At 37.7% G+C, this 1,153,433-nt stretch overlaps 4 protein-coding genes, 2 non-coding genes and 1 pseudogene across 19 annotated transcripts; 3 read left to right on the forward strand and 4 right to left on the reverse strand.

The window, feature by feature from the left end:
* Positions 1-20,255: 20,255 nt before the first annotated feature.
* LOC119535214 (heterogeneous nuclear ribonucleoproteins A2/B1-like) lies at positions 20,256-41,574 on the reverse strand. The gene is made up of 2 exons (XM_037837704.1): positions 41,479-41,574; positions 20,256-21,098 (listed from the first exon to the last, which is right to left on the reverse strand). Exons 1-2 carry the CDS (start codon positions 41,572-41,574, stop codon positions 20,499-20,501), a joined length of 696 nt encoding a protein of 231 aa, XP_037693632.1. The 3' UTR covers positions 20,256-20,498.
* A 7,649-nt stretch (positions 41,575-49,223) lies between these two features.
* LOC119535215 lies at positions 49,224-50,728 on the forward strand (annotated as a pseudogene).
* A 110,559-nt stretch (positions 50,729-161,287) lies between these two features.
* On the forward strand, positions 161,288-716,986 carry DIP2C (disco interacting protein 2 homolog C). Of its 6 annotated transcripts, none has more exons than XM_037835690.1 (38): positions 161,288-161,958; positions 437,027-437,098; positions 438,793-438,960; positions 460,586-460,696; positions 502,747-502,872; positions 514,289-514,498; positions 538,771-538,905; positions 541,584-541,703; positions 542,899-543,096; positions 550,182-550,273; positions 557,156-557,266; positions 564,679-564,802; positions 565,206-565,315; positions 565,524-565,626; positions 568,733-568,797; positions 571,522-571,615; positions 571,793-571,912; positions 573,171-573,285; positions 590,347-590,486; positions 594,314-594,450; positions 598,591-598,799; positions 599,965-600,079; positions 600,606-600,807; positions 606,984-607,093; positions 608,506-608,586; positions 617,070-617,193; positions 617,801-617,922; positions 619,021-619,132; positions 619,253-619,362; positions 623,519-623,649; positions 644,366-644,534; positions 646,683-646,853; positions 677,246-677,307; positions 701,508-701,565; positions 703,397-703,471; positions 707,236-707,410; positions 709,576-709,699; positions 713,720-716,986. In XM_037835690.1, exons 1-38 carry the CDS (start codon positions 161,874-161,876, stop codon positions 713,970-713,972), a joined length of 4,839 nt encoding a protein of 1,612 aa, XP_037691618.1. In that variant the 5' UTR covers positions 161,288-161,873; the 3' UTR covers positions 713,973-716,986. The 6 variants fall into 6 exon arrangements, with proteins under 6 accessions (XP_037691618.1, XP_037691620.1, XP_037691617.1 ...); XM_037835689.1 differs by lacking the exon at positions 161,288-161,958 and adding an exon at positions 165,746-166,815; XM_037835694.1 differs by lacking the exon at positions 161,288-161,958 and adding an exon at positions 270,353-270,369.
* On the reverse strand, positions 270,775-271,648 carry LOC119534726 (uncharacterized protein C4orf19-like). Its single transcript, XM_037837341.1, is given in 3 exon segments — positions 270,775-270,915; positions 270,917-271,334; positions 271,467-271,648. Coding segments are annotated over 3 exon segments (741 nt in total).
* On the reverse strand, positions 556,196-556,302 carry LOC119535629. Its single transcript, XR_005217242.1, has one exon. It is a non-coding gene; the product is annotated as a U6 spliceosomal RNA (small nuclear RNA).
* On the forward strand, positions 590,562-590,697 carry LOC119535611. Its single transcript, XR_005217227.1, has one exon. It is a non-coding gene; the product is annotated as a small nucleolar RNA SNORA2/SNORA34 family (small nucleolar RNA).
* A 23,509-nt stretch (positions 716,987-740,495) lies between the features above and the next one.
* On the reverse strand, positions 740,496-892,825 carry ZMYND11 (zinc finger MYND-type containing 11). 9 transcript variants are annotated; one of them, XM_037835696.1, is made up of 17 exons: positions 892,618-892,825; positions 841,218-841,305; positions 829,754-829,888; positions 801,197-801,356; positions 794,520-794,564; positions 791,690-791,851; positions 775,055-775,132; positions 774,334-774,426; positions 772,238-772,325; positions 771,614-771,669; positions 770,343-770,420; positions 769,321-769,439; positions 764,137-764,344; positions 763,640-763,708; positions 762,585-762,857; positions 762,076-762,261; positions 740,496-743,360 (listed from the first exon to the last, which is right to left on the reverse strand). In XM_037835696.1, exons 3-17 carry the CDS (start codon positions 829,867-829,869, stop codon positions 743,238-743,240), a joined length of 1,854 nt encoding a protein of 617 aa, XP_037691624.1. In that variant the 5' UTR covers positions 829,870-829,888; positions 841,218-841,305; positions 892,618-892,825; the 3' UTR covers positions 740,496-743,237. The 9 variants fall into 9 exon arrangements, with proteins under 9 accessions (XP_037691624.1, XP_037691623.1, XP_037691629.1 ...); XM_037835695.1 differs by lacking the exon at positions 892,618-892,825 and adding an exon at positions 843,520-843,537; XM_037835701.1 differs by lacking the exons at positions 841,218-841,305; positions 892,618-892,825 and adding exons at positions 820,791-820,901; positions 821,456-821,570.
* Positions 892,826-1,153,433: the final 260,608 nt, after the last annotated feature.

Below are 1,153,433 nucleotides of genomic sequence, written 5' to 3' on the forward strand. Positions count from 1 at the left end.
GCCCATGATACCATCATACAGCTGTGCATCCATCACCAGAATTAATTTTTTTTTCAATTTTTAGAATACTTTCATTACTCTGGAAAAGAAGTAAAGACAGAAAAAGGAAACTTAAATCCTCCCATACCCCTAACCACCACCCCCTCCATTATTGATTCATAGTTTTGGTATAGTACATTTGTTACTGTTGATGAAAGAATGTTAAAATACTATTAACTGTAGGATATAGTTTGCAATAGGTATATATTTTTTTCTTATATGCTTCTCTATTATTAACTTCTAGTTATAGTGTCACACATTTGCTCTGGTTCATGAGAGAGATTTCTAGTATTTGTATAGTTAATCACAGACATTGTCCACCACAAGAGTCACTGTTTTATACATTCCCATCTTTTAACCTCCAACTTTCTTTCTGGTGACATATGTCACTCTGAGCTTACCCTTTCCACCACCTTCACACACCTTTCAGCACTGTTAGTTATTCTCACAACATGCTACCATTACGCCTGTCCATTTCCAAACATTTAAGTTCACCCTAGTTGAACATTCTGCTCATAATAAGCAATCACTCCCCATTCTTTAGCTTCATTCTATATCCTGGTAACTTAAATTTCATGTCTATGAGTTTACATATTATAATTAGTTCATATCAGTGAGACCTGCAATATTTGCCTTTATGTCTTATCTCCCTCATATAGTGCCCTCACGTTTTCTTCATCAACCCATTTCTTTTAAGATGGTTTTGTTCACACACCATACATTCCGTCCTAAGTAAACAATCGTTGGTTCCCTGTATAGTCACGTATTTATGTATTCAGCACCATCACCACTATCTATATAAGGACATCTCCACTTCTTCCACAAAGAAGGAGGAAAAGTCAAAGAAGGCAGAGAGACAAAAGAAAAAGAAAGGAGAGAGAGAGAGAAAAAATAACATGACAGATAGAAAATAACAAAAGGAAAGATAGCATTAACCTAAAGTAGAATAATGTGCTGGTTTGAATGTATTGTGTCCCCCAAATGCCATTATCTTTGTGGTCTTGTGTGGGGCAGACCCTTGGGTGCTGGATGGATTTGCTTGGAGTGTGCCCCACCCAGCTGTCGGTGATAATTTTGATGAGATGTTCCCATGGAGGCCTGGCCACACCCATTCAGGGTGGGCCTTGATCGGTGGAGCTATATAAATGAGCTGACACAAAGAGGAAAAAGAGTGCAGCTGGGAGTGATGTTTTGAAGAGAAGCAAGCTTGCTAGAGAGGAACGTCCTGGGAGAAAGCCGTTTTGAGGCCGGAGCTTTGGAGCAGATGCCAGCTGCCTTCCTAGCTAGCAGAGGTTTTCCGGACGCCATTGGCCATCTTCCAGTGAAAGTACCCGATTGCTGAGGTGTTACCTTGGATGCTTTGTGGCCTTAAGACTGTAACTGTGTAGTGAAATAAACCCCCGTTTTATAAAAGCCTGTCCATCTCTGGTGTTTTGCATTCTCCAGCATTAGGAAACTAGAACAAATAAAGAGTCAGATAATATCACCAATGCCAGTAGTCCCATACCCTTCCCCTATCCCCTCCCCCCAATAAGCATTTAGCTTTGGTATATTGCCTTTGTTATATTAAAGGAAGCATAATATAATGTTTCCATTAATTATAGTCTCTAGTTTGCATTGATTGTATTTTCCCCCCAATCCCACCCTATTTTTAACACCTTACAATGATGACATTCATTTGTTCTACCTCATGAAAAAACATATTTGTACCTTTTATTACAATTTTGAGCACCTAGGTTTCCCTGAGTTACACAGTCCCAGTCTTTATCCTTCGTCTTTTGTTCTGGTGTCCCACATGGTCCCAACCTTCCTCTTTCAACCATACTCACAGTCATCTTTGTTCAGTGTACTTACATTGCTGTGCTACTATCTCCCAAAATTGTGTTCCAGACCTCTCACTGCTGTCTTTTCCTTTCTGTCTGCAGTGCTTCATTTAGTGTTTCCTGTAGAGCAGGTATCTTGTTCACAAACTCTGTCATTGTCTGTTTGTCAGAGAATAGATTAAGCTCTCCCTCATATTTGAAGAACAGTTTTGCCAGATATAGGATTCTTGGTTGGTGGTTTTTCTGTTTCAATATCTTTAATATATCACCCCACTTCCTTCTTGCCTCCATGGTTTCTATTGAGAAATCTGCACAGAGTCTTATAAGCTTCCTTTGCATGTGATGGATCACTTTTCCCTTGCTGCTTTCAAGATTCTCCTTTTATCTTTGATGTTTGATAATCTGATTATTAAGTGTCTTGGTGTAGGCCTATTCGGATCTATTCTGTTTGAAGTATGCTGCATTTCTTGGATCCATAATTTTATGTCTTTCATAAGAGATGGGAAATTTTCATTGATTATTTCCTCTAGTATTGCTTCTGCCCCTTTTCCCTTCTCTTCTCCTTCTGGGACACCAATGACGTGTACATTCCTGTTTTTCATTTTGTCCTTAAGTTCCCAGAGACGTTGCTCATATTTTTCCATTCTTTTCTCTATCTGTTCTTTTGTGTGTAGGCTTTCAGGTGTCTTGTTCTCTAGTTCCTGAGTGTTTTCTTCTGCCTCTTGAGATCTGCTGTTTTATGTTTCCATTGTGTCTTTCATCTCTTGTGTTGTGCCTTTCATTTCCATAGATTCTGCCAGTTGGTTTTTCAAACTTTCAATTTCTACCTTATGTACATCCAGTGTTTTCATTATATGTTTCATCTCTTTCACCATATCTGTTGCTGACAGGGCAGCGAAGGAATGAAACATGGACACAAAGATAAGTTTTTATGGGAGCAGGGGACTCAGTGCCTAGTTGACAAAGAGTGCCTCTGCTTGCTCCACACCATATTTATTAGCTTTATTTTATCACAAGAATTAGGGGAGTTAGTAACAGGCCAGAGAAGGCAGGATAAAGAAGTTAGTAAGATAGGGAAGTCAGGGACAGGCTACGCTTCTTGTATCAACAGTGCGGGTGCTCCCCTGGACAGTGTTCCATCCGAGCAGGATTTGGTGTTGCAGTATCCATATCCTTGAATATGTCAAGGATGCATTCAAAGCTCAGGCTATTTTCCCACACATATCTTCCCTAAACTTTTTGAATTGACTTAGTATTAGTTGTTTCAATTCCTGTAACTCAGTTGAAGTGTAAATTTGTTCCTTTGACTGGGCCATAACTTCATTTTTTCTTAGTGTAGGTTGTAGTTTTCTGTTGTCTTAGCATGGTTTCGTTGGTTATCCCAATCAGGTTTTCCCAGACCAAAACAGACTCTGGTCCCAGAAGGAAGAAATATTCAATATCCGGTTTCCCTGAGGGTGTGTCTTAGAAAATTGGTACACCCTGTGAGGCCTCAGGTCACTATCCTTTTCTGCCCAGCAGGTGCTGCCTGTCAGCCTGTAACTCCAGACTGGTGTAAGGAGTTGTGGCCCTTGGCTGTTTTCCCCCAGGCTCTGAGGTCTGATTCTGAATGGAAGAGGGGTAGTAGATCTGGGCCCCACCTGTTTCCTCTTAGGGAAGATAGACCCCTAGGGAGAGGTCATTAGCATTTGAATGGTCCCTCTTAGCCTGTGTTATCTCCACCCTTGTCTGGGTCAGAGCACTGGGAAATAAAAAGGCTGAGGCTTTCTCCACTGAGCCAAAACAGGGACAGAAAGCCCCCATCAGGGCCAGTCTACCGCCACCCTCTGGCTCTCCAAGGTCAAAGCCTCTGTCTGCTTGTTGGGGATTCATAGCTTGTATTGAGCAGTCCACACTTGTTAATTAAAAACCCAGTTGGAGCTCAGCTGAGTTGTATTCATTTGCTCAGAGAGAGCTGCTCTCTAGCACCACAAGGCTTTGCAGCTTGGGCCACAGGGGCAGGGGGCTCCCAACTTGGAACCACAGTTTTTACTTACAGATTTTATGCTGTGATCTCAGCATTCCTCCCAATTCAGGTTGGTGTATGATGAGTGGATGGTCACATTTGTCCCCCTGCAGTTATTCTGGATTTTTTACTAGTCATTCCTGGTTGTTTATTAGTTGTTCCAGGGGGACTAACTAGCTTCCACTCCTCTCTATGCTGCCATCTTAGATCTGTGTATCCTCCTTTTACTTTTTTACATTCTTTCTTCCTCTCTTTCTTTCTCTTCCTTCCTTCATTCCTTCCTGGCAAAGAATTAGAAAACAAATCCCAAGCATCATATTATTTAATGGCGTCTTCCAAAAATTGTGGATATTTTCTTACATAACCCAACATCATTTCACACCAACAAAATTAGAAGAAGATCCTTGGTATGACAGAATGCCCAGTCCATATAGATATTTCCCCAGTTTTCTCAAAAATGTATTTTTAGAGTTGGTGTGTTCAAATCAAGATCCAATCAAGATCTACATATCATATTTCAGTGTTGTGTTTTTTAAGTCTTTTTTTTTCTCTCTTACCATTGACTTGAAGAAATGGGTCAATTTTCCTGTGTAATGTTGCACCTTTTAGATTTATGTATTGATATAGGATGTAAGATAATTTTTAGTAAGTATTCCATTTCCTCTCTCTCAGTTTCCATAGGAGAAGGGTATTTCCTGCCCCAATATTGTTGGGTTTTCCCACATGACTTGCTTTGGCTAATTGACTATGGGGAGAGCTGCAGTGGGCAACTGCAGAGGCTTACAAGGCACATGTGTTTCCACTTGCCCCTCCAGGAGCAACAGGACCTCTGCCATGAAAAGAGCAACCTGGGGTAGCCACTGCCCCTTCAAGCCTCAGCTACAGAATGAGACACCCCTGGGTGTGAGAATATATTATTATTTTACATTGCTGTGTTTTAGGGTAATTTGTTATGAGGCATTATCATGGCAATAGCTAGCTTAATACAGTAGCTTCCTCCTAATGTTATTTAACTTGTTCCTCTCTCCCCCTTATTTCCGTTAAACTAGAAGTCAGCTCCAAAGATTTGATTAGATTCATAGGCAGCATTTTTTGGCAGGACTATTTCATGTGATGCTGTATACTTCACACTGAACCACATCAGGATGCACCGACTATCTTGTTAATCCTCCTAGTGATTCTAAGATTAATCTGTGGGTTCAGGGGATGACAGCCTGATCCCCTTATTGACAGAGTTCCTCATCAGGCATACATCTCATGGTTTCATCACTGATGAGGTTTGGCTGAATCAAATTTTTCTTTAGGGGTTGCTAACGGGATTTTCTAATTCTTTCATTCTTCCTACGTTTATTAGCTGGAATTCCTCTGGAAAAAGAAAGAATTTTCCCTTAATATTTTTCCAAAATATGATTGTTCAGGAAAGGTAAGTTGAATGCTTATTTTTTTCCTTTTAATTGCCAGTTTCCAGAGTAAGAAATTGGTCTATACAAAAACTTTGAAAACATTATCCTCAGTGAAAGGCACATAAGAACAAATATTGTTTGATAGCACTTATAAGAGATGACAGAAATAGCAAATTTGCAGAGATAGAAAGCAGATTAGAGTTGAGTGGGGGGGGTGAAGGGAGAGGGGAAGGTGGAGTATTTGTAAAACAAAAAGTTTTAAATTAAAAAAATTTTTTAAAAAGTGGAGTGTACGTTACCAGGGTGGGTAGGGAGGGGGAGGGAGAATGAGGAGTTAATGCATAATGGGTACAGAGTTTCTGTTTGGGGTTATGGGAAAGAAAAAAAAAGAAATCGGTGTCCTAGTTACCTCCAATGATGACAAATGAGATATTTGGTTTTGTTTTATTCTTTGTTTTGTTTTGTTTTTTGATTTTTGCTTTCTATTTTTAAAGTAATATAGTAATTTTTATAGTAATATAAAGTAATTCATGAGTTTTATTAGATTCAATGTGTGTCAATAAATATAGTAATCATTCTTTTTTATGTTTGTGTCCCATCTTTGACAATGGAACGCCCTTCATGTTGGCTCCTATGTTTTATTAACAGTGGTCGTGGCTAGCTTCTTTGATTTCCAGGATCAAAAGGTGTCTTGGGATTATCTTGTATATTTCCTATCCCAGATCTGGGATCATCTATTCTTTCAAAAAGCCCTAGCTCCCTTTCCCGGAGATGATATCTGGCATTGATATCTAGGTTTATTAAGGGTTATCATTGCTACAGGTTTGCCATTACTGCTAGGTCTTTTCAGTGGCCAGAGTTAGAAAACATTAATTTTCTTAGAGAAAAAAGTTGTAAGATTATACTAATATCTCCAACTCAAATTTGACTTTATAGGGCTTTTACCTAACTTTAAAAATTATGTATCTCTCTCTCTCTCTATCTATTTCTCTCTCTATATATATACATACATAACTTTTTTCTTACATTGAAAATCTTAGTTCCTTGTATGGTTTACCTTACTTACCTACTTACCGGAGGGCAGAGAGACACCCTGACTCCTCCTTTCCGCCCACACTTCAGTGTCCTACAGGGGCCTCTTGTTGACTGAACGTAGTTGGAAGACGGTTGGTCAGGAAGCCTGAGGGATGTAGTTTGCAGCTCAGACCTCTTTAAGATAGAGAGCAGACCAAGGCTTGGACAAGGAATGAATCTGAGAGCAAATAGGTGATGGGGGGCCAGGTCTTTTCTCAGGTGTAGGAAGGAGTCTGAGAACGTGCATTTGAATTCTGAAAAGACCGTGGACTGGAGTCAGGAGACGTGAGCTCTAGCCCCTGTTCCCCTATGGTCTCATTACGTGACCTTGAGCTTGCCCTTGTAAGACTTCATTTTAAATTTTAAAAACAATATACCTTTAAGGAACATTATGGAAGGCCGGAAGAAGGGATGGAAAGGGGAAAATCCTGTTACTCTAAAATCAGTACTTTCGGTTTTGGGTTCGTTTATATGCAGACAGCTTTTTCATGAACTTTTGATCACAGAATGCATACAATTTTGTAGTTTTAACTTCGTTATAAATACTTTTAATGTTTCTACATTCTTCATAATTATTACATTTAATGATTCCTTTAAATTGATGTACTGTGATTTATTAGTCATTGTCCTGTCTTTCAACTTTTAGGCTGCAGCAATTTTTTTTATAATTTAGATAATGCTGCAAAGAATATATTATGTATATGCTTTTATTCTTGTATTGGATTATACCATTGGATGTCTATGTGAAAATATGTATTGCCAGACCCTGCAGTGATTTATAAAGCCATCAGTTATCTATAGGTGTGCCATTTACACCACAAGATTATTAATATTTTCACTTATTTTTGAATAATTTGCTATGTAATAAATATATACCTCTGCCTTAAGAATCCTTGTATTTTTACTTCTGGGATACATAATTTTTTCATGTGTTTATTAGTTTACTTTCTTTTATATGAAATACTTGTTCATAGTTTCCCCCATTTATCTGTTGGGATCTTACTGTTTTTCTTAGGAATGTAAATGTCTTAGCCTTCTAGCTATATTAGGCTATACTAGGGTGACCAATCATCCTGGTTTGCACAGGATTAATGGGGTGGCGAGGTTGAGACTTTCAGTTCTACAATCGGGAACATCCCAGGCAAACCTGGAAAGCTGCCACTTTAGCTGTACATTGAACACTGTCAAGTGATGTCCCATGGAAGGGCTTTGCAGCTTGCTGCTCCCCTGCCTGGGATGCTCTCCTGTCAGTTCTTTGTGTAGTTGACTCTTCCTTGGCATCTGGGTCGTGGCTCAGGCATTGCCATCTTAGAGAGTACATCCTGGACCACCCAAACTAAGAAAACACTCCCTTCTGCCAGAGCATCGCTTGCTTAATTTTCTTCACTGCACCTTTCACAATCTGAAATGATCTTTCAGTTTTACTTGCTTATTGTTTGTTTCCCTCTTTTAGAATGTGAGCAACATGAAAATGGGAACATGTCATTTGGTTCCCGGCACATGCCAAGTCATGCGTTTCTTCCAGAGCCTGCCCCGGGAGTTTAATTGGGTTAGGATAATTCAAGCCATGTGTGTCCATGAGGAGACTTTCAGCTGTTCATAATAGAAAACCTGACTCAACTGGCTACTGCAGGGTTTCTCAGAGCGTGTTGTGTTATAACCATTCTGTATGTGTAACACTTAGTGCTGTGTCATTCTTTGCTTCAGTGAAAGAAACAATAATTAAAAAATAACGTCTATTAAGTATAGCAATGTCGAGCATTTCTAAGTGTTTTAAACAAGGGACCTCACTTAATTTATCCCCAAGCCCTGTGAGATAGGTGTATTACACAGATGTAGGAAATGAGTCATGGGAAAGTTAAATAACTTTCTGAGTTAAATTGCTATAAGTGGCACAGTCAGAATTTGAATCTAGGTGCTTATCTCTGGAGCTCCTGCTCTAAAAATTCTACTGTTGTGAGCACAGGAAGAGATATCTTCCAGTTTTGCCCAAGTTACAAGCAAAGGGCCTCTAAGAAATTGAGAAGTCTAGAAAATAGCCAAGGCTTTGAGGCTCTTTCCTTTTGCTCTTTGTTCTGGGGGTGCATGTAACTGTGTGTGTGTGTGTGTGCATGCACATGCAGGGTCTACACAGACATACACATTTCTCTTTTGTTCTTTTACTCCCCTCCCCCCAAATCACACTTCCTTATACACTGTTTTCCTTCTCTGTGGCTATACAAACCTATTTCAGTGAAGAATTTTCACTTTCTGAAATGGAATTTTCTCAACTTGTTTGAAAATCAAAGTTTTTCAGGTATAATTTACATACGATACAGCTTGCATGAGATATTTTTTTCCATCCTTTCACTTTCAATTTCTTTGTGTCCCTGTGTCTAAGATGAGTCTCTTGTATGCAACATATTGATGGTTCATTTTTTTGATCCACTCTGCCAATCTTTATCTTTTTAATTGGGGAGTTTAATCCATGTACATTCAACATTATTACTGTGAAGTCATTTCTTGACTCAGCCATCTTATCCTTTGGTTTATGTTTGTCAGGTATTTTTTTCCCTCTCTCTCTTAATGTCCTTTAATGTACCCATACTGAATCTCTTTAGTTCTGAACCTTTTTTCATGTCTCTCTCTCCTTCCTTTGTTTCTCTCTTGGTAGGGCTCCCTTTAGTATCTCAAGTAGGGCAGGTCTCTTGTTAGAAAATTCTCTCAGCATTTGTTTGTCTGTGAAAAATTTAAGCTCTTCCTCAAACTTGAAGGAGAGCTTTGCTGGATAAAGAATTCTTGGTTGGAAATTTTTCTCTCTCAGAATTTTAAATATGTCATGCCACTGCCTTCTCACCTCTACTGCTGAGTAGTCACTACTTAGTCATGCTGTTTCCTTTGTATGTGGTGAATTGCTTTTCTCTTGCTGCTTTCAGAACTTGCTCCTTCTCTTCCGTATTTGACAGTGTGATCAGAATATGCCTTGGAGTGGGTTAATTTGGATTTATTCTATTTGGAGTTCACTGGGCATTTATGATTTGTGTATTTATGTTGTTTAGAAGATTTGGGAAGTTTTCCCCAACCAATTTCTTTGAATACTTTTCCTAGACTTTTACCCTTCTCTTCCCCGTCTGGAACACCAATGAGTCTTATATTTGGACATTTTATTTTATCTATCGTATCCCTGAGGTCCATTTCAATTTTTTTGATTTTTTCCCCATTCTTTCTTTTATTCTTTCATTTTCCATTCTGTCGTCCTCCAGGTCAATGATTCGCTGTTCAGCTTCCTCTAGTCTTGTACGATGAGTATCCAGAATCTTTTTAATTTGGTCAACAGTTTCTTTTACTTCCATAAAATTGTCTATTTTTTTATTTACTCTTGCAATTTCTTCTTTATGCTCTTCTAGGGTCTTCTTCATGTCCTTTATATACTGTGCCATGCTCTTCTTCATGTCCTTTATATCCTGTGCCATGGTCTCATTGTTCATCTTTAGTTCTCCTTGTACTGTGTCTCCTCTGATCTTTTGATTTGGGTGCTTAGGCTTGGGTTATCCATATCGTCTGGTTTTTCATATTCTTTAAAATTTTCAGTTGTTTTTGGCCTCTTGGCATTTGCTTGACTTGATTGGGTTCTTCTAGGATTTGTAGACTGTCCTAGTCTGCTAATGCTGGAGAATGCAAAACACCAGAGATGGACAGGCTTTTATAAAACGGGGGTTTATTTCACTACACAGTTACAGTCTTAAGGCCACAAAACATCCAAGGTAACACATCAGCAATCGGGTACCTTCACCGGAGGATGGCCAGTGGCATCCGGAAAACCTCTGTTAGCTGGGAAGGCACGTGGCTGGCGTCTGTTCCAAAGTTCTGGTTTCAAAATGGCTTTCTCCCAGGACGTTCCTCTCTAGCAAGCTTGCTCTTCTTCAAAATGTCACTCACAGCTGCACTCCTTCAGTCTCTTTGAGTCAGCATGTTTATATGGCTCCACTGATCAAGGCCCACCCTGAATGGGTGGGGTCACGCCTCCATGGGAGTATCCCACCAAAGTCACCACCCACAGCTGGGTGGGGCACATTCCAAGCAAATATAACCAGCACCAAAATGTCTGTCCCACAAGACCACAAAGATAATGGCATTTGGGGGACACAATACATTCAAACTGGCACATTTCACCCCCTGGACCCCAAAATGACATTATCTTTCCAAATACAAAATACATTCATTTCATCACAATATCACAAAAACTTAAACCATTTCAGTAACAAAAGTTAAGTACAAAATCCCATCAAAATCAAATATAGGCGTGGTCAGTCCTAAGGCATACTTTTCCTTTAGCTTGGATCTGTGGACTTAGAACAAGTTACATGCTTCCAATATACAAAGGAGGGACATTCATAGGATAAACATTTCCATTGCCATAAGGAGAAAGAGTAAGGAAAACAGGGTTAACAGGACCAAAACAGTTCCTAAAACCTGCAGGACAAACTCCATTAGATTTCAAAGTCTGAGAGTCATTTACAGAACAACGTTGCATCCTTGGGGCTTGAGAGAGTGGGAGTCTAACCCTTACCAAGGGCCTTTGTGGCAGCCCTTTCCTCTCCAAACTCTTGGGTGAGTGCTCCAACATATTCACACATTGGGGAGACCACCTTCTCGGCCCCACCCTCCTCGAACATTGGGGCAGCTCCCGGATTCCCTTCCATCTCCGGGGCACATGCTCAACCCCTTGAGAACAGTGTGGTGGCAGCCAGGCTCTCCCCAATTCCCTGGGAATGTGCTCCACCCTCTTTGGGACCTCAGGTGGCAAAACTCTTCCAGAGCATTGAGGTGGAATGCCCACCCTTGACCTCTGGGGCAAACTCACCCTTTCCATGAGTGTGGGCTGCTCCGCTCTCCCAGCCCGAGACCTCCTGACTCCAGACCTCAACCTCCATGGCTCTGTCTTTGAAGAGATTTTTCCTTTAATTTTTTCCTTGTCTGTCTCCTCCAGTCCAGACTGGCAGCGGCTCTGTCTATAAAGTTCTCGCAAAAATTCTGTTGGCTTTGTATGAAGCACACAGGGGTCAAAGCCATCAGACAATAGGAGTTTCCACAAATCCTTTCTGGATAATTCCATCTCCAATCTTGGCTTGTACTGAAATGGCGGCTGGGTTCCATGTTTGGTTACATCCTCACGATGGGCTGTAGCTTCTGGGATTCCACCCCCTGGAAGCCCGTAATTTTCCAAGCCATCAGCTTCTGGTTTCTTTGAACCCAAGAGTTCAGTTCTAAGTTTATCTCTCTCTGCTCCCATTTTACTGTAAGCTGCAAGGAGAAGCCAGGATACATCCTCCACATGTAGTCTGGAGATCTCCTCAGCTAAGTATTCCAGGTTGTTGCTTCCAGATTCTTCCTTCCATCTAACACCAGGACTCAATTTTGCCAAATTCTCTGCCACTTTAAAACAAGGATCACCTTTCTTCCAGTTTACAACAACATATTCATCATTTCTGCTCAAGTCCTCATCAGAAGTATCTTTAGAGTCCATATTTCCATAAACAGTCTCTTTAAAGCAGTTTTGGCCTTTTCTATCAAGCTCCTCACAATTCTTCCAGAATCTTCCCCTTATCCACTTAAAAAGCCATTCCAACATGTTTGGTATTTGCAAAGTCAGCAGCAAAAGCACCCCACTTCTCTGGTACCAAAATCTGTCCTAGTCTGCTAATGCTGGAGAATGCAAAACACCAGAGATGGACAGGCTTTTATAAAACGGGGGTTTAGTTCACTACACAGTTACAGTCTTAAGGCCACAAAACATCCAAGGTAACACATCAGCAATCGGGTACCTTCACCGGAGGATGGCCAATGGCATCCGGAAAACCTCTGTTAGCTGGGAAGGCACGTGGCTGGCGTCTGCTCCAAAGTTCTGGTTTCAAAATGGCTTTCTCCCAGGACGTTCCTCTCTAGCAAGCTTGCTCTTCTTCAAAACGTCACTCATAGCTGCACTCCTTCAGTCTCTTTAAGTCAGCATGTTTATATGGCTCCACTGATCAAGGCCCACCCTGAATGGGTGGGGTCACGCCTCCATGGGAGTATCCCACCAAAGTCACCACCCACAGCTGGGTGGGGCACATTCCAAACAAATCTAACCAGCACCAAAATGTCTGTCCCACAAGACCACAAAGATAATGGCATTTGGGGGACACAATACATTCAAACTGGCACATAGACCAATTCAAAGCCTTATCTCTAATTTGTTAGATCTACAGCTTCGTGGGGTACACTTTCTCTAACTAACCAGTAGGTGGCGTCCATGAGCCACCTATTCCCCACAAGCCAGTTCTTCCCCACTTTGTCTTTGTGGTGAGTAGGGGTGTGAGTCTTGTGGGGTCCCATTTGGTGCACCAAGCTTGCGTGTGTAGTTGTTGTTGCCTGCCCTGCATATGGGGTGTGTATCTGAGCAGTTAGGGAGAGGGGGGTGGATTTAATAATCAAATCTCCCTGGTGTTCTTGGAGATTTAAAGCTGTTGCAATAGTCTAATCCTTCAGTTCAGTCTTGCCACAGTTTGTCTCTGCTGCTGACCCACAAGTCCTTGGTATTGGCATATGGTCCCTGGGACTTGTGAGTATGTCCCTCTTCCAAGCCATGCACTCCTAGATCCTCTGCTGAGGGATGACTGTGCTATGTCACAGGTGAGTGCCGTCCCCCCAGGGTGGTTCTGGGCTGCAGGGCTGCGTAGGGGCATTCCCAGTCTGCTGAAAGGATGGCTGAATGGGGCGTGTTAATTTCCCCCTTTTCACACAGCTCCACATTCCCAACTCTGGGACAGTTAACTGAGGGTGTGGGAAAGGCTAATGTCCACGCCTGATTTTGTGGTGTGTGCATGTGTTGTTGGAAATACTTCCCATCACACTGGATTGTTTGGAGCAGCTCTGGGCTGTGGAGCTGGCACTGGGCAGGAGCATTCCCTGCCCACCAGGAGGATGGCTGTAAGGGGACACCCCCCTTTTCTTGGGAAGTTGTGGTGTTTAGCGAATTTTCTGAGCCACTGGACTTATTGCCTTGTGTCTCAGAGCTCTCTTAGCTCTGCTCTTGTCTGGGCCCAAATTGCAAATCTTTGAGGGTTTCTGTAATGGGCTTCTTAGAGTAATTGTTTTAGAAAAAGAGAAAAAGATAAAAAAAAGAAAGGCCCTCCTTGCAGATCTAATGGGCTATTGAAATGCTAAGAGACAAAGAGATTAGGACCATTAAGGAACGATTGAAGGAGCAGAGAAACCGGCTCTTCAGACAAAGAAACTCACCTTCTGGATTTGCATATGAGCCTGACTTTGCCTGAGCCCTGCTCTTTTCTGTTCTATGTTCACCAGAACTCCGAAAAGTCTCCGCTTTTGTTTTGGGGTTTTCCTTGCTGTTTTTGCTATCCCTATCTCCTCTCCGCTGGGCTGACTGCTCCCAGATTCTCTGGTGTCTGGTCGCAGTCTGTCTATGCTTGGAGTTTGGGTCAGTAGAATAAGTTTCAGATAAGAGCTGCAACTGCAGTTCTCCCTTGTTCCCAGCGCTGACAGCCCCTCCTCCCACAGCACTGAGCCTGGCAGGTAGGGGAATGGGTCCCCTGGCCACAAAAACTTACAGATTTTGCTGGTCTCAGCTGTTGCACACGTTCATGAGTGTTGTATGACATATGCCCAAAGTCAAATTGCTCTACGGTGTCCAGTCCACACAGTTCCTGGTTTTCTACCTACTGCCCTGGAGGAGTAACTAAAGCCTACACCTCACCACTCCACCATCTTGCTCCACCTCTCTACATACAATATAATACACCCATTTAATTTGTAGCTTTCAATGAAATCTGACAAACTATTCACATACATAACTACTGCCACAATCCAGCTACAGATCACTCCCATCTTCCCATAAAGTTCCCTTGTTCCTCCCCCTGAACAAACTTCCTTCCCACAAACTGGGGCAATCCCTGATCTGTTTTTCTATAGATGACATTTGTCTATCCTAGAGTTTCATATGAATGGGATACAATATATATGCTACTTTGTGGCTTCTTTTTCTCAAATAGTATTTTTGAGATTCATATGTTGTGTGATATCTCGCTAGTTTATTCCTTTTTATTACTGAGTAGTATTCCATTGTATGGATACACCACAATTTTTTATCCATTTATAAGTTGATGGACATTTGGTTTGTTACCAGTTTGGGGCTACTAAGCTGTTATGACCTTTAGTATAAAAGTCTGTGTGGACACAAATTTTCATTTCTTTTGAGTAAATACCTAGGATTGGAATTGCTGAGTCATATGATATGTGTATATTTAACTTTATAAGAAATTGCCAAACTGATTTTCAAAGTGGTTGTACCATTTTATTTTCCCACAAACAATATATAAGAATTTCACTTTTTCATCAACCCTTGTTATTGTCAGACTTCCACATTTTAGCCATCTAGTGAGTATATAGAAGTATCTCATTGTGGTTTCAATTTGTATGTGCTTAATTTGCAAGATAGTAAGCAAATTTTCAAGTGCTTATTGGCATTGGCAATTCATTTATTTTCTTTTAGGAAGTAACTGTCCAAATAGTTTTCCCATTTTAAAAATGGAATTGTTGTCTCATTATTGACTTGTAAGAGTTTTTTGTACATTCTGGGTACAAGTCCTTTGTGAAGTATATTTATTTGATAATTTTTCCCAGACTGGGGCTTGCCTTTTCATTTTTGTAATGGTGTCTTTCAAACTGCAGTTTTCATTTTGAAGTCCAATTTATCTTCTATTCTTTTAAAAATATTCTGTACTTTTTTTGTCTATTTTCCTTGGCTACATTTAAGATTTTGTTTTTATCACTGGTTTTAAGTATTTTCATTCTTATGTGTGTGGGTGTGGTTTGCTTTGTGTTTATCTTGCTTGGGGTTTGTTGCGCTTCTTGGACCTGTAGGTTGATAGATTGTATCAAATTTGGAAAGTTGAATTATTAAATATTTTTCTGTCTCCCACCCCCTTGTTATTTGCTGGGCTTACAATTACGTGTATGATAAGTAGGTCTGATTTTTGTTTTGAATGCATTTTACATTTTCTTGCTTTGTTGCATGTCTAGTAATTGTTTTTATTGGATGCCAGCCTTTGGGAACTTTAGATCTAGTAAAAGATTTGGTTGTATTCCTTTAGAGAGTTTTGACCTTTGTTCTGGAAGGCAGTTAAGTTATTTTCAGTTGTGTTTGATCATTTTGAGACTTGTTTTTAAGCATTCAAAGGCAGCTCTAGATTAGTCTTTCCTATAGGAATGGTTTAACCTCACTTCTAAGGGAATCTACTGATTACCCATATACTCAACAATATCTCTACACCTGTCTTAGGGAATGTGAACAATTCTTAGCCCTGTAGGAGCTCTGGAAATTGCTCAGTTTATAGCTCCCTAATATTTTTTCTTTCCCTGGCCTTTTCTCTTTGGCATAGAGGAGATTACCCTTATTATGAGTAAAAGGTTTTCAGCTGAGGACTTAAGAGAACACACACACACACACACACACACACACACACACACACACACACACACACACACACACACACACACACACTGTTCAGGTTTGCCAATACTGCCAGATTGCAAAACACCAGAAATGGATTGGCTTTTATAAAGGGGGTTTATTTGGTTACACAGTTATAGTCTTAAGGCCATAAAGTGTCCAAGGTAAGGCATCAACAATTGGGTACCTTCACTGGAGGATGGCCAATGGTGTGCAGAGAAAACCTCTGTTAGCTGGAAGGCAAGTGGTGGGCATCTGCTCCAAAGTTCTGGGTTCAAAATGGCTTTCTGCCAGGACATTTCTCTCTAGGCTGCAGTTCCTCAAAAATGTCACTCTTAATTGCTCTTGGGGTGTTTGTCCTCTCTTAGCTTCTCTGGAGCAAGAGTCTGTTTTCAACAGCCATCTTCAAACTGTCTCATCTGCAGCTCCTCTTTCAGCTTCTGTGCATTCTTCAAAGTGTCCCTCTTGGCTTAGCAAGCTTGCTCCTTCTGTCTGAGCTTTTATACGGCTCCAGTGAACGAATCAAGGCCCACACTGAATGGGTAGGGCCAGGCCTCTATGGAAATTATCTCATCAGAGTTATCACCTACAGTTGGGTGGGTCACATCTCCATGGAAACAATCAATCAAAGAATTACAATCTAATCAACACCATACGTCTGCCCACACAAGATTACATCAAAGACAATGGCATTTGGGGGGACATGATACATTAAAACCAGCACACAACACACACACACACATGTACAATGCAAATTTCTGGAGCTCTTTGACTGCATGACTTCCTCCTATCCAGCACTCTGCCTCACAAATTTTAGCCACTTCAGCCTCCTCAGACTTTGAGCTCTGCCTCTTCAATTCAGTGAGAACACCTGGACCTGTTTTTCTTTCCTTGTACCAGAATCACAGATTGCTTTTAGGCAGAAATCTGGGTTGATTGAATGGCTCACCTCCATTGTTTCCCTTCTCTCAGGGATCACAGTCCTGCACTGTCTGTTGTTCAGTGTCTAAAAACAATTGTATGTATCATGGGTATTCTATAGATGTTTTGTTTAATGTATTTTGTCTAGTCTTCTAGTTGTTATACCAAAAAGACAAGTCTGGACCCTTACTCCCTCACGGCCAGGAGGGAAAGCCTCAGTTTTATTTTTAAATTATTTTTTTCTTAATTACAGAAATAATACATTTAATTTAGAAAATTTAAAAGTTGTGAAAGTACAAAGAAGAAAATAAAAATCATACAAAGCACAAAAAATAACCACTACCATTTTGATGTAAATCTTTATGGTTGTTTCTCTGCAAGTATATGTGTACATATGTGAGTGTATATTTTTTAAAAATGTGAAAATGAAAATTTTACTTCCCATTATGTGGAAAGTAAAGTAAAGTGAAGTGCTATATATGTATATATACTTGGTGGTTTTTTTTTGTTTTTTTTTTTACAAAATTAGGATGATATTGCACATATTATTTCATAACCTTACCTTCTAAATTTATGTTTATATCATAAATAGTTTCCCATGTCATAAATTAAAGTCTTGAGGCCATCTGTCTCACCTCTTTACTAATATACTCTCTCAGTCTTCCTTCCTTGCCTATTTCTGTCCTTTCCTTCTACTCTAATTCTTCTAAGCTTCTCTTTAGAGTCCTTTACATTCCAAATACCATCCTGGGGGGGGGGGGTAAAAAAAAAAAAAAAAAAAAAAACAAATACCATCCTAGACATTGCAATATATGCAAAAGAAATAGAGGCCATGTTCTTTGTGTTGAGGAATTTAATATTGCACTGGGAAAAGAAAAATGCTGTGAATACTTGGAGTCCAATGGCAGAGCAATGTGTAGACAAGTATTATATAGGATGGGATTACCTTGTAAGTGCAGAGTGAATACAGGCATGGAAAGACTGTTTTTTAGAAAATAGAGTCACAGACCAAAAAATGTTAACTCTGGGGCTCTCACAAAATTCGCCTCGTTAGCAATTTTACAGTATTGGCATGATGTCAAGGGTTTTGTGGGATTTTTAAGGTTTGACTGGTTTGCTAGATAGTTTTTCCCTCCTCATAGAAAAGATGTGTTTACCTAGCTTAAACTTCAAAATCTGCCATGATTCTGTTGCTGAGGTTGGCTAAAAACTTCATAATACTAGTAATAATTGGTTCAATTAAAACACAAGGCAGAAGATAATCTCTTGTGTTCACCAGTTATTAGAACTCCTAAATGTGTGGAAGTGAGAATTTTACTTGTGGGATGGTAGTCATGGGAATAAATTCACTAAAATAAAAACCAACCTTCCAATTCTGTGGAAGGTAAAGAAGGTGAAGTGCTAATATTTACAAGTCTTCTCTTTCCTTGTGATATGATAATGAACACAGCCTGACATGTTGGAAGCATTCAATAAATAATTATTTGCTGGTGAATAAATGAAATGAATAATTATCAACAGATTGCTTAAAATGATACTGATAGTAACATTCTACCATGCTACTCACAAATTTGCCTACACAGTGGCATAGTAAGGAGACACCTGGTAGTATTACTTAGTCTCTGAGTTCAAAAAATTGTGTTGATGGTCTTCACTTTTTATTCAATAAACAAGTTTTAGCACCAAGTATTGCACTAAACAGTGTAATATCTGACTTTAAGACATTATTGTTATGATCCATACTTGTCTGTCTCCCTGTTTCCTTCTTCAGGCTCCTCACAACCCAGCTCTATTCACTCAAGAGCATTACTGAGCAATGACTAGATTTTAAATGGGAGATTGAGGAGAACACAACTTAAATTCCCACAGATAGTTCTTTTTCCATAAAGTCCTTTCAAGGCACACCATCCAACCAGAGGTTCTCTCTCCTCTATCCCTCTGTCCCCTCTGTTCCTCCATCCCTGGGCCCCTGTGTCCTTTCTGTTCCTTTCCTGTATCACCACAGATGCTATCTTTTGCTTTTGCATCTCCCTTGCTCCATGGCTTTCTTTTTTTTTATGGAGAGCAATTTATCTTAGTTCCAGCAAATCCAAACTTGTGTAGCAGGTGTACAAGGAATGCTACATCTCTTCATTGTAAAAGAACAAAATCAACTTAAAGCCAGAGTCTGTCTCACTGTAAAATGTAACCTCTCCTGTGAGGTCTTCTTTCCTCAGGATGTTTCCAGAAAATTCTGGACCGTCCACAAGTTTTCCAGGTCTACAGGAATTGTTCTCCCCTCTCCAGCTCTCTCAAAGACATCTCTCCCTTCAGGATACTTCACATAGCCTATTCAAAGACCTTAAACTTTTACAAGGGACGAAAAATGAGGCTGACTTCCTACATGTTCAGTAAAACTCCCCATGGTGGATATGGACCCATTGTAAATAAGATCTCTTCAAGACGTTACTTCAGTTAAGGTGTGACCCAAATGAATCAAGATGGGCTTTAATCCATATTATTGGATATTTTTTTAAATAAGTGGAGTGAAAGTCAGAAAGAAACCATGGAGAGCAAGCAAAAGCTGAAAGTCAATGGAACCTGGAAGAGAATGAAAATGCCATCACGTGCATGCCCATGTGATGGAGAAGCCAAGGAACTCCAAAGATTGCCAGTCAGCCGGAAGATACCCAATCCAGGAGGAAGCAAGCTTTCTAGCCTCTGAAACCATGAGCCAATAAATTCCTGTTGTTAAGCCAACCCTTTATATGGTATTTGCTTTAGCAGCCAAGAAACTAAAACAGTGCACAAGGGAACCGGGACCAGGAATCCATACTGGGAACATGAGCTAACACTGTGCTGAGCCAGTGAGAGATGGTGTGGGAAGGGCCAGTCAGGGCACCACAAGATCTTACCACTTTTTTGTAGCCTTTTTCTTAATTCAGTGCTTGCCCTGTTACTGCAATCCTCTAACTTTTCTGGAGCTTTGGGAGTGAAGTTTTTGCCAGTTCTTGATGGCTGTTCAAAGCTTCTATGGGGGTACAGAGCCCTGAAGCATTCTCACTCCACCATCTTTATTGGGTCTTAAAAAGCAAGATTTGTGTGTGTGTGTGTGTGTGTGTGTGTGTGTGTGATATTTTTTTTTTTCTCTAAAGCTTTCTTCATATTCTTTATGTATCTATCAACTAGATCTTTTCTTCTTAGAGAAATTTTGAAGTGGCAAAGCTAGCAATATGCTTTTTTTTTTTCCTTTAGAATTATTTTATTAAATCATAAATGTACAACAGCTTCTTAACTCTACACACGCACTTAAATTTTTTTAAAGGAAAACGTTATGTCTTATTACACCATGATCCTGGCTAATAGCTTTTCAAAACTTTGAGAAAAATCTTAAAAAAGTTTTCACATGTCACCTGAAACTTACAAATTTAACATTATCAAAGAAGGAATGCTTCTACACTCTTACAAAGACCACTAGAAAGAAACAACAATTAAAAAGCTAAGAAACTGTCTCAAAGGCATTTTTTTTTTTTTATACAATCCTTCCTCCACAGTAAGGTAATGTTATTAAATAATCCAATCCATTCACAAAATGGCTCTCTGCATCTGCTCTGGTGTCTTCTGCCATATCACTGCATATTTATGCATGACTGAGATAAGTTTCCTTAACATTGTTATTTTGATAACCTGAAGCTGTTCTGTTACCTCTGGGCTCTCATCCTCTCCTATTTATACAGTGAAGCCCATGGCAAATAGGAAGAAGCTTAATATTGGCTCCTCCCTCCATAACCCCCACTTCCTCCACTGCCTCCTGGACCATAGTTTCCTCCACCATATGGTCCCCCCATGTTCCTGCTACCACCAAAGTTTCCACTCTTCATTGGACCATAGTTAGAAGGTTGCTGGTTATAATTTCCAAAATCATTGTAATTTCCACTTCCATAATTTCCTCCAGGTCCTCCTCCATACCCATTATAACCATCTCCAAATCCACGGCCACTTCCATATCCATCAGATCCTCCTCTAAAGTTACTTCCTGGTCCTGGTCCAAAATTTCCACCGCCACCACGTGAATCTCCAAATCCAAAGTTCCCTCCTCTTCCACTCCTAGAACTTTGGACTTCCCGCATTTCTTGTCGAGACAAAGCCTTTCTCACTTCAGCATTATGACCATTGATGGTATGGTACTTCTGCAATACAATTTTATCAACAGGATCGTGGTCATCAAAAGTAACAAAGCCAAAGCCTCTTTTCTTTCCAGACTGCCTATCAGTAATTATCTCAATGGAATATGCTTTTAATTTATCTTCATAAGGTGTGAAGAATTCCCAAATAGTATTTTTTTTCTCAAAAAAACTCGTGGTCTAAATGAAATTAAGTGACTGAAAATTAAATACAGGCTTTAAAGATTATTTTGTTTAATGTGATGTGAGCTGGTATGCCAAACAATTCTATGAAGATTAGAATAATTATATACTCTCATTCTTATTATTCTGCTTGTGTTATTATATAAAGTTTTAAGAACAGTTCCTGGTCAAAATGATGTAATGTTCTTCCTAAATGTATCTAGCTAATGAATTCTCTTAATATTCTCATTAACTTGCAATCTTTTCCCATGTTATTGTAGCTATTTGGAATTTCTTAATCATTGCTCTTATACATATGATTAACTGTCTTCACAATCATCATTAATTATTGCAATTTTACTACTGTAATAATAATGTTATTCTACAAGCAATATGTCAACATGTAAAGTGCCCAAGATTTTTTCCTCCAAGTTGAGATCTAGAATGTTCACCTAAATCTATTAGCAATAAAATCTAACATGTTTGCTCTATGTTAATGTTTTATGCTGATTAGTTATGATGGTTACCCTTACAATCATATGAATATGCATAAGTTCAGGGATACCAGAAATGACATTAAAGTAGACATTTGGCCTTCCCACATTCAAAGCCACGGACAAATAGCAGATTTTTTTCAAATATAGATGTTGAAGGTGAACTTCACTGCTGGATAATAGATAACTTTTTCTTAATTTCAATTACAGATGGCAGTTTTTATAAATTAAATTATCTATATATAAATTGTTAGTATATAAAAATGTAGTTGAGTTTTGTATATTGAATTTTACATTAGCAACTTTGTCACATTTTCTCTTTAATTTAATTACTTTGTGTTTTGGGTGTCGAGTCTAAGAAACTGCCTACCACAAGATCTTGAAGATGCTGCCCTACATTTTCTTGTAGGTGTTTCATGATCCTGGTTCTTATGTTTAGGTCATTGATCCATTTTAAGTTATAATTCTTGTATAAAGTGTGAGATAGGGGTCCTCTTTCAGTCTTTTTCAGATGGACATCCAGTTCTCCCAGCACCAATTGTTGAAGAAATGATACTGTCTCAGCTGAATGTACGTGGCAGACATGTCAAATATCAGTTGGTCATAGATATGAGGGTTTATTTCTGAACTCTTAATTCAATGTATCTCTTTTTTATGCAAGTACCTTGCTATTTTGACTATCATTTCTTTGTAATATGCTTTAAAGTCCTATAAATTCTTCCTTTTCAAGATGTTTTGGTTATTTGGGGCTCCTTACCTTTCCAAATAATTTGATAATTGGCTCTTCCATTTCTGCAAAGTAGGCTGTTGGAATTTTGACTGGGATTGTGTTGAATCTTTAAATACATTTGGGTAGAATTGACTTCTTAAATGATACTTAGTCTTCCAATCCATGAACAATGATTTAGCTTCATTTATTTAGGTCTTCTCTGATTTCCTTTAGCAATGTTTTCTAGTTTTCTTTGTTCAAGTCCTTTATATCCTTGGTTAAATTTATTCTTAGCTATTTGATCCTTTTAGTTGCTATTGTGTATGGAATATTTTCCTTCATTTCCTCCTCAGATTGCTTATTACTAGTGTATAGAAATACTACCAATTTTTCCATGTTCTTGTATCCTACAACTTTGCTGAACTTATGTATTAACTCTAGTAGCTTTGTTGTAGTTTTTTGGGACTTTTTATATATAGGATCATGGCATCTGCAAATAGTGAAAGTTTTACTTCTTCCTTTCCAATTTGGATGACTTTTATTTCTTTTTCTTGCATAACTGCTCTAGTTAGAACTTCTTGCACAATGTCGAATAACAGGAATGATAATGGGAATCCTTGTCTTGTTCCAGATTTTAGAAGGAAAGCTTTCAGTCCTTCACCATTGAGTATGATGTTAGCTGTGAGTAGTTTTTTTTTATGTGTATTCTTTTTTATTGAGATTGTCCACATACCATACAATTATCCAAAGATCCAAAGTGCACAATCATTTGCCCATGGTACCATCATACAGCTGTGCATCCATCACCACAATTAATTTTTTTTCAATTTTTAGAACATTTTCATTACTCCAGAAAAGAAATAAAGACAAAAATAGGAAACTTAAATCCTCCCATATCCCTAACCACCCCACCTCCATCATTGATTAGTAGTATTGGTATAGTAATTTGTTACTGTTGATGAAAGAATATTAAAATATTAATTGTAGTATATAGTTTGCAATGGGTATATTTTTTCCTATATGCCCCTCTATTGTTAACTTCTAGTTATAGTGTCCTACATTTGTTCTAGTTTATGGAAGAGATTTCTAATATTTGTATAGTTAATCATGGACATTGTCCACCACAAGATTCACTGTTTTATACATTCCCATCTTTTAACCACCAACTTTCCTTCTGGTAATATATGTGACTCTGAGCTTACCCTTTCCACCAACTTCACACACCATTCAACACTCCTAGTTATTCTCACAACATGCTACCATCACCTCTGTCCATTTCCAAATATTTAAGTTCACACTAGTTGAACATTCTGCTCATAATAAGCGACCGCTCCCCATTCTTTAGCCTTGTTCTATATCCTGGTAACTTATATTTCATGTCTATGAGTTTACATATTATAATTAGTTCATATCAGTGAGACCCTGCAATATTCGTCGTTATGTGTCTGACTTATTTCACTCAATATAGTCACCTCAAGGTTTCTTCATCAACCCATTTTTTTAGATGGTTTTGTTCACACACCATACATTCCATCCTAAGTAAACAACCGATGGTTCCCTGTATAGTCACGTATTTATGTATTCACCACCGTTGCCACTATCTATATAAGAACATCTCCATTTCTTCCACAAAGAAGGAGGAAGAGTCAAAGAAGGTAGAGAGACAAAAGAAAAAAATAAATAAAGAGAGAGAAAAACAAAAACAAAAACAAAACGTGACAGCTAGGAAGCAACAAAAGGAAAGATAGCATTAAACTAAGTAGAATAAAGAGTTAGACAACATCACCACTGTCAAGAGTCCCATACCCTTCCCCTATGTCCCCCACATGCATTTAGCTTTGGTGTATTGCCTTTGTTATATTAAAGGAAGCATAATACAATGTTTCTGTTAATTATAGTCTCTAGTTCGTATTGATGGTATTTTTCCCCCAATCCCACCCCATTTTTAACACCATGCAATGTTGACATTCATTTGTTCTACCTCATGTAAAAAAATATTTGTACCTTTTATCACAATTGTTGAGCAACCTAGGTTTCAATGAGTTATATGGTCCCAGTCTTTACCTTTCCTCTTTCCTTCTGGTGTCCCACATGCTCCCAACCTTCCTCTTTCAACCCTACTCACAGTCATCTTTGTTCAGTGTACTTACATTGCTGTGCTACCATCTCCCAAAATTGTGTTCCAAACCTCTCACTCCTGTCTTTTCCTTTCTGTCTGCAGTGCTACCTTTAGTGTTTCCTGTAGAGCAGGTATCTTGTTCACAAACTGTCTCATGGTCTGTTTGTCAGTGAATATTTTAAGCTCTCCCTCATATTTGAAGGACAGTTTTGCCAGCTATAGGATTCTTGGTTGGTGGTTTTTCTCTTTCAGTATCTTAAATATATCACCCCACTTCCTTCTTGCCTCCATGGTTTCTATTGAGAAATCCTCACATAGTCTTATCAAGCTTCCTTTGTATGTGATGGATCACTTTTCTCTTGCTGCTTTCAGGATTCTCTCTTTATCTTTGATGTTTGATAATCTGATTATTAAGTTGTGCCAGTTTGAATGTATTATGTCCCCCAAAACACCATTATTTCTGATGTAATCGTGTGTGGGCAAATGTATCAGTGTTGATTAGATACTAATTCTTTGAATGTTTCCATGGAGATGCACCTCACCCAGCTGTGGATGATGACTCTGATTGGATAATTTCCACAGAGGTGTTACCCCACCTCTTCAGGGTGGGTCTAAATTAAATCACTGGAGCCATATAAATGAGCTGACAAACAGAATGAACTCAGTGCAGCTGAGAGTGACATTTTGAAGAGGAGCTACAGCTAAGAGGGACACTTTGAAGAATGCATGAAACTGAGAGAGTAGCTGCAAATGAGAGAGTTTGAAGATGGCCATTGAAAGCAGACTCATGCTCCAGAGAAGCTAAGAGAGGACAAACACCCCAAGAGCAACTAAGAGTGACATTTTTGAGGAACAGCAGCCTAGAGAGGAATGTCCTAGGAGAATGCCATTTTGAAACACAAACTGGGAGCAAGCAGATGCCAGCCACATGCCTTCCCAGCTAACAGAAGTTTTCCGGACACCACTGGCCATCCTCCAGTGAAGGTACCCAATTGTTGATGCATTACCTTGGACACTTTATGGCCTTAAGACTGTAACTGTGTAACCAAATAAACCCCCTTTCATAAAAGCCAATCCATTTCTGGTGTTTTGCATTCTGGCAGCATAGCAAACTAGAACATAAGTGCCTTGGCGTATGCCTATTCAGATCTATTCTGTTTGGGGTATGTTGTACTTCTTGGATCTGTAATTTTATGTCTTTAATAAAAGATGGGAAATTTTCATTGATTATTTCCTCTATTATTGCCTCTGCCCCTTTTCCCTTCTCTTCTCCTTCTGGGACACCCATGACGCATACATTCCTGTATTTAGTTTTCTCCTTAAGTTCCTGGAGATGTTGCTCATATTTTTTCATTCTTTACTCTATCTGTTCTTTTGTGTTTAGGCTTTCAGGTGCCTTGTTCTCCAGTTCTTGAGCATTTTCTTCTGCCTCTTGAGATCTGCTGTTGTATGTCTCCATCGTGTCTTTCATCTCTGGTGTTTATACACATCACCTAAAACCATAGTTTATCTCTAAGTAGAGAACAATAACAGACATATATTTCACCTAACAATATTCTGCTGTCCTGCATACCAGAAGTGCACCAAATCTCTCCAGAATAGGGTGCAAGTCTTTGGGTGACATTAACTCTTAAAATTGATTTCCTTTAACTTAAATACTGCAGAATGAACAATATAGTTTATGTTATATGATAAGGGAATAAGACAGAGAAGAAAGCAAAGATATTTGTTTTACAGACAAATACAAACATACTCATAACAAAACAAGGAGGAAATATTTATGCCATCACAGTCCTAGTTTCTGTAAATAGTCACATGGCCGTAGCTCATATTTATGACTACCTTCTTCCACTACCCATTCCATGTTCCCTTTACCCTCAGCAAGCACTTCAGCTGACCATGGCTCTTTGCCTGGTGGGGCAGCCCAAACCTTCATTCCTGAAGTTTCTTGGCATTGGTAGTCCTGCCTGGATTGGGTTGTTGCAGTTTTCCATTGACTTTAATCACAGGGCATGGTAGTACTAAGAGACGCCCTAGAGGATCTCCTGTATTCCAGGAAAACTCTTCTTTACCTCCATTGTGTATTTGCAGTGCTATTTCCCCTTGATAGGATCAATCACCACAGCCAGTACAGTAATCCCTTTCCTTGCCTGTTGATTCAGAGGCATAAGAAGACCAAAATGGCCAGGTGGCAGTCTTAACTTCTAGTTCAATGGAATTATTGTTGTGTTTCCTGGTGAAAGCACTCCTCCTTTTGGAACAAAAACTTGCAGACCAGCAGAGTTTAAGCTTGCAGGGACAGGAAACAACAATTTTCCTAGTGGATCACTAGGAGAGGTAGTGAATGGTGCCACTCATGTTTCCACCCCTTGATTCCTATTTGGTATTTGCAAATTCAGCAGCACCCCACTTCTCTGGTACCAAAATCTGTTCTAGTTTGCTAATGCTGCGTGCTATGCAAAATACCAGAATTGGATCAGCTTTTATAAAAGGGGGTTTATTTAGTTACACAGGTACAGTCTCAAGGCCATAAAGTGTCCAAGGTTAAGTCATCAACAATCGGGTACCTCCACTGGAGGATGACTAATGGCATTTGGAAAATCTCTGTTAGCTGGGAAAGCACATGGCTGGCAACTGCTCCAGAGTTCTGGTTTCAAAATGGTTTTCTCCCAGGATGTTCCTCTCTAGGTTTCAGCTTCTCTCCACAATGTCACTCTCAGTTGCTCTTGGGGTGTTTGTCCTCTCTTAGCTTCTTGGAACAAAAGTCTGCTTTCAAAGGCCATCTCCAAAATGTCTCTGTAAACTGCAGTTCCTCTCTCAGCTCCGGTGCATTCTTCAAAGTGTCCCTCTTGTCTGTAGCAAACTTGCTCCTTCTGGCTGAGCTTATATAGTGCTCTAGTAAACTAATCAAGGCCCATGCTGAATGGGCGGGGCCACGCTTCCATGGAAATTACCCAATCAGAGTTATCCCCTACAGTTGGGTGGGTCACATCTCCATGGAAACACTCAATCAAAGAATTACAATCTAATCAACACTAATATGTCTGCCCACACAAGACTGCATCAAAGATAATGGCATTTTGGGGGACATAATACATTTAAACTGGCACACAAGCAAACTGGAGAAGACCAGATTTTGAACTACCACTGAACTAGTAGTTGATTAACTACTTTTTTTCCCTTCAGTGTTGCCCACCCTGGACTCAGTACAGCCTGAAACCCAGAAGTAGGCACATGGAGGTCTCCAGAATAATCCCTCTAGTTCTGGCTTGAATAGTGGAAAGGGGCTTCCTAACACTGAGTAAACTTCCATTTTTAGTTTTATCTATTCGCTAGCATTCCAGCCCCTAAGCAATTCTCTGTCAGCAGCAGTAGCAACAGCAGCAATGGGGGCCAACCCATAGAAGCTCAAAACTCTGAGGGAGCAGAGCCTTCCTCTCCAGCTGGAGGAGCCATGATACCCAGAGGGAGGGAAACTCCATTGATTTTTTTTCCCTCTCTTTTTCAGTTGCTTGGCCTGGACTGTTGTGTGACATGTACAGCAGAGTACAGTAAATAAAGCACCAGTATTCTGGCCAGATGATTGAAAAGTGGAGTCCCAGGGAACTAAAAAAGTTGCATGGAAATTGTGGAGAGGGAAGAGCTCATGAAAAGAATCCATAAAGTTGTTTATGAACTTCTGGGATCACCCTTGAACTGTGCATGCACAGATGTGACCTACAACAGTGTAACAAAAACTTTGAGACCTGAACTGCAGGATAGACCACTACCCAAGTCCCAGACTGGCAACATAAGACACACATCTGAATAGCAATGCAAAGACTTCAAAAATGAAACTGACATTGAAACTACAACCTACAGAAAGCTGGTTGGAACTTGTGGCCTAGACTAAACTTAAAATACATATTTAGACAGACAGACAGCCATAAATCTATCTATCTAATCTAACCATTCTCCATAGGATCTAAACAAGACCTAGAATCCCAGAACATAATATCCAAAGTGTCCAAGATACAATCCAAAATTACTTGGCATAAGCAGAACCAGTGAAATCTCAACTTACATGGGCAAAAACAATCAATTGACATCAATGCTGAGATGATGCAGATGTTGAAATAACCTGAAAAAGACCTTAAACTGGTTATTATAAAAATGCTCCAAGAAGTAAGGGTGAACACTTGAAATGAATAGAAAGGTAGGTAGTCTCAGCAAAAAAATAGGAGATATAAATAAGAACCCAATGGAAATTTTAGAACTAAAAAGTACAATCATGGAAATTTTAAAAATTCAATGGATTGTCTCAATAGCAAAATGGAGAAGTGGGAGGTAAGAGATGGTAAACTTGAAGATAGAGCAACAGAAATTATCCAGTATGAACAATAGAGGGAAAAAGATTGAAAAAGAATTACAGATTCTCAGGGACCTGTGGTTCTAACATTCATTCCACCAGAGATTCAGAAGGACACTAAAAAGAGTATGGTGCAGAAAAAAGTATTTGGAGAAATAAGAGCTGAAAAACTCCACATTTGACAAATGGCCTAAACCTCAGTGTCTTTTGAGGTTTAAGAAACTCAGTGAACTCCAAATGTGATAAACCTAAAGAAATGCACGCGCAGACACACTATAATCAAAGAGCTGAAAACTAAAGACAAAGAAAAAATCTTGAAAGCAACTAGAGTAAAATAACACATTATTTATAGAGGAATAAAGATTGAAATGGCTGTGGATTTCTCATCAGAAACCATGGGGGCCAGGAGGAAGTTGAATACCATTTTTAAAGTGCTGAAAGAAAAGAACTGTCAAGCCAGAATTCTATATCCAGTGAAAATTATCCTTCAGAAATTAAGAGGAAATAAGGACAATCTCTGATGAAGCAAAACTAAGGGAATTCATTGCTTGTGAATCTGTTCCAAAAGAATGCTAAAGATGGTTCTCAGACAGATGGGAAATGATGCCAGAAAGAAACTTAAACCATCTGGGTAAATATAATAGACTATTTTTTTTATTATATCTAATATAGATTAGACTATTATATCTCCTCTGGAGTTCTTCAAAATATGTTTAGCAGTTGAAAGCAAAAATTATAGCATTGTCATCAATTTTTCAATGTATGTAGATGTAACCTATAAAACATCTACAAAAGGAGAGAGGTTTCTACATTTCACTTGAACTGGTAAAACAGCAATTATAAACTGATTGTGAAAAGTTACATATTTGTATTGTAATCCCTAGAACAATCCTCCCCAAAACCATACAGAGAGATATAGTAAAAGCAACAATAGATAGATTAAAATGGAATATTAAAAATGTTCAAGCAATTAAAAAGGCAGGAAAGGGGAAAGAAAAATGGAAAAAGATGAAATAAGCAGAAAACAAAAATAAAGTAGTGACTCCAAATCCAAACATATTAATAATTGCACTAAAGGTAAATCATATAAGCACATCAATTAAAAGACAGAGATTGTTGAAATGCATTTTTAAAAAGCCATGGCTCAACTATATGCTATCTACAAGAAACTAAATACAATTACAGTGATATATATGGTTTAAAGGTAAAAGGATGAAAAAAGACAAACCACACAAACACTTAGACAAAGCAGACTTCAGAGTAAAGAAAATTATCAGGGACAAAGAAGAACGTTACCTAATGATAAAAGGGTCAATTAATCACAAAGACATAACAATCCTAAATGTGTATACACCTAACAATAGAACTTCAAAATCTGAGAAGTATAAAATGAAAGAACTGAAAGGGGAAATAGACATGTCTGCAGTTACAGTTGGAAATTTAAACACTCCCCTCTTGTTAATAGAACTAGCAAGGCTAGTTAATAGACCAGCAAGGTTATAGAAGAAGGAGAAACATCATTAACTAATTGGATTTAATTATTATTTATAGAACACTCTACCCTCCAAAAAACCAGTGGAATACAAATTCTTTACAAGTGCATATGGAACATTCATCAAGAGAGAGCATATCTTGAGTCATAAAACAAATCTGAAATTTAGAAGGATTGAAATAATTCAAAGCATATTTTCTGCCCATAATGGAAGTAGACTAGAAATTAAAAACTAAGATATAATAGGAAAATCTCCAAACACTCGGAAACTGAATAACACCCTTCTAAGTAATCTATTGGTCAAAGAGGAAGTCTCAAGGGAAATTAGAAAATATTTTGAACTGAATGAAAATAAAAATACAACATGTCAAAATTTGTAGGATGCAGCTGAAGCAATGCCTACAGGGAAAGATACAGCATTAATGACATATTAGAAAAGAAGAAAAGTCTCAAATCAATGATCAAAACTTACATGTTTAGAAACAAGAAAAAGAAGAGCAAAATAGATCCAAAGAAGGAAGTAAATATGAAGATATGAGCAGAAATTAATAGAAGTGAAAACAGAAAAATCAATATAAAATATTGATCAAATCAAAATATGTTTCTTTGAAAAGATCAATAAAATTCATAAATCTCTAGCAAGATGCACAGAGAAAAAAGAGAAAGCAAAAATTATGCTTAACAACTTACTGGCCATTTGAAAAAATTACACATAAATTGACAGAAAAATAATATTTTATGTTATCTTCACCATAAGTACTTATTAACAGAATGTGTGTGCCCATTGAGCACTGTACAACTTCTCAAGCCTTGGAATTGGATCAAACACCATGACCTTCATATCCTATTCCATGTTGATTTTAGCATTGAACTGTTTTTTATCAGCACATTCACCTCAAAACCAGCTTTGCAAAGTATGTCACTGAAAGGAGTGTGTGATCTAATGACATAACCACAAAATACCTCAAGTTAGCCGTTTATGCCGCCTCCAACAGATGTCAGGTATCACTGTATTTCCCTCTAAAATGTCCCTCTAAAATCCTGCTGCATCCTGTGAGTTCACTGCACCATGCTGAGGAGACTTGGGTCTGAGTTTAGGAACCACAGATTTAATCAATAATAAAACAGAACCAACTGTTAAAATTTATTCCCACAAAGAAAACACCAGAGCCAGGCAGTTTTATAGGCAATTTCTTCCACTAAACATACAAGGAACAGTCAGTTCCAATATTACATAAACTCTTCCAGGAAACAGAAAGAAAAGGGAACATTCCCAAACCTATTTTATGAAGCTGATTCAATTTTAACAGAACACCAAACAAGAACAGTGTTTTGGTTGTATATGGATGCATAACAAACCACTCCCAAAATTTAGTGGCTTAAAACAATAAACATTTTATTATTTTTCATTATTCTGTGGGTTGACAGGACTTGACTGGGTAGTTCTTTCACTCCTTGTGATACTAGTTAGGGCTGCAGTCATCTCAGGGCTCAAGCAAGTGGAAATTTCTGGGATGGTTTAGTTACATATGTGGTGCCCTGATGGTGACAGCTGGAAGGTCAAGTTCACTTTGGATGCAGGGATGACTGGGCCTCTGTCTCGCCACACAGCATCAGAACCTCTTCTGCTCCATTTGGCATCTGTATGTGGTTTCTTTAGAGGGTTAGCAAGCCTGCTTACACAACAGCTTAAGGTTCCCCAAACTTTCTTACATTAAAGCCTAATTTTCCCAAAGCTGAAGCTACCAGATCTTTTTAAGGCTTAGGCATACAACCAGCACAACATCAACTCTGCTGCATTCTATCGGCTAAGCTGAGTCACAGGACCAGTCCAGATTCAAAGAGGGAAAGGATGACAGAAGAGCATGAATTATAGGAGACAAGGCTCTGTTGGGACGCACCTTGGAAGGCTAGCTACTTCATTACTTACAGCCTAAAGGCAAAATTCTAAACAAAATATTAGCAACTTAATCCAGCACTAAAAAGAAAGGGAATCCATCATGAACAGGTTAGATTTATCATAAGATTGCAAATTGGGTTTGTACAAATAATAATTGTAATTTTCCACCTTCATGGATTATATGGGAGAAATTTCATGTTTATCTCAATAAATGCAAAAAAAAAAAAACATTTGATGAAACTCAGTACCCATTCATGACAAAAACTCTTAGAAAAGAAGGGAGCTTTCTTTACATGATAGAGTATAAATAGAAATTTTTCATGTGTGCTTTAAAGAACTGAATCTGTGAACATTACCAATTTATTGCAATCAGGCTTGAAGTGAGAAAGTCAGACAAATAGTCTTGAAGTTTTCTCATTTCCAAAAGGTTGCAGATCCTCTTATATACAAGTGAGATTTCAGAAAATGCAGTTTCCCAAGACAAGCAATTAGTGTTTATGGCCTAAAGATTCTTATATTCCACAGGAGATAATATTAGGTATTGAAATATAGGTAACACTAGAAATCTAGAATAAATTCTCCAAGTTCCTTTTTAAGGTCTAGAAGGTATAATCTTGACATAATAGGGCCTTGATTCCAACCTGTGTTAAGATTTACATTCTTGGCATCTTCGAATGTCTCACACACATTTACAAACTTTATCCTTAATTTCTTATCCTAGCTAAGTGAACAATCCCTGCCTTCCCAAGATCCTTGCTACTAAATGCTAATATGAGGTTCCAAATCTCTGACATCTGCTTGACTTTTTAAAAAGTAGGCTCAAAAAGTATATTGGACTTGTTGAATATGGGACTTCTTGAATATGGGACTTGTTAAATCAAAGAATATGGGTTTTACAGTTTTCTGTTTCCATGTTATCTGTCCCAAACTCAGCAAACTTCATAATAAATAAAGCAATGTTAAAAGCACTCTCTTTAAAAGTCAAAAAACAAGACAAGGTTGTCTGATAGTTCTGATTTTATTCAACATTCTTGAGGTGCTTGACATTGCACTAAGGCAAGAAGCAATAATACAACAATTGTAATTTAAGTACCAGTGGAGGAAGAACTTCCAGGGAAGATGGTGGAGTAGGAAGCTCCAAAATTCACTCCTTCCATCATAACAGTAAGTAAACAGGCAGAAACTATCAGAAACAACTCCTTTGGGGCTCCAAAGGCCAGAAGAACACTGTACAGCATCCTGGGAAGAGTAGGAGGAAAAGGTGGATAAACTGTGGTAAAATATTGTGAGCAGCTGTTTCCACACAGTGGCTGCTGGTGCCCACTCCCCACTCTAGAGGTGGGCTGCCTTGGATTCCCACCCCTGGCTATCTGCTGCTGTCAGAAGGAATGTAAAAATCCTCTTCCCCTAGAATGGGGGTGGGGGGGGGAACTGTTAAGCACTGATTACAGTTTTTGATTAGTGAATTTGGATCCCCAAGACCAGGCTCTGAGCTACCATTTCAACCCACCCTGGACAAAAGTAGTAGCAGCCACTGTTTAAATCCTACCCCACTGGGGGCATTGTCTGTGGAGGTTTAAATACAGTGCCTCCTTAGTGGTGTGGAGAACAGTTTTGCTGAAGGGTGCCATCATCTGGGCAGGCCAGGGAAGTGCAGCACCTGGGAGCCATCAAAAAGGCTTTTTGGCATCATCTTTCCTGACCCTCTCCATAGGTCAATTTGGATCCAGTCTGGGCTCCCTTCGTGGGTCCCTGGCCTTGTTTTGGCTGGGAAATACTGACTTGGGAACATCCTCTCCAGGGTGGCTCTCCTTCCAGAATTTGCCCGCTGGGCAAAAGCAGTAAATGACAATGAAAGGAGTGTTAAGAAAACAAACAAACAAACAAACAAAACTATACAGGCAAAACAAAAACAAACAGAAAAGATCAAGATTCCCAGAGAAGGAAAAGAGGAAAGGAAGCCTTCTCCTGGGGGTGAAACAGTTGAATCAAGAGTAAAATCTTAAAATTTGTACTACATACCAAGGCAAGAATCAAATGAAGAAGAGCTTTAAAAATCTGATCAGTTAAACATGGGCAATTCTAAAGGACTAGAATAAGTTGAACTAAGTGTCAAAGAAGCACCTTAAGACAAATCCAATCAACAATAAAACCCTAGGCAAGAGAGAGAAGCTGACCTCTAGCCATTTGGTGTCTTGCTCAGCATGGAGGAGGTAAGTGGGTTTCTGGCCTCATTTACAAGGAGACCTGAGGTGTGCTGAAGGTGTTTCTGGAGAACGTTATATGGGACACAGTCACCTACATGGAGCACACCAAATGCAAAACTGTTAATGCTATTGTTCCAGTTTGATAATGCTGCCCTTTTGCAAGATACCAGAAATGGATTGGTTTTTATAAAGGGGGCTTATTTGGTTACAAAGTTACAGTCTTAAGGCCATAAAGTGTCCAAGGTAACACATCAACAATCAGGTACCTTCACTGAGGGATGGCCACTGGCATCTGCAAAACCTCTGTTAGCTTGGAAGGCATGTGGCTGGTGTCCACTTGCTCCCAGGTTGCATTTCAAAATGGCATTCTCCAAAATGTTGCTCTTGGGGCATTTTGTTCTCTCTTAGCTGCAGCTCCTCTTCAAAATATCACTCTCAGTTGCTCTGAGCTCCCTCTGTTTGTGAACTCCTTTATACAACTCCAGTGATCCAATTAACAGCCACCCTGAATGGGTGGGGTAACACCTTCATGCAAATTATCCAATCAAACATTTCACTCACAGTTGATTGAGTCACATCTCCATGGAAACACTCAAAGGATTCCAATCTAATCAACACTAATATGTCTGTCCCCACAAGACTGCATTAAAGAATATGGCTTTTTCTGGGAGACATACAAACCAGCACATGCACTCAAATGCCAGGGACACATCCTCTATGGCTTCAGAGGTTAAAATACCATCTCTGTCTTATGTGCTATAATTCCACCATTAAGATAATCATATGCTTAGACATCAGCAAGAAATTATATTAAGATAATTATATGCTTCATCCATAGATAGAGCATCTAGACAGAGGATCAATAAGGAAAGAGAGAATTTGATCAATTTGATAAATGAACTAGACCTAAAAGACATACACAGAACACTGAACCCCAAAAAAGCAGGATATACAGTCTTCTCAAGTGCTCAAAGTTTAGGATAGAGCACATGTTGGGTCACAAAACAAGTCTCAATAAATTTAGAAAGACTGAAATTATATAGAGCACTTTCTCTGACCATAATGGAATGAAGTGGAAAACAATAACAAGAAAAGAACAGGAAAAGTCACAAATATATGGAAGTTAAACAACACATGCTTTAAAAATCAGTGGATCAAAGAAGAAATTGCAAGAGAAATAAGTAAATTTCTCAAGATGCATAAAAAACAAGAAATCAACATATGAAAACCTATGGGATGCAGCAAAGGCAATGCTAAGAGGTAAATTCATAGCCCTAAATGCCTACATTGAAAAAGAAGAAAGAGCTAATAAAAGACTGAACTGCATTCCTGGAGGAACTAGAAAAAGAAAGCAAACTAATCCCAAAACAAGAAGGAAAGAAATAATAAAGATTAGAGCAGAAACAAATAAAATTGAGAATAAAAAGACAATAGAGAGAATTAACAACCCCAAAGTTGGTTCTTTGAGAAGACCAATAAAACTGACAAACCTTTAGCTAGGGTGACAATGAAAAAAAAGAGAAAAGGCAGAAATAAATAAAATCAGAAATGAGAGGGGGGACATTACTACTGACCCCACAGAAATTAAAATGACCATAAAAGGATACTATGAACAATTGTATGCCAAGAAATTAGACAACTTAGATGAAGTACACAAATTCCTAAAAATGCATAACAACCTACATTGACTCTAGAAGAAATGGAAGACTCAAAAGACAAGAGATTGAATCAGTCATCAAAAACCTCCCAGAAAAGAAAAGCCAAGAACCAGATGCCTTCATAAATGAATTCTGCCAAGTATTCAAAGAAGAATAAATACCAATCCTGCTCAAACTCTTCCAAAAAATTGGAGAAGAGGGAACACTACCTAACTAATTCTTTGAAGCCAACATCACCCTAATACCAAAGCCAGATAAAGATACTAGAAGAAAACTACAGACCAATTTCTCTAATGAATAAAGATGCAAAAATCCTCAACAAAATTCTTGCAAATTGAATACAACATCACATTAAAAGAATTACACACCCTGATCAAGTGATTTTTATCCCAGGTATGCAAGAGTGGTTCAAAACATGAAAATCACAATTAATATAATAAGCCATATTAACAAATTGAAGAGGAAAACTCACATGATCATCTTGATTGACAAAGAAAATGGATTTGACAAAATCCAGCATCTATTCTTGATTTAAAAAAAAACAGAAAAATAGGAATAGAAAGAAACTTCCTCAACATGATAAAGGACATATATTAAAAACTCACAGCTAGGAGGAAGAAGATGGGGGCATAGAGAGGAGTGGAAGCTAGTTAGTCCCCCTGGAATAACTAATAAACAACCAGGAACAACTAGTAAATAATCTGGAATAACTGCGGGAGGACAAATGTGACTGTCCATTCATCATACACCAACCTGAATTGGGAGGAGTGCCCAAGATCATAATACAAAGTCTGTAAGTAAAAACTGTGGATCCAAGCAGGGAGCCCCCTCCCCCGACAGCCCAGACTGCAAAGCCTCACTGTGTTAGAGAGTGGCACTCTCTGAACAAGTGAATATAGCTCAGCTGAGCTCCAACTGGGGTTTTAATTAAGAAATGACTGCTCAATACTAGCTACAAATCCCCAAGAAGTAGACAGAAGCTTTTGGTGATGAATGACCTTGGAGAGCTGGAGGATGGCTGCAGACTGGCCCTGAAGGGGGTTTTCTTTCTCTTTTTTGGCTCAGTGAAGAAAGCCTCAGCCATTTTCAATTCCCAGCACTCTGACCCAGACAAGGGTGGAGATAGCACAGGCAGAGAGACTATTCAAATGTAAATGACCTCTCCCTAGGGAGTGTATCTTCCCTAAGAGGAAGAAGATGGTGCCAAGCTCTACTACCCACCTTCCATTCAGAACCAGACCCCAGAGCTTGGGGGAAAACAGCCATGGGCCACACCTCCTTACACCAGTCTGGAGCTACAGGTTGATAGGCACCACCTGCTGGGCAGAAAGCATAGTGACTTGAGGCCTCACAGGGTGTATCAATCTTCTACGACACCCTCAGGGAAACCAGATACTATTGCCTCCTTCCAAGACCTGAGCCTGTTCTGGTCTGGAAAAACCTGATTGGGGTAACCAAGGAAACCAGATGCCTAGACAGCAGAAACTACAACCTACATTAAGAAAAACAAATTATGGCCCAATCGAAGGAACAGACTTAAACTTGAACTAAGATACAGGAATTTAAACAACTAATGTTAGATCAATTCCAAAAGTTTAGGGAAGATATGGCAAAAGAGATGATGCATATAATGAAAACACTAGCTGTACATAGGTAGAAATCAAAAGTTCAAAAAGCAACTGGCAGAATCTATGGAAATGAAAGGCTGCCAAGTTGACAATGGGTGGACTGTGATGGTTAGGTCATGTGTCAGCTTGGCCAGGTGATGGTACCCAGGTGTCTGGTCAAGCAAGCACTGGCCTAACCATTACTGCAAGGACATTTGTGGCTGGCTAATAAACCAGAAGGCTGGTTTATTAAATCATCAGTCAATTGGCTGCAGCTGAATGATCATGTCAATGAAGGGTGTGTCTTCCACAATGAGAGAATGCAATTAGCTGGATTTAATCCAATCAGTTGAAGACTTTTAAGCAAGACAGATAGAGGACCTTCACTTTTTCTTTGGCTGACCAGTGGAGCATTTCCTGAGGAGTTCCTTGAAATTGCCAGTTCATTGCCTGAGGAGTTCATCAAACATTTTCATTGGAGTTGCCAGTATGCTGCCTGCCCTGTGGAATTTGGACTTGAGCATATCCACAGTTTGTGAGACACTTTTATAAATCTTATAGATATCTCTTATTGATTCTATTTCCCCAGAGAACCCTAACTAATACAGCCTGCTACTAATTATTTTTCAGAAAACTCAAATAGCTCTTCCATGCACTGTATTCAACTTTTTTTTATAGGTGCATTTAGTGTGAGAGACAACATGTAGTGTGCTTACTTTTAGAACAGAAGGCTGTATTCTCCATTCTTAACTTTTCACAGTCTAATTGCAATTACTATTTTCATACTTCCCATACGGTATAGAAATTTTGCAGTTTTCTAGGTCGATATTTTCCCTCCCCACATCCTAAAAGCTATAGCTGTTAGATATTTTTATCTTCATATGTTATGAGTCCCACAAGGTACTGTTATAACATTTGCTTTTTACAGTCATATATAATGTAAAGAAATTAAAGGCAAATAAAGGAAAGACCATTGTTTTTTTTTATTTACCCAGATATTTACCATTTCTTATGCTTTTCTTTCATTCCTGAGAGTCTGAGTTTCCATGTGATATCATCTCCTTTCAGACTGAAGAAATTCTTTTAGCATTGCTTGTTGTGTGAGTTTACCAGTTACAAATTCTTTTCTTTTATATGAAAATGTCTTTATTTCAACTTCATTCTCGAACAATATTTTCACTGTATTGAGAATTCTGTGTTGACAGTATTTTTTCTTTCAGCACTTTAAAGATGTTATTCCACTCTCTTCTGGCCTCTATCATATCTGTTGAAACATCAGCCAATAATTGAATTGCTGTTCCCTGTGTGTAATGTGTCTTTTTCTCTTGCTGCTTTGGGGATTTACTCTTCCTGTTTGGCTTACAACAGTTTGACTATTATGTGCCTCAGGATAGCCTTCTTTATATTTATCCAGCTTGATGTTTACTGAGCATATTGAATTTGTAAATTTATGCTTTTGTGAGCTTTTGGGAAAATTTCAGCCATTACTTCTTCAAATTCTTTTCTGTTGCATTCTTTCTCCTCTCCCTCTTTGACTCCAATTATACATTTGCCAGATTGCCCCTGAGGCTTTGATCTTTTTCTTTTTCTTCAATCCTCATGCTGTCTTTTCTCATTATGTGATTTCTAGTTATCAATCTTCAACTTCACTTCCTCTTTCTTCTGTTATTTCCGGTTGGCTGTTCAGTCCACTCAGTGCATCTTTTATTTCAGATATTATATGTATTTTCAGTTCTAGAAATTTTCCTTTGGTACTTTTTGTCATTTCTCTTTGAATATGTTTTGTTCTATTTCACTGAGGATAGTTTTGACAGCCACTTTAAAATCTTTGCCTATTAGTACTAACTTTTGGGTCATCTCAGACTTTGTATCCATTTATTTTCTTTTCTCTAGAGGAAGGGTTCCATTTTCCTGTTGTTGTTGTTGTTTGTTTCTTTGTTTGTAAGGTACTCTTGGACTATATCCTGGGCATTATAAGCATTAAGCTGTGAAGACACAGCATTCTGTTAATTTTCTTGATAAGTGTTTTTGTTTGTTTGTTTGTGTTTGTTTTTTGTTTTTTTGTTTTAGTGGGCACTTATCTTGGTTGGGTGGCAGCACCAATCTCCGTTCATATCTTTTCTTTTTAGCAGAAATTACACATGTGTAATTCAGAGACTACTTGGACATAATTTGGGATCTTCTCTCTGGCTACTTCCCTTCTGGGATTCTCTCTTTCCCAGAAGTCAGTTTCCTTAGATTCTGGTTTCTAACTCTTCAAGCCATAGAGAATGCAGCTGCCCCCAGCACCTTGGGGCCCTTGAACCACACTTGACTGTGTTTGGTACTTGTCTAAAAACTACAGAAATAGGAACTCACTACATGCCATTATCCTTCTCTGAGTGTGAACTCCCCAGCAGATTCTACCTACTTCTCACTCTCTAGTACATTCAGGTAGCTGTTTCTTTGTATTATGTTTGAATTTTATAGTTGTTTCCTGCAGGAGTACTGGCTCATAGGGATGCTACTTGGTGGTTATTAGGAGCAAAAGTCCTCCCCTTTCTCATAAAAAATGCTTTGCCATTTCTGTCACATAGGCTACTCACTGTTTTCTTTAAAATTTTCAGACATTTTATATTTTTAGATCCTGTCAAGAATGGTATCACTTTCTCTCTCTCAAACCATATTTTCTAATTAGTCATTGCTAGTACATAGATAATGCTACTGAATTTTAAAAACGTATCTTACATGCTGCCACTTTGCTAAAAAAATTATTTTAATTATTTTCAGTTCATTGCTTTTTTTGTATCTAGAGGGGAATTTGCAGCTTCTGTAAAAAAATACTTAAATCTTTTATTATTTTTGTTTCTTTTCTTCTTAGAATATCCTGTCAATTTGCTTTTATTTTTCACTGAAAATCCCACCACTTCACTCCTGACCCCATTCTCTTCTGGGGTTATGCTATGACCTCTCTAAATTTGAGACAAATGGTTTGGATGAGGTCATCTAAAGCAGAACTGAACTGAGAGTCATTGTTTTCTTCTCCAAACTGGTTAATTTCTTCAATCAAAATGACCAAAAATATCAGGTCCAAATATATAGCCTTGGGAAGAGTTTTTAGGTTAAAAAAAAAAAAGTTAGAGACACCTACTGAAAACAGACAAGGTGGAATTAATTTTGAGTGTAAGATTTTGGTTTTGTTAAGGACAAAATTGAGCAATGTTTTATTTTTAAATTCTTCAGTAAAAGTACAATGGAAATAATCTGGCTTTTCTTGGCTGAACCTGCAAAGTGAAACAGAGAATTAAAGAAATTACAAAAATAATTCATGTCAAAATGTTCCCTCAGAATATCCAGATAATTGAGTACAAAGTGAAGATTTTATTCACCTGAATGACCTGTGATATTACTTAAGCTCCCATTTCAACTTTATGAATGAAACAGTGGTCTAGGGAGGGACAATTGAGTCCTAACTTATTTGAAAAAAAAAAAAAAAAGATATTTAAATCTCTTTTAAAAAGAAGCCATTAGAAAAACAAGAAAAGTATATAAAGAGGCAATTCACAGAAGAAATAAGAATAGTCAATATACATTTGGAAAAAAGATATACCTCACAAATAGTCCAGGAAATACAAATTAAAGCTGCAATTAATATGCGGTTTTTTTTTTTGTTTTTTTTTTGATTTTTTTTTTTTTGCCTATCAGAATAGCAATTTTTTTTTTAATTTGGTACTATCCAATGTAGATAAACTGTGGTGAAATAAACGTTCTTATGTGTTATTAGAGGGGCTGTAAATCAGTTCACAGTATTTGGAGGGTGTGGTAGATAGCACAACCGCCCCCAGTTCCTCCTCCCTCGCTGCAGCCACACCTGTTTCCTCGTACCTTCACGGTGCCCCCGCCTCTGATGCTAGCTCCGCCATGTGGCTTGCTGTAGCCAATGGGATGTTCGCAAAGTGCAAGCAGGGACCTGAAAAGCATTTGTGTGATTGGACTTGGCCTCTCTTCCCATCTCTGGCGGTTCCAGGAGACATGCCCCGGCCAGAGGACAACATGTACAGGGAGCAGAGCACAGTTATCCCAGCCATACCAGCAGTGTCATCCTGGGTCACCTGACACCCAGTCAACCTCCAGCAGCCTAGCAGGGCTACCTGGTGAATCACACCCACACAAGAGCAACAGGCACTTATTACTAGAACCCTCTGAAGTCTGTGGTTATTTTTATGCAACATTTTTGGGGAAATAGATTACTGACTCAGAAACAATAGGCTTAATCCAACAAGATTTTTTAAATGCATAATCCTCCACCCAGCAACTATATTTCTAGGAAGCTACAGAAATACAGAAATATACCTGAACCCACAGGCATGTAAAAAGATGTCTACTGAAGCATTACTTGTTATAGAAAAATCATTTAAACATTCTAAATGTCTATTAGTAGGGAATGGTTAAACAAATTAGGCTATGTTTGAATAATGGGATATTATGTAGCTATTCAAAAGAATAAAGTAGATATATATATATTGATATGGAAAAATACTGATAATATCATAATGTAATAGCATGTTGTTTTAAAAAATTATCAATGTAAAAGCACAGAAAACGATCTGGAAGGACATAGAACAAACCAATTCATAATTTCTGGGAAGTAGGGTTTGGGGGAGTGAATCTGTGTGTAGAATTAGCATTTTTACCATGACCCTGCATTCTATTAAATTCTATTAAAACAAATGAGAAAAATAAATACTAATTTTTTAAATTCTAAAAGTAACAATCCTCTCTGTAAAATAAATTCAAACAGTACTAAAATGTGTAAAGTAAAATGCTCCCATTCCTTCCTGCCCATAATTTACTATCCTCACGCAAATCAAAGTTTGTGTTAATGCTTTCAGACTTCCTTTTCCCTTGTGTAGTCACATGCACACAGAAACACACTCACACAGACACACTGCACACAGTTTTTTTACTTTACACAAATGAGGTTATGTTATATATTGTTCCACTTTGCCAAAGCTGTTATGCAAATACCAGAAATGGACTGGCTTTTACAATGGGGGGTTATTAGTTCACAAATTTACAGTTCTGAAGTCATGAAAATGTCTAAATTAAGGCATCAAGAGGTAGATACCTTCTCTGAGGAAAAAGCTAATGGTGTCCAGAACACCTCTGTCAGCTGGGAAGGCACATGGCTGACATCTGCTGGTCCTTTGCTTTCGGGTTGTGTTGCTTTCAGCTTCCAATTCCAGTGGCTTCTCTTTAAGCATCTGCAGGTTCTCATTTAGCTTCTCTGGGACAAACTCTGGGCTTCATCTCTTAGCTTAGCATCTTCAAACATCTGGGTCTGTGTCGGCTCTCTTAAGGACTCCAGTAAACTAATTAAGACCCACCTTGAATGGGCGGGGCCACATCTCTTTGGAAGTAATTTAATCAAAAGGTCCCAGCCACAACTGGGTGGGTCACATCTCCATGAGAACAACCCAATCAAAATATCCCATCTCCAATAGGTCTGTCCCCACAAGAGTGGATTAAAAGAACATAATTTTTCCTGGGGTACACAACAGTCTCCAACTGGCACATATATTATCCTGCCCGTTTGTTTTTACTTCATAGAATATCATAGATATTTTCTTGTTGTCTCAGGCTAGATGTCATTTTAAATTATTTTCTTAACAAGTCCCTAGCAGGACCTCAGTGTCATAAATGTCACCTCCTTATAGACATAGACACTTTCTCAGCTACTTTATCTTAAGTAGTTCTCCACCCTCACATGGTGACTCTTCATCTTTTCATACTGCTCTATTTTGCACTGCCATTCTCATCACAACCTCCTTGCTTCTTAACTGTGGGTACATCCCCTCCACAAGGGCAGAGATTTTGTCATGTTCACTCCTCCATCTCCAGAATGTAGAATTGTGCCTGGTACACAATAGACCCCCCAAAAATATTTGTGGACTGTTGACTGAACGAACAAAATGCTGCTTATCACAAGTATCTCAAAATGACTCTGTGGTATTTATTATTTATAAATCAAACAATCCAAATGATAATGCCAGTTGTGTGCTTATTGGCAAAATTAAAACCCTGATGTATTTCAGGATTTTAAAAAGTAACTTTTAAAAAGCTTAATTAAAAATTATTACTTTAAAACATATGGTTCACATACATCTCATTTAGGTTCTGGACTATACAATTCAAATCTTATTTTAGAAGGATTCATTATACATTCTCTTTCCCTTCAGCACCCCTGAATGCTTCCTTTTGTTGATCTGTGGATACTGAAAGAAAGTGACATTGGTGACCTAAAATCTGGGGATCTTTGTTCTATTCTGGGTTTGGGTGTTGATCGGTCTTCAATTTTAGGGAAATTGCTGTGTTTCCATTTTAAACTCTGTTTAATGAAGGATAATATCAATTTTTGCTAAAGTACTCTGCAGTCCTCAGAAGAAAGTCAAAGCTACCCCTAGCTTTGAGAAGCATCACCAGAGCACCACTGGAGACCCTCATGGAAGCCCCCAGCTTCCTGGGTTCTCCTCTTCCCCTTCTCCTGAGGCCCCTGCCATCTGCTCCCAGCCTCATTGAGGTCTCTTAAGATCCCACCCCCCACCCCCGCCTCCTGGGGCTTGCTTTCTCTTGCACACTTTGTCTCTTTCTCCCTCTGTTCTAGTTTGCTAACACTGCCGGAAGGCAAAACACCAGAAATGGATCAGCTTTTATAAAGGGAGTTTATTTAATAACAAAGTTACAGTCTTAAGGCCATAAAGTGTCCAAGGTAACGCATCAACAATTGGGTACCTTCACTGGAGTATGGCCAATGGCGTCCAGAAAACCTCTGTTAGCTGGGAAGGCACGTGGCCGGCGTCTGCTCCAAAGTTCTGGTTTCAAAATGGCTTTCTCCCAGGATGTTCCTCTCTAGGCTGCAGTTCATCAAAAATGTCACTCTTAGTTGCTCTTGGGTTATTTGTCCTCTCTTAGCTTCTCTGGAGCAAGAGTCTGGTTTCAACAACTATCTTCAGACTGTCTCTCATCTGCAGCTCCTGGGCTATCTTCAAAGTGTCCCTCTTGGCTGTAGCAGCTTGCTCCTTCTGTCTGATCTTATATAGTGTGCCAGTAATTTAATTCAGACCCACCCTGAATGGGCGGGGCCAACACCTCCATGGAAATTATCCAATCAGTGTCATCACCCACAGTTGGGTGGGGCGCATCTCCATGGAAACACCCAAAGAATTACAATCTAATTAACACTGATAGGTCTGCCCACACAAGATTATATCAAAGTTTGTTTTGTATGACTGCGTGGTATGTGAATATATCTCAATAAAATGAAGATTTAAAAAAAAAAGTTACATCAAAGATAATGGTGTTTGGGGGGACATAATACATTCAAACTGGCACACCCTCCATCTGTGTCCTATCTTCCATCTTCAACTCTTTTACTCTCAGTCTTTGCCTATTTCTCCCTCTATATCCCTCTTTACATGTTACTGACAGGAAAATTAGTCCCCATAAAGACTCTGCCTTTAGGTGTTCTAGGGTAGAGCCTGGTAAGCCTGGGAGACCCAGTTTGTTATGTGTATTATTGAGCCATCCAATGTTACTCTCCAAATATTTTCAGATACAAATAGTACACATTATCCACGCTGGCTATTCTCTGCTTGCCTTATCGAAAGCCACTTTCAACCCTTCTCTGCACTGCCCAGTGCTCTGACCCCTTTCCAGAGTGAACTACACCCGCCAGCTCCTTTGCCTTCTGTTTCTGGTTTGGACTCAGTCAGTGGAGAGCACTGGCAGGAGATCAGCTGAGTCAGGAAAGCGAGGGAAGGGCACTCATTCTCTCGTCAGGGCCATGTTTCTTGGCAGTGCCTGTGTCAGTCTACTGAAGACACAGCTCTTGCACGGGGAGCCCTCTCTGAAAGCCACAGCTCTCTCTGGCTCCTTCTTCCTTCCTCTGCAGGTTTGAGACGACTCAGGATCCCTTGACATTGCCCCCAGGGGTTTCACTACTCCCGTGTGTTTCTCTCAGCCCTGCCCGCACCTTTGTGAATCATCCCTCCAGTAAACTCTCCCCCATTATCCCGTCTGAAGACCGTCTGTTTCTTACCAGCACCCTGATAACTAAACCACTTCTAAATGGAAGGTGAATTAAACTGCACTAGGCATATCCATGGTACATCCATTGAAGACACTGGGATTTGCTTGTGGAAGGTTTTTTGGAGGGGGCTCTCAGAACGATAGCTGTAAGGGAGGGAGGGAAGTCAGATTAGGGAGGGGGAGATGTTGAACTGTGATGCAAGTGCAAAAGAAGCCTCCACTGCTCTTAAGAGGAGCCCTGCAGCTGGGATAGGTCTTCAGAGTTGTCCAGCCTTGCATCAGGGGGGCTGGACCCTAATAGCCCTGCTCCTTGGGCACAGGGGCTGCCCGGCTCTCTGGGGCTCAGCCGAGAGCCATCAGCATCCAACAGTCCCAGCAGCTGGGGAAATAAGGGGATCTGAGCACTGTGTCATGTCACACAGCAGACAGCATGTACGTCACACACTGGCCACGTGACAGCCTAATTTTGGAGGACTGGTTGCTGTGGTTGGGCTCAATAACCTAAAGTGCCATTTATAATATTATTCCTATGAGCAAATGCATATTCCAACTTATTAGGGAACTCTGGGATGCAGTTCATTTGCAAGTTAGTAACTGATTGCATTGTTACCTTGACAGATATAGAAGATAATCTTCTAAATATTATACCCACCCACAAGTTTTGCCTATGTTAAGAAACACTCTCACTGTGCCTGTTTTGTTCTCAGCTCTGACAATACAGGCTGACTTGAATATTACTGATGATACACCAAGCCTGAAGTAATGGTCAGGATTCCACCAGATAAAAGCCTCAAAATTGTCTGAAAACAGCCAATTTTTTTTTTTTTTGAAAGAGAAGAAGGATCATCACCACTTGGGCTAAAAAACACCAGTCCAGTCTCCAAGCCCTGGAGCACTTCAGGGCTTGGAGACTGTGCTATTGGAAACTGTGCTATTATTTCACAGTTACTGAATGACAACAGCAGGATAAGCTGTGCACAGATCTAGGACTGGAACAATTCTGCCCAGCAAATTCATAATCCAATATAAATTATTTACTTATTACTCATCTCTCTTGCCCCAGGACAAACGTCTGTTCTTTCTTTTAAAAAGGTGATTAATTTTTTTCCCATGTGGATTTAAAGTCTGGTATTTCATAATTGACTTGATATATCAGATTCTTGGAGGCTCTCGCTTCCTCTGCCATATCTACGTGGCGGCTTCTCACAGAGGAAACAAGAATATTTAACCAGCTGTTTGTGTCAGATGTCGGCAGCCCAGCAGCAGTTTGGGAGTCCATTTATTAGCTGTGCCCAGAGCCACAGAGGACATTTCTAGGAATGGGGGGAAATCCATCCCATTAACCAGAATTGGGATGTGACTGGAAGAGTTAGGTGAGGAGTTCAGAGAGGATTTCTATCACTTGGCCTGAATCTGAGCTTGTGCATCCTTCAAAAAGAAAATATTTCTGTTTTCCTTCCTTTCCTTGAGTATTCCTTCCAGGATTCCCACCTCTGTGACACTGTTCAGTTGAACAATTGAAAAACAATTGAAACAGAAAAGGTATTATTGAAGTAACTTCCTGTGTCATTTTATTTCAACTCAGCTCACATCAGGAACAAACAGTCAAATCAGGATTTTGTTTGTTTTTACTCTGGCAGTTTGATAATGATAGGATAACTTTGCTCATCTGATTTAACCAATTGACTTCTGTGATTGTTTAACTTTCTTTGCTTCAGGGCCTCTTGCCTTTTTATCTTAACTCTACCATGGGAGTACTTAACTATTCCTTTACTTGGAGGTCTTGGTGGAGCAGTATCACATTCTCATCTCTTTTCCTTCCATTTCTCCACTGTATCTGTGTCCCCACACCCAGAAAGCCACCCTCCCCCTCACACGTTAGGATACCTTACCTTTTTCACCAGCCTCAGAAAACAAAGGGCAGGTAACTGCTTCCAGAGTGTGTTACAATCAGTTTACTTCAACTCAGGATTACCGAGCATGTGCTTCGTGCCTGACTCAGGGGATTCAGAATGAATGATGTGCCCCCTGTTCTCCAGGAGCTCCAATCCCTTGTGGAATCCTGGTAAACTAGTACAGTGTCACAAGGTGATCAGTGCAATTACAAAATACAGACAGCACAGGATGCAGAAGTAGCCCAGAGCAGCGTGGACATGTGCATACCTGTGTGGGATGGGGAGGGATGTAAGATAAGATGTCACAGTGGTGGTGACAATTAAGCTGGTTTGGGAAGGACGAGGCAGAAAACGTGTCTAAATGCACTCTGGAGGGGAGGAGTTGGGAAGACAACTTTTACTTGTCAGTTGTCTTCTTTAACTACCTGGAACACCTACTGAATCCACCTTTAATTCAGAAGTGCTATAGAACTATTTTTTATGAATACTGATCATTGGGTAAGAAGATCATAGAGAAAGAAGTTATTTGTAGTAGTCACCATACTCACACCACACACATCCCACTTAAGGCGGTGGCAAAGAGAACTAGCTTAGAAATGTAAGTTAAGAGAGAACCACAGGGAAATTATCTGTCCTGTTAAATAAGACCTGTCAGTGCAGCAGCCCAGAGTGTGAGGAAGGTGGGTATAGTAATCCCACAGTCAACTGGGAGGATGAGATCTCAGTGGGCTAACGGGCTGGCAGCTCTGGGGGACTGTCCAGTTTCTAACCACACAAAACTGCGTGGTTAAAAGCTTCCAGAAAACGATCTCAAGATCGGGCAGCTCCAAGATAACTTCTACTGGGAAGTTCTACAAGAAGTGGCACTTTCCAATTCACCTACTTAATGACTTGCATGGGACTCTATTCCTCTCCAAAACCAAAAGTCCATCACCAAATAGCCATTTGTCTTGATGGTAGAAGTCCTAGAATCCAGCACAATTGGAATAAGCAGGCAGCTAAAGTTGAAAATCATAATGCACATCACATAAAGTTTACAATTTCTATTTCTTTAAATAATAACTTAAAGCACTGGCAAAGATAGATCTGAAGGCAGAGTCCCCAATCTCTCACCATTGTCTAGTCCAGGACTTGGCAGGTTTTTTGTTTTGTTTTGTTTTCTGTAAAAGGCCAGATAGTAAATATTTTCGGCTTTGCGGGCCTTAGTATCTCTGACTGCAACTACTCAATTCTGCCTTTGCAGTGTAAAAACAGCCATAGATGATACATAAATCAAAGGCATGATTTTTTGTGTTCCAACAAAACTTTATTTACAAAAATAGGTAGTGGCAGCGCCAGGGTCCTAGGGGTGCGCTCCGGTCCACCCCCCTGACTCCGGCCGCCCGCCTGCGGGAGGAGCGGGGCGGCGGGAGCAGGAGGAGGGGGAGTTGCGGGAGAGGAGGGAGGAGCTGCCCGAGAGGAGGGCGGGGCGGGGCAGTCGCACAGGCGCTGGGCGAGAAGGCCCAGCTGCTCCAGCTGCTGGAAAATGGCTCAGAAGGTTAAATGAAGCTGGAAAAATATATAGATGCAGCATTGCAGCCTCTCCACATGTTTGGGGATAACAGTCCACAGAGAAATTGATCCCCCTGGATTAGGTAACCAGTCATAATGAAGAAAATTAGTCTTAAAACCATCTGAAAATCTTGTAACGTGAATAAAAGTAAAGACTGCTAGCCAGTGGTTCTGGAAAAGACGATTCCTTGTTTGGTGGCTGATATGATGAAGACATGGCCAACTATGGTATCAACAATGAAGATGAAAGAGTGGGAAAAACAGATCAAAAGGTAAAAGCCTCATGGGTAGATTACATAAGGCGACTTTCTGTGACCCAGAAGCAGGAAGGTAAGGGCAGTGCCTCCTGGGGGCTCTGTGGATGAGGACACCTCTTCCCTGGGCTCCAGTTGTCTTTAAAGACGTGAGAGCCCAAAGGCCCATCTGGTCAACTTTCCTCCACAGTCATCACTGCAGTCCTTCCTTGTGGCCTCTTTGGCTGACAAAATGGACGTGAGGGTCAAAGCCTTGACTCGTTCTTCCAATCCCAGTCCCAGCGTGAGTGGTGATGGGAAGGATTTCCACGCTCTTCAGTCTGAAGTCGTGTGTCAAGAACAGAGTCTGTCCTAAGTAAGGAGTTCAGAATCTCACAGTGGAGGCTTTTGTCTTCATGGTGATGGACATGTGCCTGTAGTTATTGGACTTATGCCTCCCGCTCACAGTCAGGGTCCTGTGCCTTTAGATGAGGGAATGTGTCCTTTCAAGGATCTCGTGGTTAGTGTCTAGACAGTTCTGCCATGGAAGTTTCTACAGTTCCCTCTCACTTGGAAAGGAATTCTTTCCCTGAAGATGAGAGTCAGGTAGACCAGGGCCTGGTCGCTGCCCCATATATCTTTGTGGACCAGCCAGTGAGTGGCTCGTTGGTTGGCACCACAGGTCTCTTGTTGCAGAGCGAGCATGAGTCATGATGACGTCCCTCTGCTCTCACCATTGCTCCCTCCAGTGCCAAATAATCAAATCCAAAGGAAGTTCAGTGGGCTCACTGGCATGGATTTGAATTTTGATCCTAATTCTGCTCTTGGGGTTGCAAGAGTTTAGGACTCTGTGTAAGATAGTAGTCCTATAGTTGTGACAATCCTTACAGAGGAGCTGAAAAAACTTGCAAAACAAAAGTGGTCCTGGGGACCAATCACATGCTGGAAGGCAGCAGGGAAGCTAGCAAATGTGCCAGATGGTTCAGGATAGTTCTGGTGACCATTTTCTTTTAAGTTTGAGCTTTCACTGGCATGGCAAAACACTTCACACTAAAATACGACACTCAAATGGTAGGGTTAGCTTTCATGAACAACCAGATGTGGAAGGACATACTTTTATAGTTGATCTAATTGAGCATTCAATCAGGGACTCTGAAAATGGAGCTTTTTGTTATTCAAGGTGTCAGTTGCCTGGATCTGCCACTTAATCCTGTCAGACTGACCAATCCGGTTTCACAGTTCATGCAGGGGTGTTCTTTGCAGTACCTGTTTCGTTTTGTTATATGTCAGTATAACAGAATAGACTTAATTCAAAAACAGCCTTTGCCAAACAAAATGAAGGCTTATTTACAGGAGAAGCATGACTGAACAATTGTGAGAACGCTGCATCTTGCACTTTGGGAACAAGTAAAAGAGATTGAAATACAGGTTACAAACTTTCATTGCTGTCAAAATCTTTTGCTGCCATAACCATTTCAGTTTTATGTGTAAAATAGTAATTTGTTTAGGGGTGAGAAAGTGTCAGCAAGGTATCTTGGGTTTATTTGGGTTCTTAAAAAAAGGAAGTCTTGAGGCTTCAGAAGTGTGAATTATCTTTTATCAATGTGTGAAATAATCACAATATGAATTATCAGATTCTCCCTTAATCCCCCCAAGTCCTTTGCTGCTATCCGCTATGATATTTATGCATTACAGGCACATTTCATGTGTATCCAACCCTGAGTAAAGTTGAATGAAACTTAATAGAATGAAAATTATGTCTCATTAAATGGCCCATTTTCAAAAGATAGTGTTGAAGAAACATACCCACATGATAAAACACAGAACTTACATACACACTGAAAGTGATTTTTACTCTCATACATTAGAAAGATTTATTTAGAATTATGAATTGATAATTTTGGGAAAAGAGAAGCAGATCGGCAACATACTTTTACAACACATCCTTTTCTAACTTATTTTTAAGGCTCTGCTAAATTTTTGTTTGTCAAAAGTTATATTTCTCTGTTGCCTTCATTTTTTGTCTTGTGGTTTGTCTATTTCTTTTAATGGCCTTATGTTAAAAAAAATCTTAAAGAAATGTATACCACCAATTTAGAAGTTGTTGCCTTTTTTGTCATTAAACTCTGGAACAAATTGGCATACCATATGAAGACTTATGAAAATAGAACTTTTAAAGAAATATTACATGATCCTAGTTTCCTGTGATACCAATTTTTTTGTTATCTATACTTTCACTTTTTGTAAGCTATTTTATCTGTGATTTCTTTAGGTTAGCCTACATTTTATTGGGTAAAACTTGATTGTGCAGCTAATTTTCATAAGTGGACTGGATTCTCTTGCAACGTTAAAGTTAAGTTTTTTTCCTCACATGCATAATCCATGTTTTTAATGTTTCCTGTATATAAAGTTTTGCATTGATTTGGATAAAAAGAAAACATTGTTTGAAGTTGGATTTATATTTTTCTTTTATATAGTCACTATTAAAATGTGCTACATTGGAAATAAAGAGAGAGAGGGAAAAAATAGATCTGACAACTAAAAACCAAAGGATAAGATGGCTGATTTGAGAACTGCCTTCACAGTAATAACATTGAATGTGAATGGATTAAACTCCCCAATTAAAAGATATAGATTGGCAGAATGGATTTAAAAATATGAACCATCAGTACGCTGTTTGCAAGAGATTCATCTTAGACCCAGTGACATAAAGAGATTGAAAGTGAAAGGATGGGAAAAAAATATCCAAGGCAAGCTACACCCAAAAGAAAGCAGGGGTAGCAATACTAATTTCAGGTAAAATAGACTTTAAATGCAAAGATGTCATAAGAGACAAAGAAGAACACTATATACTAATAAAAGGGACAGGTCACTAAGAGGAAATAATCATAAATGTTTATGCACCCAATCAAAGTGCTCCAAAGTAAATGAGACAAACACTGGCAAAACTGAAGGAAGCAATAGACATTTCTACAATAATCATGGGAGACTTCAATATGCCACTCTCTTCTATAGATAGAACTACCAGAAAGATGACCAATAAAGAAATTGAGAACTAAACAATGTGATAAATGAACTAGACTTAACAGGCATATATAGAACATTACACCCCAAATTACCATGGGATATACATTCTTCTCTAGTGCTCATGGAACATTCTCCAGGATAGATCATATGCTGGGGCATAAAACATGCCTCAATAAATTTTTTTAAAAATTGCAGTTATTCAAAGTACATTATCTGACCACAATGGAATGCAACTAGTAGTCAATAACCGTCAAAGAACCAGAACATTCACAAGTATGTAGAGGTTAAACAACACACTCCTAAACAATTAGTGGGACAAAGAAGAAATTGCAAGAGAAATTGCTAAACATCTAGAGATGAATAAAAATGAGAACACATATATTCTGGGTTGCTAAAGCTGTTGTTATGCAAAATACCAGAAATGGATTGGTTTTATAAAGAGGATTTTTTAGGTTACAAATTTACTGTCCCAAGGCCATAAAAGTGTCCAAACTAAGGCATCAACAAGAGGATATCTTCACTGAAGAATGGCCAGTGGCAGCTAGAACACCACTGTCAGCTGGGAAGGCACATGGCTGGTGTCTGCTGATTCTTTGCTCCTAGGATGTGTTTCAAAATGGCTTTCTCCAAAATGTCTCTGGGCTCCTCTCTCTCAGCTCCTGTGCATCCTTGATTTTTTCTCTCAAGGTGTTTCTCTTTAAGCATCTGGAGGTCCTCTCTTAGGTTCTCTGGGGCAAACTCTGGGCTTCATCTCTTAGCTTAGCATCTCCAAATGTCTTTCTGTAATCATCTCCCAGTATCTCTAACAACCCTGTTGGCTCCTGTTCTTGTTAAAGGACTCCAGTGATCTAATTAAGACCCACCCAGAATGGGCAGGGCCACACTTCCATGGAAATATCTACTCAAAATGTCTCACCTACAGTTGGGTGAGTCACATCTCCATGGAAACAACCTAATCACAAGTCATACCTAATCAAGACTTATAAGTCTGGCCCCACAAGATTGCATTAAAGAACATGGCTTTTCTGAGGGGCATAATATATCCAAACTATCACAACAACATATCAAAACCTATGGGATGTAGTGAAGGCAGTGGTGAGGGGAAAATTTAGAGCTCTAAATGCATACATTAAAAAGAAAGAAAGAGCTAAAATTGAAGAACTAACAGAACAACTGAAGAAGCTAGAGCATGACCAGCAAACTAACCCTAAAGCAAGTAGAAGAAAAGAAATAACAAGGATTAAAGCAGACATCAATGATATGGAGAACAAAAAACAATGGAGAGAATAAATAAAACCAAAAGTTGGTTCTTTGAGAAGAACAACAAGATTGACAAACCCTTAGATAGACTGACAAAGTCAAAAAGAAAGACAACCAAATAAACAAAATCATAAATGAGAGTGGGGGAAGTAATGTTTAGGTTCATGTGTCAACTTGGCCACATGGTGGTGCCCAGGTGTCTGGTCACGTAGGTACATTTATAGCTGGTTAGTAAACCAGAAGGCTGGTTTATTAAATCATCAGTCAATTGACTGCATCTGTGGTTGATTATATCTTTGAAGGACATGTCTTCCGCAATGAGAGAATTCAATCAGCTGGATTTAATCCAATCAGTTGAAGACTTTTGAGAGAGAAGAGAGAGAACTTTCACTTCTACTTCAGCCAACCAGCCTCTCTTGGGGAGTTCATTGAAGACCTTCATCAGAGTTGTCAGTTTGCTGCCTGCCCTGCAGAATTTGGACTCATGCATCCTTCCCTACAGAACTTGGATTTGTGTATCCCCATAGTTGTGTTGAGACATTGTTATAAAATCTCATATTTACAGATATCTCCTGTTGGTTCTGTTTCCCTAGAGAACCCTAACTAATACAGGGGACATTACTGTGGATCCTGAAAAAAAATTTTTAAAATCATAAGAGGATACAATGAACAATTATACATCAACAAACTAGACAATTTAGAAGAAATGGATAATTTCCTGGAAACACATGAATAGCCTAGACTGACCTGAAAAGAAATAGCAGACCTCAACAAACCAATCACAAGTAAAGAGATCCAATGAGTCATCAAAAAGCTTCCTAAAGAGGTGGGGAAAGATGGCAGCACAGGGAGCTGGAAATTTAGCCCTCTGGAACAAGTAGCATAGAACAACCAATAAATAGTCTGGAAGAGCTGTTAGGGGATATTTGTGACCAAACACTCATCGTACACCAGCCTGGAATGGGTGGAATGGCTGAGATTTCAATGTAAGAACTGTAAGTAAAACTTCCCAAACTGCAGAGCTGGCACCCCTTCCCCACTGGCACAGTAGGCTGAGCTGAAACACTTCCCTGTGGGAAAAAGAAGTGATCTGCTAGGTGCAATGGAAGGCAGCTAACCAAGCTCCAAGTGCAGTTTTACTTAATGAATTTGGACTACTGAATTCAAGCTACTAGCACTGATAAACCTAGTACAAGCATGAAAGGAACCTGAGGCTTCTCTCAGCAGGGAGGAGGCAGGTCTGACGGAAAAAAATTCATAAGTAAATAAAAACAGAGGCTTTTGGAATTGGCTGAGCTCAGAATACTGAAAAGGGGCTGTGTGCCAAGAAAAGGGGCACATAGAACCAGGTACCAACTCTGGTTCTTGATTGGTAACTGGGGGTCTGGGGACTGGCTCTGAAAAGGGGATTTCTTTCTTTTTACCTTTTTTTCTCTCATTCTAAGTAGCTCATTAGAAAAAAGCTCAGGCATTTTCAATTGTCAGTGTTAACCCAGGCAAAGGTGGAGTTAAGAGAGTTAGAGAGACAGAGGAAAAACTCAAGTGTAGGAGATAAATCCCTAAAGGACTTATCTTCCCTAAGAAAAGGGGGAGGCAGGGCATAGCTCAAATGGCTGCCCTGCCTCAGAGAACTGAGACCCTAGAGCTGGGGGTGGGTAGGGCAAGAAACAGCTTGGCTTCTGACACTCTCAGACCCTGGCAGGGACAGGGTCTGCTGAAAATTAAAGGCAAGGCACCTCTTTATGCCAGTGGGGAGCTGCGGGCTGAGAAGTGCCACCTGCTGGGCAGGATAGGAAAGGCACAGCATCTAGAGGCCCCAGAGGAAAGTCTGACAATCTTCTGGGTCTCATCCTCAGGGAAACCTGATATAGATTACACCCTCCTGAGACCAGGAACCATCTGGTCAGGGAAAATCTAATTGGGATAATCAAGGAAATCAGATTCCTGGACAACAAAAAATACAAATCACACTAGAAAAAACAAAGATATGGCCCTGTCAAAGGAACAAACTTACACTTCAAATGAGCTACAGGAATTAAAACAACTAATTAAAGACTGTCAAACAAATATGCTAAATCAATTCAAAAATCAAATTAAGGAGTTGAGGGAAGATATGGCAAAAGAGATGAAGGACATAAAGAAGACATTTGGGTGAACATAAGGAAGAACTTGAAAGTTTGAAAAAAGAATTGGCAGAACTTAAGGGAATGAAAGGCTCAATAGAAGAGATGACAAACACACTGGAGACATACAATAGCAGATTTGAAGAGGCAGAAGAAAAGATCCAGGAATGAGAGGACAAGGCATCTGAAATCCTACACAGAAAAGAATGGAAAAATATGACCAGCATCTCAGGGAATTGATGGCAAAATGAAGTACATGAATATACATGTTATGGGTGTCCCAGAAGGAGAAGAGAAGGGAAGAGGGGCAGAAACCAAAATGGAAGAAATAATCACTGAAAATTTCCCATCTCTTATGACAGAAATAAAATTGCAGATCCAAGAAGTTCAGTGTACCCCAAACAGAATAGATCTGAATAGACCTACTCCAAGACACTTAATATTCAGATTAACAAATGTCAAACATGAAGAGAGAATTCTGAAAGCAGAAAGAGAAAAGTGCTCCTTCACATACAAAGGAAGCTCGATAAGAGTAAGTGTGGATTTATCAGTAGCAACCATGGAGGCTAGAAGGCAGTGGCATGATATATTTACGATATTGAAAGAGAAAAACTGCCAACCAAGAATTCTATATCCATCAAAACTGTCTTCCAAGAATGAGAGAGAGTTAAAAATATTTTCAGACAAACAGACACAGAGAGTTTTTGAACAAGAGACTTGCTCTACAAGAAATAGTAAAGGGAACACTGCAGACAGATAGGAAAAGACAGGAGAGAGAGGTCTGGAGAAGAAAGTAGAAATGAAGACTATCAAAGAGAGTAAAAAAAGAGAGAGAGGGAAAATAAAATAAAATATGATATAAAAATTCCAAAAGTCAAAATAGTAGACAGTAAATGTTACATTGAGAGAAATTAACCAGAAACAAAAGGATGGGTATCTATGGACTCACTAACATGAACTAACATTGATGAATGTAATTCAAGAATTAAAGTTGAGAACACAGGTTATCAGGTGATAGAAAGAGGTTAGAAATTGAGCATTTGATGCTGAAGGAGTACATAAGGGTAAACAGGATTGATTGTATAGATCCAGAAATGGATAGCATAATACTGTGATGGTAGTACAATATTTTAAGTACTCTGAACAAAGATGAGTGTGAGTATGGTTGAAAGAGGAAGGCTAGGGGCATATGACACCGGAAGGAAAGATAGAAGATAAAGACTGGGATTGTGTAACTTAGCAAAACCTAGAGTGGTCAATGATGGTGACTAAATTTACAAATATAAGAATGTTTTTTGAAAAAGAGAGAACAAATGAATGTCAATATTGCAAGGTGTTGAAAATTGGATGGTACATGGGAAAAAATTACAATGAATGCAAACTAGAGTCTATAGTTAATGGTAACGTTGTAAGATGCTTACATTAATTGTTAAAAAAAAAAAAAAAAAAAAGGCAATATACCAAAGGCAAATGTTTTTAAGAGGGGGTTGTAAGGGAGTGTTATGGAATTCTTGGTGGTGGTGGTGTTATCTGACCTTCTCATAGTATTTTACTTTATTTTTATTTTTCTTCTTTTATATTTTATTCTTCATTTTCTTCTTTCCTTCTCCTCTTTCTTTGCAGAAGCATTGGAAATGTCCTCACATATGTTGTGGAGGTAAATCCATAACTATTTGACTATACTGGGAATCACTGACTGTTTACTTAAAATGGGTTTTATGATGTGTGAATATAACTGTTAAAAAAATGATCAGAGGGATACAAATGTTGGAGAAAATGTGGAGTGAGGGATGTACCTATTTACTGTTGGTAGGGAAGTAGAATGGTACAACCCATCTGGAGGGCAGTGTGGTGGTTCCACAGGAAGCTAAAACTATGGGGTTGCCATATGGTCCTGCAACCCCCTTATTGAGTATATACTTGGAAGAACTGAGAGCAGGGACATGAATGGACACTGCCCACTGGTATTTATGGCCACAGGACTCATGATTCACAATGGATGGAGGTGACCTAAGGGTACATCAACCAATAAATAGAATGGTGAACTGTGGTGTACACAGACAATGGAATATTGAACAGTGGCAAGAAGAAATGAAGTTGTGAGGTATGTAACTAGGTGAATGGAGCTGAGAACAGTATGTTGAGTGAAATAAGTCAGAATCAAAAAGATAAACATTATATCACCTCATTAATAGGGGCTAAATATAATGTGCAAACTCTGAGACCTGAGCCTGAGAGCATAGGTTATCAGGGGAAGGCTTATGGTAAAGGTTCCTAGATTGTAAGCTCTTATAGCAGTCATGTCTATTCATGAGTTGTAATGATTATTTCTAAATTCTGAGGTGATGAGCTGTTTGTCTATAACCTGGTCAGTTCCTGGAACTTTGGGTATCTGTGTGACATCTGAAACACAGAGCCAGAGTTTGGCAGCTATGAATAGTCAACATTGCCTCACAGAGCAAATGTTAAAGAAGCTGAGAAAGAAATCAGACTTTAAGAGATATGAATGAAATGGACTTGGTTAGGACTAAGGTAAATCAGACTAAAGGGAAAAGGATGATACTGACTGTGTACCAAAACTAACTTCTATGTGTGGCCAAAGAATTGATGCTTATTTGGTGGAAAATCTACATTTTTTGTAGCACACTATATAATTTAACTTATGTGGTCAGTTTATTCAAACACCATTATTACATGGAACCTTGAATAGGGTGTATGATCTGGGTGGTTTGTACAGGTTAGCATGAAGCCCTGATACAACCCAGAATAATTTGGGCAGAGAATAAAAATGTATTTGCAAAGCCCCCTTGAGGTACTGGGGGGAAACTGGAAATATTAAACTTTCCTACTAGGGGAATTCCTGATATTCTCACAAGCATTGAGGACTACCCTTGATCTAAGGGCTTGCCCTTATGATGCTTATTAATGCAAAGGAGATGCTAAGCCTACTTATATTTATGCCTAAGAGTCACCCATAAAGAACCTGTTTTGTTGCTCAGATGTGGTCTCTATCTCTCAGCCAAAACTTTTTAGTCAGTATCATCCTTTTCCCTTTAGACTGATTTACCTTAGTCCTAACCAAGTCCATTTGATTCATATCTCTTAGGTAAACTCACTGCCCTTCCCGCTGTGTGGGATATGACTCCCAGGGGTGTAAATCTCCCTGGCAACAAGGGACATGACTCCCAGGGATGAGCATCATGGAACAGGATTGAGAAAGCTTTCTGAACCAAAAGGGGGAAGAGAAATGAGACAAAATAAAGTTTCGGTGGCTGAGAGATTTCAAAGGGAGTTGAGAGATCATTCTAGAGGTTAGTCTTATGCATTTAAGAGCTATCCCTTTTTAGTTATTAGTGTATTCATATAGTTAGAAAGAAATACCTGAAACTGTTGAACTTCAACCCAGTATCCTTGATTCTTAAAGATGATTGTATAACTATTTAGTTTACATGGTAGGACAATACAGTTGTGAAAAGCTTGTGGCTCACACTCCCTTTCATTTAAAAAGTAAATGAATAATGGGGTGGGGAGAGGTGTATGAGAGGTTTGGGGTGTTCTTTCATACTTCTATTTTTATTTTTATTCTTATTTTCATTTTTATTTCTTGGAGTAATGAAAATGTTCAAAAAAATGATTGGGGTGATGAATGCACAACTATGATGATAGTGTGAGCAACTGATTGTACACTTTGGATGATTGTCTGTTATGTGAATATATCTCAATAAAATTGCATTAAAAAAAAAAAGCTTCCTACAAATAAAAGCCCAGGGCCAGATGGCTTCACAGGGTATTTTATCAAACTTTTCAAAAAGAACTGACACCATTCCTGCTCAAGCTCATTCAAAAAATTGAAGAAAATGGAACACTACCTAACTCATTTTATGAAGCTAACATTACTCTATACCAAAACCAGATAAAGATGCTACAATAAAAGAAAACTATAAGCCAATCTCCCTAATGAATATAGATCCAAAAACTCTCAATAAAATACTTGCAAATCAACTCCAAAGACATTTAAAAAAAAAAAAAATCTTACACCACGACCAAGTGCAGTTCATTCCAGGCATGCAAGGATGGTTCAACATAAGAAAATCAATGTAATACAACACATTAACAAATCAAAAGGGAAAAATCAACTGATCATCCCAATAAATGCTGAAAAAGCATTTGAGAAAATTCAGCATCCTTTTTGGTAAAAACACTTCAAAAGGTAGGAATTGAAGGAAACTTCCTCAGTAAGATAATGGGCATATATGAAAAACCCACAGCCAACATAGTACTCAATGGTGAGAGACTGAAAGCCTTCCCTCTAAGATTAGGAATGAGACAAGAATGCCAGCTTCCACCACCATTATTCAACAATATTCTAGAACTTCTAGCAGAACAGTCTGGAAAGACAAAGAAATAAAAGGCATCCAAATTGGAAAGGAAGAGATAAAACTGTCATTATTTGCAGATGATATCATATATTTGGAAAATCCTGAGAAACTGATGACACAGCTACTTGAGCTAATAAACAAATTTAGCAAAGTGGTGGAATACAAGATTAATGCACAAAAGTTAGTAAAGTTCCTATACACTAGAAATGACCTAACTGAAGAGAGACTCAAGACAAAAAATTCATTCACCATAGTAACTAAAAAAAATCTAGTACCTAGTTATAAACTTAACAAAGGATGTAAAAGACCTCTACAAAGAAAATTATATAACTTTACTAAAAGAAATAAAAGGGGACCTAAAGAGATAAAAAGATATTCCATGTTCATGGATAGGAAGGGTAAATATCATTAAGACATCAATCCTACCCAAACTGATCTAGAGATTCAATGCAATTCCAATCAGAATTCCAACAACATAGTTTGCAGACTTGGAAAAGCTAGTTATCAAATTTATTTGGAAAGGGAAGATGCCTTGAATTGCTGTAAACACTCTAAAAAGAAAAATGAAGTGGGAGGATTTACACTCCCTGACTTTGAAGATTATAAAGCCACAGTAGTCAAAACAACATGGTATTGGCACAAAGATAGACATATTGATCAACAGCATTGAATCAAGTTTGGGAATAGATTCCCAGATCTACAGTTGACTGATTTTTGATAAGGCCCCCAAATCCACTGAACTGGGACAGAACAGTCTCTTCAACAACTGGGGCTGGGAGAACTTTGCATCCATATCCAAAAGAATGAAAGAGGACCCCTACCTCACACACCATGCAAAAATTAACTCAAAGTGGATCAAAGACCTCCATAAAAGAGAGAGTACCATAAAACTCCTAGAAGATAACGTAAGGAAGCATCTTCAAGACCTAGTATTAGGAGGTAGCTTCTTAGACCTTAGAAGCAAAGCACAAGCAATGAAGAAAAAACAGATGAATGGGAATGCCTCAAAATCAAAAGCTTCTGTACTTCAAAGGAATTTGTCAAGAAGGTGAAGAGGCAGCCAATGCAATGGGAGAAAATATTTGGAAACCACATATCTTTTAAGAGATGGATATCTTGCATATATAAAGAAATCCTACAACTCAACAACAATAGTACAAACAGCCCAATTATAAAATGGGCAAAAGATATGAAAAGACATTTCTCTGAAGAAGAAATATAAATGGCTAAAAAAAAACTTGAAAAAAATGTTCATCTTTACTAGCTATTAGGAAATGCAAATAAAGATCACAATGAGATATCATCTCACACCAATAAGAATGGCATTAAACACATAGGAAACTACAAATACTGGAGAGGATGTGGCGAAATTGGAACTCTTACTCATTGCTGGTGGGGCTGTATAATGGTGCAGGGGCTGTGGAAGATAGTTTGGCATTTCCTCAGAAAGCTAGACATCAAGTTACCCTACCATCTGGCAATTTGACTTCTTAGTAAATACCCAGAAGACCTGAAAGCAGTGACATGAACAGACATTTGCACACAGATGTTCATCACAGCATTGTTCACGGTTGCCAAGAGATGGAAACAACCAAGTGTCCATCAACAGATGAGTGGATAAACAAAATGTGGTATATTCATACGATGGAATATTATCCAGCAGTAAGAAGGAATTAGGTCCTGATACATATAACAACATGGATGAACCTTGAAGACCTATTGCTAAGTGAAATAAGCCAGACACAAAAGGAGAGATATTGTATGTTGCCACTAATATGAACTCCATGAAAAATGTAAAACAAGTGTGTTATAATGTAGAATATATGGGACCTAGAGAAAGACAGAAGCTAGTGAAGGGGGAATGATAATCTAATATGTACAGATATGATAAGAGAGTGAACTTAATGGTATGGGAATGGAGAGGTGTGATTATGGTTCATTAATGAGATTATAAGTATCATTGCCACACTGAAGGCGGATACGTGCAAAAGTGGTTCTTTGAAGGCACGTAACCCACAGAGTAGCACTACAAACACAAATAAGTGTTAGGATGATATAATTATAAGGTATGACACTGGTACAAAGAGTTAACAACACAGTGGTGTATGGAAAAACTACCCATTTCATATTATAGACTATATTTAATAGGAATACCCTAGCAGCACTACACTAATACTAAGTATGAATAATTAGTGGCTGATAAGAGTTCTGGGATGTTTTATATTATGAAAATTGCTTAAATTTGAGAGTGATGATGATTGTTCAACTAAGTGAAGATAATGTGAGAAACTGACCATTTATTTTGGGACAGAATATATGTTATGTGAAAATAGGAACTCACTACTTAATAAATCAGGCCCTCGATCTTGAGGCTTGCTCTTGTGAAACTCAGGGCTGTAAATGGGGACTTAAGCCTTCCTATAGTTATGCCTAAGAGAACCTCTTTTGTTGCTCAGATGTGGCCTTTCTCTCTCTAAGCCCAACTTGGCAAATAATTTCATTAACCTACCCCCCAACATGGGACATAACTCCCAGGGGACTGAATATCCTTGGTGATGTGGGACATGACTCCCAGAAATGAGCCTGGCCCTGGCAGTGAGGGATAGAAAAATGCCTACTTTACCAAAAAGGGGAAAAAGAAAGGTAACAAAATAATGTTACAGTGGCTAAGAGATCTCAAATTGAGTCAAGAGGCTATCCTGGAGGTTTCTCTTATGCAAGCTCCAGCTAGATATCCCAAATGGCCACAGTATGCCATGCCCTTACCAACAGTAGTAAGAGATTCTATAAAAGATTCACTCACTAAGTTTTATCTCTCAGAAACTTAAATCCACCAGAGTGTTTCTATGCCAGACAAGTCCTAAAATCCAGAGACAACAGCCTCTTTAAGAACAACAATCAGATGCAGCCTCCTTCCCCATAATGTTGACACCCCCTTTCAATATGAACAAGTTAGGGTGGTCACTGCCTAGACACCCCTGAAGATTGAGAAAGTGATTAAACAAGAGGAAGGGGTAGCAACAGACAAGAATAGGATTTAACAAAGGATTACGAATACTGAAACTTTATATCTATATCTATATCTACATCTATATCTATATATATATCTATCTATATCTAGATAGATATATATATATAGGATGTTAGAGTAGCTAGAAGGAAATAACTGAGATGGTGGAACTGTAACCTATAACATTCTTTGAAATTTGCCCTATAACTATTCATTGAATTGTGCTTTGAAAGTTTTCAGCTTTCTGTATATATTCTATATTTCACAATAAGGAAACAACTGAAACTGTGGAACTGTAACCCATAACATTTTTTTACATCACTTATATAACTGCTTGTTGAGATGTACTTTGAAAGTTAACACCTTTCTGTATGTATATTTTACAATCATGGAAATAACTGAAATTGTGGAATTGTAACACATAACATTCTTTGAAATTTGCTAACTACTTGTTAAATCATACTTTGAAAGTTATCAATGGTATGTATATATGTTAAAGTTCACAATTTAAAAATGCATTAAAAATGTGCTAGATTGGACCCCTCCTATCCCTCATCTCCCCTCAAAAATGATTCCAGTTGAATTGTGGGTCATTGTGGAAGAAGAATATTAAAATCATATCAGGAGGAGAACCTAAGAAGGTAGCTAGGTGAGACAGGGCAAAAAAAACCTCTGTGAAAAATACTAGATAAAAACAAGAAAGTGACCCAGAACACCACTTCCAGAGTAGCACCAGCCAGACAAGTTCTGCTAAATCTACAGGGACCGTGCATTTGGTGAAACCAGGAGTCTGCATTCTGAAATGAGTGAGTGAGTCGGCTGAAAGTCCCTCAGCCACACTACAGTGTGGGGAAACAATGGGTTGGCATTTGGAAATGGACTAGTTCTTAAAAAAAAAAAAAAAAAAGCCTGGGAACAGCTGCAGATATGACAGGAGCTAATGCCTCAGTGTCTGGCATGGAGGATACACCTTCCCACACCCACTGATGATTGTCTTGGGTCCAGGAGAGCAAAGGAGAGCCAAAAGGAGAAAAAAACTCATGACTTGCAGCCATCTCCCTGGTGGGCAGGGGCACTCCTGCCCAGGGCCGAACCCACAGCACAGCCACACCAAGAAACCCAGTGTGACAGGAAGTCTTTCCTGCAGCATTGCACACATGCCACAATATCAGCCATGGACAGCGGCCTTTAATACACCCACGGCTGATTGTCCCGGAGCTGGGAGGGCAGAGCTGTGCGGAAAAGGGAAAGTTAACACATACCATTCAACTATCTTTGAAGTGGGCTGGGAATGCCCCTGCATAGCCCAGTGTCCCAGGGCTTCCCTGGAAGCCAGCACTCACTTGTGACATGGCACGGTCTTTCCTCCCTCAGCAGAGGTCCTGGAAGAGCACAGCAGGGAAGGGGAAACCACTTGGAAATCCCAGGGAGCTTATGCCAATACCAAGGACTTTTGGGTCAGCAGCAGAGAACAGCCTTAAATCTCCAGGAACACCTGGGAGATTTGATTATTAAAGCTGCCCTTCCTCCCTAACCGCTCAGACACACACCTCTCATTCAGGGCAGACAGCACCAAAAACACACCCAAACTTGGTGCACCAATTGAACCCTACAAGAATCAGATATCCACACACCACAAAGACAAAGTTGGGGAGAACTAACTTGAGGGGAATAGGTGACTCACGGATGTCATCTACTGGTTAGTTAGAGAAGGTGTAAGCCACCAAGCCGCAATTCTGACAAATTAGAGATCAAGTAAAGCAAATGTGAAGAGGCCAAAAACAACAGAAAATCTTAAAGCATATGATAAAACCAGACGATATGGAGAATCCAAACCCAAACACCCAAATCAAAAGATCAGAAGACACACAGTACTTGGTGCAATTAATCAAAGAACTAAAGACAGGCAATGAGAGCATGGCACAAGATATAAAGGACATGAAGAAGACCCTAGAAGAGCATAAAGAAGATATTGCAAGAGTAAATTAAAAAAAAATAGAAGATCTTATGGAAATTAAAGAAACTGTAGGCCAAATTAAAAAGACTCTGGATACTCATAATATAAGATTAGAGGGAGCTGAACAACAACTCAGCCTCCTTGAGGACCACAGAACAGAAAATGAAAGAACAAAAGAAAGAATGGGGAAAAAAAATCAAAAAAATCGAAATGGATCTCAGGGATATGACAGATAAAATAAAACGTCCAAATTTAAGACTCATTGGTGTCCCAGAAGGGGAGGAGAAGGGTAAAGGTTTAGAAAGAGTATTCAAAGAAATTGTTGGGGAAAATTTCCCAAACCTTCTACACAGTATAAATACACAAAGCATAAATGCCCAGCAAACTCCAAATAGAATAAATCCAAATAAACCCACTCCAAGACGTATTCTGATCAGACTGTCAAATACTGAAGAGAAGGCGCAAGTTCTGAAAGCAGCAAGAGAAGAGCAATTCACCATGTACAAAGGAAACAACATAAGACTAATTAGTGACTACTCAGCGGCCACCATGGAGGTGAGAAGGCAGTGGCATGACATATTTAAAATTCTGAGCGAGAAAAATTTCCAATCAAGAATACTTTATCCAGCAAAACTCTCCTTCAAATCTGGGAGAGAACTTAAATTTTTCACAGACAAACAAATGCTGAAAGATTTTGCTAATAAATGACCTGCCCTACTTCAGATACTAAAGGGAGCCCTATTGACAGAGAAACAAAGAAAGGATAGACAGATATAGAGAATTTTAACAGACATATATAGAATATTACATCCCAGGTCACCAGGACACACATTCTTCTCTAGAGATCATGGATCTTTCTCCAGAATGGACCGTATGCTGGGACATAAAAACAAGCCTCAATAAAATAAAATAAAATAAAATAAATGAATTTGTTCAAAGCACATTCTCTGACCACAATGGAATACAAATAGAAGTCAATAACCATCAGAGACTTGGAGAATTCACAAACACCTGGAGGATAAAAATGAGGGGGAGATGAAAACATTCATGGATAATCAAAAGCTGAGGGTGAGGTGGGGCAAGATGGCGGAGTGGTGAGGAGCAGAATTTCATCTCTCCCCTAGAGCAGCTGGCAATTACCCAAGAACTATATGAAACAGTGTTTTGGGGGTCTCCAGTAACCAGTCACACATTGGATGCAAGTTTGGAATTGGAGGAAAAGCTGAGATCACAGCGAACATTGTAAGTTCCCTGGACCAGGGGTCTGGCGCCCCTCCCCACCCAGACCTCACAGACTGTCTTACTGCGGCTCCCTGAAAGAGGGGAAAAAAAAAATCAATCTGCTGAGGGCAAGAAGGGAGGCTCAACCCAGCCTCAACTGCAGAATTAATTAACAAACTATTTAACTAATTTTGGGAGGTGGGGTGCTAAAGAAGGGCTGGGCTCCGAGAAGTGGGGGCACATAAAAGCAGGCACCCATTCCCAGACTCCAAAAAAGCCACTTTTTTTCCCCCTACATTTTGTCCCTTCTGGCTTCTCATTGATCCCTTATCTTTTTGCATTTCAATAGCCCCCAGCAGGGGTGGAACTGAAGCTGTTGGAGAGTAATTATCAGACAATAGCCCAAAGCATATCTTTAAATGCTCTATTCTGACACAGACAAAACTTCCAGGCTGGGGAAAGACCTTTAAAAGAGACTTTTTTTTTTCTTTTTTCTTTTTCTTGTTTTTCTTTTCTATTTTTTTTTTTTTTTTTTAATCTAAAAGTAATATATGTGGTTATTTTCTATCGGAAAGCCCAGGTTGAGGGACTAGGCTGGGCTTGGGGGGAGACAGTACCCACAGTGTCTTTGAGTTCCGTACTCACTACTGAAGGCCTCCACCCCCATCTTTAATTGGCAACTCAGGCTGACCAAGGAATCAACCTGGAGAGGCCCCAAAGAGGAGAGAGGAGAAGGGAATAGTCCCCCTGAGAGACAACTGGAGCTCTGAGGATTGGGAGAGTGGAGGGAGGTCCAGCTCAAGTGGCAGTCCTCCTTCTGGGAACTCAGACCCTAGGGACTGGAATTCAGATTCTGGCTTCAGTCAGCCACGCCTCCGACAGGATCAGAGTCACCAGGAGAACTAAAGTCTCCATACCTCCTTACACTGGTGGGGGAGCTGCGGGCTGTCAAGCGCCACCTGCTGGACAGGAGAGGAAAAGCACCAATTCCAAAGGCCTCATAGGAGAGTCTCATTCTCAGGAAAACTCCATACCCTCCCAATGAGACCTGGGCCTCACTAGACTGGGAAAATCTGACTAGGGTCGACCATATCTGAGGAGACCCACTCACAAAAAGGTTACATAGAGGCAGAGCAAGAAACAGAAAAAACAAGAGGGGAAAAATTCTGATCAACTAAATAGAACCTAAGTTAGAGGTCAAGAATAACTTGAACTGAATAACAGAGGCCAGAGAACAAAGCCAACCAGCAAGAAAACCACTAGGTAAAAGATAGAAAACAAGCTCCAAAATAAACTAATCAAGAAAATCAGATGCCTAGACAACTTAAGATAACAAGCCATACCAGGAAACACGAAAACATGGACCAGCCAAAGGAAAAACTAATAGCTCAGCTGAGACACAGGAGTGGAGGTAACTAATGCTAAATAAATTCGATGAAATGAAGGAAGATATAGCAAAAGAGCTGAAGGATATAAAGAAGACACTGGCTGACCATAAAGAAGAATTCATAAACTTAAAAAAACAAATGGCAGAACTCATGGGAATGAAGGCCACAATGGAGGAGATGAAAAACACAATGGAGGGACACAACAGTAGATTTGAACAGGCAGAAGAAAGGATCAGTGAACTGGAAGACAGGTCATTCGAATTCATACACACAAAAGAACAGATGGTGAAAAAAATGGAAAAATATGAGCAGGGTCTTAGGGAGCTGAGTGACAACATGAAATACACAAATATACCTGTTATGGGTATCCCAGAAGGAGAAGAGAGGGGAAAGGGGGCAGAAAGAGTAATAGAAGACATATTCACTGAAAATTTCCCAACTCTTATAAAAGACAGAAAATTAGAGATTCAAGAAGTACAACGTACCCCAAATAGAATAGATCCCAATAGACCTACTCCAAGACACTTACTGGTCAGATTGTCCAATGTCAAAGACAAAGAGAGGATTCTGAAAGCAGCAAGAGAAAAGCGATCCATCACATACAAGGGAAGGTCAATAAGACTATGTACAGATTTCTCTGCAGAAACCATGGAGGCAAGAAGATAGTGGCATGATATATTTAAGATACTGAAAGAGAAAAACTGCCAACCAAGAATTCTATATCCAGCAAAACTTTCCTTCAAAAATGAGGGAGAGATTAAAACATTTTCAGACAAACAGACTCTGAGAGGGTTTGTGAATAAGAGACCGGCACTACAAGAAATACTAAAGGGAGTGCTACAGGCTGATAGGAAAAGACAGGAGAGAGAGAGTTGGAGAAGAGCGCAGAAATGAAGATTATCAGGAAAGGTAAAAGGAGAGGAAAAAATAAGATATGACATATAAATTCCAAAAAACAAAATGGTAGTAGAAAGTACTGCCCTTACAGTAATAACACTAAACGTAAATGGATTAAACTCCCCAATAAAAAGACACAGACTGGCAGAATGGATTAAAAAACAGGACCCATCTATATGCTGTCTACCAGAAACTCACTTTAGACACAAGGACAAACATAGACTGAAAGTGAAAGGTTGGAAAAAGATATTTCATGCAAACAACAACCAGAAAAAAGCGGGAGTAGTTATATTAATGTCAGACAAGTTAGACTTCAAAAGTGAAACAATTAAAAGAGACAAAGAAGGAAACTATATATTAATAAAAGGGTCAATTCATCAAGAAAACATAACAATCATAAATATTTATGCACCTAGCCAGAATGCCCCAAAATTCATGAGGCAAACACTGCGATCACTGAAAGGAGAAATAGATACCTCTACAATAATAGTTGGAGACTTCAATACACCACTCTCATCAATGGATAGAACATCTAGACAGAGGATCACTAAAGAAACAGAGATGTTGAATTGTATGATACATGAACTAGACTTGACAGACATTTGTGGAACACTACATCCAACAACAGCAGGATACTTTTTTCTCAAGTGCGCATGGAACATTCTCTAGGATAGACCACATGTTGGGTCACAAAGCAAGTCTCAACAAATATAAAAATATTGATATTATACAAAACACTTTCTCAGACCACAATGGAATGAAGTTGGAAATAAATAAAAGGCAGAAGGTCACAAAATTCACAAATATATGGAGGCTAAACAACACCCTGTTAGAAAACCAGTGGGTAAAGGAAGAAATTACAAGAGAAATTAATAAATACCTCGAGGCAAATGACAATGAAAACACAACTTATCAAAACTTATGGGATGCAGCAAAGGCGGTGCTGAGAGGGAAATTTATTGCCCTAAATGCCTATATTAAAAGAGAAGAGAGAGCAAAAATTGAAGAGTTAACTGCTGACCTGGAGGAATTAGAGAAAGAACAGCAAACTAACCCCAAAGCAAGCAGAAGGGAAGAAATAACAAAGATTAGAGCAGAAATAAATGCAATTGAGAACAGGAAAACAATAGAGAGAATCAACAAAACCAGGAGTTGGTTCTTTGAGAAAATCAATAAAATCGATGGACCACTGGCTAGGCTAACAAAAAAAAAAGAGAGAGCAGATGCAAATAAATGCAATCAGAAATGGGAAAGGAAATATAACTACCGACCCTGCAGAAATTAAGGAGATAATGAGAAGATACTATGAGCAACTATATGCTAATAAACTAGACAACTTAGATGAAATGGACAACTTCCTAGAAAAGCATAAACAACAAACATTAACTCAAGAAGAAATAGATAACCTCAACAAACCAATCACAAGTAAAGAGATTGAGTCAGTCATCAAAAAGCTCCCAAAAAGGAAAAGCCCAGGACCAGATGGTTTCACATGTGAATTCTACCAAGCATTCAAGAAAGAATTAGTACCAATCCTGCTCAAACTCTTCAAAAAAATTGAAGAAGAGGGAAAGCTACCTAACTCTTTCTATGAAGCCATCATCAGCCTAATACCAAAACCAGGCAAAGATGCTACAAAAAAAGAAAATTATAGACCAATTTCTTTAATGAATATAGATGCGAAAATCCTCAACAAAATACTCGCAAATCGAATCCAGCAGCACGTTAAAAGAATTATACACCATGACCAGGTGGGATTTATTCCAGGTATGCAAGGCTGGTTCAACACAAGAAAATCGATTAATGTAATACACCACATCAATAAATCAAAGCAGAAGAACCACATGATCATCTCGATTGATGCAGAAAAGGCATTTGACAAAATTCAACATCCTTTCCTGATGAAAACACTTCAAAGGATAGGAATAGAAGGGAACTTTTTCAATATGATAAAGGCAATATATGACAAACCCACAGCTAACATCACACTCAATGGGGAGAGACTGAAAGCTTTTCCTCTAAGATCAGGAACAAGACAGGGATGCCCACTATCACCATTGTTATTCAACATTGTGCTGGAAGTTCTAGCTAGAGCAATTAGGCAAAAAAAAAAAAGAAATAAAAGGCATCCAAATTGGAGAGGAAGAAGTAAAACTTTCACTATTTGCAGATGACATGATTCTATATGTAGGAAATCCAGAAAAATCTACAGCAAAGCTACTAGAACTAGTCAATGAATACAGCAAAGTAGCAGGCTACAAGATCAACACGCAAAAATCTGTAGTGTTCCTATACACAAGTAATGTGCAACAAGAGGAGGAAATCAAGAAAAAAATCCCATTTACAATAGCAACCAAAAGAATCAAGTATTTAGGAATAAACTTAACCAAGGATACAAAAGACCTTTACATAGAAAACTATAAGAAACTGCTAAAAGAAATTGAACGAGACCTGAAAAAATGGAAGAACATACCATGTTCATGGATTGGAAGACTAAATATAGTTAAGATGGCAATTTTACCTAAACTGATTTACAGATTCAATGCAATACCAATTCAAATCCTAACAACTTACTTTACAGAAATAGAAAAACCAATAACTAAATTTATTTGGAAGGGTAGGGTGCCCCGAATAGCCAAAAATATCTTGAGAAAGAGGAATGAAGTAGGAGGTCTCACACTACCTGACTTTGAAGCATATTACAAAGCTACAGTGCTCAAAACAGCATGGTACTGGCATAAGGACAGGTATACTGATCAATGGAATCGAATTGAGTGTTCAGAAGTAGACCCTCGCATCTACAGACAACTGATCTTTGATAAGGCAGTGAAGCTGAAGCAACTGGGAAAGAGCAGCCTCTTCAATAAATGGTGTTTGGAGAACTGGATATCCATTTCCAAAAGAATGAAAGAGGATGTCCATCTCACACCTTATACCAAAATTAACTCAAAGTGGATCAAAGACCTAAACATTAGCACCAAGACCATAAAACTCTTAGAAGAAAATGTAGGGCAATATCTTAAAGATCTCGTGATAGGAGGTAGTTTCTTAGACCTCACACCCAAGGCACAAGCAACCAAAGAACAAATAGACAAATGGGATCTCCTCAAAATTAAACACTTTTGTACATCAAAGGACTTTGTCAGAAAAGTAAAAAGGCAACTTACACAATGGGAGTTGATATTTGGAAGCCACATATCAGATAAGGGTTTAATATCCCGAATATGTAAAGGAATCCTGCATCTCAATAACAGAAAGACAAACAATCCAATTAAAAAATGGGCAAAAGACATGAACAGATATTTTTCTGAAGAGGAAATACAAATGGCGCAAAAGCATATGAAAAAATGCTCAACTTCACTGACTATTAAGGAAATGCAAATCAAAACCACAATGAGATATCATCTCACACCTACCAGAATGGCCATTATCCAAAAAACAGAAAATGACAAGTGCTGGAGAGGATGTGGAGAAAGAGGCACACTTATTCATTGTTGGTGGGAATGTAGAATGGTGCAACCACTCTGGAAGACAGTATGGAGGTTCCTCAGGAAGCTAAATATAGATTTGCCATATGACCCAGCTATTCCATTGGTGGGTATATACTCAGAGGAACTGAAACTTAAGACACAAACAGACATTTGTAAACCGATGTTTATTACAGCATTATTCACAATTGCCAAGAGATAGAAACAGCCCAAATGTCCATCAAAGGACGAGTGGATAAACAAACTGTGGTATATACACATGATGGAATATTATGCAGCTGTAAGACAGAACAAAGACATGGATCATGTAATAATGTGGATGAACCTTGAGGACATTATGTTGAGTGAAGTTAGCCAGAAACAAAAGGACAGATTCTGTATGGTCTCACTAATATGAACAGACATTAATGAACAAACTTTGGGAGTTAAAAGCTGACAACACAGGCGACCAGGAGATAGAAAGAGGGCAGAGATCAGCCATTTGATGCTGAAGGACTACAGAATGTTTAGGATTGATTGCATAGATCCAGAAATAGATAGCATAATACTGTGTGATGGTAGCATGGTATTGTAAGTACACTGAACAAAGATGTCTGTGAGTAAAGCTGAAAGAGGTGGGATAGGAGAATGTATGACACCAGAGGTAAAGATAGATGATAAAGACTGGGACTGTATAATGTGGCAAAAACTGGAGTGGCCAAAGACTGTTTCTAAATATACAAATATAAAAATGTTTTTGCATGTGGGAAAGCAAATGAATGTCAACCATGTAGAAATTTGAAAAGGGGATGGTATTCAGGAAAAAACATAATCAAAGCAAACTGAAGTCTATGGTCAACAGTAACATTGTAATATACCTCCATTAAATGTAACAAAGGCAATATGCCAATGCTAAATGTATATGAGAGGGGAATATAGGGGAGGAATATGGGATTCTTGGTAGTGGTGTTATTTGTTGCTGTCCTTAGTAGTATATTGTATTGTATGACATGTTATTTTTCTTTTTATCATTTTTTCTTATTGCTAAAAACAAAACAAAACAAAACAATTTTTCTTGTAGTAATCAGTATGTTCAAGTGCTGATTGTGGTGATAAATGTACAACTATATGGTGATACCATGAACAACTGATTGTATACTGTGGATAAATGTACGGTATGTGAATATAACTATAAAATTGTAGAAAAATATATATAGGAGTAAAAGTGTTGGAGAAAACATGGTGAGAGGGATGATGCTTCACCAATATGGACTAACTACAATGTGTAAACTCAGAATTGAATCTTAGAACATAGCCTAACGTGGACATAATAATTGTAATAGTCCCTAGATTGTAAGCTCTTACAGCAGTTAACTCTATCCCTGAATTGTAAGGCCTATCTCTAAACTTTGAGATGCTGATCCCCTAGCGTATGACCTGATTGGTCTCTGGAACAATGCATATCTCTGAGACACCTAAAACTCAGAGCTAGAGCTCGGCAGATATGAATGTCAGTATTAGTGCATACAGCCACTGTCAAAAAAAAAAAAAAAAAAAAAGCTGAAAAAGAGCCCAGACTTCAATTAGTGATATGAATGAAGCAGGTCTGGTTAAGACCAGGGCAAGCCAGGCCAAAGGGTAAAGGTTGAAACTGATTGTGTTTTAAAACTTCAACTTCCATATGAGACCAAGGGAATAGATATCTATTTGGTACAGGATCTAAATTCTCTAAATGGTACAACTCTACAGTTGATTTGTTCAAACACCACAATGGCATGGAACTTTGAATAGGAAGTGAGATACAGTAGGTTAGTATAGGCTGGAGTGAAATAGTGACACATCCCAGAGTAATTTGGGCAGATAATAAAAAATATATTTACAGCCTCCCCCTCCCCAGCCCCGAGGATCTGGGGGAAGGTGCGGATGTGTTGGACATCCTCACCTGGACTGGTGTTGATGATGTCACAAACATTGGGACTGGCGGTTTGATGTGCTGAGCCCTCGAGCATGGGACTTGCCCTTATGAAGCTCATTACCACAAAGGAGAGTCTAAACTTGCATGTAATTGTGCCTAAGAGTCTCCCCCTGAGTACCTCTTTGTTGCTCAGATGTGGCCCTCTCTCTCTCTAACTGAGCCATCTCGATAGGTGAACTCGCTGCCCTCCCTCCTACGTGGGACCTGATTCCCAGGGGTGTAAATCTCCCTGGCAATGCAGAATATGACTCCCGGGGATGAATGTGGACCCGGCATCGTGGGACTGAGAGTATCTTCTTGACCAAAAGAGGGATGCAAAATGAGACGAAATAGTTTCAGTGGCTGAGAGATTTCAAACGGAATCGAGAGGTCACTCTGGTGGACATTCTTATGCACTATATAGATAACACCTCTTAGGTTTTAAGGTATTGGAATAGCCAGAAGTAAATACCTGAAACTACCAAACTCCAACCCAGCAGTCTGGACTCCTGAAGACAATTATATAATAATGTAGATTACAAGGGGAGACAGTGTGATTGTGAAGACCTTGTGGATCACACCCCCTTTATCTAGTGTATGGATGAGTAGAAAAATGGGGATAAAAACTAAAGGACAAATGGGGTGGGATGGGGGATGATTTGGGTGTTCTTTTTTCACTTTTATTTTTTATTCTTGTTCTGGTTCTTTCTGATGTAAGGAAAATGTTCAGAGATAGATTGTGGTGATGAATGCATAAGTATGTTATCATACTGTGGACAGTGGATTGTATACCATGGATGATTGTATGGTATGTGAATGTATTTCAATAAAACTGAATTTAATTAAAAAAAAAAAGTTGAGGGAATTCATCACCAGTAATTAGTCCTATAAGAAATCGTAAAGGAATGTTTTATACTGTAGAATGTAGGGGACCTAGAGATACCAATTAGTGGAGGGGGAATGATAATCTAATAAGAACAGATAAACTATGGAGGGTAATCTCAATGTTATGGGAATGCTCAGGAATGATTATGGCTTGTAAACTTTCTTGGATATAGTAAGATCATGTTGGAAGCAATAGAGTTATTTTAGGTTTTTTTTTTCTCTTATTCCTTTGTTTTCTTAGGGGTTGTTAATTTTCTTGGGGTATGGTAGGAACATGTTGGAAGCAATGTAGTTATTTTAGATTATTTGTTTTTCTTACTCCTCTGTTTGGACATGGTTTATTAATTTTCTTGGGGTATGGTAGGAACATATTGGAAGCAAAGTAGTTATTTTAGGTTATTTGTTTTCCTTAATCCATTGCTTTGTTTGAAATGTTGTGGGGTTTTTTTGGTTGTTGTTTGCCTGTTTGTTTTTAATTTTTTGATAAACAAAGTTAAAAAATTGAAAAAAAATCAGTAGAAAAATGGGAGTAAAAACTAAATGACAAATAGGGTGGGATGGGGGGATGGTTTGGGTATTCTCTTTTCGCTTTTATTTTTTATTCTTATTCTGATTCTTTCTGATGTAAGGAAAATGTTCAGAAATAGATTGTGGTGATGAACGCATAACTATATGATCATACTGTGAACAGTTGATTGTATACCATGGATGACTGTATGGTTTGTGAATATATTTCAATAAAACTGAATTAAAAAAAAAAAAAAGAAATCGTAAAGGGAGTTGAGCAGGCTGAAAGGAAGGGACACTAAACAATTGACTGAAACTACATGAAGAAATAAAGATTTCCAGTAAAGATCACATGGTAAATATAAATACCAATACTACTGTATTTTTTATTTATAACTCCACTATTTACTTCCTACAGGATCTAAAATACATAAACTATAATGATAAATCAGTGGTTTTGGACTCAATGTAAAATAGGTAATTTTTGACAAGAACTACATAAAGGTGGGGGAATGATGGAGTATAGGAACATAGTTTATGTGTCATATTGAAGTTAAGTTGGCATCAAAGAAAAACAAGATTGTTACAGATTTAAGATGTTAAATTCAAGCCCCACGGTAAACACAAAGAAAGTATCAGAGAATATGACCATAGAGATGAAAAGTAGAATAGGGGTTCTGAGAAGTGGGGGAAGGGGAAATGGGGAGTTAAGAAATGAGAGTAGGGTTTCTGTTTGGGGTGAAGGGAAACTTTTAGAAATAGATGGTGGGAAGGTGATAGCATTGCAACATTCTAAATGTGATTAATCCCACTAATAGAATGCTAGGGAGGGGGTGGAATGGGAAGATTTAGGCTATATATATGTTTCCACAATTGAAAAAAAAAAAAAAAAGTCTAAATAGATGACAATTAAATGCCAAGGATGATGATCCTGGATGGGATCTGGATGGAGGCGAGGAGGCTCAAAGGGACACAGATGGGACACAAGAAAAAAAAAAGGAAATATAGAATGTAAGCTTTACATCAATGTTGAATTTCTTGAACTTCTTAGCTGCGCTTAACGAGATTGCATAAAAGAATGTTCTTGTCCATGGGAAAGGTATATGTGAATTATATTGTTTGTTCAAAGATATGTGCAGCTAGCTCTCATATGTTCAGAGGACAGAGCAATAGATGATGGATGATAGATAGGAAGGGAGGGAGGGAGGGAGAGAGGGAGGGAAAGAAAGAAACGGTGGTGTGACAGGATGTTAAAGGTGGTGGATGGGGGATCGGGGGAGGGGGATCGGGGTATGATGGAGTTCTGTGTATGGGGTTTGTACTGTTTTTGCAACTGTTCCTGTAAGATTGAATTTATTTCAAAATAAAATTTATTAAATTAAAAAAAACATATCAGATATATGGAAGTCTTATTGCCTATTATATATACTTGCCATTGAAAAATAGTTTTTTGTGTTTATTTTTAATTTAGCTAAGTCTCAAGTAATTTGGGATCATTATTAATCATTTCATCTCTTTTAATCAGTCCTCAGACAGTGCTGGGGGGATCAGAGTGGAGTTATTGCCAACACTTTTCAGTTATTTTGAAATGCAGAGTGTTTTTCATTGTACAATACTGCCATGTAGTATTTCTAATTGCCCTGTGCAGAAAATTATTACAGTTACACAGCTTTAAAGGAAAATGTTTCCATCTCAGATGAGACATGAACTTGGCGATGTTTCTTTTTTTAGTCACTTTTCCTGGCTCTGCCCCCATTTAAATGTCTTAGGTAAAAGCTAATGGCTCAGTCTTTCAAACATATCTAAATCCCTACTTGTTTCTCTATTTGCTTTTTAGGGTTTGAGCTAAGATATTACCAAGAAAGGCACATGCCATCCTTATCATGGTGTCCTGGTATTTTGACTTGAAGGGGAAAAGGCACTCAATTTTTGTGGAATGTTGATTGTACTTTGTTAGGAAGACTTTTTTTCATTTTCTGATATGTTTTCACCTAATAAGATGGAATATGGAAAATGCTGCAATAATATAATTTAAGTGTTCACTATAAACTATTTGGATTAAGAACAATTACAGAGTTATAAACTTGTTATCAAATTAATGCAAGAAATTTGAACCATTTCTTTTTGCAAAACTATTTTTAAACAATTTAAAATATATCTAGGGTTAGTTAAAAGTCCCTGTGCATCTATATTAGATGATAGTAATTGTCAGAGAGTCACTGTGTATTATTAATAAATGTTGAGATGATGTCTCCGTATTTCTAGAAGCATTTACATGTACTCTTTGTCAAATCATTGTGTAGAGAGGTCTTTGGACTGCCCTGAACCCCGCTTCATCATGGGGACATAGCCTGTTCACCCTTTTTCCTCATGAGGCCATGTGTTTATGATCTAGCCAGTTAGTGTCAAGTGAAAATTATTTTGCTTTTCATCTAAATGTATTTAAAATTATATTTTATCAATTTTTTTTTTGGAGGGCAAGACTGCATAATGTACTAATCCAGAAAGCCAATGTTTGATGTACTTTTGTATACCCACAGTATAAAATACTCTAAAATAATATGCCCTGTTACAATCTAATTTGGAATTACTAGGTTTTGAATAGTGTATTGATGAAAATCAAAGTATCTGCCAAGAAATTAAATTTACAAACAGAAATGAAAGGGGTATTGCAATATTTTCTGTTTTTGTATAGAGAGATACCCATTTGGCATAGATAGCATGGCATAATATAAAGGATTGGTTATATACAAAAATAAAACAGTCTGGTTAAAAATGGAAGGGAAAAGAGAGAGAGAAATATGCATAAATATGTAATTTTGTCTAGATACAAAATTAATTTCATTAAATTTTTGGATCCTATTGAATGGTGGCTTAGATGACAAATTGGACAAAAACTCTAAGTGACTTTTAAATATGTGCTTCCAAAAATCCATGCTTAAGGCAAGAAAAAGAAGAAAACAGGAAAGCTGTATCCATTTGCCATAATATATGGGTCAGAGTTTTTGGTTTTTTGTTTTTTTAATCAAATGTTTCATCATAAAACATGGGAGACCAGAAACTATTTTCAGACTTACTTGGACACTATTATGCATTTTTACAAATAATAAGAAAGCAATAGAAAGTACGTAAAAAATCTCTCACTCTTTCTCTTTCTGTCTAAAGAAAGCTGTTTCTTTCTACTTGGTGCAATAATCTGAAAATTTAGATTTAGAAAGTCAAAAATACTTATCACAGGAAATGATCATAGAACTAAAAACAGTTTTTAAGCAAACCAGCTACATAGGGCAACCACCTTGTTCTTGAAGAAGTTCAGTGCCAAAAGGCTAAATCATTGGCATATAGGGAATGAAATATAAAGTAGACATTATAATTTCTGACCCAGTATTACTGAAACTCTTAAATAGGTTACATGCAGTATCTCTTGCTAGTGCGACCAGTCTAAATATTTTTCTTAATGCTTTCAGAAATGCCAATTTTAATTATACATGTCACACTATACGAGGAGAGAGATTGCCTTATAAATAATTCAAAATAATATATTTTCATTTAAATCTTAATTGCATTTCATCAAATGTGAATTCTTAATTTGAAAGTGAAATCACACTACCAGCAATAGATAGTTTGGCTAAATACTCTATTAAGGAGCAATCACCAGTTCCATAAAGAACTTTAAAATTCTAAAATAAAGTGTTGGTATGCTAGTAATCACAAATTTGGTTTCTTTAATACTTTTTTAACCTTGTTAAGAAGATTTTTTATAAGCATACTTTTTGGTAATCAATCATAATATGGCAAAACATGTAATTGCTGTTTCTGAAAAGTGTTCCAAACTCTACATCCAGAGATATGAAAAATTCTCAGAGAGTTTTGTAATAAGTATACATGTTAGGTTAAAGAAACTTTATAGTCATGTCGGAGTGCCATGAAATTAATACTTGCAGTCCAAATTGCTGTAGTTTACACATTTTCTCTATGTTTTGAATCAGGTGTATACCATTTTATGAAAACGCCACAGAATGAATCATCCAAAATCCATTGACATTAATATGTGTTTTGGTTTGTAAACTAATCATAGTAATTTCTTGTACATTTTTGGAAATTGTATAAGAATTTACTTATCTGCTTCTAGACACAGTGTGAAAATAAAAATTTTGTTCACACACACAAAAAAAACAGGCAGCAGGCCAGATTTGGCCCCTGAGCCATAGTTTGCTGATCTTTGGTGTAATCCGCTAGTGATTTAACAGGTATTGCTTTTAGCCACTTGGCCTTTATCCAGCTTTTCTAAAGCATTTAACTAAATTTTGCAGAAACAGCAATTCTATTCTTCCAGAAAATGACAATTCTATTCTTTTAGTTGCTTAGGCCACAAAACCTTGATGTCTCTTTCTCTTATACCCGATATCAATCTATCAGCAAATCGATCAACTCTACACTGACTGTGAATCCAGAATCTGCCACTTCACAGCAACTCCATTCTTGCCATTCTCTTCCAAGCCACTATTCTCTCTTACCTGGATCATTGTAGTAGACTTCTAATTGCTCTACCTGCTTCCAGCCTTGCTCGCCACTCAGCAACTAGAGTGATCCTTTAAAAATAGAAATCAGAACATGTCACTATTAAGGAGCAACCTCCCAGTGGCTCCACATCTCACTCAGAGTACAAGCCAGAATGCTTACTAGGGCCGGCAAGGGTAATTAGCCACTCTCCCACCCCCTCACCACCCTAGCTAGTGTCCCTCTTATCTTTCCATCCTCTTTACGTCAGTTGTACTTGTGATTGTAGTCATGCCATTTAATTAAATGTTTGCGTAAGCAGAAGAATTATGGCTTTCTGTGTCATTCCTCCCAATTCTTCCTAGATGTGAGGATGTGGGGGTGGTGGTAGGAGTCAAATATGACTTGTTTGCAGGCATGGCCAATGATTCTTTCCACTTCCACTCATGTGGAAATGTTGTCAGTTATTTTCTTCTAAGGGCAGTCAAGGGGTATGAATTGCAACAAGACATGGTCAGAGTGTGAGGTTTTAAGTAGAAAATATTTATCTGGGTTTTTTTTTGGAGGGTTGTAAAAAAGTATGTATTGCGGTAAGAAATTAAATAGTTGATATACTATTTAATCTTTATTACTGGACAAATAAATATAATTACTTAAATGATGATCGTGTATCCCTATTTAAATGTTAAACATTAAATATTAAATTAATCACACCTCAGTCATTCTAGTATTAAGGGAGAGAATAATGAGGAAGAGGGAAGTGTGTACAAAACTTATATTTTTAATGCACTAATTGATTTTGGTGTTGGACATGAACTTGACTCCAACCCAGTATGGTGATTGCTCTTCCCTGATGGGGAGATTCTCTTGTGCTCAGTTATTATCTGAGGTTCCATCTACACTTTGGTGGCAGAAGTAGCTTCATATTTCTAAAACTGAGAGGTGATTCCTCTAATGGCATTTTCCCCTAATGTTTAAGTAAATTTTGGAAATTCTGCTTTTTATTTGCCCCTCTCAGAGAGTCTCATTTCACATTAGCATATTAAAATATGAGAAATTCTTCAGTTATAATTACTGCATTTTCCAAGCCAGCTTAATCAAATTTAGATGACTTCAGAGCCAATTTTTTTCAAGTACATCTATTAACATCCCTTGCAGTACTTCTTGAAAAGAACTCCTTTGCCCTGTTCCTACAAAAGCAATATATTAGGGTATGGTATAAAGAGCTTTGGAATTAAATCTAGACATTACTCAGCTATACTTAACCTCCTTTGGTATCAGTTTTTCCCTGTATAATATGGGAATGACATTATGTCCTTCAGTGATATATAAGGATAAGTGAAATCATATCTTTATATGTGAATATATACAATTATATGAATATATACAAATATATGTGTGAATATATATGGATACATATATATGTATATAATAGCAAGCACTGTGCCTGGCATAAAGAGCATGAGTATTCAATAAATCTCAGCCCTCTGACCAATATTCCTTTTTTTTTCCTAACCTCTTCTCCCCAACACCCATTTACTAGCCCCATACATCCTGAGATGTTAGTTTTAGAAACTTTCATTGCATATAGGCATACTTCCCGTTGACCTATATCCAACTCTGCACATCTTTTTGCATCTGCAAAGCTATATGGCATATAATTGGTGGTCCTGGGTTGCCTTCCAAACCTAGTCATTTGGTTTCAGCCACTGGGCTGTAAAATTATAACCTCATCTATGCAGACGTTGGACCAAGCTTGTACAATTTTGGTGCAAGGGACTAATTTTTTATCACAAAAGCCAAGAATGTTTGCTGAAACATGGTATAATGTAGTCCCTGTGGAAAGGGAAATTTGGAATCATGATGAAAACACTAAATGAAGATCAAAGAGGTCTTGAGCTGCCAAATAATACATAGATTGAGTGGTAAAGTACCTTTTAAATGAAGTGTCTAGCCTTTGAACTGGCCTGATGTGAGCTTTTCTGCCAGCAGCAGGGACATATGTCTGTGGGACGTTCTCATTCTTTCTCTTGCAATAGTTTACTCTTCAGTGCTTGAGGTTTATTTATGCCCTGGAGTATTTCTGCTGCTTTTTTACACTGAAGCAATTTTATCTTTATTTTAGCTATCAGCTTAATAAATATTTAAGCTGATGAAAAAGTCCAAATATAAAAATTTGAAAGTACTTTCTGGGTAGTCAAAGAAGGAGAGACAGTGAAATGACAAAATTAATTTTACCACAAGTGAGACATATTTTAAGACAAAAGCCAACTTGTGACTTTAATTTTGACATGTAGTCCTCAGAATGGTATAAGCTGAGCCATCCATAGGTGAATGCTCTCCATAGGAAATTATACCATCTGGCCTCCAGTGGTGTATGCCAGTGATACCAGATTAAAATAAACATGAAAGGCAGCCTTGAAGGTGCAAAGGTTGAAACATTAACGGAAGGGAAGCTTGGCTCTGAAGTGTACGTGCATATATGTGTGGTAGGATGAAGGATAGCCCATAGTCGCACTGGCTCCTCTTGGTGATAGGCTGGTGCCCACGAACCAAGTCCTCTTGGCCACCAGCTGGCAGTGCTACCCCTTCTGCTTCTCCATTCTCAACATTCTCCCATATTGGCACCTGTAAAGCCCTAGGAAAGCATGGGGCTAACTGTGATCTAGTACAATTAACTTCTAGTACAATTTTCTTATTTCATAATAAAATTAACAAAACAAATTTTTAACACTGACAAAATCTGTGTTGTTTTAATGATGTAATTGCATATGGTATCTGTGCCTGAAAAGACAAATATATAACACAAAATCACCTAACATGAGAGGAGGAAGGAGCTTTACCGACCATGTAGTCCAGTGGTTCCTAAACCTGGATGCACATTAGAAACATCTGATGAGCCTTAAAACACATCCAGGACACACCCCAGGTCAATTAAATTACAGTCTCTGTGGATGGGGCCAGACATTCATATTTTTAAGAGCTCTCCAAGTGATTCCAATGAGCATTCAGGGTTGATAGCAACCGAAGGAACCCAACTCTATTTTATAAATACAAATGAGAAAATTGAAGCCTAAAGAAGGAAAATGACTTACCTGAAGCCACTTAGACAGTAGGTTGAGCCATAGGAAATTGCCACTACATGAATTTTTGACCTACAAAAGGACAATTTCACATGGTTCAGTGTGATGTTGAGTGGCACGTTTAGAACAAGAACCCAACACAAACATTCTTTTTACTAAATTAAATGTTTTTAGACAATGGTTGGTCAAAGCATATATAGAATCTATTCCCCAATTTACAATTGGAATATATTCTCAAAATCCCTAAGCAATCTTGGGTGCTACCTCTCTCTGGATGCTCCTGTCCCTCTAGATTTGCTTGGAAACAGTTTGAATTTTCTCAAGGCTTGCTTTTAACCTCTGTTAGGAGGGACCAGGGCAGCCTTTGGCCTAGAGCTGATGGCCCTGCACTTCTAAGGTGATGCTCTTCTGAATATTCTACCTGAGCCCCTGCTGCCCCTGAAGTTTTCCACTCTTGCTGGAGAGAACACAAGCTATTCCTGGCCCTGTGTGAGCTCCAGAGATTGTTCCCTCTGCTCCTTTTGTGTGGTTCTTTTCCAGGTCTTGAGTAGTTTGCTCACAGGCATTTGCCAATCAGTCCTCAGTGGAAGACCCAAGGGGAGCTCCCTGCAGATCTCCAGAGCTCTCTCTCTACTCACTTTCTTCCTCTCTGTACAAACTTTAGCCCCCATGCATCCATGAACCCCCATCTCCATCTCCTCAATTCAGGGAGACCACTGCACTCTGCCTGGGACCCCCTCACCATGGGGGAAGTAAACTGGGCAGTAATAGAGGTCACCTCATTTGTTCCTTTTCTCTCAAAAAGGAGATGTCCAAGTGTCTGAAAACTTTTGTTTCATGCACGTTGTCCATCTTTTTTGGTTGGGTTAGACTAAAGGCTGAATCTAGTCTCTGCTACTACATCTTGGCTGGAAGCAGATGTCTGGTGGATGCAATTTTAATCAAGATGGGAGCATGGAGAGACTTGTCAACAAAGGGGTTTAAGAGAAAACAAGGGTTGCTATGCTGTCAGAACCATTTGCCAAGTATTCCAACCTCGATAGTACCCTAAGACACACCAGAAGTTTAAGGAAACTTAAGTGCACAGTGTGATATCAGTGTTTTAAATAAATAAGAACTTAAATAAATAGACACATGGATATAGGCAAGAAAAAAATAATTAGAAGGACAAACAACTTATGGTAATTTTTATTTTATTTTTTGATTGGTTTTTTATTCTTAAAAATTTCTCCAGGAACATCTTCTTGACCAAAATGGGGATGTGAAAGGAAATGAAATAAGCTTCAGTGGCAGAGAGATTCCAAAAGGAGCCGAGAGGTCACTCTGGTGGGCACTCTTACGTACAATTTAGACAACCTTTTTAGGTCTAAAGAATTGGGGTAGCTGGTGGTAGATACCTGAAACTATCAAACTACAACCCAGAACCCATGAATCTCGAAGACAATTGTATAAAAAATGTAGCTTATGAGGGGTGACAATGGGATTGGGAAAGCCATAAGGACCACACTCCACTTTGTCTAGTTTATGGATGGATGAATAGAAAAATAGGGGAAGGAAACAAACAATCAGACAAAGGCACCCAGTGTTCTTTTCTACTTCAATTGCTCTTTTTCACTTTAATTATTATTCTTGTTATTCTTGTGTGTGTGCTAATGAAGGTGTCAGGGATTGATTTAGGTGATGAATGTACAACTATGTAATGGTACTGTGAACAATCGAAAGTACGATTTGTTTTGTATGACTGCATGGTATGTGAATATATCTCAATAAAATGAATATTTAAAAAAAAATTTCTCCAGTAACATGTATTACTTTCTATTAGAAAAAAACATGTTTTTTGAAAAGTTTATAGATAATATTCACTTTAGCAGTGTGTGAAAGAAGGAATTGTGTAAAGTAAGCTCTAATAACTTGTTTCGTGCTGTGGTACTAAGGCTAGGGAAAACCCTCCAAACATCTCTAGTTTCCATGATGCTCGATTATGGATCTATTTGCCTTATATTTAATTAAATTCTTCTTCAATCTGTGCTTACTCAAAATTCACAATTTTTATATTGGTCCATGTAAAAAGGGTGACACAATGGATTTTTTCTTATTTCTTCTGTTACATTGCCTTCCATATATTTTTCTTTTATTACTCTTAAATTTGTTTGACCTGAAAATAAAATAACAAACAGCTTTTGTCATAAGGGAAATTCAAAAAAGGGTGTAGGTGCAGGAAAGCACCAGAAGATTTCATTTATCAAGTAAAGAAATATGGTTGTCTGAAACAAAAAAATCAACAAATCTCTTCATTTTTCCAATGGAAAATTATTTGAAAAATAAGGCACCTTAATCTCTTAATCTCTTTAAATCATCTCTGGGTCACATATCTGCTTCTCACCAAACTAGTAAGGCATTTCACAAGGCATAAATTTAGTCTTAATGGCCCATTAATGCAGATATTTGACAAATCTTAGATCTGAACCAAATGTATTTCTTGCTTAGTGCATTTGAGAGGGAGAAAAAAATTGATGTTAAGGCTATTTCTCCTTCTATTCTATTTAATAACAGAAAAATAATATTTTATCTAGGAGTTTGATTTAGCTTGAGAAAAGAAGAAAATACAAATCCACTTTGAGCATTGTTTATCTGCCAAGTTTCTCAGGATCAAGTACAGAATGAGATCAACCAGTAGTATTCCAGGACCATGTGCTCTGATGTGGGTATATGTGCAGGTTTTATTCTGAAGGTAGAAAGCAAGATGGGGCCTCCAGGATCTTTGGCATCTGAAGAACAGTGAGATTACCAATAAAGAATGGAAGGGAGAAAGTCAGCAATACAGAGAACGATGTACTACCCTGAAGAAAAATTAGTTTCTAAAATTCCTTCCTTATACCGTACATAGAAGGGTCCTTGGGAGAAATATGCCTCAGTTACTTATTTCGGGTGTTCAGATGTTCTAATCTCCTGGTAAGATGCAATGTTGCATGTACATATTCTAGCAGACACTCTCACAACTCAACTGGATGGCTCTTTCTTTAAGGTTGTACTGTCATTTGCTATGATTCCACAATCGTTTCAGGTGTTAGTGTTGTCTCCTTAGACCAATGGAGAGCTTCTCCTGTGTGGGGGCCATGTAGTCTGTATAGCATAGCACCTGCCCAATGCTGGGAATGTGGGAGGCAGGCAGCAATTTTTAAAGAAGTCAGAAATGACCATACATAGTCTTATACATGGCTAACAAGTTTTTAACTCAGTGTCTTAGTTTCCTAGGCTGCTCAAGCAAATACCATAAAATGGGTCGGTTAAATGATGGGATTTTATTTGCTCATGGTTCGAGGCTGAGAAAAAGTCCAAATCAAGGCATCATCAAGGCAATGCTTTCTTCCTGAAGACTGTGGCATTCTGGGGCTGGCTGCTGGCAATTCTTGGTCCCTAGCGTGTCAGAAGGCAAGGCACATGGCGGCCTCTCCTGGTCTCTCTTCCCTTCTGAGACCCATTGATATTCAGCTTCTGGCTGCTCCCTCGGTGGTTTTGTCTCCATCTGAGTTTCATTCTGCTTATAAAGAACTCCAGTAATAGGATTAAGACCTATCCAAGGCCACACCTTAATTGAAGTAACCACATCAAAAAAGTTCTGCTTACAATGAGTTCACACCCACAGGAATGGATTAAGTTTAAGAACATGTTTTTCTGGGGTCATTCAACTTCAAACCACTACACAGTGGTTTTTAAACTATGTTCCACAAAGACTTGGAGCTATTTTTAGGAGGACCAATAAGGAAGAAGGGTGCAAAGTGAGCTCTTCAATCAGAGTAGATATTAGCAGCGTCAGTCCATATGGTTGTGCATCTTGTATGCTTCACAGTCCCATGGGATGCCAGTCACGAGTAGATATTACAGGTTTGTGTATATTTTATGATGATTTCCCAGAAAAATTACAGGAAAGCATCTTGTTTTAATAAAAGCAGGCTACTGGGGGCAAGATGGAAGACTGGTGAGCTGTATGTTTTAGTTACTCCTCCAGGAAAGTAGGTAGAAAGCCAGGAACTGCGTGGACTGGACACCACAGAGCAACCTGTCTTTGGGCATACTTCATACAACACTCATGAAAATGTCGAACTGCTGAGATCAGCGAAATCTGTAAGTTTTTGCAGCCAGGGGACCTGCGCCCCTCCCTGCCAGGCTCAGTCCCGTGGGAGGAGGGGCTGTCAGCTCCGGGAAGGAGAAGGGAGAACTGCAGTGGCTGCTCTTATCGGAAACTCATTCTACTGATCCAGACTCCAACCATAGATAGACAGAGACCAGACACCAGAGAATCTGTGAGCAGCAAGCCCAGCAGAGAGGAGACAGGCATAGAAAAAAAAAAAACAACACGAAAAACTCCAAAATAAAAGCAGAGGAGTTTTAGAGTTCTGGTGAACACAGAAAGGGGAAGGGCAGAGCTCAGGCCCTAAGGCGCATATGCAAATCCTGAAGAAAAGCCAATCTCTCTGCCCTGTGGACCTTTCCTTAATGGCCCTGGTTGCTTTGTCTCTTAGCATTTCAATAACCCATTAGATCTCTGAGGAGGACCCTTTTTTTTTTTTTTTTTTAAATCCTTTTTTCTTTTTCTAAAACAATTAATCTAAGAAGCCCAATACAGAAAGCTTCAAAGACTTTCAATTTGGGCACGTCAAGTCAAGAGCAGAACTAAGAGAGCTCTGAGACAAAAGGCAATAATTCAGTGGCTGAGAAAATTCACTAAATAACACAACTTCCCAAGAAAAGGGGGGTGTCCGCTCACAGCCACCATCCTGGTGGACAGGAAACACTCCTGCCCATCGCCAGCCCCATAGACCAGAGCTGCCCCAGACAACCCAGTGTGACGGAAGGGCTTCAAATAACAGGCACACACCACAAAACTGGGCGTGGACATTAGCCTTCCCTGCAACCTCAGCTGATTGTCCCAGAGTTGGGAAGGTGGAGCAGTGTGAATTAACAAAGCCCCATTCAGCCATCATTTCAGCAGACTGGGAGCCTCCCTACACAGCCCAGCAGCCCAGAACTGCCCTGAGGGGACGGCACTCACCTGTGACATAGCACAGTCACCCCTCAACAGAGGACCCGGGGTGCACAGCCTGGAAGAGGGGCCCACTTGCAAGTCTCAGGAGCCATACGCCAATACCAAGGACTTGTGGGTCAGTGGCAGAGACAAACTGTGGCAGGACTGAACTGAAGGATTAGACTATTGCAGCAGCTTTAAAACTCTAGGATCACCAGGGAGATTTGATTGTTAGGGCCACCCCCCCTCCCCGACTGCCCAGAAACACGCCCCACATACAGGGCAGGCAACACCGACTACACACGCAAGCTTGGTACACCAATTGGGCCCCACAAGACTCACTCCCCCACTCACCAAAAAGGCTAAGCAGGGGAGAACTGGCTTGTGGAGAACAGGTGGCTCGTGGACGCCACCTGCTGGTTAGTTAGAGAAAGTGTACTCCACGAAGCTGTAGATCTGATAAATTAGAGATAAGGACTTCAATAGGTCTACAAACCCTAAAAGAACCCTATCAAGTTCAGCAAATGCCACAAGGCCAAAAACAACAGAAAATTATAAAGCATATGAAAAAACCAGACGATATGGATAACCCAAGCCCAAGCACCCAAATCAAAAGACCAGAAGAGGCACAGCACCTAGAGCAGCTACTCAAAGAACTAAAGATGAACAATGAGACCATAGTACGGGATATGAAGGAAATCAAGAAGACTCTAGAAGAGCATAAAGAAGACATTGCAAGACTAAATAAAAAAATGGATGATCTTATGGAAATTAAAGAAACTGTTGACCAAATTAAAAAGATTCTGGACACTCAAAGTACAAGACTAGAGGAAGTTGAACAACGAATCAGTGACCTGGAAGATGACAGAATGGAAAATGAAAGCATAAAAGAAAGAATGGGGAAAAAAATTGAAAAAATCGAAATGGACCTCAGGGATATGATAGATAATATGAAATGTCCAAATATAAGACTCATTGGTGTCCCAGAAGGGGAAGAAAAGGGTAAAGGTCTAGGAAGAGTATTCAAAGAAATTGTTGGGGAAAACTTCCCAAATCTTCTAAACAACATAAATACACAAATCATAAATGCTCAGCGAACTCCAAATAGAATAAATCCAAATAAACCCACTCCGAGACATATACTGATCACACTGTCAAACACAGAAGAGAAGGAGCAAGTTCTGAAAGCAGCAAGAGAAAAGCAATTCACCACATACAAAGGAAACAGCATAAGACTAAGTAGTGACTACTCAGCAGCCACCATGGAGGCGAGAAGGCAGTGGCACGATATATTTAAAATTCTGAGTGAGAAAAATTTCCAGCCAAGAATACTTTATCCAGCAAAGCTCTCCTTCAAATTTGAGGGAGAGCTTAAATTTTTCACAGACAAACAAATGCTGAGAGAATTTGCTAACAAGAGACCTGCCCTACTGGAGATACTCAAGGGAGCCCTACAGACAGAGAAACAAAGACAGGACAGAGAGACTTGGAGAAAGGTTCAGTACTAAAGAGATTCGGTATGGGTACAATAAAGGATATTAATAGACAGAGGGGAAAAATATGGCAAACATAAACCAAAGGATAAGATGGCTGATTCAAGAAATGCCTTCACGGTTATAACGTTGAATGTAAATGGATTAAACTCCCCAATTAAAAGATATAGATTCGCAGAATGGATCAAAAAAAATGAACCATCAATATGTTGCATACAAGAGACTCATCTTAGACATAGGGACACAAAGAAACTGAAAGTGAAAGGATGGAAAAAAATATTTCATGCAAGCTACAGCCAAAAGAAAGCAGGTGTAGCAATATTAATCTCAGATAAAATAGACTTCAAATGCAGGGATGTTTTGAGAGACAAAGAAGGCCACTACATACTAATAAAAGGGGCAATTCAGCAAGAGGAAATAACAATCGTAAATGTCTATGCACCCAATCAAGGTGCCACAAAATACATGAGAGAAACACTGGCAAAACAAAAGGAAGCAATTGATGTTTCCACAATAATTGTGGGAGACTTCAACACATCACTCTCTCCTATAGATAGATCAACCAGACAGAAGACCAATAAGGAAATTGAAAACCTAAACAGTCTGATAAATGAATTAGATTTAACAGACATGTACAGGACATTACATCCCAAATCACCAGGATACACATACTTTTCTAGTGCTCACGGAACTTTCTCCAGAATAGATCATATGCTGGGACATAAAACAAGCCTCAATAAATTTAAAAAGATTGAAATTATTCAAAGCACATTCTCTGACCACAATGGAATACAATTAGAAGTCAATAACCATCAGAGACTTAGAAAATTCACAAATACCTGGAGGTTAAACAACACACTCCTAAACAATCAGTGGGTTAAAGAAGAAATAGCAAGAGAAATTGCTAAATATATAGAGACGAATGAAAATGAGAACACAACATACCAAAACCTATGGGATGCAGCAAAAGCAGTGCTAAGGGGGAAATTTATAGCACTAAACGCATATATTAAAAAGGAAGAAAGAGCCAAAATCAAAGAACTAATGGATCAACTGAAGAAGCTAGAAAATGAACAGCAAACCAATCCTAAACCAAGTACAAGAAAAGAAATAACAAGGATTGAAGCAGAAATAAATGACATAGAGAACAAAAAAACAATAGAGAGGATAAATATCACCAAAAGTTGGTTCTTTGAGAAGATCAACAAGATTGACAAGCCCCTAGCTAGACTGACAAAATCAAAAAGAGAGAAGACACATATAAACAAAATAATGAATGAAAAAGGTGACATAACTGCAGATCCTGAAGAAATTAAAAAAATTATAAGAGGATATTATGAACAACTGTATGGCAATAAACTGGACAATGTAGAAGAAATGGACAATTTCCTGGAAACATATGAACAACCTAGACTGACCAGAGAAGAAATAGAAGAACTCAACCAACCCATCACAAGCAAAGAGATCCAATCAGTCATCAAAAATCTTCCCACAAATAAATGCCCAGGGCCAGATGGCTTCACAGGGGAATTCTACCAAACTTTGCAGAAAGAACTGACACCAATCTTACTCAAACTCTTTCAAAACATTGAAGAAAATGGAACACTACCTAACTCATTTTATGAAGCTAACATCAATCTAATACCAAAACCAGGCAAAGACGCTACAAAAAAGGAAAACTACCGGCCAATCTCCCTAATGAATATAGATGCAAAAATCCTCAACAAAATACTTGCAAATCGAATCCAAAGACACATTAAAAAAATCATACACCATGACCAAGTGGGGTTCATTCCAGGCATGCAAGGATGGTTCAACATAAGAAAAACAATCAATGTATTACAACACATTAAAAACTCGAAAGGGAAAAATCAATTGATCATCTCAATAGATGCTGAAAAAGCATTTGACAAAATCCAACATCCGTTTTTGATAAAAACACTTCAAAAGGTAGGAATTGAAGGAAACTTCCTCAACATGATAAAGAGCATATATGAAAAACCCACAGCCAGCATAGTACTCAATGGTGAGAGACTGAAAGCCTTCCCTCTAAGATCAGGAACAAGACAAGGATGCCCGCTGTCACCACTGTTATTCAACATTGTGCTGGAAGTGCTAGCCAGGGCAATCCGGCAAGACAAAGAAATAAAAGGCATCCAAATTGGAAAAGAAGAAGTAAAACTGTCATTGTTTGCAGACGATATGATCTTATATCTAGAAAACCCTGAGAAATCTACGATACAGCTACTAGAGCTAATAAACAAATTTAGCAAAGTAGCGGGATACAAGATTAATGCACATAAGTCAGTAATGTTTCTATATGCTAGAAATGAACAAACTGAAGAGACACTCAAGAAAAAGATACCATTTTCAATAGCAACTAAAAAAATCAAGTACCTAGGAATAAACTTAACCAAAGATGTAAAAGACCTATACAAAGAAAACTACATAACTCTACTAAAAGAAATAGAAGGGGACCTTAAAAGATGGAAAAATATTCCATGTTCATGGATAGGAAGGCTAAATGTCATTAAGATGTCAATTCTACCCAAACTCATCTACAGATTCAATGCAATCCCAATCAAAATTCCAACAACCTACTTTGCAGACTTGGAAAAGCTAGTTATCAAATTTATTTGGAAAGGGAAGATGCCTCGAATTGCTAAAGACACTCTAAAAAAGAAAAACGAAGTGGGAGGACTTACACTCCCTGACTTTGAAGCTTATTATAAAGCCACAGTTGCCAAAACAGCATGGTACTGGCACAAAGATAGACATATAGATCAATGGAATCGAATTGAGAATTCAGAGATAGACCCTCAGATCTATGGCCAACTGATCTTTGATAAGGCCCCCAAAGTCACTGAACTGAGCCATAATGGTCTTTTCAACAAATGGGGCTGGGAGAGTTGGATATCCATATCCAAAAGAATGAAAGGGGACCCCTACCTCACACCCTACACAAAAATTAACTCAAAATGGACCAAAGATCTCAATATAAAAGAAAGTACCATAAAACTCCTAGAAGATAATGTAGGAAAACATCTTCAAGACCTTGTATTAGGCGGCCACTTCCTAGACTTTACACCAAAAGCACAAGCAACAAAAGAGAAAATAGATAAATGGGAACTCCTCAAACTTAGAAGTTTCTGCACCTCAAAGGAATTTCTCAAAAAGGTAAAGAGGCAGCCAACTCAATGGGAAAAAATTTTTGGAAACCATGTATCTGACAAAAGACTGATATCTTGCATATACAAAGAAATCCTACAACTCAATGACAATAGTACAGACAGCCCAATTATAAAATGGGCAAAAGATATGAAAAGACAGTTGTCTGAAGAGGAAATACAAATGGCCAAGAAACACATGAAAAAATGTTCGGCTTCACTAGCTATTAGAGAGATGCAAATGAAGACCACAATGAGATACCATCTAACACCGGTTAGAATGGCTGCCATTAAACAAACAGGAAACTACAAATGCTGGAGGGGATGTGGAGAAATTGGAACTCTTATTCATTGTTGGTGGGACTGTATAATGGTTCAGCCACTCTGGAAGTCAGTCTGGCAGTTCCTTAGAAAACTAGATATAGAGCTACCATTCGATCCGGCGATTGCACTTCTCGGTATATACCCGGAAGATAGGAAAGCAGTGACACGAACAGATATCTGCACGCCAATGTTCATAGCAGCATTATTCACAATTGCCAAGAGATGGAAACAACCCAAATGTCCTTCAACAGATGAGTGGATAAATAAAATGTGGTATATACACACGATGGAATACTACGCGTCAGTAAGAAGGAACGATCTCGTGAAACATATGACAACATGGATGAACCTTGAAGACATAATGCTGAGTGAAATAAGCCAGGCACAAAAAGAGAAATATTATATGCTACCACTAATGTGAACTTTCAAAAATGTAAAACAAATGGTTTATAATGCAGAATGTAGGGGAACTAGCAGTAGAGAGTAATTAAGGAAGGGGAAACAATAATCCAAGAAGAACAGATAAGCTTTTTAACGTTCTGGGGATGCCCAGAAATGACTATGGTCTGTTAATTTCTGATGGATATAGTAGGAACAAGTTCACAGAAAGGTTGCTATATTATGTAACTTTCTTGGGGTAAAGTAGGAACATGTTAGAAGTTAAGCAGTTATCTTAGGTTAGTTGTCTTTTTCTTACTCCCTTGTTATGGTCTCTTTGAAATGTTCTTTTATTGTATGTTTGTTTTCTTTTTAACTTTTTTTTTCATACAGTTGATTTAAAAAAGAAGGGAAAGTTAAAAAAAAAAAAAAAAGAAAGAAAGAAAAACAAGGAAAAAAAAATGATGTAGTGCCCCCTTGAGGAGCCTGTGGAGAATGCAGGGGTATTCGCCTACCCCACCTCCATGGTTGCTAACATGACCATAGACATAGGGGACTGGTGGTTTGATGGGTTGAGCCCTCTACCATAAGTTTTACCCTTGGGAGGACGGTTGCTGCAAAGGAGAGGCTAGGCCTCCCTATATTTGTGCCTAAGAGTCTCCTCCTGAATGCCTCTTTGTTGCTCAGATGTGGCCCTCTCTCTCTGGCTAAGCCAACTTGAAAGGTGAAATCACTGCCCTCCCCCCTACGTGGGATCAGACACCCAGGGGAGTGAATCTCCCTGGCAACGTGGAATATGACTCCCGGGGAGGAATGTAGACCCGGCATCGTGGGACGGAGAACATCTTCTTGACCAAAAGGGGAATGTGAAAGGAAATGAAATAAGCTTCAGTGGCAGAGAGATTCCAAAAGGAGCCGAGAGGTCACTCTGGTGGGCACTCTTACGCACACTTTAGACAACCCTTTTTAGGTTCTAAAGAATTGGGGTAGCTGGTGGTGGATACCTGAAACTATCAAACTACAACCCAGAACCCATGAATCTCGAAGACAGATGTATAAAAATGTAGCTTATGAGGGGTGACAATGGGATTGGGAAAGCCATAAGGACCACACTCCCCTTTGTCTAGTTTATGGATGGATGAGTAGAAAAATAGGGGAAGGAAACAAACAGACAAAGGTACCCAGTGTTCTTTTTTACTTCAATTGCTCTTTTTCACTCTAATTATTATTCTTGTTATTTTTGTGTGTGTGCTAATGAAGGTGTCAGGGATTGATTTAGGTGATGAATGTACAACTATGTAATGGTACTGTAAACAATCGAAAGTACGATTTGTTTTGTATGACTGCGTGGTATGTGAATATATCTCAATAAAATGATTAAAAAAAAAAAAAAAAAAAAAAGCAGGCTACTGCATCACCTCTGAGAAATGGAAGTAGTATCTCACGGAAAAGGTACTGTGGTCCAGTAATGATTCCTGATGAATTATGCCTACCTATTTCCATGCCCTTTGGAACCCCCTCCCACATTGACTTTGGGTAAAGGGACAATAGTAAATGTTAATGCCAGCAGAGCTCATTGAGACTTCTATCTTGGTAACTCTGTGATAAGAAGCCCAGGCTAGCCTTCTGGAGACAAGTGGTCCATCTGACAGCCACTATCTAATTCAGGCACGTGAATGAGGCCATGTTAGACCATCCAGCCACCCTTGAGCCCCTGATATCTGAAGGGTCATAATTAACCTTAGGCAAGACCGGCAGAAGATCCACCCAGCAATTAGGATCAGCCCAAATTACTGACCCATGGAATCATGAGCAAATAAATTGGTTGTTTTAAGTCACTTAATTTGGGGTAGTTCACTATGCAGCAGTAGATACAAATCCAGGAATCTTTTTAGGTACTAAATAGGCCAGTAGTAGCCATGTACAGAGAGCTGCCACTTAAGAGCCCTTTAAATAAAAAGTTTACAGTTAAAGAAATGTTTGGAAAACCTGTTCTAGTCAAATGTTTTACTTAACTGAAAATTACCAGCCTAAATAAAACTGATTGATTTGGGGGAATTTAAAATATTCAAATATGATAAAATATCAAATACAGATATCACACTAAAGCATTCTTTGGCTCTGTATGGTATGTTCAGGAAAGATTATTTGATTCGATCTTCTAGTTCACTAATTGGCACTTCGGATTTTTTTCATTCTAGACTGAATACATTTTTTTCCCATCCATTAAGGATCCCCCCTCCCAACATTTAAATATTTCATTTCTACCTGTTTCTTGTTTCATAGCAGAACATGAAACATGTGTTTCTCCCACTGAGGATGTTAATTATACTTTTGAAAACTCCCTGCTTCAATTCTTATGTTGGTTCTGTTACCTCAAATGGAGATTTTTATCCTAGTTGAGTTTATTGTTTCTCTTTAATAGTGTTAGCTTTCCTCAAATGTTTGGTGATTCTTGACTGTGCGCCCAAATTTGTGGCTGACATTCCCTGTCTGCTGCTGCTCTTTGCCCAACTCTCTTGGGGTGGGGCAGGGATTGTGGGGAGTGGGAGCTGCTCCCGGGGCTTGCAGTGAGCACAGGCACCCCCCTGTTCTGGTCTTCACCACCTCCAGGCAGGGACCCTCGTGTCCCTGCTCCCCCATGACAGAATTCTCCCAGATGGGGCCTTAGCCACAGCTCCCCTCTTCAATCCCATCAGTCTTAAATGGAGTCCACACGGTGTCTGAGTTCCTCTTCTTGTTTTGGAGTGCAGCTAGAATTTAAAACAAAAGAATTTCCCCATCACTTCCATAGATCTAATGTGGGAACAGTGAACAAAAGGGTATGCTCAGAGCAGCATCAAAAAACTAAAAAGTGCATCCATCTTTAATGATTCCGAAGGCAAGTGTCTTATACTTCAGTATCTTTGTGAGAGTTAATAATCACTGGTTTATTCAGACTTTCATAGGAGGATGTAATGTGCTGGATGCTGTGCTAGACACTGGAAGGGAGACAGTAGTGGATGAGACAAAGATGCTGTCTGCCCTTGTGGAGCCTCATCAGCCTTTTGCTATGTACGTCCTTCATGGCTCAGCCCAGCATCACCTCGAGAAAGCCTTCTCCAACCCTCTCTCAACCCAGAGCTGAAGTAGGTGACCCTCTCTGTGCTTGTGTGGTACCTTTGCATATCTCTAGCACAGCAATTCCACTTTGTTTTATAATTATCTACTTAAGTGTCTGGCTCACAAAGCTGTAAGCTTTTGTGAGAGCCACAACCTTGTCTTAATCACTTTGCATCTCTAGCATCTAGCATTGTCACATAGCTTAGATAATAAACATTTATTGAATGAATGAGCAAGTGAGTACGTGTTTGAATGAATATGGAAGAACATTCTCAGAGGCTTCTGAGTCAGAGAGGATAGTCGTGGTTATAATGTAGGAGAGAGACTCATTTAAAAGTTAAGTGACATCAGTAGGCAGAATTGGAAAGATCACAGGCAATATGATCCAGGAGATTTATCAGCATCTATAACATAGTTTCTATGAAGTATTAATGACCTGGATCTTTCCCAGAAACTAAAGTCTGGGTTTGTCTCTTCCGTGTGCTCTCCAAAAGCACAATGTCTTGGCAGAAAGGCGAGAAAGATGCATTAGCTATTTCATCCTTTTCATTGGAACTCTCATGATTAAATTTCCATACTTACATTAGTATTTACCAGGCATGATGCTCCCATGCATAATGCTTTTTTGATTCAGGTAAGTTAAAATATACCATTTTTACTAGAAGATCGTACACAGTCACTATTTTCACTGTGGGCAGGAAGAGAAATGAGATAAAAGGTAAAGGTCATATAGCAAAGCCAGGAAAATAAAAAGGCAAGAAAATTAGGGAAAGCAGTTGGCAAAACTGAGGATATAAGGAGGGATCAGCAAGAGGTTGGACTGGGCATGGTGAGAAAGCACGGCAGGAAGAGCTTTCTCCTGTACCACCTTGTCGGTACAGCCAAGGTTGAGTTGGCTGTTATCCATTGTTCTTCAAACCTCTTAACTGGAATTTTATTCCTTTGTTTTATGCAATCAAGAATATTCTGTTAACGTGAAAATATACCCTGAAGGCAATGAATACTTTCCCAGGAATCTGCATGCATTATATTTATTTCCCCAACTGACAGCCAGTTGAGACAGAATGGGACATAGACCCTGGTTGGGTTGGAGGCTCTGAGCCCTCTGGGCAAGTTTGCTTTATGGACTCAGGAAGGGCCAGCCTGCAGGTGGTTCCTGTGAGCCATAGTACTACTGCAGTTCTATTAAGTTTCTGGGTCCAGGAGACAGAACCAGGATGGTGGAATAGTAGAGAGAATACTGCATAATTTGACCAATGTTAGCAATAGTTATTGAAAAAAATAGATTGGAGGACATGTCAGGAAGGATTTGCTTCATTGACATGTATCCAACTGAAACTTTTATTTAGTTGTATCCACAATATGTCCATTATAATGCGCTCATATCCCAACCCCCAACCGTTCTTATGGTTCAGGAGTTTTTTAAAGAGATCTCTTAAATTCCTCCTAATGGTAATGTAGATTTCTAAATACAGGGAGAAAAATGTACCAGTATATTTCTTTTTAAGCTTCTGAATGTCCAGATGTAAAAACAAACAAACAAAAAAAAAAAAAACAAATTGAGGGGTAATCATTTTCTTTACTTAATCCATGGATTTATATAGAAAGCTTTCAGTAGGATAGAATGACATTTACAAAATTTTGATTTGCCTAGAATTTTGAAATAACTCTTTTATCCTAAAGTATCAGTACAAATTGGACCAATTTTCCTGGATAGATGAGAGGTGACTGCTTTAACTCTTCATAATGGGTCTTAACAGGTTTGAAAACAGACTGATTGTTACTCTAGCTGTGTCCAGTGTCACTGGACTGGGATCTGTTGAGTTTAATTGTTGCCATCACTTGCAAAGGTGGGTTTTATAGAAAAACCTTGGAAACATTCATCACAAAAAAGAGGAAGCCTAGAAGAGCACCTCTGGGGTAGTGTTTTAGTTTCCTAGGGCTACCATAACAAACTAACCACAAACTAGGAGACTTAAAACAACAAATTTATTGCCTCACAGTTCTGGAGGCTAGAAAGAGGAAATCAAGATGTAGGCAGTGCCATCCTTCTGAAACCTGTAGGGAGAATCCTTCGTGCCTCTTCGAGCTTTTGGTGTGGCAGCAATCTCGGCATTCCTTAGCTTGCATGTGCATCACTCCAAACTCTGCCTCCATCAAATGGTCATCTCCACTCTGACTGTCTGTCTCTGTGTCAAAATTCCTTTACTCTTATAAGAACACCAGTGATATTGGATTAGGGCCCACCCTAATCCAGTTGCCCTCACCTTAACTAATCATATCTACAAAGACCCTATTCCCAAATAAAATCATATTCATGGGACTGGGGGTTAGGTTTCATAGAACTCACCAAGATCACAGCCTGCCAAGTGGTGCAAATATTGTTTTGATATTATTCTCTCAGATTTTATTTTGGAGAATATAAAGCAGCAATCAGAAGTAAGAACATTATGTTTGTATATATTTGAGTAAGAATATATTTACTAAACACCTCTCCATTAGAAAATATTCAACTGAAATGTTCAATGTGTGGGAAACCCTTTAAAAGCCATTGGGGGCAGAGGGTGCTTCCAAAGAAGATGGAACAGTAGGGATCTCCAGGATTCAGTCCTCAGTAAAGCAACTATTAAACAGGCAGGAACTGTCTGAAACAACTATTTTGAAACTTCAGAGGCCAGAAGAACACTATATGGCAGCCAGGAAAGAGTGGGAGGAAGAGGCAGACAAATTACATTAAAGAACTGTAAATTGCTCTCCCATGCAACAGCTACCATTGCCCATTCTCTGGTCTCCCGGCAGGCCACCATGGGGGTCCGGTCCCTGGCTAATTGCTAGTGACCAAAAGAGACCAAACAAAATCGGCTTCTCCAAGAACAAGAGTGGGCACAGCCAATTGCTGATCATGGCTTTGATTAGCAGATCACTGGGTCCCAGCTGTGAGGGCAGCTATTGTTTCAACCCACCACAGACAAAGGCAGTGGCAGCCATTTTTTCAACCCTCCTCAAACAGGAGCAGAGGCAGTGGAGATTTAAAGACAAAGAACTTCCTCAGGGCTGCAGGGGACATTAGCTAAAGGGCTGCATTTGCTGGGCAGGCCAGGAAAGCTCAGCTTTGGGGAGCCATTAAAGAAACTTTTGGCTCCCTTCCTAATCCCATTCCCAGGGCACTTTGGTGCTAGTCTGGATTCCCTTTGTGGGTCCTTGACCCTATTTTAGCTGAGAAAGACTGATTTGGGAAAATCCTCTTCAGGTTAACCTTCCTTCCAGAATTTTGCCCCCAAGCAAAAGCAGTGTGAGACAATGAAAGGAGTGTTAAAAAGTATCTAGGCAGACAGTCTGGGACAAAGTCCTGATGGTGTCAAATACCCAGAAGAGGAGAGATCTGTCTCCTGGGAAACAGAGGGGACAACCCAACTCCTGTAAACAGGGAACTCCAAAACAACTAACAAGAAAAGCCCAGGGGCGGACAGCCCAGAAAGACAGGGAGAACCCTGCAACATTGCACTTGCCTTGGCCAGACCTTCCTGATAGGACGGCTGAACAAACATCTAAGGGAGTAATCCCAGAGTTAACATTTAAAAGCATTAAAAAGTACAGTGTGCAACAAGAGTACAAGACAAAGGAACAGGAAATGATGGCTTATCAAAAAGAAGAGGATAAAAATCCAGAAAACCCCAATGAAGAAGATGAGAATGTGGACATACTGAACAAAACCTATAAAAAAATGATCTTTAAAATGCTCAAGAAGATGAAGGAAAGTACAGGGAAATAACTAAAGGATATAAGGAAAATAATGAATGAATAATATGTGAGTCTAAGGAAAGAGACAAATTTTAAAAAGTAACAGGCAGACCTGCTGAAGTTGAAGACCACAATGACTGAAATGAAAAATGCCCAGGAGGGTTTCAAGAGCAGACTGGAGCTGGCAGAAGAATGAATCAGTGTACTTGAAGACAAGGTACTTGAAATGAGAAAATGAGACAGGCTGAGGAGCAGAAATATTAAAAACAAAAATAGCCAAAGACAGCTAAGGGACACCATCACGTGCACCAATGTATGCGTTATGGGAATCCCAGAAGAAGAAGAAAGAGTTAGAAAGGGGCAGAAGGAATAGGAAAAGAAATAATGACAGAGAACTTCCCAAACTTAGCAAAAGATGTGAATATGCATTTCCAAGAAGCTCAGAGAACACCAAACAGGATAAACATAAAGAAAAATATACCCCATCATATATATTGATACAGTATTGAATGCAAAGGACAGGGAGAGAGTCCTGAAAGCTGCAAGAGAAAAGCAATAAGTTATGTACAAGGGAGGGCCATTTCTCATCAGAAATCATGGAGGCAAGAAGGCCATGGGTTGAAATATTTAAAGTCCTGAGAGAATACAATGGTGAGCCTTAGAATTTTCTATCCGGCGAGACTATCTTTAAAAAATGAGGGAGTGATTAAGACATTCTCAGATAAACAAAAGCTGAGGGAGTTCATCTCCACTAGACCAACCCTACTAGCAATGCTAAAGGGAGTTCTTCTGACTGAAAGTAAAGGACATTAGACAATGATTCAAAGCAGCATTAAGAAATAAAGACCTTTAGTAAAGGTAACCATTTGGGTATTTATAAATGCTAATATTATTGCATTGTATTGTATTGTTTGGTATTTAACAACATTTCTTACTTCCTACAGGTGCAAAAATGCAAATGCATAAAAATTAATGATAAATCCGGGTTTTTGGAAATGCAATGTACAAAGATATAAGTAGTAACAAGTACAAAAAAATGGTGGGGGATAAAGGGGTATAGGAAAAGTATATGTGTATGCTGTTGAAGTTAAGTTGGTATTAAACCAAATATGATTGCTAGCTATTTAGGATGTTGAAGTTTGAACCCCATGGTAACCACAAGGAAAATAGATGAAAAATATATCCAGATAGAAGTGAGAAGGAACTTAGTATGGTACAATACCAAAAAAAGCAGATAAATATAAAAGTAGGCATTAATGAAAATGAGGGACAAAAAAGGTATAGGACTTACAGAAGCTAAGTAGCAAAATGGCAGTAGAAAGTCCCATATTATCAGTAGTGACTTTAAATGTAAATGGATTAAACTCTCTAGTCAAAAGGCAGAGCTTGGCAGAATGGATAAAAAATCATGACCCAAATATATGCTGTTCACAAGAGACTCATCTTAAAGTCAAATAAATTCAAGTAAGTTGATGGTGAAAGAATGGAAAAAAATATAGCATGCAAATAGTAAAGAGAACTGAGGTGGATATGGTAATATTAGACATGAGAGAATTTAAGTAAAAAACAGTTACAATGGACAAAGATGGTCATTTTATACTGATAAAGGGGACAATTCAACAGGAAGATGTAACAGTTATAAATACATATGTGCCTAACAGCAGAGTCCCAAAATGTATGAAACAAATACTGAAGGGAGAAATTGATGAGTCTACATTACTAGTAGGGGACTTTAACACACCACTCTCAATAATGGATAGGACATCTAGTCAGAAGATCATAAGCAAGTACAGGACTTGAATGATACACTAAGCTAATTAGACCTAACAGACATATATGGAACACAGCACACAACAAAAACAGAATACACATTCTTTATAAGTGCACATAGATCATTCTCCAGGATATACCAAATGATGTGTCACAAAAAAGTCTCAAGAAATTAAAGAATATTGAAATCATAGAATGTATATTCTCTGAATGCAAAGGAATGAAGCTAGGAATCAAGACGGAGAGATGGAAAATTAAAAAATATGTTGGAATTAAACAACATACTCTTAAACAACCAGTGGGTTAAAGAGGAAATTACAAGCAAAATTAGGAAATAGCTTCAGGCAAATGAAAATGAAAATACAACATATCAAAACTTATGGGATGCAGCAAAGGCAGTGCTAAGAGGGAAATTTATAGCTCTAAATGCTTACATTAAAAAAGAAGAAGACTTCAAATCGGAGATCTAACCTCAAAACTGAAAGAACTAGAAAAAGAAGAGCAAACTAAACCCAATGTGAGCAGAAGGAAGGAAATAGCAAAGATTAGAGCAGAGACAAATTAAAAAGAAGACAAAAATAACAGAGACAATCAACAAAACTAAAAGTTGTTTTTTTGAAAAGATCAATAGAATTGACAAACCATTAGCTAGATTGACAAAGAAAAAAAGAGATCGGATACAAAGAATGAAAATCAGGAATGAATGGGGGACAATACTACTGAAATAAAAAGGACTGTAAAAGGATACTATGAATAATGGTATGCCAATAAATTAGATAACCTAGATGAACTGGACAAATTCATCACAAGCTGCTTACATTGACTCAAGAAGAAATATAAGATCTCAACAAAGAAATTATGAGTAAAGAGATTGAATCAGTAATCAAATGCTGCCAACAAAGAAAAGCCCAGGACCAGATGGCTTCACAGGGGAATTCTACCAAACAGTCCAAGAAGAATGAACTCCAATTCTGTTCAAACTCCTCCAAAAAACTGAAGAGGAGGGAACACTCCTTAACTCATCTACAAAGCCAACATCACCCTCATTACAAAGCCAGATATAGATACAAGAAAAGAAAACTACAGACCAACATCTAATGAATATAGATGCAAAAATCTTCAACAAAATACTAGCAAACTGAATTCAACAGCATATTACAAGAATTATACACCATGATCAAGTGGGATTTATCCCTAGTTTGCAAGGTTGGTTCAACATAAGAACATCAATTAAAGTAATGCACAACATTAACAGAAAGAAGGAATAAAACCACATGATCATATCAATTGATGCAGAAAAGGCATTTGACAAATTACAGCATCCATTCTTGATAAAAACTGTTAGACCACTAGGAATAGAAGGAAACTTCCTCAACATGATAAAGGCCATATATGAAAAGCCCACAGCTAATATCCTACTTAATTGTGAAAGACTGAAAGCTTTCCCTCTAAGATCTGGAACAAGACAAGGATGCTCACTCTCACCATTGCTATTCAACATTGTACTGGAAGTTCTTGCCAGAGCAATTAGTCAAGAAGAAAAGACAAAAGGCATCTAAATTGGAAAGGAAGAAGTAAAACTTTCCCTATTTACAGATGATGTGATCCTATAGATAGAATATCCTGAACAATCCACAACAAGTATCCTAGAGCTAATAATTCAGCAAAGTGGCAGGGTACAAAATCAACGGGTAAAAATCAGTAGTGTTTCTATACACAAGCAATGAACAGTTGCAAGAAGAAATCAAGAGAAAAAAATCCATTCACAATGGCAACTAAAAGAATCAAATATCTATGAATGAATCTATCCAAGGATGTGAAGGGCTTGTACACAGAAAACTATAAAACATTGCTAAAAGAAATTAAAGAAGACCTAAATAAATGAAAGAATATTCATTCTCCGTTCATAAATTGGAAGACTAAATGTCACTAAGATGACATTACTACCCAAAGCAATTTATAGATTCAATGCAATGCCAATCAAAATTCCAACAACCTTCTTTGCAGAAATGGAAAAGCCAATGATTGAAGGTTAAAGGGCCCTGAATAGTCAATGCCATCTTGAAAAAGAAGAATGAAGTTGGAGGACTCACAGTTCCCAATCTTAAAACTTTATTACAAAGCCTCAGTAATTGAAACAGCATGGTACTGGCACAAGGACAAACATACAGACCAGTGGAATAAAATTGAGAGCTCAGAAATCAACTTTCACATTTAAGGACAACTGATTCTTGACCAGGTGGGAAAACTGGATCTCTATTTGAAAAAAGAAGAAGAAGAAAGTCCCCTACCTCATACCATATACAAAAATCAACTCAAAATGGATCAAAGACCTAAATACACAAGCTAGAACTATCAAACTCCTGGAAGAAAATGTAGTGAAGCCTTTTCAGGACCTTGTGTTAGACAAAGGTTTCTTAGACTTTACACCCAAAGCACAAGTAACAAAAGAAAAAATTGACAAATTGGACTTCATCAAAATTAAATGCTTTTGTGCCTCAAAGGATTTTATCACAAAGTAAAATGACAACATACACAATGGGAGAGAATATTTGGTAACCACATATCCAATAAAGGTTTAATATCCAGAATATATAAGAAATCCTTCAACTTACCAACAAAAAGACAAACAACCCAGTTTAAAAATGGGCAAAAGACTTGAGCTGACACCTCTCCAAAGGAGATATGCAAATGGCCAGAAAGCACATGAAAGGATGCTCAAAATCATTAGCCATCACAGAAATGCAAATCAAAACCACGAGATACCATTTCACACCCATTACAATGGCTGCTATTTTAAAAATGGGAAGTAACAAGTGTTGGAGAAACAGGAACACTCATTTATTGCTGGTGGCAGTGTAGAATGGTGCAGCCACTGTGGAAGACAGTTTGGTGGCTCCTCAGAAAGATAAGTATAGAACTACCATATCATCCAGCAATCCCATTACTAGGTATATATATATACCCAAAAGAATTGAAAGCATGGACTTGAAAAAATATTTGCACACCGATGTTCACAGCAGCATTATGCAGAAACTGCCAAAAGATGGAAGCAACCCAAGAGTAAAAAGGAACCCATTTGTGAAAAGGAATGAAGTCATGATATATGTAACAACATGGATGAACTTTGAAGACATCATATTGAGTGAAATACACCAGACACAAAAGGACAAATATTGTATGATCTCACTGTTATGAAACAATTAGAATAAACAAACCAATAGAGTCAGAATCTAGAATATCTAGAATACCAGGGAGAGGTGGATAAGGAATGGAATTTAAGACTTAAAAATGTGTAGGGTTCCTGTTTGGAGTGATAGAAATGTTTTGATGATGGTGGTGGGTAGCATGACATTGTGAATGCAATTAACAGCACTGAAATATATATCTGAATATGATTAAAAGGGGAAATGCTAGAATGTATATATGGGAACAGAATAAACATTTTAAAATAATCCATGGAACTATACCACACAATGAACCCTAAATTAATCCATGTATTTTAATTAATAATACAATTATAACAATGTGTTATCACTTGTAACAAATGTTCCACACCAGTGAAAGGTGTTGGTGTGGGAGTGGCACGTGGGAATCCTGTATTTTATGCTTGATTGCTCTGTAAATCCAGGACTTCTCTAGTTAAAAAAAAAAAAAAAAACATTTGGGAGAAACATGAGTTTCTTCTATCTAGTATGTACTAGTTGTGGTCTGATCTAGAAAAGCAGACTTTCTTGATAAACAAGACTATTGCTTTTTCTTTCATCAAAATTTATTGAGCCCTACTATGTGGCAAGAATTATTATAGATTACACTTATAGTTTATTTGGGATACCCGACTTTTTAGCCCTATGAATTGTCAGTGTAAAGCAGAAATGCTAGTATTTTTTATATCTATCTCTATCCCTTTTTATTTAAACAAAATGCTAACACATCATTTAAGTGATGACATTGAAAATAAAATATGTAAAATAAATTTCTTTTTCATCACACTAAAAAGACCATTTTCTTTCTTTTTTTATTAAAATAATTGCACACACAAAAACATAGGACTGTATAATGCAAACAGTGAACCCTAATGTAAACCATGGACCATAGTTAATAGTACAATGATGAAACTGTTCTTTTATCAATTGTAACAAATGTACCAGACTAATGCAAGGTGTTAATAATAGGGTGATATATGGGAACTCTGTATTTTATTCATGATTTTTCTGTAAACCTACAACTTCTCTAATAAAAAAAAGTATTAATAATTATGATCCTTAAGTGGGATTTCAAAGAACTAGTTCAAGACCTCACAAAATTTACCAGAAAAGATGATCACTTCAAGTACATTCGGATACTTGTGCAGTGAACAGAAAGATATGTCCTCTCAATCCTCCAGCTATCTTTCTCTGAGCAATCTGATAGTTTTTCCACTTAGACCTATATTTTTCCTCAAGTGATTGGGAAGGAAGAACCACATACAATCAGCAATAAAAAGGCAAATTCCAAAATTTCATTCCTAGTCCCTGATCTTTATGTTCTTTGCTTCCCAAGTAAATAATCTGAACACTGTCAAGATGGAAATGTAAGCTGTGGACCATTTAAGGGCAGTTTTGTGTGTATTCAAATATGTAACACCCATTAGTGCTTAAGACACTCATAGGAATGGTAGTATTCTCCAAAATATAAAGCATCAACTTCAAGGGAAGCTTTAGAGACTGAAATTAATCATTTTGGCAGGACCTTTAATCAAATGACAGGTCTCTCTGGGCCTTTCAGTTAAACTGTGGGGTCTTTAACATTCCTTTTGCTCTTACTTCTTTGATCATGTTACCCAGACCCTTTGCTAAGCACCATGGGAAGTACAAGGAGCACTGTACTGCCTAAACCCAAGGTAGTCAATGTTCTTTGATTGTCGACATCATAGTTTCTATTTTAAAAGAACATAGCCCAGAGGGGGCGGGGCAAGATGTCAGCATAAAGAGGAGTCAAATTTAGTTAGTCTTCCAGAGCAATTAATAAGTAACCAGGAACAACTAGTAAATAGTCTGGAACACCTGCTGGGAAACATTTGTGAATATACACACCAGAGGGGAGCTGTGGACTGACAAGTGCCGCCTGCTGGGCAGGATAGGAAAAACACTGAGTCTATAGACCCCACAGGAAAGTCTGTCAGTCGTCTGGGACTCACCCTCTAGGGAAACCTGATACTGAATGAGCCTCCTCCTAAGACCTGAGCCCCTCTGGTCTGGGAAAATCTGATTGGGGTAATCAAGGATACCAGATGCCTAGACAACAGAAAATGAAAAATCACACTAGGAAAAATGAAGATATGGCCCAGTCAAAGGAATATACTTACACTTCAACTGAGATACAGGAATTGAAACAACTAATTAAAGATCTTCAAACAAATACACTAAATCAATTCAAAAATCACATCAATGAGTTGAGGGAAAATATGGCAAAAGAGATGAAGGGTATAAAGAAGACATTGGGTGATCATAAGGAAGAACTTGAAAGTTTGAAAAAACAATTAGCAGAACCTATGGAAATGAGAGGCGCAACACAAGAGATGAAAAACACAATGGAGACATACAATTGCAGATTTGAAGAGGCTGAAAAAAAGATTTATGAACTGGAGGACAGGACATCTGAAATCCTACACAAAAGAACAGATAGGGCAAAGAATGGAAAAATATGTGCAGATTTCACTGTAGAAACACGGAGGCAAGAAGGCAGTGGTATGATATATTTAAGATACTGAAGGAGAAAAACTACCAGCCAAGAATTTTATATCTAGCAAAATTGTCCTTAAAATATGAGGAAGAGCTTAAAATATCCTCAGACAAACAGACACTGAGAGAGTTTGTGAATAAGTTACCTGCTCTATAGGAAATACTAAAGGGAGCACTATAGAAAGATAGGAAACAGGAGAGAGGTTTGGAACACTATAATGTATGTATACTGAACAAAGAAGATTGTGAGAATGGTTGAAAGAGGAAGGTTAGGGGCATGTAGGACACCAGAAGGAAAGACAGAAGATAAAGACTGAAGCTGTATAACTTAGTAAAACCTAGAGTGGTCAGTGATTGTGATAAAATGTACAAATATGCTTTTACATAAGGGCCAACAAATGAATGTCAACTTTGCAAGGTGTTATTGGGGGAAAAATAGAATCAATGCAAACTAGAGTCTATAGTTAACAGTAACATTGTAATACGCTTACTTTAATTATAACAAAGGCAATACACCAAAGCTAAATGCCTGTAAGAGGGGGATATAAGGGAGGGGTATGGGATCCTTGGCATTGGTGTTATCTGACATTTTTATTATATCTTACTTTAATTTTACCTTTTTTTGTTGCTTTTTAGTTGTCATTTTTTTCTTTCTTTAGTCTTTTTACTTTTTTGCCTCTTCCTCTTTCTTTGTGGAAGAAATGGGAATGTCTTTATATAGATAGTGCTGGTGATTGTATAACTAGGTGATTATACAGGGAACCATTGATTGTTTTCTTAAGATGGAATGTATGGTACATGAATAAAACCATCTGAAAAATAAGCAGAGGGATGCAAGTGCTGGAGAGAATGTGGAGAAAGGGATGCACCTAACCACATTGATAGGGAAGTAGAATGGTGCAGCCCATCTGGAGGGCAGTGTGGTGGTTCCACAGGAAGCTAAGCATGGGGTTGCCATATAGTCCTGCAACCCGGTTATTGGGTATTTACTGGGAAGAACTGAAAACAGGGACACAAGTGGACATTTTCACAGTGAGATTTATGGTGTCAGTATTCATGATTTGTAGTGGATGGAGATGACCTAAGGGTACATTAACTGGTGAACAGGATGGTGAAGTGTGGTATATGTGCAATGGAGTATTAAGCTGCTACAAGGAAGAGAGGAGTAAAGTTCTGAGGTGAATGGACATTGAGGACAGTATGTTGGATAAAATAAACCAGAAATGAAAAGAAAAACATTATAATGCCTCACTAATATGGACTAACTATAATGTGCAAACTCTGAGACCTGAGCCTGAGAGCATAGGTTATCAGGGGAAGGCTTATGGTAAAGGTTCCTAGATTGTAAGCTCTTACAGCAGTTACATCTATTCCTGAGTTATAATGGCTATTTCTAAATTCTGAAATGCTGAGCTCTTTGTGTATAACCTGGTCAGTTCCTGGAACTTTGGGTATGTCTGTGGCACCTGAGACTTAGAGCTAAAGTCCAACAGCTTTGAATGTCAGCATTACCCCATACAGTAAATGTTAAGGGGTCTGAAAAAAAGAGATCTGGCTTCAATTAGAGCTATGAACAAAATGGACTTGGTTAGGACTGTCCTGGTTTGCTAATGCTGCTGGAATGCAAAATACCAGAAATGGATTGGCCTTTATAAAAGGGGCTTTATTTGGTTATACAGTCTTAAGGCCATAAAGTGTCCAAGGTAATGTATCAACAATCAGGTACCTTCAAAAGAGGATGGCCAATGGCGTCCATAAAACCTCTGTTGTCTGAGAAGTCACGTGGCTGGTGTCTGCTCCGGAGTTCTGGTTTAAAAATGGCTTTGTCCCAGGACGTTCCTTCCTAGGCTTCAGCTCCTCAAAAACTGTCACTCTTAGTTGCTCTTGGGGTGTTTGTCCTCTCTTAGCTTCTCTGGGGCAAAAGTCTGCTTTCAAAGGCCATCTCCAAAATGTGTCTGTAAGCTGAAGCTTCTCTCTCAGCTCCTGTGCATTCTTCAAAGTGTCCCTCTTGGCTGTACCAAGCTTACTCCTTCTGTCTGAGCTTATATAGTGCTCCAGTGAACTAATCAAGGCCCACGTTGAATGGGTGTGGCCACACCTCCATGGAAATTATCCAATCAGCGTTATCACCTACAGTTGGGTGGGTCACATCTCCATGGAAACTCTCAATCAAAGAATTATAATCTAATCAACACGAATACATCTGCCCACACAAGGTTGCATCAAAGATAATGGTGCTTTGGGGGACATAATACATTGAAATGGGCACAAGGACTAAGGTAAATCAGACTAAAGGGTAAAGGATGATATTGACAGTGTTTTTAAAACTTCATCTTCTGTGTAAGACCAAAGGAATAGATGTTTGTTGAGTGCAAAATCAATACTGGTTGTAACACACTATATGATTTAAGTTGTATGGTCAGTTTATTCAAACAACATTCATATATCATGGAACCTTGAATTGTGTGTGAAATCTGGTTGGCTTGTACACAGGCTAGTGTGAAGCCCCATACATCCCAGAGCAATTTTGGCAGAGAATAAAAATACATTTGCAAAGCCCCCTTGGAGGCCTGGGGGAAAATGTGAAAATATTAAATTTCCCCACCTGGGTAATTGATGATATTCTCACAAGCATTGGAAGGCCAACCCCTCAATCTTTGGGCTTGCCCTTATGGAGTTTATTGATGCAAAGGAGAGGCTAAGCCTACTTAAAATAGTGCTTAAGAGTCACTCCTAGAGAACTTCTTTGTTGCTCACATGTGGTCTCTCTCTCTCTAAGCCAACTCTGCAGGTAAACTCACTGCCCTCCCTGCTATGTGGGATATGACTCCCAGCGGTATAAATCTCCCTGGCAATGTGGGATATGACTTACAGGGATGAGCTTGGCCCTGGCATCATGGGATTGAAAAGCCTCCTTGGACCATATGAAACAAAATAAAGTTTCAGTGGCTGAGAGATCTCAAATAGAGTTGAGAGGTCATTCTGGAGGTTATTCTTATGCATTATACAGATATTCCTTTTTAATATTCAGTGTATTGGGATAGCTGGAGGGAAATACCCAAAACTTTTGAACTGCAAACCAGTAGCCTTTATTCTTGAAGACAATTGTATAACTATATAGTTTACACTATGTGACTGTGTGATTGTGCAAACTTTGTGGCTCCCACTCCCTTTATACAGTGAATGGGCAGATGAAAAGAAAATGAGAACAAAAAGTAAATGAATAATAGGGAGGGATCTGGGGTAGGGATGTTTTGGGTGTTCTTTTTTACCTTAACTTTAATTCTTATTCTTTTTTTGTGTGTGGTAATGAAAATGTTCAAAAATTGATTGTGGTGATGAATGCACAACCATATAATGGTACTTTGAACAATTGATTGTACACTGTGTATGATTGTATGGTATGTGAATATAGCTCAATAAAATTGAATTAAAAAAAAAAGAACATAGCCCAAAGAATTTGAATAGATATCTCTTGGAAGAAGATATATGAATGGGCAAGAAGCACATGAAAAGATGTTTGATATCATTAACTATTAGGGAAATAAAAATCACATCCACTTTATACCCACTAGGATGATAAATTTTTCTATAAATGGAAAATAACAAGTGTTGGGGAGGATGCAGAGAAATTTGAACACTTATACATTATGCTGGGAATGTAAAGTGGTGTAACCATTATGGGTAACAGTCTGGTGGTCCCTCACAAAGTTAAAACATAGAATTACCATATGACTCAGCAATTCTACTTCTAGGTGTACACTCAATAGATTGAAAACAGGGACTCAAACAGATATTTGCACATCAGTGTACATAGCAGTATTATTCACAATAGCCAAAAGATAGAAGCAACCCAAATGTCCATCAGCAGATGATGAATGGATAAACAAAATGTGGTGTATATGTACAATGGACTATTATTTGGCCACAAAAAGGAATGAAGTTCTAATACATGCCATAACATGGATGAACCTTGATAACATATTAAGTGAAATAAACATAAACAAAAGAACAAATTTTGTATAATCTCACTGATATGAAATAATTTAAATGAGCAAATTCATAGAATGAGAAAGTAGATTATCATTACAAAGGTCTCAGAGGGGTTCACAAGGGCTGGGAGGGTGGAGGGTTGAATTTATTGCTTAATGGTTATAGAGTTTCTGCTTGCAGTGACCAAAAAGTTTTGGTAATGGATGGTGATGATGGTGGCACAAAATTGTGAGTATAATGGAATGCTGAATTTTAGACACAAAAGTGGTAAAAATGGGAAATTTTGTGTTGTATATAGTTACCATAACAGAAAAAAATTTTAAGAGTGTGGCCAACTTAGGTCTTGAAGTTTAACAAATGAGTCACTTTCTGAAATACTGTTTCCCATAATATTTAAATCTTTAACATTTACAAGTTATCTTTTTGCTGGACAACTCTTTCCTTAAACTTATTTATAATAAGCATTCACCAAATGGTGTAATGCTTTCTGTAAATGTTACCATGGTGAAGTAATCTCCAATATAATATCTGTATGTGAAATAGGTTACATGCCCAGAGACTATGCATATCCATCTGCTCCACACCAATATATAATAGGAATGGTGTTTTAATTTCCAAATCCACTGCATATTATTTAGAGAATCCCTTTCCTGACTCTAATCTTTTAAAAGTAATGACTTTGGAGACAGAGTGAAGAAACTCCACATTCTTTTATAGTGGAAAAAGGAAAAATATCTTACTGTTTCTAAATGTGCATGGTTCCTGAAGCAAAATGGAACAAAGATTCAGAAACATCATCAAATCATTTGTCTTTATTCAAAGAACATTGAAAAATCCAAATATTACAGGTAGTAAACCCCAGAAATTAAAAAGAGATCAAATTTACTGGCAAATTGATAAATTCAGGCACAGTTAGAGATTTTCTTCCCTCTTCTAAATACATATGCACATAAACAATCACAGATTTTACAGGTCCTTCTGATTTATTCAACAGTATTCCTAATTCCTCTTCTATTACTCTTAGAAGAACATCTTGAAAGTATTTATTGTAAGGCTATTCCTAGAATCAGACAGATGAAAAACTTAGCTTTCCATTTATATTCATTTTAAAAAGGACACTAAGACATTTGCTAACTCAAAAAAATTTTTAAATATTAGTTTTTTCTTGTTGTTTTGTTGTTGTTTATAGCAGTGGCCCATTTGATTGTAATTTATGATTGATTGTGAAGGTATTGCTGATGTTATTGTTTGGAGTGAAAAATAAAGTTGCCCTACCACCTTTGCCCTGTATCAGAGATTTAAAAATTTGGCTTGACTTTAGTAGACATAGCTATATTTCAGAGATTGAATTTGACACAATAGACAATTATAGTCAATGCTTTTGGTATCCAGTAATGTTGTTAGACTACATGTTCCTGCAGAAAACTATGAAAAGTCTGCATTTGGGGGAAAAAACACCTTAAAAGTGCTAAAGATCTGAAAAGACAGTGGGGAACTCTGAGGCCAATTATTGGATGAGAACAGAAAGGTAAGGGGAATGCCAGCACACACAGCCACTTAAGTCCTGAGGGGATTTGCTTTACTGCACATACTTGAGTTCAAGTTCCGTGTCTACGCAGAGCCAGAGAAATCTGTGTGTGTTGGGGTTGCCAGGAGGACAGGCCTGCCCAGGGTGGGAAGCATGGTGGGAGATTCTTCCCACATTAGGACCGAGCCCCAGATCTAGACTCAACCCCTCTATTGTCGAACTTCCAGGAACTCCCAAGAGAGAAAAAGCGAAGAAAAAGTAAAGGAAGAGTCCCTCCCTGAGAGATTGTGGCCAGAGACCTATCATGGCAAGGATTTACACCACTTGGGCAGGCTGTGATTCTGGTGAGTGCTATGAAACCTTTAAGGAATAACTAACACCAATCTCACATAAATTCTTTCAAAGAATAGAAAAGGAAGAAACCCATCCTAACTTGTGTGTCAGGTTGTATGAGATTAGCATAACCTTGATCCCAAAACCCGTCATAGGCATTACCAGAAAGGAAAATCACATGCTAATCTCTCTCATGAATATGGATGCAGAAATATTAGCAAATTGAAATAAGTAATAGAAGAAGGAAAATACCTCATTACCACATCGGATGTGTTCTAGGAATAGGTTTAGCATTAGAAAATCAATCAGCATAGTTTATCACATTGACACATTAAAGAAGAGAAATCATGTTATCACCTCAGTAGATTTATAAAAAGCACTTGATAATCAAGTTCAGCATCCATTCATATTCAAAAAACAAAATCTCTTAGCAAACTAAAATAGACATGAACTTCCTTAATCTGATAAAGGGTATCTACAGAAGACCTACAGCAAAACTCAGACTCCATGGCCAAACGAAGAAACTTTCCCTTTGAAATGAAAACAAGATAGGGATGTCCACTGAGACCACTTTTATTCAACTCTGCATTGGTCCCAGGCAATGCAGTAAGTGATAAAAAGAAATAAAAGTTATAAAAATTATAAGGAATAGACAAAACAAGAATTATTCACAGATTGTGTATATAGAAAAACTAAAGGAATCTAAAGATGAATTATTAGAATTAATAAGTGAGTTTGCAAAGTTGTTGGATACCTGGTGAATATACTAAAAATTGCTTTTTTGTATTCAAGAAACAAAAACAAATGTTTAAAAGATATATTCTTTAAAGTATCAAAAAATGTCAAACATAAATAAATCTAACAAAAGATCTCTACAGGAAAAACTGTAAGGCTCAATTGTGAGATGTTAAAAAAAAAAAAAAGCCTAAAGAAACGGAGATCTAAAGAAAGTTCATGAATTTGTAGGCTCAGTGCTATAATATAAATTCTTCCCAAACTGATTTAGTAACTCAAAGTAGCCTCAATATCATTCCCAACATGTTTTTTTGTACTGTTTGTTTGTTTGTTTGTTTGTTTTAGTGGAAATTGATAGGTTATATCTAAAATGTGTAGAATTGCAAAGTGCCATGAATAGCTAAGATATCCTTGAGTAAGGGGAGGAGATTTGCTGTATCAAATACTAAATCATATTGTAAAGCTATATAATCTAAACAATGTGGTAATGGTAGACAAGTTAGTCATCTGAGTACAATAGAAAACCTAGAAACAAATTCACACATACATGGTCACTTGATTTGTGACAGAGATTCCATTTTGGATCAGATCAGTAGGGCAAGGATGGATTTTTTTTCAATAAACAGTTTTGGGACAATTGGCTAACAACCAACCAACCAAACAAACAAACAAACAAAAGAAACTATACCCCAACCTAACAACATATACAAAAATTAATAAACATTAAAGATCTAAAAGTAAATTCCATTATCTGGAATCAAATTTGGAGTTGAACTCAGTTGCTTTTCTTTTCTCTTGAGAATGTGTTCTATTTTCTTGGTTCTTCATTTGCTCAGTAATTTTGGACCATATCCTCGTCATTATGAAAATTAAGTTATGGTGTTCAGGATTCTGTTACTTTTTTCTCCATGAATATTGTTTCCTTTGTTTTAGTAGGTAGTTTTCCTGGCTGTTGTGGGGGCTTGGAATTATGTACCCCCAGAAAAACATGTTCTTAAATTTAATCTGTTCTTGTGGGCATGAACGCTTCTAAACAGAACATTTTGATGAGGCTACTTCAGTTAAGGTGTAGCTCAGCTGATCAGGATGGGTCTTAATCACATTACTGAAAGCCTTATAAGGAAGGTCATAGAGAACGAAAGCCAGAGGGAGCATACCAGAACTGAAAGTCATCAGAACCCAGAAGAGAAAGAAGTCATCACCACGTGTGTTGTCATGTGATAGAAAAGCCAAGGATCAAGGATTGCCAACAGCCAGCCTCAGAATGCCAGTTTTTAGGGAGAAAGCATCGCCTTGATGACACCTTGATTTTGCAGTTCTAGCCTCAAAACTGTGAGGCAATAAATTCCCATTGTTTAAGCCAACCAATTGCACAGTATTTCTTTTAGCAGCAAGAAAATTAAAACAGCTGTGCTTAAACCACAGACTCTGTTTCTTGAGCAGCAATTTCAGGTTATTCAGCTTTTGTTTCCAGCAGTGTTATTTCAAGACTGTTGCGTGCCATGTGTGGTTCAGGGGTCAGTCAGTCATGTGGGAAGGCAGAATTCAGGGATCCCTTGTCTGGCTCTTTCACCTACAGAATTTCCTCATTCTCTTCTGCATTTATACCACATTCGTGGCTTCACACTTCTGGTTCCTCGTGCCAAAAAAAGACTGCAAGTTATTCATGTGAGTTCTCTCCCCATCGCAGTGCTTTCTCTGTGGACTGTGCTTAGTCCCAGACTAAAAGCCCCAAATCAGGAACTTACTTACAAAGCTCCCCCATCCATCTCTCCTCCTCTTAAGAGCATGAGCTCCCCCATCAAAGTCAGTAAGTATGCTTCCCCTTACTTTCCACGTCCTTCAAGCAGTTGCTTTTTGTGTTGTGTACAGGTTTACAGTTGTTTTCCCGGAGGTGGGAGGGGCTAGGAAGAGGTCATCCATTAGGTTCTTAGTCCATGATTACCACAAGTGACAAGTATAAAGACTTAAATATGAGAGTAAATGCTTTTAGAATATTTTCATGATGTTAGGATACAGAAAGATTTCTTAAACAAAACACAGTAAACGCCAACCACAAAGGAAAAGATTCATAAATTTAACATATTAAAATTAAGAACTCTGTTTATCAGAGCACAAAATAAAAAAAAATGAAAAGATAAGACAGACTGTGGGAGAAGATATTCAACAAAGAGCTAGTATCCAGAAAATATAGATACTTCCACAAATCAGTGAGAAAACCCAGAACAACCAGACTTGAATCAGAATATCACAAAAAACTTGAAAATGTGCTCCATCTCATTAGCAGTCAGGGAAATACAAAATAAAGTCACAGAAACAACATAGAAATACTACTACATTGCCATCATACTAGTAAAAATGAAAGTTTGACACTACCAAATGTTATCCAGGAAATAGAGCATCAGGAACTCTCATATAGTGCTGAAGGCAAAGTGGTGCAATCACTTTGGAACAGCTTAGTATCTAGTAAAATTGAAGATAATCTTACCCTATGGCTCAGTAGTTCCACTCCTTGGAATATACCTGAGATATGCATGTTCGTGTATATAAAGATATATATACAAGTATGTTTAAAGCAGCATTATTCACAATGGTGTCTAACTGGAAACAACCCATATGTCTATCAAAAGTAGAATGGGTAAATAAATTGAAATACATTTATTCAATGGGATTATACTGAACAATAAAAAGAAATAAATGCCCTATAATAGATTTCATGGATGAATCTTACAAACAGGATATTTAGTGAAAAAAAGCAAATCTCAAAACAATATACATATAAAATGGTTCAATTTATATAAAATTCAAAAATAGGCAAAATTGAACTGGATATTCTGGGGAGGCATACCCAAGGTGTGAAACTATAAAGAAAATCAAGGAATTGATCATGAAAAATGTCAGGTACCCCTTGGGAGAAGAGGTAGGGTTTTGGGACTCGGAAGGGATAAGTAGGGGTTTGCAATGTTCTTTTTTTTTAATGCAATTTTATTGAAATATATTCATATACCATACAATCATCCAAAGTGTGCAACAGTTGTTCACAGTATCATCATATAGTTGTGCATTCCTCACCACAATTTTTGAACATTTTCATTACTCCAAAAAAATAAAAATAAAAAAGAACACCCAAAAGATCCCATACCCTCCTCTCCCCATATTATTCATTTACTTTTTGTCCCCATTTCTCTACTCTTCTGTCCAAAAACTGGGTAAAGGGAGTATAAGCAATACGGTTTTGGCAATAACACAGTCACGCAGTATAAGCTACATAGTTAAATGATTGTCTTCAAGAATCAAGGATACTGGATTTCAGATCAACAGTTTCAGGCATTTCCTTCTAGCTATTCCAATACACTAAAAATGAAAAAGGGGTATCTATATAATGCATAAGAGTAACTTCCAGAATGACCTGTCGACTCCATTTGAAATCTCTCAATGACTGAAACTCTATTTTCTTTCATTTCCTTTCTCCCTTTTTGTCCAAAAGGCTTTCTCAATCCTACATTGCTGGGTCCAGACTCATCCCTGGGAGTCATGTCCCATGTAGGGGGTAAGACATCAAGTCCATTTGCCAAGTTGGTTAGAGAGAGAGGCCACACCTGAGCAACAAAAGAGGTTCTCTGGGGGTGACGCTCAGGCCCAATTATAAGTAGGCTTAGACTCTCCTTTGCAGTAACAAGCTTCATAAGGGCAAGCCTCAAGATCAAGGGCTCAGCTTACTAAACTGATAGTACCCAATGCCTGTGAGAATATCAGGAATTCGCCAGGTGGGGAAGTTTAATATTCCCACATTTTTCCCCAGTCCCCCAAGGGGGCTTTGCAAATACTTTTTATTCTTTGTCCAAATTACTCTGGGATGTTTGGGGGCTTCATGTTAACCTGTACAAACCAACCAGATCTCACTACCTGTTCAAGGTTCCATGTAAATATGGAGTTTGAGTAAACTAACCATACAAGTTAAATTATATAGTGTGCTACAGAAAATATAGATTTTACACCAAATAACCATCTCTTCCTTTGGTCCCAACAGAAGCTGAAGTTTTAAAACACAGTCAATATCCTCCTCTACCCATTAGTCCGATCTACTTCAGTCTCAACCAAGACCATTTTGTTCACATCTCCAATCAAAGTCTGATCTCCTTTTCAGCCTTTTAAACAGTTGCTACATAGTGCAATGCTGATACTCACAGCTGCCAAACTCTGGCTCCAAGTCCCAGGCACCACACATACACCTGAAGCTCCAAGAGCCAACCAGGTCACATACAAACAGCTCAGCATCTCAGAATTTAGAAATAACCATTACAACTCATAAATAGATGTGACTGCTGTAAGAGCTTACAATCTAGGAACCTTTACAATAAGCCTTCACCTGATAACCCACGCTCCCAGATTCAATTATCAGAGTTTGCAAATTATTGTTAGTCCATATTAATGAGGCATTATAATGTGTGTCTTTTTGTTTCTGGCTTATTTCACTCAACATACTGTCCTCAAGATCCGTTCACCCAGTTGCATACCTCACTCACAACTTCATTCCTTATTGCCGCCACTCAATATTCCATTGTATGTATGCACCACAGTTCACCATTCCATTTATTTGTCAATACCCTTGGGCCACCTCCATCCATTGCAAATCATGGATACTGCCACCACAAACACCAATGTGCACATGTCCACTTATGTTCCTGCTCTCAGTTCCTCTGAGTAGACACCCAATAACAGGGTTGCAGGACCATGTGGCAGCTCCATTCTTAACATCCTGTGGAACCACCACACTGCCCTCCAGATGGGCTGCACCATTCTACTTCCCCCCTCAACAGTGAATAGGTACATCCCTCTGTCCACATTTTCTCCAGCACTTGAATACCTCTGTTTATTTTTTAAATAGTTTTATTTACACACCATAAATCCATCCTAAGTAAACAATCAATGATTCCCAGTATAATCAAATAGTTATGCACTGACCACCACAGTTTATATGGGGAAATTTCCATTTCCTCTGAAAGAGGAAGAGGAGAAAAGAAAAAACAAGGAAAAGATAGAAGAAAAATTAATAAAATAAAATAAAATAAAATACCATGAAAAGGTCATACAACAACAACACCAAGAGTCCCTTATCACTCCTTTATATCCCCCTCTTATAGACATTTAGCATCGATATATTGCCTTTATTACAATTAATGGAAGCCTATTACAATGTTACTGTTCACTATAGACTCTAGTTTGCATTAATTGTATTTTTCCCCTATAGCATTTCATTTTCAACACCTTGCAATATTGACATTAATTTGTTCTTCCTAATGTAAAAACATTTTTATATTTGTATACTTACAATTATTGACCACTCTAGGTTTCACAAAGTTATAAAGTTACAATCTTTATCTTCTATCTTTCTTTCTGATGTCATAAATGCCCTTAGCCTTTCTCTTTCAACTGTACTCACATCTTTGTTTGGAGTACTTACAATATTGTGCTACCATCACACAGTATTGTGCTATCCATTTCTGGATCTATACAACAAATCCCTTTGAACATTGTGTACTCCTTCAGCATCAAATGCCTGATCTCTACCCTCTTTCTATCTCCTGATAGCCTGTGCTCTCAACTTTAATTCTCAGAGTTAGCTCATTAATGTTAATTCATATTAATGAGACCATACAGTATTTGTCCTTTTGTTTCTGGCTAATTTCACCCTACATAATGTCTACTGTCTACCATTTTTCCTTTTGGGTTTTATATGTCATGTCTTATTTTAATTTTATTTATTTTTCTCTCTCTCTTTTTACCCCTACTGACAGTCTTCACTTCTACACTCTTCTCCAAACCTCTCTCTCCTGTCTTTTCCTATCTGCCTGTAGTGCTCCCTTTAGTATTTCCTGTAGAGCAGGTATCTTATTCACAAACTCTCTCAGTGTCTGTCTCAAAATATTTTAAACTCTCCCTCATTTTTGAAGGACAATTTTACCAGACATAGAATTCTTGGTTGGCAGTTTTTCTTTTTCAGTATTCTAAATATATCATGCCCACTTCCTTCTCTCCTCCATGGTTTCTACTGAGAAATCTGCACATAGTCTTATCAAGCTTCCCTTCTATATAATGAATTGCTTTTCTCTTGCTGCTTTCAAAATTTTCTCTTTGCCTTTGACATTTGATAATCTGTTTATTAAGTGTCTTACAGTAGGTCTATTCACATCTATTCTGTTTGTGGTATGTTGTGCTTATTGGAGCTGTAATTTTATGTCTTTCATAAGAGATAGGAAATTTTCAGTGATTATTTCTTCCATTATTGTTTCCCTTTTCCCTTCTCTTCTCCTTCTGGGACACCCATGACATGTATATTATGTGCTTCATGTTGCCATTCAATTCCCTGAGACCCTGCTTATATTTTTCCATTCTTTTCCCTATCTGTTCTTTTGTGTGTAGGATTTCAGATGTCTTGTCCTCTAGTTCCTGAATCCTTTCTTTTGCCTCTTTAAATCTGCTGTTGTATGTCTCCATTGTGCTTTTCAACTCTTCTACTGTGCCTTTCATTCCCATAAGTTCTGCCATTTGTTTTTTCAAGCTTACAAATCTCTTCATGAGCACCCAGTGTCTTCTTTACATCCTTCGTCTCTTCACTACCACATTTTCCCTCAGTTCACTGATTTGATTTAAAAGATTTGTTTAAACATCTTTAATTAATTGTTTCAACTCCTGTATCTCATTTGAAGTGTAAGTATATTCCCTTGATTGAGCCATATCGTCATTTTTCCTAGTGTGACTCATAATTTTTTGTTGTCTAGGCATCTCATTTCCTTGATTACCCCAATCAGATTTTCCCAGACCAGAAGGGCCCAGGTCTCAGGAGGAGGGTGTAATCAGTACCATGTTTCCCTGGGGATGAGACCCAGAAGATTGTTAGACTTCCCTGTGAAGTCTCTAGACACTGTACTCTTCCTATCCTGCCCAGCAGGTCATGCTTTTCAGCCCGCAGCTCCCCACAGGTATAAAGAGGTGCAGTATCTTTAATTTTCAGCAGATCCTGTCCTTTCCAGGGATGAGGGTTAGCCAGAAGGCAAGCTTAAATTATTTCTGTCCTCCACCACCCCCACCAGGCCCTAGGGTCTGAATTCTATGAGGGAGGGCCACCACTTGAACTGGGGCCCCTCCCTTTTCTTAGGGAAGATATGCCCTATAGGGAATTAACTCCTTCACTTGACTTCTTCCTTTATCTCTCTGTCTTCACTCCAGCCTTGCCTGTGTCAGCACTGACAATTGAAAATGCCTGAGGCTTTCTCTAATGAGCTACTTAGAATGAGAGAAAAAAAAAAAGAAAAAAGAAGGAATTCCCCTTTTCAGAGTCTGTCCTCAGCCCCACAGTTTTGCCAGTAAGGAACTGGGGTCGGTACCCAGTTCTCTGGCCCATTTTCTTGGGACACAGCCCTTTTCCAATATTCTGAGCTCAGCTGATTCCAAAAGCCTCTGTATTTATTCATTTATTTTTTCCTTAAGGTCTGCCTCCTTTTTGCTGAGAGAGACCTCAGATCTCCTTTCCTGCTTGCTCTGGGTTTATCTGTGCCCATAGCTTGTATTCAGTAGTGCAAATTTGTTAATTAAAACTGCAATTGGAGCTTGGTTGAGCTACCTTTCCTTGCTCCTAGTAGAGATTTCCCCCCCACACAGAGAAATGTTCCAACTCAGCCTGTTGGGCCAGTGGGGGAGGGACATTAGCCTCCACAGTGTGGGCTTTTACTTACAGTTCTATGCAGTGATCTCAGCCATTCCATCCATTCCAGACTGCTGTATGATGTGAGTCCAGTCACAGATGTTGCCCAACCAGTTGTTCCAGACTATTTACTAGTTGTTCCCGGCTACTTATTAGTTGCTCTAAAGGGCTAACTAAATTCCACACCTCCCTGCACTGTCATCTTGCCCTGCTCTTCTGTAATGTTCTTATTCTTATTTTAGATAGTGGCTACAAGGTGTTAGATTTCAACCATTGGTTAAAATACTCATGAAAGCCTTCTGCACAAATTTGTGAATTTCACCATTAACATATTAAAATAGAGATTAATTATGTTCTATTGTTAATATCGATAATAGCATAAATATTGAGCATTTTAATTTGAAAGTGGTAACACAAGAAAAGCACTGGTGGGCCAGAAACAAGGGATTGGCAATTCAAATGGCATTTGTAGACCCTTGCCCCTTGTTTTCCTCTTTTACAGAATCTGAAAAACTACAATTTTTCACTTGTCTTTGCAGCAAAGACTGACCAAATGGCACAGTTCTGGTCAACCAGATATAAATGGCCATCCCTGACTAAGGCTTTCCTTTCCAAAGGAAAAGTCAAAGTCTCATTGGAAAAAAGTTTCTTTTCCCCTTCATACTTGATTCCTTCACCCTTTTTTTCTTGTTCCAGCCACAGATGCAAACCTAAAATGAGGCCTGAAGATGCAGTGGACATTTTGCTACCATGAGATGACAACCATGGTGGGAGGCAGAGGAGGAGGGGCTCATGTGCTGAGGATGGCAGAATGGAACTATGGAAAGATCTGGTTCCTGCTGACATTGTTGAAGTACCATACCAGCCACTGTACCTACCTCTGGACTTCCTACTGGGTTAGATATATGTCACTGTTGTTGGTTATTGTTGAGCTTTTCTGTTACTAGTAGCTGTTACTTAGGCAATAGCCTGGGATTAAGAGGGCAAATTCTAGTTGAAGTTCTGCAATTTAACATTGCATGTTTAACATTGGGCAAATCAGTTAACTTTGATAATTCTTACATTCTTTTTTGGTAAATTGATTGGTTAGTTCAGAAAATCTCTAAGGGTCCTTCCAGCTTAAGAGTCTCTGATTGTATAGCAGTGTTCCGGTTTGCTAATGCTGCTGTTTTGCAAAACACCAGAAATGGATTGGTTTTTATAAAGGGTTGTGCCACTTTGAATGTATTATGTCCCCCAAACACCATTATCTTTGATGCAGTCTTGTGGGGCAGACATTTTAGTGCTGATTAGATTGGAATTCTTTGAATGTTTCCATAGAATGTTTCCATAGAATGTGCCCCATTGGATTGGGTTTTATAAAAAGGGGTTTATTTGGTTATTCAGTTACAGTCTTAAGCCATAAAGTGTCCAAGGTAACACATCAGCAATTGGGTACTTTCACTGGAGGATGGCCAATGGTGTCTGGAAAACCTCTGTTAGCTGGGAAGGCAGGTGGCTGACGTCTGCTCCAAAGTTCTGGTTTCAAAGTGGCTTTCTCCCAGGATGTTCCTCTCTAGCCTGCAGTTCCTCGAAATTGTCCCTCTTAGTTGCACTTGGGATATTTGTCCTCTCTCAGCTTCTCTGGAGCAAGAGTCTGCTTTCAAAGGCTGTCTTCAAACTGTCTCTCTTCTGCAGCTCCTGTGCTTTCTTCAAAGTGTCCCTCTTGCCTATAGCTCCTCTTCAAAATGTCACTCACAGCTGCACTGAGTTCCTTCTGTTTGTCAGTCCATTTATATGGCCCCACTGATCAATGCCCACCCTGAATGGGTGGAGCCACACCTCCATGGGAACATCTCATCAGAGTTATCACTCACAGTTGGGTGGGGCACATTCCATGGAAACACTCAAAGAATTATAATCTAATCAACACTGATAGGTCTGCCCACACAAGATTACATCAAAGATAATGACCTTTGGGGAACATAATACATTCAAACCGGCACAACACCCAACTCCAAAATGTTTCTCTAAGCTGCAGCAAGCATCTGGGCATGTGTGGCTCTTTTGAAAGTACTCCAGTAAACTTGGATGGATGAATTGGTGGGGCCACATTCCATGGAAATAATCTTATCCAAATGTTCTAACCTAATCAACACTAATACATCTGTCCCCACAAGATTGCATTAAAGAACATGGGATATAATATATCCAAACCAGCACAAGCAGTGTTCACTTTTCCATATTCACTTAAAAGAGTGCCATGCACGATGTTCAGAGCCTAACAGGCCATTTTCAGGGCAATTAGAGGAAGGAGGAAAGGAATGGAAACCCACTATCTATGACTTCACATCTCTCTCCTAAACTCTAGAGATACGTCTGCAAAGGTTCCTTGGTATTTCTCATTGAACGCCCACAGCTACCTTATTCTCAACTTTTATTTTCTCTTAGTTAAACTTGCTTCTCTCACCCCATTTCCTATTTGGTTGTGGTAGAAACTGGTACTTATTCTCCAGCACCTACTGTCTCCTTCTAAAATAGAATCCCTAATTAGGCTGGGTGAATGGCTGCCCTAAATAACATCTACTCTTCCATCCCTTGTTTATTCTTTCTAAGAAGATGTGAGTGTAAGAGTTAAGTGGTGGCTCCTGGAAACCCTCTTTAAATGACAGCTATTGGAAGCAGTCTTCCTTCTTTATTGATTTCTTCCTTTCTGACAGCCACAATGTGGGAATGTGGCTGGAGCTGGAGCTGATTTAACAACCTTACAAGCAGTATCAATGAGATGAAAGTTGCCTTGGACTCAGTCGTCGTGAAGCATTATATCCATCCTGTATTGCCTGGCTCTGGACTTCTACTTGAGAAAGAAATAAACTTCTGAAAAAAGAGAGAAGGAGGGGAGGTCATGCAGCAGCTTAGGAAATTTAGTGAGAAGCAATTCAGTGACTACGCTGTCTAAACTTCTATTATCTGAATTCCATGAACTATTTAAAAAAAGAGCAATAAAAATTAACTAGGATCTGGAGACCTATAAAACGATGCTCTTCACTTTTTAAAACAGCATTTATTCAAGGAGGGGAATATATTTTAATAGCTGTTGAACTGGATTCTCACAGAGCCCAAGCTATTTTCCTGGCAAAGTTAGTCATTTTTAGAAACTGCATCAACTCCTTCAGCCCATAATCCAGAGAAAACTGAAGTAGCAACTTAGAACTTTTGCATTATTGACCATATTCCTTTCACAACTCTTTGCATGACACTCATAAATTTTAGTTCATTCTTGGATCATTGATCTTGTCCTTCTACAAGATCTATCAAAGCAACTTCATCCTTTCCCAAGGTTTCAGCTACCACTTATATGCTAACTAGTCCTAAAGCTTTATCTCTAGTTCTAAATGTTCTTCTGAGTTCTGGATTTATGAATTAACAACCTCCTAATACTCTCATTATCTCAAATGGTGCATGCTTCAAACTTAACTTATCTCTCACAAACCTGCTTCTTCTCTCTTTCATGTCTTGGTGAATAGCACCATCAATTGTCAGAAGAGAAGCCAAGTAAGTCACATTGGTTGGCACCAGAGTTTTAATTTTAGTTTGAAAAGCAACAAAGGGAATGATCAGGATCACAAAGAGTTGGAAGGTGAGTGAACAACATTGAGAGTTTTCAGGGTTAATCCAGGGGAAATAAGCCTTCCCATCAAATCTGGAGAACAGAGATTGGGCTGAAATTTGAGATGAATCCAAGAATGAATTTAACAATCAGGAGGGAATGACTTTAATAGGGCAAAGGTCAAGAGTGAAGTATGAAGGATTCTCAGTACTGGAGGGTCTGCAGCTTGCCACTATTGGCTGTTGTCTATGCAGGGATAAGCCTTTTTGCATAACCTCCCTGAATGTGCCATGCTCTCTCACTCCACTGTTTCGGCACATGCTGTTTCCTCTGATTAAAGGGTCCACACTCTCCTTTGACTGGAATTTTCTTCTAGTCATTCAAAGCTCTGCTCAGTTATCTTCTCCTCTGTGAAATTTTACCTAACACTCCAGACAGAGTTAGTCATGTTCCCCAACATGCATATGTTCTGATTTGCTAATGCTGCCGTAATGCAAAATAGCAGAAATGGATTGGCTTTTTATAAAGGGGATTTATTAAGTTACAAATTTAGAGTTCTAAGGCCATAAAAGTGTCCAAACTAAGGCATCAACAAGATGATACCTTCAGTGAAGGATGGACGATGGCATCCAGAAAACCGCTGTTAGCTGGGAACTCATGTGGCTTGGGTCTGCTGATCCCAGGTTTTGTTCCAGCTCCTCTTGCAGCTCCTGTGTGTTCTTAGTTCTATCTCTCAGGATGTTTCTCTCCAGAGCAAACTCTGGGCTTCTTTTAGTGTAACATCTCCAAATGTCCTCTGTCTGCATCTCCAGGAACCTCTAAGCATCAGCATCAGCTCTTAGCTCCTCTCCAAAATGTCCCTCTCAGCTGCTCTGTGCTCCTTCTGTTTGTGAGCTCTTTTGTAGGACTCCAGTGAATACATCAAGACCCTCTCTGAATGGGCAGGGTCAATCTCCATGGAAACATTCAATCAAGAGGTCGCACCCTAATCAAAAAGATTAATCAATCTCCCCCCACAAGATTGCGTTAAAGAATATGGATTTTTCTGGGGGACATAATATACACAAACCAGCACAGTATATACACAGCTCTTTTTCTACATTTTTCACATTTCAATTGTCTGTTTATGTTTCTTTACTTTTTCTTAATTTTTATTTTATTAAAAGTAATACACGAGAAATAGTTTGAGGTCTGCCTGAGGGCGTCTCCAAGGCCAGTCCGAGGGGTCCGCCACCGGGCTAGGGGCGGAGCTGGGCGGTGGCATCCGGAGCGCCTCACCGGCTGGCCTTCCCCAGCGTCGTGTCCAGACCTCCTGGGAGCCGGCCACACTTGCGAAAAGGTGGCCTGTCTCTGCGGTGCGCGGTACCTCAGGTAGGAGCCGGGTACCACTGAAGTCAGTCATCGTTACCCCCAGCGGCACCATTTTCCCCAAACCGGTGGAAATGTCTTTCGGCCTTCTCCGTGTGTTTTCTATCGTGATCCCCTTCCTCTAGGTCGGGACCGACATTAGCAAGAATTTTGCAGCTCTGCTTGAAGAGCATAATATTTTTGTCCCAGAGGAGGACAATGGTAACTAACAGGGCGTGGAAGAAGTACAGAAAGGAGAAAGCCCTACCTTAATTAAGAAGTGGTGATGCTCTCAGCCTCCTCTCCTTCCCTATCAGCAGAAGGGCTCGGGGAAAGCCCTTGGCCTCCCAACTCCAGTGAAGCCCTCTGCACGGTTGGTCACCACAGCCCAGATCCCCAGGCTTTGGGAAGTTCCCTGCAAATGCTATCCACTGACCACTAGGAAAACAAACAAATTATGATTCAAAATAATAAAAGAAAAAATAAAAATAAAAAAAGAAATAGTTTGAAGTTAAATAAAGGCTTCTGGTTTCCAGAAACAGCGGACTGGATTAGTCATATTAACTCCCTAGCGAAAAACAATGAGAAGTGTTATTTAACATATTTTTACACATTGCAAAATTAACTTTAAAGTATTAAAATCTTAAAAGGCAATGGGGGCGGGGCAAGATGGCAGACTGGTGAGCTGTATGTTTTAGTTACTCCTCCAGGAAAGTAGGTAGAAAGCCAGGAACTGCGTGGACTGGACACCACAGAGCAATCTGACTTTGGGCATACTTCATACAACACTCATGAAAACGTGGAACTGCTGACATCAGCGAAATCTGTAAGTTTTTGCGGCCAGGGGACCCGCGACCCTCCCTACCAGGCTCAGTCCCGTGGGAGGAGGGGCTGTCAGCTCCGGGAAGGAGAAGGGAGAACTGCAGTGGCAGCCCTTATCGGAAACTCATTCTGCTGATCCAAACTCCAACCATAGATAGACGGAGACCAGACACCAGAGAATCTGAGAGCAGCCAGCCCAGCAGAGAGGAGACAGGCATAGCAAAAAAACAACACAAAAAACTCCAAAATAAAAGCGGAGGATTTTTGGAGTTCTGGTGAACACAGAAAGGGGAACGGCAGAGCTCAGGCCCGAGCTCAGGCCCTGAGGCACATATGCAAATCCCAAAGAAAAGCTGATCTCTCTGCCCTGTGGACCTTTCCTTAATGGCCCTGGTTGCTTTATCTCTTAGCATTTCAATAACCCATTAGATCTCTGAGGAGGGCCCTTTTTTTTTTTTTTTTTAATCCTTTTTTCTTTTTCTAAAACAATTACTCTAAGAAGCCCAATACTGAAAGCTTCAAAGACTTGCTATTTGGGCAGGTCAAGTCAAGAGCAGAACTAGGAGAGCTCTGAGACAAAACGCAATAATCCAGTGGCTGAGAAAATTCACTAAACACCACAACTTCCCAAGAAAAGCGGGGTGTCTGCTCACAGCCATCATCCTGGTGGACAGGAAACACTCCTGCCCATCGCCAGCCCCATAGCCCAGAACTGCCCCAGACAACCCAGTGTGATGCAAGTGCTTCAAATAACAGGCACACACCACAAAACTGGGCGTGGACATTAGCCTTCCCTGCAACCTCAGCTGATTGTCCCAGAGTTGGGAAGGTAGAGCAGTGTGAATTAACAAAGCCCCATTCAGCCATCATTTCAGCAGACTGGGAGCCTCCCTACACAGCCCAGCAGCCCAGAACTGCCCTGGGGGGACGGCACTCACCTGTGACATAGCACAGTCATCCCTCAACAGAGGACCCGGGGTGCACGGCCTGGAAGAGAGGCCCACTTGCAAGTCTCGGGAGCCATACGCCAATACCAAGGACTTGTGGGTCAGTGGCAGAGACAAACTGTGGCAGGACTGAACTGAAGCATTAGACTATTGCAGCAGCTTTAAAACTCTAGGATCACCAGGGAGATTTGAATGTTAGAGCCACCCCCCCCTCCCTGACTGCCCAGAAACACGCCCCATATACAGGGCAGGCAACACCAACTACACACGCAAGCTTGGTACACCAATTGGACCCCACAAGACTCACTCCCCCACTCACCAAAAAGGCTAAGCAGGGGAGAACTGGCTTGTGGAGAACAGGTGGCTCGTGGATGCCACCTGCTGGTTAGTTAGAGAAAGTGTACTCCACGAAGCTGTAGATCTGATAAATTAGAGATAAGGACTTCAATTGGTCTACAAATCCTAAAAGAACCCTAACAAGTTCAGCAAATGCCACGAGGCCAAAAACAACAGAAAATTATAAAGCATATGAAAAAACCAGACGATACGGATAACCCAAGCCCAAGCACCCAAATCAAAAGTTCAGAAGAGACACAGCACCTAGAGCAGCTACTCAAAGAACTAAAGATGAACAATGAGACCATAGTACGGGAGACAAAGGAAATCAAGAAGACCCTAGAAGAGCATAAAGAAGACATTGCAAGACTAAATAAAAAAATGGATGATCTTATGGAAATTAAAGAAACTGTTGACCAAATTAAAAAGATTCTGGACACTCATAGTACAAGACTAGAGGAAGTTGAACAACGAATCAGTGACCTCGAAGATGACAGAATGGAAAATGAAAGCATAAAAGAAAGAATGGGGAAAAAAATTGAAAAAATCGAAATGGCCCTCAGGGATATGATAGATAATATGAAACGTCCAAATATAAGATTCATTGGTGTCCCAGAAGGGGAAGAAAAGGGTAAAGGTCTAGGAAGAGTATTCAAAGAAATTGTTGGGGAAAACTTCCCAAATCTTCTAAACAACATAAATACACAAATCATAAATGCTCAGCGAACCCCAAATAGAATAAATCCAAATAAACCCACTCTGAGACATATACTGATCACACTGTCAAACACAGAAGAGAAGGAGCAAGTTCTGAAAGCAGCAAGAGAAAAGCAATTCACCACATACAAAGGAAACAGCATAAGAACTAAGTAGTGACTACTCAGCAGCCACCATGGAGGCAAGAAGGCAGTGGCACGATATATTTAAAATTCTGAGTGAGAAAAATTTCCAGCCAAGAATACTTTATCCAGCAAAGCTCTCCTTCAAATTTGAGGGAGAGCTTAAATTTTTCACAGACAAACAAATGCTGAGAGAATTTGCTAACAAGAGACCTGCCCTACTGGAGATACTCAAGGGAGCCCTACAGACAGAGAAACAAAGAAAGGACAGAGAGACTTGGAGAAAGGTTCAGTACTAAAGAGATTCGGTATGGGTACAATAAAGGATATTAATAGACAGAGGGGAAAAATATGACAAACATAAACCAAAGGATAAGATGGGTGATTCAAGAAATGCCTTCACGGTTATAATGTTGAATGTAAATGGATTAAACTCCCCAATTAAAAGATATAGATTCGCAGAATGGATCAAAAAAAATGAACCATCAATATGTTGCATACAAGAGACTCATCTTAGACACAGGGACACAAAGAAACTGAAAGTGAAAGGATGGAAAAAAATATTTCATGCAAGCTACAGCCAAAAGAAAGCAGGTGTAGCAATATTAATCTCAGATAAAATAGACTTCAAATGCAGGGATGTTTTGAGAGACAAAGAAGGCCACTATATACTAATAAAAGGCGCAATTCAGCAAGAAGAAATAAGAATCGTAAATGTCTATGCACCCAATCAAGGTGTCACAAAATACATGAGAGAAACACTGGCAAAACTAAAGGAAGCAATTGATGTTTCCACAATAATTGTGGGAGACTTCAACACATCACTCTCTCCTATAGATAGATCAACCAGACAGAAGACCAATAAGGAAAGTGAAAACCTAAACAATCTGATAAATGAATTAGATTTAACAGACATCTACAGGACATTACATCCCAAATCACCAGGATACACATACTTTTCTAGTGCTCATGGAACTTTCTCCAGAATAGATCATATGCTGGGACATAAAACAAGCCTCAATAAATTTAAAAAGATTGAAATTATTCAAAGCACATTCTCTGACCACAATGGAATACAATTAGAAGTCAATAACCATCAGAGACTTAGAAAATTCACAAATACCTGGAGGTTAAACAACACACTCCTAAACAATCAGTGGGTTAAAGAAGAAATAGCAAGAGAAATTGCTAAATATATAGAGACGAATGAAAATGAGAACACAACATACCAAAACCTATGGGATGCAGCAAAATCAGTGCTGAGGGGGAAATTTATAGCACTAAACACATATATTAAAAAAGAAGAAAGAGCCAAAATCAAAGAACTAATGGATCAACTGAAGAAGCTAGAAAATGAACAGCAAACCAATCCTAAACCAAGTAGAAGAAAAGAAATAACAAGGATTAAAGCAGAAATAAATGACATAGAGAACAAAAAAACAATAGAGAGGATAAATATCACCAAAAGTTGGTTCTTTGAGAAGATCAACAAGATTGACAAGCCCCTAGCTAGACTGACAAAATCAAAAAGAGAGAAAACCCATATAAACAAAATAATGAATGAAAAAGGTGACATAACTGCAGATCCTGAAGAAATTAAAAAAATTATAAGAGGATACTATGAACAACTGTATGGCAACAAACTGGATAATGTAGAGGAAATGGACAATTTCCTGGAAACATATGAACAACCTAGACTGAAGAGAGAAGAAATAGAAGACCTCAACCAACCCATCACAAGCAAAGAGATCCAATCAGTCATCAAAAATCTTCCCACAAATAAATGCCCAGGGCCAGATGGCTTCACAGGGGAATTCTACCAAACTTTCCAGAAAGAACTGACACCAATCTTACTCAAACTCTTTCAAAACATTGAAGAAAATGGAACACTACCTAACTCATTTTATGAAGCTAACATCAATCTAATACCAAAACCAGGCAAAGATGCTACAAAAAAGGAAAACTACCGGCCAATCTCCCTAATGAATATAGATGCAAAAATCCTCAACAAAATACTTGCAAATCGAATCCAAAGACACATTAAAAAAATCATACACCATGACCAAGTGGGGTTTATTCCAGGCATGCAAGGATGGTTCAACATAAGAAAATCAATCAATGTATTACAACACATTAACAAGTCAAAAGGGAAAAATCAATTGATCATCTCAGTAGATGCTGAAAAAGCATTTGACAAAATCCAACATCCCTTTTTGATAAAAACACTTCAAAAGGTAGGAATTGAAGGAAACGTCCTCAACATGATAAAGAGCATATATGAAAAACCCACAGCCAGCATAGTACTCAATGGTGAGAGACTGAAAGCCTTCCCTCTAAGATCAGGAACAAGACAAGGATGCCCGCTATCACCACTGTTATTCAACATTGTGCTGGAAGTGCTAGCCAGGGCAATCCGGCAAGACAAAGAAATAAAAGGCATCCAAATTGGAAAAGAAGAAGTAAAACTGTCATTGTTTGCAGATGATATCATCTTATATCTAGAAAACCCTGAGAAATCGACGATACAGCTACTAGAGCTAATAAACAAATTTAGCAAAGTAGCGGGATACAAGATTAATGCACATAAGTCAGTAATGTTTCTATATGCTAGAAATGAACAAACTGAAGAGACACTCAAGAAAAAGATACCATTTTCAATAGCAACTAAAAAAATCAAGTACCTGGGAATAAACTTAACCAAAGATGTAAAAGACCTATACAAAGAAAACTACATAACTCTACTAAAAGATATAGAAGGGGACCTTAAAAGATGGAAAAATATTCCATGTTCATGGATAGGAAGACTAAATGTCATTAAGATGTCAATTCTACCCAAACTCATCTACAGATTCAATGCAATCCCAATCAAAATTCCAACAACCTACTTTGCAGACTTGGAAAAGCTAGTTATCAAATTTATTTGGAAAGGGAAGATGCCTCGAATTGCTAAAGACACTCTAAAAAAGAAAAACGAAGTGGGAGGACTTACACTCCCTGACTTTGAAGCTTATTATAAAGCCACAGTTGCCAAAACAGCATGGTACTGGCACAAAGATAGACATATAGATCAATGGAATCGAATTGAGAATTCGGAGATAGACCCTCAGATCTATGGCTGACTGATCTTTGATAAGGCCCCCAAAGTCACTGAACTGAGTCATAATGGTCTTTTCAACAAATGGGGCTGGGAGAGTTGGATATCCATATCCAAAAAAATGAAAGAGGACCCCTACCTCACCCCCTACACAAAAATTAACTCAAAATGGACCAAAGATCTCAATATAAAAGAAAGTACCATAAAACTCCTAGAAGATAATGTAGGAAAACATCTTCAAGACCTTGTATTAGGCGGCCACTTCCTAGACTTTACACCCAAAGCACAAGCAACAAAAGAGAAAATAGATAAATGGGAACTCCTGAAGCTTAGAAGTTTCTGCACCTCAAAGGAATTTCTCAAAAAGGTAAAGAGGCAGCCAACTCAATAGGAAAAAATTTTTGGAAACCATGTATCTGACAAAAGACTGATATCTTGCATATATAAAGAAATCCTAAAACTCAATGACAATAGTACAGTCGGCCCAATTATAAAATGGGCAAAAGATATGAAAAGACAGTTCTCTGAAGAGGAAATACAAATGGCCAAGAAACACATGAAATGTTCAGCTTCACTAGCTATTAGGGAGATGCAAATTAAGACCACAATGAGATACCATCTAACACCGGTTAGAATGGCTGCCATTAAACAAACAGGAAACTACAAATGCTGGAGGGGATGTGGAGAAATTGGAACTCTTATTCATTGTTGGTGGGACTGTATAATGGTTCAGCCACTCTGGAAGTCAGTCTGGCAGTTCCTTAGAAAACTAGATATAGAGTTACCATTCGATCCAGCGATTGCACTTCTCGGTATATACCCGGAAGATCGGAAAGCAGTGACACGAACAGATATCTGCACGCCAATGTTCATAGCAGCATTATTCACAATTGCCAAGAGATGGAAACAACCCAAATGTCCTTCAACACATGAGTGGATAAATAAAATGTGGTATATACACACGATGGAATACTACGCGGCAGTAAGAAGGAACGATCTCGTGAAACATATGACAACATGGATGAACCTTGAAGAGATAATGCTGAGCGAAATAAGACAGTTGTATAAGAATGTAGCTTATGAGGGGTGACAAGGGGATTATGGGAAAGCCATAAGGACCACACTCCTCTTCGTCTAGTTTATGGATGGATGAGTAGAAAAATAGGGGAAGGAAACAAACAGACAAAGGTACCCAGTGTTCTTTTTTACTTCAATTGCTCTTTTTCACTCTAATTATTATTCTTGTTATTCTTGTGTGTGTACTAATGAAGGTGTCAGGGATTGATTTGGGTGATGAATGTACAACTATGTAATGGTACTGTGAACAATCAAAAGTACGATTTGTTTTGTATGACTGCGTGGTATATGAATATATCTCAATAAAATGAAGATTAAAAAGAAAAAAAAAAAAAAGACATAATGCTGAGCAAAATAAGCCAGGCACAAAAAGAGAGATATTGTGTGTTACCACTAATGTGAATTCTGTGAAAAATGTACAATGTTTTATACTGTAGAATGTAGGGGACCTAGAGATACCAATTAGTGGAGGGGGAATGATAATCTAATAAGAACAGATAAACTACGGAGGGTAATCTCAAGGTTATGGGAATGCTCAGGAATGATTATGGTTTGTAAACTTTCTTGGATATAGTAAGATCATGTTGGAAGCAATAGAGTTATTTTAGGTTTTTTTTTCTCTTATTCCATTGTTTTCTTAGGAGTTGTTAATTTTCTTGGGGTATGGTAGGAACATGTTGGAAGCAATGTAGTTATTTTAGATTATTTGTTTTTCTTACTCCTCTGTTTGGACATGGTTTATTAATTTTCTTGGGGTATGGTAGGAACATATTGGAAGCAAAGTAGTTATTTTAGGTTATTTGTTTTCCTTAATCCATTGCTTTGTTTGAAATGTTGTGGGGTTTTTTTGGTTGTTGTTTGCCTGTTTATTTTTAATTTTTTGATAAACAAAGTTAAAAAATTGAAAAAAAATCAGTAGAAAAATGGGAGTAAAAACTAAATGACAAATAGGGTGGGATGGGGGGATGGTTTGGGTATTCTCTTTTCACTTTTATTTTTTATTCTTATTCTGATTCTTTCTGATGTAAGGAAAATGTTCAGAAATAGATTGTGGTGATGAACGCATAACTATATGATCATACTGTGAACAGTTGATTGTATACAATGGATGACTGTATGGTTTATGAATATATTTCAATAAAACTGAATTTTAAAAAAAAAAAAAAAAAGAAGGGAAAGTTAAAAAAAAAAAAAAGAAAAGAAAAACAAGGGAAAAAAAAGATGTAGTGCCCCCTTGCGGAGCCTGTGGAGAATGCAGGGGTATTCGCCTACCCCACCTCCATGGTTGCTAACATGACTACAGACATAGGGGACTGGTGGTTTGATGGGTTGAGCCCTGTACCACAGGTTTTACCCTTGGGAAGACGGTTGCTGCAAAGGAGAGGCTAGGCCTCCCTATGGTTGTGCCTAAGAGCCTCCTCCCGAATGCCTCTTTGTTGCTCAGATGTGGCCCTGTCTCTCTAGCTAAGCCAACTTGAAAGGTGAAATCACTGCCCTCCCCCCTACGTGGGATCAGACACCCAGGGGAGTGAATCTCCCTGGCAACGTGGAATATGACTCCCAGGGAGGAATGTAGACCTGGCATCGTGGGACGGAGAACATCTTCTTGACCAAAAGGGGTATGGGAAAGGAAATGAAATAAGCTTCAGTGGCAGAGAGATTCCAAAAGGAGCCGAGAGGTCACTCTAGTGGGCACTCTTATGCACACTTTAGACAACCCTTTTTAGGTTCTAAAGAATTGGGGTAGCTGGTGGTGGATACCTGAAACTATCAAACTACAACCCAGAACCCATGAATCTCGAAGACAGTTGTATAAAAATGTAGCTTATGAGGGGTGACAATGGGATTGGGAAAGCCATAAGGACCACACTCCACTTTGCCTAGTTTATGGATGGATGAGTAGAAAAATAGGGGAAGGAAACAAACAGACAAAGGTACCCAGTGTTCTTTTTTACTTCAATTGCTCTTTTTCACTCTAATTGTTATTCTTGTTATTTTTGTGTGTGTGCTAATGAAGGTGTCAGGGATTGATTTGGGTGATGAATGTACCACTATGTAATGGTACTGTAAACAATCGAAAGTACGATTTGTTTTGTATGACTGCGTGGTATGTGAATATATCTCAATAAAATGAAGATTAAAAAAAAAAAAAATGTAGCGAGGCGGGGCAAGATGGCAGACTGGTGAGCTGTATGTTTTAGTTACTCCTCCAGGAAAGTAGGTAAAAAGCCAGGAACTGCGTGGACTGGACACCACAGAGCAATCTGTCTTTGGGCATACTTCATACAACACTCATGAAAACGTGGAACTGCTGAGATCACCGAAATCTGTAAGTTTTTGCGGCCAGGGGACCCGCGCCCCTCCCTGCCAGGCTCAGTCCCGGGGGAGGAGGGGCTGTCAGCTCCAGGAAGGAGAAGGGAGAATTGCAGTGGCTGCTCTCATCGGAAACTCATTCTACTGATTCAAACTCCAACCATAGATAGACTGAGGCCAGACACCAGAGACTCTGAGAGCAGCCAGCCCAGCAGAGAGGAGACGGGCATAGAAGGAAAACAACACGAGAAGCTCCAAAGTAAAAGCAGAGGATTTTTGGAGTTCTGGTGAACACAGAAAGGGGAAGGGCGGAGATCAGGCCTTGAGGCGCATATGCAAATCCCGAAGCAAGGCTGATCTCTCTGCCCAGGGCACCTTTCCTTAATGGCCCTGGTTGCTTTGTCTATTAGCATTTCAATAACCCATTAGATCTCTGAGGAGGGCCGTTTTTTTTTTTTTTTTTTTTTTTTTTTTTAAATCCTTTTTGCTTTTTCTAAAACAATTACTCTAAGAAGCTCAATACAGAAAGCTTCAAAGAATTGAAATTTGGGCACGTCAAGTCAAGAGCAGAAATAAGAGAGCTCTGAGACAAAAGGCAATAATCCAGTGGCTGAGAAAATTCACTAAACAACACAACTTCCCAAGAAAAGGGGGGTGTCCGCTCACAGCCACCATCCTGGTGGACAGGAAACACTCCTGCCCATCGCCAGCCCCATAGCCCAGAGCTGCCCCAGACAACCCAGTGTGACGGAAGTGCTTCAAATAACAGGCACACACCACAAAACTGGGCGTGGACATTAGCCTTCCCTGCAACCTCAGCTGAATGTCCCAGAGCTGGGAAGGGGGAGCAGTGTGAATTAACAGAGCCCCATTCAGCCATCATTTGAGCAGACTGGGAGCCTCCCAACACAGCCCAGCAGCCCAGAACTGCCCTGGGGGGACGGCACTCACCTGTGACATAGCACAGTCATCCCTCAACAGAGGACCCGGGGTGCACAGCCTGGAAGAGGGGCCCACTTGCAAGTCTCAGGAGCCATACGCCAATACCAAAGACTTGTGGGTCAGTGGCAGAGACAAACTGTGGCAGGACTGAACTGAAGGATTAGACTATTGCAGTAGCTTTAAAACTCTAGGATCATCAGGGAGATTTGATTGTTAGGGCCACCCCCCCTCCCCGACTGCCCAGAAACACGCCCCACATACAGGGCAGGCAACACCAACTACACACGCAAGCTTGGGACACCAATTGGGCCCCACAAGACTCACTCCCCCACTCACCAAAAAGGCTAAGCAGGGGAGATCTGGCTTGTGGAGAACAGGTGGCTCGTGGACGCCACCTGCTGGTTAGTTAGAGAAAGTGTACTCCTCGAAGCTGTAGATCTGATAAATTAGAGATAAGGACTTCAACTGGTCTACAAACCCTAAAAGAACCCTATCAAGGACAGCAAATGCCACGAGGCCAAAAACAACAGAAAATTATAAAGCATATGAAAAAACCAGACGATATGGATAACCCAAGCCCAAGCACCCAAATCAAAAGACCAGAAGAGACACACCTAGAGCAGCTACTCAAAGAACTAAAGATGAACAATGAGACCCTAGTACGGGATATGAAGGAAATCAAGAAGACCCTAGAAGAGCATAAAGAAGACATTGCAAGACTAAATAAAAAAATGGATGATCTTATGGAAATTAAAGAAACTGTTGACCAAATTAAAAAGATTCTGGACACTCATAGTACAAGACTAGAGGAAGTTGAACAACGAATCAGTGACCTGGAAGATGACAGAATGGAAAATGAAAGCATAAAAGAAAGAATGGGGAAAAAAATTGAAAAACTCGAAATGGACCTCAGAGATATGATAGATAATATGAAGCGTCCGAATATAAGACTCATTGGTGTCCCAGAAGGGGAAGAAAAGGGTAAAGGTCTAGGAAGAGTATTCAAAGAAATTGTTGGGGAAAACTTCCCAAATCTTCTAAACAACATAAATACACAAATCATAAATGCTCAGCGAACTCCAAATAGAATAAATCCAAAAAAACCCACTCCGAGACATATACTGATCACACTGTCAAACATAGAAGAGAAGGAGCAAGTTCTGAAAGCAGCAAGAGAAAAGCAATTCACCACATACAAAGGAAACAGCATAAGACTAAGTAGTGACTACTCAGCAGCCACCATGGAGGCGAGAAGGCAATGGCACGATATATTTAAAATTCTGAGAGAGAGGAATTTCCAGCCAAGAATACTTTATCCAGCAAAGCTCTCCTTCAAATTTGAGGGAGAGCTTAAATTTTTCACAGACAAAGAAATGCTGAGAGAATTTGCTAACAAGAGACCTGCCCTACTGGAGATACTAAAGGGAGCCCTACAGACAGAGAAACAAAGACAGGACAGAGAGACTTGGAGAAAGGTTCAGTACTAAAGAGATTCGGTATGGGTACAATAAAGGATATTAATAGAGAGAGGGAAAAATATGGCAAACATAATCCAAAGGATAAGATGGCCGATTCAAGAAATGCCTTCACGGTTTTAACGTTGAATGTAAATGGATTAAACTCCCCAATTAAAAGATATAGATTCGCAGAATGGATCAAAAAAAATGAACCATCAATATGTTGCATACAAGAGACTCATCTTAGACACAGGGACACAAAGAAATTGAAAGTGAAAGGATGGAAAAAAATATTTCATGCAAGCTACAGCCAAAAGAAAGCAGGTGTAGCAATATTAATCTCAGATAAAATAGACTTCAAATGCAGGGATGTTTTGAGAGACAAAGAAGGCCACTACATACTAATAAAAGGGGCAATTCAGCAAGAAGAAATAACAATCGTAAATGTCTATGCACCCAATCAAGGTGCCACAAAATACATGAGAGAAACATTGGCAAAACTAAAGGAAGCAATTGATGTTTCCACAATAATTGTGGGAGACTTCAACACATCACTCTCTCCTATAGATAGATCAACCAGACAGAAGACCAATAAGGAAATTGAAAACCTAAACAATCTGATAAATGAATTAGATTTAACAGACATCTACAGGACATTACATCCCAAATCACCAGGATACACATACTTTTCTAGTGCTCACGGAACTTTCTCCAGAATAGATCATATGCTGGGACATAAAACAAGCCTCAATAAATTTAAAAAGATTGAAATCATTCAAAGCACATTCTCTGACCACAATGGAATACAATTAGAAGTCAATAACCATCAGAGACTTAGAAAATTCACAAATACCTGGAGGTTAAACAACACACTCCTAAACAATCAGTGGGTTAAAGAAGAAATAGCAAGAGAAATTGCTAAATATATAGAGACGAATGAAAATGAGAACACAACATACCAAAACCTATGGGATGCAGCAAAAGCAGTGCTAAGGGGGAAATTTATAGCACTAAACGCATATATTAAAAAGGAAGAAAGAGCCAAAATCAAAGAACTAATGGATCAACTGAAGAAGCTAGAAAATGAACAGCAAACCAATCCTAAACCAAGTAGAAGAAAAGAAATAACAAGGATTAAAGCAGAAATAAATGACATAGAGAACAAAAAAACAATAGAAAGGATAAATATCACCAAAAGTTGGTTCTTTGAGAAGATCAACAAGATTGACAAGCCCCTAGCTAGACTGACAAAATCAAAAAGAGAGAAGACCCATATAAACAAAATAATGAATGAAAAAGGTGACATAACTGCAGATCCTGAAGAAATTAAAAAAATTATAAGAGGATATTATGAACAACTGTATGGCAACAAACTGGATAATGTAGAAGAAATGGACAATTTCCTGGAAACATATGAACAACCTAGACTGACCAGAGAAGAAATAGAAGACCTCAACCCACCCATCACAAGCAAAGAGATCCAATCAGTCATCAAAAATCTTCCCACAAATAAATGCCCAGGGCCAGATGGCTTCACAGGGGAATTCTACCAAACTTTCCAGAAAGAACTGACACCAATCTTACTCAAACTCTTTCAAAACATTGAAAAAAATGGAACACTACCTAACTCATTTTATGAAGCTAACATCAATCTAATACCAAAACCAGGCAAAGATGCTACAAAAAAGGAAAACTACCGGCCAATCTCCCTAATGAATATAGATGCAAAAATCCTCAACAAAATACTTGCAAATCGAATCCAAAGACACATTAAAAAAATCATACACCATGACCAAGTGGGGTTCATTCCAGGCATGCAAGGATGGTTCAACATAAGAAAAACAATCAATGTATTACAACACATTAAAAACTCGAAAGGGAAAAATCAATTGATCATCTCAATAGATGCTGAAAAAGCATTTGACAAAATCCAACATCCCTTTTTGATAAAAACACTTCAAAAGGTAGGAATTGAAGGAAACTTCCTCAACATGATAAAGAGCATATATGAAAAACCCACAGCCAGCATAGTACTCAATGGTGAGAGACTGAAAGCCTTCCCTCTAAGATCAGGAACAAGACAAGGATGCCCGCTGTCACCACTGTTATTCAACATTGTGCTGGAAGTGCTAGCCAGGGCAATCCGGCAAGACAAAGAAATAAAAGGCATCCAAATTGGAAAAGAAGAAGTAAAACTGTCATTGTTTGCAGATGATATGATCTTATATCTAGAAAACCCTGAGAAATCAACGATACACCTACTAGAGCTAATAAACAAATTTAGCAAAGTAGCGGGATACAAGATTAATGCACATAAGTCAGTAATGTTTCTATATGCTAGAAATGAACAAACTGAAGAGACACTCAAGAAAAAGATACCATTTTCAATAGCAACTAAAAAAATCAAGTACCTAGGAATCAACTTAACCAAAGATGTAAAAGACCTATACAAAGAAAACTACATAACTCTACTAAAAGAAATAGAAGGGGACCTTAAAAGATGGAAAAATATTCCATGTTCATGGATAGGAAGGCTAAATGTCATTAAGATGTCAATTCTACCCAAACTCATCTACAGATTCAATGCAATCCCAATCAAAATTCCAACAACCTACTTTGCAGACTTGGAAAAGCTAGTTATCAAATTTATTTGGAAAGGGAAGATACCTCGAATTGCTAAAGACACTCTAAAAAAGAAAAACGAAGTGGGAGGACTTACACTCCCTGACTTTGAAGCTTATTATAAAGCCACAGTTGCCAAGACAGCATGGTACTGGCACAAAGATAGACATATAGATCAATGGAATCGAATTGAGAATTCAGAGATAGACCCTCAGATCTATGGCCGACTGATCTTTGATAAGGCCCCCAAAGTCACCGAACTGAGCCATAATGGTCTTTTCAACAAATGGGGCTGGGAGAGTTGGATATCCATATCCAAAAGAATGAAAGAGGACCCCTACCTCACCCCCTACACAAAAATTAACTCAAAATGGACCAAAGATCTCAATATAAAAGAAAGTACCATAAAACTCCTAGAAGATAATGTAGGAAAACATCTTCAAGACCTTGTATTAGGAGGCCACTTCCTAGACTTTACACCCAAAGCACAAGCAACAAAAGAGAAAATAGATAAATGGGAACTCCTCAAGCTTAGAAGTTTCTGCACCTCAAAGGAATTTCTCAAAAAGGTAAAGAGGCAGCCAACTCAATGGGAAAAAATTTTTGGAAACCATGTATCTGACAAAAGACTGATATCTTGCATATACAAAGAAATCCTACAACTCAATGACAATAGTACAGACAGCCCAATTATAAAATGGGCAAAAGATATGAAAAGACAGTTCTCTGAAGAGGAAATACAAATGGCCAAGAAACACATGAAAAAATGTTCAGCTTCACTAGCTATTAGAGAGATGCAAATTAAGACCACAATGAGATACCATCTAACACCGGTTAGAATGGCTGCCATTAAACAAACAGGAAACTACAAATGCTGGAGGGGATGTGGAGAAATTGGAACTCTTATTCATTGTTGGTGGGACTGTATAATGGTTCAGCCACTCTGGAAGTCAGTCTGGCAGTTCCTTAGAAAACTAGATATAGAGCTACCATTCGATCCAGCGATTGCACTCCTCGGTATATACCCGGAAGATCGGAAAGCAGTGACACGAACAGATATCTGCACGCCAATGTTCATAGCAGCATTATTCACAATTGCCAAGAGATGGAAACAACCCAAATGTCCTTCAACAGATGAGTGGATAAATAAAATGTGGTATATACACACGATGGAATACTACGCGGCAGTAAGAAGGAACGATCTGGTGAAACATATGACAACATGGATGAACCTTGAAGACATAATGCTGAGCGAAATAAGCCAGGCACAAAAAGAGAAATATTATATGCTACCACTAATGTGAACTTTGAAAAATGTAAAACAAATGGTTTATAATGTAGAATGTAGGGGAACTAGCAGTAGAGAGCAATTAAGGAAGGGGGAACAATAATCCAGGAAGAACAGATAAGCTATTTAACGTTCTGGGGATGCCCAGAAATGACTATGGTCTGTTAATTTCTGATGGTTGTAGTAGGAACAAGTTCACTGAAATGTTGCTATATTATGTAACTTTCTTGGGGTAAAGTAGGAACATGTTGGAAGTTAAGCAGTTATCTTAGGTTAGTTGTCTTTTTCTTACTCCCTTGCTATGGTCTCTTTGAAATGCTCTTTTATTGTATGTTTGTTTTCTTTTTAACTTTTTTTTTCATACAGGTGATTTGAAAAAAGAAGGGAAAGTTAAAAAAAAAAAAAAAAGAAAAGAAAAAAAGAAAAAAGACAAACAAGTGGAAAAAAAAAAAAAAAAGATGTAGTGCCCCCTTGAGGAGCCTGTGGAGAATGCAGGGGTATTCGCCTACCCCACCTCCATGGTTGCTAACATGACCACAGACATAGGGGACTGGTGGTTTGATGGGTTGAGCCCTCTACCATAAGTTTTACCCTTGGGAAGACGGTTGCTGCAAAGGAGAGGCTAGGCCTCCCTGTATTTGTGCCTAAGAGTCTCCTCCTGAATGCCTCTTTGTTGCTCAGATGTGGCCCTCTCTCTCTGGCTAAGCCAACTTGAAAGGTGAAATCACTGCCCTCCCCCCTACGTGGGATCAGACACCCAGGGAAGTGAATCTCCCTGGCAACGTGGAATATGACTCCCAGGGAGGAATGTAGACCTGGCACCGTGGGACGGAGAACATCTTCTTGACCAAAAGGGGGATGTGAAAGGAAATGAAATAAGCTTCAGTGGCAGAGAGATTCCAAAAGGAGCCGAGAGGTCACTCTGGTGGGCACTCTTATGCACCCTTTAGACAACCCTTTTTAGGTTCTAAAGAATTGGGGTAGCTGGTGGTGGATACCTGAAACTATCAAACTACAACCCAGAACCCATGAATCTCGAAGACAGTTGTATAAAAATGTAGCTTATGAGGGGTGACAATGGGATTGGGAAAGCCATAAGGACCAAACACCACTTTGTCTAGTTTATGGATGGATGTGTAGAAAAGTAGGGGAGGGAAACAGACAGACAAAGGTACCCAGTGTTCTTTTTTACTTCAATTGCTCTTTTTCACTCTAATTATTATTCTTGTTATTTTTGTGTGTATGCTAATGAAGGTGTCAGGGATTGATTTAGGTGATGAATGTACAACTATGTAATGGTACTGTAAACAATCGAAAGTACAATTTGTTTTGTATGACTGCGTGGTATGTGAATATATCTCAATAAAATGATGATTTAAAAAAAAAAAAAAATGTAGCTTATGAGGGGTGACAATGGGATTGAGAAAGCCATAAGGACCACACTCCCCTTTGTCCAGTTTATGGATGGATGAGTAGAAAAATAGGGGAAGGAAACAAACAAACAGACAAAGGCACCCAGTGTTCTTTTTTACTTTAATTGCTCTTTTTCACTTTAATTATTATTCTTGTTATTTTTGTGTGTGTGGTAATGAAGTTGTCAGGGATTGATTTTGGTGATGAATGTACAACTATGTAATGGTACTGTGAACAATCAAATGTACGATTTGTTTTGTATGACTGCATGGTATGTGAATATATCTCAATAAAATGAATATTAAAAAAAAAAAGGCAATGGGAATTCTGAATTTTTGGATGAATATCTGTAATGACAGTTATAAGCAGAATGTCTGATCATCAAAGGTGTTTATTCCCTGAGGTCATTTGCTATATCCACACTGGGGTTTCAGTTCTACAGCCATATAGGACAAGAGGAACAGAAGTCAAAATCCAGTATCCAACCAAGACCTTAGAGGAGATACTCCTAACATAAAGCTGGGACTCCAAAGGCAATCACATGCAGGGTAAGGGTGAATCATATCTAAATCCACCCTTTACCCCAACCTAAGGAGGTTTAAAAAAATCTGCCTTGGGAAGGAAGACAGCCAAAGAACAAAAATAAAAGAAAAAAAAATTCCAAAGAAGTTTGGGCCACAACCTAGCCCCTGAATAGGTTTTCACCTTGGTACACACAATCAAGAACTCAGAGACCAAGAAATATCAAACTATGAAGTTGGTTTGAGGTACTTGCAACTATTAATGGTTCTAACATTCTTAGAAGGAAACAAAAATGGTGACTGGAAGAGGGCATATCCATCTTAGTCCTTGGGAACCAAAAAAAGTAAGAAGTGGCAATGAAAAGCAGGGAGTCAGAAATAACCAGACATTCAAAGCAAGGTGTGTCAGTTTGAATGTATTAGGTCCCCCAAAATTCCATTGTCTTTCATGTAATCTTGTGTGGGCAGATGTATCAGTGTTGATTAGATTGTAATTCTTTGAATGTTTCCGTGGAGATGCGCGCCACCCAGCTGTGGGTGATGACTCTGATTGGATAATTTCCATGAAGGTGTTGGCCCGCCCGTCCAGGGTGGTTCTAAATTAAATCACTGGAGCCATATAAATGAGCTGACAAACAGAAGGAACTCAGTGCAGCTGAGAGTGACATTTTGAAGAGGAGCTACAGCCAAGAGGGACACTTTGAAGAATGCACAGAAGCTACGGATGAGAGACCATTTGAAGACGGCCATTGAAAGCAGACTCTTGCTCTGGAGAAGCTAAGAGAGGACAAATGCCCCAAGAGCAACCGAGAGTGACATTCTGAAGAGGAGCTGTGGCCTAGAGAAGAACGTCCTGGGAGAAAGCTATTTTGAAACCAGAACTTGGAGCAGACACCAGCCACATGCCTTCCCAGCTAACAGAGGTTTTCTGGACACCATTGGCCATCCTCCAGTGAAGGTACCCGATTGCTGATGTGTTACCTTGGACACTTTATGGCCTTAAGACTGTAACTGTGTAACCAAATAAAACCCCTTTATAAAAAGCCAATCCAATTTTGGTGTTTTGCATTCGTAGCAGCATTAGCAAACTAGAACACAAGGGGACAATAGGAATGAGAGTCAGGAAAAATAAGAAATAATGGAAAAAGAACTGTACACATTTCAAAAAGTGGAATTTTCAGATAACATTTTGAAGCAGCTATACTTAGCATGTTTAAAAAAATAAAATTAAAACTTGAAAATATATGCAAGGAAACATTAAACTATAAAAAGTGATATAATCCATTTGAAAAATAGAACTAGAAATAAATATAATACCCTAAATTTAAAACTCAATGGCTATATCATAGGACAAAGAGAAAATCTTAAGATCACCCGAGGAAAAAGGGCAGATCACTTTCAAAGTATTGATAATTACGCTCAGCTGTCTTCTCAATGGCACCATTCAAAGCCAGAAAACAATACATTAATATCTTCAATATGACAGAAGGAAATAACTGCCAACCTGTAACTTTATATCTAGTGAAAATATATTATTGAATGAGAGTGAAATAAAAGCATTTTCACACTAATAACTGAAGATTTCATCACCAACTGACCCTCAATAAAGAGAATTCTAAAGGAGATGCTTAAGCAGAAAGTAAGCAATCCCAGATGCATTCTTTAATATATGGAAAAGAATTAAAAGCAAAAAAAGGAGGTAAATATACAGGTAAATATAAATGAACATTGACTGAAAACCAATTATTAATAATATCTAGTGAGGTTTAAAAAGAGAGCCGGACACCCTACTCCAATAAAGATGGCAGAGTAACATGCTTCAGAACTCCAGTTCCCCCACAGAAGCTTTGAGCAAACAGAAAGAACTGGCAGAAATATCTTTCTCATATCTCCAGAAAACAGTTAAAGTACTGCAGTAAGGGCAAGTGTTGAATGAAGGAAAAGGCTATTTAACAGTGGTGGAATTGAACAACACACTATTTAACAACCAATGGGTCAAAGAAGAAATCACAAGGGAAATTAGGAAATATCTTAAGATGTATGAAGATGAAAACACAAAATACCTAAGCTTAAGGGATGCAGCAAAGGCAGTGCTTGCAGGGAAATTGATAGCTCAAAATGTCTACATTAAAAAAGAAGAAATATTAAAAATCTGTAATCTAACTTCAAACCTAAAGAAACTAGAACAAAAAGAGGAAACTCAAAGTTAGTAGAAGGAAGGAAATAGTAAAGATTAGAGCAGAGATAGAGAATAGAAAAAAGATAGAATCAACAACACTAGAAGTTGGCATTTTGAAAAGATTAATAAACTTGACAAACCTTTAGCCAGACTGGCAAAGAGAGAGGGGAGGAAAGAATACCTTAATAAAATCAGGAATGAAAGAGGGGACATTACCACCGACCTTACAGAACTAAAAAGTATTATAAGAGGATACTATGCCAACAAATTAGAAAACCTAGATGAAATAGACAAATTCCCAGAAATATACAAATTACCTAATCTGATGCAAGAATAAATAGAAAATCTCAACACACCTATGAAAAGTAAAGAGACTGAATCAGTAATTAAAAACTTCCCAACAAAGAAAAGTCAAGGAGTGGATGGTTTCACTTCTGAATTCTATCAAACATTTAAAGAGGATTTAACACAAGTCCTTCTCAAAGTCTTCCAAAAAATGGAAGAGGAGGGATTACTTCCTAAATCATTCTATGAAACAAGAATTACCCTGATACCAAAGCCAGATAAAGACAACACAAGAAAAGAAAATTACAGATCAATATTCCTTATGAACATAGATGTAAAACTCCTCAACAAAATACTGGCAAACTGAATCCAACAGTATATTAAAAGGATTATACACCATGACCAAGTGGGATTTATTCCAGGAATGTAAGGATAGTTCAACATGAGTAAATCAATCAGTGTAATACACCATGTAAATAGAATGAAGGAAAAAAATACCAAATGATCACCTCAATTCACGTAGAAAAGACATTTGACAAAATCCCACATCATTTCATGATAAAAATACTCAGAAAACTAGGAATAGAAGGGAACTTTCTCAACATGATAAAGGACACTTATGAAAAAATCACAGGAAATAAGACTGAAGGCTTTCTCCCTAAGATCAGGAAAAAAAACAAAGATGCCCACTATCACCACCACTACTCAACATTTGTACTGGAAACTCTAGCCAAAGCAATCAGGCAAGAGGAAGAAATAAAAGGCATCCAAATTAGAAAGGAAGATGTCACACATACACTCTGCTCCAGAATACGTGAAGTATCTTATTTGATTGATGAGTGAGGTAAATTATGTTCCCAAAAAAGACAGTTGAAGACCTAACCCCCAATACCTCAGAATGTGACCTTATTTGGAAATAGGGTTGTTGCAGAAGTAATTTGTTAAGATGAGGTCATACTGGAGTAGGGTGGGCCCTTAATCCAATATGACTGGTCTCCTCAGAAGAGAAGAGACACAAAGAAGAATGTCAAAGGCAGATTGAGAAACACAGGGAGAAGACGGCTGTGTGAGGATGGAAGCAGAGATTGGAATTCTGCTGCCACAATCCCAGGAGTACCGTGGGACACAAGAAGCCAGGAAGAAGAAAGGAAGAGTTCTTCCCTACAATCTTTGGAAAGAGTTTGGCTGCTGATACCTTTTGGATTTCTAGCCTCCAGCATCATGAGAAAATAAATTTCTCTTGCTTTAAGTCACCAGTTTATGGTACTTTGTTACGGTAGTCCCAGGAAACTAATATGGTGAGTTTGGAATAAGAAATTGAGCATGCATAATCTAGACGCTGGCTTTTTTTCTTCCTCTTGGGAGTGAACTGTCTGCAGAGAACACACTTTCTGAGATGTCTGGTGCAAGCCAGAGACTTATCCCAGTCCAACGTTGCCTGTGATAGTAAATTTTTACTGTTCAGTATTAGGAAGTCCACTTACTAGCAAATATAAGACACATTCATCTATAACAGTTCTATTATAATAAAAGTTAATATTTTAGTCACATAAAAATTATAGGAGAAACCCTGTCTATCAGAATAGATGTCTAGCTACTGATGTGATTAAAATATTGTGATATTAAAAATGAAAGTATCTTAGGTGACAAAAAAGGGTATTTTAGCAGTTAATCTATTAATGAGCAATTATTAATATCTTACATGCTTGAGAGAACACATAAAAAATTAGCATGAATTAATTATTCATTTCCTTGCAAAGGGCAAGACCCTGGGAATTGGATATTCTAGGGGTGGAGAAGAGAATTGGGAAACTTCTGAGAATGTGCACCATCTTGGGAGGCTGTTGCAATGGTTTCCTACCTTAATTGACTTTTTACTTTTTTTTCTTGAACTTTTTATTTCAAAATAATTTCAAACTTCAGGACAATTGCAAAAATAATACAAAAAGCCATACAGAGAACTTCAACATACCTTGCTCTGCTAATACCCAGATCCACCAAATTTAACATTTTGCCACATTTACTGTATAATTATCTATCTACTCTCTCTCTCTCTCTCTCAATCAATCATCTACTCATCTGTCCATCTATTTATCTAAATTTTCTAAACATTTGACAGTAGGCTGTATATATCATGTCCCTTGAATGCACGATACTTCCATATACTTTTCCTAAGAACAAGGATCTTCACTTATTTAACCACCTTAAGTATAGTTATCAGGTTCAAAACACTGATATAAATATTAAGTCTACATTCCAATTTTTCGTATGTTCCAATAATCATAACTGACTGTTTAAATTAACGGAATAATTATAAATTCTAAGGAATCAATAGGAGGGATTATGTGAAGTTAATAAGAATTTGTTTAATATAGTAATTCCTCTTGTGTCATGTCCTTTGACTGTTTGTCTTTTGAAAAATGGGCAAATGTGTCTCATGTCCTAGAAATAAAACTAATCTTTTTCATAATTATCTCCTCATTGTGTTTTTTGTTTAGTTTTTTTGTTATTCAAAAATAAAAGTTTGCATATAATACATTACCAATAATTTCTTCTATCTCTTCAAGAGTGCTCCATAAGTTTGGAGAGCTCCACAAGTTTGTCTTATAATTTGCTTTTTAATAGTTAGCACTTTAACCAATCAGTAGTTTCTTGATATTTAGGGTGTGTTTATCTAAATTTATTTTTTTCTATGTGAATAATATCTAATTTCCACAGCAACATTTTAAATAACATTTAAAATAGCATTTTGTTTGATTGTTTTTACATTTTATGATATATCCTATCTTAAAAATCATTAGTTTGTCTCCATTTCTGCCAATATATATATTCTGTTCCATTATTATTTAAAAAAAAAAAACAAAGGACTGTTCTGAATAGTTTTTACAAGTGTGGTTTTTGTATTATGTTTTTAAGATTGGAATATCAGCTTCCATAATTCCCTCTTTTCTTCAATATATTCCTTGATGTTATTGTCTACTTATTTTTCAATACAAAACTTAATCCCTTGTAAACTTATATCAGATACCTCATCTGGAGATTTTAAATACCATTGTACTGAATCTGAATAACAACTGGGGAAATATTGTCAATTTTATACTTATACCATATGTATGGCAGAATAATTGTTATTAAATTCATTCTACTCTTCTGTAATTTTTGTAATTAAAACCAAAACTTTATATGTGGTCTACAAGTTAATGCTTAGCTCTTTTAGCTTTCAAAGAATATATGTTCAAGGAAAAAGAAACTAGAAAAAAATATATACCAAAATATTAACAGTGGTTATCTCTGGAGATTGGGACTATAGGTGGTTTTAATTTTATTCTTTTTGTTTTACGCATTTTTCTAAATTTTCTGAAGTACTATTTTTGTAATCAGAAGAAAACACAATAAAATTAACAGCTCCCTAATTCTCCCAAGTGGCATGGTTTGCCAAGATATTATCCTTCTTATATTTCTTTGGGGGAAGTTTTCTCCAATATATTTCAAAAAGTAGATTTTATTTTTGCTGATTTAAAAATACCAAAAAACTCACACCCACCAGAATGGCTCAAATTAAAAGACTAACAATATCAAGGACTGATATGAATCTAGAGCAGTCAGAGGTTTCAGGTAATGTTGATAAGAATTTTCTGATCACTTGGAAAACTTGAAAGCAATATATACAAAAGCTAATCATGACCACTCAAGTGTACTCCTAGATATATACCCAACAGAAAGGCATGCCTTTGTGTGTTAAAAGACACATATAAGAATGTTCACAGTAGACAATTCAAAACAGCACCAAAGTGGAAACAATCAAAATGTCCAACAAAATTACACTGGATAAATAAATTGTGGTATATTAATGCAATGGAATAGTATACAGCAACGAAAATGGGAGAGCTACTGCTGTGTACAACAACAGGAATTGAGTCCCACTGTCATAATGTAGAACAAAAGAAGCCAGAGTACATCATGTTTTATTCCGTTGATATAACATTGACCAACAGGCAAAATTATCATGGTGACAGAAGTCAGAATAGTGGTTATCTTTGCAGGGGTTGGTCACTGGGAGGGAGCACAAGAGGAGCTCTGGGTGCTGCAATTGTTCTGTTTCTTGATCTTGGTGGTAGTTATATAGGTGTGTTCATTTTGTGAAAATGTATCAGCCTGCACACTTACGATTTATGTGCTTTTTTCTCAATGCATATGTATTAGGATTCTCTAAGGAAATAGAACTAATAGGAGATATTTGTAAATATTATGAGATTTTATAAAAGTGCCTATGCAACTGTGGGGATGTACAAGTTCAAATTCGGTAGGGCAGGCTGCAAGCTGGGAACTCTGATGAGGGTTCTCAATGAATTCTCTAGGAGAGGCTGGCTGAATTAGAGATGAAAGTTCTCTGTTCTGACTGTGGAAGTCACCACTTCTCCTTTTAAAGCCTTCAACTAATTGGATTAAATGTCTCTTATTGCTGAAAACACCCTCCTTAGTTGATTTTAGATGTAATCAGCAGTAGACGCAATCAACTTACTGATGATTTAAGTCCACAAAATGTGTCACTGCAAGGGCAGTAACAGACCAGTGCTTGTTTGACCAAACAACTGGGCATCATTACTTGGCCAAGTTGACACATGAACCTAGCCATCATAGCATGTTACACATTAATGAAATATTTTATAAGAAATAAAAATGTACCACTTTTTGTAAGTTCAAATAATGTTTTGAGAAGGCGGCTACTATTATCAATTACTCGCATCTTGGGTTAAATGCTGAGATCAATGGCAGTAAAGGTGCATTTTGATGGAAGAAAAAGAATGGAAAAACAAGTTATTTTAAAGACTTTATTAGAGAGAGAATATTGACTGTTGATATTAGAGTATGGAGTTAGAGTATGCTATGATTATGATATTTTAATAGAAATTAGTCTTCTGAATGGCCACAAAATGATATCAAAAAGGGCTGAAGACTTTATAATGAAGTCTTAGTTGGGGTGGGCAAAGGTCAGATGTTTTTTGGTTCATCTTTAGTTTAGATCTTTTTTTAATAACACAGTTTCTCAAACTCTTCCCTGCATCACAGTGTTCCACACGCTGGACCATATCTACAAGGATGTAATAGTACTCTTCCCCTATTGCAGAAAATAATGTTAAGTAATTTGCCTAAGATCTCACAGCTAATGAACGTCAGAGTTTGAATTCAAATCCAGGTAGTCTGGTTCCAGAGCTTATAAATCTCAACAACACACCCCATGAGGCTTCTGTGAGGTCTGAAGGTCATAATCCAAATAAAGTATCCATCATAGTGCCTGGTCTGAAGTAAGTGCTCTCAATTCAAGACCCCTCATTTTTCTTTTTTGCCAGGACAATGTCCATAGAGCCCACCAGAGGGCAGTGGCATGAATCCTTCAGGGACTTCCAAAGAAAGGACGTCTCCACAACTCCACCATCACGAGTGTATCTCCAGGAAGATGCTCGGAAACATAACACCTCATTCACTCACTCTAGCTTGATTGTTCCCTCCCTTCCTTTCTTCCCTCCTTTTCTACTTTCTCTCTTCTACCTCTCTTTCTCTCTTCTTCCCCCTTCCTCCTCCTCTTTCACTTACCTCTCATCTATTCATTATCTTTCTTTTTCCATCTTTCAATCTATCTCTTTCTTGAAAAAAAAGAGTATTTTCATTTAAAGTTTTGTGGAGGATCAATGGTCAGAGGGAAAAGACAGCAGTATATCTGAATGAAAAGCAATAAATTTAGGTTCCAATGAAAACACGCAGAAATGTCAATTAGAGATCAAAGCAATAACTCACAGATTTTAGTGAATCTTTTAAATTAACTTCCTTATTCTTTACCTTCCTCAGAAACATATTGCTCATATGGCACTTATTAAATACTGCTTTGTTCAACTATGATTTGTATGCACATCTTTTTCTTCCAGAGGTCTAAAACCATTGGGAAATTTTCTGAAGCCCTTGGTCCAACTGCCTACTTTGAAAAAGAAGATGCTAAGGGGATTGTGACCAAAGGGGTTGTGTGCATATGAGTCTCCGGAGGCTGCAACAAGCTGCTTAGAGATTTGGGTGAGGTTCGTCTGCTCAGTCCCTGTTCCCAATTCATTTTGGGTGCTTTGTCACTATGTGTTCTGGTCACTATGTGAATTGTACATATGGTCACTTCTTCTTTTGTGTTCCAGGTCAGAGTCTCAAGAACACTGTCTTTGGCTTTGGTTTCATGTCAAAGGCTGAGATGGTGACATTTCCCCAAGTCATACCTCAAGAAACAGAATACCTGGATGGGGGCAGGTAATCCAGAGGCTCTGAGATTTACTAGATTGTCTCCTAGCTAGGGGTGGGACTTGGGGGGAGGTGGGTCGAGGTGGGATGGGGGAGGAGAAAGAACTGAGAGCCAGCTATCTCACAGGAGCCTGTTTAAAGAGTATAACACTAGAGTTGGTTCTCTCCTTGGCCCAAGTTTTTTTAAAAAAACAAAGCCCATAATTCTTATCAGGGTCTTCCCACACCCACACCCAAAATCTAACTATGAGAGGGAAAAACACCAGCTGGACAACATCTGGAAAAGAGAAAGATAGAACAGCAAGTCTTCAGCTGGCCTGGGGGAGGCCCACATTTTGCACTTCGAAGACTGAGTAATGAGGTGTAAATGGTCAAGGGAACTTTTGAATCAGATCTTTCGGACAGTATGAGATATATTAGAAGCTAACTGTTCATCAGGTGTGTCGAAAGCAAATACCAGACTGAAAAAAGGCCTGTCTCTACAGGTTTTCCCCCAAGGTTTTCACTCTACTTTTGTTTGTTTTGTGCCTCTTCCTTGGGCTACATGCCCTAAATGATTGTAAATTCTTAGTGGTTACAGACAACATTTTATATAGTTTCTAGTACACTGCTTTGCATCAACTGCTTTTTAACATTTTGCATGAATGACTGGGCATGATTTAAAGTCCTTCATGAGTTCATGCAAAGCAAATAAAGTCATTTTAAATCATGCTTTGGCTAGGTGAAAAATAAAAATGAGAAAACAAAAATGAAAAAGAACAGCAACATGCAAAATAATCCAAGAAACAATCACATAAATCCAATTTTTCCCTCTGAGGATTCCTACCTCAGGCAGCTTCCTACCCTCCCATGATTCTGTCTGCCCTGACAAGTTTTATGGTGGACGGATATTGTAGCAAAATGAGGGGTGACCCGCGTTCCTGCGCACTTCTCCAGGAGTACTTGAGCTCATGTCCTGCTCAGACCTCATTTACAGGAGGCACCTATCTATCCCTTAGCTGCTGGAAGTGCTGGCTGCTAATAGCTCCCAATAATCCCCCTTTCCTGATGGCAGCCAACTGATGGGTAGGTTACCTTGCTCATCGCCGATGACTGACACAGCCGTATCCAGGCTGGCCATTTTGTCTCAGGAGCAACCCTTCTGTGGTGCCACTTAGGTTGTGGATGCACTGCCGCCATCTATGTATCAGGCCACTGTGGTATCCCTTTACTTGGGACCATGTCCTGGCTCAGCTCATTCCCCTTCCCTACTCTGATTTACTCACTGCCTCACAGGTTCTTTCTGTAAGAATACACCCTCGATAAATTATGTGCCCCCGAATCCCTGTCTCAGCCACTCTACTTGGGTACCCAACCTAGGACATCACCTTGTCTGCCAACACGACTGGATGGCAAAACTCTGAGGGACCAGCATGTAACTAAAGTAAGATTTCCTAATAACAGCCCCATAATAACTGAAATTTGGATATTCCGTGATTATTCATTATCTCCTATTCTCTGTCCAGTCCCTTTTCTCAAAGATGGGGAGAGGGGAGAGGAGTGCTGGATAAAGTTTTATCTTCTGCTTAGGGGTGGGTGGGTGATGGTAATGGCTTTTTAATCATTTGGGACTTTTTCAGGTCAGTGTTTCCTCGATTGTATACAGTGCAAATTTCAGTATCTTATTTTTATTTACTTTTGTTGAGTGTGCAGGCTGCCTAGAAAGCAGTGCTTTCAATTAACCTCACGTTAACAAGATCCTGCATTTTAAACAACTGAGTTTTTTAGGTTTCACTTACAGGCACTATGTGGGGGAGGTCTACCAACATAGTAAAACCCTTTTATGTATCATGCTTGACTTAGCGTATGGTTTTCTTCCCATTTGAAGGAATAATGTCAATTAAAATTTTTTCATATGTTTTTCCACTTTGTGTATTTTTGGTGGCAAAAGTTTAGTTCCAACGACTCTACTCTCTTCTACTTCAAAAGCTATGTGTCACTTGTTTCTACGATTACTTGATACGAGTTCTAGGAATGACAAATAATTTTAACAGTTGCTTAATTAAGCTAGACATTAATTGTTCTAGTTTGCTGATGCTGCGTTAAGCAAAATACCAGAAATGAATCGGCTTTTATAGAGGGGGTTTACTTGGTTACAGTCTTAGGGCCATAAAGTGTCCAAGGTAACGAATCAACAGTCGGGTACCTTCACTGAAGGATGGCCAATGGCATCCAGAAAACCTCTGTTAGCTGGGAAGGCATGTGGCTGGTGTCTGCTCCAAGTTCTGGTTTCAAAATGGCTTTCTCCCAGGATGTTCCTCTCTAGGCCACAGCTCCTTTTCAAAATGTCTCTCTCAGTTGCTCTTGGGGCATTTGTTCTCTCTTAGCTTCTCCAGAGCAAGAGTCTGCTTTCAACGGCTGTCTTCAAACTGTCTCTCATCTGCAGCTCCTCTCTCATCTCTTATGAGTTCTTCAAAGTGTCCCTCTTGGCTATAGCGAGCTCACTCCTTCTGTCTGAGCTTACACAGTGCTCCAGTAAACTAATCAAGGCCCATTCTGAATGGATGGGGCCACACCTCCATGGAAACCATCCAATGAAAGCTCTCGCCCAGAGTTGAGTGATCACATCTCCACGGAAACATCCTATCAAAAGTCTCCAACCCAATTAACACCAATATGTTTCCTGCCCACACAAGACTGCATCAAAGATAATGGTGTTTTGGGGGACATAATACATCCAATACAGCACATTAATCAATCATTATTGGCAAAGGAAATATGCTGCAAAAATATGATGCAATTTAAGATCAAACAGGAATACTTGTTGGATAATCTGTTGTTTTGTGCTAGCTATGTCACCATTAGCACAAGTGATCATGAATTCAGAAAAATTATTCAAATAATCAGAAATAATTACATTATTGATAATTACATATCGATCTGTAATAACGCCTACAACAAAACACTTAGGCTGTTTGTCCAAAATTTCACTCATTTTTTTTTTTTTCTTCAAGACATCTTTGACTCACAGTTGAATTCTCCGTATTTTTTCAGCAATGGTATGGAAAAGCAATTAATGAGAAAATATCCTGTGGAATTACTTCTTGTTTCTTCTCTTTTTCCGATTCACTTGTTCTTAGATAAATGGATTGTTTAGTTCTTTACTTCCAGAGGAAAACAGTATTCTTAACAGAAAAGCATATGTACGTATGATTCACTGAACTTAGTCACATTCACATTATTTAATTGATTCTATAATGTTACAAAAAAAATCATATTGCTTTACAAAAATAATAATGATCTCTGGCAGGCACAGAGTAATTTCATTTAAGGATCTCAAGCTGCTATTTTTTTTAAAGTACTAATTAATTATACCCAAATTTGTTTGTCAAATGATTATTCACTTTTGTCCTTTCTTTAAATTCAATAATCTACTCAAACTGAATTCCTGGTAAAATGGTAGGACAAAAATAAAATAAAATATAACCAAAAACATAAGTTGCAAATCGTAGTTCTGTATGAAAATTGCAGCTTAGAAAGATTGTATTTTAACGGGATTGTAAACTCCCCAAAATAGGTTTTATAATGCAAGTACTTGTAGAACTCGGACTACAATATTTTTTAGCCAACCCTTCCTAGTGACTTTGGAAAAGATAAAAAATTCACACAATTTGGATACATAAGAGAGAACACAGCATGAATAAATTCTACCTTAATCTGATAAGGAATGAAATAATCAACTCTTATCAGCAATAAGACTTAAGAAGTAAAGGTGTAACTCTGAGATATACTTCTGCAAGGGGAGCAATTACCTAAGGAGCTTTGTATTTCCTTCCATTTAGTTATCTCATTAATAAATAAACCCTCTCTGCCTTGCACTGGTACCTTTAGCATACTCTGATTCAGCACATTTCTTTACTACTGTCTTCCACCCCAAACAGATTTTCTGAAATCATCTAGAACCCCTTTACGTGTAAGTCATTAATTTTTCACTCATTAGAACTGGCTTGGAATTCAGTGAAATAAAAAAAAGAGAGATGAGGTCCTAGAAGGTAGTGGCAACAAATTAATCCACCAGCAGAAAATAAAGACACAGAAATAGGTGCTCACTTAAACACTAGTTGGCATGATGATTAATTGATTAATTAGATTAATGCAATGCTTCTCTGCCGAGCTCAAAGTGCTGTTTCAGGACTTGTCTAGGCAAAACTGTAAAATAGCACAGATAGTTTACGTTGTCACTTTCTAGTGTCTGTTCAATCAGCTGGCCTCTTGTTGCCTACCTCCTAGCAGGCCAGGAACCACTGGGGAGCCTCATCCAGTGCCTTTTTTTCCCCCTTGTTCCCTCTTTCCTCCTGCCCACCTAAATGTTCTATACTTATGTCTCAGACCCTCTGGGCTTTGTTATGTAATGGATGACTTATTTGATAAATTAAACCATGCTATTGTGTTAGTAGTTGCTAAGGATTGTGTAACCACCTCTGAAATATCAGTCATGAATTTTTACAGTGGCTTTCTGAAAATAACTAACAATAGTTCAAAGAAGTAACTCTAATGATAGAAATTTCAGGGCTTTTGGCAGAGCTTTTGAAGCTTATTAAATTCACTCTAATAAACATCTATTGGGCAAGTTTTGCTCACCTTAACATACATATATATGTGTGTGTGTGTGTGTGTTTTATATGTATATATAACATATAAGTATAGCAGGATTTTCACAGTCACACCTTCTTTGAGACTCGTTATGAATGGAGCAGAGTGAGATGATGGGAAAGAGTCTTATTTTCCCTTGTTCCAATGCTGGACTGTACTTTGAGAAATAATGTGTTGTTCATTGTGTCATTCAACACAATGGGAGAATTATAGATAAACCAGGTGCCAGAGAAGACACACATATAAATTACTAAGCCCCGGTAGAACATGGTAAGTACAGATAAAGAGTTGTAATTCCAGATGTGGGAGAGAAGCTTTCTAAACTGATTAAGGATGGCTTCATGAAAGAAGTATCTTTTTGAAGTGTACTTTGAATGGGTAAACTGGGGTTATGGAATAGGAAAGGGATAACAAAAAGAGGGAACATGTCAGCAAAAATATAAATACAAGAATGTGTAGACTGTCTATGGACAATTGAGAATTCTTTGAGTGTAGATTCATGAGGGAGAGCAATGGAATAGAAATTAGGGAAGGAAATTTGTGTCAGAGCCTGTGAAACCTTCAATGTCCAATTAAGAAGATCTTGAGTTTGTAGGCAGAGAATTGTAGATTTTAGAGACAGGGGACTGTGACCTAATCAAAGTCGTACTTTAGGCAGAGTGATCTGTCAGCTTTGATAGGAAGATTAGAAAGGACAAACCTGGGCGGGAGCTTGTAAAGCCTGATAAGGGCAGTAGCAGTGGTCTGGAGAGGAGGAGGGAGATGGATAAGAAAAATGTTGTAGATAGAAATTATTGAAACTTGATAATGGGTATGACTCAAAGGATAGATAACTAGGATTCTATTATCAGGAATAATTAACAGAGGTCAAACATTGATAGGTAAGACTAGTTTCATTTTAGATGTAATGAGTTTTGAGGAGATGGTAGGATTTCCAGATAAAGATGTCTTTCAGACAATTGGAAACACCAGTCGAAAACCAAGAACACCTTCCCTATGTATTCTGTAACTACAAAAAGACCTAAAGAAGGATCATCAGCTCAAAATCTAAGTACATTATTGATGCGTTTAATGCACAATAGAACTCTTCTTTGGAACCAAGATCAGTTACAGATTCATACTTAAATGATCAAGATCCATCCATCCACTTAAAAGGGAAGATACTAAAATAATTTTTTTGACATGATTCTGCAGTAAATTGATGATACCATTTATTGTTTGGAGTGTGCAATGTGTCTTTGCTATAATGAAATGAACTCAGGGCTTTGTTTTGGAGACTGGGATTTGGATCCTGCCTCTGCTGCATTTTATTTCTCTCAGCTCCTTCATTTATAAGATGAAGGGGCTGGACTAGATAATCTCTAGGGCTGTCTAAATTGGTGGTCTGTTTATCTGAGAAGGGGCGAGACTGTGGTGGGGCCAGACCATTTGTGACAACCAGCACCCCCTAGATTTGGACATGGTCTTGGGCTAAGGACAAAGCTAACTGACATTACCAGGTCCTAGCACACTGGACAGAAGGCAGAAGAGTTTAGGGTCCATCCTTTTTCAAGCTCACCATTGTCAATAGCTTTCTTCTCTCACAATTCCCCACCACATAAGATAGATTTATAAGGGAAATGTTGACAACTCTTTATGTTGTCACTCCTGTCAAATCAATGGGAAGGACAAAGTTAAATAAGTCTTGTTCTTTGTCTTCAAGGAGCTTACATTCAGGCTAATGAGGAAAATTCAAATAAACCAAAGGTCAAATATGATAAGGTCACTAAGTGGTAGGAGCACAATAAGGGAAGAGGGAGAAGTTTTTCTGGATTGAGGGGCAGGGGCTAGTTGATATTATGGACAATCTTGGGAAGATTTTGACAGAAAAGCAGAGAGGCACTCCAGGATAAGAACAAAGATGTTAAAGGTTAGCACAGCAGGTCTCCAGAAATAAAGAATTCATTTTTCTGCTTCTCAAGGGCACCTGCAGGAGATCACATTGGGCATGGGGTGCAGGTTGAGAATGCAGCTTGCAGCCAGGTGGGGGAGGGTCTTTAGGACGAGGCTGAGAACGTCAAACTCTACTGAGTAGACAACGCAGCACTGTTGCCTCTTTTTTAACTGGGGAGTGAATGCTACTCTGGCCGCAGTGACAAATGGATGCTAGTGCGGGAACAGGCTAGGGGGTTGTTAGAATATTCCAGGCATGTGGCAGTGGCTGAACTAGGAACAGTGGTTATGGGAATGAAAAATGAGGTCATGGATCAGCAAGAGTTTTTGTGCAATAGACCTGAGAGGATTGGGAAGCATTTGATGTGTGAAGACTGAGGAAGACAGAGAAGTCAAAGATTACTCTTGCCAACCTGGGTAACTAAGAAAATGGTGGATTTACCAGAAGTAAGCAGCTATTAAAAGGCAGGAGACTGAGATGACTTAGTTTTGGGGTTTGTGGAGTATGGAATGTCTGGAGGCCATCTGGGTGAGGCTTTCAGTGGACAGATGGAAATGTGAGACATCTTCCCAAAGAAGTCAGGACTAGAGAGACAGATTTGGGAATTACTCACGCAAAAGTGACAGTTTCTGCTTTGGGAGCTGATACCCCAGCAAGGGGAAAGACTAGATAGACAGCGGAAAAGAAGAGGACTTAGGGGGTAAAGAAAGAGGGCCTACTGAGAAAGACTTGGCAAGGGCTGGATACTTAGGATAGCACGTGACAGTCATAGACTTTTGGGGCTGAAGTGGAATGTAGAAATTAGGTGACCAAATGTTTCCTCCCACACCATTTTCAGACGTTTTGGCCCAGGCCAAAGATCCGCTTAGCTCAAGGTCACACAGCTAGTCAGAGTGAGAAACTTCCAACCTAGTACTCTTTCCTCAAGACCATGCTTCCTTTTAATCTCCCCCTTTAAAATTATTAAAAAAAAAAAAAAACAGCTCTCGAAGATACAGAACAACACTTTTAAGTTTTAACATGCAACTGAAGGTAGCGATTCAGGAGGAATTTTTTACATTAAGTCTGGGGGAATAAGGAGGGTTGGGGGATGGGCAGGGATGCCACAGCCTGGATGGGGAGAGCTCCAGTTGTGCCCGAGTGTCCTCTGGCCGAGCGGTCGCGCTGTTCCCCGCCCCAGCCCGCGGGCGTCCCGGCCAGCCTCGGGAGGTGACCCCGGGCGGCCTCCAGCAGCGCGGCCCGCCGCGGGCTCACTCGCACCCCCTAGGGAGCGCGCGCGCCGCTGCACCCAGATGCGGACGCACGCCCAAATCACACCGCACACTCGGCCGCTCGCTTCACACCGGGGCGCGCGCACAAGCGCAGGCACACACGCACACTCGCGCCCACACACTCCGTCACGTGAGCGTGACAGCGGCGCTCTCTCCGTGGCAGGGGCGGCAGCCGGAGCAGCAGCAGCGGTCACCGCCGCCGCCGCCGCCGCGGCCGCCGCAGCGCCAGGAGCCGGCGAGCCCCACCGAGCAGGCGGCGGCCGCGCGAGCCTCCGAGCCGGCCGGGCGCGCGTGGGGGCAGGGCCGGGCGCGGCTGTGGGCCGAGGCCCGGAGGCCGCCCGCGTCTGGAGGCACGCAGAGACGGCGAGCGAGGCCGCCATGGCGGGGCTGCACTGAAGGAAGCGCCGAGGGAGGAGGGGAGGGGGACAGAAGAAGAAAAAATCCCTGCATTTCCTCCTCCTGCTCCTCCTGCTCCTCCACACCATCCCTGCCTCCGCGACTCCTCGCCCTGCTGCTCTCGTGCTGTCCTTCTCCTGCTCTATGCATTTGTGAAACGGCGCAAGGACTGACTGCATTAAAAAAAAATTCTCTAGCAAACAAAGAGAAAGAGGGAGCGAGCGAGGGTGGGGGGTGGAAAGCTGCTAGGCGAGCATGGCGGACCGCAGCCTGGAAGGCATGTCTTTGCCTCTGGAAGTGAGAGCCCGGTTGGCCGAGCTGGAGCTGGAACTATCCGAAGGTAACCACGCGCCCCCCCGTCTCCCCCTTTCCTACTTCTCCCCGTTTTTCCTGGAAAAATGACACCGGTCCCCGCGCCGCCCCATCCCCCGCGCGCTCGGGGCGACCTGAGCCCGTGCAGCGCGCGGGGACCGGCGGCGGCTGGAAAGTGACATTTTCCCGGGGAGGGGGTAGGGCCGGGGTTCCTGCCAGGGGCAGTTTGCGCTCAGGGCAGCGTCGCGGGGGTCTGGGCCGCCGGCTGGATTTCTGCTCCCGCAGTTGTGGGCTGCGCGGGGCCGCCGTGCGCGGCTTGGGGAGCTGTCAGAGCCGGAGCGGGGAGTCGAGATTCCTGGGTACGCGTTTCCTCCGCTCCATCGCTCGTTGCCAACGTTTAGTCCTCGGGATAGTGGGCTTTTGGGGGGGCCTGCGTGGGGAGGAGATGAGGTGCCTTTTCAGTTTGGGATGGCGTGTGGCGCCTCCGCTGTCCCCCCTCCACACAACACCTTTTCATGGTCTGTTTTTTTGTTGTTCTGCAATTCCCACTTCTGCTCTCTGCTGCTGCTGCTGCTGCTGCTGCTGCCTCGGTGCTGGCGCGGAGCGGGGGAGCGGCTTCGCCAGCAGCCAGGCTCCTTCGGCGCTGCAGGCTTTATTATGGAGGATGGAAAAACCTTTAGGGCTGGGCTCGCAGGCACCTCTGCCCGGCCAAGGAAATCATATTTTAGGGAAATGTGTACTACGCCCTGATGGGAAAACCGTCTGGTGTCCTAAATGCAAAAGTCTGTGCATCGTACAGCCTAGGTTAAATTGTTTTGAATATTTTCCGAATCAAGGGAAGGGCTGGACAATGCCAACGTGCCTTTTTAAAATGTAAAACTTGTGATTCGACTTTAGAATTTGATCTCTTCTGATGTCTCGGGGCTTCCTGGTTTTCAAACAGTTCTGCTACAATTGTTTGTGTGCGTTGTAGTACAAAGGAGAGGGTAAAATCATAAAACCTCTTCCCCCAGGCCAGGTTTTATGCGTGGCTCTCATCGTATTTTGTTTAGGATTTGTGGTTGATTTGCTAAAACAGTTTCATAGAGTGTTACATACGGTTCTTTATTTGCTCTTAATGGATCATGTGCACAACTGTCTTAAGTTTTAGATCGGGTTTTGCTTTGTCTTTAAAAAATATTAAAGGTCCAAAATTAAATGTTTAATAGATACTTAGAATTCTCCCGGCTCACCCTGGAAAGCCCATTATGGTGGTGCCGTGGGGAGGGGTTGGGAGCAGGCAGGCTTGTCTCGAATTTGTATTTGGAGTAGTTGAGTGTGGTGAACTTTTTTTTTTGTAACGGTTTTGTGAGGGCCGGCAGCCAGAAAGTAAACTCATTCGTGCCAATTTTCATCAGCAGGGAGGAGCTGATGTTGACTTTGTGTTTTCCTTTTAACACTTTCAGGATGAAGAAGGGAATAAATGTTAGAGTGTGTGTGTGTGTGTGTGTGTGTGTGTGTGTGTGTGTGTGTAGTGGTGGTGGTGTTTAACTGCCTTTTCAGATTTCCATGGACTAAAATTTTTCTATTTCAAGTTTGGGGTTTTGTAGTGAATCTTAAAGCAGTCCAGAAGAAGGAGAAAGAAGTCTTCTGGACCTGTGTCCTTAGTAGTTGCTATTCTAGTTGAAGATGAATAGGGCATTGCCAGTACCAGAGAAGACCTAAAGGAAAAAATAGTGTAGTGTTCAGCTGGGGACAATTTAAAATGTTAAACTGGTAGATAATGTGTATAATGTGGATAGATCATTTTAGGAAAAAAGAATCTATTAGAAAACCTTTGCCCCAGTTATTTGGTTTTGTCAACATACAGATAACATCGTCTTTCTCACTTTACTGGACACTCTTAGTCTTTTTTTCTCTTCTGCACGGCTAACTGTATTATTTACAGCCTACCGTCGTTTATGCATTACTTCAAAACCAGTACTTCTGTTATGTCTGCATTATACGAATTTTAGATGTAGATACCCCATCTGTGTTAGCAAAGTGTGACACGGATGAACTTAACATGATCGTGTCCTATCTGCAGGGTCCACATGCCCCTCTCAGTCTGAAAATGAGCTCAGATTTGCTTCTCAAAGTCTGGCATGGTGCTGGCTGGCATGGTGGTGGTTCTCTTCCCAGTCTGTTGAAAGTAGTTGCTTTATTGAACATGGACTTAGCTGACATTCACCTGGTATCTTGCACTTGCTCTTGGGGGAGTAATGTGTTCTTACTGCCATCTCCAGACGATTGCCCAGAGGATGGCAAAACCACTTGAGACTAAGGTATACTCATCCTAATTCCCTGTGAATATCTTGTGTTTTCAAAGATTTTTGAAAAGAGTTTAATGAGTCTCTTATTGAATGTCTGTGTAGAGAAAGGGGTGTGTGTGTGTTTGCATGCAGGAAACTTCATTGTTTTTCTTTCTATATAAACCTTGTTAAAACCTCATCTAAAAATTTAAGAATAAAAAAATCAAAGGGCTGACCCTTTGGTCTGTTCAGCCTCAGCCACTCCCTTTCCACCTACACACTTTCCTTCCATACTGCCCCCATCCATTAGCTGTGTCATCTTTGAATTTATTATGAAGTGTGACTCTGGATATTAAGTTTATGGAGTTGTTCTTTAAAGGTCATTGGAATTTTATTTCTTGTAACCACATAGAATGTTTTCCTGGCTTAAATTAGGTGAATCAACTTGTTTTCCTTGTTGCTTAATAGAAACCAAAGAATTGAAGGATCAAAAATCTCAGTGTTTCTTTACATTAAAAATTCCCCAAAGTATCCATTTTCAAAGTGAAAAGTTAAAACAGCTTTTAACAGTGAATTATTTAAATGGATTGCTTTCACATTTTTATCTTCAATCAGGATTCATGTGGAGAGAATTCTTTAAATTGGTTTTCATCATTGTATTAAAATATCGGAAAATATTGTAGAAACATATGTGGAATTTCCAGTGCCCAGTTTCTACAGAGAAGGATGGAAAAAAAGAATTCCATTTAAGCACATAAAATTGAAAAGAAAAACCAGTAGAATATACTCTCAAAGAATATGGGCTGCCAGCCTTTAATGAGTTGTGTGTGTTTTATCTAAATTTCTAGACACTGGTCCAGTTTTGTTTTCCACTGTCCACTGGGTGCAGTTATGTACACTAAGGCTGCTTTTATTTTATTGGGTCATTGTTTGATAAAGAGATGCAGATTAACTTCTTCATGGTAGAATTCAGATTTTTACTTTCCGCTTCTGTTTTGCTGTCTCCTGTTTTCTTGCCACTCACTGTTACTATGTTGTATTCTGTGCTTCCCTCTCCTTGGGGAAAGTGAGGGTCCGCTCACACAGAACAATGTCGTCAGCAAAATACAAGAGCTTTCTGTGGGGAGTTGTGGCTGGCAGGCTCTCCGATGGGTACTAAAAGCCTCAAATCCACATGTCTGGATAAATTTGTTGGTGTGGGGCCAGGGGTTGTTGGTCTGCTCAAGTACGTGGGACTGAATGTGAGATGGCATGAGGAAACCACACCAGCCAGCTGGCTTGGAGAATGCCAGGTGGAGTAGAGAAGTCTCCTTTCCCCATATTCCTTTCCTTAGGTTAATTCATTCCTTTTCTTATCTATTTTTGCCTTTTTAGAATTACGCATTTTTCTTTTTGACTTTAAAAGGTCCTAAAAATAACTTCATTAATATGGGAATAAACATTTGGCTTGAGGAAACACTTTAAGTGGAATCACTAAGCAAATGTAGAGAGGAAACAGAAAACTTTCCAATGAAGACAAACTCAACTCTTATTTAAAAAAAAAAAATCACCACAAAGTTAGTTGTTCATTGAACTTATTCAACAATCTAGAGATTGTTACTTGTTTCACTTGTTTCCTCCGCTGTGTACATACTTCAGACATTGAACTTAGAGCTGTGTGAACTTGTATACTTCAAACGCTGAACTTGGATCTATTTTCTACTCTTTCAAGAGTGGTTGAATTCTTATTTTCGTGGAATTTGAGAAAACTGCCTTGTGGTATAAGCTGTGAAAATTGTTTTTTGCAGAAAAGAAGTCTTAAAAAATACATGCTATGCTTTAACTCTTTGGACTTTTTAATTATTAGTATGTCACATGCTTGCTAACCTCCTGACTTCTTTCAGCTCATGCTCTGCTTTGCAAATTAATATACCAGATTGCTTCACATGTTAGTTAGGCTTGTAGTAAAGTCCAGCTTAACATTTTCTCAGTAACTGTGGGAACTGCTTGAGGAAGGAGGTGAAAGCTCACTTAAATGTCAGCTCTTCTGTGTTGGTCAAGGAATGAATAAATATTTTTTTGAGCAGTTCCCATGCAGTTTGCCTGTTATTCTCACATCAAGAGATGGTCCATTGGAAGGTTTATAGGGTTTGAGATGGGTATTTTCAGGGTTATTTGGCATAAGATAAACTTGGCTGTAGAACTCACGTTCTGGTCCTTCCCCCTCTCCCCAACCTTGGCTTTTCTTGAAGGTCCTGGCTGCCATACAGCGAGGAAGACACATCTCTACTAGAACTTAAGCCTTAGGGCCACTTCTGGAAGTCTGTAATAGGGAAACTAATTGTCTCTTAATGCCACCTATGAGTCTGATCCCCAAATTTTGTATACCTATTCGCTTCTTTGAAAGGGAGTGGTGTACTCTGGAAAACAAAATGTGTGGAAAAAAAATGGTTTCTTCCAGAGTCTGATTGATGATTTGTTGTAACTGGGAATGGAGGAAGGGAAGAGGTTAGTAGAATCAGGAAAATAATGACTGTGATGCCACATGAAGCTACTTTGCCAGGAGTCACACCTCAAATTTGTGATGGAAATTTGTTTACCATCTTATATCCATCTGAAAGCTGTCACAAGTAACTGTAAGTATTATGGTGAATGAAATGGAATACTTGGCATGATAAATTTAAAATATTTACAAAATGGCAGCATTGATATGTGTGGGATTTGAAATGTGTGGAATTGAGTTCTTCAGAGTTATGAAAATGGTTGAATTTGAATGTTCTTTTGATGAGTAATTATGGATGTCAAATTTAATCAGGAAGCTAGGAAAGTAAGCACATACACATGCACACATATTCTAAAGGCACAGATCTTGATTGTTCTCAACACTAGTAAGATACTTAGAATGGTATTGTCAAGATTAGATTGGAACTTTATGAGGTTAAAGCTAGACTGTCCCATTTTGTTTTATACTCGGCCCACTAGTTTTATTTTCTTGCTGTGGTTTTTAGGTACCAGTTGTTGGATAGTAATGGGTCACTTTTTGCCTTCCTCTTCCTAGTCTTTTTCAAATGGGTTGTCTCTTTTTTAAGAACTAATTTTTTTCTTTAAAGCAGTGACTTATGGGGTGAGTTGTAGCATTTTTCTGAATTGTAAAGAATTTGTATTGGATAGTCTTAGTTTTGATGTCATTTAATATTGACTGACTCATCAGTTGAAATCATAGTCATGTTATTAAGATCATTTCTAGTTCTTTCCATAGTTACTCAGGAACCTTAAAAAAAGTGAACTCTTGGTTGCTGTTATTTGACTTAGTTTTGTGTATCAATATTTACTTTGGAAATAGGAAGCATTTCATCTTGCATAATGTGGAACACCTTTTGGACAATGTGGTCTGTTTCTGACCACTTTTTATTGAGTTGGTGCTGTTCTCACTTTCCAGTTTCTCTTTCTATACACCTCGACTTTCAAGGTTGCCAACTTTAATTTTCCTTCTTTTATTCATTTATTTTTTTTTGCATACCATACAAAGGTTAGCTACTATTGTCACGGGTGCTCTGTTCTTCTCTGCTAAGGGTCGAAAACACATCATGCCTCAAAAGAAGTAATTGCATTCATTTGTTCATGATGATAATAACTAGGGCCCTTAAAGAGGAGACCCTAATTGGGAATTCTCACTGGTGTGGAGTAAAACTATAGGAGTCCGAATGCCAAAGCAATGAGTATGCATATTCTTACCATACACATACTGTACTTCTTTCTTTAGTACCCAATTGGGGCATTAATTTTAATAAGCCCTCGAGACAAATAAGGTAGTAAGATTTTGAGTTGTAAAATGGAAAAATTACAACAAATAATCTTTTTTTTGGAGGGGAGTTGCTATTTAGTTGTTTTGCTATTGGATATCTTGGATAGTAAAATGGGCTCTCTGCTGTGTGGATTATGAATTCAGATAGTTCTTTCCTGAAGTGTTTTGTACAATAGGTATAAAAAATAAGAAAAAAAAAAAAGGAAACAATTCAAGATAGTGAGGTATGGAAGGATTCTGTGATTGATAGTGGGTTGAATACATCTTTTCCTTCTGGGTTTTTGGTTTTAAATCACTTTTTGCTTGTTGGGTTGGAAAACTGTTTCTGTGTCCTAATTAAAAGTCTTGCTGGTCACTTTCCTTTGCTCTGTGGGCCCGACCAAACTGCGTTCCATTGGCATTAGAGAGAGGGATTCCTTACATATTAATCCATAGGCACAGTTTGTTTTTTTTTTTTAACTGAATAATCTGTTTAGTCAAATAACATTTAATCTCTCCATTTTATTTATTGGAGAAATAATATAAAATTAAAAATTATAAAATAAAAAAGTTGTATGTAAACATATCACATCTTCTGTTCCAGTGTTTATCTTTATGTATAATTTAAAAATAATTAGACTTGTACATACAGTTTTTTGTTATCTTAACCTCTTGTTATTTCACTGATATAATTTTTAACCTATCCATTGATGTGTCACAGTTTACTTGACTATTCCTTGTTGGTGCTTGGTTTAGGTTTTCTCCCCCCTTCTGTTGTCACATAAATTGAGGTTTTGGCTGGTAGTTTTAACATAATTTCAAATACAGCCTTTGTTGAAGGCCTCTCATCTAGACTTGTGATTATAGCATATCCAGATAGTATGTCCTGAATCTATCACTACCCCTACTCCTGAAATTATGTACATTTAGGTATATTAAATCACAGTGAAAATTTACTTGATTTTGATAATGTTATTACTCCCATTGGGTTAATTGGTGTTGCAAAATCTGGGCTGACCATCATCAATTAGAGACAGCTGTTAGCTTCTTCAGTTTAGGCTCTAAGTGTGTTGTTGAGGTGGTGGGAAGGAAATCTGAACCTTAGTCCTTTTGGGGCAAATGTCTGTCTGTGAAGTGCCCATGGCTAGAAATGGGGTCTTGTTAGTCCTGTGCTTTAGGCGCTCAGTCTAAATCGGTAAAGATGAGACCAGATGCCTTTCTTATATTATTTATCCATTTAACAAATATTTATTGACTATCTACCCAGTACTTACAAAGTGGAAGACCATCTACTCTTTGTTCTATAAGCAGAGACTTTGTTTCTTTATTGTAGTCTCAGCTGTTTATAGGTGATGGGAAGGTATTGGTAACTCAACCAAGAAAACACACTTGATAAACAAGGGCTACTTGAATTTCCTCAGCCTCAGGTTTTGAGTCTCTGTGAAGAAGTAGGTGTTAATGGGTCTGACTTCTTTTCTGGATGCTTAGCTTTATTCAGAGAGAAACTTTATTCCACAATCATAGGGTGACTGGTTCTACTCATGTTCCAGCCAAACATCTTACAAATGTGGCTTGCTATACTCCAAGAGTTTACAAAACACATGAAACTTTAGTGATTGAAAAGGTTCACATTTCCCGCTTTCCTTAGTACATTTAAATCTTCTGACACTGCAAGCTTTAAATCTTATGGAGTTTATTGATTTGTTTTTGGTTGCCCCTTTGCATTGACATAGAGCCGTATTTCTTGATTTGTCTCTCCCAGGAAGAACATGAGCCTCTATTAGGATCCTCTATTTTATTCCCCATTCTCCATTGTCACCAAACTGAAATTCACTTCCCTATAGAGACGAAAATGGCATGGATTTAATCTTCTCACAGTCTTTCAAAGGGAATATCAAGAGAGGTAAAATGATCTGTATGCCAATTTGCCTGAAATGAAAATGGAAATTGTGTAAACTACACCTTATTGGAAGATTCTGGGTCTTTCTTAACTAGTAAAATAATACAAAACAGAGATTGTTTATTATAATGCAAATAGAGCATGGTTATGCCATTATTATGCTTGTCTACATGCTGCCAAAATGTAGTTTGTAAATTTTCAAATAATGATGCCAGGTATATTTAAGAGCAGTTGCAAAGGCTTATATTGTCAGAGGAAGGTAACATATGAAATCTTTTAGTTTGCCAAATGCTTTAGAGAGGATAGGGTCACTTAAGAACTATTAATTGGTATGGCAGAGACTTTAAAGCAAAAAATTCAAATTTTTTAACTTCTGGATGACCTTCTTTGCTTCTTGAATCTTAGTGGGTCTTTTTCTAAATCCTCTTTCCAGGAATTTGTGTCAGGATCTAAAGATTCTCTGGGTTGAACATATTCGCCTGCCCATTTAGGAGTCTTCTTTGTGATTATAGCATACGTATCCAGATATGTCCTGAATCTGTCACTTACAGCATCATCTTGGGTGATTAGTTAGTCTCTCTGAGTCTCAGTTTCCTCACCTGTCAAAGTGAGGAAATAAATTAATAAAACCTACTTTCAGGGTTGTCATGAGGATCAAATGAAATAATATTACAGTGCCTGCTTTGTAAATATCCACTTCCTTCTCTTTTCCTCCAAGGAGCTGTTAGTTGTATATAGAGCTCTGTACTTCTATTCCTAGTTTTCCATTTTACCCAAATTTATTTAGGTGATTTGAGGTTACAGTGAGTATCAAGAACAGCCTTAAAGGAAAAAAGAAGTGGGAGAAAGGTAGTGTAGGATTAGATGTGGCTTATGGAAAAGTTTTTTATCCTTCTGCTTTGAGGGTATACTACTTAAACAGATAGTTCCTGAGAGCTTACCATATACTAGGATAATTTCAAAGCCTCAGTGCCTGAAATTTTTTTTTTCTTTTAAATATAGAACCCCTTCCTTCTGCCTGGCTCTCTCTTGAGTTGTTGCCCACTTTCAGCCTCTTTTTCAGCAGGTAAGTTGGGGAAGGGCAGCCCATCTTGGGTCTAGTCTGGGTATATCTGAGGATAGCATTTGGACCTTCATTTAGATTCACACCTAAACCCTCCTGGAGGGCTTACCTGAATGCCGTGCTAGAGCTTTCGCCTCCTTTCTCTGTAATCTTGTCCATTGGCTAAATGGTGAAGCATAGCTCTGCACCCTGACGATAGTTCAGGAACCTCCTTCCAGCTGGAGGTGTCCCCTGGCCCCAGCCAGCGTCCTGTCATCAGTAATTGTATGTAGTGAGAAGCTGAACCTGATACCCCTTCTGCACTGAGAACTGGCTCCCGTCTCTGGGGATGTGTGAACATCGATTGTCAGTTGACAGGCTGTCATGGCTGGAGAATGCACACAGGAGCCCCAGGGGCATTTCTGAGGGGCAAGCCAGGGCTAGCTCCCGAGATTCGGAGCCTGGTTTTATTCTGACGCAGCCGCTGCCGGTCAGTGGTTGCGGGCATGGGCTGGCTGTGGGTCTGAGCCCTTTGTCCCCACTTGCTGGACAATTGTGTCAGGTTACGGGGCTGTGTATTTTATGATCACCTTGGCAGTCACACGCTTTGAACTCTATTTTGGTTTGTGTGAACATATGTTTTCCTTACCTATTCTCATAAGCCTCTTCTTTTTTAAAATATAATTAAAAAAAAAAAAAACAGAGACAGAGCTTGTAAATCTCCCCTTCCTCCCCATTTGTGAACTTAATGGTATATGTGTAATAACTGCCTATTTTTAAAGTAACTTAAAGTACCAAGGTGGAGCCGCCATTTTAGTGGTATTTCATGCTAGGTTCTCAAATGAGCATTGTCAGGCTTTGAAAACATCTTTTGCTTTATATTTACATTGCTTAAAAGCTGCTGAGATTTAGTAATATAAAGTAATCTTTACAGATTTTTTACAACAAGGGGGCAGTTCCACTAGAAATAAGTCATTAAAATACATCTATTTAAAACCAAGAAAATGGTGATATCAAACGTGCTGGGGTTGAAACTTCGGTATTAATGTCCCTATCTTGCCCATATGTTTCTGTTCCAGTATTGTGTCATATATGGAAATACTATAAACATAAAACTTAATATATATGTGTGTGTGTTCTTGTTGTTTTATATTGCTTTTAGGCTCAAGTGATCTTCATCTTATATGCAAATGTCTTGGTTTCCACCAGTGTTTCCACAACTTTGCATGTTGTTTTGGGCCAAATGAGAAATAGTGCTTGGGATACTTTTGCCATTGATATCAGAATCCAGACTTTAAGAATTTCTCATTTGGTAACTTGTATACAAATTAAAGTACAAAGGAGCTAGAATTCATTTTTATTTTTTTCCCCATAGATAGTGATGAATTATTATTTTGATTCCATGTTAGTAAAGGGATTTATATTATCTGTGGGTATTTTAGAATTTCTTCACCGTTATTAGGAAGAAAAAATGTCTAATGGATTTCCAGCCTCATCCAGCAATAGTTTGGATATTGTAAAAGTTTCCTTTTCATGTCTCATTTTCTATATTCTTTTCTAGTTACCTCTTTAAATCTGGCCTTGGAGATGGAGCAGGAAATAGCCTTGATGATTTGTTGGGTTTAGTGTTTGATACAGATAGGATTTTGGATGAAATCTGTCCTTTGTGGAAAGTGTGTAAGTAAAAAAAGGGCATTCTGAAAGTGCTGTACAGCAGTTCTACCTCCTGTGAATACAGAAAGAGAGCCTTAGGGAAGGAATATCAGCAGATGATCACCAGGGTGGGAGAGTTCCTTGAATGGGTAGCATTATTCAGCTGGTGTTGGAGGTTTTCTGGTTGTGAATATTCATCCAAGGAAAAGAAGCTCACAGGACTGATCTTATTGGGGATTATATCGGCAGTTTTGATACCGATGATTTGTTCTTGAGAGAGAATGTAGAATAGAGAGCAGTATTTAGAACACTGAGTTTCCTTGAAACTAAGATATAAATAAACGATATAATTGTCTGGTGCCTTGTGGGTTTTTTTTTTTTTTTTTTTGGCATCATTTATCAATTTATTGGTTTATTTTATTTGTTTTTATTGAGGAACGTGTAGGTTTTCAAAAAAACATGCATAAGATTTTTGCATATACCACCCGGTTATTAACATGCATATACCACCCTATTATTAGCACCTTGCATTAATTAGTGTGGTACATTTGTTACACTGATGAAAGAACATTTTTATAATTTTACTATTAACTATAGTCCATGGTTGACATTAGGGTTTACTGTTTGTGTTGTAAAGTCCTATGGATTTTTTTAAAAAAATTTTATTCTAGAAACATATATGTAGCCTAACATTTCCCTTTTAACCACATAGTCAAATAAAAAATTCCTTGCTGTTAATTGATTTATTTTTTATTATGAAATATCTCAAGCTCGCAGAGAAGTATTTACAAGAACAAGAACATCTGTTTACCCACCATTTAGCTTTGTCACATCTTATTTTGTCATATTAACTTTAGATCTCTCTCTCTTTTTGTTTAAAAAACAAAACACTACAGCAGTTATTTAAGGACTCTGATTGGAAGTTTCTTTTACTCTGTAATGGGTCTAATCATACCTGTATCACACAGTTGTGGGAATTAAACGGCAGGACATATCTGAAGTGCCTGCCATATGGTAAGTACTTAAAAAACATTAGTTTTTTCCCATTTTTATGTAGAGAACCATGAATAAAGTATTTTAGTGGTCTATTTTTTTTTAAGTGTACATGAATTTTAAAAAAAGATAAGAATGTAATTTTGCTGACTATAGGTAGCTCCTGACCTTGATTTTCTTATCATAGAGAAAAAGATGATTTTTCTCAGCCATCAATGTAGAAAAACAAACCAAAAATTTAATATTTCATGGAATAAAGTTTTGAAATGATAACTTTTTCTTTTTTTAATGCTATTTTATTGAAATATATTCATACACCATGCAGTCCATCCAAAGTATATAATCAGTGGCTCACAATATCATCACATAGTTGTCACCAGCCTTGTAGTTTTCAGGTTGATCTTTTTTAGTCCTTCTAAAACATTTTCTAAGGAGATGACATTATCCTCTTTTTTACATATGAGAAGACTGGATTTCAGATCATTAGGTAACTCCTTACTAGCACTAGTATCTTGGTTTTCTGAAACATTTTCAAGTGAAGCAGTGAAGTCATAGACCACATGACTTTCAGGAGGCTTACTTATATTTAAAACCAAAATTGGGGATTTATCCTTTCACCTTTAAGGTCAACACTGGAAGCCCTGGCCAGAGCAGTCCCATGTATTCCAGGAGCGGTGACAGCCCCCTTCCCTAGAAATTCTCTTCTCGGCTTAAAGAGCAAGTAAATGAGAACTTTTCAGATTTCCAGTCTGCTTGATTGTGATGATGTTGAGATTTATGCTGCAGATTTTCTTAGCTGGCATCCTCTAAAAATTTCCACTTAAAATGTAATCTCTGAATGATCAATCAGTGGCTTTGGAGTCATATGTATAAACATATAATTTGTGACAAGAATTACATAAAGTTGGGGGGACAGTGGGGTATAGAAACAGGTTGTGTATACTATTGAAGTTAAGTTGGTATCAAAACAAATGATATTTCTATAGATTTAGGATGTCTAAACCCCATGGTAACTACAAAGAAAATATTAAAGAATATGCAAGCTCATAGAGACAAAAATTTGAGGGCAGGTTGCCAGGGGCTGGAGGCAAGAAGAGTGGGAAGTTAATGCATAATGGGTGTAGGGTTTCTGTTTGGGGAGATGGGAAAGTTTTAGTAATGGAAGGTAGTAAGGGTACCACAATCATGTGAATGTGATTAATCCTGTTGTAGGGTGTTCTTTGGAGAAGTTGGAGATGGGAAAGTGGATGTTATGTATGTTTCCATAATTAAAATCAAAAGAAAGAGCAACTAAAGAGACAATAACAATCAAATGCAGTACATGATCTTGGATGAGATCTAGCAAGGGAGGAAAAAAGGCTCAAAGGAACATTATTGGGACATATGAGAAAATTGGAGTATGGACGGTAAACTTTATGTCAGTGTTAAATTTCTTGAAGTTGATACCTGCACTTGAGGTAGTTACATAAGTGAATATATTTGCTTGTAGGAATGTACATGGCAGTATTAAGTGTTCAAGGAGCATGATGTATACAACCTATACTCAAGTGTTCAGAAGATGGATTAATAGATAGATGGATAGATGGATTGCTATGCCAAATATGACAAAACATTAAAATTGGTGGCTCTGGGTATCTTGGGGTCGGGGTGGGGGGATGTTAGAGTTCTCTGTATGGGGTTTGTATTATTTTTGTAACTGTACTGTAAGTTTAAAAGTATTCCAAAACAAAAAGTTACAAAAAATCTAATCTCAGAACTAAGGGGTGGATATATGAGTGTTCACTGTACAATTCTCTAAAATTTTTTTGAATGCATGAAAATTTTGCGTGTTTGTTATGGAAGACAAGCATAAAAAAATGCAATCCCTTAGAGCTAACTTTGGTCTTTAGAATCCTTTAGAATCAGGGGGCTGGATATGGTATGGTTTTGAGGCAACCAATTTTTAGTTCTTTTTTTATGTATAGTGTGCTTTTATTCCAAAGTAAGTACTTGTTCTACTTAATTGTGAACTCCTTCAGTTCTTCCAGGGATTAGTGCTACATTTAATAAATGTGAACCATGTCATCTCTGACCCCCCAGAAAACTGAAGTTTTAGTAAATTGGGATGCCTAGTGCATAACTTGGACTTTTAAATCAGATGTTCCAAATAGGCATCCTTTTGGTATGAACAAAATATATTATCTCTGTCCATAGTGGAGGAAACTTACATATATTTCTAATATATTCCTCCAATACACTAAAAACTACAAAGGAATATCTATATAATGCATAACAGTAACCTCCAGAATGACTTCTTGACTCTATTTGAAATGCATGGCATTTTTTTAATGTAATCTTATTGAGATATATTCACATGCCACATAGTCATCCAAAGTATACCATCAGTGGCTCATAGTATCACTGTAGATTTGTGCATTTATGACCACAATCAATTTTTGAACATTTTCATTATTCCAAAAAAAAACAAATAAATACGTAAATAAGAATAAAAATAAAAAGAACACCCAAAACATCCCATACCCCTTATCTTCCCCATATTATTTACTTGTTCATTGGCTTTGTTTTCTTACTCATCTGTCCATACACTGGATAAAGGGAGTGTCAGTCTCAAGGTTTTTGCACTTACACAGTCACACCTTAAGAGCTATATAGTTACACAGTCATCTTCAAGAATCAAGGCTACTGGATTACAGGTCATCCGTTTCAGGTATTTCCTCCAATACAGTAAAAACTACAAAGGGATATCTATATAATGCATAAGAATAACCTCCAGAATGACTTCTTGATTCTATTTGAAATCTCTCAGCCACTGAGACTTTATTTTGTTTCATTTCTCTTCCCCCTTTTGGTCAAGAAGACTTTCTCAATCCTGTGATGCCAGGGCCAGGCACATCCCCGGGAGTCATGTCCCACGTTGCCAGGGAGCTTTACACCCCTGGGAATCGTGTCCCACATAGGTGGGAGGGCAGTGAGTTTACTGCAGAGTTGGCTTAGAGACAGGCCACATCTGAGCACCAAAAGAGGTTCTCTGGTGTGACTCTTAGGCATAATTATGAGTAGGCTTAGTTTCTCATTTGCAGGTATATGTTCCATAAGGGTAGGCTCCAAGATTGAGGGTTTAGCCTGTAAAATTGGTAGTCCCCAGTGTTTGCGAGAATATCGGGAATTCCCCAGGTAGGGAGGTTTAATATTTCTACATTTTTCCCCAGTCCTTCAAGAGAGCTTTTCAAATACTTTTTTTATTCTCTGCCCAAACTACCCTGGGATGTATCAGGGCATCATACTAACCTGTACAAACCAACAAGATCTCACTCCCTATTCAAGGTTCCTTGTAATTATGGTGTTCGAATAAACTGACCATAAGTTAAATCAGATAGTGCTAAGCGCTGTATTTTGTGTCTTACATGTATCACCTCATTTAACACTTATAACCCAGGTATTATATTTTGTTTTACAAATAAGGGAACATGTTCAGAGAGCTGAAGTAAGTTGCCCTGAGTCATAGAACTGAGATTTAGGTCTAAGTTGTTTGATTGCTTTGCCCCAGCTTTTTCCCTGAAGCTGCACTGCTTCCTCATTTTCACAGTGGAACCCTGTGTTTTCCTTCTTGAGGCCCAAGCTCAAGTAATAAATCAAGCAAATCAAAAGTAGGAAATAGATTTTTTTAATACTAAGTTTCGTTGTGTATGTGGTTATTTTTCTTTTTACATGTTTACTTTCATATATCCTAAATGATATATTTTTTCCACCTGATGTAACAATTAACTTAATTACCAGCCATTACTGGTACAACATTCTATAAAGATATTTTGGAACTTGTAGTTTCAGAAAAATCCTTTATTTTCATAGCTATAATCTGCCTGATAAAATTGTCAGGATTGTGGCCTTTTGTTAAGTTATCTTTTTTATTTTTAGATCTTGGAGAGTAAGCTATATAGTGATTACTCATAATAGTAAAAAGAATATAATGATTACAACATCTTGTTTAAACAAATTGTATGTTCTTGTTTTCCTTTATTTAAATAAAAAAAAATCTTAATCCAGGAAAAGGTTGACCATAATGATCAAGTTTAAAATGGATAAGATTTTTGTGTGACATGGTCATCCTGAAATGTTGTCTCAAAAAATATTCAAGAACGTTTGTCTTTATTCTCATTTGTTTACACCCTCCCCTGCCCTGTATATTTCTGTTTGTACCAAAATTTTGAATCCATGTATCAGAGATGGTGATGATACATGTATGCATATGGATGGATGTGTGCGTGTGTGTGAATCTACTGCTTTTTCCAGTAATATGGACTGTTTGCCCTAATTGTATACTCATGGAATATTGTTATTAGGCAATGACAGCTTCCCCTTTTCTCAGTCAGGAAATATGTAGCTCTTATTAATAATGATAGATATTCTATTATCAGGAATCCCTAAAGACTTTTCCTGTTATGTTCAATAACTAAATCCCAGGACAAAGGTGGTTTTGTTTACTGGCATTTACATTGTACCGTCTTACAAAAAGTGATGTGAATATTTCTTCATATATCGGAAATCACATGAATTGTTTAAACATAAATGTTGGGTTATTAATTTGATCTTCAGATCGATTTTGCATGTTTATGATTGTACCTGCTATATATGCTATGAAAAAATGCTCAGTCTTGTCTTATCTGGTATATCGGTTATCAGAATTAAAGGAAACAAAGTCGTTCGTCAGTTTAAGTATTTTAAATCTAAAGCTGTACCTTATCTGCATAATAAGCCCATCTCAAAGAAAGGTACAAGTTGACTTTTAGTCGATTATATTAATTTGATTTTCTATGGTTGAATCATTACCCTGTTACAGGTTAATTTTATTTTTCAATTTATCTTAATCATAGTGGTTCTAGAATATTGACTTTAGGAATAGGCAGAAGTGTCAATGTTGTTATTAGTAATTTAGGCTAACTCTTGGAAGCTATGAGCTGATAACCATTGATTCAAATATTCAATTTTCCATTTATTGCTTTGTTCTAAGTCATGAGTTCCTTCTTTGGCCACTTTTTCTCCCATGTTTTTACCCTTCCTTTGCCTCTGTCTTTTCCTCTCTTTTGTCTTTCTGACTCATAGACCTTCAATACATGGTGCGTGTGTGTGGCGGGGGTGTGGCTATATATCTGACTGCTGTGATCTTTGATAATCTGTGGAAAAGACGTCTAAACAAACCTTCAGTTGCCTATGTATCATCTATTTTGTGAATTACTTGTGAGACTATTTTACTCCTTTTTCTTGGAGTTTTTGTGCTGATCTTTCTCTGTCCCATCATTTATTCCCATTCATCCCCAGCTCATGTGTACTTAAGCACTTGCAGCCCTGTTTCAACACTGGCTTATATGCAAAATAATTAAAATAGATCTCTATAAATAACAAATCACATGTGGCCTTATGAAGCCAAAGAGCCATTGCATGGGTATTTGAGAGCTGATGGTATTTTGTTTCCATTGGTGACTGTAGATCCTGGCCTTTGTTTTGGAGCACTCCTTACTGAAGTGGCTGTAAAATGTGAAATTGATTATAATGGTAGTATAACTCATGATTTATACAGATGATGAAGATGCTGTAATCTGAATAGCAACAGAACATTTAGACATGTTACCAATTTAACTGTTGGATGGCCCTTTTGAAAACAGCTAGCTTTTGTTATACCTTGCCTTGCAAGCTTTGCTTATACTTTCTTCTATTTTATGCTTAGAAATATTAGTTTCCTTAAGGAGCTATTTGTTTATTTTAAAGGGGTAATTGATTTAGCAATAAATATGTTCTCTGGAGGTTTAGCGTGAATATGTTTGTTATATTATTTGTGAACTTTCAGAGTGGCTGAACATAGTCCTCTTCTCCTTCTCTCCCCCTGCCCTATACCCTTCCCTCTGGTTGGTGTATATTTAGGTAGAGCAAAGTGTGTGTGCGCGCGCATGCACGTGTGTGTACATGTATACGTATATATATATATATATATATATATATATATATATATATATACATGCATACACACATATGTAATATGTATTCGTACAATTACATTTTATTCCAAAGTTAGATAGAGATTGCTTTGTCATATGAGAGCTTTGGATTCTCTTTCCTTTCTTTAAGCATTTATTTCATTAGCCATTACTGAGTAATGCTCTGTGTTAGGCACTTTGGGAGTGATGACAACCTTTTTTATAATCCAGGAGATAAGATATAAGCATGTAGGGGAAGTTCAGTATTGATATAAAAAATAATTAAGACCTGTCACAAGCCCATGTGTAATTAGTGCCACATGAGTGTGTTTGCCAGTTTGGATGTATTATGTCCCCCAGACACCATTATCTTTGATGCAGCTTTGTGGGGGCAGATGTGTTAGTATTGATTGGGTTGGAACCTATTGATTGAGTGTTTCCATGGAGATGTGACTCAGTCAGCTGTGGGCAAGACCTTTGATTGGATCATTTCCATAGAGGTGTTGCCCTGCCTATTTGGGGTGGGTGTTAATTGGATCACTGGAGTCATATAAAGGAGTTCACAGACAGAAAGACCTCAGAGCAACTGGAAGTGACATTTTGAAGAGGAGCTGCAACTTACAGAGACATTTTGAAAAGATGGCTGTTGAAAGCAAAGTTCTGCTGATGCTTTGGAGGTACTAGCCCAGAGTTTGTCCCAAGAAGCTGACACAGAGACATTTTGGAGAACACCGTTTTGAAACACAACCTGATAGCAGCTAAGAGTGACACTTTGGGAGAACTGCTGCAGCCTGGAGAGGAATGTCCTGGGAGAAAGCCCTTTTGAAACCAGAACTCCGGAGCAGACACCAGCTGCACGCCTTCCCACCTAACAGAGATTTTCCAGACGCCATTGGCCATCTTTCAGTGAAGGTACTCGATTGTTGATGCCTTACCTTGGATACTTTATGGCCTTAAGACTGTAACTGTGCAACCAAATAAACCCTCTTTATAAAAGCCAATCTGTTTTTGGTATTTTGCATAACGGCAGCATGGGCAAATTGAAACTGTGTAAACAAGAAGTGTGCTGAACTCAGAGGCAGGAGCAGACCTCCTCAGGGACGGGAGGGCTGGGCTCTGGGGAGCCTTGGCAGTGAGGTGGAGACCAGTCTGGTCTCGGGGTGACTGTGGGCTTTCTCTTCCCTGGGTCAGCTCTCTTCGGCTCCCCGGTTCTTCTGGGGGTGTTGGGCCTGGCATCCAGGGTGTCTAGTCTGAGTTGACTGGTGGCATCTGGCAGGGTATGTCTGGGCCTTCATGGTTTTCAAAGGCACACCCAAGTCATTTGGGGCACATAATATGCAGTTGTGTTTTGCATTATCTTTATGTATGTCCTCTCCAAAAGAGTGGCTGTATCAGAATTTGACACTATGATTTCATGTAGAAAATGTAATTCTCTGAATATTGTATTCGACCCTTGGAGATCACCTTTTTTGACCTTCCCATTTTCGAAACAAGATGATGAAAGCTCAGTAATGTTTAAGGACTTACCAAAGGTCGTGGCTAATCCCTGGGCAGAAGCCTGTCTAGAATGTGGGTCTCTACTGCCAATCCAGTTTGCTTGTCTGCACCCCTAATGCAGACTTTGCTTCCTTACATGCTCTGTGAATACGAGTAGGTAGTAAATCAGTAACAAAAAATATAATAGCTCCCATACTTCAGTTTTTAAAATGTGTGTAGATTTCTTTTAATGTGTATGGAAGAAGGGTTCTTTCTTGAATGTGTGTTTATCAAGTGATTACTCTTCAAAATGTCATGTGTTTATGATCATTAAAAGTGCAGCGAGTCCTCCTGACTAATTGGGAAATGGTCAGCAGATATATTTGGCAAGACTTGTCCAACCACTTGAGGCTTTTCCAGCCCACAGATGTTGTGACTTAAATTCTGAATTCAGCAGTTGCCACCCACTATGTGTTCTGTCTCTCTTGTTAGTCCTCACACGTGTTGTGAACCTTCTGGTATACTTACCCTTTACAGGTTTTTATTTATTTTAAAATAGACTTTCTTCTTTCTCTTCTATCCTATAGCACCAAGCTGCACTTTGGATTTAGGAGGAGGTTTAAATGTTCTCCCCAAAGCTGTACACTCATAACTCTGTGAAGAGTTTATTCCTTGATTAACTGGTGAACCACAGAAGTGGATTTTAGTGAAGGGAGGCAGTGTATTTAATTTTAGAGAAAATCTGGGTCATACATGAGGGGAAAACAGCTAACTAGGCAGGGCTTCCCTCTTAAGGAAATGGAATCAAAGGAGTAGCCCTTTCAAGGACAGGAATCCCATTTGGGATTCCTGTGAGCGAATCAGATTTCCTTTCCTACTTGCGACATTAAATGCATGCTCTTTGTACTTCCTCCTCTTTCCCGCCTTCTCCTTCCTAAAGTAATTGTGATGGTAAAGAGGGTCTGGGCAGTAGGTAATTTCTATAACTTTATTGAATGCTTAAACCTTCAATTAATTATGCTGTGAAATAAAGCCCTTCTCTGTTTTAAGATTAGAGAAAATCCCCTTTTATTTGTCTGCCTTTTAATTAGAACGTGTATGTTTTACATTTTAAATTTCACTTTTTCTGGGTCAGAATGATAGTGTTTCTTTTTCATAGTGTTGGTGTTAATTTACTGTATTATTAAAAGATTGAGTGCTGTGTTAGGTTATCCATTTGTCACAGCCTTCTCACTGAAGCCAAGGTCTGAATTTCAGATAAAGGGTGGCATTTTGGCATCTCACAGTGGTATTGTGAGAAATAATGAGAGGGTGGCTGTGTGGCAGTATTAGGGCTCAGCTAGGAGGGAGTAATTTGAAGGGTTTTTAATTCTGGCTCTGACAGTTTTTCTCGAGGATCTTGGAGAAGGCTTTTAGCTTACTAATATTTGATATACTTTTAAAAAATCTGTAAAATAAAAAAAGGGTAGAAGATTGCTTTGATCTCTACCTTGTTCCTAGAGTCCAAGAGGACGATTGAACAGTTGAAGCAGAACTTCACAAACATGTGCCTGCTTGCCTTTCTGTCCAGCGATCTGTCCATCCCTCTGTTCCCCATGTCCGTCTCTGCAGCCACGCTGCTGCTGCCTTATGCTTCTCATCTCCAAGTCTTTCCTGGCTCCTCTGTCCACCCTGCATGCCCTCTGGCTTAGCCTCATCTCCGGCCATCTTGCCCATCTTTCAGGCCCCTTTGAGGTCTCCTCTCTTTCCTGAGTACTCTTTTTTTTTTTTTAATTTAGTATTTATATATTTATTTATTTATTTTTAATTCATTTTATTGAGATATATTCACATACCATGCAGTCATACAAAACAAAGTGTACATTCGATTGTTCACAGTACCATTACATAGTTGTGCATTCATCACCAAAATCAATCCCTGACACCTTCATTAACACACACACACAAATAACAAGAATAATAATTAAAGTGAAAAAGAGCAATTAAAGTAAAAAAGAACATTGGGTGCCTTTGTTTGTTTGTTTGTTTGTTTCCTTCCCCCATTTTTCTACTCATCCATCCATAAACTAGACAAAGGGGAGTGTGGTCCATATGGCTTTCCCAATCACATTGTCACCCCTCATAAGCTATATTTTTGTACAGTCGTCTTCAAAATTCATGGGTTCTGGGTTGTAGTTTGATAGTTTCAGGTATCTACTGCTAGCTACTCCAATTCACTAGAACCTAAAAAGGGTTGTCTATATTGTGCGTAAGAGTGCCCACCAGAGTGACTTCTCGGCTCCTTTTGGAATCTCTCTGCCACTGTAGCTTATTTCATCTCCTTTCACATCCCCCTTTTGGTCAAGAAGATGTTCTCCATCCCATGATGCCAGGTCTACATTCCTCCCTGGGAGTCATATTCCACGTTGCCAGGGAGATTCACTCGCCTGGATGTCTGATCCCATGTAGGAGGGGAGGGCAGTGATTTCACCTTTCAAGTTGGCTTAGCCAGAGAGAGAGGACCACATCTGAGCAACAAAGAGTCATTTGGGAGGAGGCTCTTAGGCACAATTATAGGGAGGCCTAGCCTCTCCTTTGCAGCAACAGTCTTCCCAAGGGCAAGTCCTGTAGTAGAGGGCTCAACCCATCAAACCACCAAGTCCCCTATGTCCTGAGTACTCTTTATTCCCGTTGTTGGGCGTCTTCTCCTTTCTAAAGGCCCATGGCATTATCAGCTGAGACTAGTTAAAAATTGATCCCAATGCAAAGTCTAATGTCAGTCACCTGCTTCATACAAACAAGACCTTATTTTGTTAAACATACAACTTTGTTAATAATCAGATAGTATTCTTTTTGAGAAACTTGCCTATTGCAGAACACTATGTGTATTATAATTCTGTTTTTGTAAAAGATATGTTTGAATTATGCATAAAAAAAGAATTTATAACCTGTTACTAGGAGTTGCCTTTTGGAGAGTCATGTTAATGGTGATGGCATTTTCAGTTTCCCCTTGACACATATCTATATTTTATGTGTCTTTTTTTAAGCAGAGAACTTGCATTACAGTATAATAAAAATTAGTATTTAAGATAAAAGTAAACTTCTGAAATGATTAATGAAAATCTTGCCAGATACAAACAAAATAGAAACTGAAACAATAGTTGGTCAATACAAACATATTAAAATTTGTACTCAGACTGAAATGGGCTTCCCTGGTCTCTTCTTGTGGCAAAGGCCTTGGGCTCCATTTGCAGTGAGAAAGCCAGGCTATGCTCCTTCCCACCTGCTCTTTTTTGGGAATCCTTTCCTGTGACCCTGGGCCCTTAGCCTCTCTGGCTGCCTCGGTTTGGGGGAGCTTTTTGCCTTTGCTTCTTCTTGGGGAGTAGCATACTGAGGTTCACTTGGTGGCAGTTCTTGGGGAGCAGACTACCTTTTTCCACCTGTACCCCAGCCCCACGTCCAGGCCGAGGGAATGCCTTCTAGGCTCCCTGGTGCACTTGGCCAGCATTCTGGGGCAGTGACTGGCATAAAACCTGTTCATTGCCGCCATCGATACTATTGAAACTTTCAACTCAAGTGGGTCACTTAAATACATGGGCCACTTCACTGACCTCGCTGGTTACCAGTGGTGCTTTCTTACCAGGCTGTTTACTGGGATCATCAGGGAGACTGATTCAAAAATACGGTCTCCTAAGTTCCAACGTAGGCTTCGGAATCACAGTCTCTGGGTTGGGGTTGTGAGTGTAGGTTCCCCAAGTGACTCCAGTGCAGCTAATACGGGCCGGCTGACATTTGAGAATCCGTTATTTCTAACACTCACTTTAAGTCAATCAAATATTTCTTCATATTTGTTCCGGTTTGCTAATGCTGCTGGAATGCAAAATACCAGACATGGATTGGCTTTTATAAAGGGGGTTTATTTGATTACAAAGTTACAGTTCTATAGCCATGACAGTGTTTAAGGTAATGCATCAATAATCGGGTACCTTCACTGAAGAAAGGCTCTTGGCATACGGAAAACTTCTGTCAGCTGGAAGGCACTGGTTTCAAAATGGCTTGCTCCAAAATGTCTCTGAGCTTAGCTTCTCGGGGCAAACCCTGGGCTCCTATCTCCAAAGCGTCAGCTTTCAACGGCCGCCTTCAAAATATCTCTTTCAGCTGTTCTGAGGTTCTTCTGTTTGTGAGCTCTTTTATAGGACTCCAGTGAACTAATAAAGACTAAAGCTGAATGGGCAGGGCCACACCTCCTTGGAAATAATCTACTGGACAGATCACACCCTAATCAAAGATATCACTCATGGTTGGGTGAGTCACATCTCCATGGAAACAATCAAAAGGTTCCAACCTAATCAACACTGATATGTCTGCCTGCACAAGATTGCATTAAAGAACATGGCATTTTGGGGGACATAGTACATCCAAACCAGCACAACATTATTGTATCATAGTGGAGAAAGAAGTAGAGGGAGGAGAATTCTGTTTTAGTTTGAGCGGCTACCAACTGGCTCTGTGAATTCAGATGAGCCATTTGATCTCTTTGATTTAATTGTTGAACCCTAAAATACAATTGTTGGACTAGCTGGTGTGATTACAAATTCCTCTTCCACTCAAAAATTCTGTTAATCTATCAATATTGTAAGCATTTTGAGTATAAGGAATAGTGTCTTGTGCTTTATTTTTAACTTTCCTAATACGTGCTAAAAAAATAATTATTTGTAGGAGGCTAATTGAAAGAAAACTGAAATTCATAATTATGTTCTGTGAACTTCTTTATTGTTTCAAATAAATACACACACACACCCTTTGATACAGAGGGAAAAGGATTCAGATAACTGTACTCCTTTCTCCATCGTATCCATGAATCAGTATGAAGAATAGTAATAATTTTACTTTTCTAGATGTTCTGTCAGCATTAGTTGGTAATTGTGAATATTTAGAAGTTAAAGCACTGTAAAGACTTCCCTCAACTGTGGAGGGAAGAAAAAAGCTTCCTTGAATGATATCTACCTGATTATTTACTTGTATCAGCAGGTTGTGTTCAGGGATGAATGCATTCAGGTTAAGATTTATGGCGTGTTCCTAACATTAGATCCTGTAAGAGATAAGTCTGGCTCTTGTTTTTACTTTAATCTCATGTATTTCATTTGGGTTCACTTGTTTGATGGTTTTTTTGGGGAAGGCTCCTGAAAAAGGGAATGTAATGTGATGTCCTTGCTCAGGGATTTGCCCTGATTTAACAGTCTGACACTGTATGTTTTATGAGTTAGCATTTCGTTTGTGGAGGGTGGACAGGAAAGACATCCTAATCAGTTTATGCTTTACTTTGTTGTATGTTGGGGAAAACATAGATAATGCAAGTCTTTTGTTAGAGAAAATTCATTATCTTCCAAACAATTATGTGTATTTTTCTTTTAAAAATATCTAATTTATATGTTGTACTTAGAGTTTATTTAGTGTTCCCTACATTAAGCTTTTTGGAACTTTAAAAAAAAATATCCTTTTCCCCACTAAATGATAATCATTATTGGACTTGTACAATTAAAACTCTTGCTTTATTTTACATCATTATGTATTATACCCTCCCCCCTTTTTTTCTTTTGGTTAAAAAATACCATCCAGAACAATATAATGATTGGTTGAATTTAGTTACAGAATGTTGAAGTTAATAATGAAGTAAAGGTCACAAATTTATAACATTAAAGCACAGCTTAATGAATACTCTATAAGTCATCTTATATGTATACTTAAAGGATATGTATACTTTTTAAGTCAAAAAAGAAAAAAATGAAGATTGAGCGGATCCACTGGTACAGAAGGGTCACGATGATTTTCTGTTGAATCCAGGAAATCTAAATCCTCAAAGCTCCGTGTTTTCTTTTTCAGGGTCACCCTCCAACAGAGTTTATTTATTCCTCGCTAGCCCCAGGGTATATAGGTCCTGGATAGATAATTTTAGGGTTTGTCAGTCATAATTGAACAGACATTTTCTTACTAGTTGATATTAGTTAAAACATTTCACAGTTATAATGGTTGTAAATGTACCTTATGTGAGTTTTATTACTGTACATTCCTTCAGGAGTATGTGAGAACTGTCTCATTTTTCTGCTGTTATGAATTATAACCTATTGAATTAGGAATTGTCATTCCTTCTGCCCTAATATTTATAAAAATTCTCTATATAGATAGAGATGTATATTTGATAAAATGCTTGATACAAAGTGTTTTAAACACAAAAACATTTTATAATATAAATTTATTTTTTTAATTAAAAAAGTGACAGTATAATAAATTTAAGGATATACCTTGAGTAAATCATGTTGTGTGAAGTAGGCTAGACATAGTACAACAGATATTGTATGATCTTGCTTATATGAACCAATTAGAATGTACAGATTCATAGAATCAGAAATTGGAATGCAGATTACCAGGGGCAGGGGAGAGGAGGGGAATGGGGAGTTAATGATCATTAGTACAGGGTTTCTGTTTTGAGGTGATGGAAAAATTTTGGTAGTAGACGGTGGTGACAGTGGAACAATATTGTGAATGTATTTAACACTATTGAATTGTATACTTGAAGGTGGCTGAAATGATTAATTTTGGATTGTATATATGTTACCAGAATAGAACTTTACAGCACAAAGAGTGAACCATATGTAAACTAAGGACTATGATGAATACTGTTACAATAATACTGTTTCATCATTTGTAACAAAGGTATCACATTAATGCAAAATGTTAATAATGAGGAATACTTTGTATATGTGGGTAGTATATGGGAACTCTACTTTCTGCATGATTTTTCTGTAAACCTACAACTGCTCTACTAAAAAAAACAATTTAGGGAAATAGATTTTTAAAAAGTCTTACTACTCTAATATAGTACCAGTACATTTTATTTCTTCAGAGAATTTTAGAGTTGATTAACCCGGAATGATTATATTGGTTAAAAAACATTGTTAATGCCATCTAATTTATAACATGGTTTTACAGAAATTATTTTATTTGATTATCAGTTAACCACATAAAACAGGTAGTGCTAGAAAGCAAAAAAGAGAGGTTCAAGGTTAAATGTCTTGGTTAGGTCTTATTGTTGGTACAGGTAAAGCCAGGACCCAAAACCAGGACTTTTGTTTCCAGGGATAACAGAGTTGATACTTCCTAGTCGAGAGTTCACAAACTTTCGGTGGTTCTTCCCAAACCATTCCTTCTTTTCTTCCTCCTTTCAGAGAAAAAGAAAACTGTTGGGTCCATATGTTGTGTCTCATAGAGGTTTGTTCTACTGTTCCAAAAGCTACCATACTTTGCAAAAAAGGGCAGAAGAAAGTTTACATGTTAAAATCCCTTTGTGTTGAATTATATTTCAAACATAATAACTTAATCCTTTAGATCTGGGTTCTTAACCTCTTCACTATTGACATTTGGACTAGACAGTTCTTTGTAGTGGGGGCTGTCTGTCCTGTGCATTATAGGCTGTTTACTACAATCTCTGCCTTCTACCCATTAGATGCCAGTAGCATCCCCCCTCCCACTTGAGAACCAGCAATCCCTCCAGACACTGCCAAATGTCCCCTGGGGGCTAAATTGCCCCCGGTTGAGAACCGTTGCTTTAGATAGTATTGTGAGACATGCAAGTTTGTATTTCTTAACTAATAGCTTTTAATTTTTGAAAATCTAGTTGTGATAACTGTGAAACATTGTTGAATATCACTTGTTGCGTAAACAAGCTTCCACAGTTATGTCTTGGCATATATATTTCCAAGCTATCCTAGCCTAAATTTGGGCACGTTTCTTTTTCATAAATAACAGCCTTTTGATGCTTGAATCTTGAAGTATTTGTCTAGCTATGCTACTTGTGTACTAAAATGCTTCTGCCATCTGTGTACTTAGAGGGTACAGTAGCATTCTTGCTGCCCAGCATGCGGGATTTGGAAGTTATTTGCTACGTTTCATAAAGCTTTAAGAATTCTAGGGAAGGAGGTTCTAAGATGTTCCTTTATAAAGACTCTACAGACTCACCCGAACCCTTTTAGTTAGGGAAGTGTTTTCTGCTGTAATTTTTGGCCACATCCTTTTGTTCTCTCCTCCATGGGAGTGGAGGATGACTGACGCTAACCACCCTACATAATAGCCTTGAAAGCAGTTATTAAGTTCCCTCTTGGCCTTTACTTTTCCAAACCTATTCTAGTCTGTTAAAGCCTTTCCTTTTAGGTCTTGCTATTCATTTAGTCAGTTTAATTGCTTTCTTCTACCATATCCAAATTTTCCACAGTTGACTTGAGCCTGGGATTCAAAAGCTGGCCATAGAATTACTTTAAAAACTCAACTCTTGCTGAATACAGTGAGAGAATTGCCTCAAAGTTTTCTATCTATTCATTCTGTGCTTGCCTTTTGGGAGAGCAGTATTGCTTTTTCCTGTTCACCTTCTTTCCTATAGAGTCCAAAAAAATAAAATTTTAAAATCTCGCCTTGACTCTAGAAGCCCTAAAATGTGTGGTTCTGCTGATTGGTGTGCTACAGCATCTTCCTTCCCTAAATCACATCCATAACATATTGCCTATTATTACCAGTTTTGATTTCTCTAAAAGAGGATAAGTGATCATTTGAGAAACAATGTAAGTTTAGATTCTTGGATTTTCATTATTTTTTATTATTTCCTCTAATACTTTATAATTGTCTTGCATACCTAATTTGAAGGCAAAGCAAATTAAAAAAAAATTTCCCCCTATATTAGGTCTCTGCAAAACATTCATGGGATCAGTTACTATTACTTTTGGATTCAAGTTTAATTGGGTTAAGTTATAGTTAATAAGGAGAAGTAACATAAACAGATTTAGTAATAAACCACATCTGTGTCATAATCAATATACAGCCCAACTGGTGAAAGCAGAAGTGTATGTACAGGGTAACCAGCTGTGAGAATTCTCATTGTTGGGCATCTGTGAGTGTGTTGTATGGAAGGAATGAAGATGTTTGTTCATTAGGTGAGCCGCTGGTTATGGTTGAGTGACATCTTGGCAAATATGGCTTCTACTCTACGTATTTAGTCCGTACTCTTATGATTCTAAATTCTTCTTTTGTAGCAGTTCAGTTTTTCTGACAGTGTCATAAAATTACCAAGAAAAGTTTTTTTTTTTTTGAGAATGTGTGTTCACTTAAAATTTAGAAGTATACAAATATCCCATAAAGCACTTTTAGGAGGAGTTAGGGGCCTAGAAATGAGCACCAGTATGTTGTTTACAGTCTCTTTGGGGAGATAAAATGTGTATATACATATCTGGAGCCAGAAAGTTAGATTGGGTCAGAAGGTGGGGGATCTTAACTGTCAGAATGTTAGGGAGCCATTGAAGATTTTTGGAGAAAATCATGAAGTGATCAAGGCTGTGCTTCTGACATATAGCATGCTTGGAGTGTGGAGACACTGTAGAGACCAAGAGACTAGTTCAGAGGCCCTTGTTCTAGCCAGGGCTCAGGAAGATGCTAAGGGCCTGAACCAGGGCAGTGTATGAATGATGGAAGAAGGAGAAGGAAGCAGTGCATTGATGAGACTTAATGGCTGAACAGGAGGAGAGATGTGACAAAGGTGGATGAGCCAGAGGGGACTGAAATTTTGAATCTGGGTGCCTGAGTTATGGTGGTGTTGATATTTGTTGGAAGTAAGGAGGAGGAATAAGTCTGGGAGGATGCTTATGTACTTCACTTTGGACATGGTAACTTTGCAGTGCTGGTGGATACCATTGTGAGCTGTCAGTTTGGAAACATGGAATGATGCTTGGGAAAAAAAACCTGGACTGGAGCAGATTGAGGGGCCTTGTACAGTGCAGTGAAAGCAGCAGAGTGGATGAGGTCTTTGCATGTTGAAAGAGAAGGACAGAGATAGAATTTTGAGGAAAGTCCACATTTAGACATTTAGGAAGAAGAGTGAGAAGACCTATAAAAGGTCCTATCTTAGAGTGAAGAGAAGAACTGGATAGTGCAATTCATTAAAGCTCAGGGAACAAAAGTTTTTCTGGAAGTTTTTTTTTGCAGAAAACTAGGAGAGCAAGAACTTGGAACAGAGCATTCGATTTGAAGGTTGTGAGGTGGTTGATACCTGAGAAGAGCAGTTTCAGACTGTGAGGTGGTAAGGTTGAAGGATGCTGGGACTGTGTGGATGATGCTTTGAAAATTTGACTCTTCACTGAAGGGGACAATATATGGAGTGAAGATAAAATTTAGTAGAGAGGAGGAGGCCTGGTCATATTTCCAGACAGAGGAAGGAACCAGTGGAGAGGAAGAGACTGAGAATGCATGAAAGAAAGGGGATAATTAATGGAACAAGGTCCCCAAAGAATAGACACTATCTTTTCTTGTCTTTATTCATGAATTGGTTGTTACTCTAGGTTCACACTTCATACAGTGGCCAAGAAAGTTCCAAAGGGCCTTTAAAGCCTTGGTATGCCTTGTGCTTTTCCGAGCAGTGTGCACTTTGATTTTTGTTTATTATTGTTGACATTCTTAGCATGTCTTTTGTTGAAGTCTGCAGAACAGCCTCTACCAGCGCTATATTTCCAAGTGTGTCTTAAAAACGCAAGCCTGCTCACTATTGCTGTGCTGTTGCAAAACAGGATGCTTCAGTTAAAATTCTTAGTTTTAGTATGAAATGTGTAATTCATAAGATGTTGAATTCCATTTCTTAAATATTTTTGTGGATTATTGTGGATTATTTTGATTTAATATCTACAGAGTGAATTACATTTATGGCACTGAGCCAAGAAAATGAAATGAACAAAATGTATCTCACTGTTTGCATTTTCTATATTTGTTGTACATGATGATGCTCCTACATCAGTTGTAAAGAATATGAAAACTTCTGCCTGTATGTTTATCTTTTTCTCTGCTGGTAATAAATAACAAAATGTAAGTTACTGATTAAGATTTGCAAAGCTAGTCTCAAACTTACACACACAGTGCTCCAAATAAAAAAATTGGAGAGTGAAGGAGAGACAGACCAAATCACTTTTTGGGTGAGAGAGAGTTGATCCTCTCATGAAGGATATACATGAGCCTCTTGAAGGGAAGAAAGAAGAGTTCCTTTGCTGAGAGTTGGATAGATAAAGGGTGGGCAATGTAGAATTTTGCAGCACAGAAGGTAGCTCCTCCTGGAAAAGAAAATCTTGGAATCCATGCCAAATTATTTAATTGCTGTGATTATGGTCATCATTGTCATCATCATTATATGACTTTCAGTTGGTGATGAGTGTATTAGAAGAAAGAAAAAAGGAAGGTTTCAGAACTTTAGAAATATGACTTGTGTTCTTCTGATTCTGGGGTTTTGCCTGAAATTCCACTTTTATTTTTGGTTAGGTGTTTTGTAGCACTTGGGTTACAGCATCTTGGAACACTGTATTTTTGTGATAGGTTAGCTGCGAAGATGTTTAAAATTAGATTCCTAGAAATTGGGTTTTGGGAGCTCTTGGCCACACAGTCCAGACTGTTTTGAGCACCTAGTAGTGATCTTTTTCTGGTGACTCTTCTTAGTAACTGTAGGACACCTGATTCGTGAAGCTACAAGAATGTTATTTGTTTTCTTTGTAGCTCTCTCATCTATATAAGCTTCAGTGTGCTTTGAACATATCCTCACTGTACCCTTGTAAAGCATTTAAAAAGTTATCCTAGTTTTTCTTTTCTGTAGTCTACTACTTTTGTTTCATTTTGCTTCACTGCAACTCTATAAAACAAGAACACAGAAAATAAAATCCTGATTTTTTTTTTTTTTAATACAGAGAACTGAATAGGCTGAATAGTATAGTCTAATTACATCTTTGAGTTTCTGACTTGAAACTGAGAGTGAACCCAGGTCTCTTGACTTAGTTTCGTGTATTTCCAAAAAGAACATCCTCCTACCCCTGCTCTCTGGTTCATTCTGCTGTGGTATTATCTCTTAAGGCTATTTCTTTGCCTTCAGTTTTGACAACTATGATTTAGTTTCCAAGATGATGAAAGGGTAGTGAAAAGGGTATGGAAAGAAAAAGCAAGAAGGGAAGGAATTATCTCATGATTTTAGTCAGAAGGAAATCACTCAGACAGAAAAAATATTATAAGTGGGTCCAATCCCAAGAAGTTGTATTAAGTGGCACCGTATTACACAGCCCTTTTTTACATTGTTATTGTTACCAAGGGTAACTAAAAGACAGCTTTTGTTTGATCTGAGCTCAAAACATAATCCTTGCTGACTCTAATTGGCAGAATTTGTTCAATTCAAGTTTGAGAGCGCCTTTAGAGAAGAGGCCTCAGTGAGCTCTGGGTTATTTGAAATGGAGATATGTGCAGTAAAGTAGGCTCATTAATTTCAAGATGCATATAATAAAGGTACATTGGGGGACATACCACTTTTTATGGAATTGAATGATTGGGCTTTTGGAGGGCGGGGTATTTGTGTGAGTATGTGCATATTTGATTTGTAAAGTCTTCTCTGGGCTGGCTTATGATTCCTAAATATTCCCTGCCAGTGACCTACCAGCTTTTCTTTCAGGGAGGGACAGGAATTGTAAAAGCCCTGTCCATTAAGGAAAAGTGCCTGAAGGTTTATATAATGTAATGTACAAAGTGGAAATTAAATACATTTTAAACAAATGCAAAGGTATTGCAAACATTGTGATATAAATAATATTAATGCTTCCTGGTTAAGAACTTTGTGAACTGTTTTCTAGACATATGATATAATATGCTATACAAAAATACAAACAGGACAAACGGATTAACAGTGATACTACTAGGAAGGTCTGGTTAATGATTAGTGCTTTTAATAACAAACATTCCTTTTGATCTTTCACAAGATTTAGAGAAGTGACACCATACACAATGCCAATTTAATGTTGCCAGTGTTTGAGTCCTTGTTCTCTTGTTGATTTTGGCTGGAGTTGGCACAGCTGCTCTCAGAAGCATTTTACTTTTCGCTGTATAAAAACTTGATGCATGCAAGTCATTTAAAGACCAATGGGAGATCAATCATCCATGACCCATGTGAAAAAATACCCTTCCCTCTCCCTTTTTATTTTAAAGCATAGTTAGCAGAGCCTATTGTTATTTGTTCCTTGGTCTCTTTAGGATAGTTTTTAGCCTTTGCTTTAAAAAGGTCCATACTATTTATGATAAATTGACTCTGTGCCTTTCTGTCTGAGGTTGGAATTTCTGAACAATCTTCAGCTGTGCCAGAGCATTCGAAACTGTTTCAGTTCTGCCTTTACAGAGTCTACTTTGTCCTTGTTGCCTGTTTTTCACTTACACTGTTCTACAATAATCTGATTATATTCCCATCACTCATTCAACACTGGGAGTACAATATATGCATGATGTTGAGCCTGTATTGATATTGGTTTTCAGGGATCCTGTTGAAGACCTTACTTTGTTTTTCATCAGAAAACCAGGAACTGCAAAAGACTTTTTAAAAAGCCCATAGAGGTCCCGCTGTAATAAATGGTTAATTATGTAAAGATAGGTAATGACCTTGATTATAGTAAAAAGTGCATTTGTATGGGGCATAATAAAATGTCATGTCTGAATACTGTACTAGATAAGAGCTTAGAAAATAGATAATTAAGGTAGTAAAACTGGCTATGCTATAGTATAGTATAGGTGGCTCACTGGCCCTTGATATTTCTTTGGTTTAGTATGAGAATCAGGGCTAAGAATTAAGAGAAAAGGAAGATTTTTTTCCCCCCTCTTACCTGTCTGGCCATTCATTTACTGCTCAGGGAACATTTAGTTGGTAGTATTTCTAGGTAGTAGTCTATGTATTCTATGTAGTATTAAAGACATTTATGTACAAAATGCCTGGTACAAGTCAGGGGGTCAGTGGTATTGGATATTGTTAGTATTCTAATTACCTCTCTATATGCCTTCCCTATTGAAGAAAAGGCACCTATCAATACTATATCATACATAAGATGAGAACCTTAAAATCCTTTAACTGGGATTTTATTTTAACAAAAATAGAAATTGATTTGGAAAACCCCACTACTATTCAGATGCCAGGGTCCTCGGGACATTGTGTACTGTAAATGATTTTGGTTTCCAACTGGCTGTTAAAAAGAATTTCCAATTTCTCTCTCTTTTCTCCGTTGCTTTCATCTGGCGGTCTTTTCAGAAAAACTCTGACTTCATTGTCGGAAAAGCGCCTATTAGCATGAGCGCTAGACTGCAGCTGTGAAGAATGAAAGGCCCACTGAGAAATTTCCCTGGATAACGTTTGATAAGGAGACAAGCTCTGTTTCATGTTTGCTGTTGAGGTTTATGAAGCAGGATTCTCCCGAACACCACAGTGATGAGCGAGGTGGCTTCTATAACCGCCCTTGTCACTGACCCTCTCTCTTCTTGCTTGTCTCTGAGCACTTTGTCAGGGGGTTTCATTTATTTGACTTTGGCTAGAGCCTTTCTTAGGGGCGTGAGCAGTATCGTCAGCATTAGAGGATTCATTGAAGGTGCATCTGGCTTTGGAGTTTACATCTGAATCCTTGTCTGGACAGATTTGTTTTGAGGTTATCTGTTAATCCAGAAATGATTAGCAGAATGTGTCCCTTTCAGTTAAGATAGTTGGAATGTCTCTTCTGAGATATTTTTAGTTTGATCCTTTCTGAAGTGCTTTGTGAAGATAGCTTTGGTTTCTTAAGTCTTAAGAGTTAAAGTCAAAGAATAATTTCAAGGGTGTTCGTTTTGATTTGCTAGCCTTGCTGTAAACAACCTGTAAGAAAGGAATAAGTTTCGTTTTCACATAGAGACAGCATGGAATAAGGGAAATGGAGGCAAAACCAGTTTAAACAAGCCCCAGACAAAGAGAAGAGAGAATCTGCCTGATGTAAAGAGACATGAGGTAGTATCAGAGGCGGGAACTCACAGCAAAAAAATAAAAATTTGGGGGGGGGCATTGGCTAATCAGTTCAAAATCTCAATAATGAGCTAGTTGGCTCTCTGGGATTGGCTGTACAAATTAAAATCTCAAAAGATGAATTAGTTAGTGTTCTCGGATAGGCTGTAACCTCTGTAGTACCCAGTCAATGGGGAAACAGGGGAGGGACTTGCGAATTAGGAGTAGGAGATTTAAACATCGCCATTGTCTTCCTCTGGGGCGCCAGCCTTCCGCGTGTTTGGCTGGACGCCCCATCTTGCAAGATCGTAAATAAATTCTTTTCTCCTCCAGAACCGAGAGAGCGTTTATTCCCTTACAGGTACCGCTTTATTTCCGACAAACCTATTGAGTCATTGATCTTTAAGAAGCCAAAGTACAATTGACAGGCCTTGTAGTCCCCATCCTGGTGGAAGATTTTTTTCTTTTCCAAAGAAATATATTTTCTTAGCATTTCTGAATCAGGAAATTTTAGTGCTGGAATTATGACTTCTGTTTTAATTTAAAATAGATGATTTCTCTATTAAAGGTAAGATAAAACATTCATTGTAAGTAATTCAAAAGTTGTCTCCTCCCTTACCATGTGCAACGAAGAGGACAGTCTTCCAAGGGCTGGGGGAGGTATATACTCTGCCTGTCAAAATCCCATGTGTCCTTTAAGTTACACCTTCTTCATAATGTTTTCTCTGATGGAGACATCTCAGGTCATGAATGTTCTTAAATTTTGGTTGCATTTTTAATTGTCATTATGCAATTTAAATCTTGAGGTGCAGCCATGATTTGGAACTCCTAAAAGGCAGGAATTGTAGCTTTTTCTATTGTATTTTATCAGCCTAGGACAGTTCTAGGCAACCAAAATATGGTTGCTGAGTTTTGAATTTCTTTAAGATTTTGTGGATGCCTCTTTCTCCCTAATCCAATGCAGCTGTCTTCGTAGAATGCTCTGTTACTAGTTTTTGCTTGGGGCCCGTAATGAGGAAGGAATCAGGAGAGGGTGTGAGGCTACTTGGAATTTCTAAGAAGCCTTTTGGCCTCAAGAGGTTCTTTAGTCAGGAGCTCATCATCCCAACTAATTTTTTTCCAAGATATAAACTAATTGTTGCATGTAGTTTGTTTTCTCTTGATGTGGCACTAACATATTTTAAATGTTATCCCTGCTTTTCCATTGGCCCCAAACTGTTGGCTAACTACTTAGTAGAGAGTTTCGTATTTAGTACAGAGGCTCAAGTATTTGATAAATTAAGTTTCTCGGATCATGTTCCTTGGAAAACTGTATATACAGCCAGCATAGTACATTTGGAAAAGTTTGTCTTCCCCTTAGCACCTCACTGCCTAGTCAAATACAGGTCATCTATGTAATGGGAGATCAGGAGTAGTGTTCGGGGTAGCACTGATGTCTTACAAAATCGAGGTTTATTCATAAATCTTTAAAGTGATTATTTATTTGCCAAGTGTGTGTGTGTGTGTGTATTGTGTGAGAGTGTGTGTGTATATATATATAGTGTGTGTGTGTATGTGTGTGTGTATTGTAAAGAATTGGGTGTTTTAGAACTTTAATTGCTGTTAAGAATACGGATGGTTGTTTTTTTCCCATTTACCCAATAAGCATATTAACTGACAGTCTCGTATTTATTTATAGTTGATAGACAATGGTCCAGTCACATAGACTCTTATTATTGTGTCTCATTCTCAAAAAACAAAACCCAACTTCCGAAAGCCCAGTTCTCTCCCCTCTTACCGAGCCCTTTCTACTTCCATCCCCTGTGCCAGTGCTGCTGTTCATGGGATGCCCTGGAAACCCAACGTCTCTTATGACCTTAGTTCTATAGGAAAATCCATTCCGGTTCCAAGAGCTTCCTTAGAGATGAACTTCTGGAGCAAAGCCCATTTGAAAATCGGGGATTGCCTGAACAGTGTGGAGTAGGGACCTTTGTTCCATCCACATATGGAGAGTGTTCCGGTTTGCTAATGCTGTCGTTACGTTACGCAAAATACCAGAAATGGATTGCCTTTTATAAAGGGGATTTATTCAGTTACAAATTTACAGTTCTAAGTGTCCAAACTAAGGCATCAACAAGAGGAAATGTTCACTGAAGAATGGTTGATGGCATCTGGAACACCTCTGTCAGCTGGGAAGGCATGTGGCTGTCTCTGCTTGTTCCAGGTTGTGTTTCAGCTCCCCTCTCAGCTCCAGTGTGTCCTTAGCTTAGCATCTCCGAATGTCTTTCTGTCCGCAGCTCCAAGCATCTCTGAATTTCTCTGTCAGCTCCCAAGCATCTCTGCAAAAGTCTCTCTCAGCTGCTCTCTGGGCGTTGTGTCTTCTCTTAGCTTCTCCAGAGCAAACTCTGGGCTAGCATCTCAAAGTGTCAGCAAGCAACTCTGTCATCTTCCAGACGTCTAATGTCTGTGTGTCCTGGCTTAGCGTATCCCAGAGCATTTTCCTGGGACTCCCTTTAAAGGACTCCAGTAAACTAATCAAGACCCACCCTGAATGGGTGGAGTCAAATCCATGGAAACATTCAATTGAGAGGTCACACCCTAATCAAAAAGATTAATCAATCTGTCCCCACAAGATTGCATTAAAGAACATGGCTTTTTCTGGGGGACGTAAGATGTACAAACTGGCACATCTGCCTGGGCTACTTCAAGGAGAGTTTTCCATAGGCTATCTTGATGGTAACATCTTGGAGTCACATTGTGAGACTTCCTACCCCAGGGCTCCCTACTTTATTTTATTTTAATAAAGGAGGCCCAGGGAAGCAGTGTGCTTAAGTGCACAGCCAGTATGGAGTTGAGATGAGCATTAAGATCTCCTGGCTTATATCTTTACTTAACACGGTGACGCCTGCCTGTGTCCATGTCATTCATCTCTCCTTTTTTATCCTGGCCTCCCACGCCTACCCTACTAGTCAGTAAACAAAGGTACTGAATGACTAGCACAGTCCTGGCTGAGCTGTTTCGGATTGAATTGGAGAAATTGCAATGCTATATCAAAGACTGTATTGAAATATATCATCCAGTTTGTTTTTTATGAAATGACATGGGTCATGCACATTGCTTAGTGGCCAGTGTGGTATTGGTATTTCAAATCTTAACATTTTTCTGGGGAAAATTTTAGTTTCTAGACATCCAGATGTTGTCTTGTAACCGTAAATGAGTGGTTATAAATATGAGGAAACATGAATGATGGTTCTCAGTGACATGCACCCAAGGAATTACATCCCAAATCTGGAAGTACTTAGTATTGAAATGCCAAAGCCGTATTCCCAACTCACTGGCAGAAGGCATCCTAACAGAATGGAATTGAAGTCTCATGGAAATGGTTTTTGGGTGTCCAGCTCAGAGGCTGAAGAGGAGGATAGGATTATAATTTCTATTAGAAGAAAAAAAAATGCATAGCTACAACATATGAATGATTGATAGTGAGTACAGCTGAAAAGTCCTTATCTCTGGGTTCTTGTTGGTCCATAAATCAATCTTAAGTAGATTTTATAGTCTGGAGGTTAAAAGCAGAGATGGCTTAGGTAGTTTTCTTCATGCCCCCCCAGAGATGGAGAGATTAGCCTTTTCCCTTTTTTATTCCACTTGCCTGCTGTCCACAAGACACAAAATGATAGACAACGCAGCTACAATGAGCAAGGAGTGGCGTTTGTTAGGAAAAGTGACTACTATTCATATAAATAATGTTCTGGTTCCCTTGTGGTTTTCTCTTTGCTGTGGTAGTTTTGAACATAGCGCCAAATATCTGTACCCCCCCCACCTTTTTTTTTTTTAAATGCCTCACTACCACCACTTTTTATTTGATTAGCTGTGGCTTTAAAGGGACAAAGAACTCAGGATTGTCCTGGGCTTGGCCTGTGAAAGATTTTAGTGCCATTTGCTTTTTTTTTTTTTTTTTTTTAGCAAGGAGAGTTTTCCATAGGCTATCTTGATGGTAATAATGCTTAAGCATTTCTTAGATAAATAACATAGTTGCTGTATCATCTATTAAGTCTTTCAAGAATTTGAGGCACCAAGGGGAATGGTCACAGGTTTGAAAATAACAGAAATTGTAGTATAGTCATACAGTCCATATAATGGATTACTATGGAACTGTTGAAAAAAAAAAAAGAACAGGATCCATATATACTGGCATGGAAAAATGTCAAAGATCTACTGAAAGTGAAAAAAACAGAACAAAAAAAGTATGAATGTATGATCTCATTTCTGTTAAAAAAAGATGTACTCTCTGTGTGTGGTTGGTCATGTGCTTGTGTAAGCACAGAAGATATCCAGAAAGATGTGCAATTTTTTTAATACCAATTAGATCCTAACATGTAATAGCTCAAAATAATGACCATTTGTTTCTTGATCTCATAATAACACAGGGTAGCTCTGCTCTGCCAGTTGGTGGCAGGTTGGCCATCTTCAACAGGGACTTATTGGTAATTCCAAGTTGGAATTAGCAGAATTGTATATTTCAGTAGTGTTAATGTAATATGCCTCAGCAATATATTAATGTCTTCCATTTACTTCATACCTCAAGAATTTTAAAGATTACTTCTTTTAGGTAGTTTTTTTCATAGTTACTCTTCATATATATTTTTTTGTTATGCTTTTGCTGAATATGATTAAAAATGATTTGGGGTGAGCATTGGTATAGAGTCTGTCTTGACTAGCGGCTCACATTCTTCAATGCTACTTTGGATGGAGAGGTTTTTTTTCTGTGCCAAGGATGGTATTTGGAAAAGTCCAGATTTTATGATAGCAAAAATTCTGAGGATGTGAATTCATTTAAATAAATGTTCAAATTTACTTTCAAAGGCTTGTGTTCTTATATTATAAAAGAAGTACCTTTTGGGGAAAATATTTTAATTTTTAAAAATGTTTTTTTATTGGAAAGGCATTGAAAAGTTAAATAAAAACTGTTTTTTAACATAATGTCTTCCATATGAATACTTGTTATAGAACCATGAATCTGTCACATACATTCTACTTATGTTTTCTGTTATTTTGATGTAACATTTATTATTCAGTTGATCAGTCAGTCATTCCATGAAGTTTTATGGTACTTTCTCTTGGCTCTAGGTACAGTGCTGAGTGCTGGGGACACAAAGATAGATATGATACAGTCCCTGATTTTAAGAATCCTGTAATCTAGGGGGAGGAGGCAGATCAGTGATAGAAAAACCACAGTGTGGTCCTATCATAAATGATATGATGGAGGGCACATCATACAGGGGGCTCTGGGACTTCATACGTGGGGGCTGTAGTCCAGAACCTGGGTGGAGTAGAGGTGAAGGGCCATAGAGGGCCCTTGAGGTCTGTATTGGGTATAGAAGGAATGGAAAGAGTAGCCAAGAGAAGAGGGGAAGCATAGTGGATTCCTGGAACCACAGGTAGTTGGCGCAGTGTGGGGAAAGAGCTGCAGGCAAGGCAAAGAGGCTGGAGAGGTAGGTGGGTATAGAACCCCAGGAGCCTTCCGTAGCACGTTACTATGTTTACATTTGATAGTGAAGAAAAGGGGAATTTGTTCACTGATACGTGGGGAGAGAGAAAGAGAAGAGACAACAGTGGACAGAATAGCTTGGTGTTTGTCTTCTGCCCTGGGCCTTAGAATCAGAAACCATGGTAGGTTTGTTCGTAAGCACACTTGGGACTTTCCCTGGTGATTCCCAGAAATTTTAGAGGAGATTTTACATTAGGCTGAAGTCTTTCATGAACAATGGAAGCAAAGGCAGAAAACTTGAGCTGGGACCAGAGTTGTAGCTACAGGCTGGTGGGTCCTGAGGTGTGAATTGGTAAGGACCCTGCTTGCAAATTACAGAAAACAACTTGTGTTAGCTTATTCGAGAGAAAGCCAAAAAGGGGAAATTAGTGTAAGAATAGAGCACCCAAAGGCGAGAAGGTACCCTGGCTTCAAGATCCAGGGATCTAAGAACGGGAGGCTTTCTAGATTCTGTTCCTCTTCTCTCTAATGCTTTGTGCCTCGTCCTTCTCTCTCTGCAGACTGGCTGGCTGTCATTCTCAAGCGCAGATGGCAGGTGGAAGGAAGGAAACTTGAAAGTTCCCTACTTACATTTTATATGTTCATCCACTTAAAGAGATTAACTCATTCTTGATTCTGATTCGTGTTTTCAGGGAGAGGATTCTAATTAGCCCACCTTGGGATAGGGTCCCACCTACGTGATACAAGAGTAGGATGGGGATGGACACATTGTAAAAATGGCTGCTGGGCACTAGACTGTTAAGTCATAATGATGATAATGCTGATTATATGCAAAGATATTATAAATCATGTGCCTTGCCTGTTTTTTTCCAGGAGAGCAAATGCGTTGCTGGTCTTGCCACATGCAGCTGTCCCTTGTGTTGTCACTAGTTATCTGGGCTCCATGTTTGTAACTGGTTATCTGGGGTGGCCTGTGTAGAATCCATCCATGGAACACAGTGTTATTGGTGCTAACTGTATACTAACTACTGAGGTAGTCATTTGCTGGTCTGGGGAATAATTGTCTTGAGTTTACCACCACCTAAAAGAAAGAGAAAAAGAGTAGAACAGATTTCCCTCCTTGAAAGATTCCTCCTTGGACTCTGATGAACTTGTGTTACTTCAGTGTTTAAATGTTCTGAAGATCTCATTTCTCTCTTGGGGTGATCATAAAGTAGCCACGTAAGAGGATCTCTTGGGTGGCTTGTGGGGGCGTTGGGTTGTTTTCTCTCCTTGATCTTTGTTGCTAGCATCCTCCCAGATGTAGAAGGGAAGACTCAGAAGTACTCTCCCTAATAAGGAAATTGTAAGCCTTGCTAGACAGTGTGAGTTGACATGAACTCTGGACAACAAATGCTGTCTAAATTTTCTTTTTCTTTCTGATGTGTTAATAGTGTGTTACAATATGGTGAAACACTTGGATATTGGTGACAAATGGCTCACCTACAAGGGAACCGTGAGCATAACTCTGGGAAAGGCATTGCTTCTCTTAACCTCAAATAAAAAGTTTAATGATTTTCTGCCAGAAAGAATCTGTCCTTTATTTAAAATATATAGGGAATCATGTGGCAAGTGATTTGGGATTTTGGTTTAATCTAAAAATAAGTTAATTTCATTTTATAGCACTCTGAACATGATATTTGAATTAGTTATTCATTGAGAATTTGAGTAACATTTACATACTATATTCTGACTTCTGATTTCTCACTAATTCATGGCATTTGGTATAACATGACAAAACTCTAAACCTTGGAATTAATGGGTTATATAAGAAAAGGAAAAGTTGGTACTCTGATGTTTTGTTTCAGGGAGTTATATTATTTTACATTTATTTAATTTTCTCCTTTTCCAATAAGAAAATTTTTCCCTTTTACAAGATATGAACTTGTCTGAAAATTAATAAAAGTAAAGGTGGTGTAATCTGAAGTGCATATGTTTTAATGAAAAAATATTAAATAGCCACAGAAAGTTTTTAATATTTACTCAGCTGTTTTTTCAGTCTCTTTTTCCTCTTTCTTTCCCCACCCCTCCCACTATTGCCCATGTTCACATTTGCTTATGAAAGGAAGAAATATTATGTTTCATAAGCTTTAGTGCAGTGGTTTTTGATGAGGGAAAAGACGTAATTCCAGCAATGGCAATTCTTAACTGAATGGGGCTGTGTGGAATTTGGGAGACAAATTTTAAACTTCTCCTCTCTGTGTGTGCCCCTGCCTTAAGAATCACAGATTTAAATAGCCTAATTTTGAATTTAAAATAATTTTACAGTCTAACAAAAACTGTTACAATTCCACAAAATTCTGCTTTTGCTTTTTTCCAGTTGCTTCATTTAATATATTAAATTAATGCATCATGAGTTATTTTAGTAATTGTTTTAAGAATTGATAGGTTATAATCAGTATTACAATATTAACAACAAACTAAAGATAAAGTTGTATCTATTTCTTTTATAACTAGTGCTGTTTTTTTTTTAGAACATCTACTTGTACTTGAAGACACTTTCTGGTGACACGTCAAATGGATGGGATCTCGTAATACCCTGCAAGATTTGTTAGGAATAGGGGACCCACAGCCTGTCTGTCACCCATCTCTAGGGGGCTGCATTATGTTTCTAGGTATGATTGAGGGTGGTTGGGTGTCAACAACAACAACAGCAAAAAAAAAAAAAAAAAGGAAGAATCCAACGGGTTAGGGGTAAAGAGAGCTGGGGATTGGAGAAAGTAAAGATGGCTGTGAAGTGGGAGAGAGGTTGGGAGCCTGGGTCTCCAGATCGGCTTACACAGAGATTTGACACCTTCGCAGTTTTATTCACAGTCACTATTAAGGCAAACAAAAAAGTAATGGAGAAATGAATAGTGAGTAGAAAGCACTCGTGGGGTTTGGTAGAACAACCTAGTCTTCAGCTTTGTGTTGAGGTTCCAGTTGGGGATTGGAATGCGAGAACGGGAAGGTGTGGGATGTTAGCTAATTTCCGCTGACTGGAGCATCTCGGGTGAATGCTAAACCCCTACTGGGCCAGTGTTTTCTAGAGGTTTCCTCTCATCTTGAAGTGTGCCAGTATTATTCCCCAAACAAAATGTATATTAATTAAAATTTTACACATCACCTTTTTAAAAAGTATCTGAGTCCACATGAATGTTACTTCATTGTGATTTAAAAACTAAATATACTGTGTGCTTTTTAGGAAAACACAAGAACAGTTGATTTAAAAAAAAAAAAAGTAATGAAGTGGGATAACATTTTGATTGGAGACAGGGTTTATATGAGCTAATGCACTAGGTTTTGGCATCCTGAACTATTGAAAAAATTGCTTCATTTTGCATTAGAAATATAGGAATAAATAAAGGAAAGTAGAAGGAAAAACAATCCTCAAATTCCCCATTCAGAGATTAACATTATTAACATATTGATGTACTTACGGTGTTTTTGCTGTTTATTTTTTATCGTATGATTATATCATGTGATAGATATGTAGTTGTTTATAATGACTTAAAAAGCACTTTTATTGTTAAAAATATTAGGTGCTTACTGTAGAAAATTGAGACAATACTTTTTTTGAAAGTTACCCATAGTCTCACTGTCAAATCAATGCTATTTTTATGAATGTTCTTGGTCTTTTTATGTACTAAAAATATGAATTTTTATAAATAATAAAATAATTTTATAAATAAATATCTCCTGGTATTGGAAATGGAGCACAAAGAAAATAAATAAGAAACTTGTCCACATCTGGTAAGTGGGAGAAGTGGGATTTGAATTCAGGAGGAAAAAGAGATACAGAAGAGAGAAGTCAAGTTTTGCTCCTAGGTTAAAGTTTATCTGAAAATATTATCAAGCTTAATTCCTGAGTTTGGGGTTAAAACTGAGGAAAGGAAGATTTACAAATTATTTTATGCCATACCTCCTGCAGTTTGAAGTTCTTAACTTTCATTTCTATTTTGATTAAAGTATATAATTTAGTAAATTTTTCAAGAAGGGAATTTTGATGATTTAGTTCCAGAATCCTCATATATCCAGCTATCTTTCCACTGCTTTCAAATATGATGTCAGCTTGGCTAAGTATATGACAGATTTTCCTTTAAAATATTGTGGATGTTGCCTCATTATCTTTTGGAATTTGCTGTTGCAGAGGAGAAATCTGAGGTCAGCTTGATTTTTATTTCATTGTAGGAAACATATTTTTCCCCTGAATGTGTTTAGGCTTTTTCCCCTCTTTGTAAGAATTCTTAAAAATAACACAACAATGAAAAACCCTGTTTGGCTACATGTCAGTATGTTTTTTTTCATTGTAAGTTCTTGCCATGTGCATGCTTATTTAGGTCTACAGTTCCATTCTTAGTTTCCTCGCAGTCTGTCCCTATCTTATCTATCTCCACTTAACTTTTATTCTATTTGAAGCTTTATGCTAGTCTTTTCATCTGATTTTTTGTTCCCATTTCATAGAGGCCATGGTTTGTATTTTTAGGTGATGTCAGAGTTTTTTGAAAGTTTTTGGTTCCTGTGCTGCATCATTTTCAGAGGTCTTCTCTTCCTATGAGTCATCAACTTTCTCCTTTAATTTTTTATTTTGGTGGTGTCCACTTCAACTGCCCCCCCCCCCCACCAGGTATACATCCTTGAATTGCAGACTTCTGTCTAGACGTGATGCTTTTCAACATGTATACTGAGTTTGGGTTATCCTTGAGTCTACTTACTCTGTTCAGGTGCTGATTGAATCCCTTCTTTGATCTACAGCCAAATGGTGGGTGGATATGGAGTTCTTAGTCCAGTTTCTGGTGTTTAAGAAACATTATGTGGTTCTGGACTGAAACAGAATATCCCTCATCTCCTTCCCTGTGGGTTTGTTTTTTGGTCCTGTAATTTGGTTCTTTTATGCTGTGAATCAATAGTTGATGAAAAAATACTCTTCTTAATAATGAGTTGTATTTATTGAGTATTTGTTATATGCCATGCATTGTTCCAAGTGTTTTACACATATAAATTCACTTGCTTCTTTCCAATAAGCCTAGAAAGTAAGTGCCACCATTATCCCCATTTTACAGATGAGGAAACTGAGGCACAAAGAAAATAAGTAAGAAACTTGTCCACATCTGGTAAGTGGGAGAAGTGGGATTTGAATTCAGGCACTTTAACTCTAAGACACCTGGCTCTAAACCACTGTGCCTGTGGATGGGGGCCCCAAACTAGACTGATTAAACCAGAATTTTCAGGGGTTGGGTCCAAGCATAGGTACTTCCTTAGGAACCTTTGCTCTGAGGCTCTTTCTCAATCCTGACAGCATTTTGCCTGTGGGGATTATACCTCCCAACCTGGAATGCTGTTGGATAACTGTCAGTCCCTTGAACGTGGCCTTGCTGTCTTGGGGAGGCAGGAAGAAAGGAATTAGTACAGGGGATAGATGGCTAGCATTGCAGTCTGCCTGGAAAAATACCACCTGTGCAGTGTAAGGTTATAAGGTTGGAATCTAGCATGTGTGTCAAAACCTGCTTTCGTGTATTTAGGTCGAGAAAACTTGTTATTTCAGTCCCAGTTCAATTTCCTTATAGGGTCTGGAGTCTGATCATAGGTTAACTGTAAGTCTGAGTTTTTGATGATAGTGTTTATTTTTTTTTATTACAGAAGTTGTGGATTTACAGAATAATTATGCATTAAATACAGGATTCCCCTATACTACTCTATTATTAATACCTTGTAATGGTGTGGTGCCTTAGTTGCAATTGATGAAAGCACATTTTTATAATTGTGCTATTAACTGTAGTTCATGGTTTAACTTAGGGTTCATTGTGTAGTGCAGTTCAATGGATTTTTTTTTATATAGTGTTTTATTTTCTCTATCTATAAGTATTTTTGAGAGAGTTTATGTCAGGGGTTGCCAGCTAGATGGTGTTTTAAACTGGCCCCCCTCCCGCCCAATCTTTAAAGTAACGGAAAGCATTGGATGGAAATCTTTGTAACTCTCTGGGTTATTTTGTTGACAGAAACAAGAAGCCAGAGACCTAATTTATCCTGCAAAGGAAGCTTGCCTGTAGAGTATGGATAACTTTGGGGTTGTAATAAGGATTTTTTCCTTCTCTAAAATACATCTTGAATACTGTCTGGAAGGTTGTTGTAGTTGGTTCACAAGCAGAAGACAGATAACTTATTAAAACAGAGGAGCTGTAAGTGTCTGATTTGTTAGAAATTTCTGGGAAAAAGCGATTGGAATGAATATCTCATGGAAACACTTTTATAGCATTCCTTTCCCACTTTCAGCATGGGTAGACAAAGACATTGTCTTTGTCTTCAGTATACAGCACTTTCTTTGTTCTCCTAGGTTTTTTTTCAAGAGAGTGTTGGCATGTTTATATGCAACTCCCCAGTCTTTTCTCTTTTTAAATAATGAGTAAGCTTACAGCATCCTGATTGTTTAAATTGTTTTATCTTTTAAAAACAGCCATAGCTTTTTAAGCCATGTTGTACTTGGAAACTATGTGAATAACTTGTTTTTCACTGCTGAATGAGTAGAATTGAATCACAAGGATTTAGATGATGGTGAAAAGAAAGAGGTGAGGTTATTTCCATTCTCTCACCTCTTCTTTATATATATGTGTGCATGTGTACATGCCACTTGTGCTTCTATACATTTCTTTCCAATTCTGTAACCTTACTCCACCTTCCAAGTGGAACATTCTACTTCTCATATTTTCTCCCCAACTTAAACGCATACATACAGTTAGATCTAATAAACAAATCCATCAAATGAGAGTTCTTTTAAAAACTGTGGCAGGAGATAAGTATTGATGTGTAATATTACAAAACAGCCATAATTAAAAAATAAATATTTATGTATTTCTTATGTACCAAATGGATAGCTGTTGGATGGTTAACAGGGATTCCCTCAGCATCATTGGTACTTAATACATATTTATTGAATTCAAATAGATAAATAGATTTAATGAAAAGGTAGAGAGGAAGCCCAAGGCTCTTTCCAGTTCTACTGTTCTGTGATTAGAATAATAAAATATGTTTAAATATTGGGACTTTTAAAGTTTTGGAAAGTTGGGTTAAAGATTTGCTTGAGATCACACAATTTCTTTGTGACAAATAGTGTAACAAATATGGAGTAGTGCAGTGATTTATTCCATGGACTTATATGTTTGATTTAAATCTTCTTCTTCTCTTTTTTCATTCTGTCTTCTCCCAGGAGAACCATGCAGGGGGGTTGGAATTCAAATATATTTGTATTACATTCCTTTCTTAAATTAACCTCTTGAACACCAGCTGTAGTTTAGACAGAAAATAAAAGGGTTAAAATGATTGTCATCTATAAGTAAATGAAAGAACTGCAGGAGGCTTTCTATATAATTTCAAGTGTAGATGTGTATAATTTGTGTGTGATAATGGTGGGGGCAGTGGGTATATGTGTAAGAACACACAGTGTCGTGAATTCTTAAGCCCTGATACCTCAAAATTATAGTGAGCAAAAGGTCTAAAAGAAGAATAATATTTATAGATAGTTGTGTTGGTCAACATATCATTAGGACTATAAATTTATTCAGCTTAATCTGCCTAGTTATTTTTGTATTTAAATTGGCAACTGATTACCACAGTGTTTGGGTATTTACTCTATAGATGTTCCCACCAGTGTTTTCCAGGAGTAACAGGGTAAGCTTCACCAGGGAACTTGTTAGAAATGCACATTCTCTGGCCCCACCCCCAGACCTACCAAATCAGAAACTCTGGGGGTGGGACCCAGCAATCTGTTTAACATGCTCTCCAGGTGCTTCTGATGAAGCTACAGTTTCAGAACCGCTGGTCTCCTGACATGTCAATAAACCAGGCTTGGTGTATTCCCAACATAAGGAAGCCAAGCTCTGAAAAACAAGTTACAATATTGTGCAGAAGAAAAATCGGAACGTTTTCTTAAAATGGGCATGGTGAGGAAGATGGTTTCCTTCGTCACATTTGGAAAAGATTCTAAATTGGTAGGTCTTATTTGGAATTATTAGTGAGCTCCAATATTTCTTGTCCTTCCTTGTTGGAGCAGCGACATAAAGCCATTTACCCTCAGTGTAAATACATCTTTTTGTTTCTCACAACTCATCCAATGGTATCATACATCAATGATGCTAGCTAGCAATAGTTTTGATTAAAACTTGGATCCCTTTTACCCTGAGTATTGACTGTTTGAAATTTTGTCAGCATAATTTGGATTGTCGTCCTAATGTGAGCTGGTAGGCAGGGATATAATCTTTAAGGTAACTAGGATCTAAATTATGAAAAAATCAGAAATAGAGTGATAATAACAAGAGTTCCAGACTCATAAACAGTGGCAGTCCTAGTTTCTGGTGTTTCATCTTCTGAGAGTGCAGTGTGAGTGCCTTGTAGACTGACTCTGACATTGCTTTACCTGTAGGAAAAGGTTAATGACTTATCCAGGATTACAGAGCAGTCCTGTCAAAACCTAAGATACACAGCAGGAATTAACTATTCTTAGCCTATAAGCTGTTCTTTAAATTGAATACTCTCCAATTCCTTGGAACCAATAAAGTAAGTGACTGTATAGCTTCTTCCTTGTAACCTAGAACAAGAAGAGATTATCTTGAGATCCTTTAAACTTAGAATTGATTTTTCTGGCACTAACAGTAATTTGTCATGAATGATCTTAGACCTGTTTTTCCCCTTTTTTGATAGGAAGTGAGAAAGAATACCAGGTTATGGTGGTTTGGAACTATATATACCTCAGAATATAATGTTCTTAAAGCTAATCTGCTCCTCTGGGTGTAATCTATTGTAAGTGGGACATTTTGATGAGGTTACTTCAGTTAAGCGTGGCCCAGAGTGGGTCTTTTTCCTCTTACTTGGAGTCCTTTATAAGAGAATGAAATTCAGACACAGAGAGAAACCCACTGAAGCAAGAAAACCCAGAAGAGAAGGGAGAGACCAGCAGATGCCACCATGTGCCTTGCTGTGGCGGAGGAGTCATGGATCACCGTCAGCCACTGTTCGGGAAGAAAGCATCGCCTTGATGAGGCCTTGATTTGGACATTCTCATGGCCTCAAACTGTAAGCTAATAAATTCCCATTGTTTAAAGCCAACCCATTTCATGGTATCTGCTTTGGACAGTCTCGGAAACTAAAACAGATATTGGTACCAGAAGAGTGGGTTGCTGCTATTGCAAATGCCGAAGAATGTGGGAATGACTTTGGAATTGGTTAATGGGGAGAGGCTGGAAGAACTGTGAGGTGCTTGATAGAAAAGGCCTAGATTGCTTTGAAGAACTGTTGGTAGAAATATGGATGCTAAAGGTACTTCCCATGAGGCCTTAGAGAGAAATGAGGAGTGTGTCATTACAAACTGGAAGAAAGGCAAGAAAGCCTGTTTTAAAGTGGCAGAGAAATGGGGAAACTTGAGTCCTAATGTTGAATGGAAGGCAGAATTTGAAAGTGATGAGCTTGGATATTTAGCTGAGGAGATTTCCTAGTTAAATATGGGAAGTGCAGCTTGGTTTCTCCTTGCAGCTTATAGTAAAACGCCAGAGGAAAGGGATAAGCTGAGAACTGAACTCCTGGGCACAAAGAAACCAGAAATTGATGGTTTGGAATATTCGGAGTTTCCGGAAAGCAAGTGCCCAGAGATGGGTGCTCCATATGAGGATTCAACCTAACATGGAACTAGTCAGTCATTTTAGTGCAAGTCAGGATTGGAAATGCAGTTTCCAGAAAGGATTTGTGGAAAGTTCCTTTGTCTGATGGTTTGGACCCCTGTGTACTACATGTGAAACCAACAAGTTTTTTTGTGAGATCTGTATGAAAAGAACCACTGCCAGCCTGGACTAAAAGTAACAGATTGAAGGAAAGGTGACTTCAGAGGCAGAATCATGGAAGCTGAGGTTTGGGTCAAAGTCACCCATGCACGTGGAGAGAGTGACTTTGCTCTGGCATGTGGTAAGAGCGGGTTCTGCCCTGTTGTTCAGGAAGAGTGTTAGCACCCTAGTGTTCTCAGATGCCTGGGGTATTGTGGAGATCCTGGCCACCACCCCGCTGTTTGATGAGGGTGGAGCCTAGAGCCTGTCCACCACCCTGACGCTTGATGAGTACGGAACCTTCACCCCAGTATTCGGGGAGAGCGTGGCTCCTGTGCGAGCACTTTTAAAGGGTGGGGCTGCTGCTTTATCAGGTCTGGAAGACAGTACATCATCCTATAGATGACTCTCAGACCTTGAAGTTTAATGGAGTATGCCCTGCAGGGTTTTGGAATTGTTTTGGACCCATGACCTCTGTTTTCTTCCAAATTCTCCCTATGGGAATGGGAATGTTTATCCTATGCCTGTCTCTCCTTTGTATACTAGAAGCAGACAACTTGTTCTCTGGGATCCACAGGTCCACAGGCAGAGGGGAATTGTGCCCCAGGACAGACCACAACTGTAACTGATTTTAATGAGACTTTGTACTTAGTATTGGTTTTGAAATGGCTTAAGGCTTTTGGGATATTGTGATGGAATGAATGTATTTTGCATTTAGAAAGAATATGTCTTTTTGGGGTCCAGAGGGTGGAGTGTGGTGGTCTGGCTGTAGTAGATCTGTGCCAGTTCACAGAGGAACATGGAAACACACAAATATGCATGCAGTTAATGTGGAAAGAAGAAAGCTGCAGGGTGCCCAGCAGATGCTGGATAGTTCGCTAAAGCAGATGCAAGCAAGTCAGGCAGAAGAAAGATTTTGTAGACAAATTTTGGGGGTAGGACTTTTAAGCAGCATAGCTGGATTATGTCAGGAGCCAGCTTACTCCCTGACTTCAGAAATGAATTCTAGCAATATCACTTATTTGCTGTGAGGTTAGCCTTATTTTTCCTCATTTCCTTGTGATAAATAGAATCATTAACCCAAATATAGCAAAGTTACTCAGTTGCCTTTAGCTTGTTTCTCTATTTTAACCTTTGTGTGTATTAAAGTGTTTTCTCAGATTTGGTTCTGGGAAAGACTGAAGCTTGAGGAAACAAATCATTTGTAAAATGAGAAGCAAATAGACTCCTCTGTAACTTTAGCTGTAATAGAAGAATTCTTTATTTTTATAACATAAATGAGATAGGTAGATATGAGTGTTAGGCTCCATGTTTTTTTAGGTAAAGGACCTTTTCTCACTTAGGGATGAGGTTGCCCAGAGATGGATATTAAACTAAACTCAGGGAAGAAGGTTTAGAATAAGACAAATGGGCTTCCTATTTTATCTTTCTGAGACATTCCAAGAAAAGAGCATCAAAGGTCTTCTGTTTGCTTCTTCCTGGTGGCTGTGGGTCTGCATTGAGGACATTTTGCAAAAATAACCCAGAGACTGAATCACAGTTTCTACAGTAAAAGATGCTGTGTTAGTCTGCTACATTCCACCAAGCGAATGCTTATGTAATTTTAAAGATGCATGCCCTGGAGACTGCTGACTTCCCAGTTTCCTGGATGAATAAATGCTAAAGACATCCAGTGCCTATAAACACTAAATAGCCATTTCATTGTTTAAGTTTTATTACCAAAATGGGATGTAATGGGAGAGAGGAAGCAACTTCTTGACCTTGGAATGGTCCTCTTTTAACTCGGTAATCAAACTTCTAAGTGAGGGTTTTCTTCTCTTTGCATTGCTTAAGGTGATATATTTATTTGAGTTAATGTCTTGTTTTGCAACTGCTGTGCTTCCAGAATTTAAATATTTAGGCTAAATTATCACAGGCCTTTGAATTGGCATTGTAATTCTACTGTTTGTAATACCTTTTGATTTCCCATTAGAATCATTTACCTTTTTTTAGTTAACTGAAGCAAAATCTGCTGTCAGTATGCAGAAGCAGCTGCATAGTTAAGATATCAAGTTAAATAGAATTTTCCTAAGTAGTGCATGTTCTTTTCATAAATTTTTAAAGTTCATCTATTCATCAAACATGTATTGAATGCTTACTGCGCTGGTTGCCTAGTCAGTGTTCATATATATATTTTTAAAGTGTCTTCAGTCTAACTCTGACATAAGAGTGCATTTAGCATTCAGCTTAGAGATAATTTAACAAGACGCCTTTTCACAACAATTATGTTTTCATTTTTATCAGAAATTTTTTTTCTTGGACTTGGTACACTGGGGATGTTGGGCCCTTCTTTGGCTGATGTACACATCTGTTCTTCCAAAGAGTACAGAGGGCTGTGCCTACAGGGTTTCACGGAATGAAGGAGGGCTTGTTAGATACTGGCCCTTTCAGATTTCTGTTATGGAGGGATTCATCTTTAGGCAAGAGTTTTAGGATTTGCTAAAGATCAGTTGTTACCTCTTTTAGTTAAACTCCTTTGTCAAGTCTTTGGAAAGGAGAGATAAAATGGATTGGATCAGTGATTTTGGCCTTCTGAATAGTGAAAACAGGAGAACCCAGGAATTTATATAATCAGTAGTTATACAAACAAGGAGCACTCAGCAAGTCTTGGATAAAAGTGCTGTTTTGGGAAGACTGTATAGATTTGCTTCTCTGATGTCCTCTTTCTTTTTCATTTAATCATGAGACAATATGTGCTATTAGAAACACAAGTGCTATACCTTTGGTTTCTTTTCTGTCACCTCTTGTTCAAAATCAAGGAGGAATATTTTCTAATCTATATGGGAAACTGGTACTGTCCTTCCATCTAAAATCAGATAGAACATTGTGATTTGACTCTATTCTTGCTCTGTCTTTGAAACTGGATTAGGTGGACATCAGGTGGTTTTCCATGGAGCAAATTTAAGGTAATTTTGTTTAATAGGTATACAGAAGTGTTTTGAGAAATAAAATGGATAAAATATATGACAATAGTTATTGAGGTGTACTGAAACCCTTTTGTAGAATGTTGGAAGGAGTTCTTGCAGATTTCTCTGAAATAAATACCTTGTGGAAAATGAAAACTACTAGCATATTGCTTATGTTTCTTTAATGTCAGTATTAGTAATAAAGCATAAGGTAAACACCGAGTATAGGCGTTATTATAACTTGACTCATTGTAAACAAGTGAACTGTCTGTTCTTCCAGGGAAGTTTTAAAGCAAGAAGGGAATATTTATCAAACACTTCAGATAAATGCCTTCTCATCAGGAAATCAGTGTGTTAGTAATATAGGAAATGGGACTGGAAAAAATAGTTATAAATCCTGGAAAAAGCAAACTAAGATTATGTAAATATCCTTGTAATATTTAAGGTCTTGTAACTATGTAAATATATAAATATTGTAAAATAACAATGTAAATACCACTTTATTACATATTAGATTTCAAAGCAATATTTACACAAGAGCAGAAGTTAAAACCAAAATTTGTGTCAAGAATAACTATTATTGACTGTATCATGTTGAAGAAATAAAAGTCCATGAGCCTTTATGTGATACTATAACAGGCTTTTTGTACCTGTAGAAGATAAGTTTGATAGCTGTAGTTCCTTTATATTAACAGCCTGTATATAAACAGCTGGGAAATTGAGTTATACTTGTTCATAGGTGGATGAATTTTATACGTATATGTGTGTGTGTGTGTGTGTGTGTATTTCCCTGTGTCACTTTTTATTACATTGAATCTGGAAGAACCAGCAAATATCTAGTTGTTTCTTCAGCTTTAGTGAATGTAAAAATCAGTGAAGGTCTCCCTCCATGTACCTAGAAACAGGTTGGGGTGCCACCAGAGTTTGTAATCCTCTATTTGTATCTTGTGCAACAACTAGGGATTATTATCAAGGTTAATGCTACATTAAGATGATCAAGATTAATTCCTAAAGCTAGAATCAGGGAAACTGAAAAATTTTCTCTAACCTTGCTTATTTCATGGTTGTTCCTGGAAATCATCCTCTCAGATTTTTTTTTTGTTTGTTTCTTTTATTTTGTTTTTTAAATTCTGAAGAAGTTGAGGCCAATGTGAGATAGATTTAAATTTGTGGGTTGTTGAGGACATAATTTTGATCTAATTTGCTTTATATTATGTAAATACTGTGTACTAATTTTACATTTTATAATATGATATAGTTTTACGCTACCCTTTAGAAGAATTTAGGATTTGAAAGGTATCAGAAGAATCTTGTCTTATGTCATGTTAGTTTTTTGGTGGTTCATTGTGTGTACTTGAATGTTAAGTAGTGCCTGCAGTTGAATTAACATGATTTCAGTAGCCACAGCCTCAACCACTGAGGAAATTTACTTGGCATCCCTGGGAAAAAGGGAGGGAGAAACATTTTTGTTGGAAACCTTATCATTCTCCAGTGTCACTTTGAACTTTCCTGGGCTCATGATGACTGTAGAGGAGATTGCCCTGAGCTCACAGTTTAGTACAGCTGTTTCATAATGGCAGCTTAAAGATAACAAATCATCATAAAACTCAAACTAATAATTTTAGGAAACATTAGGAAAACCAAGATGAGATGAAGCCTTTTTTCTCTTTGTTAGTGTGAGTCTGAATATCTAAAAGACAACATTTATATAAACCTAATATTTTATTAGTGTTTCCTCTAATTTATTATGCTACTAATGTAGCTACTAAAAACAATATTGTCCAGATTTGAAGGTCTAATGTTCCTTTTGATATTAGGGTTTTTAAATATAAATGACCAATCACTAGCAAAACTTAGGTAAGGTTAATATGAAAGATTTTGATGTTAGAAAGTATCTAAGAAAGCTTTCTGCAGGGAGGGACTGCTGGAATTTGTACAAGATTGTCCTTTAAAATATATGAAGTGATGATCAGTTAAGAGAATCTTTCTTTCTTTGTTTCTTTTTTTTTTTTAAGAGAATCTTTTCAAGAAAAATAATATTACTGTATTTTGGGAATTGATTGTACTTTTTCATATTTATTCAAAGATATTCTTTGATTGCTTAGTCTATGCCAGTTACTTCACTATGTGGTAGTGATACCTCAATGAGTAAGTCACAGTAAAATGCCTTTTAAATAATTTCACGAGGACTGTATAGTTTTTGGTGCCTCAGTGGTTATGGCGAGTTTTTCTTCCTAATTGCCTTTGGACAGTTTTTTAAATCTACCCATTACCATTATAAGTTCTTGATCTCAGCATTTTAAAAAAGAAAAGTCTCTATTTTCTGTGGGGTGTGACCCACTGTGGGGGATTTTTGTTCCCTGGAGCCCCTTTTAAGTGGGCCTGTGACGGTCGGGGCACGGGCCTGGGCTTTAGATCACAGCTCCTGCTGCCGACCAGGTCTGTGGCTTGGGCAAGGAACTTGGTCTACCTGAACCCCTGTCTCCTCAAATGAATAGAGATGATGTATATTCAGCACCTACCTTAGAGGGATAATGTGAGGATTGTAAATATGATAGTGTATGTGAAGTGTTTGGCACATACAGTGTCAGCTTAAAATAAAAACAGTGCATAGCCGAATTTCATTTGTGTTTCCTGTATTTGTGTGGTGTCTTGCCCCACGTAGCCATCACTACTGCCACATGATGGGGTGCTTTCTAATCTAGCTAATGACACGTGATAGGGTGCTTTCTCATCTACCTAGTGCCACAGATGGGGTGCTTTCTGACCTAGCGTCACTTGGTGCCTGGCACCTGTGTCTGAGAGGGCCAAGAACGACTGCCTTCTGACTTTTGGGGTTTACTGCTCTGCAGAATCATAGATGTTTGGTGCATGGGTTCCAAACTTTTCCTCAGGCTGTTTCGCCAAACACTCACTCATCTTCTCTTGTATGTGTTAGTGCATCAGGAATGTCTGTCTTAGTCCATTTGGGTTCGTTCTTCTATGTGATGCTTTCTGAGCAGTGTCAAGTGGTGCCATCTTTTTCCCTAGGTCACAGTTTTAAGCTGTTACCATTAAAGAGAAACAGCTGGGAATGAGCAGAGGTGGGGAGGCAGCACCAGCTTGCACTAAACTTTAATCCTTAACCAACTAACCGTCTTCTTGAGTGTATGGGAAAATGTGGTTTTCCTGCCATCAAGAAATAAACCCTTTCCTTAGATAGTTTCATGAATGAGGGATTCCCTAAGAAAGATGGTGTGGAATGCACATCCTTTAGATATTAGGGCTTCTTTGGGGGCCAAATTCCATTTATATGCATAGTAGAAATCAGTATCCAAAATCACAGAACTAGACAAGTAAGATCTTGTTGATATGGGTTGAATATTATCTCTGTTACCTACTGTCAGTTCAGTTCTTAGTAAAAAGCAACTCATGCTGATGGAGAAAAAAGGAAGGAATGCTTGTCTTTACTAGTGTCAGAATGAGAACAGTGATTAGCAGATATAAAATAGCACAGGCTAAGGAGTTACAGCCACTGGTTCTCAGCCCTGGCCGCACATTAGAATCACCTGGGGATCAGTTTGAGTCATTTCTGAAGATGGCTCCAGGATAGGTGGTTTAAAAAGTTCCCTATGTAATTGTAATGTGCACCTGGTGTAGAGAAGCTCTCTACAGACAGGTAAGTATTAATAAAATCGTTTCACTCCCTCTTGGGCTGGTATTGTTTTTCATCAGGCTGTCAATATCCAAATGCATCTGACCCTGCTTAGCTTACAGGCTGTCAAGATATTTATTTTACCCTTTAAGTAATTTTGTAATAAGATTGGGAAGACGTTGGGAAGGGGGATTTATAGGCAGTGATGCTGTGATGGAGTGACATCTGTTCCCTATGCATGGGCGTCTGTTTTTGGAGTTATCAGTCAAATTCCTTTAATAGATGAGTGCCCATCCTTTTTTTTTTTTTTTCTTAAATTCAGTTTTATTGAAATACATTCACACACCATACAATCTTCCATGGTATACAATCCACTGTCCACAGTATGATGACATAGTTACGCGTTCATCACCACAATCTATCTCTGAACATTTTCCTTACATCAGAAAGAACCAGAACAAGAATAAAAAATAAAAGTGAAAAAAGAACACCCAAATCATCCCCCCATCCCACCCCATTTGTCCTTTAGTTTTTATCCCCATTCCTCCACTCATCCATACACTAGATAAAGGGAGTGAGATCCACAAGGTCTTCACAGTCACACTGTCACCCCTTGTAATCTACATTATTATATAATTGTCTTCAGGAGTCCAGACTGCTGGGTTGGAGTTTGGTAGTTTCAGGTATTTACTTCTAGCTATTCCAATACATTAAAGCCTAAGAGGTGTTATCTATATAGTGCATAAGAATGTCCACCAGAGTGACCTCTCGACTCCATTTGGAATCTCTCAGCCACTGAAACTATTTCGTCTCATTTTGCATCCCCCTTTTGGTCAAGAAGACACTCTCAGTCCCACGATGCCGGGTCCACATTCATCCCGGGAGTCATACTCTGCGTTGCCAGGGAGATTTACACCCCTGGGAGTCGGGTCCCACGTAGGGGGGAGGGCAGCGAGTTCACCTGTTGACATGGAGTGCCCATCCTTTTAAAAAACCACTGCATTGAAGATAAAATTACCAGTAAATTGCTGATGGCTGACTCCCACCTCTCCCTGCAAGTCTCCCCCATAACCAGGTGGTGTGTGGTGAATGACCTTTCCTTTAGTTTCTGAGAACAGACCTTTTGAGAAGCACATTCCAAGCACCAGTCAAAGCATTTCAAAGCAGAGCAGATCATAGGTAAACTAGCAGTGATATTGAGGTGAAAATCAGGGCTTAGCACGTTAGCTGTGCCGAAGGTGCTGGGTAAGAAAATGATTCAGCATCAATGATTAAAAGATCAGCCTATAGTGTACTTGAGATTAATATAAATAAAGTAGCTGTGGATGTCTCGTGTCCCTCTTGAGGTCATAGATGCTGGAGGGAGAGAAAGGAACGGAACCAACAGTGAGCACCAATTGTTAGCCAGCCACTGGGCCCGTTAGTACTTAATCTCTTTTAAGCTTCACCACAACTTTATGAGACAAAAGCTCTTATCTGGTTCCTCTGCTTAATATTAGACCCTTGAGTACATAGAAGGATAACAGAACAGTGAAATAATTGGTAGTGCTTAAACTTTGAACCAATATGGAGGAATATAGCAGCCACTTAAACCAAGTGCAGTGCTGAGGATTTTACAATTGGTTTCCTAAAAAATGAAGTCATTTATGGAATAGATCTCCATGGAAATGGAAGGATTATATAGTTGTCTTCTTTAACATACTTCTGTGCAGAAATAATCTTGAATTCAATTGAAATGACGGGATTCTAGTTATGGTTTGGATGGCTGAAAGATAAACGAGTACACAGAAATCACTCAGAATACAAAGTTAGATCCAGTTATACATTTTTTCCCGAGTTATCGTGCTGCTCATTACCTCCCTGTCTGTGAAGATTAGAAGGAATAATTTCAAGTTGTCTCATCCTCTCTGTTCCTTCCACACCTAACCTCACCCAGATCCACGACACATTCTTCATTTTAATAGTTTATCTCATCAGTGACCTGGATAGAAAAGGTAATGCTTAGTGTTTTTATGATCCAGGTCTGCCTTTTTGAAGATCCTTTCTGTGTTGCTTTACATAACGACTTTATCCCTTTTATGAATTTTCTTATTCTTTAATTAAATTGTTGTGCTTTTATATGCTTTAGTCTCCATTCTATTTCCTGATATAGGTCTCTTCCTAGCTCAAGAATTAAAAAATAATCTTTGATTATACTAAATTGTTTCTAAAGGTTTAATAAGTTAATTGGGATATTGGTTACTGAATATTGATAGTTTACTTAATGGAAAATTACATTTTAAAGAGGGTATTAAAGTGAAAATGATACTTTGATTTTATTAATGGATCAATATGAAATATAATTAAAATGGCTTTACTGAACTTCAAGCTTATATAATAGGAGAATATTAAAGTTGTTAGTCCTACTCTTCATCTACTACCTAGGAATGCATTACTAAAGTGTAATTGTGAACGTGTTACTCCTTTCTTAAAATTTAGATATTTTTTAAGGCATTGGCTGGAGAGAAGGTATTTAACATTGACTGAATGTTTGATAAAGATTTGCCCAAATATAAAAATATAGTTTTAAAAAATCCTTATAGTTTCCTCTGAGGGTCCATCCATTAAAGAATGCTCTTCTAAAATGTTTTAAGAGCTTTAACACTAGAGGTGCTAGATACAAATGGTTGTGTAGTTATAAGTTGTCACAATGTGACACATTTAAAAAGGATTAATATTTATACTTAAGTATATATCAAACATGATCTCAGAGGTCACTGTTCTTGAAGCACAATTGAGTCCCTGCAGATGACATCTTTTTATGCAGATTTAATTAAGAGTGATTGCTACAAAACTATAAATGCCCAAGAGACAGTTAAAAGCCTGGGAAAATAAGAGACTCCAGAATTATTCTTTGCTGTAATTTGGTAGAAGGAAACTTGTTTTTCCCCCGAAGATGGAAAATACAATAAATAGAAAGTACCAAAACTAATGACTATAGTTATTGTGAATTAATGAAACTGCCAGTTAACAATGATAGTTTGAGTCCATTTGGAGGGTTGGGACAGAATAGATACTTTTTTTTTTTTTTCCTTTTTTCTTTTCTTTTTAAACCAGGTCCTCTATTGCTTTTAATTTAAACAGCCCCACTCCTTTCCTTCCCCCAGGACTTACCAGAAATTTCCTGTTTGAGGAAAAATTTAGCTCACAGAGAAGTCAGGAAGATCTTGCTGAGAAGACTAACTTTCAACATTATTTCCTAGCAGTGCTAATTTATCTTGCTATGCACACTGCAGAATTCTGAGAATAGTGTCCCAGAGCCAGGTCTTGGGCTCTGAGGCTGCTTATGCACTGGCTTTTTCCAGCCCACTTGGCTGGAGGTATCTGAGAGCAGCTTGCTAGGAGGCAAGGCCAGGGCAATAGGCTTTGCTCATGTTTCTTGTTTCTCTAGGAATCGTGGCATGGCTTCTGTTGCTGGTTGTTTTATTTTCTTGTGGGTTGCCACCCTAACAAGACTTAATGTTCTCTGAGGATAGGAACCACTCTTTCTGCTTCCTTTACATTCACCACAGTGTCTATTTCTTGAAGACTTTCATTATAATGTGATAACCCTGTACCGCAGTCTAAGTGGATATAAGAGAAAGGGGGTCATAGAACATTTTGCTACAAATATGTCATCTGTTTTCTAGACAGCAAAGTATATTAGCCACCACTCCTCATTTTTGGGTATATGTATAAGTATGGAAGAATTGGAAATTTTTTATCTTTATTTTTAAGGCAGGGTTAAATGCTTATTATGAACTCCTGCATTTGGCTAGCAGATATATGATTTATTTAATAAGATTGTCTCCATACCAGAGGGTAACAAGAGAGTTGAAAGCCTTTTAACACTGCATCCCTGGTCTGAGCCAAATCAAAGAGGTCTTATTAATTATTCATTATGACATTTATATGTTATCTTACTTTGTATAATTACCAGAGTCTGTATAATTAACCTTTCATTTTGTTAGACTAAAGTACTTAACATTAAGTAGGGATATAATTACCACTATTAAAAAAAGTATATGCAAGACTTTAGGAATCTTTAAATCAGAAAGAAAACAAATTTTTTCAATTTCATAGTGAATTTTCTTCTTATTAACAGGTATCTTTGGTTGTTTAAACAAAAGGAGAAAAATAAACCAGAACAGAAATTTCTAATATTCTGAATGGTGATAATTGTTTAGTTTCCTTAGCCTCATCTTATATCTTGGATTTGAGTATCTTTGATTTTACAACATGAATTCTCAGAGCTGGAAGTGAGTGTCAAGGTCATTTAGTCAAACATTGTTGTTTTATGGATGAGAAAGCAAATTATTCTCAGCAAGATGGGTATAAATATAGCCCCCTCTTGGGGGTTGTTGTGGGGAATGAATTCAATCACTGTGTGAAATGACTTGCTTAGGATCAGTCCCAGTTAGTAGTTGACTTGGAACAGAAACCCAGGTTTCTTTTCTTCTCTGTTCAGGACTCTTTCTGTTATAGCATAAATTGGAAAGTATTCAGTCAAATCTAGTAAGAATGCTATGAGCAAGATTGAAAAGAAACATACAAGAGATAACTGGTGTGCTGGTTTAGATATATTATGTCCCCCCCCCCCCCCCCCCCGCCCCGAAAGCCATATTCTTTAATGCCATCTTGTAAGGGCAGACATTAATCTTTTGATTGAGTTTTTCTATGGAGATGTGACTCAATCAACTCTGGGCACGACCTTTGGTTAAATATGGACCCTGCCCCTTCAAGGTGGGTCTTAATTAAATCACTGGAGTCCTGTAAGAGAGACTTCAGGAGAGACATTTGCTGATGCTTTGAGATGCTACCCCAGAGTTTGCTCCAGAGAAGCTAACAGAGGACAGAACACCCCAAGAGCAGCTGAGAGAGACATTTGGGAGAAAGCCATTTTGAAATGCAACCCAGAAGCAAAGGAACAGCAGACGCCAATCAAGTGCCTTCCCAGCTGACAGAGGTGTTTCGGATGCCATCAGCCGTTCTTCAGTGAGGATATCCTCTTGTTGATGCCTTAGTTTGGACAGTTTTATAACCAAATAAACTCCCTTTATAGAAGCCAATCCATTTCTGGTATTTTGCATAACAGCAGCCTTAGCAAGCTGGAACAAGTGGTTAGCTTTCCAAAAGGTTATTTGCTGTCTTGGTGAAGTTGCTTCTTTCTGAATCCATTGTAATGCCTTTATATACAATTGTTGTCCCTCCTTTCCCTGCCTGTTGTCACCCCATTTCAGGACATATCCTAGTCTGTCTTTAACAACATTGCCACAGTCACTCACATTTTGGCGACCTTCAGGTTGTATTCCAGTAGTGAGATGAATGCTGAAGGATAATGCAGTACCTGTTTCATGTGATTGATTTCATGGAAATGATGCTCCTATTTTCCACATTTTGATTTATGAGCCTCATCCGTTGAAGCCAAGTTAAAGTACTGCTGTTCGATCTATAAAATATGCATTTCAGATCCTGGATGTGGCTGTGGTGGGACAGAAACCTTTGATCTGGTCTATAGAGGACAAAGAGGAAAAGTGCTGTGGATGCCTAAATCTAAGGCCTCCACTTCTCATTCTTGGGTGTTGGAGGAGGGTCTGTATTCAGGTCAGGCTCTGATTACTGCAGTAATGAGGACCACGAGGGGGTGGTGAAGATGGCAGCCTTGGCAATTCACTAATCCTCCCTTGGTTCTGTTGGTTTTTGCTGTGTGGCCCCAGACAAGTTATTTAAGCTTTCTGAACCAGATCCTTCCTCAGTAAAATGAGGGTAATACATAGCCACCTCTTCGGTTATTATGAAGAATTAGTATGATAATAAGTTATGTAAACTACTTAACAGAATACCTGGTACATAGTAAGTGCTGCAGGCACTCTGCGGCCTGTCGGCTCTCTCTGTGTTTCTCATGGCCAATTTCTTCTTTCCATTTCCACTGTTGCCATTGCATTTCAAGACTTTATTTCCTTTTCCTTGGACTAAGGCAGTGAGAATCCAGTCGGTGTTGTCAACCTCTTCCCTAATTTCTACTGTGTGCTGTTATCAGATTAATTAGCCAAAGCAAAGTCCTGATCAAGCTATCACCTTGATCAAAAAGCTTTAAGGCTCTGCATTATATACTCCCCAAACCCACAAAAACAAAAAACAAATTTCTTATTAAGCCCTCCAAGCTCTACTGTCCACACATCAGCCTTACTCACCTTCTGCTTTGGCTCAGTGGTTCTCAACTGAGGCGTTTTGCCTCTCAGGGGATGGAAACATTTGGCAATGTCTGGAGGTGATTTTGATTGTCGGGACTGGGAAAGGGTCAGAGACGGTGTGCTACAGATGCTGCTAGATATCCTACAATGCCCAGGACAGTTCCCCACGACAAATGACCAAAATGTCAATAGTGCCAAGGTTAACGACCCCTGCAAATTTGGCTAAAGAAAATTTTCAAGGTTTCCTGAAGACTTTCTGTTCTTTGCTACCTCTGTGTCTTTGATTATGCACTTTGTTTTCTCTGACAGGGTCTTCTCCCATTTTTGCTGGTAAACAGTTTTTCCTTCCTTTAGGGCTCAAATAATGCCACCCCTTCAGTGTGGTCCCCTTTTTCACGTGTCCTCTCTCCCCTTTTTGTGCTCCTGTGCTTCTTTGTCCAACCCCTCTTGTATTTAGGACTTGCACTGGTTCTTACAGTGCAAGCTGCTTATTCCTCATTAGAGGGTAAGTTCTTGGAAGGAAGGAGTGTTTCTCATTTGTATCTCTATTATATCCTCTCTGGAGCTGGCAGGGTGCCTGTCGCCTAATAGAGGTCTTTGGTTTGTCAGCCCTCTGGACACAATGCCCTCCAGCATTTAATGGGATTCTTGAACTCTAGCTTTAAACACAAGCAAGGTCATAACTCTTTTGAGCATCCTAGGAAATATGGAGAGAGCCCGAATCTTGCTTGGTTTCTCTTGGCTCTTATTTAGCTTGTCAGTGCCTAAAACACTCAGAACTTGCTCAGTGGAACTATATTAGCTATACTAAATATAGGCCTTCACATTTTTTCCTGTCATATTTTATCTTGTTAATTTTGGATATTGCTTTAGCCTGAAGAGATAGGTTAGCCTGTGGTTAAGATCACTGGCTTGAATCCCAGCTATGCTACTTTATAACTGTCTAGCTTTGTGCAGTTATTAAAATTTACTGTGCCTCAGTTTCCTCATTGATTAAATGGGAATAAAATACTACCTACTGAGGACTAATCTCATTTGTTTAAAGTGCTTAGAACTGTACCTGGAATGTTGTTGTTCATGATATTAATAATCTTTAACAATTCAGATTCAGCTAGTTTTATTTTGGTCTGGGTAAATAAAAAATTATTTAAAAACAAGGATTGGATATACAACAAAATTTCAGTAAAGTCTGGACATGATGTAGGATAGATGGCGGAACGAGCCCTATTTGAAATACTGATGTCATACTTAGACTGCTAGTAAACTTAAAGCTGAATTAAGTACATATTGTAATAGGAGTTTTTTCCTCAAGTGTTACCAAGGAGATACTTTGTTGTGAAAGTTTTTAAATGAGCAGAGCTCATTCTTTAAACCCCATCAGTTGTGGCCTAAAAGTACTGTCTTCTTTGTGTTTACACAGGTAGTGGGGGAGTTGAGACTAGAATAGGTAGAGCATTTTAAATTGGTAGTTTTCATTCACACAATTTGCAAAGCGCTAAAGCCTTTCTAAACAATTTGTATTTTAAAGTAGGCTAAGTATTTTCCCTAACTCTATTTAAAGTATCATTTGCTTAGCAAATGCATTTTTCTTAGGTGGTATAAAAGTGGTAAAGTCAACAACACGAAGTCATATTATAAAAATTACCACAATTTGTGAAATTCAGCTGAAGATATTACTATTATTCTAGTTTGCTAAAACTGCCATTATGCAAAATACCAGAAATGGATTGGCTTTTATGAAGGGGATATATTCAGTTACAAATTTACAGTTCTGAGGCCATGGAAGTGTCCAAACTAAGGCATCAGTAAGAGGAAACCTTCACTGAAGATCGGTCAATGGCATCTGGAACACCTCTGTCAGCTGGGAAGGCACGTGGCTGGTGTCTGCTAGTCCTTTGCTCCCTGGTTGCGTTTCAAAATGGCTTTCTCCAAAATGTCTCTGGGTGTTTAGAGTCTTAGCTCCTCTTTCTCAAATCCTTTGCATCCTTGCTTCTTTCTCCAAGGGAATTTCTCTCTAATCGCCTGGGGGGTCCTCTCAGCTTTTCTGGGGCAAACTCTGGGCTTCAGCTCTCAGATTAGCATCTTCAGATGTCTTTCTGTCCGCATCTCCAAGCATCTCTAAGCATCTCTGTCGGCTCCGGCTCCTGTCTCTCTGAGCCTTTTAAAGGACTCCAGTGATCTGATTGAGACCTACCTTGAATGGGTGGGGCCACACCTCCATGGAAATGATCTAATCAAAATGTCTCTCCTATAGTTGGGTGATTCACATCTCCATGGAAACAACCTAATCAAAAAGTCACACCCTAATAAAAAAATTAAAAAAAGATTGAGTAAAAAGTTTAATGAGTCTACCCCCACAAGACTGCATTAAAAAATATGGCTTTTCTGGGGGATATAATAGATCCAAACCAGCACAACTATACTAAGATCAGAATCCTCAGTGGTAACTTCTCTAGTATGGTGAGAATCAGTATGTGGGACATTGTTGGTTGTCAAGAAGATATCCATTTTTTCTTTCTTCCTTACTTTGATGGTTTGGTTCATGTGTCAACTTGGCCAGGTAATGGTGCCCAGGTGTCTGGTCAAGTGGGCAGTGGCCTAACTGTACTGCAAGGACATTTGTGGCTGGCTAATAAACCAGAAGGCTGGTTTATTAAATCATCAAGTCAATTGATTGCATCTGTGACTGATTACATCAATGAAGGGTGTGCCTTCTGCAATGAGAGAATTCAATCAGTTGGATTTAATCCAATCAGTTGGATAGTTAAGGGAGAAGAAAGAGAACTTTCACTTCTTCATCCAGCCAGCCTCTCCTGGGAATTCATTGAAGACCCTCATCTGAGTGCCAGCTCGCTGCCTGCCCTACAAATTTGGACTTGTGCCTCCCCCCAGTTGTGTGAGACACTTTTATAAAATCTCATATTTAGAGATATCTCCTGTTGATTCTGTTTCCCTAGAGAACCCTGACTAATACACTTACTAACACAGCCCCAGTTTTGTTTAGTGAAGCAATGGACCCAGCTGAAAAGTTCACTTCTCATGCAAGTCGGGGTGACTTGGGTGACACAATTGTAGCTAATGTGATGTTGATCAAAATTCCTGGACAGGGTGTCTGTCCCTTTCTGGATAAAAAAGCAACTAACCTTTCGCCCTTACCCTTTGTTCTTGCCTGGGATGTGGCAGTGATGCCTGGTGGTGATGCAGCCTTTCACTGATTGTGAGGATGAAAGCACAGGAAAGACTGTGGAGCAGCAAGTGGAAAGAGTTGGGTCCTTGAATGGTATTATGCGCTGCTGCCCCAGATTGTGTGCTGCCCATCTCTGGACTTTCCTTGTCCCATTAGGCAAATGGACTCCCTCACTTAAGCCACTCTTGGTTTTTCTCTCCCAGCCTGAAGAAACCCTGGTACAATGAGTGATACAATTAGATCTATCTCTGATGACAGAAGGATAGAGCCAGAAGGAAAGAGATGAGTTTTTCCTGTAATAAATAAGGCTTTTGATCTGGTTTCTTATGACTAATTCATAGGTGAATGGTATCAGCTGTTTAGAAGACTGGAACCAAAGAATAAATATGAATGGTTCTTGGTGGTAATTAGCAGATTTGTTCATGAATGTTCCAGAAAGCAAGTTCTAGGGAAGAGGACAGTTCAGAGGCAGAAGACTTGGGTTTTAATCCTGACTTACTATTGATGTGACCTTAAGCTATTCCTTCCTTTTTGGGCATCAGTTTCTTCCCTGAGTTGGGGCTGGACTACATAGTCTGGGAGGTCCTTCAGCTTTGGCATTCCCCTCCACGTTATGTTTTTTATCCTGAATGGGTCTGAATATATTTGGGTGCATTGCTGAGCCTAGAATGGAGTCATTTGATTGGTTCAAGGAAAAGAAAAGGAAAAATAAAATGTGAGGAAGGAGAAAGGAAAAGGAAACTAGAAAGGCATGTGAAATAAGGAGAGAGAAGAAAGAATACACCTTTTCTGCAGGCTCCAGGTACTCTTGAATGAGATAGGTACCAGCTCCCTTCCCCCCTCTAGTTCCCATTCCATGGATAGTACCTGATTGTGGGGTGAACTGAACAGAAATCTGCCATGAGAGGCAGTTTGATGTAATAGAGTATGAATCCCTGTGGTGTGACTGTTTGGATTTATGTCCTGGCATGGCTTTTTCATTTACCACCTGGGTTTCACTAGCTCTGTGACCTTTAGAGAGTTCCTTGACTTTTCTTTGTGTTTGTTTTCTCACCTGTAAAATGGGGATAATAATTGTATCTCACTCATAGGGTAGTGAGGAAGGTTCCATGTAAAGCCTTTAAAACAATACCTGGCACGTTATAAGCACTTAGTGAATGTTAGCAATCATTGATACTTTATTTTGCAATGATAGAGGGTTAAGTATAATTGAAATTTGTAAGGAGCATCTCATGGAAATCATGATTCTTTATTGTTGCTTTTAATTCATTTACACATAGCTTATTAGCTTGCTTTACTTTTTTTTTTTTTTTTTTTTTTTTCAGTTGCAAATTTTATTTTCATTACATCAGGTTTGGAGAAGGCAAGGAATCCAGAGCATGTGAAATGTGATACACTGTTATCTCACATGGAATTGGGATCCAGGTTCAATTTCTCTTCTTGATCAGGATTGTTTCAGCATCAGGAGAGGTTGGCTACTGGTGCTGGAAGTTGGTGTCTTCTGAGAAAAAGACAGGCAATGTGTTTGGAGATGGCCATGGAGGGCTCAGAGTCCAGGGCTCCCATCCTGATTCCTGAGGGTACTCCACATAGATCACATGTGGGGGGACCCACAGAGGCTGTTCAACAGGAGCAATGATGGGACAGGCCTGCAGCTGGAACTCAGGAGGTAGGAAGCTGGCTGAACCTGTGCAGGGAGGACCTGAGAAGACTTCATGCTCCCACTTAGAGCCAATTATCCTGTGTAGGGCCTCTCCATAAGGACAGAGCAGGGGTTCACTCCTTGGTCTCTGGTTGGCCTCCTTTATGGTCCAGTATAAGTCCTTCAAACCTTTCAGCATGTAGAGACATTGTCGCCAGCCCTTCTTCATGCCCCTCAGCCTGAGCTGCTGAGCAATTGATTTTGATAGCACATGATCCTTTATCCTCACCCCAGGATACACCACATGTTCAAAGAATTCCCATTCTTGGATGAAACTTTGAATTTCCCAATCAATCCAAGGATTAATGAACTGGCCTGAAGTCTTCTCTTGTTCATGAGTTGATTTTTCCTTTACTTCCTGGAGGTTTCTAGTAATTTCAGGATGAAATGTCTCTTTCTCCATTTTTATTCCCGAGTTTTCCACTGAAACTTTTCTCTGCAGCCACAGGGCCTAACCCAGGGCAGACAGGTCCAGCACTTCCTCTGTGCTTCTGAAATTCAGGTGAGTAGATGCCCCAAGCATGGAAATGTGTTTGCTTCTCTCTGCAGCAGGCAGTCTCTCGCTTGCTTTACTTTTTGAAAATAATTTTAGAATAGTTTCTTATTTTGGAATGAATCAAATTTTTTATATGTTTTATTAGATGCAATTTTAATTTTCCAGTTTGTGAAAATCTTTCTACATACCATTTAGGAAATAAAAAGTTGGTGCCCTTTTTCAAGGGTCTTCAGTGATAACCTTCCCAATTTTATTCTATTATCCTCTAATGTGATATCCTTCAGGAGATAATTCTTTTAAATTTTGTTTTTTAGATAAGTAAATTTTTAAAATAAGTTTTATTATATATAGTGTCAGGTTATTTTTCCTTTTTTTTTTGGTATTTCAGTCAACTCTTCACCATTTCTAAACTGTCAAAAAGGTTCAATATGATTTTAAAAGGTCTTCTTTGTATTTATTTGGGAATTTTAAGAGACTGTAACCACCATCAGTCTAATTCAAATGGCAATGTGTAGGACAAGTATGCATGAAGCCTTGTGCAGCTTAATATCTTTTGCAAATTTGGAAGTAATTTGTTTCTATTCTTCCCCACACTTTCTCATGCTTGTTCTATCCCTACCCCAGCATCTGGAAACTGTGCCAAGTGACGTCTGACAATGTTAGATTGTTTTTCTGTCTCATTCAACCAGCATAGTCCCCAGAAGAACAAGGCAGAAGTCTAGCACTATAACCATCCTTCAGAATCTAGCAAAAAATATAAACCAGACCTATGCTAGCCAAGAAAGCCCTCTGAACAATGATTAATTTAGTAACCAGCATCTACCAACTGCCTATTTTTAAAAGGTTTTTAAATTTAAAAATTTTTTCCTTTCCTGTTCTGATGGCAATATCCTTGCTAGCTCTAAGTCATTGTCATGGGACTTAATGTTAATTTGACTGGAACTGGCAGATGTGGGAATGCTGCTTGGAGTCCTTGCCAGAAAAAATTGTAGGAGGCTGGTTGGTGAATGGATAATAAAGGGTTTCTTCTCTGTCAATTATAGTTTGCAGTTCAAGTTGTTTTGTAATTGTCAGTGTAAATATTGACCAACTAAAGAAAATGCTATAATTGAAATTGACATATTTTTATTTTCATAGTTGACATCAGGTAGCTGAATCTAAAATTCAGTTAACTGTCTAGCACAAGTGTGATCCAAGGTAATGTTTTCTTTGCATCTGCTTTAAGTTGGACAGTGGAGTTTTTTTTACTTCTGATAAAGTGTGTTCTTAGAAATCTCTGGGTGGACAGAGGTTGCGGGGTTGCCTGCCAAGCCTGCCAGGGATGCAGGTGCATTCCCGAGAATTTCCAGGATTCTGGAGGGTATGAGAAGTTTCATTTGCTCTTTGGGACCTCGTTTTCCCTGCCCAGATGTACGTCTTTCCTTGTCTGTGTTCTCGTGACTGCATATGCATTGTTACCTCTATCATAGCATGTTTACATTATTTTATGATTTTCTAATTTTCTCATGTGTCCCTTACTAGATTGAATGCCTGGGTAGAGTTTGTATATTAGTCAGTTCTCTTCAACTGTACCTGGCACATAGTTCAGTAAATACTATTTGAATGAATAAGTTACTTACTTGTGTGTCTTATATTTTTAAAATATTAATGAAATGGAATCTGTCAAGGCAGAGAGAGGTGGTTTACTCTCCTTGCTTTATGGTTAACTGTAGAAGAAAATCCTGATCCTAGAGACACGTATTAGAGCTGTGAAAATATGTTTGGTATGCATTTCTTTTGTTTTTTTTTTTTGTTGGTTGGCAGGAATGACACACTTGGTTTTTAGTTGGAGTGAATTCCGAGTTATCAAGGGCATATTCCTTTTGCATTCATACAATTTGAAAATTCAGTTATATTAAAATTTAATACACCAGTTCTTCTTGCCTTTGGAATGTGTTGTACGCAGTAAGTGGGGAAAAAGCTGGGTTTCCAAATGGAGCTGAGTACCCAAATCATTACCTTTCAAACCTTGTAAAAAAACAGTCTTTGCATTGTATTAGTGCTTTGAAGTTTCAACGAGCTCATTCATATAAATTGATAGGGCATATGTTATCTCCGTTTTACAGATATGAAGCTGTGACTCAGAGAATATAACTTTCCCCCATACCCATGTTTTTGAATTTGGAACATAGGCTTTCCCATTTTATACCACTGACTCTGGGATAAATGAGAATGAAGGTAATCAATAAAACCAATATTATCAAGAAGCTTTAAGAAAGCATACTTTTCCTAAAACATTTTCAAACAAATTATGCACAACTACTTTTTCTCTGTTACCAGGTTAAGTTACTTGAAAAATACTTGGCCAAAATACAAATAAAACCCACCACTGGAAATAACCAGTATTAATTTTTTAACATACAGCCTTCAGGGTTGTTTTTTTTTTTCATTCAGTATCCATCCATCCATCCACCCTGAAACTTTCTGAAAGTACCTCATTCTGAAATACAGCTTTATCACTTGCTATTTTTCCCAGTAATATATCATGAACATTTTCCATGTTAATAAATGATCTTCCAAAATATCATTTAAAAAATCAACTTAAAAATCATTTAAGTGCTATATAGGATGTGGCAAATTTCTGAATCATGAAAGAGAGGGTCTCTTTTAGACTATGTAGACGGAGAACATTGTTGATGAAAATCATGGGAGAACCTCATCACACAAGTGCAACTTACGCAGATCTGAGAGGGTACAAGTAAGAATGGACAAGGAGCTGAATTAGGACCTTGATTTCTGTTCCTTGATAGAGTTGTGCCAAGTGAGGGGCTACTCTAGGGCAGTGGTTCTTGAGCTGTGGTCCCTGGATCAGCAGCTTCAACATTACTATGGAACTTTTTAGAAATGCAAATTACTGGGCCTTGCCAGGCCTACTGAATCAGAAACTCGGGTTGTGGTCTAGTAATTTGTGTTTTAAGCAGTGATTTGGATGCTTAAGTTTGAGATCCTGTACTCCAGGGTTATGCCTACCAGATTCAGACTCACCTGAGAATACAGTCTTGAGGTAGCATATTAAAATTCCACAAATAAGTACTAGGCATCTTGCTGTATTTGCAAAAAGGTGCTCTGTGGAATGCAAAGTGGTACTTGACTCTGTTTCAGATACCTAGCAGTCTAATTAGAAAGTTTAGGTCTAAACCCAGGAAAGGTAGATTATCGTAAATGGTGATACTACAAGAGCAGTTCTAGTGCTAGAAGTAATAAAAGTGCTTATGTGCTTGGAGTTCATATCCCTGCAGCTATCCAACTAACCTAACCAAGATAGAATACTGCTTACTAGTTAGCTTGCATTATCCCGGAGATTTTGACTAAAGCGAATATAATGAATGGATTTTAAGGATCTAGTAACTAAAGAGCAATGTATCATCTTTAAACTATTTGCTTATCAGAGAGTATTTCAACAACTGTTTTTGGGTAAATACTATGATGTCAACAAGTAATATGAGAGATTTGCTCCTTTTTTTGGAGCGGTTGCAGCCCTTCTCATTCAACACAGGCATCAGACCTTTAAACTGGGGGTTTCAAACTTGGAGTCAGTCCTGGGTTTTGTTTGGTCAGCAAACAAATTTTTGAATTTGTGTCCCAGAGAGCACCCCTTGGTATATACCTTGGTTTAAATCACTCAGTACCTGTCTCTGAGCCTGAGTTATATGAACCTATTGCATATTTAAGAAGTAGAGTTACTGAAGAACTAACATATTTTATTTGTTTGTGTTTAATTATACTTTAGAGCTTTTTTTCCTTTATGATTTTGGTTACTAGACATGGAATGAAAGCTTCAGATGTGAGTCTACGAGGCCTTTTTCAATCTAATGATTCTAGGTTTCACAAAAATAAAAATAATTGCATTCATTTGTTTACTTCTTTATAATTTATACAGGACTTTTATTTACTGTACACCCTTGCTATTCAAGGTGTGGTCTGCAATTGAACAGAACTGGTCACCTAGAAGCTGATCAGAAAGGCAGAGGATCCCCAGGTGATTCAATTGCACATTTCAGTTAGAGGAGCACTGCTCTGTACTATTTGATCTTAATAACATGCTTAAAAGAGAAGACCAGTAATTGTACTTCTTTTTTTAATACTGGAGCCAACTCAAACTCCAGGAATTAGGTCATATGCACAAATTAACAACAGTGGTGAGTAGAGTAACAGAGGTAGGGATTTGAACATAATTTTTTTGGGTTTCTTCTAGGTCTTTTCTTTAAATATTGTCTTATAATAGTAGACAAAATAAATAGAAAGCTTAGATACTTTTAATGATTATTTAACTTACTAATTTAGAATACATATACCAAGGAAGTGAAATCATATTTTGTCTGTAGGTCTACTACTTTTATTAACTTGAGCTTTCTTTTTTTTTAACATTAAAGCTGATTTTGGCAATATTAAAAAGTGGTATAGGAGAAATTACAAAAATGTCCGACTCGACACCAAAACATGACTTACGCCTTTTTATGCCTTTCATGCATCTGGTGTCCTCTTTCTGTGTTGCCTCTTGATCTCTAGGCACTCCAGCCTTAAAGTGTCCCTGCAGCAATTCTGATTTTACCGTTTCTGGGCAGTGCCCTATGACAACTTACAAACCAGTTCAGAAAACAAATACTACACACACACACTCTCTCACACTCTGTCTCTCTCTCCCTCTTTCTCTCTCTTATGAAAATTGTAAGATTTTAATTGGAAACGGAATGCCTCTGCCTTTTTTTTTTTCTTTTTCTTTTTTTGGCCTGATTGAGTACTGTTAATTTTTCTTCAAAAAATAATAGAAGTTATTTTTCCATTGGTAAGCCTTCTTAGCCAGTTCCAACTCATTTCTCAGAGCTAAAGTATTTGATCCCTGTAACAATCTTGTCTTTTATTGTTATCTAATATTTATTTTAACTCTTGCATTGTGGCTTTAAGTCTTCCGTGTACTTATGCTTTGGCTATTCAACTACTTTGTAAGCTTCTTGGGGGTAGCTACTATGTCTTGGAATTCTCCCTCGGAAACCTCCTTCTCAGTTGGTGTCCACTGAATATTCCAATGTAGAATAATTAGTAAATATTTATGCTTTGAAATTTAGAATTGGAATGAACTATAAATGCATTTTAATATTGTAGTCATTGGCCTGAAGTTGGGGAGAGATCTTAAACACTTTTAGAAAATTACATTATGCAATTTACAGTAAGAACATTTAAGCTTCTTGAGGTCTAATTCAGAATCTTTGTATCCCAGTGTCTAGCACAGTTCCTGATGTCGTACTTTCTTAATAAATGTTTATTTTGTTGAACTAAACTGAGCTTAATGTTCTCACCCTGTATTAGAAGGCTAGTCATTGAGCAAATGTCACTTAGAATGTTATGAATTTTATCTTAATATAGTAATGCTACTTAGAAGTATTCTAAACATAATCATTCCAAGTCAATATTGGGTGTTTCATCAAATGGACCTCAAATCTAGAGTCGTTGTTGGGCATCACAATGCCCAATGTGATTGTGGCATTGGTTTTTCATGACTAGTGGAAAGTATTCACTGTTTTTTTTTTTTTGGTTGGGACTGGGAGGAAGGAGAAGAGGAAGAGAAGAGACACTTGAGGAATCTGCATGCTTGCTTGGTCCAAGAGCCAGAATTAACAGCAGCTGTTTTATTAGTCCTGCAGCAGATGCCTCAGGAGGCTTTACTAATAGAAATCCTAAGACAATGTCTTTTTAAAAAGTGTAATAAAGAAGGTTGGATGGCTTGAAGAATCAAAATAGGATATCTCCACTTACATGGTTTGTGATTTTTAAATTTATTGGACTTTTTTTTTTAATTGAGAGAAAACATACATTACTAAATTATACTAAAGAAGGTAGATCATTAAAAAAATACAACCAAATATGGTATTTAAAAAAAGTGTGTTTGTTCTTAGACCTAAAGTTTCTAAGGAGGATTTTAAGTCAAAAGTTTTAGATTATAAGCTACTGATTTCCTTTTGGGAATATTATTCTTTTGTCCTATCAACAACATCAACTGTCAAACATTCACCAAGTGCCCTTTGCTAGGCACTTTACTATGAGCTTTACATGCATTATCTTTATACCTCGTGACACAATTATCTATAATTTTGCTGAAAAGGAAATTGAGGCTAAAAGAGAGGAAATAACTTGCCCTAAAATCACATAGCTGATAAGAAGTGGAGCTGAGATTTGAACTTTGGTCTGCTACCTAAGTCTTCTTGTTCTTAATTTCTTTTCATAGCCTTTCTTTTCCTAATTGTGACTATTTGACAGGTATACTGAAAAACTACTGTGAGTGTGTGCATAATTATATTGCATGTATATATTTTTCATAGACAGTAAGTTATATATTTTTGTCAGAATGGTCATGCTCAACTTTGAACACGTCAGTGCTTAGAACTATTGTATCTTTCTCAGTCTCCCAAAATTCATCATTAGTGTCTTGAATTTTGTTAAAGTTCTTCATTTCCAAGTACCTGGGCCTTTTCAGAAGCAAACATCAGCACCAGTTAACTGCAAACTACAAGAGTCTAGTCTCAGAGAGGAAAAAAAAACTGGAACAATTTGCCAACATGACTGAATAGTTAACCATTAGATATGCTAGTGAATAAATTAAAATGGGACTCCATATAAGATGTTCATTTTTTACTTCAAACAAATTAAAATCGTCTTGAATTGCAAATTTTGTTGTTAAGCCTTGAGATGATTTAGTTTCTACCATGATTTCTTTAAAATCAGGTTGGAAATCACTGTCAGTCAAAGGTACTTCTAAATGAAGTTTCATGCCAAGAGACTCATAACAAAGAGGGAAACATAATAGGCTGGATGTTTTTTTCTCCATATGTTCAGATTAGTTTTTGTGACCTTTTCATATCTTGTTCATCAATATCAATTATCTGCTCAAACTAAAGTTTTAGTCTCCTTTTGTAGAAACTGTAGTTGTTTCTTTTTGTGGTTCAGTTAATCTCTAAGTCTTATCCCCAAATTTACTCAAATGAGTCTCTTCTTCAAGTAAGTGTGGAGATGCTATAACCCCAGTGCTCCTCGCTCCATATATTGTGGTCAACTCAAGCGAGCGCCTATAAAGAGGTTGTTGGAAATTGAGACCTTTTATACATATGTATAAGTTCAACATAACTTTGGTATAGAGTTGAAGGAAACAGGCCTCTTGTTTGCTTGCCACTTTACTACTCAATTGTGAAGTATTTAATGATGACGCTCATTTACAAACTAATTTTATAAATTTATGGTTGTGTCTTGAAGTGGAGCTAAGTTGTGAAGGCAAGAAATAACTCCCATGAAATCAATGGGGGAAATAGCCATAAAAATTAATAAAACAAAAATGAAAATGTTTTGTATTATAAAAACATGCAATAGAAAGTACATTCAGTCTAACTAGATCAAATTTAGCATCCTTATGTAAATATATTTTAGCCACGTGTGACCATAATAAAGGACACAGATACATAATTTTGATTCAGAATATTTTTAGTGGCGCTACACCCAGATTGTGCAAGCAAATATATTTAATTGGGCATAATTAAAGTGATTTGCAGTAGTATCTAAGCTGCAGTGCAAATGCAAAGTGCAGATTCCTATTTTTAGCAGTTGTGTTAGTCTTGGTGTAGCTCATCAATCCATTCTGTTTAAAGTACAATGACACCATTAGTTATTAGATGACTCTGGTGATACTTAAATGGCACTTTGCATTCAGTGTAGTCTTATTGTTGCAAAGCCTGATCCAGGCAGGCTTGTTTGGCTCAACTGGAACTCAGCTGGAGTGAGTTCTGCTTTCCATATGGCAAGCCCTTCAGGCTGTTGGTTAGGCCACAAGCAGTGGATCTCTTAGTAGGTGTCTTGCATGCAATAAACACTCATTATTTGTTGGCAAGTAATTTATTCTTAGGGTCATTTTTAGGGCAGTCTGCTGCAGGATCAAATCCTATTTCCCTGAGCACATATTGTACAGGTGAAATCTATTTAGACTAAAATCCAGCTCAATTTAGAAGGAGGGACAATGGATCTGAAAAAGGAGCAAGAAGTGAGAAGTAATTGGGCAGGGAGTTAGAGATATTAGCATCAGATTAGCACCAGGTGCAAAGCCCAGCCTGCCTGTGATTTCTCTTTGCTGAGTGTTGGGGCGGGGGAGGGGAAATGATGGCATATGAGTGTCTCAGGTCTTTTAGTTTAGCACTTGCTCTGTTCTTTTCCTTGCTAACCCTAAAAGTCAAGAAATAGCTCCAGCTTTCTTTGTCTGTTGGGGGAAACAGTGCCTCAGTTTGCTCTAGGGAGGTGTTTCAGTGATTCCACGGGAAGGTTTATTAATTTCAGGATCCAGTGAACTCCAGACTGCTTGTGACTTTTTGGTCAGCCACTACTCTGCTTCTACCACTCTCAGTCTTGACTTTCCTTCTGAGTGCTGTGTCAAGCGCTCTGTGTTCGTTTTCATTATAGGAAGTCTCTTGTGGTTTGTTAATTTCAAAATTCCTCAGAGGAGTATCTTTTCTGGTTGCAGGTTTTTTTTTTCCTTGCCAGTAGTGATTGAGATCATTGCGATTGCTGGCTGTCAGAGTGTTACCAACATAAGTGATTTTTGGATGTGGTTATATATGTGTGTACATCGATGTGTATAGATGTATATATCCACACAGACATATGTGTGTGTATGTATACAGGTATACATATTTTCACACACATTTACGTACACTGTTGTTCTGACTCCTTTTCTCCTTTTGTAGGTAATGAGGGGCACCCAGTAGTTCTACCTCTTTTACAGCTGAAGTGTTGTGCCACCATGGATGAAATATTTTAGTATGTAATACTAAGACAAGCTCCCAGCGCTTATCATGTGCTTTAACACATAAGAATCATTATAAAAGTGGTATCTTTTGGAATTTTGTTACAAAGTCTGATAGGGAGAACGATGGGCTCCCCCCTCCCCTGCCCCCTTTCCATATCGTAATCCCAGGAACCGGTGAATATGTTAGGTTACCTGGCAAAAAGTAGTTGAGGTTGCAGATGAATTTAAGTTTGCTAATTAGTTGACCTAAAGATAACCCTGATTTTCAGGTGGACTCAGTGTATCACAAGGGTATTTAAAAGTAGAAGAGGGAGGGTGAAGAGAGTCAGTCATGAAGATGTGGGAAGAAGTTAGAGTGATTCACCGTGAGAAGGACTTGACCCCTCGTCGGCTTTGAAGGTGGAAGAAGGGGGCTGCCAGCCAAGGACCGCAGGTGGCCTCCAAACGCTGGAAAAGATGAGGACACAGATTATTCACTAGATCCTCCAAAAGGAACGCAGCCTTGCTGAATACTTGATTTTAGCCCAGTGGCACCATTCCTGATCTCCGACCTCCAGAACCATAAGATAATAACACGGCTTCCTTATTTAAAAAGCGAGTTCACCGTGGTTTTTTATAGAGTACTGGGTTTGCCACGATGGCAGAGGAGGCAGGCGCTAGGTTTCAGGTTTTCCTTGAGTCTGACTTTATTCCTCCCCTTTCATGGAAAGAGGGCCACAGTGAGAACATGGTTAAGGTTGTTATGAACTTACTGAATTCTGAATGAGAAAAAAAATAGAAAATTACAGTTTGTTATGTTGGTTTTGTTTGTTTTTGACATACACCCATCTCTTTGGAATTTTTTTATGTTCTGGAAAAAGCAAAAAGCCAAGCCAAATTGGTATGAAGGGGAAGAAAGCCAAAACTTCCAGGCAGTGGTACAGCTTTGCAGACAGTTTGGGGGCTCTGTGCCCCGCAAAGCGCTTCACATGTTATTTTTTTCCTAATAAGTATAGGCATGTAGTTTTGTATTCAGGAAAACTGTTGGGTGATGTACTGTTGGTGATAATTATCTACATGAAGTTTTATTCCCCAAATCATGGATTATCCCATGGTTTAGGAGCCCGTAACTAAGTAGTAGTCTTTTAACTTGGTTGTAAAAAAGCAAAACATGTAATGATGGTTTAAATTATTCAGTAGTCCTGCCTATAAAATTTATAACTTATAGTTATGGCTATAAAATAAATTGTACTGCAGCTTAAATCCATTGTATTACCTGTAACTTGGACTGCTGAATATGTATTTTTAAATGTTGGTATGTACTCACTCACTGAATATCTTAGTGCTGTAATTGAAAAATGAGCAGCAGCTGTGCACAGTGCATTTAAGAACTGTGGATAGGTCAGCTGACTTAGCCAGGGGCTGATGTGTGATTGTCTAGAGGATCTGTTACAAGGCCTCATTAGTGGCAAGGAATTTGGTTTTTGACTCAGCAGAAGTATCATTTGCCTCTACAACACCTAGAAGTCTGCCAGAACTCATTTCAAAGGTTCCTCTGGTCATTTAATGCCAGAAAAAACATTTCTCAAAGAGATACTTATAATTTAAATAAATGAATGAAACTCTTGAACATCTAAAATGTACATAAGAAAATGTTATAAAAATATGTAAAACCTTGCTATTTGAAAACCTGAAACATATATTATTGAATTAAACACTTGAAGTCATCTGGTTTGCTTGTGAGCTTTTATCATTTATGCACAGAATAAATGTCTGTAGCATTTCAAAGTGTTTTGGATCCTCTTTTTTAAAAAAACAGACAAACAAACAAACGTAGACTCATAGAGGCAGACGTGCTAGGTTCTGAGTCTTAATTGGTGAGTGAAGTAAACTTGTTTCTTACCCCATTTATTTCTTATAGTATGGGCTATGCTTGAAAACAAAGTGATTTTTCTTCGTAAATGGTGTTAGTGCACTAAGGAAGGAAGAAGATGTGAGCTGAAGGGGGGAGTGAAGGTAATACGTGAAGTCTTCCCGGAAAGGGTAGTTACTGAGCTCCTGTTCCCTTTAAGATAACTGTGAGTTGAAAGAGTGTTCCTATAGAAAATGTTGTGGTTGGGTGGTATATGCAAAACACCACAGCAAGAGAAGAGAGTTTGAATAGCTCAGCTAACATGTCATTGTTTTTGGAATGTCTGGTGGGAATGGAGGAGTTTGTGGTAGGGTAGCCAGTGTTTGGGGATCAGGTGGGGGACGTGTTATGGAACAAGATGAGGTTGGGTATGACAGAGGGTAGGTTGTGAAATATGTGGTGTTCTATACCTAGGCTTTTGGAATTTATTTTAATGGCAGTAGGGAGTCACTGGAGGATTTCAATTAGAGAATGATATAATCAGGTTTGCACTTGTTCTTAGCATGTTTACACACTGTACTATAGCTGTACATTTAATCTTCACGACAAGCCTATGAGGTAGGTTCAATTTGGGTAGTAATTCTTAACCTGTTTTTAAGTTCGTTGAGCCCCCCCCCCACCACCACCACCACTTCAGCTGGGTCAAGGCTACTGATGAGCCCCTTAAAGGTGTTCTTCATCTGTTGTTTAGTTTTTAGTATTTGACATTTTTTCCCCCTCCTAGTTTCTGCTTCTCTGCTGACGTTTCTTATCTCTGCATGCATGCTGACCACCTTTTCCATTGGAGCCTTTAACATATTAATTACAATTTTAATACATTCTCTGTCTCATAGTGCTTACATCCAAGTCCGGTTCTGTCAATTGCTTTGTCTTTTGCTGGTGTTTTGTTTTTTGTTTTTTTTTAATTGCTTTCATATTTCTCATAAGTTTTGATTGAATATTTGACATCAGTAAAGGAGCATAAAGAGTATTTATGCCTGGAAATGGCCCAGCTCTTCTGCTTTGTCATTAGTATGGGAAGTTCAGTCACTCGAGTTAGGTGAGTTGGGTTTGGATTTTGTTGTTGGTCTGGTTACTTTTAGTGCACTACTGGCTTCAGGTTCTTCTAGCCTTACCTTGTGTTTAGGCTGCAGGCTGGATTGCCAGAGGGTTTTATTCAGTGTTCCTGACCCAGCCACGGTCTGTGACCTGCCTGTGCAACTGTGCGTCAAAAGGGGCTTCTCTCCATGCTCCTCTTCCACCCCCAGCAGTAGACTGCTGCTGCTGACGTGGTGCTCGCTGGTCTTTATGGGGAAAGTGGGAGAGGCTCTTGGTCTGATCTATCCTCATGCCCTGGATCTGGGGCGAGACGGGGTGTTTTTGGTAGCAACCAAACGCTGCCTTGTAACGTGGGTGGTTATTTTACAGGAGACAGTTTCTCCTAATGGTCTGGGACCAAGACAGAGGTTTGCTTTTGCCCTCCCCCTTTCCCAGTGGTGGTCACTTGTGCTCTGGGGGTGACAGGGTCTGCTGTCTGCCCCCAGTGGGTGAAGGCTGTTGTTATGTTGGGAAGGGGGTTTTGCCTCTCCTCTCTTTAACTTTTCTGTGGGAGTGACCACTTCTCTGGGAGGCCTTTTCCTGTCTCCCACCTTCCCCCAATCTTGAGTGCCCAAGAGAGGTCTGTACAGAGCCTGGGATGTTTTTACAGGGTTTTGTGCTCTTATGCTAGCCCACGCTTTAACAGTTAACAATTCATTACAGATTTTAGCTACAGTCGTCTTAATTCCTTGAATGGCACTCTGCCTCTTTTCTTCTCTGTTGTCTCCCCTTGAAGAGCCTCAGAGTTGTGAGGGGCCTTAGAGGTACATTGGTCACCCTCCTATCCCCCCACCTTACGATCCCCACCTGTCCACAGTCTAACACATGAATCAGTGTCCTTTCACAGTGTGAAAATAAGTCACCCAAACCTTGGCTGGCTTGAGACTAAGGCTGCCTTTTACAAAAGGCTTGGATTCAGGTGTGGTTCTCAAAGTTTGGTATTCATAAGAACTACATTGAAATGCAGATTCCTAGGTAATCCCCCTCCCCCAAATTAGAATGGCTGTGAAGAGCCTGAATGTATTTGAAAAGAAGCTGCATAGAAGCTGTTGAGTCCCCAAGGGTAACCACTAAGTACTCAAAGAAGGGAATTCATTTCCACTTGCTGATTGTATGGTAGACATAGTTCTAAGCCCCCAACATCATGACATGTAGTCACAGCAGTAACCCCTGTGAGGTATCTATGCTTGTGAGGAAACAGAGACCAGGTGAGATTTTTCCTTTGCCCAAGACTTGATTCCTAGGCCCATTCCTTAGTCTGTTTTTCTAGTATGCTATACTGCTTTATTTAGTGGGCTTGACAAAGGAATGATTGGAGGATTCTTAGTGTGCAGTCATGTGAGAGGGTAGAGACACTAACTCAGGAGAAATATAGATTTGAAATTTTTTCTAAGGTCATTGATTGGAAAAAATTTCATACTAGAAAAATAATCTCATAAGGGAAGCAAATTAATTTCCACTGGACTGAAGGCACTCTCATTGCTTGAATAATTGGTTTGTTTATGAAATTGGTCCCATGAACAATATATTCAGATTAATTGAAGTTTTTATCTTGAGTTAGTCTGTAATATAACCAAGAGCTATTATTGCAGCCTAAATTAGCTTTAAATTTTGCATCAGATTGTGGTCCAAATTACAAACTGTTGCCTGATTAATTAATTGATGAAATTGTTAGGGATCTTGTATGTGTTTTGCAGCCCAAAGTAAAGAGAATTGAGTCACTTTGGTTTCAAAGAGCCAGTAAATTGAGATGGTTGGGAGAGGTGAGCCAGACTTGCTCTACTGCAGCAGCAGAGTAACCCTATTCTATTTTTCAGCAGTCTTTAGGATAAAGCTGAAAGAAAAGGATGCTAAATGTGGAAGAGTTCCACGGTGAGGTGTGTGTGCGTGTGCGTGTGTGTTTGTTTTCTCCCTCTACTCTGAACCTGTCATATTGTCATAAAACATGACTAAGCTGAATCAGTGTCACCTACCTGCAGACAAAAAATAGTGTAGAAGTAAAATAGGTAGTGGTGATTGGTTCTTAGGTAGTATTTGATTTCCAAGGGCCCTTTAGGGGTGATGTGACGTCAGTCACAATTCCTGTTGTTTGCGGGATAGTGAAACCTGATTCATAAGACAGATTTTAAATACCCAAACTGAAGTAGTTGCAAATAGCTCACTTCCCAGTGGGTTTGTGGGTTTGCTCACTGAGGCATGGATGTGTCATGTGTTGGGTAAAATCTGTTGGTGACGGTGTACCCGTGACTCAGAGTTCTAGTGAACCTTTCTCTAAGCCTTTTCCTAAGAAGCAAACTTTACTTACCAGAACCACTAGAAAGGACTAAGGAAACACTGCCTTTTCTAGAGTCCCAAGTAAGTCAACACTTCATAAACATTCTGTAAATTCAGTAGGGGATATGTCTTAGAGAACTGAAGTTTGACAGTGTCCTAGTTTGCTAATGCTGCAGAATGCAAAACACCAGAGATGGATTGGCTTTTATAAAACGGGGATTTATTTCGCTACACAGTTACAGTCTTAAGGCCACAAAGCGTCCAAGGCAACACATCAGCTATCGGGTACCCTCACCAGAGGATGGCCAATGGCCTCCGGAAAACCTCTGTTAGCTAGGAAGGCAGCTGGCATCTGCTCCAAAGCTCTGGCCTCAAAACGGCTTTCTCCCAGGACGTTCCTCTCTAGCAAGCTTGCTCCTCTTCAAAACATCACTCCCAGCTGCACTCTCTTTCTTCCCCCCAAGTCAGCTCATTTATATAGCTCCACTGATCAAGGCCCACCCCGAATGGGTGGGGCCACGCCTCCATGGGAACATCTCATCAAAATTATCTCCCACAGCTGGGTGGGTGTCGGAAATAAAGCGGTGCCTGTAAGGGAATAAACGCTCTCTCGGTTCTGGAGGAGAAAAGAATTTATTTACAATCTTGCAAGATGGGGCGTCCAGCCAAACACGCGGGAGGCTGGCGCGCCAGAGGAAGAGAATGGCGATGTTTAAATCCCCTACTCCTAATTCGCAAGTCCCTCCCCTGTTTCCCCATTGACTGGGTACTACAGAGGTTACAGCCTATCCGAGAACACTAACTAATTCATCTTTTGAGATTTTAATTTGTACAGCCAATCCCAGAGAGCCAACTAGCTCATTATTGAGATTTTGAACTGATTAGCCAATGCCCCCCCAAATTTTTATTTTTTTTGCTGTGAGTTCCCGCCTCTGATACTACCTCATGTCTCTTTACATCAGGCAGATTCTCTCTTCTCTTTGTCTGGGGCTTGTTTAAACTGGTTTTGCCTCCATTTCCCTTATTCCATGCTGTCTCTATGTGAAAACGAAACTTATTCCTTTCTTACAGTGGGGCACACTCCAAGCAAATCTAACCAACACCAAAACTTCTGCCCCACACAAGACTATAAAGATAATGGCATTTGGGGGACACAATACACTCAAACTGGCACAGACAGTGTAATGTCTTTACCTCTTTTCTGTAATTGTAGATAAGTGACTACAAATGATTTTGGTTCCTCGGTGGTGGAAGTTGGATGTACCCAGTGTATCCAAGGGGACAAAACCCTTAGCACAGTAACTTGTTTCTCTATTATATACAGTATGACCCATATGAATAATATCTGCAAGTTTTCAGGACTTAGAAAAGTAGCCAGAATAGTACTTGATGATTAGAGAGCCAGCATAGAACTCAGATACCTTTCTGTTTAACAGCTGTGCAAATGATTTCTCCTGAAAGGAGAAAGCAAATGGAATACGCAAGATTTCTATTTTTGTCACCAGAGTATTGGCAGAAGCAGCAGCAGCATGCTGGAGCCTACTTACAGTTGCTCACATCCTCAAAGTTTCACTTATGTTTCTTTGGGAAGCATGAGATGTGTCTTAGAAATTGTTTCCCTGTTCCTTTTGTGTGAAGTCTAGGGACTCAGTCTCCTACCTATCTTGCAAAGGATAGATAACTGATTATGTATGGGCCAGCCATAGTGCTAAATGCTCTGGTTGTCATCTCTTATCCTGCTGCTTCTCCTGGTAGGTATTATCACCATGTGTAGATGAGGAAACAGACTAGGAGGTCACATGAGTGTTAGAATTTGGGATTGTAATCCAGGTCTGTCTGACTCTAGAAATCAAGTTCTTTATTGTGCCACATGGTCTCGTGCTACCAAAGGGATGATTTTCTTTATGATATTTCGAAGAACCTGAAGAGCTTCTGGGCTTCTACTACTTCTCACACTTTTATTCCAGAGCTTAAATGTCCAATATGGTAGCCAATAGTCATGGACTACTTAGATTTAAATGTAAATTAATTAAAATTAAAGATGGTCTAAGTTAAAAATGCAGTCCTTTGGTCACACTGGTACATTTTACATGTTCTAATTGGCTTCTGTATTGGAAGGGCAGGTATAAAACATTTCCATCATAACAGAGAGTTTTACTGGAGAGCACTGTTTCTGCATAAGGAGGCCTTGAGTTTTTATTTTTGTTGTCTGTAAAAGTGTTAGTAGTGCTAATGGAATAGCCTGGTGGAGTTGATGTATTTTAGCTATTTGCCTGCACTTCAAAGCATATACAGTTAAAGATGGCTTCCTGCTGTGACTGAACCTGGCATTTTATATTTTTAATATTGTGTGTTAATATTGGAGTGATGTTCTGAGGCCAAGTGGAGGGAGAGGGGACAGCTTGGATTGCACTTCATGGGCCGGGCTCTCATTTCAGTAAGTCTCCGTTTGCATTTTGGCAAGGGAGACGTTAGCTCCCATCTTCCATCCTTTGCACTGAAGTAAACTGCCTGATTAATTAATTGACCAGTTGGCTTCTTTGTTGTATTTGATCATGGATTATGAACATAAAGTGTGATTCAGCTTTTGACTCCTAGCCAATTGTAGAAGCTAAATAGTTGTATGTAATATGTATGGCAAAAAGAATATGTAACTAATTTGAATTGAGAAATATATTCACTTTGAAGTGAAAATGCTGTGATTGTACACTAAATTAGCTTTCCCTGTAGGCTTGATGGTTCAGGATGCAGTCAGTGGATTTTGGATAATGCAGGGGTTTCTGATCTCTTATGGGGTGGGGGTGGGGATCCCTGGCTGTCTTAGGCTGGATGAAGCCAGTACAAGAGGCTCGTTTGGATAATATGTTTGGTCTGGGAGGGGGTGAAAACCAGAAGTTCAGATGCCATGTTTATTCCAACCACAATTTACAAAAGTAATCGGGCCAGTATTCTGGGATTCTGGTGCTGTTTTCTCTTCTCCCCTCTTTGAAAGTGGGCTGGGGACTTGAAAGGGTGGCTGTCTAGCAGTGCTTTTTCCTTGGCTGTGGTGTGGAGCCTGTTGAACTGCATTTCCTGGCAACATTTCCTTGTTTAAAGTCCATTCTTAAGAGGAATTTGTGCCATTGTAAATTGTGCCATTGCTCTAATTACCTGCTGTTAAGTACCTATTCCAATTATCTTGATTTAGAAACAGTGGTAATTATTAAAAGAGGTGAGGAATCAAAGATACCCAGGGTAGAAACGAATGTAATTGTTTGCCTGGTCAAGCCTTGCCGAGTATATAAAACCAGTGAAACCAATTTTAGGTATGGTGAATTTCCTCCAAATCAGATTCCTTGGATGCTTTTTGTTACTTCAGCTGCTTCAGTTCTTCATGTGTTTGGCGGTCGCATTCCAGGCATTCACATTTCAACTCTGATGCAAGGATGTATGTTTATTATTTATAGAAAACACCACCACGTTAATTATGTGTGCTCCCTTGATGTTGTAGTGATTTCATCAGAAATCTGCAACTTCAAAATACAAAGAAAAAGATTTTAGTAATCTCAGTGCACCATTTAAAAAATTTCTTAAGGTTCAGTTGAAGTAATAATTGAGTTTGCATTTCAGTAAAATTTTTCTCTGAATTTTTTTTCCTTTTATTTTTACACTTTTATGTTCTCTTTTTTCCCCCCCCTAAATATTGGGCTCTATAAAGGTTGCAAAAATGCCTGCAACTTCGGACACCAACTGTAAATACTTGAGTGACTCAATTCAACTTAACTCTGATGCTAAGTACCAGAATTCTGCCAAACCCCACAGATTAAGGGCTGTCCTCTATAAGATTGTTGTTCAGGCACCAGTTGTAAGGTCGGGCGCCCAGGCCACCCACACTTTGACAAATTTGGGGTCCTCCCCCCCACCCTCACCCCATTCAATAAATCACCAGGACGACTTGCAGAACTCACTGAAAGTACTATAGTTATGATTATAGCTTTATTATACTAAAAGGATACAAATAAAAAGAAGCCAAAAAGAAGAGATGCATAGGGTGAGGTCTGGGAGGGTCTGTCATGGCCCAAGAGGGTTTTTGTAGCCCAAGGACTAAAGAAAGCACCAGACACGTTCTGCGACATGAGCTTTTATTATAGGGCTTACCTACAGGGTGGGGAAGTCGAGCCACGTTGCCCTGAAATCAGGAGCTGCTCTGAATGACGACCAGTTCAGAGCACAACGTGGAAATAGTCCACGCTTTGGGGGACTGAATAAGCTGGTTATAAGGTTCTGACATTCCAGTGGGTATGAGAGCATAAGGCAGAGTGCAGGGTGTTGTGCAATGTAGGGAGGGGTTGATTGTAATCAACAGGGAGGAGGGGAGGATTATAGAGATAATAACAGTATCTCAGTGAGTCTCAGGGAGGAGGTAGTTTTGGGTACAGATTACAGTTAGCATCTGATGTTACAAGGAGAATAGGTCCTAGGTCAAGCAAACTTCTGAGTGCAGTTTTCAAGACACTTGGGAGCTAGGGGCTCCCACAGGGTCACAAATGCAAGCTTCTGTGTCTGCTCCATGTGGAGTTAGAAACTTCACTGTCACCTTCCCTGCAAAGTGATGTCTTAATGTGGAAGCTTGCCTGAGCTTTAAGTGCCCTGCATTTACATGGGGTTTTGAAGAGCAGGCATGCTTGGTGGGATCCGTGCCCACATGGTTGAACTCCGTCTCCAGTCCATCTACCTTCCTTGGTGGTTGGGGAGGGTGGGCTGGCATGATGAGGCTCAAAGCCCAAAGCCCCTAGTCATCTGGTTGGTCTCTCTGGCCTGGCCAGTCCCCCACCCTAATGCTGCAGGTGTGGTTGTCCCCACCCTGTCATCTCCTTAGCATACGTACTCTCAGGTTGGTCTTGGGTGTACCTTGAATGACAAAACACTCCTGTCATGGGATCCAAGGGTGTAGAGCTTACTTCTCCAGAGCTGGAACAAAGACTAGACCCACTCTTTGGATGCCAAATTCCTTACAATGCAGGAGCTTTAATTACTTTCTTCTTACTCAGTGAAGGCTGTAATTAGACAAACTGTATGCCACAGCTGAAAGGCCAACCTTTGTTTCCATTAAATAGGGATCTTGTATACAATATGTGATATCAAAAACATGAGTCTATGAAAATAGCCTATTTTATAAAGGGAATTTTACTTTTTTGCCATTTAATTGTACAAATGTATGGAATAGTAGTAATGCTGCTTGTTCCGTGGCAGTGTTGAAGTAGGGTCACGGGTAAGGGTTCATGGGGTGGGGTCCAGCCTCCTAGGAAGAGTCTGCAAAAGGGCTAGCTAGGTCACGACCAGTGTCAGGCTGGCTGGCTTCAGAATGTGACTTGAGTCCAGGAAGGACGTGGCATAGAAACTAGGAACTGACCAGAAGGTGCTCTGAAGATTGGCGGCTGAACGCTTAGTATAAAGAAGAGGACAGCTTGCTCAGGCACTCTAGATGAAGGTGTTATGGAGAGCAGGACTGACTCTGGGCCTTGCTTGCTAGAGATGAGAGGACTTTTGATTTGGGGAGATGGCAGTTGTGAAGAGCACTAACTTTGGAACAAGAACATCTGATTCTTCTTACCATTTTATCTTTAGGTCCTTGGCCAGGAATTTCTTCTTTTTAACCCTGGGTTTCTTTGGTTGTAAAAAGAAGGTAATAATAGGTTTACGATTAAATGGAATAAATATAGATAAGTCCTTAGCCGTATTATAGACACCCACTGAAGTGTAGCTATTAAAGATTATATAGGCCTTTCTTGTTAGTTCCTGGTTCTGAGCAGAGATGAGACTGCAGGTTGGAAGGCTTTTGTCTCTATCTGGCTAGGGGGGAGTTGGGCAAAGAGTGAAAGTTTGGTATAATTCTCAGCCTCTGTAAAATGACAGTGTCTTGTTTTTGTTTGAACCTAGGTTGATGTGCTCTTCTTCTAAAAGAGCTGTGGGTGTATGTGTGTATATCTGTGTGTCTTATGTTCTTTATTGTAAAGCCTGTGACTCACTACTCTGTCCCATAACTTGCTAGTTAACAAGTACTGTACTTAGATTTTTAGTTTGATTTGTTCCCCAGAAGGATTGAATAGAATACTTCAAGCATGTATACATAGTTCAAATTCCATATCCAAGCTATGTTTACAGCTGGGAACCAAATGTATTTGTGAGGAAGGCAATTTTTTTTTTATTTTTTTTATTTTTTTTTATTAAATTCAGTTTTATTGAAATACATTCACACACCATACAATCATCCATGATATACAATCCACTGTCCACAGTATGATCACATAGTTATGTGTTCATCACCACAGTCTATCTCTGAACATTTTCCTTACATCAGAAAGAACCAGAACAAGAATAAAAACTAAAAGTGAAAAAAAACACCCAAATCATCCCCCCATCCCGCCCCATTTGTCCTTTAGTTTTTATCCCCATTCCTCCACTCATCCATACACTAGATAAAGGGGGTGTGATCCACAAGGTCTTCACAATCACACTGTCACCCCTTGTAATCTACATTATTATATAATTGTCTTCAGGAGTCCAGACTGCTGGGTTGGAGTTTTGTAGTTTCAGGTATTTATTTCTAGCTATTCCAATACATTAAAGCCTAAGAGGTGTTATCTATATAGTGCATAAGAATGTCCACCAGAGTGACCTCTCGACTCCATTGGAATCTCTCAGCCACTGAAACTATTTCGTCTCATTTTGCATCCCCCTTTTGGTCAAGAAGATACTCTCAGTCCCACGATGCCGGGTCCACATTCATCCCCGGGAGTCATACTCTGCGTTGCCAGGGAGATTTACAACCCTGGGAGTCGGGTCCCACGTAGGGGGGAGGGCAGTGAGTTCACCTGTCGAGATGGCTCAGTTAGAGAGAGAGAGGGCCACATCTGAGCAACAAAGAGGTACTCAGGGGGAGACTCTTAGGCACCATTACATACAACTTTAGACTTTCCTTTGTGGTAATGAGCTTCATAAGGGCAAGTCCCATGCTTGAGGGCTCAGCACATCAAACTGCCAGTCCCAATGTTTGTGACAACATACGCTAGGGGATCAGCATCTCAAAGTTGAGAGATAGGCCTTACAATTCAGGGATAGAGTTAACTGCTGTAAGAGCTTACAATCTAGGGACTATTACAATTATTGTGTCCACGTTAGGCTATGTTCTAAGATTCAATTCTGAGTTTACACATTGTAGTTAGTCCATATTAGTGAGGCATCATCCCTCTCACCATGTTTTCTCCAACACTTTTACTCCTATATATATATTTTCCTACAATTTTATAGAGTTATATTCACATACCATACATTTATCCACAGTGTACAATCAGTTGTTCATGGTATCATCATAAAGTTGTACATTTATCACCACAATCAGCATTTGAACATACTGATTACTACAAGAAAAATTGTTTTGTTTTGTTTTGTTTTTAGCAATAAGAAAAAATGATAAAAAGAAAAATAACATGTCATACAATACAATATACTACTAAGGACAGCAAATAACACCACTACCAAGAATCCCATATTACTCCCCTATATCCCCTTCTCATATACATTTAGCACTGGCGTATTGCCTTTGTTACATTTAATGGAGGTATATTACAATGTTACTGTTGACCATAGACTCCAGTTTGCTTTGATTATGTTTTTTCCTGAATACCATCCCCTTTTCAAATTTCTACATGGTTGACATTCATTTGCTTTCCCACATGCAAAAACATTTTTATATTTGTATATTTAGTAACAGTCATTGGCCAGTCCAGTTTTTGCCACGTTATACAGTCCCAGTCTTTATCATCTATCTTTATCTCTGGTGTCATACATTCTCCTATCCCACCTCTTTCAGCTTTACTCACAGACATCTTTGTTCAGTGTACTTACAATACTGTGCTACCATCACACAGTATTATGCTATCTATTTCTGGATCTATGCAATCAATCCTAAACATTCTGTAGTCCTTCAGCATCAGATGGCTGATCTCTGCCCTCTTTCTATCTCCTGGTTGCCTGTGTTGTCAGCTTTTAACTCCCAAAGTTTGTTCATTAATATCTGTTCATATTAGTGAGACCATACAGAATCTGTCCTTTTGTTTCTGGCTAACTTCACTCAACATAATGTCCTCAAGGTTCATCCACATTATTACATGATCCATGTCTTTGTTCTGTCTTACAGCTGCATAATATTCCATCATGTGTATATACCACAGTTTGTTTATCCACTCATCCTTTGATGGACATTTGGGCTGTTTCCATCTCTTGGCAATTGTGAATAATGCTGCAATAAACATTGGTTTACAAATGTCTGTTTGTGTCTTAAGTTTCAGTTCCTCTGAGTATATACCCACCAATGGAATAGCTGGGTCATATGGCAAATCTATATTTAGCTTCCTGAGGAACCTCCATACTGTCTTCCAGAGTGGTTGCACCATTCTACATTCCCACCAACAATGAATAAGTGTGCCTCTTTCTCCACATCCTCTCCAGCACTTGTCATTTTCTGTTTTTTGGATAATGGCCATTCTGGTAGGTGTGAGATGATATCTCATTGTGGTTTTGATTTGCATTTCCTTAATAGCCAGTGAAGTTGAGCATTTTTTCATATGCTTTTGAGCCATTTGTATTTCCTCTTCAGAAAAATGTCTGTTCATGTCTTTTGCCCATTTTGTAATTGGATTGTTTGTCTTTCTGTTATTGAGATGCAGGATTCCTTTATATATTTGGGATATTAAACCCTTAACTGATATGTGGTTTCCAAATATCATCTCCCATTGTGTAGGTTGCCTTTTTACTTTTCTGACAAAGTCCTTTGATGTACAAAAGTGTTTAATTTTGAGGAGATCCCATTTGTCTATTTGTTCTTTGGTTGCTCGTGCCTTGGGTGTGAGGTCTAAGAAACCACCTCCTTTCACCAGATCTTTAAGATATTGCCCTACATTTTCTTCTAAGAGTTTTATGGTCTTGGTGCTAATGTTTAGGTCTTTGATCCACTTTGAGTTAATTTTGGTATAAGGTGTGAGATGGACATCCTCTTTCATTCTTTTGGAAATGGATATCCAGTTCTCCAAACACCATTTATTGAACAGGCTGCTCTTTCCAAGTTGCTTCGGCTTCACTGCCTTATCAAAGATCAGTTATCCATAGATGTGAGGGTCTACTTCTGAACACTCAATTCGATTCCATTGATCAGTATATCTGTCCTTATGCCAGTACCATACTGTTTTGAGCACTGTAGCTTTGTAATATGCTTCAAAGTCAGGTAGTGTGAGACCTCCCACTTCACTCCTCTTTCTCAAGACATTTTTGGCTATTCCGGGCATCTTACCCTTCCAAATAAATTTAGTTATTGGTTTTTCTATTTCTGTAAAGTAGGTTGTTGGGATTTGAATTGGTATTGCATTGAATCTGTAAATCAGTTTAGGTAAAATTGCCATCTTAACTATATTTAGTCTTCCAATCCATGAACATGGTATGTTCTTCCATTTTTTCAGGTCTTGTTCAATTTCTTTTAGCAGTTTCTTATAGTTTTCTATGTAAAGGTCTTTTGTGTCCTTGGTTAAGTTTATTCCTAAATACTTGATTCTTTTGGTTGCTATTGTAAATGGGATTTTTTTCTTGATTTCCTCCTCTTGTTGCACATTACTTGTGTATAGGAACACTACAGATTTTTGCATGTTGATCTTGTAGCCTGCTACTTTGCTGTAGTCATTGACTAGTTCTAGTAGCTTTGCTGTAGATTTTTCTGGATTTCCTACATATAGAATCATGTCATCTGCAAATAGTGAAAGTTTTACTTCTTCCTCTCCAATTTGGATGCCTTTTATTTCTTTTTCTTGCCTAATTGCTCTAGCTAGAACTTCCAGCACAATGTTGAATAGCAATGGTGATAGTGGACATCCCTATCTTGTTACTGATCTTAGAGGAAAAGCTTTCAGTCTCTCCCCATTGAGTGTGATGTTAGCTGTGGGTTTGTCATATATTGCCTTTATCATATTGAAAAAGTTCCCTTCTATTCCTATCCTTTGAAGTGTTTTCATCAGGAAAGGATGTTGAATTTTGTCAAATGCCTTTTCTGCATCAATCGAGATGATCATGTGGTTCTTCTGCTTTGATTTATTGATGTGGTGTATTACATTAATCGATTTTCTTGTGTTGAACCAGCCTTGCATACCTGGAATAAATCCCACCTGGTCGTGGTGTATAATATTTTGTTGAGGATTTTGTTGAGGATTTTTGCATCTATATTCATTAAAGAAATTGGTCTATAATTTTCTTTTTTTGTAGTATCTTTGCCTGGTTTTGGTATTAGGGTGATGATGGCTTCATAGAAAGAGTTAGGTAGCTTTCCCTCTTCTTCAATTTTTTTGAAGAGATTGAGCAGGATTGGTACTAATTCGTTCTTGAATGCTTGGTAGAATTCACATGTGAAACCATCTGGTCCTGGGCTTTTCCTTTTTGGGAGCTTTTTGATGACTGACTCAATCTCTTTACTTGTGATTGGTTTGTTGAGGTCATCTATTTCTTCTTGATTTAATGTTGGTTGTTTATGCTTTTCTAGGAAGTTGTCCATTTCATCTAAGTTGTCTAGTTTATTAGCATATAGTTGCTCATAGTATCTTCTCATTATCTCCTTAATTTCTGCAGGGTCGGTAGTTATATTTCCTTTCCCATTTCTGATTGCATTTATTTGCATCTGCTCTCTCTTTTTTTTTTTTTTTTTTTTTTTTTTTTGTTAGCCTAGCCAGTGGTCCATCGATTTTATTGATTTTCTCAAAGAACCAACTCCTGGTTTTGTTGATTCTCTCTATTGTTTTCCTGTTCTCAATTGCATTTATTTCTGCTCTAATCTTTGTTATTTCTTCCCTTCTGCTTGCTTTGGGGTTAGTTTGCTGTTCTTTCTCTAATTCCTCCAGGTCAGCAGTTAACTCTTCAATTTTTGCTCTCTCTTCTCTTTTAATATAGGCATTTAGGGCAATAAATTTCCCTCTCAGCACCGCCTTTGCTGCATCCCATAAGTTTTGATAAGTTGTGTTTTCATTGTCATTTGCCTCGAGGTATTTACTAATTTCTCTTGTAATTTCTTCCTTTACCCACTGGTTTTCTAAGAGGGTGTTGTTTAGCTTCCATATGTTTGTGAATTTTATGACCTTCTGCCTTTTATTTATTTCCAACTTCATTCCATTGTGGTCTGAGAAAGTGTTTTGTATAATATCAATATTTTTAAATTTGTTGAGACTTGCTTTGTGACCCAACATGTGGTCTATCCTAGAGAATGTTCCATGAGCACTTGAGAAAAAAGTATATCCTGCTGTTGTTGGATGTAGTGTTCTATAAATGTCTGTCAAGTCTAGTTCATTTATCATACAATTCAACATCTCTGTTTCTTTAGTGATCCTCTGTCTAGATGTTCTATCCATTGATGAGAGTGGTGTATTGAAGTCTCCAACTATTATTGTAGAGGTATCTATTTCTCCTTTCAGTGATCGCAATGTTTGCCTCATGAATTTTGGGGCATTCTGGTTTGGTGCATAAATATTTATGACTGTTATGTTTTCTTGATGAATTGACCCTTTTATTAATATATAGTGTCCTTCTTTGTCTCTTTTAATTGTTTTGCTTTTGAAGTCTAACTTGTCTGATATTAATATAGCTACTCCCGCTTTTTTTCTGGTTGTTGTTTGCATGAAATATCTTTTTCCAACCTTTCACTTTCAGTCTATGTTTGTCCTTGTGTCTAAAGTGAGTTTCTTGTAGACAGCATATAGATGGGTCCTGTTTTTTAATCCATTCTGCCAGTCTGTGTCTTTTTATTGGGATGTTTAATCCATTTACATTTAGTGTTATTACTGTAAGGGCAGTACTTTCTACTACCATTTTGTTTTTTGGAATTTATATGTCATATCTTATTTTTTCCTCTCCTTTTACCTTTCCTGATAATCTTCATTTCTGCGCTCTTCTCCAACTCTCTCTCTCCTGTCTTTTCCTGTCAGCCTGTAGCACTCCCTTTAGTATTTCTTGTAGTGCCAGTCTCTTATTCACAAACTCTCTCAGTGTCTGTTTGTCTGAAAATGTTTTAATCTCTCCCTCATTTTTGAAGGAAAGTTTTGCTGGATATAGAATCCTTGGTTGGCAGTTTTTCTCTTTCAGTATCTTAAATATATCATGCCACTGTCTTCTTGCCTTCATGCTTTCTGCAGAAAAAGTCTTATTGACTTTCCCTTGTATGTGATGGATTGCTTTTCTCTTGCTGCCTTCAGAATCCTCTCTTTGTTTTTGACATTGGACAATCTGACCAGTAAGTGTCTTGGAGTAGGTCTATTGGGATCTATTCTATTTGGGGTACATTGTACTTCTTGAATCTCTAATCTTCTGTCTTTTATAAGAGTTGGGAAATTTTCAGTGAATATGTCTTCTATTACTCTTTCTGCCCCTTTTCCCCTCTCTTCTCCTTCTGGGATACCCATAACACATATATTTGTGCATTTCATGTTGTCACTCAGCTCCCTAAGACCCTGCTCATATTTTTCCATTTTTTTCACCATCTGTTCTTTTGTGTGTATGAATTCAAATGACCTGTCTTCCAGTTCACTGATCCTTTCTTCTGCCTGTTCAAATCTACTGTTGTGTCCCTCCATTGTGTTTTTCATCTCCTCCATTGTGGCCTTCATTCCCATGAGTTCTGCCATTTGTTTTTTTAAGTTTATGAATTCTTCTTTATGGTCATCCAGTGTCTTCTTTATATCCTTCAGCTCTTTTGCTATATCTTCCTTCATTTCATCGAATTTATTTAGCATTAGTTACCTCCACTCCTGTGTCTCAGCTGAGCTATTAGTTTTTCCTTTGGCTGGTCCATGTTTTCGTGTTTCCTGGTATGGCTTGTTATCTTAAGTTGTCTAGGCATCTGATTTTCTTGATTAGTTTATTTTGGAGCTTGTTTTCTATCTTTTACCTAGTGGTTTTCTTGCTGGTTGGCTTTGTTCTCTGGCCTCTGTTATTCAGTTCAAGTTATTCTAGACCTCTAACTTAGGTTCTATTTAGTTGATCAGAATTTTTCCCCTCTTGTTTTTTCTGTTTCTTGCTCTGCCTCTATGTAACCTTTTTGTGAGTGGGTCTCCTCAGATATGGTCGACCCTAGTCAGATTTTCCCAGTCTAGTGAGGCCCAGGTCTCATTGGGAGGGTATGGAGTTTTCCTGAGAATGAGACCCTCCTATGAGACCTTTAGAATTGGTGCTTTTCCTCTCCTGTCCAGCAGGTGGCGCTGGCCAGCCCGCAGCTCCCTCACCAGTGTAAGGAGGTATGGAGCCTTTAGATCTCCTGGTGACTCTGATCCTGTCAGGGGCGTGGCTGACTGAAGCTGGAATCTGAATTCCAGCCCCTGGGGTCTGAATTCCCAGGAGGAGGACTGCCAGTTGAGCTGGACCTCCCTCCACTCTCCCAATCCTCAGAATTCCAGTTGTCTCTCAGGGGCACTATTCCCTTCTCCTCTCTCCTCTTTGGGGCCTCTCCAGGTAGATTCCTTGGTCAGCCTGAGTTGCCAATTAAAGACGGGGGTGGAGGCCTTCAGTAGTGAATACGGAATTCAAAGACACTGTGGGTACTCTGTCTCCCCTCAAGCCCAGCCTACTCCCTCAACCTGGGCTTTCCGATAGAAAATAACCACATATATTACTTTTAGATTAAAAAAAGTAGAAAAGAAATGAAGAAAAAGAAAAGAGGGGAAAAAAAAAAAAAAAAAAAAAAAAGAAAGGAGTCTCTTTTAAACGTTTTTCCCCAGCCTGGAAGTTTTGTCAGTGTCGGAATAGAGCATTTAAAGATATGCTTTGGGCTATTGTCTGATAATTACTCTCCAACCGCTTCAGTTCCACCCCTGCCGGGGGCTATTGAAATGCAAAAAGATAAGGGATCAGCGAGAAGCCAGAAGGGACAAAATGTAAGGGAAAAAAAAAAAATCGCTTTTTTGGAGTCTGGGAATGGGTACCCGCTTTTACGTGCCCCCACTTCTTGGAGCCCAGCCCTTCTTTAGCACCCCAGCTTCCAAAGTTAGTTAATTAATTTGTTAATTATTTCTGCAGTTGAGGCTGGTTTGAGCCTCCCTTCTTGCCCTCAGCAGATGGCTGTTTTTTGTTTTTTTTTTTTCCCCCCTTTCAGGGAGCCGGCAGCAAGATAGTCTGTGAGGTCTGGGTGGGGAGGGGCGCCAGACCCCTGGTCCGGGGAACTTACAATGTTCCCTGCGATCTCAGCTTTTCCTCCAATTCCAAACTTGTGTCCAATGTGTGACTGGTTACTGGAGACCCCGAAAACACTGTTTCATATAGTTCTTGGGTAATTGCCAGCTGCTCTGGGGAGAGACGAAATTCTGCTCCTCACCACTCCGCCATCTTGCCCCGCCCATTCCGGCAATTTGTTTTTAAGGCACTAACTTCAGTTTTTAAATGTTTCAGCAAACTTTGAGCCTTTCTATATATGCTGACACGTAGAAGTTCCAAGCTGATTTACCTGTCATTGCCATTTGGGTAGCAAAAGAATTACATCAGGATGCCTGAGTGTCTTTTTCATTCTCTTTCGTTGTAGGTAATATAGATGACCACTGAAAAGCTGGGGGAGAAAAAGGTTAAGCACATCTGTCCCACAGCTTTACTCATTAATTCCCTGAATGCCCTTTTAAAGTGTTACTGATGATAAATATTCTCTCTTATCTTATAGGAATTTGAGCACAGAGGGTTAATCACCAGTGGACAAAAGGAGGACTAGAATAGATTTGCCCCTGCCACCATATATTTATTAATCCCCTATTGTGTGATAGTACTAGATTAAGTGCCCTAGGGACTGCCAAATCAAAGGAATGTATTTGAAAAATTTTAAAAAGGAGTTTATGGTCTCTGAAAGTCAAAATATTTCAAAACTCGTAGACCAGTGTGAGACAACATATAATGAAGGATAGATCTTTACCTGTTCTTTCCTGAAGTCAACCAAAAAAGCAGGTAAAAGCACTTTTGAGCAGTCAAAATAGCTATTACTGAGGTAATAGCTTGCCACTTTGCTCATAATTCTCACTGGTTTAGCTGAAAATTTTTTTTTAATTAAAATGTATTAGAGAAGTTGTAGGTTTACAGAAAAATCATGCAGAAAATAGAATTCCCTTATACGCCCCCCAACCTTGGATGTGTACGGGCACACACATAATTGTCCTTATTAGTAACACCTTGTATTAGAGTGGTACATTTGTTACAATTGATGAAACAATATTATACAATTATACTGTTAACTATAGTCCATATTTGGCTGGCTCTTTTCAGTCCATGGCAAACCAGAAGCAAGAAATGGCTGTTATAGGATGTCATATTTATAGCAGTAAAAAGTCAGAGTTTATAGCAAAGGTGAAAGCAGAAACAAAGAAAAGCTGCAACAAATTTAAAAAGTAGAAAACAAATTTATGGTGGATGCAAAACCTTCATCGCTCAGTATCACTTTAGGACATCCGTTTACTTGAGAAGTATGTTTTGGAAAGATTGACATCCAGATTTGGGGGTGGGGTATGTGGGAAATATGTGCTGAAAGTAGGACTCTGCAGCCATCTTTAAAAACAAAAAACAAAACAAAACAAAAAAACAGTTTTTAATGACCCCTTAAGTAGTAGTTTTGAGGCTTTTGTATGTTTAAGAGTCAGCTGTGCTGCTTCTGCCCCCAGGAATTCTTATTCAGTGGGCCTCCAGTGGGGCCAGTAATCAATTCTTTAACAGGCTGTCACTGTTGTCAGTGAGCCATAGGTTGAAAAAACAGAATTTGAAGGTTTCAGATAACTGAGTATTTTGTTGGACTGAACTACAGGAGTTCCCACCTTGGGTGATTTCAACCTGAGGGGTGGTGTCGGTTGTTGCTACCAGCATTTGGTATGTAGGCAAAAACCCCTAAATTCTCTGCGAAGCATGGGACAGGAATTGTCCTGCCCCAAATACCAGTAACGTCCCTGATTGATAAACACTGTTGAGATTTAAGGCTGTGTTGCCTGGCCTCGGATAAGCCAGTTGATTTCCCTATATGTTAGTTGCGTCATCAGTCAAATGAGAGTAAATTTACTGACCTGTCACAGTTTTTAGGAGAGTTCATTTGTGTGAAAAGCTTGACCCTTAGTAAGCATTCAACACATGATAAACTGAGTCTGAATTGTTTTTATAACATCTTTGAAGCTAGAAGGAATTCCACAGGTTATGTATTTTGACTGATGCTTTACAGGTGTGGAATCTGAGGCGTCTGAGTAGTTAGTGTTTTTAATCTCTGCTTAATGAGTGGCAAACTTGCATGGCATTGGAATGGCACAGGTCCTTAGAGAAGTACACAAATATATAGAGAATGTCCTTTCTCTAACCCTCTTTCAGGTTAGAAAAGGCAAGAATTCCTGCCTTAACTAATCTGGGGTACCCTGCAGCCAGAAGAGAAAAATGGGGTTATTTACGCCTACCGAGATTGTTTGCCTCCTTTGATTTCTTTTACCTGATGTGAAAATGTGCAAGGACTGAGGCAGGCATAATAAAAGCACATTCATTCCTTCTTTCTTTTCCTTGGAGTTGGCATTCAGATCACTGTGGGTAATCTGAGCAACTGAAAACGTCCTTTAAGCAAATCATTTTGTAAGGGGAATGGCTTAGGTTTTCTCAGTTACACAGGGACTTGGCAGAGGTGCCACAATAGAATTGATGTTACAGGAATCTTTCTTTCCTTGTTGAGTAAACTAACGCTTCTTGCCAGTCCCTGGCAGGTCCCACATTGAGATGTACCCTGTTCAGAGAGCATATTCTGGAACTGGAAATCTGTTGCATGGCCTGACTTGAGCAGAACATAAGGGTTAAAAGGTCTGTTTTCTCATAATCGGCTTCTGGGAATTCATAGACCAATGCTTCTCAATCTCAAAACTTGAAGAATTATCTGGAGAATGTGTGAAAACACAGATTCCCAGGCCCCACCCCAGAGATTCTTATCCCATCAGACTAGAAAAGGGCCTGAAAACTTTATAGTTAACAAGCTCTCCCAGGTGATGCTGATGCCACTGCACCACCTGTAAGTAGCTCTGCCCAGACCGTCCTCCACTATTGATCTGAAAGGAAGATGTGTGCATATATATATACATTTTAATTTGTATGAAACTAAATCAGAAATCTAGGAACTCTCGATCCTATTGTTATAAACTTCCTTTAGAACTGTTTTCTATATAAAACGAGAGTGAATGTTGTAGATGAGACAATCAGCATGCAACTCTACTTTTAACCGTTCCTGAGCTTCAGGCCATGCACCTGTTCTCTCACCCATTTCACACATGTGAATATTTTCAAGACCAGGGAAATCATGTGGTGAATGTTTTAACCAAGGCCAGGGAAAGTATGCGGTTAAAACTGATCACTATTGCAACCACTGCAGTACGCAAACCAACTCCAAAGTTCACATATACTGAGAAAGAGTCACAAATTTATAATTTTAAAACTATTAAGTGTTAAACCAACAAGTAAGCAAGTAACTAAACTGTGTCTCAGGTAAAACCTGACTTTTTTTGGGGGTAGGGGTGGGGATGAGGGAGAGAGTGAAGAGTATACATTTGTTTCTTTCCTTGAGGTTTTGAATATGCTCAAAGCAATGAGCAAATATATGTAAATTATAATCCTTTCTGTGGAGGGAATATGGAAATCTCTCTGAAGTATCCCTAGGAGGAATAAGAAGACTTTGAAGGTTGCTTCCTTCCAGAACCATTAGCAGAGCTCATTGTACCCCTTACAATGTTATAGTATTGTCTCAAGTCTCTTAAGGGGGCATAGAGGATATAAGGTACAGATGGGAGAATTTATTTCAGATGTCCATGTCTTTTGTAATAAGACTTCAGTGAAGAGACTTTGCCTTGTTTTTGTTTCTGGGGTTATCTGAGAACTGAGTGCCCCCCACCCCATCCTGGGAGAACTTCTTCCCATCCTCATATCCTTCTTTAACAACATGGTTAAATTCAATGCTTGAATTTTAAACACAGCTTTCCATTTTTTAACAGATATATTTAATATTTTATTTGTGAAATTTTATGAACCAGTTTATTCTTGGTTGTGACTGATTAAATCCCTTAACAAGGTAAAGCAAAACACACACAGAGGCTGTCTGGAAAATCCTGAGATTAAAGAGAATAATTTGGGTAAGGAAGAGAACACCCGTTTAAAATAGCCCCTATACAATTTATAGTGCTATTGGCCCCTTGATCCTTCAGATCTAGGATGCTTGAAGTCATAAAGATGTTTGTATTTCAGCCTTTAGAAATAATAATAATTTGACTACTCAAGTACCAATAGGCCAGGCACTAATCTAGGGGATGGGGGTTCAATAATGAATAAAACAAAAACCCCTGCTGCCCTTGTGGAACTTGCTTTTTTTTGTATTAGATCTTTAAGAATTAAATAAAAGCATATAATGTCTTGTGGTTGAGAGTAAGTGAAGTGAAAGGAAGTGCTCAGATTTTCTATTGCTAAATCAAAAAAGGCTTCATGGAGGCAAAATTTTAGGTATTGCTAATGAGAGAGGGCTCTTGGTAGTGATGAATTTCAGACATGACTTCTGAGAGATTTTTAGGGATGAGTAAGGTGGATGAATCCAGTTTGAGATGGGAGAAGTGGATAGCTTGGGAACTGCCTCAGGATTTCTGGCAAAGGGCTTTAATAAACTCTTGGAACCCTGGGACTTCATATATTTCAATTTTATGTGTTGAACAAAAACTAGCAGTCCTAGGGACTTTTCTTTCCACTATATCTGCATCTCAACAAATTCTATAGTTAATTTTATATTTGGGGAATATTAACCACTTTAATATTAGCCCCAGCAAAATTCACTCAGTCTCAAAAGGAATGCCAAGTTCATTGTCCACACTGCTTCCCACTAATATAAATAATTATGAGTTAGCTATAAATGATCAGTTTGATTTCTGTCTGTACTTTGTACTCCAGTCAGATTAGTCTAAGTAGCTGCTTAGGTGAAAACTAAACATTGCTTCATGTGAGAACGAAATTTGCAATTAAATTTTTATTTCCTTTTGTTATACTCTTAAACCTTGCTAAACTATGGGATTCTCAGGTAGTGTGTATTTTTTTGTTTTTTGTTTTTGTTTTTTTAGCTTTTTATTGTAACATTTCAACTCAGTTTCCCATTTAAACCACTTTAAAGAGCATAATTCAGTGGTTTTAATTAGTCACAATGTTGAACTACCATCACCAACATTCATGACACAGTATCAGGTAGTGTTTTTGATATTTGAGAGTGATATAATCAAGGAAGAAAGTGGTTGAAGGCTGTCAGGCCCTTTTCATTTGCAAAATATCATTCAGGTGGCAGGATAGAATTAATCTTTATTTTCACGTACAACCCAAGGAGCAGAATTAAAGCGGACTAAATATTAGCAACATATCAAGGCCAGTTATAAAAAATTATGATCAAGATCAGTTTCTTTACTGTTCTGAAGTACCTATAGCATCTTTTTCAAAATCACTAAGTTGGAATCCTTCTAAATTGAATTAATTGTTCAACAGTTTACTTTTGGAAAGCTAATATAATTAAGGAAGAAGTCATGATACTTGAATAGTGGCTTGAATTTAGTTGGAGATTAGAAAGTTTTAACAATCATATTTGTCTCTATTTTTAGCAGTTCTACATTAAATTTAGAGCAGTGAATCATAAGCTAAATGTGTTCTTGCCTTTTGCTTTTGTGACGCAATCCTGCTTTTGTTTATGTGTCCATAGGGGAAAGAATTTAAAGGAATCACTCTTTTGATAAGGAGATTTTTGTTTTGTTTTGTTTTGACTGTTAGTATTTTTAAAGGAAAAGCTAATAGTTCTTTTAATAAATGTGCTGTGCAGTGTAACTAGTATATTAGTTGCACCACTGTAAGGATTACCTTATCAAAATGCTGTATTTTTGTAATGTCTTTTGTATGTCGGATTTACTTGTATTATACCATGTCTTTCAACATAGAATGTGAATATTCAGAGGTTTGGGAGGAGTTTGTCTCCAGAAAGTCTATTCTGGATGGCCAGAATTGAATACATGTATTAATATATTTTTGAGATGATCTTTTTATGTGTGTGGTGTGTTCTTTCTTCAGTAACAGATTTTCTTTTGGTCATGGGAGGGAGATGTAGCAAATATTTTATCAGATTTGTTGATAAACATTTGTGTATATTCTAATGAAGAGATCTTGAAATTTGGGTTTTGCTCCTATAATCAGTATTCACTAGCTGCAAGCCCCAGGATCCTCATTTGTAACGCCCACATCCTGGGGTTGGAGTGGGGATGGTTTGTTAAAATGTTTAATGCTATGCACGTGTTCATTGTTCTCATTATAGATTCATGTATCTTAGTGAGAATGGTCTGAATGGGTCAGTAAATCTATTTTAGCTTTGTCTCAACCTGTAAAATGTTGAGAATCTAATTTTAGATCTTTATTTTCCCTTATCATTTTTGGGTTTATAAATTGATTCTTGTCAGAATTTCCCTGAGTCTCTGTTAATGGTCACAATAAGAGTGGAGAAACTGTTATGTGCTATTATAGAAGTACATAATTCTCAAAAGTAACCAAGTATGGAATGGGTCAGTGTAGACAGGTACCTGGAACACATGTGCGCAGACCACTGCCTTTTGGATGTGGCCTTGCAATAATCCCATACATGTTTTTATTTTAGTCCAGTGAATTATTAACTGCTTTCTAAGGGTAAAATGAACAGGGTAGAGATGGAGTATTCCTGTATTAAAATTGTTTTGCATATGTTAAGATGCCTTTTGAGGCAGGTCAATTCTTACTATAATGTTTTTAATAACTTAGACTTTTTGGAATCAACAAGAGGGACCTGAGAATGAAGTTCTAAGAGCTATAAAAACAAACCCTCCCCCCATCCCCCTACCCCCACACACCAAAACTTAAGTCTCGGTGCCCTCCACCCTTGTCCACCCTTGGAAAGGGGTGTGAGTGTGTGATTAGATGTAACTAGGATGTTGTATTGAGCCGTCCCTTTGCTGGCACGTGCCAGGCACAACAAAGGGCTCAGCTGACATGAGTTCTCATATTCTAGGTTCAGAATTCTCTCTCTCCCTCTCTCTCCCTACCCCCCTCCCCCTTCTGTGTTTTCATATCCTGGCTGCCTTTCAAATAACTGTTTGGAAAACACCTGCTGCCTGTTCAGACTTCTTAGTCTGAATCATCAGTGAAGTTCTTTCAGCTTTACAAACCCAAATCCCAGGAAACCATGATTATGTCATTTAGTAATCCTACAGTGTGTATCTGTGTGTGTTCTCCCAATTTTTGATGGGTCTCATGTACTGTGTGATATGTTTTGAAGTTATGGAAACATTGCTCTTTAAAGGTTTAATTTTTAACTTTTTTGTGGGGTGAATAGGAAGGAGCCCTTGAGTAGGAAGGAGCCCTTGCGTAGGATACTCTTCCTGATTACCATTCCAAATCACAGACGATAAACACGGCAGAGGCAGAGCACTCCTTTTGTGGTGAGCGGTAGTGACTACAGCTGGATCTCTTGCTGCCACTTCCTGAGGCCTCAAAAGGAGCATGTTGGGAAGTCTGAATGTGTTTTGTTTATAGTGGATTGAGCCTTGTTAGCCAATGAATGGTTCTTTATGCTGTATTTAATATCCTCAACATGGTAGGGCTGGAATAGGGAGGGTTTAACATGGCATTTCTTTCTATATTGATACAGGATTCATTCTGAAGAGAACTCAGAATCTGAAGGAGGAATGAAGAGAATGGATTTGTTGGTTTATATGTATTCATTCCATACTGCCAATGCTGTGTCAGATTCTGAGTGATCTCATAGGGGTAGACATTCACATTTAAATTCAGTGCTGCAGGGTGAAGCTGTATGAGTGAGTTGTGTGTTGTGGGAGCATGGAAGTGATTAGTATTTCATGAGGAGAACGTGGTGGGGAAAGTTTTTACAAATGAGAGAACCTTTGAGATAGGCCCAGAAAGATGAGTAAATAGGAATGGGCATGTCTTTAAAGGGGGTGCTGAATGTATAGGATTTGAGAGACTTTCTGAAAAGCAGTTCGTATTTACTGTTTTCATGTCTGTTAAATGAGTATAGGTTCTTCTTTTTTTAATTGGGCCTTATTTAGCTTTTTAAGCTTCCTTGTTTTAGTGTGGTAGTATAATTCCTAAGAAGGCATTTTTATCGCATGTAAGCATATATTATTTTCGTGGCAGGATAATTGACCTGCAAATATTAGTGAATTATCAAGTTACTTTTGAGAGAGAGCAGTATCCAAACAGAGGTGGAAAATGAAGTGAAACACATGTGCATACTTTACAAATGTTTGTTCTGTGTACTACAGACTTGATTTGTAATAACCTTCACATTCAAACCCAAAAGAGGATAATGGAATTTCATGGTTTCTAGTTTCATCTGAGAATTTACAAGAACAATCTTGCATAAGTAACAGTTTCTATGTTTAGGTCAATGCCACGGCAAGACATCAGTTTACCTTCTCTGTAATGATGCTTATGTGTTTTTTGTCTTTTGTTTTTGTTTTTTTTTTGGTAAGGAATTTAGACTTTATTAGATTTGGCAAGGGAATGCTGTGTGGCGAATTGAATGTCTTGGGGAATTCCATCCTCCTGGACTCTGTGTTAAATCTAGGAGATTTGGATTCTCGTGATTTCCTAACATTTCCAAAACTCAGAATTTGAGATAGTTGTAGAAATTGAGTTGTGCTGCCCCATTCCCCATTTTTGAGAAGGAAACATCACTCTTGGAACTAAAATCTTCAGTGTTCACACCGTGAAGATTGAGGTTATCGGACTTACCAATCAGCTTTAGTAAAGGGAGAAAGTTGTCATTTTCTGGGACCATTATAGCTAGGAGTGTTCTCATGTAATATAAACAGTTTTAAGAGTTTACCCTCCTGGCCAGGCAGGTGTTGATAATTCTCACAGCTTTCTATAAACAGCAAGAATTCAGCCATCTTTTCCTTTGATGCTTAAATCTTCTGTATTTTTTAAAAAACAATTTTATTTTCTGTGGCTTTTGATTTACTTGTACTTTGTATGCTTTTCAAATACTGATGGTCTTTTTCACCGCCAATGAATCCTTATCTTTTTGTAAGACACTGATACTAAAATGTGTGTGATAGCAAACCAACAGTTTGACAGAGAACCCCAGTGTACGTGGCCTGGAAGTAAGTAAAAATTTGATTTTCCTTTTGCCTAAATTTTGGTATGGCTGGAGCAAATCATGCTTATCCAAGACACAGGCAAGCCTCCTAAATTAAGTGAATGTATCTTATTTTTTCTCTAGTATACCTTTTTAGTTCATATGGGACAGTAGAATTTAGAAATGCATTTTTGTGGAGGAAATTAATTTCTGTAATCATGGAGAATTTTTTTGATACCTAAAAAGAAAAAAAAAAATAAATATTTATATAATTGAGGCCATTTTATTAAATAAATTGCATTTAAATATGAAAGTATTAAAGTTGAAAGCTCCTTATTTGATTTTTAAACTTTAGGAGGTGTGGTATGTTCGGGTTTAAATATATTTGTATTCTCAACAAATGCAGCTTTGAAGATGTTAGGCACTCAGTACTAGTTTGGTTTTCTGTTTTTCTTTTTAAGTCCTATTGCTTTGCATCTATAACACTGTTAGTGATTAATATAATTGTCAATGATGTAACACTTGAGTCCTAAGTTTAAAGTTAAACATGAACAATCTGTGAATGTGTAAGGTGACCTTACATGGCAAAAGGGATTTTGCATATGTGATTAAGGATCTTGGGATAGGGGAGATTATCCTGGATTATCTAGGTGGGGCTGGAGTAATTACAAGGTTCCTTATGAGAGGGATACAGGAGTGTCACAGTCAGAGGGGGGAGATGTGGTGATAGAAGCGGAGGTCTGGAGTGCTGGGGGCTGAGAGCCAAGCAGTGGGGGCAGCCTCTAGAACCTGAAAAAGACAAGGAAGCAGATTCTCCCCTGGAGCTGTCAGAAAAAAACACAGCCCTTCTGACACTTTGATTTTTAGCCCAGTGAGACTTCTGAACTGGAAGAGACTAGATACATGTTGTTTTAAGCCATTAAATTTGTAATAATCTGCTGCAACAGCAGTGGGAAACTAATATAGCATTTCTTTTTTTAATCTGTCTTTTAAAATAACTCTTTTAACAACCTTTTGTACACCTTAAGTTTTAATGAGATGATTTCTAGGGAAGAATAGATATTTAACCTAGAGAGGAAAAGAAAACTGGACAGAAAATAGGATATCTCATCTGGCTTATTTGCTAATCCTCACTCTTTTTTCTTTCTTTCTTTCTTTCTTTTTCTTTTTTTTTAAATTATATTTCAGTCACAGTTTGGTTTATACATTGTAGGTAAAGCAGAATCTCTTAAATATGGTATTTGAAACCATATCAGACTTTGGTGGAATAGTTTTTCGGGTATAATCAGAGAGAGAAACAAATCCTGAAATAGCATTAATCAGTGTTTGAGTTTGGGGATACATAATCTGTCCTTTACTATATGAAACAGTAAGATTGCTTAATTTGCTTTATTTTACTATTATGTATTTTATAATAAACTTTGCCTGTTTCATGCTGACATTAGGCTTGTAAAAATTTAATGTGAAAATCCAGTATACATTTTTTTCAAGAATCTCCTACATAAAATTGTTATATTTATCTGATTGTAAATTCTTCTGTTTTACTGATAGAATTGTTTACTCATTCATCAGATTACCCTTATCATTGAAAAGATTATCAAGAGGCAATTTAGATAATAGTTTGAAGCTGCATGTGGTAGAAAGAATGACTATGCAGAAGGAATGTCTAGTTGATCATGTTATTGTGACAGGATGGAGATTAAATCAAAAAGGTTTCTGGTAGTGTGTTCAACCATCTTGGATTTAGCACTGAAAATTCTGTGTCCCTGAACTTGTCAGTTTTGAACAAACTAGAATGGTTGATCACCCTAGTTCCATATCTATAGCATAGAGTGTCTTTTCTTACAATACCCATTGAAAATTACATGCCGCTAATTGGTTTTATTTTCAGTAAGCCCCAAATTAAGTGACATAGTGGTGTGTATGTGGTTTTGTTTTTGTTTTTATTCTTTAAAATATAGCTGTGTGTTGAAAGGTAGTCTGATAAAGCAGATTTTTTAGTTTGGAGAAAGTGTGGTTATCATCTAAGGAACAGTGAGCTAGAGAAATGAAGTCTTTTATATTTAGTGAAATACTTTTTCTTTCAGTTGAAATCAGTAAAATTAACTTTCCCATTAGCTCTATTTCTTTTGTTTTCTGAAGCATTTTAAATCCTGTTAAACTTGTAGATTCTCTTTTTTTAATTCATTTTTATTGAGATATATTCACACACAGTCATCCAAATGTACAATCAGTTGTTCACAGTACCATCATATAGTTGTGTATTCATCACCCCAATCTATTTTTTGAACATTTTCCTTGTACCAGAAAAAGTGGAAAAAAAGAACTAAAAAAAAAAAAAAAATTAAAGAAGAACACCCAAACCACCCCCCCCACCCTATTTTTCATTTAGTTTTTTGTTGCCGTTTTTCTCCTCATCCTTCTTGATGTCTTTTTCAGTTTAAAAATGTTGATTCTGTGATGTTACCTATAGCTATTTCTTTATATACCCTAAGTGCTCAAGCAAGTTGGTGATAGAATTCCAGGGTTGTTTTTTATTTTGTCATATAGGGTGTGGAGTAGGTTCTTGCCTAATTGTTATTGAGCTAACAATCTTGAAACATCTATGTTGCAAGCAATATTAATTTTATCAAGAACCCTGTATCATTGATCTTGTCACTGCCACTGTCATTTTAGAGATAAGAAAAATGAGGCTTACAAGCAGAAGTGGCACAGCTGCCATCTAAGCCCTAATTGCCAGCCTTCTAGCCAGTGGTTTTCTATCATAACCTGCAATAATGAATCAGGTCTGGCTCTAGGTAGAATTGTCTTTGCATTAATTCCTTTCCATTCTCCAGGGCATTCCATTTGCTTCATTGTAGTGCCTCATGGAAGTGCTCTGGCCCACTGAGAAATGGTGGTTAATGATGTAATGTTATTGTGCTATGGTATTATGGCTATTATAATTTTGTTACAATTGCAGAATCACCCTTTTCTCTTTTGTACTTGCTTAGAAAAGGAAAATATAAGCATCTTCTGTGAATTCCTGGACTAAATCCTTTCCGGGAAATTTAGCAGGGGGAATTTAATACAAGGACTTGAGTGCTTATAAAAGCCTTGAAAGGACTGTAGGAATGTACTTAAGACCATAGAAGCCAAAATGTATCTTTCAACAGAGAACAGCTAAAATGGTCAGGAATGTGTTCTCTGCCATACTTCTGCATTCCACATAATGTTAGTTTGTTGAGTATCCTAGCTCCATGTGAGTCTGGAAAATGTATTTTGTTTTTTAGTTTTAGGTGACATTGAAATTAAGTCAATCCCTAGCATCCATCTGTAATTATACACAGCTCCTAGCCTTTACATAAACTATTGTAGTTATAAAAGTGGTGGCTTCTCTGAAAGATTACAGAAAAATTCAGAGCATCTCCATTTTTCTCAAATGCATTTTGACATTTGAAATAGAAATGGTGAGTTAGACATTTAAGAGCATAAAACATTCCATTTATCACTCTGCTATTCCAAACTTCATTAACTTAAAAACCCAAGTATGACACAAGCAGTTTTAAGAATTATTTTGGCCAGCCTCTGCAACCCCAAAGGAGATTAAAAAGTAATAATTAAAAAAAAAAATTAAGGTCAAAGTGTCTTAATATCACAGCTCATGACTAGCCATTTGTTTACTGATGACTTCTCCACCCTGAAAGCTGCTGAGGTTAACTGGCTGTCATATGAATGGTTAGTTATTAGTTCCCTGGGTGATTGAACCTGAAGGTAAGTCATGCTCTGAGTACAAATTAGGCACTTTCTTTGGTGTAGTCACCATTTCCAGGTAGCATCCAACATTTGACTTCCAAAAACAAGGTAAGAAATTTATTGTCAAATAGAACGCTCTGTGACTTCGAGCCCTTGGGATTCAAGATTGGGATTTCAGCAAATCAATATCTTTTCCAGATACTTTGGGGAGCTTTGAGGGTTGGCAAGTAGGTTGTTTAGTTTCAGGATTTGCTGTGGACATGGGTGCATTGGCCCACTCTGATTTTTTATTCTAGTGTCCCAAATGCTAGCCCCTCTAAATAGAGTGTGCCAAATACTTAAGAAGCAGTAGGGCACACGTACTGCCAGAAGAGATGCTGGATGTAAACCTGGACAGGCTGCCCAGAAGTGTGTGCTGGTAGAATATCAGCCCTAAATCTAAGGAGCAAAGGCATCCCTACATGCTCAGCTATGTCCAGACAATAGCTTACTTGCCTACACAAACCGCCTCCCCTAATAGGCCTCATTGACATCTTCTCCTGCAGCAGCAGCTTCTAAAGCTGCAAGGGCTTCTGCCACTGCTGTGTGCTCGGCCATCGTCTTTCCATACCAGTCTCCATTGGAGCCGTGGACATCCTCCCTTCTGTTTCTTGTTATCAGCCACAGGCATAGCATGAGCAGGACCCATCTCCTTAAAGTAGACACTTAAAACCTCTATTGTCAGGGCCTCATTTAGTGATTCCCAGCTTCTCTTCATGGAGAAGGGTGTATTCAAATCATGTTCCCCTTCCGTGGGGTGAATTCTCTCCAGGGGCTCATCCTTAGTGTGGTTCTGGAAAAGACAATCCTTTTCTTCACGAGCATTGTTGTCTCCTACTGAGCCCCAAAGCTGAGGGTAAGATGTGGCTGGTATCTGTATGGTGTGGTTTTGTACTTGCAAGGCATGGCTTTCCTCCTTAGAACCTCTGTTTGGGATGACTAAGGTCTCTTTTGAAGCAGGCAGTACACAATCCTGTTTCCCAGCACCTCCTCCATCGAGGAAGGGTTGAGTTGAGTGAATGTTGTTTGCAGCACTGTGACACAGCATCAGGGTCTGTGCCATTGATGGTACTGTCAGCCTTCTCCATACAGGACCCTCTCCCCTCGGTCTCCCCTCGAAGGACAGGTCCTCAGGGAAGCCGGCAGGGCACCTGCGGACTGGCTACCTGCTTCTCTCGGCTCTCCTCAAGCCCTCATTCTGAAGGTGGTTCACTGCTCTGTTTGCCTGTTTAACAGCATCCTCTTCATCTAACTTGCAACTGTTTACTTCATTGACATAGCCAGGGAAGGGCAGTTGAACTGGATCAAAGAGATGTCTTTGAATCATTTTACAGCATCTGTACCCCATCTGGATTATTGTTCGCTACCATCTGTTGTGGAAATTGTCCATTAGGTTTCTCTGTAAATTTAACTTCTCTTCCTTACCAGCTTTTGAACTCATCAGACTTTTCTGTCTGGCTTTGTTTTTTGCATTTGCCTGATTATCTGGAAATGTACTGAATCTTTGGATTGGGGATGCCAGTAGTTTATGCTTGCATGACTTTTATATGTGAAGCAATCAAGTGTTGTTTTAACACTAAAGAGGTGATTGGCTAAAAGAAAGCCAGCTTTTTGGTTGTCTTCTAACCAAACAAGGAAGTAAATGAGTGTAGACTAAAGTAAATTCATCTCAAAGTATGTCAGAAAACTTGAAGGATGAATAGTCTTCTAGTGGTGCACAGTTTTTCATGTTAATATGTAACATAAATTTTGGCAAAGCTGACTACCAACATGTGGTTCATCATAGAAGAAAGTCACACCTGGACAAGAGTTTTTTGAGCCTTGGAAAATGTCAATTTAATAACCCAACTTTATTACAGAAAGGGCTTTGAGTAGAAGGAAAGTATTGTTTGTAAGCTTGACTTAGTTATAAAATTGTCTTATTGTACACAAATCATGGTGTTTTATTGTCAGCATGTAAAATGGGGATAATGATATTCTTCTGACCTCACTGAATATGTGTGAGACCAAAATGCGATTTTATGTGAAAATGCTTAACGTATAAAGCTGTACAATTGCTGAAGAATATTAGGATTACGATCATCCTGCTATCCTTTTTGTCTTGAGTCATCTTCATTTTCTTAATGTCAGGCTACAGGCCATTTCTCTTACTAGCAGCACTTTCCCAGGACTGGAAAGGAAGAGGGGAGGAAAGAGATTGTGCTAAAACCTAACTAAATGATTTTACTTACTGTTCTGATGAATGCTTAGCTGAAGAAGGTAGAAAAGAATGACCCAAGTGGAGTTTGTAGTAAATGAGCATTCTTGGCAGGAGAAGTGCTACAGTAGCCAGCGCGGAGAGGGCCAGTGGAGCTGCCCATTCAGCAGGAGCAGATGGCCTCTCTACAGAGAGGTCATGGCAGACAGTCTGGGGCTCCGGGCTCCCATCCAGGGAGATCTGCCTTCTGATGGCTTCTGAGAAGGAAGACCTTGGCCATTGTGATCTTTGCTCCAGCCTACCTCCTCACGTTTCTTCCTGAAAAACTTCCAGCCCTTCAAAAAGAAATGCATTAATTTTTATGGCTTACTGGCTTTTATTCCTTTCCTTTAAGGAAAGATAATCTGATGTTCAAGATATTCTGAAACCTTTGGGAAATTGTGGCCTGAGCTACCTCACTTCTCCTGACTTCCCCCATTATCTTTGAATAGCTAAAGCAACTGTCCTGTCACTTATTAGAAATCTGGGAGTCGTTCTGTCTCCCTTTCACTTATCCTGTACTTCCTGATAAATGGACCATGTATCACTGTCTGTCACTGCCTTGCACCACTGGAGGATTCTCTCAGTCTTCTGGCCTCTATCCTCCACGCTGCTGACAGAAATGATATCTCTTGAAAGGAATCTCATCATGATATCTCTACCTAAAATTCTTAAATGTTTGATATTCTTGAATGTTATCAAATTGGAATGTTCTGATCATTATCTAATTACTTAACTCTGTGGTCCCTCTTTGAGTGTTGATTCTGTGTAAATATTCTTTGGTTTAAGCTGTTTTACTTAGGAACCAAAAATACTGGAGTAAAAATTATGACCTAAGCTATAAATAAAGTTAGTATCAGTTATCTAGACCTGTGCCAAAGTGGATGCTGATTTATAGTCACACTCTGTGGATGCTATTTTTGGGACATGCTCCAGATTTTCTCTTGTATATTGCTTATGATGAGCCCCCCATTCTCCACCCTCAGTCAATTAATCCAAAATTCGCACTTGAGCACACAATTGAAGTTTGTCCCTCCCTGTAGAGTACACTTTGCTGTTAAATAAAAGTATTATCTCTTCCTTGGCTTTTCCCCATCTCCGACCTCAGAAAACATTGTTTTCAGTGCATTTCACTTTCTTACATGTTGGGCTGAAGCAAGTGCAAGTTCAACAGGCAAGCTTTAAGCAAGCCATAAAGAGCAAACCTTAAAGAGCTCATAACACAACCCTTCTGTTACATAGTCCGTTGCTAAAAGCCCATGGTGTGCCAGGCACTCTGCTACTCTCTCCATGTGTTATTTCATGTAATCCTTACAACCTTACCATACTAGTATTATTACTATTTGATTGAGGCAACTAAGGCTCAAAGAGATGAACTGATTTAAGTGTATATATAGCTACTAAATGGCAGAATCAGGATTGTCTCTATTTGGACTCCAAAGCTGACTCTGATACTCATGAAGCAAGTTGCTTTTGCTTAGGTAGCTTTTCTGTTAATTAATACTGTGATTTGGAGCTTACCCTTTCCAAATAAGCAGCATTCAATCTTTAGCAACTCTGTTAATCATTTCAAATCAAATCGTTTCCCTTTTATTTCTACTTACTGTTTCTAGTTCTTCATCTTAAACTAAAGGGTCACTGCTTGTCCATAAACGTGCCATTTTGTAATTAAGGTGAAAGTTTGCTCCCTTTTGGGGGGCTGTATATGTGGACTATGGCCAAATGAGTGAAACACAGCCTGTATTTTAGCTTCTCTCGCCTCTTTGGCTAGAAATCCCACCAGCTCAAATGTACATGGCAGCACTGTTGCATAATACTGGAACAAGTCCACTCCTGGGTATTTTGATTGTCTTGGCTAGTGTACCTTACTGAGGGGACAGCCTTGGCCAGAAACTTCCTGGTCCATTCCCGCCCTGGTCGGGGACCCAGCTCAGGCATGTCACACTGGGTGGGGTGGCAGATAATAAGTCAGTAGCACTATGCTCCTACGTGAAGTATTGCTGTTCTTGAAGAAAAAAAAAGTTTAATCATGCTTTTAAAAAGTTCCTCTCTTTTCAAAAGCTAGACAAGAATATTCACATCTGGACCCCCCCCTCCCCCAAAAGGCTCATCTCTTTGGAGAAGAGACTTTAGGTAGAGTGTATATATTTATGTGTGTATGTGTCTGTGTTGTTGATGAGAAAATTTGGCATTCTGGAATTGTCACTACAATTTTTATGTATGATTAACTGACAAAAACTTTCTGGACTTTATCTCCTAAAAAACTGTGGGGGGAAAAATGGAGTAATCATAATGATAAAATGTGCTTATTTCTATTACAGTTCCACATCTGGATTTTAAATATACACAGAATGCTTTAAATTTGTTAAAGCTCTTCAACTTAATTTCGAATCAGAGACTAAATATGTTGAAATTTGCCTTGCAGATTTTAAGCAATAGTGATGAGAAAATAACTTAAAACACACACACACACACACACACACATATTTGTGTAAGGAATACTCATTCTTTCCCTTATTCTTGTTGGACACTGGGTATTTATTTGGTATTTTCTGGGTAATGACAAGGACAGAATATTCAGATCTTTATGAGGGTATCTTTTCCCTTTGCTGTTTAAAATATTTTCTGTGGGTTCTAGAAACATTGACCAAGAGCTTCTTGACATTCTCTTGTCTGAGCACAAATGAGATTTATCAACAATTGTATTGTAGACGCTCAAAGCTGAATACCCCTTTAAAAGCAGACAAAGATGAAAAGAATGTAGTGGTTTGTGGGAGGATCTTTAAAAATTTTCTTTTCCCTGAAATGAAATAACTGTTAGATTATTCAAATATTAAAGTGGAAAAAGGTACTAGGTTACTCCATGTACCCAATGAGAAATTTTAAAAATGTTTGAGGCTGTATTCATTTTATGTTTTGGAAGATTGAGTTTTGGTATTTGGTTAAATAGAATTGGATTCCTTTATGTTCAATACTCTGCCAGGTACAGATGGGGAAATAGGAATATGTATAAGATGCAGTCTGTCTACATTCAGGAGCTTAATTTCTGTTGATTCCTTATGAATAGGTAATTTTGTGAAATTAAGTTTTTTAGTTTGCGTTTCATGCTAGGAATCAATACATTGTTTTGAAACAATGCTTTTATTTCTTTAGCGTTCATAAACTATGCTATGAAAAGAAACATTGATGGTGGATAGGGTAGGAGTTGGGACAACTGGATTATAGTCCTTGGTTTGCTCTTAATTAACATTAAACTTTGGGCAAGTTGAGACTTTATGGGCCCCCAAGTTGTGTTATCTTTCAAACAAGAGGGTTGGATTAGATTATCCTTCTGTCTCTAAATTTTTGCTCTTTTCGGGTTAACGTATCACCATCACCTTAATTACACCCCTTTCACTCAGTTGACTCTTCCTATTCAACGCCTTTGTTGAATGGTTAATGTGAAGTAGTCAGTAGAATCACTATTACTTCCTTTAATTGTAAAGCGGGTGACGAGATTATGCTTTAATAGAATTTGGCTTGTTCTTGATTTATTAAGGGTTCTCTTTAGTTGCGTGTGATTTTAGTTTTTTATTTTATTCTACAATTTTGGATTAGATTTGTGATTACAAGGAGATTACTCACTAGATTTTTTTTTTTTGGTAAATATTTTATAGATACAGGAGGAGAGATACACTTGAATGGGCATCTCTGTTAATTCTTTTAACTTTTGGCCTTTTGTTTTAGCTTGGTATTGTTGATATGTCTTAGAATTAGGTCAACCATGTACACAAATGGGGCTAACAACTTATTTCTATGAAAAGTCACTTCAATCAAAGGAGATAAGAGGCTGCTGTCACCTTAAAACTGGGCAGAAAGTGGCATTTGTACTGTCTTCCAGTACAGTACTTGACTTCCAGAGAAGTCAAGGTTTTTGGCTCTGAACTCTATACATCAGGAGAGCAGTGGTGGTTTATGTAAAAGTTTGGCAACGGGTTGATGTATTACTTCATTATTTCTGGAGTTCTGGCTTCAGTTGATGTCTGTCACTTCATTTTTTGGAAGCAGGAATAAGAGAATAATGCACAGGGATCCATGCAGGAAAGGTAAGGGCTCTGAGGAAACCTCATTAGTGTTTGAAGGTGCACGTTGGGGATAGCTTAAGGGGGTTGATCAGGGTGGTGTACACTGAAGTTTTTTCCTACATTTTAACATAAAGGGCAGTCTTTTAATATGTGTGAACTAATGGTGTCAAAGATCCGCCATTCCCAGTCTAGCTTCACATAATTTCAGTCTGTTTCATATGCCATCACGTTAGATTCCTACTTTGTTACTCTCAAGTCTAAGAGAGTATCTAGTCATGGTATGGACTTTTTTTTTTTTTTAACTTCCATGTCTTTAATTGCTTGGGATTCTGAGGAGTGGTTTACTCAAGGAAAATGTGTATGGAGACGAAGCCTCCATGCTTTTCTTCTTCGTGTCTCTTGGCCAGAGTTGAGCCTGTGCAGGTAGCATAGGAGAGGGTCTACCAGGCACTGTGGTTGCTGGTGGCAAGAATGAAACCGCAGGTAGGGTTACAATGGACTGGTGTGCCCGAGTGTGGAAAGAAGTTTAGATTTGTTTCCCAGGGAATTGCATGCTATAATTATATGTGTGTTTACTGTGGGTGGCCATTGGCGTTGAGGAAGAGAATGTCCATTTTGTGATTTTTCCATCATTCCCTCCACTTTTTTTTGCAAGCTCTCCCTTTTCGCCTCCTCCCCCTTTCCCCCAGCAGATCTGCTTTCTGTCTCTTTGAATTTGCTATTTCTAGTAATTTCTTATGGGTGATAATCATACAACTTTTGTCCTTATGTATATTGCTTCTTTGAGCATAATGTTTTCCAGGTTCTTCATGTTGCAGTATGTCTTGTAACTTCACTTTTTCTAATAGCCAATAATACTCCAGTGTGAATGTACCACATTTTGTTTATCCATTCATTTGTTGTTGGACATTTGAATTGTTTCACCTTTTTGGCTATGGTGAATAATGCTGCTGTAAACATTGGTGTACAAATGTTTCTGACCCTCTTTGAGTATGTGCCTAGAAGTGGGATTGCCAGGTCCACAGTGGCTGTACCATTTTACATGCCCACCAAAAATGCACTACAGTTCCAATTTTCCCGTATCTTCTCTAATGTTTGTTCCCACCTTTTTTGTTTTCATTCTTGAATGTGAAGTAAAACCTCATTTTGGTGTTGTTTTGCATTTCTCTAATGGCTAATGATGTTGAGCATCTTTTCATGTCCTTATTGGCCATTTGTATGTTTTCTTTGGAGACATGTTTATTCAAGTCTTTTCCCCATTTTTTTTTTTTTTTTTAATTGGGAAGTTGGTCTTTTTTGTTGAGTTGTAGGAGTTCTTTATATATTCTGGATACTAAACCTGTATTTGATATGTGGTTTAAGACTGTTTTCTCCCATCCTGGGCTGTTTTTCTACTTTAATTTCTGTGCCAATTTGGATATATTATGTCCCCCCAAAAGCCATGTTTTATCCGGTCTTGTGGGATATTTGGATTAGGTTGGTTCTGCGTAGATGTGACTCACCCAACTAAAACATTTTGATTAGATATTTCCGTGGTGGTATGGTCCTGCCCATTCAGGGTAGGTCTTGATTGGTTTACTGGAGTCCTTTATAAAGAGCCAACACAGACCAGGATGCTTGCTGACACTTAGAGATGCTTAGAGTTATAGACAGAAGGATGTTTGGAGAATGCCATTTTGAAACACAACCCACGAGCACAGGAACAGCAGAGGCCAGCCACGTGCCTTCCCAACTGATAGACGTGTTCCAGGAGCCATTGGCCATTCCTGTTGGTGCCTTAGTTTGGACACTTTTATGGCCTTAGGACTGTAAATTGTAACCAAATAAACCCCCTTTGTAAAAGCCAACCCATTTCTGGTATTTTGCATAATGGCAGCATTAGCAAACCAGAACAGATTTTTAGCAAATAGAAACAACTTGCTTCTGTGCACAAAAACTTAATTTTGATAAAATCAAATTTACCTATGGGTGTTTCTTTTGTTGGTCATATCTAAGAATCCATTGCCAAATACTAGGTCTTGAAGTTTGCTACTGTTGTCTTGGATTTTTATAGTTTTAGACCCTATATTTAGATCCTTGATCCATTTTCAGTTGATTTCTGTGTGTGCTGTGAGGTGGGGGTCTAACTTCATTCTTTTGCATGCTGATGTCCAATTTCTCCAATACCATTTGCTGAAGAGGCTGTTGTTCCCCACATAGCACCCTTGTCAAAAATTAATTGGCCATAGATGTGTAGATCTATTTCTTGACTTTCAATTCTGTCACACTGTATTTGACCATTATTTTGCCTGTACTATACTGTTTGGTTTACTGTCACTTTGTAATGCAATTGGAAATTTGGAAGTGGAAAGGACCTGTTCTTTATTTTTGGGATTCTTTTGGCTATTTGGGGTTCCTTGCAGTTTCATATAAATTTGAGGATCAGGTTTTGCCATTTCTGCAAAAATTTTAATAGGTATTGCTTTAAATTTTAGTATACTGCTTTGGGTAATACATATTAATAGTGTTAACTCTTCCAATCCATGAAATGGGATGTCTTGCCATTTACGTAGGTCTTCTCTAATTTCTTTCAGCAGTGTTTTGTAGTTTCTGATATACAAGTAGTTTGTATTCTTAGTTAAATTTATTCCTACATATTTTCTCCTTTTAGATACTATTGTGAATGGGATTGCTTTAATTGCTTCTTTGGGTTTTTAATTGCTAGTGTATAGGAACACAATTTTTTTTTTGGTATTGATCTTGTACCTTGCCACTTTTTTTTTTTTTTTTTTTAAATATCTTGTTGTGCTGATTTGAATGTATTATGTCCCCCAGAAAAAGCCATATTCTTTGATGCAACCTTGTGGGGCAGACACATTAGTGGGGATTAAGTTGGAACGTTTGGATTAGGTTGTTTGCATGGAAATGCGCCCTACCCAACTGTAGGTGATAACTCTGATGAGATATTCCATGGATGTGTGGCCCCACCCTTTTAAGGTGGGCATTGATCAGTGGAGCCATATAAATGAGCTGACAGACAGAGGGAACTCAGTGCAGCTGTGAGTGACATTTTGAAGAGGAGCGACAGCCAAGAGGGACACTTTGAAGAAAGCACAGGAGCTGCATATGGGAGAGAATTTGAAGATGGCCGTTGAAAGCAGACTCTTGCTCCGGAGAAGCTGAGAGAGGACAAATATCCCAAGGGCAACTAAGAGTGACAATTTTGAAGAACTGCAGCCTAGAGAGGAACGTCCTGGGAGAAAGCCATTTTGAAACCAGAACTTTGGAGCAGACGTGCCTTCTCAGCTAACAGAGGTTTTCTGGACACCATTGGCCATCCTCCAGTGAAGGTGCCTGATTTTTGATGCATTACCTTGGACACTTGATGGCCTTAAGACTGTAACTGTGTAACCAAATAAACCCCCTTTTATAAAAGCCAATCTATCTCTGGTGTTTTGCATTCTGGCAGCGTTAGCAAGCTAGAACACTTGCCATCAGCCAAAAGAGATACATAGTTGTACTTCTCTTTTTCCAATTTGGATACATTTTATTTCTTTTTCTGGCCTTAATGCTCTGGCTAAAAACTCCCAGTACAGTATTGAATAGCAGTGATGATAGTGTGCATCATTGTCTTGTTCCTGATCTCAGGGGAAAGCTTTAAGTCTTTGTCCATTGAGGATGATGTTGGCTGAGAGTTTTTTCATAAATATCCTTTATCATGTTGAGAAAACTCCCTTTTATTCTTTTGCGTTCTCATCAAAGAAAGGATGGATTTTGTTGAATGCTGTTTCTGTGTTTATTGAGATGATCGTGTGGTGTTTCTCCCCACTTCATTTAAGTATTATTATTTATGTATTATTATTATTATTATTATTATTATTATTTTGGTATGTTGAACCACTTGTGCATTTCTAGAATGAATCCTACTTAGTCATGGTGTATAATCTTTTTAATATGCAGTTGGATTCTGTTTGCTAATATTTTTTTAAGGATTTTTGCATTTATATTCATAAGAGAAATTGGTCTCTAATTTTTTTGTGTGATGTCTTTTCCCAGACTTTGGTATCAGAGTAATGCTCGTCTCATAGAATGAAGTAGGAACAATGTTTGTAGAATTCACCAGTGAAGCTGTCTGTTCCTGGGCTTTCATTTGGTGGAAGGTTTTGAATTACTGATTCAATCTCTGTACTTGTTTTGGTTTGTTTTTATTTATTCTTGAGTCAACTTTGGGTAAATGGTGTATTTCTAGGAAATTTTCCTTCTCTTAGATTATCTAGTTTGGTGTACAACTGTTCATAATATTCTTTATCCTTTATTAATGTAAGGTCCATAGTGTTATCACCATTTCCATTCTGATGTTATTTGCATCTCTTCCCTTTTTTTCTTTCTCAGTCTAGTATAAGGTTTGTCAATTAAATCTTTTCTGAAAGAACCAACTTTTGGTTTTGTACTCTTAATTCATTTACCTCTGCTCTAATCTTACTTCCTTCTTTCTAACTTTGGGGGTTTATTTCCTCCTGGTTTTCTAGTCTCTCAAGATTCAAAGCTAGGTTATTAACTTTAGAGCTTTCTTCTTGTTTAATATAGGTATTCATAGCTTCAGATTTCCCTTTGAACACTGCCTTTGCTGCATCCCATAAATTAGGGTATGTTGTATTTTTTTATTTGTTTCTAAGTATTTTCCAGTTTCCCTTGAAATTTCCTTTTTAATCCATTGGTTGCTTAACAGCAGTGTGCTGTTTCCACTTATTTGCACATTTTCCAGTTTTCCTTCTGATACTGTTTTCTAGCTTCATTCCATTATGGTCAGAGAGGTTACTTTTTTTTATGACTTCAACATTTTAATATTTATTTCAATATTTTTATTTCCCTTGTGCCTTGTTTCTCCCTTCAGTTCTGTCAATGTTAGCCTCATATATTTTTGGCACTCTGCTGCGAGGTCCTTATGTTTATAATTAATTCTTGTTGAATTTATCCTTTTATTGATGTCCTTCTGTCCCTTACAACATTTTTTCTGACTCGACTTTGACTATTAATCTACCCCTGCTCTCTTTTGACTAATATTTGCATGAAATATTTTCCATCCTTTTCATTTTCAACCTATTTGTTTCTGTGGATCTAAGATGGGTGTCAAACAGCAGTTGGGTCATGTTTGGGTCATGTTTCTTTATCCATTCTGCCAATCTCTGGCTTTTGACTGGAGTGTCTAATCCATTTACATTTAGGGAAATTACTGATATTTCGTATTTCATATTACAAGATGGGAAATTCTCCCATTGTGCTAACTTTTTTTTTTTTTTAAGTCAAACTCTTTTTGTCCCTCCTTCCTTCCATTAGTGCCTTCCTTTTTTGGTTTGATCTCTTCTAATGAGCCATTGGGAATCACTTGTCATTTTCTTTTGTGTAAATTTTTTGATATTTTCTTTTTAGTTACCATGAGGATTGCATTTAGCATTCTAAATCTATTACAATTTAGTTTGTGCTGAATCCAACTTGACCTCAATAGCCTACACATACAGAGTACCCGAATCCCTCCATTCCTCCCTTTTATGCTGCTCATGTCACAAACTATGCCTTTATGCATTGTTTGTCCAGTAACAAAGATTTACACTTGTTTTTTATGTGTTTGAATTTTCAGCCTTATAAGAAATGAAAAATGAAATAATACTGGCATGTTTACCCATTGTTCTGGTTTGCTCATGCTGCCATTATGCAAAATACCAGAAATGGATTGGCTTTTGTAAAGACCAATAAAGTTACAGTCTTAAGGCCATAAAGTGTCCAAGGTAAGACATCAACAGGGTACCTTCAGTGAAAGATGGCCATTGGCATCTAGAAAACCTCTGTTAGCTCGGAAGGCAAAGGCACGTGGCTGGCGTCCACTTGCTCCCAGGTTGCATTTCAAAATGATGTTCTCCAAAATGTTGCTCTTGGGGTGTTTTGTCCTCTCTTAGCTGTAGCTCTTCTCCAAAATATCACTCTCACTTGCTCTGTTCCTTCTGTTTGCCAGCTCATTTATTTGGCTCTAGTGATTTAATTCAGACCCACCCTGAATGGGTGGGATTACACCTCCATGGAAATTATCCAGTCAAAGTCATCACCCGGTTGGGTGGGTCACATCTCCATGGAAACATGCAATCAAAAGGTTCCAACATAATTAACACTAAGATACCTGCCCCCACATGATTGCGTTAAAGAATATGGCTTTTTCTGGGGGACATAATATATACAAACCAGCACACCCATGTTGTTCCTTACACCAGGAATTTTTATTTTTTCATCCAGCATTGAGATACTGCCCAGTCGTCGTCTTTTCTTTTCTTTTGTTTTCTTTTGTTTTCTTTTCTTTTCTATAGGAGGACTCCCTTTAGTATTTCCTGCAACTCCTCATTTTGGAAGGACAACTCTGCCAGTTATATTATTCTTGGGTAATGGTTTTTTTCTTTCAGCACTTGTCGTCTCACTGCCTCAACTTCTATTGAGAAATCAGATGTTAATCCTATTAAGAATTCCTTATATGTGATGTGTCACTTCTCTCTTGCTATCTTCAAGAGTTTGTCTTTGTCTTTGGCATTGGACAAAGGAGACTTACAACCCTGAGAGTCATGTCCCATGTAGGGGGGAGGGTAGTGAGTTTATTTGCAGAGTTAGCATAGAGAGAGAGAGACCACATCTGAGCAACAAAAGAAGTTCTCTGGAGATGACTCTTAAGCCTAGGCATAAGTAGACTCAGCTTCATCATTGGAGAGATAAGTTTCGTAAGGGCAAGCCCCAAGATTGGGGGTTTGTCTTATTAAATTGGGAGCCCATATTGCTTAAGAGAATAGCAGGAATTCCCCAGGTGGGGAAGTTTAATAGTTCACATTTTTCCCCAGTCCTTCAAGGAGAATTTGCAAATAGTTTTTTATTTTCTGCCCAAAATATTCTGGGATGTATTGGGGGTATTACATTAGACTGTACAGAATAACAAGATATCATTCCCTATTCTAGGGTCCATGTAATTAAGTGGACAGTTTGATCATAACGTGTCTCAGTGTAGATCTGTTTGGGTTAATCCTGCTTGGCATTCACTGAGCATCTTGGATTTATAAATTCACAGTATCTTTCAAGTTTTGTAAGTTTTATGCCATTATTTCTTCAAATGTTGTTTTCTGGCCCTTTATCTCTCTTTCCCTCTTTCTTCCTTCTGGCACTCCTATGATGCATATTTTGTTAAACTTGAAGCTGTCCCACAGGTTCCTCAGATTCTGTTTTTGTTTTTTGTTGTTGCCCCCCCCCCTTTTCTTTCTGTTCTTCAAACTGGACAATTGTGTTTGTTTTTGATTTTTCCAATCCTTTCTTTTGCATCCTCCAGTCTCTTCCTGAACCCTTCTATTGAATTTTTCACTTCCGTTTTTGTACTCCTGAATTCCAAAATTTCTATTTGGTGGTTCTTTATGATTGCTATGTCATTTTTGAATTTCTCGTTTTGTTCATACATTGTTTTATTGATTTCCTTTAGTTCTTTGTCCATGTTTTCTTGTAGCTCATTGATCTTATTTGAGAGTTTTAGCATCTTTAATTACTAATTCCAGAGACTGTGCTTCCTCTAAAATATTTTCTATCAAATTCCTTATTTCCTGTGACTGGGCCATAATTTTCTTACTCCTTGTATGTTTTATAATTTTTGTTGTTAAACTGGACATTTTGATTATTATGTTGTCACCTTGAATATCTAGTTCTCATCTTCAGTTTGCCAGAGGAAGAACAAGAAGGGGGGTGGAGGGAAGGAGGAATACAGACAGACAAAACACCCCCACAAAAATAATGAAAAAAATGTAACGAAGTGCACTGCCTCTCCAAGACCCTTATGTGCTGATCTAAAGCCAGAAGCTGCTGCTTTTGAGGCCAAAACTTTAGACCAATGTCCCTGTTTGTCCCTAAGGGATGATCTGCCAGTTCCTCAAAAATAAAAACAGAGAAATCAGGCAACCGGAAAGTGAGAGTACTGGCTTTTTATATCCTTGTAGATGCTTGTGTAAGGCTAGAAGACCCTGATTCGGAGAGAAACCGTGGCTGGTGTCTGTATTGGTCCCTCTGGGACCTGCCAGACTAAACAACACAAAGAAAGAAGAAACTTAACCAAAGAAAAAGTGCCGAGATCTTTACATCCTGGCAGTTGCTGGTGAGACGCCAGAAATCTCTGCTGCAGGGAGGGCTGAAATCAAGACCAGAGTCTCTGCTGTGCCCACAGGGAACTGTCAGACCAGGAAATGCCCACACTCCAAAGGGAAAAACAAAACACTGGCTCTTTATGTCCAGGAGGGGTGGTGGTGGGAGACTGGAAGCACTGCTGCCCAGAGGGCTGCAGCTGAGGCCAGCTTCTGAGCTGCTTCCTCAGGGATCCCCCTGGCTGACCTTGACCCTCGACACTCAACTGCAATTGCTGGAGGAGAAGGTTTCTCTGCCAACCCTGGCCCTAACAGCCTGCTCCCAGAGTCTGAGTGCACTCCTGCGGCCACAGGGCTGGTCCTTGGTTCTTGCTTCCGCTTACAAAAGCTGGACTCTAGGCAGCCTCTTGCATCCACAGGCACTCCTGTGGTTGTTCTGAATGCCCATTCTGGTTCCAGAGTTACCGCCTGGTTAATTCCGGTCTCTTTCTGGCTCTTTTATTTTTCTACTGGTGGGGGTGATTTGTAAAACTCCCTGCTCTGCCGTTTTGTGCCTGTGCTCTCCCTTCTCATTCTTTGATTTAATGCCTGAACCAAAGGGTCTGTGTTCAATTTAAGAGTCTTTGCAGTAAGGTAAGAGTGTGTTCATAGATGCCCTTAAAAGATGGCTTAAGTAAGACCCTGCGGGGTTCCAAGGCTAGTGGTTTTAACGTTTATGTCCATGAATAGATGCTGTTCTAATATTATTTCCCTCTCCCCACTTCCTTTTCACATATGAATAAAACACTTAACTCTTAAATTGGTTCACCTTGGCACCTTTTGTTCCTTCTCTGGAAGAACATAATGGCACTATTCATTAGGGAATAGAATCTGTATTAAGGCTGTCCAAGGAAATTTGATTTTCATATCAACCTTATCTATATAGAAGTGGCCTGTGGCATTGACTTGGCTGTAGATTCCAACATTCCAACAAGTTTCCAATGATAAATACCTGCCTTAAATTCTTAAGTGATAACAAAACATTTAATTAATTAAGCAAAACATTTAATTATAGTGCTGTAGTCATTTAGTGAACCATTTCAAATTGTCTTCTGTCACAGTGCAAACCAAGGAAGTGGATGGGGACATGTGATGGCTAAAGGAAGATCTTATAAATGAAGAAAACACGTGTGGCCTAGAAGCAGAAGCAATCCTCTGAGTACCTTTGGATGGTGTATACTTCTGTCTTATTAAGAGAGTGGGAAATTTCATACTCATCTTTATTTCAATTCCTAGTTTATTCCATACTTCTATATATAGAAAGGAAAGAAATCGGAGTCAATCAGTACCTTTGTGTATAAATTCTGTCCTGATGCAGCTGCAGCTGTTGTCAGTATAATTTATATTCTTCTAACCTTAGGCTTATTCAATATTAAAATATGAAGAGACAAATAGTTCAAGGGCATTTAAATCCATATATATATATACATATATATAATAAGTAGGTCTAGTATATGAGCAAATCATGGAACAAATTTGATTTATTTATTTTGTGTGTGTGTGTGTGGCAGACAACATTTGGCTTAGTTAAAATAGTTAATACTCCTTTCTCTACAGGAAAATCTTTCTAAAGAAAAATACCTAAATAAATATTGGTCAGTTAAACTATGACACAATTCTGAGAGGCAAACTTGAGTGACTGGTAAGAAACCGGGACAATTGAATTAGACGGGCTGTACTCTTTGGTAAGTTAAATGTTTCTCAGATTCCTTTGTGTTATGATCACTTTTCTTTTATGAGTGAGGCATTTGGGTAACTGTTGTATAGTGAACGCTTAAGTGTGTGCTAACACCGAGACCAGTTAGCTATTTCAGTGGGAGAATGTATTTCGAACAAGGCATTTGTTATAGACAGTGTTTTAGAAGGACAAAACAGTTCTTCCCAATCCCTTCTCCCCCTTCCACTTACTACTACAGAGCCTGGAGTCACTGACATCACTTTCCCACTCTCCTTTCTCCTTGGGAGTGGTCATGATGATGCAGTTCTGGCCAAAATTGTCTACCCTCCCACCCCATCACTTCACTTTGCCTGTTGACGAACTTCACCTCCATACCTTAATTTTTTTGTCATACTCTTACTTGGATGGCACGATAATTGCTATAACTTTGAGAACTGTATTATAATATTGGAAATTGCACTAAAGAGATTGCTAGTTATGTTTTGGCAGAATTCATAAAGACTCAGAATACACTGTGGTACATATAATGATGGGATGATGAAGCTTATTAACTTTTGGTACAATAGGATGATAGGATTGATGTCTATTGGGGCAGATATTCTACCATAAATTACTGGAGTTTGTTTCAGTTCCACAAAGCAGAAATTATCGTAGACCTTATGTCAGCTTCCCTGTTCTGAGTGGTCTTCCTTTTGAACTAATGCCATTGGTCTCTGTTTCCTCTTCATTTAGACTCTGCTGACCATTATGCATGTACTTCTATTTATCAATTTCTTGTTTACTAAATGTTTACTACATGCCAAAATTATATGAGTGGCTGAAGGGTAAGGGGGCATAGGGTGTTCCAATCTTAGGAGTAGAAGGAGACGTAAAGATGGCTTGTAAAGATGACTTTTACTGAAGAAGATAATATATGTGAAAACATTTTAAAGTGTTTTTCTGCAAGTTTTTGGTTTTGGTCTTTGCATATGACTGTTTTTATTCTGTCCTCTCCTGTTACTTTGTAGACTTGTCAGTTGTGGTTCTTACTTATCTTTATCAACTGCTAATGATCACTGACAATAGTTACAGTTCTGATATAGCTGGCATAGATATAGAAAGGAAGCCATCAGTATACTCCTTGAAGATTCTTAAGCAGATGTTCTGTAAACACCAAATTAAACCTCTATTAGAATTCCTTATGTTGGCATGTTTCAGGATGTTATTTCTTTACATCCAGGGTTTAATCTTCCTTTAAGGAGAAACTGTCTTATTCATATTTATATATCCTAGAGGAGTACTCTTTAATCCATTGAATGAATATTTATAGAATAAATTAGTGAATAAATATGTCTTGTAAGGAGGTAAATTTAACACCAACTATTATAAAATTATAATGGACTTGTTTAAACACTCATGTTGATAGTGTATTTAAAAGAATGTGACTTTTTCACTCTCCATAACCTTTATTGCTCGGATCCTTACAAAATGTTCTTCAGTCCTGGAAGGTATTTTGACAGGGAAACTGAGATACAGATACTAAGTTATGAGCCCAAGCACATCCAGCTAATAGGTGACCAGTTTAAGGTGTATAGTGCAGCTTGATTGGATTTTGCATTTGTGCCTTTTCCATAATAACAGGTTTTACTCTTTCATTGTCATTTCAAAAATAAGCTTCCCAGGAAACTACAAATGCTGGAGAGGATGTGGAGAAATTGGGACTCATATTCATTGTTGGTGGGACTGTATAATGGTTCAGCCACTCTGGAAGTCAGTCTGGCAGTTCCTTAGAAAACTAGATATAGAGTTATCCTTCGATCCAGCGATTGCACTTCTCGGTATATACCCGGAAGATCGGAAAGCAGTGACACGAACAGATATCTGCACGCCAATGTTCATAGCAGCATTATTCACAATTGCCAAGACATGGAAACAACCCAAATGTCCTTCAGCAGATGAGTGGATAAATAAAATGTGGTATATACACATGATGGAATACTATATGGCAGTAAGAAGGAACGATCTCGTGAAACATATGACAACATGGATGAACCTTGAAGACATAATGCTGAGCGAAATAAGCCAGGCACAAAAAGAGAAATATACGTTACCACTAATGTGAACGTTGAAAAATGTAAAACAAATGGTTTATAATGTAGAATGTAGGGGAACTAGTGATAGAGAGCAATTAAGGAAGGGGGAACAATAATCCAAGAAGAACGGATAAGCTATCGTGGGTAAATTTAATGTTCTGGGAATGCCCAGGAATGACTATGGTCTGTTAATTTCTGATGGGTATAGTAGGAACAAGTTCACAGAAATGTTGCTATATTAGGTTACTTTCTTGGGGTAGAGAAGGAACTTGTTGGAAGTAAAGTAGTTATCTTAGGTTAGTTGTCTTTTTCTTACTCCCTTATTATGGTCTGTTTGAAATGTTCTTTTAGTGTATGTTTTTTAATTTTATTTTTATTTTTTATATAGTTGATTTTAAAAATTAATTAAAGACTTGGGCAAGATGGCGGCATAGAGAGGAGTGGAAGCTAAGTAGTCCCCCTGGAACAACTACAAAAAACCAGAAACAACTAGTAAATAATCCAGAATAACTGCGGGGGGACAAACGAGACCATCCATTCATCATACACCAACCTGAATTGGGAGGAATGCCCGAGAACACAGCATAAAATCTGTAAGTAAAACCTGCGGAACCAGGTCGGGAGACCCCCTCCCCCATAGCCCGAGCTGCAGAGCCACGTGGTGCCACAGAGAAGCTCTCTCCCAGCAAGCGAATACAGCTCAGCTGAGCTCCAACTGGGGTTTTAAGTAGCGAGTGTGAACTGCTCACTACAGGTACGCATCCCCAAAAAACAGACAGAGGCTTTGGGTGACGACTGACCTGGGAGAGCCGGAGGGTTGCCTTGGACTGGGTCTGAAGGGGACTATCTGTTTCTTTTTTGGCTCAGTGGAGAAAGCCCCAGCCATTTTCAGTTTCCAGGGCTATGACTCTGGGAAGGGTGGAGACACCACAAGCAGAGAGCGAGACCATTGAAATGCTAATGACCTCCACCTGACGGGTCTGTCTTCTCTAGGAGGAAAGGGGTGGGGCCCTTTCCATTCAGAACCAGACCCCAGAGCCTGGGGGAACACGGCCCTACCTCCTCACACCAGTCAAGAATTATAGGCTAACAGGCGTCACCTGCTGGGCAGAAAAGCACAGTGACCCGAGGCATCAAAGGGTGGAACAATTTTCTAAGACACACCCACAGGGAAACCAGATACTGAATATTTCTTCCTTCTGGGACCTGAGCCTGTTCTGGTCTGGGAAAACCTGATTTGGATAACCAAGGAAACCATGCCTAGACAACAGAAAATTACAACCTACACTAAGAAAAACAAAGTTATGGCCCAGTCAAAGGAACAAACCTACACTTCAACTGAGATACAGGAGTTTAAACAACTAATGCTAAATCAATTCAAAAAGTTTAGAGAAGATATCGCAAAAGAGATAGAGGCTGTAAAGGAAGCACTGGACATGTATACGGCAGAAATCAAAAGTTCAAAAAACCTACTAGTAGAATCTATGGAAATGAAAGGCACAACACAAGAGATGAAAGACACAGTGGAAACATACAACAGCAGATCTCAAGAGGCAGAAGAAGACACTCAGGAAATGGAGAACAAAATACCTGAAAGCCTACACGCAAAGGAGCAGATGGAGAAAAGAATGAAAAAATATGAGCAACGTCTCCGGGAAATCAAGGATGAAACAAAGTACAATAATGTACGTATCATTGGTGTCCCAGAAGGAGAAGAGAAGAGAAAGGGGGCAGAAGCAATAATAGAGGAAATAATTAATGAAAATTTCCCATCTCTTATGAAAGACATAAAATTACAGATCCAAGAAGCGCAGCGTACTCCAAACAGAAGAGATCTGAATAGGCCTACGCCAAGACACTTAATAATCAGATTATCAAATGTCAAAGACAAAGAGAGAATCCTGAAAGCAGCAAGAGAAAAGCGATCCATTACATACAAACGAAGCTTAATAAGACTTTGTGCGGATCTCTCAGCAGAAACCATGGAGGCAAGAAGGAAGTGGTGTGATATATTTAAGATACTGAAAGAGAAAAACCACCAACCAAGAATCCTGTATCCAGCAAAGCTGTCCTTCAAATATGAGGGAGAGCTCAAAATATTTTCTGACAAACAGACAATGAGAGACTTTGTGAACAAGACACCTGCCCTACAGGAAATACTAAAGGGAGCACTACAGGGTGATAGAAGACAGGAGTGTGTGGTTTGGAACACAATTTTGGGAGATGGTAGCACAACAATGTAAGTACACTGAACAAAGGTAACTATGAATACGGTTGAGAGAGGAAGATGGGGAGCATGTGAGACACCACAAGAAAGGAGGAAAGATAACAACTGGGACTGTGTAACTTGGTGAAATCTAGAGTATTCAACAATTGTGATAAAATGTACAAGTATGTTCTTTTACGAGGGAGAACAAGCAAATGTCAACCTTGCAAGGTGTTAAAAATGGGGAGGCATTGGGGGAGGGATCCAATCAGCATAAACTAGAGACTGTAACTAATAGAATCATTGTATTATGCTTCCTTTAATGTAACAAAGGTGATATACCAAGGTGAATGCAGATAAGAGGGGGGGATAGGGGAGGCATGTTAGACACTTGACATTGGTGGTGGTGTCTGATTCTTTATTCTACTTTGATTTAAGGTTATTTTTCCTTTTGCTGCTTCCTAGCTGTCATTTTTTTGTTTCCTCTTTCTTTTGCCTCTCTACCTTCTTTGACTCTCCCTCCTGCCTTGTGGAAGAAATGTAGATGCTCTTGCTTAGTATGAGCAGAATGTTCAATTAGGATGAACTTAAATGTTTGGAAATGAACAGGGGTGTTGGTAGCAAGATGTGAGAATAACTAACAGCGCCGAATGGTGTGTGAATGAGGTGGAAAGGGGAAGCTCAGAGTCATATATGTCACCAGAAGGAAAGTTGGAGGTCAAAAGATGGAAATGTATAAAACTGAATCCTATGGTGGGCAATGTCCATGATCAACTGTACAAATACTAGAAATCACTTCATGAACCAGAACAAATGTATGACAATACATTTAGAAGTTAATAATAGAGGGGCATATAGGGAAGAACTATATACCTATTACAAACTATATACTACAGTTAGTAGTATTTCAACATTTTTTCATAAACAGTAACAAACGTACTGTATCAATACTAGGAGTCAACAATTGAGGGGGGTTGGTTAGGGATAGGGGAGGTTTAGAGTTTCCTTTTTTTCTTTTTTCATCTTTCACTTTATTTCTTGTCTGGAGTAATGAAAAGTTTCTAAAAATTGAACAAAAATTAAGTGTGATGGATGCACAGCTGTATGAGGGTACCCAGGGGCAAGTGATTGTACACTTTGGATCTTTGGATAATTGGTATCTGAACAATCTCAATAAAAATGAAAAAAAAAATTAAAAACACACACACACACACACACACACACACACACACACACACACAAAATTTAATTAAAAAAAAAAAACAAAGAATGAAAAAAATATGCAGAGCCCCCTTGAGGAGCTGGTGGAGAATGCAGGGGTGTTGGGCTTCCCCACCTCTGTGGTTGCTAATGTGCTCACAGACATAGGGGACTGGTGGTTTGATGGGTTGAGCCCTCTACCACAGGTCTTGCCCTTGGGAAGACGGTTGCTGCAAAGGAGAGGCTAGGCCTCCCTATAGTTGTGCCTAAGAGCCTCCTCCCGAATGCCTCTTTGTTGCTCAGATGTGGCCCTCTCTCTCTAGCTAAGCCAACTTGGCAGGTGAAATCACTGCCCTCCCCCCTAAGTGGAATCTGACACCCAGAGGAGTGAATCTCCCTGGCAACGTGGAATATGACTCCCGGGGAGGAATGTAGACCCGGCATCATGGGATGGAGAACATGTTCTTGACCAAAAGGGGGATATGAAAGGAAATGAAATAAGCTACAGTGGCAGAGAGATTCTAAAAGGAGCCGAGAGGTCACTCTGGTGGGCACTCTTATGCACAATATAGATAACCCTTTTTAGGTTCTAGTGAATTGGAGTAGCTAGCAGTAGATACCTGAAACTATGAAACTACAACCCAGAACCCATGAATCTTGAAGACGATTATATAAAAATGTAGTCCATGAGGGGTGACAATGGGATTGGGAAAGCCATATGGACCACACTCCCCTTTGTCTAGTTTATAGATGGATGAGTAGAAAAATGGGGAAGGAAAAAAACAAAGGCACCTAGTGTTCTTTTTTACTTTAATTGCTCTTTTTCACTTTAATTATTATTATTGTTATTTTTGTGTGGTAATGAAGGTGTTAGGGATTGATTTTGGTGATGAATGTGCAACTATGTAATGGTACTGTGAACAATCAAATGTATGCTTTGTTTTGTATGACTGCATGGTATGTGAATATATCTCAATAAAATGAATTAAAAAAAAAGCTTCCCCAGCCCCTTCTGATCAATGTAATATAGTCAGTTAATTTAAGATGTAAAAATGATTGCTTTTGGACTTATTATAACTCAAATAATATATAAGTATTTAAAAATTTATATCCTTCCTTGTTTTAAAAAGGATCTAGGGTAGATGCTAACTAATTATTCTTTTAGTGTTCTTGGTAAAATGTTGATTATTATTCTTTTTAGTGTCTAAATCCTGGTGAATAAAAGATGAGCTAGTGCTTCAATAAGGAATTATCAATCTAGAAACAAGCATATATTACAATATCAACCTTTACTTAATGGTTTAGTTCCATAAAAGTTCATGATCATTTTTTTTAATTCCTATTAAATATAGTCATTAATACATAATGGGTAGTTTTTCCATAGCACTCTCTTGTTAACTTTTTCATCATCACTTTTTATTTGAACAATATGAAACTTCCTATAACTCTTTTTGACCTGCAAAATGGCAATTTCATATACTTAACCTAATATGTGATACTTGGGGGTGGGTGGGAAGCTTTCTAAGTGGGGTAAGGAGGAACTGATAAAGTTCAGATATTTTTGTAATGAGATTGAGACCGAAATCTGTGTAAGAGAGAAATCAGTTACACAGTATTTTCCTATTGTTTTAAAACTGCTAGAGGAAAAAAAAGAGTAATTCAGTTCAACAGACTTTTTTTTTTTTTTTTTTTGGGCTGTTTGCTGCTAATGTTAGAATTGATTCACCTCTAATGTGATAGACACGGTGTAGGAATCTACCTTTGGGGAGCTACTTGTCTGAGCTACTGTAATAGGAACTTAAATGTTGGTAGGTTCAGAATCCTTCAACAAAGTTTTTTGTTCTTTTACTTAAACTTTCACAAAGTCATCTAAAATATTTGAGTAGAACTGAGTTTGGATCATGGAATGAACTTGGACACTATTGAAGTTATTTGTATTTGGCAATTTGCTAATAGTCTGTAGGGGGAGCAGTATCACATGATGGTCAAATATGTGGATTTTGGAGCCAGTTGGAAGAAGGTGGTTCACACTGAATTGGAATAATATGAAATGAACACATGTTGATTTTATTTAAGTCATAAGGAAGCTGTTACAAGTGGTTCAAAGAAGAAGTCAAACACACAAATTTATATGGAATAAAGGAATGTTGAGACAAATATACAAATGGACAAGAGTCTTTTCCAGAGAGAAGAAGGGTTGTTTCTCCACTGGACAGAATTTACTTGTCCGTAGACAACAATAATTTTACATTGCTGTCAGTTATCTTATCTCCCATAGGCTCAGAATCGGATTACCCTGAAGGGTGTGCTCTTGGGCAGTTAGCAGCTATGGCTCTAGTTAGGACTTAAAACAAATGGTTAGTGCATCATGTATTGTATGATTCCTAATGGAGCTAGGCAAAGCTATAGAGTCTATAAAATGGTGACTATTAACATCATTTCTAGCTGGCTTTTTAGCATGTTAGTATTTTTATGTAATATTGTAGGTGGAGATAGAATGACAGGGCATAAGATTACTCTGGAGAGCCATTGATTTCAATTCAGGAAGATCTAAATCAAAGTGAAAAGAAAATGCCTACCTTTCCAAGAGTAGGGTCTGCTAGCTGACCAGAATGTGCCTGGTTTCCTGAGAACATGCCCCTGCTCATTTCGCTTCTTCCCAATTCTGCGCTGGGGGAGGGTACAGACTGCTGCAGGGCTTTCTGCATAAAAGGCTGTGTTTTCAGGATTCTCCCAGTGTGCTTTGCCCTAGGTCGGGGATTAGCAATTGGGTTCCCTGCCTGTTTTTGTTAATAAAGTTTTATTGGCACACAGTGATGGCCACTCATGTATGTATTATTTTTGAACAATACACAGTTAAGTAGGAGTAAATCTGTTGGCTTGGAGGCCATGCAGTTTCTGTTGCTATCTGGTCCATTATAGAAAAGGTCTGTTGACTTACGCTGTGAACAAGGCATGGGTTTCCATGGAAGCACAGACTTTTCCCTACATATCATAGCAAATAGATTAAATGAAGAGCATTTTGAGTTCTTGTTTTCTTTACTTGCCATTCAAAGTTTAGTCCTTAAAATACAGAGACTTTTACACCTTAACCCAACTTTCCAGTGCTGTGATTTGAGCCCTTGTCTGTCCCTGTTTTCTGTTACATAAGTCTATATGACATGGGAAACACAATTCTTTTTACTGGGAAGTGTTCTGAGGTAGACCCCTCTAAAATACTTTTTATATCTTCAGGTGCTTTGTTGGGAGAATCTTCTTGGATTTCGCTGGCTTTAGGTTGGAAAATGTCCTCAGTGATACCTGGAAGATTCAATGTTGTTACTCAAAAGGTTTTCCCGTCCTACTGATACCTCTCCCCATTAGTGTGTATTTTAAGAGATGCATGTGTAGCTGAGCCTTTCTGGCTTTTTTATTGGTAATTTGTTGTGTGATTTCCTGTACAAACGTATACACAGATATACATGTATGTAAAATAGGAGTGTAGGAGTTGAGTTTGACAACATAAAGGTGTATCGGTATAATTTCCCTGCCCCCCAGAAATAGGGCACTGGAAGGATTAGGAAATGGAAGCTTATACCTAAATAAATCAGTGTTTCCTCACAAAAAGGGATGAAAACAAAAAACAGTTATAGACAATATTGACTCAGCTTTATTGCTTTTAAGCTCACTGTCTGCTTTTTCTTAGGCCTGTACTTTGTTTCTTTAGACTGTTCTTTACAGTCCTTGATAAAGATACTTTAATGATTGTGGATGTAGGCAACCAAAGGTTTAATGAGGTCAATTTGAGGGCAGTGGTTTCTGTCACAAATGTGGTCATATTTTCAAGCATAATATATGATCCTCAGATGGTAAATAATTCTCTTAGCACTGTTCTTCCACTCTCTCATCTTTGGACAGTTTCAAAGCTCAGAGTACCAAGATTTTGATTTTAGGTTTTGGTCCAGAGGATTGATTCTTTCCTGCAGGGTCTGAGTTGATTGGTATGTTTTCCTCAGTTATGTGTATGACATAATGTATTTGATAATAAGAAAAAAATATAGGAGTTTACAAGTGATTTCTCTTAATTAAAATTTAGAGCTGTGTTAATGACAGTACTATAATGACATCACTCTTAGTCCCTTTCAGTATGTCTTCTTGATTGAGAAGGAAAAAGTTTGAACAATATCTGGCTGAGGGTTCTCTGTAGGCAAGTATCTTTGCATGTCAACGTTTGTCATATGTATCTTTCCTGTGTATTGAAGTGGGGAAAAGTATGAGATGTATGGGCTTGTAGACAAGTCTTTACAGCCATATGTATTGTTTCTTTACATGGTGCTTTAAAGAACTTCGTATCTTTGTTGGCACTTAACTTGTCTTCAATATCATTTCCCCATATACCCATGTATCAAATCTCTAATATGCTTTTAGATGATGGAACTTAAGTATGACAAGAAATGCCTGGGTCCAAATCGTTACTTTAACTTTTTTGTTTGCTTTGCAGACAATTTATTAGCTGAGTTAGTATTTGAGTGAGATTGCTTCTCTGTGTTTAGGATTGAGGTTGAGTTCCTTAACCTCTGTATTAGGAGAAGCTGCTGAATTTTAGGGGATATATTAATTCCTTCTTTCAACTTCCTTATCCCCTTTTTTGGGGGAAGAGAGGAAATACTAGGTTATGCTGTGTTAGCAAATAAATCCCCATAGTCATAGCTGAACATAACAAAGGCTTATTTCTCACTCATGCCAACTCTGAATCAGGTGTTTTTTCATGCAGTGACTCAGAGTACCAGGATGCTTCTGTCTCAGGGTACCAGCCTGTCTACATGAGGTTTCCAGGTTGCCACAAAGACAGAGGGTTATGCAGTGGCTTTTAAGTACCTTGGCCTGGAAATGGCATTTGCTCTTTTTACTCAGTCTCTTGTCCAGATCTAGTCACATAATCCCAGCTAACTGCAAGGGTTCTGGGAAATATAAAGGGACAGATAGATGTTTAGTGAGCAGGATGTATCTCTTCGTCTCCCATTTCCCACCCACCCACCCTTTACTGTAAAGCGGAGTTGCTTTTTTTTTTGAGTTGCCTTTTTAACACTTATAGTTAAGCACTTAGGAAGACGGTGATTCTAAGCAGGGCTACGAGGTAGTGAATGTGAATGCCTCTGAGTATCAGCAAAGGGCAATGTGAGATGCTGGGCATGAGTGACAGTATGATCACAAGGGGTAGGAAGACACGATGTTGTTTGGGAAAGTGAGCCAGTGTCACCTGCATTTATGAAAGCTCTAATTGCATGGTGTCTGTCTAATTATTAAGGAGTTCAGTTCCTGGCAGTGTGGCCTGGCTCCAGCTTGCATGATAAGTTTTCTTACCTTTCTCTCTCTCTACCTCTCAACCCCTCTCAATCGTTTGCTGGCCTATGTGAAACTAATCCTGGGAAGTAAAATTAGTGCATATTTTTGACAAAATTTGAGTTTTATAAAAAGCATCTTGAGAAAGCTAACAAAATGTTTCATGTTGTACAAGTGCTGTAATAGCAGTCATTTTAAATGATAAACTTTCAGTTTTTTAAGAAGCCATAGAGACACAATGACAGAACTCCAAACTGCTGTATGGTGTTGACTTTATAAAAGGTTTCCCTGGGTTTTATGAGCAGCCCAGCCTTTGCTGTTTCCCAAGGTTTTTCCTTTTGTGTCTAGTACTTCTTCTCCTGGGCTTCATTTTCTGGTGTCACTGCTAAGAAGAAAGTAAGGTGGTATCGTGTAGCCACTGCCTATCCAGAGCTGCACAATACCACCTTATTTCCTTCTTGGCACTGACATTAGAAAAGACCTGGATTTTATCATTGAACTGTCAGTCAGCAGTAGTACGATTCTCTCTTGCGTGTGCTCTTTCATTCTTTCCCAGGCTTTGAGCCACAGTTTTCCCATCTATAAAATAAAGGAATTAAATTATAGGATCCCTAAGGTCTAGCCAACTCTAAAATACAAAAGCAGAAGCTACTTTAGTTTTATATTGTAATCAGTTTTGCTCTGCTTTGTAGCTCAGAAACAAAGGGCTCTGCAATAGTAGGAAAGTAATGGGCCCTTGGTAGCACATTAAAAATTTTAAATAGCAACAGCAAACTCATGACATCTACACCTGCCTTTGTGGATGAAGGCCCAGAATTCATGACCTGTGATAGTTCTTGATAGGTATAATTAAAATGTGTATCTAATTTATTAGCTTTGAAACCTCAGGTTTCCACCCCAGATTGTACTCCTTTCTCTATTCCAAGGAACCCAGGTGGGTTTTGGTATCTCTTGAGATTAAGCAGAGGGAGAAAGCTTAAGGACATACCGCTTTTCCCTCTCCCAGAGCAAGATGTATTTGGACATGCATCCATCACTGCCTTTTTGAGAGATCCATTATGCTGTGGTTTTGAAAGGCAGCATTAATGTTGGCACAGATTGCAGTAGCCAGTGCCTCCTTGAGATGTCAAGTTCTATTCTGCAAAAAGTCTTCATTACTGCCAGACATTGTGGCATCTGCAAGACCTGCTTGTACTTCAGTGGTTCCTTGCTGGATTTTATGGGTTATTAAGACTATGAAAACTATTTGCAATGCGCTTACTATTCACAGCCCCATTATTTTTATTTTTTATTTTTTATTCTTTAAATTCAGTTTTATTGAGATATATTCACATATCATGCACTCATCCATGGTGTACAATCAACTGTTCACAGTACCATCATGTAGATGTGCGTTCATCACTTCAATCTATTTTTTGAACACTTTCCTTATACCAGAAAAAGCAAGAATAAGAATTAAAAAAAAAGTAAAAAACACCCAAGTCATCCCCCCCTCACCCTATTTTTCACCCAGTTTGTGTCCCCATTTTCCACTCATCCATCCATACATTGGTTAAAGGGAGTGTGATCCACAGTGCTTTCACAATCACACTGTCACTCTTCTTCAAGAGTCATGGCTACTGTGTTGCAGTTTGGTAGTTTCAGGTATTTACTTCCAGCTATTCCAATACATTAAAACCTAAAAAGGGTTATCTATATAATGTGTAAGGATGTCCACCAGAGTGGACTTTATTTTGTTTCATTTCACATCCCATTTGGTCAAGAAGATGTTCTCAGTCCCGCGATGTTGGGTCCAGATTCATCCTTGGGAGTCAGATCCCATGTAGCCAGGAGATTTACACCGCTGGGAGTCAGGTCCCACGTAGTGGGGGAGGGCAGTGAGTTCACCTGCCGAGTTGGCTTAGCTAGAAAAAGAGGTCCACATTTGAGCAACAAAGAGGCACTCGGGGAGATTCTCAGGCACAACTACAAGCAGGTTTAGCTTCTCCTTTGCAGTGGCGAGCTTCATAAGGACACAGCCCTGTTATTTTTGATGTACATTCAGTTTCTGTCATTAATAAAAACACTACATAGGAAATTAATGGGCTTAGGATCAGAGCATACTGAAAAGAACTGTTGTAGTTTGTGGTGTTGCCAGTGATAAGAAATTGCTTTGAGGTTAAAAAGTTATTTTTTATGGAAGGGATTTCAGAGTTTCCAGGATTTTTTCTGGTAAACTTTGTTTTGATTTTTGAGTAATATTGTATTAACTTATTACTCTCATAATAGCCATTGTACTTCATGAGAATTCATTGTGATAAGTTGTAATTTTTAAAAAAATGAGTTCTGGGCTTTGTTCCACAAAATGAGGGACAGTACCCACAAAAGTGTGAATGTTTCTGTTTTTAAAAATTTTGGCATCATGGCATTAGGACCCTCCTTGGTTCCAAGGAATTTTAAAGCAAGATGAAGGTTAGTTTGCAGAGGTAAAGGAAGACGTGAGAGTTGTGGTTTAGTGTGACATAGTAAAAGAACTAGAGAATGCCCAGTTTTTGTTTTTGGTTTTTTTTTTTTTTTTTTTTGGTTGTTGTTGTTTTTGGTTGGTTGTCAGCACTGCAAGGGATCCAGCTGTGAACCACATTTTAGTGTCTGGTAACCACTGGGTCAAGGCCAAAGGCCCCTTTAATTTCCTAGGATTGCCGTGCAGGGGTTGGCCAAGACACATGCTCCACTCAAGGCTCATCTCTTTTTTGGGCTTGTTGGGTAAGTTAAATATTGAGGGAGTGACTGGCAGCTCTTGGAGCCAGCCTCGGACATCTGCTGTTTGTGTTTGTACTGGCCATCCGCTCAGATGCTCTGGGCGAGAGTCTAGGTGTTGCTGCAGTGTGCTCACATTCACCTATGCTGATGGGCCATTTAGGAACAAGCCACAAGAGCCATATGCCTCTTTGGGCTTCTTTATGGTAGACTTGTAGACTTTGGACTCTTGTCTCAACCTATATGCATCCTGGTACTTGGCATGGATAATTATAAGTATCAGTCTGCAGAAGATTCAGTAAATCAATTCACCCAAATGACTGGATTTCTTCAAAGACAGAAGTTGTACTGTGAGTTCTTTCATTCCAGCCTGTGGTTTTCTGATTTCCTCTTCAGCTGGGGGGTGAGGGTGGGGGCGTCAGGTGCCTTGCTCCTCATTTCTTCAATGCCTCCTTTCATGGAAGACATAGTTTTTGGGGTCAGGTTGGAGAAAATGAACAGTCTTTTCATGTTCCTGCCTTATCAGTCATTTACGTCTTTTCTGAGGGGAACTCGAGAAGTTCAAGAGAACTACAACCCACCCATAGTACACAGTACGAAAGCCACCATAGATAGTCCAGCTTGCTGACCAGGGTCACCAGCACGCCTCTCTCTTACGGTTCCTGCGATACGGGGTGTCAGGAGCTAGTACCTGCGATACGGGGTGTCAAGAGCTAGTACCCAGCAGGGCCCTGGGTCTCTTCCCTAAGAAGGCATTGACCACCGCCTCCTCAGCACCTTTCCACCTGGGCCCCCAAACATCTCTCCATGGTAACCAGGCCTGAGTTTTCCTTCAAGTACTCTATTCTTGTGAACTACAAACAATTGGCAGTGTAATTACCTTTTTGAACTTAAGTTTTCTTAGCTCTTAAATGGGGCAATATTATTTGCCTTTCACTAATGGGGTGAAGATGTATTGGGGGAATGCCATGTAAAGAAGCACTTAGCATACATTAAGTACTTGGGAATAATGCTCTTTGCCTTCCAGTTTTCTTAAGTTTTAAAACAATTAGTTCTTAAGTAGCCTGTGACAGATCATTCTGGGGGTGGGGAGGTAAGTATAAAATGAGGTTTCACAATGAGTTGCATGATCTGTTAGCTCCCCCTTCCCCCTTGTAAATGTTCTGGATGCAGGCATTTTATAAAACTGTACAGATAAGGAGGGGCTATTCTAGTGGGGAAGAAAATGTTGCTTATAAAGTTCATATAATACATAATCTTTATGCTTTTCACTATATCCATTTCTGATATGATCTCTTACAAAATGCAAAAGGTAAGAATAAGTAACTAGGATTCTCTTTGTGTTAGAGTTTAAACTACTGTATGGTGCTTTTCAGACTTTCGTATATATACAAATCAAGGGATCTAGTTAAAAGAAGATCCTGTTTCACTGGGTCTAGGAATGGACCTGAGGCTTTTGATTTTGATTTTGATTTGGACCTGAGGTTTTGATTTCAAGTTACATTATGATGTGCTATCAGCTCTTCTGGTCATCTTTAATAGATTCTATACATATGCTTTTAAGGATTTATATAAGGCTACTTTGTTAAAATGTGTTGATAAGGAATTGAACTAAAGAAAACAATTAGCAAATCCTTAAATTGGCTAGCATAGATTCCTGAGGCCATTGTTTTGCTATGATTCTAGTTATTAATAAAGTGTGTTGAACTTCTACAGAAAATTTTGAATTTCAGAGATCCTTTAACTTTGCAGGAGAAAGTTAGACTATGTGCATATTTATTTCAATTAATTATTTCAGAATACATTGACTTGAGTCCTTATATGCAGCTGTGTGCTTGCTGCTGGGAATTTAAAGATGAATGATGGAATTTCCTTTTCTCAGGGAGTTCACAGTCTAGTGGGTATGACAGTTCATCTAGTGAGATGAGTCCGCAGTTTAGTTTATAACCTTCTTTGTACTTCAGGGTCATTTCTGAAAGAGATTTGGGTGTAGAGTTTTCTGGGGGGTGGTGGTTAGGAGATCTGAGCTGCCTGTAGCCATTTTCTGCAATGCTAACTTACTTTCCCTTTTGCCTGACCGTTTCATTCAAGCACCCATCATCATCCCAAATCTGCCTCACCTGGGAGTTTTTAGGAATGCAGAGCCTCAGGTCCATTCCTAGACCCAGTGAAACAGGATCTTCTTTTAACAAGATCCCTTGATTTGTATATATACGAAAGTCTGAAAAGCACCATACAGTAGTTTAAACTCTAACACAAAGAGAATCCTAGTTACTTATTCTTACCTTACCTTAAATAACTGTGGTGGAGTTAGGTGGGGAGTCACATGGAGGACACTTAAAATAGGAAGGGGAGATTTTCCCAAGAGGTTGGAGAGGGAGGGATTAGGCAAGATTCAGTTGCATGTAACTGTTCAGTTAGTATTTATTTAATGTGTTAAAATTAAGATCACTGATTTTTATAGAATTATGAGTTTTTTTTTAATACAGTGACAGATTTATGTGGTTTATCTCAGTAGCTAAGATTGTTTATTATATTCCCATTAGTGGGCTCAGTGTTTATAGCTATTATTGTATTTTTATCCGCACTGTAGGACCCGTGAAGGTAGTTTCTGTTGTCCCCATTTTACTGATGAGGAAATTAATGCTTAGAGAGTTTAGGTAACTTACCTAAAGTTACACTGTTAGTAGAGACCCAGGCAGTCTGGCTCTAGAATTCTTAGCTATTCTCAGACTCCATGGATGGTTTTGGTTTTGTTTTTTCCTATTTGGCAGTTTTTTTTGTTTTTGTTTTTTTCCACTCTGACGGAGGAGAAGCCGGTTCTGCCTCACGTACCTAATGTAGTTTTATTGAGATACATTCACACACAATACAAACCATCTGAAGAAGGCAATCACTAGCCCACACTGTCATCACATAGTTGTGCATACATCCCCATGATCAATTTTAGAACATTTTCGTTACTCCAGAAAGGAAATAAAAATAATAAAGGAAACCCAAATCGTCCCATACTCCTGCCCCCCCATTATTGACTCGTGCTATTGGTATAGTATGTTTGTTACTGTTGATGAAAGTATATTAAAATATTGACTATAGTCCATGGTTTGCAATAGGTACTTTTTTTTCCTCATACCCCTCTATTAACTCCTTGTAATAGTGTCATGCATTTGTTCATGAAAGAATTTTTTAATACTTATACGGTTAATCATGGGCATTGTCCACCGCAAGATTCACTGTTGTACATTCCCATGTTTTGACCTTCAACTTTTCCTTCTGGTGATATATATGACTCTAAACTTCCCCTTTCCACCACATTCACACACCATTCAGCACTGTTAAATATTCACAGTAACATTTTGGCAGCATTTTAAAACTTGTGAAACGGGAAAAACAAATACAGGACCTATGCTTATTAATGGATGAGACCTTAGTTTTCTTTCGAGATTCACAGTGTCTCTATAATTAGTGTGGCTGGAACATTAAAAGTAAGCATAAATATTTTGCCAAATGTGTGTTTGGTATTTTATCAGGGCTCCTGAAAATGTTTTTCATATATCTGCAAAGATCAATTTACAAAATACTATCTATGTAAGCAGGAACAGATTTTTTTTTAGGGTTTTTTAGGGTTTTAGTTTGATTTTCTTTGGAGCCACAAAGGTAAATCAACTGCAAATTTTAGAGCATAGTCAACCCTAGTTCAACACAAGTGAGTGAATTTATGATGGATGAGATTGGCTTATTTATTGGAAGTTTGCTTGGACACAATTCACCATAAAGTGCAGTTCACTGTAAAGTTGTTCTGTCTTGGACAGCATTCACTGTGATTTACTTCGTTCAGTAGTGGAGGGATGTTCTTTAGGGGGTCATAAGGCAGTCCTCTAACAGGAACCCTCAGAGCAAAATTCAGAAGCCTGTCTGTGCAAGTTCTGGAACAACCCATTCTGAATAAAGAGTTTATCATGAATACAACTTAATTGTTTAAAATCTTGGTTTCATGGATCTTAAATGCTTGCACTCTAATCTCATGTCAGTTTATATCAATCTGAAAGAAAATTCAGAGATGTAACAATATAATACAGTGATTAGGCTTATTCTCAGCTTTTGCAGAAACTTACATTCTGTGCATTTATTCTCTTTACGTACTAAAAGGTTTAACAACCTAATTCTTTTTCTCTTCCAGAGATATTTTGAGAATTGAGTAGAAACAACTTAGAAAAAGTTAGAGAGGACGTGGGTGAGCATAGAATTCTGTGGTGGACCTTGATGTACTTTCACAGATGTGCTTATTAACTATGAGCCTTTATTTAAGTAACAGGACCATTTCTGGTTTATTTATTTTTATCGTATTAGTTGCACTATTTTTTGAGAGCGTGATTTCCTTGAGACCTTTCAGGATACTTGGAGAGGTTTTATTCTATGGCTGAGCAAGTTGCCTTTCTCTTCTGCATGGCAGTGAGAAATATTTGTTGGAAAACAAAAATATGACTACCCACATCTCGCAATGTTTTAGTGTGGTACTTAGGTTTACTTAAGTATAAACTTCATTCTTTAAGGGCCACAGGTCTTTATTACCTTTGGTTCTTGCAGGTAGTGCATTGATAATTAAATACTCTGACATTTATTATGCCATATGTCTCAGTTTTGAATGGTCTTTTCAAGTTGTGCTTTGGCAAGGCTTTTTGATAAATTATAAGAATATTAGGGTGTTACTGGTTTAGAAGTTTCTAGTTTAGTTGGTCTTAATGTATAAATTATATACAGGGTTCATTTTTACTGGTTGAACTTGAGTAAATTGTTGGATCTTGATAAATTGTCAGGTCTGTGATAATGATACTTAAGTCATAGTTTCTGGAATGAAATAAGATTTTGAGTCTTGGTTTAATAGAATCATTCACTCTGTGATTATGTGGGGGAAAAAAGCACCTGACAGGCATTTGAATGCTATTTACTGAACATTATTTATGTCCAGTTCTTCAGGAACACTTCTACTAAAATGAGGTATACTTCACTATATTTTGTGCATGTTTAATCCAGTTTACATACAAATTGGAAGTTTCTTTAAGCTAGGATTTTCATATCTTGTCCTAAATTTCATTAATTGTTTGCATTCCTAAGAGGTAACTGTTTTCATCTTCTGCTCTTCTCAAGTTCTCTATACCTTATGAAGCCTTTCCATACCTTCTGAGGTAGAGTTGACAGGTATGAATATCTGTAGAATTTACTATACTTGTGCATAAATTCTGCATCCTTTACTGGGTTCCCCGGTGGAGATTACTCTTCCATGCTTGTTTTGCTTGATATTCTTAAATACTTGTGAAATAATTGCATTAAAAACCATCCAACCTCTGGTGGCTAGACTAAGGCACGAACTTGTTAAAGACGAGTATTTGGGATCCAGTAATACCTGAACACCCACGTTAGAAGATGCTCCATCCTATAAAGATTAACAGGTCCGTGTGGTTATTTCACTCCCTCCATGATGCAAGCAAGATTAAAAAAAAAAAAAAAAGAATTGTTGCCTTTTCTTTCTTCTAACTATTTCAGGCATTATTATAGGTGAAGGTTTTACCTGGATGGATAAAGAACATGGCTGAAGACTTTATCCTTACTCTTTGCTTTTGATAGTTGCTAGATGACCTGCATACATTGTGCTTCTCTGCAATATGTCTCTCTCCTTCCACCTCACCAAATCTTGTTCTAAACTGACAAGTAACACCAGCTAAGAGGAAAGGAAGCAATTGATTCAGACTCTTTTCTCCTTGGCTGTTTGAGCAGTATATAACCTTGCCAATTACAGAAATAACCTTTTTTTTTTTTTTTAAACAGATATGTGATTTTATTTATATGAAATGTCTAAAAGAAGCAGATTTGCAGATTCACAGAGACAAAGTAGATTTGAGGTTACCAAGGGCTGGGGGGAGGGGGAGAGGGGGAATGGGGAATTACAGCTTAAAGGGTGCAGAGTTTGTTTGAGGTGATGGAAGAGTTTTGGTGATTGAAGGTGGTGGTGGTAACACAACACTGTGAACGTAAATATCACTGAATTCCACGCTTGAAAATGGTTAAAATGGCAAATTGTATGTTATATGTATGTTATTACCACAATAAAAATAAAGAGTTACTGCATGAATGAATGAATGGTGGAAAGAGCACACTGACTCTCCAGCCAGCAAATGAACTCAATAGAAATAATCTTTTGTATGTTTGCAAATCACCCTCCTCCCACTAACAGCTGCATTGCTTTTAGAGGCTTGGAAATGTAACTTAACTCATCTTCAATTTAAAGAGTATTATTAAATTTTAATGTTTAAATTGGAGGTATTTTATGGCCTTTATTTGATTTCTCTCTTGATTGATTTTTCTCCCCTCCCCTTCCCCCCATAAGAGGGGGTGTTTTAAATGAGAAAGCTAGACGTAGCCCCCATTCCTGAGATTCTAAAGTGATTCCTGAAAGCTCTTCATATAGGCAGTAAAGTAATCTGGGAACCATTTTAATAGCTTTGTTGATATATAAAGCGTGACTCCCACAGCAGAAAGAATCAGCCCTGGAGGGGAAAGTAAAGGCTTAATGCTGTTTCTGCTTACCCTTTACTGAGAAACTGGAAACTTAAGGGAATTACGTATGTGAATCAGTTTCCAAAAGCCCTCTTCCCTTCTTTTTCTTCCCCCTTTTTCATCCATCTGCCTTCCGCAGTCCCTTCAAAAGAGGCTGTTCTCACTCCCTTTTCATTTAGTGCCTGTTGTACCTATCTGTTAGGATTCTCAACACATCGGACTGTAGTCTTGTTCTGTCCCAATCACTAGCTTCTGCCTTATAAGGGGGCAGGGATTTTTCTTTTTACTCCTGACCTTTGTATTCCCAGACCAAACAAAGCCTGAGCGCTTGGTGTGTGTATGGGGGAGCAGGACGAAGTCTCAGTAAATGCATGTTGAATGACACAGCCTTCCAGAGGGGAGTTATTTGTAGGTGATACAGGTGGAAATAAATCCAAGAACTGTTCCTGTTCCCTTCTCTGGAGCCCGCATAGCCTATAGACAGAACCCTATATCTTCAAGAGCCATTTTGAGTGAACCCAAAGCTGCCTAGGTCACGACCCTCACCTACTGTCAGCTGTTCTCATTTTCAGCCCCTGGTCACCCCACGGGTATTTAGCAAATTTATCAAAACTTAAATACTTGGCATGAACCAGATTTTTTGTTGTTGTTGTTTGTTTGTTTTGTGGAAATTGGACAGAAGATTGCACCTAGAGTGACTAGAAACAATAGACAACCGGGAGCCTGAGCCCTGATCTTGAGCACTGTGTGTGCCAGGACTTAGCAGAAATTTAGACATCTGCTTGCCGTGGGAGTAGTGTGTCCCTGGCATTTCCCCTAGAACACCAGAGCAGTAGGCTGCTGCTGACACTTGGGTTTGTCTTCCTTGGCCTTGCTTGGTGTTGGTTACCTGTTTCAGTGTATCAAACCATTCCAAAGCTTTGTGGCATAAAACAACCACAATTTTTTTTTCCTCTTATGCTTATAGAGTCTGTGGGTCAAGAATTTGTACAGTGAATAGTGGGGATGATATTTTTCTGCTTCTTTGTATCTGGGGCCTCAGCTGGAAAGACTTGAACATTTGGGGGTGACTTGAAGTTCTGGGGACTTGAATTATCTAGTGGATTCATCACTTACAGTGTCTGTCACCTGGCCTGGGCCGATTTGAAGGCTGGGCAGAGCTGCGACCCTTGACTGGTGTGCCTCTGCGTGCCTTCTCCATGAAGCTTGGGCTTCCTTACAATATGGGAACTTCCGGAAATTTGGACTACTTACATTGTATCTCAGGGCTTGAAGGGCAAGTGGCTCACAGCGACAAGGTGGAAGCTGCATGGCCTGTTACGGTCTAGCCTTGGAAGATACATAGGGTTACATGGATGTTTTCAATTAGCCTGATGCTATCATAAGCCTGGCATGAATCAAGGGACAAATAAATGCAGTGTCCAAATAATTTTTCACTATGTTTTAAAACTGTCCCATTAGATCTCTCTTATTTTCATTTAACAAAATCTATTTCTAATTTCAAAATAAGACAATTACAAACCAAAGTTGTTAGCTTGGGTATTTATTGGCACATATTTCTTGTTGTAGTATGTTAGAGTTTCCAGAACTTGGAAATAAAGGGAAGGTGGCGTGCCTTTCAATGTTATATCAGAGCATTGCCTAACAAAAGGTTTTTTAGTTACCTGGTATGATATACTTGTTGTTTGAATCACTATTCACTACTGTTTTAAGGTCTGGATTTTGTGGAGTTACATGTTATCTTACAATTTTTGTCTAGTAAAGATGCTAATAATTTCTAATCATAGTGAAGGTAATCACAAAGGATACTGATCAGTTTTGTATCTAACCTAGCAATCTTATGCTATTTTTTTCCAAATGCCTATAAATAATTCCTCAAATGTTTTTTTAACCGATTTTACCATCTTGTTGGTTTCCTCAGTAAGTTGCGTGCATTTGACATGTTTTCATTCTCTTTTGTGGGGGTTGCATTTTAAACTTCTAAAAGATTACTTTGACAAGTGGAATGCATACATATTTGGAAACTGGCTTTTCCATTCCTGTTTCTCTTGAAGTAGGCACTGCTTATTTTGATGTTTGATTGATGGGAGGCAAATGTTAAAGGATTTGCTGTCAAGTAAAGTCTGAAAGGAGATGAGTATCTAATTTCATTTCTTTGATCATTTTTAGACATGCTGCTTCTACTGTACCTTGTGGCCTGTATATAGGTTTTCAGCCTTATCATTGGTGTCTTCAATTGGTCTCTATAATTACAGATAAATGGCCAGGCCATAGATATTAGGGGCAAAGCCTAGGAAAGAGTTAGGGTGCAATGGGAATCAGGTGAGATAGTGTCAGCTTTGAAAACAGAATTATAGGTGTAAATTACTGTTAAGGATAAACCACATGCTTCATACTACACATCCGACATCCTCGGGTGTGAGTGGGTAACAGGTTGGATATTAAATAGTATTTTATAACTTAAATCAGAGATTGTTTCAATTGCTTTAATTAGTCCCAAATTATATTAACTATTGTTTATTTAAAAAATAGTGTTAGGTGCTGAGATGGAAATAAGTAGAAAGCCCTTAACAAACTTTACAAGACAATCTTGGAGGATAAGATGTACATACAATTTTTATAAAAACATGAGGTATCACAAGGCAGTGTTTGCCTGATGAGTGAGTTAACTCAATTAAAGGTTTTATAAATCCCTGTGAACCACTGTTGGGAAAAGGGCCATCCTTATGATACTTGAGCTAGACCATGAAGGAAGCCTAGGATTTAGATGTGCTAGCTAAACACTTAAATTTTAAAACTACTAGACTGCCCTGCATGAGGGAAATTTGAAGAAATTGTGTTCTTATTCCTTATTTAGAGGAGTGAGCTGTACTCAGTACACATGCTGCTTTTAATAGAAGTTTAAAAATAGTGCAGTGAAGTAGAAAAGGCACTAAGCAGTTGAGTTTTTATTTTGTAAGAAGCGTCTTCTTGCTCTAACAGAAGTGGTCTTGGTTGTGTTTTGTTGGTTAGAAGAGCTAAAGCATTTGTACAGTGTCTGATAGCTGCAGTTGATAGAGAATCTCCTTCCCCAGAATCTTTGAGACATGCTCATTTCTTCAACCTTATGTTAAAACCATACAGCTAAATAAAAGGGGAAGAAATAATTGCTGTGTTGATATGAGATGCTTAACTGACACATGGAAGGAAAACCTAAAGGCTGCTAATGATCTCTCTGCATGGTTCCTGAGCAAGGTATTCCTTAGAGGCATGATTAGTGGTTTCCAGGTACTGCTTGTTGGTTTCTGACATCACATGGGTCACATTTAGAATTTTTGGTTTCCTAGATTCATGTAGTTCATTCAGGAAACACAATTTGTTGGTATGAGTTATTCCCTAAGACACTTGCTGAAGTGACTCAAGCTTATCTAGCAAATACTCATTTGCCTACAGAGTATGACTTATGTCAGACTGGTAGTAAAGAACCACTGTCTAATTTGTTTTACAGCTTTAGTACTTTTAAGAGAATGGTAACCCTCTACTTTGTTTTAATTTTTTTGTACTATTAGCTAAGCTGTAATAAAGTAAGGCAGAGGCAGCAAAACTTTTCAGTTAAAAAATTTTCCCTTTATACCTCCTTAAAATTGGAGCAAAACAAATCCTGATTTGTCCTATATTTTATTTAGAAATGGTTAGAATCTCTTTGAAGGTGGAAGAAAACAGTTGTCATCGCCATCTCTGCATCTGCCACTTCTTTCCAAATTGAGGTAGTATTAAAAGTCATAATTAGAAGTTTATTCTTTGCAGGTAACAAAAAAATAATGAAAAGGCAGGAGAGAGCAGCTTTTTATTGATCTGTTGCTTGGGATTGATGGTGGTGAAGCAGGAACACAGGACCCAGAGTCCTGGCTCTGCCGCTTCACTTCGAGGGAAGTCTCTGTTTACTTACATGTAAAATGGGGTTGATGGTAATGGTTATCTGGTGGTATGAGGATTAAATGAGATAAAGCATGTAGAGTGCTTAGCCTAATTATAGTCACCTAGTAAATACTCAAGGTTTCCATGACCATGGGATCACCCCCATCTTAATTCCTGGCAGATTTGAAATTTTATTTAGTACTAGAAAAATTAGTTTCCAAATGACAAATATTTCTATTTAAAGGCTCCAGTGTCTAACTCTATGGTAAACCAAGGTGAAGGTGGCAATAAATACTGTAAATTCTATTACTTGAAGTAGCCCTCATGGATGTTAAGTTCCAGAAAGACTGGAAAAAACTCTCAGAACATTCTTAAACTCAGCATTTTATGTGTTTGTTTTAACAGAAAATATTTCTTTGTCTTTACTACTCCGTCAAAAGATGACGACTCTAGCATGTTGCTTTTATTCATGAGAGAAAAAAAAAAACACACCTGATTTTGTTTTCCTCAGATGGTATACATTTTTTTTCCCCCTCCAGCTTAAAATGTAACTCATTAAAACAGGTATATTTCTGACAAGTGACTTTGTTAAATTACACAGGTAAAAACTTGATGGTTAAATTTTATCCCGTCTGTGCTTGTGTCCAAAACAAACTTTGGTTTTGTATTTGAGCCTACTTGTGGTTAGCCTCGAGTAAAGGAGATCTGTTGTATTAGCTGAGGATTTCAGAGAATATATTTCAGGAATACATAGTGAAGCGTGTAAGGGACTTGAGTGTGCATAAGTTTCTTGGAAATATGCACGTTAATCCTCTGTTACTGGTACATGAAGTAGCTGGGGTTCATTTGATTGGCTTTTGTAGATATCAGATATAAGGAGAAGGTAAGGGCAAACCGACAGAGGTCTGTCCCTGAGGTTGGGGAGTTAGGAGAAGGTGGGCAGGAAGGAGCAGCAGCAGTGAAATCCCTGGATGATGAGAGCTGTAGGTTACTGAAGGAAGGACAAGAACGTCTCCACCAGCCACATCCCCTGAGAACAAGGATGGCTTTGAGGGGCTCAGGAAAGTTAAGGCATTGAGGGGAAAGATCGGTGGCACTCTTTTATTTCTAGAGGGCCGGAACCTGGTACGTGTTAGCTTAATCCACCTAAGCCAAGGAAGCACTGACGCAGCTGTGGCCTGTGAGGCAGGTCACCGGGCCTCCCCCCACCTGTCCACCATGGTTCAGTGTGGAGTTGGTTTTCCACTGAGGCCTGGCAGAGGGGCTCAGATATGCATTCTTATGTTTCTTATGCTAATTCTGAATTTGCTGCCTCTACTTGTGTTAATTTACGGGCATCGTGTATGGACCCAACCAGAAGTGGTTAGATGTCCATTTCTGTGGTAACAAATACTCTAGTCTATAATAATAACTTTATTCCTAGTCCTTGGAAACAAATACACATTGCCCCCCACCCCCCCCAAACTGGAAAATGGTAGAAAAAATAGTTTCATAATAATGCATTTTTTTTGCTGAAGTTCCTCCCTTCTGATAAGGTATGGTGTACATATACTGAATATAAAAATAAGAGATTAAGTCTACTAGTGATTCTTACTTTCAAAGAGTAAAAATAGTTCATACATATTAAAGCACATAGATTCACAAATGTAAAGTATGCAGGTGCTTGTGTTCCAACGTACCCATTTGTCTTGAGGGTGCATCTCGCCCCTCAAATAATGGAACCAGAATCAAAGCGATCTGTATTTTAACCACACATCTAGCAGCTTGCTCACTTTGTGGGAAGCTAAGCTGCTATCAGCTTATCAATAATGTTCTGTACTGAGTCTCATTCTTTAAACATAATCTGCTATTGTCTTGTTTTGATTGACTTGGTGTTTGGCCATTTCCTTTTGACTTTGCATACTTTCTGAAGATGGAGAAATATATCTGGAAACTCTGCTATTATAAAATGAAAGATAAATTTTGGTGAAATATTTCTTTATAAACACCCTGAATGTGCTCAGGGTTCCCTCCCATCATCCCAAGGCCCATATACAGAGTGATATTTTCTTGTTAATGTTGGGTGTGTAGCAGACTATAAAAGATTAGTTGAGTATGATTCAGTTTTTAATCTAGAAATGAATATAGTAGAACTGTAATCTGTTGGACCACTTTGTCAAATCTGATTTGAGATATATTAGTTTTGCTTTGTATGCTACAGTGATTTCATTTTAAAGTTGTACAAAACCAGTGGAACAGATACATATTTGAAATACAAGGAAATTTTAAAATTAAGAATAATTATCTATTTACCATTTTGCTTTCATATCAACACATTGCTTCATCAAGTTTATTTTTATAAATTCTTCCTACTTTTCTCATTAATATTGTAACTAAATGTTACAGAATTCAAGAAAAAAAACTCCAAAAATATGTATGTAATCATTGTATCTTTTTTTAATCTTTCTCTTTTTTTAATCCAAAAAAGGAAGTCATTTTTTTTTTCTAATTTTAAGTGCAATTGTTATGACTCTTTTATTCTTTTGTCACTTTCCTCTTTGAAAATTTACAATATTCTATCCATGATCTTTTCCTACTGTGAAAATTGTCTGTTACAGAGCAACAGAAGCTTGTATTCAGGATTAGTGTTTTTCTAAATATTGTACCTTGGAGAACAACCCTCAGTAAACTTTTGACCAAAATCAAAATCATACAGTGTTTGAAGTCCCACTTAAAATAATCTCCAGAGACTTTTTCCCCCTTATTAGAGGAGGAAGACTCTAGCTAACTGTTGCTAAGGTGTACATTTAGTTAAATGATTTTAAGTTCATATCTGAGACCATTCTATATAATTCATTATGTGTATGGGGTCAGTAATAGTTTATAATGATAGCTCCTCTGGTTGATATCTTTCAGAGAATTTTTTTCCCCACTTCTATTCTTCAAATTAGAAGTTCGTTTATGATATTTTGTGATTTGTTTAAATATGGACTTTATTTCATAGCTCAATTTTTCATTAATCATTTAATAACATAGAATTCTGAAAGCAGATTTGGCAGTCTTTCTAATTTTTTTGGTTCAGATTTCTTAGTATAAAGTTCAAAGGAACAGTATTCAAGAAGATTGTTGGTAGTACGTTTTAAAGCTAACAACCAAAGGAAAACTAAGTCACCAGTTCAATAAGGGTCCATTGTGATGTGTACTGGGTTCAAATCCTGCGCCCCCACTTGCTAGCGCTGTGACTTCGGTATCTTACCGTAACCTCTGCGAATCTTAGCTGTCTCATCTGTAAAATGTGGATGCTAATATTCATCTCATGGGTTGTATAAATGTAATGAGTTAGTGCATGTATTAGTTGTCAATATTGCAGATTGCATAGATGGGGGTGTTTTACAGACACAAACTGCTGACCACCAATATTATGTTAATTTAATTTTATTTGGAAGGTAAAATTTAACTGGCTTTCTCATTTATGGGTCTGTTGGAGGCCTTACGAATACAGACTGTCACAATCCAGCCGTTGTGGATACCCAAGGGTGGCCCTTGGTTAGATGGTTTGCAGAAAGGCCTCGCTGACTTTCACTTGTGATTTCCATTACCGGGATCAGTCAGCATGTCAAATGGAAGTGAAATATTTAAGTTTTGAGTTCATGGGGGATGAATTCAAAGGTTTCCCGTCTTGATTTCAAGATGTTTTACCTCCTAGAAATGGTAAACCATTATTGGTTTTTACCTTAAGATATTTAGGTGGCATTTTATGGAATTACGAGAAACACATACTCCATGAATCCTAAGCAACCCTCCTTCTTTTCTTTTATGGCGTAGAGTTTGAGACCATGTAATTTTATGAATTGCCAGCCTGAGGAATTATTAGCTCAGTGTGAAATCTTTTCCAGTTCTTAGTCCAATTTGCAGTGAGGAAATGAGATGGTTTATAGGAGACTGATGAATACCTACATGAAACCTGACCTGTAATTACATTTTTACTTAAGACCTAAGGCTTCCCTATATGTTGTATGTTGTAAAAGCTAAATATCTTTGTATTAATGTGATGAAAGAAAGGAAGTGGGATACAAATGCAAAGCTTATGGCTTGAGACTTTTCAGTTTCTAGATTGTCGTGTGTGTGTGTGTGTGTGTGTGTGTGTGAGAAACCATTCTACAAGTTTTGTAAGAAATCTAAGCAGCTATTTTTTAATGTAATTTTATTGAAATATATTCCCATAACATACAGTCCTTCAAAGTGTACAATCAGTTGTTCATAGTATCTTCATATAGTTGTACATTCATCACCATAAGCAATCTTTGAAGATTTACATTACTCCAAAAAATAAAACAAAAAATTAAAATAAAAAAGAGCATCCGAAACATTCCATTCCCCTCCTCTTCCCATTATTCATTTACTTTTTTTAACACTCATTCATTGTTTTTTTTAACTTGATCAAAAAATTTAAAAGTGAACAATAAAAAAATTTCAAACAAAATCAAAACAAAGGAATAAGAAAATACAACATAAAATAACTACATTGCTTCCAACATGTTCCTACCATACCCCAAGAAAATTAACGAACCATAACCAAACAAAGGAATAAGAAAAGCAAATAACCAAAAATAACTACATTGCTTCCAACATGTTCCTACTCTACCCCAAGAAAATAAACAAACTATAACCCAACAAAGAAATAAGAAAAACGAATGACCTAAAGTAACTACATTTCTTAAGCAGCTATTTAATGGTAATTCTTCCTCTAATTTGTAATACCATTTACTGGTGGGTGTCTGTACTGTTGTTGATGAGCTTTCTTCTTTAGTTTCTACCTGATACCCAGACCCAATGCCCCTTCTCCTACCTCCAGGCCCGGTTACCCTGGTTTCTTGACAGTTTGTTATCTTGATTTTGAAAAACTCTGGAATCAGGACTCCAAAGGCAGTTATTACTGACTTGCAGAATTGAAAAATATTTGTCTCCCTCCTTCTCTAGAGGTTAGTGGAAAGAGGCTGGCTCATGTGGAATCAGCAGTTGTGGGGCTGGTAGGAGTCGAGCAATAGAAAACTGATTTTCTCAACATCATAAAATGTCTAATAACTGGTTAGAATAGATTCTGAGCTCATGATAGGTTAACTTGCCTCTCTTTAGTGTCACATTCTGTTTCTCCCCTCCCCTTCCACGTCCCTCCCTCCCCTTTTCATTGTTTGGGTCCGGCTATGGGTAGCAGAGCAGAGGACACATTTTCCTCTTCAGCTTCTTATTTGCCAGCTACCTGGCATAGCAGCTAATCCAAGTCCAGCTGTCAACTGGCTCATAAAGGGGCAGAGTCCACATCTTGCCAAAGAGTTTCATCTTTCCCTTGAAACACTAGTAGGAAAGCACATTTGAGAAGTGCCGAAGAGTGAGTCTGAAACAAAGCACAGACTTACTTCTTCTCAGAGCTACTGTTTTTTGAAAGATTCTTTTATATCCTAGTCCTAACGCTTTTCCTAAAGGAAACTAGAAATTCAGTTTCTCTTTAAGGAACTGTGCCTCTGTATAGTTTGTTTATTTGATATTTAAATATTCTCCAAATGTGATAATTCCACAGAGTTTGTTGTATCTGAGGAAAGCTCTTCTTCCTAAATGTGTTTAGTGGGTGATTAAGAAAGGCATAATATAAGCTGTGATCTCTGTTAGCTTACTGACAATTCAAAGGTAGATGGCTAGTCATGTTGCAAAAGTAATGATAATAGAATGGCATGGAATGCAAACATGGTTTTGACAAGGTCAGTGGGAAAATTTTTAAACATGAACTTAATTATTCTTTGGGCTTATAACAGTCAGATTTTTGAATTGTTGAGAGAAAGCTAAACTTGTTCCTCACTATCTGAATGTGATACGTTTGAGTAAGGAGCAGTTTGCAGGCTTTGAAATTCTTTGGAATCTGTCAACTAATTTCAGGAAAAACAAAAAAAAAAAAACAAAAAAAACTAAAGATGTTCCCAATCAGCTAAAATACTTCACAAAGACATGTTCAATTGTCTTTTTAAAAAAGATTATCATAACTTTCCTGTTCCCCTATTTTTTCAGGAAGAACAGGGAGTAGGTGATTTCAATGAGGTCTTAGCGAGTGCCAGCACCTACCTGTCTCCATATTCCCAGTTCTTTTACATTTCTTCATCTTTTCTCATAGCTGCTCTTCCTCCATAACTTAAGGGATGATATTAAAGGCCATACTTGGTTCTTGCTGGAGTACCTGGCTACAATCATCAGTATGACTTAGTGGCCCTCAAGACTCCCTATGTTTTTGGCTCAAGACAGTATTTTTCAGTGATTTTTTTTTTTTTTTTTTTTTGCGTGTGGAGGGGTGGGGAGGGTGAGGTAATAAATAAGGTAGAATTTGGCTTTTCTTCCCCTCATGTTATATACATTTGTTTCTGTAGCAGGTATTTTTCTATTAATTATAATGATGATAATGGTAATAAAAATTGCTTCCATTTATTGAGAGCTTATTGTGGGTCAGGCATATGGATCTAAGCATTTTGTGTACGTTTAAACTCAATCTTTAGAGCAACCTTGTGAATTAGGTAATATTATCCCCATTTTCTATAGACTATGAGGCCTAGAGAAATTAAATTTGTCTAAGGTCATCCGTGTAAGCAGTGGTGGAGCTGGGTTCCCCACCTATGTCTCATTTATACCATAATATGCACGTTAAGCCTTCAAGCTGTAAGGTTTCCCAACCTTATTAAGTTGTGTGTATATTAAAGTTTGAATATATCAAATTCATTAGGGGAACTTTCTGTTTAAAGGGGTCTTCTCGTAAAACTTTTGTAAAGAATCCCTATGTTGAGCAAACTAATTGCTTTTCCTCATGTAGGTACTAAATAAGCTCCTTGGGGGATAATTCATTCCTTATAAACTCTTCCTTTATGTTGTTCCCAAATAGGTGTCCAGTAAATACATTTTTCCTGCTAATTTGAGGCGTACTGTGGTTCCTTTGTGCTTTTAGTGGTGTGCTATTATAGTGACCATGCGAGACTTTGAAACAGGGTCATAGTATTGTTGAGATTGAGCTTTATTACTTGGCACTTAACTTTAATGCATGTGGTTACATTTCAGAGGAGCTTTTGCTCACTTATAGTAAAAGACATAATTTTTATATAAAAATAACTTACTTTAACAAATCCTTTAAGTTCTTTCCTTTGAAGGTTGGGTTTGTTTTTTTTTTTTTTTAATTACATTATTCTTCATCCTGAAGTCTTAGAAATAGTTTATTGGCTCATTTGATGTCTCTAATATTAAGATATCCCTGTGTTTTCCCCCTACCTTTCTGCTGCTATAAAAGTAATAACATCTTAATACTTTGAACATTTGTTTACATTATGATATGTAATATTCTGGATATCTATAGTGGTGGCTTCTTTATGATAAAAATGAACGTATGATTACTGGACTAGAAGATACGCAGATTTTCAACGTTCTTGCTACAAATATCAAATCATTCCCTAAGGAAGTAGTGTATCATTGCCACTCTCTGCCTCCCCATTCCTTGCATGATTGAAGAATCCCGTGTTGCCCCTTACATTATCAATGGAAGCTGGATATGTAAAAGAATCTCTAGAAGAGTGTACAAGTCATATGGAAAAGTGAGTGCTTTTAATGTATTGGGCTTTTCAGAAGCAAATAGTGTATTTGCAGACTGTGCTTTTAATACAACTGTACCTTTTTCTTGTTAGTGTGTTTGTAACAGTTGAGTTTTCCTTTGGAGAAAACAGTCATGCACGTGTAGGGTAACAAATGTCTCTAGCTAGGGCTGGTTGTGTACTATGATTTGAAGGGTTTGTGTATCTGTTAGAGAATTAACTCTTTGGACTTCTCTCCATGAGGTTCTCGTATCACTACTGTTTAATAACCTTATGTGTACTAGTATGTTAGATTTTTGGACTCAGGCTGTACTTGGAGCAGCTAAATGGGAGAGGATTAAATAAAAAAAAATAAAGGTGGGAGATTGAGAGATTCTAAAGGCAAGTTTTTATCTACAGTGCAGTGGGGCATGAGAATAGAAATGACCTAGAACCTAATAAATAACAGTTGATTCAACTTCTATTTATATCCTGTATGTACAACTTTGTTCTCTCTTGGCTATTAACTGGAATCATGACTTCAAATAAAGAGTAATGGAGTCTATTACTTAGACACAATTTAACTTTATCAATAAAGGCATTGAAATCATTTTGTATAAGTCTTCCAGATGTATTTCCCTTCCCGTTTTTTTCTGCTGTTGTCTAATTATTGCAAATTAAAAAAAATCTCCTAAGTACATTTGAAAGTTTGATTAACAGTTTTCCTTTGGTAACTTTCCTTGAGTATGGCATTTCCAGATACTTGGTTGTATTTCCAGAAGAATTTGTGCTCTTATTTTTCCAGCCATGGTTGCTGGCCTTTACTTTTTAATGAACATAGTATTTATAGTATGCTTTTGACATAATAGCATTATCTTCTTTAGAAAGTTGCATTTTAAATTTCTTTATTAAAACATGCTATTTCTCTCCTTCAGTTCAATTAATTCAAGAAGAAAGAAAATATAAATAGAATAGCACAAATATTGTACCTGAAAGTTGATGTTTGGTGAGTAGCTGGGTGGTGGATACACATTTTGTAGTGGAGAACTTTACTTTGGCATTTGATTTCATTCCATTTGCAATGGCTGTTGGAAAAGTTGACGCAAAAGAAGTTGCTCTCTTCTAAGGACATTTATGTATTTCACTAGAAAACGAAAAATAATCTGACATAATGTCTTGAATCATGGATTTGAATTGGAACTTTATTAAATAAGAGGCTTTGTCTCAAAGGTCAAATCATGAGTACAAGTTTTTCTAATTTTTTAAAGAACACTTACTTCATTGTTGATCAGCCTTTTATATATAATGCATTAGGAAACTACTGAACTTTTATTGTCAAGCCAGACCTGCAAAGGAAAATTGTTTTAGGTTTTTCCCTGTGATTCTGTCACTAACTCTATTCATTAAAAAATAACAAAAAACCCTGAGTTTTTGTTAAAAAAAAAAAAAGGACTAATGTAGAACTTGGAGTCCTTATTTGAAGTGTTGAAGGTGCATGTCATTCAAGGCTCTTTCAGGGTATTGATATATTCCATGTCAGGCATAGGGCTCCAGTGAAACATCGTCTGGCTAGCCCTGCAGAGTACAGGGCGAAAGAGTTGTTTTCTACATAGCTGATGAAATGTGGCAAGATATCTATCTCTTTGACAAACATTCATTGAGTTTTTACTATATGCAGAGCATGGTGTTAGCTGCCAAGGGTTCAAAGACGAATAAAACAAGGCTCTTCCCACTCAGCATGCTGACAGCTTAGTGTAATAAAGTGTAAACAAGGGGTGTGCAAACTGTTATGGGCACATAGAAAATGGGAGTTGGTTTGAATATGATTTCTTAATTTTTTTAAATAAAAAAATGAAGTTTTGAGATACAATCACACACAATACAAACCATCCGAAGTATACAATCACCGGCCCACACTATCATCACATAATTGTGCAGACATCTCCATGATCAATTTTAGAACATTTTCATTACTCCAGAAAAGAAATAAAAGTAAAAAAGAAAATCCAAATCCTCCCATACCCCTATTCCTCCGTTTCCTTCCTGATATTGACCCATAGTATTGATGTGGTACATTTGTTTCTGTTGATGAAAGAATATTAAAATATTACTGTTAACTGTAGCCTATAGTTTGCAATAGAGGGGTATATGGGAAAAATAGTACTATTAACTCCCTGTAATAGTGTCGTACATTGTTCTAGTTCATGAAATAACTTTTTAATATTTGTACAGTTAATCATCGGCATTGTCCACCACAAGATTCACTGTGTTATACATTCCCATGTTTTAACTCCCAGCTTTCCTTCTGGTGACATACATGACTCCAGACTTCCCTTTCTACTGCTTCCACACACCATTCAGTACTGTTAATTATTCTCACAATAATGTGCTACTGTCACCTTTATACATTTCCAAATGTTTTCAATCTAGTTATGTAACATTCATACACTTTAAGCAACCACTCTCCATTCTTTAGCCTCATTCTATATCCTGGTAACCTATATTCTGTATTTTATGTCTGTGAGTTTACATGTTATTATAATCAGTTCATATTAGTGAGATCATACAATATTTGTCCTTTTGTTTCTGACTTATTTCATTCAACATAATGTCTTCAAGGTTCATCCATGTTGTTGCATGCTTCAGGACTTCATTGCTTCTTACTGCTGAATAATAGTCCATCCTATGGATATACCAAATTTTATTTACCCGTCTGCTGATGGTCACTTGGGTTGATTCCATGTTTTGGCAATTGTGAATAATGCTGCTGTGAACATTGGTGTGCCAGTGTCTGTTCACGTCCCTGTTTTCAGATCTTGCCGGGTCAAAAGGCAGCTCTGTGCTTAGCTTACTGAGGAACTGCCAAACTGTCCTCCACAGTGGCTGTACCATTTTACATTCCTACCAGTAGTGAATAAGAGTTCAAGTATCTCCATATCCTCTCCAACAGTGGAAGTTTCCTGTTTGTTTAATAGTAGCCATTTTAGTAGGTGTGAGATTATATCTCATTGGAGTTTTGATTTGCATTTCTGTAATAGCTAGTGAAGCTGAGCATCTTTCATGTGCGTTTTAGCCATTTGTATTTCCTCTTTGGAAAAATGTCTATTCATTTCTTTTGCCCGTTTCATTATTGGGTTGTTTGTATTCTTATTGTTGAGTTGTAGGATTTCTTTGTATATTCTAGATATCAAATGCTTATCAGATAGGTGGTTTCTTAAGTTTACTAATTCCTAGTTACAATCCTGATACTTGTCTTTAAAAAATCATTGTTAATCATTGGTTAATTGGTGAACCAAATTTGTGTTCTGAGTATGCTGATTTACTCATTTAACCGGAGGCTGTTTTCCTGGTCTACGAACAATCAATGTGTCAAAGATAGCTAAATTTTACATTATCAAAGGACTATTAAATTCTACAGAGTGCGTTCTTACTGGAATTTGCTCATTTGTGAAATGTAAGCATATTACATTTTGCTAATAGGCACACTTGAAGTGTAGGAGTGATAGTTCAAATTTAAAAACTGGAGCCATCTCAAACACATGTACCATAATGAGTGATCACACACATCAAGTCCCACCTAATGAATTTTCTGTCTTCATAAGTAAATGTGGGCATTAACTGGTGATCAGGCTCTATTGGTGACATCCTATTCTATCATTATTTACTCTCAACAGCATCTGGTTTTAGTAACCTCTGGAATAGAAAGTGAAGACGCAACACTTTCCTATTCCTTAACTACATGCCAAGCCAGGAGTTGGGTGACTTGCATCTGTCTTACTTAATTCTCATAGCAACATTGAGGTGGGCATTATTACTGAAGGAACTATAGGTGAGAAAACAGGTTTAGAGAGATTAAGCATTTGTGGACACAGAGCCAGCCAGTGGTACTTCACACTTTGAAGCTGGGCCTGTAATTCTGATTCTGGTTCAAAGAACCATTTCACATTACTTTTAAACACACAAATAAGCAATTGTCAGTTCAATTATGAGTCTATCACTGAATACTAAAATGTGATTTAATCAGTGGTGAATAAGAATTTGCTTTAAAACTTTGTCATGGCTCATGATCCTAATTATGAGCAAAAGTTCATTGTGTAGCCGTGTGGAAATACTGGAAAGAGTGTCTATTTCAACAAACACTTATTGGGTATTTAACAAGTGTTTGACAATATGCTAGGTACTAGAATATTTGAAATAGACTAGCATATGTAGACAGAATCTTAGGCCAACAAATGTATATAATATTTTAAAAAATCTACTTTAACTTTTTTATTAGACAAATGTGAATGCTTAAGTCGTTATACTTGATGGCAACAAGGCACAAGCCCTATGAATAATGTTAGAGATATGCACCGTCAGCTTCCAGAAACAGCATCCTTGTTAGGGGAGCGGGATTATTTGATATATTAAAAATGGAACATCATGACGGTTTTCCACGTCTAAAGTGTGGTTGATTCAAAACGCTAAGTAACCTGTTACTGGGACGGAGAAGAGGAGTAGGTAAAGGAAGATAATATTTCATTGTCACATTTCTAAATGTCATTGGAAACAGATGCATTTGTGACTCTAAACTGAGTTCCCTCCAGCACTGAGAACGTGCTGGATGCCACATGTCTCATTCATTCATTATCAGGTTGGAGGGGAAATGTGCTGTGTAGGCCTCCCCTGAGCTCTCCTGTCTCCTGGAGAATGTATCATCTTAATGTGGCAGCTGCTCACAGGTATGAAATAAGTGTCCCACTTACTTAGGTATGTTGACAGTTGCTCTGTTTCCTTCTGTGGATTTTCATTTGTGTGTTTTTCCGTCAGAAGGTGTTTGTCTGTTCAAGTTTGGACTCCTCTCTCTTCCTCTCTTAGACTCCATGTCTGGAAAGCATGTGTAATTTTCTATGTTTTGATGATACAGAGCTGTATTTTGCAGGGGTCAGGTCTGCCCATAGACAGGAGGCACTGACCCACTGAGACCCACTGGATCTCTTGAGAAAGAAGGCTCACTGTTTATGTTGCTATAGTTCTCTGTTTAAAAAGAGATTGACCTAGGGTTCTAAAACAGCTCTCGTCATACTAATTGCCATTTCTAGCTCTTTTCCCCACACTTTTTTTAAAAACCAGGCTACCTTGAGAAGCCAAAAGAAATTTTTCCACAGTTACAGTTAGTGCTGATTATTGCTGATATTTGAAAACATCATTTGAAGTGTGTGCCTCAAGTGAATCTTGTTTTCTGTAAAAATGATCACAAAGGGTCTTGCTAATGACTTTCCTTATATGTATATCAATTGTGCATAAATTAATATATGTATTAATTTAATAATATAAATGTTCCTTCTTACTGCTGCATAGTATTCCATCATATGCAGAAGATTCATAAGATGTAATCTTCTAAGTAATACTCTGGGTTGTACATTAGCATTTGCAATATTATTCTCCAGGGTATTTATTGACAAGGTAAAGTTAAAAATGTTGCATTCGATGGAGAGAGTGCATTTGGTTTTATTCTTATTTCTAGTTCCCCATAAGACAAGGCTAGCAAACTGATAACATCAATTTCTAAGCAGCAAACATCAAACTAGTTCTTTCCTGGATCTTCCTTTCTTTGCTCCATGTGTGGAACCCATTCAAGCCTTGATGGTGTAAACAAAGAATTGGCATGTTGAAATAAGTCTCCTAGTTCTCATCTGTGACAAGTTGAATCATATTAAGCCAAACAGATATTAATAGCAAACTCTACATATACGAAGCATCAAATACTGAAAGAGGTAATTGAGCAATGATGCTTCTGCTTCCCTAAATGAAATCTTGGAAAACATGGCTATTTTAAGATATGTACCTTTTGCATAATTGAAAAAATTGTGTATCTAATTCCTTGCTTTTTGAGAACCCTTATAAAAATCTCTGTAGTTATGTCAAATAATTCTTTGTTTATGAACAAGGGCTTATGATTATTGATTATTGGGACAGATTTTTTTTTTTTTTTTTAATTAGCATCTTTTGAAAAGAATATCTGTTACTTTTCCCATCAAGAAGACCAAACAAAATGTTAGCTACTCTTTCCTGGATTATAGCCTGTTAGGATGACCTAGTGTAGTTAGTAATGCTTTTTTTTTTTTCATTCTCAGTTAACAAGGTTGGGTTGGATCATCGCCAGGGAGATTCATTCCCTTGGGAGTCATGTCCCTCGTTGGGGGTAGGTTAAAGAACTTATTTGCTGAGTTGGGCTTAGAGAGAAGCCACATCTGAGCAACAAAAGTTCTCTGGAGATGCATCTTAGGCATAATTATAGGAAGGGTTAGCCTCACTTTTAAAGCCATAAGTTTCGTAAGAGCAAGCCTCAAGATCGATGGTTTGGCTTATTAAGAAAGGAATTCTTAATTTCACATAAGATTTATTCTGTCCAAGGTAAACAATAAGTCCAAGGTAAACAAAAAGTATCTCAAATTATCTTCACTTAGTTGTACAATTGTCATCACTCTCAATTTTAAACAATTATCATAACACAAAACATCTCAAAGCTCTTATCAGCCCCTAAGTATTCATCCCTGGTATTAGTGTAGTACTGCTAAGGTATTCTTATTAAATATAGTCTGTAATATGTAATAGGTAATTTTTCCATACATCACTCTAGTGTTAAACCAGTGTCATACATTAGAAATATATCATGCAAACACTTATTTATATTTGTAGTGCTACTCTGTGAGTTACAAGCCTCTAAACAACCACTTTCAATCCTGTTCTCCTTCAGTGCGGCACTGATTCATATAATCCCGTTAACTCTAGGGATTTATGTTATAAGACACTGATATTACATTGTTCAGGGAGTTCACATTAGTGGTAACATATAATATCTCTCCTTTTGTGTCTGACTTAAGTTTCATCCATGTTGTTATGTTTTGGGACTTCATTCCTTCTTACTGCTACATAGTATTCCATCACATTTATATACCACATTTTGTTTATCCACTCATCTGTTGAAGGACACTTGGATCGTTTCCATCTCTTGGCAGGTGTGAACAATGTCACGATTAACATTGGTGTGCGAGTGTTTGTTTGTGTCACTGCTTTCAGATCTTCTGGGTATATACCGAGAAGTGGAATTGCTGGATTGTAGGGTAACTCAATATCTAGTTTTCTTAGGGACCACCAGACTGTCTTCCACAGTGATTAATTGTACCTCATTATACATTCCCAATTTCTCCACATCCTCTCCAGCATTTGTAGTTTCCTGTTTAATGGCAGCCATTCTTATTGGTGTGAGATGATACCTCATTGCGGTTTTGATTTACATTTCCCTGATAGCTAGTGAAGATAAACATTTTTTTTCGTGTGTTTTTTAGCCATTTGTATTTCCTCTTCAGAGAAATGTCTTTTTGTATCTTTTGCCCATTTTATAACTGGGCTGTTTGTACTATTGTTGTTGAGTTGTAGGATTTCTTTATATATGCAAGATATCAGTCTCTTATCAGATACATGGTTCCCAAATATTTTCTCCTGTTGTGTTGGCTGCCTCTTCACCTTTTTGACAAATTCCTTTGGAGTGCAGAAGTTTTTGATTTTGAGGAGTTCCCATTTATCTATTTTTTCTTCTGTTGCTTGTGCTTTGGGTGTAAGGTCCAAGACGAGACCTCCTGATACTAGGTCTTGAAGATGCTTCCCTACGTTATCTTCTAGGAGTTTTATGGTACTGTTTCTTATATTGAGGTCTTTGATCCACTTTAACTCAAAGTGGATCATCCATAATAAGTCAAAAATCCAAAGCCTAGAATAGTTCTGTAGAACTAGCATCATGTTACTTTCAAGTCTTTGTAGTAGTGCCTTTATGTCAATAGTATTACTTCTGTAGGGGTTTAAGTAAACTGCTTTTGAGAATAAATTTCAGTATTTTATTCTTAGCCTTTCAGTTGTGAGTTTTTGAGTTGTTTAAAAAAATTGACAATTTTTTCTTACAGAATTGCTTTGTCCAGATGAGTCAAATTTGAATGTCTACAAGACTCAAAAACAGTTGACCCCAAAATGAATTTTTTTTTAAAAGATTAACTGCTCTATCAGTCCAAACTAGTCTAAATCTAATTATGTTTTAGTCTTTTGTTAATATCAATTTTCCTCATTAATCATCTCAATTTCTTCTTTATATTGTTGCTTGAAGTCTGAAACAAGATGATGTCTACTGAGTAGAGTTCTTATTTGACTGCTAGAACTTGGAATAATTTTCCATTTCCCTAGATATGCATTATAGAACGTTGACTTTCAAGATTGGTATGCTACATTTGATAATAGAAGCAGTAAGACTCACAGAGTTCGCTAACATTATTAAACTTATGTGCTTTGCAGAACTTTTCATGTTTGGTCTGATTGTATTGTTTTCTGTAACCCTTCTATCTTACTACCTTATTGAGTAGAAGGATATTATGCCCTGTAATTAGTACTTAGTGACTAAGTACTTTTCTGCTTTCTTAATCTTTTTAGCTATTATTGAGCTTAATATTGGAGAAATGTATAATATAACAGGATGAGAGAAGGATCAAGTGTCTTTTTTTTTTTAAACCTTGTCATGAAATTTACACTGACTCTTTGGACTTCTACCTGGTGGGTCAATGAGTGATCCATTTTCTCCTTGGGTGGCACCTGTACATCACACATTCTGATATTGCTTAAAGATCTTTTAGATATTCATGACGGTAAAAGTGTATTTGTGGCTATTAGACATCTAGAAGTTATGCCAAAAGCAGTACTTGTTATTTTGTCTTGGGGATTAATGGGGAATTTTATCCTTGGCCATATATAAATCCACTCGATTATAAAGCTTGGTGTACCATGTGTTTACTGTTGTAGAGTGTGTAAACTATACACATTTAACCCCCAATCTTCATAAATTTGTATTTTGAAGAATGCCAAATAGGCTAAATTTTATTTTATTTGTTTTTGAAAAATTTCTCAGCTTTTTTGTGTGTGGGGCAGGCGAGGGAGGACATTGAAGAAATACTAAAGTTTTGCCAACACTAGACTTGCCAAACTGTAGTGATAGTGACCTGTTATATTGACAAATGCATATAAAAGTTGTCAATGATTTTGTCTCCTTTGTCAAACCATTTAGATGGAAAAAAAATAAAAGCTGTTTGTTCTTGCTTTTGTGGTGGTATTGTGATGTCAGCTTATGATCGTTATCACTGGAAGGCATAATTGAGTAAAAAGAACTTAGCAAGACAGTGTAAGAAGTGCGCTGTGCTATCTGGATTGGAAACACTGAGATGAGAGGAGTCTTTTATCTGAAGGGGTAGGCCTTGTTTTATGAAAGTATAGGATGTGTAGTTATCTATACAATAAAGGCAGAGCATGATATGCTGCGGAAGTTGAGAGAAAGAAGAGAAACCGTTCACAAGCATGAAACATTTCGGGCATGTTAGAAAACTTGCTGCTTATGTTACCAGCTAAATTTACCTGCTGGTATCTTGACATCCTTTTTGGTATTTGAAACACTAGTGTGTAAGGCTAAGAGAGAGATTGGCAATGGTCTCTAGCTCCCAGTACATCTGGTGAATCGCCATTATCGAAGGCTTTGTTGCTCAAACTTGGGTAATGTAAGAGCTCCTTTTAAAGAGGAAAACATTCTTAGAGCCTCCAGGTTGTTTTAAATTTTTATTACGGTGTTTACTTACATGTTACACGAAGTCAAGTATATATTTCATAATGCTGTTGCTCTTCTATAACTATAAATTCAAAATTGGCAAGCTAAATGAGTTAAAATGAATATATAAAATTCAAATTAGCATTAATTTGATGTTTTGCTGAAACCCAACAGCTGCTTGTATCATGAATATGGTGCTATCTGTACCACCACGTGCCTTGTGACAACTCGGTTCTTCTGTCAGTCTTCTCTATTGGGAACCTTACAAAGCCTTGGTTACAGCTTGCTCTGACGTCTTTGGGCCTTCACTTGGCTGGAATACGTCACTTGTAAATTCCCTCTACCTCTTTCATCGCTAGCCTTGGTAGTTGAAGTAATCCTACTTGGCTCCAGTGCATTTGTTTATATAGGTGGACGTTGAAATCCTATGGTAGTAGCTGGTTACCAGATAGTCATCCCAAATGAGCCAGAACATGTTTATATTAATTTTTAAAATAATCATTGAGATGAAAACATGAAATGAAGAAATTCCTGCAGTGAACTTGTTGAACCCTTATGCTGACCCAGATTAAGAAACCCTGATTGATGATTATATGGCATGTGAGTATAGCTCAATAAAACTGAAAAAAAAAAAAAAAAACAACACAAAACAAAACAAAACAATAACAAAAAAACCTGAAGGTAAAGGGAAGAAGGGAAAGTGGGAAACAGAGAATTGGCAGGTGTTTAAAAGGGGTGGGGGACAAAAAGAGAAGGGAAATAAAATGAAAGGTGAAAGGTGGGAAAGAGAGTGAGAAGATTATATTAGAAAATGCTAAATGCTAATTAATACAACCATTAACAGTTCCATCAGGCATATTAGACTCTACCTTTCCATTTAGAGGCTAGCTTAAAATGAGAAGCTTTTAGAAGAGGTGAAAGGAGGACAATGCTGATTGTAATTTCTCATTAGTCAATGGTTGACTGTTACAGATACTCAACATATATGAATCTGTTACACTAAAGAGATTATTGTTATTACAGTTGACATTCATTGTCAAATTGGAAAGAAAAATACACCTCCCTTGGGAATCGTTTTATTTTATGATATTTCTTCTGGTTTAGTTGAGTGATTTCTCCATGGAAATTTTAGGGATTAGTAACGTCCCTATAAATTACTTTAGAGCGATCAGACAGTTTTAGATTCTTCAGTTGTTTGTGGAAAAAATTCTGTTTTGGGAGGCTAATGCAGGTCTAGCATAGCAAAATTACAACCTTGTGGTGGGAGCATGATTGTGTGATGGTTTTGTTGTGCAGGAATATTGGTAAGTTTTATTCTGTAAAAATAGTAGCCTCTTATCAATTATAGCTAAATAGGGAGTAGTATATTTTTACTATAATGTAGTAAACTTAATGTTAAATTACTAATGATATTTAATTTTTAATTTGTAGTGAAACCCATGTGCCCTTTTTTCTTTAAATGAATATATTTTGTTGGTATTAAATCAACCACTAATTGACTGGTAGTATGTGCAAGGCAGTGTCCTGGGAAGCAGATGAATTTGTGTAGACAGGTCCCTACCCCCAACAAACTTTAATCAATTGGGTGGGGCAATTGAAGAACACTGAGAATACATGTACTAAAGAAATGAAGAACAAACTCATGATGCAAGTTAGAAGCAAGAAGCTTCACTTCTCGTGGTATTAGAGAAATCTTTTGGATGAAATGTTTAATCTGGGCATCGAAAGATGGTTTGGATAGGTGGCAAAGGGCAGTCTCTCCAGGCTGTGGGAAACAGATGAAGAAAGAAAATGGGGAAATGCAGGTTGTATGGGGAATTGTAATTTGGATTGGCTTGAGGATAGAGTTCTGATTAGAGAGTAGTGGAAGGTAAGACTGAAAAGGTAGCATGATCCAGTGGTTCCAGCTGAGGACTAGGTCAGAAATGGCCTTTGGAATTTCAGCTGCAGGGCGTACTAGTTGTGTGACTTTGGGAAAGTTTGCTTAACCTCTTTAAGATTCAGTTTCCTTATATATAAAATGGGTAGATTAAAACTCACTTTAGCATGTTTGTGAAGTTTCAATGGGCTATCTAAGTGTGGCCCTCCCCCCTTTCCTGGCACATAGTAAATTCAGTAAATGGCAACATTTATTAAATGGCAAAAACAGGATCAGACCCAATGACTGAGAGTACCAGATTTTGCAAAATGGATTACATTTGGTACAGTAGAGCATCTCCAGATGTCTTTGATCATAGACATTAAAAGCATCTAAGTGGCACTTACTGTACTTTGGTGTGGTGTGCCAGATTGATTGGTTTTGGGAGAGGTAAGGAGCGTGAGACTTGTTGAGAGGCTGTAGAAATAATGCAGGGATGAACTGATCAGATACTAAAACAAAGGTATGGCTAAACAAATGCAAAGAAGGGTGTAAGTGTCAAGCATTATAGGTTTCTGGTTGCCAAGATCTGTCAACTATCTGTTGACTATGTTGATATAAGAGGATGAAGAAGCAGAAGATGCCTATATTGCTCCCAGATTTTAAGCCTAGAAGATATATACATATATAGATAGATATAGATAGATATATAGATATAGATAGATATAATAAATATTTAAGTAAGTAAATAAGCACTTTTTTTCCCCCTGCATATTTATTCTCTCCTCCCAAGTCCAGCCTTGTAGGAGGGTCTCTGGCTTTGTGTCTGCACCTCAGGTTACCTGCCTGGCTCCATCTTGGGAGACCTTGACAGTGAGCAGACTTGCGTATCAGAGAAATTAGTTTACAGTTAGGATGGTTTGATCTGTTACAGCCTTGAATAAGAAGTCTCTCCATTTTATTTTTCAGCAACACCCAAATAAATTTGAGGAGTGATTATAAACTGTTTTTTTTTTTTTTTTTTTTTGCATTTGACTTCTGTGCTAGTTTACTCTGACCTAGGAAAATCAGTTATTTTATTGTTGCACATCATTATGTATCTCAAATGGAATTCCTACCTAGCTAAATTAACTCCCTTGTTTTGGCTTCTACAAAAATCAAACCTATTTTATGTATATAATAGTGGATCTCCATTAAAGTTGTTCAGAAGAGTGTACTACAGCAATGAATACTCCTGGCGTGTTAATTTTAAAAAAGTCGGTCACATTTTTTTATAACAACGCTTTGTGTTTACAGCCAGAGCTGGAGCCAGGACACCTTTTCTGCAAAGGGTGTTCTGTGCTTTGAGGGCCATATAAGTCTCTGCATATTTTTCTTTTTCTTTTTAAATACCTCTTTAAAAATGTGCAAATTATTTTTAGCTCACTGGATGTGACCCAGGGGCTATAGTTTACAGATCCTTGACTGCTAGAACATTTTACTCAAAAGTTTGAAATTTTATTACACCATGAACAGGAATCCCATGTCATTACTTCATCTAAGAACCAGTGACTTTGATGCTGAAATATAGTTAAATCTTAAAAAAATAAAAAGCAAAAAATTTCCCTTTCTGCATGGCTTAGAGTTTCTCAGCAAATACAGTTGATGCTGCTGCTAATCTTTATTTTGCAGGCCAAAAATGTATATTTTAAATTTATTCTCCAGAGAATGGTTCTCTGTAACTGCTCTTATATTTGCTCTATACTTACAGAAAAGATTCTAGCAGATGGCTAGTTTTTATCCACAGCCATTTTATAGATTGAGAAAAGAAATTTTTTCTCTAAAAGCCTTTCACTAAGACTTAATTTCTAATCTGTTTCCATTTAATTTTGTATGATAGGTTCAGATTTATCTTTTTTTGCTCTCATATGGATCTGTTAAACTTGCTGAAAAATATATCCCCCCTCCAAGTTAGAATTTTAGCTCTGATTTCACAAGTGAGTTATTATTCTTGCTCTTCTTTGGAGAATTTTCTAAAAAGAAAAAAAAACCCACCAGCACACAAAACAGGTACTTGTGTTGTTTTCCTCTCTTCCTGCCTTCCTCCACACCCAATGCGGAAAAGTTATTTAAAGTGTATTTTGTTGACTCAACTACCTCCCAGTGAACTCCTGACTTCATTCCCAAGAGTGTATGGTGTACTTTCCCTCCTGGATAGCAGGCAGTTTTTGTTTTGCTTCTGCTTACACATGTGCTTCCTCTTCCCCTTCACCTCAGGGCAAAAAAAACATGGTCATAAAATGTTAGCCCTAGGTTATGACAATTCATACAGTGGTCACTTCACAGTGTACCGTTAATTATATGTGTTCATCACAGTACCAGGAATAGTAACATGGTCAAGTCATAAGTAAAAACCAAAGCTTGGAGTAGTTGTGATGTGCTCAAGGCCACACCTGTAGTTAGTAGTAAAGCTAAGACTAGAACTGAGCTCTAAGCCTCGACTTCAAAAACTTTTTTCTCCATTTCGGGCTGTTGCTTGATCAACACGTGTAGGCCAAGCTGAAAATAACTTATCAGAGATACTCAGATGATTTAGGAAGCCCTTTTTGATGAAGAGAATCAACCATCCCACTAATTATTTACCATGTTTCTCTTCTTTTTGTGAATAATTATCTAGGCTAGTGGTTCTCAAACACAGTTACCGGGAGGACTTGTTCTAACATCTATATCTCCACCTCCCACCCACCCTCCGCTTCTGATTTAGTAGGTCTGGGACAGGGCCTGAAAATTTCTGTTTCTTAGAAGTTCCCAGGTGATGCTGTGAACCACTGATCTAGACTGTGCAGCCCAGGATGTGTTCAGGTTTAGCTGCTGATTTCTGTTCACTTGTTATTTTCTTTTTTTGGACAGGTCAGTTCATCCTAAGTAAAAAGACTAAGTCACTGGAATATTAGTTCTGGGGCTGCTGAGTCATCACTTAATGATTTATGGAATAGGATTTCTCTAATTTCCATCTTGATTGAGGAACAGTATTTAATGTACAGGGCATCTCTGACAGGACACCTGTGAGGGGAAGAGAGGTATCAGAGTAACTATTTTGCCAAAGAAGTCACAAATGTCACCGTGGTTACTACACCAAGACCCAGGATTGTCTGTTAAACTGGCATTTCTTTAGCTGAAGGATGAAAAACTATAGGCTGTAGCTACACTCGTGATTGTGTCCGTCTGAGATGCTGGTGGTTTCTTTAAAAGCATTGCCTCTGTAGTGAGATACTCAGGGACTCTGAGTAAGGAGTTGTTTTGAAGGCTTGTGTTCTCTGTGGCATATGGCAGTTATTGCCCACGTGCTGGTGGCCTACAGGTCCCACTGTAGACCCTCTGCAGTCGAACGGCAGCTCGAGCAGGGTGCTGCCACCTGCCCGTGCAAGGCTCTCGTTTGCTTTCTGAATGTGCAAACTTCAAAGTCTGAATGAACTGTAAGAAGAGCAACTGTGCCAGAGCGTTAGCACTATTTATTTTTGGTGTGCCACTGAAAAGGAAAGATAGAAAACTATAAAAGAGTTTGGTTGAGTTTTCTGTTGGCTAATAGTTAATGGATCATATGAACAGATAAATAATAGTATGGCCTTTTGAAGAAAGATGTTTATACTCTAGATGTTTACACTCTAAATAGATTAAATGAAAGCATATTTGTAAGATTCCCAAGAAGGTTTTTAATCTTAGTTATGATTATAGCTTTAATATGGGCAAAAGATGACATTATAGCTCTTCAGGTAAGCTGAAATGTGAAGTAATACTTTTTGACTGACGATTTTAATACAAGAAGTTACTAAAAGAAGGTGCAAACTTAAAAACTTTTTATTCCTTAAAATTTGTTCCAGTTTTGAAATGTGTTTATTTTCTGATGTGGTTTAGAATCTACCCCCATTCTCCATCATAAAATTCTAAAGGCATCAGAATGCAGATCTTCATATGCAGTAGTGCAAGACAGTACCTCAAGGCTGGAAACAATAGGAAATTGCAATAATATGGATTTTCAAAACCAGACAAAGACATGGCTTGCACTAAATGAGCATTCCAGTTTCCCAGTTGTGTAATAAATAATGATGAATAGTTTCTTTCCTCATTCAATTTCATCAGTATTTTTAACTTATTGAACTATCAAATACACTCACTAGTTGGCGTGAGTGTAACTCATGATTAAGCTTTCTTTGTTATTAATTGTTCAATTTATACCACTTTTGTAACCATGCTTCTAGTCTCTTAGGTTATGAACATCTGCATGCGTTTAAAGTTTCCCTGTTGATATAACGTTAGAAACTAAACTTGCATGTAGAAAATGGAAAGAAATACAATTTTATATCATAATACTTGAGCGTGTGCCTTTTTTAAGAGTCTAGGTGTAGTTGAGATAGTAGCCAGGGGAAAAAGCCTCTTTTAAAATGGACAAATTTATTGATACTCATGTCCATTGTCTAAAAAACAGAACCAAGATGGAAAAGACATCTTCTTGGGTTGATCGTAAGTGTAGACAATTTTACCTCATCTGAGATGTGTATTTTGTGAAAGTCTAAACAATGATTTTGTATTACCCTGTGTGTGTGTGTGTGTGTTTGTGTATAACTCTTTTAGAACAACTCAAGTACTGTTTTGTATTTTTAGGTTTGATGTTTTGTCTCCTCAACTGAATTAAAACTTCTGAAAGGGAAATACTGTTTTTTATAGCTAGGTATGTGTATGCTGTCACCTAATGCTTTGGAAAAAAAGATGTTCAGTGACTATGCTGGGTTTATTGTTAGAACTGACATTCTTCCTTTGTCAGTTTTTTTCTCAGCCTGCTGATATTGACTACGGGATTGGCTCCAAGCTTAAGTATGGCTCAGCTGCCCAAAAGTGAGGATTTTAATTCAGGGTTCCCCAATTTATGCTTTTCTCTTTGGTGATTTGAGTTTTGGTACATGTACCTGTTCATGTTGGAACTAGTCTTTTTCTTTTTTGAACAAAATAAGGAAAATTTATGGCGGGTAAGGAGACCAAACATTTTTTTTTCCCTTCAATCTTAAAAAAAACTTTGGCCTTGCCAGTTTTTTTTTTTTTTTTTAATTAATATAGTCCATCCAAAGTATACAATCAGTGGCTCACAGTATCATCATGTAGTTGGGCATTCATTGCCACAATCAATTTTAGAACATTTTCATTACTCCAAAATAAAAAAAAAGACAGAACAACCAAAACATCCCATACCCCTTATCCTCCCTGATTATTTATATATATATTTTGTCTTTATTTTATTACCTATTTGCCCATACACTGGGTAAAGCCAGTCACAAGGTTTTCACAATCACATGGTCACACGATAAAAGCTATATAATTATACAGTTATCAAGAATCAGTTCTACTGGATGATAATTCCACAGCTTCAGTATTACCTTCTAGCTATTCTAATACACTAGAAACTAGAAAGGGATATCTATATAATGCATTAAGAATAATCTCCAGAGTGGTCTTTCAACTATTTGAAATCTCTTAGTCATTGAAACATTTGTTTCGTTTCTTTGCCCCTTTTGGTCAAGAAGTCTTGCCAAGTTTTGCAGTACAAAATTGAATTCTTTGAGTTATAATGCTGTTTTGCTTGCATAATATAAAAAAGAAAAGAATCACTTTTACAGTTGTCTGGTCTTCTTAGCTAAGAAGTCAGTTTGGAAAAATACTTCTCCAAGTATTTTCTAGTTTCTATCTATGTATTTGTGCAGTCTTTATGGGAAAGGTGTAAAAAGCAAATGGCGGATGCAGCAGTATTTTAATACAAATAATAGCTATTCTTTTACAAGTAAAAGTAGCCAGAGGGGGGAAAACACTCTTAGAGGAACAAAGATGAGGATAATGACAGTTTCTTTGTTGGAAACTAGGTAGGTGAGATGATAGTAGAGCAATATCTTTAAAGTATTGAAAGAAAGTCTTGTCTCAAATTCATAAATAAGAGGAAGAACCCTTACAGTGAATGAAAATTTAATGTAGCTTTTCATTTATTATTTCTTTAACATAAGAATCTTGGAAAAATCTTTTGAAGGCATTTAAATGATATCAGGAGATGGTTTTTGCCATTATCAGTTACTTTGGATAAATAATACGTATCTATGTGTAGTCTTGAAGGTAAGTAGGTGTGATTGGGCAATACTTGGAAAGCTACAATTCATATTACCCTGTTACATGCATTAGTAATCGACAAAAAATTTTTATAGATGGCCAGATAGTAAAACTGGCAGTCTTTGTTGGGAAAAAGGCAAAATCAAGAGTATTGTGTCAGTACTTAAATAATGAAAGAGGATAAACTTCTAAAATTTTATTGCTGACATTAAAAATGAGCACTATTTTTATAATGTATATCTACTAATGAGCAAATGGAGGTTTTTTTTTTTGGTGGGGGTAATGTTTTTGCTGAATTGGGGTTCATTGTGTTCTCTTTCATCAAATTGATTCCAAATGTTTCTGTTAATGGTCATCAGCAATGAAACTTTACATATTTCATCTTTGAAAACATCTTTCTCACAGATAGGTATTACCAAATACTGACATCAGTCCGAATTCATATGCTTTTAATTGAGCATATCCATCTTTAAGAGGGTAATTATAGGAATTGTCTTCTCTTGGTATTTGCTTTTTAGCATGTTGTTACAGTGGAAATTAATCACTTTCAATTAAAGATTAGATTGAAGTTCCTCAATTGAACAGTAAATGGATTTAGAAACATGGAAATTTCCTTTGTCTTTGTATTGAGGTCTTAGAAATAAGGCCAGAACTGTGGTTGGAGATCAGAAAATCTATACATGTATCTGCAAACTTGTGTGGGAAGGGAGGTTGTCTTGTTTTAACTTTTGACAGCATGGGGAATATTTTACTTGACATTACTTGTGAGTCATACAATGTTAGTTGTCAAAATGACTTATGAGAAGCTTATATACTGCAGTAAAGTGTATTTATGCCTTGAAATTTTAGGTTGAAGTCATTAAGGAATGTTTTCAAGTGTACTCAAAAGTGAATTTCTGAAGTCAGTCAGTTTTCAGTAGTAGTGTTTGAGGGTAGCTCTTATTAAGAAAAATTTCTGTCTTAGGCCCTGAGCTAAGACAAATTGCAATAATGGTTTACCACTGTCAGGCCATCAAACTCTTGTTTAATAGGTAAGTGAGATATTCAGCTCCTATTTCTGACAAAAATTCACAGAACTGAAGATAGTTAAATCCATGAGAGTTAACGATGTTGTTGCGCATTGACATTACTGCTTCAGTGACACATGATAGATGACAATATTTTCCACAAAATACCTGCTGGTAAATAATACAAGTGACTATCCCTGTACTTTACCTTCCATTTCCATAAACTTTGTCACCTTGTCCAATTAAACCTTTGTCTGCCCTACGCATATACTGATCATGCTCAATTATGTCACATCTTAGCAGATTCCACTTCAAGTTGTACTGAATTAGTATTTTCCTCTGGACACATATTTTCACTACTGCAATCAAATACAATTTAATTAATTCAACATTGGTAAATGGTTTTTCCTTGCTTGGCTAACAAATGAGCTCTGGAAACTTGCTTTGGTTACAGTCTCGTTTTCGTTTTGGTTTTAGTGAAATTCTGCTGTGATTGGATACTAGCTTTTAACTTTTCTATTTTTGACTGTTGTTTTCTTGTAAATTGGGAATATTGTGAGTGCTTAGTTTAGCAGCGTTGCCACATATTGTATTTCAGCACAGCTATGGTGTCACTGAAATGCTTTACTCTTTAATTCAGTTACTGAGTAATCTACACTCCACTGTGTCTTAACCTGATAAAATTGTGCTACAGCAATATGCCTGGCACTCAAAGGGCTGATGAGTAAATAACTGTATGCCAAGTAGCAATGTGAAGTGACAAGGCATATACAGTCTCTGTTAAAACTACTCAGCTCTGCTGTTGTGGTGTCAAAGCAGCCATACACATAAACACAAATGAGTGTGGCTGTGTTCCAATAAAACTTTATGGACACTAAGTTTTATTCAATTTTTCTTTAATTCCTTGTGCTCTGAGTGTCAAGTCTAAGAAACCATTGCCTAATACAAGATCCTGAAGGTGCTTCCTTTTGTTTCTTTCTAGGAGTTTTATGGTCTTGGCTTTTATATCTAGGTCTTTGATCCCTTTTGAGTTAATTTTGGTATATGGTGTGAGATAGGGGCCCTCTTTCATTCCTTTGCATTTGGATATACCCAATTATCCCTGTGTTCTGAGTGCTTCCATTGTGATTTTTCGAGGAATAAACTCTGAGTGTAATGGAAGAGGAAAACAGAGAACGTTGACAAATATTCTGTGGTGTACTTCAAGTTTGGAAGCTTTATCATTCAGATTTTGAAATTAGAAGCCCCAAGATGTTTAGGCTCATCAGTAGACTGCACTGGAGCTAAGCATGTGGAAGAGCATTTGTTTCAGGGGGATCTGAATCCCCTTTGCCATAGACTAATATTCAACCCTATTTTGCGACTGTTGTACATTAGGATAATTGCCTCCTACCAATTGTGAGCCTTCCCTACCTCTAAGAAAATAATGACACACTTCTGGAAAATACCAGAAAGTGACTTTTGTTGATGCTGACAGTAACTAATGTGCTAATTAATATTTTCTTAAATTACCGTAAATTTGGAATGAAGACCCACCTTGAACAGGTGGGGTCACACCTCCATGGAAATAATCTAATCAGTAGGTCCCACCCACAGTTGGGTGGGTCACGTCTCCTTGGAAACAACCTAATCAAAAGATCTCACCCACAGTAAGTCTACACCCATAAGATTGGATTAAAAGAACATGGCATTTGTGGGGGACATAATAGATTCAAACCAGCACAATCCTTATAGTTTGGGATGAAACATGCCACAATAATTCATCATGCCACAGTGAATGCTGACAGAAGTGTTCTTTGCATACAGAATGGATGATATATTCAATTTAGCATGAGATTACTAACAATGGTACCTAACTTTGAGAGAGAGAGATTCCTCTGTGGCATTTTGAAGCTTCCTTTTATTACCATTCAAGTTCTTGATCTGCCATCTAAAATGTTTATAGATTTTAGTTGGTCTGGAAGAAATGTATCTAAAAGAAATGTATCTAGAGTCCACTAATCTTATGCCATTATAGTTTGCTATTGGGTCCTAAATTTTGACTTCTCTAAAATACTCCATTCTCCATTCTCCCTTACTTCCCTATCCACTCACATGGCAAAATGGCTCTTTAGTAGAGAAGCCTAAAGTTGACTTGGGAAAAATTTGATTTTCTCCTGCTAGGAAGGATGCAGGAGTTTAGCTCTTTGAAATTAAGTGTAGAGCCAAGAATAATACAGACTAATGCAAATCAATGTTATATTTAGTATGGTAGCTATGGTCGTGTAATTGTATATTCCTTTACACATTTATGAACAGTGTAGAATAGATTTGGCGGTGGTAGTCTGGTTTGCTAATGCTGCTGTTATGCAAAATGCCAGAAATGGATTGGCTTTTATATAGGTGGTTTATTTGGTTAAAAGTTTACAATCTTAAAGCCATAAAAGTGTCCAAACTAAGGCATCAATAAGAGGATACCTTCATTGAAGAAAGGCTGATGGCGTCTGGAAAACTTCTGTTAGCTGGGAAGGCACATGGCTGGCCTCTGCTGATCCTTTGCTCCTGCATTCTGGTTTCAAAATGGCTTTCTCCAAAACATCTCTGGGCTTGTCTCTTAGCTTCTCTGGAGCTAACTCTGGGCTAGCATCTCCAGACGTCTCCAAGGATCTCCAAGTGTCAGTGTCACTGTCAGCTCTTAACTTCTCTCTAAGATGTCCCTCTCAGCTGCTCTCTCCCTCTTCTTTTTGTGAGTACACTTACAGGACTCCAGTGATTTAATCAAGACTCACCCTGGATGGGCAGGGTCACACTTCTATGAAAATAACCCAATCAAAGGTGTCACCCACAGTTGAGTGAGTCACATCTCCATGGAAACACTCAATCAAAAGGTTCCAACCTAATCAACTCTAGTAATGTCTGCCCCTACAAGATTGCATTAAAGAACATGGTTTTTTCCTGGGGGTGGGGGTGGGGGGTGGGCATAATATATCCAAACCGGCACAGGTGGAGTTTCTAAAATTCTGAGAAGCATAACTGGTTAAATTTTTGGTACAGATAAAGATGGCTTAGGGCCTTGTCCTTGCAAATTAAGAATGGAAAGGATTCAGGCTCTTGAACTGGCTTTGTACTTTTGGGAATTTATTCTTCCTGAACCTGTTTCTTTACTTAGAAATTGAAGGCAGGTAATTCCTACCTTGAAAGGTTATTGTCAGAAGAACAGAATGACTACCACATCTGACACATAGTATGTGTTCTAGTTTCCTAATGCTGCCATTAAGCAAAATACCAGAAATGGATCAGCTTTTATAAAAGGGGGTTTATTTAGTTACACAGTTATAGTCTTAAGGTCATATAGTGTCCAGCAACAAAGGGTACCTTCATTGGAGAAAGGCCATTGGTGTCTGGAAAACCTCTGTTAGCTGGGAAGGCACATGGCTGGCATCTGCTTGCTCTCAGGTTGCGTTTCAAAATGGCATTCTCCAAAATGTCTGCATCCGCTTCCAATGGCCATCTTCAAAATGTCTGTCTCAGCTCCAGCTAGCTATGAGCTCCTTCTGTCCGAGCTTATATAGTGCTCCAGTAAACTAAACAAGGCCCACACTGAATGGATGGGGCCACACCTCCATGGAAATTATCCAATCAGAGTTATCACCTACAGTTGGGTGGGTCACATCTCCATGGACACTGAACCAGTAGGTTCCAACTAGTTAACAAGAATGCATTAAAGAATATGGCTTTTTCTGGGGGACATAAATATACAAGCCAGCACAGTATGTATTCAAATGCTATATAATTTTTATTTAATTTTTTGCTAACCCTGTGTCTGGCAACAAAAGATATTATCTTTGCAACTTATAGAAAATTATATGAGGGGAAAAAGTGAAGCTAGGGCATTACCCTAATCTAGAAAATATATGCACTCTGGCTACTCTTTTGGAGCATTTTTATTTTGTCCTAGCATATATCTACATAGTAATGCAGCTACGTTGCTTATATTGCCAACTCTCAACCATAATTGGGGATGGAGGTGAGTTTCCTACCTTCACCTCCCCTCAGACATACATATAGACACATGCACAGCAACAGAGGGTACAGACTTTGACCCTTTCCAGTGGGTTTTTTTAAACACTTGGCTGGGAAGCTGCAGGGAAAATTGCCATTACTATAGAAATCCAGAAAAATGACAAAGAATGTGAGCTACTTCCACATCTTTTTAAAAATTTCAATCAAAGTACAAAAGGCAAGTGTCAAAACAAAATTAATGTTACTTACTTCTTTCTATGGTGCCCTGCATTTGTCAGGTGCCTTTCTGTTGGAGTGCCAGTGGTTTCAAGTATCTTGGCCTGAGCCCATTGGTATTTTTGGCTACTTATCTACCAAACATTTAGAAGGACCACGAGGTGAATGAAGGAAACATTTAATTGTAAGTTCTCTGATAAAATTCTCTGATAAAATTCAAGAATCATTTTTATTTATTTATTTTAATTAAAAAATTTTTCTTTTTTACACTTTGTTTGAGATTGTTTACATACCATATGATTATCCAAAGATCCAAAGTGTACAATCAGTTGCCCCTGGTACCATCATACAGCTATGCATTCATCACCACAATTAATTTTTTTTTCAATTTTTAGAATATTTTCATAACTCCAGAAAAGAAATAAAGACAAAAAAAACTTCAAATCCTCCAATACCCCTAACCACCCCCCTTCCATTGTTGATTCATAGTTTGGTATAGTACATTTGTTACTGTTGATGAAAGAACGTTAAAATAGTACTAACTGTAGTATATAGTTTGCAATAGCTATATATTTCTTCCTTATGTGCCCCTCTATTATTAACTTCTAGTTATAGTGTCATACATTTGTTCTGGTTCATGAAATAAATTTCTAGTATTTTTATGGTTAATCACAGACATTCCCCACCACAAGGCTCACTGTTTTATACATTCCCATCTTTTAACGTCTAACTTTCCTTCTGGTTACATACGTGACTCTGAGCTTCCCCTTTCCACCATATTCATGCACCATTCAGCACTGTTCGTTATTCCAACAGTGTGCTACCATCGTCTCTCTCCATCTCTAAACATTTAAAGTTCAACTAGGCATTCTGCTCATAATAAGCAAGCGCTCCCCATTCTTTAGCCTCGTTCTGTATCCTGGTAACTTATATTTCATGTCTATGAGTTTACATATTGTAATTAGTTTGTATCACTGAGACCATACAATATTTGTCCTTATTTGTCTGACTTATTTCATTCAATATAGTGCCCTCAAGGTTTCTCCTCAACCCTGTTTTTTTTTTTTTTTTTTTTTTTTTTGGTTTTGTTCACACACCATACATTCCTTCCTAAGTAAAAAATTGATGGTTCCCTGTATAGTCACATACTTATGTATTCACCACTATCACCACTATCTATATAAGGACATCTCCATTTCTTCCCCAGAGCAGGAGGAAGAGTCAAAGAAGGTAGAGAGACAAAAGAAAAAGAAAAAAGAAAGAGGAAAAAAAAAAACATGACAGCTGAGAAGCAACAAAAGGACAGACAGCATTAAACTAAAGTAGAATAAAGAGTCAGACAACATTACCAATGGCAAGAGTCCCATACCCCTCCCTTATGTCCCCCTCTTAAATGCATTTAGCTTTGGTATATTGCCTTTGTTTTATTAAAGGAAGCATAATACAATGTTTCTGTTAATTATAGTCTTTATTTGCATTGATTGTATTTTTCCCCCAATACCTCTCTATTTTTAACACCTTTCGAGGTTGACATTCATTTGTTCTCCCTCATGGAAAAAAGATATTTGTACATTTTATCACAATTGTTGAGTACTCTAGCACTGAGTTATAGAGTCCCAGTCTGGTGTCCCACATGCTCCTAACCTTCCTCTTTCAACCATATTCACAGTCATATTTGCTTAGTGTACTTCCATTGCTGTGCTACCGTCACCCAAAACAGTGTTTCAAACCTCTCACTCCTGTCTTTTCCTATCTGTCTATAGTGCTCCCTTTAGTATTTGCTGTAGAGCAGGTATCCTGTTCACAAAATATGTCATTGTCTGTTTGTCTGAGAATATTTTAAACTCTCCATCATATTTGAAGGACAGTTTTGTTGGATATAGGATTCTTGGTTGGTAGTTTTCTCTTTCAGTATCTTAAATATATCACCCCAATTCTTGCCTCCATGGTTTCTACTGAGAAATCAGCATATAGTCTTATCAAGCTTCCTTTGTATGTGATGGATCACTTTTCTCTTGCTGCTTTCACAATTCTCTTTTTGTCTTTGACGTTGGATAATCTGATTCTTAAATGTCTTGGCATAGGACTGTTCATATCTATTCTGTTTGAGGTATACTGTGCTTCTTGGATCTGTAATTTTATGTCTTTCATAAGAGATGGGAAATTTTCATTGATTATTTCCTCTATTACTGCTTCTACCCCTTTTTCCTTCTCTTCTCCTTCTGGGACACCCATGACACATACCTTCAAGCGTTTCATGTTGTCATTCAGTTCTCTGAGAGGTTGCTCATATCTTTACATTCTTTCCCCTATCTGTTCTTTTATGTGTAGGATTTCAGGTGTCTTGTTCTCCAGTTCCTGAGTGTTTTCTTTTGCTTCTTGAGATCTGATGTTGTGTGTCTCCATTGTGTCTTTCATCTCTTGTGTTGTGCCTTTCATTTCCATAGGTTTTGCCAGTTGTTTTTTTGAACTTCCAATTTCTACCTTATGTACACCCTGTGTTTTCATTGTACGTTTTATCTCTTTTTCCATATCTTCCCTAATTTTTTGAATTGATCTAGCATTAGTTGTTTTAATTCCTGTATCTCAGTTGAAGTGTAAATTTGTTCCTTTGACTGGTCCATACCTTCATTTTTCTTAGTGTAGGTTGTAGTTTTCTGTTTTCTAGGCATCTGGTTTCCTTGGTTACCCTAATCAGGTTTTCCCAGACCAGAACTGGCTCAGGTCCCAGAAGGAGGAAATATTCAGCACCAGGTTTCCCTGAGAGTGTGTTTTAGAAGATTGACACACCCTGTGAGGCCTTGATCTGCTGTGCTTTTCCTAACCTGCCCAGCAGGTGGCGCCTGTCAACCTGTTGCTCTCAACTGGTGTAAGGAGGTGTGGCCCCTTTAATTCTCAGCTTAAGTTGTTTCTGGTTTGTTTGTTTTCCCTTGGGCCCTGGGTTCTGGTTCTGAATGTAAGGCTGGTAGTATAGCTGGTCACCACCTCTTTCCTCTAAGAGAAGATACACCCCCTAGAGATTTTTCATTTGCATTTAAATAGGTTCTTTGTCTCTGTGACTCTGCTGTCTCCACCCTTGTCTGGGTCTGAGCTCTGTGAACTGAAAATGGCTGAGGCTTTCTCCACTGCAGAGCACTGTGAACTAAAAATGGCTGAGGCCCTCTCCACCAAGCCAACCAGGCTGAGAGAGACAAAAAAGGGACTGAAAGACCCCCTTCAGGGTCAGTCCAGAGCCCCCAGTTTCACCCACTGGCCAGGGATAGCACCCGGTTCTCTGGGCTCCCACTCCCGGCACAGAGAAGTCTCCTGGCTCTTCAAGGTCAGTTGTCACTAAAAGCCTCTGTCTGCTTGTTGGGGATTTGCAGCTTGCATTGAGCAGTCAGCGTTTGCCAATTGAAACCCCAGTTGGAGCTGGACTGAGTATATTCGCTTGTTGAGAGAGTGCTGCTCTCTAGCGCTGCCAGGCTTTGCAGTTCGGGCTGCCGTGGGAGAAGGGGGCTCCTGGCTTGGGTTCACAGTTTCTACTCACAGATTCCACACTGTGATCTCAGGCGTTCCTCCCTATCCAGGTTGGTACACGATGTGTGTACAGTCCCCCAGCAGTTATTCTAGATCATTTAGTAGTTGTTCCTGGTTGTTATTAGTTGCTCCACTCGTCTCTATGCCGTCGTCTTCTTCTGTCTCTCTAGAATCATTTTTTTTTTTTTTAATCATCATTTTATTGAGATATATTCACATACCACGCAGTCATACAAAACAAATTGTACTTTCGATTGTTTACAGTACCATTACATAGTTGTACATTCATCACCTAAATCAATCCCTGACACCTTCATTAGCACACACACAAAAATAACAAGAATAATAATTAGAGTGAAAAAGAGCAATTGAAGTAAAAAAGAACACTGGGTACCTTTGTCTGTTTGTTTCCTTCCCCTACTTTTCTACACATCCATCCATAAACTAGACAAAGTGGAGTTTGGTCCTTATGGCATTCCCAATCCCATTGTCACCCCTCATAAGCTACATTTTTATACAACTGTCTTCGAGATTCATGAGTTCTGGGTTGTAGTTTAATAGTTTCAGGTATCCACCACCAGCTACCCCAATTCTTTAGAACCTAAAAAAGGTTGTCTAAAGTGTGCGTAAGAGTGCCCACCAGAGTGATCTCTCGGCTCGTTTTGGAATCTCTCTGCCACTGAAGCTTATTTCATTTCCTTTCACATTCCCCTTTTGGTCAAGAAGATGTTCTCCATCCCACGATGCCGGGTCTACATTCCTCCCCGGGAGTCATATTCCAAGTTGCCAGGGAGTCTAGAATCATTTTTAATAAAGAAATGTTCAAATTTCTCCATAGACAATGCTTGATTTAATAAGTATTTATTGCCACTGTGTGTTCTGGGCCACTGGCAAGACAATGGGGAAGAAGGCACAGGCTTCTGAAAGGAGTCTCTCCTCAGAGAGGCAGCAGGAAGCGCTGGTGATCCTAGCAGTGTGTTGGGGGCAGAGGGTGTCTCTGGTGCAGTGGAGCACAGAGGAGGTTCCCAGCCCAGCTTTCACAGTGGGTGTGACTTCAGGTCTAAAAGATTACTTTGAGGTTGGTGGTAAACAGGGGAGATAGGGACATTCCAGGCAGAGAGAGTATTTTTTCTTAGTGCTTATATGCCCCCTGACAAATTGGGACTTTATCTGAATGTAGTGTCGTGTTGTATTTATATTTATAATCAAATACCAAAGGATAAAGTAGAAAAACAAAAACTAAAAAACTGGACAGCCAAAGATAACTATTAGCATTTTGCTGTATGTATGCATATACCTCCCCATACTGGAACATTTGGTAACTTTGCATATGTTCCAGTGTTGTGTATCAGTTATCTATTGTTGCATAACAAATTACCCCAAAACTTAAATCCTTTCTCATTTTCTGTGGGTCACATATTCAGGGACTGCTTTCTGGGTGGTTCTGGCTCAGAGTCTCTGAGTTGCAGTCAAGCTGCTGGGGGGTGAGAAATGGTGGGCTGCAGTCATCTGAAGGCTTGATGGGGACTGGAAGGTCTGCTTCCAAGGTAGCTCACTCGTGTGGCTGTTGGCAGGAGCCTCAGTTCCTCACCACCTGGGCCTCTGCATAGGGCTGCTGGACGTGTCCTGACCATGTGGCAGCTGGGTCCCCTAGGGCAAGAACTGTAAGAGAGCTGGTCTTTCACAATGTAGTCTTAGAAGTTGCATCCCATCATTTCTTTCATATTCTATTAGTCACGTACATCAATGCTGATACAATATGGGAAGGAACTATCCGAGGCGTGAACCCCAAGAGGGTAGGCATCATTGGGGCCATCTTGACTTAAAATTGTGAATTCCCGAAAGAGTTTTTTAAGCAAAAATGTGACATAATCTGGTGTCAATATGGAGAATAAATAAGGAGGGAGACAAAATTGGTATGGGTTTGGGTGATGACTATAGAAGTCAGGATGAGGGATATTTAAGGGAAAAGGAAAGGTGGTGGGATTGCGATGGGCATTTGGATGGGGGCTTCTGGGTTTGGTCGCAAAGGTTCTGTTTCTTAACCTGGTGGTGGGGATGTTCACCTTTAAATAGTTCACTAAGGCATATATTTGTTTTGGGTGGTGTTCTGTGTTCTCTTTTATTTTACAATAAAAAGACTTTCTTTTTGAAATGGGTGTGGGGACATGAGGAGACTATCCCAGTGATTCTGGCAGGAGCCTGTGATGGCCTCAAATGCAAGAAGATTCTGAGGTTTATGTTGAGCAACTAGACAGATGGTGATGTAATTTACTGAGATGGTGAACCACCCATTGGAGCACCAGGTTTTGTGGAGTTCAGTTTGGGGTATTCGAGTTTGTTGAAATACCTTTGAAATTTCCAAGTGGCAATATTTGGTAGCTGGTTGGCTCTATGAATTGTCTTCCGGCTGGAAGAAGAGGATTTTGCTACATGGAGACGAATGTGAAATCAGTGGGGTACATACCTTGATAGAGTGTGAAGCAAAAAGGGTCTAGGCCAGGGGCCTGAGAAATAAAGAATGGGAAGGAGAAGAACTGACCGAGAAAATGGAGACAGTCTTTCTTTTGCAAGATTAACGTTTTCATCTCTTCTCCTCGTGATGGTGGAGGGCAAGGGAAGCATAACATTATAGAAGCCAAGTAATGAGAGTAATTTTTTTTAGGAGGGAGTGGTCAGAAGTGTCAGCTGCCTTGGATAGATCAAGAAAATGACTGCAAGGACCCATTGGATTTAGCAACATCTTTTATATTTATTTTGCATATCTGATTAAAAAGAGTTGGGAAATGAAAATAATTGTAACTGAGTAAAAATAAGAATGGGAAAGAATATGGAATGAGTGCAATAAAAAAAAAAGATGTAAATCAATTTTTTTTTCCTTAGAAAAGAAGTTATTAGGTCCTAAAATAGGTTTGTTAGAAAGTGTGTAGCTGTGATGTTAAAAGAGCAGTGGTGTTAAACGAGACTAATTCCTGAAGTTCAGTTTGCAAGTGTACTCAAATAGCAAAACCTGAATGTCACCAGAGGTATGAGATTTCTCTCTGAAGCTATCCTATTATTGCACTAGATTATTGTATGTTGTGGTATTTCCTGTTTCCCTGTATATTCATTGTGTGTTGACTTCCAGGAACAAGTTGCAGGAGAAAGGCAATTGCCAAATTGCCTTTTTTTTTTTTGGAAGTACTAGTGTACACTCCCAAGGTCTTCTGAGGTTTTAATTTTGATTATTGCTTCCTATGATTGAGTTTTCTTTACTTTGTCCCCTCTCCCAGCTTATACAGAATAATTATACTGTAAGCAGTAGTTTAATTGTCAAATAGTTTTTAGGTGTAAAAGCATTCCAGAATTTTAATGAAAATCAACATTAGGAAGTAAGTACATGTGTGATACCAGATGGGGATAAGTGCTTTAAATTAGCTTTGTGAGGAAAGGAATAGTGATTCAAACAGTATAAATTAAAAAAGAGGATGGTGAATTTGAGATTAATTGTTCTCAAGTTAGATCTATGAAATTAGTCTAAGAAGAATTTGGGAAATCAAAGGGACTGAAGATAGAGGGGAGAAAAGAAGGGGAGAAAGATACCTTCGGTTTATTAATGTTCTTATTATCCAAATCATTTTCTTTATGATTATATCTACTTTTTCTTGTGTGAAGGAAGTGTTAAAGTTGTCATTCTCATACTGTTAATGGACATTAATTGATTTTTCTCTGCATATTGATATTCTGAGTTGTATTTTAGTCGGTTTCCAAGTATTTCTCTACAACACCCATCGGAGGACTTTTCACATGGTATGCCCTCCATCTTTATTCAATAGCCATAGGAATTCTGAGATCAGCTCCTTGATTGGTAGAATTCATAGGAACAGTTATCCTTGAACTTGACCTTGCAATGTCCTTTCTACTACTCAGTCCCATATCTTGTGATGTCGTGAATTAACTAGTTGTACCCAGTGGTACCACCAGAAGGTGACAAGGCCTTACCAGGTTCAGCCTTAGATAATTATCAGCAACGACCAATACAGCTTAGCAGAGAGCTGGGTGCAGCAGATACTTGAGTTTCTGTCTCTTCTCCTATTAACCTTTTTGGGTCTAGGTTTCCTTGTGTGTAAAAATGAGGGGGTTTGATTTGGGTTTTCAACCTTTCAAAACTAATGTGCCACTATTTATTTTATTAAAGAACCTCATACTGGCAGAATAATAAAAAATATGCTTTTTTTCCCTTGTTGATACACATTTACTAGGGGTCTAATTTTGTGTCAGGTACTCTGGTAGATATGGGGCTTACAAAGATGAATAAGGTAATATTCCTTCTTTTAGGGACTTATCTGGTAGTTTCTGAGAAATTGGCAGGGGGAAGGGAAGTAATGTGTTTGAGTACTTATGTTTCCAAGACTGTGCTGGGAGTTTTGAATATGTTATATCATTTAATAGTTACAACAGTTCTATGAAGTGAGTAACCCAGTGTGCAGGTGTGTAATCAAGGAGAGGTTATGTAGCTTGTTTTTAGATCCGTGTTATAACACAGCTGGAAACAGAACCTAGGCCTGCCTGAGGTCAAAGCTCATTTTGTTTTTGTATATTTTAAGGACCCCTCCCCCCAAAAAGTGCAGAGCATTGTTCGGAATGTTGTGAATTCGTAGTATTCCCCCCCACCCCCCACCCCTTTTAAACAATGCATTCAGCAAATATTTGAGTATCTACAATGTGCCAGGCACTTCTGGAAATTGGAGGTTATTATACTGATCAAAATAAAATCCCTTTCTATTTGGAGCTTGCATTTTGGGGGGCAGGGGGCACACATTTGTCCTTTTGCAGACTTAGCTCTCAGAGGCCAAGGCCTTTGTCTTTGTTTTAGTCATCAGTGCCTCGCAGACAGTTCATAAAGACTATAAATACATTGAACCCTCTTTATTGAGGGAGATTTCCTAGAGAAAGTCGTATAGTCACATTTCCTGGCCTATTGCTCACCCTTCAATGCTGCAGGATTTCAGAAATGCTGGGGAATGGGGTCAGTGGGGCGAGCATGCTTCGATAGACACATGGGACCTTCTCCTTTGCACTTTTTTTTTTTTTTTTTTTTTTTGTATGCTGATACAGTGCTTGGACCTTTTTAATACCAACTAGAGGTCAAAAATGAAAGGCTAATTGCGAAGGAGTTGAGCATGTGGCAATGAATAAACATGATATGGCCTTACAGTTGTATATGTGCTTTTACAACTGCTAGGACAAAAAGTTACCACCCTGGTGGCCTCGCCCTGAAGTCACTTTAAATGTCATAATGAATGTTAAGAGCAGGGAATGTATCTCAGCACCCTGCTGCTTCCTTCCTTTGACCTTGAGCTGCATTTGTGCTGAGTTTCTTTAACTGAAAAGTGATGGAAATAATACCCATTTGTGTACTTGTGTGGATTGACTAAAAAAAAAAATACTGTTCTTTTGTTCCAACCAAATAAAAGAATAGAACCATCACAGAAGACAATACTTGATGAAAAGAACTTTTGTGTGATTCAGCTTACTTATCATACGTCCTGGGCTAGTTTATTAAACGGTTTGTAAATTTATCTTCTGAAACTGCCACTTAGAGGTTAAAGTTTTACATGCATGCATTTATTCTTATCTTTTGTTTGTTTGTTTCATTACTTAGAATTAGGCTCAGCTGTGACTGACAGAAACCTCCAAATAAGAGTGGCTTGCATAAGATAGAAGTTTATTTCTCTCTTGTATAAAGGTAGACACAAAGGCTGGTGCTTTAGCCCCGTGGCCGCCAGGAGCCCTTCTCAATGGGCTTCCACCTTGTGGTCCAAGAGGGCTGCTCCGGAGCCGTCAAGTCTGCATTCCAGCCAGCAGGACCAGAGGGAAGTAAAGGCTGGAGGCACACAGGCACATCCCTTTGCGTGGTGGTCATTCCCTGGAGGTTGCACCTAACTGTTTCTGCTTGTTTCTCTCATTTAGCCAGAATTCAGTCACATGATCAGGCCTAAATGCAAGGGAAGATGGGAAATGTGGTTTTTATTCTGGGACACTGGTGTCCTGCTAAAATTTGGGGATTGTGTTAGGGGACACTTAATGACAGTCTTCATTTAGCAGGCCTCTGAACTTAAAAACAAAACAACCACCCCCCACCCCCCACCCAAAACCCAACAGGAAATAAAACTCCAAACTGCTGTTTGGGGTGGGAGGTGGTTGATTTGTTTTTAAGTTGGAATAAGGAAGGGAAAATAGTTGTTTTTGGGTCATCTCTTGAACAATATTGCCAGCAGAATTTGACCTTTGCTATCAGTTGTTGGTATTAAAGGCTGTGCAGGTGCCAAAGGAAATGGCTGGGAGTAATGATACTATGCAAGAATTCTGTCAGGCATATAATTAAAAACTGCTCTAGGAGACACCCCACAAATTTCACATTCCCTTTTTTTGTCATGGAATGCCATTTTAAAAGAAATAAATGACTTGTGCCTCCTAATCACATCAGCTTTGCACCTGCTTTACTGATCTGGCAAAGTTATTTGAGAAAGCCTGGTGGAGGGAGCTAAATTCCATGCTACTCTCACATCCTCACCGATTCAGGAAAAGGAACCGTGATTTTCTTAGATGCTGAAAGGAAAGAAGTTGCTCAGTTTCCTCAGTGAGCTGTACTTTCTATATGACTAGTTTTGTGGGGAGAAGAGTCTCTTGGGAGTTCTGGCATTTGTAAATCGGGTGTGTGTTATAAGGTGCTTTGGTTATAAAAAAACTTTTTCTGTCGCATCCCATATATGGAATCATCTGTAAATCATACCCCAGGGCAGTGCTTTATGTTGGATAGGTCAGAAATAGTTTAGAGAATGAGTGTCAGAATTGAAAGAAAAAGACGAACTCCTAAAATATCAGCTTTAGTTGAGAAGGTTTCTCTTGTAACCTTGCAAGGCAGACAATGTGTAGAAGAATCTTAGAATAAACATAACTTTAAAAAATTGTTTTCTAATGGTGAGAACATTTCTGAAACAGAAACTCTTTAGTAGAGTAATGCAAAATGGCCTCTTATAACTCTGTCCAGTTAGGCTCTTCCATTTCCTCTGAAAACTTTATAGGTGGGGAAGAAAAGTTAAATTGCTCTGGGTGCTTTTGTTTATGGCTTGTTTTTTAGTCTCTGCACAGGTGAGTGCTGTGGGTAAGGTTGTCTGGAGGCACAGAGCTGTGCATATGTAGACACTGGCAGCCTTAAATAAGTGCTATAAGATTTGCCTCCAGGTCCTGGGTCTTGCCATTCTTTTGCTTTCCCCTGAGTGTAGAATTTTAGAATCTAAGAGTTGGAACAGACTGTAAAAGTCCTTCAGCCCAGCTTTGAGCCCTTGCATGGATATAATAGTCTGGCAGGTGGCTGTTTAGCTTCTGATAGATACTTCCTGGGAGCTGCTGGTTCCCTGGGCTGCTCGTTCTTATGAAACTGATCTGTGGTTCAATGTTCTTATGTAGAGTTTCAAATCTAGCACCCTCTAACTTCTTTGCTTTGCCTTCTGAAACAGTATAGATCAAATCCATTCTTTCTTCCACCTGACAGCACGTCAATTATTTGGAAGCAGCTATCATGTCTTCCAACAGTTTTCTCTTCTCTAGGCAAATGTGGTGTTTCTTCAACCATTTAGCACATGTCATGAATTCTTTTTCTTCTTTTTTTCTTTTAAGAACCCAAAGAGGGTCCAAATCAATCACCAAGGGCTGAATGCATAGCAGTGATACGATATTTAACATCGATCTGCAGGCCTCAGATTTGGTGATTGCTGGTTGTATTAGGCCTCAAGTGACAGAAAACCAACTCCAGTAGACTTAATTGGGGAAAAAAAGGGAATCCATTGGCAGTTGACTCGGGAGTGGACCTGGCTTTGAGGGCTGACTGGGTCCGGAGGCTAACCGGATGTCATCTGGGCTTTCTGTTGATCTCTCTTCTCCCAACCCTGCTTTCCTCCATGCTGGCTTCCTTCCCAGACAGAATTTCCCTTCGCAGGCAAAAGCTGGCCACCAGCCTACATCCCCACAGCTCCCAGCCAAGGAGGAGAACGTTTCCACAAAAGTCCTGGACTTGGCTCTCACTGTCCCGCTCTGAGTCAGATGTCTGTCCCTGAACTGATCACTGCCCGTCCTGGGGGTGGCCCTACTCAAACCACACATACTGTACTTGGGGAAGGGACTCTCCCAGGAAGGGAGAAGTGATGATACCAGAAGGAGGGGAAATAGATAACATAAAAATTGATAGCATTTAGATAACATAAAAACAGTATCATCCATTGCAGTAAAGACTGTCTATTTTGTGGGGGAGGAAATTGAGACTCCAGTAAGTGAAGCAGGTAGCCCTGGAGTGAGGAGAGAGCCTGGAGTGACTCATTTTTCTTTATGCCAGGCTGTTCCCCCCACCCTAAAGAAAATAGTTAACCTGAGACTCTTCCCTGCAGCAAGGGCTCGCCCTGCCAGCAGGAAATGCCCCTAGCAGTAGTAGCCTTGAAACTGCCATTCAGGCAGAATCACTTGGGGAGTGTTTTAAAAATGCACAGGCCCAAGTTCTATCCAGAATTTACCAAATTTGCTGTTTGCTGAGCAGGCCCAGAGCTTTTCCTTAGATTGTAGACAGTGTTTGGGCCACTGATGGAGTCTGAGGATGGTAGATACTGAAGCCCACCCCTGCCCCCTTTTATTAATGCAGCTGCTGGGGATTGTTCTGTGCCCCAAGGCAGCCAAGTCCCCTCCTCTTGCAATACTGGGCCAGCACCAGACTCCCGTGTTCCTCTTCAGCCCAGCCCAGGGACCTGCAGGAGACCAGATAATGTCACAATTAATGGGTCTGCCACAAAGGCAAAAGAAGGCTTTAAGGGTCTGTTCCCAAATGTGTCACATTTGAACTGGCCTTCACTAGCTTTTGCTCTCTTCTTACACATTCCTGGTAGTGTCTGCTCCCTGCTGGTTCACACAGTTTGATTTTTGGATGGTTTTCCTTGCTTTTTTCCTTTCCTTTATTGGTCTTAGTACTTAATCAAATGACATAGTCTTGACACTTTACTAAGTCCTTCTTTAGGCAAAATTTTGTCAAGGCATGCTCTCTAAAAATTGACCTGCAAATACCCCTGTGGTTAATAATCCATTTTCTTTTTTTGTTGGAATGCTATGTAAAGAGAGAGGCTAAGAGATCAGGCTCTCGATCCAGACTGCCTGGGGTCAAATCTCAACCTTGCCACTTAGTGCTCTTTGACTTTTGGCAAGTTATTTTATCTTTCTCATCTCAATAGTTCCTTACTTTGTAGGGTTATTATAAGGATTAAATGAGACCGCTTTAAGTACTTAGCACAGTCTCTGGCACATACCATGGTGGTGTGATTATAAAACTCAGTAGTTTCCAAATCTAGGATCTTCCTTGTTAATCACTGTTAGGCACAAAATAAAATTTCTCCTTATTACGTCTTGATTCCCACCATTGTAAAACTGTTTCATTTCTTTTCTGTTTGCTCGTGTAAGTATAGAGACACCGTGGTCCAGAGAGCAAGGATTACTAGGTTATTTTGAAGGACACAATACACAGAGGTACAGTAAGCAATCCTATTATAGAATAGAAATCTAAAAGAGAATCTAAAGAGAAATCTAAAGGAGAGGCTAGGCCTCCCTATATGTGTGCCTAAGAGTCTCCTCCTGAATGACTCTTTGTTGCTCAGATGTGGCCCTCTCTCTCTGGCTAAGCCAACTTGAAAGGTGAAATCACTGCCCTCCCCCCTACGTGGGATCAGACACCCAGGGGAGTGAATCTCCCTGGCAACGTAGAATATGACTCCCGGGGAGGAGTGTAGACCCGGCATCGTGGGACGGAGAACATCTTCTTGACCAAAAGGGGGATGTGAAAGGAAATGAAATAAGCTTCAGTGGCAGAGAGATTCCAAAACGAGCCGAGAGGTCACTCTGGTGGGCACTCTTACGCACACTTTAGACAACCCTTTTTAGGTTCTAAAGAATTGGGGTAGCTGGTGGTGGATACCTGAAACTATCAAACTACAACCCAGAACCCATGAATCTCGAAGACAGTTGTATAAAAATGTAGCTTATGAGGGGTGACAATGGGATTGGGAAAGCCATAAGGACCACACTCCACTTTGTCTAGTTTATGGATGGATGAGTAGAAAAATAGGGGAAGGAAACAAACAGACAAAGGTACCCAGTGTTCTTTTTTACTTCAATGGCTCTTTTTCACTCTGATTATTATTCTTGTTATTTTTGTGTGTGTGCTAATGAAGGTGTCAGGGATTGATTTGGGTGATGAATGTACAACTATGTAATGGTACTGTAAACAATCGAAAGTACGATTTGTTTTGTATGACTGCCTGGTATGTGAATATATCTCAATAAAATGATGATTAAAAAAAAAAAAACTGAAGGGCTTGGAACCAAAAAAAAAAAAAAAAAAAGAGAACAGAAAAAATTTGGGGAGAAGATCTTGAGAAAGCTAGATATGTGCAAGTTAACAAATATTCACATTTATTTTAGAATATTTATTTTGCCATTAGCACTCTATGCACTGTTGAGAATTCAGAGAGAATGAAGATATTGAAAAATGAGAATGAAGATATTGAAAAATGGGTAAACACATCGGTCATCCTTAAAGTGGTAAAAAATGATTAGTAAATTTTAGTATAATCGAATTATCTTTGAGGTCTGGGAAAGGACTACAGAGTTTTCAAACTATATAATCACCCACTGGAGTACATGATAGTGAGTTATGAACATCCTGTTTTTGAGAAAAGGAAATCGGGCCAGATCAATTTAATTTCCTTCTGTGATAAAATGACTGTCATGTTCTACAAGGAGAAAGCAAAAAGAATCCATCCAGACTTCACTAGGCATTTTGATAGTGTCTGACCTGACATCGCCATCAGTGGGGTAGGGAAGATAAAATCTGCTGCCCACTCACCCAGCGAGACATGCACAGCAATGCTCAGATATGCCTGTGTTACTGTCTTCCGTAGTGACCCCGTCCTGTGGAAGTGAGAGACCTCATGTAGCTTTCTAGGTTAATTGTCGGGAATAACTGAGTGTTGGAGTTGGAGGAGTCTACTGCCCAGTGTTCTCTCTGATCTGTGTTCCCAAAAGGATTGTACAGATACACCTATTTCCAAAGCCCCGAAGTCGGGATACCTAGCCTGTTTTTTTGTAAATTCTACTTGTAACTCTTGCTTGGAGATGGGATTAAATCTTTAAAGGCTAACTTAAATAAAATAAATTACTTGTTGCTTATATACTAGTAAATAATGGTACCTGTTCTCAGGGTCCTTCTAACCATGTATGACTTGGGGATCAGGGATGTTGTGATGCTTAAATGAGTGAATATGTGTAAAACATTTAGGACAGTGCCTGGCACACAGTGAAAGCCATGTTAGCTGCTGCTGTTGTTCTTGTTTGTTCAGTTTAGCTGGTCAAACCAGGCATAAATGTTACCTAAATACAGTTCAAAAATTAAATAACGTTAAATACAAAATATTTCACAAGGTAGCACGATTAATTGACCTTTAAGCCATAGGCTTTGAAGAAAGCAAAATCTCTTTTGACTAAGACAGCTTCTGGAAGGATGGATGCGAACTGGACCTTGAAGGATAGAAGGGATTTTAATAAAAATGGGAGAGCATTCCCTAGGCAGGGGGAGTACAGGCAGAAGAGTGTCAGAAAAAAACTTGGCTCATTTTTCTGTATCGCGTGAACTATTTTTGACTAAGTGTAAAGGAAACAGTAGGAATTAGTCTGGGGAGGTTAATTGACAACTGTATTCTAGAGGTCAAAGCTGTTCTTTCTCCTTTAAGTAGTAGGTTGAAGATTTTCAACGTTGAAGTGACATAGTTAGACTGTCTTTTAAAAAAAAAAAAAAACAAGAAAGAAGCTGAGCAACATCAAAGTAGACGCCTATGTACAGAAACTCTCTCAGCTTTACACAAAAGCATTTATATCATCATTGTTTGTAAGAACGAAGTATTAGAAAAAACTTACAATGTTCATCATAAACAAAACTGATTAAGAAAAGTTGTGGTATAATCACAAAATACATCACTATTAATTGATGAAAATTAATTAGCCACGGTCACACATATCAACATGGAAGAATGTCATAAAAATAATGTTGAGGAAAGAAACAAAATCACAGAAAACATATACATCATGATACGTATGCTGGTTTGAAACTGTTATGGATCCCAGAAGAGCCATGATCTTTTAACCCAATCTTGTTGGATGGAACTTTTTTTTATTGTGAACTTTAACATATATACATAACAGTGATAACTTTCAGAGTACAATTTCACAAGTAGTTAGGGAGTAAATTTCAAAGACTGTCATGGGTCACAGTTCCATTATTGTAAAATACAACATACATACAGAAAGGTGTCATCTCTCAATGTACAGCTCAACAAGCAGTTATATAGGTAATTTCAAAAATTCTTATGGGTCACAGTGCCACAGTCTCAGTCCCTTCCCTATTATGCAATACAAGGTATATACAGAAAGGTGAAGACCTTCAAGGCACAATTCAACAAGCATCTATTGAACAAATTCCAAAGGATGCTATAGGCTTCAGTTCCACCATGTCGTTTACCTCCTTCCAGCTATCCCCAAACCCCAGAATCCAAAAATATATATACAATTAAATAAAATTTCATTATTTGTAGACCTTTGTTAAAAAAAAAAAAAGATACAATACTACTTGCATTTGGTTTATAGCAGAGGTGGTCTAATTTTTTTTTTTTTTTTAACTTTAGAGTTCAAAATAGTTACCTTGGGAGCTTAAGATGCGGAATCCAAGGCCATCATTTTGGATATTTGATGTAATAGGTCTGAGGTTGGTCCCAGGAATCTGCATTTTAACAAGCTTTCCAGGTAATTCCATGCAGGTTGGTCCACAGACCATACTTTTGAAAAACACTGCTTTATAGGATGCCTGAATTTCTGAATTTCCTAAATATTAATTCTCCATCTTTCTTTTTTGCTTTTCTAACTGCCTCCCATGGATGGTAGGATCAAATTGGTAAAACCTACAGCATTTCTTGAATGCTGTGGTTATCAAGAGAGAATATCGAGGTATGCGTAATCACTTAGAAGATTTGGTGTTTGATTTTTCCTTTCATGAGTTTCAAACATTTCCTTATGCTTCTCACTTTTAACAAAAGTCAGTATTTGATTTTTTGATGCATGATAACATCCTTATCCTGTTTCTTTTAAGTAAATTTGGAACCATAAAAATAACTGGGGGAAATAATACTGTTATTTAAAGACTTTTAAACAAAGCAAGGATTTGTCAGGAGCAAATGAACTTTAGATGGGAATGGGTCAAAAAGAGAGTAACCTAGGAAATAGGTAATAAAAAAATTTCAAGCTGATAATAAAATGTTGATGAAAAAGTAAACTAAATTTTGGAGATCATATGGATAGAGGTCATGGTTACATTTTTAGGTATGTGTTTTTATAAGCTATTTTTATTTTCTTTGAATTTTGAATTAGATCATTGTAATTCATGTACTTCTTAAATTGTAAAACATATTACCCAGTGTAAATATATTAAACATGACCTTGAGGTTACTTGTATTCAGTCCTTTTGTGATAGTTCTGCACTTACAAGTTCTGTATTTAAAAGTAAAACCCAAAATATGTATTTCTAATGGATGAGAGAGACCATAATATATGTGTGATATTGTCTCATCACAGCCCTGCAAGGAAAATATTATCTTCATTTTAAAGGCTGGAGTAATTTTGTCAAGGTCATACCATTAGGGAATGGGGAAGCTGCAGTTCACAAGCAGGTCTGCCTGACCTTAAAAGCTTGTAGTTCTCCCTCATGATTCTACACTGCTTGCGTTCAGGAGGTTCTCTCTGATCACGTGTTTTTCCCCTCCGCTGTAGCTCGACTGTGCCCATTTTCCAGGAATTACCTAGAAATTCCTCATGTTCTTGCTTTATCCTGCTCCTAGAAGCCCAGGTTCTCGATTTCTCCCTGAAAGGCTTGCGTTTTTGTCAAGTGGGTAGTGTGGCCTGGGCATCAGAAACCCTGGGCTCTAGTACCATCTGTTACTACACTGGCTGAGCTTCTGTTCTCTCATCTGAAGGGAGGAAAATGAGAAGGAGAAAGGAACAAAAGGGGTTTTAAATATTTTGTATTTATCAGGACTCTGGGGAAATAATGAACACGTAGGGTCCCTGCTTTCTTGAGCCACTCAGAGCTGTTGGTTGCAAGAATTGTTTAAATTGTTTTATGACAACTTAGAGCCTCTCCTAACAGTGATATTTTTTATAAATAATATGTAGAATGTGGTAATTTAATATCTGATAAAAACCAAAATCTGAACAACAAAGATATGGTGTAAGATGTTACTGTCTGTAAGAAACATTTCTTATCGGCCATGAAATAAATCTTACTCATCAAACTCCACAGTGTTCAATGCATATACTCAAGAGATGCTTGTTTGATGAATAGATGAACAAATGGACTATAGAAGCAGTTATTTAAAATTTCACGTGAGTTTTAAGTGTATTATGCATATTTTAAATTTTGAACTCAAATTTTTTGTGTTCTCTGAATAAACTGTTTTTTTACAAAGGGTAGGTAAAGAACTATACAACTGAAGTTAGTAGTTCTGTGATTTTTGATTTACTAAAATACTTGAAGAAACTTAGCAGTACCTGCCTTGTTAAAGGCTCCTGTAAATTTGTGGGCGTTAATTACTGTTATGAAAACAAAGTACTACTTAATAGTTTTTTACTGCACTGGCATAAGTGGTATGTCTGTGGTTGGGACTTTTCCCCAATGCTTTACATGAACTTTGTTGTCAACTAGCCATTGCTTGGCTTCCATGAGAAAACCAGGAGCAGGGACAATGAAAGGCGCCAAACCACAGTTCACAATGACAGAGCCCACAGAACATCAGAGGGTCTTTAATAGGATGGGCAGGGACCTGGGCATGCCAGTGGAGAGAGATCCCTGGTCAGGCTCTTCAGTCCCCACTGCTCAAGAGGGTGAGGGGTAAAGGAAAGCGTGGTGGGAAAGGTTTTGCTAGCAGTGAACGTTTTGCTTGAAAATGGATCCTAGCTCTTTGTTGGAACCAAAAGGTAGTCTTTGAACATCACCAATAAAATAAAAAACTTGGTCTTATTTACTGTGGAAATTTATAAAGCACCTTTGGCTCACAGATAGTCATATTTGTGAGCAAAGAGTAGATTATGGAAGCTTCTGCAATGGGCATTTCCCAGGGTCTTGGTCCACTTGTTCACACCAGTGAGAGCCTGGCTGATATGGGATGTTGTCACCTTTTCCAAGGTTACATTTAAGAAATGAAGTAGATCAAATATGATTTCATTTTGAATACTCAGTATATCAGAATATTTAACAACTTACTCTATCAGAATAATGAGTGAGGATTTTTCCCCCACTCTGTTTCCAAAGCAAAAGCATCAACAACCCTTTTTACTTGGCAGAGACTTTACTATGTTTCTAAAAAGCCAATGAGCAGTATTCCTAAAATAGGTTCATCTGTTCCTTTGTACAAATTCTATTAAAGTCCTAGTCAAATCTCTACCATCTTGATGTGACAGATTGTAGAAAGTTTTTTTTTTTTTTCTTTTTTCTACTGGAATTTCATGATGCTTTCCTGAAACAGAAAGTATGGAGAATAAATCTCAAAAATTAGTTTTAACTCTTGATCTTTGAGCTGTCATCTATAGCTTCCATAGCAACTACAATTCGATTTCACTACCGGACCACCAGTATTAAAAATTTAGTGCAACATTTCCCAGAGTTTTAGTACAAGAATCAATCGAAAAGATTAGCAAAGGCCTTCTTTCTAATTTCTAAGTGTGACTATTCTTGGATGGAGTAGAAGTCTCTTCCTGGACAATACACAGTAGGATGGTATTTCTGTGCATAACTGTTACGCCTTACTGAATGGACATTGAGGCAGGGAGCCCTCGAAGACTCCAGGGGACTGCGTTTCAGTCTAGGGCTCTATTGATGTGATCCTCAGAGCTGGCACCAAGGATAACTTATCATTGCTCCATTGAGAGATCTTCAGATTTTTTTTTTTTTTTTAGGGTTATTGATCCTGTATATATAAAAGGTTGTTAACCATGTTTATACTTGGCCCTTGCATAGGACGTAGAGAAGAGAGGATGAATGTCTGGACAGCTATAAGGCTCTTGAGTCCATTAACACTTGTGGCTGAGTTTTGTGCTGAGGCCCAGGGAAAGCAGGATTGCCTAAATTTTCCCAAAAGATGCTCCTGATCGGTTGAAACTGAATTTCAGTAAGCCAATTAACATTTTGAAAGTTCTGGAAAAGTTTGAAAGTCGTGCAGCGTGGGGATTTTTATTTCCTTTGTAACATGATATGGGCTCAGCAAGTGTTAGTGGATGAGTATAATGCCTCTTTGCTTTCTGCATGTCTGTATTGTAAGCCTGACTGTTTTCTCTTTGAGAGGTAGGGAGGGTTTCTTTGCAGTGAATATGCATCAATGCCTTTAAACAATTCAGGTCAACAGGAGGTAGGAGCACCAAGGCATGGGGATTGTAAAGCAAAGTCTCATTCCTCTTAAGGTGGCAATAAAATAATTCAGGATCTTGCTTCATAGAGAACCAGGTCCGCTTGCTGTGGAAAGGAGCCAGAATAAGCTGTGTGTAGACGTGAAGCCCAGCTGAGGATCATGGGTGGGTGGGAAGACTGTTGGTGCTGCATCTGGAGATGTGAGTCAGTGCTTGGAGCCTTTGCCACTCCTAGTTCTGCCTTTGTCTGCAGTGTCCCTGGGACCATTTCCGGGGCAGCTGGGCCTCTCCTGCTAATATGTGTTGGACATCTATGTGCAGGGAAGGGGGAAGGGAGCCCCACTGCGGTGGAAGTAGGTTGGATTTATAGGAGGACTCAAGGAAGCTGTTGCTACAGGCTGCCATAATGGACAGTACTATTCTAGAAGATAGACCTTTTATCTGGATAATTTTACAGTATGAAGTTAGATAATGCGAATTTTTTTGTTTTAAGTGACATTTTTTCCTTTTGGTGCTGTTGGTATAAGAAACAGTTATGGGTTACTCAGTGAGACTTTGGTAGACTAAAATTTGGTCACTTGTATTGATTAATATAACTTCTGAATAGTTTATATTCAGAAACTTAATTTTATAGGTAAATAAAAAGCGAGGAGTGAAATGGGCACATGCAGACTTGTCTCCTCCTTGCCTCCGGTATGAGCACCCAGTGAGGAGCTTTCCTTTTCTGTGAAGGCTCTCTGACCATCTTCATGTCAGTATTTTCTATAAGATGTACTTGGTGTCTAGTCACAGCCTGCTTCTATTACCTCTTCTTTAGTGGTTCCCAGAAGTTCCGGAGGTGTGTATATGTATCATGCATTCCTAACCGGCAATGTTTGGTTCTTAGGGCATGAAAAACAATCTTAGACCTTAAAATAGTTTGTTCCCCCCTAAAGGGACATGGCACATAAACAGATATATAGTATATTGGTGGTCGTCAAATTTCCTAGGGATGGCACTTTAGGAACAAAATAAAGTCTAAAGGCTTTTTGGTCTGGAGTGGGGGTGGGGAGGGGCTGGACCATAATGGAAAAAACAAAGCCAACTTTACACACACACAAGTTGATTTAATTTGATAAAGGTGGATTTTAAGTTTGGAGACTTGCTTAAGCCATGGCTTGTAGATGTTTCTTGATTAGTTTCTTCATTTCTGTCAAGTAGAAAGTAAAATTGAACAGTTTTTTAATCAACTAAGTAGAATTTTATATTCCTTTTTTTTTTTATTCACCTCTGAGTGGAGATTAGACTAGAAAGTCTGCAAAGATCCCTCTATTTCTAGTCTTAAGTGATTTTTTTTTTACTCATGTCTATGTTTTGGGAGATGTGTTTGCTTCTGTGCATTTTTTCCTACCAATGTACTGTTCTTTGGTCTCGGAAGTGTGCTATATTTGTACTGTGCCTTAAATGTACACAATGGTTCTGAATTGCTACTTTTCTTTAAAGTTAGGTATAACATTTTAATTAAAATGTCATCCATAAGTCAGTCTCAGACAGTCTCTGAGTATAGACATGTGCAATAATTCCATAGTCTGGGATTTTGGAGGACAGCCACTATCATTTTACTCACTGAAAGCCCTCCCCAAACCCTTGTTTAACCATGCCCTTTTTCTAAATGTACTTTGATTACTCAGTATCCTCCAATCTTATGCTCATGAATGGATCACAGACTCTGGAAATTTCACAGGATGTGGCCCATTTAGAAGTAGAGCAGATACTTCCTTCTCAGCAATTCTCTGGGGCTTCAACTCAAGGAACGTATATTAAGCTCCTGTTTTGTACAAAGCATTCCTCTCTACCCCTGACCACAAGATGCGTTTCTAGTGGGAGGAACACAGACTCACATGCATTTATTAGAATGTAAAGTTGTTTCCAGTAGTCATTTAAGCAAATTGGAGAAGCAGAGAGAAAGGAAGACGACACTATCTTGCCACAAAAGTTGGTCGCGATCACCAAAGGAGACAAATGCATGTGACAAAAAAACTTTGTAAATGACAGAATTACAAAGTATTACACAAACTTAGGTTACTATTCATTAACAATTCTGATAATGGAAAAGACTTCAGATAGTAAGTGATTTGGGGGCTTTATTTGAAGGATGAACTAAATACCTGCAGGGGGGAAGTGAATTGCCTAAGCAAAATCAGGGAGGTGTGACAGTATCTGGTTCACTAAAGGAATGTGGTAGGTGCGGAGGTGTGGTTGCAGAGTTACGGTGGGAAAAGCTAGGAAGCAAGGCATGGAGGAGCTGGGCGGGCATTGAGAGGGACCTTTAATCTATAGTCAAGTTTAGGAGTGTAGTGCGAGAGATTTCTAAACACTATTTCTAGGAGCCTGTTGGAAGAGCATATCATTGTCTTCAATTCTCTGGATCTCAGTTTTCTTATTTATAAAATGGTAGAAATAATAATGCTTATGTTTATCTCACAAGTTATTATGAGGATCAAATTAGATAATCTGTGTTAAAGTGCTTTATAAATGCTAATGTGCTATCAGATGTCAGCTCATGGGACCGAGATGACGTATTGCCTCCCAATATCCCATCTGTATTCCTTCTTCAGTAGTTAGAACCCCGAATATTTGTTGGGCACATTGCTGCCCATCCACCAAATGGCATTCTCTCTCCCAGTCCCACCTTAGACCTAGCTGTGGCCAAGGGACCACGATTCTGCTAATAAGCGAGTGGAAGCATTGTTTGCTAGTTCTAGGAAGTCTTTTTAAAATGGGGCACATGCCCTCCCCGCCCCCCCCCCCCCCATCTTCCATCCTCTGCCTGAATGTGTTTACTGGGAGCACCACTAGCCACCCCAGACAAGAAGCATGAGGGACACACCTGAGGATGGTGGAATTGTGAGATGGAAGGAGCTTTGGCCCCTGAAGATTTAGCAGAGCCTCCCTTGTTTTACTTTGCGAGAAATAAACTTCAGTATTGTTTACGCCACTCAAGGTTTTAGCTTTTCTAGTCTGATTAACTGAACCTAATCCTAATAGAGCCAGATCATATGACACAGTAATGATTAATTCATTTAGAAAATCTGAAGTCAATACTGATCTGAGTTAGTAAAAAGCATATTAATAAAGTCAAGAAAAATAATTTCAACAATGGGATTTGAAAATTAAGCTAATGAGTGTTGGTAAGAGAGGTCTTTTGAGACATACTTTAATAAAGAACAGGGATGATTAATAGTTTACATATTTGTAATTAGTTCAGTGAACATGGGTGCTTTAGTGCAAAAACAGGCTGTTCTACGAGTAGGTAATCTCTCAGAATTCTTGATTATAATATTTTAATTTACAGATTATTTTCTATTGATAAATCATGGGATATTCTCAGTTCTTGTCTGAATGATTAAGGACATGATAAATTAAAGGAGACTGCATTAATGTTTTTTTTTTTGGTGGGGGGAGGTTAAGAGCTGGGTCTTCATGGCTTATATTTTGAGTAAGCCTAGCTATAAAAAGTAAATATTTCTCATTTTTGATAACTCTTACACAGTACACATCATTGAGCTGATAGCTGAATTAATGAAAAATTGGGGGTTAATAGTTGTGATATTTTTACTTTCCTGGCCCCATATTATTATGACGTAACAGCATAGGTTGTGTTTTGACTTCACTTTTCAAAGTGTAGTCTTTTGGTGTGCCCCAGACCCTTTTGGGATATGCATGAGGTCAGGAAAAAAAAAAACAACAAGATATTATTTGCCTTTCTCATTGCATGAACATTTACACTGATTATATATAAGCAATGGTAAACTGCTCGCATCTTTGTATGAATCAAGGAAGTGGCACCAAGCTGTATAGTTGTTATTGCATTCTTAGCTGTTGTATATTTGTGGTTTAAAAAAACAAAATGAAACAAAGCTGGTATCACTTGGGAGTACTCTTGATGAAACAGTAAAACTACTAATTTTATTAAATCTCAACACTTGAATACACATGTCTTTAATATTTGTGACAAAATGGGAAGCATGCATATGGTACTTTTGTTGAAAATTTAAGATGATGAATGGCTGAACTAGCCATTTTTTTCATGAAAGCCTCTTTTTAATAAAAGAATAACTTAAAAACTATGATTATTCAGACTTGGGTGTTTGCAGATGTTTCTCAAAAAATGAACAAATTGAGTCTTTCACTTCAAGGGAAGAACTTACATTACTTGTTATCAGTGATAAAATTCAAGCTTTCAAGTGAAAATTAGAATTTTGGAAAACTTGTATTCACCCCCATTTCTGATGTGACCAATAGTGATATTAATGGATGTGATTTTTTTAGGTGTTAAATGATGCACTGTGTCATCAATTGGAAGCTATTCATAACTCAGTAAAACGACCAGTGTGCAATTACAAAACCATACATTCATAAAAGTGCCATTCAAAGTGCAAAGTGGACTAATCAGTTGAAAAGGAATTAGTATTAAAAGTTCATTGTTATGATTTCAAATTTCCTCTTCCAAACAACCGCTTGTTAAGTTTTGGTGTAGCATCAAAGAATGTCTAAAATTATCTGAAAAACCTATTAAAATACTTCTTTTCCAACTATATATCTGTATGAAGTCAGATTTTCTTATACTTTAATCAAAAATACATATTGCAACAGACTGAATGCAGAAGCAGTTATAAGATTCCTGCAATCTTGTATTAAGTTGAACATTAGAGATTTGCAAGAATGTAAAATGTTGTCACACTACTCACTTTATTTTTACTTTGGAAAATATTTTTTTTCCCAGAAGAATGTGTTGTTTATTAGAATATAATGCGTTTATTTTAAAATGAATTAATACAAAAATATTTCAATTTTCTGTTGTAACTTCTAATATGGTAAATATAGATATAACCTATATACACACTTTGTTGATCTTCAGCAACTTTTAGAGTATAAAGGTCCTTGAGACCTGAAAGTTTGAAAATCCCTGTCTCTTTTTCCTTCTTTGTTTTTTTTTAAAATTCAGTTTTATTGAGATATACTCACATACCATACAATCAACCATGGTGTATAATCGACTGTTCACATTACCATCATATAGTTATGCATTCCTCACCCCAATCTATTTTTGAACACTTTCAAGTGTTCAAGAATAAGAATTAAAAAAAAAAGTAAAAAAAGAACACCCAAGTCACCCCCCCCATCCCACCCTATGTTTCATTCAATTTTTGTCCCTATTTTTCTACCCATCCATCCATCCACTGGATAAAGTGAAAATCCCTGGCTTTTAGATACCTTTAGTCTGTTGCTTGGGAAATGATTGATGGAATTAATTTTTTCTTTCACAGCTCAGAATATTGTATGTTCTGGACACATCCTATAAAAGAGTGCTAGTCTTGTAAAGGTCATTTATGGCAAATAGTTTACATTGAATATGGTATGGAAAAGACTAGATAATAGCTAAGCCATTTAAAGGCTCACTTTTATTTAGCCTACATTGTAAAACAGCACACAGAGAAACCCACAGTTAACCCAAATGGGGCTTTTCAGTATGAAAAATAGATCTTTGTGAATAAAGTTCAATACCTGGAGAACTTTGCTTTTAAGTTTGTTAAATTTCCTAAGGGACAAAAATGAAGAAAAGAGCCCAAACCATCTTGAATAAGAACAAAGTTGAAGGACTTAACTTACTACAAAGCCAGTAGTCAAGACTCTGGAATACTGGCACAAGGATAGAGAAATAGATCAATTGAATAGAATTGAGAGTCCAGAAATCCCTATATGTCTGTGGTCAGTTGATTTTCCAAAAAGGTGCAGAGACCAATAGGGAAAGAACAGTGTTTTCAGCAAATGGTGCTGGGACAACTGGATATCCACATGCAAAAGAATGAATTAGAACCCCTACTTCACACTATATACAAAAATTAGCTCAACATGGATCAAAGACTTAAATGTAAGAGTCTAAAACTGTAAAGTACCCTTAAAAGAAATCATAGAGGTAAATCCTCATGACCTTGGATTTGGCAATGAATTCTTAAATTTGACACAAATCAAGAGCAACAAAAGGAAAAATAGAAAAATTGAACTTCATCAAAATTAAAAACCTTTGTGCATCAAAGGATACCATAAAGAAATTAAAAAAGACAATCCACAGAGTGAGAGAAAATATTTGTAAATCATATCTAAGGGTCTAGTATCCATTATATATATATATATACACACACACACACACACGTATATATATGTGTGTGTGTGTGTGTGTATATAAATTTCAACCCAATAAACAGACAATCCAATTTAAAAAGGGATAACGTATTCAAACAGACATTTCTTCAAGCAAGATAGACAGATGACCAATAAGCACATGAAAAGATGCTCAACATCTTCTGTCATTAGGAACATGTAAATGAAAACCACATCATACCCACATGGATGGCTAAATTCAAAAAGAGGGACAGTAACAAGTATTAGCAAGGATATGGAGAAAGTGAAACCTTCATATGTTGTCATTGGGAATATCAAATGGTGTGAATGCTTTGGAAAAGTTTGGTAGTTAAAAAATAAACATCGAGTTACCGTATGACACAGCAATTCCGCTCCTAGGCTTGTGCCCAAGAGAATTGAAAACATATGTTCACACAAACTTCTGCATGAGTGTTCATAGCAGCAGCATTATTCTTTATACCCAAAAAACTGGAAACAACCAAAAATGTTCCAGCTGATAAATGGATAAACAAAACATAGTATATCCACACACTGGAATATTATTCATCCATAAAAAAGAATGAAGTACCGTTGCACGCTACAACATGGATGGACCTTGAAAACATTATGCTAAGTGAAAGGAGTCAGACACAAAAGGCCACATATGGTGTAGTTGCATTCATTCTAAATGTTCAGGATAGGTAAACCTGTAGAAACAGAAAGTAGACTAGTGGTTGCCAGAGGCTGCAGGGAAGGGAGGAAGGGGGAGTGACTGCTAATAGGTGCAGGGTTTCTTTTTGAGGTGCTGAAATGTTCTGGAATTAGTGATGATGGTTCTACAGTGGTGAATTTTATGGTGTGTGAACCATATTTCAATTTGAAAAATTAAAGAACTTCTTTGTTTTTGACATTCTAGAGTGTGAGGCACATTGCATCTAATGTGTATTACCATTTAATTCTTGTAGTAAAATTATTTAACTTGCTCCATCTTGATAGGACTACATATTTGAGCTTATTAGGCAAAAGTGAACCATAAAACAGGTTATATCTCATATTATTAAGTTCTGTATCACAGCTTATTTCTCTTCTGTGTGTATGGGAAAACTGAGAGATAGATATAAACTGAATACTATGCAAAAGAATATTTCTTTTACCCAGATGATCTTTAGTAGTGCGTTAGTTTCATTTCCATGGCAACAGAGTTTGGCACATTTAATCATTTAGAGCTTTCTTGCAATGTTCCTGACAGGGTTATCCGCCTATGTGTTGTCAGTGTTTGTATGTTCTTTCTGCTGAAATAAGTAATAACACACAATTATTCATTTAGAAATGTGCAGGAATCTGATGAAGGCAGGTGTGTTGAAAGAGGATGCACGAGTGGGAAACATGACTCCAAAGAATCTTGCAAAGGAGATTATTATTTGTAACAGCTTGAGCTGTAAGCAGAACATTCAGGAACGTAATCCTTCAGAAGACTGCAGCAGTTCTAACAAACTTCAACAGGTGTTCAGTTATATCAGTACAGTTTATCACTGCTGCTAAAATCGTACATGTTAATGTTGCTGTCATGGCCATTTAGCCTTTATCAAGCATGAGAAAAATTGTTCATAATGCTTGCCCTTCTCTTAGTGGGCTTTCTCTGATGTACAGTTGGGAGGATGGGAGTTTTGATTTTCTGGTAGTGAGGGTGGTTTTGTGAAGCAGGAGCCATGCTCTCATGCTTGATTTCCTATGATCTTTTGCACACATGGGCAGGAGAGAGAGGTGACGGTGATGAGGGAAGGTAAGGTGTGTCATCTGAGCACTAGTGAAAAAGAGTTTGGTTTTCTTCAGGGTATCTGAATTCATATAGAAATATATGCATAAGTATCCCTAGTGGTTGGAAATAGAGAATCCTAGGCTGAATCACCAGCCTGATTAAAGAGGACTGGAGTGGGCCCACGGATGAATATGCTTCAAAAGGACCCCAGGTAGCTTCAATGCAAGTAGCCAATGGAGTCTACTTTGAGGAAAATTGACTTAGGGTTGAACTCAATATCATGGTGTTATGAGCTGCATTCTAGTGGTTCCTAAACCTGGCTGAGGATCAGAATCACCTGTTTTTTTTTTGTTTTTTGTTTTTTGTTTTTTGTTTTTTTTTGCGCCTGTTTTTCTACTCATCCATCCATCCACTGGACAAAGGGGAGTGTGATCCACAGGGCTCTCCCAATCCCATTGTCACCCCTCATAAGCTACATTTTTTTGCAATTGTCTTCAAGAGTCAAGGGTTCTGGGCTGTAGTTTGATAGTTTCAGGTATTTACTGCTAGCTATTCCAATTCATTAGAACCTAAAAAGGGTTATCTGTTGTGCTTAAGAGTGCCCACCAGAGTGACCTCTCAGCTCCTTTTGGAATCTCTCAGCCACTGAAAATTATTTCATTTCATTTCACATCCCCCTTTTGGTAAAGAAGATGTTCTCCATCCCATGATGCCGGGTCTAGATTTCTCCCTGGGAGTCATGTTCCACATTAGGGAGATTTACACCCTTGGGTATCAGATCCGACTTAGAGGGGAGGGCAGTGATTTCACCTGCCAAGTTGGCTTAGCTAGAGAGAGAGGGCCACATCTGAGCAACAAAGAGGCATTCAGGTGGGGACACTTAGGCACAATTATAAGCAGGCCTAGCCTCTCCTTTGCAGTAACAGTCTTGTCAAGGGCAAGTCCCGTGATAGAGGGCACAGCCCATCAAACTGCCAGTCCCCAATATCTGTGAGCACATCAGCAACCATCGAGGTGGGCAAGTCCAACACCCCTGCATTCTCCCCCAGCTCCTCGGGGAGGGGGGGGGTGCTGCATATTTTTTTCATCTTTTTTTTTTTAATTATTAAGTGTATCACAAAAAATTGAAAAAAGAAACATACAATAAAAAAACATTTCAAACAAACCAAAACAAGGGAATAAGAAAAAGACAACTAACCTAAAATAACTACTTTACGTCCAACATGTTCCTACTCTACTCCAAGAAAATAACCTGATATACGTTATTTTATCAGACATAATGCTGAGTGAATTAAGCCAGGCACAAAAAGAGAAATATTATGTGCTACCACTAATGTGAACATTGAAAAATATAAAATAAATGGTTTATAATGTAGAATATAGGGGACCTAACGATAGAGAGCAATTAGTGAAGGGGAAACAATAACTTAATGAGAACAGATAAGCTATTGTGGGTAAATTTAATGTTCTGGAACTGCCCAGAAATGACTAGGGTTTGTTAATTTCTGGTGAGTATGGTAGGAACAAGTTCACAGAAATGTTGCTGTATTAGATTATTTTCTTGGGAAAGAGTAGGAACATGTTGGATGTAAAGTAGTTATTTTAGGTTAGTTGTCTTTTTCTTATTACCTGGGGGGTTTTTAAAACAAGAAACACGTTTGGCTTGACTCCACCCCACAATCTTAATCTCTGAGGATGCAGCCTTGGAACCTATGTGTGTTTGTGTTTTGTTTTCTTTTTGTAATTAAAATAAAGCTTTCCAGTTTCTTGTAATGGTCAAGCGGTTATGGGAACTCCTGCTCTAACCAGTGAGATGACCAATGAACGTAACCGATTGATATTCTAAATCAAATGCCATGCCAGGCAAATGGTGAGAAATCCGGGCTTGGATGGCTCCAGCAGTTGAAGGAAGATGATTTTCATCAGGACAAACAAGGAGATTGGTATTTACTTGTATTCCTTCCTGTTATCTGGAAAAATTTCCTTTTCTCTTACTGAAGAAATAATGATTGCTTTTGAAAAATTCATGTGTTGGTATGAATTTACCTTCTTGGCTTCCTCCTCATTTGTGTATGTCACCATCAAATCTGCCACCAATATCTCATATAAATTAGAGTATAAATGAACCGTTGTAGTCTGCTTACAGTTTAATTAGGCAGATGTCATAGTGAAACCTTGTTAGGATAATAGCTTCTTCATATAAAGTATTTTAATGTCCGTGTGTCTTTTCTTAGGATTTTTGTTTGCAACTGAGAATTTTTTTTTGTTTTTCTTTTCAGAAATAACACATCCTAGTGCTTGATTGTAATGTCTTTAACCAGTAAGCTTACAACAGTTTTTAAAGGGTTTAAAGCAAAAGACTAATTTAAAAAATCAGTATTTGATCAACTGTGTTATTGAGAGGAACAGAATTAAAACACTTCACCCCAAGCATAGTTTTTAAAAGATGTTATTTGCCTTTGGAGTGTTTTTATTTCTTTTAAAGCACTTTTAACTAAAATATTGAAATTACTTTGCATTCCCTGAGCATGGGTTGTCAGTAGTGGGTGGTTTGGAAATGGCGGGAATGATGGAACTGGTGTGTGATTACCGAAATACTAACGGTAATCCAGACAGCATATGCCGATGAGCCACTGCCTCAGTAACTTCTGCTCCTCAAGGCATCTCTCACTGACACAATCAGTTTTTAAGGTTTGCTTTTCTTCTTGTTAGAAGTAGGAGCACTGAAGGAATTAATTAGCCTTCTTTCCACTTCTTGGCAGCTTTACAAGAAGAAAAGGAGAAGAGAATGTTGAGTGATGCATTGTTCTAGGCATTGCTTTATGTGTTTTAATTCTCAAAGTAAATCTCAAAGTAATATTATAATTTGGTAATAGTCTGGGAGGTTAAATAATTTGCATAAAATAACAGATAAGAAGTGGCAGAATTGGAATTTGAATCCAGGGACCATATGATGGCTCTGGATCTCATAAACAAGGTCTGACCTGGAAATGTGAATCTAGGAGTGGTCATGTTGACACATGAGAACGGATGAGCTTTTGTAGAGACTGGATGTAGAATGAAAACAGAAAAGAGTCTTGAGAAGTACTTGGCATTTAAGGGGATGACAGAGCAAAAGGAGGTCAACAAGGAATGGAGGAGCAAGTAGAGTGGTGTGCTGGTTTGGATATATTATGTCTTGCCCAAAGCCATATTCTTTAATGCAGTCTTGTGGGGGCAGACGTATTAATGTTGATTAAGTTGGAACCTTTGGATTAGGTTGTTTCTGTGGAGATGTGACCCACTCAACTGTAGGTGACAACTCAGATAATTTCCATGGAGGCGTGGCCCCACCCATTCAGCTTGGGCCTTGATTAGTTCACTGGAGCCCTGTAGAAGCTCAGACAGAAGAAACTCATAGCTAGCTGCAGCTGAGAGACACATTTTGAAGATGACCGTTAGAAGCCGACACTGACATTTTGGAGAACACCATTTTGAAATGCAGTGTGGGAGTGAGCATATGCCAGCCACATTCCTTCCCAGCTAACAGAAGTTTTTGGGTGCCATCGGCCATCCTTCACTGAAGGTACCCTGGTGTTGATGCCTTATCTTGGACAGTTTATAGTGTAACTTTGTAACCAAATAAGCCCCCTTTATAAAAGCCAATCCATTTCTTGTATTTTGCATAATAGCAGCATTAGCAAACCGGAACAAGTAGAACCTTGAAGCCAAGGAAAAGAAAGTTTCAAGGAAGGAATGAGTGGTCAGCAGTGTCAGATGCTTCTGAGAGAGGTCAAGTAACAAAAAGGCTTAGAAGATGTTTGTGGGATTTGGTGAGAAAGCCCATAATATCTTTTCTGAGAACAGTTTTCAGTAGAGTGGTGGGATTAGAAGCTCGATGCCTTGGTAGCCTCCAATAGACATCCAGCAAATCTATCCCAGAGATCACTGAACTAAAAGACTCACAAACTAGATTAAATGCTCTAATCACGTAGTTTATTAAATCACGTTAAAAGACAGAAGTAAGGGGAAAAGAGAAAGGGATATGTTAATAAGTATAGAAGCCACTCTATTGAATCCTGCGATATGCATTGTTTTTATGTTCTCTCTCTCTGAATTAGGAAGACCCTAATTCCAGCAGGGGCCCCAGGTGATGTAGCAGAATCGAAGGACAAGTATGCCTAGCTAGCCTAATGAACAGCCATGGGTTTTATTTGTTTCTTGGGCTGAGAACACCTGAGGCCAGAATGAGTGTCAGCAATGGTGGCCAATTTAAGGCTTCATGAATATTATGTGATTGTATATATCCAGTGGCCTTGTGAATATTAGCTGTCTTTTGGTTATTCTGTCCCTTCCTGTCTGTGTCTAACACTGTCATGTTCTACTTATTTATCCTAACACTTCTGCCTATGCCTAGAAAACTTTTTGCATACTAGCTACTTATCTATAACTAAAGCATTTTAATGGGTTTTATCTGTTTACAAACTACAAATATATTCTTTTTAAATAAGATTGAATATTTTCAAAAGCAAATGCACCTTACAGGATGGAAGAAATTGGAGATAGTAGTTACAGATTCTTTTTTAAATAAGTTTTTCAGTAAGATATGGGAAGGAGACAAGACTTAGGGAGACTGTCTTTAAGTTTGCAGAAGTATTTTGTTATATAGAGAGAGGGGCAGCAGAAAGGAAACATTGAAGATATAGGAGAAACGGTCAGTTGACTGGGTAAATTCCCTGAGGGGGCCTCCGGGTTTATTGGGCTCATTGCCTTTGTGTTGTGAAGGAGGCACATGTCCTAAAACCTGTGTCCAAGATAATCATGTGAGGATGACGTGGTCATGAAAAAATTCTGTACTTAAAAAATCCTGTTTTCTTTGGAAACTTCCTTTGCAAATACATAAGGTTTGATGATTAACTTCTAATATTTAAGGGAGACTTAGAATTTGAATATTCATTTGTTGACTTTAAAATACGCACATCATTTTCGTATCTCTTTACCTGTTTTCATAGATGTGAAGTGTTTCCTTTTTTAATGTTCTTTGTTGCAGTAGCAGTAGTCACTTTTCATTACATACATTTCCAAATCTAAGCAAAATGAATTTTAAAAAATCAAACCACCTAAGGGTTAAAGGGTTCATATAAACAGAGGTTAATCCAACTGGTAAGAAACACCATAAGCCTCAAGTAATTGAGCAAAGCTGACATTAACAAATAATTCACAATTGAGGCAATATAGCAGATTAACAAGCACATAAAAGAGAGTTTTCTTATTAATAATCATATGGATTTAAGTGAACAGTGATATCCTCCTTTTTTACTTTCTTAATTAGAAATATTTCAAAACTTTATTACCCAATGCTTATATTGATATAGTTGGTAGAAGTGTAAATTGGTGCAAGTTTTTGTTAAAAAACAAAAATTATAAAAACTTTACAATATTTGTATCCCTTTCTGAATAATCCTAGACTTGTATGTGAATTTCTTAAGTTAGGCCAGAGCACCAAACCAAACAGAAGTCTGAACAACATTGATTGCCCCGGCAGTCAGTCTTGATAATTTCAACTTTCAGTTTTCTTAGTTTTTTAATCCCTTAATAATTGCTACCTTCTACTTGCTGCATGAGGAGGCTGAGCTGGAAAAAAATCCATGATCGTAGCATTTGGTCCTTGTTTAATGATTAAAACCTTCAGTAGGGATTTGTTATCCTGAGAGGATACATAGACTAGAAATATAAGCAGCTTAAACATTTTAATAAATTCCTGGATGAGAGATGCCTACTGGTTGTTAAGGAGACATCTGGTATCCCGAATACAGGCTGGTGTGGCGGTTGAGAGTGTAGCCTCTGGAGCCAGAGCCCATGGACCAAATCTTGGTTCTGCAGTTCACTAATTGTGTGACCTGTGTCAAGTTACTTAGTCTCTCTGCATCTGTTTCTTCATCTGATCCTCTCACACTTTGATATATTCCCTTGGCAGAACAGCAGTCCTGATTAAAATGGGGATAATTTGACCATGTGATAGGAGTGTTATGAGAATTAAATTGATGAACCGAGAATGTGCCGAAGAGGGCCTGGCACGTGCTAAGCCAAATAAAAGTAACTTGTTTTATCTCATTTGAAGCTTCTCTGGGTTTTAGGGAACTACTCTGAGAGAAAGAGAATATGCATGCATTGAAAGGACCTTAAGTCCAGGGTAATAATTCTTATTTAAAATAGCATTTCTTTTTTAATTCAGTTTTATTGAAATACATTCACACACCATACAGTCATCCATGGTATACAGTCAGCTGTCCACAGTATGATCACATAGTTATGCGTTCATCACCACAGTCTATCTCTGAACATTTTCCTTACATCAGAAAGAACCAGAACAAGAATAAAGAATAAAAGTGAAAAAAGGAACACCCAAACCACCCCCCTATCCCACCCGATTTGTCCTTTAGTTTTCATCCCCATTTTTCTACTCATCCATACACTAGATAAAGGGGGTGTGATCCACAAGGTCTTCACAATCACACTGTCACCCCTTGTAATCTACATTATTATATAATTGTCTTCAGGAGTCCAGACTGCTGGGTTGGAGTTTGGTAGTTTCAGGTATTTACTTCTAGCCATTCCAATACATTAAAACCTAAGAGGTGTTATCTATACAGTGCATAAGAATGTCCACCAGAGTGACCTCTCGACTCCATTTGAAATCTCTCAGCCACTGAAACTATTTCGTCTCATTTTGCATCCCCCTTTTGGTCAAGAAGATACTCTCAGTCCCACGATGCCGGGTCCAGATTCATCGCCTGGAATCATATTCTGCATTGCCAGGGATATTTACACCCCTGGGAGTCGGGTCCCACGTAGGGAGGGGAGGGCAGCGAGTTCACCTGTCGAGGTGGCTCAGAGAGAGAGAGGGCCACATCTTAGCAACAAAGAGGTACTCAGGGGGAGACTCTTAGGCACAATTATATAACATAGCATTTTAAAAACAGTTTTAAAGCAGAGAATGAGGCACTTGCAAAAACTTTATACATATATAGTCCAAAAAAGCATTCTCCTGCAAAGAAGGCCCAGAGTAGACATGTGTGTTTCTTGATTCCTGTGTTTCCTTCCCTTCATGTGCTATACCTTTATTGTGATTTAAATTACCAAGTTCACTATCCCATCTGTTTTTCCTGACTGATGTAAATCATTCTGTAACAAAGGATGGCCTTCACCCTACCTGGTGGGGCATTTAAGGAAGACTTACTAAGCCTGTTTTGCTAGGTGCTGAGGATAAAACATTGAGTAAGACCCAGCACTGATACTTAGATACTGAGTTTTTTTGTTCATCTCATTACAAAATGAGTGATATTATACTGGCGTGTATAATAATACATTCTGGAAAAAACAGAGAATGAAAAATGGATACGTATTACCCAATAATTTTTAAATGGTGCTTTTGAAATGCTTCAAAATAGAAAATAGGATTGTGGTAACTCAAGAAGAAGAAATGGTTTTCAGATTTTCACGTCCCCTCTTCGAATTTAATGCCTGTAATTCTTTGAGGAAACCTATGTGCTCTCTTTGAATATTTGATATAGAAGGTTTGAGTACTGTCAGTCTATTATCAATGGTTACATTTTATCTTGAGTAACTAAAAATGGTAATAACAAATGAAGAGAAATGGTAATAACAAATGAAAAGAAATAAAGGAAAAAATTGTCAGCTATAAAGTAATGTGATGGTGTGCTGAATTCTTTTTTTTTTAATTTTATTTTTTTGAAATTCAGTTTTATTGAAATATATTCACATACCATACAATCATCCATGGTATAGAATCAGCTGTTCACAGTATGATCATATAGTTATGCATTAATCACTACAATCTATTTCTGAACATTTTTGTTACATCAGAAAGAATCAGAGTAAGAATTACAAAATAAAAGTAAAAAAAAGTACACCCAAACCATCCCCCTCATCCCAGCCTATTTGTCATTTAGTTTTTGTCCCCACTTTTCTACTCATCCATCCACACACTAGACAAAGAGAGTGTGATCCGCAAGTCCTTCACAATTGGTGTGCTGAATTCTATTGCTTTGTGTTTCGATATCCCGAATGCCTGCAAAGGTGTTAGCATGGTAACCATTTTTATCTTAAGATGAAATATGTAAGAGGAAAGAAAACATAAAAGATGTACAAGAAGTCACACACTTCAAGACATATAGTGTTATACCAAGTATTTTCCTCATCCTAAAGTATCTATTCAATGAGGAAGGCGTAGCCATTGACGATTTCAGTATAAACGTTAAATACTCTCAGGGAATTAAGGTCAAATAACTAGAAATTTGGGTTTGGCAGGAGCATATGAGTGTTAATGATAGTTTATTAGCATCAAAAATGTTGTTAGTTCTTCCTCATAACTGGTTTTCACTTTTCTCTCCCATCTCCAGTCCTGACTGACTAGGTGAGGACAGTATCTGTAGTTAAAGTGCTTCAACACTCAGGCTCTGCACCTACTGAATGAGCACTGCTCTTTAGGCAGAAGGTCTCTGTTTATACTATGCCGTCTTTTTCTTGGGAACCACCTAAAATCAAAGCGTAGATGGACCAAACTTTGAGACTTGAAAGATGATCTAACCTGGTAGCTTGCAAACAGTGCTCCATAGATGCTGAAGAAATGCTTCATCGATTGTCTTAGCAAGTGGGAGGGGGGTAGAGTAGGCGTGGCTTCTACTTTCCCACAACCAGTTACTGGTTTTTTATCTGTTTTCATAGATTGTAAAAGTCATTGGTCATCCAGCAGGTAAAACAACAACAACAACAAAACGTGAAGTGAAATAACTGAGACCCTATGGCATTTAGTGGTATATATGGGGCTGGAATTTAGTCTCCTAAATATAATGGGGTTCATTTTCCTTTCTGTTTCAGTGATCCCATTTGATCCTATTTGATCCCCAAATCCAAACTCAAAATAATTGAGACACTGCCAATCAACAAAACACCTATATAATAGTTCTCTCCAAGTTTTTAGAAAGGAGTAGAAGCAAAGATTTTTCATAAGAGACCCCAAGATACAGTGACTTACAAAGGTAGGTCTATTTCTCTGTAACACAGAGGTCCAGTGAGTGGTGGGTCTGTCACTGGATGATCTCATCCAGCGACAGGCTTCTCTGCCACGCTGCACATGCAGACTGCTTCAGCTCCGCGTCAGCTCTAGCCAGCAGGAAGGTTAGAAAGGGGACTGAGAACATGCCTATTCCTTTTAAGGGTACAACATGAAAGTTGTACATGTCAGTTCTGTTCATATCCCATTGGATAAATTTTAATCACAAGGCCTCATGTAATTGCAAGGGAGGTTGGGAAAGTAGTTTTTGTTCTGGAAAGCCATATGTCAGTAAGGTTTCTATTACTCAAATGAGAGAATGCATATTGATTGGGCAGAGGTTAAAGTATAGTCTCTTCTGCAGTATGTCAGTATTATTCTTGATCACTAAAATAAGTACTGGCTTCATAATATATTAACTATTAGACGGGAAGTTAAAAATGTTTTCAAAACCCCAATTTTTTTTGCATTTTACTAACATGGTGTTTTGTAATTACATTTGGTTCTATCTTTCTATTATTGTGGAGTAGAATGTTTGCTAAACAAATTAGTACTGTAAACAGTAGGCTGCCTAACCTATCTAAAAGAATAAAGTATTTTGAAGGTCTTGAGCACTTTTTTAGGGAAAAAATAAACCTTTTAGTTCAGCCCCTGCTAGGTTCTGTTACACATACTAACTGATCCTGATAACTTTTGTGGCTTTAGAAATCTGAGGCTTTTTGAGAATCTGTTCATTCAAAAAGACTTCCTTTGTAGAATTTGATAACTTTATTTGCAGTTAATCTAGCACCTAGATGCTCACTGAAGTAAATTTTGATGATTATAATTTTAACAGTAGAATTTCAGTACATTTTTAGTTTAACCACTTTTTTTTCACCTCTCCCTCACCTCAACAATCATGAAATTTTACCATATTTACCATTAGACTTTGAGGGGGAGGGTCAATTCTTACTCTTAGATATTGACATTAAACTGACAGGCTCAAGATTCAGAAAAATCTCTGTAAGCTATGAAGTGGGCTGAGATCGATACAGTAGAGTTCATGTGATCAAATTCAGTCATCTTGAGTTTAAGGACTGTCAATTCTAAATGGACATTGACAGGAAAATCTTTTAGGGGGGGGAGCTTACTGCTTTGTTTGCTCCACGTAAGATAACTATTTTGATTTGTTTGCTGATAACAAAAGAAAATGCAGTGGCAGATTACCTTAGTAAATGAGGTTTCCAGGGTAAGCAATTTTTACTGCTCAGACCACTTGTAGATTTGAGGTTATTGTGAGCATCTGACTTTAGAGGGAGATTCAGAAGCCAAACTCGGGCACAGTGTGACAGGGGTGGTTAAAGGTCTAGAAATCTGTTCTAAGGAGAGATGGTTCAGTATAACTGAGAATGTTTCATGGCTGTCCGGAAGATGAATTAAGATAAATAGGTGAAAGTTTCCAGGAGGCAGCTCTTAAAATTTGTTTTGGATTTACATCTGTCCAGTGGAGGAATTTGCACTCTTTCACAAAGGGTCTTGGGGCCAGGTATAGGCCAACTGGCCATTGGACCATTAAGTTTTAAGAGAGAATCCTGTTTCTAGAAAAAGAGTGAGCCCTTTAAAAGTCTATTTAAAAACAACAAAAAAGTCTATTTAATACTTTGGATCAAAAATTGTTTATGGCACTAAGAAATACTAATACTTAAAGCAGTGACCATCTACATTCTGAATTGTAGGTCCTAGGCTAAATCTTTTGGAGTCCTTGGGTATCCCACATTTGCTTAGTTTTTTGTGTGAAATAAATTACAGAGTTGTTACTAGCTGAAACCCATTCTTTAAGTTTGGGGCAAAATGTGGCACTTCTGGTTGTGCATGGCTATAAGCCCACACATTTAAACTCCTTTAGGCCTCCTCCCCACAGCTGAGTTATTAGGAATCCTTACATAATTAGCCATGTTCTCCCAATAAGTCTGGTTTCTTGATATTGAACATAGCTAAGAAGCCCTACTATTTGAGAACCTTTGGAGCTTTTTCATCCCAATGCACCTTCTTTGTCTCTGAAGTTTTACAGAGATTAGTCTCTTTTGTCAGGCCATAGCTGGTTGCATCCTGATATCTCCAAAATCAACATGTACCAAATGTCAGACCAAGAATTCTTTATACACAGCTGGTCAAATTTCCCTTAATCTAGTCTTGCCTGATAGAAACAACCTTTCTGATGTTTAGTAGCATTCCCAAACTCTACCATGCCACATCTCATCTCTTTTCTGTCATAAGAGTATGGCATGGCAATGACAGATTCCATTGAATTGGGTAGCTCCTTGGTTACCAGCATATGCACTGCCCTATATTTCTTTGCATTTGTAGTAATAACCAGTTTTTTGAGCTCACAAAGATGCTTTGTCTCCATCCCTTTCAAGCATCCTTCAAGCCCCTTTGTATAAGCTCGGGGGTCACTTCCCTGACCCCTTACCTCCCACCCCCAACCCTCTTTTCTTTGGCCTCAAGTTCTGATAACAGCAATTGTGAAAAATGGGGACTTTGTGGTTCTTCTGTATCAGAATCCTAACAAGTTGTTTGTCCCCGGGAGTCCAGGAAACAATTTTGAATCAAGCACATGGGAAATAACTAAAGAACTAAATCCTTCTAGCACTCTACTTGATATCTGAGAAATGCATTGGTTTGTTAACACCTTTTAATCTATTGTGACATGTCATATCTAATCAAGGAAAGCGGAGTTACACTATGGAATAAAATATCATACACAGTATCAAGTGAAAAAAACTTTCTGGGTTGTCATTTAGATATGTGCTATCATTTGGCCTGGTAGATATATCCAGCCTCAGCTGATAGTGGTCATCTGACAAGGTAGGAACTGAAAATGTGTTGCATTGTTTGCAAAGTTTTGGCAATACTAAAGTGTAATTCATATCATTAGAGAACAAGCAGCCAGTTTGGGGGAGAGGGGTTGTATGGAGAGGAATCGAGGTGTAGACTTGGCCTAATGCTGCCAGCTGTGCAGTAGTCAATTAGGAATTTACTAGTATTTGTTAGCAAAGAAATGTAGCTAACCCTTTCTTTCCACAGCTGAGAGAATTATCAATTTAAAATAAAAGCAACAAAAAATCTTAAGATATAACTTGAGGTTAAGTGACTTGTCCCAGGCTACATGACTAATTAATGAAAGAAATAAAATGCAATCAGACAATTCTACTGACTTGTTAGTATACTTGTTAAACACTTTTCTTTTAATCAGTGTTTGGTCCCCCCCCCCCTTTTTTTTCCTATTACCTCCCTTCTGAAGTATGTAGTCAGCTCCTTTATGCCTAAGCATCAGTAAAATTGGCTTTCTGTGTTGAGAAATGACTTTTGTATCTTTTAAGGACAAACAAGCAAGAATGAAACAAACAGGAAAATCACCACCTTGAATGTGGTAATTTCTTTCGATAGTGAATAGATTTTTAGACATTATACCAAGTGCTAGGATGATTTCCTTCTTTCTCCCCTCTCTTTAATTACTACTTCCTTCTTCTAGGACATAAAAATATTCTTAAGATATGTGAGTTAGAGTTTAAAATTCAAAAGAAATAAAAGTTTTAGTTAAGCAGCATTATTTATAAATACCTGCTTCATAAATGCTCATTATACAAATGAGTGTGTTTTGTAGAGAAAGGAGCAGTGATTTACTAGTCAAATAATATTGTGCTTCAGTTCCCCATATGTAAAATGGCAATGAAATATATAATAGTAATACATGACACAACAAATACAAGAAAGTTCTTGTCCTGTAAAAATTTTTGTGGAATTGAATTGACGTGGCTCCTGCCCCTAAAGAGCTTAAAATCCAATTGAACTTTGACAGATTTTAGACTAGAGCAGGCAAATTCGTAGTGTGAATCATTGTTGATTACTAGGACTTAGCCCTGTCTTCATAAAGGTGTATTCGTGATAAATTTGCACATCTTCGAAGCTAATGGTAGTATTTTCATTCCTATTTCTAATGTTTTAATTAGATTTTACATACTTTTGGAAATACAGGAAGCTATGCAATGAGACGAGACAAGAATCATTGAACTGCCTTTTTGTGTGGATACAATGACAGTCTAAGCATATGGAAACTTAAGTGAAGAATATTTTATGAGTAAAACTTGTATTAAAATTGTTTGCAATTGTGAGCCCCCCCCCCCATCATTGGAAAATATCATCCTAGTTGTAGTTTTTGAACTCCTGGGATATACACCTGGTTCTCATTTTTGTGAAGTCCATAACCACACTGTGCAATCAAAGTGTGCAATGATGGAAGAGAGAACACTAGGGGCAGCTGATGTTTGTGTCTCAGCTGAGTAAGAGAAACAATAAGTGCTACGAGAGAATCATTATTCACTGCAAAATTTGATATTATATACCTGTCTAGTATTTTGCTAATATCCATAGTTTCTGTATATTCCTCCTAACTGAAAGGAGTTGTGGAATAAATGTTGGAGATATACTTTGCATGAAGTTATATTACTGAAATCCAGAATATTAACTCCAGTGGCTTTTTATGTTAATAAAAAATGTGAGCAATAGATGTATGTGTGAGTGTTAATGTATTATTTAATTATGGCACTATTAAATAAAGGAGTAAATAGCTGGTGTATTAGGATAATATATCTTAACAAAAGTTTTTCTCTGTCACATAGCACCTCAAAGGGCTTGTTCTGGGCTGGCAGGTGATTCTGCTCCGTAATGTTTTCCAGGGACTCAGATTCCTTCCAAGACACTGCTGTGTCTTCCCTGGGACATTGTCATCTTCATGTGATTGAAGCTGGGAGTTGCAGCTGTTGAGAAGAGATATGAGAACTTGGACTGGGAGGCACACCCACCGTCTCAGAGGATTAGGGCTAGAGTGGCACACAGCAATTCTCATATTCCTCTGGCAAGAGCTTAGGCACATGGCCATCGTTTACTTAATTTATATCATTTACTTAATTTAATTCAGGGGGACTAGCAAATGAGGTTCAGCCATGTGCGTTAGACAGTAGATTTTGGTGAGCAGCTAGCAACATCTACTGCCCCTGGCATAGCTAATGGGACTAAGAAAGATTAAGCTGCTAACTTTCACATTTTTCTTTTAAAGTAAATCTTATTTCCTTATTGATTTTCTACTGTAAAGATGAGAAAGCGTGTGGTTCTAGGTTAACCATCTTATTGATCTTATAACATTTTGCTTTCTTTAGTCAATATTTATGCCAGTTTTAGAAATGTTGCAAATGGTCATGCATTTCTCTGCTTTGTTGGATCATTACATTTTTTATTTATGACTGTATCTGTATTTATATGTAGTCATTTGATATTCTTTATAATATTTATAATTGAATTCTATTATTTGGGAGCTAACTTCCAACAAACACTGCTATTTGAATTTTTGGAGTAAGGAGTAGGTAGTAGAAAGAAGAAAGTAAAAGCCATATTTTTTTGCTCTCGTTTTAAAATTAATTGCCCCCAAAAGTCACACCAGATGTATAAAGATCATAAACTTAAAAAAAAAACAAAAAAAACACAAAGGGTTGGTGATGAATAAATATATGAATAAAGCATGACAGTAATTTCCCAATGACTCATTGGAAGAAAATGGTGCTCCAATAGAAATGGAGAAACAAAGAGGTGCAAAACTTTGAAGAGGAAATGCTAAATTTGCTTTTGGAGTTTAGATTGTGATATTTTGATGTAATATTCAAATGAAATGCCTTTGGAAGTTACCCGTGTAGAAATAGAGCCGTGAATGTAAATGAGTTCTTGAAATTAGACCGTTCAGAGGGAATATACTTTTATTGTAAAAACACATTACATTAGACAATCTTTTGAACCAGAAAATGATTTAAAATAATTTCATTAAAATTAATTTTGTATGACAAAACTCCGTGGCATCTTGGTTGTTTTTTAGGGAAGTAAGGCTGGGTATGTGGTGGAAAAATTATTGATAATGTAATGTAGCTGTCAAACGTTGGTTCTGGACCTTAGGTGGGTAATTGTATTTTTTCGAAGGGAAATGGGAAAAAATTAGTGGTATAATAGAAATACCTGGATGTGTTTAGCATACAAATAATTGTACATGGTTTCCCTTCCTTCCAACCACTCTACTTTACAAATAGAAATTAAACTGCTTTGGGTTGATGGTGATGATTAAGCGTTCTTAGCCCCCTTTTATGAAAGGTATATTTTGCATATTATGTATTTTCTTGCATCTTTCTCCTGTAGTAACAATTCAAACCAGAGTTAATTATATTTCGGGTAAACTCTTTCTCTTATAAACTTAACTAACATCAGCATTCCCTTCTCTATTGTTCTCTTCCTTGAATTTTAAATTCAGTAAACACAAGACAAGAGGCAAAAGTAAGAGCAGTGTTCTGTAGGCAGTTAAGGAAAATAAAAGTACCAAGCTTTAAAAGAGAAATGAGGGAGGTGGTATGTTGAGAGAGAATCCTGGCTTTAAACCTGAATTCTGACAGTGCTACTCAAAGGGCCGCCCGTGGACTGGCAGCTCCTGGGAACTTCTCAGAAACGCAAATTTGTGAACCCACTCAGGCGTGATGGATCAGAATCTCCGGGGGTGGGGCCCAGAAATCTCCAGGTGTTTTCCAGGTGATTCTGATGTACATTAAAGTTTGAGAAGCACTGATCACGTAAACAAGTCACTTAAGCTCTCCAGTCTGGTTTTCTCATAGTATATACCTAATATGTGTTACTGTGAGGATTAAACATGTAAACTGCCTTGTTTATAGTTGGTGTTCAGTGTTGGTTCCATTTTCCTTTCTTTTTAAGATGGTAAAGCATTTTTAATGTATTATCTTATTCTAAGTCTCATAAGTAGGCAAATTATTAAACATTATTAGAATGTTCTTTATCTTTAAAAGTAAAAGTCCTGTAAAAATGGCCAGAATTCCTCTTTAAAATAGTCATTCTCACAACTTATCTTCTTTTAATTGAAAAGACTTTCTCAAACACCTGTCCTCTGTATGAGAAATCAATGTTTATTTTTTTCTACTTTGTTTCATAATTGGCATCTCAACTGTACTGTTTCTTACTGTTGTCCATTACAAATGTGCATTATTGTCATTTTGTTATTTTAGTTTGAATCAGCTTTTGTAGTCCTGGGGTATTTCATCTCCATTTATGAAACTTTTCATGAGACACTGCATTCTGAAGAGCTTTTGATATATGACCTATTTGTGACTTGGAAATTGCTTTAGACAAAGTTTGTGTTGATTTGAGACTTTAGGAGAATTACACATTCTGAAAATATAATTTTTTGATATATTCCAAAAATATATCAAATATAATTTGATATAAAATGTTGTATTTGAGTTATTATGTGTAATGTGGGTGTTAAAGACCATAGCTCCCTAAAAATGCTTTTCTGTATATTAGATGGGATTGTCTTTGATAAGGATGTCATGTTTATTTGACCAAATCACAGAAACATGAAATATGTTAGTGCAAAGTGACCTTATTCAGAATATCTGAGTTTCATTATGGTTCTTTTGATCCTTGTATATGTGATTCAGTCATAAGTTTTATGTCTAGACCATATGAATTGCTTCTAAGACCTCTGCAAAAGAGAAATAGATGATATAACGCTTTAAAATACTGAAAATCCGTAAAGCAGTTTTTCCTGATTAGTGTTTAAGTTTTAAAAAAATAAATTCACTAATTTGCTATTATTGTTGGATATCTTCAAGTTAGCAAGTTATGAAATTTCTAAGTAAATGATTATTTAAAGTAGAAATTTAGAAAAGGAAAAGTGTAATACATTTTTAGTATTTTAAATAAAATGCCTAAAGAGAACTTTATTTGGCTAGGATTAAAGTTTTAAGTCTCAGTATAGTTTACTTCAGGGATCTCTCTCATATCAGTGAGATTAATGGGACTAATCAGATTTGAAATCATATCTGTTTATGGTTTATTTTCTATATTCTGTTTTTTAAAATTTCCTCCACTTCTAGTTGGATATATCTCTAAGTTACTGTTATTTTACTTTATTACCATGAGGGTAATTAGTTTCCTGTCTTCTTGTATTTGATATTTTTTAAACCCCTTTTTCAGATCTAAGAAGGGAATATCTTGAATTGCCTCCTCCCACATTCTTGGCTTTATATAGTACATATCAATTTTTGGAAACAGAAGTTAGTCCACAGCCATTTCTGGAAGCAGTTGGTTGCTCAAAATAGTACCAGATATGCCATCAGTGTGAGGGGGATGGGGAAAGCTGCAGTTCAGCATTGGCCATTTACAGGCCCTTCTGTAGGCGAAGTGGCCTTACCAAGAGCCTTAACATGGCAAATGAAGGCAGCCATCTTGGAAGGGACCGTCCCTCGTGCCAGGGATTCCTACTGCAGGAGGGGGCGGGGGTGGGGTTCAGAACCTCCCAAAGTAACCTGGTGGGACAGTGAAGAGCTGAGACAAGCCTCAGATGGAGAACGGCCCTGACGTCCTGACAGCTGCCTGGGACAGCACAGGCCATGTTGTAGTTCTGACACTGACAAGTGTATCCTAAGCAACATTTTTGAGCTCCCGCAGGATCTTTTTGGCCCTACCCCTCAGGTTCTTAAAACTGATAGGCTTATCTGGACTGGAAATATTTAGGTCCTGGACTAAAAAGTAAATGGTATAAGCTCACATGGTTCTTTATCTAAGATTTAAAAAAACATAACACTTTGCAAATAATTCAAGGCAATGACTGTCTTCTCATTTAAGACTTTACTTGTTTCTTAATTAAAAGCATCAGATAATGAAAACATGTCTGGTGCTGCCACCACCCCACCCCACCCTGCCCCCCGCCATGGGTAGTTCAGGGTACTGAGGCTCTCCTGTATGTTTTTTGCCAAGAGCAAATGGGGAGCACTCTGCTGAGATACGTGTCAGGCCCTGCTCCTTGTTCCTAGCCAAGGTAGGTCCTTGTTTGCAGTGTAGCTTGCAGGGTGTCTGTAAAAGCTGCCTGTCCCCAAGTGACTATGCCACCAACCTTCACACCCGACCTCCTGCCTTAGACCAGCAAAGTCCAGTGTGCAAATCATTTCTGCCTTTAAATTGCCTTCATTAGAAATTTGTTTGGGACCTAAGACAGGGTGGAAAACTTAAATGCCCCTGGGGCCAGGCAAATAATGAAAAAGAGTGAATTGGGTTGGAGAGGGGCTGGGGAGGGAAGGAAAGAATGGTAGGAATGGTGAAAATTGTGGTGAGCTGGGAAGCCCATATTTTTGTATGAAGACTTTTTTTTTTTAAAAATTAAATGTTTGTGGCTAAATAAAACCTGTTCATGAGGCTATGGCTTGTGGTATTGTAAGTCCAGGATTTTCTTGTTCAAATGTACATATCCAAATTATCCAAAATGTAAACCTTAGCATTAATTAATTTATTTACAAGTAAAGTCCACAGAATCAATGGAGGTCAGTGTATATGTAAGTCTTCATAAGAGACTTTGGAGTTGGAAGGAGTCCTAAGTTGATTTTATCCCAACTTCATGTTTTACAGATTAAAAAAACATATTCCAAGTGAACAAAAAAAAACAGGTGTCAGTTTTTGGCTCCTTGCTACCTTTACTCTATAAGTTTTCCAATACCTAGAAATCACTTGAATGAACAAAAATGTAGGCCAGTTAAATTTCATACCGGGAAAGAGAAAGGACTAGTTCCCGGAAGGAAAAACCTGCAGCGATAACACACTTGCAAAAAGAAAGGAGCATGAGACCACTGAGAGCTTAGAAGCCGGGTGCCTGGTGAGGACTGGGGCAGCGTGGGAGAGTGCTAATGTGGCTAAGAATGAAGTGAGGTGGTGGCAGAGATGAAATTAGACCTTTGAACAAGAGTTTTTGCTCAGGAATGGCAGGGATAATTTTCTTCTTTTTTTTTTCTTATAAAATTTTCTTTAACAAGCTGAACAATTCAGTTCATTAAACCAGGTTTTTCCTACCATGACAAAACTATAAGCTGCCTTATAAGTGAGGTCATCTTTTACTTAGAGAGCCAAGTGGGCTTCTCTTTCAGTAGCATCTCAGAAACAAAAGGCTATTATGTTGACTCTTTTCCAAAAAAACAGAATCATAATTTAAAAATCCTCATGTTCAACATGCTATTGCTTAAATTTGAGCTTGTTGAACTCTTGAGTGCAGTTTCATTATTGGATAAACTGATTAGATTTGTCTGTTAAGTGAACATAATTCTGCAGTGCCCTGGAATCAGATTTAGTGTTTTTAAAGTGCTCATGTATTAACTTTAAAGTCACATGTGGATATTTATTTGTAGTTGTGAAAAATTGTATAGGGAATTTGGGCTCAAATGTTTGTGAAAATGCCGAGAGTCACAATTTTATGTGTAAGTAGACATGTAGTATTTATGGATATATGGATATATTTAAAGCTTCAGGATTTACATTAAAATTTTTTCTGTTTTGTAATATTATAATATTTTCACCTACCAAGTATCGTGAGCGATTAAATTTTAAGTAATGTGTGAATCTCTGAATTTAAAACTTTTCACCAAATGTTATTACAACTAAACGTGGACAACATAGCCTGCCCAATAAATATATCCTGATTAAATTACATATATATCGCAACCCACTTTATACAGAGAACTCTAGTGCCCTATGTTGTCTAAAAAGACAAAATCTTAAAAAGCAAAAATTTTCATAATTTTCTAAGTTTTTACTAATTTGCCCAGGAATGATATTTTGATGGCTAATAGTTGATAGCAGTAGAATAGAAAGATTTCAAAGTTTTCTGGGTCATTGAGACATGTTTCTAAGAGCTCAGGGATTGGGGGGTGGTAAAGGAACATGGGGAGTGGATAGAGGGTAGACAGATAGTAGATGATGTGCTGGCAGATTTGGCTTCCTGAAGAAAATCAGGACGGTCCCATGCATAGCATATTCCAGCTAGGATGAATGAGTTAATGTATTTCCTGGAAAGGAGAAATTGATCTCATAGAAGACCCAATTGTTTCAATTGGCATACACATTTCTAGGTAAGAATTCTTACTTGCAGTGAACTACTATGGAGATGGAAGCATCATTTTTCTAATGCAGAAATCATTTAAAAGTCACTTCATTTTCTCTCTCTTCTTCCCCATCTTAACTTAATCTCTAATAATTTTCTGCCTGTAATATAACAAAAAATGTAGTGCATATTGTAGGTATGTTAAGGTATGTGTATTCTTAATCATATTTGATGTTTGTTTTATTTCTGATATTTTGTCAATATTCTCAGTGTTTTAAATATTATAGTTGAATTTCAATTATCGCTCCAAATGATGCTACCTGTCATTGTGCTTTGCTCATTGTAGGTCCTATATAAAAACCGTTGACTGTCTCAGCTTACTTTCGCTAGCAATCCTGGTTCAGAAATCTTTGGACCCACTGAAATTTCTCACAGCCTTCTAAATTTTATTGTGTGATCTTTTCATTTTAGTATTACTTATTAATCCAGCAAATATGTACTCAGAGCTTAAGTCAACAGCCAAATTCTGGGCTCTGTTATTAGTGACCTTGCATTCTGGGGAAAGGTATCACTCATGCTTTCCATATCACACTCCAAGACTGCAGAAAGGTTTTTTTTTGGGGGGGGAGGGGGTAGAAGCAGTCATTAAAAAGGTACCTGACCATTCTCAGCGGTTGGGTGGTTGAAGGTCCATTTCCTTAAATTGCCAGCATCTGCCTCCACACCTCTGGAATGATATTTAGTAGCTGCCCGTAGGAGAACTAGAATCTTTCTTCACAATTATGCGTACTTAACCAAAACACACATTTGTAACTAGACACACAAAGAATTTTAAAGACAAATAAGAGACTGTTTCTGCCCTTAATGAACTCACAATCACATAATTGAAGGAGAAAGATTTCTGTTCAATAATAAATCTTAACTCAAATTGGCTCTGAAAGGCTATCTAAAATAGTATTTCTTCATAGATTTGTAATGTCAGGTAGTGATAAGTACTGTTCTGTATCTGTTGCCTTCCCACAGAATGTAGATCTTGTGAAGAGATTTTGCCTACTTTGTTTATTGCCATATACCTGATGCCTATAGACTGTGGTGATTGCTCAGTAAATACTTGCTGGCTGACTGACTGAGTCAGTGATTGAATGAGTGGGCTCATGTGCCTGGAAAGTTCAGGAGTATTTCAGGCTTCAGATCTGATTTTTAGTGGCTTAGTGCTACTCCCCACCGCCTGGCATCTCAGCTTTGCCTTTCACAATGCCAGCCTCATCCAGGTGGGTGCCCCCTTGTGGTCACAGCTCAACCTCCAGGAGTTCGGGGCTGACTTGTCGACACCCAGAAAAGAGTCCCCCTCCTGGAGTCCAGGTGGGAGGCAGTGGGGAGGAAGGCCTGAGGGCCAGCCAGTGAACCATCCCCAACACTGTGGCGGAGCGAATATCTTGTGCTGGTGGGTTACCTGAACCTGTTACTATGGCAAGGGGAATGGACCTACCTGATTTCCTTAAATGTAAAATATTTGGTCTGCATGGGGGACGGCGGATATTGAAGCAAAACCTGCATGCTATTAGCAAAGCAAAAAGGGAAATGGTTACTGGGTGGGCAACTTTAAAAAGTCCACAAATAGTTCCATATGCAGTACCTAGGGATTTCTTTATAGACCCAATGATAACTGTTGAATTAAGGCAAAATAATTATTCTTTAGACAAGGTGGTCCACTTAGAATGAGTTGGTCTAAAATGATCCTTATTATTTTTTTTAATCCTAGTATATTTCTTTCTTAAAGGGCAAGGGGAAAGGAGGAAAAAGTTGTTGGTATCAAGAAATTTTATTATCTAAGGAGAGGAGGTCCATTCTTGCATCACAAAGGAATTTTAATCAAACCAAAAAGGACATTGTGGAGGTCTCTTTTCCTGGAAGATAGGAATAACCATTATTGTCTGTAGGATAGTGAAGGTATCCTATTTGTATCCATCTGACTTCTTCAACACTTAGTTTTCCACCAAACTCAGTCCTTAAGGGGAAAATGCCATGATTCTGAACATAAGCAACATCTTATATTGGGCATCAAGTAAAATCAGTGTTACAAACTTGCACACCTTGCTCAGGAGTAGTGGATGGATCTGTGAGTCAGAACATTGGGGTTCAGTATAGAATAAAAAGCACTGTTGTGATAAACATGTACTTGGGTGTTCTGACAGCCTTCAGTTGTTCCAAGATTTTATCAGGCAGTAAAGGGCTGTAGCAAGTGATGTTGCTAGAAGCTAGGAACTGACAGGTAGAGGAGAAGAGGAGGAGAACAGTTTAAAAGCATAGCAGGCTGGGGCCATTCAGAGTTAGGAGCCCCGGCCCAGTTGCAGATGACTATCTCATGATTATGGTGATCCTGCTTTGTGGAGCCAGTGTTATCTTTCATAAGTTAGAGAACAAGATATAGGTATCTGTGTTTTTCTTTATACATAAAATTGTCTCAATCCCTAAATCACCCCACCAAACCTTGCTTAGTGAATGATCCAACAGTGTCTCAATGCATATTTGAATTGTTGAATTTCATATGTAGATATAGGAATACATGATTTTACTTAAAGCGTATTTCTTTTCACTAAAATAGCACTAAACAGGTTTTTAGGTTCCCTTTTGATGTTTAGAAGGCACATAAGTGTTATAGAACACTCTTAATTGCTGTTAAAAGCAAAAGATGGGAATGGCTACTGATCATTATTAAAGTGACTTGTTATGCTAGCATAAATAGGAGTTGCCTGGAGATAAATTCAGTTTGATATAGGTATATTTGTAAGCTGGCAATCCAAAGAAAGGAGACATTGCTCTGCTATTGACAAATTTGCTTGGAGTGTTGTTTTCTAATTCTCATGGAAAATGATGACTGGTGTTCAGTATAATCATTCAAAAATTCATTTAGAGGGTGTCCACATATTGCTTTTTCTGACTTCCCAGCCCTTTACCCTCCGACCTCAGAGTCTGGGTGTAATAATGAATTATTTTTGTTATCATTACCCACAAGAAATGTTTACTGAATACCTGTTTTGCTTAGGCACTGTAGGTATAAAGATTCCTGTCCTTGTGGAGTTTTTGGACTAGGTGTGAAGATAAGTATAGGAATGGATTGTGGGGGTTTAATAGAAAAGATGTGCAGTTGGGGTGGATGGAAAGAAAGTTTCACTGAGAAAAAAAGTGAACGCAATGCAAGATTTACCAAATTTCATAGATTCTAAGACTCCTCAACACCTCCCCCCCTTTAAAAAAAATTAACATCTTTGAAATTGGGATGCATTTTATAGTTGATGGGCTGCCTTAGATTAACTGGCAGTGTGTTATTCTTCTGGGTGGTAGGTAAATTCATTGTACACTTACCTATGTAAGATTAGATTTGATGAATACTGTGCAGAGGAAAGAAAAAGTGTTTCAGAGGAAACAGAAATGGTCTTCATGAATTGAGGGTCACTGTGGTCAGTCTTTGTAGGAGACTTTTATAATGGAATATGGAGCCTTGGAAGATAAGAGTGGGAAGGGATGTGGTGGACAGCTGAAGAGAGCCACGTATACTGGTAGGATGGAGTGGTTCATAGAGCTCGGCATTAGAATGTCTCAGTTAAATCAGTCATCAACAAGTGTTTGACTTCCCACCAGGACCTGAACTTCTGTGTTCCTCTTTTGAAAGGACCTCTGGTGGTGAAATATTATTTCTGACAACCATCCCTGGAAAAAGTTTTAGACAGCTATCTCTCTAGATTGGTGATAATGTTGGACCTGGGAAACTGGGTTCGTGTTGAGTCTTGCTTGAGGGTTTAGGTTCAATGCGCAGCAAGAATTTGTGGATCTCTTTGGATGTAGGATTTCAGGAGCTCAGTTCAGGAAATTGCCTGAGATCTAAGTCCTGTCAGGCACAGACTCATGGCTTAAGAGTGAGTGTGTCTTCACAGGGGTGCACGAAATCCTGTGATACCCTGAAGAGATAACTGGGAAGAGACAACGTGGGATTCTTTCCCATGTTATATACCTTCTTATTCAAAGAACCACAATGCATCTTGAGTTTATTTCTACGAAAAAGGTTGTCTGTACAGGCCAGTGGATATTTTTTCTATGGAGAGAAATTTTTTTTTTTTATTTTTCCCTTTTTTGTCTTAGTTGCCACAAAACCTTAAGCCATAATTGCCTAGATAAATAGCCCATCTCAAGTGTATCTATTCCCTTTACTTTTATTTCACTTCTGTTGAGATACTGAATTAATATGATTTGTATTCAGATTAACTGTTAAATTGCTTCATATTCTTTTGGAATAAGTGAATTGATAATCTTGTGTTGCTTAATAGTTTTGGTACAATGTAACAGCTACAGGGAAGAATGCAGAGTGACAAAGGACCAGCTTCCATTTGACGTGTTATTCAATAATGCGTATATTTCTCATGTGTTGTTTTATCTTGTTTCACATGTATGTAATGAGGATTTCAGAGGTGTTAACTAATCTAGTATTTTGAGATCTTCAAGGAGATGTATTTTAAGCAGAAGAATTATTAGTCTTTAATTTTAGATGTGCCGTTGATTCTAAATAGGGATAAGGAACAGTTATTGAGTAAGTGAATTATGCCTGGCACTTTCACTTGTGTGAAATAGAGTCCTACCATTAAAAACAAAATTGTTTTTTAAAGCCAAGAAGTCACCTCCTTTTCTTTCAAATTAAATCTTTCAAGGAACCCTCAAAAATAAAACAGAAAAGCTGAAAGTGTATTAGTAGAGGGCCTAGAGCCCTGTCTGTTCTGCCTCCTCCCGACTCCTTGAGGCACCTCTGAAGAAACCTGTCCCTCCTTGGAAGACAGGTTGAAATCTGGTCCGGTCTAGGCCACTTATTTGACAGGTGGGCACACTGAGGCCCAGGCTTATTAGCGTCTGATTCAGTTACACAGCAGTAGACCCAGTTCCAAAGCCCACGTTTCCCATCTCCCATACTGCTGGGTTGTTACCGGACCAGAGAGAATAAATGTGTCTAAAATGTTTAAGTCTTAATTAACATTTTGGAGTCTTAACCTATTTCAAAGGCAAGTAGTGTAAAAACAGGTTATTAAACTTGGAGGACTTTTTTTAGATGCCCTGCTTACACTTGTCAGCACCATCACTCCTTCCTGACTCGCCCTGGCCTCACCAGGAGGACTGAGAGAGATACCCATGTTCACACTCATCTAAGTCGTTCTTACACATTAACAGGTAGGCCAAAGGGCAGAGAAGGGAAATTAGCCCCAGTTTCATTGTTGTTCTTAGGAGAACCACCCAGTTTCCATTTGATCCTTATAAGCAAAAGCTGTTCCCCTTGGCTTAAATATTCCCAGAGATGCTTGTGGGCAAGGCGGAAGCTTTATGCTGAGAACCCCAGCCTGCAAATCAAAGGAATCTAATTTTGAGCATAAATGTATTCTTAATGTCATGGCTTTTACAGCTGAACTCGACATATGTGGCCCATTAATTCGGTTTAGTAGATCCCAGGAGTTCCTTTTTACTGATGGTGCATGTTTACCATTGTGTGTTTTGAGGGAAATGAACCTCTATCCATTGTATTGAAATATTAATATTGCAGCATGATCCCTTGGAGGATGCTTAACAGCTCTTTTGAGGGCTAATTTCTCATTTTTTAGATATCCTGACATCTTTTAAGCTGCCTTCACTTACAAAAATCAGCCTACACGGAAAATCAGTCTTGGGATACACGTGGAGGGGAAGGATATGTATGTTCAACTGAGTAAATAACTATGCATGTTAAAAACAGTCAAAAAATTGCCTTGTGTTAATTCTCATTTTGCATTTAGTGTCCATGTATGGTTACTATTTCAGTTTTAAAGTTTTAAAAGATTTTTTGATAGTAATTTCTTCATAGTTCCAATTAACTTATTTGCATTTATAGCACTTTAAAGAATTATTTAGAGCAAAAACCTAAAGTAGTAAAACATTCTGCTCCATTAAATTATATTTCACTATGCAACTATCAATTTGTGGATGTAAGAACAACATTATCTCATATCTTTTGGGATAAATATTGCTTATCAGTTATAATGCTAACTTAAAATTATGGAACAACTTGTTTCTTTGAAAATTCAGTAGTTGGAAATGGTTGAAACATGGATATGAAAGAACTAAATTGTATTTGGTTTGTATAGAAAGAAGATATTTAAAAACTTCTTTGCTTTTTGCTACAACTTTGGTTGCTTAACTAAAGAATGAGGTCATCATAGCCCATAATGTCTTATCTCCCTCACTTCCACTATCAGGAGTAATACTTCTTAGCAAACACAGCAGTCTGAAATTCTTCTATTTACTTATGTTTTGGAGGTCCAGTGGAATAGGTAAGTATGTGCCTGTTGACATTTGTTATGTGGGGAGTCCTCAGAATCCGGCAAAAGACAGTGAAAAGGAACTCCTGGGGATGAATGGGGATGAGGAAGGCAAAATGTAGAAAGAAGCCTGTCATCAGGAGGGATGCGTATGAGAAGAGAAAATGCTAGTGACAAAGAAATCATGGAAAAGAAATAACACTGCTTGTGAGAGTTAGTGTAAGGGAGCTATTGAGATTAAAAGATGAAGGGAAATGTTTTCAGGTTAATTCCTGGGTTGTCATGGGTCTCAGGAATTAAGCCATTGTCTAGAGGGAATTTGTTTCAGGATAGAGGTTAGGTGGGTGAACAGATTTCAGTCTTGGCTATGCCTTCTAACTTCCAGACTCTCTCTGCTATGTATTAATAATAATTACCCAGTAGGGGGTCGTGAAGAGTAAATGAATAAAGATATGTAGATGCTTACAACTGTGCCTGACACCGTAAGCACTGGGTTAGCTACTGTTATCATTATCAAGTACATTAATTTCAGTAGCATTTGATCTGGTCACTTCATCCCTTAAACAAACTTAGCATTGAATGAAAATTCAGATTTACTAAGCAACCATTTGGTTTCTGTAAATAGACTCTCCTGGTTAGAATAAATATTTGAATAGAATAAAACTTAATGAAAATTTGTTGTTCATAGTATTGGCAGTTTTCTATAGTGGGGAGCAAATGTACATCATCCAGAGTGAATAAGACAACCTGAACTCTGTTCACTCCTATGTGGCTGGATTATGTTATACATGCCCATACACAGGAAATAAACTGCATTACTGGGAGAAGTAGTTGGGAACTGGTGGATACATTAATTTCTGTTTTCCGATTAAGTGTTTGGAAATATTTTTTCTGTATATTATATCCTGCAGCTGAATTTTTATATTTTCAAGACTGTGAACTTTTCAAATACTTTTTTTGTTTGTGGGATCTATCCTGTGTGGCCCTCAGTTTTTAGCTTCCAAAACAGTCTAGATGGGGAATAAAATCCTGTCTTTACTAATAGTGTTTGCAGAAGCTTCCAAGATAGGCTTGATGGGAGTAAAATCCTGTCTTTGCTATTGATGTTTGAAGATGCCTGCTCTTTGTATAAAATTGTTTTTTCCTGAGAGTTCCAGTTAGTTTTAAAAATTCAGTTAAGTAAAATGATCTGTTGTACAAATGAATCTACCACTTATAATCATGAGTTAACACAGGTTTTGTTCTTGTTTTCCTGTGTTTTATATTTTATTCATGTAAATAATTGCATGAACACTGAAAATTGGGGGGTGAAAGTCATTTTTCTGCTTTTCGTTTCCCTCAGTTATATTTAATGACTTTCACTTTCTGTTAAGATGGGAAAGGCAACGTACAAAGTCAGAGTTCTCTCAAAGTTCAAAGTAAAATGAAGGTTAATTTTACTTATGTATTCTTAACCTTTGGTTGAAACCCCTGCACAGGCATATCTTGCTTCTGAGTATAATTAAGTGAAGATTTCTTTTCTCAAGGGAAACATACACAGTATACAACAAAAAATTTTAACAAACTAATCTCTCAGTTTATGTGAGGTCCAGAATATTTAGTTTGAAAAGTTTAATCTTTTTTTCTTAATTAATTACAAATTCTAAAATCAGTGACTAAAATGTAATATTAGTATAGGTGTATTGCTCCCAAAGGAAAAATACCTAATATACATAAAACATCAGATATATTGTTGTACTGAAAAAGTGAGGAATAAGGATCTTAAAAAATACATGTGCTTTGAAAGTACAGAGTAATGAGTAGCCTTGCTCTATATTTGTAAGAATACATATCTTAAGTATTAATAGGGTACCATGGAGTATGTGTGTATAATTATTGAGTATTTTTTCCCTTTCCTTAGGTTAAAAAAAAAAAAAATATCTGCACTCTTTTATACTAATAGTATAAAGTCAGTTTTCTCCCATGATTAGAAGTAAAATTTCAGAAAACTCCTTTAACCTTTGTTAATTTAATTTACCTCAATACTATCCTTACTATGTCCCTAGGACCAAAAAATAACCAAAGAAATAAACCCAAAAACAAACAAAAACAAAACCAAGTATTTGTGTTCTGTAGTTTTTAGTTTTCAATAATACCACATGCCTTAGGAAGATAAACATTTACAAACCGAAAATGTAAAAGAGCCCATTAAGAGCAGTTGGCCAGAAAGCATTGGAAAAGATGAAATCTGTGGGTTATCCTAGTATTGTTGTTCATGGTTTCTGATGGATGTGATAAGTGCATGATTGCATGGGGCTGCAGGGCCCAAGAATAGAGAGCAGGGGCTGTCCACTACTCTGTATTCAATAGTCAAGACTGATAATACCTACCACAGTGGGTAGAAAGACTAAAGGAAATTTACTGTATATTGTTGTGGCATAGAGGCTAAAACCAGATTCAACTTATTCTTACACTCTAAAAGACCTACTAGTGAATAATATGTAAGTCCTTAAAAGTGGATTGTATTTTATAATACCTGCGATGGTGGGTATCCTCTGGGTGATGGCCTCTCTGTCACTCAGCAGGGAGTGGCAGGCATATTGCATTTAGAAATATGAAGACTATTAAACACACATTTATTCCTGTAGATTTTAATTTTCTTTTGCCATTTACTAAAATAATTTTCTTTGTGTCTTAGGTAATTCTATACTTTGTATTCTTAAAATAGAAAATGCTGTTCTTTTCATATTAAGAATGACTTCAAGGATGAATTTCATCTTGTGACAGTTGATTCCCTTCTAGAATGTTACTCTATGAATGAAACAATGTTTCAACACTACTTCCCTGAAAGAATCTGGCCAGATAACTAAGACAACTGTGATCTTTAGAGCCCTTCTTCATCTTATTTTAGTTAGGAGGAACTAAGTTTACTATATGTTGTGACATTGAGGTTATAACAAGGTTTAACTTGTTTTATGGTTGTAAAAAACTAATACTGAGTAATATATGTCCTTAAATATATATTGTGCTTTATAATTTTTAAAGCAATTTAATGTTATTCAATTTGATACTCTCAGTAAGGAGCTGAAAGTGGTATTACAATTTTGTTGATGCAGTGGAGTTTTTAATGCCTTGCAGAAGATGACACACTGTTGTGTAAATATAGCCATCCTAACAAACCGAAAGCAGATCAAATCGAAAGTAAATTTAGCAGGACTCCTTTGACTGCTCAGTGCAGTTTATTTGCTTTCTTAACTGCAAGCTGCCAATACAACCAATAGGCAATAGTGAGGTCAAGGGCACACAGCACATTTAAAGGTGGAGGATACCGGAGTCTCAAAGTCCATCTGCTTGAGAGCCGATGGACTGCAGGCGGGTAACTTCGAGGAGTCAGGAGCCAGGTCCAAGGAGGTGTTCAGCTGAGGTTCCAGAGCCTGAGGAGTGGGGCTCTGGCCATAGTGCTGCAGTGAGAGTGACAACAAGGCCTCTCTGTGGCACAGCAAGGCGTGGAAGCCAGGAGTCCGAGAGGCCCAACAGTCTGCCTAACCTGACAGTTGCTGAAGTGGCACTGGCACTGGGTTTTAATAGGCAGCGCCCGTCAGTCCAGCATCAAGCCAGTCCATGTAATTTTTTTGCACAAATGTCTAGTTATCGTTTATTATAAAAAGTTTTTCTCAATGTGTTTACATTCTATTTGTGATCAACATGTTTGCAATATTTTGGGCTTTTTTTCCTCAATTTATTTACAATTTTTTTGGGGGTGGTGGTGGGGGGAATTGAAGGTACTTAGTATCATTTTAATACAATGCATACCTGACAAGTTGGGCAAACATCAGAATCCATCTGCTCATTGTTTTACATTTCTCTTAAGAATCCATAGTTTTGAGTCTTTATGAAATGGGGAAAATTGAGAACCTGGAAGAGGCTTTTTTTTAAATAAAGTAAATGCCATACTTTTTCTACTTTTCTGTGTTTAAGCAGAATTTTAAGATAAAGCTGTAGTAGCACTTGGTTTGGAAACAGTATTCAGTATTTTATATTGAATCTAAGATTAAGATTATTTGGTTTCAGAATTTTTCCTTTAAAGAAAAGAAGGGGCACAGAATCTATGTGTAACTTCTTGTTAAATCTGCCAGTCTTCTGAGTTACCCAAGTCATCAAATATTAGTTCTGTAGCCACTGAGGAGGGTGTGACTAAGGGGTTTGTAAATACCCCTCACCCCCACCCCCTTTAAAGTACTTTATAGGCTGTAAAACACCAGTTGAATTGTATGGCCCTATTGTGGTTGCAACCATTTAGGAAAATAATTGTAATGATTTCACTGTTGATAAAGCTCTGGTGCCTGTTGCTCTTTACTGCCCTCTGGTGGCAGATTGAGCGACAGCCTACCCACAGGATGTGCTCCTAGAACGTTTATAGTAGGGCCAGGCACATGTCTTTGTTCAAAAGACACTGGATTTTAGAAACAGCTGTGTGTGTGCGTATTGAGAGTGGCAATGAAGATTTCAGTACATCTTAAACCTCTTGGACAGAGCAAATTGGTGTTGAAAGTGTGTCTAGAAAGGTAATAGATTTAATTATGCTATTATTACTGTCTAGGAGAAAATATTAGATTTGACGAAGCAGGCCTGAAGGAAATAGAAGTGGGAGGAGTGGTGTGTTTTGTACCCCAGCGTCACTAAGAGGCATCCTGATCATTCTGTGTAACCATTTCAGAATTATCAGAATGTTGACATTTGGTCAGTTTAGAGATCATTGATCTTTACAAAAGGTTTGACCAGGCAGCCTCACAGCAGATAAATAACAATGGTGAATCTAAGTCCCCAGGTGTGTCAAGGCATGTGAATGGTAGGCTGTTATTCACACCGTATTAAGATGTAATTGGCTGCTTTCTCCTTTGTGTTTTCTCCTTTTCCCCCCCAGATCTTTGTCTGAATTACAATAGGAGAGTTTTTGTTCAATTTATCTTTATTTCTCAAGCAGCTCTACTTTTAAAAATATGCCACAGTTCAGCCTTGTGATGCTGCAGTGATTTTATCAGCGGTTTATTATCAAGCTTACCATAAAACAGAGTGGAGTATTCTGTAAAGCAGTGAGAAGAATCTCATGAAGAGGGAAAATGGCCTTATTTATTGACCTATGGCAGTACAGCTACAATTAAATAATACCTGCATATTCCGGTTAAATAGGAAATTTAGGAAAGAAGAAAACTGAGTAAAATTAGTGATTTTTTAAAAAGCAAAACCAACAAAACCAGCCCTTGTGAGACATGGAATGCAGGTTAAGAAGATGGATGTTGGAGATGGCAGACACAGGTTTAAGTTCTGGTTTTATCACTTATCCTCTAAAACCTCATTTTCCTCGGCTGTAATGGGCAGGATAACAATCATGATCACTTCGAAGATTTGTTTTGCTGTGAACTGAGCTGATGCATATCAAGTGGTTATAGCACAGGGCTGGGAACCTGGTTGAGAATTCAGTAAGTATTAGTTATCGTCATTGTTTTGAAGATCTCCCTCCTCCCGAAATGAAAGTGATAAATTTGTTTATTAAATAGGTACATCACTGAAGGGTCAAGAGCTAATTTTGGCTTTTGATTTGTCTGACACGTTGCAAAAGCACAATCAGTTGCCGGACTAAAAATATATGTGGTATTGGTTATTCCTCCTCTTCCTTTTGTGGTGGTGAAATTGAGAACTTCTTGCTCTAGGAAACATTTCCCCTCTATCCATTTAGTGTGAGAAAAATGAAATGCCAAAGTGGGACCTGCCAGAGGCATGGGTTGGGGGTATAGCAAGTATTTTTCCCTTTTCAGTCCCCTCGGAATTGTTTCCTAAGCTCTCTGTATAAAACAAGCTTTTGGCTATTGACTTCAGGTATCCAGTCTCTCTCAAAGCTACCTGTCTTTAGAACCTCTTCTTGAAGATGTGCCCCCCCATACCCTCGCTGCAGTTCATCTTGCTGTGCTTTCTCCTCCAGTGTGTCTGCCCTTATATCCCATTATTTCAAGTTATTGATGTTGCAAGCTGAAAGCTAAGTAACCCATGATCTGTTGTGATATGCTAATGGCCACTAAGAGGTTAAGCCAATGCTTCTTAATAGTAAATTATTTGTGTTTTACTGTTCAGTGACTAATACTTTCACTAAGAGAAGTGAATCTGATACAGATCATCTACAGTAATGCTAAATTTTAGAAGCCTGTTAATTCCTTGAGGGTAGAGCCCCCTTGTTACTTATCTCCTTGTTTCCCACAGCTCCTGCCATAGTGATTGCATCTAATAAGTGCATCATAAATGATATTTGAATTGAATTGACAAGAAATCTACCTTGTATAGACCGTGTCTTGAGTAACCAGGTATTTTATGCATTAATCTGCTAATGTGCATGTGTAGAATGAGCAAGACTTCTGCCTAAATAGTGGAATAGAGCATATGAGAGGAAGTGGGAAATTGAGAGGTGCAGAAGCAGTATTACATATGCTTGTGCACATGCTTACCGCATCTGCTTGTGCAAGAGCATAAATGAAGATATGAGTCTTAGAGACCACTCCCTCCCCCTCCCCCACTGCCCCTTCCCCAAGCAGGGAATCCAGATTGAGGGTTGAATAGAGAACTAGTTAGGCTTAGATTTTCTCTCTGAATATGCCCATTCAGATGCTTGTTTCCTATCTGAATGAGGGGGAGTTTAACACCTGTCTGCTGTGTCTCCCAGATTTCTGAGGACAAAATAAGGTCACAGCTGCAAACGTTAATATATGTTGCCATTGATTCAGTCAACAAGTAGGGGAAACATGCTATGTTTGATATGAATTCATTTAGAACCTTACTGTTCTCCATAATTAGGTGTTGGTGGGATGATAGTTACTCATCCTGTTATTTTATATCAGGACTCAGAGCAATTTGGGAAGGAGCATAAAAGAAAAGGGGATGGACCTTTGAATCCTGGGAAAGACCTGGGTTTGAATCCAAGCTACACTACTAAATTGTTGATCTTGGACAAGTTCCTTAATTTTTCTGAACATCAGCTTTCTCATCTCTAGCACAAAGTTATCACTTAAATCTGAGGGTGGTAATGTATATGAAAATGGCCCATTGAAAGTACTCAGAAATTGCTAGTTTTACTTCTCTTTCCTATCTGCCACCCACTTGGTATATCAATGTCTGTGTGTCACTAGTAAGTTTTCAGAGTCAGAAAAATACTAATGAGGGAGATGGGGAGATCAAGGTAGAGTGATGAAGGTGGTTTTTGGAGGAGAGAAATAAAGCCCTTGGGCAGTGATCTAAGTGGGCAGTCAGTGGCACTCATGCCAAAGATGGTCTGCCCTGTTTAAAAAATGCACACATTAAGTTACGGTAAAGCATCATGAGTATACTTGCCAAGAAATACCATGAGTTGTCTTTTTCCTGTTTATCAAATGTAGATTTTCACAGAGGATCCCTGGAATGAACTGTTTCAGAGTCTGAGAGAGTTTCAGGCCAGCAGAGGTTTTGCATACCCAGGCCAACACAGAGTGGGAAATTTAAGACGCACCAGATGGTTGGCCCTTAATGTGGGACAGAGTTGGTTCTGAGAAGTTCTCCAGCTTGGTTGTTGAATGTAACTAAGTTTTGAATGACACATTCTCCAAATCATATGACTTTGATCAGTAGCCTGCAGTCTCCTATCTCCAGCCCATTTGCCCCTTTGCTTTTCTGTCTTCCAGGAAGCTATGTGCAGTACAAACCTGCAGGACTGGATTAAACCTTATAGTATCAACAAATTCGTAAAACCTGAGCCTGCGTATTTTGCATATGTTGGCAATTATTAACTGGAAGAAATTCCAGAGTAATATGTTTTAAGATATGTGTAAATGGCTGTGCTAGTTTGGATGTATTATGTCCCCCAAAATGCCATTATCTTTGATGTAGTCTTGTGTGGTTAGGAAACAGATTGGTGTTGATTGGGTTGGAGACTTTTGATTGGATGTTTCCATGGAGATGTGATCACTCAACTGTGGGCAAGATCTTTCACTGGATAATTTCCATGGAGATGTGGCCCTGCCCATTCAGCATGGGCCTTGATTAGTTTACTGGTGCACTATGTAAGCTCAGACAGAAGGAGCAAGCTGGCTACAGCCAAGAGGGACACTTTGAAGAATGCACAGGAGCTGAGAGAGGAGCTGCAGATGAGAGACAGTTTGAAGATGGCCGTTGAAAGCAGATTTTTGCTTGGAGAAGCTAAGAGAGGAAGAAGGCCCCAAGAGCAGCTAAGAGTGACATTTTTGAGGAACTGCAGCCTAGAGAGGAACATCCTGGGAGAAAGCCATTTCAAAACCAGAACTCTGGAGCAGATGCCAGCCACGTGCCTTCCCAGCTAAAAGAGGTTTTCTGGATACCAGTGGCCATCCTCCAGTGAAGGTACCCGATTGTTGATGGCTTACCTTGGACGCTTTATGGCCTTAAGACTGTAACTTTGTAACCAAATAAACCCCCTTTATAAAAGCTGATCCATTTCTGGTGTTTTGCCTTCCAGCAGTGTTAGCAAACCGGAACAATGGCTCTTCATGGAAACTGTTTGAAATCAGAACACCTCTTGAAACAAGGCATCGTAGCATGTGGTGTGCCTTCTCGTTATTGGCCAAAACCAATGGAACTTCAATTTTAAGTGATCTCATTATGCATAGCATTTAACCGTCAACCCTTCATCTGTCCATCTGCCCACTGTGTGCCTTATGGACATGCATGTGTACCTAGCTCTCTGCTGGACCCTATGTGTGATCTTTTCTGTGAAAAGTTTAAAGTCTCAGGGGGAATTCAAAACATATGTACCATATCAGTAACACAATAATAGCTATCATTTATCAAGTGCTTATTCCGTGCCAGATGTGCTAAGTGATTTTGCACATGATACCTATGTAATCCCTACAGTACCTGCTAGGTAAGTACTATTAGGGTTATCCCCCTTCTTTATATTAGGATATCGAGGATTAGAGACATTAATTATGGGAAAGCAGCATAAAGACAAAAGAGAAGGGAGAAAGAGGACACAAATCTAGAAAGAGGCAGAGATGCTCTGATTCCAAAGTCAAACTCTAGGCCTGTTCAATACAATGTGTGATTAAATGACAGGTGAATAAAACAAATACTTGATTTCAGAGGCAGGAAAGATATGTTGTCTGGTGTGATTGGAAAGGGCTTTTGGGAAGAGATGGAAGTTGGCATTGATGGTAAGATTTCCATATTTTCAGTAGAAAAGAGAGAAGCTTTTCAGTTTAGAATGATGGCACAGGATGACTGAATTTAGGGCAATATGAAAACAAATCTTGGTGTCAAGGAAGAATTTCTGTGGAATAGTTATGGCAGGAAAGTTAGATGGAAGTCAGTTTTGGAAGGGTCTGAGGAGACGGGACTTGATTGCTGACAGCCGTATTTTGGAATGATTAATCGGCTGCATCGTGCAGGATGTGTCTCGGCTGGGGAAAGTGGACACTGGAAAAAGGCCACCAAAGACCCAGTCCCAGCTCCTCCCACTGTGACAGGTCTTAATTGTAGAATAAGTGAAATTTGCTTACAAAAAAAGAGGATGCTTTTCAGTTCCTTTTATTCTGTTTCTTTTAAAACATGGGCCAGTCACTTAACCTTGGGAGTCTCAAGTTACTAGTTAAAGGAACGATTTTCTGATGAGGCACCTGAGCCTCATGGGTCAAGTAATTTTCCTAGAAGGAAGTAAACAGAATGTGTTGTTTGCTGGAGACTGGTGTAATTTCTATTGGGCAAATAGAGAAGAATACTAATTTATTTCCACTTAGGGCAGTAAAAAAGAAATACTGCTGACTTTTAAATGTTTCTCGGAAAGGTGGGGAATATAACAAGTTTTAATATTTTAATAGAAATTGTTCTAGATATTTTCTCACTTGTTATTAACAATAGTCCAAGAAACCTGTTAAAAGTGTGAAGAGAGGAGATGGTGATTGTAACAGTGCTTGCTACATCTGATGCTTTATTGTTCACATTTAATGATTCTTTCCAAATTACTTCATGTTATTGGGTTTCCTTTTCATTAACATTGGAATCAGATAGTCAAGCCTAGTTAGTATCTGTTTTGATCATTTTGGTCTCTGATTTCTTTCTTAAAATAATGGTCATAAAAATTTTAAGAGACTGCTTTTCAATGGGAAGGTTTTACATATGTGTTATAGACATTAATTGTATGACACTTGACCAGTATTTAATTTAAATGCAAATAGATCTCGGGGCAGCACAGAATAACTAAAGAGAAACTCTGGGTTCTGGGGTTTGAAGCCCAGGTCTGCCATAAATTAGTTCCTGATCTTAGCCTGTTGGACTTAACTTGGTCAGGTTCTGGTTTACGAGAATGAAAATGAGGGAGTTATTTGGTGCGCTGTAATCCCCCTCTTTGATTTTCTTACTAAAATGAATGCACATGTATAAATACCCATACACATGCACGCACAAATTTTTTTCAAAGGAGGAAAGAAGAGCTTTTGGGAAATGTCTAGAGATTTAAAAGATTTTTAAAAGAGGGCAATGTAATACTGTCCAGAATTTGGTCCTGACATCATGGCTGTTGATTCACTGCCCACGATCATTATAATCACCATAGGATTCTTATAGTTTGTAACTAATTGGTTTGGAGAGCTTCTCTGTGAGTAAACTCATTTCCTGAGCGTCCAGTGAGAATTTTAAGCAGCTGGCTGACTCTAAAGCATCACGGGCTCCAGGCATGGCCAGCAAGTGTCGGTGCAGACCTCCGAGGGCCCTTCAGGTTGGGGTGGTAACTTCCAAACTGCAAAATGTGGTCTGCAGCCTGCAGAGAGCTTTAAGTTGTTTATGTCATCATCACATGAAAGCACAAGCGCAGTCTCACCAAGGAACTGTGGTTTGGCTCGTATTCTTGTTTTTGTGCAGCTTAACTCTTTCTGGGAAGAGCAGAAAACAAGTCATCTTGTGAAGTGGGAAGAATGCTGCTGCTGAAGCAGCCTATTCTGGGGAGTTGGGATGGAAACAACTCCCATGCCAACTCCATGTGGGGCAGGGGGAGGCCTGATGACCTCTCAGGCAGCCAAGGTCAGACTTGTGGAGTGGGGGAAGTGGCATAGCAGCTGGGCTGTGGTTGCGAAAGTCTGCTGGAAAGGGTTCCTTTAGGCCATGGGAAATGCAGACTCATATAAAGCTCTTCACATCTCCTTTAACAGTCCCTCTTCAGCCCCCTCTCGGTACCCAGATTATTTTTTCTGTTACTTCAGCATATGATTCAGTTCCCATAGGCATACTTTAGAAGTAGCAATACTTTGCAAGCATGTTATAGTGTGAGTCTTATTTAGTACATCCCATTAGGCAGCCAGCACTGCTCTGGGTCATGACCTCAGACTGAACTTTGAACCCTGGGAGCCATTTGAAAGAGGAGCTGCCAGACCCAAGGAGACTCAGGAAAGAGAGCAGAAGGAGGTTCCCCCACCCCGACCCCCCCAAATCTTGATGACTTCTGAAACATAAATCAAGGAGGGAATTTTGCTGATGCCAGGCCAAGTGTCCTCTTTTACTCAAGAAAATGAAGAAGAGAGCCTTAGAGAAATTTAATAAATGTTGGTGGTACTTTAGAGCCTTAGAGAAATTTAATAAATGTTGGTGCTACTTTAGCTGCTATAGGAAGTTTGTCAGTGTAAGAAGAGCAGTAGAAGAGACAGCCTTAGGCACGGGACAGGGTAGGTGCTGGTAAGTGGCAGTCCAGTTACCAACCCAAGCAGCTCCAAAAGTGACACAAGTCCACACAGGTCATTTATGGATAATTTCTTTCAATTAAATTGTGATCTTTTTAAGGGGGAAGGACTGTTTCTTTCTCTCTGGGTTGTTTTGAGGCTGGCAGCAGGTGACCTAGATTTTAATCCAATTTTAATTTTTATCTCTATGATCGTCAATAAGTCACTTCAGTTCCCTGGGCCTGCGTCAACTTTCCAATAAGCCGTATGTGACAGCACTAGATTAAGTGGTTACTCGTCCCTCCCATATTTTGGGGACTATTCCTCATAAAATAGACACTACAGATTATATGATTCTTGCATTTCCATTACCTTTATGACTAAAGTTAGTCTTAATCTTCTTAGATAAAAAACATAATTTGTTGGAATGTTTCATTTTGAAATTCCTTTTTTCGAAAAAACAAATTTAGTTTTAGATTTACAGAAAAATTGAGACGATAGGACAAAGAGTATATCCCATACTCAGTTTTCTCTATTGTTAACATCTTACATTAGTCTGGTCATTTTTCACAGCTAATGAACCAACAGTGATGCATTATTACTAACTGACATCCATACTTTGTTCAGATTGCCTTAGTCTTTACCTAATGGCTTTTTCTGTTCTAGAATCCCATTTGGAATACCCCATTACATTTAACTGTTCTATCTCATTAGGCTCCTCTAGACTGTATAGCCTTGGGCTTTCCTTGTTTTTGATGACCTTGACAGTTTGGAGAAGTACTGGAGAGGTGTTTTGTAGAATGTCCCTCAGTTGGGTTTTGTGTGATGTTTTGCTCATGATTAGACTGGGGTTGTGAGATTCTGGGAGGAAGACCACAGAGGTGAGGTGTCATTCTTTTCACATCACAGTAAAGGTAAGACCTGAGACCTTGGACTTATCACTGTTGATGTTGACCTTGATCACCTGGCTGAGATAGTGTTTTTCAGGTTATTCCATTTGAAGTTACTCTTCCCCCCTTTCCACATCATACTCTTTCTTACAAAATTAAACGTTATACCAGAGGATTCAGCAATGAAGCTCCTAGATGTTTACCCAACTGATTTGCAAATTTATTTCCACACAAAAACCTTCATGTGAATGTTTATAGGCACTTGATTCATAAACACCAAAGACTGGCCAAGATAGCCTGCAGTAAATGAATGGATAAACAAACTGTCCCGCAGCCACACAATAGAATTCTGTTCAGCAATATAGTGGAATGAGTTATCTAACCACACAAAAACACTGGATGAACGTTAAATGCATATTGCTAATTGACGGAAGTCAGTCGGAAAAGGCTACATACATAGTGTATAATTACAATTGTGACATTCTGAAAAAGGCAAAACTATAGAGACTGTAAATAGATCAGTGCATTTCCAGTCTTTAAAAATGACCTTTGCTTTGACTTTTACATCATTGTATTATGAGTCTTAAGCCTGTTTGTGCGTGAGGAAAGGAGTTGAAAATTAGAAGAAACTAGAATTGAATTAATATAAATGATACATGTTAATGACAATTTTTTATGTATAATGTGTGGCTTCTGGAATACAAGTTATTAAGCTCAGAGCAAAATAATAAAATCCTTGACTTATTAAGAATCATGGCTTTCCCTGATCTCTTGCCTCTTGCTTCATTCCTGTAAGCCTGTATCTTCAGTTGAATTTTCTAACAGATAGAATCACGTTAAAGAAAACAAATTTAAACTCATTATCACTTCCCCAACTAAGTACCTGGATTTTTTATTTCCTATTTCTCATAAATGCCACAACTCAAATATCAACTCAGCTTATTTGGTTAGAGTATGATGCAGAGGAGGCTAATCCTGACTCTGATTTACCATTTAGCCTTTGAAAGAAAATTCCTACTTGACAGCTATACCTTATGCCTATTAGGCAGGTGTTTCACAAACCTGAGATCTGTAAGAGTGTAGTTCTTGGGGCTGATACAATACGAACTCCAACTCCTGGAAAAGACACTGACACGTGTCTGTAGCCATGTTTGTGTTGCATGCATATACCTGCGCACCGAATGCTGGGCTTAAAGGAGGATGTCTAGGTTTTCTCTGTAACAGAGGAATGCAAATCAGGATCCACATTTTCCCTTGTACTAAGAATGGCAGAATGTGGGTCTGCCAGCTAACTATAACGAATACGATGACAGAGATCTGGGTTAGTTGCTTGGGGGACTTGACAATGGAAATAATTGTGGTGCAGAAACAACTACATAACTAGTCCTAGTGCTAAACAGATCAGGGTGACTTGATGGAATTTGGAGCTGGGAGAGCTTGTTGACTGACGTTAGGAAAGGGGGCTCGGAGGAAGGAGGGGTCAGATACTTAGTAAGTTTGGTTCCATCACCATGGGCGAGTCAGGAATGGAGCCTTAGTTTCCTGATTCCCAGCAAAGTGCTGTTTCTACTTGCCCACTCCACATTACCAATCTGGGAGTTAAGGAAAGTATTCAGGGGAAATGTGAAGAAGTAACATCTTAAGCAATGATTTAAAAGAAAGGGTGAATGTAAACTTAGTGTGAGAATATGTTGAGCTGTAATAGGGAAAAGGTCTATGGTCAGGTATTGGGGACTGTCGGCATTAAGGGCAGAAGATGCAGTCTGAGGTCTGGTGGGAGACAGGGATGATCAGCTAAAATGTGTGGAGAAAATGTGGCAGAACTTTAGGTTCAGCTTTAAGACTTTTGCTTTCTTTTGTAGAACTGAATAGAGAAGTAATATAATTAGTGGTATGTATTTTAGGAAGATGATGTTTCAAAAGTATTGCTTTTGCAATGGATCATTTACTGCTAAATGCAGTTCTGTTATGCTCAAATTTAGCTCTTTAGAGAGTGCCTGGTCCGGGGAGAAGAACATGGAGCTGGAGTGACCTCAATTTGAACCTGGCTCAGACTCTTACCAGGTTTTAGATTATGAGTCGAGCAAATGCTCCGCACCTTTGTTTCCATAAGGTGGGTTAACAATATTCACCTTGCAGGGTTGTTGTCAGATTAATGAAAACACATGTAAGATGTCTGACCCTCAGTAAATGGTAGCTGTTATCATTAATGTGATCAGTGAATGTCCTTGAATTAATCATGATTGACATTCAGCATTTGTTTATTTATTTAACCTTTGAGTGTAGGTTATGTGTTTGCTCTAAGAATATAGTGGAATAAGATTCCCATTGTTAACCTCTCTGTGCTTTAGTTGCCTTATCTATAAAATGGGGGATAAGAATAGTACCTCCCTGAACTAGTTTCCAAGGGCTGTTGTAACAAGATTTATTGGCCCAAGAAAACATTTCTTTCTCACTCATGTAAGCATCCAGTTTGGAATTCCTGGTGGATGGGTGGCCTTATGCCTCGTTATTTAGGGACCAGATGCCTTACGTCTGTGGCTCCTTCCTCCTTTTGGTCTCTGAGTCCTCAGTATTCAACCAGCAGGTGGGGAAAGAGGGTGAAGCAGGCACATTTGCCTCTTAACCACCTGGGCTGAGAAGTGTCATTATCCCCACTTATGCATCGATGATGACTCGTCTCATGACCATACCTAACTGTGAAAGGAGCTGAGAAATGCAGTCGTAACAACATGCATGCCCAAGAAGGAGAGTAAAAGGTTTCAAGGCTGACTAGCCTGTCTGTACCATGAGTTGAAGTAAGGGCCCTGAATCTACCAGGACTATTAATGCGACTAGAAAGATTGATGACAAGTCTAGGCACTTGATGTTTCTCAGTTGCTGTCAGTATGGCAAAAATTAGGGTTGGGAATAGAGAGGAGAAGGAAATTCATTTACTTTTTGAAGAGTCTAAATTTGTATGCTTTAGATAGCATTGGCCATATGTGTCTGTTTTACCAAAGTGAGATTTTTGGAGTATGAAATTATGTTAAGCCTCATGTTGAGTTCTTAAACATTGTTGTCCATTTCTCAGGAAAAGGAGACTCAAGGACTTGGTGACCAGGTTTTTCTAAAATCAACCAGGAAGTAGAAATGTATAGGTTTAAAAACTATTTCTTCTCCATATTGCTTTTCCTTTTCTGCATCTCTCTCTTTCATCTTTTTTCTTTTATATTTCTTGTCTTTTGCTTTCTGTATTGCTTATTTAATCTCTTCTTGCCAGTGTGCTCATAATCAGTCATATCTTCTACCCAAATCTGGTTTTCTCAGCTTCCTTACTTCTCTCAAAAGAAAACTGCCAACTTGTACTTTATCTTTAACTTGATTTTTACAGCTGGATGTGAAGGCAGATGAGCAGGACAAGCTGTAAATTCTCAGGGTGGGTTATTTGACAAAGTATATTTTATTATGCTTATTTTTGTCAAGATACACAGCACAGAAAGTAAAGCTTTCTGAGAAGTAATTTTTTTCTTTACTGGGGATATGTGGTAGACAGTGAGAAAGCATGGAACAAGGGATTATGGATTAAAAACATAAAGAAACATGCACAACCTTGGATTATCACCAAGACACACACTACAGCAATATAAGGTAGAAACAACCCCAGTGTTGCCCAGTCCCCAATACTTATAATTTTACTGTTCAGCTTCCAAGATGGCTCATGTTTTTGTGGGTATATATTCTTCAAAAGGGATTGAAACAATTGGTGTGCTAAAACTCCATGTTTATGAGGTACCAACTGTTAGTTGTTTCTTTTAAAAGTTTCAAATTAGAATGCTCCTTGAAGCACTACTAAATATCACCAATTCTTTGTGATGTTGTCTTTTCTTTCTTTTTTGTAATTTGTGACGTTTGTCAGAGTAATACATGTACATAGTTAAAAAATCAAACAGAAGTCCCTGAAGGTTTATAATAATGAGCAGTTGTCCTTCCAATCCCTTAAACATTTTTTTTTTCTTATTAGAGAAATTGTGTGTTTATAGAGCAATCGTGCATGAACTAAAGGATTCTCACCCACCCTATATTAACACCTTGCTTTGGTGTTCCAGTAAGGCAGTTGGGCTATTTTAACATGGCCATAAATACTTACACTGCTAGAATGTGACCACCTTTAGGGCAGAGATAGAATCTTATTCATCCATGTACTCCAGGGTCTTTCACACCATGCTCACAAAATATTTGTAGAATGAATGAATGGGTGTATTAAATCTAGCACAGTTCATTCATATAAGCGTACAAAGATATAAAAGTGGCTCTGAGTGCTAACAAATAGAAATTTTAATGAGCTTACTTGTTCTCTTTCTCAGTACAATTTGTAGTTGGTACTGTTTGGGACTGTGAGGGTTTGCCATGCCAAAGAGGTTCCATGCAAATATAAGGTGTGTCATCTTAGTAATTTTTGTCTGTGGCCTGTTTTTACTATAAAACTGAAAAGAACCAGCTTAGTTGTTACTGTGTTTCTTAGCCTTATGCTTTCTTAAAAAAAGAGAAAAAAAAAAAAAGAAAATAGATGTACGAAATTATTTAGTTGCAAAGTGAGAACACAAAATACTAGAAAAAAAAAATCTCTTTCCAGTTATCTATAAAGTAAATCATAAAGATTGGGGGTATTTCCCTCTAAAGTAGCCTCCTGTAGCTTTAGGATCTTTTATTATTCACCTTATTCTAACTTGACACAAATGTGGTGAGATTTGTGATTAGATCAAAAAAGCAATCTGATGCTGGAATGATTTGTTTTATTTTCACTCAAACTTCAAGGTTAGTCATGCATGGAATTGTTGAATGTTAACAGGAGAAGGGGTTGTGTCTGGGGACGGCCAGCCTTTGCCCACCTGCATGAGAGGTATTTTGAAGCAGCTTCTGACTCGAGAGAATTTATCTCGTGTGCGGGTGCAGCTCTGCTGGAGTGGCAAAGATCCTCTTTAGATGATTGCTCTCTTTGTGTGTCTGTTCTAGTGTGGCTTTCATTTTCCACAGAGCTTTTGCACATATTTCTGTCCATTCAGTGATTTGACGATGTTTTATACATCATGAGTCTTTAGCTCAAGGGGATCTTGGGGATAAATATTCTTTGTTGCTCTTTCAAACTCTGGGAAGCAAGCAGTTGGGTTGAAAACTGGGGTGGTATCCCCTGTGTACTACACTGAGAGAGGAAGATTTTGTATCTTTTCATGTAATTGTTCACAAAAGTATATGAAAAAAAATCTTTTCATGGAATTGTTCACAAAATTAAACCAATTTTTTGAGTTACCCAAAAAATCGAAAGGAATTGAGTGTGATCAAGAAGCTGCAGTTTAACTCTTGGGTGAAATAATCACTATGGGAATGTGCCTATTTTTGGAACTGAAATAAGAATGATTGGGGAAATTAGGGGAAAGTTCCAGTAATAGGTTTAGACACAAAATCTGTTAGGAACTGCAGAGTTTATCAGGTGTACATACAATCTTGATGAAAACCATAGGATAAAACTGGACAGAAGGATGAGACTCTTTCCTGAAAGCAATTAAAAAGTATGTTAAAAATGCAGACTTTTTTTTTTAATCTTCATTTTATTGAGAGATGTTCACATACCACGCAGTCATACAAAACAAACCGTACATTCGATTGTTCACAGTACCATTACATAGTTGTACATTCATCACCTAAATCAATCCCTGACACCTTCATTAGCACACACACAAAAATAACAAGAATAATAATTAAAGTGAAAAAGAGCAATTAAAGTAAAAAAGAACACTGGGTACCTTTGTCTGTTTGTTTGTTTGTTTCCTTCCCCTATTTTTCTACTCATCCATCCATAAACTAGACAAAGTGGAGTGTCGTCCTTATGGCTTTCCCAGTCCCATTGTCACCCCTCATATGCTACATTTTTATACAATTGTCTTTGAGATTCATGGGTTCTGGGTTGTAGTTTGATAGTTTCAGGTATCCACCACCAGCTACCCCAATTCTTTAGAACCTAAAAAGGGTTGTCTGAATTGTGCGTAAGAGTGCCCACCAGAGTGACCTCTCGGCTCCTTTTGGAATCTCTCTGCCACTGAAGCTTATTTCATTTCCTTTCACATCCCCCTTTTGGTCAAGAAGATGTTCTCCGTCCCACGATGCCAGGTCTCCATTCCTCCCCGGGAGTCATATTCCCCGTTGCCAGGGAGATTCACTCCCCTGGGTGTCTGATCCCACATAGAGGGGAGGGCAGTGATTTCACCTTTCAAGTTGGCTTAGGTAGAGAGAGAGGGCCACATCTGAGCAACAAAGAGGCATTCAGAAGGAGGCTCTTAAGCACAATTATAGGGAGGCCTAGCCTCTCCTTTGCAGCAACAGTCTTCCCAAGGGTAAATCCTGTGGTAGAGGGCTCAACCCATCAAACCACCAGTCCCCTATGTCTGTGGTCATGTTAGCAACCATCAAGGTGGGGTAGGCCAATACCCCTGCAAAAAATGCAGACTTAAGTTTATGGGTAGAGGTTCATCAAAATGTAAACCAATATTCAGTAAAACAGTAGATTAAAAGCCAGAGAAATATTTCTGACTTTTGTTGAAAATGTTTTTTCTCTTTCTTCATCTTCATATAAGGCATAGTTAGTACCTGTAATTTCCCTGTTTGCCATGGGTACTTTCTCCTCCCTGTATAGTTAGATGGTGCTCTAAGAGAAAGATGTGTGTAATCCTTCCTTGGTTTTCTGCTAACTTTAAAAATTTGTGCCTTGTAGCCCTGATGTCACTCCTATTTCTCCCTAATAGTTTTCTTTTAAATTAACACTTAGTAAAATGGACTTTTTTGGTGTAAAGTCCTAAGGATTTTTTTTGTCTCTTTCAAAAGTTTAATTCTTAAAAATGAAAAAAGTTCCCTTTATAATAACCATTTATAAATGAAGCCATAAAAAACAGGAATTAGTAAATATGTTATGTAGTTAATTTAATTATTGAGATAAAGTAATATTTGACAGAAGAAAATCCTGGGATATTTATATAATTATCATGCTGCCTATGTATATTTTATTCCTAAAATTCAGAAAAGGTTACTTCAGTGTCTGAAACTTGAGTTTTCTCTGTTCAACCGGGAATTAATCCCTAAGACCAACGTGGAGGTGATAAAGGATTAATTTCTAAATGAAGATAATTAAACCGATTAAAAAAATATTTAGAAACAATCTGCCCTTCTAAAACATTAGGCTGATTTGTGTTTTGTTTTTTTTTCCTATGATTGTAACAAATTAGGCATAATTGTAACACAGAATTGTGCATTGTTTTTCTACTTCACTAGTTTTCTTGTTAAAATTCAAAGGTTTGATTGTAAAAGAGATACATAGTAAGGGAGATTTAACCTAGAAATCCCAAACTGGAAAAATACTAATATTTGTATGCATTACAAATGTTATACATACATTTATATTATGTATGTTAAATATACCTAAAAGTAAATGATATATTTATTATATAAATTATATGAATCAATTATATATATACACTATAATACGAAAAAGCTAAACAAGAGTGATTTTAACAAACAAGGCAAAAATACCACATATACCTGAATATTAGGTAACTGCAAGCCAAAAGCATTTAGTTAAGACAGTTACTTTATTCTGAACAAGAAAAGGGGTATAAGCTACTGAGACTGTAGCCAAAATAGAAGAGGCTCTTCCCTATTCCACTGCCTGACCCAAGTGTAAATTTGGGGAGAAAAAAGTATATTTGATTAGTTCTGTTATCTATTCTTATACCTTCTTATAAAGCAGGCAAAACTCTGATATCTGGTTTAAAGTATAAGAATCATATCCAGATAGAATATGCTAAGTAGTTAAATTTTGAGAAATTAAACTTTTGTTTGGGTAAAAGTTGAATGCATGTCCTAACAGGGCTACTGAACCACTATTTTTTTAGTTAGAGAAAATGAATGTAAAGATCAGTTTTATTGTTACCTTCATTAAAAAATATTCTGACCAAATAAGCTTTCATAGGAAAGACAACCTAGCCTCAAGTCTACACTATAAAGGCAAAAGGAAAATGACTGAGTTTCTGCTTAATTACCATGCTTAGGACCGTTACAAGTAACATGTTAGTTTCTAGAGCGCATCACTGTGCTGTCTGTGTCAAAAACTTCACATACCGTCCTCGAGCATCAAAATGGTCGGCTGGCTGGTTGTATAGGCTGTCCACACTGGTTCTCCAACAAACAGCCACATTGCCTTCACATAGTTCTTTTCATCCAGTGTGAAGGGGTGATAACTTCCTGCAGGAAGTGTTATCGTATCTCCCTTCTCTGTGAAAATCCAGATCCACTTGTTCTCTTGATCCCTCACATCAAAATATCCTCTTCCATCCAAGATACATCAAGTTTCATCATCCAGTTTCCAGTAAAAGACCCCGAGTTGAAGCAGCAGCTCCAGGTCGACAGGGCAGCAGGGTCCAGTCTGCGGGGCTTCCTTAGGTTTCCGGGGACTCGTCCGTGTACCACACCTCCACCATCTTCCCGGCCTCGTGCACAGATCCTGGCAGTCCTGTGGATTCTAATACATGTACAGAATATTTGCCTCCATGATCAGGGCACAGATGGGTTCCATCACTCCCTCAAACTCCCGCATTCCATCCTTTTGTAGTCATTCACTCCCCCCACCCCAGCCCCTGCATCCACTGATCTGTTCTCCATCTCTGTAGTGCTGCTTTCTTGAGTCTGACATGTAAATAAATGGAATCATACAGTTTGTAATTTTGAGACCGGCTTTTTTAGCTCAGCACAATACCTTTGAAATTCATCAACATGTGTTGCTTGTATCAGTAGTTTGTGTATTTAATAGCTGAGTTGTATTGATGTACCACAGTTTATCCCTTCACCTGTTGAAGGACATTTGGGTTGTTTGCAGTTTTTGATAATTGTAAATAGAGCTGCTCTGAACATTTGTTTCAGGTTTTTTATTTCTCCAGAGTGCATACCTAGGAGTGGGATTGCTGGGTGGTATTTTAAGTGCATGCTTAAGAAACTGCAAACTGTTTTGGCTCTAGCATGTTGCATTCCCACCTAAAATGTATGAGACCCTGAGTTGCTTTCCATCCTTCTCAGCACTTGTTATTGCCAGTATTTATTACTTTAATCACTTTGATAGGTGTGGCTTGGTATCTCATCTTGGTTTTAATTTGCATTTGCCTAATGGCTAATGATGTTCAATGTCTTTTATTGTGCTTATTTGCAAGCCATTTATCTCCTTTGGTTAAGTCTCTTGTGTTCGTCTTCACCAGTTTTTTAATTGGGATGTTTGTTTTCGTAGTGTTGTTTTGAGAGTTCTGTATTCCAGCACCTTTTTTTGAATTGACTTTACACCTTTGTCAAAAATCAATTGGCCGTATTTGTGTAGATCTTTCTCTGGGCTGTATATTCTGTTACATTTGTCTATCCCTTCACCAAAGCCACATAGTTTTGATTAGGTGGCTTTATTGTAAATATTAGAACAGGTAGTATGATATTTCCAACTTTATTCTTATTTATGAAATTATTTTGGCTATTCCAATTTTTTTCCCCCTTTACATATAAATTTTAGAATAGCTTGTTTATCTACAAAAAATTCTCTTAGGATAGTTATTGGAGTCTCATTAAACCTCTCCAACAGTTTGGAGAAAATTAACATCTTATGTTGAGTCTTCTATTCCATGTTCACAGAATGTCTCTCAATTTATGTAGAACTTTGATTTCTTTTATCAGCATTTTGTAGTTTTGAGTGTATATATCCTGTACAATTGTGCATGTTCTGTTAGATTTATACATAAGTATTTATGTTTTGTATGGCTGTTATAAAAATATGGTTTAAGATTTTGTTTCAAGTATTCATTGATGGTATATAGAAATACAATATGACCTTGTATGCCAAACTTAATTATTAAATCTAAGAGTTTCTATAAGTTTTTTGGAATTTTCTATGCTGGCAATTGTGTTATCTATGAATAGGGACAGTCTTATTTCTTCCATTTCAATCTGTATGCCTTTTTTTTTCCCTTGTCTTTTTGTACTGATGAGGATGGATTAGGATTTCCAGTACAATGTTGAATAGGAGTGGTGGAAGTAGACACTTGACTTCTCCATCTTAGGGAGAAAGCATTCAGCCTTTTACTGTTAAGTATAATGTTAGCTGCAGATTTTTTTTTGAAGATGTCCTTTAACAAGTTGAGGAAGTTCTCTTCTATTACTAGATTGTTGAAAGTTATTTTTGTAATCAGGTGTCAATACTGAACTTTGTCAAATGATTTTTCTGCATCAATTGACATTAAATGGTAGATTGCATTGGTTTTTTTTCCCCCCAAATTCTGAACCAGACTTGCATTCCTGGGATAAAACCTACTTGATTGCAGTGCATCTTTAATTTCAGATATTGTTGGGTTCAATTTGCAGATATATCGTTCAGGATTAGTTGCATTTTTCATCGAGGAATTCTTTTGTTTAGTGCTTGTCTGGTTTTGGTGTCATGACAATGCTGACCTTAAAATGAGTTGGGAAGTGTTCTTCCTCCTCTATTTTTGGAAGATAGTGTAAAAATGGGATTAATTTTTTCTTTAAATGTTTGATCAAATTAGCCAGGGAAACCATTAGGCCTAGAAATTTCTTTTTTGGGGGGTTTTAAACTGTGAATTCCACTTCTTTATAGTATAGAATTATTCACTTTATCTGTTTAATCTTGGGTAAGTTTTGGTAATTTTGGTTTCTAAAGAATTGATCTATTTTATCTAAGTTGTTAAATTTATGTGTGTAGTTTTTTTTCTAATATTCTATTACCTTTTTAATGTCGATGAGGTCTGTAGTGGTATTCTTTCTTTCATTACTAATATTGATATTCTTTGTGTCTCTTCTCTCCTCTCCCTTTCCTTTTGTCAGTCTTTAAATAGAGTTTTATCAATGTTATTGATTTTTATTTTTTCCTTAGAGAAACCAGCTTTTGTTTTGATTGATTTTTCTTATTTTTTTCCATTTTTAATTTCTTTGATTTCTGCTCTTACTATTTCTTTCCTTTTGCTTACTTTCAGTTTATTTTACTTCTCTTTTTCTATTAAGGTGAAAGCTTAGATTATTGATTCGAGACATTTCCTCTTTTCTGACATAAACATGTAATGCTATAAGTTGATTTGTAATCACTATTTTAGCTGCATTCCACAAATGTTGAAAATATTTAGTCTTCTATATTTCAATGTTTAGTTGAAAATAATTTCAACATGTGGTTGAAAACAATTTCAGATCTCGTGAGAACTTGTGGTAGTTTTATGCAGTTCATCAAATCTAATTTAAGTAGTGATCAAGACTGAAATTAATCCAGGTGTATTTTCTGCATTTGCTTCACAATATTTTTGCATTCTGTGCCTGGACCAGTAAATAACTGAGTTTATCAGGGAGATGATGGATACATGGTATATTGATAATGTCAAAATTGTTAATATGTGAAATTTTGACTTTAAGTGCCATGAAGGCAGGGATTTTTGTTTTGTATTCTTACATTGCCTAAAGTGTATAATAGTGCCTAGCAAACAGTAGGCATGTAATGACTATTTATGAACAAATATTTGCCTTTATGTACTATGACATTTCTTTGTGATTTTTCTACCTGGGTCCCTTGGCTTATCTGGACAGCTTTGCTATGCCAGCTAGTTTGCAATATAACCACATATTTCAAACTATTTTTGTGTTGGATTTTGGCCTTGATTGCTGTTTTTTTTCTTTAATTCAAATTAAAGAAGTTTTTTTTTCCTCTATTCTGATTGTTTTCGTGGCTTCTCTCTATAACTGAAATTAACTGGCAAGAATTTTCAAGATTGAGCCATTTTTTTAGAAAACAGGATTTTCAGAAAAATACAATTTGAAGGAAGAACGTAGCATTTTCTATATCTTGAAACATAATTAGGGAGAGAATCTGGCCGTTCTTACTGTTCTAATAGAACCTTTGTCTATTTCCATTTTTATTTTCCATTACTTGTCCAGATGGGGCAATTTATTTAAGACAAACATTGGATTCATTAACTAGGCATTACTTTCTTTTATTTCCACCTATAAAAAAGTTTTAAAAGTTAAAATATAACTGTTACTTAATCTTTCACTCAGGAAACAGTGATAGGACTGTTTCTGTTTCATTTACTATGCCCTGTGCCAACTGCCTGATATGCAATAAGTATTAATAAATATTTGGATGAATGAATGAGAAAATAAAATTCAGGATCATTTGCATGGCATTTGGGAAAATTTCATAAAAAATTTAGGCATGAGTGTGAAGTTTATTAAGCAAGGGCAAATGAGAGCTTCAGTATTTTTCTTTAGCCATTTTAATTTTGATTCAGTATTAAGCAACAGTAATCATCTCTTCTCATCTCTTGCATTTTCAAATGATTAGAGTGACCCTTTGATGTAGTGTTTTATTACATACAGTAGAAGCAGTAGAGGGCTGTGGAGGCTATGCCTTACCAGGGAGGATAACTAAAGGATGCTTTGAAGGGCTGAGGGCTCAGGACGCATCTCTCTGGTTTCTTAAAGCTGCCATGGGGCATCTATATGCTTGTAGAACAAGCAGTGTGGTGCATCCTCTCGGAGGCTCTGGCTTTGTCTCCAGCAAAGGAGACTGTGAACCTACATTTCATCCTGTGGCTGACAAGTGTGAGGTGGCATGTGTGGGTAAGTCAGTACAGGTTACTTGGGGGTGTTGCTGAGTGAGCGGAGATGCAGGAGAGGAACCAACTTGAACACAAACCTTTTATAAAGATTTGTGGTTGGTCTGCACTTGCTCAGGTGTCCCCACTTTAATCCCTGGGCCTGAAGTTGCTCTCAGTGGTCCTGTTTTCCCTAGGTACCTATCTGAGTAAGAGCTGGCCAGCCTGGAGTTGGGATCCCTCCACCCCTCTTCAGCCATGGTGGTATAAGTTTCCTCAGGGATTCCCTGGTCAGCACTTGTGTTATAAAGTTTGAGGGGTTAATGTATCAAAGTTTTCTTTGGGATAGCATTAACCATTTGACAAATGCTAACTGGACATTCTGATACCCTTTGGAAAAGTAATCAGTAAAGCCCAGCAATTCAAAAAGGGAGACAGAGTATTAATGTGAATGCTTTGGTTAGCAGTATCAATACTTACAACACTTAGATTAACGATTGCTATACACTGTAAGCATCCAATAATCTAGTCGTTCAGGGTCTAGGTGGTATTGTTTCCACTGAGCAATCTATTTTCAGTATAATTCCAAAAGAATAAAGAGAGTTAAGGTGCATCTGCTTAAAAGGGGGCTGGGGGGAACCTTACTGCTAAATTTCTCAGAATGAGTGCTTTGCTTGAAAACAGGTGGTTGAGATGAATCAAAATGAAAATGAAAGCAAGAAGTCATTCCCAAAACAGTTAACAGTTCTTTGTGATATAGTACAATGTTGCTAAGAAAATTTCAATCTGCAAATAAATACAATCAAGAAGCTTAAGTATTTGGAGTTTTTTGAAACTTTGTTTTTAAGTGATACAGTTAAACAAATGCTTATAGTCTCCTTAGCTGATGCTTATAGTCTCCTTAGCTGGGTTGTGCAGTAGAAATTTTTTCCACCTTTAGGCTGTTACTGGGGTGGAACATGAGTTAGCATGTTAGGACTTAGCACATCATGAGACTGTAGGCTGAAGGAAGATTGAGAAAACGGGGAGAGAGAGGGGCAAGGCGAGCACTGTAAGTCTTGAGGATGAGCTGATTTCTTCATTGAATAATTTTATTTAGCTGAGAAGGGATAGGCAGAAATTGAATGTCAAGTAAATAAAACTGATTTCAAACCATCAATGGATAGAAAGTGTATTCCTTAGAAGCCAGCTAACAAAAACATCCTGGGAACCATTAGAAATAAGAACAGCAGTGTTTTGACTGTTCATCCAACACAGGTGCTGTACTGTCCTGGTGGAGTAAGAATTGGCCAAGAAGTCTGCATGAAAATTAAGCATGCCTTCCCTGGCACCTCCTCACATGGCTCAGGTATATCGTAAGAGACATTTGGTTTACCCAGAGGTATTGTAGACAGATAGAAGCCTTACAACTCAATGAGGTTCAGAAAAGTTCTAGGTATTTTCCTTCAGTTTGGTTTCTTGAATACAACATATTTGTATCTGTCTTCTTCCTTTCCTTGTCTCCCTTAATGAATTCAGAAGTGGTCACAGGGCAAAACATTAGTAACACCACCACCATTTTTACCACAGTGAAAGTTGCTTAGGAAATAAATTGGATTGACTGACAGTATAGTGTTGGAAAACTTAAAATATTTTAAGAACTCTTTATGGATAGCTTCCTTATCCTAATCTATTCCAAAATAACTTTTTTTTTTAATTTAGAGAAGTTGTAGGTTTAAAGAAAAATCTTGCATAATAAAATAGAGTTCCCATATACTCGCCCTCCCCCATTATTACCATTTACACTAGTGTGGAACATTTGTTAAAATAACTCATTCTGAGGCACTTTGATTTACTGATTCCATCTCCAAATATATGACAGTTGCCTCAAGAAATTCCACCTCTGCCCTCCTCTAAGTTGCCTGTAGGAGAACCATCCGAGTTAGGTCCCCTAAGGACTGTGTTATAATGAAGCCTCTCTATGCTTTTTTTGTCCCCCATTGTGAAATGAGTACTATTGGACTCTTTATGACTGTTTTTTTCCCCCCTTCACCCTGCTGGGAGAATTTTTCCTATTGTAGATGAATATTCATTCTAAATTTGGTAAAAAGATACACAGCTGCTACAGTGGAGTGGCCAGAATGTCTGCTTCCTAACTGGATGGGTGTAGGAGTAGATAAAACATTCATTTTCCTCCTCCTTGCCTACTGAATTTTAAAGAATCTGCAATATATGCTTTAGCATTGAATTTTTTCTTTAGTGAAAAATTCATTTATTTGAAAAAGCACAAAATTCTTTCCACACAGACCAGTATTCAAAAATCTATAAAGAGAGTTTCTTGGGGTGGGGAAGGGAAAGATTTGCTAGCCTTTTATGACTTGAGGCTTTAAGTCTATGAGTGTACGGACAGCCGTTTTTTCTCCCAATATATTCACTTATTTTTGTACCCTGTTCCCAAGATTATGGGATGTAAGGTACTCTTAGTGATGAATAAATTAGTGTGAATAGGAAATATGACTTACCTGAGGTTATGTGAAGTTGGTATTAGCAGAACCTGGACAATAACCCTGGGACCTGGTTTTTAACCTAGTACTTTCTCCCTTTTCACCCATGTGATTAGTCCACTGTCACCTCCCAGTATGGAGAGTGCCATCCCTTATCACAGAGATCCTCAGTGGGCGGTGAGTGACCTAAGAGGATACATCTGTCAGGCCATAGCCCCTATATGTCAGGGCAGAGGAAACGCCACAAGGCCAATGAAACCCATTTCAGGCACACGGCATATCTGGGGAAATTCTGTATTCTGTCATCAGCAGACAGATCTCACTGTGAAAATGTAAGGAGGAAATTGGGTTTTAATTTTTTAAGAAAAGATGGGTTTGTTTGTATCTGGCATTGGAAAATCTGTTTGGCAAACCATGTGAGGTTCTGGTTTTGACAGCCCAGAGGACAAATAGTTTATATACCTAATGTTGGAAAAAACACCAAGGTGTTTAGTCCTGATTATCCATTAATGGATAAATTCATGTGTCGATTTGGCTGGGTTATGGTGCCTAGTATTTTGGTCAAGGAAGCACAGGCCTGATTGTTGTTGGGTATTTCATGGATTTAAATCATTAGTTAGTTGATTGCATCTACAGCTGATTACATCTACAATCAAGGAAGGAGATTGCCTTCAGCAATGAGAGAAGTCTCAATTAGTTGAAGGCCTTAAATGGAGAAATGAGGATTTCAACAGTCAGAAGAATTTCTTTCTCTGTTTTAGCCAGCCAGCTTCTGTTTCCTTGTCACTAAAGCAAATACCATGCATTGGATTGGCTTAAACAATGGGAATTTATTGGTTAATGATTTGAGCCTAGGAGAATTCCAAAACTGAGGTGTCAGTAAGGTGATGTTTTCTCCCCGAAGACTGGCATTCTTGGGCTGGCTGCTGGTGATTCTTGGGCCTTGGCTTTGAATATGGCGGTGTCTTCTTTCTCTTCCAGGTCCTGTTGGGTTTTGACTTGTTGCTTCCTGTGGCTCTCTCTCTGTCTGAATTCCTTTCTGTTTATAAAGGGTTCCAGTAGCAGGATTAAAACCCCTTCTGATTGAGATGGGACACAATTTAACTGAATAATGTCATCAAAAGGTCCCACAGGAATGGATTAAGTTTAAGAACATGTTTTTCTGGGGTATATAGCACCAAACACCACACCTGGGAACTTATTGAAACCTTCATAGGAGCTCTCAACTTGTGACCTGCCCTTTAGAATTTGAATTTACCAATCTCCATGGTTGCATGAGCTAATTGCTATAATAAATTTCATTTTATTTTTGTGTGTACATATGTGTGTGTAGATAATACACACACACACACACACACACACATGTATATGTTTGTGTGTGTGTGTATGTGTGTCCTCTTCCTTTGGAGAACCCTAACTAATACAAAAATCTTTCCTAATTGCCCTAATCTCCAACATATGGTTTTGCACTCAGGTAGAAAGTTTTAAATCATATTTTCTTCCTTAAATATTTGGCTATAATTAGCTTATTACCACAAGCCCCATTTTCATCTATTCATTATTTCCCATTCTCTCAAGAACCCATACTAATCCCCTTAGTAAACTTTTTCATATTGGAATCCCTCAGGGTTTTATAACCCTTTCCTCTTGCTTGTACCTTCTGCTGCCTTATTTGTTAGTATTGTGCTTTACTCACTTTTAAATGAACCAGACCACTTGCGGGCCTCCTGATGTATCCTGCTAATATTTGCCTTTGTGCCTTTCCACATACATTTTCTCCCTTTTCTGCCCTCTTTGCCACTCCTAAGTCTCATTTCCTCCTGGAAGCCTTCTCAGTCTGCCATTCCACTGCCTAGTCTCCTCTGCACCTCTATTTTCATTGCAAGGCATAGCTAGACTTTATTTATTGTAGTCCAGTCATCTCCTTTGACAAATGAGAAAACTGAGGGCCAGAGAAATTGTGATTTAGCTAGACCCATAGACCTGATCAGTGGCAAACCAGGACTCCAACCAGTTTTTCTCACTCAAGTCTGGTGTCTTGTCCACTACATATATTTGTGTGTGTGTGTTCCTTGCTATACCGATACTGTACTTATTGTTAGATTACATGAAGTCAGGGCCTAGGACCTCCGTTCTTTTTGTATCCCAAGCAGGTGGTTCCTGGTTTGTGCAATCTGTAGTGGTCATGGTAAGCTGAAAGAGAATCATAGAGGGATGATCCTCATGAAGGTAAACTAGAATTGCTTTGGAGTTTTACTTTTTATTTGTATTCTTTAAGAGCCTACAGATGGATGTTCATTATGGACATGTGTGTTATCAAAAATGGCCATGTCCATTGAAAATTGCTCTAAGGAAAATACCTAGGTATAAATCTAACAGGTATAGGATCTGTATTGTGAAAATGGCAAAATCCTGATGAAAGAAATCAAAGAAGACCTACATACTTGGAGAGTCATATCCTGTTCATGGATTGGAAAAAAACATAGCAAATATGTCAGTTCTCTCTAAATTAATCAGTTTACAAAATTAATTTTAGTGCAGTTTCTGTCAAAGTCTCAGTAAAGCTTTTTTTGCAGACATAACAAACTTATTCTAAAATTTATATGGGAAGGGAAAGGTCCTAGAATAGCCAAATTTTTTAAAAAAGAATAAAGTGGGGAGGAATCACTCTTCCTGATGTTAAGGCTTACCATATAGGCACTGTAATCGAGACAGTGTGATATTGACAGAGAGACAGACACTTAGTTTAGTGGGACGTAATAGAGAACTCAGATGTAGGTGCACAGAAAATGCCCAATTCATTTTTGAAAATAATTTATTTTTTAATTGTGAAATATACTTAACATGAATCACTATTCTAAGTGGACCATTCATTTGATATTAAATACATTGACAATGCTGTGTAACTTTCACCATTATCTATTTCTAGACTGTTTTCATCATCCCAAACTAAAACTCATACTCATTTAGCAATAACACTGCATCCCTGGTAACCACTATTACCTCTTTAATCTCTGTGAATTAGTTTATTCTAAGAATTTCATATAAGAGAAATCGTACAGTGTTTAATAGTTCTTTCCTGTCTGGCTTATTTCACTCAACATGATGACTTCAGGATTTACCTACTTTGTTAAATGTACCAGCACTTCAATTCTTTTCACAACTGAATAATATTCTATTGTGTGGCTATTCCACATTATGTTTATCTGTTCATCCTTTGATGGACACTTGCATTGCTTCCACCTTTTGGCTATTGTGAATAATGCTGCAGTGCACATTGGTGTACAAATACCTGTCCAAGGCCCTACTTTCATTTCTTTTGGGTATATACCTAGGGGTGGAATTGTTGAGTGTGTTTTGTAAATTTTTGTTGAGAACTGGACATTCTGCGTATTATTTTGTTATTACTCTAGAAATCTAGTATTTCCGCTCCTCTGGGATTGTTAGGTATTTTTGTTGTTCTTGTTGAGGGCTGAAGCTGTCAATTAGTGAATTTTCCAAACGGTTTTCTAATTAGAGAATGGAAAGAGAAAAGAGAAAAAAATAGGTACTGCCTCCTGCATACTCCTCTGTCGCTTCTGCATTGAACAATGACCACCCTCAGAACTGCCGTCCCCACCCCCCCTTCATTCCCGGGGGATCTAAAGTAAGTGATCAGTGATCAGACCATACATTCCTGGATTTAGACTTGAAGCCAAAAGTATGATTCATAAAAGGAAAATTCTACAAAAAAGGACCTCATCAAAATTAAACATTTTTACTCTGTGAAAGACTCTGTAAATGGGTATGAAAAAACAAGCTACAGTATTTGCAAACCACATATCCAACAAAGGACTTACATTTACCATGAAAGGACTCTGAAAGTTCTACAGTAACAATACAAATAGTCCAGGCATAAAATGGGTAAAGGACGGTTACAGACATTTAACTAAAGAGGATATACAGATGGCAAACAAGTACATGAAAAGATGTTCAACACTATTAGTTATTGGAGGCAAGCAAATTAAAAGCATAATGATATCTATCAGAATGGCCAATGTAAAAAATAACAACAAATACTGACAAGAATGCAGAGAAACTGGATCACTTACTTACACATTGCTGATGAGAAGCTAACATGGTATAGCTACTCTGGAAGTTTGCAGTTTCTTTTTAAACTAAAAATGGACTTACCATACCCATTATTCTTGGAAATTTATCCTAGAAAAATGAAAATTAATTTTCATGCAGAAACCTGTGCACTAATGTTCATAGCAGCCTTATTTGTAATAGCCAAAAGCTGGAAAGTACTGAAATGTTCTTCAGTGGGTGAATGTCAAACACACTGGTACATTCATTCTATGAATACTACGTAACATGGAAAAGGTACAAACTATTGGTGCATACGACAATTTGGATAAATCTCAAGGACATTCAGAGTGAAAAATGCCAATTTCAATGGGATATATGCAGCACAATTCCTTTCATATAACATTTGTAAAATAACAAAATTACAGAGCTGGAAAAGAGATTAGTGGTGGTCAGGGTTAGGGATGGAGTGTGCATGACTAGAAGGGGGCAGCAAGCATGAGGGAGTGCTGTGGTGATGGTGCAGTTAGGTAACTCGATTGTGGTGGTGATGATGTGAAGCTCCACATGGGATGAAATTGCGCAGTGCTATGTTTACAAACACAAACGAGCACATGTATAACTGGTGAAATCTGAATGAGCTCCCTAGATTGTACCAGTGTTAATTTCTTGGTTTTGATACTGTGCTCTAGTTAAGCAAGATGTTAACATTTGGGAGAGGCTGGGTGAATGTTACACGGGATCTCCTTATTGTTTGCAACTTCCTGTGAATTTAAAATCATTTCAAAAATAAGCTTAAAAAAATTGACCAGGAATTTAGGATAAATAGCTCCATGATGAAGAACGATGTAAAGAGGCTCGTGAGTTCCCAAAGGGCAAGACCAGACTGTGGCACTGTCAGGAACTGCCTTTCCCCAACAGCTCTTCCCAAACCCCAAAGCTAACTCTCTTGGGTAGCTATGCCCTAGTAGTATCTTTCTCTAGGGATGAGAGAAGTCCCCCTTATATCCCACAAGGAAATGGTCTCCAGATAATCCAGATAGGTTTTTCTCTTTTTTTTTTGTTCTTTTTCTTCTTAGGTAGCCTTCACAGAGCTTCCTAACTCCTGCCAGCTCTTGGGGCCCAAGCCCTCCTCTTTTTCTCCTCTTGTGAAAAGCATGGTTGTTTGTATCACAGAAGCTGCACCTCTTGTCCAGAGTAAGATTCCTAAGAGGTGTTTTGTTGTTTGTTTCTGTTTGAGTTTTTTGTTTGTTTTTTTGTTTTTTGGTTTCTGTGGAATTTGTTTCTAAATCAGCCTGGGATTCTTCTACAGAATGTGCTTTTAGATGCCACAGATTATCTGATTACTCATTTATGAAATATCTCTTTCAACTTCTCTTTCTTTTTGATGTTGCCTTCTGAGCAGTTTAGGCACCCTCTTGGAATGCTTTTGATTTATTGATGCTGGATTAAAAAAGCAGCATTACAAAAGGCTGTAACTACTGAATACGGTTGGTTACTTAAAGGATTGTTTAATATCAAATCTGTATGAGTGAGTTTGAAATGCAAAAATATAAAATAGTACTTTACATGTTTGTGGAAAAGTAGGGTTTTACTGACTTTGGACCCTTAGAACATTACCATTTCTAATTATGACTTACATAAATGTTAGCTGTTGGACTCTGTTTACAGAGACCCACTTTTCTTGGTGTTTATGTTTCTGTGTTGGAATGAACTTTTGTATTGACTAATGCCAGCTCATTCCTTCCTGTTAAAGTGATTAAATCTTTGATAAGCTCAGCAATTTTCATGTTTTCTTCGGATTCCATAGGACAGCAGTTCTCAAGAGATAGCACTTTTTGAAACGAAAAGTGGTTTATGTGGGACACAGTTTTCATGACCATTGCTAATGGTTTGTTCGCCTTCGCTTCCCACATCACCCCATAACCGTGACATGCCATCCCCTGATCGCTTTACCACAGATTGTCCTAATTTGACTGTTTGGAATCCTACGTAGACAGTCTTTGTTTCTTCAGATTGTCCTTCTGCTTCAGCAAAGGGAGTGTGTTTAGAAACAGCCCATTTTCTGGAATGGTGGAAAAAGTTTCAGTGCCAGCACCAGGCAGTTTTGTGTAATGGCTTTGTGGGTCCTTGGGCAAGTGTTATTGTTTATGACAAGTCAGGAAAATAATTATCTAACTTATGGAATCTGTAAAATTTAAAGGACGTATGTATTTGTGAAGTACCCAGTAAGATCCCTAACTCGCTGTAGATAATCAGTAAATGCTCTTTTCTTTCTCCTTCTGTTCTTTGCTTTTGTTCCAATTTGAGACACCTCACTGGGGCTGTTTCTCCCTCTCTCCTCTTGGATATAATCCAAGGCTGTCTCTTCCCAGCCCAATAACAAAGGACTAGGAAGACCCGGATCCTGTTCCCCATCTTAATTTCTGAATTTTTAGTTAGAAATAATGAAAGATGGCTTCTATCATCCATATCTTCGCCTTCCTACTACCCCTCCACCGACCCTTCCATAATAGTAAACATAACATTCCAAGAAAACCAACTTCCTGGTGAGACTTCAGATCTAGAAAGTTGAAAATCACTAGTTTGGGAAATGGAAGTAGTTTTATTTAACATTTTACATGGTCTTCTTAAGAGGTATTTTCCTACTGAGTGAGATTTTTCCTTTGTGTGTGTGTGTGTGTGTGTGTGTGTGTCCAAAAAAGGGATACCTAAATCCCAGGAAATTTTGAAAAAGTGATGCTTGTTAACTTAAAGAGGTATGTGTGTGTGCATATATATTACTGTTGAAAAATTAACTGTATATATATATATATATATATATATAGTTTTGCTGGAATCTGACCTATTTAAATTTTCTGGGCTGATGAGTAAGGAAGACCACCATTGGTATCCAGTAGGGACCTTGTGTAGAATCTCCTGCTGCCTGCGCTGCCTGCTGTGTCCTCAGAGACCGCATGCTACACATGGAGGCAGGGTGGACATTGTAGGAGGGCAACAGAAAATCGTCACACAGCTGTAAAACTCTCTCTGTAGGACGTATTCAGTATACTTTAAGAGCATTTTGAAATTAAAAAATATTCTATTGGAATTCTTCCTTTTCAGATTTTCAGAGAGAGTTCAGGCCTCAGGAGTTGTTTTCTTTAATATTTTCAAGTCTGGTGTAGAGTAATTTGAACTTTTAGAGGTATCTCTCCCTTGTTCTTTTTATCCTTTTTTTTTTAGAATAGAATGGACTCCATGCAGGTTATTTTCTTTAATCTCTTGACATTGGAAATCTTGAGATACCAAAAGGAAAAAAAACTACTGGGAACACATATGAAAAAGGAAAAATAAAATAGAACTTTTAGTAATGATAGTTGTGGAGACCTAACTGGTTAGAGTATGGTTTTATACAGAGGCATATTTAAATACATTTTTCTTTATTTGTATCATTAACTAAATGTTTTAAGGAACTTTGTGATCATTCACATAAACATGAAAGTCCCAAGTAACATTAATTTACAGCTCTTGAGAAATTTTTCCCCTGCATTCTGTACGTTTGGGGATTTTATGCTCTTCATGTGGGTTTTACATATATCCTGATTACCATATTTAAAATATTTTTGTGGGGTTCAAATTTCTAAATTTTACATTGGTAATATGACATAAATGTGTAAAAAATCGAAAGTGAAATACAACAGTACAAATAATAACAAAAGCAAAACATAATTCATCGTTAAATGATTTAAACAGTGGTGAGAGATGAGATGAGAGAAAGCACCCAGGGACCAGGTTATGTGAAGTCTTGTTGGCCATGTTAGTGAATTTGGTGTTCATCCTAAAAGCAGTGAGAAGGCTTTGCTGATTTTTATTAGAGGCCACATGATCATTTTTATTTATTTTTTGAGAGAGCACTCTGGCTGCTGAATGGAGAGTGGAGAGGATGGTGTCAAGACTGGAGGCAGCTAGAGCTGTGAGCGGGCTGTTTGAGCAATGCCTTGGAAAGTTGTTGTGGCTGCGATTGGGTAATGAGGGTGGGAATAATAAAAGAAAAGTGAATGGATTCTTAAGTTGTAGAAATTTCAAGTTTCTTCAGAATTTCTGACGTATATAAACTAACTTTCTTTGGCCTGACTGTCCCTGTATTTCTGAAGCCCCTTTTAGTTGTACCACTTAATACTTGCTAATACACTGTCATTCACTTAGAGTTCATTTTTATTAGTCTTACTAACCTTTGTAAGGGCTTCTAAAGCAGCACCGTATCTTATACTTCTCTTGGATATCTTTTAATATCTATCACAAGTTTGAATATATAATAGATATTGAATAAGCTCTCACTGAAATAGTAAAATATCTTTTCTTATATGCTTGATGCATATAAATGTTGCATAAACATCTTAGTTCATAGTCAGTATTTTTTTTTTAATCTTTTCAACTATGGTGGGTAGATAGGTGATATTAACCAAATTTTATAAATGAGAAAAATGAGACTCTGAGAAGCCAGCTGACTTATCCAGGGTCCCACAGCTAGTTTGTGCTCAAGGTGAGAAGAGAACTGAGGTCTGTGCTCCACCCAGTACAGGTGAGTGCTGTGCACAGGAACTTGCCACAGACATCACAGTTTCTTTCTGGACGAGAGAAAACCTTATCACAGAGCTAAAAAACGAGGCTCCAACGGCTGAACAAGAAGATTGCTTTCACGGATGCCCCCTAAGCCTTATAAAGCCATGGACTTAGAGCAGCGTTAGGAAGGTTCCTGACAGCCATAAAATTCCAAACATGGAAATGATTGCTTTTGTTATATAAAGCATTCGTTACAGCATTAAATAATAAAATAAACTCCTGACACTAAGAATGGAAACCATCACTGTTAAACCTCTCTGTTTACTTTGAACTAACCCGAGCCATAGATGTAGTTCTGTGGCACACATATTTTATTCTTGAGGAGCAGTGAGCTGCCTGGAGAGCCAGACATCTATAGGGCTGGGTGACTGGGTAAATTCCAGGTTGGTCCAAGTCTGCAAGAATGAGGACAAAATGGAGAGACAGAAGAATTGTCTTAACTCTTTGGCTTGTTCAATCTAGTTTTATTTCACTTTTCTAAGACTCAGTCTTTAACTTGAAACTCTGGACTCCAATATAAGTAAGAAAAATATTCTTCCTTTTGGGGAGGGAAAGAATTCTCTCTTCCGTCTCGGTCTTATCCAACCTTATACTGGCAGTGTGGCCTTACTTGCATTTTTATTTTAAATTTGTGACTTCTTTTCTTTGTAACAGAACACAAGGAAAGTTTCAACTAATTTCTATTGCTGGAATTTTAAGTATTATGGAGCTTCTTTGAGGATAATATAAAAAAGAGCATTTTTAATAAAGTAGTGTTTCAGAAGCTTACTTTTATTTTCTCCTCACTGAGGTTGCAAACAGTTTCGGCATTTTCTTTTCTGGAATACAGTTTTATTCCTAAAATGGAAAGGGAATTAAACAAATGTGTGTCTTGGGTATTAAAGTTTGGAAAACATGCTATTTGGAATTTTGCATGGAAACTAAAATTCAAGCAAGGGATTCTGTGGTTCATGTCTTTTAATATTAGCAGCTACCTTTTAGCAAGCAAAATTCTTGAAATAGCATCTAACAGGCTTCTCCAATTGACTTTCAAGGAGAAATGAGCTACAGATATCCTTGGGTGATACTACTGTAGCTTCTAATTGGAGATAATATTAATTACTTTACTATAAATCATGGAATATACCTTGCAGAATAATAAATATAAAATAAAATCTTGCTTAGAAATGTGATATGGAGGAGTGTTTTCTTTGTAGCCTTTCTGTCTTTAATTTACATGGTTTTACCCTGAAGGCTGTGTACTTATTACAGATCCAAAGTGAGGAGGAGTGAAAAACGAGCAGCCAGTTGATCATTCAAATAGAGGAGAAACACCTATTTACTTTCTGAGCTGACTTGTGTTTCCATAGTGACACCATGTAATTAGCTAGTAGGTTAAGATTTTAACAGAAACCAAGGTGTTTTGGATGTATGATATTGTATCTAAAGCAAACCATCCATCCGTCTGTCTTTATTATTGTATTAGCACAAAAAACCTCATTGATTACTTCAGAATTAAGGGCTAAACCTACAAACTCCACATTAGAAAGTTTATTTGTACAAATTTGCAGTGAGAGTTTACCATAGATAAACTATGGGACCTTTGTCTACCAGCTTCTAAAATATTTCCAGAGTTAAAAATAACTGAACTTTCTCCATGACCAGGAAGATGTGGCAAGTTTATTTTTAGCCCTGATGGTTTGGGGGCTCTGAATGAACCTTGTCCCAGCAGTTCCTTACCATGCACATTTAATCCTTTTGGGTAACACAGAAGTCAAATTGTTTTCCTACACACCTTAATAATGAATCATTATTGATTCCCCCCTCTGTCCTTTCCCCACCTTAAACAATAAAAAATTAAATATCCTATGTTTACTCTGATTATAAAGCAGCTTCTGTTCAGTCATTTACATTCAAGTCAGTACAGTCAGGGATAGAAATTCGTGTTTATTGCTGGGTTGCGTGACTAAATTCATTAGCACACAGTTTCATAATTTGTAAAATAGCAGAGAAAAGGATTTAATTCTGTAGGACATTGTCCCTTTGTTAAGGCTTTACAAATCTGTTTGAAAGATAGCCATGTATATATGTTACAAAAATAAAGAATAAATAGCTGTCTAAGGCATCATGCAGAAAGCATCGAAATGATTTGTATGGAATTCTGTACTGTAGTACTTCAAAGTATGTGACATCATTTCAGTCAGGGCAGAATCTGGGGAAGTTGAAAGAAGGAAGTGCGGTTTGAGGTCATCTAGGATAGTATCCTAAATAGATTATAAAGAACTGGGTAGGGCGTCCAGCTGGGTAGAATATATAAGTAAAACCAAGAAAACCAAAATCCTGTTCTGTGGACAGTGACCAGGTCAGTCTTGGTAGATTCCAGGTTTAATATAAAAATTTTGGAATTGGCCCAACTTTGTTACTTTATTATTATATCTGTGGTTCTGGGTGAGAAATATAAATACTGTTTCGTGCCTGCCTCAATTTCTTACCTGTAAAAGACGTTGTTATAAAGATTAAAGGAGATTATTAAGGGCAGAGGTTGGCAAACTTTTTTTGTGTGAAGAGCCAGATAGTATTTTTGGCTTTGCAGGCCCTATGGTGTCAGTTACAAATTCTCAGCTCTGCCATTGTAGTGCTGAAACTGCCCCAGACAATTCATAAACCAATGAGCATGGCTGTGTTATGATAAAACGTTGTTTACAAAAAGTAGTGCAGCAGACCAGACTTGGCCTGGGGACCTTAGTTTGCAGCCCCAGATTTGGTTGAAGTAGGTGACGCATAAAAGCTATTCGATAAATATTGTCTCCCTTTTCTCTCTTCAAGTCTTTGAGAGAAAATAGTAACCTGGGATTTCTTAAAGTCTCATCCGAAAATTCTCTGAGCTGATTGCTTAATGGGCACGACTTAACCAAACTAAATAAAATACCTGCTTTGAAGTGTTAGATCCTCCTTTTACTCCATCTCTTTATCGTTCTCCAGACTTAATGTTTTAAGATTGTGAGGTAAGGAACTTGAAAGATGGTGCCTCCTTAGGCCAACGGTAAGATCTTCCACTTTAAAGAGATTCATGGACACCAGGGGGGAAAGGTATTTGTTTTCCTTTAGGTTTAAGATTTTAACAATTTGAGCTTTCCAAAGTAAGCTAGAATTAAAAGTTAATTTCCTTTGAGTTCGGCTTACCCTCAAAATTAAAGGAGGCCTTCTCCTCCTCCCACACCCAAATACTAACACGCTCACCTGAGAACCTCAATTTTGGGTTTAGAACAAAAGGAAATGAGGCTAGGAGTTACCATTTACCAGGGCAAGCGCTTGACTGGGGGATTCATAAAGCAGCCCGAGGATAGGGTGGGGGCGGGGCTTGACCGGAAGAGGCGTGGCCACCCGGACGCTCACCTAGCGATTATGTCCGGTTTTATTTGGAGACCGAGATGTGTTGTTCAGTTCTTGTGCTTCTCCAAATCCATCCTTATTTGTTCCTTTTCATATTCCTTTTCTTTCATTTTAGTCTTGGTGGCATTCCCTCATTTGCAGGGGGCAACCTGGTTTTGAATTTTTTTAAATGCTAAGCATGAGCCAAAATGGATTAAAAACTGCAAAACAGCACGAAAACTAGCTTCTCAAATAGTTTTTTTTTTTAGTTTTCGAAGAATGGTTAGGAGAAAAACACAAGGTGATGGACAGCTATTTCTTGGGAGGCTGGTGGTAGCTGCCTTTTTAGGGATTCCCAAAGGGAATGTTGGACTGATTGGAGAGGTGGATTCTGTTTTGCTGTCTCTCAGCAGAATGACCAATCTTTTTCAGCCAGCAAGAGTGCAGAGTTTAGGTGACCCAGAATCTACCCATAATCCCCCTGGGATTGTCTCTTTTTAATGTTTCCCCTGAAATCAGCTTGAAATAAAGAAGCCTCTGGTTGTATTACCCAGGGACCACATGCCGCTCTTACTATGATTGATGGAAGTTGAGTCTCACTGGTAACTTGACAGAACTTCTAGCTTTGGAGTTTTATTTCTTCTACAGATTGTTTGTTTTTATCATATTTTCTCAGAGGAAAATATTTTCCTCTTTCTTGTAATGTTACAGATGTAGTAGTCAGCGGAGAGAAATGGAACGGGGTAAAGTGTGAAAGTAAACATCATGGCCAGCAGATGATAAGGCATGCTCTCCCTTTTGCATCATAGTACCTTATTCTCTTATTTTCCTAATAAATCTCAAAGAGATTCCAGCATTGCGGGTGGGTGTTTGTTTTGAGATTTTGGCCATGCTTTTCTAAAAGGGGGTTTTGAATGGGGCATTTCCAAGAGCAATTAAACTGTCTTGATAATGAGTAGCTAATGGATGCAGATATAAAGAGCTGGCATTTATAAAGAGCTGGAGCAAAATTTGATATTGGTACAAATTCATTCATTAACAGTAGTTGGCTAACATACTTTTAGCATCAAAAATATTAATTGATAGTGGGAAGCATATTCCATATTTTTCTATTGTTTATGGCTCTGTTTAAAAAATAGTCATACATGTCACAGGAGTAGACAACAATCTGTACTGTAAGCTATGAATTAGTGGGATCAGTCATCAAATACCAAGGATCAAATACTTCAGTGTCTTCTGGTTTGATTACAGATTTAGTGAGCATACATCATTAGAAAAAAAGTTACTAATTTGTATATGAATCATAGCTTTCCAATTGTTTGCCATGCTTTTTATTGAAATGAATTTTTTGCTCTTCTTAACAGATTCCAAAATATTTCAAGGGCAAAAATCAATATTCTATATGTTTTAGAGCTTATAATTGGAAAAAGCTATTGAATGTAATAAAGGTTATTTTGTCCCATGGACTTAGTGGCTTAGCATTTAGGAAAAATGTAAACATAGTGATTAATGTCCTTTGTGTTCTGTATTATGAATTTTTGGCTTTAACATTTTAAATTCTTGTTTTAATGGTACCACCCTTCTCACATATTTTGGAATGCAATAGGTCCATATGTTCTTTGGCTTTGCTTTATTTCTTATCCTTGATCTTAGTCACTTATTTTTCAAAATACCATAGCCGTTTAAAGTCTTTGACCGACACGCTTGATTAGAAAAAATCTCATTAATGAAAGAAGATGCTAATCAGTAATGGAGTTGGCCAGCTACCCAGGGCCTAAGCATTCTGCATAATCCATTGTTGATTAAGTTAATGAAAGCACAGTGCAGATTGCGAAAGCTTCCAGTGACAGCAGATGTGACTAAGATTGAAGGCATCTAATTCTGGACTGCATCCGAGATGAGACCAAGCAAGGAGGGGCCAGGGCAAGCATGTGTTCAGCAAATGATTTTTATGTAACTTAAAATTTTCTTTTTTGAGTCTGGGGGGGTGGGGGGTGGGGGGCTCAAGGTGAATTAATGTACAGTGCTTTCTTTTTCAATTTTAATTATAAGGCAAACAGAAAATGCAATCAGTTGTAACTGTGTTTTTTACTAGGCTTCGTTGAATGAACAATTCTATCCATTCAAATCATTCTGAATTTTCCTTCTCTTTCCTTGCAGGGGATATCACACAAAAAGGATATGAAAAGAAGAGGTCAAAATTAATCGGGGCCTACCTACCACAACCTCCAAGTATGTAAACCCTGATGAGTAGTATAAATTGTCTAAGTTTAAGAGTTAACTGCAATATATGGGAGGCAAATGGAAGACAAACAACTGAGAACAAACAAATTTTAATTTCTAAACTGCATGGAGATCAAGTATTTTATGTGTGACCTAGCCACATCTAATTTCTTTGTATGATTATACATATATTTTGTGAACACAAAAGCACATTATTTTTCTGTAAATGTGCCTACTAAATTTAATAGACTTTTCATTTAAAGATAGAGAGCAATATCTTTGATTATTTTTGGAATGCTATAATCGTAATAAATATGAGAATGTTTATGATTTAAACATGACTTTTTAGGTAGTGAGTTAAAAATTATTGCTCTTGGTTATATTTTAAATCCAAGATTTTGCTGATATCATGAGAACCAAATCTAGAAATCAAGAAAATGATACTATATCCTGCCTGGGATTGTGAAACTGTAAAAGTTGGTTGTTTTTTGAAATGTGGTTATAAAACATGTTTATGTATTCTTCCCCAAAAATGTAAAAAGTCTGTTTCATTCCAGCATTTTCACATGTGCAGGTTCATAGACTCTTTGCACTTGGGCTGGTTGTATAAATTTCAGAGAAAGAAAATGACATTAGACTGGAGTTCAAACACTTCAGTTCTGATGTAAGCTCAGTTAAGTTTGAGAGTGACCTTGAAAATTTGCTCGACTGTAGTAGCAGCTTAAAGCTAATGCAATTAGTTTTTTTCCTCAAGGAAAAAGGGCAGTAACATAAATTTTAAAGGTGTGATATGAACTCTCTAATATTCACAGCACTGTTGGAACAAACTTTTAAAAGCCCTACTCAGATGCTTTTACTAGAAAAGGTTTAAATATGTAATTGTACTTGTGCACATATCCTCCCTCTCTCCCTCCCCAATTCTGTTATCTCCTATTTTCTGAAGGCTTTGGCATAGCTAGTAGTATTTTGTTAGGTAAGGAGAGTTTCATTAAACTCTTTTTTCAGGAAATTTAATTTGTGTGCTGAGATTTTGCTCTTCATTTGCAGTTTTTGTTTTGATTTTGTTTCTTTCCTTGACTCCTATGAAATTTAACATAAAGGTGGACAAATTTTCATAGGCCTTATTTAGCTGAAGGGCTGAATTTTCCTGTTGACTGGTTTATGAAAAGAAAAAAAAATGCTCTGTCAGAGTGAAGGAAAAATAATAGGGTTTGGCTAAAACCCAGGTGTGAAAAGGCCTTTGGAGAAAATGTTGGGGGCAGATAATTAGAAAATGGTCTCCCCACTCCCTTTTCCTCCTTTCTCTCTTCTAACAGAATCACCATGATGCTGATCATGTCAGTCAGCCCATCACCTGCTGAATTCATTTCTGCAGGTGCACCTCCATGTCTTGGAAGAAGGCTGGTGGGGCGAGTGTAGACTGTTGACATTGTTGGATTTAAATTTCTGTGCCTTGCCAAACAAAAGTGAAACAGAAGCAGTTCCTCGCTTTCCCAGAAGATAGTTCTCGAGCTGCAGCTTTGCCAAGCACTTGATTGACCCCAATGTTGGCTGGGCACTGATGGTGGCCCTACCTGTATTGTGTGGTCCCTTTGGTGTTATGTGTGCTGTTCTGCATGGGGTCGGCAGCTCTGCTCAGCGCTGTAACAAATTTAAAAAAAACTAAAGTTTGAATTAATTAGTTTTTTTTCAACTTGTTACAGCAGCGAATGGAGCTGCCGTGGTTCGGTGTAGACTGCAGCACAGTGAAGGAGCCACGAGAAGAATGCTCCGCTCTGCCAACATCGGGGTGTGTGACATCCGAGAAGCAGCGGCCAGAGAACGGGTGGTCAGCACCGCAGGAAACCGGCCTCTGTTTTACTTTCGTTTCGGTGAGCTCTACCTTACTGAGAGACAGAGAAAGAAACATGCCAGGAGTACATATTTGCAAATGAAGAGTCTACCTAACTTTATACCGCACTGAGTGGTTAGAGTTTAGCATTGGGTGGAACCTATAAGGCTATTTTTGAGCTTGCCCATTTTTTCAGGTGGGATCAGTGCTCATTAATTACAGTCTGTCATAGAACCCAGAATCATGTTCAGCCTCCTGACTCGGATCCCAGTTTTCTGTTAAGGTGTATTACCACGTTTTTACAACCCTGTATTTGCAGTTGGCGCACCACTTTCAAAACACTTGAGAAAGAAGAATGTGTGACATATTACAAAATTCTTCTTAAAATTGGTCTTCTGCTAATCTTTGTTTTATAATCAAAAACCTAGGTAGAGGATCAACTGTGAATCTTGGCCTTCTCAGATCTTTGAAAGGGAGTAAATTTGATATCTGTGGCTCTCCAATATTTCTGTCTCTGAAGAGCAGAGAGATTTTTGAAGAAGAAAAATCAAACTAATTAATAATAGCCTATTTTTTATATCCAGAAAGCAGTAAGTAGGGCAGATGTTTCTAAGTTAGAGAATTCTTTCTTGATTAGCCCAGTTTTGGAAATAATTATTTTTGTATAGGATCTTTATGAAAAGCATTTTGTTTTCTTTATCCATCACTCCTATCCTACCATGTACTTCCTTATATGGAGTTTATGTTTTGATGAACATTACTTCTTTTTAAGCATTATTTTTATTTATCAGAAAGGATATTAAGTCTTACTCCAGAAAACATTCTAAAAATATTTCTAAGATGTTGTTTGGGACACATGATAATGGATTAGAACTGCTTATACAGGCATTCAGCAAAAATTGACAACTTGAATTGAAGCAACCAAACATTAGCTCCATCCCAGGGGGGTCATTCAGGAAGCAGTTCACTTCCTCACTTTCCATTGCTCCTTAGACAAAGTGACTTCATTACAGAAGTATCTGGTAGTGATTCAGACACCAACGGGCAGATAATTGTCTTTGTGGAAAGCAATGGTGAATACGTACTCAAATCTAGATGAGAACCCTAGCTTATTCACACTTTTAAAGTGTGCCAGAAGCTAGAAAGAAAAAGATGAAAATCATATAATTAGTGAAGGAAGGGGTCTGAAAGAATGTATTACATTTTGAAAACCATTTCTCAAAGGGGAAATATTATTTAGAACTTATTCATTTCGTACTTGCCTTCTAGTTTTTTGATTACATAGTTTATCTCTTTCAAGATCATCCTTCATTAATCTCTAAATCTGCTTAAACTTTCAAAAATAGAAAATAAAATCCATTGTTTCCCTCTGTCTCTTCAGGGATATCTCAGTAATGTAGTGTCAGCTTTTATAATTGAGTCTTTACTGCTTTTATGATATAGGTCATGGTGAAATTTTAATGTTACCATAAAAAGTAAAACTTGCCTAGCTCAGATATAGTCCTTCTTTCTCATAACATGTCTGTTAATAACATTTTTTTACATGATTTTCCATAAAATGTTTCTCTGTATTGAGCAATTTATGGTAGATCTAGTATTCTCCTCCAAACTCAGCTTGCTTTGTTCCAAAAGCCAGTTAGAAGGATTTCTTATAACTGAGTAGTTTTGAAAATCTTGGTGAACTTGGCTAATGTGTCCCAGTTGGCAAGTCTGTCCTTTTTTCCTTGCTGCTCTGTATGAATCTGGCCATAAGATCAAAGTGAACAGCCTTCCCTTAGAGAAAAGTGCTTTCTTTTGATTAAATGAATTTATCAGTCCACATTTTGGCTAAGAACATTAATGACACAGCCCTTGAACGTAGATCCCATCTGCTTTAAAAGGGCTTTCATATACTGCACACTGACGCCATTTGAACCTGACACCAACTCTGGCCTTTTTTTCAGTTCCTTGAATTCCTTCTGCTGCTGTAGTTCGCTCAGGTTTTCCTTGCTGCTTTCCATCTCAGGAATTCTGCACATTCTTTGCCCCTTGTTTGAGATGTTCTGAGCCCATCTATACCTACTTTTAAAGCTCAGTTCAAATGTTACTTCTACAATTTTTTTTTTCCGTGATCCCTCAGGTCAAAACAGATTCTCCTGTTCTAATTTTCTTGATATCCTACTTTTGAAACATTTACCCTAATTGTTGTTTAATGGTTGCTATTTAATGTAATGATTAAACGGTCAACCATTCCACCCTTACCCCAACCCATAATGGGGATTCTCTGTCTCCCGCATGGAGTGAGTGGGTGTTCAGCAAGTATGTGTTGAATGAATGAACAGAGATGACAGGGTGGGTACTGTTTTACTCATTTTACAGTTCAAACGGAAACGGGAGTGTGGGCAAGTTAATAACTAGTATATGAGACAGAGCAGGGGCAGTGACTCGCTTCTCCTGCCTCCCGATTTATCATTCACCCCCACCCACGTGCACTCCATCTCCACCATTCCCAAACCCCACGGGAACTACATTTAGTGAAACCTCAACACCAGGCTAGCTGGTTCCCTCCAGGGACAATTTTTTTTTTACTTGCACTGAGTGAGCAAGAGAACATTCAACTGACTGCCCTGGCTCCGGGTAAATGTCAGATTGATCAGTTTAAACTCAGATCTATATAATACCTTGAACAGACAAAGGAAGACTTTGTGCTGATTCAGGTACTTCTTATTTATGATCACAGTTTTGAATTCTGTTTTGGATAAACTTAAATGGCAAATGGTAATATGTAAGTGCTAATCACTGTTTCCAAATCTGAAATGTGAAAGGGTAACATGATTTTGAAGCTCGGCACATTCCAATTAGTTGAAGTTTATTTTATTATTATTACATTTTTAGAACCCAGCTTGAAAATCCTGGTATCCAATGATGTTCCTGTTTGCTGTGCTGCCTGAATGCAAAATACCAGCAATGGATTGGCTTTTACAATGGGAGGTTATTAGTTCGTAAATTTATAGTTCTAAGGCCATAAAAGTGTCCAAACAAAGTCATCAGCAAGAGGATACCTTCACTGAAAAAAGGCTGATGGTGTCTGGAACACCTGTGTCAGCTGGGAAGGCATATGGCTGGCATCTGCTTGTCCTTTACATTTCTTATAGCTTCTGATCCCAGTGGCTTACCTTGAAGCATCTGTGGATTTTCACTTAGCTTCTCTGGGGCAAACTCTGGGCTTCATCTCTTAGCTTAGCATCTCCAAGCATCTTTCTGTCTGCATTTCCAAGCGTCTGGATCTGTGTCAGCTTTGGGCTCTCTTTCCCTAAGCTCTTTTAAGGACTCCAGTAAACTAATCAAGACCCTTCCTAAATGGGTAGGGTCACATTTCCATGGAAATGATACAATCAAAAGGTCCCACCCACAATTGGGTGCGTCACATCTCCATGGAAACGACCTAATCAAAAGATCCCACCCACAATAGGTCTGCACCCACAAGATTGGATTAAAAGAACATGACTGTTGTGTGGTTTATAATAGATTCAAACCAGCACAAATGAGGTAACTAAAGATAATACAGTTCTGACATGAATTCTGTTGCTTAGAGTATCCCACCTTGGCCAGTTCAGGTGTAAAATATGGGGAGAATTTTATTCAAATCTAGCCATCGATTCTTCGTTTTTGTTTTGAGAGTTGTGAGGGAGCAAGTTGCTTGTCAAGTGTGTTTGTAGAGTCTAGTGTTAGTGAATTTCATATTTGGGTCTTATACAAAATGTAGAACCTTCTGGTATTTAAGGATCTGTACCTGAGTCAGATGCTGTTTTATTCTGTTTTCTTTAGAAAATAATGGTGATTGGCACTGGCTTGTTATTGATCTTTTCCAGTTCTTCTAACAACTGCTGGCCTTCTCTGGTGGCAGCTGCACAGTTTGGACCATATTTTTGTTCTGCTTTTTGTTCTGCCACAAGTATGTTAAAATGCCCCTCATTTCTGTTGTGACCAAAGTATCACTCCTTGTCCCAGACATGGAAGCTTTGTCTGCTGGTGCACTTTCTCGCTGCCTAGCTCTGGGCTTTCAGGACTCATAATCCTGTCTAACTAAGGCTGCTTTCTTTTGCTGAAGGGATCTTGCAGGGCCAGAGCTGTTTTTTTACTTTGTAAACCCAAATTTGTTGATGATAGATATGGTCTAAGATGCAAGGTTAAATCCCAGAATAGGAGGAATAGTGGTATCTAAATCAGTGTTGTCTGTCTGTGACTTAGGGTAAATTCTTTACAGATTGAATGGCTAAGGAAATGAACTTTCATCAGCAAAAGTTAAATTACCTATATGTTGCGCAAGCCTTGTCCTTGACCAGTAATATGCAGTTTGCTGCTCTGAGTGGTCTAAAAATGTTTTTATTGTATAACACAGATGGCAGTTGGATCATATAAATTTCCTGTTATTCTTTAGTGGTATTTAATGAATCAGGTTCCTTATACAAGCTATCATTAATTTAAGGAAATAAAGCTAAACCCACTTTAATATTTCTGGAATTTGAAGTGTGGATATAGAATTGTTGAATGTACCCACCTGAAAGGTGAGAATAGTGTCTAATTGAGTTCTGGCATATGTGGATTTTTGTGAAAAATCTATAAGGTATTTAAAAAATGCAGAAACCTGAAGCCCTAGACCTGACCTCATAAAGTCACTGTTTCCTGAACTTGTCTTATCAAGTGAGCATAGATCAGATGTCAGGACATGAGGAATCAAGCTTGAATGCACATACAACACATAGAAAGGCTCTTTTGAAACTTGTGTTTGAAAAGTCCCAGATCTTTTACATTTTAAAAAATTCCTAAGTTCTTAGTCAAACTACATTTTTATGATAGGAAAATGATTATTAAGCATACTTATTCTGATACATGGTCAAAGATTTATGTTAATGAAGGATGAGAGAGAAATAGTATGTTGGTGAATGTTCAAGTGCTTATGATGAAATTTCAGTCTTTCTCTGTTGTGTTGTCATCTGAGTTAATATAAAGCAAGTGTAGTAAATTCATCTGTAGGTACAACAATTATACCATTTATTATCTGGCAGAGTGTTGCTATGGTTCTGCTATGTGAGCCAAAGAGTATAATTAAGTGCTAGAAGAGAATGGAACTGGATTCAGAAATTGTTTTTGCACAGTCTTAAAAGTGCCAAGTACTAAGCCATGATTACCTTTTATTTTAATGCAATTTTGTGGAGATACAGTCACACACCATATAATCCATCCAAAGTATACGATCAGTGGCTCACAGTATCATCATATAGTTGTGCATTTATCACCACAATCAGTTTTAGAACATTTCATGATTACTTTTTAAGTTTGAGGATAAATTGCAGATTGGGGGAAGGAGAGGTGTCAAAGGTGATTTCAGTGTTTCAAGGCATGGAGAAGTGAAATGCAATGTGCAGAAATTTGGAAGTCAGAAAAAAGTTGTATGTTTAGTGGAGGAGATGAAAAGTGTTAAGTTTATTCTCTCCCCATGCCTGTCCTCCTTTTCCTTTTATTCTCTTTAGATCTCCTTCTGTTTCAGGGTTTTATTTTAGTCCCACTCTAACTCTAAGGAAAAATAAACATCTCACTGAAATTGTCATATTTATTTATTTGAGAAGTTGTAGATTTACAGAAAAATTATGCAGAAAATAGGGTTCCCATATTAAACCCCCTCATTATTAACAATTTGCATTAAGGTGGTACATTTGCTACAGTTGAAAGAATATTATTATAATTGTACTTTTAACTATAGTCCATGGTTTATGCTAGTGTTCACTGTTGTGCAGATCGTCATATTTCCAGCTCCCTGTGTGGGCCTTGCAAATATTCACTTACTCATTGAGAAATATTTCGTGAGCACCTCACATGAGCCAGGGACAGTGCTAGACCCTGGCGATAACAAGGTACACATTGTCTCATTTTGGCTTTGAATTTGTCTGATTCTCTACAAGAATCTTATCTATTGAATTAGATGCCCTCAACTGCTTTTAGTTGTTCCAAGTTTCATTCCTATGGCAACGTATGTTCTGGTTTGCTAATGCTGCCGGAATGCAAAACACCAGAGATGGATTGGCTTTTATAAAAGGGGGTTTATTTGGTTACACAGTTACAGTCTTAAGGCCATAAAGTGTTCAAGGTAACACATCAACAGTTGGGTACCTTTACTGGAGGATGGTCAATGGCGTCCGGAAAACCTTTCAGCTGGGAAGGCACGTGTCTGGCATCTGCTCTGGAGTTCTGGTTTCAAAAGGGCTTTCTCCCAGGACATTCTTCTCTAGGCTGCAGCAGTGTCTGGGCCTTTGGGGCTGTTTTTAAGATACTCCAGTGATCCAATAATGATCCACGCTGAATGGGTGGAGCCACACCTCCATGGAAACATTCTATCAAGAGGTCACACTCTAATCAAAGATGTCACTCACAGTTGGGTGGGTCACCTCTCCATGGAAACACTCAGTCAGAAGGTTCCAACCTAATCAACACCAATACATCTGCCCCCACAAGATTGCATCAGAGATAATGGCATTTTGGGGGACATAATACATCCAAACTGGCACACCATATTTCCATGTAAGATTGCTAGTGAATGAATACAAAACTTTGGAATGAGATCACAGTAATACCAGTAATTTTGCTAATTTAACAAATAATCATAGTCTGGAGAGCTGGAAAATAAGGCAACTAGAAAACATTGTGCTTTAAGTGAAAGAATGGTATATTCTGGGAGCATTTGGGAGGGTCACCTGTCTCAATTTGGCAGAGGCAGCAAATCAAGAGTGACTATTTTAAGTACAACATAAAAGCCCAGCTTGTGGCATAGATTGTCAGAGTTCAAATCCCAGTTCTATGCCTTAGTTTCCACAAAAGTAAAATGGTAGTAATAATAGTATCTACCTCATATTTTTTTTTAATTCAATTTTATTGAGATATATTCACATACCATACAGTCATCCTGGTGTACAATCAGTTGTTCATAGCAGCACCATATAGTTGTGCATTCATCACCACATTAATTTTTTTTTTAATTGAGATTGTTCACATACCATACAATTATCCAAAGTGTACAATCAGTTGCCCCTGGTACCATCATACAGCTGTGTACCCACACCACAATTAATTTTTTTTTTCAATTTTTAGAACATTTTCGTTACTTCATAGGAGAAATAGAGACAAAAAAAGGAAACTCAAATCCTCCCATACCCCTAACCACCCCCCCTCCATTATTGTCTCATAGTATTGGTATGATGTATTTGTTACTGTTGATGAAAGAACGTTAAAATATACTAACTGTAGTATAGGTGGCAATAGGTATATTTTTCCCCTATATGCTCCTCTATTATTAACTTCTAGTTATAGTGTCATACATTTGTTCTGGTTCATGAAAGAGATTAATATTTATACAGTTAATCACAGACATTGCCCACCACAAGGTTCCCTGTTTTGTACATTTCCATCTTTTAACTCCAGCTTTCCTTCTGGTGACATACGTGATTCTGAGCTTCCCCTTTCCACCACATTCACGCATCATTCATCACTGTTGGTTATTCTCACAACGTGCTACTGTCATCTCTGTCCATTTCCAAACATTTAAGTTCACCCTAGTTGAAACATTCTGCTCATAAGCAGCCAGTCCCATTCTTCAGCCTCGTTCTATATCCTGGTAACTTATTTCATGTCTGTGAGTTTACATATTATAATTAGTTCATATCAGTGAGATCCTGCAATATTTGTCCTTATGTGTCTGACTGACTTCACTCAATATAGTGCCCTCGAGGTTTCTTCATCAACCCATTTTTTTTTTTTTTTTGGTTTTGTTCATGCGCCATACATTCCGTTCTTAAGTAAACAATCGATGGTTCCCTACATAGTCATGTATTTATATATTCACCACCATCACCACTATCTATTTAAGGACATCTTCATTTCTTCTACAAAGCAGGAGGAAGAGTCTAAGAAGGTAGAGAGACAGAAGAAAAAGAAAAAAGAAAGAGAGAAACAAACATGACAGCTAGGAAGCAACAAAAGGAAAGGTAGCATTAAACTAAAGTAGAATAGAGTCAGACGACATCACCAATGCCAGGAGTCCCATACTCCTCCCTTATGTCTCCCTCTTATATGCATTTAGCTTTGTATATTGCCTTTGTTACATTAAAGAAAGCATAATACAATGTTTCTGTTAATTATAGTATCTAGTTTACATTGACTGTATTTTCCCCCCAATACCTCCCTATCTTTAACACCTTGCAAGGTTGACATTCATTTGTTCTCCCTCATGTAAAAAGATATTTGTACATTTTATCACAATTTTCGAGCACTCTAGGTTTCACTGAGTTAAACAGTCCCAGTCTTTATTTTTCTTCTTTCCTTCTGGTGTCCCACATGCTCCTAACCTTCCTCTTTCAGCCATACTCACAGTCATCTTTGTTCAGTGTACTTACGTTGCTGTGCTACCGTCACCCAAAATGGTGTTCCAAACCTCTCACTCCTGTCTTTTCCTTTCTGTCTGTAGTGCTCCCTTTAGTATTTCCTGAAGAGCAGATATCTTGTTCACAAACTGTCATTGTTTGTTTGTCAGAGAATATTTTAAACTCTCCGTCATAACTGAAGGACAGTTTTGCTGGATATAGGATTCTTGGTTGGTGGTTTTTCTCTTTCAATATCATAAATATATCACACCACTTCCTTCTTAACCTCCATGGTTTCTACTGAGAAATCCGCACATATTCTTTATCAAGCTTCCTTTGTATGTGATGGATTGCTTTTCTCTTGCTGCTTTCAGGATTCCCTCTTTATCTTTGACATTTGATAATTTGATTATTAAGTGTCTTGGCATAGGCCTATTCAGATCTATTCTGTTTGGAGTACGCTGTGCTTCTTGGATCCGTAATTTTATATCTTTCATAAGAGATGGGAAATTTTCCTTTATTATTTCCTCTATTGTTGCTTCTGTGCCCTTTCCCTTCTCTTCTCCTTCTGGGACACCCATGACATGTACATTCATGCATTTCATGTTGTCATGCAGTTCCCTGAGACGTTGCTCATATTTTTCCATTCTTTCCCTATCTGTTCTTTTGTGTGTAGGCTTTCAGGTGCCTTGTTCTCCAGTTTCTGAGTGTTTTCTTCTGCCTCTTGAACCCTGCTGCTGTATGTATCCATTGTATCTTTCATCTCTTGTATTGTGCCTTTCATTTCCATAGATTCTGCCAGTTGTTTTTTTGAACTTTCAGTTTCTTCCTTGTATATGCCCAGTGTTTTCATTATACCCTTCATCTCTTTTGCCATATCTTCTCTAAACTTTTTGACTTGATGTAGCATTAGTTGTTTTGTTTCCTGTTTCTCAGCTGAAGTGAAAGTTTGTTCCTTTGACTGGGCCATAACTTCATTTTCCTTATTATGGGTTGTAGTTTTCTGTTGTCTAGGCATCTGGTTTCCTTGGTTACCCCAATCAGGTTTTCCCAGATCAGAACAGGCTCAGGTCCCAGAAGGGGGCGATGTTCAGTATCAAGTTTCCCTGAGGGTGTGTCTTAGAAGATTGACACACCCTGTGAGGCCTCAAGCTGCTGTGCTTTCCCTAACCTGCCCAGCAGGTGGCACCTGTCAGCCTGTAGTTCCTAATGATGTAAGGAGGTGTGGCCCCCTTAGTTTCTGTTTTGGCTGTTTTCCCCCCGGCTCCGGGGTCTGGTTCTGAATGGAAGGTGGGTAGTGGAGCAGGGCACCACCCCCTTCCTCTTAGAGAAGATACACCCCCTAGGGAGTTATCATCTGCATTTATATATGTTCTTTGTCTCTCTCTGACTCTGTTGTCTCCACCCTGGTCTGGGTCTGAGCGCTGCAAATTGAGAATGGCTGAGGCTTTCTCCACTGAGGTGGTCAGGTTGAGAGAGAGAGAAAAGGGCAGAAAGCCCCCTTTCAGGGCCAGTCCATGGCTCCCAGTTTCACCCATCAGCCAGAGATAGCACCTGGTCCTCTGGGCTCCCCCTCTTGGGAAGCGAAGTCCCCTTGCTCTTATAGGTCAGTTGTCACTTTCAGTCTCTGTCTTCTTGTTGGGGATTTGTAGCTTGCATTGAGCAGTCCACCTTTGCCAATTAAAAACCCAGTTGCAGCTGTACCTAGGTATATTTGCTTGTCACAGTGAGGCTTTGCAGTTCGGGTTGCCGTGGGGGAGGAGGCTCCTGGCTTGGGCCTGCAGTTTCTACTTACAGATTCCACGTTGTGATCTCAGGCATTCCTCCAATCCAGGTTGGTGCATGATGTGTGGACAGTCACGGTTGTCTCCCAGCAGTTATTCCAGATCATTTACTAGTTGTTCCTGGTTGTTTATTAGTTTCTCTGGGGGGACTAACTAACTTCCACTCCAGAGATCTCGTTGCCACCATCTTTTTCCATATCACGTTAAATTGCTGAACATTTTCATTACCATACACAAAATAGGATAAGAATAAAAGTTAAAGTGGAAAGAACACCCAAAGCATCCCATCCCCCCATCCCTCTCTATTATTCATTTACTTTTTTGTCCTCATTTTTCTATTCATCTGTCCATACACTGTATAAAGGGAGTGGGAGCTACAAAATTTTCACAATCACACAGTCACACAGTGTAAGCTGTATAGTTATACAATCGTTTTCAAGAATCAAAGCTGCTGGGTTGAAGTTAAACAGTTTCAGATATTTCCTTTTAGCTATTCCAATACACTAAAAACTAAAAAAGGATATCTGTATAATGTGTAAGAATAACCTCTAGAATGACCTTTCCAGTCTATTTGAGATCTCCCAGCCCCTGAAATGTTATTTCATTTCATTTTGCTTCCCCCTGTTGGTCCAAGAAGGTTTTCTCAATCCCACAATGCCAGGGCCAAGCTTATCACTGTGAGTCATGTCCCACGTTGCCAGGGAGATTTGCGTACCCGGAAATCATGTCCCACATATTGGGGTGGGAGGGAGGGCAGTGAGTTTACCTTCATAGTTGGCTTAGAGAGAGAGGCCACATCTGAGCAACACAAAAAGTTCTATGGCGATGACTCTTACTCACCATTTTAAGTGGGCTTAGCCTTTCCCTTGTCTAACAAACTTCGTGAGTGCAATCCCAAGGTCAAGGGCTCAGCCTTCTAATTTGGTAGCCCCCAATGCTTGTGAGAATATCAATTCCCCAGGTGGGGAAATTTAACATTTCCACATTTTCCCACAGTCCCTCAAGGTGGCTTTGCAAAGACATCTTCATTCTCTGGCAGAATTGTTCTGGGATGTATTGGGGTTTCACACAAACCTGCACACACCAATCAGACCTCCTTCTCCAATCAACGCTCCACGTAATTATGTTTTTTGAATAAACTGACCATACAACTCAAATTATATAATGTATGCACATTTATATAATATAGATCTTGCACTTAAAAAATTATATAATGTATAAATATAGATCTATTCCTTTGGTCCCACACAGAAGCTGAAGCTTCAAAAACGCCACCAATATCATCCTTTACCCTTCAATCTGATTTACCTTCATCCTAACCATGTCCATTTCATTCCTATCTCTAATTGAAGTCTGATCTCTTTTTTCAGACTCTTTAACATTTGCTTTATGGGGTAATGCTGACATTCATAGCTGCCAGACTCTGGCTATGAGTCTCAGGTGTCACACAGATACCCAAAGTGTTAGGGGCTGACTAGGTTATTGAAAAAGAGCTCAGCATCTCAGAGTTCTTAACCATTACAGCTCAGGAATAGATGTAACTGCTATAAGAGCTTATAATCTAGGAACTTTTATAATCAAGGCATCTGATTTCCTTGATTACCCCAATCAGATTTTCCCAGAACAGAGGGGCCCAGGTCTCAGGAGGAAGATGTAATTAGTATCAGGTTTCCCTGAGGAGCAGGTTGTCTGACTTTGTGTTTGTTACAATTAGTGGAAGCATATTATAATGTTATCATTAACTGTAAACTCTAGTTTGCATTGATTATATTTTTTTCTCCAATACCACCCTGTTTTTAATACCTTGCAAAGTTGACATTCATTTTTCTCCCTTATTTCAAAACATACTTGTACATTTAATCACAATCATTGACCACTGTAGATTTCACTAAATTATACAATCCCAGTATTTATATTTTTTATCCTTCCCCATGTCATCCTATCTGTCCCTAACCTTTTTCCCTCAACCTTACTCACTGTCATCTCTGTTTAGTGTACTTACATTATTGTGTTACTGTCACTCAGTATTGTGCTCCAAACCTCTCTCTCCTGTCTTTTTCTATCTGTCTGTAGTGTTCCCTTTAGTATTTCCTGTAGAGCAGGTATCTTGTTCACAAACTCTCGCAGTATCTGTCTGTCTGAGAATATTTTAAACTCTCCCTCATTTTTGAAAGACAGCTTTGCCAGATATAGAATTCTTGGTTGGTAGTTCCTCTCTTTCAGTATCTGAAATATATCATACCACTGCCTTCTCACCTCCATGGTTTCTACTGAGAACTCCACACATAGCCTTATTGAGCTTCCCTTTTATATGATGGATCACTTTACCCTTGATGCTTTCAGAATTCTCTCTTTGTCTTTAACTTTTGAATATCTAATTATTAAGTGTCTTGGCATAGATCTATTTGGACCTATTCTGTTAGGGGCACACTGTGCTTCTCAAGCTGTAATTTTATGTCTTCCATAAGAGATGGGAAAATTTCACTGATTATTTCCTCCATTATTTTTTCTGCCCCTTTTCCCTTCTGTTCTCCTTTTGGGACATCTATGACATGTACATTTATGTGCTTCATGTTATCATTCAGTTCCCTAAGACACTGCTCATATTTTTCCATTCTTTACCCTATCTGCTCTTTTGTTTGTAGGATCATTTCAAATGTCCTGGCCTCCAGTTCATGAAGATTTTCTTCTGCCTCTTTAAATCTTCTGTTGTATGTTTCCATTGTGTCTTTTATCTCTTGTGTTATGCCTTTCATTCCCAGAACTTCTGCCAATTATTTTTTCACACTTTTGATTTCTTCCTTATGTTTGGTCATTGTCTTCTTTATATCCTTCATCTCTTTTGTCATATCTTACCTTAACTCATTGATTTGATTTTTAGATTGATTTAGGAGATTTGTTCAATTAACAATTAGTTGTTTCAATTCCTGTATGTCAGTTGAAGTGTAAGTTTGTTCCTTTGACTGGGCCATATCTTTGTTTTTCCTAACATGACTTGAAATCTTTTGTTGTCATGGCACCTGATTTCCTTTATTACCCCAATCAGATTTTCCCAGAACAGACAGGCCCAGGTCTCAGGAGGAAGGTGTAATCAGTATCAAGTTTCCCTGAGGAGCAGGTTGTCTGATTTTCCCATGAGGCCTCTAGACTCGGTGCTTTTCCTATCCTTCGCAGCAGGTTGTGCTTGTCAGCCTGCAGCTCCCCACCAGTGTAAAGAGGTGTGGTCCCTTTAATTCACAGTGGACCCAGTCCTGGCCCTGGGTGAAGGATGTCAGAAGCCAAGCTTAAGTTGTTTCTGGTTTGTTCGTTTTTCCCCAGGCCCTGGGGTGTCTGAATTCTCTGAGGCAGAGCTCTGACTTAAGCTGGGCCCCGCTCCCTGCCCCCACCCCCAGGGAGTTATCTTCTCCATTTCAATTCTTCCTTTGTCTTTCTGACTCTGTTAACTCCATCCTTGCCTGGGTCAGTCACTGACAATTGAAAATGCTTGAGGCTTTCTCTAATGGGCTTCTTAGAGTAAGAGAAAAAAAAGGAAAAGGAGTAAAAGCCCCTTTTCAGAGCTAGTTCCCAGCCCCTCAGTTTTGCAGGTGTATTGGAGTTTGTACCTGGTTCTCTGTGCCCCCTTTTTAGGGACACAGCCGTTTTCCAGTATTCTGAGCTCAGTCATCTCCAAAAGCCTCTGGTTCTATTTAGTTATGTGTGTGTGTATATTTTGTTTTCCTTCAGCCCTGCCTCATCTCTGATAGGAGGAACGGCAGGTTCCTGTTTTCTCAGGGCTTATCTGTGCCTTTAGGTCATATTCAATAATCCAGATTTGTTAAATTAAAACTGCAGTTGGAGCTTGGTTGAGCTACTTTTCCTTGCTCTGGGCAGGGACTGCTTCTTTCTCTGACAGTGAAGTTTTGCAACTCAGTCTTCTCTGCTTGGGGGAGTGGGGGAGTGGTGGGGTGCCAGTCCACAGTTTTTACTTAACAGCTTTTATGCTGTGATCTCAGCCATTCCACCTATTCCTGACTGGAGTACGATGGGTGAACAGTCATGGATGTCCTCCAACAGTTGTTCCAGACTATTTATTAGTTGTTCCTGGCTGTTTACTAGTTGTTCTAGAGGACTAACTAAATTCTACACCTCTCTATGCCACCGTCTTACCCTGCTCCTCTCATATGGCTTTAATGTTCATAAATGAAATGACTAATAAATATTAAGTGTTTAGACCAGTGTATAAAAGTTTTAGCTATTGTTACCATCTGTATTTAAAGATGGTGAACTGAGACGTAGAAAAGTTAGGGAACTTTCCCAAGGACACAGGGTTAATGAGTCCCAACCAGAATTTGATCCAGGAGCTTTCTGAGTCCAAAGCACAAGTTCTTTTTGCCTCTCGGGTAGCCTAGGAGCTAGAACTGATGTGGTGCTCAGCACAGGGGCTAGCCCACAAGTGCTTTGTAAGTGTTTGCGGGAGGAAGGGATTCAGTCTTGATGTTGGTCATTGTTATGCCTGAGGAGAATTAATTTTCTTGTCCTGATGACTCTTGAATGTTTTTAGGTTACCATTTCTCCCTCCAGGTACTTACCAGTGACCACCTTTGTTTCTCTCAACCCCTACCCGCATTTTCTCTTAGAGGCCATAGCTTTTCTATGGCTTTCTGAGTGCTAGTTTTCAATTGGCTCTCCACAGTAAATATAATTATGAATGTAAGACCTCAGCAGTGCTGAATATTAAGCCAGAATTGTGTTTTGCTCATTACTCTTATTACCAAGAAGGCATCCATCTCAGCAGCAGCGTTTTGCTAATTCCTTATTTTTTTCTTTTCTTTTCTTTTTTTTTTTATGATGTGAGACTGGACTTGTTATTCATTTTTTTTCTATTTTTCTTCATTTCACACCTAATTATTATTATTAAGGTTTTTTAAAAAAATAATTAATTAATTCATTTATTTTTATTGAGATTGTTCAGATACCATACAACTATCCAGAGATCCCAAGTGTATAGTCAGTTGCCCACAGCACCACCATACAGCTGTGCATCCATCAGCACAATTTTTTTTTTTCAATTTTTAGAACATTTTCACTACTCCAGAAAAGAAACAAAGACAAAAAAAAGGAAACTCACATCCTCCCATACTCCTAACCACGCCACCTCCCCCTTCCATTACTGATTCATAGTTTTGGTATAGTACATTTGTTACTGTTGAAAAAGAATGTTAAAATACTACTAACTGTAGTATATAGTTTGCAATAGGTATTTATTTTTTACCATATGCCTCTCTATTATTAACCTCTAGTTATAGTGACATGCATTTGTTCTAGATTGTGAGAGAGATTTCTGATATTTGTATAGTTAATCACAGACATTGTCCACCACAAGATTCACTGTTTTATACATTCCCATATTTTAACCTCCAAGTTTCCTTCTGGTGACATGCGTGACTCTGAGCTTCCCCTATCCACCACCTTCACACACCTTTTAGCACTGTTAGTTATTCTCATTACATGCTACCATCACCCCTGTCCATTTCCAAATATTTAAATTCACCCTAGTTGAACATTCTGCTCATAATCAACCGCTTCCCATTCTTTAGCCTCATTCTATATCTTGGTAATTTATATTTCATGTCTATGAGTTTACATATTATAATTAGTTCATATCAGTGAGACCCTGCAATATTTGCCTTTATGTGTCTGTCTTATTTCACTAAATATAGTGCCCTCAAGTTTTCTTCATCAGCCCATTTCTTTTAAGATGGTTTTGTTCAAACACTATACATTCTGTCCTAAGTAAACAATCGTTGATTCCTCGTATAGTCACATATTTATGTATTGAGCATGATCGCCACTCTCTAAGGACATTTCTTCCACAAAGACGGAGGAGGAGTCAAAGAAGGCAGAGAGGCAAAAGAAAAAGGCAAGAAAAAGAGAGAAGAATAAACAAACAACAAAACTTGATAGCTAGAAGGGGACATAAGGAAAGATAGCATTAACCTCAAGTTGAATAAAGAGTCAGACAACATCACCAATGCCTAGAGTCCCATACCCTTCCCCTGTCCCCCCCCCCATATGCATTTAGCTTTGGTATGTTGCTTTTGTTACATTAAAGGAAGCATAATACAATGTTTCTGTTAATTTTAGCCTCTAGTTTGCGTTGAGTGTATTTTCCCCCCAGTCCCACCCTATTCTTAACACCTTGCAATGTTGACATTCATTTGGTCTACCTCATGTAAAAACATATTTGTACCTTTTATTACAATCGTTGAGCATCCTAGGTTTCCCTGAGTTACACAGTCCCAGTCTTTATCGTTTGTCTTTTGTTCTGGTGTCCCACATTATCCCAGCCTTCCTCTTTCAACCATATTCACAGTCATCTTTGTTCAGTGTACTTACATTGCTGTGCCACTATCTCCCAAAATTGTTTTCCAAACGTCTCACTCCTGTCTTTTCCTTTCTGTCTGCAGTGCTTCCTTTAGTGCTTCCTGTAGAGCAGGGTTCTTGTTCACAAACTTGGTCATTGTCTGTTTGTCAGAGAATATTTTAAGCTTTCCCTCTTATCTGAAGGATAGTTTTGCCGGATATAGGATTCTTGGTTGGTGGTTTTTCTCTTTCAGTATCTTAAATATATCACCCCACTTCCTTCTTGCCTCCATGGTTTCTATTGAGAAATCCACACATAGTCTTATCAAGGTTCCTTTGTATGTGATAGATTGTTTCTCTCTTGCTGCTTTCAGGATTCTCTCTTTATCTTTGACATTTGATAATGTGATTATTAAGTGTCTTGGCGTAGGCCTATTCAGATCTATTCTGTTTGGTATGCTGCTCTTCTTGGATCTGTAATTTTATGTCTTTCATAAGAGATGGGAAATTTTCATTGATTATTTCCTCCATTATTGCTTCTGCCCCTTTTCCCTTCTCTTCTCCTTCTGGAACACCAATGACATGCAAATTCTTGCTTTTCATTTTGTCTTTATGTTCCTGGAGACGTTGCTCATATTTTTCCATTCTTTTCTCTATCTGTTCTTTTGTATGTAGGCTTTCAGGCGCCTTGTTCTCCAGTTCCTGAGTGTTTTCTTCTGCCTCTTGAGATCTGCTGTTGTATGTTTCCATTGTGTCTTTCATCTCTTGTGTTGTGCCTTTCATTTCCATAGATTCCGCCAGTTGGTTTTTTGAACTTTCAATTTCTACCTTATGTATATCCTGTGCTTTCATTATACAGTTCATCTCTTTTGCCATATCTTCCCTAAACTTTTTGAATTCACTTATTATTAGTTGTTTCAATTCCTGCATCACAGTTGAAGTGCAAGTTTGTTCCCCTGACCGGGCCATAACCTCATTTTTCTTGGTGTAGGTTGTAGTTTTCTGTTGTCTAGGCATGGTTTCCTTGGTTACCCCAATCAGGCCTCCCCAGACCAGAATGGGCTCAGGTCCCAGAAGGAAGAAATATTCAGTATCCGGTTTCCTGAGGTTGTGTCTTAGAAAATTGGTACACCCTCTGATGCCTCCGGTTACTGTGCTTTTCTGCCCAGCAGGTGGCGCCTGTTAGCCTATAATTCTTGACTGGTGTAAGTACTGAAAGGCTGGTAGTAGAGCTGGGCCCCACCCCTTTCCTCTTAGGGGGAGGTTATTAGCATTTCAGTGGTCTCTCTCTGCCTGTGCTATACCCTTGTCTGGGTCACAGAACTGGGAACTGAAAATGGCTGAGGCTTTCTCCAGTGAGTTGAAAAAGGAACAGAGCTAGTCCGAGGCGACCCTCTGGCTCTCCAAGGTCAGTCGTCACCCAAAGCCTCTGTCTGCTTTTTGGGGACTCGTACCTCGTGGTGAGCAGTTCACACTCACTAATTAAAACCCCAGTTGGAGCTCAGCTGAGCTATATTCGCTTGCTGGGAGAAAGCTTCTCTCTGGCATGAAGAGGCTTTGTAGCTTGGGCTGTGCGGGAGGGGTCTCCCAATTTGGATCCGCAGTTTTTACTTACAGATTTTATGCTGTGATCTCGGGCATTCCTCCCAATTTAGGTTAGTGTGTGATGAGTGGACAGTCATGTTTGTCCCCCTGCAGTTATTCCAGATTATTTACTAGTTGTTTCTGTTTTTTTTTTTTCAGTTGTTCCAGGGGGACTACTTAGCTTCCACTCCTCTCTATGCTGCCATTCTTAGATCCTCTCTGCTAATTCCTTTTTTATGGATAACGATGGTAGTTTTGGTTAGCCCTGGGTCCTTCTGTGATAACTAGTTAAATTCTAATTTGGGGTTGCATATTTCACTGAGGGTTTTTCTTTTTTGACACATATCTTTAAGATCTTTAAATTATCTCAAATGTCATTTGGAAAGAGGTCAGATAAAAATTAATGAAATGTGTACACTCATAGTTTCTTTTTCATGTCCTGTTGCTTTTGACCTGTTGAAACTATCTTCTTTTGTCCAGTCTTATGTATTCCTTTTTTAAAACTTGTAAATTTTGCATTTCACCCTGTGAGAATAAATGTTCACAATATTTGTATGCAAAATTAGCTTTCTGAGGTCCATGAGCAGGCCAACAATAACCTACAAGTATGTATAGCATTATCTGTGTGTATAATCATTATGACTGTGCGTTTCCCAAAAAAGTATATGACCTATTAGGTACCAGGAAAAGATTAATGTTGATAATAATTCCAGGAAGCATATTTGCATTAATTAGATAGTGAGATTGAAAGCCTCACATTAGAAAAAAAAAATCAGACTATCATTAACATCGGGCCATCAGTTAAACTTGGCAGCTTGCAAATAACATAGCAACTTGAAAAGGTACGTTTATCCCTACTTCCTCCTAAAACTGCACTGAGATGACAGTAAATAGATAAATTATAAACCTGCAAGGACAAAGAGAATGAGAGTGACAGTGAAAAATGTTTGCAATATATAAAGTAGTTGAATTAATGGCATCTTATGTAGCAAAGTAGAGGAAGACCAGTGAGGGAGACTAGGATGAAAACCATGGGAACTGGAGGCAGCGGGAACCACTGGCAAGAAACGGAGGTTGGGGGACAAAGCATGGAGATAAAAGAAGGCAAAGGATCTGGGAAACAGGTGTTCCAAGTCTTCCTCGTGTCCACCAGAAATGTTTATTTTCTTGAGAAATTAAACCAGAAGGGCTCCAGATTTAGGACCACAAGGCAGTACTGAAAATTGATGCACTAAATAGTAATATGCAAACGTAAGCCTTGGCCCCAGAGCAAATATCCCTGTGTTAAATCACAAGGTTGGAGACCTTCTGTGGGGAAGTGAATAGGCCCACATAAAAGACCTATTGGAAACAGATTTGGTTGTCACACAGCCCCACCCCCTTCTGGGAAAAAAAATTGGCTTGTAGCTCATTAAGTGGGAAAAAGGAAGAGATTGTATAAAGTGACAAAGGAGGAAAAAAAAAGAGATTTTATATTAAGATTATAGAATCAGAATGACATTAACCACTCAACAACAGTATTGGAAACTATAAGGCAACGATATAATTTTCACATGGAATTCTGTATCTAGCCAAATTATGAATCACATTAGAGTAGGAAAAAACACATTTTCTGACTTACAGGGTCTCAAAATATTATTTCATTCACGCTTTCTCAGAAAGCTACTGGAGTGTGCTACTTTAAAATAAGAAAGTGAAGTAAGAAAAAAGATAATAAGGGATGTAGGAAACAAATGATCCAACACAAGATAAAGCAAACGCAAGTCACAGGGTGAATAAGGCTGAGGGAATTCCTAAATGACATTTGTGCAGCAGGCCAAGAAACTAACCAGTCGAGATTTGAGCAAAGGGGTGGAGGATTCCAAGTGGCAGGTTTTTAAGGAAAAAGAAAATTGAACTAAAATCATCAGATTGTCAGTGTTTGACCATGGGGGATAGATAAAAGTATTGGAAAAAGTTTTTCAGTTCTGCTGCAAAGCATTAGCAATAGGTTGAAAGCCAAGATAAGGGGAAAAAATAATACAGATATTAACTCTAGAATAATAAAGAAGAGGATAGAAATGTAATCATAGCATACTTCTCACTGCAGAAAACAGTATGCACATAAACATAATGTAGTAGTGATGGCTATGGTGGAATACAGGAAAAGTGTATTTATAGTGTCCAACATTGATTATTCAATTATAAATATCAATGGAAACAGGTAACTACTACTGTTTTTCATTATAAGGCTTAAAGTACTCTGATTCTATAAACTCTTGTATCTGTTTGATAAAAAAAGTAATTTTTAAAAAGATCATTTAAAAAGATCATTTGTAGATAGTAGTTAGATGATGTGTGGTAACTGCAAACTGTTCAGCCATCAAGAACTATTAATTAATAAATTAATATATTTGCTAAATGAAGAACTTACAGAATCTAACAAAGTGGCTACAGCTTAGTAGCTATCTTTTTCACAATTCTAATATAGTTAATATATGGTACTCATAAACATGCCATCAAAAATTGAGGTACAGAAATCACCAGAATAAAAGGAATATTAAATCCAAAGAAATAGATATTTAACTCTGATGGAGTTCATCATTGAAAACCAGGGACTAAAACATTTTTTTTAACTTGAAATTTTTATGTCCTCATTTACTTTCAAAGTATTGCTGGTTCTTTTCTGAAGAAGCAGGAATTGATGATTAATGTTCAACATAAAAGAATTTCTTTATTTTGAACTACAATGATTAAATCTTTCCCACAGTATTTAATTTTATCTGTATGGTATTCCTTGCCACTCTAATTCCAGGGAAGAATAGATATTGTGAATGGTAGATTTCTGCTAGCTTTTTGACCAATACCCATTGAATTATTTTTCTTTATAAATATTTGTTAATATTTTTTATAATTCGTCAAAACTGTATCCAACTACAATTTGTTCATTTATTATCATCAAACATAGTAGGTTTCCAGACAGAGGTTTAGATTGAGCAAAGTTGGTAGTTTATGTTAAATTTTCAGTCCCTGAATTATATTGTTAAAGTATGCTGTAAAATTTATCTTAAAGTTCACTTTAATGCAATAAAGGTAATTTTAAACTTTCTCAAGAATTTATATAACCCTTTCTATATACTGTATAAAAAAAGATCAAGATTCTATGTCTTCAGCTCCATTTTTCTTCTCAACTCTAAAGATTTCATTTACTTTTGGTTTACTTTGTGTCTCTTCCTACGATGCAGTAGATTTCACGATGCCAAGGAGCACATCCTGGCATTTCTAACCACTGTAGTGTCATGGGCATAATTGGTCTCCTCACAGGCAGAATTTCCCTTGCACTTCTTTTCCTCTCTCCACAGCCTGGCAGCACGTATCTCATTTTATCTTTCATGCGGTTATGCTGGCTGTGATTATTTCCCCTTATCCCTCATACTTAGTCTCACATGCTATGCTAGCCTTGCTGTGGAAATATATTGAGACAGGATTTTATTGAGCCAAATGACTGACTCCACAAAACGAACTGACTCCAGCTCCCAAGTAAATCCTCACCCTTACTTTGCTTTTCTTCTTTTAAATTCAGGGGTAGATCAAGCTTTGCCTCAAGAACGTCGAACTCCTGTCACTCCTTCCTCCTCTTCTCGCTATCACCGCCGGAGGTCCTCAGGGTCACGAGATGAACGCTATCGGTCAGGTGAGACACTAACTGGGGGCGTGAGATCCATAATATAATTTAATGTTCATTAAATGGGCTAATGGGTGCCTTTTTCCAGCATGCTTTAAGAGGCATAATTATAATAAATTTGAATTTCTTGTGGTTGGCTGTGTGATCCCACCTTATACACAAAATAAACCCTTTGTGGTAACATTATAGTTCAGTAAATAGCCCTTCCCACATTTTGAAAGATGGCATTGTCTGCTATTCAAAATTTCATAATTATAAAAATCAACACTCATGAACCAAAAAGAAACAAAATCCCTAATATTATATTCCATGGTTATTATTTTTTTTTTGTTTCATGATACTATCTACCAAGAATGCTGTCTTAGTAATTTAGTTTTATTGCAGTCATCACCTAGGCTTGGCCACCTTGAATTTCTTCCATTTATTTAGCAACAGATAACTTATACTGTGATTATTTTAATTACCTTTTGATAAATTTTTTTTCTAACATGTAGGTTCAAATTGCTTTTTCTTGTATCCCTAATTACAATTTTTAAAAGAAAATTATCTTTTTTTCTTGTTTCATGGACAACAAATTAGAGCACACATCAATGGTTAATGATGACCTTAATTATTACATTTGTATGTCACTATGTATTTTGCAAAGTACTATTCACAGGCAATTATCTCATTTAGTTTTTATGAAAAACAGGTGAAGTAGTTCTTACTGTCTCATGTTGCAGAAGAGGAAACTGAGATTCAGAGAGATTAAGTAATTTACCCATTTCACACAGTGGTTGGGCGGGTAAGTGATGGGACTCCAAATCCTGTGCGAGTCTCACAAGATCATGTTTGATGAATCTTTCCATTAATAGAAGACTTACATGGTAAACCATGCACCACATCCTCCTAAGTGGCTGTCTGTCTGGCTTCCTGGCTGTGCTTTCCTTTCTAAAAGTGAGAAAGGGGAAAACAGAGAGATTGTATGGCGTTAGGAGTCATCATTTGCCTAAGCAACAAGAAATAGATTTGAGAAAGGAAGGAAAAGCAGAGCCTTATTTCACTGATGCTTCTCCTGCCTTTTGGCAGCTATCATGAGGCCTCGCTGCCTAGGAGAATATATGGGCATGGAATGAGGCTTGGAAAATATATGGAGATGGAATGAAAGATGTATTTTGTTCTCAAATCTCCCTCCTGTAATTTTCAGAGCTATTTTAATACCCAACACTTATCAAGAGTCCACATTACTCATTTAGGCATCTCAGAGGCCCCTTTTAAATAATTAGGAGAGTAAAGGGATGCATTTATCTTGCCAGTGCACTGTGAAATACTTCCATTAACTACCTTCTCTTGAGTAGTACTGTACTAGTATTTTATATGTATACATATGCACACATATATAGATACATATTTATGTTCATCAGTACCTTCAGTTTTCACTGAAGCTAGTTAATTGTGTTTTTTTTTTTTAAACTCTCTGTGTAAGTGTCATACCTTAGAAGTATTCCATGCAGTGCAAGCACCTATCTATCTTTGTGGTGCTGATCTGTTGGAAACATGCATTTAAACAACCCTTTTCAATCCTATTCGCCTTCAGTACAGCTCTGATACTCATAATCCCATCAGCAAACAATTGTCACCCCTATCCATTCCCACATCTTTGAATTCATCATCATTAACAAATCTGAATATATAAGATTATCATTTGCCCTCATTAGCTTCTGTCTATCACTAGTCCCCAATAATCTACATTGTAAGACATTGATTTTACCTTGTTCAAAGAGTTCATAGAAGTGGTAACATACACTATCTCTCTGTTTGTATCTGACTTATTTCACTCAGCATTGTATCTTCAAGGTTCATCTATGTTGCCATAAGTTTCGGGAACTTGTTCCTTCCTACTGCTGCATAGTTTTCCGTTGTAGGTATATACCACATTTTATTTATCCACTAGTCTGTTGAAGGACATTTGGATTGTTTCCATTTCTTGGCACTCATAAACATTGCTGCTATAAACATCGGTGTACAAATGTCTGTTCGTGTCACTGCTTTAAAATCTTCTGGGTATATACCAAGAAGTGGAATTGCTGGATCGTAGGGTAATTTTATATCTAGTTTTCTGAGAAACCGCCAAACTATCTTCCATAGCGGCTAACCATTATACAGTCCCACCAGCAATGAATAAGCGTTCCAATTTCTCCATATCCTCTCTACCATTTATTGTTTCCTGTTTAATGACAGCCATTATTATTGGTGTGAGACGGTATCTCATTGTGGTTTTGATTTGCATTTCCCTAATAGCTAGGGCAGATGAACATTTTTTCCTGTGTTTTTTTTTAGCCATTTGTATTGAGTTGGCTGCCTCTTCACCTTTTTGACAAATTCTTTTGCATAATCTGAAAACCACTTTCCCTTCCAAATAAATTTGATAACTAACTTTTCCAAGTCTGAAAAGTATTTTGTTGGAATTTTGATTGGAATTGCATTGAATCTGTAGATCAATTTGTGTAGAATTGACATCTTAACAATGGTTAGTCTTCTTATCCATGAACAAGGAATATTTTTCCACCTATTCAGGTCTTTTAAAATTTCTTTTAGTAAAATTTTGTAATTTTCTGTGTAGAGGTCTTTTTATGTCCTTGGTTAGGTTTATTCCTAGGTACTTGATTTTTTTAGTTGCTATTGTGAATAGAATTTTTTTTTTTGATTAGGTCATTACTAGTATACAGAGACATTACTGACTTATGTGCCACTGACTTACATCCTGCCACTCTGCTGAATTTTTTTATTAGCTCAGGTAACTTTGTTGTCAAATTCTCAGGATTTTCTAAATAGAAGATCATATCATTTGCAAATAATGACAGTTTTACTTCTTCCTTTCTAATTTGGATGCCTTTTATATCTTTGTCTTAGTGAAATGCTCTGGCTAGAAATTCTAGCACAGTGTTGAATAATAGAGGTGACAGTGGGTATCCCTGTCTCATTCCCGGTCTTAGGGGGAGGCTTTCAGCCTCTCATCATTGGGTACTATGCTGGCTGTGGGTTTTTCATATATGCCCTTAATCATATTGAGGAAGGATCCCTCAATTCCTATCTTTTGAAGTGTTTTTTATCAAATGGCTTTGTTGAATTTTGTCAAATGGCTTTTCCAGCATCTATCAAGGTGATCATTTGATTTTTCCCTTTCAATTTGTTAATGTGTTGAATTACATTGATTGATTTTTTAATATTGAACCATCCTTGCATGCCAGGAATGAAACCCACTTGGTCGTGGTGTGTAATTCTTTTAATGTGTCTTTGGATTAGATTTGCAAGTATTTTGTTAAGGATTTTTACATCTGTATTCATTAAGGAGATTGGCCTGTAGTTTTCCTTTTTTGTAGTATCTTTGTCTGCTTTTGATATCAGAGCAATATTAGCTTTATAAAATGAGTTAGTGTTCCTTTTTCTTCGTTTTTTTTGAAAGAGTTTGAGCAGGATTGGTGTCAATTCTTTTTGGAAAGTTTGATGAAATTCCCCTGTGAAGCCATCTGGCCCTGAGCTTTTATTTGTAGGTAGATTTTTGATGACCGATTGGATCTCTTTGCTTGTGATTGGTTTGTTGAGGTTTTCTATTTCTTCTTGTGTCAGTCTAGGCTGTTCATGTGTTTCTAGGAAATTATCCATTTCGTCTAAATTGTCTAGCTTGTTTGCATACAGTTTTTCATAGTATCCTCTTATGATTTTTTTTTTTTTTCTTCAGTGTCCATAGTAATTATCCCCTTCTCATTTCTGATTCTGCTTATTTGGGTCTTCTCTCTTTTTAAGTGTTCAGTCTAGTTAAGGGTCTGTCAATCTTCATGATCTCAAAGAAACAACTTTTGGTTTTATTTATTCTCTCTATTGTTTTTTGTTCTCTAGCTCATCTATTTCTGTTTTGATCTTTATTTCTTTTCTTCTGATTGCTTTAGGGTTAGTTTGCTGATCATTCTTTAGCCTCTTCTGTTGTTTTGTTAGGTCTTTGGTTTTAGCTCTTTCTTTCTTTTTGATACATGCTGTCCTAGTTTGCTAATGCTGCAGAATGCAAAACACCAGAGATGGATAGGCTTTCATAAAATGGGGGTTTATTTCACTACACAGTTACAGTCTTAAGGCCACAAAGCGTCCAAGGCAACACATCAGCAACCGGGCACCTTCACCAGAGGATGGCCAATGGCCTCCGGAAAACCTCTGTTAGCTAGGAAGGCAGCTGGCATCTGCTCCAAAGCTCCGGCCTCAAAACGGCTTTCTCCCAGGGCGTTCTTTTCTAGCAAGCTTGCTTCTCTTCAACACATCACTCCCAGCTGCACTCCTTTAGTCTCTTTGAGTCAGCATGTTTTACATGGCTCCACTGATCAAGGCCCACCCCCGAATGGGCGGGGCCACACCTCCATGGGAACATCTCATCAAAATTATCATTACCCACAGCTGGGTGGGGCACATTCCAAGCAAATCTCTGCCTCACAAGACCACAAAGATAATGGCATTTGGGGGACACAATACATTCAAACCGGCACACATGCTTTTAGAACTATAAATTTCTCTCTCAGCACTGCCTTCGATGCGTCCCACAGGTTTTGATATGTTGTGTTCTCATTTGCATTCGTCTCTAGATATTTAACCTGTTTCTATTGGAATTTCTTCTTCGACCCACTGGTTGTTTAGGAGTGTGTTGTTTAACCTCCATATATTTATGAAAGATCTGCTTCTTTGGTGGTTATTGATTTCTAGTTGTATTCCATTATGGTCAGTGAATGTGTTTTGAATAATTTCAGTCTTTTTAAATTTATTAAGATTTGTTTTTTGCCCCAGCATATGATCTATCCTGGAGAACAAACATTCCATGGGCACTAGAGAAGAATGTATATTCTGGTACTTTGGGATATGATGATCTATATATGTCTGTTAAGTCTAGTTCATTTATCATGTTATTTAGGTTCTCAATTTCCTTATTGATCCTCTGTCTAGTTCTGTCTATAGAAGAGAGGTGTATTGAAGTCTCCCACTATTGCTGTAGACGTGTCTATTGCTTTCTTCCATTTAGCTAGTGTTTGTCTCATGTATTTTGGAGCTCCTTGATTGGGTGCATAAAGATTCTTATTTCTTCTTGGTGAATTGTCCGTTTTATTAATATATGTATCCTTCTTGTCTCTTATGACATCTTTGCATTTAAAGTCTATTTTGTCCGGTATTAGTATAGATATTCATATGCTTCCTTTTGGTTGCAGCTTGTGTAGAATATTTTTTTCCATCCTTTCACTTTCAGTCTTTGTGTTGCAGGGCCTAAAATGAGTCTGTTGTAAACAGGGTATTGATGGGTCATAATCTATTAATCTTTTCTACCAGTCTGTATCTTTCAATTGGAGAGTTTAATTCACATTCAAAGTTATTACTGTGAAGGGAGTTCTTGAACCAGCCATCTTATCCTTTGGTTTTTAGTTGTTAGATCTTTTTTTTTTTTTTTTTTTACTCCCCTTTCTCTTTTTTTTCCTTTAAGTTACCCTTAGTAATACTTTTCGATTCTATGCTCTTCTCCAGACCTCTCTCTCCTTTCTTTTTTTCAGCTGATAGAGCTCCCTTTAGTATTTCTTGCAAGTCAGGTCTCTTTTTAACAAATTCTCTCAGCATTTGTTTGTGAAAATTTTAAACTCTCCTTCAATTTTGAAGGAGAGCTTTGCTGGATAAAGAATTCTTGGCTGGCAGTTTTTCTCTTTCAGAATCTTAAATATGTCATACTGCTGTCTTCTCACCTTCCTGGTTCCTGCTGAGTTGTCATTTAATAGATGAAAAATTTGAAGTTTAGGTTGATGATGTGATTGCTAAAAGTCCCACAGTGAGTAGCTCTTCAAAATCAGATTTAAATCTAGGTTTATCTGGTCTGTTATCTGATTCTTACCACACTGTTAAGTATTTAATACAAACTTTTAGATGGAAATTAAATCATAGGATTATCTCTTTCCCGCTTGCGTATCTTTCCTGATGATGCTAAGGGAGGTGAAAAGCACTTGGGTTTATATAGCCCTTTGATATATGTGGTCTGTTATGTCCTAGTTATTCCAGGAGATGGGTAGGATAAGTTGTGCTTCTGTCACTATTTTTCTTTTTAACTGAAAGTCCAAGAGGTTAATATAGTAGGAAATGGAGATCTCTTGACCTCAGTTGCATTCTCCATTCATCTGTACAACATCGCCTTGATCTTAAGAGGACAGAATGATAAAAAAAGGGGGTGGTGCCTGAGTAGAAAAATGGAGGGAAATTTAGAGATTTTTTTTCTTCACTAGTTCAAAAGAAACATTGCAAACTCAGGCCTCTGAAAAAGAAACTGGACCCCATCTTGTTCCGGCCCACCTCAAATCCGGCTTTAGAATCACTATTCATTTTTCATTAGCATCCTCGTGAGGTGGAGAATACAGCTCCAATTACAGAGTAAGACTAACACTGTGCTTTGGAGCAAATGCAAGTTTTAATCTTTTCCAATTAGAATATCAGAGATGGTTGGAATTGTCCTGCTGTTTCAGGTGAGGCAGCAGCCTCGTTCTTACAAGCTCCTCTCTTTGTGTTTCCATTCTTGTGGTATTCTGTCTAGGCTCTATCTGACCCATCTTTCCATACCACTTTGTCCCACCCGCCTCTATTTTTGGTATTTTTTCTGGTTGCCCTTTCTGTGCAGTCGTTCAGAACAGCCCTTCAGTGTGAGCTGAGTTGTCAGCTTTCAGCCCCAGCTTCACCTAGGGATGCCACTGTGGCCCTCCTTTGGCTTCAGACCTCAATTCAAAGATTTGCTCAGACCCCTGAGATGGTCAGCTCAGGTTCTTGGAACTCCATGTGGACATCTAATGCCCTTGGAGCTCAGTTGTCTTAAGAAAGTTTTGATGAAGTTTAGTTGATGTGTCTGCTCTGTACCGGGCACCATGTTAGGTGTTAGAGAGCTGCAGAGAAGACTAAGACACGGTCACCCCCTCAAAGAGTTAAGTCCAAAGGAGGAGGCAGACAAGTGAATCAGCAATTATAATATTACAATATAATACAGTTAAGTAGAGTGTGATAAGTGTGTTAAGGTTTCTGGCCTTGCCTCGCCTCAGTATAGTTGGCTCTCAACACAGAAGCCAGAGTGATCTTTTAAAACCTATGTTAGATCATGATTCTCCTCTGCTTAAGTGTCCCAATAGCTCTCCATTTCACACAGTGTCAAATTCAGATTCCTTATGGTGACCTCCAGGGTATATGATCTGCTTCACCTTTACCTCTGGGATCTCATCTCCATTACTTTCCCCCTTGCTCCCTCCCCTGTAGCCACACTGAGTCCTTCGTGTTTCTTCAACACCTGTGTGTGGGGTCTTTATACTGGCTGGTCCCTCTTCTCTCAAGTGTACAAATTGCTTATTCCCTTATCTGCATTGGCTCTTTGTTCAAACGTTTCTGTTTTTGTGAAGCATTCTCTGACTACCTTATTAAAATTTAACACATCCTCCCATCTCACACACAGTGCCTACCCTTACTCTGATTTGTCTCTGTTATAGCTATCATCATCTGACATATTGTATGTTTTAGCTGTCTATGCATCCGTCTGTCCATCCATCCATCCATCCATCCCCCATAAGATTATAAGGACCACAAGGAAGGGATCTTTGTTTTGTTCATTTATGTGTACCAAGCATGTAAGTAAAGACTGGTTAATATATTTTGAAGGGAGGAAGATGAGGACTGTGGCACATTGGAGCAAGGGCAAGAAATTAAATAGGGGCCAGATTATAAAGTATCTGGTATCCAGTGTTTTGGAATTTGGACTTTATTCTGAAGATGATAGGGTACTTCTTGAAGTTTTTAGTCAAGGGCGTGACAAGAAGGAGACATAAGGTTTAGAAGATTACTTCAGTAGCTATGTGGAGCATGGATTAGAAGTGGATTGTGACTGGAGTTAGAATTTTATTGAAGGAATTTGAAAGATACTTATTTCCAGAGAGATTTGATACATGTTGAAGACAGATAAATCTGCACCAGTGAAATGTGATCTATGTTTAAGAGATAGTAGCAATGGGATCTGAAGGCTGAGTTAACATAGATGTGTATGAGAGTGGGATTCAAAGAGGTCCCCTGCACGTCTAAGTTGTACAGCTGAATAGAAGATGGTCTCCTATTCTGAACCTATCATTTGCCTTTAGAGAATTGTTTCCTGTTTGTAGGTTAAAAAATGGTAGAATTTGCCTCAGTTATTTGCTAGAGTATACTGTGAAAAGTTGTGTAGACAGACTTTGAGGTATCAGATAAGATATGATGAAAAATGCTGTTATTTGATATATACTATTTTAATTAAAAATTTTTTTTTGTACTCTTCTCCATTTTAAATGAGCTGCTAAATTTGCATATCTACTTGCATATACATAGGATCTTTCCATATGCAGTTGAAATCTCAGTTGATGTTCTCATTTTCCTTAATCTTGACGCTATACTATGCCTACCCCCAAAACTCCCATTTCATGACAGCTGGTCTAAAGATTTGATACTCTCACTTAGCAACTTATTTTCTGCTATTTCTGATTAAAAGAACCCAGTCATGAGTTTCCTTAATTTAATTTTCTGATATACTGTAGTTTATTTTCTCTTAGAGTGTATACTCATATGTGGTTTAAAAAACTGAGGAATAAGATCCGAAGAGCTTATTTTACATTCTGTTGCCAATGTATACATTTCAGAATTTTCTGCTTTTTTTCTTCTGAGCCAGCATGGAAGATTTAAGATATTCAAAAGAACATGTTTTGTAGCTCCTAAGGAGACTTGGCTTTCTAAAATTCTTTTACCACTAAACTTGGCAGTTTGGTTTAGTGCTTTTAGTTTGGTTACTTCAGTGATCAAAACATGTCCGGCCTAAGTAATTCTGTTATCTCTTAGAAAATTGACCTAGTCAACCATATAGCCTCCAATTTAATCTCTCTTGACTGTGTTTTTCTGTTTCACTTCTAAACCCATAGCATTGTATTGAAATGAACTCGTTGTAGAAATCTTTATAATAGCCTGTACCTCTCTTCCTTTTAAATACTTGTATTTTAGAACTTAAAAATTTGATTTGGAAAATGAATGAACAGTCATTTATTGAACATCTAGAATATGTCAAACTCTGTATTAGTCACTTAATTACCTTTATTTGGTAAAGTCTAAATTTGGGCTTTAAAAATTTTTTAATATTTTTAACACTTTTTTTACGTTAACCAAAAATCTAAAGAAGAAAACCTTCCAATTTGTGCTGTTTCCATTCCAACCAAGATCAGTGATGACAAGGAAGAATATTAAAACTAAAATGCAGTGTACTATTCCTAATATTTTTGGAATTATTGTTTTGTCTTTTATAATCTTAAAAAAGTTTTAAAGACCATGTGTTTTATATGTTTGCATGAAAACCTTCTTAGCTACAGAAGCTGTGATCTCAATCTCTTCTCATTTGAAGGTGGAATGTAATGGAATGATTATGCTTTTCTAGGACAGGGAATCTCAAACTACAGTCAGAGGCTGCTCAGAGTTCCCGAGACCCTGTCTGCAAGGTCAAAGCAATTTGCAGAATAACGCTAACATGTTATTTACCTTTTTTCAATCTCCTTCCTTCATGAATGTACGATGGATGTTTCCAGAGGCTAAATAACGTGTGATATTATCATTCTGACAGTGGAACCTGTGCTTGTGAAGACCTGTGTTTAAAAATTTTCTCATTTTACTTTAGAATACAGTAAATGTGAAAAGATATAACCCTATAAGCAAATGCTTTTTTAGGTTTTAAGCAATTTTTAAGTGTTTAAAGTGGTCTTAGGGTCAAAGAATTTGAGAACCATCGCTATGAGATTATTTTAATAAATTGGCAGATAATAAGCAATAAAAGCCTCTGTATCTGAACCCATCTCCTTAAAGGTGAATTTATAGAGATTAAGGTCTTACCATTGCAATCATCAGTTTCTGGAATAAAGACTTGTATCCTGGTATTCATTCAACAAATATACAAATAATTCTGTGTCACTGAGTACTCGGCGATGTACTGTGAGACAAAAATATAGTAAATTCTGTCCTCACTGCCAAAGAGTTTACCTTGTAATAGGTTCTTCCTTGATGCTGAAGTGTAATTTTCTAGATTGAGAAAGTTTATCTTACTCCTGGTTCAACTTGGATTTAGTGATTTTTAATGTCTTTCCTAACTCTGTGAACTGTTTTCTCTCTGAGCAACTAAATTTTTTCATTTATTATTCATTCTAATAGAAATAAGAAAATAACATTATAGTAGAATGTGAAGGGCTGGGAGAGAATACTCCACGTAGAGCTGTTGACTCAGACGGTGTAGTTAATCTCTCCAGTGAAGGTGACATGCACCGTATGTGTGGAGCTGCACTGTCCACCATGGTAGCCAATAGCTACACGGGCCTTTTAGTTTAACTTAATAAAGTTTAAATTTCCACTCTTCTGTTGCACTAACTGCATTTTAAGGTGAGTGCCTATCATATTGGACAATGCAGTTATGGAATATTGCTACAATAGCAGAAAGTTCTATTGTGCAGTGCTGCTCCAGAGCCAAGGCTGTGGAAGAGTGAGAGAGGAGGAGAAAAATGCAGTTGAAGACATATCACAAAGGTCTGTTTGTCCAAAATTAGAGAAAATGAATTTAATCTTGAAATCTGTGCCTCGTCATTTGAAAAGAGTAAACAGCATGGTCAGATTTGTGTTTTAGAAATATCAACTGAACAGAGATAAATAGGATGGATTTGTTGGGTTGATGTTGGTTCCTGGCTGAAAGTGGGTACCTATTAAGAGGCTGTTGTATTTCAGATGAAAAAATGATGAGGAATCAAAATTTGTAGAATGCATTGAAACTGGTACTTAGAGAAGTAGATAAGAAGAGAGCCTGAAAATTCGTGAAATACGCATTTAACTTAGGAAGTTAGAAAAGACAAATAGATTAATTCCAAAGAAAGGGATGGGAGATAAATAATAACATAAATTGAAGTAGAGAAAAAAGGTAAAATTTGGAGGAGCAACAAAAACAAAAGATGATTCTATGGAAATACTGATAACATTGAAGACCTCTGGTGAGAATGATGAACGCAGAGAGAAAATAGAAATAAATGATATGACTACTAAAATGGGACATGACTACAGATATACCAGAGGACAAAAGGATAATCAGAATACTGTGATTAGCCATATGCCTGTAAATTTGAAAATTTAATGAAATGGACAAATTTTAATTTAGAAATGTAAGAAATGAAAACCTTGGGTAATCCTATGACCATTAAATAAATGGAAGTAGTAGCTAAAAATTTTCCAACAATGAATACAACAGGCTCAGATGGTTTTGCATCTAAGTTGTACCTTAACTTTCAAGAAGGAAACTAGTGTGATTCTGTACAAATTTTCAGAGAATAGGAAAAAAAGATATACTTCTCAATTCATTCTAGGAGTGAAGCCTGTATCAAAAATAGACAAAAACAGTATGAGAAAGGAAAATTACAGGCCATTATCTTAATGAAAACCCCCAAATAATTATTTTTTAGAAATAAGAGCAAATGGCTCCATATAACTTCAGTAAACAAAAATCATGTTTCTGTACCCTAGCAACAACAAATGGAAAAATGTGACTTAAAAAATCTATATAAAATAGCAACAAAAGTATAAGGTACCTAATAAATATTCTAAGAAAAGATGTGTAAGACCTTTAAGGTGAAAGTTTTAAGGCAAAAATAAATGAACGTTCTGTGATGATAGACAGGGAATAGTAATATTGTGAAGATGCTAGCTCTCCGAGTCTATTTGCTATTCTAACAAAATCCCCACAAGGGATTTTTCAGGACTTTATGAAATTTAGACTGATTGTAGAATTTATAGGGAAGAGCAAAGGGCCAAGGACAGGCAAGATGTAGTGTCTTTCCAATTAGCAATAAAGAGAAAGAAATTGTTGACACATGCAACATGCACAAATTAGTATTATGGTAATTGAAAGAAGCCAGACACAAAAGACTACCTTTTATACAATTCAGTATATATGAAATTCTAGGAAATGGAGAATAATAGCCAGCAGCAGATTGTACTTGCCAGGATTGAGGATCAAGGAGAGGGGATTGACTGGAAAGGTGCTTTAGGGAACTTTGTTGAGGTGATGGAACTGTTCTGTGTTATGGTTGAGGTGGTAGTTAAATAACTTTTATACATTTATCAAAATTCTTTTGAGTGTACTCTTAAAATTGGTAAATTATGTAATATTTACATTTCCCATCAGTAAAGTTCATACAAATAAAAGGCAAATGAGTGAGAAACACTAATTGATGACAATTATTACCCCTACCATGACAGTGGGAATATAGGCAAATTAATGAATTCCAGGCATATTAAGAATCAAATGTAGAAAACTTGAGAACTGCTTTGGTTGGAGAAGAAAGGGTGAGTCCACAATTTTGCCCAGGTTTCTAGCTTGGGGAACTCATCACTGGTGATAATCATTTAAATAGGGAATGTATATTAGATGGAGCAGATTAGTAAAAAGAAAATGATTAATTCAGTTTGAAGTATGTAATATGTTTGAGGCACTCATGGGACATCCAAGTAGAGATTTTCACGAGCCAACGAATAATATATCGTTCAGGAGTAGTATAAGTTTGTTACATTAAGAACAAAAAAAGCGCTAAAGTAAATGTTAGGGATAAAATTGTATTGAATTATTTCATATAGTAGAAAAGATTCTGGCAGAGGGCTATACCACAATTTTTATTGCAGAAGCAATATCACAACCCTCTCTCCCTGACTATTTTTTAGAAAGATAATACAGTGGTTGACTTTAGAATTTCAAATGCAAAGATATAAAATACTAAATTGTTTATATTCTTTTTAAAAAGTTTTTAAATTAATGGAAGTATTTTCTTGTTGACAATTTGGTAATTGAAAGCTATAAGAAAATAGTAACTAACCATAACTCCAAAACACACAGCAAAACATGGTGTTTATTCTAGTCATAGTTCTAACAGCAGCCAACATTTACTGAGCACCTCCATTGTGCCAGGCACTGTCCTAAAGGCTTCATGCGTGACTCGTGTGATTATATCACATGATAGAAGGTGTTACTACCTCATTTTATAGATGAAAGTGAGCTATAGAAAGACTCGTACTGCCTGGATTATTATCTTTCTTTGGCCTTTGCTTTTGGTATGTTTTCTGTGTGCTTAATTTATAGTTATGGTATATAATATAGTTTTTCTCTCCATATCAGTCAGTAAAGACAAAAGCAGTGAATTAAAAGTAATAGACATGGGATGAGTTTATAATGAAAAATAGTAGAATGTTTATGCCTAGAACAGAGTCTGACACATAAAGGGCATCCATCAAATGTTCATTTAATGGATAAATAGTAACATTGTTCATTTTTGATTTGAAACTGTTTTAAAAGCCAAGAACAAAACATTAACCATTGAAAAGTGCTGTGCCTGTGCAATGACCAGTAATGAGGTAAAGAAATAATTTAGTAAAGAACTTAAAGAACAAGCAAAATAAAAGTGCTATGCAGATGAACCTTTTGCCACAAGTCATAGACAGCTTTGAAACCCCACTTTTATCCCAGTTTTGCTCTAGATGTCACTGCTTCTTAAAGGCCCTTGCTGATTTCCCTGCCCTGAACTCGTCCTGGGTTAGCTGTGTACCTTCTGTACTCACAAGCACTCATCATTATAATTATTGCATGCTCTTATGTTGTCAGTTTATTAGCCCACATCCCAAAATGGGTTGTAAGTTCCCTGAGAGAGGAAGGACTCGTTACGGTTCTGTCCTCAGGGTCTGGCACATGGTAGATGCCCAATAAATAATTGTTGAACAGATGAACACAAATCATCAAGTGAGAGTTTCCTCTTTTGTGCATTGTTGGCCTCCCCCACCAATATACGCATTTATGTAACTACGTTTCTTTCTTGGAGATTGAGAGATTGAGAGGATGGAACTGAAGCAGCAAGTACCTGAAAACCAAATGATTGGTAGTGGCTTTGTGATGCCCAGTTGTGTGCTCTACTTCCGTTAAAAGAGTAATATTCATTGGAATACTCACTTTGTCTTACCATTAGTTTTCTTCTTGCTTTCACTCTGTCTTCTCCATTTGTACTCAGTTCCCCATGCCTCTGTTTCTATGTGCATATTTTACCCAAAGAACAAAACAGCAACATAACAAGAACAGCAAAATAAACCCTCAAGGAATAGAAGACAGATGGACCCATCTGGTGAAAATAAAAGGATAGCAGAAACAGCAGTCAGCAAACAAGGAAGGTTGTCACCTGTTTACCCTTTCAGGACAAGTTGGGTTCTCCCATGCTTAGCTTTCTTCTCTTTCTGTCTTCTTTTACAGACTTAAGAGGTTATAGTAATAATAAATGGTGTCATATTAAGATCAACTGACTACAGAATGTTTGTTGCCACACATCAGTCTCTGCTCTAAGCACTTTAGTGTATCAGTTCATTTAATGCTCATACAACCACATAGGTTAGTACTCTTATTATTCCTAATTTGTACGTAAGGAAAGCAAGGTACCAACAGACTAAGTAGCTTGCCCAAGGTCACATAGAAGAACAGACAACTGAACCCATGCAATCTGGCTCAAGAATTGGTGATCTTAACTGCTCTGCTCTTATGAAACAAAGTAACCTTCTGGGAGAAACCACCTTTTCTACTGACTGACTGTTGTCTTGAAGTTAGTCAACTATTCCCTCACTATGAGAAAAGCAGTGATACTTGAAAATGGATTATGATTTTTATGATTTCCAGAAGAAGTGAAAGGGGGGAAAACATCAATTTTTCTTAAGATGTAAACACATAAATATATGCTGCCAATATTCTACAATAATACTAATAGCAATAATTACATCAAGCATGATTTGTGGTATTTATAATATACCTTTCTCCAAGGGGCTAAGGGTTTTTGATTATTTACACTTTTATCGGCAAAGGAGCCCATTGCTTGCTGTATTGTGGGATACCAGTTTCTTCAGGGTGAATGAAGTTACCATCTTTTAAAAAGAAAAAAAATAAAAATAAAACGAAAGCAGAGTCTTCAATTCAGTATATTAAGAATTTATATTTAAGGACCTCTTTTAAACCTTTTGATGTAGGGATTCAAAATATGGGAGCAACATGATGAAAAATGATTATTGTATGAAGTAATGTTTCAAGAGAAGGGGAAACAGAAAGAGTGGCTAAATAAGGCTTGTGCTATGGTAAGATTATAGCATTAAACTTTTAATAAACTCTTGTGCAAGAGGAGATATTTTTCTGTTTCTTTAGCACTGTGTGACATGTTAAAAGGTTTACCGTCATTTTCAGTACTTTTTGAAATTCTGCAGAAGAAGTATCTCTTGGCACACTGATTTGTCGAACACTGTAAATATAAGAAATGCCTAGTAAATTCTTTATTAGCAATAATCTGATTGTTTGATGCTATATGAAACTGACCTTACATATCTCCTTTCTTTTAATAGTTGGATTCTTTTGGGTTGTGAAAATGAAAGTCCTAAACTACATAAACTATAAAGTTCACTACACAAGAGGGATTTACTTAGTTTTGTTTATTTTTACAAATTGTGCCATTATCAATTTATTGCCTCTTAGTTCCAAAGTCACCCTTCATTGCCTGCTCTGAAAAAAAATGTCTCTGGTCCCTTCAAATATTTTCCTTTGCTAACTGGCATGATGTTAAGCTTAATTAGTAGAAGATGTATTGGAGACTCATTGCAGGAGAAGTGGTTTTCCTTCCTGATTCCAGTGCACTGACATGGCAGGTTCCCATAGAGAACACAGCTTCTCCAGTGCCTGGCTCCTGCATTGTGTGGCTACCAGCAGCTGTTCCCAGCTCTCCCTTAGCAACTTTGTACTGGATCACCTCTGTACTTGTGTTGGTGTGGCACCACAGAGACTTTTTTGTAATCTACTAAGACCTGGTTGTGCCTTCTCCAACAAGGTGGATATCAGCCCTCGGAGGGCCTTTTATATAATCACATTTTAGCAGGTATTTTTGGTTAGGCCCAGGCTGAGGGGTAGGGTTACGAGGGAGACATAGTGACGAGTAAAGGGAGTGATGCAGAGTCGGGACTGAAGTCAGAAACAGCATTCTAAGGAAAGGTTCTTCATGGAGGTGATTGTGTTTGAAACAGTAAGCACATTTGTTCTGTGGCTCTTAGCTAGAAATCAAATGAAACTAGACAGTTGCAGCTGTGGTTGGAATAGTTTGGTTTGGCCAGTAATATATATAAATTATACCAAAGATGCCCACAACCTCTGTTTTGCTCATTTAATCTCGAGTTCTGAGGCAGAAGCAATGCCTGTGATCATGAACACATGTGAGAAGAAAGTCAGTCATATAAATGTACCCAATTTTTAGCTCTACCCCTTTATCTGTGACCTTCAGAACTTACTGCTGCTGCTGAAAGTCAGACGGTCACAAGAAGTTCTTGTGAAGGTTGTGGACCCATCCTCTAATTCTCATTCTGGCCTTGCCCAGGAGTTGGTCAGTAGTCTAATGATTTAAGGGATTTGTTTTAAATGAAGATGGAAGTTTTGTAAGATCAGGATGGCATCATTGCTATCCAGAGAAAAATAATTAACAATTGTGAAAAAAATACATCTGCATATTAATAATTGAGACCACCTCCAAAGTTATATTAATTGAATGGTAGAGGTGTGACTGGCAGATATTGTTAGGTGGTAAATGGTCTTTTTCTACTTACTGCACTGAGTAACTTTGGACTAGTAAAGCTCATTGGCTCTGTGTACAGATGGAACACCAGGCCGCAAACTTGTTAGTGCTGTGCCTCTGAACACGTGAGCTAACATAGATGCCTGCCTTCTACGCTTTCTAAAGCTTTCAAATCTGTACACTTTTACAATACTTTTGCCACATTTACCCACCACCAGCCCTTTAATCAGACTCCACTTATTTAATTTCCTTCTTTCTAATTAAATACTTCTAGTTTATATATGCTGCTTTAGAATCCCAAACTAAAATCATTTGCAGACACAATTTGCATCAAATTGCAAACTGTTACTTCCCTCCCTTTTCATATGTAGCCTGACTTATCTTTGGCCACTTTTTGGTACTGGTCTTTATTGGTACTTAAAAACTAGAAACATAACAGTTCTCTTTCCCTTCTAGAAAAATAACAGTTTTCTTTACCGTAAAACTAAATGTAGCTTTAGAACCAGATTGTTTTTTCCTGTAATGGAGTTTTATCTTTTAAAGCCCAGTTGTATTTCAGACCTTTTTTGAAATTGACAACATTATCTGCCTTAGTATGATCAGCAAATTTTGTTACTGTCTTGTGTACTCCATGAAAGCTCATTAAAAAGAAGTAGTGAGATTTGGCATCTACATTGACTTCTTAGTCACTCTGCTTAATACAAATGGAGAGATTTCTATTTTTCATTATTTCCCTTTTGTAGCTTCTTATCTAGTTTCTAATTCATGGGGCTTGGTAAAAACTGTATCCGGGACATTTATAATTAAGGTTTTGTGGGAGGCTTAATCAAATGCTTTGATGGATTTCAAATGCACAACAGCTGCTGAAAGTATTTCACAGAGTAGTTTTGTGGAAATGCAGCTGAAGGAAGATGATTTTATAGCAACCTATATACCTATGTGACCATATTTTTCTAAAAGTGTTTGGGTTTTGTGAACTATAGACCTGCCATCAGCAGAACTATGAACTTTTTCTTTAGCCTCAGCTAATACCCCTTTTCCAGTTTTATTTTCTGTTCCTTCAATGCTGTCTCCTTTCCTTGCATCCCAGGCACTCATTCTTGCCATGGGCCTTCCATTGGTGGTGTCATTGTGTGACATTCCGTTGGCGTTGGCCCTCGCAGAAGTGTGTTCCCATTTGCACTCGAGTCAGATCTTCTCTCTCAAGTCTCTTCTCACCTGCCTCACCACAAGGATGTTGACCTTTCGGCTATTATATATGCAGCTAATATAACGATTAAGCATTTTAGGTTGGACTCCTCTGTAGTCTTGAACAAAATCAGCGAGAGGTGTTTTCGTTCCAATAGGGAAGATAGAAGAGCTACCCACCCTTGTTGAGAGGCAGGGAGAAGCAAAACGAGAAGAAACAGAGCTTTGTTTCTGCAACAATCATCATATTGCAAAGTGCCTTTCCAAAAAGATCTCTCCATCTAATCACTACTCTAAGGTGTTAGTGCTCTAACATTCTAGAGATTTTTTTGGTTTGCAGGTAAAATTTTGATTTGAACATGTTTTTCAACATTGCAAAGAATGTTTTTTTGGCATGATTACATTGCATAGTTGAGAGGCCAATCTTCAGCTACAGAGAAATTACTCGTTTTCTTTGCCTTTGCCTTGTTTTGATTGGATTAACATGCTTATAAGGGGTCTTTAGTGATAAGACCTTAGAGCGCATTTTGGGGGGGGGAGGGAGTTAATCTGTTATTTTTCTTAATACTGAACATTGTTATTCAGTATATAGCCTGGAATCTTCCTAGTGTTTTTATACATTTTTTTAATGTTTATAATGCCATTATTTTGTGATTATAATACATTTCTAGGCTGTTGTTTTCAAAGAAATTAGTTACAAGTTTAATTACTTCATTAGTTTATATTTATTTTCAATTTTGCTGCATGACAAAAAGCCCAGAGCCTCGGGTGCTTACAACAAACCTTTCTTTCTTGTGCACAACACCTGAATGTGCAGGGCATCTGTGGCTCCACCATAGGTGGTGGATAATCTGCTCCACATCTTTTTTCATTCCAGGGTGTAAGCGGAAGTAGTCGTCCCTGTTTTGGGCATACTCATCTTTTATGGGTTTAAAATATTCTTTTAGTATTTTCTCTTAACTTTACGAACCGATTTATATATGGTGCTAGCAACTTTTCAAGTGTCTTATCTTGATGAAAAAATCACATTGCTTTAAAATTTACCTGTCCTATTTATTCTTCTTACTAAAATGATTGTTTTATGTTTAAATACAACTTTTAGCCAGTTGCATAATTAATTAATTCTCGTGACAGAAAACTGCAGTTATCGAAAGGAATGAATAATAAAAGTACATTGTAATTTCATCATCCTTAAGTGACTTATCTTAATATTTAGGTGAAGTTCTTTCAGTTTTTTAAAATAAAATTACTTTTAACACAAGTGCTTTAATTTAATTGACCGAATCATAGTCAGATAGGAAATAAGGAAAACATGAAAAGATTACTATGATTGGGACAGAAAGAAAAAAAGATATTCGAGAAGATGTAAAACTTTTTAATACTTTAAACAAAACTTTTCAGTATACTAAATATAGTATATTTCACATGTGTATATAAGTTTTTTCAAAAACCTAAAGATTTTTCAGCATGTGACAGTTACCCTGGCTTTTGTGATTTTTTTTTCTCTTTTGTTTTATTTGCCTCAGCTGAAACAAGAACTTTTATTTGTTGAAGATGTATGGTTTAGTTGTTCCAGGCCAATCATAGAAATATCTGAAATTATCAGCATGTTTCCTTTTTTCTGTCAGGCAACTATTATTCTAGAGGAGAGATTCCAGGCTGAATTTCATTTAATTTGGGAAATCTGACATAGGTAATAAATAACCAGTGATGGGTAAACGAGGGTTTGTGGTTGCTCCTGTGAGTATCTGATGTGTTTTTCACTTCTTACTGCCAAAAATAGAGAGCTGGATCACTGAGGAAGTCGTGTCTCACAGTGGCCTTTGAAAAGAATTTCATGTATAATTCTTATATGTTGCCATTTTTCTTTTCAATATCGATATCATGTTTTCTGGCCAAATTGAGATATATTCAGGCAGAAGCAGGAAGTGGAGTGGCCAGAGTAAGGGCTAGAGAGAGCTATTCGTAATTCAAATTAGTTTGTATAAAATAGAGCCAGTTGTAATTTATATGTAAACTTTAAAAAATCTGTACAAGTCATGGTGCCAGACTGTGATGGATGTTGTATATCTATGTAGAACATTTTTTTCTATTCAGGTCCACATTACAAGAGGAAAAGTATTTTAAATACAATGTGGAGTGGACTTTAAACATTTTTTAAAAAGTTGATGAATCACAACAACTCTCAGTTTTTCAGTTTTCCAAACTCTTTGTTTAAGGTTGTGGGTTTCCCGTTCCAGGCTCACTGCACTTTCCCCCATGACCCATTTTTCCCCTTCTTTGGAATACCAGAATCTCACAATAGGGCAGCATTCTCTAAGTTTCCCATTAGAAAAATCATGTATATCACAAGAATAGTTTGGCTTTCTTAGACTAGGGTAAGCCACATAACCACATTTTCTCTTTAAAATACCCAGCTCTCAGGACTCATGAGAAAATCACTATATGTAGACAAGCACCATGTAAGGCCAAAGTACTTCTGTGTTTCTTTACTGATTTGATAATATTTAGTACTATATGTAATATATAATTGCATGCCAAGCCTGTCAAGGGAACTTTGACAGTAGCAGAACCTAAAAACAAATTTTCTTAGAAGACAAAAATGCAAGCCTTTATTTAAATTGTCGTTAATTTTTATTTGTTTGTTTTGGTTAAAGAACATCTTGACTTTGTCTAGGGAGGTAGAAAAGAATCAATACATGTTATAAAAGGTCAACTTAAAAAGTTGTTCAAGTAGTTCCGAGTATCATTGAGGGATTGACAAAGAGGATAAATAGAAAAGAACTAGCAAAAGACCAGCTGAATTTTCTTCTTTCTGAGCACTGGGTTGCTAAATTAATCTCACACATCCTTTATACGCCAAAGCTTACGTTTAACTTTTGTACTACAGCATGTAAGGACTAATTTCTTTGTTGAAATGTATACCCTCCCTAGCATTCCGAACCTGCCTCTAATTTGCTTATGACAAAATTTGAAAATAAAAATCATTCTCAAGAGAATGAGGGTGATATGTAAGTTATGGAGTAGAATTGAAAGAGACTGTAAAGATCACTTAATACAAATCCTGTATCTTATGGATGGATATGCAGACATTTAATCATTTGCTCAAGGTCACACAGTGATTTGTCTCCCTGACATTTTCTCTAAATGGAAATTGCTAGTCGGGCTAAAAGCTGTTTTTTTTTTTTAATTCTTTAAAGTAATGTGGCTTTCATTTTTTTTAACTCAATTTTATTGAGATATATTCACATACATACAGTCACCTGAAGTGTATAATCAATTGTTCACAGCACCTATTCTAGTTTTTTAATGCTGCCGGAATGCAAAACACCAGAGATGGATTGGCTTTTATAAAAGGGGGTTTATTTGGTTACACAGTTCAGTCTTAAGGCCATAGAGTGTCCAAAATGTCCTCAGCAATCAGATACCTTCACTGGAGGATGGCCAATGGTGTCCGGAAAACCTCTGTTAGCTGGGAAGGCACGTGGCTGGTGTCTGCTCCAAGTTCTAGTTTCAAAATGGCTTTCTCCCAGGACATTCCTCTCTAGGCTGCAGTTCCTCAAAAATGTCACTCTTAGTTGCACTTGGGATATTTGTCCTCTCTTAGCTTCTCTGGAGCAAGAGTCTGCTTTCAACGGCTGTCTTCAAACTGTCTCTCATCTGCAGCTCCTGTGCTTTCTTCAAAATGTCTCTCTTGGCTGTAGCTCCTCTTCAAAACATTACTCACAGCTGCACTGAGTTCCCTCTGCCTGTCAGCTCATTTATATAGCTCCACTGATCAACTTAGACCCACCACGAATAGGTGGAGCAACACCTCCATGGAAATTATCCAATCAGAGTCATCACCCACAGCTGGATGGGGCCCAGTCCAAAAAAACACTCAAAGAATTACAATCTAATCTACTCTGATAATGTCTGCCCACACAAGAGTACATCAAAGATAATGGCATTTGGGGGACACAATGTATTCAAACTGGCACAGCACCATTATATAGTAGTACATTCATCACCACAGTTAAGTTTTGAACAATTTCATTACCCAAAAATAAAATAATAAAAATTAAAGTAAAAAAGAACACCCAAAACATCCCATACTCCCATCCCTCCGTATTATTCATTTATTTTTTGTCCCCATTTTTCTACTCATCTGTCCATACACTGGATAAAGGGAGTGTGAGCCGCAAGTTTTGCACAAGCACACTGTCACACCATGTAAGCTATATAGTTAGTTATATGATTGTCTTCAAGGATCAAGGATATTGGGTTGCAGTTCAGCAGTTTCAGGTATTTCCTTCTAGCTATTCCAATACACTAAAAACTAAAGAGGGATATCTATATAATACAAGAATAACTTCCAGAATGTCTTCTCAACTCCATTTGAAGTCTCTCAGCCACTGAAACTTTATTTTATTTCATTTCTTTTCCACATTTTGGTCCAGAAGGCTTTCTGAATCCCATGAGGCCAGATCCAGGCTCATCCTCGTGAGTCATATCCCACGTTGCCAGGGAGATTTACACTTTTGGGAGTCATGTCCCATGTAGGGAGAGGGCAGTGGGTTTACCTGCAGAGTTGGCTTAGAGAGAGAGACCACATCTGAGCAATACAAGAGGTTCTCTGGGGGAGACTCTTGGGCACCATTATAAGTAGGCTTAGCCTCTCCTTTGCAGTAACAAGCTTCATAAGGGCAAGCCCCAAAATTGAGGGCTCAGCCTATTAAATTGTTAATCCCCAATCCTTGTGAAAATATCATTAATTCCCCAGTTGGGGAAGTTTAATATTTCCACATTTTTCCCCAGTCCCTCAAGGGGTCTTTGAAAATACATTTTTATTCTCTCTCCACATTGGATGTACTGTGACTTCAAACTAACCTGTACATGTCAACCAGATATCACTCCCTATTTAAAGTTCCATGTAATTATGATGTTTAATAAACTGACCATACAAGTTAAATTATATAGTATGCTACAGAAAATACAGATTTTGCACCAAATAAACATCTCTTCCTTTGGTCTCCCACAGAAATTGAAGCTTTAAAGCACCCTCAATATCATCGTTTACCGTTTAGTCTGATTTACCTTAGTCCTAACCAAGTCCATTTCATTCATGTCTCTAATTGAAGTCTGATCTCTTTTTCAGTCTCTTGAACATTTGCTGTATGTGATAATGCTGACATTCATAGCTGCTGAACTCTAGCTCTTAGTCTCAGGTGTCACACAGAAATCTGAAGTTCCAGGGACCAACCAAGACACACAAACAGCTCAGCATCTCAGAATTTAGAAATAGCCATTAAAACTCAGGAATAGATACAACTGCTGTAAGAGCTTACAAACTAGGGACCTTTACCATAAGCCTTTCCGTGATAGGCCATGCTCTGAAATTTAACTGTCAGAGTTTGCACATTATTGTTAGTTGGTATTAATGAGATGGTATAATGTTTGTCTTTTTATTTCTGGCTTATTTCACTCAACATACTGTCCTCAAGGTCCATTCACCTTGTTGCATACACTCAAAACTTCATTCCTTCTTGCCACCACTCAATACTCCATTGTATGTATACACCACAGTTAACTGTTCTATCAGTTGGTATCCCCTTAGGCCAACTCCATCCATTGCAAATGTAACTACTGCCACCACAAACAACAGTGTGCACATGTCCACGCATGTCCCAGCTGTCAGTTCCTTCTAGTATGCACCCAATGACAGGGTTACAGGACCATATGGCAGCCCATACTTAGCTTTCTGTGGAACCATGACACTGCCCTCCAGATGGGCTGCACCATTCTACAACCCCCCAGTAGTGAATAGGTGCATCCCTCTCCACATTTTCTCCAGCACTTTTATCCCTCTGTTTATTTTTTAAACAGTTTTATTCACACACCATACATTCCCTCCTAAGTAAACAATCAGTGGTTCCCAGTATAATCACATAGTTATGTATTCACCACCACAATTTAAATGAGGACATTTCCATTTCTTGCAAAAAAGAAGAGGAGGAGGAAAAAGGAGAATAAAAAATAAAATACAATAAAAAGGTCAGACAATACCACCAATGCCAAGAATCTCATTCCCCTCCCTTATATTCCTCTCTTCTAGACATTTAGCTTTGATATATTGCCTATGTTACAATTAATGGAAGCATATTATAATGTTACAGTTAACTATAGACTCTAATTGGCATTGGCTGTATTTTTTCCCCACTACCATCCCATTTTCCATCCTTGCAAAGATGACATTCATTTGTTTTACCTCATGTAAAAAACATTCTTATATTTGTACTTTTAATCACAATCATTGACCAACTCTAGTTTTGTTATAAGTTACACAGTCCCAGTCTTTATCTTCTATTTTTCCTTCTGGTGTCGTACATGCCCCTAGCCTTCCTCTTTCAACCATGCTCACAGTTATCTTTGTTCAGTGTACTTACAATATTGTGCTACTATTGCATAGTATTGTGCAATCCATTTCTGGATCTATACAGTCAATCCTGTTAAACATTCTATACTCCTTCAGCGTCAAATGCCTGATCTCTACCCTCCTTCTGTCTGCTGATATCTTCATTTCTACACTCTTCTCCAAACCTCTCTCTCCTGTCTTTTCCTGTTTGTAGCACTCAGTTTAGTGTTTCTTCTAGAGGAGATCTGCTGTTCACAAACTCTCTCAGTGTCTGTTTATCTGTAAATATGTTAAACTCACCCTCATTTTTGAAAGACAGTTTTGCTGAGTATAGGATTCTTGTTTGGCAGTTTTTTCTTTCAGTATCTTGAATATATCGTACCACTGCCTTCTTGCCTCCATGGTTTCTGCTGAGAAATCTGCTCTTAGTCTTACCAGGCTTTCCTTATATGTAATGGATCACTTTTGCTGCTTTCAGAATCCTCTCTTTGTCTTTGATGTTTGAAAATAGGATTAGTAAGTGTTTTGGAAAAGGTCTATTTGGGTCAGTTCTGTTTGGAGTACACTGTGCTTCTTGGACTGCTGATTTTGTCTTTCGTAAGAGTTGGGAAATTTTCAGTATCTATTATTCTTTCTGCCCCTTTTCCCTTCTCTTCTCCTTTTGGGACACCTATAACATGTGTATTTGTGCACTTCACACTGTCATTCAGTTTCCTTAGCTCCTGCTCATATTTTTCCATTCTTTTCCCTGTCTGTTCTTTGATTTGTAGGATTTCAGATGCCCTATCTTCTAATTCAATAATCCATTCTTCTGCCTCTCCAAGTCTGCTGTTGTATGTCTCCATTGTGTTTTTCATTTCTTATATTGTGCCTTTCATTCCCATAAGTTTTGTCATTTGTTTTGTCAAGCTTTCAAATTCTTCTGTATGGTCTCACTGTCTTCTTTATATCCTTCATCTCTTCTGTCACATTTTCTTTCAGCTCGTTGATTTGATTTAGAAGATTTGTTTGAACATCTTTAATTAGTTTCAACTCTTGATTCTCAGTTGAGATGTTTGTTCCTTTGATTTGGCCATATCTTCATGTTTCCTGGTATGGCTCATGATTTTTTGCTGTCTAGGCATCTGATTTTCTTCATCAGTTTATTCTGGAGGTCATTTTCTCTTTTGGGTAGGGTTTTCTTATTGGTTGTCTTTGACCTCTATCTGTTCTTTGTTTTTATCACTGGCCAATTGTCAGATTTGCTTGTCCCCCCAGTCTTACCCCCAAAATCAGGTGCCCACAGTGGCCTGCCATAGAGATGGGATGTAAGCACTTTGCACCCCAGCAAGTTGACTGTGTGTGGTAATACAAATCTGCTACCTTCCATTGGTGCTCTGTTTTTCACTGGCCGGCAAGACCTGGGTTGGTTTAGAGCCCTGCTTTTTTTTTTTTTTTTTTTTTTTTAATTTTATTTTGAAATAAATTCAAACTTACAGGAACAGTTGCAAAAACAATACAAACCCCATGCACAGAACTCCAGCATACCCCGATACCCTGATCCACCAACTTTAACATCCTGTCGCACCACCATTTCTTTCTTTCCCGCCCTCCCTCCCTCCCTATCATCCGTCATCTATTGCTCTGTCTTCTGAATGTATGAGAGCAAGTTGCACACATCCTTGAACAAACAATATAATTCACATATACATTTCCCATGGACAAGAACTTTTTTTTATGCAATCCCATTAAGCGCAGCTAAGAAGTTCAAGAAATTCAACATTGATACAAAGCTTACATTCTATATTTCCTTTTTTTTTTTTTTTTTATGTCCCGTCTGTGTGTCCCTTTGAGCCTCCTCTCCTCCATCCTCAGATCCCATCCAGGATCATCCTTGACATTTAATTGTCATCTATTTAGATTGTCTTTTTTTTTTTTTTTTCCACTTGTGGAAACATATATACAGCCTAAATCTTCCCATTCCACCCCCTCCCTAGCATTCCATTAGTGGGATTAATCACATTTAGAATGTTGCAATGCTGTCACCTTCCCACCATCCATTACTAGAAATTTCCCTTCACCCCAAACAGAAACCCTACACTCATTTCTTAATTCCCCATTGCCCCTTCCCCCACTTCTCATAACCCATACTTTCCTTTTCATCTCTATGGTCATATTCTCTGATACTTTCTTTGTGTTTACTGTGGGGCTTAAATTTAACCTCTTAAATCTAAAACAGTCTTGTTTTTCTTTGATAGCAACTTAACTTCAATAGGACACATATACTATGTTCCTATACTCCTCCATTCCTCCACCTTTATGTAGTTCTTGTCAAAAATTACATATTTTACATTGAGTCCCAAACCACTGATTTATCATTACAGTTTATGTATTTTAGATCCTGTAGGAAGTAAATAGTGGAGTTACAAATCAAAAATATAGTAGTACTGGCATTTATATTTACCATGTGATCTTTAATGGAAATCTTTATTTCTTCATGTAGTTTCACTCAATTGTTTAGTGTCCCTTCCTTTCAGCCTGCTCAACTCCCTTAGCATTTCTTATAGGACTGATCTACTGGTGATAAAGTCCCTCAGCTTTTGATTATCTGGGAATGTTTTCATCTCCCCCTCATTTTTACCCACCAGGTGTTTGTGAACTTTCTAAGTCTCTGATGGTTATTGACTTCTATTTGTATTCCATTGTGGTCAGAGAATGTGCTTTGAACAAATTCAATTTTTTTTTTTTTTTAATGAGGCTTATTTTATGTCCCAGCATATGGTCCATTCTGGAGAAAGATCCATGATCACTAGAGAAGAATGTGTTTCCCGGTGACCTGGGATGTAATGTTCTATATATGTCTGTTAAATTTCTCTACATCTCTCTCTCCTTTCTTTGTTTCTCTGTCGGTAGGGCTCCCTTTAGTATCTGAAGTAGGGCAGGTCTTTTATTGGCAAAATCTCTCAGCATTTGTTTGTCTGTGAAAAATTTAAGCCCTCCCTCAAATTTAAAGGAGAGTTTTGCTGGATAAAGTATTCTTGGTTGGAAATTTTTCTCTCAGAATTTTAAATATGTCATGCCACTGCCTTCTCACCTCCATGGTGGCCGCTGAGTAGTCACAACTTAGTCTTATGTTGTTTCCTTTGTATGTGGTGAATTGCTTTTCTCTTGCTGCTTTCAGAACTTGCCCCTTCTCTTCAGTATTGGACAGTCTGATCAGAATATGTCTTGGAGTGGGTTTATTTGGATTTATTCTATTTGGAGTTTGCTGGGCATTTATGCTTTGTGTGTTTATATTGTGTAGAAGGTTTGGGAAGTTTTCCCCAACAATTTCTTTGAATACTCTTTCTAGACCTTTACCCTTTTCTTCCCCTTTTGGGGCACCAATGAGTCTTAAATTTAGACGTTTTATTTTATCTGTCATATCCTTGAGATCCATTTCAATTTTTTTCCCCATTCTTTCTTTTGTTCTTTCATTTTCCATTCTGTGGTCCTCAAGGATGCTGAGTCTTTGTTCACCTTCCTCTAATCTTGTATTATGAATATCCAAGTCTTTAATTTGGCCAATGGTTTCTTTTATTTCCATAAGATCTTCTATGTTTTTATTTATTCTTACAATTTCTTCTTTATGCTCTTCTAGGGTCTTCTTCATGTCCTTTATATCCTGTGCCATGCTCTCATTGTTTATCTTTAGTTCTTTGATTAATTGTGCGAAGTACTGTCTCTTCTGATCTTTTCATTTGGGTGTTTGGGTTTGGGTTCTCCATATCATCTGGTTTTATCACATGCTTTAAGATTCTCTGTTGTTTTTGGCCTCTTGGCATTTGATTTACTTGATAGGGTTCTTGCAGGTTATAAAAAATACCAGTCTCTAATTTGTCAGATCTACAGCTTGGTGGTGTACACTTTCTCTAACTAACCAGAAGATGGTGTCCGCGAGTCACCTATTCCCCTCAAGTCAGTTCTCCCCAACTTTGTCTTTGTGGTGTGTGGGGCTCTGGTTCTTGTGGGGTTCAGTTGGTGCACTAAGTTTGGGTGTGTTGTTGTGGCTGTCTGCCCTGAATGTGGGGTGTGTCTGGGTGGTTAGGGAGGCAGGGCAGCTTTAATAATCAAACCTCCTAGGTGTTCCTGGAGATTTAAGGCTGTTGCAAGAGTCTAAGCCTTCATTTCAGTCTTGCAACGGATTGTCTCTGCTGCTGACCCAGAAGTCCTTGGTATTGGCCTAGGGTCCCTGGGATTTCTGAGCGGGTCCACCTTCTCAGCCGTGCTACTCCAGGACCTCTGCTCAGGGAAGATTGTGCCACGTCACAAGTGCGCACTGGCCCTCAAGGGAAGCCCTGGGCCGCCAGGCCTGCAGGGGCATTCCCAGCCTGCTTTAAAGATGGTTGAATGGGGCATGTTAATTTCCCCTTTTTCACACAGCTCCGCCTTCTCAACTCCGGGACAATTAGCTGTGGGTGCACTAAAGGCCACTGCCCACAGCCGACATTGTGGCGTGTGCGCAGTGCTGCGGGAAACACTCCTTGTCACACTGAGTTTCTTGGTGCGGCTCTGGGCTGTTGGTCCGGCCCCAGGCAGGAGTATCCCCAGCCCGCCGGGGAGATGGCTGCAAGGGGCGCAGTTTCTTTCTCCTTTTGGCTCCCCTCTGCCCCCCTGGCCCCGAGACAATCAGCAGCGGGGGTGGGAAGGGCTATCCCCCATGTCAGACACCGAGGTGTTGTTACAGCCCGCTCCTGCTGTGCTTCACTGCGCGATTTTTTCCATTGTATCTATAGCCACTCCTGGGTTTTTTTGTTTGTTTTTTAAAGAACTAGTCCGTCTCCAAACACCAACCCATGGTTTCCCCACACCGCAGTGCGGCTGCCAGACTTTTAGCTGGCTCACTCACTCGTTTCAGAATGCAGACTCCTGGTTTCACCAAATACATGGTCCCTGTGGATTTAGCAGACCTTGTCTGGCTGGTGCATCACTGGAAGTGGTGTTCTGGGTCACTGTCCAGTTTTTATCTAGCATTTTTCATGGACCTGTTTTTTTCCCTGTCTCACCTAGCCGCCATCTTAGGTTCCTTTAGACCCCTGCTTTTAACAGTTGGATTTTCCATATTTCTCAGCGAAAACAGGGCCGGGTTTCCACACAGGGTGCCAGCTCCTGTGGTCCTATGAAGGGGCCTGTGGCATCTTTTTAAGCATTTCAGTTCCATTGTGCTTTCCACACTGTCCAGCAGATGGCACTGTTCGGTAACTTAATTGACCTCACAAGCTGCTTTGCCTCTGAGCACGGGCTGCATCTACACAGGTGAGCTGAAATTGCGTGATTCCTATGCCTTCACTTTGACAGCCAAAATCTGGCTTGATGTGGGGCTCCACCTGTGGCAGAGGATTCCCTCAGCTGACCCAGTACTCCAGTCATCCCCAAGACAAGGAAACGGCCGCCGGCTGCTGCTTTCCTCAAGTGTGGGGAAAGGGCTTTCAGACCCTGGGCTGGAAAGAGTCTCTGTCTACATTTTCTCAGTCTCTTGGTCCCTCACTTACTTGGGCCTTGAAATATCCTCCCCTGTCCCCTGGGTCTTCAAATGGTAGGGATACATCTCACTGCTGTGGGAGATTTTATAGTCTATGTCCATGGTGAGAGGTGTCCCGTCTGCTGATTCTGTGCCTTTCCCACACTGAGGCTGAGTGAGGGGAAGGGGAGAGAACCGGCTGATCGTGGACAGAAGATTCCCACCTGATATTTCTTCTCTTTCTTCAGTTCGGCATTTGCAGGGTCATTCTCTTATCTATATCCTCTTCCAGAGTTTCGAAGTATTCAGAATTGGTTTTTTTTTTTTTTTCCATTGACTCTCTAGGGAGAAGTTTTTGGCAGCTATGTACATTGCCATGTTGACGATGTCACTGCTCTGGCTACCACTTTTGCGTCAAGTCAATGCATCTTAGATACGTGTCAGAAGCCAGTGGAGTAGCTGTTGATTGTTTTGCATTTCATTGACTATTTATTAATCACAGGAAGAATTTTTGTGCATTGTTAAACTGGATCAAATATAATCTTACATTAGAATTTTTCTTTGAGGTTTAACTTACTATTAGAAAACTTGTAGTTGAAAATATTTTTCTTAAAGCAACTGTGACTTGCAGTTATAGTAAAAGTCTGTGGGTACCTTTCAATTATAATGACTGCTTCAGTATTATAACTGTTATAACACTTGCATGAAGAACAACAAAAAATCCCACAATTTGTGCCTTCATGTTTAAATTTTGAGACTCAGTTCTGTTTTTGTTTTTGTACAAAAATCTTTTGGAGAGCATGATAAAGTGATGATTTGAGCTATTGTTCTCTTTTAGTCTCATATGTTTTCCATTGAATCTGGCATGTTTCTTTTTTTTATTAGATACAAATAAGAAATTTATTTTATTGAAGGATTGCATTTAACGTAGGTAAGAGTCTTCCATTAAGATGATTAGAAGACACTTTCAACCAACTAGTTTATTTACCTTTGATAATCTAATTAAATTTGTTAACTAAAAAATGGAATGTAGATTCTATTCTAGAATCAAGGGAGTAGTGTTTACCAGACCGACCGTTCCACAAATTACAATTAAAAAAGCTCTGGGCCTAATATTAAAAATAACTATTTGAGAGCAACTCCCAAAATTAGACTGAAAGTAGAGGGAATACTTGAAAGAAAGGAAAGGCACATTTGAGATTCACATTTATTTGGCTTTTTGCCTTGAGGCTACTGCCCAGTTGTCATAGCAGAGAGCCATGCAGATCGTCATGCACTGTTTCCTTTATACAATAAAAAATTTCTAGACATGTGAAGAAACAGCTTCTAGTAATGGTGGAGTAGCTTGGACAGACTAATTTTCTTACAGATAACAATTTTAAAAGTAGAAAACCCCCAAATTATTATTATTTTTTTGGAAAGAGCTAGAGAATGACCGAAAGAAGGCAGAAATAAAGAGGAATGTACTCTTGAAGATTAGGAACTGAACCTGTAACATTTGTGAGTTTGCTTTGTTTTTCCTGATGATACTCTGCCACCCATGCCTGGCTGTGGCAGCTGAAAGCTAAAGATATATTCACTTAAGGTGTCTAAGGTGTCAGAGGAGAGAGCTCAGGGCCAGCAGAGAATTCATTGTGAGCAGATCTACACTATGGGAAATGTTAAAGGGATTACTTCATCCTGAACAGGTGGAAATTTGGATATAAAAGAAAAGGATGGAGATATCTATTAATGATGAATAAGTTGGGAAATATGAAAGACTACCTGTTTTTTATTTCAAAGTTATATTTAACTGTTTAAAGCAAAAATTATAACATTATATGGTCATATGTGGCATAGTTACAGGAATATTTATAAAATATGACACCAAGAGTGTAAAGGAAGGTGATAAATGTAATTCTCCTGTTGAAAGGACCTTTAAAAAAATGAAAAGGTAGCATGATATTAACTGTGTTTAGTTAATGATACATAATGTTTAATTCTCACAGCCACCACTAAAATGTAATACAGAAAGGCATGGCTAAGAATCCAATAGAGGGACAAAAGTGGAATACTAAAGGAAAAAAAAACCCTCAATTAAGCCAAAAATAGAGAAGGCAGAACCAAGGAATAAAAATCAGATGAGACAAATTGAAAATAAACAGCAAGATGTTAGATTTAGATGCAACATATCAGTAATTCTAGTAAGTATAAATTGACTAAACATCTAAAAGGCAGGGATTGTCAGTGTGGAAAAAAAAAAAAGCAAAAATCAAGTATATTTTGTTTGCAAGAGATGTACTTAAAGAAAAGGAAACAGATACTGTGAAAGTAAAAGGACTGGAAAAGAATTCAACATGCAAACAGTAGGCATAAGGAGTTGGAATGACCATATTAGCCAGGGAAAGTAGATTTCATGATGAGGAATACTACCAGAGATAGAAGGACGTTTTGTAATGATAATGTTAGTCAGGAAAAAGTAACAATCAGATATAAGTATGCACATAGGAACAAAAGTACCAAAGAGAGAAAATAGACATTTCCAGTCATAAAAAATGTTAACACTTCCCACTCAGTAAGATTAGAAAGAACAACTAGGTACAAATTTAAGCAGGATATTAGAAATCTGAAAACATTATCAGTCTTCTTGGCTTATAAGTTAACATTTATAGAATATTCTACCTGAAGACTACAAAATAAACATTCCTTTTAAGTATAAGTGAAATGTTAACAAGATAGACTATATGCTATGCCATAAAATAAATTTCAGTAATTATTTAAAAATCTGAAATCTTACAGGGTTTATTCTATGATCACAGTGGAATCAAATTTGAAAGCAGTACGATATCCAGAGGATCCCCACACATTTAGAAATTAAAGTGTGTTCTGAATAATCCATGGATGAAGAAGAAATCACAAGAGAAATTAGAAAACACTTAAACAATGAAAATAAAGATTTAGTATATCAAAATGTGTGGAAAGGGATTAAAGCAGCGCATAGAGGATAATACAGAACTTTAAAGGCTTGTATCAGAAAGGAAAGGTTAGTTAATTTTCCAGCTTGAGAAGCTAGAAATAGAAAATTAAATCAAAGTAAGTAGAAGGAAAGAAAAAGTTAATAGCCAAAAGTGATGACATAGAAAAGAGACAAATACTAGAGAAAATTGTTTCTAGCAAGACTGATAAAGGGAAAAAAACTCATGTAGTGTACTTGAGAAATTAGATGAAATGGACAAATCTTAAAATACAACTTATGGAAACTGTCATAAGGTATTGAAATTTTGAATGATCTTATATCCATTAAAGAAATGGAATTATTAAATTATCTTCCATTGGGTAATCTAGGCCCAAATGCTTTCCCTGGTGAATTCTGTTAAACATTGAAGAAAGAACCAGTAAAAGTCTTCACAAATTCTTTCAGTAAATATAGGAAGAAACAGTATTTCCCAAATCTTTTTATCAGCAAAACCCTGATACAAAAACCCGAAAAAGACATTTTGAGGAAAGTACAGATCAGTATCTCTCAGAAAGTAGTACTAGGAGGTGGTTTTCCTGGGTCTCTTGCATTTGGGCACACCTTATGAGCAGGTACACTTAAGTGCCCTTTCTTCTAGACTGCTTTTGTTTTTAATGGTTTTTTTAATGCAATTTTATTGAGATAAAATAATATCACATAACATACAATCATTCAAAGTGTACAATCAGTTGTTCACAGTATCGTCCTGTGATTGTGCTTTTATTACCACAAACTTTGAACATTTTCATTACTCCAAAAAGTAAAATTAAAATTAAAATTAAAAAGAACATCCAAAACATCCCATTCCTCTCTTCCCTCAACTGTTCCTTTACTTTTTTAACTACAGTTTAATTAAGATATAGTCACACACCCTACAGTCATCCACAGTGTACAGTTATTCACAGCACCATCATACAGTTGTGCATTCATCATCAGAATCAAGTTTTGAACCTTTTCCTTACTCCAAAATAATAATAAAAGTGAAAAAGAACACCTAAATCTTTCCATCCCCTCTGTGCCGGTTATTGTATTATGCCCCCCAAACGCCATTATCTTTGATGTACTCTTGTGTGGGCAGATGTATCAGTGTTAATTGGATTGTAATTCTTTGAGTGTTTCCATGGAGTTGTGACCCACCCAGCTGTGGGTGATGACTCTGATTGGATAGTTTCCATGGAGGTGTGGCCCTGCCCATTCATCATGGGCCTTGATTAGTTTGCTAAAGCACTAGATAAGCTCAGACAGAAGGAGCAAGCTTGCTACAGCTAAGAGGGACACTTTGAAGAATGCACAGAAGCTGAGAGTAGCTGCAGATAAGAGACAGTTTGAAGAAGGCCATTGAAACAGACTCTTGCTCCGGAGAAGCTAAGAGAGGACAAACAACCCAAGAGCAATTTAAGAGTGACATTTTTGAGGAACTGCAGCCTAGAGAGGAACGTCCTGGTAGAAAGCCATTTTGAAACCAGAACTTTGGAGCAGATGCCAGCCACGTGCCTTCCCAGCTAAACAGAGGTTTTCTGGATGCCATTGGCCATCCTCCAGTGAAGGTACCCAGTTGTTGATGTTTACATTGAACACTTTATGGCCTTTAGACTGTAACTGTGTAACCAAATAAACCCCTTTTATAAAATCCAATCCATTTCTGGTATTTTGCATTCCAGCAGCATTAGCAAACCAGAACACCCTTCATTTCACCCTATTCTTTGTCTAATTTTTGTCCCCATTGTTCCACTCATCTGTCCATGTGCTGGATAAAGGGAGTGTGAGCCACAACATTTTCACAGTCACGTAGTGACACTATATAACGTATATAGTTATACAGTTGTCTTCAAGGCTCAAGGTCATTGGGTTGCAGTTTGACAGCTTCAGGCGTTTCTCTCCAGCCATTCCAACACACTAAAGACTAAATGATGATATCCTTAGCGTTTGCGGGAAATCAGCAATAGCCCAGGTGGGGAAGTCCAACACTTCCGCATTTCTCCCCAGTTCCTTGTGAGGGCCCCGCAAATACACTTATACTCTCTGCCCATATCACTCTGGGATGTGTCGGAATTTCACCCCAACCTGTACAGACTCACCAAATCCCACTTCCCATTCACTGTTCCTGAACCTATGGTGTTCAAACAAACTGATCATACAAATTACATTATCTAGTGAGCTACAGAAAATATAGATCCTGTACAAGATAAACATCTCCTCCCTTGGTTTCACGCATAAGTTATAGTTTTAAAACCCAGTCAATATCGTCCTTTACCTTGGGCCTGATTTGCCTCAGTCCTAACCAGATCCTCTTTGTTCATATCTCTAATTGAAGTCTGAATTCTTTTTCAGCTCTTTCAACAGTTGCCGTATGGGGCGATACTGACATTCATAGCTGCCAAGTTCTAGCTCCGAGTCTCATGTGCTAGACTGCTTTTGAAGACTGTTTACCTAGTGAACAGCTTAGCAATATAGAGAGAGGGTCTCTCTCTCGATCAAAAGGCAGGTTTGTTTATAATCTTAGAAGATAGAGTGCCTCCAAATGGAACAAAGGGCAGACATGCATATTGCCCGTTATGAAAGATTTGGGTATTCTAAAATCAGGGTTCCTTTCCAGTAACCCAGCCAACTGCAGGGATACTGTGAAGATGTCACGTAGCCCTCTTCGTGCTGCCCTGTGGGAACTGGTGTTGAGGAAACTGTCATATATGCTGAAACTTAGGCTACTGCTGACCTAGGATTCATGTGTTGTCTTCTGGCTTCCAGGAACTAATAGGCTAACATGTTTGTAATGAAGAATCTCATATCCTTCTCAGTTCTTGATATATAGGTGCAAAAACCCTCAGTATGCAATTTTTTTAGGAAATCGAGCCCAAAATTTATAAAAAGGATGATAATATATAACGACGAATTGGGGTTTATCACAGTAATGCAATGTAGTTTTGCATTACAAAGTTGGCTTAACATTTAAAAACCAATGTAACCATATTAAAAAAGTAAAGGCAAAAACTCGTCTCGGTAGATGAAGAAAAAGCATTTGACAAAATTCAAGACTTATTCTCTAGATAAACTCCCATCAAATTAGGAACAGGGTGGAACTTTCTCCATCAGATAAGGGCTACCTATGAAAAACTATAGCTAACAGTCTCCTTAATGGTAAAAGATTGAATGCTTTACCCCCAAAATTGGAAACAAGGCAAAGATAACTGCTCTCACCAGTTCTCTTCCACATTGCACTTGCTTACTCGGATTCCTAGTCAGTGAAGTAATATAATAAAAATAAAAGGAATAAAGACTGGGGAAGAAGGGAAAAACTGTCTTAAAAATTATATACAGGTATAAAAAGTTAATATACAAAAATTAATTGTATTTCTGTATACTAGCAACAAAAATTGAAAGATGAAACAAAAATAATTCCTTTTACAATAACATGAAAAACTTCCAATACTTAGCAAGACCTCTACAATGAAAGCTGCAAAACATTGCTCACAGAAATTAAGGAGAAATAAAATGAGATACACCATGTTCATGGGTTGGAAGATTCAGTGTTAAGATAGTCTGTCTACATTGATTTATTGATTTGCCATGAATCAGTCAGAATCCCATTAGGGTTTCTGTAGAAACTGACAAGATGTTTCGAAAATGTCCGTGAAAATGCAATCAAATTTGGATAGCCAACACAATCTTGAATGGAACAAACTAGGAGGACTTTAAACTACCTGATTTCAAAGTTTGTTATAAAACTATGGTATTCAAGATCTTGTAGAACTAGTATAACATTAGGTAAATAGAGCAGTGGTACAGAATCGAGTTCCAAAATAGATCTATACATGCATGGTCAGTTGATTTTGACAAAGGAGCCAAGGCAAACTTAATGAGTAAAGGAAAGTCTGTACAACAAATGGTTCTTGAACAATTGGATAAACACATGGGCAGAAAAGTGAACCTTAGTCATACTGCCTGCTACTCAAGAAAATTAATTTGTGATGGTTCCTAGACTTAAAAGTAAAAGCTAAAATTTTAAGGCTTCCAGAAGAAAACAAAGGAGAATATCTTAGGACTTTGTGATAGTCAAACATTTATCAAGACAAGATTCAAAAACCACACCTAGAGAGGGAAAAATAATAAACTTCATGAAAATTTGAAGCTTCTCATCAGGCATTCTAGTTAAGGGTATGAAAAGGTGAGCCACAGACTTACAGGAAATACTTTTAAAAAGTACATCTAAAATATAACTTGTATTCAGAATATAAAAGAACTCTTATAAATCAATTAAAAGAACTAAAAAAATGGAACAGTGAATTGAATAGATACTTCACAACAGATGACATACAAATGCTGTATAAGGCCATGTATAGATGCTCAACATTATTTATTAGGTAAATGCAAATTAAACCTTTAATGAGATTCTACTTCACTACCTTTACAGTGGCTGAAAGTGAAAAGAGTCGCAATACAAAGTGCTGACGAAGATGTGGCATGACAGGAACTCTCATACATGACTGATAGGGGTGTAAAATATTATAAACACCTGGGCAAACACTTTGACAGTTTCTCAAAATTTTTACATTAAAAAAAATTGCAGTCCAGCAGTTATACTCTTAGACATTTATCTAAGATAATTAAAATATATGTTCATATAAAGACATGAACATGAATGTCCATAAGAAGTTTTTCATAATAACCAGAAACTTGAAACAGTGAACAAATCACGACACATCATATGTTGGAAACGTGAACAAATCATGACACATCATATGTTAGAAAAGTTACCAGTAAAAAATTCTGAAGTGCTATTACATGTAACAACATGGATGAATTCGAAAAGCATTATATTTAACAAGCAAAAAGAGTAAACTCCATATCTCTCAGCACACAGAACAAATATATGTATGTGCTTATAGAATTTATATGGCCACATATGATCTATTTGAATCTATTTATATGAAGGTCACGTACCAAGGAAAACTAATCAAAATAGTGAACAATGGTTGTTTATTGAGAGTGGAGACTGACAAGAAGGGGGCATGAGGGAACTTTGAGGCAGTACATGTTCTGTATTTTGATTGAGATAACGGTTCTACAGATTATGTATACTTATGAAAATTTATCCAGTGTACTTCAGGTTTGAGCACTTCACTATCATTGTATTTACATTTTGTTTCCCAAGAAGAACTGTAAGTTAACATTGAACTCTACTTAATAGATTGGCTTTTCACAGAGGTACAAGTTAGCAATTCCAGAATTACTTTCTTTAATCTCCCAGGCTTAAGCATATTAGTAAATATAATAAGGATAATAGGAATCAAGTTTCTCTTTCTAGGATAAGAGTTAGAAATATGGAAAGGTGAAAGACTAGAATGAATCGTACAATGTTGGATTGAGATTGGAGGTATCGGTATGAACTTGTGGTTTTTATTATATAGATTTAGGTAGATATGAGTAGAAGCATTTATAGGTGTATGTGGATATAAATGATGTGTGTGTCTATAAGCATCTATGTGTATTTGTTCTCTCTGCTGAGAGGACCTAAGAAGCGGTAACTGCCAGTAGCATTGAGATGCCTGGTGCCCAGATTTTGGTTTCCAAATACCATTCTTCACTCAAAGGAGCTAGGTCTCCTGATGACAAGGCTGGGGAAGGGAAAGTACAAGATGGCTCTGAGAGATCTTGCAACAGAAGGTAAGAAAATATTTGAAAAATGATGGGGACGGGACAAAAGGACACAAAGGCCAGCTCAAGGGAATCCTGTTATTCCAGTCTGGGACCATTTGAGCATCAAATAAGATTCCATGAGTAATGCGTAGATAAATGAAGGGAAGTAAAGGGAAATCCATTGACTATATGTTTTTTTTTTAAAAAATGTAGAGGGATTCTGATGACTTAAAAGTAGTGGCGATGCATGAGACACGGAGCTAGAACTTGGCAGCTGTGAATGTCAGTATCGCCCCATATGGCAACTGTTGAAAGAGCCGAAAAAGAATTCAGACTTCGATTAGAGATATGAACGAAGAGGATCCGGTTAGGACTGAGGCAAATCAGGCCCAAGGGTAAAGGATGATACTGACTGGATTTTGAAACTACATCTTATGTGTGAGACTAGGGGAGGAGATGTTTATCAGGTGCAGGCTCTATATTTTCTATAGCACACAAGATAATTTAACTTGTACAGTCAGTTTATTTGAACACCATAGGGTCAGGGAACACTGAATGGGAAGTGGGATTTGGTGAGTTTGTACAGGCTGGGGTGAAGTCCCAACACATCCCAGAGTGATGTGGGCAGAGTATATTTGCGGGGCCCTCCCAGGAGCTGGGGAGAAATGCGGAAGTGTTGGACTTCCCCACCTGGGCTATTGCTGATTTTCCCACAGCCATTGAGGTCTACCAATTTAGTGGGCCGAGCCCTGGATCTGGGGGTTTTCCTTGTGAGGCTAGTTGCTGCAAGAGAGAGACTAAGTCCACTTATAATAGTGTCTAAGAGTCTCCCCAGAGAGCCTCTTTTTTGCTCAGATGTGGCCCTCTCTCTCTAAACCCACTGGTCAGGTGAATTCATTGCCCTCCCCTTGATGTGGGATGTGACCCCCAGGGGTGTGAATCTCCCTGATGATGTGGGAAATGACTCCTGGAGATGAGCCTGGACCCAGCATTGTGGGATTGAGAGGATCTTCTTGACCAAAAGAGGGAGGAGAGATGAAACAAAATAAGGTTCTAGTGGCTGAGAGATTTCAAATGAAGTCGAGCAGTCACTATGGAGGGTATTCTTATACGCTATATAGATACCACCTTTTAGTCTTCAGTGTGTTAGAATCGCTAGAGGGAAACACTGAAGCTGTCAAACTGCAGCCCAGTGACCTTGATTCTTGAAGATAATTGTATAACTATGAAGAGTGCATGGTGTGACTGTGTGATTGTGTAACATTGTGGCTTGCACTCCCTTTATCCATTGTATGGACAGATGAGTGGGAAAATGGGGACAAAAATTAGATGAAGAATAGAGTGGGTTGGAGGGGATGGAAAGAGTTAGGGGTTCTTTTTTACTTTTATTTTTATCTTGGAGTAAGGAAAATGTTCAAAAATTGATTCTGGTGATGAATGCACAACTGTATGATGGTGCTGTGAATAATTGATTTTAGACTGGAAAACTAGGGTGTGTGAAAAAGTAAAGGTACAATGGGGGGAGGTCGGGAATGGGATGTTTTGGATGTTCTTTTTTATCTTAATTTTTATTTTATTTTTTGGAGTAATGAAAACATTCCAAGTTTGTGGTGGTGAAAGCACAACTATATGATGATACTGTGAGCAGCTGATTGTAGACTTTGAACGGTTGTATGTTATGTAATTCTATCTCAATAAAATTGCATTAAAAAACAGGAAAATATATTAAATCATAAAAAAACAGGTAGTGGTGATGTAGTTAGGAAATCATCTGTGGATGCTAAAAGTAGTAGGTGAGTGATTGAACACTTACATGGTCTCATAGCAAAGTCCTTTAGAAGTTGATGGACACCACTTGAACCAGGTGACCAGAGCGAATATTGCCAGAATCAGGACAGACTTCTCTGGTTTCCTACTAAAATGCATAATCTGAATCTAATTGTGAGGAAATGTCATAAAATCCCAATTGAAGGACGTTCTGGAAAAATACCAGGGTCAAGAAACTGTTCTAGATGCAAGGAGACTAAAGATAAATGTGATGAACGCAGTACATGGATCCTGGATTAGATCATAGACTAGGTTAACAAAAATACTGTAAAGGAAATTAGTGGGTCAATTGGCATCATTTGAATATGGATTGATTTTGGATTAGAAAGTAGTGTTTTATTGTTATATCTCCTGATTTTGAGAATTAGACTGTGGTCATGTAAGACCTCTGTCACAACCACTTAACTCTGTCCTTGTGGTGTTGAAAGCAGCCATAAACTGTACGTGAATGGGTGTGGCTGTGTTTCAATAAAACATTCTTTACAGAAAACTGATGACAGGATGAATTTGGCCCTTGTGCTGTAGTTGGCTGACTTCTGTGCTAAAATAATAGTCAGGTAGCTGATCTGTAGAGACCACAGTTAATTATGGTAGTTTTAGGGTAGGTTTCATGAAGGTGTTAAATGTCTGTAGGTTCATAAAGATACTGTAAGGCACACAGGAACAATCAGAATATAATGCAATGGTGAAGGATGTGAGCCCTTTGGTTAGTAAAATGTTAGCAGTGCCACTTACCAGTTTTAAGAGTTTGAGAGAGTTTTCTAATGTTTCCTCATCTGTAGAATGGGAATAATCTGAGTTACCTCCTCCTTAGAATTGTTGGGAATATTGTATCATCATATCTTTTCTCTGGGAAACTTTCTGACTGGTTTCCAGCTTCTATTCTTGCTTTCCTGCAGTCTTATTCACAGCAGCTAGCGTTGATCCCACCAAAATGTACTTCAGTTCATGCCATTCCCAGTGGTTTCTTGTCATGTTTAGAACAGGATTGAAAGTATTAACCATGACCTAACTGCCTCATCCTGATGAATCCCTCTTCCCTGGACCAGTGATTTGGTTTGCTTTTTTGTTTGTTTTTTTCTCCCAAACACCATTCCCATTCTCAGGTTAGGGCCTTTGAGCTGGGTGCGTGGAGACTCACTGGACAGCCAATGGCGAGCTTTTCCCTGGCCTCACAATTCAGTGTAGCCACTAATTCATTCTCTGTTACATCCTGTTTTAATTCTCTATTGATTGTTGTCTGCATCTTCCCCATTAGAATGTAAGCTGCATGAGAGACTGTGATCTCATCTGTCGTATTCACCGCTGTATCCCCAGCCCTTTGGACACAACCTTAAAAGTAGGCACTTGATAAATATTTGTAGAATTAATTAATGTAATGTGTCAACATACATGCAATTCCTAACACAGTGACCGATCCATAAATAAGTACTCAGTAAATTTTAGCTATAATCATTACTAACTACCTGTAAGGTGAACATGCTTGAAATGAGTTATGTGTCTTGAAAATGTTACCTGTCATGAAACATCTGATGATCAAGGTCCATTCACCCCTTTAAGAAAAGAAAAATCACACAGCAGTTTGCAGCTGTTTTTTAAATTATTTACACAGATTCTTTGATAATGAGATTAATATGTAAACATATGTGATTTTTCATTTCTTTTTACCAGAATTTACAAACTGGTGGGTTTTAACATTTCTTTCCTTCCTCTTCCATCCTTCTGTGTCAGCTTCAGTAGGAAGATAAACTTGGCCAGAGGGCCAAAGAGAAAAGGAGTAAGAGCGTGGGGCCTTTATGATTTTAACTGAACAATGGAGCAATTGAACTCTTTTTTTGTTTGTTGTTTTAGATGTTCATACTGAAGCTGTTCAGGCAGCTCTTGCGAAACACAAAGAAAGAAAGATGGCCGTGCCTATGCCCTCCAAACGCAGGTCCTTGGTGGTGCAGACCTCGATGGATGCGTACACACCTCCAGGTGAGCAGATACACGCACTGGCTTCGCTTCTAGAAATTGATAAGGGTGCAGGATTCATGGACAACCACTCCAGTCACTGTCTTTTTAACATTCAAAGTAATGATGTCATAATTCAGTTTTGTGAACTGGAATCCCAGAAACAGAATAGACACGTACTCTGAATTAAACTTGGAAGGAAAATCAATATTATGTATATATCTGTAAAAATTCAAATTTTAAAGTTTTCATTGAGACTCATAAAATGGCAATAAAATACTTCTAAAGTCTTATTAAATTTTATTCATTTAAATTCCTCATGTGGCAAAAAAGAGTTTATATGTCCGTTAGTACTAATTTGGTTGCACTTTTCTTCTGCTTATACTGGTAGATACATATTCTCAATGCTTGCATGCCTTTAAAATATAAATATGCTATTTTTTAGTTTAATAAACCAAATGAATTAAAAAACTTAGGCAGTTGTTTAAATCAGCTGTTATCAAACTACTTCTGTAAAGGTAAAGTGCCAGACAGTAAGTACTTTTGGACTTGTGAGCCATATAGTCTCTGTTATAACTACCTATCTCTATTATTGTAACATAAAAGTAGTCATAGACAATAGGTAAGTGAAGGTGTATAGCTGAGTTCCAATAAAATTTTATTTATAAAACCAAGTGGCAGATGGATTTGGCCCATGGGCCTGCAGACCATGATCTAAATAGTTGATTGTGATGTCTCAAATTATATTTCTGTTATAATACTACTTTTATTTAATCCTAATTTTATATAGCTGCTTAAATTCTCTAAATCACTGTGCCCAAATAAATAATTATAATCTGTATTTCATGATCCTCAAAACCAAAGTGAAACAGAAAATTATACAGATCTGTGTTAGAAACATAAAGGATTGAACCTACTTTGCTTGTTTTGTTTTTCTGGTTTTGATTCTAACATTCATTTCATCTTGCAATTCTGTCTTCTCCCTTCCTCCCTCCCTCCTTCCCTCCTTCCCTCCTTCCCTCCTTCCTTCCCCCTTCCTTCCTTCCTGCCTGCCTTCCTTCCTTTCTTCCTTCCTTCCTTTGAAATGTAAGGTACAATAGGAACCATTTAATGCATACGACACTTTCTGGAGTATTTTCATATTTTAAAGTCTAGCCATGATTGTTTCCAATGAAGCAATGAAGATAATAGGAACACAAATTTCAAATCACAGGTGTGGTCCAGTATTTATTGTTATTACTTCAAATAACTGAAAGTAGTCAACTTTCCATGCTTTTAAAGAGAAAGTGCTGAGCTCTACGTCTTTGTGGTTTTTGTTTTTTTATAGAAAAGCCACCAGTGTTCTTCCTTTCAAGAATACAGTATTCTATTACTCAAGTCCCTTTTTTGCTGATTTGCTTACTTAATCTCCTTCCTTTCTTTATGCTTCTCTGCAGAACATAATTTGGGATTATTTAAAAATCAACATAATTAACACATTCAGTTTTGTTTAGTTTATGGTCAAAATTTATAATGCCATGAAAAGAAATTTATTTTGTGTTCTGTGGGTAACAAAACATAGTGGCCTTACAAGGGTAAGAAAACCCTTAATTTTTTTTTTTTAGCCAAATCTTTGGTATTAGACAATATTCAGAGAGACCAGAGTTTTTCTGAACCACTTTTTATTAGGGGAGCAATGAGTTTAACATGCAAGAAACTACGTGATTGTTTGTGTATTTTCTTATTTCACATATTGAATCCATCCCGTTGAGAAATGTTAAAGTGTCATCTGTGATGAAAGACAAAACTTTCAGGAGAACAAACCTTATCTACAAACGTCCTTGTAGAAGATGAAAGGAATATTATTGGAATTGTTATTTTTATTGAAATTTTTTATTTAATTATTTGACTTAGCAATTTCTTGTACTCCATATAATACATTTTATAAACTGTCATTCAGGAGTCTTAGTGGTAATATCACATGGGATAGTTTTGGACAATCATAAATGTCAACACTATCATCATAAAAATTCACAACCTATTTTAAGTTTAGCAACATTTTGAATATTTTATTACTGTACATGCTTGAGCAAAATCTAGAATCAACCTTATTTTCTCTCATTCTGTTTTCCTTGGTTGCTGGTAACATTTGTTAACTCACCTCATGCCCACTGTTCTTTAAATAATATTCCCAAAGTTCTTGTTCTCTGCATTAGATGACTTGTTGCTGACCAGTATCATAATTGTTGGAAAAGATCTAATTAGGATTGTTGCACTGCCATTCTTCTGTTAGAGAAACTTTGTCTTAGGTTTTAAGTGTAAAAATGTAAGAATAATTTGTCAGGGCTTCTTCCAACCATAGTGGAAAAGCTAGTACCAGTCTAAACCTCCCTCTGGAAGCAGCTGTAAAACTGCACAAAACAATTGAGGAAAAAAAAAACACCTGTTTATAGACAATGGATCGCAGGTAGTACAAGACTATGATACCTGAGAGAAGAAGCACTTACAAGGAGAGCCCCACAATTCCCAAGTTTTCTGCCTGGAGAGAAATTTTGGACCATGGCACAGAGAGCTGGGGTGTGAGCAAAGTACAACGTCCTGCTAAGTTGAGGAGACAGAGGTTAGAGACCCAGGCAGGTAAAGGGGGTTGAAATCTGTGTTTGGGCATTATAGAGGACGGAGCTCTGAAAAGAGAGGGCCCCTGAAGTCCTTGCATCATGAGGGGTGAGTTGTGTATGCCCATGGAAAGGCCATGTGAGGGTAATTAGGTGGCAATTACTATAGGGTTCAGAGAGCAGAATAGAGACCGTAGAGTTTGTGTGAGCTTGATGAGAAGCATTGAGGGCCATTGAAGTTCTGGCCTGGCCTGGTCATAGTGGAGAGATCTTCTTAATGGCTCTGTAATATATCTGGCATCCAGCTGAGGAACGAGAAGGGCTGTACCCTGCACTTCAGGAATGAGGACCACACACTAAAATAAGACCTACTGTAGACCTACAATAAGAAGCCCAGAAATCAAGTCCCTACAGGAAGCACTGGGGAGAGAGAGTTTGAAGGTTGAGTCTTACCAAGTTAGAGGGACTTGAGAAACACCTTGGGCTTTCTACAGATCCATACTAACAAAGACGATCAGCTAGTTATTGAACTTCCTGCTAAAACAAGACTCTGGAAACTTCAGAGAAAAATGACATGGTTCAGCATCTCCTCAAAATATTAGCCACAATGTCTGCTATTCGAAAAATAATCACTATTAGACAAAGAAGCAGGAAAATGTAAAAGTCAAGAAAAGAAGTTGACAGAAAATGAGCACAGTATAGTCTTTGCACTGTCAGTGTGACTTTTAAACACATGAAATGTGGCTAGTCTGAATTATATTCAGTATGTATGAAATACACACCAAATTTCAGAGATTTAATTTTTATACTTAACATGGATTGAAAAAGTAATATTTTAGATATTTTGAGTTAAATAAAAATACATTATTAAAATTATCTATACCAGTTTCTTTATATATATTTCTAATGTAGCTATTAGAAAGTTTATAATTATATATAGTGCTTTCATGTTTCTATTGGATAACATTGATCTTATGTTTGATGTAGAAGAAGGCAAATTTTTAAAGCAGCTACTATAAATAATTGTTTAGAGAATCAAATTAAAATATACCAAAGAATTAAAAGAAAATACCGTGTTACTACTTGCACTAGGCGGAAAAGGAGAAAAAATATTAAAAAAGCACAGTGCTGAAATGGCATTTCACTGGGTGAGAGAAACATCAAATTGTATATGAAAGGTAAAGGAGGCTGTGAACTTAAATTAACAAAACTGAGTAACAGAAAATAGACAAAGGAAAAGTTAACAGGACCTTAAGAACCCAAGGGACAATATTCACATACATGTAATTGGAATCCAAGAATGATGGGAGTAATAAAATGGGAGAAATATTTGAATAAATAATGATCAATAGTTTGTCACATTTGATGTAAAACACTAACTTACAGATCTTAGAAATTCAGTGAACCCCAAGCCGGATAAATATAAAAGAACCATACCTAAGTTCATAACAGTCAAAGTGCTGAAAATCAAAGATTAAGGGCAAATCTTGAAAGTAACCAAAGTGGGGAGAAAGACATCACATAGAACAAGCATATGAATGGAATGATGACTGACTTATATATAGATACAGTGAAGGCCAAAAGACAGTAGAAAGACATCTTTAAAGTGCTAAAAGAAGGGAGAAAACCTTGCCAACTGATACCCAGTGAAAATATCCTTCATAAACAAGGGTGACATAAAGACATATTCAGAAATGTGCAAGATGAGAGAATAGATTAGCAGAACTACAAATATACTAAGGAATGCCCTTGAGGCTGAAAGAAAATATCAGGTGAAAACTTGGCTTATAGGAAGGAAAGAAGAGTAAATAAATAGGTGACTAAATAGAAAAGTAAGTTTTTTCCCCATGTAATAAGCTTTAAAAACAACAGTCACACGAAGGAGAAGGGCAGGTTCATGGAATTAAGTCTGTGAAGTGGGAAGTAGAAGGTAGGAATTGAGTAGTGTCAAGTGTATTTTGAGTAGAGGAAGGGGAGAAGCAGGAAGTTTATAGGACCAAATAGACCTTATTAAAGATACCAAAAAAGGGGTATAGAAAGAACATAAAATGAAACTAAAGTATTTGGTTAATGGAGAATAAGACAGGAAAGAATCAACAGAGGAACAAAAAAAATTGTAGGGAATAATGGAAAAGAAATTATGAAATGTTAAGATTTAAAACTAGTCATAACAATAATTGCATTAAATGTAAGTGGAACAAACACCCAATGAAAAGGTGGAGATTGTCAGATTGGATAAAAAAAGGAAGATACAACTATATGCTCTCTACAAGAGACACCTTTAAATATAGAAAACTTAAATAATTGAAAATAGAATGACAAAAATATGCCATGGAAACATTAAGCATTAGAAGCATCTGTATTAATATCAGGTAAAGGAGACTTCAAGACAAAGTATTACAAGAAATAAAGTGAGGCATTGCATAAGTATAGAGCAATTCACCAGGAAAGCATGATATTGAATATAATTGCACTAAAGACAAAATTATAATTTTTAAAGGAGAAACTGGCACAATAAAGGAAGAAATAGAAAAATCAAGAGTAACAGTTCGATATTTTTAATATTCTTAAGTCATTGAAAGAAGTAAAAGTATCAGAGGCTCTAAACATTATCAGTCAACCTGGTGTAGTTGATATTTACATAATATACCCAACTATTGCAGGACGCACATTCATTTTTAACACCTTTCTTGTATGGTTGACATAGCATAAAATTAACCCATTGTTAATGTATAATTCAATGATTTTTAGTAAATATGTAGAGTTGTGCAGCCATTGCCACCATCCAGTTTTATGGCCTCTCAGTCACCCCCAAAAGTGTCCTCATTCCCATTTGCAGTTAATCCCCACTCCATTGCCCAGACTTAGGGAACCACTAGTCTGCTTTATGTATCTCTATAAATTTACCTTTTTGGGACATTTCATGTAAATGAAATCATAAAATGTTGTTTTGCACTTGGCTTCATTCCTTTAGCATAGTGTTTTTGAGGTTCATCTATGTTGTAGCATGCATTAGTAGTTCGTTTCTTCTTATTATTGAGTTATATTATATTCTATTAAAACATTTTGTTTATCCATTCATCAGTTGATAAATATTTGGATTGTTTCCAGTTTTTGGCTATTTTGAATAGTCAGATATCAACATTTTTGTACATATCTTTGCATATACATCTAGTTTCATTAGATATATAATGAATTATAGAATTGTTGGGTCTTACAGAAAGCTTGTGTTTAACATTTAAGAACTGCCAAACTGTTTCTGAAGTTGTTGAACCATTTTGCATTCTCATCAGAAATGTATGAAGATTCTAGTTTCTTTACATCCTTACCAACACTTGGTATTGTCTGTATTTTTATTATAGTTATTCCACTTGGTGTGAACTGGTGTCACATTGTGGCTTTAATTTGCATTTCCTTTATGACCAGTGATTCTGAGCATGTTTTCATGTGTTTATGGATATCTGGTTATACTATTTGGTGAAATGTCTGTTCAGTTCTTTTGTGCATCATTTAATTGGGTTGTTTGTTTTCCTACTAGATTGTAGGAATTCTTTATATAACTTGGATACAAGTCCTTTATCAGATACGCAATTTGCAACCCAGACCTTCTCTTTTGATTCTCTTAACAATGTCTGTGTTAGAATAATGCTCCCCCTCCCCAAAGATGTGCATGTCCTAATCCTTAGACCCTGTTAATGTTACTTTATATGGTAAGAGGGGCTTCGCAGATGTGATTAAGTTAAGGATCTTGAGATGGAATGATTGTTCTGTATTATCTGGGTGGGTCTAATGTAATAAAAAGTGTTTTTTTTTGTTTGTTTGTTTTTTTAAGAGAGAGGCAAGGAGGTCAAATTTGGCCAAAAAAAAAAAAAAAAGGGACAATGGAACCAGAGATTGGAATGATGTGCTTTGGAGATATATGAAGGGGGTATGAGCCAAAGAATGCAAGTGGCCTCTAAAATGGGAAAGGCAAAGAAGCCTCAAGAAGTAATGTAGCTCTGCCAACACTAATTTTAGACTTCCCAAACTGTAAGATAATAAGTATGTGTTGTTTTAAGCCACTAAGTTTGACAGTTGGTTACAGCGGCAATAGGAAACTAATACAGTGTCTTTTGAAGCTTGAGGTTTTAATTGTGGTGAAGTCTTTCATCACTCGCACTCAGGAGGTAAGGTCTAAGAAACCACCTCCTATCACAAGATCTTTAAGATATTTCTCTTCATTTCTTCTAAAAGTCTTATGGTCTTAGTGCTAATATTTAGGTCTTTGATCCAATTTGAGTTTATTTTTGTGTAAGGTGTGAGATAGGAGTCCTCTTTCATTCTTTTGGATATGGATATCCAATTCTCCAAACACCATTTATTAAAGATGCTGCTCTGTCCCAGTTGCATTGGCTTAACTGCCTTATCAAAGATCAATTGTCCATAGATGAGAGGGTCTATTTCTGAACACTCAACTTGATTCCATTGGTCGGTATATCTATCTTTATGCCAGTAGCATGCTGTTTTGACCACTGTAGCTTTGTAGTATGCTTTAAAGTCAGATAGTGTGAGACCTCCCACTTCGTTCCTCCTTCTCAAGATATTTTTGGCTATTCGGGGTACTCTGTCCTTCCAAATAAATTTGGTTATTGGTTTTTCTATTTCTGCAAAGTAAGTTGTTGGGATTTTAATTGTATTGCATTGAATCTATAAATCAGTTTAGGTAGAATTGGCATCTTAATTATATTTAGTCTTCTAATCCATGAACACGGTACGTTCTTCCATTTTTTTTAGGTCCTGTTCAATTTCTTTTAGCTGTTTCTTGTAGCTTTCTTTGCATAGGTCTTTTGTGGCCTTCATTAAGTTTTTTCCTAAATACTTGATTCTTTTGGTTGCTATTGTAAATGGATTTTTTTTCTTGGTTTCTTCCTCTCGTTGAACATTACTTGTGTATAAGAACACTACAGATTTTTGCATGTTGATCTTGTAGCCTGCCACTTTGCTGTATTCATTGATTAGTTCTAATAGCTTTGCTGTAGATTTTTCTGGATTTTCTACGTGTAGAATCATGTCATTTGCAAAGAGTGAAAGTTTTACTTCTTCCTCTCCAATTTGGATGCCTTTTATTTTTTTTTCTTGCCTAATTGCTCTAGCTAGGATTTCCAGCACAATGTTAAATAACAATGGTGACTGTGGGCATCCCTGACTTGTTCCTGATCTTGGAGGGAAAGCTTTCAGTCTTTCCCCAGTGAGTATGATGTTAGCTGTGGGTTTTTCATATATTGCCTTTAACATATTGAGAAAATTCCCTTCTATTCCTATCCTCTGAAGTGTTTTCATCAAGAAAGGATGTTGAATTTTGTCAAATGCGTTTTCTGCATTGATTGAGATGACCATGTGGTTCCTGCCTCTATGTTACCTTTGTGAGAGGGTCTTCCCAGAAATGGTTAACCCCAATCAGATTTTCCTAGTATGGACAGGCTCAGGTCCTAGGAGGGAGGGTATGGAGTTTCCCTGAGAATAAGACCTCGTGGGTTGTCAGACCCTCCTGTGAAACTCCTGGACCCTGTGGTTTTCCTATCCTGTCCAGCATGTGGCCCTTGTCAGCCCTTAGTTCCCCACCAGTGTAAAATGTTGCCATAGGTGCCTTTAATTCTCCACAGCCCTTGTCCCTGCCAGGGTCATGGTTAACTCAAACTGGTTTTTGTTTTCCAGCTCTGAGTTCTCAGAAGGAGGGCCACCACTTGTGTGGGTCCTGCCGCCCCCTTGTCTTGGGGAAGTTATGCCCTTTAGGGTCTTGTCTCCCCCAGTAGACTCATTTCTTTGTCTCTCAGACCTATCTTAGCTTCACCCTTGCCTGGGTCCAGCAGCCAGTTGCAAATACCTGAGGCTTTCTTTAATGAGCTACTTAGAATAGTTATTTCAAAAAAAAAAAAGAAGAAGAAGAAAGAGAAAAAAAAGAAATGCCTTTTCAAGGCCGTTCCCCAGCCCCCAAGTATTGTCAGTCCTGGTATGGGCTGTCTAAGGATAAGCCCTTTAGGCTATTATCTCTTTCACCCGAATAGTTACTCTCTGACAAGTTTAATTCTTAATTCCGCCCTTGCCTGGAGCAGTGCTGAAACTGGAGCTCTGATGAGCTATTGAAAAGTAAAAAGATAAAGAGAGCAAGAAAGGAAAAGGGGGAAAAAATAGAAACCCCTTTTCAGAACTGGACCCCACCTTTGGAAGTCAGAGCATGAGTTGGTACCTGTTTCTGTGTGCCCCTTTTTCTTGGAGCCCAGCCCTTTTCCAGTATTCTGAACAACTCAAACAACTTTCTGTTGATGTCAGGCCTGCCTCCTCACTGCTGGATGGATTCCTCCCAGGTCCTTTCCTGCCTGCTCCTGGTTTATCTGTGCTTTGCGCTTTTATTCGTCAGCCTTAATTTGTTAATTAATTCTGTATTTGCAGCTGAGTTGAGCCCCTTGCTCTCTCCCAGCACAGATTGTTTTTCCCTCGGGGAACTAGCTCCAAGACTGTAGCCGTGCCTTTGGGGTTGGGGTGCCAGCCCCCCTGGCCAGGGAACTGCGATCTCAGCCATTCTAGCCGTTGTTCTATGATGCATGACTGTCACAGAAGTTCCTGAAATGGCTGTTCCAGACAGTTCCTGGCTATTTACCAGCTGCCCTAGAGGAGTAGCTGGACTCCCACACCTCACCACTCCGCCATCTGCCCCACCCATCCGTAATATTTTAATACTTTTCAGAGTATAACTTTTGTATCTTTTGTTAAATTTATTGCTGATTATTTTGTTTTTTTAATGTTATTGTGGAGTTGTATTCCTACTTTAATTTTCATATTGTTCATTGCTCATATCTTTATGAAGATATTTTATATCTTTATCTTGTATCCCATGATGTTACTAAACTCGCTTATCAATTTGAGCCTTTTTTTTTGTTGTTGAATGGATTCTTTGGGATTTTCTTCATGACTCAGGAAATTATGTCATCTCTTCTGCTGATAAAGACAATCTTCTTTTCCAATCTGGAGAATAAATAGAGTGACTTCTATTTATTCTTTTGGCCATGTTTCACTGACTATGACTTCCAGAATAATGTTGAACAGAAGTGGGAAGCAAGACATCCTTGCCTTGCTCTTGATCTTAGGGGGGATGCATTCAATCTTTTACCATTTATTATTATGTTAACCATGCATTTTTCATGGATGCCCTTTATCACTTTGAGGAAGTTTCCTTCTATTAGTTTCCTTCTATTACTTTGCTGAGAGTACTGGATCTTAGATCTTTTCAGATGTGTTTTTTACATCAAAGAAGAGTACTGTGTTGTTTTTTCCTTTGTTCTACCAGTATATGGTAGATATGTTAATTCACTTTTAGATGTCATATCAACCTTGATTCCTAGACATAGTGTAAAATCCTGGTCATCACTTGGTCTTGGTATATTACCCATTTTAAATATTGCTGGATTCTGTTTCCTAATACTTTGTTGAGCATTTTTGTGTGTATATCTTGAGAGATATTACTGTATAATTTTGTGTGTGTGTGTAAAGGCAGGGTGAGGTAGTGGATGAGAGATTGACTGTAAAGAGGCATGAAAGAACTTTCTTAGAAGATAATGCTTGTATCTTGATAGAGATGGTAGATATATATATATGTACACACACACATTTGTGAAAAGTCATAAATCTGTGTATACAAAATATGTAAATTTTATTCGTTAAAAATTATAACTCAAAATTATTTTAAAAGTTGGGATAGAGGCGAGAATATGTCAGGCTCCTAGTATTATCTTTGTTTTTCCTAACAAAATCACTTTTTACAAAGTTTCCAGACAATGTAGTCATGTGCCAATGATAATAAAATAATAGTGTAAGTATTTAAGTCACGTTTCTTGATTTAAGATTGTCATTAATGTTATTAAATATACTAGAGCTGCTAAAATGCTTTCTACCTCCTTGCATCTCACATAGCTTATCTACAGGTAAGTTCCTAAATGTCATTCTTATGTTGAAGTCTTAAACAACAAGTACATTCTTGAAAACAGTGCTAAGTGAATCATTATAAATGTAAAATACTCCCATTAATTTTAATGAGAAAAATTGATGTGTTTGATCTCAGCCCAAGATATCCAAATGATTTTCACAGGTAGAAAACTAAATAGACTGAATAATGAATACAAGTTTTTATAAGAAATAAATAATGTAGAAGTAAATAAAGTTAGTTTGTACATGATGAAGGTTTATGGCACTCAGATAAGGAGGAAGAAAAGACTTGAGAGTATGTGGTGGTTAGTAGGGAAGGGCGTGGGGGAGTCATTCATTGTAAGTTGCATTCTTCTTTCTTCACCAATATCTCAACCTTTGGGAAGACTCATGACCATCCTGTACTCATACTGAACTTACAAATATATTATAGGACAGAGAAATACCTCAGGACTGAATAGGTCTAAACGCAATCATATGTTGAAACACAGAAAGTGGCATAAGTACTCAACAGCTCTTAAAAATACTGCCCTTTTTCTTCTCATTTGATGTATGTGTGCAAATCAGAACATCTAGTTTCTTTCCAAACTGTTATGTGGAGGAAATTGGTGAGTGTATCTTAGTCTGAAATTGTAATGTCAAAATAAACTTCTTATAGTGTTTATTTAATGGTTTTTTTGATAAAAGAAATCATTAAACTGCATAATTCATTATCTAAAAAATGGTGTAACTTTTCAAGAATGTTTAATGCACAAAGTCATTAATTGAACAGTTATTATGTGAAGTAAGTTTGCATTGTAAACAGAATCCTCTTTGGAGAGGGGTTTAGATTGGGGTGTGTTCCTCTGCTATTATAAGTAGCAAATCGGGTTTCTTTGTACATACAGATACCTCTTCTGGTTCAGAAGATGAAGGCTCGGTACAGGGTGACTCCCAGGGAACCCCCACCTCCAGCCAAGGCAGCATCAACATGGAGCACTGGATCAGCCAAGCCATTCATGGCTCGACCACATCCACGACTTCCTCCTCTTCCACGCAAAGTGGCGGGAGTGGTGCCGCCCACAGGCTGGCGGACGTCATGGCTCAGACCCACATAGGTAAGTGTCTGGGGCACTTCCCTCCTCGTTTCCTTATATGCTGTTTATTCTCATCGTCATTATCTAAATGGCCACCGAATAACCATGCACTGTTTTTTATTTATGTGTTCTTTTGTATTTACATTGTGTCTATAGAATCCATATGGAAAGAAGGCTGAGCCCCATACTCTTCCAACTCCAGGGCTACTTGGGTTTTACTGGTTTTTTTTTTGTTTTTTTTGAACTCTTGTCTTTTCTATTTTTTACCACCCTGCATCTCCTACAGCTAGCTCCTTTCAGGGGCTTTCTCATAAAGAAATGCATTCTTGTTCATTAGGGGGAATTACAGCCATTTCTGATAAAATACTTTCTTCTCCCCACTTACACCATGCTGATAAATGAAATTTTAAAAGTGGTGATAAATAAGACAGGGAATCTTGAAGTATAGTTTCATTATTTGGGGAATCATTTAAGAACATTGGAGGGCTTTAATCAGTATGCTTTATATTGTTTTCTGCCTTGTATGTCTAGATCCTATTTGTTTGGTTCATATTATTTTGTATGTAGTTTCTATAACAAGTGAGGACATCTGTGTTGGAAAAAGTACGAAGTTTGGAAATGTTTTCCTGAGTTGAAAGTAGCGTAAAATAAAATCAGAATTATTAGAGGAAGCGTCGGAGTTTATATGATGGTAAGTATGGCTACATGAAACTTGGAAAAGTTTTACACTTTTGTGCCTCCACTCTGACCCCTGCCCTCTTATCACTCATGAATGCTGGGGAAATGAGCCCTCTCTGGTATGAAAGGGAGAAGTATGATGACTGGGTCTGTTTTGATCCATTTTCAGCCTTGAATTAAGATTTTCAAATATTTCAATAATATAACTTTTTCTTAAAATCACCTTATGGTAAATTATTTGCTTTGAATATGTTACTAAGATAGTTCATTATGCTCCCTTCATTAAAATAACAATGTGGAGAAAGAGTAGTTAACTAATCCCAAAGGAGATGTGCTATACACTGTATGTTGTGGTGGTTAGTGGAACAAAAATATAGATACAGACCCTCCTGGTCATATCTGAACTACTTTAGAAAAATCTCATGTTTGAAAAAATTTCAGGTTAGAAAACAGAGGTGAAAAATGAATTACGTACTCTACAAACATCTGGGACTCTCAGAGTGTTTATTGTTAGATCATTAAGTATTTGACAGAAAGTCAAAGATGTTTCAAGCTAACATTTTAGGAATTAGTCCCAATAGCACTGAATCTAAAATGAAGTTAAAGGAAGAAGTATCTGCCTTTTTATTATCAGAAATGGGATGACTGGTCTACTCACAGTTCAGGCATCTGGTCGGGGGTCTGGGGGGTCTGAGGGATCTGGTCTCAGCTCTTCCGTTCCCTAGTGCTGTGATCTTCAGAAGCCACTGAACTTCTCCTTGCTTCAGAACTGTTGTGAATGAAAAGGAGAAAATAGAAATATTCTCCTAAGTTTTTTAAAGTAATGCTCAAATGCAAGTGGTATTATTCAATTTTTGTCTAATACATTTTCGGGAACATGTACACAGGCTGCTGTGAACAGATTACCTCTATTTGACATCACAGTAAGCTGAAAATTAAACTGAAGTAGGTGACCATTAAATGTTTTCAGATAACATTTCTTCTCATGTGTGTGAAACCCAGAATGGTGGCCTAGGGTCTATAGACATGCTTCACCTGGTGCCTATGCTGATTGGTCAGATACGTAATTTCCACTACCTCTGCTGCTTACCCTCAGTCTTTTTTTTTTTTTTTTAATCATCATTTTATTGAGATATATTCACATACCACGCAGTCATACAAAACAAATTGTACTTTCGATTGTTTACAGTACCATTACATAGTTGTACATTCATCACCTAAATCAATCCCTGACACCTTCATTAGCACACACACAAAAATAACAAGAATAATAATTAGAGTGAAAAAGAGCAATTGAAGTAAAAAAGAACACTAGGTACCTTTGTCTGTTTGTTTGCTTCCCCTACTTTTCTACACATCCATCCATAAACTAGACAAAGTGGAGTTTGGTCCTTATGGCATTCCCAATCCCACTATCACCCCTCATAAGCTACATTTTTATACAACTGTCTTCGAGATTCATGGGTTCTGGGTTGTAGTTTAATAGTTTCAGGTATCCACCACCAGCTACCTCAATTCTTTAGAACCTAAAAAAGGTTGTCTAAAGTGTGCGTAAGAGTGCCCACCAGAGTGATCTCTCGGCTCGTTTTGGAATCTCTCTGCCACTGAAGCTTATTTCATTTCCTTTCACATCCCCCTTTTGGTCAAGAAGATGTTCTCCATCCCACGATGCCGGGTCTACATTCCTCCCCGGGAGTCATATTCCACGTTGCCAGGGAGATTCACTTCCCTGGGTGTCTGATCCCACGTAGGGGGGAGGGCAGTGATTTCACCTTTCAAGTTGGCTTAGCCAGAGAGAGAGGGCCACATCTGAGCAACAAAGAGGCATTCAGGAGGAGACTCTTAGGCACAAATACAGGGAGGCCTAGCCTCTCCTTTGCAGCAACCGTCTTCCCAAGGGTAAAACTTATGGTAGAGGGCTCAACCCATCAAACCACCAGTCCCCTATGTCTGTGGTCATGTTAGCAACCATGGAGGTGGGGTAGGCGAATACCCCTGCATTCTCCACAGGCTCCTCAAGGGGGCACTACATCTTTTTTTTTTTTTTCCTTGTTTGTCTTTTTTCTTTTTTTTAACTTTCCCTTCTTTTTTCAAATCAACTGTATGAAAAAAAAAGTTAAAAAGAAAACAAACATACAATAAAAGAACATTTCAAAGAGACCATAGCAAGGGAGTAAGAAAAAGACAACTAACCTAAGATAACTGCTTAACTTCCAACATGTTCCTACTTTACCCCAAGAAAGTTACATAATATAGCAACATTTCAGTGAACTTGTTCCTACTGCATCATCAGAAATTAACAGACCATAGTCATTTCTGGGCATCCCCAGAACGTTAAATAGCTTATCTGTTCTTCTTGGATTATTGTTCCCCCTTCCTTAATTGCTGTCTACTGCTAGTTCCCCTACATTCTACATTATAAACCATTTGTTTTACATTTTTCAAAGTTCACATTAGTGGTAGCATATAATATTTCTCTTTTTGTGCCTGGCTTATTTCGCTCAGCATTATGTCTTCAAGGTTCATCCATGTTGTCATATGTTTCACCAGATCGTTCCTTCTTACTGCCGCGTAGTATTCCATCGTGTGTATATACCACATTTTATTTATCCACTCATCTGTTGAAGGACATTTGGGTTGTTTCCATCTCTTGGCAATTGTGAATAATGCTGCTATGAACATTGGCGTGCAGATATCTGTTCGTGTCACTGCTTTCCGATCTTCCGGGTATATCCCGAGAAGTGCAATCGCTGGATCGAATGGTAGCTCTATATCTAGTTTTCTAAGGAACTGCCAGACTGACTTCCAGAGTGGCTGAACCATTATACAGTCCCACCAACAATGAATAAGAGTTCCAATTTCTCCACATCCCCTCCAGCATTTGTAGTTTCCTGTTTGTTTAATGGCAGCCATTCTAACCGGTGTTAGATGGTATCTCATTGTGGTCTTAATTTGCATCTCTCTAATAGCTAGTGAAGCTGAACATTTTTTCATGTGTTTCTTGGCCATTTGTATTTCCTCTTCAGAGAACTGTCTTTTCATATCTTTTGCCCATTTTATAATTGGGCTGTCTGTACTATTGTCATTGAGTTGTAGGATTTCTTTGTATATGCAAGATATCAGTCTTTTGTCAGATACATGGTTTCCAAAAATTTTTTCCCATTGAGTTGGCTGCCTCTTTACCTTTTTGAGAAATTCCTTTGAGGTGCAGAAACTTCTAAGCTTGAGGAGTTCCCATTTATCTATTTTCTCTTTTGTTGCTTGTGCTTTGGGTGTAAAGTCTAGGAAGTGGCCTCCTAATACAAGGTCTTGAAGATGTTTTCCTACATTATCTTCTAGGAGTTTTATGGTACTTTCTTTTATATTGAGATCTTTGGTCCATTTTGAGTTAATTTTTGTGTAGGGGGTGAGGTAGGGGTCCTCTTTCATTCTTTTGGATATGGATATCCAACTCTCCCAGCCCCATTTGTTGAAAAGACCATTATGGCTCAGTTCGGTGACTTTGGGGGCCTTATCAAAGATCAGTCGGCCATAGATCTGAGGGTCTATCTCTGAATTCTCAATTCGATTCCATTGATCTATATGTCTATCTTTGTGCCAGTACCATGCTGTTTTGGCAACTGTGGCTTTATAATAAGCTTCAAAGTCAGGGAGTGTAAGTCCTCCCACTTCGTTTTTCTTTTTTAGAGTGACTTTAGCAATTCGAGGCATCTTCCCTTTCCAAATAAATTTGATAACTAGCTTTTCCAAGTCTGCAAAGTAGGTTGTTGGAATTTTGATTGGGATTGCATTGAATCTGTAGATGAGTTTGGGTAGAATTGACATCTTAATGACATTTAGCCTTCCTATCCATGAACATGGGATATTTTTCCATCTTTTAAGGTCCCCTTCTATTTCTTTTAGTAGAGTTATGTAGTTTTCTTTGTATAGGTCTTTTACATCTTTGGTTAAGTTTATTCCTAGGTACTTGATTTTTTTAGTTGCTATTGAAAATGGTATCTTTTTCTTGAGTGTCTCTTCAGTTTGTTCATTTCTAGCATATAGAAACATTACTGACTTATGTGCATTAATCTTGTATCCCGCTACTTTGCTAAATTTGTTTATTAGCTCTAGTAGGTGTATCGTCGATTTCTCAGGGTTTTCTAGATATAAGATCATATCATCTGCAAACAATGACAGTTTTACTTCTTCTTTTCCAATTTGGATGCCTTTTATTTCTTTGTCTTGCCGGATTGCCCTGGCTAGCACTTCCAGCACAATGTTGAATAACAGTGGTGACAGCGGGCATCCTTGTCTTGTTCCTGATCTTAGAGGGAAGGCTTTCAGTCTCTCACCATTGAGTACTATGCTGGCTGTGGGTTTTTCATATATGCTCTTTATCATGTTGAGGAAGTTTCCTTCAATTCCTACCTTTTGAAGTGTTTTTATCAAAAAGGGATGTTGGATTTTGTCAAATGCTTTTTCAGCATCTATTGAGATGATCAATTGATTTTTCCCTTTCGAGTTTTTAATGTGTTGTAATACATTGATTGTTTTTCTTATGTTGAACCATCCTTGCATGCCTGGAATGAACCCCACTTGGTCATGGTGTATGATTTTTTTAATGTGTCTTTGGATTCGATTTGCAAGTATTTTGTTGAGGATTTTTGCATCTATATTCATTAGGGAGATTGGCTGGTAGTTTTCCTTTTTTGTAGCATCTTTGCCTGGTTTTGGTATTAGATTGATGTTAGCTTCATAAAATGAGTTAGGTAGTGTTCCATTTTTTTCAATGTTTTGAAAGAGTTTGAGTAAGATTGGTGTCAGTTCTTTCTGGAAAGTTTGGTAGAATTCCCCTGTGAAGCCATCTGGCCCTGGGCATTTATTTGTGGGAAGATTTTTGATGACTGATTGGATCTCTTTGCTTGTGATGGGTTGGTTGAGGTCTTCTATTTCTTCTCTGGTCAGTCTAGGTTGTTCATATGTTTCCAGGAAATTGTCGATTTCTTCTACATTATCCAGTTTGTTGCCATACAGTTGTTCATAATATCCTCTTATAATTTTTTTAATTTCTTCAGGATCTGCAGTTATGTCACCTTTTTCATTCATTATTTTGTTTATATGGGTCTTCTCTCTTTTTGATTTTGTCAGTCTAGCTAGGGGCTTGTCAATCTTGTTGATCTTCTCAAAGAACCAACTTTTGGTGATATTTATCCTTTCTATTGTTTTTTTGTTCTCTATGTCATTTATTTCTGCTTTAATCCTTGTTATTTCTTTTCTTGTACTTGGTTTAGGATTGGTTTGCTGTTCATTTTCTAGCTTCTTCAGTTGATCCATTAGTTCTTTGATTTTGGCTCTTTCTTCCTTTTTAATATATGCGTGTAGTGCTATAAATTTCCCCCTTAGCACTGCTTTTGCTGCATCCCATAGGTTTTGGTATGTTGTGTTCTCATTTTCATTCGTCTCTATATATTTAGCAATTTCTCTTGCTATTTCTTCTTTAACCCACTGATTGTTTAGGAGTGTGTTGTTTAACCTCCAGGTATTTGTGACTTTTCTAAGTCTCTGATGGTTATTGACTTCTAATTGTATTCCATTGTGGTCAGAGAATGTGTTTTGAATAATTTCAATCTTTTTAAATTTATTGAGGCTTGTTTTATGTCCCAGCATATGATCTATTCTGGAGAAAGTTCCGTGAGCACTAGAAAAGTATGTGTATCCTGGTGATTTGGGATGTAATGTCCTGTAGATGTCTGTTAAATCTAATTCATTTATCAGATTGTTTAGGTTTTCAATTTCCTTATTGGTCTTCTGTCTGGTTGATCTATCTATAGGAGAGAGTGATGTGTTGAAGTCTCCCACAATTATTGTGGAAACATCAATTGCTTCCTTTAGTTTTGCCAATGTTTCTCTCATGTATTTTGTGGCACCTTGATTGGGTGCATAGACATTTACGATTGTTATTTCTTCTTGCTGAATTGCCCCTTTTATTAGTATGTAGTGGCCTTCTTTGTCTCTCAAAACATCCCTGCATTTGAAGTCTATTTTATCTGAGATTAATATTGCTACACCTGCTTTCTTTTGGCTGTAGCTTGCATGAAATATTTTTTTCCATCCTTTCACTTTCAGTTTCTTTGTGTCCCTGTGTCTAAGATGAGTCTCTTGTATGCAACATATTGATGGTTCATTTTTTTTGATCCATTCTGTGAATCTATATCTTTTAATTGGGGAGTTTAATCCATTTACATTCAACGTTAAAACCGTGAAGGCATTTCTTGAATCGGCCATCTTATCCTTTGGATTATGTTTGCCATACCCTCAGTCTTGAAAGCATTTGTATTCTGCTTTTTAAATTTACTTTTAAGGAAGTACTCAGAATCTTATCAAGAGAAACTCTCATTTATGAGCAAATTAATCACTGCATTTAATTTTCCCTTTGTGAGTTTACACTTGAAATATTGGAGGAAATTATAGCATGGAGATTTTAAATTTATCCAAACTAGAAAAGGTTGCATTACTCATGTATATCAAGTCTCAATGTGATCTAAATAAAGCTTTTACGAGTGTGACATTTCAGTAATTTTTAATTTGGTACTAAGATAAGTTCCAAGAATATCTGAATTTTCTGTAAATATGAAGAAATTTTTGGAAAGAAATCAATGGCAAAAGAATAAAACTTGATGAGAAAAGGGAATCAAAATACTATATGCCTGTGGCAAAACATAAGAAAAACAGAAGTGACGGTATTTGATCTTTTGGGGGCGGGGGGGGATCATCAAAAGCTACTAATAAGAAAACTGTGTGTGTGTGTGTGTGTGTGTGTGTGTGTGTGTGTGTGTGTGCGTGCGCGTGCATGTGCACGCATGTTCATGTTTTAAGGAATTTAGGGCAAAATATACCTCTGACGTATATCTGCTAATCCTTCATGATAAGGTTTTAGATAGAGACTTTTTTTGCCCAAAATGTGAAAGAAATATACAGGATTAAATACCTCTGGGTCATGAAACGTGTGCCACAAAGTTAAGTTATTAATTCTTGCTATTTCGTTGTTTGTTGAAGCAAAATCTTGAGTCCTTTGTGTTTTTTTTTTTTTTTCACAATGCCAACAATTAGATAGGGAGGACTCACTGATGTGTTTCAGTAGTCAGCCCAGTTAGTTTAAGTTAGTTTTAGCTTGCTGTCAGATCTACCACCATGTGCTTGTTACTTTCGGACTTAGGTGCACTGACTCCAAGACATTAGCCATCCTGAGGACACTAAGTCCCTTTTTCCTGAAACTAAGAATGTGCATATTTACAGTGCGAGAATACGCATATTTACAGATTCCCCTGCGTCACAGATAGAATAACACATTAGCTTCTTTGCAGGCCCTCCCGCTGTCCGTAGTGAAAAGGAGAATCTTTTTTGAATATGACTCATGAGATACTCATCAAGCATTTAAGAACCTTTTTGTGTGTAACTTTCTTGAGACAACTAGAAAAGAAGGAATTAATACCTCTAAAATATTTTATTTAGCTACATCGGAGAGATTGAAGAGAAACTATTTATTACTACATTTCAAAACAGGTAACATTACTGTTACATATTCCGAATCAAATTTTGTACATTTAGGAAATGAAAGGGGCTTTTCTGTATGCTATTCTCTCTCATTTTCTAGCTGCAAATATATTGTTAAACTTCAATCTTTAGTTAATGTACGGATCTGAAGAGTTCTCACATATGTGTTCTGTCAGCATGTATTGAGGGGCTTTCTCATTAGCCCAAAATTCATAGATGTAATTGCTATTTTCAGAGGATTTTAGAATTCAGTTGATGTTAATGCTGCACTCATTGTTTGTTGTTTGTATCAATAAACATATTCTCTTTAGATTTCTTACATCTGTTCCTGCTAAGGAGATAGAAGTCAAAAGCTGGTTATATGCACACCAGAGAATGAATGCTTAGTACGTACTCGTTATGTAATCGGTCCAGAGCCTGGCAGTTGTATATTTTGATTATAGATTCTTTTCTACTAGGACATCTATTAAGACTGTGTGTATAGCCACCGCTGTGATAGATTACCCTAATTTATTTACATACAGCCATCCAAAGTATTGGAAAATTCTTTTACAGTTTCCCTATTGATACTTTTCAAGCATTTACAAACAATTCCAAGATATCAAATACATCTTGAGCATAGTGATTCTGACAAAACTTTTATGCTTGGTGCTGGGCCCTGCTTTTGTCTGGAATCTCCCCAGCACCCCCTACCCACAAATAAAGAATAGCCCTTCCCAACTGGGGCTTTCTTGTAGCTGGACCTTCATCATTTTAAAGCAGGGGTCAACAAGCTTTTCCTATAAAGGGCCACAGTAATATCTTAGGTGTTTTGTGGGCCATATGCTCTCTGTTACAGCTGCCCATCTCTGCTGTTGTTTGATATAAGCATCCGTAGACCATGTTTAAACAAATGGGTACAGCTGTGTTCCAATAAAACTTTATCATAAAAGCAAGTGGCAGGCAGCAGTTTGCCAACCCCTTTTAGAGAGTTTTAAACTTTGCTGTTGAACAAGCAAGCAGAAAAAGAAATGGATCCTGTATTAGATAACACCAGACAGAATGGAATCTCTTTTAGCAATTACCTGTTTCATGTGGCTTGTTTGGATAATTCAGCACTAAAAGGAACTTGGCTTGAAAGATGGACAAGCTTTTCAGCTAAAATGTCTGCAGGAGTTTTTAATTAAGCATCCCCTTAATCTCATTCCAGTCCTATCTGGGAAGAACCAGGTTGTTCACCATTCGTTCAAATACCGTAAAAAAGCCAGTAGCACAGCTCCTAATAACAGTTTTAGATCCTGCATCATCATGTTTAGTTGGTAGTAATACTGAGATCTACAGAAATATACTCACTGAAATTGAATAAATGTTATCATTTACTTTTTTACGTCTCTGTCAGAGGTCTTTTGTCCACTTAATTTCTTTCCTGTTCAAAATGTCTCCATTCCTTTTTTACTCTCTTTTTCTAGGAAGAATGCATGTTCCTTCTTTCCAAGGTTCATGTTTTCATCTTCATTCTTTTTTCTTCTTAATTTTTATTTTAGTAACATAAATATAACCTAAAATTTCCCCCTTTAACTACATTCAACTATGTAATTCTGTGGCGTTAATTAGATTCCCAATGTTGTGCTACCATCACCATTCTCTATTGCCAAAACTTTTTTGTCATCCCCAACAGAAATTCTCTACCAACTCAGATTTAACTGCCCATTGCCTATTCTCTCCTCAGCCACTGGTAACCTGTATTCTAGTTTCTGACCCTGTGAATTTACTTATGCTAAATATTTCTTATCAGTGAGAGCCTAAAATCTGTGTCCTTTTGTGTCTGGCCCTTTCACTCACATGCCTTTAAGGTTCATCCATGTTGTTACATGGATCAGGACTTCATTCCTTTGTACTGCTGAATAATTTTCCATTGCGTGTGTATACCACATTCTGTTTATCCATTCGTTGGTTGATGGACAGTTGGGTTGCTTCCATCTTTGGCAATTGTGAATTATGCCACTAGGAACCGAACCATCAATATGAATATCTTTTGGAGTCCCTGCTTTCAGTTCCTTTGGGTATATACCTAGAAATGGGATTGCCAAGTCATATAGTAATTCTATACTTAACTTTCTGAGGAACCACCAAACTGGGTTCCACAGTGGCTGCACCATTTTACATTCCCACCAGCAATAAATGAGTGTTCCTATTCCTCCACATCATCTCCAACATTTCTTAATTTTCTAGTTTTTCAATAGTAGCGTTTTATTAGAGGGTGTGAGGTGGTATTTCATTGTGGTTTTGATTTCCATTTCCCTAATGGCTGATGATGTTGAACATCTTTTCATGTGTTTTTTGACCATTTGTATATCTGTTTTAGAGAAATGTCTATTCAAGTCTTTGGCCCATTTTTTTTGATTGGGTTATTTGTCTTTTTGCTATTGTGGGATTTCTTTATAAACTCTGGATATTAAATCTTTAGAAGATAAATGGTTTCTAAATATTTTCTCCCATCTGTAGGCTGTCTTATTACTTTTAATGATGAACTCCTTTAATACACAGAAGTTTTTAATTTTGATAAAGTCCGATTTATGTTTTTCTTTTGTTGCTCGTGCTTTGGGGGTGAGGTCTAATAAATCATTGCCTAACGCAGTGTCCTGAAGATGCTTATCCATGTTTTCTTCTATGAGTTTTATAGTCCTGATTCTTATATTGAGGTCTTTGACTCATTTTGAGTTAATTTTTGTATAGGATGTGACATAGGTCTCACCATTCATTATATCCAGTTTTCCCAGCATCATTTGTTGAAGAGGCTATTCTTTCTTGACTGAATTGTCTTTGCCGCCTTGTCAAAAATCAATTGTCCATAGATATGGGGGTCTGTTTGGAACTCTCAATTCAGTTCCTTTGGTCTGTATACCAGTCCTTATGCTTGTACCATGCTGTTTGACCACCACAGCTTTATAATAAGTTTGAAGATTAGGAAGTATGAGTCTCCAACTTTGTTTTTTTTGTTTTTTTTTTTTGTTTTTTTTGAGATGGTTTTAGCTATTCAGGGCTCCTTTTCCCTCAAAATAAATGTGATGATTGGGGTTTCCATGTCTGCAAAGAATGCTGTTGGGATTTTCACTGGAATTGCTTTAAATCTGTAAACTGTATGGAATAGAATTGACAATATTTAGTCTTCAAATCCATGAGCATGGAATGTCCTTCCATTTATTTAAATTGTCTTTGATTTCTTCTAGCAAAGTTTCGTAGTTAACATCCTTGGTTAAATTTATTCCTAGATATTTGATTATTTTAGTTGCTATTGTAAATGAACTTTTTTTCTTAATTTCTTCTTCATGTTGTTCATTTATCTCTTCTCTAATCTTTCTTTTCTTCTGTTCACTTTGGGTTTAGTTTGCTTTTTTCTTTAGTTCCTCCAGGTATGTGGCTAGGTTTCTGATTTGAGCTCTCTTCTTTTTTAATATAAGCATTTAGGCTATAAATTTCCCTCTGAGCACTGCCTTCACTGAGTTCCATAAATTTGATATTTTGTGTTTTCATTGTAATTTGTCTCAAGATATTTACTGATTACCATTATGATTTCTTCTTTGACCCATTGATTTTTCACAAGTCTGTTTACCTTCTATATATTTTTGAATTTTCCAGTTCTCTGTTATTGATTGCCACCTTCATTTCATTGTGGTCAGAGAAGCTGTTTTGTGTAATTTCAATCTTTTAAAATTTATTGAGACTTATTTTGTCACCTAACATGTGATTTATCCTGGAGAATGATCCATGTTCACTTGAAAAGAATGTATATCCTGCTGTTCAGAGGTGCAGTGTTTGGTATATATCTGTTAATTATGGCTCGTTTTTCTATTGTTCAAGTTCTCTGTTACTTTGTTGATCTTCTCTCTGGATGTTCTATCCATTGATGAAAGTGGCCTATTGCAGTTTCCAGCTATTATTGTAGGGTATCTATTTCTCCTCTCGGTTTTGCCAGTGTTTTGCCTCATGAATTTTGGTCACTGTGGTTACGTGCATAAATGTTTATGATTGTATTTCTTCTTGGTGGATTGACACTTTATCAATCTGTAGTGTCCTTCTTTGTATCTTGTTACAGATTTTAGTCTATTTTGTGTAAGATTAGTATAGCTATCCCTGCTCCCTTTTGTTTATTATTTGTACAGAATATCTTTTTCCATCTTTCACTTTCAACTTATTTGTGTCTTTGGGTCTAAGGTGAGTCTCTTGTAAACATACAATTGGATAATGTTTTTTAAAAAAATCCATTCTGACAATTTCTGTATAAGACAAGACTTACTTCAGTCATTATGTCCTTTTCTTTTATTATTCCATTTTATTGAATAGAGAATAAGACAAGATTTACTTCAGTCATCATGTCCTTTTTATTATTATTATTCCATTTTATTGAATAGAGAATTCTGAAAGCAGCAAGAGAAAAGTGATTCGTCACACCCAAGGGCTCCTCAATAAGACTAAGTGCTGATTTCTCATCAGAAACCTTGGAGACAAGAAGGCAGTAGTACGAAATATTTTAGGTACTAAAGAAAAACTGCCAGTCCCAAATTCTTTATATGGCAAAAACTGTCTTTAAAAAATGAGGGAGAGTTGAAGACATTCATGGATAAACAAAAACTGAGAGAGTTCATCATGAAAAGAACTTCCTACAAGAACTGCTAAAGAGAGTTCTTTAGGTTTTAAGGAAAACACAGGAGAGAGTGGCTTGAAGTGTTAAGAAGAAGTGAAGACAACTAAATGGGTAAATGCAAACCCTAATAGTACTGTATTCCCTGAATATAATTCTACTCTTTTATAGGAAATAAAATTAGAATACAATTGAAGAAATAATAATGTTTCTTTTTAACAGACACACAAAATGTAAAGAGGTAATGTGTGACAAAACAACATAAATAGGGGAATCAGAGGGAGATGGGGGCAGAGAGTGGTATGCTATTGAAATTAAGTTGGTGTCTTTTCATACTAGTAGGTACTCGACTTAGGTTGTTTAATACAAACCCCACAGTAACTACAAAGAAAGCGTTTAAAAATACACAGAAACAGACATGAGGAAGGGATCAATCAGTTACATCACAAAAGGAGTATGCAATAAAGGAAAAGAGAGACAAAAAGACATAAAAGACAAAGGACATTCCCCCTATGTGGGACCTGACTCCCAGGGGTGTAAATCTCCCTGGCAACGCAGGATATGACTCCCGAGGATGAATCTGGACCCAGCATCGTGGGACTGAGACTATCTTCTTGACCAAAAGGGGGATGAAGAATGAAACGAAATGGAGTTTCAGTGGCTGAGAGATTTCAAATGGAGTCGAGAGGTCACTCTGGTGGACATTATGCACTATATAGATAACACCTTTTAGGTTTTAATGTATTAGAATAGCTAGAAGTAAATACCTGAAACTATCAAACTCAAACCCAGTAGTCTGGACTCTTGAAGACAATTGTATAGCAATATAGCTTACAAGGGGTGACAGTGTGATTGTGAAAAACCCTGTGGATCACACTCCCTTTATCTGGTGTATGGATGGATGAGTAGAAAAATGGGGACAAAAAACTAAATGAAAAAACAGGTGAGATGGGGGAATGATTTGGGTGTTCTTTTTTACTTTTATTTTTGATTCTTATTCTAATTCTTTCTGATATAAGGAAAATGTTCAAAAATAGATTGGGGTGATGAATGCATAACTATGTGATGGTACTGTGAACAGTTGATTGTGATGTAACTGATTGATCCCTTCCTCAAGTCTGTTTCTGTATATTTTTAAATGCTTTCTTTGTAGTTACTGTGGGGTTTGTATTAAACAACCTAAGTCGAGTACCTTCTAGTATGAAAAGACACCAACTTAATTTCAGTAGCATACACATTCTCTGCCCCCATCTCCCTCTGATTCCCCTATTTATGTTGTTTTGTCACACATTACCTCTTTATATTTTGTGTGTCTGTTAAAAAGAAACATTATTTCTTCAATTGTATTCTAACTTTATAGGAAATAAAGAGTAGAATTATATTCAGGGAATACAGTACTATTAGGGTTTGCATTTACCCATTTAGTTGTCTTTACTTCTTCATAACACTCCAAGCCACTCTCTCCTGTGTTTCCCTTAAAACCTAAAGAACTCCCTTTAGCAGTTCTTGTAGGAAAGTTCTTTTCATGATGAACTCTCTCAGTTTTTGTTTATCCATGAATGTCTTCAACTCTCCCTCATTTTTGAAAGACAGTTTTTGCCATATAAAGAATTTGGGGCTGGCAGTTTTTCTCCTTCAGTACCTAAAATATTTCGTACTACTGCCTTCTTGTCTCCATGGTTTCTGATGAGAAATCAGCATTTAGTCTTATTGAGGGGCCCTTGTGTGTGATGAGTCACTTTTCTCTTACTGCTTTCAGAATTCTCTGATTAGTATTAGTCCTGGCGTAGTACTGTTAGGGTTTATCCTGTTTGGAGCACTTTGTGCTTCTTGAACATGTAGATTTATGTCTTTCATAAGAGTTGAGAAATTATTGGCCGTATTTCCTCAAATATTCTTTCTGTCCCTTTTCCCTTCTCTTCTTCTGGAACTGCCATCATACTTATTGGTATGCGTCATGCTTAGTTTTTTCTTTTCATTTCATTATCTTTTCTTTCAAGTATATGATGTTGGTTGTTCTGTCTTCTAGTTCACTGATTCTTTCCTCTATCTGTTCAAGTCTGCTGTTACATGCCTCTAGTGTATTTTTGTTCTCTGTTATTGTGTTTTTCATCCCCATAAGTTCTGTTAGGTTTTTCTTTAATTTTTTCATTCTTTTTTCACACATTTTTGTCTTAATATCGTTTAGCTCTGTGTCCAATTTAGTTTATTTCTAGCCATATTTCCATCCAAGTCTGTGAATTGGTTTAGTAGATTTGTGTGAGTTTCTTTGATTAGTTGTTCCAAGGTCTGTGTTCCCTTAAATGAACCATATCTTCCCGTTTCTTAGTATGACTTGTGGTTGTTTACTGATGTCTGGCATCTGATTATTTTGTTGTGTTAACTTTGAAAGTCAGTGTCTCCCTCTTTCCTGGTGTTTTATTGTAGATTGTGTGTTGAAGCTCTTCTTTAACGCTTAGTTCAGCTTATATGGTACCTTTAGAGCAGCTCATGTTTACCTGTTCAGATTCTCTCAGGATATGCAGTATAACTTTTAAGATTGATGTTTTATGTGCAGTTGTTTCACCTCTGGGAGATTTCCTTTCCTCTGTTCCTTTTCCCGGAGTCATGGTGTATTCTGTTTGTTTTTGTGGGATTTTCCTCTCAGTGGCTACAGTTTCCCAGCTGCTCTCCATTCTCATTGCCTGCTTTTCATTACAGTTTTCAGTCCTCGGGCCTGCCCTGCCTTACAGCAGTTCAGTTTTCCCTTTTTTTCTGTGAGGCTTTTCTGTCTCTGGAAACTTCCATTTTAGTGTATCCCAGTCCAGAGAGCCAGAGGCGGTCAGTGTTCAAAACACTCCCCACCCCCCTTTTTTTTTTTTTCCATTTATGTTCTCCAACAATTAGAGAGCAGGTTGGGTAACTGCATCACTTAGAACAGTTCCATTGTCAGTCTCTTTTGTTTCCTGGGGCCCCTTTTATATGCATGTGCTCACCTACCACTTGGATTCCGCCTTGGGTCCCTGTGCTGGGATGTTCATGGGGTTCTAACTCACTGCTGTGAGTGACTCTGTGGCCTGAGACCACAGCAGGGAGTGCCCGGCCCAGTGCTGCCCTGTGGACTCTTAAGAGCTACAGGACCAGGCAAGGGGGAGGGCCCAACTGGCACATCCAAGTTGCAGAACTCCTACCTTCTTTTTTGGCAGGCTTTTTTCCCTTCAGTTCAGCATTTGTGGAGTCATTCTCCAGAGTTCCAAGCAAGTGGGATTTGCCCTATTATTAGCTGCTTCTGAGGGGAGACTTTTCTGGTGATGTCTTAACATCGCCCTCTTATCTTCATTCTTGATCGCAGTTCCTTCCGCCTCCTGTGCAGAGAAATCTGCTATCTCCGGTCTCCTTCTTCTCTTTTGTTTCTTGATTCTTCTTCATGATTAGTGCCTTTATGTCAACGACTCATTTCTTCTTCTCTAGGCCTCCAGGACACCACCTCTGCTGGCTCCCTTTCTTATTTCTTCTCTCTGGTGGTTTGTCTTTCTCTTCCTTTTCCCACCCTGTCTTCCAAACTCTTGCTAACTTCCTCTATTCCCAGAGTTTAAAAAGGTTACCTTCTCTTCCATGATGTACATTTACATTTCCAGCCATAGACTCTTTCACCAGATCCCACATTTCAAACTGCCTATTGAATTCTGCATCAACTCCAGTATGTATCTTGAAATTAGCTTGTCTAAAAAGGACGTCATTGGCTTTTCCTGCTAAGATGTCCATTTTTTTTTCTTTTAAATTAATGAGGTTCCCATATTTCCACATACCTAGGTTCAAAACCTCAATTATCTTCAAGTCCTCCTGTATACCAAGAATGTTCCCATTCTGGGCATCAGCTACTGCAATTTCTCTTGTAATCCTTTCTTCCTTCCCATCGCTGCTACCACTACACTGATTCCAGACCACCTTATCTCTCATCTGGACTATTGCAGTACCATCTAATTTCACATCTCTTTTCCTTCCATACTGTCCTATACCTCCTCGCCCTATTGGTATTGTTAAAACACAGGACTAACAGCATCTCTTTTCTAGAAAAAAAATGATTTGGGGATTTTCACCTCCCAAAATTGATTTTATTTATTTGGACTTTATACTTAGACTCAAAGTAATGGTTGGGGTCCAAAAGGATCCTAAGCCTTCATTCACTACTGCATCAATTTCCATTCTATAGAAATATCTTATCAACCTTACTTGCTTACACCTTAACATAGATGATAGAAATGCATTGATTTCTTTTCAAATGTTTTTTCTCATGCTTAAACACGTTTAACTCAGAAAGTAGTAACACAGTCATTTACACCTTTATGCAAATGCATTTCACAGATTCTTCCTTGGAACTCGTGAAAAGACCAACATACAGGTAGATAAAAGACAGAGAGAGGAAAGTCTCTGAGCCTGAATGAAAGGGAGCCTGAAAACAACAATAGCAATAATTGCCTTTATCTGCAGGATGTCAGGGTGGTTTATGTAGTTTATGATTTAGTGTTGTCAGCCACAACAAGAAGTAAATCGTGTGTTCTGGTTTTGGAGATGAGAAAACTGAGACTTAGAGAAGTCCAATTTACTGTTCAAGGTCATGCAGCTAACAAGTATTTGAGCCAGGGAATCAAACTCACATCTGTTAGAGTCAGAAGGTCTTATTCTTAACCACTCTGCAGTCTTTCTTTTAGCTAAACAGCTTCATTTGAGCTTGGCCCTGCTTGTTAGAAAACAGAAAGAGAGCCCCTTTTCAGACAAAAACTCAATTGAATGTTGCATAAACAGTAAGGATTTTAGAGTCCCCTGTCACAACACCACAGGATCTTTGATCTGCACAGGCTTCATGATAATTAATTGTAGCCTTTCATCATAAATTTGAATTTGTGGATATGAAAATCAAGAGGCTGTGTTTGAAGTTAAAGGTTTCTGTTCTAATATTAGAACATACTTCTTAAGGTCTGTCTAACAACCGATAGCACATCTCTAAGGGATTGTGATGGTGTCACTGTGGGGAAAAAACAGTTCTGGACCTGAGAAACTGTGAGATCCTGCTGAAGTCAACCCTGACTCTCAGAACTTTGGCTGAGAGAAGTGTTTGAATGTAGAACTACCAAGCACTTTTTGTAACCATCTCTTGGTTTAGAGTATAAATGATTTACCTGCAAATTTGAAAAGTAAGGATGAATCACTCTTAGCAGTATTACACACATACACACACACACACCTACACATGTAACATACCTGTATAAAACATGGGAAAATTATTCTGTGTTAGGAGACAAAGTTAAACGAATTGCGTTATTCTTTCCCTGAATGATTACTAAAAGAGTAAGATAGCTGCTTGGATGTAATAAACATATCATGTTTGTATCCTAACTTATGCACCTAAATGAATCCTTAATTGTATTATGGGTTACTTTTGGTGAGACACGTGTTATAGTTTTCCCATTTATGGCATGTTTCCTTAAAGCTAATTAAAGTAGATTTTGCTTTAGGGAAACTGACTGAGGAGGAGTGTCTGTCTTTTCTTCTGATTGCAGATGGAAGGAAGGCTTTAGTGCAGTGAGTATTTAAGGCATTCAAGTCTCCAGAAGCAAAACCAGACATAAGGATTTTGCCATCTGTGTACCGTGTTAACACACAATCGGATGCTCTTTGAGTCCCATGAGTGATAGCTCTTTCCTTTCGTTATTATTCCAGATTTCCTTACAATGAATGAGTCTTCTTTCATCTAGATTGTGTGTAATGCAGTTGTATTTTGTTTGGGAATTTGCATTTCGCAGAAACCAAGCACCTGCCTGTGCTCCTGTAATTCTGGAGATTGGCTCGGTTCTGGGTCCCTGAGTGGTTTTGTGGCCTTTATGTGTACCAGAAATTGAATCTGTTGGGGGAGGCATTGACGACTGGATCCAGAGCTATCCAAGTCTAACAGTTAGGCAAATTTTGCCTCTCTACTTTGTTCATCCCCATATTCTCATCAAGGTAGCTGTTTTCCATCACCATCTAGAAGATACAGTCATCACATCTGCTAGGAAACTGGAGCAGCTAGGCAGTCAGGGTGGTCTGATTGGCCTGTACCACAGGTACTGCCTTTACAGGTAGGCTCATTTTGCCCCTTTATTCTCAGTGAACAATGGTTGCAGAATTAACTGCAAGTAACTAGGGATTGGACAGTCTTAATGAATGAAAAGTTAGGAAATTCAACTTAGTCAACTTCTGAGGTTCCTTTGAGTGTTTTAGTCATTATCCATTGTCTGTTAATGGGTCACAAGCAAATTGCTCTCTCTCCATATTAAAACAAGATTTTTCTTTCTTTTCAGCTTCATATAGAAGTTATTTGGGACTGAAAAATAATGTGGCTTGGAAGTTGGATGTATCATCATTGAATGGTTAGGATTCCCAGTTGTATAGTTAGAATTAGAATGTTTCTTTTCAACCAGTGTTACAACTAGAGGCATTTTGTATCTAGTTATCAAATATCCACTAATTTATTCATTCATATATTCATTCATTGTTTCAACCATTCAGCCAGCATTTGTTGAGCACATCTGATGTCTCAGACAGCGAACTGTGTGGTAGTGTAGCTTTGGTGTAATAGTAGGGCATTATGTAATCATACCTAAAAGGGAATCAGACCAAGTCAGAGACTTGTAAGAAAGGAGTCAAATCAAGGAAGCAAGTGGAATTATCAAGGAGTTCAACAGGAAAGACCAACCAGTGCCCTGAAATTTTTCATGACTAGGAGATACAAATGGGGTGAATCATTACCAGTTGGCATGAGTAAAGGATTAAAATCCCAAGAGTGAGAGGAAGGGATGTCAAGAAGTAAGATATGGGAATTGCTTGGTAAGAGTAGAATCAAAACAACTTGCAACTACTCTCATAAAAGATGGTTTGATTATATTGCCCTCCTGTCGTCCTTTTGTGTGGATCCAGATACTTGAGGAACCCATGACAACTGCAGGGATAATAATGATGCAAGAATAGATGAGACAAAACATGACCCTTAAGAAAACTCGCAGACTATTGTGGGGAACAGAAGTAAGGGAATCACAGATAGTCAAAGAGGTGGGGTTGGTGAAGTGCTGATGATGTTTGACATGTGGCTTGAAGGATGACAGTCATCTTTCTCTTGATTTCAAAAGTACTGGGAAATTGATCTAAATAAAAATGGGCAATCATTTTCAGAAGATGCAACACCCCTTCCCCCCATGATGAGGGTTCTTAATCTTCTAAAACTTCCTCATACTTGTGGACTTCAAAAGCATCATACCTGGGGCTGATGAACATTAGACCTTTGAACCTGCATTGTTAACCTGACTCTGCATTTTCTTACCCATCAACAAATATTCTTTGAGCGTGTTTTACATATCAGACTCTTCTAAGCACTCCTCAAAAGATAGGTAACCTGGTTAAATACTTGGAGACCTATTTCTTATCAAAATAAAATGGGGCAGAGTGTATCACTACAACAGCAGAATTTTCCCTGCCTCCCTAACAGAAGCCATCTGCTGGGGTTTATGGTCCTACAAATGCAAGGAGTTTGAAAAGGAGAGGGAGGAGAGGTGACATAAATAACTTTGGAAGACACTTTGAAGTCACCCAGCTGTCACTGTTCCTATTTTTTAATCACCAGATGTATTGGAATAATTATTTTTCCCCAAATTCAAAGTAGAAACACTGCAGTATTCCTGCCACCCAACAGTAAGAGTGATTGAATATCTTCGATGATGCAGCCACAGTGTAACTTTTAAACACTCAATTAAGTCTGAATAAAATTAAAATGCAGCAGACTCAAATTTTAGCTGCTTTTGTTTTAGGTGGCAAATCTGAAAATTTCTCATCATACTTTAGCATTTATTGTATTTGCATTTGAAATATGGGTCCCCAGTAAGTGTACTACCTAGCCATAAGGGAACAGAGTTTCAGAGAATTAGATCATTTTGAAACAAAGTGAAGCCTATTTGGCAGAATTGTGTGTGTGTGTGTGTGTGTGGGGGGGGTGATGAAAAGAATAGATGTGACATCTAAAACATGAAAGAAGCTATTTGAAGTATTCTCTTTCTCTGTTTCACTTCACCTTAGCTAATAAAACGTCCTGCCTCTTACCTTCCTCCCTCCCATTGATACTCATGGCTCACTTAGATTTCTTTTTCCAACTCCTCTGTTTCATCCCTTGTAGAGACACACTTTTTCTAGGCTGAGATTTAAGAAACTGCTCTTATGGGTAGAGAAAAAGGAAAAGGGAGAAGGAACTGGGAGACTCAGCTCTCTGCTGAATGGTCTATATTTAGGGAATTGATGCTACTTGTTATGCTTCACAAAAACATTCCAGGATCTTGGAGCCCCGTTAGAAGAGCTCCTCCTTACTGGGATGCTGCTTGTGATTGTGTTCATTGAATGGCACATTGCATTTGAAATCCCTTTATTTAACAAGTGTTTTTGTAATTAATAACAAAATTTGACTGCTTGTATGTATTTATTTAATTCTCACTATAACCTTATAAGGTAATATTACCCTTACCATCTCCATGTTACAGAAAAGGAAACTGAAGCATAGAAAGAGATTACATAACTTGTTCAAGGTGACTTGGCTGGTAGGCAGTTGAGCTAGGAATGAATCTGGTGCGCTGGCTTGAAAGCCCAAGCTCTCAGCTGCTGGGCACGTGGCCTCACACCTACTGGGTCAGTTTGCCTGGGACAAGGGGCTTCATTGAAGACTGACCTAACCTAGAATACAGATTAATACTTTCCTAACCATAAGTTACATTTCCTATAACAGCATATAGTTTATATCACTTCCAGATATGTTTTTTGGCAGCTGTTATCATTTCTTTTCCACTTGATTTTTAAGTGCCTGTGTTAGAAAAATAGTCAGTTTAGGGATTGGAAATTAAAAAAAGAGGAATCTATGCAAATGGGGGAAACAGATAGACGTTTTTGTAGTGAAACCTCAGTATTATATAAGGAAGAAACAGAAAGGAAAGTAAATTTGGAACTTAAGCTGTATTTTTGGGCTGTCTATGAAAGGGGGGTATGGGATGGAACAGAGACAGCTGCAAGACGGAGGGAAAGGAGGAAGTAGATAATCTGAGTCTTTAAATCAGAAGCATTGGGAAATGGGCAGCGTACAGAGGAAGAAAGCTTTTTATTATGTGTGTCACTTTTAACACAAAGTAATACAATTGTAACTCATAACTCGTTGAAATAGCAAGAAGGATGACCTTGAAAATAAAGGACTAACGAATGAAAATACTATTATTAGAAGTGAAGGTGTATAAACTGTCATTGATAGTCTCTATTTGGCATGCTATCCTTAATGTTTTATTTAATAAATATACAAATCGTGATTGCCTCATTATCACTGATGAATGCTGTGGAAGAAAGACCACTGTAAATCTCATGGTGCATAGTATGGCACCTAATACACCTTAAATTTTAAACCCATCTTTTTTGAATGTCTAGTCAATATTATTCACACTAAAACAAATGATACCTTTGCTTTGTTTTGTTTGAGATGTTGTGTTTTTTGGTTGTTTTTTTAAATTTTTTGATAAAGTTTAAAAAAAAAAAACTAATCAATTGATAAGTAGTTACTATTTCTCTGTTGAGAAATGTCCTAAGAACTTTACTTGTGTTAACTCATTTAATCCTCCAAACACTCATACAAGGTAGTGTGGTATAGATATTCTTATTATTCCAATTTTATGGATGAAGAAATTGAGGTATATAGAGATCAAGGCAGTTCTGAAGATCTCTAGGAATTTGCACAGCTGGAATTCAAATTCCGTGCTCTCTGCCTCTATTATGATAGACAAGATAAATTATTCTCTTCTATGAACAAATACATAAGTTATATCTCTTATGATTGACCCCTTCAGCAGATGTGCTATCATTTCACTCAAAGTGTTAGTGATACATTAATGTGACTTCCATTATGAAATATGTCTGAAATTTTACCTAACTTTGTTCCATTTTGAGTAGTATAAATTATCTTAAAGATCTTATTATAATTAATCTTTTTTTTTTTCCTTTTTTGAGAGTTTATTTTTACTGTATAAAATGCAAACACTTTGTTTTTGGCATATTAAGCAATTGTCTAAACAGTAGGCATATACATCTTACACTAACCTGTATTCCTTTCTATAGTACCATGAAGAACCCCAGTGTTAAAGAAGAGATGCTTCAGAAATAAGATGTTAATGAACAATTCTGAATTTGTCAATGTTTCAAGTTTTTGAAATGTGTGTACCTTCTGATCCTGTAATTTTTTTAACTTTATCGAAAAATTAAAAAACCAACCAAATGACAACAAAAAACATTTCAAACAAAGCAAAGCAAAGGACTAAGAAAAACAAATAACCTAAAATAACTACTTTGCTTCCAACATGTTCCTACCATACTCCAAGAAAATAAACAAACCATAATCAAAGGCATAAGAAAAACCGGATAACCTAAAATAACTACATTGAAGCTAATTTATTTTTAAATGAAATAGTTGTTTTTTTTTTTTTTTTTTTTACTTTATCAAAAAATTAAAAAAGAATTCAAAGAAAACAAAGGAATAAGAAAAACAAATAACCTAAAATAACTGCATTGCTTCCAACATGTCCCTACCATACCCCAGGAAAATTTGCAAGCCGTAATCATTTCTGAGCATTCGCATAACATTAAGATTACCCTCAATAGCTTATCTGTTCTTATTAGATTATTGTTCTCCCTTCACCAGTTGCTGTCTATCTCTAGGGCCCCTACATTCTACAATATAAAATATTTATTTTACGTTTTTCACAGAGTTCATATTAGTGGTGACATACAATATCTCTCTTTTTGTGTCTGGCTTATTTCACTCAGCATTATGTCTTCAAGGTTCATCCATGTTGTCATATGTTTCACGACCTCGTTCCTTCTTACTGCTGCGTAGTATTCCATCGTGTGTATATTACCACATTTTGTTTATCCACTCATCTTTTGAAGGACATTTGGGTTGTTTACATCTCTTGGCAATTGTAAATATTGCTGCTATGAACATTGGCATGCAGATATCTGTGTCACTGCTTTCAGATCTTCTAGGTGTATACTGAGAAGTGCAATTGCTGGATTGAAGCGTAACTCAATATCTAGTTTTCTAAGGAACTGCCAGACTGTCTTTCAGAGTGACTGTACCTTTATACAGTCCCACCAACAATGAATAAGAGTTCCAATTTCTCCACATCCTCTCCAGCATTTGTAGTTTCCTGTTTTTTTAATGGCAGTATAATTAATCTTTATACTGAGATTATTTTTTGTAGTAGACTTTGATTAAGAGTAATCTTTTTGTCTGCTGGCAGGCAAAAGAATAAATCCATGTTTATTAGTTTTCTTCCTAGGATGTAGCATTTTGATACCCTGTTATTTACTTAACCTTTGGAATAACTATCATGATCATCAGAAAACTTCACGTGTTGTGTCTTTACAGAAAATCATTCTGCACCTCCCGATGTAACCACTTACACCTCAGAACACTCAATACAAGTAGAAAGACCCCAAGGCTCGACAACATCACGGACAGCACCAAAGTACGGCAATGCCGAGCTCATGGAGACTGGGGATGGTATGTTTTAGCACAAACTTTTTTTTCTCCTCTGTAAACTCTCATTTCTACTAACTCGACTTTCTATGTGCACAATTGAGTTTGTTTATTTTAGATATACAGTAGATTCATAAAGAAATCCGATAAATTTTATTTGTCTAATTCTAATCAAATTCTGTATGAATCTCCCATATAAGGTGGCATAAGCACAAAAAAAGCACATTTTCTTCATGTTGTAAAAATTATTACAAACGTATAGGGAAAATGTAAAAGTTACAGAAATTTGATCATGAAAGAAGAAAAGACATTTTCTAAGATTCTGATGTTTTTGCTAATGAATAACTACTGTTGGTTCAACTATTAAGAAATTAGATAATAAGTTTTGAGACCATGAACAATTACTTTGAAGGGCAAGATGAAGTTAAACATAAAACAAACGAATTCACAGATATGGGCAGGTATGGTGCTTTAGACATTGAAAGAGTATCAAATATTAGTGATTTGAGAAAATAAAGCAGGAGGGGAGTTCCTCTTTGTTTCTCATATTTTTTTTCTTGGCATATTTCTGTTTGCTGTAGCTGTTTCTATTTATCTAAAATAGCAAGGCTTGAACATGAATTTTGTGCTCTGTTCTACTTTCCCTAATCTCTGTCCTTTTGGGGTCATAAAAGTTTTAATTGAAGCTAGTAATAAAAGAAAACTTTATTTTTAAGAAAGATGGCCAAATTAATCTCAGTATGCTCTACATCTCACTATGTTCCTATTCCCTTTATACCTGTGTGGTTTAGAGGTAAAAAGGAATTAGAAAAACCTGCTCCCAATCTCTTACTATGTAGTACCTGTTTTTTGTTATGATCAGAACACAAAAGTTACTTGTTTTCATGCACTATCCAGTTAAGATATTTGAAATTACACCAGGTTGCATTGTGATTGATTTTCCAATGAGATTGATTTTTCCATGAATTTTCCAGTTTCAGTGCTTGCTCTAATTTTGCTAAATCATTATTTAAGTTGGTCATTAGTGTTATTTTTATCATGATCATTGTAATAACTTTGTCTTTTAAAGTTATCATCTTTGCGCCTGTTCCCCCAGGCAAATCCTGAATTGTATTCTGTAGTCCAGTGTTTCTTGATGTGAAATCTTTCAGCATCAGCCTCAGCAGGGGGCTCTTGTTAAAATATAGGTTCTGGACCATACCCTGGAACTAATGAATCAGAAGCTCTGGGGGTGGGTCCTAGGGTGATTCTTAAATGCTCTAAACTTTGGGATCCATTGGTCTTGATTTCTTTGAACCAAAATTAAGTGGGACTCTCTTTCATGGAAAAGTTACGTTTAGAGGTCACAAATAGAATTCTGGATTGTGTATTTTCTTGTCTTTTCAAAATATAATTTAATGTCTCAATACTGAAAGTGGTCACAGAGCATTTTGAGTCTACCTATTAAAATGTTGAGTGTTTGGTAGTAACTTTTCCCTGAATTCTCTCATATACCTTCCAAAAGTTGAGATGTGTTCTTTGTGATCCAGTGCAATGGAGGACAAGGGCTCTGCCTCTTGGGTTCTTAAGGGAAATGACCCACAAGAGGCTTTGTACTTCAAATTCTGCCGTAAATTTACCAAACCTGTATTTACCTGGTGTGTGTTTCCTGCTACCTCTCAGCAGGAATAAAAGCTGCCAGCAAAGAGGATGCATTTGATTTGGTTAAAGTTGTCCTTTCTCTGGCTCATGTATTTACATTTTATGTTTTGAAATTTAGAAATGTTATGATTTTTTCAGTTATCAGTTCATTTATCCACTTTTCAAAATGTCACATTCACTGTTGTAAGTAATACTATAAAAATTTTTTCTCAGTGTACGTGGGTGCGTAATATATTTCAATTTAAAGACTTTTCAATTCTGTGCCTTTAGTGTATATTGCCTAAGTATTTGCTGGAGTGTGTAGAACTCTAGAAGACATGTATTCAGGACACTGCCTTTTTAATTAGAGGAAAGGGCCTTTACGTGGTGATTGTAAAAACTGGAATCCTTGATTTCAGCCTTTCACCAAGAGTGCACCTTGCTTTCTTCAGGACATGTTTGGGCAGCAGCAGTTGCTGCTAGTGACTGTAGTCAAGATGCTGAATACGCCTGGTTTGTCTTACTGCCAACACCCGTGTGCGACCTCACCAGCCAGTTGGTTCTCCTTGGCCTCAGTGAGGCAGAACACTAGTGACCTAAAGACAGGCCTGGGAAAGAGATTTTCACTGCTTTGTCAGTTCTCTGAGCACTGTTGGAATTGAGGTACCTGAACAGTGCAGATGAGAAGGCTACCCTTTGCCATGGACAAATTCTGTTTTAAGAATGAGAGGTGGGATCAAGACAAATACATGGTCCAGAGGCTCTTTCCGATAGAACAGTATGTCTTTCAAAGTCATAAAATGGAATCATTTCCTCTGTGCCTTTATCCTCTTTCATGGGTTAAAATCAGGGTCACTGTGTTATGAATCTGTTTATCCAGCAGAATGTGCTTACAGTGCAAAACAGTCATCCTAGGCCTTCTAGTTGATCGACAATCTTGAAGGTTATTAACCTGCTTTTGACAACTGCAGAGACGGGGCATTAAGCTCTAGTTTCATGGCCATTGTGAATTGTGGTAGCATGATTCAAACTGTGGTGGTTCCTGGAGCCAGTTCATCTATCTCACGGTTCCTGTTTTTCAGGAGTACCAGTAAGTAGCCGAGTATCGGCAAAAATTCAACAGCTTGTCAATACCCTCAAAAGGCCAAAACGACCTCCGTTACGAGAATTCTTTGTTGATGACTTTGAAGAATTGTTAGAAGGTAAAAGAATACTTGACTCCGTCTGCTCTCTTCCAGTGTTCCTATGATTCCATAATTACGGACATTTTTTCCTACAAAGATTTTTTTTTTAAGGACAATAAACTTGGCATTCGCTAAAATGACAGGGATCTAGATAAGAAAATGTAGGCACTGTTCCCAAGTGGCCACTTTAAAGGTACAGTAAGTACTGGCACAGTTGGAAAGATACCCAAAGTGATTATTTGTTACGTCATTCTCAGCAGAATGTAATTTTGTTCTCTGAGCCAAGACTCTTTTCAAGGGTAAGATTACAGAAATGCAGGAAAGTCATAGAGAAGGCTCAGCTCATTGCGAAACAATACTCTCTGAAAGAGTTTGTGAAAGAGGAAGGCAGAGTGAAACCTGGCATAATTGATCATCTGCTTTTTGTATCACTCTTTATAAATGCAGGACCTGGCATCTTAAACCCTGAATGCTTGTGAGCTTTTTAAAACTAACAATTTAAAGTTGAAATGAAAGAGAAAATTTGCTTATCCTATCAAACCCAAACTACATTATTTTCCTATTGTTTATGCTACAAGTAAGTTACAGCTGGTTTTCTTGTCAGTCAGTGGGAATTTTCAGTCATAAACTATAAGAGAAACCAGAACTGGGAGAAATAATCTCTGTTTCTCACTCATCTAAGTTAGACAGTTGGGCAGATTGTATTTCACTATGAGGCATTTATTTCAGTTTTACTCATGAAAATACATTTGGTGCCCTTTTATTCATAGTAGTTTTAGTAAACTTAAAATTAAATGTGCTTCTCAGTATCTAAGGGAAGAATATGAGTTAGCAAGATTTGAACTCTTTGGAGTCCAAAACTATTCGTGTGTTGATAATTACAATTTTAAACATGGATTTCAATCCTAGACTCCAGATACGTTAAAATTCATGGTTTTACTTGGTGCCAGTTTGTAAATGTACTCAGATCTACCTGACTTCTCCATCATAACATTGTCTTGGAAATTATAGAAGAATTAAATGCTTCCTTTATCCATGAGTTAGTATATCAATCACAACCCAGATTTTAGACAACATTATGTGCATGCTTTCTGTCAGCTAATGAATATATACATTAAGTAGAAATCTCTTAGTTCCTTTAAAAGAATAAAAAAGAATCCATGCTAATGTGGATGTCTATATTTTTAAACTTCTTGTATTCAAATTTATTTAGTTCAACAGCCAGATCCAAATCAACCAAAGCCAGAAGGAGCCCAGATGTTGGCAATGCGTGGGGAGCAGCTGGGTGTGGTTACAAATTGGCCGCCATCTTTAGAAGCTGCCTTACAGCGATGGGGGACCATTTCACCAAAGGCCCCATGCTTAACCACTATGGACACAAACGGGAAACCACTGTACATCCTAACTTATGGTAATTGTATAAGCTTTTATTCATTTTTTAAAAATATCTCTACTGATCTGACTTTCTGTATATACCTTTTCCAGTGCTTTTCTATTAACTTTTTGGGGGGCTTTTCTTTCCCTCTCTGATTAAATGGAGGTCTTTTTCTATCCTTTTGTGCTTTCATGTATACATCCAGAGCTTTACCTCTTATATTAATATAAGAAGGCACGAAGCCTTCTGTCCTCAGTATCCAGCAAAATGGCTTTGTGGTAATTTCTTAATACACATTTATCTTTTGAATAAATTTTTAAATTTAGGGGTGATCTAGAATAACCCTCACAGTTCTTTCAGATATAAAATTCTGAATTTTATGTGATTCTTCTGATACAAATATAACAAATACTTTGAGGCCCAATTCAAATGTCAACTGAAGCATTCGTCAGCCAGCCAGCCAGAGCAATGGATTTTTTTTTCCCGTACTCCTACGTGGCTGTATTTCTGATTCTTATAGTAATTATCACAAAGCTCCTTAGATTATAATTAATTATGTTGTAGTTCTCCTTTGCTAGCCAGATCCTTAATAACAAGAATCGTATCTTTTTTTTTTAAATCGTTAATTGAGGTTACTATGTCTCCAGCTAAACACATGTTAATGGTTAATGTGAATTATCTTATTTTATTTCTGTATCAGCCCTAGGAAGTAGATTTTATTTATCCTTGTTTTACAGATGAGGAAAAAGACGTTTATTTTTATTTCTAACTACAAAAGAGCCTAACAGTGTTGTTTATTCAATAATTACTTTGCATTTGGGAAATTAAACTCTCACCTCTTGCCCAAAGAGGTTATATTAAAATGACCACTCTTCCTATAAGCCATTTAAAAGCAAATAAACTTCTTTATGGGACAAAAGACTTGCCTGATTAAATTCCAAGAAATCATTCCTTAAGTATTGAGAAGCCTGTGTATAGATTTGAAAAAGCAAACATACACGTATTGACTTTATTTGAAATGAAGTTATATTTTAATAACCAAGTTTGCTTTCTACTGATACTTTTTAATAGCAATGCCAGTAGGTCATTGATTTCATGTTAATCCTGGACAAGAGTTTCTAATAAGGCAAACGTGTCTTCTGATGACTAAACAGAATAATTCAGAAATATCTGAAGATCAATACATTTAAGTTTCAGGCATCCCCAGCCTCTTTAACTCGTAAACATAGGCATGATGTTTCAGGGACAGGAAGTCTCCTTTGCATTACCTCTTTGAGACATAAGCTTTCTGCTACTTAGGCTATCAGAGGGGTAAATGTATTACTTTTGATACACGTATTTTTGCATGTAAGTATTGTATGTTGTATTTTCTTCGTGGAGTGTTGAAACATTCAAGTTTAAGCAATTTTGAGAACTTTAAATTTATTTGTTGATATACCTGCACAGAAAAGAAAAAAAAAAAAAACTGTTGCAAAAACCAGAACTGTATTAGTCAGTGTTTGTTGTATAGCCTAAACCAAAACTCTGCTAGACCAGAAAATTGACCTATCGTACCAGTTGTGTTTGTAGTCAAAAGGCATTAGACTCATTTCAGCCTCGTTATGTCCCTGCAATTACATACCTAAAATACTTACTTTCTAATTGTCATTGATACATACTTCAAGTGCATAAAAGAATTAAGAGAAACCTTGGCTTTCAAATAGGTTCACCTAACCTGAATATGTGACTTAAACAAATGGTTTGAAATGGGATGAGAAAATGAAGAAGGGACAGTCTGTTTAAAAGTCTGGTTTTACCATTTTGTATTTGTGAACTATATGAAGATAACTAACTTTGTAATTTGTTTTACAAAATTATTCTTAAGTTATTTGAAATAGAAGATGAAAATGCTTTTTTATATCATTCAATCAGTAGGTTCAATGACATATAAGAATCTCTGTGGGAAAGAATTGTTCCCTGCCGTGAGCAAAAAGAAAAGGAGTAAAATTGAGAAATGAAAGATGAGAGAAGGAGAAGTACTGAGTGGTTCAACGAAACAGTTACTTTACCTTAGGTTCTCACCTTAGGAGGATGAGACAGCTGAATGTCTGTACATGAGTCTTTTCCTAATTTTGACTAAATTGGTGGTTTGTTGGCTGCTTTTTAAAATAGATTATCTGAAATGAGTGTTCTGTTTTTTTCTCTGAAGTAACTACTCGAATGAGGTAAAATATTTAAAACCAATTATACTGTGAATCAGCATCCGAGTGGAGTAGACCAGGGAAGTGGGTCATTTAAGGAGTGTCATGTATCAGGCCTTGTTCTAACTGTTCGATGTACATATACCAGCTGAGGGATGTGTTCCATCTCTCTCTTGCCAATAAGTAAAATAGGTTCGAGATGTTTGAAAAAAATTTTTAAACCAAGAAACGTTTCCAAACCTTTAACTAGATCCCAAACTAGCCCCTGTCCGAGCCCAGGTCTGTCTGACTCTAGATCTCGTCTTGGCCTCATTCTGGCTCCAGAACAGACTTTTTGTCCTTCCAAAGAAGGGGTGAGGTCATGCAAACATTTAGGGTATTGTTGGAGGAAAGCAATTTGCCATCATTTCAGTATGCAAATATTGTTCTTCTAATTAAGACAACTCCACTGTGAGTCTGTAGGTGAATGCATGTTTTGCCTCTCAAATCATTCAAGTTGCTTCTTCAATGTGAAATTGGTTTTCCACAGTTTGTATTGAATGGCTTATCATAATAAATTTAACCGCTAATCCAGAAGTTTTATTTGGGTTTTAATGGTCATTTGTAGTGTTATATGGCCAAACAATTAAGTTTGAGGACCACAGATTGAGCTGTCCTTTTTGGAGAGGCAAGACAATTCTTAGACCAAGGAGATATGTAGCTCAAGAAAAGCAGAGGAGAAAGATACTTTCCTTCATAAAACAAAATTCAAATTCATTTTTATTGTAGATCTTAGGTGAATAATTGTGTTTTCCTTATCTTTCAAATGTGGTGCATAAATTGACCTATCACTCACTGTATTAAGACCTTAAAATATCTAAATATGTGATGTCATTTCATTTAGCACCTTTTAACATTTTTTTTCATTTCACAAGTAAAATGAATATTAACATTTTGATTTTCTAAATAGCTTATAGGTAAAGTGTGCTTTTCCAATACTGTTTTTATTTGTTTCTCATGATATAATTTCACTCATGTTTTAGCTATATACTACATATAAATCAGCTGTGTAATTGGTTCAGACAAACAAGTGTCCTGGCTAATTTCCTAAAGTGAGTAATACTTATACCACCCAGTGGTTGCTACATTCATTAGAAATTTTCAGCACTTTAATGTTTAAAAAGTCATACTTCTCTTTGCCTTGAAGGTAAGAGAAATGCAAATGACAAGCTAGCTCTTTGCTATAATCTGGAAGTGCTGTATTTAGAGAGAGGGTCTAATGTCTTGTTCATTAATCACAAGTTAATATCATATGCATGTTTGAGCCATTGTGTATCTGGCCTAATATTTTATTTATTTAAAAAATAGCTCTTCAGTCCTGTCCTGTCCTATTCTATCCTATCCTATCCTAACCTTAATGACATCGGAAATCTTTTAAACTTTTGTGTCTTACTTTTTCAGAGCAATATCACATGTAACACATATGCTCTTCATGAGCCAGTGAATTCCGCAGAGCAATGTTGCCGTCCTTTTTTGGCAGGGTTGGAATATATATGCTGCTATAACTATTTATCTATTTATTTCTAAAAGTCTCTATGTATTCTGTGTAAAGCTAAGCTTCTTCAGCCATTAAACAATTTTTCAAGTTTTCACTCTTTCAATTCTAGTCGACTTATCCATTTCTTAAATTCAGAATGTCAGCTCTATATCTGAAATGAGAATTCTAAATCCATTCTCTGTGGAAACCATGACCCTCACTGATACCACTGTGTGATATATTCCACTTATAATAGAAATATTTTTTCTTCCCAATCTTAGCATATTTTTATTTTTACTGCAGGTTGCTTTGGAATTAGTTCTTTTTTAGATTCTCTGTTAATATGTATTGCAGATTACGTTTCTGGCCTTGGCAATAGTATTGGGTTTGTTGATAGATTTCAGGGTTTTTTTCCTAACAAATATTGCATGATGATGCTGTACATTATAATCCAGTCAGATTTGAGTTAGATACGGACTTAAATCTGTAGCTGTAATTGTCTTTACCAATTATTCAAAAATAGAATTAATGAACTGCAAATTAGGTTATTTTTTAGTTTTCCATAACTGTTTTTCTTCATATGAGATGGAGATGATATTTGAATAGAAAAATCTACCTCATGTTAATTTTTTTTAATGGGAATATATAATTTAAATATATATAATCCAAAACTTTACCAAGCAAAATTCTGTTTGCAGCAGAGTGTGATGATCAAGAGGCAGGCCTTGGTTTCAGATCCCTGAGTTCACATCCTTGCTCTGCTGTTTATTAGTTCAAGTTCCCATATCTAAGTTTCTGCACTCAAGTGGACATTAAGATAGAGTTGTAGAAAAGATATAGAGAGATAATGCACATAGAGTCTTATATAGTGCCTAGCACATATGAGGGCTTGGGAAATAGTAGCAGTTCTCAATTCAGCTGTTTCTAGTAGTATCTGTTCATACTTCTTAATTTAGTATCTAATCACTTTTGATACTCTACTGTATTTGAAGTATGCATGTTTTGTTTTGGCATGCTGTTTCATAACAAATATAGAATATAATAAAATTTTCAACCACAATTTTTAATTGGGTTTGAGTTTATATTTAACATCATATATCTAATATTATTTATTAGATTAGCAGAAATACTTATATCTGAGTAAGTAAAGTGACTATTTAGTCACAAGGTAATGTAAATGAGTTTATTCTCTTTTTTTTAAGAAATTAATAGTTGCCAGAAAGTAAATAGCTATTAGGATGGCTAATTTATATTGGTGAGGCCTTACATTTCTAATATGGAATTTTTAAGTAATGACAAGTTATTTGTTAAATGTGTTTTGAGTTAAAGCCATAAATGGATCCTAAATTAGTGGTCACAACTCTAATAAAATTGGATTTTACCTCTTGGAATGTGATAGTCTTGAAATTAATATTTTCAGAAGCGATCATTAAAGAATTCATATCTAAAGTCTTTGAGATGCATAATTCAGAAGAAACAAAATCTTGTTCCCAAAATACTTTTTCAGAAAGCAAGAGAAATAAGCTTTTCTTTAATTCTCCATTCAATACAATTAATACAAATAATTTTTCATACAAATAATTTTTCATGTATTTAAGTGTACCAGGTTGCTTTCTCTCTGTTCCTTGGATTAAGGGAGTATGGAGAAAGCAGATTATGAGGTTATTTTCCCATGATGCCCTTCAGTTTAGCAAAGAAACCAACCTAATAACTAAAAGATTAAAAAGGCTCATATTCTATCTGCATGTATGAGGTAGATCACCTCTGTTTTTTCTTTCATTTTTGTTTTTATGACATAAACACTCTGCAGGTGGGGAAAAAGTCGATTTCTTCAACAGCAGTTGAGGTCAAAAGCCAGATGTTATGTTAAATCATGGAATATAATTGGGGTACAGCTTTTTTTGAACTGAGAGACCCGTGGCAGCAGCAGCTGTGGACTCAGTCATTATCCTGGGTGTGGAAGTCTTATTGGTAGAAACGGGGTTTAGGTTTAGGATCATATTGGGTTTAGGAGTATATGTTTCATAGGTCCTTTGATTTTTATAGCTTCACTGGGTGACATTAGATGGATAAAGCAGTATGTCATCCATGATGAAACATAGCTTTTACATTTAAAATGGGAAAAAGATTAAAATAGTGGTTGTGTTTATGGGAAATGGTTAAAATTGCTTTTAAGTTTAATATTATTGCATTAATACAGGTTCTAAGACGTTGATTACGTCTGAAAAAAAAAACTCATAGCAACTTAGGTTACTGAGACTAGGTTGTAAAAGGCCTTTGTCTATTCAAGAACTTGCATTAGATTTTAAAATCATTTTTATTCCATCTCAGCCATTTATTTATTTACTGGATAATGGTTGGAAATATGTGGCACTAGATGAAGACAGGGATTTGAGATCTGCAAGATCTTCAGAGCCTTTCATTATTTCTGAAGTCTTTTTTAAAGAAATCTTAATGTTAATCTTGCTTTGCAGTTATTCTAGTGTTCAGAACTTTAAAATTATTCAAAATATTTACAATAATCTTTTCCAAGTCCAAGGATTCTTCTCTAAAAATCTTAAAACCCTTTAGGAAAATTTGAAGTTGAGACACTTAGGGCTTGGGAAAGAAAGGGGATTGTATTTTCAAATGAAACCTATAAAACTTGGTTTAGGTCCTCTTCCCATTCATTACAGTCACATAACAAAGAACACATTAATAAAAAATATGTGTCATTTTGTACAACTTAAAATAGCACTAACAGCTACTACTGTAGTGAGCTCTATCATACTTTACTCCTTAGAAATATTCCATAATTTCTGTGACAGTAATTGGGCTTTTCTACTCATTGCATACAAAGAGTAATTTTGTTTTGTATTTTGTACTTCATGCAAATGTTCGTTCCTCTCTGATTTTATGAGTCAGAGTTGCTGATTCTTATTTCCCATATTGATTCCAGGGACACAGAACAACTTGAATGCTTAAAATGAAAAAAGCTTTGGATAAACTTTATTAAATCTACAGAGAGAGGATTTCTCAAGACCCCTCCATAGTTCCCATGGATGTTTAATATTAAATTAATACTTGTGACAACACAAGTACCATCAGCTCCCTCTTTCACCGTAGACAAAAGTAGAAGACAGTCCTAAAGCTTGGTTTTAATTTTTTCTTCATTTTTTTTCTCTTCTGAAATTTTGTTTTTAAGAATGTCTGCTGCTTCTTTGCTGTCATTTTAAATTTGTTTTCTGTTCTTAACCACCTGTTCCCCTTTTTCTTTATTGCCCCCAACAATATTTCAAGAGCACACATACTAGAAGCAAAATGAATGTGGCTGCTGGAATTTCAGTAAAAGTATTGTGTGTATAGTTTAATGTGCACATATATACGTAACTGAAAATGTAAGTGTATAATCCAGTTACTTGTGTCTTTATAATTTTTGTTGCTAGGCAAACTGTGGACAAGAAGTATGAAGGTTGCTTACAACATTCTGCATAAATTAGGTACAAAGCAAGAACCTATGGTGCGACCTGGAGATAGGGTAAGTGCAATTTAAATAATTTGGTCTGTAAAATAAGTTGTCTGATAAGGGAAAGATACCTACTCTTTTAAATTCCAGAGTTCAGCCTCCTGATACTACTGCTGCTAGGTAAGTCTTCCTTAACATTTGCTATGAACCAGGAGTAATTACATGCAATATGTTGTTTAATCCTGGCAACAACTCAGTGATCTAAATTGTAATATTTCTTCTATTTTATAGGTGAGGACACTCAGGAATAGGGAGGTTATCAAATTATTAGATGAAGGTGCATAACTAGTAAGTGGCATAGCCACCTCTTGTGCCCACGTCTGTCAGATTCTGAAGCCCATGTCCTTAAGCATTATCAACAATTATCTCCCTTTAAAAAAAAAAAAAATTCTTATTTTGAAATACTTTCAAGCTGACAGGACAGTTACAAAAATAATTAAGTTCCAAACAGAGAATTCCAACATATTCCTATCCCCCTAGATACCCAGCTCAACCAATTTTAATATTTTATCACCTTTGCTGTCATTCTATCTATCCACTGAGCTATCAGTCCATCAGTCTATTTGTCAGTCCATTTTCTTAACACTTGAATATATTGTCTCCTATTTTTGAAATATGCTTGTGTCATCTACCTGAGCACACAGGATAATCGTGATATTTAAGACTTTCTTTAAATATTAATGAGACGCATTTTCAGCAGCAAACTGGCTACCATTTCCTTCCCAATGTTAATTTGTTTATATGGGTTATTGTTTTTCATTGGAAAGCAGATTTTTATTTTGTTCTTATTGCAGTCTGGTAAGTTGCAGGTGACAGGTGTTAGTATTTCCATTTTAATATTAGACTGAGAGAAGTTTAGAAACTTATCCAAGCTTTACATACCACTTGTGAAGTGAGCTGAATCTGAAACCCAAGTTTCTTGCCTTCAGATATGATGGAGCTTTTTTACTACATGCTGCTGTGTACCCCAGAGACAACAAAACTGGGTTATCCTTCCTGCACCCCGAGGATTCTGAGTGAATTCTATACATACATCATTTGAGAGCACCATAACCCAACAGGAACACAAGCTATGACTTAATTAAGAGAAATTATGAAAACATGGGCCCATTTTTAAAATACTGCTGTCAGCTCTAGGATTCAGTGATGGACTGTGGTCCTTTCTACATTTTTATGAAATAAATTTGACCTCTAGCTTTTAAAAAAATGTGTGTCTTTGTTACAATTGATACGAGAATATTATTGTAATTGTACTGTTTACTATAGTGCGGTCGCAGTTGGCTCGTCTGGGGGGGTGTGGCGGCCGGTTGCTAAATCCTAGGCTCTCAGGATTGCTCGGAGGGTACCGGCGGCGGGGGCTCTTTCCCGGAGGCGAGGGCGAGGCGGGGGACTTGGCCAGGTCCCCGGCGGAGGCGTGCAAAGTATGGAGGGCGGCGAGAAAGGAACAGGCGGGACACGGTTCTTTTAGGGTGAAGAAACCAAGAGAGTTTATTAGGGGAGAGTACAAGCTTATATCGGGCGGTTTAGAGGGCGGGGTAGCTGTAGGGGTTAAAGGCTTGGATTGGTTCTGAGAGGGCGTGGAGGTTGATTGAAAAGGTGCGGGAGTTGCTCCGGTAACGATGTCTGGCAACAATGTATGCGCACTGGTGGTGATGGGAGTTGCACTGGCAACGGGGAGTGTCCGGGCAAGATAAGGGGGTGGGGAAAAGGCGGTTCCCTCCGGCAAGCCTCCCCTAACACTGGTATTTTGGGTGAGGAAATGGGGCCTGCCTCCGGCCTCACTTTCCCAGGCCTGGGGGGCTGTGGAGGGCGCTGTCACCCGTGCCCACCACCCTCCCCAGGGGCGGATCCGGTCCCCTGGCCCAGGCCTGCCAAGTTGAAGCACGTAATCAGTGTCCCGCACTATAGTGCATACTTTACATTAAGATTCAATGTATTGTACAGTCCTCTGGTTGTTTGTGTGTGTTTTTTTTCTTTTCCAAGTTTTATTCTGTCAACATGTATACCATCTAAGCTTTCCCCTTTTATCCACATTCAGATATATAATTCAGTGGTTTTATTTGCATTCATGATGTTGTGTTTCTATCACCACTATACATTACCAAAATCTTTCCATTACCCCAAACAGAAACTCTCCATCAATTAATAATTAACTTAGAGATCCTCTCACCTGACCTCTAACTTTGAAAGTCAATTGTCATGTAATATTTCTGCTATATTCAAGTTGGATCATAGTCTTCTTAGTAGAGTAGTTTAAAAAAAAAATGCGTGGTATGGTCTCCAGATTGTTGAAATATCTGTACAATAATAATTACAGAATGAACTGCCTTGTTTTCAGTGAAAATGTTGGTAGGAATTTGGGGATCATGGTTTTGATAAAATAAAATGTGTAAACAGATTTTGGCAGGGATGATGTGTTGGCTTATGTGTGAGGCCTACTTTTCTAAATTTTTCTTTAAAAAAAAAAACTGTTTATATGGCTAGCATCTGGCACTTGTATAGGAATACTTATTAAATAAGCATACATAATTATAGTCTTCAGTTGATAGCAACCTGCTATTGCAATAAATAGGATTCTTTATCCTCTTTGAAAATCATTTTTGAATAAAATATAATTTTCCCTAGAAGAATGAGCATTCAATCCTTAGCATAAAAATTATAGACACTTTTCATATGGATGACCTTGTTAATGTAATTTGGGGAATAGCTTCTTGGGCTTTCAAAAAAGACATTTATACAAATGCCTAAAGCTAAATAGTTAATTCAGGATATTGGGGTAGGAGCTATGGAAAATACAGAGATGCATCACATACGAAGCCTGCCTTCAGGAAGCTTATGGTATTTACAAAATGTAAATATATTAATTAGATTTTATGGAAATTGGAAGGTGATAAAGGCTCCCAAAAGAAGTATTAAGAGGTACAGCTGAACTGTTTGGGAAGGAGATGTATCTATTTCATTTCGGTAAGCATCTGGGAATTTGCAAAGGCTTCCCGGGTGAGGGAAAAATCAACATATGAGAACTCTTGGTCAGATACTGGACTAGTGTGAAAAAAAATTAATTGGGAAAGTGTGGTCTGTACAAGAAAGAGCAAATCATTCATTGGACTGCAAGGAAGGGTATATGAAAAGCAATGGAAGGAAAGTTGAGGAAATAGATTGGAACCAGTTTAACATGAAAGACCTTAATGCAGAGCTAAATGTGTGGTCTTTCAGCTCCTGATTTGTTGATACCTATTCTTCTCTGTGGATAATTAGGTACAATGAAATATTAAGAGATTAAATGGGGAATTAAATTAAAAGAAGCCTAAGATTCTATGAGTTTATAAAAACTATGCGTCTTTAAATTTTTATGGTATTGCAGTGTGAGCACTGTGGCATCTAAGAATAAAGTGGGATTTGTAACTGATTCACATATAAAAAGAAACCTTAATACAAAGTGATGTAAGTATGGACTGTTTTTCCTTAAAACAAATGGAAAAAAATTGCAGTTGTCATTCTGAAAGAGCATTGCCTCAATTACAGTGGAATGGAATGTTTATTATAGCTGAGTGATGAATATTATTGTCACACAACTATCTCACACAAAATTTCCAGTTCATGATCCACAGTGATACCCTGTCACCTGGAATTAATACTCAAGCTCTCTTGTGCTAATGATGTTCCAGTTAGGTTTTAAGATTAAACAAGGCATATGGTTTTGTCGATTTAATTATGTAAAATTTTCTTGATTAGTTTTTTCTTTTCAAAACAATGAAAAAGATATAGTTATACAATTTTAGAACAACTTTAGAGGCATTTTCATAGTGAATTTTCCTTTTATGTTAAAGTAAATGTCTTTACTTATCCATATCCACATATCAATGAAAATGTGAAAACCTGAAAAGACTATGACTTTTTGGTGATGATGTTTTTAAAAAATCAATTTAATCTTCAACTGGAGTCATGAAGTATCAAATTTGCATTTTGTCATCATGCTCATAAAAATTAAGATTGGTTCTTATAACTGTGGTTAAATTAAATGCAAATGAATAGAGAAATTATTCTTTAGATAGATTCATCTTACAGGTATTTTTACCCATCTTTTCCCTAAAACTTTATGAAAGCTGTGTTCCCATACATGCTGCCATAGCCGGTAGTATAAAAGGAGATGAATAAATATTGATCAGATTTTTACCCTGTACATTCTTGGAAAGCAAACTCTAGTATAAAAGGAGATGAATAAATATTGATCAGATTTTTACCCTGTACATTCTTGGAAAGCAAACTCTAGTTTGTATTTCATGTGCATATATCCAAGATCTCTGGGATAATGCATCACTTTATATCCATTCACTGGCTCAGGTATGGGCATTCTAGTGTTAGTACTTTTAAGATGTTGTAGTTCCTATTTGTCGACATGTAGTTGAAGAATAGAAAAATTCTGACCTTGTTAGGCATAGTTAAGTAACCCATATGTTCTTTTTTCTGATTATAAAGGCATTTTATTCACATTGTAGAAAATAGGGAAAGTACAAAAAGATATAAATATGAAAATCCTTTAATCTCACCACATGGACATAACATTAGCCTTTGGGTACTTGATCCTTTTCTATCCATTGCTTTTATATTGTTGAGAGCATATAGTATATATAATTTTATAGTCTGCTTTTATTCAGTTTACTTTATAACATAGCATTTCGTCATATTAATATAATACTGTAAGATATCTAGTATGGCATTATCAGCATTAGTTTTAGTGATAAAACAGAAAGAATATAAAATCCTACATAAAACTGATCTTGATTTGAACAGATGGATTGAGAGCTGGAATGGGAACTAAACCTGCCTCTTCTCGCAGGCAGTATTGATCCACAGTCTGGCTCTGGGAAAGTCACTTATCTTTGTTATCTTAGTCTCTATTCTTAATGAAGATGTTTCTCTCCATAATTTGTATTCTCGGAACAACAAGTCAGTGTTTAGTAAGTCCTTCTTGAATAGGTGCAGCCATCAGTTTTGAATAGAACTTGGTCTTCCACCTTTTCTGATGTAGTTTGATCAGCTTCCTCAGCCTTTTGGTCTTCTTCAGGAGGAAGTCGTGCAATGGATTTAACCCAGAATCCTTGCAACCGTATCATTGAATATTGTTGCTTCGTCAGATCCAGATCTGAAAAACAGATGGTGTCAACTCTCAGTCCACCAAAGGAAGTCTAGCTCCCAGGCCTAACACAAACCTAACACAAACCTCAGATAACTTTAAATAAGTAATAGGTTTGATTTGTAGGTATATACATACAAGTAAATTCTTTTATTCCTTCTTGAAAGTCTTCCTCTTAGTAGCCTGACATCTGACTGAGTGGTATAGGGGAGAAATAAGGATTAATATCTAATTAACAGTTAATTCACAGGGTTTCTCAAATAGAAGGTATCAGTGGTACAGAATGGCTTTCATTGGCCTTATAGTCTCTAACTTAACTGATTTTAGCAAACTTTAAGAATGCCGTAAAGAAAGGAAATCTATGTATAATCCAGAATTTAATTTTGTTTCCATCAACTATTCCATGTTGCTAAATTGCCAGATTTAAGTTGTGGCCTGCTGCCTCCTCAGTGCCATTTGAATCCTTTTTTACACCAATTTGCTTATTTAGCTATCAGGATAATTAGAATGTCTTGTGCAACGGTTCATGGCAGAATTAATAACTTATAAGGCATTTTTTTTTGTTTTTAAATTCACTTTTATTGAGAGATATTTACATACTGTACAATCAGTTGTTCACAGTACCATCACATAGTTGTACATTCATCACCACAATCAATTTTTGTACATTTTCATTACTCTAAAAAAGAAAAATAAGAATAAAAATACAAGTAAAAAAGCACATCTAAAACATCATATCCCCCCATTTCCTCCATTATTCATTTAATTTTTGTCCCCATTTTTCTACTCATCTGTGCAAAAATATGGAACACTTCACGAATATGTGTGTCATCCTTGCACAGGGGCCATGCTAATCTTCTGTGTATCGTTCCAATTTTAGTATATGTGCTGCCGAAGAGAGCACTACTAAGGCATTTTTAAAGAAAATACTGGTTAACTTTCAGAATGAGGTAATGCAAAAATGATGCATGTATTCCAACAAACTTAGTTATCCATAGGGAAGTCTCACACTAAAGTTAAAGCATTTTATGAGAGGCACTGGTTAAAAATAGAAGCCAAGTTCTACAGAAAATAAAGGAGAACCCAGAGATCAGATGAAATATTTGTTGTATAAAAGAGAGAACATAAAGGAAAAGTTTCGCAAATTTACATATAAACATTAAATATCTACAGAAATAAAAATTAATTAAAATAGAAAATACATCAAGTTCTTTCATCAAATATGACAGAGTTAATGTTTATCAAATATATAAAAATTCATGCAAATTTTAAAGAAAATATCAAAACATTAACAGATAAATACACAAGAGAAATGAATAACAGTTCATATGAGGAATAATAATTGTAAATAGTCTCATGGGAAATTGTTCTTTACTTGTGGTCAAAGAACACAAATTGTAAGGACTATCAGCAAACATTTAAAAAATCATAACATCCATTATTTGTTGCCAACATCACTTGAAGGTAATTCAGATTAACCATATTTTTAGAAATCTATGATTAACTTTTTTTAAGTTTTTTTAATTTTTAAAATAAAATCCATGGTTAAATTTTTAATCTTGGTGTCTGTGGAAGGGGAAATCCTGTGATGATATTTTAAAAAGCAGAATACAACATGTAAAGTGAACAGATTGCAAATCTTTAATGTTAAAATTTCTTTTACTAAGAGACTAAGAAAACTGAATTTCATAAATTTGCCTAGATTAACAGTTCTGCATCTTTCTTCTTTTGTTTCTCTGGGTGTCTGTCTGTTTCAGGTAGCACTGGTATTTCCTAACAATGACCCTGCTGCTTTCATGGTAGCGTTTTATGGCTGCCTGCTTGCTGAAGTTGTTCCTGTCCCCATTGAAGTGCCACTTACGAGAAAGGTAAAGAACACATGATTTCATTAAAGCTAGTGAAAGAGAGAGAAATAACAGGCTCAGTTACAACTGAATGTTCTATTATTAGGTAAGAATGTGCCAACCGCAGTTTTTAAAATGGGTTTTCTTCTCAGCTGGAGATAGATCAAGATGCCCTGAAATTTTTTAATCGTTTCTGAGATTCTGAGCAGGTTTTCATCAGTTGTCTCAGCTAGAGAACAGTTATTAGCAGACATAGCATGGCTTAACTGCATGACTTGCCAGGGGTGACTTCTGGGAGGCAGAGCTTATGTTTATTTGGTAACAGAATATTGAGCTAAATAATCTTAGTCAATAAAGCAAGTGTTAGAGTATCTTGTTTGTTGGTGTTATGAGCACTAAAAATCTGGATAAATGATGGATTTTTTTTTTCTTTTTTTTTTTTTTGGTAATTGTTGCTTTTGTTCAGGTGTTTTGACATCATCACGTCCTAGGCAAAAGCTAGCTTTACCTGTCACACATAGATCTTGTTCTGTAATTAAAATGAATAGCTAAACTTGCTATCCTAATTACAGTTTAGGCCAGTAAAAATAAATGAATATTGAACATAAATACTACATACCAGTATAAGTTTCTTCATCTATATGAATGATTTGTTCATCTGTAATGCAGAGTTCCAGTAAGTATAAAAAGGAAGGTAAAGGGAGGAAACTTCAGTAAAGCTGACATTGCTGCTAACTGAAGAAAGACTGATCAGTTCAGAAAACTGAACTGATGGCCGTGCAGGATGAATTTTGTCCCCTTTTGTCGCTAATTGTATAATCTTGGACAATACACTTAAATTTTCTGGGCTTCATTTAACACAGCTTGAATGAGCAAATCATGTGGGTGATTCTTCTAGCTCCAGCCCAGGCTAAGAGAGTTTCCAAAGACACTTTCCACTGTCGTGACTGCTCTGAAATTGAGATTTATAATTCAGTATTTAAGAAAACTTGCTACTTCCTCTCAGAACTTACCATGAGTAATGCTTCAGGGTCTGTTCAGGTTGATAGTTACATTTCAAACTGTACTCCTTAGATGGCAAGGGGAGTCATGCTGGATTCTCTTTGAAAATGGAGGGAAGGGAATGATTGCTATTTTAGTTTCCTATACACAAAACCAAGGAATTTTCTTCTTGGCTTCCCTAGTGTGCGCAGGGGGCCTCTGGGTCTAGAGGTGGGCATGTCAGGAGGGGCTGTAGGCGGTCATAAGAGAGAGCTTTGTGGTTCCCCTTTCCTCCTTGCTCCTCCCGCAGGCAGGATGTAGTGGTGGTGTGAGCTCTTTTGGGCACATCGCTGCTCTGAGGGAGAGCCCTGACCTCTGCCTGGGTTTGCTGGCTGCACTCCAGATGTGGATAAGACATCCTTTAGCGTGCTCCCCCAGTCCTAAGCCCTGTGATCTTCACAATTGAGAAGAAACAGTGGAAGAATTTAGGAACTGACTAAACATGACAGCTGTGCTCTCCTAAGGAATGTTTCAATGTCACAGTTAACTCCAGTCTTATCTAATAAAGGAGAGTGTGATGTTCCTCTTTGACTTTTATTTAATTCGATGGATATAGGCTCACTAGAAATAAAGCCTATCTAAATTTATTCGGTGTTCAAAATCCTCTCATATTCTCTAAGCAATAATATCAAAATGATGATTTGGAGGAACTTACAGACTAATAAGCTTATTATGGAGACCAAATTTAAGCCAGTGCTTCAGTAACTCCATGCCAAAACATTTCTTATTCTTATTAGAAATAATCATGAAAGGTTTTAACAATTCCTTATCTTTTTCTCATCACAGGTATTATTTAGATTTGTCTATTTTAAATTTATAGCTTGGTGTCTTCCAAAACAGGACCAGTTCTCAATGGAAAATCATTTAAATGAAGAAGAAATGGGGCCGGGGTAGGGGAGTGGGAAGACAACTAATTTTCCTGAAGGGTGTATCTATGCCGCTTTCTGATTGGCAGATATGTCATACTATTATCTGAAAATGTAGAGGCACAATTTAAAATATCTGATTTAGGAATTTGTAAAAATTTCATCTTGGGGCCATGAAATGTTTTATTTTAACATTTAAAAAATGCCTTGAAATCATGAAATTAAGTATCTTTTGGATTATGGTAGAGATGTAAAGTTACCTTTAAATGCATTAGAAACCTTTCTAATTGAGTGTAAATGTTAAATTATAGCTGTAATACTCAGTGTAAGGGAAAGTGTTTTTCCATTTGGGAATGCTTTATTCTGTCATATTAGGATCAAATAATCCTATTCGCTAAGGAAATCCCTGAGCACACTGAGGAGAGATTCATCTGGTTTGATTGTGCAGTGTAGGAATTAGAGTGGCAGCATGGACCTACCAAGGATGTTCTGTGAGAAGTCTCAGAAGGAGCTCTTTGCTTGGTCGTAGTACAGTGGACATGTTTCTAGCAGAAGTGGGATGGAGAACCGTGTGGAAGTTACCACAGAATGGCCAGGGTTTTTCATTGTGCCTCGTCAGTTCTTTGATTACTGGTCTGTGTGGCTTGGGTGTTTTATCAGTCCGGTTCTCCAGAGAAACAGAATCAACAGGATATGTGTTTTAAGGAATTGGCTCATGAGATCCTAAGGGCTGGGAAGTCCGAAATCTGTAGGGCAGGTCAACAGGCTGGAAGTCCCAGCAAGATGTTGCAGCCTTGAGGTGGAATTGTTTTTCTCCAGAAAACCTCATGGTTTTGTTTTGCAGGTCTTGAACTCATTGGATGAGGCCCACTCACATTTCAAGAGTAATTTCCTTCTCTTAAAGTCAACTGGTTGTAGATGCTTACCACATCTACAAAATACCTTCACAGGAACATTTAGGCTAGTGTTTGACCAAACAACTGGAATAGCTAGCCAAGTTGATGCACAGTTAACTTGCACAGGAAGTGAGGTTGCTGGGAAGCCAATGAACTGCCCATTCTGTAGGTTTCTCACCTCCTAGGATGCAGAAAGACAGGAAATCACAGTCGTGGGTATCATGGAAAGGGTTTCTATTCAGCGACCTCTATTATTTGTTACAATAGTACTCTGGTGACCACCAAACCCAAAGAATTCAGAAAGGAGGAGGCTGAAGTTCCCTCCCTCTAACCCTGACTTCACAGAACATTTCCTGATGGGAAAACACAACCATGAGATTACTTTGCTTCTCTGTGTCTCAGATTATGCAAGAATCTGTGTGCTGCACCTCAAACACTGTGACTTTACAATGTAACAGTTCATTTGTCTTAGGAAACTTTTTTTTTTTGAATGAAAGAATAACTTGGCTTGGATGCCAATTCAAAATGGAGTAAGATATGTGTTTTAATTTTCTGACTACTAAAACAGATACCATCCAGTGGGTAGGTTTAAACAGTGGGAATTTACTGGTTCATGGTTTTGAGGCTGGGAGAAGTCCAAAATTGAGTTGTCAGGAAGATGATGCTTTTTCTCTGAAGACTGGCTACCAATGAGCCTTGGTCCTTCTTTTTTCTGTCACGTGACAATACAAATGGAGGCATCTTCTCCTTCTGCCTGCTCCCTGTGGCTTTTCTCTCTGTGGCCTTCTCTATAGGGCCTCCAGTAGTAAGATTCAGACTCATTCTGATTGACTTGGGCCACACTTTAAATAATCTCATCAGAAGGTCCCATTTATAATGGGTCCACACCCACAGAAATGGATTAAGATTAAGGGCATGTATTTCTGGGGAGCCTAGCTTCAAGCCACACAGTGTGCATATAATTGTAGATAATGAGTTATGCGATTCCCTAATATTTCCTCTATCTTACCAGTTCTATGGCTCTGAAATTGTCTTAAAGATCCTAAAGAGAATCAAATATTCTGAATCTTGAATATTGTCTAACGAACCTAACTGAACATTTTAGTCCCTGTGTGCATTTATTTCTCTATTCTAATTCTGGCAGAGGAAAAAGCTAATTTATACTAGGAGGAATTGATAGTCCTGTGATCATTTGGTTAACGAGCAGAGAGGGGACAATAGAGAGAACCAGCCACTTACTTATCTGTGTCAAAATGGGGACTCTTGTTGGTCATGGCAGAACTGGAAAATGTAAAACCTGCCATTGTCACCCTCTCTTTAAGATTAATTCCCAGCTGTCACGAGTGGATTTGTCAACCTTGAAAAGTAGGCCAAGTCAAAACCCCCTGCCCCCCTTCAGGAATATAAGGCTGAGACTGCAAAATAGTTAAATCTGGATGGGAAATTAAGGCCAGTACAAAGAAAAAGCAAGATTATTAATGTATTGAGTTATGTATATTCTAAGTCTGACAGCACAGTTGGGGCAGGGTGTTCAGGCCAGACCAGCCTGGAGACCCTCTGAGCCGTCCTGGGCTCTCCTGCCGTTCTTGACCAGCAGCAGGGGCAGCCACGGGTGCAGAGGGAGTTGTTCTGCTTGAGTGGCATACTTTCAGGGAAAAGGTCTCTCTCCTACAGCTATGAAGTTATTTGTTGTTTCCTTAGAATTCTACAGGTATAATTCATCTGTTTGCTTTAATAAAGGCTTTATGGCTTGTTAAAATGGAATTCTCTTGAAGGAATATCCTTAGTGTCAACTTTATATGAGCAATTATATGATACCTTTTCCTCAGGAGCTCATTTTGATAGAGGAAATTAGTGGAGAGCATGGAAACTTTGGGAACTAGAAGTGGAGAGAAGAGAGGGGAAATGGTGATGCCGGGGGGTGGCACTAAAGAAAAAAGGAGAGGCTACTTCACAGTTTTGAGGAGGGTAGAACTTCATCTATCTGAAGTACATACAGGCACAGTGAAATGATTGATGCCTGGGATTAGCTTTAAAATGCTCCATATTGAGAGAGAGAGAGAGAGAGAGAGAGAGAGAGAGAGAGAGAGAGAGAGAGAGAGAGTGTGTGTGTGTGTGTGTGTGTGTGTGTGTGTATGCATGTATTGCATGTGTGTGTGTATGTTTTGGAGGTGGTAGGTGAAACCAAATTGGCCAAATGTTGATAATTGTTGAAGCTAGAAAATGAATACATGTGATTTCTTTCTGCTCTTCTTTGTATCTTTCTGTGTGCTTGAAAATATCTATTATAAATAACAAAGTTAAAATTAATTGGCAGAGTATAGTGACTTAATTGACAAGTTTCAGCTTTGTATTGATAACTAAAATCTTCTTGTGTCACATTTCCTTGATCCAGCCTGGTTACATGATCGTAGTCTTTACATCTCTCACTAGGCTGCAGTGTTTGATTCTGCAAAGTCATGCATTTAAAATCCACCTTTCCATTGCAGTAGATGCTTGTGTTACACCACCTCCTGAGAGCTAACCAACTACTCAGTCAGCAGTTTGGATAGGCAAGGAATAAAATTGAATAAACACTAGCCAGTAGTTTGGGGCCACAAATCCAAAGTGAGTTTCTTCAGTGAAGTTATCATCTTTTTGATACTTTAGTTTGGACACTTTTATGGCCTAAGAACTGTAAATATGTAACCTAATAAATCCCTGTTCTGGTTTGCTAGAGCTGCCATTATGCAAAATACCAGAAATGGATTGGCTTTTATAAAGGGGATTTATTAGGTTACCTGATCTCTTCTTTTATATTTTAAGTGGCTTTTTGGATGTGTGAGTCTATCATTTATGAATTGAATCATGTACAGATTTTTAAAAGACAGTCTTCAGGGGGAGGCAGGAGCTCTTCCTTGAGAGGGTTATGATCAGAGGATTACAACCATTTTGGCATTTGTGGGAACTGGAGAGATTTGGCTTCTTCTGCAAACACATCAACCCCTTAGGCCAGGGCACCATGTTTAATCATGTGGTTCTCTCTCTCTCTCTGTCTCTCTCTGGCAGAACATGAACCATCTCACTGGGCTGGTGTGCTGTTTTGGGAGAATTTACATTTTTCTTAGCAAAAAAAAGTTTATTGAAAGCCATAGCTATGAATAACTCTGGCTTGAAATCATTCCAAGGTCTTGCTGTGGAGAATTAATGGTGTATGTCTTCTGACTCAGCCCAACATATACATGCTCCTAAGACACTCCTTTCCACTGCAAAAGCTGCTAACTTTTAAAGAGCCTCTTTCTCCTCACCTTTGCATGGTCACAATGTTTGGTAATGTGATGTTCAAATTCACATTAAAGAAACTAATTTTCCCATTAAAATATCATGACTATAACTTCGTAAAAGTGTTGCTTGAAGGAGAGGTACCATGAGAACATCCCTCAAACAGGGCACTTCCTGTCTGCTGAGCGCCAGGCACTGTCTCTCCTCTCAGGGTTGTGCGAGTTGTGGTGTTAACAGTCGTGGTCTGCTTGGTCCATGAATGACCCATCTGGATCGAAAAGACCACATAAAAAGATACATTTTTCTCTGTACATTTAAATCTACAATCATAAAAGTATGAAATAAACATTTGCAAGACTAGAGCTTGGAGATTTGAATGCTGCTTCTCTTACGCAGGTAAAAGCACCACAATTTTGTCTCATGTTTTTTTCCATTGGCACAAATGGGGCAGAGACTTAGTAACCTAGGCCTTTGGTCCAGCCAGCGTGGTTAACCAGTTATTGGTGGGTTCATGTTCTAGTATGCAAGCATCCAAGGAACTGAACAGAGGTGACCTGCTTCTGGAAGTGATGACATTCTAGTTCTAGGAATAGTTATTATTTTGGGGCTTTCATGTTATTTTCTGAATCAAAAGATTGCAAACCCACATAGGTGGTATCACTGGTTGGAAGTAAAGAAAGCTGATTGAAATGACCAGACTACTTATCTGTCTTCCTATGGGACAAAAGTTTAGGGCGGTCAGCAGTAAAGCTCACCATGCAAGCCCAGGTTTGGCTGGTTCCTATCACCGGGGTACCTGTGGAGAGCCCTAAGAGCTCTTGCTCGGATGCACCCTTCCTTTGTCAGGTGTTAGTAATTTGGAGGCTCCCTGTACTTTACATGTCACCAGAATCAATGTCTTAGAGTAGCAGCCAGTTTTAATAGGCCAGTCTTTTCACTAATATGGCTATGTTAAGCATGAAGGCATTTTCTTGGAAACTTCCTGTTCCCTATAATTAAGTTTGTCACACTTAAAATCAGTCTTTTAGAACTAGAGGTAACTATAATAGCCACCTTTTAATGAGATTTACTAAGTACCAATCACTGTGCTAAGCACCTTACATGCACTCTCCTAATTTATCCCTCGCAGCTAACCTATGAGAGATACTGTTCTTTGAGGAAACTGAGGCCAAACAAGCTAAGTAACCTGGACAAAGTGACACAGCTAGCTAGTGGCAGCACTAGGATTTGATAGCAGTTCTGCAGATTCCAGAGTTCATACCCTCTGGGTTAGCTCACCTCCCCGTGACCTAACGACTAGGTCGTGTGTTTGCTAGGGGTGGATCCATAATCTTGGATTCCTAACTGTGTCTCTTTTGTTACCTTCTCTCAGGATGCAGGAAGCCAACAGATAGGTTTCCTGCTTGGAAGCTGTGGAGTTACTGTAGCCTTGACTAGTGATGCTTGCCACAAAGGACTGCCCAAAAGCCCAACTGGAGAGATACCACAGTTCAAGGGTAAGCAGAATTGCTCTGGAGGACTGGCTTACCTCTCCTAAGTCTTCTGTGTGAGAGAGACTGGCTGGCTCTTCTTTTCCGGGAGAATATACTATATTGCATCAGTTCCAAGACACATGTTTTTTCCACATTTTAACATCTCTGAAATCAGGACAAGTCTTAAAATCTACAGTGTGACATACTTTAACTGGCAGAAGTTTACAGTGCCCCTCTTGTTGATGCTGTCTTAGATTTGTTGAAATATGGAAACACCAAGGACTTAATCTAGCTGGGAATATTGCTTGACAGTATACCATATAAATGGAGAGAAGTAAATTCTTCCTCAAGGCTTTAAAAAGGAAAATGCTTATATATATATTCTAGGTAATGCTTACTTAAAAGGAATTTGTCATTTATTTCCAAGGTTGGCCAAAGCTATTATGGTTTGTAACAGAGTCTAAACATCTCTCTAAACCTCCTCGAGATTGGTTTCCACACATTAAGGATGCAAATAATGACACTGCTTATATCGAGGTAAGTCCAGTATGCTTGCTTCCATTGTACTGCAGTGGGTACTCTGGGAATTAAGTAACATGCATTTATGGTGTTTACAAAAACTTCATGATTAAGGAACTTTAGTTATTTAAGCATGTTAAATAACTAAGAAAGACCGATGGATATGTCCCTAGTACTTGATTGCCTCTCAGTACCACTTTTCTTTATATTTTCTGTCTCATTTTAGTATAAAACGTGTAAGGATGGAAGCGTCCTGGGGGTGACTGTGACAAGAATTGCACTGCTCACCCACTGCCAAGCCCTTACACAAGCATGTGGCTACACAGAAGGTATGGATACATTCCCTGTTCCCCTATGGTGGTGCCAGGTCACATCCGTACAAGGCCGTGTCTCCTTGTGACCCTGGTTCTGTGAAATGTCACGTTGACTAGGGATATATTACTGGAGAGACTGTGTTATTTCTAGTAGGAACAAAAAAAGTAGTATTAAATTTGTGCCTGGCTCAATTAAATAGCTTGTCAAATTTTTTAGTTAGTTAATACCATGTGTTCGATCCTGACTGCACATTAGAAACTCTTTGGCAGCTTAAAAAAAAAAAAAAAAATCCATGCTTCAGCCCCCCACCCATACCATGAAATTAGAATCTCTAAGGGTGGGTCTCATGAGCCCCCCACGTGCCACAGTTGAGAATAACTGGTTTTTGCTGATACATTTTCTTTCCCCTTAATTAGGGTGGTTGTGGGAGGCAGAGATATAGAGAGACTAGGTAATAATGTTGACAGCACTGGAGTGGGCACATGAAATGAAGGGTCAGACCAGATAACTTCAGCTGCCTTCTGACTTGAAGCTCCTGTGACCGAGTTCTTGTCTTGGGAACATGCCCGTGGTGGCACACCTCCAGCCGGGTATCGTCTTCTGGTCTCTGAGTGATGCTCTGTCACCCCCCATCGGAATGAAACAGTTTGGCTTTTCTCTTTTTCTTTCACATCCTCATTCTCTTTCTTTCTCTCCCCATGCTTCTGATAATCTCCCCTTTCAAAGATAACACATTTAACTCATGGAAATGTTCTACTAATATTTGGTCCCTGGACTAGTTTCCTAGACAGTTTCACGCACTGAGACAGTCGCCCTTGCCTCTAATCATCTTCATCCTCTTTGTCAGTGTGTTTTCAGCTTCAATTCAAACATTTCTTATGGCCTTACGACCTATATTCTTTGCCCTAATTTCTAGAAAGTCCAGGGCTGCTGCTTTTGTGGGGGTTAGGGAGGGATTATATATGTTCACACCTCATTTCTTTACTTAAAAAAAGACAACTTTTTATTAAATGGAATATAGGATCTTTCCTTTGAGACTATTTGTTTTTCAAAGTCCCTGTGCTTGTCCACCCTCCATATTTTAATGTTTGAAAAGAAAAAGAAGGGATATGATCCTAAATCTTGTGTTTAGTAAGAATGAACAAGCAAGAATATAAGAGGTGGCACCGATAAATGCCTAGAGAGTTCAGTGACAACATCTGTTCCAGTTTGCTCGAGTTGCTGTTGTGCAAAATACTGGAAATGGATTGCTTTTATGAAGAGAATTTATTGGGTTAAAAATTTACAGTTCTAAGGCCATAAGAGTGTCCAAACTAAGGCATCAACTAGAGAATACCTTGACTGAAGGAAGGCCAGTGACACCTGGAACACCTCTGTCAGCTGGGAAGGCATGTGGCCAGCATCTATGGATCCTTTGCTCTTGGGTTGCATTTCAAAATGGCTCTCTCCGAAATGTCTCTGGGCTTCTGTTTCTCTTTGCGTCTCCCAGCTCTCTGCTTGGTTCTCCTGGGGTGATTCTTACTAAGGGCTTCATCTCTTCTCTCCAAAATGTGTCTCTCAGCTTCTCTGAGCTCCTTCTCTCCATGAGCTCTCTTAGGTGCTCCAGTGATCTAATTAAGACCCACAATGACGAGGTTACACCTCCATGGAAATGGTCTAACCAAAAGGTCTAAAAAAAAAAAAAAAAAAAAAAAGTCTTGCCTACAGTTGAGTGGGTCACATCTCCATGGAAACATTCAATCAAAAGGTTCCACCTGACAAGATTGAATTAAAAGATCATAGCTCTTCTGGGGTCCATAACAGTTTCAAACTAGCACCAGCACCATTGCAGGATGTACAGCGGTAACTGAAGTAGAACACCTTGGTCAACAAGTATGACATCAAAAGAAAGTTTTGTATCATTACTGGCTGGCTCTCTGTGTTCTGTAGTAGTAATTGTTTTCAACCAGATTTTTTATTTTTTATTAGAGAAATTGTGAGTTTACATAACAATCATGCATAAAATACAGGAGTCTCATATACTACCTTTATTATTAACACCTTCGTTGCTGTGGAGCATTTAGCAGTTGGTAAAAGCACATTTTTGTAATTGTTCTATTAACTATAGTACATAGTTTAACTTAGGGTTCACTGTGTACTGTGGTTCCATGGATTCTTTAAAAAATTTTGTTACCATATATATAATCTAACATTTCCCATTTTAATCACATTCGGATATATCTATTTCGGTGCTGTTAATTACATTCACAATGTTTGCTACCATCACCACGATCGACTACCAAAATATTTCCATCATTTCAAATAGGAACACTGTACATTGTAAGCATTAACTTCCCATTCCCTACTCCCCACCGCATCCCCTGGTGACTTATATTCTAGATTCAGACTGTATGGGTTTGCTTATCCTGATTATTTCAAATCAGTGAGATCATAAGATATTTGTCCTTTTGTGTCTGGCTTATTTCACTTAACATGTTTTCAGGGTTCATCCACGTTGTTGCATATTTTTAGATTGGCGTTAATACCCTCAATTGAATGCAACCGTTTCCTTGTTCCTCCCCGCTTTAGAGTTTATTTTTTCCCTTTTCCCCTCCATAATCCTCGAATACTCAATATTCTTCCATTCTTGTCTTACAGATTCCCCTTGCCGCCTTTATCATCCCAATCCCACTCTTAAAGGCGTCTAGTTGTACAACATAGACCAGGGCATTGGCTGAAAACTGAATTTTCCTTTTACAAATACAGGGCATGTTAAATTCAAATTCTGTTTCCTTTCCTGGAAGACACACATGAGAGGAAATGAAAAGAATTAAAAAAAAAAAAAAATGGGGAGGGAGGATAAATACATAAAAAGAAAGTAAATAAAGTCTTTTCTTTAAGTGATAGTAAGAAGAGTTCTGGCTCCTTACATGGCAGAATATTAATAAAGAAACAATTTTGAGACAACTAGTCTTTTTAAAATGGGTCTCATTGCAACCTGTAGAATTTCTACAAAGATAGATCGAAAGGGTATCTTTCCAAGATCCATTATTACCCTTCGATGTTTTGCTGGGTTTTCTTTAGACTTTGGTCTTTGTCGACCTTTGCTAAGTAAAAATCTTTTTGAAATTTTTATTACAGCTGAAACAATTGTGAATGTATTAGATTTCAAGAAAGACGTTGGTCTCTGGCATGGAATTCTGACAGTAAGTATACTTCTTCCTTGACTTCTTCCCTTATCCGGATTGTGTAAATATTTACATATGAGTGTGTCAATATTATAACTAGAATTTTTGTATAACATATCAGTTTGGGTAATCCCCTTTCTGCCAGATTGTAAAGAAAAAAATCATTGTTTAGATGTCTCATGTTAATGTACTTTACAGTAACACAGTTAACCTGGTAGCTTTCAGCAGCTACTCACTTGAGTCGTTGAAGTCATATATTGACGACATAGCTGCTGAGAGCAGTCTTTTTTTCAGGCTCAGATGTAATTCAGTATCTTTCTTTCCCCACCTTTGGCAGTTAAGATTTCATAGTAAAGTTACCTACTTCTTGTCTGTGTTTGGTTTACTTTCCCTTACATCTGATTTGGCCTGAATTTCCTTGTTTTTTTTTTTGTTTTTTTTTTTTTTTCCTTTCTATGAGTCAATGTTTATGATTATTTAGGGAATCTGTTATTTCATTATACTATAGACAGAAAAAGAACAATTGCCTCCTTGAAGATGAAGATTCAGCATACATTTTTGAGAAATGTATGACTTGATATTATTACTGCCCTTTGATAAGTGATGATAGTACAAGATTGTAAGCACTTTTAATAGAGAAATAACCCTATTATTTAAGATAATGTTCAGTGTTTATAAAACATGAGTAGCATAACTGCTCAGAATATCCCCGTATCTGTTTCATGTGTGGTAACTTTCGCTTGCCTGTTTTTCTTTGTAATAGTTTCTCTTGCCAAAACTTTATGTCTTTTCTTAAGTAGAAAATTCTATTAATTTTTATATGAGTGATGGGAACATAAATATAGAAAGTGGAGTTTGTTGTTTCCTGATAAGCCAGAATTTATATGAATAAGAGGATACAAGTGTAGCATATGCCAAATGTTTGAAGTTACAAAAACCAGAACTTGCTTACTTCATTCTGTTAATATAATATAGTTTATTTCTTTCATCTAGATATTATTAGACAGTAAAATATAGAAGTACAGTTACAAATGTTCAAGCCCAAATGGCGTTTTGTGGGTATAGTAGAAAGAGCACTGGCTTTGGGATTAGAGAAACTAGGCTTGGATCCCAGCCCTTTCCTTTATAGCTCTACGACGTGAGGCAAGTCACATAGCACCTCTGCTCAAGAAGCATTTGTTGACTGAGGAATTTATGAATCACAATGCCTTCATATCTCTGAACCTCAACTTTCCTGTCTGTAAAATGGGAATAAGACCTTTCCGACATGGCTGGTGTGAGGCTCATGTGTTCTACTGTTTAACAAGCACCCCATACCTCTATGTGCTTGGTAATTGTGTTTTGATAGTCATGTCTTCAATAGTGGGAAGCGACCATTGTTAACTATTAGAGTTACCGTCATTGCTAGAAATATGTCAGGTTTTTGGCTATGAAGTTATGCATGACACAATGATAGCCCCATCACTTATCCATAGCAATCTCTCTTTCAAGATCTTTGTAACTATCATCACCTCCTTATGTAGCACCTTTGTTCATAGTGTCACCATGTTTTCTTGCTATTACTCTGAATATGACCTGCAGTAACTGACTGTTTGAGTCTGTCTTTTGCTGTCACCTTTGAGAGCAAGGAAGGTCTCTGGTTAGATAGCAGCACACCGTCTCATATGGTATCAGTCTGAAAGGTGCTCTTACCCTCCCCAGCTTGGAATGGGGAGGACACCAGAGGTGCACAGGGGCTAATGCTAGGGAAGCGAGGTACATTCTGGTCTGCTGGTGGGCTTACTCCTGGTAGGAAGGTCCACATTTTCTTTTCATTTTAATTTAGAACTTCCTGAATTGAATCAGGGGCTCCAGAGTGGTCCTGTGCCTTCTCATTCTTTTTCCATCCCCAATACTGGCTTAATTCTTGTTCTTGTTCTTGTTCTTGTTAATTCTAGTATTAGAATACTAATAGGCTATAAAACCAACTAGAAATGATTTTGTGTAATATTTACCATTTGTAGTCCTTATAACTTTACCTAGCTCTGTTAGCATATACTGTATGATTCCTAAGTAGTTGTGTAAGTCCTACCCTGCAGCAGATAGGTAGTAACCACTAAAAAAAAAAAAGTTTTATTTGGTCATCCGCTTAAAGAAAGTAATGCTTTAGGAGTCCTGATCTACATTAGCAAAGCTAGATGGAAGACTAAGGGTGATTAACACAAATTTCCCCGTACTCCTTGACATCTCAGTGTAGCATTTAATTAAAGAAATTTTGTGAAATAAAAATTTAGTATCAGACACTAGAAGGAGTCACGCTTTAGGAATGTGAAAGGCCATTGAAAAAATGATCATTTAACTGCAGATTTTATAAAAGATGGATTAAATTTCTTTAATTCTATCTGGCAGCTTAGGAGAGGCAGAAGCAGAAAGGACTAGACAACCTTTTAGAAGTCACTTTCACGTTCACATTCTGTTAAAGGATTATACTAAGATAAACATTTTGCTAGTGGTGAGCCTCACATGTGTCATCAGTGCATTCGTCCTAAGATCTCGGTGGTTTAAGAAAACCCCCATCATGTTTCTCACCTGAAGTAACTAGACGGAATCGTCTTCCCTCATGGGTCCATTTTCTTCTGCCAGTTGAGCTGTAGTTTAGACACATTTATCACATTCTCGTGGGGATACCCTTGTCTTTCCTATTGATATTTTGAAAACAGTATGTTTACATCCTTGTGTGTGTTTGCTTTATTCTGATTTCAGAGTGTCATGAACATGATGCATGTGATCAGCATCCCATACTCTTTAATGAAGGTGAACCCCCTCTCCTGGATACAGAAGGTCTGCCAGTACAAAGGTAGGGAAGCATGGTGCACTAGGGCTGGTCTAGAGGACTTCCCGATGGTTTTTTGGGGACACTCGCATTTGTGTGCAGTGTCTATCATGTAAGATTATTATCATTCCCTCACTAATCATGATTGCTCCTCTGAAGATAACGAATGTTAACTTACTACTTTTCTGCTTTTCTTTTTAGCAAAAGTGGCTTGTGTAAAATCAAGGGATATGCATTGGGCCTTGGTAGCACACAGAGATCAGAGAGATATCAACCTCTCCTCTCTCCGGATGTTAATAGTGGCTGATGGCGCAAATCCCTGTGAGTGACGTTTACGTTGTTAACTTAGAAGACAGATAGACAGGCAGTAGAGGTCCTCATTTTCCAGGTCCACATGTGTCACTGTGCTTTGAATTTTCTTTTTTTATTTTTTATCTCAGTTAAGAAATTAAGTCTCAACAGAATGATCAGACAGTGTGATTCATGATAGCACAGTGGTTAAGAACATGGAATTTGGAGAGACACAGCCCTGGAGTAAAGTTCTGGTTCTTCACTTTCTAATTCTATTGAGAAAGTTACCTACTTTTTTAATCCTCTGTTTTCTCTTCTGTAATATGGTATCTAAATGATAATGTTTTATGAGGATGACGTGAAGTAATCTCGATGTTCAGTTCCTTGGCACAAAATAAGTGCTTGAGAAATATTAGCTTATTATTTTATGCTGTATAATAGTTTTATTGAGAAGAAAATTAGTTATTTTAAAAGAAATTTCATTTTCAAATCCTGCAGCAAAAAATACCCAGGTCTAGTAAATCAGTTCATTAGAATACTAATGTATCTTGAGAAAAAGTTCAGTAAATGGGAACAAACACCCAGCTAGCTTGAAGCTAAAGCAAAAATGTTTTAAATTGAATGAAGAATGTTTATTCTGACTAAATTTATAAATTGTGCAGCACATAAAATTGTAAATTAAAGCAGCATTTACTCTCTTAAAGCCTATCCACAAAAGTACACTTGCAGACAGATATATTTGTAGTAGTTTTATAAATTGTTCTTCTATTTATAAAATAACTCCATAAATTGTGAGCTATTTTGTTACAAAATTATGTTTACCTATAACTCTTAGAACAATATGCTTTGCATAAAGTGTAGTAAACCTGTACTTGAAAAGAGTTTAGCTGATATGTTTGTAATAATTATACTTGGATCTTGTATTTCAAGTTAACATAGAGGAAAGTTTTCTTCACCTAGTTAAGTTTAGGTTTGCCCATCTCTTAGAACTTGCACATTGAAAGAGTAGAACAAGTCTCAGAAAATTAAAGTTTAGTTCATCAGTTAGCAACAATCTTTCAAGTGCAGAAGGTACATTTTAAAAATTCTTGAGTAATACTTAATGTCATCTTTCCTTGTAACGTAAATGATAAATTGTATTAAATGAAGTTTTTTTTCATGGTGCCTAACTCCATTGGTGTCCAAATCTTTTGTTTAAAAATATTTTATATTATGGGATATGTTTTAATAAATCACATTGCTTCAGCTGTCTGATTTTTTTTCCCTGCCTTTAACTTTTTCACTCTAGGGTCTATTTCTTCTTGTGATGCATTTCTCAATGTCTTCCAAAGTAAAGGCCTACGACAGGAGGTCATTTGTCCTTGTGCCAGCTCACCTGAGGCTCTCACCGTAGCTATCCGAAGGTACTGGGTTACGTTAATTAAAATAGACAGCCTGGAGAACAGTCAGAATTAAACAGCAAACAGGGACCTGGAAATCATACCACAATTAATGCTTGGTATAAGAATTAAAAGCACAATCCCACAGTTTCTTCTATATACTAGTATATAGTATACTAATGTAAATATATGTGTATGTATGTATATAATGGAATCTATCGAATAATCTTGAATCATTAATTAGAAAAATACTTCTAAATCTCCACAGTTTCATTCTAATTCCAGAGTAAGTGAAAATGTATCTCGAGTTACATTGATCTGTAGTGTCTTGTCCTTTTACTGGGTACTCAGATTTTCTTTGCTTGTACAGTCACAAGTTTAGCATGAGAATGGAATAGAGTAAATGTTGAATGAAGTGAAATTTTTGTAGCAAAGCATTTGCCCTTTGACATGCACTTTTTATGTTATTTTCGTTTTCTGCCCTTTGGAATAGTGCACATCCTGCACTTCTAGAAATGCTGATTTTCTAAGCTTTTGAGCATCTTGATGGCACATCAAAGGGATCCCTGGTCTATGATAAACAGATTTTCCCACAGCGTGGGCGGTAGGTTTCATAGGGTGCTTTTGCTAAGCATAAGCATTATTCACACTGTCCTTGGTCATAAGTCACTCTACCATCAGAGCCTGCTTCCAAGCAGTCAAGTGCTGGGAAGGAAGTGGTTATGGAGATGTAAAATATAATTCTATCCAGGATGAGAAGATGGGAAGTGTGCAACACAATCAGTAGTCTCAAAAATAGGTGACAGAAAGGCCTACTTGAACACCATCATTATTTAGAGCCACCTGTCTGTTATTCAGCTCTCAATTATCCACAACAGTATAAGAAAGTAGTAATAAGAATTGAAACAGGACTTACTTTTTATTATCTTTGAGCTCCATCTCTAATTGCATTTTATTTTGTAGAATGCAAGTAATACCCTGTTGCAAAAATGGATGACATAGAAAATTCACTGTACAAAGTAGATAGTTCTGCTCTAAATTACTGAAACATTTTGCTTTCCAAAAATATTCACTGGAAGAAAGTCCTTAAACAAGAAACCTTCTAATGCTTTTAGGTGTTAATGTAAGATTAACTGGATTGCTTGACTTACAGGCTAAGAAATTGAAAATCTTAAAGTATCAGAAACAATTTTTAATTTTGATCAATCCAGGTATTAAAAATATGTAGCATAATTTAAATTGATGAGGAAGTATGGTACCATTTACTAGAATCCACTCTTAATTCTTTAAAAGGATAGTACCATTATCCTGATCACAGAAAGGTATACTATGAATAATCTTTTGACATTTATGTTTGACTTTGCAGTTCAAAATGGACGCAGGGTTATAGTAGCAGATTTACTGTCATAATTATGTTTTTCAGGGGTCGGTATTAAAATATGTGTCTAATATGACCACCTAATAGTAGATTCTGAGAGGACTGAGCTTCAGGAAGCTCAGCAGGTGCCCAAAGGGTCAGAAGCCCCAGGTTTGAGCCCAGCCTCACCCATGGTTAGTCATTCAATCTGCCGTGTAGCCCTGGACAAGTCACTTCACTCCTCAAGACCTCAGTTACTTCTACTAAAATCTGAGGGGACTGCAGTCTGTAATTTCTCAATTTACTCTCTTAAGGCCCATCCACAAAAGTAGACTTGCAGACAGATACATTTGTAGTAGTTTTATAATTGTTATTCTATTTATAAAATAACTCCATAAGTTGTTACAAAATTATTTTTACCTGTAACTCTTGAAACAATATGCTTTGCAAAAAGCATGGTAAACCTGTACTTGGAAAGAGTTTAGCTGATGTGTTTGTAATAATTATACTTGGATCTTGTATAATTTAAATGTTAAGATTCCACAGTTCTGTGAAATAATAGGATTATACAGCTGCTGTTGGTAATTTATGAAATGAATGATTCACACATGTAGAAAATTCAGAGTTGTTATAATTAAATGATATCCTTCTTTGCTCTTCCTAAAAATGTACTCACTATGCCATGAAGGTCAAAAGCATGGACATGCCAGAGGTGATTGACAGAGGGAGAAGAAGTAAGAAAAGGAGAACGTTCCTTCCCCAGTATTAGAAATGTAGGACCTGTAATAGGCAAATTAAGCTGCAGCTATTTACTGAGTATGTCATCTGTGCTTTGCTGGAAAAGAATAATCCAGGTCCATGTTTCCCGTATGTTTAGTGGAACTCAGGCACAAAAACCAACAGACAGTCAAACAAATCCAGTCAATGTAAAAGTATATGCTTGTAGATTGGTGGTTGCCAGGGACTAGGGAGGAGGGTGGGGAGAAACTGCTTATTGGGTGTGGGGTTTTGTTTTGGAGTGATTGAAATGTTCTGAAACTAGATGGAGGCAGTGGTTGCATAACTTTGGGAATGTGCTGAAAGCAACTGAATTGTTTGATTTTAAATAATTTTATCTTATATAAATTTCAGCTCAATAAGCTTTAAAAAAAAAAAAAAAAGAGTATCTGCTCCACAAGCATGTATAATTTGCCATGACTTGACTTGGAACTTAGTTTACAAATTTTGCAAAATCAATGACACTCCTTTAGGAGATAAGCAATATGTATTAAATAAGATTCCAGGTTCCATTTTTATGGGAGTTTGAAACAGTAGACTTTGATCTGAACCCCTCTCTCACAAGGTGTAATTTCACTTACTTGAGACATTTTCAGAGAAAATGAATTGACAGAAGGTAAAATAGCTGAGTCCAGTCACCTCTTCTTGCTTTTTAATTAAGTTGGCTTGTATTTGCTAGATCCTTGATTGCACATTTGCTTATTCTGTTGTTTCTCTCATAATCTGGGCATGACTCTAAAGCCCTATAACACTACAGACCTCTCATCTGTTTCCCACATAATCAATAGAAAACCTCAGAACCAGAATAGGTACATTGGATAAAAATAACCAGCAGTCCTTGCTGAGTCACTCTAGCTTTTAATACGTAGCCGTTGATGGTAGAGTTACCAGTGTAAGCAGTAGATATACGGGCAGTTTTTTCATCATAGATCTTGGATGTTGTGAAACATTGTCACAAAAAAGACCTCAAGATCTCCTCAAACACAAAGTATACCATTTGTCTCCATTACCAGGTGTTTTAATTGCTGTAGTACTAATTACACAGAAAATGAAATATATGATATCATCTTGGCTGACTTTTGGCAAATGACATTATTGGCAAAATCTCATGTGGTATGTGTGAAATTAGTTTATTTTTTGAGGTCCAAGTATCATTAATGACAATGAGGTAAAATGGAAAAGGTTTATGATTGAGAGAATGAAAGTGTTATTCTGAACTGGTTTTACCACTTAGAAGAAATGTGGCCATGAGCAAGTGACTAAACCTTTCTGGGCTTCATTTCTCTCATTAGTAAAATAAATAGGCTGCACTAACTGATGATTGATGATCTTACTGTCTCTAAAATTCTGTGGATTTATGATTTTGTTTATACATGACATTAAAAAAATAAACATTTCATAATCCTCAGGAATTATATTTATTCACCTTGTTTGCACTTAACCAACATTTGGCCCCATTATATATTTGACAAATATGTCAGCAAAACCAACCACGTCTTTCCTTGAACTCTCACTGGTAGCTTTAGTTAGTAAAAGGCTAACTAACTTTAGTTAGTAAAAGGCTCTTCATGCAAGTGTGCCTAGCAACACTCACCTTGCACGCAGCTGGTGTTTCTTCTGGGTGCTGGAAGTCCTCCCTACAGACAGCTACAGCAGCCAGAAGCAGTTTAGATTTATGGAAAATGTGAACATTCCATAAAAATATTAGACTAGAAAAACATTGTAACAGGTATCACTTCTTGTCAGGAAACAGTTTATCATCAGGCATTTACAGGTGCATTGGCCCATATTCTCTGGAAGTAGTGTAAAAAATGAGACAGGATCCTTGGGTTTAGTTAAGCAGATGTGAAACAATTATGAAATAATGAGTCTAGCTTTCTTGTCTGGGTTTTAGAATACAATTATTTCACTTGATTGTATCAACTGATAGGAAATGTAACTTTTTTAAAAATCAGTCTTTGCCTAAAAACTGAGACTAAATTGCCGCCATCAGCAATCCAATTGATATAATCTCTGTAAATGATTTGACTTTGCATTTTTATCCAAGTTCTATAGAATTTTGTTTAATGACTACAAAATTAGAGCACCAAAATGTTAGATTTTGAACTTTTCTCAGCATAGGCAAGCCTCTGTGTGTTCTCCAGTGGGGATTCTCATATCTTGCCTCTCAGTGGAGAAGGAGTGGCTCACATTTGCTATCACCCACTGATATATACAGCTGCTTTCCATCACTCCTTTCAGCAGTGGAGGGAAGTGATGGAACCGTTCCTCCTTTCCACTGCTTTTAGTCCAGCTCACCACTTCCTGTGACCATAATGAAAGACAGAGCAGCCTTTGTTTGGAAGGTTTAATCTTGATGCCCTTCCCTTGGGGTCTGCTCATTTGCCCAGAGTTCCTTCACATTTTCCCCAAGCCGTCTCAGAGACTTTTAGTTGACTAGGGTTCCAGTGGCTAGCCCTGCTGTTCCAAACAAGCCCCCTATACCCTGTGACCTTTTGCAGTATTTCTGTAACCATCCTCAAAACAGAAAAACAAAGGAGGGCACTTTTCATAGGGCTTACCCTGTTTTCAAGAACATTTGACTAAAAAAGTATAGCTGGAAACTGGTAGGAGACAATAGTTTCCTGTCCCCTTTTCTTCTGGTGCTCTTTATTCATTCCTATTTAACATCCTTCACCATAAATGTGCATTAATTCCACTTTTACCTAGATATAGGAACTACAGGTATACTGTGTCCTTTGCTATGGGTTTGCCAGTAAAAAATGTGCTATGTGCTTTCTTGTTCTTTTGTTTTCCACTTCTCCTTTTACTTTCTTATCCATCTCTGATTTCATATTACGTATCTATTCATTCAGCAAATGTTTATTGAATGCCTGTTGTTTGCCAGGCACAGTTCATGGGACATAGTGAGGACGGACCATATAAAGAATCTGTTAGATCAATGAAAAGATAATTTTAGATAGCAATAATATTAGCCCTGTTGCTTTTACTGGGTAAAAAGAATAAGTGTAATTCCTTCCTCAGGGTATGGCAAATTGCTGCCTAGTGTTTTTGTAAATAAAGTTTCATTGGCACACAGCTGAATCCATTGTTTACGAATTGTCTGTGGCTGTTTTTGTACTCCACTAGCTGAGTTGAGAAGTTGCAGCAGAAGCCAAGTGGCTTGCAAAGTCCAACAAATATGCTGTCCGGTCCTTTATATTTGCCTACCTTTGCCATAAGCAATAAGTGAACCATTTTAACTTTAAACTCCCAACTGTATAATCCTGATTTGGGGTTCTGAATATAGTAGAAAAAGTTAACTTCTTTCCTATTCTTATAAACCATTGGTTGATAGGCAGATGATTTTATGGTAGGTAGCTTCTTCAGTGAAGAAATAATATACAATCGAAAGGTTTGTTGGCAACATAAAGAAATTCTTCTCTTTTGGTTTTTAAAACCTGTAGTCTATGATCTTTGCTCTACATTCTAGTTTTCAGACTTTGATAAAATAGCTTTGTTTTCGTGACTCATTTGAGACTTTTTTTAATCAAGACACTCTCTTCCTCGCAGAGAAATCTAAAGCTTGACCTGTCATATTCTGAGTCTTCCTCCTCAGTAGTCTAGTCCCATGACATTTTTTTTAATCTTTTAAAAATCAAAAGGAATGTATGTTAACCATTTATACAATTCTGGAATATATAAGTGGAATTAAGAAATAACTAAGATTATTTTAACCTGTTTCACCACAGGAACCATTACATTCACAGCTCAAGTTGTCCATGCTTGTAAGCTTATGTCTCAAGCCAAGTGTGGCAGATTCAGTTAACTTTATTTGCCTTTGGTAACAGACAGTGGAAATATTCACTCGTGGCCTGCCTGCTGAGAGACAGAGTACGGTGAGCCGCCTCAGTGTCCGCCTCCAGGTTATACTCATCCTTTTATATTGTGCCCTGTTCTTGCTGAAACCTTGAAGGTTTAAAATGTTTCTGTTTATTTTGCCTTGAAGCTTCCGGGTTGTCTGCTTTAGAATAAAGAATAGAGAAACTGCCAGCAAGCTCTGGTGGACTGCTTGCATTGTTTATTGTGATTTAAAAGAGACAGTGTGGTCTGATATGTTCTAAGAACTTTCATGGTCTGTCTTTGGCCCTATGTGTCTCTAGGGCATACTAAGTGATCATGTACCCCTTTCCATGTTCCTCCTGCTGAAATAAGAAGGGGCCCTAAAAATATACAAGGAAAAATACTGATTTTAATTCTAAGCCACGTTTGTTTATTCTGTATCGACTTCATGATTTAGCCAAATGTTGATATCCTTGTAATATACTTGAAAACACAGATTTTTCTTGTTTTGTTTCATCCTTTGTTTCATCCACTTAAATGCTCATAAACACCATGAATGACACTCTTTTTACTTATCTTTTTGGTTTTCAAGATCAATGAATACCTGTAACCAAAATTGAAACTGAAAGGTCCTTTTGAAATATAGACTAAAAATCCCCTCAGAGATGACTAAAATGAAGAAGCGGGTTGTGGGTATCATTAGAAGTTGTACTATGGTTTTTAAAACCAGCAGGTTATTTTTTTGGCATCACCTCAAGTGGTTTTGGGCAGAATGGTTTCATCTCCAGGAGAGGTCCTGTGGACTCTAGAAACACAGTGCCTTCCAGTAGCATCCTCCTGCTTGCAGTGGTGTCAGTGAAGAGAGTACTTTCGTTCAGTTGCAATAAAACATGAAAAAAGAACCACTTGATGACTAACCTTAAAACATACAGTGAATTTCCACAGAACCGAAAATTTTGAACAGTGACATTAATACTTCAGAACTACTGAAAGTGCTGCTTTAGAACTCATTTTGTTTTTGTTTTGTTTTTTATATGACTTGAAATCATGCCCTTCATCCCATCGGTTTTCTTTTGGAAAAGAATTGTGAATCTTATGGATAGAATTCAGGTTGTATTGCAAGACTGGTTAATCAGCAAGTATTTCCCAAATGTTTGCTGTGTTATTAATTACCTTGAGTTTGCCCAGTACTTCAAAAGATTGCTTTTAAATCTCATTTTGATTTTCATAACCACCTTTTCCAATAGGAAAGAAGATTATTAGACAAATCGGATCAAGTCACTAGTCCGGCCATAGCTACCTGGCCCCTTTCTCTCAGAATAAAAGCCAGTGTGTGTTCACTGGCTTCCAAGGCCTCCAGGGTCGGCCCCTTTCACCCTCTGACCCCTCCACTTCTCCTTCCTCCTCGCTCACTCAGATGCAGCCACACTCATCACCTGGCTTCCTCCATGTGCCAAGCACGCTCCTGCCTTAAAGTCTTTGTACTGCTCTTCCCTCTGGAAACTCTGGAAAACTCTTCATCCACATAGCAGCAGGTCTAACCCTCACCTCCCTTGTGGCTTTTCTTCAGCGGCACCTTGCAGTAAGTCCTACCCTGCCTACTCCATTTAAAATGGCAACATGCTCCTCCCCAAACTTGGACAACTCATTACCCTGGTTTAGTTTTCGTTTTATCCATAGCACTCATCAACTTCTCATGTGCCATATGATTTACTGGTTTATTTTATTTATTATTTATTGTCTGTCTCCTCCACCAGAATTGAAATGCCTTGGGCAGGCATCTTTGCCTGTCGACTGACTAGAATAGTGCCTAGTAAAGAGTTCATGCCTGAAAAAAATTTTTTTTTAAATAAATGAATGAAAGAAAAATTCAGAAGTATATAAATAACTAATAGAAGCCTCCCCCCCCCCACACACACACTTGGATAATCCTACACAATTCCCCAGAAGTAAGTGTTAACGGACCTTTTCCTCTGCATTTATGTACGATGTATACATGCACATATGTAGGCCAATGCATAGTTCGTATTTTACGTAAGTGGAGTCATGTGTGGCTCTGTTTGTTTGAATTTCACTTGAAGATCTAGGTGCTGCTAATAGCCTAAAGTATGACATCATAACCTGGTCTACTGAGGGGAAAAAAAACACCAGCAGAAAGACTACATGCCTGTTTAGTCTCCCTGTTGATAACCCATGTGAAGGTTGGTCCAGACGCAGATGAAGCCTTGGGCAGAAGCCTGAGACTGTGCTCGTAAATGATGCTCATTATGGCAAAGGAGGGAGCTCAGAGACTCTAGGAAAAGCTAATTCCATTCCTGTAGGAGCAAACTCGAGACGGTAGTGTGTGTAAAAGAAACATGCTTCCAGGGGGGCTTCCCAAGACCCCTGTATGGTTTTTAAGTTGTTACATTTAAAGCTTCAGAGGATGAGAATTTAACTATAACATGCATATAAATAAATATAGTAGGGCGGATTTTCCATCATCTCACCTCGCTTTATGCACCTGGGGTATTTACGTTAAAAATTACTCACAGCCCACTAGTCCATGTAAACAGCTCTAAGGAAGACAAGTTGTTATTGGAAATAGGACGTGTGTGTGTTCTCTTGAACACATGAACATTCTCCCTCCAGTGTTGTTTTTGCTGTGTTAGCTCTGAGTGTCTTCTCAGATGTTGCTAGTTTTCTGATAGATATAGCCACTAAGATTCATGAATAAGATCAAGGCACAGGAATGGAAAAGAAAACAGTTTGAAAGGATAAAAAAGGTTCAATTTTTGTATCTAAATAGTATTAGGTCTAATAGTTTAATCAAAGATTAAAAATAGCACTCGTCAAGTCTTCCATATGTTGAGTTGCTTTCCCTTTGCCTTGATCATGTTCTTCAGTCTTATCAAGACAGTTATCTTTTTATGTAATTATTATGCATATGACACATATTTAAAGTACTTAATTCCGGTGATTATATGAAAGAATAATCTTTATAATTAGCTATTGCACTTAGACTCTAATTGCATGGAGGTAAATTTAGGTGACAAGAGACATGACACTCCTTATTTCAGTGATGAATATCTTTAGGAGGGAAAGAAATGCTGGTCTTGCATTTAGAATCTATTTCTTTCATTGTCCTTGTATCATATATATTTATATTTAATTCTTTTTCAAACAAATTTTGATGAAAACAGCGTTGAGCTGCATTTTTATCAGTTTATTCCTACTCTAGGTTGTTTTCCTGTAACACATGAATAGAAGGAAAAATTCTGTTTGTTACTGGTATTTCACATGAATTATTATGTTCCACGAAAGGGTTGGGACAAATTCTTAATTTATTAATTTTGAAGTGTTTTTTGAAAAGCAAGCCAGTGCATTTAAATTCTTACGTACTTTTTAAGTAAAGAGCTTTTTTTCTTCCCTGAACAAATACTAAAAACTTGAAGTGAATTTTCCAAGTATAAGAGGTCATAGGTTAGGTTATTAAGTAAAAATAGCTTTGATTTAGTCTATGAAAGCCATTTTAAACGGGGGTCGGGAAAGGCTAATCATTATTTATGGATTTTGGTGTGAGGACAAAATGGACATTTTCTTACATATCATTATAGAGTCTACTGTGGAAGGCATTACAATTCTGACAGTTTATTATAGAATTTTTTGAAGAAAAAAAAATCAAGTGTTTGATTGCTCTATTGTCATTGCAAAGAAACACCTGTAGAAGAGCAATTACATCTCATTTGAAGGGTTTTGAGGATTGACTTTTTCCTTTAGATTACTAGCTGAAATTTTGTCCAGTGTTTTAACAATCTTCCAGGGACAGCTTGTTTTCTCTTGGTGATAGAGCGGAGATTGAACTTCCAGTAAAAATAGCTCCGTGCAAATGATTGCCTGTTTGGCTTTTGGTACATTTAATTAAAACTGATGATTATTATCTATGGCATTCATTGAAGATAAAATTGCCAATACATTTGTTACTCACTATTTTTAGCGCTTTTGGCCTTTCTGGAACATGTATCACTTTGGGGTTGTTTTCTATTAAAAAAAAAAAAAAAAGAAAGAGAGAAAGTATGTAAATCAGTAAGCTGATTTGGTTACAGAAAAGCCACTTAGGCAGCATATTGGTTTGGGTTCTGTGGATGCCAGCAGGGCTGGGCGGGTACAGCTGAATGCAGTAGTGTAACTACCCGGTTTGTTTAAAGCCAGCGTCCCTCCAGATTGGATTGGCATCTGTGCCTGGTTGGCTGCTGCCCAGGACCTTCATGTCACTCCCCTTGTAAGCTACATAAAATGCCTCATAACATGCCTCAAATTATACAAAAGAAGGAACGCTCTGGTGACTCACAGAAGCAATGGAAATCTGAAATGTTCTGCTTAAAAACTGAGCAGGATCAAAGATGCCTTGAGGATCCCCAGGTAGAACTATGGCAGCGATCGTAAGAGGGGCAGGTTGGTGCCCGGGCTTTCATGCCCGGGCTTCCTCTGCCAAGGCTATGCCCATGTCCTACCTGTCCTGCAAGAGGCTGCCCTGGACCCCTTTGGCTCTTTTAGAGGCAGGTCCTCAGCAGGATTTATCATCCCATTAGTATTACCCTCGCAGGAGAAAGGTAATTCGCAAAAAGGAAATTAAAAAACACATTGGAGGGTGTTTTTTAAGAATGTGAGTAGGAGAACCTAAAGGTCTGTCTTCACACATGTATGTCAGGTATTTTTTGTATTTCCTTTTTCTCTCAAGATTAGTTGAAGAATAGAAAAATCTTGGAGAAATATGGATTCCTGATGTCTAAACTTGTCCGTAGAATGAAAAAAGAAAAGGGGGGGGGGGGTGGGCAAATTAAAAATGAAAATCAGGAAATTATTTTCTGGCCCCAATGTATACTTAACTCCTCTCTGGTTAGGTTTCCACCTTTAGAATATAGATAATAAAATTTCTTTTTTTTTTTTTTTAGAGCTCTACATTGTGCTAAAGTTGATTGAATTAATTTTCAAACTCTTTTTTGGCTTTCTTAGCTACAGGGTACTATTTTTTAATACCTTGATTCTTTGGCAGTGAATGAGTAATAATTACACAAAACAGTAATTAAAACAGCAATTCTGGAAAATAATAAAAATACCCAGTGGCCACATAATCATTTTCCACTTTGAAAATATCTAACCTGGAAGTTGAAATGCCAGGAGAAAACAAAAAAGAAAAGCTACTCAAAAGGGGAAAATAACTATATAATTCCCATCTTACATTGCAGTTAAATGATTTCAGCCAGGACCATAACCAATAAAAAAGTTAACATAAGCCTATGAATTGAAGTGATATTCAGCAATGTTTTTGTTGCCCAAAAAAAAGTCGGAATTGGAGATCCGTAATCTTATTTTTAAAACCTAAGATGTTAAATCCAAATATATTTTGTCATTTTTGTCTAAAATTTTAGATAAAATTTTAGAATTTCTCTAACCACAACTAGTTAGCAAATGATAGTTAACTTACCTAAATGAAAACATGACTTAATTAAATAGCTTTAAAAACAAAGCTATTTGTTTGTATTATCTTGTTTAAGTTAAATTGTCCTGACCACTTGTATTTAATGGTAAATCCTATTTTGTTTGGGTTTTATTGAATTGGCCACTGAATTTCTTTTGGCAGAGGCATTAGAAGTATGGAAAGAAGATAGATAAGGAATTAGTCCCACTCTGAGTTACATGCAGACTGAACCTTTCTGATTTGGGCCAGTAGCTTGTCATTAGACACAGAAAAGTATCCAGGGCTAGTGAAAAACTACTTGCAAGCAATATATGTGGTATGATCCCTGTTTTTATTAAAAAAGATTATATACAGTATAGGTAAACAGTATTATGTTCATCAAGAAAAAAAAATCTGAAGAATATGCACTAAACTGTTCATAATGGTTATCCGGTAGGTGAGGAGGTGAGATTGGGAAACTTGCACTTTCCATATTGTATAGCTCTTAAAATGGACTGAATTTTTTTAGTGGGCGGGTGTTACTATTATCAAAGAAAAAGAAGAAAATTACATTAAATTTAACTCATAACTTAGTATATTAGGACATACCATTTTTACTTTGTATCTTTTCCTATTAAAAATCATGAATCTAAATTTAATTGTAGTTATCTTGCATTTTTTGAAAGTCTGTCACCCTAAACATTGGAAAAGAGTATATTCACATTTTTGACTGAATTTCTCCTGAAATTTACATTCCAGAAGTGCTCCCTGAAAATATTATTTCTTTGAAAACAAGCACATAACCTCAACTGTTCCCTGGCCTTTCAAAGGGGATTTTTATTGGTTACTATTTATTTATTAGGAGTCATCCTGCTACAGTTAAAAAAAGATTAACCTGGAAAGAAAAATAATGGAGATACTTTCTATTTTGTGTTTGTGCATTGTGTAGCCACTCAGAACCTTCAGCAGGGCTGATTTTCATTAGTCTAAAAAAAAAGACATCAGTGATAGATAATTATATGACATGAGAAGCAGGCAGCTGTCCTAGAAAAAAATGCCTTCTCCAAGGCTCTGGTCATCAATTCAGAAACATTTTTCAGCCTTGAAAGGAGGACTTTACCAGTTAGAGGCGGAAAAGCAGACACCTGCTTTCAAATAGATTATCTTATAAATATTAAGTGATTTATTTGAGTTTGAACTCATAGCAGTAATGTTACAAATGGTAGGTAATTTGATACTGTCCCTTGTAACACTGTATCTGTAGGAAGATACTTCTGATTTCCAGGGATATACCTATAACCTGTTAATTCTCTGTGTCTTATGAGTTCTGAGGTGGGGAGAGCAGTGTGTCGTGGAGTCAGTATTCCTGGGTTGCATTTCCAGCTCCTGCACAGACTACCTTTGTAACCTTGACAAATTGTTTATCTTCTGGACTCAGATTCCTCATCCATAAGATGAGGATAATAGTAGTACTCACTTCATAGGGATGTGTGAGCATTAAATGAGTTAATACATATAAAGCACTTAAAAATATGCTTGGTACATAGTAAGAATAAATATTAGCTGTTATTAATGTTGGTATTATTGCAACAATAATATGCATAAAAATATTGTATAATAATCTATTACATAAATACTGTATTATTTTTATTGTTGGAGGAAAGTCGTTACCCCCAGCTTAACTCCTTTGTTGCCTCTACAAATGAACCATTGTTCTTAAGCTAAGAATTCCTAAATTAGACACTGTCTGTATCTATAGAAGATGAAAGAAATACAGAACCTCTGTTTTTCCATTTGTGAAAGGATTCACTGAGTGACAAGGTGGAATTAAAGCCTTACAGAGTAGTTACAATTTATTAAATCCTGGAAATGAACATAATCATAACTGGTTGGTAGTCATTTGGCTCCATTTATTTTGTTTTAATGCCTTTTTGAGCCTGGCCAGGCCGTTTGCTGTTGGCAGTATCAAACTGTAGATGTATTAATTGAAATTTATAATAGCTATTTCTTAAGGTGGTACACAAGCATGTTTCACTAATGGCTTGTCTAAAGTTTTAGAGAGACTAGAAATGGTAAGACAAGTAAGTGGTGGATTTTACACTCTCTTCGCTTGAAGCCGCTTGCTCTAGAATACATTCCATGTGAAGCCAAATTGCCAATCTTGAATGTAAACCTGTCTTCCTTCATCCGTCTTTTAATTTTGGTCAGTATTGCTTTTGCATATCACTGTAACATTGACCATAGATCGCTACATATTTTCTTCCCTCCATATCTAAGTATAGAAAACACACAATACCGCTCTTTAACTTCCCTGAAAATTGCTGAGATTATCCACTCCCAGAGGTCATGTTTTATGTGAGATGTGAAGCTGCATAGTCATGAATACACTATTTTCATCTTAAAATTGAGTCCAGAATTTGATAAATGGGTCTGTAGCTTCATTGGTCATTATTTACTATTGGTTATTAAAATAAATATTTTTGACATCCCCGTAATTATGCTTATTGAGGATATTTTTCCCTGGACTTTTTATTTCCTAGAAAACTGTTGATGGGCATAAAGATAATCAAACTTGGCTAGTCATCAGGGAATGCAAATTGGAATAACAATGAGGAATGGTGTTTTACTCATCAAATTGGGAATAATCTTAACATTTATTATCATTGTTGGCAAGAGTATGAGGGAACAGTTACTACTGAGATGGGGCTGAACACTGTGGGTTAAAAGCACCCATTCTAGAAGCAGTCTGAGTTTGAATCCTCAACAGCTTTGACCTTGAGCGTTACACAGTCTCTCTTGGTCTTGACTTCTTTGTGAAACAGGAATGATAATTGTAACTATCTCACAGTGTTGCTATAAAGAATAAATTAGTTAATATGTATAAAATCTTAAAACATATAGAATGTAACTAGTGCTATATGCATGTTTGTGAAATGAAAAAATGCATATGCTCGTATATCCTGTTAGTGGGAATACTCAATGATATAATCTTTTTGGAAGGTATCTTGGCTATATATATTATAATTTTAAGTATATATACTTTTATATTTTTCCATCTTCTTTGTAGATATATATTTTACAGAAATATTTCCAGCTGTGCAAACACTAAATGAAACTTTTTAACAATCATATAGTCATTTTACTGAATAGCATGTAACAAAGATAAATTCATTTATGTATATGCATACTATATATGTGACATACTATACACATACTATATGCCACACACTCTCAGATATAAAGACCTACAAGATATATTTGAGCAAAGCAAGTTCCAGAATAATATGTATATTTTGATTCTACTTCTCTTTGAAAATAAGTATATGTGTGTATGTACATATTTTTGTATGTAGATGCTTATTAAAGAGCCTTGAACTTTCTCTATGGAAGTGTTAATGGTGGTTCCCTCTGGGGCAGGGAGTAGTTGGATTGGAGAGAGGATGAAGGATAAATAGGAACTTTCACTTTTTGCTCTATATTCTTAAGCAGTGTTTGAAGTAGTCATGCAAAGAGTATACTCATTTGTTACTCATGTTATTTGTTTTATAAATTCACAAAAGGAACCAGGAAATGCTCAAGGCTCTAGGGCCAGAGGGCACCAAACTATGCATTATTGATTCTTTAAAGCACATTGTCCCTGCTGGCTTCTCCTTCACTGCACTTTGGGTCATCCGCTCTCATTTTTCTTGAGTCATCCCATATTTTCTTGTCAAGATGTGTCATCGTCAGTCCAGCATTTTACATTTCATGTGGCTATTTACAATAAAATAAAAATTTGTCTTTAATTTACAAAGATAGTACAGCTTATATAATTTCTGACTTTCACATTGTATCTTTGCAGAGGATCACAGGTAGGGGAAGAGGTGTTGGCAGCAGGGAGAAGATTTATCAGAGGACCCCTCTAGTCATCATTTCAAAGTTTGGATTGTTAGGATCTTTTGGAATGAAAAAAGCCAGAAAGATAATACGCATTCTGGCATTTTGGTTTTTGATTTTTTACTTTGTTTGTTTCTTTACTTATAGGAGTTCTTGCCTTCATTCTAGTGTTTTCATTTCACCATTTTCAGGTAGTTTTGTTTGGGCTTTATTGTTTGGATTTTTTTTAATATCGCTACTTAACTCCCCCTTTTGATTCTTAAAGAGAGAATAATTACTTTTATTTCCATAGACTCTTTTGTACTTTTAATACACTAGCTACTTGATTCCAATGAGGCTTCTTTTTGCAAATTGTAGCTTTTTTGTTTCCTCATTTATGTTTTTAGGTTTATTATAAATCTTCATAATATTTTAAAGTTAAATAGAAAGCAAACTTCTATTTATAGTTCAACATTTAGATCCTAAAACTGGGTCAAAGATTTGTATTTGGAAAATTACAGAAACAAATGTGATGTTTATCTAAATTGTACTCTCTAACTTAGCTACACATTGAAGAATCTTTAGTTTCCAGGGACAAAGTCCATGATCTTTGAAATATCTTAAATTCATTTATTCATTCTAATTCAGTCAACAGATATTTATTGTTAGACACTGTTTCAGGGGTTGAGTATGCAGCAGTGAACAAAAGGAAAACTACCTGCCCTTAGGAGGTTTGGATTCTGATGGAGGAGGCATCCTGTGTATAGTATGTTAAATGATATCTGCTATGAAGAAAAATTAAGTACGGTAGAAGAGAAAGGGTGCTGGGTGGGGGTAGTCTTTTTATGGGGTGATCTGAGAAGTTGCTTGTTTGAACCAACCCCGGAGGCAGTGAGGGAGCAAACTACGTGAAGGTCTGCAGGAAGAACATTCCAACGAGAGGCAAGACCAAGTGCGAAAGCCCCAGAGTGGGAATGAGCTGGGGTCTTCAAGGAGGAGCACAGCCCAGACTGTTGAAGTGGAATGAGAGGGAGAGGGACTGAGAGGATATGAGGCCAGAAGTGCCAGGCTCCATGACCCTAATGGGCAGGAGAGAAGACAGATTGTTAATGCAGCCGTATTTTGAAAGTGGTACTTTATCTAAACCCCGTATTTCTGGACCCATAAAACATTTTATAGTATGTCATCCAAATAAATTTTCTCAAAACTTGGCAGCCTGAATAGCATAGCATAAATCTAATTTAGATTCATGTATAAAAAAGCCGAGCGTGAGCCTAGACAGTCTGCATCTGAACTTGAGACTAAACAATCAGACTTTCCATCATTTCAATTCATTGTTATCATTTATGCTCTTGGAGATGTTAACACTCCCTTTTTAGCCATTTGCAGATCTGAAAAACTCAGTCCTTGCAGAGAGAAGAATGGGGGAAGAGAGAGAATGAATGAATGAAGGAATCAGTCAGTCTAGGGTGGACATATAGAAGAGAGATGGGTAGGGTGTTAGAGGAATGTCTAATGTCTTTAAGGTTCTAATGGTGCTTTTAAAATATTCTGCTTTGGGAACTCAGAAGTAGAATCAGTAGACTTGACACTAACATGTCATAAATGGAGACAAGTACTCCTTAAAGTGCTAAGTATCTCATTTGTAAGAACAACACACAAATGTGTGACAACAATTTGTTTTCTGAAGATGCTTCAGGACCTTTAAAGATGACTACCGCTTCTCCCCCCACGTCTCTCTCTCTCTCTCTCTCACACACACACACACACTCTCATACTTTTATTTTGTCTATAGATAATTGCACGTATTTTCAGATAAAAATTTCTGTCACAGGCCAACAGATGACAGCAACCAGCCTCCTGGCCGGGGGGTTCTCTCCATGCATGGACTGACGTACGGCGTCATCCGAGTCGACTCGGAAGAAAAGCTGTCTGTCCTCACTGTGCAGGATGTTGGCCTGGTAATGCCTGGAGGTAAGTATTGGCCTCAGGAAGTAACTTGGGAAAAAGACAATATGGGATTTTTTACTCTAAAGAGTTTAAAGTCGTTTGGCCCTGAATCAAGGCCAGCAGTTTGATGGAGCTGTTGGTTTCAAGCAGAAGCCTAAAGAAATGCCTTCCTGTGGTCTCTTGGCCACTTCAGAACTTTGGAAATGTTATTGTCAATTCATTAGAAGAGATGTCTGAGTCATTGGTGATAGGTGTGAGCTAATATTTATTTGTAATCTTAGTAAAAACTGAGAATCCAAAATATAGGTGTCTTTGATTTAACTTGTTCATTAAAATTACAATGCAGTTAAAACTAATTATTACTAAAAACTACTATGGAAAGATTTTCCATACAAAATAATCGGACAGTTCTGAACTGTGACTTTCCTTTGAATATTGTCCAATATTGTCTGGTCAGAGCCCTAACTTGTACATTTTAAACTTCATACAATAGTGTGAAACTTACTGTTTCCAAAAATGGGGTATTTTTTCCCTTTTCAATTAATTTTCCTTTGAATCTATCATAATGTCTCTTGATTCTGTTATGGTACTATATTTATCTAATATGATAATGGACTACAAAAATTTTTTAGTTTTTTATTGGATTGTGAAAATGCGTCTTTATTGTGGACGTTGGTTGGAAAAGTTGATTTCACTGGACAGGCACTAGTTAATTAAATGTGAAGATCTTTGTTATGTGTATGGCACAAAGTTTACTGGATTTCCTTGCCTGGAAAGAGATATCAAGTATTTGGAAAGTAAAATGTATTTTCCTTAGTAAGAAGACACAAAGGAGAACTTTCTCTTACTTTGAAAGGAAAAGTGAATTTTTGTATTCTGTTTATTAAATATTTTGCCAATTTATTAATGTTGCAAGAAATGTCTGATAAAGGATTAGTATCCATAATATGTACAATGCTTGTGTGAAGTAATTAAAAACTAAAATTAGATGCTTAAAAAAAAGAGTTTAAAGTCAGAATCCCCATCCTTTTGGCTCTGGGTATAATTGACCTAAGTACTGAGATTAAATACTCTCTTAAAATACATCACCGTGTTTCTCTTTATCTTCAAATCCTCTCTCAGATTGAATGCTTAATTTCCACCAGATGGGTCTTGGCCATCTTCTAAAATGGTCATTAAGCATCAGTAGTTTGAGGTCGCAATGCCTCTCGATAAAAGTAAAACCCAAAATATTAAAAAAGAAGAACATCCTGGTGGGGAAGGACATCTGTGCCGTTATGGCATCACTCTGACCCTGGGATCAGTGTTTCCCGGGAAAAGCATCTTTTCCCAGCTCTGCCGTCCTCGCGCTGGCAGCCTGGGCAGCTTTTCCTTGAACATGAAAGCAGTGTGCTCCAGCCTTCCCAGCCAAGGCTGGAACACTCAAGCAAGACTTTACTAAAGGCACTGAAGTCTTTAAAAACAAACAAAAGTGTATGGAAACTGAATATTTTGATTCTAGATAATTGTTGAAGTTTGCTTTTGGCAGTAGAACTCTTTTTTAAAACGTCATAGAAACTGACTTTTACAGAATATATGAAGAGAACTGCCCTGGTTGAGGGCCCTCTGACTCTTCTCAGTGGAATTATAGGGCTTCATGAAGCATAGTTGAAAAACTACTGGGCTAGCTTAAGAGATCCAGCCTACCCTCTTACTTGCAAAACCATCTTGTTTGGTTCCCCTTTCTCCACATAGACTGGTCCGTCAAACAGGAGCATACGCTTTCAGCATTTAGACTTCTCCCCTTGAGGTCCCCAAAAGGAGCCAAGGTTCCCATTCTCAGTTCAGGTTTCCCTCCCCTGGAATGATCTCCTTCCAGTGATCACCACTGCTCCTCCCCCAGGGGTGTGGCCTCATCCGTGAAGCAGGACAGTCACAACACGGAGCACAAATCCAGGAATTACGCAAATGAAACACACATGGGAAGAGAAGGACAATTTCCTTACAATCAGCATGTGCATGTGGCTTCCTGGTAGAGCAATAAACTAAATTATTATAGGACCTTAGTAAGGGCCCATATGGATGCTATGGTGCGGCTGTGAGCTTTCCCCTGAAATTGTCTTGCCTTTCTGCTTGCCTTGTTTGGGGTATAAAAAAAAATAATGCCAGAACTTGATATTCCTAATCCTTAATAGCCCTCTAACACTATTGTTATTATAAAAAATGTTTCTGTTCCTCCTTCACTGTCACAATAACTTTGTTTCTACATTGTAATTCCTCCAAAATTTGCAAGTCCTAGACCCACTCTGTGTTTTCCAACCTTAGCCAGGCTTCCTGGCTTCATTTCTTTCTTTCTAAAAAAATTATCTTTCAAATAAATAATGGATCCAGATGTTTCAAAATTCAAAAGGTTTTACAGTGAAAATCTCCTTTCCAACCAATGGAAGCAACCAAAAGCATCCCATGTTGCCTTTCAGAAATACTTTGGGACAATGTAAATAAATTCACCCCCCACACACACACATCTTTGTCTATGTGTGTTTCTTTTTACTGTTTTTTTTTTTCCTACATAATGATAGAGTACCAAATAAATCTTCATGCCTTATATCTTGAAGTTCATTTGTTAGCAGTACATAAAGAGTTTACTCATTCTTTTTAAGGCAGTGTGATGTTACATTGTTTGAATACAAACTGATTTATTTAGAGAGTCCCCATTTGGTTTATTTCCACTCTTTTACTTTTAAACAATGCGTGATGAATAAGCTTGTCTGTACTTTATGTTGCATATCTGTGGAGGATTATCTAATGGAAAAAAATCCTACAAATAGGATTTCTTTTCAAAAAAGAATATGCCCGTGTTATTTTGATACTAAATTGTCTTTCATGGAGATTGTAAGGGGATTTGTTTGTCTTCCAGCGCTAGATGAGTACCTCTTTCTCTACTCCTTTGCCGCCAGGTACTATCAGGCTTTTTAATTTTTAGCAGTTTGATAGGTGAGGAATATTTCAGTGTAATTTGAATTTGTATTTTTCTTAAACACTATACTTGTTGTCTAGCTTCCACCCACAGGGTAACTAGACATTTTGGCTTTCTATCATTAAGGGAGTGCATTGGGCTGATGTCACCACCTCTCCTGAAATGCCAGACTCTTGGTTCCCTGCTCGTATATGTTTTTTGCGTGGTAGGGCGTAGGATGCATACATTGTGAAAAGCACCAAAGCATTGTGCTATGGGCTTGTAAGACCTTAATGTCATTAAATTCTGTGTTGAAAATATCCAGCTGCTGAAGCACTCAGCTAATATTCTCTGAAGCACTCACCTTCACAGGGAATTTAAGATCAAAGATTTGTTTTCCACAGGACATTTGAGACTTGAATACTGCTTTCAATTTAGAAAAGCTTTGAAAGACTTTGAAGCAAGCATTTTGTGCTTCTTAATTTGTGAAGTTCACGTTGCTTCCTGAAAGTTGCAGGTGTTTTGCTGATGATACTTAAGGCATATGTGTGGCGAATGACCGTGCCATTTAGTCTACATATCATCCTTATATTTAAATTGCAGAAAATATTAATTCTAAAATACAAGTTACATATTAAAATTAAAACAATCACAATTATCTATTGATGTCACAACTATGAAATTTTGAATTTTGTTTCAACAAGAAAAATCATGATTCCTTTCCAGGAATCATTCCTTTCCAGGAATGCCTAGCTCACTATTATACTTCTAGACTTGTTCTACATACTATTTCTATTCATTTGTATCCTTATCCTTATTCATATTCATATATTAATTGTCTGACTGTTTTAATCTGTTTATCCATCTAGCCAGCCAGCCTTCTGATAGTATTTGTGCTTTCTTGTTTTTCTTTTAGCCATCATGTGTTCAGTGAAGCCAGATGGAATTCCTCAGCTGTGTAGAACAGATGAAATTGGGGAGCTCTGCGTGTGTGCAATTGCTACGGGTACATCATATTATGGCCTCTCAGGCATGACCAAGAACACGTTTGAGGTAGGTTCCTGGAAAGAGTCCTCTGGTTTGAGTTCTGTGCATGATTTCATCTTTAGACAGCCATTTCCGGTTGCATAGAAATAGCCATGAAAGGTAAGATTATAATTTTAAAAATAAATCATATTACTATTAATTAGTTGTACTTTTGTCTACCATTTGCACTTTCTCCCACCACGTCTTATAGTTTTCAATAAATTTGGTTTATCAGCATTGCTCTTACTTTGTAACCAATGTCAAGAAAGAATAAGTGCAGTTTCTTAAAAATGGGACTTTTTTATTTCTTATTGTTTTCATGTTTACCTGTTTCATAAAAGTGCTCTTTTTCATCAACGCTTCTGTTAAGTGTTTACATACAGAAGTACTCTGTGACCCTTAAAACCATAAAACCGTGTGTATACCAGAGTTCCTAGGATGGATGCTCAGTCCTTGGTACTAGGTGCCTCGCTGATGGACAACTGAAGGAGCACACACGTGTGTGTGAAGGAACAGTCCACACGTATGTGGACTTTCAGCCTAAGCTAGTTAATAATTGGCCAGACATGAAACCAGTGAATAACTTGAACAAACACACACATTAAATAGTTATCTAAACAGCATGGGCAGGTGTGTGTGTGTGCATGCACATACTTGATGGGTTAGTGAGCAAAGACTTAGTTAAGGGAGTTTAAATTCATTGGGCTCAGGGAATTTGGCACTATATCTCAGTATTTTTCTCATAATTATCATTTTGTGAAGTGATGCCCTATAAAAGTAGCAGCATAATATTTGATTAAGTTTTGAGAATAAAATTTTACAATGTTGAGTAACTTTGCGTGTGATCAATTAGATACATGTGGTGCCTTGTGCATGAGAGCCTTTTGGACATGGGGTTTGCCAGCTTTGTCGTATATGTATTCAACTTTCTAAAATATCCCTTGAAACAACAGCCAGACACACAAGTCTAAATGAAAATCATATCTCTTTTTTTATGTAATTTACCTTTAAAGGTTGGAGTAGACAGGTTTAAAGTTTGAACTCATTAGATTTGCTTCCTTTTTAGTTCTCCTGTCAGTGTAGTTCCAATAAGAAAAAAAAAAAATCATTTTAATTAATAGGGATCAGTCATTTTACAACTAATATGAATTACCTAAAATGTACCTTGATTCTCTATCACTTTCATACTTGTAGTTTTATAAACAACAAAGAAGGAGTTAATCAGCACTTATTAGTATATTGGGATGATTTCTAGGTATCACATCTTAAATTTTTTTTTTTAATCATAAGGTGAGAAACCATGGCCAGACAGCAATGTGCGTATTTATCAGAGGTAGAGGGACAAATGAGAACTTGTTTAAGGGCAGGGCTGGGTCGTATGTGGAATTACTCTTTTTCAATATTTGAAACCTCCTGCCTTTGACTTCCATTTCTCTAGAAGAATTACTGGAAATAATGAACAAAGTTAAAGAAAAGGAGATGTCAGTTCACTATGAGAAGGAGTGGTATAAGAATAAAATGAATTGCTCATTGGATGGGGTCTACCTGTTTTTTTTGTAGTATCTTCAAATGCATAACAAACCATTACAGAGAAAATAGGAAGAAAAGTTCTGGTGTCAGTAATTCAGTATCTTAAGTTTTCTTTTATTTAAGTTTGCCTTTGGGGTGTGTATCTTTATCTTAGAGTTACCCATGGCATGAAGGATTAGGTTTTCTTCCCCTATGTCAGAAGTCTAGAAAATCACATCACTAAATTGCCTGATAGACTAAGCATAACTGCATTCTGGCCAAAGTGTTTCAAATGAGACGTTTATTAACAAACCAGAAAAGTGGAGGACTTGGAATCAAGAGACCAAGTCTCCCTGCTGTTTCTGCCTATAATTATACATATGCTTTCAGGTGGGTCACCTAATCAGAGTCTCTACTTCCTAATTAAATGGATTAAGTGATTGTTAAAGGTAACAAATGATCTTTAAATGATTCTAGTTCCTTAAGTTTATGTTTACCCCATTTTGCTATAGAAATGAACAATAGTAGCTTACAACTGAAGTTACATATCATGAAATAATGAATATTAAAAGCAGTAGAATACTAGGACTAAGGAATAAAAATCTATAAACCTTTTTATGTTAAGCTTCCTGGCAGCTAGATAAAAGGAAAGCACAGAGCAGTATAGTTCTTATTATCAAGAGAAATAGTAAGCATATCAAGTTACCAGTGCCTCTAAAATTAAAAGAAAATTTATCAAGTGGTTCTTTACATAGAGAAGGACAAAGTAAATAACATGGCTCTTCTTATAGTACCTACAAGCAATGAGGAAGAGAATTCTGCAAAAATGTAATTCTAGGAAGATGGCTCTATGAGGGACCAAATGAGTTTGGTTCTGATATGTAGGTTTATGCTGGATCACCTTACTCAAGGGATAGAACTTAGAAAGGTGAATGGTTGCCATTCTGATATTAAAATGGAGTGTCACATTAGTGCTCATGGCTTAAAGCAAAGATAGAGTATCTTTGCTTGAAAGTAGAAGGAGCTTAAGAAAAACTACAATTTTCCTCAACTGTGAATCCATTTCAATGTATGAACAACTGGTTATTTTATAATATTGCATGATAAAACATGTCAAATTTTACCAGGTCTGGTGCCATGGCTGTAAAAAAAGGCTCAGTAGTATTCTCAGTATAGATTATTTGAGTCTATATAGTCTGGCTTCCAAGTACACTCATCAGAATGAATTCGCAACACAGGTTGTCTGCTAAATGCTGAAATGTTTTTCATAATCTTTTTTAAACATAGGTGACTTTGATTTGGAGGAATGGCTACCAAAAGTTTTAATTTTAGTGTAGTTATCATTGAACCATTCATTTTTGCAGTAGTTTAAATTCTGTCGATACCATTCAGCACACAAGGTAGAAACCTAGCCTCCTTTTTACATTGTGGAAAGATACATTCAGTTTATCCAAAGGTAATTCCAACATGAAAAGATACGTTGAAAGTTTTAAAGTGAGTTTGAAAGCCTAGCCCTTCTTATCCTGATATCCTAACAGAGTATTGACTGGAGAGCAGCTTTGCCCAAAAAAGTGCTGCTCCAGCCTTGAAAGACAGTATCCTGCAGTTTGTTATTAGAGGAGAAACTGAGAGAGAGTTTTAAACTTTGTTGTTACTGCTGTTGAAGATGCCAAGTTTTAAGGGCACATCCAGCCAACTCCTTGGACTGTGGTTCTGAAAGAGAGAGCCCTGCTGTTTTCCTAACTGGGGCAAATTATGCTTTGAATCTTCCTAGACAGGAAGACATGGAGCCCACAATCATGTGTTGAATAGTTCTTGTGGTAAATGTTCTTCACCAGAACCAAATGTTTTGTTTTATTTTGTTTTGTTTGTGGGGTGTTTTTTTTTTTTTTTTCTGTTTGTCTCAGACTAATTTCTAGACATTTGGTTTGCAGAAAACTTGATGTGATTGTGAATTTGTAATAAAACCATTCTTCCTGGTAAGAGCATTATGATTCCAGATTCTGGAAACAAAAAAATCTTCACCAGGAACTTTTTTCTGTTTGAAATGTTTAATCAGATTAATTATGATATGAGGAGTTACTGGGCTCTGGGCTAAGATCCTCAAAATGTAAAGCAGTTATTTTACAGGCATAAATCTGAAGGTGATGGACCTCCTGTGAACAGATAGGAATCTCTGCTAACCGGCTTTCTTTCTTTCTTTTTTTTTTTTTTTAAACAACTACACTCTGTTATTCTTCAAATTATTGGAACTGTCAAAGCAGACCAACTCTTTATCTCTGAAAGGAGTTAATAGAGATGCTGTAAAGAGGATTTTTTTTTTTTAATTTTATTATATAGAATGCTGAATTGGAAGAATTTAAGAACCATTCTATTATTCTCTGATATTGAGGAGGACATGTAAAGTGTGAAAAGACACTTTAAAGGCATTACAACCAGACCTTGTGAGGCAGAAGTGCCCAGACAGCTTCTCAGAGATGTATCTTAAATAACTGTTTTCCTGAGTTCTTCTTTCTTGTTCTTATGAACTAACTTTTTAAATAATCTTATTTGGCAGAAGTCAAATACTGTGTTTTCCTACTAATAATCTTGTATATCGCCAGTAACAATGAGAATAAAAGCTATCATAACTTAAAATCATTTATGCTCTCCCCTTAGGTGTTTCCTATGACAAGTTCAGGGGCTCCAATCAGTGAATACCCTTTTATAAGGACAGGCTTGCTGGGATTTATTGGTCCTGGAGGACTTGTCTTTGTGGTGGGTAAAATGGATGGTTTGATGGTGGTCAGCGGACGAAGACACAATGCAGATGACATTGTGGCAACAGCACTGGCAGTGGAGCCAATGAAATTTGTCTACAGGGGAAGGTTAGTTGCATTTGTCTGCAAGTATATACTTTTGATAGGTTATGCTTTTTAATATAATTAGGAAGATTTTAAAACTTGCATAAATTCCTTAAACTTACTCTGACTTCCATAAAATGAAGCAATTGGGCTCAATGACCCCAGATTCCATCTAGTTGTAAATGTTCATGATTTTATACAAATTTTCTGAGCCCCATAAATATATTATTGTTAGCTTCCTTTCTAAATTACATTTACAAATCCATTTGAAAAATTTATTTTTAATTAACAGCTGCAGGGGGGAAATAAAAAAGAGCCAAATATTCATGTAGGTACAGGTTGGAAAGACCCAAAGATAACAGTTGAGCCATGGGCCTGCAGGGAAACACTGATGCTCGTTTACTTACTGCCTCTCCCCTGGCTTTCTTCCTCCCATTTGTTTCCCTACCTTGTCTGGCCCATGGTCAGAGCTCAGTTTATATTAGTTAAATTAACTGTTTCAGCTCCTGTGTTTTTTGATAATTTAATGAAGTCATAACCTGTTTTAGAATCTCCACTTTGGTAGGGTAATGGGAGTAGAGGAATCTGGATCCTTGGGCATAACATTGCCATCTTTGAATCATATTTAAAACTCTAATCTATTTATGAAAAGGGGCACACTGGAGTAATTGAGTTGCCACCATGTTATGCTTACTGTAAAAGGCACATGTATTTTATAGAAAACCTTTAGTTCCCAAATAGAAAGAGTCTGCTGGTCTGGAGGGTGTTACAATTCACATCTTGAGTTTACACTTGTGAAGTATGGTTTTCCAAATTTCAGCACAGCTACTTTTCGCAGTTCTGACAATTACACGTAATTCCTCCTTTCTGCACTAGAAGGTATAAAACTTGTCACCAAAACTTTTAGGCTACTGTAGGCAGCCTCAAAGTAAAATGTGGGTGATTTTGCCTTTGCAGCATCTTTAGACTTTTCCTCCCTACTCCTTCCTGGGGCTGTTCTATTCTTATATTAATAAGTGTGTGGGCATTTGAAATTACAATTTGCCTTTTTGAAGTAGTAGTTGGAGCTGTGATCTTCTGAGCTATGTAATTAATGAGGGTTATAAAAATTTTTTATTGAAGAAATAAATCTTTATAGCCCAGCTACTGTGTATACTCACTTGATGCTTTCCTCTTCTATCTGATACAGAATAGCTGTGTTTTCAGTGACTGTCCTTCACGATGAAAGGATCGTTATCGTTGCAGAACAGAGACCAGACTCCACTGAGGAAGACAGCTTTCAGTGGATGAGCAGAGTTCTGCAGGTAATTTTCTTGCCTTTGAAATTTTTGGTCCTTTTTTCTTATTTTCAGCATCTCTTAGTCATCTGGTAAGGTTATTGCTGGACCTTTACCAGCTGTGGATTTCCCCATATGGTACCTCCTGGTTTTTTTTTTCTCCCCACTCCATTTGATGAGAAATTACATCAAGTGTGAAACTTCTGTTTTGTTCTCCTGGAAACTAGCTAAACAGATCAAGGTTAGGGAGCATTGAGTTTGCAAAACTGGTTCCTACCATTGGTGTTGGTAAAGTCACAAGCAAAAGTTTTTTGTTACGATCTTGGAAATATATTCTCTTTTTTAATGTTTATGGTATTCCACAAGTTTTATGTAAAGTATTCAACTTGGTGAAGTTTAAGACAACCCATTCTCTTACTTTGGCATTATTACACTGGGGATGCTGCTAGATTTCTGCCTATTTTAAGCAGTATTTTGTACAGTATAAACATTTAGTGACCGTTTCTGTTTATAATACCAATTGTAACTTGGTAACATTTTTTTAATTTTCTAGGCTATTGATAGTATACATCAAGTTGGCGTTTATTGCCTGGCCTTGGTTCCAGCAAACACCCTTCCTAAAACCCCTCTTGGTGGAATACATTTGTCAGAAACTAAGCAACTTTTCCTGGAAGGCTCACTTCATCCCTGCAATGTCTTGATGTGCCCACATACGTGTGTCACAAACTTGCCTAAACCTAGACAAAAGCAACCAGGTAAGTTTGAACACCCTGGTAGGTTTCTGTACAGTCTTACTTTGGCTATCTGGAATTGTAATGGATCGTGTGATGCTAATTGGACCTTATGAAGGGAGAGGCTGAATGTGAGTGGTTCACTGCCTTTTTTCTGCCTCCATGCTATTCACATGATCTACACAGTCCCACATAAGTAAACGTGCTCATTATAAGGAGTGTTTTTCTAACCAAGAATGGGGATGGAAAGGCAATATCTCTGCTGTGAAAATAAAGTCCATTCTGAGTGAGGGATACAGTGACCATTTGCACTGGAAGAGGTCCCAGTTTCTTGAGCCTCTGCCTTCTCTGTGTGATATCTAATGTTTGAACAAGGAATTATCTCAATTTGATTTTTGCACAGGCATTGGCTTTGTGTTATTGGTCAAGGCACCAATCCTCTCTGTGTTGTAGTTTCCTTCTGCACAAAATGAGAATAGTTCTTCCTTTCATATTTCATGTGGCTACAATAGGAAGCAAAGCAGATAACACATTGTGAAACACATTGAAAGGGATGAAGAGTTCTGCAATGGAAGTGGTATTACCTTTGACATTGCTGTAATACTTAACATTTGTCCAGTGCTTTGCAGCTTGGGGAAGACATTGTTATCCATTATCTGACTTGATCCTTATAGCAATTACATCAGCCATGCACACAGAGTATCAATGAATGGAAATTTACTGTAAGAATCTACTGGGAGATGAGTAGGAACTCTTCTGCCTCTAAAGTAACTGAGGGTCCCAGAGCCTTCAGGGCTGAGACAGCCAAATAAGACTCATGGACAACCAGAACAAAAGCCCAGGCTGGGCTGAAAATAGTAACATTAACATATAGTGCCTATCATAGAATTGTCATTATTTTAAGCACTTATTCTCTATTAGGTTATTTAATCCTCTGAAGTAGTTGCTCTTGTTACCCCTATTTTACAAGTAAGGAAAGTGAGCCAGAGATTTGAAGTCAGCTATTCAAGAGTGCACAGCTAGAATGTGGTAGAGACAGAATCCTAACCAGAATGATGGACTCCAGGGTCTTTGCGCTTCACCACTAGCGTGCTCCATTACCCACCCACTGCACCCCAAGTGCGGAACCTAGTTTGATCAGTTTGTTACCATCTGATAAAGAATGGCAATATTAGGCAAAGTTTTATACCAAGTTAGCCTAGAGGTTATTGGCATTTCTTATGCTGGACTCAGAGATGGGAACAGCCTACTTTGTCGCAAACATATAACTAATCAGAAAAATCCATTCTGGGCCCCTCTCCAGATGTGGCTGGCTCCTGAGGTTTCATGGACCCCACCCTCAGCTTTTCTAGTAAAATAGTTCCTTATCCCTTTTAGATGAGAGAAAATGAAGTAGTAATCCCCATTTTTTTTTTTTTTTATGGTGGTAACATATTTAATACGGAATCTCTCTTTTTAACCATTTTTAAGTGTTACACTGCAGTGTATTAAATGCTTTCACAATTATCCCCATTTTAAAGGTGAAGAAGCTGGTACTGGGAGAAGTGTGATATCCCAAGCATGCATAGCTAATAAAGAACAAGACGAGAACTTGAATTCAGATCTTCTGATTCAAAATCTTTTGCTTTTTTTTTTCTGTAAACTCAAAGATTTTTTGCATGGCAGTCAGTATGTAATTTATAGCTTTGAATACTTTCTTCTCCTAGTTTAAGCTAATTTTCTTAGAGCGCTAGAAAGTCATTATGTTTTCTATTTTCTAGATGAATTAGTTTTTATATTCAACACTGCTTTTTTATTTTTTAAATTATTTTTCTATATTCTAGATTTCCTTAACTAATCTTCTCATCCATTTCTTTTTTCCTCTCACCTTTCATTTTATCAATCCCTGATTTATATAATTACGTTAATAAAATGTAGAGTTGCAGAACACTTAAGGATCCATTTCTTTAAATTCTGTGGATACAATGGCTTCACTTGGTGAGCTGCTGAAAAACACAAAGCATTACACTTCAGTGAGCATAATAAAAGAATGAAAAATAACGTCTTTTGTCTCATATTACCTCAAAATAAGTAGCATTGGGAGTGATACAACAATTACTCTATTTAGGCATGTTTGTTTCTGTAGTATTGAAATTCATAATTGTGTCAGAATTCACCAGGGTGTCCTTAGTGCAGAGCTGGAAGTGATTGGATTAAATAGTTCAGTTGGCTCTCCACTACTTAAGTCAATTCATTATCACGGATGCTGTTGACCTAGTGACCCAGGCAAGCAGTGGTTCCAGATGTGAAGGAATAAATGTGAATTCCTGACAGTTTAGTAGTTTGTGAGGGAGAGTTCAGGACAAAGGATTTATAGTAGGTAGAATCATTTGCAAATATGTGTTATGATTCCATAGCTCTGGAGCTCAGTTAAACTGCCTCATGTCAAGAAACCTGATGAAAAGGAAAATCTAGCTAAGTAAAAAAGCTAATACCACTCATTGGGCTCTGAAAAACAGAGGTGACAGAAAGCATGGGTCAGGGTGCCTGAAGAAGAGTCTTCTTTAGAGACAGGCCTCTGAAAGGATTATCCTGGAGATTGGGTACCTTTTTACTCTAAGACTGTAACATATTAAATGCTTTATGTGATTGATAACTTTAAATAAAGAATAAATTATAAAGAAAAAAAGATACTTGCTGTCCCTCCTTTTTTGTTAAATACTGAGAGGTTATGTAATTGTAGCTCTTACAAAACTGTTTTTTTAACAAATTTTAAATGGCAGCTGTGATAAAGTAGAAAAAGACCTGTACTGGGTGTCAAGAGGCTTTCCTAGATCTGCTGTGAAGCAACCTTAGACAAATCCCATTTTCTCTAGGCCTTGGTTTCCACAAATATAAATGAGGGAACTTCACTAGATAATTTCTGAGGCCCTTTTGAGAGGTAAACTTCACAATTGAATGAGTACCCAATATTGACAGCCAAAAGAAACATTTATTGAGGCCATTTGTGTTTAAGGGTGTTGTTAGATGCTTGAACAGATCCCCTAAAATTTAGATATTTTTAGACAATTATCTTTTTTAACGTAGTATTCATTTGGCTAACAACAGTGTGTCCTGTGAGATTATCTTAATTGAGCACAAAAGTTAAAAGACCTTTAGCCTATCAGTTGGGCTGGCAACAGTATTGGAGATATTATAAAATTAGGTACAGCTCCACAGCTTTAAAATTTTCTTGGATATCCTTTATCAGAAGAGCTGGAGGAGAATCCCCCCAGGCCACTGCAAGGTCTAGGCCACAGGGAACTGCAGCGCCTCAGGCTGGGATGATGATGATGAAATTAACATATAGTGCATGTTACAGACTAGCCATTATTTTAAGCACTTTTTATATGTTGGGTTGTTTAATCTTCGTGACCATCCCATGAAGTAGGTGCTCTTGTTATCCCTATTTTACATGTGAGGAAAGAGCCTCAGAGAGTTGAAGTCGGGTACTCAAGAGTACGCAGCTAGAATGTGGTAGAGACAGAAACCTAAGCAGGATGACGGGCTCCAGGGTCTTTTTGTGTGCCGTTACCCACCCCGCTGCAGCTCATGTGTTGAACCTAGTTTGGATCAGGGAGGAGAAAGCTGCCCCCAGTACAGGGTGAGAGGTCTTTTTGCTCTCCTTTAGACAGAACTGCAGCCTGTGTCCCCTGCGTGCATGTGTCAAGCATTGCATGGTAAGGGTTTGATAATATGAGAGATAAGTTGCTGGCTTATAGATTTTGTAAGTCTATAAATGGGAGTGTAGAGAGAGGAAAATAAATGTGAACTTCAAGTACATGTTTTGGGTTACATCTCAATCTTACACTTTCAAATTGAGAGGGGGTGGTACACTGCAGAAGTGTCTCCTCCTTGCCCACATCACTTCAAAGGAGGGGAGAAATCATCAGTTCTTGGTAAAGGGCAGATTTTACAATCGAGCTGCAGCAAGGAAGAGTCCTGTCTCCTAGCAACAACTGGAAAAAATGTTCATAAGCCTATGTAAGGAGAAAGACACACTAGGTCTCAAACATTACATTCACATAATGCAAGCAGAAATAAACTTTTAGCAAGAGAAGATTTGACCTAGGGACAGAGAAGCACAAAATAAGGCACTGTGAAAATCTGCTGCCCCCTCAAAATACTGCTTACCTACCCTAGAATGCTTAAAATAAATGATGGGGAAGCCTGGAAACTAGTTTAGGCCAGCTTCCAAGTTGGTCTCTTAAAGAACCAATTTTCCTGGCCCTAAATCACCAAGAAGAATTTTAAGATACTTCATCAACAGTTCCTAAAGATAGAAAGCTAATGACTAATAAGCAGGGATGCAAACTACAAGGGTATTTAATTATCCATGCTAAAGCAATTAATTCATACGTACTCTAACACGGTGGCAGCTCCATTCATTTTATTACCAACTTTCTTTTTTTGCCTTGTTAAATATGAGAAGACTATTTCTCCTTGGTAGTTATTAAGAACTAAGAAAAGAAATTTAGTGTGCTCGCAGCTATCACAGATATAAAAGCATGAAATTAAAAGATTTAGCTGAGCGCATTCGGCATGGTCTTATAATTATACAGAAACCAGCATCAGGATTCCTACAAATTGTCTGAAACCAAAGACATCAGAAGGCAGGGCCCAGAAATCTGTACCATTGGCTACTCACCCAAAACTTCAGTCCTGTCTGGAAGTACCCTGCCTCCCTCATAGCTGTGAGAAGTTGAATATTTTATGGCAAACCAAATTCCATGTATCAGTGGAGTAGGATGGGTGGCCCTGTTTTCACTTGGACAGTCAACTAAAGTTGTTAGGCTCTCAAGTCCCTTGTACGGGGAGCTAAGCTGTTTATTAGGGATAGTTGTCATGGTTAACTGTATGTGTTCTAAATAACCTTGCTCTGTGCCACCACACCCCTGAACCTGTATCTTAAAACATACGTCTTTTTGATATGTTATATGATCAGTCTGTTTACGCACACACACACAGCTCTTATGTGTGCAGCATATACCCAGATTTATAAACATGTAACTTGACCTTCATCAAAAACTCAGTGAGAATTTGACTTAATCATGATCTTCAGCTTGTTTTTTCTTGAACCAAGGATTAACACAAATTGGTAATGTCATCTTTGTTGTTTTATACTGCAATTCTTTTGGTAAAAGTTCCCTCGCTCTTTTTTCTTCTCTTCCCCTCCTCCTCCTCTTCCTTTTTCTTATCTCCTCCCCCCTCCTGTCTCTCTCTGTCTCTCTGTCTCTCTCACTTATTCTCTCACACAGTGGGATATTCTCCTATAATTTCTAACCTTTTCCTATTAAATATGTTTATCTCAGTTTGTGTGTTTAGTGAAAAGAAAATATCAGTGATGATATTTTGAGGAACCTGGAGGGTGTTAGGTTTTCTCACAGTTAGATATTAGGAAACGGTTTCTGCAGTTCTTTAAGAAACTTCTTTCTTTCATAAAAAAGAAAAGAAAAGCCATCCGAAGAAATTGTGTCTGACTTTCTCTTTCAAAATGTTTTTATAAAGTGGGAAAAGCATTGGGAATCAAGTGAATTACAGTGGATTAAAAAAGAACTTTGATTTCACAGTATCCTTTTGCTTTATTCTTTCACATTTTGCTGTGAGTCTGGCAGAGAACATTTTCAGTCGATGAAATGCATAGCTCAGTGATTCCATATCCTTTCCCTTCAACAATATTACTCCCTGAATCTATCCCAAGAGATACTCATAAAAAATGTACACCATTTTGTTTACGTTTATGGTCAATATTCTGTGATGTGTAATAACACCAGGGAATAGGACCATACAATCCACAAGTCTTTAGCTACATAGACGTGAAACACATCATAATTTTTTAAAAATTGCTTGTGTTTTGTATTTTTTTTTATCATCACTAATATGAAAATATGATAGCATCTGCTGAGTTCACACTAACTGGGAAGGGAAGGCAATGGTATGATAGGAATTAGGAATAATAGAATTTGGTGTATGGTGAAAATATTGTTTCTGTTTAACCTTTGAGACTTATTTATACTTGCCATCATTACCATTCTAGTGATTTCTTTGAAATCCTATTCTAGTGTGGTTTATTCAAAGACAGATATTTCAAAGAATTTTCCCAGAGTAAACCTTACCAAGCTGGGAAGTCATATTTTAAAAGAGTTCATTTTTTTTTCCTTGTATGCCCTGTTTCTTTTTAGAAATTGGTCCTGCCTCTGTGATGGTGGGGAACCTTGTCTCTGGGAAAAGAATTGCCCAAGCTAGTGGCAGAGATCTTGGTCAGATAGAAGACAATGACCAGGCCCGAAAGGTAAGCAGCTGGACTTTCAATACCATGTTTTCCTCTTGACTCCTGTCAGGATAGAATGCTGTATCACAAATGTGATTCCTGTCCGTCATTTTCCTGATTCTGCCCATTCAGTATATACTGTTGATCTTCTGAATCTTTGATGACTTTGTCTTCCTACCTGTTCTCTTGGTCCTGGAAGAGACATACCTGATGATTTCTAAAGTAAGTAAGTTTGTTAGGGCATACAATGTCTTAGAAAATATCACAGAGGCAAGGAAGTGGGTAAATAATATTATAGCCTCATGATTATCAGGAGTGAGGAGAAAGTTTTGGAAAGCTTATCCTGTCTTAGTGCTCCCCAAAGCCAATTGTTACTAATTATTCCTGCCCTAATTAGAAGCCCAAGTTGCCTCATGCTACCAATGTCGCTTCATTGGTCTTTGGAGGACAAGGCAACATCAGTTAGCCTGGGTTTGAGAACCAGACCTCCTTAAAGCAGCTTCAGGAGAAGTAGGAGAAATCCTCAAACCCTATTCCACAGGAAACACACACACACACACACACACGCACACACTTTGTCATGTGTAACTGAGTCCCCATATTACCATTCTGCCTTGAGAACGCTCAGATTAACCAGAAGAGGTCCCATTCTGTCTTCAGAATAGGAAATGTGGCAAAATCAGCAATTTAAAATCTTGCCTATTTGGCAACATGTAGTAATATGTTAATTCGAAGCACTTGATCAGCATGTTCCCTGCCTACATCGTATATTTTTACTAATAAAATGAATTAAGTATTATGCATGGGTGTTTCCTATATCTTGACACTAGCCCTATATTAGGGATGACATGACATGGATCTGCCATTTTTGCTACAGACTGAATCAATACAATGCATATGGTCTGTGTAATTTGCAGTGCTATTTAAGGACATCAGGGAATTGCCATTCTGGAAACAGAAAGTTTAATAGAGCCCCTTTTTTAGTAAAACAGGATAGATCTAAATCTCCCATTGCAGCCCACAGAATTCAACATTGCATTTTCTGGAGGTCCTAGGAGAAAGAATTTTTTGTATTGGATATGCCTATCAATCATAAGGGAGATGGAGTGCTCCCATCCTTGGGCAGACTCTAAGAAAACTTTTCTAACCAGGAATACAGCACGGGCCCTTTGATTTGTGAGTCTGCAAATCAGGTGCAGTGAATTCTAAATCACTTCGGGGAAAAAAAAAATTGCTCGCTTATTCTATATTGTATTGAAGAAGTTTAGTTCTCAAAAACGTAGTGCCCTCCTTTCTTGGTGGCATTTCTGGGGAGCAGCACGCTCTTTTAAGGAGCTGTAAAAGCGTCAGACCAACGCTGTCAATTTAAATATTGAGATTACCTTCATTCTAAACCATAGTAGTCTGAACCTAGTAACTGTGTTCTGTTTCAGTTCCTGTTTCTCTCAGAGGTTTTGCAGTGGAGAGCGCAAACCACCCCCGACCACATCCTTTATACGCTGCTGAACTGTAGGGTGAGATATGCTGAATTCTTACTTTATGATCGCTCAGCTGGTAGGAATCAAAACTCATTCTCTGCAAGCTTCCTTGCTTCCTTATACTATTCCTGATTTAATCCCTTCACTTCAGTCTTATGTGAATTCCTTTTATTTATTTTTTGCTATTTTGACTAATGAGATTCTTTTCCACTTAAGGATTGTTTTTAGATATGATTTGTGTGTCTATATGTACCTATTTACATATGCATATATTTTAGCAATCCTGTTTGCAGTAATTTGCCCCCAAAAAAGAGTGATGAATCATATCAACTTCAGAGAGCAATTCTAAATCTATGAGATATTTATGTTTTTATTTTTATTGCTAAACTAAGTTTTAAGAGGTTGTATACTAATTACAGACTTTTAGAGATAAAAATTGTTTCTATTTTATAATGATAAAGTTCATGCCTAACCTTTCACATTAGAAAACTAAACTCATCGAATATTGTTTCATAATAGTGCTTAAGAATAAGGTCTTGAATAGGCAAGCAGATAGCTATAAAAATAAAAATTCAGCATAAAAGTATTAATATGCTTGTCAACTTTTCTTTTTGCTTTGGGAATGTAGCCTGAAAAACAGATTAAAAATGTAGGTCTTCTTGGCAAGTATGGGCTCTTTCATATAATTCTAGGGAGGAGGGAAGGGATGCTGAAATTCATGCAAAATTTCTGGATGGTGATTTATTTATATATAATAAATATTTCTATTTCAGAAACATTTCATATGTTTGCTTGCTTACAGCAGTTACACTTCTAGGAATTTACTCTGAGGAAATAAAAAGAAAATCACAAAAAGATTTTAAACATTGAAAGTTATTCATTTATCAAGCATTACTTATACTGGAAAAATTGCAAATGTCTTAAATATCCAAAAAATGAGGGGAACTAAATTTTAATATCCATGTTTTGAAATGCTTTTCAGCCATTAAACATCATGTTTTAGTACAATATTCAGTTACATGAGAAAACTCTGACCATATATATTATTAGGTGAAAAAATTCAGGTATAACACATACATAATATTTAAATTTTGTTTTACAATATCAGGTGTAGATATTTTTGTGTATAATTAGAAAAAAACATTTAGAGTATTTTTTGAGTGAGAAGATTGTAGTTGACTTTAAATTTTTTCTTTGTACTTTTCTATTTATCCAAGTTTATTTAGTGAACATGTCTACTAACATAATTAGAAAAACTAAGCTTTTTAAAGTAATGACTGCTTACAGTTGCTATATAGCAAAATCTTAGTACGCAAAGGTATCTCTTACAGTTTAAAGTAGTAAATTGAAGACAGATAAAGGGAAATGACAACAATATAAATTATCCCTGAATCTCTAATTTGCATACCCAGTTACCAGATTATATTTTCTATGTAATTTAGTTTATGTAAATAACCTCCTGTATCATAGCAGGTGCTTATTATCTTGAAATTGCTCTTTGTGCCTAGTTGATCCCAGTAGACAATTTGTTCACTTTTTCTGCTCAAGACCATCCCCCAGAAAAAGCCTTAAATAATAGATCTTGAATCCCTGGATTTCTTTGTATATGAAAGCCCCCCCTTCTTCTGCTCCATGGTCCTCTCCAAAAAGACAGTTTATAGTGTACCAAAACATATGGTATAGAGTCACACAGGATTTTTTGAAGATCCATATAGTTACCATGGCTTTGTGTATCTGAAAGGAAACCTGCCTTTGTTTTTAATCTCTTCATTGGATGGATCCGTCCTCAGCCCATAGATACAGATAAGATTCCTCTTACCTAACATGATTGACCAGTTCGCCTTCCATGGCTTCTGTGACACTGTCATAATTTCTCTTTAATCACTTCTTTTGCTTTTCTTTTCCTCTCAATATAGCACTTCTCCTAGAAACTGTTTGTGACTTTCTCTTCTCTTTCTCCATAGTCTCCTGTGACTCTTTAGAGATTTCCAGTATCACCTCCAAATGATGGCCGAAATCTGCAATCTTAGCTCTTGTGTCTCTGCCATACTCTAAAATTCCCAACATATTACCTTCTGATTCCTTTAGCTAAAAGTACTACCTCTCCTTCCTTGATTTCCATAACGTTGTAATTGGCTTATATTATCTCCTTAATAAATTGTAAGTGGCTTGAGAGCAAGAGTCAGATCCTAATCACCTTTTTAAATCCTTCCTCCGATATTGCCTGATACATTGCTTCACACATACATAGAACAGGTGGATGGGTGGATGGATGAATGTGTTTCCAGACAACCTGGGATTATAAATTGGTAGCATAGTTTAAGAAGTAGGTAACCCCCAAATATACAAAGATTCCAAAATGATTCAGATATGTTTACAGATAATGCATTCCATCAGTAGGAGGAAAATAGAGATAGTCTAAGTAAGTAATTTTTTGAAATAGCAAGATGCAAAGAAGGCCCCTGAGATTGTTCATTGAAGAGATTCCAGGGCCCTGGGCTTGATGCACATTCAGTCCAGCCCTACGTGATGTTTCCTCCACCCTGGAGTCTCTGTGTCCAGGTCATTGGCTGTAGCTAGATGTTGACTCTCTTAGGAAATTTCTGTACTCTAAAAGGGTTTCATGAGAAACAACAGAAAATCAGATGGAGGTGAGTTGTAGGGATCAAAGCCATGAATAAATGTATTTTAGGTTATCATGGAGAAGAAAGTATGGTCCATGGATGCCCTTTCCTTTTAAATGGAGCCTACTGTTTTCTAAGCCTCCCTCGTCATGGAGGCAGTTGTCTTCTCAACTATTGGAAGAATCATAATGTCACTTTGAGCTATAGTGTTCTTCTTCTGAAAGGTCAGATCCAAGCATCTGTGTTCATTTCCACCCCCTGCTACCTCAGATAAACACTTGTAACAAAAGTTCAACCTGTAATTTAGGTCAGAAGCATCATTTTTGTGATGGTTATAAAAGTAACTTCCACATAAATCAACTTCCTGGTTCAGCACTGTCCACTAGAAATATAATGCAAACCCTGTAGATAACTTTAAATTTTCTAAAAGCAACATTTAAAAAGTAAAAAGAAATGAGCAAAATTAATTCTCATCATATATTTTACTTAACCCATTGTATTCCAAAATATTATTTCAACCTGTGGCACTAGCCACACTTCAAGCACATAGTACCCACAGTTGGAAAGCACAATTCTAGTTGATTATGAATTCTGCCACTTCTTACTTGCTCTTCTTGAGCATAGGCTCATTTAAAATGAGCAATCCATTTGGTTCATAAATGTAAATGGTGTTTCCTATTTGTTGCAAAGAGTATTCATTCATATGCTTTCATCCATTGCCAGCATAGTGAACAGGTTTGAATTGTTGCACAAGTTTTATAGTAGGAAGAGAGGTTTTAATTCCTTGCAAATCATGGAAAACTTATGTTTTAGGGACTTGTTTACGTAAAAAAAAGTATATCTCATTTTTCTAACAGAAACAACAGCCAACTCTTTTAACCTTCTAGTTACTATAATTTCTTCTGAATTTAAATATAAATATAAATCCAATTTGGCTATTTTTTTATTTCTTAATCTTTTTTCAGTGTTATTATTTAATTTAATGTAAAACTTCAAAATGTTGTCAACATTACAATCATTGACACTGAAATTCTCTCTCTTCAGTATAGGGATTTGATGGCTGGATTATTCTACATTACCGTTCTGTTATACCTCCTGAGACTTTTTGAAGAAAGGTCACAACCCTGATTTCTCTTATGAAATAGTTTTTAGTAGACCCTTCTTCTTAGGCATGTGGGTTTCAGTATAGGTAACCCCAACTGTTCCCATGAATGTTGTGAAGAATGCCAGGTAATGGACCTGAGGAAAAGTAGATATTACTTTGTGAGACCACTCACCTAAAGCATTTTTATTTTTTTTTTCTGAACAACTAGTGGAAAATGAAACATGTAACTGAAACTCTGTGGTATTTCTTCTTTGGTAAAAGGTTGTATTTAGGGCTATCAAATAACAAGTGGATGACCAGTGTCCTGGAGTCAGATGGAGCATGTGTATATTATTATGTTTACATTATGGACTTACCTGTGGTAGAGTCATTTCATGTGCCTTTTAGCATATTAGCATATGCAAATCTGTCTTGCAAGCTGGAGAAAAGAGGGAAAGAGAGAGAAATAATAATTTAAAAGTATGGGCATCTGGGCCTGCCAATCTATAAGTAAATACTCCAGAGTCCTGCAGTACAGTTAAGATAGGAAACCTGAATCTGCAGGTTGCTCAGCGAACCTCAGTTCCCATACGCTTTCATGGTGTGAGTACCTGGCCTGGCTGAATGTGATTCCAGTGTTCAAACAGAAGCCATTTTCATTCAACATGTCTTTTAAATGCAAGACAATTACTGCATCTACTGGTCAACTAATGGCACAGCCTCTAGTCCCAGTTGTGAAGGAAAAGCTGATTATATCACATCTATTATGAAATAGTGTCCCTCTTTCCAACTTAGCAGCTTCTTGAAGGACTTCAAGGATAATTTTGATTAGTTGCATATCACCCTGCGTGCTGACTTCAGAACCTAACTCCTGAAAAACGTGCCACTCCACCATTTGTACCACGGGTGACTGGAGGATTTTCTTTTCATTATTGTATTAAGTCCTCAAAGTGGCAAACGGTATTGTGGAAAGAATGTTTAAGAAGGTTGCTAAAGATATAGGACAGCATGCAAATTTAAAGTTTGCATTTTATAAGTATCCAAAGGCAATTTTTGTGAACTAGAGTTAAAAAATATTTTGAAATACACTCTTGGCTGCTGGTTGTGAATCATCCAAACCTCTCAAATCTCAGGATCCTGGAAAATGGAAAAATCATAGGCTTTATCATCTGGCAGAAAGCTGGTTTTTAATAGCTTCGGCTCTCCAGAGGATAAAAAAAACATAGTTCCAGAAGTTGAATAAATCCAACTGAGAATGCTTGTTGTTTAAGATAGCATTATATTCAGATGAAATGTAGTACTGGGAAAGAGGATGGGTGAAAGGAATCTTATGAACAGAGAGATCTACTTCAGTGGGAATAGAAAGATGAGCCAATACTGACAACTCTCTGACACTGCCAACCCATCAATAATCAGGATTAGGCCATGTTTTGCAATAACGATGATGAGCTATGTGCTAGTTTTCCTTGTTAAAAAGACTACCACACATAAGGCAGCTAACCTGTAACTCCAGGTGTTGAGTGTGGACTTGAATGGGTCCCCTGACCTCAGCATCAACTGTGCTGTGTGGATCTTTATTGTATCTTTACTTTGAAGAACTCAAAGGGCATTAAAGTCAAGTAATTCATTTTGTTTTATATAAATAGGTATGGTTTCATTGAGTGAATGAACATAGGAATGATCTGTTTTATTTTTAGCATTTTTAATTGTGTTTATTTTTTATTAGAGAAGTAGATTAATGCCACCCTATTATTACCACCTTGCATTAGTGTGGTACATTTGTTACAATTGATGAAAGTACCTTTTTTTATAATTATACTGTTAACTATAGTTCATGGTTTACCCTAGGGTTCACTGTTTGTATTATACTGCCACATGGATTTTTAAAAATTTTTATTCTGGTAATGTACATACAGCCTAAAGTTTCCCCTTTTAACCACTTTCAAATATATAATTCAGTGCTGTTAATTACATTCACACTGTTGTGCTATCATCACGACTATCCATTACCAAAACTTTTCCATCATCCCAAATAGAAACTCTGTACAATTTAAGCATTAACTCCCCATCCCCTGATAACTTGATTGTAGATTCTGGCTCCACAAGTTTGTATATTCTAATTATTTCGTATCAGTGAAATCATACAATATTTTTCCTTTTGTATCTGGCTTATTTCATTCAACCTGATGTCCTCAGGGTTCATCCATGTTGTCACATGTGTCAGGACTTCATTCCTTTTTAGGGCTAAATAATATTCCATTGTGTATGTATACCACATTTTATTCATCCATTCATTGGGTAATGGACATTTGGGTTGCTTCCATCTTTGGACAATTGTGAATAATGCTTCTTTGAACATCAGTGGACAGAGATCTGTTGAGTCCCCGCTTTCAGTTCTTTTGGGTAAATACCTAGAAGTGGGATTGATGGGTCATATAGTAATTCTATAGTTAACTTTCTGAGGAACTACCAATCTGTCTTCCACAGCAGCCGCACCATTTTACATTGCTGCGAGCAATGAACGAGTATTCCTATTTTTCCACATTCTCTCAAACTCTTGTAATTTTCTCTCTGATAATGGCCATTCTAATGGGTGTGAAATGGTATCTCATTGTGGTTTCGATTTACATTTCCTAAATGGCTGGTGAGGTTGAGCATCTTTTCATGAGCTTTTGGCCATTTGCAAATCTACTTTGGAGAAATGTCTTTTCAAGTCTTTTGCCCATTTTTTGTTTGGGTCATTTGCCTTTTCATTGTTGAGTTGTAGGAGTTCTTTATATATTCTGAATATTCAACCCTTGTCAGATATCTGGTTTCCATATATTTTTCTCCCACTGAGAAGCGGTCTGATTTTGAAGTCCACCAAATTTTAACTTTTTTGTCTTGATTTCTTGGACTCCAGCAAAATAGATCTCTGTCTTTTCCCCAATCATTGTCTCATTCCACTCTCTTGCTCTTCTACTTTATATGTCTGTTTCTTTTTATTATTTTTTTAACCTTCTTCTGAGGGGAAAAGTAATTAAGGGAAAATATGTGTGTTGAGAAGATTCAGTTCAGAGAAATTCAAGCTAAGCTCCTCCTCTGCTTAAGAAACTGAATCACAGCCTCTGCTGGGGAAAGCAGCCTGAAGACCTGGCCTGGAAGTTAGTTGAAGGCTCTGTCCCTGGGCAGCCTCCCCATGACACTCATCCGGTTTCCTGCCTCTGAGCAGCATTTCCGGTGTCAGGAGCCCTTGATGCTCTGCTTGCATAGTTTATCAAAGAGAATGTGTTTTCCTCCAGAGCTAAGTATATTAATCAATTGTTTTATGAAGTGTTTTGATAAAAGTCAGGTGCTGATATTTACATCTTGATACAAATATTCTCTTATACTCCTACCATTTCCTCTTACCCCTTCCCATCTATTTATTTCTAACAAATGGGTCCTTTGAGACAGAACTATTTTATATTTTCCACAACATATCGATGTCACAAAGACCACCACTGCCCCTTTATAGCCCCAAAAGGCTCTGTTCGCTTTTATCCATAACATGTTTTGTTTATGTCTCACAATTGGCTTCACGCACCTTTGGAATTCTTTCTCCAGGTGTAACATTAGGATTCAGAACACCTCCCTGGGTTTGTGTTGCATCCCTGCTAAACTCTGTTCTTTCTTCTTCCCCATGCTCTTCTTTGACTGCTTATTTAAACACAAACTGTTTAGCCCAGATTGTTATTGATCATTTTTCGACTTCTGAAGTCTTCCTGACCTGGTATACTGCTGACCAGAATTGCCTATTGTTCAAGAAGAGGCCTTTTCCTGTTAATCACCTTAAAATAGAATATGTTCATAAAGAAGCAGTTTTTAATTAGCTATAGGCATTGATTTCTTCACACCTGGAAATTTGTGCAAATGAGCCATAATTCTTAAGTGAATCCTCAGGAAAAACTTTTTTTGGTAAGTTGTATGTTTATTTGCAGTATATCCATATATTTCTATGCAGTTTACATAATGAATCCCATACTGATAATTTTTTTAGAATTTATTTTGCTACTCATCTTCCCTAAAAACCCCCTTTTTAAGTATTTTTCAGTCCGAATGTGTATTCTGTTTATTTCTAGATGTTTCAAAATTCTACATGAAAATGAGTGTAACAATTGGTTTTTCTCTTTATTTTTTTTTCCCTTCATTTTTAACTTGCTTTTGTGGTTTGATTGGGGTTTTTTTGGTTTGTTTTTCCTCCTTTACTTTGATATGGTCTTTTTAAAAATAAAAATTTTTAGTAAGTCTTAATTATTGAAGGATGAGTCCTGCAAGTTTGCTGCTAATTCTTACTGTCCATGGGGGTTATACTGTAAGTCCAAAAATCACTACATTGAGATATATAATCTCAGCTTTTAAAATTTCTTGTGTAATATTTCAGATGATTTGAAAAAAAAAAAACAATTTATTAACCTAAATATATCTAGATGCTTCTTTATTGCTAGACTTTAGCATTGTCCCTATTTATAATTATCAGATCAATCTTTATCTCATAAGCACAACACTAAAGCTCAGGGAGGAAAGAAGCAATTTATTGATCACATAAATCTTAAATTATACTTAGTTGGAGGAGAAAAGGGAGTGACTACTAATGGGTACAGGATTTTTTTTACATGGAGGGGGTGATGAAAATGTTCTAAAATTGATTGTGGCAATGGTTACGCAACAGTGAATATACTAAAACCACCAGATTGTATATTTTACAAAAGTGGTTGTATTGTATCCAATTATATCTCAATGATCTGGTATTAAAAAGCATTTTTACTGAGCCACTGTTCTCTACTCTTCAGGGCACAATAGCAAACTCATTGACTTGTGTCCAGCTTCATAAACGGGCTGAGAAGATAGCAGTTATGCTGATGGAAAGAGGGCACTTGCAAGATGGAGATCATGTTGCTTTAGTCTACCCACCAGGTAAAGAAGCCTGATTTATATTTAATTCCAGAGAGATGACAGATCAGGCAACTGCATGAAGAAGTGCTCTCTTGCACACATTGGTGCTTGATTATTAGAGCTGCTGCATTATTACTGCAATAATAATAATTATTATTATTAGAGAGAAAATTTACACTGCGTGCAATTTGATTATAACTGGGTTCACTTGCGTTTAGTTGTTCCACGTAGACGGACTATACTACAAACTATACTATTTACAGGGACTTAAATATTTCCAAAGATTTTATACCTAAATTTGTTTTATTGGATGTCTGAGGGAGTTCATTTAATCACTAATCTTTAATCTTTACTAAATTGATGATCATAAAGTTGAGTACTTCCTTAGAGAAATGACATAGAAATTAAACTTCTGGACTTCTTTGGCATCTCATGCCTAGAAGAAGAGGCTAAAGGAAAGTGATTGCTGAAGCTTAGCAGATACCCACAGGGACTGAAAAAGGAGTCTTAAGTTAAAGGTTTTAGTTGCTTACTTAACCTTCTAACTAATTCTATGCTGGTATTGAGACGGACAGGGAGGACTGTTTGATTTGTTGAAATAAGGATTTTTGTTCTCTCCCTTGTGTAGGAATAGACCTCATTGCAGCATTTTATGGTTGCCTGTATGCAGGCTGTGTGCCAATAACTGTCCGTCCTCCTCATCCACAGAACATCGCCACAACCCTTCCTACTGTGAAGATGATCGTGGAGGTAATGAATGTGTCTGGAGATGTTTGGGCAGTTCCATCTGACCCCTGGATCTGAGTGTTGAGCTTACAGATGGAATATACTTTGGTTCACCAACAGCAAACATAGACAATGAAATCTAATAAAGGGCGATGGATTATGCTGGTTGGGTTATGGGAATACATGTGTGTTTGCAAAATCACGATGGTAGAACATGAGATGGTGTCTGTTTTGAGGAACTTATTCTCTAGTTCTAGAAGCAAGATTTTAATTTGTGTGTGGAATCAAGGGCCAAGTGCTATGGCAACAACTATTGTGACAGGTTACAATTTAAGGGACCCTAGAGAGAGCAACTACCCAGAGACAGTGTTACTACCATAACTGTGAGCTACCCACCAAATCCAGCTGACCCACAAAGCCAAGTGAAAATGTGATACATTTAAAAAGTTTTTCCACAAGTTTTAGAAGTTTTATGTTCCTTTTGAAACTATGGATTTGTTTTTATTTGTTTTTTGTTGTTTTTTGTTGTTTGTTTGTTTTTTATTGCTGGAGACGTTCAAGAGAATTAGGATATGCTCCCCCCCACACTTGGAGAAGGACCCATGAGAGACAGAGAATACCAATATCCTGTCCGAAATGTGAATACTTTTTTGTAATTATGTTGGAATACTTTCATGATGGTTGCTCCTGTTATAAAATACTTATTTTGTGTCTGGATGTATACCATTTCTAATAGATATAATAGAACCAATAACAGTATAGCTAACAGTAAGAGCAGTCAGCTTAGATGCTCTTTTCTGAGTGTGCTCATAGCACTGAAGATACCTACTCTGTTATAGAAGTTTCCAGAGAGCATATGTATAGGAATCTCAATCCCCACTTGTTCTATCTTTGGGCCTCCCTGATCAGATTCTTAGCTATCATACACCTCAGCTACCGAAGATTGGGCCTTTAATGAAGAAGCAATATTCTTGGTAATCTATTTGGCTTATTAAGTGCTAAATTTGATCTATGCATAATTAGTACTCACTAAATATTTTCATTCGTGGTTTGCATTATTCCTCCATCCCTCTTAATTCTCATATGGACTTCACTGTATTTGCTTTGTTCTCTGACTCTCAGGTGAGTCGCTCTGCCTGTCTAATGACAACACAGCTCATCTGTAAATTGTTACGGTCCCGAGAGGCGGCAGCAGCTGTAGATGTGAGGACGTGGCCCCCCATACTAGACACAGGTCGGTGTTTGAACTAGTTGTATCTGATGACTTGAAACTGGATAAGTTTGCCTTTGGAATTTGTTTGCCTGTATGTTTTAATTAGGTTGGATATGCTAATAGCTTTGTTTTGATCTCCAGATGATTTGCCAAAGAAGCGGCCTGCCCAGATCTACAAACCTTCTAACCCAGATACACTAGCATATCTTGATTTTAGTGTGTCCACAACTGGGATGCTAGCTGGAGTAAAGGTGAGAAACTGAGAATTGGCATAATCTGCATATAGTGAACAAGCTATGTGTTTATCATCAGTTTATATAATCTGGTTGGTCCTCTCAGTGAAACATGGAGAGGGGTATATTTATTTATCTATTACCTTCAAGCTATAAAAGGTACGATCATTTCATATATTAACTCAACTAACTGATTCTTTCCAAATCTACCAACTATTGTTCTTTTTTAAGTAAACACAGTCTCACTGGCCCATAATAACAGGTTTTCCTTCCTAGCTGGCTCCCCAATCCTAAATTCTGTTTACTGTAAAACTCTGCTGACTTTGTTTTCTAGCTGCTAAAACAAATACCATACAATGAGTTGGCATAACAACAGGAATTTGTTGGCTCATGGTTGCAGAGAGTAGAAGGCTTGCTTCCTCCTAGAATTGGTATCTTCTGGCTGGCCAGCAGTCCTTGGGATTCCTTGGATTTTCCATCACTTGGCAGTGCACACAGCGATGTCTTCTCCTTGGTCCTCTGGGTTCCGTTGACTTCTGGCTTCAGGCTGTTCCCAGTGGCTTCTCTCTATATATATACAATTTCCTTTGCTCATAAGGACTTTCATCCATATTGGATTAAGGCCCACCGTCATTCAGTTGGAGCACACCTTAACTAATAACATCTTCAAAGGTCCTACTTAAAAATGGGTTCACACCCAGAGGTCTGGGAGTTGGGACCTGAGCATGCCTCTTGTGGGGGGAGGTGGGGGTGGGGGGCATGATTCAATCCGCCAAATCTGCACACAGAGTTTTCTTGCTTTTTAACTTGATGTTCCAAAATAACTTGCCAGATTGCTGCCATTGTAGCTGCAAGGATCCTTTTTCCTATTGAACAATGGAAATTCCATATGTCCCCCAGAATTATGGTCCTTCCCCATGGAAGGTATTATATCACTAAATTCTTCCGCAGCCTTCAGGAAGTCTATATTCTATTATGTCTGCCTTCTGGAGTCTAAGTGGTGCATTTGTATTATTTTCTTCATTAAGTTTTCGTACCTTATCACCTCTTTAGTAGAACTTGAGGTGGTATGCCAAATTAAGTACAAAATAATTTTTATAAAGCTATTTAAAAGAAACAGAGAAAGATGTATATGCAGACCAAGATGAATTAGTTACTAGAGTAATGAAATTAGCTTCAAGTCTTCTACTATCCTAGCAGACAGGAAAACACTATTTTTGATCATACCATTTTTATGTCTACAGAAGTGGGAGCCATAATATTAAATCTTGATTCAATAAAGATATTTTAAACTGAAACAGGAATAACATTATCCAAGTTTGTTACTTCCTGGTGATTCAACTTAATCTAAGTGTACACCCTAGAAAACCCAAAGAGGTAAATAACCAGACTTTCAGATTTATAAAAGTTGGTCTTAATCTTTTGACCGTTTCACTTTGTCGATAAACGCCTGAAGTGACATGTATTATGATGATAGGTAATGAAAAATCCATATAATTTAAATACAAAGAGACATAAGATAGAGTTGAAATCTTCTGGCTTATAATTTGCTCCTAATTGAAATCCTTCCTACTTCTGTGGACTCATGGATTACAGAGGTCACCATTTTTCTCAGAAAGATATTTTGATATAATTTCCACTTTTGGCCAAAAATGCCATTGAGAGTTCAATTGCATACCAGAAGAGTTGGAAAAGACAACTTGGCCCAGTGAACTCTCTTTCCCATAATGAGCACTATGTACTTTTTACTGATGAGTGCTATATAGAATGTCTGATTTTGAATAAAACCCGTAAGTAATGTGTCTATAGGTTTAATTTAAATTTTATAATACTACCTGTTTAAAAGTGTGGATTTGAATTCAGAAGCCTCCTAATAGATCATAGATAAACATTTGGTTAAGATCAGCAAGGAAATCATATAGAAGGCCCAGGTAACATCTACAGTTTACCTTGGATTTATCAGTTTATGGATTTCCCCACAAGGAAGTTTAAAACCCATGGTGGCTTTTGCTCATTACTGAGTATTCTTCTGGAATGTTCTTCCTGCTCACTCTCACTTGACATGTACAGTTGATACGTGCCCGTGGAGTGGGCATTGGCCAAAGCAAAACTCCCCTGGGAATTAAATCTGCCCAAGATGAATCACACAATGCATTCTAAAAATAAACAGATTGGACTTCATCCCTAATTCTCCTACATTGATATATTTACTCTAAATGTGTCGTTAGAGTAGATTGTTAGAGTTTGTTGTTTGGGGCCTCTGGAAAATTAATTCTTTATCCAAGCCTGAATTGTCTTAATAAGAACTGGGAGTTAGTTGTAGAGGTTCTAGAAAAGCCTTCCTTTTGGGACTCTGGTTTATAATGTTGCCAGAGTCCAAGATTGTAATGTTTAGAGATGGAGCCTTTAACTTCCTTACTCTTTTCCCAGCCTGTTAGCACTTTTGTTACTATGTTGAAATCTGTTAATTCTTACTCATACTTCAAGACCCAGGAACCCTTCTGTAATCCCCAGCCATGATTCAAGCATTCTTCTTTCTGCTCTGTATATACTCTATACACACTTTTATCAAAGTACTTACAGATGTTGCAATATTTTCTTATGTCTCTGAATTTCCCACTAGATTGTAGGCTGCTTGAGGGCAGAAGTCTTGCCTTGCCTTGCCTTGCCTTGCCTTGCCTTTTTCCTTTTTCCTTTCCTTTTTCCCTCCCTTTTTCCTTTCCTTTCCCCTCCCCTTTCCTTTTTCCCTTCCTTTTTCCTTTTCTCTCCTCCTCCTCCTTCTCTCTCTCTCTGTCTCTCTCTGTCTCTCTGTCTCTTTCTTTCTTTCTCTCTTTCAGTATATGTATAGCTGAGCTGAAAAAGCTATTCTCTAGCTACAGATAATGCCTTACACACAGCAGGGGCTCAGTAAAAGTTTTGTTTTAGTTGCTGAGCTGAGTATATGGGTAATTTTGATAGGATTTTACTAATGCTTAATCCAGAGTGACAGGAGGTGGTAGGAATATTTCTTAAATCCAAACTTATTTCTCCTTTAAACAAATATTGTGACTTTAAAAGCAACCTGAAGAGAACTACTTCTGTTTTACATTCTAGACTAATTTTACGTTTCCCTGGATGAATTCAGTAAAATGTCAATGATGAAACCTTGTTTGGGGCAGAACTTCTAAAAATAATACAATGTTTTTACAGTGAAAGGATCCCCCCTCACAACCCCTCAGCCTATCCCCCACCCCCCATTTCTTCCATCTTTTGCCATTTGGTTGAATTTTCCTTATTAGTACAATGTTCTGCACTAGTTTCCATTTACAGTTTAGCTCTGTATGAAATGCTACTTCAGATTAACTTGTGAAATGCTTCAAAACCCTGTGAAACTTGAATTTTTCTCTGCTTCTTTTACTTTTCCTTTCCTCTTAGGTTTGCTTGGCTAAAAAGCCTCTAAAAGAAAACTAATTTTACTGGATGTATTTTACAGTATTTAAAAATAATTCACATTACATACTAGCTATAGTAGGAATATTACTGGGCTTGGGGAAGGCAGAAGACATGGGAAGCTCTTTGCTGTATCATTGTTTATGGGATGGGGAGCGAGATTGGGTTTTGGATTCCTTGTTTTGGAGGTTTTGGAGGACGGTATATCATATAGTAGAAAGAGCATATGCCTTGATATAAGACCTGTGTTCTAATTCAGCTCTAATTTATGTAACCTTAAGCAGATTTTTCAGCTTCTCTGAGCCTCCATTTCCTAATCAATAAGATGGGGAATTATTAATTCAACATTTATCATTGGCCATTTACTATATAGCAGGTACTGTGTTGGGCCCTGGAGATGTAAAATGAATAAGACATAGTCCCTCCTTAGGAAAGGTAGACACAGTTGGTAATATCTTTCCCACCTGCTTTACAGATTATTGTGCAGTTCATACTATTATCCCTTTATGTGCTAAACTGCTAATCATTATTTCAGTTGCTAGACTTATTAGCTTCTGGAAGACCAAGAAATTTTGAGTGTGGTTTATTCACTGAACACTGGAAGCCTGAGAGACCACCAGCAGTCTACTCTGTCCTAACACATCATATCCCAAGACTGGCTACAACGACCCCAAGTCCTAAACAGCCTTTGGGTATTGGTTGTTAGGCTCCATGACATTTTAATAGTGGCCTTGTTGTTTTACAGATGTCTCATGCAGCCACCAGTGCCTTTTGCCGTTCTATTAAGTTGCAGTGTGAGCTTTATCCCTCTAGAGAAGTGGCTATCTGTTTGGACCCTTACTGTGGACTTGGATTTGTCCTCTGGTGCCTCTGCAGGTGAGAATTCTCTTTATTCTCTTTAAAATAAAAGAAAAGCCATACACCCTCCTTTCTAGACCATTTGCAAGCATATGCTAATGTCTTTGACCCAGCCAGGGGGCCATGAGGACTACCACCTGCAGGAGAAGGCATGACCAGGAGATGAAGGGCAAAAACCTTGCCTCCTGTGGTTCTCCTTATTGGCCCAGCTCTTAGGGATAGAGCAGGTAAACCTGTGGTGGTATTTTGGTTTCTACTGCATCTGGAAAAATTAGTCTCAAAGAAGCTTTGATGAAAACTGTAGAGACAGCACCCCTTAGAGATAGACTTGAGCATTTGTCCATTGTTTACCCACATTTATCCACAGTAGAAGCCTCTCTTTGTTCCTGGCCTAGAATTTTTTCTGAATCAGTGGGCATTTCCATGCACTATCCTCCTTCAGGCTTCTCCCTGACTTTTCTGTGGAGAAGGGCCTTCAGCTGAGAGAGTTCAGGTATAAGCTCCACAAGGGCTAAGATCATCTATTTTGTCCATTATCTATTGCCAGCAGCCAACTTGGTGTCTAGTTCATAGCAAATGCTCAGCAAATACTTATGGAATGAATGAGTAGGTAAATAAGTGGCTATTCATCATATTTTCTGATTATGCGTATAATTTATGTTTGTTGTAGACATTTTAGAAAATCCAAAATTATATAAGGAGAGAATAAAGCCACCAATAATCAAATTATCCAGCAGTACCAAATGAAGAGCCACTATTTGCATTTTGGTATATAGTCTGTTTATTTTCAAATGTAGCATACTACGTTTTAAGACACATATAAGTATATCAAGAATGCTTTAATAAGCACTCACCCAACATCCAGCCTCAACAAGTATAAGCATTTTGTCAAATTTTTACATCTATCCATTTTAGTTTCCCAGGCTACTTAAAGCAGACACCATGAAATGGGTTGGCTTAAAGCAATGAGAATTTACTAGCTTACAGTTTAAGGCCAAGAAAATATCTAAGTCAAGGCATCATCAAGTTGATGCTTTCTTCCTGAAGACCTGCTGCCAATACTGGACTGCTCTCTCATGGCAGGGCACACGGCGGTGTCTGCTGGTCTCCCTTCTCTCCTGGGTTTCATTGCTTTCATCTTCTTGCTTCTATGGTGCTCTGCTCTCCCTCTCGCTCTCTCTCTGTATTCATTCTGTTTATAAGGGACTCCAGTAATAGGATTAAGTCCCATTCTGAATGAGGTGGGTCACACCTTAACTTGAAGTGGGTTTACACCCACGGGAATGGATCAGATTTAAGAACTCTCTGGAGTACATATAACTTCAAACTACCACACTATCCCTTTACTTTTTTTCTTTTTTTTTTTTCTTTCTTTTTTTTATGGGGCATTTGAAAGGAAATGTCAGACATAGCATTTCACCCATAACTATTTAAATATGCACACAGTTGTAAAAACAAATATGCATTCATACATTTCTGAAAATATGACACTACTGTATGAAATTGGTTATATCTTTTTTTCTTAATAGTCTATAGTGAGCATTTTCTTATGTCTTTAATCAGTCTTCTAAAACAATATTTAGTGTATTCTTAATATTCAGTAATATTAATTGGATTAAAATACAATCCTTTTTCTTTGGAAAATACTGTCATTCTAATTAAGTTAATTAAGCTTTTCAGGAAATCAAACAGAATGGAATAATTAAAATATTTTAATGATTTTTGCCTCAATCCAAAAGCAATAACATTTTGAGTAATTTTTTTTCTTGAGAAATAGTTCAGAATATTCCGTTTCAACAGTGGAGCCAAAGTGACCTTAGATATATCTGGCCAAACTAATAGGAATGCCAGGAGCCAATTCTGAACACTGATTTCTTAGGATTATTGTCTGTATTTTGTTTGGTGAAGTGTACTGGTAAAGCTAAAGCCAGTGAATGTAATAAGTGCTACACCTATAGGCTTGTCAATCATAATATTACATGAAATCAACAGAGAAGGTACTTGTTGAAGGGAAAGTAACATTTTAATGTCAACTGCTAATAGCAGTAAAGAGATTGTTCAGAGGAGATTGTGATAAATCCTTATTTACTGATCTTCTTTCCAATAAATTCATTCAGGAGACAAAATCACACTAATCTGTTGATTACCCTTGCAACACTAAAATATATATATTATAGCTGTAAACCTCTTCATGTTCTAAAATCCTATGTAAAAATAGATCCCGCTGGACTTGCGTCAAAAAAAAAAGCCTCAGAACTTTGTTCTTATTTGCACTATCACTCACAAAGTAGAAAATAACATAATATCCCCTTCCCATACAATTCAGCAGGCCTAGAACTAGAGTAAGGCATGAGAAGCAACTAGAGCACAGAAGTTTAAAGAACTCACTCTTGAGGTCATGTTAGTTCCCAAGCATGACGAGGAGGGTTATGGTGGGGGAGCAGCCCAGGGTGAGGTGAAGAGAGAATTTTGATGGAAGACTGGCCCAGTGCTGATGTTTCCCAACCTGAGCAGGGTCAGGATGGTATCTGCACACGAAGATAGCACTGCTCAGTGTATCAGTGTCCATGTTGAGTGAGGAGAGCATCCACACAGAGGGCGACTGGCCATGGAGTGTTGGAGCCCAAGCAGGATGAGGAAGGTGCAGGAGGCAGCCCAGATGGGAAATCAGAGAGCACACGGGAGTGGGTGGCACTAGAGAAGGGAGATTTGTTTTATACAGGGGGATTGAGCAAATAGGTATATATTTTAAGAATAATGATAGCCAGATTCTTCTATGTAGAAGGAAATATAGAAAGAAAATTGGAATCAGCTCTCTAAGGTTGGATTGCAATTACATGTATTATTGTAAGCTCATGCTTCTTAACACATATTGACCAATTTAGAGCTGTAGATGTAAATGTGTATGTGTTTGTATGTATGAGTGAATGAATATATATATGTACCTATATTCCCTAGTGCTGTCTACTGAAAGGACCTGGAAGCAGCCGTACCTCAAAAGCAGTGAGCACCCTAGCACTTATATCTTGGCTTCTAAATACCATTTTTTCTCTAAAATGAACTAGGTAGGGGAACTAGCAGTAGAGAGCAATTAAGGAAGGGGGAACAATAATCCAAGAAGAACAGATAAGCTATTTAACGTTCTGGGGATGCCCAGAAATGACTATGGTCTGTTAATTTCTGATGGATGTAGTAGGAACAAGTTCACTGAAATGTTGCTATATTATGTAACTTTCTTGGGGTAAAGTAGGAACATGTTGGAAGTTAAGCAGTTATCTTAGGTTAGTTGTCTTTTTCTTACTCCCTTGTTATGGTCTCTTTGAAATGTTCTTTTATTGTATGTTTGTTTTCTTTTTAACTTTTTTTTCATACAGTTGATTTGAAAAAAGAAGGGAAAGTTAAAAAAAAAAAAAAAAAAGAAAAAAGACAAACAAGGAAAAAAAAAAAAAAAAAGATGTAGTGCCCCCTTGAGGAGCCTGTGGAGAATGCAGGGGTATTCGCCTACCCCACCTCCATGGTTGCTAACATGACCACAGACATAGGGGACTGGTGGTTTGATGGGTTGAGCCCTCTACCATAAGTTTTACCCTTGGGAAGACGGTTGCTGCAAAGGAGAGGCTAGGCCTCCCTGTATTTGTGCCTAAGAGTCTCCTCCTGAATGCCTCTTTGTTGCTCAGATGTGGCCCTCTCTCTCTGGCTAAGCCAACTTGAAAGGTGAAATCACTGCCCTCCCCCCTACGTGGGATCAGACACCCAGGGAAGTGAATCTCCCTGGCAACGTGGAATATGACTCCCGGGGAGGAATGTAGACCCGGCATCGTGGGATGGAGAACATCTTCTTGACCAAAAGGGGGATGTGAAAGGAAATGAAATAAGCTTCAGTGGCAGAGAGATTCCAAAACGAGCCGAGAGATCACTCTGGTGGGCACTCTTACGCACACTTTAGACAACCTTTTTTAGGTTCTAAAGAATTGGGGTAGCTGGTGGTGGATACCTGAAACTATTAAACTACAACCCAGAACCCATGAATCTCGAAGACAGTTGTATAAAAATGTAGCTTATGAGGGGTGACAGTGGGATTGGGAATGCCATAAGGACCAAACTCCACTTTGTCTAGTTTATGGATGGATGTGTAGAAAAGTAGGGGAAGCAAACAAACAGACAAAGGTACCTAGGGTTCTTTTTTACTTCAATTGCTCTTTTTCACTCTAATTATTATTCTTGTTATTTTTGTGTGTGTGCTAATGAAGGTGTCAGGGATTGATTTAGGTGATGAATGTACAACTATGTAATGGTACTGTAAACAATCGAAAGTACAATTTGTTTTGTATGACTGCGTGGTATGTGAATATATCTCAATAAAATGATGATTAAAAAAAAAATAATAAAAAAAAATAAAATGAACTAGGGCTCCTTCAAGAAATGACTTCTTTCAGGCCTGGGATGGGGAATGTACAAAATGAGTGTCGAATATCTTTTTGTACTAGAAAGCAAGTAAGTAGTCATAGAATGTTAGAGGCATCTCAAAAGGACAGAGGAACTGTTTGAGGGTTTCTTACTGACCAAACTGGGGATAATTTTAGTATCAAAATAAATAGTGATTGTAAGAGACTGCAGCACTTTGAATAAAATAGGAAATCATCAGTCTGTTCATATATAAGTAAATGAATACATTGAACATTCAATGAGGACCAGGCTTATATATAGTAGCCACCTATGAAATAGTTACTGCTTATAAAGGGGGGAAGAGTGACTTCACAGTGATCAAAATGAAGATCATCAGTTATGGGACACATTGAAATGGTGCATCACTTATAGGTTGCAATGAGGAAAACATATCACTCCTGTGATACTCATGCCAAAGATGTTTAACCTAAACCTAATCATGTGGAGACATCAGACACACCCACATTGAGAAGCATTAAACAGAAGGACTGCCTGTAATCATCAAAAATGTCAGTGTCAGAAAGTCAAGGAGTAACTGAGAAACTGTTCCAGAGGAAACTAAAAGACCCGTCACATTAAATGCAATGTGACTCTGAACTGGATCCTTTTGCTGTAAAAGACATAATTGGGACAACCAGTGAGACCTGATAGCATCTGAGGCTTAGTTGGTAGAAATGTTTCGTTAATTTTCTAATTTTGATGGTTTAATTGGCTTATGGAGGAAACAGTACTTGATTGTTGGAAATACACCCCTAAAGTATTTAGAATTGATAGGGCATCTAGTCAATGACTTGACAGCAAGTGATTCAAAGGACAAAAAAAAAAAAAAAGTTATTTTTACTGTACTTGCAACTTTTCTGTAACTTTGTGATTATTTTTCAAATTTAAAAAAATGATACACAAATAGTTATTTTGTGTATCTTTATCCTAAAGCTCCCTTTGGTTATAAATTAGGATATTTATCTAAGAATCATTTTAAAAATGGAATTGTTTTAAAATAATTGCTTTAAGATAATACATATTTTTAAAAGGCACTTCTAATGTTTCATGTTCATGTATTGTTTCAGAAACAGGGTTAGAGCTGAATCAAGAAAAACACAACTTAAAAATGTTAGGATCTTGTGGTGCACTTGCTGGCCCTTGCCCATTCCCTCATCAGATCTGCATGGAGCCAGACTGCACTACCAGTGTCAGTCCCTGGTCCCAATTCTGGAGGGAGCAAAGTATCCCTGTACACATACTAGGGTGCATGTATGTCTCTGCCACTCTTGTCTGTGGGCAACCTGAAGGACTGAACCAGGACACTCCTCAGAGGCTCACCTCCTCAGCATTTGCCCTGTGCATAGAGGCGGCTCATTAGCTCTCCTAAAAACACTGTAGGACCACAGTCAGATATCAGCTGCCTGGAGCAAAGGACTGCCAGCTGTGGGATATACAGTATAGCCTCTGGGACCATGAGGATACAGTTTCCTATGGAAAATGGGGCATTCAGATCCATGAAAATGGGAATTCCTAGGGCCACATACATATACCAAAGACAAGACATATGCTCTGAAAAGACCAGAGAGGGCCCTATGTTTTTGCCACATAAAGCTCTGAAGGAGAGCACTCACACAGACCAGTTTGTAAAGACTGGGTAAGATGTTTTCTTCCTTCCTTCTTCCCTTCCTCCTTTCCTCCCTTCCCTATCATTAAAGGAAATCTGTCATAATTCTAACTGGATACCAGGTTAAGAAACATTCCCCAGTATCTAAATTCCAGTGATACAGGATGCAACAAAAGATTACAAACATGCAAAGAAATAGGAAATGATGGCCCATGTAAAGGAGCAGGATAAAGCATTAGAAACCATCAATGAAGAAACCAGACCTTGGACATATCAGACAAAGACTTTTTTAAAAGGTGAAAATATGGTCAAAGACTGAAGGAGAACACAGGCATAGAACTAAAGGAAATCAGGAAAACTATAAATTAAAGAATATTATTAAAGAGACAGAAATCATGAAAAGAAACTGAACATAGCTGAAGACTACAGTAACAGAAATTTAAAATTCCCTAGAGGGGTCTAATAGCAGGTTGGAGCTGGCAGCAGACACAATCAGTGAGTGAACTTAAAGATAAGACAACTGAATCATTCAGTCTGAGTATCAGAAAGAAAAAAGAATGAAAAAAAGTGAACAGAGCCTGAGACATGTGGGACCCCACAGCATAACAATATATGCATTGGGAGAGTTCCTGAAGATGAATGAGAGAGAAAAGGGTAGAAAGACTATTTGAAAACTAATGGCTGAAAACTTTCCATATTTAACAAAACATATATATATATATATATATATATATATATATATATATACACACATATTCAAGAAACTCCACAAACTCCAAATGGAATAAATCCAAAGAAATCCACATCTTGACATATAATCAAACCATCAAATGCGAAAGATTAAAAAAAAAAAATTCTGAAATCCATAAGAGAGGAACAGCATATCAAATAGAATAAGTCAGTAAGACTAAGTGCAAATTTGTCTTGGAAATGATGGCAGTAAGAAGACATATGACATATTTAAAGTGCTGAAAGCAAAATTCTATATCCAGCAAAACTCTTTCAAAAAGTGGGAGAGATTAAGACATTCCCAGATAAAAGCTGTGAGGGGTTTGTCACAACCAGACCAGCCCTACAAGTTATGCTAAAGGGAATTCTTCAGGTGGAAAGGAAATGACACTAGACATTAGATCTAAACCACATGGTGAAATAAAGATCTCTGCTAACAGTAACAACATGGATAAGTATAGATGCCAGTACTATTGTAATTTTGGTTTGTAACTTCACTTTACTTCCTACAGGATCTAAGATGCAAGTGTATAAAAAGTAATGACAGATCAATGGTTTTAGACCCACAGTGTCTAAATAAATTTGTGACAAGAGCTACATAAAAGTGGCAGGATGGGGAGTGTATAGGCACATAGTGTTTGTGTAAGCTATTGAAATTAAGTTGGCATCAAACCAAAAGAGATTGTTTTTGAGTTAGGATGCTAAATTTAAGCAAATGTCAGAAAAATATGACAAAACAAAAAGAGAAGGGACTAAAAAGAGTTCACTACAAAAGTTCAACTAAATAAAAAAGAAGGTAGAAATGGATGAATTGAGGGGCAAAAAAGGTAAAACTTACAAAAACCAAGGAGCAAAGTGGCAGAAGTCCTGAAATATTAGTAGCTATTCAAATAGCAGAGATTTCAGAGTGGATAAAGAAGCATGACCCAATTATATGCTGTTTACAAAAAATTCACCTGAAATTCAAAGACCAAAGTAGGTTGAAAGTAAAAGGATGGAAAGAAAGAAACCATGAAAATTGAAACCAAAAGAAAGCAGAGGTGAGTATACTAGTATCAAACAAAACAGACTGTTAAAAGGGACGAAGAAAGGCACTATATAGTGATTAAAAGGTCAATTCATCAAGAAGACCCAATTATAAACATATGTGCACCTAACAGGAGTCCCAAAATACATGAAGCAAATGTTGACATTTTTGAAGAGAGTAATAGATGGTTCCACATTACTATTAGGAAATGTCAATACACCACATTTGATAATGGATAGAACATTTTGGCAAAAGATTAATAAGGAAATAGAGAACTTGAGCAATTGTATAAACCTACTAGCCCTAAAAGATATATATATAGAACACTTTATCTAACAACAACAGAATACACATTCCTCTCAAGTGCATATGTATCATTCTCTAGGCCAGACCATAAGTTAGTTAAGTGACAAAACAACTCTCAATATACTTTAAAAGATTGAAATCATACAACGTATCTTCTTTGATCAAAATGGAATGAAGCTAAAAATCAGTGACAGAGGAAGAACTGGAAAATTCACAAATATGTGGAAATTAAACAATACAGTCATAAGTAGCCAATGGGTCAAAGAAATCACATGGGAAATTAGGAAATAACTTGAGAAAAATGAAAATGAGAACAAAGCATACCAATACTTATGGGACACATCAAAGGCAATGCTCAGAGTAAATTTTATAGCTCTAAATGCTTACATTTTAAAAATATCTCAAATCACACCTGGAGAAATGGGAAAAAAAAGGAAACTGAGTAAGAATGAACAGGAGAAGGAAATAAAGATTGGAGCAGTGAAAAAATGATGTAGAGAATAGCAAAACCATAGATGGAATCCATAAAGCCAAAAGTTGGGTTTTTTCAAAAAATCAATGAAATTGACAAGCCCCTAGCTAGATTAACAAAAAGAGAAAGGATGCAAATAAAAAGCAGAAATAAAAGGGGATTCTGACTACTGATTTTATAGAAAAAAGAGGATTATAAGAGGATGTATGAACAGTTGTATGCCAACAAATTAGATAGCCTAGCTGAATCAGATTCTTAGAAACACACAATTGCCTAAACTGAGTCAAGAAGAAATAGAAAATCTTAACAGACCAATAGCAAGTAAAGAAATTGAATCAGTGATCAAAAACCTCCCAAGAAAGAAAAGCCCAGGACTAGATGGCTTCACTAGTGAATTTTACCAAACATTCCAAGAATTAACACCATTCTTGCTCTAACATTCCCCCAAAAAAATTGACAAGGAGGGACTACTTCCTACCTCATTCTGTGAGGCTATAGCATCACACTCATACCAAAGCCGGATAAAAATATCACAAGAAAATTAAATTACAGACAATATCACTTATGAATATGCATGCAAAAACTCTCAACAAAATACTAGTAAACCAAATCCAGCTACACATTAAAAGGATTATGTCCATGCTCAAGTGGGAGTTATCCCAGGAATGCAGGGGTGGTTCAACATAATAAAATTTATCAAATACAATATACTACATTAATCAAATGAAAGGAAAATAACCACATTATCACCTCAATTGATGCAAAAAAAGCATTTGATAAAATCCAGCATCACTTTTTGATAAAAACACTCAGAAAGCCAGTAATAGAAGGGAACTTCCTAAACATGATAAAGAGCTATATATATGAAAAACTGCAGCTAACATCATCCTCAACAATGAAAGACTGAAAGCTTCCCCTCTAAGAGCAGGGAGCAAGACAAGGATGCCCACTGTCCCCATCAGTATTCAACATCATACTGGAAGTAGTAGCCAGAGCAATTAGACAAGAAAATGAAATAAAGACATCTAAATTGGAGAGAAAGAAGTAGAACCATCCCTGGTCACAGAAGACATGATCCAATATGTATAAAATTCTGAAGAGTCTACAAGAAAACTAGAACTAATATTTGAAGTCACCAAAGTTACAGGGTACAAGAGCAATACTCAAAAATCAGTAGTTTCTATATACCAGTAATGAACAATCTGAAAAGGAAATCAAGATTCCTATTAAAATAGCACCTAAAAGAATCAAATATCTAGGAATAAATTTAACCAAGGATGTGAAGTTCTTGTACTTGGAAAACTGGAAGACATTACTCAAAAAAATTAATGAAGACCTAACTATGAGAAATAGTCCATGATCATAGATTGGCAGACTAATCACCAAGATATCATTACTACCTAAAGCAATTTATAGATTTAATGCATTCCCAAACAAAATTTCATGAGCCTTCTTCACAGAAATGGAAAAGCTAATCATCAAATTTATATGGAAGGGCAAGGTATCTGAACAGCTGAAACCATCATGAAAAAGAACAGTGTTGGAGGACTCATGCTTACCAATTTCAAAACTTACTACAAAGCAATAGTAATCAAAACAGTGTGCTACTGGCACAAGGATAGATTTATAGAACAATGGAATAGAATTGAGAACACAGAAAGAAACCCTCATTTCTATGGCCAACTGATTTTTGACAAGGGTGCCAAGTCTACTCAATGGGAAAAAGAATAACCTCTTCAATAATTGATGATGGATACTGGATATGCACAAGCAAAAGAATGAAAATGGACTCCTATGTCACACCACATAAAAAATTAGCTGAAAATGTATCATAACCTAAATTTAAAAGGTAAAGATACACACACACTCACACACCTCTTTTCACTATAGAAATGCAAACTACAGCTATAGTGAGACCCTATTTTACACCCCTGAGAATGGCTCTAAGCAGACAGATAATAAATATTTGCCAGGATATGAAGAAACTGGGTGTTTTAGTTTGCAGATGCTTCCAGAATGCAAAACACCAGAGATGGATTGGCTTTTATAAAAAGGGGTTTATTTGATTACACAGTTACAGTCTTAAGGCCATGAAGTGTCCAAGGTAACATCAGCAATCAGGTACCTCCACTAGAGGATGGTCAATGGCATCCAGAAAACCTCTGTCAGCTGGGAAGGCACATGGCTGGTGTCTGCTCCAAGTTCCAGTTTCAAAACGGCTTTCTCCCAGGACGTTCCTCTCTAGTCTGCAGTTCCTCAAAAATGTCACTCTTAGTTGCACTTGGAGTATTTGTTCTCTCTCAGCTTCTCTGGAGCAAGAGTCTGCTTTTAATGGCCGTCTTCAAACTGTCTCTAATCTGCATCCTGTGCTTTCTTCAAAGTGTCCCTCTTGGCTGTAGCTCCTCTTCAAAATGTCACCCTCAGCTGCACTGAGTTCCTTCTGTTTGTCAGCTCATTTATATGGCTCCACTGATCAAGGCCCACCCTGAATGGGTGTGGCCATGCCTCCATGGAAATTATCTCATCAGAGTTATCACCTACAGTTGGGTGGGGTGCATTTCCGTGCAAACAACCAAATCCAAACGTTCCAACTTAATCCCCACTAATATGTCTGCCCCACAAGATTGCATCAAAGAATATGGCTTTTTCTGGGGGACATAATACATTCAAACCAGCACACTGGGATTCTCATATGTTGCTCATGGGAATGTAAAATGGTGTTTTAAGAAAAGTTTGGCATTTTCTTAAAAATTAAACATAAATTTACCGTGTGACCCAGCAGTTGTACTCCTAGGCTTCTAATCAAGGAAATAAAAGCATCGGTCCACCCAAAAACTTGATATAAATGATCACAACAGCCTTAATGGGGGGGGGAGGGGATTGGAAATGAGCCAAATGTTCACTAACTGGTAAATGGATAAAAAAAAGAAAGTGTCATATCCGTACTAAGGAATGCTTCTACAATGTGGTTGAACTTCAAAAACAACTCTAAGTGAAAGAAGCCAGACTCAAAAGGCCACATATTATATGATTTATTCTATGATGCTATTTATTTGAAATATCCAGAAAAAGCAAATCTATAGAGACAGAAAATAGATTAATGATTGGCTGGGTAAGGGTGGAAATGAGATTGACCACAGATAGACCCAAGGGTTATTTCTGGAGTGATTGAAATGTTCTAGAACTGAATTATGGTGATAGTTGTACAACTGCAAATTTACCAAATATCATTTATCCTTAAATTGGGTGAATTTTATGGCATGCAAATTATACCAAAATAAAACTTTTTTTAAAAAAAGCATGTTGTTGGAATAGCTAGAGTACACAGTATGATCAGCTGGGCTACAGACAAATCTGCTAGTTAAAGAAACTCCATCCACTTGATACCAACTAAGTGATGCATATCATGCTGAGCAGTGTGGCAGGCTTTCTTAGAGTGCCCAAGTTGTGACAGCTTTCAATTGTTTTTTTTTTTTTTTAAGTTAATCTGAAGTAATTAAATTATAAGTATGTAAATTTATGTATTAAGTACAAAAATGTCTTTCTAATCATTTTGTTCTTTTTGATACTAAGATCCAAACTAGAGCAGTTCAGTTTCCGTAAATTCTCAGAAAACAATTTTCTTGAGTATTATCAGTCGCTCTTTAAGTAGGTTTGTTTTGTCGCTAGTAGCATTTATAACCAGTGCTAAGAAATCATTCTTGGCTAATAAGTGCAGCAAATAATCAGCATTTGTTAGATTGATGAAGAAAGGGCAAGTAGAAAATTTATGAGATGGGTTTTCTATTTGCCTTCTATTATCAGTACTTATTATTTTTATTTCTTAATGTTGACTTCGTCCATACTTATTGCAGTAAGGAGGGGGTCTTGCATTCTACACTGTGGACCTGAGCCCTTTCATGTGCTAACAATTCTGATCAAGTAGATCATTAATCCTGACATATTTTCTTGACTCAGGTGTGGCTCTTGAGAAAGCAGGCAGTGGGTTGTTTGCATTTACTATTTTACATTTTGAATTTCTTTTGATTGAATTTACAAAGTAAAATGCTGGGATCAGTATGGAAATGATAAATTGTTATGATTAAGAGGAAAATCATCATAAGGTTTTACCTGCAGTTTGATTCTATGAAACATGGGTCTCAAATGTCATTAAGCATGTTTGATACCTGGCACCAAAAATGTAAAAGTCCTTTGTGTAGAAGAGTAGCTATTCAAATTTGAGCTGTAATGAAGATGATGCAAAGCAATCTAATTAAGGAAGTACTGTTAATACTGCTTTATGAATGGTTGAATAACTTTGATATTAACAAAACATTGTCTTCCATCACTTCTCAAAGTGATAAGACCATAGTGTTTCCTAATGGATAATTTATCAGGTGCATAATGAGCAGGCATGTTAGATCTTAGGCTGCTGCTTAGAGTATGGTCCCATTTTTGGCTCTTTGAGATTGTTCTCTTAAGATTCATTCAAAAGAGGTAAATTTTCCATTATTTTGATTTGTGCCTACTTAATAATGCTGCCCTGAGGCTTCTAATAACAAAGAATCTGATTCAGAGTCACACCTAGATAAAGCTTCTAGGCTGAATTTGGAGGAGTGAGTTTTAAGTAACTCAGAAAGCAAAATGGGAAGAGCTGTGGTCTACAGTAGTTGAATGAAATAACCTCAACTTCTACTGAAGTCTGTCGATTGTTAGCATTATTAAAGAGGCTGCACACCTCTAGGAAAAAGGCTGTTATGGCACCCATTGTGAAAAGGTTTTAGCAGGAGATGGGAGAGTATTTTGTGTCTATCTTAGAAGTAATGATCCCTGGAAAAAGGAGGAAGCCCTCCAAAATTGGTCAGTAGGATCTCTGTGTGTGTTGGGGGTGGGAGGAAGTATAGGATGGCCCCTTAGATATGTTGCTGGAGGTAAGGAGATCCTTGGTTTGTTTTCAGACATCAAGTGTATAATTTTTTGAAAGCTATTTTGAGAAGAATATATGCTTCAAAAATAAGGACACAGGATAGAAACTAAGATGGCGGCTAGCTCAGACAGGGCGAAAAAAAATGCCTCTGTGGAAAACGCTAGCTAAAAACCAGAAAACGACCTAGAATACCGGTTACAGCAATGTGCCAGCTGGACGAGGGCTCCTAGCTCCACAGGGGCCGTATACTTGGTGAAACCGGGAGTCGGCATTCTGAAATGAGTGAGTAAGCTGGCTGGAAGACTCGCAGCCGCGCGGTGGGCTGGGGAAGCCAGGGTTCAGTGTTTGGAGACCAGCTGGCTCTTCTAAAAAAAAAAAAAAAGGGAAAATCCCAGGAGCGGCTCCAGCTGCAATTGTGGGAACCATGCAGTAAAACACAGCAAGAGGGGGCTGGGCCGGCCTCTCAGTGTCTGGCCGGGAAGATAGCCCGCTGTAGATGCCCTTGGGTCTGAGGGAACGGAGGGGAGAGCCGGAAGCAGAAAGAAACCCCATGGCTAGCAGCTGGCCCCCCAGAGGGCTGGATAAACTCCTTCCCGGGGCCATGCCCACAGCCCAGAGCCCCACCAGTTGTCCCGGAGCTGGGAAGGAGGAACTGTGTGAGGAGGAGGGCACTGAGACGCCCCGTTCGGCCATTTTTGCCTCAGGCTGACAGCGTGCCACCGCACGGCCCGGTGGCCCGGGGCTTCCCTTGAGGGACGGCGCGCAATGGTGACATAGCACCGCATTCCCTCGGCTGAGCACCTGGAGGAGCATGGCTGGGAGGGGGGATCTGCTCGGAGAACCCAGGGACGCTACGCCAAGTCCGGTGGTTTGTGGGTCAGCGAGAGAGAGGGTCTGGGGCTGAACTGAAATGAAGGCTTAGACTCTTGTGGCGGCCTTGAATCTCCAGGATCCTGGGGGATTTGAACATTAAAACTGCCCTTCCTCCCTGGCCACCCGTACACACGCCCCACATTCAGGGCAGACGGCTCCAGCAACACACCCAAACTGAGTTCTCCAACTGAACCCACAAGAATCATTTCCCCACACACTGTGGGAACAAGGTTGAGAACTGACTTGAGGGATATAGGTGACTTGAGGAATCACAGACGCCATCTGCTGGTTAGTTAGAGAAAGTGTACATCACCAAACTGTGTTCCTGAAAAATTAGATCGATATCTCTTTTTCTTTACAACTTGAAAGAACCCTATCAACAGAAAATCTTAATGCATATGATAAAACCAGAAGATATGGAGAATCCAACTCCAAACACACAAATCAAAATATCGGAAGATATACTACCTCACAAAATTAATCAAAGAACTACAATCGAGGAATGAAAACATGGCAAAGGATTTAAAGGGCATCGAGAAGACCATGGCCCAGGATATAAGTGGCATAAAGAAGACCCTCGAAGAGCATAAGGAAGACTTTGCAAGAGTAAATAAAAAAAATAGAAGATCTTATGGAAATGAAAGAAACTGTTGGCCAAATTAAAAAGACTCTGGATATTCACAATACAAGACTAGAGGAAGCTGAACAACATCTCAGTGTCCTAGAAGCCCACAGAACAGAAAATGAAAGAACAAAAGAAAGAATGGAGAAAAAAAATCAAAAAAATTGAAATGGATCTCAGGGATACGATAGATAAAATAAAACGTCCAAACTTAAGACTCATTGGTGTCCCAGAAGGGGAAGAGAAGGGTAAAGGTCTAGAAAGAGTATTCGAAGAATTGTTGGGGAAAACTTCCCCAACCTTCTACACAATATAAATACACAAAGCATAAATGCCCAGCGAACTCCAGATAGAATAAATCCAAATAAACCCACTCCAAGACATATTCTGATCAGACAGTCAAATACTGAAGAGAAGGAGCAAGTTCTGAAAGCAGCAAGAGAAAAGCAATTCACCACACACAAAGGAAACAACATAAGACTAAGTAGTGACTACTCAGCGGCCACCATGGAGGCGAGAAGGCAGTGGCATGACATATTTAAAATTCTGAGAGAGAAAAATTTCCAACCAAGAATACTTTATCCAGCAAAACTCTCCTTCAAATTTGAGGGAGAGCTTAAATTTTTCACAGACAGACAAATGCTGAGAGACTTTGCCGGTGAAAGACCTGCTCTACTTCACATTCTGAGGGGAGCCCTGCCGGCGGAGAGACAGGGAAAGGAGAAAGAGATACAGAGAATTTTAACAGATATATATAGTACCTTACATCCCAAATCACCAGGACACTCATTTTTCTCTAGTGATCACAGATCTTTCTCCAGAAGGGACCATAAGCTGGGACATAAAACAAGCCTCAAGAAATTAAAAGAAAAAAAAAAATTGAATATACTCAAAGCACATTCTCCAACCACAATGGAATACAAATAGAAGTCAATGATTTTTTAACTGTAATTCCAATATTTACTTCCTACATGTTACAAAATACACAAACTCTAAGGACAAATCAGTGGTTTTGAACTCAATGTAAAATATGTAATTTTAGACAACTATATAAAGGTGGGGGAATGAAGGAGTATAGGAACATAGTTTATGTGTCCTATTGAAGTGAAGGTGGTATCAAAGAAAAACAAGATTGATATGGGTTTAAGAGGTTAATTTTAAGCCCCACATTAAACACTAAGAAATTATCAGAGAATATAACCATAGAGACGATAAGTAGAGTTTGGGTTAAAAGAAATGGGGGAAGGGGCAATGGGGAGTTAAGAAATGAGTGTAGGGTTGCTGTTTGAGGTGAAGGGAAATTTCTAGTAAGGGATGGTGGGAAAGAGCATAACATCATTCAAAATGTGATTAATCCCACTAATGGAATGCTAGGGAGGGGGTGGAATGGGAAGATTTAGGCTGTATATATGTTTCCACAACTGAAAAAAAAAAAAAAAAAGTCTGACTAGATGACAGTTGAATGCTAAGGATGAACTTGGATGGGACTGGAGGATAGAGGACAGGTGGCTCAAAGGGACACAGTTGAGACATAAGGAAAAGGAAATATAGAATGTACACTTTGTATCATTGTTGAATCTATTGTACTTCTTAGCTGCGCTTAATGGGATTGCATAAAAGAATGTTCTTGTTCATGGGAAGTGTATACGTGAATTATAGTGTATGTTCAAGGATGTGTGCAGCTAACTCTCATATGTTCAGAAGACAGAGCAATAGATGATGGATGATAGGGAGGGAGGGAGGGAAAGAAATAGCGATGTGATAGCATGTTACAGTTGGTGGATTGAGCTATCGGGGGAGGGGGATCCGGGTATGATGGAATTCTGTGTATGGGGTTAGTATTGTTTTTGCAACTGTTCATATAACTTTGAATTTATTTCAAAATTAAAAAAAAAATAAAACGTACTTTCTTTTCCAAAAAATAAAAAATAAATAAGGACACAACAAGACATGAGTAAGCTTATCTTGTGCTGGCTTTCTAAACTAGAAGATGATTTTGAAGAACTTTAATCCTGCATACAAGAACTTCTGGATAAAAGTTTTTTTACAAACTCCCAGGACTAGGCTAAATTTGTATAGAAATTCTGTTTCATAGAATACTCATTGTAATAAGTAGATGTTTGAACAGTGAGTGGTCTTTTTATTAGGCACGTATATTTGTTTTAAATAATGCCAAATTAATTTTCTAAGGACAGATGTAAGTGAAAAAACAACAGTTTTGAGTGTTATAATTATTGCAATGAGAGCTTACTAATTTTGATACTTTGTGAAGATTTATATATGCACTATAGCAGTTACTTATTGTGCATTTCCAAAAAGCTCCATTGGAATGTGTAGTTTTTTAAGTATGTGTGTGCCTGACCAAACTTTAAATAGTAGCAGGGTGTTAAAGGATGTTTGAAAGATTTGGACTTGATTATCCTGTCACTTGGTTCCCAAGAACAGTCAATATATAATCCACTGTATCTCTAAATTCTTTAAAGTTAGCCTAAACTAAACCTAAAACCAATTTCTATTCTAAGTTTCATTTGTCCCTTTAAATACAGAGGCTCTTTTCATTATCAGTTACTTTAGTTAAAAGGATTGTTCAGTAAAAACCCCCAAATTCTCCTGATAAACTCCCCACTTATAAAATTAGTACCCAACTGAATATCAAATATCCCTCCTAAATTAATATTTGTATTTTATCCCCACACATTGATTGGGATTGTCTGATGTTTTAATATGTATACTCTGCTAGGGGGACCTAAAATAATCTCCAACTTTTAGCATTTTGTTATGCTGTTAAGAAATGTATGACTGAATGTTTTAAAGGATGGGAATTTGGGTTTGTGTGTGTAGAGGTATGTGTGCATGTGTATGTAGTATATACTATAGACATGAATAAGCATGTCATAAAAAATAAGTGGGGCAGAAAAAAATCCATTTTTCCACCATCCTCTCCCAACTAATGTTAGTATTTTTTAGTATTTCTTCTCTGCATTTGCTGTTATTACATAGTTGTAATCATAATTTATGCATAGCTCCATATCTTGCTTTTCTTCATTTAATATTAAAAATGGGAAGTTTTTAAACATATATCTTGGTTGTAAGTTTTGATGGATTCCATCTTTAGAACCCAGGTTAGTGTACATCTAGCAATAAATCACTGTCATTAGTCTAAAAAAGATAGTATATTCTTTTTTATAAATTATTCCATTGGAAACGTATGATCCCTGGAAAAGCAAATATTTTTCATTTTTAAACAGTTAAAAAAGGGACCTCTTGGAAGAATTCAGTAAGACTGAGTTTGGAGTCCAAGTGGTTTATTGGAAAGGAGGGGTAACACCTGTGAAAGATATAAAGGCAGGGATGCTGGATTGCAGAGAGAGCCTCAAACTCCGCTGTCTTGACCAACCCAACAGGAAGCTTCAGAGCAAAGACTACCTGTTGGAGGAGCCCTGCTCTGGACAGAAATGGCCAGGCCTGGTACCCTGAGGTGCTCAGTCCTTGGCTGGAGGCAGCCCAGGAGGAGTGTGGCTTCAGCTCAGATGCCAAGCCAGAGCCCAAAGGTGTTAACAGCTGGAGGCGGTCAGCTCATTGCAGGCTTTGCAGCTGAATGACAAGTGTTTTCTGGGAGGGAAATCTGAAGGGCACATGTCCATGGATGCCAGAGACTTAAGATTTTTTTTCTGAAGAGAAAACAGCTTCTTTAAATGGTGTTTAGGTATTTTGCTCCTCCTAATGCATCCAAAGAGTATGTACATTATTTGTACATGGTAAACAGTTTGAGAGCCTGCTTTTTAAAGTTCTTGCTTGTAATTTTCACTTTACTCAGCTGGGCCATCAAGGATTGATAAAGAAAAGGGCATGCAAAACCTCAGGGGATTGCCTTGAAATGCTTCCCGTGCCTTGGTTTTCTTGAGTTACTGGAGTTGGTTATTTTTTCTTTTTTCTAAAAATCATAACTCTCAACTCTATTTATTCCTCCCTTAAAGAAGCCTAACCTTTAAATTGGTTTAAATGGGACTTTTGTCACTCTTTCAAATAGCAGTGACAGCATATGAGTGTGCTTTGAGATACTTAAACAGATTTAATACAGCCTATACCTAAATAGTGCCTGGTGTAGGATTGTTGAAGTAAAGTGGCAATGTTTTGTTTTTGCTTATTCTGATATTACTTAAAAGGAGAACTCTCCTAGCTTATACATTAATTTTGAAAAATCAAAAGAAAAAACAGTACATCATTACATATCATATAAAAACACTACGTGTGGGTATATCCCCAACTCTAATGGTGAAGTACTCACATTGGGTGACTTTTACACTTTTTGAATTTTTATTTTCAGGAGAGACCTCAGGATTCATCAATCAGCAATGCAATAAAAGTCAGATGTACAGCAGAGTAAAAACTTGAGGATTGCTTAGATCAATGTTTGCTGTATTTCCTTTTAACAAAAATAAGTGAAACTTTAAAATAGAGGTAAAAAGAAAGAAATGGAAACTTTTCCAAAAATGCCTTTTGTCACATTACCTGAAGGATAGTTTTCCCACTCTAAGGGTCCTGTTAAAGTAGAATGTGTGAGCCATCTTAATTCCTTTAACAATTTTTTACCCAGTAGGTTTCTCTTGTATACAATTTCAAAAAATTTTAAACAAGATTGATCACATTATAGAAAATTTGGATTTAGTATCATAACATAGCAGTTAATAAGCCCTAATGTACTATTTCATTTATGAATTTTTTATAGCTAAAAAACCCCTTTAACTAAATCTTAGAAGGTATTTATTGGGATATTTTATTATAATCCATTTTAATCCAACAGCAATTGATATTGTTTAATAAACCAAAAAAAAAAAAAGTACGCTTTTGGCAAATGCTTCGTTATTTAAATCCATACTAGCCTTTATCAATTCGTGATGCATTAAAATAAATCTTTCATGTTTTTTATTTCTCATTTTCTTAAATATGCTGTCTAGTATAAAGGAAATAAAGAATGATTTGATTTTCTTTAGTTCTTCTATGTGGTGATTTGCTAAGATTATTCTGAAGTAAAATTCCAAACTTAAAAAAAAAATTGAGTGATTAATTTCCTTTAATTGCCATAATTTTCTTTTACTTTGGATGTCAGTTTTATAAACCAGGGGTAGGCAAACATTTTTTTTTAAATGGCCATTTAGTAAATATTGTAGACTTGGAAGCCATACTGTCTCTCTCGCAACTACTCAGTTTTGCCTTTGTAGTCTGAAAGCAGCCACAGACAATATATAAATGAATGGACAGTGGCTGTATTCCAATAAAACTTTTTTACAAAAACAGGCAGCATCTATAGTTTGCCAACCCCTTTCTAATGTCCAGATATTTGTACCAAAATTAACTCTTGTCTTTACTACTATGAAAGAGTCTACTTTGTTAATGTAGCAGCTTTGGAAGAAACTTAACAGTGTCACAGCTTTTAGATGTTTTAAATAAGTACTCAAAATGATCATTCTGTATTATATTTCATTAAGTACTTTCATGCTTTTCAGAATGTTTTCATAAACTTTATTTTATTTTATATTTACAGATATCTGTGAATGGAATTGGTGTTATTGTCCCCATTTTATAAATGGAAAAAAAATTTTTGACTTGTTCAAACTTCTCCCGTTTCTTAGAGATAAATTTGGCCCCAAATCCTCCAGGTTTCATGTCACTGTGCCTCTCATTTGTAGCTGAACTGTCCTTATTGCTTGCTGCTTTCTTCTAACAGCAGCCCTCTGTCTCTGCAGTGTTTACTCAGGACACCAGTCTATTCTGATCCCACCCTCGGAGTTGGAAACCAACCCGGCTTTGTGGCTTCTTGCTGTGAGTCAGTATAAAGTTCGGGATACATTTTGCTCCTACTCAGTGATGGAGCTTTGTACCAAGGGGCTGGGCTCACAGACAGAATCACTCAAGGTAAGTAGCTCCTTTTCCCAAACTCACAGAGTGTCTAGTGGAAAAGTATTTTTTAACTCGGACGTTACTGGTGAACATTAGATTACTGGGAGGGTGTGGAAAAATGATTTGGTGATGTTAAAATAAATCTGCACAAAAGCCAGGGTATAATCACTGTCAGTGAAGCTTAGAAGATTGTTTTCATATGAAGATGATGCATAACATGATTATTTTCCCACTGCTACAAAGTAGAGTTATAGGTTAGTGTGGTAAATGTTTTTTGATGCCTCTAATTCTAGTAGATCTACTTGAAAGATCCAAATTTGGATTAATTTCTCAACTATAGTTAATTTATTCTGCCATTGGTGTTTAAGTAGATATGTTTGAATTTAGCCACGCCTTTTTTTTTTTTTTTTCCTTGAAGACTGTTACTTGTAAGCCTGGACCCTAACCAAAATCCATTTGTAAAATTAAGTGAACAATATTTCTTAAATGTTTCTTTTTTTTAATAATTGCCATTGTGTGTGAATTATAGTATTTCCTTCCATTTAAACACAAAGATATTCTGATAGACATATGTTCATGGTAAATTAAGTAGTCCTTAATTCCAAGTGACTAGGAGAGAATAATTGGATGACCTGTTGTGATTATGTTCCAATTTACTATTTACCACTAGTAACTCCAAATGGGTGTATGTCTTAGTATATATACTGGTAATATTTGAGTGTTTGTGAATGGGTATGTATATACACACACAAATTATCTGCACAGATACAAGTGGTGAGACACTCCATTTCTCCCTTGTTATTTGGTCTCCTCTTCAGACAATGTGTTAAGCTTGAACAGGAAAACAAAATGCGAGATAACTTTGATATTAAGCTACACAAATAAATATATGACTCTTCGAAGCTACATGTTTATAGAGGAAAATAAATTTACAGAACATAATTATTACTCATGCCCACCCTATGTCATATTATAAAATGATTGAGAACATTTTCATGTACTTTTCCTTTTTGTACATTTATAATAACCAAGATATAATATCATAATTGAATGATTACTAAGCATTATACATATTAATCCTTACAACAACTCTCTGAAATAGGAACCATTATTGTCTCCATTTTAAGGAAGGGGAAGCTTGAGATATAGAGGAATTAAGCAATTTGCCCCAGGTCTCACATTTAGTATATTTTAGAGCCAAATTTTGAATCTCTGGCTCCATATCCACACTCTCAAACCCCATTCTTTATTGCTTCATGAGAACATTCACATGTGTAAATGTGTATTTTGTATTACCCAGAATTTTAATTTTTCCTGTGTGGCTTTATCTATATAAAATTGTATTTATATACAAAATATTAATGGAAAAATAATCTTGAATTGTGTTTTCATCCACAATTCGTGAACCTTTGCCAGTTTTCTCTTTGCTAATACCACCTTGAAAGATGCATTCCAAAAGACATTATAATTTACTGCTTACGTTTATGTTTAACTGCAATGCTATCATTAACTTTGTTTTCCCTCAGCACAGCCCAAGAAGTCCCAGCTTTTCCCACAGAGAGTCTTGTGCTTGACTCATTTGAATTCCTTCTTCTATGATTTTTTGCTGTTATGCTCAGTTGACTTAATTTGGTGTAGAAACTGAGATGACCTTCATCATAAGAATTTATCTGTGACCTTTTTTGCATCATAGGTCATGAAAAGGTGAACTGCCTATATGTAATTGTCCAAAAATTTTAGTTTTCCCTTCTAATACAAAAAACATAGGTCCCACCCCCACCCCCATTTCTTTCCAACGTGTGTTCTTTCGTAGACTTGCTTGTAGGAGTGCCAACAGATGCTTCTCTTCTTTTCCCCAAACCCTTGTCCTGTAATTATTTTATCCAGGAAGTTGATTTTTTTTCCAACTTTATTTCTTCATCATGGATCTTGCTGTTGCTTCTTGCTGTTATTTAAAAATATGTATTTAATGACTTCTTGCGTATCTGTGTGAATTTTGTTTTTAGGCAGTTTACTTAGTGGCATGGTCATGGAGAAGCCCGGGAGTTAATAGCTGTGTTGAATTTTCTGTGGCTTATGTGGGATTCTGAGTTAAGGAGCATCCGTGTTGTACAGAGCTAAGCACGCTGAAGGCTGACTTAACATCACTATCATTATTTCCAGGCGAGAGGACTAGACTTGTCCCGAGTACGGACGTGTGTAGTGGTAGCAGAAGAACGGCCTCGAATAGCGCTCACACAGTCGTTTTCAAAGTTGTTTAAAGACCTGGGCCTCCATCCACGGGCTGTTAGCACCTCCTTTGGCTGTAGAGTGAACCTGGCAATTTGCTTGCAGGTGAGTTTCATTGATATCAATAGGTACTTGAGTCAAAAGTAGCTTTTAAGTGACAAGTTCACAATACAGACTTGCATTTTCTCCAGGTTTTACTTGACTGATGCTTACCTACATTTCAAAGAATATCTTTTAATTAAATGCATGTGATTGGTAAATGCTTGTTTCTTTTTTAAAAAATAGTAGTCCGCATTTGTCAGTAACGATAATCATAACTAGCAGTCACAGTGCTTATTCTACCTGGAACATTTTAACTTTCACAACAAGAATGACAATTTGTTCAGATTTATGCTACCAACCTTTTAAAGATTAGATACTGGACAAGTATTTAATTGTAACAAGATATCATTTCTTTTGAAGTACTTAATCTGGTGTTTATTTATAGACATAATTTCTCTGTGAAGAACTGTATTACATTAAACAGGTTCAGGAATTTCCTGCTGTAATGACATACAGAAATAACAGTTCCAATCACGTTTCCTTGCCTTAGGTGTAAGTAAAGCTGATCCCGTAAGACAGCCTTGCATTAACTGTGGCTAAAAAAATAACTTGTTTCCTTCTTTTTCTTCATTATCTCTACTTCTGACCTTCTTCATCTCTTTCCTTTTTTGAATTCTTACTGTGAAATACAGTAATTCATTGAGATCAGTATATCAGATTAGAACTGCCTAAAAGGAAAGAAAAATAGAAATGCTTCTGTCAAGTGCTCTTTATATAGCTTTATCCAGAACTAGCCAACCCATAGTTTGTTTCCTTCAATACATCAATAGAATACAATACCCGTCGTTTGTTTCCTTCAGTACATCAAAAGAATACAAACTTTATTCCCAACAGTTGCCCTAATATGCTGGAAAGGAATACTAAAAAATCATTGCCAGACATCACCTCCATCACTCCTCCTTCCCTCCACACCCACTTTTTTCTTCAGTTCACAATCCCCAAAGATGCCTGTTGAAGAATACTGTCTTGGGTATATATTAAAAAGATCTTAATCTGCTTTTTTCTTCTCCAGTGTTTTAGGTGCTTGTGGCTTAGCCATTAACTGAGTAGAAGTGACGGTCCATTTCTTCCTGTGTGATCAGTCTAATGAGATCACTTCAGAAAACTTTACTATAAAAAGCTTTTTTGATCTTCATAGGGTATTTCTTGCCTCTGTATTCCTTCTCTGAATTATTTCCATTTGAAAAAAAAAATTACAAACTGCCAAACGTATCCCAGGAGTCAATGAAAACCTTGCTCTGATTGAAATTAATTCCCTTTACTAATAGGTGATGTACAGAATTGAATTTGTCTCGTTAAACTAGCTCTTTAAATATTGAAGTTTTCTTTTCTATTTCACCTTCATCTGCTCTTCATAAATTTTTCTAAAACCCTTCTATTCTATTAGGAGAAATGGGAAATACAGAGTAAATTCGGCAATAGGATGTTTTAACATTTCCCTTCTCCTGGCAAGTAATGGGAACTTCCCAGTTAAGAACAAATCAGGAATTCGTGAGAGACAGGAGCTTGGCAACAATGATATTTACTCTGCTTTTTTTCCTTTCAAAAACCATACATGGACGTGCTATCGAAATCTTTTTCAGTTGTTATGGGGAAGGGTGGTTGGAGGAAGAAAAGGATACAGTATTAACATACTGGGAATATTTAGCACTTGTCCACTTCTAAATAGTTAGAAAGAAAGTTCTACAGTACTTTATTAAACACAATTGAATTTTTTATAGATATAGGAAATGGAGCACATATATTTATTTTCTTCTTTTTTATTTACTTTTTCATTTATTTCTAGTAACATAGATCCAAAAATGTTTTTAGGTGTTTTTCAAGGCAGAAGTACATTACTTAGGAGAGGATAAAATACACTAAGAATAAGTGAAAAGATGGAGGTAAAAGAAAAAGAAGGGTAAAAAATTGCTGTGGAGCTGTAATGAAGTTAGCATACAGGTGTTTGCCATGAAGCATCTGAAATGGGAACGCCATATAAAGAGAGACTTTTTTTTTTTTTTTTTTAATGTTTAATTCACTACTGTATCCTTGGCACCTAGAACAGTTTCTGGCACTTTGTAAATATTTAATAAATATGTATTGTATGAATAATGAATAAATGGAGTTCTATGTTAACAGATTCTTCTTTTTTGTTTCTTTTTATGGAAAATAATTTTATCAGGATGACCATTAAATTAAAAATTAATATTGTCAGTCATTGGTCCTGGTTCTATTGTACAATCTTGGGAACACCTTTAAGCACTTTTTTTTACTTTCTATGTTTTTTTCCTACTTGTTTGCTTTATTTTCAACATATTTTCAGCCAGTTTGTCCTTTTCTGAATGGTTACTGTTAGAAAATGGGTAGAAATGTTAAAGTGTCTGATAGTAGAAATAAACTAGGTAAAATATATTTATGCAAAGCAAAGCAGGTCCACAGTCCCTTAACCAAAACCCATGGGGCCAGATGTGTTTCAGAATTAAGAATTTGGAGTAGTGTTTTGAAAGCTAATGCAGCACATATGTCTATGTTGTGTGGCATCCCCAGTAGACTGTGAGGCAACCCCCCATAATCACAGACATTATCACTTCTGCAGGTCAGACTTGCGATAAATACTTTTAAGCAGACTTGTGTCGGTCCGGCTCAAATGTTGCCACAAATAAATTCAAAACAAAGCCCTTGCTCTCATCAAACATTCCTTCTGAATGGTGAGATGGACAATAAACATATAAGTAGTACTTTGAAAGACTGAATAAAAAATTCTTAGTAAAAATAAACAGAGTAAGAGGATAAAGAGTGTCAGGGCACAGGGGTGGCAATTTTAAATAGGATGGTCAAGGAAGGCCTTTCTAATGAAGCGACGTATCAGCAAAGTGCTGAGTGAAATGATAGAAAAGTGCAAAAATACACGTGAAGGAGGCAGCAAGTACAAAAGTCTTGAGGCAGGAACTGGTCATTTGGAAGCACTCATTTTCTATTAATTTGAAAATTTTAAAAATGTATGATGATGTTACCAAACAAATAGCAGATATAGCTTAAGCTCTGGAGGGCAGAAATCCCGTATCTCTGCTTCCCATTGTATCTCTACAGGATTGATACATGCTAAATGTCAAATAAAGATTTTTTAACTCTTGTGCCTGTTTGTTGTATTATGTCCCCCAGAAAAAGCCATATTCTTTGATGCATTCTTGTGGGTCAGACATATTAGTGGGGATTAAATTGGAACGTTTGGTTTAGGTTGTTTGCATGGAAATGTTCCCCATCCCACTGTGGACGATGGCTCTAACTGGATAATTTCCGTGGAGGTGTTAACCCTATTCATTCAGAGTGGGCATAATTAAATCACTGGAGCCATATAAATGAGCTGACAAACAGAAGGAACTCAGTGCAGCTGAGAGTGGCATTTTGAAGAGGAGCTACAGCTAAGAGGACACTTGAAAGAACGCACAGGAACTGAGACAGGAGCTTCAGCTTAGAGAGACATTTTGAAGATGGCCTTTGAAAGCAGACTTCTGCTCCAGAGAAGCTAAGAGAAGACAAATGCCCCAAGAGCAACTAAGAGTGACATTTTTGAGGAGCTGAAGCCTAGAGAGGAAAGTCTTGGGAGAAAGTCATTTTGAAAGCAGAACTCTGGAGCAGACGCCGGCCACACACCTCCCCAGCTAACAGAGGTTTTCCGGATGCCGTTGGCCATCCTCCAGTGAAGGTACCCAATTGTTGATGAGTTACCTTGGACATTTTGTGTCCTTAAGACTGTAATGTATAACCAAATAAACACCCTTTTATAAAAGCCAATCCATCTCTGGTGTTTTGCATTCCAGCAGCATTAGCAAACTAGAATAACTCTATTGACTAACACCGAGCTTTTATAAATGTTTATACAAATAAATAAGGAGAATAATTTGAAAAGTTTCTGAATTTTTTATACATTGAATGCCTTTGTTTTTTCTTATTAGAAAAGACTATTTGCTTATTTTAGAAAAAAAGAATTACAGATTAGCTGAAAAATAAAGAACACCCTAATCCCATTTACCGAAAGATAACTGCCATTAATCCCTTGATTTAAAAAGCAAAAATATACAATATTAAGATAGTCCTTAAATTCTAAAATGTACCCAAATGTTTAAAGGCATGGAAAAATTTAGTTTTCCCTATGGAACACCAGAATTACCAATATATATGAAATCAGTGATTAGAAATGTTCATTTTAAGTCAATTCATTGTTTTATTTTATTTTATTTTATTTTGACAAAAAACACATTGTCTGTTATCCTTAGTCGGTTTGACTGTTATCCATCAGTTTGTTAGTATTCTAGTAGAGGGTGAGCCTAGTAGAAACAAGAGAAGAGTTTTTATCTCTACAATAACTAAGATAGTAGTTAACAAAGAGAAGAACATTGTTCAAACAAGAAATGGAGCCCACTTCCAAGCATGCCAGGGTTCACAAAGTATGTTATTTGAGGCAGTGTTTCTCAGTGTCAGTGCACATCACTTTTGAAAGCATTCCATGGCCTCTGGGAAAGATTTAAGTTACACAATTCACAAGGTTTTATAACTGCAGTACTTGAAGGTTTTCAGTGTGCTAATGCCGGGTGTGAGCACCCAAGGGGGAGAGTTGTGCACAGTTTTGCCAGCACTGATTTGGCACTGTACAAGCACTTTTAAAAGTACACCTGAGAAATTAAATTTAAAAACAGAAATAAAGTAGAGGTTCATTTTTTTTTACTCTTCAAAAATTGTCTTCATTGGCACTCTGGACCTTTCATGACCCAGCATCAAGCATCTCTCCCTGCGCCCCACCTCCACTCTGCAATTTTGTGCTAAATTACCTTCTCTAAGACTTGGTACATATTTCATGCATTTACCCCCTAATACTTTACCCATGTTGCTCTCTGCCCGAAATGATCTTTCTACCTTCACATGTCAAAAATCTATTTCTCCTTCAAGACCCAGCATTTATTTTCTCTGCTCTGTGATGCCTTTTCTGATTCTTCCAGCTAGAAGTGTTTTCCTGCCTCTGAATTCCTGTGGTACTTCATTCCTCCTACTTTCTTAACACTTTCTACCTTATTTTATAATTATTTATGTAAATGTCTTCTGTCCCCTCAAATCGACAAATTATGCTAATAGAGGCTGCAGTTTTATTTATGCATCTACCTCAGTGCCTAGCACAGAGATTCACACATTTGCTCACTTTTAAGTTGAATAAATTTCATTGAAGTATTGAAATTTTGATTCCTTTCTTTGCCAACCTTGTGCATTTAAATATGATTCCTACTTACTTGATCAGAGTCGAGTCTTCTGTGTAAAGTAAGGTACATGACAGTACTGAAGTTTCTCTGAAATGAACCCATGGTGTGAATCTCCATCCATTTGAACAAAAATCCATTTGTAAGTCTTCCTAGAAAATATTCATCAAGGGATTATTGCTCTTCAAGCTTTTAACAGCATTTTTGAAGTTCAGGTCCTGCCCTTTAAGAAAAAGGACTTTCAAACCCAGATGCTTTGTTAACAACTATATTGGACCATTCAATTCTAGATAGCATCCAGTTAGACCTACCCTTTAGTATGAGTAAAGTGTAATTATCCCATGTTAACATAGAAGAAATCGAGGCCCAGAAAAGTTAAATGAATTCCTACTAATTCACACAGCGAAGAAGTAACAAAACCAACGCCAGATTCGGGGTCTGACTGCAGGCTGCACCTTGGCCACGAAGGTTAGTGTTTGCACAGACAGCTGTCTAAAAATAATTAATTCATCACTACATCAAGAAACTGCATGCACTGTGTAATCTGAGCAGGGCAGCATTTTAAAGAAATACGGTATTTTGCAACTTTGCTAGGTAGCCAATTCCCCATTCTGTGTTGTGATTTATTATCCAGGTGAAGTAACAGCTTTGTCAGCTAAGTATTTGCAAAATCAAACTGTTTTCAGGCAGAAAGGATTGTGTTCATTTCTAATTGCTTCCTTTCCATTTGCACTTTATATCAGACTTGCTGTTTCAGTATGTCAAAAGACAGTTGTCTCTGTATGTACAGAAAATTGTTAGTGGAGGCCATTCTTTGGTCCATTGTTGCCACGTGTGGGAATTACACCAGGAACAAATTCAGACACATACTTCACTGTTACAAATAATTCTATGATACCTGCTATTTGCTGTTATTTGAAACTCTGATTGCTTTTAATATGAGCCGATCATGAAAATTGACAAATATGAAATTTTCAGATATACAAATTGGTAAATATAAAATCTTAAATATGAGACAATCATAAATATAGAAAATATAGAATTGAGAATGTCATAATTTCTGTGATGCTGTTGTTTCAGCTACTATATCTCAGGAATTGAGTGTTTTTTTCTTCCCGTTTGTCATTTTGAGGCAAGAACTGACAACATTAATCACTTTGACATTGTCCATTTGGGTTCATATGTCACAGCTCTGTGGCAAAGGAATAGACTTGTAATATAAAATGTGGATGACTTTGATTTTGCTTGAAATATTGGTATGTTTTAGACTCTTTGCGGAAGAAAAATTTAGAAGTTAGAGCCATTTGTTTTATTCAGGAAAGACATTTCCCTGAATATCTTGCGATAAAAATTATTTTAACTTAAAACAATTTCCATGTGTCAAATTTATGAAAAAAGTGAACATTAGAAAGATCAAATTATGTCTTCTATGTTTAATCAGCCTTAATGTAAATTTCTCTTAGTACTATTAAAAAGTGTCACTTGTTATTAACCTCTGTTGGAGATGATATTGCCTACAGCCACAATTACTCTTTTCAAAAATATAAGCAGAAAGCTTTTTGGTTGTATTAGGTTTAGAAATTTAGTTCCTTGTAGTAGAAAAATTAGCATACTTCTCTACAGCAGAGGAATGGAGGGAAAATAATTAGTCCTTCTGTTTTCTAAAAGAGATCTCCATTGTTTCTTTATTAGGAAAAAACTTGTAAGCCATCTTAAACAGAAACCTCACTGTTATTGTGTAGAAAATAGGGATTAATTTATTTGTGGGCAAGCTTTATTATAAATAGCTGTGTGGCATTAAATCAATAGTAACAGTCATAGTCAGCCTTAAATCTTGAAACACACATAATGAAAGAGAAATACAACCATCCTCGTGATAAGTAGAGTCATGATTGTTGAAAGACAAAAGGAAGGTTCAAAGGGTGATATAAATCTTAAATAATTCTCAAAATAAAATTAATAGTTATAATAAAACTTTCATTAATTTGAGCTCTTTTTTTCACCCCTCTACACTCCTTTTACATGAGGGAAGTAAAAATAAATAAGGTGATGTCAGGAATTTCATATGCTCTAGGGAATTAGTCGCACTCAATGGAAACTTTTTACATTCTCTCCTGTTGATATATTGTCCCAGATAATGAGAATTAATATTTGAGATCATGGACCCTATATTCTCAATTACAAATTAGTACTCTAATTTGTAAGCAACAAAAACCTCCTTTGGCAATTTAAATAAAAATAAATTTATTAATAATACTGGCAACTCTCAGAATCACCAAGAGGACTAGAGAATTGGTTTTGGAGCCATGTAGCCAGAACAGTGGTCAGATTCATGCTATGGAACCATTCTTAAGAAGACTTAACAACCAATGTTGATAAGTTTGTACAATTGACATGGCTTGCCCTAGACACCAGACCCCACCAGTAACAGCACCTCCCCAGGATCTTGATCTGATTGCAGACACTCCCATTGCCAAGAGAAAGAACTCACTTGCCTTTGTCAAATCATTAGTGGGTGCAACTGATTAGCCAGCACTTGGTTATCTGCCCACACCATAGCTTCAAAGAAGCTACAGAGGAGAGCATCTGGTATTTTGAGTTCCTGTGGAGGGATGGTAGCTCTGCATCCCACCAAGATTCAAACAATTAGTGGCTTCCCCAAATATAGAAAGAGGGTTCTGATGCTTGGTGGCCAAAAAGAAATGACAAATGGCTACTTCAGTCCATGAATTTGGCTCCCTAACACCAACACATACTCTTTGTCCCACTCTTCAACCCCCCCCAAAAAAAAACCCACCATAGTGTAGCTTGCCGCTCTTACAATCAATAATGCACTTACCCTCTGTCTAAAAGAGAAGCAGATAAGTAACTGATAAGAAATAGTGGTAGCAGAACTAGTATTTAATCAGTTTATTTTCCTCTCAATGTTAAAATAGGGTTTGATTATTTTAAATTGTTAAAATGTACATTCTAATTCAACAAGAATTAGGTGAGAATTGGGTGGGGCCTGAGAGTCTGAAAAATAAGCTGAAGTCTCAGCAGTTACTGTGACCATTTCCAAGTCCAGGATTTTCTGCGTGATGCCCATTCCTCCTCTAGTTCCATCATTATTCCATCTTGATATTCTGTAACCTGTGGATTGAACTGTGACATTCATTACCACCAACACACGCTGTGTAAAATTGTGGGATGCAAAGAGGAGGAATATTGAGTCATTCACTTACACAACTTTTTCTGAATATCTAATATGTGCTAGGTACTGGGGGTTACCAAAATGAAAAAAAGTCAGTATTAGATCTGCCACTTGCTAAGTATGTCTTTCTTTCTGTATATTCAGGAATTTTGGAAGTAATCACTGTATGAATTTAGGGTTCCCAGTAATCGATGATGTGATGTCCAACTGATAAAATTTTGAAAGTTTCACAATCAAATTTTCACTTTGGTTTTGGTTCTCTCACCCTTGTCACAATGAGCAGTTCTTTATCATAGTCATAGCAAGTCTTTGTTTTTAGTCTGTGCCTTGAACCAAGACTGCAGGAATTTGAGCACCTCGTTTATTCTTAAGATCACCAGCAACAGCAGAAATACCTGTTCCACTTTATAGTCTGGGTGCTTTTGTACTGTTCAGTGGTAAAATCACTGCTGAGGTGAAAGCCTTCAGTGGATGAACTTTGGTCTGTCAGAGGTCAGCAAACTTTCTCTCTTTTTTTTTTTTTTAAATTTTATTTTGAAATAAATTCAAACTTACAGGAACAGTTGCAAAAACAATACAAACCCTACACACAGAACTCCAGCATACCCCGACCCCCCTCGCCCGATACCCTGATCTACCAACTTTAACATCCTGTCACACCACCATTTCTTTCTTTCTCTCCCTCCCTCCCTATCTATCATCCATCTTCTATTGCTCTGTCTTCTGAACATATGAGAGCAGGCTGCACACATCCTTGAACAAACAATATAATTCACATATACATTTCCCATGAACAAGAACATTCTTTTATGCATTCCCATTAAGTGCAGCCAAGAAGTTCAAGAAATTCAACATTGATACAAAGCTTACATTCTATATTTCCTTTTTTTTTTTCCTTATGTCCCAACTGTGTCCCTTTGAGCCTCCTCTCCTCCGTCCTCAGATCCCGTCCAGGATCAGCCTTGGCATTTAATTGTCATTGTCTATTTAGACTATCTATTTTTTTTCACTTGTGCAAACATATATACAGCCTAAATCTTCCCATTCCAACCCCTCCCTAGCATTCCATTAGTGGGATTAATCACATTTAGAATGTTGCAATGTTATCACCTTCCCACCATCCATTACTAGAAATTTCCTTTCATGCCAAACAGAAACCCTACACTCCTTTCTTAACTCCCCATTGCCCCTTCCCCCACTTCTCGTAACCCGTACTCTACTTTTCATCTCTATGGTCACATTCTCTGATACTTTCTTTGTGTTTACCATGGGGCTTAAATTTAACCTAAGTCTATAAAAATCTTGTTTTTCTTTGGTACCAACTTAACTTCAATAAGACACATAAACTATGTTCCTTAACTCCTTCATTCCCCTACCTTTATGTAGTTCTTGTCAAAAATTACATATTTTACATTGAATCCAAAACCACTGATTTATCATTACAGTTTATGTATTTTAGATCCTGTAGGAAGTAAATAGTGGAGTTACAAATCAAAAATACAGTAGTATTGGTATTTATATTTACCATGTGATCTTTACTGGAAATCTTTATTTCTTCATGTAGTTTCAGTCAATTGTTTAGTGTCCCTTCCTTTCAGCCTGCTGAATTCCCTTTAGCATTTCTTACAGGACTGATCTACTGGTGATGAAGTCCCTCAGCTTTTCATTATCCGGGAATATTTTCATCTCCTCCTAATTTTTATCCTACAGGTGTTTGTGAATTTTCTAAGTCTCTGATGGTTATTGACTTCTATTTGTATTCCATTGTGGTCAGAGAATGTGCTTTGAATAAATTCAGTTGTTTTTTTTTTTTTTAATTTATTGAGGCTTGTTTTATGTCCCAGCATATGGTCTATTCTGGAGAAAGATCTGTGATCACTAGAGAAGAATGTGTGTCCTGGTGATTTGGGATGTAATGTTCCATATATGTCTGTTAAATTTCTCTATATCTCTCTCTCCTTTCTTTGTTACTCTGCGGTAGGGCTCCCTTTAGTATCTGAAGTAGGGCAGGTCTTTTGTTAGCAAAGTCTCTTCGCATTTGTTTGTCTATGAAAAATTTAAGCTCTCCCTCAAATTTGAAGGAGAGTTTTGCTAGATAAAGTATTCTTGGTTGGAAATTTTTCTCTCTCAGAATTTTAAATATGTCATGCCACTGCTTTCTTGCCTCCATGGTGGCCACTGAATAGTTACAACTTAGTCTTATGTTGTTTCCTTTGTATGTGGTGAATTGCTTTTCTCTTGCTGCTTTCAGAACTTGCCCCTTCTCTTCAGTATTTGACAGTCTGATCAGAATATGTCTTGGAGTGGGTTTATTTGGATTTATTCTATTTGGAGTTTTCTGGGCATTTATGCTTTGTGTATTTATATTGTGTAGAAGGTTTGGGAAGTTTTCCCCAACAATTTCTTTGAATACTCTTTCTAGACCTTTACCCTTCTCTTCCCCTTCTGGGACACCAGTGAGTCTTAAGTTTGGACGTTTTATTTTATCTATCGTATCTCTGAGCTCCATTTTGATTTTTTCAATTTTTTTCCCCATTCTTTCTTTTGTTCTTTCATTTTCCATTCTGTGGTCCTCAAGGACGCTGAGTCATTCAACTTCCTCTAATCTTGTATTATGAGTATCCAATGTCTTTTTAATTTGGCCAACAGTTTCTTTTATTTCCATAAGATCTTCTATTTTTTTATTTAATCTTGCAATTTCTTCTTTATACTCTTCTAGGGTCTTCTTTATGTCCTTTATATCCTGTGCCATGTTCTTCTTCATGTCCTTAATATCCTGTGCCATGCTCTCATTGTTTGACTTTAGTTCTTTGAGTAATTGCGCCAAGTACTGTGTCTCTTCTGATCTTTTGATTTGGGTGTTTGGGTTTGGGTTCTCCATATCATCTGGTTTTATCATATGCTTTAAGATTTTCTGTTGTTTTTGGCCTCTTGGCATTTGCTTTACTTGATAGGTTTCTTTCAGTTTTATAAAATACCAGTCTCTAATTTGTCACATCTACAGCTTGGTGGCGTACACTTTAACTAACCAGCAGATGGCGTCCACGAGTCACCTGTTTCCCTCAAGTCAGTTCTCCCCAGCTTTGTCTTTGTGGTGTGTGGGGGTCTGATTCTTATGGGGTTCAGTTGGTGCACGAAGTTTGTGTGTGTTGTTGGTGCTGTCCGCCCTGAATGTGGGGCGTGTGTCTGAGCAGTTAGGGAGGCAGGGCAGCTTTAACAATGAAACCTCCTAGGTGTTCCCGGAAATTTAAGGCTGTTGCAAGAGTCCAAGCCTTGACCTCAGTCCCGCCATCATCTCTGCCGCTGACCCACAAGTCCCTGGCACTAGCTTAGGGTCCCTGGGATTTCCGAGTGGGTCCCCCTTCTCAGCTGTGCTCTTCCAGGAACCCTGCCGAGGGAAGGCTGTGCCATGTCACAAGTGTGCACCTGCCCTCCAGGGAAGCCCTGGGCTGCCGGGCCCTACAGGGGTGTTCCCAGCCTGATGCAAAGATGGCTGAATGGGGTGTGTTAATTTCCCCCTCTTCATACAGCTCTGCCTTCCCAGCTTTGGGACAATTATCTGTGGGTGCCCTAAAGGCCACTGTCAACGGCTGATACTGTGGCATGTGTGCAGTGCTGCGGGAATCACTCCCCGTCACACTGGATTTCTTGGTGCGGCTCTGGGCTGTGGGTCTGGCCCCGGGCAGGAGCATCCCTTGGCTGCTGGGGAGATGGTTGCAAGGGGCGCAGTTTTTTTCTCCTTTTGACTCCCCTCTGCCCCCCTGGCCCCGAGACAATCAGCACTGGGTGTGGGAAGGGCTGTCCTCCACATCAGACACTGAGGCGTTGGGACAGCCTGCTCCTGCCATGCTTCACTGCGCGGTTCTCACCGTTGTATCTGCAGTCAGTCCCAGGTGTTTTGTTATGTTTTTTTTTTTTTAAAAAAAAGAACTAGTCCATCTCCAAACGCCAACCCATGATTTCCTCACACAGCAGTGTGGCCGCCGGACTTTCAGCCAGCTCACTCGCTCGTTTCAGAATGCAGACTCCTGGTTTCACCAAATGCACTGTCCCTGTGGATTTAGCAGACCTTGTCCGGCTGGTGCATCACTGAAACTGGTGTTCTGGGTCACTTTCTGGCTTTTATCTAGTATTTTTCATGGAGCTGTTTTTTAGCCCTGTCTTACCTAGCTGCCATCTTGGGTTCTCTCCAGCAAACTTTCTCTTAAAGGGCCAGAAAGTAAATATTTTAGGTAGTCCATATGGTCCCTTTTACACTACTTAAATTGACCAGTGTAGCTTCAAACAGAAACAGATAATACCTGAATTAACGGGTGGCTCTGTTCTAGTAAAACTTAAAAAAGCAGATGGCTGTAGTTTCCTGACACCCTAAACTTGGCTTGGTTAACCAGTTTGCCAGTGCATGGCATGACCTGCCAGCGTCCAATCCAGCAGGTAAGCTGTGTTTCCCCTGCCTTTGGTTCCTACCAAGCCAACTAATCAGTCTCACATTTCCTCTAGTTTCCTGACAATCTTTACTTTCAGTTGCTCCTCATATCAATTTCTAAATCAATCAAGGTGCTTTATAGCAACCACATAATTTAATTTTATCAAGAAAAGAAATTTATTTAGATTTTGGACTTCCATTTTTTATTCCATTTCAACTAGGATGTAGAAAGTCACGAGAGACCATTGTTACAACCTTAACAATAAGAACAAACTGATTAATGTACCAAATTGTAGATTTTAATACCCTTCATAGTGCAAAAGATTCAAGGAAACCTCAGTAAACTAAATTCTTCCTGGAAGAGAAGAGACCCGTATTGGTTTCATCCCTGGCAGAGGAGCGGGAAAAAAGGAGGAAGAATGTACCAGAGAAAGGGGTAAAGAAAAATCAACCAAACTTTAAGAAACAAAAAACCCTGTAGCAGCAGCTATATAGTCTGGCAATTTGAGAATCCCAAGGAGCCCCAGCCACAGAGGCAGTCTGCATCCGCCTACCCACTCTTTCCTCTGGGCCTTCACCTACTCCAGGGGAATAATAATATGCTGAAGGTTGGAAACCATGCAGAAGAGCTGAGTGAGATCCCACCACCCACCCAAGTGTGCAGGGCCTTCCCCGAACACAAGGCAGCAATTTTTGGAAGGCTGGGAGCAGAGCAAGAAGGCTGAGAGTGAATGCAAAGTTTGCAGGCATCCAAAGTCTGAGGATGGGGCCCAAGAAATGGACAAAAATTACTCTGAGGAACTCTGGGCCTTCCGTGAGTGCTGAAGAACTAAGCTGAGGGTTGAAAGAAAAACAGGAAAGCTGTGGGTAATCTCCCTGAGGCAGTCCCAGATTACCAAGAATATTAATTGGGAATGGGACAGGAGAACTGAACAAAATCTCCCCAATTCCCTCTGGGCCTTCACTAAGTGCACTATATTTGCCTTATAAAGACTGGGAGTAAGGCAGCAGAATGCAGAAAGCTGGGGTGAGAACTGGAGAGAAAAGAGAACTCCCCGGTCACCCAAAAAGCAGGCAACCAAGCTATGAAGCAGGAGATCTCCTGGAGTTTAGAAAGCTGGTCTCTGGGCTATAGAACGTAAAGAGATACCCAGAGTCTTATCGTTGCTGAGATCCAAAGTCTGGATCCTGCCCACAAAGCAGGTGAAGACAACATTCACCTGAATGTTATAGCTGTGACAAAGCTGAGATCAAGCCCAACAACAGAATAGTTACTCAGATCCCCAAACTCTACCAGCCTGCCAGAAGAAAGAGAATGTCCTTCTCTGGGAGTAACTGTTATTTTACTTCAGTGTCTACTGTTCCTTTAAATACAGTGTTTGCTATACAATCTAAAACTGAAAGGCATGCATAGAAGCAAGAAAATATGTCACCCAGCAATGAGAGGTCAATAGAAAGTTGCTATAATAGAGGTGTTAGTCAGGATTCTCTAGGGAAACAGAACCAACAGGGGTTTTTCTGTAAATAGCATGAGATTTTATGAAAGTGTCTCATGCAACTGTGGAGAAGCACAAGTCCAAATTCCATAGAGCAGGCTGCAGGCTGGCACTCTGATGAATGTCTTCAATGAATTCTTCCAGAAGAGGCTGGCTGGCTGAAATAGAGACAAAGATTCTCTCTTCTGACAGCTGATGCTATCACCTCCCCATTAAAAAGCCTTCAACTGATTAGATTAAATGTCTCTCATTGAGGAAGGCACTCCCCTTAGCCAACTGCAGATGTAATCAGCCATAGATGCTATCAACATACTGATGACTGAAGTCCATGAAATGTCTTTGCAGCAACAGATAGGCCAGACCTTGCTTGACCAGACAACTGGGCACCATCACCTGGCCAATTTGACACATGAACTTAACCATCACGGTCCATCCCTCATCAACTTGGTAGCCGTACACATCTTAAAACATGCTTAATCTCTAAATAGAAAACACAACTTGGAACATACTAAATCTCTCCAGAATAGGGTGCTAGTTCACTCTTAAACTTGATGTCCTATAACTGAAATACTATAATATGAACAACACAACTTAAATCATATGATAAGTGGATAAGATAGACAAGAAAACAAAGATATTTGCTTTATGTACAAATACAAACATACTCAAAACAAGGAAGAAACTCATATGATTATGGTCCTTATTTCTGTAACTGATCATATGGTTATAGTTCTTACTTATCACTACCTTCTACTACCCATTCCATGTTCCCTTTACCCTCAAGTACCTCAGTTGGTCGTGGTTCTTTGCCAAGTGGGGTGACTCAAACCTTCATTCCTGAAGTTTCTGGGCCATTGGTAGTCCTGCCTGGATTGGGTTGTTGCAGTTTTCCGTTGACAAGAAGTAAAATAGATGGGCAGTCTACAAAATTCTTGTTTGATCTCTATGAGCAGAAGAGTTATGGGTCAATTGAACAAAAACTAACTTGAATTACAAAAACAGAGTCACAGCCCCTTGACCAATTCCCAGACTTGAGATAGCTTCAAGACCCAGGGCCCTTTGAATGAGGGAAAGGCCCAGGTCCCCATGAGGAAGGTCCCTGTTTCACTGCCCAAAATTTATACTGTTAATCTTCCTCCCACCCTTCCCCAAGGGGACTTACAGCCTTTTACCAGGGTAGCTGTGCATTGGGGAAAAAGAAATGATGAGATATTTCAGGGATTATTAGACACTGGCTTAGAAGTGACATTAATTCCAGGAGATCCAAAACGTCACTCTGGTCCACCAGTCGGAGTTGGGGCTTATGGAGGTCAGGTAATTGGTGGAGTTTTAGCTCTGGTCTGTTTTGCAGTGGGTCCAGTGGGTCCCCAGACCAATTCTCTAGTTATTTCCCCAGTTCCGGAATGTAAAATTGGAATAGACACACTCAGCAACTGGCAGAATCCCCAAATTGGTTCCCTGACTCGTGGAGTGAGAGCTAGTGTGATAGGAAAGGCCAAGTAAAGCCCCTAGAACTGTCCCTGCCTAGCAAAATAGTAAATCAGAAGCAATAGTGGATTCCTGGAAGGATTGCAGAGATTAGTTCCACTCTAAGGATTTGAAGGACTAGGGTGGTGATTCCCACCACATCCCCATTCAACTCTCCTGTTTGGCCCGTCTTGGAGGATGACAGTGGATTTTTGTAGACTTAATGAAGTGATAACATTGTAGCAGCTGTTCCAGAGGTGGTATCATTGCTTGAGCAAATCAGCACATCCCTTGGTATGCTATTGAACTGGAAATGCTTTTTTCTCAATAGCTGTTAGTAAAGACCACCAGAAATAGGTTGCTTTCAGCTGGCAAGACCAGAAGTATATCTTCACTGTTCTACCTTAGGGGTATAGCAACTCTCCAGCCGTATGTCATAATCTTGTCCGCAGGGACCTTGATCGTTTCTCCCTCCCACAAGACATCACACTGGTCCATTATATTGATGATATCATGTTGATTGGACCTAGTGAGCAAGAAGTAGCAACTACTCTAGATTTGTTGTTAAGGCATTTGAGTGTCAGAGGATGGGAGATAAATTCAACAAAAATACCGGAGGCTTCTACCTCAGTAAAATTTCTAGGTGTCCAGTGGTGTAGGACATGTCGAGATACCCCTTGTAAGGTGGAGGACAAGCTGTTGCATCTGCCCCCTTCTACAATCAAAAAAAGGCACAATGCCTAGTTGGCCTCTTTGGATTTTGGAGACAACACATTCCTCATTTGGGTGTCCTGTTTGGGCCCATTTACCAAGTGACCAGAATTTGGAATTATCAGATAGATACTTTAAAATTACTATGATAGATGTGTTAAAGGCTATAGTTGAATAGGTAGACAATGTGCATGAAGATATAGAAGATATCAACAGAGATAGAAACTACAGAAGAGAGAATCAAATGAAAATGCTAGAAATGGAAACTGCAATATTAGACTAAGAATTCCTTTCATGGTTTAATAAACTGGATACAGCAGAGGAAAGGATCCACAAGTAAACTTACAGTCACATAAAAAAAAAGTTTTCAAAACTGAAACAGAGAAAAATGGAAATAAAATGGAACAGTGTTTGAGATATGTGGGACAGTATCTTGTGGTCTAACATACATGTGATAAATGTCCAATCAGGAGGGAAAGGGAGAATGGGGCAGAAGGACAATTTGAAGACATAATAGCCAACATTGATGAGATTGTATTAGTTAGGATTCTCTAGGGAAACAGAACCAACAGGAGATATCTGTCAATATAAGATTTTATAAAAGTGTCTCTTGTAACCGAGGGGATGCACAAGTCCAAAATCCGTATGGCAGGATGCACAAGTTCAAATTCCGTAGGGCAGGCAGTGAACTGGCAACTCCAGTGAAGGTGTTCGATGAACTCTGCTGGCTAGCCAAAGAAGTGAAGGTTCTCCCTCTCCTCCCTTCAAAGTCTTCAACTGATTGGATTAAATCCAGCTGACTGAATTCTCTCATTGTGGAAAACATGCCCTTCACTGATGTACTAGCCACAGATGCAGTCAGTTGACTGATAATTTTATAAACCAGCCTTCTGGTTTATTAACCAGTCACAAATGTACTTGCAGTAGCTGTTAGGCCAGTGCTTGCTTGACCTGGGCACCATCACCTGACCAAGCTGACACATAAACCTAACCATCACAGAGATCAACCTAAAGATTCAAGAATCTAAATAAACTCCGGGCACGGTAAATAAAAAACCTCACCTAGACACATCATCATCACAGCACTGAAAGCCAAAGATAAAGAGACAATCTTAAAGCTACAGAAATAACAGTACATTACCCCCAGGGGAATAATAATACAGAGGTTAGTGAGCTCTCATCAAAAGTAATGGAAACTGGAATACAGTGGAAAGAATTTTATCTGATGAAAATATCCTTCAAAAAGGAAAGTGAAAACAGACATTTTCAGACAGAACAAAGCTGAGAGAATGTATCATCAATAAATGTGCACTATAAGAAACACTAAGAACTTCCTCAAGATGAAGAATTGATAGCAAAATGAAGCCCAAATCTGTAGGAAGAAATGAAGAATACTAGAAAGGCTAAATACAAGAAAACTTCTTAAAATCTGTTAGTTTATATATGTATAAATACTCTTCAATTTTTTTAAAGACTATTAACTGTTCCTAGCAAAAACAGTAACAATTGCAGTATTTGCAGCATATATAGAAGTAACATGAGACAAGAGCTCAAAGAGCAGGAGGGGAGATAAATGGAAATATACTGTTGTAAGATTCTTACATTGTTCGTTGCTGTGAAGATGGGCTGTGATAAGTGATACAAATTTTATTCTACAGCAACCACTAAAAACACAAAGAAGGTCAGTAAAGGAGATAAAATACACCAAAAATACTTATTTGCCAAAAAAAGAAGCCCAGACACATAAAAATACATAGCCAGTCGTATCAATAGTTACATTAAAACTAAATGAACTAAACACTCCAATTAAAAGAGAGTGTCAGACCGAATAAAAAAGACCTAACTATGTGATGTTTATAAGAAACACACTTTAAACATAAAGATATTGACAGATTAAAAGTAAATTGGTAGGAAAATATAAACTATGAAAATTCTAAGAATAAGAAGACTAGTGTGGCTATATTAGTAACAGACATATTAACCATAAAGAATATTGCTAAAGAAGAAAAGGTATGTTTCATCATGATAAAAAAGGTTAATACATCAGTAAAACATAAAAGTCCTAAATGGATATGCACTGAAAACCTGAGCTTCAGAGTAACTTGTCTGAAAAGAAAGGGGAAAGAGTCAAATTCAAAATTATAATTGGAGATTTTAACATCCCTCTCTCAGTAATTGATGAAGTGAATAGAAGAGTGTCAGTAAGCGTATGGATTTGAACACTACTACCTAACTTGATCTAATTAACATTTGAAGAATAGTATACCCAACATCTGCCAAATTGACATTTTCCTCACCTATACATGAAACATTCCTCAAGAAAGACCATATGTTGAGTCATAAAATAATTTTCTGTGAGTATTAAATGTCTGCACTCACACAGAACATGTTAATTAAATTAGAAATCATTATTAATGAACTATCCAGGAAATCCCCAAATATTTGGAAATTAAACAGTATACTTCTAAATAAGCTGTTGATAAATGAATAAAATCACAAGGAAAATTAGAAAATATTTTGAATGGATTGTTAATGAAAGGGCAACATATCAAATTTTGTTGGTTGCTACTAAAGCAGTACTTAGGAATAAATGTTTATATTAGAAAAGAAAGTTTAAAATCTATTCTTTAAAATATGTATATAAAAATGTGTAATATATTTCTATATATCTTAAGTTTAAAATATTTTTAAAAGCAGAAAACTAAACCTGAAGTGAAAGAAAGGAAATAAAGATAAAAATGGAAATGGACAAATATTAGGGAAAGTCAACAAAGTTAGTGCCTTGAAAAATTAATAAATTTGATGAACCGTTATCAATATGATAACCAAAAATGAAGGATACAAGTGCTGGTGAGGGCTGGGGAAACTTGAAGCCTCATGTTGGGCTGTTGGGAATGTGGGATGGTCTTGCCACTTTGGAGCATGGTTTGTCAGTTTCTTGGGCAGCTGAATATGGACTTATCACATGAACACTAATTCCTCTCCTGGATGTTTACCCAAGTGAAATGACAGCATATATCATCCCAGAGACCTGCGCACGAATGTTTATAGCAGCATTGCTCATAATTGAGAATTGGAAACAACTCAACCGTTCATGAACTGTAGAATGGAGGAGGAGGCTGCAGTGTATGTGTGCAGTGGAATACACTACAGCAGTGGAAAGGCACGGACTGTTCATGCACGAAGCAATTTGGATGGATCTTGGAAACATTTTGCTGAGTGAAAGAAGCCAGACACAAAGGGCTGCATACTATGTGAGTCCATTTATATGAGATCCTGGATAAAGCAGAGCTATAGGTACATGAACTAGATCAGCATCCCCAGGTACTGAGGGTGGGAAGAGGAAATTGATTACAGAGGAGTAGGCGGTAACTTTTGAGGTGATAAAAATTTTCTATATGTTTATTGTGGTTACTGGACTGCATAATTTGTTGTACTCAATCCAACTGTACATTTCAGGTTCAATTTTACTCTACGTAGATTATGCCTAAATAAACCTGACTTTGAAAAAGAGAAAACTCAAATTGTAAGTATTATGAATAAAGACCTCCCTTTTAGCCAAGATGGAATAACAGGGACCAGATTTAGAATTATCCTGCCTCCTGAAACATATGTGAAAAATATTGGAGCATGACACTGGACATCAGGCAACAAAGAACAGTGATCTTTGAGAGGAACGAGGTTAGCCCTAAGATTACTCCTGCTTGCTGTTTGGAGAGTTTCCAGCCCATGGTGCAGGGAGGGGAAAAGGTGGAGCCCAGTGAATGCCTTGAGTTGAGATGAGCAGAGAGCCTGGGGAGATAAAAGTGACTGGAGTTCAAAGGACAGAGTCCCAGAGCTGCAGAGAGAACTCCGTATCTGCAGAGGGCCCAGCTGTGCAGGTGAATGCTGAGCAGTGTGAGCAGGTTAGGAAACTACCCAAAGCCAGAGAGAAGCAGCTGAGAGGATTCGAGAACAGTGGCTGAGCTCATGCCAGGCCAGGCTCAGTGCCTGTTCCCACGAGCAAGACTGGAAGACCTCATAGTTTTTGAGATCACTACCCTGCTTCCACCCAACAAATCTTAAAAATAAGACCCAAAAGGATCAGATTGTTTCCAAGTAACTTGACTATGTCACAGAACAAAGTTCAAGAATATTTATAGGAATACAAAAATATCCAGCATCCAACAAGATCATATTTATAATTCCTGGCTTCCAATAAGAAATTATCAGACATTCCAAAAAGCAGGTAAATATGTTCTATTATAAGGTTAAAATCAATCAAAAGTGAGTCAGAACTCGCTGAAATGTTAGAATTACAGAAAAGAACACTAAAATTTTAACTGTATTCCAAATGTTCAAAAAGTTAAGAAAAGACATGGACTGTTTTTTGTTTATTTTTTTTAAAAAAGCCCAAATTAAACTTCTAGAGATGAAACCTCCCTTGTGTTAGATGGGCAGTATCAATAGCAGAAGAAAAGAACTTGAAAACATAGCAATAAAAGCTTTCCAAAATAAAACAGAAAATTTTCATGGGAAAGGCATCAGTAAGCTATGGGGAAACTTCAAGCAGTTTTAATCCACTACACATGTATCAATTGAATCCCCTGAAAGACAAGAGAGAAGGAGACCCGGAAAAAAATATGTGAAGAAATAATAGCTGAAAATATTTCAAATTTGATGAAAAAAACTATAAACCCTCAGATCCCAAAGCTCCACAAACCCCAAACACAACTGAAGAAAACTTCAAGGCATATCTTACTCAAATAGTTTAAAACCAGTGATAAAGAGAAAATCTTAAAAGCAGCCAGATGAAAAAAATCAAGTTACACAAAGGGAGACCTCATAATTCTTGAGTTAAAGAGGAACAAAGATAAGGAAGATAGATTTTTCATTGGAAATGATGCAAGAAGTAGAGAACATCTTTAAAGTACTGAAAGGAAAACACTGTCAACCTAGAATTTTATATTCAGCAGAAATTTCCTTCAGGAGCAAAGACTAAATGCTTTTTCAGCTATATACACAAAAAGATTTTATCACCGGCAGACCTACATTATAAGAAATGTTAAAGGAAATCCTCTAGGCAGAAGGGTAAACGTAGATTTAAACATAACCATATCAATAATCCAAGCACCCCAGTTGAGATGCAAAGAGTGACTTGAACGCTTTTTCTTGCTGGCGGGAGTTTAAATTGTCCAGCCACTTTGAAGAACAAATTTGACAGTTTCTTTCAAAGTTAAACGCATTTCAACACTGTGAATCAGCATTTGTAGAAATGTGCCCAAAAGAAATTAAAACATTAAGCAAATTTGTATCAGAATGTTTATAGCAGCATTTTCATGATTGCCAAAAACTGGAAATACCTCAAGTATTCATTAACAGGAGGGTGGACAGATAGATTGATAATAGCCATACAGTGTAAGGAACAAATCACTACAACATGAATGAATTTCAGAATCACTATTTTGAATGAAAGAAGCCAGATACAAAAGAATACACACTGTACTATTCTGTTAATATGAAGTCTAAGAATAGGCGAAAATAATCTGTGGTGCTAAAAATCACAAAATTGTAGCCTCTTGGGGGTGGGGGAATTGGAAATTTTTATAGCTTTGGGCGATAGTTACATGGGAGTATACGATTGTCAGAAATCCTCTAACTGAATGCTTAAAATCTGTGCATTTTGTTGCATGTAAATTATGCCTCAATTAAAATTTTTAAATGAAAGTTGTTTAATACACAGATTTGTGAGGAGAGACAGAGTGCCTGGCTTGGGGCTATGTAGGCAGGTTAAAATCCAGCTGCTTAAAATCCAGCTGCTGAAATTGTCCACTGAAGGCACCATTGCTGTCAGGACCAAACGGTGTGGCGTGTTCTGCCTACAGTACTAGCGAAGGCCCCGGCTGCACCTCTCGGTGCTCTCTCCCACTGCCTCAGGAGTTCAGTCCTGCTGCAACGGCCTCCAGTGGCAAAAAACGTTCCTTACTCTTTCTCCTTTGGCTGCTAGTCTTGTATTTCAAATCAGGATCAGATGCATCCAGATTGGTAGCACCAAGATCATATACCCTTATTTGCTCATAAGATAGAGCGTTCTATTATCATCGGAATAGATTTGTGCTGGACAACCGAAAGAATGACAAATGTCGATTACACCGATAAAAGTATATTTCCTAAGCCAGCAATTCTCAAACCTATTGTTCACAGGAACTCTAATGGCCCCAAAAGGGCTTTTTTTTTTTTTTTAATAAAGACTATATCTGTATTTACTCTATTAGAAATTAAAACTGAGAAAACTTTAAAAATATTTTTTAATCATTTAGAATCAGCAAGTCCATTCCATATTAACATTAGGTAGCATGTTCTATGAAAAATAACCATATTTTCCAAAGCAAGAACAGGAAGTTGCATAATTTTAATATTTTTGCAGATTTTTTTAATGTCTGGCTTGAAAGGCTGGATTTTCACACATGCTTCTACTTTCAGTCTGTTGTATGTTGCTTGGACTAAAGTATAGGAAAAAAAATTTAGCTGTACACAGGGATGTGTAGTTAGAGAAGGAAGAAGTATTTTAATAGCCTTTTTAGATCATTGAGGATATTCTTCTTTGATTACACACCAAAATTCAACAAGTGCTGATTTCTTAAAGGTTAGTTGTACTCTGTTTCATTAAAATCCATTGTTCTACATTGCACTTTGGTTAGAACTTTTACCCATGCAAAAGTTTAAAATATTTTTGTTGGTCACTTGGGAAATATTGGTCACTGGACAATGCAGATTTTTCAAATATTGACACATTTCATTATATAATATCAAAAATCACATTACTGTCACCACTAATCTCATCAGAAAAGTCTTTGAAGTATTGGAAAGTTGACAAGCACACAGTGATGGATAAAAGTTTTCAGAAGTGGTAACTTTCACTTGAAAGCTCAAATTTTATCATTGGCAACAAGTAACTGAATTGTTTTCCTTGTTGTAACAGGCTCACTTCTTTCATTTTAAAGAAAACATTTCCCCAAATACTCAGACATCCATAGTTTGTGGCAGTCATTCTTTCAAGCAAAAATGGAGTTCCATAAACAAAAAAAATAGCAAGATCGGCTCACAACTCAATTCCATGTGTGTTTTTCCTAGAGAAAACATCATCCTTTTATATGCAGCAGAAGTGCTTTATTTGTACTTCCCATTTCATCACACAGAATGTTAAAAGTATATCTAGAGTCAGATTTAATAAAATTATGATTTTTTTTAATCACTTCATCAAAGGTATTCATAAGAGTAGCTGTTCTGATTTTGTTCGCTGCAGTTGCATGGCACTGAGGAATACAACATTAGTACAATTTTGTCCTGCTGGCTTGATTCATATACTAAGGTGTCTGCATTTTTTTTTTTTTTAAGAGTTCTTGTTGCCTTTTTTTTAAATTAAGTTTTATTGAGATATATTCACATTTCATACAGTCATCCACAGTGTACAATCAGTTGTTCACAGTACCATTGTATAGTACTGTGCTTTCATCACCACAGTCAATTTCTAAACATTTTCATTGCTCCAAAACAGATTAAAAAAATGAATAAAAATGAAAGTATAAAAGAACACCCAAAACATTCCATCCCCCCATCCCACCCTATTTTTAATTTTATTGTTGTCCCCGTTTTTCTACTCATCTGTCCATCCATTGGGTCAAGGGAGTTTGAGCCGCAAGGTTTTTGCAATCACAAAGTCACACTGCGTAAGCTACACAGTTAAGCAAGAATCCAAAGAATCAAGGTTACTGGGTTGTAGTTCATCTGTTCAGGTATTTCTTCTAGCTATTCCAACACACTAAAGACTAAAAAGGCATATGTATATAGCATAGAAGAAGTCTCTCCAGAGCAACCTCTCATAAGCTGTCTGCATTTTAACCCACTGTTGCTTTTGTGCCATTCCTGCAAGTATCAACATGGTGGGGGGGAAAAAAGGCAAACATCTTAGAATTATTATGAAAATAGTTTTATTTTGTGAATCCCCTGAAAGGGTATCAGAGACTCCAGAGATCTGTTGCCCACACTTTGTGGACCACTGCTTTAAGCTATAATTTAAAAGGCAAGAAAGTAACATTTAAGAAAAGTATAAATCAAGGAACTTTTAAAGCTTTCTCATTACCCCTTAGGTAATTAGGACATTAAACCAGCATATCCAGGCACCTTCTTAGGTTAATCTAAAGCTTTCATTTACTCTAAGTTCCAAAATAATTATATGCCAAAAAGAGTGTGGGAAGTCAAGTGGGTAAGGATATCAGAGTAAGAAGATCAAATAACATAAGATTTAGAGGTTCACTCACATACCTGCCACCCAGGAGGACTTAAGCCTCCTCAGCCTACCTCACAGCAAATCCCTGCCACACTTAAACTTTTGCTTCTTAGATGATTTTCAGAGGTTTTGCACATTTAAGAAATCAAATGTGTGAATGATGGAGTGAAATAGCCTTGTTCATGAAGGAATGCATCTGGTTTTAGGTCATTACTAGCATTATAAATGATGGATTTTATAGTCTTTCTGAGTCTGTAGTTAGTTCTTCAAGGTGAATTCCTTAAATTTCATGGTTTCTAACCATGGTTATAAGCTAAAAGATAGAAAGGAAGAAGTTACGGCAATATTAGTGTAAAATTCAAATTTCAAACTATTCTAAAATAAATTGGTTTCCTGTCACCTGCAGCACCAGAATAAAAACCTGAGTTACCCTTCCTGATCTGATCCAAAGTTATACTCTTCAAGCCTCGACCTCCTGTGCCCATGGAGCATCGTTTGCTCCGGCCGCGCCAAACACTCACTGTTCCGCAAACGCCTGCTTGTCCACCCCCTCTGCCTTGGTGCTCGTGGCCTTGTGTGATGTCTCAACCCCGATGGACTCATCTTTCAAATCCAGCTTCAGTGTTACCACCTCTGTGTGCGCTGCACTCCTCAAATTCTTCCTCCCATGTGAGCTCCCCAATTATAGCACAAATCAAATTATAGCACTTCTCATTATCGCTTTTAAAATGATACATCTACACACTTTCTTTTCTACCACCACATGTCTTGGAGGTCTTTTTCATGCTTGTATCTTCAGTTTCTGCCACAAGATCTTGCATAGGTTAGGCAGTTTATAAAAGTTTACGTGGGGACTGAGTAAGCCAGTGGATAGTCTATGCTAGAAGAGTACTGCATTGGTATTGTCAAAGTGGCCTGTTGCCCAAACGATGCACCAAGTGGAAGAAATAAGTACCGTAGAGAAAGCTCACCTTTACTCCAGAGAGACCACTATCTTAGGCTGCTCTTACCCCCCTGATCTCTTTAATGAAATATTAACAGTGTAGTGTCTTTTGATAGCAAAATGATAATGGCATTTTACTTCCGGTAGGAACAGTGTCATCTCATTCAAACCACCAAGATCAGCTGGCTAGTTTGTGTGATCACTTAGTCACATGCCTTATAATTCCTTGCTGAGTGCCCATGCTATGCCACAGCCTGGTTCTAGCCTCTGGGGAGATAGCAGAATGGTAAGCAGAAACAAACATGATCCTGCCCTCCTGCCACTTGCTCACGAGCCGGTGAAGCAGGTGTTAATCAAAAATTATGCAAAGGAAAACGTTCACCTGTGTTAAATGCTCTGCGTGTCAGTAGTAGGGGGGGTTGGCCTATTCAAGACTTCTCTAAGAAAAGGTGCTTTGTGCTGAGTCCTGAAAGATGAGTTCGAAGAAATAAAGATAGAGAAGGGATATGCATTCTAATTAGGGGGGATTGCAAGAATAAAGACCCTGTGCCAGAGCAAACTGTGATTACGAAAGACTGAAAGGAGGCTGTTGTGTCTGGAACTCAAGGGTGACAAAGGTGGGGGAGTGCAGGAAGTGGGAAGCAGGTGGGGGCGCAACGGCAAAAGGCCCGATTAAGGCATTTTGTCCTCTTCCTAAGATTAACGGGAAATCATTATAGGGCTGGTGGCAGGGGTGTGTCATAATCGGTTATTCATTTTGAAAAGATCCCGCAGAATGCAGTGCCAAGACTCCTCTAAGCCAGTACCATTTCCATAACTCCCACATTTTCATGCAGATAAAAATCTTTTGGGAATTGGGGTACAAAGGGGTAGTCAAACTGTATGGCATTTTCTCTTGTAATTTGAAGAGTGTTGTTTCTATTAAGACATATTTTGCAAGCTGTTTCTTGATTCCTCAAATATCTAGCATAGTATATATACCAAGTACCAGTACTGTGGAATTGTTTATTTATTTTACACATTTCTACATAGAAATTTTCTAAGTCTAAACCTAAGGAACTATGTGCTAATATTAAATTTTGCTAATACTCTGGAATGCGATTCACTGAATGATGAAGTAATTCAGTTGGAGTGTTACAATAAATTCTGTGTAAGATTTTCTGTATTGATGTTTAGGATGTGAGTCTGCACAACTTCAGCTGAGACTTAAGTATTACTTATTTGCTCAATAAACACACTTGTGTCCCAGGAACACTTTTATGTCAACAAGATAAATGATATTTATTACAAATATACATAATGTATATGTAATATTTTTATTATAAAATTGAATTTTAAAGTGAATCCTCTTGTTATGATTTTTAAAATGTTTTTCTTCCTTTCTGAATAAGCTTTAGTTGAAGTGAATAACTGTTTTCCTGCTGACCCTTTTTGCAAATACTTATTGCTTTTTAAATACTTGGGAGTGAGTACTTGCATGCATTAGAGATTCTCCCTCCTTAAAGGAAGTCTGGCATGCTTCTTTAGCAAAGGGAAGATTTTTTAAGTAGCTACTCCCTAAAATATATCTTGAAAATTTAGATATGTGTGCTTTGGGTTTTTTTTAATTTTGGAACCGTGTACATTTTAACTTCTTTTTCTTCCTCTTCATTTATTCTTTGTCTATTAATTCAGTAGACCTGCTTTGCTCCAGATACTGTATTGTTTCCTTCATGCATATCACAAGATAAAATATTAACTCCTGGTCATAAATATTTTTTTCTAAGATGCAACCTTGAGCCATTCAAAATTTGTGAATTAGAATAATTTAGAGAAACCAGTAACTTATTGTTTTCCAATTAATAGTTAGATATCAAGGGATCATGAAGAAAGGAAATTATTTATATCACTATATTTAGCTTGAATTTATCCAGTAAAATTCCTGTGTGCCTTCAAAACTCATTCACCTTTATCCCTATTCTCTTTTTTCATGTCCTACCTCTGTTTTTTAAAGATAAGGGCACTGAGAGATAATAGTAGCCATAATTACCATGACAAAGTAGTAACAGAAAGAAGAATGATTCAAATCATAATTTTTAAAATCTTGAACCCTTGCTCTTTTTTGGTAGACTCATTTCCATTTTGAGTTTTTCAGTCTGGCTTTGTTTATTACTAAATTGCAGCCCAGAGAAAGCTAGTTACGAACTCCTTTTTTGTTGCCTTCGTCATCTTTGGAGTCTGTCCAGTAATTGTGATGGTGGAAAATGTGGATTGGTGATAGGCCTTCCATAGACCACAGCGCCACAAAGAACAATTGGGCATCATCGATCCAGATGCCTATTTAATAACTTCTACTTTTTTTCCACTTTTCTGGAAATACTTGAAAAAGTGGCCTCGGCAAAAATGAATGACAGCAAAGTTGAAGTGTCTCTAATTGGGGGAAATGCTCCCTGGGAGTCGATACTGTGATCATTGCTATAGGATGTTAACTAAAGGGGAAATTCCTCATTAGGCTTTTGAACCAGACTATATAGGAGCCCAGTGTTTGGCTCCGTTATGCTTCAGACTTAGTATGCCTTCTTTCTTTTACTTCTTCATTAATCTTTGAGATGACTTGGGCTAGATATACCCATTTCAGAGTTAAAACTTCCCTGCTGTCCTTCTTTGATATAATAAGAAACTTGGAGCTCTTTTAGTGAAGAAATGGTCAACAGATTTGGCCAATAAAATTTATGTTCCCCACTTCCCTCAGAAAAAGAAAACGTTACCATAAAATCACACCATCCAGTAATACCATTGATCTTATGTACTGAAAAATCACTCAGCTTTTTGTGTTCATTTATGGTGGGGCATCTATTACTCTCTCTTCTGCTGCTCTGTGGATATGTTGACATCTTTAAAAATTTTTTTTAGCCTTTAATAGTACAGTGATTAATTTTAACAATTTCCATATTTGATGTTGTTTTTGATCTTCTTTTTCATTTTGTTCCCTGCTTTTTGCATTCTCCCTACCCCTCCCTCTTTTTCATCCCATTTTTAATCGTTGGATTGTTTTGTTTATGTGTCCGTATGTGTGTGCGTGTGTGTTTATTTTTGGTTTCTGTTGTTCTGCTGTTCTCTCCTTTCTTCTTGTTCCCGACCTCTTGCTGCTATAGCCTCACAGGCTGTGGAAGCTGGCCGAGCAGGTAGGGGATTTTCCTGTTCACTCCATACAGTGCCAACCTACCTACCGTCCTATCAGCTTCCAGCGGTGGGACAGACTAGAAGTTGAGTGTAGAGATTGATTGAGGGGTCTAAAGACCCTGTGATGCAAGAGTACAGATGGCCCGGGGTGATGCAGTTTTCTCAGATGGCTTCAAACATTTCACGCTCATGACAAATGTTTTACCTCCATTGTCCATAACCAATGGTTTGCTTTGCCATTTTGGGTTCATCTCTGTTTTACTTCGTTTTCCATTTTTAGTGCCCTGTTTTATGATTTGTTCGTTTAATTTTTTTAATTGGCCTTCTATGACTGTGTATTTTGGGTTACTCAAAACATCAAACCACTTCTCCACTCAGTGCTAGTCTGTAACACAGCTTTACTGAATAGTCATGGAATTAGAAAGAATGTTTTTTGTGTTATACTATTATTGTAAGCTTCCACCTAGAGGCTAATTTGCATGTGCTGTTCTTTTTCTCTCGCTGGGTGGTGGGATACTAATGATCAGAATTCTTCAGTGGTACAGTGTGTTTTAAATGAAATTGTCTTTGTTTTTATTTTTTTTTTCTTTTATTTAAACATTCCATGGCACAAGATTAGGATTCTCTCCTGAAGAATTTTAGTGTAGTTCTACAAATAAATTCTGAAGGGATCCCGTATTTTTTAGCAAGCTTGTTTTAGGTTCCATCTTTCCCACCCAAGGTATTGTATTGCCTTCCCAAGAAACGTATGTAAAATTTTGATTTGTTAAGTAAATTCAATGACATTACTCTTATATGGACAGAGATCCTGGCCAAAAGTCAACCCAGCATGTTTTTTTGAAGGGATACATAATGTCAAGATAAGATTTTGGGACCCCTATGTTAAATAAAGAGAAAGTTCAAGACCATAAAATCCTGCAAAGCTGCCTGGGGATAAACAGACAACCTCCCTTTCTTAAGTCACTGATAGAAACAACCTTCTACAGTTACGAGAAAAACTTCGGCACAAGTAGAACTAAAAGAAACAAAGTGATTATCTTTTATCTCTTCCTCCTTAAGCTGTGTCAGTTCATGTTATGTATTCTGCTTTAGTACCTTGGGCTCTAAATATACCTTTCTGGATGCATGTAGTAAAAATTTCTCAGCAAATGATGCTTCATATCCTTGACAGCCTGCTTCTGCCAGCCAACCATTTTCTCAACAGTTTCAGCCTTTTATTTGGCAAAATGTGTGGCATGTCTTTTTATTTCTTATTTTGATAGATGTGACTGATAGTCGAGCTGTGTCAAAGTCCAGTATTATCTTAACAAAATGTTCCTTTGCAAATTTATATTATTAAACCAAAAGGTAACAGGTATCTTGGAGAGGTATGGACTTAGTGATTTAAAATTTTTTAAGACTTTGCAGAAGAAAATGCGTAATAGCTGATAGAAAACACAAGAATCAAATTCCTTTCCACTCTAACTTAAATTAACCACAGTATGTCATTGCTTACAGGGGACCTCTGGACCTGATCCAACCACTGTGTATGTTGATATGAGAGCCCTAAGACACGACAGGTATGATTAGTTTGTGATTTTTATTTTTATTGTTTATTTTTTTTGGTTCCTTAGCATCCAAGCACCCATCTAGAAAAAGTAGCAGCAATGTTTGTGTTGTCGATGTATGAATACAAGTATGAATCAAATGGTAGGGTTGGGAAGTTGGACTTTCTTCCTCAGTGTGCAAAATGTTAGAACTTGAACATTTTTCCATATTCTGATCTGTGTAGTTGACATGCCCCACGGCAAAAACTTTGTTTTGAGATGCAAAGGAAAACTCTGTTGTGTAACAGCCAAGATGTGAGTTGTTTTGTTTAAGAGTCGAAACACAAGGCAGACTCTTGGTCCTTTCCCTTGGCTGTTTTAGCCAGGCACCAATTTGCGTCTCGTAAAATAACATTCTGACAACATTTCTTTATATGAATTGTATTTTTTTGTAAGGGTATTCCCATGAAAAATTAAAATAGAAGTCAAATTACCTTTTCTGTGCATGTTCCCAAGCGGCCCCATGAGCAAGAATAAAAGGTGGAGTTGTTAGTGGGTGTTTTAAGAACACCACAAGGGAGAGAAAGGGATGGAGGTGGAAGCAAGGGGAGAAGACCATTAGAGGAGATTTCTCCCCGAACAAGTAGAACTTATTAAAATGCCTAACTAGGAAGAGGGGATTTTATCGTTTTCACTGAAGAATTTCCCTCATTGAAATAGATTATATTTTGTTAATTATAAACATGCCCATTCATTGTTGTTCACATGATGTGATTAGCAGAAAGAGCATACCCTAATATCTTCTTTTATAAATTGTTTTCAGATACTTAATGTGTGGCTATGTGCCAGATATTATGCTAGTTTCTTTGTATTTTCTTCTTGCTCACCTAACATTATATCATTAGGCTCACTTAACCAATGAAAAAATAGAATAACAGTGATTATATAGTTAGTAGGTGGGAAAACTTGGAAACCCAGTCCTGGTCTCTCTGAATCTATAGCTCAAATGTGTTCTTCTCTGACAGGAACTCCTAACTTGCTGTGTATGTGAGTGTGTTATTGTATAGAGGTTGGCGGGCTAAGGAGGGGTACAGAATCCCACCAATAAGCATGATTTTTAATTTGAATTTCCATGCTTTTAGGCAAGACATACTTGCACTTCCATTTAGCCTTTGTAATTATCGCTGTCTAATGCGTTATACCAGTAGTTCTCAATAGGATTTTATCCCCAGGGGACATCTGGCAGTGTCTGGAGGTATTTTTGATTGTCCTATAGGGGAGGAGAGTGGTACTGCTGACATCTGGTGAGTAAGGCCAGAGGTGCTGCTCAGCGTCCTGCAGTGCACAGGAGAGAGCTCCCAACGAATGACCAAAATGTCAGTAGTGCCGAGGTTGAGAAACTCTGCACATCACGCTTATAGGTTGCCTTCCTGGCCCCTGGAAACATTTAGGTGTGCAACCCTTGTTTTAGACCCCATGTCCTAAGACATGAACTACCAAAAAACTACCTCTTCTACAGCTGCAAAAACCTAGAAAGTTAGAGGTCGTCTGGTTAAAGCCCCTCATTTCAGAAGCTGAGGGCTAGAGAGAATAACGACCCACCCAAATTTGCACTTGAGCAAATTTCAGTCTAGAACACTTTCCAGATTCAGAAAGTTAGCTTTAAAGAGATGAAGGAACTTGTTCAGGAGCATATACTTTTCCAAATAATTTTTATAGGAAGTAAATTGTACATTTTTTAAAGTCCAGAGGTCTATAAACTTTTAGATGACTTTCTCAAAGCCAGAACAGTAGTTCATCAAAGAATAGAGTAACATTCATGCAGTTCTGTCTATGGCCTGGCCCTCAAAATACAAGAAGAAGTAATAAGAGGATAGATTTCAGTTTTAAACTGACTTATCTACAAGAATGGTAATCACAAAAGTACAGCTCATCTCATTTTGTATTATGAGTGTCCTGGAATATTAGAGAACGTTAAGAGTAGGGATTTTTCCCTTCTAGAAACTCCTTTTTAACAATTTTTGGCCTACCCTTAGTGGCAAACCTGCCTATTGAGAAAAGATATGCTTTGGAAATAGAATGAGTACTGTGTATGACTATAAAGTAATACAAGTTCACTACCAGATCATATCATTGTACTAGAAAGAGTCCAGAGACCTGAGTCCTGGTACATGCTTCCTTCATGACTTAATGATTCTTTGACCTTGGCGAAGTTAACTAATCTTAAGTGACAGTTTTGTCTGATTCTGTAAAATGATCTATAATACATATTTTCCCTGACTCCTTCACTGGCTCGTTATTAAAAACATCTGAAGTAGAAGTAAAAGTGCTTTGTGAATTGGAAATTGCTATGCAGTTATACATTATTAAAAATAATTGTCAATAATTTCATTGGTGACTATAATGAATAACGATGTTTATCATTAGAGTGATTCAGAACAAGGCAATCAGGCTAGGGGAATGCACACCATAACTCAGCCAAGCCGCTGTGGCTCATGCAACATTGGACATGCTTCTGTGTCTGCTGCTGTTTAGGTCCACTCATAAAAATTTCTTCAGAATCATATCTTGCACACTGTTTATTCCTTGTTTTGATCAAAATTGGTCATAAGACTCGTATTACTCACCTTAATCACAAGTGTTGGCTCCGAATGATTTTTAGCTGTTTCCCAAAATCTGATTTTCTTAGTTGGCACAGTTGCTTCCATTTGAGGATGTTTTAAAGAGTAGGTGGATGGTTTCAAGGACAACCACTCCCCAAGGGGAGTGTCCCAAATAGTCTAGAAGTCCTTGGAATAAGCAGCTGACCACTCCCCCCTCCCCCACTTCTGTGAAAAGGTCAAGGCTCACTCAGTAAGCTCTTGTACACACACACACACACTTTCACCCAATCATGTTGTTTTGCAATTATATCCTAAAAACAAGCAGAACTGGAAATTAGTCATCCAGCATTGATTGTCCTTGAATTGGCATAGCAGAATGTTTAACACATACAATACAGTGAAATGGAACCAGGCAGAATGATAAATATTGAAGCCGTTAAAGCTTTTCTGCCCTGCTTTCTTATTTTTTTAAACAGTGCATAGCACATGAAAAAGCACACTGAGAACCACCAGATTCCCACCCACACGCTGACACATCAGTGTCAGTGTGGATGCTGTTGTCAAGCTGCTGGAGGACAATTCGCCTATTATTTTAAAACTTACAGTGCAGAACCAGTGGATAGGCTGAGCCAGACATCTCCGGAAACAGCTGGCTCCACAATCACAACAGAGACCCCAGGCTCCACCTGCGCTACTATCTCTACTTCATCTTTCTGTAATAGGGTGGTCATTTGTTTGCCTCTGACTACCTCTTCTTGTCCCTTGCGTTCCTCAGGCCTCCTGTTCCCTGCAGCCCTTGCCTAAGCATAAAAGTAGGAAACTTAATCCAGTTCTTCCCCGCCCAGTTCTCTTGGGGAGAGTTCTCTCCCCAAATTTAAGAATTTAGTAAGCCAATCCACTGGGATGGCTATTACCAAAAAAAAAAAAAAGTGGGGCAGGGGAGGAAAATAACAAGTGTTTGCAGGGATGTGGAGAAATTGGAACTCTCTTGCATTGCTGGTGGAAATGTAAATGGTGCAGCCTCTGTGGAAAACAATGCGTTCCTCAAAAAGTTAAATATAGAAGTACCATATGACCCAGCAATTTCACTCCTTTATATATTCCCCAAAGAACTGAAAACGGGGACTCAGATACTAAACTTGTGCACCAATGTTCATAGCATTATTCATAGTAGCCCAAAGGTGGAAGCAACCCAGGTGTCCATCAATGGATAAATGTTTAACAAAATGTGATATAAACATACAAAGGAATACTCTTCACCCGTAAAAAAGGATGAAGTTCTGATATATGATACAACATAGATGAATCTTGAAAACATGATGCTAAGTGAAATAGGCCAGAAACAGAAGAAATATTTGAGTCCATTTGCATGAAATATCTAGAATAGGTGAATTCAGAGAGATGAACAGTAGATTCAAGGTTCTCAAGGTCTAAGGGGAGGGAGGAATGGGGAGTTACTGCTTACTGGGTGTCTTCGCTTGCTGCTATGACAAATACCGCGGACTGGATGGCTTAATCAACAGGAATTTATTGGATCAGAGCTTGGAGCCTAGAAGTCCAACATCTAGGTGACCGCCCACGCTTTCTCCGAAGTCTGTAGCATTCTGGTCGTGGCTCGCTGGCAGTCAGTCTCTGCCTCCATTGCATGGCAGTCTGTCTCTCTGTCTCCTTCTGTGGCTTCTACTTCCTTGTCAACATTTCCTTTGTGTAGAGGGACTCCAGGATTAGGATTGGGGCCCTGCCTGCTTCAGTTTGGCCTCATCTTAAGAGGATCTTCAAAGATCCCATTTACAAATGAGTTCACACCCACGGGACGGGGGCTAGGACTGAGCGTGTCTTTGTTGGGGACGTGGTTCAATGTGCACAGTGGGTACCGAGCTTCTGTTCAGGGTGATTAAACAGTTTTGAAGTTGGTGGTAATGATTCCATAGCATTGTGGATGTAATTTATGCCACTGAATTGTACACTTAAAAATGGTTAAAATGGCAAATTTTGTTATCTATATTTTACCACAGTAAAAATTATTTTCAAGGGGGCAAAGAGGTGGAAGTGACAAGGAGGTCCTGTTTAGGGGGAGAAGCTGAGCCTTTTACTCAGCAAGCTATTCCTCCTGGAGAGACTGTCGTTTTAGAGAGTTTCATTTGTTGCTTTCTTGCTGGTGTTGAGAATGCTTCTGTCCCGGACTTGTGGTCTAAGTTCTGTCTCCTGCTGTCAAAGGAGAGACATGGATTGAGGTTGACAGGGAAGTTCATCAAATGCAAAAAAAAAAAAAAGAAAAGAAAAAAAAAGGTTCAAAAATGGTTTCACCAGACTTACATTGCCTTTCTTCTCTTCAGTGTTTGAGAAATAAAAAACAAAACCCCGTAGTCTGCTCTGGAACATTATGTAACACCTTCTTTCAAGATGGTTTCTGTCTCCAACACTTTCTTTAAAGTGCTCTCTTACAGTCATCAATTAGAAAATTCAGTGGCCTCTTTAACTTGGTCTCCTCCAACATTTAATATCATCTACCACCCCTTCTTGAAATGCTTTTGTGGTCCTCTAACATCCTGATATTTTCATTCTCTTCCCTCTGTGGCTCTCTTGCTCTTACCTCTTACTCCTTTTCTCACTTTTTTTCTCAACACTAATTTCTGGACGTCACCTGGCTGGCAGTTACAGGCATCCCCCAGGTTCTGCCCCTGACCTCTCTGATCCTGAGCTCTCCGGCTCCCCATGACCAGCTGGCGTGCTGCTTCTTGCTTTGCACGTCTAAATGGAGTCCCACCAGCCTCCAAACCAGCTCCACGATCCCTTCCCCATCCTGCTTCTCCTCCCTTCTTCCTCGTGTCTGAAGTTGGTGCCACTACTCTTACCTCCTAAGCAGAAAATTTCAGCTGTCTTTATCTTTCCCTTTCCTATTGGGAAAGAACCAAATACATTTTTCTAGCCTCGTCATCCACTAAACTCTCCGTCCACCCTACCCTGCAGCCAAACATTCTCCTCCTCATCCAATGAAAGAGATTTGCCCCTTTGTACCTTTCCTTTTTCTGGGCCTTCCCTCCAGTTCTCTTGAAATTTTCCTTGTCCTTGAAAGCCCAGCTCAAAGACCATCTCCTCCATGAAGCCTCCCTGGAATATTCCCAGATGAAAATATTCCAGATTTTAAACTCTAACATCACTTTCTAACTTTATCAACACATTAAAATATGTGCCCTGTGCTGTATCGAATGTGAGATAGTGGTTCTAGAGTAAGTCAGGATTAAGGTCTCATCTCTGCTTCGGTCCCTGGGACAAGTTAGTTAATTTCTGAGACCCTCTGTTTTCCATGCTTAGAATGGACAAAATATAACCAGCCTTTCAAGATATTTGTGAGCATTAAATAAAATAATGCCATGAAGTGCCAGGCATGAAGAAGAAACTCAAGTAATGAGACTCCAGTTGGCAGAAGGTTATTATTAGGGTGGTGATAGCAATGCTTTTCTCCCCAGAGTGTAAGCCTCTCGAGTCCCTGTAGTACCCAGGCAAAGTGTTCTGTCATTGTTTAAGCTGGGGAAGAAGGATGGCAACTCAAGCTGTTTGAGCCTCTTTCCAAGGCTGACAGCTGAGAGTGAAACAAGCAAGTACAGTGAACAGGAAATGGCAGGTGAAACAGGGGAGCCTTTAAAAAATATTGACCTTATTTCTTTCTTGTCACTATTCCTTTAAAAGAGGAGTTATTGTCTTTCTAACTTCAGCTGTATTAAGATTCTGTCATAAGGATTAATTACTCTTCCTGTTGCTTTAGTGGTTTATTCACTTGGGAGCCCCAAGGCACCTGCCCAATTATCACTTAATTAACCTGGAGAAGGTTAATTTGTCAATATATCTGTGCTGTTTCCCTGAGAGAGATTGTGTGTGTGTGCATGTGTGTGCGAAAGGGGGGACAACTGTAGAAGTATATGATCAAATAGGTTTCACAAAAAGGTTTGATCAATCATTTCTAGATTTTTTGCCTCTTTTTTTTTTTAATTCCTATTTTTTTTTCCTAGAACCAGTGTTTCAGATTTGGTCATTTGCATTTGTAGCGGTTGCCATGGAGAACATTTCTGCCTCACGTAATGGAATATAAGAGGATACATGTTCTCCCTGCTTCTGGAATAAATTTAGTCACCACACACACAAGGGGGAAAGTGATGAAATTGTTTTGAGACTGTTTGAAAGTGACTTAGTTTTTAAAGATATTCTTTATAATATATTCATCTAAAATAAATTCAGTCTCCTCAGTCACTTCCAATTTGATCTTTCCTTTGACTCTTGAAGTTTTCAGACTTGATATAGGAAAGAAAAATTTTTTCCTGGATTTAGGCAAATATTTTTAGCAGTTCTTCCAGTCTTACAAACACACCTTTAGAGTAAAGGCCTAGAATGACAACGGTCTTAGCTTTTGCACAGCTTGCATTCCACCTAAAGTCATGATTAGGAGTTAAATACATTTAATCTCAGAAAAACAGAGATAGTATATTAATTCCTAGTAGTGGTTAGTGAGGTATCAAGATCCTGAGAGAAGTAGGCAGAGAATAAAAGTGCACCAGCAGTGGACAATGTCCGTGATTAACTGTACAAATATTAGAAATCTCTCTCATGAATTAGAACAACTGTATGACACTATAACTAGAAGTTAATAATGGACATATAGGAAAAAATATATACCTATTGCAAACTATATACTACAGTTAGTAGTATTTTAACATTCTTTCATCAACAGTAACAAATGTACTATACCAATACTATGAGTGAGTAATAGAGGGGGGTGGTTAGGAGTATGGGAGGATTTGAGTTTACTTTTTTTGTCTGTCTTTCTTTTCTGGAGTAATGAAAATGTTCTAAATATTGAAAAAAATTAATTGTGGTTATAGATGCACAGTTGTATGATGGTACTGTGGGCAATTGATTGTACAGTGGATCTTTGGAAAGTTGTATGGTATGTGAACAATCTCAGTGAAAACTAAATAGTTTTTTTCAAAAATGTGCACCAGCAGACTTGTGATTTAATGAATAGCAGAGTTGGAGGAACAGCACAGATATAAAGACAAAACAACTAAAAAAGGGAACCTCCTGTTGGCCAGTCCTGTTCTGTGCGTGTGTGTGCATGTTGTATAGCAAGCATTCTCTAGGAAGACACCTGAGAGCTCCATTTCATTTTTAATCGGTTAATCATGGCCTCCTGCCCTGTTGTCCTAGCAGAGCTGGAGCAGGACCATAAGTGGAGTTTGCACTCATTTCCTAAATATTTTTTTTCCTTCAACGTCTATTCCCATACCCACCCACCCTGAATAATAAGTATACACGGGCAGTCTCCTTGTTACGTGTTTTGCACCTGCTGTACCATTGCATACCAAACCCTAACTTTCCCAGTCTCTTTGTAGGGGGGTCAGTCGGGCAGCAGTGAACATACATTACCTTAGATTAGATGAGACTCAGGACCCAGGTTCCTGGCTTCAAAGCCCAATTCTTCCACCCCTGGCTGTGTGATTCTGAGCACAGTTGCTTCATCATGTTTCAGTTTCCCTGTTGGTAAAATGGTGATAATAGTACCTTCCTCAAAGAATTATGAGGATTAAATAACTTGCCTGACAGGATTAAATGCCTGTCAAATTGTAAGGCTCAATAAACGTTAGCTGCTATTATTTATGCATAATGCTTTTTGATCTTTTTTATTAGTGTGTATTTTGCCTCCTTTACTTCTGCCTCTGGCTATCTTCTGGCATGAACACAGATTTCTAATTCATTTTTAACCCAGCTTATTAGCTAGTACATAATCAAAGCTTAAAAGATCAGTAGTGTAGTATGGTTTTTATGAGCTCCTTAAATAGTACTTATGGAATGTACTTGAAAATGGGAAAAAAAAAAACTGAACAAAAAATTAAAACTTTACATTTGACAATGTCTCTTATATTGTTATTTGGAGGTGAATTTCCCATTTTCATTTGGGCCCTAGACATGGGCCAAAATTGCCTCTGGAGTTTGCTCCTAAGTGCTTGGTTTGGCTTCCATTCTCCCTCGATGCATGGTAAAAATATATTATTCCCATTTCTCTGTGTTCCTCCCTCTTCAAAACCCAAAACAGGGTAATCGGCTTCTCATGCTCTCCTCTTGAACTGGGTGGATGTGGACACCGGACACCACTGTGAGGAGAGTTTGGGGCCAGTGCGTGGAGGCCGAGTTGAGCGTCTTTTTAAGAAAAGCCCAGGTTCCGTCCAAGACACAGGGCTCCTGGGTCATGGCCCCGCATCAGAGAATTTTCTCAAGAGATAGGAAAGGCAGGTGCTTTACCTTAGTATTTTTATCTTTTTTTTTCCCCATCCAGTATCCCATAGAGGCATGTCCACATTTTAAACTCGTTACTATTTTTACATCGCTAATTTTGTCTTTTACATCTCATTCTCTCTAATTTCCTTTAACACTTAGACCTGTGAGGAGATCCTGAGAGAAAGTGAGAAAAGCCCAAGACTTAGACGCCCAGAGATCTGGGTATTAGTTCAGTCCTGGTTCTGCCACTGACTAGCAGTGTGACCTGAAGCTAAGTTACTGAACCTTACCGGGCTCATTTTATCATCATCCATGTGAGGTTATTATGGAAGCAAATTTTCAGTTTCCTGCCCTCATCACAAAAATCTAGTAGCCTTCCTACAACTGTCTTCCCAATGATCTATGCTCCTATCAAATGTCACCTTCTCCCCATGTCCACTAGATCTCTTTCCCTTTCATCATCTATTCTAGCTCTTTGATCTGACAATAATTTCCTTTCACTTCTGCATCATCAGTACTTTCTTCTCTACTGAAGTTATTCCAATATGTGTATAAACATGATGTAATAAATGCCATCTATCAAAAAGAAAAAAAAAAATAGCCAAAAACCCCTTTGACACTTCTCATTGACCACTGCCCCATTTCTCCACTCCCCCTTATAACAAAACTCCTTCAAAGGGTGGTCTGTTCTCACCTCCCAGTTTGGCATGAGACACAAAGCAGTATATCCCCACAAGCCTACTAGAACCATGCCTGTCAAGGTCACCTGTGAATTCCATATTGCCAAATCTAATATTCCAGTCCCAGCCCTCATCACTCGCTCCCACGGAAACACTTGAAACAGTTAAAACCCATTCCTACTTGAAATGCTTTCTTCCCTTTGGCTTTAGGGACAACACATTGTTCTTTCTCAGCCTCTTGCTTGATCCTCTTCTTTCAACCTTTAAATGCTTTTGAATGATTGGGTGATTGGATCCTTCCTGCAATTCAAATATTTGATGAGTTTTGATTAAATGGTCCTTACTCTGCTAGAAAGTATTTTCCTATCTTTATGAAAAGGGCCTTGTGTATATTAAGAATCTGCCTGAAGACATAGCAGAAGTACAGACGTACATTAACCCTCTGAAACCCTGGGGATCCTGCTAAAGCCAGACTGCAGTGCTTGGGCTGTAGGAGCTCTTCCTCAAGTTGAATGTATCATGCAGTCAGTGCTAGTGCCCGAGGGGTATTTTCCTTTTGCTGTTTTGTGTGAAAACATGCAGTACGCTGAGATGAGGTATTTTGCAGAGCCTGCAAACCCACCTGAAGACAGCACTTGTAAAAAACTCTCAGCAGTAGCAGAGCAGAGCCCGCATTCTCCCTGAGAAATTCCCTCATGCCTTATTTGATGAAAACAAAGCTTCTTTCCTCAACCACCCTTAGTGTAGGCTACTGGGTGCCACTAGGCACAATCTTCTTTCGTCTCCAGAAAGTAGAGACCTCTCCAAACCTTTTAATCACCAAGGAGTGGGGGTGAAAGATCTCTTTGTTCTCGACATGGACATTTTTCTGTGCCAAACACTGTGCTAAGCACTGGAAATACACTAACAAACCACAGAGGGCCAGCCTCTGCCCTTGTGGAGCTTAGAGTCTAGATGGGGAAACTGTAAACAGATCTCTCCTGTGATAGTAACAGGGAGTTGTTTGGGCTAGAAGGGTTGGAGAAGGCCTCTCTGAGGAGATAACATGTAAATGGAGACAGAGAAGCAGCCAGTCTTGCTGGAAGCCCTGAGAGTACAACTTTCATTCGTTCCACATGCATTTATTAGTCACCTACTGTGGGACACTGGAATTTGCCACTGGCATACTGAAACTAATATCGTGACTTTTTAAAAATCAGCTTTCTCAGGCTTGGTTAACTCATCCATAAAAGGGTTTAGAGTGCAGTCTTTAAGTTCCCCCCAGCTGTGGTCTGTCACCATTCTTTTTATTTATTTCTCTATGTTCTACCATTGAAATAATGTATTTTGCCCCTCCCTATTAGCTGCTTCTTTAACATAATTTGCTTATATCAGCTCTGTCCCTAGAATCTAGATGTAAACTTGTGAAACGAGAGTTGCTATAGATTAAATTCATCCCAATGTTGGCAAGGAGTATAGTCTTGGGGTGCTTTTAGTTATAAGTAGAGAAACAAGAGATTCCTATTATGCCCTTATGCTTAACATATGGGTGTATAATGGAAGTTTGGGAATAAATTGGTTTTCCTCCTCAGGAGTTAACACATTTTTCAAAATCTTTTTTGCTATTTACAGAGGAAATCCAGATCCATTAAGGGCCTTTGTCAGCATTGCCCATCAGTCTCTCTTTAGCTGTCCTGACTGAATAATATTGGGAATGTACCTTCTTCTTATGACTACATTAGAATATGGACAGTGACTTCTATGTATTTATGGGATGTTACATCTCATGCAGGGATTTATTTCTAAGGAAAATAAGGAGAAAATTGGGCATGGTCAGAATTATCCTTGGTTCTTCTTTAGAAGAAAGGTACCATATTGTAAACTAAATCAAGAAATAAGCAAGACCTACCTAGTTACTTTTTGTTCCAGTGTTAAAAAAGTTCCCTTGTTTTTTCCATTGAACGCTAAATAAAGTGGTTGGCTTGGGCCATTGTGTATGAAAAATGAATATCTTTAAACACTAGAATCACATTTCTTAAAGAGCACATGTTACAATAGCTACATCTTAATGTTAAAGTAGTCTGGGGTGTAGAAAGAATGGTGGATAGGATTACTTACGTTATTTAAGTAATTTCTTTATGCTTTTATGCTCCCTTCTGAGGATAAAATTTAAATTCCTATAAGTTAATTGCTTTTATGTTGCATTTCCATAATATTTTCCTAGCACTTAAACAGTACTAAACACTTGGTAGACTCTCACCAAACATCTGATATCAGGGTTCTCCAAGTAACCTTTAGGTAGACTTGAGTTTTTTTCCCTCATTTTCCCCTGATCCATGATTTTTATTTTTAATCAAAGAAGCCACATTTAGTTCATAAACTAGGCCACATCACCCTAATGTCTCTGAGAAGAATGGTGTGCTTGACTTGGAACTAGATGTTGAGCTTGTATTTTCACACTTGGGGGACATAAGGGCAACTCAGTTTCCCTGGAATTGGTGGGATCTTACAGAGCCTACAGATAAAGCTTTAGGAAGCATTTGCTTATATTGGTTCTTAAGCAGCATAGCTGAAAGAATCTGGCCCAAATCCCAAACATCTGGGAAGCACACATTCAACTTAAGGCAGTTAAAATGATACTTTATAGCTGCAAATGCATACATTAGAAAAAAAGATTTAAAGTAAATGAGCTAAGACTTAAGCTCAAGAAGTTAGTTCAAAACCTGAGAATAAACCAAAAGATATGAAAGGAAAGTAATAAATAAAGAACAAATTAATAAAACATAAAGCAAATAAAAAATGGCTGATTCTTTGAAAATAGCAACACAGTAAACTACAGCAATATAAAATAAATGGAAGGCACAAATAATATTAAAAATGAAAAATTCAGTCATGTAAATTCAGTTTAGAGAAAAAGAAAAAAATAGTTAACATATTGGATAGTTTTTTTCTACCAATGTATTCCTTAAAGCTTATGCAAAAGACTTCTATAGAGTTCTCTACGTTTGGGCTGTGGATAATAAACAGGGCAGCTAGAAAAAATTTAGTTTCAGATAACAGAATAATTTTTTAGTGTATGTATGCCCTAAACATGAGATATACTGAAAAAAAATTGTTTATCTGAAATTCAAATTTAACTGGGTGTCCTGTATTTTTATTTGTTAAATCTGGCAACCATACTCTGAAGTCAAATGTCACTTCTCCTTATTGTCACTAGAGGCTCTCCACTTCTATTTAATAAGTCCAATGTTATCTCTGACAGTAGAGGGATTTGGTTCAGATGCCAAAGAAAGTTCTGCTTGTTCTATAAGGGAAAAGCCCAAATTTAAATACTTGCCTTTGAAATCTCCCACTGTAGATTGTCACCTTGTATAATAGCTGCCACTTTAAAATTTGCCTTTCTTTACAAAGCCTAAACACTGGTTTCCTGATATTTCAATGCAAGGCACTAAGCCTCTATTGTCAGATTGATTAGAGCCTTCCTAGAACATGCTGTATGAGAAATTGGTTCAGTTCTTACCAACTTGGAAAAGTCTTTGTGGAGGAAGGAAGAAACACTTGTGTGTGTGACCTGCTGCACTACTTCCACTACTGCCTCCACCACCTACCGCTCCTGCAGCTGCCTGGGTGCTCAGATCTTGCTGACAGACCTGGTTCTTCTGTAACATGGCAGCTAAAGGAGATTGGTGTTCTTCATAGCCGATGAAAAACCCAAAGAAGGAGTCACGTTTGAGAGCATTGATGCTCTCAGGATGGTTATGTGCTGCAGGATGGTTATGTGCTGCAGTTTAAAATTAAGAGGCACATGGTAAACTGATGAAAGTCTATTGCAAATGACAATGAAATGAAGGAAGAGCCTGGCATATATATGTACATATTAGGTGCCTGGGTTTGCAGGGAAGCAGGTCAGATTCCAGTTTGATGGACAGCAAATCGATGACATAGACATACCCGCACAGTTGGAAAGGAGGACAAAGCTACATTGATGTATTCCAGCAGGAACTGCCGGTGTCTACTAAAAAGAGTACCTACTATTTTACTCCAGCACTCTGTTCAACAAAGAATACACTTTCAATTAGAAAACTGCCATTTGGTTCCACCATATGCTGTATACTACATAGTTTTCTCTATTCTTTTTTCTGTGCTTTCTTCATTCCTTTATGTACATGAAATGCTTGCATGTGCCCAAGCATATTGCATTTTTGAATTATAAATAGATAATAATAGTATGTCTTAACAGATATCAAATGGAGACAGAGTAAGGAAAACATAGTTATGTAATATCACCCTTTTCTCATTAGTGGCATAATCATTCAACTTTTATCTTTATATCCTAGTAAGTTATTTTGTGCTCACTGTTAACAAATAGCCACCATAATAGAAATCCTTGTATACCTTGTTTGATTGGAAAGTTTTAGTATTTTTCATTCGTCATTGCAAAACCAAGGACAATTTAGTAATTTTGTGTACAATTTTTGTTGTGTGTAGGGCAATCTGTCTTTAAGAAATGATACATTATTTTAAAAGAAACAAATCCTAGAGATGTCTCCCTTCAGGTGGAACTTCTTTTGTTTAAATAAACTTTTTTTTTTAAGTTCTTTTTGTGGAGGAAAAGTTGACGTGCTTACTTGGACAGTGCGCCTGAGCTCTCCCCTGAGGTTAACTCAGCACTGCCATACTGTTCTATTCTTAGTGCCACACTCCTTTGTCAGCAGGGACAGTGAATTCTGCAGAGAAGTGGCTTAGGGACTGAGTGTATGACAAGTGTCACGAAATGATGACTCAGGCTTCAGCCCCGTTTGGCTTTATTCATGTTTTATATAATGAAGGTACACTTTACTTTCTTCTTCACTTCATTCCTCCCTACCATTTCTCAGGAGAACTGCAAGCTTTAAAAAAAACAAAAAGCATGCATTATATTGAAGTGGCATTCTCTTTCATTGTTATATGCTGAAAATTTCTGCATGAAGGGCCAACACCTCAAAGACTAGAGGGACACATGAAAAGGATATACCTCCAAATATATTTTGAGAAGAAGGCAACATCCCCTTTGTGGTATCCCAGCTGACAATGCGTACCCTGATTCTAATTATGAGGAAATAGCAGAGAAATGCAAAATGGTGTTTAAAATGATTTTAAATGATATTTGTTAAAGGCAGGGGCTGTATTGTTCAAAAATGTCAGTGTCATAAAAGATAAAGTCTTTGGAAATGTTCTTGATAAATGGAAGCTAAAAAGACACGATAACTAAAGGCAAAACCTGATCCTAGACTGGATCCTGTACTAGAGAGGGGAAATTATAAAGAACGCTATTGGGTTAATTAACAAAATGAGGATATAGACTATAGATTAAAGTATTGTGTCAATGTTAAGGTTACTGAGGTTGATAACTGTTCTGGGATTATGTAAGAGAATATTCCTATTCTTAAGAAATACACACTGAAACACTTAGAAAAGATCATGATGAATTCAACTTACTCTCAATGGTTCAGGAAAAAAATTGTGTGTCTGTGTCTGTGTGTATTTGAGTGTATGTAGAGAGACACCATGAGCACAAGGGTAAGCATGAGCAAATAATAAAGCAAATGGTGTAAAATATTAACAGTAGGTGAATCTGGGTAAAGGTTATTATGAGTACTCTTTGTGCTATTTTTTTCTTGCAACTTTTCTATGATTTTGAAATCATTTTCAAATAAAAATTTATAGAGAGCACTTAATGCTCATAAATGTATCAGATGCCCCCACTTTACCTTAAACCTCCATACCATCTAGAAATTATTTTTCAGATATTTTTATTCTCATTCACAAAAATAGGGAAAGGGAGATCGATATTACTTTAGGGCTTTATGGTTGGATATAATAGAAACCAATTGAAGTTATTTAAAAAAAAAGGATTTTATATAGATTAATATTATTTTATGTATATAGATACATATATACATATACGTAAAGTAGTACTTTTTTTTTTAGGGAAAAAGGAAGGAACACTTGTGTGTGTGACCCCCCCCCACCCACTTATTTATATACATAACATAATGTATTTTATGTATATTTGTTTACATAGATTATAGAATGTAAGAGTAGGAATTTAGCCCAGTGTCAGGAGGGGACTAGAAGGAAATATCAGAAGACCATCAGGAGCTCTTGATTTCACACCTCATCTCTGTACTTTTCTTTGTCCAGTTTTCTCTGTATATTGATCAGCTTTCTTTGCATTCAGTTCATATGGAAGAACATAGCTACTCCATAGCCCTGGGGTTCTTATACCTTCTCTGTTCAAGAGGACAGCCCAAATGGATTTAGAATCTCCTGTCTCAAGTCTAAATTCCTTGAGCTTGGTTAGCCAATAACAGATTTGATCCTTTCATGCAAGTCCATAGACCCAAAAGCCGAGGAAGGGGAGCATAACTCCCTACTCCTTAAGTGTGGGCTGCTCAAAGTGACTTCTTCCAAAAAGTACATTATAGAAAAAGGGGGGAAAGAGTAACTTTATAGTAGAGAAACATGGCAAGGTCAACACCAACAGTGATAGTCGTGTTGTTGATAATGGCACTTTACCTGTGTGGTCTTTGTCCCCCAAACCCTTAACCCTAGTCACATCATGAGAAAAACATCAGACAAGTTCCGTTAGAGGGGCATCCTACAAAATACTTAACCAGTACTTCTAAAACTGTCAAGTTCATCAAAAACAAGGAAAGTCTGAGAAACAGTCCCAGCCAAAAGGGCCTAAGGAGACATGACAACTAAATGTGATGTGATATCCTGCATGGGATGTTGGAACAGAAAAATGACATTAGGTAAAAAATTAAGGGCATCCGAATAAAGTATGGACTTTGGTTAACAATAATGCATCAATATTGGCTCATTAGTTGTAACAGATATGCCACATTAATATAAGATGTTAATAATGGGGGAATTGTGTGCAGGGGTAAATCGAACTCTCTACTATCTGCTCAATTTGTCTGTATATCTAAAACCCTTGTAAGAAAATAAAGTATTAATAAAAAAAATTTTTAAAGCCCGGGAGGTCTGAAAAACTAAAATTTTTCCTAAGTTTAATGCAAATTAATTCGCCAACAAAACCTTAATGGACATGAGACTATTTATAAACAATTTATCCTACTATTTGCTACAGAAATATTAATGTGTTCAGTTAGGTTCTTTAGGTAACATGGGATCTATGCATAAACTTAGCACACAGAAATCTGAAATTTTCTGGACTACGAAACCAAGCCTCTTGGGTTTTGGATAAGAGACTGCAGAACTGAACAGAAGTGAGTCCACTCAGAGGGCCAGAAGGGCAGTTGAGGAGCTCATGGTGAACTTGATCTACTCCTCCAGAAGGTGCCGACTAATAATATCTAACAGAGAGGGGAAAATGCCAAACTCTTCAAACCTCAGGATCAGAGAAGGAAAAAAGACTGATAGAAAAGTCTGGAGTTTGCAGGAGAAGGTGAGGAGGAATAGCTTAGATAATAAATTATAAGGTAAATTTGTAATTTTATAAGAGGAAATGTCTAGAAAGTGGTATTCTGATATTTCATTTATAAAATGCTATTATTTTAAATAAAAGTATTCATGCTCTTTTGCCTGTCATCACTCATTTTTGGAGTGACTGGTACCCGTTTTTTGACTTTCATAACAGAGACTGCTTAAGCAATCCAGTTGGCATTATGTAAAAGTCGTCTTGCTTTCACTGATCAGGGGGTGCTTTTTGTGGCACCCTCCTTGGACTATCACATACTTTAACCTCTAGCTTTTATTAGGTACTGATTTCTAGGAAGGAACCTCCTTTAGAAAAATGGGTGCTTTTTGATGTACTTTGTTGTTTTACATTAGTGTTCTTGGATGTGTGAATGTGATGTTATATTTAAGTATTGATTTTTTTCCTTGTTATTTTAATTATCCTCTCTTGCACTTCACTAGGAGCAAAGTAAATAGCAAGATGTTAAAATCCGAACTTTGACAGTGAAACTTCTAATTTTCCCTCTCTTATTTACTTTAGCTGCCAGGAAACTGAGAACTAAATTCAATCACAGCACCTATATTAATTAACCTATGTTTTTGCAATATTTAATTTCCCCTCTATCTTGTGGAATTTTAAAAACTTGTTCAAATGGTCTTATTATATTGGATCTTTTAGATGCTTCAAATTATTTTTGGAAGAGGATAGAGTATAAATTTTTAATTAAAAGTTCTGGTTTGTTTTTTAGCACACTGTCCTTAGATGCCAACAGTGATACTTGGTTTTAGACAGCTGAACAGAAGTTAATTTTTGCATAAATGAAGTACTCTGGGCCCTCGCCACACCTCTCCCCCAATATAATGCCACATGCAGGCACTGTGGAAGTGTCAGCTAAGTCTGAATCTGGGCCTTGACTGTTGATCTAGTCATGTTGGTTGCCATGACCAAAGGTGCAGATAATGCAGGGCTTACGTGTGACCTGGCACACGTCTGCCCCTGGATTCTAGAAGTGTGCCTCTGCTGTGCAGTGGACAGGGAGGGGGCAGGACAGCTGAATGGGGCAGAGGGGATGGCTGCTCTTGTCTCCCTCTCTTAACTGTGTCTATCAGGACTGCTCCCACGCCACGTTTATTGTGCCCCAAATGAAGGAGCCATTTGTTTAATGGCCTCAGCTTGGTTAATTCTAAAGTGACTGTATTTCTGGCAGTAGCAGCTGTGATGCTATGTTAATAATCTTCTATTGGGGCAGTTAACGTAATTTGGTTTCTCAGTTGTTATAAGTCCCCAGCAGCCAATGGTTTGACAGACACACTCCCAACCTATGAAATCATAATCAGTTATATGCCCCAGTGGGACCAGCAGTTAGTGAGCTGAGCTTCCCAGGAGAGGTGGAAGAATGAGAATGCGTGAGTATTCCTTTGCGAGTGCAGTGTCACTTCATGCTTCTGCGGGCTCCTTTCACTTTTGGCGAGAATCACAGAGAACAGATTGTTGTTTGGGTGGATGAGGCTCTGTCAGCTCCAACGTATCACACGATGTGTTGGAGGGAATGCTAGACTGGGACCCAGGCAACCAGGGCTCTGCTTGAACAAATCATGAGGAACTCATGGGTCTAAATAGCTCCTTCCCACCTTTTGGAAGCATTCCCAGCGGGTTGGAATGTTTGATTCCATAAAGAATGAACGGCTTTACAAAAAAGACCTCATGCAGCAGTAATGTCTCCGGATATCTACACACCTCTTCAGTGTCGCTCTGATAAGTGCTCAGTGGCTGTGTCATCTTTCAAAGAATCACTTCCAATGAGGCAGATTGCCAAATTAAGTCAATGTGAGATCTGTTGAGGCTAGAGGACAGGTTAGAGATTTTATAATTAAGGGCAAATTTCCCTCACATCAAAGCTCTATTTCTCTAGGTATAAGGCTTTTTTTCCTAATGAAAGCTTAAACTTCAAGTCCATGTAACAGCCTAGCACATACAGACATTATTTTTTCCAAGGTCCCAAGATTTGTACTTGAGTTGAAAATGTAAAGGATAAGGAATGCGACAGAGGCCAAACCGGAAAGCTTTATTTAGAAACTAACACAGTTAAATTTTAGGCTTGGTATGACAAAACAAGAATAGGTCAAATAAGTAGACTGGTTAAGCTTATATACTGTGTTTAAAAATAGTATTTAGACCAGGGAAGGAGGAGCTAATACCTAACAGAGCCACATCAGTGGGTAATAATGGATATCAAGGAAAGTAAGAGAACTGGCAGAACAATTCCAACTCCTGGAATTGACAGGTATAATCGGCTCCTCGGTTGTTTGAAACAGATTCTGCCAGCATTAGTTGGAGTGGCAGGTCCTTTTCCCTGAGAAATGATCTCTGTTACATACTCAGCTTTGGCTCTTTGAAGACAAGACTCCTTCGACTTCTTCACTTGATCTGTACTCAGTAATTCGAGTCATGCTTTGCAGGCAGGACAGAGCCAGGCCAGCTTGTCTGTGGGGTGGGCCGCCTTTGCATTTTCCCCTCCCTTCTGGAGTCTCTCCATCCCCATCGCACCACTCTAAGAATTCTCTGGCAGCCTCTTAGCCCATCACTGCCCGTGCAGTGTGGGCCTTTCCTGCCTTTCTTCCAGCCACCTCACAGGGCCTCTCTGCTGTAACTGAGCCTTCATTGTAAACCTCATAAACTAGTTCTAACTGAGCAGCATCCAGGCCCTGCACTGGGCACTTACACTCATGGCTCACTTAAGTTGCTCAACAACCCTAAGGATGTAGGGTGTTATCATTCAGGTCTTGAGAAAGTAGATGGTCACAGCAGGGTTTTGAACCTGGGTATTAATTCAGAGCCTACTGTTATCACCCCGTGGTCTCATAATTACCACTTCTGCTGACAGTTGATAATAGCCTAAGTGTTGCCCTTCCAGGTTGCATTTTATCTTCATTTATTTCTCCATGTTCTGTGCACATTGAGGAAATCAACCCTTTGATGTGTATGTTGAGGATCTATTTCACAGTTGTCATATCTCTTTTTACTTTTTTTTAATAAGGGTTTTTTTTTTTTTCAATTTTTGCTTTTTATGTGGATCAAGGGCATTCTTATGTGGCATTTACTAAGAGGGTCTGTAGGTTTTACATTCAGGAGCAACTCTGAGTGATTTTAGCAACCCAGATGGCTTCCTTGTTTTCCACACTTTAGAGAAGATTAGATTCTGAAATGACATTCCATCTCTCTTCTCTTCTCTGAGGCCCAGGTTAAATACAGGGCTAGATAAGAGATGAGATAAAATCTAAAGGAAGGAAGAAAGCAAAAGAATAGTCAGAGATCAAAGCACTGGGCAAAGCCTGGCCAAGGTCAGGAGGCAGTTCAGCAGGTTAAAAGGCACCTTACCTTTGGTTTTATCTTTTTTACTCCCACCCCTACCGCTACCCCTATTGGCTGGGCACAGGCTAAGACAACAAACCTGAGGGAGTGGGGAGAAGGAAAATCCATGAGAGCAGGGCAGTCCTAGACATTGAATTACGCTGACCCACCATAATCCGGGGATAGTTTCCCATATTTTCTTGTCTCCAGTGGCTTTGTTTCATAAATTTTATCAGCATCCCTTATCTTAAGTCATCTAAATAATCATAAGGCTGTCAGGGCTGGCTGGCACATCTGATGACAAGGCCTGGCAGGGGTTTCTAACATTCTAAAATAGTGTTGATCACTGATGGGATGAAAGGCATGGTGGAAGCAGAAATGGAAACTTGTATGACCTCTCACCCCTCCCAGACTTCTTGTCTAAAACAGCTCTTATTTTTGGCTAAGAGTTTCACGCATGGCCTGATCATCTGTCCTTTTTGGAACCCACAGTCGAGCTGCTGGCCAGCTGCCTGCCCACACCCACCCAAAGAGCAGCACCCACTAGGACCTAGTGGAGGGGCCAAAAAGACTGTTGGTCAAAACAGCGAGCTGTTTTCTCTGACTTCCCTTTTCTCTTTCATTCTCTCTCTCTCCTCACACTCTTCAGACTCCCTTTTTCTCACTCCTGCCAACACATAATTTTCCCAGCCTATTTGGCTACATTTCCGTATTGCTCTTTCCATCTGTAGCAAACAGCCAGTAGCTGGAATCCACAGTTAGCCAGCCTGCCATCTTTAATGCAGGCTTATTCTTTTTATCTGCTTGTTCAAATCAATCTAGTTTTAGTACACTGTAGCAGTCTGGGCCCTTCTGACCAAGTAGAATAGTCAAGCATCAGTGGCATGGCTACTTCCTGTTAGCATGCCATATATCCTAAAGTGCTCAAGTTCTTAATGTATACCGCTACATGATAAATTTCCATAAGAAGAGCATATTTATGTTTCTTTATAGATTCTAAGTAGTGTTTTAATAATCCTCAGTTCCCTATGATTCTATGTTAATGCAGCCAGTGTCTTATTTTTGGAGGTTAACATCATTAAGCCTACAGGCAGCTTCTGGAACAGCCTAATTATGAATGTGATCTATATTGGTTCCTCATCTGCAGCTGTCAGCATCTGGGTTTTCCTTTGATACAAATACCAAAAATTTAAGTGCTACAATACATCCTTACACCTCATCAAATTACTGTTGAAACTGCTCAGATAGCTGGCATTTCCAGTGTTTCTCTACATTTCCACATAGAAGAAGTTAGTCTTCTCCTGATGTGCCCCCACCCCTAATGATTTACTCCTTCCAGGCCACTTTTTTTTAATTCAATTTTATTGAGATATATTCACATACCATACAGTCATCCAAAGTGTACAATCAGTTGTTCACAGTACCATCATATAGTTGTGCATTCATCACCCCAATCTATTTTTTGAACATTTTCCTTGCACCAATAAAATTGAAAATAAGAACAAAAAATAAACATAAAGAACACCACCCAAAACATCCCCCCTTCCACCTATTTTTCATTTAGTTTTTTGTCCCCATTTTTCTACTCATCCATCGATACACTGAATAAAGGGAATGTGATCCTTAAGGCTTTCACAGTCACACTGTCACCTCTTGTAAGCTACATTGCTATACAATTGTCTCAGGAGTCAAGGCAACTGGGTTGGAATTTGAAAGTTTCAGGTATTTACTTCTAGCTATTTCAATGCGTTAAAACCTAAAAAGAGTTATCTATATAGTGCATAAGAATGTCCACCAGAGTGACCTCTCGACTCTATTTGAAATCTCTAAGACACTGAAACTTTATTTCGTTTCATTTTGCATCCCCCTTTTGGTCAAGAAGATATTCTCAATCCCACAATGCCAGGTCCAGATTCATCCCCAGGAGTCATATCCTGCGTTGCCAGGGAGATTTACACTCCTGGGAGTCAGGTCCCACGTAGGGGGGAGGGCAGCGAGATCACCCGCCGAGGTGGCTTAGCTAGAGAGAGGACCACATCTGAGCAACAAAGAGGTACTCAGGGGGAGACTCTTAGGCACAATTATAAGCAGGTTTAGCCTCTCCTTTGCAGTGATGAGCTTCCTAAGAGCAAGTCCTGTGATAGATGGCTCAGCACAACAAACCGTTCCAGGCTACTTTTGTCTGAAGCAGTATCTCAAGTCACACTGAAGGCCAGGTGAGAGGAAGGGCATCCTGTAGACTGAAAATAAACGTTTTTTAGGTGCTGAATTCTCAGAACTTCACAGACTTGGCCAGAGGGAAGTGGTGGTTCTGGCCTCAGAGAGCCCTTGATATAGCAGTAGTAGCTATGAGCATTTAAGATACCTACACATACTCTCACCAGGGTGCCTCTCTCATTTACTGGTGCCATGTCTGTTTGACTCATGCAGCATAACTCACATTATTATTATCCACACTCTTAGAGTCTTACCTCTTCCAAGGCACCCAGAGATCATCTAAGTGCCACGGAGGATGGGCATGCACTTGATAGTTGGCCTTTTACTGGAGTTCATCCTACTGAGGGACACAGAGCTGGTCCTTAGCAGAACTGTGAACTGAGGATTTCTTTCTTTGGTGCCTTGTGCCCCTTCTGTTGCATCTTCTCACTTCTTTCCAGCAACAAGTAGAAGAATGACTCTCTAGGAGTGAATTTCAAGTCTCAATTTCAATGGTGGAGATGGAGATCGTTGATAATAGGGGGAAATGAGTATAATTCACCAGTTCCCAGCCTAGCTGCCAATCACTTGTTAGTAGCCTTCTTCTGTTCCCAAGTACAAAAGCAGCCCAGGAAGCCCACAGCCCATTCCCATCTATAGTTTTCAAGCATTTGGGCATTTTCACTTTTACTCTGTTTTGCTTAAATAAAAATTACCTTTTAGATGAATAAATAGCATTGTAGTCTTAGTTACATGGTAGTAATGTAAAACTGCTAGTTAGGACCCTAAAATATTGAAAATAATGCAGCTGGGAAGGACTGTTCACTAGCCCTGTTTGTGATAGCAATTATATCCTTGGCAGTTCTTAAGATAAAATTACCGTAAAATATTTTTTTAGTTAAAAAAATTTCTCTTTTGTAAAAGGAAGTTTGCCTTCCTTCCAATTGGCCTGTCCTGTGTTCACTAAGCTCTATCTTAAATCACAACTACACTTAGTTTAACAGATTGATTCTGTGCTGCTATGAGCTTTGTGTCCTGCCTTCCCAAACCTATTTGACCTATGTATAGGCAGAGGTGTGAGCACTTCAGGATTAAATATCACTATTGCTAAGTGATTCGCAGCTCTTTCAAGGAAGTAATTCCTTTTCTGCAAATGCTGAGTTGATTCTTGGTTACTTTAAATGCAGAACCATTTTTCCAGTTATTTTGCAGATTTGGTAAATGTGACTTCAGAACGTCATTTCAGATTCCTTGCAGTTTCCACCAGCATCAAAACTCTCCACCATAACCGGTAGTTTCCATTCCCTAAGGAAAGAGAGAGAGAGGAATACAGAGCTAGATTTAAAACCTACAAATGACCCTAAGGTCGCCTGCCTGGTATCGGAATGCAGCAAATATTGTGCACTTAGACTGCAGAGCAGATCAGTATCTTTAACTCACAATCTGAATGGTCATTTGCTGATCATGTCTTCCTTCCCGTGGCCTTTATTGTACTCTTGCCATTGTTTCCTTCCAGTGCACAGCTGCACTCTGCTATCTGGTAGCATTTTCTTTAACGTCTAATGCTCACCAACAAAATTAATATTCCCTGGCAGCCTACCAGGCATATGACCAAGTACTGAATGTAATAGAAGGGAATTACTGGGACAGAAAACATATTGGTAATATCTTCTATTTCTATATTTACAGAGTCCGTTTAGTAGAAAGAGGATCTCCTCATAGTTTGCCCCTAATGGAATCAGGAAAAGTAAGTATTAAGGGAAGAAATTTGTATTTCTGTGTATGAATGAGTCTCAGTGTATGTCCTTTGAAATTTTTTTAAGTGTATTTTATAGACTTTTTTCCAAAAAGTTTTATTGAAAATAATATATCAAGACTATGAATACAAAAACTCAAAATCACAATGTTTTAAACAAGTTAGAAATTTATTCTTTTCTCACGTAAAAGTCTGGAAGTAGCATCCCTGGCTATCTGGCAACTCTGCTCGTGAAATTACCAGGCACTCTGGTTCTTCTGTCTTATTCTCCTCTGCATGGCTTCCATTCCCAAGGCTACTTCAGCTCTAGCCATTATTTCCCCATTCCAGACAGCGGGAGAGGTAAAAGGTGCAAACCTTAAAGGTTCCCACAAGCTGCCATACTCACGGATAAAACCCTTAGCCAGAATTTAGTCACATGGTCCCACCCAGCTGAAAGGAAAGTTGGGAAATACTGTATTGATTCTTAATGTCTGTGGACCTAGCAAAAAATCAGAGTATTATCCATTACTATGAAATTAGACAAAGAATGTGTATCAGGGAACAGCTAGTAGTTTCCGCTACAGTGGTTATATTTTGGGTTTTCTTGTTTTTATTTATTTGTTTGTTTGTTTGTTTGTTTATTTATTTATTTATTTATTTATTTTACAAGCACTAAAGGGCAGTAAACCTATTCAAACCTAAATAAACAAATTTTTCTTTTTTGGTCCTAATTGCATCAGTTGCTCCCTGAATGGAGGTCAGATTTCCTCTCCACCTGACATAAACCTGGTAGCATCTTGCATCACTTCTGGACCTTTGTAATCTGTCTACATGACCACAACTTAGGATTATTCTCACTGAGTTGGTTCTAATAATATGAAGCATCTCAATAACCAGAGTCTCAGCACAGCTTGCTACAGTTTAAGTTAGACACAAAGACCAAGCAGCTGTCAAATTATCACTTACAATACAGGATAACTGTCCCAGGAGTTTTTGTATTTTTATTATAAGATGTTTTGCCTTATCTCAAACATATAATGTTAATTAGTTGAATTGAGACAGGCTATATTCTAGATTTCTACAATGTGGTTTTCCTTCCTTATATGTATAGTATGAGTAGGATTCGGAATGTTTTTAAACTTAACTTTCATTAAGAAGGAGGTGCTTATTCTTGACATGCAGTATAATAAAAGCTGTGTTCCCACAAGGAAAAGTCCCCCAGGAGAATGAGCTGAAAATATAATGGAGAAGAGAATGAAGATCAGTGCAGACATTCTAATTATAATGCACCCGACTACACTAGCAGTCAGCACAGGATCTTTTACTTCTGGCCAACATAAAATACAGCTTTATACTGAGTCACTTGGCCATGCCTGGATTGTTCTTGACTCCACACTCATCCCTGAAAACACTCCTGGCCTCCTTAGTTCAATTCCTACTGTTGCATCACCTCACATTCATCCTCACATGCCAAGATGTGAGGCATAATGTTAAATTTAACTGAAACAAATAAATTGAAATAACTGAAAATTCCTTTTTTTTTTTTTTTTTTTTTTTGCAAGCCTCATACCATTTATCAGGTTTTTTTTCAAAATTCTGATTTTTAAGGTCATGTTAACAAAGGATATGTTATTGGAGTACTAATTACACTGAAAATGTAATTATGATGATCTAATTATGTAGTGCTGTGGTATGCAGTTTTTATTTGAGGCCATACCACTTTCTAAAAAATTATTAGAAGGGAAAATGGACATATGTCATAAAGACAAGATTAAGGTTTATATATGTGTAATATCTGCCTGTCTTTCCATTAACTAGGGTATTTTCCTTTCTCAAATAGATACTTCCAGGGGTTCGGATCATAATTGCTAATCCAGAAACAAAAGGACCTTTGGGGGACTCACATCTTGGTGAGGTGAGTTATGGAGTATCCTCTGAAAGATGTGTCCTCCAAGATCAAGTTTATTTTTCTGTTGCATATCTTCTATTCTCTTCAAAACCATTAAAACCTATTCACATATCATTGATCCTCAAAGCAAGTTCTGTTTAAATTGGGTAAGTGATGAATTGTAAATAACTTTTGAAGCTTTACTGTTTCAATGATTCTATGAAAGTTCAGAATTACCAAATGAGTTTTCCTTAAGGAAGTATGACAGATTGTCTTCAAAGAATTCAGAAAAAGTAGAAAACTTGTTTAACTAATGTGGAATGACTTTCCTTATTATCTCCTGACTTAACTCATCTCCCCTTTCTTTTCCAACTGCCTGCCTTCAGTGCTTAGAAACCCTGCATCAGGAAAGCAATATAGGAAGGCTACAAAAGGGAATAATGCTACAGCTTAGACTCAGAACAGTGTCAACAACTGGTAGCAAATGTATTGGAAAAATGATAGTTATCTATTTATTTCAGATCAGAAAATAAATGGTGGCACTTTGTACTTTTGCTTCATTATATTTATGATACACTCCCACCCTCATTGACTCTGTCCTCTAAGCTGGCAGTTGAATGCATAACCTTGCTGCCCGGTTTCGGTTAAAATTCTTGACCACTGATCTCAAAAAGGCCCTCTCCCACTTGCCTGGACAAGGCGTTTCACACCTTCCCTTCCTCCTCAAACCTCCAGTACCTTCCCTTCATTCTTCTCAACTGATAAACTTGCTTCTTCCACTGAGGAACTGTCAGAAAAGAATATCTACTAAGTCCCATCACCATCCACCTACTTGCATTATGCCAACGTATTTTTTTGTTCCCTCCTGTTTTCCTAGCTAAGGCCAAACCGTCCGCTGTCCCCTGAATTGAATCCACTCTTGCCTAACCAAGGACAGCACTTATGCCAGTGTCATCAGTTTCCCTTCTTTACTGAGCGTTGTTTTTTTTTTCCCTGAGATCCAGGCAAATACTTCAAAAAATATATATTTTTTATTTCAAAATTTCTAAAATTTACAAACACTGTACCCACCAAGCAACAACTTTCCCTCACTTGTCTTCCATCCTAGTAACCTGTAACCTGTCTCCACAAATTTGCTATTTCTATTTAGTTCATAAAAGTGCACTCCTGTAATTAACTGATATTTTTAGTTCCTAAATTAGCCATGGCTGTCTGTTGATGATGGCCAGATTTGTGTCTTTAGCCCTGAACTCTCCCTTGAACTCTGGACACCTATTAGACTGGATATCTAATAAGTATCCCCTACTAAACATATCCCAAACTAAACTCCTTGTTCCCTCTCCTGCCCCCATAAAACCTGCCCTTATTTTCCCCTTGTCAGTAAATGGCAACTCTATTCTACTGGTTGCCGAGGCCAAATATCTTAGTCATCCTCAACTACTCCTTTATCTCATACCTTATGTCTAACGTATGAGCAAATCCTGTGAGATGATCTGCTTTCTAAGTACATCCAGAAGGTGGAACGTCTCAGCTTCATCACTGTCATCTACGCTGAGCCACCACCCTTTCTTTCTGGGTGACTGTAGAAGTCGCCTCTGATCTGATCTTCCTGTTTTGGCCCGTACAGTTCATTTTCCTCATAACAGCCTGTATGATCTATTTAAAATATACAATAGATCGTATCACTCCTCTGCTCAAAACCCTCTGGTGACTTCCCACCTCAGCTCATAGTAAAACCTCAAACCCTTACTGTGCCTCTGCCATCTGCTGCATTTGGCCCCGGTGCTTTTCTGCCTGGAGCTCCTGTCTGTCTCTGGCTCCCCGTGCTCTGCTCACTGCACACTTGCTACACTGCCCTCTTAGCTCCTCCTGGAAGCACAAAGAAGGTTTCCGCTTCGGGGCCATTACACTTCTGTTCTCTGTGGCAGAACTCTCTTCCTCTGGCTCTCTGCTACCCACCCACCACCTTAGGGCTCCACGTATGAAGAGCTCTTCCCTCATTGCTACCCTCCAGTCACTCTCCAATTCCTTTTTCTTCTGGCATTTGACATTTGGTTTGTAGTCCACCTCTCCTAACCCAAATTTAAGTTCTGACACTTAGAACAATAACACACTTTGTAACACAAATTTGCCACTAAGTGATTCATGAAATGAGTCCTATCAATTTGTTCTTACTTCCCAAAGTCTTCTCTTCTTGGGATATTTTTCAGTTCATCATTTGGATCTCCCCGTCAGAACTGAGATGATGGAATTCTGTATCCTATTTAGGAACTGAAATTGTTGGGCCAAAGAATATTCCCAATTGCAATTTAGAGGTAGAGCCAGCTCTCTAGAAATTTGGGGAGGGTCCCACCTCACATCCTGCCCTCCTTGTCAGATGCCACAGTACCGAGGGGCCTGAGCGCAGAGAGCTGGGGCAGAGGTGAGGCAGATACTGGAGCCCACCTTACTCTAGGGGCAGCAAGAACCTGCGAGATGTGCGAAGTGATCTTACTGGGAGTTTCTTTTTTTTTTTTTTTTTTTTTTTTTTTTTGAAATTTTTTTTTTTATTGAGATATATTCACATACCACGCAGTCGTACAAAACAAATCGTACTTTCGATTGTTTACAGTACCATTACATAGTTGTACATTCATCACCTAAATCAATCCCTGACACCTTCATTAGCACACACACAAAAATAACAAGAATAATAATTAGAGTGAAAAAGAGCAATTGAAGTAAAAAAGAACACTGGGTACCTTTGTCTGTTTGTTTCCTTCCCCTATTTTTCTACTCATCCATCCATAAACTAGACAAAGTGGAGTGTGGTCCTTATGGCTTTCCCAATCACTGGGAGTTTCTTAATGAGGAAATGTTTTATTTTAGGGTTCAGAGAACAGTTATCATCAGCCTTGGTTATTGGTCTACCTTCCTTTTCTGCTTTACTTTTCACTTCCTCAAGAGATGTTTATTGCATACCTGCATGTTCTAGACACTGTTCTGAGACTTAGGAATATGACAATAAGCAAAACAGACAGTGTTTCTGATTTCAAGGAACTTGACCATATTTCAGTATAAATAATAAAATAATGCCCAGAATGTCTTAACTAGAAACACTCCAGTCTAAAGACCCTCATTGTTCAGATCCTTATCTTTGTACAGACAAAATTGCATGCAGTTATGAATGTTTTAGAAATTTTATTTGCTTAACTATTTCCTCAAATCTTTTCCATGGCTCTACAGACTCTACATGTTCAGCATTTGGAGTCTACATATCATTCTTTGCTTACCCATTTTCCCAGTTGTCATACATTTAGGCATTTTTGTTTCCCATTTTTTCCTATTATATGCTTTCCCCCTTAGACTGTTTTGTTTTTGCAATTCATTTCCAAAACAGGCTAACCAGGTAAAAGGCATAGTAAGTCATAAGCTTTTTACATGTTTCCAGATGCTCTTTAGAAACAATCATTGTGTTTCAATAAGTACAAAGAAACTAATTCAACTTTGTTCATAGAGCTATTTTAAAAAAAAAATTCACTTAGCCACCTTTAATAAAATTCTATGAGAGATGGAGGAGTGGGTTGGTTTGCCATACGTTTGGTTTAGCACCTTCGTTTCAGTAAACTTTGTGGGCGTCTTTCTGTCTCCCAGAAACCTGACTGAGATTAACTTCTTACTTGTTCACTCCAAGGAAACTTTTACTATCACTGAACATAATTTATTGAATTGTGGTTTTCAAACCCACTTCCCTCAGGATAGCCTCGAGTAAACTCCTAAGCTCCTATGTTCTGCGTCTGCTTCATTAACAGATTTGGGTTCACAGTGCTCACAATGCGAGTGGTTATTTCACTGTTTATGGCGATGAATCCCTCCAGTCTGATCACTTCAACTCAAGATTAAGTTTCGGAGACACCCAAACAGTTTGGGCACGAACAGGCTATTTGGGGTTCCTGCGGAGAACTGAGTTGACGGATGCAAATGGAGGTAAGTGTTTACCTTCAGTCCAGGGTGACCGCCCTCCAGAACAGACCAGGAGACACGCTGTCCACCGCCCCCCTCAATCCTCGAGAAGAGAGAACAGCAGGTTCCCCTAGACACGGAAAGCCTGTCTGCGATCGGGGGCAGCCAAACCCAGGAGAACATGCATGTGTGCTTGCTGCTAGTCAAACTCAGCTGAGTTTAACAGAGAGGAGGTTCAAACGTGTCCGTTTAGCTGAAGCTTTCTATCACATATCTCTATTCTCATAGGAACTAAGATCAGATATAAAATCAGGGAGACCTTTATGCCATTTAGTAGAATCCAAGGCTTCTATAGAAGCACGGGCTTCCATGTTTTCCCCACAAACAAGTTTCTTTAAGCAATAGCTTACTGATTCTTTTCCTCACCAACTGAAACCCTGCCCGCTCCCACCCTAGGCCTGTCTGCAATAGAAACTAGACCAGCACCTTCCCCCTGGAGAGCAGCTGAGAGCTGTTGTGCTCAGGGCCGCCAGGGAGGCCCAGCATCACCGAGAACCACGGGGAGCGGGTGCCCTGCCCTCGGCTGGGGTCTGTGTCCTCGTGTCTGCGCTGCTCCGGGAGCTGGGGGTGGGGTGGGGAGACCACCTTCCCACCCTCCCCAGGTGCTTGGCCACTGCGTTCAGAGCACAGGCCGGCGAGCTGCAGACATGCTGACGTCCGGTTGGGGACAATTAGAGTGAACTGCCATTGCTGAGACTGCTTTTGCTAACCTCGGAGGAGGCATTGAGTCAAGGCCACAGACATTTCATAAACCCAAAACATCAAAGCATACTTGTGTACCCAGTTTATTTTCTAATTCCAGAATCCTTTCTCACCCTCTTTACTTAGTTCCACTCAAATTAGAAGCAGGACTTGAACATTTCACAAGAAGAGGAGCTGAGAGTTGTCACTGAGATTCTGCCAGACCAAAACCCAGTGAGATGAGTTCTTAAACATCTGCAGGGTTTATTAACATACATGCCTTACGAACTTAGTGGAAACCAAATTAACCTGTCTGAACAGGGACTGAATTTAGAAAATTTAGGATGTAATATTTCTAATTTGGGAAAATCGTCGACTGAGTATGCTACCAGGGGTTCCTGTGGAGAACTAAATTTAGAGATATAAAAGTTGGTGGGAATTTAAACTTCCCAAGGAAGGCTGGGAGGAGTCCCATCGTGTCGGCTCACTGGGGCCAGGACAGCAGACACTGTGGCTGTGTGTCACCTCTGACTCCCTGAAAGAGCTAAGTCCCCCACGACAGGAGGGTACGGGAAGCTCAGTAAATGATCAGAAGCCAACAAGTAAATCTAAGCATCTTTTCTTACCTGATGTAAATTGGAAATTATTTATTTTCTGGTATTACATTATTTATTTATCAGTCATTTATTTCAATTTTGTTCCGATATACTTACCCCTTTAAAGATGAAGGACATAGTTCCTACTTTTTAAGGAAAGATGGGACTGGCTGCATATTCTCATTATTCTAAGGTTTGCATTCCTGATAAAAACAAATTTCATGGTTGTATAACGTGAGGTAGAGAAGTTTTCATTCATGGAAGTTATCAGAAACTATGCTTTCTTTTCCCATTCAGACATGGGACTGATAACATAGTCAAGAACTGAAGTGCCGGGGTCAGAGGGAACCGAGTTTAATTCTGGCTGTGCTCCTTCACTTCCTGCCTGTGTGCCCTTGGGCAGGTGAAATCCCTGTTAGCCTCAGTGTCCTCTTCTGTAGAAGACTGAGCATGACATGAGCTGTCTGCCCACCCCAGTACTCAGGCAGTACCTGGCTGCTGTTGATAAATATGTGAACATGTATTCAACAGTAACCAGTGACCGACCCTAGAAAAGGTGTCTCTCTCCCTTGGCATGAAAGCCCGGAGGGCATGTCCCTTACGTGCCACCCAGCACTCCAGGGAGACAGAACACAGCACGACAGGCCCAAGGCATTCTCTGTGAGAGCCTCAGCCTTCCAGAAGCCCTACAGAGCTTTTCCCCTTAGAAAGTACTAGTTATCCCTTGCTCAGTGCTCCCTTTTCTTTGCATTTGTCTCAGTGTTGGTTTTGATCACTGATTAAAACGCTGGTTTGAGCAGCTCTGCAGGGAGGGCTCATGTGTATCTTTCCTCCTTCCCTTCCTGTGCACAGAGCGCCACGATGCCCTCTATGTCGTGGGCGCACTCGATGAAGCCATGGAGTTGCGAGGGATGCGGTACCACCCGATAGATATCGAGACCTCTGTAATCAGAGCCCATAAAAGTGTCACAGAATGGTAAGTGGTACAGTGGTCGGGCTGCTTACTCCTGAGAGCAGGGACGGCGTTTGTAAAGCACCGAGGATAGAGCGGGTGGTTGCAGGGGTCAGAGTGATTTTGATAGCAAACATAAGCCAAAATGATGGAGCTTTTGATTGAAGTACTTATCTGGGGCTTAATAACCTAGCAATAAAGTAGTACGCTTGGCAAAGGATTAATAAATCATATTTGCCCTGCCACGGCTATACCTTTATTACAGTGAAAATGACTTGATGAAGTTTTCCAGGAAGGCAGGTTGTTGTTGTTTAGTGTAGAAAAGCATGGCACAGGAAAAAAAATAATAAAGTGCACACATACATAGGCAGGCACACAAAATGCTTTTTATGAGCTCTGTTAACCTGGAGACTTTATGCATGAATGTGTATGTGGGCACACGTAAATGAGAAAAGGGCAACATTACGGCCAAGCCTCACGCTATGGCCGAGACATTTCCAAAGGAAGAACCACTTGAATTAAACCAATGCCAGCAAGGGCCAGACAGCTATTATAAATACTCTCTGGTATGTGGTGAAGCAGCTTAGCGGGCCAGGGCCCCAGGAGGAAATCTTGGCCCAGATAAGTACTTCACACATTTCCCCTCCCCACAGCTTGGCATGTTGTCTTCCCCTCTGACCCATTTAATCTGTTGGCAAATGCTGAGTATGTTAATGATGCTTCATAAATAAGAGCTGCAAGTGGCAATGGAGCAGCTGCCTTTTTCTCTGCATTTTCCGCACGGCACACTCACTGCTGTGACGGCACACGGGGTACGTGGCGCAGTGTGACTAGCCTGGAGGCTGGAGTGCAGTGTTGGTTCTGCGCTAAATCAACCAGTGCTAATGACTTCCTCAAGCTCACTCAGTGCCTTTATGTTGTGTTTAACAATTAAAAGTGACCCAAGATCATTTGCTTTAGATATTTTCGTTCATTTGGTAATAGAGTGCTTACCAAAGGGCACCAAGTCTCTGGCCTGGAGAAGAGACCTGATGGAACTGATCTCAAAGTTTAGTTCAGGTCTTTAAGGAGGTACATTCTGAAATTCCTTCCTGGGCTATTTTCTTGGTTGAGTGCATTGGTTCTGAGATTGTCATTGTCTCTTGTTAGCTAATTGGTTTGCAATGGGCAGCCTGGCAGTTACTGCCAATCATTGAATCTGAACATGGAATACTTGGCAGAATACAAGGGATAGCGTCTGCGTACTCATGCATTGACCAGTGGTTCAGATTGTCTAAATCCCTGCTCACCCTGAGTCAGAATTCCTCAAATGTTCACAGTTGTACCTCTACATTGAGTGTAGATAGAGAACAGAAACCGATAAAACAACAGAAGCTCTAGAAAGATGGCAGCTCAGAAACTGGGCACATGGCCTACCCCAGTTTCCATCTAAGTAATTATAAATAATAGTGACAACTTTCCATTTTTTACATTTTTAAGAAAAGCATTTCAATTGGATTTTATCCCTCCACCCCCACCACCAAGTATTTTCTGTCTGGTTACAAAAAGTCTGCTTTAAGGTTTATGGCCTTTTGGGGCCCCTCCATGGATTTCTAGACCTTGATTCTAATTTTTGTCATAAGTATTGCTTGTTGTTAAGTGCCGTGTGGCCAGGGACCTGCATGTGTGCATCTGACCACTGCAGGGAACCAGACTTGCCTTTGTTTACATGGGAACCAGAAACAAAGAAAAGCTAGTGGATGTTATTCTGAAGGACTTTCAGTATATCTGAAATGATTCAGGCATAAACTGTTTCGTTTTTATTTTTATCTCTGAAAACCTCTTCACTAAATTGATTTAACCAAATCTCCTTCTTGCTTTCAATTATATTTGCCTCAGGTATCCTTTCTAGCATTTTACCATTAATTACTTCATACTGAGAAATATGGATGTTGTCTTGTTACAATTACTCAAAGGTCACTCAGTGTGACTATAATTTGGGCCAACCAAAGCTTTCCATTTCTCATGGATTGGTTTTCATCAGCCTGAACATATGAAAAATATCAACTCTCCTTTCCCTATTGTGAAGAAGATTCAGGGTAGAAATCAACGTAAAGCCCCTGGGATAACTCTGGTAGAAAATAAGTAACCAGTATCCTCTATCTTCCTGAAGATCCAGGGGACAACAGTAAAGCAAACACTCCTTTTGGCATACTGGATTAAATACACAAATCTAAGCTCATTTCCAAATCTTCAGGACTGTGTCATAAGTTTCAAATGCTAACTATTATATATATTTTATTTAAATACATATTCATATTGTTTATTATATTTTATTATATATATTTATTATAATAAAATAATACCCGAAGTGGCTGAGTGATTTATATAATCCATAACATCACACTGTGGGCTCACTTGGGCCATGCAGAACAATATTTTAATATCACAAGGAGCCATATTATGGAAATTCAGCACCAGCACAACATTTTCTTGGGAACCTTTTTCAGCAGGATTGTTCCCTGAGGTATACCCCCCCTTCACAAAGCAAAATCCAGGAAGAAAGATTTGTTGAACACACCCTCCAATATTTCCCTTTCATTTTGCCATATATATTGGCCATAGTGACATGAACATTTTGTTCTAACAGACTTACTCTCACCCTTTTAGAAAACAGTAGTGAGTTTTCCTAAATACCTCCTGGTTTTCAGTGGGGTAGAGCCCTTTTGTGTCTGGCGTGAGACAGCAGGCAGCAGGAAGCTCACCGAGAGGGCCCTGCCCACCTGCCAGCCCTGCTCTCGTCCCCACCCAGCTCCCTGTGCCCGGCCTCTGCAGCCAGGAGACCCCTAGGCACCAGGGTCAGGGAATTAGCACTGTCATCTCCTGGCAGAAATCAGACAGCCTTCAACAACCATTTTTTAAAAGCCCAACTTTAAAATATTTTAGTAAAGATCTGGACTTATACTTCTGCAAATCAGGCAGACTGAATACCGTGGGTGAACTTCTCACTGAAAAAAAACTAAATCCCAAATCAAACATACTTTTGGATGCACTGTTAGCTTAAAGGAGTAAAGACAATCTTGGAAAATTGCCACCCACTCATATGGAGATAACTGTAGCTGTGTTCCCCGTCATCCCCAAGCTCAGGACTTGGAAACAATCATTCATGATCGCTCCCACGCCTGCAGGATCAGCTGGATTTTCTCTGGGCGTGGCTGGGTGTCTCTGCTTCCAGATGCAGGGCACAGGCCAACAGAGGGGCTGTGCTTCAGACCGTAAGGGCTGGGGGGCTCTTCTCCGCATGCTTCTCACCCCCCACTCCCACCCCCTGGGGCCAAAGGGCTAGTCCCAGCTTGTCCCTCCCATGGAAATGGCAGAGGCGTGACAGGACAAGCCTGGACGTTCAAGTGCACATTTCAAGTGCTTTACAAGCCTCTGCCTCCATCAGCTCCCGTTGACTGAGTTACATGGCTGAGCCCAAAGTCCAGGAGTGGGAAAATTGCTCCTCCTTTAGTGGAAGGGTCTGCAGCGTTCCATGCCAGAGTACTGAGGTTCAGGAAGGTATGAAGATTGGGGTTGTTGCATTCTACAGCATGCACACACCCTTTAACCACAAGAGAGGAAGGAGCTGGGTATAAAGGAATAGGGCAGCTTCTGCATGCTGAGAGCTGTTCCGGCCTCTGAGATGGGAGCATGAATCCTCCAGTCAGCACAGGGAGGCAGAGCTGAAGCATCGATTCCTGAGTTAGCCGGGCCCTCTAAGGAGCTAAAAGTGACCACTGCTCCCGGAGAAATACAAGTTCACAGAGCTCAATGAGCACTTGAAAAACTAGCTACTCATAAGAGAAAGCCAGCAGAAAATTCTAAGAACAGATTTGTTATCCCCAGAATAGCTATGAAATGTCTAATGAATTAAAGGAGATGGACTCACAAAGATGAGCAAGCCATAGGAGACTATCAAGAAGGATCAGGCAGATCTGAGAAAGAACCAAAAGGAATTTTCCAAAAATAAAATATTATTTAATTAGGAACTCACGATGCCATGATGATTTTTCTCTCTTCCAGCGCTGTGTTTACCTGGACAAACTTGTTGGTGGTTGTGGTTGAGCTTGATGGATCAGAGCAGGAAGCCTTGGACCTCGTTCCCTTGGTGACCAACGTGGTCCTGGAGGAACACTACCTGATTGTGGGTGTGGTGGTGGTGGTGGACATCGGTGTCATTCCCATCAACTCCCGTGGAGAGAAGCAGCGCATGCACCTGCGAGACGGCTTCCTGGCAGACCAGCTAGATCCCATCTATGTGGCCTACAACATGTAGTCTTGTCTCTCTGGCTTCCATGGACTTTTCTAGAGATGTAAACATTTTTCTCGGTGTCCACTGAAATTGTGCAGATACGAGGGCAACATTCACCAGAATGGAACCTTTTGTCATTGTGATGGTGATGATGATAACTTCTCACAGCAGTCATGATTGGCATGGAAATGAAATGTGAAATGTGAATTTACCACTAAATTTAGCTCAGAAGGACTTTGGGATTACTGCCTTCAGTTTGTTGGAAAAGCCCATTTCAAAAACTTTGTTTTCTTTCTTTTGTTTTTTGTTTTTTTTAATTATTGAATAATAAGTGCTTTCTTCGTAAATGTGGCTTTGTATTTTGTTAAGTCAAAATAGCAATTAAAAAAAAAAAATTTCTGCCCTCCAGATGGGTTCCTTTAAACAATTTATGTAGTGTGACAAAAAATTGTTTTCTCCGTTTTAATGTGTCATGAAATCTTAATGACATGGATTTGTACTAATTTAAGCCATTGCTAGATCTCATCCTTCTAGGAAAGTTTGTTGAGGTACGAGAAAACCTTCCAAATAGCACCTTCCAATTAGATTTTAGCAGCTTTCTTTGTGAGAAATGTGCTGAAGAAACAAAGGCTAATCTGTGGCCTTTGTTGTTAGCATAGAATGAAAAGAAGTTATAAATAAGGTGTATTTCGGCACTTATCTTGCAGATATCTTTGTACTAAACTAAAAAGATAAAATAAGTTAACTTCTTCATATGTAATTATGTACAAAACGTTTAATTTATTTTGATCTCTTTAGAAGTATAAAAGAGAAAAAACATTCAAGAATATTAAAGTCTTGTAATGTTTGCTAATATAAAAAAAGTGTTGTATTATCTTGCGTGGATAGTATCACAACAAATATATATATATGAAATATAAATTCGCTAATGAAAAAAGGAGATTTTAAAGTTTAAAATGCAGAACTTGTCACTTGCATGGTGTCCCCTCCACTGTACTGTAGATAACTGAGTGATTTACTCACATACACTTTGCTGATGAGAGCAATCACAGATTGCCCAGTAGCCCTGTCTAAAAGTTTCTTCTAGATACCAGAGACCAGCAAGTGAAATTATTGCCATCTCAAAGATGGTGAAGGAATTTAAGGCTAAATGTGCACTAATTTTTTTTTCCTTTGCTGTGGGGACAACAATGACTGAGTTTATGCTGGCATGTGCTTACTACACTTGATAGACTTTAGGAAAGGCAGGTTGGTGAATAGCACTGTTTTCTTAGCTACAAGAATTTGTTGCACAATATTTTTCATCATTTTTGTTAGTGTCACTTTTTGTTGTTGTTTTGGTTCTTGGTATGAGAAGGAATGATGTTACATGGTCATTTGCACCAGGTTGCGTTGATTACCCCCTCCGATGACCACTGGGTGGAGTGGACAAAAGGTCCAGAACAGCTTTAAGGGAAAAGACTCGCACAGGCGATCGCTGCCTCATCCTACAACCCAGCCAACCGTGTGACCTCTGGTCTCTGGGGTTCCCTAGCCTCGGCCATGAACAAAACCCCCAGGGAGCCGAACCACCCCGATGACTCATAACAAAGGCCATGGACTAAAGCAAGCAAGCATGCCTCACAGCTACCTTCATTTTGCCACCTGTGGATAAACACATCCCTAATTTCTGTTTCTGCTGCTGCGGTCTCTCTCGCACTTTCTTTAATTTTCTGAGCTCATCTGTACACTTCTAAATTAAATTGGCCTGAGTCTAACCAAGAAGGAGGTATCAACAACCCAGGAGTGATTTATTTTATAATCGCCCCAATACAATCCTGCAGTGGCTCTTGTTACTAGATATGCATGACTAAGATTGTTGCTGGGCAAAATTTAGATCCTTTTTTTCATTATAATATAGGCAATGATTTTGTCTGCCTTTGCTATATGCAGCCAGCAGTAAGCCCTTTGCTGAAGGAGAATTTTGTTTGACTTTTAAGATCCAAGCCTGATTGTTTTGATTTTTTTTTAAGTGGCACACATTTTTTTTTTTTTTTTTCCATTTATCTGCATGTATGGTGCATCCTTCCATCTCCACAGGTCAGTTGATTTTAAAAATATTGTTTGACACCATTGCGGTGTATGAATATTTCTCTCCATGCTTCAGATACACATTCCTACAGTCTTCTGCTTCCTAAGGGGGGAAAACCCCACCACACACAGAAAAAGACATTTTCTTACACACACCCACCTTGTTTAAGGGATAGTTGGTTTAAGGTTTTAGATAAGATACTGATTATGAAATCTAATTGCATTGTGCAGGATAACTTGTGAAGTTCAGCCAATGTCGGGAAGCAAAGCGAATTTAGATGTCACTTCAAACATAATTTAACCTTCACCATATCAACTTTACATCCAAGGGAGGGGAAATACTGCAATGCAGTTGTGAAAGCAGTTACTAACAGATCTCTTCTGCATCCTGCCATCTCTGAGGTTAGAGTTTAGGTTCAAAAGAGTTGGTGGACTGGGATTCAAGTTTTGTTGTGCAAGAAAAAGGAAAGGAGACACTTAAGTACCACCAGTTTCAGCAATAAAGAAGGATTGTTCTGTATTAGAAATTGTACTGTAGATAAATCATTCATGCGAATGTATAAAATGTTTGTCTTGTGACCTTGTGCTTTTGAAGTCAGACAAAACCGTGTAATCAACTTGCACAAAGAGAGGGTACACAATGAACATTGAAACAAACCTAATCAAACAGGAGCAGATTCCTCATGGTGCTTGTTTATTATATATATTTAATCCTGCTTGACACTTTACCCAAGGGAAAACTGTCCCTTTTATCAGTTGAATGTTAGCAGCGTTATTTCATAGAGTGTGGTGACTGGTTAGAGAGATTCATGTACTCAACCAATCACAGTTTCAAACAAAATTTTTATGTGCAAAGGACAGCAACCTTCTTGTATGTTAAACCACCAGTACGCTTTGTACATCTGTGATAACGCCTGTTTTATATTCAAATGAACAAATAAAAGCTTTTATTTTTGTTGCTCTGAAAATAGCAGTTTCTTAATTGGTCCCCTGGAAAAAATGTATGGGGCAGCTTCAACCCCAGGAAGGACAGTGACTCCTATAGTAAAATGTATCTGACTCTGTTTACATAATTTGATGCATAACTTATCAGTACAGATAATCATACTTGGAACAATGTTTAAATTTTGGCATGGGCATTTATTGCTACAAAAAATTCCTATGACAACAAAATGTTTTTGTGAAATGTTTTTTTAATTCTTTTAAATATATCTAAATATATTTGTTCACATTTTGCTGCAAGTGTACAGATTATTGATAACTTCTTGGGACAGAAAGAGTAAGCATGAGTCCTGTGTGCAATACTTTCTATTAGCTGTATGGTAGGGACACTTTGCAGGTTCAGGAAGTAGGTCTAGCTGATTGTTCCAACTCAAATTGAATTTATTCATTTGATCATCAAAAGCGATATCCTTTGCCTAAGATTTGAGAATTTTTGTGGCTTTGTCTTTTGGAAAGCAGTAGCAGGGTAAGTGACCACCATCAGCCTCAGAGGTTATTAAAAAAAAAAAAAAAAAAAAGGCTTCTACACATCAAAATCAGTAGAACTCAAATCTGGAAAACCACCAGGCTTAATCTAAGTGCCTGTGTATTAGAACTCCACTTTTCTGCTCTTTCATTCAGAACAATTCCTTGCTGGCTGGAGAACAAAGCTTTGGGTGTATGGACGTGGATGGCTGGTATAAAATCAGTCTGTGGCCACATTGAATCAAACAGAAGGGAAGGAGAGGGAATGCTTCTCCACAGTCCCCCAGTTTCTCAGATGGATGCCTTAACCATGGCTGTTCAAATACAAACAAGGTCAAATACAACAAAGTAACTAAGGAAATTGCTCTTGCACAGTCCTGCTTTAGACATTGTGTATGCATGTGTGTGCACACACATGTATGTACTCAAACGTGTGACTATAGAATTTTCTGCTGCAACCTCTTGTTCTACATCCTCCATGGCTTCTGGCAAAATGCTGAGTTCTTCGGAGACAACCAATGGTTGGTTGGTTGGTTGGTAGGATGGATGATTGATTGTAATTCTATGGCTCATGAATCCTCTGTGACTGTAATGAGATTGGGATGAATTGCACACCTGGAGAGAAGTGATAAAACAGCTTTTTTGGAGGGAAATTCATGGCCAAAAGGAATCACTTCTTGAACTGCACCATCTTCTGTGACGCTCAGCTTCAACTTACTACATTTTCTTCCTAGAACTCCAAACTCCCAATCCTTACTGATAAGCTAAACATTTTATTTCTACCGTATTCCAGAAAGTCATGAAAGTCTCTTCCCGTAATACCTGGGTTACCTTTCTGGAATGAAAACTTCAACCAATTTCATCATTATTTCTCTCAGGCAAAGTGTATTACAATCACATCTGGCTCAAGTCTAGTGTATACTATCAGTTGCTACTATTTGTTTCTCAGTCTTTCAGGGTAATTCTATGAAAAAAATAACTGGGCAAGACCAAAGGCAATCTGGCCCCAATGCTAAAGCGGTATCATTTTGTGATGATGACATCTTAAGATGGATGATGTAATATGGTAAGTGGTTAATAGCAACTGGAAACATGGGCATTATTTTATTCTCATAATACAGAAGTACCAATGTTAATCCTTGGTACCCATCCAGATCTTGTTGTATAACAGCACATTGTTGGGGTTCAAGTACCCATGTAATTTGACAAATGACTGGACATACCAGAGGGATAAAGGATGAGAAGACAAAACAGGGAAAGAGCAATAAATTGTTTGGTTACTGAATGGATCATTTATTCTCAAGATAGCACATTTTTAGCTGTCCAGGCTGTTTTATTTATCTATTAATTTACTCCAGTATTCCAAAATGTATTTCAAGAGGTTTAGAAAAGTCTTTGAAATGATAAAATAGTACAACTTGAAAGTGGAAAGAAAGTGAGGAGTATGGATAGATACAGAATGGAACCAGATCTAAAGCTAAAAGTGAGTATCAAAATGATCGAGTCTACCCAATCTATCATCCATTGCATGCTTTGGACAGTACATAGTGGAAGGAGGAAATGTTCTTAATTTTTTGCTGCAATATGAAGAGAGTATTATAAGTCACAACACCTGATATATGATAGACAACCTAGATTGATTCCTCCCAGCACTCTACAGTAGGGCTAAACTTGAAGAGGACTTCAGCTTCCAGGGACCTTCTCAATCCTGGGTATCACCCAGACATCCTGCCTTCCAACACCAGGAGAAGAATCTGAGCCATTTAAGAATGCATGCATGACCAGCAATGTCCTTCTACAGCCAAATGGTAGAAAGCTTATTTCATCCATCTATTGAGATAGGCAGTCTTGTACACAAATGACACAAAGGAGTGAACCACCAAGAGGGGAGGAGGATCAGACTAAAAAAAGGACTGGGTGTGAGATGGAGACAGAAGTGACTAACACCAAAATACACGCATACTCTTACCCAATTCTTCAGGAATTTGGAAACCTAGAATGTCAGGGGGTGAAAGTGATTATATGCTCCATATGATACTGAAGTTACTTCTGTGGCATCCTAAAGGGTCCTTCTGCTTCTATGCTGGAACCCCAATCCCTATTCTGTCACCAGATACAAGTGACAGTCCCAGGACAATGGAATCCACTGATCCCTAAAGAACCACAGCTTAGGACGCTGCAAAGAGTGTACGTTAAAGTCAAGGAAGAGGATTATTTTCTTATTCTTGTGAAAAGTAAGATCTGAAATGTATCAGAGGCAGCTGAAGGTGTATGATTCCCTTCTCAAGGTTTTAAAAGGAAAAGGTGTGTCCGATGATTTTAGCTGCCGCCATTTTCTTTTTCTTCAAAAGCTCCAGTCACGAGGGCCTGATGTGGCCACAGGTAAGTTTGATTCAGTTAACATGTTAGGACTAGGGTCCTGTGAGGATCTGTTGGGCAAAGGAAAGGCAGTACCAATTAATACTCCCATCCCAGTACCAATTAATAAAGCATCCTTTAGCATCCTCTCTCTGAGGAACCTCTCAAATTCTCTGTAGATCAAGTGTTCAGTAATTCATAGGCTATGTAACTTTATTGCTCTTTCTCAACTTCATTCAAGCTTTCACCATAAATACAAGAGTTAAGTGGAGGTGGAGTCACTGGGGAACTGTACTCAAATGAATTGAAAAAGTCACTTAAAAAGAACTTTGAAAATTATATGTGGGGTCAAGCAATCTCAGAGGTATCTAAGTTATCCCTTGTGTCTTGGTACAGGTTTTAATCCACTTGGTTGTAAGTTCCATCAGAGGAGGGACAGTATCACCTTGAGGTCTATCCAGCTTCATGTTTTAGTCATTGTTCTAGTTTGCTAATGCTGCCAGAATGCAAAATACCAGAGTTGGATTGGCTTTTATAAAAGGGGGTTTATTTGGTTACACAGTTACAGTCTTAAGGCCATAGAGTGTCCAAGGTAACACATCAGCAATCAGGTACCTTCACAGGAAGATGGCCAGTGGTGTCCGGAAAACCTCTGTTAGCTGGGAAGGCACATGGCTGGTGTCTGCTCCAAAATTCTGGTTTCAAAATGGCTTTCTCCCAGGACATTCCTCTCTAGGCAGCAGTTCCTCAAAAATGTCACTCTTAGTTGCACTTGGGGTATTTGTCCTCTCTTAGCTTCTCCGGAGCACGAGTCTGCTATCAACGGCCATCTCCAAACTGTCTCTCATCCGCAGCTCCTCTCTCGGCTCCTGGGCATTCTTCAGAGTGTCCCTCTTGGCTGTGGCTCCTCTTCAAAATGTCACTCACAGCTGTACTGAGTTCCCTCTGCCCGTCAGCTTATTTATACAGCTCCAGTGACTCAACTTAGACCCACCCCAAATGGGCAGAACAAAACCTCCATGAAAATTATCCAATCAGAGTTATCACCCACAGCTGGTGGGGTGCATTCCAAATAAACACTCAAAGAATTACAATCTAATTAACACTGATAGTCTGCTCACACAAGATTACATCAAAGATAATGGCGTTTGGGGGGACATAATACATTCAAACTGGCACAGTCATTATTGTTAAGTCTCATCTTGAAAGGAGATTTTAGTATTAATTATGATGGGTAGAGGCCAGATGCTTATTTTTTTGAGGTAAAGTACTAAGTTTTTTTGTTTCTTTTTTTTTTTTTTCCTAGAGAAATTGTAGACTTACAGAAAGATGTTCCAATATAGCCACTCCCATTTTTAACATTTTGTATTAGTGTGGTACCTTTGGTGAGAGAATATTATTATAACGTCCATAGTTCATATTAGGGTTCACTGGGTTGTACAGTCCTATGGTTTATTATTATTATTACTAAATTTTTGTTCCAGCAACATACATACTTCTTGCTGTAATCCAATTTGTAATAAGTAAAAACCCTTTGCTGAAGTAAGAAAATTCCTGAAAGGTGACCGTAGGTCAACTGGGTCCTGTCAGACCTGAAATTATTTCTAAGGGCTCTTAGAAATGAATTCTTAGATTCTTCCTCCAAATTTGTTCTGAGAGGTATGTTTGACTTCCCCTATGAGAGGCGTTAGAAAAGTTTCAGAGCATTTTCCAAAGCCGTAAATCAACTATGGGAAGGGAAATGAGGTTGATACTGTAATGGTACCAATTGCTAGGAAATGACTGAGGCATGCAGAAACTCCTGCTCAAACCCAGAAATGCCCTCTCTTCAAATCCCAAAAGGATTGTTCCCCAGCCCTTGCCACTCAAAATGTGACCCTCAGACTAGAGGCATCTGCATCACTTGGGAACTTGGTAGAAATGCAGAATCTCAGACTCCCCCAAAGACCTAATAGTCAGAATCTGCCTGTTAGCAAGATCACTAGGTAATTTATGTACACATTAAAGATTGAAAAGCCATAAGCCATGCTCTGGCTGCTCAGGTGGTAGCTTTGCTGATGAAGCCTCAAATGGAGCAGAGTTGGATGTCAAAGCAGAGGAGTCCATAGCTGCTCCCATACTTTCCTGTGAGATATTTTGCAAGGGTCCAGAATTATCCACTCATTTTGTTGAGGGACCCCTTGGCAAGTCACTGACCTGTGATCATGTTTTCCTTGATACAGGTATGAAAGAAAGGCATTTCCACACAGTTTCTGGTCCTCAGAAGACACTGAGGCAATGTTAGATATAAAGCTGCACTGAGGATTACTGGCCAATCTAGGACTCGGGTTTCTCCTGCAGGAAGTGAGTAACTTCAAAAGACAGAACCATAAGTTCCAGTGGCTTGTGTAATCTCTGACGAGGGCAAAACAGTGAATTCTCAAATACATAATTTTCTCATCCTGAAAGTGTAGTTACCACATGTACACAGGGCTGTATCAAGTTCATAGAACCAAGCTGATCACTAGATGAGTCCGAAAAAAGCAAGAGGTTTCCCAAAGACGGAAATGGGGTGTATAAAGATGAGAGTGCTAGGTATTAATGGTTTTTAGCGATTCTTTGGGTTAAAATTACACCATTAGTCATTAGAGGGCAGTTACACCAGGAGATGGTAACAAAGCACACTTATTACATGACATGACATGACATCAGTGATAGCTCCAGCTCAAGTTTATCCAGACAATTGTTAACCTTCTAAGTCTTGGACAGCAAATTTCTTCTATAAAGAGCCAAATACTAAATATTTAAGGCTTTGTAGGCTATGCGGTCTCTGCCGCAATATCTCAATTCTGAAATAGCACAAATGCAGCCATGGACAATGCACAAATAACTGTGTGTGGCTGTATTCCAATAAAACTTCATTCACAAACCCAGAAATTTGAATTTCATATAATTTTTACATCATAAACATGATTCTTCTGTTGATCTTTTTCAACTATTTAAAAATATAGAAACTATTATCTCATTGGCTGTACAAAAACAGAGCTGGCAGACCAGATGCCCTCAGGCTTTGGTTTGTTGACTGCTGTTCTAAGTTAAGTAGTGAGGCAAACTTTTGAGAATTAACGTGTTTTTTTAAAATAAACATATTAGGACTTTAATCTTCTTAAATTTAAAAAATTGAACATTAACATTTAAAGTATACCAAGACTGTAGTCTGCATATTCTGAAAAAGTCCATTGTTTCAGTGTGCTAAAGTTGACGAAATGCCATATACCATATTAGGTTGCAAATTTACAGTTCTAAGGCCATGAAAATGTCTAAATTAAGGCATCAAGAGGTAGATGCCTTCTCTGAAGAAAGGCTGATGGCATCCGGGGTTGTTGTCATAGGGAAAGGCACATGGCAACGTCTGCTAGTCCTTCTCCTGGGTTCTGGTTTCAAAACAGTTTTCTCCTGGGAGCAAACTCTGGATTATGTATCTTAGCTTCTCTGAGCCCTATCCAAAATGCCTTAGCCTTTTATCCTCTCATAAAGGATGCCAGAAGAGGAACTGAGGCCCACTTTGAATGGGGTGGGTCACATCTCTATGAGACAACCTAATCAAAAGGTCCCACCCAAAATAGGTCTGCCCCCACACAATTGGATTAAAAGGAAATGGCCTTTTATGGAGTACATAATAGATTAAAACCAGCACATCCATCTTACTAGGGAATATAATTTGAGGTGGTCAGTACTAATTGAATATAGATTTAAACATTTCTACATTTAGATGAACAAAACAGGGCAAAAATTACTGATTTTGTCAAATTTCCAGCAAAATAAAGGTGGCAAGGACTGTTAAGCACACAAGTTCACTTCACATCTCCACAGAAAGCCAGAAGTCAATCATTTTTAGCAGCTAGAGAGTAACTACTCACCTATGTGCCTCATAGAGGTCACTGTAGGTTTTTTTAAGCAAGAAAAATGTTTTAACTTTTGTCTTTCCTTAAGTGAATGAAATGGGCAGTGGACTTATTAGTATTACAACACCACGCAAGTTCCAGGAGAAACAGGCAGGTGTGTCCAGGCAGTCACATGGCAGAATTCCTGAAAATGTTTCATTCAATTAAAATACTTTTAGGTTCACCAGCGTTTGAGCTGATAATGTCATTCATGATACTCTAAAAGTCCCAACAGTGTCGCTAGGCCCTCTTTAAACATGTGGGATAATAAGCATGTGGTACCAAAAACCAGTGTTCACTAAACAACGTAACTTAGAGGTCACTAAACAATGTAGTTTTGAAACCACCTTAATTTTCCATTTAGCTGCTGGTTACTGGAGCTTTCCAACAAGGTCTGGGAAAAGGTCAAATGTATTCATAGATGAGAAAAGATGATCCAGTCCTTCAAGAGTTAGGGCAAATGATAAGGAAAAAACTCCAAACCCAAAGAGGCACTAAGCTTCCTTGACCACCCCAACCAGGGCGGGTGTCAGGGTGCACCTGTGCGGCTTGTACCCCACCTTGTTGACCAGCACCACCATGCCTTGCTTTTTCCCCTCAACTGGCATGTGGAACAAGGCCTCATGCTCATAAGGGTCAAACTCAACCCCCATAGGGTTCAATCGGAACAAGCCAAGCTTCGTGACCACCTTCTGGATGTGGACTTCAGTCATTACAAGGTCCTCATACAGATTCTTCAGGTGAGGGTTATCATCTTTAATTTCTTCTTTCGGACACACTGGGTTGCCTTCTCCAAAATGTTCGCAACCTCTTAACCAGTCCTTGCAGATGCCTTGAATGCCATATAATTTTGCCGCCTCCACCAATTTTTGGCTTCTATGCCATAAGTTCTCAGTATCTGCCAAAGCTCACTTTTGTTTTTCCATAGTTTATTTTAGCTGCTCTTCTAACTTGACCTCTCCTCCATGGGCATTCTTTGTAGAGGGAGTGTCTGTCTTCTGTTCATTCTGACCCAAGTCCTCTTCCAAGTTCTGGCCATTGTTTTTTTATTCTGTAGCTGCACACACAACTGAGGAAAGGACTTGAGAGACAGTGCCAAAGTTGGGATGCTGCACAGTGCCAGCCTCAGCACTGAGCCACCATGACTGCCCCAAGAATTAACTTTTGATTCTGATTTTTCTTTCAAAAGGAATCTGTTTCTTAGTCTGTTTTTTTTTTTTTTTTTTTTTTAAGTGTTTTACCGTTTCAAGTTCTGTCTCATTCATTTATTCATTCAACAAATATTTGAGCAGTAACCACTGGTACTTGCTGGGTAGATACTGGTGAGCAAATCACATGGTTTCTATGAGTGCAAACATCTATCTGAGACTCCGAGGCATGAGCTATGTGAAAAGTCACTCCCCTCCTTAAGTCACAGACTCAACTTCTGGTGTTTGTTCTGTCACAAACAGAAATCACTTAATTTCTTGTGTCTATAAAGAACAGACTAGATGATCCTGAAGATCTCATTTCCCCCCTACGTATGCTATTGCTTCCTTAAACTGATCTTCTAACTGGAATATGATTATCAGGTTGATGACTAATCCATTTTAAACACATTTTCTCCTGCCCTCCAGAAGTTTACAGTGTAGTGCCAACCCTACTCTTCATAACTTATCTACATCTAGGCACTGGGAACACCCCTGAGGAATTGGGACTGCCAGAGAGGAAGTGACCTTTCTGTTTCAATGTAAAGCCAGAGAAAAATTAAAGACACGCTTTGGGTTGCTGGGGACTCAGTTACTGTGTGCATAAGGGTGAATGCGCACTCTCCCCACGGGGTCTTGGCAGGTAAAGGAGACAAGGGCAATAGCATGTAGGTCCTCCCCCTCTCTCAGCCAAGGCCCTTCTTAATTTGGGAGTAAGGGCACTAGGTATTTTGAACAGCATAATCCAGAGCTTTAATTTCGTCAAAACAAAGCAATTCCCAAAAAGGTCAAACAGGAATGCTTCTGCCAGGCCTTCTTCAAGCCTCCCACCCTTTTTCTTTCCTTCCCTTGTCCCTTCTGCTGGAGCTCTTCTACAGCATCTCTTTTCTATGCTCAGGCTTGACTTCAGGGCCGCTGATGGGGACCTGCGGCACTCGGCGGAGCCTTCCGCGGGCCTCAAGCCCGGGGGTGAGAAGACCTCAGCGGTGCCCAGCCTTGTTGAACCTGCGTCGTGCTGCACGTGGCCCCGGGTCGGGGCGACCGGAAGTACCCGTACACCTTCCGGAAGCCAGGGGCGCACCGGGAGCCTAGCAGCCCAGGAGGAAAAGGGTCTTGGACGGTGGCCGAGAGAGAGACCTGGGGAAGCGGCCCTGGGGAGTTCCGCGTCCCTCGAGGGCCATCCCCTGCGCGCAGCTGTCCGCCGCGGGCCCGCGCAGGAGAAGGTGAGGGGCGCCTGAGACCCAGAGCATCTCTGACGAGCAGGAAGACCTCTTGTGAGTACCTGCAGGGTTGAGTGTGGCTTGGGAGCCGCCGCTAGGCCTCCAAGGAAGGCAAGGGAGCTTCTGCTTTGGGTTCCTGTCCCAAGGGACCCTCGCCCCAGCGGGGCGGCTCGCAAGGCAGATGTGGGCCTTGCGGGGCCACCCAGTCTTCCAGTTCCTTCCGGGTCCTCGGTTCCAGCGTCGTGGAGGCGAGGGCCAGGGTTTGGGGTGCTCTGGTGGTTTGCTCTTTCGCCTAAAGTGCTTAAGACTTAGTTGATTTTCTTGTTGGCTCAGTGGGAGAGACAGAACCGCTTGTGAAGGCTGAACCACCTTATCCACAGCGAGCAGCTGCCAGGCAGGCAGAGAGGAGTAGGAGGGAGAGGGGCTGAGGAGCCACAGGGCGGAGCAGGCCGCGGGGAAGGCTGGAGGCCTCAGGAACAGGCCCCGTGGGAAGCCACTGGGGCCAGGGCGGAGGTCGGGTGAGGTGGGCTTTCTCCCTTATTGGGGACACCGAAACCCTGACTGCTAACTCCGGACGTGGGTGCTGGTTCCACCATCCTGTGCAATTCACTGGACCGTTCAGTATGGCTCCTTTGCAACTGAAAGGCTCGCCCCAGACTCTTGTAAAGGCCAAATAAAATGCTTGAAAATTGTTTATTTGTAAGAACTCCAACTTTCTCTTCAGTCTCCCATTAGCAGATATTCAGTTGTTAGAATTCTTTTTTTTTAAGAAATTTTATAAATTCAGAGCTTAATCTTTTATGGCTTTAGGCTATCGTCTTCTTTAAAATGAGATGGAAGAGACTGTATTGGCACCCTTTTTTACTTATTCTACCCCCTGGTTATTCTTCAATAAAATCTTAAAGGAATAGGGGTTGGCCTACATAAAGATGTATGTGTATATATGTATGTCCATCGTGTATACAAATTCAGATTTTGAATAGAAGTGAATTAGGCTTTTCTAAAATGTCATTGTAGTGCTATATGCTTGTATTTGCATTTCTTTGGAACGATATATTAAGAAACTGGGGGTCCCTGATTGCCTCTGAGCAGGAGAACTAAATGGCTGGGATATTTTTACTAGATTAACTTTTGGACCCTTTGAATTTTATACTGATTTCAAAACTAAGCAGAAGGTCTTTTTTTTTTTTTTTTTTTTTTTTTAAATCTAGTGTTGTGGAAGACTTGTAGTTTCAGTCTCTCTCCAGTGGTTCCTCCTGTTAGATTATGTGTTCCTCTTCTTCTCCTAAACACACTTTTCCTCAGTCTGTTTTTCTTCACCTGTGCCAGTTTGGATATATTATACCCTCCCCAAAAGCCATATTCTTTAATGCAATCTTGTGGGGGGAAGATTTATTAATCTTTTTTTGTTAGGATGTGACCTCTTGATTGAATGTTTCTGTGGAGATTTGACCCTGCCCATTCAGGGTAGGTTTTGATTAGATCACTGGAGTCCTTTAAAGGGAGCTTGCACAAAGAGCAGAGAAATGAAAACACCTCGGGATATGTTAATCCAAGACCCAGATGCTTGGAGATGTGGACAGAAGGACACTTGGAAATGCTTAGCTAAGAGATGCTAGCCCAGGGTTTGCTCCAGAGAAGCTGAGAGAAAGACAAGCCAAGAGACATTTTGGAGAACACCATTTTGAAACGCGACCCAGGAGCAAAGGAACAGTAGACGCCAGCCACGTGCCTTCCCAGCTGACAGAGGTGTTCCAACACCATCGGCCCTTCTTCAGTGAAGATATATTCTAGTTCATGCCTTAGTTTGGACATCTTCATGGCCTTTGGACTGTAAATTTGTAACCATATAAAAACCCTTCATAAAAGCCAATCCATTTTTGGTATTTTACATAACAGCAGCTGTAGCAAACTGGCACATCACCCTTTCACCAACAAATTTCTCAAGAGGAGTCTTCATTAATCTTCACACCTTGATCCTCAAATATATTATACCGTCTAATCTTATCTTCTGCAGATACTCCACCAATAATCCCCTGCTTCTCTCACAGCCTTGCTTTCATTCCCTCTTCCTCTCTTTTGGCATCCTTAGCCTATTAAAATATCCACTTTGTCTCATTACTTAAATTACACTTCTATAACCCTTAGCCCTGCAGACCTCTCTAGCTAACACTTTGCTTTCCTTTTATAATTTTTCCCTGATTTTAAAAGTAATGCTATCGATTATAGAAATATGAAGTAGAAAAATATATCGTCCAAATTCAATGTTGTTCCTCTGTCTAGAATGACTTCTTTTTTTCTCCAGCTAACTCCTGCTCATCCTTTAAGGTTCAGCTCACATACACATTTTTTAAGCCTTTCTTAATTCTTTCTCCTCCCAGGATTTTATGCTTTTTATCTATTCTGTAGTCCTCTGTTTTCCTCATAACACCTAATCCTAGCTGCAGTTAGAAATTTGTGTTTATTTGGTAGCCTCCCTCTCTAAAATGTAAGTTCTATGGTGGTAGGAAATGTGTCTCTTCTTATTATTACATTCTCAGCATGTAACATAGTGCTTGGCACATAGTAGCAGCTCAAATTAATGAATGAGTAAATGAATGATGCTTTCCATTGTGTTCTCTGAGTTTCCTTAGAATTCTGTACCTTCAGTTATTATATTCGGCCTTGTTCCTGGAGAGTAGAGGCTTTTTAACATTCCAAGACTCTATTAAGCCACCAACAGCATTTAAGGGACTTTAGAAGAGGGGAAATGATGTTATTAACCTGACGTATGACTTTAAACATAATTGCCCACCCTCTGAATTCCAGCTTTCTCTCCAGTATGAGGTTAAGGAGTTGGGCTACATAATGGTTTTCTAAACATCCTATAGATTCACAGGTATTCTTAGGCTCCCTCTCCAGGGCTACCCAAAATGTCAAGCTGGAACTTGTTGACTAGATGATTTCTAAGTGCTAAAATCTGAGATTCTGAAACAGGCCAAGGTTCTATCCTCAGGGAGCTCACATTCAAATTCTGGCAAGAACTGATTAATTTTTTTTTTCTCATCAACTCCTTGGTACTAAGTAGGTTCTCTACTATAACCTTGTTGAATGAATATTGACTATATGTAAGGCAGTGATAGGGACACATATTTTGCTAAGACATATTTAGCTCTTGTTTTTAAGGTTGCTCTAATACAGGTAGCTCTTAGCCATATGTGGCTATTGAGCACCTGAAACGTGGCTAGTCTTAATTGAGATGTGGTATAAGTATGGAACACATACCAGATTTTGAAGACTTAGTACAAAAAAAATGGTAAATTGCATCAGTAATAATTTTATATTACTTACAGGTTGAAATGGTAATATTTGGAATATTAAGTAAAACATTAAAATTAATTTCACCTGTTCCCTGTTACTTTATCAAAAAATTTTTAAAAAATCAAACAAAACAAAGGAATAAGAAAAATAACCTAAAGAAACTGCATTGCTTCCAACATGTTCTTACCATACCCCAAAAAATTTACAAACCATAATCATTCCTGAGCATTCCCATAGGATTAATATTACCCTCAATAGCTTATCTGTTCTTTTTAGATTATCATTCCCCCTTCACTAGTTGCTGACTATCTCTAGGTCCCCTACATTCTACAATATAAAACATTTATTTTACATTTTTCGCAGAGTTCACATTAGTGGTAACATACAATAACTCTCTTTTTGTGCCTGGCATATTTCACTCAGCATCATATCTTCAGGGTTCATCCATGTTGTCATATGTTTCACGACCTCATTCCTTCCTTCTCCCGCGTAGTATTCCATCATGTGTAGGTACCACAGTATTGTTTATCCACTCATCTGTTGAAGGACATTTGGATTGTTTCCATCTCTTGGCAATGGTGACTAAAGTCACTATGAACATCGGTGTGCAAATATCTGTTTGTGTCACTGCTTCCAGATCTTCTGGGTATATACCAAGAAGTGAAATTGCTGGATCGAAGGGTAACTCAATATCTAGTTTTCTGAGGAACCGCTAGACTGTCCTCCAGAGTAGCTGTACCATTGTAGAGTCCCACCAGCAAGGAATAAGAATTCCAATTTCTCCACATCCTATCTAGCATTTGTAGTTTCCTGTTTGTTTAATGGCAGCTATTCTAATTGCTGTGAGATGATACATCATTGTGGTCTTAATTTGCATGTCCCTAATAGTGAAGATGAGAATTTTCTTCATGTATTTTTTAGCCATTTGTATTTCCTCTTCAGAGAACTGTCTTTTCATATCTTTTGCCCATTTTATAATTGGGCTGTTTGTACTATTGTTGTTGAGTTATAGGATTTCTTTATATATGCAAGGTATCAGTCTTTTGTCAGTTAGATGGTTTCCAAATATTTTTTCCCATTTAATTGGCTGCCTTTTTGACAAATTCCTTTGAGGTACAGAAGCTTTTAATTTTGAGGAGTTCCTGTTTATCTATTTTTTTCTTTCGTTGCTTGTGCTTTGGGTGTAAGGTCTAAGAAGCAACCTCCTAATACAAGGTTTTGAAGATGTTTCCCTACATTATCTTCTAAGAGTTTTATGGTACTGTCTCTTTTTTTTTTTTAATTCAGTTTTATTGAAATATATTCACATACCATACAGTCATCCATGGTATACAATCAGCTGTTCACCGTACGATCATATAGTTATGCATTCATCACCACAATCTATTTCTGAACATTTTTCTTACATCGGAAAGAATCAGAATAAGAATAAAAAATAGAAGTAAAAAAAGAACACCCAAACCATCCCCCCCATCCACCCTATTAGTCATGTAGTTTTTGTCCCCACTTTTCTACCCATCCATCCACACACTAGACAAAGGGAGTGTGATCCACAAGGCCTTCACAATCACACTGTCACCCCTTGTAATCTACATTGGTACTGTCTTCTATATTGACGTTTTTGATCTACTTTGAGTTAATTTTTGTGTAGAGTGTGAGGTAGGGGCCCTATTTCATTCCTTTGGATATGGATATCCAGCTCTCCCAGTCCCATTTGTTGAAGACACTGTTATGTCCTAGTTCAGTGGGTTTGAGGGCCTTATCAAAGATGAGTTGACTGTAGATCTGGGGGTCTATCTCCAAATTCTCAATTTGATTCCATTGATCAATATGTCTATGTTTGTGCCAGTACCATGCTGTTTTGACTACTATGGCTTTATAGTAAGCTTCAAAGTCAGGAAGTGTAAGTCCTCCCACATCATTTTTCTTTTTTAGAATGTTTTTAGCAAGTCAAGCATCTTTCCCTTATAAATAAATTTGATAACTAGTGTGCCGGTTTGAGTGTATTGTGTCCCCCAAATGCCATTATCTTTGTGGTCTTGTGGGACAGACTTTTGGTGCTGATTAGATTTGCTTGGAATGTGCCCCACCCAGCTGTGGGTGGTGACTCTGGTGGGATACTCCCATGGAGGCATGGCCCTGCCCATTCAGGGTGGGCCTTGATCAGGGGAGTCATATAAACATGCTGACTCAAAGAGACTGAACAGAGTGCAGCTGTGAGTGACGTTTTGAAGAGGTGCAAGCTTGCTAGAGAGGAATGTCCTGGGAGAAAGCCATTTTGAAACCAGAACTTTGGAGCAGAAGCCAGCCATGTGCCTTCCCAGCTAACAGAGGTTTTCTGGACGCCAGTTGCCATCCTCCAGTGAAGGTACCTGATTACTGATGTATTACCTTGGACACTTTATGGCCTTAAGACTATAACTGTATAGCCAAATAAACCCCCTTTTTATAAAAGCCAATCCATCTCTGGTGTTTTGCATTCCGCAGCATTAGCAAACTAGGACAGATTTTGGTACCAGAGAATTGGGGTGCTTTTGCTGCTGACTTTGCAAATACCAAACATGTTGGAACGGCTTTTTAAATGGATAAGGGGAAGATTCTGGAAGAATTGTGAGGAGCTTGATAGAAAAGGCCTAAACTGCTTTAAAGAGACTGTTTATGGAAATATGGTCTCTAAAGATACTTCTGATGAGGTCTTGAACAGAAATGATGGACGTTTTGTTGTGAACTGGCAGAAAGGCGATCCTTGTTTTAAAGTGGCAGAGAATTTGGCAAAATTGAGTCCTGGTGTCAGATGGAAGGAGGAATTTGAAAGCAACAACCTGGAATACTTAGCTGAGAAGATCTCCAGACTACATGTGGAGGATGTATCCTGGCTTCTCCTTGCAGCTTATGGTAAAATGTGAGCGGAGAGAGATAAACTTAGAACTAAACTCTTGGGTTCAAAGAAACCAGAAGCTGGTGGCTTGGAAAATTACGGGCTTCCAGTGGGTGGAATCCCAGAAGCTACAGCCCAACATGAGGATGTAACCAAACATGGAACCCAGCTGCCATTTCAGTACAAGCCAAGATGGGAGATGGAATTATCCAGAAAGGATTTGTGGAAAGTCCTATTGTCTGATGGCTTTGACCCCTGTGTGCTTCATGCAAAGCCAACAGAATTTTTGCGAGATCTTTACAGACAGAGCCATTGCCAGTCTGGACTGGAGAAGACAGACAAGGAACAAACTGAAGGAAAAATTTCTTCAAAGACAGAGCCATGGAGGTTGAGGTCTGGAGTCAAGAGGTCTTGGGCTGGGAGAGTGGAGCAGCCCACACGCATGAAAAGGATGAGTATGCCCTGGAGGTCGAGGGCGGGCCTTCTGCCTCGATGCTCAGGAAATGTCTTGCGACCCCAAGCCCCAAAGAGGGTAGAGCACATTTCCAGGGAATTGGGGAGAGCCTGGCTGCCACCACACTGTTCTGAAGGGGTTGAGCATGTGCCCCAGAGATGGAAGGGAATCCGGGAGCTGCCCCGAGGTTTGAGGAAGGTGGGGCCGAGAAGGTGGTCTCCCCAATGTGTGGATATGTTGGAGCACTTACCCAAGCGTTTGGAGAGGAAAGGGCTGCCACAAAGGCCCTTGGGAAGGGTTAGGCTCCCGCTCTCTCAAGCCCCAAGGATGCAAAGTTGTTCTGTAAATGACTCTCAGACTGAAATCTAATGGAGTTTGTCCTGCAGGTTTTAAGAACTGTTTTGGTCCTGTTAACCCTGTTTTCCTTACTGTTTGTCCTTATGGCAATGGAAATGTTTATCCTATGAATGTCCCTCCTTTGTATATTGGAAGCATATAACTTGTTCTTAGTCCACAGATCCAAGCTAAAGGAAAAGTATGCCTTAGGACTGACCACGCCTATATTTGATTTTGATGGGATTTTGTACTTAACTTTTCTTACTGAAATGGTTTAAGTTTTTGTGATATTGTGATGAAATGAATGTATTTTGTATTTGGAAAGATAATGCCATTTTTGGGGTCCAGGGGGTGGAATGTGCCAGTTTGAATGTATTGTGTCCCCCAAATGCCATTATCTTTGTGGTCTTGTGGGACAGACTTTTGGTGCTGATTAGATTTGCTTGGAATGTGCCCCACCCAGCTGTGGGTGGTGACTCTGGTGGGATACTCCCATGGAGGCATGGCCCTGCCCATTCAGGGTGGGCCTTGATCAGGGGAGTCATATAAACATGCTGACTCAAAGAGACTGAACGGAGTGCAGCTGTGAGTGATGTTTTGAAGAAGAGCAAGCTTGCTAGAGAGGAATGTCCTGGGAGAAAGCCGTTTTGAGGCCAAACCTTTGGAGCAGACGCCAGCTGCCTTCCCAGCTAACAGAGGTTTTCCGGAAGCCATTGGCCATCCTCCGGTGAAGGTACCCGATTGCTGAGGTGTTACCTTGGATGCTTTGTGGCTTTAAGACTGTAACTGTGTAGCCAAATAAACCCCCTTTTTATAAAAGCCTATCCATCTCTGGTGTTTTGCATTCTGCAGCATTAGCAAACTAGAACAACTAGCTTTTCCAAGTCTGCAAAGTAGGTTGTTGGAATTTTGATTGGAATTGCATTGAATCTGTAGATGAGTTTGGCTACAATTGAGATCTTAATGACATTTAGCCTACCTATACCATGATCACAGAATATTTTTCCATCTCTTTAGGTCCCCTTCTATTTCTTTTAGTAAAGTTCTGTAACTTTCTATGTATAGGTCTTTTACATTCTTGGTTAAGGTATTTCCTAGGTACTTGATTTTTTTAGTTGCTATTGAGAATGGAATCTTTTTCTTGAGTGTCTCTTCAGTTAGGTCATTTCTAGTATATAGGAACATTACTGACTTGTGTGCATTAATCTTGTATCCTGCTTTTTTGCTAAATTTGTTTATTAGCTCAGCTAGCTGTGTTCTTGATTTCTCAGTGTTTTCCAAATATAAGATCATATCATCTGCAAATAATGACAGTTTTACTTCTTCTTTTCCAATTTGGATGTCTTTTATTTCTTTGTCTTGCTGGATTGTTCTGGGTAGCACTTCTAGCACAATGTTGAATAACGGTGACAGCGGGCATCCTTGTCTCATTCCTGATCTTAGAGGGAAGGCTTTCAGTCTCTCGCCATTGAGTACCATGTTGGCTGTGGGTTTTGCATATATGCTCTTTATCATACTGAGGAAGTTTCCTTTAATTCCTACCTTTTGAAATGTTTTTATCAAAAAAGGATGCTGGATTTTGTCAAATGCTTTTGATTTTTCCCTTTTGATTTGTTAATGTGTTGTATTACATTGACTCATTTTCTTATGTTGAACCATCCTTGCATGCCTGGAATGAACCCCACTTGGTCATGGTGTATGATATTTTTAATGTATCTTTGGATTCAATGTGCAGGTATCTTGTTGAGAATTTTTGCATCTATATTCATGAGGGAGATTGGGCTGTAGTTTTCCTTTCTTGTAGCATCTTTACCTGGTTTTGGTATTAGAGTGATGTTAGCTTCATGAAATGAGTTAGGTAGTGTCCCATTTTCTTCAATATTTTGAAAGAGTTTAAGTAAGATTTATTAGTTCTTTTTGGAAAGTTTGGTAGAAATCTCCTGGGAAGCCATCTGGCCCTGGGTATTTATTTGTGGGAAGCTTTTGATGACTGATTGGATCTCTTTGCTTGTGATTGGTTTGTTGAGGTCTTCTATTTCTTCTCTGGAGAGTCAGGTTGTTCATGTGTTTCCATGAAGTTGTCCATTTCCCCTACATTATCCAGTTTGTTGGCATGCAGTTGTCCATAGTATCCTCTTATGATTATTTTAATTTCTTAGGGATCTGCAGTAATGTCCCCTCTCTAATGTATTTTTTTGTCTTCTCTCTTTTTGTTTTGTCAGTCTAGCTAAGGGCTTGTCAATCTTGTTGACCTTCTCAAAGAACCAACTTTTGGCTTTATGTATTCTATTTTTTTCTTTGTTCTCTATGTCATTTTTTTCTGCTTTAATCCTTGTTATTTCTTCTACTTGGTTTAGGATTAGTTTGCTGTTCATTTTCTAGCTTCTTCAGTTGTTCCATTAGTTCTTTGGTTTAGCTATTTCTTCCTTTTTAATGTATGCATTTAGAGCTATAAATTTCCTCCCTCAATACTGCCTTCACTGCATCCCTAAGTTTTGATATGTTGTGCTCTCATTTTCATTCATCTCTATATATTTAGCAATTTCTCCTTTAACCCACTGATTGTTTAGGAGTGTGTTGTTTAACCTCCAGATATTTGTGAATGTTCTAAATCTTTGATGGTTATTGAATTCTAGTTGTATTCCATTGTGATCAGAGAATGTGCTTTGAATAATTTCAGTCTTTTAAAATGTATTGAGGCTTGTTTTATGGCCCAGCGTATGATCTATTCTGGAGAAGGTTCCGTGGGCACTAGAGAAGAATGTGTATCCTGATGATTTGGGATGTAATGTGCTATGTATGTCTGTAAAGCCAAATTCATTTATCACATTTTTTAGGTTTTTCGGTTTCATTATTGGTCCTCTGCCTGGTTGATCTATCTATAGGAGAGAGTGATGTATTGAAGTCTCTCACAACTATTATGGAAACATCTATTGCTTGCTTCAGTTTTGCCAATGTTTGTCTCATGTACTTTGGGGCACTTTAATTGGGTGCATAGACATTTATGATTGTTATTTCTTGTTGAATTGTCCCTTTTATTACCATATAGTATCCTTCTTTTTCTCTTATGACATCCTTGCATTTAAAGTCTATTTTATCTGAGATTAATATTGCTACTCCAGCTTTCTTTTGGCTGTAGCTTGCATGGAATATTTTTTTTCCATCCTTTCACTTTCAATTTCTTTGTGTCCCTGGGTCTATGATGAGTCTCTTGTAAGCAACATATTGATGGCTCAGATTTTTTAATCCATTCTGCCAATCTATGTCTTTTAATTGGGGAGTTTAATCCATTCACATTCAATATTATTACTGTGAAGGCAGTTCTTGAATCAGCCATCATATCCTTTGGTTTTTATTTGTCAGATATATTTTTTCCCTCTCTCTATTTCCTTTAATGTACCCTTACTAAAACTCTTCAGTTGTGTGCCCTTCTCCAGACCTCTCTCGCCTTTCTTTTTTTCTCAGCTGGTAGGGCTCCCTTAACTGTTTTTTGTAGAGCATGTCTCTTGTTAGCCAATTCTCTCAGCATTTGTTTGCCTGTGAAGCTTTTAAGTTCTCCCTCAAATTTGAAGGAGAGCTTTGATGGATGAAGAGTTCTTGGCTGGCAATTTTTGTCTTTCGTAATTTTAGATATGGCATATTACTCACTGCCTTCTTGCCTGCGTGGTGGCTGCTGAATAGTCATTACTTGGTCTTATGTTGTTAACCTTGTATATGGTGAATTGTTTTTAGGACTTGCTCCTTCTTTTTAGCATTTGACAGTTAGATCAGAATATGTCTCAGAGTGGGTTTATTTGGATTTACTCTGTTTGGAGTTCATTGGGTGTCTATGATTTGCATATTTATGTCATTTAGATGGATCGGGAAATTTTCCCCAACAATGTCTTTGAATACTCTTCCTAGTCATTTATCCTTGTCTTCCCCTTCTGGAACAGCAATGATTCTTATATTTGTGAGCTTCATGTTGTCCATCGTTTCCCTGAGATCCATTTCAGATTTTTCAAGTTTTTTCACCATTCGTTCTTTATGCTTTTATTTTCCAACACACTTTCTTCAAGTTTGCTTATTCGTTCCGCTACTTCGTTTAATTTGCTGCTATGAGTTTCAAGAATCTTTTTAATTTGATCAATTTCTTTTTTATTTCCATAAGATCCTCTTATTTTTTTAAATTTACTCTTGCAGATTCTTCTTTATGCTCTTCTAGGGTCTTCTTGATGTCCTTTATATCCTGAGTCATGGTACTTGATTAATTGCTCCAAGTTTTTGGTCTCTTCTGGTTTTTTAATTTGGGCATTTAGTTTATCCATCTCTTCTGGTTTCTTCATATGCTTTATAATTTTCTGCTGTTTTTTGGCCTCTTGGCATTTGCTTATCTTGATAGGGTTCTTTTAGGATATGCAGGCTTATTTAAACAATTATTTATAATTTGACAGAGCTACAGCTTGGTGCAGTGCACTTTCTCTGACCTACCAGCAGATGGCACTCCCGAGCCACCTCTTACCCTCAGTCCAGTTCTCCCAAACTTCGTTTATGCAGTGAGTGGGTGTCCAAACCATATGGATGTTCAATCAGTGCACCAATTTTCCGTGTGCAGTGGGGACCACCAGCCCTTTGGGTGGTGGGCGTACCCTGTACAGTTTGGCAGGGAAGACGGCTTTAAGACCCAGTACTCCCAGCCATTTCCAGGGCTGCAGCTGGAATATCCTGGGGCTGCAGCACACGTCTAACCCTTCAGCTCAGATTCCCCACCATCCCTCTTTGCCATGGGCCCACAAGTCCATGGGATGGGTTTAGAGCTCCTGACACTTCTGTGTGGCACCCCTGCCTCTAGGCCGTGCACCCCACGGGCTTCTGTGGAGGAGTGTGCACTGTCACAAGCCCGCCAAATCCTGGATTCCCTTAAGGAAGTTCTCAGCCGCTGCGTGGCGAAGGGGTGTCTCCCAGCCCACTGCAAAAATGGCTGCCCGGGGCATGGAAACTACCCACTTCCATGATTGTCCACCTGCTGCAGCAGCTCACCCCTGGCTCGGGTTCTTAGCTGTGGGTGTGCAAAGGGCTATCACCCATGCCAGATACTGAGGTGGGTGCCTGGGGCATGGATGGCACTCCCCACTGCACTTGACTGCGGCTCTTGCTTCTGGCTCCCTGGCCGCTTTCTGGATCTTTTTCTAACCCACCTTCAAACACAATCTCTTGGTTTCTCCCCACTGTGGCACAACTCTGGCTGCTGTTTCCCCAGCGGCTCCCAGATCAAACATTCAGATGAGTCCAAACACAGGCTCTTGGTTTCTCCAAATGCACCGTCACTATGGATGTAGAAGTCCCTGCCCAGCTGGTGGAACCCTGGAACCGCTATACTGGAGCACTTTCTTTTATCTAGTGTTTTTCATGGAGGAGAATTTTGCTGTCTCTCCTAATCCGCCATCTTCGATCCCCTCTTACTACTTGTTAATGTGTCTATTAGAAAATTTAAAATTACATACGTGCCTTACATTATATATTTTTCTTTGACAGCATTGCTTTATGGGTTTATAATTTAGTGCAGAAGTACTTAACCCTTTTTGAATTTATGTACCCTTTAAGAGCTTTTCTCTTAAGCATGGTATCAAGACCAGGAGAATCAATGTCACCTGCAAGCTTATTAAAAATGGCAGAATCATGAGCCCCTCAGATTCTGCATTATAAGTAGATCCCCTGGTGATCAGTCTACATCTACCCAATAAATCTGAGAAATTTTGCTCTAGATTACAGTAATGGGACCCCACTTGTCTCCCTATCAATCATATGTTTACTGCTTAATTCCACTGGATCAGGGATTCTTAGCCTTAGGGACCTGGATCCTTTGGATCTACAGAGGGGCCTTAGGAATCTGTAGAATCCTAAAATTTTATGTAACATGTTTTATATATGTATATATATATGTAAGTGCATTTTCCAGTAAGCAGTCCATTCCTTTTGTGATAGTATTAAAGCATCAGTTATGAATGTTTGACCCCAGACCAGCAGCATCACCTAGGAACTGTTAGCAAAGCAAATTATCTACCTAAGTAGAAATTCTGAGGGTAAGTCCCAGCAACCTGGTTTAACAAGTCCTCCAGGTGATGGCAAAGAAAAGGGAGACGCCAGTTACTGCATTATAGTTTGGTCTGGATGACCAGGAGTGTGATACTTTCCTGAATCAAGATTGATATCATGTGAATTAGTAGAAGTAGAATAAGGCAAGGGAAGATGAAGAATTTGATTTTAAGTGTATTGAACTTGATGATATTGAATAATTCCAAATGCTTATTATAATTTTCTGTCTGTATTTCAGCCTAGCATCTGGGTTAAGAAAACGGACTTTGAAGTCAGAAAAACCTGAGTTTGAGACCCGGCTCTGTGGCTTACCAATTGGGTAGGTCTGGACAAGTTATTTATACTTTCTGAACTTATCTGTCTATACCTTTCCAGTCTTATATGGCCAGACCTAGGCTATTGTTTTGCTATGCTAATTGCAAATTATTCTTTCTTGGTTAAAAGAAATGCTCTTTCACACAAGTATCCTATTTTAAGTGTTTTACTTTCAAGGGGCAAACTGCATTTCATTTATTCTTTACTCCCCTTGTTTCAGTAATTCAAACTGGTCTGCCCCAATTAGAGAAATTATATTGTTACTTCACTTTTCTTTACCACCTCTTCATAGATGCCTTCTTTCGTTTTATTGGATTAAAGACTATTTTTCATGAGAGTTGTGTAATTTTTTTTTAATGCTCATTTGTCATTTTAAATATCTTTTAATTTAAAAAACTATTTTAGAACTCAATTTTCAATTACATCCAGAATTAGAGTTATCTCACAGAGTGATTTTTAAAATGAGGACCAGTAAGGCTGTTGCATTGAAAACTGCATCTAGCAAAACAAAGCCATAATGAAGGTCATTGGGATGATACTATTAATGTTGTAAACTTTAGAATCCTGCAGTAACTAGGACTTCAGTATTCAGAACAAGCCCTCTGATTCCAGTGGTTATATGCCTATAGGACATGAATGATGAAAACTATGTAGACAGTACTAAGTGAGGACCAAGGCTAACTCTTTTTCTAATGCTAGCCCTCTGGCACTAAAACTTGGGATAGGTAAACTGAAGCCTGAATACACTAGCCTAAGAAAAGATCACTGTTTTTATAGCTGATGTATCCTAACAGGTTTTCAAACTGTGCTTTCCAGAATGCCTTCAAAGGCCTTTTGGGGAGGGGAAACTAGGAATGGAAGAGGTGAGGAATGCCTAGGCTGTTCCAGAGCCTGCAACCCGGAGACCACACAGGATTGACATGTCCTGGGCCTGGAATTCCCTTTAAAGTCACTGGGATCTGAGTATGGTCCAATAAATGCCACAAATTTATTCATATTTATGTAACACATACTTAATTTATCAGTTTTATAACACACGATTGCTGCAATAGTAAGCAGGTCTACTTTCTAGTAGAAATCACCGTGTCCCAGTTTCCTAATGTAGGTTTCTCTGGTGGGTGTCTCACATTTGCTTTGCATCTAAATATTCATTGGCATACCAACAAATAAATAAAAATAACAAGGAATAAGCCTCAGCTGATTTCCAATTAAGAATTTTCTTAGTTTTAAACAGTGCTAAGAAGCCAGATAGACTTTCTTGTGAAAACATTTAATATCTGAATAATAAAATATGGCAGTCCATTAGTTCTTCAGGCTGATAGGCAATAATCATTCTCTTTTAAATCATAATACAAAAAGTTTTTTTGAGAACTAGTGAAAGTGAATTCAGTTAAAAGGTAAAATAGTCACTGATGAATGCCCCACAATATATCTTCAACATTTAGCTACAGTTGTGTTGGATTTTGATATAGGGAGCTGGACTAAATTAATTTATTAAAGCCATTTTTTTAAATACATTTATTAACCAATGTTAACACATTAAATGAATCTATATATTGCTATCAGAGCAGCTTACAAAATGCCAGAATGCATCATAGAACTGGACAGCCACAATGAATAATTACAATGTGCATAGTGGCTAAGCTCAACACCTTAATATAGCTTTATGATTTGCAGAAAATTTTTAATAATGATTCCTAAAACAATCATTTGTAATTTTACCTAAAACTTTTACAAAACCAGGCCACAATCTTTTTTAATTTTGTTTTTTTTGTTTTTTTTTTAACACACAGTTTTCACGCTGTAGTAACTTGGAAATGTGCAACCGTGTCAACAGAGACAAAAAAGCCAAAGTAACACGAATCTTACTTTCATGCAGCTATCAGTTAAATATTACATACTCTGGAATGATTTTACACCAAAAATATTTCCACAATGACTTGCTCTTATAGGGGTGGATCGAAGTTTTAAAACTTGAAAAACAATCAAAGAAGGTTAACCTTTCTTGGTCTTGATGGATTCAGTCAGTACCACATAACCATGGCAATGCTGATTAATTACACAGCAGCAAGGAGGGAATAATAATTCCGAGTTATTGCATAATTTAAGTACATTGTTGGAAATGGGGCTACTGTGTAGTTTTTACAAAATAATGTGCACCATTTGGCAGTAGCTTGTCAATTAACTTGTGTCACCACCATCTGCAACAGTATCAGGATTGGATGGATGATTATTTCACAGAAGACTTAGTTATATTTTTATCTTTAGAGTGACCCTGACAAACCTAGAGAAAACTTTTTAAAAGGCTTTTCTCCTGATTCTTTCACTTCCATTGTGTGTAATTGTTTTAATAAATATCAAAGATCTAAATAAATATTTACAAATTATTTCTCTAACCTTGAAAAATAACTAAAAGATAAATGGGAATTTGACTTGGTCTAACATCAGTCAGCCTTTGGGAGGGGGGACATAAACTGTGAGATATTTTTAAAGAAAAGTAGTTTAAGTTTTCCTGGCTGTATTTTATATATCTATTTATTAAAAAAAAAAATCATTATTCAACTATCGATCCATTCCTATTGGTAATACTTCTTAATCCAGACATTCCGCAAAATACAGACTTTTTACAAATCACGGCATCTTTAATACAAGAAAATTAACATGCATTATTCTTCATTCTGTATACAGTGATGGAGTTCATTAATAGGCAATGACCCATTACTACAAACATAACGGCTTCTGTGAAACGTAAGTGCTTTCTTTCCTTTTAGTATTAACCTACAATATACTAGGTGACACCAGATAATAGGCAGTCAGATGATATTTGGGGAGGGAAGGGAAGCATCAAAGAAATTTGTATGCCTCATCTATAATTTCACGTATGGATAAAGGTAGTTTTTGGCTTTTTATTTTACTTTTGTTGTTTATTTGTTTAGTTACAAGCACTCATGTTAGGGACAAAGATGAAATGTGCAAACTTTAAAATTTAAATATTCATTTTCTCTAAGATCCAGCTCAGTAAAAGATTACCCCAGTTCCCTGCAATTTTAAACTACAAGATCAAAGCTAATAATTTGTTATAAAAGTTATATATTGAAAAGAAATAATGAAAAACACAATTGGGAAATATTTAAGAAAAAATATGCAGGACTAGCACCTGCTGTGTCAACCCTGTTCCCTAAATTCAATCATATACCCACTGGCATAACCAATAGATAATGCCTTTAAACAGTAAATTAAGCTGAACAAAACCAGCTCAACAAGGTTAAGAAATAAATGTTACATCAAGGTAGTATGTTTTATTTCTGAAACAGTTCTGTAGTTCTTACATTCAGATCTATTTTAAATGTTTCTTTGTTAAACTCACTTGTATTCACCTGTTGTTTTTTAAAGATCTGTTGTTTAAAGGTTAAAATCTCTGTAAAACCTAAAAATGTTTTAAAATTTGCTGAAAATGCAACAAATTCTCAATTAAAGTTTATTTAAAATAATTTCCTCCACTGATGTTGCTTTTACCTCCTGAAAAACTCTGGAGGAGCATTAACAAAAGATTTAAACTACTGTGCAAAATTTCTTCACGAAAAGTGTTTAAAGGCTGGTGCAAAATGGGAAGCAAATTCTAAATAATTTTGGCTTCTTGGAAACAAAAACCGCTGTGTCTGAGAATAGTTATCATCGGGGTGATTCTCCAGGAAGAATACAGCTTTCATCTTTTCCGGCGACAGGTACGTTTGTGTTCAGCATGCCAGTGCTCCTGCTGACACTTGATTGAGCAATATGAGGTGTTCCAACAACAGTGGTACATGGCTTCCTCTTCACAATTGTAGCACTATAAACAAGAAATGTTGAGGAAGTTTTATGACTCGGAATCGAATGTGTAAAAAACTGGTTAAAATTATAAACTTTTGAAGTCATGCTTCAGATCTCATAAAAGAATGTAACATTTTGCTTCTGGCTCAACCGTAAATTATTATCACCAAGAACATAGACTATGTTGTCTATACCGAGCAGAATGAAAAGGAAAAAATGATGGGAATTACTAAAGCTGTAGTATGTATTTTCTTTATCAGCAAACTCCAGCTTACTAGCACATCATCAATTTTTTCATCTCTATGAGGTCATTCCCATTAGCACACAAACATTGATAATTCTTTTTTTTTAAGCAGCCTTTGACCTCACATCCTCTTCCAGCTTCCACCCCCATTTCTCTGCTCCCCTTCACAAACTCCTTCCAAGAATTGTCTATGCTTGCTATTTCCAATTCTTTACTTTCCATTCTTTCTTAAACCTACTGCAGTCTTTCTCCTACCACTCCATTGAATATGCCATTATTAAGGTCACTTATGTCCTCAAATCCAGTGGTCAGTTCTCAGTCTTCATCTGATTTGATAGTGTCTGAAGTAAGAAAATCTCTTTTCTTATATTTCTGACTATAGGGGAGGAGTGCAACTGGCACCCACTGGAATAGAGACCTGAGAAGCTGCTCATCATTCCACAATGTAAATGACAGCCCTTCACAACAAAGAATTATCCAAGCCAAATGTCAGAAAGTACCAAGGTTGAGAAACCCTTGTATAAACAAAGGGCCAGAAATCCATGTAATATTCTCAGTTAACTGAATATGGGAGTAAGAAATGGTAAAGTAAAAGCTGAGATTTCAGGATGGATTACTAAAAGAATAGCTGTATCATGAATATATATACCCATAAGTGAGAATGAATAGGTAATGGCAAAGATGATGATGAGAAGTTGAGTTTTGGATACTCGACACTTGAAAGTGGGTCAATAAAGATATCTAAGTTCCACAGACAGACAGACAGGTAAATGGATATATAGATTTGATGGTGAGAGTCCTAAAAGGATCCAGGGAGAGTACCCTATTATTTGGTACCTAAATATTATACCCTATTATTTTCATCTTGAACTGTGTCTTCTAACCTTTCTTATTTATTAAAATTGATCTTTTGAGATTTCTGGTGATCTTATTATGTCAACAATTGCAACTTTCAGTAAAATTAACATTAGAAAAATATACAGAGAATGGTTTAATTTTGGAAACACCTTGGAATAAATCATATCTAGATCTAGATTTGAAATTTGGGCTTATACCACTGACTACTTACACAATTGTGGAACAAGTTTGTTTAATTTTGGTCTTAGTTTCCTCATCTTTAAATAATATTCCCCCATAAGATTGTTTTCAGATGAAGTAGAGTAAAAATACTTTTAAATAGCACCATTCCTCCTCCTGACTTCCAAGCGTCCTATTATCTTATTTATTTGTTTGCTTATTTCTTTATTCATGCATGCATTCATTCATTTATTTTGCATTTCTTCCTTTTTGTGTGGATATATTTAAAGGATATATCTTCCTTCTATGTTAGTCATGATGTCTCTCATCTTTACATCCTTTCTTTAATCATCTGACATACCTTCATGCTTTCTGTCCTATAATACTGTGCTATCTCTTAAACTATTTCTATATATTTTACCACTTTCCTAGAAATAATGTGATGAGTGGGAAAAGGTTAGAATTTGGAGTCCCAGTTTAGGAAGAACTCCCAGCTCTCCTAACTGGATTGTTAATCAATCTGTTTAATCTCATAAACCTCAAACTCCTTATCTAAACAATTGGCACAATAATACTAATTTCAGCTATTTCATAAATAAAGTGCTATAAAAAGCAGTATTATAATTCTTTATTATAGCCTTATTTCCCCATTTTCTTAATTCTTTAGTAAACTTTTGAGGATTACTTCTCATAAGTACAGCATCCACTTCTAGACTTTTCTTGTCTCAGCATGAAGTTAAAATTATTATAGACTCAGTCATAGGGCATTCTGCTTCTGTAATTATTTTGAGCATACCTTAATTCTCATCTAGTGATCTTCATTTATTTATTCCTCATTTTTCCTCCCAAATTGTCTTCACATATTCTCTTACATTTTATGCTACGTTTCCCTTTTCCTTCTTGCCACATCTTTATTAATGTCCATTTTTATAATGTCTACTACTTTTATGAAAATTTTCCTTGACAAATTAAAGAATCTCTTCATAATGTAAGCTGGATAAAATGAAATGTAAGCTGGATAAAATGAAGTAATGAAGCAAGTGATCATAAAACTTCATATAGTAATTCATTAAAATTAAAACTAAGTTCTGACTGAACCCAACAGCATATTAAAAGAAATACACATCATGATCAAATGGGATTTATCCCAGGAATGCAAGGGTGGTTCAACATAAGAAAATCAATTAATGTAATACACCACATTAAGAGAACAAAGGATATAAACACATGATCATACAGAAAAGGCATTTGACGAAATCCAGCACCACTTCTGGGTGGAAAAACACACAGAAAAATAGGAATAGAAGTAAATATCTTAGCATGACAAAAAGGATATATGAAAAACCCCACAGCTAACATCATACTCAGTGGTCAAAGACTGAAAGCTTATCCTCTCAGATCAGGAACAAAACAAGCATGCTCACTTTCAAAATACATTCAGGAGAACCTAAGACGGCCGCGAGGTGAGACAGGGCAAAAAAACACCTCCATGAAAAATACTAGATAAAAACCAGAAAGTGACCCAGAACACCAGTTATATCAATTCACCAGCTGGACAAGGTCTGCTAAAACCACAGGGACCATGCACTTGGTGAAACCAGAAGTCTGCATTCTGAAACGAGTGAGTAAGCCAGCTGAAAGTCCCGTGGCCGTGCTGCAGTGTGGGGAAACCGGGGGTTGCCTTTAAAAAAAAAAAAAAAAAAAAAAACCAGGAGCAGCTGCAGTTACAACGGCGAGAACCACGCAGTGAAGCACGGCAGGAGCACACTGTGCCAACCTCTCGGTGTCTGGCATGGAAGATAGACCGCTGCTGATTCCCTCAGGGACAGGGGAGCATAGGGGAGAGCCAAAAGGAGAAAGAAACCACACTGCTTGCAGCTGGCTCCCCAGCGGGCTGGTGACACTCCTGCCTGGGACCAGACCCATAGCCTAGAGCCATACCAGGAAACCCAGCGTGATGGAGAGTGTATGCCCACGGTACTGTGCACATGCCACAATATCAACCGTGGACTGTGGCCTTGGGTGCACAGAGAGTTGTCCCGGAGCTGGGAAGGCAGAGCTGTGCGAAAAGTGGGGAGAGTTGAGATGCCCCATCCAGCCATCTTTGCATCAGGCTGGAGAGCGCCCCGGCATGGCCTGGCAGCCCGGGACTTCCCTTGAGGGACGGTGCGCACTTGTGACGCAGCACAGTCTTCCCTCCGCAGAGGTCCTGGAAGACCACAGCTGAGAATGGGGGCCTGCTCGGAAAACCCAGGGATACTACATCAATGCCGGGGACTTGTGGGTCAGTGGCACAGAAAATCTGGGGAAAAGCTGAAATGAAGGCTTAGACTCTTGCAACAGCCTTGAATCCCCGGGAACACCTGGGAGGTTTGATTATTAAAGCTGTCCTGCCTCCCTAACCACCCAGACACATGCCCCACATTCAGGGCGGACAGCACCAACAACACACTCAAACTGAGTTCACCAATTGAACCCCACAAGAATCATTTCCCCACACACCACAAAGACAAAGTTGAGGAGAACTGACTTGTGGGGAATAGGTGACTTGCAGACACCAACTGCTGGTTAGTTAGAAAAATTGTACGCCACCAAGTTGTAAATCTGAAAAATTAGATTGGTATTTTTTTATAACTTGAAAGAACCCCATCAAGCAAAGCAAATGCCACGAGGCCAAAAACAACAGAAAATCTTAAAGCATATGATAAAACCAGACGATATGGAGAACTCAATCCCAAACACCCAAATCAAAATATCAGAAGAGACTTGGTGCATTTAATCAAAGAACTACAATCAAAGAACGAGAGCATGGCACAGGATATAAAGGACATGAAAAAGAACGTGGCAGAGGATATGAAGGACATAAAGAAGACCCTAGAAGAGCGTAAAGAAGAAATTGCAAGAATAAATAAAAAAATAGATGATCTTATGGAAATAAAAGAAACTGTTGGCCAAATTAAAAAGACTCTGGATACTCATAATACAAGATTAGAGGAAGCTGAACAACGACTCAGTGTCCTAGAGGACCACAGAACAGAAAATGAAAGAACAAAAGAAAGAAGGGAGAAAAAAATTGAAAAAATTGAAATGGATCTCAGGGATACAATAGATAAAATAAAACGTCCAAATTTAAGACTCACTGGTGTCCCAGAAGGGGAAAGAAGGGTAAAGGTCTAGAAAGAGTATTCAAAGAAATTGTTGGGGAAAACTTCCCAAACCTTCTACACAATATAAATACACAAAGCATAAATGCCCAGTGAACTCCAAATAGAATAAATCCAAATAAACACACTCCAAGACATATTCTAATCAGACTCTCAAATACTGAAGAGAAGGAGCAAGTTCTGAAAGCAGCAAGAGAAAAGCAATTCACCACATACAAAGGAAACAACATAAGACTAAGTTGTGACTACTCAGCGGCCACCATGGAGGTGAGAAGGCAGTGGCATGACATATTTAAAATTCTGAGAGAGAAAAATTTCTAACCAAGAATACTTTATCCAGCAAAACTCTCCTTCAAATATGAGGGACAGCTTAAATTTTTCACAGACAAACAAATGCTGAGAGATTTTGCCAATAAAAGACCTGCCCTACTTCAGATACTAAAGGGAGCCCTACTGACAGAGAAATGAAAGGAGAGAGAGATAGAGAATTTTAACAGACATATATAGAACCTTACATCCCAAATCACCAGGACACACATTTTTCTCTAGTGATCACAGATCTTTCTCCAGAATAGACCATGTGCTGGGACATAAAACAAGCCTCAATAAATTAATAAAAAGAGAACAAAAAAACAATTGAATATATTCAAAGCACATTCTCTGACCACAATGGAATACAAATAGAAGTCAATAATTTTTGATTTGTAACTCCACTATTTACTTCCTACATGATATAAAATACACAAACTCTAATGACAAATCAGTGGTTTTGGACTCAATGTAAAATATATAATTTTTGACAAGAACTATATAAAGGTGGGGGAATGGAGGAGTATAGAAACATAGTTTACATGTCCTATTGAAGTGAAGTTGGTATCAAAGAAAAACAAGATTGTTATGGATTTAAGAGGATAATTTTAAGCCCCACAGTAAACACAAAGAAATTTTCAGGGAATATGACCATAGAGATGAAAAGTAGAGTATGGGTTATGAGAAGTGGGAGGAAGGGGCAATGGGGAGTTAAAAATGAGTGTAGGGTTGCTGTGTGAGGTGAAGAGAAATTTCTAGTAATGGATGGTGGGAAGGTGATAGCATTACAACATTCTAAATGTGGTTAATCCCACTAATGGAAAGCTAGGGAGGAGGTGGAATGGAAAGATTTAGGCTGTATGTATGTTTCTACAATTGAAAAAGGGGAAAAAAAAAAAGTCTAAATAGACAATGACAATTAAATGCCAAGGATGATCCTGGATGGAATCTGAGGATGGAGGACAGGAGGCTCAAAGGGACACAGTTGGGACATAAGAAAAAAAAAGGAAATATAGAATGTAAGCTTTGTATCAATGTTGAATTTCTTGAACTTCTTAGCTGCGCTTAATGGGATTGCATAAAAGAATGTTCTTGTTCATGGGAACTGTATATGTGAATTATAGTGTTTGTTCAAGAATGTGTGCAGCTTGGTCTTGTATGTTCAGAAGACAGCAATAGATGATGGAAGATAGGGAGGGAGGGAGGGAAAGAGACATGGCGGTCTGACAGCATGTTAACGGTGGATCAGGGTATCGCGGGGAGGGGGTGTCAGGGTATGCTGGAGTTCTGTGTATGGGGTTTGTATTGTTTTTGCAACTGCTCCTATAACTGAATTTATTTCAAAATAAAATAAAATAAAAAAATACATTGAACAGTGTGCTGTAAGTTTTAGCCAGAGCAGTTAGCCATGAACGAGAAATAAAAAGGCATCCAGTTTGGAAAGGAAGAAATAAAATCCCTTTTTGCAGAAGACATGATCCTATATACAGAAAATCCTGAAAAATCCACTGCAAAGCAAATAGAGCTAATTAACTAATTCAAGAAAGTAGTGGGGTACAAGATGAACATGCAAAAATGAATGGTGTTTCTATAAGGAATGAACAATCTGAAGAGGAAATCAAGAAAAAATTTTTCATTTACAATAGCAACTAAAAGAATTACATATCTAGAAATAAATCTAACCAAGGATGTAAAGACATTGTACATGGACAACTACAGAACATTGCTAAAAGAAATTAAGGAAGACATAATTTCCTTAATAAATTCCATTTATTATGAAAGGATATTCTGTGTTCATGGATTGGAAGACTGAGTATTGTTAAGATATTAATTATACCGACAACCTGAATCAAAATTCCAACGACCATTTTGGCAGAAAAGGAAAAGGCAATCACCGAATTCATCTGGAAGGGTGAAGGACCCCAAAAAGCTGAAACCATCTTGAAGAACAAAGCTGGAGGACGCAAATTTCCAATTATAAATCTTACTACAAAGCTAGAATAATCAAAACAGTATAGACCTGTAGGACAGACACAGACCAATGAAACTGAATTGAGAGTTCAGAAATAATTGGTGTGGTTCATTTCCCACAACTGATGAAAGCACATTTTTATAACTGTATGGGTAACTATAGTCCATGGGTTAACTTAGGGGTCACTGTCTGTATTGTGCAGTACCATGGATTTTTTTTTAATTTTTTATTCAAGTAATATACAATCTAAAATTTCCCCCTTTTAACCACATTCAAATATATAATTCAGTGCTGTTTATTATCTTCAGAATGTTGTGCTACCATCACTACCAAATATCCAAAACATTTCCATCTTCCCAGTTAGAATCTTTGTAAAGTTTAAGCCTTAACTCCCTATTCTGTACTCCTTCCCCATCCTCAGTTTATCGATATTCTAGATTGTGACTCTATGAGTTGGCTTAGTCTAATTATTTCATTTCTATGAAATAATACAATATTTGTCTCTTTGTGTCTGGTTATTTCACTCAGTCTGATATCTTCAAGGTTCAGCCCCATTGTCACATATTTCAAAATGTCATTACTTTTTAGGGCTAAATAACGTTCCATTGTACGTATATACCACATTTTTGTTTATCTATTCATTGGTTGATGCACACTTGGGTTGCTTCCCTTCTTTGGCAATCGTGAATAATGCCATGATGAACATAGGTGTGCAAGTATCTGAGCTCCTGCTTTCATTTTTTTTTTTTTTTTTGGTTATATACCTAGAAGTGGAATTGCTAAGTCATATTTAACTCGATAGTTAACTTTCTAAGGAACTGCCAAAATGTCGTCCACAATGGCCGCACCATTTTGCATTGCCAAGAGCAATGACTGTGTTCCTGTTTCTCCATATCCTCTCCAACACTTGCTGTTTTCCTTTTTTAAAAATAGTAGCCATTCTAGTAGATGTGAAATGGTGTCTCATGGTTTAGATTTGCTGTGTGCTTTCTGGCCATTGGCATATCTTATTTGGAGAAATGAATATTCAAATATTTTGCCCATTTTTAAATGGGGTTGTTTGTTTTTGTTGTTGAGTTGAAGGAAGTCTTCGTATATTCTGGACATTAAACCCTCATCAGAAATGTGGTTTCCAAATATTTTCTCCCATTCTGTAGGTTATCATTTTACTTTCATGATAAAGTCTTTTGAGGCACAAAACTTTTAATTTTTATGAGGTCCTATTTATTTTTTTTTCTTTTGTTGTTTGTGCTTTGGATTGTAAAGTCTAAGAAACCATTGTCTAACACAGTGTCCTGGAGATGGTTCCCTGTGTTTTCTTCTAGCAGGTTAATAGTTCTGGCTCTTCTATTTAGGTTTTTTCTTATCCATTTTGAGTTGATTTTTGTATAAGGTGTAAGGAACAGTCTACCCTTATTCTTTTGCAGATGGAGACCTAGTTTTCCCAGCACCATCTGTTGAAGATACTGTTCTTTCCCAATTGAACAGTACTTGCTCCGTTTTCAAAAATCAGTTGGCCATTGGCTCTTGGAGATGACTGTATAACTATGTAGCTTACAAGGGGTGACAGTGTGATGGTGAAAACCTTGTGGATCACGCTGCCTTTACCCAATGCATGGATGGTTGAGTAGAAAGGTGGAGACAGGGGCTAAATGAAGATTGGGGTGGGATGGTGGGGGAGATGATTTGGGTGTTCTTTTTTACTTTTGTTTTTTATTCTTATTTTCATTCTTTATGGTGTGGGGAAAATGTTCAAAAATGGATTGGGGTGATGGAGGCACACGTATGTGAAGGTGCTGTGAACGGTTGATTGCACACCATGGATGACTATATATATGTGAATATAGCTCAATAAAACTGAATTAAAAATCAGTTGGCCGTAAATGTGAGGGTTGATTTCGGAGCTCTCAATTTGATTCCATGTTCTATACTTCTGTTTTTATGCCATTACCATGCTGTTTTGATTACTGTGACTTTGTAATAAGTTTTAAGATCAGGAAGTGTGATTCCTCAAACTTTTAAGATTCTTTTTCTAGATGCCTTTGGCTATTTGGGACCCCGTAACTTTCCATATAAATTTAATGATGGGCTTTTCCATTTCTGCAAAGAAGTTGGGATTACTTTGAATCTGTAAATCACGTTGGGTAGAATTGACATCTTAACAGTATTTAGTCTTCTAATCCATGAACGCCAAATGTCCTCCATTTATTTAGGTCTTCTTTGATTTCTTTTAGCAATGTTTTGTAGTTTTCCATGTACAATTTCCTTTACATCCTTGGTGAGATTTATTCCTAGATATTTGACACTTTTAATTGCTATTTTAAGTGTATTTTTTTCTTGATTTATTCCTTTGATTGTTCACTGCTTGTATATAGAAACACCACTGATCTTGGGGGTGTTAATCTTGTACCTCCCTCCCACCCCCCGACTTTGCTGAATTCATTTATTAGCTCTAAGAGCTCTGTAGTAGATTTTTGATGATTTTCTATATATAGAATCATGTCATCTGCAGTTAGGGAAAGTTTTACTTCTTCATTTCCAATTTGGATGCCTTTTATTTCTTTTTCTTGCCTAATTGCTTAGGTTGAATAACATTGGTGACATTGGGCATCTTTGTTTTGTTCCTGATCTTAGAGGGAACGCTTTCAGTCTTTTACCATTAAATATAATGTTGGCTGTAGGTTTTTCATATGCCCTTTATCACATTGAGGAAGTTTTCTTGTATTCCTAGGTTTCTGCATGTTTTTATCAAGAAGGGGTGCTAGATTTTTCAAAATGCCTTTTCTTTGTCACTTGAGATGATCATACGGTTTTTTTTTTCCCATTCTTTCTGTTGATATGGTTTATTACATTAATTGATTTTCTTATGTTGAACCATCCTTGCATATCTGGGAGAAATCCTACTTGATTATGATGTATAATTCTTTTAATGTGCTGTTGGATTCAGTTTGCTAGTCTTTTGTTAAGAATTTTTGCATCTATATGCATAAGAGATATTGCATTGTAATTTTCTCCCCTGTGGTATCTTTATCTGGCTTTGGTATGAGGGTGATGTTTGCCTCATAGAAAGAATTATGGAATATTCCCTCCTCTTCAATTTTTGGGAACAGTGTGAACAGGATTGGTGTTAATATTTCTTGGAATGTTTGGTAAAATTCTCCTGCAAAGCCATCTGGTCTGTAGCATTTCTTTATTGGGAGATTTTTAGTGACTGAGTCAACCTCTTTTCTACTTATTGGTTTGTTGAGATCTTCTGTTTCTATGTGAGTCAGGGTAACTAGTTTGTGTTTTTCTAGGAATTTGTTCATTTCATCTAGGTTATCTAATTTGTTGGTGTACAGTTGTTCATATTATCTTCTTATAGTCCTCCTTATTTTACTGAGGTGTCGGGTATTAATGTCCCCATTTTCATTTCTGACTTTAGTTATTTGCATCCTGTGCCAGTTTGAATGTATTATGTCCCCCCAAATGCCATTATCTTTGATGTAATCTTGTGTGGGCAGACCTATCAGTGTTAATTAGATTGTAATTCTTTGAGTGTTTCCATGGAGATGCGCCCCACCCAACTGTGGGTGATGGTTCTGATTGGATAATCTCCATGGAGGTGTTGGCCCGCCCATTGGGTGGGTCTGAATTAAATTACTGGCACACTATGTAAGATCAGACAGAAGGAGCGAGTTTGCTACAGCCAAGAGGGACACTTTGAAGAAAGCACAGGAGCTGCAGATGAGAGACACATTTTGGAAACAGCCGTTGAAAGCAGACTCTTGCTCCAGAGAAGCTGAGAGAGGACAGATATCCCAAGTGCAACTAAGAGTGACATTTTTGAGGAACTGCAGCCTAGAGAGGAACATCCTGGGAGAAAGCCATTTTGAAACCAGAACTTTGGAGCAGATGCCAGCCACGTGCCTTCCCAGCTAACAGAGGTTTTCTGGACTCCACTGGCCATCCTCCAGTGAAGGTACTTGATTGCTGATGTGTTACCTTGGACACTTCATGGCCTTAAGACTGAAACTGTGTAACCAAATAAACCCCCTTTATAAAAGCCGATCCATTTCTGGTGTTTTGCAGTCCGGCAGCATTAGCAAACTAGAACACATCCTCTTTTTTTCTTTACCAATCAAGCTAAAATTGTGTCAATATTGTTGGTCTATTCATAGAATAGAAAACCAAAAACTTTTGGTTTTGTTGATACTCTCTATCCTTTTTCTGTTCTCTATTTCATTTATCTCTCTGCTGTTCTCTCTTCTTTTTCTAGTTATCTAGTTTCGAGGTTAGGTCTCTGGCTTTTATTCTTGCTTCTTTTTTAATATAAGCATTTAGAGCTAAAAATTTCCGTCTCAGCACTGACTTCACTGCAACCCTGTGTTTTGGTATGTTGTATTTTCATTTTCATTCACCTGAAGATATTTCATAATTACCCTTGTGATTTCCTCTTTAAGCAATTGGTTGTTTAAGAGTACATTGTTTAATTTCCAGTTTTTCCTGTGTGATTCATTTCTAACTTAATTCCATTGTGGTTGGAGAAGTGACATTGAATGATTGCAATGGTTTTGAATTTATTGAGACTTGGTTTGTGACCTAAGATATGGTCTATCTTGAGGAATGATACATGTGCGCTCCAGAAGATGTGTATTCTGTTGTTGGGTGAAGTGTTCTATGTATGTCTGGTAGGTCTGTTTGGTGTAGAGTATCATTCAACTCTTTTATTATTGATCTTCTGTCTAGATGTCCTATGTATTATTGATAGAATGTTGGTAAAAGTCTCCTACTATTAATGTAGAACCATCTATTTCTCCCTTCAAATCTGTCAATATTTTCTTTATACTGATGGTCTTGGTCTTGATTCACAGCAGTGGCCCCAACTGCCCTCTAGCTACAGTGCCACGCAGTGGACCAAGAGGGAGGAACTGACTGTCCCACCTCAGAACAAAGCTGTTCTTTGTCCTTTTTTTTTTTTTTTTTACAAGAAGGCAGAGAATTTGACACAAAAAATAACACCAATCCTGTTGGGCTCTGCTATTAGGTACATAGGTATATATAATTGCTATTTCTTCTTGTTGAATTGACCCCTTTATCAGTATAAAATGACCATCTTTGTCCCTCAAAACAGTTTTGACTTAAAGTCTCTTTTATCTGATATTAGTGTAGCTGTCCCAGCTCTCTTTTCATTACTATTTGCATGGTATATATTTCTTCTACTTACGTCTTTGAATTTGAGTCTCTTGAGGCAGCATGTAATTGGGTCATTTTTTTTTTTTTTAATCCATTCTGCCAACCTCTGCCTTTTGACTGGAGAATTTAATCTTCATTTACATTGCAAGTCACTACTTATTATGCAGAGCTTTCTTCTGCCATTTTGCTATTTAGTCTTTGTAAATCTTATACCTTTTTTGTCCCTCATATCTTCCATTAATGTCTACTTTTATATATACCATATTGGACAGTATTTCTATTTTGATATTTTTTCATGTTTTCCTTGTAGTTACCATGGGATTAAAATTGAACATCCTAAATATATAGCAATTATTTGATTTGATGCCAACTTGACTTCAATAGCATACACATACACTCTTCTTGCATCCCCATCCCCCCCCTTTTATTTTGTAATTGCTACAAATTATATCTTTGTTCACTGTATGTCTAGCACCATAGACTTATCATTGCTTCTATGCATTTACTATTTTAGTGTATGTAGGAAGGGATACATACCAAAAACTATGATATGATAGTACTGGCATTTCTTATTACCCAAATGGCTACCTTTACCAGAGTTCTTTATTTCTTTATGCTGCTTTGATCCACTGCCTTGTGTCCTTTCCCTTCAATCTGAAGAACTCCATTTAGCTTTGCTTGTAGGGCAGGTGTAGTGGTAATGAATTGCCTCAGCTTGTTTATCTAGGAATGTCTTAATCTCTCCTTCATTTTTGTAAGAAAGTCTTGTCAGATATAAAATTCTTGGCAGGCAGTTATTTTCTGTCAGCATTTTAAGTATTTAAAATTCTTGGTGGGCAGTTGTTTTCTCTCAGCATTTTAAGTATTTCAACCCATTGCCCTCTTGCCTCCATGGTTTCTGATGAGAAACTGGCACTCAGTCTAATTGGACTCCTTTTTACATAATACATTGCTTTTCTCTTGCAGCTTTCAGAATTCCTTCCTTGTCCTTTGCATTTGACAGTATGATTTGTATGTGATGGGGTATTTTTTTTTCCTTCAGTTTTATGCAGTTTGCATTTCTCTGGGCTTCTTGGATATGCATATTCATGTCTTTTGCTAAGTTTGGGAAGTTTTCTATTGTTAATTTGTTTGAATATTCTCTTCCCCTTTCTTTCTTTCTTCTTCCCTGGGATGCCCACAATGCATTTATTGGTAGGAATGATGGTGTCTCAGGGGTCTCCTAGGCTATTTTCACTTTTTATAATTCATTTTTCTTTCTGCTCCTCAGCCTGACTCATTTAATTGTCTTGTCTCCAGTTCATGGATTCTTTCTTCTGCCAGCTTCAGTCTGCTGTTGAAAACCTCTTGGGAATTTTTCATTTTAGATATTTTGCTCTTCAACTCCAATAATGCTGTTGGGTTCCTTTTAAAATTTTCTCCCTCTTTATTGAGATTGCCATATTTTCATTCATTGTTTTCCTGGTATCCTTTAGTTCTTTGGTATTTTCCTTCATCTCCTTGAGCATATTGAAGATCTTTTTTTTTCCCCCTGAGTCTTTGCTGGTATATCCACAGCTATTGTTCTCTGAATTTTTATCCTCTTCCTTTGGATAGGCCATTCAATTTCTGTTTCTTTGTTTATCCTGTCATCTTTTGGTGCACATTGTACATTTTAATATGTTAGCCCTGGGATTTATTCCGAGATGTCTGTTTCTTGAGTTGGTAAGCGGCTGGTGTTTGCAAAGATTTCATTGAGTCTCAGCATTCCTATCAAGAAGGTTCACACAAGGTGAAGGCACAGTGGTGGGTCTTCCCTGGGCTTGTGCTTGTTAGTGGCCTTAGGCATTCCCCTGTTTATGGGAGTTTGAATGTCCCCTCTACTTCCCAGGAGACAGATTAATCTCCTTGTCCTGGGTGTTGCATTGCTGGACTTAAAGAAGGTAAGCCTTTGCTCCAGGCTGTCTGCCTCAATTATTCTTACACTGTTTTCCTTGACTCAAGCTGCATTTGCCTGGAGGGCAGATTCTGGGAGGGGAACACACTGGAGAGGAGTTTTCTCAGTCAGCCTTTCCCAGCCTGAACATGGTCCAGGACCCACAAAGGGATAACTGGCCAGCTCCAAAGTGCTCTGGAAAGAGTATGAGGAAGGGGCCAGGAATGCCATCAGGAGCTTCTCTCATAAGCCCCACAGTTACGCTTTCTTGACCTGCCCAGCAAATGCAGCCCTTCACCTACCTGTCTTCTGCAGCTCTGAGGAAGCATACTGTCTTTAAGTTTCCTCTGCGCATTTGTCCAGGGCAGGTTGGAACAACGGTCACTCTCAGAGCTGGGCACCCAGTGATCCAAAGTAGCTAACCCAAAACATGATCAGCGATTGGCCCATGCCCACCCTGGATCTTGGGGAAGTAAATTTTTATGTCTCTTGCACCAGCAAGCTACACCAGGGACTGAACCACACTACTGCCTGCCATGAGAATGTAGTATAAGCACCACCCATAACTGCCAGGCAGAGAAAGCAGTTTTCTGGTCTTTATTGTTATTTGCCAGCCTCTTCCTCCTGCTCTTCCCTAGATGCTGTTCAGTGTTCTACAGACTTCTGAGTTTCAAAAGAGTTACTTCAGACAGTTTTTGCATGTTTAATAGTTGTACTGGTGGAGGACTGATTCCTGAGGCTTCTTACCCTGCCATCTTCCCACTGTCAACTGATTTTTGATAAGGGTGCCAGGTCCACTCAATGAGGAAGGAATAGTTTCTTCAACAAGTGGTGCTGGGAAAACTGGCTATTAATATGCAAAAGAATGAAAGTGGACCCATTCTTCACACCATATGTAAAAATTAACTCAAAATGGATCAAATAACTAAATATAAGAAACAAACCCTACAAAATTCCTAGAAGAAAACATAGGGAAACATCTTCAGGACCTTGTATTAGGCAATAGCTTCTTAGACTTTACACCAAAAGCACAAGCAACAAAAGAAAATTTAGATAAATGGGACTTCATCAAAATTAAAACTTTTTGTGCATCAAATGACTTTAACAAGAAGGTAAAAAGACAGCCTACAGATGAAGAGAAAATATTTGGAAACCATAAACAGGTTAGCTCATTTTATTGTGCTTTATTTTCACAGATATTGTTGGTGTTTTGTTTTGTTTTGTTTTGTTTTTTACAAATTGAAGGTTTCTGGCAACCTTGTATTGAGCAACTGTATTGGTGCCATTTTCCCAATAGCATGTGCTCAGTTCATGTCTCTGTGTCACATTTTGGTAATTCTCACAATACTTCAGAGTTCTTCCGGATTATTATATCTGTTATGGTGATTTGTGATGTTTGATGTTACTATTGTAATTGTTTTGGGGGCACCACGAATTGCACCCACGTAAGATGGCAAACTTAATAAATGTAGCGTGTGTTCTGACTGCTCCACTGACCAGCTACTCCCCTTTCTCTCCCTTTCCTCAGGCCTCTCTATTTCCCGAGACACAGCAATATTGAAATTAGAGCAGTTAATATCCTTACAATGGCATCCAATTGTTCAAGTGCAAGGAGAGCACTTACGTGTTTCTTACTTTAAATCAAAAGCTAGAAATGATTAAACGTAGTGAAGAAGGCATGTCAAAAGAGGAAATAGGCTTTTGCCAATTGCCAGTTAGTCACGTTGTGAATGGAAAGGAAAAGTTCTTGAAGTGCTACTCCAGTGAACAAACTAATGACTGCAAAGGGAAACAGCCCTATGGCTGATATGCAGAAAGTTTTAGTGGTCTGGATAGACGATCAAACAACCACAACATTCCCTTCAGCCAAAGCCTAATCTAGACAAGGACCTAACTCGCTTCAATTCTCTGATGGCTGAGAGAGATGAGGAAGCTGCAGAAGAAAAGACCAAAGTCAGCAGAGGTTGGTCCATGAGGTTTAAGGAAAGAAGCCATCTCCTTAACATAAAAAGTACAAGGTAAAACAACAAGAGCTGATGTACAAGCCGCAGCAAATTATCCAGAAGATCTAGCTAAGATAATTGATGAAGACAGCTACACTAAACAGTAGATTTTCAATGCAGATGAAACAGCTTTCTATTGGAAGAAGATGCCATCTAGGACTTTCATAGCTAGAGAGGAGAAGTCAGTGTCTGGCTTCAAACCTTCAAAGGACTGACTGACTCTTGTTAAGGGCTAATGCACCTGCAACTTAAAAGTTGAAGCTACTGCTTATTTACCATTCTGAAAATTCTAGGGCCCTTAACAATTACACTAAATCTACTCTGCCTGTGCTCTATAAATGGAGTTTGGACGTTGATACCAACCCTCACGAATGATCTTGAGGGGTTCAAGACTTCAGTGGAGGAAGTAACTGCAGATGTGGTGAAAATAGCAAGAGAACTAGAAGTGGAGCTTGCAGATGTGATTGAAATGCTGCAATTTCAGGATAAAATGGGTGAGGAGTTGCTTCTTATGGATAAGCAAGGAAAGTAGTTTCTTGAAATGAAATCTACTCCTGGTGAAGTTGCTGTAAACACTGTTGAAATGACAACAAAGGATTTAGAATATTACATAAACTTAGTTGATCAAGCAGTGCAGGGTTTGAGGGGATTGAGTCCACTTTTAAAGAAGTTCTGTGGGTAAAATACTATCAAATATTGCATGCTGCAGAGAAATTTTTCATGAAAGGAAGAGTCAATCAATGTAGGAAACTTCATTGTTGTATTTTATCTTAGGAAATTGCCCCCACCACCTGTTAACCTTCAGCACCTATTCCCCTCATCAGTCAGCAGCTATCAACATCCAAGCAAGACCCTCCAACCAGCCAAAAGATTACGATTTGCTGAAGGCTCATTGATGGTTAGGATTTCTAAGCAATAAGGTATTTTTAATTGAGGTATTACTTTGTCTTACAGACATAATGCTATTGCACACACTTAGTAGGCTACAGTATAGTGTAAATGATAAATTTTATATGCACTAAGAAACCAAAAACTTTGGGTGACTTGCTTTATTGCGGTAGTCTAGAACCAAACCCACGATATTTCTGAGGTATGCCTCTATCTGATAAGGAAGGGTTTAATATCCAGAATATAGAAGGAACTCCTACAACTCAACAACAAAAAAAAACCCAATTTAAAAATGGCCAAAAGACTTAAGTAAACATTTCTCCAAAGAAGATATACAAATGGTCAAAAAGCACATGAAAAGATGCCCAATATCACAAGCCGTTAGGAAAATGCAAATCAAAACGAGATAACATTTCCCACTCACTAGAATGGCAAATATTTAAAAAACAGAGAACAACAAGAGTTGCAGAGAATGTGGAGAAGTAGGAACACTTGTTCATTATTCATGGGAAAGTAAAATGGTGCAGCTACTGTGGAAAATAGTTTGGTGGTTTCTCAGAAAGTTAAGTATAGAACTGCCGAATGATTTGGCAATCCCACTTCTAAGTATATACCCAAAAGAAGTGAAAGCAGGAACTGGAATAGGTTATCTGCACACCAATGTTCATAGTGGCATTATTCCCAATTGCCAAAAGGTGAAAGCAACCCAAGTGTCCACCAACAGATGAATGGATAAACAAAATGTGTTATATACAAAGAACAGAGTATTACTCATCCCTAAAAAGGAATGAAGTCCTGATACATCGATGAACCCTGAAGTTCACTCATGTTGAGTGAAATAAGCCAAACCAAAAAGGACAATTATTGTATGATCTCCCTTATATATAATAATTAGAATATGTAAATTTATACAGTCAGAAACTAGAACATAAGTTAACAGGGGTCGGGGTAAAAGGTAGGGAATAGAGAATGTTTTTTGGGTTTAGATGTTCTATTTGATGTGATGGAAATGTTTGGTAATGAATGCTGGTGATGGTAGCACTGGATGCTGGTGATGGTAGCACTATATTGTGAATGTAATTAACACCTTTGAATTGTCTATTTGAAGGTGGTTAAAAAGGGAAATTTCAGATTGTGTATATGTTACCAGGATAAAAACAAAACAAAAGCACCATAGAACTGTAAAACACAAATAGTAAAACCTAATGTAAAGTATGGACTATAGTTAATAGTATAATAATACTGGTTTATCAGTTGTCACAAAGGTACCGCACTAATGCAAAATGTTAATAACAGGTAAAACTGTGTGTGTGTGGAGGCTTAACATGGGAACTGTTTACCTTTCTACATGATTTTTCTGTGAACCTACGACTGCTCCAATTTAAAAAAAAAAAAGGGTAATAAAACAACAACAAAAAACAAGTTCTGAGCTTTGAGAAGTAAAGCTTTTCCCCCACTAATTAACTTAGTGTTGTGGAGGTATATATATAAGAACAGGATATAACTGTACTCAAAAAGCTTCTAATTCTAGGTGGAAAGACAAGACTTAACAGACATGGCACAATAATAAATGATAGTATTTTATCATCTTTCATAATTAGAAACCAATGAGATATTACTATATAGTAAAATTAATTGATTTTGTTAATAGACTCTAGTGTTTAAACGATGAGTCCAGTAAAATTTGAAAATGTTTAATTTACATTGCTAATTTCATAAAAGTCTAGTCCAGCCAATTTACCCCAAATAAAATACTTACGTAGGTTGAGAAGTTATGTAAGTTAATTGCACTAAATACTTTATATATACTAAAATATATCTATTTTAACAAAATAATCTTGATCACTACTCAATAATGTATAATCTGGTGTTGCGAAATTGTAGGATTTCTAATAAAATTTTAAAACTTAAGGTCAAGAATTTCGCATTTGATTTTATGTCAGGAATAAATTTTGCATATGCTGTATAAACCTTTCTGAACAGTTTTTTCATCGTATCTGTGGTATGTTTTCAGAAATCAGATGATTAAAAAAATACTGATATTTACCCACTGCTTTTTCTTGGTCTGAGAAATTAGTTGTTTGTGCTGTGTCGCTAGCTTCTTAATTTCTTCTACAAATTCTTCTTTACACTTTTCCTTTACTTGCTTACATTTTCTGTCCATCTCACCCTGCATGTTAGCTACAGCTTTATTTACAGCTTGTCTTTTTTCTTCTTCCATTTCAGAACGCAGCTGAAATGAAAAAAGTTAACCCATAATGTCAGCTCACAATTTACACAGACCAACTACACAAAACTGTTAACACATAGTTTCTTTTTAAATGACACACCTTCTCTATTTCTTTAGGATCTATAATACATTTAGGTGACAAAAAGTATTAATCTATTGAAATGTTATAAATGATAAAGGTTTTATTATATTCTTTGTTTTTAAAAGCTGTTCTCTGGTTGATGCATATGTAAAAAAAGGTAAGACAATACTGGAAATACATTCATTCATTATGTCTAGGTTTCAGAAAGCAGCATATTATATACACCAATTGTGACCAGCTTTACCTTTTCTAGAGCTTCTCGTACAACTCTTTCAGTCTCTCGCTTGTGTTCAGACTTCATTCGGTCTTTAAAGTCATTGAAAATTTTGGTGTATTTGTCATGGCACATGCTTTGACACACTCCATCATTACTGGTCTGTGTGCTTCGGTGCAGCATTCTTGGAGAAGAGGCACTTAACTTCTTGGTCTGAGTTGAAACTGAAACTTTTTCTATTGGCTGAGGCATTGTGGGAATTTCCTGGCTAGAACTTACTGCTTCAGTTTCAGGCTCTGGTTCCTAAGAAGTAAGAAAAGTGCTTAGACCTAAAACAAAGCAGTATAATCCACTAGTACAGGAATAAACTCTATTAGGACAAAAATATGTTGATGTACATAAATAGCCATGTAATAAACTACAGTTTTAAAAAATGTAATTATCAGCTATAATAATTCTGAACAGTAACTTCATTTACATTTTCATTACATATCAATACTATGGTTTTACTTTTAAAACAGACGAAACAAAAATTATCATACAGAATATAAAATCATTATATACAATTACAATCATTTCTGTGGACTTCATTAACAAATTTCCTAGAATCCCAAAACACTTCTCACTGAATATGTTTGGACTATGCTCAGATTTATACATTGTTTTAAAACATGCATGAATAATATCATTTAAAAAGGCCAAGCTTAACCAGTTTCCAACAGTTTTTAAATGCTGACCCAATTGATTTATGGTGTTAAGGGCTTTGTTTTTTAATAATACTATGAAAAAACATCAGAATTCCCAAGAAATGTAGTAGTATAAAACAAAGTGCCCTTCCCACTTAGCCAAACTTTGGTCAGTGGTTGTTTAAATAAGATGGAGACTTAAAGCATGTGTTTGTTATTCCAGTGATAGCAGATATTGATAGGAAGCTCAGGAGACTGGGCACAAAGTTGATTAATATTATTTGAATAATGGCAGTTGCATTTCACACAGTATCCACTACGAGCAATTGTCTCGAACCACAACTGTAAAATATTTTCTGTCAATTGCCACTTGGACACTGCAAGGTCAGGGCAACTTACTTCTTTTTTGGGTTCCACACTTTGATTACGTCGTCCTTTCTTTGCTCTTGGTTCCTGAGTGACCTTCAGCTGTGGGCATTATAAAAGTAATAGCATATTATTGCAGATACTATGAAATACTTTTCTGCTGAAAATATTAGTAATGGACCCACAGGTGAGAAGTGAGTATATTACTCACTCTAGTAGTAGCACTTTCAAGCTACGTAGTTACCACTTATTTTACCTATTCTGGTAACCAGTAGCTTGAAAGTTAATGTACCGTCAAAAAATGAGCAGTGAATTTACTCTCATCTCACTGGTAGGGCCAGGTTCATGGTAGCTGATGGTTTTGTTTATTTGAATTGTTTTGGTTTACTTTGCAGAGCACTTTACAAATGTTTATATGGAGGGGAAGGAAAAATGTCAGAATCTGTTTATTACAGTGAGGAGTGTATACTAACAGTACTCACATGTAAAATAATAGTTAATATGTAGTTTCTTACTGAGACACAACTCACCTGCTCATTACTGGTAGAGGAGATACTGGATTCTGCTTCTTCCTCACCTCGGTCCTCATTCTTAGACTTCCAAAATCTTCCTTCACGAAGGAAACGTTGATGCAGTTCCAGCTCATCGCATGCCTTTTTCCAACCCATACTGCGCTTAACATGCAACCGATGAATGTTGACTGTGATATCTTGTATATTTTCGGAAGGAATCCAGGCCCTAAGGAAAACATTTAAGGGTATAGTTAGAAATTCCAAACATGGTAGGAAAATGTATATTAGTGGACTCTACCCATTGTAAAGTACTATTTGTGGCAATTTTAATCTATTGAGGCTCTTATGGCTTGAATAAACAAACCCCTACTCAGCAGACAATAGTTGAAGTGTTTTTGTTTTACGCAATCATCAAATTAAAGTTCTCAGCATGGGAGTGACTTACAAATACCTCTTAATTATTTTTTATTTCCTTTAATCTGCTTAGCTCAAGTCATAGATCATATCTAGAGTCTTCATAAGTTCCTTTAAAAATGTTACCACTTGTTGGACTTGAATACTGTTAGTAGGACCCATCTAGCTATTTGAAGATTAGCACTACAAAATAATTGGAAATGCCTAGAAAATTTTAAGTGACATATATATTATCTCCATCTAAAATTAGGGAAACTATAAAATATTACCCGGTAAGTTATATTTATATTATGCCCCTATCATTATTAGAATAAACCATGATTAACAAATAGAGAAGTATTTGCATGCTTAGCAACCAAAACACACTATGAACACAATTTGTGTACTGAATTATGTGTAGTACAGCTCTACAACTATAGAATGAAAAACTGCATTTAGTTCTATTGGGAAGACTGCTCGAAATTCAAGAAGAATTTCCTGGGCATTATTTTGACTGGATTTAAATTAGTATCAGTCTAGAATGTTGTACTGAATCAACAAATATTTACCATATACCAAAGAATACAATGGTGAATTAGAATCTGTTTGATTTTGACTTCTACACCTCATTTTACAGCTGAAGGAGATGTTGCACATATGGGTTAAGATAAACTATTAATTAGTTGCTGGAATCCAGCTACGGCTCAGGTCTCCTCATGTTTAGGATGGAACTTCTATAACACTGACTCTCCCTTTAAGAAACTTACAATTTTGTCAGAAAGAATTAAGAAAATAATTATAATGTAATCACATTTAGTAAAGATGATTCTAGGATGCTGTGGAGAGGAAGAAGTTTTCATTTAGTTGTGAGTGATGGGAAAGCTTTATTTGGTTTTGATATTGAAAGATGAATAGCATTTAGATAGGGGGACTATATGAGGGGAGAAATTTTATACAGAGAAAATGTCACAAGTGAGATATGAAACTGCAGAGATGTTTAAGCAATAGGCACTTTCTAGAACATAGAGTGCATGTTGGAATATAGCAATGTGCACACTCGAAGACTGTTTTCAGTTTACTGGAAATAATTTTCCTGCTACAAATATGTAAGATATCATAGTTTTCATTCCTGGCCTATAGTTATGGAGTTTCAGAAATACTAGATTTGTGACTGTTCTGAATCATAGCCTGTGTGTGCCTCAGCCATAAACATCTAACTTGTTTGTATAAGCTAAGCTATTTGCTTTAAAATTTAAAAGCATATTTTAAATAGATAACCCATATTGTTTATGCTAACAATAGCTAAAATTGTTAAATTTCAGCTTCCATAGCATTATTTATAAATATTATATCAACAGTGCAGGTGTCTAATCTGGTATAAGTGCTTTTGTTAAAAACTGTATCAGTATACTACACTTAGAAAAATCTTAACTCTACTGCCAAGAGTACAAATGGAATTATGCTTGTGAAGATGAGTTCCCTGGCATTTGATTCTGAAGTACTATTGTATTTAGTCTTTCAGTCAACAAATATTTATCGAACCCCTACTATGTACTAGACACTCAATAAAATTGTTTTTGTTCTCCTTTTAAAAGCAGTTTGCTTTTGAGAGAGAGTTCTGTTATAAGCAGTGCTGACTACCTAATTGGAATGAACTTGTGACCTATGAGAGTATTGTCCCTTAACTTAAAATTATCTGTGTATCCATTGAAAATAAAATTGATGCATATCTGTTCTTAAGTCTCAAGGAAGTACAGACATACATTTCCTAATCTGTTTTAATCAACTCCATTACTATAGATAATTAGATTTCATTTAAAAAAATATTACCAGAGTGTGATACCTGACCTACAAAAAAAAAAAAAAAAAAAAAAAAGGAAACAGTCAATCACATAATTTAGGGTAATCCTAATAAAAAGAGGTAGAATTTAATTTGACTCTATCTATACATCTTTAAATTCTGAATGCTCTCCATATATGCAGATTTAAGTGGTTCAAGTGATCTGATGGTAAACAACCTAAAATGTTCTACTTCTTTCTTGCCTATACCTGATGAGTTCCTGCTACCTCTTCCTGGCCTCTGCAGTCCCCACCCTCCAGTCATATGCAATAAAAAGATTTTGCCTTATTAAGAGAACAGGACCTTATTAGCTATCATTTTTTTCCTCTGGCAGGCTTAGCTGCATGTTTGGCAAGCAAAACCTTGCAAATCCTACACAACCCTACTAAAGCAGCTCTTACATTTTAACGAGATCATAGTTTACTTTGTTTCTGGAGCCTTACAACTTGCTCAGAATCTAGGAAGGGAGCAGCATGTTCTGTTTTGAATGTAAAAAAGGGACTAGTCCATATCAAATTTATTTGTTTAAAAAAATTCTTTTTCTCCCACCTATGTGTAAGATAGACTGTCAACAGAATATTTATTATCAAAAGTTGCAAATACTCCTTCTGGGCCATATCCTCTTGATGTATAAGATGTTACTTAAGTACTTAGAGATTCATTATTATAATTTTTAAAAGTTCGTTTTCAATGAATCAAATACTCTAATATGAAAGAGTATAATTTTTAAAGTATGTCCTAATCAGTCATTTATTTCAAAGATGTTATTGGGTATATAGAAAATTGTGATTTTTCATTTCTAAAATAAAGACAAATCTTTACAAGTCCCATCTGTCCAGAATTGTTTAGGTAAAATCTTCCAGGAAACAGGAAGCTTGGAAAAATAAACTCTGGAAATGCAATTTTATGTTTTATTTCTGTTTTCATATGACAGGCTTACTCCAAGGATCCAAACAGATTAGCTCAAATATGCTTTTAAAATATTTTCTGCAGTATACTAAATGACATAAAGCAAATGAACTCATATTATTAATAAAATATCACTCATAGTTGAAGCTACTATAAAGCTGTTTGCAAACTGATGGAAAAATACATTAAAAATTCTCTGATTATCAGATTGTTTTTATCTATCAGTAAGGCTTTAAAAAATAACTGGGAATTTATGTTTTTTCCTAAGTTAACAGTGTTTTATTTAATAAAACTCAGAAAAAACGAAATGAAACTTCCTCCCAATTTTTGCACTTACAATAGCTAACTCTATTGAGTAGTCACTGTGTGCCAAGTATTGGTGCTAGATCTTTATATATTAAAAACCTCTTGCAACCTTCCGCAAACCCTTATGAGGTAGGTACTACAAAAGTCCTTATTTTACAAATGAGGAAACTAATACTCAGAGATTAAATAAATTGCCTAAGATTACAGAAGCAGTAAATGATAAAACCAGAACACAAATCTAGTTATTCTTACCATACTACCTACTGCTTCCCCCAAGTATCAATTTGAAGATGGATGGCTTCTACAGAGGCTACCCTTAACCCACCTGTTCAGTATTCATTGTCTCACTACCTGTTTTTATGAGAATTTGAAACCAAACGAATATGATGTATTAAGCATGTAATGTTAAAAATTATTACCACTTAATCATATAGTTAAAACATTCATTTCATACTGAATTATTTTATTGAATCCTTATTTAACTAATGTTCTTCATAGGACTGTAGTCTCAGATAAGTGTGTATCTTTCTACAAAAGAACAGAACTACTTTTTTGGAAACTTACAATTTCACATTTCAAGTTTCATTTAACTAAACCTCTATTTAAATTAAAAGATTAAGCAAAAATTCATTATGGAGAGGAATAAAGTCTCTCTTTTGTAGCTTCTCTTATAATAACATTTGTACAAGACCTTTACTCTTTGGATATGACTGAGAACATTTCATGGACTATATACAGGATTATTTTTTGTTAATTTAAATCCTTGCAAGGTATGACTTTTAAATCATATAGCCAATTTTTGCTTCTTCCATATTAAAATATTTTGTGGTGACATTCACTTGAAGTTATCTGTGTTAAAAATCACACGTAAATTTTTTATTCCTATTATGGCTTGATGAAACTCATCAATCTCTGAGTCTCTTGACAGTTAACAGAATTTGAATTCATATTTTAAAATCGATGCTATTAATGACCACATTATTTAGGACAATAATTTAGGATTTCTAATTTTCAATGCATAGTGAATGTTAAGGTCTTAACATCACAATGAAGGAAGTAGTTGTAATTTTGAAGTCCTACGGTTCAGCCTTCCTGTTATAAAGATACTTAACTATGAAAATAATTCTATAATAATAAAAATGTTTTTTTACTCTTGGTATACATGTATTTTTGTATTATAAAAATGTAAGTTTAAAAACCATGCTGTATACATCTCCTTAGCAACAGAAATTTTAAAATCTAAATTGGAAAAAATGGCACTATATACAGATAATTCTTATGCCCATTTCAAGTATTTACATAATTCTTACACCACAGGATTGATACTCTCTTCTCCTCTCTAGTTGATAATTTTTGTCTAAGGCTTCAAATGGGCCTTGAAAAGATAGTTGAAACTATTATAATATCATTACAATATTATGAAATGGACACATTCTGAGAACCTTTCTACCCCACTACCATTATGAAGTCAATGTCAGCATTAACACACTTCTGAGGTTCAACAGAGTCAGTTATTGAAAATGTCCTCACTTTAGGAAGTGCTAGCTGAAATATACCTAGAAATATAACTTACAGAAATTATTGTTAGCTGCGTAACTAAGTCATGTGCTGATTTTTGTTTATTTACAATAAACTCCATACTTTATATGATGGAGAAATTGACAGAATATTGATAAAGTATAATTTATCATTCTCTTAATGACTTCTTTAAGAAGCATAGCTATGATCATTCGCATATGAGATTCATGAATTACCTCTGGTGGTGGTGGCCAAAGAAGCGAACGTCAACCTGATTGTCCTCTTTCTGCATGACTTTGGCTGGCCAGAACCCAAAACCTTTCATTTTAGCCCAAACCAGCTCATGATTAGGTATCTGGGGGAAAAAAAATGTTTTACCTTGTTATATTACTTTTAACATATTAAATGCAAGTACACCATTAATATTGAACTACTTTGTCTGGTATAATCCATTACTCTCAAAATATTTCTGTTCTAACTTCTAAACACATTCAAAACTGTTTTTCCCTAGGACTGATTGATTTTACCTTCTAGAGAAATACTCCAAAATTCAGATTTGTATAACAGTAGTAGTGTGACCCTTTATTTCTCAGAAGAGACAGGAAAAATATTATCTCTCTGGTCTGTAGCACTAGAATGAGGCAGCCCTGAAGGACCATGTTGAATAGTAGCGAACAGAATACCCTAAGGTTGCTTCACAAGGTGTAATCCAGGGAACTGCAGCATGAGTATTACCTCAGAGCTTGATAGAAATGGGAGAATTTTAGGCTCTTACTCTAGACCTAATGAATCAGAAATTTGCATTTTAACCAGATACTCAAGTGACTGACAGGCACTGTCCTGAAGACTGGTTTCTTTCAGCCTTTGAAGCTCTGTGTCATTTAGGGCTGCAGATCTGGAACACTTACAGACTTTTTTTCAGCCCCCTTCTTAAAATCATGTTATTTTAGGGGAAATGATACAGCTGGAGCCCCAGGAATGCTATGGACATATGCAAAGTCTTCCATTTCTTGTGAAAGAATACGAGTTAAAAAATTCACTTTCTTATTCTTAAGTTCCTCCTTTAAAATGAGAAATGGATGACAATTCCAAGTCATGTTTCCCTCATTTCAATTGTTTGTATTTATTGAAACCATATAAATTATGATGTAAGGAAAAATATTTAGGAAACGATTGTAATCTTTAAGCAAACTAGAAATAAACTTCTTTCACACAGTATTAAGAGATAAAAAAACAAAAATCTCAAAATTCCACATACACAAGGATAGCAGAACCAATTGTCAGGACGAGCATTTGATAAATAGAAGCAATTCTTGCAAAGCTGTAGTTCATCCAGCTGAAAAAGAGAAACTATTTTAGTCTGTATAAAATATACAGTATATTAAACTATATAAAATATCTTCATGTAAATTAACATTCTCATTCCTATATATATATATAGTCTTGAATTTTATTCCTTATCTAATCTTTTTGGTTACATAAGCTTCAATTTTAAATTTTTCAATAAAAAATACAAAACAACCTGTCACTTTCCTGTTAAAACCATCTCTGTGGCCTCATATTGCACTTAGAATATAATAAAAATTCCTTGAAAGGCCCGACCTGGCCTAATCCCTGCCTTGCCTTCCAGTCTCATTTGGTATCTTCTCATTATTTAGCTCCCAGTTTAAATGTTATTTCTTCAAAACAGTCTTCCTGATCTACCTATATAAAATATCCACTACCAATGACAGCACTTTTCACTTTGCCTCATTCTTCATTTTAGACCCATTCTGGTTTTCTTTAATAACATTTTTTTACAACTTGTAAAGAAAGATATTTTGTTTCTTTTTCATTCCCCCCAGTCTCCCTCTTTAGAATGTAGTCTCCATAAAGAAGCAGCTTGTGCCTTGTTTACCATTTTATTCCTCCAAGCACACAGCAGACACTCAATAAATATTTGTTGAATGAATAAAAAGTGAAAGCGAAATTTGAAATGAATTCAAAAAACAAAAGCTTTTATGTAAACTAAGAGACACTTTTGCATAGATAGTATAGTTACCGGTGATTGTTTTAAATAAGAATGCCACAAAACAAACTTCCTTAAATATGTATTTCATTTATTGTATAAATATTAACCTGGCTTTTTGTTTGTTTGTTTCGTTTGTTTGCCTGTATAGTCTATTAGGGACTCCAATTTTAATCCCTCATTCAAAGAGTAACAGTTATGGAGTGCCTGCCCAGGGCAACTATATATTTACATGTATTATCTAATATTCAACAGCTCTTAAGGGTAGTTACAGATGAGGAAACAAGTTTCCTTATAGAAGTTACTTAGTAACTAAATCTAACTCCCAAGATTTCTCTGAGAACAGTTTTGTCAGAAATTTTTTTTTGCTCTATTGCATTATTTTTCATGTATTTCACACGTGAAAAATAAAAATTACATTTAAAGGAAATGGCTTAACTAAAATCTGTATAAAAAGAGTGGAATCCTGAAACAAATTAATTTGGATTATAGAAGGGTTAATTATTAGGCATGAATAGTACCTCATGACAAGTGTCTTTATATAGCATCCTTGCTATGTCAGCTTGCTCACTGTCTGCTGTAATTAAACATAGATATTACCTATTACCAATAATTTAGAAAAACAAGACTATCAAAATTAATATATCATTTAATTTTCTTTCAGTTCAGCAAAAAGTGGACATACACCATTTCAAACCAAAATGTGTATTTTAAATAAAGTTTGGGAAGCAAAACAAAATTCTACAAGCAGTTTTTATTCTATTCTCAACAAAACCATAATTCTCTAGGTACAGAGTACCCTTACCTTTGAATGATGGGATATTAATGACAACAATCAGAATTACTCAAAGCACTTATTAAAAGCCTCTAAACTAAGACATAGATAGATAGATAGATAGATAGATAGATAGATAACTATAAAGAAAAACATTTTCCTCATTTAGTGTTCTGTCGTTTTTTCCTTTGGCTAGTCAATTCTGTATCACCATATATCCTAAACAGTTTAAACCCTACATTACTTATCATTAAGGTGTAAACTTTTTAAATTTAATGTTTATAGAAGAGATTTCTCAACACATAGTATAAATGGTACTTTTAAAAAATGCACACAAAAGAAAAAAAACAAAAAACAAAAAATATTCAACCTCCATAGAAAATCACTGTGTTGTGGAGAAGTAGTTGAGCATCAGCTTTGAACTCTTCGTAACTCCGGTATTTCCCTTCATTCACTTTCTGCAGGGAGCAAAAAACAAAATGGCAGAAGAGTACAAGTGAAAATGTTTGTTTGCTTTACATTAACAGAGTTGGAGCATGGGACACAATAGAATTTTTACAGGATGACATTAGGACTACTACTGCTATATAACAGGATTGACAGAGACTGTGATTAAAAGAAATCAACAACTCCATTTGTACTTTGAATATTATAGTACAATGAAGGATGGTGAATCACATAACCTGCAGCCACACTGTACTACTCTATATTTATTTACTGGAGTGAACTCTGCAGCTTGAACACCTCATTTTGCAACAATGATGAAAGCTGCTGCCAAGCTTGGTAAATAATGAACTCTTTGGTTGATGTAGCTGATTACTAACTACATATCTAACATACTTTGTAATACAGGAGAACAAAGATTGAAAATTAGGACTTTTAGACACTGTAACATTTTACCATAACTACTAAGAAGGCACATTTATATTTCTGAATTAGGATTAGATATGGATTTATAAATAATTTAAATGTACAAAGATTGAAAATTAGGACTTTTAGACACTGTAACATTTTACCATAACTACTAAGAAGGCACATTTATATTTCTGAATTAGGATTAGATATGGATTTATAAATAATTTAAATGTATAGTCCTATATGTTCCTCTGTGTACCAAAGTAATGCCAGAATTTCTTCTATGTTAGAGTCATATATTAAAAGGATTTCCTTCACTGGGTTTTCTGTAACTTTGCCTTTGGCTGTCAAAGAGAAAGATAATGAAAGAAATTTGAAAGGTTTTTTTGTGGGCAAAGATTTTGGAGTAGTGTATGACAAAGTTATTTAGAAATAGTAAGGGATATTTTCTTATCTTGGTTATACATTTAGGAAACTGGCTAGGAAAATACCTTGGAATCCTAAAGCCACTTAAGAATAACTAAGAACTCAGCCATCTCTTTCCTATTCCCTGCCTTTGCACAAAGTTTCCTCTCCCAGAATGGCAGCTTCCTATGAAAACCCTCCAAGACCCAAGTCAATTGCCATTTCTTCCATGAAAGCTTTCCAGGTTCTCCCACTTGGAGTTACCTGCTTCTTGTATGGCATGAGTTCCACCCCTGAATTTCTGATTTTATTGGTCTAGGATGAAGCTTAAGCATTAGTAGCATTTAAAAGCTTCCCCAGGCAATTCCAAAATGCAACCAAGTTGCAAACAGCTTCTCCACAGCATTCCCAATTTTGATTTTTGTACTTCCCATAACTTGTATTTTGACTGTATATTCAGTCTGGACTGTAAGCTCATGAAGCATAAAAATCATGTCTTCCTTTTTATTTTTCTTACAGTACTTTTGCTTATAGTAGGTACTTATTAAGCACATCACCAAGACACCATTAACCCAGCTAGTGTTGCCAGCTGCTTTAAGGAACAACCTTCATTTGTCCCTTTTTTTTTTTGTTTTTATACTGTAAACGTTCTATTGGATTTTGTAGTAATTTATAATTAAATATTCACAAACTCAATAATCCTCAGTTATAGTGGATAAAATTAAGAACTTTAATTTAAAAGAATTTTCTAGTTAAAATCTTTATTTTGTTCACATTCATTTCATTATTTCCCAAGACTCTAGATTAGATTATGCTCTAATTTTAACCTGAGAGAAACTTCTAAGTATGGCTGCTAAAATAGGAAACCATGTCCAAAAATGCACTCTCTACATCTTACATATTAAATTAACTAGGCTACAGTAAGTCCTCTTTAATCTATAAGTATCAAGAATCTACAGGTTTCTTAAAAACAGGTCTTTTAAAAGACAACACCGAATTTGCATTAGAGTAAGTACATGAAATTTAAAACAAATAATAATGCCCCACTGAGTAGTTATGACTTTTCTGTTTCAGTAAGAAAGTGGGGGTAAATGCACTCTTAGAGAAAAAAACAGCAACCAGAATTACTGCTTAATTGTTAAGTATTCTTTAACTTGATAGTTATAAAAATGTAAGTGAAGTAGAAATAAAAGGAACTGACGTTACCTCTTGTATGGTGGGAACATCAACAGCTGAATGTACCAGCCTCCTGTACATCGGATGCTTATTGTCTTTCCCCTTTTTATTAAGATCTATAGCCTAAGAGATTGTTAGACAAACCAGTTTTAAATGTGGCTAGAGAAACACAGGTAAAACATTAATTCCTAAAACTCAAAATATTTTCTACCTCTAAAGATAAATCTTACAAGAAGTACCTTAAAATCTAACTGGAAAGTGTATATGTACTATATAGATTAATGTAACATTTCTTACGGTTTTGATAGACTAGTTATTTTGGAAAATTCCTTTTCATTTTAAACACTAATTATCAATGATAATGTTAATTCTGATAAATGGAATTAAAATGCAAATATTTCTAATCTAACAAAGCTAAAAATAGAAATGCCTGTGTCAAAAATAAAGACAAAACAAAGAAGCCTTTTATAGAATGAATTACTGGACAAAGCAATATGACAGCAATGGTTTTCACACTTCACATTGCACGCACACTCTCTCTCCATATATATATATATGTGTATATATATATATATATATACACATATATATATTTGTTGTTATTTTGTTGTTATATTATATATATATTATATATTTATTATATATATTTGTTGTTATTTTGTTGTTATTTTTCAGTCATTGACTTTTAAGGAGTGAACCAGAATAAAATATATTTTGGGAAATTTTGAAAGATTTCTTCAGCAGGACTCACCCGCTCCTTCATGCGGGAGACAATGAATCTCAAGTATGTGCTCATCTCCTGTTTGTTTGTATTTTTCTTCTTAATGCTCTGTTAAAAAAAAAAAAAAAAAGGAAGTCCAAATATAAAATCTGATAATCTGCATCTATATTAATAAATAATAGTAACATAGAAAAGATTATAGTATTCAACAAAGGTTTTTATTGAAAGATATACTAATTTCCAACCTATTTGATAAAGAATATTTGAAATTTACATATAAAAATAGCATTTAATGTAACAAGGTGAGAATTGAAAAATATTATGTTATGCTTGACAGAATACCTTAGAGAATTATGCATTTTTTCCTTTCTTAGTATTTTAAAACTTCACCCAATTCTCAGATGAAAAGAAATAATAGACATAATGGAAAATCACTTAGTTTACACATAAATCTATGGCTAAGTCCTTTAGAGAGCATCTTAAATTAGCAATATTGAATGGTGAATTTTAATATAGCATTATTCTTTCTTAAAAATGTTATTAAAAATCTGTGTCACTTAAGAATTATGTATATTGCAGCTACACACCCTGACGTATTTATTTTAAAGTGGTATGGATTTCTTCAGTAACAACTTACATTTCTGTTCATCTGGCCTTAAAGCTAATTAGGTTCTTCAGTGTATCTCTCAGAAAATCCAGCTTCACTTGAAAAAAAAAAGGATTCTATCTTTACCTGTCATTTCTAGACAGCTAAGGGAAAGCAAAGACAAATGTTCCTATTTACTTAGTATAGGTATAACCATTCATTACAATGGTCTAAAAGAAAACAAAGGCAAAATATGAGACACTTGAATGTAATCAGATCATATCCAGATTATGATCACTATTTAATGTATGCTTTAACTTTTCCAAGCCACTGGATTATGTTGCTCTACCCAGTGGTATGATTACTTCCTAAAAAACTTTTTATTCGGGAAGTCATTTTAATACAATAACAATAGAAGAAAGAACAAACATTTTTCATAACTGAGAATTCCTTATTTAGGGCTTAATAGAATTGATTATACATAACACAACATTAAAATATCTGAATAAACAGTGAAAAAACATTTTATTATCTGGAAACTAAATTTTATTTGATATATTTCATGTGTAAGGCGCTATCTTCCTTCCACTTTTCACCGCCAGGTGATTCTCATGCATACTAACATTGGGGAACTATTAGCTGCCCCCTGCCTTAAGCCAGAGCACAGTAGGGAGTGTTCACAGATGCTCAGTTTCTGCATTCTGCAAATCATGTAGAAGGAGCTCTCCATCAATTAGAAGCACAATCAGCTACTACTGCTTTTGGACAAATGTTTTTGCTAGCATGGACATCCACTTTCCATGCACTGCTTCCTATATTAAACAAGCAGTTTGGTGAACTGTTGGATATAGGGAAGAGAAAAGGTATGAGGGTTCCTGGGAAACCTATATTCTTTGAAAAAGGGGGGAGAATAAAAAATGTGTCTAGTTAACATGCTCAATTATGCCAACTCATGGGTGCATTATTAAAACTACTGATCCCAGATATCAACCTGATCATTAAATTATAAATTTGTTTAAGTCCAGATATGATGGCAATCTAAACCAGGTTTAGAAATCTTGTAACACTGGCTGTAGGGTTATAGTTCTTTCAGTAGGTAACATAACTACTATTCAGGGGACATGTGCAACCAACCCTTCATGTAGTGCCGAAATATAATTTTATGTTCACTAAATATTGTGCCTATCCCTTCCCTCAATCAAGCAGGGTGGGAATACTCTCCTCTCTGGATCTTTCTTTGGATAACTCGAGCTCATTTGGAGTAATTCGAGCACTTGAAGCCTGAAGTCTACTAATGCTGGGATGCCTGGGGTCACTTGTGTAGTGACAGTAGGAAGGCATGTCTGAGCATTTTGGAAGGAGGCTCACCACATCTGGCACAATACAGCTGGGCTTTTATTTTCAAGGCTGTTGTGTAGATCTCTTTTACATATGCACAGGAATATTTTTTAACCTTTCTGCACTCGAAACATAAACCCCAGAAGTACTTCATCCTATTAGCTTGAATGTAACCTCTTCTGGTTTTAGAGCCTTAGAAAAAATAAAGCAACTTTTCTTTATAGGCAAAAATTATGCATGGCTAGAATCAGAATTGTATCACTAACTAAAACGCTAGATTTTTTTTTCTTTGAATATGAGCCACTTTGAAACCTATTGTACTTTGCTTGAATTTTATGTAACTTGTACACTGACTAGTTCATGTAATTATTTAGTTAAAGAAAGGTCTATTTTCAGTTTCCACTTTTCAGAATTTACACATACCATGGATATTACATGTTCTCACAATGCTTTAATTTTGGTTTTCATCTGTTTAAACATTTTTAAATGCATTGCTAATTTAGTGTAACCATGTGCAGCAATATTTTTGCTTTTGGGAAAGACTCTGAAAGTACAGCGTTCATACTGAGAGCCTTAATTTCCCGAAGTTAAGTGGTAAAATAGAGGATGGAAATCTAATTTTATATTATGTTTAAATTTGCTTAGAGCCTGGTTGCTAGATTATCTCTTTTCATCTGAGCCTGGAAAAATGACTATTGAAGAAAAGTGTAAAGGGAAAGAATGGATGACTCCTGTAGTTAAATGAGTATAACTCACACCTTTCTTCATAGCTTCATATAATAGAATAACTATCCAAAAGGCCTTTGAAATATTATCTTTATATTAAAAAAAGTCTTATATGTCATTTAACAAAACGCTACTCCGATTTAGATATCTTCCTTCAATGTTTATTAACTCTTGTTGCACATAGAACCACATGGGAAGCTTTTAAAAAGCACCAATGTCCATTTCCATAAAGTTCTAGAACAGGCAAAACTTAACTATTATGGAAAATAATTTGAACAATGGTTGCTTGGGGCTAGGGGTGGGTGGGGATATACTGGGCCAGGAACATGAAAGAATTTTATGTGGTGATGATGATGATAATGTTCTGTATCTTGATGGGATTTGAGTTGTATGTCTAATTCATCGAATGGTATACTTAAGACTTGTGCCTGTCACTGTAATGTAAACTTTACCTCAAAGAGAAAACCCCACCCCCAGAGATTCTGATAAAATTGGTTTGGGGGTAGGGCTGGGGCATTCATAGTTTTAAAAGCTACCCAGGTGTTTCTAAAATGCAGTCATAATTGAGAACCACTGCCTGAACTTCATAAAAGAGACTGTTTAATTAGGACAAGTATGTGCAGGCACACCATGGTGGAGTAGCTCAGATTTTAACCTTCCCTGCCTTACTGAGAAAGTGTAAAGTGGTAAACCTTCAAACAGTTTATTTTAAAGTGTTCTTGCGGTTAGCCTAAGTTGTTTTTAGAGTCTCTCAATCTACTTATTTATTTAAATAGGAACATCTCTCATTATATATACCAGAAAATGCAATGATGGCTATATTTTAAGTATTTATTGGTCCTTTTCAGTTACTATAGTTATAAACTTCAAGGATTTGGGTTGTATAGCAGGATTAACCAAAAGGTTTCACAGCTGAAGATTATTTTGTTGAAAGCATCCATGTTCCTTGCCTGTTTTTATCTTTAAATTACAATCCAATACATCTTTTTTGGTGACAGATATGGGAGTCCATTGAAAATGTAGGGCAACACCAGACATGATAAAGCCATTTCTCAAGAATTTAAATATATATACTAAGAAATGTATGTAGTATATGTGAATGATGACCCCTGGAGTTGTATAGCCAGTCTGTGCAGTACTACGATGATAGTCTGATAACTAGACCTTAGCTATCAAGGCTACACCAAAGAGTCTGACAGCAATCTGTTTCCCCAAATTTAGAGGTTGAGAAGTTTTCTTAGTGAGCTAAAGCAAACAAGAGGACCCTGAAAGAGGCAGAATCTCTCCCAGTAATTTGTAGAGATAAAACATATGCTGTAAGATGCTTTCACATTTGATAGACTTGTGGGTTTCATTGAATTCATTTCTTTCTAACACTTTTCAGTTATGACCTAAAGATTCAATATTTCACAAAAGAAATCAAAAGAGCATTGCTACTTCTGCTCCAGGACTGCACTATAAGAATTCTGAGGGTTTCTTAGGTAACATATTGTGGAGCTACCTTATACCTGAAGTTCAAAGCAAGTGTTTCAATTGGTGCCTGTTAGCAAAAACAAGATATTTACATAGCTTGAGAAAAAGCTACTATAACTAATAGAAATTAAAGGAATAGCTTCTAAAGTAAATGCTGTTTTGCCTGTAACATAACTAAGTACATTCAGAACATGTTCAGAACAACACAGTTAGAAAAACATAAAAATAATGCTCCATATTATCTGCAGATTATTTCAGATCCAATTCTTTGTCAGCTTTCAAGAAAGAATATACCTATTGTCTATTTGCAGATCTCAGGATTTTTCAGTAGAGGCTTCCCAGTGACAGTCTGCCGGTCAGATCCATCATAATAAAGCTCGGTAAGCCTGGTAAGTTCATATCACCTGGCTACATATGGAATTGACTCTGGTCAACATTTTTAAGAACGATACCTTCTACTACATAGCCAAAGTTGTTGCAGCCATTTTAAAATGAAAATAATCACATAACAGAAAGCTAAGTTGCTAATGTGTGTATAAGAAATCTACTAAAGCTTACTTTACTAAATAAGTTATAGATAATTGTGAGGCTGTTTTCCCTTATTTAAAAGAAAAAATAATTGAAAATCTTGAACATACTCTTGAGTAAGAAATTCTTATGCCAGTTACCTGTAATTACTGGGCTACATCAAATCAGATGAGTGTAGATAGATACCACAGGTAAAACATGAATGAAAGTATTTCAGCCACACTCACTGCCTTACAATGTTTTTGGCTGGAAGAAGGTATTAGCAGTTTTTGATCGTGTCAAAGATTATCCACAGCTGATTATTGATAATGATGCCCAAACACCATTATTTCAAAGAACATTCAGTATTAAATGCCTTCATTAGTCTGGCATTTTCAGGGCTTGCTAGAGACCCAACTTTTCAGTTGTGGACACATTTTGGCAGTATCCAAGAGAAAGAAAGAAGTGCGAAATCAGAAGTGTGAAGTATCTAGTTATCAATTGAATACACTTATGCTGCTATAGGTTACCCCATCTAAGTCCCCAAGTCTGTGATCAACCTTACTTTTTAAATAAGACAAAGGGCTTCAAACTTCCTTGGGGATTCACAATATCCATAATGTTCTTCCCACAAAGAGACATACTAGAGGTCAGCTTTCCTGTAAAGGGCTGTTTCCTCTAGAGGGACAGATAGCAAATATTTTCGGTTTTGTGACCATAAGGTTAGTCCCTATAGCAACTACTCAACTTGGTCATTGTAGTGCAAAAGTAGTCCTAAAGAATATATAAATGCATGAGGGGGGCTGTGTTCTAATAAAACTTTTGGACACTAAAATTTGAAATTCTTACACTCTTTGCATATCAAAATATTATTCCTCTTTTGAGTTTTCTTCAACCATTTAAAACTGTAAAAACCATTCTTAGCTCAAGGGTGGTACAAAAACAGGTGCTTGTACAGTACGTGGCACATAGTAAACGCTCAATAAATAATAGTTGAGTAATAGTTATTACTAACCCACTAGAAAAACTCTTCCATGTAGTGGAACTCAACCATATGGGGATCCTTCCAAAATTGGAAAGTAACAAGTCTGTATTAGCATATTCTGACAAATGTAAACCATTTTGTTTATTTTCTAATGTGTAAACTAATTCACTGCTAGATGAGACCTAAATATCAATTTTGACCTCTAACAATCAAGAACTACATCACTGACCGCTCATTTAAATGTTATTGAGCTCAGGTGCATCTGTGGTCCTTGTTGGAAATGCAGATTCCCAAGCTCCATCCACAGAGACTTTCTGGGGTGGAACCCTGGAGGCTGTGTTTTAAACAAACACACCAGGTAATTCTGGTACAGATGGCCTCTGGACCTTATTTGGAGAAACACTAATCTACACATAAATTGCCTATGTTGTTTCAGGATCAAGAAGCTCCAAGATCTCCTTAACTGTTTGTAATTACAGAATACAAAGGAGTCAAAACGAATTTCATATGCACATAAATTGAATGTGTTGTTATGGAAATTATGAAGCTCTACAGTTTCCTCTGTAACCACTTGTAACAATCGAATACAAAGGAATCATGATGAATTTTTAAGAAATATAAATATTTGACTTTATAATAGAGCTGTTCTAATTGAAGTGGGGATGAGTGGCCCACAGTCTGCTCACTTTTGCCTCTGATAACACCATACCCCAGCAGCCCACCAATGAAAACCATTTTCTAGGACTATTTTCTAAAAATATACTACATTCAGTCTTTTTAACCCCACCCCCACCACCCCCCCACCCCCCGTAAAGACACACTGAAATCAACTCTTGCCCACAGGCCAGAAGAGCAGGCCACCAATTAAAGTACCTCATGTCTAATGCTGGTATTAATAGTAAAAGACCTGACGTACCCAATTCTACTTGCTATGAATAAACCAAAATTAACTACATGGGATACCATATAGTTCCATCCTAAATCTCCCACAGCCAACCCAGCAAAATAAGTATTGCACTCTAGTTTCTATATTATATATATACATATATATATATATATATATATGTATGTTTATTTTTAATTTAAGTTACAGGAGCTTTAAGAGCCTCCTCTAAGCTGTAAAAACTATGTCTTCTTACAGGTAAAAGTTAGACCTTAGGATAATCCAAACTACTGTGGATATTTTGGAGTGGATTCTTGGAGTATATTGGCAAATAAGACTCCTTTCACAGTCCACTGTGTAGAAAATAGTCCTGCAGAATTACTAATGGATAGTCTGTCCACATTTACATAAAGATTTACAAAAACAGCAATGAAGGCCATTCTAGCTATATCTATATTTACTAATTTTTACAAAGTCAACTATTTTCCTTCGTGATTCAAGTCAGCACATTTTGACTAAGGTCAACAGTTTAGATAATACCAGCTTTTTAGGCATCCAGTCTAGGGTGATTTAACAACTTTTAAAGTATCTTCTCTAAATTCATTGCTACAGGCCCCCAAAATGACTGCTAAAGTTAAAATATCTAGTATTTCTAAATCCACCACACCCACAGATTGACAAAAAAAAATGTTAAAATATTATATTAGTAAGAAGAGTGCTATGCATGTAGGAATTTTATAGTTCAATATGAGTGCATTTTTTGGGTAAATTTTTAAGTTCCTTTGTGGCTTGCTATAGAGATTCGGAAGTAGAAAAGGTAAGTTCAGAATAATTTTTTATGGAACACGGTCTTGAATCCTTTTGTTCCTTCCTCTTCTATACAACTAGTTTTAAAGAAGGAACAAGAATCAAAATGCAGAGGCAGCATGTATTCCTCAGTGGAATAAGTTTCCCCATTCTTTTCTGAAAATAATTTAAATGTCTCTGTTTTGGGGTCATAATATGATTATTATTTATTCTTTGCTTAATGCAACTTTGGTTCAGCCAGTGGGAATACTACCTATTTTCCCATGCCCTTCCCATTCCCACTCAGTGCATTTGGCACTGCACAGTAAACAAAAGGCAATTGTGTGTACTTAATACATATTTTTAGTTTACCAGTATTAGAAACATTAAATGATCTATTTATCTAAATTAAATTTTAACCATTCTGGTGTAGGAACCAGCCCAATTATCTCTTTAATCCCTTAATAGTTAAAGGTAAAAGATAAAGTTCAATTAAGATTCAAAAAAGCCACCCAAAGAAAACTCATGAAGACCAAATACAGCACTACTCAATACATTTCAAATACATATTCAAGTCTTTTTGACCATAACATTGTTATATTCATCATGGGAAGGCAGCGTAGAAAAGGTTTTCTTGCTTCCATGGGTCTAGGTAGTTTTATAAAGAGATTAGATAATTAATATTATAATATAATAATTAGATAATTTGTCAGTGTTCCCATTATTTTTTCTTCTGGTTAATCTTCTGATGAGCAGCAAAACTTCTTTTTAAAAGTATCCAGTTCAGACAGAGAACATGTTTTTAAATTAATTTTCTAATTTTGTTAGTATAAAAATTATATGCTCTATCTTAAAAAAATTTTGAACATTTGATTAATGTTAAGAATTTTCAATACTATGATTGTATACCATTAAAAAAAAAACAAAAACACCAACATGGCTTGTATTTTATTTAAAAATCAAATTTCCATTCCAAACTTAAATTCAAAAGGGAAGATGATTACTTTCAGGGTGAGAATAAATTTCCTACATTTATAAAGGAAGACTGACCAGAAAGCAGATGGTAAATACATAATAAGGAACTTATGTTCAAAATATTTTCTTTCAGCATTTGGTCCCATTTTTATTCTATAGCATTCATCATGATTTTTCCTTTAGCTACGTGAACAACAAAAAGTTACAGTGCAAATGACTCAAACATAACACATTCAGGAGTAAATTAACAATGAAGAGTAAATATATATCCAACTAATATAACTGTAAGTAGATTGTTCATGGCTGATACAGTCTTGACTTAGTTTTAGTAGACCAGTTAAGTTTCTTCATTTCCTTCATTTTCAGTTTATCTGCCTAATGGGTATAACATACTCAATGTGAAAAAAACAGTACATGGGACTTAAAATCCAAATTAATAGTTAATTAAAAATACTTTCTATAAACTTCTTTCTGTATATTTATTTTCCTTTTTTTGGGGGCTGTTTTAGGGCTTTATTAGCTGTCTCACCCCCCCCCCTTTTAAATTATGGTAATGTATATTACCTAAAATTTGCCCTTTTAACCATTTTTAAGTATATACTTCAGTGGAATTAATTACTTTTACAGTGTTGTGTTACCATCACCACCTTCTATTACTGAAACTTTTTTCATCACCGAAAACATAAACTCTTTACCCTTTAAGAAATAACTCCCTCTTCCCCTTCCCCTCAGCCGCTGATAACCTCTAATGTACTTTCGGTCTCTGTGAATATGCTTATTCTAGATATTTCGTGTAACTAGAACCATACAATATCTTGTCCTTTTGTATCCACCTTATTTTACTACCTTATTTTATTTAGCATAATGTTTTCAAGGTTTGCCCATGTTGTTGCATGTATTAGAACTTTCTTTTTTACAGCTGAATAGTATTCCATTGTGTGTTTATACCACATTTTCTTTATGCGTCCATCTGTCGATGGACACTTGGGTTGTTTGCACCCATTGGGTATTGTGAATAAGGCTTCTGTGAACATTGCTATACAAGTATTGGTCTGAGTCCCTGCTTTCAAGTCTTTGGAGTATATACCTAAGAGTGGAATTGCTGGGTCATGTGGTAATTCTCTACTTAACCTTCTGAGGACCTGCCAAACCGTTTTTCATAGCTTTACATTGTTTTACATTCCTGTCAGCAGTGCACATGGGTTCTAACTTCTCTACATCCTCACCAACACTTGTTATTTTCCATTTTCTAAATAACAGCCATCCTCTTAGGTGTGAAGTGGTACCTCATTGTGATTTTGACTTGCATTTCCCTTATGGCTAACGATGCTGAGCATCTTTTCATGTGCTTATTGGCCATTTGTATATCTTCTTTGGAGAAATGTCTATTCAGATCCTTCGTCCATTTTTTAATTAGGTTGTTTGTCTTTTTGTTATTGAGTTGTAGAAGTTTTTTTTATAAATTCTGGATATTAAACAATTATCTATTATATGATTTCCAAATATTTTCTCCAATCTATAGGTTTTTTGCAGTCTCTTAATAATGTCCATTGATGCACAAGTTTTTAATTTTGATGAACTCCTGTTAATCTATTTTTCTTAGGTTGCTTATGCTGTATGTCTGTATTTAAAGTATCTAGTTTCCTATAAAATATGTATATTCATTATAAATATTTTATAAAGAAGGCTTAAATAGGGAAATTTTAGAATTTCAATCTAATACTCTTAGTTCAAGAATATTTCTATCTGTTCAGTCCCTCTCATGGTAGATTATAAACAATGACTTTATTCAAAGTTTTGACACTTCGTTTTAAAAAAAACCAATCAACTACAAATTTCACCTTAAAAATATTTAAAATTCCATTAACATTTCAAGATCATTATTATCTCTTTTCCCAGGAAAGGAATTCTTGGCATTTCTTATCTTTTTCTTGAAAAAGTATTAAAATAATAGAATAGACCTAACATAGATGTAACTGTTTCTTTGGAATTTTTAAAGCTCAAGATAAAACTCCCCATCTTCAACTTAGAAAATAGGCTTTATTGAGCCTCACCCAAAAGTAGCTCACAGGCTGAAAAATCGATGTTTAACTCAAGATTTTGTATTGACTCACAGCAATTCCACTTTTAGGTATAAAATACAAAGAATTGAAAGCAGGGACTCAAATAGATAACATGTATAGCAATGTTCACAATACCCAAAAGGTGCAAACAACCCTCTTCCTCAGATCTCAGTAGACACCTGATAATTAAGAATAGGAGTCAGACACCCCCTTTCAATACGAACAAATTAGGGCACTCACTGCCTAGACACCCCTGAAGATGAAGAAGGAGATTAAGTGAGAGGAAGGCGTAGCAACAAACAAGATTTAACAAAAGTCTACGAATAGTGAAACTTTACATATATATATATGTTGGAATAGCTGGAAAGAGGTAAATGACATGGTGGAACTGTAACCTATAATATTCTTTGAAATTTGTTCTATAGCTGCTCGTTGAATTGTGCTTTAAAAGCATTCACCTTTCTGTATATACCCTATATTTCATAATAAGGAAAGAACTGAAACTGTGGACCTGTAACCCGTAACAATTTTTGAAATTACCTATATAACTTCTTATTGAGCTGTACATCAAAAGTTAACACCTTTCTGTATGTATGTTATATTTTACAATAATGGAAATAGCTGACGTTGTGGAACTGTGATCCATGACATGCTTTAAAATTTGCTTTCTACCTACTTGTTACATCATACTTTGAAAGTTACTACTGTTTTGTATGTATGTTAAAGTTCACAATAAAGAAATGCATTAAAAAAAAGGAGTCAGAGAATCAAGTGCTCAAAATTTGGTAAAGCCTTTTGTATTAGATGTAGAACCAAAGTATTTTGAAAGTTAATCAAATTCTCTTACATAGACTCTTCTTCATTTCCTTATCTACATTTTCTTTTGTTTCTGTTTTTTTATTAGTGGGCTAAGTTGATTCACTATACAATTTGTGTATTAACATAAATTTTAAAATTTGTAATCCTTAAACAGAGAAAACACCATGTGAAACATCTATTCAGGAGATGGGAATTTTCTAGTTTTTAAACACAGCCTATCTACTATGTAGCTTATCTACTATCTACTATGTAGCCTGTCTACTACCTGAATAAGTTGCTTTTTCTTTTGCAATTAAATTGATCCTTTTATATAAAAGTCACAATAAGTATGTCTTAAATGTGATGCAAAGTGAAACAATGCTTTTAAAATAATTTAAATTTTTAGTACAGAAGAACAGTAATATACATTTTTTAGTATTACAACAATTGTAACAATAAACACCTAGGTAAAAATGTTTGGATAGATTTCACTTGAATAACATTACACTTCAGAGACCCAAATATGGTAAAGAAAACTAGTAAATCACTATTATCTTCCCAGTTTACTGATTTTCTACATGATTTACTCAGTGTAAAGCCATTACAAAACCAAAGCCCTAAATTCTGCTTCCTGATGACACATTTTAGGCCAAATATAAAAATTGCATTTGTCTGAATTTAACTGTAGTAATAACATGAATCTACAATCTCCTGTAAGTTATGAAAACAAAATTCATTTATATAATTAGGAACATGCACTTATTAATAAGAGAATGGAGGAAATAGGGGCCCACATTTAAACTATGTCTCCAAACAGCTCAACTGGCAAGTACAGTTATTTATATTGTCTGAAAACTCTAAACAATTCATGTGTTGCTATACAGTTTTTTGTTCCTATAGCTAATCTGACTTTTTATGAGGTGCTGTATTCAGAACATCACTGTCAGGTATTGTAGCCACTAATCTATACTAATCTAAAAATAGTATTTGCTGTAGAATCTGTTGTGTACAATAGGAAGAAGAGAGGCAGTAGAGCAAGCTGTTTTAATCCTTCCTTATGAATTCTTCCAAGTCGTAACTTTGGCTTGATGTGAACAACTGCTAGGTCACTTATGAGGCAGCCACTTTATATCAAAGGATGGTTCTGTGGGAGTAGTACATAGGCATTTAGAATATGAATGTTCCAAAACTGCACTATTGTGGTAGCTCCTAGCCACATGAAGCAAATTAAAATTCACTTCCTCAGTCACACCAGCCGCATTTCAGGTGCTCAATAGCCACATGTGGCTGGTTGCCACCATGTTGGGTAGTACAGATAGAACATTTCTATCACTGTAGAATGTTCATTGGCCAGTGCTGCTCTAAAAGGCATTGTGGTGCCCAACCTATCCATCTATGCGAGGGAGGTGGTCCTAGGTTTTCTTATAGCAGATTACCTTGCCCATGTATAAAAAACAAAACAAAAATTCCAATAGTCATCACTCAGTGTCATGATTTTCACCAGCAGGCTGGTAGGCAAGTAGGCATGGCAGAGTGCACATGCATGCGCACGTGCGCGCGCGCACACACACACACACACACATGCATACACACACCTGCCCTCTTTAACCACTTAAGAATAAAATGACTTAGTAATTCAGAAACTACACATATGAAAATGAAACAAAATTAAAATGAGACATCCATTTTTATCCTATCAAATTGGCAAAAAAAATTGAAAAATATATTCATGTGCTGTTGGTATAAATGCGAATAATCTTCTCAGGTGCAATTTGGTGATTTATATTAAAAATTTTAATTGTGCCTACCCTTTAAATCTAAAAATACCACTTGAATGAATTTATCCTAAGAAGGTCATCAGATTTACATAGATGTGTGTGAATTCTTTCTCAATTTAAAAAAAAAATACAATTCACTATATTTTGTGTGAAATGTATTTCCTTTATGTAAATAAAAATCTTTAAAAGCAATTTTCACTAAAAGGGATGGTTTTCTCACTTTTTTTCCCTGGAAAATTCATGGCTATCAGGAAAGTGAAATTAAAATAAATCCAAATAAAACAAAATATAAACTTCAGTTTCATACAGAAATAAATTATAATGAGAAAACTGCTATTCCAAAGTTGAATATATGGCATTATTTTGGACATAGCAATGTGAGTCACCTTTGACAGACGGTTTTTCAATGCAGTGTTACTGATCAGAGCAAAAAGGCACATAATGTAAATCTGAATCAATGTGGAAGTGGTTTAATAAATTAAGGCATGCCTACTTGAAAATGGTATGTAAATAAACATCTACTAACAGGTAAAGATATCTGGTATGTTGTTGAGTGGAAACAAACTGGATACATCAAGTAATTTATGTAAAATCATACAGATATAGCTATGTAAATATATATATATATACACACACACACAAATACACAGGGAGAGGTCTGTGGGAATATTCATTTACTATGAGGTAGGGTTTCTCTTACAATTATTTGAAATTTTTTACAGTAGACTTTTAAAAATATGTTTTAAAATCCCTTTTTATTTTTTTAAATTAATGAGAATTCTCACTAACAAGAGTGTGAAACTGGACATTACTCAAAATTTTTTTCGAAGTAAAATGCTGATACTCACAGGCTACTTTACTACAACAATCCACTATGTCTGTAAATTGAAAGTTTAATTACAATCTTTTATGCCTATACCATGCAAATTTAGTTACTTTTTTTAGAAAGGCAGACATTCCAGAGAAATATCCTCAGGGTTCTGAGATTCTTAGGTTTTATTATGAAAACTGATAAAAATTTAAATTGAGAAAAATTTCTGTCATTGCCGTCTTAAAATATTTCAGAAATAGATATATGGAATAAAGCTACTTGGACTTGATTAAATTGGGGAACACAGCTGATAGTTGGATAACAATCTATCTTCAGTGACTTTTTCAATGTTGTAATTGACAGTGGTTATGTAAAATTGAAATAATCTTGATACAAAATATTAGAAAGGAGCTTATTTTAATCTTCAATTTTAGGTAGTAATGACTGGCTTCCATGTATTGTTTTTACCTATACTAAAATTTTACCCTGCCATCTTATCTTCAAAATTCCTTACTAACATATCTAATTAATATATACTCTTTCCAAAAATTAATTAAAAAGAAAAGATAAAAAAGGACATTATTCTGATTTGGTACTACAGTTCTTGAATTTCGGTCTCATAGACTCTCAGTTATACTTCTATCTGTTCAGTCCTTCTCATGGTAGATTACAATGACTTTACTAAAAGTTTTGACACTTTGTTTTAAAAAAACAATCAACTACAAATGGAATCTTTAAGATTCCATTAGAATTTCAAGGTCATTATCGTTTCTCCTTGGAAAGGAATTCTTGACATTTCTTATCTTTTTTTTGAGAAAGTATTAAAACAATAGAATAGACCTAACATAGAATAACTGTTTCTTTGGAATTTTTAAAGCTCAAGATAAAGCTCCCCATCTTCAACTTAGAAAATAGCTTTAATGAGCCTTACATAAAAGTAGCTCACAGACTATGAGATGAATGTTTAATTCAAGATTTTGTACTGACAGCATCATTTTAGTACATATTAATTATATCACAGTGTGAAAATATCTAAATGAGAAAGACAAAAAGAAAATCAACGAGAAGAAAAGAATAGGATAGGATAAGCCAAGTTCTACTTTGGCTGTCATGTTTCTGTGTGAGCCAGTACCTCTCTGAAGTTGAAAACAAACAAACAAACAAACAAAAACCAAAAATTACTCAGTAAAGAGTAGAGCAAAAGAAAGGGAAATAGAATCAGACAACTTGATAACGAATTCTGGTGGAAGAAAGTTGTTACATTTTCTTCAAAGGTGTAGTTGTTCAATTTCTATTCTTAATTTAAGGAATATAAAACAACTTCAGTGAAGTTTAACCCATCCTCAAAAATCCCAGTATTTTTGTTTAAATATTTACCTACCAAAATAAGAACTAAATATTAAATAGCCATGGATGTAAAGAGGCAAGTGTACCTAGAATTTTATTTCCAATATTCTAATGATTCCATATTATGACACCACAATTTAATCAATGACAATCTCACTTAATTTTATCCTTTTCTTTTGTATTTGTAGTACTTTAATGCTTGTTTTTAAGATCTTATTAATTCATTTCCTATAGTACAGTTTTTATTTACCAGAAAAGAGGACTGTGTCTATAATTTGCATTATACTCAAAATTCAAATCCATGAGAATAAAATACGAACATTAATGCATCTCCTTTGCTCAAAATTGTGACTACTTACACCACTGATTATGCTAATTTCTTAGAGACCTCATAAATTCCTGTAGACCTCATAAAGGAGGTACAACTTATGGCCTGATACTGATAAATTCAGACTTAGGGATTTATCATTACTTATCTAGCAGTTAAGCAAATGACAGACAAACCATCTCAATTAAACATTATTTTTTTAATGCTATCCTGACTGCCTTTTGTCTGCCTATTTGACAATGAAGAGTAGTGCCAGGAAGATTAAGTATACTTAGGTAATTCAAAGTCATAGTTATCAAAAGAAGACAGAATGTATATTATACTTGGTTCATGCTAGCAGGAAATTTTTAACTTACATCAAAGGGGGAAATTATGAATACAAAGCTTTTTAGGGGGAAGAATAAATAAACATTTAAGTACTCAAGTATTATAAAGTATATTTAAAAACTGAACTCATGAGTAATCTGGACAGTTTGCATAGTTCCAAAAAATGTCTTAATAACTGCAAGTAAAAAACAATAGAGGCTGCAATCAAATAATTCCTTACTTAACACCCCCAATGCCATATTTAATGTAGTATTTAGTCATCACATTTCACTCATATACACAGACAAACCACATTCTGCAGCCAACAAGCACAGCATATATACTTTTTAATGGGGAAAATGAATGAAAGTAATTGTGGCAAGTGATTATTTTACCTATTTCGTTTTGCTATAAATAAAGTAATCCAAATTCTTTATTTTCAATTGTTCCATCCGTCCACCCTCCAAATAAAATATAAGCAAAAAATAAACTAATTCATGATATGACAAAAATAAAGGCAACATTACATGGGTATAAAATAGGAAATAGATAAAGAATGCTTCCAACAATGTGCCTTTTGCTAACTTGTTTTTCTAAAGAGCATAAATTTTGCAGTTTATTATAAAGTATTTATTGAACAGACCTTGGTACAGTATAGTATTTCTTGACTTCCAATGGCTATCCATTAAAGTAGTCACGTAATCCAGAGGCAGGTGTATAGTAAGGGAAGAGAGTATAAATTTATGTGATTGAAGCTTTCTAAAACCCATAGGGATAATACCCTGAAATATGTTATGTGTTCTGGGATATCCATTTTTGAGTGCTCTGTGTACGTTTATCATCATTTCAGTAGATAACCCCCACCCTCCAGTACTTTATCCATTAATCTGGCAAGACCACCTGGGATATCTTTGTGAAGCTATTATTAATTATTTCAACCCTCTAACCAGCACATTAAAGCTCATAGGTACTCACCCTGCAAACTGGGCACTGCCAGTGACTACTGCTGTCTCTAAGCCTGAACTCATCAGACAAACACTTGGAATGATACACACGAAAACACAGGTCACATATCAACACCTCTCCAGGCAAATGGCATTCAAAACAATACCAGTCATGATTTTCTGTTTCCCAGTCCTACAAAAAATACAAAATAATTTGGTATGACATTTTGTCAATATCTGCAATGACTAAGAACAAAATTGAAACTAAAGTCCATCAGAAATAAGGCATTATATACAATTTTAGACATTGTGTTAAAACAAGAGGGAACAAAATACCTAGAAATTTACTTCTTTAAATTTTAAATTTCTTTCCTAAACAGTATTAATACTCAGAAATGTCATAAGGTGATCTGACAGCAAAACCAGTCCAAAATGAAATAAGTCCAAATCCAATCCCGGTTCTAACATAGTCTTTCATCTTTTATATAGCCCATGGTATAATTTCTTCAGTAAACTGAATATGCTAAACCAACTAATGGCTTAGTGTTTCAAATGAGCAGATTTCTGTTTTGTTCTGCCTTTTTAAAAAATATGATAAATACTTAGTACACTGTGGGAAGAGAGAAAAGTAATAAATGGTGCTGCTCACTATCCTTATTTCATCCATGGTACTGGATGCTTTATTGAAAATAACCATTAGAATGTTCAAGTTCTAATCAGCTGTCAAGTTTTCAGGGTCTGTTGAATTCATAAAAATAAACTGAAAATGTGAAACTAAAGGTTTAATCACATTCTCCAAAGGACATTATAATAAAAATAAAAAAGAAAGTAGGTTTATTTTCTTATCGGGTCTATTCCTGGAAATAAAAGAACATGACTGCAGGTACACAGGTGTTCTTCAACATTTTCTTTTTTGTTACACGTTTTTTCTACAGTCAATACTATTTAAATATAAGTAGGAAGACATATGTTTTCTTAATTTAGAATTCATTCTTCAATAATATCACTCTTAGTTTTTAATAAAAAAATACCTGTATTAAGAGTGATGGATAAATTTTCAACCTTATTTTACAGATGTAGTAATAAAATGAACCAAGGTAATATCCACATTTAGCATAATAAATGCTATTTCCAGTGGGATTCCTGAAATTCCAAACTGGGGCTCCACCATAATTTTCCTTTTTATAAAACACTATCTACACTTTGTTTCCACGGCTGAGCAGCTTTCTTGTTTTCTTTCATGTCCATACAGTTCCAATACATGGACTTCTATATAGTACTCATTTAATAAGCATTTATTTTTAACCCCTAAGCTCAAATTTATCACTGCTTGATCATATCTGAGTGTCACTACTGACTCATACAAAAAGGAAGAGATTCACTAGTGTTACAAAATTCATGTCTCCCAACCCATATCCAGAGTCATGGCTAAACAATGCATTAGTAAATTCTACACAAATGTAAACTTTCTGGTTTGCTTTTTATTAAGAAATTGGTGGTCTTTATCAACTAAAGTAATTTTTAAAAAGGCATGACTATTTTTAGGTATTTGCTGCAGCTGTTTATACTCTGCAAAGTCAATTTGGTGGAGTAATTTCAGTTGGACTGCTTAGAAACCATAAGATACTGATTTAACATTAAGACCTTACTCTGTACTCAGTAGAAAAAAATCTTCCCCCCGAAGTGTGACATATTGGCACCATACAGACATGATATTTGTAAGCATGGTGCTTGGCTCTATTAAAATAACAGTCATTGATATATTCCTTTCAAATGGCTCATATATAAATTGCATTTTAGTTATTTAATTTTTATATCAAGAATTGTTGATAAATTAGGGTTCAGTAGATATAAGATTCCTTGTTCTATTTTTTAATTAAGAGAATTTTTTCCAAGTTTAAAACAATTTCAGAATATTATTAAAAGATTTTGAGGGCTTGAATTTGACTCATAAACAATAGAAACTGCTGCCTTTTGCTGTTTGAGTCTTTTTTTTTTTTTTAACATTCCTTTCTATAATTCATCTTCATGTGATGGTCAAAATGGTAGTTACAAGGTTAATTAAGAAAAAGAAGCAAGAGAGTGTAATTTTAGTGCATAGCTCTAGCTTCTTCATATTACCTCCTATCTCTTCCCATCTCTCCCCTTTCCCAGTCCACTCATGAAATGAAGATGAAAATGGATCTTTCTTCTATGGGGTATTTAATTCTAGACTTAGTTTTTCATAACTATTATAGACATGACAGTATATTTCAAATGATGTAAATGTAGAGAAACTTTCGGATATATGTTTGTATGATGGTATATCGCTAAGTCTGTTATCTGATATGAAAGAAACTATGAGCTGGGGAATGTATGTGCTGTTCATTCTTTTAATCGCTGTAATAGCTGTTTACAGAATATACGAAACATGCAAAAGCCAAGTTGAAAAGTTATTAGATTCTGAATCCAGGAAACATTTTTCTGAGCAGTAAGTGATATAGTTTATTTAGGTAGAGTTCCCTACAATTTGTCTTTTTGTAAGCAGAATTTATTTATATAATGCTTTTGACAAATACTCAACAATATATGCCAACAAGCTAAGTTTGCATTTTTATTGGATTCTACCAGATGTCATCAGCTACTGTAGGTACAACCTGATTAAGAACATAATGTGAAAATGCCACTTCCAATACAAGAAAGCTTTCATAAAGAAAACCTACTAGCACAAAAGTCAAAGCTAAAAGCAATATAAAGAAGATAGTATGGTTTTAACATACAATTCTAGTAAGAGTTAACTGAGCTAGCCTAAAGATAGAAATGTAAAAAAAAAAAAAAAAAGTAGAATTAAAGTAAAATAACATAGTTCAAAATTAGTTCACCTTGTTTGGGGTTGCTGTCCTGGAGAAAGGCTGCATACTGTAGGCCTTTCAAAATAAAAACAAAATAATCTTGGTCTCTCTACTACAACTTTGCTCAATATCAGGCAAAACACAGGGCTAAAGGGATTTCACACAGGGTCAAACTGTTAACTGTTGCTATACAACTTATATTATTTTGCAGATGATACCAGTTGATAATCTATTAATGTGCTAATCATTAATGAGAAGACATTAGCATGCAAACTTAAGAGCTGTTACTCGATTAAGAGGAAATGTTTCACACTAATATGAAAGCTAAATGGACATCAGAGAAAAACCTCTCCAGGAAGGGATTCATGTGCAAAGAATCCTATGATGATAGAAAAATATTTTACTAACAAATAAATTCAGTGCCATTATAAATTTGCTGAAGACCATGAATGTATGCTTTATAGATCTGAAACTGGTTTGAGCCAGATTTTTTAAAAAAATTGGAAGCGATGAATGCGAGAGTGGTAAATCAGTATTTCACTGCAAATATGAAATTTATACGGGCTGTCTTCAGAATCTAGTAGAAAAAATCCCACCATCTAGCAGAAGCTATTTATCTAACTTTCTTTCACCCCCTTATAGCATTTGGTTAAGACCACTAGCTGGCTCTGCCACTTGCTAGCTGTGTAACCTCAGAGAAAATACTTACTCTGTGTGTCATTTTCTATCTGTAAAATGAACAAAATAATAGTACTAGGTTATAGGGCTTTTGTAAGGACCAAATGAATTAATCCGTATAAAGTACTCTGAAGAATATCTGGTACAGTGTGAGCACTCATAAAGTGTTGGCTACTGTTACCCATCTCTTTGCTGTCATGTACAAGACAGGGATTGACTAAGTCACAAAATGACATAACGTGTACATTTCTTTTCCAGGCATTTTGAAATTCATTATCTCATTTGACTCTCACAACATTTCTGTAAGTTAAATAGAGCAAGAAATATTATTAACTCTGACTGAGAATAAAACCGAAGCACAGAAACAGAGTTGTTCATAGTCTTGGAGCAAGGATATAAGTGGAAAAACCATGTCTGGAACTAAAGTCTTCCAAATTATAATCCATTTTGATTAGTAATTCAAAAAGGATTTTAATTTTTAAAGTAATGTCCTATTTGTCCTTAATAAGCATTTAAATATTATACTCTGATGTGGTATTTTAATGTAGACACAATGTAAAATTAATTATCTATGGATTCCAGGTTTAGTTTAATTCTATTAATAAATTCAGATAACATTAGGAGGTAGGAATTTGATAATTAAATATTTCTAGTAATTTAAAATTTAATAATTTATTTTTAAAAGAAATAAAAACATTGCAACATTGAAATAGAATTTAGACAGAAGAAGAAAGAAAAAAGAATTCACACACAAGCTATATAAGAGTATAGCACGATAGCATGACCCAAAAATTTTCTATTGCATAAAATGAGAATTTCTAACCAAAGCAAGAATAATTTCTGAGTATAAAGTGTCAATATTACAGTTTGACTGCATATAGATCCATAGTATGATTGGTTTCTAATTAATTAATAACCACCAATACTTAATACTTTACTTAACAAATAATTATTTATATTTTTGTAATTGAGACAGGTAATGGACATTTGGAAGGAATGCATGTTTCTGCACATAATTAAGTTCAATAAAATAAAACAAAATTCACATCTTTAAGAAATCAACAGTATTCAAGGGACACTTTGCATTTAGGGTATTTAAAACATATGATTAATTTATGATGATTATTTATTGTAAGTCAGAAAAGGCAAAGTTATAAAATTTTAAAAACAACTCTTCCTGTACTATGCTGTATTTATGAAAGGAGGTTAACAGAGTAAAGCTCATTTTTAATTTAGCAGGCCTCTCAATATTTTTCTCAAGGGAATAATTTTTTGCCACGGTTGCTTATGGTGTTACTTCTTAAGAATAAGACCACGAATTCCAATTCTATCTCTTACCTAAAAGATGTCTTCATAGCTAAATTTTAAGAAATATATAAATCAAAACTTTTAGACTGGAAGTTTTAGATTGGGAGAAGCAGATGATAAAAATGTATCTCTCTTGCCTCTCTGTAAATTAAGATTTAAGCCCATTTATCCCCAATATAATATGTTAATCTCTTTAAGAAACCACAAAATGTTTATTTTCATTAATTATGCTTTTTTTTAAAGCTGTCAAAAATCTTCAATAAATGAGACTAATTCTTGTTAGGCCTGCTTTAAAAATGGTATGAGATACTGCTTATAGGCAGTACAGACTGGATTATTTGAAAAGAAAGTACTCAAGTTGAAGGTTCATAATAGATAAGACTTGAATCCATGTTTGCAGTTACTCTTGAATCATAAGCAGCAAAATGAACCTGTAAGATTCTAACCCAAATGTAAGCTATGATTCCTAAACTGATACATTATTTTTGTACTGATATTAATTATGAAAGAAGAAATGAGACCAGATTTGGCAGGTAAGTAAAGGGAGAGTAGTTTTTTAGAAAATATCAGGTTTTATGTTTTTATGTCATCATCAACACGGATGACCGAATTATTTACTGTCAGACCAACAGTATGCTGTCAAGTAATAGAGGTAGAGTCATAGATTGTACAGGGGACCATGAAATAAAGTTGGAAGTCACTAAATAAGTAATATTAACTGCCTCAGCTTCAAAACACATTTGATACGTTTTATCTGCAAATAATCCATAACTCAACGTTACCTCTTTTACTAATAATTGCATTAAATAATTTCAAAATATCCTCCTAGGTTGAAGATATTTTAAACTCTTTTAAAAGTACTCACCATTTTTAGGGAAGTACCTTATGATTTAAGAGTTTAACTCAAATTAACAGACTAATTTATATTTAAAATTAAATATAATGAATTATCACATATATGGGGCTGAAAATGGTGGTTGAGACCAGCATCTCAAAATGTCTAAAAATCTTCAGTCTAGTAGAATAAACTTCAGAACAATGAGGGCCACTGCCTATGACTTATAATGTATAGGCTTCCTCTTAAAAAGAGTATAAATAATTATATTCTGACATACTATTATAGTTAATTAAGCTTTTACTACATGATTGCTGGGATTTAATAAAAATAAAATATTCAAGATGTACATAGATTTTCAGTTTTATCAAGTTTTAAAAAATAAGCATTGGGAAAAAGGTAGCAGAGTTAGAATAAAAATGTAACACAAACAAACCCTTCAGTATTTAAAGCTCTGTCAACTATACTTAAGTGGCATAAAGAAAACTCAACTCTTGTCTGCCTTTTCTGTCTCAATATAATTTTGGAAGTAGAGACAAGTCGAGTCCAGCCTCTTCACCAATATAAGGTATCTCAGGAGGTATAACCTGTGGGACTTCAAAAGGAAAATAAAAAAATTTCCCCACCTCTGAGGTGAAAGCTAGATTTTTAGAGGCTATAGATGGGAAAAAAGAAAAGCTTTACTACCCATTTATAAAAGGACAGAAGTGTCCCAGTAAAGAATATTTGTAACTTTGACTTAAAGGTTTAAAAACAAATAAATTGAAAACATCCTATAACTTTTCCTTCCCGAGGCCATATATATCTACTTGACTTTTTCCTCTCTTGATACTGAGCCAGAAATTAAAGAAGATGAATAACAATTTTAAAACTCAGTTTTTAGAGGCATCAAAGTGATTCATATGATGTAGGTGGTAAAACTAAAAGAGGGTGTCCCAGATTCAGCTGTTGGTCTGCAAAACTGCCACTAGCCCAGAGTGCCTTTGTACAAACTAGAAAAGGTGCCCCTCCATGAAACATTCTTGTTATTTGCTGATTTTGTTAGAATAAGATACTTTAGCCATATGGTAGAGTTGTTGAATAAATATACAAACATATAATGTCTGTGATGTGAATGGTACTTCCTAAATTGCACAGTTCACAACTAGTACCACCATATAGAGCAGCCCCACCTGCATGGGCCATACATTAACACAAATACCTGAAGCTGGCTACCATAGGATGCTTGTATTGTGACCAAGTGTAATATATACTTAAAATCTTATGTCCTTCTAAAGTACTATTAGGGCATAAAAATTAGAACACATATGAATATATAGCTAGGTGGCTTCAACAGCCAAGTTAATGAGATACACATATGATTAATCTTATTATTTTATAGCTATACCTTAAAGATCCAGTGTTTTAAAGGAAAACTTCTTTGCAAACCTCTTTGTGCTTGAGGATAAAGGTTAAAGTAAAAAAGACCATAAGAATTTTTGCTTGTACAGTTAGTAAGAAATTAGTGTGCTTTTGCTATATTATAATAGGCATTTCCTATTTTAAGCATATTTATTTACTAGTCAAAATTGCTTGAGTATAAGGTTATATACCTCATAAAATGTCATTTATTCCTTAAAACAATAAAATGAATTCGATATTAATATCCTTGCATTACAACTGAAGACAAGATCAGAGAGGTTAAGAAATTTCCTCAAGGTCACACAACTAAATAAATGCTTGAGATGGGACTGAAACCCTGTCTATTAGAACACACAAACTTTACCTCTTTCTACTACTATTGTTTCTGAATTTTTAATATTTGCATATTTTAGAAACTAGGCAAAATTTTGATATACTCAGTTGTGTTTATATCACATGTGTATTTAATGTAAAAATTTTTCTGTACAAGAACCAATCAGAATTAATAAAATGTGTACACTGGCTGATTTACAGAGAGGATTTGACCTAGGAAAAATAAACAATAAAATGAAAAAGCTGATATTATAAATATATGCACTAAAACATGTAAACATAAAATAGGATACAGAACCTAATATAGTGGTGAACACATAATCTCATTAACTGCTTGTTGAATTAAACTGAACAAAGAAACTTCAACTTGAGGAAGAAGGCATATGGAAAAGCACAAATCTAAAAAAGTAAGGAGAAATATAATCACAGAGAAGAAAAGGACAAAGACAAAAATGTCAATCATATGATTAGGCTATGGATAACTCATACTGACATGTCAACCATGAGAAAGGCTTTTATTAAAAAAATGTACACAAGATCAACAAACCAAAATCCTGTGGATTGCACTTAACTATTTATTGGTTAATTCCTACATAAATCTCAGAAATGATCAATATAGCCTTCTATACTATACTAATCTACAAATTTCTAAGCATAAAATGTTTATGTTATCTAGATTATTGCCCTTATGATTATTTTCACTATACAATAACCTATCAATTATTTAGTGGCCCTCTACTTTAAATGTCTGATACAGACAGATTTATGTCACTTGATATTATTTTTATTATGTCTTGACCAAAAGTCTGTTCATTGGCAACAGAGCTTCATTTTTCTGTAAAGAAAGTCAACAGAAAAACTGTTTTGATACAAACATTTTTACTTAATTTTTCAAGAAGACTTCTTTTGAAGTCTTTATTTGCATAAACCAAATGATACCAGTGAAATTAAGCATTTTTTCCTCCAGTGTTTTCTGTTTGTGGAAACTGAATTTTCTTTTCTGAAACTTCGAACTCACAGATTAAACTGACAAAAACAGTATTACAACTGAACAACTTTTCTAATTTTATCATTAATGTTAGCTGCTTCTATGAACCAGCTCATTAACATAAACTGTCAGTTTATTGTTCTAAGGCCTGACAAGGATAGATAGTTTGTGTGTAGGCTCAACTGCTGTACAGCCAGAAAAGGAAATACAATTCAAAGTTTTTGGAAGCATTTTCTACAAAGAGCCAATTTTTAAGATTTTGTGTCATTTTATAATTTTAAATTATAGAGAATTCATGATAAAACACTCTCAAAATATCCAATTACTAAATCTATTCCTTTAAAAAACTAAAAGTCTATTATATTTGAAACCTATCACCTTAAATGAGTTCCCTTCCAAAAATTAAGATATTTTCCAATCAATATATTAAAATATCAAAAGCAACTTAGGCAGGAATATAGAAAGAATACACATGAAACAAATCTTTACGTAAGAAAAAAATATGTGCCCTGGAGTATAAAATTATATATTGAAAGAAAATAGAAGATTAAAATATCAAAACTTAAAAGACAAGTCAAAATAAGAACTAGGTAAAAATATAAAGAGAATTAACTTTCTGTCCTGCCTATTTGATTTCTGTTCTAGTGCCACAAAAATGGCTGTAGTCATTAGACAGCTAAGATACTGTTCAGGGATGCCTAACATTTAGAACCTTTGTACTTCACAACAAAACTCCAACTGAAACTTGGCTCTAGTCACTGATGTAACTCCAACTTAAAATGAGATTTTTTCCCTAAAAGATCGTTTATTCCTTTCAGTCTGTCTAGAGGGTATCAACATTATCCTGTGTTAAAACATCTTTTTACTAAGATTTATTGAGGAAAACACTTAGGAATACTACTAATTTTATGGTAAGGTTTCTGTGTTGTTTTATTGTTTAATTTTAAGGTAACAGACAGAAAAAGCAGGCTCTTTTTAAAAGCGACATCTCCTAAAGAATCAATGAAGCGAGTATCCATTCTACCAATTTAGATGCCTAATGTTAATGCAAAATGTTAAGTAAAATATTATTCAACTGCCAAAAATGAATTTCTATAGGTTGTATCTAAATAATATTTAAAACTTAAAAGTCATCTCCAAATTTATCAAATAAAATATACTTACAATCTCATCTCCTGGCAACCAATATCCTTCTTGTTCAATACCAGCTTTGGAACCTTTGCAGCCCACTGTTAGAGTTTCAACAATAAGACCATCTTTCACAGCTAAACTCAGCTGACGGGTGGTCTCTTTTGGATGCATACCGTGGACTCGAGACATATACCTGAACACAGAGGAAAAACAAATTTAAAACTCCTTTAGTACTAGAAACTAAAAATGAATAAAAATACCAAAGCGGAAGTGATTTATTTTTCTTTTTTTTATGACTATGCTAATTAAAAAGGAAAAAAAGGGTCCTGAATACTTAAAACACTTTTAATTATCGTAGTATTTCATCCCTAAATTCTGTTCTCTATGTTTAGAGCAATAATTGGTTCAAAATAGTTCCAAATCAGCAAAAATATATGTCATTTAACAGATTTTAGTCCAGCATTTCATTTTAGTGCTAGCCTCTGGAACAATTACTTTACTAACTTCCATTCTGTCGATACTAAATTTAGAATTTTATAACATCCAAACATAGGAGCTTCGAATACAAAATACTTTTACTCAAAACTTAGAAAATGGACACCAAAGAAAATATAGGAATTATACAAGTTGTTGTCAACATATAAGGAAAGCAAGAATGCACACTGCGATCAATGAGGCAAAAATGTCATTTTCAACAAAATATACTTTGAACTGGATCACTGAAACATACAAGTTCCCTGATTGACAGTTCAATGGCCTGCTTTAAAAAAATAAAAAGAAAAGTGTATTTCAAACATACTTTGGAGCACAGAGAATAATAATGCAGGCTCCCTGTACACGTACACCCCAATTATATTTAACTAACTGGAACATTTTGACATATTTGCTTATCTTTTTTTATTTTTTAAAGAAATAAATGTTATAGATACCATTAAATTTGTGCCATTTTTTTCACCCCCTCCAATCAAACTCCTCTTTCTCAAACACACACATATTTTATTTTGTTTCAGTTAACTTCTGGCCACCTATTAGAGTCCTTTAGATAGCAGTCAAAAAAAAAAACATGAGTCAAATCAGGCTGACCACAGACTTCTTCAGAGAAACTTAAACATTCCTTACTAGAAGACAGGGGAGTAATGTCTGTCAAGTTCTCAAGAATTTTATATCCAGTTAATGTTACTCAAGTATTAAAGCAACAAATAAACAACTCTGAAATTGCAAGAACTCAGTGTTGAAGAACATTCTAACCTCAGAGAATGAACTTCAAGAAAGAAAACTAGGAAACCTTGGCAAAAGGACTAATGGTGAGCATTCAATCCAGTCAAATTAAGGATTAAGATTTTTTTAAATGTGGAGATTTGGGTTACAAAACAGAATATAAATGTTAATCCTGACAATGTAGCCATAAAGTAATCAATAAAATGGGGGACGTGGGGAGAGGGAGAAGGTGGGAAGTCAGTCTAAGGATACTAATTTTGTTACATTTTCTGCTTGATAATCAAAAGATTAAAAGCTGATAAATCATGGAGTTATAAAAAAATATATATTTTGAAATATAAAGGTCAACAGTAACAAAAAAATCAACTAAAGTTTGGAAAGTAGGGAGAGCAGATGGGGAAAAGTGAAAATGTACTAATTTCTTCAGTTTTCACAGTACGGAGCCAACAGAAATGATCTTAGGATTTGAGTATACTATTTACATTTAAAAGGTAACGTCTAGAACAAAAATACACACCTACCAAGTTATCTGAAGAAAACTCATACAAAACACGTTAGATAGTGAAACATAAAAACAACAAAAGGAACAAGAATAGAAAGCATATTAAATTCGATAAGAGGCTCAAAACCAAGAATGTCTTTTTAATAAACACAAACTATCACAACTTTTATAACAAAAATAAAAGAATGGATCACCAAACAAAAAGTATGCTGTATATAGGAGACACTTAAAGTAACTCAGAAAAGACTGAAAAGTGTAGGCAAAGACATATCATAAAAATGCAGTCCAAATGAAGCAAGGAATCAAAATGCCACTTCAGGATTTGGAATCCAAGGAAAAAAATATCATTAAAAAAGAAAAAGGAGCAGGTCGCATATACTTATAAAGCAAAAACTATAGGAAATAAAGGAGACTGACAGAAATACAGAATTATGGAACTTTAATTCACTTCTCTCAGTACAAAAAATATCTAGTGGGAAAAAATAAGTATGGATATGGAAGACCTACTTACTATGATTTAATCAGACCTTCTTCATACATAAGATCTACTCAACACAATGATTTATTCTAAACTAAAAGAATACCTCTTTAAGGACCTCTTTAGGGTCCAAGCAACATTCATAAAAATTGACCATAAAATCAGCCACAAGTAAGACCTTAATAGACTCCAAAAGTGACACAGACCTTTCCTAGTCACAGTGAAATTAAGCCAAATGTTAATAACATTAGAAACCTCTCACAAACAACCATGGGGTTAAAAAGGTTAACTAAAACTTGAAAATATCTAAATGTAATGATAAAAACAGCTAAAGCTGTGCTAATTTAAAATCAAAACTGTTAGAACTAACAATATTAATCCAAGAGCTCCTAATTAGGGTAAAATAAAAGAGGCATCGTAAGCTAATCTAATAAAAAATGAAGGCTCAAAGCACAAACACAAAATAATCATAAGCAACTACTTTGTTCAGTTCTGGGCAAATGTATTTGAAATCTAAACTCTATGATTTTTCTAGGAAAATACAAATGACCAAAACTTACAGAGAAAAAACAGAATACTTGAAAAGGCCAATTTCCAAAGAAATAAATAGAAGTTGGCAGAGTTTCACCAGAAAAACACCAGGCAGGGACATATTTAAAAGCAGATCTATCAAAACTTTAATAACCAGATAACTCCAATGCTATTTAAACACTTCCACTGAATAATAAGAAAGCAAGGAATCTAGCATAATAACAAAATCCTACAAAAAATAACAGAAAGAAAACTAGGGTCCCATAGAAATACTGATGTCAAAATCCTACATAAAATAGTTGAATATGCAGCTTCTAATATTAAGTATTAATATAAATTAATATTTATTAATGAAATCAAATATTAAAATAATAAACCATAGCCAAGTGTTTATTCCAGGAATTTGAGGATTTAATATTAGGAAATACATCAATAAATTCACCCTATTAAGAAATCAAAAGTGAAAATCATGAAGATTCCTATAAATGTTGAAAGCTATATAATAAAATTCAACATCCCACCCCTAAACAAAAAGGAATGCATAAATACCTCCTTAACCTGCTAACTACTATTCAAAGACATCTACCCCTACCACTTTTCTTTAACATTCTTCTGAAAGGTAATAACTGATAAGTTGAAAATAGAGTAAGGAATTAAACTGATGATTATTTGCAGATTATATTATCTAGAAAACCCCAAAGAATCAGCTGATACTGTATTTTAAATGAAATAATTCAATTAATTCTTTGTTTGAGTACAAACTAATATACTAAGACTAAACGCATTCATATATACAAACCAAAAAACCAGTTAGGAAATTTAAAGGGAAAAAATACCTGGATTTTTTACAACAACGAGAAAGACAAAATACTTAGTAACAAATGAAAGAAATGAGAAGATCTGTATGAAGAAAATTCTGAAAAGCTATTGACACAAAAGACATGAGCAAATGGAAAGACATGCCAATATTTGGATGGAAGACTATATAAAATTCAAATTGCCTCTAAAATTATTAAATGCCAACACAAAAATAGACAAGATTATTCTAAAACTCTGTAGAGAATTAAATGAGAATTGCCCAGGAAAATTCTTTAAGAGTAATATCAGATATTAAAACTATATTATAGTACCGAAGTATTTAAAACATTGTGGTTCTAGTGCATGAATAGGCAGACCAATGGAACAAAACATAAAACCCAGTAATAGATCCAAATGCATATGGGGATTCTGATTATAACAAAAGTGGCATTTCAAATTAGTGGCGGAAGACTGATTAATCAGTAAATAGTGTTGGGACAACTGGCTAGCTATCTGGGGAAAAAAAAGATGGTTCTCTACCTTAGCCTATACCTATAAATAGAATCGAGATAGACTGAATTTAAATATCAAAAACAAAACCATAAAATTATTAGGGAAAAAACACTGGGTAGTAATCATAGTCTGAGAAAACATTTCTAAATATGAACAAAATCGAGAAATGATATAAGAAAAGACTGCTAAATCTACACAAAATCAGCCATCTCTACATAGCAAAAACACTACAGTTAGAGTTAAAATATAAATGACAAGCTGGTTAATATATTTGTAGCACAGAACACAAAAGACCTAACTTCCTTAATATAGAAACAATTCCCATTAATTAGTAAGAAAAACCATAAGATACCCTTTTGCCCCTGTCAAATTCATAAAGACAAAAAGTGACAACACTGCATTAGGTGGATTGGGTTGAATAAGGAATACATTGCTTATTAGTAATTAGAATTACTCCCATGGAGACCAACTAGATGATAACTATCAAAAATAGAAATGTCCATACCCTTTGACCCAGTAATTCTACTACTAAGAATTTATCCTACAGAAATACTTTGATATGTGTGAAATATGTACAAAAAAGAAAATTCATTTTGACATTGTTGGCGGCAAAAAAAAAAGGTTAGAAATAATCTAAATGTACATTTTATGAGACTAGTTAAAAAATTTATAACATAAACATACCAACGATTATGATACAGTCATTACACGAAGCAGTGTTAAGATGACATAAGCTTTAATACATGAGAATAATGTGTTATAAGCTACTACAGTTTCTCAAAAAATATATAAGTATCTTTGTATATGCATGGAATAGCTCTAGAGGTGTGTCCAAGAAACTGTTAAAAGAGGTTACCTCCTTGAGAAGGAAAAATGAGTGCCTGGAGGAACAAGCAGGAGGAAGAAAGAATATTTTTTTCAAGTATGCCTTTTGAAATTTTTGGTGCATCTATTAGCTACCAACATTTTTTATTTTAAAAAAGTGGCTACCTTTTACCATCCCATCATCAATGTATGAAAGTTCCTTTCACCCCCACATAAGCTTGCCAACCTTGTGCAAGTCCCTCCTCCTTCCTTTACAAAGTTATCTAGCTCTTATTAGTCCTTAACTCTTCCAAAATAATTTTAGACTCAGTTTGCCAAGAACAGGAAAAACACTACTGGAATGTTGATTAATTAGAGAAGAGTAAACATCATTACAATACTAAGTCTTTCCACTGATGAACTTGGTACATCTGCCTGTTTATTTGTATCTTCCATATCCTCAATAAAATTTTATAATTTTTCTCTATAAAATTCTTGCATCTTTTTTTCCCTAGGTACTGTATATTTTTATTTCTTTTGAAAAAGGAATTTTATTTTATATTGAAAAAGGAATTTTATTGTATATGTTTTCTGGTTGGTGACTACAAGCATATTTTGAGAAACAACCTTACTAAGCTCTCTTTATTGGTTTGTCTGTAAAGTGTCATGGACTTGTCTTTTCTTCTTGCACTGACTATGACTTCTAGTAAAATGTTCACCAGATGTGGTATTCATAGTGAGTACTGGTAATGAGGAATAGCCTCCATTTATTGATGTTTGAGCTTTTTAGGCCTCATCCCTCTCTTTTTCCCTTGTGCCCCACAATTGGGCAAGACATAAGAAAAACCCAGAGCTTCCTCCTTTAGAGTCAGTGGTAGATTTAAACCGGAGGAGCCCCTGCCTGACATAAACCCTCACCACAGCCCCACTCCCTAACCATAATAAAAACTCCAGGCCAGTCTCCTTTCCTGGCTCTCTCAAGTCATTTTAGACCTGCTTTAAAGGCCTGCCCTGCTTTCCCCACAGACCTCAAATATTTAAAAAATAAACCTTTTCATACTGCCTTGGGTCTGTATGGAGTCGTCAGTCTCCACTTTTGAACCAAACCTTGGGTGGCTCCACCTTCCTCTGAAAGTGACCATACAAGGATCCTTGTCTTGTTTCTGATTTTACAGGGGTTTCTTATAATAGCTTATCATTAAACATGATATTTGCCAAAAGTTTGGGGAGATATATTTTATTTTCATAGATTGATAAATATAAATACAAATATGGTTCTTCCTATAGGATTTTAGTCAATATCTTTTATTATGGAGGATCAGGAGAGAGTATAGTTGAAGGGTTAGTCCCAAATAGAACATAGAACAGCAATGGTGGGACCAAAAAAAAAGTGCTTCCTCCCAATGCTGCTGTACTCTGAGAATATAACAGCTGTGCACTGATTTTTGTTTTCTGAATGAAAAAGTTGATATGCTAGAATTTTTTTTTCTTTTTTATGTGGTCTATGCAATAAACTTAAAACTTTTATCAATAATGTAAGCCTTTGGTTTAATATTTATGACAGAAACCACCAATAAAGTAGCAAGTGTCAAGAAATACAAACTCATAAGTAATGCCTAAATGTGATGAATTCCTTATTTTTCTCCTCCTCACTCTTCTATTAAAAAAAAAAAATGAAAAAAACAAAAACAAAAACCAGTTATGTTCTTAAAACAAAAAGCAAGTTCAAAGAGATAGATTTTTCCTTTTTCTTAAAACATAAAAAAGTTAGAATTGAGTCAGAACACCATAGATGCTAAGCAGAGAAGTGATTTTGAAATGATTAAAGGTGATATTCTATTGAGCATTAGAAGCTAAGAAATTTTTGACAAGCTTTAAGACAGACTTGATTTAATTATAAATAAATTCTGGAGTGAATGACTGATTTAAATTTGACACCTCACACATAACCTAGGGTCCTGATTCATTTATTCATTTTCTTAGATCTAATATTCATCAAGTATTCAGGAAGGTTTACTTTATGTGAAAAAAATTTAAGTTAATAATTCAGGTTAAGGTCACTCTGGTTCTCTGATTTTCCAGTTTGCTTCTTAATCCATCTCAGGGACTTACCTCTTTCAAATAAACAGGCAAGTATATGGGTTTGGGATATATTTATAATGGTCTTCTAGTCTCCTATTTTAATTTCACTTAACCTAAGCATAAAATCATGAACTAGTGTGTAAATTTCTAATATTTCAATGTTATATTTAATCTCTCTAAACTTTTCCAGCAACTTTCTTCTTTATTTTCTCCCATCCTATTCATTTCCATTCCTGTAATTTTCCTCCCAATGTTTGGAGTATGGCGGGCTCCTTATTCTCTTAGGGATATGACTTTCTAACTGTTGCTAAGCAATGAAGTGTATCCAAGCATCAGGCTGCAAAACCCTGAGCCATTTCATCTCCCTTGAGACAATTCTACATATTCTAAGACAAAAAAATATTTTAACACCCACTGCTTATTTACCATATTTACAAAACTAAAACAATTTCCAAATTTGGTATGATAAAAGCACCTTTTATGGATACATAAGTTAATTAATTCTGAAATTTTAGAGATTGTATTTTAAAAGTCACTTAATTCATCTTCACGAGTCATAATTCCCTGAAAGTAATTATCTATCTTCAAACCTTCTAATAACAGTTCAGTCTCAGACACTTCTGGCATCTTGTTTGAAATGAATATATTGGGAAATGAGCACACTAATGAAAACAGTATAACTGACCATATCTCTTGGAAGAATACACCACAATATGCTTTTCTAGTAATTAAAAAAAACATAATACCGGTAACATCCTCTTGTCCTTAACAAAGAGCTTTACATTATCATGGAGACTATAAGTAAGAGAGAATTTTACAATGTTGTGCCTTCATTTTCAAGGCAATACAACAAATTTATTTTAAGTATATTCTGGATGATCTGGATAAACACCTTTTAACAGTACTACTACACAGTTTCTGTACTTAACAGCTCCTAACTGACCTAGAGAACTGGCTTGCAGGCTGAAAAAAAGACTTGTGAAAACCTCAGAATCATAAAATTCGAGATACAAATTTAGATGACTATTGATCTAATGTCTTCATGTTAAAGGATTATCTGAATATAAAGAAAACAAAATAACAGGGCATGATCCAAAATATCTGACTAGATAAAAAATGTGGAAGTTCTTCATGGCATAACTATATGAAACCCATTAGTTCTAGCCTCTGGAGCAATTACCACTAACTTCCATTCTGCAAATTAAAAGTAAACAATAAAAATATAAAAATAGTTATCATGAATATGACAAAGAGCTTATACCCTTAAAATGTAAAACTAAAGCAATAATAAAACTATTTTTCTACTTGTCAAATCAAAAGGATATTTCAAGTTATTATTCTCAGTGCTGATAAAGAAATATTTAAACAGCCACCCTCAAAACACTGTTCTTGATTCTGGAAAGCAGTTTAGCATTATGTATCAACAGCCTTATAAACAGTACTATCATTTGACTCAGTAATTCTGCTACAAAGTAAAGTATCTGAGGTGGAGCGTAAAATTTATGTAAAAATTGTTCCTCACATCATGGAAGAAAAAAAAAAAGAACTAAATGCCCATAATAGTAAAATAAGTTATGATATATCCACCCAATAGAATACTACACAGCTAACAAAATTGTTTAAAAAAATGTAATGGTATAGGAAAATGCTTACAGTTTATTATCAAAATTAAAAAGGACAAGATTTAAAGTTCTATTTATATGCACATACATATACAAATACATACATACATACAACACACGTACACAGACACTGAGAGAGAGTTCTGTTACCAGTAACCATAGACTAAATTATTCAGATCAGTCCTTCCACTGAAAACTAGAAAAACCAAATACAGTACTAAAAAATAATCCTCTTAATTTAGGAGAACTTGCAAATTCCAGAAGAGGCAAACCAGAGGCTCAGAAATTAAGCAGAGCTTTCGACAACTTCAAAGGGTTAGGAAGATAAAAACTGTAGTTCAGGCCCATCCAAAAAGGGACACCTTGTTAAAATCTCAGCGTTTGGGTTATGATCCGGGAAGGAATATACTTCCGGCTAACCTAGAAAGTGACTCACCCACATAAGCACTAAAAACCCAGCTTCAAATCATTCAATTCCTGTTGTGCTAAGGTGAACTGAAATTGCTACTGCACCTATCAGAAGCAAACATAAATCCTTTCTGGAGGAAGATATCATCCTAAAGCCTCAAATTATCTCTATGGTTTTTCATATAGATGTCTGGCATACAATAAAACAGGCATACAAGAGTTGAAAGAACGTGTAATATGTAAATAACTATTTGTTGTTAAGGTCCTAGGATAGAGAATAATAATAACCCTTCTCCCAGAGTAGTGTCCCACTCTCTACAATGTACAGCTCTAGTGGGGCTATTTGGGGGAAAAAAAGCCAACAAAGGGAGGTGAAAATTTTTAATAGTTTCTCTACACCCTCTTAATAATTTTTCTTAATCCTAAATGCTGTCTTGATTTTCCTCATTTCTGAACTAATTAAAAATAATTTATAGTGTTCATGATATAGACCCACTTTGCAGATTTTAGGGGGATTAATTAACCAAAAAAGACCTGTCCTTTCCGTTCTTTTTTCGTTAATAGTAAAGGCATTAAAAATACTTCTTCTTTCAAAATTTGCTCTTTTATGATTACTCCAAAAGGCATGTTGTAAATTACTGTACTGGATTTTGACCTCTGTTATTTATGCAGTGACTTTAATCAAAATTGGTAAAATAAAACTTTTAGTTATTTTAAAAGCCAGATGGAGACTTAGATATTACTTCCATAATAGGCAAAGTTTTCCCTGGGAGAAAAATTATTTTTTCCTATGCCATATACACTAATTTTATTTTTAACATTGGTTGCATTTTTTTAAATAAAAATATTTTTAATTAAGAAAGTCTTAATTATTTATTTTTACAGCATGCTCGTTTCTTTTTACATTATTAAATTAGGCCTATCCCACAATTTTACCAACTTATCTAAAACATACTTACCAGTTTACAACCATAATACGACTAATGAAAATGACATATCTGTGTAGCAATACAAAAATCACTACAAATTCAGAAATAATGTAGTTTCATATTTAAAATTGAAATATATTCTAAATATTCTCTTTCAGTTTCCTTTGTAGTTGGTGAAAAGAGCACAAGCAACTACGTAGTACTGTTGTGGTATGCTCTTTGTTATATAAAAATAACATTTTATTAAAATTGGCTTTGAAATCTCAGGTTAAGTACTCGGACACAGAATTAGACTCTAGCAATCTGAGATGGGTTTTACGATTATAAGACATTTAACTTTATAAAACCCTAGGGATATATTTTTTTCTGATTTTAGTACTGTCTGATACAGCTATGATTCATCTCAGCCATGGAGCTGCTCACTGGACATTATTAAAATGTTGAGGCTTCCTCTCTGTATTAGCTACTAAAAAACTGAAAGCCAAATTTGTAACACATCCCTAAGTTGTGAGACATCATGGAAAACTTTCTTATTTTAGCTCTGTTCGTGGCTCTATTTATGCCCTAAATTTCATTTCTTTTCTTCCTCCTTCTCGTCCCCTTCTAATATGTATTACCTTCTAAAAATAATACAGTAATTCCAGATCAGAATACTATGTCTTTTCAAATCACATGTATTTTTAAACCCATATTTTCATTTTTAAATTCAGTTATACAAAATGGTCACAATAAAATTATGTATTTTATCCAGTTTGTTGGAGAAAAATAATTAAAATCAAAATAACTAGGCCTTCTCTTTTCAATTCTTTATAAAATTTCTTTTGATAGCACTTAGGCTCAATAAGATTATATTCACAAATAATGTCTAGCACTGAACACACTCTATAGTATTAACAGGAATGTTAAGAACGATATAACCTTTAAAAAAATATAATAACCATGCAATTAGGATATCATTTTCAGTTTGACAGTCTGATGTAAAACAATTTTCAATGGAAAAAAAAGAGAAATAATTAAAAGGAAACAGTTTAAATTTGTTAAAAAAAAAAAAAAGTTTTAGATTTAATTGGTTACCTAAAGCAGAAGTGATATGGGCTATTGATATGCCTATATGTGATCGAGATATACACATCTTAGAATACATGGAAGGGCTTGCTGACAATACAACAATCATTAGCAAAGGTGGAGCAATTCATCCTTCTCAATAACATGCCCTCTCTGCCACCACCCTTATCTGTTTTCCCCAACGACCTTCTACATCTTCTATTCACTTTTTTCTTTGAAGTTTTATAATTTAGAAATTACATACACAAAGAAGTATAAAATATAGAGTTTGAAGAATAAAACCCTAGTTAAACTTCCACCTAGATTGAGGAGAACACAGATCAGTTCTGATTAAAGCTCCTTATATATGCCACACTTACATGGCATCCTCCACCACCACCAACACCAGTTAGCAATGTTCTTAATTTTGTGTTAACCATTCCCTTCTTTGTCTTCATAGTTTTATGTCCTGTGTTTACAAATCTCTTAAAAATATATTGTTTAGTGTTGTTCTGGCTTTGTACTTTATATAAGTGGAATCATACATGTTTCCTTGCATTTCAGAAATTTCACTTGAGATCTTTTTTTCTTCTGCCTGATGTAAATCATTGAGAATTTCTTTTAACTAGGGGCTTTTAGATGATAAACTCTTTCAGCTTCTTCGTCTAAATTTCAACCTCCTTCCTAAAAGATTGATAAGTTATTTTCTCTTAACAAACCTTGAAGCTACTATTTCACTGTTATTTGGATTCTGGTGTTGCAGTTAAGAAGTCAGCTGTCAGTCTAACTACCACATCTGTATCGGTGATATCACTCTCTTTTTTTTAAATCTGTGACTACATTTAAGATCTCCTTCTTGCTAGCAAATTTTGCAGTTTTCACTATGAAAAAGCCAAATGTGGATTTCTTTTTAATTTGTTCTGTTTGGAATTCATTGGGCTTCCAGAATCCGAGTATCAGGATCTTTCCACAATTCCAGATTAATGTTTAGATATTATCATTATACTGTTTATTCTTGCCAGTTTCTTTTATTATCCAATTCTGGAACTCTAAATTAGTCATGTGTAAAAAGTATAATATATATCATGATCAACTGTGGTTAACTGCAAGAATGTAAAGTTTAACATTCAAAATTCAAAACAATGCCCACCTCAATCAAGACAGCAAAGTAAGATGCTTCAGGGCACCATCCTCCCATAGAAGCTTTGAACAACCAGCAAGAACTGGCAGAAACATCTTTCTCAAAGCTCCAGAAAACAAAGGATTGCAATGACAGGGTGAGTGCCGAACCAAGAAAATGGCTACTTAAAAGTGGATCTGGTGGCACCTGTCTGTCCCCTTCCCTACCCCCTCACCAGCCAGCACAGAGCCAGCCCATGCTCCTAGTGTGGGTCTCTGGTCCCCGTTCTGGAGGGAGAAGAGTAACCCACATGCACATACTGGGAGCATCTATGTCTGGCCCAGTCTCTCTGGTGGCAGCCTGAGGGACGGAATCAGAATATTTGTCACAATCTTTCTGTCCCAGAACTTGCCCTACAGGTAAAAGGCAACTCACAGAACTCTCCTACAGAACACTATAGAAGAGCAGTCAAGTTGTGGCTTCCTAGGGCAAGGGATTGCTAATTGTGGGATACACAGTGCAGTGCCTGGGACCATGAGGAAACTGCTTCCCAAGGAAGAAGGGACATTTGTATCTGTGTAAATTGGGGAATTCCTAGGGCCTCAAGAAACGACGACTGTACAGAAAGCATCAAGGAGGCACCTATGCTTTAGCCTGGAGCTATGCTCTAAACTTATAGGGATAAGGTCAGAAGGAGAGCACTCACAAAAGTCAATATGCAAAGACTGGGAGAGGGGTTTTCTTTTTCTTTTTGTTTTTTTGTTAGCTCCTGGCATTCAAAGAAAGCTCTGTCATAACAGTATCTGGATACAAATAAAGGAGGAAATTAAAAAATTAGAAACCATCATTAAGGAGGCCCAGACCAGGGATATAACAGAGAAAGATGAGATGTCTTTTAAAAATGGTCCTAAATATGCTCAAAGATTAAAGGGAAACATGGACAAAGAACTAAGAAAATGAAGAAAATGACAGATGAACACAAAGAGAGTGTCAACAGAGAAACTGAAATTATGGAAAGGAACCAAACAGACCTGAAGACACAGTAACAAAATCAACAAAATCAATAAAATTCAGTGATATCAACAAAATAATTTGAAAAAATGCATCTTTCTCTTTACAGATATAAAGACTTTAAGAAAAATTCACACCCGTCCATTATTTAAAAAAAAAAAAAAAAAAAGCAACTAGGACCAGAGAGGAATTTCCACAGTAGGGCAAAGTGTCAACATTCATACATAATGGTAAAAGACTGAATGTGTTTTCCCCTTCAAATCAGAAATAAGGCAAAAATGTCAACTCCCATATTAATATTCAAGATGTGCTAGACAATGCAGTAAGACAAGGAAAAGAACAGGCAGACTGACTGGAAAGGAAGAAATAAAACGGATTTTAATGATGACCAAAATTAAAAAATCTTAATTTTAGAAAGATACTTTTAGAAGATGAAAAGGCAAGCAACAGACTGGAAAAAAATATTTACAAAAGATATGTCTGTCAGACAACTTGTATCCATATATATAAAGAGCTCTTACAACCTTTAATAACTAAAACTTCAACTATAAATGGGCAGAAGATTTGATCACTTTGTAAAAGAAGATGTATGAATGGCCAATAAGCACATTGAAAGATTCTCAATTATTAGTCATCAGGGAAATGCATATTTAAACCACAATGAGGTGCCACTACAAATCCTCTGGAATGGCTCAAATTAAAAATACTGACAATACCAGATATCAGAGAGAATGTGGAGAAAGTGGAACTCTCATATTGCTGGTGGAAATGTAAAATAATACAATCACTTTAGATAACAGTTTTGCTGTTTCTTATAAAGTTAAATATACTTTTGTCATTTCATCTAGCACTTCCATTCTTAGGGTATTCATCCAAACATATGTACACCAAATGCCTGTTCAAGAAAGCACACTGTGGCTTTTGTCATAACTGTCGCCAAATGGAAACAACCCAAATGTCTTTCAGCAGGTGAATAGATTAAAAAATTGTTTATCCATATAACAGAATGCTACTCAGCAATGAAAAAGAATGAACTACTAATAGATGCAGCTGAATCTCAAAAAAATGCCGCCTGGGACAAGGCAGTCATAAAAGAGAATATGCCATATGATTCCATTTATATGAAATCCTAGAATAAGCAAAGCTAATTATTGTGACAGAAATCAGAGAACTGATTGCTTGGGGCTGGGAAGCAGGGTGAAGTGACCACAAACAAGCATGTATGAACTTTGTGAGGTGATAAAAACTTCCAGCTCTTGACTGAGGTGGTGATCACATAGGTGTATTAATTCACAGTTGAAGAATGAAGAAAGTAAAGTGACTCCCTTGATCAAGTTAGTAGCAGAGCTTTTACTAAAATCTACTCTAGTTCTATTTCTATTAAGGAATTCAAGCTTTCCGTTGAAAGGACAAACTTGTTGGAAGAAAATAACCTTCGATCATTCAACATTTAACAAATATTGTTAAATACTGTTGAGTGAATATTATGTGCCAGTTAGTATTTCTAGGTACTTTGGATACATCAATATACAAAACAAAAAGTCCTTATCTCATAAAGCTTCTATAGTGGTGGGAAGAGGTTGCAGGGCAGAAGGGCAGACAAAGAATGATACTGCTAATATATGGAATGTACTAAGAGCCCCTAAAATATCTACCAAAAGGATTTTTGGCTCAAGAGTTTAAATTCTAAAGACTCAGGCAAACTCACTATATAAAGAAAAATAAAACTGATTCCTTACCTACCATCACATGACAGATTAAAGACCTAACTGTGAAAGGAAACACTATATAGTTAATAATAGAACATGTACAGTATTTCTGTGGCTTTTTTAAGATGAAGGGCTTCTTAAACAAAATTCAAAACTAGAAAAGAAAAATCATTGAATTTCATGATATCAAAATTAAAACTTTCAGTTCAACAAAAACACTATGAGAAAAGTTAACAGTTGACAGAATGAGAAAAGATACTTATAGAGCATAAAACCTAGAAGAAATTAATGTCTAGAATAAACAAGAGATTCTGCAAATCAATAGAAAAAGACAACTCCAATAAAAATATGAGCAAAGGGTAAGAATAGGCATCCCCAGTAAAGGAAAGTCCAGAACTTCATAAGAATACCAAAAGCAGCCTAAACTCATTAATACAGAAATGCAAATTAACATATCCATCGAAGTGACAAAAATTGGGCAACTGAACATCAACTATAAGTAGATATATAAGGAAACAAAACCACTGTACAGTACTAATGAAAAGGTAGAGTTAAGTAGCCTTTCTTGGAGCTTAGTCAAATTAAGTATATGCATATGCTGTAATTAAGGAATTCTGTTCCTGGATATCAACACCAGTGAATTCCTCCTCGAGATCAAAAAGGAAACACTGTTATTTGTGGTATTCAGATCTGGAGCAATGCATGGTTATTTGTGGTAGAGGGAAAATGGAGACAACCTGACGTCCATTCTAAGGAAACAACTCAAAACCTGGGGAAAGGGTATAATGCAAGGAGATATTGAACACAGTGGAAAAACTAGAAACACTCAAGTTATATAAGAATAAAACAATAACAGCATGATGATAAAAAAGGTAGAGTGTAATGCTTTGCAGAGTTTAATAAGAGTTAAAAGAGTTAATGAATATAAAGTATAAGCCCAGGGCCTAACACTTCCTAAGTTCTAAATAAATGAATCCTGTGATTTATTATTGTTTACTCCCCTAAGCCTTCGCCTCATTATTTGTAGTAGTTCTGAGAAGTTAACAGATAATGCATGGAAGCAACATAAAGTACAAGAGAAAAAGCATGGCCTTTGAAGTCATACAGATCTTGGCTCAAGCACCAGCTCCACAAGTCACTAAACCTCTCTGTATTTCAAATTCCATATCGATAAAATAAAATTAATAAATCAACTCCATTTGGTTGTTTTGAGGGAAATAACTACCATAATGTAAATCTTATAATATTCATTTATCTTGTTTCTCCTCCCTTCTCCTTCCCAAAGTCTCACCAGATGGAATCTCATGCAACCATTACATATAATAATTTATGGTGACCATAAAACAACATGGAAAAAAGCTAAATTATATTGAGACAAAAACATGGATATGAAAAATCACTGGAAAAAAATAAATCAAAATGAGTCAATTTGGGTAGAGAAATTACAGGTGATCATTTTGCTGCTTTCAAATTTCCAGTTGTCCTGTAATATGGTTATGTTACGTTTAGAAAAAAAAAGTATTTTAAAAAATAATATACAATGTTCTGCCACTAGGTGCTTTATAGATGGATAGCTATACAGGAAAAAAATATTTTAAATTGCATTCAACAAAATGTTATAAAGTTTTGAACCTAAACAGAATCTTTGTGGATCCTTCATTGATGAATTTATTTGAAATTTTCAGAATATATTCTGAAGGTTTAGGTTCTTTCTAACTCTGAAACCTTATCTGGGAGAAATAACTTACTCTTATAGTCTCGCATTCTTCACCTATAAAACATGGCTAATTTTAAGTTCATGGAGTTGTGAGGACTAAATGAGATCATATGGAAGTACCATTTAGATGACAATGTCTTGAAAACCTTGAAATGTACAAAGATACTAATATAAATTTATTAACTACCTGAAGGAATCATTTAATGCTTAAGAGCTGGGACTCTGACATCAGATATTGCTATATTCAAATTTCAATTCTATCACTGACAATCTGTGTGACTTTAGGAAATTTATTTCACCTTTCTAAGCTTCATTTATCTTCATCTGTCAAATGGGGATGACAATATACTTCATAGAATTACTAAGAAAATTAAATGAGATATCATATAAAGCACAGTGCTTATCATACAATAACTCATTTAATGTTATTCATTATTATAATCCTCCACGAAAGGAGGATTTATTCAGTTAATGCATCTGAATATTTGTATTATTAAGCAAACATTTCTTAAGTGCATTCCCCAGCTGCTATGCGTCACACTAATATCCAAAGTTAGGAAAGACCTATTCCCTACCTTTAAGGTGCTCACAGTCAGCAAAGGAAGAAGAAATATTTTTTCAAGGTCATTAGAGAATGTAATAGATGATAAAATAAAATTTATACATAATGCTTTGGGAGTAAAGAGAAAAGGAAACGGGATTGTCCAGTGTTATAGTGAGGAATCTATCGAGATCTTGAACATGATATATGTGTTGGATATTAAAAAAATGGGCATGATTCTAGCCCTTAATGAAGAAAAAATGAAAAATAAAAGAACCCATAGAGTGCTCAGGCAATTGAGAATAGTCTAATCAGATCAAATACTGAGAAGGGAGAGACTGGATATGAAAAGATGAAAGAATTATTAGGACCTAATTGAGAAGGGCTTTGAAAGATTGCCTCTCAGGTATTTGAACTTTATACAGAAGGGGAATCAAAAGATTTTAAGAACAACATAAGCAGACCTGAAATTTAGAGAAACAACTGATAAAACTGAGGCTAGGACTGGAAAGGAGAAGACTGGCAGCAAAATAAAATAACAAAAACAGAAGTAAGGAAGCAGCTTAAGTGAGAGTTGATGAGGGCTTGAAATAGGGACATAGTGGGAATGAAAAAAAAATTAATCAGTGGAGCCAGGAGCAAGATGGGTGGGAGTGAGGGGAGGAGATGAGAAATTTAGAGACAGATTTCAATGAGAAAGGAGAATATATTGGCTAATTTGATGTGGGTGTGAAGAAAATAAAACAGAGCAAACATGTTAAACTAAGCCACTCAGTGGATGTTTAATACCATTAACCAAGACAGGGAACACAGTCTGTGTGGGGCAGAAACTACTAAATTCAGTTTGGGATACAGTGTTTCGTAGTACTCTCAGACATTCAAGAGGAGGTGTTAGAAAAACTTGTCTGGAACTCTAGGCTACAGATTTAGATATACAGTTAATCAGTATATAAGTGAAAACATGAAGTAAATAAGATGATATAGACAAATGATCCATTTAATTTCCTTTTGCTTTTTCCAAATTTACCTACTTATTTCTAATAATTATAAGGAATATTTCCTAACTGTAGAGTTCTAGAATTAGATGAACTATTATAATTTTACCTCATTTTTAGTCTTTAAAATTTTATAGCACTACAATATCTATGATTTTTAATTATTCCTAATTAAACAATCCATATCTACATCCTATTTATCAGTTTCCTTGACCATTTTAAGTAACTCAGTGATGATAATTGTATACTCTATCCTAGGTTTGACTACATAGACCCCAATTTTATATTAAAGAGAAGAAAGTTTTCTATTTTTGTTTTATCCCTTAATAAACAGCTGTCCATCCATTATTTCCGTAAGACTACAAGATGAGAAAACAAAAAGCAGCCAGAGCAGTTTGAAAGGCTATACACTACTATATAGCCCCAAGTTCAAAATGGAAAGAAGCGGAAATGTATAATTTAATAACACAGCACTGCCTCTAATGAATTTTTTGGTTTATGTCACTTTAGTGGCTATAGTTATTGAGTCATTTGTTAACAAAATAAAACAAAACAACCTGCTGCATACCTAGCACCATGCTTGAAAATATGAAGTACAAGGTATGGCCTTTAAGATAAATTTATATATTTATTTCAGCAAATATTTATTGAATGTCTACTATGTCCCAGATAGTACTAGAGATAAAATTCGGCTTACAATTTGTTAGAGATACCAATATGAATATGTATGGTGACAGAAAACCTTAATAATTTTTATAATTCATTGATAGCTTAGGTTGGCTGAAAGGTGTCAAGGAAGACTTCATAGAGATGACACTTAAGAGAGAAGTATGCATGATAGACAAGTCTAGGGGGACAGGCATTCCAAGCAGAAGTGTGAGAGAGAGCACAGCCGAGGACCTGCCAAGAGTCTAGTTTGTCTTGAGCGTAAACTGTGCATGAGGAGTAGCAGGAGAAAATGCTGGAGAGAAAGGCTGAGGTATTAATACCTTGCCCAGGATTTTAGACTTCAGGGGCAACAGAAAAGGTTTTCAATAGTGGAGCAATTTGATAAGACAGTGTTTTGGAATAACATCTCTGACACCAACCATGGGAAGAAACAGAGACTAGCAAGAGCAAGGGATGGAAGCCCAATTAGGAGACTGCTATGACAGCACAGGCAGGAGATGACAAGGGCTAGACCTAGGCAGCAATAGGGAAAAGTAGATAGACTCAAGATATATTTAACAGTACCATTCAGTCTAGCTGGGGAGGAAAATTTGTATGTATTTTATTTTTACCATTTCCATATTCAAAAGGCATTCACTATTCCCCTCCAGCTACAGGATAAAAATCTCAATTCTGGTATTAAAGACACTCCATAGTCTGGCCCTACACAGTCCCACTACATAATCCAGATATTCTGTGTTCTTTTTTCCACACTTGCCATGAACTTGCTCCCTACCTTACTATTTTTTATAATCTCCTTGCTGCCTCACCATATCCCCCACTCAACTTTCAAGACTGTACTAATTCCACATTACTACAAGGCCTTCCCTGACTTACAGGGACTCTCTCCATCTAATGAGAGCCTATGGTGTATATTAATTAATACATTCTACTTACATGGACTGAATCATATTCTTTGATACATCTCATATTATCTGGTACTATTTTTTGTTCTTTAATGGTTATTTACACTTTCATGTGCCTTGTCTATATGATTCCTTCATAGAACTGTAAAGAAATGTTAAACATGAAAATAGCTAGACAACAATCCAAGGCAAGAAAAGTGCCATAAGAATGTGGCATACTGGAAAAAAATTGCTGTGAACTATGGTTATTCAGAATCAGCTAATTCTTCTATAAGATTGTTATTGTATAAAATATAACAGTAATAATTATTATTATAATAATACTGGTAAAGTATATCTGCCAATCTGCTACCATATCAAAATATGTAAGAAAGTATAAATAAATACAGATTGGAATTAAAATACTTAGTAATTATGTGAAGAATCCTTGGGATTACAAATACAGTATAATCTTAATCAATAGTTTTTTAAACTAGTTTATTTCCAAAGAAGCAACTCAGGCAATGTCCATTGTCTTCTCCAATACATCTAATAAGGGAATGGAAATTGACAGAAAAGACATATAAAAATCAGAACTTAAATAAACAGTTCCTGGAAATCCTGGGTTTCATAAAGTTAAATTCTAATAAGTAAATAAAGAAATAATGTGTACCTATTTGCAACTTCAAAGGCAACCTACACATGAAGAGGACTTACAGTTTGGGCTTATGTATATCTGTAGCGACAGGAAGAACTCCAGGAGAACTCAGAAATTTCAATGCCAAACATTCACAAGAGGTCAGAAGTCACATTTTCTAACTGGGTTTTGACCCTAAAGTAAGCAATACATGTAATTAATTGAGGCCCTAATCTGAAACATTAACTTGAATGGGACTTAGTCTACCAATCCAATGTTTAGTAACGGTTTCTAATCATGCTAATCACAAAGATGATCACCTCTAGAAACACTAACTCAAAGCAATTCAAGATATGAGAAACTTAAAGATCATCTAGTTCAACTGCTTCCTGCAGGAGTCAACAAAAATAAATTAACACCCGTTCCCCACCCCCCACCCCCCCATAACACTATCTAGCCAATAATACTGGTAAAAACTAGTATAAAATCTACTTATTTCAAAAGTATGTTTTTATCTTATAACTATTATTCAGAATAATTAGGAAACTCTAATGCCATGCCATAATTACCTAAATTAGATGTTAATAATTTGTCTGGATTAAAGAGAAAAAGGAAGTGATATGTACAATTTGAACTGAATATTAAATATAGGAAACAGAAAAATAACTTGACAATGAATTATGAATCAGATTGGGAATCTTAGCTATTGAAAGTTTAAATTTTATTTCTTTTACTGATTTTATTGTTATGATTCTTCATATCTTTTCCCCTTGGTTTAAAATCTAAAAATTGAGGGTTACCATCATGAACTTAAATACTACAATATTTTATTAATACTTGTTTTATATAAATACTAAACAATCAAATATTTCATAAAGCTTTAATTTCATGACACCTATCAAAATTTCAAAAAATTGATTAATGTGTATGTGCCACTTATTATTTAGCATTTATAAACATTTACTAAAAAGGGAAACTACTCTTGCCTATGCTTATATTCAGATAACCCTAAACAGACTACTGTATTTTCTTCTTTATGATGAAATGACTCATCAATTTTGTAATGATTAAACATTACAAAGCCTTCTTCAGTTTCTAAATACGTATAAATCTAGTATTTTTTTACTAAGAGGCCAAAATTGATTTGTGTATTTAGCTCTCAAATGAGGTTGGACACCTATGGAATTTTATAATAACATTAAATCAGATTTATAAACATGAACTTTGAAATCAGAGGGGCAGTTTAACCACTAATTAAAAATCAAATAAAAATATATATATGTGTTTTCATTTCAAATTGACTCTTTTTTAAAAAAGTACATTCCATATCAAAATAATAGAACTTATTAATTTCTTAGTTGTATTTTAAAATATTTGAAACATTCAGTAAATCTCAGCAATGATTCTCTAATTTAAAATACTTTCTCTGCTACTTACTGGATACAATAATAAAGTTAAAAAAAATTACATAAAGTGGTTAAAAAAAAAAAAAAAAGAGAGACTCAGGACTCTTTCCTGGGGAGATAGAGTGACAACTAATAGAGAGACTACTGCTATGAATGCTGACATTTATATACCATCAAGAATCAAGTGCACAAACATTTCTAATACAGATAAATTCCATTTTGTTATAGAGATAAGAAAATTACTGTTACCCTTAAAGATTTCAATTAACTATGAGGTTCTGAGTCATAAATGCTTTAAAAAGTCCCAAATTATACTAATGGAACTTCTTTTTAAATTTGCAACATAAGGCTTAACATTTAATGCTGTTGATACTGATATGTATAGGGCTACAAATAATAAGAATGTCCTTGGATTTGCCTCTGTAAGAAGGGATTTTTACTGTTTTTACCTCTGCATTTGGATTTCAGGAAATATCCAGTGCCTCTATCCAATGTCCTTTAATTAATTATTTTTTTTTTTTGGAAAAATCACAAAATTGTTGTGAGCTAGGCAGAGTTACCAGAAGAGTAGCAAAATAAAAAAAACTCTTAGACAACATCTACAACAAACTTTGCAATGAGGAATCCCTACAAATCCAAAATTTGGACACATGAGGACAACTCCTCAAGAGCTACAATCCGAATTGGTATTGGCACCTTGTAGGAGAAACCAGAGGGATACAATGGAGTATCTAATGGAACTGAGTAGAGGAAGATAAAATAACCAACAGATACTCACTGGAAAGTTCAGTGGGATAATTTGAGAATAGTAGCTGAAACTGGACAGGATTTTATACACACCCATTTGCAGATGATTATGGTAACTCATATATTCACTGTAAAGTCTTAAAGGGTTAGAGCATATGAACACTCAAAATTAATCAGCCAAAGCTCCCTTCCAGAACAGAGACTTATAATGCAAAGAAACTGCTAGGAATAGAATGATCAAAAACTAACACAATACGATACATCCCAGAGTGATAAGGGCAGAGAGTAAAAGTGTATTTGCAGGGCCCCCCCGAGAACTGGGGAGAAATGCAGAAATGCTGGACTTCCCCACCTGGGTTATTGCTGATTTTCCTGCAAACATTGAGAACTGCCAATTTAGTGGACTGAGCCCTTGATCTGGGGGGTTTCACTTGTGAGGCTAGTTGCTGCAAGGGAGAGGCTAAGCCCACTTAAAATTGTGTATAGGATTCCCCCTCTAGAGAGCCTCTTCATTGCTCAGATGTGGACCCCTCTCTCTCTAAGCCCACTTGGCAAGCAAACTCACTACCCTCCCCTCTACATGGGACATGACACCCAGGGGTGTAAATTCCCCTGGCAATGTGGGAAATGATTCCTGGAGATGAGCCTGACCCAGCACTGTGGGACCGAGAGGACCTTCTTGACAAAAGGGGGAAAGGAGAAGAAACAAAATATGGTTCCAGTGGCTGAGAGATTTCAAATGGAGTCAAGAGGTCACTCTGAAGGGTATTCTTATGCACTCTGTTGATACCACTTTTTAGTTTTTAGGGTGTTGGAATGGCTAGACGGAAATACCTGAGATTGTTAAACTGCAACCCAGTGACCTTGATTCTTAAGGATGATTGTATAACTGTGTAGCTTTCACAGAGTGACTGTGTGAGTGTGAAAACCTTGTGGCTTTCACTCCTTTTATCCAGTGTATGAACAGATGAGTGGAAAAATGGACAAAAATTACATGAAGAATAGGGTGGGATGGAGGGGATGGGAAGTTTTGGGTCTTCTTTTTTGCTTTTATTTTTATTTTGGAGTAAGGAAAAGGGTCAAAAATTGATTCTGGTGATGAACACACAAAGGTATGATGGTGCTGTGAATAAATGATTGTACACTGTGGATGACTGCAGGGTGTGTGAATACATCTCAATTAAACTGTATTAAAAAAGTAATGAACAATGGGGGAGGGGAATGAGAAGTTTTAGATATTCTTTTTATTTTAATTTTTATTTTATTTTTTGGAGTAATTAAAATGTTCAAAGTTTGATTGTGGTGATGAATGCACAACTAGATAACGATACCGTGAACAACTAATTGAACAATTTGAATAACTGTATGTTATATGATTTTATCTCAATAAAACTGCATAAAAAACTCAATGGAATAATATTCAAAAAAGTCTTTCAGTAAAAGGATAATGGGTACAAAAGAAAGGGTGGTTCCAAGAGAAAAAGGTGGGGAGTGGGGGGTAGAGAAAAAGCCAGATCTCAGGAAATATGAGGCCATGTTTTTAATTCTTCATAAAAATGACATAAGAAGGAGCTTTAGAGCCATAAATCTAGGAAAACTATTCTGAACCACCTCTCCCTGTAACAACTTCAGGAAAACTGACTTCACATCTAACTATAACCTACTATTTCAAAACAAGAGAAGCCATTAAGAAAATGATACAGATATGGAAGATATAAGTCAGAGTTAGAAAAACTCAGAAATGAGTTAAATATTAGAAATAAATGAAGAAAAATCCTTTCAGACATAAAGTCTAAGCTAGAAGGTACACAGGACTAACTACACAGCAGGTAATGACATAAGAGAAATAGAAGCTGCAAAAAAACACCAAAAAGAAAAAGGATATAAAGAATCTGATAGAAAAATGACAAATATAGAAGAAAGGAAAAGAAGATACAACATAGTATAAAAGAAGGCCCCAAAGAATAAAAAAAATTAAATTACTGGACTTTAAAGGAAAAAAAAAAAAGTTCTTTGGGAATCCAAGCAAAAAGATAAAGTCATAACAGAAAGAAAATCAAATTGTCATCAGACTTAACAACAACAATGCTTTAAGCCAGAATATATAACATATGTGAATGCTCAAAAAAAGAAAATGTAAGCCAAGGATTTTATATCCAGCCAAAGTGACTTTTAAGTAAAAAGCTGCAGACCAACTGTTATCAACATATAAGAACACAGGATAATTTCTTCCCATGAAGACTTTGCTTAAGAATCTAGTAGAGAATGAGCTTTAGATATCAACATAAGGACTCGTGTTAAGTATAAAATATATACCTACTTACAGAAGACAAAATGGGAGTGGGGAGTAAAAGGGAGAAAGTATAACATATAATTGCTATATTCATGGACAGTTTAGAATCAGTGCAATTGTTTTTTAAAAAAATGAGAACAATTTAAATTGTTTCCCTGAGCATATTATTGGTTATAGTATTGGTGTTGCTATTTCTCAGACAGTTATGCATATATTGTTGGATAAAACAGTTGAGTATTTATATGATATCCTAAAATTTTATCATGCATGGTGTCTTTGAAAACTGTAATTCTCACCATGGGGAGAAATTAGATAAAGATTTTCAATATGAATAGAATCCAAGGCCATACACATTTAAATGGAAAATCTTAGTATGAATTCATGAAGTGTTTTAAATCTTTGAAATACTAAGTATATTTATTTCTCAACTCTGTCCATTGAAAAGGTCCAAAAAAAAGAGTAGCAATAAGCATGCCAAGCAACAAGAAATGCAAATAAAAGAAACAAGGAGAAATCACTTGTTCCAGATCTGGGGCAGGATATGTACAAGATGAACCTGAAACATCTTGTCATATCAAAAAGGAAAGGAAATTATGAAAGACTACTGGAACCATGTCAAAAGGAACTTTAGGACTCAATTTGGAAGACACTCCAAATAGTCAAAGATGGGAAAATCTGAGCATCAATAAGGATTATATCAGACAAGGATCGAAATACATCAAATACATTTAAAATGCACGAATTCCAAATGACACTTAAGAAAACTAATTGGTCCTCTTTAGAGGATGCTGAAAACTGGTAAATAAAGGGAAAGAATCAAACATTTTTTCTACCTTTCCTGTAAGAACTATACCATAGGGTAACCAAATAGTAGATGATAGGAACTTTATATCTTTATAGATATTTCCATCTGAAAAGAAAATTAGACTAATACCATTTTGAAATCCTTATGAATTACTGCAATTTAGGTACTGAGTACCAACAGTTGCTAACATCACAAAATGAGAAACAATGAATATCATGCACCTCCTGATAGAAGAACCTACTACCACCTATGAAATAGTCTTGCCACCACCCCCAAGCCTCTAGATCCAACTATCAATTTCCATGAAATATAGAGGACTGAGCAACAGGTTAAATGAGACCACAGGGATACAATCAGCAAAACCCAGACTATGGAAAATCACAGAACAAATGACCTGGTTTCTTCAACTGATAAATTACAATCAGTAATCAATCAATCAAACAAAACAGATGAGAAACTGATAGATTAAAAGGGAATAAAAGACATATTATACAAACATAAAAACTAGCAGAACTAAACCAGCATACAGAAGTAAACTATAATATTAAGATGCACCAGATGTCCAAATACTATAAAGGGTCAGTTACCCCAATGCCCAAAATTTAATACATGACTGAAACTGTATAGCTTTTATTTTTAATAATGGAGTCACTTAATAGTCAAAATATAGAAATTAAACTTAATGACTATATACACATTCTTGACAATAACACTATTACAGCTTTCAATAACAAGCTATTTGTAAAGATTAAGGGATTCATGACTATGTATACATTCTTGACAAAAATTTAATGACTATATGTGCATTTTTGACAAAATTCTACTACAGCCTTCAGTAATGTAAGATATTGGAAAGATTAAAAATATAACACTATGTCTAAACTTGGCTGAAACTAGGCAGAGTGACTTGATTTCAAATGAATCCAAGGTTTAAAAAGTATTTACCATCTAGAGTACAGAATAGGAATATTACGCTTTAAAGCAAAAGATCTGACTTCCTGTCATAGTACAATGCTACTTCCTAACTTACCTTAGGCAAGGATAATGAGCAAGGAAGTTACAGTAATCAAGAAGAAAAGCACTAGGCTAGGCAATTATCTAGACAGTTACTTCTTGGAGCTGATGGCCTAGCAAGGAAATAATTACAAATGTGATTAATGTTATAAGAGAAATACAGGATGCTATGAAGTGAGCCACCATAAAAGAAATATGCCATACGTCTCAGATGAGATGAGGCAGAAGAAACATTGGGAACCATTCTTAAACCACTTAACCTCTAATTTTTTTTTTTTTTTTTTTTTTTTTAATCTTAGAAGAGACTGATAAAGACTATTTGGTAGGTAAATATATTTATTCATATTCATCTTAAGAACTATGGGCCTTTGGAAAAATAAGCTTTGGCACCCTTTAAGGCTGTACTGATAAAGAAAGGAGAAAACTGAATGTTTAGCAACAGTCCATAATGCAAAATGAGATGTATGCAAACTTCGTAACCTCTCTTTAATTATAATTTAACATGTGTACACATGTATATACATAAAGATGTTATGATAATCTAAAAGATATCTGCACCCATTACTGTGGGGAGTTAATTCTCTTACTCCTTGGGAAGTAGGATGGTACAACCCAACAGGAATATTAATGGCCAAACTATGTACACTGTCATACTAGGAGATTATGATAGTTTCTTAGCTAATATTCCTAAAACTTTAAGAGAAAGATGCCATAGAATTAGAAAGAATTAATAGTCTGAAAAGTGACTACTTCAGTCAAGCTTAAAAGACTTTAATTTTAAAAAATTAAATTCAAAGAATAATATCTTATTTCAGCATTCTTCTGTATGCAATTTTGATACATACAAACTAGTTTTTCAAAAATCCAAACTACAGGAAAATGCTTTTTATTCTTTGAGATTTTTAAAAATGTTTTTATACTAATAAAATCTCACTGTTACTTGTTATGTATGTAGTCACCATGCCTCAAACTGCTTTACTAAAAAACATAATTAAAATACTGTACTATTTATTTCGGTCTTATTTTCCACATTTTTTTTTCCTTCTGATTAGCCTATAAGAGCTAGAAGTTGTAAATGGTCAACTTTAAAATTTTCAAAGGGTCAGTATAGAGTTAGAGCAGTGTACAGCATCATCCCATTTCTTTCTCCTTTTCTTTCTCTCTTAAGTAAACTTTATAATCTTCTTCACCAGAATATAGATTAGGGAACAAGTATAAGGTACTCAGTTTTGTTACTTTCTAGTAAAGGCAAAAAAAAATTATTTCAGGTGACAATGATGAAAGCATTTCTTAAATAAGGTTTTGTACATTATCTTTTTTCATTTTTATAGCTAGCACTAAAGAATTTGGGGAGGAGTAGATATAAAGAAATGCTGTCTAAATAAAAAAAAAAAAAAATCAGAACTCTTTAAAAAGATTGTTTTGTTCCTTTAAAAATACCAAGAAAACCAATATAACAAAACAAAATCAAGTTCCAATTTTAACACTCCTATAATCAGAGTATAACATATAGAGTATTCCTAAGGTTTATAATTAGTACATAACATATTCTGTCCTGAATCTTTGCCTATACCAATATAAATAGGATTGGAAACTAGAAAATCAAAATGCTTTTGTAAAAAACTGAATACTTATTTACCATAACTTCTAAAATACAGAATGAAATATTTAAAAATCCTTGGTTAGTGAGATCTGAACTAATGTTATTTACTATATATATCATACTTGCCCAATATTAAAATAATGAAGACAGATTTTAGACAGTTTTACTTGATAAAAGCAAGTGATAAACTAAAAGCATTTTAAATAAAATATTTAAGCAAAGATTTATTTCTGAGACTTAAGAAATTTTGATAACTCAAAAAATATTAAAACAATACATATTGATATTTTACTCATCTCATATTTATTTATAAAATCTCTAAACACAAGTTGGTTGTATGTGTTTCTATATTTGTTTCTCTAACAAAGGTATATTCCTGAAAGGCAAAAAGTGATTTTGGTCATTTGTAACATATGTTGATTAGCATAATAAATAAGGTATTTTTGGACTATTTTTTCCCAAAGTCTTATATAACATTTTACAGGGTTATTTTTGTTTAACTTTTCTTACTTTGTAATACGGTCAATGTTGGCAATTTGCTTCTGATTCCGTATAATCTCAATAGCTGCCCAAAGATGCTGGATAGCTTTTGTATCCGCCTGTCGTCTTTTTGTTAAACGTGCCATGACCTGTTTACTTCTTTAGCTGTGGTAATATACAAAAACATAAGGAGAAAAAACATGGATTACAAAATGAATTATGATAAATACAGATGAATAACATTATCAGCAACTCTTGGTTATTGATGATTATACTAATGTAGTGCTGCCAATTTTTTATTTTATTTCCTACTATCCACATCACCAATTACTTCATAAAAATTATTCACTTCATTATGTCATAAAAGAATGACATTCTAAGTGCCAAAACTTTAGAAAGCACTCTCCAAGAAGTACAAGTGGCCACTTTATACTGATATATTAAGAAATACATTTAAATTTTATTCTAAAGCAAAAATATTACAAAATAAGATTTATTTTGTTGTTTCAGAGTAGATGTATAATTTGATATACCGTGTATGATTTGATAGTGCAATACAAATGGAATTTAAATGTCCTAATTGTTACTTTAGTTTATTAAAGTCATGTTTAAAAAATCCAATTCTATATACATATACTGTTATGTGAAAATCATATTTTAAAAATAAAACCATAATCAGAAAATACAGACATAGGGTTACTCTGGAGTGGGATCTGAAAGGCTACAGGATGGTATAATAGAAGATTACATGGGTGGATTCAGGTTATTAGAAATGTTTAAGTTCTTGGATTAGGTGTTGGTTTCAGAGATATTTATTACATTATTAGGAAACAACATTGGTATTTTAATCAGATTTCAATATTCTGAGTAAACTGAGGAAAAATAGCTACCACACCTCCAGATAATTTTCCAGCTTTCTCCTGGCAAGACTAGGGAAGAAACAGAGGATTATAGTCTTGAAGTCTGAAGTGGTATTACAAGAAGAGGCCCACAGTACACTACCCACACACCTGGGGTCTATATAACCTAAGATTCTCTTAACTCAGCATGGAGGGATTGTCTGTTGGGAATACTGTAGGCCTGTTAAGTCTTCACCATAGACTGCCTCTTGCATCATGAATCCCAGCATTTGAAAACCACTGAAACAGAATCTCTGGGTTATACAGTTTATCATGATGAGTTTGAAATCTAGTCCCTTATGCATAAGGTAAACATTAAACCTACTGGAATTGCTGAAATCTCCTTGACCAGACTTTTCCTGTGTTTTAAGAGAAAAGATTAAATGAGGGAAACTCATTCTTAGCAATTTACTGTGTTCTACAATTGGCCAAGAGAGCCACGTGAATCTCATTTTCTCTACTTCTACATGTCTTTCTGCCAAGTTAGTTCTCCACATTTCTCTGACAAACCCAAATAAAACTAGCACTTGCTATAAAACCTTATCTTGAGAAACTGACTTCTGGTGAGTCTGGAGTTGATTAGGCTCCTAGAATAAGATGTTTTTCAATATTACACTAGTACTAACAGAATACATTTTGAATTACATGTTCCGGGGTATTTCTGAATATCTTATTTCTTCCCACTACTGCTTCTCATAGTTCCAAACTTTGTTCCACAGAAAGAACAATTCAGAAATAATGCCAGCATGCGAGATTTAAAGAAAACAAGGAAAATCAGTTGGTTCTGTGGAAATTTAGACACATAACTAAAAGGTAATAAAATTACAATTATAATTTTGAACACTTCTTGTGCTTTAGAAAGGGACCATTTGAAATGTATAGACACTTCTTAGTTTAAGTGCACTTGTACTAGAGTGCCAACTTCAAGAATTTGGTAAGCCTTACAGTAAGGAATTAATTGGTAAGAATAACTATGTTAGAAAGTGACATCTAATGGTCAACTGTAATAATACAACTCAGTTCTATCAGAGTATACAAATTCTCAGGGAAAAGAACAAAACTTCATTTATTCTTACAAATGTGCACTGTGGTAGGCATAATGCAGTATTCATAAGTGTATGAACTGTAGTTCTTGCCAGAAAATACCCTAAAACAGGAAGAGGACATAAGACATATACAGAGAACTACTAATTACGATGCCATATATGCTATATAAATGGCCCAACATATATGCTATGAAAAGTCAGAGAAGGGAGACACTACTTCTAGCTTAAGTATAATTTGAACTGGTCCTCTAATTTTGTAGGATTCCTAGTATAATAAATGTGAAGTCAGAAGTTCTCCAGGTATGATATTCTTACAGTCTTGAAAAGGGCAGAGAGGAAAATGATTCTAAAGTTACAAAGTGCTGCAAATACATGAAGGGAAAGGCACAGTACTTTCAGCATGTAACCCCAGCATGATACTGGACTAGAAACCACTCTAACCTCTTCTTCAGCAGAAGTTTTCAATTCACTTGATGGGGGATTTTTGCCACTGAAAGTGAAAACTGATGTTATATAGAAATTCAATCAAAAAAGAAACTGGATTCAAACTAAAGAAATCTGCTCTATGGGAAATCTTCAGAAACACTCCTGGTCTGTAAAATATATATCAAAAACATATTCAAGCACTTTCCATCCATTTGCTACTCTAACCAACTATGTGCAAGAACATAAAAATTGGTCTTTCTTTACAAACTTTCTAAATGCATCAGAGAGTGAATACAGAAAAACAGCAAGCAGTCACAGCTGTTTACAGATAACAAATTACTGTTTTAAAGGTAAAGAATTAATTTTGGTAACTACATAAATGTGTTCTTAGAGTTCCAAAACTTTTTCAATGAGAACTGAATGACTGAATCTCAAATAGCAGTAATTTTATCTAGGACTCAGTCATCAAAAATTTCAAATTGATTCTATATGTAAGCATGCATCCTGCTTTAAAAAACCTACACACAAAAATCCACATTCACAAAGCAAATAAATGAGGAGTTGATAATAAAAGATTCTGTCCTCAAGAAATAAATCTTAATAGATTCTCTTCATGATACTCTTGGTAATGGCAGAGTAGTTTCTATCAGACTAACCCTCCTGATGATAGCAATTATACATTCTGAACAAACTGTAAAAACAGCTCTTTGAAAGCACCGAAGAACAACCCAAACTAGGCAGAAACTAGAAGAAATATTGATGGTGCTTGAAAAAAGGGAACACTAAGTGAAATGAGTGCACATCCCAGTTTGCATTGGTCGCAAGGGATAAAGGTGAAGTAGAAATGGCAGTCTTACTTGGCTGAGTTGTCAGAGGTCAGACTTCAAGGCTGCCACAGCAGCAAAAATTAAAGGGAGAAATTTCATAAATAAGGGAGGCACAAAGGAAGGAACCCCAAAATTTGTGTATAAATTCCCCTAAAATCCTTGTAAGACTCCTAAATTGTGCATGCACATGGTGAGACTACAAGGAACCTAGCAGAAAGCAACAAATGGAAGGTTAAAGTGTTCAGCAGCTGCCCAGGGGTGAGGAAACAGTTTGGAGTTCCAGATCTATCAAGTTTGAGGGTCTTGGTAAACCTAGATCAAAGTGATCTACCGATGATTTGCTGGTTGGTGCAAAACTTAATATTTTTAAGAAGTTCATAGAATCCAGAGTCTATAATTTCACCCTCAATTTCATAAAAACAATGAAAAATTACTTGATAGGCAAAACAAGAACAACAACAAGAAAATGGGACTAATAAGAAGAAAACAGTCAATAAAAGTAGATTCACAGATGACAAGATGACACATATGAAGGAATTAGCAAATGATTTTAAAATGACTGTTATAAACATGTCAAACAATTTGCAGGGAAAGATGTTTAGAATGTGTGAAGAAAAGGGGAATTTCAGAAGACATATGGAAAGTCTAAAAAAGAACCAAACAAAAATACCCAGAACTAAAATATATAACACTGAAATAAAAAAAATTTACCAGATAGATTCAACAGCAGATTGGACAAAGTACATAAAGATTCAGTGAACCTGAAAATAGGTTAATACAAATTATCTAAACTCAAGCTCAGACAGAAAAAAAAAAATTGAAATGAACAAGGCCTTAGTACCCATTTTGATAATATTAAATGGTCAAACGTATCTATAACTGGAGTCGCAGAAGGAGAAGAGAGAGAGAGAATAGAGCAGGAAGACAATATGAAAAAATAACAATACCACATTTTTCATCTTTGATGACAAACAACACCCACGTTATCCGAAAAGTTCAGCAAACCCAAAGCAGATTAATAGATAGAAAACCACACCTTGTCACATCATTAACAAACTGTTGAAGAATAAACAATGAAAAAATTTTAAAAGAAACCAGAGAATAAAGAAACAAGCCAGACAAAAAACAGCAATAAAAGTGATGGCTATGCCCCACCTCGATGGTTGTTAATGTGCTCACAGACATAGGGGACTGGTGGTTTGAAGGGCTGAGCCCTCTATCACAGGACTTGCCCTTGGGAAGGCTAGGCCTCCCTATAATTGTGCCTAAGAGCCTCCTCCCAAATGCCTCTTTGTTGCTCAGATGTGGCCCCCTTCTCTCTAGCTAAGCCAACTTGGCAGGTGAAATCACTGCCCTCCCCCCTATGTAGGATCATACACCCAGGGGAGTGAATCTCCCTGGTAACATGCAATATGACTCCTGGGGAGGAATGTAGACCCGGCATCATGGGATAGAGAACAACTTCTTGACCAAAAGGGGGAAATGAAAGGAAATAAGCTTCAGTGGCAGATAGATTCCAAAAGGAGACAAGCGGTCACTCTGGTGGGAACTCTTACGTACGATACAGACAACCCTTTTTAGGTTCTAATGAATTGGAGTAGCTGGCGGTAGATACCTGAAACTATCAAACTACAACCCAGAATCCATGAATCTTGAAGACAACTGTATAAAAATGTAGCTTATGAGGGGTGACAATTGGGATTGGGAAAGCCATAAGGACCACACCCCACTTTGTCTAGTTTATGGATGGATGAGTAGAAAAATGGGGGAAGGAAAAAAACCAAACAAAGGCACCCAGTGTTCTTTTTTACTTTTAATTGCTCTTTTTCACTTTAATTATTATTCTTGTTATTTTTGTGTGTGTGGTAATGAAGGTGTCAGGGATTGATTTTGGTGATGAATACACAACTATGTAATGGTAGTGTGAACAATCGAATGTACGATTTGTTTTGTATGACTGCATGGTATGTGAATATACATCAATAAAATGAGTATTTAAAAAAAAAAAAGTGATGGCTAACTTCTCATCAAAAACAATGCAGACCAGACGTCAATGGAACATTTTGAAACTACCTTTCAAAAATGAAGATGAAATGAAGACATTTTTCAGATAAACCAAAGCCAAGAAAATTCATCACCAGCAGTCTCACACTACAAGTAATATCCAAGGTTGTCCTTTAAGCTGAAGGAAAATTTCCAGATGGAAATTTGGATATGCAAAAAAGAAACAGAGCATTACAAAATGGTAAATATGTGGGAAAATGTAAAAGACAATTGTTTCTTAATTTCTTAAAAAATAAATGTTTAAACAAAGATAATAATATATCATTAGGATTATAACATATGTAGAAGTATTATATATGGCAACAACAGTGCAAAGAAGGAAAATGGGGAAGTAAACAGAATGATATTATTATAAAGTTCTTACAATTTATGTGAAATGCTATATTAATTCAAGGGGGACTATGATAAATTAAAGATGCATATTTTAATCCCTAGAGCAAACACTAAAGAATAATATGTGGCATAGTGAAATTAAGAATAATTTATTCAGAACTATAAAAAATATACAAAATTTAAAATTAATACTACAATAAATAGTAAATACAACAAATAGAAGAATATATTTACAGTGGAAACTGAGTAGCAGAATATAAGTGGTGTCACATATTTCCAGAAATGATTAAAATCAAGATTAAAGGTTCACAGTGAACCTATTGTATAATGCACTATTGTACAGTATAATTACAAAAATGTTCTTTCATGAATTTTAACAAATGTACCACACTAATGTAAGGTGTTAATAATAAGGCAGTATATGGGAACTCTGTATTTTATGCATGATTTTCCTGTAAACCTACAACTTCTATTTAAAAAAATTAAAAAAAAAAAAGAATGAAGCAAGGCTACACCTCAGGAAAATGTATTTAAATTAAAATCAAAGATTTCTGAAATCTACCTGAACCATTAGTTATATGAGGCTAGCAAAACATTGCAAAGAATACAAAGGAAAGACAAATTAAAATAAAGTAAGGCTATTATATAAGGTTCCATAAACAACCTGACCTGTAAAGACAAAATCTCTTTAAAGTATAACTGACATTCTCCTTTTTTACAAAATCTAAAGTCATTCACTCATTTAAAATATATTTAATGGGTGCCTATTATATGCCAGGTATTCCATGCTTGGGGGGATACTGCAGTAAGCAAAACAGACAAAAATCTCTGCTTCCTCTAGTAGATATAATTAATCATGTGATCAGATATAAGAAAAGAAAAGCAATTTGGGTTTCCATTAATCAAAAGAAAATCTTAGGAAATGAGGTTCTGTCCTATGAACAGACAGCTTCCCATCATTAAGATCTTTATTGATATGGCCAATATCTAAATTTTTGGTCCATTCTTTCCTGAATGTATATTACTAATAAACTGTACTACTCACAATTCCAAAAAATGCCCCAAACTTCAAGCCTCTACTCCTTTGCTTAAATAGTTCTATCTTCTAAAATATTCTCCCTTGCCCCTCTACTAATTATTAAAAATTTCCCTGGTCTTAAAAGGGGGAAGAGAGATGAAGCAAAGTAGGGTTCCAGTGGCTGAGAGATTTCAAATGGAGTTGAGAGGTCACTCTGGAGGGTATTCCTATGTGCTATATAGATACCACCTGTTAGTCTTTAGTGTGTTGGAATGGTTAGAGGGAATACCTGAAGCTGTCAAACGGCAACCAAGTGACCTTGATTCTTGAAGACGATTGTATAACTATGTAGACTTCATAGTGTGACTGTGAAAATTGTGGCTCATACTCCCTTTATCCAGTATATTGACAGATGAGCGAAAAAATGGGGACAAAAATTAGATGATGAGTAGAATGGAGGAGATGGAAAGATTTAGGTGTTCTTTTTGCTTTTATTTTTATTTTGGAGTAAGGAAAAGGTTCAAAAATAGATTCTGGTGATGAACGCACAACTCTATAATGGTGCTGTGAATAATTGATTTACACTGTGGATGACTGTAGGGTGTGTGAATACATCTCAATTAAACTGCATTAGAAAAAAGTAAATGAACAGTGGGGGGAGGAGGAAAATGGGATGTTTTGGGTATTCTTTTTTATTTTAATTTTCATTCTATTTTTTGGAGTAATAAAAATGTTCAAAGTTTGACTGGTCATGGAAGCACAACTATATGACGATACTGTGAACAAGTGATTCTACACTTTGAATGATTTTATGTTATGTGATTATATATCAATAAAATTGCATTTAAAAATTTTCCTTGGTCTTTCTAGGAGTTATGCAATCTTTGTTAACCAACCCATTCCCCAGAATCAAATTAAAGCAAACTCAATTCTCCTCTGTATTCTAATAGTAATCTGCTTATACGTCTCTTAAAAATTTATTGCCTTATACAAATAATTCTAAATTTCTCCAAAGAATTCCTTAATTCCAGTAAAAAAAGACATCTTATTTATATTACCATCAAATGTCTTTTAAGGTGCCTAGCATAATATTGAACATACTAAGCATTCAATGTGAAACTGTTGAGTTAAATTCACTTTTTCCAATTATGTATGTAAAAAAAATGCCAGAGTTAGCCTTCATTTGTATCAAAGATTGAGATCAAAAAAGCAAGATCAGAAAAGCTGGAGAGATCTTTAATAGCATTCTCAGCCATTTTTCTGCTCCAACACATCTGAGAAATAGGACAGACTCCCTCCAGTAAAAGTGGTGCTCCTTCAGGCAGCGTTCTTTAAAAGGCCTGTAATTTAAAAAATAAAAACAAATACAAGAACAAAAAACTTCCAGGTGACTTTGATACGTCCCCAGATGATACTGATATTCTCTGAACCTACAAATCCAGATTTAATCCAATTTCTTCAGTCTATATAAGTATTCTTGTGTTATATCAAACCACCTCCACACAAACAGAAAAAAAAATAAAGATGATAAAAGTAGAAAGCAAATCAGGAAAAATTAAAAAAAGAAACTAAACTAAACAATGCATTACTTGGTGATAAAGGCATATGTGTTTTTTAATTCAAAGGAATGATAAACACAATATTAAGTAGAACAGAACAGTTGAGGGGCAGGGAAGAGAAATTGCATCAGGTAGGAACACAATGGGAGCAGCCACAGTGTTGATTATGTTCTGAGTCTTCTAGTTTTTTTTACTATACATAATACATATTATAACACATGCATAACAAAACATATATGAAATACTTTTACAAATGTTTGCATCAAATATTACAATTTTAAAAACTAATCTAATTGTTTTAATGTGCATTTTTTTGTTACTAATGTAAGGCTGAAAATTTCCCAAAAATCTATTAGCCATTTTAAATTCCTATTTTACTGATTGTCTACTCATACTATTTTCCCATGTATCTACTGGGCATCTTATTAATATTTTTTTATTTCTTTATATATTAAGGCTATTAATAAAATGCTTTTTTCTCTTCGCCCTTTAATAAACTTTAAACAAAATTATACTGAAATCTAGCTATGTCTTCTTTTAAGATTCCTTCTATGATCAGAAGTTCTTCACTCAGAAAACAAAAATATTCTGTTGCATTTTCCTCCATATTTTGTAATTTAATTTTTTAAATACTGACTTCTTAATCCATGTGGAATTAATTTTTGAGTATAATATTACATGAGAATATAGTTTTACAATTAGGTAACCAATTATCCTGGCATGATTTATTGAAAAGTATCTCTTTTCCCAAATGAAATGTGATATTTTCCTAGCATATATTAAATTCTTATCTATACTAGCATTTGTTTCTTTCTTCTGTCTGGTCTTTTGTTAGTACCTCATAATTTAAATTATTATATATGGCATATACAAGCTATATATATATAAACACTATAATTATAATTAATTCATGTGTAATTTATTGCTATATAACTATGTCATATGTGAGTACTATGTGCCCAACTATAATTTTTTTGAAAGCAGGCCATATTTTAAACCTTCCTTATATCCTTAATAATTCCTACTATAATGTAGGCAGTAAATAAATACCAGCCGATTTAAAAACTAGTTTTCCTAACAAATCCTGAGATATTAAAAAATAATGAGAGGGCAAATAAAAGCTACTCAATAATAAAACACAGTTGACTACCAGGTCTTAAGGAAACTAAACATCAATTACCTCACCCCACACCACAAGAACTTCCAAAACAATCAGGCTGCTGCCCACTTTGCTTATGTGGCAAGCATAGATACAGTGAATTCAAAAGTATATATATATATGTATGTATACATTCTTTTTATAAAGTGTTATTTCTTTTTCTAAATGTCTTTCGTCAAAATGCAACTAGCAAAACAGAGCACTTAAGGTAAATTTCCTGGTAGGCTTTTTTTCTTTTTTTTTTTTTGAAGCAAAGTACATTAGCTTAAGAACAGGAAATAACACTATGCAACATATTGATCAAGATTCCTGATAGCAAAACAGGTCATTTTAAACCCTATGAAAGTATTAAAAAGAAAGAAAAAGAAACAATTTTCAATTATTTACTTAATTAGCTGTACTAGTAAAGAAAAAGGATTTTTCCAGACATTTGGATTTGACAGAATAGGAAAGTTTAAAAAACCATAATGGGAGTAGGGACACAAAGGTTGTTAACCATTTATTTTGACAAATAAGACTTTAATGTCAAACTACAACCTGGTTTTATCATCATTTCATTAAAGAAAAAACATTTTAATCACAAAAAAGTAAAAGGGATACATAATCTCAGAAACAGGTCCTTTAAACTGAATAAATTTAGTTGTAAAAAATATTCATTATATTCTTTCTTATCTTTCTTATTTCATGGCTTAACTTCATCTTTGACCTTTACCAGTCTTTGGAAAAGTGTTTGCAACAAAGCATCAAAGAAATTTTATTTACCTTAAAATGATAAAAACTATTGAGCTACAATCCATATTTTAGTTAATATTTAAAAGTTATTAATAAGAACTCCATAAAAATGGAGATACATGGACTTTTCTTATTATTAAAAATCAGGAATAAAAATTACTACACAGAATGATGGATTCTGGCAATGGCAAAATACCTGTCAATGAGAACTAGAAAAGCTGGACAAAAAAAAAAGTTTTTAAAGGTATCAAAGGACTAACAAGGCAGTGAAAACTTACAGAACCAAGAGACAAGAGAACAGAAAAACGAGGTAAGTCCTGCATTTGGAATCCCTTTTCTCCTATAGAGGCACTTGGCAATTCTACAAAAGGCAGTATGAATACGTGCAAAGCTTTCAACACACAGGAGATTAAAAGGATAAAAATTAGAATTGAGTGCCTCCAACTGAGAGGGATATTGTAACCCCCGTCTCCCCCCAGACTGCAAAATTGAGACACCAAAGAGCTATATCCTAGGATTAAAGAGAACTGCAAAAGGAACAGCTCTCACATATAAAGTAAATACATAGCAAAAAATGACAGTATTTAATTAACTGCAAAATGAATAGACTAGCATTATTCTTACAATTCAAATCATACCCACTAATAATGGGATTAATGTGATCTAGGACTGTTGGTACTCCTGGCTGTCTATCAGAAGCCAACATAAATTCTCTCTGAAGGAAATTAATATCATCCCGAGCCTTAACTCATTCTTATAATCACTCATATACTATATCTGGAATACAGGTAAAAATAACCAAATATACAAAGAAATAAGGCAGTATCAATAAAAGGCAAGAAAACAAAAACAATAAAAACAGTGACATGAGTTCTAAATGATGGAGTTATCAGACATGGACTTTAAATGAACTATTCTTAATATGTTAAAGAAATAAAAGATTGAGAATTTCAACATAGAACAAAAACAACGCAATAAAGCTTAAAGGAAGGGATAGAATTGAAATACTACAATAATTTAAGAACTCAATAGATGGGTTTAACATCACATTAGACACAGATAAAAATAGAATTAGTGAACCTGAAGATTATCTTCAAAAGAAAGGATCCAGAAAAAAGTATGATGAAACAAAAAAGAGGATAAAACATATATGGAATGTGATAAAAAGGTCAAACACATGTTTCACTAACATCCCAGAATGAGAGAAAACAAACAATGAAGTAGAAGTAAGTTTCAAAGAGATAGTATAATGGCTGATAATTTTCCATTACTGACAAAAGACATCAAACCATGATTCAAGAATCACACTACCACAAAGCAAAACTAGATGATTACAAAGACAACTACACCAAGGTACATCGTAGTAAAACCGCTGAAAACTAAAAATAAAGAAAAAAAAATTAAGTAGCCAGAGAAGAAAAGTCACATTACCTTTAAAGTAGCAATTTTACAACTCAAAGCTGATTTCTCAACTGAAACAACAGAAGTCAGAAGATAATGAAGTAACATCTTCAAAGTGCTGAAAGAAAATAACTGCCAATTAAAAATTCTATGCCAGCAAAAATAACCTGCAAAAATGAAAGTTAAATAAGATATAGTTCAAACAAACAAAAAGTGTATCACCAGCAGCCCCGCAATACAGAAACTAAAGGCGTTTCTTCAGCAGAAAAAAAGGGACACCAGACGAAAGCTCAGAAAATGCAACAAGGAATGAAAAGCAATGATAGAGTAAATCTAAATAAATATGACAACAATAGGCTAAAAATAAAGACTAGGGTAAATGAAGTTAAGGTGTTTTAAGCTCCATTCATTATCTGGGACGATATAAAAAAATTAAGTTATGTTAGATCTTAACACATCAAGGATACATATTGATATTTCTAGAGTAATCAATAAAAGAATAGTGAAAGAATATATAAGTACCATGCTACTAGGGTAAAAAGAGTAATACAAAGTGCTCTATCACCACTGCATTCCCCCAAAACAAAAAAAGCAAAAAAGAAAAGAAAAAGGAGCAAGGAATAGAAAGTGTATATTAAGATGGTAGATTTATACCCAATATATAAATAATTACATTAAATATAAACAGAGTAACTTCAATAGCAATTATGAGAATGGATTAAAAATAACAATAACAAAACAAAATCCCAACTATATGGTGCTGGCAAAGATACAACTTAAATATAAGGATAAAAAAGTTTTAAAAGGGGTAAAAAAAGTACCATAAAAATATTAAGAAAACTGATAAGAGTGCTAAACAATGTAAAGGATTACTAAAGATAAAAGGGTCATCTTTTAATCATAAAAATGTTCAATTCATCAGGAAATATTTAAAATTTTATGTACCTAATAACAATTTCAAATATAAAGCAAAACTATGACACAAAACTAAAAGAAAAAACACACAAATCCAAAATCATAGTGGAAGATTTTAATATACCTCTCTCAATAACCAATTAAAATATTTACAAGACGATTTAACAACCTTGCCTTAACTGACTTACATAAAACGCTGCAGCCAAGAACTGCAGAATGCATTTCTTTGCAGCTATACATGCTGGGTATAGCAAGTCTCAACTAATTTCAAAGTGTTGAAATTATACAGTCTTTTCTCTGCCCAGAGAATTCAAGAAATCTTTAACAAGGTTAACCAAAACAATTCCAGTGTTTCTGGAAACTAAAAACCTTATTAAAAAATAACATATGGATCAATGAAAAAAAATTACAATGAAAATAAGGAAATATAATGAATGAAATGATAATGGAAATACTAATTATCAAAAGTTCTGAGATGCAGCTGAAGCTATATTTAAGGGGGAAAAAAGCTGAAAAGGAATGATGTAAGCATCCATCTCAAGAAATTGAGAAATAAAAATCAAATTAAACACAAAATAGTGGAGGAGAGAAATAATATATGATGTACGTATTTATATGTCAGGTTATACATATACATCATGAGGAGAAATCAATGAAATAGAAAACAAACATACATATAGAGAATCAATAAAAGGAAAAGTTGATTCTTGGAAAAGTCCAACAACATTGAAAAATCCTTTGTGAGACTACCAAATTCCTACCAAAAGAGACACAAGAAGAAACAGAAAATCTGAATAGGCCTATAACTATTAAATAAATGTGACTGACAATTTAAAACTTTCCCACAAAGAAAAATATCAGAACCAGACTGTTGTTTCACCAGTAGATTCTATCAAACATTCCAAGAAGAAACAAAACCAATCTTACACAGATTTTATCCTGAGAAGAGTGAAAGAGGAACTATGCCCCAACCTGTTATATGAAATCAATATGACCTTTATATCAAAGCCCAATAAAGTACACTGGAAGACAGTAAAGTATAGGCCTATGTCAGTCACGATCATGAATACAAAAATCTTAAACAAATTCCAGCAACACATAAACGAATAATACAGCATGACCAAGTTTGTTACATGCCAAGAATTCAAGAATGGCTTACAGTTGGAAATCAATCCTAGCACGTTCCCCAGTAATAGAAGGAGAAAAATCATATAATCAACTCAATAAATACAGAAGTGCACTTGATAAAGTTCTCCATTCATGATTTAAAAACTCAAGCAAAACAGGGATGGAGAGGAACTTCCTAAATCTGAAAAAGGGTATCCACATAAAACCTACAGCAAAAAAAATCATACTCAATGAAATGTTGAAAGCTTTCTTTCCACAAATAGGAATGAATCAAGATGCCCATACTCACCACTTCTATTCAACATTGTACTGGGGGTCCTAGCCAGCACAATAAGACAAGAAAAAGAAATAAGAGATATAAGGTTTGGAAGGGAAAAATTAAAACTGCCATTATGCAGAGATGATATGCTTCTATACAGAGAAAATTAAAAAAAAAGATGTATTATTAAAATTAAGAATGACAATGATAACATTACCAGGAAAAAGGTCTATAATCCCAAATTATTTGTATTTATCAGCAGCAATGAGTAAATGATAAAAATTTTAAGACATCATATACAGTGTTACCTAAAAAATGTCAAACTAGGAATCAATCAAACAAAAGATACACAAGATCTTTACCCAGAAAGCCATAAAACATTATTCAGGAAAAGTAAAAACGACCTAAATATTAGAGAGAGACATCACATTCATGGATTAGAAGATTAATATAAAAAATGCCAATTCTCCCCCAGAATGATTTACAAATTCAGTGCAATTCCAATCAATATCTTAGTAGGATTTTTTATGTGTAAATTAATAAAATAATTGCAAAATTTATATGGAAATGTTAAGAGCCAAAAACAAGCAAGAGAGTAACAAAGAAGATAAAAATTGGAAGATCTATCATACATCAAGCTTTACTATACAACTACAGTAATTAAGACTGTGTGGAATTGGGACAAGAATAGTGATACAAACTCATGGAAAAGAACAGCAAATCCAGAAACAGAATCATGCACATACAGACACCTGAAGATAAAGATGGCATTGCAGAACACTGAGTTTAGCACAAGCTTTTCAATAAATAATGCTGTGTCAACTGGACACAGATATGGGGAAAAAAATCAGATAATCTTTACCACACACAATATAAATTCCAGGTGGATTATAGATACAAATATATAAGCTTCTAGAAGATAATATAAGGGATGATTTTTATAATCTTGAAATAAGGAAAGATTTCTTACACAGGATACAAAAACAGTAATGTATTAAAATTAATTTCTATTTATAAAGAGGTATCACGAGAAGAGTAAAAATTAAAGACAATAGCAAGTGCAAGCAAGGATGCACAGCACATAGAACTCTTATACACTGGAAACAGTTTGGAATTATATATTAAAGTTCGATGTTTTACTTCTATGTATGTATACCCAACAGAAATACATGCAGATGGTCACCAAAAGATATGCACAAAAGAATTTCAAAGCAGCCATATTCGTAATAACCTGAAACTTAAAGAAACCCAAATGTCTACTGTCAGTTGACTGGATAAATATATTATGGTTTATTCATATAATGAAACAAAATTAAAGTCACAGTGAAACAGAATGAACTAACTATATGCAGTATAGATGATTCTCCCTAAAGTCACTCAAAAATAATACATGACATATGATATAATACATATAAAGTTCAAAAACAGTTAAAATCATAGAAGTTCTAAGACCACAGAAGTCTGTATAGTGGGAACTCGGACCCCTACTCCGAAGTAGGGGTAGACAGGTTACATTCTCCAATGCTGGTGGACTCTTTTTTGTGACCTGGATTGTGATTATCTGATATGTGCTAATTCACTGAGCCATACACTTAATGATACATTCACTTTTCTATACATATGTTATTCTTCAATGTAAAAGTTTTCAAAAAAAGGGGAAAAGTACCACTCAACTTAAAACAATATTCTTATCAATACTGAATCCATTGAAAATATTTATTTAAGTTGATAACAAATAGTTCTATGCTATTTATCATTTTTCATATAACTGCAGGAATGAAACTGGACCTTATACATATTTGAGAGCTATCAATAATTCTATGTTCCGTGCAAATTGCTTTAAAAGTTTAAATTAATAATATTGACCCATTTTCATCTAGATTGTATATTTGCCATCTAGAAATTTATTTTACAACATAAATGTTAAATCAAAACAAAAAGATACAGAATCATACATAACTAAAAGAAGTATAAATTTGTGTATCTTCTATAAAGCTAAGCAAGGTTATATCTGAGATTTTTACAAACAAAATGCTGTCTATCTGACACACTGCAAGTAAACACTTGCCTAAAGTGAGAGGTGTAGGACAGAATCTCCAGAGATCTTCTGAGGGCAACTATGGAATAATGAAGACACAAATCAATTTGTACATCATCTACCTATTTGAATATTTTATAATCTTCAATTAGAATGCTAACATCTATTTTCAAGAGATTTCTAAATTAATATAGTAATATATCTATCCTTTAAGTAGTGCTTCCCTTTCTCTACTCACTAAAACGACTTGGATCCCAACCAACTGAAATGCACTACAAAGAAGGGAGATGTGGCTTCAGAGCAAAGTAGAGAAAAAAACCTCTAGAAACTTTGATCTGCCACCAATAGGTCTCACCTGGAAAACCACAAACTAAGCTGCTTCGGGTTCATTTAATCTTTTGACCTTACATTCTAAAACCCTAATTCATGCCTAAAAGGAAAATGAAGCCTTTAAAATGTGTATGATTATTTGTTAGAGCTGTAAATGGACCAGTTAATTTAAAAGACTCTCACTTAAAAATCTTATGGATATGAATGCCACAAAAAAGAGGTCATTTAATAGATTTTTGTTTCACAGCAATATCTGAAATACTTATTGCCAGTAGATTCACTTTTTTCTATTAAGTTAAAGGTAAAGATGATTATATTTGACTTTTAAAATCCTATTTTAAAGCAGTATAACTTTTATTACATTTAATTTGTCTGCATTACTACCAAAACCAGGATTCAAGTATTGCAATGAATTACCCAACAACAGTCAACAAGGTAACACCAGAACTGCAATGTAATTTAGCTCACAATGTGATTTAGTCCACAATTTAATAAAAGGAATCCACAATCTTCGTAGAAAATATGGAAGACTCAAGAAATCAAATATTTTTTCCTGATTTTATGCCTCAGGTAATTTTAGTTTTTAACAGTTTACTTCTAAGAAAAATAATAATAGTACTTAACAGTTTACAGAAATTTATATAGAATCTAAGACTTCCTTTAAATGGCATGTCTTGCCTTAAGACTGTGGGGATGGAATCTGGATATCTGTATTTTTTTTACTTCATAGATGATTCTGAGAGAAAACTAGAAATTCTGATGGGCAACAAATATAATCTATATAAATTCCATACAGACTGGTAAGAAAATATATCAAATACTGAACTGTAGTTAAAAGGGGTGGTGACAATTCTGAGTGGTCTATTTATTACAATAAAAAGTTCTTTTAAAAACAGAGGGTGGTGACAGGATTTTTGTATCATACTAAATATAGCTTTATTTTAGTTTGACATAAGTAGTCCATTAGCCAGAGCTTTAGAATTTATTTTACGGCCATTAATTGTTATTTTACTTATACATTTAATTTACATTCACAGACATTTATTGAATATCTACAAGCACTATGCTAGACACTGAAAATCAAGATAAATTAAACACAGCCACATCCTCAACGCTGTAGCCTTGTGCTGGAAGACAAACCTGTAAACAGGTAAGTTTACTAAAAGGAGGCAAGAAGGAGGAAATGGGGGTGGGAAAGAAGAAATGTGCAGAGAATGGCTGGCTTCATTTAAATGTTCATATTGAGTTAAGTATTAAAAATTATTGTTATAAACACCTTATTTTCAGAACTTCTGTCCTCATCCAAACACATTCAAAACCAATCATTAATACACTTATCCAAATCTGCAAAATTAATGGGTATAGAAGCAGGTATCTTGTATGCCTCTAGATTCACTCTTGGTTTTGCACAGAAATCAATGGCCATGTTCAGAAGAAACCTGAAATAGTCCTCCGATTCCTAACTCTTCATAAACCCCTTATCCTCACCATTTTAATATGTCAAGGTCAGAACCCAAGCCTTCCCTGACTATACCCACACACAAAAAAATCTTCCCCAGACGATATCAGCCAGGAAAGGAAACAAAAAACCCTATATATGAATCTGAGCTATAGCCATGTAAAACCAGAAGTGCTAATATGACTTCACTAAGGGTTAAAAAAAAAGAAAGAAAAAGAATAAAAGTTGAGAAAAAGAAACCAAAGAAAAGGAAGGGCAACAGGAGCTTTGGAAGATAATATGTTTTTAACATTACCTCTGGCTACAGTGTGCAGAATATATTACAGAGGAGAAAAAAAATCATCAGGACTTGAAGATGGGCTGGAGAGAAGTGTTAAGGATGATGCTAAGTTTCTGGCTCACACAGCTTGCTGTACTTGGATGTTTTCCACTGAGATAAGGAATTTAGGATGAAGATGGAGTTTGCAAAAAGTGTATGTTAGTGTGTACTGAGGTTGGTTTTAGATGTACTAAGTTTTGGGTGTCCTTTAGACATTCAAGGCAAGATGGCAAGTAGGCCCGTGGACTGAGAGCTCAATAATTGAGAAGAGTATGTGCAGAAGATAAAATTTTGTAAGTTACCAATGTAAGAGTGGTAACTGAAACAAAAAATGTAAATTAGACTATCCAGAGAAAGAAAAGACCTAAGACCAAGTGTTGATGACCTGAAACTTTCAGTGATTACACAAAGGATATTTCAGTCTGAGTTAGAGGAGTGACCAAAGAACTAGAAGCCAATCCATGAGAGAGTTGTTACAGAAGTAAAGTGAAGACAGTATTTCTTTAAGTGCAGAGTGTTCAGTAAGTGCTAAGAAGTCAACCAAGCAAAGGAAAAGAAAATGTCCACTAGATTTAGCAAAATGTTGGTCAGTGGTGACCCTAGCAAGGATTGCTTTGGTGAAGAACAGGGCCCAAAACCAAATTGAAGTGGGCTGAGAAGTAAGTGGGAGGTGGAGAAATTAAAATAAATAATACAACTTTCCAGAAGATCGACTGAAAAAGGGAAAGGAGGTAAATGGAGAAAGAGACGAGAAGTTAAATGAAGGTCTATGGGTCATTCAAATTTATTCTCATTTTAATTAGAATAGCACATTATTTTTTAATGTGAAATAGTCCAACCCCTGCCTACCCCTATTTCTGCCACCCTAAAGCAACCAGTCAACAGTGATAGCTTTGTTTTCGGGTACTTACCTCTGTATTTATAAATAACATGATTATCTACTGACTTCCTAGCCTGTATCAATTAATCTCTTTCATATATACACTCCTCCCCCACCCCCATACACTTGCACTATCCTTCCTTTTACGTTCTCGAGAAAATCATATGCCTATTTCTGCATAAATCATGACTCAGTATTTAAATTATTAGGACAATGCAAAAGCTATTCACAGCTGAAAAATGCACAGTTCTCTCCTCTCCAGTGCCCTGTAAGAATACAGCCCATTCAACTACACTCGAATCTCTGCCTCCTGTTCTCAGCTTGAGCTTCAGCTGTACCACAGTCAAGAAATTTTCTCCGGGTAGAGAGCAGATGCCATCATAGGGTTTACCTTCTGAGTTTCCTTCCTCTCAGGTATATGTCCATTGGCTGAAAACAATTGCCTCATATAATTTATCGAGTTTTATATTGTTTTATGGCAAGAATATAATCAATTCAGAAGCAGGTACTCCATCATGGCCAGAAATCGAAGTCTAGACTTTTTTCTAAAATTCATGTTTTTAGTGGAGCACACCCCACTGTTAGCTGGGTAGTTCAGAATTGCTCTGGTTTATCCTTTCTAGAAAATACACCACAGACTTCTGCAGTGTAGAAAAGAGTTGTAAGCTGGCTGCAAGTGTTGGGGAAGGGATTGGGTATATAACTGTTATAGACTTGGAAAAATCATCCTATTCTCAGCTCCACTTACTTCTCAGCCACAAGAGAGCTGTTGTGCTGGTTTGAATGTATTATGTCCCCCAGAAAAAGCCATATTCTTTGATGCAGTCTTGCGGGGCAGACTTAATAGTGGGGATTGAGTTGGAACGTTCGGATTAGGTTGTTTGCATGGAGATGCGCCCCACCCAACTGTGGATGATAACTGATGGGATATTTCCGTGGAGGCATGGCCCCACCCATTCAGGGTGGGCCTTGATCAGTGGAGCCATATAAATGAGCTGGCTCAAGGAGAGGAAACTGAGTGCACCTGTGAGTGACATTTTGAAGAGGAGCAAGCTTGCTAGAGAGGAACGTCCTGGGAGAAAGCCATTTTGAAACCAGAACTTTGGAGCAAACACCAGCCACATGCCTTCCCAGCTAACAGAGGTTTTCCGGACGCCGTTGGCCATCCTCCAGTGAAGGTACCCGATTACTGATGTATTACCTTGGACACTTTATGGCCTTAAGACTGTAACTGTGTAGCCAAATAAACCCCCTTTTTATAAAAGCCAATCCATCTCTGGTGTTTTGCATTCTGCAGCATTAGCAAACTAGAACAGATTTTGGTACCAGAGAAGTGGGGTGCTTTTGCTGCTGAGTTTGCAAATACCAAACATGTTGGAACGGCTTTTCAAATGGATAAAGGGAAGATTCTGGAAGAATTGTGAGGAGCTTGATAGAAAAGGCCAAAACTGCTTTAAAGAGACTGTTTGTGGAAATATGGACTCTAAAGATACTTCTGACAAGGCCTTGAACAGAGATGATCAATGTGTTGTTGTGAACTGGAAGAAAGGTGATCCTTGTTTTAAAGTGGCAGAGAATTTGGCAAAATTGAGTCCTGGTGTTAGATGGAAGGAAGAATCTGGAAGCAACAACTTGGAATACTTAGCTGAGGAGATCTCCAGACTACATGTGGAGGATGTATCATGGCTTCTCCTTGCAGCCTATAGTAAAATGCAAGCAGAGAGAGATAAACTTAGAACTGAACTCTTGGGTTCAAAGAAACCAGAAGTTGATGGCTTGGAAAATTACGGGCTTCCAGTGGGTGGAATCCCAGAAGCTACAGCCCAATGTGAGGATGTAACCAAACATGGAATCCAGCCGCCATTTCAGTACAAGCCAAGATGGGAGATGGAATTATCCAGAAAGGATTTGTGGAAAGTCCTATTGTCTGATGGCTTTGACCCCTGTGTGCTTCATGCAAAGCCAACAGAATTTTTGCGAGATCTTTATAGACAGAGCCATTGCCGGTCAGGACTGGAGGAGACAGATAAGGAAAAAATTGAAGGAAAAATTTCTTCAAAGACAGAGCCATGGAGGTTGAGGTCTGGAGTCAAGAGGCCTTGGGCTAGGAGAGTAGAGCAGCCCATACGCATGGAAAGGGTGAGTTTGCCCTGGAGGTCGAGGCGGGCCTTCCACCTCGATGCTCAGGGAATGTCCTGCCACCCAAAGCTCCAAAGAGGGTGGAGCACATTCCCAGGGACTTGGGGAGAGCCTGGCTGCCACCACACTGTTCTGAAGGGGTTGAGTGTGTGCCCCGGAGATGGAAGGGAATCCGGGAGCTGCCCCAATGTTTGAGGAGGGTGGGGCCGAGAAGGTGGTCTCCCCAGTGTGTAGTTATGTTGGAGCACTCACCTAAGCGTTTGGAGAGGAAAGGGCTGCCAGAAAGGCCCTTAGGAAGGGTTAGACTCCCGCTCTCTCAAGCCCCAAGGATGCAATGTTGTTCTATAAATGACTCTCAGACTTTGAAATCTAATGGAGTTTGTCCTGCAGGTTTTAGGAACTGTTTTGGTCCTGTTAACCCTGTTTTCCTTACTCTTTCTCCTTATGGCAATGGGAATGTTAATCCTATGAATGTCCCTCCTTTGTATATTGGAAGCATATAACTTGTTCTAAGTCCACAGATCCAAAGCTAAAGGAAAAGTATGCCTTAGGACTGACCATGCCTAACTATTGTTACTGAAATGATTTAAGTTTCTGTGGTATTGTGGGATGAATGTATTTTGTATTTGGAAAGAATATGTTTTTCTGGGGTCCAGGGGGTGGAATGTGCTGGTTTGAATGTATTATGTCCCCCAGAAAAAGCCATATTCTTTGATGCAGTCTTGCGGGGCAGACGTAATAGTGGGGATTGAGCTGGAACGTTTGGATTAGGTTGTTTGCATGGAGATGCGCCCCACCCAACCGTGGATGATAACTGATGGGATATTTCCGTGGAGGCATGGCCCCACCCATTCGGGGTGGGCCTTGGTCAGTGGAGCCATATAAATGAGCTGGCTCAAGGAGAGGAAACTGAGTGCACCTGTGAGTGACATTTTGAAGAGGAGCAAGCTTGCTAGAGAGGAACGTCCTGGGAGAAAGCCATTTTGAAACCAGAACTTTGGAGCAAACGCCAGCCACATGCCTTCCCAGCTAACAGAGGTTTTCCGGACGCCGTTTGGCCATCCTCCAGTGAAGGTACCCGATTACTGATGTGTTACCTTGGACACTTTATGGCCTTAAGACTGTAACTGTGTAGCCAAATAAACCCCCTTTTTATAAAAGCCAATCCATCTCTGGTGTTTTGCATTCTGCAGCATTAGCAAACTAGAACAGCTGTGGTACCTCTCATTCTTGAGATTCCTAGGGTTATGAGGCTCAAATTGGCATGTTTCATGGCTCTTAGCTTGCCTTAGCACTTGGCTTTCTGCCTACTAAAATGTTTCATATATCTAAAACTCAAGTCTATTAATATCAAAAGAAATTACTCTCAACTGACTACAGCAATTCATACTAAAAGTACACCTAATTTTAATAGTCAATAAAGAAAACAGAAAAAGAACCCAGTTTTATTAGAGTGTCTTTTAGTAGACAATGCTGTAAAAATTTACTTATTTTAAAAATTAATGTAATCATCATTCATTCAGTACATGTTTGTTGAGCACCCACTCTAAGTACTGTTTCAGTTAATTAAGATACAATGGTGAACAATTCAGAATGGTCCTTGCATATGTATATATGCATATATATATGCATAGATATATACATGAAAACAAATAAGCTGAATTCAGATAGTGATAAGTTCTATGAAGAAAATAAAAGAATGAAAAGGATCAAATAACAGATGTTGGGAGGACTACATGAGATATGATAGTCAGGGTTGGTATGGTAGTCAATGTTGTTCACCAAAAATTTCTAGTTCTCATCCCACAATACCAGCAGGATTGCACTTTCCTACCTCCCTAAAATTAGGTGTGTCCTTATGACTGGATTTGGCAAATGGAATATGAGTAAAAGTGATTTGTTTTACTTCCAGGTATGGAAGATTTAACAATTTCTATAAAATTTTCTTTCTGTCATGGGTAGGTGGCTGACCCATCACTCTAGGTCAGAATGAGGACAGTGCAGACATGAGCAAGAATCTGCCTCTAAGATGTTGCAGCTGCTTGTTACTGCAGCACAACCTATCCAAGCCTGACTATCATAGAAATCTGAGGAGATTATATGTGAGTCAAGATTTGAATGATGAAAACGACCTAGGCCTGCAAAGTGAGGAAGAACTTGGCATGTTTGAGGTACAGAAAGGACTGCCTGGAATGAAGTGAATAAGAACTGTAGGATGAAAGAAGTTAAGAGGTATACCAAAAGGAGATCATACAGGATCTGAAGGTGACAGTGAGTAGCTTTGGATTTCAGTACTGAGAAGCAACTGAGCGGATTTTAAGCAGGGGTGGTTGGGAATAGGGGATATGATCTGGTTTATTTATTATCCTTAGATTACAATTTTATGATGGCACACTAAAGACCTTTCAACCCCCTTCTCTAACAAAACAAAAAAAGCCTCAATCATCTAATAAATATATGTTTCACAACAAATGGAAAATATGATGGATATAGTAATTCTAAGTGTTCTGGCCTGGCTGAGGAAGATCAAATTTGCATAGAGAAATAGTGATGAGAAGCAAACCATTTGCCCAGAACTCCAGAAAGACTCAGGAATAGGAAGCAGCAAGTACAGGGATAATTAAGGGTGCTAAATAAAAAGGAATTATTTAATAGTCTGGATAAGGAACAATTAGACTCCTATATCACCAGGCCCATAAGTTTCAATCAGGCAATCACCCATCCCCCATCCCTGAGGGAACAGGAGATATAGTCTATGAATAAACTGAACCAAGGAGACTCACTATCAACAGAGAAAGGTGCAAGCTTGATATGAGACTGAAAACAGGGAGGTTAAGCAAAAGGTTACATAATGAATAGTAAAAACTCCAGGCCACTTTTACTGTCAAAATCCAGACACCTGATCCCAGGCTCCAGCAAAAAACAAAAGATACTTTTTTCTGAAGAAATTAAATTATCCCAGAGAAAGAACTTTTAGACACGATATTTGAGGAAACCTAAAGAAAAAGTCACCTGGTCACCTGACATTCCTCCAGTGAAGCCCATATGCAGCATTTCCAGTTAACTCTCTAGTACCTTACCCTTAAATATGAATACACAGCCAAGGATCACCAGACATTTGAGAATAAATTCTCAATGAAAAAGTGAAAAAGAGTGCACATGAAGCAAACAGAAAAGGTAGACAGGGGAAGAACTCAAGAAAATAAAGAAAATGCAGGGTATGGGTAAAAATTTCCAACAAATATATAATTAATATCCTCAGAGAGTAAGAAAGGAATTGCATCTATGACACAATAAATAGGATTCTATATACAAGAATATTCAGAAAAATCTCAAATATGATAAATAACCAATTTAAAGGTTGAGAAAATACGTTGAGACAATGTCCCACAAAGTAGATCAAAAAGACAAGAAATGCACAATAGGGAACATAAACTTTTGGGGATAGAATATCTGGATAACAAGAATTTCAGAAATTGAAGGGGAAAAATTATCAAGAAAGTACCCGGCACTGAAAAAGTTGTTTTCAGATGGAAAGGGCCCATCAGGTTACCCAGTACATGGATGCATGTAAAGCTAAAGTACACCAACTTAAAATGTCAAAACATAGGAGGTAAAAAGAAGACCTTAAAAGCTTCTAAGGTGGAGATGAGGGATGATAAGTGGTCACAAAACAAAATGATATCAGATTTCTCAATAGCAACATGGAAACTAAAATGATGGATCAATGCCTGTTCAACCTAGATTTCTATATCTACCCAGATGATCAACTAATGAAGGCTGAATAAAGACACTTTCAGTCATGCAGATATGACAAAAATTTATGTCCTATGCACCCTTTCTCGGGAAGTTAATATGAATAAATAACCAAGAGAAAGGAACGCTTTGTCTAGGAAACAGGATTGAAAACAGGAAGGAGACAAGGGAATCCCCAGACAAAGAGCTTTATAGCAGACCTAGAAAATATCTAGTCCATGTTAGAGCAACAGCAATCAGGCATCAGGAGAGATATCTCCAGTGAATGAAAATTAAACTGATCAATTATCTTAGAGTTAATAAACACATACCCATTGAATAACTTCAGTGTATCAGCATTTGGGGAAAAGACTATAGCCCTTATAATCTTCAACAGTAGAGGAAAAAAAAAAAAATGGTGATCAGATTGAATTCAGGATTTAAAGTATTTGGTTTAAAAAGAGAAATATAAGTAGACTCTATTTAAACTTCCTGCAATGAAAATGCATAATATGGGAAAAAATAAAATCCTCCCCTTAACATGTATTTTAGGGTTCTGCTGCAATGAAGGTAAACATCAAACATAAACACTTATTATACAGTACCCTTTTTAAGTTTCATAAAGCATACACGGGTACTTTGAACACTCAATGACTTGAAGCCAATGAAGAATGGAAATCTTTCTTGAACATGAAGTTTGAACAAATCAAATAGCTTTTCAGTGTTAGAAATGGTGAACCCACTTGTGTGTATTTATTTGTGCATCAAATGAGGACCTTCAAGTTATTTCCATAACACACTTCAAGCCTAATTACATTTGAAGTTTGTTACCATAAAAGTATCTAAGCCTTTATTTATAGCAATTTTTATAAAAGACGAAAGTTTCATTTATGAATATCCATGCAAAACTCTTAAATAAAATTTCAGCAAACAGAATAAAGATTTATCAGACAGCACATTAAAAAATGATGCATTACTCCAGGAATGCAATGGTGGCTAAATATTAGAAAATAAATTAACACAATTAACAATATTTAAAGAACTAAAAAGAATATAACCACCTGTGTAGATAATAAAAAAGCATTTGACAAAATGCAATCCTCATTCTTGTAAAAAAGCACTCAATAAAATAAAAATTGAAGGATAGTTCTTCAATGTACACATATTAGACCAAAGTCAGCATATTATTCAATGGAGAAATATTAGAGGGCTTTCTGCTAAAAATAAGGGAAAAAAGTAAGGATCCTCATTATATCCATTATTATTTAATATTGCATTGGTGGTATTTACCAATGCAATTATACAAGAGAAAGCAATCAGAGGAATAAGAATTGGAAAAAAGAGGTTAAACTACCTCTATTTGTAGCTTATATGATTACGTATCCAGAAAACTCAAAAGAATCAATGAAAAATACTATCAAAAGTAAGAAAATTTAGTAAAATAGAAGGATGAAAAATTAATATGCAGAAACTAATGCCTTTACATAGATGCAAACGTTAGAGGAAATAATACAAAAGTAGATCCATTTACTATACTTTACTCTAAAAGACTGATTCAAAGTATAAGCTGTATTATTTAGACTTGCATTTAGAACATGTCACTTTCTGTAAACCTGTGTGGGGGAAAAAAAAAAGATAAAAGGAAATGAATGGAATACTTCCCCATAAATTTAACAAGAAATATGCCAAACCAATATAGTGAAACTAGAAAACATTCCTGAAAAACACAGACATATAACTGAACAAAAGGAAAGACATATACCATGTTCTTGGCCAGAAAGGCACAGTATCATAAAGATGACAATTCTCCTTAGGTTAATTTATAAATTTAATGCGCTCTTAATTTAAAAATACCCTTAACATTTTAATCTGGACCTACTAAAGTTGATTATAAAAGTTGATTAAGAAGAACAAGCAAATTCCAAAAAAGAAAACCAATGAGGAGCTAACCCTAGTAGATATTAATACATATAATAGAGCCTTTATAACTAAACAGTGTGGTATTGACTCATGAAAAAATAGAGATCAATGGAACAGGATACAAAGTCCAGAATTAGATGCAAGGGCTTTTGGAAATTTATTAAATGATAAAGGAGGCATCTCAATTCGGTGGCAAAAAGGATTTTTAATAAGTGATACTGGAACAACTAAATAGCCATTAGGAAGAAGATAAAATTGAGTTGTTTCCTCAGGCTATATACCGGGATAAATTCCTAATGTTTCAAAAATCTAAATATAAAATAATGAAATCATAAAATATTAGAAGAAAGCATAGGTGCATTCCTTTAAAACCAGAGAATGGAAAAACTTTCCTATGACTCAAAATCCAGAAACAAAGCCAAGGGGGGGGTGAGGGGAAAGACTGATAAATTTGACTACTACCACCAACCACCACCAAAACAAACTCCAAATCAAAACAAAGCCTAAAAACATGAGCAAACAAAATTAAAATCTTTTACACTGCCAAAAGTAAAGCAAGGTAAAAAACAAAGACAAATTGAATAGGTAAAAATCTTTTTTAAATTTGCAAATTATATCATCAATGAAGAGCCAATATCCCAATTATGTAAAGAACCTCTAAAATTTCAGAAAAAGCCCAAAACCCAATAGAAAAAAAATGGGCAAAAGATAAGAACAGGCAGAAAACAGAAAAAGTATTGTAAAGGCCCAAAAACTTATGGAAAGATGCCTAATTTCACTCATAAGTAGAGAAGTACAATTGAAACCTACATTTAATATACCATTTCTCACCTACCATACTAGCAGAAACTGAAAAGCCTGGCAATGTACCCTGTTGTACAGGTACAGGATGTAGAGCAACAGGCACTCTCAAACACTGCTGGTGGGGGCACAAAAATGTCATAATCTTTATGGAAGGGAACATGCAATAACCATGAAAATTATGTATGCATTTACCCTTTGACCCAGCAATCCCACTGCAAAATTACAAAATTTATGCACAAGGCCATTTACTATAGCACTGTTTGTAACAGTAAATCAATAGAGGACTAGCTGAATACAGTATGAGGTACCTATACAGTAGAGTACAAAGCAGCTATAAAAAGGAATGAGGTCATGTCAAAATGTTAAGGACAAGCAACCAAATTAAAAATAGATAAACTGGTTAAAAGAACATGGCCTTGAAGATGGCAGACTGGTGAGCTGTATGTTTTAGTTACTCCTCCAGGAAAGTAGGTAAAAAGCCAGGAACTGCGTGGACTGGACACCACAGAGCAATCTGTCTTTGGGCATACTTCATACAACACTCATGAAAACGTGGAACTGCTGAGATCACCGAAATCTGTAAGTTTTTGCGGCCAGGGGACCCGCGCCCCTCCCTGCCAGGCTCAGTCCCGGGGGAGGAGGGGCTGTCAGCTCCAGGAAGGAGAAGGGAGAATTGCAGTGGCTGCTCTCATCGGAAACTCATTCTACTGATTCAAACTCCAACCATAGATAGACTGAGGCCAGACACCAGAGACTCTGAGAGCAGCCAGCCCAGCAGAGAGGAGACGGGCATAGAAGGAAAACAACACGAGAAGCTCCAAAGTAAAAGCAGAGGATTTTTGGAGTTCTGGTGAACACAGAAAGGGGAAGGGCGGAGATCAGGCCTTGAGGCGCATATGCAAATCCCGAAGCAAGGCTGATCTCTCTGCCCAGGGCACCTTTCCTTAATGGCCCTGGTTGCTTTGTCTATTAGCATTTCAATAACCCATTAGATCTCTGAGGAGGGCCGTTTTTTTTTTTGTTTGTTTGTTTTTTTTTTTTTTTTTTTTTAAATCCTTTTTGCTTTTTCTAAAACAATTACTCTAAGAAGCTCAATACAGAAAGCTTCAAAGAATTGAAATTTGGGCACGTCAAGTCAAGAGCAGAAATAAGAGAGCTCTGAGACAAAAGGCAATAATCCAGTGGCTGAGAAAATTCACTAAACAACACAACTTCCCAAGAAAAGGGGGGTGTCCGCTCACAGCCACCATCCTGGTGGACAGGAAACACTCCTGCCCATCGCCAGCCCCATAGCCCAGAGCTGCCCCAGACAACCCAGTGTGACGGAAGTGCTTCAAATAACAGGCACACACCACAAAACTGGGCGTGGACATTAGCCTTCCCTGCAACCTCAGCTGAATGTCCCAGAGCTGGGAAGGGGGAGCAGTGTGAATTAACAGAGCCCCATTCAGCCATCATTTGAGCAGACTGGGAGCCTCCCAACACAGCCCAGCAGCCCAGAACTGCCCTGGGGGGACGGCACTCACCTGTGACATAGCACAGTCATCCCTCAACAGAGGACCCGGGGTGCACAGCCTGGAAGAGGGGCCCACTTGCAAGTCTCAGGAGCCATACGCCAATACCAAAGACTTGTGGGTCAGTGGCAGAGACAAACTGTGGCAGGACTGAACTGAAGGATTAGACTATTGCAGTAGCTTTAAAACTCTAGGATCATCAGGGAGATTTGATTGTTAGGGCCACCCCCCCTCCCCGACTGCCCAGAAACACGCCCCACATACAGGGCAGGCAACACCAACTACACACGCAAGCTTGGGACACCAATAGGGCCCCACAAGACTCACTCCCCCACTCACCAAAAAGGCTAAGCAGGGGAGATCTGGCTTGTGGAGAACAGGTGGCTCGTGGACGCCACCTGCTGGTTAGTTAGAGAAAGTGTACTCCACGAAGCTGTAGATCTGATAAATTAGAGATAAGGACTTCAACTGGTCTACAAACCCTAAAAGAACCCTATCAAGGACAGCAAATGCCACGAGGCCAAAAACAACAGAAAATTATAAAGCATATGAAAAAACCAGACGATATGGATAACCCAAGCCCAAGCACCCAAATCAAAAGACCAGAAGAGACACACCTAGAGCAGCTACTCAAAGAACTAAAGATGAACAATGAGACCCTAGTACGGGATATGAAGGAAATCAAGAAGACCCTAGAAGAGCATAAAGAAGACATTGCAAGACTAAATAAAAAAATGGATGATCTTATGGAAATTAAAGAAACTGTTGACCAAATTAAAAAGATTCTGGACACTCATAGTACAAGACTAGAGGAAGTTGAACAACGAATCAGTGACCTGGAAGATGACAGAATGGAAAATGAAAGCATAAAAGAAAGAATGGGGAAAAAAATTGAAAAACTCGAAATGGACCTCAGGGATATGATAGATAATATGAAGCGTCCGAATATAAGACTCATTGGTGTCCCAGAAGGGGAAGAAAAGGGTAAAGGTCTAGGAAGAGTATTCAAAGAAATTGTTGGGGAAAACTTCCCAAATCTTCTAAACAACATAAATACACAAATCATAAATGCTCAGCGAACTCCAAATAGAATAAATCCAAAAAAACCCACTCCGAGACATATACTGATCACACTGTCAAACATAGAAGAGAAGGAGCAAGTTCTGAAAGCAGCAAGAGAAAAGCAATTCACCACATACAAAGGAAACAGCATAAGACTAAGTAGTGACTACTCAGCAGCCACCATGGAGGCGAGAAGGCAATGGCACGATATATTTAAAATTCTGAGAGAGAGGAATTTCCAGCCAAGAATACTTTATCCAGCAAAGCTCTCCTTCAAATTTGAGGGAGAGCTTAAATTTTTCACAGACAAAGAAATGCTGAGAGAATTTGCTAACAAGAGACCTGCCCTACTGGAGATACTAAAGGGAGCCCTACAGACAGAGAAACAAAGACAGGACAGAGAGACTTGGAGAAAGGTTCAGTACTAAAGAGATTCGGTATGGGTACAATAAAGGATATTAATAGAGAGAGGGAAAAATATGGCAAACATAATCCAAAGGATAAGATGGCCGATTCAAGAAATGCCTTCACGGTTTTAACGTTGAATGTAAATGGATTAAACTCCCCAATTAAAAGATATAGATTCGCAGAATGGATCAAAAAAATGAACCATCAATATGTTGCATACAAGAGACTCATCTTAGACACAGGGACACAAAGAAACTGAAAGTGAAAGGATGGAAAAAAATATTTCATGCAAGCCACAGCCAAAAGAAAGCAGGTGTAGCAATATTAATCTCAGATAAAATAGACTTCAAATGCAGGGATGTTTTGAGAGACAAAGAAGGCCACTACATACTAATAAAAGGGGCAATTCAGCAAGAAGAAATAACAATCGTAAATGTCTATGCACCCAATCAAGGTGCCACAAAATACATGAGAGAAACATTGGCAAAACTAAAGGAAGCAATTGATATTTCCACAATAATTGTGGGAGACTTCAACACATCACTCTCTCCTATAGATAGATCAACCAGACAGAAGACCAATAAGGAAATTGAAAACCTAAACAATCTGATAAATGAATTAGATTTAACAGACATCTACAGGACATTACATCCCAAATCACCAGGATACACATACTTTTCTAGTGCTCACGGAACTTTCTCCAGAATAGATCATATGCTGGGACATAAAACAAGCCTCAATAAATTTAAAAAGATTGAAATCATTCAAAGCACATTCTCTGACCACAATGGAATACAATTAGAAGTCAATAACCATCAGAGACTTAGAAAATTCACAAATACCTGGAGGTTAAACAACACACTCCTAAACAATCAGTGGGTTAAAGAAGAAATAGCAAGAGAAATTGCTAAATATATAGAGACGAATGAAAATGAGAACACAACATACCAAAACCTATGGGATGCAGCAAAAGCAGTGCTAAGGGGGAAATTTATAGCACTAAACGCATATATTAAAAAGGAAGAAAGAGCCAAAATCAAAGAACTAATGGATCAACTGAAGAAGCTAGAAAATGAACAGCAAACCAATCCTAAACCAAGTAGAAGAAAAGAAATAACAAGGATTAAAGCAGAAATAAATGACATAGAGAACAAAAAAACAATAGAAAGGATAAATATCACCAAAAGTTGGTTCTTTGAGAAGATCAACAAGATTGACAAGCCCCTAGCTAGACTGACAAAATCAAAAAGAGAGAAGACCCATATAAACAAAATAATGAATGAAAAAGGTGACATAACTGCAGATCCTGAAGAAATTAAAAAAATTATAAGAGGATATTATGAACAACTGTATGGCAACAAACTGGATAATGTAGAAGAAATGGACAATTTCCTGGAAACATATGAACAACCTAGACTGACCAGAGAAGAAATAGAAGACCTCAACCAACCCATCACAAGCAAAGAGATCCAATCAGTCATCAAAAATCTTCCCACAAATAAATGCCCAGGGCCAGATGGCTTCACAGGGGAATTCTACCAAACTTTCCAGAAAGAACTGACACCAATCTTACTCAAACTCTTTCAAAACATTGAAAAAAATGGAACACTACCTAACTCATTTTATGAAGCTAACATCAATCTAATACCAAAACCAGGCAAAGATGCTACAAAAAAGGAAAACTACCGGCCAATCTCCCTAATGAATATAGATGCAAAAATCCTCAACAAAATACTTGCAAATCGAATCCAAAGACACATTAAAAAAATCATACACCATGACCAAGTGGGGTTCATTCCAGGCATGCAAGGATGGTTCAACATCAGAAAAACAATCAATGTATTACAACACATTAAAAACTCGAAAGGGAAAAATCAATTGATCATCTCAATAGATGCTGAAAAAGCATTTGACAAAATCCAACATCCCTTTTTGATAAAAACACTTCAAAAGGTAGGAATTGAAGGAAACTTCCTCAACATGATAAAGAGCATATATGAAAAACCCACAGCCAGCATAGTACTCAATGGTGAGAGACTGAAAGCCTTCCCTCTAAGATCAGGAACAAGACAAGGATGCCCGCTGTCACCACTGTTATTCAACATTGTGCTGGAAGTGCTAGCCAGGGCAATCCGGCAAGACAAAGAAATAAAAGGCATCCAAATTGGAAAAGAAGAAGTAAAACTGTCATTGTTTGCAGATGATATGATCTTATATCTAGAAAACCCTGAGAAATCAACGATACACCTACTAGAGCTAATAAACAAATTTAGCAAAGTAGCGGGATACAAGATTAATGCACATAAGTCAGTAATGTTTCTATATGCTAGAAATGAACAAACTGAAGAGACACTCAAGAAAAAGATACCATTTTCAATAGCAACTAAAAAAATCAAGTACCTAGGAATCAACTTAACCAAAGATGTAAAAGACCTATACAAAGAAAACTACATAACTCTACTAAAAGAAATAAAAGGGGACCTTAAAAGATGGAAAAATATTCCATGTTCATGGATAGGAAGGCTAAATGTCATTAAGATGTCAATTCTACCCAAACTCATCTACAGATTCAATGCAATCCCAATCAAAATTCCAACAACCTACTTTGCAGACTTGGAAAAGCTAGTTATCAAATTTATTTGGAAAGGGAAGATGCCTCGAATTGCTAAAGACACTCTAAAGAAGAAAAACGAAGTGGGAGGACTTACACTCCCTGACTTTGAAGCTTATTATAAAGCCACAGTTGCCAAGACAGCATGGTACTGGCACAAAGATAGACATATAGATCAATGGAATCGAATTGAGAATTCAGAGATAGACCCTCAGATCTATGGCCGACTGATCTTTGATAAGGCCCCCAAAGTCACCGAACTGAGCCATAATGGTCTTTTCAACAAATGGGGCTGGGAGAGTTGGATATCCATATCCAAAAGAATGAAAGAGGACCCCTACCTCACCCCCTACACAAAAATTAACTCAAAATGGACCAAAGATCTCAATATAAAAGAAAGTACCATAAAACTCCTAGAAGATAATGTAGGAAAACATCTTCAAGACCTTGTATTAGGAGGCCACTTCCTAGACTTTACACCCAAAGCACAAGCAACAAAAGAGAAAATAGATAAATGGGAACTCCTCAAGCTTAGAAGTTTCTGCACCTCAAAGGAATTTCTCAAAAAGGTAAAGAGGCAGCCAACTCAATGGGAAAAAATTTTTGGAAACCATGTATCTGACAAAAGACTGATATCTTGCATATACAAAGAAATCCTACAACTCAATGACAATAGTACAGACAGCCCAATTATAAAATGGGCAAAAGATATGAAAAGACAGTTCTCTGAAGAGGAAATACAAATGACCAAGAAACACATGAAAAAATGTTCAGCTTCACTAGCTATTAGAGAGATGCAAATTAAGACCACAATGAGATACCATCTAACACCGGTTAGAACGGCTGCCATTAAACAAACAGGAAACTACAAATGCTGGAGGGGATGTGGAGAAATTGGAACTCTTATTCATTGCTGGTGGGACTGTATAATGGTTCAGCCACTCTGGAAGTCAGTCTGGCAGTTCCTTAGAAAACTAGATATAGAGCTACCATTCGATCCAGCGATTGCACTCCTCGGTATATACCCGGAAGATCGGAAAGCAGTGACACGAACAGATATCTGCACGCCAATGTTCATAGCAGCATTATTCACAATTGCCAAGAGATGGAAACAACCCAAATGTCCTTCAACAGATGAGTGGATAAATAAAATGTGGTATATACACACAATGGAATACTACGCGGCAGTAAGAAGGAACGATCTGGTGAAACATATGACAACATGGATGAACCTTGAAGACATAATGCTGAGCGAAATAAGCCAGGCACAAAAAGAGAAATATTATATGCTACCACTAATGTGAACTTTGAAAAATGTAAAACAAATGGTTTATAATGTAGAATGTAGGGGAACTAGCAGTAGAGAGCAATTAAGGAAGGGGGAACAATAATCCAGGAAGAACAGATAAGCTATTTAACGTTCTGGGGATGCCCAGAAATGACTATGGTCTGTTAATTTCTGATGGTTGTAGTAGGAACAAGTTCACTGAAATGTTGCTATATTATGTAACTTTCTTGGGGTAAAGTAGGAACATGTTGGAAGTTAAGCAGTTATCTTAGGTTAGTTGTCTTTTTCTTACTCCCTTGCTATGGTCTCTTTGAAATGCTCTTTTATTGTATGTTTGTTTTCTTTTTAACTTTTTTTTTCATACAGGTGATTTGAAAAAAGAAGGGAAAGTTAAAAAAAAAAAAAAAAAAGAAAAAAGAAAAAAGAAAAAAGACAAACAAGGGGAAAAAAAAAAAAAAAGATGTAGTGCCCCCTTGAGGAGCCTGTGGAGAATGCAGGGGTATTCGCCTACCCCACCTCCATGGTTGCTAACATGACCACAGACATAGGGGACTGGTGGTTTGATGGGTTGAGCCCTCTACCATAAGTTTTACCCTTGGGAAGACGGTTGCTGCAAAGGAGAGGCTAGGCCTCCCTGTATTTGTGCCTAAGAGTCTCCTCCTGAATGCCTCTTTGTTGCTCAGATGTGGCCCTCTCTCTCTGGCTAAGCCAACTTGAAAGGTGAAATCACTGCCCTCCCCCCTACGTGGGATCAGACACCCAGGGAAGTGAATCTCCCTGGCAACGTGGAATATGACTCCCAGGGAGGAATGTAGACCTGGCACCGTGGGACGGAGAACATCTTCTTGACCAAAAGGGGGATGTGAAAGGAAATGAAATAAGCTTCAGTGGCAGAGAGATTCCAAAAGGAGCCGAGAGGTCACTCTGGTGGGCACTCTTATGCACACTTTAGACAACCCTTTTTAGGTTCTAAAGAATTGGGGTAGCTGGTGGTGGATACCTGAAACTATCAAACTACAACCCAGAACCCATGAATCTCGAAGACAGTTGTATAAAAATGTAGCTTATGAGGGGTGACAATGGGATTGGGAAAGCCATAAGGACCAAACACCACTTTGTCTAGTTTATGGATGGATGTGTAGAAAAGTAGGGGAGGGAAACAGACAGACAAAGGTACCCAGTGTTCCTTTTTACTTCAATTGCTCTTTTTCACTCTAATTATTATTCTTGTTATTTTTGTGTGTGTGCTAATGAAGGTGTCAGGGATTGATTTAGGTGATGAATGTACAACTATGTAATGGTACTGTAAACAATCGAAAGTACAATTTGTTTTGTATGACTGCGTGGTATGTGAATATATCTCAATAAAATGATGATTTAAAAAAAAAAAAAAAAAAATAGATAAACTAGCTTCATCAGAATTAAAACCTATTGTGCACTGCTGGTGGAAATGTAAAATAGCACAGCCACTGTAAAAACAGTCTGGTGCTTCTGCAAAAAATTAAACCAAGTTACCACTGTTTCTACTCCTCCGCATGTACCCAAAAGAACTGAAAACATGTTCACACAAAAACTTACATATGAAAGTTCATAGCAGTAGTATTCATAATAGCCTAATAGTGGGAACAACCCAAATGTCCATCAACTGATGAATGGATAAAATTTATGTCCATACAATGGAATGCTATTCAGCTATAGAAAAGGGATCGAGTATGATAGATACTACAACATGGATGAACCTTGAAAACATTATTCTAAATGAAAGAAGGCAGACTCAAAAAGCCACATATTTTATGATTCCATTTATTTGAAATATCCAGAATAGGCAAATCCATAAAGACAGAAAGCACATTAGTGGTTGCCAGGGATGGAGGTGAATGGCGAGTGACTACTAATGGTACAGGGTTTCTCTTTGGGGTGATGAAAATGATCTAGAATTAGATAGTGGTTATAGTTGCACTACCTTTTAAATATACTAAAAACCACTAAATTGTATACTTTTAAAAAGTCACAGGAGCCATTTTACATGTCACTTTGTTCAAGAGAGGAGACAGCAGAGGATTTTTTTTAATAGCTTCTATTAAAAACGTCAACTTAAAAGGAATTTTCAAACCATGATTACTTATTTAAATGTCTCCCCTACCCTTCCTTGAGACGTTCCTCCACCCTCTAGAAGAGTAGCTTATATCTACTTTCAGTGCTGTTATTGTTTTTATTAGCTTTTTAAAATAGCTATCATGGAAAATTTCAAATAAAAACTAAAGAATGATATGAACCTCTTTTATGTGCCTATCACCCAACTTCAACAATTAACATTTTCCCATATATTTTTAATCTAAATTATTTTCCTCAAATTCCCAAGACTTAGGTCTCAAATATTTATTATTGTACATAGTGATTTATCTTTAATAACAAAAAATATCACTGCTTAAGTTTTAAATTATAAATTCATTTTAAAAACAAGGTTGACTCTTTATAATACCCTCCATCACCAAAATATCAAAGAAGTAACAGACTATCTACCACCAACTCTTAAGTATGAATGAAAAGATCCATGCCTAGATCATCTAAAATAGCAAGTAATAGAAAGGTAGTTTTTGGTTTGTATTTTTAATTTTGCTCTTAAATTATTTTAAATTTTTATTAAAATTCATATGTCTCAATCTTGTCCTGTATATTTATGAAAACTCAGACCAAACAATCTGAAACTTCTTACACTATATATACTACCTTTCCAATGAACATAATCTACTAATTTGCTTCCAAATTTATGTTTTTCACATTACCTGAAGGTTAGGGAAGTAGTTGTATTTTTTTTCTTTTACTTAAATAGTGGCCTTTAAGCTAAAGCTTGTAGTAGATTAATGATTAGAAATTAATTTAAGCTAAAGTATGTAGCATATTTATTCTCAGAAATTAATCACCTAACAGAGAGAAAAGATTTACCATCAATGAGACAGTTACATCACTCACATAAGTAATGCACTAAAATATAGTAACACCTAATTTAGCTTTATATAAAAATAAGATGTTCTATAAAATAAACTCCAAATATAAAACATTTTTAACCAGTATGATTGCAAATCTAACATATATTACAAATGTCCATACTTGCTTAAACAGAGCATACAGTAAACATAATTTAGTTATTTTTTTAGTAACCCAAGGCCATCCTCATATTCAAAAGTATACCAATTCCTTACTGAAGTATATAGAAGCTGTTGCCTCTAAACCAAGGTTTCTCAACCTCAGAGCAATTCTGGCCTGGAAAATTCTGTTATGGGGGACTGTTCTGTAATTGCAGGTTTAGTAGCAGCCCTGACCTCTACTTACTAGATGCCTCAAAAATGTCTCCAGGCATTGCCAAATATCCTCTGGGGGTAAAATCAATTAGACTGAAAAGCAATGCTGTAAACTAAACGGTAAATCTTTTAATATTCATGTGCCTGTGGAAAGCCGCCTCCCGAATCGGGCCTAGCGTATGCGCTGCAGCCTGCTCTAGAGTTACCCCCGCCCATCGAGTGAGCCAAGATGGCGCCTGCATCCTGTTTCCGCATAGTGACGCATGTATCCGCCACCCGCTCCTACCAATCGAAATCCTGTATACGCGATACTAGCCTAGAAGCTTATTGGTTGTTAATTGTGTATAAAAGGTCTTACCCGGACGGGGTAGGGTGAGACAGCCCACAAGGAGCCGTGCCTGACGGCCACATCGAGGCTGCTCTCCCACGAGGCGCCGTGCCCCGTGTGGGAACCAGTAACACAGAATGTTCATCTAGCTGTAGTAAAGGGCTTGCTTTCACAACTGCCGTGTGGTTCGAGTCGTGATTCATGACCAGGTTAGTTCGCGCAGTCTGCATCTCCCTCTCTCCTTCCCTGTTTCCCCTCGCCGGCCGGGAACCGGGGACCGAGCGGGGCAGCGCCGGACAAGTGGTGGCCCGTACGGGGAAGCTCCTCCTCCTGCCTCGCTCTTGACGGTCCCTCTGTGAGGAGAGCAGCGCTGCGCGTCGAGCTTACGGCGGACTTCCCGCGCCTGATCAACGCGAGAAGGTGAGTGCGTCTTATTACATGATAGTTAGGGCCCGTGGGTTTTCAGGTGACCCCGGGGGACTCGGAAGAGCTCTCCGAGTGACTGAAGTATAGTGCCGACTGCAATCATGGGGCAGTCCGGAAGTTCACCTCTCTTAGCTCCCTTAAAGAACCTTTTGAAACAACGGGGTATCTCGGTCAGGAAAAGCTCCCTTCAGCGTTTTCTTGATGATGTTGATACTTTTGCCCCTTGGTTTGCCTGCACCGGCAGCCTTAGCCTACCCTCTTGGATGAAGCTCGGTCGCGACATAGACCGAGCGCGCCAGACGGGCGTGTGTATGGACCCGATTCTAGTACCCATATGGGAGACCGTCCGTGCGGTCCTTGAACTAGAATCGGCTACCGGCCTAAGCCCGTCCTCTGTCTTGCAAGAAGCACGGTGCGCGCTCCAAGAAACCCAGTCAGTTTCGTCAGCGGACGGCTCCTGTAAGGGCAAACCGCCGGAGTCCAGTGACTCTGACTCAGAGTCAGATAGCGATACTGACGAGAAGGCGGAAGCATCCCCGCTAATTGAGTGGGAGGAGCCTCCCGCCACACCCGTGCGGCCTTCCGCCCCGCCAATGTCTACCGCTGCACCCCCAGGGACACCCCAGCTCCCAACTGACGCCTTGGGCGGTCCCACCAAAGGACCTTGCCGAGAGCTCCCTCTAGTGGCCATGCCCAGTAAATGTAATTATCCTTTGCTGCCAGACCCGGAAACCCTGATGGGTCGGTCAGGGGAGGGGCAACCTTTGCCGTACCCCCCGCCCGAGTATACAGGCCCTCAGGACCCTTTGCCATTAGGTAGTGGTGGGAGACATTTCTGGAGATGGAACCCTTTCACAACATTTAGACCTTTTGGCATGCTGGGTGGCTACCAGCCACTTGAGCCGCAGCCAGTCTCAGAAATGTACCCGGTTATTATCAATCCCCAAGGTGGCAATCGGCACGAATCATATGATTACAAACTATTGAGGGAATTGAGGCAGGCCGTCCATCAGTATGGCCCCAATGCCCCTTATACCTTGAACATGATCGAGAACCTCTCTGCTCTAAATCATACACCCGCAGATATTTTTCAGCTAGCCCGTGCTTGCTTGCCGTCAGGCCGATTCATAGATTGGAAAGCATGGTTTGAGGAGTTAGCTGAAGAGCAGGCCGCAAGGAATGCGGCGGGGAGACGTGGCGGGTGGAATGCTGACATGCTGTTGGGGAGAGGCGCCCATGCCCAGAACCAAACGGGTTTCCCACAAGAGGTCTATGCCCAGATCTTCCGCTGTTTTGTGGGTGCCTGGAAAAAGCTAACAGGTGAGGGAGAGGCTCAGGCCTCACTCAGCAATATACACCAAGGCCCCACAGAACCATTTGCGGATTTTGTAGCCAGGATGCAAACCGCAGCTGAGAGAATCTTCTCAGATCCAGGAGTAGCAGAGACTGTGGTTAAGCAAATGATTTTTGAGCAGTGCAACAAGGAGTGCAAAGTTATCCTGGCACAAAACAGAGCAAAAAATTTGACAGAGTGGGTCAGGCTCTGTAGAGATGCTGGCAGCCCTTTAACTAATGCAGGTCTAGCTGCCATGCTAGCCAGCTCCCTACAGGTGGCTACAAAAAGCCCGAGAACCTTAGGGGCAAAGTCTAACGGGTGCTATGGCTGTGGCCAATCAGGGCACTTTAAGAGAGATTGTCCCAATAGACGTCAGCCCCCTGCCACTCAACGGTTTGGCGAACCAGGTGCAGCAACCAGGCCGTGTGGCCGTTGCCACAAAGGCCCCCACCGCGCAGAAGACTGTAAATCAGTTTTCGATGCGCAGGGTAGACGCCTCTCTGGCCGCCCCGAGCAGATTCCAAAAAACGGGAAGAGGGGGTCCGCCCTTTCGACGGACCCCCTTGCATGCCATTCGACAACACAGGATCCGATCAAATTCGTGCGTCCCCCGGCTCAGCAGGACTGGACCTCTGTGCCACCTCCAGACTCGTACTAACCCCCTCCATGGGTGTCCAGTTAGTAGGGACCTCCTTCAAGGGGCCCTTACCGGCTGGTACTGTAGGGCTCATATTGGGAAGAGCATCCACGGCCCTGAAAGGATTAACAGTTATACCAGGACTTGTAGATTCAGATTTCACAGGCCGTGCCCAAGTTATGGTTCAATCTCAGCGGGGCACCTTAGTCATTGCAGAAGGTGATAAGCTGGCGCAGCTCCTGCTCTTACCCAGCTTACATGCAGTCTTTCCAAGCAGAATCAGACAGAGAGGGGAAAAAGGGTTCGGATCCAGTGGAGCGATTTTTGAGGGACTCCATATGTCCCTGGAGTCTCGACCTATGCTAACCATTAAGGTGCAAGGCAGATCTTTCTTGGGCCTGCTCGATACAGGGGCCGATCGGTCTATCATAAGACAACAAGAATGGCCCCCCACCTGGCCAACGAGCAGGGCGGAAGAGCCCATTAGAGGAATAGGCCAAATTTCAGCGCCCATGCTCAGTGCAGCTGCCCTTCATTGGGCCGATGAAGAAGGACACCAAGGCAGTTTCCAGCCTTATGTATTAGCCCTGCCTGTGTCTTTGTGGGGAAGAGACATTCTGACCCAAATGGACGTTACTTTAATTAGCGGCTACTCCCCAACCTCTAAGCGACTGCTAAAAGAAATGGGGTATACCCCCGGCAAGGGTTTAGGAGCTTCACTGCACGGACGTGCGGAGCCTATACAAGCTGCCCCCAAGTCTGACAGACGAGGCTTGGGTTTTTCATAGGGGCCACTGAGGAGAGATTCCCACCCACACCTATAAAACTAAAATGGAAAACCGAGGCTCCGGTGTGGGTGCCTCAGTGGCCCTTGCCACAGGAAAAACTTGCAGCGTTGCACGCCCTAGTATCAGAACAACTAGAAAAGGGCCATATCGCCCCTTCCATGTCACCGTGGAACACCCCTATATTCGTAATAAAAAAGAAATCTGGTAAATGGAGACTGCTACATGATCTAAGAGCTATTAACGATTGCATGGAGCCTTTAGGGCCCGTTCAGATGGGACTGCCCCTCCTCTCGGCATTACCGGAGCACTGGTCGATTTTCATCATAGATCTGAAAGATTGCTTCTTTTCTATTCCGCTCCACCCTGAAGACACCCCTAAGTTTGCCTTTACTGTGCCCTCTAGTAATCAAGAGGAGCCCTGTCAACGCTTTGAATGGACAGTCCTGCCCCAAGGCATGGCTAATAGTCCTACCATGTGCCAGCTGTATGTCGCTGCGAAGCTAGCTAGCACTCGGCAGCAGTTCCCTCAAGTGAAAATCATCCATTATATGGATGACATTCTCTTAGCCCATAGAGACACAGATCTTCTTAAAACAGTTTTGTCACATTTAGTCCTTAGTCTTAGAGAAGCTAACCTAGAGATTGCCCCTGAAAAAATCCAAATGACTGACATTACCACTTTCCTGGGGGCGAAAGTCGCACCCACTCATGTTTCCCCCCAAAAGGTGTCTCTCAGGCTAGACAATATACACACTCTCAATGATCTACAAAAACTCATGGGGGATATCAATTGGATCCGTCCATACCTAAAAATACCCAATGTCAAACTAACACCTTTGTTCGACCTGTTGAAGGGGGATTCTAATATAAACTCACCTCGAAGCTTCACTCCAGAGGCAAGGCGAGCACTATGCCAGGTGGAACAGGCGCTCAGTGGCGCTGCATTGAAGAGAATAGACCCTGATGAGCCTTTTGAAGCCTGCGTGCTGCCGACAGAATTACAGCCCACTGCGGTACTGTGGCAGCGGGGGCCGCTGCTCTGGGTCCACCCTGGAGTTTCCCCCAAAAAAGTCCTAGAGCACTATCCTACAGCGGTTGCAGACTTGGCCCTAGAATGCATTAAAAGGGCTGTGCAGCATTTCGGTCAGCAGCCCAAAAATCTCAGGGTGCCTTATTCTTCCCAGCAGCTTGAGATACTCACCGGATGCATAGATCAATGGGCCATTCTCCGGTGTACATTTCTTGGTCCCATTAGCAATCAGTTCCCTAAGGCTCCTCTCTTGCAGTTTGTCACCCGGCACCCAGTGATTTTTCCCAAAGTAACCTCTCCTAGGCCACTAGCAGGCGCCCCCACCGTATACACGGACGGCTCCAGCTCTGGAACAGGGGCGTATTGTGTGGAGGGGGACACTCCTAAAACAGTGCTCTTCCAACCACAAAAGCCTCAATGGGTAGAACTGCAGGTTATCATTGCAGTCCTGGAAAGCCTTTCCGAGCCCTTAAATGTCGTCTCGGATTCTGCTTATGTTGTGAACTCTGTACAAATTTTAGAAACGGTGGGCATTGTTAAACATTCCTCTACAGTAAGGACGTTCTTTGCCAAACTACAGGAGGTTATATGGACCAGGCAACACCCTTTTTACATAACCCATATTAGAGCCCACACAGGTTTGCCTGGCCCTATGGCCCAGGGGAACCATAGCGCAGATGTAGCCACTCGACAGCTGCACATCTTTCCAACGCTGGTACCGTATCAACAAGCCCGAGAATTCCATGCCAAGTTTCACATCAACGCAGGTACCCTAGCTAAGCGGTTCAGCATACCACGTGCAGCTGCTCGAGATATTGTCCGAGCCTGCAACAATTGTGCAGAGCAGAGAGCAGTCCCCTCGGTTGGGGTCAACCCTAGGGGTCTCACCCCAGGGGATACTTGGCAGATGGATGTCACTCATCATTCAGAGTATGGTAAGATCAAGTACTTACATGTGTCGGTGGACACATGCTCCCAAGTTTTATTTGCCTCTGCTGAACCAGGAGAAAGAGTCTCCCACGTCATTGCACACTGCCTTGCTGCATGGGCAGCTTGGGGTAAGCCAAAGACGTTAAAGACGGATAACGGGCCTGCCTACACTAGTAAATCCTTCCAAAAATTTTGTGACAACATGGATGTCCAATTAAAACATGGCATCCCCTATAACCCTCAGGGGCAAGGAATCATTGAAAGAGCGCACAGATCTCTCAAAGACTTGCTTAAAAAACAGAAAGAGGGTATAGGCCACGGCCTGTCCCCAAAAGCTCGACTGTCTGTAGCCTTGCTCACATATAATTTTTTAAACGAAAATTCACAAGGAATGACACCTGCCCTGCAACACACCACCCCGAGTCCTCCGCATAGAGGTCTAGTCCGTTGGAAGGATGTCCTGTCGGGGCAGTGGAAAGGCCCTGACCCGGTGCTCAGCTGGGCCAGAGGCTCTGTTTGTGTTTTTCCCCAGGAACCAGGACGTCAACCAGTGTGGGTTCCGGAAAGACTGGTGAGAACCGTGACATCACCTGAAGAAGCCAAGGAACAGCTGTCAGAAACGCCAACGAATATACAACCTGAACCATTAGACCAAGCCTCCGACCCTGCTGATGATGGCGACGACCGACAAGACGATAATAGTAGGACTGACCACCCCGCGGTTGCCCAAAAAGAGGATCGGTAACTCTGTTCTTTGCTCTCCTATAGCAATCCTTCTAATCTGCCTTTTTCTTTTTAGTGGAACTATATTTCCTCCACAAGCTTCAACGAGTCCTTCCCCCTCACCAATGACACACTGATCCTCTCTTTTGCTAACCTCTCTGTCAAGGTTGTCAACACCACAGTTGCGGCGAATGCTACTTGTGAAACTGGTAATGGCGAGTTAAGTAAGGGAGTCTTGCTTGAATTTCTTAACGTTACAGGGAAGAGCCGCCAGTCTTGTGAAGGGATCTTGAGTAAAAAGGAGACTCAAAGGTGCCTTTTCCTTCCAGGGCTTGCTCCTACAGTCTGCAACCGTTCCAAAGACCCGGATGCCTCGCCGCCCCGCTATCCTAGTGTATCGCCCAAGTTATGTCTGGCTCCCCGTCAAGGCAACCGACTGGGTTGGCCCTGTTTCTCAAGTTGTTTCACTTAACAATATCCCCTTCTCTAAGTCTAGGCGTCCAAGAGGCATAAAAGAATGGCTATCGAATGCTGCCAGTGTAGCTTCCTCTTTGTTTGTCCCAACGATCGGGCAGGCTGTGCTACAAGCATGGACAGATCGGCAGCTCGCCATAACGATGGAAACGGTAAATGGCTTGGTCAACCTTACCCGAGACGTGCTACGCCGCCACAATCAGATGCTGAACTTAAATTTCCAGGCCATTCAGAAACTCCAAGCGGAGATAGATGAACTTGGACTGGAAATAGATGGACTCTGGAGAGTGCTTCAGCAAACATGTGACACCCGGTGGCTTACGGTTAAACTCTGTGTCACTCCTGTCAGGGCCAACGTGACCGGAAGCATTTCCAGAGTCTCTGATTGGCTGAAAAGGTCATATTTTCCTGAATTTGTTAATCTCTCCCAACAGGTGGAATCTAGTTTAGACACAATTGGGGGGATCAAGTTAAAACCCGTTAAAGTCGATCTCTCCGGGTTAGGCGAGGTTCTACAGAAACTATTGCACAGTGTTTCTTCCTGGTTCTCTTGGCCCAATTTAACTAATTGGATCCTCATTGCAGTGGGATTATTGGTGGGATTAGTCGTTGTTAAATGTTTGCTAGAACGCCTGTTTCAAGCGCAGCAGCAATTGCGTGTTACCACTATGATGGCTATGACTCCCACCTCTGTTACCCCCGATAGTGACCGATTTATTAACCATACCCCTTCCTGGTCGCCTCAGGTGGGGCGCTTTGGAGCAAAATTTGTAGCGAATCGCATGGCTGTTTCTCGGGTGTAAAAGGCGACACCAGTAGTCATAATTTTGTCTCAGGTGGGTCTCTAGGGCAGAGTCCTAGTTGTGGCCAGACTGGACCCTAGCCATTGCACAGAGACACCTAGTGACACCCCCGACTCTGGTTACTGCTGTTCCTGCCCCCGTCGTTGTTCCCCAGTTGCCAGGCAAAGCACTGCAGGGAGAGTCACGTTGCTTCCAGCTTACGGACTCTCCGGTCTCCATATGACGTGAGCATTCTGGTTGGTGCTAGAGGCTCCGCCGCTGGATGGCTGAGGCCTAGTCCAGACTCCCCAAAGCACCAAAGAGGTTGTGAACCATTTGGGTTCACGGGAGCACGCTCATCACTGGAGACACTGGGTCAAAAATAAATAAGAAAGGGGGAGATGTGGAAAGCCGCCTCCCGAATCGGGCCTAGCGTATGCGCTGCAGCCTGCTCTAGAGTTACCCCCGCCCATCGAGTGAGCCAAGATGGCGCCTGCATCCTGTTTCCGCATAGTGACGCATGTATCCGCCACCCGCTCCTACCAATCGAAATCCTGTATACGCGATACTAGCCTAGAAGCTTATTGGTTGTTAATTGTGTATAAAAGGTCTTACCCGGACGGGGTAGGGTGAGACAGCCCACAAGGAGCCGTGCCTGACGGCCACATCGAGGCTGCTCTCCCACGAGGCGCCGTGCCCCGTGTGGGAACCAGTAACACAGAATGTTCATCTAGCTGTAGTAAAGGGCTTGCTTTCACAACTGCCGTGTGGTTCGAGTCGTGATTCATGACCAGGTTAGTTCGCGCAGTCTGCATCTCCCTCTCTCCTTCCCTGTTTCCCCTCGCCGGCCGGGAACCGGGGACCGAGCGGGGCAGCGCCGGACATGTGCCCAATATTTGTAATTTTTCTACCTCCTCCCTCAGTTTTCACCTCCCAGCAGTCAGGTAACCTTCTTTTAGTATGCATGCTTCCCACAGAATTCCCATTCCCTTTTAATACTGTTTTAAATTGGTTGTTCAAAAAAATCAGAATACCTCAATTGGCAATGGTGATAGAGGAGCTGAAGCTCCTCTCTGAATAAAGTGCATGAAATTTTTTATTATAAATATTAAGACTTTTTAGATTTTTTACCTTGTTTCAATATTTGACCAAGCCATAAAGTGTAAAAATTGTATCCTGATTTAACTGAATAGCCGTTTTTATACTATTATAACATAAACATTCTGAAAATCATTTTGCACAGGTAGATGAAGAAAACAGAACTTTTTTAGGATATTTCCAGTTAGATACAGCCAACTTTGGTTAATTACCAGCACGGTAAGACAGGGGTTACTATGTGTTATTTCCTAAAAAAAAAAAAAAAAAAAAAAAAAAATCAGTGGAAATGATGCAATCACTGTTGTATTTTTATTAAAAATTATTTTTAATTGGCTATTCATTTATTATATTTATTATATAGTAACTACACCAGGCCATGCTAAATTATCCATAATAATTCATTTCTCAAATATTTTTTATCAAAAGGAGTTTGTCATAATTTGTAAATTATTCAACGGTAAACTTCAAATATGAAGGAAGTAACAAGCAATTCTGTACTTCACAACTGGAAGAATTGGAATGAGTTAGAGTACATATCAACATCATATGAAGGGATTTAAGGGCAGAGAGACAACAGCAAATAAGTCAGTTTTATCAGATGAGAATAATTTACATTAAAGCAAATTAATCATCATAGAATAGCACTATAGACAGATCCAGGAGATATCTTAATCAGTATTGACTTCTTTTTCTTTTTTCCCCATACATTTATCTTTAAAATTATCATCTCTTTTAATTCATGAAATCAGACCAAAGAAAAAGTTTGCAATCAAGCTTTTCCATTGTTTAGATTCTGATTACATGGTAATTAACTATAAGGTACATTTGTTTAAATCCACAATTATTCTGTGTTCCATATAAAGGATATTTCACTATACTGAGTTACCAAATCTTATTTTACTATATATATTTTATTATAATAAGTGAGCAACAGAAGAACGAACTAGAAAATTACACGGCAAAGTGGGGGGACAGCCCATGTCACAAGCGCTAAGGTTCCCTCCAGCAAGAATAGAAAACATTATTCAGAATCATAGCAGACTTTTATGCTAACATTTGACTTCTGAGAAGGTTTGGGAAATAAACATTCCTGCCTTGTTTTGATTTGTGACATTGTCTTGCTGAACTGATATAATCCAGATCTCAAAGTCTGTAACGTTCTTTGAAAATCTGTATTTTACTTAATAGGAAATAAAATCTAAAATCTTAAATTATTTTATACATTGTGAAATATCAGGCAACAGTGGACATAGGATAAGCTTTGATAATGAAAGTATGCCAATAAATCTGGCACTTTGTTTAGCTAAATTGCCAACTACTGTTATTGCAACAGAATGTCTATTTCTAAAGCTCTTTAAAGTTTTAATTTGGTTAAAATGTTTCCCATAATCTTGAAAAGAAGTATCAATAGATTTGGTCTCATTTCATATTTCTAACTGATTCACAATGACTGCCTAGGACACTGTGTTGAGAAGGATTCTAAGGTCAAGGAGCAAAATTCTGAGTAACTGGGGTGGAAGGGGAAACTAAAAATATTATTACACCATCATTAATTGTGGTTTATGAAGGCACAGCATTTTCCAAAATAAACCCATCTCATTAGCATTAAAAATGGCCACAGCCTTAGGTATGGCTATGCCCCTAAAATTTGCCAGGATGGTACTGAGCAAGCCCATATCCACAATGCTTTCCCACTCACTTAGGAAGCATCTTGGCAAACAACTTCCTTAACATATGGCTACAGTTCTCACACTTTCCCCTTCACTCTCTGAAGACAGGATAGGCTGGGTAATTGCTGACAACTCTCTACTAGTCTGAGAAGCAGTGTTCTACAAAAAGAAGAGAAAGAAGAGTGAAAATAAATCACTTTATTAGAATCCATTTCTGCCTTCTCATCTCTCACAGCAGAATAGCTGCCCTCCTTAAGTAATACAGTATCTATTTAAAGTCTAATACTTGATAAAGTATAAAATTAGTTCCCATATGCACTCAAACTTACCCAGAATCCACAAATATTAAAAACAGTAAGCTAACTGAATATATTTAGCTTTTATTGTTTTGCTCTTCCAAAAGTAAACTCTATAAATATTTATTTTTAAAAAGTAGTAATCTAGTGAGCAAATACAAATGCCCTTTAAGCATATACAACACTACTTTCAATCATAATTAACTGACAGTGAAGGGTATTTTAAAGCTACATACCATCAACTCATTATTCTGATATGACATCTAGGCCATTTAATCAATCAACCAGTATTTGTTTATATTAAACAACAATTTGGGTTGTTTTGAGTACCAAAGATACAGAAACTAGTAATTCTACAGAAAATATACTGGGAAGGCTTACCTAGTTTGGGGGAGTAATAAAGGTTTCCCTGAAGAAGTAACATTTAATCCGAGCCCTCTAGGACATTTAGGATTAGCAGCAAGGTTGAAGCAAATGAAGACCAGATAAAATTGGTATGATATACAGCGGACAGATTTCGTAGTTTTATAAGCCTTTCTAAAGGATCTGAGACTTTAAACGAAGGGCAATGAGAAGTCACCAAAGAATTTTTGGCAGAGGAGAATGACTTGTCTCCAAACAACTCTCATCTCAGAAGTTTAGTCTATACTAATCATGGTAATTCTTCTTCCATATCAGCGAGTGGTTCAGCAAGTCCTATATAACTAAATGGGGGAGAATTGTGCTAGGGGTACTTTTAGGACAGGTTTCCTAGTTCCTAGGAAATGAACTTTTCTTCCTCTGAGTACTATCATTGACTCTAGATATGATGCCCAAAACTGATGGAGCCATCTTGCAACCGCGAGACGAACTGCCTTTGAATAAACCTGATGCTGAGTATGGCACACAGGAACAAAGCCTGAAAGAAGGTCCTTGGTGACAATTGTAAGCTATTGACTGTATCATGCCTAGAGTCCTTCTTATCTTTGGACTTCCAGAAATAATAAGTTTGCTCAATGTTTAATGCCAGTTTGAGTTAAAGTTTTCTGGAAGTTACAGCTGAAAGCATCTTAACTGACACAGTAATTACTACCATGTAGGTGGTAACTGAAACCATTAACAGGGATGAGACTCTGGAAGGAGGTACATAGTAAAATAAGAATAGAAGGAGTCCTAGGGTACCATACTTTGATATTCAATGCTTAATTGTAGGTAGTAGAAGAAAGTTTGGCAAACACAGAAGCAGCAGCCAAAAGGTTATAAAGAAAAGCAGGAGAGTGAGGCATTACAGAAACCATAATTTAAAAAAGTGTTCTAAGGAGGGAATGGTCAACTGTACCTCATGCTGCTGAAAGAACAAGTAAAATGAGGACTGAAAAAGATTTACTGGACTTTGCAATCTGGAGATCATTGCTGACCTTATCTGGAACATTTTCACTAGTCTGATGGTAGTAGAAGCTGGACTGGGGTAGGTTGGAAAATGACTAGAATGTGAAGAAGGAGAGAAAACAAAAAGGGAGACAAGTCTTTTTATGAGTGTTCAGAGAGGCAAGAAGCTATGAAGTGGAAGAGACAAAAACAGAGGTGGGTATGGAGTTCAGAAAAGATTGTTGTTGTTTTGGTAAGTTTTTGCTTGATGTGATTTTTGTTTATTTTATTGTATTTTATAATGATGTCTGAGTATATGTGAATGCAAATGGAAGGGAGCCAGTATGGAAGAGAATGAAAATATAATAGGTGAGAGGTTTCTGGAAGGAGTGATTTTTAAACACAGTTGAAGAGATTAAAATGGGTAGGAGGAAACAAAAAGGAGGAAATGATAAATGCAGGTACGTTGTAGATCTGGAATAAAGTAAGTTCTTTCCCAAATGATGGCTTGTCTTTCCTCCATGAAAAAAGAGGCCAGAGTCATCTGCCAAGAGTGAAAGAGGATGAAGGAGGGTAGAAGAAAGAGCTTGAGAAAAATGAAGAAAGTTTAATTCAATGATTATGGAAAGTGAAGCATGAGCTAATTCAAGAAATAAAGTATGATTGAGAGCCCAGGTGACAATATGTTTGTTTTCAAGAATCTATACTGGTACCACCTGCTCAGTAGTTTTTCTCCACCAGGATGCAGGTCAGGAGACTCTTAAATTATCCAGGATTTGGGTTTTGCCTATTCTATGTAGACAATGAAATGATAAAGGGTCATTCTTTTCACTAACTTCACATTCATTTGACCTATTTTATATACAGCATTGCACTATGCATTATTAAAAAACTTAAAAAGTCAGTGTTCTCAGATAAAGGAACTGGTAAAATAATTACAGAGGTAAACGTTAAATAATAGTAAAAGGCAATATAAGATTAACGATTAGTTGAGGCAAACTTCAAAAGCTACAGAAGTTAAATTGAGGGAACAGATCACTGAGGGGTGATGGCAATAAGATAGATTAGATGAAACTGGACAGAGACTCAAATGCCAACAAATTTTAATTTAAGTTTTAAGCAGACTGCAACATTGGATATGGAGTGGAGGGGGGAAAAAGGAGGTTACCTAAACAAAAGTTATAAAATACTATTTTATACAACCAATACTACTTGCACATTAAAAAATGCTTATTGAAAGAATAAATAGAATGGCTGGCTGAAGTAAAAGCTTTAATTAGGGGGAACAGTGGGAAGTAAGACTTAGAAAGTTAGACTAAGAGCAGACTCTAAAATGTCCTGAATGACAGAATAATAATCCCTGAAGGAAGGAAAATAAATTAGAAGACTCTTACAGTTACCTCAGTTTCCCGAGTAGTAGCAACTTCCAGGCTACAGTGCAAAGAAGGTGAGTCCCAAAAGACACTGTGGTCTCAATGAGTTGAAGAGACAGATCAGAGTCTGGAGTGGCCAATTTTCAGTTTAGCATTACTTTTGGTAGAATTTAAATTTTTCAAAGTCAATTACTTTCTATGAATCAGACTTCACATCCTCTTCCTTTCATATTATTTACAATATCTAGATCATCCTATGAAATGATGTTCTATTTAAGAACAAATTCTGACTTGTAATAATATAGCCATCTAACATTTTCCACTCTATCTTCAAGTTCAAAATTTTAAAGACTGTTGCCTTTAAAATGTAATTCTCAACAACAAAAAGATAAACAACCCAATTAAAAAATGGCCAAAGGACTTGAACAGATATTTCTCCAAACAAGATATACAAATGGCCAATTAGCACATGAAAAGATGCTCAACATCACTAGCATTAGAAAAATGCAAATCAAAAGCCCGAGATACCACCTAACACTCATTAGAAAGGCTATTGTAAAAAAAATGGAAAATAACAAATGCTGGAAGGATGCAGAGAAATAGGAACTTTAGTACATTGTTGATGAGAATATAAAGTAGTGCAGTCTTGTACATTGTTGGTAGGAATGTAAAATGGCAGTTCCTCAAAAAGTTAAACATAGAACTACTGTATGACCTGGCAATCCTACTTCCAGCTATATACCCAAATGAAAGCAGGTACTCAGACAGATACTCTGTACATCAATGTTCATAGCAGCATTATTCACAGTAGTCAAAAAGTGGAAGCAAACCAATGTCCATAAGCAGATGAATGGATAAACAAAATGGGTATCTACATACAATGGAATATTACTCAGCCTTAAAGAGGAATGAATGCTACTGATGCATTGATAAAGCACGAAGGTATCTTGAATGAAATAACTCAAGACACAAAGGTACAGATATTGTATGATTCCACTTACATGAAATAGCTAGCATATGCAAATTCTTAGAGACAGAAAACAGAGAACAGGTTGGGGGGCTGGGAGTGAGAATGGGGAGTTAATACATAATAGTTATAGAGTTTCTGTTTGGGGTGAAGGGAAAATTCTGTTAATGGATGGTAGTGAGGATAGCACAACATTGTGAATATGACCAATCCTACTAAATGGTAGGCTTGAGAGTACTGAGCTGGGAAAGTTTATGTTGTACATGTTTCTACAATTAAAAAAAAAATTGACTAAAGAGACAGTGACAATGAAATGCAATACATGATCCTGGACTGGATCTAATAATGGCAGAGAAAAGACCTAAAAGGACATTACTGAGACACATGAAAAAAACAGGAAAATAGACTGTACGCTTTATATCAATGTTAAATTTCTTAAACTTGATAATTGTACTTAAGGTGGTTACATAAGTGAATATCCTTCTTCTTGGGAAATATACATAGAAGTATCAAGTGTTCAAGGAACATGATGTAGACAACCTACTCTCAAATGTTTAGAAAACAGAATGATACAACAAATGTGGCAAAATGTTAAAACTTAGTGGATCTGAGTATCTGGGTGTGGGGAGTGGGGCGGTATGCTGGAGTTCTCTGTACGGGGTTTTGTTTTAATTTTGCAACTGTCCTGTAAGTTTGAAATCATTTCAAAATAAAAAGTTAAAAATATAATTCTAACAACAGCAATTAACAAAATAATTCATGACTGTTCCTGGCAATTTAAAACTGAGAAAATTATGCATACTTAAGAAACTCTGACTTAACACACGTTAAGAACAGATAACACTTTATCACCTGAGGTATAACTGGGAAAAAAAAAACAAAAACAAAAACAAAAAGAACACTAAAACCAGTGGGATAGTTTTTCCAAATCAACTCTGGACTAAGCCGTGCCATACAACCAGAAGCGCAAACGAAGAATACCATTCAGACCCATGTTGAAAACTCTACAGATAGTCAGCATCAGGTCACTTCCCTGTGTCACTTCCTAATACTTCCTAATACTCCTTGTTCCTCTTCTTTTAAAACCCTTCTGCCCATACACCTGGACTTTTGCGGATTTGTTGGAAGATTATACACACTACAATAGAGAGGCATTAAGAGAAACCTGTGGGAATTATCAGGCAGCACACAGGTTCCAGGGATCATGGTGAAGCCTCAAAATGGTTTTGGGAGAAATCAGCTTACATAGGGAAAAATGTGGATATTGGCAAGTAATGGTTAATCTGGACACTCAGAATGACAGGTTCTTATAGTTCAACGACTTCTTCCCAGAGTAAAGGAAGTAAGTCATACTCTTCTGATACTCAGCTAAAATCTACTTCTGTCATACTCTTAGTACTCAGCTAAAATCTCCTGTGGATATAAATCTAAAATCTACTTCTGTGCATGGTCAGATTTCTGCAGAACCTCACAATGGAAATGTCACTCCCCTCCAGCCTGGAATCTGGAGGAATATGAAATCCAGATATAGGCAAGAGATAAAGAGGGGACTACCCAGACATTTAAGCAAAGCCAGAAAATTCTTCTGAAGAAAGGCTTACTACAACTGCAATTGTAACCTCAAGATGGTTGATCTGACTGCCCCAGGGAAAACATCCAAGCTTTTCTGATACAGATCAGGATTACCAGGAATCCTGGAGAATTTACTACAGGATATGGCAGGAACACTATCCTGCTAGCTTCTCAGTCATATTATTGGAATGCCCAGAGACATTCAACTTTCACAGTTATCACATGAATAGCATTTATCTGCAAGATATGATGTGAAGTAACTAGTGATTATGTACTATATCTGAGACCATCAGGAAATATCAACTAATGAGCCCTTTGCATATCCATCTTCCCTCACCTATAGAAGAATGGCAATACAATAGTATTTTTAAGGAACCTGAAAATACTTGAGGCTTTCTGTTAGGACACATTCATTTTTCAGCCTGTTTTGATTTAAGCCAGATACATATCCTCTACATCATGGATCAGATTTTTCAAAGAAGAATTCTGTGACAGAGCTAAAGCTCCCAAGGTACACCACTTCCTACAAGCTATTCCAAAAATAATTATTTTAAAAGAAGGCATAGTATACCACTTTTTTTTTTTTAATTTGAAACTTGAGAAGTTTAAAAAATATCAACTGTGGAGCTTTTTAAAAATAGAGCACAGACTCACCCCCAGAGATTCTGATTCAAAAATGTTATTGTTAAAAAAAAAAAAAAAAAAGGAAAAGGAAAAGTCAGGTAATTCAAATGCTCTGTCATGATTGAGAATTGATGTACTATGGAAAAATACATTAAATCACTTGGCTCCTAATTTGAATTGTGTAGCACTGTTATCTAAAATCCCAAGAAGTTTATTGGAAAGAACAAGTGAGGTGCAAATATGACTAGCTAAGGCTTATAATAGTACATTTTTCATTAACTTTTGTTTAAAATATGCAAATGAATCTAGAAAGTCCAACTTTAAACCAGATAGCTGGTTGTTCAAATTTTAATTTACTTGAAAGTAACTGAGACTAAAACTAGTTTTATTTTAATAACCCTAAGAAAGTAACATTTAACTTTCAAATTAAATAGTCACTTCTTACCTGAAAAAATCCAAAATGAATACTGATCAGGAGCAAGAAGCTTCTAAGGATTATATGTGTAGAATATACACAGTGTAGAATAGTAAAATAAGCAGATATTTAAAATAAAAGATCTCAGGTGTTTGGATATTAAATTTGATATTTTTAAACATATAAGAAAAATACTAAAGTGTAAGTGCAGTAGAAAAATAAATTACCTTGGACTTAAAGTATAATTTGAAAGGACAACATCTTTAATGGTAAGTGAAACTATTAAAAAATCTATTAAATATGCCATCAATAGAAATCCCAAATAAATTAATCTCCTTACTCCTACTGCAAGACCTGGGCAGTTAAAGTAGGTATATTTTATATTAATTGGGAAGGGCCCGTGTCAAAACCCAGTTGAAAATAAAGGATCTGATCTCACAAATAGCATTTCTAAGATGCAGTTTTGAGACAGAAAAGCAATCACAAACAAGAAAATCAAGAATGTACAAAAAGCGAAAACTAAACAGTTCATAATAGCTTTCAAGTTAGGATTCTTTCCTCATATTTAGCTGTCATTAAAATAAAATTTCTTTTTAAAAATGTTCCCATGGCTATAAACTGTATTTAATCCCACTGTAGCACTAATACCAATGACTGCTAGGATGATCTGAATCTGTGAATGCTACTCAGTTGATCTACTTATCTCTTCATCATCTTCTTCTCATGAAATATTTTATTTTAAATATCTGTAAGCACCATACAGAATTTTGAAGTCTTAGCACTTACAGCGGCTTTCAAGAAACTAGCCATTTCAATCCAAATTGAACTTATCCAACAGAGAGACTATTAAAAGATTCCTCAAGACAATGACTTCCCCTTCTAATACAGCAAGATGTTGGATTAATTCCAGATATTTTCATTTTTCTCATACACACAGGTATTTAAAATAAATATTATAGGCCCCTCCCTCATCCGAGCCAAGCTAGCTTTATAACGTGAGCTGCCAATAGCAACAGCAAGAAAATGAGCCAAGTATCTATGCTTGTTCTTGGGCTACTAGTGGCCATTACCAGTAAAACTGGAATTAACCAGAACTTTATATGTGAAATGTTCTGATTACCAGTTTTCTAATATTCTATTCTTTCCGCCTCCTGCTTTTATAAGTAGAATGAGCATAATTTTAGGATCTTTTATTATTCAGCAGTTTGAAGACTTATAAAAAAGTAAATTTGGAAGATGAAGGTGTATCAGTACAAAGATCCAAGAAGCTGGAGGGTTTTAGGGATATGGTAGCATAATAGAAAGTGTACACACTTGGTACACATACACTTGAATTCAAATACCAGTTCGGACAAATATTCTCTGCAACCCTGGGCACCAACCATTCTGAGTCTATCTCCCTATTATAAAAAGGTTATAACACTTCCCTCATGATGCAGCTGTGAAGACTAAATGAAATAAATGAATTGCCTAGTATAGTAGGTGCTGCCAAAGTGACCTAATATGCATATATATAATCAATTACAGAACATCATTTAAATGTATTTATATCAGGCTATTTATAGTTCATGTATGTTCACATGATAAATGCTTAAACTAGGAAAGAAGATCTTTCTTTAAATTATATTTTAAATTTACTTTGCACACATGCAGACCAAAGTAGGAAAAAAAAACAACACACATTAAAAAGCTTAAATGGGTCTACCTTTCATGTCAATGTTCAAATAATAGACAGAAAACATGTGTTTTACAGTTAATACAGCTCTATTTTTTAACAGAGCATTGTGAAAAGTTACTAAAGTTTTTAAAAATACTCACGTGGTTAATACAGTAAAATCTCAAAGTTACAAATTATAATAGATTTGAAATCATCGGCACTAAGACCTCAAAAATAATCTTAACTCAAAAACAATCAATGTACCTTAACTCAAATACACTGTTTCATAGCACCCATTATTTCTCTATTATACTTTATTGTGCTTGCTTGGGTAATTTTGCTACCCTCAACTATAAACTCTAAAAGAGCAATGACCCTATCTTGCTCACCTCAGCACCTAGCAAGTGCCTGGCACATAGGAGAGCCCCAATAAATAACTGAATATATTAATGAATGAACTCTAGATATTCAAGTTGGACATATTCTGCCTGTTAAAAGAAAATACAGTATTGTATTTTAGTGTGATCTTATGAAATAGATTAATTATGTAATAACCTGCACTATATAAAAGCATTTCTTTAAAATGAAACTAGTTTACATAGTCTAAATATTATTCAGTTTCAAAAAATAAAAACACTTCATGTAAGTTTTCAACAACACAAATTTCTTGAATTGATATATAAGAGCACATAATGCAATTTGCTAAATATGTTCCTTTTATCATTGAAGAAAAAAGAATCTAGATGGTCCCTGAAAAACTTAGATATAACAGTATTCCATTATCTTTGTCATTTCTGTTTCTTTAATTTCACTTAAAAGTTTGCAAATTTGTAGCCATTTATGTGATACTTTGTGGACATTTGCTGATGTTTCCAACTTTATGTAAAATTTGCACATACACAAGGCAACTATAATTTTACAACTTAACAGTATGACTAAATCATGTAAGCATTTGCACATAAGTGTATTTCTACTGCTATCTGATTAAAGACATTTTAAAAGATCTTACCCTGCAATTTTTGTCAAAATACCTTAACTTGTGAAAATAAAAGATGCTAAATTTCCCTTTAAAGAAACCTGACTTAAAATCAGAAAACTCCTCTTGAATAGAAAACATACAGAAAAATATAGTAAAAGATTAAATGCCTAAATATATACTAGCTCTAAATAAATAATTTGAATTAACAATTTGCTAGATTTCCCTACTAAAATACATAAAGGACTATACAAATACTAAAAAAAAAATTCAAAATACCTGGTTTTTATTTTACAGAAAATGTCTTTGCATTTGTAAGTATTTTAAAATCAAATCTTGTATAGCATTTTCACAATACAAACTAAAAAACTTTCTAAGAATTCTATATATAGAAAATCAGGACTAGCAGGCATTCTCATAGACAAAAAAGATCTTTCTTTCTGCACATCTTTAAAAAATTGAATATTCAAAGACTGTTCTACCAGATATGTAGATTTTGATTCTAATCTCTCTCCCATTATCTTCATTTCCATAGTTCTACCTTTTATTCTGGGGTTTCTCAAACTTTCATGGAATGTGGATCACATTCTGTCACGAAATACCTAATTCATCTGCTTTTGTTTAGTTATGTGTGGGGTGTGGGTGTGTTGGGGGGTGTGCATGCTGGGATAGAGGGGTGCTACAAGGAAGCAGACCTTCCATAATTAATGGCAAGACAGCTATGCTTTTGAGACAATAATGTGTAGGATATTTGTTTTTTGTTTTGTTTTTTCAAAGGGGGATAATGTATGTAAATAACTTGGCACAGGGACTGAGACATGGTAAATACACAATACATGATAGATGTTATTATCATGGTACCCATTTATGTTATAAAATGTGGGTATCATCACATTTCAAAAATTAAGACTAAAGACGACAAACCTCCAGATCATTAATGATTTTCACAGAATCATTATACCAAAGCAGATTTAAATTTGTTTTGAAAATTTGACAGTGCCACTGCAAGTAAGTAACTGAAAGTTATTATGCAAGGGGTAAGGGTAGAAATTAAACTCAAATCAGTTATTTTTTACTACTTGTCAAAAACTGTTGGTGAATGCTTAGTTCCAACAACAATCAGCTGAAAAGGTGGCAATCAGTGTTTCTTTATTCAGAAAGTCTATCTGTTTCCAGCAAATATAATACATATAACGGGAAACAATTACAGACAGGGTAACAGATGTGGGAAAAAAGAAAAATACTAATTTAAAATCAATGGTTAAAATAAGTGCTCTCACAGTATCTGCGCATTTCAGTTACTATATTATTCATGAAAGACTGTTAAAAATTAATGATAAAAAATAATTAAAATCGCTTCAAGTAAATGAGACCTGAGGATTTTAACAAATACTTATGTTCCACCATTCTAAAGTAACTAAGTGGAAAAAAAAAAAAGACTCAGAGATAAGCTATGACAGTTAAATACAAATTAATAAGACAAAGCATATAATATGTGAGCATGCCATGCTGCAATGTCAGATCCTCAAACTTTTGCACACTAGCTGGTTTAATTATTATTATCCTGAGTTGAAAATTTGACTTACAAACCACTATTAGCATCTATTATGTATATGACAGTTAGTTGTCTCCTTCCTTCTATTCTTAATATGGCTTTTTGGAAAAAAAAAACAAAAACAATGAATAACACAAAGCAGAAACAAAACAAAAATAAAACTACAACTTCTTCAACAATGAGAAACAAATGTTAAAATCAATGATGAATGAGGTTTTAGATTTATCTGCGAATTTCATTTAAATCCATGCTAGGGCATTGTCAGGTTGCAAAAGCTAAGGTATACTATACTTGCTATCAGCATGCCAAATTACCATTTCCAGGAAGTAACTTTTATACTGGTGGCTTCTTAAAAATATTAATGGATTTGCAATACACACATTCCTTCTTGTAGTAAAATAAAGAAAATACAGTAAAGAAATAAAAACTCTCAATATAAAAGGAAAGAAAACACCATCCTTCCCACTGTTAGAATTTCATTGGGAACACAATACAGCCTAGATCAGAACACAGTATGGAAATACCTTTATTGAGAATATAAATTGAGGATGCGCATTTCCTAAACCAACTTGAAAATAAGGCATTGTATTAATGAGCTCAAACAATGTAAACCTATCCTTCACAAGTGATAATAAAAGGAAGGAGAGAAAGCATTTATTAAACACTTAGGTAGTATTCATTATGTGCCAGGTGCTCTTTTAAGTGCTTTAAAATTTTAACTAATCCTCACAACAACCCTATAAAGTAGGTACTAATATCATCATCCTCATTTTTCAGATGAGAAAACTGAGACCTTAACCATGATAAGGTTAAGTCATATGTCCAAGGTCACTTTGCTATAAACGACAGAGGTGGCATTCAGACCTTAGCCATTTAGCTTCAGAGTGTGCTCAGAATTGTGTTGCTATGCTCTCTCCCTCTAATCTAAACACACAAAAATCGTATCACTGTTTAAAATTTTCAATGTTAAATCCAAGATAAGGTTTTCAAACAGTGGAAGTTTTTAACAATCCAAAGATCAAGTTTGACTGTGTATTTTCTCCTTTCTTTTCCCAGATACAACCTCTTTGCTTAAATGCAATGATGTTCTCCATGTAGGACAAGGAAGGTTAAAAAAAAAAAAAAAACAAACCCTGATCCCAGGGGTTTACAGCTTTAAGTAACGTATTTGATACTTCTATTACAAATATTAAAATTCTTAGTTAGATCCAATTAGTGTCCTAATATTCTAAACATGCTCAGTTAGAATAAGCCAAAGGTTATGAATGCCTCTATTATTACATACTATCTGAATAACCTTAAAAGGAAAAAAGGGGAGAGGATTACTAAGGGGTGAGAGTTCAAATAAACATATGTCAATTCACTAAAAGATGAAGATTACATCCACTCCAAAGTACCAACATAATGAAATCCTAGGAATATTTAAGAGCTAAATTTTAACATTTTAATTGATATTTCTTTGTCAAGCTGGAAGCACTTGCATGTATGTTTATTTCAACACCTTGCAACAGGTAACTGCCAAAATAAATTGCCCGTTTTTACAGAATGTAAAAAGGGGATTATAGAATATAAGTAACAACACATGTCATGGGCACTGATCCTTCAATTTTCACATAAACAATATCCATGAAAAAAAGTACTATCTAAAATATAGAAATTCTCTGTTCATCACAGGTAGAATTAAGCAAGAAAAATATTTTATTGGTTCTGTCATAATTAGAGAGTAACACTCATCCCTGTCTTCAAATCTTTGATTCTTTAACCTGGCCATGACATAAAGGACAGTTGACCAAAATAATGACTGCAATGTAACCAGCACCAGTCAGTCCAAAAAAGGATAATAATATGCCTGTACAGAAATATGTTATCATTATTATTATTCAGAAAAAAATTACAATGATGACCTTGTATACCAGAAAGTATTTACACTTTAAAGTACAACCAAGACTACCTCCCTGGTAACTTCCAACTATTAATTATAATCAATGATCCAAAGGCCTGAAAAAGTTATGCATCCCATAAAATCACCAAGCGAAAACGGTATCTTTCAGTTTTAAAAAAATACAAATAAAAGTTTATTTTCTGCCTTTCGACATACAGATAAATTATTTTTAATAATGCTCTTGCCTTCCATATAAAACCAAAGTAGTTCTTCTTTCTTCAAAGCTTATTGTAGGATGCGGCATAGTGAAGTAGTGACAACTCCCTCATGTTAAGTACTCCGGAGCCTTAAAAAAACTCGAGAGACCTTGCTTTTCCACTCCACTAGCCACTTGGATCAGCAACTTCCCTCATGGAATGCAGTGGTTTCCTAAAATCACCATCAGACATTTATCAAAATGGGCTTTCCTTGTGGGAATGTTTTGCACTTTGTTCTACCTCCCCGATCTACTTAGCGCTTGCTTATTTAATAATAGTACAAGGCTGTTTCGTACTTTATAAATGCACATAAATAAAATCATATATACAATAAGCGTGCCTCTACAGACTAAGAGAGAAAAACTTGAGGGAAAACAACGTAAATAAAAGTTAAGTCTCACGCAACTCATGGGCTGCCCACTTGCTACATATGGTCCAAGGTTCTCCACGCCCCATCCCTCATAGAAGGTGCTTAGGGGAGCGGGAAGCGGGACGACAGCTTCCTAAAGGAGTTCCCACTTCATCCCAACGAAACTTAACCATAAAATGCATGCCTGTTAGGGGCTTCCTCCCTAACCAGCAGCTTTTCTCCAAATGCTCTCAATAGAAAGAAAAGCGGTAGATTCCTCAGGAAAATCCTTGAGGCTAGACTGAGAGGCGCATAAACAACACAATTCACTGGGGAAAGAGAGAAGTTGGGGAGATGGTGGTGCAATCAAGGAATTCCTGTCAGACGGGGAGAGGAACCTGTTGCGGAGGCAAAGGACCTCGCTTTTATCTGTTGCTGATCTTTCGAGGGTCTCTCGCCCCCAGCTCCCGGGAGAACCAGACCGAATCCCTGTCTCAGTCCGTGGGGGACAAACCCTGCCCGGCGCTGCCATTACTCCCAAACAAACCGCGACGGCAAATGCTTACACCACCCCCTCATCTCCCTCCCCTTTTCCCTACCTCCCCGCCCTCACCGCACACAGAAATCCGCGTTCCCTTAGGACCCCGACCAGCAGGCGTGTGCCCCAGAGGCCTGGGCCGCGGGGCGGGGAGACCCGCGGGCGGCGCGGCGCGAGGGGCCGCTCTGCCGCCTCACGCGACTCCCCGGCTTCCCCGACACCGACAAGGCCCCTGCGCAGTTTTCCCGAGGAGCCTCTTCCCAGGCTCCTTTGAAGGCAAGAGGGGTCGCGGGCAGCGACACATCACCGCCCACAACAAACCCCACAACACCCCACCAGGCCACGGCCGCCTCGAGCGTCCCCGCACCGGGTGACCCCAGCCCCGGGGAGGGTCCCCCAGCCCAAGCACACAAAGCTTCTCGGGCAACTTTAATACGTTCGGCGAGAAAGCGAGCGGCGGCTCCAGCACCACCTCACCGCCACCCCGAAAAGACTGCAACCCGGGGTGGGGGTGGGGGGTCAGAGCCACAACAATACGGGGTCATCGTTATCGCCATTAATACTCATTAGCAGCCCCCCGCCCGCACCCACCTCGCCCCCCGAGCTGCAGCCCCGCCACCCTCGCCACCGGCGCCACCGGCCGCCCCGGGGCCTCCCCTCCCTCAAGAGCTGATTTCTTTTCCCCCACCATTATGCTCTGGCTCCTCGCCGCCGCCGCCGCCGCCGCCGCTGCCGCCTCGCCCGCGCCCTCCCCCCACCCCTCCTTCCCTGTCCCCCACGGCACCGACTCTCCGCGCCCGCCCTCCTTCCCCAACCACCAACCACCTCTCCCCGGGGCCTGGAGCCAGCCGGGCAGCGCTGGGGGAGGCCGCACTGGGAGCCGGGGGGCGGCGCGGGGCGCCAGGCGCGGGCGCGGGTGGGCGCCGGCGCGGCCCGGGCCGCCGCTCCCGCTGCCCTCGGCTGCCCTGCGTCCCCGTGCGCTCGGGCTCCGCGGGCCACGGGAGTGCTGGCAAAGGATTTGGTAGTTTGAGAGGCGCCATGTTTATAATCCTCCATCATATAAAACACACACGGGAGACACCGGGCGAGGAAAGACAGAGATGATCGAGGGCGGCCCGCAGCGGGTGTGCGTGTATATGTGCATGCGTGTGTGTGGGGGGGAGTGCGTGGCCAGCGGCCCCGGGGGAGCAAGATGCCGACGCGGGTGGCGAACGGGAAGGGCTCGCCGCACCGGCCGTGCCCCGCCGGGCCCGGCCCAGGGTCCACCCGCCCGCCGCTTCCCCACTTACTGTCTCTCGTCGCCGGTGGTGCGGCGGCAGCGCGGCGGGCCGGTCTGGAGCCGCGAGCAGGAGGCGCGGCGCGGGAGCGAGGGAGAGGGGCCGCGCGCGGTTAGTGGAAGAAGTTGGAGGGCGCCGGCAGGCTGCCTGGGGAAAGTTTTCAGTCCCTTCCCGAGGCCGCTGCCTCCCGCTTCACATGTTGGTTGTTGAGTGTGTGGGTTTTTTTTTTTTTTTTTTTTAATCCCCTCCTCTTTCCCCCCTTCTCTTTCTCTTTTCACCACCGCCACCCCACCCACCCCCCCACACACACCCTCTCGCTCACTCCCTCTGCCTCTCTTTTTCTCTCCCCCTCAGAGTTGTATTGTGTCTGATTTTTTTTTCCTTCCCTTCCTCTGTCTGTCCACACAGTTCAGGTTTCTGGGGTAAACAGGGTTTCAGATGGAGCAAGGAGGAGGAGGCAGCACAGGCAGAAGGAGAACTCTAGCGGCAGTGGCTGGGACTTGCTTCTTTCTGCCAAAAGGCTTCTTTTAATGTACATTCATATTGTACAAATAATATAAATGCATTTATACATATTCACACTTACATTCCCTCCCTTTCTTTGGCGTCTCTGTCCAAAATTTGTATCAGCATATTCTTATATATCCACAATTGCATTTTGTAACAATACAGACATCAAGGGTACATACATACAGGCACACTTGAGTAACAAGCAGTACACAAAGATTTAAGCACTCATATCATTGTTAGGCATTGACAGTAATGAGGTGTATGCAGTTGTCGGCCAAGATTTATTTTTATTTGGGATGTGCCTGTTATTTAGTTTACATTGTGAGGAATTAAGAGTCTTTAGGCAGCATTGATTTTTAAAATAACAAAATTGATAAATAGTTTTACTATCTTTTTAATCCTAACATCAAAAAGAATTTCAGGGATATACTGAATTTCTCATTCCATAGACACACAAATATGACGTCAAAATAAAAAGGTACACCCACTATCAATTTGGCAAGAATGTTACAAATTTGTGTGAGAAGTTAGGTTATTTTTTATTTATTTTTATAGTTGCTAATTCTAGATCTAATCAGAGAAAGTCCCTGTATGTGGTTTTTAAAAAGTCTAGGAAATAAGCATACTTTTATAGATTTCAAATATTCTCCCCAATGACCTTTCTCCACTAGGAATTTGGAAGGAAGACCTATCTGTCCAAATTTCTCACTCTGATTCAAGTTGGATATATGTACCTGAAAATCATTGGGAAGAGACTGTCCCAGAAATTTGGGGATTCTAATCCAATTGATCCATCTGCTTTCATAACTGGTCTCTAAGACTAAATTAGAAATTATAGATAGGTAGTACTTGAATAGGTGGCCTCTGATTTATACCAGTCATGGATGACTTTGTATTCCAATGCCAAAGAAACACAACCTTTTATGTTCACAGCTCTGGTTCTGATACATCCCCGAGAGTTTTTGGTTTTCTTAAGGGACATCACAAAATAATTTAAATTCATGTTCATTTTAAGGATAAATATATGCCCTTAGAATTCAGCAGAGGGGTTAAAGGATGTCAGAAAAAAATCAGCTATGCTTGGTTTGAATGCTCCACCAGCAATTCCAACAGTGACTAGCTTTGAGTAAATTCACCTCAAAATAATAATAATAATAATAATGTCTGTTACTTCAGCTGTAAAATAGAGGGATTATATGGCTCTACCACTGTAAGTAAGAAAATGATATATGTGTATAAAGAGCTGCTTACCTTTCAGGAAAAAAGTTGCTGCATTACTCCACATTTCTATCCAATTATATTTTGTAGACATCATTACAATTTTTATAACCAGACATCACTCATCTATCTAATATGTTTGATAACTTATCCCTGAATTCCCTATTGTTTTTGCCTAGAATTTAACTCTTGACTCTATTTTCTCTTCAGAATAAATTTATTTACCTCATTTGTCCCTCAGCTGAGTAAATAGGTGTGTATTCCGGGATTGGGGTGGGGGGCAATGGTTCAGAGTTGGGGTTCAGGAAGAGGTCCAAAAGACCAAAATTGTTTGTTTCCATACAACCTAAGTTATACCATGAACTTACCTACTAGATTGTGAAGAGGGGGAGAGGGGCTAAGGTGGAGAGGGTAAAGAGACAAAAAAGACTAGGGACGAGAAATCGATTGCATGAACTCAGACATGTTTTAGAGACTTAGCACCACCTAAAGGAAAAATCCCACACTTTGCCCTCTTAATTCCTTCTCACCGATCAACAGTCTCTATGCTCAACTATGATCATGTATCACTTTTTTCAAGAGTCTGCTTTGCGATATATAATGCAAATGGAGAAAGCATGGATTATTAGACATATCAAGTGGAAAATTTTGCCTTCAAAAAATAAAGCAAATTATATCCTTACCTTACTCTATTAAAGAATATAACTGTAACGCCTAAAAACCATTTTTCAAAAACTAGAAGGAAATATAGGTGAATATTTTTAAGACTGAGGGCAGGGAAAGATAGCCTAACCCCTAAAGCAATGGGAAAAAATAATCACAAATGAAAAGACTGATGAATTTGACTTTATAAAAATGTATAAATCCTATATATCAAAAACCAGTAGAGTCCTACTCGAATCCCTTTAGGGTTACAACTTTTACACTTTATAAGGAGTTTCATCTAATACCCTTCCTCCCACTTTCTTCACATTAATGAGGACTAATTTGGATTTCTTAGCTCAAGAAAGAGCTACAAGAGCTCCATTTTCACAGCTTTATAGTTGCAGTCTCATTTTAAATTCTCTTCTCAGAATATTCCTGGTGTTCTAGTATATAGCAATGATAAGCTCATGCATCATGCCTTCTAAAATACATTATTTTATTTATTTATCTTACCTTTACTATTCTGTTTGGGAATTTTTGGTTTTTGTTTTGCATTGAAGTTTGAATTAGATAAACATTGAGCATTATATGCATGTTTTGTTTGAGAACATAGTCTTAAGTGTATGATGTAAAATAACTTATGAAAAAACTTCAGGAATTAGTGAACAGAAAGTGTTATGTTGTGTTATGGTAACTAATGTAAACTAGTGACCTATCCGAGACCTGACATTTTACATGGAGGGGTGGGGGGTGGGGGTGGGCAGGAATGCTTGGCATTTTCTTTAATTTAAAGTAATATTACATTTTCAAATATAACAATGTTTTTTCAGTAACAAATCACCCTTGTAAGATTAGGAAAACTATACAAATTGAAAGGCAAACTGGGAGAAAATATCTGCAAGAAATATGACCCAGGGTAATATTCTTTAAATATATAAAGCTAGTTCATAGTAATAAAATGAACACCAACATCCAAAAAGAAACAAACAAAAAACCAGACAAAGGCCATGGATAATTTATAAAAGAAGAAACATAAAATATTAATAAATACAGAAAACTAGTCAAATTCACTAGTAATAAAATGATAAATTAAAACAACATGACACTACTTTTCTTCAAATGGCAGAATTTTTGTCAATGATAATGCTATTGAGTGTTAGTGAAATAGACACTGTCATACATTATAGGTATGAAATTGAATGGGTGTGAACTGTCTTGAAAAATGTTCATATCTTTGATTCAGAAAGTCCTTATTTAAAGATCTATCCTAAAGGTATAATCTGAAACACAGGCCAAAATGTATGGACAAGAATGTCACTTCCCAACTTAAATCCCTGCAATGATTTTCTACTGCATTTAGAATAAAATTCAAACTCCGTTCTTTGGCTCACAAAGCCCAGCATCATTTGGCCCCAGCCCTCCTCTTAACCGATCACTTATTACACTCCAGCCACACTGACCTTTTTTTCCCATCTCAGGACTTTATATGGGTTTGTCCCCTCCTCCTGGAACATCCTTCCCCTGTCTTCCCAGGACTAATCCTACTCATCCTTCAGTTATGTCCAAAGTTCACTTTTCCTAAAGAAACCTCCTGAGCCCCCAATCTAAATTAGGTATTCCCTGTATTTTTCTCCATAACACAAGATAATTTGCAATGATATATTTACCTTGGTGTTTATAGACTGATGAGAGGATTTGTTCTCCATGGCATACTCTGGTACCAATAAATATTGTTAAATGAAAAAGTGCTGCACATAAAATTGGTGATCTCATCTAAAAGCAAAGCAATGTCAAGATTTTAGTGTTGTGTTGTTTTAAATAAATAAATTATATATTATATAATAAATTATATATATATATATATATATATAAAAGGTTTAATACCAACACCAACCTAGCTCTGTCACTCACATATTATAGTACATCTTATTACACATTAATTAAAACTACATGTTAATTGGATCACATTATATTTAGACTAATAGCTCAGGGCTGGAGAGTAAAGGATCTTGTAAATGCAGATCTCTCAAGTACTGACAGGAGCCAGGTACTTTTCTCTCTGTCCATGAATGGTGGGAGGAAATGCTTGTAGCTGTTCCTTTCATTTCTCTCTCTCTCTGTTAATGTGTGTATGTGTGTTAATATATGTTAATATATGTTAACAGAAAAAGTATACCTAGGGTAATATTTTTGAAACATACAAATGCACTTTGCTTTGCATTTCCATGTACATAATCTTCTCTTGAGTTAGCCCAAAGCATCCATGTACTTTGGAAGGCATTAGGATTGTTATAGCAGGAATGCATGTAGAAGAAAAGTTAAGATTCAGCTTCTGTCATCCTAAATAGGAAATTTTAATCTGCAGCAAGACAGTAGGATTGCAAGCATGGCTTTGATGAAAGAGTATATAATTCTCTAAATTATTTTCCTCTGTTTTTAAAATATCTAAAAACTGGTCTGGCATAGTAGATCAATGAAATTTACTATATATATATATCTCCAGGGTAGGTGTGTGGCTGGGAACTAAGTTAGGGAGGAGAAGAAGACAGGAAGTTGGTAATGAAGTATGTGACTGCCCAGAGTAGGCAGTCAAATATTTTTGAATTAATGAATGAGGTTTATGACAATTTTTTGTAATATCAATAAAATCAAAGGGAAACAAGCCAGAAATCCATCAGTAAAAATCAATATAAATTGAAAAAGAATGTAAAACTACATAATGCAAATGATTTGGGTTTTGTTAAATATTAGAGGGAAATACTGTTAACAATGCATATCTCTTTATGTTACAGGTATATTCTCTCTTTTTTTTTGATACATTTTTCTTCATCATTAGGAAAAATTATTAAAATACTGGCCTAAAAGACTGGTTTTACTCCATTTATGGAGCTATGCCATGTACATAAATCTTATTTCCCCGTTTCCTATGGTTAATTCATAGAGAGGGGAGGGATTTGTTGCTACAATCTATATACATAGCTGACATCCCACAGTTTTTGTAAAAGCCAAAGAATAATTCGTTGGGCAGTGAAAGCTAATGAAAATGAATGTAAAATACATGTAGGTAGTCTAGTCTTCTAGGCAGATCACCATATGAAAAGAATGTTTACAACTGTGTTGCTTTGGTGACTCATGTAAAGTGATTTTAAGTCATTTTGCTTTATACTTTAATTAGATTGTCACAATAGCCAGGTAATGAAATCGTACATGAACAGTTATAGTAATAAAACATAAAAAGGGGGTCTACTCCTATTGAAGAGTAGGAGGGGTGGTTTCCAAACCTACTCCTTCAGTAACAGCTCCTGTTACATCTCTGAGAAACCCCAGGGCTAGTTTAAACGCTCACTTTGAAATTCACCAATCCCCCCCACTAAAAAAAAAGAATCATTGAGTAAAGATTTGTTTGTCTGATACTATAAAAAGCATGGTGTTGCCGTGTAAGACACCATCACATGCAATTTACTAACAATAAAGTCTGAATGTTGTAAAGACTGTGTGAGTGAGTGTAAATTGAAGGGTGTGGAAATTTAAAGCTATCCCTGTAATACAGTACTTTTTTTACTTATTTGCCTTTAGAGAGGCTTCCTGGTATGGGAGAGAAAGGGATGGCATTAAAACTCACATCCACGAGTTAAGCATTGCCTGTTGGGACTGTGTGGCCCAGGTGAAGGTCATCTCTTACCTATGTTACAATAAAAATGTGGTGGGTGGGGGCGGGCAGCGATTCACTGAAGTGACCAGTCACACACTTGGCCACTAGAGAGGGGGTTAGTTTGTAGTGATATAGAACTCATTCCTCAAGGGCCAATAAAATATCTTCTGAGTATACAACTTTCTTTTATTTTATTCTATACCTTTCTGACTTCTGATTAGGTTTGTCCATAGACCTTGGTATTATATATTTTGGATATGAATACTGTTTCTCCCTAAATCTTCCAATAGTAAATTAACATTCTGGTATATAAATTATATATAATGAGTTTGGTTTGTGTTGCTTACTTTCCAAATGACTAATCACCTGTGGGTGATTAAAAAATCATTTTTAAAACTATTATAAAGTTGTGGTCAAAATCCTGTAATGGCAGTTACCTTTCATTAATGCTGCCAGCTTTTGTGGCTCAGCCTGAAGTAGGCACTCTGTACCATTTTAATAATAAAGAAATAACTTCCAATATGAAATACGAAATATATTTCCATTGAAATCATAATTCCTCCACTGCTTAAGTGAGTACTTTTAACAACTTAGTGGCGAAGTAGCTGAACTAACAATGCTGAACTAACAAGATGGACTTGTCCTCACCTATATCAGACCTCAGTGTTTCATACCCGCGTCTCTGGAAAACTTAATTCTCCTTCTGTTTTTGTCCCTGAATGTACTACCTAATAGAAACAGGTCCTCATCCTCCCCACCCCTCACACTTCCCTCCACTAACCCAACCTTCTCACCCTCTACGCCACCTCCAGGTGAATATACTCCAAGATATTTAAAGGAAAGTGGATCATTGGCAGCTCATATTACATGAGCTGCAGGTATTAAAAGGGGTCTGTATAATGTATGCATGTTTGTGTTTCCTGTCAAAACTGGGATCCTAGCCTTTTCCCTCTCTTTTATAGCATGACAAAGGAGAAATTGCACAGGCTTTGACAGTAGTTCAAATTCCAACTCACTGTGAGACTTTGAAGAAGTGATTTTACCTCTTTGAACTTGAACTTCCCTATTTGTCAAGGGCATGAATTTTTGACATCAGATTGCTTGAGTTGGAATTCAGACTCCAATATTCTCCAGCTGTTACATCTTTGTGCCTCACTCTCCTAATCTGTAAAATGAGAATAATACTATTATGTTGTTTCATAGAGCATTGTAAGGATTAATTGAGATAATGCATGCATAATTCATATTATAATGCCTGATCATCATAAGTGCTCAATAATTAACAACTTATATTAATACCATCTGTAAAATGGGGATAATTATACCCACTTTACAGAGTACCATGGATATTCAATGAGCTAAAGAACGTGAAAGCTAAAGACTCAGAAAAGGCTCTCACAAAGCGCTGGTTGTCTTCTGCCTCCTTTCACCACATTCTTGAGTCCAGTACGTGGGGACTGTCCAACAGCACAAGTAGATTTACCATGAATAAATCTGAGCACAGAAATCATGTACAGCTGAAGTGCATCACAGGTGTATTCTCCACAAGCTTCAGCTTTCAGCCTTACCACTCCATGCAGGTCCAAAAGCCATTCCCGTCGACAGGAAGCTGGGGATTACCGGGGCACCTTGTCTTAATCCCCTAGCTCCAGGCTAATTGCCTTCATCTGGAAGAAAGGCAACCTTAACAATTTCAGCCTACATAGACACTTTAGGACCTTTTATCAAAACTGCAATCTCAGCAGCCGCTTCCTCAACCACTGCCTCTGATAGTTATGTAACTTCTGGCAAGTAGCACCCTCTCCAGGCATCAGTGTTATCTGTAAACAAGGTAGGTTTACTAATTGCACTTAAGGTCCTGGAAATTCCACTGTCTCTTTACTAGGTTCTTATCTAGCACTTTTTCTAAGATCCTTTATTGAAGCTCTTTAATCAGATTTTCTTTCTGATTCAATGCACCCTTATTTCTCTTTACCCTTGGTTTCCTTTAAAAAAAAAAATTTTTTTTTATACCCTTTGGTTGGTTGGTTGATTTGTTTGTTTTGGTCTCCAGCTGCCGTATCACTTAATGATCCCTGGCCTTTCTCCACCAGGTATTATCAGACTGGTTGGTTCCCTTTGGAGGCCTGTCTTGCCCCTTGTGCCAATTTACAGTTGCATTCTTGGAGTCACAATGTATACAGGCATAGGGAGATAATCACTGTTTTGTGAGTTCTTCTCTTTTTCATTTAAACATTTAAAATAACAGAAAATGCTGCATTTTCATTTCTATGTATGATCTCCAACCTCTTGTCGGTAATATCTTTTCAACATCTTACCACTTTTTAGGGAGGGCAAAATTTAGTCACATGCTACATTACCATCGCATGACAGACTTCATGTAGTGAGTGCATGTTAAAATAAGAGACGCCTGTGCTTCCCCATTATTACTAAGATTTATCCTCTCAGTGATGGGAGCTGAACGGTTCTGACCACATGGAACTGTGAAGGGGTGGCCTTTTGCAATCTTACATTTTATAGAAATTATTTGCTCTCATTACTACCTATTTATGATTGCAAATGAGAACCTATAGGAAATAACTGAGTCTTTTAAAGCCCGGTACTGTGGTATACAGAATCTAAGATTTTCTTTTTCATTTTTTTCCTTCAGCTTCATGATAGCTATGATCACTTGTTATGCTCCTACCAACACAAATTTATCCTTAAGAGAATGGCAGAGTATTTTCCTTTGGGGCCTTTGGAATTCTTATGTATCTTGTTCTGAAGGATCCTCCCATTTTTAATATTCAGAGAAGTTTGCTTGTAGGTTTGGATAATCTGATGTAAATTTAAAACTGATGTTATCTTTATTCAGGTTTTAGGTTTGCAATACCAACAGAACCAAGAGAAAAATTTAAAAGCCTTAGGGGACAGAACATTTTAAGGTAATTCTAAATAGTTCATAAGAAATTTGTCTTCTAGAGGAACTAAAATGTAAAATGTCCTCTTGTATTCTTACCTTCTCTCTATTATTTAAAAGAAATTGTCACTAAATTGCCCAATGACAAATCCCTTAAAGAGCTGAGGAAAAATACACAGACCATTTTAGATCTCCCAGGGGAAATGTGTAGGAAGTAAAAGTCTAGGGGGGAAATTGAAATGAAAAGTAAAATTGTAGTACCAAATTATACTTTCTAAGAAATAATTAGAGTCCAAAAATATCTCCTAAATGATTTGGTCATTGTCTCTAAAATCTACAGTTTGGTTTATTTTGCTGACATGTAGTATTGCAGTAAAGTCAGAGGAAAGCTGCAGAGAGCACTACTTCCTTTTTTATTCCTTTTACTTTAACTGCACTATGAATTTCAAACACAGGAAACTCGGCTTCCTCGAATACCATGTGTAAAAAAAAAACAAAGCATTTCTTTTTGTTTCCAACCTTGTGTCCTATCATGCCACTTCTTGCAGTCGAGCCTCTCTCTGCCATCCATGTTGCTTGGTTAAGCCCCTTGTTAATTTTTCACACACAGTGTTAATCAGGGGCTGGTTGTCCTTCCTTATTTGTATTCATTTCTCTTTTCCTTATTACTATTTTGACAACTCCTCCATAATATGGTCCAAGAAGGTAAAAGAAAAAGTGAAACAGCACATGTTAAAAAAGTTTTTAATAATTATTTTTTAAAAGGACAACTGCTGAAAGTAATTAAAGCTATAGATTACAACAAAGTTTATGTAGAATCATCGATTTGACTAATGTACTCAGTACTGATTGTAAAACTGTTTTAGTAGATTCTTCCACTCTTGACACGTCTACAAATGAAATAAACACATGCTGTTTGTTTTAAATGCATATGTATTTATTTCTATTTAATATTTAGGTCACTAATACAAGAGTTCCTACTAGACATGTTCAGTTATTATGTGTTTAACGTATTTTGGAATCCTTTATGTAAAAAGGTATATCATATAAGCAAAGTATTTTACACACACACACATGTGTGCATATAATAGCAACATAGTTAAATAGATTGTGATTTATTCGTAGGATGGGATTTATGTACCCATTAAATATGATGGTTATAAAGATCCTTTTCTATGGTAAATGAAAAATAGGATATAATCACAACCATATAAAAATATGAATAAGAGAAAAAAGACCAGAGGGAAACATGATAAAATATTAAGTATATTAATCCATGACAAATAAAATTATATATGAAATTATATGTTATTTACTTTTCCTTTTTAATATTTTTTTTCTTGAGCCTATGGTCACTTTACAATTTTTAAAAAAAGTTGTTCTAAAAGTAAAATATTTGGTTTTAAAAGATTTGCTATATACCTTAATGATACTACAATAATGAGGCCACCCTCCAAAGTATCATCTGATTCAAGTAAAATTTATTTCCAATCAAAATTTCTAACAGAGTACATTTGTTTTGTTAAATGAGGTGCAATTCTGTTATTCATAGTAATATTGAATTGAAGTCATATTTATAAGTCAAGGAAATTGAATATGGTTCAACCTAATAGCATTGGGTCTTCAGATTCCCGAGGTCTCATTTTGGAAAAATAAAAGTAAAAGTAAAAGTAAAGCCAGGCCTAAGTGTGTTCTTTATGAAAATGATTAGCCAATAGAATAAACAGGAGTCGAATAAAAAAAAAAATGCTCAAGATAGCATTTCATATAAGTTTTCCCTCACACTCAAATTCTAGGAGTCAGTTTTATATTGAAAATCATAGCAGTTGCTGAAATAATGCTGCTCACGAAGGTAAGACACTATATGATGATGAAGAGCTGGATCTAGAAAGTTTATTTCTTCTATACAATTATCTTTGATTGTTAAATCCCTTGTATGATAGGGACCTTTATTCGTAAAGCAGATATTCTGAACACTAACTATGTGGCAGAAACTATGCTACCCTTTATTGCACAACTGTATTAAGGATCCCTGCACAATCCTTACCAATTGATAACTTGAATTATCTACCCCTTTTCTCATAAGCAAACTGAGATGTAGAAAGATAAAATACCTTACCGAGATAAAAACTCTAACCCTAGGGTCAAAGTTTGCAAGTGACCAAGCTCACTCTTGAATCTATTGACAAAATCTGAGGTCTGGGCTTTTAATCACTATTCCTGATAGTCATTGTTTCAGATGTATTCCTCAACTAGAACACATTTTCTTAGAAATTTACACATAATGCGACCCAAACAGAAACTTCCCTACGTTGTATTAAAATTTCTATTCTGCCCATAAGAACAAAAGATTAAAATAGAGGCTTTTAGACTTGTAAAAAACATACTAAAACAATTGTCGGAAATAAAGCGGTACCTGTAAGGGAATAAACGCTCACTCGGTTCTGGAGGAGAAAAGAATTTATTTACGATCTTGCAAGATAGGGCATCCAGCCAAACATGTGGAAGGCTGGCACGCCAGAGGAAGAGAATGGCGATCTTTAAATCTCCTACTCCTAATTCGCAAGTCCCTCTCTTGTTTCCCCATTGACTGGGTACTACGGAGGTTACAGCCTATCTGAGAATACTAACTAATTCATCTTTTGAGATTTTAATTTGTACAGCCAATCCCAGAGAGCCAACTAGCTCATTATTGAGATTTTGAACTGATCAGCCTATCCCCCCCCAAATTTTTTTTTTTGCTGTGAGTTCCCGCCTCTGATTTTACCTCATATCTCTTTACATTCCAGTAACTATGGTTACTTTTCCATATAAGGAGCAGGCAGATTCTCTCTTCTCTTTGTCTGGGGCTTGTTTAAACTGGTTTTGCCTCCATTTCCCTTATTCCATGCTGTCTCTATGTGAAAGCTAAACTTATTCCTTTCTTACAACAATCAAACAAAGAAACCCAAAATATTGTATTCAAATGAGTTGCCCAAAGTGGTATAACCCTTTCTCTTTCACGCAGGGCCGTATTATTCACACAGTTGGGCCTATGTTGGTTATTTCATTTATTATTTCCTTTAAAGAAACCCAATGTGCTCTGGATTTGAATGAAACTGTCTTCATATATATCTGAAAAAGGCCCAAATAAAAGCCTGTTAGAGCTCTAGGTAGAATAGAAGTCAGCAAAGAATACTGAGAAGTTGGCTTGTAAAGAAGGAGGAAAACTAGTCTGTGCAATGTCATAGAACTGAAAGAAGAAAATGTTTTGATCACAAGGTGAAAGATCATACTAAAAGATCCTGAGAGGTCAAATAAAATGAAGACAGAGACGGGACCTACGGAACTGATTGGTGACTTTGACACAAGAAATTTCACTGTTGGAGTGAGGTGAAGCCAAATTGGTGTGGGGATTCTTACTGATTCTTTCCATACTGTAGGAAAGAAGTTTGAAAGAAAAACTTACGTTTGAGAAGGATCTATTGTCAACAGGGAGAGAAGATTATAGACAATTGTTTTGGTATAGATGTGGACTCAGGAATGTGTTCCTAACTCATTCTCAGTTAAGATTTTGTTATTTTGCAGATAAAACCATAGTCAAATGAAAGTAACATTCCATTTACTTTCCTGTTACCTCTAATACCCAATTTTGTTTTATTCATGTGTTCGTTCTCCTCCATTAATTAGAACAATGGAAAATAATAAAATCTCTTCCTGGCCACTAAGGTATAATTAAGACAGCAATGACAATGTATTTATTAACATATATATTGCTTCTTCACAAGGTTTGTATATGCAATACAGAATTTAGATATCAGCATGGATATAAAACTTGCATTTTTATGTTCATAAATTTCTAAAATATCCTTAAGGGCAAAACCTGGGCTTATTCTATAGTCTTGAATATTACCAGGCAAGCACAGAGAAGCATCACAGAGGCAGTGAGAGTGCCAGTTTGGGCTCAGACCAACCTTGAGAAAATAATATCTGACTTTGAGTTTACTCACAAGTAACCTCAGAATAACAAAACTCACCATGTAAAGGTATTGTGAGGATTGGAGATGATACATACATGAAAAAAAAAAGATACCTATATGTACGTATATGTACCTGACACATAGTAGATAACTGATAAACAGTAGCTTTTATAATTATTGAGTCCATAAGTGCTTAACCAAACATTTGTTCAGTTGAAAAGATGATAAATAGACAAAATGACATTTTATTACTAATACTTGTAAATGTCATTTCTCACTGAAATAGCTAAACCCTTCAGCTGGAGCCACCTTTACACAACATAGAACACTGGGGAAGAAGGGGGATTCTTTTGCATTAAACTCCAACTCACCGTTCAATTAAAACACAGGAAAAGCTCTTAAAGCTAAGTCAAAGGTTAAACATTAGACACATGCATTTTTTAAATGTCAAAATCCAAGACACAACACGTGCACAAAATACAGTTGTTTTTTTTTTTTTTTTTGCGTTGCTTAAATTAATTAAAAACACAACACCAGTGATTTTTTTTTTCCTCCATCCTGGTTTTACTCCTGTACAAAATGAACACTCAACAGGGCTTAGCAGTTCTTAGGCTTGTTGAAAATGAGAGAGCACAAGGAAGGAGTATTCAGTATTCAATGTTTCTTACCTTAAGAAACATCATCCCCAAGGTGCTTTTGCCCTCATGTAAAGAAGCCACTGAAGTGCTTTATAAGACACAGGGGCCACATTTCTGCTAAATTAAAAATATGCCTGGGGGTGTAGTTTTCCAGCTGCTCTAACACTGGTGTTTTCTTTTCCAGATTTCCCTTAATGTGGCCGATAAATGCCTCTTCTCTCTCAATGAAAACTAAAATATAGATAAAATAAAGGTGCCCAGTACCATAGCTGCACAGAAATACTTACCTAATACTTTAGTGACTCTCAACTCACACAGAGTGCATTAGTTCACATTATTTGGTGGAATCTCATAAACATTAGAGATTCATTTCAGCATGTTAAACTGACCTAGAAATGATAGTGGTTTGGGGGAAATTTATCAGTGTAGATAGAATGCTGACTAGTGACTCGACTTTATGTAAGCTTCTAGAGAAATGCCAGAAACGTACTCAAACATATTCCACTCCTGTTTCTACCATAGATTGAGAGTGACATTTGATGAAGGATTTCTTTTAGTGTCTCATTACTTCTAATATTCTGTCTTAAAGACAAGACTTTAGTCTGAACCTCATTTTATGTTTAACAGCTAAGGTAACAACTTGAAATAGTTGGTTTTTGTTAAAGGAGGGAATTGGAAAAATGATTTTTGGTGGACACTAAGCAGGACTTGAATCAATATAATTTGATACTGAGCAGGTTTATTTTGTGATTAAAAGTGCTTGGTATAAAACATGAGAAAGAGTTTCTGTACAATATTCTGCCCTTTAATTGTTCTTAACTCGTATAACTTCCTACTTTTTATTAACAATCATTTCTACTACTCCCTGTGTCAACCTACAAAGTATGTTATGAGCTTGGTGAGAGACCAATATAAAAGCAGAAAACTAGATTTTAGGTTATGAAGATCTTAAAAAATTTCAAGAAGATACATTTTTTAAAGAATGTGTTATTATTTAAAAGTATCTAATTTCGTAAAATTAAGACTGAAAGTGAATAGAAAATTTCTTTTTTGCTCTCTTCTCATCCTATTCCCCAGCTGTTCTCCTTTACTACAAGTTCTGGGAGGGCAAGGAGAGAGGGAGGCTCTATAAGGGGCTTGACTGGTGGCAATGGGATTGGAAGGTGGGGGCAGTGGGTGTGGAGAGAGGGTGTTTGTAATGTCAAAGGAGATTAACTGGGTCAAAGGAGATCGTACACATGATTTCATGAAGTGCCCAGTAAAATGCATAAGGACCAGATTCATTTTTGGGTACCCCTTTGCATGAACACTTTGCGTGAACACTGGGTGTGCTTGCTTAGAGTGCCCTTATTCACTCATCAGGTTGTCCTCAACTTTGAAACGCATAAAATGCCTATAAAAAGCCAAGGAAGAAAAATTAAAAATGTTACATAAAATAGAATTCCATGTTGGATCCTTCACATAAAAGGAGAGAAAGAAGAAAAATAATTTTTCTTTAAACTGTCTTCCTGTTTATCTTTTCACACTGCAACACACTGTCCACACTTATCATTTCACTTTTATAAGAGCGTGCACCTTATTAATAGCATCATAATTGTGCTGTAGATGTAAAAACTTTATAGAATCTGACCAAGAGTGAAATGATTAGCTGATTTCTATAGTCATTGCTATTTCTTTTGTATTTATCCTACTGAAGGCTTGCATGCTATAGAATGGTTCCTCTGCTTTAAGCCATTGTCTACAGATCTAGTTTCCCAATATAAATAAGATTTATCACCCCATCACCATGGATAAAGAAGGATTGTTGCCATTTCCAGCTGTTGGCAAGGGAAAGTTTTCTTTAGGGTATCAGCAACTTTTGCTACCTTGTCCTCATTTTGGATTTGAAAATATCTCACAAAACAAAATCCAGATTCAGATATTAGGTTAATGCCTATTAATTTTTACCAAGAGGATTTATTGATAATTTATTTTTTAAAAGGTAAGTACCTGTTTTTAAAATTAATATAATAGTTTCATAGGAAGCACTTAAAAAGTATTTTAGAAACAGTGCAATCCTTATTTTACATGATCAGTAGAGTCAGTGAAATAATTTAGTACTTGTTTCCTTTCTTGGAGGATGCAGAATTTCAATCACTTTTATTGGAAAAAGAATAGTAGTTTGTCTAAGCACCATATAAAAAATGATATTAGCAAAAAATATTATAAAAACTTTAAATTTCAATGTATGAAGATATGTAATCCTATATATGTTTAAAAAATAACATTTTTTTTATAAAATAGTAATTCTAATAATTGAATTTTGATTACTTAGAAAAAGTTGGAATAGCATATCTGATGAAGTATCAAAATTAATATAGACATATTAGTACATTTTACTAATTTCAGAAAGGTAAAGCCCTTTTTCCCATATAAACATACATTACCTGTTTCAGTCAAGAAACACAATTTAACTTACACCATTTCTATAAAGGAAAGAACTAGTACCAAACTCCACTGGTTCTGAAATAATAAATATTCTTTGTTTTTTCCAGGAAATATGTTCTAAAAGCTTGACAATGTTAACAGTATGAATTAGAAATAAATCCCCATATTTGAACTATTTTCAAAAAGAAACTTTTTTTATTCCTTTATCAGAAGAGACAAAAGAGGTAGCTGCCTTTTAAAGATTATTCATGATTGTCAATTGCATACTTACCTCATCGTCCTCAAAAACATTTTTCTTTTGTAAGATTTTGATAGATTACAATCTATCACACTGGGCAGTTTTTCCGTTTATAAATCTGTACAGCTTAAATCCTCTTTAGGATCAGTGAGGCCCTCCTTCTTTCCCATCCACAAATACTGACCACGGATGCAAAGATTACTTTCTATTTGTAGGGCCGCCACTCATTTTCCCACAAGGGTGCAATATATATACCAAAGGAGAATCTGAAAGCATTTCTCTACCAAAATATACTCTTATCAAATAATGTATTTTAGAAGGAAGTAACAAATGTGCTTGGTATGTGTGTTGATATGCAGGGGAAAAAAGTTAAATATCAAATCCTTTATTTGAAAGAAATCACAGTTAAAGGAGAATTTAGAAGATCTGCTTAACCCTGGAAATAAACTCAATAAGTGGATTCACCAAAAATTAAGGAATAAAATCTCTGCCTATACTGATAGTTTTCACTCCCAGAAGACACTGTCAGCACATGCTGTGAAGAATTCTCTCTTTTGATTCCCTATGGGTCTTGGTTACATGGCCTCCAAATTGTCGTGATTAAACAAACCTCCTTGTATACTCTGCCTTGGTTTTTATGCCTGGCTGGAGGGAATAATAGCCTAGTAGCCACTGCAGCCTGCTGTGTGGTTGCTGGGAGAGTGGATTAGCTATGTCTGTTTTGATTTTGAATGAATACACCCCCTGGCAAGCCATGTGGCCAAAATAGTTTCTTAGGTGGCAAGATCACCACATTTACAGAACTGGTAGTTCACCTTACAAACACCCTATGCACCTTGGACTATATGGGGCTAAGCTGCCCCTTATGAAAAGATGCACAAATAGGGCCACAGAACTTACACTAGTTTTGCCTGCCTGTCGTTCTTATTTCTTTTCTTCCCCCTCTCAGCCATTCCTTTCTTCATTCTCTCTTTTGAAAAAAAGGGAAAGATGTAAAGACATGTCAACATGTCTTTAAATTGTTCTACTCCAGCACATCTCCAGGAAAATCAGACAAATTATCTACATTAGTAAAATAAGAAGTAAAATAGTGAGACCAGCTGACCCTGAATTTTTTTTCTGTAACATTTTTTATGCAATTTTATTGACATATATTCACATACCACACAATCATCCACAATGTATAATCAGTTGTTCACAGTATCATCATATAGTTGTGCATTCATCACCACAACCAATTTTTGAACATTTTCATTGCTCCAAAAATAATTTAAAAAAAATAAAAGTTAAAAAAAAGAACACTCACACTGCCCCCCCCCCCATTATCATTTACTTTTGTCCCATTTTTCTCCTCATCTGTCCATCTGGATAAAGGGAGTGTGAACCACAAGGTTTTCACCGTCACACATTCACACCATATAAGCTATTTAGTTATACAATTGCTTTCAAGGATCCATGCTACTGGATTGCAGTTCAACAGTTTCAGGTATTTCTTTCTAGCTATTCTAATACACTAAAAACTAAAAAGGGTTATCTATGTAATGTATAAGAATAACCTCCAGAATGACCTCTCAACTTGATTTGAAATCTCTCAGCCACTGAAACTTTATTTTGTTTCATTTCTCTTCCCCCTTTTGGTCCAGGAAGGCTTTCTCAATCCCAAGATGCCAGGGCCAAACTCATCCCCACGAGTCATATCCCATGTGTCAGGGAGATTTACACCCCTGGGAGTCATGTCCCATGTAGCCAGGAGGACAGTGAGTTTACCTGCAGTGTTGGCTTAGAGAGAGAGGCCACATCTAAGCAACAGAAGAGGTTCTCTGGAGGTGACTCTTAGGCACCATTATAAGTAGGCTTAGCATCTCCTTTGCAGTAACAATCTTCATAAGGGCAAGCCCCAGGACTGAGGGCTCGGCCCATTAAATGTGTAGTCCTCCATGCTCGTGAGAATATCAGGAATTCCCGAGGTGGGAAAGTCTAATATTTCCACATTTGTTCCCAGTCCCGCAAGGGGACTCTGCAAATACTTTTTTATTCTCTGCCCAATTACTCTGGTGACTGTGAAGTGTGTGCTCCATATATTACTGATGTGCAAAGGGTTTGCCTAAAGCCCAACTGGTTGCCTTCCCTTGATTGTTTCCAGTAGAAATGAATGTATTGTCTGAACAAATTTGTGGCCAGTTTGTCTTTAGGCCTATGGGCAAGGAATAGGTCTGCAGTTTCTGCACTTTTCTGGGAGATTCCATTATGGTACAGCCTGAGAACACTAGGGAGGAGTCACTCCTGATTCACACAGGAGTCAGGCTGTGGGTTGGGACAACCTAAACTGTGGTCTATAACAACTATAGACCTTAAGAAGGTGGCTCCTTCTTCAAACTTGAGGGTTGTATTATCTTAAGCTCTGTAAAAATTTCCTGGAAGAAAAAAATAATTTTGAATTAACTATTTCTCAAGATAATACACTTTACAAAATTAGAAAGAGGGGTTAGCCAAAAAATTATTGAGGAAAATTAATAGTTGGCGTAGTTGAAATCCCTAAAGTAGCAATTCTGGTAAAAAAATTACTCTGGTAAGTTTTCCCTGTTGCAAAATGCTGATTTTTACAGAGTTTGTGGGAGAAATTTTCTTTTCCTAAGCTAAAAAATATATTTCTTGTCAATATAGCCAATAAAATCAACAATATATTTATGCATAAGGAGCTATACTAATTTCCAAAGGTGATTAAAAAGGAAAAACAGATCAGATCTTCATTTATTTTTCTTTAAGAAGGGGGACAAGAATGGAAAACTAATGTCATCTTTATTTTCCCTTTTCTTTTTCACCAAGTAAATATGGTTTTTGTTCTTTCTTGCTATTTATACCTTTTTTTTTTTAAAACTATCCTCCAGGTTTATATCTATTAAGCTTGTAATTTTGTTCTCTCACTTCTTAAAGCTAGCCAGCAACTGTGACTTTGCAACTCTTTGGCTTTGCTATTGAGTCTTTTCAGAGATTTAGTGTTAAAGCACTAGTGTTTAATTTAGTTAAAGCATTTATCAATAATTTTGCAGACTTCGACGTAAGTTTGCCTTCCCACAATACTTCCTTTGATATGTAAAATATACACGTACACAGGCATATTCATGAACACAAAGTAGAGAAGGGAATTTTCTATTTAAATCAACTGATCTGATTACTTTTTCAATTCAAGGAGTCCTTTTGTAATGAAAATTTATATACTTAGTTTATCTGATGGCAGTAGGAAAATAAACAGTCTTCTGGCATTGTTGGAAAGCACAAGTCCAAATTATTCTTCATAAAATAGTTAAAGATTCTATACCAAGTCCTCTAAAACAAGTGGGTTTTTTTTCTCTCTGTTCTGGTTATGTTCTAATAAAAACACAACTGAAATACGTTTTGTTTTGTTTTGTTTTTCCCTTTCTTTTCCAAAATTGTTGTGTCTGTTTGATCCTGCAACAGTATCAGTTTAAAAAAATGACCCTTCATCTTTCCTACAGAGATCTTTGAAGACTCATAAAGCTTACAGCTCCCTTTTGTTAGAAAAATCCATAGATATTGAAGAGACTGCTAAAATGTTAAATGAAACTCCTTCCAGTTTGACAAGGGCATTTTTTCTCTTATAACTGCATGCTTTATGCCTTCATACTTTAAAATTAGTTATTTAAAATAATCGAACATTTTATCTGTTTGAGTCTTGGATTACGTCTTGAACGTGAGTTGCCATTATAATTCAATTTTTCTGATGGAGTTCAACATAGGGCAGGCAATACTTCTGTCAAACTGTAAGAGAGAAAACCGTTTGTCTATTTTCCCAAAGTATGAGGTGAAACAAGGCACAGTTGCATAACAAAACAAGGCACAGTTGCATGGAGGAAATAGCCATTTGAACTCATCTCCCCCAACTTCCCATGCTCCTTATCCACCTATTTCCTCTTCTTTTGGAAACTCCTCCTCAGAGGAGCATTGCCCAAGAGAACTTTCTGTAATGAAGAAAATCGTTCTGTGTCTGTGCTGTCCAATATGGCAGCCACTAGCCACATGTGTCTAGGGTACTTGACATATGGCCAGTGCAATTGATGAACTGAATTTTTAATTTTATCTATAGTGTAATTTAAATTTTAGTAGCTAGCAGCTTCCATATTCAGTAGAGTAGCCTTAGAGTCATTTGCCTCTGGCTGATTAAGGAAATATTTATTCTTCTCAGACACAACTTCTGGAAGGTTATAGTTCTTTTGCCAAAATGAAAAAGAATAATCTGAGCAATTATTAGAATGTAACAAATTTTACACTTAACCATTGTATAGTTTAATAACTTGATGGAGATTAAAGAACTTTTAAAAGTTTATTCTTATGCCTCAGTATGACCAAAGAAATTTCTACTTAAGGGAATATAGGTTCTGTAAGATATACCTTGAGATAAAAAGTGTTTTAATCGTCATTATTAGGGTGCAATAGCAGAGTTGCTGTATCTTAACATTACTGTTATTTATTGTAAATGAAAACTGTCTACCTTGGTAATCTCTTATTATTTTACAATATGATGTTTAGGGCTTGCTAATTTAGCAGTTGGTGAGACATGCTCATAAATGACTATCATTTAATACTCCCTAAGTTCTTCATGAATTAGCAGATTCTTCTGTACTGCTTCTTTCCTGCATGTCTTCCTCTTTTTTAAAAAAATATCTAACTCGTTGCTAGGCATTATCAATCTTGCCAATTATATTCAGCTCTTGTCCTATAAAGAAATGTTATTACAGTGCAACACGACATAAAATCCTTGAGTTTCAGCACTGTAATATTTTAAATACAGTGATGATGGAACAACATTATACTGAAACACAAACGATGCAGTATTGCTATACTTGAAAGAAACACCACAATGTCAAAACTTAGATTTTGTTCTCTTTCCCTGAATTGATGAATGGTTTAAACAGTGTCTCCAAGTTACCTCTCACACTCAGGAAATCTATTCAGCTGCCAAATCTATATATAGACCTTGGGGGTGAGGGAGAAGCTATCAGATGCAAACCTTGGGGAGGGCGAGAGTTATAAAGGGAAAATCTGTTTACCTCCTTTATGTAAGTTCACGAGGTGTGATTACTCCTCCCAAGAGGAAACTCTGATCCCCAGGGAGTTTCTTGGGAGCTTTACCATTGAAACCCATATTACAGTCCCCTAGCAACAAATGGATTGCTGTTATGCTGAAAGTAGCACAGATGGTTGGTGGGGCTCACAAAGAAACTAGGCTATAAATGGTCTGTCCACTTAAATAATAATCCCAATTGTATTCCAAGATTTCTAGGGGTCTTCTCTCATCGGGAAGGGGATCCAGAACGATTGCCTCTCTCCTGGTTGTAATTCTCAGTTATTCTCCTGCTTCTAGTCTCCTTCTTTCTAGTCCCCCACCCCCACCCCATCTCTCTCCCTTTTTTGTGATGGGTACATTCTGTTGTCAATAAATAAATACATAAAAGATCTTCTCTGACTTGCCAGAGGGAGTAATGTTTAAATAATCAAATATTTTAAAGATTTTAAGCATCTAACACATTTACTTTAACATCTAGAATCTCTGTTTATGTAGAAATTAGAAATTGAGAAGAGAACTGATTAAAGGAAAGATGTAGCTATGTGTGACTTAGGTAACCTTCACACTCTAAGGATTTGTGGCTTTGGCTTCCACAGGTTGGCAAAAGTTGGGGTTGTTTTGGTTAAATTTTTTTTTTTTTTAGTTGAAAAGTCCCTGATAATTAAAGAACTGAGAATGTTATCTTCAGGGCTCCTTTGTCATTATGGTGTTCCACATTGCAACCCCTCCCCCACCATGAATTACATTAATTAGTAATTTGGGAGATTTCTCATAATTGTGTTTTACATTATTTGAAATTGTGTTTTACATTTTTAGCCATATATATTGGTTTCATCAAATAAAGTAATCAGTAACTTGCAATAAAGAAAACTTAGGAACTTAAAACTTGTAATAAAGAAAACTTAAGAAATCAGTAAATCAGTTAACTTGATATTAACTGATTTACTTAGTATTAATATAGGTATTTTTGAAATTCATGTAAGAGCAAAGGGAAAAGAAATTGACATCTTCTGATGTTAAAGTCTATTTCTGCCCTGTCTTTGTGTATTTGAAGTTAATAATTGTCTCTTCCATTTAAATGTTGTAAAAGTCATTCTAAATCTTAATACGTGAATATCAGGTTTTCTAAATTATTCTAAGCACGGTCATCAAAATAAGACCATCTGAAAAAGATCTGTTTCTTCACTTATTGACAAAACGTTTCCTTTAAAGATTCTGATTGTTTTTGGTAGAAGTTAAGTTGCTCATTGGTTTACTTGGCATCCTTAGACAGTTGGAGTGTTTCTGAGGCAGCAGTGTGGGAAAGGGTATATGAAATGTAGGTTTGTATATACATAGGGATGACTTTGTATAACTTTGTATTTTTGGCTAAAAATCTTCCTCCTTCCTTTTAAAGATAACATCTGTTTGGTCTAGTAATGTATGCCAACAGACAAGATACAAAAGGAGACTCTTTCTTTTGAACTCAGGTTTGGTTGGTCCCTTTTAGTTGTTTGAATTTGCTTTAGCATCTTCATTCTTACCAGCAAATAGGTTCTGAGCTGGAATAAGTTTTTCTTTCCTTTTACTGCTAACTTAGTTTCGGTCATGAGAATAAAATCCTATTATATTCACGAAAATAAGATTAATCAAATGAAAGTTAAAGATTAAAAATGAAAAGAATTAAAATTTCATCTCTTGTAATCAAAGCTTGAAACCACTTGCTAAATTTGAATATTGTGAGCCACAAGGAATTGCTTAAAGAAACACTGGCTGCCAAAGAAGGGAGAGCAGCTGTGCTTCAGAAGGAGGAATAGAACCAGCAGCTCAACTCTAACAGAAACACCTAAGTCAAAGACCATAGGCCACCCTAGAAACAAAGAAAGTGACTATTCTTCTATGGCCTCCACTACTAATGGAGTGGAGGCTAGTGACTGTCCACCAATTAAGATGATACATAGATAGCCTTAGGTCTCAGTTTTTGTATACTATATTTGTACATACAGTACATAGTTTAGATATGTAGTTTTTAGGTACAATAATATTTTGCACTGCAATAAGCTTTTTTTGGCTAATAAATAGCAAGCATTTATTCGGTGCCACATGTTGTCTCAGTTTTCATGATGCCCTCTGAGGTAGGTATTATTTTCCCTATTTTATATATGAAGAAGCTAAAGTTCAGAATGTCTAGTGGGTTTTTTAAGATCATAACTCCAAAGTCCCTCTGAATCCAAATCATGTGGTCTTTGACTTTACACTGTAAAACTGTATCTCTGCAACCCTGACTTTGTTGGACAGCAGAGTTGCTAAATCCAGGGACACTTTTGCTGTCTGAATTTGCCTTCCTTTTTCATAAAACATGTATTGGTCTCCTAATAAATCTGAAGCACTGTGAATAATAAAAACAGCATTCATTAAGACATACGCCTGGCATATGTTTCTTTTCCTTTTCCCTCTTCTTCTTCTGATATGGCTTTATTAAACTGGAAGAGAGGAAGGGAAATTAAAATTAATTGATAACAGCTCTGGACCAAGTTTAGCCTGAGGAATAGCATAATGTGAATAAAATTCAGTTGGAGGATGTGTATGTTGACTTTACTCATTATTTCCCTATTCACTATTTTTGTGCTTATCTGAAAGTAAAGTAGCTGTGTGGTTTAATTTAAAATTATACAACCAGTCTATAGCCCCAAATAATAAATCATTTTGAAAGGATTCTGTAAATATTTAAAAGAAATTTTTGAATATCTGAGTGCATCAAAATATAATAATCCCTTATGTAATTGATTAAGAAAATACATAAACAGATAAACAATACAAAAATTTTACATTCATTACAATAGAAATATGTTCAACCATGCGGAACCAATTATTAATAATTTCTTCAAAGGTAATTATCTGACTCAAAGGTGTTTCACATTTATAAGTGATATGCAATTATTATATAATAAACTTCACATTTAAATGAATCCTGTTTGTTTCCTGGACATTAACTAGTGTCTGCAGGTCATCATGAGAAACATCAGTTTTATTCCCTCTAAAAATGTATTACATATATTCAAAATTGATATCATTTGTGTAAGTAATATGCATTAGAATAGAAACCTGCCACTAAATTTGTTGTATTGAAATTAAAACTCAATGTGCAAAAGTACCATCAAAGTTCAAAGTTGGTGAAGAAAGTAAAATATAGCAAAAGATAACTATTTCTTTGTGGCGGTGTTGCTTTGTTTTTTGCTAATGTGTGGCACTACTTACAAGTACTCACTTGAAAGTGATTAAAGATTTCTGAAACCTGTTATCTCTTTCCCTTGACTTTCTCATAGAATGCCCAGTCCTTAAAGGGAAGAAACAAAAAGATATTTAACTACTTAAGGATACAGACACACACTCATATTAAAGTTATTAAGAACATTCGTAATGTAATGGAAAGTTAGGTCATCTGAACACAGGAAGAATTAAGGAGACATTAGAATGGGTATTTAGAGGGGAGATAATTTTTTTAATTCAATTTTATTGAGATATATTCATATACCATACAATCGTCCAAAGTGTATAGTCAATTGTAAACAGTGCCATCATATAGTTGTGCATTCATCACCCCAAGCTATTTTTTGAACATTTTCCTTGTACCAGAAAAAGTGAAAATAAGAATGAAAAATAAAAGTAAAAAAGAACACCCAGATCATTCTCCCCCACCCTATTTTTCATTTAATTTTTTGTCCTCAATTTTCTACTTATCCATCCATACATTAGATAAAGGGAGTGTGATCCACAAGGCTTTCACAATCACACTGTCACCTCTTGTAAGCTACATTGCTATACAATCATCTTCAACAGTCCAGACTATACTGGGTTGCAGTTTGATAGTTTCAGGTATTTATTCCAATGCATTAAACCTAAAAATGGTTGTCTATATAGTGCATAAGAATGCTTACCAGTGTGACCTCTCGACTCCATTTGGAATCTCTCAGCCACTGAAACTTCATTTCCTTTCATTTCGCATCCCCCTTTTGGTCAAGAAGATGTTCTCAGTCCCACGATGTTGGGTCCAGATTCATCCCCGGGAGTCATATTCCACGTTGGCAGGGAGATTTACACCCCTGGGAGTCAGATCCCATGTAGCGGGAGGGCAGTGAGTTCACCTGCTGAGTTAGCTTAGCTAGAGAGAGAGGGCCACATCTGAGCAACAAAGAGATACTCAGGGGGAGACTCTTAGGCACATTATAAGCAGGTTTAGCCTCTCCTTTGTAGTGACGAGCTTCATAAGGGCAAGTCCCGTGATAGAGGGCTTGGCACATCAAACTGCCAGTCCTCAATGTTTGTGAGAATATCAGCAACAATACAGGTGAGGAAGCCCAACACCTTTGCATATTCCTCCATCTCCTCTGGGTGGCCCTGCATATATATTTTTACTCTCTGTCCAAATTACTTTGTGATACGTAACTATTTCACACTAACCTATGCAAACCTACCAGGTCTCATTTCCTATTAAATGTTCCATGTAATTATGGTACTTGAACAAACTGTATGAGTTAAATTGTTTAGGAAATATAGATCTTCCCTTGGTCTCATATGGAATTTGAAGTTTTAAAATGCAGTCAGTATTGTCCTTTACCCTTTGGCCCGTTTTGCCCTAGTCCTAACCACATCTGCTTCATTCATATTTCTAGTTGAAGTCTGGACTCTTTTTCAGCTTTTTAAACAGTTGCTATATGTGCTAATATGACATTCATATCTGCCGAGTTCTAGCTCTGAGTTTCAGGTGTCACACAGATACCCAAAGTTCCAGGGATCCATCAGGTTATACACAAAGCGATCAGCATCTTGGAATCTGGAGATAGCCATTACAATTCAGGAAGAGATGTGACTGCTGTAAGAGCTTACAATCTGGGGACCATTACAATAAGCGTTCCCCTGGTAAACTGTGCTCTAAGGTTCAATTCTGAGTTTACACATTGTAGTTAGTCCATATTGGTGAGGCATTATAATGTTTGCCTTTGTTTCTGGTGTTGTTCACTCAAAATGCTGTCTACAGGTTCCATTCACCTCGCTGAGTGTCTCACAGCTGCACTCCTTCTAGCAGTTGCTCAATATTCCATTGTATGCACACAACAATTCACCATTCTGTTCCTCAGTAGATGTACTCTAAGGCCACCTCTACCTATTGCAAATCATGAATACTCTCTCCATGAACACCAGTGTGCTAATGTCCTTTCATGTCCCTGCTCTCAGATCCTCCAAGTAAATGCCCCCAATGAGGTTGCAGGACCTTATGGTACCCACATACTTAGCTTCATGTGGAACCACCCCACTGTCCTCCAGAAAGGCTATACCATTCTGCCTCCTAACCAAAAGTAAATATGTACATCCCTCTCTCCATGTTTTCTCCAGCACTTTTATCCCTGTTTATATTTTTTCATATAATTTTATAGAGCTATATTCACATACCATATAATTATCCACAGTGTACAATCAGTTGTTCACAGTATCATCATACAGTTGTGCATTTATCACCAAAGTCAACACTTGAACATATTGATTACTATGAATAAAAAAGGATAACTTTTTGAGAGATAATCTTGATTTCATTTTATTTTATTTTTTCCTTATTTTCTTCCAATTTTTATTTAGAAAAATTTCAAGTCAAAGAGAAAATAATAAAATGAATCCCTAGATACTTTTCACCTTGATTTACCAGTTGCTAACATTTTGCCCAATTGGCAATCTCTCTGTGGGTACATATATATGTATATGTATATGTGTGTGTATATATATGTGTGTGAATACAGATACGTATATATGCGTATATGTGTGTGAATATAGATACATATATGCGTGTGTATGTGTTTTGCTGAATCGTTCGAAAGTAAGTTACCAGTAGCATTTTCAACCCCCCCAACTTAACACTACATCAATGTGATCCAATATATGTATCAAATTTAAATTTTGAGGGGGGTGAGTTTTGAACCTGGATTAAAAGAGCAATGGAGCAAGAATTGGGTGCAAGTAGAGGTGGCACATTTCATGCAGCTTATATGAATAAAAAGTGAAAGTTTATTTACGACCCTTAACTTGACAAGATCAGATTTGAGTTCAGCCGTCAAGAACGTGAGCTCCAAGAGGGTTTAGACTGAAAGAGTGATAAGCATATGTTTCCTCTTTCAGTGGGCTTTTAATCAGAATGCCTTTTACTAAGTATCTCTGAATCTTGGATTGGATTGGTGGGTTGGCATAAAGCACAAGATTTAAGGCAAGATTGGCTTATAAAGCTCTTTCTGGCAGTTTGTCCTTAACTCCCTGACCCAGTGTCAAACTGGCTCTGATATTCTAGCATAAAGAATTCAGTCTTGTGTCATGTGCACATCCTGTTCTGCTGCTGGATAGTTCCCCACAGAGGCCAAGGCCTCTTAGAACTCCTCTTTATTTCTTGCCATGAGGCAGAGAAAGTAAGAAAAGAAAAAGGGAAGAGGAAAAGGGGAGAAGAGTGAAAAGGACATTAAAAGTTACTGTTTTTTTAATCAAAAGAGAACAAGGATCTATTCTTAAAGACAAGAAACATTCTTGCATGTTTATTTTTCAACAGTAGTTGCTAGCCCTAGTAATGTGAAATGTAAATACATTAACTTTTTAATTCCTTGTTATGTTTATATACTTACAAACGTGCATTTCAAATTTAAAAAGCCCAGAGTTCAGTTCTCCCTCAAAAGAACATTGGATTTTTTTTTTAATAGCCAAGATCATCACATGGATAAAAAAACTGCACACACACTTGTGTGTAGGCACATACACATAATGTAAAAGATTCAGTGAAAAGTCTCTCCCACCCCTATCCTCCAATGGCCTAATTCCCACCTCTTTGCTCATAGCTATCCACCCTTACTTGAATTTTCTTAATGTATCCCTAGAGATCCTTTCCAGATTATTAAATAGAGAACTTTCTCATCACCCCCCACTTTTAAATGGCTGTATATTATTTCATTGTATGGATGTATTACAGTTTAATTAACTAGTTCCTTACTGATGGATATTTGGGTAGTTTTAACATTTTTCTAATATAATGAATGTTGCAATGAGTAACCTTGTTCATACATCATTTTGTACATATGCAAGTAGGATATGTTTTCAGAAGCAGAATTGCTGGATCAAAGGGTATATACATTAGTGAGATAGATGATATCTTAGGAGTTGTACCAATCACATTCCCTCCAGAAATGTATGACAGAGAATGTTTCCCACAGCCATAACAACAGAGTATAAAGAACAATTTTAAATTTAAAAAAGAAAAGTTTTCTGAATATAATGTCTGTGCTTACAAAGTGCTTAATAAATATTTGTTCAATTAGGTATTAATATATAACTAGACATCTTTTTTGAGACTATTGGCCAAAAAATAACTAAGAATATCTATTATCAATTCATTTTTTCATTCAGCAAATATTTATGTACCTCCCATTGCATGCCTGAGGCTGGGAGAGCAATGGTGAGCAAGAGACAGAATATTTGTATATCATACATCTTAGAGTTGGGTATGAGAACCAGACCCTTCCTCCCCACAAGAAAGCTGGCGGTAAGCAAAGTGGTTATATATGGGGAAAAGTACTATACTGGAAGCAAACAGGGTATTGAAATACAGATTAGAAGGGAAGGCCTGTCTGAGAAGGGGCTTTTAACCTAAGACCTAAAAAAATGAGAAAGAACCAGCCATACAAAGTGTTCAGAAAAGAGCACTCCAGCAAAGGGAGAGCATGAACATAGTCTCAGAAGCGAAAAAGAACTTGGCATTGTGGCAGAATTAAAGTTTTATGGAGTTAGAGTTTAGAGAGTAAAGTAAGGTGAAACATCAAATGAGATTAGATTGGAGAGGGAGAGGCCAGATCATTTGTGATCTTGAGGGCCCAGGTAAGTTCAGCCACCAATGAAGAGTTCCAAGCAGAGCAATGACACGGTATGATTTATATTTTACAAAGTTCTTCTGGCACCTGTTTGGAGGATATATCAACAGCACTGGAGTAGGCTAGTTGGGAAGATAATGTAGCAGCATGTTGACAGATGATGGTGTTCCAGGTTAGGATGGTGATCATGAAGATGAAGATGGAGACAAGTGATGGGTCCTCCCAGCACGCGCGTGCACACGCGTGTGCACACACACACACAGATTGGATGGGAGACACCATTGCAGTGGATTCGAGAGATAATGGTAAAAAAAACCATCAAGGATGAATGCCATGTCTCTGCCTGAAGAGCTGGATGTATGGTGGTGGTCCCAGTTACTGAGACCAAGATGACTGGAGGAGAGTTCAATGGATGTTCAAAACCAAGAGTTCCAGTTTATGTACATTGAGTTTGAGACTGCTGTGAGACACTCAAGTGGAGGTGTCTATTAGGAGTTTGGATACGTGAATTTAGAACTTAGTGGAGAGATCTAAGCTCTTTGGAAGGTCCCAAAATAAGGAAGATATTTAAATAAAAGGAATAGATGAGGTCACTTAGGAAGAGTATATACAGAGAAGACAATAGGAACACCAACACTAAATACTCAAAACAAAGGACACACATAAACACACAGATATATATAAAACACTTAAAGCTCAATGCAATCTAGCATCTATAAATTTTCAGACACATTCCTAAATTCTCTTTTAGGCCCATTTGTGAGAATTACTAAATTATTTAGTTGCTTCTTTAGTGTGTTTTCCTTCATTTAAAATTAGAGATCTTCAGAGAAGGCTGTCAAAAAGATCATTGAAATAAATCTCTTTTTAAAATGCAAAACTAGCTTTAGGGAGTTTACAAGATTGATTTAGGAGGCAGAAAATTCTGAGTAGGATTGGATGTGAGGTCTTAAGGACAGGGTTCTGGGGTGTTAAAGTGAGGAGAAATGGTCAAAAATTGAGGGATAATGTAACAAAGAGAGCTCTGGAACCCAGGGAAGGCAGTGTGTTTAGGCATTTCTGCTTTTTTTTTTTTTTTTTTTTTTTTTTAATTTATTTTTTTCATTTTTATTGAGATTGTTCAGATACCATACAATTATCCAAAGATCCAAAGTGTACAATCACTTGCCCCTGGGTACCCTCATACAGCTGTGCATCCATCACGACACTTAATTTTTGTTCAATTTTTAGAAACTTTTCATTACTCCAGACAAGAAATAAAGTGAAAGATGAAAAAAGAAAAAAAGAAAAGGAAACTCTAAACCTCCCCTATCCCTAACCAACCCCCCTCAATTGTTGACTCCTAGTATTGATATAGTACATTTGTTACTGTTTATGAAAAAATGTTGAAATACTACTAACTGTAGTATATAGTTTGTAATAGGTATATAGTTCTTCCCTATATGCCCCTCTATTATTAACTTCTAATTGTATTGTCATACATTTGTTCTGGTTCATGAAGTGATTTCTAGTATTTGTACAGTTGATCATGGACATTGCCCACCATAGGATTCAGTTTTATACATTTCCATCTTTTGACCTCCAACTTTCCTTCTGGTGACATATATGACTCTGAGCTTCCCCTTTCCACCTCATTCACACACCATTCGGTGCTGTTAGTTATTCTCACATCTTGCTACCAACACCCCTGTTCATTTCCAAACATTTAAGTTCATCCTAATTGAACATTCTGCTCATACTAAGCAAGAGCATCTACATTTCTTCCACAAGGCAGGAGGGAGAGTCAAAGAAGGTAGAGAGGAAAAAGAAAGAGGAAAAAAAAAAAATGACAGCTAGGAAGCAGAAAAAGGAAAAATAACCTTAAATCAAAGTAGAATAAAGAATCAGACAATAACACCAATGTCAAGTGTCTAACATGCCTCCCCTATCCCCCCCTCTTATCTGCATTCACCTTGGTATATCACCTTTGTTACATTAAAGGAAGCATAATACAATGATTCTATTAGTTACAATCTCTAGTTTATGCTGATTGCATCCCTCCCCCAATGCCTCCCCATTTTTAACACCTTGCAAGGTTGACATTTGCTTGTTCTCCCTCGTAAAAGAACATATTTGTACATTTTATCACAATTGTTGAATACTCTAGATTTCACCAAGTTACACAGTCCCAGTTGTTATCTTCCCTCCTTTCTTGTGGTGTCTCACATGCTCCCCATCTTTCTCTCCCAACCGTATTCATAGTTACCTTTGTTCAGTGTACTTACATTGTTGTGCTACCATCTCCCAAAATTGTGTTCCAAACCACGCACTCTTGTCTTCTATCACCCTGTAGTGCTCCCTTTAGTATTTCCTGTAGGGCAGGTGTCTTGTTCACAAAGTCTCTCATTGTCTGTTTGTCAGAAAATATTTTGAGCTCTCCCTCATATTTGAAGGACAGCTTTGCTGGATACAGGATTCTTGGTTGGTGGTTTTTCTCTTTCAGTGTCTTAAATATATCACACCACTTCCTTCTTGCCTCCATGGTTTCTGCTGAGAGATCCGCACATAGTCTTATGAAGCTTCCTTTGTATGTAATGGATCGCTTTTCTCTTGCTGCTTTCAGGATTCTCTCTTTGTCTTTGACATTTGATAATCTGATTATTAAGTGTCTTGGCGTAGGCCTATTCAGATCTCTTCTGTTTGGAGTACGCTGAGCTTCTTGGATCTGTAATTTTATGTCTTTCATAAGAGATGGGAAACTTTCATTGATTATTTCCTCTATTATTGCTTCTGTCCCCTTTCCCTTCTCTTCTCCTTCTGGGACACCAATGATACGTACATTATTGTACTTTGTTTCATCCTTGAGTTCCCGGAGACGTTGCTAATATTTTTTCATTCTTTTCTCCATCTGCTCCTTTGCATGTAGGCTTTCAGGTATTTTGTTCTCCAGTTCCTGGGTGTTTTCTTCTGCCTCTTGAGATCTGCTGTTGTATGTTTCCATTGTGTCTTTCATCTCTTGTGTTGTGCCTTTCATTTCCAAAGATTCTACTAGTAGGTTTTTTGAACTTTTGATTTCTGCCGTATACATGTCCAGTGCTTCCTTTACAGCCTCTATCTCTTTTGCAATATCTTCTCTAAACTTTTTGAATTGATTTAGCATTAGTTGTTTAAATTCCTGTATCTCAGTTGAAGTGTACGTTTGTTCCTTTGACTGGGCCATAACTTTGTTTTTCTTAGTGTAGGTTGTAATTTTCTGTTGTCTAGGCATGGTTTCCTTGGTTATCCAAATCAGGTTTTCCCAGACCAGAACAGGCTCAGGTCCCAGAGGGAAGAAATATTCAGTATCTGGTTTCCCTGCGGGTGTGTCTTAGAAAATTGCTCCACCCTTTGATGCCTCGGGTCACTGTGCTTTTCTGCCCAGCAGGTGACGCCTGTTAGCCTATAATTCTTGACTGGTGTGAGGAGGTGTGGCCGTGTTCCCCCAGGCTCTGGGGTCTGGTTCTGAATGGAAAGGGCCCCACCCCTTTCCTCCTAGAGAAGACAGACCCCTCAGGTGGAGGTTATTAGCATTTCAATGGTCTTGCTCTCTGCTTGTGCTGTCTCCGCCCTTCCCCAAGTCACAGCCCTGGAAACTTAAAATGACTGGGGCTTTCTCCACTGAGCCAAAAAAGAAACAGATAGTCCCCTTCAGACCCAGTCAAGGCGACCCTCTGGCTCTCCCAGGTCAGTTGTCACCCAAAGCCTCTGTCTGTTTTTTGGGGATGCGTACCTGTAGTGAGCAGTTCATACTTGCTACTTAAAACCCCAGTTGGAGCTCAGCTGAGCCGTATTCGCTTGCTGGGAAGAGCTTCTCTCTGGCACCACGAGGCTCCGCAGCTCGGGCTATGGGGGAGGGGGTCTCCTGACCTGGTTCCGCAGGTTTTACTTACAGATTTTATGCTGTGTTCTCGGGCATTCCTCCCAATTCAGGTTGGTGTATGATGAATGGATGGTCTAGTTTGTCCCCCTGCAGCTATTCTGGATTATTTACTAGTTGTTTCTGGTTTTTTGTAGTTGTTCCACAGGGACTACTTAGCTTCCACTCCTCTCTATGCCGCCATCTTGCCCGAGTCCAGGCATTTCTGCTTTTATAATTCAGAAAGGACTGGGGATCTTCGTGAAACCAAATTTTGCAGTCTTGTGATTTTTATTCTGTTTTTCTAATGCCACAAACTCTTTATTTCATCTAACTTTAACAAGCCACACTAATAATTCAGTTTAGGGTCTTTCACTGAGGAGTTGGTGTATTATGCAGAGTTTATATCCTAGTAGAGTCCATGTTCAAACAAAATTTCCTGAGAAGGTGTATATATTTTGTTTTAGACCAAATAGTAGATAATATATACTAAGTTCTCTTCAACCACTAATATTATATTCTATTAAAGTGGACTATTAAATAAGCCTGGCCTGATTTGTTCTTTAAAACTTCACTATTGTTTTTAGTTTCATTCCATGTTCAAAAGTTTTTGGCTATACATAATTTTACTAAAGTATTTATGCTGGATGCAATATAATATCATTTTTAAAAATCTCCCTTTTGTCTTTGAATTGGTACCATATTTGTTTTTTAGAAATATTTACTGTTTTCTAACGCTGAGTTAAAAAACCATAAGCTTAGTACACAAACCAACTTCTTCAAATCAATTATTTAAAACTACTTGTTTATATATGTTAAAATTTCCTAGGGATCTCCTCTCTTGGGGGATGAATATTGTGTGTGTGTGTGTGTGTGTGTGTGTGTGTGCGTGCTTTTATTTAAATAACATCTCAAAAGAAGTTTCTTATTTATCTGGTTAAAAGCTTGGGAAAAAAAAGAATTACTGAACTTATCCATTTATAATATTTCATTAAAATTCACAACTTTTTTGTTGTTAATAGCGTTTTTTTTTTCCTGACATTAATGTAGTATTCATTTTAAAATTGTATTATTTTCCCTTGAAGCTTATATCATAGTGCATCTTGTTTTTATATGCATTCTAACCACTTTTCTATATTTTTATTTAGTTGTGTATAGAAGGTCTTCAAGAAACACAAATTGGATATTTTTCCTGATTTATTTTTCTCTTCCCATTTTTCATGCTGGAACATTTCAAATATAAACAAAAGTCTAAGGGAATGGAGCATTGCATTACCCAGCTTTACCAATTATTAACACATGGTGAGTCATGTTATGTCCAGACCTCTCTCCATCACCTCCCCCCTCCTCATCAACTTCCCCCACTACCTCTCAGTACTTTGAAGCAAAACCTAGACTTTGTGTTATTTCATGTGTAAATACTTTAATATGTATCTAAAATTTGACGGTTTTAATTTTCTTAGCATGACCACAATACCATTATTCCCTTTAAAAAAAAGAACAATATTTACCTAATGTTATCAAGTATTGATTCAGTGTTCTTATTTTCTGATTTAGTTTTGCTTTTGTCTGCTTTTTCTTCTTTCATATTTCCCTCAGATCCTGTAACTTGCTAATTATTGTATTTAATATTTTACCTTATTTTTAATGTACAATACTAGCTGTATTCCTTAGTTACTTTACATCTGCTTTCAGTAGCATCTAGTTTGCTTTGTTTTACCTTCTCTGGCATAATTCATACTCCATGATGAACATTTTGGATGGGTATTTGTGTACTCACATGCATGTCAGCAACAAAGCATTTTTGATTTGGGCCTACCTGGGTTCTGTACAGGGGAAAACTGGTTAAACTAGTTTGACACAGGAAATGTGACTAAAAATAGTACATTTTTCAAGTTCACTGAAGGGTGAAACTGACATTTGAAGTTTCTTAATAGTGGCTAAATCATCAACTAGACTCCTTTGTGGTCTTCCTTGTTTGCATAGAGGGGACACTGAAGCAAAGAGTTAAAATATCCTTGACTGTGGGAGTGAGATTGGCTTCTTTCATTCTTTTCACTTCTCATTTGCTTACTCTTTCAAGTGTTCAAAATAGTCTGGAGATGTTAGAAATTTATAAAGAAAGTGTAGATGTAGGTCGTATGTCACTTGTTAATGCATTTTCTATAATTAATTCATTAGTGACATTAATGGTGCAATATTACTTTCAACAATGCAATATTAAAGAGCAAATTTAAAAGAGTACATATAAAGATACAAGTTAAATACTCTCTTCATGAAATTTAGTGGAATAAAATTTGTGCTTATTTAAAATTTTCTTTCACATTTAGCACTTTCCCAAGATCGCCTTTTAAACTCTAGTTACTTTCCTAGAGTGGCAGAGATGGCTGCCCCTCAATATTCTTGCTCTGCCTTCCATGCTGTGGAGTGGTCAATGCAAATCAGCTGTGCGGTCAGTGATGCTATCCCAATGTGGCCACGCTGCTGGTTCTGGCCAGCAGAAGGTGAGAGAGCAAAGATATGTGTCTCTTTGCGACTGAGCTTTGAAGAAGCGGTTTTTTTCTCATCTGCTGACTGGAAACAGAACTCTGAGGTTCTGAGTGATGGCAGAGCCCCAGAATGGAAGGAGCCTGGCTCACCAGGTCACCATGTAGAGGAAAGCCAATTGCCAATCAGAATCACCACCACTGAACTATTATGTCTGTGGGAAAACTTTCATTGCATTAACCTACTGAAATGTGAGGGGGTATTTGTGTCTGCATCACCCTAATAAATAAGCCTTAGGCTTTTCCAGTGTTTATCAGAAATAAGATACCAGCTGTTTCCTTAATGCCATCTTGTCCTAACTTTTCCAAGGAGTGAGCACTTTTTTTTTAATTTAATAAATTTTATTTTGAAATAAATTAAATCTTACAGGAACAGTTGCAAAAACAGTACAAACAGTACAAACTCCATCATACCCCGACCCCCCTCCCCTGATACCCTGATCCACCACCTTTAACATCTGTCACACCACCATTTCTTTCTTTCCCTCCCTCTCTCCCTCCCTCCCTATCTATCATCCATCATCTATTGCTCTGTCTTCTGAACATATGAGAGCAGGTTGCAGATATCTTTGAACAAACAATGTAATTCACATATGCCTTTCCCGTGGACAAGAACATTCTTTTATGCAATCTCATTAAGCACAGCTAAGAAGTTCAAGAAATTCAACATTGATATAAAGCTTATATTCTATATTTCCTTTTTTTTTCTTGTGTCCCATCTGTGTCCCTTTGAGCCTCCTCTTCTCCATCCTCAGATCCCATCCAGGATCATCCTTGGCATTTAATTGTCATCTATTTAGACTGTCTTTTTTTTTTTTTTTTTCAATTATGGAAACATACATATAGCCTAAATCTTCCCATTCCACCCCCTCCCTAGCATTCCATTAGTGGGATTAATCACATTTAGAATGTTGCAATGCTATCACCTTCCCACCATCCATTCTAGAAGTTTCCCTTCACCCCAAACAGAAACCCTATACTCATTTCTTAATTCCCCATTGCCCCTTCCCCTACTTCTCATAACCCATACTCTCCTTTTCATCTCTATGGTCGTATTCTCTGATACTTTCTTTGTGTTTATCGTGGGGCTTAAATTTAGCATCTTAAATCTATAACAATCTTGTTTTCCTTTGATACCAACTTAACTTCAATATGATACATAAACTATGTTCCTATACTCCATCATTCCCCCACCTTTATGTAGTTCTTGTCAAAAAATACATATTTTACATTGAGTCCAAAACTACTGATTTATCATTACGGTTCATGTATTATAGATCCTTTAGGAAGTAAATAGTGGAGTTATAAGTCAAAAATACAGTAGTATTGGTATTTATATTTACCATGTGATCTTTACTGGTAATCTTTATTTCTTCATGTAGTTTCAGTCAATTGTTTAGTGTCCCTTTCTTTCAGCCTGCTCAACTCCCTTTAGCATTTCTTATAGGACTGATTACTGGTGATGAAGTCTCTCAGCTTTTGATTATCCATGAATGTTTTCATCTCCTCCTCATTTTTATCTTCCAGGTGTTTGTGAATTCTCCAAGTCTCTGTTGGTTATTGACTTCTATTTGTATTCCACTGTGGTCAGAGAATGTGCTTAGGACAAATTCATTTTTCTATTTTATTTTATTGAGGCTTGTTTTTATGTCCCAGCATATGGTCCATTCTGGAGAAAGATCTGTGATCACTAGAGAAAAATGTGTGTCCCGGTGACCTGGGATGTAATATTCTATATAAGTCTGTTAAAATTCTCTATATCTCTCTCTCCTTTCTTTGTTTCTCTGTTGGTAAGGTCCCATTTAGTATCTGAAGTAGGGCAGGTCTTTTACTGGCAGAATCTCTCAGCATTTGTTTGTCTGTGAAAAACTTAAGCTCTCCCTCAAATTTGAAGGAGAGTTTTGCTGGATAAAGTATTCTTGGTTGGAAATTTTTCTCTCTCAGAATTTTAAATATGTCATGCCACTGCCTTCTCACCTCCATGGTGGCCGCTGAGTAATCACTACTTAGTCTTATGTTGTTTCCTTTGTATGTGGTGAATTGCTTTTCTCTTGCTGCTTTCAGAACTGGCTCCTTCTCTTCCGTATTTGACAGTCTGATCAGAATATGTCTTGGAGTGGGTTTATTTGGATTTATTCTATTTGGAGTTTACTGGGCATTTATGCTTTGTGTATTTATATTGTGTAGAAGGTTTGGGAAGTTTTCCCCCACAATTTATTTCAATACTCTTTCTAGACCTTTACCCTTCTCTTCAACTTCTGGGACACCAATGGGTCTTAAATTTGGACATTTTATTTTATCTATCATATCCTTGAGATCCATTTTGATTTTTTTTAATTTTTTCCCCATTCTTTCTTCTGTTCTTTCATTTTCTGTTCTGTGGTCTTCAAGGAGGCTGAGTTTGTGTTCAGCTTCCTCTAATCTTGTATTATGAGTATCCAGAGTCTTTTTAATTTGGCCTACAGTTTCTTTTATTTCCATAAGATCTTCTATTTTTTTTATTTACTCTTGCAATTTCTTCTTTATGCTCTTCTAGAGTCTTCTTTATGTCCTTTATATCCTGTGCTATGCTCTCATTGCCTGTCTGTAGTTCTTTGATTAATTGTGCCAAGTACTGTGTGTCTTCTGAACTTTTGATTTGGGTATTTGGGTTCAGGTTCCCCATGTCATCTGGTTTTATCATATGCTTTAAGATTTTCTGTTGTTTTTGGCCTCTTGGCATTTGCTTTACTTGATCTTTAATTTGTCAGAACTGCAGCTTGGTGGTGTACACTTTCTCTAACTAACCAGCAGATGGTGTCCGTGAATCACCTATTCCCCTTAAGTCAGTTCTCCCCAACTTTGTCTTTGTGGTGTGTGGGGATCTGATTTTTGTGGGGTCCAATTGGTGCACTTAATTTGGGTGTGTTGTCGGTGCTGTCTGCCCTGAATGAGGGGCGTGTGTCTGAGCGGTTAGGGAGGAAGGGCAGCTTTAATAATCAAACCTCTCAGGTGTTCCCAGAGATTTAAGGCTATTCTCTGCTGCTGACCCAAAAGTCCTTGATATTGGCGCAGGTTCTCTGGGATTTCCGAGTGGTTCCCCCTTCCCTGCTGTGCTCTTCCAGGACCTCTGCTGAGGTAGGGAGGGCTGTGCTATGTCACAAGTGTGTGCCGGCCTCCAGGGAAGCCCTGGGATGCCAGGCTGTGCAGGGGTGTTCCCAGCCCACTTCAAAGATAGTTGAATGGGACACGTTAACTTCCCTCTTTCTGCACAGCTCTGCCCTCCCAATTCCAGGACAATCAGCCGTGAAGTGTATTAAAGGCCACTGTCCACAGCGGATATTGTGTCGTGTGAGCGGTGCTGTGGGAAAGACTCCCTGTCACACTGGGTTTCTTGGCACGGCTCTGTGCTGTGGGTTCAGCCCCAGGCAGGAGTGCCCCCGCCTGCCGAGGAGATGGCTGCAAGTTGTGCATTTTTTTCTCCTTTTGGCTCCCCTTTGCTCCCCTGGGCCCGAGACAATCAGCAGTGGGTGTGGGAAGGGGTATCCTCCACTCCAGACACCAAGGCATTAGCCCAGCCTGCTCCTGTCGTATCTGCAGCTGCTCCCATGCTTTTTTTTTTCTTTTTTTTTTAAAGAACTAGTCCATCTCCAAATGCCAACCCACCGTTTCCCCACACCACAGCATGGCCAAGGGACTTTCAGCTGACTCACTCATTTCAGAATGCAGACTCCTGGTTTCACCAAATGCATGGTCCCTGTGGATTTAGCAGACCTTGTCTGGCTGGTGCTACTCTGGAAGTGGTGTTCTGGGTCACTTTCTGGTTTTTGTCTAGTATTTTTCACGGAGGTGTTTGCCCTGTCTCACCTAGCCGCCAACTTAGGTTCTCCTTGGAGTGAGCACTTTTAATTTTCCCCACCAAGCTTGCTCTTGGCTTGCCAGGGCCCTGGTCATCTCTGCAGTATCGGTTAGAGCCACTCTTCCCTTTGTTCACTTTACCCACATTGACCTTCTTGTTCTCACATATTAAGCACATTCCTGCTTTAGGGCTTTGTGCTTGCTTTTCCCTCAACTTGGAATAGTCTTTCCTAATTTTCCTGGTTTTCTTCTGTACTGTTAAATGTCACCTCCTTAGAGAGGGTTCCAATGACCACACATTCTATAGTAGCACTCACCTCCTTTCCCAGATCCAGCTATATTTTTCTTCCTAACACTTCCTAACCTGGCATACTTTTTTTTTTCACTCTCTCCTTAACTGTGGGGTAAGCAGAGACTTTGGTTTACTCACAGCTATATTCTCAATACCTAGAACTGTGCTGGGCATGTAGTTGGTACTCCATAAATATTTGAGTTAATGAATGGCTGCTACCTACATGCTATCTGCCTTGCAGATCACTTCAATGATTCCTTCAGACATAACATGTCATATTTATGTGTTAAGTATGACTTCTTCATAGGCATTATTTATTAATAAAAGATTAAATCTCTATTTGATAAAATAGCCCTGGACACTTCTCTAAGAAATCAAAGGCATTTTGATGCCATACACCTCCTTGTGTTGCCAGTTCCCCTCCCTAGTCACAAGAGCTCTAATAGGTATACTTTTGCAACTATAGCAAGATGATTTACTGAGGATTTAATGTGGTGGAATAACACTGAGAAATCAACTGCTGTCTTGTTTTCTCAGTTACAGGACATCTGAAGGAATGGGAGCTATTTCTATTCTATCACCCCCAGAAATGTCATCTGGCTTTGCTATCGTTGAATTTTGGACCTCTTCTATCTCTGGACAGAAGGGGCAGCCTTGTTCAGGGAGATAGGAGGGAGGTTCAAAGCAGAGAAGAAATTTCCAGGCAGGGTGGGCCCTCTAGACTCTAAACTCTCTAGATTAAGATAACTCACAAACAGACCTTGTTCTGAATTCCAGGCCCTGCAGAGGAGATTTGGATGGACCTGAGGGGTAAAGAGCTGGAGATGGATGCTTCAAGTTTGAACTCAAAGGGAGTAGGAGAGACGGTCACCAGACGGACTGCTTGGATCTCATGACAAGAGGAGGGTAGGAAGTTCTGAGGATGACCTTGGCTACTTGAAGATGGATGGATGTCATATGGGAATGGCTGTGGGGGTGCAGCAAACCAGGTCCTAAGTGCCTTAGGTCTGGGGGCGTCACTGACATACCCATGACTAAGCAGTTACCATGATCTGAGTCCAGCCTGGACAACATAAGCCCTTGAGATTTTTGTATGATCTATGGGGCTGGGGAGGTCACTCTGAAAATGGATTGCTATTAACTTTCTCTTCAACCTTGGTGCATGCAGACTTGAGTCAAATCTAATTTGGTTTAGAAGATTAAAGAAAAAAGTGTTATAATATTATAGTTAGGGTTGCCTATATTTTTACTTGTTAAAACTGAAAACCTTAGTTGTCAACAACCTGGCCTGTCTCATATGCTAAACATGATTTTACCTAATATTTGATGCTATTTTATATTTATTCCAGAGTTGTAAAAATAAAAACTACCATTTATTAAGCGCTTATATTGCTTCAGTCACTGGGCTTAGTTCTCTACACATTTAATCCCTATAAGATTTCTTTGAGCTAAGTATTATAATCTTGTTTTACAAATGCGGTAACAGAGGCTTAAAGAGATTAAATAACTTGTCCAAGATCACATAGAAAGTGGCAAAGCCTGAACTAGAACCCAGGTCAATCTGACTCCAAGGCTTGCATTCTTAAGCTGTTTTATTCCAATGTCTCTTAGTTATGGGGAAACTTTTTCATGGCTCGTTTGATCTATGGGCCAGCCAGGTCCATGAGAAGACCTAAACCATCATTGGGGGTGTGTGCTGGTTTGAAGCTGTTATGTACCCCAGAAAAGGCCATGTTCTTTTAATCCATTCCTGTGGGTGTAGATCTATTGTGGACGGGACCTTTTGATTAGATTATTTCAATTGAGATGTGGCCCACCTCATTCAAGGCGGGTCTCAACCCGCCTAACTGAAGTCCTTTATAAGAGATGAAATGAAGAGAAGCTCAAAGAGAAAAGCCCCCGAGAAGCTAGGAGAGGACCCACAGAAGCTCAGAGAGAAAGCCACTGGAACCACAAGCTGAAAGCAATGGAACCTGGAAGTGAAGGACCAGCAGATGCTGGCCAGGTGCCTTTCCATGTGACAGAGGTGTCCTGGATGCCAGCAGCCTGTCTTCAGTGTCCAGGTATTGCCCTGTTGATGCCTTGAGTTGACATCTTCATGGCCTAAGAACTATAAAATGTAAGTTAATAAATCTCCATTGTAAGAGCCAACCATTTCTGGTATATTGCATCCTGGCAGCTTTAGCAAATGAAACAGGGGGAATAGCAAAATGAAGAAAATAGTATTTCCAAGAACTCCTCTTGGTATAATACTGTGTGGATTTGGAGGGAATCTTATGTAAAGTCTCTTAGAGTAGGGGATGACACTCCTAGGGGCATTGACAATTAAAAATAGATGGAAGGATCTAAACTTCCAGGCGGTGGAGCAAGTAACTGCCGCATATCTGCCATGATTTCATTTGGCTTAACCTGGAATGCACAGAAAGGATTTCGGCTGAACTGCTTCAAACAACCTAAGTAACTCTGAGGGCAGCCATCACGGTCCTCCTTCTCTGCCCTTCCCCAACAGAGCATCCAGCCTCAACTCTAAATGAATGTTGAACACATATTTACAGAGTGTGATATGTCAGCCTGGCCAGGTTATGGTGTCCAGGTATTTGGCAAGCAAGCAGTGACCTGATTGTTATTGTGAGGATATTTCATGGATTTAAATCATTAGTCAATTGATTGTATCCGTAGCTGATAACATCTACAATGAATTAAGGAGACTGCCTTCAGCGATGAGAGAAGTCTCATCCAATCACTTGAAGGCCTTAAAGGGAGAATTGAGAATTTTAGCAGTCAGAAAGAAGGCCAGCCAACTTCTCCTTGGGAGTTCATGGAAACCTTCATCAGAGTTCCCAACTTGTGGTCTGCCCTATGGATTTGGACTTGCTGATCCCCACAGTCATGTAATTCCTATAATTAATCTCATAATGTTTATTAGAGAGCATTATCATGGTCATAGGGAGTTGGGGGCAAAGTGAGTAGAAGTACATGGAATTACGTTTTTGCAGTTAAAAGCCTACTTCTGTTACCCTGGAGAACCCTGACTAATACATTGGAACAGACTCTTGAAACATTATTAGCCTGCCTGGGACACTCACATGTCATGAAGCCACCCTTTGTCAATCATTTTAATTTTCTTCTTGTTTCTCTAACTTGATACTGACAACAAGCTCTTTTCCTCATTGTGCCAGTTTCGATGTATTATGTCCCCAAAACACCATGTTCTTTGATGCAATCTTGTGTGAGCAGATGTATTAGTGTTGGAATCTTTGGATTAAGTTGTTTCCATGGAGATGTGACCCACCCATTCAGTGTGAATCTTGATTTAATCACTGAAGTCCTATAAAAAGTTTACAGATAGAAGGAGTTCACTGCTGCAGCAGCTGTGATATTTCAAAGAGCAACTGACAGAGACATTTTGGAGATGGCCATTGAAAGCAGACTTATGCTAGCCCAGAGTTTGCTCTGGAGAAGCTGAGAGAGGACAAAATGCCCCAAGAGCAACATTTTGAAGAGTGCACAGGAGCTGAGAGAGGAGCTGGAACAAACCCAGGATCAGCAGATGCCAGCCACATGCTTTCCCAGCTAACAGAGGTTCTCCAGAAGCCATTGGCCTTCCTTCAGTGAGGGTATACTTGTGTTGATGCCTTAATCTGGACATTTTTATGGCCTTCAGATTGTAGCTTTGTAACCAAATAAACCCTCTTTATAAAAACCCATCCATTTCTGGTAGTTGGCATAATGGCAGCATTAGCAAACAAGAACACTCATCTTTTGTTATAATTCTGAAACTTAGACTCATGCTTGTCTTCCACGTGATGGTTTATCTTCTTTTAGGATATGTAGGACTATTCACAGACTTATCTGTAATTTGTCAGATCTACAGCTTGGTGGCATACACTTTCTCTAACTAACCAGCAGATGGCATCCATGAGTCTCCTATACCCCTCAAGTCAGTTCTCCCCAACTTTGTCTTTGTGGTGTGTGGGGGTCTGATTCTTGTGGGGTCCAATTGGTGCACCAAGTTTGGGTGTGTTGTTGGTGCTGTCCGCCCTGAATGTGGGGCATGTGTCTGAGTGGTTAGGGAGGGAGGGCAGATTTAATAATGAAACCTCCCAGATGTTCCTGGAGATTTAAGGCTGTTGCAAGAATCTAAACCTTCATTTCAGTCTTGCCACAGATTGTCTCTGCTGCTGACCCACAAGTCTTTGGTATTGGTGTATGGTTCCTGGGATTTCCAAGTGGGTCCCTCTTCTAGGCCGTGCCCTTCTAGAGCCTCTGCTGAGGGAAGGCTGTGCTACATCACAAGTGCGTGCCATACCTCAAGGGAAGTTCTGGGCCACCAGGCCATGTAGGTGCATTCCCAGCCTGCTGTAAGGATGGCTGAATGGGGCGTGTTAATTTCCCCATTTTTGCACAGCTCTGCCTTCCCAGCTCTGGGACAATTAGCTGTGGGTGGACGAAAGGCTATTGTCCATGCCTGATATTGTGGTGTGTGCACGTGTTGCTGGAAATACTTCCTGTCACACTGGGTTTTTTGACGCGGCTCTGGGCTATGGCTCCAGTGCTGGGCAGGAGCGTTCCCAACCCGCCAGGAAAATGACTGCAAAGAGCATGGTTATTTTCTCCTTTTAGCTCACCTCTGCCTTCCTCGATCCTCGAGACAATTAGTAGTGAGTGTGCGAAAGGCTATCTTCCATGCCAGATATTGAGGCATTTGCACAGCCCGGTCCTGCCACGCTTCACTGTGAGGTTCTCGCTGCCATATTTGCAGCTGCTTTTCAGTTTTTTTAAAAAGAACTAGTCCACCTCCAAATGCCAAGCCAAGGTTTCCCGCTGGCGGACATTCAGCAGGCTTACTCACTTGTTTCAGAATGCAGACTCCTGGTTTCACCAAGTGCACGGTCCCTGTGGATTTAGCAAAACTTGTCCAGCTGGTTCATTGCTGGAACTGGTGTTCTGGGGTTACTTTCTGGCTTTTATCTAGTATTTTTCATGGAGGTGTTTTTTTGCCCTGTCTCTCCTAGCCGCCATCTTAGGTTCTCCCTGCAATCTATCTTTTTGAATCTTCTTTTAGACAATGGACATCTCTGTTCAACTTGTCACTTGTCTTCAATGTAAACTCAATATTTTTAGGAACTGTCATTTATTTCTCCAGCCCACCCCTTTATGGACCTCGGCTGAGTTAATTATACTCTTCAGTTGAATGGCATATTACCATCACTGACCCATGCAGGACTCCTCTCTTGCTTTGATCTCACTCCCTTTCCCCCATTGCCAACCTTTGTAAGATTTTTTCCATTTGTACATATTTTTGCAAAATGTGTATTGTTTTCTATGTATATACATTCATTGTATTGGGTATATATTCTTTTTCTTGCACTTTTCACTCAGTGCTATGCCCTTAAATTTCATTCATGTTGCAACGTGTACATTAAATCTGGACTTTTTAACTGCTGCAGAGTAGTTCCATGTACTTCTGCTTACATTGCCCCCAACCCTGTATCACCACAATAACACTCTGGGTGGGAATTTCTTAGAGGTTTATACCCAGAAGTGGATTTACTCTACTTAGACCTTTTACTTTAGCCATTTTATTGTCAGCCACTGGAAAGTCATTTGATGTTGCTTTCCTTACCACTGGCTATAATACAGACTCCTGCTGGCTGAAGGGAAGGTGTTACAGATGGTTAATGTGTTAAGACCTTTCCAGTGTTTTACGCTTTCTCTGATTTGCTCACATTATAAGGCCTAATCTTATGTTAAGGGTTCCTAGAACTCGTTGTCCCCAGGTTACTTTCTTTCATGTAACTTTTAATTGTAGTAATATAGACACACAACTCAAAATTTCCCATTTTAGCCACTTTGAAGTGTGCAATTCAGTGGTGTTAATTACATTCACAAAATTCTGTAATTATCACCAACATCCATTATCCCAACTTTTTCATCATCTCAAACAGAAACTCTGTTCTCATTAAGCAGTAACTCCCTCTTCCCACCCCTACCACCTGGAGCCTGGTAACCTATAATCTACACTCTGTGCCTATAAAATTTTCTTCTTCTAGGCATTTCATGTAAGCAAGATCGTACAATATATGTCCTTTTGGATCTGGTTTACTTCACTCAATATGATGTCTTCAAGAGTCATCCATGTTGTAGCATATATCAGAACTTCATTCCTTTATACAGCTGGGTAATATTCCATTGTGCATATATATACCACATTTTATTTAACCATTCACCTGTTGATGGATATTTGGGTTGTTTATACCTTTTTTTTTTTTTTTTTTTTTTGGGTGAATAATGCTGCTGGGAACATTGGTGTACAATTTCCCTGTTTTCAATTCTTTGGGGTATATATCTAGAAGTGTAATTGTCAGGTCATATTGCAAAATAATGAAACTGGACCCCTGCCTCACAGCATATAAAAAAAAAAACCTCTAAATGGATTAAGGACCTAAATATAAGAGCCCCAAACCATAAAACTGCCAGAAGAAATGCTAGGATTGAACATTCATAAACTTGGATTTGGAAGTGATTTCTTAGATATGACAGCAAAAGCACAAGCAACAAAAGAAAAGTAGAAAAAATGGATTTCATCAAAGTGAAAAAACCTACAGAACAGGAGAAAATAATTGCTCCCCAAATATCTGAAAAAAATTTATGTTAATTTTTTTTGAGGAGCCACCAAAATGTTTTCCACAGCAGCTGCCCCGCTTTAAATTCCCACCTGCAACACACAAGGGTTCCAATTTCTCCCCATCCTCACCACCACTTGTTATTTCCCAGTTTTTGATAATAGCCATCCTAGTGGGTATAAAGTGGTATCTCCTTATGGTTTTGATATGCATTTCCCTAATGACTAACGATGTTGAGCACATTTTCATGTGCTTACTGGCCATTTGTATATATTCTTTGGAGAAATGTGTATTCAAGTCCATGGCTCATTTTTCAGTTGGGTTCTTTGTTTTGTTTTGTTGTCGAGTTGCAGAAGTTCTTTATATATTCTGGATGTTAAATCCTTATCAGATACATGAGAAACAATTATTTTCTCCCATTCTGTAGGGTTTTTTTTTTTTCACTTTCTTGATAGTTTCTTCTGACGTACAAACATTTTTCATTTTGATGAAATCCATTTATTCTACTTTTTCTTTTGCTGCTTGTGTTTTTGCTGTCATATCTAAGAAATCACTACCAAATCCAAGTTTATGAATGTTCAACTCTAGTAGTTCTTCTAGTATTTTTATGGTTTTGGGCTCTTATGTTTAGGTCCTCAATCCATTTAGAGTTAATTTTTGTATCTGGTGTGAGGTAAGGGTCCAGTTTCATTCTTTTGCAAGTGGATATCCAGTTTTCCCAGCATCATTTGTTGAGGAGAATGTTCTTTCCCCAAATAATGTTCTCGGCACCCTTGTCAAAAATCAGTTAGCCACAGAAGTATGGGTCCAGGTTACTTTCTGAACATGTAGTTGTTTAACCCTTAGCTTCACCTCCCACCCAGAAACCTGAGAATAAACTCTACTTTTACTCCTCATAAGCAGAAATATATTTATTCTAGTCACTGAAACTTTTAATAGCAAATGATATACAACACTCTCTGAGGACCAGCCAACTGCAGCCCAACTGTACCACTTCGTCCAAAGGCCCTCAGCATCATTTAGAGTTCAAATGAGGATCTTCTGCTGATGGTCTCAGTCTTCCCTGTTTTGAGCATCCCTGAAAGTCTTTCTATTTTAGAACCTGCAATACTTTATTGCACTTATTTGTTTACTTATCAGTCTCTTCCTAATAGATTCTAAAAATGACTTGTGTCTTATCACTTCTGTTTCACAGAAACAAGGTCTGACACACAGAAGGTGTTCAATATATTTGTTGAATTAATGTGTGAATAAATTGATTCTTTCTGTAATACCGCTAGACATATGAGAAAGGTGGATGACAACAGATACCTATGAAATTGCAAAACAGTGAGCAGAAGTGTGACTGATGCAATTGGTGTGATAGAATATGTACTTTTTGAGTCCACTACACAACATCAATTAACATGTTAAAATGGTTTGTTTATATGTCTGTCTCTATGTTGAGTCTGTAACATTCATGAGGGCACAGAAAGTGTCTTATTCATCTCTGTATGTGCCTGGCACACAGCAAATACAAAATACATGTCTCAGTGAATAAATAAGTGAAGAGATGAATGTTTAGTATATAACATCTATACACAAAATCACTTATTTAGATCACTCAGACACAGCAGACTTATTTTGGGCAACACCATTAGGCCATTAAACAGTAATGGTCTTTGTACATGATGTTGGAGACTAAATTTTTAGGGTAGTAGTTGTTTATATTCTTTGTGTAAAGTACTACAGGTCATGCACCAATACTTTAAGTTCTACATGTGTATGATACAAATAGCAATAATATAAAAGGACCACTTATTTGTTAATTGCACATAGAACAATAATTTTGAGGATTCTATCACTTAAAATGAAGCCACTGTAACTATGACTTCATATAACCCACAGTTTAAAATGGTTGCTCTTTCCTAAACACATAGTCCAGAGATAAAGTGCCTGTTGAGATTCAATTTTTCAAGGCATCAAAAAGAAAACATTTCCATGAAGAAATAAGACATTATCAACTTTTCTGAAGTTTTATGGAGAGAAAGTTTATAATAGACATTGCAAAGTCTCAAGAAGGAAGGCACCACAGATAAAATTTCATCTGGGTACCATGTGTCTAGAAGAACAGTCATTTTAAACTTGGAGTTCAGTAAACAAGAAAGTTAGTGCTTTATAGCATTGCCAAGGATGCCTAGAAATACTGTGTAATAGAAACAATGTTTGTGCTATGAGTAAACATTGGTAATTAACCTCATAAATAGCCCTTTTTAAAGAAACATTTGTCTGAAAGTTTGGAAAATCAGGTAATTTGGATAATTGACAATAACTTTAGAAGTTAAGTTGCTTTGACAGTATCATTCCCCAGCATTAAAAAATTAATTAGAACAATTCTCTCTCCTTTTTAGTTTTTTTTTTCTTTTTTAAATTCCCAGATCTGTGTTCAAATCATTTCTTTTAATTAGGAAAATTTTATCATTTTTAAAAGTTACAAATGTATATCTATTTTCTATTTTGATGTGAAACAACACACCATCTTTATTTCCTGGTAATTGATAAAGGATACTCTGCTGTCATTTTAATAGTAAGAGGCTGCAAATTAGGAAAGTAGCAATTGAAATGTGATTTTCAGTGAATTTTTCAGAACATTTACTTTCACATTATAGTGTACATAGGAATCCAGTGTTTTGAAGACCAATGTGAAGAGGTAAATAATAAAAACCACTGAATTTTAAGACTTATTCATGCTTCTGTATAAACTAGAACATCCAATACTTTTCTTGCAACACAGGAAAACATGTCTCCTTTCCTAGTAGCTTAGCATTTCAATATTAAGATTCTTAAGCAACAGTTTCCATCCAAATAATATTTTAAACTGGTTCTGACCATATATAGATTTTTAAAAAGCATTAGGACGTAACAGTATTAGTATGTATTATTCTCTTTGCCATGCCTTGGATTTTTTTTTTTTTTTTTCCACCCACTGAATGATATTTCCAAAATAGTCATTTCCACAGTTGGTTTGCCAATTCTCCATTACTGTTTAGTTACTGCTACCAAGCAAAACCCTACCCCACCTCTCCAACCCACCCCCCACCGCACACGAAAAAGTGTCTTTTTTCCTCAAGGTCACAACTATATTATGCTTCAAGGTGAGAATAATGAAATAACGAGCTGGTTATGGGATCATTTACTCTAAAGTTTTACTGCTTTCCTCGCTGTGGGTTATCTTATCTAGGGAGACAAGTCCAGAAACACCAGAGATCAGTTCTGACAAGCAGGGGGAGGGGAGCCAGATCTCAGCAGCCTTTCGGAAGCGCTGGTCCACCTCGGCACTCTCCCTTGTCTTAGTGGAGATTTCCTTCAATGTACCGATTGTTCAGCGTAGGCTTCAGAATCTATTTCCTGCTCCAGATAAAGCCTCCTTCATTTGGTTATTTTTCTTTCATCAAGATGGTGTTCATTCCCTACTCATGCCAGATTCCACTCCAGGATTTTCATCTTGTACTTAGAGGATCTGGCCTGAGCTGGTTTGTGCGGTCTGGGTAAGCAGAGTAAAACAGAAGATAGACCCACCCTTGCCCATTCCAGCAGGGTTTTGAAGAGTGGAGGTCTGTTGCGCCTGAAGGCTATCGTGGGAAAGACCTGAGCAACGTCTGAAATTCTCTTCTCCTTGAGGTAACTGGAATAATGCCAAGTATTCCACAGAAGCCTCAGCCCACTGGAAGTTAATTAGTCTAAGAAGTTAGTTTTGAGGACAGGCTGGTTTATTTATTTATCTTCCATGAAATGAATGGGTGAGGGGTCCACAGTAGCTGCAAAAGAGTAGAAGTATGGAACCCCTGTTTGCAATGAATGTATGATGAACTGCAAACACTGCAACTAGAAATGCATATCCCAGCTATATTTCTTACATATGAATGTACTTTAGGAATCAGTGGTGCTGGATGCTATTAAAAGATACAACACGTGATTCCTGTCTTCATGGAGTTGTGGAGTGAAATATTAAAAGTAAAAGCAGAGACATGTCACAGGAAGGTATTTTTTTATTTAAATAACAAGTGAATCATAATGCCAGAGAAGAAGGCATTCACTGTGAGCTGGATTTATTGAATTATCACGGAGAAAAAGCCTGGAGATGGACTGTGAAAAATTACCGAGATTTATACCCAAGTGTTTCTAACAAGCTAGAGAAATGGAAATTTTAAGGAAGGAGAAAGAAATGAACAAAATCTCAACATACTTGAAGGCTTCTTGTAAAGGCAGAAAACCTAAAATTAGCTTTTGTGATACTATTCCTTAGATTATGAAAGACATGGAAACAGGTTTAACAAGGCAAAGATAACATGAAGGGAAGAGATTCTGTGATGATTTTAAGAAGAGGTGATTGGGAATGGGAAGTGTCAGTAGCTCCCAAACATAGAGGTGTTTATACTGAAGTGCTGTTAGATACCCTAGCACTGCAGTTTTGCTCCAGAACAAGTTGGAATCCTGGGTAGATCTGATTATTTTCATGTCTGTCCCCCAGCACTCTTCTGTGCTGTGAAAGTCCTTAACCTGCTGTAAGGAGGGAGCCCAACCTGACTATTAAAAATCTGAAGCACTTGCCTGTGGCCAGCTTTGAAATGTGCTTGATTTTCAGAAGTGTGGGAGTCACTGTCAAAATCCCAACATCTTTTAGGACCAAAGATGATCAGAGTGTTTCAGAGAATAAAGGCCAAATCCATTCCAGAGTATAATGACTTTTCAGATTCTATTTTTAACAAACATCACTGCTTTATTACACACCTAATGAATGACACTGTAACAGGGAAGCTTTCTCAAATTCATCTGCAACAGACCATTAAATATCCAGGATATGCTATTGCGCTTTGATAAAGGAAAATCATGTTGGATTTGGTTAATGAAACTCTGGCTCATGTCTTTGAAGAAGCTAATTGAAAATGAGTGAATAAAGATGTCTTTTTTTTCTAAGTGAGATCTGTTTTAGTGATTCTATATCTATGTTTATTAACTATGAGGTATGGCATTTTGCTGCATGGAGACAACCATCCTAGTCCAAGTGATCCATATTCTGTCATCTTCATGTCTCTTACATTTGCCTTGTTCCAGAATAACAACAAACTTCAGCCTTCTCTGAATGAAGTACAGTTACCCTGGTGCTAGAGACAGGGTCTTAGCAAATGCCATAGAAATTTGAATTTGGGACTGCTTAGAAACAATTCAGAGGATTAAGGTAAAATGTGGGCGTGGGTTTTTTGATGTGTGTGATGAATTTTAAAAATTTAAAACTTCAGATAATTTGGTTTCTGAGTGCCATGTTTTTAATATACACGAGCATGAACATTTATTGAATTAGATTTTAGATCTAGTAAAATCTCACTTTGCTTAAAGTCCCCTCTGGTTACACAGTTTGGGTGTGTTAACAGGCTCTAGTTCCATTCTTTGTATACATATTGTGGTGGTTTGAAACTGTATGTGCCCAGAAAAACATGTTCTTAAATCTAATCCATTCCCATGGGTGTGAACCCATTTTAAGTAGGACCTTTCATGAGGTTATTTCAGTTTTGTTGTTGTGCACCTTATTTAGGATGGATCTTAATCCTCTTAGTAGAGTCCTTTATAAGAGAATGAAATTTAGACACACAGAGAGAAAGCTACAGAAAGCTTATACATGGAATGGGTAGTGAAAGAAGATAGTGATGAATACGAACTATGACCACATGACCAGTTACAGAAATGAGGACTATGATGGTATGAATATTTCCTCCTTGTTTTGTTATGAGTATATTTGTCCATAAAGCAAATATCTTTCTTTTATTCTCTATCTTATCTCCTTATTTTATGACATAAGCTGTATTGTTCATTTCACAGTATTTAAGTTACAGGAAACAATTTTAAGAGTCAATGTTAACCAGGGCTTATACCCTAATCTGGAGAGATTTAGTGCATTTCCAGTTGTATGCAGGATAGCTGAGTATTGTTAGGCTAAATATATGTCTGTTATAGTGCTCTATTTAGAGATTAAGTATGGTTTAAAGTGATGTGTATAACTACCAAGTTGACAAGGGGTGGACTGTGATGGTTAGGTTCATGTGTCAACTTGGCCAGGTGTCTGATCAAGCAAGCACTGGCCTAACCATTACTGCAAGGACATTTTGACTGGTTAATAAACCAGAAAGCTGGTTTATTAAGTCATCAGTCAATTGACTGCACCTGTGACTGATTATATCAATGAAGGGCATGTCTTCTGCAATGAGAGAATTCAATCAGCTGGATTTAATTCAATCAGTTGAAGACTTCTAAGGGAGAAAGAGAGAGAACCTTCTTCTTCTTCAGCTAGCCAGTGTCTCCTGAGGAGTTCATTGAACACTTCCAGTTGGAGTTGCCAGTTCGCTGCCTGCCCTATGGAACTTAGACTCATGCATCCTGCCCATGGAATTTGGACTCGTGTATCCCCACAGTTGCATGAGACAGTTTTATAAAACCTTATATTTACAGATATCTCTTGTTAGTTCTGTTTCCCTAGAGAACCCTAACTAATACAGCTTGGTACCAGGAGTGGGGTGCTGCTGAGTTTGCAAATAACCAAACATGTTGGAATAGCTTTTTAAATGGATAAGGGGAAGACTCTGGAAGAACTGTGAGGAACTTGATAGAAAAGGCTAGGATGACTTTGAAGAGACTGTTGGTAGAAATATGGACTCTAAAGATAGCTCTGATGAGACCTTGAACAGAAATGTTGAATGTGTCATTGCAAATTGGAAGAAAGGTGATCCTTGTTTTAAAGTGGCAGAGAATTTGGCAAAATTGAGTCCTGGTGTCAGATGGAGGGAAAAATTTGAAAGTGATAACCTGTGATACTTAGCTGAAGAGATCTCCAAACTACCTGTGGAGAGCCTGGCCACTACCCCACTGTTCAGAGAGGGGAGAGCCTTTGCCCCAGAGAGTTAGAGTCCAGGTGGCACCTTGCTGTGTGAGGAGGGTGGGGCTGAGAAGAAGGTGGTCTTTCCAATGCATGGATATGTTGGAGCACTCACCCCAGGGTTTGGAGAGAAAAGGGCTGCCTTGAAGGCCCTTGGAAAGGGTTGGACTCCTGTTATCTCAAGCCGGAAGGATAAAACATCATTCAATAAACGACTCTCAGACTTTGAAATCTAATGGAGTTTGCTCTGTGGGTTTTAGGAACTGTTTTTGGTCCTTTTAAACCTGTTTTCCTTTCAGTTTCTCTGTATGACAATGGGAATGTTTATCATGTGATTGTCCCTCCTTTGTATATTGGAAGCAGAGATAACTTGTTCTAGGTTTCACAGGTTCACAACCAGAGGGGAATTTGCTTTAGGACAAGACCTCACCTGTAACTGACTTTGATGGGATCTTGTACTTACCTATTGTTACTGAAAGGATTTAAGGTTTTGTGATATTATGATGAGATGAATGTATTTTGTATTTGGAAAGAATATGTCTTTTTGGGGTGCAGGGGGTGGAATGTGCCAGTTTGGATAAATTATGTTCCCCCAAAAGCCATATTCTTTAATGCAATCTTGTGAGGGCAGACATATTAGTGTTGATTTGGTTGGAATCTTTTGATTGTTTCCATGGAGATGTGACTCAATCAACTGTGAAATGTTTGATTAAATTATTTCCATGGAGATATGGACCCCACCCATTCAGAGTGGGTCTTGATTTAATCACTGGAGTCCTATTAAAGAGCTCACAAACAGAAGGAGCTCAGAGCAGCTGAGTGGGACATTTTGGAGAGAAGCTAAGAGTTGACACTGACATTTGGAGATGCTTGGAGACATTTGGAGATGCTAGCCCAGAGTTTGCTCTGGAGAAGGTAAGAGAAGACCCTGATGCTTAGATGCATAGTTGCTGAAGAAGCTAAGAGAGACTCTGAGACATTTTGGGAGAAAGCCATTTTGAAATTCAACCTGGGAGCAAAGGAACAGCAGACTCCAGCCACGTGCCTTCCCAGCTGACCAAGGTGTTCTGGATACCAATGGCCATTCTTCAGTGAAGGTATCCTCTTGTTGATGCCTTAGTTTGGACACTTTTATGGCCTCAGAACTGTAAATTTGTAATTTAACAAATCTTCTTTAAAAAGCCAATCCATTTCTGGTATTTTGCATAAAGGCAGCATTAACAAACGAACAGGCTCTTTCCAGTATTGTTGTCTATATGTTTTCTATCTTAAAAACTGGTTAATAACAATTGATGAAATTGTTTGTCTCAAAAACAAAACTTTGTTAGCTCACATTGTGAAAAAATTTTTAGTGAAAAAGATAGGAATTGTGTAGAAGTTAAAGTCTCCATAGAAATGTTAACTTATTCACATTGTACATTCAGTTCATGGTAAACTGTAATTTACTAGTATAACTAGTAATTACAAAACATTTAGCATGGAACATTGCATTAGCAGTGCTGAGTTTATACATTACTCAAAAGGTGTTCACACAAAAATGAAGGATTTTATGTAACATTATTCTTATCCACTTAGCAATACTATATATTAACCTGTCACAATCTAAGGAAGGCATGACAGACCATGAATAAAGAATGAAAATACTATTTTAGATACTATTTATGCAATGAAGGCATTTCCTCTGCTGAGAAGATTGGACAGCATTCAATAGAGTGATTAATAAGTATACCAATATGCAATGGGAGTCTAATGTGTTTACTTTGGTTTTTAAGTCTCCCTGTTCAAAAGAGCATTCCATTTTTCTTCAGACTTAATAAGTATTTTTGGATTAGATCTATGTGAGAAGAGTTGAGGAATGTATTCAGCCAAATTTCCCAGAGTTCCTAATCCAAAAATAATAACAACAGTGTGTGTGAGTGGACATCAGTGATGGCATCCAGTGCTTCAGTTGTGAGTTCCAGATTATCTGAGCTCATTCAACCAGTAAGAACACTTAAATATTGTCTAAATGTCTCCCAATTATCTTAGCTTCATAACTTTTTAGAGTTGCTTTTAAAGTGTGTGTTGTCCAATTCCCTCAATTCACAGAAGAAACAAAAGGCCAATGCAGGCCTGTTTTCTCTTAGTCCTAAAGCTCTTCCCATTTTCCTGTGCTGTCTTTGAAAAATTACACCTGAATGAAATAATTCTGCTTAAAAATTATTCCAGCTATGACTGAAAAACTAACAAGCCATTGAAAAGTTGTCGAAGGTTTCCAGAAATTTTTATTTTGTGGTTAGAATAGAAATAAGTTCACTGGTTTGGGGTCAATTGTCTTTTAGTTTAATAATGCAACATCATCATCAGTATCTTTTTCTTTTCTTCTTAAATCATGCTTTTCCCTTAAAACTATTCAAAAATCAATATCCCTTACTTAGAAAACCTCCAAAGGGTAAGAGTCCAAATTCAAATCTTAATAACCTTTATCTTGATGCCTTAAAAGACTTACTTCCAAAGGCTTTACTATCTGTGTATTTTAAAACATGTGACTAATGTAGCAGAGGGTCTGGTGCACAGGGACCTTTTAAAAATTTCAGTGCAGAAACATATGAGAGTTGGGGATACAGTTGCTAGGGGTGAGACCATCATTACCATCAGAACCAACTTTTTTTATTTTGCAAAAATCATCAGGATAGATCCTGTAGTTAGCTACCCAATTTTCTTAGGGAAAACGTACAGGTTTGCTAAAACCTGCAATATTGCAGACTGGGATTGTAAGTATTTATTTCTTTACTTGGTCATTGCTTCTGAAAGAAATGTAGAGTGGACTGTTGGTTTCTTCCTCTCTTCCCCCAGATGGGATTCCATGATATGGTGTAATGATCCACAGAAAATATTATTTGCTAGCAACATGTATACTGCAACTCACTCCTTCCTGTCATATTTCATTGGGGGAAATGGAAAAGATTCTTAGAGGTGGGAGTGGATTCCCACAGGGCTTGATAGGTAACAGTGAGTGGACCTCTGAAATGCTTTCGAAGGGATTGTCAGGCTTCTGTTTTGCTGAGTTGGTAAGAGTGATTTTAGAGGTAACATGGGGAAGAGGGAGGCAGGAAGAGAGGGAGAGGAAATGAAGATGAAGTGGCTGTTACCTGAAGAAGAATTTCAGAAAAAACAGTAACGTATAAAGGGGACTTTCATGAAGTTAAGTGTTGGATGCACTACAAACCTTTCTTCTCATCTTTCCATAAAACCTTCAGTAAAATTCACTTTACATATTGATGCATTTAGGAGTTGGAAGCTGAATAGATCTTTCTGGAGGCATGGCATGTGTTATGGGTTTAATTGTGATCCCTCAAAAGATATTTTGAAGTCTTAACCCCCAGTACCTCAGAATATGACCTTATTTGGAAATCAACTCCTCGTAGATGTAATTAGGTAAGTTAAGATGAGGTCATACAGAAGTAGGGTGGGTCCTGAATTCAGGGTGCCTGGTATCTCTATAAGAAGAGGAGAGGCAGAGATAGAGAATGCTGATTCTTATAATGTGTTTAAAAAAAAAAAAACAACAAACTTCTAACAGCAAACTCCATGGGTCTCAAGTTTGAGTGTGCATAAGATTTGCTTAGAAAACTTTTAAAATGCAGTCTCAGGTTCTACCCCAGAGATTCTGAATCTGATTCTGGATAGGCTCAGAAATCTGCCTCTTTTTTTAAAAAAATTCAATTTTATTGAGATATATTCACATACCATAAAATCATCCATGGTGTACGATCAGCTGTTCACAGTACCATACTATAGTTGTGCATTCATCACCCCAATCTATTTTTGAACATTTTCCTTACACCAGAAAGAATCAGAATCAGAATAAAAAATAAAAATAAAAAAATAACACCCAAATCACCCCCCCCCCAGCCCACCTTATTTTTCATTTAGGTTTTGTCCCTATTTTTCTACTCATCCATCCATACACTGGATAAGGGGAATGTGATTCACAGGGTTTTCACAATCACACTGTCACCCCTTGTAAGCTGCATTGTTATACAATCGTCTTCAAGAGTCAAGGCTACTGGGTTGGAGTTTGGTAGTTTCAGGTATTTACTTCTAGCTATTCCAATACATTAAAACCTAAAAAGTGTTATCTATATAGTGCGTAAGAATGCCCTCCAGAGTAACCTGTCAACTCCGTTTGGAATCTCTCAGCCACTGAAATTTTATTTTGTTTAATTTCGCATCCCCCTTTTGGTCAAGAAGATGTTCGCATTCTCATGATGCTGGGTCTAGATTCATCCCTGGGAGTCAGATCCTGTGTTGCCAGGGAGATTTACACCCGTGGGAGTCAGGTCCCACATAGAGGGGAGGGCAGTGAGATCACCTGCCAAGGTGGCTTAGTTAGAGAAAGAGAGAGAGCCACATCTGAGTGACAAAGAGGCACTCAGGGGGAGACTCTTAGGCACTATTATAAGCAGGTTTAGCCTCTCCTTGCAGCAACAAGCTTCATAGGGGTCAGCCCCAAGACAGAGGGATCAGCACATCAAGCTGTCAGTCCCCAATGTTTGTGAGAACATCAGCAAACTTCCAGGTGAGGAAGTCCAACACCTCTGCATTCTCCCCCAGCTCTTCACAAGGGCCCCAAATGTATATTTTTATTCTCCACCTAAATTACTTTAGGATGTGTTTCTATTTCATTCTAATCTATACAGAGCTACTTTAGCTCATGCTATTCAAAGTTCCATGTAATTGTAGTGTTTTGAACAAACTGACTGTAGAAGTTACATTGTTTAGAAAATATAGATCCTACACCAAATAAACATCTTTTCCCTTGGTCTCACATGGAAATTGAAGTTTGAACACAGTTTCAACCTTTACCCTTTGGCCTGATTTGCTCTAGTCTTAACCAGATCTGCTTTATTCATATCTCTAATTGAAGTCTGGCTCTATTTCAGCTTTTTTTTTTTTTTTTAACAGTTGCTGTGTGCATTAAAACTGATATTCATATCTGCTGAGCTCTAGCTCTGAGTTTCAGGTGTCACACAGATACCCAGTGTTCCAGAGACCAGTCAGGTTATAGAAATCTGCCTCTTTAATAAGCAGATCCAGGTGGTTCTGAGGCAGTAGCCAAAGTTCATAATTAAAAAAACTGAATAATAGCACAGAGATCACTTAACATTGACCTTGGATAATGTATATTCAGATGGAATGGGCTTTCTTAACAAGTAATAGTTTTCTTTCTGCCACTTGCCACTTGGGTCAAGGTATTGCAGTGAGAATTAAAAAATCAAAAGCAAGGTTGATGTCTTTTAAACCATGAGCATTTTGTGTTTTTATACCAACAAATCTGTAAGGTCAATGAGTTGGATACACCTGCTAGGTAAATACCCAAGTTAAAATATATATATATATATATTAAAAATATAAATAAAAAAAATATATATATAATGTCATGGGCCCAAGGGGCTTTTGCAACTGAAGGACTAAAGAAAGCACCGGACATGTTCTGAAACATGAGCTTTTATTTTGGGGCTTACCTACAGGGTGGGAAGTTGATCATGCCCTGGATTCAGGAGCTGCTCAGAATGCTGGTGGGTTCAGAGTTCAATGTGACAGTACTCTGCAAAAGCAGGGGGTGCCAGGGAGTGGTTTATAAGGGTTAGGACAAAGACATTCAAATGGGTATGAGAGCATAAGCTTGGGAATGGAGGTCTTGTGACGTAGGGAGGGATGGATTGTAGTCAACAGGGAAGAGGAGAGGATTATAGATTATCTTGTAGATAATAATATCTCAGGGAGTTTCAGGGAGGAGGTAGTTTAGAAGGGAGGTAAGCTATAGATTGCATTTAGCACTGGAGGCCTGATCCTATAATGAGAGTAGGTCAAACCTTAACTGTCCTAGGTCAAGCAAGCTGCTGTGTGCACAGGCTTCAAGGCATTTATATATTTACTGATATATATTTATTTATAATATATAAATATATATTTATAAAGACTGCCAAAAACGTTGATGACTTCTGACAGCAACTGCAAATAGTGCAGTAGCTTCATTCAATTCAATTCAGACTCTCAACTCCCCGGAGCGCCACCAGACCCCACAGGTTCATGGAGACCCTCTACAAGACTGCCTTGCTGGACCAGTCACAAGGTCGGGGGCCCAGGCCACCTGTACTTCAGACCAATTGCTGGCAAATTTGGGGGTTCCCACCACCCCTCAGCTTTGATACTTCACTGGAACAACTCACAGAACTCACTGCAGTCACTGTACTTAACAATTATAGCTGTATTAATAGCAAAATGAAATAAGAAACCAAAAGAAGGGAGGAGTAGGGCAAGGGTGGGGGGAAGTCTCAAATGTAAGCTTCCTGTCCTCTCCACGTGGGGTCAGGACATGTCATCCTCTTTGCACAGCAATGTATCTTTTCAATCATGGACGCTTACCTGAGTTCCCAGTGCCCCATAATGGGGTTTCACTATGAAGGCAGGATTGATGGGATCTATGTCCACATGGCTGAACTCACAGCCTCCCTCCTCTTCCAAAGGTCAGGGAGGTCAAGCTGGCTTGACTGACTCAAAGCCCCACTTCCTAATCACCTGGTTGGCTTTTTGGCCTTGCCAGCCCCCTAGGACTACAGGTGTGACTGGCCCCACCCTGTCATCTTGTTAGCATATCAACTACCAGGTGTAGTCCAGAGGGCCCACCATGAGGAGCAAAAGACACTCCTGTCACAGAAAATTCCATAGATTTAGAGGTTACCTCCCAAGAGTTAGGACAAAGATCAGACCTCTTTTTAAGGGCCAAATTCATTACTTTTCAGCCCCCACACCCCTTTGGCCTGGCCTTTTTATAGCCTTTTATATAGGAGGCTTTTAACTCCATTTGACCATCAATATCAGTATTATAATGTTAGCAACAATGCCAGTTTTTATTTTATACCATATAAAAATCAGAGTCAAAAGATACTGGTACATTGCTAGAGTTCCATTCAGTCACTAATAATTAGTCCTGTCCATCAACATATCCTATGACCAAAATGTCTCCCAGGGCAAGGCCACTCAGGTTTGTAGGCTTCCATTTGATCTTGTCAGGATCCGAAAGCAGAAATGGTCTCAGCCATACATGGCTTCACCCTTGCAGGCATCTGGAATTATTGAGCTAAGAAGTGCTATTATCCTCTTGCTCTGAGCCTCTCTTGAGGTGTTAATGTAATGTTTAAAATAAAATAGTTTAACATATTACATAGGAGGTGTTTGGGAAGTATTACAATAATTAAAAAGGATTTTCTATCCTTTTGTTAGCTAAATTTGTATAGGTGAAATTTTACCAAAAGAAGAGATGCTTGTTTTGTCCAAAATTTAAATTTTCTGTAGCACACTATCTAATTAAACCTGTCTGGTTAATTTATTCAAACAAACTAATTCAGCTTTATTTGACATGGAGCCTAGAATAAGGAATAAAATCTTAATATTCTGTACAAGTTAATGTTATACCTTGATGCATTTCAGAGTATTTGGGGAAGAAAATGAAACAGTATTTGCAAAGTTTCTTGAGGAACTGTAGAAAAAGTGCAACTATTAAACTTCCCCACCAGGGGGAATTCCTGCTATTCTCTTAAGCAAGAGGGGCTCCCAGTTTAATAGCCAAGCCCTCAATCTTGATTTGAGGCTTGCCCTTATGAAACTTATTTCTGTAATGGCAAAGCTAAGCCTACTTATAATTAAGGCCTAAGAGTTACCCCAGAGAACCTCTTTTGTTGCTCAGATGTGGATTGATCTCTCTCTAAGCCAAACTCTGCAAATAATCTCACTACCTTGCCCCCTACAGGGGACATGACTCCCAGGGGTGTAAGTCTTCTTGGCAACATGGGACATGACTCTCAGGGATGAGTCTGGCTCTGATAATATGGGACATGACTTTCAGCGATGAGTCTGGCCCTGGCATCATGGGATTAGTTGACCAAAAGGGAGAAAAATAAATAAATAAAATTTCAGTGGTGAAGAGATTTCAAATCAAGTTGAGAGGTCATTCTGAAGGTTACTGTTATGCAAGTTTCAGCCAGAGCTTGCAAACTGCCACAGTACGGCAAGCTCCAACCAACAGTGTTCCTGGAAACCCTAAAGATACCCTGGGCTCTATAAGAGTTTTACTTATTAAGTTATTTTTCAGAGACTTAAAGCCTCGGGATTATTGCTATGCTAGATAAGTCCTGAAACCCAGACATACCTCTGTCCAAGAACAACAACCAGCTTCATTACTCTGCCCCATAATGTTGAGCTCCTTTTCAGCAGGAGAAGGTCAGAGTGGTTGTTGTCCAGATGTCCCTCAAGATTGGGGAATGATCAAATGACAGGGAGGAATTGTAACTGAGAGGTTAGGATTTAACAAACAATTATGACTACTGAATCATTATATAAATATTCTTTTTTTTCTTTCTACTATATTAGAGAGAGAGAAATACCTGAAATCTCTGAACTAGAATTCAGCTGCTCTGATCTCTGATAATGACTGTAAAAGCCTTTATCTTGTGCTTTTGTGATTGTAAAAGCCAGTACTCCCTTTATCCATTCTTTTTTTTTTAACTTTAGAAACTTGTAATCACAAGAGCAACCCCCAGCCCCCCAATGCTAATGGAGAAAATTGAATCAGCTCAGAACCAATCATTAACTGGTTCCAGCACAATTTCTCTCCTTTATATTTGTAAATTCTCTGTTTATTCTTGCTATTGTGATAATAACTCTCTTCCTTTCTCCTTATATTTGTTATTGAATTGTAATGATTTCATCTTCCCTGGTTAGAATCCATAAAAACCTTGAACTCCCTAGACTCATGGGGGAGACAGAAGTTTAGGCCAATAGGCCATCTGATCTCCTGCTTTGTGTCTAGCAAAGCAATAAACTCTTTCCCTCTTTGAAACCCTGGTGGCTCAGGAATTGGTCATTTGAGCACATCAGGCAGAGAATCTACCACTTTTGCTGGTATCAGTGTTGCATTTTCCTTGTTGTATAACCCATTTATTCATTCCATTAACCTTAACTATTATTTCTCCTCTTCATTTTCACCCAAACTTTTCCACCTTTGGAACGGACTTTAGGTTTGTCAGATTGCAGGCAGAAATTAGTCTAGCAAGTGCCTCTCCCTCAGTCCACTCCCATTCATGTAGGGTTGGGTTATACAATATAGGCCTAGTGGTTATCTCAACTACTAGGCAATACAGCAGCATTCACTGTCAACCCCAATTTTGCCAGATAGGGTAAAGACACAATCCCCCCTCCCCTCTAAAATCAAACCAACGGGAGTATTATCTGATCTTTATTGAGGGCCCACTGTGTGCCCATCACTGTTGTAGGTTCTTGGGCACAGCAGTGAACAAAACAAATTCCCTATATTCATGGAACTTACATTCTAGTGTGTGAAGATAGAAAATAAACATGAAAACAAATAGATAAGATAATTGAGATAATGGTAATTGATTTAAGAAAATAGAATAGTGTAACGGACTAGGCGGTGACTGGGCCTGGGGCTGGGTCAATAGTTCTGGTTAGGTGACAGTAAAAGCCTCTGCAGAAGTTAGTATCCTATGCAGATGACACACCCTCACATGAACACTTTCCAGGCTCCTTTGCTTGACTTATCATCAATTTGCGGACACCACTCTCTCAGAAATAAGATATTTGCATTGATAAGTTAAACCCCTCATGGATGATGTATCTCTGTAAATAGCTAATGCATATATGAGATGATGGATGGAAAAACAGGTTATACCCTGTAAAGTCCTATGCATGTGCTGACAGGTAAAACTGTGGCCTTTCTTCCTAGACTTTCATTGCGGCGCTTAACATTTAAAGTCAATGCTACTGCTTTCACTTGATAGAGACACCCATTCATAAAGGAAGAATGATTTTGACCCTGGGCAGCAGCACTATTTTTACGGTAGCAAGACTATTCCATTAGCTTCAGTTGGGTGGTGACTTTAGACAGGAGATAATAAATGGTAATGTGTCTATAGCCACAGCAGAGACTAGTATTGGTTATTTTGTACTTCAACGAACACATTATGTGTGTGATAAATATTTATCCATATGACCAGAACACTAGACAGCCATTTTTCAAAATCCTATTAACTCTGTGTAGTTTTACAGTATTGTAAAACATTGCACTTTATCTCCAATGGTCAAATATATTTGCATCCTCCAAGGTCTCTCACAGGCTAATTGTAGCATTCAACCAATTATCTCTGCAGCCTGACATTACATCCTGATGCTATTGCTTGGCCTTCCTCTGCACAGGGAATTCCAGTACTTACCAGTTTTGATTTTCACTGGCATTAGGTTGTGCAATTCAAGGAAATCCGCGGCCTTCTTCCTGGTAGACTGGAACACTGACACATCTACTGGAAATCTTGGCTTGTAGACTGACAGTTCCTTTGCGTGATGGAGCTTTTTATAATGGAAAAAAGTCAGCTTGCACATACTAAAATGCTGAGTGCTCAAAACTGTCTGATGAAATTCCATCCTCTTTCTTTTAGTAGGTATTGAGCTGGATATCACAACATACTGGATTTATTTAAGTCTTCCATTTTCATCTCCATTTTTTTTTCAACCCCATTCTGTGTAGGAGGCACTTGACCATTTTTAAAATGCAATTTTATTCAGATATAATCACATAACATACACTCATTCAAAGTGTACAATCACTTGTTCACAGTATCATATGTTGTGCTTTCATCACCAGAATCAATTTTTGAAAATTTTCCTTCTGTGAACATTTTCATTACTTCAAAAAATAAAATAAAAATTAAAATAAAAAAGAACATCCAAAACATCCTATTCCCCTCTTCCCCCATTGTTCATTTACTTTTTTTTTAATCATTATTTTATTGAGATATATTCACATACCACGCAGTCATACAAAACAAATCGTACTTTCGATTGTTTATAGTACCATTACATAGTTGTACATTCATCACCTAAATCAATCCCTGACACCTTCATTAGCACATACACAAAAATAACAAGAATAATAATTAGAGTGAAAAAGAGCAATTGAAGTAAAAAAGAACACTGGGTACCTTTGTCTGTTTGTTTCCTTCCCCTATTTTTCTACTCATCCATCCATAAACTAGACAAAGTGGAGTGTGGTCCTTATGGCTTTCCCAAACCCATTGTCACCCCTCATAAGCTACATTTTTATACAACTGTCTTCGAGATTCATGGGTTCTGGGTTGTAGTTTGATAGTTTCAGGTATCCACCACCAGCTACCCCAATTCTTTAGAACCTAAAAAGGGTTGTCTAAAGTATGTATAAGAGTGCCCTCCAGAGTGACCTCTCGGCTCGTTTTGGAATCTCTCTGCCACTGAAGCTTATTTCATTTCCTTTCACATCCCCCTTTTGGTCAAGAAGATGTTCTCCGTCTCACGATGCCGGGTCTACATTCCTCCCCGGGAGTCATATTCTACGTTGCCAGGGAGATTCACTCCCCGGGGTGTCTGATCCCACGTAGGGGGGAGGGCAGTGATTTCACCTTTCAAGTTGGCTTAGCCAGAGAGAGAGGGCCACATCTGAGCAACAAAGAGGCATTCAGGAGGAGACTCTTAGGCACAAATATAGGGAGGCCTAGCCTCTCCTTTGCAGCAACTGTCTTCCCAAGGGTAAAACTTATGGTAGAGGGCTCAACCCATCAAACCACCAGTCCCCTATGTCTGTGGTCATGTTAGCAACCATGGAGGTGGGTTAGGCGAGTACCCCTGCACTCTCCACAGGCTCCTCAAGGGGGCACTTCATCTTTTTTTTTTTCCTTGTTTTTCTTTCTTTTTTTTTTTTTAACTTTCCCTTCTTTTTTAAATCAACTGTATGAAAAAAAAAGTTAAAAAGAAAACAAACATACAATAAAAGAACATTTCAAAGAGACCATAACAAGGGAGTAAGAAAAAGACAACTAACCTAAGATAACTGCTTAACTTCCAACATGTTCCTACATTACCCCAAGAAATTTACATAATATAGCAACATTTCTGTGAACTTGTTCCTACTATATCCATCAGAATTTAACAAACCATAGTCATTTCTGGGCATCCCCAGAACGTTAAATAGCTTATCTGTTCTTCTTGGATTATTGTTCCCCCTTCCTTAATTGCTCTCTACTGCTAGTTCCCCTATGTTCTACATTATAAACCATTTGTTTTACATTTTTCAAAGTTCACATTAGTGGTAGCATATAATATTTCTCTTTTTGTGCCTGGCTTATTTCGCTCAGCATTATGTCTTCAAGGTTCATCCATGTTGTCATATGTTTCACGAGATCGTTCCTTCTTACTGCCGCGTAGTATTCCATCGTGTGTATATACCACATTTTATTTATCCACTCATCTGTTGAAGGACATTTGGGTTGTTTCCATCTCTTGGCAATTGTGAATAATGCTGCTATGAACATTGGCGTGCAGATATCTGTTCGTGTCACTGCTTTCCGATCTTCCGGGTATATACCGAGAAGTGCAATCGCTGGATCGAATGGTAGCTCTATATCTAGTTTTCTAAGGAACTGCCAGACTGACTTCCAGAGTGGCTGAACCATTATACAGTCCCACCAACAATGAATAAGAGTTCCAATTTCTCCACATCCCCTCCAGCATTTGTAGTTTCCTGTTTGTTTAATGGCAGCCATTCTAACCGGTGTTAGATGGTATCTCATTGTGGTCTTAATTTGCATCTCTCTAATAGCTAGTGAAGCTGAACATTTTTTCATGTGTTTCTTGGCCATTTGTATTTCCTCTTCAGAGAGCTGTCTTTTCATATCTTTTGCCCATTTTATAATTGGGCTGTCTGTACTATTGTCATTGAGTTGTAGGATTTCTTTGTATATGCAAGATATCAGTCTTTTGTCAGATACATGGTTTCCAAAAATTTTTTCCCATTGAGTTGGCTGCCTCTTTACCTTTTTGAGAAATTCCTTTGAGGTGCAGAAACTTCTAAGCTTGAGGAGTTCCCATTTATCTATTTTCTCTTTTGTTGCTTGTGCTTTGGGTGTAAAGTCTAGGAAGTGGCCACCTAATACAAGGTCTTGACGATGTTTTCCTACATTATCTTCTAGGAGTTTTATGGTACTTTCTTTTATATTGAGATCTTTGGTCCATTTTGAGTTAATTTTTGTGTAGGGGGTGAGGTAGGGGTCCTCTTTCATTCTTTTGGATATGGATATCCAACTCTCCCAGCCCCATTTGTTGAAAAGACCATTATGGCTCAGTTCAGTGACTTTGGGGGCCTTATCAAAGATCAGTCGGCCATAGATCTGAGGGTCTATCTCTGAATTCTCAATTCGATTCCATTGATCTATATGTCTATCTTTGTGCCAGTACCATGCTGTTTTGGCAACTGTGGCTTTATAATAAGCTTCAAAGTCAGGGAGTGTAAGTCCTCCCACTTCGTTTTTCTTTTTTAGAGTGTCTTTAGCAATTCGAGGCATCTTCCCTTTCCAAATAAATTTGATAACTAGCTTTTCCAAGTCTGCAAAGTAGGTTGTTGGAATTTTGATTGGGATTGCATTGAATCTGTAGATGATTTTGGGTAGAATTGACATCTTCATGACATTTAGCCTTCCTATCCATGAACATGGAATATTTTTCCATCTTTTAAGGTCCCCTTCTATTTCTTTTAGCAGAGTTATGTAGTTTTCTTTGTATAGGTCTTTTACATCTTTGGTTAAGTTTATTCCTAGGTACTTGATTTTTTTAGTTGCTATTGAAAATGGTATCTTTTTCTTGAGTGTCTCTTCAGTTTGTTCATTTCTAGCATATAGAAACATTACTGACTTATGTGCATTAATCTTGTATTCCGCTACTTTGCTAAATTTGTTTATTAGCTCTAGTAGCTGTATCGTCGATTTCTCAGGGTTTTCTAGATATAAGATCATATCATCTGCAAACAATGACAGTTTTCCTTCTTCTTTTCCAATTTGGATGCCTTTTATTTCTTTGTCTTGCTGGATTGCCCTGGCTAGCACTTCCAGCACAATGTTGAATAACAGTGGTGACAGCGGGCATCCTTGTCTTGTTCCTGATCTTAGAGGGAAGGCTTTCAGTCTCTCACCGTTGAGTACTATGCTGGCTGTGGGTTTTTCATATATGCTCTTTATCATGTTGAGGAAGTTTCCTTCAATTCCTACCTTTTGAAGTGTTTTTATCAAAAAGGGATGTTGGATTTTGTCAAATGCTTTTTCAGCATCTATTGAGATGATCAATTGATTTTTCCCTTTCGAGTTTTTAATGTGTTGTAATACATTGATTGTTTTTCTTATGTTGAACCATCCTTGCATGCCTGGAATGAACCCCACTTGGTCATGGTGTATGATTTTTTTAATGTGTCTTTGGATTCGATTTGCAAGTATTTTGTTGAGGATTTTTGCATCTATATTCATTAGGGAGATTGGCCGGTAGTTTTCCTTTTTTGTAGCATCTTTGCCTGGTTTTGGTATTAGATTGATGTTAGCTTCATAAAATGAGTTAGGTAGTGTTCCCTTTTCTTCAATGTTTTGAAAGAGTTTGAGTAAGATTGGTGTCAGTTCTTTCTGGAAAGTTTGGTAGAATTCCCCTGTGAAGCCATCTGGCCCTGGGCATTTATTTGTGGGAAGATTTTTGATGACTGATTGGATCTCTTTGCTTGTGATGGGTTGGTTGAGGTCTTCTATTTCTTCTCTGGTCAGTCTAGGTTGTTCATATGTTTCCAGGAAATTGTCCATTTCTTCTACATTGTCCAGTTTGTTGCCATATAGTTGTTCATAATATCCTCTTATAATTTTTTTAATTTCTTCAGGATCTGCAGTTATGTCACCTTTTTCATTCATTATTTTGTTTATATGGGTCTTCTCTCTTTTTGATTTTGTCAGTCTAGCTAGGGGCTTGTCAATCTTGTTGATCTTCTCAAAGAACCAACTTTTGGTGATATTTATCCTCTCTATTGTTTTTTGTTCTCTATGTCATTTATTTCTGCTTTAATCCTTGTTATTTCTTTTCTTCTACTTGGTTTAGGATTGGTTTGCTGTTCATTTTCTAGTTTCTTCAGTTGATCCATTAGTTCTTTGATTTTGGCTCTTTCTTCCTTTTTAATATATGCGTTTAGTGCTATAAATTTCCCCCTTAGCACTGCTTTTGCTGCATCCCATAGATTTTGGTATGTGGTGTTCTCATTTTCATTCGTCTCTATATATTTAGCAATTTCTCTTGCTATTTCTTCTTTAACCCACTGATTGTTTAGGAGTGTGTTGTTTAACCTCCAGGTATTTGTGAATTTTCTAAGTCTCTGATGGTTATTGACTTCTAATTGTATTCCATTGTGGTCAGAGAATGTGTTTTGAATAATTTCAATCTTTTTAAATTTATTGAGGCTTGTTTTATGTCCCAGCATATGATCTATTCTGGAGAAAGTTCTGTGAGCACTAGAAAAGTATGTGTATCCTGGTGATTTGGGATGTAATGTCCTGTATATGTCTGTTAAATCTAATTCATTTATCAGATTGTTTAGGTTTTCAATTTCCTTATTGGTCTTCTGTCTGGTTGATCTATCTATAGGAGAGAGTGATGTGTTGAAGTCTCCCACAATTATTGTGGAAACATCAATTGCTTCCTTTAGTTTTGCCAGTGTTTCTCTCATGCATTTTGTGGCACCTTGATTGGGTGCATAGACATTTACGATTGTTATTTCTTCTTGCTGAATTGCCCCTTTTATTAGTATGTGGTGGCCTTCTTTGGCTCTCAAAACATCCCTGCATTTGAAGTCTATTTTATCTGAGATTAATATTGCTACACCTGCTTTCTTTTGGCTGTAGCTTGCATGAAATATTTTTTTCCATCCTTTCACTTTCAGTTTCTTTGTGTCCCTGTGTCTAAGATGAGTCTCTTCTATGCAACATATTGATGGTTCATTTTTTTTGATCCATTCTGCGAATCTATATCTTTTAATTGGGGAGTTTAATCCATTTACATTCAACGTTATAACCGTGAAGGCATTTCTTGAATCGGCCATCTTATCCTTTGGTTTATGTTTGCCATATTTTTCCCTCTCTCTATTAATATCCTTTATTGTACCCATACCGAATCTCTTTAGTACTGAACCTTTCTCCAAGTCTCTCTGTCCTGTCTTTGTTTCTCTGTCTGTAGGGCCCCCTTTAGTATCTCCAGTAGGGCAGGTCTCTTGTTAGCAAATACTCTCAGCATTTGTTTGTCTGTGAAAAATTTAAGCTCTCCCTCAAATTTGAAGGAGAGCTTTGCTGGATAAAGTATTCTTGGCTGGAAATTTTTATCACTCAGAATTTTAAATATATCGTGCCACTGCCTTCTTGCCTCCATGGTGGCTGCTGAGTAGTCACTACTTAGTCTTATGCTGTTTCCTTTGTATGTGGTGAATTGCTTTTCTCTTGCTGCTTTCAGAACTTGCTCCTTCTCTTCTGTGTTTGACAGGGTGATCAGTATATGTCTCGGAGTGGGTTTATTTGGATTTATTCTATTTGGAGTTCGCTGAGCATTTATGATTTGTGTATTTATGTTGTTTAGAAGATTTGGGAAGTTTTCCCCAACAATTTCTTTGAATACTCTTCCTAGACTTTTACCCTTTTCTTCCCCTTCTGGGACACCAATGAGTCTTATATTGGGATGTTTCATATTATCTATCATATCCCTAAGGTCCATTTCGATTTTTTTCAATTTTTTTCCCCATTCTTTCTTTTATGCTTTCATTTTCCATTCTGTCATCTTCCAGGTCACTGATTCATTGTTCAACTTCCTCTAGTCTTGTACTATGAGTGTCCAGAGTCTTTTTAATTTGGTCAACAGTTTCTTTAATTTCCATAAGATCATCCATTTTTTTTATTTAGTCTTGTAATGTCTTCTTTATGCTCTTCTAGAGTCTTCTTGATTTCCTTTATATCCCGTACTATGGTCTCATTGTTCATCTTTAGTTCTTTGAGTAGCTGCTCTAGGTGCTATGTCTCTTCTGGTCTTTTGATTTGGGTTCTTGGGCTTGGGTTATCCATATCGTCTGGTTTTATCATATGCTTTATAATTTTCTGTTGTTTTTGGCCTCGTGGCATTTGCTGAACTTGATAGGGTTCTTTTAGGGTTTGTAGACCTATTGAAGTCCTTATCTCTAATTTATCAGATCTACAGCTTCGTGGAGTACACTTTCTCTAACTAACCAGCAGGTGGCGTCCACAAGCCACCTGTTCTCCACAAGCCAGTTCTCCCCTGCTTAGCCTTTTTGGTGAGTGGGGGAGTGAGTCTTGTGGGGCCCAATTGGTGTACCAAGCTTGCGTGTGTAGTTGGTGTTGCCTGCCCTGTATGTGGGGCGTGTTTCTGGGCAGTCGGGGAGGGGGGGTGGCCCTAACAATCAAATCTCCCTGGTGATCCTAGAGTTTTAAAGCTGATGCAATAGTCTAATCCTTCAGTTCAGTCCTGCCACAGTTTGTCTCTGCCACTGACCCACAAGTCCTTGGTATTGGCGTATGGCTCCTGAGACTTGCAAGTGGGCCCCTCTTCCAGGCTGTGCACCCCGGGTCCTCTGTTGAGGGACGACTGTGCTATGTCACAGGTGAGTGCCGTCCCCCCAGGGCAGTTCTGGGCTGCTAGGCTGTGTAGGGAGGCTCCCAGTCTGCTGAAATGATGGCTGAGTGGGGCTTTGTTAATTCACACTGCTCCACCTTCCCAACTCTGGGACAATCAGCTGAGGTTGCAGGGAAGGCTAATGTCCACGCCCAGTTTTGTGGTGTGTGCCTGTTATTTGAAGCAATTCTGTCACACTGGGTTGTCTGGGGCAGCTCTGGGCTATGGGGCTGGTGATGGCCAGGAGTGTTTCCTGTCCACCAGGATGGTGGCTGTGAGCGGACACCCCCCTTTTCTTGGGAAGTTGTGGTGTTTAGTGAATTTTCTCAGCCACTGGATTATTGCCTTTTGTCTCAGAGATCTCTTAGTTCTGCTCTTGACTTCACGTGGCCAAATTGAAAGTCTTTGAAGCTTTCTGTATTGGGCTTCTTAGAGTAATTGTTTTTGAAAAAGAAAAAAGGATTAAAAAAAAAAAAAAAGGGCCCTCCTCAGAGATCTAATGGGTTATTGAAATGCTAATAGACAAAGCAACCAGGGCCATTAAGGAAAGGTCCACAGGGCAGAGAGATCAGCTTTTCTTCGGGATTTGCATATGCGCCTCAAGGCCTGAGCTCTGCCCTTCCCCTTTCTGTGTTCACCAGAACTCCAAAAATCCTCTGCTTTTATTTGCTCTGCCCTTCCCCTTTCTGTGTTCACCAGAACTCCAAAATCCTCTGCTTTTATTTTGGAGTTTTTCGTGTTGTTTTTTTTTTCTATGCCTGTCTCCTCTCTGCTGGGCTGGCTGCTCTCAGATTCTCTGGTGTCTGGTCTCAGTCTATCTATGGTTGGAGTTTGGATCAGTAGAATGAGTTTCCGATAAGGGCTGCCACTGCAGTTCTCCCTTCTCCTTCCCGGAGCTGACAGCCCCTCCTCCCATGGGACTGAGCCTGGCAGGGAGGGGCGCGGGTCCCCTGGCCGCAAAAACTTACAGATTTCGCTGATCTCAGCAGTTCGACATTTTCATGAGTGTTGTATGAAGTATGCCCAAAGACAGATTGCTCTGTGGTGTCCAGTCCACGCAGTTCCTGGCTTTCTACCTACTTTCCTGGAGGAGTAACTAAAACATACAGCTCACCAGTCTGCCATCTTGCCCCGCCTCCCTTATTTACTTTTTTTAAATACAGTTTTATTGAGATATATTCACATACGCTACAGTCATCCACAGTGTACAATCAGTTATTCACAGCACCATCATACAGTTATGCATTCATCACCAGAACCAATTTTTGAAACTTTTCCTTACACTAAAATAAAAATAAAAGCAAAAAAGAACACCTAAATCTTTCCATCCCCTCCATCCCACTCTATTTTTCATCTAGTTTTTGTCCCCATTTTCCCATTCATCTGTCCATATACTGGTTAAAGGGAGTGTGAGCCACAAGGTTTTCACAATCACACAGTCACAGTGACTCCACCATTTTTGGAATGCCCCTTGACATCACATGACTCTTGGAATGAGCTTTTACAGTTCCCCTTTTAGGAAGCTTTCCTTCACACAGTGGAATTAAGTGACGATTTCATTTACTACTAATTGAAACAGTAAAAAAATCTCTCTGCCAGAAAGCTTATGTTAAGGACCTGAATGCTAAAATAAAAAGGTGGGTTGTGCTCTTGTCACTTACTAGTGCCCTTGCTGAATGGAAATACCTGTGTTTCAGATTCTTAGAAGGTTCACTGGGGTTTGCTGAGGTCAGGATCCAGTTCTGTATTTCCCACATCCTATTGTTGAAGGTCCCACAACAGCTTCTCTTAAATCCAAATCATTCCCAGGAAGAAAACTCATCTGTCCTGGGTGAGAAGCAAAAAGAATCTTAGCCTATCTTTCTCCAATCTGTCTTGTTTCTCTTTTCAGTAATTGACTAAAGATGAACTGCTCTTGCTATTCATTTTCTGGGTAAACTGGCCCATCCAGAGCTATTTTTTTTTTCTTTTCTTTTCAATTTTTATTGTGGCAATGCATACACAACTCAAATTTTTCCATTTTAACTACTTTTAAGTGTACAATTCAGTGGTATTTAATTACACTCACAGTGCTATACCACTATCTAGTACCAAAACTTTTTCATTACCCCAAACAGAAAATCTGTAGCCACTACACAATAAATCTCTCTGCCCCCACCCCACCCTACCTGCACTTCTGGTAACCTGTAATCTCCTTTCTGTCTCTATGAATTTGCTTCTTCTAGGTATTTCACAAAAGTGAAATAAAAGAATATTTGTCCTTTTGAACCTTGCTTATTTCACTCAACGTGACATCTTCAAGTTTCCTCCATGTGATAGCATGCATCAGAACTTCATTTCCAAGGCCATTCTTGGCGGGTGATGGGGGTTTGAGGGCAGAGTATGTTCAGAGTCAGAGAAAACCACACAGTCCTCTATGACCTCTCCTCTCATCCTGCCCAAATTGTATTCAGGCTTTCCCTAAGGAATGTTCCTTCTCGGTTAATGTTTTCCAGGAGTATGCCTCTTAGTTTTTAATGCTTAAGGTTCATAGAAAGTATGTCCCTCTCCACACAAAGATTTTTGGCTGATAGTTATATAGGAAAATTTTGTATTATATATTTTATAAGTATGCAATTTAAATTTATGACCCCAAAATTCAACACAACATTTTCAATAAAATCATATAAGGGAAAATTTTCAAGTTACATTTCAAATACAATTGGTAGAACATCAGAATCACATGTTGACATTTTTAGAAGCTGGATACCACTGGCCCCAAGGGAAGCCATGTTACTGCACAGAAAGCATCAGTTTAACAACTGTATTAGTTGCTCAGTGATTAAGAGGCAATGTTTCAAGCTCTATACGTCCTAACCTGATTGTTTGGTTCATACATAGGTGTTTTACGTTTTAATTACACTTTAGGAAATTACTGGGGGTTTTGGGTTGGTTTGTGAAACTATGTTTTTTTTTTTGTTTTGTTTTGTTTTCCTATTTAAAGTAATGGGAAATAGTCTCCTGGTTAGCATTTTGCACAGAAAGTCTGACGTTCAGGAATGCATCACTAACTTTAAGCATGAGATGCCTTTACTTGTAAAATGTGGCAAAAATGAAAATCAAACTCAACCCTGAAGGAGATAATGGAAGGATATTTCTCAAGAAATAAACCAACAAACAACATAGAGGCTTTGGATAGAATTAAAAGGAAAGAAGATAAGTAAAAGGGGCCAGTCAGTGACCCTGGTACGATTATTGTGTGTGTGTTGATCTCACGTGTTTTTTAGCATCACCCTGTAGGGGCCACTCCCCCACCCCCAACCCTCTCCCTCCCCTGTCTTACCACCTTCCTGAATCATTCTCTGTGTGTGTGTATGTGTTTTCATGTAACTATAGTTTCCTTCTCCCACCCTAATGCTGGCTCTATCCCAAGAGATGAGAAGTGATCTGACTGGAGCGATGGTGCACATCTGACCGCCATCTTCCTCTCCTAGGTAGGGTCAGTAGAGCCCAAGCTCACTGAGCCCTTGTGGCCTCCCTTTGGGGCTCTCTTTGCCTTCTCGTGGCATTTGAGACAGACAGGCCACACTCCTCCTTGCAGCTTCCCCTAACTGGGTCCCAAAGTCTGGACTTAGTGGGGAAGGAGTAGGAATCCCATTTAGCTGCAGGTTCAAGCTGAGTTCCAGCTTCATCAGCATTAAAGTGGACGTTTTGCTCCCGGTTCCTGTATTGTTTCCCAGATGGTTCAGAAACTCTAGCAGGAAGAGATGTGATGACCCCAAAATCTTCCAATATTTGGTCACCAAACTTCATGGGCACTCCCCAAAGATCTGGGCCTAGAGGGATCACCCTTTAGTGCCCCTTGGGGGTTACTCTCAGTTCATGTGCCCCTGTTTTTACAGTGGTTTGTGGTCTCTATTTTCCCACAACTAAAGATTCATTGGGAAAGAAAAATAGTTCAATTTTTCTTCCTTATCTTTTCCCTGATTTCTCCAAGATAAACATTCTCCATCTTATTTTTTGACTAGCTTTCCTACAGAATTATTCTTTAGATTTTAAACCCCAGGCAGGCAGGGATTTTGTTACATTTGTTTGCAGTCTGTGCAGCCCCCAGAGCAGGGTCATGCAACTGAGTAGTCTCACTCAATAACGCCTAGACATAGAGCCACTGCCTAAAAAGTTGGATGAGAAGAGAAGCAGTAGAAATATGTTACCTTCATTTCATCCACTGCCTTTCTAGAAAAAGATGTTTAACAGAAGAAATACAAAGGCTGGCCCTCATATATGATTTGTACTGAATATTCTAAACAAGAAGTACATTGATAAAATTCTTACTCATTCATGAGAGAAAACAAGGCTGCCAACACATATTCCCCTGGGCTTTTCCCCTTACTTGACAACCGTTCCAAAGTAAAAGTAACAACAACAACAAAAAAAACATGAGATATTTATTATTAAAATATAATTCTTCAGGAAATGTGAGAAGGTGCAAAAGTCATATACTTTTTTTGTGTGTTTCAAATAGGCTTTCAGAATTCTTTACCATTAATTTTTAAACTTGTATTGGAGTTTTCAATTTTTAAATAAATATATTATATTGTGTCAGGACACACAATTTAGTAAGTATGTTCATTAAGAAGAAAGAAATAAGAAAATGTCTTTGTTCTTAGGAAATCCATGCTGAAATATTTAGGAGTGAAGTATAATGATGTCTGCAAGTACTCTTAAATGATTCAGCAGTATGCGTGTATGTGGGTGTGTATGTGTACAAATTTATTTGTATTCTATTTTGAAACTTTTCTATAGTTTTGAAAATCCCCACAATAAAAACATGGGAAAAAAATCGATAGAGGAGAATAATGGAAATATTTGTAGAACATGGAAAGACTAGACTAATGAATATGTTCACAATTGGTTTGTAATGATTCTTGAATATTATGGAAACAAATTGCATATATATTAAACATTGAAGTCAGTATAGAAGGAATGAACAGTTAATATATCCAAAAAGCACTAATATTTCTACTTAAGGTTAATTAGTTCACATTTAATATGACTTGGAGGTGACTGCAATTAAAATAAGATGACATTCTTTTTTTTGTAGATTTTTAATGGAACGTTGACTGTCAAGTAGATGCACAGATTGGAGTTTTGATTCTAATCAAATATTTACTGTGGGAAAACTTCATTGTTTAAAAATAGGAATATATTCTATTTTCTCTTATAAAAATCATATATTTACAGTTAGGACTAGAAGGAATTTCAAGCAGATCCAGTCCAGCTATTTTCTTCTTCTTGCCTGAGTGTACCTCTGGATGAATTCCAGACTCCCAAAGCTCATTCCAGTCTTTAATAACAATTTCTTGTATTTTACTGTGGTGGTTCAGAACAGAAAATCAGGTTCTTAAAGTTAATCCATTCCTGTGGCTGTAAACTTACTGCAAATGGACCTTTTGATGAGGTTATTTCAGTTAAGTCATGGCCCAGGGTGGGTCTTAGTTCTTTCACTGGAGTCCTTTATAAGAGAACGAAATTCAGATAAAGGGAGAGAAAGTCACAGGAGCAAGAAGCTGAAAGCAGCAAAACCTGGAAGAGAAGGAAGAGACCATCAGATGCTGCCATGTGCCTTGCTGTGTGGTAGAAGACCAAGGATCGCCAGCAGCCGGTCTTTGGGAAAAAAAGCTTTGCCTTGATAATCATTTGATTTGGAAATTCTTATGGCCTCAAATTGTAAGCTATAAATTCTCATTGTTAAAAGCTAACCCATTTCATGGTATTTGCTTTGAGCAGCCTAGCAAACTAAAACATTCACCTACCTTCTTGATGCCGCTGCTTGGATCCACCTGTTTCCTTTTCTTCTGACTCCTATATATAGAGAACTCATTGATATATTCTCTATAATAACCCCACTGTATTCCCTAAGATTCAGCCGTACCTTACTTTTTCATATATACTCAGACAAACTCCACATCCATTGATAATTTTTATATCTTCCCCCTCACTCCAGTTTATCATCATTGCACTTCTAACAGTGCAGATCAGAAAATAAGCCTTAGATAGAAATTCCACAGAGCCAAGTATTGTGGGAAGCCTGGGCCGCTGCTGATTCCCACAGTTCTTTTACTGCTCTACTCAGCCCAGCTGGACATTCTCCATTTTGTTTTCTTTCTCTCCTGTAGGATAGTGCCCGCCATACATGAGTGTTAAATATCACATTTTATGGGGCCGTTGACTATTGCTCCACTTGTAGCATTAGCTGTTTGATTGTATATACTATCTTTTAAATCTGCTGAAAAATAACGGAAGTTTCAACAGTTCTGATGACCATAGAGATGTATCCCAGAAACTATTCGCCAAACTCCACACACTGCCCTTAACAACAACAACAACAACAAAAAAACAAAACCAACATGGCCCCCAAACAACCTAACCCAACCTAGCCCTACGTAAACCAACCCAACCCAAACTAAACCAAACCCAGCCTAAAAAGGAATAAAATAGACCCTTGGCATTGGCTACATTGTAACATTTGCTTTATTAGTGCCCCTGAAGGAAGCCTTGTGGCGATCTAAAATTCTCTTGGCTCACAGATTTGAGTGGTGGGCCTTCTTGGTTGCAGGGGTATTCAGGCTGCTGGGAAAGCCTAAGTTACCGATCTCAGCTCAGCTTGCCCTTTGCCTTTAGCTGGTGTTGGATGTGTAGGCACTTTGGCCCAGTGATGAACATATTATTGCTTCATGAATAATGGCCTGGAATTGATACACAACTGTTAGAATTGGTGATTGATAAAAAAATAAAGTAAAGGAATCTGAGAAAGCAATTTTCTAGCCAAAAAGTAGAAATTTTGAATAAATTAAACAGAGGTTTGGCAGGTCTGCTAGGTTCATGGATGGTTATATTGTAGGAATGGTGTAATAGTTTAGAGTTTATTTTGGTGGCAGAATGAGTTTAAATAACTTTAAATAAGCTGAGCCATGCATTTACAGAATATTTAAAAGGTCTAAAGGGATCTTTTAAAATTTTCAAACTTACCTTCCTGCATTTTAGAGAAAAAATTATATATATATATATATATATGAAATATCTGGGATTTGGGGAATTGAAAACCACTTTTTGAGGAATTTCACATGAACTCTATATTACAAGATACAAGATCAATATTTAGGGACAGAGCCTGAAAGATCTATCAGGCTGATGTTAAAATGCTGATAGCTATAATTGCAGATCTGCGGTGAGGTAATGACAATGAAACACAATATGCTGGTATCTGAATGATGGCATTTATACAATAAAGAAAGTATTGACTTATAAAACTTGATTTAATTTGCAACTAAAAGTTATGCAAGTATTTAATTATATGTGTACTTTAAGTATTTTGTTTGGCATTAAATTCATTCAAATATGGGACATAAAAACCCCCACATCATTTCTTGAATTGCAAGGTGATTATTTTTGGCACTTACTGTATTTGATAATTTTTTCCCATTATACTAACTGGAAATCTTCTGTCTCCTGGGATGCCCTCAACCAACAAATTGGTTTTATATAATAACTAAAGAACTCCTTCTCTAGGGAAGAGCCCAAAGCAAGAGAACTGAGAGCAGAGCTGTAAGCTCATGGGTCAGTGAAGCATGACTTTGTTGTTGTTCCTCAAGAAAATTTACAGTTTCACTCCAACTTGGTTGTCTGAAAGGCAAATACGGTTGGAAATTTTTGGAAAATTAGCTGATAATTAGCCTTGAGAACCTAGGATAATATAGACTTACTTAAGAGGTGGAAACTTTAAAATTTCTAGTGACAGCTCTAGAATTTCCATTTAGGGGGCTTAGGGACTGCCATTTGATTAGGGGAAGGGATGCTGGGGATTTGCCTTGAAGTTTAATTTCAAAGTAAGGACACTGACTCTGCTGAGATTGAGTATTTATCTGAGGATGGCTGAAGGTGGCTCTGCTGATGGCAATTACTAGGTGGGACTAAAGCTTCCCAAAGTCATCCCTTGGCATTGCCACTGTTAAGAGGATGAGGTAACTATCATTCTAGAGACAAGTACTTTGATGCAATACTATGACTACTTTAAAAACAAACACATCCTCAAAGGGTGGGTGTAATGCTTTTAGTCACAAATAAATCATGCTTATCAAGATGGAAATGCTAAAATTCAGTAATTTATCACCTATGGCAATGATGACTTAAATGTATAAATAACATATTTAACTGTATAGAGACTAATGGTGTAACTAATATATATCATGTTCCAGTACTTCCTATGGAAATGGATCTAAAAATAAATGAATTGTTTTATATCCATATGCATGTTGTTCTTTTATGCATACAAGGCTGGTTTACATAAAGTAAGGAAATATTTTGGCTTATGTAACTAAAAATTCTAGAGGTTGGGCAGGCTGCAGCCTGTCCAGGGGTTAAATGAGATTTTGACGACTTGGTCTTTATCTCCCTGCTCCAGTCAGAATGACTCATTCTTGGGCTCTATGATCTGGGATATGACTTCCAGCAGCACCAGGCCCAATAAAAATGGGAAAAAGAATGTCTTTCTGATGGGGGGTGGTGGGCCCTGAATACCTGGGGCCACTGAAGTGAACTTACTCTGATTCACCAGAGATGAGGCACTGGATCAATAATATCCATAAAGGAGTGGTTCCCTAAAGAAAATTTGGGGTACAGTATCAGAAGATGAGGGAAAGGGTGTAGGGCAGTCAAAAACAACAAATGACCTCTAAAGTCACTGTTCTAGTTTGCTAATGCTGCCAAAATGCAAAACACCAGAAATGGATTGGCTTTTATAAAAGGGGTTTATATGGTTAGACAGTTACAGTCTTAAGGCCATAAAGTGTCCAAGGTAACACATCAGCAATCGGGTACCTTCACTGGAGGATGGCCAATGGCATCCGGAAAACCTCTGTTAGCTGGGAAGGCACGTGGCTGGCATCTGCTCCAAAGTTCTGGTTTCAAAATGGCTTTCTCCCAGGACGTTCCTCTCTGGCAAGCTTGCTCCTCTTCAAAACGTCACCCACAGCTGCACTGAGTTCCTTCTCTTTGAGTCAGCTCATTTATATGGCTCCACTGATCAAGGCCCACCCTGAATGGGTGGGGCCATGCCTCCATGGGAGTATCTCATCAGAGTCATCACCCACAGCTGGGTGGGGCACATTCCAAGCAAATCTAATCAGCACCAAAATGTCTGCCCCACAAGACTACATCAAAGATAATGGCATTTGGGGGACACGATACATTCAAACTGGCACAGCCACTGTGCTAATTTTGTAATTTTAGAGGATAATGGAAAACTTAGGGACCATAGAGACCAGGCACCTCATTTTATGCATGAAGAACCCCAAGCCCAAAGAGATATAGGGCTTGTCACGATTACATAGCTAGTGCCAGAACCTGGGAACCCTAACTCCCGAAACAGTGCTCATTCCGTAACATCTCAGATCTTACTCACATTCCTTCTACTTTCAGGGGATCTGAATCCCTAAAGCTGGATTCATTTGCCCCTGCACCAGTGTAGGGTTAGGTTAGAATTAGGGAAAAGAGTACAAGGTATCTATGCCAGAGGGCTGGGAAGAAGAATAGAAGTGTGGGGGTGAGGGGGCAACTCTGGTTCTTTTCTTTTAGGAATCAGTTCTCCAACTCTTTATCCATGTATCCCCTATACAAGCTCTCCCAAATGGCAAAAGCAAATATACTTCCAGGATAATAACTTAAAACTGCCCTTTTGTCCCCATCTTCCTTAAAAATCCCCCTATCTATTGCCAAGAATTTAAGGAGCCAAAACTTCCTGCTTGAATTAAATATAGCAAGCTCAACAATGCAGATACCTAGGGGTCATAATAGAAATGACAGCAAATCTTTTCCTGTTTTGATAGTAAGAGAGGGTTAGAAAGCTATAATGGGTGGGGCGGGGTGGGGGGGGAGAAGGAAAGAGGACGACACTGATTAATAAAAGGGAGAAGAAAGTCAAGGTCAGAGGAACAGATGGCAACAAACTTTAATGACCTCATAATTTTGTATCTTAATATTTTTGTAGAGTGAAGGCTGGGAGAAAGATCGCCCAAGTCTTTGGAAATTCCAGATTCTCTAGGGGGTGCCCATATAATCCAAGGGAGTAATTAACATATTTCTAGGTAGGGCTGAACAAATATTTAAGAAAGGCATTTTCAACAAACAAAGTTGTTAGTCTATCTGGCTCTAATCCTTACCACTTCCCCATAGATGGCTATAGGTGGTAATCTACCACTTATAAATCCAATTAATTCTTGCACCAACATTATGAGGCAGGGACTATCATTAGCTGCATTTTATAAGGCAGGCTCAAGGAGGTTAAGTAACTTGCTCTCGTTCATAAAATAGCAAATGGTGGAGTTCTGAATCCAGGGTTGCCTGAATTCTGAGTTCCTTCTTTACACCTCATGCCTCTGCCCCCTTCAACCTATCTTCCACTGTCCTCCATCAGAACACAAGATTGTATGTCTCCACGTTCTTATCTCACTGTGCTATCTATATTTTATAAATACAGGCTACCTATCAATGGGTCAATCACATGAAATTCCTGGCAGGAATTTCCCCAAGACATGTGAGAAACAAGCAAAAAGGAATAAACATTCACCCAATTGTGGAGAAGGAAAGAATTTGACAATCTTGCAAGAATGGATGCATAGGCAGAAACGTGGCAGGTGCACCACACAAAAGAACATGGCAGTAGTTATACTTCACCCTTAATATGCACGTCCCACCCCTGTTTCCCCATTGGCTGGGTACTCCAGAGGTTACAGCCTATCTGAGAGAGCTAACTAGCCTGCCTCTGAGATTTTGAATTGTACAGCCTTATCAGAGAGAGTTAACTAGTTTAAATTTCCCACTGAGAGTTCCCGCCTTTGATTATACCCCATATTCCTTTACATTCCAGTAGCTCTGGTTATTTTTCCCATATAAGGAACTGGTGCTGGTTCTAGGCTTATGTCATGGCTCTCTCTCTTTCCTTCCCTTTACCATGGAGCCAGTTTAAGCCAGTTCTGCTGCCAAGTCTCCATTTTCCCTATTCCATGTTGTCTTTATGTGAAAGCTAAACTTAACCCTTTCTTACAGACAAAAAGCAATTAAGAAACTTGCCCATCTGTAATGTGGAGATAATAATACCTACCACATAGGCTTGTCATGAGTACTACATGAGATATAGTTTGTAAATGATAGCTTCTGACATAACAGCTTGCACTCTATAAATATTTCTCAAATAAAATGTTTTTCCAATGACTATATCTATCATCTATCTATCCATCAATCATCTATCTATCTAAATAAAAGCAACTTTGCCCATATGCAATATAACCTGATAAAATTTCCCAAATGGCACAAAGTTCTCCAGGCATATTCTAATAAAATTATGTCTAGCCTTTTCAATTCTGAGAACCTACTACCTGTCTTTATGCCACTTCTTGCTTTCCATCTTCATCCTATTTTCCACCCCAAGGTGTTAAAGGACTCAAAAGAATTTAAAATATAGAATTCAAAATCATATTTAAAGAATTCTTTGTCACTCTTTGATGTAACTGGGAAACTCTAAGACACTGTAGGGAATGACGGATCTAATGATTGGGCGACTGTCAATGTAGGCTAGACATTGGGAAAGTATTATGATACAATTTCTGAAAACAGACTCATGGTAAACCAACTTGCATTCTCTGTGCTATATCAAATTGCAGTGCTGGCTGCCATTTTCCTTTAACATCAATGCTGCCCTTAGACTTGGTCAGTCAGTGTTCCTCACTTTAATGGGTCCCACATGTCACAAACATAAAACAAAATTATTAAAGAATACATGGTGGTCTGTCACTTAGAATCTGGTATGCAGCACCCTACAAGGAGTAACCCCTAATCCTAAACCTGTAATCCTCTTCTAAGGCTGTTCAGGTTCCAAGAAATCCTTCTCCACATGACTCACCTTATGCCCTTGGAGCAAAAGGCAACTGAGGTTTGTGGATTGTGCCACTGCTGATATCAGATGGTCAGTGCCTCAGAGGGCAGAGAGGATGGGAAGGGCAGAAGTGATCTATGACACGGAGGCAATCAGTTTTTGCAATATGAAGTTACTGTTTCTTAGTCATGATAAGCACCCATTTTCTGTCTTTTCTCTATGTTTCAAACCTGGTTTTGGAGGTACTCTAGATTAGTCTGGTATGGTACCAAGTTGCACATGGTAGCTGTATTAGTCAGGGTTCTCTAGGGAAACAGAACCAACAGGAGATATCTGTAAATATGAGATTTTATAAAAATGTCTCATGCAACTGTGGGAATGGACGAGTCCGAATTCTGTAGGGTGCATGCAAAAGTCCATATTCCACAGGGCAGGCAGTGAACTGGCAACTCCAATGAAGGTCTTTAATGAACTCCCCAGGAGAGGCTGGCTGGCTGAAGAAATGAAGGTTTTGTCTCTTCTCCCTTAAAAGTCATCAGCTGATTGGATTAAATCCAGCTAATTTAATTTTCCTCCTTTCGTTGATGTAATCAGCCACAGCTGCAGCCAATTGACTAACGATTTAATAAACCAGCCTTCTGGTTTATTAACCAGCCACAGATGTCCTTGCAGTAATGGTTAGGCCAGTGATTACTTGACCAGACACCTGGGCACCATCACCTGGCCTAGTAGACATATGAACCTAACTAACCATCACAGTAGCTGAGAAACAACTTGTATTATTTTTAAATTCGTATATATGAATGTCTAGATATGACATATGAACTAGATGGCCTTGAAAGCTAGAATTATTTATTTAATAATATTTTAACAAAATTTCAAGAACTGCAAGACATTTTTAGCTTTGTTTAAATAATTTTGATTTAAAATTTTGATTTTTAAATTATGATTTTGTATTTTGCCTTTTAGTTTTATACATAATTTTGAATATTTTGAAGAAAAATAACTTTACAGCTATCTTGGGAAATTTAAATTTTTTGATTTTTTTTCCATTTTTTTTTCATTTTTATTGAGATTGTTCAGATACCATACAATTATCCAAAGATCCAAAGTGTACAATCACTTGCCCCTGGGTACCCTCATACAGCTGTGCATCCATCACACTTAATTTTTGTTCAATTTTTAGAAACTTTTCATTACTCCAGACAAGAAATAAAGTGAAAGATGAAAAAAAAAAAAAAGAAAAGAAAAGGAAACTCTAATCCTCCCCTATCCCTAACCAACCCCCCTCAATGTTGACTTGTAGTATTGATATAGCACATTTGTTACTGTTTATGAAAAAATGTTGAAATACTACTAATTGTAGTATATAGTTTGTAATAGGTATATAGTTCTTCCCTATATGCCCCTCTATTATTAACTTCTAATTGTATTGTCATACATTTGTTCTGGTTCATGGAAGTGATTTCTAGTATTTGTACAGTTGATCATGGACATTGCCCACCATAGGATTCAGTTTTATACATTCCCATCTTTTGACCTCCAACTTTCCTTCTGGTGACATATATGACTCTGAGCTTCCCCTTTCCACCTCATTCACACACCATTCGGCGTTATTAGTTATTCTCGCATCTTGCTACCAACGCCCCTGTTCATTTCCAAACATTTAAGTTCATCCTAATTGAACATTCTGCTCATACTAAGCAACCACTCCCCATTCTTAAGCCTCGTCCTATATCTTGGTACCTTATATTTCATGTCTATGAGTTTACATATTATAATTAGTTCCTGTCAGTGAGACCCTGCAATAATTGTCCTAATGTGTCTGGCTTATTTCACTCAGTATATTGCCTTCGAGGTTTTGTCATCAACCTATTTTTTTTTAATATGGTTTTGTTCACTCACCATACATTCCATCCCAAGTAAATAATCGATGGTTTTCTGCATGGTCATACATTTATGTGTTCACCACCTTCACCATTATCTATATAAGAGCATCTACATTTCTTCCACAAGGCAGGAGGGAGAGTCAAAGAAGGTAGAGAGGAAAGAGAAAGAGGAAAAAAAAAAGACAGCTAGGAAGCAGCAAAAGGAAAAATAACCTTAAATCAAAGTAGAATAAAGAATCAGACAATACCACCAATGTCAAGTGTCTAACATGCCTCCCCTTTACCCTCCTCTTATCTGCATTCACCTTGGTATATCACCTTTGTTACATTAAAGGAAGCATAATACAATGATTCTATTAGTTACAGTCTCTAGTTTATGTTGATTGCATCCCTCCCCCAATGCCTGCCCATTTTTAACACCTTGCAAGGTTGACATTTGCTTGTTCTCCCTTGTAAAAGAACATATTTGTACATTTTATCACAATTGTTGAATACTCTAGATTTCACCAAGTTACACAGCCCCAGTCTTTATCTTTTCTCCTTTCTTGTGGTGTCTCACATGCTCCCCACCTTCCTCTCTCAACCTTATTCATAGTTACCTTTGTTCAGTGTACTTACATTGTTGTGCTACCGTCTCCCCAAATTGTGTTCCAAACCACGCACTCCTGTCTTCTATCACTGTGTAGTGCTCCCTTTAGTATTTCCTGTAGGACAGGTGTCTTGTTCACAAAGTCTCTCATTGTCTGTTTGTCAGAAAATATTTTGAGCTCTCCCTCATATTTGAAGGACAGCTTTGCTGGATACAGGATTCTTGGTTGGTGGTTTTTCTCTTTCAGTATCTTAAATATACCACACCACTTCCTTCTTGCCTCCATGGTTTCTGCTGAGAGATCCGCACATAGTCTTATTAAGCTTCCTTTGTATGTAATGGATCGCTTTTCTCTTGCTGCTTTCAGGATTCTCTCTTTGTCTTTGACATTTGATAATCTGATTATTAAGTGTCTTGGCATAGGCCTATTCATATCTCTTCTGTTTGGAGTACGCTGCGCTTCTTGGATCTGTAATTTTATGTCTTTCATAAGAGATGGGAAATTTTCATTAATTATTTCCTCTATTATTGCTTCTGCCCCCTTTCCCTTCTCTTCTCCTTCTGGGACACCAATGATACGTACATTATTGTACTTTGTTTTATCCTTGAGTTTCCGGAGACGTTGCTCATATTTTTTCATTCTTTTCTCCATCTGCTCCTTTGCGTGTAGGCTTTCAGGTGTTTTGTTCTCCAGTCCCTGAGTGTTTTCTTCTGCCTCTTGAGGTCTGCTGTTGTATGTTTCCATTGTGTCTTTCATCTCTTGTGTTGTGCCTTTCATTTCCATAGATTCTACTAGTTGTTTTTTTGAACTTTTGATTTCTGCCGTATACATGTCCAGTGCTTCCTTTACAGCCTCTATCTCTTTTGCAATATCTTCTCTAAACTTTTTGAATTGATTTAGCATTAGTTGTTTAAATTCCTGTATCTCAGTTGAAGTGTACGTTTGTTCCTTTGACTGGGCCATAACTTTGTTTTTCTTAGTGTAGGTTGTAATTTTCTGTTGTCTAGGCATGGTTTCCTTGGTTATCCAAATCAGGTTTTCCCAGACCAGAACAGGCTCAGGTCCCAGAGGGAGGAAATATTCAGTATCTGGTTTCCCTGTGGGTGTGTCTTAGAAAATTGCTCCACCCTTTGATGCCTCGGGTCACTGTGCTTTTCTGCCCAGCAGGTGACGCCTGTTAGCCTATAATTCTTGACTGGTGTGAGGAGGTATGGCCGTGTTCCCCCAGGCTCTGGGGTCTGGTTCTGAATGGAAAGGGCCCCACCCCTTTCCTCTTAGAGAAGACAGACCCCCCAGGTGGAGGTCATTAGCATTTCAATGGTCTCGCTCTCTGCTTGTGCTGTCTCTGCCCTTCTCTGCTTCACAGCCCTGGAAACTGAAAATGACTGGGGCTTTCTCCACTGAGCCGAAAAAGAAACAGATAGTCCCCTTCAGACCTAGTCCAAGAAGACCCTCCGGCTCTCCAAGGTCAGTCGTCACCCAAAGCCTCTGTCTGTTTTTTTGGGGATGCATACCTGTAGTGAGCAGTTCACACTCTCTACTTAAAACCCCAGTTGGAGCTCAGCTGAGCTATATTCACTTGCTGGGAGAGAGCTTCTCTCTGGCACCACGAGGCTTTGCAGCTCGGGCTATGGGGGAGGGGGTCTCCCGACTTGGATCCGCAGGTTTTACTTACAGATTTTATGCTGTGTTCTCGGGCATTCCTCCCAATTCAGGTTCGTGTATGATGAGTGGATGGTCTCGTTTGTCCCCCCGCAGTTATTCTGGATTATTTACTAGTTGTTTCTGGTTTTTTGTAGTTGTTCCACAGGGACTACTTAGCTTCCACTCCTGTCTATGCCACCATCTTGCCCCTCAAAACCAATTTTTTGATATTTTTTATTTTCACTTTAACATTTTTAATGAAAATACATTAGAATTTTGTACCATTTGCATACAATTACACTGTATTTTTAAATTCAAGTGATTACTGTCAATAGGGCAGTCCTGTGACAAATTTGATTATAACAACATAGTGATTTTGCTGAAAGATTCCAAGGAAAATTAATTCTAGGAATAATACAATTTATGAATTATTTATGATGATATTTATTTCTCATCCAGACATTGTTGGCCCATAAACAGAAAGATAACCATAATAGCAAATTCAACAGTTTTCATTATTTTGTTGACTTTCAGGTGTATAAAAAAAATCATAGCTTTTCACATCATTTTAAATGTTGTTATCAAGGTATATTTATCAATGTAGGAGAACTGAATGAATTTTATTGAACAGTTTGTTAGCTTGATATATGACTCTTAAATATTTAAGTTTGTGGGCACCCATTCATACTTTTGCCTTGGGTTCTGCAAATTAAGAGAGGACCTGTTTCACACAACTTGATTATTATTCTCCAAATTGGTTTTATTTCCTTTCAGCAATGGTTTAATTACAGATTAGTTTAGTTCTTTACTCATTTTTTATTGTGTTCAAAAAGTTGATAACCCTCTACCATTAAAAAAAAAGATTTCCAAACCGAGGTATGTCTCTGTGTTCCCATTCTTATCTCTGCAATTCACCAAAGCTTGATGACTCAGTAGACAACAAATGTAAAGAGGAATGGCGGTGGGGGGGTGGGGGTGGGTGAAGTGAGTTGCTGAACAGTGTGTCCTGGGATTACAGGTTCAGGGTGCAGCAGAAACTTTCAGCAGATGATCCCTTTATTACTTGCACAGTAAAAGAGTCCAGAAAGGGCAAATAATCTCTGTTACTTACTCAGAACAAAGAGTCCAAAAGAGCAGGGGAAGACATTCCATCACGGCTGATCTCTAGGGGTGGCAAAAACTGCACTGGGTCAGGATCAGTAAATGCCAGCTCCCCACCACAACTTGAAGAGAGACAAATCCATACTGAGTGTGGTTTTCATCCACCTTGGAGAATTGCTGTTCTGATAAACGTCTGCGGCTGCTTGTTCTGGTTTCTGTGTGTAAGGTCTGGCTGGGCCTTTTCATTAGATTTAACATCTCCCCCAGGTTGTGGAATGGCATGCAAGAGAAAAGGAGGTGGGGGTGACTATGTTTTTGACTTCCACAGAAAGGAGGTGAGGGTGCGGAAAGGGGGTGCTGGGCCATGGTCACTTAACGGGGGTATGTGATTCCCCTAAAGCAGGGGAGAGGGTAAGTAGTGCTGGACTGTTTTAAATAAAACTCTCTATGCCTTTAACTTTTGCCTCTGTCTTATATCGACCACATTTCTACTGGGTTGACAGAAAAATTCTATCTGGTTGACAGAAAAAAAGTGAAGTTATATGTGGTATTCTGGGAGGGCCACAGAAGAACACCTGTGTGTGTGCCTGAAATTTATTTCATAGGGAATTTCATTTGGCAACAATAAAGTCTTAAGGGCAATATGCAGCTAAATCAAGAGATGTACCACACCCATTTAAATTCACACTGAGAAGTAAATGACTCCAGAGAAAAACACTTTTTGGAAAGAAAATTTGGGCAAAGAAGTCTGGATGTGTAAGCAGAGTGGGTAGGCAGGGGTGCACAGGCGCGGTGGAGGAGGGTCCATTATCAGGAAGCTTGATTGAGTACATCAACACTTCTCAAGCTTTGTGTGAATCATCTGGGGATCTTGATAAACCGCACACTCAAATTCTGTAGATCTGGAATGAGACTGGAGGTTCGGCAGCTCTAAGTTCCCAAGTGATGCAGATTCTGCTGCTTTGCAGACCATACTTGACAAGGTAGTCCCAGATACAGTCCCGTGAATGACACGGGGGACCAACCCAAGCCTAAGAAACTGAAATTGCTGTAGACAGGGCCCAGGTGTCTGCCCTTTTATGTTTTTTGCTTCTTTTTAGCTCCTCAGGTGATTTTGATACAGCCAGCCAATCCAACACTGTGTGTGTGTGTGTGTGTGTGTGTGTGTGTGAGCGAGAGAGCTCAGTGTCCATCAAAATGTGCTCCAAAGACTACTGTATCACAAACACCTGAGGAGCTTGTTAAAGAGCATATTCCTGAGCTCCAGAACAGAACAGAACTCAACCAGAATCACTCCTGGCGGAGCCCAAGACTGTACTTATTAAAGAGAGCACCAGATGTTCCCCCATCCTCTGCCATTGTGGTTTCTATTAAATACTGAGGAGAGCAAAAGAATACTTACAAAATATATGCAAAGTGTAATCACAATTAATACTCATTAACCACAAATCAGTTTAAGGAAAAGAACAGTCATGACGTTTGAAGTCCCCATCTACGAGCCCCATTCCTTCCCTTCTCTTCTCCCTCAGAGCTCATCACAATCCTGAATATTTCATGTTTCTTCATTATGTTGCTTTTCTGTATAACTTTGATATACATGCCTATGTGATGTTTGGTTTTATATTAAAATTTTTTAAAATCTTTTTTTCTATGGCATTTTCAAACATACAGTAAGCACGTATATCAGGCACCTAGAATTCTGTTAACATTTTGCTAGACTTTATGTTGTATCTCTCCATCCATTGACTCATTTTACTTTTAGGATGAATTTCAAAGTAAGTTGCAGACCTTAGTACACTTCATCCTTAACCATCTCAGCATGCATTTCATTAACTAGAGTTTAATTGATTTGCAGTTCTTTCTTTTGTGTTAAACTTTACATACAGTGATGATTTTTGCAATATCTGTTTTTAAGCTGTATTTCCTTTGTTACTAACGAGGTTGACTATCGCTTCATATATTTATTGGCCGCTGGAGTTTGCTTTTTTGTGAAGTGCCATTTTGAGTCTTTTGACCATTTTTCAATTGGGTTATCTATGTTTTTCATATTGATCTGTGGGAATTCATTGTGTATTCTAGATACTAATACTTTTAAAGTGTGACAAATATCTTTTTCTGGTTTGTGGCTTGTTTATTTACTCTCTTTGGGGTTCTTTTGAGGAACAGAAATTCTAAATTTTAGTTTGGTCAAATGTGCCAGTCTTTTCTGTTATGGCTAGCATTTTTGTGTCATTTGTATTATATATATATCAAATGACATATATGTATATTACAAATGACACATTTCCACCTCCAATGCCTGTGTATATATATATATATATATATATATATATATATATACTTTTCTAACCCTGAGCCCTGAGCATATTAAAATATTCTTTTGTATTATTTTCTGCAACTTCTATGGTTTTACCTCTCACATTTAGTTCTTATTTAATATATCAAGAGTCACTATTTGTGTGTGATGTGAGATAGGTGTCCACTTTTATTTATTTTTCTATATATAGGCAGCCCTCCCTTTGCATGGTAGTGTGGGAACTTAAAAATAATCCTTCATGCTGAAACTTTGCAGAGTAATCTTAATGACCTTTAAAAATCTTTGCCAGAACATTAAAATCTTTCTGTTGGATATAAATGTATAGAGTGATGAAAAAACAGTAAAGCTAATATTTATTTAGTATACAGTTATTTAAACCATTAGAAACATTGAGAATTAAACTCTTTTTCTCCTTTGTAAAAAATGTATCAAGCGTGCTTCGCACAGTACTTGACTTCTTTTACTTGTATAACTTTAATACATAATAAGCATCTTTTCTATGCCTTGGAGAATTACCATACTCCTTTCTACATTTGAATTAGCTTCTAACATTTTATCCTTTGCTTTTTCAATGTCATGAAATATCTCTGAGAGTTCCTTTAAGTTTTTGCTGGTGTCACTTCTTCTGGGCTATTTCCTTTGCAACCACTTTTCTTATTGATGTCAATAAATTCACCTTTACTAAGTTCCTCTACTTGCCTAGCTGGAGTTTCTTAAATGCTGGCAGGGTCAACATTCCCACAGTAGTGATTTTTTCTAGAATGCCATTTACAGGCCACTGAATTTCACTTCCACCATTATCACTTTTTTTTTTCTTTGTTGGCCAATTCCCTCTTTTGATAATCCATTTTTGTAAAATGCCCTGTGGGGTTACGACTGGGAGACAAAGAAGTAGTCTGTGTGATCAATCACCAATAGACCTTGAAAGAAGTGATGTGATTGGTCACTGATCATGATGTGTGCCTGTTATTTATTTACATAGCTATTTGTTGACTGAAGCACTAGAACCCAAGTTTGTATTTGTAGAATTGCTCACCATATACTTTGTTAACTAGGATCCTAACCATGTTAGACTGATGATATTTAACTAAACTGTGGTAACTGAAATTATGCATGACTCCCAGTAGGCATCTACCCTCCCCCATCTTCAATGCCTTTCTATCAAAAATCAGGTTTCCATATATGTGTGGGTATTTTCTGGGCTTTCATCTGGAGATTTTGCACTGTATTAATTGACTCTTAAAGATCAAAGATCTAAAGGAGTGAATCCCCAACTATAAAATTTTACAAGTAAAGATGAGATCACTAATGAACTTTCTTAGGATTGTCCCTCCGAACATCCCTTTGAATACCTCCTTTATCCACTTATAAGACTAAGTTTCTTCCAAGCAAACATTTTTTAGTGTTTCCTCTTTCTCTGTATGCAAAAGTGGCTAGAAAAAAAAATTAGTTGTCTTAGTTTGGTGTGGGCCTTCTACTGTCTTCCTTAACGCAAGTCTCAGTCCTCAGAATCCATGTTTACTTTTGTCTCCCTTGGACACTCTGACTACACCTGCTTTATTCCCTGAAATGCCCTCCAAATTACTTATTTCTTTTCCCTCTCAAATAAAAATTCACATTTGTTCTTGCACCTGATCTCAGCAAGTTTTAGCAAGCAGGCAAAGTGATTAAACTAATTCTCAAGAATTTATCAATAGCCCTTCCTGTCTCTCAAAGACAATTGCAATTATATAAAACATGAACTTACAATCAGTGGAATGTCAGACCCTCTAAGAAAGTGAAAGGAAACAATTTTGGGAATTAGGAAAGGGGTAGATATTTTAGGGTTGCTTGGCCACCAAGCAGAGAAACTGGTTATGCTGGGAGGTTGCTCCTGAGGCCAGTTAGCATCTCTTCACCACTTCTTTTCTTGCTCCATTTCTAAACTAAGAATTTCTCTAAAAGGGCCAATTTTTCACAATAACTCACATGTCAGCAACAACATTCAGTGGAAAGAAGAGGAAAGAGAGGCAGAAGCAAGAGCCATTATTTGTATTTATGGACCATTCTTAAGTCACTGTAAGTCAGGAGAACAAACATGATGGGGAGAATGAGATGAAGTGAAACTCAACAGTTGGCATCTTGACTATGCCTTGACCTATAGCAATAGAAACAAAAATGCCATCTGCATAAATCTACTTTTATCAGGCTTCTGCGCCTTCAGTTTTTATGAACAGATTTATTTTTTGACAAATGACACCAGCTAGTACTTGATTAAAGGAAAAAAAAAGGAATGGGAGTTTTGGCAAGTTTCTATCTTGGTCTAACCTGGGTCTTCACAGCAGATGGTAAGCAGTGTTGGTGAAGGCCAAAGCTTCCCCCTAGCATATGTTAATCATTTCCTTCTAGATTTGCTCTTGTTTGACCAAACGTTCTTCCCCTATCATTCCTCTCCCTTCCACACTGCCAGGTTCACCTTAATTTTTTACTCTTTATGGTCTATGGTCTCTCACACAGTTAAACTCTGAGCCTCTATTCTTCAGGCTTCTATTTTTTTGAGATAGAGAGAAAGATGGAGATACAGAGAAAGAGAGAAAGAGAGGCTGACTCTGAACAATCCATCAGAACCCATGGAGGAGATGCTTGTTTTGGGATTTTCAAGTTAATTTTCTTTTGCAGCCCTCTTGGCAGTGTTTGGCTGAGGCATGCAAACTGGAGGGTCTCAATCTATTTAAATTCAAACATAGCAATTCTGAAATTAAAAAAAGGCTCGTTCTTCAGATGGTTTTCTGTCACTAACTGACAAAAGCTTTCCTGAAAGTGTTAGGGCTACCTAAGCACTGAAGACTCCAATTTTTGCAAAGGCACGTGTGGCTAGGTTTTTTGGTGGTGGGAAGGAAGCAAAACTCCTAGACATGTTGTTTCTGATTCAGCATTATGCTGCCCCATCTACCATCTCCTCTGGTGTCTCTGGTAAAGGGCACTTTGCACTCAGAGAACACATCCTGACTCCTTGGTTCTCCCATGTGAGGAGGGCTATAGAAGGATGGGGAGACCACGACTGGGCTTTCCTGTGAGCAGGTCAGCATGCCACATGAATACCTCACAAGCAACCGGGAGGTGGGCAGTCCCAGGCACTCTGGGCTCCAGACTCCCAAAAGGAGCCTTTGCATAAGTAGTGCTGGTCGATGATGGACAATCTGGGTGACCTTTATAGTCCCTTTTTCGTTCTCTCCTCCACCTCTCCAAGAGGCCTGTGCTCTTGCATCTTCCCCTGGCTGCTTCCCCACAGGCTGCTTCCTCATCTCATCACCATTTACTTGCTCTTTGTCCCATTTCCTCAAGATGTTTCTTTTTACCCAATTTGCTAATAAACCAATTTGTGCTTATAACAATAGTGGTGGTAAGTTAACATTTTTTAAGCAATTAGTATTTCTCAGGCACTGTGCTAAACACTTGCATTATCTCATTAAGTCCTCACACCAACCTTCTGAGGTAAAGGCTATAGGGACTGTAGTGCCAAATTGCATGAGTTCAAATCCTAGTTTGACCACTTACTAACTGAGTAACATTGGGCAAGTTACTTACTTAACTTGTCTGAGCCTTAGTTTTGTAATCTTAATATAGGTACAATAATCGAAGGTTGGTTGGGAAGCTGGAATGAGTGAATCCATGTAAAGAGCATTGAAATGTAAAGCTCTTAGAACTGCCAAAATGTTAGCCCATGTTATCTCATTTTATAGATGGGGAAATTGAGGCTCAGAGAGATTAACTGGCTCACCCAAGACCATATTGATAGTAACTGGCAGAGCCAGAGTTCCAGGCTAGGCTAGGCGTCATAGGTCGGGTTTCCTGGAAAGAGACTTTGAGATGGAGAGAGATGATTAGAAGGTGTACTGGGAAGTCATTTCAGAAGTGATGAAGCCAGGAAGGGGCAGAGGGAAAAGCTTCAGCACAACGTGATTGCAACTGAGGCCTCAGCTGATCCGACGGGCAGCTCTGGAGCTGGTGTGGGCCTTTCATAGTTGTTCCAAAACCAGGCACAGGGGCTGGGTGTTTGCAAACCCCCATCAGCCAGTTCCTGGTCTTAGGTCACTCCCTATGAAGGGAGCACAGACTTGAGTAGGGCAGTTCCCGGTGGCCAAGGGCAGCACCCATGAGGGAGGCAGCGGTGAGCCCAGCAGCGGGTGGTGCATCGGCCGGAAGATGGCATTTGGGTGCAGCATCACCGTGTTCCCGCTCAGATCTGCCCAACACGAAGCAGTGACTTCATGCGACCTCCATTAGGAATAAGATCCGGATGCTGATACTGGTTTAAAACGTTGCTCTCACAGAACTTTTGTATGAAACGAGACTCAAAGCCTTAATCCAGAGCGCACAAACTGGTTGCTGAAGAACTGGTTTTGTTTTGGCCTACACTGGCTTTAAAACTTTAAAAATTAGTTTCTAATGTTTGAAGCTTCTGGAGAGTTTACACTCTGAAGTCTAGTTTTCTTCCTTCTCTTGACAGATAGGAAGACCTGGGAGCACCGGGATCACATCCTGCAGGGGTAACGCTGGGCTAGGTCTGGGCAGTGGGTGTTCCAGCTCACTCTGTCCCCGCTGGGTGGGGTTACCTGCCTGGCCTGAGGCATTTGAGCTTGTCCCCTCTGCCTTAGACCAGTGGAGACCATTTGCGATTTGTAAGTGTTATTGTGGAGTCAATGGGAAAAATACTTTGGGAAAATACAGACTATTAGTCACCTCTAAAATCAAACCCTGTGTTCAGCTTTGGTTTAAGGCTGTCTCTGTGCACCCAAGCGATGCACCGAGACATTCTCCATGTGAAACCGAGATTTATGCCATTTATTTAAAGCTAGAGCTTGCGTCCTGCTTTGGCATCAATAAGCAGTAGGGCAGACTTGGGGGAGGCCATGTGTGGACAGAGCTTGGGCCTAAGCTCACTGTGGTTGATGTGGGCCTCTGCCTGACCTGCGGTCTGGGCAGAAGTAGGCCAGGTGCAGATTGCCTTTCAAACTACACTCCACATTTGCAAAATTATGTGGGCACTAGTTTCCTGACCAGAATTCCTGGGTGGTCCCTGGGATTAAAAAAAAAAAAAAGAGTGATATATTCAGATAACTAATGCTTTTTTAAAAGAAAGAAAATTTAGATTTTCTTAGCTTTTGGCTAACTACATGTTGCTGTGGAAAGTCACACCTGCTTTCTTTGTCAGGACTTGTGCTTAGGGAAGCTTGGCAGAGCTCTAATGAACATGTAATTGCTCCACTGATTTTAGGGTGAAAACTGCCCTGGTTGATGAGTTCTGTCCTTTACTGATTAAAGTATTTATTGCAGACCATACCCGTGGACAGAGCTTTGACTGGAGGTGCAGGAGGTCAATCACAATGAGATGCTCAAAATTTCTGTGTTTATTTACCAAAATGTTTATTTGAGGGGTAGGGTGACGCAAAGTACAGAAGGACCTGGCAAAAAGGAAAAAGAACTCAAATGTGTGCATCTGTATATAAGTACTGTACAGGAAAAGAGGGAAACAGGAGGACAAATCTAGAGTTCCTTTACACCAATGACAAAACATGAGGAGACATTAAGAGCACTGAGGGGGGCTGCCTGTGGGGTTGTGATTTTCCCCAGAGCTGTGGGTAGTTTTGTTCTTTTACAGCCTTCTCTCTAGCCTGGCCTTGTCTGCAATAAAATTAGTTCCATATGTGATTTTGCCCATTTTCTGAAGATTTACTCCTTTCCAAATGACTAGTTTCCCTGACATGAACCCAGAAGCTCTCTGATGCTTTTGAGGGGGTGGCATTCTCTCTGTTGCTGTAAACAATGAAGAATGGAAACCATGGATGAGTTCAAAAGTGCTTGCCCAGGCGGCTCCAAAGAATAGGCTCTCCAGGCCCTGGTCGCTCTCCCTCTCGCTAATGGGAATTATATGAGAAGAGAAAAGAGGGCTCCTTTCCCAGGGACCAGACGGGAGCAAAGGTCACCCTATGTCTTTTTTTATAGTCCCCAGTTCAATTCCTTGGGCTCTCCATACATTTTAAGTGTCGTGGAGAGCTCAAAACTGTTTCAACAGATGCTGCCAAATACTTTCTCTCCTTAATTTTCCACCCTAACTTCCACCCTGTATAATTCACTTCAGGTGGCAGGTCCCAAGGAGTGTAGCAGTCAGGACGATAAATTGATAAAGGAGCAAAGGGAGAGGGTTTGGGGAGGGAAGCTAACTAAGGGAAGAGAGAATCCAGGGTAGAGATCATAAAGAAAGAGACTTCATTGTGGCAATTTCCATTGCTATTTTCATCTTCAACATCTGCCTTCATGTAAGAACTGAATTTTCAAAGGTTGAGGTAAAAAAATTGTTTTTTTAAGTTACAGTGTTTTATTCTCAAGTACCACTAAATATTCTATAACAAGAATCAGATATGTGATAATGCAATTTCTTTATTAAAAGTAATTTACAAATGAATTGGAATAGCTAGGAGTAAATACCTGAAACTATCAAACTACAACCCAGAACCCATGAATCTTGAAGACGATTGTATAAAAATGTAGCTTATGAGGGGTGACAATGCGATTGGGAAAGCCATATGGACCACAATCCCCTTTGTCTAGTTTATGAATGGATGAGTAGAAAAATGGGAGAAGAAAAAAAAAAAAAAGGCACCCAGTGTTCTTTTTCACTTTAATTTTTACTCTTATTATTTTTGTGTGTGTGGTAATGAAAATGTCAAAAATTAATTTTGGTGATGAATGCACAACTATATAATGGTACTGTAAACAACTGAATGTATGCTTTGTTTTGTACGACTGTATGGTATGTGAATATATCTCAATAAAATGAATTAAAAAAAACGTAATTTACAGCACCAGTAACATACACAGTTGTCATCAACCAAACTTTGCCTCCAATATATTTCTATATAATATTCAACATTATTGAACTTAAAAAATAATAACACTGTTTTGTTGCATTTAAATAATAGAAAATGATTTGTAGTTACCTAAGTGAGATATGTAGTTTCATATCCACATATTATATGCAAAATTGACAGAAACATTTGCACTATCACAGTTAAGGGGAAAAACATTGAAAAAGTGCAGTCAATCCCTTCCTCTCTCTTTTGTTACTCCAAATCAAACTAAGATAGGGGCAACACCCAGAACCTTAGTACCGCATCCTAAACCTAAAGGCAAAAGAGTAATGTCTTTTAATTCAAACATAGCAAAATATCAGTCAAATACTTTCTCCTCATCCAAATACTCATCACTGAGAAGACGAATGCCTACTGAGGTAACATTTTAAGTGAGAAAATACATAGGCACTTACTGAATACCATCCAACAAATGTTTGTTTAATAAAGAATAAAAGTGAAAGCATTTTTGCAAAGTCAATTATTATAAAATGTTGGCTGGCATGTTAAAACTATTTATCAAATCATTAATTCAGCAAACTTTTTCAGCATCTATTCTGTTTTATGTCCTGTTATTAAAAGAAGCACAGGAGATTAATATCCACCCCACCCCCCATCCTTCTGTCTCACCCATTCTGCAAACTCCCCAACTTGGACCCAGAGAAAAGAATGGTTAAAATAATATTCCATGGAATTTATGCTTGATAGGAAAGGAAGAAAACAAACCATGAGGAGTATGTGTGTGCATGTGTATATGTGTGTATGTGAGAGACAGAGAGACAGAGAATGTGACTACATGATGTCTTAGAAGATGGGAGGCAAGTAACAGAGCCATACATCCGAGTGTTCTAGTGTTCTAGTTTTCCAAGCTGCTTAAAGCAGATACCATGAAATGGGTTGGCTTAAACAATGAGAATTTACTAGCTTACAGTCTGAGGGTGAGAAAATGTCCAAATCAAGGCATCATCGAGGCGATGCTTTCTTCCAAAGACCGGCCATTGTCAATCCTTGGCTCCTCTGCAACATGACAAGGCATGTGGTGGTGTCGGTTGGACTCTCCCTTCTCTTCTGGGTTTCATTGCTTTCAGCTTCTTTCTTTGTGACTTTCTTTCTCTCTCTCTCTCTCTGTATTCATTCTGTTTCTGAGGGACTCCAGTAATAGGATCAAGTCCCATCCTGAATGAGGCAGGTGACACCTTAACTGAAGGTGCCTCATCAAAAGATCCTACTTAAAATGGGTTCACACCCACAGGAATGGATTAGATTGAAGAACATGTTTTTCTGGGGGTACATACAGCATCAAACCACCACACCCACTGAGACAGTTACACGGAGAAAAAGGATTACTGGGAGTTATGGTCAGATTTTGATATGTAGGTTTTAAGGATCAGAGATGGAACATTTCTAGGTGATAAAAGGGTGGTGTGGGAGGTCAGGGTGGGGCCATGGGAGCAGATAGCTGATAGCGTGTAGGTGAATGTTTACTCCATGAGTCAAAATCTCAGGCTTAGATTTAAGGAAGATCCCACCACATGTCCTTCACCTTCCCTGAAGTTTTCTTCCTTCATTCTCTATCCTAAAATCTGAAGCATGGCAACCCAATACCTCATGGTTTTGAAATGACTGTCCAGAAATACTTTCTTATTGTCCTGATATTTGCCAGATCATGTGTTCAGATTTTTTATTCAGCTACAGAATGTGTGAAAAGAAAAGTACTTTAAACGTGTGAAGTTATCTGTGAAAATCTACCTCATCGTATTGTCCAGCATGCTTCATTGATTAACAGAAGCTGCCTGAGTGAACTATTTTGGCAAGTATCCACTTCTCTTTCAGCTACTGTCCGAAAACCTGTATGGAACATATTAGAAATGATGAATTCTGGAACTTTCTAAATGGTAAATTACTAAATAACAGTGGCTTTATGTAATATTCAAAAGTCCAGAGGAGGACTCCATAGGTATTGGTAAACCAATGTGTATTCTCTCTAATAGTATTTCTTATATTTAAATCTTGTGTGGAATCTTTTGAAGGATAATTCTATTTGTACACTCACTGTTGACAGAACTTATTTTGATTATAATGTTTTGTAAGTGTGGCAAAATATAAAATAATGCATAATCTCTTGATGTTTATTAAACTGCAGCACAATTTGCAAATTAAATATATGCAAGAATAAACCCAAATAATTCAAATTAACATTATTTTGTGGAAATGAAATCACTCTTTGCAATACAAATATGTTACTAGTCTGGAGCCAGATAGCCTGTGTTTGCACCCCAGATCTTTAACAGGTTTCCCTGGGTATGTTCCTTAATGTCACTGTACTCTGTTTTCTCACATTTAAACTGTGAATAATAATGGCACTGTGTTAGTTTGGTTCCTTTGACAAGAGACACTGAGGCAGGATTAGATATGCAAGATACTTATCAGGAAAACCCTGGGAAGGGAAAAGAGAAGGAAGCAGGAGTAGACAGGGGCATCTTCAGTGCATGACACAGGTATGTTACCTGTGAAAGGAGAGGGGGAAGTAAGGGGGGTAGGCCATGTCTGTGGAGTGACCTCAGGCCAAATACACGGTAAAAAAGCCCCATGTCCTGCAGTAATGGGCCTGCACTTCTACCCCTGCCATGTTCAGTCATTGGCTGGAAACAGCCTGGGAGAAATGTGGCCCCTGTGCAAATGCAGTGGTGGATCCAGAGGGGCAGCAGGGGGAGGGGTGGGCCATCAGTCACTCAGCTCCCAGGTGCCCATGTTGTAATATAGATATGAGGGCTAAATGTGTGTCTATCGGTGTAAAGCACTTAAAACAGTGTCTAGCATATAGCAGGCACTCAAAGGCTGGTACCCATCATTATTATTTGTAGTAGTATTGGGACTTTTCATTAAAATGAAAGTAGATGAAAGCAGATGAAAGAAAATTCTTATGGAGAATTTGCAGATCTCTAAGAATAAGTTCTTAAATCCTTAGGCTCCACAGGGAGATCCAAACTGGAGAAACGCTGTCCTATGATAATAACTACTTCTTACTGTGTCCCTTTGTGCTTGATTCTGTGCTAGGCACCTCATATATTATCTTTCATCTTCACAATATTATTGTGCCCATTTTATATTTGAGGAAACTCTGTAAAGTTAAGTAACTTGTCCAAGTTGCAGAAAACCAGCGGTGGTCCCAGCTTATCAATACAAATCCGGAGACTCCAAAGCCCATGCTGTGAAATCTCAGAGGGGATGGTGAGACATCTGAACCAGGACTTGGAGGTCCTCATCTTCATCCTTCTAAATGGCCCTTTGTGGAAGAAGGAAGGTGATTATCTCGTGGGAGCTTTATCTATGGCATAGGCATGGTATGGCTCTCCTGACTCAGGAAATAGAAATTGCTTTCTGTTTCTCTATAACAGCCTGTCCCATGCTCACACTGGTACAGTGCTTCATGCCCCCACAATGTCATGGGAGCCCCATGGGGGGATCATTTTTGGGTTGAGTGGTCAGGTCTCCTAGGGTGGCCCCCAAATTCCTAACACACAGACACCTACCCACAATGCCTAAGTTTAATGCCAAGAACATTGGAGAACTTTCTGAGGGACTTGAGGGAGTGGAGTGGGGGAGGAGAACCTTCTTTCTACCCAGTTTGTAGATTGTCAAGGCTTGTCTCCTTCTGGTTGTGCAACCTGACTATATAAGGGGACATGACAGGAACAATGCTCAAGGCTCCCAGTTTTATTTGTTTTATTTGTTTTTAGTTTGTTGGCAGACTGGAGAGGGATGAGAGTGGGGAGTGAAGTGGTAGAATGGTTGTCTAGTAAATGTGCACATATGTCCACATATCTGTTTCAGCTATTCATCTTATTCTTGCCCTTTATTAGGGGTGAAGTTATTAGAAATTTCTCTATCCTTTTTCCAGAAAATTCCCAGGGCTTAACCTATGTGTGTGTGGTATTATTTCCCTAGACTTTGGCATACAATTTACTTACATGTACTTCAGATGATATAGCCCCAGACCTCTGGAAAGCTAACAAACCTCCAAAAGTTAATGGGGGTAATGATATCTGTCCTACCTAGTGGCTAGAATTATTGCAATGATTAAGTAAGTTAAAGTTTATGAGAATACTTTTTAAATTGTAAAGTATCCTACAAATGCAAGACATTTTTATTACCTGGAAACACAGGCATACCTTGTTTGATTGTGCTTCACTTTTTTAAAAATTGAAGGATTGTGGCAACCCTGCATGGAGCAACTTAATCAGTGCCATTTTTCCAAGAGCATGTGCTCACTTCAAGTTTCTGTCCACATTTTGGTGCTTCTCTCAATATTTTAAATGTTTTCCTTATTATATCTGTTATGGTGATCTGTGATCAGTGATCTTTGATGTTACTATTGTAATTGTTTTGGGGTGCTATGAACCTCACTCCTATAAGATGGTGAACTAATTGATAAATGTTGTGTGTGCTCTGACTGCTCCAGCTGTATCCCCATCTCTCTCTCTCTCCTCTGGCCTCTTAAGTCCCTGAGACAACAATATTGAAATTAGGCCAATCAGTAACCCTACAATGGCCTCAAAGTGTTCAAGGGAAAGGAAAAGTCTCTCTCTCTCTCACTTTAAATCAAAAGCTAGAAAATGATTAAACTGAGTGAGGAAGACATGCCAAAAACCAAGATAGGCTGAAAGCTAGGTCTCTTGTGACATACAGTTAGCCAAGTTCTGAATGCAAGGGAAAAGTTCTCACAGGAAATTAAAAGTGCTACTCTAGTGAACACACAAATGACAAGAAAGTGAAACAAGCTTACTGATGATATGGTGAAAGTTTTAGTGGTCTGGAGAGAAGAGCAAACCAGCTACAATATTCTCTTAAGAAAAAGCCTAATGGAGAGCAAGGCCTTAACTCTCTTCAATTCTTTGAAGGCTGAGAGAGGTGAGGAAGGTGCAGAAGTAAAGTTTGAAGCTAGAAGAAGTTGGTTCATGAGGTTTAGGGAAAGAAACCATCTCCAAAACATAAAAGTGCAAGGTGAAGCAGTGAGAGCTGATGTAGAAGCTGTAGCAAGTTATCCAGAAGATCTAGCTAAGATAACTGATGAAGTGACTACACTAAACAAAAGATTTTCAGTGTAGATGAAGCAGCCTTCTATTGGAAGAAGATGCCATCTAGGACTATCATAGCTAGAAAGGAGAAGTCAATGGCTGGATTCAAGGCTTCAAAGGATAGGTTTGTTAGGGGCTAACACAACTGGTGACTTGTTGAAGTTGAAGCCAATGCTCATTTACCATTCTTGAAATCCTAGGGCGCTTAAGAATTATGCCGAGTCCACTTTGCCTGTGCTCTGTAAATGAATCAACAAAGCTTGGATGACCACACATATGTTTACAACATGGTTTGCTGAATATTTTAAGCTCACTGTTGAGATGTCCTGCTCAGGGGAAAAAAATATCCTTTCAAAATATTACTGCTCATTGTCAATGCACCTGGTCACTCAAGAGCTCTGATGGAGATGTATGAGATTAATGTTGTTTTCATTAATCCTGACACAACATCCTTTCTGCAGCCCATGATTCAAGGAGTATTCTAAACTTTCAAGCCTTATTATTTAACAAATACATTTCATAAGGCTATAGCTGTCATACATAGTGATTCCTGTGATGGATCCAGGCAAAATGAATTGAAAACTTCTGGAAAGGATTCACCATTCTAGATGCCATTAAGAACACTGGGATTCATGGGTGAAGTTCAAAATAACAGTACAACAGGAGTTTGGAAGAAGTTGATTCTAATTCTCATGGATGACTTTGAGGGGTTCAAGACTTCAGTGGAGGAAGTAACTGCAGATGTGGTGGAAATAGCAAGAGAACTAGAATTAGAAGTGGAGACTGAAGATGTGACTGAATTGTTGCAATCTTATGGGAAAACTTGAATGATTGAGGCATTGCTTCTTATGAAATGAGCAGAGAAAGTGGTTTCTTGAGGTGGAAACCACTCCTGGTGAAGATGCAGGAAACACTGTTGAAATGACAGCAAAGGATTTAGAATATTACATAAACTTAGTTGATAAAGTACTGGCAGGGTTTGAGGGGATTGACTCCACTTTTGAAAGATGTCATACTGTGGGTAAAATGCTGTCAAACAGCACCACATGCTACAGAGAAATCTTTTATGGTGGGGTGGTGCAGCATAGTACTAGTTTAAAAGACAAGGCCCCTGGATCCTGTGAACTTACTATTAATAATCCTGGAATCAATTTAAATAAATGTGTCAATAAACAACTAAATAAACAGAAGTGTGTGCAAGACCAATTACCCAGTCATTAGGGGAAAATTGGTGGTGGCCAATCCTGATTAGAAAATAATTCTATACATGGAATTGATGGCCATCAGTCTGACCATGTGTTTCCTAGATTTTTCCCCCTGTGTTAGCTTAGTAATGTCCAATGACTGAAAATCCCTCCCCTGTGTCTTCCTTTATAACCAGTCTTCTCTGTTTCCTACACCCTTAGGGTTCTGTTCTCCACAATGTGGCAGGGGATGGTTTACCTTAGTTCATCAGGTTGATTTTCTTTCAGACATCAACTTTTTAGGGTTTACTCTTTATGGAGAATAAAGATACCCTAACAGCTAAGTTTCATACCCATAATGAAGCATCTGATGAGCATTGCTAGTAATGAGACTTCAAGGTCAAATGCAGACCAAGAAAGTGGTTGTTATTTTCCAGGATGATTTTTGAATTCCTTAAATCACACCACAGTCACAGTTACTGATTTTACTATTAACATTGGGGAGGTAGTAAATTAAAGGTGAGCAAAAGTGCTTGGGCATCCTCCAGCTCTGAGAAAACTATCATGTATGTGCAAGGCTAGTTGAGTCCTTTTCAGCCAGATAACACAACTAGGGGAGGCAGGGAGTGTGGAGATTTTTTTTAAAAAGAAGAGAAAATACAAGATCTGTCTGTGGGAAGACAGTCTTGCCAGGACACTTTGCCCAATTTTGGCACAGAATTTGGAGAGATGATTGACATTCAAGAATGAGGACAGAATGAGAGAGAAAACCCAAGCAGATTTTTTCAACAATCACTTAGTAAATGATAGAACTTGTTTTTATTTCAAGATCTATCTGACCCCAGTTGCATGCATTAATTGTTGCTAGTATAGCCAGTAAATCACCAAGATTTACTGATGTAAAAAGATGTGAAAAAGAGAGTGAGGTTCCTGTCCTTTGATAAGACCATGGAAAATTAATAATGAACCCGTGGGGAGTTTAATCCAACCAGTTGGACCTGAGATGAGAGCCTGAGGAGAAAGCAGAAAAAAAGAGACCTCACACTGGGGCTAACACTGACAATTAATTTCCTCCCTATTTCAGATGCAGGAATGGCAGGTGGAATGCAGTGGCAGAGGTCACCATTCATTCTTCAGAAGGGTTTGACACTGAAAACTGATTGTACCAGCGTTATATGCATTGCCAATTGTTCCATATGGGATGCAGTTAATCATTAAGTAAAACAAAACTGTATGTAAAACTATATGTGTAACATTCAATTATTAAGTAAAACTTTCTTTCTTTGACTTCCAAAGTTGCAAGAAGTAAGTTAAAAAAGAAAAATATACCTGGGCATTATAAGCTTGATATATCTGAAGTAGATGGACCCAACCATCTATTAGTTGTAATTCTTGTTGAGTCTTCAGGTGACAAGGTGCCCACCCACTGAGCAAATACTGTTACTGATTATGTATGACCAGGCAATTAGATTAAACAAAATGGTGCCTAAATAGGGTAGACCCATAAAATTGCAGTTGAGGTGGAACTTGGATGGTGTTTTAGTTTCCAAGGCTGCTGAAAGCAAATACCATAAAATGGGTTAGGTTAAACAATGGGAATTTACTTGCTCATGGTTTTGAGGCCAGGAAAATGTCCAAATGAAGATGTCATCAAAGAAAAAAAAAAAAAAAAGGAAGATCCTTGGCTCCTCTGTCACATAGCAAGGCCCATGGAAGCATCTGCTGGTCTCTCCTTCCTCTTCCAGGTTTCATTGATTTCAGCTCCTTGATTCCACGGCTCTCTCTGGATTAAGACCCAACGTGGTTGAGATGGGTCGCATCTTAACTGAAATAACCTCAACAATGGGTCCTACTTACAATGGGTTCACACCCACAGGAAAGGATTAGATTTAAGAACAAGGTTTTTTGGGGTATATATAGATTCAAACAACCACAGATGGAATCCTAAAATACCATTGATTTGCTAAACTGAGGTATGTTAGCAAGAGGAACATATAGTGGTATTCTAGCCTGAGAAAGTGATGTGATTACTTGAAATGGGGCATGAAAGACAACAGAGCCAAGGAATCACTACAAAGTAGGGGTTCTTAATTTGTTTGAGTCATGGATCCCTTTGGCAGTTTGGTGGAGCCTACAGACAGACTCCTTCTCAGAATTATGTTTTAAAATGCACAAAATAAAGTGCACAGAAGTACAAAGAAAACCAATTATATTGAAATACAGTTATCAAAATATCAAACCAAATTTGCGATAGTGTGATCAATGTGCTCCTTTATTAAGACATTAAATATCAAGATGTGGTTGCAGCTCCAATAACTGCTATGATTTCAAGATATCTATAATATCTGTAATTTGATATGAAAATATCCATGATTTCTATTGGTAACAGAGTCACAGGTACTGCCAGTACAACTGTGGTTGTTGCCTAGCTCTCTAAGTTTCATTTAGAGGACCCTCTGAACTGCATTCCTTGCTATAGAATCTGCAGATAGGATATAAAGAGAGACAATCAGATCAAGTGGAAAGTGGAGGGTGACTGCAACTGTGGTTGGGTTTGGGATGAGAATGAGGGTAGGAGGTTGATCCTGTAATGAGGTGCTGTTGGACCAAGACAAAAGGAGAACAGCAAAGCCGGACTTTCTTAAGTGGGGAGGGGGGGAGATAGACTGCATTTGACTAGTGGATCTATATTTGGAACTTTTTTTCCATCACCTGCACCCCTACTCCCACAGCTTAGGGGTGAATAAGAACAACGAAGTCTTAAACCCTCACTTAGAGCTAGCTCAGAGACCATCACGCTGTAGTGTGCAGATCTCCACTATTTAGAGGGTGACTGAGCACCAGCTGTTCTCAAGAGCCTAATTGAAATGAGAGACTAGCGTGGCCATGCATACCATCTAATTCTAAACTGACCCTCTCATTTGTGGGTTCCACCAATGTGATATGCTAATGCTTTCCTGTGTAATAGCCTGGCATGGGACACAGGCTTGGATAATGGGAGGAATTCTTAAAAACCCCTTATACCACCTTGGGCCCAGGCTGCCCTGTGAGCAATGCTGCACTGCCATGATCTTATTTACTTTTCCTGCTCCAAAGTTTGCTCCATTACTAGAGATAAAAGTGAGTTTAATGAAATGCAAATATAGTAAACTATTAGCAACAACAAATGAATTTGAATCTTAAAAATACTTAGCGAATGCACTCCAATAATTCAACAAATACCACTTTAACATGTAATTACTTTAATTTTGAAAAGTAATCATGCACATGAGAAAAATGAACTTTATAAAATGTGTGCTGTGAAAAATTTCCCTTTCCCACCTCTGAGGTTCAGCCCTCCAGTTCTCATCCCTAGAAGCATCCACTGCTCCTTGTTTCTTACGTTACTTCCAGGGGGAGTCTTTGCCTGAGTAACATGTGCATCCTCCTTTCAAAGAAAAGGAACAGCATTTTGCTCTGCACTGTGCATAATCACTGCTCTATGCTGGTTCCCTGTCAGTGTACCTTAGATATATCAAGCCTTATCAGTGTGAAATGATCTGCCTTATTCTTTCTATCAGCTACATAGTACCCCATAGAATGTATATAATGTGATAGATCATTTAAATTTATTAAAATAATATTTGCTACATAAAAAGAATATGTGTAAATATATTTAAATTATGAAGAACAATAATAAAACAAGCAATTCTGAAGTCAACACTCAATGTAAGAACCAGACGTGTGTTTTTTAACACACTTTTTTTTTATGTCTTTTAAAATACATCTTTATTATTTTTCCTCTTTTTACTTCTTTGAGTTTACTTTGCTTCTTTTTAAATTTAGCTTGGGCATTTGGCTAATTAATTTCCAAACTTTTTCTTTTTCTAAGATTGACATGTGAGGGTGTAGACTTCCCCTGATGTACTACTTTCACTGCATTCCATAAGGGATTCAAAACATATAGTATTTAATTGTCATTCATTTCTATGATTTTAAAAATTTCTATCACATTTTATTATTTGACTCATGAGTTGTTTAGGCTATTTTTTTCCCCTTTTTATCATGAGGAAATTTGAAATCCACAAAAGTAGGTAGAAATACATAGTAAATTCTCATACCTGTCACCCAGTTTTAACAACTGTTAACTTATTGTCAATTGTTTCTTATTGACCCACCTACTTTCCCCTTCCCTTATTATTTCAAAGCAAATCTGACATGTCATATCATTTAATTGGTGAATATTTCAGTATGTACCTTTAAAACACAAGGCAGCTTTAAAATATATAACTATGACGTATTAATACCATAATCATACCTGAATATCAATAATACTTTTTTCTTTTTTTAGCTTTATTTATAAAAAAATTAAAACAAACAACAACAAAAAAACCATTTCAAACAAAGCAAAGCAAAGGATTAAGAAAAACAAATAACTTACAATAACTACTCTGCTTTCAACATATTCCTACCACACCCCAATAAAATTAACAAACCATAACCAAACAAAGGTATAAGAAAGACCAAATAACCTAAAAGAACTACATTGAAGCTAATTTTTTTAATGCAATAACCTTTTTTTATCAAAAAATTAAAAAAAATTCAAGCAAAACTAAACAAAGGATTAAGAAAAACAAATAGCCTAAAATCACTGCATTGCTTCCAACATGATCTTACCATACCCAAGAAAGTTTGCAGACCCCAATCATTCCTGATCATTCCCATAGGGTCTTTTTTTTTAAATTTAATTTTATTGAGATTGTTCACATACATTACAATTATCCAAAGATCCAAAGTGCGCAATCAATTGCCAACAATACCATCATACAGCTGTGCATCCATCACCACAATTAAATATTTTTTTCAATTTTTAGAACATTTTCATTACTCCAGAAAAGAAATAAAGACAAAAAAAGGAAACTCAAATACTCCCATACCCCTAACCACCCCCCCCTCCATTATTGACTCATAGTACTGGTATAGTACATTTGTTACTGTTGATAAAAGAATGTTAAAATACTACTAACTGTAGTATACAGTATGCAATAGGTATATTTTCCCCTATATTCACCTCTATTATTAACTTCTGGTTATAGTGTCATACATTTGTTCTAGTTCATGAAAGAGATTTCTAATAGTTGTACAGTTAATCATGGACATTGCCCATCACAAGATTCAATGTCTTATACATTCCCATCTTTTAACCTCCAACTTTTCTTCTGGTGACATATGTGGCTCTGAGCTTCCCCTTCCCACCACATTCACACACCATTCAACACTGTTAGTTATTCATACAATAATGTGCTACTGTCACCTCTGTCCATTTACAAACACTTAGTTCAACCTAGTTGAACATTCTGCTCATAATAAGCAACGGCTTCCCATTCTTTGGCCTCATTCTATATCCTGGTAACTTATATTTAATGTGTATGAGTTTACATATTATAATTAGTTCATATCAGCGAGACCCTGCAATATTTGTCCTTATGTGTCTAACTTATTTCACTCAATATAGTGCCCTCAGGGATTCTTCATCAACCCATTTTTTTTTTTTAAGATGGCTGTGTTCACACAGCATACATTCCATCCTAGGTAAACAATGGTTCCCTGTATAGTCATGTATTTATGTATTCACCACCCTCACCACTATCTATATAAGGACATCTCTATTTCTTCCACAAAGAAAGGGGAAGATTCAAAGAAGGTAGAGAGACAAAAGAAAAAGAAAAAAGAAAGGAAGAAAAAAAAACATGACAGCTAGGAAGCAGCAAAAGGGAAGATAGAATTAAACTAAAGTAGAATAAAGAGTCAGACAACATCACCAATGCCAAGAGTCCCCTACCCCTCCCTTAAGTCCCCCTCTTATATGCATTAACTTTGTTATATTGCCTTTGTTACATTAAAGGAAACATAATGCAATGTTTGTGTTAACTATAGTCTCTAGTTTGCATTGATTGTATTTTTCTCCCAATCCCATCCTATTTTTAACACCTTTCAGCTTGACAGTCATTTCTTCTCCCTCGTATAAAAACATGTTTGTACACTTTATCACAATTGTTGAACACTCTAGGTTTCACTGAGTTATACAGTCCCAGTCTTTATTTTTCCTCTTTTCTTCTGGTGTCGCACATGCTCCTAACCTTCCACTTTCAATCATACTCACAGTCATCTTTGTTCACTGTACTTACATTACTGTGCTACCATCACCCAAAATTGTATTCCAAATCTCTCACTCCTGTCTTTTCCTATCTGTCTGTAGTGCTCCCTTTAGTATTTCCTGTAGAGCATGTATCTTGTTCACAAACTCTGTCATTGTCTGTTTGTCAGAGAATATTTTAAGCTCTCTCTCATATTTGAAGAACAGTTTTGCTGGATATAGGATTCTTGGTTGGTGGTTTTTCTCTTTCAGTATCTTAACTATATCACCCCACTTCCTTCTTGCCTCCATGGTTTCTACTGAGAAATCTGCACATAGTCTTATCAAGCTTCCTTTTTATGTGATGGATCACTTTTCTCTTGCTGCTTTCAGGATTCTCTCTTTGTCCTTGACGTTTGGTATTCTGATTATTACGTGTCTTGGTGTAGAACTACTCAGATCTATTCTGTTTGGGGTATGCTGCACTTCTTGGATCTATAATTTTATGTCTCTCATAAGAGGTGGGAAATTTTCCTTGATTATTCCCTCCATTATTGCTTCTGAACCCTTTCCCTTCTCTTCTCCTTCTGGGACACCCATGACATATACATTCATATTTATCATGTTGTCATTCAATTCCCTGAGACGTTGCTCATATTTTTCCATTCTTTTCCCTGTCTGTTCTTTTGTGTGTAGGATTTCAGTTGTCTTGTTCTCCAGTTCCTGAGTGTTTTCTTCTGCTTCTTGAGATCTGCTGTTGTATGTTTCCATTATGTCTTTCATATCTTGTGTTTTGCCTTTCATTTTGATAGATTCTGCCAGTTGTTTTTTTCAAACTTTTGATTTGTACCTTACATTTTCCCGGTGTTTTCATTATACCCGTCATCTCTTTTGCCACATCTTGTTGAATTGACTTAGCATTAGTTGTTTCAATTCCTGTATATCATTTGAAGTGTGTGTTCCTTTGACTGGGCCATATATTTGTTTTTCTTAGTGTAGGCTGTAGTTTTCTGTTGTCTAGGCATCTGGTTTCCTTGGTTACCCCAATCAGGTTTTCCTAGACCAGAATGGGCTCAGGTCTTAGAAGGGGGAAATATTCAGTTTCAAGTTTCTCTAAGGGTGTGTCTTTTAAGATTGACACACCCTGTGAGGCCTCTAGCTGCTGTACTTTTCCTAACCTGCTCAGCAGGTGGTACCTGTCAGCCTATCACTCCTGACTGGCATAAGGAGGTGTGGTCCCCTTAGTTTCTGTTTTGGCTGTTTTCCCCCAGGCTCTGGGGTCTGGTTCTGAATGGAAGGCAGATAGTAGAGCTGGGCACCACCTCCCTCCTCTTGGGGAAGATACACCTGCTAGGGAGTTATCATCTGTATTTAAATAATTTCATTGTCTCTCTGACACTGCCATCTCCACCCTTGTCTGGGTCAGAGCACTGCAAACTGAAAATGGCTGAGATTTTCTCCACTGAGCTGCTTAGGTTGACAGAGAAAAAAAGGGACAGAAGCCCCTATTCAGAGCCAGTCCACAGGCCCCCAATTTCATTTGTTGGCCAGAAGTAACATCTGGTCTTCTGGGCTCCGCCTTCCAGGACAGCAGAGTCCTCAGGGGCTCTCAGCGATGCTCCACAGCTTTTACTTACAGATTTTCTGCTGCAATCTCAGGTATTCCTCCCAATCCAAGTTGCTGTATGATGTGTGGACAGTCACAATTGTCCCCCAGGTTATTTACTAGTTGTTCCTGGTCATTTATTAGTTGTTCCAGGGAGCTAACTTCCACTCCTCTCTATGCTGCCATCTTGCCACTGGTCTCCTCAACAATACTTTTTAATACCATCAAATATCTAGTTAATATTCAAATTTTCAATCATCTCATATTTTTTAAAGAAACATTTTTAAAAATATATTTTTTAAACAAATATTGAAACAAACATGTTTAAATCAGTATTTATATATAGTCCACACATCATGATTGGCTTATTTTTCTCTTTCAGTTTATAGGTTCTTCTCTCTGTCACTTTTGTTTTCCTTGAAACTGGTTGTTTGTCCTATAGAGTTCCCCACAGTCTGGAATTTGCTGCCTGTAGCCCCATCCTGTCTTTATCATGTACCATTGTTCTCCATATTTCTAATAAATTAGTTAATAGCTAGATATAGAGGCTTAATCAGACTCAGATTTTATACATATAATTCATATTTTTTAGGAGACTTCCTCATAGATGATGTTTTTTTTATTCATAAGGAGATGCATCGTGTTTGGATTCCTGTTTTTGTGATGTTAGCAGCTTGTATCTGCTAATTCATCTGTGGTTGAAAAAATGGTGATATTGTAATTCTATCATTTCTTATTCATTAGCTGGGTTACTCCTGTAAAGAGAAACTTCAACTCATCTACAATTTGCCTTCTAAATAACTAGAAGTACATTTAAAACTTTTGTTAATATTTTATATCTAATTTAATGGCCTAATAGTAAAAATATTGAAAATAAGACTAATAATTTATTTTAAATTTGCATATGTGATTGTTTTTTTTTTCATTGTCCCATATGTAATTAGAATTGTGCATAAATGCTTAGTAAATGACAAGACATCCCATGTTTATGAGTTGGAAGACAATATTGTTAAGACGTCAATCCTACCAAAAGTGATCTACAGATTCAATCTACTCCCTATCAATTCTCCAGCAACCTTTTTGGCAGAAATGGAAAAGCCAATCCTCAAATTCATATAGAACCTCAAGGGGCCCTGAATAGCCAAACAATTTAAAAAAAAAGTGAAGTTGGAGGATTCATGCTTCCTGGTTTCAAAATTTACTACAAAGCTACAATAATGAAAACAGAAGATGACTGGCTGAAGTAGAGATAGAAATTCTTCTTTCTGGCTGCTGAAATCCTCAATTCTTACTTGAAGGCCTCCAACTGATGGGTGAGGAGATTCCTTTTGTTGCTAGAGCAAATCTCCTTTGCTGATTGTAGATGTAATCATTGATGCAGTCAACTGGCTATTGATTTAAATCCACAAAATAGCCTCACAGTAACAGTCAGGCCAGTGCTTGCTTGACCAAACAACTGAACACCATATCCTAACCAAGTTGACACATGAAATTAATCATTACATGCTATATGCATAAGACAGAATATTATTTGGCCATAAAAAGGAATGAGGTTCTGAGATGTTGTGTAACATAGATGAACCTTAAAATAAATAAGCTGAGTGAAATAAGCAAAGCATAGAAGAACAAATATTGTATGGTATCACTTATATGAGAGATCTAGACATAGCAAATTCATAGAGACAGAAAGCAGATTAGATAGAGGTTTCCAGTTAAATGGGGTTGGGGAAGGGGGAATTTTTTCTTTATGGGTATAGACTGTTGGTAAGTAAAAATTAATTAAAAAAAACTGTTAAAAGAAAGAAAGGACATTATGTGAAAAAAATATGTATAGTCTTTCTTTGTTTGGTATGCAGTTTCATGTATGTACAATATATCAATCTTATTTACTAAATTTTTTATTGCTAACAAAATTACTAAGTGTAGCTCCAATAATTTTGCCTTATATATATATCAAGGTTTTAAAATTAGAATTTTAGGATTATTATATTTTTCTGGTGAAAGGATACTTTATGATTATTAGTCACACTATCTATATAGAGTATTTTAATTTTGTATGAAGTCTGAAAAATTACATCTTTTAATGGTAAATTTAGTCCACCTACACTTGTGGTCATTACTGATATGTGTTGATTTGTTCCTATTATCTTAACTTTTGTTTTGTATTTGTCCCACTTCTTTTCTATTTATTTTTCTCCTTTTTATTTTTTACATTAAAAATAATTTTTTACATTACATTTTAATTACATTAAAAATAATTTTAATTATTAAAAAATGTTTTTAGTTTATCTAAATTTATTTTTTCACACTTACTTATTTGGAAGTTTTGTACTTTAATTCTATTGTTTTAGGGGCTATCCTCAAAAATTTAGCTTGTATACTTAACAAAGGCTCTATATGAAATAATTTCCATTGAACATTCCTTAGAACATTGTTAACTCCTGTCACTGCTCTTCTGACTTACTATTTTTTTTTGTCTAATGTTTTGTTTTATTTTTTCTAACATCACAAATTGGGTATTATTTTTAGTAGTAGTAGTATTTATATGGATAATGTTTTCTTAGATTTACCCATATATTTAAAATTTTTGCTCATTTTTCCTTCTTGCATCCTAGAACTTTTTTTTGGTATGATTTTCTTTCTTTCTGAAGCAAATACTTTTGAATTTCCTCTAGCATAGGTTTGTAAAAAAGTAGGTTTTCTGCTTTTCTGAAAATGTCTTCATTTGTAATTCTTGAAATTATGGTACACACAATGCTGGTTTTATAATTATTTACTTCTAGCAGTTTGACAATGGACCTCTGTAAATGCCTTGACCAATAAAGTATGTTGGAAGTGACACTGTGACTTCCAAGACTAGGTCAAAAAAGACACTATGGTGACTGCCTGACACACCCTCTCAGATTACATGCCTTTGGAGTATTGAGCTGTCATCTGAGAACTTTGCCCATCCTGAAGCTGCCATGCTGAAGATACTACATGGAGACAGAGACAGCTAGCTGCCTAAGGATCCCTGGCTATTCCAGTGGCCAACTGTTAGAGTTTTCCCCAGCCCGGGTGGCCAGACAGGTGCCAGAATTAGCCTTTAAGTGAATTTTGTCCCCCTCAAGCTGTTCCAGTGGAGCTCTGCCATGACTACAGATTTGTGAGTCAATTAAAAGTGGTTGTTAGTTAAATGTGAGGTCTGGCAAACAATGACATGTGGATCATATTTGGCTCCCTTCCTGTTTTTTGTAAATAAGTTTTATTGGAACACAGCCATGGCCATTTATTTATGTATAGTCTATGTCTGCATTTGTGCTACTTTGGTAGAGTTAAGTAGTTGTAACAGATTGTATGACTTGCGAAGCCTAAAATATTTGCTTTTTGGCTATTAACAGAACTGTTTTTCAATTCCTGTTGTAGGGAAATGGAAATGTTCTATATCTTGTTTGGAGTGGTGATCACATGATGTATACATTTAGCGAAACTCACCAAATTGTATATTCAAGTTCTGTATATTTCACTCTATGTAAATTTTACTTCAATCAAAAACATTATAGAAATGTAATTGTTGGGTTAAAGGGAATGCTTTTTTCTTAAAACATTTTTCAAAGAATATATGTATATGTCAAAAATCGAATAGTAGCATGGTGGTTGAATTGTATACTCCAGTTTGGGCATTCTTTTGGTCTTGATCTATTTTCTAGTGTGTGTGGACTCACTGTAAATAAGATTTCTTCAGGATGTTACTTCAGTTAAGGTGTGGCCCAGTTGAATCAGGTTGAGCTTAATCAGATTACTGGAGTCCTCTATAAGCAGAGAAGTCAGACAGAGAGGGAAGCCATGGGGAACAACAAGAAGTTGAGCATCAAAACGGAACTTGGAGAGGAAAGGAGAAGACATCACCATGTACATTACCATGTGATGGAAAAGCCAAGGAACCCCAAAGATTGCCGGCCAGCCTGAAGATACCTACCCGGGGAGGAAGCAAGCCTTCATATACATTAATGGGGGCAAACCAATCACACAATTTGCATCTATTTAATATAGAATCTTGGAGATTATTCCATATCAATATACATATGGAAGAATCTCATTCTTTTTCATGATTGAAAAGTATTTCATTATTTAACCAGTTGCATTTTTTGGCATGTATATGTTGTTTCTAATCCTCACAATTATAAACAGTGCTATAGTTTATATCTTTGTATATAATTTTCAGCTTATCTGGGGGAGGTCATTTGTGGGAGAAATCCCTAAAATTGAAATTTCTGGGTCAAGGGTGTGTGCCTTTTGAAATTGTATTAGATATTGCCAAATTGCCTTCTAAAATTGTTGTACCAAGTTACACACCTTTCTACAATGTGTTGGTCTGACTAAACCTGTACCAAGGGAGGTTATTATCAAATTTTAAAATCCTTTTCCCAAAAAGGTTAAAAAAAAAAGTTGTATCTTATAGTTTTTATTTCCATTTTTCTTGTGAAGAGTGAGGTTTAACATTCAGCAATTATTTTTAAAACAGCAAATGATCATCTCTTCCATTGTTGTCCCTAAATTGATTCTGGCCAAATATAACTTATTTATGTATTGCCCAACTTTAGTGGATGGCTGCTGTTTTCTCTTTCTGTGTTCCTTTCCTTAAGCATCTAGCACATTGTATTCCAGAAGTTGTACATAAGCAGCTATTTCCATGCTCCTGGATGCCACCTCTTGGAAATGTTGATGTGTGCATGTGAAGCCAAGAACACTATTCTCCATACATTGTTTACGGCCTAAACATTCAAATGTTTAGTGAGCAGTGACAGCATGGATTCCTCTTATTGCCTGCTGATAAATATAACCCTTTAATCTGCTATTGCCAATGTTGTAAATTGTAATAGATTAGAGGATCCATCATGTATAGTTGGTATTTTTTCTTTTGTAGTTCAAATTTATTTTCTTTGATTGAAAGTCACTTATTACTAAATATTTTTCAGTGATATCTCTTTATTATTGTTTTAAAAAAATACATTCTCCATTGTGAAACCTTCAAAGCACAGTGACAAACTTCAAAGCAGTGACAGCCTTCAAAGCATGATTCAGTATGCGGTTAGCAAATTTCAAAGAATGCTATGGGTTCTTTGATAAGACATGCTTATTTGTGCTCTTGGAGCAAATAATAATTTCACATATCCACATTGCTTTAAAGGAGATAAATTTTTTAATTGCCTAATATTTAAGGCTTCGACACAAGTTTTTGAATCAGTTATCAGTAACGAGTACTCAGCTTTGGCAATGGTCAGTAGAACATTAAGGTGGAGAGTAAAATAGGCGAAATCTTGTACTCTGATCACTTTATATAATCACTTGTGAAGTCAAATCTTTCAGCCAGATAAGGTCCAATGTTACTAAATCAATTGTGCTTTGGTTCATATTACCAAAATGTAAACTAGAAAAAATGCAACTAGATTAATGTAAAATATGCAACTAGAATTATCTAGAAATTCTTGCTATGCATATAAACAGGCAGAAAGGCGGCACCGAAGTAGTAGAAAAGTTGTATAATGAAAGTCAGTGGCCTAATTCTAGCCCCAGCCCTGCTACACACTAGCTTGTGTAAGTCTCTTTTCTGTGCCTCATTTTCCTCTTTTCCAATATGAGCTTGGTCAGGAGGGCAACAGGAACTAGATGATACTCTGGGACATGTGAACTCACATAAAAGAAACTGTCACAAGCTGAAAAGATGACTAACATCATCTGTTTCTGCTTCTTTGTGAAGAAATGGAAGTTCATCAGAGAAGCATAGTGTTCATTAACTTCACCTTGTACTCTTTTGATATTGACCTTCAAATCCTGCCCTATGAAATAATTTCTAGAAAATAACCTAAGAGCCCAAAAGTCATTCATTTTGAATTCTCTTAGATTTCTCATACTCTTTTAAGAAATAGAAAGAAACATTTTTTGACTCATATGAGGAATCTCATTATACATTTGAAAAATAGCTTAAAATAGCTTACATTTCTTTTATGAAAGTAAATGTAGTTTTATGCATAGGTTATAACCACCATCACCAACACAACAAAGTAGCCCCACAGCCCAATCTTCTTAGACTTCATCCCACTTCCCAGGAGCAATAACTTTTAACTCCTTCAGTTGTTTCCTCAGGTATTTAACTCAAGTAATATGCTTTTAGTCCTGGTTCTTGGTTTTGTTTTTTTTTTTTCTTTTTTTTCATTTTAAATATTTACTGCTGATTTCCTACTGCATGCTAATTTCTACTATGAGGATTTAGCTCTCACATACACCTCTCCCCCAAACAGACACTTTCCCTCCTCCAATCTTCCCAAGAGAATTACATCACCTAATTTGATTAAACTAATATTTAGTCTTCACGCTCTTTGTAATTTCGGATGTGGCAGGTATTGTTTGTTTTCTACCCCAAAGCTATTCTCCCTTCTTCCTTGTTAACAGATCCATAATTTTCTTTGAACAAAAACATGCTGAGCCCAAGGGGACAATTCGTGATTGATTTAGCCCAGTCTCACGGAAGTTCCTTTTCCCTTTGCTGGTGGTTGGGCATGTGACTCAGTTCTGGGCAAATGAGATGTGGGGGAAACATGCCAGGATATTTTGAGAAAGATATTTCGCCATTATAAAAGATACAGATCAATAGTTTGTTAGTGGAATTATAAGTATTAATGTCATATTGAAGGCAAACATGATTGGAAGGGGCTGTTTAAAGGCATGTATCCCACAGATTAGCACTACAAATATAAATAAGTGCTTGCATGATCTACTTCTAAGGTATGACACTGGTACAAAGAGTTAACAGAATGGTATATGGGAAAAATTACCTATTGCATATTATAGACTATATTTAATAGGAATACCTTACCAATATCACACCGATACTAGGGACAGATAAGGGCTGATAAGAGCCATGGGGTGTTTTAGGTAACAATAATTGTTTAAAATTGAGAGTGATGAGGATTGTACAAGTGAAGATAATGTGAGACATTAATTTTTTATCTTGGACAGAACATATATGAAATTAGGAACCCCCTACTTAATAAGTCAAGCCCTTGATCTTGAGGCTTGCTCTAGTGAAACTTATGGCTGTAAAGGGGAGGCTAAGCCTACCTATAATTATGCGTAAGAGTCATCTCTAGAGAATCTCTTTTGCTCAGATGTGGCCTTTCTCTCTCTAAGCCCAACTCTGCAAATAAATCCATTATCTTCTCCCCTGTGTGGACATGACTCCCAGGAATGAGCCTGGCTCTCAATCGAGGGATTGAGAATGACTTTTTGAGCAAAAGGAGCAAATGAAAGGTAACAAAAGAGGGTTTCAGTGGCTAAGAGATTTCAAATAGAGTTGAGAGACTATCCTGGAGGTTACTCTTATGCAAGCTCCAGCTAGGTATTCCAAATGCCCACAATATGCCAAGCCATAATCAACAGTAGTCCCGAAAATACTAAAGAATGCCCAGGTCTCTGGTGAGACTCTATAAAAGTTTCACCAAGTTTATTTTTCAGAAACTTAAATCCTCCAGAGTGTTCCTATACCAGATAAGTCCCTGGAGGCGACAGCCTCCCCAAGAACATCAGCCAGATGGAGCCCCTTTCCCCATAATGTTGACACCCCTTTTCAATGTGAACAACTTAGAGTGGTCACTGCACAGATATCTCTAAAGCTTGAGAAAGTGCAACCCATAACATTCTTTGAAATTTGCTCTGTAATGACTTGTTAAATCATATTTTGAGAGTTATCACTTTTCTGTATATGTGTTATGTTTCACAACTAAAAAAATGTAAAAAAAAATTTTTAAAGAATATTAGCACCTGAAAAAAAAAAAAAAGATATGGATCACATGAAGAGATTCTATTTGAGTCTACACTCTTCCTTCCTGTTGGGGCCACTATTATGTGAAGATGTGATGCATGGAGCTGGGAAGCCCACTTGCAATTCTGAAGGAAGACTGACCTATGAGGACAGCAGAGTAGAAAAATGGAAGGAGCCTAGGTGGGTCTTAGGTGGCATCAGTGAGTAACTGCACCGACCCTGGAAATTCCAACCTCAAGTAAGAAGAAAATATCTTTATTGTTTAAATCGCTATTTGTTGACTCTTCTGTAAATTGCTACTGAATAAATGGCTGCTGCTAATTGCTATTAACTGATATACTGACCAAGCCTCATAGTGAACTATGATTTCATTTCCTTTCTTATATAACTTCTTTTTCTGATGTGGTAGGCAGAATAATGGTCCCTCAAAGATGTCCTTGTCCTAATCCCCATAACCTTACATAGCAAAAGGGACTTTGGAGATATGATTAAGTTAAGGGAAATTATCCTAGGTTAACTGAATGGGCCCAATGTTATCACAAGGATCCTTATAAGGAAAAGAGGGAGGCAGGAGAACCAGAGAAGGAGGTGTAATGACTAAAGTAGATTCAGAGGGCCATGTTTGCTGGCTGCAAGGGGGTCACATGCCTTGGGACATGAGAAGCTTCTAGAAGCCAGAGAAGGTAAGGAAACAGATTCTTCCTTAGAGCTTCCAGAAGAAGGACAGCCTGCCTACACCTTGATATTAGCTCTGTGACACCCATTTTGGACTTCTGATTTCCAGAACTGTAAGATAATTAATTTGTGTTGTTTTAGGCCACTAAGACTTTGGGAATTTGTTACAGCAGGAATAGAAAACTATATGTCTGGAGTTAATAATTACCTTATTTTCTTGTTTACCCTGTGTCTTCTTTACTAATCTTTATAACAGAAATGAAAATCTCTTGATTTGTTAAAAAATTTTCTTATACCTCATGTATTCTATATGTTTCATTTTTTCTTGGACACATCCCTCCTTGGAACCCTCTGTTCTCTCCCACAAATCTGGAATGGTTATTTTCCATGCCTGCTAAAGAGATGTTTTCCTGGAACTTGACTTTACCAGCAGGCTGGGAATTTCCTTCACCTTTCTCCTGTGTTGGATCCAATTTTCTAGTTTACAGCCCAGTTTTGGTGGAATGCATCTTTCAGTAGCTTTCTAAGAAAGAGTAGATGTTTTAAAACTATACAAGCTTGAAATATGACTGTCTTCCATCCTTAAAATTTATTGATGTTTGGGTTGCCTATAGATTTCTAGTTTGTAATTCCCTCAGAATTATGAAGAAAGACATTTCTGTGCTGACTGATAATTTCCAGTGTTGCTGATGAGAAGTCTGATGTCATTCTGATTTCTGATTCTTTTCACATGGTCAATTTTTCCTTTATGAAAACATTTAGACTTTGTTCTTTATCACAAGTATTCCGATATTTTAAGATAATGCCCTTGGTTTGTCTTTTTATTTACTTGGTAAGCCTTTTCAAATTTGAAGCTCATGTTTTTCAGTTCTGGGAAAATGTTCTTTTAGTTTTCCTTTGATAAATTTCTCTCTGCTTTCTCTCTTTTCCTTTTCTTGAACTTCTATTATTTTGAAGATGGGCTTCTCTAATTTAATCATAATTTTCTCTTGTATCTACTATCCCTCTGTCTTGTTCCTCATTTTAGGAGACTTCCTTAATTTCATCCTCCAACCCTCCCACTGAAATTATTTTAAAATTTCTGCTATCATATTATAAATTTCCAAGAGCATTTCCTTATTCTGTGAATACACACAACACACACACACACATACACACACACACACACACACACACACACACAATCATGCTGCTTGTATTTCGTAGATGTGATTAGCAATTTCAATTTCTCTAATATTATAGATTTTAAAGTTTTCTTCTCTTTCGTAAATGGTCCTTATCTGTTCTATGTAGCTTTTTCCTTTCTGTTTGTTTGGGTGCTTTGGATGCCTCACAAAAGGCTGGTTTTAACTATCACTTTAGAACAATATCATAGGATAGCTATGGAATAAACCTTGAAGTTCTGCAAGTAAGTCCTCAAACTCACTTTGATCAACAATCTTCTTATGAACTTGCCTCCAGTAGCAACCTCTCATGCTCACCTCCAAAATCAGTGCTATCCATCAGTGCTGTGCTCAGCCATATTGGAACCTGAGACAAAAGGAAAATTGTGCACACTATGTGCTGTTATTCAAAATATCCTCACATATTTTGATCCCAGTGGAAAAAGGAAATCAAAGCTCTGTAATGAAAAGAGGCTCTACATAAAGCCCCATGTTGCCCACACCACTGTAAATCCTTATAACCTTTCTCATAGGGGGTGTGTGATGATTGTGTGGGCTGATACAAGCTGATAGTAAATGACTGTTTGCATTGCATGATTATGCAAGTTCATAAAACAATTAATAGACTGTGTCTATTTAAAATTTTGATATTTTGTTCATTATTTTTTCATTAATTTTGAATTTTAAAATATATCACACTAAAATGTTATTTATCTTGTTTATTGAGTTTTTGGTCCCCCTTTAAATTTTTTTCTTTTTAGAGAGGTTGTGGGTTTATAGAACAATCTTGCATGAAATACAGGATTCCTGTACAACACCCTACCACCTACACCTTGCAGTGGTGTGTAATATTTGTTACAATAGATGATAGCACATTTTCATAATTGTATTATTAATTAAAGTCCATTGTTTAATTTAGGGTTCACTGTGTAGTGTAGTTCCATGGATTTTTAAAAATTTTTATTCTATTACCACATATACAATGTATTTCCTCTTTTAATCAAATCTGTTAATTACAGTGCTGTTAATTACATTTACAATGTTGTGCTACCATCACCACCATCCATCATCAAAACATTTCCATCATTCAAAAAGAAGCCATTTTAAGCCTTAACTTCCCATTCCCTATCCTTACTCCATCCTCTGGTAACCTATATTCTAGATTCTGACTTTATGAGTTTGCTTATTCTAATTTTTTCAAATTAGTGAGACCATATAATATTTGTTCTTTTGTTTCTGGCTTATTTCACTTAACATAATGTCTTCAAGTTTCATCCATGTCATTGAATGCATCAGGACTTCATTCCTTTTTTGGTTGAATAATATTTCATTGTGCATGTATACAACATTTTATTTATCCATTCATCGGTTAATAGATACTTGAGTTGTGTCTATCTTCTGACAGTCGTGAATAATGCCTGTATGAACACATGTGTTCAAATATCTGTTCAAGTCCCTGCTTTCAATTCTTTTGGAGATTTACTGAGCAATGGGATAGCTGGGTCATATGGTAATTCTATCCTTAGCTTTCTGAAGACCTGCCAAACTCTCTGCAACAGCAGCTGTACTATTTTACATTGCCACCAACAATGAATGAGTGTTCCTATTTCTCCACATTCTCTCCAACACTTGTTGTTTTCCATTTTTTAAAAAATAGAAGCAATTCTAATGGGTGTGGAGTGGTATCTCCTTGTGGTTTTGATTTGCATTTCCCTGATGGCTAATGATGTTGAGCATCTTTTCATGTGTTTTCTGGCATTTGGAGCGATGTCTATTCAAGTCTTTTGCCCATTTTTAAATTGGATTGTTTAAATCTTTTTGTTGTTAAGGTGAAGGATTTCTTTATATATTGTAGATATTAAACCTTTATCAGAGATGTGATTTCCAAATATTTTCTCCCATTGAGTAGGTTTTCTTTTCACTTTTGTGATAAGGTCCTTTGGTGTGCAAAAATTTTTAATTTGGAGGAGGTCCCATTTATCTATTTTTTTCTTTTATTTCTTATGCATTGGTTTAAAGTCTAAGAAACTATTACCTGACACAAGATCCTGAAGATGCTTTCTTCTAGGAGTTTGACAGTTCTGGCTCTTATATTTAGGTCTTTGATCTATTATGAGTTGATTTTTGTTTATGGTGTGAGGTAGGAGTCCTCTGTCTTTTGCAAATGGAGATCCAGTTTTCCAGCACCATTTGTTGAAGAGACTATCCTTTCCTGACTGAGTGGTCCTTGCTGCCTTGTCAAAAATCAATTTGGCTATATGTGTGAGGGTTGATTTCTGAGCTCTCAGCTCAATTCTGTTGGTCTATTTGTCTGTTCTTGTGCCAGTACCATGTTGTTTTGATAATTGTGGCTTTGTAACAAGTTTTAAGATTGGAAAGTGTGAGTCCTCCAACTTTCTTCTTCTTTTTCAAGATAACTTGAGCTATTCAGGGCCCCTTACTTTTCCATAAATATTTGATGATAGGATTTTCCATGTCCGCAAAGAAGGTTGTTGGAATTTTGACTGACTTTGAAGGCTACTGGAAGATAGTTAGAATTTTGATTGAATCTGTAAATTACTTTGAGTAGGACTGACATCTTAACAATGTTTAGTCTTCCAATCCATGAACTCAGAATGTCTTTTCATTTATTTATTTATTTGATTTCTTTTAGCAGTGTTTTGTAGTTTCCTGCATATAAATCCTATACATCCCTGATTAGATCCATTCCTAAATATTTGATTCTTTTAGTTGTTATTGCAAATGGAATCTTTTTCTTGATTTCTTCTGATTGTCCATTGCTTGTGTATAGAAACACTACTTATTTTGAGGTGTTGACTCCACCAATTTGCTGAAATTTTTTACTTGATCTAGGAGTTTTATTGGGGATTTTAAGAAATTTTTTCATATCGTCTACAAATAGGGAAAGTTTTACTTCTTCCTTTCCAATTTGGATGCCTTTTAATTCTTTTTCTTGCCTAATTGCTCTGGCAAGAACTTCTAGCACAATATTGAATAACAGTGGTGATAGTGGGCATCCTTTTCTTGTTCCTGATCTTAGAGGGAAAGTGTTCAGTCTTTCACCATTAAGTAGGATGTTATCTGTTTGCTTTTCATAGATGCCCTTTATCATTTTGTAGAAGTTTCCTTCTATTCCTAGTTTTCTAAGTGTTTTTATCAAGAAGTGGTGCTGGATTTTGTCAAATACCTTTTTGTCATCAATTGAGATGATCATGTGGTTTTTTTTCCCTTCATTCTTTTAATGTAGTATATTAGTCAGGGTTCTCTAGGGAAACAGAAGCAACAGGAGATATCTATAAATACGAGATTTTATAAAAGTGTCTCATGCAACTGTGGAGATGCATGAGTCCAAATTCCATAGTGCAGGCTGCAATCTGGCAACTCCAATGAAAGTTTTTGATGAATTCCCCAGGAGAAGCTGACTGGCTGGGATAGAAATGAAAATTCTCTCTTCTGACTGTTGAAATCAGCATTATCCTTTTAAAGCCTTCAACTGATTGGATTAAATGCCTCTCCTTGCAGAAGACACTCCCCCTGGTTCATTCTAGATATAATAAGCCATAGATGCAATCAACTTACTGATGACTTAAGTCCATGAAATATCCTCAGAGTAGCAATTTGGCCAGTGCTTGCTTGACCAGACAACTGGGCACCATTACCTGGACAAGTTGACACATGAACCTAATTATCACATGTGATGTATTACATTAATTGATTTTCTTAATTTGAAACAACCATGCGTACCAAGGATCAATCCCACTTGATCTTGGTGTATAATTCTTTTAATAGGCTGTTGGATTTGGTTTGCTAGTATTTTTACCTCTATATTCATAAGAGATATTGCCCTGGAGTTTAATATTCTTGTGGTATATTTATCTGGCTTTGATATGAGGGTGATGTTGGCTTTGTAGAATGAATTAGGAAGTGTTCCCTCCTCTTTAATTTTTTTGGAAGGATTTGGGTAGAATTGGAGTTAAGACTTCTTGGAATGTTTGGTAGAATTCCCCTGTGAAGTCAAATGTTCCTGGGCTTTTCTTTGTTGGAAGGTTTTTTAAATGCAATTTTTAAAAATGCAATTTTATTGAGATATAGTCACACACCATAAAAAAACCATCTGAAGTATGCAGTCACTGGCTCAAGTGTCATTACCTAGTTGTGCATACATCCCCATGATCAATTTTAGAGCATTTTCATTACCCCAGAAAAGAAATAGAAATAAAAAAGAAAACCAAACTCCTCCCATACTCCTTATCCCCTCCCTATTATTGATCCATAGTATTTTTGTGTTAATTTGTTACTGTTGATGAAAGAATATTAAAATATTACTGCTGACTATAGCCCATAGTTTATAATAGGTACATTTTCCCCATACATTCCTCTTTTATCAACTCCTTCTAATAGTGTCATACATTTGTTGTAGTTCATGAAAGAACTTTTTTTATGTTTGTACAGTTAATCACAGACATTGTCCACCACAAGATTCACTGTGTTTTACATTCTCATGTTTTAACCTCCAACCTTCCTTCTGGTGATGTACATGAATCTAAACTTCCCCTTTCCACCACATTCACACACCATTCAGTACTGTTAGTTATTCTCACAATAATATGCTACCATCACTTTTATCCATTTCCAAACATTTAAGTTCAACATAGTTAAACCTTCTGCACATATTAAGCAACCAATCCCTATTCTTTAGCTCATTCTATATCCTGGTAACCTATATTCTATATTTTATGTCTATGAGTTTACATAGGATAATTAATTCATATCAGTGAGATCATATAATATTTGTCTTTTGCATCTAACTTATTTCACTTAATATAATGTCCTCAAGATTCATCCATGTTATTGCATGCTTCAGGACTTCATTTCTTCTTACCACTGAATAATATTCCATTTCACGTGTATACCGCATCTTTTTTATCCATTCATCTGTTGATGGACACTTGGGTGGATTCCATCTTTTGGCAATTGTGAACAATGCTGCTATGAACATCAGTGTGCAAATGTCTGTTTGCATCCCTGCTTTCAGATCTTTTGGGTATGTCCTGAGTAGTGGGATTACCGGGTCATAAGGCAACTGTATACTTAGCTTCCTGAGGAACCGCCAAACTGTCCTGCACAGCAGCTGTACCATCTAACATTTTTTGGGAGGTTTATGATTCAGTCTCATTACTTGTAATTTGTTTGTTGAGGTCTTCTATTTCTTCTTAGTCAGTGTAGGCAGTTTGTGTGCATCTAAGAATTTGTCTATTTGATCTAGGTTATCTAATTTATTAGCTTACAGTTGTTCATAGTATCCTCTTTTAGTACTTCTTATTTCAATGGTATTGGTAATAATGTCCCCTTTTCATTTCTGATTTTTGTTTTTTTATCCTCTCCCTTTTTTTATCAGTCTAGCTAAAGGTTTGTAGACTTTACTGATCTTCTCAAAGAACCAAGTATTGGTTTATCATTTTTTTGTTTGTTTGTTTTCTATTTCATATATCTTCCCTCTAATCTTTGTTATTTCCTTCCCTCTGCTTGTTTTGGATTTAGTTTGCTCTCCTTTTGCTTGTTCTTCAGGTTTGAGGTTAGGTTTCTGATTTGAAATCTTTCTTTTTCTTGTAAGCATTTAGAATTATAAATTTCCCTCTCTTTACTGCCTTTGCTGAATATCATAATTTTTGTATGTTGCATTTTCATTTTTTTCACCTCAATATATTTCATATCACTTCTGATTTTCTCTTTAACCCATTTGTTGTTTAATTTCCACATATTTGTAAATTTTCCATTTCTCCCTCCATTTTTGATTTCTAGCTTCATTCCATTGTGGTCAGAGCATACATATTGAATGATTTCAATGTATTTGTATTTACTGAGACTTGTTTTGTGACCTAGCATATGGTGTATCCTGGAGAATGATTCATATGCACTTGAGAAGAATGTGTATTCTGTTTTTGATGGGTGAAGTGTTCCGTATGTGTCTGTTAGGCTTAACTGGTATAGAGTATTACTCAAGTCTTGTATTTCCTTATTGATCTTCTAACTAGACGTTCTAACCACTATTGAAAGTGGTGTATTAAAGTCTCCTACTATTAATGGAGAACCAACAATGTCTGCCTTCAAATCTATCAGTATTTGCTTCATATATTCTTGGGATCTGCTAAGTGCATACATATTTATAATTGTTATGTCTTCTTGAATTGTCCCCATTATCAGTATATAATGACCATTTTTGACCCCCATAACTTTTTTATTTAAAGTCTATTTGAACTGATATTAGTATAGTTACCACAGCTTTTTTTGTTCCTACTTGCATGACATGTTTTTTCTATCCATTCACTTTCAAACTACTTTATCTTTGAATTTAGGGTGAGTCTCTTGCAGACAGTATATAGTTGGATCATGCTTTTTTTATCCATTTTGCCAGTCTCTGACTTTTGACTGGAGAGTTTAATCCATTTACATTTAAAATCACTACTGATAACACAGGACTTTCTTCTGCCATTTTGCTATTTAGCCTTTGTATGTCTTATAATTTTTTGTTCCTCATTTCTGCTAATGCCTACTTTGATATTTATTTGATTTCTTGCATTTTACCATATTGAGTTCCTTCTTATTTCTATCTGGATATATTTTTCAACTATTTCCTTGTGGCTACCATGGGGTAAAAATTTTAACACCCTAAATATATAACAATCATATTTGATCTGATACCAACTTAACTTCAAAAGCATGCACATATACTTTTCCTATTCTCCTTTGTCCTTCCACCTTTTTTTGTACTTGTTGCCACTTATATCTTTGTACATTGTATGACCAAAAACATTAGATTTATTTTTACTTTTTTATGCATTTGCATTTTAGCACCTGTAGGAAATGGGAAGTAGAGTTACATACCAAACAATATACTACAATAATACCAGTATTTATAATTACCCAGATGGATACCTTTTCCACAGGTCTTTATTTCTTCCTGCTGCTTTGAACCACTGTCTAATGTTCTTTTCTTTCAGGCTGAAGAACTCCCTTTATCATTGCTTGTAGGGCAGATCTAATCACAGTGAATTCCCTCAGCTTTTGGTTATTTAAGAATATCTTAATCTCTCCCTCATTTTTTGACAAGAAGTCTCATCACATATAAAATTCTTGGCTGGAAGTTATTTTCTTTCAGCACTTTAAGTATTTCAACCCACTGTCTTCTTGCGTCCATGGATTCTGATAAGCCCACACTCAATCTAACTGGGACTTTTACATAACTCTTTGTTTTTCCTTGCAGCTTTCAGAACTCTCTCCTTGTCCTTTGCACTTGATAGTGTGATCAATGTATGATAGGATCTAGTGTTTTTCATGTTTATCCCATTTGGTGTTCTCTGCGCTTCTTGGAAGTGTATATTCACATCTTTTGCTAAGTTTGGGAAGTTCTTTGTTTTTATTTCTTTGAATATTCCTTTGGCTCCTTTCTCTCTTTCAACTCCATTTCCTATGAGAGCTCCATAACACATATAATGGTGTATTTGATGGTGTCCCAGAGGTGTCTTAAGCTATTTATGCTTATAATAATTCTTTTTTCTTTCTGCTCCTCAGCCTGACTCATTTCAATTGTCTTGTCTTCAAGTTCACTGCTTTTTTCTTTTACCAGCTCCAATCTGCTCTTGAACACTCCTGGTCATTTTTCAGTCACTGTGGTCTTCAATTCCTGTAGTTCTGTTTGGTTCCTTTTTAAAATTTCTATCTCTTTATCTAGACTCTGACATTGTTCACTCATTGTTTTCCTGACATCCTTTAGTTCTTTCTCTGTACTTTCCTTCATCTCCTTGAGCATTTCTAAGATCATATTTTTAAAAGCTTTGTTTGGTATGTTCACATTCTTGTCTTCTTTATTGGTGTTTTCTGGATTTTTAATCCTCTTCCTTTGGATGGGCTGTTCTGGTTTGCTAATGCTGCCATTTGCAAAACACCAGAAATGGATTGACTTTGATAAATGGGGTTTATTTGGTTACAAAGTTACAGTCTTAAGGCCATAAAGTGTCCAAGGTAAGGCATCAAAAATAGGCTACCTTTGCTGAAGGATGGCCAATGGTGTCCAGAAAACCTCTGTTAGCTGGGGAGGCACATGGCTGGCATCCACTTGCTCCCATGTTGCATTTCAGAATGGTGTTCTCCAAAATGTTGCTCTTGGGAGGGTGTTTTGTCCTCTCTTAGCTGCAATTCCTCTTCAAAACATCACTCTCAGCTTCTCTGAGGTCCTTCTATCTGTGAACTCCTTTGTACAACTCCAGTGATCCAATTAACACCCACCTTAAGTGGATGGGGTAACACCTCCATAGAAATTATCCAATCAAATGCTTCACTCACAGTTGACTGAGTCACATCTCCATGGAAACACTCAATCAAAGAATTCCAATCTAATCAACATTAATACATCTACCTCCACAAGACTGCATCAAAGATAATGGCATTTTGGGGGCCATAACACATCCAAACAGGCACGTTCTACCCCCTGGACCCCAAAATGACATGATCTTTCCATATACAGAATACATTCATGTCATCATAATATCACAGAAACTTAAATAATTTCAGTACCAATAGTTAAGTACAAGATCCCATCAAAATCAGTTACATGTACGGTTTTGTCCTAAAGTAAAATTCCCCTCTGGCTATAGACCTGTGAAACTTAGAACAAGTTATCTGCTTCGAATGTACAAAGGAGGGACAGTCATAGGATAAACATTCCCATTGCCATAAGGAGAAACTGAAAGGAAAACAGGGTTTAAGGGACCAAAACAGTTCCTAAAACCCACAGGGCAAACTCCGTTAGATTTCAAAGTCTGAGAGTCATTTATCAAAAGATGTTTTATCCTTGGGGCTTGAGAGAGCTGGAGTCCAGCCCTTTCCAAGGGGCTTTGTGGCAGCCCTTTACTCTCTGAATGCTGAGGTGAGTGCTCCAACATATCCACACACTGAGGAGAACACCTTCTTCTCAGCCCCACCTTCTTCAAACATCAGGGTGCCACCTGGACTCTACCTCTCTGGAGCAAAGTCTCTCCCCACTCCAAACACTGGGGTGGCAGCCAGGCTTGCCCCAATCCCTGGGGAATGTGCTGCACCCTCTCTGGGGCCTGGGGTGGCAGCAGGTTTCCCGAGCAGCAAGGCAGAAGACCCGTGCTCTGCCTCTGGGGCAAATTCACCCTTTCCACACACGTTCTCCCAGCCCAGGACCTGTTGACTCCAGACCTTGATCTCCATGATTCTGTCCTTGAAGAAATTTTTCCTTCAATTCATTTGTTCAAAGTCCTCTCCAGTCCAGACCAGCAGTGTCTTCATGTAAATAGATCTCGCAAAAAACTTCTGGCTTGGCATGAAGTACACAGGGGTGAAAACCATCAGACAACAGGAGTTTCCACAAATCCTTTCTGGATAACACTATCTCCAATCCTGGCTTGTGCTGAAATGGCAGTAGGGTTCCCTGTTTCGTTAAATTCTCACATGTTAAATATTCACTTTCTGGAAGCCTAGAATATTCCAAACCATTAGTTTCTCGTTTCTTTGTACCCAAGGGTTCAGTTCTTAGCTCGTCTCTCTCTGCTTGCATTTTACTATAAGCTGCAAGGAGAAGCCAGTCCACACTCTCAATATTTAGTGTCAAAATCTCTTCAGCTAAGTATCCCAGCTCGTCATTTTCAAATTCTGCATTCCATCCAATGCCAGGACTCGATTTTGCCAAATTCTCTTGCCACTTTAAAACAAGGATCATCTTTCTTCCAGTTTGCAATGACACATTCATCATTTCTGCTCAAGTCCTCATCAGAAGTATCTTTAGAGTCCATATTTCCACAAATAGTCTCTTCTAAGCAATCTAAGCTTTTTCTATCAAACTCCTCACAATTCTTCCAGAATCTTCCCCTTATCCATTTAAAAAGCCATTCCAACATATTTGGTATTTGCAAATGCAGCACCCCACTTCTCTGGTACCAAAATCTGTTCTGGTTTGCTAATGCTGCCATTTGCAAAGCACCAGAAATGGATTGGCTTTTATAAAGGGGGTTTATTTGTTTACAAAGCTACAGACTTAAGGCCATAAGGTGTTCAAGGTAAGGCATCAACAATACGCTCCCTTTGCTGAAGGATGGCCAATGGCATCCAGAAAATTTCTATTAGCTGGTAACGCTCATGGCTGGCATCCACTTGTTCCAAGTTTGCATTTCAGAATGGTGTTCTCCAAAATGTTGCTCTTGGAGTGTTTGTACTCTTAGCTGCAGCTCCTCTTCCAAATGTTACCCTCAGTTGCTTTGAGGTCCTCTGTCTGTGAACTCCTTTATACCACTCCAGAGATCCAATTAACTCCCACCCTAAATGGGCGGGGTAACACCCCCATGGAAATTATCCAATCAAATGCTTCACTCACAGTTGACTGAGTCACATCTCCATGGAAACACTGAATCAAAGAATTCCAGTCTAATCAACACTAATACGTCTGCCGCCACAAGATAGCATCAAAGATAATGGCATTTTGGGGGGCCATAATACATCCAAACCAGCACAGGGGCCAATTCCCATTTCTTCATCTTGAACTCTTTTTGTTACACACTGTGCATATTAATATTATAAACTGTTTACTCTGGGATTCTTTCCCTGAGGTATCTATTTCTTGATTCTGCAGCCAATGGTGACAAGACAGATTTTTTGAGCTTCAGCCCTCCTATTAGGAAGGTCTGCCCATGGTGAGTGCACTGTGCAGGGTTTTCTGTCTTTCTGGACCTTTGTCTTGCCCCGGGCTTTTGCTTGTTAGTTGTTTCGGTTCTTCCCTGTTTACAAGATTTTGGTTGTCACCTCTGTTTCTCAGGACACAGACCACCCTGTGCTGGGTAATTGAAGCTGACAGGCCCTTGCCCTAGTTTGTCCACCTCTATAGTTTCTTAACTCCTTTGGTTGTCTCAAGCTGCTTTTGTCTGGAGGGCAAATTCTGAGAAGAGAGGCATGCCAGAGAGGACTCTCCCCTGTCAGACTTTCACAGTCAAACAGGGTCAGGGACCCACAAATGGGGTGCTGACTGGCTCCAGTGTGCCTTGGGTAGGGGATCAGCAAGGGTGCCATCTTCTCCAATGGCTTTCCAGAGCTGAGCTTTCTTGGCCTGCTCAACAAATGCAGCCCTTCAATTAACTGTCCCCTGCATCCCTGGGGAAGAACAGCATCTTTAGTTCTCCACTGTCACTGCTCTGGAAAGGGGAGAAAATGGCTGAATCTGCTTTTGTCAGGGGTCTGTTGAAACAATGGCTGCCCTCAGAGCCTGGTGTCCGGCGATCTGAATTCGCCAGTCAAAAGCCGTGTTCAGTGATTGGCCATGCCCACCCCTGTTCTTTGGAAAGAGGATTTTTATGTCCCTTTCTGTCACCTGTAAGCTAGCCAGGGGCTGGACCCCACGGTGTCCTGCCACAATAGTGGAGGATGGGCACTGGTAGCCTCCTCATGGAGAGAGCAATTTACTGTTCTTTACTGTAATTTATCTGCCTTTTCCTCCCACTCTTCCCTGGATGTTGTACCATGTTTTTCTGGCCTCCAGAGAGTCAAAATAGTTGTTTCAGACTGTTCCTACAGGTTTAATACTTGTTTTGGCGGGAGGACTGAGTCCTGGAGCTCCCTCTCTGCCATCTTCCCACAATCCTCCCCCCATTAAATTTTGCACTGAGGAGAGTGTCTCACTCACAGTATTGTAATCCTGTCTCTGCTTTCACCCTTCATTTTACTAAAGCTTATCAGTGTTAAAAACAAATGACTAAGGAGGCTGACTTGATGATCACATAGTGTTCTCTTCCCTTTCCACCTAAACTTTGGAGAAAATAATAAGCAAAAATGGATCAAAAAGAAGTTCCACTCATGCCAGTTGCTTTGCATAGGTACTTATCAACTGGAAAAAAAAACAAAAACAAAAACAAAAACTAAGAAATTGATAGGCATTTGCTAGGCATTTTGTATTTGCAAGTCATTTTGCTAGGTGCAGCAAAGGCTCCAGAAGTGTTAAGTATAGGCCTTGAGCTTAATGATCTAGTTTAGTAGATACAATTTTTTTTTCATGTTAAATTTAAAAATAACAAAAAACAAAAATAGCATGCAAAATTAATTCTATGAGTAACCCTTATCCTGACATTTATGATAATCACTCCCTTACATTTCCTTATTGTTTTATCAGGTACATCAGTAAACACTCTAGTGTAGTTTAGCCTGTTTTTTAAAAACACATTTTTTAAGACTACTTTGATTAATGCATTCCCTCCATGTTTTTCTTCTTCCTTGCAATTTGCTTGTTGAACATGCTGGATTATTTTCCTACAGAATTTTCTACTGTCTGCATTTGCTAATTGCATCCCCATAGTTTTGACATTTTTAATGATAAAAAATATTCTACAAAAAGCAGTATTTGGTAACTGCCAAATGTATGACTAAGATAATAAGTGTATAATGAGAGGATAGAGAGTCATTGAACATCTACAATGTTAATTTTAGAACAAAAATGACCTAAAATGGTCCTTTTTTTTTTTTTTTTTTTACCAGGCATCATCAACTTTATTGTTGGCCTGCTGCATAAAATTGTCACATTGAACTGGAAACAAAAATACTTGGTAAGAAAAAAAATTGAGGTTGAATCTGCTCATTATAGTAGGACTCTACTTAAGTCAGCTCTCTTGCATTTGAGTATGCTAATACCTGGGGTGATGAAAACCTTCCAAGGGGTTCAGGGCACGGATGGCTTCAAGGGAGTTGATTTCTGGATTCCCAACTTTCTTAAGTATGCTTCAGAATCTGTCTTCTGAGAATTTGCCTGCATGTAAGTCATGCTGATTTTCCTTTTCTACCTCCCTTTCACAATCCACATTCTTCCAGTTTACAAAAGAGAGGCACAGCTCATCAGTCTGGAAGGAATCTTACAATGGCACATTGCGCTGTGTGTAGAGGCATTAAGAGTACTAAACAAAGGGACAATTTGAAATGCTGGATTGTGACAGCTCCTTTAATCAAAGCCTATAAACCTGTAGGAGGGCTTTGTGTCTTTTCCTGACTACGTGTTTTTTTGTTAGGGGTGACATGTGGCATTAGAATGAATATTTTGGCTTGTATTAGGTTATTCTCAATATGATATATTGGAGATTGAAGTGACAGAGTGATGGCAATATTTAATGAGTTTGCCTTTTGTACCTTCTGTTAATTGTCAAAGAATGTATTGCTCTGGAGGGACAGTCTCATGAGAGCAAAGCACAGAGAAAATAAGAAAAATGGAGGGTAAGAACAACGTTTTTCATCTAACTGGCAAATTCATGGTAAGACTTGGTGATCTATCTATCCTCCTGTCTGTCTGTCTGTCTATCTATCTATCTATCTATCCATCTATCTATCTATCTTTCTATCATCTCTTATGTATGCACGCAGGTATGGATGTGTGTATATGTATGCATGTACGCATGTGTGGATGCATGTATGCATGTGTGTATCTATGTATCTCTCTATGCTCCATCTCTATCATCACCTGTTTATTTATTATTAAGTATCTATCATTTATCTACACCTATCTATCATCTATCTATCCCTCTGTTAATCTATCTACCTATCTTCATCTTTTATTTAAAAAAATCAGCACACTGAGAAATATTAATGTGCTATAAAGCATGGTCTCTCTGCATTTTCTCTGTTCTCTCTATTGGAGAGGAGCTTGGTGAGTGCTATCCTCCATCCCTGACTCTGTGCCTTGGTTTCATATTTTACATGACTTCAAGAAAGAGAGTTTTAAAGTTCCACATTTATTTTCAACAGATCAACATCACATCTTCAAGTAAAGGGAAGAAATGTTGGAAATCAGTATTTTTTTCAACTATTAGTGCAGATTTCTAGGAAAAACATTTCCAAGAGCTTTTGATAAAGATTATTGGATACTATATGTTACCTATTCCTGTTTAACACTGTCTCAAAACTTAGTGGCTTAAAACAATAAAAAAACACTTATTCTCTCACACCATTTCTGTGGATAAGGAAGTAGGGAGTAGCCTAGGAGTATCTCTGGCTTAGGGCCTCTCCTGAGGGTGTAGTCAAGATGCTGACCAGGGCTGCAGTCATCTGAAGACTTGACTGGGGCTGGAGGATCCACTTCCAAGCTCCTTCACATGGCTGGCAAGTTGGTGCTAACTGATGATTGGAAATCAGTCCTTACTTCAGGGACCTCTCCAGAGGGCTGCTTGAATGCCTTCATAACATGGCAGTTAGCTTTCCCCAGAGTGAGTGATCCAAGAGAGCAAGGTGGAAGAGGTAATGTCTTCTATGACTTAGCCTTGAAAGTCATATACCACCACTTCTGCTGTAGTCTATTGATTATATACACTAACTCTGACCCAATATGGGAGGGGACTGCTCAAGTTATGAATGGCAGGAGGCAAGGGTTATTGGGCACCATCTTGGAGGCTGGCTACCACAGATATTATAAAGGCATAGTCACTGTTTTGTTAACCTAGATCCTAATCTCTTGTTGCTTTCACTCATCAACCATTTGTCTGCTAGTTTATTTATTCATTCCATGTTCTTATTAAATTGAGATTATATAACTTTTGTGGATTCTACTGTTAATAATACACTCTACATAAATATTACATCTTTTGTAAAGCTCATAGGTACTGGAGGCCTCATACCATCTCTTCTTTTTTTTTCATGCAATTTTATTGAGATATATTCACATACCAGATAATCATCCAAAGTGTACAATCAGTGGTTCATGGTATCATCATATAGTTGTGCATTCAGTACCATAATCAATGTTTGAACATTTTCATTACTCCAAAATAAAAGAATAAAAATAAAAAAGAACACCCCAAACATCCCATACCCCTTACCCCCCCACCCCATTATTTATTTATTTTTTGTCTTTATTTGCTTACTCATCTGTCCATACACTGGATAAAGGGAATGTTGGTCACAGGATTTTCACAGTTACACAGTCACACTGTAAAAGCTATATAGCTATACAATCATCTTCAAGAATTAAGGCTACAGAATTGCAGTTCAGCAGTTTCAGGTATTTCCTTCTAGCTATTCTTATACACTAAAAGCTAAAAAGAGATATCTATATAATGTGTAAGAATAATCCCCAGAATGACCTCTCGATTCTGTTTGAAATCTTCCAGCCACTGAAACTTTATTTTGTTTTATTTCTTTTCCCTCTTTTGGTCCAAGAAGGCTTTCTCAATCCCATGATGTGAGGGACAGGCTCATTCAGGGAGTCAACTCCCAAGTTGCCAGGGAGACTTATACATAGTAAATCATGTCCACTATGAAGGGGGAAGGACAGTGAGTTTATCTGCGAGTTAGCTTAGAGAGAGAGGCCACATTTGAGCAACAAAAGAGGTTCTCTGGGGGTGACTCTTAGGCATAATTATAAATAGGCTTAGCCTCTCCTTTGCAGGAATAAATTTCATAAGGACAAGCCACAAGATCAAGGGCTTGGCTTATTAAATTGTTAGTTCCCAGTGCTTGTGATAATATCAGGTATTCTCCAGGTGGGGAAGTTTAATATTTCCATATTTTTCCCAAGTCCCTCAAAGGGACTCTGCAAATACTTTTTTATTCTCTGCCCTAAATTACCCTGGGATGTATCAGGACATCACACTAACCTGCACAAACCAACGAGATTTCACTCAGGTTCCATGTTCAAGTAAACTGACCATACAAGTTAAATTGGATAGTGTGTTACAGAAAATATAAATTTTGCACCAAATAAACATCTCTTCCTTTGGTCTCACACAGAATTTGAAGCTTTGAAACACAGTCAATATTGTTCTTTACCCTTTAGTCTGATTTGTCGTAGTACTAACCAGATCAGCTTCATTCGTATTTCTAATTGAAGTCTGATCTCCTTTTCACTTTTTTTAACAGTTGTGGTGTGGGATAATGTTTGCTTTCATAGCTGCAGAATGCTAACTCTGAGTCTCAGGTGTCACACAGGTACCCAAAGTTCAAGGGAATGACCAGATTAAATACAAAGAGCTCAGCATCTCAGAATTTAGAAATAACCATAACAATTCTGGAATAGATGCAACTGCTATAAGAACTTACAATCTAGGAACTTTTATTATAAGCCTTCCCATCATAATCTATGCACTTGAATTCAATTCTCAGAGTTTGCACGTTATATTTAGTCCACGTTTGTGAGGCATTAAAATATTTGTCTTTTTGTTTCTGGCTTATTTCATTCATCATACTATCCTCAAGGTTTATTCACCTAGTTACATGCTTCCCTTCTCTTCTTTTTATTGTTAATTTCTACAGAGTACATTAAATTCCAAAAAGTTTGGAATAGAATAAAATGTACCCAAAATGCAGTCTAGAATACCTTGAAATTTAGAAAATCAAATTCATTTCATTAGGCTTTATTCCTTCCTCTCATATGTTGCTATGCAATTTCTAACTCTGTCAAAGACACAATTGTAAATTGATCATTTTCTTCTATGAAAAGAAATTGCTAACCAATCTTTATATTGTTATTTTCAGATACTCTTCTTTCTGTTTGTCAATATGCCTTTTTATGTAACTTTGAGATGACCTAGAAAATAGAATGTTGGCACAAATATAGAGGTCTTTGTTCACAGATGATGGAAAGCAAACTGTAAAATATGTAATTCACAATTTTATGGGGTAATTTTTACCAAAATTTTGTCTAAATTTATATGCTAATTTGTAATAAGCAAGGTACCTATAAAAGAAAGAAAAACAGGTATAATTAATTATGTTTTGGTAAAACTGACAAGAATGGACTCTAATGACGGATAACAAATTATTTTGCAAGTTAGGGGTTTTTAATTTTTGCTTTCATCACAGTTGAAGGAGATGTCATCTGATAAAATATTAAAAATAGTTTTTGATGGTACATCACTATATGCTTTCTGGTATTTAAGAACAGAGTGAAACTGTTATAATGAAACTTCTTGAATTTTCATCTACTCCTTTGTGGGAGCAAGATTTCTCAGTGCTTATGTATATAAAAATAAAAAATAGGAATGGAATTGATGTTGAATTCTGTCTCATTCTGGAAATATAATAGTCATCCACCAAACTCTTTGGGGAAAATAATCCCATCAATCTCATTAAGAATCACATGTCCAATAAAATCTTACATTATATATATATATAATACTTACTGGAATTTACACATTTTGTGATAATCACATACAAATCATAATTGTTTAACACTCACTCCAAAATCATTTAGACTTATGGTGGAATGAGATAAGATAATTAACATTTTACTATCTATTTTGTGATGGTACAGAGGAGATGATGAGTGGTGTGAAGGAACATCAGTTTGCCTGGGATGGTCCTGGTTTATCCATGTCCCATTGTCCCAGTTGATTTGGCATTTATCCTGGATTGTTACTCCTTTTTTTTTCCATGAGGTATTTTTAATAGCCACATTAAAATAAGCCAGGATGGATTTGGTGGTAGACTTTCACTGCGTACTTGCAGCCACTGCTGTGGTCTTGCCTGGCTCTGAGTGAGATGTGTGTGCAAAGAACAGAGTTCCTACTTTAATACATATTTCACTGAGAGATGACAAGCCATGACCCTGTTCTTACACTCTCCAGACACCAACACCTCCCTCCCCTTCAAGGATGACACCGGCCAGGCCACTGGCTGATTAAGTACTTTGAAGATAAAACTGTTTTTGAGGCAATAATATCAATAACATTTCTATTGGAGCAAAGTGTCATGGTAAAAGTCTTGTTCTTACTAAATTAAGACACTATGGAAGAGAAATGTTTTGGGAAGATGTTGTCAGCACACGTGATTCATAATTGTGTCCAAACAAGCTGTGATGTTCTACCAATTGAGATAAAAGCTTTACTTGTCAAATATACAAACATTTTATTTTATGTGCCATTGGAATAACTGAACTATAATTTGTGTTTGTGTGTGAGTGCATAAACTGATGTTGAATATAAAAGCCCTTGAGCATGACAGAATGTGCTTTCTTGAATTTGCTGTCTGTTATTAGCTGGATTTTAGAAATGTTTGAGCCTTTGAAGAACTACTTTGTAAATCAATCTAATTGTCCTGCTATGGTATTGAATATTTTTTATAAGTTAAGTTTTCTAAATTTTAAATACATTTTGCTCAAAAGAAATATAAATAAATTTATATTTTTACCATAGTACACACACATATAATGTGAATATTATAAGATTTATTATAGGAATTGACTCATGTGACCAGGGGACGAACAAGTCTGAATTCCATAGGGCAGGCTGTAAGCTGGGAACTCTGATGAAAGTTTTTGATGCGTTCTCCAGGAGAAACTGGCTAGTTGAAGTAGAAATGGAAATTCTTGCTTCTGACTGCTGAAATAATCAGTTCTCCCTATAAAGCCTTCAACTGATTGGATGAGAAGACTTCTCTCATTGCTGAAGGCAAACTCCTTGGATGATTGTAGATGTAATTGCATAGATGCAATCAATTGATTAATGATTTAAATCCACAAAATAGCCTCACAGTAACAATCAGGACAGTGCTTGTGTGACCAAACACTTGGACACCATAACCTGGCCAAGTTGACACATGAACATAACCATCACAGAAACCCATATAGCAGTTTCTAAATATTTAAGTTGTAAATCAAGCCAACAAGCTATTAAATAAAATGCTCTATCAGATGTTGACAAATAGACTGGAAGGCTGGGTCTACCCCTTTCTCCTCCATCCCTGGCTCCTACCTGTTCCACAAGGACGTGCAAGTATGGCCATCCCAGTCTGCAAATTGACTGCCCATCCTCTCTCCCTGCACATAGCTACGCCCTTGGCCACTCCTCAGGCCTAAGGATGTGCGTCTCAGCACTATGATCTGCAATTTTGTAGAAAGATGCTGGCAAGAAGCCATGCAAGGGGGTTTAGAGCCATCTGAGCAAGGATTTATGGAGTCTTTCAAGTTTCTAGAGTGGTCTAGGAGGGGGACTTTGAGAGGGCATGACCCTTTTTTTCTGTAGATTCTTTGCTAAGAGGGAAGGGGCTTGGCTGGAGGAGGCTCAGAGCAGGAGCCTCTGAAATGGGGAACCCAGGGTAGGGTACCCTTTCGTCTTTCTAAGGGTGATAATTGCTTTGAATGGAGGCAAATTACAGCATTCGTGAAAATATGAAGGTTGAAATATTTACAAATTTCAATACAAAAAAGTCAGAATTAGGAATATTTTTCATAAAGCAGCATTTTCTCCAAGCTTTTCGGGTAATTCAACACTGTGGGCTGACTGTTTTCTCAATCTAGACTTTTTTAGTTTATAGGAAACAGTCAATTGACAGGGTTGAGAATTCCAAATTTATTAACCATAAAATCCTTTCAAAAGAAAATTCTAGGTTATTTTCTAAAAATAAAGATATAAGATAATATTGGAAAATATTTCTTAAAAAATACTAGTGGTATGATATTGGAGAAAGATATGGCTAAGGAACATATAAAAATTTATGAATATGTTCTAGGAATAATTATTCTGTTCTTGTAAAATGTTCAGATATTTAATATAATATATATTTTTAAATTTAGCTTTGATGTATAGAGATATATATGTAATTTTTATATTATTGAAAGAATTTTAGTTTCAAAAATAGTTTTTGAATGGTACAGTTTTTTAGATCCACCATTGTAATAAAACCAATTTGTTGATCAATCAATAAATTTTTAAATTTTAATTATTTTAGCAAGTCCCTTTCATTCTCTAGTTGTCCACATTTTATTCATAAGGTGATCAATTAAAGCATAAAACTTTATTATATTAAGATAACATTCTTGGGAGAAGTGGAATGAACAAGTTCAAAGAGGAAAAGGATGAAAGCAACATTTTTGTTAAAGCTTTTAAATGTAATTTTCAATTGATAATTATGGTATCAAATGGCTGTGGTATTTAGATCCTGTTGGCTACACTGAAACAGCGATATAACAGTTTTATTTAAAATGTCAATATTTATATGTTGAAAATTATATTGAGAAAATTCAGTATTAACTTAAAATGCATTTTTAAATTATTCAAAATTACTTTTAGTAGCAAGTAAAAATTTTTTTGAGACCACAGTTTCGGTGACATACTGAAATGAAAGGAACCTTAATATGAGTAGAAAGCCAAATATATTGTTATCTTAAAGACAAAGCTGAATCTCCACATGAATAATCTGATTGGCCAGACTTACTTGCTTTTATTGTGGATCCCAGGTGGGATGGAGGGCATGTATTAATTTAGCCATGCAGATTTCAGAGGCATTTTTGAACTCTATCAGCAGTTCACGTGACTTTCCTCCTTCAAGAGTCGACATTTACTCCCTCACTCATTTCCTGTATCAAATTCTGGGAAAAGCAAGCCTGAGAATCAAGCATACATCATCAGAGACCCAGACAGTGAGGACCTGCAAAGAGGAAATTTCCTACTCTTCCCCTCCCCGCTCCCTCCCCTTCCCCCCCTTCTCTTCCCCTCCCCGCTCCCTCCCCTTCCCCCCTTCTCTTCCCCTCCCCGCTCCCCCCTTCCCCCCCTTCTCTTCCCCTCCCGTCATCCCCCCCCCCCCCCCCCCCCCCCCCCCCCCCCCCCCCCCGTCTAGAAGTAGAAGTGGCTCACGGTGGTGCTCTGGAATTCTGATAGAGAAGACTGGAGGGATAGGCTGGCTTCGCAGGGAGGGAGGCGGTTCCAGATTCTTTAGTGATTTCTATTTACAATCCAATCTCTATTAGAGACAGTTTCTTTTGTATGCAGTTATTAGACATCCTCAACTTCTACAGCTCCTTGTCCATGAACTATTACAAATAGTTCTGTCAGGGTTCCTGAAGTTACAAGGTGAGGTAACGATGGAGCTATTTTAAAGCGCCTGGGGAATCTCACATACAGTAACATAAATGGGGAATTACATGGGAACAGTATCCCAAGGCATTTTTTCTTACTAGTGTGCAAGTGTTTTCACAATAAATAGATGACTTCATGGTGATGCAATCAGGGGGCCCAGATGAACATCACTTCGATTCCCATCACCTTTTGACATCCCTCCAAACCCTGTGAAATCTAAGGAATGTCAAGGGATAAGGAGCCCTCTCTCAGTCTCCTGAGGAGGAGGAATTTCGCGGCTGACCGTCCCCATCTCCTCCTTTCCCACGCTGTTGCCGTCTAAGAGCAGCAGAGGCACCGCCCCTGCTCTCGGAGTCCTGTTGACTCTCCTTTGCTTAACACCCACTCCACTGATGGTCATTTATATATTTCAATAAATGAAATTATATGTAATACTTGAAATGAACTAGCCCGTGAAAAGTGCCCAGTTCAGTGCCTGGTATATAGCGGTCCTTAAAGAAGTGTTGATTATTTGTTTATTATTGTTTGCAGCTCAAAAAGCACTAGGACAGGTATAATATCCCTGAATCTTTGCTAATTAGCTGAAACAGAGAAGACGCTGAAACTGAGGCTTGGGGAGAGTAATTTACCTGACAGTTCTCGCAACAGGAAGTGATGGCATCCCCAGATCTCTGACTCAAAATCAGGTTCTATTTCCACTGTGTTATTGTTTTAAATTGCCCTCTATTTGATCACCATATGTGGATCTTACGTCCCCAGTAAGACAGTAAATTTGTTATCTGTTCCCAACCTGCAAAGGAAAATGATCTGGATTAAATGATCTCTGAAGTTCCTTCCAATTGGAGCTCTGTGATTCTATTTCATTCTTTTACAACTACTGCCTGATGCCCCCCAGCCCACATCCAACACACACACCACTGCTCCTGTAGTTCTGGGCACACTCTAAGCGGTGAACAAATACTTGTAGATGGAAATGTGCACGAATTTCCATGGTAAAGGAAATGATGTATTGTGTTCATTTCCTCGGGGTGCCATAGAGAAATTTATTCTCTTCACGGTTCAGGGGGCCAGAAGACTGAAATCAAGATGTTGGTGGGATTTGTTCCTTCTGGGGGCTCTGAGGGGGAAACGGCCCCATACCTCTCTGCTTGCTGATGGTGGCTGCCTGTAGATGTGTGGCTCCAGTCTGCCCCCATCTCCCATTGCCGCCTCCTCTGCATCTCTCCGTGTCCTCTCCTTCCTCTTCTTATAAGGATACCAGTCATTGGATGTAGGGCCCGTTCTAAAGTCTGGATGCTTTCCTCTCAAGATCCTTAACTAATCACATCTGCAGGCACCCTATTTCCAAGTAAGGTCACATTCTGAAGTGCCAGGTGGACATGCATACGGGGGGGTGGGGGGGGGGGACACTGGTCAACTCACTGCACTGATCCTCTTAACCAGGATCTCTTTGTTGACTATAGATAGAATAAAAAGTTTTGTGTAAAGTTGAGACATCAGCATTTCTACAGTTCTCCTATATCCAGATGCAGGCCCTTAGAGCCTCAGGACAAATGTGCTTTGAATACACCATAAGGTAATGATCTCAAACTTTTCACTTTCAGGATTTCTTCACACTGTTAAAAATTTTTGAGGACCACAATGAAAAAGTTTATGTCAGTTTTATCTAATGATATTTACCATATTCAAAATTAAAATGGACATTTAAAAATATTAATTCATTTAAAAATAATAATGATGAATATATTTTTTAACTGAAAAATAATTATCTTTGCCAGAAAAAAAAGAAAAAGACTTTAGTGAGAAGAGTGGCACTGTTTTAATCTCTTTAATGTCTGGCTTAAAAAAAGACAGCTGGATCCTCATATCTGTTTCCAGATTCAATCTCCTAGGATGCATGGTCTTGGTTAAAGTATGTGAAGAAAAGTCAGCCTCACACAGCTATGTGGTTGTAAAAGAGAGGATTATTTTAATTGCCCATTCAGATAATTATGGATATTTTGTTTTAATTCTAGACCAAGTGGAAATTTCTTAATGGTTAGTTACAGTGTGGAAGCTGAAACTGTAATAATGACCATTCATACTCTGTTCCATCGAAGTTCATTGGTTTATCTTGTGCTTTGAATGGATTTTTTTTTAACCCATGCATGATTTTGTAGCATCATGCATTGGTCAAATATTGACATATTACTTTACACAGTATCAAAAACCCTCACCACATTGATCAATATCACCATGATCTCCTGAAGTGTTAGGAAGCAGTCAAGCTCTTAGTGATGGATATGGGTTTTCTAAATTTCTAACTTTTGCATGAAAGCTCAAAATTTTCATTCATAATAAAATAATTTCAGTTGTTTTCTTCAAAGGGACAGGCTTACTTTGTTCATTTTTGAGAAAATGTCTGCCAAATACTCAAGTCTGAATTACTACTGTTTGTCTGTCATTCATTCTTTTTTTTTAATGACTTCAGTTTTATTTATTCATTCTTTTTTTAATTAGAAAAGTTGTAGGTTTACAGAAAAACCTTGCAGAAAATACAGGGTTCCCATATACCCCCCCCCCCATTATTAACAACTTGCATTAGTATGGTACATTTGTTATAATTGATGAAATAATATTATTATAATTATACTTTTTTAATCATATTTTTTTATGGTAGAATATAACATATATACACGTGCCAGTTTGGATGCATTATGTCCCCCTAAATGCCATGTTCTTGATGCAATCTTGTGGGGGCAGACATATTAGTGTTGATTGGGTTGGAATCCTTTGAGTGTTTCCATGGAGATGTGACTCAATCAACTGTGGGTGAAACATTTGATTGAATTATTTCCATGGAGATATGGACCCCGCCCATTCAGGGTGGGTCTATATTTAATCACTGGAGTCCTATAAAAGAGCTCAGACTGAAGGATATTGCTGATGCAGCCTAGAGAGACATTTTGGAGATGGCTGTTGAAAGAAGGCTTTTGCTGATGCTTTGGAGAATGCTATTTTGAAATGCAACCTGGGAGCAAGCAGACACCAGCCACTTGACTTCTGAGCTAACAGAGGTTTTCCAGACGCCAATGGCCTTTTGCCAGTGAAGGTATACTCATGGTTTGGACACTTTTGTGGCTGTAGAACTGTAAATCTGTAACCAAATAAAACCCCTTTATAAAAGCCAATCCATTTCTGGTATTTTGCATAATGGCAGCATTAGCAAACCAGAACATATGTAAAAGTGAAACTTCCCAAGTGCAATTTAACAAGTAGTTAGCAAATTTCAAAGAATATTATAAGTTACAACTCCACAGTTCCAGTCACTTCCCCCTTATGAAACATAACATATATACTGTTCTGGTTACAAAATTACAGTCTTAAGGCCATAAAAGTATCCAAGCTAAGGCATCAACATTAGGGTACCTCCACTGAAGGGTGGCCGATGGCGTCCAGAAAAGCCTGTTAGTTGGGAAGGTACATCCCAGATTGTGTTCCAGCTCCTCTCTCAGCTCCTGTACGTTCTTGATTCTTTCTCCCAGGAAATTTCCCTCTAAGCGCCTGGGGGTCCCATCTTAGCAAATCCTGGGGTATACTCTGGGCTTCACCTCTCTTAGCTTCTCCAGAGTAAACTCTGGGCTAGCAAAAGTCTGCTTTCAACAGCCGTCTCCAAAATCTCTGTCTCAGCTGCTCTCCAAAATGTCCCTCTCAGCTGCTCTGAGGTCCTTCAACTGAGCAAGCCTCAATATTGAGGGCTTCACTTATAAAGTAGGGGGTTCCTAAGTTCACTAGCATATGCTATATCCATCCACATCTTACATTGTCATCACTTAGTTGTGTAATCCTTATCACTCTCCATTTTAAACAATTCTCATGACCCAAAATATCTCATAGCTTTTGTCAGCCATTAATTATTGGTCCCAACTATTTGCGTAATACTAGTATGGTATTCCTATTAATTATAGTCCCTAGTATGCAATGTGCAGATTTTTCCCATGTACCCTTCTGTTGTCAACTCTCTGTAAGTATCATACCTTAGAAGTATGTCATGCAAGCACGTATCTACATCATTCATTCTTTCAAGTAAAAATGGATTCCATGAAAAAAGCAGCTGGTTCAGCTGGTAATTCATACAATTGCACAAGTCCTTAGTGCTTTTTTTGTTTGTTTGTTTGTTTTGAGGCAGCCATCATACTTCGGTATACAGCACAGGGCTTTATATGTATACTTCCCCATGAGGAGTGTTAAAATGATGCATTTTCAAGGGTTGAGATTTAATAAAATTAATGTATATTTTTTCAGTTTTATCAAGTAAATTCTTAAGTGAAACAGGATTTTTCCACCCTGCTAGTGCATGGCAGTTAGGAATATAGTTTGATGCTCCAGCATTAATTGTTCTAAGGCACCAGCAGTTTACCCACTACTATTTTTGCACCATCAGTGCAGATGTCGATACAGTGACAAGGGCAAATAATATCTAAGGATTATTATAAAAATAGTTTGACCCCTTGGATCCCCTGAAAGAGTCTCAGGGACCTTTAGGGATCTGCAAATCACACTTTAAGAACAGTTGTTATATGGCATTTATTCAGATTATATCTTAAGTGGAGTGAAAGGAGAATGGACAAAGGTTTGGGTGAGGGAAGAAGTGACATGGAACCTAACAACAATGTAATAAAGTCCTACATGTGAACATGAATAAGACACATCAAATGAAAATCAATCTACTTTTCAAACAAAGAACTCAGGAGAGGGGAGACCTATTTTTTTTCTCCATGATGCATAATACCCAGATCTGCATGTTCCAGGTCATGTAGGCCAAACACCTAGATTTTTTATATTTCCATTCCCATGCTCAATACCAGAGAGAAGCAGCCCAAGTATCTAGGTCTCTCTTGCCATGAGTCAGATGAAAAAGTAACATTAGAATATGTTAATTATGAACATTTAAAAATTTGCTGAGAGATGAGGAAAGCTGACCCAGTCTGTGAGGTGGCCTTTTAATACTAGCGGCTTAAGCTTGAAGGGCACTTTGCCAAAGCATGACCTGCAGGCCGTTTCCTGCTTGCCAGATATCTTCTCCAGCTGGAGCTGGAGGGCTTTTATCATCTTTTGCCTAAGGAACGCACCATAAGTTTCCCATATTAAAAAAAAAAAATTGTCTGCTTTTTCCTGTGGCTAGGATGTCACCTTCTCAGATGTTGCTTTATTTTTTGGAGGTTGTCTTTTTAGTAATAAAGAGCCTGGAGTTATTTTTACATTGGAGAGTAATTTTGTAGCTTAAATGTCAAATGGATATAATACTGTTTTATTTGCAGGCAAGGTGTGGGATCATTAGAGAATATGCCTGTCCTACTAGGACATACTGTACTTTATTGGCAAATGCAAATAGGGTACACTTGAAAAAAGCTGTTTGCTCATGACTAGTCCGGCCCACAGAAATCCCTCCAGTTGTTCGTGGGTGTTTGGATTAGGAGTGGGTGTTTGGATTAGTGAGTGGGTGGTTTGTGACAAATCACATTACCTGTCTGGGACTTGTATTCTCATTTGTTAAAAGGTTGGAAGTAATCATCAGAGCCCTTTTCAGCTCTTAACATTCTTTGGTTTGCCGATGGTGTAATAAGGCTGGACCCAAGTGCAGGGCTGGGTGGGGGGCTGCTCTCTCAACTGTCCCGGGCTTTGGTGGGGGCCCTATGTACCCCATGGGAGAGGCAGAGTCACACCTCCTGGGCTGGAGACAATTGGAAGCCACCAGGTGTTAGGAGGCAGATTAGTGCTTCCTGGAAGTTACTCCCTGATGTAACTGGCATCCAAAAAGCAATGCAAAAGAGGTGGTTTGGAGAAGTGGGGCAGCTGTCTATGCCTCATTATTTTGTGATGGAAACAAAGCTTCCTTATGAATAAATTACGGTTTATGCATAAATACCAGCCTATTATCCTATTAAAGTCATTTGAGAAAGTATTCTTCTCTTAGCAGCAAGGGCTTTTTGGATATGTTTTGAGATCACAGTTCATAGGGGCCTGGGAGAGTCAAATTAGCAATGTCCACACAAATATTTCAGCATTCCTCAGGAGTGGAATTATCTTACAAACCAAAGCAGAAAGAGCAGGATGTAGTAGCAAGGTAATAGAGGGGAGAGTTTCAGGAAGGCTTGACTGAATAAAAAAGAAAGCTGTAGCCTGGTTAATTGTATTGCCCCATCTGCGGAAAGGATGTATCCATGGTAAAAAGGTAGTCTGCATGGGGCATAGGAAAGGTAAAACAAGAAGGAAGAATTTGGCAGTGTTTGCAGACTAGTCTCCAAGGAGGACATTGACCCTGGTAGACTCAAGAATTTCTGTCCTTATCTAAATGACTAAGTATTGAGGGGCAAGAACAGTTAGTTAGTCCTGTTCTTCAGATTATAGCAGGCTGCCATCAGTCTCTTCTGCATCCTTCCCCTCCCCTCCCCTTGCTTTCCCTCCCCCTTCCTTTTTTTTCTTTGCTAGTCCCCACTCTCATTTTCGTCTTCAGCAAAGGCAAGCAGGCTAATATATTTGAAATAAAGCTTTGCATTTGTGTTCATCCTTGTAAATTATGTAGTGATGTTTTGTGAGTTAAAATAGTTTTAATTTATGTAAATATCATTATGCTATTGACTTTGTTTGGTTTAACTTTTTTTACACAGGACTAAGGTTATAAGATCACTCTACCTTGCTGTGAGTTAATCTAGATGTTTGGTCTGCATCCACCTTCTTTTACTTGTTTTCCCTAAGGAGGACACACAGGCTGTCTTAAACTGCTCACCACCACAAACAGCACTCTCATGGCCATCCTAGTGCCTGGTCCCTAATGGACTGGTGTGAGAGTGTATCTGTGATGTTATGGTAGATTGAATCATGTTCCCTGCAAAGACATATTTGAGTCGTAACCCCTGGTCCTGTGGGTGTGAACCCAATTGTCAAGAGGATCTCAGGAGATCCTGTTTAGATAAGGCCAAACTAAATCAGGGTGGGCCTTAACCCAGTATGATTGGAGTCCTTATAAGGAGAGGAAATCTTGACAGAGACCAGACAACTGAGCAGGAGTGGAAGAAGCCACAGGAGGAGGTCAGAGGAAACTGATTGCCCTGTGATGGATTCAGAGCCTGACTGCCAGCAAGCCACCACCAGAATGCTATGGATTTCAGAAAAAGCATGTGTTCTGGTTTGCTAATGCTGCCATTTATGCAAAATACCAGAAATGGATTGGCTTTTATAGAGGGAGGTTATTTGGTTACAAAGTTACAATCTTAAGGCCATAAAGTGTCCAAGCTGAGGCATCAACAATAGGGTACCTTCATAGAAGAATGGCCAATGCCATTGTAACACCTCTGTTAGCTGGGAAGGCACGTGGCTGGGGTCTGCTTGCTCAAAATGGCGTTCTCCAAACTGTCAGTGTCAGCTTCAACGGCTGTCTTCAAAATGTCTCTTTATGCTGCAGCTCTGAGGTCCTTCTGTTTGTCAGCTCTTTTATAAGACTCCAGTGAACTAATCAAGACCCATGCTGAATAGGCAGGGCCACACCCCCATGGAAACATTCAATCAGAGGTCACACCCTAACCAAAGGTGTCACTCACAGTTGGGTGAGTCACATTTCCATGGAAACAATCCAATCCCAATATCCCAGGAGACTGGATTAAAATATCATGGCTTTTTCTTGGGACATAATATATCCAAACTGGCACAGCATGGCTTGCAGAAACCTTGATTTTGGACTTCTGGCCTCCAAAACTGAAAGACAGTAAAATTCCTTTTGTTTAAGCCAACCAATCTGTGGCATTTGTTATAGCAGACTTGGCAAACTAAGACCATTTAATAACCTAGAGTGGGATGAATGAGTCACAGGGTATATAAACACTTATAATTTGGTCAATATTGCCAGAGCCTTTTCCAGAATGGCCATGCCAGTCCACATGCCCACTAGAAGTGCACAAAATTCATATTTTCCCATATCTGTGAACACTTACACTGTCTACATTTATAATTTTTTTTTTTTTTTGTCAATGGATAGAAAGTGATATCTTTTTGTTTTAATTTACATTTCTCCAATTGCTAATGTGTTTGAGCACCTCTTCATATTGGGCTTTTACATGACTGGAAGAAAAAAACTCAACTGATTATTTACTTCCTTTACTAAGATTCCATTCAAATTACTATGTCAGCCACCTAACAGGATAACAGGAAGTGGGTCCCTGGAAAGTGGTCTTGGATATTTTGATCTCAAAAGGCACACTCCATTGTCAATTAGTAAATGTGCTTTCAGATCCATGTGTCAGGCTTTTGTGCGTTTGGTTAACATAAATTAGTTCTTGGAATCTCCATTGTCATGGATACCTGTTGGATTGTTTTCCCACCACTGCTTTTCTTAGAACTTTCTATTTCCTTTTCCATACAGAATTGCAGCAGGATCCACCACATTCTCCATAATGTACATTAATACACATCAACATAGAGAGTGTGGTTTATGTGGTTTATGTGGTGTGTGTGTGTGTGTCTGTGTATGTATGTGTGTGTGTGTGTGTGTGTGTGTCTGTATAAGAGAAAGAGAAACAGAGAAGGATTGTGTTTTAATCTTTACCTGAAAAGCAGGATATTGTCCATGAATCAGAGACAGTTAAAAATCCTCCACTGCAAACCTGTTCTCCAAAGTGCATTTCTGCTGCAAACCCCAAGACTATATTGTGTGCCTTTTCCAGATGTTTAAGGTCCCATTCCCTATACTTCTAGGAATCCTACCTCCCACTCTCTGAATACACTGTCCTGGTATTTATTTTCTCCTAATATGCCTGACCCCATTAGTTACTGCCCAGTATAGGGAAGACATAAAGAGTAGCAAAGGAGGCTAATAGTATTGGAGTCAGGTTACCTAAGTTCAAATCTTGGTTCTGCTACATTCTAGAAGTATGATCTTGAGCAAGTGATGCTATATCACGTCACACCTGCTAGAATGACTGCAATCAAAAAAACCAAAAAGGATTACCAAGTACTGGTGAGGATGTGGAGAAACTGAAACACTTATATATTACTGGTGGGTATGAAAAAGGTGCACTCACTTTGGAAAATAGTTTGACCATTTCCTAAAAAGTTAAACATAAACTTACCATATAATCCAGCAAATCCATCCTTAGAATCCTCCCAAGAGAAATAACAATTTATGTTCACACAATGACTTTACATGAATGCTTATATTGGTCAGGGTTATTCGGAGAAACAGAACCAACAGGATATATATATGAAAATATTATCAGATTTATTATAGGAATTGGCTCATGTGTCCATGGAGGTTGGCAAGTCCAAATTCCATAGAGCAGGTGACAAGCTGGGAACGCTGATGAAGGTTTTTGATGAATTCCCCAAAAGAAGCTGGCTGGCTGAAGTAGAGATAGAAATTCGTTGAAAATCTCAGTTCTTGCTGTAAGGCCTTCAACTGATTGGATGAGGAGACCCCTCTCATTGCTGAAGGCTATCTCTTTTGTTGATTATAGATGTAATCAGCCATAGTTGCAATCAACTGACTGACGATTTAAATCCATAAAGTATGCTCACAGTAACAATCAGGCAAGTGCTTGCTTGACCAAACACCTGGACACCATAACCCAGTAAAGTTGACACATGAACTTACCTATCACAATCCACCCCTTGTTAACTTGCACCCACACACATCTACTTAAACCATACTTAATCTCTAAATAAAAACAGTAACAGTCTTACTATCACTTAACATAATTCAGCTGTCCTGCCTACAACCAGAAACACACCATTTGTTTCCCCAGAAGGGATGCAAGTCCTTGGGAAATATACACTCTTAAAATTGATATCCTGAAACATAAATACTATGACATAAAGTTGATACAACTTATTTTATATGATAAGTAGATAAGATAGAGAAGAAAAAGATATTTGCCTTATGCATATATACAAATATATTCATAACACAATAAAGAAGAAGTACTCGTAACCATTATAGTCCTCATTTCTGTGAATGGTCCCATGGATATAGCTCATATTTATAACTATCTTCTTCCAGTAACCCATTCCATATTCCCATTATCCTTAGCAAGAACCTCAGCTGGTCTTGTTTTCTTTTTTTTTTTTTTTCTGGTGGGGTGATACAAACATTCATTCCTGAAGGGTCTGGGATATTAGTAACCTTGCCTGGATTGGGTTGTTGCAGTTTTCAATTGGCTTTAATCATGGGGCAGGGTAGTACTAAGAGATACCTTGGGAGTTCCTGTCTATTCCAGGCAAATTCTTCTTTACCTCCATTGGTAAGTATCAACCCTATTTCCCCATGATAGTCATGATAAATCACTCCAGCCAGTACAGTAATTCCCCTCTTTTCCTGTTAGTTCAGAGGCATGAGGACTCCAAAGTGGCCAGGTGGCAGTCTTAATTTCTGGTTCAATGGAATCATTGTTTTTGTCCCCAATGGAAGCACTTCTCCTTTTGGAACTAAGACCTGCAGACCAGCAGAGTTTAAGGTCATGGGGACAGGAAGAAAAATGTTCTCTAGTGGATCTCTAGGGAAATAGTGGTGCTACTCTCATTTCCATTTTTTGATTCCTGGACCCATGAATCCTGGCTGTGGGAGAAATAGCACCTTAGAGTGAAGCTGATTTAGAACATATACAGCCTCCTGGAGAGTATTTCCCAAGTCCTGTTAGGTATTGCCACTAAGTTGGCACTATAATTGAATTTTCTATAGGTTATTCCACTGTTCTGTCAATCCAGCTGCTTTAAGATAATGAGGAACATAGTATACCAGTGAATTCCATGAGCATGTGCCAATTCCTGCACTTCATTTGCTGTGAAGTGGGTTTCTTGATCAGAAGCAATGCTGTGTGGAATACCATGATGGAGGATAAGGTATCCTGTAAGTCCACGGATGGTAATTTTGGCAGAAGCATTGTGTTCAAGGAAGGTCAACCTATATCTGGAGTATGTGTCTATTCCTGTAAGAATAAAATGCTACCCTTCCATGATGCAAGTGGTCCAATAATCAACCTGCCACCAGTCATCAGACTCATTACCTTGGGGAATAGTGCCATATCAGGGTCTGAGTGTCAGTCTCTGTGAGTCAGACTCTTCTGATTACTGTTGTCCATAATGGTAACCATACCCACCTTGTCTTTGGCAATTACGTGCTGTCACTTGGCTCCTGCCAACCCATGATCTGATAATCCCCACTGTATTTAAGGATCCAAGTTCAGTGGCGGCAGTTCCAGAAAAGAGCAACCACAGAACTCTACAGGGAAGATGGAGCTGCTGTCACAGATTTATTCCTCACAGTTTGGTGAAAGGTGTGTCCTCTGGATATTCCTGAGGTGGGTAAACGAGCCTTTTACATGGTAATCCACTCTAACATTCCAAACTTTCTAAGTCTTTGGATCCCCTCATCTATGTTATACCAGAGCAGTTCTGGCATTTAGACTTAGGTAATGTAGGTTAACTTTTGGTTCATGCTTCAGTCAACCACCTGAACAAACTGTTAGAGCCCTTTCTAACCACTTGAGCTACAACAGTGAATCCAGAATCTCTGCTTAGTGGGTCCCTATCAATAAATTCAGCCTGAACCAAGTTTATATTTCTTCCACCATTATATCTCACCCATAATATCCATTCTGACACACGTTCCCCTGATTTCTATCTATATAAATTGGAAAAATCATGCAGGTCTTTTGGAGTGTAGTGAACCTCCTCACGAGTCACACTTTGTACCTCACTTTTTGAGGTCTGTTGGGACTTCAGTCTAGTCATAGGTCTGGAGGAAAAGAGGAGTGGTAGGGGTGGGTCATGAGAGGAATTAGCAATGTCTTGCAAGCCAACTATCTCAGGGTATTCCTTTGCAGTTTCATCTGGTGAAACAGGGCTATTCTCTTCAGATGGTGTGAAGCCTGTTTCTTCAGGGGAGGCAGCTAAAGGTTTGTCAGCACAGCAGGGTTAATCACAGGAGGAGGCAGGATGGCTGATTACTCAGGGCAGAAAATTACAGGTTTATCTGGAAAAGGCACAGCAGAATCTAGGGTTTAATGTCCCCATCATTATCAGCCCATATCTCCCCATTTCAACTCTCATGACCCTATTCCTCCCAAATCAATGCTTTCACTTTAAAGTAGACACCCTGCAAGGTAAGGAATTCAATTTACATTGTAATTCAGCCACTCATACACTATGACTCTGGGTCTGGTTTTCAGAAATCTCACATCTGTGGCTACAAGAAATAAAAGTTTCTTTCAGGGCAAAGATAGAAACTTTCATGTCCTTCATGCAGCAATTGAACCAGGAATTTGAAGACTTGAGCTTATCCCTTTCTTTTTCTTTTTTTTTATGCACACATTTTTTAAATTGAGATTGTTCACAAACCATACAATTATCCAAAGATCCAAGTTGTACAATCAGTTGCTCATGGTTCCATCATACAACTGTGCATCCATCACAATTAATTTTTTTCAATTTTTAGAACATTTTCATTACTCCAGAAAAGAAATAAAGACAAAACAAACAAACAACAACAAAAAACTAAATCCTCCCATACTCCTAACAATCCCCCTCATAGTTTTAGTATAGTACATTTGTTGATGAAAGAATGTTAAATACTACTAATTGTAGTATGTAGTTCGCAATAAGTATATATTTTTTTTTCTATAGGCCCCTCTATTATTAACTTCTAGTTATAGTGTCATACATTTGTTCTAGTTCATGAGAGAGACTTCTAATATTCATACAGTTAATCATGGACATTGTCGACAACAAGATTCACTGTTTTATACAGTCCCATCTTTTAACCTCCAACTTTCTGTCTGGTGACATACCTGACTCTGGGCTTACCCTTCCCACCGCATTCACAGATCATTCAGCACTGTTATTCATTCTCACAATGTGCTACCATCACCTTTGTCCACTTCCAAACATTTTAGTTCATCCTAGTTGAACATTCTGCTCATAATAAGCAACCACTCCCCATTCTTTAACCCCATTCTACATCCTGGTAACTTATATTTTACGTCAATGAGTTTACATATTATAATTAGTTCATATCAGTGAGACCCTGCAATATTTGTCCTTATGTGTCTTTCTTATTTCATTCAATATAGTGCCCTCAAGATTTCTTCATCAATCCATTTTTTTAAAGATGGTTTTGTTCACAAACCATACATTCCATCCTAAGTAAACAATTGATGGTTTCCTGTATAGTCATATATTTATGTATTCACCACTATCTATATAAGGACATCTCCATTTCTTCCACAAAGAAGGAGGAAGAGTCAAAGAAAGTAGAGAGACAAAAGAAAAAACAGAAAGAGAGAGAGAGAAAAAAAATGACAGCTAGGAAATGACAAAAGGGAAGGTAGCATTAAACCAAAGTAGAATAAAGAGTCAGACAACATCACCAATGCCAAGAGTCCCGTACCTCTTCCCTATGTCCCCCACCCATATACATTTAGCTTTGGTATATTGCCTTTGTTACGTTAAAGGAAGCATAATACAATGTTTCTGTTAATTATAGTCTCTAGTTTGCATTGATTGTATTTTTCCCCCAATCCCACCCTCTTTTTAACACCTTGCAATGTTGACATTTATTTGTTCTACCTCATGTAAAAACATATTTGTACCTTTTCTCATAATCGTTGAGCACCCTAGGTTTCACTGAGTTATACAATCCCAGTCTTTATCTTTCCTCTTTCCTTCTGGTGTCCCACATACTCCTAACCTTCCTTTTTCAACCACACTCACAGTCACCTTTGTTCAGTGTACTTACATTGCTGTGCTACTATCTCCCAAAATTGTGTTCCAAACCTCTCACTCCTGTCTTTTCCTTTCTGTCTGTAGTTCTCCCTTTAGTGTTTATTATAGAGCAGGTATCTTGTTCACAAACTCTGTCATTGTCTGTTTGTCAGAGAATATTTTAAGCTCAGTTTTGCCAGATATAGGACTCTTGGTTGGTGGTTTTTCTCTTTCAGTATCTTAAATATATCACCCCACTTCTTTCTTGCCTCCATGGTTTCTACTGAGAAATCTGCATATAGTCTTATCAAGCTTCCTTTTTATGTGACGGATTGCTTTTCTCTTGCTGCTTTCAGGATTCTCTCTTTGTCTTTGATGTTTGATAATCTGCTTAATTAAGTGTCTTGGCATAGGCCTATTCAGATCTATTCTGTTTGGGATATGTTGCACTTCTTGGATCTGTAATTTTATGTCTTTCATAAGAGATGGGAAATTTTCCTTGATTATTTCCTCTATGATTGCTCCTGCCCCCTTTCCCTTCTCTTCTCCTTCTGGCACACCCATGACACCTATATTCCTGTGTTTTGTGTTGTCATTCCATTCCTGGAGATGTTGCTCATATTTTTCCATTCTTTTCTCTATCTGTTCTTTTGTGTGTAGGCTTTCAGTTGTCTTGTTCTCCAGTTCCTGAGTACTTTCTTCTGCCTCTTGAGATCTGCTGTTTTATGTCTCCATTGTGTCCTTCATCTCTTGTGTTGTGCCTTTCATTCCCATAGACTGTGAGTTGTTTTTTTCAAACTTTCAATTTCTACCTTATGTACACCCAGTGTTTTCATTATATGCTTCATCTCTTTTGCCATATCTTCTCTAAACTTTTTGAATTGACTTAGCATTATTTGTTTTGATTCCTGTATCTCAGTTAAAGTGTAAGTTTGTTCCTTTGACTGGGCCATAACTTCATTTTTCTTAGTGTAGGTTGAGTTTTCAGCTTTCTAGGCATCTGGTTTCCTTGATTACCCCAATCAGGTTTTCCCAGACCAGAACAGGCTCAGGTCTCAGAAGGAGGCAATAGTATCATGTCTCTCTGAGGGTGTCTTAGAAGATTGGTACACCCTTTGAGGTCTCAAGCCACTGTGCTTTTATGCCCAGCAGGTGGTGCCTGTCAGCCTGTAACTCTTGGCTGGTGGTCCATGGCTGTTTTCCCCCGGGCTCTGGGGTCTGATTCTGAATGAAAGGTGGGTAGTAGAGCTTGGCACCACCTTTTTCTTCTTAGGGAAGATACACCCCCCGGGGAGATATCATTTGCATTCGAATAGTCCCTCTGACTCTGTTATGTCCACCCTTGTCTGGGTCAGAACACTGGGAACTGAATATAGCTGAGGCTTTCTCCACTGAGCCAAAAAAGGGACAGAAATCCCCCCTTCAGAGCCAGTCCACAGCCACCCTCAGTTTCACCCATCGGCCAGAGATAGCACCTTGTCCTCTGGGCACCCCCTCCCTTCCATAGAGGTCCTCTGGCTTTGCAAGGTCAGTCATCACCAAAAGCCTCTGTCTGCTTGTGGGGGGATTCATATCTTGTATTGAGCAGTCAATGTTTGTTAATTAAAACCTCAGTTGGAGCTGGGCTGAGGTACATTTGCTTGTTGAGAGAGAGATGCTCTCTAGCACCATGAGGCTTTGCAGTTCTGGTTGTGTGGGAGAGGGTGCTCCCAGCTTGGATCCGCAGTTTTTACTCACAGATTTTATGCTGTGATCTTGGGCATCCCTCCCAATCCAGTTTGTTGTATGATGTGTGAAAAGTCATGTTTGTCCCCCAGCAGTTATTTCAGAATATTTACTAGTTGTTCCTGGTTGTTTATTAGTTGATCCAGGGGGACTAACTAGCTTCCACTCCTCTCTATGCCGCTGTCTTCTTCCCACTCAAGTTTTGTATATCTTTTGTTATGTCATGTAATTTCCTTTCATTATTGATTTTTGATTGAAGAAAGGAGATGATAAAATGATTAGTTCATTTACATTCACTTGTAGCAATTACATGGGAATTTGAATTTTGTCCTGTTCGGGTTAGTTCATTCCTGGGTCCCTTTGGAGCACTGCGGCAGGTAACAGACCCCTCGATCAGTACCAGGAGCATCAGGACAAGCAGGGCTTCGGCTGTGGAATCCTTCCTGCCTACATGAAGAGAACTCCAGGGGCGATTCTAGGTGCTGCTCACACCATGCCAGTGTCCATACCAGTCTCTGTCCAAGGCAGTCCCAGAGCTCCGGGCAGGCGCACTGGGCCTGAGGCGATCCTCCTATCCCTTTTTTAAAAACCACTATATCCAGAGTATTTAGGAACAACCATTCAACATCATTATACTTAACTCCACTGTCACCCAGAGACTTCCCTTTTGTAAGGATTTGAGTGGCAGTATCCAATGGTGATATTTATCATATCTCTATTGCCAGTTCATTCCATGGATTATCAGTGCCATCTTGATCATTGGAAATAGAGTCATTAAAGGCTCTTAAACTTATCAGATTAGGGAACCAATTCCCAAAACCCTAGAACCGACCCAGAAATCTCATTAAGATTCCATTTCTCAAGAACCACTCTCAGTACCAACATCAGTATTAGAGTTCTCCAGGGAAACAGAACCAAAATATATTAACACTGTGGGAACTGGCTCATGCAGACATGGGTATTGGCATGTCTGAATTCCATATGGCAGGCTAGGAATTCCAATGAAAGTTTTGATGAATTCCTCAGGAGAATCTGGCTGGCTGGAGTAGAGAAAGAAATTCATTCTGATTGCTGAAATTCTCAGTTCTTGCTTTAAGCCCTCCAACTGATTGCTGAAGGCAATCTTCTTAGTTGATTGTAGATATAATCAGCCATGGGTACTGTCAACTGACTAGTGATTTAAATCCATAAAATATCCTCGCAGTAACAATCAGGCCAGTTTTTGGTTGACCAAACAACTGGACACTATAACCTAGCCAAGTTGACACATGAAATTAATCATTACAATGTTTATAGCAGTGTTATTTGTAATAGCCTAAAGGTGGAAACAACTCAAATATCCATCAACTGATGAGTGAATAAACACAATTTAGTATATCCATACGATGGATTACTATCCATCCATAAAAAGGAACAAATTACTGATACATGATACAACATGGATGAACCTCAAAAACATTACACTAAGTGAAAGGAGCCAAGTGCTAAGTGCAAGCATTTGTGAAAGACAATATGTAAAAAGCCTACGTATTGTATGATTCCATTTATATGAGATGTCCAGTAGAGGTAAAATTAAGAGACAGAAAGAAAGCAGATCAGTGGTTGCTTAGGGCTAGGGGGTTAAATGCATATGGTGATGGCAATGTTCTAAAACTGGATTATGGTCATGATTTCACAGCTCTATAAATTTACTGAAAATCGTACACTTTTAATGGGTGAATTTTATGGCATGAAAATTATACCTCAATGAAATTGTTAAAAATAAAAAGTCCCTGTGGTATGTGGGAACTGAGCATGTTCCAGGTTCTGAGAGGGAAGCTGATCGTGGAGGGAGGGCAGATCCCTGGGGAGAAGAGGGTCTCTCTCCTCCCCCCCCACCACCACATCCACTGCCCAGAAGGGGAAATAACTGTCAGGAATGAGAGGGAATTCTCAGAAATATTTGAGTTGACATTCATTGTAAAATGTAAGCTGTGGTTTTACTTATTCTGTGAAAATGCAAAAATTCACAATCAAAAATTTTCCTTCACCATGTCGAAGTAATCTCACCTGTGGTTGCTCACGTGTTGTGGTTGCTTTTCTTGCCTACCCCAGACCCCTTTCCTGGGCTGGCATCAGTCCCCAGCTGCTGTGGGTGTTGTCTGCTAACAGCTCACAAATGCAGCCTTCCCTGAAATATCCTCAGCCTACAGGAGCACCATTCCTGGAAATCTTGAGAGGTTAGCTCTCCCCACAGGGCAGCCCCAAGACAATGACTTACAGCGCAGGCTTATTAAAGACTGGCCCTCGGCTTCAAATAGGACACTCTGTGGTGTCATCCATGCTTCATTACTCTCTGTGGGGTGATGCGGAGGCCAGATTTCAGATGAACCCACATCCTTATCCAGCTGCTTCTTCTGTCTGGACCTGCTTCCCTCAGCAGCTTATGGGCTGCACCCTTGCAACTACAAATACCCAGTGCTCAGACCTGTGTTTCTCAAACATGGCTGCACATTAGAATTGCCCAGGGATCTTTTAAAAATAGCTAAGCCTGAGCCCCACCTCAGGACAAGTAAATTAGTGTGTGTGGGGTGGTGGTGGTAGGGAGGATCTGTGCATTTGGCAATTTAAAAACCTCTCCCGCAGATTATATTGTGCCACCAGTGTTGAGAACCACCAACTGAGATGTGTTATTAACAAATATCAGGTCAAAGTTAAATTGCTTTGTGTGTGCAGGAGGGGAGAAACTGCATATTCATTTAAAAATTTTTCTAAATCAAAGATTCACATATAAGTTAAAGACTGCTATATTTTTTCCCAGTTTTTAAAAATTAATCTTACTCGACCCATCTGGCTGCTCACAGGTATCTTAGGAGGCTAACTAATCAGTGGACAATGATGATCACATGTTTGGGTTTGGAAATGGCTCTAATAGAGGAACACAAGTGTGGAGATGTCAGGGAATCAGAAAGAGACTGAGACCAAAGAAGAAAGGAAGAAAGTGATTGTTATTTACCTAAGAGGAATGACAATATTTGTCCACAAAAAGACTTGTAAAAAGAGTGTCCGTGAAAGTTTTTCTCAGCATAGTAACAAATGGGAAACAACCCAGGTGTTCATGAACATGAGATTAGATAAATATGTGGTATGGTGCAATGGAATACAGTGGTAAGCAATAAAAAGAAACAAATTAAATATACATGCATCAACATGGAGGCATCTCAAAAACATTAGGCTGACTTAAAGAAATCTTACTGAAAAGAATATATACTGTATGCTCCATCTATATGAAGTTCTAGAAGAGGTAAAATTAATCTATAGTGGGAAAAAAATCAGAACAGCAGTTGCCTCTGAAGGGTGTGGAGAGGTGCAGACAGGGATAGCTTGGGATGGGACAGCAAACTTTCTCAGATGACACTAATATTCTATATCTTAATAGGGTTTTGAGTAATGTAGGTGCATACATTTGTCAAAAAAAAAAAAAAAACAAAACAGCACACTTAAAATTGGTGTCATATGTAAATTTCACTGAAAAAAGAAATAAAAAGCTGTATACAAGTATTGATTGCCAGTTAATGATGTGAATGGATAAATATTTAGGGGAAGAATACTGAGGTCTGCAGTTTACTTTGAAATGCATGAAAAATAAGGTGGATTGATAAATGGATAGAGGGAAATATACATGATAGGACAAATATAGTAAAATATTAGTAGGGTAGAATCTGGGTAGCAGATATACAGGTATTCACTCTAAAATTCTTCCAGATTTTCTGTAGGTTTAGAAATTTCCATAATGAAATGTTGGAAATAGAAGAGACCCTTCATGTTCAGAGAAAATGCTGTTTTTTGGAAATACCCACAGACCAATGATAGTTGCATGTGATTATTAATTCTGTTTTGTGTTACATAAAATTGAGAACATATTTTTGGAAACATATAGTTTGTACTAAGCCACCTCTATATGTCTATTAGTAAAGATGGATTCTTCAGGGGATATCAGAAGTTCGGGAATGGTGATTCATTCATTCCAGGCCCAAAGCCCACATTTCTCTGTGGTGGGTTTTTTCCTCCGGTCTAGATAAACAGATTTTCATGATGAAATGTCAGTGACAGCTGCCCTTTGTTTTAATTTTTTCATAAAAGCTGATGAGAGATTAGAAACAGGCGGGGATGATAGAAGGCCTGTGTGAGAGAGAAAATCCCCTGGGTACTCAGTTTTGGATTCCATTATCTGCTTTTAGAGTCCTCATTTCTGCCTCAATTAACTAATTCTTTGGAAAGAAAAGAAGAAACACCTGTTGAACTTCCAAAGGAGGGTGGATTATATATTTGACTTCTAAGGAAATGGAATATAACCCACTTTAGGTGGAAGTTTTACTTTTTATTTCTGAATGAGTTGCTTTTGTGCACTGAAAAGTGGAAAAAGTATTTATTGATAAATCATAGGAAGACATGCTACATGCTCTCCTCACACTGTCCAAATCTCTCACTTTTACCAGTAAGCTAAAGACCTCTTCCTGAGATGAAAGGGACTTTTTTTTTTTTTTAACCATGATTCTTAAATTTTTCTATTAGAGCAGTTGCAGGTTTACAGAAAAATCATGCAAAAACTACAGAGTTCCGATATACCTCCCTCACACGCATAGTTTTCTCTATTATTAACATTTACCATTGGTATAGTAACTTTGTTATAATTGATGAAACAATATTATAATTATACTATAAACTATAGTCCATAGTTTGCATTAGGCTTTACTCTTTGTGTTGCACAGCTCTGTTTGTTTTTGTTTTTTTTTTTAAATTTATTCTGGGAACATATACAACCTAAAATGTCCCATTTTATTCACTTTAATATATACAATTCAGTGATGTTAATTTCATTAACAGTGGTGCGTCCATCTACTACCAAAACTTTTCAATCACCCCAAACAGAAATTCTGTATGAATTAAGCATTAACTCCTCATTCCCCACCCCCACGCAGTCTCTGATAACCTGCTTTCTTTAAATTTGCATATTCTAATTATTTCATTTAAGTGAGATCATATGATATTTGTTCTTTCATGTCTGGTTTATTTTGCACAAGGTGATGTCTTCAAGGTTCATCCATGTTGTAGCAGGCATCAGAATTTCATTCCTTTTTACACTGAACAAAATTCCATTGTGTGTGTGTGTGTATACACACACACACACACACACACACACACCACATTTGGTTTGTCCATTCATCTACTGTGCTGGTTTGAAACTGTTATGTACCCCAGAAAAGGCCATGTTCTTTTTTTTTTTTTTTGGTTTTGAATTTTTATTTACTATTATTTATTTATTTTTTTTTTTTTTTGTAGTTTTTTTTTTTTTTTTAATCATCATTTTATTGGGATATATTCACATACCACGCAGTCATACAAAACAAATTGTACTTTCGATTGTTTACAGTACCATTACATAGTTGTACATTCATCACCTAAATCAATCCCTGACACCTTCATTAGCACACACACAAAAATAACAAGAATAATAATTAGAGTGAAAAAGAGCAATTGAAGTAAAAAAGAACACTGGGTACCTTTGTCTGTTTGTTTCCTTCCCCTACTTTTCTACACATCCATCCATAAACTAGACAAAGTGGAGTGTGGTCCTTATGGCATTCCCAATCCCATTGTCACCCCTCATAAGCTACATTTTTATACAACTGTCTTCGAGATTCATGGGTTCTGGGTTGTAGTTTAATAGTTTCAGGTATCCACCACCAGCTACCCCAATTCTTTAGAACCTAAAAAAGGTTGTCCAAAGTGTGCGTAAGAGTGCCCACCAGAGTGATCTCTCGGCTCGTTTTGGAATCTCTCTGCCACTGAAGCTTATTTCATTTCCTTTCACATCCCCCTTTTGGTCAAGAAGATGTTCTCCATCCCACGATGCCGGGTCTACATTCCTCCCCGGGAGTCATATTCCACGTTGCCAGGGAGATTCACTCCCCTGGGTGTCTGATCCCATGTAGTGGGGAGGGCAGTGATTTCACCTTTCAAGTTGGCTTAGCCAGAGAGAGAGGGCCACATCTGAGCAACAAAGAGGCATTCAGGAGGAGACTCTTAGGCACAAATACAAGGAGGCCTAGCCTCTCCTTTGCAGCAACCGTCTTCCCAAGGGTAAAACTTATGGTAGAGGGCTCAACCCATCAAACCACCAGTCCCCTATGTCTGTGGTCATGTTAGCAACCATGGAGGTGGGTTAAGCGAGTACCGCTGCACTCTCCACAGGCTCCTCAAGGGGGCACTACATCTTTTTTTTTTTCCTTGTTTTTCTTTCTTTTTTTTTTTTTTTTTAACTTTCCCTTCTTTTTTAAATCAACTGTATGAAAAAAAAAGTTAAAAAGAAAACAAACATACAATAAAAGAACATTTCAAAGAGACCATAACAAGGGAGTAAGAAAAAGACAACTAACCTAAGATAACTGCTTAACTTCCAACATGTTCCTACTTTACCCCAAGAAAGTTACATAATATAGCAACATTTCTGTGAACTTGTTCCTACTATATCCATCAGAATTTAACAGACCATAGTCATTTCTGGGCATCCCCAGAACGTTAAATAGCTTATCTGTTCTTCTTGGATTATTGTTCCCCCTTCCTTAATTGCTCTCTACTGCTAGTTCCCCTACGTTCTACATTATAAACCATTTGTTTTACATTTTTCAAAGTTCACATTAGTGGTAGCATATAATATTTCTCTTTTTGTGCCTGGCTTATTTCGCTCAGCATTATGTCTTCAAGGTTCATCCATGTTGTCATATGTTTCACCAGATCATTCCTTCTTACTGCCGCGTAGTATTCCATCGTGTGTATATACCACATTTTATTTATCCACTCATCTGTTGAAGGACATTTGGGTTGTTTCCATCTCTTGGCAATTGTGAATAATGCTGCTATGAACATTGGCGTGCAGATATCTGTTCGTGTCACTGCTTTCCGATCTTCCGGGTATATACCGAGAAGTGCAATCGCTGGATCGAATGGTAGCTCTATATCTAGTTTTCTAAGGAACTGCCAGACTGACTTCCAGAGTGGCTGAACCATTATACAGTCCCACCAACAATGAATAAGAGTTCCAATTTCTCCACATCCCCTCCAGCATTTGTAGTTTCCTGTTTGTTTAATGGCAGCCATTCTAACCGGTGTTAGATGGTATCTCATTGTGGTCTTAATTTGCATCTCTCTAATAGCTAGTGAAGCTGAACATTTTTTCATGTGTTTCGTGGCCATTTGTATTTCCTCTTCAGAGAACTGTCTTTTCATATCTTTTGCCCATTTTATAATTGGGCCGACTGTACTATTGTCATTGAGTTGTAGGATTTCTTTATATATGCAAGATATCAGTCTTTTGTCAGATACATGGTTTCCAAAAATTTTTTCCCATTGAGTTGGCTGCCTCTTTACCTTTTTGAGAAATTCCTTTGAGGTGCAGAAACTTCTAAGCTTGAGGAGTTCCCATTTATCTATTTTCTCTTTTGTTGCTTGTGCTTTGGGTGTAAAGTCTAGGAAGTGGCCTCCTAATACAAGGTCTTGAAGATGTTTTCCTACATTATCTTCTAGGAGTTTTATGGTACTTTCTTTTATATTGAGATCTTTGGTCCATTTTGAGTTAATTTTTGTGTAGGGGGTGAGGTAGGGGTCCTCTTTCATTCTTTTGGATATGGATATCCAACTCTCCCAGCCCCATTTGTTGAAAAGACCGTTATGGCTCAGTTCGGTGACTTTGGGGGCCTTATCAAAGATCAGTCGGCCATAGATCTGAGGGTCTATCTCTGAATTCTCAATTCAATTCCATTGATCTATATGTCTATCTTTGTGCCAGTACCATGCTGTTTTGGCAACTGTGGCTTTATAATAAGCTTCAAAGTCAGGGAGTGTAAGTCCTCCCACTTCGTTTTTCTTTTTTAGAGTGTCTTTAGCAATTCGAGGCATCTTCCCTTTCCAAATAAATTTGATAACTAGCTTTTCCAAGTCTGCAAAGTAGGTTGTTGGAATTTTGATTGGGATTGCATTGAATCTGTAGATGAGTTTGGGTAGAATTGACATCTTAATGACATTTAGCCTTCCTATCCATGAACATGGAATATTTTTCCATCTTTTAAGGTCCCCTTCTATTTCTTTTAGTAGAGTTATGTAGTTTTCTTTGTATAGGTCTTTTACATCTTTGGTTAAGTTTATTCCTAGGTACTTGATTTTTTTAGTTGCTATTGAAAATGGTATCTTTTTCTTGAGTGTCTCTTCAGTTTGTTCATTTCTAGCATATAGAAACATTACTGACTTATGTGCATTAATCTTGTATCCCGCTTTTTTGCTAAATTTGTTTATTAGCTCTAGTAGCTGTATCGTCGATTTCTCAGGGTTTTCTAGATATAAGATCATATCATCTGCAAACAATGACAGTTTTACTTCTTCTTTTCCAATTTGGATGCCTTTTATTTCTTTGTCTTGCCGGATTGCCCTGGCTAGTACTTCCAGCACAATGTTGAATAACAGTGGTGACAGCGGGCATCCTTGTCTTGTTCCTGATCTTAGAGGGAAGGCTTTCAGTCTCTCACCATTGAGTACTATGCTGGCTGTGGGTTTTTCATATATGCTCTTTATCATGTTGAGGAAGTTTCCTTCAATTCCTACCTTTTGAAGTGTTTTTATCAAAAAAGGATGTTGGATTTTGTCAAATGCTTTTTCAGCATCTATTGAGATGATCAATTGATTTTTCCCTTTCGAGTTTTTAATGTGTTGTAATACATTGATTGTTTTTCTTATGTTGAACCATCCTTGCATGCCTGGAATGAACCCCACTTGGTCATGGTGTATGATTTTTTTAATGTGTCTTTGGATTTGATTTGCAAGTATTTTGTTGAGGATTTTTGCATCTATATTCATTAGGGAGATTGGCCGGTAGTTTTCCTTTTTTGTAGCATCTTTGCCTGGTTTTGGTATTAGATTGATGTTAGCTTCATAAAATGAGTTAGGTACTGCTCCCTTTTCTTCAATGTTTTGAAAGAGTTTGAGTAAGATTGGTGTCAGTTCTTTCTGGAAAGTTTGGTAGAATTCCCCTGTGAAGCCATCTGGCCCTGGGCATTTATTTGTGGGAAGATTTTTGATGACTGATTGGATCTCTTTGCTTGTGATGGGTTGGTTGAGGTCTTCTATTTCTTCTCTGGTCAGTCTAGGTTGTTCATATGTTTCCAGGAATTTGTCCATTTCTTCTACATTATCCAGTTTGTTGCCATACAGTTGTTCATAATATCCTCTTATAATTTTTTTAATTTCTTCAGGATCTGTAGTTATGTCACCTTTTTCATTCATTATTTTGTTTATATGGGTCTTCTCTCTTTTTGATTTTGTCAGTCTAGCTAGGGGCTTGTCAATCTTGTTGATCTCAAAGAACCAACTTTTGGTGATATTTATCCTCTCTATTGTTTTTTTGTTCTCTATGTCATTTATTTCTGCTTTAATCCTTGTTATTTCTTTTCTTGTACTTGGTTTAGGATTGGTTTGCTGTTCATTTTCTAGCTTCTTCAGTTGATCCATTAGTTCTTTGATTTTGGCTCTTTCTTCCTTTTTAATATATGCGTTTAGTGCTATAAATTTCCCCCTTAGCACTGCTTTTGCTGCATCCCATAGGTTTTGGTATGTTGTGTTCTCATTTTCATTCGTCTCTATATATTTAGCAATTTCTCTTGCTATTTCTTCTTTAACCCACTGATTGTTTAGGAGTGTGTTGTTTAACCTCCAGGTATTTGTGAATTTTCTAAGTCTCTGATGGTTATTGACTTCCAATTGTATTCCATTGTGGTCAGAGAATGTGCTTTGAATAATTTCAATCTTTTTAAATTTATTGAGGCTTGTTTTATGTCCCAGCATATGATCTATTCTGGAGAAAGTTCCGTGAGCACTAGAAAAGTATGTGTATCCTGGTGATTTGGGATGTAATGTCCTGTATATGTCTGTTAAATCTAATTCATTTATCAGATTGTTTAGGTTTTCAATTTCCTTATTGGTCTTCTGTCTGGTTGATCTATCTATAGGAGAGAGTGATGTGTTGAAGTCTCCCACAATTATTGTGGAAACATCAATTGCTTCCTTTAGTTTTGCCAGTGTTTCTCTCATGTATTTTGTGGCACCTTGATTGGGTGCATAGACATTTACGATTGTTATTTCTTCTTGCTGAATTGCCCCTTTTATTAGTATGTAGTGGCCTTCTTTGTCTCTCAAAACATCCCTGCATTTGAAGTCTATTTTATCTGAGATTAATATTGCTACACCTGCTTTCTTTTGGCTGTAGCTTGCATGAAATATTTTTTTCCATCCTTTCACTTTCAGTTTCTTTGTGTCCCTGTGTCTAAGATGAGTCTCTTGTATGCAACATATTGATGGTTCATTTTTTTTGATCCATTCTGCGAATCTATATCTTTTAATTGGGGAGTTTAATCCATTTACATTCAACGTTAAAACCGTGAAGGCATTTCTTGAATCGGCCATCTTATCCTTTGGTTTATGTTTGCCATATTTTTCCCTCTCTCTATTAATATCCTTTATTGTACCCATACTGAATCTCTTTAGTACTGAACCTTTCTCCAAGTCTCTCTGTCCTGTCTTTGTTTCTCTGTCTGTAGGGCTCCCTTTAGTATCTCCAGTAGGGCAGGTCTCTTGTTAGCAAATTCTCTCAGCATTTGTTTGTCTGTGAAAAATTTAAGCTCTCCCTCAAATTTGAAGGAGAGCTTTGCTGGATAAAGTATTCTTGGCTGGAAATTCCTCTCACTCAGAATTTTAAATATATCGTGCCACTGCCTTCTTGCCTCCATGGTGGCTGCTGAGTAGTCACTACTTAGTCTTATGCTGTTTCCTTTGTATGTGGTGAATTGCTTTTCTCTTGCTGCTTTCAGAACTTGCTCCTTCTCTTCTATGTTTGACAGTGTGATCAGTATATGTCTCGGAGTGGGTTTTTTTGGATTTATTCTATTTGGAGTTCGCTGAGCATTTATGGTTTGTGTATTTATGTTGTTTAGAAGATTTGGGAAGTTTTCCCCAACAATTTCTTTGAATACTCTTCCTAGACCTTTACCCTTTTCTTCCCCTTCTGGGACACCAATGAGTCTTATATTCGGACGTTTCATATTATCTATCATATCCCTGAGGTCCATTTCGAGTTTTTCAATTTTTTTCCCCATTCTTTCTTTTATGCTTTCATTTTCCATTCTGTCATCTTCCAGGTCACTGATTCGTTGTTCAACTTCCTCTAGTCTTGTACTATGAGTGTCCAGAATCTTTTTAATTTGGTCAACAGTTTCTTTAATTTCCATAAGATCATTCATTTTTTTATTTAGTCTTGCAATGTCTTCTTTATGCTCTTCTAGGGTCTTCTTGATTTCCTTCATATCCCGTACTATGGTCTCATTGTTCATCTTTAGTTCTTTGAGTAGCTGCTCTAGGTGCTGTGTCTCTTCTGGTATTTTGATTTGGGTGCTTGGGCTTGGGTTATCCATATCGTCTGGTTTTTTCATATGCTTTATAATTTTCTGTTGTTTTTGGCCTCGTGGCATTTGCTGAACTTGATAGGGTTCTTTTAGGGTTTGTAGACCTATTGAAGTCCTTATCTCTAATTTATCAGATCTACAGCTTCGTGGAGTACACTTTCTCTAACTAACCAGCAGGTGGCGTCCACGAGCCACCTGTTCTCCACAAGCCAGTTCTCCCCTGCTTAGCCTTTTTGGTGAGTGGGGGAGTGAGTCTTGTGGGTCCAATTGGTGTACCAAGCTTGCGTGTGTAGTTGGTGTTGCCTGCCCTGTATGTGGGGCGTGTTTCTGGGCAGTCGGGGAGGGGGGGTGGCCCTAACAATCAAATCTCCCTGATGATCCTAGAGTTTTAAAGCTGCTGCAATAGTCTGATCCTTCAGTTCAGTCCTGCCACAGTTTGTCTCTGCCACTGACCCACAAGTCTTTGGTATTGGCGTATGGCTCCTGAGACTTGCAAGTGGGCCCCTCTTCCAGGCTGTGCACCCCGGGTCCTCTGTTGAGGGATGACTGTGCTATGTCACAGGTGAGTGCCGTCCCCCCAGGGCAGTTCTGGGCTGCTGGGCTGTGTAGGGAGGCTCCCAGTCTGCTCAAATGATGGCTGAATGGGGCTTTGTTAATTCACACTGCTCCACCTTCCCAGTTCTGGGACATTCAGCTGAGGTTGCAGGGAAGGCTAATGTCCACGCCCAGTTTTGTGGTGTGTGCCTGTTATTTGAAGCACTTCCGTCACACTGGGTTGTCTGGGGCAGCTCTGGGCTATGGGGCTGGCGATGGGCAGGAGTGTTTCCTGTCCACCAGGATGATGGCTGTGAGCGGACACCCCCCTTTTCTTGGGAAGTTGTGTTGTTTAGTGAATTTTCTCAGCCACTGGATTATTGCCTTTTGTCTCAGAGCTCTCTTAGTTCTGCTCTTGACTTGACGTGCCCAAATTGCAATTCTTTGAAGCTTTCTGTATTGGGCTTCTTAGAGTAATTGTTTTAGAAAAAGAAAAAAGGATTTAAAAAAAAAAAAAAAAAAAAAAAACGGCCCTCCTCAGAGATCTAATGGGTTATTGAAATGCTAATAGACAAAGCAACCAGGGCCATTAAGGAAAGGTCCACAGGGCAGAGAGATCAGCTTTGCTTCGGGATTTGCATATGCGCCTCAAGGCCTGAGCTCCGCCCTTCCCCTTTCTGTGTTCACCAGAACTCCAAAAATCCTCTGCTTTTATTTTGGAGTTTTTCGTGTTGTTTTTTTTCTATGCCTGTCTCCTCTCTGCTGGGCTGGCTGCTCTCAGAGTCTCTGGTGTCTGGTCTCAGTCTATCTATGGTTGGAGTTTGAATCAGTAGAATGAGTTTCCGATAAGAGCAGCCACTGCAGTTCTCCCTTCTCCTTCCCGGAGCTGACAGCCCCTCCTCCCCCGGGACTGAGCCTGGCAGGGAGGGGCGCGGGTCCCCTGGCCGCAAAAACTTACAGATTTCGCTGATCTCAGCAGTTCCACGTTTTCATGAGTGTTGTATGAAGTATGCCCAAAGACAGATTGTTCTGTGGTGTCCAGTCCACGCAGTTCCTGGCTTTTTACCTACTTTCCTGGAGGAGTAACTAAAACTTACAGCTCACCAGTCTGCCATCTTGCCCCGCCTCCGCCATGTTCTTTTAATTGATTCCTGTGTGTGCAAACCTGTTGTGCATGGGACCTTCTTCTTTTTTTTTTTATTAAATTCAGTTTTATTGAAATACATTCACACACCATACAATCATCCATGGTATACAATCCACTGTCCACAGTATGATAACATACTTATGCGTTCATCACCACAATCTATCTCTGAACATTTTCCTTACATCAGAAAGAACCAGAACAAGAATAAAAAATAAAAGTGAAAAAAGAACACCCAAATCATCCCCCCATCCCACCCCATTTGTCCTTTAGTTTTTATCCTGTGCATGGGACCTTTTGATTAGGTTGTTTCAATTGAGATGTGACCCAGTCCATTTAAGGTGGGTCTTAATCCTTTTACTGGAGTCCTTTATGAGAGGTTAAAAGAGAGAAAAGCCCCAGAGAAACTAAGCGATGACCCACAGAGGAAGCTGCTGGAACCAGAAGCTGAAAGCAACAAAACCTGGGAGCAAAGGACCAGCAGATGCTGGCCATGTGCCTTCCCATGTGACAGAGTTGTCCCGGATGCCAGCGGCCTGTCTTCAGGATCCAGGTGTCATCCTGTTGATGCTTTATTTGGGACATTTTCATGGCCCAAGAACTGTAAATTGTAAGCTAATAAATCCCCATTGTAAAAGCCAACCCATTTCTGGTATATTGCGTTCCAGCAGCTATAGCAAAACAAAACATCTACTGACGGGACATTTGTGGTGCTTCCATCTTTTCGTAATTGGGAGTAATGCTGCTATGAACCTCAGTGTGTAAATACATATTTGAGCCTCTGCTTTTGATTCTTTGGGGAATATACCTAGAGGTGGGATTGCTGGGTCATGTGGTAATTCTATACTTAGCTTTCTGAGGAAATGACACAATGGCTGCACCATTTTACATTCTCACCAACAATGTAGGAGGATTCCTATTTCTCCACATCCTCTCCAACAGCTGTTATTTTCCTCTTTTTAAAAAACAGCAGCCATTCTAGTGGGTGTGAAGTGGTATCTCATTGTTGTTTTGATTTGCATTTCCCTGATGGCTCATGATGTTGAATATCTTTTCATCCGCTTTTTTGCTCATTTGTGTATATTGTGTATTCAAGCCTATTGCCCATTTTATAAATTGGGTTGTTTGTCTTTTTGTTGTTGATTTGTAGGATTTCTCTATATATTCTGGATATTAAACCCTTATTAAATATATGACTTCCAAATATTTTCTCCCTTTCTGTGAGTTGTCTTGTACTTTCTTGATAAAGTTCTTTAATGTACTGAAGTTTTTAATTTTGATGAAATCCCATTTATCTATTTTTTCTTTTGTTGCTTGTGCTTTTGGTGTAAAGTCTAAGAAACCATTGCCTAATACAAGGTCCTAAAGATGCTTCCCAATGTTTACTTCTAGGAGTTTTATAGTTCTGGTTATTGTATTTAGGTCTTTGATCCATTCTGAGTTAAATTTTTATATATAGTGGGGTCTTTAATTCAATCATAAAATTTAAACTTAAAAACAAGCAAAAAATTATAATTATTTTTCACTAGACAGTCAATTGGAATACCACCTTCATTCTTTTGCATATTGATATCCAGTTTTCCCAGCACCATTTGTTGAAGAGACTATTTTTCCCCACTGAGTGAATGTGGAACGCTTGTCAAGAGGGATTATTAGTGGATAAAAGAAAGAGGGATCCCTACAAAAGAAGTAGAAGATACAATAGAACCAAGTGGAGAGCCCTGTTTCTTGAGGCAGGAGATGAGCCTGGAATTCAGGGACAAGTTCTGGAGCAGGGATATTAATTTGGAAATCACAGGTGTCTAAAAGTTTCCTAGAAAGTATAGATGAAGAAGAAAAGAGCCTAAGGACTGTGTCTTAATTATATGTTTCCTGCACAGAAGAGTATTAATAGAGTTTTCTGATACCCAGAACCCATAGATATGACTAAAGGCCCCAGACCTTTCCTGAGCTCAAACCCCCAATATGTACCTAGGTTCAACCCATTTCCTCAAGACCAGGTAGGTCCTACTACAGAGTGTACTAATCTCACAGAGCAATCAATGATTATGAAATAATGGGCATGGGTATTTCTAATAAGTTAAATTTTTATGAGATTCTTCTGCATAATATTTTAAACCATAAACAATATGGTCAATGAAGGAGTACAGGTGAGCCAAATACTTCTCCAGAAAGGGTTGAGAATGATGATGAAAACCCAGAAACATAAATTCCAGCAGGAATAATATTTTTCAGTTCGACTCTGATTGCCTGACTGACGCAAATCAGGGATGGGAATCTTATGACCTGAAAAGAATCTCACCCCCTATTTGTGTATTAGTCTCCTCTATCTAAATGAAAGCATCATGAGAACAAGGATTATAATCTATTCATCTTTACATCCTCCAAGGTGCTTAAGACATTTCATATAAGGGATATCTAAATTATGCTTTCCAAAAAAATTTTTAATCACTGTTGCAATGCATATAGATCTCCATTTATATTTATTTGGGTCACAGGGAAAGTTTTTACAGGCCTTAAAATGCTTATAGGGGAAAAAACAAAGCACAGCTTTGAAAGCATTTATATTATCCAATGTGCCAAAATGAGAGTGTTAAAATCTATAAGCCTTAATATGAGAAACAATAAATCAAACAACAACATTTTCTGAGCAAGGTGCTATAGTACATAAAGAAGGTCCTTTTGGTCTACAGGTGGCCATAAAGTCTGAAAACACAGAGAAATATATATATACACAAGTAATGGTTTATTGATATTTTCTTACCGAATAATAAAATAGTATTATCTGTTTCTAGACTCTCTGGTTACCCTGTATTAAAGGAGACAAGACATAACCATATGAAAAGGTAAATGTAGATGCCATAAATGACAGTTATAGTCTTGTAATAAAAAAATGTCTGAAGACAATACATGACTTAAAAAGAACAGTACTACTAATACAGGGAGACAGGGTAAGGGTGAAGCTTCTTAGGATACATGGAGATGCTTGGTTGGGGTCTGGTTTGGGGGCAAAGCTCTCCGCATGGAAGTTAAGTGATTAGAGCTGAGGCTGGGAAGGTAGGCTGAGACTGGTTACCAATCAGCTGGACCGAATGCCAGGCTAATCTACTGATCCTTTATCAGTGGATCACTGCTATAGGCCACTGAGCAGGAAAGCAAGGTAAGGGACAGCCTGGCGTAGTGGTGGCGTAGTGGAAAGAACATTGAGTTAGAAACCAACTGACATGGATTCTAAACCCGGCTCTGCCAACTGTTAGCAAGTCAACTCATTATAAACTGGGGAAAATAATGTTTTGCCTTTCTTCTTCCCAAGGATCAAAATGAGAAAAATCATGCATCCATTTATGCAATAATTCAGCAAATGTTTATTGAGCTCTACGCTCATCTCTGGGCATATAGGGGCCCATAAAACAAACAAGACCTCTCCTGTCTTGGAGCTTATATTTTACAAGGGGAGGACAAACAACACAAAGACACAAGTAAATGAGCCAGGAAATGTTGGCCAGCAAATGGGGCAATGAGGCAAATAACAGAAGATGCTGTGACAGCAGCTGATTGGGAAGCTGTTTTAGATTGGGGGGAGGGGGCCATGGAAGGACTTCCCGGGGAAGCGCCATTTAAGTTGAAACCTGAATGATAAAGGGAATGATATGTAAATGTAAATGAGAGTCGTACCTTCCACGCGATGATTACCAAAATGTCTTAAGAAGTTTAAACTGGTGGTTTTGTGCCAAACATATTCAAAGGGAGAAACCAGAGGCAGAGAGACCGGTGAAGGCCACACAGGAGTGAACCAAATAGGTCGTGGTGGGAAGGGAAAAGAGAGGATGAGTAGAGAAGCACGGTGAAGGAGGAATGAAGAGGACTTGATGGGCTGAAAGGGGCAATTAATTGTCTCAAAGCCTTGTGGTGTCTGGGGAAGAAACTGGGTGCTGTGCACCCAAAGTGAGGCCTCTTTGTTTCACAGCTGCTTCCTCTGTCCCTAACGTGTGACCTCTTCTCTGTTCCTGCAATCCTTCCTACAGAATAAAAAAGTCATAAAATTTGGCAGCAGTTTCTGCTGGCTTGAGAGAAACAAGCCTTTACTGGTTCCTTAACAGGAGTGGAGATGATGGCTGTGGTGGTGGTACATAGTCACGAGGAGGCGAGGGAGCAGGAAAATGATGTGAGCTTCTATTCCGGCTCACATGTATTTCGTCTAAAGATCTAAATTCTAATACAACTTGTCACCGTGGGGGTTAATTTCCAACCAAACATCACGGCAGTAAGTTTAAATTAGAAATTTGTATGCTTCTCGTTATCCTGATCCAGAACTTATTTCCTGTGAAATAATATCCCTGGCTATGTAGTGGGGAACGCTCCTTTGTCCCCTCCCTGTCCTGGATGTCAGTCAGAATTTCTCATAATAAGTAGCAGCAAATGATGCCATGGCTCAAACTCTCCTCCTCACTCTCCCCTTCCCAGTGCTTAAGAACGGGTGAGTGGTGCAAGGAAAATGTTGATTCATACCTAAGACTATCTCTGCATTTATCTCTCTTTATTTACATGTTTATGCACGTCTATTTCACTCTGAACCTCACTTTAAACTGTAATGGGGCTCAATTAAAATAAGGTATGACAAAGAGCTTTATCTACTGCAATGCATTATGCATATTTATGTTATCTGTGTCTCTGGATCTACTTTTTCTGTCCTGTATGCCCTCAGTTGTCTGTTCATATCTGAGTCTGTGTGTGTGCACGAGTCCTTTGCACGTGGTTTTCTGTGCTGGCGGCAGGATCTGATTGCTTTCTCCTGTCCTCTGTGTGCTGGGTTTGTCTCTTTCAACCCTCTGCCCTTCTGTTTTGAATTTCTCTCTCCTTTTCCTCCCTCCTTTCCTCTGTCTTCATTCTTTCAATTCATTGTCTCTCTTAACCAGAAATAATATAAAATTAAACATTTTTAGTGTGTATTTTTTGATAGAGTTTTATGTTTACTGTTTTCAATTTTAAGAGATGGTGAAAGAGAACATTAAGATAATTACATGTATGTGGTGCAGAGCTCAAAAGACACAAGAGGTATATAGGGAAAGTAAATATCTCTCCTAGTCCTGAGCCTCAGTCTACCTTTTATCCTCTCATATATTTCCAGTGATTATCTATCTCTCTATCATATCTATCTATCTATCTATCTACCTACCTACCTACCTATCATCATCTGTCTCTCTGTTTCAGTTTCCTAGGCTGCTTAAAGCAAGTACCATGAAATCGTTTGGCTCTAACAATGGGAATTTATTAGCTTACAGTTTTGAGTCTGAGAAAAAATCCAAATCAAGGCATTATCAAGGCAATTCTTTCTTCCCAAAGACCAGCTGCTGGCGATCCTGAGCTCCTCTGCCATGCGGCGAGACACATGGCGGTATCTGCTGTTCTCTCCCTCTTTTCTGGTTTTCATTGCTTTCAGCTTTTTGCTTCTGTGGCTTTCTCTCTCTTTGCCTGAATTTCATTCTTTCATGGAGGATTCCAGGAATAGGAGTAAGACCCATTCTGATTGAGGTGGGTCGCACCTTAACAGAAGTAGCCTCATCAAAAGGTCCTACTTACAATGGGTTTATACTCACAGGAATGGATTAGATTTAAGAACATGTTTGTCTGGGCAACAGATAGCTTTAAACCACAACACTATCTATTTATATCTATCTAAATCTACCTTCACCTTTTTCACTTACTATCCATTGGCAATTGTTTCATATTAATACATACAAATCCACCTCATTTTTTATCAATGGTAAAAATGAAATATCTAAAAATTCTCTGTTTTCTTTCTTCCATTCTTCTTTTCTTATAGGAAAGGCCTTCAAGGAAGCACAACCTGAATCAAACAAATGAAAGTGCTTTCCATGCCTGCGCTATCTAACTTATTACTATGGATCAACGGCTCTTCACAGGAAACACAGATTCCCCAGAAAGTACAGACCTTGCTGGAAGACAGCAATATAGGGGCAATGATTTGTCTTTTTGGAGGACAAAGATATCAGTGCAGAGAGGAAAAACTGGATAAGTCAGGCCAAAACAAGTCATACAATACTCTGGTTTTGATGTCTTCACTGTAGGAAGTATGGCAAACCTTGCCATTCCAGTTATTACAGTCCAGAAACCAGTCAGGGAAAGACATCCTGGGCTGCACGGAGGGGCAACCAGGACTACTAATCCTAACAGACACAAAGGGTTTCATGGGTGCTTCTTTACCTGGGTTTCCAGCAAGCCCCACAACCACCTTGAATGGCAGTGATTTGACCTAAAAATGATATTGAATTTTCTTCTGGGTCAGAAGCTTTAATTATTCTCCTTTTAAAGATGAGCAAACTCTGGCCCCAGTAGAGTAAGATAAATGCTCATAGTTCCACTGACCTGCTGGGAACCAGACTCCCCACCTCCCAGTCCCTAGTGCAGTATCACTGCCATTGCAACCTACGGTAGATGTTGTTGGTGCATCCCTGTTTCACACTAGCTGTTAGTGGTGACTGCTAAGATTAAAGACCAGTGAAGCATTTAGCATTTCTCTATTGAGCCCAAATCCAGGACTCAGAGCAGCACCCTGACTCATCCTCACTCGCCCCTCCCTCCTTGAATTCTGCAAGGCTTGTGCTTAGAGTTTTCTGCACAGTGCAAAAGATTGCCCTTGACAGCTATTTGCTTTCAGTCCCTTAGGGTGTGGTTTCAACATTCTGTTGAGTTCTTTTTTTTTCTTTCTTCCTTTTTTGGGGCTATGACAAGCAGCTCCCCTGGGTGCTAATCAAAACCAGGCAGCCCAAACCCTTGGCCTTGCTGTTCCCAAGTATGTCTTCAATCCATTCATGTTTAATTGCGATGTTTCCAGAATCTGTATTTCTTTGTTCTAAGGAATCATTCTTTTTTATGCTGTGTAGTCCTAAAGAAAGGCAATGCAATCATCTCACAATCAGATATCACACCTTTTGTTCCTTACAGAACGGGACTCACACAGTGTGAGAGCTGGTGGCAGAATCCATGAGGACACACACACACACACACACACACACACACACACACACACACACACTGCATTGATTTGGTAGCAGTATTGTCCCCATATCAAAGGCTAATTGTTTCGTTGTGGGACAAACAGGCCAGACGCTGTTGGTCTTATGCATGTTCTGTTTAGCAAGAGCCACAGTAATGTCAGAGGACTGGTCTGTTAGAACATGTGCCCACAGATGAGGTACGCACGCTTCACATTAGCTCTTGGGAGTGACTAATAAGATCAAACAGGAGATTAACGCTGGAGGCTTTCATCTCGCGGAGAAGCTTAGATGTTAGCTGTGGGGGCTTCTGTTTCAAAAACTAAAAGCGCCTAAATTGAACAGCTTAATACTGCAGGTCAGGGTCAACTTTATGTGTAGGCTGAATGGAAATAGCAAGCATGTGTCAGCCGTCACCATGATTTATGGATACCCATGATGTGTAAGCATTTACTATGCACTTTATAAATATGACCTCTGTTTTAGTTTCCTAGGCTGCTTAAGCAAATACCATGAAATGGATCAGGTTAAATAACAGGAAATTATTCATTCACAGTTTTGAGGCTAAAAGAAAGTCCAAATCAGGGCATCTTCTAAGCAATGCTTTTTCCCTGCAGATCACCATTCTGGGGCTGACCGCCGGCAATCCATGGCTCCTCTGTCACACGGCAAGGCATGTGGCAGTGTCTCCTGGTCTTCCAGATTCTGTTTCAGCTTCTCGCTTCCTGTGTTCTCTGTCTGAATTTCATTCTCTTATAAAGGACTCCAGTAACAGGATTAAGACTCATCCTGATTGAGGTGGGCCACACCTTAACTGACGTAACCTCATCACAAGATCCTACTTATAATGGGTTCACACCCACTGGAATGGATTAAATTTAAAAACATGTTTTCAAACCACTACAACCTCTAAAATTTACAATGCCTGCAAGGTAGATATTATTGTACCTATTTAATGAACGAAGAAGCTGAGATTTAATAAGAAGAAGTTACTTGCTCAAGATTACATAATCAGTAAGCACCAGAGCCAGGATTCAAACCCAGCTGATGACCATGGTGTCTCTTCTTTCTCTGTGGATTTGGAGAGTTCTGGAAGATTCCCTGTCAATGAAGCTGAACTTCATTATTCTAGATCTAATTTCTTTGTTCTAAGGAATTTTTCTTTGTTATGTTGCATACTCCTAAAGAAGGGCAACATCAGATATTGAACCTTTTTTGCTCCCACCAGAATGAGCCACAGTATGAAACCTGGAGAGGGGAGAATGAGGGCACTGTATTCCTGGTGAAGGAGGGAGAAGAAGAAGGGAGCAGAAAGCCAAGATAAGAGGGCATCAAAGACAGACTCTGCAAACTTCAGAGTTTGGCTGAGGGTTGGTCCTGCTCCAGACCAAAGTTTTAAGTTCCTTGGCTGGGCTGTGTTCTTGCTAATCTCTTGAATATAAATCTTGAGGGGAGAAATGGATTTAAGGTCAGTTTCCTTTTCAGAGATGGAAGGAATTTAAATATATTTATGTATATATATGTATACATATGTCTGTATATATGTGTACATATGCATATGTATAAATACACATATATACACAAGTACATATATACACATGCATACTCACATGAACACACATACTTGGTGTATATATAGATATATATATTAGTATCAAATATATAATCCTGTACCATTGTAAATGGATTGGCTACTCTTCTACAGCATCCTCAATTCAATCATGAAATTTCCTTAGAGCCTGAAGCGGAATATCCAACTGGTTAGTGATTTAGAGCTGTGGCTTCAAAGTCAGAAAGATTTGATTTGAACCGCAGCTCCATCACTTTATTGGATAGGCCAATTATTTAACTTCTCTGAGCCTCAGTTTTTTGATCCATAAAATGGGCATAATGGTTGTGGATCCCACCGAGGTTGCTTTGAGGGTTAAATGAGGCCATGGATATGAAGTGAACCCTCAGTATTATTCTTATAACTAGTCTCAAAAACCTTTCTGGTTACAAGTGATATTTCAAATACAGAAGGCTATGGGAAAAATAAATGCTTATTTAGAAGACTTAAAAATTTTCTCTACTTTGAAAGCATCATATTTCCATAAGGCTTTTAAATTATACCAATTGTTCAGATAACCATTCACTGAGATTGAGCTAAATAAGTAACAAAATTAGGTATTCAGCAGGCTCCTGTATTAGGAAGTTAGACCAGCAGAGAAATTGTGTTTTATTAAAAAATTTTCATGGCTATTTAAAGTTTCATTTGTATATCCATATGACAGCAAGTTGAATCAGGTAGCCAGACAGCCAACAAATATCATCATCATCTCAGGGGCCTACCAGGTACAGCGCTGTGTGTGGGTGAAGTAGCAGATCAGGAGATAGATCTGGCTTCTGCTTCTACGGAGCTGACAGGCCAGCAGGGAAGACAAAGAACTACAAAAATACGTTGTTCTAGTTTGCTAATGCTGCCAGAATGCAAAACACCAGAAATGGACTGGCTTTTTATAAAGGGGGTTTATTTGGTTACACAGTTACAGTCTTAAGGCCATAAAGTATCCAAGGTAATGCATCAGCAATCGGGTAACTTCACTGGAGGATGGCCAATGGCTTTTGGAAAACCTCTGTTAGCTGGGAAGCCACGTGGCTGGAGTCTGCTCCAGAGTTCTGGTTTCAAAATGGCTTTCTCCCAGGATGTTCCTCTCTAGGCTGCAGTTCCTCAAAAATGTCCCTCTCAGTTGCTCTTGGGGCGTTATCCCTCTCTTGGCTTCTCCAGAGCAAAAGTCTGCTTTTGACGGCCATCTTCAAACTGTCTCATCGGCAGCTACTCTCTCAGAACCCGTGTGTTCTTCAAAGTGCCCCTCTTGGCTGTAGCAAGAGTCTGGGCCTGTGTGGCTCTTTTAAAAGTACTCCAGTGATCCAATCAACACCCACCCCTAATGGGCAGGGTAACACCTCCATGGAAATTATCCAGAGTTATTGCTCACAGTTGGGTGGGGCGCATTTCCATGAAAACAATCTAATCCAAATGTTCCAACTTAATCCCCACTAATATGTCTGCCCCCACAAGATTGCATCAAAGAACATGGCATTTTCTGGGGGACATAAAATATACAAACCGGTACATACATTAAGACAAAGAACTGCAAAAGAGTAAGTAGGCGTAAACACATAACGTTTTACAAAAGAGAAGTATACATACCATATATATGTTATAAAATGGTATAGAAAGATAAACAAAAAGCCTATACCCATCAAATATATAGTTTAAACACATTCTCCTTCTGGTTGGGTCCCACCATTCACATGATATGTTGTTTGAGCTGGTCTTGCAGGTAGGTATAAATTTGCCAGTCCTTTATGCTGTGCCTTTAATGTAAGTCATATAATTGGGCCTTTCAGTCTACTTTATCTCATGCCATGGTTGCTGGCTAGTGCTGGTTGTCTCTCATTTCTATATCACTCCTTCTCTACCTCTCTCCACACTGCTGGGGTAGGAAGCCTACAACGGACACTTCCCAGATTCCTTCGCCAGCTGATATCTGTTACATTTTACCAATATAAGATATTACTAGGAGCTTGGAAGGTGTACATGTGTGAGCCACTGCTTCTTCCAGCTTTTAGTGACATATTCCGTGGGTTGGCAGTAACAGCCACCTTAGAGTGGCTTCTGTTTTCCTGATCGGCTACAGACTAATACAACATCCTTCTAAGAGGGGAAAGCACAAAACCAGGGGACCCAATGTTATCTGGGAAGGTCAGGGAAGGACTCCTAGAGAAATGTTGCAACTAAGAATCTGAAGGAGGACCAAGAGTTAATAAGACAAAGGAGGAGGAAGAGTTGTTTTAGATTCTTCTGAGTTAGGGGAAGCAGCAAGAGAATAGTGGGATGAGTTGTAAGGTGAACTCAAGCATTTTCTCAGATTTATTGGAAGAAGTCAAAGGAGAAGAATTTTCCTAAAGCAGGAAAGGACACTAGCGGACGACAAGAACCATTTGCAGAGGGTTTTTAATGCATAGCTGATTTGGAACTGAAGTGATTCCTCTGTTCTCTGACATTTTTCCTCCCCTTGCACTTTCTTTGCCATTCTTCCTTTCATAAGAGCAGATGTCTGGCCCGTGCCTAAGTATTCTAATTGAGTAGGTCTGGGATGGAACTGAGGAATCAGCATTTCAGAGTTGAGAGCCCCCTGGGCTACTCTATTAGTTAGGGTTCTCTAGGGAAACAGAATCAACATGAGATATCTATAAATATAAGATATATAAAAGTGTCTCACGCAACTGTGCATATGCACGAGTCCAAATTCCATAGGGCAGGCAGCAGACTGGCAACTCCAAAGAAGATGTTCAATGAACTTCTCAGGCAATGAACTGGCAACTTTGATGAACTCCTCAGGAAATGCTTCACTGGTCAGCCAAAGAAGTGAAGGTCCTCTATCTGTCTCACTTAAAAGTCTTCAATTGATTGGATTAAATCCAGCTGATTGCATTCTCTCATTGTGGAAGACACACCCTTCATTGATGTAATTAGTCACAGCTGCAGCCAATTGACTGATGATTTAATAAACCAGCCTTCTGGTTTATTAACCAGCCTAAAATGTCCTTGCAGTAATGGTTAGGCCAGTGCTTGCTTGACCAGACACCTGGGTACCATCCCCAGGCCAAGTTGACACATGAACCTAACCACCACACCTACTACAGTCCAGGTGACTTTCTGAACCAAGGGCACACAGCCATAAATGACATAGTCCTGTCCTTAGGACAGTCATGTAAGGAGGAAAGACTTTATTCTCTACCTTGATTGGTTTACTTTCTTTAAAAGCTTCTGGTAAAAGTATTACCTTTTGATTATAGCATTTTGTGATTCTGTTCAGTTTGAACTCTTTTAAGAAAGTGTTTTATTGTTTTAAAAATATAGCTCTCGAGAGAAAACATGGCAGCATAGAGAGAAGTGGAAAACTGTTAGTCCCCCCGACAACAATTCATAAATGACCAAAAAACTAGTAAAAACCAGGAATAACTGCGGGGAGACAAATGCGATTGCACACTCATCATCCACCAACCTGAATTGGGAGGAATGCCCGAGATCACAGCATAAAATCTGTAAGTAAAACTGCGGACCCGCGCTGAGACCCGAGAGCCGAGAGCCCCTCCCTCACAGAAGCCACGTGGTGCTAGAGAACAGCACTCTCGGAACAAGCTAGCGTACAGCAGCCCAGCTCCATCTGGGATTTTAATGTTAACTGCTAAATACAGACAGTGAATCCTCAACAAGCAGACAGAGGCTTTTGGGGACAATTGACCTTGGGAGAGCCGGTGGACATATCTGTCTCAGGACGAGAAGCCCAGAGGCTGACGGGTGAACCTGGGAGCTTTTCTGTCCCTTTTGCTTTCTGTGGAGAAAACTGCAGCCGCTTTCAGCCCACAGTGCTTTGCAGTAAAGACAGACTCAGCTATTTTAAAATCAAAATACTTTGATCAGCAGAGTCAGAGAAACAAAGAACTTCCAGATAGGCAGTGACCTCTTTGGAGGGGGCATAGCTTCCCAAAGGAAAGGGAGGGACCCAGCTTTACCGCCCGCCTTTCTGGAACCAGACCCCAAAGCCTGGGGGAGGAGAGCCACAGGCCACACCCCCTTACAAAGGTGGTGACAGACTGCACCTGCTAAACAGAAAAGCACAGGTGTTATTAATCCTCTAAGAAAAACCATCAGGGGAACCAGATACTGAATATTTCCTCCTTCTGTGACCTGAACCTGTTCTCATCTGGGAAAACCTGACCAGGGTGGCCTAGGAGGTCAGATGCCTACAACCTACACTAACAAAAAGGAAGCTATGACCCAGTCAAAGGAACAAACATACGCTTCAACTGAGATACAGGAATTTAAACAACTAGTGCTAAATCAATTCAAAAACTTTAGAGAATATTTCACAAAAGAGATAGAGGCTGTAAAGAAAACACTGAGCATATATACGGCAGAAATTGAAAGTTCAAAAAAACAACTAATAGAATCTAAGGAAATGAAAGGCACAACACAAGAAATGAAAGACACAATGGAAACACACAACAGCAGACATCAAGAGGCAGAAGAAAACACTCAAGAACTGGAGAACAAAACACCTGAAAGCCTACACGCAAAGGAGCAGATGGAGAAAAGAATGAAAAAATACGAGCAACATCTCTGGGAACTTAAAGATGAAACAAAATACAAGAATCTATGTATCATTGGTATCCCAGAAGGAGAAGAGAAGGGAAAAGGGGTAGAGGCAATAATAGAGGAACTAATCAATGAAAATTTCCCATCTCTTATGAAAGACATAAAATTACAGATCCAAGAAGTTCAGCGTACTCCAAACAGAATAGATCTGAATAGGCCTACGCCAAGGCACTTAATAATCAGATTATCAAATGTCCTGAAAGCAGCAAGAGAAAAGCGATCCATCACATACAAAGGAAGCTTAATAAGACTATGTGCAGATCTCTCAGCAGAAACCATGGAGGCAAGAAGGAAGTGTTGTGATATATGTAAGACACTGAAAGAGAAAAACCTCCAACAAAGAATCCTATATCCAGCAAAGCTGTCTTTCAAATATGAGGGGGAGCTCAAAATATTTTCTGACAGACAATGGGAGACTTTGTGAACAAGACACCTGCCCTACAGGAATTACTAAAGGGAGCAATGCAGAGTGATAGGAGAAGATGGGAGTGCATGGTTCAGAATACAATTTTGGGAGATGGTAGCACAGCAATGTAAGCACACTGAACAAAGATAGCTATGTATACGGTTGAGAGAGGAAGGTTGGGAGCATGTGAGACACCAGAAAAAAGGAGGAAAGATAAAGAATGGGACTGTGTAACTCGGTGAAATCTAGTGTTCAACAATTGTGATAAAATGTACAAATATGTTCTTTTACAAGGGCAACAAGAAAATGTCAACCTTGCAAGGTGTTAAAAATGGGGAAGCATTGGGGGAGGGATGCAATCAGCATAAACTAGAGACTGTAACTAACAGAATCACTGTATTATGCTTCCTTTAATGTAACAAAGGTGATATACCAAGGTAAATGCAGTTAAGAAAGGGGTATAGGGGAGGCTTGATAGACACTTGACATTGGTGGTGTTTTCTGACTCTTTACCCTACTTTGATTTAAGATTACTTTTCCTTTTGCTACCTCCTAGCTGTCATTTTTTTCCTCTTTCTTTTCCCTCTCTACCTTCTTTGATGCTCCCTCCTGCCTTGTGGAAGAAATGTAGATGTCCTTATATAGATAGTGGTGAAGGTGGTGAACACACAAATATGTGACCATACAGAGAACCATCAATTGTTTACTTAGGATGGAATGTATGGGGTGTGAAAAACATAATCTTAAAAAAAATGGGTTGATGTCAAAACCTCAAAGGCAATATACTGAGTGAAATAAGCCAGACACATATGGACAAATATTGCAGGGTCTCACTGATAAGGAACTAATTATAATATGTAAACTCATAGACATGAAATATAAGGTACCAATATATAGGACGAGGCTTAAGAATGGGGAGTGGTTGCTTAGTATGAGCGAATGTTCAACTAGGACTAACTTAAATGTTTGGAAATAAACAGAGGTGTAGGTAGCAAGACGTGAGAATAACTGACAGTGCTGAATGGCATGTGAATGAGGTGGAAACGGGAAGCTCAGAGTCATATATGTCACCAGAAGGAAAGTTGGAGGTCAAAAGATGGGAATGTATAAAACTGAATCCTATGGTGGGCAATATCCATGATTAACTGTACAAATATTAGAAAACTCTTCCATGAACCAGAACAAATGTATGACAATACAACTAGAAGTTAAGAATAGAGGGACATATAGGGAAGAAATATATACCTAATGCAAACTATATACTACAGTTTGTAGTATTTCAGCATTCTTTCATAAACAGTAACAAATGTACTATACCAACACTACAAGTCAGTAATTGAGGGGGGTTGGTTAGGGATAGGGAGGATTCGAGTTTCCTTTTCTTTTCCATTTTTTTCCCCCCATCTTTCACTTTATTTCTGGCCTGGAGTAATGAAAAGTTTCTAAAAATTGAACAAAAATTAAGTGTGGTGATGGATGCACAGCTGTAACAGGGTACCAGGGGCAACTGACTGTACACTTTGGATCTTTGGATAATTGTATGGTATCTGAACAATCCCAATAAAAAAAAATATAGCTCTCACCACCCTTCATAAACCTTGCTTGAACCCTGAAGTTTTCGGCTGGGGACAGCTGACAACAGCCTACCCAATATATAGATTCGGTTCTTTGAAGGTAAAGGCATCTTTTTGTGTGCAATCTGTGTTTACTAACTAGTAAAATGAGGTCCCATGGCTCATACATGTCAGTATTCCATGAAAATAAAATGTACCTTGAACTAATTATATACAGAGGATTAGAGGGCTCCTGTGTTTTTTTTTTTAATATACCTACAAAAGCCATGAATTGCCTACCATGCTCACACATAGCATGGGAAGCTGCCAGTTCTATTCCCTGATGCAATTAAGAGAGCCCCTGCCTCCCAAGGGATGACATTGTGATGGTAAGACAAGAGGCTGAGAAGCCATTCACTAAAAATGCAGATGAGGAAGTTCAGAGATATTTTCTTGGCAAACAGGTAACTATACAATGGGTATAAATGTCAAAAGTCACCAGGGATGCCAAACAACAAAAGTGAAAGACTATGACTGTTTGACAAGGCAGAGGACAAGGAAACTTGGGGAATGACTGGGATTCCCTTTGGTAGACAGGGCTCAGAGACTGACTTCAGCATTGGGGGTGGTCCAGAAGGGGCAAGGACAAAACTACCTAAGGTCCTCAACCCCAGGGTTCCAACAAATTCTCCTATTGTCTGATTCCAACACTTGTATGTTAATCTCTCTTTTTGTTAAATTTCAAATACAGCTTAACAAGTAGTTACAGAGTGAATATCAAAGTATTGTATGTGTTACAATTCCACAATCTCATGTATTTCCTTCTAGCTGTTCTAATACACTAGAGACTAAGAAGAAATATCTACATAATGAGTCAGTGGTCACAATCATTTGTTAAATCCTACCTTCTCTCTGTTACAACTCCTCCCTCTCATTTGATCATTCTCTCAATCTTCAAGGGATATTTGGGCAATGGCCATTCTAACTTCTTCATGTTGAAAAGGGATGTCGACATTATAGGGTAGGGGAATGCTACTGGTTGATGCTCTTGGAGAGACTGGAACCTCTGGATTTCAGGGCTTATCTGGCAGAGGAACAAACTGGAGGCTTTAAATTTCTGATAAATAAACATAGTGAGTGAAACTTTTATAAGAGTTATCAGGTAGAGCCCTTGGTATTCTTTAGGGTTTTCAGGAATACTGTTGGTTGGGGTTTGGCATATTGTGGCAATTTGCAATATCTAGCTGAAGCTTGCATAAGGGCAACCTCCAGGATACCCTCTAAACTCTAATTGAAATCTCTTAGTCATTGGAATCTTATTTTGTTACATTTCTTTTCCCCCTTTTGGTCAAGAGGGCATTCTCAATTATACAATGCTAGGGCTAGGCTTATCCCTGGGAGTCATGTCCCATGTTGCCAGGGAGACTTATACCCCTGGAAGTCATGTTCCACTTAGTGGGGATGATAATGAGTTTATCTGCAGAGCTGAACTTAGAGAGAGAGGCCACATCTGAGCAATGAAAGAGGTTCTCTGGAAGAGACTCTTTGGCACAATTATAGATAGGCTTAGCTTTCCCATTACAGAAATAAATTTCATAAAAGCAAACATCAAGATTGAGGGCTTGGCTTATTGAATTTGGGAGTCCCTAATGCTTGAGAGAGTATCAGGAATTTCCCAGGCAGGGAAGTCTAATAGTTTCATATCTTTTTTCCCATCCCTCAAGGGACATTGCAAATACTTTTTTATTGTCTGCCCAACATAATCTGGAATATATCAGGGCATTACAGTAAGCTATACAGAATTACAAGATCTCATTCCCTGTTCCAGACTCCATGTGTTTAGGTTGTTTAAATGAACTAACTAGACAGGTTAAGTTAGATTGTATGCTACAGGAAATTTAAATTTTGTACAAAATAAACATCTCTTCCTTCAGTCTCACACAAAAGGTAAAGTTTTAAAATACAGACAATATCATCCTTTACCCTGTATTCTGATTTACCTACATCCCAACCAGATCAGCTTCGTTCATATCTCTAATTGAAGTCTGTTATCTTTTTTGGCTTTTTTATAACAGTTGCTGTATGGAGTAATGCTGACTTTCAGAGCTGCAGAACTCTAACTCTGAGTCTTAGGTGTCACACCGATACCCAATTTTCCAGGGAAATACTAGGTTATATATATATATAGTACACAGCCTCTCAGAATTTAGAAATAACACTTAAAACTCAGGAACAAATGTGACTGCTATAAGATTTTACAATCCAGGCCCTAATTTCTTGTAAGTATTTTCTAAATGAGACCATACAATATTTGTTCTTTTGTTTCTGGCTTATTTTGCTTAACGTAATGTCCTCAAGATTCATTCACCTCATTGCAAGTCTCATGACTTCTTTTCTTTCCATAGCCACACAATATTCCATCATATGTATACCCCACAGTTCGCCCTTCTGCTCCTTGGTCTATGTACCCTTTGGCCACCTCCATCGATTGTGTATCGTGAATAATGCCACCTTAAAGATCAGTGTGCAAATGTCTATTTGAGTCCCTGCTTTCAGTTCTTCTGAGTATATTCTCAGTAATGGGATTGCCTAATCAAACGGTGATGCTATATTTAGTCTCCTGTGAATCTGCCACATTACTCTTTGGAGGGGCTGCACCGTTCTGCTACCCTACCAGCATTGAATAGGTATAACTCTCTCTCCACATATTCTCTAGCATCTGAATCATTCTGTTTATTTATTTATTTAGAATCTCCAGATTTTGTTGCAATATCATCACAGCATATATTCTATCCAAAATAAACAGTGTCCCACAGTATCCTCACTTAATGGTACAATCATTATCACTCTCAATTTTAGATAATTTTCATTGCTCCAAAGAGAAGAATAAATGACAGACAAACTCGAACCAAAGAGAAAACCCAGAACATCTCATAACTTTCACCCCCACCCCCAGTTATTTACTCCTAGTATTGGTGTGGTACTAGTGAGGCATTCCTGTTAAATGTAGTCCACAGCATGCAATAGGTAGTTTTTCCCACATACCACTCAATTATTAACTCTTTGTACAAGTGTCATACTTTTGAAGTAGTTCATGCAAGAAATTTTAATATATATATTGCTAATCAGTTACATACATGACTTTAAATAACCCCTTTCAATCATATTCACCTCCAACACAGCACTGTTACTTATGATCCCGCTAACAAATTACCGTCACCTGTATCATTCCCATATATTTAAGTTCAACCTCATTAACATGTCTGTACATATTAGATAACCACTCCACTCCCCCTTCTCTAGTTTCTCTCTATCTCTAGGTCTTCTATATTCTACATTTTAAAACTCTGAGTTTACATTTTTTAGGGGGTTCATATTAGTGAAATCATGCAATATCTATTCTTTTGTGCCCAGCTTATTTCACTCAGCATAATGTCCTCAAGTTTCATCCATGTTGTCACATGCTTCAGTACCTCATTCCTTCTTACTACTGTATAATATTCCATCATATATGTATATATATGTACCACATTTTGTTTATCCACTCATCTGTTGATGGACACCTGGATTGTTTCCATCTTTTGGCAATTGTGAATAACGCCACCATGAACATCGGTGTGCAAATGTCTGTTTGTGTCACTTTTTTCAGATCTTCTGGTTATATATCAAGTAGGAGAATTGCTGGTCATAGGGCAACTTGATATTTAGTTTTCTGAGGAACTGCCAAACCATCTTCTACAGCAGCTGTAGCATTGTACTTTCCCACCAGCCATGTTTCAATTTCTCCACATCCTCGCCAACATTTATAGTTTCCTGTTTGTTTAATGGAAGCCATTCTTAAAGGTGTGAGATGATAATCTCGTGGTTTTGATTTGCAATCCTCTAATAGCTAATGAAGAAGAACATATTTTCAGATGCTTTTTAGCCATTCACACTTCCTCTTCAGAAAGATGCCTATTCAGATCTTTTGCCCATATTTAATTGGGCTTTTTGGTTTTCTGTTGTTGAGTTGTAGGATTTCTTTATATATACTGAATATGAGCCCCTTATTGGGTATATGGTTTCCAAATATTTTCTCCTATTGTGTCAGCTGCCTCTTCACCTTTGTGATAAAGTTCTTTGAGGCACAGATGCATTTGATTTTGAGAAGTTCCCTTTTATCTATTTTTTCTTTTGTTGCTTGTGCTTTGGGTGTAAGGTCTAAGAAGCTACCTCCTATTACTAGGTCTTGAAGATGTTTCCCTGTATTTTCTTCTAGGAGTTTTATGGTACTGCCTCTTATATTTAGTTTTTTGATCCACTTTGAGTTAGTTTTTGTATAGGGTGTGAGATAGGGGTCCTTTTTCATACTTTTGGATATGGATATCCAGTTCTCCCAGCCCCATTTGTGGAAGAAACTATTCTGTCCCAGTTCAGTGGATTGGGGGTCTTTTCAAAAATCAGTTGACCACAGATCTGGGCATCTATTTTTGAACTCTCAATTCAACTCCATTGATTACTATGTCTACCTTTGTGCCAATACTATGCTGTTTTGACCACTGTGGCTTAATAATATAATTTAAGATCAGAAGTGTAAATCCCCCCACCTTGTTCATTTTTAGATTGTTTTTGGAAATTTAAGTTCCCTTTCCCTTCCAAATAAATTTGATAACTAGCTTTTCCAAGTCTGAAAAGTAGGTTGTTGGAATTTGGTTGGTATTGTGTTGAATCTGTAGATCAATTTGTGTAGAATTGTGTAGACTTTTAGCCTTCCTGTCCATGAACATAGAATATCTTTCCACCTATTTAGGTCTTCTTTGATTTCTTTTAGTAAAATTTTATTGTTTTCTGTGTAGAGGTCCTTTTCATCCTTGGTTAAGTTTATTCCTAGATACTTGATTCTCTTAATTGCTATTGTGAATGGAATTTTTTTCTTAATTGCCTCCTCAGTAAGGTCATTACTAGTGTATAGAAATATTACTGATTTCCATGCATTCATCTTGTATCTTGTGACTTTGCTGAATTTGTTTATTAGTTCAGGTAGCTTTATTGTAGATTTCTCAGGATTTTCTAAATATAGGATCATGTCATTTGCAAATAATGAAAGTTTTACTTTGTCCTTTCCTATTTGGATGTCATTTATTTCTTTTTCTTGTCTAATTGCTCTAGCTAGAACTTCTAGCACAATGTTGAATAATAGTGGGCATCCTTGTCTCATTCCCAATCTTAGGTGGAAGGCTTTCAGTCTCTCACTGTTGAATATGATACTGGCCATGGGTTTTTCATATATGCCCTTTATCATATTGAGGAAGTTTCCTTTGATTCCTACCTTTTCAAGTGTTTTTCTTAAATTCAGTTTTATTGAGATATAGTCACATATCATACAATCATTCATGGTATACAATCCACTGTTCACAGTACCATCATATAGTTGTGCACTTGAAGTGTTTTTATCAGAAAAGGATGCTGAATTTTGTTGAATTCTTTTTCAGTGTCAATTGAGATGATCGTGTGATTTTTCCCTTTCAATTTTTTAGTGTGCTGTATTACATTGATTGATTTTCTTATGTTGAACCAACCTTGCATACTTGGAATGAACCCCTCTTGGTCGTGGTGTATAACTCTTTTAATGTGCCTTTGGATTTGATTTGCAAGTGTTTTGTTGAGAATTTTTGTATCTATATTCATTAGAGAGATTAGCCTGTAGTTTTCCTTTCTTGTGGTATCTTTATCTGGTTTTGGTATTAGAGTGATGATAGCTTCATAAAATGAGTTAGGTAGTGTTCCTTTTTCTTCAATTTTTTTTTGGAAAAATTTGAGCAGGAGTGGTGTTAGTTCTTTTTAGAATGTTTGGTAAAATTCCCCTATGAAGACATCTGGCCCTGGGCTTTTCTTTGTAAGAAGGTTTTTGATGTCTGATTGAATCTTTACTTGGTATTGGTTTGTTGAGGGCTTCTATTTCTTCTCAAGTTAGTATAGGTAGTTCATGTGTTTCTAGGAAATTGTCCATTTTCCTCTAAGTTGTCTAGTTTGTTGGCATACAGTTGTTCATAGTATCCTCTTATGACTTTTAAAAATTTATTCAGGATCCATGGTAATGACCCCTTTCTCATTTTTGATTCTGTTTATTTGCAACTTCTCTCTTTTTTGGCTTTGTCAATCTTGTTGATCTTCTCCAAGAACTAACTTCTGGTTTTATTGATTCTTACTATTGTTTTTTTTCTCCAGTTCATTTATTTCTGCTTCAATCTTTGTTATTTCTTTTCTTCTACTTGCTTTAGGGTTAGTTTGCAATTATTTCTCTAGCTTCTTCAGTTGTTCAGTTAGGTCTTTGGTTTTAGCTCTTTCTTCCTTTTTAATGTGTGCATTTAGAGCTATAAATTTCCCTCGCAGCACTGCTTTCACTGCATCCCATAAATTCTGATATGTTTATTGTCATTTTCTTTCATCTCCTGATATTTACTGATTTCTCTTGCAATTTCTTCTTTGATCCACTGATTGTTTAAGAGTGTGTTGTTTAACCTCCATATATTTGTGAATGTTCTGGTTCTTTGGTGGTTATTGATTTCCAGCTTCATTCCATTATGGTCATAGAATGTGCTTTGAATAATTCAATCTTTTAAAATTTATTGAGACCTGTTTTATGCCCCAGCATATAATGTATTCTGGAGAACATTCCATGGGCACCAGAGAATGTATTTCCTGATGTTTTGGGATGCAACAATCTATACATGTTTGTTATATTTAATTCATTTATCACATTGTTTAGGTTCTCTATTTCATTATGGATCTTCTGTATGGTTGCTGTATCTGTAGAAGAGAGTGCTGTATTGAAAACTCCCATGTTATTGTAGAAATGTCTATTGCTCCTTTCAGTTTTGCCAATGTTTGACTCATGAACTTTAGAGCTCCTTGATTGGGTGCATAAACATTTGTGATCATTATTTTTTCTTTGTGAATTGTCCCTTCTATTAATATATAATGTCCTTCCTTATCTCTTATGACATCTTTGCCTTTGAAGCCCATTTTGTCTAAAATCAGTATAGTTACCTCTGCTTTCTTTTGTTTAAAGCTTGCAGGGGATATTTGTTTCTATTCTTTCACATTCAATCTATTTGTATCCTTGGGTCTAAGATAAGTCTCCTATAAACAGCATATAGATGGATCATACTTTTAAATCCATTCTGCCAATATTTATCTTGTAATTGGGGAGTTTAGTCCATTCACATTCAAAGCTATTACTATAAAGGCAGTACTTGAACCAACCAACCTATCCTTTGTTTTTTAGTTGTCATATCTACATTTTCCCCTCTCTTTTTATCCTTTGAGTTACCCTTCTTAATACTCCTCAGTTCTGTGCCCTTCTCCAGACCTCTGTCTCTCCCACTCTTTTTTTTTGTTGTTTGTTTGCTGGCAGGAGCGCTCCCTTTATTATTTCTTGCAGGGTAGGTCTCTTGTTAACAAATTACCTCAGCATTTGCTTGTCTGTGAAAATTTTAAACTCTCCCTCACTTTTGAAGGACAGCTTTGCTGTATATAGAATTCTTGGTTCTTTCAGGATCTTAAATATGTCATACAACTGCCTTTTCACTTCCATGGTGCCCATAGTCAGTACTTAGTCTTATGTGGTTTCCCTTTTATGTGGTGAATTGCTTTTCTTTTGCTACTTCAGGACTTTCTCCTTCTCTTCAGCATTTGACAATCTGATTAGTATGTGTTTTGGAGTTGGCCTATTTGTATTTATTCTATTTGGAGTTTGTTGGGCTTTTTTGATTTGCATATTTATGTATTTAATAAGGATTGGGAAGTTTTCCCCAATTATCTCCTCTAATACTCTTCCTAGACCTTTACTTTTCTATTTTCCTTGTGGGATACCAATGATTCTTTGTGCACTTCTTGTTTTCCATCATATCCCTGAGATCCAGTTCAAATTTTTCCATCTTTTTCACTATTTGTTCTTTTTTGCATTCACATTCAATTGCTCTGTCCTCTTGTTCACTTATTCTTTCTTCTGCCTCTTCAAATCTGCTGTTGTGTTTCTCTAGTCTGTTTTAAATTTGGTCTACAGTATCTTTCATTTCCATAAGATCTGTTATTTTTCTATTTACTCTTTCAATTTCTTCTTTATGCTCTTCTCAAGTCTTGATACCCCTCATGTCTTTAGCCAATCCATTGAAGTTATATTTTAGATTTGCATGTACTTCTTTGATTAGTTGTTCCAAATTCTGTGTCTTCTCTGGCTTTTTAATTTGGTCATTTAGCTTGGCTATATCTTTGTGCATCTTCATGTACTTTGTGATTTTCTGCTGATTTCTCATCATTTGATTATCTTGATAAGGTTATTTTGAAAATTGATTTCCCTTGCTTGCCTAAGATTTTATAGTTGCTGGGTTTGCATTGAAGATCTCCTTGCCACTTGGTTTATCAGTGATTTCCAGCCAGACTAAGATCAATGCCTCCCATGGGAGATGCAAGTCTATTTGGACATCTGTAGAAGATTTGGCAGTACAGCAGTTTGCCGGAGTATACTTTCCCTGTCTTCTCATCAGATGGCACTCTTGGGCCACCTCTTTCCCTCAAGTCCACTTTTCCCTGACTGCAGCAGCCCACTGGGTGGCATCCAAACCAGTTGAAAATCCAGTCAATGCAGCAGGTCTCTGTGTGTGCTGGAGACTGACAGCACCAGGGGTTGGGGCTGGGCACTGTGCACCTCAGTGGAGAATCTGTTTTAGGGGATGATGGGTCTTGTGTTTTTCAGGCTTCTGAATGGAATAACCTTGCTGTGGGACTGAGGTTTTCACCTTCCCCAGCCCTCAGCAACCTCAAAGTGCCCTGCTACTGTCTGCCCATAAAATCTCTGCCTGCCATGTACCTGTGGGCCTCTAGGGTGGGGCAGGAGCTCCTGGTGCTTCTGTGTGGCTCTCTCCCTTGTTCTCACCCCTCCACCATGCATGCTGTGTGCACTGTGGGCCAATGTGTGGGAAGGATATAGGCTGGGAACAGAGAGCATCTCTCTTGCCTGATAATTGTTGTGTCAGCTTTGGTCTGCTCTATATCCCCTCTTCTCCTGAGGAGAGGGCCCCCAGCTTTCCTCAAAACCAGGCAGCCACATCAGTCTGCTTCAGGGTTGGGATATAGGCACTGTGCTCCACAGCAAGGTCTCTGTGTATGGTTAAAACAAGTCTGTCAGTTCCTGAGTTACCATATGGGAGCTCCTGGCTGCATGACTGGGAACGGTGCTCTCCTGAGCTGGTTGCAGAGATGGGAGTGTGGGAGTGTGCAGTTCCTTCCTGTCCTAGTCTGCTAATGCTGGAGAATGCAAAACACCAGAGATGGATAGGCTTTTATAAAATGGGGGTTTATTTCACTACACAGTTACAGTCTTAAGGCCACAAAGCGTCCAAGGTAACACCTCAGCAATCGGGTACCTTCACCAGAGGATGGCCAATGGCGTCCGGAAAACCTCTGCTAGCTAGGAAGGCAGCTGGCGTCTGCTCCAAAGCTCCGGCCTCAAAACGGCTTTCTCCCAGGACATTCCTCTCTAGCAAGCTTGCTCCTCTTCAAAACATCACTCCCAGCTGCACTCCGTTCCCTCTCTTTGAGTCAGCTCATTTATATAGCTCCACTGATCAAGGCCCACCCTGAATGGGTGGGGCCATGCCTCCATGGGAACATCTCATCAAAATGATCATTACCCACAGCTGAGTGGGCCACATTCCAAGCAAATCTAACCAGCACCAAAAACGTCTGCCCCACACAAGACTACAAAGATAATGGCATTTGGGGGACACAATACATTCAAACCGACACACTTCCTTACCCACTCTGATTGGTGTGTAGCAGCCAGCCCCAGAGGTGGTTACAATAAAATAAACTCACCCCATCCTTTCAGTCATAATTTCTCCAATTTTTCTCCCAGGTCCTCCCTATAAAATGGAGAAGTCCCTCTCTGGCTGCTTGTACCTTGAAAACATTGTCCTAGTCATTTTCTGCCTTTTCTCTAGTCATTCCATGGTGGATGAGTTAGCTCACCTCTCCTAATTTTGTCATCTCCCTGGAAGTCAGTTAATCTCTTTTTTACTTGTATGTATGAGTCTACCACCACCCTGGGTTCATGGAATCCTCTCCTAATATAAACACTAAAGTGGGGGCTTTTTAAACACCCCGTCCATATCAAGTCTCTAAATCTGTATATATTCTTCACTTCTTTGCGTGGAGCAGGGTAGGACATATCACTTGTGATTACTGGGTACTGAGGATGGGAAGGGATGCATTAATAATAAGGAGGAAAATGAATAAATAGAAGACAGATTTGGAAGAGGTGTTAAAGAGGACAAGACACACAGTGTCTGATGCAGGAAAGAACAATGCATATTGTATTATTCACTATTGTCACAACAGTGCTAGAATATACACCACCCCAAGGCTCTGTGGTTTAAAACAATCAAGAATTTATTCTCATGTTTATGGTATATGGATTGGCTGCAACCCAGGGTGCTATGCTGGAATGTAGGCTCTAGGCTACTGGTTGGGTTTGAGTCTACTGTACATGTCTCTCACCTTCTTCTTTGGACCAGCAGCTACTAGAGGCATTTTTTTTTTTCATGGAAAATGGCAGAAGCATAAGAGGATGAGCAGAAACTCATGATGGCTTTGATGCAGAACTGCCACATTGTCAATTTGCCCACATTCCTTTGGACTGAACAAGTCACATTGTAGAGCCCCAACATCAAAAGGGCTGGAAATATTCTCTGCCCTAAGGTGGAGGGGTGTGAATATTTACTAAACAATGATCCAATGTGTCACACACAGTTAACAGGAGGACTCCTGACTCTGGATGGGGTGCTGTCTCCATCTCACAAATAGGCTCCTCATGGCTGCTGAGAAACAGGTGGTAGAGTGGGAGGGTTGCCACATAATCTAGTTGAAAAGGAATGCACTACCAGATGGCCAAATAAATTTATAAAATCAACATTTTTATTATAAGCCCATCAAGCAGTTATCCACCTGGGCCTGGGTTTCTGTAACATCCAAACTGCCTTGTTTGAGAAAGGAATGCTCTGAACAAGAATTGTCTTATACAGCAGGCAGATTATTGGCATCATCATTATTTTCATTATTGAATGTTGTAAAAAAATTAAGACCAAAAGGAACTCTTAGAGCATAGAGAGAAGGAAAAGAAAATAGAATGAAGAAAAATGACAAAACAAGGAAACTCCACTCTGAGTACACAGTTAAATTAAAGTGGGAAATGCAGGTAATTATCTGAGTAATTGCATTTCACTAGCATATATGGGATGTAACACTGGTGAAAATAATTTCAAGATTAAAATAATCTATGCTAAATAGATACAGATATTTTCAGAAATTACTTCTCAGGAAATCAGTGTCTGAATTAACTGGGTAGCTGTCTGAGGTATCAGCAGGGTAAGAGCTTGTTGTTGGCACTTCTCTGTCCTTCTTCGTATGCTTTCATCTGCCCCTTTGGCTCTGTCTCCTGATCAGTGCTTCCCTCCTCCTGAGTGACACAAGCTAGTCCCCCACTGTGTACCCCTCTTGGGAAGAACTTGACACTCATTCCATCAAACACCACTTCTCCTCTGTCCCTTCGTTCGGGGTCTGCTTAGTGGCCGGCTACTCTGATCAAGTGAGCTGAGCTAGGACAGTAACAGCTGAAAACAGCATAATGTGTCACCCCTCCCAGAAGATATTTTCATTTTTTAAAACTTTGTATTGCAATAAAATACATACAATTCAAACTGTCCCATTTTAACCACTCTCAAATATACAATTCAGAAGAATTACATTCACAATTTTTGCTATCATCACTAATATCCATTACCTCAACTTTTTCATCCCCTCAAACAGCAACTCTGTAGCCAGTAAGCAATAATTCTGTCTCCTCCCCCTCCTTGGCCTATAACCTACTATCTGTCTCTATGAAATTTTCTTCTTCTAGGTGTTTCAAATACATGAGATTATATATATCTTTTTGTGTTTGGCTTATTTCACTCAACATGAAGTCTTCACAGTTAATCCATGTTGTAGCATACATCAGAATTTCATTCCCTTTTATAGCTGAGTAATATTCTGAGTAATATACATATATATATATATATACACACACACACACACACACACACCAAATTTTGTTTATCCATTCCTCTGTTGATTGGCTCTTGGGTCGTTTCCACTTGGCTATTATGAATAAGGCTGCTATAAACATTGGTGTATAAATATCTGTTTGAGTGCCTGTTTTCAGTTATTTGGGACATATACCAAGAACTGGGATTACCAAGTCATATGGTAATTCTATTTTCAACTTTCTGAGGAACTACCAAACTGATTTCCACAGTGGCTGCACCATTTAAAAATGCCACCAACAATGTAGAAGGTTCCTACTGTATATTTAATTTTAACAGCAACCTAAAATATCTCCACTCGAGAGAATGGAACATATGAAAGTTTCAGGTTCAGAGGCAGGGCCAAAGGGGCAACTACTTTTGCACATTTGGTCACTCAAATCTTATCATGTTGATAACTGTGTATTCTGACTAAGAACAATTTAGCATGGTACATCTCTATGTAGTTAGATACAGTGGTAGATCAAATTATTTTTCAGCAAATATTTACTCCCTCCCCCCCCTTTATGCTTCACTGATGTTAGGCTTGACTATGTGACTTGCTTTGGGCAATGAGATGTTAGCAGATGGGACTCGTGCAAAAGTTAGAAGTATGCTTGTACAGTGAGCTTGTTCTATAATGCTCCTGCTTATTGTTGTCAGAAGAGCATACATTGGGTATCTGCTACTCCGAGGAGCATGAGACACAAACAGAACAGATCTGAATTCATTCTGAAGCTTGGATCCAATCCCAGCCAGGCTTGAACTAAGTCAGCAAGACTCTGGAGGCATGAGCAAGAAAAAAAAAATGCTTATTGTTGTAAGTAATTGAATTTTGTTGTCATTTGTTATGCTATACTATTGGAGAAATAACTTACTGAGACAGATACTTAACCACTATTGGAAAATTGGTGTTTTTAGTTACTGTTGCTATGTAAAACACCACTTAAAACTAACTGACTTAAAATAATAATCATTTATTATTGCTCATACATCTATGGGTTGGCTGGGTTTGACTGATCTCGTCCTGGCTTGCTCTGCATCTTACTGTAGGTCTGTGGATAAGTGGAGTGCCTCTTTTCCATTTGTCCCTCATTCTCTTTGGACTAGTGGTTAGCCAAGGCATGTTCTTCCCAGGGCAATGGCAGAGGGGCAAGAGAGCAAACGGAAATGTGTGAGGCTCCTTAAGGCCCATGCTCAGACCCATCACAATGCCACATCTGCAGTCATGCCCTTGGCCAAACCTAGTCATAGGGCAAAGTTCAGAGTCAAGAGGAAGATAAGTACACTTCACCCTTGATGAGCCACGGTGAAGGAATGGATGCAGGAAGAGGCAGAGAACTGAGGTCCATAATGCAATCCTTTACAGTAGCTGTTGATGTACAACCTATGATATGACATGGGACCTTAAGTTTGAAGTGCATGTAATACAGGTCAAGTCTGGGCAATAGAAATAGGAAGTGTCTAAGCATGTATCTACTTTCGTTTAATCACTTGTTTATTCAGTAGTTGAATCATTGGTGAATTTCAATGGATTTGAAATTTCCTAACTGTTATGTTTTAGCCATGTAGAAATAATCTCTTTGAATTCTGGGTCCAGATAGCCATTATATTACTCATTACTCAATGTAGTATATTGATGAATTTATGTTTCCCAAGAGAGACTGAATTCCATGAAAGTTGGGACTTCTTATTCATATTTGAATTGCTGGGACTTAGCACATTCCTGGCATAGAGTAGGAGCTCAATGATTTGTTTTTTTCTTGAAGTGTTAGCAGGAGAGACGCCCTTCAGCTTTTGGAAGTTCTACTTACAACACACATATAAAAAAAGAATTATATTTTTTTAAAAGGCAAAAAATTTACTAGGCACTTTGCCTAGTGAATATATAATTGAAGAAAAGAGATTATCTTTTATGGCTAATAGAGTTCACGATTATTGTGTTAGAAAACAAATTGTGTATAAAAAGCATTAAGAAAGAATTTTTCTCAACATTCAAAAGATGATCTTTGGTAAATTCAAATAAACTCCCAATTTTCATTGCTATATTTGGGTTTGTGATTAGCAGTTTAATGCAGGCATTTTTAGTAAGCACCTTTGCTAAGCTGCAGTTTCTTGGGAAAATGTATCATGTAAAAGAAAGGCATAGACCAAATCACCCTGTGTTAGACAATCTATTATATCCATTTGGTTCCTTCAGTTAGGAGGCTTGGAGACCCACTTACATGACTCCAAAGGGCTTAGTTGTGAGGATGGCTACAGAAGGAACAAAAATCTCATGTGCACCTAAGGGCTGCATTCTACCAGACTTCCTGGAGCCTGGAACATTGTTTGGGAAAGGAAAGAATCAGTGCAGCTCTGGGCCTGGGTTGTTTAGTCATTGCTTCACCAGCAAAGTAGTTCAGTCCTCTCACACAGTGGTAGTGGCTCAGCCTCTGCTTTTCTCTGCTTCTGTGATGGATGTGGAGATGCTCTTCCCAGACCTTCCTTCAGGAAGGGCTTGCAGCTTAGTCGCAGGGAGTACAGTCAACACGTAGCTTACAGTCGTCCACTCTTCCAGGGTCTGTCTCAGCTGCAGGGAGCTGCCCTGCCCAGGCATGGTGGGTACAAAGTTTGGGCTATTTTGGCCCAAGGTGAGCCAACTCTGACAGGCTGTGTTCCTTCCTGAAGTTTCCCTGCTGGGTTGGCTGAGGCTTTATTGGGCTTGCATTGTAATTCAACTTCTTCCTCTGCTCAATCCTGCTTTTGCCCCCCTCCTTCAATTTCACTGATTCCTAATGAAAATTTTGTAACCCAAGTCTGTCCTAACATCCGCTACCAGAGAACCCAAAATACAACAGCCTCTAACATTCCCATCTTTAGAAATCAGCTGCCTCACCCTCTGTTTGGTGTACTTTTTCTCTGCCTTATTACAAATTCTCACTCATAGCTTCCCTTGACTTACGGATTTGGATTGTTGGTGGTACATCGTGGCCTTTTCAGCTCCATAGATTGTGATAACTGAAACTAGAGGACCTAAGAGGCCCTTAAGACACATCCAAAAACAGTGGATTTTACCAAGTAGTGACAAAAATGGAGGGAGGTGGGAACACTTGAGCACTGCCGAAAAGGTGTAAACTGGCATAGCCATTCTGGAAGTCAATCTGGCAGTAGTTAGTGAAATTAACTATTTCTATCCCGTTTACCTGTGACCTCCTTTGTAAGTATTCTTACTTAGGTCAATAAAGAGACATGTAAAAGGATATTCATTGCTCTGTTATTTCTGCTGCTGGGTAGTTGGAGACAGCCCAGCTGTTCATCAGCAGGAAAGTAGGTAAGGAAAATGTGAAGGATGCATAATATGGACAATATATTATGTAGTCATAAGAATCAGTGAACTAAATGTACAACAACATGGATAGCCCCTAAAAAGTGGTGAGTGGGGAAAGTTGAAACACAATAAGATTTGTGACACAAAAACATTTGTTAGTTAAGGAACACATGTAAACAAAGCTAGTCTACAAAGTTACAAATATATTTAAGGACAATTCAATAGATTTGAAAAGATACCTATTTTGAGGAAGGAGATGGGAATGGGCTGGGAAGAAGAAACAAAGTTATAATTGTGTTAAGTGCTGTGAAGGAAAATAAAAGGTGTGAAGAGAGTATGAGAAGAACTTCATTTATATTAGAATGTCAGAGAAGGCTTTTTAGGATGTGATATTTAAGTTGAGACCCAAAGAATAAAGGCAATGGAAATTCTGTTGAGCAGGGTAGTGAGACTGTCTGCCAAATCTGATTGAACATCATTATTATTCTTTGAAGTCAGGAAGAAGTAGGAAATAATATGAGGAAGACAGGGGATCCGCGTAGGGAAGGTATTGTCTGGCTCCCAACATCATTCCACCCCAAGTGATTAATTTAGGCAGGTTGCAGTCAATCCATATGATCGTTTATAGTGATTGGTTCAAGAACGTGTATGTGACCAAATTCCAGCCAATGAGAGCTGACTGGGGGGTTTTTGAGAAACGTTTCATCCTCATTCCATGGAGAGAGCCACGAGAAAGCATGCCCTCTCTTCTTCCTCTACATGTGGCAATGTTGGAGGGTGATCACTAGCACTGGTTTAGCCATATTGCTACCGGCTTGAGGGTGGAGCAAACACAGAGTGTACTAGATTAGAGAGAGAGAGACGTGCCTATAGTAGGTGCTCAATAGAAGCTTGTTGAATTCATGAGTGATTTGAAACATGTTTTTGCAATTAAGTTTCATCCCTATGTGTGTGAATAGTGAAAATACTTTTGCTAACCCCTGATTGAACTCGGCAGCTAGGATCAGGACAGGGCTAGCGTACTGCGACCAACCATATTTGTGGGTAAACAGATGGGTTTATTTACCTATAAGCATGGGTTAGGTAAAAATTATTTAGGACACTTATTAGTCACAGAACCAGAGCTATCACCCAGATGTCCTGTCTCCTAGTCCAGGGTTCTTGTCAATAAGTCTTTCCCAAATATGTGCTTTCATTTTTTTTTTTTTTTAGTGTATTTCTTACCCTATTGTGAAAATTTTAGACAAAAGGATTTTTATTTTTAATTTGTCCTTTCTTCATGCCTGCTCTGAACCACACATTAAAAAAGCAATTATAGATGTAATGGTTTCCTATTTTAGGAAATTCACAGCTATGATGAATATTAAGTGTTAATCATTCCAGTTGCTTCTCTTTAAACTCATTTTAGCATTGCTTACATTTTTCATGCTGCCGTTTATGAGGAAAACAAACCCTCAAAGGTTGTGACTATCAAAATGTCATGTGTCTGAATTGTGCAGGCACCAGCAGGATCAGGTCTGAAGGCAAATCAGCACAGCATGGTGTTCTTGCCAGAGTCCTGCTTGCATCTCCTGTGGCTTCCACCTCCACGGACTCACCTTCATGTGAGACCCCCTTCGTGAAGACTCCCCTTCCCTCTACTTTGCAGCCAGAGCTCATGCTCAGTACCTTCAATTGCTTGGTTGCCATGGCTGCAGTAACAAAGTGCCACTGACAAGATGGCTCAAACCACTGGAATTTATTGTTTCACAATTTTGGAGGCTTGAAGTCCAAAACTGAGGTGTTGGCAGGGCCGAGCTCACTCTGACATCTGTAGGGGCTGGCGGTGGCTGACCAGCTGTCCATGGCGGCACTCAGTCTCTGCCTCTGTCATATGCCATCTCTCTCCCTCTCTGTCTCTCATCTGTCAACTGTGTCCAAGTTTCATCTGCTTGTGAGGACACTAGTCACATCGGGTTAGGCGCCACTCTAATCCAGTTTGGCCTCATCTTAACTAATAACATCTTCAAAGATCCTATTTCCAAATAGGATCACATTTACAGGACGGGGCATTAGGACTTGAACGTCTCCTACCCGTTCAATCCGTAACACACAGTCTGTCCCTTTTTAACTTACTTTTCTAGCTGCTGAAATTCCTCCATGCTATCCTTTACAGCACTTGCATAGCACTGCCTGCCTTACTGACAATGCCTTCTGTTAGTGTATCTTTCCCCCTGAATAAATCATTGGTGAATAACAGGGGCGAAAAGGGCTGTCAAGGAAATTTAGTTTAATGATCAGTGTTTACTTCTTAGCTTCCTTCATTTACATTTGCTCCAGGTAATCTCCAGGTGGGGTCAGGGCAGGTAGGAGAAGGCTGTAGAGATAGGACTTCACTGGCTATTGCTGCAACCCACAGGTAGAGATGATGGTTCTCGAGAGGTGCTTCCTCAACACGCGTGGATATGAGGCAGAAAAGCACATTTTACTCTCATTATAACACTAGTCACTACATTTGGAACATAGTCTGAGGAAATGTGTTTGTCTTGGATCCCCAAAAAGGCATAAGTGGATAAAAAACCAGAAGGCTCTGGAGTCTGGATAATGAGAGTAATGTTATAATTAGGTAATAGGGTCTACTTTTGCAGACCTAGTATTTTGGAGAAAACATGCATTTTCTTAACTTAATTATTGCCTCTGCATCATTCCAGTGTCAGAGGTCCTTAAAGTAAGGCTTTTGATTACTGTTAGTTGTAAAACAATGGCAAATCTTGCATATTATTAGATCAAAATATGTTTCAGTAATGGATCTTTTGTTTTGACCCTAAAAGCATGGTCTATGCTCCAGGTCTCTGACCATTTTTTTTTTAAAAAAACCCAGTATATGCAAATCTAGTTTGGGAATAGTAATCACCTGCCACTTTAATATTCTTAGTTCTGAATTCCTTTCAATGGAGCCCATCTATTTCCTCCTATAAAACTTCATATACTCTACAGACTGGGTTGTCCTCCTTGGATGTCAAGAATCCTTTCTGGAGAAAACCATTGTGAAGGCTTGATATTTAGTCAAGGAAAAGCTCTGCTGGGTAGAAAAGTCCAAACCTTGCCTCACAGTTGATGGAATCCGAGTCACTGGGAGAGCGACAGAGAGTGACTCTGATGATGGTTTGCTTGCTCCTTTTGAACGGACACTTGGGTATTTTGACAAAAGAGGAATACACTGTTCTGAAATCACAGAGAGGATAAAACATATTTGAAAATGGCCATCAAATATTAAAATCATACATAGAGTTTATATATATTTATGGGTTTGTTTTTTCTTCTACATATTTTCAAATTCTTCTCAAGGTGGCACTGCAAGCCCATGTACAGATTTTGCAACTGAAATTTCAGCAGGCTTTTGGGATGTAGTTTAGGCTTCAGAGAATGTTCTTTGTAGGGCTGAAGTGAGCTCAGTTTGAGGCTGGAGGAACTGGATCTTAGCTCCTGGCTCCACTTCTTTCTCCATCCAGTTCCTTCTGCCTGTTCCTTGTTTACTAAATACAATTCAAACCCGGGATACCTAGCTGGAGTTCAACCAAGTCTACCAAGAGCTCCAGGTATTTCCCTATCTCCTTCCTTCCCCCTTATCAAAACAGGTGATCTAAAATTCCATTTCTCCTTGGCTAGGGCTAATCTGAGTAGTTTATCCATTTGAGTATTATGTTTCATTTAACCCAGAGGAGTGATTAACAGTGAATTGTAGAGAAGAGGTTTTTAGAAAGGGACCATCAAATCACATCTTCTAAGCAGTAACCTATTTCATCTTTGAAGAGTAGTCTTCACCCCTGTTAAAACAGCCTTGCAGAGTTGCAAAATTGAATAAATTCACCAAGATGGCTAAATTGTAAGCTCCTTGAGAAAAGATGATTTCATCTGTCTTCACAGTCTCCAGCACATAGGCACTTACTAAATATTCTTAAAATTTTTTTCATTGTGGCAACATCTATATAACATAAAATTTGCCATTTTAAGTGTACAATTCAGTTGCAATAATTACATTTACAATGCTGTGCTACCATCACCAACATCCATTACCAAAACTTTTTGCTTACCCAAAACAGAAATTCTGTACCGATTAAAGAATAATTCCCTATTGCCTCCTTCCCCCAGCCCCTGGTAACCTCTAATCTACTTTCTGTCTCCATGAATTTTTTATTCTTGTTATTTCATTTAAGTGAAATCATGTAGTATTTGTCCTTTTGTGTCTGGCTTATTTCACTTAACATGTTTTCAAGGTTCATCCATGTTATAGCATGTATCAGTATTTCATTCTTTTTATGGCTGAATAATATTCCATTTCATGTATTACCACCACATTTTGTTTATCCATTCATCTATGAAGGGACATTTGGTTTGTTACCTTTTGACTGCTGTGGATAATGCCACCCTGAAAGTTGGCATACAAGTATTTGTTCAAGTCCCTGCTTTCAATTTTTAGGGGTATATACCTAAGAGTAGAATTGCTGGGCTGTGGTAATTCCATGTTTAACTTTTTGAGGAAACACCAAACTGTTTTGCATAATGGCTACAACATTTCATATTTCCCCTAGCAATGCATGAGGCCTCCTGTTTCTCCACATCCTCACCAACACCTGTTATTTTCCATGTATTCCAGTTTGCTAATTCTGCCATTTGCAAAACACCAGAAATGGATTGGCTTTTATAAAGGGAGTTTATTTGGTTACAAAGTTACAGTCTGAAGGCCATAAAGTGTCCAAGGTAAGGCAACAACAATTGGGTACCTTCACTGAAGGATGACCAGTGGGGTCTGGGAAATCCTCTGTTAGCGCGGAAGGCACGTGGCTGGTGTCTGCTTGCTCCCAGGTGGTGTTTCAAAATGGCAGTTACCAAAATGTTGCTTTTGGGGCATTTTGTCCTCTCTTAGCTGCAGCTGCTCTTCAAAATGTCACTCTCAGTTGCTCTGAGCTCCTTCTGTCTGTGAACTCTTTATATGGCTTCAGTGATTTAATTCAGGCCCACCTGAATGGGGTGAGGTAATACCTCCATGGAAATTATCCAATCAAAGTCTTGCCCACAGTTGATTGAGTCACATCTCCATGGAAATAAACAATAGGTTCCAACCTAATCAACACTAATTCATCAGCCCCCACAAAATTGCATTAAAGATAATGGTGTTTTGGGGGACATAATACATAAAACTGGCACACCATGTTTTTAATAATAGGCATTCCAGTGGATGTGAAGTGGTATCTCATTGTGGTTTTGATCTGCAGTTCCCTAATAGCTAATGATCTAATGCTGTTGACCATCTTTTCATATGCTGATTGGCAATTTGTATATCTTCTTTGGAGAAATGTCTGATTAAATCCTTTGTCCATTTAAAAAAGAATTTTAGTCTAATAACATATAGACATATAGTCAACCTAAAATATCCCTGTTACTTATTTGAATATTCCTCCTTCCTCTTTCTCTCTTCTCTTTCTGGCACTCCCTTATTGCATATATTGGTACATTTAATGGAGCGCCACAGGTTTATTAGACTCTGTTTGCTTTCAAAATTCTTTTTCTTTCTGCTCCTCAGCTGGAATCACTTTAATTGTTTTGTCTATGAGTTCACTGATTCTTTCTTCTACCATCTCCAGTTTGTTGTTAGAACCCTCTAGAAATTTTTCACTTCAGTTACTGTGGTCCTCAATTCCAATATTTGTGTTTGGTTCCTTTTTATACTTTTTATCGCTTTATTGTGATTCTAATATTACTCATTCATTTTTCCCCTGATATCCTATAGTTCTTTCTCTGTGTTTTCCTTTATCCCCTTGAGCATATTGAAGATGGTTTTAAAAAAAATCTTTGTCTGGTATGTTCAAAATCTGGTCTTCCTTGATGGTTTCTGGATTTTTTCTTGTTCCTTTGGATGGACCATCATTTCTTGTTTCTTTGTTTATCTTGTAATCTGTTCTTGCATACTGTACATTTTTAAATTTTAAAGTATTAACTCTGGGGTTAGTCCCTGAGCTGTCTGTTCCTTCAAATTGTATCTAGGTAGTGATATGAGAGAGATTGCTTTGAGTGCCAGGAACCAACAAAAACAAATAAACCAATGCAAAAACACCTTTCACAGCCTCTGCAAATTGGCTCCGCATTGGCTGGTGCTCTTCAGAGGTTAGTTCTTCTATTAAGAAGATCAGTACAAGGCAAATGTAAAGTGCAGGGTCTTCTCTGTCTTTTCCGATCCTGCCTCTTGTCCTGGCTTTTGTTTGCTTGTGGTGTTAGGAATTCCCATGTTTATAGGAATTCAAATGCTCCCTCTCCTCCCTATAAAATAGACTTTCTCCACCTTCTGGGTACTCTATCATTTGATTTACAGCAGTAATCCTATACCTCATGGAGTTTTGCTTTAATTGTTTCTTACACTGCTTTAGCTCTCTACAAGTTGATTTGGCCTATAGAGAAAGTTCTGGGAGGGTGAGCGAGAGAGGAATTTCCTGGTTCAGTCCTTCAGGCTGCCGCCAATACACAGGGATCTCAGTGTGTGCATATGGGTTACTTGGCTCCCTCTAGAACAGGGCCAAGGACCCACAGTGGGGTCACAGGATGGCCCCACAATGTGCTGGAGAGGGATTGGGGGAAGGACCAACAAAGGTGCCATGAGCTTCTCTGACTGTTTTTAAAGTTGTGTTTTCTTGATTTGGCACTTGCCCAGTTACTGCAACCCTTTAACCATTTTCTGGAGTTTGGAGGAAGACGGCTTTGCCAGATTTTGCATTACACTGCCATCTTGGTAGACTGTCAATAAACATTTTTTTAAAGTAGAGTAATTATTATTATGTGGAGACCATCATGCTAAGTTGTGTAACATTTAGAAGAATTTAGGAAATCAGTTTTTCATAAACTGCCTATTTATAAAGAATTTGGTAAATGAAAACTGGGATTTGATTTCTGAATGTAACATCTGCAGCTACTATGTCTCTGTGTGCACAAACTTTCTATGGCTGTTTAAAATCCTGCACTGGAGTCAATGATTCAATGACCAGTATTAAGGCCCACTTTGGTGGCTGATTTGGGCCCTCATGGATTTAGTGACAGTCTGCATGTGTATTTGTGTATATGTGAGTATGATTAAGAATCTATTTTATGTGAATTCAACAGCTCTGCTTTTTGAAAAAAATGTAAAACTATTTTTTCCTTGATGCTTCCAGAAATTAAAAAGTAAGGCCTCAAATAAACAAAATAGAGCACAGAGAATAAAGAAAGTACACGTATTAAAACACACACATGGGCAGTTTCCTGCAGACCTGGAAGCACATCAAGTGGAGCTGAAGAGATGCTCAAAGTGAGCTTGCCTAAGAAAGAAGCCCAGAGGAAGAGGAAAGAGGAAGAAGGGATGGCTCTTTCCCAGAGGTTGGAAGTCAACAGAACCCAGAAGAGAAGGGACATCACCATGTGATATGAGGCAAGGATGCAAGCCAAGGAACCCCAAGGATTCATTCTGGAAGCCAGCACCAGAATGTAAGACTCCAGGAAAAAGCAAACCTTGCAAATATCCTGATTTTAGACTAAATTGTGAGCCAATAAATTCCTGTTGTTTAAGACAGCCCATTGGGTGATATTTGTCATAGCAGCCTGGAAAACTAACATAGAATGTTCAACATATGAAAATCAATTATTAAATACACCACATTAAAAGAACGATTGATAGAAAAAACACATGATCATCAAAAAGTCTTTGACAAATTGCCATACCCCTCATGATAAAAAACAAAACAAAACAAAAAAGAATGCAGCAAACTAGGAATAGAAGGGAACTCCTCAACCTGAAAAGGGGCATTCATGAAAAACCCACAGCTAACATCATACTCAATGGTGATATACTGAAAACTTTTCCCCCAAGATCTAGAACAAAACATGGATGCCTGCTAATGGCACTGCTGTTCAGCATTTAACTGGAAATTCTAGCCAGAGCAGTTAGACAAGAAGAAGGATAAAAGGAATTGAAGTCAGAAAAGAAGTACAACTGCCTGCATTCACAGATTACATTATCTTATATAAAGAAATGCAGAAAGAATCCTCAAAAGAAACTATTAGAGCTAATAAATTCAGTGAAGTTGCAAGATACAAGATCAATATGTAGAAATCAGTTATAGTTCTATATACTAGTGAAGAACAACCCCAAGAGGAAATTAAGAGAAATGGAAACAATTCCATTTAAATAGCATCAAAAAGAATAAAGTGCATAGGAATACATTTAACTAAGGAAGCAGAACACTTATACACTGAAAACTACAAAACATTGCTGAAAGAAATAAAAGAAGACCTAAGTAAATTGAAAGACATTCCACGTTCAAGGATTGAAGGTTTAGTATTGTTACGATGTCAGTATTCTCCAAAGGGTTGTATAGATTCAGTGCAATCCCTATCAAAATCCCAACGGCTTTTTTTTGCAGAAATGGAAAAGCTGATCCTAAAATTCATAATGAATTGCAAAAGACTGTGTATAGGCAAAACAATCTTGCAAAGGAAGAACAAAGTTGGTGGACTCAGAATTTCTAATTTCAAGATATATTACAAAGCTACTGCAATCAAAACTGTTTGGTACACAGTCTCTCCAAGAACATCAATCAGTTTCATTCCTCTACCCCCTAAGGCCAAGCAACACTCCTTTCCAGCATGAAGAAGTTAAAATGGCCATTGCCCAGATATCCCTGAATATTGAGAGAATGATCAAATGAGAAAGAGGTGTAACTGGAAAATTAGGATTTAACAAATTATTATGACTCCTGACTCATTATTTAGATATTTCTTTTTAGTTTCTAGTGTATTAGAATAGCTAGGAGGAAATACCTGAAATTGTTGAACTGTAATCCAGTAGCCTTGATCTTTGTTAATAATTGCATAACTATATAACTTTTATCATGTGACCATGTGATTATAAAAACCTTGTGACTGACCCTCCTTTTATTCAGTGTTTGGTTAGATGAGTAATAAAATAAAGACAAAAAATAATAATAGGGGGATAAGGGGTATGGGATGTTTTGGGTTTTCTTTATTTTTATTTCTTTTTTTGGAGTAGTGAAAGTGTTCTAAAATTGATTGGGTGATGAATGCACAACTACATGATGATACTGTGAGCCACTGATTGTATACTTTGGATGGATTATATGGTGTGTGAATATATTTCAATAAAATTGCATTTAAAAACAAACACATACACACATAAATGTGTTTATATAAAACAGTGACAAATTTATTGAAGGGTGCCTATTAAAATAATATCCTCCATATTTCTACCTTTGGTTGAAAGATGAATTAAATGATGTCTAAAGTATTTTTTCATTCTAATATTATATAGTTAATGTAACTTTTGATAATGGTGGCTATTTTGAATAATTTGCAAAATTATAACACTTACCAATAACCTTCAATTGCAGAGTTCCTCTATATGTTAGTTATACAACAAATGGATCAAGATGAAGGCAGCTAATTCTGCATTTAAAGAGGATTCAACACCTGACTTAGTTGAGATACTGCCAAATATTCTTTGATGTATCAGAACCTAGAAATCAATGTTCCAAATTCTTTATAGTGTAGAGGTGCAGAGAAGGGAATTCTGGGAACAGAAGAAGAAGGAAAAATGGTATTTAGACAAAGCAACCCTTTCACATTCAGGGGACAAACATTTTATCTGCATTTTAAAATCTGCCTGGTCATGTCCAACTTCTATCCTTCTCCACTCTACTCTCTGCCCCCGGGGACTGGCCTTTATAGGCTACATCAGTGGTGGCCTTGCCCCTGATCAGTCTGGGTCAGCAGGAGGCACCAGCAGGAGATCCAAGGGATGGAGGGAAGATGGGAGGTGGGGTACTTACCCACCTAAGTTTGGCTGCCTTTCTCTACTGAAGACCATAGTTCTTGTCGGGTGGCCTCTCTTACACCTACAGCTCTGCTCTTACGGGTTCCAGTAACTGTTCTTGCCTTTTGCTCCTCTAGGTCTAGAGGGTGCTGATGGCTCTCAGCTGTTACTCTTTTTGGGGTGTTTTGTCAGTGCTATTTGTTCTCTTACTCCTGCCCACATAAGCACCAATTAGAGGGCTAATCCCTACCCTTACGTCTTTTTCCATTCTTAGCCCATCTTATCATTTTCTGGATAATCATAAACTTTGAGGAGAAAAACCTGTTATGCTTTATTTGTTCTTTTCTGGAAGAAAAGATGGGTAAAAATTGCAAAAGAGACGTATTCTTATCTAAATCGAACTACTCTTGTAACAGAAAAGCAGATACGCTCCCTTGTCAGCAATCCCTAGATGAAAACTGAGAACAAGGACACCCCTTGACTAAGAGCTTTGTATTTCACGGAGTTTTTCTATAATGAGTAGAACACCATTTCTTGTTCTGGTCATCTCTGTAGAGAAGGAAGACAATCTGGAAGTAGGACTGAAACTAAGCAGTACTCTGCATTATATCACTTACTGACTTTATGGAACAGGCAAGGACTTGTAAATTACATTACAGTTAGGAAAATATTTTATTCCTGAATGTAATTTTAGATTTTATTGTCTGGGTAAGTTGTGTGATGTACTTGATCCAACTGTTCTAAGAGTTCAATAAATCAGCCTGGTTGTAAGTCATATCGGTGAGAAGAACATGAGGGAGAACTGAGGTGTCATCTACTTCCTCCTGGAGCATTCTTAGGGTACCACTGGGCTTTGCTGATTGTCTAGCTGAACCATCATAATTAAACGACTAAGACGTGGAGAATACATTCAAGTGAGTTCACACAGTGACATTTTTTTAAATGAAGGAGGTAGTTGATCAAAGATTATGTTTTGGGAGAGTGGATGCCTCTTTGGGCAGTGAAACCAGGGTAGGAACTGGGGATTTGCCTAAAACTTTCTTTAAAAAGCTTTACTTTTTAGAACAGGTTTAGATTTACAGAAAAATTGTGAAGCTAGTGCAGAGAGTTCCCATATACCCCAACCCAGTTTCCCCTATTCTTAATATCTTACATTATCATGGTGCAGTTGTTATAATCAATGAACCAATATTGATACATTATTATTAACCAAAGTCCACACTTTATTCACATCTCTCTGGTGATGTTCAAGGCCTATACTGGGGATCATCTCTGAGTCTTTTTGACTGAAAATCCCTGTATGATTTTTGATAATAGAGCTAGGAAATCAATACATCCATGACTGGACAATCTGAATGGCATTATACCCTCTTTGCTACTTAAAGAGGAGAGTCCTCTCAGTTCCTTGCTTTAAATAGAAGTTTCAGCCAAATAAAATAGTTAGCATTGTTGAGAAAAATGAAACCTACAGGTACTCAAAATCAAAGCTTATTTTAGCTATTATAATTGTTAGTATCTGTTTTAGTTTTCTAGGCTGCTCTGGCAAATATTATGAAATGGGTTGGCTTAAACTCTGGGTAACTGAAAAACGTCCAACTCATTGAGGTGAAGCTTTCTTACTGAAGACTGACTGCCAGTGATCCTCGCCTCTTTTGTGATACGGCAAGGCACATGGTGTCATATTCTGGTCTCTTCCTTCTCTTCTGGGGTCTGTTTCAGCTTCTTGCTTCCTGTGGTTTTCTCTCTGTCTTCATTCCATTTATAAAGTACCTCCATAATGGGATTCAGACCCATTCTGAATGAGGTGGGCCACACTTAACTGAAGTAGCCTCATCAAAAGGTCCTACTTACAATGCGTTCACACTCACAGGAATGGATTAAATTTAAGCACATGTTTTCCTGGGTCTCTGTGCCAGTTTGGATGTATTACGTCCCCCAAAATGCCATGTTCTTTTATGCAATCTTGTGGGGGCAGATGTATTAGTGTTGATTAGGTTGGAATCCCTTGATTGAGTGTTTATATGGAGATGTGACTCAGTCAACTGTGGGCAAGAACTTTGATTGGATAATTTTCATGGAGGTGTTACCCCACCCATTCAGGGTGGGTCTTAATTGAATCACTGGAGTCCTATAAAAAAGTTCACAGATAGAAGGAGGTGCTGCAGCCAAGAGAGACTCTTTGAAGAATGCACAGGAGCTGAGAGTGGAGCTGGAACACAACCTGGGATCAGTAGATGCCAGCCACATGCCTTTCCAGCTAACAGAGGTTTTCTGGATGCTGATGGCCTTCCTCTGGTGAAGTTTGCTTGTGCTGACACCTTCATTGGGACATTTTCATGACCTTGACTGTAGCTTTGTAACCAAATAAACTCCCTTTATAAAAGCCAATCAATTCATTTCTGGTATTTTGCATAACGGCAGCATTAGCAAACTGGAATAGTATCGAATATGGCTAAATTAATTAAACACATCCTACAACCTAGTAATTCCAATTCTGGTGTATGTCTCACAGAAACGTATGCTTAAGCACATCAGGAACCATGTACAAAAATGACCATAGCAGTGTTGTTTGTAATAGCTCCAAACTGGAACAAACAAATGTCCATTAACATTAGAATACATAAATTATGATAAATTCATACTGTAGAAATGTGGTGAATTGATACTACACAGAAATGAAAAGGATAAATACACCAAGATAGACAACCACATGGATGAATCTTAAAGACACAGACCATGGTGGTCACTCAGATCCTTCCTGCAGAACCAAGGCACACTTTCTCCCAGATAGCAGCAGCATTGGCTATGGATGGCTTGTTAGTTGAGGTCTGCCAAGAAGCAGATGCCAAGATGGGATTAAATATGCAAGGATTTTTTTTAAAGGGGAAATTCCTGTATCTGAGAAAATAAGAAGGGAACCAGAGAAGGCTGGTAGAGCTGTCAGACCACAATAGAACTCTCATAGTGAGCAAAGGGGTAGGGGAAGGTTGGGTGGAAGCATTTGAGAGTGCTGCATAGTTTAAGAAATATTCAGCAGGGATGTTGGGGAGTTCTCGAGCCAAAGTTGACAGTCAGGGAGTCAGAAAAGGGCCTGCCTTATATCCCTGCTGTGCTCAGTCATTAGCTGGGAGCAGCTCATGGGAACCACAGGCTCAGTGCAATTGTGGGATGAAATTTGGAGCACGAGAGATGGGGCCTTTGGTCAGTTGTGTTTCCCATAGTTGGCAAGACACATTCTCATGGTTGCCACCATCTGCCTCATGCAGTATGCACATACACTTCTCTGCACAGGTTTAGGGGGTAGCTCCTATGTGGTTCTGGTAGATCTTTCTTCCAGAGGGAAAATTCAGAAGATGAAGTGTGGTGGTTTGAAGCTGAAAGGACCCCAGAAAAGGATATTCTTAAAGTTAATCCATTCCTGTGGGTGTGTATCCATTGTAAGTAGGATCTTTTGGTGAGTAGGATTTTAAGTTAAGATGTGACCCACCTCATTCAGGGTGGGTCTTAACCCTCTTACTGGAGTCCTTTATAAAAGAATGAAATTCAGACAAAGAAAGAGAAAGCCACAGAAGCAAGAAACGGAAAACAAGGAAAGCTGGAAGGGAAGGGAGAGACCAGCAGATGCCGCCATATGCTTTGCCATGTGACAGAGGAGTCCAGGATCACCAGCAGCTGGTCTTTGGGGAGAAAGCATCTCCTGATGATGCCTCAATTTGGACATTTTTCTCAGTCTTGAAAGTGTGAGCCCATAAGATAATAAATTCCAGTTGTAAAATCCAACCCATTTCTAGTATGGTGCTTTGGGCAGCCCAGCAGACTAGAATATGAAGGTTAGTGGGATGGACTACAGCCTTCATCACTGCAGTTGATCTTGGGGCCACAAGTTGTGCCCATTGCTCATGCCTCAACTTTCCTTTCTAAATTCCTCTCACTCTCAGCTATCACCCTGGGAGGTCTTGGGGGCTTACATGGTGGTATAACCCAAATGCTCGTTCTGAAGGGTTTGAACCCTGGATAATTATACCATCACAGTCTGTGATTGCTGCGTGCATCTTTTCAACATTGCAATGGGGCAAAAAACCACCAAATGGATCACCGGAGTTCCACACATTGTCCTCACTGCTCCCATTGGGTAAATCAGCACTTCCTCTTCCTGCTGATAACCTATATACTTACAGATAATGTGCAAACTTTTTCTATTAATTCTTGAGAAAAGGATCATTTACATCTTTATAATTGTGGATTTGTTTGTTTCTTCTTTCAGTTCTATCAGTTTTTGCTTCATGTATTTTGAAGCTGTTGTTAGATTCACACCCATGTAGGAATGCTATCTTCTTGATGAATTGACACCGTTATCATGAAATAGCCCTTTTATCTTAGCAATATGCCTTGTTCTGACATCAATTTTGTCTGATATTAATAAAGCAATTCCAGCTTTCTTTTGATTAGGGTTTGCATGGTGTAACTTCTCCCCCATCCTTATACTTTTAAACTATCTGAGTTGTTATATTTACTGTGGGTTTTTGTGAACAGCATGTAGTTGCATAATGCTTTTTTTTTTTTTTTAATTCAATAGGACAATTTCTGCCTTTTAATTGGAATGTTTAGACCATTTTTATTTAAGGATATTATTGATATAGTTGGGCTTAAATCTACCACCTTGATGTTTATTTTGTATTTATTCTGTCTGTTCTTGGTTCCCTTTTTATTTTAATCCTCCCTTAGATAATTTATTTTTTATGATTCTATTTTATTTCCACTGTTGACTTGTTAGTCAAACCATTTTTCTTAAATTATTGTGGTATGGTTTCCTATATATGTCTTTAATTTTCACAGTCTATCTAGAAATAATATTATACCATTTTGCATAAAATATAAGAAGCCTGCAGCTGTATACTACCATTTCCTCCATTCTGTACTTTGTGCCATTTTTTTCATTTATTTTAATTCTACACATCCCACAAATACTTTAAAGAGGCAACTCTGTTTTAAAGAGATTAAAAAATGAGAAAATTTTCTTATGTTTATTCACCATTTACCATCTTTGGAGATTTACATTTCTTTGTGTAGAGCCAAATTTCCATACGCTATCTTATTTTTTCTTATCTTATTATTTTAATACATTTTCAGTGAAGATTTGCCGAAAATAAAGTATTTAGCTTTTGTTTGTCTGACAAACTTCATTTTTGAAAGATACTTTCAATGGGTATAGAATTCTAGATTGGCAGGTGTTTTATCTTTATGTATTTTAAATATTTCACTTCCTTATTCTCTGAATTGCATAGTTTTCAATAAGAAGCCTATAATCCTTCTTATTTTTGTTTCTCCATACAATGTACCTATGCCGCCCAATGTTGCAATTTTCTTTACCACATTTTTTTTTCAGCAACTTGCTTTGGTGTCATTTTCTATGTGTTAATTCTGCTTGAGGCTTATATCTTCTTCTATTTGAGTTTTTTTCTTTCAAATTTGGAAAATTTTCAGACATTATTTATTCAATTTTTTTTTTCCTTCCTCTTTCTCTCCTTCTAGGATTCCTATTATAGGAATGCTTGACTATGTGTTATGGGTCCTACATGTTACCCCTGTTCTGTTAATTTTTTGTTTACATTTTATCCCTCTCTACTTCATTTTAAAAACTTTTATTGTTATGTCTTCAAGGTCATTGACCTTTTCTTCAAATTCAGATGTTGAATTTTCATCACTAGAAGTCCTATTTGAGTCTTTATTTTATGTATTCTATTTTTCTAATTATCATTTTCCTGTTTTCCTTTATGCCTTAAGCATTTTAAGGTCCTTGCCTGCTAGTTCCACTATCTCTATCATTGCTGGGTCTGTTTCTATTGATTGACTTTTTTCCAGCATATGGGTCATATTTTCCTATTTCTTTCCATTCCTAGTAATTTCTGAGTGGATGCTGAACATTACAAATTTCGCATTATTGGGTACTAGATTTTGTTGTAGCTTTAAATACAGTGTTGGAGTTTGTTCTTGTATGCAGTTAAGGATGGTGGAATAAGTTCGATTCATTAGAAGCTTTCCTTTAAGATTTTTTAGACTTTAGGAAATTCTCTGTAGTTTTCCAGAGTTCTGTCTCTGAGTTTCTCCTTTCTGGTATTCCCTCCAAGTTTGAGCTTCCTTGGCCTCCCAAACTTCAATCTCTGTCTCCTCAACTCAGTGTGACTATAAGCTTCTGTTTGGTTTCCTTCTGCCTGTGTCATGGCCCTTCTCTAGTCAATAAGCTGGGGGTAATTACAGGACACAACTAGGTTGTCTCCCTACTGTCAGGAGTCCCTGTCTTGAACAACCTGTTGTCCAACATCTAAAAATCATTGTTTGATATAATTTATTTAGCTTTATATTTGTTGAAAGTTGGAGGATAAATTTAGACCCTATTACTCCATTATGGCCAAAAGTGGAATTAGCCCATGTATCAAAAGTTTATTCATCTTTTCCTTTACAACTTCTTGATTTTCTCTCTTGCTTGAAAAGAGAGAACATTTTAGCTTGTAAAACATGATTCATGTTTACTTGTAATGACTTTTGTGGGGGTTTTTTGTATAAATCTTTGATACATCAGATTTATTGTGATATGAGTATGCTTGGGATTCAACGTAATTTTTTTCTTAGATGGCAATTCATCTTTTTCCAATACCTTATATTAAATTTCCATGTTATCTGAGTATATTTCTAAAATGCATTTTGTGTCTATGATCATTTGGCATCACTTCCAAACTGTTTTATTATCTGGTAGAGCTACTTCCTTCTATTCCTTATCTTTCTTAGGGTATTCCTGGAAAGAATTAACAATGCTGCATGATTTATTTTTCCATATAATTTTTTTTTAATTTTTATTCATTTTATTGAGATATATTCACATACCATGCAGTCATACAAAACAAAGTATACATTCAGTTCTTTACAGTACCATTATACAATTGTGCATTCATCACCAAAATTAATTTTTGACATTTTCATTACCACACACACAAAAATAAAAAATAAAAATTAAAGTAAAAAAGAACATTGGGTGCCTTTTTTGTTTTGTTTTCTTTTGTTTTGTTTTTCCTTCCCCCATTTTTTTATTCATCCATCCATAAACTAGACTAAGGGGAGTGTGGTCTATATGGCTTTCCCAATCACATTGCCACCCCTCATGAGCTGCATTTTTATACAATCGCCTTCAAGATTCATGGGTTCTGGGTTGTGATAGTTTCAGGTATTTACTGCTAGCTATTCCAATTCATTAGACTCTAAAAAGGGTTGTCTATATTGTGCGTAAGAGTGCCCACCAGCATGACCTCTCGGCTCCTTTTGGAATCTTTCTGCCATTGAAGCTTATTTCATTTCCTTTCATATCCCCCTTTTGGTTAAGAAGATGTTCTCCATCCCACGATGCCAGGTCTAGATTCCTCCCCGGGACTCATATCCCACGTTGCCAGGGAGATTCACTCCCCTGGGTGTCATATCCAACTTACGGGGCAGGGCTGTGATTTCACTTGCTAAGTTGGCTTAGCTAGAGACAGAGGGCCACATCTGAGCAACAAAGAGGCTAGGGAGGCCTAGTCTCTCCTTTGCAGCAAGAGTCTTCCCAAGGGCAAGTTCTGTGGTAGAGGGCTCAGCCCATCAAACCATCAATCCCCTATGTCTGTGAGCACATCAGCAACCATCGAGGTGGGGGAGCCCAACACCCCTGCATTCTCCACTAGCTCCTCAAGGGGGCTCTGCATATTTTTTCATTTTTTTTTAATTAACTTTTTTTTTTTAAATCAACTATATCAAAAAAAAATTTTTAAAAACATACAATAAAAAAAATTTCAAACAAACTATAACAAGGGAGTAAGAAAAAGACAACTAACCTAAGATACCTACTTTACTTCCAACATGTTCCTACTCTACCACAAGAAAATAACCTAATATAGCAACATTTCTGTGAACTTGTTCCTACTATACCCATCAGAAATTAACAGACCATAGTCATTCCTGGACATTCCCAGAATGTTAAATTTACCCACAATAGCTTATCTGTTCTCATTGGGTTATCATTCCCCCTTCCGTAATTGCTCTCTATCACGAGTTCCCCTACATTCTACATTATAAATCATTTGTTTTACATTTTTCAATGTTCACATTAGTGGTAGTATATAATATTTCTCTTTTTGTGCCTGGCTTATTTCGCTCAGCATTATGTCTTCAAGGTTCATCCATGTTGTCATATGTTTCACGACATCGTTCCTTCTTACTGCCACATAGTATTCCATTGTGTGTATATACCACATTTTATTTATCCACTTATCTGTTGAAGGACATTTGGATTGTTTCCATGTCTTGGCCATTGTGAATAATGCTGCCATGAACATTGGCATGCAGATATCTGCTCATGTCATTGCTCTCCGATCTTCCGGGTATATACCGAGAAGTGCAATCGCTGGATCAAAGGGTAAGTCTGTATCTAGTTTTCTAAGGAAGTGCGAGACTGACTTCCAGAGTGGCTGAACAATTATACAGTCCCACCAACAATGAATAAGAGTCCCAGTTTCTCCACATCCTCTCCAGCATTTGTAGTTTCCTGTTTGTTTAATGGCAGCCATTCTAATGGGTGTGAGATGGTATTTGCATCTCTCTAATAGCTAGTGAAGCTGAACATTTTTTCATATGTTTCTTGTCCATTTGTATTTCCTCTTCAGAGAACTGTCTTTTCATATCTTTTGCCCATTTTATAATTGGGCTGTCTGTACTATTGTCATTGAGTTGTTACGATTTCTTTGTATATGCAAGATATCAGTCTTTTGTCAGATACATGGTTTCCAAAATTTTTTTCCCATTGAGTTGGCTACATCTTCACCTTTTTAACAATTCCTTTGAGGTACAGAAACTTCTAAGCTTGAGGAGTCCCCATTTATCTATTTTTTCTTTTGTTGCTTGTGCTTTGGGTGTAAAGTCTAGGAAGTGGCCGCCTAATACAAGGTCTTGAAGATGTTTCCCTCCATTATCTTCTAGTTTTATGGTACTGTCTTTTATATTGAGATCTTTGATCCACTTTGAGTTAATTTTTGTGTAGGGTGTGAAGTAGGGGTCCTCTTTCATTCTTTTGGATATGGATATCCAGCTCTCCCAGCCCCATTTGTTAAAAAGACTGTTATGTCCCAGTTCAGTGGCTTTGGGGGCCTTATCAAAGAACAGTCAGCCATAGATCTGGAGGTCTACCTCCGAATTCTCAATTCGATTACATTGATCAATATGTCTATCTTTGTGCCAGTACCATGCTGTTTTGACAACTGTGGCTTTATAATAAGCTTCAAAGTCAGGGAGTATAAGTCCTCCCACTGCATTTTTCTTTTTTAGAGTGTCTTTAGCAATTCAAGGCATCTTCCCTTTCCAAATAAATTTGATTACTAGCTTTTCCAAGTGTGCAGAGTAGGTTGTTGGAATTTTGATTGGGATTGCATTGAATCTGTAGATGAGTTTGGGTAGAATTGACATCTTAGTGACATTTAGCCTTCCTATCCATGAACATGGAATATTTGTCCATCTTTTAAGGTCCCCTTCTATTTCTTTTAGTAGAGTTATGTAGTTTTCTTGGTATAGGTCTTTTATGTCTTTGGTTAAGTTTATTACTAGGTACTTGATTTTTTTACTTGCTATTGAAATGATATCTTTTTCTTGAGTGTCTCTTCAATTTGTTCACTTCTAGTATATAGAAGCATTACTGACTTATGTGCATTAATCTTGTATCCTTCTACTTTGCTAAATTTGTTTATTATCTCTAGTAGTTGTACTGTCGATTTCTCAGGGTTTTCCAGATATAAGATCATATCATCTGCAAACAATGACAGTTTTACTTCTTCCTTTCCAATTTGGATGCCTTTATTTCTTTGTCTTGCTGGATTGCCCTGGCTAGCACTTCCAGCACAATGTTGAATAACAGTGGTGACAGTGGGCATCCTTGTCTTGTTCCTGATCTTAGAAGGAAGGCTTTCAGTCTCTTACCATTGAGTACTATGGTGGCTGTGGGTTTTTCATATATGCTCTTTATCATATTGAGGAAGTTTCCTTCAATTCCTACCTTTTGAAGTGTTTTTATCAAAAAGGGATGTTGGATTTTGTCGAATGCTTTTTCAGCATCTATTGAGATGATCATTTGATTTTTCTCTTTTGATTTGTTAAAGTGTTGTAATACATTGATTTTCTTATGTTGAACCACCCTTGCATGCCTGGAATAAACCCCATTTGGTCATGGTGTATGATTTTTTAAATGTGTCTTTGGATTCAATTTGCAAGTATTTTGTTGAGAATTTTTGCATCTATATTCATTAGGGAGATAGGTCTGTAGTTTTCCTTTCTTGTAGCATCTTTGCCTGGTTTTGGTATTAGATTGATGTTAGCTTCATAAGATGTGTTAAGTAGTGTTCCATTTTCTTCAGTGTTTTGAAAGACTTTAAATAAGGTTGGTGTCAGTTGTTTTTGGAGAGTTTGGTAGAATTCCCCAGTGAAGCCATCTGGCCCTGGGCATTTATTTGTGGAAAGTTTTTTGATGACTGATTGGATCTTTTTGCTTGTGATGGGTTGGGTGAGGTCTTCTATTTCTTCTCTGGTCAGTCTAGGTTGTTCATATGTTTCCAGGAAATTGCCCATTTCCTCTACATTATCCAGTTTGTTGGCATACAGTTGTTCATAGTATCCTCTTATAATTTTTTTAATTTCTTCAGGATCTGCAGTAATGTCTCCTTTCTCATTCATTATTTTGTTTATATGGGTCTTCTCTCTTTTTGATTTTGTCAGTGTAGCTAGGGGCTTGTCAATCTTGTTGATCTTCTCAAAGAACCAACTTTTGGTGTTATTTATGCTCTCTTGTTTTTTTGTTCTCTATGTCATTTATTTCTGATTTAATCCTTGTTATTTCTTTTCTTCTACTTGGTTTGGGATTGGTTTGCTGTTCATTTTCTAGCTCCTTCAGTTGATCCATTAGTTCTTTGCTTTTGGCTCTTTCTTCCTTTTTAATGTATGCAATTACTGCTATAAATTCACCCCTCAGTGTCACTTTTGCTGCATCCCATAGGTTTTGGTATGTTGTGTTCTCATTTTCATTTGTCTCTCTGTATTTGTCAATTTCTCTTGCTATTTCTTCTTTAACCCACTGATTGTTAGGACTGCGTTGTTTAACCTCCAGGTATTTGTGAATTTTCTAAGTCTCTGATGGTTATTGACTTCTAATTGTATTCCATTGTGGTCAGAGAAAGTGCTTTGAATAATTTCAATTTTTTAAAAATTTATTGAGGCTTGTTTTATGTCCCAGCATATGATCTATTCTGGAGAAAGTTTTGTGAGCACTAGAGAAGAATGTGTATCCTGGTGATCTGGGATGTAATGTTCAAAAATGTCTGTTAAGTCCAATTCATTTATCAGATTGTTTAGGTTTTCAATTTCCTTATTGATCTTCTGTCTGGTTGATCTATCTATAGGAGAGAGTGATGTGCTGAAGTCTCCCACAATTATTGTGGAAACATCCATTGCTTCCTTTGGTTTTGCCAGTGTTGTCTCATGTATTTTGTGGCATCTTGATTGGTTGCATAAACATTTATGATTGTTATTTCTTCTTGTTGAATTGCCCCTTTTATTAGTATGTAGTGGCCTTCTTTGACTCTCATAACATCCTTGCATTTGAAGTCTATTTTATCTGAGATTAATATTGCTACCCCTGCTTTCTTTTGGCTGTAGCTTGCATGAAATATTTTCTTCCATCCTTCCAATTTCAATTTCTTTGTGTCCCTGTGTCTAAGATGAGTCTCTTGTATGCAACATTTTGATGGTTCACTTTTTTTGATCCATTCTGCAAATCTATATCTTTTGATTGGGGAGTTCAATCCATTTACATTTAACGTTATTACTGTGAGGGCATTTCTTGAATCAGCCATCTTATCCTTTGGTTTATGTTTGTCAGATATATTTTTTCCCTCTCTCTCTTAATGTCCTTTAACATACCCATTCTGAATCTCTTTAGTACTGAATCTTTCTCCATATCTCTCTTCCTTACTTTGTTTCTCTGTCAGTAGGTCTCCCTTTAGTATCTCAAGTAGGGCAGGTCTCTTGTTAGCAAATTCTCTCACCATTTGTTTGCCTGTGAAAAATTTAAGCTCTCTCTCATATTTGAAGGAGAGCTTTGATAGATAAAGAATTCTTGGTTGACAATTTTTTTCTCTCAGAATTTTAAATATGTTATGCCACTGCCTTCTCACCTCCATGATGGCTGCTGAGTAGTCACTGTTTCCTTTGTATGTGGTGAATTGCTTTTCTCTTGCTGCTTTCAGAACTTACTCCTCTTCTGTATTTGACAGTGCTATCAGAATATGTCTCAGAGTGGGTTTATTTGGATTTATTCCATTTGGAGTTCACTGGGCATTTACGATTTGTGTATTTATGTTGTTTAGAAGATTTGGGAAGTTTTCCCCAACAATTTCTTTGAATATTCTTTCTAGACCTTTACCCTTCTCGAGCACCAATGAGTCTTATATTTGGATGTTTTATATTATCTATCATATCCCTGAGGTCCATTTCGATTTTTTTAATTTTTTTGCCCATTCTTTCTTTTGTTCTTTCATTTTCCATTCTGTTGTCCTCCAGGTCACTGATTTGCTGTTCATCTTCCTCTAGTCTTGTACTATGAGTATCCAGAATCTTTTTAATTTGGTCAACAGTTTCTTTTATTTCCATAAGATTGTCTACTTTTTTTATTTACTCTTGCAGTTTCTTCTTTATGCTCTTCTAGGGTCTTCTTCATGTCTTTTATATCCTGTGCCATGCACTTGCTGTCCATCTTTAGTTCTTTGATTAATTGCTCCAAGTACTGTGTCTCCTCTGATCTTTTGATTTGGGTGTTTGGGCTTGGGTTATCCATATCATCTATTGTTTTCATATGCTTTAAAATTTTCTTTTGTTGTTGGCCTCTTGGCATTTGCTTAACTTGATAGGGTTCTTTTAGGATATGTAGATGATTCAAACCCTTATCTCTAATTTGGCAGATCAACAGCTTTGTGGAGTACACTTTCTCTAACTAACCAGCAGGTGGCATCTGCAAGCCACCTATTCCCCTCAAGCTAGTTCTCCCCCACTTTGTCTTTGTGGTGAGTGGGGGTGTGAGTCTTGTGGGGTCCAATTGGTGCACGAAGCTTGCATATGTAGTTGGTGTTGCCTGCCCTGCATATGGGGCATGTGTCTGAGTGGTTAGGGAGGGGGGGTGGCTTTAATAATCAAATCTCCCAGGTGTTCCTGGAGATTTAAAGCTGTTGCAGTAGTCTAATCCTTCAGTTCAGTCCTGCCACAGTTTGTCTCTGCTGCTGACCCACAAGTCCTTGGTATTGGCGTATGGTCCCTGGGAATTGCGAGTGGGTCCCTCTTCCAAGCCATTCACTCCTAGATCCTCTGCTGAGGGACGACTGTGCTATGTCACAGGTGAGTGCCATCCCCCAAGGGATGTTTTGGGCTGCAGGGCTTCATAGGGGTGTTCCCAGTCTGCTGAAAGGATGGCTGATTGGGGCATGTTAATTTCCCCCTTTTCACATGGCTCCATCTTCCCAGCTCCAGGACAATTAGCTGAAGGTGTGGGACAGGCTATTGTCCATGCCAGATATTGTAGTGTGTGTGTGTGTTGTTGGAAACACTTCCCATCACACTGGGTTGTTTGGGGCAGCTCTGGGCTGTGGTGCCGGTGTTGGGCAGGAGTGTTCCCTGCCCACTGGGAAGATGGCTGTAAGGGGATGCCCCCCCATTTCTTGGGAAGTTGTGGTGTTTAGCAAATTTTCTCAGCCACTGGACTTATTGCTTTGTGTCTCAGAGCTCTCTTAGCTCTGCTCTTGTGTGGGCCCAAATTGCAAGTCCTTGAGGTTTTCTGTAATGAGCTGCTTAGAGTAATTCTTTTAGAAAAAGAGAAAAAGATTAAAAAAAAAAAAGAAGGAAAGAAGGGCCCTCCTTGCAGATCTAATGGGGTATTGAAATGCTAAGAGACAAGGAGATTAGGGCCATTAAGGAACAATCAAGAAAGCAGAGAAACTAGCTCTTCAGACAAGGAAACTCGCCTTCTGGATCTGCATATGAGACTAACTCTGCCTGAGCCCTGCCCTTCCCCGTTCTATGTTCACCAGAACTCCAAAAAGTCTCTGCTTTTATTTTTGGGTTTTCCTTGCTGTTTTTGCTAGCTCTGTCTCCTCTCTGCCAGGCTGACTGCTCCCAGATTCTCCAGTGTCTGGTTTCAGTCTATCTATGTTTGGAGTTTGTATCAGCAGTCTGAGTTTTCAATAAAAGCCACAACTGCAGTTCTCCCTCCTCGTCCCTAGCACTGATGGCCCCTCCTCCCATGGGACTGAGTCTAGCAGGGAGGGGCACGGGTCCCCTGGCTGTGAGAACTTACAGATTTCACTGATCTTAGCTGTTCCACACATTCATGAGTATTGTATGAAGTATGTCCAAAGTCAAATTGGTCTCCATTGTCTGGTACATGCAGTTCCTGGCTTTCTACCTACTGCCCTGGAGGAGTAACTAAAACCTACACCTCACCACTCCACCATATTGCCCTGCCCCTTCCATATAAAATTCACAATCAACTATTTCATATCTGAAATTTTTATTTTATTTTATTAGAATTATTTGAATTTGGTTGTTAATTTGTAATAGATTTTCCTGTTTGAGAATATGGCATATCTTTTTTATTTTGCAAGTCTTGTTTTACTGCTTTAGCATATTTTTAAAAAAGATTTTGTCCTTTATCTTATGCATTTCTTTTTATGTTTATGCCTAGATGTTTTAACTTTTTTGATGTTACTATGAATGAAATGTCTGTTTTGCTAAATTTTCTGCTGGTTGTTTATAGGAAAATGAATGTCTTTGTTATGTTATTTTCCAAAAACTTATATTGAATACCAATTTTGTATCAGACAGGGTTTTGGGCCAAAAAATGAATAAGGAATGGGCCCTGTCTCCAAGGAGAGAACAAAAAACTCTCCCTGAATGCTCCAGCCATCATGAAGCTTCCCCTCCAATGACTCACAGATCTATCAATTCAATGTTGTTTAACTTTTTGCATTTTTGTCTTCATGATAAAATTTGAAGCTCCCTGAGGACAAGTGACAGCTTGTATTACTTTTTAGCATCTTTGACAGAACCCACGTCACTCTGTGCACAGGGGGAGCACAAACTTATTTGTTTATGAATTATTCTTCATGATGATAAATCAAGCAAATAAATTTGGACTATTTCTTTCCAGCAGGCTAGATAAATATCTATGATAGCAGGCAGAAAATAGGATTTCAGAAACTGATCTTTTGGGATTGGTGATATCACATGTGATACTATAGGTGTTAGGGTAGACTGGATATAGACTTTGATCATTAGATATCATGGATCTTATGTTAGTGATTTATCCCTGAAAGAAAGTGGGTTACTCTGTGGCTACCTGGGAACCCTCTAAGACAATCTCAACTATATAATCAATATTTTCAAGATACTGGACATATGATCCACTTTTTAATCCAGACTCTATTCCGTTCTCCTCTTTCAAAGTTGTAAAACATATATCCCTCCCCCAGCCCCACCAATTGGGTAGCTAGATTATCTTTTAAAATTTATCTAAAGTGTAAGACACAATGAAAAATGATTCACATAACAAAAATTTGTTGATTCTATTTTTTTGATGTGAATTAATGTGTAATGCAGAAAAACATCCTGCAATTTGGAGTGCTGTTGGGATTTCTTTCATACTGTTTTTTAAGTTGACCAACTCTGACAAGTTGGAGGAATGTAAATACAAAACATGGTGCTCTACACCATCCGACATAACAAATGGCTGTAGTTCGGTTAGTGGCATCTCTTCCTTCCAACCCTAAGCTGCACATGTCTTAAATTACTGTCCTGGAGTCACAAAATGCAACTCTGAATTTATCTTGCTTGTGTAGGATTTATTAGGTTCTCTTGGGATGAATAGTCTAAATTTGTAACCAAAACATTCAGGGTTTCCCAGCAGAACTATAAACCAGGCTTATAAGTTTATAGCAGACAATGTTATACGACATCTCCAGGACCAGAATGGAGGGACTTTTAACATGCAGTGGCTCAGAACCAAGTCATGTTGTGTACTTCAGAACCACCTGCTCTCCCCTTCAATTAAATGTCATGTGTGTATCACTTTTCCTTAATGAGTCCAAACAAAGGGTGGTCAGTTGGGTTCCAGTCACTTGCTTTTAAGGCAGAATTTATTTGTCTTTATAAAAAATTGTATTTTTAAAAACAGCGTGGAATTCCAAACACATGGTACAAAGAGAAAAAAAAAACGAGGATGACAAGTTCACATCCAATTTCTGTTGAAAAACAAGAGTGGGTGCCTTAGGGAGCGAGGCACAGCAATCCAGTTTGACTTCGTTTGGAGCAAAAATACTTGATAAATCCAATTTCAGGATCCCTAAATATGCATTGTTTTTGAAGGGTGAAGTTTTTATTTTTTTTCAAATGGTAACTGTAACCAGAACAATGTGAGAACTTTATAATAATTGGGGGTCAAGCTAGGGGGAAGGCTTAACTTGTTTCAGGCCTGATTTTAACAGGATATTATTTCTAGCTTGTGGCTCTACTCCGTTTTTTTCTGTATGAATAAAATTTTTAGAATTATTTTTAGTGTTTTAGTATTGATGCTATAAATTCTAAAACACACTTTACTAGAATTCAAAATTAAACTGATGTCACTGTTACCAATTAATACTCAGTAAATTTCTATTGAACCGATACACTGATAGAGCATTAATAACATTAAAAATTAAAAATATTATAAATTGATCAAAATGTCTTCAAGTTACAGGTAATCATATTTTTATCTATTTTTCATGTAATTACAACTCAATTTTGGAAAGCCATTTTGTTTTCAACTCTCTTCAATTAGAGTGATGCCTTTTAATTAAATGTAGTGACTTTTCCTAAATTAATAAAATATGAAAATCTGAAGGAACATTGGAAAGTACCTAGATTATCTCTCTCAATATAGAGAAAAGGAAACTGAAGCCCAGAGCTGTGGAATGATTTGCCCAAAGTCAAGAAGCAAGTGGCAGAATTAGCACCATTCACTCATTCATCCCTCCGTTTATTTAGTCACAACCGTCAAAGAATAAATGAACAGATGAATGAAGGACAACTAAATGAATAAATAAAATTTAAGTAATTACCTGTATGCACTTTGCTAAGTATACTAAGGATGGGGAAAAAGGCAAGTCCCTGCTCTCAAATGACTCACCATGTGATGGGGACCAGGTGTGAGAATAGACAATTCAGTATGTTAAACTCAGATGCAAAGGGAGCACTTAACATGTGTAAGTGAGACAGTGCAGGTGAGCTCAGGTGCTATGAAAGCCTGTTATTGTCAGGTGTGATAATTGCTATAGTAGAAGAAAGCTCAGAAGTTGTGGAAGTAAAGAACAGGGTCACCTGGGAGTGGGACCTGGGATAGAAAGAAAGGGCAGGAAGATTTCATAAAAGAGGGTGTATGAACTGAGTTTTGAAAGGTAAATAATAGTTAATTAGAGGAACTGAATATTACATTGAGGAGCAATGGAATCAGCTGGAGTTGAGCTCAATTGGAGTTCTGCTTTTTACTATTTGCATACCTTTATGTAAGCAATTTTACCCCTTCCTCATCTGTAAAATGTAATGATGCTTACTTGCATGGATGCTATGAGAAGCAGAAACAATATGGGCATTTCCTGCTATAAAACAAGTATCAATCAGTGCTCAGGATGAGGGTGGTGGATGTGTTAGGCAGAGAGATTGGCATGTGTTAAGTCATGGCGGTCAAGGAGAGTATGATAAGTCCCAGGAACTGGCAAGATTTCAATATACAGTGATTCATAGAAGGCTTGAAGTGAGAGAAATGAAGCTTATGTTTATAAAGGGAATGGGCAAGATTGCAAGTTAGAGGTTATATGAAATTGAGTGAGATTTTTTCTTTATACAGTTTTTTTTTTAAGACGGGAAAGCTTGAAGATATTTATAAGAGGAGTGAAGAGTTAAAGTCGTAAAGAAAAGCTTAAACATCCAGGGGAGAGGAGATGGTATCCAGGAGAAAATCACTTGGAAAGGTGAGAGACTGTGCATCAGCTGAAATGAGAGGCAGGAAGGGAAAGATGAGTAGAGTGTGATAAGTTTGTGGGGAGGGGCAGAGAGATGAGAAAGCATCCATTTTTTTTTTTTTTTTTTTGATGAAGTAGGACACCTCTTGATACCTATTTTTCAGTTTCGTCTCTTTTTAATTTTTTTCCTATTCTAGAAACCAAGCCAAAACTTTAATCTTGAGTTTATTCCCAGAATTTATGGGGGCTGGCAGGTGAGGGTCTTCAATGACATATTTACTGGTCAGGAGCTCTGACCACTTCGATAATAGGCAGTTTGATCAAGCCTCTCCTTAGGAAAATTCTCTCAAAATTTAAATGACTTGAAGATATTTTGTTTTGGAGACACCTAAAATCCAGAATGCTTTTAAACACCTTTAATATACTTGTCTACACTTTGACGTTAGAAGATTTAAGATGCTTTTAATTTGAATAAATCGAAGTATAGTCACTATTTACTTAGTTGGATTTAGACTGATTTTGAGGAGATGGAAGTAAAGTCTCAATCCAAGAACACATTTCCTCAGTGAAGACTTAAATAATTGGCCCTGTTACTCATTGAGCTTCACAATTCGTTTTTAGCCACCACTGCCTCCAACATCTATCATACCTCCACAGTATGAAATACCAGCTAGCTATTGCCACCATAATGCTATATAACAATCAACCTTCAAATCTCAGTGGCTTATATCACAAATTTAGATTTTTCTTGCTCATGGCTTTGTGAGTCAGTTGTGGCTTGATCTTATCTAAGCTCTAAGCTTCAAGTCTGCCCTACATGCCTTATTCTGGGGCTCAGGATGAATTGGCTACAGATACCTAAGGTATGTTCTTCTCATGGTGATGACAAAGTGAAAGAAGGCAAGTGCAACCAAGCAGAGACTTAAAACACATTTTAAGTCTCTGTCTGCATCACATCCACTAACATTCCCTTGGTAAGGCAAGTCACATGGTTACACTCGAAGTCAAGGGTGAGGAAGTACATTCTGTTCACAAAAAGGTCATGGTGAGAATGGGCATATATAATACAACTACAGGGAGTGACAAATTTGGACCAATAATTCAGCCTGGCTTGTCAGTTGCCTAGGCCTAGAACTTGTCTACTATCTACTCTATTTGAGCAGAACTAATAGCAATTATCGCTTCTCCTGCTCCTTACCTCTTGGTACGTACTGAAGAAACATGTAGGGGTCAGAATTAGATTCACAGATTGGCTCTATCATCTGGATATGTCATTTATCCTCTGGGCTGCTAACTTGCCTTTTCTGTTAAACAGGGAATAAGAATAATGCTTACAGATCTCATAGGATACATATAAAAATCAGACTCTAAAAACCCAACATATACTATGCATACGGTAAAGACTTGGTCGGAGGAATGATATGTATGGAGATGAAGAACAGAGTATTATAGCAATAGATTAAAACTTAAGGCTTATTTGTGATCATTTCAGATTTCAAACTAGGCCATACATTTAATCTTGATTGGCTAAGAAAATCTGAAAATGGAACCAGGACTGATTCTTTGTGATTAAGGAAAAGAGAACACCAGCACACTGTGTTCTCACCATAACAGTGCTTAGCAAATTCACCCCAAGGCAAAAAAAAGAAAAAAAAAAAAATCTCAGAAATTAAGTCAACGCCTTGGCATAAGCATGGGACTTGCACAGTGGGTTTCTTCCTGCTCCTGATAACACATGGCTGACCTCAACACTTACGAGAGATACATTAAAAAATGTATGGCAAATTGTGGACTTAGTCCAGTGTTTGATAGTGTTCATGCATCTCAAGAGAAACAAAGGTCTTACAAAAAGGCATCCCAAAGCTGCTGTCTGAGTGTCACTCGGCAAAGAGCATCCTTCTGGTTTCAGGAGAGCCCTGGCAGCTAAGTATTGGGCCAGACATCCCAAAACCAAAAAAGCAAACTAATTCAGTAATCTGAAATTTGGTTGGACTGGTAAATATGTATTGATCTGGTATGCATTCTGATTAGTCATTTCAAATTTTCTATTTCTATTTTCTTACTCCCCTGACATTTCTACTTCCTCTGCTACCATTAAAAGAGAAGGAAGGCTTTTGGTTGGTAGACTCAGAGTTCCTTGCCTTCAAACTCAGTTAAACCCTAGTTAATAGGGGATAGAAAGGAAAGTTGATATCATGCAAAATTTCTTTTAGAAGCCTTATTTAATACTCATCAGTTTTGTTGCCTGTTTCAAATTACCCAGTTTCTCTACCTGGTTTCTCTTCAATCAGTGTTCATTTCCATAGTGATGGGGTGGGTGCAGGGGACAGTGTTGGTTGTAACAGTATTGAAAATGTCCAGGAATAGAGGCTACAGTTTATGCATAAATTAAAATAAATCAATTTCTGTGGATAGCATCCCAAGTCTTTTAGAAACTAAGGAACTTGGATATTGGGAGGCTGCTAAATTAGGGTAAGTGCTATGCAATCTGTCCACACTGGATTTATAATTTAATGGAGAGAGGGTGGATGTAGTTAGAGAGATTTTCAGATTTAATGTCAAGGTCATCATTGTCAGAAGGAAACTAATCTGAAATTAATTGCTGAAGTTAAAAACTGGAGAGGGGAAGATTTAAAAGCAAAAAAATATTTACAATGGCTTAGAGAATTAGTGATAGATTTTTTTCTTGTCTGTAAATTTTAAATATATGAATAAAAGGGACTTAAAATTATCAAACTTCTTCTATTGTTGTTTTCTGATATTGGGGGTTGTAAACATCTGACTCTTTAGAGCATCCAAAATATAAAGACACAAATGAGTGACCAAATGGAAATTTTAGTTCTAAACACGGTCTTATATACAATAGCTCATGTAGAAAGTTACCGTTGCTCATTCTAATTCCTTTGGGGTGTGCTTGATAATTCAACAGAAAGCCAGACCAGCATTAGGAAGAATTTATATGGCTTGTAAACACAATTTTGCAAAAGAATAATGAAGAATCAACTATAATCTACTTTAGCAATTTAAGAAAAATTCTGCTGATTTAGATGCTAAAGATTTGAAATTTCAGATTTGGTCCAAGATGAAGACTGTTCTGTGGGTAGCTTTAGAGTGAGGCCATTTGCTTCCACTACCATCCTGGGAATTCCTCTTCTGTAACCAGTGCCATGGATTAATATCTGTTTCTTCCAGGAGCATCAAAAAAATCTACACCCACCCTGATTCGTTATTTTGTTGATCAGAATTAAAATCTGTGTTTCAGAATCATACGCTGTGAGTATATTCTCAAAGCTCCTCAATACAAAAGAGTGGCAAAGCACAATTTATTCCAGAGGAGATCTAGATGCATTTAAGCTTGAATAAATTACTCCAGACCAGTTATTCTTTTCTGTGATTTAATATGTTTGTGCATGTTGGTTTAGAGCTCCTTCAGGTTTTACTCCTCACTAAGCCAGTATAATTCAAGATAAAGCCGCTGATAAAAGAGAAAATATCTTAAAAGGTTAGCTAGTGCTATCACCTTTTGCTTACTTAGAGGTTTAATGCCTTTTTTTTTTTTTTTTTGGACAACAATGAAATATTTCTGTCAGATATAAGAAATTACAGATCTGGAAAGGAATTTAGAATCCATTTATCATCCAGAGCAGTGTTTCCAAAATTATGTTTAATAGAACAACAGCTTTTGTTCTCTGTTCAAATAAATGACTCCCCATTAGAAATCCCTAATGGACATATTCATATTGAAAACTCTGAGATGTTCTATAGTGGTGAAGTCTCTTTCACTTTGTTTTAATATGTATTCCCAAAACTTGTTTAACCAGAGACATTTTCTGTCCTCATAATACTTGCTAAATCTCTTAGGAGTGGTGTCCTGTGTTTCACAGCGAGGAAAATGCTGAACTGGATTGTAAACTCTCTGAAGGCAGTGCAGTAGATTGAATTATGCATCAATTTAGACATGTCCTTCATTTTAATCTGCATTCCTGTGGCTGTGAATCCATTGTAAACTGGATCTCTAGAAGATGCTATTTTAGATAATGTGGCCCAACAGAATAAGGGTGGACCTTGATTTGGTTTACTGGAGTCCTTTATAAGCAGAAGAAATTCAGACATAGTTAGACAAAGCTATGAGCAGGAGCCAGAAGCCAGAAGTCAATGGAACCCTGAAGAGAAAGAAGAGGACACTAACTAGCATGTGATGCAAGTTAGGGATACAAGCCAAGAAACCCTAAGAATCACCAGCAGCCAGCAGCCAGCAGCCAGCACCAGAATATTACAGACTTTGGGGAGAAAGCATTGCCCTGCTGATGCCTTGCCTTTGGACTTCATCTAGCCTCAAAACTATGAGCCAATAAATTTCTATTGTTTATGCCAATGCATTGTGTGGTATTTGTCACAGCAGTAGACAGGGAGCATCTCTTTGCTGGATCTTGCATTCCTGATGCCTTCCGATGTGCTGGCAAGTAGTGGGCACTAAATGAATGCTTGTTGAATGGATCTAGCACAACCTCTTCATTTTGCAAGTGAAGAGCCTGAAGAGCCTAACAAGTAATTGGCTCACAATCACACAGATGCGGCAAGAGTCTAGGCAGAGAGATGATGATGAAGCTGAGAGACAAAGAATCTAACTTTGGCATTAGGATTGACAATGTGTGAGATGCAAGGCGCTAAAGAGGAGCGGGACCAGGCAAAAGATGGCAGGATCTGGCTGATGGGATCTTAGGAAGAAGAGCATTGTGTGGTGCTGGGCAGAGAGAAAAGAATCAGCAGCATAGCTATTTTCTGTTTATTATTAGCTATTTATTTAAGTGCACCTGAATTCAACAGAGTAGTTTAGATCCATTTTTTAAAAAATTCCAAAACATTGAGCTTGCCACTGAATTGTGCCTGCTATAACTGATTTTCTTGGAATTTCTTACATATTCTTGAATAACTCTTCCGGTCAACATAGTGCATTTGCAGAATAAAGATATTACTTCCAAATATATAAAACTTTATATATTAAGCCATATAAAAGCCAAAGATTTATAAACTCTTGTTTCTGGGTCATTTATTTTCTATAATAAAAAGCGGTGGAAAGAGCACTGGTGTAGGAGTTAAGAGAACACGTTCAAGTTCTGCTGTCACTAACTGGGATATTGGCCAGGACACAGGGCCTCTTCATGTTTCAGGTTCCTCATCTGTAAAATAAAACATTTGCATTAGATGACCTCTAGGATTCTATCCAATTTTAAAATGTTACGATTCCAGGAAAATTTTATCCAACAAAATTACAACACTGTAAAACAAAAATTTGGATTTACTTTGTTGCCTGGGGATTTGGCTTAACTAGAATATTGTTCATCTTCTGAGAATGTGAAGCTGTCAGATAAACATGAGAATGCTTTTAAAAACAGGAAATTAATCAGAGAAACAAAATACTCATCAGATATTTTAAAATCAGAGAAACACAAGTACACACAACAAAGCATTGCATGGCTTGGTAGCAAGACTGTTCCGTGACACACAAATGACAAGTTTTAAGGATATAGCCATGAAATCATGTGCAAAAATTAAAATAAAACTTAAATTGCTCAGAAGTTGGCTGCTTGGCTGCTTTTCTCATGGTACCCTTTCCAGTCTCTCTGAAAGTTTCCTAACTACAAATTAAATCTTGTTGCTGGGACTTTAAACCGTCTGTCCTGGTATTGGACAGCTGACACTCTTTAACCCACCTCTCATGCCCCTCCACAAGCTGGCAGCTGCGACCTCTTCTTCCTCTCTCCATCACTTCCCTCTTCACAGCCCTCTCCGGCTATACTGCACTTCCTGCCGCTCCTTCTTCCCATTCCTTCCCTTCTGGTCTCTGTGCCCTTACACTTGTGACAATGTTTTCTCTGGTTCTTCAGCAGAACAATAGCCAGCTGGGAAGCTCAGCTTTGCTGAGCACATTCTTTGAGAGATGGTGGTTAAGACTATGATGAAGAGGTGTCAGAGAAGCTCTGTAAAGACAAGATAATCTTTTCCAGGCCGTTGCCACCCTGAGGGGCTTTGTGCATGCCCCCTCCCCCATGTTCAACCCGTGGTGTTAGAACTCGGTGGTGACTCTGCATCTCACCCCGTTCCTGGGGCAAGGCACGTGGTCAGCCGCCTTCAGGGAACTGGCCCTCCTTGGACCAGGGAAGGACCTGGTCTTGGTAGACGACAGGCATCAGGCAACTGTATTCTTTCTCACCAACCCCTCTCCATGTGGGACCCATTTAAACTCATCTGGGGCCTCCTTCTTACCCAGCCCAGGAGTACATCTGAGGCAGATCCTTTTCAGTCACAAGAGGAATCTCATTTTAGTAGCTAAGGTGTGTGTGCTCGACTGGAAAGCAGTACGATACTTTCTTTCCAGTAAAGGGCAGCACCAGCCTCATCTCCTTAGGTGGAGGGCATGGAAGTATAATAATGGAGGTCAATGCTAACCCCTACAGTGCCTTTGTTTGAATTAGACCAAGGAGATCCGTGTGGGAAGAGCAGACCCACCCAAGGCACTTACTATCCTTGAGGTTCTTTGAAGAAACTGTGCAACCAAACCCAGATGCCCTGTTAATAACGACAACTCCAAACCCTCTTCAACTGAAAGCGCCTCCCTTCCTACAACTTGGGCCTGCTTCAGGCGTGGGAGCCTGCAGTGGAGTGAGAGAGTGTGTCTTCTCCAGCCTCCCTCTCATTAGCAGTTGCCTCTGACCCTTCTAGCACCAGCCCTGGGGAAGAGAGGTTTGGAGGAAGGGGGCACATGACTGCATGTCTGGCCCCTTGCCATGAGTCGCAGAGGCCTTCTAGGGTACAGGGGTATTTCTACTGACCTTTCTGCTCATGGGTCTCTTCTTTGGGTTTCTAGGAGGTCCCCCAGCTGGAGTCTGCACCATCAGGCAATGCTTCTTGTCTGACAGGCCCCTATCACTGTCCCTTTGTTCCTGGACTTCTGGTGGCCCACCCCACTATCAGGTCACCCCTCCAGAAAATCCTTTTGCATGAGATCTTTATAAGGATGTTCATGGGCCTGCTCCTTGTTGTAGGATCCAACCCTGGTCCCTGGAAAACATTCCCCTTTGCCCCTGCCAGTGGAAAGGGGCTCTTTCCCTGTTTTGGTTTCCTGCCTGCTAAAGCAAATACCGTGCAATGAGTTGGCTTCAACAATGGCTCATGGTGTCATTAAGGTGACACTTTTTTCCAGAAGATGCAGTGTTCTGGGGCTGGCTGCCAGCGATCCTTGGTCTCTGACTTTTCTGTCACATGGCAATATACATGGAGATGTCTTTTCCTTTCTCTTACAGGTTCTTGTGACTTCCAGCCTCTGGCTGCTCCCTGTGGCTTTCTCTCTCTGTGGGCTTCCCTGTAAAGCCTTCAGTAATCTAGAACCCATCCTGATTGAGGCGGCCACACCTTAACTGAAGTATCCTCATCAAAGGGACCTGTTTACAATGGGTTCACACCCACAGGAATGGTTTAAGTTTAAGAATATATTTTTCTGGGGTATGTAGCTCCAAGCCACCACACTCCCCTCTCCACTCTCCCTCCAGCTGCAGGGACACCCAGACACAGCCTTGCCCTTTTAGACATTTCAGGAGTCAAATAACAATCACTGTGTTTTTTTTTTTTTAAATCATAGAGGACACAGTTTTTTTAATTTATAGAGATTGAACTCTCCAAGTGGTCCCCTTGGAACCACTCTCACTTGGCTTAGATGGTGGGGAAGGCTGCTTTATATGGGGAATGGTGGAGGGCCTACATCCTGCCAATGAAATTGAAGGCATTATATTTGTCAGTCCATATGGCCTGCTGGTCAAATCTGGCTCCCCACCTGCTTTTGTAAATAAAGTTTTATTGGAACCAGTCATTTCCATTGTCTACATGTTATCTGTGGCTGCTTTTGTGCTACAGCAGCAGAAATGAATAGTTGAAATAGCTACCATAGTTGAAATAGCTACCTATGAACCTCAGAGCCTAAAATAGTATCTGTCCCTTTAAGGAAAAGTTTGCTGACCCTAACTTCCTGTAGGTTCTTGTTCTCTGTTCCCTTGTCACTCTGTACTTTATTGTTTGGCTGTGATTCTTTCTGGTTAATTAATTCCATGAGGCCAGGAATTATTTTGTAACTCATTGTCTTGCTTGGTGCCTGATACACTGAAGTGTAACTGTATTTGTTGAATTAATAAATGAATGAAGCCTGCCTTTTTTCTTCACTAGTATTGCCAAAAAAATTGATGTTGAATCCATCTATTCTAATTCTCAGTTCTCCACATTAACTTATATATAACAACTTCAGTTTTATGTCTGTAAATTCCAACCTCTACCTTTAGGCTGACTTTTTGAGGCCCAGAATATATGCCCCAAATAACTTTGGAAGTCTTCTAACAGCAGTGCAGTCACATTTTTCATTTCAATGCAAATTAGTTTATTATTACTACTATGCTCCTGATTTCTTTGTGGCTAGAAGGCTCTTCAAATATCTCAATAGCACTTTAAAAATCAGAAGTAATTAGTTTTATAAAAATGCACAAATATTGCTATAATAGTGCAGACTATCCAGATGATGCCAATATTTACATAGAGAAAAACAGGAGCTTTTGTAGATTCATTTTTCTAAAACTCATTAAATAGTCATTTTAACTTTTGGCCCTGAGGTGATGAAAATGTAGGAAAATTCATTATTTTTAAACTCCAAGATGCTCCTAGATTTTATACACATATAGAAATTAAAAATTCACTTGTATAAGGCTTTAAGAGTCAATTCTGTTCTCTCGAAGTTCAATTCTGATAAAATAGCGTGCAGGTTGTTTTGTTAAGTGGGTCACTGTTAATCTGCCAGCTAATAGTTTAGCTCTGTGACCTGTATATATGTTACTTAAACCCCAGCCATCTGAATCTTCTTTTATACATGCCTTATAATAAAATACTCAATAACCATAGGCAAAAGCAGAACAAGACAAGAAAAAGAAAAAAAGGAAAGAAGATAAACTTCCACATATTACTTTTTTTTTTGGAAATTTTTGAACTTTTAGGAATTCTTCAATGGTTTTCAAGTGCATGGAAAAAGGATTCCTATGAGATTAAAAAAATCAAAAGCCCAATTTCCATTATTTGTTCAGCTTCTGCTTCTGTCAATTCTAAATAATCAGATTAGTGGATTAGATTTTTTCCTTTAAATCTCCTCTTAAATATTACAACTCAGCACTTTTTCTTTTAGCTTGTGCTGTCGTTGTCTCAGTGAAGCATAGACATGAATCTATTAAAAAGGAAACAGTCGTGGCAGCCCAGCAAGACCTTCTGCTCCATGCTCAGGTTGCCTTCCTGCAGGCTTCGGCCCTGTACTCAGATTAAGAAAATATTGAAATTTCAGACTTTATAGCATTTAGTTAATAGTACATGGCAGTTTGTCATCTGGGACTAAAATATCCCCTGAATCTGAGTCAAAGATGATTACTGTCATTTAACGGAGGGGCACCCCCCTCCCCAACCCACCCGAATAATTCTCCTTCTTTCTTTGCAGCTCCAGCTTGTTTTGAGTGCTCCTTTCTTAGACCATGTCGACTTTTGGAAGACATGGTGAGGTCCATGTAGCCATCTTAATTTCACATTCACAACGGAAGTGGAAGGCAGGGTAGGGCTGGGCATGCAGGGGAGGAAAGATTGAGCCATTGGAAACCAAACATAAACACTTGCCTGGCATAGGTTCCTATCTCCTTTTAGACGGCATGTGTACCGAGGCCTTTCTGCCGACACTGAACATCAACAGGCAGAGATATTTAGAAAGCCTCACCCACCCAAAGAAACTGGAGGCTCTGCGCTTGGGGGTGCAAAGAATGTCAGCGCTCCAACTGGAAGGCCCGAGGCCCTTTGAGGAGCCCGGTGGAGACGTCTCCCTGATGCTGTCCTGGGAATTCAGGATTGCACAACAGCTGCCAGCAGCCTGCGCTCCTCCTGCTTAGAGTTCGCTCTGGAAATGGAAACAGATTCAGCTTGTATGCCTGTTGGCCCAAATACATGCCACATGAAAGGAAATGCAATATTCTAGAGGCAGCTTTCTTATGCTAAGCTGTGTTTCCTTTTTGGGAGGTAAATGGACCTGAAAATGCAAAGCAAACACAGTTGTAGGAAAGCAAAACAATACAAAACTGGAGCAAAAAGCACTGTTTTAGGAGGGTGAATTCCATCCTTATTAGAAGCAGGATGGTCCTGTGGGAAAAGGAAAAACCTGCCACCAAGACACTTAGATGCTGCATTGAGCTCTGCTGTAACTAAGTGTTGTGGCCTTTGGAAGTCCCATAGCCCTTTGGGCTTTAGTTCTTTCAACACAACGGGGAGGCTTGGACTAAAATGTTCCTAGAGAGGAAGAAGGCTGTGCACGGGTTGCAGGTAATGGTTATGGGGCAAACAGTTCTGCTTTGGAGCAGAACTTCCCCCAACTAGCTAGGTGACTTTGGGAAATAATTCTGTAAGCCTCAGTTTCCTCATCTCTAAAATGGAGCTTATCATAGTCCCCCTCATAGGCAGATAAGGTTTAAATGAGATGAGCTACATAAAGCACCTCGCACAATCTCTACTGCATGGTTAAGTGCTAACTAAATAAATGTTAGCTGTTGAAGTCTTACTTTTTAAAATCAATAACTTTTTAAAATCTCATCTGAATTTATTTTAAAATCAAAGTTATAGACATGCATAGTTCAAAGAATCAAATTGTCTTGTAAGATTCATTATGAAAAAGCAGCAGTCTGCCCCTCCCCCCATTTCCTGCTTCCCAGAGGCAATAACTTTCATCTTTTTTAGCTGAATTTTTTTTGTTATATGAGCTGCTTATAGGGCTTCTTTTTGATATTTTAGTTTTAGATATTATCCACAATTTCACATAATGGAAAATGAGAATTTAGCTCTTTTTAAAATAAAAAATTAATAGACTTTATTTTTTAGGACAGTTTTAGGTTTACAGAAAAATTGAGGACATTGTGCAGTGAGTTCCCATACACCCTGCGCCTTCCCCCCACGTAGTTTTCCCTACTAACATCCTGTATTAGTGTGTTATGTATGTTATAATTGATGAACCAATATGGAAACATTATTATTAACTAAAGTCCATAGCTTACATTAGGGTTCATTCTTTGTCGTACAGCTCAATAGGTTTTGACAAGTTCATAACGCACCATTACCGTATTGTACAGAATACTGACTCCAGTGGCTTCTGCTCCTTGTAAACTGTGATTCTCTGTATTTGGCAGCCTCTCCAGTTTTGAGGGTGGCAGTTTGCCCTGTGACCTCAATTCTCTGACGGATCAAAGAAGAGTTGCTGATTCTCAGTTTGTTCAGCTTTTTCTTCATGGACAGGACAGGAGTGTTAACTCGTAAGCTCTTCACATGTTGCAGCTGAAACCAGAAATCAATTTAGCTCTTTTAAATTCTCCATCTTCATGGTAAAACCTCATAATTTCTATTTTGCCCATCCTAATATAGTCATGTTGTAATATTTGTTAGGTCATTGTTCAGTGTTTATATTACTTTGATTATGTAAATGTTAATTACAGCTAAGCAATGTAATATGATTATTTTTCCTTTCTTGCATATTTGGCTCTCCCTCAAATTAATAATTGCCCTTGTTTTTGTTTGCTTAGGTTTTTATATATATCTATTAAAGCCAATTTAAAACATTCCTTCGATTATATAAACTTCCCCTCAAAGTGTGAAAACTCATTAGCTAGTCTATCAATTGTATCTTCTTCAAGAAATCTTTCCCAGAGGCTTCTAAAATTCTTCAGTCTGGACTGATTATTTTCTGGATCTGCAGTATTGATGTTGTCTTGAGATTTCACCTCACTTGTGCAGAAAATACTAATTGTTCTTCAGTCCTTCCTTTATTCAACAGTAACAGAATCGCCAATTTCCTAGTCTCCTTTGCAACTAAGTTGGGCCAATTGACTAAGTTGTCAATAGTGTGTAAGAGGAAGTAGTTTAAAACTTTTTGGAAGTGTCCTTAACACAAGGGGTGGGCCCTTCTCATTCCCTTTCTTCCTCTCTGCTTGCTTGAATGTGGTTGTGATGAGTGGCTCTCCAGCAGCCATTTTTGATCATGAGTACCTTGGGAATGGAGGCCATGAAGACCGAGCAGTAGAATAGGAGTAGGCTTGGTCCCTGAAGAGATGAGTGTCATATCAGCCCAAGAAAGCCTACCTCCAGACATTTACAGAAGAGAGAAATAAAATTTTTTGTTTAAGATGCTGTTTCTTTGGATTTTCTGTCATTTGCTAGAGATCCAAATCCAAACTAACAGAAACAATCATCATGGGAACTCCCTTTACCTCTTGTTTGTGTCAGACCCCCTGTATCCAAGAACTTATTTCTACCTCTCTTTCATTTCTCTCATCATTTTGATGGAGCACGTTCCCTCAAAATTTCTCAAGAAATGGTGTATGGAAGGTACATTTTTTGATATCTTATATGTCTGAAAATATCTTCATTCTATCCTTACATTAAAATAAGTTTGGCTTGTTATCAAATTCAATGGAGGAACACACTTTCCCCCAAACTTTTTAAGACATTGCTGTATTGTTTTTCAACTTCCAATGTTGCCATTGAGAAGCTCTGTGCCTTTCTGATTTTTGGTCCTTTGAACAAAACATTTTTTTCCATCTCTGGAAGCTTTATTAGATCTTCTCTTTGTCTCCAGCAATATGCAATTTCACAAGGATGTGACTTGGAGTTTGTATTAGTTGTTGCTGTTTTACAAATTATCAGAAACCTGGTGGCTTAAATCAACACGTATTCATTATATTATAGTTCTGGAGGTCAGAAGACCAAAATGAGCCTTGCAGGGCTGAAATCCACTGTGGGTGGGGCTGCACTCCTTCTGGAGACTCTGGAGAGAATCCATTCCTTGCCTTTTCCAGCTTCTAGAGGCCTCCGCCTTCCCAGGTGCTTGGCTTCCCATCACTCCAGCCTCACTTCTGAGCTCATCCTCCTTAGCTCATGCTGACTCTCCTATCTCTTTCTCTTATGATCACCCTTCTGATGATATTGGGTTTACCCAGATAATCAAGGATAATGTTCCCATCTCAAGGTCCTTAACTTAATCCCATCTGCAAAGTCCCTTTTGCCATGTGTGCCACTTTGGATGTATTATGTCCCCCAGAATGCCATTATCTTTGATGCAATCTTGTAGGGGCAGACTTATTAGTGTTGATTAGGTTGGAACTTATTGGTTCATTGTTCCCATGGAGATGTGACTCAATCAGCTGTGGGTGAGAACTTTCATTGGATTATTTCTTTGGAGGTGTTGCCCCACCCGTTCAGGGTGGGTCTTTATTGGATCACTGGAGTACTTAAATAAGAGCCACACAGGCCCAGATGCAGAGCAGCTAAGAGTGACATTTTGGAGAGCAACTGAGAGTGACATTTTGACAAGGAGCTGCAGCTAAGAGAGAACAAAATGCCCTAAAAGCAACATTTTGGAGGATGCCATTTAGAAACACAGCCTGGGAGCAATTGGAGGCCAGCCACATGCCTTCCGAGCTAACAGAGGTTTTCCGGAAGCTAATGGCCATCCTTCAGTGAAGGTACCCTCTTGTAGATGCCTCACCTTGGACACTTTATGACCTTAAGACCGTAAGTGTAACCAAATAAACCCCCTTTATAAAAGCTAATCCATTTCTTGTATTTTGCAAAACTAGCATTAGCAAGCCAGAACACCATGTAAAGTAACATATTCACAAGTTTCAGGGAATTACGGCGTAGACATCTTGGTGGGCCACCACTCTGACCATCACAGGGTTTGCTGGTATAAATTGGTTTGCTTCTCAGTTTTCCCATTCCTAGTTTAAATTCTACTTTCTTGCACCTGTTATTTTAGTTGCTACTTATCCATCAGCTTTCTAATTTTCAAACTTTTGTTGCCATTGACTCCTCTTCAATTATCTTTGTGAGTTTATGAGTGAACAAAAACAGTAAAATATTACCATCATTTTAGTGGACTTTCAGGAGGGAGGAACTAAATGTGCATTTCCAATCCATCATCTTTAGCCAGAAACTCTTTAATAACATTTTTAAACTCTTAAATCCTTTTGAGAATCTAATAAATAGAGAAAAATGTCTATATTTATACAATTTTTTTTTCGATTCAATTTCTGGGACCCCCATGGACAAGCTGAAGTCCTTCCAGGTGGGTTCTTTGGACACCAGATTAAAAGCCCCTGAAAATATAATTTCCAAATTACCAAATTTCCAAATTATGTCCTTGTTCATTCATAAACTCACAAAGATAACTGAAGAAGAGTCAATGGCAACAAAAGTTTGAAAACTAGGAAGTCTATTATTTAAAATGACCAAGTCTGCTCCTATGGTGGTGATCACATTTCTTTCAGTTTCTGAATGTTCCTGGGTTCCTGAAGGTTTAAGGCATCTCAAAAATATATTTTAAAAGGCTGTGACAGATTTGGGTGTCTAAATATTGGCCATAATGTATATATGTGGCAATACTGTGATATTGCAGAAATGATCACACAAATTTATCACTTATAGATAATCAAATGCATGTGGTCCCTTAGATCTGGTTGCAAAGATGGCAGAAATAACTAGATTGGGAAACCATCAGCCCAGTTTCTGGTCGCTCACTCACTGAGTCATATTATGGGGCTGTAACAGTAAAAATAAATTATCAGCAATGTGGCTGATCTATCTATTCAAACAAAACGACACTGTTACGTGCCTGAAGCCACAACCATCCATGGGGTGCTGGCTTCTGGAAACTTGCTTCTTTTACATCCTAGTGCAGATCTGGCTGTTGAAGTGGCCGAGCCAGAAACCTTTCTAGCTGGGTTCAGGAATTAGGCTGTCACACAGGAAACATTTAGGCTGTAAATGGTTAGCTTTGAAACATGAAATTTGACTAAAGGCAGTTTCTACTCCTTAGAATGGAATTTGAAATCGCTGAAAATAGAGGGGAAAGTGGTTCCTTTATTGTTTACCTTTCAGAAATACCTTCAGGGGATTAGAAAGCCCCTAAAGATTGGGGCCTTTTAGTACAAAAATGAAACTCCCTAACGAGACTATGGCTTTTCAAAACCTACTTAGTTTAATGGAGGACAGTTTATATTAGGCTGGAATAAAAAAAAGTGCAGGCATTAGGCTTGGAGAGGGGAGGGGAAGCTGCACGTTTTCAAAGAACATGTTTTCCCCATCATAGTCAGGGTTGGGGCTGGGTGGGAAATTATGGAAAAGAGCAGATCTTTCCCAAAAGGGAGAATCAAATTATAGCGTGATATGTGTTACATGCCCTAGGGTGATGTTAATTTTTATTTTGAAAATCAAGGTGAACTACTTGGAAAACTTAGTAATAGAAATATAAACATAAAAAATAAGCCCTTTGAGGAACTTCATTTTTGATGGAGATTCACAATTGTGCATTTTGTTTTTTGTTTTTTTAAACCAAGATACCTATTTTGTGAATTTCTTTATACCATCCCACCCTAGTCTGTCCCTGCCTTGTCCCCTGACCTTAGAGGTGTCCATTCCCAAGTCTCTTTGGGAGATATTGTCTTTACTTGATATTGCTGAGACCTTAGAGATCTCACCTGTTCTAAAGAGGAACCAAGACCCAGAGATGCTGAGTGACTTGCCTAAGGTCACACAGCAAGTTAGGGGCAGACCTAGCCCCAGCCTCTTGCTGTTCCGGCTCAGGGCTATTGTACCATGCTGGTTTTCCTCTTGTAGGGATGTAATAATAATTACTATTTATTGACTGCTTGCTATATGTCAGGCAGACTGTTTTCTAAGGTATTTTAAGTGTATTCTCTCATTTAATCTTCAAAACAACTTTATGAGATAAATAACTATTTTCCATATTTCACTGACAAGAAAACTAAGGTCCAGTTGAAAGAAGCAGAGCTAGGAATAAAACCCAAATAATATGACTATGGAGCCCTTTTTCTTAGTCATTACGTTATGTTGACTCTAAGTAGTTACCATCTATATAAATTATTTAGAAATTTGAGTACCCTTCAAATTGAAATAATAAATTTAAAAATCTCAATTAAAATATGTGAACTGTAATGTTGCCAGTTAAGATTTACTCTAAATAAGGATATGGTTGTTTCACAAATTATATTCTGAATTATAGGAGCCAGGAGATCCAGAGACCAGATCTTACTCTATCTTATTTTCCCCTCAATCTGACAGCTTGTTTTAACAAATTGTACGTAGTGCTGTCTGAAGAGCGGCCACAAGGTGGCAGTAGTGAATAAACATTAGCACAAACTACACAAATCCGGTTTTTCGAGTTAAAGCTAAAGGTGTCCCCATGTTCCTAATATAATTCATCCTATAAAATCTTGTTAATTCAAGGTTTATAAATTATTTTTATAGATTATGTATCTATTAAAGATGTGACTTTGCTGAAATTTTTAGAAATTAAACTAATGCTTTGAATCTGTTAAAATTCTAATATGTTTAAATCATTCTCAGGGTCAGTCTTACAGCTAATTGGTCATAAGATCAAAACCCAGTGACCTGGGAAAGGTTTAGTATTATTGAATGTAGCTGGGTCTGATTAGGAAAAAAAAGACAATTTATATCATCACTTCTTTTCAGAAAGAATTTGTGTCAGCTAACGGTCTTAAAACCATACAAAATAGGCCAGTTAAGAGGAAAACAGCCATGAGAAGCAGAGAAATAGCTAGGCCAGGCATCTCTGAAGGTAACCACGAGCATCCTGTTACAGGACAAGAGCAAACATCCTGTAAGTTCTTTAGCACTAAGAACACATTCTGCTGGGAACTGTACTCAGTTTCAATATTGAGTCTATTCGGGTCACTGGTCAGCATGAGTTGCTCCTTGTGTGCTGCCCTCCCCTCTGGGTGGGTCATGTGCTCTCTGGTCTTGCATCCATGCAGACCAGTCGTGAGGCTTCTGGTCACTTCTGCCGTGAACCCCTCCTTGGCTGCTCCAGCCTCCTTCTTGGATCCCCATTACTCTTTTTTGACCCCATTGTTTATCTGAGCCTTTACTTACATACTGCATATACTCTTACTTATATACTAGTCTGTCATTTAACTGTTTCCTGGTATTCTCAAGTGATACTATAAGTGTTGCTTCTTCCACAGTGTTTCACAATCACTTGTTGAATTGCATTCGTTAATTGTGGGCTAGAAATAACCCCATAATGTCATGGGGTTATAGAAGGCCCCAAAACAAGGTACCCCATGCAGGTCTCTGTTGCTGCAGCCTGTTGTGATTTGTAGTAGCTTGAAACCCTTCTCCAGGCAATGTTATTGTTGTGCATTGTTGAGACAGTTTGAAGAAAATTAGCCAAAATCTTGAGCTTTGTTTCAGAGTTGCCCGTGGTCCCTCAGCCATGTCAAATGGCATGTGGGCACATTCTCTGGAGACACTTGCGGGTCTAATACTAACCCTAGGAAACATGCAAAGGATGGCCGTTGTTCCACATTGATGGACTGGTACAATTATGAGAGAAGGATCGAAGTCATAGGATTCCTGAGCTAGAATGGATCTTGGAGACTATTCAGAACTTAATAGTGTTCAGTAGTTATTAAATGAATTAATTAATCTAATAAAATTTCCTAATTTCACAAATGAGAAAGCTGAAGTCCAGGGAGGTCAAGCAACTTTTCCAGAGTCGTACTGGAAGTTGGCGAAAGACCAAGAATTAGAGCTGAGGTTGCTTCAGTCGTAGTTCATGAGTGGACTTTGGGTAGAGCTGCAATAACTCATTTAAGTATTTTGGACAGACAAGCTCTCAGGTGCCTCTTCATTTGGCAGGTGGAGGTATGGACACTGCTAAAGACAGGGCAAGGTCACAATCTCAGAGAAACTGCCTGGACTGATTATGGTGAGACTGTTTAGCGAATAGAGGTCCTAAGCTCTGGTCCATTGCGTAATTTGCTTACTGGGCTCTGGACCAGATATTGGTTGGTGGAAAACCCGTATTTTGGCATAGATGGAAAGAAGACACACGAAGCAAATGTGATCCAAAGTAGCTGCTCTGCTTCAGTTCTCCCTCCCTGAAGGCCTAGCATGGGTATATATGGTGTGTAGATACCTGAGGCCCTGTGTCCTCCACAGATGATAGGGTAGTGCCCAGCACTATAGGACTGGAGGAAATGTGCTCCCTTACAATCCCCTAAAATACTTCCTAAAATTGCTATCGACCTCACTCCCCTAGTCTAAAGCTGGGCTTCACAAAATGGGGTTTGAGTATTCCTGGCATTCAGGATGGTTTGCCATGAGACCGAACAAAGCCACTGGATAAAGACGATGTGTTCATAGAACAGTAATTTTATTCAAATATATTCTGAAAAAGGTAAGAAAAAAAAGCATTAATTTTTTTAATGAATAAGAAAGTCATAATATTATAGAGTAGATTTATTCAATTAACAAATATTTATTGGGTGCTTACTTTTGTGCAAAGTACAAGCTCTAGTCCTACAAGTGGAATTACAGTCCAGTGTGAGGATCTAATAACTGAATAAACAGTAGGTGGGGATAAGTGCTCAGAAGGAAAATAGAGCAGAATAAAGGATTACCTGTGAAGGGAGGGCACTCTTTCAGAGAACCTGGTTAGGAAACCCCTCTGAGAAGATGACATTTGAGCCCAGACCTCAGTTGGGGGTGGGGGGAGAAAGACCTGGGTGGGTGAAGAGCAAGTACATTTTTTTTTCATGAATTTAAAAGGCAAAACATGTAATTTCAAGATATTTTTTACTTGGGTTGCCATTTTGGGACCCTTGGGCTCTTCTTCCTTAACTTCTTGGGATACCTGTTGACTGAAAAATGCTTTAAGAAACATCTTAACAAACAATGTAGGATTTGGCAAAAGTCTATGAATACTGAAACTTTATATAAATATATATATTTGGATACTGGGGAGTTGGAATAGCTGGAAGGAGGTAAATGCCATGGTGAAACTGTACCCTATAGCATCTTTGGGATTTGCTCTGTGGCTACTTGTTGAATTGTGCTTTGAAAGTCTTCACCTTTCTGTATATACCCTATATTGCATAACGGGGAGAGAACTGAAACTGTGGAACTGTAACCCACAGCAATTTTTGAAATTACCTATATAACTGCTTGTTGAGCTGTACATTGAAAGTTGACACCTTTCTGTATGTATATTTTACAATAATGGAAGTGGCTAAAGTTGTGGAACTGTGACCCCTGACATTCTTTGAAATTTGTTCTCTAACTGCTTGTTGGATCATACCTTGAAAGTTGTCACTGTTATGTATGTATGTTGAAGTTCACAAGAAAAAATGCATTAAAATAAAACAAAGAGAAACATGTCTTATTCAGTCACTGAACTCATTTATTAAAAGGCAAATAAATTAGCCTCAGCTAACGGCAGAATCCTTAATGAAGAGTCATGGGGCAGTTAAACTTTCACAATTAAGGAAAGATCTGGAACATGGGTGCTTGCCCAGAGTGGTAGGACTGGGGCCTGCCAAGGACACAGCTGGAGACTCGGGATGCCAAGAGGTTCTTTATTCCCCTGAGCACCTGAGAAGAAGGCAGGAGAGCTCTGAAAATAAAGAGTATCCTGAGAGGATACTTCTTTTCGAATGCTGCCTTCTATATTTATTTATCTAAACTCAATCCAACCTGCCTCTAAGACACTTTGCCCAAATATTCTAACCTGTTTTGGCCTCATTATTGCCTGAACTTTCAGGAATCACAGTCAGTCACTTAACTCACAGTTGTAATATACATTTGAACATTAAATTATTCTCTACTTATTTCATGTGCATTTGCTTTGCATCCCCAAATAAACTGAAAATTTCTTCAGTGTAGGGAGACAATTCCATTTATATACTATTTGTAGACATGCAATAGTTTTTGATTGACTGAGGGATGGATGGATTGGATGTAAGGACATCAAAACCAATCAAATAAACAAACAAATAAAAATACCTCTCATCTACTTGATAGATGTCTTAGTTGACCAGGGCTGCTATGACAAAACCACAATACCTTAAAAAACAGGAATTTATTGTCTTATGTATTTGAAGGTTAGCAGTCCAACACTGAGGTATTGGCAGGCCATGTTTTCTCCCAAGTCTGTAGCATTCTGGTAGTGGCTGGGAAGACTGTTGCTATGAGTATTTCAACAACAGCACCATAATTTGAAAATGTCTGGATCATGGGATCAATAAAAGATGAATTGGAAAAAGCTTTCAGGAAATTGTTTGCAATTTCAGTATTTTAAGGTGTTTGAAACCACAAAAGAAATCAGAATTTATAATGTCTCCATTCCATCCAAGAATGATTCATCCAATCTGTTATAAGCCAGTCCCCCCAAATAACCTACTTTCCTACGTCTTCCTAATTGTTGTATATTTTTCCTCCATGAAAGATTACCATGGCTCCAATGATTATCATTCAAATGTAATTCCTTTTTAGAGACACTGGGCTAGGTGCCGTAGGAATACAAAAATGATTTAAAAATGGGTCCTTGTCCCAGTGGAAAATTAAAAGTAACCTTAGCCAAGAATTTAAATCAATTTTGAAGAGCTATCCAAGGAAAAGAATTTTTTGATTGACCTTGACACTTCAAAATGTTTCTGAGTACAGCTACTTCCATTTGTAATCTCTTATATAACAATCATAGGTCAGCTTTAGGCTTCTTTTTTTTAATCATTCAGACCACAGTTCCTCATTTACAATAGATTATTTAAGACATTTTAATAGAAATGAAATATACTAGAACTGCAACCATTTTGATGTATCACATGAAACAGATAGACAGAAAGTATCATATAAAATACTCAGGATTCTGTGGTAGATTGAATTATGTACTCACCCCCTGCCCCATACTCACACAAATGTGTTCTTAATCTTAATCTACCTTCCTATGTGTATGAACCCGTTTGTAAACAGGATCCCTTGAAGATGTATATCAGTTAAGGTGTGAACTCATTTGTGAATAGAATCTTCTAAGTGTGGCCAAATTGAATCATGGTGGGTCTTAATCCTTATTCCCAAAGTCCTTACAAAGAGAAGAAATTTGGACATGGTTAATCAGTAGAAAATAGAAACCATCAGAAGCCAGAAGTTCTGTAAAAGTCAGAAGTCAGAGAAAGCCACAAGAAGAGACCATGAACATCTCCATGTGATGGAGGCAGGGATGTAAGTCAAGAAACTACTAGGATTGAAGTGAGTCATCACCAGAATGCTACAGACTCCAAGAGAAAACAAGGCCTTGCCAATGCCTTGATTTGGGACTTCTAAAACCATGAGTCAATACATTCCTGTTGTTTCAGCTGACCCAGTGTGTGGTATTTGTCATAGAAGTCCTAGCAAACTAAGATGGACACCTTGAAGCAGATGGCTAGAAAAGATTGGCTAAAAAGACATGTTTTTCCCCCCTCATTTCTCAATATTACTCTACCTTCAGTCTATGGAATTACTTATGGGATGATGCCCTAGGATTTGTCTAGATGACTCTCTTTCAAATTTATTTGAGACAGCTTAAACCTATCTTATATATTATATTATATACACCAATAATCCCTAAATCTTGATCCACAAACCTGTACCCAGTGATAAGAATCATCTATGGAGTTTATTAAAATGTAGATTTAGAGGCTCCAACCCCAGAGATTCTGATTCAGCTTTCCATGTGATTTTGATGAGCAGGCCGATTTTTGAAGATTAGTATTGGGAAAGAAGAAGGGTCTACTTCTCACCTTCTACCTGGCTAGAAACTGTGGAGGTGGGTCACGGTGAAATTCTTCCACTATAATTGGCCTCATGGGATCTGTGTCATACAGAGTTCAAAGTGTAGATAACTGTCAAGGTTCTTCATGTCCTCTAACTCTGGAGGCAGCAAAGAAGCTGTGTGTCTTAATTTGCCAGTCTGCTATGACAACTACCACATGATAGGTCAACTTAAGCAATGGGAATTTATTGGCTCATGGTTTCAGAAGCCAGAAGTTCAAAATCAGGATATCAGCAGGACTTGCTTTCCTCCCCAAATCTGTAGTGTCCTGGTGCTGGCTGCTGGGAGTCCTTGGGTTACTTTGGCTTCTTTATCTGCCAATGGTCACATGACAATATCCTCTTCTTCCTTGCCTCTGTGACTTCCAAGTTCTCTTTTGAAGGCCTCCAGTAATCCCTATTATTCAACTGGGCCACCCTCACTGAGTTGGGCCACACCTTAACTAAAAATAACATGTTCAAAAAGTTGTATTTACAATGGGTTCACACCCACAGGAATTAAGAATTAAGATAGAGTACATATCTACATTGGGGTACATGACGAAACCCATCACAATGTGTAAGCATCTCCTCCAAAATTCTCTGGTCTAGATCATGTGGCTCTCTTCCTATCAACTACTTTCCAGGGCCAAGAAGAAATAGGGGAACAATTCTCAATTCTCTGGAAATAGAATCACTTGCTACACTTGCAGGTGTGACAGGTACAACAGCCCGACAGCAAGGCTTCCCTTGTTCGTGTAATGCTTATGTCAGCTAAAGGAGAAGAAATATCATATACACCAACAGGTGTAGAACGGTGCTAATGGGGAAGTTTGGTACTTTTTAATGAATTGGGGCAGTAGAAGGTACCTCAAATATAGTCTACATCCCAAAAGAGCAGACTATTTTGTTGAAGCTCTGTTCATTCATTACTTGTCTGACTTTGTTTTCATATGGATTGCTGCTATTCGACTCAATGTGATGTTAAGAGATAAGGTTAAGCAATTTACTTTCTTTTTCACAGCTGTCCCTCCTCCCTTGGCAAAGATCAGCTTGACCTCAGAAGCCAAGACTCATCAGTCTGTGGATAGTAATTGCAAAATGTTGAATATTCATCAACAATAGTTTACTATACATCCAGCACAAAAGTGCCTAACCCAAGGAGTTTACTACACAGTAAGTAAAAATACATCCTACATATGGAGTTTAATAGTTAGAAGAGACCCAGGCTCAGAAAATTTTTAGAGGTGGAAGGGTCTTTATACTTTAATTCAATTTTCCTATATGCAAGAAAAACTAAAGCCCAGAGCCCACCCTGGAGGTCACTCACCATTTTCCTCTGGTTGGTAACTGGCATACATTTCAGTTGGTTTCCATTCCTTGTTTCTATGTAGTTATTCATTTGCAACAGGCCAACAAGTGTAGATTAGCCATGTTGGTTTGAATGTCATTTCTTCCCTTCCTAAAATGATCTGTTTCAGTTGTACTCATTCCAGGAAAAGATTGTATAACAAATGTTCGTGGTTTTGTATGATGTTTGCCTCTTCAGTCATCAACTTGACCTTTCTTTTTACTCTCTCTGAAGCCCCAAATTTATTTTATTTTAAGTTATTTACCAAAGAGATAAAGTGTTAGAAAGGGCTCCCAGTGAATCCTTGCTATCTAGTGCGCATTTTCCTGCCTCGGGTTCTAACTAGGAGACACATGGATAGAAATTTTTTCTTTATGACATCATTTCCCCCATCTTGGATCTGAGCCCCAGTAGTCCAAACAGACTTACCATCGCATTCCCTCCAAAATTAGTTCCAAACAGCATTCCAGTTTCTACCTATTACTCAGACCATCAATTTTCTCAATCGCTGATTTGGCCTCTCCATGAAATTCATCCTGTGTGACTATCACAGTCTTTGCCTTCAGCTTCCCTTCCTCTTTCTCAATACTGATCTTTCTACCCCCAGACCCTTTACCTCTGAAGGACCCAAATTCCAGGTACCAGTAGCTGACTGGTCCCAGAAAAACCTATTGTTGGGGATTGAATCATGTCCCCACGAAAGACATGCTCAAGTTCTAATGCCTAGTCTTATGGTCAAGAGCCCATTTGTAAACAAAACCTTTGAAGATGTTATTAGTTAAGGTGAGTCGAATGGAATGACATTGGACTTTAATCCATTTTAGCTGAAGTCCTGATAAGAAAAGGAAATTGAACACAGAAATAGAAACCAGAGGAGGTGAGAGGAAGAGACAGATTGCCATGGAACCAAGGCAGATTTAGCCATTACCAGAATACTTCAGAGAAAACATGGCCTACTGCCATCCTGATGTTGGACTTCTAGCCTCCAAAACTGTTGGACAATAAATTCCTGTTGTTTAAGCCAACCAGTGTGTGGTATTTGTCATAGCAGTCCTGGCAAACTAAGACAACTGGCTAGGCCTTTTAACAATGCCAAGTTGTTTCATTCAAGAGGGCTTCACTGTGAGCGTCATATAAAAGGAGATCCAGCAAACCCAAATTTCAGGGTTGCAAAAGATTCCCTGCTTGGCAACAACTTTGCACATTTCTGAACAAGGCTGTGCTCTCCTGCTTCTGGCACTTTTCTTGGAAATTTTCCTATGTCTGGGCTCGAGTGTCTACACACATATGCCCTATCTTGCACTAGGACAAGATGGCTTAACTCATCAAATACAAAACATAGCCAAGGCAATTGAGAATACTTAATTCTGCAACTCTGACACTTATTTTTTTTCACAGCAATAAGGATGTACCCTTCTGAAAATCTTCCACATTGGAAGAATATGTGGGGCAGAGATAACAAAGGAGGGCTTTTCTTTCACTTGAAGCAAGTGTTTTTTGATTAACAAGGGACAAGATGCTGTGAGTTATGTTATTGGTTGTGGAATCCAGACCAAACCAATTTTAATTCTGTTTCATCTACCTATTAGCTGTGTAAATTTAGGCAAGTTATTAAACCTTTCTGATCCCAGTTCCTTTATCTGTACACTGGGAATAATAATACCTAACTGGGCTGTTGTGAAAAGAGGAATGTAAAATGACCAAGAAAGCAACTGACAATGAGTAGGCATGCAGTAAGAGGTAGTCCTTATTATTAAAACTTTGTATATTTACCTAAAGTAAACAGCAGTATGGGAGAAGGATCACATGAATGGAATGATTTCCATGTGGATGAGTAATGCTTCCAGATTATTTATTACCAAGAACACACATACCCTTGCTCTTGGAGGACAATTAAGATGACTTGTGGCTGTTTTTCATCTCTGGGTTCAGCTGTTACTGGATCTAGATTAATCCTTCAGCTTGATTCCCCACATGGTAAGCAGAATTCCACCTAATCTAGCTTTAAAAAATTCCCATCAAATATTTGTTCCCATTTCCTTATTTCCCTTAATCTCAACTTCTAGTATATTCAGTGAAAAATATAAATCACTTAGGTTACTTGCCTCTATTCTGCATACCACTGGCTCCTCTTTCTCCAGATCTTATATACATATTTATATATATAGAAATGGTTTGTTGCAATACTTAAAAGTAGATAATATCTCATAATAAGAAGAAATTAAAGAGATCTAGGAGGAAAATGTAAAGGAATATGACAAATCGAAATAGGGAAATTTGGAAAAAGACAATAAAGGAGAAAAATAAGCATGTAGAGAAATAGCTTTCTCATGGAACACTGTTCCATTCCTCCTTCCTCACTTTTTGGTGGGTGCCGCCATGGAGTGACAATAGGGTTTTCTGACTGTGCAGTTGTGGCCAGCGTGTTTTTGATGTACTTTTCTGCAGGAAATTCAAAGTGCCTTTATATGTAAATCTCAGCAGGTTTATGTCCTTCTGATACCAGGGAAGCCCATTTTTGGGAAGGAATAGTGGGAGTAAAAACATGATCCTGAGCTGCAGACTCAAAATGGACCTAAGTTTTGAAAGATGACTGACTTTCAAAGGAGACTGATGCTTCATCTTACAAAGTCAAAATGATACTAAGAGGCACTAAACTGCTAAAACCTAACGTACGCAAAAGAAATAAACCCAAGAAAGCCAAACTCCTCTCCTCTGAACTTTTCTCCATGAGCCGATCACTTCACCATATCTAACAAGCAAACTGAAGATGATATGATAAACACAGGACACCAGGCCAGGCTTTGGTCTCCATTTTCCTGCCTGGCTCGATACTCAAAAGGATGTCAAATCCATCCCAGGGGAAGAGGACACGGCAATCTCATCACACAACTCATGTTGCAGGTGATCAATTGAAAGTTTAAAACAAAACGAGTGTCAGAGATAAACAGGAACCTGAAACTCGCTCATCCTAAGAGTGTGGGAGTTGATCATGAATCTTCTCAACTGGAACTGGAGTTGCTCAGGTGTGGCCTGGAGCTGAGGAAGTTTCTGGAGAGATAGGTTATGGTGGTTGCTCATGGCTGTTGCCTAGGAAGAAGGCAGCAGACTAGAGGCATGGACAGAAATAGAACATTCCATTTTGCCCCCTGGCTAGCAAGTGGTCAACTCGACATGGCAGTTAATGTACAGTCACTTCTCACATCAAACGAAGCCATTTTCCTTTAATTAAAATTAATAGCTCAGTCTCTGGTTGTTTCAGCTTTTAGTGTAACTTCCCAAAGGACTTTTGCTCCAGGACTGTCTTTCCCCCGTGTCAACTTTGATTTTCAGGATTTAACTGAGTCACATCACAGCAAATAAATGCGGATGTGTAATTGCTTTGCTGCCTTCCATGTGGGGGCTCACACTTCCATCACTCAGCAGGAGATGTTTGATGCCGATGGCATCTAGTTATTGTGCCTATGCTGCTAACTAATTTATAGTTAAATTCAACTTTCTGAAAATTACTTTTCTGGCAATCCTATTTTCCCCCTGATGCTCCATTTAGTTTAATCAACAGAAAAACCTTTACCTGCTGCCTAAAGAGTACCCCAAGGAACCTATTTTGTAGTAGGGATTCAGAGAAGAAAAAATGAGTCCTTAACTTGCTTCAAAGCTGTTGTTGCCATGTTCATGCAGTTAGGCACTGAAAAAATTAGTTTCTTAGCACCTTGAAAACCTGCATTCCAAATATGACATGCTCTTGCTTTCATTCATTTATTCAGGGCTGTGAGATAGAAAACAAGAAAATACTTTCTTTAGATTAAAAATGGATTTTGCAATCTTCCATAATTGGGAATGAGGACAATTAATAGTGATAGCTATTTTTATATATCTTTCTAGAAGTTTTTGCAGATCTTAGACATACCTGGTTCTAAAGAAAGGCTTTTTTCTTCCATTTGCACTTAAGGGAGAAAAAATATCTAAGCCTTTATTTGTATCTCTGAAAGTTGCCCAAAGCAAAATTTGCCACAAACTTTACGAGTCATGTTTGGGTTCCAGAGGCTGATCTTCCCTGGCTTTGTATTGACCAGAACCAGGACAATAATAGTATAATAGGAGGCCTCCTAACTAAGGTGGAAAAGAATAAGGAGATATAGTGTGGGATTTCTGACATATTTTTATGACAGAATTGAAAGACTGAGGAAAATTGTGCTGAAGAATGCCACAATTTTTCCTTTGTGGTCTTGTACTATGAGCCAGCGACCTTATATTGACCCACACTCTGGCTCTGACAGTAGATCATGGACTTTTCTCTGTCACCCTAAGTTTTTTTGCCTGCTATTCCAGCTTGTCTTTCCTTTATTCTGTGCCCACAGATGACTATATTTTCTTTTGTTCTCTGATCACTAATGGCACTCTGACTTCAGGACTATTTATAATTTTAGAGGCCAAGAAATCTCTTATGATGAGATTAAAGTGAATGTCATTGCCAAGCGAATCTTAGTTCATCATCGTTCGGTCACTTCTGCTCTACCCCAGAAGACCAGACAGCAGAGGGGTGAGAAGGGAGACCCTTTAGTCATAGCCTGTTTTTAATGTGGTGCTGGTGTAACTACTGGAATTCGCTTCTACTCTCTTTGCCCATTGTCTTTTCATGGAGATGTCCACAACCTTTCGGGAGGAAAAGGTCTTCATTTATTTGAAACCTACCCTACAGATTTTGGGGGGCTGAGCTGCCAGCATGGAAGCCTCCATGGTCGGCTGTTGTCAGGAATTGTGTGTGTGTGGTGTGTATGAGGAGGGGGGGTGGGAATTTGGTGGTGGAGCGGAAGGCACGTCTTCCCTTTTCTCACTGGAAATGTGATGATGATGCTTTGGGAGCTCTAACAGTGTATCTGAGCTGGCTAACTTCTCAACAGTTTAATTTCTTTGCCCCGATACTTCTGGGCTTAGACAACTAGGCCCTTCTCTCCAATCCTTCAAGTCTTTTGAGAACTGGGGGCAACTGATCTAGTCTAGTCTCTTTAGGTATGAGAACCCTAAGGTAAAGATGTGCTAGAAGAAAGGGGATTAACTCTCATGTTCAAAGTTTATTGGCTTTAAAAACTCTGGAGAATATGAATCAAAGCCATTCTAAAATCAGCAGTCATCTCCTGAGGCAAACTTGAGAAAAAAATGGAATTTTTCTACAACAAACTTTATTTAAATTAATTATTAGGGTTATCAAATAACTCCCCCAAGGAGTTGCTCTCAGGAAGGGTGAAGAAGGGAGACTGGACACTGATGAATCTGTTCAAAATTGAATAAAAGGCCTAGGCTGTAATTAATTTTAACTGTGCCTCTGAGCCACTACTTGAATGGACATTTGTGCCTAATGAGTTTTGACACAATTAGGAAAGGATATTCTAAAAAGCAGATATGATTTCCATTTCAAAGCACCATGACCTTGGGCAATGCATTGATTAAAGCTGAGGATAGCATTCCATCTCTCCTGCCTCTGCTCTGCTGGGTGCCTTGCAGGGGAAAGGTGAGTTTTTAGACTGCAAGACTGGGTGATCTTTTTAAAGGGAAATCCAGCTCAGTGGTGTGAATAAGTCTCAGCAAGTGCATGCCCTCCTTATATCTCAGAAACTCATTTAAGAGGAGGAACATAGGAACCTAAGCATACAAAGGCAAAGCAGAAAGAACTGAAAGAACATTCTGGAACTGGCAGTGCTATCCTAAGATGGTCCATAAGAGAAAGAGATGGAAAAATTGGAGGGAACCAGTCAAGAAGGATAGAGATGACACTGCCTCTTCTGATCCTTCACCTTGGGGTTGTTCGGGGCTGAGAGCAGCTGTGGGAAGTGAGGGGAAGACTTCTGGCCCTTTGACTTTGGAAACTCAAACAAATCCATCATCTCAATGTAAAAATATTTGTGACTATAAAGAGGAGCTCTATATTTTTTGAAACTCTTGACCTATCAGGCAAGTCATCAAACCGGATGATGAATTTCTTCAAGACCATTCCTTGAAGGAGATTTGTAATAGCACAGAGGAAATAACTTGGATTTTGTAATCATAAAGACCTGACTCAATATCCTGGTTCTGCACATGTGAGTTGCCTGTCAACTTACCTAACGTCTCGCACCCTAGTGTCACATTGGGAAATGAGAACACTAATATCTGTTGTGCAGCTGAGAGAATTAAATAAGAACATGAATGTATTTAAAGTGTCTGGCATAGTTGCTGGCACATAGCAAGGGATTAACAATTGATAGTTATTATTTTTGTTGACTGACTTGAAGAGTGAACTCAAAGGAGGGAATTAAAAGGGCTCTTTAATATAGAAGCTGTGTGACTCTGATCAAGTTACTTAAGCTCTCTGTGCCTCATCCACATCTTTAATATGGGGATACTAAAGTATTTATCTCTTAGGGTTGTTTTGAGGAAAAAAGTGAGGTAATCCACATAACGTATTTAAGACAATATCTGGCACATAGCATATGTTCAGTATATTATTTGCAATTATCATCATTATTATTACTAACTAGATATTTAGTGAAATACTTCTTTTCACTCAATAATGAAACCACTGGCATTTTTAAAATGTTAAAATCTCTTTATAAACCTTTGAAAATCGGTTCTAAAAGAGCAGAGCAAAATGAACATATAATGTGTTTGACAGGCTGGGATGATTTGGTTGCTACATTTGCTTGACACTGGTGGTTTATATGTTAATTGAATTCAGGCTTGAAACACCAAGAGCAGCAAAACCTAAGCATTACATTATTCTGCTTTTCCGATAGACCACATTTTCCCTATTTTCTAGCTTTGATGCTGCCTCACTGCAGACAGGCTGTGTCCCTCTTAGCTCCAACCACACAGGCTCATTGAGTAGTTCATATTCTATGTTGCAGGCATGATGCTTGATGCTGAATCACAAAACACAAATGTATAGTCCCTCCTCTAAGAGCTTCCAAGTCAAGGTATTCATCAAAGGAAATGTTGGAAAATGTATAGGAAAATTTGAAATATCTGTATCTTTATCTTCTCTTAAAAAGAATCACTGTTTAAGGTTACTGTGGTTCCCTTCATTTTCTGCATTCCTGCTATTTTCCAACCAGCAAGAAAATAAGATTGACTTCTTTAACAGGCAAGCAATGAAAAGAGTTCTACCAGAACCAAAAGGTGGCAGGCAGATAAATCACAGGCCAGAAATGCCCGGGCAGTGTTCAGTCCATGTGCTGCTCAGAGTAATGGATATGCTCATAGGCAATTCATTAAAAACAGTGGCCAGATGTGATTGTGTCCTACCGACAAGAAAGCAATGAAAAATACCTATTAAATTGACCGTCAACTTTTCCTTTCCTTGGCTCTCTTGATCTTTTGGTAGACCTACTGTTCCTTTAAGAACTGTGTACAAAAGAAAAGTGGGGATGTGGGCTTGTGACTCGCAAGAGAGAGGAGCCTCCCAATTGCCAAATCCAATGCGTCTGTTCAGTTTTCATCAAAGTTGACTTCCTTAACATTTGATGCTGGGGACTGCTCCGTGCTTCAGATGCTGTGCTCTCTTGGGTTCTGGCACTCTGCTCTCTCCTGTTTTTCCTTCTACCTCTCTGGCAACACTGCTTCTGTCTGCTCCGTGGGTTCCTCTTCTTTTCTCTATCTGGTCCTCTTCCATACTCCCCTGCTAAGTACTGGTGTTCTCCAGGGTTTTGCCCTTGGCCTTCTTTTCTCCTTCAACACACTCCCCATCATCCTCTGTGTCCCTCCAGAACAGTTACATGGTGAGGACAACATGAAAACATGCAGATGCAAGTACTCTGTAAGGTATACAGTGGAGTCAAACAAACCATAACTTTCACAGCATCTTGTCCTTTGTTAATCAAAAAACACTTGCTTCAAGTGATAGAAAAGCCCTCCTTTGTTATCTCTGTCCCCCATCATTCTCCCAATATGGAGGCTTTTCAGAAGTGCACGTTCTTACTGCTGTGAAAAAAAATAAGTGTCCGAGTTGCAGCATTGAGTGCTGCCCAACTGCTATGGCTATGTTTAGTATTTGATGAGTTAAGCCATCTTGTCCTAGTGGAAGATAGGACATATGTGTGTAGACACTCAGGCCAGACATAGGTGCAGAGCAAAAACAAAAACAAAAACAAACAAGGGGAGAACCTAAGATGGTGGCTAGGAGAGACAGGGCAAAAAAACACCTCCATGAAAAATACTAGCTAAAAGCCAGAAAGTGGCCCAGAACACCAGTTCCAGCAATGCCCCAGCTGGACAAGGTCTGCTAAATCCACAGGGATTGTGGACTTGGTGAAACCAGGAGTCTGCATTCTCAAATGAGTGAGTAAGCCTGCTGAATATCCAGCAGCCACGCTGCGGTGTGGGGAAACCGTGGGTTGGTGTTTGGAGGCAGACTAGTTCTTTATTAAAAAACCCAAAAGCGCTGCAGATACGGCAGCAAGAACCGCACAGTGAAGTGCGGCAGGAACGGGCTGTGCGAATGCCTCAATATCTGGGGTGGAAGATAGCCTTTCTTGAACCCGCTGCTAATTGTCTCAGAGAGAGGAAGGCAGAGGTGAGCCAAAAGGGGAAAATAACCACGGCCGTTGCAGCCATCTTCCCGGTGGGCTGGGAATGCTCCTGTCTGGCGCTGGCGCCACAGCCCAGAGCTGCACCAAAAAACCCTGTGTGACAGGAAGTGTTTCCAGCAACATGTGCACACGCCACAATATCGGGCATGGACAATAGCCTTTTGTGCACCCACAGCTAATTGTCCCAGAGCTGAGAAGGTGGAGCTGTGTGAAAAGGGGAAATTAACATGCCCCATTCAGCCATCCTTACAGCAGGCTGGGAATGCCCCTACACGGCCTGGCGGCCCAGAACTTCCCTTGAGGGATTGCACGCACCTATGTTGTAGCACAACCTTCCCTCAGCAAAGGCCCTAGAAGGCACAGCTTGGAAGAGGGACCCACTGAGAAATCCTAGGGACCATATGCCAGTACCAAGGACTTGTGGGTCAGCGGCAGAGACAATCTGTGGTGAGACTGAAATGAAGGTTTAA

This window comes from Choloepus didactylus, chromosome 5 (assembly GCF_015220235.1).
Source record: "Choloepus didactylus isolate mChoDid1 chromosome 5, mChoDid1.pri, whole genome shotgun sequence".
NCBI lineage: Eukaryota > Metazoa > Chordata > Mammalia > Pilosa > Megalonychidae > Choloepus > Choloepus didactylus.

Coding starts and splice junctions, on each gene's coding strand:
- LOC119535214 (XM_037837704.1), bottom strand. CDS start 41,574: ATGCTTTTCAGGTCCCTGCTTGCACTTTGCGAACATCCCATTGGCTAC. Junction 21,099..41,478: donor GAGGCGGGGGCACCGTGAAG/GTACGAGGAAAC, acceptor AATTTCATTTAG/ACCACGAGTTTTTTTGAGAA.
- DIP2C (XM_037835689.1), top strand. CDS start 166,725: ATGAAGCTACTTTGCCAGGAGTCACACCTCAAATTTGTGATGGAAATT. Junction 543,097..550,181: donor ACTGTACATCCTAACTTATG/GTAATTGTATAA, acceptor TTTTGTTGCTAG/GCAAACTGTGGACAAGAAGT. Junction 565,316..565,523: donor ATGACACTGCTTATATCGAG/GTAAGTCCAGTA, acceptor GTCTCATTTTAG/TATAAAACGTGTAAGGATGG.
- ZMYND11 (XM_037835697.1), bottom strand. CDS start 829,869: ATGGCACGTTTAACAAAAAGACGACAGGCGGATACAAAAGCTATCCAG. Junction 774,427..775,054: donor TCTCCCGCATGAAGGAGCGG/GTGAGTCCTGCT, acceptor ACAATCTCTTAG/GCTATAGATCTTAATAAAAA. Junction 763,709..764,136: donor CCTCTACCAGTAATGAGCAG/GTGAGTTGTGTC, acceptor TAATGCCCACAG/CTGAAGGTCACTCAGGAACC.